The 997,699-nt window shown below is 47.1% G+C and overlaps 1 protein-coding gene, 18 non-coding genes and 1 pseudogene across 21 annotated transcripts; 1 reads left to right on the forward strand and 19 right to left on the reverse strand.

Annotated features, from left to right (window-relative positions):
• Positions 1–2,051: 2,051 nt before the first annotated feature.
• Positions 2,052–2,170, reverse strand: LOC138529099 (5S ribosomal RNA). Its single transcript, XR_011284450.1, has one exon. It is a non-coding gene; the product is annotated as a 5S ribosomal RNA (ribosomal RNA).
• Positions 2,171–4,639: 2,469 nt separating this feature from the next.
• LOC138529079 (5S ribosomal RNA) lies at positions 4,640–4,758 on the reverse strand. The gene has a single exon (XR_011284431.1). It is a non-coding gene; the product is annotated as a 5S ribosomal RNA (ribosomal RNA).
• Positions 4,759–7,227: 2,469 nt separating this feature from the next.
• Positions 7,228–7,346, reverse strand: LOC138529100 (5S ribosomal RNA). The gene has a single exon (XR_011284451.1). It is a non-coding gene; the product is annotated as a 5S ribosomal RNA (ribosomal RNA).
• Positions 7,347–9,815: 2,469 nt separating this feature from the next.
• LOC138529080 (5S ribosomal RNA) lies at positions 9,816–9,934 on the reverse strand. The gene has a single exon (XR_011284432.1). It is a non-coding gene; the product is annotated as a 5S ribosomal RNA (ribosomal RNA).
• A 2,469-nt stretch (positions 9,935–12,403) lies between these two features.
• On the reverse strand, positions 12,404–12,522 carry LOC138529081 (5S ribosomal RNA). Its single transcript, XR_011284433.1, has one exon. It is a non-coding gene; the product is annotated as a 5S ribosomal RNA (ribosomal RNA).
• Positions 12,523–14,991: 2,469 nt separating this feature from the next.
• Positions 14,992–15,110, reverse strand: LOC138529102 (5S ribosomal RNA). The gene has a single exon (XR_011284453.1). It is a non-coding gene; the product is annotated as a 5S ribosomal RNA (ribosomal RNA).
• A 2,469-nt stretch (positions 15,111–17,579) lies between these two features.
• Positions 17,580–17,698, reverse strand: LOC138529082 (5S ribosomal RNA). The gene has a single exon (XR_011284434.1). It is a non-coding gene; the product is annotated as a 5S ribosomal RNA (ribosomal RNA).
• A 2,469-nt stretch (positions 17,699–20,167) lies between these two features.
• Positions 20,168–20,286, reverse strand: LOC138529104 (5S ribosomal RNA). The gene has a single exon (XR_011284455.1). It is a non-coding gene; the product is annotated as a 5S ribosomal RNA (ribosomal RNA).
• A 2,144-nt stretch (positions 20,287–22,430) lies between these two features.
• LOC138529105 (5S ribosomal RNA) lies at positions 22,431–22,549 on the reverse strand. Its single transcript, XR_011284456.1, has one exon. It is a non-coding gene; the product is annotated as a 5S ribosomal RNA (ribosomal RNA).
• A 2,144-nt stretch (positions 22,550–24,693) lies between these two features.
• Positions 24,694–24,812, reverse strand: LOC138529083 (5S ribosomal RNA). Its single transcript, XR_011284435.1, has one exon. It is a non-coding gene; the product is annotated as a 5S ribosomal RNA (ribosomal RNA).
• Positions 24,813–27,281: 2,469 nt separating this feature from the next.
• LOC138529084 (5S ribosomal RNA) lies at positions 27,282–27,400 on the reverse strand. The gene has a single exon (XR_011284436.1). It is a non-coding gene; the product is annotated as a 5S ribosomal RNA (ribosomal RNA).
• A 2,143-nt stretch (positions 27,401–29,543) lies between these two features.
• Positions 29,544–29,662, reverse strand: LOC138529085 (5S ribosomal RNA). Its single transcript, XR_011284437.1, has one exon. It is a non-coding gene; the product is annotated as a 5S ribosomal RNA (ribosomal RNA).
• Positions 29,663–31,805: 2,143 nt separating this feature from the next.
• On the reverse strand, positions 31,806–31,924 carry LOC138529086 (5S ribosomal RNA). Its single transcript, XR_011284438.1, has one exon. It is a non-coding gene; the product is annotated as a 5S ribosomal RNA (ribosomal RNA).
• A 2,143-nt stretch (positions 31,925–34,067) lies between these two features.
• On the reverse strand, positions 34,068–34,186 carry LOC138529087 (5S ribosomal RNA). Its single transcript, XR_011284439.1, has one exon. It is a non-coding gene; the product is annotated as a 5S ribosomal RNA (ribosomal RNA).
• A 2,143-nt stretch (positions 34,187–36,329) lies between these two features.
• LOC138529089 (5S ribosomal RNA) lies at positions 36,330–36,448 on the reverse strand. Its single transcript, XR_011284440.1, has one exon. It is a non-coding gene; the product is annotated as a 5S ribosomal RNA (ribosomal RNA).
• A 2,469-nt stretch (positions 36,449–38,917) lies between these two features.
• Positions 38,918–39,026, reverse strand: LOC138529108 (5S ribosomal RNA; annotated as a pseudogene).
• Positions 39,027–41,495: 2,469 nt separating this feature from the next.
• LOC138529091 (5S ribosomal RNA) lies at positions 41,496–41,614 on the reverse strand. Its single transcript, XR_011284442.1, has one exon. It is a non-coding gene; the product is annotated as a 5S ribosomal RNA (ribosomal RNA).
• A 7,557-nt stretch (positions 41,615–49,171) lies between these two features.
• On the reverse strand, positions 49,172–49,258 carry TRNASTOP-UCA (transfer RNA opal suppressor (anticodon UCA)). The gene has a single exon. It is a non-coding gene; the product is annotated as a tRNA-Sec (tRNA).
• Positions 49,259–133,558: 84,300 nt separating this feature from the next.
• On the reverse strand, positions 133,559–133,645 carry TRNASTOP-UCA (transfer RNA opal suppressor (anticodon UCA)). Its single transcript has one exon. It is a non-coding gene; the product is annotated as a tRNA-Sec (tRNA).
• A 124,367-nt stretch (positions 133,646–258,012) lies between these two features.
• On the forward strand, positions 258,013–871,787 carry LOC138528635 (transient receptor potential cation channel subfamily M member 2-like). Of its 3 annotated transcripts, XM_069640449.1 has the most exons (25): positions 258,014–258,269; positions 330,325–330,453; positions 338,813–338,993; positions 416,096–416,268; positions 446,301–446,481; positions 488,127–488,188; positions 519,989–520,180; positions 575,834–575,936; positions 583,451–583,560; positions 586,403–586,735; positions 628,259–628,372; positions 639,443–639,572; positions 649,716–649,861; positions 684,248–684,360; positions 695,642–695,879; positions 700,041–700,159; positions 716,367–716,499; positions 716,591–716,762; positions 741,801–741,981; positions 789,031–789,212; positions 810,571–810,703; positions 820,730–820,817; positions 821,663–821,750; positions 843,564–843,687; positions 871,386–871,787. In XM_069640449.1, exons 2-24 carry the CDS (start codon positions 330,394–330,396, stop codon positions 843,653–843,655), a joined length of 3,324 nt encoding a protein of 1,107 aa, XP_069496550.1. In that variant the 5' UTR covers positions 258,014–258,269; positions 330,325–330,393; the 3' UTR covers positions 843,656–843,687; positions 871,386–871,787. The 3 variants fall into 3 exon arrangements, 2 of the variants coding, with proteins under 2 accessions (XP_069496550.1, XP_069496552.1); XM_069640451.1 differs by lacking the exons at positions 741,801–741,981; positions 789,031–789,212; XR_011284191.1 differs by lacking the exons at positions 789,031–789,212; positions 821,663–821,750; positions 843,564–843,687; positions 871,386–871,787 and having other exon boundaries at positions 258,013–258,269.
• Positions 871,788–997,699: the final 125,912 nt, after the last annotated feature.

Below are 997,699 nucleotides of genomic sequence, written 5' to 3' on the forward strand. Positions count from 1 at the left end.
GGAAAGAAGCAGGCCCAGTAACAGCAGCTGAGGCCCCCAGCCCAGCCCAGCCCAGGCAGGCATCAGCTTAAGGCTGACTCTCTACCCCACTGCTGCCCCAAATTGGTTTGGCAAAAGTTTGCAAAGAAGATGCCTGTAAATTTAACTCACGCCACACTAGCACTCACCCAGGCGTCGGTTCCTTACAAAAATAGAAAGCACCTCTAAAAAAGAAGAAATAAACACACACACAATTTTCCTGCTGGGGTCTCCTCGACTCTTTGAAAGGCAGAGGGCGATGTTGGTTGAGGCCCTTACCTTCTCCGGCTGGTGGCCTACAAGTCCAGGAAAGAAGCATGCCCAGTAACAGCAGCTGAGGCCCCCAGACCAGCCCAGCCCAGCCCAGGCAGCCATCAGCTGAAGGCTGACTCTCTACCCCAGTGCTGGTCCAAGTTGGTTTGGCAAAATTTTGCAAAGAAGATGCCTGTAAATGTAACTCACGCCACACTAGCACTCACCCAGGCGTCGGTTCCTTACAAAAATAGAAAGCACCTCTAAAAAAAGAAGAAATAAACACACACACAATTTTCCTGCTGCGGTCTCCTCGACTCTTTGGAAGGCAGAGGGCGATGTTGGTTGAAGCCCTTACCTTCTCTGGCTGGCGGCCTACAAGACCAGGAAAGAAGCAGGCCCAGTAACAGCAGCTGAGGCCCCCAGCCCAGCCACGCCTAGGCAGGCATCAGCTTAAGGCTGACTCTCTACCCCACTGCTGCCCCAAATTGGTTTGGCAAAAGTTTGCAAAGAAGATGCCTGTAAATTTAACTCACGCCACACTAGCACTCACCCAGGCGTCGGTTCCTTACAAAAATAGAAAGCACCTCTAAAAAAGAAGAAATAAACACACACACAATTTTCCTGCTGCGGTCTCCTCGACTCTTTGGAAGGCAGAGGGCGATGTTGGTTGAAGCCCTTACCTTCTCTGGCTGGCGGCCTACAAGACCAGGAAAGAAGCAGGCCCAGTAACAGCAGCTGAGGCCCCCAGCCCAGCCACGCCTAGGCAGGCATCAGCGGAAGGCTGACTCTCTACCCCAGTGCTGCTCCAAGTTGGTTTGGCAAAAGTTTGCAAAGAAGCTGCCCGTAAATTCACCTCAAGCCACACTAGCACTCACCCAGGCGTCAGTTCCTTACAAAAATAGAAAGAATCTCTAAAAAAGAAGAAATAAACACACACACAATTTTCCTGCTTCTATCCCCTCGACTCCTTGGAAGGCGGAGGGCAACCTTCGCCGCTGGTGGCCTTCACATGCAGGAAAGAAGCACACCCAGGAACAGCAGCTGAGGCTCCCAGCCCAGGCAGGCTTCAGCTGAAGGCCGACTTGGGAAGCACTGAGGCCAGACCCTGGGCTCCTGGGTCCCTCGGTTGAAGGCTCGAGGCCAGACCCCTTGGCTCCTGTGTCCCTTGGCTGAAGGCTCGACCAGTGCTCGACCAGGCTCGATCAGGCGAGATATTAGGTAGCATGGGGCCCAGCTGGGACTTCTAGGAAGCTTAGGGTGACGGCCGCTTCTGCCCCATCATCCAGAGGCCTGGCTATGGAGAGGCATGATGTGGCCTCCCTCCCTTCCTGCCTCTTGTAGGCACTTCTCCCCCGTGAGCACTTCCCGCTCCAAGTGTCCCCTTGTCTCCCAGGGTGCACTCTTCCTCTAGAGCCCACATATGCAGATGAGGCCCATCCACTTGCCTCCCCTAGCTGTAGGGGGCCTTGCGCGTCCACTGGAGAGAAAACGGGGAGACGCTGGAGGTGCTTTGCCAGGGACACGAGTGGCCCTTTCTGGCTGCATCCACCCACCCGAGGCGGCGAGCTGCTGCCCTGGCTTCAGTCTCCTGCTGCTCCAAGTTAGTTTGGCGACAACGTGTCCGCCTCTGACGGGGCTCTGCATTGGAGCGAGGGCTGCTGTCTGCCCCTGTGCCTTTTTCACGCGCCGTGTTTGTTAAAATTAAAAGCGGAATGGAGGAAAAATGTAGTTCAAGACGGGGAAGACGAACGCCGCCTATCGGGCACAGAGTAGCAAAATGCCTACAGCACCTGGTATTCCGAGGCGGTCTCCCATCCAAGTACTAACCAGGCCCGACCCTGCTTAGCTTCCGAGATCGGACGAGATCGGGCGCATTCAGGGTGGTATGGCCGTAGGCGAAGAGTGCGCCGATTCCGAGCCTCTTGTGCTGTGTCGGCTCCTCCGACGTCCACTGCCCTCTTGCAAGGCTGAACGCTGTCCTCTGCAGTGTGCTTCTGCCCTTCTTTTTGCCTCAAGCTCAGGAGCCACAGCTGCCAGCTTGGAAAAGCAACGAGCGGCTCCATGCACCCACTTTTGAAATACCCACTTGCCTACTCATGTTTGCAAAGAAAGTGTCTGTAAATTCAGGCCAAGCCACACTTGCACTCACTCACCCAAGCATCCGTTCCTTACAAAACTTTAAAAAAAAACTCGGAAAGAAAGATGGAAATAAACACACACACAATTTTCCTGCTGGGGTCTCCTCGACTCTTTGGAAGGCAGAGGGCGATGTTGGTTGAGGCCTTACCTTCTCGGGCTGGCGGCCTACAAGTCCAGGAAAGAAGCAGGCCCAGTAACAGCAGCTGAGGCCCCCAGCCCAGCCCAGCCCAGGCAGGCATCAGCTTAAGGCTGACTCTCTACCCCACTGCTGCCCCAAATTGGTTTGGCAAAAGTTTGCAAAGAAGATGCCTGTAAATTTAACTCACGCCACACTAGCACTCACCCAGGCGTCGGTTCCTTACAAAAATAGAAAGCACCTCTAAAAAAGAAGAAATAAACACACACACAATTTTCCTGCTGGGGTCTCCTCGACTCTTTGAAAGGCAGAGGGCGATGTTGGTTGAGGCCCTTACCTTCTCCGGCTGGTGGCCTACAAGTCCAGGAAAGAAGCATGCCCAGTAACAGCAGCTGAGGCCCCCAGACCAGCCCAGCCCAGCCCAGGCAGCCATCAGCTGAAGGCTGACTCTCTACCCCAGTGCTGGTCCAAGTTGGTTTGGCAAAATTTTGCAAAGAAGATGCCTGTAAATGTAACTCACGCCACACTAGCACTCACCCAGGCGTCGGTTCCTTACAAAAATAGAAAGCACCTCTAAAAAAAGAAGAAATAAACACACACACAATTTTCCTGCTGCGGTCTCCTCGACTCTTTGGAAGGCAGAGGGCGATGTTGGTTGAAGCCCTTACCTTCTCTGGCTGGCGGCCTACAAGACCAGGAAAGAAGCAGGCCCAGTAACAGCAGCTGAGGCCCCCAGCCCAGCCACGCCTAGGCAGGCATCAGCTTAAGGCTGACTCTCTACCCCACTGCTGCCCCAAATTGGTTTGGCAAAAGTTTGCAAAGAAGATGCCTGTAAATTTAACTCACGCCACACTAGCACTCACCCAGGCGTCGGTTCCTTACAAAAATAGAAAGCACCTCTAAAAAAGAAGAAATAAACACACACACAATTTTCCTGCTGCGGTCTCCTCGACTCTTTGGAAGGCAGAGGGCGATGTTGGTTGAAGCCCTTACCTTCTCTGGCTGGCGGCCTACAAGACCAGGAAAGAAGCAGGCCCAGTAACAGCAGCTGAGGCCCCCAGCCCAGCCACGCCTAGGCAGGCATCAGCGGAAGGCTGACTCTCTACCCCAGTGCTGCTCCAAGTTGGTTTGGCAAAAGTTTGCAAAGAAGCTGCCCGTAAATTCACCTCAAGCCACACTAGCACTCACCCAGGCGTCAGTTCCTTACAAAAATAGAAAGAATCTCTAAAAAAGAAGAAATAAACACACACACAATTTTCCTGCTTCTATCCCCTCGACTCCTTGGAAGGCGGAGGGCAACCTTCGCCGCTGGTGGCCTTCACATGCAGGAAAGAAGCACACCCAGGAACAGCAGCTGAGGCTCCCAGCCCAGGCAGGCTTCAGCTGAAGGCCGACTTGGGAAGCACTGAGGCCAGACCCTGGGCTCCTGGGTCCCTCGGTTGAAGGCTCGAGGCCAGACCCCTTGGCTCCTGTGTCCCTTGGCTGAAGGCTCGACCAGTGCTCGACCAGGCTCGACCAGGCGAGATATTAGGTAGCATGGGGCCCAGCTGGGACTTCTAGGAAGCTTAGGGTGACGGCCGCTTCTGCCCCATCATCCAGAGGCCTGGCTATGGAGAGGCATGATGTGGCCTCCCTCCCTTCCTGCCTCTTGTAGGCACTTCTCCCCCGTGAGCACTTCCCGCTCCAAGTGTCCCCTTGTCTCCCAGGGTGCACTCTTCCTCTAGAGCCCACATATGCAGATGAGGCCCATCCACTTGCCTCCCCTAGCTGTAGGGGGCCTTGCGCGTCCACTGGAGAGAAAACGGGGAGACGCTGGAGGTGCTTTGCCAGGGACACGAGTGGCCCTTTCTGGCTGCATCCACCCACCCGAGGCGGCGAGCTGCTGCCCTGGCTTCAGTCTCCTGCTGCTCCAAGTTAGTTTGGCGACAACGTGTCCGCCTCTGACGGGGCTCTGCATTGGAGCGAGGGCTGCTGTCTGCCCCTGTGCCTTTTTCACGCGCCGTGTTTGTTAAAATTAAAAGCGGAATGGAGGAAAAATGTAGTTCAAGACGGGGAAGACGAACGCCGCCTATCGGGCACAGAGTAGCAAAATGCCTACAGCACCTGGTATTCCCAGGCGGTCTCCCATCCAAGTACTAACCAGGCCCGACCCTGCTTAGCTTCCGAGATCGGACGAGATCGGGCGCATTCAGGGTGGTATGGCCGTAGGCGAAGAGTGCGCCGATTCCGAGCCTCTTGTGCTGTGTCGGCTCCTCCGACGTCCACTGCCCTCTTGCAAGGCTGAACGCTGTCCTCTGCAGTGTGCTTCTGCCCTTCTTTTTGCCTCAAGCTCAGGAGCCACAGCTGCCAGCTTGGAAAAGCAACGAGCGGCTCCATGCACCCACTTTTGAAATACCCACTTGCCTACTCATGTTTGCAAAGAAAGTGTCTGTAAATTCAGGCCAAGCCACACTTGCACTCACTCACCCAAGCATCCGTTCCTTACAAAACTTTAAAAAAAAACTCGGAAAGAAAGATGGAAATAAACACACACACAATTTTCCTGCTGGGGTCTCCTCGACTCTTTGGAAGGCAGAGGGCGATGTTGGTTGAGGCCTTACCTTCTCGGGCTGGCGGCCTACAAGTCCAGGAAAGAAGCAGGCCCAGTAACAGCAGCTGAGGCCCCCAGCCCAGCCCAGCCCAGGCAGGCATCAGCTTAAGGCTGACTCTCTACCCCACTGCTGCCCCAAATTGGTTTGGCAAAAGTTTGCAAAGAAGATGCCTGTAAATTTAACTCACGCCACACTAGCACTCACCCAGGCGTCGGTTCCTTACAAAAATAGAAAGCACCTCTAAAAAAGAAGAAATAAACACACACACAATTTTCCTGCTGGGGTCTCCTCGACTCTTTGAAAGGCAGAGGGCGATGTTGGTTGAGGCCCTTACCTTCTCCGGCTGGTGGCCTACAAGTCCAGGAAAGAAGCATGCCCAGTAACAGCAGCTGAGGCCCCCAGACCAGCCCAGCCCAGCCCAGGCAGCCATCAGCTGAAGGCTGACTCTCTACCCCAGTGCTGGTCCAAGTTGGTTTGGCAAAATTTTGCAAAGAAGATGCCTGTAAATGTAACTCACGCCACACTAGCACTCACCCAGGCGTCGGTTCCTTACAAAAATAGAAAGCACCTCTAAAAAAAGAAGAAATAAACACACACACAATTTTCCTGCTGCGGTCTCCTCGACTCTTTGGAAGGCAGAGGGCGATGTTGGTTGAAGCCCTTACCTTCTCTGGCTGGCGGCCTACAAGACCAGGAAAGAAGCAGGCCCAGTAACAGCAGCTGAGGCCCCCAGCCCAGCCACGCCTAGGCAGGCATCAGCTTAAGGCTGACTCTCTACCCCACTGCTGCCCCAAATTGGTTTGGCAAAAGTTTGCAAAGAAGATGCCTGTAAATTTAACTCACGCCACACTAGCACTCACCCAGGCGTCGGTTCCTTACAAAAATAGAAAGCACCTCTAAAAAAGAAGAAATAAACACACACACAATTTTCCTGCTGCGGTCTCCTCGACTCTTTGGAAGGCAGAGGGCGATGTTGGTTGAAGCCCTTACCTTCTCTGGCTGGCGGCCTACAAGACCAGGAAAGAAGCAGGCCCAGTAACAGCAGCTGAGGCCCCCAGCCCAGCCACGCCTAGGCAGGCATCAGCGGAAGGCTGACTCTCTACCCCAGTGCTGCTCCAAGTTGGTTTGGCAAAAGTTTGCAAAGAAGCTGCCCGTAAATTCACCTCAAGCCACACTAGCACTCACCCAGGCGTCAGTTCCTTACAAAAATAGAAAGAATCTCTAAAAAAGAAGAAATAAACACACACACAATTTTCCTGCTTCTATCCCCTCGACTCCTTGGAAGGCGGAGGGCAACCTTCGCCGCTGGTGGCCTTCACATGCAGGAAAGAAGCACACCCAGGAACAGCAGCTGAGGCTCCCAGCCCAGGCAGGCTTCAGCTGAAGGCCGACTTGGGAAGCACTGAGGCCAGACCCTGGGCTCCTGGGTCCCTCGGTTGAAGGCTCGAGGCCAGACCCCTTGGCTCCTGTGTCCCTTGGCTGAAGGCTCGACCAGTGCTCGACCAGGCTCGATCAGGCGAGATATTAGGTAGCATGGGGCCCAGCTGGGACTTCTAGGAAGCTTAGGGTGACGGCCGCTTCTGCCCCATCATCCAGAGGCCTGGCTATGGAGAGGCATGATGTGGCCTCCCTCCCTTCCTGCCTCTTGTAGGCACTTCTCCCCCGTGAGCACTTCCCGCTCCAAGTGTCCCCTTGTCTCCCAGGGTGCACTCTTCCTCTAGAGCCCACATATGCAGATGAGGCCCATCCACTTGCCTCCCCTAGCTGTAGGGGGCCTTGCGCGTCCACTGGAGAGAAAACGGGGAGACGCTGGAGGTGCTTTGCCAGGGACACGAGTGGCCCTTTCTGGCTGCATCCACCCACCCGAGGCGGCGAGCTGCTGCCCTGGCTTCAGTCTCCTGCTGCTCCAAGTTAGTTTGGCGACAACGTGTCCGCCTCTGACGGGGCTCTGCATTGGAGCGAGGGCTGCTGTCTGCCCCTGTGCCTTTTTCACGCGCCGTGTTTGTTAAAATTAAAAGCGGAATGGAGGAAAAATGTAGTTCAAGACGGGGAAGACGAACGCCGCCTATCGGGCACAGAGTAGCAAAATGCCTACAGCACCTGGTATTCCGAGGCGGTCTCCCATCCAAGTACTAACCAGGCCCGACCCTGCTTAGCTTCCGAGATCGGACGAGATCGGGCGCATTCAGGGTGGTATGGCCGTAGGCGAAGAGTGCGCCGATTCCGAGCCTCTTGTGCTGTGTCGGCTCCTCCGACGTCCACTGCCCTCTTGCAAGGCTGAACGCTGTCCTCTGCAGTGTGCTTCTGCCCTTCTTTTTGCCTCAAGCTCAGGAGCCACAGCTGCCAGCTTGGAAAAGCAACGAGCGGCTCCATGCACCCACTTTTGAAATACCCACTTGCCTACTCATGTTTGCAAAGAAAGTGTCTGTAAATTCAGGCCAAGCCACACTTGCACTCACTCACCCAAGCATCCGTTCCTTACAAAACTTTAAAAAAAAACTCGGAAAGAAAGATGGAAATAAACACACACACAATTTTCCTGCTGGGGTCTCCTCGACTCTTTGGAAGGCAGAGGGCGATGTTGGTTGAGGCCTTACCTTCTCGGGCTGGCGGCCTACAAGTCCAGGAAAGAAGCAGGCCCAGTAACAGCAGCTGAGGCCCCCAGCCCAGCCCAGCCCAGGCAGGCATCAGCTTAAGGCTGACTCTCTACCCCACTGCTGCCCCAAATTGGTTTGGCAAAAGTTTGCAAAGAAGATGCCTGTAAATTTAACTCACGCCACACTAGCACTCACCCAGGCGTCGGTTCCTTACAAAAATAGAAAGCACCTCTAAAAAAGAAGAAATAAACACACACACAATTTTCCTGCTGGGGTCTCCTCGACTCTTTGAAAGGCAGAGGGCGATGTTGGTTGAGGCCCTTACCTTCTCCGGCTGGTGGCCTACAAGTCCAGGAAAGAAGCATGCCCAGTAACAGCAGCTGAGGCCCCCAGACCAGCCCAGCCCAGCCCAGGCAGCCATCAGCTGAAGGCTGACTCTCTACCCCAGTGCTGGTCCAAGTTGGTTTGGCAAAATTTTGCAAAGAAGATGCCTGTAAATGTAACTCACGCCACACTAGCACTCACCCAGGCGTCGGTTCCTTACAAAAATAGAAAGCACCTCTAAAAAAAGAAGAAATAAACACACACACAATTTTCCTGCTGCGGTCTCCTCGACTCTTTGGAAGGCAGAGGGCGATGTTGGTTGAAGCCCTTACCTTCTCTGGCTGGCGGCCTACAAGACCAGGAAAGAAGCAGGCCCAGTAACAGCAGCTGAGGCCCCCAGCCCAGCCACGCCTAGGCAGGCATCAGCTTAAGGCTGACTCTCTACCCCACTGCTGCCCCAAATTGGTTTGGCAAAAGTTTGCAAAGAAGATGCCTGTAAATTTAACTCACGCCACACTAGCACTCACCCAGGCGTCGGTTCCTTACAAAAATAGAAAGCACCTCTAAAAAAGAAGAAATAAACACACACACAATTTTCCTGCTGCGGTCTCCTCGACTCTTTGGAAGGCAGAGGGCGATGTTGGTTGAAGCCCTTACCTTCTCTGGCTGGCGGCCTACAAGACCAGGAAAGAAGCAGGCCCAGTAACAGCAGCTGAGGCCCCCAGCCCAGCCACGCCTAGGCAGGCATCAGCGGAAGGCTGACTCTCTACCCCAGTGCTGCTCCAAGTTGGTTTGGCAAAAGTTTGCAAAGAAGCTGCCCGTAAATTCACCTCAAGCCACACTAGCACTCACCCAGGCGTCAGTTCCTTACAAAAATAGAAAGAATCTCTAAAAAAGAAGAAATAAACACACACACAATTTTCCTGCTTCTATCCCCTCGACTCCTTGGAAGGCGGAGGGCAACCTTCGCCGCTGGTGGCCTTCACATGCAGGAAAGAAGCACACCCAGGAACAGCAGCTGAGGCTCCCAGCCCAGGCAGGCTTCAGCTGAAGGCCGACTTGGGAAGCACTGAGGCCAGACCCTGGGCTCCTGGGTCCCTCGGTTGAAGGCTCGAGGCCAGACCCCTTGGCTCCTGTGTCGCTTGGCTGAAGGCTCGACCAGTGCTCGACCAGGCTCGATCAGGCGAGATATTAGGTAGCATGGGGCCCAGCTGGGACTTCTAGGAAGCTTAGGGTGACGGCCGCTTCTGCCCCATCATCCAGAGGCCTGGCTATGGAGAGGCATGATGTGGCCTCCCTCCCTTCCTGCCTCTTGTAGGCACTTCTCCCCCGTGAGCACTTCCCGCTCCAAGTGTCCCCTTGTCTCCCAGGGTGCACTCTTCCTCTAGAGCCCACATATGCAGATGAGGCCCATCCACTTGCCTCCCCTAGCTGTAGGGGGCCTTGCGCGTCCACTGGAGAGAAAACGGGGAGACGCTGGAGGTGCTTTGCCAGGGACACGAGTGGCCCTTTCTGGCTGCATCCACCCACCCGAGGCGGCGAGCTGCTGCCCTGGCTTCAGTCTCCTGCTGCTCCAAGTTAGTTTGGCGACAACGTGTCCGCCTCTGACGGGGCTCTGCATTGGAGCGAGGGCTGCTGTCTGCCCCTGTGCCTTTTTCACGCGCCGTGTTTGTTAAAATTAAAAGCGGAATGGAGGAAAAATGTAGTTCAAGACGGGGAAGACGAACGCCGCCTATCGGGCACAGAGTAGCAAAATGCCTACAGCACCTGGTATTCCCAGGCGGTCTCCCATCCAAGTACTAACCAGGCCCGACCCTGCTTAGCTTCCGAGATCGGACGAGATCGGGCGCATTCAGGGTGGTATGGCCGTAGGCGAAGAGTGCGCCGATTCCGAGCCTCTTGTGCTGTGTCGGCTCCTCCGACGTCCACTGCCCTCTTGCAAGGCTGAACGCTGTCCTCTGCAGTGTGCTTCTGCCCTTCTTTTTGCCTCAAGCTCAGGAGCCACAGCTGCCAGCTTGGAAAAGCAACGAGCGGCTCCATGCACCCACTTTTGAAATACCCACTTGCCTACTCATGTTTGCAAAGAAAGTGTCTGTAAATTCAGGCCAAGCCACACTTGCACTCACTCACCCAAGCATCCGTTCCTTACAAAACTTTAAAAAAAAACTCGGAAAGAAAGATGGAAATAAACACACACACAATTTTCCTGCTGGGGTCTCCTCGACTCTTTGGAAGGCAGAGGGCGATGTTGGTTGAGGCCTTACCTTCTCGGGCTGGCGGCCTACAAGTCCAGGAAAGAAGCAGGCCCAGTAACAGCAGCTGAGGCCCCCAGCCCAGCCCAGCCCAGGCAGGCATCAGCTTAAGGCTGACTCTCTACCCCACTGCTGCCCCAAATTGGTTTGGCAAAAGTTTGCAAAGAAGATGCCTGTAAATTTAACTCACGCCACACTAGCACTCACCCAGGCGTCGGTTCCTTACAAAAATAGAAAGCACCTCTAAAAAAGAAGAAATAAACACACACACAATTTTCCTGCTGGGGTCTCCTCGACTCTTTGAAAGGCAGAGGGCGATGTTGGTTGAGGCCCTTACCTTCTCCGGCTGGTGGCCTACAAGTCCAGGAAAGAAGCATGCCCAGTAACAGCAGCTGAGGCCCCCAGACCAGCCCAGCCCAGCCCAGGCAGCCATCAGCTGAAGGCTGACTCTCTACCCCAGTGCTGGTCCAAGTTGGTTTGGCAAAATTTTGCAAAGAAGATGCCTGTAAATGTAACTCACGCCACACTAGCACTCACCCAGGCGTCGGTTCCTTACAAAAATAGAAAGCACCTCTAAAAAAAGAAGAAATAAACACACACACAATTTTCCTGCTGCGGTCTCCTCGACTCTTTGGAAGGCAGAGGGCGATGTTGGTTGAAGCCCTTACCTTCTCTGGCTGGCGGCCTACAAGACCAGGAAAGAAGCAGGCCCAGTAACAGCAGCTGAGGCCCCCAGCCCAGCCACGCCTAGGCAGGCATCAGCTTAAGGCTGACTCTCTACCCCACTGCTGCCCCAAATTGGTTTGGCAAAAGTTTGCAAAGAAGATGCCTGTAAATTTAACTCACGCCACACTAGCACTCACCCAGGCGTCGGTTCCTTACAAAAATAGAAAGCACCTCTAAAAAAGAAGAAATAAACACACACACAATTTTCCTGCTGCGGTCTCCTCGACTCTTTGGAAGGCAGAGGGCGATGTTGGTTGAAGCCCTTACCTTCTCTGGCTGGCGGCCTACAAGACCAGGAAAGAAGCAGGCCCAGTAACAGCAGCTGAGGCCCCCAGCCCAGCCACGCCTAGGCAGGCATCAGCGGAAGGCTGACTCTCTACCCCAGTGCTGCTCCAAGTTGGTTTGGCAAAAGTTTGCAAAGAAGCTGCCCGTAAATTCACCTCAAGCCACACTAGCACTCACCCAGGCGTCAGTTCCTTACAAAAATAGAAAGAATCTCTAAAAAAGAAGAAATAAACACACACACAATTTTCCTGCTTCTATCCCCTCGACTCCTTGGAAGGCGGAGGGCAACCTTCGCCGCTGGTGGCCTTCACATGCAGGAAAGAAGCACACCCAGGAACAGCAGCTGAGGCTCCCAGCCCAGGCAGGCTTCAGCTGAAGGCCGACTTGGGAAGCACTGAGGCCAGACCCTGGGCTCCTGGGTCCCTCGGTTGAAGGCTCGAGGCCAGACCCCTTGGCTCCTGTGTCCCTTGGCTGAAGGCTCGACCAGTGCTCGACCAGGCTCGATCAGGCGAGATATTAGGTAGCATGGGGCCCAGCTGGGACTTCTAGGAAGCTTAGGGTGACGGCCGCTTCTGCCCCATCATCCAGAGGCCTGGCTATGGAGAGGCATGATGTGGCCTCCCTCCCTTCCTGCCTCTTGTAGGCACTTCTCCCCCGTGAGCACTTCCCGCTCCAAGTGTCCCCTTGTCTCCCAGGGTGCACTCTTCCTCTAGAGCCCACATATGCAGATGAGGCCCATCCACTTGCCTCCCCTAGCTGTAGGGGGCCTTGCGCGTCCACTGGAGAGAAAACGGGGAGACGCTGGAGGTGCTTTGCCAGGGACACGAGTGGCCCTTTCTGGCTGCATCCACCCACCCGAGGCGGCGAGCTGCTGCCCTGGCTTCAGTCTCCTGCTGCTCCAAGTTAGTTTGGCGACAACGTGTCCGCCTCTGACGGGGCTCTGCATTGGAGCGAGGGCTGCTGTCTGCCCCTGTGCCTTTTTCACGCGCCGTGTTTGTTAAAATTAAAAGCGGAATGGAGGAAAAATGTAGTTCAAGACGGGGAAGACGAACGCCGCCTATCGGGCACAGAGTAGCAAAATGCCTACAGCACCTGGTATTCCCAGGCGGTCTCCCATCCAAGTACTAACCAGGCCCGACCCTGCTTAGCTTCCGAGATCGGACGAGATCGGGCGCATTCAGGGTGGTATGGCCGTAGGCGAAGAGTGCGCCGATTCCGAGCCTCTTGTGCTGTGTCGGCTCCTCCGACGTCCACTGCCCTCTTGCAAGGCTGAACGCTGTCCTCTGCAGTGTGCTTCTGCCCTTCTTTTTGCCTCAAGCTCAGGAGCCACAGCTGCCAGCTTGGAAAAGCAACGAGCGGCTCCATGCACCCACTTTTGAAATACCCACTTGCCTACTCATGTTTGCAAAGAAAGTGTCTGTAAATTCAGGCCAAGCCACACTTGCACTCACTCACCCAAGCATCCGTTCCTTACAAAACTTTAAAAAAAAACTCGGAAAGAAAGATGGAAATAAACACACACACAATTTTCCTGCTGGGGTCTCCTCGACTCTTTGGAAGGCAGAGGGCGATGTTGGTTGAGGCCTTACCTTCTCGGGCTGGCGGCCTACAAGTCCAGGAAAGAAGCAGGCCCAGTAACAGCAGCTGAGGCCCCCAGCCCAGCCCAGCCCAGGCAGGCATCAGCTTAAGGCTGACTCTCTACCCCACTGCTGCCCCAAATTGGTTTGGCAAAAGTTTGCAAAGAAGATGCCTGTAAATTTAACTCACGCCACACTAGCACTCACCCAGGCGTCGGTTCCTTACAAAAATAGAAAGCACCTCTAAAAAAGAAGAAATAAACACACACACAATTTTCCTGCTGGGGTCTCCTCGACTCTTTGAAAGGCAGAGGGCGATGTTGGTTGAGGCCCTTACCTTCTCCGGCTGGTGGCCTACAAGTCCAGGAAAGAAGCATGCCCAGTAACAGCAGCTGAGGCCCCCAGACCAGCCCAGCCCAGCCCAGGCAGCCATCAGCTGAAGGCTGACTCTCTACCCCAGTGCTGGTCCAAGTTGGTTTGGCAAAATTTTGCAAAGAAGATGCCTGTAAATGTAACTCACGCCACACTAGCACTCACCCAGGCGTCGGTTCCTTACAAAAATAGAAAGCACCTCTAAAAAAAGAAGAAATAAACACACACACAATTTTCCTGCTGCGGTCTCCTCGACTCTTTGGAAGGCAGAGGGCGATGTTGGTTGAAGCCCTTACCTTCTCTGGCTGGCGGCCTACAAGACCAGGAAAGAAGCAGGCCCAGTAACAGCAGCTGAGGCCCCCAGCCCAGCCACGCCTAGGCAGGCATCAGCTTAAGGCTGACTCTCTACCCCACTGCTGCCCCAAATTGGTTTGGCAAAAGTTTGCAAAGAAGATGCCTGTAAATTTAACTCACGCCACACTAGCACTCACCCAGGCGTCGGTTCCTTACAAAAATAGAAAGCACCTCTAAAAAAGAAGAAATAAACACACACACAATTTTCCTGCTGCGGTCTCCTCGACTCTTTGGAAGGCAGAGGGCGATGTTGGTTGAAGCCCTTACCTTCTCTGGCTGGCGGCCTACAAGACCAGGAAAGAAGCAGGCCCAGTAACAGCAGCTGAGGCCCCCAGCCCAGCCACGCCTAGGCAGGCATCAGCGGAAGGCTGACTCTCTACCCCAGTGCTGCTCCAAGTTGGTTTGGCAAAAGTTTGCAAAGAAGCTGCCCGTAAATTCACCTCAAGCCACACTAGCACTCACCCAGGCGTCAGTTCCTTACAAAAATAGAAAGAATCTCTAAAAAAGAAGAAATAAACACACACACAATTTTCCTGCTTCTATCCCCTCGACTCCTTGGAAGGCGGAGGGCAACCTTCGCCGCTGGTGGCCTTCACATGCAGGAAAGAAGCACACCCAGGAACAGCAGCTGAGGCTCCCAGCCCAGGCAGGCTTCAGCTGAAGGCCGACTTGGGAAGCACTGAGGCCAGACCCTGGGCTCCTGGGTCCCTCGGTTGAAGGCTCGAGGCCAGACCCCTTGGCTCCTGTGTCCCTTGGCTGAAGGCTCGACCAGTGCTCGACCAGGCTCGATCAGGCGAGATATTAGGTAGCATGGGGCCCAGCTGGGACTTCTAGGAAGCTTAGGGTGACGGCCGCTTCTGCCCCATCATCCAGAGGCCTGGCTATGGAGAGGCATGATGTGGCCTCCCTCCCTTCCTGCCTCTTGTAGGCACTTCTCCCCCGTGAGCACTTCCCGCTCCAAGTGTCCCCTTGTCTCCCAGGGTGCACTCTTCCTCTAGAGCCCACATATGCAGATGAGGCCCATCCACTTGCCTCCCCTAGCTGTAGGGGGCCTTGCGCGTCCACTGGAGAGAAAACGGGGAGACGCTGGAGGTGCTTTGCCAGGGACACGAGTGGCCCTTTCTGGCTGCATCCACCCACCCGAGGCGGCGAGCTGCTGCCCTGGCTTCAGTCTCCTGCTGCTCCAAGTTAGTTTGGCGACAACGTGTCCGCCTCTGACGGGGCTCTGCATTGGAGCGAGGGCTGCTGTCTGCCCCTGTGCCTTTTTCACGCGCCGTGTTTGTTAAAATTAAAAGCGGAATGGAGGAAAAATGTAGTTCAAGACGGGGAAGACGAACGCCGCCTATCGGGCACAGAGTAGCAAAATGCCTACAGCACCTGGTATTCCGAGGCGGTCTCCCATCCAAGTACTAACCAGGCCCGACCCTGCTTAGCTTCCGAGATCGGACGAGATCGGGCGCATTCAGGGTGGTATGGCCGTAGGCGAAGAGTGCGCCGATTCCGAGCCTCTTGTGCTGTGTCGGCTCCTCCGACGTCCACTGCCCTCTTGCAAGGCTGAACGCTGTCCTCTGCAGTGTGCTTCTGCCCTTCTTTTTGCCTCAAGCTCAGGAGCCACAGCTGCCAGCTTGGAAAAGCAACGAGCGGCTCCATGCACCCACTTTTGAAATACCCACTTGCCTACTCATGTTTGCAAAGAAAGTGTCTGTAAATTCAGGCCAAGCCACACTTGCACTCACTCACCCAAGCATCCGTTCCTTACAAAACTTTAAAAAAAAACTCGGAAAGAAAGATGGAAATAAACACACACACAATTTTCCTGCTGGGGTCTCCTCGACTCTTTGGAAGGCAGAGGGCGATGTTGGTTGAGGCCTTACCTTCTCGGGCTGGCGGCCTACAAGTCCAGGAAAGAAGCAGGCCCAGTAACAGCAGCTGAGGCCCCCAGCCCAGCCCAGCCCAGGCAGGCATCAGCTTAAGGCTGACTCTCTACCCCACTGCTGCCCCAAATTGGTTTGGCAAAAGTTTGCAAAGAAGATGCCTGTAAATTTAACTCACGCCACACTAGCACTCACCCAGGCGTCGGTTCCTTACAAAAATAGAAAGCACCTCTAAAAAAGAAGAAATAAACACACACACAATTTTCCTGCTGGGGTCTCCTCGACTCTTTGAAAGGCAGAGGGCGATGTTGGTTGAGGCCCTTACCTTCTCCGGCTGGTGGCCTACAAGTCCAGGAAAGAAGCATGCCCAGTAACAGCAGCTGAGGCCCCCAGACCAGCCCAGCCCAGCCCAGGCAGCCATCAGCTGAAGGCTGACTCTCTACCCCAGTGCTGGTCCAAGTTGGTTTGGCAAAATTTTGCAAAGAAGATGCCTGTAAATGTAACTCACGCCACACTAGCACTCACCCAGGCGTCGGTTCCTTACAAAAATAGAAAGCACCTCTAAAAAAAGAAGAAATAAACACACACACAATTTTCCTGCTGCGGTCTCCTCGACTCTTTGGAAGGCAGAGGGCGATGTTGGTTGAAGCCCTTACCTTCTCTGGCTGGCGGCCTACAAGACCAGGAAAGAAGCAGGCCCAGTAACAGCAGCTGAGGCCCCCAGCCCAGCCACGCCTAGGCAGGCATCAGCTTAAGGCTGACTCTCTACCCCACTGCTGCCCCAAATTGGTTTGGCAAAAGTTTGCAAAGAAGATGCCTGTAAATTTAACTCACGCCACACTAGCACTCACCCAGGCGTCGGTTCCTTACAAAAATAGAAAGCACCTCTAAAAAAGAAGAAATAAACACACACACAATTTTCCTGCTGCGGTCTCCTCGACTCTTTGGAAGGCAGAGGGCGATGTTGGTTGAAGCCCTTACCTTCTCTGGCTGGCGGCCTACAAGACCAGGAAAGAAGCAGGCCCAGTAACAGCAGCTGAGGCCCCCAGCCCAGCCACGCCTAGGCAGGCATCAGCGGAAGGCTGACTCTCTACCCCAGTGCTGCTCCAAGTTGGTTTGGCAAAAGTTTGCAAAGAAGCTGCCCGTAAATTCACCTCAAGCCACACTAGCACTCACCCAGGCGTCAGTTCCTTACAAAAATAGAAAGAATCTCTAAAAAAGAAGAAATAAACACACACACAATTTTCCTGCTTCTATCCCCTCGACTCCTTGGAAGGCGGAGGGCAACCTTCGCCGCTGGTGGCCTTCACATGCAGGAAAGAAGCACACCCAGGAACAGCAGCTGAGGCTCCCAGCCCAGGCAGGCTTCAGCTGAAGGCCGACTTGGGAAGCACTGAGGCCAGACCCTGGGCTCCTGGGTCCCTCGGTTGAAGGCTCGAGGCCAGACCCCTTGGCTCCTGTGTCGCTTGGCTGAAGGCTCGACCAGTGCTCGACCAGGCTCGATCAGGCGAGATATTAGGTAGCATGGGGCCCAGCTGGGACTTCTAGGAAGCTTAGGGTGACGGCCGCTTCTGCCCCATCATCCAGAGGCCTGGCTATGGAGAGGCATGATGTGGCCTCCCTCCCTTCCTGCCTCTTGTAGGCACTTCTCCCCCGTGAGCACTTCCCGCTCCAAGTGTCCCCTTGTCTCCCAGGGTGCACTCTTCCTCTAGAGCCCACATATGCAGATGAGGCCCATCCACTTGCCTCCCCTAGCTGTAGGGGGCCTTGCGCGTCCACTGGAGAGAAAACGGGGAGACGCTGGAGGTGCTTTGCCAGGGACACGAGTGGCCCTTTCTGGCTGCATCCACCCACCCGAGGCGGCGAGCTGCTGCCCTGGCTTCAGTCTCCTGCTGCTCCAAGTTAGTTTGGCGACAACGTGTCCGCCTCTGACGGGGCTCTGCATTGGAGCGAGGGCTGCTGTCTGCCCCTGTGCCTTTTTCACGCGCCGTGTTTGTTAAAATTAAAAGCGGAATGGAGGAAAAATGTAGTTCAAGACGGGGAAGACGAACGCCGCCTATCGGGCACAGAGTAGCAAAATGCCTACAGCACCTGGTATTCCCAGGCGGTCTCCCATCCAAGTACTAACCAGGCCCGACCCTGCTTAGCTTCCGAGATCGGACGAGATCGGGCGCATTCAGGGTGGTATGGCCGTAGGCGAAGAGTGCGCCGATTCCGAGCCTCTTGTGCTGTGTCGGCTCCTCCGACGTCCACTGCCCTCTTGCAAGGCTGAACGCTGTCCTCTGCAGTGTGCTTCTGCCCTTCTTTTTGCCTCAAGCTCAGGAGCCACAGCTGCCAGCTTGGAAAAGCAACGAGCGGCTCCATGCACCCACTTTTGAAATACCCACTTGCCTACTCATGTTTGCAAAGAAAGTGTCTGTAAATTCAGGCCAAGCCACACTTGCACTCACTCACCCAAGCATCCGTTCCTTACAAAACTTTAAAAAAAAACTCGGAAAGAAAGATGGAAATAAACACACACACAATTTTCCTGCTGGGGTCTCCTCGACTCTTTGGAAGGCAGAGGGCGATGTTGGTTGAGGCCTTACCTTCTCGGGCTGGCGGCCTACAAGTCCAGGAAAGAAGCAGGCCCAGTAACAGCAGCTGAGGCCCCCAGCCCAGCCCAGCCCAGGCAGGCATCAGCTTAAGGCTGACTCTCTACCCCACTGCTGCCCCAAATTGGTTTGGCAAAAGTTTGCAAAGAAGATGCCTGTAAATTTAACTCACGCCACACTAGCACTCACCCAGGCGTCGGTTCCTTACAAAAATAGAAAGCACCTCTAAAAAAGAAGAAATAAACACACACACAATTTTCCTGCTGGGGTCTCCTCGACTCTTTGAAAGGCAGAGGGCGATGTTGGTTGAGGCCCTTACCTTCTCCGGCTGGTGGCCTACAAGTCCAGGAAAGAAGCATGCCCAGTAACAGCAGCTGAGGCCCCCAGACCAGCCCAGCCCAGCCCAGGCAGCCATCAGCTGAAGGCTGACTCTCTACCCCAGTGCTGGTCCAAGTTGGTTTGGCAAAATTTTGCAAAGAAGATGCCTGTAAATGTAACTCACGCCACACTAGCACTCACCCAGGCGTCGGTTCCTTACAAAAATAGAAAGCACCTCTAAAAAAAGAAGAAATAAACACACACACAATTTTCCTGCTGCGGTCTCCTCGACTCTTTGGAAGGCAGAGGGCGATGTTGGTTGAAGCCCTTACCTTCTCTGGCTGGCGGCCTACAAGACCAGGAAAGAAGCAGGCCCAGTAACAGCAGCTGAGGCCCCCAGCCCAGCCACGCCTAGGCAGGCATCAGCTTAAGGCTGACTCTCTACCCCACTGCTGCCCCAAATTGGTTTGGCAAAAGTTTGCAAAGAAGATGCCTGTAAATTTAACTCACGCCACACTAGCACTCACCCAGGCGTCGGTTCCTTACAAAAATAGAAAGCACCTCTAAAAAAGAAGAAATAAACACACACACAATTTTCCTGCTGCGGTCTCCTCGACTCTTTGGAAGGCAGAGGGCGATGTTGGTTGAAGCCCTTACCTTCTCTGGCTGGCGGCCTACAAGACCAGGAAAGAAGCAGGCCCAGTAACAGCAGCTGAGGCCCCCAGCCCAGCCACGCCTAGGCAGGCATCAGCGGAAGGCTGACTCTCTACCCCAGTGCTGCTCCAAGTTGGTTTGGCAAAAGTTTGCAAAGAAGCTGCCCGTAAATTCACCTCAAGCCACACTAGCACTCACCCAGGCGTCAGTTCCTTACAAAAATAGAAAGAATCTCTAAAAAAGAAGAAATAAACACACACACAATTTTCCTGCTTCTATCCCCTCGACTCCTTGGAAGGCGGAGGGCAACCTTCGCCGCTGGTGGCCTTCACATGCAGGAAAGAAGCACACCCAGGAACAGCAGCTGAGGCTCCCAGCCCAGGCAGGCTTCAGCTGAAGGCCGACTTGGGAAGCACTGAGGCCAGACCCTGGGCTCCTGGGTCCCTCGGTTGAAGGCTCGAGGCCAGACCCCTTGGCTCCTGTGTCCCTTGGCTGAAGGCTCGACCAGTGCTCGACCAGGCTCGATCAGGCGAGATATTAGGTAGCATGGGGCCCAGCTGGGACTTCTAGGAAGCTTAGGGTGACGGCCGCTTCTGCCCCATCATCCAGAGGCCTGGCTATGGAGAGGCATGATGTGGCCTCCCTCCCTTCCTGCCTCTTGTAGGCACTTCTCCCCCGTGAGCACTTCCCGCTCCAAGTGTCCCCTTGTCTCCCAGGGTGCACTCTTCCTCTAGAGCCCACATATGCAGATGAGGCCCATCCACTTGCCTCCCCTAGCTGTAGGGGGCCTTGCGCGTCCACTGGAGAGAAAACGGGGAGACGCTGGAGGTGCTTTGCCAGGGACACGAGTGGCCCTTTCTGGCTGCATCCACCCACCCGAGGCGGCGAGCTGCTGCCCTGGCTTCAGTCTCCTGCTGCTCCAAGTTAGTTTGGCGACAACGTGTCCGCCTCTGACGGGGCTCTGCATTGGAGCGAGGGCTGCTGTCTGCCCCTGTGCCTTTTTCACGCGCCGTGTTTGTTAAAATTAAAAGCGGAATGGAGGAAAAATGTAGTTCAAGACGGGGAAGACGAACGCCGCCTATCGGGCACAGAGTAGCAAAATGCCTACAGCACCTGGTATTCCCAGGCGGTCTCCCATCCAAGTACTAACCAGGCCCGACCCTGCTTAGCTTCCGAGATCGGACGAGATCGGGCGCATTTAGGGTGGTATGGCCGTAGGCGAAGAGTGCGCCGATTCCGAGCCTCTTGTGCTGTGTCGGCTCCTCCGACGTCCACTGCCCTCTTGCAAGGCTGAACGCTGTCCTCTGCAGTGTGCTTCTGCCCTTCTTTTTGCCTCAAGCTCAGGAGCCACAGCTGCCAGCTTGGAAAAGCAACGAGCGGCTCCATGCACCCACTTTTGAAATACCCACTTGCCTACTCATGTTTGCAAAGAAAGTGTCTGTAAATTCAGGCCAAGCCACACTTGCACTCACTCACCCAAGCATCCGTTCCTTACAAAACTTTTAAAAAAAACTCGGAAAGAAAGATGGAAATAAACACACACACAATTTTCCTGCTGGGGTCTCCTCGACTCTTTGGAAGGCAGAGGGCGATGTTGGTTGAGGCCTTACCTTCTCGGGCTGGCGGCCTACAAGTCCAGGAAAGAAGCAGGCCCAGTAACAGCAGCTGAGGCCCCCAGCCCAGCCCAGCCCAGGCAGGCATCAGCTTAAGGCTGACTCTCTACCCCACTGCTGCCCCAAATTGGTTTGGCAAAAGTTTGCAAAGAAGATGCCTGTAAATTTAACTCACGCCACACTAGCACTCACCCAGGCGTCGGTTCCTTACAAAAATAGAAAGCACCTCTAAAAAAGAAGAAATAAACACACACACAATTTTCCTGCTGGGGTCTCCTCGACTCTTTGAAAGGCAGAGGGCGATGTTGGTTGAGGCCCTTACCTTCTCCGGCTGGTGGCCTACAAGTCCAGGAAAGAAGCATGCCCAGTAACAGCAGCTGAGGCCCCCAGACCAGCCCAGCCCAGCCCAGGCAGCCATCAGCTGAAGGCTGACTCTCTACCCCAGTGCTGGTCCAAGTTGGTTTGGCAAAATTTTGCAAAGAAGATGCCTGTAAATGTAACTCATGCCACACTAGCACTCACCCAGGCGTCGGTTCCTTACAAAAATAGAAAGCACCTCTAAAAAAAGAAGAAATAAACACACACACAATTTTCCTGCTGCGGTCTCCTCGACTCTTTGGAAGGCAGAGGGCGATGTTGGTTGAAGCCCTTACCTTCTCTGGCTGGCGGCCTACAAGACCAGGAAAGAAGCAGGCCCAGTAACAGCAGCTGAGGCCCCCAGCCCAGCCACGCCTAGGCAGGCATCAGCGGAAGGCTGACTCTCTACCCCAGTGCTGCTCCAAGTTGGTTTGGCAAAAGTTTGCAAAGAAGCTGCCCGTAAATTCACCTCAAGCCACACTAGCACTCACCCAGGCGTCAGTTCCTTACAAAAATAGAAAGAATCTCTAAAAAAGAAGAAATAAACACACACACAATTTTCCTGCTTCTATCCCCTCGACTCCTTGGAAGGAGGAGGGCAACCTTCGCCGCTGGTGGCCTTCACATGCAGGAAAGAAGCACACCCAGGAACAGCAGCTGAGGCTCCCAGCCCAGGCAGGCTTCAGCTGAAGGCCGACTTGGGAAGCACTGAGGCCAGACCCTGGGCTCCTGGGTCCCTCGGTTGAAGGCTCGAGGCCAGACCCCTTGGCTCCTGTGTCCCTTGGCTGAAGGCTCGACCAGTGCTCGACCAGGCTCGATCAGGCGAGATATTAGGTAGCATGGGGCCCAGCTGGGACTTCTAGGAAGCTTAGGGTGACGGCCGCTTCTGCCCCATCATCCAGAGGCCTGGCTATGGAGAGGCATGATGTGGCCTCCCTCCCTTCCTGCCTCTTGTAGGCACTTCTCCCCCGTGAGCACTTCCCGCTCCAAGTGTCCCCTTGTCTCCCAGGGTGCACTCTTCCTCTAGAGCCCACATATGCAGATGAGGCCCATCCACTTGCCTCCCCTAGCTGTAGGGGGCCTTGCGCGTCCACTGGAGAGAAAACGGGGAGACGCTGGAGGTGCTTTGCCAGGGACACGAGTGGCCCTTTCTGGCTGCATCCACCCACCCGAGGCGGCGAGCTGCTGCCCTGGCTTCAGTCTCCTGCTGCTCCAAGTTAGTTTGGCGACAACGTGTCCGCCTCTGACGGGGCTCTGCATTGGAGCGAGGGCTGCTGTCTGCCCCTGTGCCTTTTTCACGCGCCGTGTTTGTTAAAATTAAAAGCGGAATGGAGGAAAAATGTAGTTCAAGACGGGGAAGACGAACGCCGCCTATCGGGCACAGAGTAGCAAAATGCCTACAGCACCTGGTATTCCCAGGCGGTCTCCCATCCAAGTACTAACCAGGCCCGACCCTGCTTAGCTTCCGAGATCGGACGAGATCGGGCGCATTTAGGGTGGTATGGCCGTAGGCGAAGAGTGCGCCGATTCCGAGCCTCTTGTGCTGTGTCGGCTCCTCCGACGTCCACTGCCCTCTTGCAAGGCTGAACGCTGTCCTCTGCAGTGTGCTTCTGCCCTTCTTTTTGCCTCAAGCTCAGGAGCCACAGCTGCCAGCTTGGAAAAGCAACGAGCGGCTCCATGCACCCACTTTTGAAATACCCACTTGCCTACTCATGTTTGCAAAGAAAGTGTCTGTAAATTCAGGCCAAGCCACACTTGCACTCACTCACCCAAGCATCCGTTCCTTACAAAACTTTTAAAAAAAACTCGGAAAGAAAGATGGAAATAAACACACACACAATTTTCCTGCTGGGGTCTCCTCGACTCTTTGGAAGGCAGAGGGCGATGTTGGTTGAGGCCTTACCTTCTCGGGCTGGCGGCCTACAAGTCCAGGAAAGAAGCAGGCCCAGTAACAGCAGCTGAGGCCCCCAGCCCAGCCCAGCCCAGGCAGGCATCAGCTTAAGGCTGACTCTCTACCCCACTGCTGCCCCAAATTGGTTTGGCAAAAGTTTGCAAAGAAGATGCCTGTAAATTTAACTCACGCCACACTAGCACTCACCCAGGCGTCGGTTCCTTACAAAAATAGAAAGCACCTCTAAAAAAGAAGAAATAAACACACACACAATTTTCCTGCTGGGGTCTCCTCGACTCTTTGAAAGGCAGAGGGCGATGTTGGTTGAGGCCCTTACCTTCTCCGGCTGGTGGCCTACAAGTCCAGGAAAGAAGCATGCCCAGTAACAGCAGCTGAGGCCCCCAGACCAGCCCAGCCCAGCCCAGGCAGCCATCAGCTGAAGGCTGACTCTCTACCCCAGTGCTGGTCCAAGTTGGTTTGGCAAAATTTTGCAAAGAAGATGCCTGTAAATGTAACTCATGCCACACTAGCACTCACCCAGGCGTCGGTTCCTTACAAAAATAGAAAGCACCTCTAAAAAAAGAAGAAATAAACACACACACAATTTTCCTGCTGCGGTCTCCTCGACTCTTTGGAAGGCAGAGGGCGATGTTGGTTGAAGCCCTTACCTTCTCTGGCTGGCGGCCTACAAGACCAGGAAAGAAGCAGGCCCAGTAACAGCAGCTGAGGCCCCCAGCCCAGCCACGCCTAGGCAGGCATCAGCGGAAGGCTGACTCTCTACCCCAGTGCTGCTCCAAGTTGGTTTGGCAAAAGTTTGCAAAGAAGCTGCCCGTAAATTCACCTCAAGCCACACTAGCACTCACCCAGGCGTCAGTTCCTTACAAAAATAGAAAGAATCTCTAAAAAAGAAGAAATAAACACACACACAATTTTCCTGCTTCTATCCCCTCGACTCCTTGGAAGGAGGAGGGCAACCTTCGCCGCTGGTGGCCTTCACATGCAGGAAAGAAGCACACCCAGGAACAGCAGCTGAGGCTCCCAGCCCAGGCAGGCTTCAGCTGAAGGCCGACTTGGGAAGCACTGAGGCCAGACCCTGGGCTCCTGGGTCCCTCGGTTGAAGGCTCGAGGCCAGACCCCTTGGCTCCTGTGTCCCTTGGCTGAAGGCTCGACCAGTGCTCGACCAGGCTCGATCAGGCGAGATATTAGGTAGCATGGGGCCCAGCTGGGACTTCTAGGAAGCTTAGGGTGACGGCCGCTTCTGCCCCATCATCCAGAGGCCTGGCTATGGAGAGGCATGATGTGGCCTCCCTCCCTTCCTGCCTCTTGTAGGCACTTCTCCCCCGTGAGCACTTCCCGCTCCAAGTGTCCCCTTGTCTCCCAGGGTGCACTCTTCCTCTAGAGCCCACATATGCAGATGAGGCCCATCCACTTGCCTCCCCTAGCTGTAGGGGGCCTTGCGCGTCCACTGGAGAGAAAACGGGGAGACGCTGGAGGTGCTTTGCCAGGGACACGAGTGGCCCTTTCTGGCTGCATCCACCCACCCGAGGCGGCGAGCTGCTGCCCTGGCTTCAGTCTCCTGCTGCTCCAAGTTAGTTTGGCGACAACGTGTCCGCCTCTGACGGGGCTCTGCATTGGAGCGAGGGCTGCTGTCTGCCCCTGTGCCTTTTTCACGCGCCGTGTTTGTTAAAATTAAAAGCGGAATGGAGGAAAAATGTAGTTCAAGACGGGGAAGACGAACGCCGCCTATCGGGCACAGAGTAGCAAAATGCCTACAGCACCTGGTATTCCCAGGCGGTCTCCCATCCAAGTACTAACCAGGCCCGACCCTGCTTAGCTTCCGAGATCGGACGAGATCGGGCGCATTCAGGGTGGTATGGCCGTAGGCGAAGAGTGCGCCGATTCCGAGCCTCTTGTGCTGTGTCGGCTCCTCCGACGTCCACTGCCCTCTTGCAAGGCTGAACGCTGTCCTCTGCAGTGTGCTTCTGCCCTTCTTTTTGCCTCAAGCTCAGGAGCCACAGCTGCCAGCTTGGAAAAGCAACGAGCGGCTCCATGCACCCACTTTTGAAATACCCACTTGCCTACTCATGTTTGCAAAGAAAGTGTCTGTAAATTCAGGCCAAGCCACACTTGCACTCACTCACCCAAGCATCCGTTCCTTACAAAACTTTAAAAAAAAACTCGGAAAGAAAGATGGAAATAAACACACACACAATTTTCCTGCTGGGGTCTCCTCGACTCTTTGGAAGGCAGAGGGCGATGTTGGTTGAGGCCTTACCTTCTCGGGCTGGCGGCCTACAAGTCCAGGAAAGAAGCAGGCCCAGTAACAGCAGCTGAGGCCCCCAGCCCAGCCCAGCCCAGGCAGGCATCAGCTTAAGGCTGACTCTCTACCCCACTGCTGCCCCAAATTGGTTTGGCAAAAGTTTGCAAAGAAGATGCCTGTAAATTTAACTCACGCCACACTAGCACTCACCCAGGCGTCGGTTCCTTACAAAAATAGAAAGCACCTCTAAAAAAGAAGAAATAAACACACACACAATTTTCCTGCTGGGGTCTCCTCGACTCTTTGAAAGGCAGAGGGCGATGTTGGTTGAGGCCCTTACCTTCTCCGGCTGGTGGCCTACAAGTCCAGGAAAGAAGCATGCCCAGTAACAGCAGCTGAGGCCCCCAGACCAGCCCAGCCCAGCCCAGGCAGCCATCAGCTGAAGGCTGACTCTCTACCCCAGTGCTGGTCCAAGTTGGTTTGGCAAAATTTTGCAAAGAAGATGCCTGTAAATGTAACTCACGCCACACTAGCACTCACCCAGGCGTCGGTTCCTTACAAAAATAGAAAGCACCTCTAAAAAAAGAAGAAATAAACACACACACAATTTTCCTGCTGCGGTCTCCTCGACTCTTTGGAAGGCAGAGGGCGATGTTGGTTGAAGCCCTTACCTTCTCTGGCTGGCGGCCTACAAGACCAGGAAAGAAGCAGGCCCAGTAACAGCAGCTGAGGCCCCCAGCCCAGCCACGCCTAGGCAGGCATCAGCTTAAGGCTGACTCTCTACCCCACTGCTGCCCCAAATTGGTTTGGCAAAAGTTTGCAAAGAAGATGCCTGTAAATTTAACTCACGCCACACTAGCACTCACCCAGGCGTCGGTTCCTTACAAAAATAGAAAGCACCTCTAAAAAAGAAGAAATAAACACACACACAATTTTCCTGCTGCGGTCTCCTCGACTCTTTGGAAGGCAGAGGGCGATGTTGGTTGAAGCCCTTACCTTCTCTGGCTGGCGGCCTACAAGACCAGGAAAGAAGCAGGCCCAGTAACAGCAGCTGAGGCCCCCAGCCCAGCCACGCCTAGGCAGGCATCAGCGGAAGGCTGACTCTCTACCCCAGTGCTGCTCCAAGTTGGTTTGGCAAAAGTTTGCAAAGAAGCTGCCCGTAAATTCACCTCAAGCCACACTAGCACTCACCCAGGCGTCAGTTCCTTACAAAAATAGAAAGAATCTCTAAAAAAGAAGAAATAAACACACACACAATTTTCCTGCTTCTATCCCCTCGACTCCTTGGAAGGCGGAGGGCAACCTTCGCCGCTGGTGGCCTTCACATGCAGGAAAGAAGCACACCCAGGAACAGCAGCTGAGGCTCCCAGCCCAGGCAGGCTTCAGCTGAAGGCCGACTTGGGAAGCACTGAGGCCAGACCCTGGGCTCCTGGGTCCCTCGGTTGAAGGCTCGAGGCCAGACCCCTTGGCTCCTGTGTCCCTTGGCTGAAGGCTCGACCAGTGCTCGACCAGGCTCGATCAGGCGAGATATTAGGTAGCATGGGGCCCAGCTGGGACTTCTAGGAAGCTTAGGGTGACGGCCGCTTCTGCCCCATCATCCAGAGGCCTGGCTATGGAGAGGCATGATGTGGCCTCCCTCCCTTCCTGCCTCTTGTAGGCACTTCTCCCCCGTGAGCACTTCCCGCTCCAAGTGTCCCCTTGTCTCCCAGGGTGCACTCTTCCTCTAGAGCCCACATATGCAGATGAGGCCCATCCACTTGCCTCCCCTAGCTGTAGGGGGCCTTGCGCGTCCACTGGAGAGAAAACGGGGAGACGCTGGAGGTGCTTTGCCAGGGACACGAGTGGCCCTTTCTGGCTGCATCCACCCACCCGAGGCGGCGAGCTGCTGCCCTGGCTTCAGTCTCCTGCTGCTCCAAGTTAGTTTGGCGACAACGTGTCCGCCTCTGACGGGGCTCTGCATTGGAGCGAGGGCTGCTGTCTGCCCCTGTGCCTTTTTCACGCGCCGTGTTTGTTAAAATTAAAAGCGGAATGGAGGAAAAATGTAGTTCAAGACGGGGAAGACGAACGCCGCCTATCGGGCACAGAGTAGCAAAATGCCTACAGCACCTGGTATTCCCAGGCGGTCTCCCATCCAAGTACTAACCAGGCCCGACCCTGCTTAGCTTCCGAGATCGGACGAGATCGGGCGCATTCAGGGTGGTATGGCCGTAGGCGAAGAGTGCGCCGATTCCGAGCCTCTTGTGCTGTGTCGGCTCCTCCGACGTCCACTGCCCTCTTGCAAGGCTGAACGCTGTCCTCTGCAGTGTGCTTCTGCCCTTCTTTTTGCCTCAAGCTCAGGAGCCACAGCTGCCAGCTTGGAAAAGCAACGAGCGGCTCCATGCACCCACTTTTGAAATACCCACTTGCCTACTCATGTTTGCAAAGAAAGTGTCTGTAAATTCAGGCCAAGCCACACTTGCACTCACTCACCCAAGCATCCGTTCCTTACAAAACTTTAAAAAAAAACTCGGAAAGAAAGATGGAAATAAACACACACACAATTTTCCTGCTGGGGTCTCCTCGACTCTTTGGAAGGCAGAGGGCGATGTTGGTTGAGGCCTTACCTTCTCGGGCTGGCGGCCTACAAGTCCAGGAAAGAAGCAGGCCCAGTAACAGCAGCTGAGGCCCCCAGCCCAGCCCAGCCCAGGCAGGCATCAGCTTAAGGCTGACTCTCTACCCCACTGCTGCCCCAAATTGGTTTGGCAAAAGTTTGCAAAGAAGATGCCTGTAAATTTAACTCACGCCACACTAGCACTCACCCAGGCGTCGGTTCCTTACAAAAATAGAAAGCACCTCTAAAAAAGAAGAAATAAACACACACACAATTTTCCTGCTGGGGTCTCCTCGACTCTTTGAAAGGCAGAGGGCGATGTTGGTTGAGGCCCTTACCTTCTCCGGCTGGTGGCCTACAAGTCCAGGAAAGAAGCATGCCCAGTAACAGCAGCTGAGGCCCCCAGACCAGCCCAGCCCAGCCCAGGCAGCCATCAGCTGAAGGCTGACTCTCTACCCCAGTGCTGGTCCAAGTTGGTTTGGCAAAATTTTGCAAAGAAGATGCCTGTAAATGTAACTCACGCCACACTAGCACTCACCCAGGCGTCGGTTCCTTACAAAAATAGAAAGCACCTCTAAAAAAGAAGAAATAAACACACACACAATTTTCCTGCTGCGGTCTCCTCGACTCTTTGGAAGGCAGAGGGCGATGTTGGTTGAAGCCCTTACCTTCTCTGGCTGGCGGCCTACAAGACCAGGAAAGAAGCAGGCCCAGTAACAGCAGCTGAGGCCCCCAGCCCAGCCACGCCTAGGCAGGCATCAGCGGAAGGCTGACTCTCTACCCCAGTGCTGCTCCAAGTTGGTTTGGCAAAAGTTTGCAAAGAAGCTGCCCGTAAATTCACCTCAAGCCACACTAGCACTCACCCAGGCGTCGGTTCCTTACAAAAATAGAAAGCACCTCTAAAAAAGAAGAAATAAACACACACACAATTTTCCTGCTTCTATCCCCTCGACTCCTTGGAAGGCGGAGGGCAACCTTCGCCGCTGGTGGCCTTCACATGCAGGAAAGAAGCACACCCAGGAACAGCAGCTGAGGCTCCTAGCCCAGGCAGGCTTCAGCTGAAGGCCGACTTGGGAAGCACTGAGGCCAGACCCTGGGCTCCTGGGTCCCTCGGTTGAAGGCTCGAGGCCAGACCCCTTGGCTCCTGTGTCCCTTGGCTGAAGGCTCGACCAGTGCTCGACCAGGCTCGATCAGGCGAGATATTAGGTAGCATGGGGCCCAGCTGGGACTTCTAGGAAGCTTAGGGTGACGGCCGCTTCTGCCCCATCATCCAGAGGCCTGGCTATGGAGAGGCATGATGTGGCCTCCCTCCCTTCCTGCCTCTTGTAGGCACTTCTCCCCCGTGAGCACTTCCCGCTCCAAGTGTCCCCTTGTCTCCCAGGGTGCACTCTTCCTCTAGAGCCCACATATGCAGATGAGGCCCATCCACTTGCCTCCCCTAGCTGTAGGGGGCCTTGCGCGTCCACTGGAGAGAAAACGGGGAGACGCTGGAGGTGCTTTGCCAGGGACACGAGTGGCCCTTTCTGGCTGCATCCACCCACCCGAGGCGGCGAGCTGCTGCCCTGGCTTCAGTCTCCTGCTGCTCCAAGTTAGTTTGGCGACAACGTGTCCGCCTCTGACGGGGCTCTGCATTGGAGCGAGGGCTGCTGTCTGCCCCTGTGCCTTTTTCACGCGCCGTGTTTGTTAAAATTAAAAGCGGAATGGAGGAAAAATGTAGTTCAAGACGGGGAAGACGAACGCCGCCTATCGGGCACAGAGTAGCAAAATGCCTACAGCACCTGGTATTCCCAGGCGGTCTCCCATCCAAGTACTAACCAGGCCCGACCCTGCTTAGCTTCCGAGATCGGACGAGATCGGGCGCATTCAGGGTGGTATGGCCGTAGGCGAAGAGTGCGCCGATTCCGAGCCTCTTGTGCTGTGTCGGCTCCTCCGACGTCCACTGCCCTCTTGCAAGGCTGAACGCTGTCCTCTGCAGTGTGCTTCTGCCCTTCTTTTTGCCTCAAGCTCAGGAGCCACAGCTGCCAGCTTGGAAAAGCAACGAGCGGCTCCATGCACCCACTTTTGAAATACCCACTTGCCTACTCATGTTTGCAAAGAAAGTGTCTGTAAATTCAGGCCAAGCCACACTTGCACTCACTCACCCAAGCATCCGTTCCTTACAAAACTTTTAAAAAAAACTCGGAAAGAAAGATGGAAATAAACACACACACAATTTTCCTGCTGGGGTCTCCTCGACTCTTTGGAAGGCAGAGGGCGATGTTGGTTGAGGCCTTACCTTCTCGGGCTGGCGGCCTACAAGTCCAGGAAAGAAGCAGGCCCAGTAACAGCAGCTGAGGCCCCCAGCCCAGCCCAGCCCAGGCAGGCATCAGCTTAAGGCTGACTCTCTACCCCACTGCTGCCCCAAATTGGTTTGGCAAAAGTTTGCAAAGAAGATGCCTGTAAATTTAACTCACGCCACACTAGCACTCACCCAGGCGTCGGTTCCTTACAAAAATAGAAAGCACCTCTAAAAAAGAAGAAATAAACACACACACAATTTTCCTGCTGGGGTCTCCTCGACTCTTTGAAAGGCAGAGGGCGATGTTGGTTGAGGCCCTTACCTTCTCCGGCTGGTGGCCTACAAGTCCAGGAAAGAAGCATGCCCAGTAACAGCAGCTGAGGCCCCCAGACCAGCCCAGCCCAGCCCAGGCAGCCATCAGCTGAAGGCTGACTCTCTACCCCAGTGCTGGTCCAAGTTGGTTTGGCAAAATTTTGCAAAGAAGATGCCTGTAAATGTAACTCACGCCACACTAGCACTCACCCAGGCGTCGGTTCCTTACAAAAATAGAAAGCACCTCTAAAAAAGAAGAAATAAACACACACACAATTTTCCTGCTGCGGTCTCCTCGACTCTTTGGAAGGCAGAGGGCGATGTTGGTTGAAGCCCTTACCTTCTCTGGCTGGCGGCCTACAAGACCAGGAAAGAAGCAGGCCCAGTAACAGCAGCTGAGGCCCCCAGCCCAGCCACGCCTAGGCAGGCATCAGCGGAAGGCTGACTCTCTACCCCAGTGCTGCTCCAAGTTGGTTTGGCAAAAGTTTGCAAAGAAGCTGCCCGTAAATTCACCTCAAGCCACACTAGCACTCACCCAGGCGTCAGTTCCTTACAAAAATAGAAAGAATCTCTAAAAAAGAAGAAATAAACACACACACAATTTTCCTGCTTCTATCCCCTCGACTCCTTGGAAGGAGGAGGGCAACCTTCGCCGCTGGTGGCCTTCACATGCAGGAAAGAAGCACACCCAGGAACAGCAGCTGAGGCTCCCAGCCCAGGCAGGCTTCAGCTGAAGGCCGACTTGGGAAGCACTGAGGCCAGACCCTGGGCTCCTGGGTCCCTCGGTTGAAGGCTCGAGGCCAGACCCCTTGGCTCCTGTGTCCCTTGGCTGAAGGCTCGACCAGTGCTCGACCAGGCTCGATCAGGCGAGATATTAGGTAGCATGGGGCCCAGCTGGGACTTCTAGGAAGCTTAGGGTGACGGCCGCTTCTGCCCCATCATCCAGAGGCCTGGCTATGGAGAGGCATGATGTGGCCTCCCTCCCTTCCTGCCTCTTGTAGGCACTTCTCCCCCGTGAGCACTTCCCGCTCCAAGTGTCCCCTTGTCTCCCAGGGTGCACTCTTCCTCTAGAGCCCACATATGCAGATGAGGCCCATCCACTTGCCTCCCCTAGCTGTAGGGGGCCTTGCGCGTCCACTGGAGAGAAAACGGGGAGACGCTGGAGGTGCTTTGCCAGGGACACGAGTGGCCCTTTCTGGCTGCATCCACCCACCCGAGGCGGCGAGCTGCTGCCCTGGCTTCAGTCTCCTGCTGCTCCAAGTTAGTTTGGCGACAACGTGTCCGCCTCTGACGGGGCTCTGCATTGGAGCGAGGGCTGCTGTCTGCCCCTGTGCCTTTTTCACGCGCCGTGTTTGTTAAAATTAAAAGCGGAATGGAGGAAAAATGTAGTTCAAGACGGGGAAGACGAACGCCGCCTATCGGGCACAGAGTAGCAAAATGCCTACAGCACCTGGTATTCCCAGGCGGTCTCCCATCCAAGTACTAACCAGGCCCGACCCTGCTTAGCTTCCGAGATCGGACGAGATCGGGCGCATTCAGGGTGGTATGGCCGTAGGCGAAGAGTGCGCCGATTCCGAGCCTCTTGTGCTGTGTCGGCTCCTCCGACGTCCACTGCCCTCTTGCAAGGCTGAACGCTGTCCTCTGCAGTGTGCTTCTGCCCTTCTTTTTGCCTCAAGCTCAGGAGCCACAGCTGCCAGCTTGGAAAAGCAACGAGCGGCTCCATGCACCCACTTTTGAAATACCCACTTGCCTACTCATGTTTGCAAAGAAAGTGTCTGTAAATTCAGGCCAAGCCACACTTGCACTCACTCACCCAAGCATCCGTTCCTTACAAAACTTTAAAAAAAAACTCGGAAAGAAAGATGGAAATAAACACACACACAATTTTCCTGCTGGGGTCTCCTCGACTCTTTGGAAGGCAGAGGGCGATGTTGGTTGAGGCCTTACCTTCTCGGGCTGGCGGCCTACAAGTCCAGGAAAGAAGCAGGCCCAGTAACAGCAGCTGAGGCCCCCAGCCCAGCCCAGCCCAGGCAGGCATCAGCTTAAGGCTGACTCTCTACCCCACTGCTGCCCCAAATTGGTTTGGCAAAAGTTTGCAAAGAAGATGCCTGTAAATTTAACTCACGCCACACTAGCACTCACCCAGGCGTCGGTTCCTTACAAAAATAGAAAGCACCTCTAAAAAAGAAGAAATAAACACACACACAATTTTCCTGCTGGGGTCTCCTCGACTCTTTGAAAGGCAGAGGGCGATGTTGGTTGAGGCCCTTACCTTCTCCGGCTGGTGGCCTACAAGTCCAGGAAAGAAGCATGCCCAGTAACAGCAGCTGAGGCCCCCAGACCAGCCCAGCCCAGCCCAGGCAGCCATCAGCTGAAGGCTGACTCTCTACCCCAGTGCTGGTCCAAGTTGGTTTGGCAAAATTTTGCAAAGAAGATGCCTGTAAATGTAACTCACGCCACACTAGCACTCACCCAGGCGTCGGTTCCTTACAAAAATAGAAAGCACCTCTAAAAAAGAAGAAATAAACACACACACAATTTTCCTGCTGCGGTCTCCTCGACTCTTTGGAAGGCAGAGGGCGATGTTGGTTGAAGCCCTTACCTTCTCTGGCTGGCGGCCTACAAGACCAGGAAAGAAGCAGGCCCAGTAACAGCAGCTGAGGCCCCCAGCCCAGCCACGCCTAGGCAGGCATCAGCGGAAGGCTGACTCTCTACCCCAGTGCTGCTCCAAGTTGGTTTGGCAAAAGTTTGCAAAGAAGCTGCCCGTAAATTCACCTCAAGCCACACTAGCACTCACCCAGGCGTCGGTTCCTTACAAAAATAGAAAGCACCTCTAAAAAAGAAGAAATAAACACACACACAATTTTCCTGCTTCTATCCCCTCGACTCCTTGGAAGGCGGAGGGCAACCTTCGCCGCTGGTGGCCTTCACATGCAGGAAAGAAGCACACCCAGGAACAGCAGCTGAGGCTCCTAGCCCAGGCAGGCTTCAGCTGAAGGCCGACTTGGGAAGCACTGAGGCCAGACCCTGGGCTCCTGGGTCCCTCGGTTGAAGGCTCGAGGCCAGACCCCTTGGCTCCTGTGTCCCTTGGCTGAAGGCTCGACCAGTGCTCGACCAGGCTCGATCAGGCGAGATATTAGGTAGCATGGGGCCCAGCTGGGACTTCTAGGAAGCTTAGGGTGACGGCCGCTTCTGCCCCATCATCCAGAGGCCTGGCTATGGAGAGGCATGATGTGGCCTCCCTCCCTTCCTGCCTCTTGTAGGCACTTCTCCCCCGTGAGCACTTCCCGCTCCAAGTGTCCCCTTGTCTCCCAGGGTGCACTCTTCCTCTAGAGCCCACATATGCAGATGAGGCCCATCCACTTGCCTCCCCTAGCTGTAGGGGGCCTTGCGCGTCCACTGGAGAGAAAACGGGGAGACGCTGGAGGTGCTTTGCCAGGGACACGAGTGGCCCTTTCTGGCTGCATCCACCCACCCGAGGCGGCGAGCTGCTGCCCTGGCTTCAGTCTCCTGCTGCTCCAAGTTAGTTTGGCGACAACGTGTCCGCCTCTGACGGGGCTCTGCATTGGAGCGAGGGCTGCTGTCTGCCCCTGTGCCTTTTTCACGCGCCGTGTTTGTTAAAATTAAAAGCGGAATGGAGGAAAAATGTAGTTCAAGACGGGGAAGACGAACGCCGCCTATCGGGCACAGAGTAGCAAAATGCCTACAGCACCTGGTATTCCCAGGCGGTCTCCCATCCAAGTACTAACCAGGCCCGACCCTGCTTAGCTTCCGAGATCGGACGAGATCGGGCGCATTCAGGGTGGTATGGCCGTAGGCGAAGAGTGCGCCGATTCCGAGCCTCTTGTGCTGTGTCGGCTCCTCCGACGTCCACTGCCCTCTTGCAAGGCTGAACGCTGTCCTCTGCAGTGTGCTTCTGCCCTTCTTTTTGCCTCAAGCTCAGGAGCCACAGCTGCCAGCTTGGAAAAGCAACGAGCGGCTCCATGCACCCACTTTTGAAATACCCACTTGCCTACTCATGTTTGCAAAGAAAGTGTCTGTAAATTCAGGCCAAGCCACACTTGCACTCACTCACCCAAGCATCCGTTCCTTACAAAACTTTTAAAAAAAACTCGGAAAGAAAGATGGAAATAAACACACACACAATTTTCCTGCTGGGGTCTCCTCGACTCTTTGGAAGGCAGAGGGCGATGTTGGTTGAGGCCTTACCTTCTCGGGCTGGCGGCCTACAAGTCCAGGAAAGAAGCAGGCCCAGTAACAGCAGCTGAGGCCCCCAGCCCAGCCCAGCCCAGGCAGGCATCAGCTTAAGGCTGACTCTCTACCCCACTGCTGCCCCAAATTGGTTTGGCAAAAGTTTGCAAAGAAGATGCCTGTAAATTTAACTCACGCCACACTAGCACTCACCCAGGCGTCGGTTCCTTACAAAAATAGAAAGCACCTCTAAAAAAGAAGAAATAAACACACACACAATTTTCCTGCTGGGGTCTCCTCGACTCTTTGAAAGGCAGAGGGCGATGTTGGTTGAGGCCCTTACCTTCTCCGGCTGGTGGCCTACAAGTCCAGGAAAGAAGCATGCCCAGTAACAGCAGCTGAGGCCCCCAGACCAGCCCAGCCCAGCCCAGGCAGCCATCAGCTGAAGGCTGACTCTCTACCCCAGTGCTGGTCCAAGTTGGTTTGGCAAAATTTTGCAAAGAAGATGCCTGTAAATGTAACTCACGCCACACTAGCACTCACCCAGGCGTCGGTTCCTTACAAAAATAGAAAGCACCTCTAAAAAAGAAGAAATAAACACACACACAATTTTCCTGCTGCGGTCTCCTCGACTCTTTGGAAGGCAGAGGGCGATGTTGGTTGAAGCCCTTACCTTCTCTGGCTGGCGGCCTACAAGACCAGGAAAGAAGCAGGCCCAGTAACAGCAGCTGAGGCCCCCAGCCCAGCCACGCCTAGGCAGGCATCAGCGGAAGGCTGACTCTCTACCCCAGTGCTGCTCCAAGTTGGTTTGGCAAAAGTTTGCAAAGAAGCTGCCCGTAAATTCACCTCAAGCCACACTAGCACTCACCCAGGCGTCGGTTCCTTACAAAAATAGAAAGCACCTCTAAAAAAGAAGAAATAAACACACACACAATTTTCCTGCTTCTATCCCCTCGACTCCTTGGAAGGCGGAGGGCAACCTTCGCCGCTGGTGGCCTTCACATGCAGGAAAGAAGCACACCCAGGAACAGCAGCTGAGGCTCCCAGCCCAGGCAGGCTTCAGCTGAAGGCCGACTTGGGAAGCACTGAGGCCAGACCCTGGGCTCCTGGGTCCCTCGGTTGAAGGCTCGAGGCCAGACCCCTTGGCTCCTGTGTCCCTTGGCTGAAGGCTCGACCAGTGCTCGACCAGGCTCGATCAGGCGAGATATTAGGTAGCATGGGGCCCAGCTGGGACTTCTAGGAAGCTTAGGGTGACGGCCGCTTCTGCCCCATCATCCAGAGGCCTGGCTATGGAGAGGCATGATGTGGCCTCCCTCCCTTCCTGCCTCTTGTAGGCACTTCTCCCCCGTGAGCACTTCCCGCTCCAAGTGTCCCCTTGTCTCCCAGGGTGCACTCTTCCTCTAGAGCCCACATATGCAGATGAGGCCCATCCACTTGCCTCCCCTAGCTGTAGGGGGCCTTGCGCGTCCACTGGAGAGAAAACGGGGAGACGCTGGAGGTGCTTTGCCAGGGACACGAGTGGCCCTTTCTGGCTGCATCCACCCACCCGAGGCGGCGAGCTGCTGCCCTGGCTTCAGTCTCCTGCTGCTCCAAGTTAGTTTGGCGACAACGTGTCCGCCTCTGACGGGGCTCTGCATTGGAGCGAGGGCTGCTGTCTGCCCCTGTGCCTTTTTCACGCGCCGTGTTTGTTAAAATTAAAAGCGGAATGGAGGAAAAATGTAGTTCAAGACGGGGAAGACGAACGCCGCCTATCGGGCACAGAGTAGCAAAATGCCTACAGCACCTGGTATTCCCAGGCGGTCTCCCATCCAAGTACTAACCAGGCCCGACCCTGCTTAGCTTCCGAGATCGGACGAGATCGGGCGCATTCAGGGTGGTATGGCCGTAGGCGAAGAGTGCGCCGATTCCGAGCCTCTTGTGCTGTGTCGGCTCCTCCGACGTCCACTGCCCTCTTGCAAGGCTGAACGCTGTCCTCTGCAGTGTGCTTCTGCCCTTCTTTTTGCCTCAAGCTCAGGAGCCACAGCTGCCAGCTTGGAAAAGCAACGAGCGGCTCCATGCACCCACTTTTGAAATACCCACTTGCCTACTCATGTTTGCAAAGAAAGTGTCTGTAAATTCAGGCCAAGCCACACTTGCACTCACTCACCCAAGCATCCGTTCCTTACAAAACTTTAAAAAAAAACTCGGAAAGAAAGATGGAAATAAACACACACACAATTTTCCTGCTGGGGTCTCCTCGACTCTTTGGAAGGCAGAGGGCGATGTTGGTTGAGGCCTTACCTTCTCGGGCTGGCGGCCTACAAGTCCAGGAAAGAAGCAGGCCCAGTAACAGCAGCTGAGGCCCCCAGCCCAGCCCAGCCCAGGCAGGCATCAGCTTAAGGCTGACTCTCTACCCCACTGCTGCCCCAAATTGGTTTGGCAAAAGTTTGCAAAGAAGATGCCTGTAAATTTAACTCACGCCACACTAGCACTCACCCAGGCGTCGGTTCCTTACAAAAATAGAAAGCACCTCTAAAAAAGAAGAAATAAACACACACACAATTTTCCTGCTGGGGTCTCCTCGACTCTTTGAAAGGCAGAGGGCGATGTTGGTTGAGGCCCTTACCTTCTCCGGCTGGTGGCCTACAAGTCCAGGAAAGAAGCATGCCCAGTAACAGCAGCTGAGGCCCCCAGACCAGCCCAGCCCAGCCCAGGCAGCCATCAGCTGAAGGCTGACTCTCTACCCCAGTGCTGGTCCAAGTTGGTTTGGCAAAATTTTGCAAAGAAGATGCCTGTAAATGTAACTCACGCCACACTAGCACTCACCCAGGCGTCGGTTCCTTACAAAAATAGAAAGCACCTCTAAAAAAAGAAGAAATAAACACACACACAATTTTCCTGCTGCGGTCTCCTCGACTCTTTGGAAGGCAGAGGGCGATGTTGGTTGAAGCCCTTACCTTCTCTGGCTGGCGGCCTACAAGACCAGGAAAGAAGCAGGCCCAGTAACAGCAGCTGAGGCCCCCAGCCCAGCCACGCCTAGGCAGGCATCAGCTTAAGGCTGACTCTCTACCCCACTGCTGCCCCAAATTGGTTTGGCAAAAGTTTGCAAAGAAGATGCCTGTAAATTTAACTCACGCCACACTAGCACTCACCCAGGCGTCGGTTCCTTACAAAAATAGAAAGCACCTCTAAAAAAGAAGAAATAAACACACACACAATTTTCCTGCTGCGGTCTCCTCGACTCTTTGGAAGGCAGAGGGCGATGTTGGTTGAAGCCCTTACCTTCTCTGGCTGGCGGCCTACAAGACCAGGAAAGAAGCAGGCCCAGTAACAGCAGCTGAGGCCCCCAGCCCAGCCACGCCTAGGCAGGCATCAGCGGAAGGCTGACTCTCTACCCCAGTGCTGCTCCAAGTTGGTTTGGCAAAAGTTTGCAAAGAAGCTGCCCGTAAATTCACCTCAAGCCACACTAGCACTCACCCAGGCGTCAGTTCCTTACAAAAATAGAAAGAATCTCTAAAAAAGAAGAAATAAACACACACACAATTTTCCTGCTTCTATCCCCTCGACTCCTTGGAAGGCGGAGGGCAACCTTCGCCGCTGGTGGCCTTCACATGCAGGAAAGAAGCACACCCAGGAACAGCAGCTGAGGCTCCCAGCCCAGGCAGGCTTCAGCTGAAGGCCGACTTGGGAAGCACTGAGGCCAGACCCTGGGCTCCTGGGTCCCTCGGTTGAAGGCTCGAGGCCAGACCCCTTGGCTCCTGTGTCCCTTGGCTGAAGGCTCGACCAGTGCTCGACCAGGCTCGATCAGGCGAGATATTAGGTAGCATGGGGCCCAGCTGGGACTTCTAGGAAGCTTAGGGTGACGGCCGCTTCTGCCCCATCATCCAGAGGCCTGGCTATGGAGAGGCATGATGTGGCCTCCCTCCCTTCCTGCCTCTTGTAGGCACTTCTCCCCCGTGAGCACTTCCCGCTCCAAGTGTCCCCTTGTCTCCCAGGGTGCACTCTTCCTCTAGAGCCCACATATGCAGATGAGGCCCATCCACTTGCCTCCCCTAGCTGTAGGGGGCCTTGCGCGTCCACTGGAGAGAAAACGGGGAGACGCTGGAGGTGCTTTGCCAGGGACACGAGTGGCCCTTTCTGGCTGCATCCACCCACCCGAGGCGGCGAGCTGCTGCCCTGGCTTCAGTCTCCTGCTGCTCCAAGTTAGTTTGGCGACAACGTGTCCGCCTCTGACGGGGCTCTGCATTGGAGCGAGGGCTGCTGTCTGCCCCTGTGCCTTTTTCACGCGCCGTGTTTGTTAAAATTAAAAGCGGAATGGAGGAAAAATGTAGTTCAAGACGGGGAAGACGAACGCCGCCTATCGGGCACAGAGTAGCAAAATGCCTACAGCACCTGGTATTCCCAGGCGGTCTCCCATCCAAGTACTAACCAGGCCCGACCCTGCTTAGCTTCCGAGATCGGGCGCATTCAGGGTGGTATGGCCGTAGGCGAAGAGTGCGCCGATTCCGAGACTCTTGTGCTGTGTCGGCTCCTCCGACGTCCACTGCCCTCTTGCAAGGCTGAACGCTGTCCTCTGCAGTGTGCTTCTGCCCTTCTTTTTGCCTCAAGCTCAGGAGCCACAGCTGCCAGCTTGGAAAAGCAACGAGCGGCTCCATGCACCCACTTTTGAAATACCCACTTGCCTACTCATGTTTGCAAAGAAAGTGTCTGTAAATTCAGGCCAAGCCACACTTGCACTCACTCACCCAAGCATCCGTTCCTTACAAAACTTTAAAAAAAAACTCGGAAAGAAAGATGGAAATAAACACACACACAATTTTCCTGCTGGGGTCTCCTCGACTCTTTGGAAGGCAGAGGGCGATGTTGGTTGAGGCCTTACCTTCTCGGGCTGGCGGCCTACAAGTCCAGGAAAGAAGCAGGCCCAGTAACAGCAGCTGAGGCCCCCAGCCCAGCCCAGCCCAGGCAGGCATCAGCTTAAGGCTGACTCTCTACCCCACTGCTGCCCCAAATTGGTTTGGCAAAAGTTTGCAAAGAAGATGCCTGTAAATTTAACTCACGCCACACTAGCACTCACCCAGGCGTCGGTTCCTTACAAAAATAGAAAGCACCTCTAAAAAAGAAGAAATAAACACACACACAATTTTCCTGCTGGGGTCTCCTCGACTCTTTGAAAGGCAGAGGGCGATGTTGGTTGAGGCCCTTACCTTCTCCGGCTGGTGGCCTACAAGTCCAGGAAAGAAGCATGCCCAGTAACAGCAGCTGAGGCCCCCAGACCAGCCCAGCCCAGCCCAGGCAGCCATCAGCTGAAGGCTGACTCTCTACCCCAGTGCTGGTCCAAGTTGGTTTGGCAAAATTTTGCAAAGAAGATGCCTGTAAATGTAACTCACGCCACACTAGCACTCACCCAGGCGTCGGTTCCTTACAAAAATAGAAAGCACCTCTAAAAAAAGAAGAAATAAACACACACACAATTTTCCTGCTGCGGTCTCCTCGACTCTTTGGAAGGCAGAGGGCGATGTTGGTTGAAGCCCTTACCTTCTCTGGCTGGCGGCCTACAAGACCAGGAAAGAAGCAGGCCCAGTAACAGCAGCTGAGGCCCCCAGCCCAGCCACGCCTAGGCAGGCATCAGCTTAAGGCTGACTCTCTACCCCACTGCTGCCCCAAATTGGTTTGGCAAAAGTTTGCAAAGAAGATGCCTGTAAATTTAACTCACGCCACACTAGCACTCACCCAGGCGTCGGTTCCTTACAAAAATAGAAAGCACCTCTAAAAAAGAAGAAATAAACACACACACAATTTTCCTGCTGCGGTCTCCTCGACTCTTTGGAAGGCAGAGGGCGATGTTGGTTGAAGCCCTTACCTTCTCTGGCTGGCGGCCTACAAGACCAGGAAAGAAGCAGGCCCAGTAACAGCAGCTGAGGCCCCCAGCCCAGCCACGCCTAGGCAGGCATCAGCGGAAGGCTGACTCTCTACCCCAGTGCTGCTCCAAGTTGGTTTGGCAAAAGTTTGCAAAGAAGCTGCCCGTAAATTCACCTCAAGCCACACTAGCACTCACCCAGGCGTCGGTTCCTTACAAAAATAGAAAGCACCTCTAAAAAAGAAGAAATAAACACACACACAATTTTCCTGCTTCTATCCCCTCGACTCCTTGGAAGGCGGAGGGCAACCTTCGCCGCTGGTGGCCTTCACATGCAGGAAAGAAGCACACCCAGGAACAGCAGCTGAGGCTCCCAGCCCAGGCAGGCTTCAGCTGAAGGCCGACTTGGGAAGCACTGAGGCCAGACCCTGGGCTCCTGGGTCCCTCGGTTGAAGGCTCGAGGCCAGACCCCTTGGCTCCTGTGTCCCTTGGCTGAAGGCTCGACCAGTGCTCGACCAGGCTCGATCAGGCGAGATATTAGGTAGCATGGGGCCCAGCTGGGACTTCTAGGAAGCTTAGGGTGACGGCCGCTTCTGCCCCATCATCCAGAGGCCTGGCTATGGAGAGGCATGATGTGGCCTCCCTCCCTTCCTGCCTCTTGTAGGCACTTCTCCCCCGTGAGCACTTCCCGCTCCAAGTGTCCCCTTGTCTCCCAGGGTGCACTCTTCCTCTAGAGCCCACATATGCAGATGAGGCCCATCCACTTGCCTCCCCTAGCTGTAGGGGGCCTTGCGCGTCCACTGGAGAGAAAACGGGGAGACGCTGGAGGTGCTTTGCCAGGGACACGAGTGGCCCTTTCTGGCTGCATCCACCCACCCGAGGCGGCGAGCTGCTGCCCTGGCTTCAGTCTCCTGCTGCTCCAAGTTAGTTTGGCGACAACGTGTCCGCCTCTGACGGGGCTCTGCATTGGAGCGAGGGCTGCTGTCTGCCCCTGTGCCTTTTTCACGCGCCGTGTTTGCTAAAATTAAAAGCGGAATGGAGGAAAAATGTAGTTCAAGACGGAGAAGACGAACGCCGCCTATCAGGCACAGAGTAGCAAAATGCCTACAGCACCTGGTATTCCCAGGCGGTCTCCCATCCAAGTACTAACCAGGCCCGACCCTGCTTAGCTTCCGAGATCGGACGAGATCGGGCGCATTCAGGGTGGTATGGCCGTAGACGAAGAGTGCGCCGATTCCGAGCCTCTTGTGCTGTGTCGGCTCCTCCGACGTCCACTGCCCTCTTGCAAGGCTGAACGCTGTCCTCTGCAGTGTGCTTCTGCCCTTCTTTTTGCCTCAAGCTCAGGAGCCACAGCTGCCAGCTTGGAAAAGCAACGAGCAGCTCCATGCACCCACTTTTGAAATACCCACTTGCCTACTCATGTTTGCAAAGAAAGTGTCTGTAAATTCAGGCCAAGCCACACTTGCACTCACTCACCCAAGCATCCGTTCCTTACAAAACTTTAAAAAAAACTCGGAAAGAAAGATGGAAATAAACACACACACAATTTTCCTGCTGGGGTCTCCTCAACTCTTTGGAAGGCAGAGGGCGATGTTGGTTGAGGCCCTTACCTTCTCGGGCTGGTGGCCTACAAGTCCAAGAAAGAAGCAGGCCCAGTAACAGCAGCTGAGGCCCCCAGACCAGCCCAGCCCAACCCAGGCAGGCCTCAGCTGAAGGCTGACTCTCTACCCCACTGCTGCTCCAAGTTGGTTTGGCAAAAGTTTGCAAAGAAGATGCCCGTAAAATTACCTCAAGCCACACTAGCACTCACCCAGGCGTCAGTTCCTTACAAAAATAGAAAGCATCTCTAAAAAGTTCCTCTGCGTACTCGGAACATCTTCCTTGAAAGATTTGCAAACTAAGATACAACAACATCTGGACAAGGGAGCACAGCAAGCATGGACAGCAAGGAGTAGTCAACACACAATCTCCGAGGGCCTCCATACTTCCAGGGACGTCTGTACCTCCCAAGTAAGGAACTACAAGACCAGGTCATCACCAGCTAACACGACTCCCTGGTAGAAGGTCAACCGGGGATTGCTAAAACACTAGCCAACGTCACAAGGAATTACTGGTGGCCAACCTGGTGGAAGGACATGATTCAGTTTGTATCATCATGTGGAATCTGTGCTCAAAACAAATATCTGAAACAAGAACCTGCAGGAATACTGCGCCCCTTGGGAGTGCCTCCCACACACTGGCACATGCTATCGCTTGACTTCATCACAGCCTCCCCCCCCTGCAATGGTTACAACACCATCCTGGTAGTGGTGGACTTGCTTTCGAAAATGGCCCACTTTATCCCACTGAAGGGCCTGCCAACTGCACTCACACTAGCAAAGACCTTTCTGGGACAAATCGAAGATTCCCTTCAACGTTGATCTCAGATCGCGGCAGCCAGTTCATTTCACATTTTTGGAGAAAAAGCTATGAACTCACTCAAATCGGCGTTCGACTGTCCACTAGTCATCATCCTTAGACCGATGGCCAGGCAGAACGAACGACCCAGACACTGGAACAATATCTGAGATGCATGCTACACCAGACGGAGAGCAATTGGAAGGACGTATTATCGATAGCAGAATATGCGTACAACAACTCAATCCATACCAGTACTGGACAGAGTCCATTCTACGTTGTATATGGACGGCATCCACGCGCCTCCACCTTTGATCCACTCGAGGTATTGGAAAAGTTGGCAGTGACAACCTTACACACCACAATCGACCATGTCCTAAGGAAGCAGCTGAACATCTAGCCATGGCTAAGGAGAGGCATAAGAAATGTTCAGACCAGCACTGGAAAACGGCACCTGTGTACCAAGTCGGAGACGCTATATGGTTGGCATACAGGCATATTACTGTGAGAGAACCCCGAACCTTCCACCCCAGATACCTCGGTCCGTACGTCATTGAGGCGGTTATCCATCCTGTTACAATGAAACTGACCTTACCCCCGAAAATGCAAATCCCCCCTGTGTTCCATGTCTCCCTGCTAAGGTCGGTGCAACCCGGGACTCAGATCAAGACACCCCAGCCCCCGTGATTGTCGATGGCGAGCCAGAATTCGAGGTCAAGGACATCCTGGACTCCAAGGTGGTAAAAAACAAGCTATTCTACCTCGTAGACTGGAAAGTAATCATGACAGGACATGGGAACCTAGCGACCACGTTCATGCTCCACGACAAGTCAAACTCTTCCACCGCAGTAACCCAACCAAACCCGGACCGAGGAAGGACCCATCCTTGGCATCACAGTCGGCTGTCCAGGAATATACAGGCATAGTCCCCCCAGTACAGTGGTAGGGGTATTGGCACCATCTCAGAGACATACCAGCACCTGCAAAAGACCAAGAAGAGCCACCTGGGCCTTGTCCTGGCGCATCTGGCACCAGGCTCATAGGGGATGAAGAGCGCAAGGCCATGACTCTGGCAACTTCCTGGTGTCCCAACATGGTGGGTGGTGAGTCAAAACCCCTTTCTGCTGCATGCAGACTAGTGTTTGGGTGTGGCTGGGTTGATTGAGCGTGGCTGGCTATATAAGCCACACCCCATCCTGAGACTGTGCTCTAGGCAGCGTAACGCTCACTGGTGTAGCTCCTGTTAATCTCTACAGACCGGACCCGTGACTTCAGCTATACTTACCTGTGATCCCTCTCTCACGTATACCAGCTCCTGTCAGCTGCCGCAAGGTGGTCCTGTGGCCCCTGTGATACTTACCTGATGATCCTATTTGGCTTCCTGGTCCGGCAGAATCATCCTGCTACGATCCCGCTCAGCTCCTGTCATCGCGGCTCCATCCGATGCCTGTAAAGGAACAAGAACAATAAAGGAAGAACAGAGAAATAAGCTATGCACGCAAGAAAGTGACAGACATGGAACAACGTCACGCATGCAAGAGAAAGGCAGTGCAGCACGAGGAAAGGCAGTAAATCAAGACACAGAGCACGCAAAGGAAAAACCACACATGTAAGAGCAAGGAAAGGAAAAAACAGTGCTTGCAAGGGGAAAGCAGTGCATGCCAGAGAAAAGACAGTAAGTCAAGTATTGAGCAAGGAAAAAGGAAAAACAGTGCATGCAAGAGAAAAGCAGTGCATGCAAGGACTACATAACGCTGTGATTATGTGCTAAGGTGGCAACAACAGCACCATTCTAACCATCCACCAGCACACGTGCTGGGAAGGCACCACATAAAGACACTGAGAGCCGCAGCAGGTCTGGGCTCGGACTACACCGACATACCGGTGAACCAGTGGAGCAACTTGGTTCATTTGCGCCCCTGCTGAAGGAAGCAGGAAGGAGAGTCTGCCTGCAATAAATACAAGGTGAGGAGAGTCCCAAGGTGAAACCTAGGTTTCACGAATCAGGCACTGGGTTGGTGGAGGGCCCAGGGCTAACATATCTCACACTCATCATAGTCCCTCATTATAGGAATCACGCTCTGGAAACGGGCCAGCAACCAGCGCAGCCGACCCAACCATGAGCAAGCCAGCAGACGCCCACACGCCCAACGGGACCGACGTCCCCGTGGAGATAAGGTGAGAGTAACACTAGGCCCCTCTGGCTCAGGACCCACATCTGGGCATACCTGTCCCACTGATGGTGACTTATGCAAAACAAAGGAGGTGATAGCTGGAAGGTTTGGAATTAATCCTAACCTCTGACATTGTTCTGGACAACCCTGCAGACTATCACAGAAGGGGAAAGACCATATGCAAACCAGGCTTGGTCTCAACCCAAAAGGGGCAGTCCAGCCTGAACTGCTAGGTCACATTCCTTCTACAAGAGACCACAAGTATCCCCAGACATGGTTCAGCCTCATTGGGCATCATCAGTGAGGAGTAGTTTGGGTCTCTAGGCCTGCAGGCTCAGGATCCACGTCTGAGTATACCTGTCCCACTCGGGGTGACTACAGCAAACAAAAGAGGTGATGGCTGGAAGGTTTGGAATTAATCCTAATCTCTGGCAGTGGTCTGGGCAACCCTCCAGACCATCGTTCTTCGCCTGCAAAGCCATTACAGAAGAGGAAAGACTATATGCAAATCAGGCTTGGTCCCACACCAAAAGGGGCAGCCTGGCTGAACTGTTTGGTCACATCCCTTCTGCACGAGACCACAAGCATCCCCAGACATGTTCCGGCCCCACTGAGCGTCATCAGTGAGGAGTAGCTTGGGTCTCTAGGCCCAGCAGGCATGGCTCCCATGTCTGGGCATACCTGTCCCACTTGGGGTGACTTATACAAAACAAAAGAGGTGATGGCTGGAAGGTTCAAGGGGACCCTCCACCAGAAACCTGGGCAGAGGCAGTAACCTGGCAGAGTACACATTGCGGCTAATCTTTTGCCTAGTGAGGTCCCTCATCCTTTTGTGCACCACTTCAGCAGTGCGTCACACCACCCCAGAGGAATGTATCGTGTGTGTGGCCTCCTGCCAAAGTTTCCCCTCAGCTGGGTCATGGATGGGGTACTGCCAGCCCAAGGGTACAGATCTCCTTACGCTCCTCTACAAAATCTGTGAAGATATGCAGTTCCTCCTCTGTGAAGCGCTTTTTTCTTGGTGGCACCTTCTCCCTTACCTGTGCCTGTTCCTGGGTATTGGGTGCTTCCTTGGGCTGTCCCCTTTCAGCACTAGTGGGTGCTGGTGCTGCTGGGACCTTTCCCACAGGTGATGGTACTGGGGCCTTGTTGCCACGTGGTGGGACAGGAGCCTTGTTCCCACAATTGGCTGGTAGCCCCTTCTTCCATGGCTCCACCTCTCTGAGATTCTCTCTTACTTATGATGGTTTGTAGAAGAGAAAATGTGCAAAGTACGTGAATCCTGCATTCTTGCGCCCTCCATCAGATACATCAACGCTTTTAAGACAAGTTCACTGGCTTGGATCTACGTGATCCGACCGCGGCTGATTTGCCCGCGGCTGGAAAGTTTGCATGAGAAAGGTGCGAACCACCAAAAGTTTGCACCTTTCTCATGCGAACACACGTACATACCCACACCCCCACCCCCACCCACAACACCCCCCCACCCACATCCTTAACACACCCCCGCCCACACCCCCAACATAAACAAATCCCACTTTTTTCACGCTGAGTCCCTGCAGTGCCTGTTCCCTTTCACTTCTGTGATCGGGCACCGGCACCACAGGGTCATTTTCTTTTTCTTTTACGGGGGCTGCAGGGGTTTCCCCCGCAACACCCTGCTCACTATAGCACACAGTATAGTGAGCGGGGTGTTGCGGTGGACACCCCCGCAGCCCCAGTTTATTATATTTTATTATTATTTTTTTCACGAATGGGCTGTAGGGGTATCCCCTGCAACACCCCGCTCACTATACCACACAGTATAGTGAGCTGGGTGTTGCGGGGGACAACCCTGCAGCCCCCGCAGTCTTTTTTTTTACTTACCTGCAATGCTACCACCAAAGGTTCGATCTTTTGGTGTTCGAACCTTTGGTGGTAGCATTTTTAGACCTTTTTGTACGTGCGACTGTTTAGATACAGTCAAAACATACAATACCCACTGGCTTCCGATAGAGAAGCGGATCTTGTTTAACTCAATGTACATTGTGCATCAGGCCTTTTACGAAACTGGGGGCGGAATATCTACAGGAAAATGTTTCCTATTATGTTCCTGCTCGTCCTCTCCACTCCCAGTTTGCCCTCTTGCTATCTGTTCTCCGGGTCCGACTGTCACGGATTGGTGGCCGCGCCTTTTTCGTGGCAGCTGCAAAGGCTTGGAACGACCTCCCTTGGGCTCTCCGAGCAACTTCTAATCATCTGGCTTTTCATCGATCTCTGAAATCCCTCCTGTTTTAGGAGTTACTCCCGCTTACCTCTACCTCACCTCTGCCGTTTAGCGCCAAGATGCCTTTGGGACTATGTGCGCTGTACAAATATACATAACATAACATGTGCAAGGCTTATCCGTAATCTGCTCTGCAACCATGACTGTGCCTGTGTCCGTTAGGAAAACGCAACGCAAATCAAATCTTCGCAGAGCACCCTCTATTTGTAGCATTCTGCGGTTGCGTTCGTGAATGCGCTGCATGTGCAGCACTCCGCGTGGTGCACTGAACTTACATGCAAAGGGCCATCCCTCTATTTGCCTCACTCTACCACACATGTGCTTTACTTGTCCTCCTGCCTGTTGGTGACTTGGATTTTTGGAAACTGTATTATTGCAACAACTGGCAATGTAGAGGCTCTACTTATCATATAATGACAATACCTGACATGCAGCTATTACTGGCATAATATGGAAGTAACTGGCCATAAAATGCTGAAGTGGCATATCTATGGCAGTGCCTCAGCCTATGTTGATTCTATTGAGTCTAACCCTATCATATCATTTTATTTATTGTGCATTTGTAAGGCGCTTATACATCAAGACATTTTGTTTCAAAGCGTCGAGCGGGCAAACGGGGAGGGAACATGGGAACAAAAGGCTTATAGAATAAAACTGATGAAGAGGCTGTCCTACTAGGCCTTGTGAGCATTGGGAACATGCAAGTGCAAAGAGAGAGAAGGGCCAAGAGAAGGGGGTAAGTGCTAGGAGTTCCACAGAGGGAAGTGCCATGACCCCAGCAGTCTTGTTAAAATGTGGTTGGCATCTAAAATATTCCTGTCAGATTTAGTACCTATTTGTTATTTTAAAAATGGTATGGTTATGTACCTTTTTTACACCCGCAATGTCACCAGGGTTGAAGAGTTATGCAGCCTGATGAAGCAAGCATTACAAAAAGTCACCTGTCACCCCTCTCACACCACACTTTCACTAAAAATCTGGCAGTGTAAGTTACACAAAACAAGAACCACACCCTTGACACGCACTTGGAACACCTTGGAAAAGTCGGAAACCGTTTTGTTGGGCAGTCACTGTTTTATGACTGGAAAGCGGGGGGTGGGGGGGGGCTATAGGGAGTGATGTGTGGTGTGTGTGTGCACATCTTCACTGTTTTTCAATAAAAGTCGCCTTTTCAGCAACTGGAACCCCATTCTATGTGTCATCTGAATGGGTAAGGTGTGCCCATGCAGTTTAGAATAATAAGGGTGCAGCCGAACTGTTTATCACCTGAAAGGGTAAGTCGTCGTGCATACTGCCCGTCACCCGGGGGAGCAAGTGTGCATAGTGTATTTTATTATTTCGAGTATCATGAGAATGTGTAATGCGTGCACCCAGAGGAGGAAGGGACATTCGTGCTGCTTAACATCAAAGAACGAGAAGGAAGAGAGAACTCTGATGGTTTAGCAGAAAGTGCAGTGTTAATATCGCAGTGAAAACAACTGACACATATGGAAAAAGAGCATAAGACCTGTTTGTTAAAACACCAGCTGCTGCGTTGCTGTTTATCACCAGCATGGAAAATTGCGCACCCTTTCTGCTATCCAGGAATATTTTATCTTCAAAGGAGGGAATAGCGGGGCACTGCTATTGGCACTGCTATTGGCAGTGAGGAAAGGGTGCACGCGTGCATGTTATCGGCAGAAATAGTAATGGGGCATGCATACTGTTCACCAGCAGACTTCAGAAGGCGAGTGCCCGCGTGTGCTACTACAACAGAAGATTGCACAGTTAGTGGCTGCCACCTGAAGGGGGCGCTCGTGTGCCAGCAGAACAAGTGAAGTCGCAACCTCGTGGCACACGAGGATTGTTCGATTTTCCGATGTTTTGATATATAAGATCATCTGTATGATACTTTCACTGGGTTATAAACATTCTGGATCAAAACATACTTAGTGACCTTTCGCCCGAAAGGTGGAATTGAACCACTCTGTCGCTAAACAGCTACAGGTTTGAAGCCTGCACCCCAGACCACTGAGGCTCATCCGGGCAATAACAGAAGCAGGACGGAAATCTATATATGACTCTAGAAAACGCTAGCGTTCATTCTTAGGGTGGGATAAAATGTGCCGCGAAATAACCCTGCTTGTGGATTTCCTGTTCTCTGGCATGAGCACCGCCCTACTATTTTATGATCCTTCCTTTTCTGCTCTGGATGAGCAGTTTAGCTCACTCAAAATTATGCAAATCAGTTCCTGGCCTTCTGGGTAAAAGAGAGTTGCTTGTTTGCCTGTTTCCATGGTGACCAAAGTCCAGGATCTAAGCAGCGACAAACGGAATCCGTGACTTCCGGCCAGTGATTACAAATGCCAACGCCTTTTAATGATCATTTGTAGAGCACCAGAATGAGGGGTGGCGTGTGCACCCCCATCCCACCAGACATGCCCTCTTTACATGTCGTCGCCGCCGCGCAAGACTTCTCTTTGCAGCCATGAAGCGCCGTGAGAAGCGCAGCTTGTAAACTCGCTTGCGCCGGAACTCATTGATCTCACGTGACCTTGTGGGGGACTAGCCGCCCGTTAGAAAACTCGTCCGCCATCTTGGATGAGTTCCTCTTCAATCCTGGGTCAGTTTCTATGAGCCAACCTTGGACGCGACCTCTTGATAACATTTCCTATAATGGCTCATGTCCTGCAAGAACAGTGTACCGTGCAAAAAACAGGAACCAACCATATACTTCAAAACATAAAAGAAAGTAAAAATCAATCTCCAAACGATCCCAAACTCATGTGCTCCATTTCTGTATTCTGTGCCGCATTTTTGAACGATTTGAAGTACTGACACAAATAGACTTTGCAAACTAGACCGTATTGCCAGTGAGTGATATGAACCTCTTAGTTCTCATTTTCTGCAGGTTAAACTATTAAAGAAGTAATAATAGATGATAATTCCCCATTAGGCCAATTTACCAGACGACTCTTTAACCAAGCACTAGTGAGTGTTGCGCTGATTACTTACCGGTAATCTTCATTACTCTTAGTCCTACTCTTCCTCCTCACAGTACTTACCTCATGAGGCCCTGCCTCCGACACAGGACCTTCTTTTATTTCTTTTTATCCCTATAACTCCATCCCCAGGACCTTGTCACTCAGTTTCATATTACCAAGCCGTAGCATGGGACCTTCCCCGCAGGGAGGGTGAGAAGGGTTGTCAGTACTGTGAAGAGGAAGAGTAGGACTATGAGTAATGAAGAGCATTACCTCCACGTCTACTCTTCGTCATCCCATTACTTACCCATACATGCCAACCCTCCCGATTTAGGCAGGGGACTCCCAACTTTTTGTGAAAAAATATTGCTATTTTTCACGTTCTCCCGCCTAAAATATTTCTAGCACCAATGTATCCCTAAGGGAAAATGTGCAACTCCAGATTTCTCTGATGAAATCCCCCACCCAGGTGAGTTGGAATGTTGGCATGTCTGCTTACCTCATGAGGTATACCAAAACAGCAAAGGGGAAAATGTCCCAATGAGATATAGAGACAAAAACAGTGTAGAAAAACACACACCTTTAATAACTCCAATTTCACATCCCCACAGACAAAACTCCAACCCCGAAGGAACCAACCCCGAGACATTCAACCTATAGTGGTTGATGAAAGTGTTTTGATCAGCCCAGGTAGCAGCCCTACAAATCTCCTGCATAGAACCCCCCCGTGCATCGTCCCAAGAAGCCGCCAAACCGCTGGTGGACCGCCCCTGAATGTGCGCAGGCACAGGCCGACCAGAAGCCACATAGGCCATGGAGACCGCAGCACGGATCCATCGGCTAATGGACACCACTGATGCCTTACACCCAGCACCAGCCGGGCCAAAAGTAATCAGAAAACTATCAGAGTGGCGGAAAGGGGCAGTCCTAGCCAAATACTCCAACACCGCCCGCATACTTGCCAACATTCTGTGACCAAAAAGATGTAGGATTTTTCAAGTTTCAAAAATAATACTTAGCATAACAATGACATCACAGGAAATTACAAAACATACATTGTTGGCACCACTGGAGCATTCTAAAAGGCACAACCCATCCAGCACAACATGGAAAGATGCTCGAATGTTTAAAATGTATAATTGTGAAAGGTAAGTTAACACCAAATTCAATTACCTAACTTCACAGAAAATAATCACACATGCCAACATTCAGACACACCTGGGAGGGAGATTTTCACGGGGAAATTGGGAGACACACATTTCCCCATAGGAATGCATTGGGGCTACAGTTATTTTAGGTGGGAGACCGTGAAAAATAGCAATATTTCTCACTGAACGATCGGGAGTCTCCTGCCTAAATCGGGAGGGTTGGTATGTATGGGTAGGCAATGTTTGCCACTGCTCTGTAGCAGCAGCCAGGGCAGTACATATCTATTGCTGCAGTGCAGGTTGAACACTGAACAACATGGAGACTGATACCCTCCTCAGTCTGATAGGCAGATGCTGTGTGATGGTGGTACACTCTGCCACTTGCCTTCACTGGTGGTTCACCTAAGGCATAGCTCTCAACTCACACGCTTTTGGCGGGTGTCACCCGCCTTGTAAACAGCTGCCTCACCCGCCAAGCCAATAAAATCGGGTGTTTTCACCCGCCATTGCCACATAAATGGTTGAGAGCTATGCCTAAGGTCTGTCCCAGCAAGAGTGCAGGGCAGAGTCATGTAGCTGTCAGGTCAGTGGATTGATCTGAGCCCATCATTCAAATGTATCACTTACCCACCCACCGCACAGACAGATTAATTACCTTAGAGTCACATAAATTACCTGCCACTGTAAAAAGCAGTAGGGTGTGTCGCTGAAATCTGTATGCGGTAGGACTGCTTAAAAAGCAGTAGCCTTCTGCCTAAATCAGTAGGGTTGGCAAGTATGCCGCCCGCCGAACATCAATGTTATGCCACGCCATCTCGTCTGGCGTTTGCGGATCCTGAAAAAAGGAAGGAAGAACCAGATCATGAGAGGTGTGAAAACGAGAAACAACTTTAGGGCGAAACTTCGGACCACACCTCAGCACCACCGACTCCGGCAGCACCCTCAGGAAAGGGTGGTGACATAACAGAGCCCCAATCTCGACAAGCCTACAGGCAGAAGTGACAGCAATAAGAAAGGCAGTCTTTAACGTCAGATGTTTTATATCAATCTCGGAAATGGGCTCAAAACGAGGCCCTTGAAGGAACCGTAAAACAGGAGAAAGATCCCAAGGGGCAAGCCCTTTATAAGTACAAGGACGGGAAGAAGAAAAACTCCTTAGCAACTTCCCCACCAACACCTCCCCATCCAAGTGACCATCAGGGTCCCCCAACAGGAATTTAATGAAGGCCCACTGAGAGCGAAGCGTGGAAACCGCCAGGCCCTTGTCAAACCCCTCCTGGCGGAATTGAAGGATAGCGGGGAGGCCAGAATGTAGGGGAGGGTTCCCAGACCATCCACACCAGTCCCGGAAATGGCTCCAATGCCTGCCGTACGCCTTCAGAGTGGAGGGTCTAAGAGCATTCATTATGGACTCAAGTACAGGACCAGAGAACCCCTGAGAAATCAGCCTATCCCGTGCAATACCCACACTGCCCATTGCATCCGGCAACCGCATATCCCCTTGAAGTGGACAAGGCCACTTCGGAACCAGCCAAGGCTCCTGATACCGAAGCTCCGACAGAGAGAGGAACCAAATCCGGCGAGCCAGAACAGGGCCAACAACAATACAGTCTCCCTGGACACTCTGATGTGCTGAACCACCCGGGGCAGAACAGGAATAGGTGGAAAAGCATAAAGGAGACCCCGAGGCCACTGCACCAATAGGGCATCCAACCGCCAAACCCAGAGGCCTGAAACCAAGAGCAGAAGAGGGAAACCTTCGCGGAGGCCGGAGATGCAAACATGTCTGGAACAGGGGTCCCAAATCTGACACAGATCTCTGCAAAGACCCGGGCCGACAGGACCAGTTCCACAGAGGAGGGAAACCGGCGGCAGAGAAGATCTGGCTGAACATTGTCCACCCCTGATATGTGAGGCACCAGGAACACCAGATGCGATTTCCCCCAGGTTCCTATCTGAGCTGCCAGGGCATTCAAGGAGCGGCCGGAACCCCCTTGGAGGTTGATATATGCCAAGGCCATCGTATTATCCGCCCGGACCAAAACCGCCCGGCCTACCAGCAACATCTTGAAGTACGCCAGAGCTCAGGTAATGTCACACAACTCTCGCCAAATGGATGATTGCTGGCTCTCCTCCGGATCCCACAAACCTTGAGCAGAGGGGACCCCCAACTTACCCCCCCAACCCTTTCCGCTGGCGTCGGTAGTAAGAGTGGTCACAGGAGGAAGGACCAGGGACACCCCTGCCTGTAGATTAGGAACCCCCAAACATCACAGCAGGGAGACCCGCAGCGCTGGTGACACCAGAATCAAAGCCTCGAAAACTTGAAATGTCGGGAGCCAGTGCACGAGAAGGTAAGACACCAGGGGACGTAAGTGAAGACGGGCCCAGGGAACTAGAAACACCCAAGAAGCCATGTGCCCCTGCAATTTCCGCAACAGGCGAGCTGTGACATACTGCCTCGTGAGAACCCTGCCCAGAACAGCCAGCAAGCGACAGACCCTCTCTAGGGACAGGAACACCCTCCCCATCCAGGTGCAAACCTGTGCCCCAATGAAAACTAGATCCTGAGAAGGCTCCAGTTGAGACTTCTGCCAGTTCACCAGTAAACCCCAATCCTGCAACGCCTGGCAGACCAATCGGAGATGAGTCATGACAGCCTGCCGGCAGGACGCCTTGATCAACCAATCGTCCAGGTAGGGAAAAATCTGAATGCCTTGCAGATTTAAATGTGCCACAAGGGGAGCCACCAGCTTGGTGAACACCCTGGGGGCCGATCGCAGTCCGAACGGGAGCACTCTGAAATGAAAATGTTGGGATCCCACCACAAAGCGGAAGAACTTCATGTGCCAGGGACTGAGAACCACGTAGTAATAAGCATCCTGGAGACCCAGAGACGCCATCCATTCCCCCTTGAACAACATTGGAAGAATGTTCTGTAAAGTTTACATTTTGAAGCGTTCCTTCTGGATGAAGCAGTTCAGGGCTTTGAGGTACAAAATTAGGCGATACTTCCCTGAAGATTTGAGGACCCGTGAGTAGAAACCCCGACCCTGAACAGGGAGAGGAACGGGCATGATGGCCACCTTCAACACCAATTCGGAGAGAGCGGTGTCCATGGCCGACCTCTTGGTCCATGACCTGGGAACCAGAGTCCGAACCATGCAATGCTGGACAGGAGAAGACAGGAAATGCACTAGATAACCCCTCCGCACTGTGTCCAGGAGTCGGAACACCACCTTTCCCATACCGGAAAAAAATGCCGGAGCCGCCCGCCAACCGGCATGTCCACACCATCAGGATTTAGGTGCCGGCCCCGGACGCGAAGAGCGTGAAGAACCCCGACCCCCTTGCTATCCAAAAAGAATGTGATGAGGAGCCAGGGGAAGACCTGCTGGACACTGCACCAGAACCAAAGTAAGACTTCTTGGCCATTGAAGGAGGCTTGCGTCGAAGTTTGTCAGTATGTTTGTCCGCCCTAAAAACTTTGTACACCTTATCCTCAAGGAAATCCCCAAAAAGCCTGGACCCATTGAAAGGAAGTTTCAGGGCAGCCGCCTTCTGAGACCCATCAGTTTTCCAATCCCTTAGGTGCACATGCCTCCGGTCAGACACACCAGCCCCCATGGCCATGGCTGAACCACGTACCCCATCATAATCCAGATCGAACAAAAGTTCAACCTGTCTCTGCATGTCCAATAGCAAAGGGGCACAATCAGAACCTTCATTGACAGCCTTCTTCAACTTTCTGAAACCACTTAGCACCGTTTCAGCCGTGTAGGAACCGTAGAAATTCGCTCTAAGGGCCTGATGCGCCTCTGCATGAACCTCCTTAAGGCTGGAATTAACCCGGCGGTCCACTGGATCCCGGATGGCCGCCTCCTCGGCCGACATAGAGGAGCGACCCACCAAGCTGGCGAGGATATCGTCGACTTCAACAGGATCAGACAGCAAAGTCTCGCCCTTTAATGGGTAAACTTTGGACATGAAGAGGGGCATTACAATTTTCTCCAGGTCACGCCATTCCCGAAGGATTTTATCCCGGACATCAGAAACCAAAGGCAACCCCAACCTAGGGGTATGCCTATACTGGCGAAAAGAAGTGTTGGCCCCCTCCGCCGGTACCAAGGGCTCTGAAAACCTCATGCAATCCCCAACTTGAGGAAGCACCTCCTCCACTCCCTCTCTGTCCAGGTACTTCCCTTCTGCATCAGACGAAGAGGAATAAGAAGAGGAACAAGAAGAGGTCAAACACTCAGTGCCAGAAGATGAAGAGGAAGAGAGGCACCTGCGCTTGTGTCATGTGCATGTGCACGCCTCTTCCTATGATGCTTAAGCAGCCTCTTCAACTCCTGCCTGGTTAGGGAAAAACGCTTAGCCTTCTTCTTTCTCGTTCTGCAGACCACAGGAGAAGAGGAAGATGATGAGGAAGAAGACAGGACCAGATGCCTGCTCTTCGTGGAGTGTTTACACATTGTGTATTACCAGAAACAGATGACCAAAGGATGTCCAGGCCTCTCAATACTGATGCAAGCTAAACGCCAACCAGCCGTTAGAGAAGCCTGCTCCCTAAATAGAGGCCAGCCAACCAATAGGATCACATCACTCCCTATGGCAACCCCACTCATAGCACCAGAGGCGGAGTCCACCCGCCTCCGGAGCAACGCAAAGAGAGAGACCAACACGAGCTGTAAATCCGCTCGTAGCGTTTTAGGAGGAAAACATCACACCCGACAGGGTGAGGAGCTGGCCGATTCCTGCTTCAGCCGTCTCCAGAAACTCTTCTCCAACCTGCCAGAAGCAGGAACATTAAACTGGGTGAAATGGTCATGGGGGAGGAGTTATAGGGATAAAAAGAAGGTCCTGTGTCGGAGGCAGGGGCCTCATGATATGATATGATATGATATGGCATTTGTAACGCGCCTATACACAAGTGTTTCAAGGCGCGACGAGGCAGGGAGGGGGGACAAAGGGAGACAGACAAAGATCCTACTAGGCCAGGTGTCATTCAGATCGCCGAAGTTCAAGGTTAAGGGGGCCGGAAAAGTGCAAGGGGGAAAGGGAGGGGGGGAAAGTGCAGTACACGGTTAGTAACAAACAAGATAAATAATAAGGGCCAGCTGGTGGCAAGTGCAAGATAAGTGCAGACAAGTGCTGGGCAGAGGGGCTGTAGAGATACAGAGACAGACCCGCAGTGCAGGGGTTGATGGGAAGGCAGTGCAGGGGAGAGTGGCTGGGCCAAGGACCGAGATTGGTGAGTGGCCCAGTTGCTGATTTAGTACAATTTAAGTGATTTAGCAGGGGAGAGAGGGAGAGAAAGCAGAAGCAAAGAGGAGGGTTTTGAGGCACTTCCGGAACCGGAGATGGTTCTCCTTAAGTTTTAGGGAGGCAGGAAGGCTGTTCCAGAGGGAGGCCCCTGCAACAGAGAGAGATCTCCCACCAACTTGTTGCTTAGAGAAGCGGCTGACCCTGAGGGAGTTGGAGGCGGATGAGTGAAGTGCACGAGAAGGAAGATATTTAGGAAGGGAGAGCTGAAGGTATTTTGGCCCCAGGCGGCAGAAGGCCTTGTGGACAATGCAGAGGGTTTTGAACTTAATCCTCGCAGCCACAGGGAGCCAGTGTAGCGATTTCAGTCCTGGAGAGATACGGTCCTGGGGCTTGAGGCCAAGGACAAGTCTCGCAGTCCTGTTCTGGATGAGTTGCAGAGGGCGGAGAGTAGAGGCAGGCAGATTTAGGGAGAGGCTGTTACAGTAGTCCAGCTTCGAGAGAACCAGGGCTCTGGAGACAGTGAGCTTCTGGGGGAGGAGAGGAAAGGAAGGATACCTCTGAGGAGGTGCAGCAGGTAGTGTTACTTCTTAGAAACGTCAGAAATGTGAGGAGAGAAGGAGAGAGTGGAGTCGAAGATGACCCCGAGGTTTTTAGCCTTGCAGGTAGGAGCAGGAAGAGGGCCAAGAGAGGCCGGCCAGAGAGCTGCAGGGAAGGAGGGAGTGGGTGTGCCGATGAGTAGAATCTCAGTCTTACTGGCATTAAGGCAGAGGTCGTTGGCGGCACACCATTCCTGGATAGCAGAAAGACAGTCAGAGATGAGGGAAGGAGAAGAGGAGGCCGAGGGTAGCCTGAAAATGAGCTGGGTATCATCAGCATAGCACCGAAAGTAGGGGCAGAGAGCAGCAATGCGGTGGGCAAGAAGTGCCAGGTACTGGTTGAACAGCCAGGGAGAGAGGTTAGAGCCCTGGGGGACACCACAGGTAGAGAAAAAGGTGTCAGACAGGAAAGACCCCAGTTGGACCTGGGAGGGACGATTTGAGAGGAAAGAGGTCAGCCAAGCCAGAGCCTGACCAGTGATACCCAGGTTATCACGGAGACGGTTGAGCAGGATGGTATGGTTGACAGTATCAAAGGCAGAAGAGAGATCAAGCAAGATGAGAACACAGGGAATGTTAGAGTCAAGGTTCGAGAGCAGGTCCTCACGGATGTTCAGGAGAGCAGTTTCCGTGCTTCTGGCAGCTCTGAAGCCAGACTGGTGGTCATGAAGGCTACCAACAGATTCAGCATGGAGATTAAGCTGGGAGATGGCACATTTCTCCAGGAGCTTTCCCAGGAAAGGAGTGATAGAGATAGGGCGATAGTTACCTGGGCAGGACGGGTCGGAGGAGGGTTTCTTAAGAAGGGGGTGCACAAGGGAGTGCTTGAGAGGGGATGGGAAGACTCCAGAGGCGAAGGAGTGTTTGCAGAAGTCAGCAAGGGCAGGAGCCAAGGAGTCAATGTGGTCCTTAATAGTTTTGGAGGAGCAGGGGTGGACCTGTGTTGACGAGACTTTCATAGATCGGACTTGTCTTGAAACCTCATCAACAGAAAAAAGGGGAAAGGCAGAGAAGGAAAGAGGAGGGGTGGTTGCAGAAGGGCCAGAGGACGGGCAGGGAATAGAGGGGGGGAGGTGATGGGAGGAGAGTGAGAACAGGATGTCCTGAGTTTTTTAAATGAAGTGAGAGGCCAGAGCCGTACAGAGGGCCTGCGAGGAGATAGGAGAGGTAGAGACTGCAGCAGGGTTGGCCAGCTCCTTGCAGATTTTAAAGAGTTCAGCCGAATTGTTAGATGCCGCAGTGATGCAGGCTTGGATAAGGGCTCTCTTTTTGGTGAGAACGGAGAGCCGGTAATGAGTTAAGTACTGGGACGATGAAGAGTGGACGTGGAGGTCGTAGCTCCCAGGATGTGTGTAATGGTCACATGGTCGTTACCATATGACCAAGTCAATAAAAGGGAGGAGCCGCTTCCCGCTCGTCAGTAGAGCAAAGAACGGACTCGGGTGTGGTTATTTGGAGCACCATGCTGGTGCTACACCGAATGCAGCAGTCCCAATGGCGGGACCCTGCACATGGACGGTGCACCTGCTGAGCAACACCATCCCACCTGATTGGCTATTGGTGCAACCCCGGCCTGGGTGCCCCCAGAGCCGGGTTTGCTGGGTGCCCCCAGTCCATGTGGAGCACACAGGCTGAGTCCTACGGTATCCCTGCTGTGTGGACGCAGCTCCAAGGTCTATGACGGGTGATCCCGGCATCAGGTGAGGCCCGTTCCGGAGAACCGGTAGCGGGCCACAACAATGGCGGCAAGGGCTGGTCTGGGCCCCGCATGCTGAAGTCTGCGGGCTGCTGGAAGCCTGTGTTTTTAAAATTTGGATGTTGGCGGCATCGGCCGCAAAAGATATGAGGAAGAGCTGTGGGTGGTTCAGGGCCCCGTGCTCTGCTATAGCACAGGCCTCTTGTTGCCCGCAAGGTGGGTGAGAAGGGTCGTTGGTACTGTGACGAGGAAGAGTAGGACTATGAGTAATGAAGATTACTGGCAAGTAATCGGAGCATTGCCTCCACGTCCACTCTCCCTCGTCCCAGTACTTACCTCATGAGGTATACCAAAACGGAGTAGGCGGAGTCAGCCGAGTAGGAGAGGGCCTGCGACAACCGCAAGGAGAAGGAGCACGGAGGAGCAGCGGGTCCTCGCGCACCCCCCCTCTGTGAAGAACAAAGGCCGAATCAGGGAGCGGGAGCGCTGAGGCCAGCTGGTGACTCCCTGCTGTAACCGGGCCGCAGCAGTGGACTACAAAGCTCCAATTCACCCGCAACAAAGGAAGGTGGTTGTGGCCCACGCACACAGTGTGTGATGCTGGAAAGGCATAAGTGGGACAGGGCCTCTGAATCCTTGTCCTTTATTGCTTTTTATCATGTGTTCTGTCTTGTTTTCCACACAGTAGTACATGTGGGACTCCTGGCGGTGCGGCTCATCCTGTATTTGGTTTGGTGAACAGACCCATGGGATACCTTTATGGCACCAATGGGTGGGAGTACGACCCTGTACTCCTAGTGTATGTTTTTGGGCACCTGTGTGTGGCCCACAGAGCAGGGTATGTGCTAGTGGCAGCTATGTGCTGAATTGACAGGTGCCCTGAGCGTCCTCCATTTTGGGATGCCCAGGCCCTGTCATTGGAATCAGAGGATTCCGGTTAGGAAATAAGATGGGCCCTGTGGCCTCTTGCTTTCTATCACCTGTTACCTTACGTTTCCCGTAGTCCCATGAAGCCCTGATTCTGTCCCTTCCCCCTGACTGGCTGTTGGGTGGAAGTTCTATATATGGTGTTTTGGGGAAGTCCGGGCCAGACTGGCTGGAGCCTTCCCAATGACTGTATGTTGTGGGTACGCCCGTGGGGTAGGCCCTGGGTGAATGGAGTGTGTGACGAATATGCATTCCGTGTTATAGTATCTGGTGTTTGACCCAATGATGGAGACAGCCCTCCCCGAAACTAGTATGAATGCACTGTGCGCCTGATTAGCTGCCAGACTGCCTGAATGCCCTTCTGAGTGATTGGTTGCCTGAGTGTGACCCAGCAGAGTGAATGGGAGATCAACAGTATATCTGGGGACCTCTCACTGCTAGAAATTGTTCAGAAGCTTAAGTTGAAACTGATGCTTACCTTTGAAGCCCACTGGAAGACGAAGAACTGCTGCTGCTTTCCTTCGCTAATCTGAAAGCTGCGTGACTGTCAAGGAACTGATCCAAGGGAGGACCTGGCTAAGAGACCTCTTCCCGAGCTATGATGGACCATCGTGCACCAGCTCATCTTTGCCAAAGCTCCCTTGTAGACAGACCTACGAAAGGCTGCCGTCTGGAGAAGGGGACAGCCAAGGAAAATGAAGAGAAGCACCGGACAGCCGTCCACCGTTGCCGACTGCTGTCGCCGACCGGAGCCGCCGTGCTCCCTTTGCCTAAGAACATTTTGATCCAAGGACTCCCTTGTTCATCAGTGTCGACTGCTTTTGTTCTGCAGGAGAAAGTCAAGGCCGTCGAAGACCGAGGAGAAACCGCCGGTACGTTTCCCGCCACCCGAAGACCTCAGAGACGCTGACGAAGCTACTGAAGCCAGCAGTGGGCCCGTCCCATTCGCCGACGACAAACACCTATGACCTAACGCCCTTGCTCAGCCCTTGCTCAGCCAAAGCTCTTCATTTACTCTTTGCGGCAACGGACCCTTGTCGTGCACTCAAGAAGGGCCTGTTGATTCTGTTAGGCAGAATCCTGTGCAGTGCCCTTAGGGACCACTACACACAATTAAGACTACAAGTGGTAATACAAGTTCACCTTTGGTACAAGCCTGTACTACACTGTTAAAGTGGTAGCAGTAGGGGAGCAGCCAGACTTATCTCAAGAGCAAATGAGCAGTTGTAGAGATTACACAAAGGACTACAGTTACTATGGTTCAAGCAAACACTGACTCAAGGGTTTTGGTTAAAAAGTAAAAGTACATTTATTTTCAACCATCTGTTCACAAAACACTTCACTTCTATTAGATTAAAATCACACTTCAAATACACTATATACAACCAATTCTCTTTGTGCAGAACAACTCAAGGTAAGTACCTTAGGATTAGACAGACCGGTGTTATGAAACAAAAGGCGTTACTGGGAATACACATGAGAAAACGTTTTGACAGTAATGACAGTTCGGTCTTACTAAAGATACGCCTGCCCGTGGGAAGAAATATTACCGGAGTTAAAACACACTTAGCACCCGAGTTAACACAAGAGAGTTGGGGGCAAAAATCATAGGCAATACTTTTGTCAAGGCAGACAGAATCAGAGAACACTTGCTGACAAGAGGATAAAAGTCAATAGGCCTGCACCAGTGTCAAGTGGAACCGGGTTCCTGTTGTCGAGGATCACACAGTCAACAGTGCACGATTCAAGGTTGCCAGGAGTACTTGGCTATTGTCAACAGAGGAAGCAAAAGTTATAAGAGGGAAGGAAGACAAGGGCAAGCCTTGGGTGAGGAGAAAAGGGTTCACCCTAGTTCCTCGAAGCTGGACACAGTACCTTATTCTTTGAAGAAGCTGGTGCCATGGCAGTTGTTCCTGGTAGTTTCCTGCAGACTCACGGTTCCTGGAGCTTCAGTCATGGGGACAAGAAGAAGGACGTCTGGAGTGATCTGCACTACCCAGGGATGAGGCCAGCAGCAGCGACGGCGAATAAAAGGTGTGCTCCTTTAAAACAGGAGAGGCTCTTCAGATGGCTATCCGGACCACTACAGCAGGGTGCAATGATTTCGACCAAGAAGGGGATCCACTGGCTGTGGAGGTGATCTGGTTGATCCCACCAGGCTCAAGGGAAGAAGACTCCGGACTGGATCTTCTCTTGTCGTTGATGGGTAGATAGCTCAGGACTGCAGCAGGGCTCCACTGGGACTCGGTAGTTGCAGCAGCCGTCTTCTTCTCCGCTTCTCTTCGTTTCCTTGCAGTTCCAGTGGCGACTGTGACTTCCAGCCCACGCGTCCTGCCTTTTATACAGAAATCCCCCATTCACACAGCCTGGCTGTCAATCACACAGCAGGGGAGTTGTCCGGCCCGGACAACCACCTCAGCCAATCATGACAAAGTGCGACTTGGGTTTCCAAGGATACCCTGTGCAGGGGGTGACTACACCCCTCCCTCACATTCAGCCCACCTAGACACCCAGGTGCCGAGAGGAGGGCTTCTTGGCAGAAGCCCGCCAAAAGACAGTGAACAAAGAAGGCAAACCTGGTTTGCTGCACAAAGTAAAACACAAGAAGGACTTTAACAAAAAGAAATGGTGAACAAACCCGACCGCGGCCAAAAGAAAGAGTATTTGGTCAAGCGGGTTTATGTTTGAGGCTACTATGATAGCCTGGAACAGTACCACGTTTGTATAATATAATCACGGTAGAAAAGTTAGGGTAGATACCACTGCCACCAGCCAAGTCTAAATGTTAAAAGAGCAAAACAAAGTTCAGAGAGGCACAGACAAAAAGGGATAGGAGTTAACCCTTGCCAGTACTCCATGTAAGATGGGGTGTACTGGGTCTGTAGTTTTTAAATGACTATGTAAAGTAAATGGCGACTTTACCTATTTTCTGGGGGACAGTAGTCAGTCCGAGAAAATGGAGTCAGTGGGAAGTCTCAAAGACAACCCTGTGTTACTGCACGGAAGGTGCTGTGTAACACACATAAAAAGTGGGGTTCATGGAGTGATGTCCTCCAGAGCCCACTATCACACAAACAGTAAAGATACACATGGCAAAACATAGGTAAGAGTGGGAAAAAGGCTCACACTCTTACCAAGTGGAAAAAATAAACTCCAGAAATCCAGCAAAGCTGCTGGGGAACTCACTAGGTGAGGGAAATTAGCCATAGAATGAGAATTCTCCCTGACACTCGTTCTCCCCCCCAGACTAAGCGACAGGAGGATTTAATCCACTCCTGCATGGTTCTCATACCTCTAGTCAGTTATAAACATCCTAGCGAGACCATCAGCATTTTGGTGGTGACTTTCTGCTCTGTGCTCAATGGAAAAATCAAACCCTTGCAGGCAGATTGACCATCTGAGTAGTTTGGGGTTTTCCCCTTTCATTTGCATCCGCCATCTCAAGGGTTGGTGGTCAGTCAGAATAATGAAGGTAGAACCATACAAGTATGGCCTAAACCTCTTCTGTGACCACACAGTAGCAAAACATTCACGTTCTATTGTTGCCCACCTTGTTTCAGGATCCTTTAACTTCCTGCTGATGAAACAAATGGGGTGTTCCCGACCTTTCTCGTCCAGTTGACTAAGGACTGCACCTATACCTACATTAGAAGCATCAGTTTGTACAATGAAGGGTTGGTGATGGTCAGGAGCTCTTAGGACTGGTGCTTGACAAAGGGCTTTCTTCAGGCCTTAAAAAGCTTGCTTGCACTCCTCATTCCACCTGACCTTTTTTGGAAATGTGGGAGAGGAGATGACATTCAAAGGAGAAGCTACGGTCCCATAGTTCTCTATGAAGTTCCTGTAATACCCAGTGAGACCTAGGAAGGCTCTCACTTGGGCTTGAGTAGTAGGGGTGGCCCAGTTTTGTACAGCTTGTACTTTGCTAGGCAATGGCCATATTTCACCTCCTCCTACCTCATGTCCAAGGTAGACCACTGTGCTCTGACCAATTTGACATTTACTTGCCTTTATGATCAGATGGGCCTGTTCAAGAGCCTGCAAAACATATCCTAGGTGATCAATATGTTCTTTCCATGTAGGGCTGAACACTGCAATGTCATCCAAGTATGCCATGCAGAAGTCCTCCATCCCATTCAGAACTTGATTGACCATCCTCTGAAATGTAGCAGGTGCATTCTTTAATCAAAAAGGCATTACCTTAAATTGGTAGAGGCCAGCTGGGGTGGGGAATGCCGTTTTCTCCTTGGCACGGTCTGTCAGGGCTATTTGCCAATAGCCTGACGTTAGGTCAAATGTGTTGAGGTACTTGGCTGCACCAAGTTTGTCCACCAGCTCATATGTCCTAGGCAAAGGATGGGCATCAGTCTTGGTGACTGCATTTAGAGCTCTATAGTCCACGCAGAATCTCAACTCCTTGGATCCTGCCTTTGGTACAAGCACAAATGGGCTAGACCATGGATAGTAGAAGGCTCTGTGACCCCGAGATCAAGCATCTTGTTGACGTCATTCCTTATATGGGTTCTTACATTGTCTGACATTCTGTACCCCCTGCTTCTCACAGGCAAACAGTCACCAGTGAGGATATCATGCTGGCCCCAAGTGGTCAAGCCTGGTGAAAGTTAGAACAGGAAGGCAAACTGATTCAACAGTAATTTGCACTCATCCTGCTGGTCAGAGGTTAGACTGGAAGAGAGATTACCTCCTTTCACTTGCTCATCTAAAGGTACGCCTCTGATGAGGTCAGGTAGAGGTTCACTCTCCTCCTCCTGAGCTGAAGCTAGGAGCAGTGCTCACAGGTCAGGTCTAGAGACATATCTATCTATCTATCTATCTATCTATCTATCTATCTATCTATCTATCTATCTATCTATCTATCTAAATTTTTGTATTGCGCCATTAACCCAAAGGCCTCAGGGCACACACAAGAGAAAGAAAAGACAGACCACAGATAACATGGACAGTTGAAGAGAAAGGCAGGGAGAGGAAAAAAGCATAAACACAAAAGAACCATGTACAATTAGTGCTCGCAATATACCGTTGCAAGGGTACATACAGTGAGATACAGAATTCAGAGCACCAGCACCATGAAAGGGGGGTAATTAACCTTAACCCTTGTCAAACAGGGAGGTTTTTAGTTGTTTCTTGAAAACATACAAGGAACCACTGTTAGCAAGGTGTTTAGGCATAGAATTCCATATGGCCGGGGCCCATGAATCGAAGCTTGTTCCTCCAAATCTTTTTAAGATGAACAAGGGTTGAACCAGGATAGTGTCGCTACTTGAGCGCAGAGAGCGACCAACCAATTTCTTTTTTAACCTGGCGGTAAGATATGGTGGAGCTTTACCATACAGGCATTTATACACAATGGTCAAGCCTTTATGTTGTAACCGCTGTTGGACTGGCAACCAATGTAAACTACGCCTGGCATCGGAGACATGCATATTGCGCATGAGTCCCATTACAGCTCGCACTGCACTGTTCTGTATTACCTGCAAAGTCTTGAGATTGGCCTTCGAGGTACTGATCAGAAGACTATTGCAGTAATCCAACTTGCAATTCACAATCACAGCTGCGATCACAGCCAGATTTTCTTTAGACAAATATGGACGTATCTGCCATAAGAGCTGAATATAATGGTGACAGGAGGATTTAAAATAATAAGTCTGTCGAGTAAAAGACAATTGAGGGTCAAAAAAGACCCCTACATTTTTATGGATTTTGATATAGGAATAACATGTTGACCAGTCAAAAAGTTGTCATATTTTGTATCCAGATTCTTTAATCTCTGCTGAGTACCTAGAATCAACAGCTCATTTTTGGAGTTGTTAAGAGCCAGAGAGATTAACGCCATCCATTTCTGAATTTCAGCAAAAATGTAGTTAATGTCCTCCAAATCTTTTAAGTACTCACCAGTGAGTTTAATAACAATCTGCGTATCATCAGCATAATTGGCTAAATAAATTCCCATGGCTGACAGGAGGGCGCAGGGGAAGACGTGAGTAAATATTAAAAAGTAAAGGGCGAAAGACATGAGCCCTGCGGGACACCACATAGTATTAGAGATGCTATAGAGTGAGCATTGTCCTTAGTTACCTTCATATTTCGGGGACCCAAGAATGATTTGAAAAAAGCTGATGCTTTAGACAAGCATTTACCAATTGTAATCAGTCTATCCGCCAGAGGTTGGTGATCGACTAAATCGAACGCGGCGGATAGATCTAACAACAGCAGTAAAGCTGTGTTACCTTCATCAATAAAACCAGCGATGTGAGATTTTAAATCCAACAACACTGTCTCAGTCCCATGGTTTGGTCGAAAACCGGACTGTTGGGTGGCTAATATATCATATTCCTCGACAAAGGTTTGATATTGACAATACGCAATTCTGTCCAAAATGTTCAATATGAAGGGGACATTTGTGATAGGACGTTAGTTCCCTGCCTCAGCAGGATCTACATTTTTCTTCTTGAGCAAGGGTGTACCCAGGCCTCCTTTATTTTCTCAGGAACATATGACTCCTGGAAAGATCGGTTAACAAAGGTAGTAATCCATGTAGCAAGAGTGAGGATATTTTCTTTAAATAGGGTAGCTGGGAAAACATCTCCTTTGCAAGAGGTAGGTTTAAGTTTCGAAACAGTATCAACAACTTCTTCTATGGAGACTGTTTTAAAAGAAAATGCGGGGAAGTCTCCAGCAGCATCCATATTCTTGTGGTAGATGACATATGGCCAGAAATGAGTTTAACCTGAGCACTAATAATATTTTGATGGGTTAAGGTTTTATTGACAAAACTATTATGGATGTTTTGACACCATACACTGTCAACCGGAGGCAACGATGTAGTGGTGCAGCCCTTTAATTCCTGAAGGACGACAAAAAGCTCCTTGGAGCGAGATTTAGCGTTAGAGATCCGAGAATTGAGAAACGATTCTTTGGTAGAAAGAATAAGAGATTTGTAATGTCGGACGGCATGCTTGTATGAGGTGAGGCTGATCTCAGATGGATGTTTATACCATAATCGTTCCAGTTGGCGTTTTTTAGAGCAAGCTTCAGTTATTTCTGCTGAGAACGGAATATAAGATGCATTTTTTCCCTTTTTTGTGGAAGATTTAAGTGGAGAAGTATTTCAAAAGCTTCATCAAGCGCAGATCTTATATTTGCTACAAAGACTTCGAGCGGCATAGACTTCTCCAAAGATGGTAATAATGGTATAACCGTGTCATGGAAAGCATCTTGAGAGATTTTACGTACATTCCTTGACATACCGGATGTAACTAGCTGTTTATCAGCATGAATAATATAATTGTAATCTGTCTGGAAACATACAGAAAAATTATCTGACCAGATACATTGATCTACGTTGATGTTACTAACATGAATGTTTTTTGATATAACCCAATCTAGTGTATTACCACCTATATGAGTAGGGACCTTAACATGCTGGATAAAAGATAATGAGGAAAGAGATTCGGCTAGGGAAATAGATGGTCCATCCGATAGATTATCAGCCCGTAGATTGATATCTCCTAATATAATAGAGGCGGAATGAGGTTTACAAGAGTTACCAATATAGGCCAACATTTGGTCTTCAAAAAGAGGAGTGTGGATAGGAGTTCTATAAAGCACTAGTAGGTTGAGAGGGGATGTTGGGGCAAAACTGAGTTTAAGATAGAGAGCCTCACAATGATCAAAGACTGGTTTTCCTGATTCATGTATTTTAAGAGCAGTTCTATAAATTAAAGCCACATCTCCACCACATTTTTCATAAGCCTTTAAACGGTTGGTGTGAAAGACTCTAGGAGCCTCCTTAGGATTGCCTAAGTCCACCAGATAGTTCAACTCTCTAAGTTTACCCACAACTTTGAAGGCTCCTATCAATTTGTCCTGTAAGGCCCTCTGCCTTGTAGGGACCATAACAAGAACAAGCTGGTCTTGAGTAAACTCAACCATGTTAGCCTTCTGGGCATGCCAATGCTTGACCAGAGCTTGACCAGCTTTCAAGTTATCACTTGCTTCTGCCATCATGTGTGACATTCTCCTCCGGAGACCTATCACATAGTCACTCTGACTGGCTTGGGGGAAGGAGCACTCACCAACCCCTCCTTCATCAGGGCCAATGGACCTCTGACTGGATGGCCATAGAGAATTTCAAAGAGACTGTAACCTACTCCCTCCTCAGGGACTTCGCTATATGCAAAGAGAAGGCATGGCAGTAGAAGGTCTCACTTTCCCTTAAGGGGTTCTTCTAAAACACCTATCAAGCTCTTCATAGTTCTGTTAAACCTCTCTACCAACCATTGGTTTGGGGATGGTAGGCAATAGAGAACGTGTAGGTGACTCCACAGGTTTTCCACATGGCTTGCATGTAATGGGACATAAAATGTGATCCCCTGTCAGATATCACCTCCTTAGGAAAACCTACTCTGGTAAAAATTCCAAGTAGGGCCTTAGCCACAGCCTGAGCCGTAACAGTCCTCATAGGTATTGCTTCAGGATACCTAGTAGCATGGTCTACTACAACCAGGATAAACCTGTTACCTGAAGATGTGGGAGGATCAAGAGGACCAACAATGTCAATCCCGACCCTCTCAAAAGGAACTCCCACTACTGGGAGAGGCACTAGGGGTGCCACATTCTTGGCTCCACTCTTGCTAGAGGTTTGGCAAGTGTGGCAGCTCCTACAGAATGTGTCTACTTCTGAACCCATTTTAGTAGAAGTAGAGAGAGAGCCTTTCCTTGGTCTTCTTAAAACTTAAGTGACCAGCCAAAGGTATCTTGTGCGCTAACTGTAGGAACTGGAGTCGGTTCACTAGAAGTACTACACGTCTTTTGCAGTCTCCAGGGGTTGACTCAGTCGGTTCACTGTAGAAGAAGCCATTTTCCCAGTGCAACCTATACTTTCCAGGCTCTGTCCCATTGAGCTGAGAAGCTGCCTGTAGGCGAAGACCTTCAAGAGTAGGACACTCCCTTTGTCCTCTGCTGAAGTCTGCCCTGTTGGGTCCACCTTCTGCCAGTAAAGACTGCAGCTCAGGATCTTCAACTGGGTCAAGATCTCCAATCAGAGTAAGATCTTCTTCTAGATCTGATTCCTCAGTATCTAGTTGAACCATACAGGGTTGAACCTCACACTCAGCCTCAGCTGGTGGAGGAGTCACAGGTGTGACTTTGGACAGTCTTAGAGATGTCCTTCTGGGCACAGGGGTGCTTGCTGGTTTCGTGCTGGCAGACTTGGGTTTCCCCTTTGTCTCTTTCTGACCTGCAAAAGCAGTAAGTAAGTCCTTTGGACTTGGGGTGATAGTTTCCTCTATCAAGTCCCCAGGAGAGCCTCTCAAGTTTCTCTCCCTAGCAGACCTTGTGAGCTCCTGCTTCCTTTTACTGAGAGGCTTGGGGGTACTAGACACAACTCCACGAGTTTTAAGGTCATTACCCAACAGGACTCTCCCAGGTACATTATTCTGCACACTTACAGGTATTCTGACAGTCATGTCATTGCACTGGATGAGAGCTGGTAACTGGGGAACCATTTGCACGGGCCTCCAGCTAACTTGGTTAGGTGTTTGGGTGCCTTAGCAACATCCTCCACCTTGAGAAAACATTCATCAACCACAGTTATGCTGGCTCCAGTGTCTCTGATGGCAGGGGTTTCCTGACCATCCACAGGAACACTATCTTTATAATACTCTTTAGTATTATCTGGGGTTGAGTTATAGACATCTAAATTCTGTAGTTCCCAAAGACCCAAGGACACTAAAGAAACACTAGCTGAGACTCACATGGGCTCACCAGCTAGTAACTGAACGTTTCCACTGGCTATAGGGACCTCATCCACCTGGGAGAAGGTTAAGGAGACAGTGTGGACCTCTGAAGGCTTACCCTTACATCTGGGATCCCCTTTCACATGGTCAGTTGACCCACAAGCAAAACACTTTCCAAATGCTTTAATGAATGGGGGTTTGTTCTGACCTTCATCTGGTTTGGGACCAGATGGTACATTAACCTGATTCAGTTTCCCTTGTGGCTTACCCTGGTTATGTTTGGGGCCCTCTTTTGGATTGGAATTATTGGAATTCTCTTTGGTGTCTTTCTTTGGCTGCTTTCCCTTATCCTTTTTTCTGCGTTGCCCCAGAATCCTTGTGAGTAGCCCTGCTGGCAACCCACAAGTCAGGAGCCTTAGCTAACTTCTCAGGTTCTATCTCCTTTGAATCAGCCAAGTACTATCTAAGCTCCGGAGAGCAGACATCAAAAATAGACTCCAACATTACAAGATTCCTCAAACCTTCATAAGTGTTCACTTTGTAACCCTTAAGCCAACCATCTAAGTTTTCCAAACATTCACACACCCAGGTAGCCCAAGGGGTACCATCATGCTTTTTGAGGGTCCTAAACCTCGTAAAGTACTGGGAAGGGGTCTTCCCAAATCCAGCTATCAGAGCTAGCTTTACACACTCATAATCCTGATTATCCTCCTCCCCCAACTCCATTACAGCATCACGTGCAACAGGGGGATGCCTAGAGAAAAGCCAAGGAATCAACTGATTCCCTGAGATACCCTGAATCCCATGATTGTACTCAAACATTGCTAACCAATTCAAAACATCAAGTGTAGTCTCACACATACCAATCATTTCCTTTGGCATACGGGGTCTCTTAGGGCTGGAAGACCTAGAAGACTCTGGGAGAGAACCATTTTCCAAAGACAATTTCTTCATTTCTAGAGCATGAGCCATCTCCATTTCTCTGAGCCTTAATTCCGGATGAGTGTAGGACCTGTGGGGGTCCCTGTGGACAGAGGTTGTGCTTTCTGAGCAGGCAAGGGAGTTGTAGGGTTTCCTAACAAGGACTCATCTACTTCTTCTAATCCAACACTCTCAGAATCAGAAACATCAGTATCCACATTTGCTGGAGGGGTAGGACCTTCTGACCCACTCTCCAGACTTCGTTTTCCCAATAGCTTAGCAACCAGTTCAGATTTCTTTCCTTTACCAGAGAGGCTCTTCTCTCTAGACATGGTTCTCAGAACCTCAGCAGTATAGTTTAAGAGACTCTCTTCACTGTAGTTTTCCATATTTGGTGTGATTTTTCAGTTAACAGAATAAGTGGTGTTTACCCTTGCTTGTGGTTAGTTGACCCAAGGTACTAGCAGCACTCTAAGTGTAATCACTATATTTAAAAATCCCACCGCTGCCACCAGTGTTAGGCAGAATCCTTTGCAGTGCCCTTAGGGATCACTACACACAATTAAGAATACAAGTGGTAATACAAGTTCACCTTTGGTACAAGCTTGTACTACACTCTTAAAGTGGTAGCAGTAGCGGAGCAGCCAGACGTATCTCAAGAGCAAATGAGCAGTAGTAGAGATTACACAAAGGACTACAGTTACTGTGGTTCAAGCAAACACTGGCTCAAGGGTTTTGGTTAAAAAGTAAAAGTACATTTATTTTAAACCATCTCTTCACAAACCACTTCACTTCTATTAGATTCAAATCACACTTCAAATACACTACATACAACCAATTCTCTTTTTGCAGAACAACTCAAGGTAAGTACCTTAGGATTTGACAGACCGGTGTTATGAAACAAAAGGCGTTACCGGGAATACATATGCGATCAATTTTTGACAGTAATGACAGTTTGGTTTTACTAAAGATACGCGTACCCGTGGGAAGAAATGTTACCGGAGTTAAAACACACTTAGCACCCGAGTTAACACAAGAGAGTTGGGGGCAAAAATCATCACTTTTGTCAAGGCAGACAGAATAAGAGAACACTTGCTGACAAGAGGATAAAAGTCAACAGGCCTGCGCCAGTGTCAAGTGGGACCGGGTTCCTGTTGTCGAGGATCACACAGTCAGACAGTTCATGATTCAAGGTTGCCAGGAGTACTTGGCTATTGTCAACAGAGGAAGCAAAAGTTATAAGAGGGAAGGAAGACAAGGGCAAGCCTTGGGTGAGGAGAAAAGGGTTCACCCTAGTTGCTCGAAGCTGGACACAGTACCTTATTCTTTGAAGAAGCTGGTGCCATGGCAGTTGTTCCTGGTAGTTTCCTGCAGACTCATGGTTGCTGGAGCTTCATTCATGGGGACAAGAAGAAGGACGTCTGGAGTGATCTGCACTACCCAGGGATGAGGCCAGCAGCAGCGATGGCGAAGAAAAGGTGCGTTCCTTTAAAACAGGAGAGGCTCTTCAGATTGCTATCTGGACCACTACAGCAGGGTGCAGCGATTTGGACCAAGAAGGGGATCTTCTGGTTGTGGAGGTGAGCTGGTTGATCCCACCAGGCTCAAGGGAAAAAGACTCCGGACTGGATCTTCTCTTGTCGTTGAAGGGTAGATAGCTCAGGGCTGCAGCAGGGCTCCACTGGGACTCGGTAGTTGCAGCAGCCGTCTTCTTCTCTGCTTCTCTTCGGTTCCTTGCAGTTCCAGTGGCGACTGTGACTTCCAGCCCAAGCGTCAGGCCTTTTATGCGAAAATCCCCCATTCACACAGCCTGGCTGTCAATCACACAGCAGGGAGGTTGTCCTTCCCGGACAACCACCCCAGCCAATCACGACAAAGTGCGACTTGGGTTTCCAAGGATACCCTGTGCAGGGGGTGACTACACCCCTCCCTCACATTCAGCCCACCTAGACACCCAAGCGCCAAGAGGAGGGCTTCTTGGGAGAAGCCCGCCAAAAGACGGTGAACAAAAAAGGCAAACCTGGGTTGCCGCGCAAAGTAAAACACAAGAAGGATTTTAACAAAAAGAAATGGCGAATAAACCTGACGGGAGCCAAAAGAAAGAGTATTTGGTCAAGTGGGTTTATGTTCGAGGCTACTATGATAGCCTGGAACAGTCCCACGTTTGTATAATATAATCACGGTAGAAAAGTTAGGGTAGATACCACTGCCACCAGCCAAGTCTAAATGTTAAAAGAGCAAAACAAAGCTCAGAGAGGCACAGGCAAAAAGGGATAGGAGTTAACCCTTGCCAGTACTCCAAGTAAGATGGGGTGCACTGGGTCGGTAGTTTTTAAATCACTATGTAAAGTAAATGGCGACTTTACCTGTTTTCTGGGGGACAGTAGTCAGCCCCAGAAAATGGAGTCAGTGGGAAGTCTCAAAGACAACCCTGTGTTACTGCACGGAAGGTGCTGTGTAACACACATCAAAAGTGGGCTTTATGGAGTGATGTCCTCCAGAGCCCACTATCACACAAACAGTAAAGGTACACATGGCAAAACATAGGTAAGAGTGGGAAAAAGGCTCACACTCTTACCAAGTGGAAAAAATAAACTCCAGAACTCCAGCAAAGCTGCTGGGGGACTCACTAGGTGAGGGAAATTAGCCATATAATGAGAATTCTCTTCACCAGATTCCCTGACGCAGAACTCTCCAACACAAGGTACATTTGGGTTGCAGAACGATAGAAGAAGATAAGACTTTAATAGACAACATACGGACTGGGCGTCTAGTGCATCTTCATTTACAGGTTGCCCAGGTGGGGGAATCCTCATACAGAACTGTGTCTTCCTCCTAAGTCTATGGTTGATATCGTTTTGCTGTGTTGATCCGTATGCTATTCGAACTGAGTACAGTTGATGCATTTGAATGGAATCAGAGTAATCGTGGTGCCACCTAGAACTGTATATATTTACCATTTTAGAATTGTCGGAGCACAAAGTGTATTATCATGATAGTGTATATAACATAGAACCTTATTTATATAAAGAGCTGTGTTCTAACTAATACAGTGTGTGGCCATTCCTTTGTGGGTGCTTGGGGACTACACTGTATTTAAGAACCAGCCTGAATCACCTCCTGCAAGCTAGGCCTTGATTGCTGGTCCATTGCTATCAACAATAGAGAATCTTGGCTGGGGTCCACTGTGCCTCTCCTCTGCCACATAGAGAGTAGGAGTACAGATACGCCCCTCCGGTCCTTCACACAGTGCCGCGGCAGTGACTAAAACAAATAAATAAAAAATAACATTGCGGCAGAAACCAAGGAAGGTGGGCATGGCCCACGAACACCGGGCTGCGTCGGTGGTTACAGAGACAGCCCCCTCAAGCATCAACAAAGGAAGGTGGCCGTGGCCCATGACACCCAGGCCTGCTTCGGTGATGGTGCGTTGCGCTGCAGCCCAGCTGGACATGGGCTGCTGGCCATCGCGCACCTGCAGTGGAAAAGGTAAAAATAAAAAAAATAAAGTGCTCCACATCGGGACATACTCGGCCCAGCGATAGATCAAAGGAGCAATGTGGTGCAAGGCACCAAGGAGAAGTGGTGTGCAGACAGGGAGGTGTGCTGTTTTCCCTGCCATGACTGCTGACAGAAAGAGCAAGAAGCAGCGGTAGGTGGGAGAGGTGAGTCCCTGCACCCACCCCCGGAGGCGATACCAGCTAAGCCTGTCAGCTGTGCCGGCAGCTCAACAAGACCCTAGGCTACCGGGCAGTAGAAGACGAAATGGAGCTCCGGTGTCGGAGCAGGCTAAGGGAGAAGTGAATGGGTGGTCCCCGACTGAATATCCCGGGCCTATCGGTGGTAACAACCAAGGGGCTCCAAGTTTGGGAGTCCTCCACCGTCAGGAAAACAACTTTAACACTTTGACATGCCCTTGTTGTGATCCTGGGGCGACGATGTTATTGTGCACGACAAAAAAAGGGGTGTGGCCACCCGCATTCGAGGGCCCACCTGACAATGATAGGGACTGTCAAGGAGAACGGCAAGTGGGGGTTGCAGCTCTGGTGAGTGCTTGTGCGCCCTCTCATGACACAGAGACTCCTGCATGGGGGAGCGGAATGCGTGATGTGGCCCAGACACCCTGTCACCAGTGTCTCCCTGCCAGCAGCCCCTAGGTGGAAAGGGAAGTGAAAAGAGCGGTTTGTTATCATACCGCCAGTACCCTGCACCAGTGAGCATACCCATCTATGAACGAAGCCAGTGTAGCCCCTTTTGCTCCCAGGTGTGTGTAATGGTCACATGGTGATTACCATGTGACCAAGTCAATAAAAGGGAGGAGCCGCTTCCCGCTCGTCACTAGAACAAAGAACTGACTCCAGTGTGGTTATTTGGAGCACCATGCTGGCGCTGCACCAAATGCAGCAGTCCCAGTGGCGGGGCCCTGCACATGGACGGTGCACCTGCTGGGCAACACCGTCCCACCTGATTGTCTAGGCTGTGTGACCATGGCTATTGGTGCAACCCTGGCCTGGGTGCCACCAGTCCATGTGGTCTGCTCCGGTGATCCAGAGCACGCAGGATGAGTCCTGTGGTATCCCTGCTGTGTGGACGCAGCTCCAAGTTTATGTCAGGTGATACCGACATCAGGTGAGGCCCGCTCCGGTGAACCGGGAGTGGACCAAAACAGTGAGCTCTACAAGCTTGGTAATGCAATTCCTCATTTTTGATGTATTACTGACAGGGTCGGACTGGGACAAGAAATAGGCCCGGACACCCAAAATAAAGTGGCCCACCCCTCGTCTCAGAAAAGTGGCCCATCGCTCACCTCAAAAAGTGGCCCACCCCTCACCTCAAAAAAAGTGGCCCTCCGGCCATCATCCGTGAATCGCATCAATTCACGACTTAACAGAAAATCTACTTATGGAGGGTTCATGTGTCTGTTGCATGTTATCTTTTGTGTAAATGCTTGAGAAAGTGATAACATTCCTGTTTGTTCTTTTTAAAAAATAAAACATCATCACATAGTAAAATACATATTTTGCAGAACCAGACTCAAAGCATGTCTACTCGTTGACACCATTAATGAAAATAGATTTGCATTTAATAAGCAGTATAGCCAAATGATGACACAATAACAACACAACTCATAACATAACTTTGCATACAGTTCTGTGACAGCCAGGTCCACAGCTCCTGGAAATCCTGCTTCCAGCTTCATGAAAATCCTCGAAATCACTAAATCAAGAGTTCCTGCAACAATGCACTTTTATGTGCAACCAGGTCGATTATGTCGGGATTTTGCAATTGGACAAGCACATTACGCACCACAGACATGAGCATAAAGGCTTCGAGGTTGTCCTGGCAGCGGTGGTTTCTTAGGCGGGTTTTAATATTCTTCAATTTCGAAAAACTTCTTTCACACGCTACCTGTGTGCAAGATAAGGTCAAGATGAACTTGTATGCCAAATACAATTGCCGGTAAGCACTACTAAAAAGTTCATACCTTTTTAGAATTGCATAGCAACATATTGCACAGTTACGGCATGTATTGTATTTCTGTACTAAAGGTAGCTCTACAAAATCTTGTAGTGCTGGATCTTCACTATGTAGGGCTTCAAAGGCATACTCTTCTGGTAGTGTCCTCCTTAGTTTAGTCCACTTGCTTGCAAAGTCTGAGAGTTCTTCCCTTAACCCCTGTAGCGTTATGGAGTCATCCAGTCTTTCAAGCAAGGAACACATATTTGTAAGAGCATTTGTCGGGTAGACTTTCATTGAAATTTTTGGGATCCAGACATGCTATATCTGCGGCAAGAGATGAGTGGGTTTTAAAACGACTAGTTAGGCTTTGAATAATGGTGTCCATAATGGCATTATGTACAGTAACTCTAAACCAGTCTTTAGCCAAGGTGATTGGCTCATCCCTTGCATTCATTCCAGGCATCCTCTTTTTGTGGGACACCCTCCCCTCTGGAAGTGCAGTTTCCACTCCTTTATCATAGCCTCTCTCTTCCAAGCCCAGATTGTCCCATTCTACAAATTTTTCAGCTGCAGAATACACAGAATCAAAATTTCTTGACTGTGCAGCAAGCGTTTTTGTAGTGTCCGAGACCATTCTTTGTGCCTGTAGGATGTCCATTCCACTTGTCTGGAGGTACTTAGATATTGGGGTTGTCGCATTAAATACTCTGAGATATAACCTGGCTGTGAGCACTGTTTGGAATTTGCACAGAGCCTCAGAAAAGTTTAAAGCTTGGTAACAGACGTTTGCATTAGATTTATCCGTCTTTGAGCCAATATTATTGAGTGCAACAACCACATCAATGAACATTGCTTTGTTTGGGTTATTAAAGGAGCCAAAAACTTTCCGTAGTGCTGCATCCTTTGCCCACCACCTTGTTTCTCCTATTATTTGGATTGTGTGGCCTTCCACAGACAGCTCACGCCACACATCCATCCTTTTGTAGGACTCCCTGAAAAAAACAGCACTTGAGTTTAATAGGCCAAACAAAGACGTGGATTCATTCGATACTTGTGTCCCTTCTACAAGTACAAGATTTAATACATGTTCATAGCACCAGACATGTATTTGACCAGGGGATTCCTTACTGAGCCAGGATGTGAGACCATTGTACTGCCCCTGCATATTGGATGCACCATCGGTTGAATTCCCAATGCACTTGCGTAGGTCCAGACCATTATCTTTAATAACACTCTGCACCAACTCAAACAGCCCCTTTCCAGTAGACAAAGTGCAGTTGGTTACTGCTAGTAGGCGTTCATGTATAGTGTCAGTAACATATCTAATAATTATAGAGCACTGACCAGTAACACTCACATCTTGGGTTGAGTCTATCTGAAAAGAAAATATCCCTGCTTCCTTTAGTTCTTGACAGATTACCATTTTGAGCAGTGTGGAAATGGCTTCAATCACAGACCCAACTGTAGTCTTTGATATGAAGGTCACAGAAGCACCCCGTTTTCTTTTTGGATTTGGTTTGAATGGCCTCAATATCTTCCTTTATAGGTCTGTCATATTTACTTAGGAGCAGAAGGATTTCAAGGAAATTGCCATGATCCAGCTCTTCATTATCCAGCTCGGACATGGACTCTGATTTCCCACGAAAACTGAGCCCCTTTTCCCAGTGACTTTTACAACGTCAATAACGCGCTCCAATATGTCTCTCCTTTTTCTGATTAGCTCACTTTGAGCTAATTTCTGTCGGCGAAAGAGTAAACCGCCTATGTCGACCCCTGAAAAGGTCAACATATATGAATCTGTGCACCTCCGATGACCTTGGCCTGTCTCATGTTCTGTAATGCGCTGGTAAATACGCCTCCAGTTTTTCATCCCGTTGATGAAAAGACCCCTCTCTCCATGTTTAGTAAACGCTAAACAAACTGTGCAAAAAAGGGCCTTTTGTATTTCAGAGTAACTTAACTAATACCGTTTCCCCCATCTTTCCTAAACTTGCTTTAATGCGTCTATGTTTTGGGAGGTTGAATTGGATGGTGCTGAAAGAAATAGGAAAGTTGATCGGGTTTTGGACGTTGAAACAAATAGTCTGCCACCTGTAGATCATCTTTCCGTGCTCTGTGCTTCACATCCCCGTTCCTTGAGTCTTCAATATGTTGTAAAGCAGATGAAGATTCTTCCGAATGACTAGTACCTGCCACTTCCTCTGGGGGGATGATGTTGTCTCCAATTAATTCTGGCACACTTGTGTCTGACACTTCCTCCTTGGGGGAATCTTCAATTGTTTGTGGCAGACTGGTACCACCACCGGCTGCCACTTCCCCCTCGAGGAGGACAGCCTCAATTATGTCTGGCAGACTTGATTCTGATACTTCCTCTCGGGGGGCACCTTCAATGATTGATGACATTGTAGTTGCTGCAGCATCTGCCTCTGTTGAGATGTCTTCAATAGTTGCAGAGACCCTGGCTTCTAGTCTTCTGACATCTGGAGCTCTCGTTGATGGGTCGAGTGAAGAACCAGGTTTAACACTTGTACCTGAAGAAGATGGCTGGTCACCCGAATCCACTTTTCTCCCAGCAATATCACCAAGTGACATTTTGATGGTCTGACCTGTAAACAGATCTTCAATTTTTTTGTTTTGCCGGATTTCCTCTTCAATTCGCTTTTTCTTCTTTTCCCTTAGTTTTTCTGCTCCTCCCTTTCTTTTTTTTGGAATCCATTTCTCTCCTAAAAAATAAAATTAGCTTAATTGTGCATCTGATTCCTAACTTTATCACAGTAGGTCTAAGTAACCTGGCTGCCAGTGCCAACATCCAAAATATCATTTCATTAAGAGGAACCAATTGCTTGTCAGCATTTTCAGATTTGACTGTCCACAGCCTCACCATAACCTCCCTCCCAAAAAAGAGAACAATATCCAGCTGGGTCTATAAAATGCTGAGTCTAACAGTAATCCAGTCCCATGGCATGGTAAATTAACTGGATGCATGCATGTCATTTCTCCAGGCCAGCAGTGGCCTGGATGTTGTATTATGGTATGAATTTAAAAAAAAATAGTAGCCAAAAAGGAAAGCTGCATTGTAATTAACTTATGAAAAGTACCAAGGGTGCATATAGCAAGAGGATTCCTGCTGCATGCACACAAATGCACACGTTTGTGTAATCATCCTACCCTCCACCCCAGTGTTTGAGAGAGGTATAATCCTGGTTTTCCTTTTGCCCTAGCACACATTAGGTCTGGATGTAAATTCACAATAACAAAACGTGGCCAGATTGAAAGAGGAGGAATAGGCTAGGAGTTCTGCCTGGTCACTGTGCTGCTTATAGGCTGGACTGGAGCTTAGGGTGGCTGTGCTTCTGGGGGGAGACAATAGGTGTGCATAATAAATGCTGCCAAAGTGGTTTGAGTTTGCTATACAGGACCACCTTACTATACAGAGCATTAAGGATATAAAGTCACTAGTGGTTACTTACCCACAGGGATGGGCTCGCCTGGCTGGCTGTTGGTAGCTCTGCTAAGTCCTTACTAGAGTGGATACTTGAACAGCGACATGCCTGCAAAAAGAAACAAGGTAAAGATGACAAAAACCCAATAAACACAGTATATATCATATAAATACAGTGCATGGCTTGTAACAAAGATATGATGTGCGCCGAAGAAGCATCCCCCAATAGCTAGGGGCTAAACCATAGATAGTCTGTCACGAGCATCCAGGTCCATAAAAGCTGTATACAAATTGTCAAATTGAGCTAAAAAACAATAGAGGATGGTTTGTGATGTGCTGATGTCTTCCTTGTCTCATTTGGAGGATGCAAATTGCTAAAGAATTTCCAGACTGGTGTTGTCTGTACCGCAATAGAGCTTTTCCACTAAGTTGAAACCCCGCTTTTAACAGTGTGGTTTACTCTATGCAGACATGTCATTTCTAAGCTATTTTCAGTTAAATATTAATGCACCAGTCTTTTCGCGGAATTGTTCCCTCTCTTGCAGAACAGCAGCAGCTTGACCCTCCCAATGTCCTTCTTACACATGAAGTTCATGGCTTTTGGCTGAATTAGGTTACTTCATATACTGTAAAAACTAGAGGTCTCACTAAAGAAGGAAAACAGTAGGTGATGGAGCAATGCTCTGCTGAGTGATGAACTGGGTACTTGCATTTATTCTTGCATTTATGTATTACGATCTGGCATTCCTGCTGATGGTATAGAATTGCCAATGATAAATAAGGGTGATGATGAAACTACCACTGCATAAATCACGGGCTAGCATACACTGCATGGCAGAGGCCTCTAAATCCTGTAGCCGGTGTCTAGGGCATTATTACGGTAAATGATATGATTGGCTATTTATAACACGCTTAATACCCACAGGTTTCTAAGCGCCACGGACCAAACCCATGTGTTGCTAGGTGTCGTCTTGCTTCCAAGGCGAGCACGTTGCAACTTGCCCTGCAATAGGTTTATTACTATAGACCCTTTGATTTTGACAGAGACTCCACCAGGACTGCGTTATTATTATCTGCTGGTCGTAGCTTGCTCCCATCCTTAGATTTAGGGCATTCTGATTGGCTGAGAGAAGGTGTATATAATCTATACAGATACATCTGTCACAGGAGTGTGGGTGCACCTTCTCAGCTGAACGAGAAAGAGTAAGACATAATTGCAGCCTTCGGAAATTGAAAGTGACGAGAGAAGGAAAGGTGGTGAGAGAAAGTGAGAAAGAGAAAGAGAGAGAGAGAGAGAGAGAGAGAGAGAGAGAGAGATAGAGAGGGGCATAATTGCTATTATTCCTGCTCTCAATAGTATTAGGCCTTCTCTGCATGCATCAAACTGTACAAGATTACATCAAAGTGACTGGTTTACTATGCAAACAGACCTTCATAAATGCCTTGTGTGAGGAAACCTATTTACAGGACACAGAGGCGGTGCGCTTTGATTCAGCGCACGCTGGTGCTACACAAGTAACCCGCTCGCTTGGAGCAGTTTCGGGTGTGCACCACTGCTCGGTGAGACATTGGACCCCACAGATGCGGGGACCAAGGTGCAGTGTGAAGCCCATGGCCTGTATTGCTCGGCCCATGAAACTCTTCTAATTGGGCTCAGAACTAGCACATTGCTGCTGGTACCATGTGTGTTTGTTTATTATCACATTGCTTAATGCGTGTGCAATGACGCATCTGCTTAATAAAAAACCTTTTTTTGGACATAAGCTCACAGTTGTGGAACTAATATTTTCCCTGTTGAAGGGCATGGCAATGTGTGAAAAATGTGCTGGCCATGACATTTTATAAGCTTGTGCGTGAAATTTGAAAATGCATAAAAAGCAAAGACAGTCAGCTCTATACCGCGTTACAAGCCTCATTTCGGTCCTAATAGCTGTTGGCAAACACTAGTCTGACTAACATCTACACCTCTGTGGAACCGGGCTGACACTGACAAAGGTAAAATGCAAAAGCAGCATGGACCAGTCTTCGTGTTACAAGAACATGGGGCTGATAAACAGCCTTTTACAATGGCACAATCCAACATGCTTTGTAAACCAGGCCCCGTAAGAATGATTGCACCAGTGCAAGTGAAATAAGAAGTATGGCTAATAAATAAATAAATAAATGGTCAAAATTGCCCCAGTGCAAGAAACATATCCTTCCAATGCATTTCTGCACTAAGGCAATGTTTGCCATAGTCCCAGCACTGGTGCAGAATTTGCCCTGGTGCAAAGATGCATTGAAAGAATATGTCTTTTGCACATGGGTCATTTTTTGTCCAAGTGAAGTGCAAGCGCTATACCGTTGCACGATTCTGTAAAATGGCCCTATACAGAACGGAACTTCGGTGCCCCATTATACCAGCACAAAGAAAAACATCATACCTTGCACAGGCCCAGGCAACATGAATTATTCCACACAAAGACATTTAAAAGAGCAAGTTGTAAAATCAAGTCTGGCCAGAACTTGTTGTGCAAGAAAGTCTGTGGCCTCGTGAAAGAAGGTGAGTGAGGCGTTAACATGCTGCACCCAAGCTCACCCGTTTCAGTGCACACAGTCATTCATGCCCAGATAGGAAACACTTCTAAGATGCGCGTGCGTCACGTGTAGCGTAGTGATCAAGGATGGCTGCCCGGCCCCTCAACAACACAAACAGAACACACTGCTCTCTAAAGCCCCCCTTTGCCCACCAGCAGCCCAACTAACGTTTCTAAAATACCAAATGATTATTTGGGGTCAACTTAAGTAAAGGCGGGCGGGACTAAAATAACATGTGACTACGTGGGGATATGGCAAAAACAAACGCAGAACAAGAAAGACAAATAACAAATTACAAAACTTTTCACCCAAAAATGTAAAGTAGCCAACCATAATAAATAAGTGATCAGGCTGCAATGGATGGAGTCGTAACTTGCTGGGGGAGCCACAGATGCAGTGACACTTGCAACTCAACAAACAGGAACACGTTTGAAGGCAAGACCCGATTTGTCGAGGCTAGCGAGAGTGCATGGCCAAATTATAGAACACACACACGGCTTTTCACAGGCAGTTTAGCAAATCTGTTAAACACCCAGAAAACAAATTCCACGCCGTGTTTGTTTCTTTTCGTACAAATGCTGCACATCAATGGCCTTTAAGAACACCAGGTTAAATTAAATTGCTGCTGTTTGAAAGAGCCAGAGCAGAGTGCCGCCGGTGTGCCCCGTCCATGGAAATCAATGCTTGCGTCAGAGAAAGCAAGTAACAGTTGTGTTTGTGTATTACAGAACGTGGATGTCTGTAACATAACATTAACATATCCAGGCAGTGCTACGTTTACATTAGTTCAGGAAGCATGCACGCCAACATCTGGACCGCAATGAAACCTAAAGTCTCAGTGGCTGTTTAATAAGTGTGCTCATAATGAGACAGAAAGAGCAAAAGAGGGGACTAGTTAGGGGTGATGGGTGAGGCAACTTGGCAATGGAAATGAGAGCGGGTGAATTGTTAAGTTTGAGGGAGTGTCGGGAATAAGAGTTTAGGAAGATGGGGGAGAGCAAGAAGATTGGGCAGTCAGAGTAAGAAAGTGTGTAGGGCTGGGGAGAGGACTGGAAAGGAGGGAGAAGCCGAACTCGACGAGGATGAGGTGGGGAAGGATGTATAGGGAAGGGAATTAAGGCAGACATACAAGTGAAGGAGTAAGGTGTGAAATGAAGGACCACCTTGAAGACGAAATGATGGAGAGTAGAAAAAGAAGGAGGGGCCCAGTGTGGCATGAGGAAGAGGAATAGGCAGGAGAGCAAGTTGGAGGGCAGGAGTCAAGAGAAGGAAATGAGGAAAAAAGGGGCGGAGGCGCATATGAGTGGGGGGGGCGTGGGAAGTGCAGCATGAAAGGAGGGGAAGCTGCATTAATAAATAAAATGGACCACTGTACAGACAGAAATGAACAGAGGCCAGGAAGCATGGCAAGGAATGAGGGGTGTCAGACAGAAACAGGTAGGGATCAGAAACGTGGTGGGGCAGGAGGGGTTAGAAACAGTGGGGAGGGTGGGTTAGAAACATGTATGGATTAGAAACAGGTGGGGTTAGAAAAAGGGTAGGGCTTTAAAAACAAGGTCCGAGGAAGGAGCAGGTGGGGGGGAGAGGATGGTGGGCCGGCAGACAAGAGGGGGCAAACTGTTGGAACTTGGAAGAGAGAGGGAGAAGGAACTAATCAGGGATGTGAAGGACGCAGGGTAATGGGGAAGAGGGCAGGCGCGGATAGAAATGGGCAGATAAGGAACGGAGAGTAACAAGGGTGAGAAGAGGTGGGAGGGGGCAGACAGACATTGTCTGGAGGAGGCAACTCTGGGGAGCAAGGTGTTAGTCGGGCCAAGAGTGGATTGAGATGTGCTGGGGGAGGCGGTGAGAGGGGATGGGATGATGGTAAAGTGTCGAGAGTATGGAGTACTAGCAGGAGGGACTGAGGCAGGAGGGGATGGTATGGCAAATGGGGGATATCGGGTTGTGAGAGAGTCAGAGAGAGTTGGGGCATGGTGTGTGTGGCAGGTGGGGCGGTGTGGTATATTCGAGGAGAGGCACGGGCCGGGGCAGGCAGTGGCACAGATGCTGGTGGGGTGTGTTGGGAACCTAGAGTGGAGCGCAACAGGCAAAACAGAGTGTGGCAGAGTGGGGGGAAGTTAGGAGTAGTCAGAGATGGGATGCAATTGATGTGAGAGAGTAGGGAAGGTGAGGGGTGGGTGTAGGAGAGCGTCAGATCCATGGGAGCCCCGCCAGGGTGGGGGAGTTGGGAGTACAGGGAGGATGTCTCATTGGAGTGAATTGGGAGTTCAGGCTGGGTGGGGTCCTGGACGGTCATGGACATGGTCGGGGAAGTGGAGTAGGCGAGGGTTGGTGTACTATGGGGTGCTGGCGGGGCGGGAAATTGGAAGAGAGGTGACAGTGCACATGGGGTGAAGTGATGGGCGAGTGAGGAGGAGCTCAGGAGTCAAGACCTGCCGAAAGGTGGGTGCTAGGCCTAGTCGTCATTTAGCAGAAAAAGTGCTAAATGTTTGCCTTAAAGCATAGGCCCTGTGTGGATCAATCAATCTTTCTTACCTCACGGACAAGGTCGAGAGAGTAGTGGACTCTTCTGTATTTAAGTGTAGCCGCCCGCAGCACCGGTCATAACTGCTGCCTGCCTGCCAGTTGGTGTTGCTGCTGCTGGGCTCAGGCTTGCACTCACTTCGGTGGACGGTCCCTGTCTTCTCGGGCCGGGAGGCCTGCCTGCTGGGCTGCTGCTGCAGTGCGTGTGTGTCCTCCATCGTCAGTGGGCTCTGCCAGTTCACTGGCTGCCTCGTCGTGGGGTCGGGTGACGGGTGGCCAAAAAATAATGCCCAGGGTGAGGAGGGGAGGCCCACTTTATTCTCAGACTCAGAGAGAGAGAGTCACGTGTCTCTCCACCGACTTAATTGTGGCGACACGGAGTCTGTATCGGCCCCCAGGCACAAGTTGCTTTCAACTTTGCAGGGCAAGTAACACGTGACGTAACGTTGTTGTTAGTTCCTGCAAAGTTGAAAGGAACTTGTTGTGTGAACTTACTTCAGCCCTGCCCTCAGCCCAGCCAGCTCTGCTGCTGCAGAGACAGTAGCACTAGGCCGCCGCCCGGGCCCGATACAATGTTCATATTCGTAAGTGTATTAACACTTGAGTCGACTTGACTAGGACTTCATCAATCATCACAAGAGCACGCACGGCCACCGGGCCACCAACCACCACCTGCTGCGCCGCCGCAGGCCTGGTGGCGGCAGCCGGCCCTGATGCATCATGCATGCATGCAATTTGCAATTGCAAATCATCAAAGCAAGGTAACAATGTGTTGTTACCTTGCTTTGATGAATAATTATGTTTCCAGCAGCGCACCAGGCAGCTCCTCCAGCTTGCTCCAGGCTCCAGCCCCTGGGAACATGGCTGTAATTCCCCCCCACCCCCCAGTCTCAATTTCCTTTCTGACGCTGGCCTGGCCCCGGGCCTCAGGCGAGCTGCTCGGGCCGCGCCCAGGCGGCTCCCCACGGCACACACACTTATCTATCTTCAAAATTGATAGTGAGACTGACATCAACAATTTTACAAAAAAATAATAATGATGGCCCAGCTTAGGCCGCGCCGCGCGCGGCCCGCAGGCCGCAGCAGACACTCTGTGAGTGAGTTGCCGACTCGCGCTGCATATTACTAAACATTTTACCGGCAAAAAAAACGGCCCTGGGGTGGCCTCATGAAAACTGGCCCCCCAGGTCCTCAAAGGTCATCGGCCACTGGCCGATGGGCCGATGCGGCCAGTCCAACCCTGATTACTCAATGTATTCATATCCCTCGCGATTTTAATTATAATAGAGTACCTAGTTTGTCTCTATTTTCTGTCCCTTATAGAATGCGTGCTTTACACAGCACGAAGTTGATTTGCTGTGTTTTTCTCTGGCAATTGAACGAGACTCAGGGGGGTTTGTGTACCTTTGTTGAATCTACCATCCTGATGAAGGTGCATGGTAAAAAATGGTGTTCTCCAGCAAAACCGGTTGACGATACACGGATGTATGAGATAATGCCAGACACCTTTTGGATAAATGTGCTTATATTTGCTTAAAGTGAAGGCTTTTATCACATGTTTTCTCTTGCCCGTTCATTCATTGATAAATGAGAAGAAGCGCGGGGGTATGTAGTTTGTAGACAGCAATATTACCCCCTTTTTTTGAGGAATTGCCCTCCTCCTGTTTTAGGTTTTTGGCCTTTGCACAGTCACTATTAAAGTATTCTTAGACTAGGCTCCAACACCATTTTAAAATAATTTGTGAGTGGTTTGATTTACAAACAAGGTAGATTAGATAGGGATAGTTCCCTTCCTATCCTTTCCCTAGATAGGCGGCCCACCACCGCTCTCTAGGGTTAGTCCACGACTTTGCAAGGGCAATGTAGTACCTTTTAAGGGACATTTACCTCGGGATCCCAAATTCAGAAGTACAGTGGTCTTTTCTCTCTTCACATGAATGTAAATATCACAGACAGCTTAATACTTGAATATGTGCCCTGCACAAATGCCCAGAAAAAATCCCAATCCGCATACACGCATACATGCCAACCCTCCCGATTTAGGCAGGAAACTCCCGATATTTCTACTAAAAAGAATGCAATTTTTGACTGTGCCGCTTGAAATAACTATATCGCCAATGTAATCCTATGGGAAAATTATCTTCTACCGATTTCTGTTGGGAAATCTCCCTATTAGGGCTTAAGAATGTTGGCATGCCTGAACACATCTATAACATACTGACGGTGATTGCCACCCCTAAGCCAAAAAATAATGAGCATTGGCAAAGCCAATAGCTCTGACTTTTCTGTAGGCATAGGAATGTCGTTTTCCAGGCACTGCCATTATGGTGTTTTCTGCCCATAACATGGCAACAGCTGGCAAATGGCGTTAGCACTTTGATAGGCGTGCAGTGCACTCCCAACCCTGTTTCTTTTTTTCGCTTGTATTCATTTATATCTGTTCACATTTCTTGAGAACCTCCATGGCTTGTTTCTGAAATTCCTTCATGTTTTGATGTGACTGGCCCTGTGTCAGGTGTCCTCACTGGCACCAGACCTGCAAATAAGCTGTCCACCAGTCACGTTTCCTCCCTGAAAACAGAGAAATACTCCCAACAACTAAAATATAGGCAACAAAAAAATAGTTTCAATAGAAATAGAAGACTAGGAACATAAAGTATCCTCATCCCACCCAGCTCCACTGTGACTCGCTGAGAAACTCTGCATCTCCGGAGGCCTGTGATCCACCAGAAGTAGGGACATGCGACTGCTTGCACTCCGCCGGTGCAGGAAGGGAAGAGCCAAAAGACATGCCTTCTCTGTCTCCTCCCCATCAACATCTCACTCACCCCCTCACTTCTACAATTCAGGAAGGAGCTCGAGACCTTCTTCTTCAAGGAATGTCTCCTCCCTAACACCTCAGTCCACACACCCTGCACTCCACGCCCTACCTGAGACTCTGTGATCTGCTCCCCACTGTTTCCTCCCCATGTTACTTGTAGGTCCCTTGCTACTGGGTTCTCCCTCCCTACGATTGTAAAGCACTCTGTTGCTTCCCAGAAGCTAGGTCTGCACTCAATAAATACCAGAATAGTACAATAATACGAATAATGCTATTATTGTTATATATAGGGCAATTGTTTTGTTTGTTTGCTTGTTCCTCATACAATTCCACACCGTTCCACCAATCTGCACCAAATGTTGCACAGTTATCTCTTAGGACCCTCTGGATGTCACTGGCTACGTTACATGTGGACACCCCACCCCGTTCACCGGAATACAGCCCCTGCACACATGAGACGGTGGGCTGGAAGCGCCAAAACATCAAGGTGATCGTAGTAGCACCTAACAGAGCTCATTTCAAGCGCCTGGAAGCAAGGAACAGAACTCCCGGAAAGCCACGTTTCAAGGTCCTAGGATGCATGGTTTCCGAGATAATTGCACCGCAATGCACAAAACATCAACGTGATCATAGAAGGAACGGACAAAGCTAATTTAAACCATCTCGACGCCAGGAACAAAACTGGGACCTCAAAAACTTTGTTTCAAAGCCCTTGGACACACCATTTCTGGGATATCTGTACTGCAATCAATGCATAGCAACATACTGCACTCCGCCTGGGTGATGCGACAGGTGGGGAGATCGCACAGAAGGTCCGATTATGCTGCAGTATGCCAATTCTTACCTCCTCTGTGATTGTCAACACTTGATGAGAGTGTTATCATGTCTCTCTTCAGAACCTGTGCAAAGTACGGGCACATTTTGCAAGTTATTAATAATTAAGCTTTAACCAAATTCCAAGGGCTGGAACGGGTGTGTTGTGGCCTTGAAGGACGACAGGACGCTGTAGTGAGTCTACTCTACTTTATTAAATAACAACTGGTGTGGACTGGTATATGTCCAAGTTCTCATCAAGCACGTACTTACAGTTCAGTTAAGTTCAGGACTTCCCGAGTTGGATCACTGAGGGAAATGGGTGCACTAGGATGGCACGCTGTAAGCTTCTAGGGCCCCCGGTAGCCTCCTGTGGCTGTGGTTTTACACCCTAGAAGCTGTGATGTACGGCTGCTGGAAGTTCTCACTTTCTTGGCTCCTCATCAGGAGCAGCGCTGTTGTGCGACCGCTTCATCTGGCGGGCTGCCAGCTCTGAAGCGGGAAACGTTTTCCCGCGGAGCGTGGGCTCGCGAGATCACGTTACGTGCGATCTCGCGAGAACACGCTCCCGCGATCGTGTGATATCCCCACACACCTCCTTTGCTGGGAAAAAGGATGGGTGGTCATTCCATGACGAAGTCTGCAAACTTGCTGGGTTTTCTTCTCTCTCTCTGAGGTCTGCTTAGATCTGTATATGGGGCAGGATTTCTGGAGTACCCTTGAGAAGATGTGGGTGATTCAAGTTCTCCTTCCCTTGCTCTTCGCTGTGACTCCCTGGGTGTAGTTGGAGAGTTGGGGCTTGAGAACTCGTTGCTGTGGTGTGGCTCCAAGACACCTCTTTCTGAGCGGCGAGGGTTTTCGGATGTCCCTTGGCGGTCTTGATCTTCTCCGGTGTCCCAGTGTGGTTGTTCCATGTCTTCCTTCCTGTGGTACATGGCCACTCTCTCCAGATTCCATTTCCTTCCGTCGCTGGTGCAGATGTGGTTTGACCCTCTCTCCATGACTTCTATGGGACTGCTGTACTTGGAGCCGGTCAAATTGTCTTTGTGGGGGAGGCGTATCTTCACCAGGTCACCTCTGTTAACTGCTGTGTGTCGAGCGGCTCGACGCAAGTCCCCTTGGGCCTTCATGGCTTCTTTGTTGCGCCGCATGCGAAACGCTACGTCGTCCATGTTCACGTCTTCGTCGGCTCTCACTTGATGGAGCCAAGGAGGTACCAGTGAGGATGCAGCCCTTCTCCCCCTCAGCAGATGGAATGGGGAGAAGCCAGTGACGGCGTTGGGGGTGAGGCGATGTGCCGCTACTGCTTCCTTGACCGTCTTGTACGGGTCTGAGCCCGAGACATGAGCCAGTTGTAGTGCCCCTTTGATGAAGCGGTTTGCTCGCTCAACCAGGCCATTGGCCTGTGGGTGGTATAGGCTTGCTCTCCGTTGTCAATGTTGTTGAGCTTGAGAAACTTCTCCATTTCTCGGGAGACTAGCTGGACTCCGTTGTCTGTAACAAGTTCTTCTGGTAGACCTTCCCGCTGGAATACGGCGGTGAGTGTTTCAATGATTGTGCTCGTGGTGATGTCTGAAGTGAAGTCAGCTTCCACCCATTTGGAGAAGTAGTCAACCATGACTATCCCATATCTGTGCTCTGAGGGGATGTTGTCCAGGGGCCCAATGAAATCCAAACCTAGCTTTCGCCACACCCCTTTGGGTACTTCGGTGGGCAGCATGGGGGCTTGCCTCACGGTTAGTCGCTTGTCACTGTTGGTGCGCTCGTGGCACCTTTAGACCATTTGTCTTATGTCCTGGTCCATGCCTGGCCACCAGTAGGCGTCGCGTATCCTGCGTCTGGTCATGTTGCATCCCAGGTGGCCCGAGTGTGCCCTGCACAATATCACTTTGCGGATGCCGCTGTGCGGGATGATTTGATCGCCTCTGAAGATGAGACCGTTCGTGGTGGAGATTTCCTCGTTCACTTTCCAGTAGGGACGGAGGCCTTCGGGGATCGCTCTCTCGTTGGGCCATCCTTCGCGAACCCAGGTACTGACGTGCCGTAGGGCCTCGTCCTGTTCGAACTCCTCCTGCCAGTGGCGCTCACTCAGGTCCATGTATTCGCCGTTCCTTAAGTCACTGATGGAGGCTACGACACACTCATCCTCCAAGAATGTGGTATCGGGGGCTCTTTGGCTCAGGAGTCTGGACATGCAGTCCGCTTGTGCGTTTTTCCACCCCGCAATGTGTGCTATTTCGTATGTGTATTCTTGAAGCTTTGTGGCGATCCTGGCCAGCCTCGGGTTGGCCGTCTTGGTGCCGCCCGGGCTCAACATGTGGATGAGGGGTTTGTGGTCGGTGAGCAGCTTGAATCTCGTCCCCCATACGTACGATATGAAGTAGTCGACGGCCCATGCACATGCCAACATTTCCTTCTCGACCGTGGAGTAATTCTTCTCCGACGTGGATAGCGCTTTGGATGCAAACGCCACAATATTCTCAGCGTCTCCCTTCTTCTGGGTCAGGGTGGCCCCCAGGCCATACGCGCTGGCGTCTGTGGTAATGCAGGTGTCCCATTCAGGGTTGTATGGTTTCAGGCACGGCGCGTGTAGGATTCTCTTTTTGATTTCACAGAACGCCTCGTTCTGTTCCGGACCCCACGAGTAGGCTGCCCCCTTCTTCAGAAGCTCCCTCATGGGAGACGTGGTCTCGGAGAATCTGGGGACAAATTTGGCATAGTACTCCGCTAGGCCCAGGAATGAGCGTAGCTCCTCTTTGGACAACGGAGCCGGGGCTTCTGTTATGGCCTGCATGAGGTCCTTCTTGGGACTGACGCCGTCACTTGAGATGCAGTACCCAAGGTATTCTACCTTGTTCACTCCGAAGACGCATTTTTCATGGCGTAGGTCAATGCCCTCCTCTTGAAGCCTGCTCAAAACTGCCCTGAGTGCCTTGTCATGGGTCTCGTTGTCTTTGGCATACCCAAGGATATCATCTTGAAAGAAGAGTTGGGGCTTGAGAACTTTGAGTAAGGAGTTCATCATTCTCTGAAATGCGGATGCCGCCGACGACAACCCGAATGGCATGCGGGTATATTGAAAGGTTCCGAAGGGCGTGATGAACGCTGTAAGGTGGCGAGAGGCTTTGTGCAGGGGAATCTGGTGATAGGCTTCACGCATGTCCAGCTTAGAGAAGATTGCCGCCTCTTTCATCATGAGGACGATTTCATTGATACTGGGGAGTGGGAAGCTATCTGTGATTACCTCTAGATTGAGGCTTCTTAGGTCGATGCAGATCCTAAGGTCGTTGCTGGATTTCTTTTTGATCAAAACTACTGGACTCAACCACTCTGAGGATTCCACGGTCTCGATGGTTCCTTCTTCGACCATCTTCCGAAGGTGGGCATCCAATGCGGGTCTCGCTGTGGCAGGTACTGCCCTGACTTTGTGTTTCACCGGTATGGCGTTGGGTTTCAGGTGAATCTTGTGGACATAGTTTCTCACCTTCCCTGGGTTCTCGGAGAACAGGTCCGGGAACATCTCCTTGAAGTTTAGCGCTGCTCCTGAGGAGACCATGAGGACCTGTTCCGGAGTGCTGGGATCCAGTTTCATGCTGAGTTTGTGTTGATCGTCCCATCCCAGTACAGCTGGGCCTTTGGGTGAGAAATACACTTTGGTGGTGGTGGACCTCCCTTTGAATTCGATCCGGGCTTTGATGTAGCCTAAGAGGTCGACAGTTGCACCAACGAACACCGTCGGCTTTTGCCTGGTCGTTCTGATCTCTACTTGTGCTCATCCCATCATCTCCTTATACGTGTTAATGGGGAGGATTGTGAGGTCGGATCCCGAGTCTGCCATGACGCGTGTTTCCATTCCGTCAACTTTAATGGTGCAGTGGGGCTTTTCCCTCCTGGCCTGGGGGGCGTTGACCATGACAAACATGGGTCTGTCCTGGTGGTCGTCATCATCGCTTGAAGCGCAGTCACCATCGACACGGGAAACCGTCTTCTCCCGCCACGTGCATGCCGGAGCCACGTGGCTGATGCATCCACACTTAGAGCACTCTTTATTCCTGGCGGGGCAGTCGCGATCATTCGCCAAGTGCTTGGTGCTGGCGCATCTATAGCATTTGGGTGCCTCCTTTTGCCTGGGACCTTTGTCTCTGGGGCCGTCGCGGGACTGCTTGTCTCTGCGCCCTCTCCATTGGAGCGCCGCAAGTTTGGGCGCGGACAGGTGACCTCCCGCCTCTTTGCGTCTGCTGGAGGTTTCCTCCTCCGCCCTGGCAATTTGGATGGCCTTGTCAAGGGTGACCTCCTTTTCTTGTATGAGCTTGTCCTGCACTTTCCTAGAGTTGGTGTGAACGACGAGCATGTCGCAGATGACCTGTTCTGCGTTTTCGCCAAAGGCGCAAAGAAAGGCCAGCTCCCTCATCCAGGTGATGTAGTCGTCCACGGGTTCGCTCCCTTCTTGTTTGCGGGTGTAGAACCTGAGCCTGTGCAGTACAACGTTCTCCTTGTTGGTGAGCCTCTTCACAATGCGACGGGTCGCTTCCTTGTAGACGTCGTCGTCGTCGTCATCATCGGCCGCAGGTATCTCCTTCAACCCAGCAAAAATGCGCTGTCCTTCAACCCCCAACGCATTTAACAGCATCGCCTTCTTCCTCACGGGGGCATACCGCGTGCCGCCTATCGCTTCCAGATAGGTGGAGAACAGGTGCTCCCACTGCATCCATGGAATTGCTGGTGTCCCTGGTGACGGGAGAAAGGCAGGGGGCGATGTGGCGCCTTGCATGGTGGGGCCGTGGGGTCTTTAGTATCCTCGTCGCCAATTATGTTGTGGCCTTGAAGGACAACAGGACGCTGTAGTGAGTCTATTCTACTTTATTAAACAACAACTGGTGTGGACTGGTATATGTTCAAGTTCTCATCAAGCACGTACTTACAGTTCAGTTAAGTTCAGGACTTCCCCAGTTGGATCACTGAGGGAAATGGGTGCACTAGGATGGCACACTGTAAGCTTCTAGGGCCCCCAGGTAGCCTCCTGTGGCTGTGGTGTTACACCCTAGAAGCTGTGATGTACGGCTGCTGGAAGTTCTCACTTTCTTCGCTCCTCATCAGGAGCAGCGCTGTGGTGCGACCGCTTCATCTGGCGGGCTGCCAGCTCTGAAGCGGGAAACGTTTTCCCGCGGAGCGTGGGCTCACGAGATCACGTTACGTGCGATCTCGCGAGAACACCCTCCGCGATCGTGTGATATCCCCACAGGGTGGTAACGGCCCAGGACCCAAGGTAAAGTCCCCTGTGTGGAATGGGTGGTTCACGCTATTAGCATCCCGGGTTGCCAATCAGGTAACCCGGGGTGCTAACAAAATTGTATTTTCATTCAACAAACTGGACGCGCACGGCGTCCTGTTCGATGAATTAAAATACAATCTCAAGATTGACTCCATGGATATGAAAGGCAGGGCTCCATACAAAACCCATCTTCCATTTCCATGCTGGCCACGGAGTGGAAGGAGAAGCGCGACAGAGGCGGCAGAGGGGCAACAGCCGCCAAAGAAAAGAAATCTGTGGGGCAGGGGTGGAGGGAATAGAAAAGATAAGGGTACATGGGCTTAAAATGGCACTGTGGGACGTGGGAAGCAGCCTCCAGGTTCCATGTCACGTGGACTGAAATTAGCAGTTTCAGCCTGTGATCCAAAGTACCTGATTGACTGCTCTCCAAAGCCCCCCCCATCTCCCCTGCCTCGGGTGCTAACGATAATTGGGGCCCTGATATTATTACTGCCTGATGAAGCGGGCATTACAAATAGTCATCTGTTTTAGCGTCCCACCTCTCACACCACACTTTCACTAAAAAAATTGTGGTGTAAGTTACACAAAACTGAGACACACACCCTTGACACACCCCTTGAAACACCCATTACAGAGGATTAACTGCCGTCAGTGTGTCACTCATACGTGTGCAGTGTGCGACTACGTAGGGCAGGTGGACACTGTTTTGTGACTGGCACATAAAAGGCACTGCCGCTGGTGCGAGTTGCCACTTTTTCGAGGTGTAAGGCAGACTTTCTCCAAAATCAACCTCTTACAGTTGGTCATCAGAAATATTGTGTGTATGTGTGCACATCTTCACTGTTTTTCATTAAATGTCGCCTTCTCAGCAAATGGAACCCCTTTCGATTTGTCAACTGAATGAGTAAGGTGTGCCTATGCAGTTTACCTTCAGAATAATCAGGGTGCAGCCGAACTGTTTATCAGCTGAACGGGTAAGTAGTTGTAAGGTGGTCCTCCCTGTGCTGTCTGAAAGAAAGGTGAGCAGCAACCTGTAGGAGACCTGAGTATGGGATATTACCACCTTACTGCACACATGTGCAACTGAGAACCCCAAGAGGTGGATTTAGTGCCCCTCCTGCAATGGCCCAATGGCAGGTCAGCCCTGAAGACTGACTGAATACTGGTGCACCAGATTAAATGAACAGACACAGCCTTGCTTCTTATGATAAGCTTGGACAGCTTTTGTTTATATATTTGAATTTGTAAGAACCAGCCCTTTGTGTACACAAATGATAACACACTACTACATGTAACGGACAGACATAAATACTTAAAGGTCCTCCTTCCAGTACATCAGGCATGACCTGATTACACATTTGAGGATAACATAGGTAAGGACTTCAATCGCATCACATGGGAGTATGTGTGTTTACTTTAGCTAAATAGATAAGTAATTGGCTTCAGTGTTGTCACACAGAGCATAATACATTCACCCTTGGTAAATAAATAGGTAATTGACATCATGGTTGCTACACAGGGCTTAAATACATTCATCTTTGGTAAATAAATAAGTAATTGGTGTTAGGCAGAATTATATGCAGTACCCTTTGGGAACACCACACACAATTAAGACTACAAGTGACAGTATAATTTCATCTTTGGTACAAGCCTGTACTACACAGTTAAAGTGGTAGTAGTAGCGGAGCAGCCAGACTTATCTCAAGAGTAAGTGAGCAGTATCAAATAGTTACACAAAGGACAGCAATTACTATGATTCAGGCAAACACTGACTCAAGGTTTTCAAGTAAAAGAATATACATTTATTTCACTCTTCAGTTGTATAACATTACACTATTATAAGCAGTCTAAAAATCACACTCTTAATATACCACACAACTCCCAATAAATTCCAGACAAGTTAAGCTCACAAAATGAAGTGGGAGCAAAATAGCACTCCAGCAATTAAAAAGGGAGGGAAAGACAAAGTTAACTGAAATTGAATCACACCAACAGGTAAGTACTCAGGGCAATCGAATAAGAGAGACTACAATCATAAACTCAGATAGAAAAGGCTTAGGGCCAAAGTCAATAGGTCAAAAGTCTTTTGCTCAAGATAATACAGTTCAGGGTAGTTTGCGGTAAAGTTCGTGGCACGGTTTCCGGGCGAGGTTGGTTGGTAGAAAAGGTAGTTCAAAGAGAAGACAAGGACAAGCCCTCGGATTGGAGAAAGTTTTCAAACACTTTCACCGCGGCTGAACGAAACGAACAACCAGATTTGCACAGTACCTTAAAACGGAGAGGGAGCTGTGGCTGAGGCAGATGTTCCTGGTAGTTCCTGCAGGCTCATGGTTCCTCAAGCGACTGTCGGACTGACAAGAAGTAGGAAGACTGGAGGGTGCTGCACTACCCAAGGAAGAAACCAGCAGCAGAGCAAAGCAACCAATAAAAGGTGCACTCCTTAAAACCCAAGCAGGGTCCGACCTTTCCTGGCTATCTGGTCCTCTGTATCTCTGTACAGCGAATTCGACCAGAGGAGGGGTCCTGGCTTATAGTTTGGGTGAACTGGTTGGTCCCACCAGCTCAAGGGAAGAGATTAACTGGAGGATCTTCTCTGTCGTCGGATTCTGCAGCAGGGCTTCACCGGGCGGTCCATTCGTTGTAGGGGTCCTTTCTGCCAGTTCCTCGTTGGTTCTTTCGTTCCAGTGGCGACTCTGCTCTTCCAGTCCCAGAGACCTGCTTTTCATGCAGTTTTCCCCCATTCATACAGCCTGGCTGTCAATCACACAGGAGGGTGGCTGTGCTGGCAAGGACAGTCTCCCAGCCAATCAAACAGGAGTGCGACTTTGGTTACCAAGGGAACCCATGGCAGGGGTCCTAAAACCCCTCCCTCACATCCTGCCTACCCAGACTCTCAGGCGCCTAAAGGAGGGCTTTTGTGTGGAAGCCTGCTAAAAGGCGATGAAGAAAGGGACCAAACCTGGTTTGGCGCGCAGAGTAAAACACGAGAAAGACATTTACAAAAAGAAATGGCGAATAAACCCAGCCGGAACTGTAATAAAATATATACGGTCAAGCGGTTTACGTTTGAGTCTAATATAATAGCCTAAAACAATACCATGGTTATTTAAGATAACCACAGTATAAAAAATAGGGTAGACACCACTGCCACCAGCCAAGTCTTGATGTAAAGGGAGCGAAACAATGCTCCAAGAGGCACAGACAAAAAGGGATAAGAGTTAACCCTTTCCAATACTCCATGTAAGATGGGGTGTACTGGGTCTGTGGTTTAAAGTGACTAAAGTAAAGTTAATGCCAACTTTACCCTTTTCTGGGGGACAGTAGTCAGCCCCAGAAAATGGAGTCGGCGGGAAGTCTCAAAGACAACCCTGTGTCACTGCACTGAAGGTGCTGTGTAACACACATGAAAATATGGTGCCATGGAGTAGGTGAGGCTCCAGTGCAGAACACACTGCGTGACAACACTTGATGTCAATTACTTATTTATTTACCAAAGGCGAATGCATTTACGTGTCGTGTTGTACACTTGAGGTAAATAACTTATGTATTTACCAAAGGTGAATGTATTTATGTTCCGTGTCACAACACTAATACCACTTACTTATTTATTAACTCAAGGTCAAATGTATTTAATCCCTGTGTGACACATTTGATGCCAATTACTTATTTATTTACCAACAGTGAATGTATTTATGCTCCGTGTGACAACACTGATGCCAATTACCTATTTACTTATTTACTTACAGCTCCGTGTGACAACACTGATGCCAATTACTTATTTACTTACCAAAGGTGAAATGTACGTAAGCCCTGTGTGGTGCACTTGATGCCAAGTGTTAGGGAGAATTCTCCAGAATGGCTAATTTCCCTTACCTACTGAGTTCCTCAGCAGCTTTGCTGCATTTCTAGGATTTATTTTGTTCACCTGGTAAGAGTGTGAGACTTCTTTCCCACTCTTACATGGTTTTGCTATGTGTATTTAACATTTTCTTGTGTTCATAGTCTCTGGAGTCTCACCTACTACATAGGCATCATATTTTTACTGTGTGTTACACAGCAGTGACACAGGGTTGTCTTTTTCAGACTTCCCAACTCCGACTCCATTTTCTGACTACTGTCTCTCAGAAACATGTAAAGTTGCCATTGACTTTATTAGTCTTTTAAAACTCACAGACCCAGTACGAACTATCTTAAATGGAGTTCTCGACAGGGTTAATACTTATCCCGTTTTGTCTGTTTCTCTTTGAGCATTGTTTCGCTCTATTTTCATTAAGACTTGGCTGGTGGCAGTGGTAACTACCGTATTTTTCCTACCGCGGTTATCTTAAATAACCCTGGTATTGTTTTAGTCTATCTTGGTAGCCTCGAACTTAAACCCGCTAGACGATATACATTTTTATACGGTTCCGACTGGGTTTATTTGCCAAACTGCTCGTCAGGTCTCCCTTCTCTGGTCGAATTTGCTGTACAGAGCTACAGTGAACCAGATAGCCAGGAGGAATGGATCCTGCCTGCGTTTTAAGGAGCGCACCTTTTATTCGTTGCTTTGATCTGCTGCTGGTTTCTTCCCTGGGCAGTGCAGGACCCTCCAGTCTTCCTAATTCGTGTCAGTCCGACAGTCGCTTCAGGAACCGTGATCCTGCAGGACCTGCCAGGAACGTCCACCTCAGCTACAGCCTTCTTCTCCATTTAAGGTACTGTTCAAATCAGGTTGTTCGTTTCGTCCATCCTCGGTGATAGTGTGTGAAACCTTTTGCCAATCCTAGGGCTTGTCCTTCTCCATTCTTTAAACTAACCTTTCTGCCGACCAACTTCGTCTTGAACTCTTGGCAAAGACCTAACCGCGAACTACCCTGAACTGTGTGATCTTGAGCAAAGGACTCTGACCGATTGACTTTGGGCCAGGCCCTGTTTGAATCTGATTTCCTCACTGAAGTTCCTTTTTCTAGATTGCCCTGCCTACTTATTTTTTGGTGTTGTTCAATTCTTGCCTAACTTTGTCTTTCCCTCCCTTTTAAATTGCTGGAGTGCCTTTTTGCTCGCACTTCATTTGGGCCTAACTTGTCCAGAATCTATTGGGTGTGGTGTAGTGTATTAAGAGTGTGATTTTTCAACTGCTTTACTTTAGTGAAATGTTTTACAACTGATGTGTAAATAAATGTATATTCTTTTACTCAGAAACCTTGAGTCAGTGTTTGTTTGAATCATAGTAATTGCTGTCCTTTGTGTAGCTATTGATACCGCTCACTTTATTCTTGAGATAAGTCTGGCTGCTCAGCGATCGCTACCACTTTACTGTGTAGTACAGGCTTGTACCAAAGGTGAATTTGTACTGTCACTTGTAGTCTTAATTGTGTGTGGTCTTCCCAAAGGATACTGCATATAGTTCTGCCTAATAACACCATGCCCAGAACTAAATGTCCTGACCTCCAATATATTTTAGCACTGTTCTAATGCTGACAGACCTCTAATGTTTAACGTACAAACCTTGTGTTTACAACACAGGTTCACATAGTCACAAATACTGTTCATCACCCAGGAGAGCAAGGGTACACAGTGTATATTATTATCTCAAGTAGGAAGGATGCACCCGCAGTGTTTATCATGAGAATATTTAATGCTTGCACACAAAAGAGCAAGGGTGCATTTGAGCTGTTTACCCTCAAAGATAAGAGTGAACTCTAATGGTTTAGTAGATTTAATATCGTAGTATAAACAAGTGACACTATAAAATATGGAAAAAGAGAATGTGACCTGTTGAGCCCAATACTGTTCACCATCAGACATCGGAAGGTGAGTGCCCTCGTGCTATTCGCTCACAAGATTGCACAGTTAGTGGCTACCACCAGAAGGGGGCGCTTGTGTGCCAGCAGAACAAGTGAAGTCGCAACCAAGATTAATGGCACAAGTGCATTGTTCTTAAACCCATGCCATGAGACCACATTTTCCCCTTTATATAAGATAATTAAAGCTGTATGTATACTCTCAATAGGTAAAACATTCTAGTAGTTATTGGAATAAAACAAAGTTAATAATTTCAAAATGAAAGCTGCTCTTTCCAGCAGTGAGTGATATGTCTTATCCTTATGGCTTCATATGACCAGAACATATACTAATTTATCGCCCAAAAGGTGGAATTGAACCACTCTGTCGTTTAACAGCTACAGGTTTAAAGCCTGCACCTCTGACCACTGTGACTCAACCGGGTAATAACAGATGGCAAACAGAAAGGAGTCTATGACTGGGGACAATTGTAGCTTTAATTCTTAGGGTGATATTAGATGTTCCCTGAAATTACCCTGATTGTGGATTTGCTGCCCCCTGGAATGATGGCTGCTCTATTCTATAATTATCCTTCCTTTCCTGCTCTGGAGGAGGAGTTCAGCGAATACCTCACCTGAAATTATGCAAATCAGTCCCTGAACTTCTGGGTAAAGGAGAACTGCCTGTTTCACATGGTGTTCAAAGTCCAGGTTCTTAGCAGCGACAAACAGAATCCATGATTTCCGGCCAGTGATAACAAATACCAAAGTCTTTTAATGCCCATTTGTAGAGCACCATTAAGAGGGGTGGTGTCACTGCCGCACAAGCCTTCTCTCTTTACAGCCATGAAACGCTGTGAGAAGCACAGCTTAATGTTCAAATTTGCACACAGCCAGATGTCCCGGTTTTCCCGGGACAGTCCTGGGAAATAACCCTCCGTCCTGGTCTCCCGGAAGTTTTTTAATTTAATAAACCCTGTCCGTGCATTGGATGGGTGGCTACGGTCCCAGTTATTGCCGGGAACCGATTCCGAAATCTCGAAATTGGGCACGGCGCGTGAAGGTGGGTGTGAATGCTTTTCACCCCCCCAACATCCTGCCCCTCCCTGGCCGTTCTCCTCCAATGAGAGGAGTGTGCCTGTGAGTACACCCCCACCAAACAGCAACAGGCCAGCAACATAGAAGTAGGACTACCGTTTCATCTGAGTCCTATTTGTGTTTAATGTAGTCCTACTTCTGTGTCTATGACCTGTCTTTTTTTTAATCTGGTCACCCTAACACCACTGTCAAATATATTGTTAAATATGCTAATTTCGCCTCCTACAGACTGCCCACTGACAGATGGTAAATGAAGGATGCAGCTCAGCTTGCAGCAGCTTCAGTCTGTTTCTACATTTGACTAGAGAACAGCCGAAGACCAGGGGGTAACGTTCCGGTATTGCGGTATGGAATACCATATATTACATAACACCGGAACTCATTGATCTCATGTGAGCTTGTGGGCAGGGAGGGGGACTAGCCACCTGTTAGAAAACTTGTATGCCATCTTGGATGAGTTCCTCTTCAATCCTGGGTCAGTATGTGTGATGCTACCCCTTTAAGGTCTGCACGCACTCGGCAGAGTGACGTTGTACTCCGCCGCGTGCAGTACAAATAAAGGGGGCATTGTCTGGCCGCGCAGAGTGACCGGGGAGCCCGAACTGTGAAGACATGTCCTGGGGCAGTTTGTAGCGGGAGGGGGCTCACGGGCAGCGGTGCACACTCGGAGTGCACCACAACAGTGGTGATGAGGCACGGATGCATCCCGGGCCAGGCGGTGAAAATCAGACAATGATTTTTGTTGTTTTGGAACATTAGCATCGTTCGATCATGCCGCAGGGCAGGAAGCAATCCACATAGTCGGCGGCTGTTAGAGAGAATTCTCATTTATGGCTGATTTCCCTCACCTAGTGAGTCCCCCAGTAGCTTTGCTGGACTTCTGGAGTTTATTTGTTTCCACCTGGTAAGAGTGAGAGCCTTTCCCCCACTCTTACCTGTGTTTTGCTATGTGTTTCCATCTGTTTTTGTGATTGTGGACTCTGAAGTACACCACTTCAGTAGCCCCTTTCTTTGTGTGTGTCAAACAGCACCTTCAGTGCCGTGGCACAGGGTTATCTTTGAGACTTCCCTCGACTCCATTTCTGAGGCGACTACTGTCCCCCAGAAAAGGGTAAAGTTACCATTAACTTTACTTAGTCAATCTACCACAGATCCAGTACACCCCATCTTTCATGGAGTACTGGAAAGGGTTAACTCGTATCCCTTTTTATCTTTTCATCTTAGAGCATTGTTTCGCTCTTTTAACATTTAGACTTGGCTGGTGGGCAGTGGTATCTACCCTAACCTTTGTACCGCGATTATATCAGATAAACGTGGTACTCTTCTTGGCTATTACATTAGCCTCAAACATAAACCCGCTTGACCAAATCGTCTTTCTTTTGGCTCTGGTTGGGTTTATTCGCCATTTCTTTTTGTTAAAGTCCTTCTTGTGTTTTACTTTGCACGGCAAACTAGGTTTGCCTTCTTTGTTCACTGTCTTTTGGCGGGCTTCTGCCCAGAAGCCCTCCTCAAGGCGCCTGGGTGTCTAGGTGGGCTGAATGTGAGGGAGGGGTGTAGTCACCCCCTGCACAGGGTATCCTAGGAAACCCAAGTCGCACTTTGTCATGATTGGCCAGGGTAGTTGTCCGGGCTGGACGACCCCCCTGCTGGGTGATTGACAGCCAGGCTGCGTGAATGGGGTGTTTCGCATAAAAGGCAGGTCTCTTGGGCTGAAAGTCAGAGAGTCGCCACTGGAACTACAAGGAACCGAAGAGAAGCGGATAGAACGTCAGCTGCTGCGACTACCCCGTCCCGGTGAAGCCCTGATGCAGTCCTGAGCTATCTGCCCTTCAACGACTCAGAGAAGATCCAGTCCGGACCTTTCTTCCTTTGAGCTTGGTGGGGATAACCAGCTCATCTTCTTCAGCAAGAGGATCCTCTTCCGTGGTCGGAATCACTGCACACTGCTGTAGTGGTCCAGATAGCCACCTGAAGAGCCTCTCCTATTTTTAAGGAGCGCACCATGTATTCCGTGTCGCTGCTGCCAGCCTCATCCCTGTGTGGTGCAGACCCCCTTCAGACGTCCTCCCTTCTCGACGAAGCTCCAGGAATCGTGGGTCTGCGGGAAACCAACAGGAACAATTGCCAGGGCACCAGTTGCACCATTGGAACAAGGTACTGTGTTCTGTTGAGGAAACTGGGTGAATCCCTTTTTCTTCATTTCCAAGGCTTGACCTTGTCTTCCCTCCTTCTTAGAACTTTTGCTTCCGAACATTGACAATATCGAAGTACTTTTGGCTCCGTTGAATCGTGAACTGTTAGATTGTGTGATCTTCGGCAACTGGCCCCGGTGTCTTTCGACCCTGGCTCCGGCCCTTTGACTTTTGAACTCCTGTCTCTGAGTGTTTCTTGATTCTGCTGCCTAACCAAAATATTGCCTGTGATTTTTGCCTCCAACTCCCCCTGGGTATCTCAGGTGCTAAGTGTGTTTTTGCCCCGGTAGCATTTCTTGTCACGGATATGCGTTTGTTTAGTAGACCGAACTGTCAAAAAGTGATCGCAATCATATCCGCGGTAATAGGTTTTTGTGCCTAACACCGGTTCATTCCAACACAGGGTACTTACCTTGAGACTTACTGTACAAAGTGAATTGGTTAGTTGTAGTATATTTAACGTGTGGTTTTTATTGAAGTTTAATAGAAGTGTTGTGTTTATAACGAATGGTTTAAAAATAAATGTTCTTATATTTTTCTACCTGAAACCTTGAGTCAGGGTTTGCTTGAGTCACAGTAAATGTGGTCCCTTTGTGTAATCTCTGCTACTGCTCATATACTCTTGAGATAAGCCTGGCTGCTCCGCCACTGCTATCACCATGACAAAGTAATACAGGCGTGTACCAAAGGTAAAACTTGTATCACCACCTGTAGTCTTAATTGTGTGTAGTGGTCCCTAAGGGCACTGCACAGGATTCTGCCTAACAGCGGCCATTTTGTGACTGGGCCTAGGAAGACCGCGGCAGTGATTTTCTTCACTTCTGAAGGCCATCCAAAGCCAATTTTTGGATCGCTTGGCAACAGAGAGCTGCCTTGACCACATGCTGTGGTTGTTGGACAGAAATGTTGTAATTTTTGTCTGTTTTTGACCGAGTGAATGATGGTCCCTGGAGAGGCCTGCTAAGCCAGTAGGATATCTCTAGGCCCCACCTGGCTTCATTTTTGGGAATCCTACCCACAAGGTGGGGAAAACATTGGGTAACATCTAACCCTGGCATCATCATAGACACTTCACAAAGCCAAGCTGGTGGACAGATCATTCGCCTGCCTGCAAGGAGAAGGGGCCTGCTGACCTGTACTGTGTCCACTACAAGCAGAGAGAGCCTGAGTTGCGGCCTTTGGTGTCCAACACAGAGGTGCCTGTGCGTCTGGGCAATGGACGGCGGTGGACCTGCAGCACTACCAGATCAAGGTCAGCCTCAACCTCCTGCCCAAACTCAAGTGCAACCTCCTGTGGCAGCTGTCCAACCCCCTGCCCAATCTCAAGTGCAACCTCCTGTGGCAGCTGTCCAACCCCCTGTGCAGCCTCCAGTAGCACCGGTCCAGCCCCCAGCACAGCCCCCTGTAATGGCGGCTCCACAGCTACCAGGTGCAAGACCTCCAGGTGCATTACCACCAATGCCTGAGTTTGATATCTCAGGGGCACCTTCGAGCCTAGGGCCACGCTGGAAGATGTGGATGGACATGCTGGAGATGTACTTCCGTGCCACAATGGAGACTAATGATGACAGCAAGTTAGCCACCTTGCTGTATTGTGCGGGTCCAGCTGTGCATGAAGTGGTCCTGTCGCTTCAGCCACGTGATGCCACCTATACTGCAGCCAAAGACGCTGTCCATGATTATTTCTTACCCCTTGCAAACGCGGTCTATGAAAGATTTCTCATGGGGGCAGCACGCCAGAAGGACGACGAGACACTTGACACGTTCTATGGCAGGCTGGGAAGGCTCGCAGTGCCATGTGCATGGGTGGATCCTGACACAATGATCAGAAATCAGCTGATCCAGGGCTGCACATCTGGCAAACTAAGAAAACCAGTCCTGAGGGAACCTGGCATCACCTTGCCATGCATTTTGGAACTTGGTAGGTGCCAAGAAGTCTCTGATTTGCGTGCATCCCGAATGGAGGCAGGGGTGCACCCCAGCAAGTCTGATGAGATCTGTGCAGTCGGACGTGGCAGAGGAGCCAGATGTGGGGGAGGGACCCAACGAGAGAGAGGGTCGGCCTCCACCAACTCGTGTCTGAAGTGTGGTTATGACATTCCCCATCCAGCAGAATGCCCTGCGATTTGAAAGTCTGTGGCAGGTGTGGTGGACCTGACCACTATGCGCAGATGTGCATGGCCACTGCTCTAGTAGTGGTCTCCAGAGGCCCAGTGCGGGCTGGCTTCTTCCGGCAACAGCGATCCTCAAACGCTGCCCAAATTGATCAGGCGGAGGACAATAGAGCGCTCGATGAGGAAGAGGAGGAGGAAGAAGAAAATGTACTTCGTATCCAGTATTGGCGTATCGAAGGCGAAGACAAGGAGGCAGCCTTTTGGTGATGGTGAATGAGTCATCAGTCCCAGTATTGGTGGATACCGGGGCCTCAGTCAACGTGATGGCTCGCAAACATTATGACGCCATGGCATGCCCGCCCGCCCTAACCAAGCCGAAGGCACGCATCTTTACCTTTGGAGGAGTAGACCCAATACAGCTGGACGGTGCGTTAATTGCCGACGTTGAGCATGGTGGGTCAGCCATAAGGGCCCAATTCTATGTGGCACCAGTCAGCAGCAACGCACTGCTGAGCTGTGCGGTGGCAGAGCCACTGAGAATAGTGACATTTGCATACTCCGTGTACGTGGATGATATCCATACCCTCCTCTTGAAACACACAGCCGTGTTTAAAGGTATCGGTCAAATGGTTGGGGACCCGATCAAACTGCACATAACGACTCGGTGCAGCCCATTGCCTTGAAGCACAGACGGGACCCTTTCCACCTAAGAGATCTGGTGGACAAAGAGCTCGATAATCTAGTCAAGTTGGACATCATAGAAAAGGTTCAAGGCCCTACACTCTGGGTGTCCCCAATTGTTGTGGTTCGAAAACCAAATGTGTATCTGAAAGGCACAGGGAACCCCACTCTCTAGATTAGGGTATTAGCGTAACAATTCATCTCAGAAAGAAAATCCAGAGGATACAATTTGAAAATGCCGTATTAAGGATTTTATTATACCTAATACATTTATTATTGTGTGAATTTAATCACAATTTAATCTGCACTCTGGCAATTATTTATTTAACATAGTAGGAACAAATTTAAAAACATAATTCCATAAAATTCATACTATTAAATGCATTCATCAACATCCGTACAACATACATCAATCCACTCATACAAACCACCAATAGGTACAAGATAAAAACATATAACAAATATAACAGTTCGTCAACAATCCAATTATTGTACAAAAGATTATTTGTGCAAACCAAAGTGCATGGCCACAATAGGTTTTATAGATGGTCAACAAACAATAGGGATAGACCAAAACTAAAAGATCTTCACAAGTGGCCTTATCCTGAATTTCTCTACCGGTTTCGACGTATTAACATTGTTTGAGTTACGTCTTCATCAGGAGATAACAATTGGTTTTCTAAAAACAAAACAAACATGAAACCATGAATTCCCTACATGAATAAAGGGACAATGGAAGAGGAAAGAAAGGGAGAGGGAGTGCGGGTACATTACTTAGCAGTGCTCAAATTTAAAATAGAATAATCTACTATTGCCCTGCTCGTGCCCCCAAATATATATATCTCTGGGGTAGACCATGGGTATCATGCAGGGAGTGCTACCATAAGAAATCAGTGTCCCTGGGCAAGGCGGAAGTGAATCATGGCTGTAAATGAATGAATTGTGAAGGAAGTTGAACACAGGCCATACGTGAAGTGAGAACCCAAATAGTGATGTTTCAACCACTCTTGGAAAACTACAAACTAACCTTAGCACAACACAGCCAGACTCAGTTCGCATCTGCGTGGACTTGCGCCTGCCCAACAAGGTCATTAAGAGGGAGCGACACCTCACCCTTATGATTGATGATATCATCACTGAACTGCAGGGTGCCTGGTTCTTTTCTGCTGGACCTAAGGGCCGGATACCATCAGGTGGTACTACACCCCGAATCAAGGTACATTACATTTACCACGCACAAGGGCCTCTACAGATACAAGAGGCTGAGTTCTGGGGTGTGCTCCGCAGTAGAGGTATTCCAAAACATCCTTTGTGGAGTGCTGGCAGACCTGGAGGGTGTCTTGAATATTAGTGATGACATTTTGGTGTTCGCCAAATCCGAGTCTGACCATCTGCTGAAGCTAGCCAAGACTTTTGAGCGCCTACGATCTCTGGGCCTGACATTACACCGAGAGAACTGTGAATTCCTCTGCACGACCCTCGAATTCTTTGGCTTTATTTTTCGGGCGGGTGGGGTATCGCCCGACCCGCGCAAGGTAAAGGACATTGTGGAGGCCAGGGCCCCTGAAAAGGTCACGGAGGTGAGGAGCTTCCTGGGAATGGTCACGTATTGTGGCCGTTTCATACGCAATCTGGCAGCAAGTTCTGAGCCGCTCAGGGCCCTCACAAAGAAAGACATGGCCTGGCAGTGGGGCCCTCTCGAGCAGGCAGCTTTTGAGGATATCCGTCCCATTGCCTATGCCAGCAAAGCACTCTTGGAGACGGAACAAAGATAATCCTAGATCGAAAATGAGGCCCTTGCCGTCCTGTGGGGTTGCCGCCACTTTTGATTGTACATTCTGGGATGACCAATCACGGACCACAATCCTCTGCTGCCCATCCTGGCGGGGTCGTCGTCGAAGCCACCAGCCAGAATAGAAAGGTGGATGCTAGCCCTGTCAGAGTATGGCGTGTCACTGATCTATCACCCAGGGAGTAACAACGCGGCGGACTATCTATCGCAACACCCACTAGAGGGCACTGGTGGTATTCCTTCCACGTGCGCAGAGGAGGCAGACGAGCACGTACGGCTTGTGCTGGAGGCTGAGACTCCTAACTCGGTGCCCATACAGGTCCTGGAACAAGCTTCGGGCGAGGACAACTGTTTCAGAATACTGAAGTCCGCCATCCAACAGAACTCGTGGCGCTTGGTAATTGACTCGCTTGCAGCCAGGATGCAGGAGGCCAAGTCCACCCTGGAACAGTTGTGGAGAGTCAGAGGGGAGCTGACATTCTCTGATAATGGACTCCTGCTGAGGGGTGACCGCATCATCATTCCTCAGAGTCAGACGCAGCAAATGATAGTGCTGGCACATCAAGGCCATCAAGGTGCGTCCAAAACAAAGGCCCGTCTATGCCAGAAGGTCTGGTTCCCTAACCTGGAAAGAAGGGTGGAGGAATTTGTGGCATCCTGTGTGTGGTGCCAGGCGGCATCCCCTGCCCAGAGAGAGCCAGAGATCGAAACCATGCACAGGGGGACCAAACCATGGGAGGTTGTCCATGCAGACTTTGCCTCCACGTCGAGGGGCACACACTTCTTGGTGGTGGTCGATGAGTGGTCCCGCTACCCAGAGCTGGAGTTTATCGAGTCAGTGGCCTTCGAGAAGGTGGCTGTAGCCATTAAAAAGATCTTTTCCACTCATGGCCTACCCACGGTGCTCTGCTCCGATAATGGACCACCTTTTCAAGGGGACAGCTTTGCAGGCCTAATGGAGGAATACGGTTTACGTCATCACAAGGTAACACCGCTGTGGTCCAGGGCTAATGGGGAGGCCGAAAGAATGATGAGAACGCTCAATAAAGTCCTTCGCATTGCCCAAGGGGAAGGGAAGTGCCTCGAAAGGGCACTTTACAAGTTCCTCAGAGGATATCGCAACACTCCCCACCCATCCACGGGGGTAGACACAGCTGAGGCCATGTTCCAGAGGTGCCCCCGAGACCTACTACCAGAGCTAGGCGAGCGAGAGCCCGTTGTAATCAACAACTAAGAGGTGGAGTGGGTGCGCCATGAACGGACATCAACCGAGAACATTCGGAGAGGACTGAAGCCGCAGAGGCCGGTCCCAGGGGACGAGGTATTGGTACGGAACCGGCACCCCCAAGGAAAACTGTCACTGACTCATGAGCCGGCACTGTTGGACGTGGTGGCGGTAAAGGGGTCGATGGTGACCGCCTCTGAAGGAAGCACCTCAGTGATATGCAATGCAAGCTTCTTTAAGCGCTTGGGAGAGCCAAGGACTGAGGCACAGACTTATCCTGCGCCCAGTGGTCCTGCCATTGAGATTCCTGATGAAGGTGGCGGTTCGCCTGGATTTCCTGGATCACCGGCGCAAGAGCCAGGGGGAGAAGGAACTCCGAGCGGAGACAGTGGCAGGAGGTACCACCAGAGGACTGGGGGAGGGAAACCTGCCCATCTCACTGACTTTGTGTTGGAGTGACATTGTGAGTGGGAGCCCTGAATATTTCCGGGGACCCGGGTGGCTGCTATTAAAGGGGCTCTGGGTTGTTGTGTGCATTGATTGTAGTTATTAGAAGGTTTAAATATCCTCTGTTCATTGTTTGTTTTGATATAAAAAAGGAGGAGTGTGATGCTGCCCCTTTAAGGGCTGCACGCAAGCGGCAGATTGACGTTGCACTACGCCGCGTGCAGTACAAATAAAGGGGGCCCAGCCGCGCAGAGCGACCGGGAAGCCCGAACTGTGAAGACGTGTCCTGTGGCAGTCTGTAGCGGGAGGGGGCTCACGGGCAGCGGTGCACACACTGAGTGCACCACAACAGTATATATCAGCCAACCTTGGACGTGCCCTCTTGATAACATTTCCTATACTGCCTCATGTCCTGCAAGAACAGTGTACCGTGCAAAAAACGGAACCAACCATATAGTTCAAAAATAAAATAAAGTAAGACTCAATGTCCAAACGGTCCCAAACTCATGTGCTCCAATTCTGTATTCTATGCCGCTTTTTTGAACGCATTGACGTGCTGACACAAATTGCAAACTAGACCGTATTGCCAGTGAGTAGTTTGAACCTTTTCGTTCCAATTTTCTGCAGGTTAAACTAAAGAAGAAGGAATATACAGCCACTGACCAATTTACCAGCTGCAGACATGCCAACGTTCTAGAAGAGCCCAACAGAGGGAGATTTCAGCACCGAAATCGGGAGAATCTGTTTTCCCCATAGGATTGCATTGGGGTTGTAGTTACTTTAGGCGAGAGACAGAAGAAAATTGCCTCAATCGGTAGGGCTGGCATGTATGCAGATGACTCTTTAGCCAAGCACTCTAGTGGTGAGCTCGACAAGCTTGGTAATGCAATTTCTCATTTTTGATGAATTACTGATTGTATTCATTTCCCTCACGATTTTAACTATAATAGAGTACCTTGTTTGTCTCTATTTTCTGTCCATTATAAATTGCGTGCTTTACACAGCTCGAAGTTGATTTGCTGTGTTTTGCTTTGGCAATTGAACGAGACACGAGGGGGTTCACATACATGCCAATCCTTCCGATTTAGGCGGGAGTCTCCCGATTTCATGTTCTCCGGACAAAAATAATGATTTTCCCAATGCATTTCTATGGAGAAAAATGGAGTCTCCCGATTTCTCTGACGAAATCTCCCTCCCAGGTGCCTTGGAATGTTGGCATGTATGGGTCCAGGTACCTTTGATGAAACCTACGAGTTGTGGGACAGGCTGTGGGCACACGGCCGGCCTCAGAGGGTTCTGGGGGTGCCAGTACCTTAGTGGGTTTGTCAGGATCACCCGGACTTACTCTGGTTGCAGGGCGGGACCCTGACAGGCCACGCAGGCAGGGCCTGGGTGCCAGGGGCACTATGGATGCCTGGAGCATCGTAGCTGGAGTGTACCTGGGGTGGACCATGATGACACAGTCATAGCTCTCAACCATTTGTCACAATGGCGGGTGAAAACACCCGATTTTATTTTTGGCCGGTGAGAGGCCCATTGAAATGAATGGGCGTGCAGGAGGCTTGGCGGGTGAGTCAGCTGTTTACAAGGCGGGTGACACCCGCCAAAAGCGGGTGAGTTGAGAGCTATGCACAGTGTGGGCCTGTAGGCCAGGGCTGCAGGCCCGTAATGAGAGACGGACACAAGACTTCCATCATTGGGGCCAGCAGTCGTTCAGAGGCATGAGCATGTAGGGGTCCTTTTATAAGGTCGGGCAATGACCCATCTTAAAAGGGCAACACACTTGGGAGGGTCACACATAACACTCCTCCTTTTTCATAACAAACAAAGAGAAATGTTACTGAAACCAGTTACAGAACAACAATAATTATAACACTCAGGAATTGTAGGGTAGACAAATAGTAGGGTAGACCAATGATACACACACAGGAACTCAGGTAGTTGCAAACATATGACACATATCGAACACTCTACACATATTCAGCAAGTGACAGTTGGGGTTGGCGAACTGCTGGAGGTATGTTGTCAGTTCTACTACATTTTACAAGACCTTTATTAACCTGGGGTGTGTGGAATTTCAACCACTGAATGGCACTTTTGCCTGCTACTGGCACTGCCTAGAGCATACCGACAATCTGCAGGGGCACAGTTTCACATAGAGATCCTTACTGAGACCACTTTAAGCAATGGAATAGCATGCAGACACAAAGCATCTAAACACATGTTTACTCAGTCTTCTCCGAGCACTTGCAGGACTGCAGGAGACATGTTCACTTTGCATCAGTGGCAGTTAAGGATAGTCACTCCCACAGGTACAGTTCCGTTGATGGCACAGTTCAAAGGCCAGCAAAGCGCACCTGGGAGTACCAGGGGACACATCGGCTTAGTCCCTTGATGTTGGGGCAGGAGCGAGACGCGGGTAGCAGGGCGTCGAGGCTGCATCAGATTCAGGCTCAGTCCCTTGACGTTGTGGCAGGCAGTGAGACGCTGGTAACAGGGTGTCTAGGCTGGGCCATGTTCAGGCTCAGTCCCATGATGTTAAGGCGGGCAGCGAGACACTTTGGGCAGGACATCTAAGATGCACCTGTTCTGGCTCCCCCAGGAGTTAATGCCTCTGGATGGTGACAGGGCAAGGTCTAGTTCATGGATGGTGGGGCAGGCAGGGCAACACTGCGCTGCAACCCTCTTTCCTTTCTCCTTTCCATTTTTTTCTTTCTTTTCCCTGGACATCACCATCCACCCCCTGGGGTGCTTGGATAGTACCATCATGGTAGGTGCAGGCAGACGTGGTCGCTGGCAGGCAGGAAGCACACCTACTCTGGTAGCAGGGTGTCAGGCCACCTCTTCTTACTCCCCTTCCAGGCATGGGGCTCTTGGCAGTGGTGCGTTGTGCAGCTGTGAGACACTTGGTACTGGGTTGGCCAGGATTACTGGCATGTTGTGCAGCATTTTCCTGGTTTGATACTCCGATGACAGGAGTATTTTTTTATTCAACCGCCGGGATCTGCAGACAGTCATATGCATTTTGCTTGTAGATGCTTCCACATGGATCACTTCACCATTGTCACCAACTGTTGGGCCCGGTAATTTATTGGGGGCACAGTTCAGCTCCGACATTGGAGCATGCAGTCAGCGACCCTCTTTCCACTGTTAAAGCTCTGAAATTCAGCGCTCTTTTCGTTTTCAAGGCCGGGGGCTCGGTTATGCCATAGAAGCATGCACTTCCCTCTAATGTCTGCACCGACAGAGCGCTGCTCAGTTCAACACCGATGGGCCCATGATTTTCCTTTCTCTGCTCCGATGATTGGAGCATGCACATTTTCCCAGGCAGAGGCCTGGGTTCTCACTGGGGTTTGGTGGTATGGCCGTCCTCATACAGACACTGGCCCTCATTCCGAGGTTGGTGACAGTCATGGCGCTATTAGCGCCATGACTAGCACCATTACCGGTACCGTGTCCACCCTCGTTCAATGGGGACTTACCGGTCTAGTCTGACCTTTGCGGGACCGGTAAATCCCCATTGAAAATGTCAATCCCCATTCCCATTGAGCCCACATAGGGCTCAATGGGAATGGGGAGGGTGCTAATACCTGTACCGTAAATTACGGTACCGTTATTAGCTCTGAAGTCCCTTTGCGGATCCCGTCCATAACGCCTGGTAAAAGCAGGCGTTAAGGACCGGGCCACAAAGGGACCTCGTAGTAGGGCACAGCGGCACCGATGTCCTTAACGGTGCCCGGTATCCCTTTGCGCCCTACTCGGAATGACCCCCACTGTCTTTGTTGTGGGGGCTGAGAACTCACCTCCTGCTTTCCTTTAAATTTGAAAATACAGACCTGGAACTTTCTCTTTCACTGCCCTCATTTACCTCTCCAAGTCGGGGCTCACACTTACAGCAATGTGGCGGTGTTCTTTTCATGCCCTGCTGCTTCTTTGCCTTTTCATCCCCAGCTCTGATCAAGGAGCTATGGCGGATGCCGCAAGGGCTGCGGGCAGCGACCTCACCCTGGTCGCACCCTTTTCATATATGGCCGTGGCCAGGGAGGATCATGGTATCCACTCTTCCTTTTTCATGAAGGTGGATGCCGCTTCTGTTAAAATGGATTTCTAAACTCTGACCTGGTGGGCAGAAGTTTAGCAGGCCACCCTAGGGTAGAGGAACAAGGGAACCTTCTGGACAAACCAGACCAATCTACGGTAGCTTGGCAGGCGGTCAAGACGAAGGGGGTCATTACGACCCTGGCCGTAAGGGGTTAACGCTGCCGTAATAGGTTGCAGCGCTGTTAACCCCTTAGCGCTTAATTACTAGGTCGCTTTGCGGGTTTCGACCTTAACGGCTGCTCTGGACCTTGAAGGTAATTTGCGGTACCGTAATTACCGCCTTCCCCATTCCCATTGAGCCCTATGGGGCAAAATGGGAATGGGGAAGGGCCAATGGTGCAATGGGGAATTACCGCCCTGCCAACCTTGGAATGGGGTGGTAATTCCCCATTACACCATGGCGGACTCCAGGGGAGTTGCTAGGTCTGGAAAAGACCCGGGGCTAAGCTGATGTTGGGACTGGGGGCTAGCTAGTCTTTTGGCTGTAGCACCTGAGATTCTATCAGGGGCTACAACCAAAAGATCAGGGGCTATAGCCCCATTAGCCCCCCCTAGCAACGCCACTGGCAGACTCGTTACAATACCAGCAGCAACCGTGGTGCTAATAGCGCCAATGGTTACCGCCGGTGTTGTAATGAGGGCCTAAGTCTCAAGAGGGGTGAGAGTGATCGGAAGCCCACAAGGAGCACACACAGTAAAACCCCACAGATTACTCTTAGACAGATGTATATTAAACAAATTGTTTATTAGAGGCCTTATAACTAAACACGAATAAACCACAGTAATAATAAAACAGTTACCCCACACACTTTTCACTATGTAACATATATACAAAATTCGCTTAGCCAAATGCTGATGAAAGAGGAGAAAATAACCACAACCTGCAACAGAAGGGGTAAATTCAACACAGATTTCGCATTAGGCAGTTCTTGGAAGTCAATCCCTATCTTATGCAGTACAGTTCTAAGAAGTGAGGAGCCCTATGCTCAATATACAGCAGTGTGTTAACAATGTGCGTTCGTTCATAAAGCGAAAAGCGGGTTCTCTTCAATCCCTATCTTATGCAGTAAAACCCTAAGAAGTGAGGAGCCCTATGCTGAAGATACAGCAGTGTGTTAACAACGCGCGTTTGTTCGTAAAGCGAAAAGCGGGTTCTCTTCAGGGAGCTGTAGCTGTTCAGGAAGGGGGTTGAGTGAATGAAGAATAAAGGCCTACTCCTTGAGGAGCTTCTACCCTTGCAGATAGAGCGACTTTCAGAGTTCGGGAGTAGCTGGGGAGCACAAGCTAGCCGAACTACGGTGAGTATCTTTGGAGGGATTCTCATGCGCAAAAACAGATGGATGTGCCAGGGGGCCACCGGTAAGTGATGCAAGTACTCACTGACCCTCGACACACTCCGGACTGATCTTTGCCAGTCTAATCCACTTCGCTAGTAGGTTTCACCCCTGCAGTTACAGGACACCCCAGTTTTCAACAGCTGCGGGACAGGATGATCATCCGTGGTAGGACAGTAGCCTTTGCTCAGCTCTCGAAGAAAGGCAAATGATAGGTCTGTTGCTGAACGTCTCAGGACAGGTGCAGGTCTGCAGGCACTTACAGCGACAGTCACCACAGATGTGTGACACAGGGCCCATAAATGCTTGCGGCGTGGTGCACTCTCATAAATCAATACCCAGAGGAGCTAGGGCAGTGGGTTTTGGTGGGAGAGGGCCCAGGACCACAAGTAGGTGATGCCCAAAGTCTCAAATCTCTACTTGGGATGGCAGCACTCCTGTACGATACCCCGGGTTGGAGCTGGTCATTTCGCTGGATGGCCCAGGAACACATCCTGCAGAGGCTCTTTGTGAGGGTAAGCAGGAGGTGCTGAGAGTAGTTGGTCCCACTATTCCAAAGGGTCGAAGCACCCTTGCAGCCCTTCTTGGTATGATACAAAACCAGGTGTCCGACGGCACAACAGCGGGGTCAGGGTGCCAAAACTTCCAGCACGTCTCTGGTGGTTCCACAGGTCTGCTCTTTCGTTCAGGATACTTGGCTCCTTCTGTAGTTCTGTGTGAACTTCAGGTGATCGACCTGGAATGGATGCAGAGCCCCTTCTCTTATCCAAGATACGTTTCACGCTCAAATCTAAGATAACCAATGGAAGATCTTCTCTCGTGCATGCACGCCCGGCTTGGGCCAATCGTGACCCACGGTGGTTCCAGTGATTCAGGCCTACCAGACATACTAGCACCAGTAGCGTGGATTGGGACTAGACAGTCCCAACCCTCTTCCTGGGCACTAGCACATGTGTAATGCAGGAGCCCACTGAAAGATTCAGTGTTCGCGGGAGGCTGTGTGTCCAAATAAGGAATACCCGGGTCTCTCGACATGGGGGAATACAAAGGGACAAAATGGCTGAAGGACAGAATAAAAGACTTTGTGGCACAGCCATTTTTGGCACTGGCCACAGTCTTGGTCCAAACACGGTAAATGCGGTATGGTCCATAAAAACAAAGTAAAAATACTTAAAAAGTAAACTGCTGCCACCAGTTCATCCTAGGCCCACTTGTACAAACACCAAAAATCCTTAAAGGGTGGCTAGGGCCAAAAACAAAAGGACCCCTATGCGTGGTACTGTAAGGTACTTGGCACATAGATAAAAAGTTACCAAGAGATGGCAACATAGTCGAAGACAAATGAGCGAAAGCCCAGAGCAGTGCGGCTGAAGGCTGTGCTCCACTGGAAAAAGTCAGGTTAGGTAAGCCAAACAAAAGCAAAAAGTTTGGGGGTCCATAAATGGAAGGAAAATTGCACCCATGGGAAATCTTTCTTAAAACTCCCCTCTCCCATACATAAGGACAGGGGGGAATTAATCCACCCCTGGATGAGTCTCATGTTCAGGTCGACAAAACGTTGTGGACAACCCATCAGCATTGCTATGTTGGACACCTGGCCTGTGCTCAATGGTGAAGTCAAACGCTTGCAGGCTTATAGACCACCTGAGCATCTTTGGATTCTCTCCCTTCATGTTCATTAGCCACTTTAAGGGCTTATGATCTGTTTGCACAGAGGTAGGGCCTCAGCTTCCTTAGGGCCCGGACGACAGAGAAACATTCTTTCTCTACAGTGGACCACCTGAGCTCTCTGTGCTTAGCCGGTGACTAATAAACCCAATTGGGTGTTCCTTGTCTTTCACACCTACCTGTGATACTACAGCTCCTATCCCAGTGTCAGAGGCATCAGTCTGCACAATAATAGCACGTTTGTAGTCAGCGGCCCTGAGAAAAGGGGCCTGGCACCGGGAGTCTTTTAAGCCTTTGAAGGTCTTCTCACACTCATCAGACCAAGAGACCTTCTTGGGTTTCTTCAGAGTACTAAGAGCAGTCAGAGTGGCAGCTATGGTAACTTTGTTTGAAATGACGTTTGGTAATACCCAGTGAGACCTAAGAAGGCTCTCACTTGGGTCTGTGTAGTGGGGGTAGGCCAGTCTTGTACTGCTTGTACTTTACTGGGTAGAGGCTGTATCCTCCCTCCACCTACTTCATGTCAAGTAGACCACATATCCCTGTTCAATCTGGCACTTACTTACCTTTATGGTCAAGTGGGCCTTCTGCAGTACTATCCCTAGGTATTTCACATGTTCTTCCCAGGTGGCACCGAAAACTGCTATATCATCCAGATATGCTGAGCAGAATTCAGTCAACCAATTTAGGACATGATTCACAAGCCTTTGAAAAGAAAGTAGCAGGTGCATTCTTCAATCCAAAGGGCATTACCCTGAACTGGTAAAGACCCCCTGGGGTTGAGAAAGCTGTCTTCTCATTGGCATGTTCTGCTGGGGATGTTTTCCAGTATCCACCAGCTCATCAGTTCTAGGCAAGGGGTGAGCATCTGTCCTGGTGACAGCATTCAGAGCCTTGTAGTCCACATAGAACCTTAGTTCAGAGGTACATGCTTTGGTACCAGAATCACAGGACTGGACCATGGACTACTAGAAGGTTCAATTACCCCAAGATGTTAGATCTTGTTGACCTCTGTGTTGATGTAGGATTTCACCTTGTCTGACATCCTGTACCCCTGTTAGGCAGAATCATATGCAGTACCCTTTGGGCACACTACACACAATTAAGACTACAAGCTTAAGTACAATTTCACCTTTGGTACAAGCCTGTACTACACAGTAATGTGGTAGCAGTGGCTGAGCAGCCAGACTTATCTCAAGAGTAAAGTGAGCAGTACAACAGATTACACAAAGGACTAGCAAATACAGTGATTCAAACAAACACTTACTCAAGGTTTCTTGGTAAAAGAATATACATTTATTTACACAGTCATTTGGAAAACATTCCACTAGTAAGAGCAGCTCAATATCACAATCTAATATACTACAATACACAACCAATCTGTTTCTGAAGTGGGAGCAACATGGCTCTTCAGTTACTTTAAAAAGGGCTAAAAAGACAAGGTTATAAGAATCAACAGCATAAATACTTTGATAGGCAGGGCAAAGGGTTTCAGTTCACTAACACCAGCAATTCAATTCAATAGGCCTGGGCCAAAGTCAATGGTTCAGAGTCTTGTATAGGATAGCACAGTTCTGGTAGTAAACGGTTAGGTCTTTGCCACGGATCTTGGAAGAATTTGGTCAGATGAAATGTAAGACTTTGGTTTAGCGAAGGACAAGCCTTCAAAGTCGGGAAAGTTTCACTAACTTTCACCGCGGGTGAACGGAGTTCTGCACCGCACTTGCACAGTACCTTGTAAGTGAAGAAAAGCTGAAGCTGAGGCAGTTGTACCTGGCAGTTCCTGCAGATCTCGCTGTTCCTGAGCTTCAGTCGTGGGGACAAGAAGGAGGACGTTGGCAGGTTCCTGAAATGCCCAGGGAAGAGGCCACAAGCTTGGCAAAACATTGGTTTAAGGTGTGAGTGCCTTAAAGACCACAAACTGTTACGCTTCCCACTGGCTATCTGGTTTTCAACAGCACTCTGGAGAAAATTCGACCAGTGTGGGGACGGTGTCCAGGCGGCTTACGAGTTGGTTATTCCCGCCAAACTCAAGGGAAGAAGTTAACCTTGAAGGGCTTCACTGTCGATGGACTTTCAGGCAATTCGGACCTGCAGCAAGGCTTCACCGTGGACCAGGAATATTGGAAACTCCATATCCAAAGAACACAAAAGTAAAACACATTGAAAATGAATGAAAAGTTCAAAGTCCCAAAATATAGCAAAAGGTTTAGAGGGCTCTAAGGTAGAGGGAATTTATAACTTGGGTGAGAAATCTCCCTAACAACCCCCTACGTTTGGTAGGTACACTGTCCCCTGTGTCAATTACATGTTTTTACCAAGGTGTCGAACAAGGCATCACTGAGAACAAGGTAGAGAACTGACTAAGCAAAGTTTGTACTTCCTCTCGCTGGGTAGGAGTCATATGAGGGGCCACTTTGACACCCTCAATTGAGCCATCTGAAGGGCTACCTTGGAACAATTTCAACCCTAGGGATGAAAGCCTTCAGCTTATTTATGTGGAACACTTTGGGAGCCTGACCTGGCCTCCTAAGGTCCACTAAATAGTTTACTTCACCCAACTGTTCCACAGCTGTGTAAATGCCTGACCACTTATCCTGTAGGGCTCTATGCCTTGTAGGGTTCATAATCAGGACGTCTTGGCCTAGGGTGAAGTGCATAAACGAAGCCTTCTGGTCATACTAATGTTTCACCAGATCCTGACCTGCCTTCAACTTATCACTGGCCTGAGCCATCAGAGGGAACATTCTCTTCCTTAACCCCAGCTCATAGTCTGCTACCTTCACAGTGATGGAAGGAGTAGGGAGCTTCCATTCTTCCTTGACCATGGCCAGTGGTTCCCTAACAGGGTGACCAAAAAGTATCTCAAAGGGGCTGAAACCAACCCCCTCTTGAGGTACCTCTCTCTAGGCAAAGAGCAGGAGATCCCACTTTCTCCTTTGAGGTTCTTCCAGAGCCCCGATCATGCTCTTGTGAGTTCTATTAAACCTCTCAACTAAGCCATTAGTTTGTGGGTGATTAGCCGATGAAAACGTTTAAGTGACCCCACACTCTTTCCACATGGCTTGCATGTACTTAGACACAACGTTGCTGCCTCTGTCTGACACAACTTCTTTAGGGAAGCCAACCCTAGTAAAAATGCCAATTAATGCTTTTGCAACTGACTTGGCAGTCACAGTCTTTAATGGGATGGTTTCAGGATATCTGTTGGCATGGTCAATCAGCACCAAGATAAACCTATTGCCAGATGATGTCTGAGTGTCAAGGGGACCAACGATGCTGATCCCTAACCTTTCAAATGGCACCCCCACCACAGGGAGTGGCACCAATGGAGCCTGGATTGTTGAGACACGCTTACCAGAAATATGACAAGTGGCACAACTCCTACAATGGCCTTCTACCTGGACCCCCATCTTGTGCAAGTAGAAATGCATGGATAGCCTCTGCTTGGTCCTCTTGATCCCAAGGTGACCAGCTAGAGGAACTTCATGCACCAGTTGTAGGAGCAAGGGTCTTACTTGAAGGTGGACCACCAGCCTTCTATCGTTACCTTCAGTAGACTCTGTGGGCGCACTGTACATGAGCCCGCCTTCCCAATACATTGTATGTTTCCCAGGAGGTTCACCCTCAAGCTGGGAACAGGCCTATCTCCTTAGGCCTTCTAAAGATGAGTTCTTACGTTGGCCCATTACTAAACTCTTCTCTATCAGGACCACCTTCAAAGCAATATGCATTGGAGTTCAGGATGGTCATGTTGTTGAGAATTTCAGGCAGCACCTCTTCCTCAGCAGGTTCAGGTGCTTAGCCAACTACCTACACTTCAGTGGCAGGTGAGGTAGGGGGAATATTTTCTTTCCCTCTTCTGTGTATCTTGACTCCCTTAGCCTTGGGTTTCCCCTTTGGCTTTGGGTCAGCCTTGGACTTGGCCAGGCCAACCTTTAATTGTGACCTTGTGCATGGTCTTTCTGCTGAGTCCCCCACAAGACCTAAGTCTCTGAAGTCATTTCCCAGCAGAACCTTTCCAGGGACTTGCCTCTGAACACTGACAGGTATCCTTACTACTGTAACATTAATGGTTAGATTTGTAGGCATTACTGGGAACTTGAGAGGGGGGCCATCAGCTAACTTGGTGGGCATCAAGGGAGCTCTGGCAAGCTCTTCTTGGTTTAGCAAACTGGAATCCACCACCGTTCTGCTGGCCCCACTATCCTAAGGACAAGAGTGTCAACTCAGTTGATAAGTACACTCTCTTTAAAGTAGTGCCTGGTCTTGTCTGGAATACTAGCATAGGCCTCTGAAACTCTAGCCTCCCAGGAACCCAGGGATACTAAGACCACTTCAGACTCTATCCCGTAGAGGAAAGGGGTCTGAAGAGAAAGATGCCCCTGTGACAATGTCTTCCTCATAAGAGGGGAAGGCCAGACTCACAGAGTGGACCACCAAGGTTTTTCCCTTCCATCTGGGGTCCCCCTTCACGTGGTCACTTGCCCCACATGCCACACAAGATCCACTGGGTCTTGGGACATAGGCAGGTTTACTGTAACCAGAGCTATGCCTGGGGAAATGATTCCCACTATTTTGAACATTCTCGTTTTCGACCTACCCATGTTATGCTTTTTGTGGCCCCTTCTGGGAGGAAGTTTTATCAGATCCCCCACCCTCCTTATCTTCATGCTTTTCCCACTCCTCCTGCTTACCAGAAGCAGACTTGTCCTTATGGGACACTCTGTGTGACAACCATAAATCTGCTGCAATGGCCAGCTTCTTTGGATCTATCTCCTTAGAATCAGCCAAGTGCTGTTTAAGCTCAGGGGAACAAGAAGCACAAATGACTAAACAAATCATACCCTCAAATGTGGTGACCTTAAAACCTTACACCCAGCCAGTCAAGTTTTTTCAAGGAATCAGTTACATATGATACCGAAGTATTACATTCTTTCTTTTTGTAACCTCTGAATCGTTTCAAGTATTGGGCGGGAGTCTTCCCAAACTTTAAGACCAGAGTCTTTTCTATCAGCCTTTGACATTTCCAATAATGGCACCGCAGCCAGAATGGGGTAGTCGACTGAGCAATCATGCAATCTTATAAGCATCCACAACGTCTTGCGCTTCACATGCATACTCAAATGCAGTCAAACAATCCATGATGTCATTCTTGTCATCATACATACTAAGCATATCTTTTGAGAACCGTGGATGAGAGGAGGAGCCAGACCCATTACCAGATCCTATAGAGGAGCCATTGGCAGCTTGCAACTTGACAAGCTCCAACTGGTGATCCCGGTCCTTTTGTTTATCTGCTTTATCCAGTTCCAGCTTAGCCGTGTGGAATTATAGCTCCTTCTGCTTAAACAGCGGCTCTTGTCTTTTGAATTGCAGAAGGGCCCCGGCCTCGGAGCCAGCAAAAGAAGGATGAGACTCTATATCATCCCTATCATCATCCATCTCCTCAATGACGGCAGCAACAGCCCTTTCAGCACAGACTCTGGGAGCAGACCCAGCATCTTCTGCACTGTCATATGAGGGACAAGCTGCGATCTGGGTTTCCTGCCATTCCATGATCTTTTGGATCATCTCAGCTTTTGCGCCAGAGGCTGACAAGCCTCTTTCCGCACAGAAACTCCTTAGCGTTTCTGATTTGGAAGCACTCAAAATTATGATAACAACTGCTTCCATGCTATAAGTGAGGCAGGTGGCTTATGGTTACATTCAAAATAGGGTCACTGTGTTTTCCGTTTTCCGTGTAAGCACAACCCAGGTATTTCACCAGTGCGCAACACTGGCTACCTCCAATCTTATCCCACCGCTGTACACCAATTTGTTAAGATGGATTTCTAAACCCTGACCTGGTGGGCAGAAGTTTAGGAGGCCACCCTATTTTAGTGGAACAGGGGAACCTTCTGGACAAGCCAGACCAATCTACGGTCGCTTGGCAGGCGGTCAAGACTAAGTCAACACTAAGGGCCTCATTACGAGTTGGGCGGTGACGCCGGCAGTATTACAGCCGGCGGTATTAGCCCTATCGCCAAACCCCCTAGCGCTATTAGCACCGGATCGGGTTTGGCAGTAACGGAATTCCCCATTCCCCACTGAGCCCATTCGGGAATGCCAGCGGTAATAGCGCGAATTTTTGGCGGATTTGCCCCTAGCTCAGAGCCGGGGAGAAATCCGCCGAAGCCCTGGTTTGGCGGACCCTTAAATCCGGCGGTAATAGCGAGGCCGCCGGATTTAAGGGTTACCGCCAAACTCGTGATGAGGCCCTAAGTCTCAAGAGGGGGGAGAGTGATCGGAAGCCCACAAGGAGCACACACAGTAAAACCCCACAGAGTACTATTAGACAGATGTATATCAAAAAATAAATGTATTATAGGCCTTACAACTAAACACGAATAAACCACACTAATAATAAAACAGTTACCACACACGCTTTTCACTATGTAACATATATATAAAATGCATTTAGCCAAATGCTGAGGAAAGGGTGGAAAATAACCACAACCTGCAACAGAAGGGGTAAGTTCAGCACAGATATCGCATTAGACAGTTCTTCGAAGTCAATCCCTATCTTATGCAGTACAGCCCTAAGAAATGAGGAATCTTATGCTCTAAGTTCAGCAGTGCGTTAACAACGCACGGTTGGGAGTGAAGAGAAAAGCAGGTTCTCTTCAGGGAGCTGTAGCTGTTCAGGAAGGGTGTTGAGGTGATGAAGAATAAAGCCCTATCCTTGAAGAGGGTTTTCCCTTGCAGGTACAGCGATTTTCAGAGTTTGGGAATAGCTGGGGAGCGCAGGCTAGCTCAGCTAATTTGAGTATCTTTTGACGGATTCTCGTGCGTAACAGAAGGGTGTGGCAGGGGTCCACTGGTAAGTGATGCAAGTGCTCACTGACCCTCGACACAATCCGGACCAAACGTTGCCAATCTAGTAGGGTTCACCCCTGCAGTTACAGGATGCCCCGGCTCTCAGCGACTGTGGGATGGCACAATCATTCATCGCGGGACAGTAGCCTTTGATCAGCTCTCGAAGAAAGGAGAAGTATAGTTCCAGTACAGCATGTCTCAGGACAAAGTGGGGCAGGTCTGCAGGCACTTACAGTGACAGTCACCTTGGGGTGACACAAGGACCGCAAATGCATGCAGCATGGCGCACTCTCATAAATTGCGACTCAGAGGAGCTAGGACAACAAATCTTGGCAGGGGAGGTCCCAGGACGACAAGTAAGCGATGCCCAAAGTCTCGAGTCTCAACTCGGTGTAGCGGCACTCCTGTATGATACACTTGGTTCGAGCTGGTCCTTTTGCTGGATGGCCCAGGAACACTTCCAGAGAGGCTCTTTGCGAGGGTAAGCAAGAGGAGCCGTGAATAGTTAATCCCACTACTCCAAAGGGTTGAAGCACCCTTGCAGGCCTTCTTGGTATGATACAAAAGCAAGGGTCCAACGGGAAAACATGGGGGTCAGGTTGACAAACCTTTTAGCACCTCTCTGGCAGTTCCACGGGTCTGCTCTTTTGTTCAGGATATTGGTTCCTTCTGTAGTTCGGTGTGAACCTCAGTAGATCGACTTGGAATGGATGCAGAGCCCATTCTCTTATCCAAAGTTCATTTTGCACTCAAATCTAGGATAACCAATGGAAGATCTCCTCTCGTGCATGCATGCCAGACGCGGGCCAGTCATGGACCATGATGGTTCCAGTCATTCAGGCCTACCAAACATACTGGCACCAGTAGTGTGGATTGGGACAAGACAATCCCAACTCTCTTCCTGGGCACTAGCACACGTGACATGCAGGAGCCAACGAAAAATGTGTTTTTCGTGGGAGGCTGCATGCCCTAATAAGGAATACCCAGGTATCTCGACCTGGAGGAAGGCAAGGGGAAAAAATGGCCAAAGGATAGAACAAAAGACTTTGTGGCACGGCCATTTTCGGCACTGGCCACAGTCTTGGGCCAAACACAATAAATGCAGTATGGTCCATAAAAATGAAGTAAAAATACTTAAAAAGTAAACTGCTGCCACCAGTTCATCCTAGGCACTCTTGTACAAACACCAAAAATCCTTAAAGGGGGGCTAGGGCCATAAAACAAAAGGACCCCTATGCGCAGTAATGTAAAGGTACTTGGCACATAGATAAAAAGTTACCAAGAGATGGCAACATAGTCGAAGACTAAGGGAAACATAGTTTCCCAGTACTGACACCTTGAACGACGTGACATTTTCCTCATAACAAATGAGTGAAAGCCCAGAGCAGTGCAGCTGAAGGTTTATGCTCCACTGGAAAAGGTTAGGTTAGGCAAGCAAAACAAAAGCAAAACCTTTGGGGTCCATAAATGGAGGGAAAATTGCACCTAAGGGAAATCTTTCACAACAGCTTCCTTCTTTTCCATGCAGCGGTGGATGCCTCTTTACCGCGTTCATATGACGGTGGATGCTGCTTACCTCTCTTCCCCGTCGGGCGGGCAACCACACTGCAGGGGTCCTTCTCCTTCGTCGGCAGTATTGTCGGTCCGGCTGTGGGCACATGGCTGGCGTCACAGGTGCTGGGGGTGCCAGTACCTTAGTGGGTTTGCCGGGATCACCCAGACTTACTTTGGTTGAAGGGCGGGACCGTGATAGGTCATGCGGGCATGGCACGGGTGCCAGGGGCACTATGGATGTCTGGAGCATGGAGGGTGCCTAGGGTGGACCAAGGGCACCAGGCTGCTCTGGGGTGCCCAGACCAGCAGGGACCTGCAGGACCGTGATCACACGGTGTGGGCCTGCAGGCCAGGGCTGCGAGATTGACACAGGACTTCCGTTGTTGGGGCCAGCAGCCGTTCTGAGGCATGTGCATGCAGGGCTCCTTTTATAAGGTCAGGCCATGGCCCATCTTAAAAGGGCAATACCCTTGCGAGGGTCACACCATCCTAAAAGGGAAACACACTTGGGACGGTCAAACATAACACTACCATCCTGATGACGGTGGTCAGAAATTGAGTTCTCCCCCAAAACCGCTTGACGATATACACGGACGTATGAGATATTACCAGACACCATTTGGATTAATGTGCTTTATATTTTATGTTATGTTATGTTATTTGGCATTTTTATAGCACCTTATGCATCATTGGTATGATCTCAAAGCGCTGGTATGTTGAACGCCCTCGGGAACCACAGTTCAGTCAGTAGAGAGAGAGAGTGTGGTATGGTGCGTGGGTCCACCGGATATGTGCGCAGCTGGTGTGGTTGTTGCATGATAGCTGCTTCTTAGCGGGAGGTGTGGTGCTGAGGAAATCAGTTGGATGTGTTCAGTCTGGAGGATTGACACCCAGACGGAGTTCTGGCTGTGTTAGGCCTGAGGAGACACCTAAACTATCTGGTATGTGCTCAGCTAGCTGTGTTTTATTAGGATGATGTGGAGTTTGTGGGGTCATGTCATTATGAGAACAGCTAGACTGAATGTGTCATAGTACAGCTGTGTTCTAGTTGAATGATGGTGTATAGGGGAGAGTAAGCATAGTAGTGTGATATGGTGGTTATCAGTAAAGCGCCTGCGACCAAGCACGAGAGCAGGACGGGGGGCGTACATTAGGCACAATTTCTAAGTTCAAGAGTAAGTGTGAGACATGATATCATTCACAAGTATATCTAAGTGCGGGATATGCTATCATTCACAATTCCAACTAAGTGAGGGATATGCTACAATCATAATTCTAGATAATAGATATTTGCTTAAAGCGAAGGCTTTTCTCACTTGTTCACTTGTTCACTTACTGATATATGAGAAGAAGTGTGGGGTATATAATTGGAAGACGCTGTGGATTAGGATCATTCAGCAGTCCTTCCAGTGGCGTTACTAGGGGGGAGCTGAGGGGCTATATGCCCGGGTCTTTTGGTTGTAGCTCTGGGTAGAAGCTCAGGGACTACAACCAAAAGGCTATCTAACCCCGAATCCCGCCAGTCCCGACATTAGCTTAGCCCCTGATCTTTTCCAGAGCTAGAAACACCCCTGAGTCCTACCCCCTTGATTGAAGGAATTGCCCTCCTCCTCTTTTAGGTTTTAGGCCTTTGGACAGTCACCATTGAAGTATTCTGAGACTAGGCTCCAACACCATTTTAAAATGATTTGTGAGTGGGTTGTTTTACAAACAAGGTAGATTAGATAGGGATAGTTCTCCCCTTTCTATCCTTTCCCTCGATGGGCGGGCCCACCACCGCTCTCTAGGGTTAGTCCACGACCTTGTACATTGTACAATGAACCCGGGTTTGGAAGTACATTGGTCTTTTCTCTCTTCCCATAAATGTAAATGACACAGACAGCTTAATACTTGAATATGCGCCCTGCACAAATGCCTGGAAAAAATCCCAATCCGCATACACGTCTATATCATACTCCTGCTGACTTCCACCCCGAAGCCAAAAACTAACAAGCATTGGCAAAGCCAACAGCTTTGGCATTTATGTAGGCATGGGAAAGGTATTTTCCAGGCACTGCCATAATAGTGTTTTGTGGCCATAACATGGCAACAGCTGGCAAATGGCGTTAGCAGTTTGTTAGAAGTGCAGTGCACCTCCCACCCCTGTTTCTTTTTTTCACTTGTATTCATTTATATCTCTTTAAATTTCTTGAGTAACTCCATGGCTTTTTTAGGAAATTCCTTCATGTTGTAATGCGATTGGTCCTGTGTCAGGTGTCTTCACTGGCACCAGACCTGCAAATAAACCACACATCAGTCACGTTTCCTCCCTGACAACAGGGAAATACTCCCATCAACTACAATATAAGCAAGAAAAAATAGTTTAAATAAAAATAGGACACTAGGAACATATAGGATCCCGCCGACTGCTTCATCCCAATCAGCTCCACCATGGCTGGCTGAGAAGCTCTGCATCTCCGGAGGCCTGCGATCCACTCTGTTGCTTCCGGAAGCCTGGTCTGCAACATGCAAATCATCAATGTGGTCATAGACGGAATGGACAGATCTAATTTTAACCGTCTCGATGCCAGGAACACAACTTGAAGATCCCCATGGGACCTCAGCAACTATGTTTCAAGGGCCTCAGATGCTCTGTTTCTACGATATCTGCACCTCAATGCATCACAACAGACTGCAACGCGATGAGACAATAGGTTGGGAGAGCACCATTAGGTCCCATTATGCTGCAGCATGCCAAGCCTCACCTTCCCTCCATGTCCGCTCTGTGATTGTCAACAATTGATGAGAGTGCTATAATGTCTGTCTACCGAACCCGTGTGAATTACAGGGACTTTTTGCTAGTTGTTAATAATTAAGCATTAAACACCCATTGCAAGGGCTAGAATGAGTGGTAACAGCCCAGGGCCGAGCCAAAGGCCCGAGCGTAGCAAGGGCGTTTAATGAGGGACCTGAGACGTTACCACCCGTTCCAGCCCTTGGACAGGGTGGTTAACGCTATTACCACCCAGGGCTGTCAATCGGGTAACCAGGGTGCTAAAAGATTTTTTTTTTCATTCAACGAACGGGACTGTGTGGCTTCCTGTTTGATGCGTGAAAATACAATCTCAGGATGGCTGCCACTGTTGTGACCTGGCCCCCTGCTTCCTCGTGCGCACCTCGCTGCATGGAATACAGAGACGGACACAGAGCTGCTGCAAATAACGTCTTCTTGATTCCTTAAACTTTCTCGAACTAACTAGCCCACCTCCTCTGCGTCACTTCCTGTCCCGCCTTCCGCCTCCCAAGCTCCCGCAACTAGAACGTCAATATGACATCCCCCCCAATTTAAACAGTTACCCAACGTGGGTCAAATGCACAGGAACATTGTCCCTTGAGCATGGGCGTAATTTTAGCGGGGGACAGGGGTGTTTGTCCCCCCCAACTTTCATGGCAGACCATTTTGTCCCCATTCATTTGGCTGGGGCACCTTTTCTTCAGATGTCATGCCCCCCCCAACATTTTCAGCAAAGTTACTCCACTGTCCTTAAGCCATTTCCTCTATGAGGCACGAGGCCTATTTCTGGCTCTCTGAGGCCGACAACTAGAGCGTTCAACAGGACGGCAAGGCCACCACGCACCATCCTCAGCCTCAATAGCAGGAGTGCCACAGCCAAGAGAAGAGCTCACAGCTTGCCAAGCCACAGCCTGGCCCCTACACTTCAACAGAGACACCGCCACGTGCTAGCCCACGCAAGAGACATAGCAACCACTGACCTAAGACCACCAGAACATGATGGATGACATAGCAACCCCGCAAAGGCTACAGGGCCGCAATCCTGACACCAGCATGTGGCTAAACACAACGCAAGGGACGTTCATGCAGTCCTTCCAACCTTTTGGACCACGCACCGGCCTTCGATGGGAGCTGTGGATGCAACTTTTCAAGCTCTGCCTCCTCACACAAAAAATCGACAGTGAAGACATGAAGAGAGGATTCCTCATGCTCAACCTGGACACAATGGCACTCCACATATTCAACGCCCTACCAAACCGGGACACGTCGGATGATTATGAGATAGCGAAAGAAGTACTCACAAAAAAATACAAGCCCAAGGTCCGCGTGGATTTCGAGAGATTCAAGATGAGCCAAGCCAGGCAACGCCGGCAGGAGAGCATAGACGACTTCCACAGCCACCTGAGGGAAATGGTGCTAGCCTGCGACTTCCCACATGAAGAAATCTCAGTGAGACAGCAAGTCATGCACGGGTTGTCGTCTGAAAAACTCAGACGTATCATTCTTGCGGAAACAGACATCCCATTGGACACCATCTTGTCCATGGGGAGACTACAAGAGCAGACGGATGAACACGCAACCGAGATGGAGAAAATCATAAGCCGCCTATCACAGGACACAGAGCTGACAAGGAACGACATTGCGACAATCAATGCACTAAGGCAACAGAGACCCCGATAAAGCCAACCCGCCGCCTGGCCAAAAGACTGCATTTGGTGTGGAGGACAGCACGGCAGGATCAACCCATGCCCAGCATATGCCACCACGTGCCACAATGTAGAAAACGTAACCACTACGCATTGGTGTGCCTGAGCTCCAGACAACCTAAAGACTACCCACCGCAAAGTTCCTCCCCGCACCACAAAGGTGATGCAGGACCCCGCAGGCCGTCAGGCTGCCCTGAGCGACGTGATCGCCAACACAATGAGCTGCCAGGCAGACAGCGCAATGGCAGAAGTGGACTGGCCCGAGACATTGACGGAAACAACACCGACAGTTTCAGCAGCGAAGAGGAGCAGTCCAGCAGGGAACAATCTCCGAGCCACACTGACAAGCACCGCAACCATAGAAGAGAGAAAGTACAGATGATCTCTGCAGTCAAACCCAGACGGGAAAATCAACCAAGCGGGACCCGGTCACGACGACGCTTCATACTAGTAGGGGAAGTCCCTGTAACGATGATGCAACACAGGGGCCACCGTAAATGTCATGCCATCATCCAAATTCAACAACCTTGACCCAAAACCCATTCTTAGCGGGATTCAGTCCTGCTCTACGCCTACCGCTACAAGAAGACCCTCCCCGTGGCGGGCTATTTCAAGACAACCCTCTCCCACTGGGGGATCATGTGCAGAACCCAGATCCATGTATTTGAGGCCGGCATAGAGACACTGCTCAGCTGTGCCACAGCAGAACGCCTGAAGGTCATCCAGTTCAACCTCGCAGTACAATCAAAAGACATTGAACACCTATTGGCAAAGCACAAGAACCTATTCACAGGAATCAGCTGTCTCAAAGGCAGGACAGTAAAGCTTCATATTGACCCCACCATTGAGCCACGGGCAGTGCGCCACAGGAGAGTTCCATTCCACATGAGAGCTGCAGTAGAGGCAGAGCTCAAGAAACTAGAGGATCTGAGAATCATTGAGAAAACCTCAGGGCCCACCCCGTGGGTCTCACCAATGGTGGTCACGGCCAAACCGAAACAACCTAATGCCGTCCGCATATGCATCGACATGCGACTTCCTAACGCTGCAATAGGGCGAGAGAAACACATCATGCCTACTATAGATGAACTGATTGTCGATCTAACGGGGGCAACCATCTTCAGCAAGCTCGACCTCCAATCGGGCTACCACCAGATCCGCCTGGCAAAATACTCACGGCACATTACCACATTTTTCTCACACCTGGGTCTCAGACGCTACCGCCGCCTCAACTTCGGCATCTCATAGGCGGCAGAGGTTTTCCAACATGAGATACGGAAGGTCCTGCAAGACCTACCAGGAGTGATGAACGTCAGCGACAACATCCTAGTCTACGGCACGACTGAAGCTGAACACACCAAATGACTCAACTTCAACGACTGGAGGACTCAGGACTCGCGCTCCACGAGGAGAAGTGTGAATTTGGAAACGATTGCTGAGTTTCTTTGGTTACATTTTCAATGAGCACAGAGTGTCACCGGACCCAAATAAAGTCCGCGACATCAAGAATGCTCAAGCCTCAACCACAGCGATGGAAGTCTGTAGCTTTCTGGGCATGGCCACTTACTGTGGCTGTTTCATTCCAGACCTAGCCACCTCCACCCCCCCTGCGTGTACTTCCGAAAGCCAAGGCCCCATGGGCATGGAGCAGGGAACAAGATCAAGCATTCACAAAGATCAAGGGCTCCCTCTCCGGTGATGCCACCATGGCATTTTTTTACATATCATGCACAACCGAACTACTTGTCGACGGTAGTCCAGTGGGATTAGGAGCAGTGTTAACATAGAAAGACAAAGAGGCAACAGTCTTAACCATTGCATTTGCGAGCAGGGCGCTCACACCAACAGAAAGAAACTACACCCACATTGAAAAAGAGTCGCTGGCAATCATCTGGGGGTGCAAACACTTCCACGTGTACATCCTGGGGCACCCGGTGAAGATGATGACTGACCACAGCCCACTCATCCCTATCTTCGGAGGATCCACACCACACCCCCCTGCCAGGATCAAGCGCTGCCTACTGCAACTACAACAATTTGACCTGCACGTCCAGTACAGTGCAGGTCCTGACAATCCGGCAGACTACCTATCACGACACCCTCGCCCAGCCACCACCTCCCAACATGAAGCCGCAAAAGTGCCAGAAGAACATGTTTGTCAGATCATCGCATGCGCAAAGGCCCAGAACCATGAAAGTCGAAGAAATCCAGGTGGAAACGGACAAGGATCCGTGTCTACAACTTGCGAAGGCAGCGATCATGTCAGGCAAATGGAAAACCTTCCTGACAGTGGTCACATGGAAAACAGCCCTAGCTCAAGAGCTCATACAGGCCCTTTTTGGGATACGCCACAAACTATCCATCTCACTGGATTGCCCAATTCTGACAGGACATCAAATCGTACTGCGCGCCTCCCTCCATGAGAGAGCCCTCAGACTGGTGCATGAAGGGCACTAGGGGATAGTGAAAACGCAAGCATTCCTCAAGTTCCGCGTTTGGCTTCCGCACATGCAACGCAAGTAATAGCACTCATAGAGGCATGCACAGCCTGCTTGTCCACACGCCGACCAAGGCCACCGTAACCCATGGAGTGCCGCCCTGGAGTGACCGCAGGTGGGACGCCATCAGCATCGACTTCTGCACGATTGCAAATGAAATGTACCTACTTGTAGCAATCGACGAACACACCCGGTACCCCGAAGTCGAACCGTTCGCCTCCACAGACGTCACATCCGTGACCACGGGTCTGGAAAAGATGTTTGCGACACATGGCATACCATCATCGATCCAAAGCGACAGTGGGCCGCCTTTCACAAGTAAAGGGTTCAGAACTTTCATAGACAGTCTAGGAATACGCCGTCACCACATCACCCGGTACTGGTCACAAGCCAACAGGGACGCAAAAAGATTCATGGCATCAATCAACAAAACTGTAAGAATTGCCAAAGACAAAAGCCAGCCATGGCTCCCGGAGCTTTACTGATTCCTTCGGGCCTACCAGCTGACCCTTCATTCAACCACCCATGCCAGCCCAGCAGCCATGATGTTTGGAGTACCCATCCAAGGAGGTTTGCCCCAACACCACTCCTAGAAGCCTCCACAGGTAGACCTGGAGGAGATAGAAACCAGAAGACGCAGTCATAACGCCAAAGAAGACGAAGTCAGGAGAGCCGCACCCAGTGAGCTCCAGATAGGAGGCACAGTACTGGTGAAAAACAGGACCCACAAGGGAAAGATGTCCCTACCCTACGAGTCAGCACCGTGGACAATATCACACCGAGAACATGGCCTTGCATCAGCCACCCGAGGACAAGAGACAGTGACCAGAAATGTCTCACACTTCCAAAAAGTCCTGCAGGCTTTGTGGGAAGAAGGGAACGTAGAAGCCAGCCCCACAAGAGCCGAGCCCTCAAAGGAAGACAGCCCCAGCTTAAGGGAAACTCGAGACGGAAGGGTCCAGACCAACAAGAAGAAGAGAGGAACACAGCCACACACCCAACTCCCCACAGAGACCGATGAGAACACTACTCACTCCGGAAGCGACTAGTGCCGTCCACCAGACTGCAAGGATATGTACTGAATGGCATCTACATCCGCAAAGAAGGCTGAACAACGAAAGAAGATCCACTAGACTTTCTGAGACAATGTTGACTTGTGTTAATTGTATGATGATCAAATGTTTGATTTGTTTATCCAAAGTTGAAGAGGGATGTGATGTCCACGTGACAAGGGTCACGTGGATGAGTTAATAAATGGGAGGCGGAGCGCGCCAACAAGGCACTTCCCGCTCCGGACCGTGTGTCCTTTGCCCTGCGCGCAGCGCCCGCTGCCTCCTGTGTGGCCCAGCCCCGCCGAAGCACACCTCACACTCTGCGTCACTTCCTGTCCCGCCTCCCAAGCTTCCGCAACTAGAACGTTCAACATGACAGCCACCACCAAAGAAACGAGGTAAGTGGGGCAGGGGGTGGAGGGAACCAAACAAATTAAAAATAAGGGTGCATGGAGGGAAGATGGTGCAGCATGGCCTGGGAAGCAGCCTCAAGGTTCCATGGAGCGCAGGCTGAGATTACCAGTTTCAGCCCGCGATCCAAGGAACCAGATTGGCTGCTCCCCCCCCCCCACAACCTCCCTCCCTGCTAATAATGATAATGGCACCAGCCGACCAGGCACACAATGGGGCCCTGATATTATTACTGCCTGATGAAGTGGGCATTACAGAAAGTCATCTGTTTTAGCGTCACACCTCTCACACCACCCGCCGTGGTTATCATGCCAATGTGTAATGCGTGCACCCAGAGGAGGAAGGGTGCATTCGTGCTGCTTAACATCAAAGAACGAGAAGGAAGAGAGAACTCTGATGGTTTAGCAGAAAGTGCAGATTTAATATCGCAGTAAAAACAACTGACACAATAACTGCTGCTCCCGCGCTGTTTATCACCAGCATGGAAAATGGTGCATCTTTCCTGCTTATCATTAATAATTTATCATCATAGGGGAAATTAGGTGCCCATACTGCTATCGGCAGTTAGGAAAGGGTGTACACATCAGAAATATTAATGGTGCATGCATACTGTTCATCATCAGAATTCGGAATGCGAGTGCCCTCCGACTATTGGCACATGTAGTGGCTGTCACCTGAAGGGGGCGCTCGTGTGCCAGCAGAACAAGTGGCGGGGCAACCATGATTAACGGCACAAGAGCATTTTTCTCCAACCCCTGGGACCACACTTTCCGATGTTTCCCCTTTTGGTTTTGTACATAAGATCATTACAGCTGTATCGATACTTTCACTGGGTTATAGACATTCTGGAACAAAACATAGTTAATGACCTTTCGCCCGAAAGGTGGAATTGAACCACTCTGTCGCTAAACAGCTACAGGTTTGAAGCCTGCACCCCAGACCACTGAGGCTCATCCGGGCAATAACTGAGGCTGGACGGAACTCTATATATGCCTCTAGAAAATGGTAACGTTTATTCTTAGACTTGGGTTATAAGATGTGCCCTGAAATAACCCTGCTTGTGGATTTGCTGTTCCCTGGCACAAGGGCTGCTCTATTCTATTATTTTCCTTACTTTCCTGCTCTGGATGAGAGGTTCAGCGGATACATGACCCGAAGTTATGCAAATCAGTCCCTGGACTTCTGGGTAAAACAGAACTGCCTGTTTCACATGGTGGGCAAAGTCCAGGTTCTTAGCAGAGACAAACAGAATCCATGACTTCCGGTCAATGATAACAAATACCAAAGCCTTTTAATACTCATGTGTAGAGCACCAGAAAGAGGGGTGGTGTGTGCACCCCATCCCACCAGACATGTAACATATCACTCGGGAGAAACGATAAGTAAAAACAAGCATTGGCAAAGCCAACCGTTTTGGCTTTTGTATAAACATGGAATAGAATTTAGCTCGTCTCTGCCATAATTGTACTACCTGGCCATAAAAAGGCAACAGCTCAAAAATGGTGCGAGTACCTGGGCATATGATGGCAGTGCCTGGCAAATGCCTAATACCTATATAAAACCCAAACTGTTGGCATGGACCGTGATAGTTTTTTAACAGAACTTCAGTGCAAGGGATGGATCTGAGGACACACATATTGCCTATAATATTGCTTACAATACCTAAGCCATTAACGACTGCATTGAAATAACAGTGGCAGGCTCTATAAAGCACCATAATTTATGTTACTGTGTCTGATAGAGTTAGATTATCCCAGGAGGTGTTTTTAGGGCAGAGAGGGGCAGGAAGTGGGTGGGGATGACCAGAGGGAATATTACATGGCCATGGGCGGCCTAAGGGTAGATAAACTACCAAACAATGATCATAAACTGTGTGTCCCTCCTCATATCCCAGCTCCCTATCTGTACTCCAAGGCAATGGGTTTGACTTTCCAGGATAAGACATGTTATCACACCAGAAGCTGCTTCATCTTTGTATTTTGTATTGTGCCTGTGTTTTATGATGCGCAAATTTAGGTCAGGAGCAACAGAGTGTGTCAGGTGCATTTTACAAGAGAATCCCAGGGCAGTGGTAATCTAGGGCCAGTGGATCTCAATTCAGAGCTAGAAGGTCTTCCAAAAGCTGGGGAATGGCTGCAATGAACTAAGTATCTTACAGATATGTTTTTGGAGGAGGAAATAGTTGTTTTGTATCGCTAACATGCAACCTGAATTTAGATAACACAGACAGTTTAATACTTGAATATGCGCCCTGCACAAATGCCTGGCAAAAAATCCCAATCCGCATACACGTCTATATCATACTGATGGTGATTGCCACCCCTAAGCCAAAAACTAACAAGCGTTGGCAAAGCCAATAGCTTTGGCTTTTATGTATGCATAGGAAAGGCATTTTTACATGGCAACAGTAGACAAAGGGTGTCAGCACTTTGGTATATTATGGCAGTGCCTGGCAATGCCTATTCAAGGGCCACAACATTCGGCTTTGTCCATACTTGTTATTAAAAGGAATTCAGTACGAGGACCAGATGCAAGGACACATATATTAATTATGACTGAAGGCACACTTGATTAAGACATTTTATGACACCAGGCACTGGTTTATAGTACCGAATGCACTATTACATTTAAAAAGTTGGCTTGCAAATAACACAGGCTTTCCTTTAAAAGCACAACGCTAGCACAAAGAGATCCTGGGTAAGGGTGTTTTATATGAGCAGGGTAAGGTAGTGGTTGAGAATGTTCATAGGGACTAGCATGACTGTTATAGTCAATACGTGGATTTGAATCCAAACAATACCGACCGCATGTGAGTCCACGCTTCACATCATATCCCTCTCTTACCTTCCCTTCGCTTCCCATCCCGATACTTGCGGGAAAACGTTTGGAGAATCAGACCTGTGTCTCATTATTGTGATAATTTTGAAACATGTAATTCCACAGCTTTTAAGTTTCAAGTGGCCATGCATGAGAAGGCCACACGTCCTGCTTTTTCCCTTTGGATTCTGTGGCTTTTAGTTTTTTCTTTCCAACAAAACCAGCTCTAGCAAACATTGCCACTGAAATGCCAACAAACGAGGAACATTGGCCAAGGATATGAAGCCACCACCCACAAAACCTGTGCAACTGGACAACCCACCAGGAAAGACATGAACAAACTAAATGGAAAACAGACCCAGAATCAAACAAGAAACCTAGCCTCTAACCAGCAAGCCCACATCGCAAATAATCATCATATCAGGAACGACCAAAGCACAAGAAGTAGCCAATCTAGAACACACCTAATGGAAGACGACCACACATCTCAACCACCACATTTGTGAGCCAACCAACATCAATAACATCACATCTAACTGCCCACTGGACCAAAATCCCTCTACTTATCGTGCTAGCTATCAACTTACTGCCCACTCGCAAAACCAACCACTCAGAAACACCCTACACACCTAAGGAGGAATTCCCGACCTGGTTGCAGCACCGAGGGAGTACTTGTCTCAGCAGTTGATGATCTTGCGTGGCTTCAGGACCAGGGCGGCGTGGGAGCTCTCATCTTACTTGATAACTCTGTTACCTTTGATACCATCAATCATTCGGTCCTGCTTGAGCACCTCGCTGGGGCAGGTCTCTCTGGTGCCGTTATACCCTGGTTTGGTTCATTTTTGTCTGGCTGGACTCAGTCACTTTCACTTCTTCCTTTTCGTTCTGCCTTTGCCCACTTGCCTGTGGTGCTCCTCAAGGGTCTGCCATTTCACCTATATCGTTTACTATCTACATTGCGCCTCTGGCCAGGCTCATATCCTCCCACGGCTTCCTGCCACTCCTATTCCGATTGTACCCAAATCATTATGTGTCTGGACCTCTCCTCTGTGGAGACTGCGTCCAGATTTAGGGCGTGCATGGCAGCCATGGGGGAATGGATGAGCGGAATGGTGGCAAGACTAGGTGTTAGTGGTGGCCCCTCCATCTGTGGCTGCCCTTTGACCCCTATGTTTTGGCCTCATACTCTTGGACCTTTGTCCACTCCGGTTTCGGTTGTGATGGATCTAGGAGTCAAAATCTCTGCCACTGTGTAGCTGAAAAGCAGGTCAGCGCTGTGTTCCAGAAAGGCCACTTCCAGCAAAAAAACTTTTATATCTATGCAATTTAGGGTCCCAGTAGTTGCCGCCCTTGTTTTATCTGCTCTGGATTATTGTAATGCTCTGTTCCTGGCGCAGCCCGCCCACCTTATTCATCTGCTTCAGGTTCTGCAGAGGTCTGCAGCTAGGGCGGCCCCATTAGCCCCCTGTTACTCTCATGCTACCCCGACCCTTTGCCGCTTGCACTGGCCAAGCAGATTTCTTTTAAATCCCTCTGCTTGGTCCATTTTGCCTATTATGGGAGGGGCATGGAATATCTACAACAGAAATCTTTTCATTACGTCCCTACCCGGGCCCTGTGCTCAGCTCAATTCTGTTTAGTTGTGATACCCCGCACCAAGTTTGCGCGTATTGGTGGTCGAGACTTTTCTATCGTCACTGCAAAAATTCCTCTGTTGCTTCGCACTGCCAAGGGGCATTTGTCCTTTAGGCTTGTGCTGAAAATGTATCTGTTCTGATTTTGTGCTTTTCTTTGGTAGCTTTCCTCCTAGTGCTGCTCAGCACCAAGATGCCCTTGGGCGAACGTTGCGCTATACAAGTACAACCATGGCAGAGAACATTTGTGACATGCAGAAGTGCTGTCTCAGTAGAGTTTTTACTACGAAAGCCAGATTGAAGTGGATCTCCAAGGCCAGTATCCCCAAGGTACTTAATGGTCCTTTTGAAGACCATCCACTCCAGGACATGGTAAAGGGGGGAACTGGGGGCGTTACTTCACTAGGATTTGGATCAGCAGAAGGTTCCTTCAAAAGTGGTATGAAAGTTACCGATTTGAAGGAGGCAGGAAGGATTCCATTGAGCGGAGAAATGTTTAAGAGCTCTTGAGATTGCCTTTCACCATTGGATATGCAAATGAATCGATAGGAGCACAAGATCGGTTGGTGCTGGAAAGGATGGCTGCTAATTTGGTAGGCGACATACAGGAAAAGTAGTGGAGAGTAGTGGTAGAGGTGGTTGTAAGAAGGAAGACAGAGTTGGGAGAGAGAGGAGGGCTGTGAGAGTGTCACAAATTTTACAAGAAATGTAGTGAGCAAAATCATTAGCAGAAAGGGACTAGGCGATATATATTGTATATTGGCTTGGGTGTTATGAGCAAAGTGTGGAGGGTAGATGAACGTTCACAGCGATGATTGCAAAGGGCGGAGGTTAGGTTTGACAGAGTCTAGTGCAGAGATGAGGGCAGCAAGTGATTGTTTGTACGCTAGGATTAGGGTTGGGGTTCAGTGATTTGCACCAGCGTCATAGGTCACAACACATGTTTATTTTGAGGGTCTGGATCTCAGAGGTGATACAGGGTTTAGGAGAGGAGGTGTAAACGTGTATGCACGATAGTATTAGCTAAAGGGTGTCATAAGTGCATAGTGAAAGCCAGAAAGAGCACGATCAATGGAAAATACATTACTAGAGGATAGAGACAAGAGGGGGGTCCTCACATCATGAAATGGAGGGCCATGAGAGGCCTTCCTGAATTTCCTCTTGGTCATTGAAGCGGAGTGGAGGGTGAAGACATGAAAATGTAAAGTGAACAATGGATGGATCAGACACAGAGGGGTCGATGGAGATGTCAGGGGAGGGCAGGGGAGTAGGGAGGAGAAAGACAAGGCCTAGACATTAGGCAAGCAGGTGATTGAGGGAGTATTGGGGATGGTCAAATAGGATGGCACTAAGTTCATGGCAGGTGGCTCTGGAGGGCCTGGGAAGGGTAAAGCCCACCAGTATGGCAAGTGATTTTAGTAGGAAGTGACTGAAGGAGAAGGTTCAGTTAAGGGAAGGAGTTGAGAAGCCGGGAGATGATAAAGAGCCAGCACAGTAACAGGTCAAACAGGGAGGAGTTGAATAGTGGCATGTTCAAAAGAGGAAGAGGTGATGTCAGAGGAGGAGAAAGAAGGATGTGGTTATGGCCCTATTGATAACTAACCATACTACACCATCCTTCCCAACAGGTCGGGGTGAGAGGGAGAAGGTAGCAGCATGAACATGGTGAGCCGCTGGTGTAGCAGTCATGAGGGGATATCCATGTTTCAGTGATAGCAAGAAGTGAAAGTTGAGCGTGAAAAGAGTCAAAGAGGCCACAGTGTAGGAAGAATTTTGAAAAAGGTTTGTGTATTCCAGAAGCCAAGTGAAAGAGTAATAGGCAGTGGGAAAGAGGAGTAGGTGTTGTACAGTGGTCAAGGGGGACAGATGAGGTTGGAGATCCTAGGTGAACGGGAGCATCGGGTTTGAGAGGTGTACGGGAAGGAAGAAGGGGTGTTGCTAGGTTTGTAAAAGATCTGGGGCTATGCTAATGTCGGGACTCAGGTCTAGCTAGTCTTTTCGTTGTAGCCTTTGAACTTCTATCTGGGGCTACAACCAATCGACCTCAGACTCCCCTAGCAACGCCGCTGGCAGCAAGTAGGAGGGAGATGGGAAGGGGTAGAGTGCGGTAGAAGTTAGACCGAGTTGTGGCTGAAGGCTTTCAGAGAAGCAGAGGAGTAGAGTGAGTACAAGGAGGAATAAAGTGAAGTCAAGGTGCATGATGTAGGGTAGAAGAAATAGGCAAGAGAAGACAGTGAAGGATGGTTGCAACCTAAGAGGGTAGGTGAGTGAGTGGTAGGGAAGTGGAGTAAGGTTGGCGATGAAGGACCAGGTGTAAGTTCTGAGTTAGACTAGAATGGGGCTATAGATAACCAACAGACAGTTAACAGGCCTAACACAGGGATGACGCTTGGTCTTTTGAGGTAACAGCAACTCGGCAGTCAATGGAGAATCATTGGGTCGAAGTATCCCTATCTTTGGAAGCAGGAGTCGGGCGAAGGGAGAACACAGCAAAGTCCTGGCGTGATACGTGGCTGTGGTCCTAGGCCATTTCAGGCCCTTACGGTCCCAAGCAGGGTGATGCTCTTTGCTACATTCACCCCTTAGCTGCAGATGCCCAACAGACACTCAATATGGAGGAAGTGTCGCATGACCCTCTGGGAGCCAATTGGAATGCTCAAGATGGCTTTCAGGCTTCCAATAAGGATGCAGGAGGGTCCTGGGTGTTCTAGGCCCAGAGAGCACAGGGGAACTCTGTGGAGGCTGCATTGATGCGTGTGGAACATGGGGAACACTATGGAGGCTGCAATTAAGTTTATGAGCCACTTGGGAATTCTATCAAGGCTGCTGTTTTTTGTGTTTGGGGCACAGGTGCACACTAAAGAGACTAAGGCTGGGTATGAGAGGAATGGGGAACTCTATGGATGCAGCAATGAGGTGTGTGGATGCAGGATAATTTTATGGAGGAGGCAACGAGGTGAGTGAAGCAAAGAAGAATACTATGGTGTGGCAGCATGGTGTGCGAGGCGCATGGGAACTCTATGGGGCTTCAGTGAGGTGTATGGGGCACAGATGCACTCCGTAAGGGCTGCAGTAGGGTGGCTAGGTGTGTCAGATGTGGGGGACCACTCTGCAGTTTGCAATGAGAGGTGTGGAGCACAGGGGAACTCTACAGAGACTGCAGTGAGGTGTGTAGGTAACAGAACAATGATGGGGAGGCTGCATCGAGGTGTGTGGGGCTCATGGGAACTGTATGGAGGCTGGCATCCGGTGTGTGTGGTACAGGGCACATCCTTGGAGGCTGCAGTGTGGTATGCAAGTCAAAGAAACAATCTATGGGGGCTGTGTTGATATATGCATGAGGCAGTGGAGGCTGCAGTAAGGCATACGACACAATGACAATCCATGGAGGCTGCACTGAAGTGTATGAAAAACAGGGAATATCTATTGAGGCTGAACTGAGCTCTATGAGGCACTTGGAGAAGTGATGTGTGTGAGAGGCAGTCAGTATAGGAACCAGCTCCCCCTGTTTTGGAAGAGGACTCTCAATTGTCATCCCAAAATGTTGAAATGTCACAAACCCTTTTCCCTTTCTCTGACCTAAGTGCAAGTCAATGGGAAAAACAACATCACCTTGGTGCAATATTGCCCTCTTAAAGTTCTCTCTCAAATGTGAGAAGGTTTTGTTATGTCTCTGTGGCATGTGGAACAGAACATGGAGGACCCAGGAGGCAGGCCCTGAGTCTGAATCCAGCTCTGCTTCGCCCTCTTAGAGGGGCGGGCACTGTATTATCTGAGGATGTGGCAACATATGTCACCGCCCATGTATGAGTGCAGGGCTCAAGTTGAGAGTACATGCGGGTGGACAGAGTCCATCCACTTTTTTCAGAGGGTGTACTGAGCCCCCCCCACAGCTAAATGCAAAACATTGAATGTCTTCTTTGAATTTATGAATGAAAGCCGACATCGGGGATCCAACCGCAGTCCTCAGGTTGGACGTTTCACCACTGAACTATATGATCTGATGAAAAATAACAAACAAATAACGTTGAAATGTCCCATTTCAGTACTGCATTTTCCAGGGAAAATATTTGTATTGGTTCTTGGAGTTTAAAACATGCACACCTTTTAACGTGTTCAAAAACACTATTTTTTTAAAAAATTGTATTTAGTTAATTAACTTTTACAATATTTTACTTACACAAGAAATGAAATTTACATAATCATTTTTTCGACATAAGTTGATATGCACATAATAATTTTTCTGACATAAGTTGAAAGTTGAAAACACACTTTGCGGTTTCAAAAATAAGGTATACAATGCAAAATACAAGGTACAAAGATTCAAAAGTACAAAAATACAAAATTTGCAGGGTTAAAAGTTAAAAGTTCAGAAGAATGATTAAAACGCTATTTGACACGCAGTTAATTGTTGGTTCATGTCAATTCATTTCACATCATCTTAGATGTCCACTTGAACTCTCTTACATGAATATTATAGGTTCAGAGCATTCAAAAAATTGGCAGTTGCAATTCTGATTCTCACTAAACGAGCTGAAACGATTATTTTCCAAAGTAGGTCTTGATTTACATCAGTCAAAAAGCCATTTGGATCTGCAAAGTGTGTCATTTTTAGAGAGACCAGCTGAGGGCATTCAATGATGAGATGTTTTAATGTTTCCCCCTCATTAGTCAACTGACAAAATCGAAAAATATTGTGTGACTCTTGAATTATGTCTCTTTCGGCCAAAACTGCCCTCGTAGCCCATAAGTTGAACCTTAGGCACATAATTGCTGATCTCACAGCCACAGAAGGACTTCTTACTAAATAAGGCGACACAGTTCGAAAATGTTTGTCTATCATACAGTCGCCATCAAAATGTTTATAAGTCATGCATCGCTCTCTTGTTTGAATCCAGTCTTTAGTAAAAATCTGCCATTTTACTTTAACCGGGTTCTTAACAAGCAATTCAATTGTGGCATTTGCAGTAGCTAATATATGACATATACTTTGCAACTATTTTTTGGCAAACCCATGTTCAGACTGCAACAAGTAAGATGACAATATTCTCAGGAGAGTTCTAGCATCATTATACAGAAGACATTTTCTGAGTAAAGCGCACATGTGCCAGTGATATTGTGCTACTAAAGAGATTAGGCCCACCTCAGAACAGATCCATACTACTGGGACCGCTTGGGGTAAGTGTAGTATTTGCCTCCAAAATGAGGCTTCTAATTTGTCAAAGAAATGACCCTCAAGTGGTTCCATAGCTTCCATACCATAAAGCAACACAGGGGTGCATTTTTGGGTGTAATATGTCCAGGCCGGCAAGATGGAAGGTTTGCTGTACCTCCTCATTATGATTTTCGTTTGAGATATTGAGGTTTGTAATTTCGGTTGCAATACTTGTAGATGACCCTGATTACGTTGACTCATATCAAGGGTAATGCCCAGATAAACATATTGACTCACAACATTGATTGCAGTGTTCTGTATGGTCCAAACCTTTGTGTTGCGAGCTGTTATTTTCGGGGCGTACATGACAATTTTTGTTTTCTCAAGATTTATACTCAGCAAGTTGTTCTGTATATACTGAGTCAAAAGAGTTAGTAGTGCTTGTAACCCCATCGGACTCTTAGAACAGAGAACTAAATCATCCGCATACAACAATGCAGCTATAGACATACCATTTAATTTTGGGGCGTCTGTCACTTGACCTACAAATACCTCTTGAATGTCATGAATGAAGAAGCTAAATAGCACGGACGCCATTATGCATCCCTGTTTCAGGCCCCTAGCAGTTTCAATTGCTGAGGAAAGGAGCCCTCCTGCATTCAGTCTTATTTGTATAGACGTTTGTGAATGTAGTGCATGAATGATGTCTTTCAGTGTTTCAGGGCAGTTTGCTTTTGATAATTTAGCTATGAGTAACGATCGTGAGACCGAACCAAAGGCCGCATTAAAATCAACAAAGGCCAGATAAATGGGCTGTCTAGTACTTCCTGCTTGATTCTTAATAGCATTTATAAATGTCAGATTTATACTAGTGCCCATACCTGGAACAAAGCCCGTTTGGTTAGGGTTCCATTTTTTCTCAATTTTAGTCCAGGAATTAAATTCTTGGAGCACGATTCTTGCAAAGATCTTGCCCAGTGCGTCGAGCAAGGCAATGGGCCTATAATTAGACGGCTTAGATCTGTCACCCTTCTTAAAGATAGGCACCACAATCGAGGTGCGCCAAAAGTCAGGTAAGCTTTTGGTATGTACGACTGCTCTGAAGATTCTTTCAAGGATGACAGCCCAAGCAGTCGGATTTGCCTTGAACATTGCATTGCTCAGACCATCCGGTCCTGCAGCTCTGGAACTACTTGATCGTACTATCAGTTCTTGTATAGCTGTTATTGAGAACTCTACGTTCCATGTGGTAGCTCTGGGGAATTCATGATTTAAATTCGAGTTGTTAATATCCCTATATAATTCTGAAAAGTGATGTATCCACTAACATTCTAGGACTACATTGATCTGGGCATGATTCTGTTTATCGTATTGTGCGTTATTTAGTAAAGCCCATATTTCAGCAGTGCTTTTATTATTGATACTGCACAACATACATTCACTGTCCACCTGGAACATGAAAGCCGCCCTTACACGAGCCCAATTTCTGAATTTGGTCTTTGCACTTCTAATAGCTTGAGCTGGAAGCTCACGTGGTAATAGTTGCATTGCACGTTTCTCTCTTCTCCAGGCCGCTTTTCGATCTTTTACCTCCTGGTCGAACTGATGTTTGTGATGGAAGGCCTGTTGACCATTTTTGCTAAACACTGTTCTGTATTTGTTCATGGTACCGATGTAAGAGATTTCGTTTTTCCCACACGCATCTAGGTCATTTCCTAGCATGTATAAAGTTTTGTCGGTCCATCTGAATCTGGATTTAGCATTGTTCACCATCAAACACTGTGTCATTCTTCTGTAGGAATTAGAAGCTTGCTGTAAGGGCCATGACCATGTTAATGAGAGCAGATGATGGTCACTATTAGTTTGTTCTACAATTTGGAAGTGGGTGGCTAGACTGAATAGGTTTTCATCTACATAGATGTAGTCAATGATGTTGCTCGATTTGCCACGATGCCAGGTGTTCTTTGCAGGCACATCTCCTGGTAGGGATCCATTGGCCAGTTTCAAATTCCTATCTGTCATAAATCGAATCCACCTTTCAACTTGCACTGGTTTATTTTGTTTTTTGCTAGATATGCAGTTTAAGTTAATATCCCCTAGAACAATAGTGGCCGAGATATCTGAAGTGGCCAGGATTAGGTCTAGAAGTGATGTCAAAGCACAATAGAATGCATCGTCTGTAATGCCCGCCGGATTTCTGTACATATTTATTAGAGCAAAGGACGAATTCTGTAGATTAATCCTTACCAGCTGAAGGAAATCATTAGGAGCAGACCAAGATTTAACAGTTAGGCCACTAGTCAGTTTAACTGCCACTAGCAATCCTGAGGTGGGCCGCCCGTAGATGCCTTAGCTGTTTTTGACAATATGACCTCGTGATTGTTCCAAAGAGGAGTGTTTCTCAGCCATTTTTCTTGTAAGGCTATGATGTCATAATCCTCCAAGCAATTTCCTTTCTCTTGCTGTAGGTGGTTGTGTCCACGTGTGTTCCAGGAGGCGAGGCAGATTTTCTGGACACAAATGGCTGATTGTTATGCTCTCTGGTGCATAGTGGACTCTGATGCAGCTGTTTGATAGATTTGAGGCACATGTTTAGGAGCCAGGACGGATTGTTGATCCACTTGCCCTCTTGCATGCGGATCTTGGGCGATTATGAATCCCAACTGGAATATCTCCATCTTTGCTTTCCACAGGGCTTTCAGCACTACTCTCGATGTTAACCATAATCGTACAATCGAAAGATCCTCATTGTTCAAGAATTCAATCTGGTCGATGTCTGTAGTTGATATATCCCCCAGCTCAGGAATGTCTCCAAATATGTTCAGAACACTCGTTCTGCACAAGTCAAATGTGGAATACGGGGCAGCACGGCATTTCATGATCAATGAATATCTCCTTTCAGTTGTTTTATTTGCTGGTTACTTTTTATTAGCTTTATTTGAGTAGTTTGTGTTCTTATCTCGAGGCTGTTGGCTCTTGATTTCCATGGTGTGTGCATTGCTCTCCTTAGGGCAAAAGGACTGTGGCCATTCTTCAAGACTATGTTGTACTTGTCCTAAAGCACTGGTAGTCAACAGTGTCATTGGTTTGTTCTGATGAAGTCCTTTGAATCCATTGCTGTGTTCCATCTTTCCAAAGTATTCATCTAAGCAAGATTTAATCGACATTTCAATGCGCGTCTGTTCTTGCAGCAAATGTCTTGAGGCTTGTGTTGGACTATTGTAAGTCGTGTCTTTAGTTGGTACGGAAGCAAATCCAACCCTCTTCTCGTGTACTATGAAGCAGTCGGGTTGGGTACTTGTTTTGCGAAGATCGATCTGGTTTCTGAATAATTCTGGGTTTCTCATGTCGAGCGCTGGGAACTGGTTCTCATGATTTTGCGTTATGGATGACATTGCACCTGAGCTGGTCTAATGAGGTTGCTGTATTCTTGAATTTCCACTTCCTTGTTGTACGTTTATGCATGCATCCACAGCTTCCCGATTGGATATTCTTTGGTGATTGGGATGTGCTTCATTGGTCTTAAAAAATGGTTCTCCATACATTGATTTCATTTGGTTCCTTTGATTCATTAACAACAGCTCAGCGCTCGTGTCACTATGACTGAAGTTATTTTCCATATTAGTGTTAACCACTAATAGCTGTTTTTTGCTCACTGGTGCTTCAGCGAAAGTAAAGTTGTGCGACTCTTGTGGTGGCTGATTGCAGACACTGTTTTCTTTGATTTTCAAGGTGTTTAGATATGCTTCAACTTCTTTTCTAATGTCTTGCCTGCGTTGTTCATGATACAAGTCATTTTTTGGATCATTAATTCGTTTTTTCATTGTCAATGGATCTTGCACGTTTTTTTGTTCTTTCAGTGCTTTTGGGCGAACATCTTTAATTACTGTAGTATGGGTCTCATTTTCCAAACTGGCAGATTGCTGGTATTCGTTTAATGCATTAAGCAGGTCATTTAGAGGTGGATGTGTTAATGTGTGATCTCCCAAAGAGGAGGTAGGAGCATTTTCACACACAGTTTCACAGCAATCTTTGTCACCATCCAATTTATTCTCTGTCACTCTGTTTATTTTGTTCTTTCGGGATACTGGCGCTTGTTGTTGTTTCTTTCTCCCTAATCTTGATTTTCGCATGTTTACTGTGAGCTTTTGTTTGGACTGCTGCGCTTTTTTGTTTTTAGCAAAGATTTCAAAATGTCCTTCATCATTCTGTGTTTGATTTAGCTCTGGTATGTTTTCCTGTGAATTTTGTTCTATGCTAATCCAAGAGTTGTTTTTTCTTGACTCAATTTCTACTTGAGGATCTACTTGAGGATCTGGAACCAACTCTGTAGGTAGCACGGGTAATATAATTTTTTCAATGAACGGTACAGCTGTGAGATTCTCATTCCCAGTGCGCGTGCTGACTTCAGTTATTTTTGCAAATTGGATATTATGTCCTCGTTTTTCATTTTCTAGTGCTTGTTTGTTTTTGGATGCTAATTCTTCTGAAATCCATTTCGATATGTCTTGTATCAGCTCCGTTTGCCTTGTCAATTTTGACTCTAACGTTTCAAACAATTTAAAGAGGCTTGCTATGGTCATATTTACTGCTGACAGGGTTATTTCTACCATAGTAGGGAGCACTGGGGACATTGCATGGGGCTCAGAACGAGGGGCTGTACTCCTACGAGGGGTAGGATGCACGAAGGAGACAGCCGGAGACCCTGGAAACACAGAGCCATTTATGCTCGGCGTTGAGGCTGAGCAAGTCTTAGATTCATTTGAGAGATCACAAGCATCAGCATGCAATGAGATATCAGGTATCCGGGCTCTCATCAACAATTCCATGTGTCAGGGTTTCCGCTGGGGGCAAGGGAGGGGGTACCCAAGTGTTTCCCAACAATGTTTCGTCTGAAACTACTGGAACTTTTTCAGTCTCAGTGTCGGCCCAGCCACTCTCCCCTGCACTGCCTCCACGGCAACCCCTGCACTAAGGGACTGTGTCTGTATCCATACAGCCCCCATTCCCAGCACTTGTCTACACTTACCTCGCACTTGCCACCAGCTGGCCCTTGTTATTTATCCTGTATGCTGTATGCTAATAACCCTGTACTGCACTTTCCCCTCTCCCTATCCCCATGCACTTTTCCCTTCCCCTCTACCCTTGCGCCATCTGAATGACACCTGGCCTAGTAAGATGGTTGTCTGTCTCCCCTTGTTCCCCCCCTGCCTCGTCACGCCTTGAAACACTTGTGTATAGGCGCGTTACAAATGCCTTATCATATCATATCAGTCTCAATCTCTTCCTCGGCACTAAGAGCGTCAGAGGTTTGCAACCTTGGTTACACAGAGGTATAATTGTCTGCAAATTGGTGTGACTTGGGAGCACATTTAGAGTTAGGGGAGGTAAAAAGGTGTCAGGGAAAATTTTTCGAATATCGCGTGAGGGATGCGCGATACGCACACGGAGCCGCTTCCCTTTACATTCCCCCCGCCCCCTCCCTTTCTTTGAGGTACAAGTAAGTCCGCAGGCTGTCTGATTTTAGTGAATATAGGTATTGCAACATTAGTATAGTTGCAAATACAAATACTGTTCAACACTGTTCAACACAAAGCAACTCGTACTTGGTAATCTTCAAATAACAAATTCAAACACAAACCTCCACTTATATGAAACTCATCCAGTTACACTGAGCTTTAACTGCTCTGCTTGATAAACATAAAATGTTGTTGTGGTAAGGAACGGGCTGGACACACGAGCACACGACACAGCGGCAAAGTGACAAAGTGGTCCTTTCCAGTCCTTGCCTCGGTGCGCATGCGCTGGTGCGAGCACGTTTCAGATTTATGGCAAACGCCCAAAAAGGGGGCGTGGTCAAAGGTTAAAGCCTAAAACAAGAAAAATATAAGCGATTAGTGTCTCTCCTTAGGCTAGATATATATATATAACAGTGATGTAAGTCCTTAAAAGTCTTTTCACCTCTTGTAAAGCAGCAAAAATCAGAAAAACACTGGGAGGAGCAGGAAAGAGACGTCTGTGACAAAGTGGTCCTTTCCAGTCCTTGCCTCGGTGCGCATGCGCTGGTGCGAGCACGTTTCAGATTTATGGCAAACGTCCAAAAAGGGGGCGTGGTCAAAGGATAAAGCCTCTTGTAAGGCAGCAAAAATCAGCAAATCAGAAAAACGCTGGGAGGAGCAGGAAAGAGACGTCTGTGGCAAAGTGGTCCTTGCCACGGTGCGCGTGAGGCAAACACTATTATAAGAAAATATCCTCTCTTGGTTTTGTATTTGTTGATTTTATGGAAGGCAAATGCCATTCGTCCTGTGCAATTTGGGTGGTCATGCAAAGCCAATTTAATGAAATGTGCATATTTCACCTTGATATTCTAATTTCTAGCGACGCCACATCCCATTGCATTTGTGGATGAGTCCCCCCACTTTTATTTTTAGGACTTGACCCCTGGTGTGCACATGAGGTTCCAAGGATTCGGACTCAAAAGGAACTCAGAAGAAGCATTAAGACAGGCATGACAAGGAGAATCCAAGTTGGCCAGATAGCACAGCGAGGTGAGCGCTCCTTCTGACATCTGTGCTCAGCCTGCTGATGCAGGTTCAAATCCTGGCAGGGGCAACTCCGCCTTTCATCCTTCTGGGGTCGAAATAGCTATGAAAGAGACACCCGTGCATCCAGACTTGTCCATGAACGGGGCTGTAGTATTGCTTAGTGCAGCAGTGCCAGGTGTGACTAAACAATCCCATAGAGAGTACCATCAGAATTCTTGTTCCGTCCCACCCCCAAGACATGTAGGGCTATTATCAAAATTGATTTGGAAGGGGTGGTGGTGTCAAATAAGATCGTGTTGATAAGGAGAGAGGGAGGAGAATGGTGCACTGTCCTTTGTATCGACCCAGCCCAGCCATTGTCTGTCGGTCAGCTGTTTGAGGACATAGACAATTGGCATTATGTGTCCCATGTGAAATAATGCCCTATGATGCTAGCAGGGAGTGCTCCAGCGTTTGCTCAAGATGATTTAGTGATTTAGTGCTGCTGCCCATCAGTGGACAAGCAAAAATCCCCATGACGTAGGACTGTGAAAGAGGGTGTCACCAGTACACATTAACCTCAAACCAGGAGCAGTATTTCCGAGAGTAAGACAGTACCCATTTGTCACATGAAGAGGTATCCGCAACCCCTCTCTAACCACGGAAGAGGAAGGGAGTACGACCCCCCCACCTTGGTTGTGCATGGGTCCCTGATGCGTATAAAGCAGGTCACCACGAGACAGCCAATGGGGGAAGAGGGTTAGGGAGAAGTTTTGGATGGGTAGGAGGAAGATTAGGATCACCGGAAAGAGGGTTAGGAATGCTTGAATGGATAGGTACAGGAATACAGGGAAAAGAACATACAATATATGTGCAAATGCCAAACCGTCTAGAACCTCTCTCGTTTGAGTCAGATGCTTAAAATCTACTGTCTCTCTGCCTCCTAACTTCCCTAAACATGAAAGCACATACAATGGATATGATGTAGCCACATAACACACATGGAGAGCTTGTAGAGGAGGAACCAAGTACCCCCACCTCAACCACGTCGCCTATATAACCTATTGGTTGGGTACCACAGTATGTGACATACACGGAGCAGTTAAAATGACAAAGGTCAGAGTATGAAAACCGTCCAGTACCAGTTGGGATACCAATACCTAAGAGAATCCTAGAAGCAAGATTCCCATTGAGGAAACCATATCTGCATTCAAGGAAGGGTGACCTTCATTTAAATGAGATTCCTGAAGAAGCAGAGCAAATAAACGGCAAAGATGAATGGTGACGTCACACTGAGTCGAGCTGACGTGCATTGAGGATGCAGAGATATAAGAGAATGAAGATATTCTTTAAGGCATCAAGAAAGTATCGCGGATAAGTGACATCTCGGGATCAAGGTGAAGAAATTTATGCCACAAAAACAATGAAGATATCAAGTTATTTTACACGTGTACAGATGCAAGAAACGCAAGCAGACAAAGTAATCTTGAGTCCAGCTTTATAGTGAATAGATTGCGGCAAGCGCCAATATATACATATATGCAAGATGATCAAGTAAAGGATGGATGTTTCCACTACGCATTATAGAAGTGCTGGGCGTTAATAAGAAGGCCTCATTTTCAATGTGTCGCAGTTAAAAAGCAGCTTGAATTACAAAATTAATTTCAGAAAGCAAAATTGGATGAGCTAAAGAAGCCAAGGTCTTATCAAACCAGAGCAAACTGACATTGGATACAAATTGTGTGAAAGAACAGAACTCCTGTTCAGAAGGCATGAACAAAATAACAAAGACGTCAGAGGTCTATTAGAAAATAGTAATTTAAATGCACGAAATGCTCGATTCCATGGTCTCCAGTCACGTGGAAGGATGAAGTTGGACGAACGAGATGGTCACACCTACGCATGAGGGCAGACTGTGCCTTCACTCCCTGAAATACTCAGAACTAAGAACACTCTTGGCCGAGCTTCAAAGCCCTACTTGGCAGTAGACCACTGAGTTGATGATGGATCAGTATGCTAATTGGTGGGAAGCAATGGTTAAGGCGAGCTCACCAGCACCTGGATGGCCAGACTGCATGCTGCTAGACGTAGGTAGAAAAGTACTGACGGAGGTTAGAAGCCAACCAATTGTAGGGGACCGCGATGACGTTAGTAACACGTAGGTTAACTTTATTGATGAAGAACTTTCTGTATCAGAGTTCTGTTTTTTTCTAAATGCTTTGAGTAAGAGGATCGAGCGAGTTCATTGATGTTCGTTGTACTCCCTGTTTTAGACACTTGATAATAAAACAGTTATCCTTTTGCCAAACTACCTCAGTCCTTTCGATTATTGATGTATGATTAAAATCTGCATCCCCATTCATCTCCAGGGTATGGCTACTCGCCTTAAAGGGCTGGGAACATCCAGTTCACATGTTAGCAGAGAGATGATCATTAAAAATCCATCGACATAAGTAAACTTTGAAGTCCCGGAAATATCGCACAACCTTTGCCATTCGGCTGATAGGACATTAAGCTCCCCGTAGATAGTGGTTAGTGTAATTACGAAAACTTGCAAGTTGGGTGTGATGGGTCCCCTGGTTTGCACAAAATCCCCTCCCACATCTACGAGAAGCGGATCGGTCGAAAGTTTGAAGAGGCGGTAAAAGAGGTGTACGATCCCGAGAGTCGGAAGACAAAAATGCGAATGGTGAGAAAAAAATGAGGAGAGTGGCAAAACGATGAATGGGCAGTGAATGAAAAGAAGTGATAAGAGAAAAGAGAGTAACGGAGAGGGAGGCGGGATAAACATAACTTGAGAATACAAGTTTTAAAGAGATATTGACTCGAGCGTGGCCGAGCAATAAGAAGTATCATGAGAGAGGCCACGATAAAGGATACGGCCCGTGCCTGAGTTTTAAAGAACGTTAGAAGAAATCTTAATCTAGAGTCCCATTGCGGATGACGTAGGAGACAGATTTGATTAAAGACGAATCTAAGCAGATTGATTTAAGTTCCCTTTGAAGCATTTTTAGGGGGGTAAGACAGATCCAGAGAAGGACTGTAAAGAAGAATACATGTGATCGGTCGAGTATGTTTGTTTGTTCGTTTTATGTATTCATGTATTGTTGATGATGTTATAATTGAAAAAGATTGGTGACAAATAGAGAAGCGCGAAGTTGAAAAAGAAATTGATTGTTTTAAAATTGAACTTGATGGTTGTTTTTTAGCAAATTAAAGTAAAAACTGTGATCGAAGGGATTGGAGCTGCGACGATTGGTGCACGCTCATATTGTGTTATTTTCTTGAAATGTACTTTTAAATCTGTGAAAAAAGTAAACAAGTGTTAGAAGTCAAAGAGTTACGAGATAAGAATGGAGGAGGTTACTTCACTTATGCATCTCTCCAAGCAGTTGCCGAAACATGCATCTAAGCTCAGACAGTACAGTGCGGAGTGGTTTAAAGGAACCGCAGACAAAATGTTTATGGCGTGGCCACAAGGAGGGTCACTATCGAAGGCAGTCTTGCAGCATATGACGACATATTTGCATGCAACGTATACTGGGAAGAAGCTAGACAAGCGACTTGCGAGCTTAGAGCCCTGGAAGATGTACCAACAGGAGAAAGATGAGCAGCCTCCTTTCGATTGGATACTTAATGTATGCAAAGAGGTGGGTGAAGAGCCCTCTGCTCCACCCGCCCCGGCTGAAATAGAAGGCGAGAATAAGAATGGGTTATACCCATTAAAGGAGTTTAAGGCAGCGGCAGGGTATAGCAACCTGACGTATGAGTAACCTACGCAAAGCAGTGACGAGGGTCCGGTGAAAAATACTGAGAAAGATGTAATCTCTAAGGTCCCATGCGACAAGGAGAGATGCGACAAGGAGAGAAGCAATTGAGCAAGCACATCTCTAGATATAGGAAGAGAAATCAAGAGATGGAAGGAAGAAAGAGATAAAACTGACGAGTTAGCACTTTTACAGAACAAATGTATGGGTGGTCAGATTTGGCTTAAACTCGATGATAAAGGCATCGAGGATTTCAGGCAAAGGGAAGATCGAGATGAGCAAGATAAAAAGGACAAAGAAAGGGAGGAACAATTGAAAGTTAAAGGGGTGAAAAGGAAAGATAGAAAGAGACGGGAGCAATTGCACCAAGACGAGCAATTGAAAAAATAAGAAAGAGAAGAGGAGCAAAGAAAATATAACAAACAGAGAGCGATTGAAGAGCAGGAGAGGCTAGAGAGAAAAAGAATAGAAGTGGAAGAACAAAAGCTAAGAGATAAGAGAATAGAAAGACGAAGAGTTGAGGAGATACGAAGGGCAAATGAGAGAAGGGATACAGAGAAAAAGGAGGAAGACAGGGTGAGAGAGGAAGCAAGAAAAAGAAGAGAATTTGACGATAATATAGAACGCAAATGAAGGCAAAAAGCATGCGATCTTGATCACCTAGAGAAGGAAGTAAGAAATCCCAATCCAGAAGTAGCATGGGAGGACATAGAGGAATTATTTCCAGACTATGTCACTCATTACGAGTTTGGCAGTCATGGCTGCCACCAAACCTGGCTCATTTTCCGGGTTCCTGCAATGACGAATAACCGGGTCATTCCAACATTGGAGGACCCGGTAATTCCTCCTTGCAGGAACCATTCTCCATTCCTATTTGAGCCCCGATAGGGCTCAATGGGAATGAGGATGGAGGTAACAAGGGCCCATTACGAGTGTCCCGTTGTTACCTCCCTCTTCCCCTCGCGGGACCGGGTGTTATGACTTGATGGTCGTGAAGATTATGGGGCCTCTGTGCACACTTTCCGCTCAGAAAGATACAAATAACTTCCTGAGCAATCCTTGAGGCCACAGGTTTTGTGAGTGCCGAAGAACGCCAGGAACCAGGAACACTGGTGACCCCTCGACCGCTGTAAAGCAAGCAATGGGTCAGTACAATGGCAAACAATATTCTGAATAGCGAGGTAACAAATATCAAGGGGCTTACCAAGGGTCTGGGGACAGGAAGAACAAAGATGAAAATGGAGGTGTTCCGTGTGGCTGCAGAGTGTAGCAAGCAGCAGCGGTGAGGCGTAGATTGTTGTAGAAATAGGCACTGCAAAACCTGTATGGAGAGGGTACTCCAAAAGGTAACAGAAGGGGAAAATCTGAAAACAGTCCATTAAGAGTTCCAAGGTCAAAAGCCAGCCAAGTTTGTCGTAACCAGGGGTAATCCAAAAGGAGTCCAATAATACAGTTCAAAGGTCCTGAAACAGCAGAGCAAAATGATATCCAAGGGCTTGACAGAGGAATCCAAGAAGAACAGTCCGTAGTCCAGGTTCAAGATGCGGAGACAGGAAGAAGCTGAACAGTGCCTGATTGGTTCATCTGTGAAGCACTGAATGAGCATAGCGTGTTAAATGCCCTCGTGTGCGCCGCTGCGGTGCTGCTTGAGGGAGTGAGGACATGAGGTCAGAAGAGGAAGGCAGAACAGGACCTGAGATGGAGGGCTTAGTGACTGCACGGGTATTCGTGTGCGTAAGGTGACCAGTGGGTGGTGTAACAGAGCCCCCCCCAAAGGCCCACGACCCGGTGGGCAAGCAGGGAAGTCCCAATGAAACTGGGCCACTAAACGAGGGGCATGCACATCCCGGGCAGGAACCCAAGAGCGCTCCTCAGGACCGTAACCCAACCAATCCACGAGATACTGGAACTGCCCCCTGAAGAGACGAGAGCCCAGAATACCCCCAACCTCCTAAACATCAGGGTCATCCAGTGACACGGGGGCAGGGCGAGAGACCAGGCGCGTAGGGCCAGGGCATGGTTTGAGGAGGGAAGTATGGAAAACTGGATGGACCTTCCAGTTCAAAGGAAGGGATAGGCGATAAGCCACAGGACTCAGGACACCAGACACCCGAAATCATCGGGGATGGGCAATATATGGGGGTGTTGGCCATAAAGGGAGTAGAACGGAGAAAAGCCAGTAGAAGAGTGCAAGGAGTTGTTATGGGCGAATTCAGCGAAATGTAGCAGGTGTACCCATGATTTCTGATGTTGTAGTGTAAGACAGCGTAAATATTGTTCCATGGCCTGGTTTACCCTTTCTGTCTGGTCGTCGGTTTCCGGAAGGTAAGCAGAGGAAAATCGTGCATCAATACCCAATAATTTAGTGAGCGCACGCCAGAAACGGGACGTGAATTATGAACCTCTGTCAGAAACCAAGACTGTAGGGAGCCCAAACAAACAAAAAACGGACTTGAAAAACAGATTTGCCAATGTAGGTGCAGAGGGTATACCAGAACAAGGAATAAAGCGAGCCATCTTTGTGTAGGCGTCTACTACTACCCATACTGTATCATAACCCTGTGAACGAGGGAGATCAGTCACAAAATCCATTGTAAGGGTATGCCAGGGTCTGGGGGTAATCGGCAAGGGCTGTAAAAGACCCAAAGGACGGCCTCTACGGGACTTACACTGGGCACACACTGAGCAGGTGTTGGCATAATTCTCAACGTCACGCCGCATTGAAGGCCACCAGCACCAGCGTTTAAGTAGATCCAGAGTATGCTGTTGTCCTGGGTGGCCATGGATAGCAGCATCATGAGACCAATCCATAGCTAGGTTTCGAGTGTCACTAGAGGGTAGGAACAACTTGTTGTGAACAAAAGGTAGACCATCGTGATAAATGGGATCCCATTCTTCTAATTGGTGTGGATGTTGGGAAACCCATGTGCATATGGCTGACAGCAGAGGAGGCGAAGGAGTGCATAAGCATACTACATGTGTGGTCAACCACCGTTTCTGGGAAGAACGGAAGTGACACCCCTCCAGGGGAGCGGGATAGAGCATCTGCTTTACCATGAGACAGACCAGGACGGTGTTTCACAACAAAGTCATAGCCTGCAAAGAATAAGTGCCAACGCACCTGACGACTGTTGACACACTTGAGAGATGCGAGATCCTGCAAATTCCTATGATCAGTGAAAACTGTGACTTGGTGTTTGGCCCCCATCAAATGGTGTCTCCATACCTGAAATGCGTCTTTAATCACCAGGAGTTCCTTTTCGGTAACTGTATAATGGGACTCAGTAGATGTAAACTTGCATGAATGATAAGCTACAGGGTGTAAATGACCAGAGGTTGGACAAGGTTGTGACAATACCGCTCCCAATGCAAAGGATGATGCGTCTGCCTCGACAACGAATGGCAACTCCGGATCCGGGTGTTGTAGGACCGGGGCTGAGGTAAATGCAGATTTCAAAGACTCGAAAGCGGCTTGATGTTCGGGGGTCCAGATAAATGGGACACGTGGACTGGTCAATTTAGTTAATGGTGCCACTGTAGTAGAAAAACCAGGGGTGAACCGTCTATAAAAATTGGCAAAGCTCAGGAAAGACTGTAAAGACTTCAAGCTTACCGGGACCGGCCATTCCAAAACGGTTCATACTTTAGACTGATTCATAGTCAACCCACCTGGTGAAATATGAAAACCCAGAAATTCTACTTCTTTGGTATGAAACTGGCACTTCTCAGGCTTGGCAAATAGCGCATTCTTGCGCAAACGGGATAGGACTTCTTGAACGTGAAGAATGTGTTTGTCTAAAGAGGAGGAAAAGATCAGAATGTCGTCCAAATAGAGCACCACATAATTGTCCAGAATGTCCCCAAAGACCTCATTCATAAACCGCTGGAAGGTGGCAGGGGCGTTGCACAAACCGAAGGGCATTACTAGGTATTCAAATAAACCCTGTCGAGTGTAAAACGACGTCTTCCACTCATCCCCTTTGCGGACACGTATCAAATTTTATGCTCCCCGAAGATCTAATTTGGTGTAGATGGAGGCGTGTGTTAGTCTATCCAAAAGTGGAGAGATGAGAGGTATGGGGTATCTATCTTTGATAGTGATGGCGTTCAAACGTCTGTAGTCTACACAGGGGCGAAGATCCCCCTCTTTCTTTGGAACGAAGAAGATAGGGCATGCAGCAGGCGAGGAGGAGAGCCGAATGTGGCCTAAACGTAACACCTCCTGCAAGTACTCTTTCAAGGCTTTATCCTCTACTGGTGATAAGGAATAGATTCGGCCCTTGGGGATCTGAGCGTCAGGGACCAGATCTATGGGGCAATCATAGGGTCTGTGTAGAGGTAAACTCTCTGCGGTGCCCTTGTCGAAGACTGACAGAAACTCGTGATAAACTGGAGGTATATTGGAAAAGACAGCACCAACCATATGCAAAGTGGAAGAGTGATGTTCATCAGTCTCGAATAGGATCAGATGTGCTACTGCACCCAACGCTGCAGCAGGTGTATCGATTACCTCCTCTCTCTCGATAAGACAAAAATGTTGACAGATTTCGCATTCAAAACATACCTGGCCAATACCCCAATTGATTAGCGGATTATGTTTTTTTTAACCAAGGGATGCCGAGAATGATACCAAACTGAGGGGTGGTTATGAGGTCAAAGGCAAGTATTTCCCTATGTGTTTCCTGAATGACTACTTCCATTGGAGCAGTCTGTTGTCGAATAGGTCTAGAAGCAAGGGAAGTCCCGTCCACAGCCTGTACAGGCTCAGGAAACTCCTTGGTAACTAGTGGAAGGTTCAAGGCATAAGCCATTTGTATGTCGATAAAGCAGCCAGTGGCCCCGGAATCAATGATAATCTGAACGGGGTGCATTGTGTCAGGAGTCGGCTTTAATATGGCGTGGACTGTGACTGGTCTAATAGGCCCAAACGCCGGAGGAGAAGAAGAGGGGGACTGTGGAGAACTCGTCCTGGCCCCCATATTCAGGAACGAGCAGTCGGAAAACCCTGATTCTTTTGCTTTGGACGGCGTGGACAAGTCTTGACATAATGTCCATTAAGTCCGCAATAAAAGCAAGCATTGTCGGTTCTCCGCCTTTCTCGTTCTGTCATAGTTATAGGGCTACGTATTCCACCCACTTGCATGGGTTCACTGGCTACATCAGGAGAGACCGACAACTGTGTACCTGAGAATCTGACTTCTGCCTTGCGCTCGGTGCGTCGAGCGTCTAACTGGAGTGTTAGATCAACCAGATCAGAGTACTGAGTTGGAAGCGACGGCACCACTGACAAAGCGTCCTTAATGGAGCCACTTAGACCCCTGTAAAACACTACAGCCTTCTTGCTTTCGGGCCAGGATGTTTCTGCTGCTAACTGATTGAACCGTGTTATGTATTCTATGAGGGTGCTTTTTCCCTGAGTGAGGTCTAGTAATTCCAAATCTCTGGATTGAGCTTTGTGTCTAGTGTCAAAAACCATAGAAATTTCAGTCACAAGTAGATCAAAATCATAAAGGGCTGGATGATTGTTTTCAAGTAACGGGTTGGCCCATGTGGCGGCGACGCCAGACAAATAGGACAGCAAAAAAGCAGCCTTGGCAGGTGCATCAGGGAACGCTGAGGGTCTACAAAGGAAATGTAGTTTACATTGATTCAAAAATGTACAGAATTTCCTGGGGTCTCCCTGGAATCTCTCAGGGGGTGCTAAAGGAAAAGGAGTGGGAGCAATTACTGGTGTGATGATGGAAGGGCTGTAAGGAGTGGCAGAAGGACCAGGGGTTGGAGGTGTGGAGTCCCCAAATTCAGAATCAGAAGGTAGGGGGTGTCAAGCACTCTGAAGGGAGTCAAGGCGGTGGTGTAATGCCGTGGTGGCTGCAGCCATGTCGGCTCTCAAGGTAGTAACTGCTTGCAGTAGAGCGGCCACAGGGTCCCCAGCCGATGCCTCCATAATCTGAACGACCTGTCGGCTTCACAGTCTGTTATGACTTGATGGTCGTGAAGATTATGGGGCCTCTGTCCAGAAGTTCCGCTCAGAAAGATACAAATAACTTCTTGAGCAATCCTTGAGGCCACAGGTTTTTTGAGTGCCGAAGAACGCCAGGAACCAGGAACACCGGTGACCCCTCGACCGCTGTAAAGCAAGCAATGGGTCAGTACAATGGTAAACAATATTCTGAATAGCGAGTTAACAAATATCAAGGGGCTTATCAAGGGGCTTACCAAGGGTCTGGGGACAGGAAGAACAAAGATGAAAATGGAGGTGTTCCGTATGGCTGCAGAGTGTAGCAAGCAGCAGCGGTGAGGCGTAGATTGTTGTAGAAATAGGCACTGCAAAACCTGTATGGAGAGGGTACTCCAAAAGGTAACAGAAGGGGAAAATCCGAAAACAGTCCGTTAAGAGTTCCAAGGTCAAAAGCCAGCCAAGTTCGTCGTAACCAGGGGTAATCCAAAAGGAGTCCAATAATACAGTTCAAAGGTCCTGAAACAGCAGAGCAAAACGATATCCAAGGGCTTGACAGAGGAATCCAAGAAGAACAGTCCGTAGTCCAGGTTCAAGATGCGCAGACAGGAAGACGCCGAACAGTGCCTGATTGGTTCAGCTGTGAAGCACTGAATGAGCGTTCCCTCTCCGGTTTTAAAGGGGCATAGGAGTGTCACATGACCCATCACGTGACCGATGATGTAGCACGTTTCTTTGTCACATGACCCAAGTTTCCAAAACACTGCTGCCGGGTCTTCCTGATGGTGTGACGGAGCAAAGGAAAAAGCCGGCATCTCCGTCGACTGTCTCCAAGACGCCAGGGCAGCTGCCAATGTTGCAATGGGTGAATATGACCATAGCGGGTTAAATGCCCTCGTGTGCGCCGCTGCCGTGCTGCTTGAGGGAGTGAGGACATGAGGTCAGAAGAGGAAGGCAGAACAGGACCTGAGATGGAGGGTTTAGTGACTGCACGGGTATTCGTGTGCGTAAGGTGACCAATGGATGGTGTAACACCGGGAAAGGACGCCTGGTTTTACCAGGCGTCCGATCCGGGTCCCGCAATGGGAAGCTCGTAATCGGCCCTGACGGAATGAAGGGGGCCGGTCCCGTACCGGCCCCCTTCATTCCGTCAGCGCCAGCCTCTTAATGAGGCCCAATGAGTCACTACCAGGCCCGTCTAGAGTAAATCTAGAGGATGAGTTTCACTCTAGGAGCATTGGGGAAACGATCAATAAAGTTTATCATGAAATGAGAGCCCAGAAAGAATTGAAGGGGAAGGGAAAAAACAATCGACTCGAAAGTACACAGTTGTACGAAACAGAGGGAACCTCATGCAGCACGAGGCCTAAGGAGCTGTCTTTAGACAGACTGACTCTGAATAGAGATGAAGAGGAGAGAAGTTGCACAAGTTGGGGACAGGAAATGTCAGACGAAGACAGAGATACCTTCCATGGGGAGGAGGGAGGTGACACAGGTGGTCCTGAGGGATGCTTTTCTATGGATAAGGAAGTAAGATGTTCGGGTCTGGACCTACCCATATCTCAGACGTCAAAATCACTGACGCGGACAGATCGACCTAAAGAGCAATTCCATGGTGAGAGGGGGGAATCGCCACCATATGTGAGCAGGTTAAGGTTGCTGCCAGGTAGATGGTGGTGCAAGAATATTGTTCCTGCAATGGATAGAGAAATGAGAGCAGGTTTGGAGCGTCACAGTTTCCCTTGTTAGAGAAAGGGGGAGCCAGACTTCAGTATATACCATATACCATAGCCCCAGATGGAAAAAGATAATCTAAGGTCCTGAGTCTGACTTCCGGTGCGGGAAAATGGATACATTAGTTAGAAAAAATGACGGGAGGATACACATTGGGCCTCATTCCGAGTTAAGGACATTGGTGCCGGTAATCCCTTTGCGCCCTACTACGAGGTCCCTTTGCGGCCCCGTCCTTAATGCCTGATTTTACCAGGCATTATGGACGGGATCCGTAAAGGGACTTCAGAGCTAATAACGGTACCATAATTTATGGTACCGTTATTAGCACCCTCCCCATTCCCATTGAGCCTTATGGGGGCTCAATGGGAATGGGGATTGACATTTTCTTTTTTTTTTTTAAAACTCTTTTTATTGAATTTTATAATATGTCCAACAGGTAACGAAAGAAAACAATCCCTACTGCCCCCCTCTCTACCACAACCCCCTCCCACCCGGCAACAAGCATAAACCTCCCGAATCACCGTCCTACCGGGCAGACACCTCACGCTCATTGTAGGTCCAATAGTCTCAGGTGCTGCGGGCACCACATCACCCTAAATTCATTCTTAAGAAAGTTCATAATCTCTCCCCACTCCGCTGCAAAGCTCTGCACTTTATTGTTCATGGCGTACGTAGCCCATTGCAGAGCCGCTATTTCCCAGATCTTCCGATACCAGTCCTGACACCTAGGCACCTCCGGGCCCCTCCATCTCTGGGCTATTAACAACATAGCCGCCAAGGACAGTATTGTTTTAGCCTTTTCCCTTCCTCTCGGTTCTCCAACCCCCGATGTCTTTCGAATGCATAACAGGATTTGCACTGGCATTCTTTCATCTCCTGCACCAAAGGCCTGCTCCTGCACCTTTCGTATCTCATCCCAGAAAGGTTCAATCATGGGGCATTTCCACCAAATGTGTTCTACTGAACCCGCCATCCCACAACCCCTCCAGCACTTCTCCGATTTTGTCGGCAACATCCTATGAAGTCCGACCGGGGTGTGGTGCCACCCGAGTAGTATCTTATACCAGATTTCCTGTAGTTGTTACACTTTAGCCAGTTCAGGTGTCCTCCTCCATAGCCTCTCCCATTTCGCCCTGGCAATCTCTCGCCCTAAGATTCGTTCCCATTCCCTCATATAAGCCCATTGCGTGCCTGCATTGTTTCTATCTAAGATTTTGTAGATGTTGGATATGAGGCCTTTCGCTCCATCATTAGTGAGTAGAAATCTCTCGAAATGCGTGGGCTCTCGTGTGGCTGCCATTCTGACCCGTGGGTGCAGAAGCCAGTGTCATACCTTTCCCCCTCCTGTATTGCAAATTCCCTCTTGCATTCATAAAAAGACAGCAATTCCCCTCCACGGAACATATCTGCCAGCTTTTTACAGCCCCCTTCCCGCCACTCAACAAATGCTCCCCTCTCTAAACCTGGGGTGAAGTCCCTATTCTCGAAGATGGGCGTGAAGGGGGACGGAAAAGTGGTAATCCCCTCAGTCCCCGTCATCTTATCCCAAATGTCAGCCATAAGTTTGGTAATAGAGCTCTCATACAGATGCCGGGGTCTATGCGATTTAGGGAGCCACAGCACCTCTGCCAGATTAAGGTGCGCCACCGCTCTGTCCATCCTCACCCATAGCTTGTCATGCAATTCTTCCTCTCCCTTCAACCACTCCCTGATTATGCAGAGTTGAGTTGCTTCGTAATAACGTGAAAATTCGGCAAAGCCAATCCTCCTTCTGCCCTGGCCGCCATCAGAAGCCTAATTCCCACCCTAGCTCTTTTCCCCACCCAAATGAAACCCTTAGTCAGCGATTCCAATTCTTTAAAAAAGCTCGCCGGGACCGGCTGCGGGATCGCCTGGAATAAATATAGCAACCTCGGGAGAGTAACCATCTTTACCACGGCTATCCGCCCCAACCATGACACCCTAAGGCCTCGCCACCTTTGGAAATCTTTCTTAATTGCTTTGAGAAGAGGGGGGAAATTACCATATACCAGCCTGGTAGGGACGCCGTGATTTTCACCCGCAAGTAACGAATCCCCCCCGGGCTCCACTGGAAAAGAGTGCTCCCCCTCAACCTATCCCGCTCCGCCGCCCCTAATGTTAAGTTTAACACCTCCGACTTGTTGGCGTTGATCTTTAAGCCTGAGGCTTCACCAAAAGCCTCCAAGAGGGTAATACTAGCCTGAAGTGACTCCCTTGGCGCTGTCAGCATAAGCAGCATATCGTCAGCAAAAGCTGCGACTTTCTGCTGCTCGCCCCCAAAGGGGATGCCCTGGATTTCCACCGCTTCCCTTATTGCTTCTAAAAATGGTTCTAAATAGATAGCGTATAGAATTGGGGAAAGCGGGCAACCTTGTTTAGTTCCCCACTGCAAGTATACCTGTCGCGAGGCTATGCCGTTTACCATTATTCTAATGGATGGAGCCTGATAGTTAGCCCGAACCATCGTCAAGAACTCCTCCCCAAAACCCATCTTTTCCAAAACCCGAAAGAGTAAAGCCCACTCCACGCGATCAAAAGCCTTCTCCGCGTCCAGTGCTACCAAGACCGCGGGAGTGTTTGTCTTCTGCACTTTTTCGACTATATGGGCCACTCTCTTAATATTATCTGCGGTTTGCCTGCCTCTAACTGGTCCGGGTGAATCATGTGCGGGAGGATAGAGTCGAGTCTATACGCCAAGATCTTAGTGTAAATCTTCGCATCAATATTAATCAAGGCTATGGGGCGATACGAAGCTCTCTTTTCTGGGTTTTTATGTGGTTTAAGGAAGAGGGTAACCTTAGCTTCCTCCATGGACGGGGCAATTCGACCAGTCTGCCGAAATGAATTATATAGTGATGTCAAGTGCGGGGCCAGCTGAGAAACAAACAATTTATAAAAAGCGGCGGTGTAGCCATCCGGGCCAGGTGCCTTATCTGCCGGGAGAGCCCTGATAACCCCTCTGACCTCCTCTTCCGAGATTTCTCGGTTGAGGGCTTCCCTCGAATCCCAACTTATTTCCCTCAGCCGTACCTTTTGAAGGAATAGCTCCTGCTTATCAATCCGGGGATGTTGAGAGGCATAAAGAGAGTCATAAAACTGCGCTAGGGCCTCCTGCAGATCTTTTTGCCTAGTGATCCGTTCACCTGAACCTAATTGCAATGCAGAGATAGCGTTTCTTGTCTTTTTGCCCCTTAGGAGGCGTGCCAAAAGGGCATCCGCCTTATTGGCCTTTGCGTAATATTTTTTCCTCACAGCTAGAAGTGCCCCCTCTGCTTTTTTGGTCCGCAATAATTCCAGTTGCCCCACCGCCTTCCTATATTCCCACATCGCTATCCTGGAGGGGGTACCCCCTGCTGCCTGTCTAGCAGCTTCCACCTCAGCCTCTAATTGGCATTCCAATGTTTTCAGTTGCTTCGCTCGGAAGGCAGACAATGCAATTATGTCTCCCCTAAGAGTAGCCTTAAACGCGTCCCATCTTATACCCTCTCCTGTATCCTCTTTACTATTGACGGCGAAGAAGAGCTTGATCTTCTCTTCAATTATTTCTCGAGCATCTGAATCGCTCAGGATGGCCCCCGGAACTTTCCAGCCCCAGACTCCCCTCGCCCTCCGACCCAGGTCCAGCACAGCCGAGACCATTTTGTGGTCCGCTATCCCTATCGGGCCTGTGTGTACTTCCCGTATGCATCCCACCAATCCCGCCGAGACCCATATATAGTCGATTCTGGATTGTGAGCCATGAACCCCTGACAGAAAGGTGTAACCCTCTTCATCTCCCTTTATCTCCCTCCATGCATCATGCAACCACATCTTACCAATCTTGTCTTTCAATTCCGTGGACATTACTGCACCCCGCCCCCGCCTCTCTGATTTGCAGCTCTGTCCCTCTCCCTATCCCAGACTATATTTAGGTCTCCCAATAGAACGATGTGACCCCAAGCTTGCTCTTCCAGTACCTTCAGAACCCGATGCAGGAATTGCTCCTGACCAGAATTGGGTGTGTACACCACCACTAATATGTACGGGGCCTCTTGGTACTTCCCCCTGACCACAATGTACCTCCCTTCTTTGTCCCTGGTAACATCTGAAATTCTAAAATCCACCGTATTTCTAATAGCCAGGGCCACCACCCTTGCCTTAGTTTGCCCCGAGGCGTGGAGGATCCAATCAAAGCCATGCAGTTTCAGTCTGCCCTGATCCTTATATATAAGATGTGTCTCCTGAAGCCCCATTATATCAGGCCCTTCCTTCTGCGTGAAAAGTTCCAGCTTTTTCCTCTTAAGAGGGGTATTCAATCCCCTTACATTATGCGTCAGACACCTAAGAAGATCTTGAACATGGAGAGGTTGCCCCTATGTGGAAGTGCCCATCTGCCCCTCTCTCCTGCCAATTGCCCGTTGCCAGCCCCCTTGTTGTCCCCCCTCCCTCCCTCCCCCCACTGAATGATAACACCTTCCCGCATACTCTCCACTCTTAACTCGGGCATCTTCGCCCTTACCGATTCTAACATGGTTGCTCCACATGGGAACTCCTAGCTTCCATTTTCCCTGTAGAGGCCCACCACCCCTAAGGCTTCCGTTCCAACTCAAGGCCTCGCCGGAGAACCATTCCTTGCCTCCCCCAGTTGTCTTATTTTCTGTGGTTCAGCGTTTCTTGGTCCTCTTCTTCTTTTGTCTCCAACCGTTGACCACTCCCATAGCTTCGGTCTAGGTCGGCCACTTGGGACCCCCGGCCCCGTATTCAAGGGGGTATCCTCCAGTTCTATGCGGAGAAGATCAGCCCCTTCTTGTAGAGAATTGATACGCCTCCGAGAGCCCTCCCACTCAAAGAGTAGCCCGAACGGAAAGGTCCATTTGTACCGTATTGCTTTCTTGTTAAGGGCCTTTAGCAGCGGGCTCATTTGTCTCCTCTTCAAAAGTGTACTACTTGCCAGATCTTGAAATAGAGCAATCTGTTGCCCCTGAAACATGATGGGTTCACGCTGTCTCGTCGCCCTGAGGACCGCCTCTTTCTGGGCGTATCTAGCGAATGCTGCCAAAACATTTTTTGGCCTCGCCGTCCGGCCCTTGGCTATCCACCCGGTTCTATGAACTCGATCAAGCTCTATCGCCTCAGGTCTACTCTCTTCCAGGATGTCAGCGAAGATGCCTTGGAGCGCCGTTTTCAAGTCTTTATCGGGCTCCGACTCCGGGAGCATTTTCACCCTGATATTGGTCCTACGAGATCTATTTTCCAAATCCTCCATCTGGATTTCCAGATTTCTGGTGGCTGCATCCAACCTCTCTATTGCTTCGCTGTTAGCTGTAGTGTCTTTATCTACTTCTTGAAGGCCCTTCTCCAGAGTGTCTGTTCTTTCTCCTAGTTGCTGCATTTCTTGTTCATCTCTCCTATTGCTTCATTAAGGTCAGTCCGCATCAGCTGGAACTGCTCCTGGAATGTCTTTGCCAAATTTGCTTGTAAGGCTTCTAGCTCTCCTAGGAATTCCTGTCGGGGCATTACCGCCATGTCCTCTGCCTCGACTTGGGCGCTTCCTTCTCCCGCCGACCTCCCGGAAGCTCCGGGACCTTCTTTTGGGTTCCACGTCGGCCACATTGCATGGAGGGTGCCCTGAGTGTCCTCTGTAACTTGCAGCGCTTTCCCCCCTTTCCCTTTGAGTTTTGCAGACATGTCACTGGAGCCCCCCTTCCTCGAAGCCGATCTGAACCAACGGTGGCAGGCCTATAAGCTCACTGCGAGCTGCTGCTCCCCTCCTGCGACCGAGCGGCACGGCTGAAACGTAGTGTTGATTCCCCCCTTCCAAGTAGCCAAATTTGCCTTTTGATTTCCACTAGGCTCCTCTAGAATGGAGGAATGTCAGGGTTCCCCCCTTAGCCTGGATGAAGTTGTTGAGGGGATGTTGTTATTCCAACTCTTGCACCTCTCTTCCCAGAGAGAAAACTGTCCTGCTCAGCACCCCTGTCTCTGGCACCAAGCGAATGCGCCTCCCAGCGCTAGTAAAGGCCGGGTAGGGCGCCACTCCGCGGGGGTGTGCAATTCTCGGCCTGTCCGAGGTCCCGCAACAGAGTAGGCCACGCAGATCTGAGGACGTGGGGCCGCTCGCTTCTACGTGCCTTTCCTACCTTCTGTCCCGGCGAGCCTAGAGAGATGCTGTCCGTCTCTCACTCGAGTGTCCTGAGTCTTTCGTCGCGGCCACCTCCCCACTGGCAGCTTCAGCAGAGATTGGGCTTCCCTGCAGTCCGCAGCCTCCTGGCCGCCTCCGTGGGTCCACTCCCAACCCTTGCCCATGTCCAGTCCACCGCAACTGCGAAGACCCGGTTCCGAGCCGAACTGGGTGCCGCAGACTCACAGGAGGGGGCGGGTTGCTCGCCGGGCCGCTCCCGCCCCAATCTCGCTCCTATGCCGGGCTGCCCGCGTTCCTTCGCGGGCACCCTATTACAGTGCGCCGCACGCTGGGCGATTTCCCGGCCGTTCCTCAAGCCTCGGGGCGTCCGCTTCGCTGCGCAGCCCCAAGCCCGATGCACCTCCGGCGGGGGGGCGTCGCTCACAGCACTGTTTTCCACCGGCGCATCCGCTCTACCAGTCGTCGGCGAGCCAGGGGATTTCACCCAGCGGCGCTCCCTGTGACGGCAGCGCGGCAGGCCTCCCACCACCTCTCGGCGGCCACGCCACTCCGGGCCACCTCCAGCGCTGCGGTCCACAAGCTGCCATCAAGGATCCGGGCGGTTCTCCTGGCCTTCCGCCCTTCTCTGCAACACTGCGGGGGTTCCCTCGCCACCCACAGGGGGACCGCTGATGGGGTGGTGGGCACCTTCTTTCAGTCGGGTCCAGGGAGCGCCGTTGGCACGTCTACATTGTGCCGGTGGCCATCTTGGAATCAGGATTGACCTTTTCAATGGGGACTTACCGGTCCCACAAAGGTCGGACTAGACCGGTAAATCCCCATCGAACCAGGGCGGACACGGTACCGGTATTGGTGCTAGTCATGGCGCAAATAGCGCCATGACTACCACCAACCTTGGAATGAGGCCCACTGGCTATAGGGGACTTTAAGGGTCTCCTAATCGCCATACTTGGTGAGAGAGCTGATGACGCTTGGTGGAGGGCAGGATATGCTGGTGTTACTACAGTCAACACTGCTCATGACAGAGCACTGTTCAATAACTGCAGAACGGCAGTATGGAAAGCGCTTAGAGTGCTGTATCCAGACACGTCCGATATGGGAGCTATAATGACGAAAAAGATGCAGGAAGGGGATGATCAGCTTGTTTACATTCAGCATTTTCAGGAGGCTTGGGCAATGGAGACACGCCAAGCTTGGGGAAAATCTATACCGGTATTCTACCATATATCATGTCAAGGGCTGCCAGAACCAGTACATAAGCAGCTCAAGAAGATAGTGGGTATGGAGGCAAAACCGTGGTCGGAAATTCATCTGACCATTGCTCATTATTGCAGACTGCTGCAGGAAAAGGATCGCAAGAAAGACGATGTCAGGAAAGGCGAAGAGGCAAAGCTAGTGCAGAAAAAATGGTCCAAATATACCATTGAAGAGGCAATGCTGACTAGTGTAGATGGATCGAGCTCACAGCAGACAACGAACATGCCGCTGATTAATAATCAAAGGCAGTTTGATCAGGGCACAGTGGATTTACTCCACAGGGACGAGGAGGATTTCGAGGAAGAGGCTGGCAAAATAACCAACGCAATTGGCAGAATAATCTGGGAAGCTTTCAGAATAACCAGGGTGGGTTTCCAAACATGCAGCACGATAATCAAAATATGCAAGATGGGCAGGTTGGGGAGGAATTACCGGTCCCTCCAAACTCGGAATGGCCTGGTAATTCCCCATTCAGGGAACCCGGACCCGCCAAAGCCATAATGAGGCCCTTGATGTGTTAAATACTATCCATGACGCCGAATCCTCATGAGGAACCGAGGGTAGACGTCAGTATAAGAGGCAAATGTTTTTCATTTTTAAGAGACACGGGTGCAACACGCTCGTGTATACGATAGGGGAAGTTTTCAATGTCTGCCAATGCCATGAATTCTCAAGTTTTCACAGGAGGCACAAGCAGAGTTCCTTTTACTGAAGAATTACCAGGCTCTATAGGAGAGTGTGACATGTCGGTGCCATTGCTCTATTCGCGGCAGACACCTGTCAATATATTGGGTTGAGATTTAATGATAAAGTTGAATATGACAATTTCGTTTAGCGATGAAGGCATAGTGTGTTCAACACCAGGAATGCATTATTTAAACGTGAGGGAATTTATTTTGTCGTTTGCAGGACAAATAGCTATGAGAGCAGCACCTTTAGAACCGGAGGTTTTTCATTATGGAGTACGCATCTTGTTGACATGGCTACCAGGCCTAGTAGGCAGAACTATGAGAATACCTGATGAATTTTTATTCAAACCAAGAATACCCATGCTTGAAGAAGAGGGACGAGTCTTTCCCTTAGAGATACAAGCGGCCATAGAGCGAGGAGAAATGGCTTTGCTTGATGGAAATGATGATGAAGGCAGACAATGGTGCGCAGTAATCGCAATCGGGAAGGGTTACAGATTGACTGACAGCACTGATGAAGATCTGTTTGGAGATCATCCATTTGATGATGAAGTAGTATTTGAAATGAGCATTACTTATTGGGTGAGAGCAATAAAACGAGAAGTTCCTCAGAAAATTATGATAGCACAAAAACATCCTAAGTATTTTGACGAGGATATGGCGAAAGCAGCAGTTTCAGTATGGACCACAGGCCCCTATGACGTAGGCCTGCTGAAGGGGGTTGGAGAAGTGAAGATTAAATTGAAACCAGGAGCAATTTTACCTCGAGCACGACAGTATCCCATGTCTCGAGAGGCAGTTGAAGGTATTTTTAAGACGATTTCTGCCATGATTGACCAGGACATTTTAGTGACGTCACCATGCAAAACCACAGTGTACCCTATCAAAAAATCTAAGTGGGGGTTGTGGTGTTTAATTCAAGATTTACACCCGACAAACCAGATTGTAGAGGGAGAGTTCCCTCTAGTTCCTAATCCGGCTACAATCCTATGTAATATTCCTGTTGAGGCACAATATTTCACTGTGATTGAGTTGAAAAATGTGTTTTTCTCAATACCATTGTAAAAAGACTTGTAGGATCTGACGCCACTTACATTCAGAAAAACTCGCCTGAAGAGCACTCGCTTCCCACAAGGGTATTGTGAGTCTCCATCAATTTTCAATAGAGTCCTACAGATGGATTTAAGCAATATTGATTTAAAAAGCGTTATGTTACAATACTTAGATAACATTTTAGTTTGCAGCACTTCAGAGGATGCAATTCTGTTCAGCTGATGATTACACTTGCTGACAATGGATATAAAGTTAACAAAGAGAGGTTTACAATATTGTCAACAGGAAGTGTTGTACATAGGCCAGTTGATTTCACATGAAGGAAAGAAGGTTACTACTGAAAGAGCTGAGGCTATTTTGAAGACAGTAAAGCCACAGACGATAAAACCCATGCAGAGTTTTCTGGAATTATGCAACTACGTCGGGGCATGGGTCTTTGACTATAGCTCATATATAAGGCCTTTATTGCAGGCTTTAAAGAAAGCACAGGCAACTCAAGAAAAAATTGTGTGGACTAAGGAAATGGAAGATGGGTTTGACGAATTGAAAAATGCAATTTGCACAGCTCCAGTTTTCGGGATTTCTAATTATGCTGAGGAATTCTATTTATTTTTGCATACAGATGGCACTGTTATGACAGCAGTCCTCACGCAGAGAACCACACTGGGGTACAAGCCCCTTGCTTATTACAGTGGGATCTTAGACTCAGTAATGAGAGGTCATTTTCTGTGCAAACCATCTTTTGCAGCCATCGCGTTCGCCACAGAGAAAGCTGCAAGCACAGTGATGGGATGTTCCATGATGTTATTTGTTGAGCATGCATTGTTTGCTATTCTAGAGAAACCAAAAGGCACGTTAACATCTCAAAGGGCTTCTGCCTACGAGGTAGTCCTATCGAATCCAGCGATTAAAATAGTCTGATGCAAAAAATTGAATCCTGCCATGTTCGTAGCCGAGCCAATGACAGAAGGAGAACCTGTACATGATTGCGCAAATTATAAAGAGTTCTATGATGAAATCCCTAGGATAAAAGAGAACGCTTTAGTAGGGGGAGAGGGTGGGCAGTCATAATGTCGACAGTAAAAATGTCGACAGTCAAAATTTCGAAAAATAAATGTCGAAAAAAATAATGTCGACAAACAATAATGTCGACATTTTTTCGATATTTTTTCGAAATTTTCTATTTATTGTATAAATAGATAAATAAATAAATATATAACTAAAATGTGTTGAGTATGAGGGGTGAGAGGTTGGTGGGGGGCTTGGGGGGTGGCAGGGGGTATTGGGTGAGGGGGGTTGGGGGGACAACCCCATAGTAAATGATACTCTTTTTATTTATTTAATTATTGAATAAATAAATAAATATATAATTACTATGTGTTGAGAATGAGGGGTGAGAGGGTGGTGGGGGGGTGTGGGGGGGTGGCAGGGGGGTGTTGGGTGAGGGGGGGTTGGGGGGGACCCCCCCATAGTAAATGATACTCTTTTTGTTTATTTATTTATTGAATATATAAATAAATAAATAAATATATAATTACTATGTGTTGAGAATGAGGGGTGAGAGGGTGGTGGGGGGGTGTGGGGGGGTGGCAGGGGGGTGTTGGGTGAGGGGGTTTGGGGGGGACCCCCCCATAGTAAATGATACTCTTTTTTGTTTAATTATGTTTTGAAAAAATAAATAAATAAATAAATATATAATTAGAATGTGTTGAGTATGACGGGTGAGAGGGTGGTGGGGGGTGTGGGGGGGTGGCAGGGGGGTGTTGGGTGAGGTGTTGATAGTTCTAATTGACATTTTTTTGTCGACATTTTTTTTTCTAAAAAATGACTTTACATTATATGTATAGGATGTCGACATTATTGTTTTCGACATTTTTTTTCGACATTTTTGTATGTCGACATTTTTTTTTCGACATTATGACTATAAACCGGGGGAGAGATTGTTTTCATTGACGGTTCTTCAAGGATTGATCAAAATGATGGACAGAGATATACAGGCGCCGCTGTGGTGAAGCACATGGCTGATGGGGAATTTCGGGTACTTATAAGCACATGATTGCCATCTCATTATTCAGCAAAGGCTGCAGAAATATTGCCGTTGATACTCACGCTCGAGAATCACGCAGACCAGGATGTATCAGTGTACAGTGACTCCGCCTATGTGATGTCAACGGTGCACTCAGGATCAGCATGTTGGAAAAGGAGGGGCTACCTCCGAGCAGACAGCATGCCAGTGCAGCACGCTCCCTTATTGGACAGGCTTATTAAGGCACTACAACTCCCAGTGGGCACAGCAGTCGTTAAATGCACAGCTCACACTAAAGGGACAGATTTTATCTCACGTGAAATCAAGCCGCAGACGATGAGACCAAGTACATTGCAGACAAAGTGATGATGAATTTTGAGATGCCAGATGTGAATGAAAGCATGATTGTTATGATGAGTATATCTGAAAGTTATAGTAACCTGTCAAAATACAGCTAGTAGAAGTCCAGGAGGAAGCACCTCAAGATGAAAATAATTTATGGACGCAAAGAGGGTGTTCTTTAAACCCCTCTTAAGCATTGTGGCGACAAAGACTGTACTGGAAAACCGCCGATGCCTGTAGCCTTATTAAGAGTGGCGCTGGAACAGCTACACTACCCCGCACACACAACTAGGGAGAATCTCGCTGCAACTATTGCTGAGGATTGGTTCGTACCAAATCTGTTAGAGCATGTTGCATTCTATGTAGTGAATTGTATAGTGTGTCAAAAATTCATGGCTGGGCATACACTGCACACAGTTAGGAGAGTTATCTCGATACCCAGTGGCCCTTTTCAGCATTTGCATATCGTCTATGTCGACATGTTGCAAGTATGTAATGGATATAGATACATGATTGTAGTAGTTTGTCCCTTTTCAAGATGGATAGAGGCTGGTCTATGTACACACCGAGACTCTACTTGTGCGGCAAAATTCTTAGTACGGGAAGTGTTTCCTGGATGGGGAATATGTGAAGTAATGAGGTCAGACAATGGTCCTCATTTTGTGAATCAGACATTTGAACAGATAAGCTTGTTGCTTGGTATAAAGCACAAGTTTGCTTCGGCTTATCATCCACAAGATAATGGGATCTGTGAACGGCTCAATGGTTTGCTTAAAGAAAGAATAGCCAAATTGAAGCGTGCCTGAAGAAAGGGTAGTTGCATTGCCTACCACTGGCATTATATGCATTAAGGAACCAGCCAGGTTCTGACCACCATTTCACCCCCCATGAAATTGTGACAGCGAGACGAATGAGAACACCCCCCACACCTACAACTAGAGTTAGAAGTGACACTCAGCCAACTGCAGAAGTATTAGGAATGAAGCTACGTGACTATTTGAATTGTATGACTTCAAGTATCTCTGTCATTTCAGGTCAGCTATGTCGAAAAGGGTGTGGGGCAGTGCAGAACACAGAAGGAGATACTTCAACAAACTAATCTAAAGAATTACGCGTTCCCTAACTTTTCCCTGGAGATGCAGTCCTTATCCCCAACCACACAAGAAAGAAGTGGGATGAGCCCCGCTTCAATGGTCCTTTCATTGTGGAAGATGTGACGCCATCCGCTGTCAAAGTGCAGGGCAGGCGTGCTTGGACATTTATAGGTGACGTCAATATCTATGCTGGAGAAACCGCTCTGCCCCCAACCCTACCAGAAGCAAGTACACGCATCGGGGAAGAACCACAGCACATGCAGACTAGATCGATGATTAGGAAGAAGGACGCAGAAGCTGACAAGTGAAAGATAAGGCTTTAATAATTAGGCTCTTTGTCTAGAGGGCTTATCCCATGTGCGATCTTTGACATATGCTTCCTCACGGAATCTGTCACACTATGCAATGTTAAATACTTTTGTCTCTGTAATGTAACCGTCCAAGCAACTGCCTTTAAGTTTTTTCTTGGCCCGCTTATTGTAACCCTCAAGCAAGACTTCTTAAGTATCCTTGATAGCGCCTCGATGCCTATGGGCTGCAGTGCGCTCTACAAATCCAAAAATAATAATAATAAATAAATAATAATAATAATAATGAGTTCATTGGACTGCGGCTTGTTTTGAATACTTTGTGCAGACATTGCAGGGTTAAGGAAAACATCTTTGTTCTTAAGCAATAGGAGCTTGATTAACTTTGGACTGATGCATGCTTAAGCCTTGATAAGAAGAAAAATATGCCAAATCCTGAGTTTATTTTCGATAATTGGAAGAGGATGCAGTACCCTGATTCATTTCACACTGAGTTCCTGTTTGGATTTGCCCACAGTGTTACCCAATGACATTTCAAGGATCATATTTGAAGTTCTTCTCTTTGTTCTGTGCACTTATCCAGCTATCATTGGGAGAACTACGAGTATTTGTATTTTCCTGCAAGTCCTAAAAATGGTCCCATTGTAAGGCGACTACTCACAGCAATTATCGAGCAAGTTTTGCAGTTTCCAGAGTATAGTGGGGACAGCGCAAATGCCCCTATCAGCAGATAATGCACACAGGCTGGTTGGCCTTGTCTTTTACTATTTAATTGAAGAATGCCCACGGCTTGTCAATAGGCACACAGATGTTGGGTCATTTCTAAGGGACCCGAGAAATAATGCAGCATTGAATGAGATCCTGAGGGACATAATCACTCAAGTGAACGCATATTCCGAGCCAACTCTGAGGGACAAATCGAGAGTTGCTGGTAAAGATAGATTTTTGTTTCATGCTGAAAGAAATTCATCATGTCGTCTGGTCTGAAACACATTCAAGGCATAGACTGGGAACTGGTATATCATTGAACTTATCTAGACAGCTGAAGCAGATTAGAACATTCTAAAAATAAACTTTTCTGGAGAAAACGTCTAGAATACATTTGGTGAAATCGTTTTTCTTCATGCTGAGGAGACATTTGCATTTCATCTGATAAAGACTGATACAAGGAGATTGTTGAGAATTTTGTCTTCGATCAGCTAGGACGAGTTGCTGAGTCAAGTCGACAGGTTCCAGAAGCAGTAAATGTTGTTGAAGTATTAAAGTCTGAGTTTTACCTTCCTTTGGCAATAAAGATGGGAATCGTTAGTAGCAACGTCATTATGCCTGACTGAGAAAGACGTCCACGTTGTTCACAAAGTAGATGTTGTAAGATTTCCTACTTATGCATAATCTACTTTCGCATTTTGTTCATAATTGTACTGCTTTCACACACAGTGTGCACGTCGTACTAAATAGACGTACATGGAGCTAAGACTCCTGTGAATCTTCTTGAGCAGAAGGAAGGTACAATCGTGGCAACTACTAGGCAGCCAAGACCCTATGTAGTCTGAGATAAATGTCACTAACAGTCATTCACATGCAAGAAAGGTCGTAAAAATTATATTTGGACATCAGAAACAGGCTTTGCTAGGAAGTGAACCTTCACAGGTAATGCATGCAAACACACCTGGTCCTGTGATAAATGGCCCTAGGTTAGTAATTAAAAGGAAGTCAGACATGGAGATTTTGAGAGACATTTTCATGCCTAAAAGGTATGTTGAGAGAATGAAGCCTCCTGAACTTTCTCCTATACAAGTAGCACATGTGAACCTACCTAGACCACTGATAAATGTTCCTACTATTGATCCAGTTAGGAAGAGTTATGCTGAAGTACTTCATTAAATGATTATAGAAGGTCACAAAATTAGAATGAGACCAAAGAGAAGTACCAAGGAGGATGATTTTGAGCTGAATGATTACCTGGACAGTACAGCACACTTGGGAAACAACATATGGTACCAACATATGAAGGAAGTGGGAAGAAGGACACAAAGGAGGGATGCTTTGTCTGTGCACTCCTGCCTTACAGTATGGGGAAGTCCAAGATTTTCATAGCCATTGAAATTGATGTCCAGGCAGCACATTGCCTGTCGCACGTAGCACTTTGCAGAACAAGAGGCTAGGTCATGGGCCAGGATGCCTATCTCAAATTGGCAACTGAATGGACAGATCCAGATGAAGATGATTATGTGCAAGATACAAAGACGAGAGACAGAGAACACACCAAGAATCATGTGATCAGTTATGAAAAGCCTGGAGAGAAAGGAGTTGGAATCAGATGGGAAGTGAACAAGAAATTAACAGTCTAGGAAAATCTGCAGAAGAAATGAGTAGATGGAAGAACAGAGGTCAAATGCAAATCTGGGGATCAGTGTTATCACCAGACAGATGGGAAGAAGGAGTGGTAATCTGTAGACCCTGGGTGGCTATTGGTTGTTACAAACTTGCCATTGATTTTTTACAGAATGGCTCCAAGCCGTTATGGCCGAGACTTGCCAAGCTACTGACTTGGGTCGAAAATGGAGGAGGATGACGCTTGCAGATTGTCCCGCTGGAGAGTGCGAAATTGTGCTTCAGGAATAACGGCACTAGAAAAATGGGAGAGAATCAGAATTGTGGACGAATCTTTGATGTGCCAGGGATGAAGATTGGGACAGCAGTGATAACGGATCACTACTGGGTCTGAGAATCCAGGGCTTATATAAAGCAGCCAGAGAATCGGGGAGGACTTTGCTCAATAGTGAATGTTCATGTTCCAGATTTTGTGGATTCCAAAAGTGATCTGAATCTTGACAGATTCCCAAAAGCAGATGCTCACCCTAGGAAGAAAAGATCTGTGGAGCTGATGAAAAGAATGAAGAGAGAAAATTATTTTTCAGCAAAGTCAATAGAAGTTTTTGATGCTATTTCATATGAGCACAGACTGTTCAGCCAGACGTCTTCAGTGTTCACGTTGATTTTCATGCCAAGAATCCAGGTTGGAGCAAATACCAAATGGCTGCAGATTACCAGATGGGAATTGCTACAGCCAATCAACATGACTATCAAAGGATTCAATGCAATCAGAGAGGAGATGAGAGCCATAAGACTGATGACTCTCCAGAACAGATATGTCTTGGACATGATCACAGCTATGGATGCATGTGTTTGTGCAAAAATTGGAGACTCATGTTGCACCTTCATACCTTCTCATGATGACAAGAATGGAGCCTTGACAGAGGCCAGAGACATGCTGACGAAGCTACATGGCCAGATGATAGAAGAAGTTGAAGACATTGCTGATGACAGCTGGTTTGGATCACTCTTCTCTTGCATTTCACAATGGATGGCAGACATTTTCAAATTCCTTGGAACCCTGATAGTGATGATATTGCTTGGATTCTGTGTGATCAAGTTGGAACGCCAAAGACTCGACAGATGAAGAAATCAGAGACTTTGTGAAGGCCAGTATCCATGCACCTGAGGAAACAAAGTTCCTGTATCCAAAGAACCATAAGAAATTTGTGGGAAGATTAATCTATTGCAGTCCAAGTGGAGAATTGACAACTCATGGCATGGAATAAAGACGAGCATGTCAAATCAGCAGGTTGCCTGAAGGGAGTCATAAAGATATGGATCCCTAAGAAGTTCTTTTTCAGAAGAGGATGCTTGGATCTGAAGGATGATGAGAAAGTGGTCAATGAATCACCCAGAGGGGGGAGTGTAGATGAGGAGCCAAGTATCCCCACCTCAACCACATCACCCATATTACCTATAGGTTGGGTACCAGAGTATGTGACATACACGGAGCAGTTAAAACGACAAAGGTCAGAGTATGAAAACAGTGCAGTAACAGCGGGGATACCAATACCTAAGAGAATCCTAGTAGCAAGAGTCCCATTGAGGAAACCATATCTGCATTCAAGGAAGTATGACAGTCATCTAAATGAGATTCCTGAAGAAGCAGAGCAAATAAACATACATAGAGGATGCAGAGATATAAGAGAATGAAGATGTTCTATAAGGCATCGTGAAAGTATCGAGGATAAGTGACATCTTGGGATCAAGGTGAAAAAACGTATGCCACAGAAACAATGCGATATCAAGCTATTTTACACGTGTACAGATGCAAGAAATGCAAGCAGATGAAGTAATCTTGAGGCTAGCTTCATAGCGAATAGCTTGCGGCAAGCGCCAATATATACATATATGCAAGATGATCAAGTAAAGGATTGATGTTTCCACTATGCATTATAGCAGTGCTGGACATTAATAAGAAGGCCTCATTTCCAGTGTGTTACAGTTAAAAAGCAGCTTGAATTACAAAATGAATCTCAGAAAGCAAAATTGGATGAGCTAAAGAAGCCAAGGTCTTATCAAACCGGAGCAAACTAACATTGGATACAAAACATGTGAAAGAACAGAACTACTGTTCAGAAGGCATAAACAAAATAACAAAGACGTCAGAGGTCTATTAGAAAATATTATTTTAAATGCACGAAAGGCTTGATTCCATGGTCTCCAGTCACCTGGAAGGATGAAGTTGGACGAACGAGATGGTCACACCTTCGCATGAGGGCAGACCGTGCCTTCACTCCCTGAAATTCTCAGAACTAAGAACGCTCTCAAGGCCGAGCTTCAAAGCCCTACTTGGCAGTAGACCACTGAGGTGATGATGGATCAGTATGCTAATTGGTGAGAAGCAATGGTTAAGGCGAGCTGATCAGCACCTGGACGGCCAGACTGCATGCTGCTAGATGTAGGTGGAAAAGTACTGACAGAGGTTAGAAGCCAACCAATTGTAGGGGACCGTGTGATTAAGGGTCCTATAGTTTGTGTAACCAATGGGACATCGTACATTTAGTGACGTTCATAGTGGTCATTTTTAGGGGAGGGCTTAGTTGCCCACCTGATGTTAAGTAGCCTATCACATTCACTCACTGTCCCATACTAATATAGATCCTAGCACTACTGCCCATACTTTTTTTTAGTTTGCCACGTAGGATGACGTTAGTTTCACGTATGTTAACGTCATTGCATTGATGATAGACTTTCTGTATAAGAGTTCAGTTTTTTTCTAAATGCTTTGAGTAAGAGGATCAAGCAAGTTTGTTGATGTTTGTTGTACTCCCTGTTTTAGACACTTGATAATAAAACAGTTATCCTTTTGCCAAACTTCCTGAGTCGTTTCGATTATTGATGTATGATTAAAATCTGTATCCCCATCCATCTCCAGGGTATTGCTACTCGCCTTAAAGGGATGGGAATATCCAGTTCAAGATGCTTTTCTACCATAAGCCATGCATGATGGCACATAGTTCACATGAGGCAAATAAACATAAATAATACAGCATCAGGATTCTTGACATCTTTCCCCCAACTGGCTTAGAGGATATGAAGAGTTCACACTGAGAGCCACCCAGCTGGGGAATTCCCCAAGGCACTGTCCAGTTATCCTAGGCTTTCCAACCCAGCCCTACTGTTGGTTAACAACCTGTGCCAGATCTTCCTGACACCCAATTCAGCATTGAAAGAAATGTTCAACAAAGAATATTCATATGTTTAACCCTGTTCCCTCACAGGATTGCTTTCTTTGCGTTGTCCACACTTTAAGCAACCATATCCTGTACACACACACTGGATTACCCACTCAGGGAATGTACTTATATTTGGCTCTGAATCTACATGCGGTGACCCCGAGCAAGAAACCGAAGACCATAATATGCGCTCTTGCTGGCAGCACACGGTTCACTGCAGTGGCCCGGGAGCACCAGCCCCTTCAGGGAATCACCATCATGGCCCAGGAGCACCAGACCTCTCCAGCCCAACCTCTCAATCTTGCTTTGTCTGCTCCTGCCACATCACGCCACACCCTGCCCGTGCTCCCGAAGGTCGCAACAATCAGTGCCGGGAACTGGCAGGTGTGGGCCTTTTCAAGCTCGGGTGGCATGTGCTGAATGTGCGTTGCCGCCATGCCTCCTGGGAAATGTAGTTCCCACACTTCCCCACGCTCCACAGCCCACCAATCCTTACAGTACCTCCTCTCCTCGGGCCACCTCAGGTCCTGGTTTCTCTGGATGTCGCTTGTGGAACAACTTAACCAGCCTTGAGGCATGCACCTCATCTGCCGGCTCCCAAGACCAATCCTCAGGACCGAAGCCAACCCAATCCACCAGGAACAACAGGCGTTTATAATGTATCTTGCAATCCATCATTCTTGGTACTTTATATTCTTCCTGCCCATCCTCCAAAATGATAGGTGGTTTCTTGGGCCGTGTACCAGCGGCTGCAGGTTTAAGTAAAGATACATGAAACACAGGATGTATTTTAGTTTTACAGCTGAATAAGACACACTTTTAAGCACCACATATGGTCTGATGAACCGTGGCATACGTTTCCGTGGACCCACCATATGTATGTTCTGAGTGGAGAGCCACACCTTATCCCCTGGCATATACTTTGGGGATTCCTGCCTTTGCTTATCACCATACCCCTTGTATGAATTGTTGGAATGCCTTTTGCCTGATGCTTGAAAGCACCTGGTTGCGCTCTATGACTGCTGGCATGTTCACTGTTCCTGAAGGATGTCCCAGAAGGATATTTTGCTCTTCCCCGCACAAACTCATGTTGGGCAACATTCCCAAGGAGATATGTTCAGAGTTATTGTAGGTACATTCAGCCACCGAAAGGGCGTGTACCCATGAGCTTAGTCTATCAGCTAACAAGCATCTCAAATACTGTTCCATGGTTTGGTTCACCCTTTCTGTTTGTAAATCTGTCTGTGGGTGATAATTTGTGGATAATGCAGAATTGATTTTCCAGCAACCGACAAAATGCTTGCCAAAATTGTGAGATAAATTGCACACCTCAATCAGATACAATTGTGTGAGGTAACCCATTTAGTCATACTATGTTGTGCAAAAATAACTAAATTATTAGCACTTGGAAGTCCAATACAGGGAATAAAATGTGCATGTTTAGAAAAATAGTCAATAACCACCACAATAGTGTCATACTTATTATCCTTAGGTAGTTCTGTCACGAAATCCATAGAAATATGGGACCATGGTTCCTCCGGGTCAGGTAATGATTGAAACAACCTTGGTTTTTTCCCATGATCCACCTTGTTTCTCATACAAAAATCACAATGTTGAATGTAACTATGCACCTGTGTGTTCATACCTGGCCACTAAATGTATTTACTAAACATCTGTCGAGTCTTCCATTCCCCTGCATGCCCTGCTAAAAGAGACTTGTGACACCATAGCAATGCTGTGGCCCTCAGGCTTGCGGTTGGCAGGAACAGTTGCCCCGCATGTTAAGGTAACCAATCCAATATGGACCTGAGAGAATTCTTCCTCAACCACTCCTGCAACTCTTTCTCCCTGAACAGATTCAGTACCTCTTCTTGCAGACCTTGCGTGACTGCTCCTACAATCCTGTCTACCTTTATTATGGGGCGGGAGTCCTGTGCTGTTGTTTCGGGTGCTTGTTGTCTGGTGAGTGCATCTGTCTTCCCATTCTTTGCTCTTGGCCTGTATGTAATAATAAAGTCAAACTCCTCAAAAACCTGAGCCCATCGGACCTGTTCTGCACTCAAAGTCTTGGCGGTCTTTAGATACTGTAAATTCTTGTTATCAGTCAACACTGTTACAGGATGCCGTGCCCCCATGAGATAGTGCCTCCACTCCTGAAGCTGCTCGAATGGCCAACAACTCATTATCTGTGATGGAATAGTTCTGCTCACAGGTAGTCAATTTGCGTGAGAAGAATGTGACTGGGTGCAGGTCCCCCTCCTGATCCTTCTGTGGTAGAACCGCCCCAGCGCCAAGTTTGATGCATCAGTTTCCACCTTGAAGGGCCTCTCTATGTTTGGATACCGTACAAAGGGGACCCTGGTGAACGCCTCCTTGAGCTCCTGAAAGGCTAACTCTGCCTCCCTGTCCCACCTGAATTGGCTGGTATTTCAAAGCAATCAGGTAACAGGTGTGAGGATCTGGGAAAAAAAGGCCAATAAACCTGCGATAGAAATTGGCAAACCCAAAGAACAACTGCACCTTCCTTACACTCTGTGGAGATGGCCACTCAGTAACTGCCTGCACCTTTTTCCTGTCCATCTCAATACCTCAGGGAGTAGGAATGAATCCCAAAAACTCAATCCGTGAGGTATGAAAAACGCCTTTCTCCAACTTGGCATGCAACAAATGTTCTCTCAAGTGTTGTAACACAGCCTGAACGTGCTGAACATGTTGTTCTCTGGTTTCAGAGTAGATCAAAATATTGTCAATATAGATGATCACAAAGATGTCGATATATTCTTTTAATACATCCTGCATGATATGTTGGACTGCTGCTGGGGCTTACATAACTGGAACAGCATCACCGGGCCTTCATATAAACCAAACTTGATCCAGAATGCTGTCTTCCACTCGTGCCCATCCTTCACTCTAATCAGATGGTAAGCTTCCCTAAGATCCAAATTAGTGTAAATAGCCACGGACTTCACCTAATCTAGCAAAACCGAAATCAAAAGCAGAGGGAATCTGTTTTTAATGGTCACTTTCTTCACAGACACCCTGATAAATCCACAAGCTAACATGCCATCTAGATATTTTGGAAGATGTTGGTTTTGTTGCTCCATAAGGGCATAGATCCGACTACATGGTAACTTGGCATTAGCCTCCAGATCGATCACGCAGTCATAGGGTCAAGATTCCTCCTTCCCCTTATCTAAAACTTCTGAAAATTCTGAGTAGATTCCTGGCAATGTGGTTTCCACTGCCACAATACTTCCCTGGCCTCCCTCCTCGTCAGTAACCCCTTCTACCAAAATGTTGCAGGCCTGCTCCTTCACAAACATGCACAATACAACCTGGAGCCTCAAAAGTCACTGTGCGCTCAACCCAATTGATCGTAGGATTATGAGTGACCAACCAGGGCATTCCAAGAATTAGTTCAAAATGTGGCACTGAAATGAAACCAAATGTTATCATTTCCTTATGCCCTGATAAACACTGCATTTGGAGTTGCTGCGTTTGTGTAGTGATGGGCCCGAGATGAGCATGGAACCATCTACAGACCTCATTAGTTCTTTGACCTCCTTACCCTGTGTGGCCAATTTTAATTTCTCCACTAATAACACATCTACAAAGTTCCCTGTTGCCCCTAAGTCAATCATTTCGAACACAGTAACCTTAGTAGTGGAGAACAACAGAGTGACTAAATTTCTTTCTTTCTTTCTTTCTTTCTTTCTTTCTTTCTTTCTTTCTTTCTTTCTTTCTTTCTTTCTTTCTTTCTTTCTTTCTTTCTTTCTTTCTTTCTTTCTTTCTTTCTTCCTTTCTTTCTCCAAGCCCCGAGGCATCTGGGCACTTAACTTATGAAGATGGTTACAGGTTTGTTTGCAGTGGTAGTAGGTTATAGACATACCACAAAGCTTACATCTCAACCTAGCAAAACCTTGTTAATAGCACCCCCACTCCTCACCAGGAACAAACAGAACATCACAGTGGACCCAGCAACCTTAGTGGGCCTGTATAATTCCACCATTCTGCATGCCCTAGATATCATTGACCCGCTCAAATTGCTTAAGTCTAAACCCAGAGCCCATCTGAACTCAAGGTTTACGCCACAACTAAAAGGCCTTAGAGCAGAAAAAAGGAAAATGGAAGTCCAGTGGAAAAACCTCCTAACTAAAGATAACAAATGTACTCTATTGAAAAATGCCCCTAAATACAAAGCCAAAATATTACTCACTAAATGAGAAACTTACAACAACAGGATCAATAAAGCTCGTTCAAGTACTCAGGAACTCTTTACTATACTTAGAGAACTGGAAACACCTATTGCTCCTGTGGACGCATGCATTAAGGATCAAGTATGGTGTACCAACATCCAGAATCCACTCTCCAACAATATCTCCCTCCTCCAAAGACAAATTTCAGAAAAAAACCCTGAACCTGTCTTCAACTAATCCATATCACAAATTCCAAGATCTTACCCTGAAACCCTTCCATGCTTCAAATGTGCACTAGTTACTACCCATGAAGTGGTAAACATCATTGCTTCACTTAAACCTTCAAGGTGTCAGGGCGATACATGCCCAGCCAAGATCATTAAAGAAGCAGCTAGAGAGCTGGCTCTTTTCATTACCAAACTAATTAATGTTTCATTTCTATCCTGTAATGTCCCTACTACTTTGAAGGAAGCATGGGTCATGCCGCTCCTGAAAAAAGAATCCCTGGACCCGTCCATCCCAACAAACTACAGGCCGATAACTACAGTCCCATTTTTACTTAAGATAATAGACAAAGCAGTATACCACCAGATACAAGCTTATCTGGAGGCTAATAACCTTTTAGGGCTTCGCCAATCTGGCTTCATACCAATACATGGCACAGAAACGGTGCTGATAGATTTAAAGACCCAAATTGACCAAATCAAAGATAACAGGAAACTTGCCCTCCTACTTTTACTGAACCTATCTGCCGCCTTCGATTTGGTGGACCACAACATGCTATGCAAACACCTGGCCACAGCAGCCCACCTCTCCCAGGAGGCTACTGCGTGGATCCACTCATTTCTCAAAAACAGATCAATGAGAGTGTTCTCACCCTTAGCTTCAGCAGATACCACTCCCATTACATGCGGTGTACCCCAAGGCTCCTGCGTATCACCCACAAGGTATAATGTCTTCACTAAAGCACTGTTTGATGATCTGGACCATCTAGGTGTCAACTACACTAACTATGCAGATGACACCCAGATCCTGATCCCACTTACTGGAGACTATGATACCGACTTGGCCCTGGTTAACAAAATATACCTAGTCATCCAAGCATGTATGGCCACTCATGGCCTCTGCCTGAATGACGAGAAGACTGAACTTTTAATTTTAGGAACTTCTGCCAATATTAACAAACTTAGTAGTCAATATTCTGCCTTCAACATCGACAGCATATACATTAATGTGGCTAAAGAGGTCAAAACCCTAGGCTTTTACCTAGATTCAACCCTCGGCCTAGGAAAACAAGTCAAGGATACCGCCTCAGCTATAGCCTACACTTGCAAATTGATACAGGCTTGCAAACCCTTCCTTTCCACTGAAAGCTGTATCATGTAGCGAGAGCCTTAATTCTATCCAAAATTGATTATTGCAATGCACTTTATTTAGGGGCAAGAAAGCACATTGTCAATAAACTTGAAATACTCCAAAATAATGCCATCAGAACTGCCCTTAGTATAACGAGGAGACAACATATCTCAGAGACTAGACAGAATATCAAATGGATCTTCATTAATTACAGAATCCAGTTCAAAACTGTCTCACTCACCTTGAAAGGTCTTAATAACTCAGCCCCTCCTTACTTAATAAAAAACTTCAACAACAAAAAACATCCACTCGCCCTATCAGGACAGCTAATTCCTTTTGCCTCACAGTCCTAAGATTTAATCTGAATAAAGCTGGAGGCAGCAGCTTCCCTGTCTTGGCAGCCCAAATGTGGACCTTGCTTCCAATTGCCTTGAGAACTGACCAATCATTCTATAGTTTTAGGAAAAACACTAAAAGTTGGCTCCTCACGAATGACTCATGAACTACTTGTGGCTACCTTAGGTCGCCTATCACACTACAAAGACTAACTCTTGTTATGTAAACTGTTGATGTAAAGCTAACTATGTATATAGTGTTATATTTTCTTTTTACATTGTCTGTAGATATTTTGTATTTAATGTTCACAACTCTCCTTACTGTAAAGTTTATAACTGATCAACTGTATACAATGTCTGTAAACACACTTGCAACTGAAATTAATGAAACTGTATACAATGTCTTTAAACACACTTGCAACTAAAACTATGACACTACATGCAATGCGCCCAGATACCTAAGGGTTTGATGTGCTTTATAAATCAATAAACAAACAAACAAACATATGTGTTAGGTTACATACAGGTTGTCGTGGAACGGATAAATTGTTTACATATACAGTACACCCTAAACAGTTGCATTACTTGCATATAGTGTAGTGTGTACCCTGGTTGCAGTGATAGCAGGATTGATCATAGGCAAGTTGGCGGTGCTTTAGCCGTCTTGGACGAATAGCCAGGTTTTAATACCTTTACGGAACGACCGGAAAGGAACGTCTGCTCTGAGAGCTAACGGTATGGAGTTACACTGTTTGGCTGTGATCACTGGGAAGCTGCAGTCTCCAGCTTTTTGCAATTTGAATCTAGGGCTAGTGAGGAGGTGTGAGAAGGCAGATCGGGTGGGTCTGTTTGTTTGTTTGTTTGTTTGTTTATTTATTTATATAGCGCTCTTGACCCGGGGGTATATATGCGCTTTGAACATCAGGTTACAGGTAAAAGACAATAGTACAGTATTGATAGGGCATAGATAATAGTATTCAAACAATATACATAAAATTGGACAATCGGAGTGCATACATATGTGGTAGGACAGTTATTTGTTGGTTAACCAGGAAATGACCTTAGTTCTGAAGGGTTGGAAAGTAGGTGTAGATTTAATATCCAGTGGGATGGAATTCCAGAGTTGTGATGCCAAAGTTGGGAAGCTGGATCCTCCAGCTCTTTTGAGGGAGTATTTGGGAACTGTTAGTTGTAATGAGTTGGACGATCTGGTGGTTCTAGTGTTCTGTCTTAGTGTAAATTTGTTCGAGAGGTAGGGTGGGGCAAGATGATTGAGGGCTTTGTAAGTAAGGCATAAGGTTTTCAAGTCAATTTTCTGTTGGATGGACAACCATTTGCAGGCAGTTCTGGTGGCGGAGATGTGTTCCCTTCTAGGAATATTGAGGGTGGCACGGAGTGCGTTATTTTGTAAAACTTGCAATTTATTGATTACTGTTTTGTTGGCACCTACATAGAGGCTATTACAGTAATCCAGTTTAGATTGAATGAGTGCTCTGGCTAGGATGAGACAGTTGCTAGGGGAGATCAGTGGTCTGCAGGCCCTGATTAGTTTACCGGTGTAGGCAGTGGCTGAGGAGGTCATGTTGATTTGTTTAGCTAGGTTGATGTTCGTGTCTAGGTAGAAACCGAGGGTTTTTACGCTCTTGGCAGTGGGTATGGTGTTACCGTCAATAGTGAAGCTAGTGTAGCCGGGACAGAGTTTACTGATAGTGTTCGGTGAGCCGACAAGAAGCAATTCAGTCTTGTCATCATTCAGGCATAGGCCATGTGTGGCCATCCATGCCTGAATGATGGAAAAGACTTCATTGATCCATTTGGCGTCCTTGTTGTAGTTGCCTGATAGGGTGAGGAGTATCTGGGTGTCATCTGCGTAGTTAGTATAGGTGACACCCAGATTGTCTAGCTTGTCGAATAAGGGCTTGGTGAAAATATTGTAAAGGGTAGGTGAGACACAGGATCCTTGTGGGACACCGCAGGTGATGGGGATGGGGTCAGCCGCTGCTAGGGGGGAGAAGACCCGCATGGTTCTGTTGTCCAGGAAAGATTGGATCCATGTGACTGCAGAGTGGGAGAAGTGTGCTGCCAGAGACAAATGGTTGCACAGGATTTTATGGTCGACCAGGTCAAAGGCAGCGGAGAGGTCAAGGAGTAGAAGGATGGCAGCCTTGTTTTTGTCTTTGAGTTCGTCTATCTGGCATTTGAGATCAACAAGGGCCGTTTCTGTCCCGTGTTGTGGTCGAAAGCCAGATTGGCGAGTTCCTAGTAGGTGATTGGCCTCAAGGTAGTCCTGGATTTGTAAATAAGCCACTCTATCCAAGATTTTTAGTAGGAATGGGACGGTGGTAATGGGTCTGTAATTCGTGGGGATGTCAGGGTTGAGAGTAGTTTTTTTTAGTAGCGGTAGGACCCAGGACTGTTTCAGATTGCTGGGGACCATGTTGTTGGCGAAGGACAGGTTTATTAATTTGGTGATAAATGGGGAGAGATCCCTAGCTGCATCTTTTATGATCTGTGCAGGGCAGCTGTCCCCCTTGCAATTCGATGGTTTAAGGGATGCTATAATTTTCTGAACCTCCAATATGGATACCTTTTTGAAGGTGAAGCCTGAACTAGTGGCAGTAGGTGGAGGGGGCATGGGGAAGGAGGTGGGATCGAGAGTGAGTTGTTGTCGTTTGTTGTTGATTTTAGTTTGGAGCCCTGAGATTTTGTTAGCTAGGGCATTCTGGATCCCTGTGCACCAGGGTTTATCCTTAGTGCAAGAGTCAGTGGGGGTAATGGGGTTTTCTAATTCCTTTAGTATGTTAAAGAGCTCCTTAGTACTGGAGCTTGCCTGGGAGATCCTAGTGTTGAGAGATTCTTTCTTGGCCCGTATAATCTCATTTTTGTAGAGGGTGGAGATGTTGGTGAGATTGGTTCTGTTATTTATAGAAGGCACTGATTTCCAGAGTGCTTCAAGTTTGTTTTTTTGTTGACGCAGGGTTTTCAGCTCCGGGGTGAACCATGTGTTCAGGTGCGCTTTGGGTATTCCTTTGCGCAGTTTCAGTGGGGCAATGATGTCAATGGCTTTGGCCATGGACTCATTGTAGGCGTTGACCAGTTGGTTCAAGTCCGTTGTGGCGGGTAGTGCGTTTAAAGTAGGGATCACCAGAGGTATTAGGGCTTCCGCTGTGATATTGCTCTTTTTCCTAGTAGGGCAGGCAGGTGCCATGATAGGCCTTTTATGTGCTGAGTTGCTGGTAAGAATGTCAAACGGGAGGAGGTGGTGGTCAGTCCAGATAAGTTGTGTGGGATCTTTCGTAGTAATGTTGCAGTTAAGGGTAGTTATCCAGTCAAGGATTCTGCCTTTCGAGTGGGTGGGTTTGGAGCAAAGTTGTTGGAGGCCGTGCTCCTCTAATGCCATGGCCAGGGCAGTGGCTGGGGTGTCTAGGGGGTCGTTAAACCCAAGGTTAAAGTCTCCGAGTATAATCAATTGTGCTGATGGTTTGGAGCTTTCAGCAACTAGTGAAGTGATGTCTTCCTCAAATGAGCCAGGAGGGCCCAGGGGTCGGTAAATTAAGTGCAGCGTAATAGTACTTTTAGGGGAGGTTTGAAATTTGACTGTAATGTGTTCACAGGATTTGAGTGGGGGAGCAGAGGATAGTCTGATGTCAAGCGTGGACTTAAAGATGAGTCTGGGCTTTAGAGATTTGGTTGGCAAGGTAGGCTGGGGCGCTATTGGACAAGCATTTATGCGTCAGTGAGAGGACTTTGAATTTAATACAATCACATACTCATAGCAAGTGGAGGTTGTGCCTGGCTGAGGAGATACGATCGTTTTTGGGAATGTTGAGGGCAGCTCTGATTGCGTTATTTTGGATTGTTTGCAACTTACTGATGTTTCAGGTGTTTGCGCCTGCAAAGAAGGAGTTGCAGTAGTCAATTCTGGATAGGAAGGGTGCTCTGGCAAGTGTGATGCAGTTGTCTGTTGTTAGGAAGGGTCTGCTAGCTGTAATCAGTTTGGCAGTGTAGGCAGCTGCTGAGGCAATGACATTGACTTGTCTAGTAAGTCACAGTGATGAGTCCAAATAAACTACTAATGTTTTTACCTCCTTAGCCACTGTAATGATGTTACCATCAATATTGAAGGATTTGTAGGATTGCGGTAGTGAGTTTAATCTGGGGGGGTTGCCAATGATGAGTAGTTTTGTTTTTTCATAGTTCAGATAAAGCTCATGTTGTGCCGCCATCCAAGCTTGGATAGTGAGGTAAACATTATTCAGAGGTTTGGTGTCAGTGACGAAGTTTCCTGAGATGCGTAGGAGTATTTGGGTGTTGTCAACATAGTTAGTATATGTGATGCACAGTTTGTCAAGGAGGTCAAAAGAGGCTTGAAGAACACATTGTAAAGAGTGGGGGAGACACACGATCCTTCTGGGACTACGCATGTAACTGGGACAGGTTGTGCTGCTGCAATGGAGGAGAAAACTCTCGTGGTATGGTCTGCCAGGAAGGATTTGATCCATTTTATTGCACTAGTTGAGAAGTGGGCTGCATGTTTCAAGTGTTGGCAAAGCATATTGTGGTTGACTATATTGAATGCAACGGACAGGTCTAGGAGGAGGCAAATTGCCTGGTCGCCTTTATCTTTGATTTGGTCCATTTGGATTTTGAGGTCCAGGAGGGCAGTTTCTGTCCCGTGACCCGGGCGGAAGCCTGATTGGCAGAGGCATAGAAGGTTATGGGTTTCCAAGTATTTTTGAATTTGTAGGTAAGCGACTCTGTCGAGAATGTTCAAGCGAAACGGCACTGTAGTGATTGGTCGGTAATTGGTCGGGATGCTTGAGTCTAGGGTAGTTTTATTTTAGCAGGGGGAGCACCCATGCTTCTTTCAGGTTTTCAGGTACGTTGCTAGAGGTGAAGGAGTAGTTCATCAGGGTTGTGATAAATGGAGCAAGTTTATCAGCAAAATCTTTGATGAGCATTGCTGAGCAAATGTTGCCTTGGCATCTGGATGGTTTTAATCCCTTGATGATTTTTAAAGTTTCAGCAGTGGAGATCGGGGTGAATTCAAATCTAGGGATAGGGTTATTGTGGGAACGGGTCAGGCCAGGTGGCAGGTTGACTGGGGCAAGCCTAGATGATTTGGCTTTGATTTTGTTGTGAAGTATGACTACTTTGTCAGATAAGGCATTTTGGATGTTGGTGCACCGGAGGAGATCCTTGATACAGTGGTCTAGGGTGGGGGCAGGGGATTCGAGCTCTTGTAATATGGTGAAGAGTTCTTTGGTATCTGAGTTGGCATTCTCCATTCTAGTGTTGTAAGTGTTGCCCTTCGAGTGGATGGTGGCTGCCTTGTATTCCATAGCTAAGAAATTGAACAGACATTTGATTTTGTTGGACTTTTTTTTCTCCAGGTGCTCTCTGCTGTTCTTTTGGCAGTTCAAAAGTTCTTTAGGCTGTCCGTAAACCAAGAGTTGGTGTGAACGATGGGTTTTGCTTTGCAAAAGCCTAGGGGGGGCCACTTTGTCGAGGGCCTCTTGTAGGGTTTGGTTATAGAACGTTACCAAGGCGGTAGGGTTAGAGGTAGTGTTTGAGTGGGTAATGACTGGAAGTGGTAAGGGGAGCATGTTGTCAGGGGTGATGTTCTTGTGGTTTCTTGAGTGCGCCGCTGGGGTAAATTGCGGTAAGATGTTAGGCTTAGATGCAAAGCTAATATCGAATTGAATGAAGTGGTCTGACCACGGGCAAGGTGTATTGGCTAGGATGTTGGTAAAACAATTAAGATCAGCTAACCAATCTAGTGTATGTCCTTTGTCATGTGTGGGGCTCGTGATTCTGAAGGTAAAGCCTTGTGCTTTTATGGTATTGGCGATATTGGCCTTGTTTTTGCAATACTGCTTGGGAAGCTCTCGTGCTTATGACTCGTCAATTCACTTCCCTCTATTAACGAGTCTGTTCTTTTCCCACCTCCGATTTCAACCTAGAGCCTCCCCTCTGCTGTTGTGTGTTCGGGCAGTTCCGAATAAAATGTCCCCCTTCCGGCAATGCAAACAAAGGTTTTCTTTCTGCCTCTTCTCTTTCTCCTCCACTGTGAGAGGCCCCCAAATGCTGCCAATCTGCAAGGGCTCCCCTCCCCCACGTTTGACATTAGTTTCCTGACTCCTATCCATCCATACAAATGGAACTTCTGGTCTCCTTTTTTCACCCTTCTGCTCACTTATTCTATGATCCAGCCTTAAAGCTAAATCAATCAGAGCTGTACACATAGAGGGGTGTGGCTCCACCTGGGCTATTGCATCTTTCAACTCCTCCTTCAGACCTTGATAAAATAGCACGGTCTGCTTTGCTTCTGGCCAATTGGTCTCTATGATAAATCCATTATATTGTGTGATGTAAATCACTATGTTCTGCGTTCCCTGCCGTAACACAAGCAACTCCTTATTTTGGGCTAATGAAACATTCTTACGAATGACTCTGCAGAGTCATTATTGACTCTGCAGAGTCACTAATAAGTCACATCTGTACATTCATCACTTTTATAATCACATGTGAAACACAGTCCAAGGAACTGCTATTAGGTACAGACAATGCACTTCCTTCTTTTGCTGTGGTTTTGAGTATTGTTCCGTCAGCCTTGGAAGTGACCACCAGGAGGGTTGCAGAGTTGTGATAAATTATCATTTCTGCAGGTTCTTTGTCCCTTAATAAGACAGTATCCATTGATTCATTTTGTTAAACTAGATACAACCATGGTCTCTAATGGCAGGATTTAAGACACTGGACCTCATTACGGGTCCGGCGGTCACCCTGCATGTGCTGCTGGCGGGTTGCTGCCAGACCCGTAAAAAATTACTGGCGCCTGACTTCCCGGTGCCACCAGGCTATTCCAAGTCTGGTGGCCGGGAAGTCAGGCACCAGTAATTTTGTTAGTCCCCATTGGACTCCATGGTAATGGGGACATGGGAGCACCGGCACCGTTAACAACGGTGCCGGTGCTCCTGTGAAAACTCTGCTGGCGGGTGCCGCCCCACCCGACAGGGCTGACGTTGGCAGGCAGGATGGCATCCGCCCACAGAGTTGTAGTGTGCTGGTCCGGAAACAACGGTGCCGGTAGGCTTACCGGCACCGTTGTTTCTGGACCGGCACTATTGTAATGTGGCCCACTGTCTCTTCAAGTTGTGATGCTATCTGCGGAGGATAACACACATTTTTGTTTTTTGATTAGGTTCACAGTTTTATTAACAATTGGATTTCTTTGTAAATACATGTCAATACTTCTATTTGTCTCTTTTACCACTTGCCCTCTTGCTCATCAGTTTTGCTCTTGCACACAGTTCTAGCACTAGGTCTCTTTTATTAACCACTATCTATCACAACTCTACTTTGCCTTGTTAATGACTATAGTGCGTTCTTACACTATAGCGATATACGTACTATATACAGGAATATATACTGTATTAAGATTCTCATTTTGGTTTATATACGTAAATGTGTATTGAAATGTACTTTCACTCTCTGTTGAAATATTAGTCAAACAAACCTCATGTTTGATGAATATATGTGAGTGGTCTGTTTGGCGTTTCCGGAATGCATTTATTCTGTTTTGATTCAATCATTGTTAAAATGATGTGTTGATACGAATAGGTTTTGAATAATTACCCACTCTGATATTAACCTATGGCAGCAGTCGCTTCTTCTTTGCTTTAAGTATTATTATTGCCCGGGCATTCCAAATTTTGTTTGTTTTGGTTTATAATACTGACAAACCCAGCAAGCAAAGTGGTGAGATGCAGGGCTATAAATACAGCAGAGCTCATTGCAGAACAAAAAGAGGAGGGAGATAACATACATGACTGCACAGTGTGCAACGACAGGAGCAAAGGTAACCCCCTTGTTAAGCAAGCAGTGATTGAAGGGGGGTACATGATTTTCATTGATGGAAGCTGCACTATTGATAAGACCACGGGACAGTGGCAATCAGGTTCTACAGTGGTAGGGCCCAGACATGGAGAACACAAAGGGGAGGAGATGATGGTGTACTCACAGACACGACTATCAGACCACTACTCTGCACAGGCAGCAACAATGGTGGCATTGATTGAGGCAATGAACATGTCAGAGGGCCAGGTAGTGAACATTTTCTCTGATTCGGCCTATGTTACTTCCAGAGTACACTCAGGACTAGCAAGATGGGAAAGGAGAGGGTTTAGACAAAGAGATGGTACACCTGTTCAGCATGCAGGATTACTGAGTAAAGTATTAGACATGTTAACACTCCCAGTAGAACTAGCTTTAAAAATGTGCAAGGCCCACACAGGATGGCAACATGTTATTTCATTAGGAAATGAAAGAGCAGACAGAGCACCAAAAGAAGTAGCCTATCTAGCAGAAGTAACACATGTGCTGTTCCCTCGTGAAAAGGAACAAATACACCTACTAGCAGTTCTAAAAGTGAGCAAAGAAAAAGATGCATTAACAGAAAACTTTAAGGCAGCCCCGATAATGAAGATAATTGAGTTGAAGGGAGAAGCATCAGATGATGAGAAAGAGTTGTGGAAGAGGAAAGGATGTTCTTTATCCCCAACTGATTTGTCCTGGCAGCATGATAGCACAGAAAACGAGGTAATGCCAAAGAAATTGTTGCAGGTGGCATTGGAGCAGCTTCACTACCCTGCCCACGTATCGACAGAGCATGTGGCTGCAAGGATAAGTGAAGACTGGTTCATACCAAATTTGCATGAGAATGTTGTGGAGTTTGTGAACAACTGCATGATATGTAAGTATTTGCCAGGTCACACATTGAGAGTTGTGCAGGGAACATAGCCGTGACCAGAAGGCCCCTAAAAGCACTTGCATATTGACTATGTTGATATGCATGAGAGAGTAGTGTTGTGTCCATTTCCACATTGGCTTGAGGCTGGTCCCTGTGCCCATAATGACTCCTGCTATGCAGCCACATTTCTTGTGAGGGAGGTGTTCCCAAGGTGGGGGAAACCAGATGAAATTTGTTCTGACAATGGTCAGCATTTTGCTAATTACTTAATTAAGGAAGTAACAACACTCCTGGGGATAAAGCATAAATTATGCATGGTTTACCATCCACAAACTATTGGTTTGGTAGAAAAGATGAATGGACTGCTTAAAATGCGGTTGGCAAAGCTTACGCAAACGCTTGGAAAATCCTGGGTGCACTCCTTGCCTCTTGCTTTGTTTGCACTGAGAAATATGCATGGAGGAGATCATCACTTGACAACTGATGAGATTGTTACAGGGCAGAGAATGCATGTGCCTATTCCGCCGTCGCATACAATCTCTGATGCACATTCTTCTTCTTGCATTCTGGGGGAGGAATTAGATATGTATCTCAAAGAATTTACAAAATCCCTTCGATACATATCCTTGCAAAATGAGGCAAAAACTCAAACCGAGCAATCAGGACAATTTCAACAAGCAGCACCTTTATCCAGGAGAGAAGATATTTGTCAAGAATCACACTTACAAATGAAAGGAGGAGCAATTCACCGGCCTACATACTGTGATCTGCTCGACACTGTAAGGGACTTGTGGTGGCAACAGTAAAGACAGACACAAGTGATCACAGTTAAAGGGTGTTTATTGAACAATGATTGCAGGGTGGAAAAACACCTAACCTAAACCTAAATCTAAGATGGGAGCAAGCGTGGACCAGCAAATGAAAAATAAGGCTGTCCTAGTGGCGTTGTGTCAATTAAAAGGGCCTATACTAAGAAAAACCTATTGCCAATATATATCCTGTATCCTTTAAACTCATTATAGAAAGAGTGTGGGATAGGGTTTCAATAAAGAAATGAGTGTTCTCAAATCATAAGTCAGGATGTGGTTTCCAGGGGTCTCCCTTTGTTACGCTCACCTGGTATCCACAGGGACGCCACCCAGCCGAGCTACTCGTTGGTATGCTTCTCAGCTTTGTCCAGATGTGATCTGTCGGGAAGGTTCTGCCTGAAAATACAGGAGGACTGTGTTCAAGGCTGACCGACCGGGGTAGTATCCTCCCTCCACCCCTGTATGATTTCAGCCCCTCTGGGACCCTCTCCTCACCTTGTGGTAGAGTTAGGCGTGCTCTCCGTCCTGCCTTCTTTGCAGGGGCGCGTTGTCTTTCATGGGCGTGTGCGGTCCAGTTACTTCACTGACGCCGGCCCGTTTGATATTGTTCAGGTAGGTCGTATTGCTGTTCTTTAGTTTTGTTGCTATCCTGCATGCCTTTCGTTGTTTAAAAATGTCTCTTTTTTTCTCCCTTAGGTATGCGGAGCTTCAGCGCGGCAAACTGGCTTGGTTGAGCCCCGCTGGTAAATGATGGCGTATTAAGAGCACTATGATGCAGTAAGTAAGCGCTATCCGCAGCGCTGCAAAGTCTTGCCTTTGCTAACCTGTGTTTTCCATCCTTGTAGGTCACGGTGTTCTTCAGCGCAAGTGGAATGTCCGGAGTGGTGCCAGCCGAGAGGCAACCAGCCAGGTAAGACTTTTGAGCAGTTCGTAACTTGCAAATGTCTCTACTGCTTTCTTTAATGTTGCCTCTATCTTCCTCTTTCAGGTCGTTCTGTCCGGGAGGCGTGCAGATTCGAGGAAGCTGTTCTCAGTAGCTGCGAGAGGCTAAAGATGAAGACTGCAGGTAAGATGCTGCTGCTAATGATGTTCCTATTGTCTCCTTGCAGGTTCTGCTTCTCCGAGGTTCGAGGGAATAGCTGGACACGGTGAGCGTCACGTTGCAAGCAGCAAAGTAACGCGAAGCGTGTTGTCTTGCTCGGGTGTGGTTTAAATAGCCCCAACAAAATAGTCCAGGTAAAGTAGTCCCTAGGCTGCAACACCCAAAACACTAGACCGCATAGCTTGGTTCATTGGAACCAAGATATGTGGAAGCCTCCATGTTGGCTGATAACACATTAAGTAGTTCCCAAGGACATGTTTTTCATGGTGTATGACCTGGCGCCATAGGCGCCAGGAGTGGCCCCAAGAGGGTTTTGGAAAAGGATGCCAGGTTCTAGAGGCCCGAGTCCTGACTCCACCTGGCCAATGGGTTTGCCAGAGGGGGTTTTGGGCGAGGGTTGTGACACCCTTGCCCATGTTTTCAGCACGGGACAAGGTGGGACCGAGGAGCACAGCACACGCTTCAGCTTTCTCAGCATGAGCCGACAGTTCAGTTCCAGCTGTCAGGTTCTTCGATGATAAAGTCTCTTTTCATTAAAAAATGTCTCTCGCCATAGAGGCCTGATGCATTCTACAACAAACAAACAAAAAGTTATTTTCCACAGTTCACGTTGGGTGATAGCTTCACCCTTGGGTCCCCCTCTTCCGGCTGCTGACCCTTCACGTATCGTATTCAACTAATCAATTGACCAGTTCCTTTCTCAATGAACTTTGGGTGATAGCTTTTCACCCCGGGATCCACCTCGACCGGGCTCTGACCCACTTGACAAGGGGGACAATTCACTTCCCCTGGTCTTTCAATACCTGTTACATTCACGAGTCTTAATGTCTTTTTAAACAGTACTTCAGGCTTCGTTCCTGATTGTTGGCTTCCCTCTTTCGGGTACACTCTCGCCAACTTTTACAACACACTGTTCATGCACTAATTTCACCAAGCAGGATTCATTTCCCTTTGCTTCTCAACCATCTGCAGGTCAAAGACTTTTGATGGTACAGAGGATTTTACAAGACCCCTGTATGACCACTTTGACCTCTTTCCGCCTCTTCCCAAGGGCTTCTGGTTCTGTTAGTTTCTACTATCGGTTAATCGCCCAGAGTTTCCTGCCCGAGCACCCACGTGGTGCCGGACTTCTCTGTTGCTGGTTTTCCCCCTCTTTCCTCAATCGTATCTTTAAGTGTTTCAAAGTTCAAATTAGCCATGGGCTACTTTCTGTTCAACACAGTTCGGTCTCTTATCGATTCTTCCCTCAACTCACTGGCTGTGATGAACCGCTTGTCTTTCTTTATCCTTGGAGTTAAGGTTGGTAGCACCAAGACAAACGTCCTTCCCTGGCTTGGTTATCAGCAGAGGAGGGTCTCAAGTAGCATTGACATCTGTTGCAACACATGCTGGCCTTTGTTCACGGTCTTATGTTTCCATCTGCAGAGGTTTCACAGGCCTGGGTTGGAAAGGGCAAGGTCACTTCTCTCCTCGTCACCCTCACTGTATTCGCCATTTTTCGCCAACTGTTGAAATGCTGTGTTGATTTCGCTCTCAAGTCGTGCAATCTACCTTGTTCGCCTTGCTCTAGTGCTCCAACTTTTATGCCTGTGGGGAAGGGAAAGTGCAGTCAGGTGTGTGTTATTCTGGGACATGTCAGGTAAATGGCTCTGGTGTAAGTCCATTGTCTTCCGCGTTGTGTGAAAGTGTTTGTGTTGGAAAAGGGGGGGCAGTGTTTTGGAATATCCTATGTGATAGGATGGGGTAAAGGTGTTGAAAGGAGGGGATACCGCATCTCGCCCGTTGGTGGCACACTCGGACTCCCCAAGGACCCCCCATCTAGGTGATCCTACCTCACTGGTCCACCCCCAGGAACTGGATCCAATAGCGATAGCCATGTCCTAGCCACCTGGATGACTGATCCCCCTGGACTAGCTAGGGAGACATCTTCAGGTTTCTCACCACACCTTCAGCGGTGAAGATAGAAGGGCGGCGAGGATGGGTCCACATCACTGACGTGCTCAAAGGCAAGAGATACGCTTCCCCAAGCACAACATAATGGGAAGTATATGGGAGATTTCTTTAAGTTTCTTTTATGCCTTTAGACTAGAAAATTATGAAATGTCTTTAAAGAAAATGTTGAAGAAGAAAAATATGTTTTCAGTGTTTTGGAGTGTGATGATATTAATATGTTTTAGTGTAGGATTAATAATTTTGGTGTATTTGGTTTTAAGAGAAAAAAGTGAACACAATTGAATGAAAATATAAAGAGGGAAAAAAAGAGTTTAATGAATGAGGAAGGTTTTCATCATGACACTGAAGGAGAGCCAGATTCGTCAACTGGAAATGTTTGGCACGACAAGACATTGGGGGTCATTACGACCCTGGCGTTAAGGGTTTAACGGCGCAGTAAAAGGTGTCGGCGCCGTTAAACCCTTAACGCCTGATTACAAGATCCCTTTGCGGGACCCGACCTTAACGGCTGGTTTTACCAGCCGTTAAAGTAGGGTGCCGCAAAGGGACCTCGGTGCTAATTACGGTACCGCAATTTGTGGTACCGTACTTAGCGCCTTCCCCAGTCCCATTGAGCCCTACGGGGCGAAAATGGGAATGGGGAAGGGCCATGGTGAAATGAGGAAATACCGCCCCGCCAACCTTGGAATGGGGCGGTATTTCCCCATTTCACCATGGCGGACTTGTTACAACACCGGCACCAACCATGGTGCTAATAGCGCCATGGTTTAGCGCCGGGGTTGTAATGAGGGCCATTATGTGTGGGGAGAGAAAGGGTGATTGGCACTTGCTACGTCTGTTCTCTCATCCCACATGTGATGGGGACGCCCAAACGTGTTCTACCCCAAGCTGTGTCTTATGAGGAAGCAGGATGCCTGATGCACCTGTCAATCTGCAGAACTAGAAATGTATTCCAGGTAAAAACGGTAACAGTTCAGTGGGCGGATGAAGGTAAAAGGATTATGAAGACAATTTCGTGAAATTAACAAAAATGATTGAAAAAGCATAAGGTATTGGAATATGTGACAGAAGGTCCTAAAAAAGGGGAAATACAAATAAGAGACCACAAGAGATTATGGTGCAGAAATGAGGAAGGGTAGAGCATACCCTGGTGTCATACAAGGCCATTGATGAGGATACAGGGAGCATTGTGTTATGGGGACAAATGGGAGGGGCGAATAATGCATTGTCGTACTGCGGGATTGGTAGGTTTTGAACAAAAAGTGGCTGCCATGCTGAATGATAGCTGCAAGGCAATCTGGGGAAAATATGTACATGCATTAACTTGGTTACATGAAAAGTATCAACCAGTTTACATCAAGAGCTTTACATGATTCCCTTTGTGTTTCAGGTCGAGTGGGTCTATTTACCTGGGCACTAACTCTGGATGCACCAAGGTAATGTGGAGTGCAGTGCTGATGCAGGGGACTGCCATGGTGGACCTGTGGATCGAGGGTTATGCCCAGCTTCCACCTGACTGGAGTGGTGTTTGTGCTCTTGTCACTTTGCACAGTCCTGTACTGGTGGTGCCTCAAAATAGCACTACCATGGAAACTGTGTTGCAGGAACAAATGGCACAGCAAGAGGAGGAAGAAGCGGGCAAATTATTATTTTTCGGAGGAAAGCGCAATCAAATTGGACGCTATTCCCTGATGAATTTCCGTCTATTCTCCGTGGCTGCAATGTTTTTTACCTCACTACTGTTCCCAGGTGTCCAGGCCACCACTAATGCAAAGTGGCTGCAGCTCACTCGATATGAGCTGCTACACTTTGCGAATTAAATAGCAAATGGTTTAAATGCAATAAAGGTGGAGATGGGGGCATTACGCTTGGTGGTCCTCCAGAACAGGTACGTGTTGGTCCTGTTAACGGCTATCGAAGGAGGGGTATGTGCTAAGTTCAGGAGCACCTGTTGCACAATGATGCCCGATGGAGAGGCTTCAAATGGCACACTGAAGGCAGCCATAACAGGCATATGGACATGCCATGAAAAAATGTCCAGCGAAGTTAATGGACTGGAATCAAGTAATTGGTTGGACAGCCTCTTCACATGGGTACCCACCTGGCTTTCCAGTGACTGTCCCCACATTGGTGCTCATTCTCATCACCTTCTGCATCATTAAAAACATTTTTAGATTATATTCTAACAAGAAAACAGGGCAGTTGATGTTACCTTTAAGTGTTGAATAAAATGCCACCGAAAAGAAGGGTGGTCACTAAGTAATTGGGGAAAATGAAAAAGAGGATCCTGATGAGTGGGTCTTTACACAGCCAGCAGATTTAGAAAAGTATCAACAATTTTGGATTTCATGTCTAAAGGATGGAACAGGGTGTATGTGGGTGGGGGAAATGTGGGATGGTTAGGAGGAGACTGGGGAAGACATGACAAGGTTGGAAATAATTTGGATTCACAAAGATATAGTAGCAGAAAGGGAATAGGAGGCACACAAAGAGTTAGTTATTGATAGATCAATAAATGGGGGAATAAAGTAAAACAAATTCACATTTTGCATGGTGTAAAGGTGCGCACTAATAAGTAGCACTGTAAAAGGGGAGGGGACTCCTTTTAATCATTATACAAGTCACTCTCCCAAAATAAAAGTAACTTACATATACAAGAAATGCAGGTGCACAGATAGGTATAACCAAAGTTAGGGGTAGGCTAAAGTAAATAGGCCTTACAAAATGCTTTTGCAGCAACCGTGTTTTAGCTTTTCATTCATCTGTAACGAAGCTGCAGTGGCTGGTAACACATTGCCGGTCCCACAATCCCAGGCTGGTATAGTAATAAGCTAACAATACTTGTTATTTGTCTGAGGTCACAGATTAGAACCCATGGGGCCCGCCGACAGGCAAGGAGAGCATAACCATATAATAATACGAAATGATTTGCAAAACATGATTTTTAGATGGAGTCAAAAGAACCACTGCAGTTTCGAATTGCCCCTTAGTACGTTTCGCCTGGGAAGAAGGTCAAAGAGTTCTTAATATGCGACATTTGTATAGCAGTATGTCCGTGGTTCAAGGCTCTGACAGTGCCATGGTAGAGAGCGCTTCTCACGAGAACGTAGACGAGATGACCGGGACAGATGAATAAAGTTCTGCTGGTCATCTCAAATGATCCAATGAATTGTCATCATAATGTTGGAAGTGCGGCTTCAATTGTGACGTCAAAACATTATAATTGTGGGCAGTGTGGGAAGGTTTGTGGACCCAATTACAGAACATAATGTGTGTTTTTCTATAAGGGTCTGATGTGCGAGCACCAATCAGCTCTGTGTTGGGAGAATTTTCATGTTGCAAAGTTACTAATGGTAATTAGCTTGATTGTTATAAAAGTCTTAGATTTGAGGGCGTCTCCATGACTGCGTCTTTTCACACAGTTCTGTTCTGCGATCTGTTTGAATATAGTTGTCCCAGCAGTGTCTGGGCCCTGAATAAACCTGCGTTATTTCTTGCCTGCGTACAATCCTTTGTTGACTACTTTTGTATATTTTTATTGGCGAGTTCTGAAGCGACCCCCCGACACTGACACTGTGAGATCAATCCTTTGTTGACTACTTTTGTATATTTTTATTGGCGAGTTCTGAAGCGACCCCCCGACACCGACACTGTGAGATCAAGCACACATCGTAATGCATTTAAGAGCCAAACTCAGAAACTGTGACTTTCATCTCTACACCAGTGAAGAGGCAATTAATTCACAAATCTTCACGGGATATGAATCCTTAACGTTCAATAAGAAACTGCTATGGAAGATATACACGCTTGCAGAAATACTGCTTCTGGCTAGTCACTGGAGGGGGGTATCTGTAATTCTGCCCTCTATATGGCAGAGTAGAGGCATGGAGCACCCCGGCCACGGTTCTCTATATGATAGCTATGGGCGAGCAACCAAGGCTTAAGCTCTGAGGAGGTGTTGTGGACTGGATCTTAAGTACAGTGAGTCCCCAAGCCCCCACAAAGGAATGTCCACACACTATGTTATGTGCTAACACAGTTCTTTATATAAAAATAAGGTTCAGAGATATATATCAAATTCAATAACACACTTTGTACTCTGGTAATTCTACAATTAAAAATATACACAATTTCTATATGGTACCAACTTAGGCTTTAGATTCCTTTAGAATGCATCAACTGCTGACAGTTATTAGGTAGCAAACACATCCTGCAGCAAGGTGTATCAACATAGATCATAATGAACTATGACAGGTTATTTTAAACAATGGCAGAATGCCTTTATTTTAGCTATAGAGACACAATTCTGAGTGAGGATCCCCCCACCTGGACAACCTTTAATAAAAGTATTAGAAAGCCCAATCCATACACACTTAATAAATCTTGCTTCCTGGTCAAAAAGTTCAACCACCCCAAAGTACCTGAAGTGCAAGAATTTCTTTGATGGTTTGTCAACGGTATCCCTCGAAGGTGGACTCCCTTTAAAGCAGGAGCCACGGGGCGTTGTGATCCTTGAAGAAAAGTAGAACACTTGTATTTGTATTTGTTTTATTTGTAACGTGCACCGTCCGGCCCGGAGGCATCAGGGCGCAACTTGTACAGGGTTACATAAAGGGACATAGATATATACAAGCTTTGATACAGGACGAGTAAATGTACATAGCATTAGGAGCATACAGCAATATGCATAATTACAGAGTAGAGATTAGAACAGACATTTACTGGGAAAGGGCTCCCAGGTAGATATGAGATCCGAATTTCAGGGCTGATTGAAGAGCCAGGATTTCGTTTTGGACTTGAAGGCACTGAAGCAGTCTTCAGATCTGATGGTGAGGGGGAGGGCATTCCAGAGCTTGGACGCAAGGAGGGGGAAGCTTGAGCCGCCCGCTTTTTGCAGTTTGAACCTAAGGATAGTTAAGCAGTGGGTCTGGGCGGATCTTTGGGGACAGGTGGGTGCGTGGCGAGATATCCGGCTGCAGAGATACAGGGGGGCTTGGTTAGCTAGACATTTGTGTGTAAGGCCTATGGTTTTTAGTGAAGTTCTCTGTTTGACAGGTAGCCAGTGGAGATTAGATCTAGATTCAGAGATGTGGTGGTTGCGCGGGATGTTTAAGGCAGCTCTAATAGCGTTGTTCTGGGAAATTTGTAATTTATTCAGATTCTCTTGGCTGGTTCCTAGGTAGAGGGCGCTGCCATAGTCGATTTTGGACATGATGAGGGTTCTGGCCAGTGTGACCGTGTTTGTGGTGGTCAAGAAAGGCCTGCAGGCTGCAATGAGTTTACAGGTGTATGCTGAGGCAGATCTGACTGCATTTGTTTGTCGAGATAGGGATAGAGTGGTGTCAAGGTAGAAGCCTAAAGTTTTAGTGTCTTTCGAGACTTGGATGGTGTTGCCATCAATGATAAACGACTGGTAGGATGGCTCAAGTTTACTAAGGCGTTGCGAGTGCCCAGGATGAGGAGCTCAGTCTTGTCATCGTTGAGGCATAACTGGTGTTGTGCCATCCAGGCTTGGATGACCAGGTAGATGTCATTCAGGGCCTTGGTGTCAGCCACGTAGTCACCAGTGATGGGAATGAGTATCTGGGTGTCGTCAGCGTAATACGTATAAGAGACACCGAGATAGTCAAGTACATCAAAGAGCGGTTTTGTAAAAACATTATAGAGAGTTGGCGACATGCAAGAACCCTGGGGGACGCCACAGTGAATAGGTGAGGGGTCTGCAGCTGCAGATTGAGAAAAGACCAGCATAGATCTATTACTCAGGAATGATTTGATCCAGGCCGTAGCTGACGGAGAGAAGTGGGCGGCAGAGTGGAGATGCTTGCATGAGATTTGGTTATTGACCAGATCGAATGCCGCAGAGAGATCGAGTAGAAGTAATAAGGCTAGTTTGCCCTTGTCCTTTAAAACTTCAATTTGAGTTTTTAAGTCTAGTAGAGCTGTCTCTGTTCCATGTCTAGGGCGGAAACCAGATTGTCTAAGACCAAGAAGATTATTTGCTTCCAAATACTCTTGGATTTGTAGGTAAGCAGCACGGTCTAGGATTTTCAGCAGGAACTGGACGGTAGTTATGGGTCGGTAGTTGGTGGGTATGCTTGGGTCTAGGGAGGGTTTTTTGAGCAGGGGGATAACCCATGTATCCTTAAGGTTGTCTGGGACAGTTCCTGTTTTAAAGGAGGCATTGATTAAGGAAGTGATAAATGTGGCCAAATTGTAGGCAGATTCCTTAATGATGGGGGCAGGGCAGGGATCGCCCTGGCATTTGGACGGTTTATCATCAAGATAATGCTTTCCACCTCCACAGTAGTGAGCGGTGAGAATGCAAACCGTTTGAGATTAGGCAGGTCAGGGGAGAGGGCCCCAGCCGGGGTAGGAGGACGATTGTCAAGTTTAAGGCTGTCTTGTTTAGTAATGATTTTAGATTGTAGCATAGTGATTTTATTGAGTAACGCTGCCTGAATGTTAGCGCACCATTTACTATCCTTAATGCAGGTGTCAGGGGGGGTAGCTGGAGTTTCGAGTTCTTTTATGATCTTAAAGAGTCCCTTGGAACTGGATTCCGCTTGCAGGAAGCGGTTATTGAGGGACTCTTTTTTCACCTCTGTAATGGCTGCTTTGTAGGTAAGTGATGCCAGGAAGAAGCCATCTTTGTGCGCATCGGAGGGGTGACTTTTCCAATGATTTTCGGTGCACCGTTTGGTTTTACGGAGTACTCTTAACTGTGGAGTGAACCAGGAGTTAAGGTGTGCCCATGATTTAGCTTTCCTCAGCTTGATGGGAGCAATAGAGTCTATAGCTGAGATCATACTACAGTTATAAACGTCAGCTAGGGTAGTGGGGTCATTGTAGGAGTCAGTAGCCATTTTAAGCGAAGGGAGTATCAGAGGGAGAAGGTTCTCCTTGGTTATGTCCTTTTTGTTTCTGGTAGGGAGGGCAGGTGCTATCAGAGTTGGGATATGTGGGGAGGCTTCAATATTGAAGGTGATGATGTGGTGGTCTGACCATAAGCAAGAGGTATTGGCAAGGACCTTAATATTGCAGTTCGAGCTGGTTAGCTAATCAAGGGTCCTGCCTTTAGAATGTGTGGGCTCATGGATGTGCAGGGTGAAGCCAGAGTTGGAGAGGGCATTTTCCAAATCCAGTGCAATAGGATCTTTGGGGTCGCCAAGTCCCAAGTTGAGGTCTCCTAGGATAATAATTTGTGAGTTTGTTTTTGCATTGTCAAGGAGGAGGGTGGAGATTTCGCTGATAAAGGAAGGTGCAGGGCCAGGGGGCCTGTAGATTAGGTGGAGGGTGGCTGTTTGATTGGGAGTTAGTACGAGTTTGACTGATAGTAGTAGTAGTGATTTAGTGTTGGTCAATACTCTTAAATTCAGAGTGGTTTTGTGGATGATGGCCAGGCCACCACCTCTGGTGTGGGGAGCAGAGGTGCGGTCACATCTCATGATACCGAAGCCGGGTGGTAGGGCCAGGGACATGGATGGGCCGGAGGCGGCATGTAGCCAAGTCTCAGCTATGGCAATGAAGTCAAGATCTGAAGATGTTATGAGGTCTGCTATATCTAGTGCGTGCGCTGGGAGGGATCTGGCATTGATAAGAGCGCCCTTGATAACCGGCAATTTCACCTCAGTAGAGGGGGGTTTGCTATTGGTAGGTGTGGTGGGTGAGCCCGGTGGTCCAAGTCGTGATTGCTTAGAGAGGTTATTGCCAGTGGGGCGTATGTGGAATCTAGTGCCTAATCTTATTTTTCTGAGGGATAGAGAGCATGGTTGATTTGGAGTAGGTTTACTTGCGAAGTGTTCCAGCCCAAGGGCTCGGTCGTTGAAGTATGGGTTAGTGTCAGTGTTGAAGTGATGGCGGCCTGTGGTGGGCGTCATAGTGTCCATTGTGGGGGTCATACTGCGCAGAGTCAGGAGGACAGGGCTTGGGAGAATCAGTGTGTCTGATGGCTGATGGTGTGTAGGCCTTTTGAGACGTGTGCGTAGCTGGGGGGTGATTGCTGCTTCAAAAGGCAAAATGTGGAGCAGTATAAGGAGCGCCCTGAGGAGCATGGTGGGGGGCGCCTAGGGGAAGAAGCGTCAAAATGCATCACACCCGGAGGAGGGAGCACACTGACACTTGATCACAGTAAGTATGACCCAATACATAGGCTTAAGAGTGCACTGGAGGCAGATTAGCAGTAGGCAGGTTCCCTATGGCTAGAGGCAGATTAGCCGTAGGCAAGTTCCCTATGGCTAGAGGCAGGTTCTATTTTAGCTAGAGCAGTGCAAAATCAACAGTAGGCAGGTTCGCAGTGCAAAAACAACAGTGGGCAGGTTCAATTTTAGCTAGAGCAGTGCAGAATCAACAGTAGGCAGGTTGCACTGATGTTGCAGCTTTGACCTTTGCACCGCTCTTTGATGATCGATCGTGGACGTCCTGGGAAGATGAGGCGTGCGGTAAACCTCAATGCAAAGAGTTTGGTGCCGCAAATAAGACTCAGTGATGTATGCAGTCCCGGCAGTGGGCATCGGGTGTCGAGAGCTGCTTCAGCGGTCCTCTGGCCTGTTGGTGCTGCAGCCGCAGCATGTACCTTGGGATAGTTTCAGCGATCAGGACTCGACCACAAACTGGACCTCGGATCTTCACTCCGTCTGTGTCCTTGGGACATCTTTGTCGGCTTCAGTGGCGAGAAACCCACCAGCGGACTTTCCTCGGTAGCCGGTGACCTCGACTTTCTCCGGTGGGACAAAGTGGTCGACGGTGATGGCAAGGGAGCCCTCGTTCAAATGTTCTTAGGCACAAGTGCAGCTTTCTCTGCTCTGGGCGTCAAGCAGCACAGCTTCACAGTGTCCCTCTCTTCTGGGCAACACAATACGATGGGCTTCCAGCAGTCACGGAAATCTTCCGAACCCCGGCAGATGTCAATGGACTTCGATGGACTTGATGTCCAGGCGTTTCACTTCAGGATTCTCACCAGACCCCTTCGCTGGACGTCAGACTCACAGAACTGGCTTCCAGGTAGCTTCGATGAAGAATAGTTGTGCACGATGATCCCTCGTAGCTCGGGGAGAGGTCTCCTAGCCAGGTCCTCTCTCGGATCAGTCCTCGACAGACAAAATAGCTTTTAGATTACTTCGAAGGAATACAGCAGCAATCTTCTTATTCCAGCTGGGCTTCAAGGGTGAACTTCAAGTTTCAACTTCAGCTTCTGAAAAAATTGATAAGTGAGAGGTCCCCAGATATACACATCTGTCTCTCATTCACTCTGGCTGAGCCAGGCTCAGTCAGCCAATCACACAGAAGGGCATTCATGCAGGCAGGCAGCCAATCAGGCTCACAGGCATTCAGGCTATTAACTTCCACCCAGACACCTATAACAAGGACTATCATTGGGCCAAGCACCCAGCCTTTCAGCACACTACATTGCATTCATTTCAGTTTCGGGCAGGGCTGATCCATTCATTGTGTCACACACACAGAAACCATAACATAGAATGCATATTGGTCACACACTCCATTCACAAAGGTCCCACCCCAATGGTGAAACCAGAACATACAGTCACTGGAAAGGCTCCAGCAAGTCTGGCCTAGACTTCCTCACAATACCACATATGGTCCTTCCACCCAACAGCCAGTCAGGGGAAGGGACAGAGTCAGGGCTTCCTAGGACTTTGGGAAAACAAGGTACCAGGCAATAGAAGCCAAGAGGCCCAGGGGCCATCCATTGATTCCTGTGGAAGGGCCTGGGTATTACAAAATGGAGGATACTCAGAGCTCCTGCATTTCAGCATGAAGCTGCCACCAGACCATACCCTGCTCTGTGGGTAAACCACAGTTGCCCAAAAACATACACTAGGGGTACAGGGTTGTATCCCCACCCATGGGTGCCATAAGGGTATCCCAAGGGTCTCTGTTCACCACAACCAAAAAGAAGAAGAGCTGCACTGCCAGGAGTCCCACATTGACTCCTGTGCAGAAAATAACACAGAAAACACATGATAAGGGAGTACAGGACAAGGACATGGAGGCCCTGTCCCGCCAATGCATTTCCAGTACCACAGCTAGAACAAACACAGCACTAGAATACTAGGAATCAAGCATGATCAAGATACAAATAACACCCACACCAAAGATAAAAGAAGAAGTGCTACACAAGCTTGTGACACAATCCACCTCATCGAAATAATAAAATAATAAAAAGAATCAATGCGGGGGGGCGTGACTCTGAGCCGCCATGACTAGTACGGCTTCCTAGGAGCTCCTGCAAGGCCCGTTGCGTCGACACAAACTCCGCCGCTGCCAGCCCACGTTATGGAGCACAAATGACAGAGATTGCATATGAACCCTCTCCGTGGCTATCGCTCAAGCAGGTCCTCGCTCCGAGCCCGATTCACCAGGTTTCGGCTCGTTTCTCCTTGCGGGACCCGCTCGGCCCCAAAATGGCACCTACGAGACGAACTATGGAGGCTTCTCCATGAAGGGGAGGGGCAGGCGCGCTAAAGCAACTGAAGCCGGCTTGCACTCCCAGCTCACTTTCCTGCACTGTCGGACCCTATCCTGCACCTCCTTATTGTGGTCGGCACCAACAGCGACTGATCCCCTGGGCAGCATGCCACATAGCAGCTGCAGCGGTACCACCGAGGCGATCCCCGTCACCGGCACACCCACCGCTGCAGAATCGGGAGCAGAGCACCGGTGTCCGCGGACCATCCTCTCCGTCTGAGCCTTCGAGCCCTGCACTCCTCCCATCTCTCTCCCCGCACGAAGAATGGAGCTTTCACTGCTCCCCCGTCCGAAGGCACTGGGCGTGGGGCCGCGCACCCATCAGCAGCCGCGAGCAGAGGGAGAGACGCTCTGCAGGCCCCTTCGTCCCCGCCGGTGACTACAACAAGCTACCAGCCGCCGTGCCATCCCAGCGTTCAGGCAGGCACCGGACAATCACCCTGGTACTCCTATTGACATCATACAGCGAGTCCTCATTTCCTGCATCCGGGGATCTCTAACGAAGCTCATCTACACCTGCGACTCAGCGGGCGGACCAGAGCGTAGGGCTCCCACGTGCCCTCCAGCCCTAGTGTCTCGAACACCCACTGCACAGGATCACTGCATCAACCCCCTCCTGGGGCCCTTGGTGTCTCAACGTCCCACAAAGATCGCATCTAAGCGGGACCTGTGAGGTAAGGAGCGGGGAGGGGCGAGAGGACCTGCCTGAGCCCACCATAACTTATAGCCCAACACTAAGCGGGCTCCATGTCCCTACTCCTACTGGGCACCCCTGGTTCGCTTCAGCCAGTCTCAGGCACACCTATCCTTCCTGCTCGCTGCCTCCCCCCCCCCTCCAACCACCTGGACCCACCAAAACAAACACGGAGACCGCCGGTGCCCAGCTGGGAACAGAAATCGCCCACTCATAATCGCTCCCTCCCCCCCTGCAACCGATCTCCCGAGCTTGAGCCTAGCTGGACAGGAACTCAGGGGGGGCTCTCGAACTCTGCTCCTTCGAAGTGACATCAAAGAACCTGCGCTGATAGTTCGACCACAGACACCCAATCAGCATGTCCAAAAGCAGCAAAGCATCCAAACAATCAGACATTGTCTCCCTAATGGCCAAATCCTGGCCGAAAGACCTAAAAAGGGGGACCCTCCAGAAGACTCCACCAACATCCCCGTCTCTGCGGTGACCACTTCAGCTCAATGTCCCTCCCAAATGGTCACCAAAACCGACCTACAAGATCTCCTATCAGCCCTAACTAAAGAAATACATAAGAGTACACAAGAGGTCACAAAGAAGATCACGGTCTTGGACAAGCGGGTGGGCGAAATGGAACACCGTACGACTGAACTGGAATCTGAGATCTGCGACCAAAGATTTGAGGGAGAACAGGACAGGGACCGGATAACAGCCCTAGAGGCGAGATGCAACCTACTAGAAGCCAAACAGGAGGATGCAGAAAATCGCTCTCTGAGGAACAGCATCCGCCTACGGGGCATCCCAACATCCATCACAGACGCAGAACTGAAACGCTATGGGCCTCATTACGAGTTGCCCGGAAAATCCGGCTCAATGACCGGCATGGCGGGAAGTGCGTGTCCGTGCACTCAAGAACCCGCTAACAGCGGCCGATCACGAGTGCGCGAGCACGCGCGTCCCCCCATGCCGGTAGTGGAAAAACTGCCATCCCGGTAACGGCCCACCAACCCCCCTATACCGGCATTGTGGCTTGCGTCCACTCCGTAACCGCCTTCAATGAACCACTAAAAACCGGCACGGTAACTCCGGCACGGAATCACTGTGTTCGCAAAACCGGACCCGGAAATTATGTCATCGCGCAGGAACAGGAAATGGGCCGGCGGCCATCTTTAAAAGCACAATCCATTGCAATCCTCCACAACCTCCACTCCTTCCGTGTCGTCGTGTGTCAGAATAGCATCATCATGTCCAAGGCCAGCAGGAAATCCACCCAGAGGAAGAGGAAGCAGCGTTTCTCGGACGCAGAGCTCACCATGCTCGCCAACACCCTGGAAGAGCATGCTGACATAATCCGGAGCACAGACCTAAAGCATGCAGCCCAAAGCCGCAAAAAAGAGGTCTGGCTTGAGGTCGCTCAGAGGGTGTCAGCAGTGGGGAGCGCCCCAAGGAGTGTGCGTGACTGCCGGAAGCGCTGGGACGACCTCCGCCTCCGTGTCCGGAGGATCCTGTCAGAGAACCGGAATGCCGCAAAGGCGACAGGCGGTGGCCCACATTCCCCAGTCAAATTGATGCCATGGGAGGAGACGGCAAGTGGATTCATCGACCCTGAATCCATTGAGGGGATCGGAGATCAGGTGGCCGGTGCAGCAATCACCACAGGGGAAGCTGAGTGTACCATCACAACCACGTATTACGACACATGATGTGGCCGAACTGATGGGGAAGTTAGAGTGGGTAAGGTGACACATCAACATATCCATATAATAATCATTGTCACTCCCTGCACCACATGGACGCTGAGTGACGACCCCAATCCCAACAGAGGTGCCACATGACCCAACCATGCCCATGCACCCACCACACTAATGCTACCCCACCAGCCATGCATTGATTCCCCACACACCCCCTCAGTACACCTAAAGCAACAACCCAGAAATGAAATGATGGCTGAATGCATGAACATGTCCCACCGCAATGCATCATAGCTGCCATTTGACAACATCACTGATGACCTGCATCTCTTCAATCCCGCAGGCACCGATGACGAAGGTGGACCACTGGACAGGGTTGCAAGCACATCCAGTGCACGCAAGGGGACCAGGCCCACCGCAACCCACCAGGCCAAGGAAATTACATCTGCCAAAGCCAGTGTGGCACGCAAGGCACCAACCCTGCAGGGGACACCTGCACCCACTGTACAACAACAGAGAACCACAAGAGTGGGAGCCGTGCCGCCAGCCACCAGGGACGTTGTGTCCACAGAGGTGGAAGATGATGCAGATTTGATGTCTGGCACACCCACCACAAGCCACATTGCCAGCCCCCAACCTCTTGCGGAGTCTGAGTGCCTCAATGATCCCTGTCTACATGACTCTGACCTTGGGGAATCAGACTATGCGCTGTTTGAGGACAGTGCCCCGGATGAGGGCTCCGTGCAGGCGCCTTCCACCACCCTGCTAGCCACCACCCTGCCAGCCACCACCCTGCCAGCCACCACCTTGCCAGCCACCACCCTGCCAGCCACCACCTTGCCAGCCACCACCCTGCAAGCCACCACTCTGCATTCCTCCACCCGGCCAGCAACCATCACACCTGCGGACGACACCTCGTTGGAGTCCCGCCTGACAAGGGTAGAGGCCCGGCAGGAGTCCATGCTCCAAATCATGCACCAGCAGGTAGAAGCAGGGAAAGAGGCCATGAGTGCCATTGTAATGGCTATTACAGCCAATACTGCTGCAGTGGAGGCACATACGCGTGCCTTCAGGGAGTGCATGGGGTCACTGACAGAGGCCCTCCTTGCAGGTAACGCTCAGATGCAGCAGCCACACCTTGCCACAGACAGTGGATTGACAATAGATACCTCCGCAACAACTACCCCTACCACCTTGTCGCAATCCAGTCCAGTGCGTCTGATGAGGAGGAGCGCACGACGGTCGGCCATGGCACCCCCCGAACCAAAACTTCCAAAGAAGTGAATGCACAGAGAATGACATTGTGGAGAACCACATTGGGGAAGGGAGCACTGTTCGTTGCACATATGGGGACACTTTGCATCTGTGGGGTGGGAGAGGGAGTTCACAGGGGTGTTTTGAGGGTTTGTGGGGTGGGAGAGGGAGTTCACAGGGGTGTTTTGAAGGTATTATGTCCGCCACATCACGTTTGATTGAAATACACCGTAGTGTGCAAGCATATCATTGTTTGGACTTCATTCTTTTCAGACATGTGCATTCATTTTGTTTGGTGTACAGTGGGCCAATTGGGAACATCAAGGTGTGCATGTCCTGATTCAGTGTGTCGTAGACACATTACTCACATCGTCCATGCGTTTCTATGGATTGTGTATATTTTGCATTGGCGTACAGCATGTGTATCCCGTGCAGGACGTACTGGCAGGGGGACTCCTTCGCCTCTGTCTCCATCCCCTTCATCCTCACCCAGGCCATGCCTGTGAATGTGAGGTGGCAGTGTTACATTCCTTCAGACGCACATGTTGTGCAGCATGACACAGGCCATGGTCATCTGTGCCGACTTCTCCAGCCTACATGGGAGTGCCCCACCAGGCCTGGTTATGCTGCGGAAACGCACCTTCAGCAGGCCAAAGGCCGGCTCAATGTCTACACGGGTACGAGTGTGCACACAACTGTACTCCCCTTCATGGCAGTTCTGCGGGTTACGCACAGGGGTAAGTATCCAAGGCCTCACGGGATGTCCTCCATCACCTGCAGGTGGAGACGAATCGGTATGTGTTGCTCAGAACTACCACCTTCAGGGAGCACAGTCATGTCAGCAGCTACTTGATGTGGGCATGCACATGTCCCAGTACGTGTAGGAAATGGTCACCTAGATGCAATGTATACTGTAATGGGATGTGGTACATTGGATGGGATTGAATGGAAGATACAGGGTCTATTCCTGCATGCTGAGGGTCATGTGCTGCGGTATTGCGACAATGTGTAGTCTGGAGATTCATGAGGGATATTGTTTGCTATGCATGGTCAGACTAGCCGCATTGCCGTAGTTGCCATCCCATTCAGTCATGCATTGCTTGCCAAGACTATGCTGCCCTGGTTGTGCCTCTTACATATTTTCATCCGTATGCATCATTTGGGATGTGTGGCACAGTGATGTGTCCTGTTCCGTTCGGCTGGTTCAGGTGAGGAGTGTTTGCCTCTGCATGCATTCCCAAGTCAGTGGCTATTGACGCACTAGTGTGCTTTCGCACACACACCTTTCCCACCCTGGTGCAGTGGGCCAACCCCCCTACTGCATCCGCACACATCAGTACCCCACAGCATGGCCATGGCCTTGTGGTTCGACTCAGCAAGCTGCCAGGCACGTGGTCCAGCATGATGGTGTAGGGTTGACTTGTGCAGTACCATGGCATCATGTGTGGATCCAGGGATTCGGGGACAGCAATGGGTGATGATCTTGCTTGAGTCACATGCCATTTGCACATTGAGGGAATGGTATTGCTTGCGATTGCAGGACACAGCCTCTATGTTATGGGAATATTACTATTCTACATGGGTGCAGTCGATGGCACCTACGAATTTGGGCATGCATGGCAGTGCATGGAAGCATACTTTGGTTTTGGGTACATCCTGGCCAGTCCGTGATGGGGATTCATGGCTGCCTGTGTGCTTCCTGAGGGCATTGTGCACTTGGTTCAGCATACGTGTAGATGGTGGTTGTGAACTGCCATGCAGCTGGCCCGTAGGTGCCTGCGGACAGGTAGTGTAGCACAGAAAGCACCCTTGGTGGTGGGGGGATGGCAGTGCGTATTTATACGTGGATGAAAATGTATCATGTACACTATGGTGGTGATGGTGTCACAGTCCAACCGGTATAGGGTGTGGATGTGCCAGGGGTTTGGTTGGATGGCTGGGTCTGGTGCGAGGGATTGGTGGCTGCCTACAAGGCACTGGTGTCTGCACTGGTGGTAATTGCTGGCCCTGTTTCACCCTCCTTCTCCTCCTGCGTCTCCTCTGTGCTGCCTATTGTTGCTGCTGTGTCAGTTGTTGCTATAGTTGCTGTTGTTGGAGCAGTATAGGCATGTCCAACAGTGCCATGGTTGCAGCTGATACTTGGGGCATTTTGGTGTGGGAAGGGTTGTTGTGTGTAGGTGTGCTCAGTTTATACTGGCTCAGCCTACATTGACTGATTCTGTGCTCCTGTGGCAGCTGCCTTGTATCCTGATTACTGTTTGCGGGTGGTCTGAGATGCCTGTGTGGCCGGCATCGTGCAGCACGTGATTACCGGGTTCACAATGCCGGTATTTCCATGTATGCGTAGGTTGTGATTCCCCCCTTATACCGGCATGCCGGTATTTACTCAATGGAGGGGCGCGTGTACGCGCCTATGCCGCAGTTAACGGAACTGTGGTTTAGGGTGCCATTCATTCCGGGTTTGGGGGTCGGAATGCAACTGAACGGATGACGATGCCGGTATTAGCATACCGGCATCGTTTTTCACTTACCGGTAAACCTCGTAATGAGGCCCTATGTCTCGGACCTCCTCAGGTTTATAGTTACCCTCCCGGACACCTCACCCCTGGAGCTGGACCGAGTACATAGAACATCCCCGAGAAGGGAGTCCAACTTCCCCCCGGATGTCCTGGTCAGAGTACACTTTTTCCAGCTAAAAGAGGAAATTATACGCGAGGCAAGACAAATGCGACAGATCACTTTCCAGGGAGCCACAATTTCGTTCTATCAGGATTTGGCCACCTCCACTCTACAAAAACGAAAAACTATGTGACCATTAATGGAATGATTACGCGAAAAACAAACCCCATACCAAATGGGACGGTTCTCAGAAGCAAATTAGCTCACCAAAAGAAGCAGCTAAATTCATGGGCCCTGGAGGTTCAGACGGTGAATCGGGCCCTGAGGAATCGAACTGCCCCCAACGGGACAAGCCTTCAGTAGGTGATTGGTCAAAAGCAGGCAGGTGACGCAGACCCTGAGATCCCCCTAAGAAAGACAACATCCCGGGATGACCAACCAACAACAACCTCGGAGGACCCCGGTTTTTAGACCTCTGGCACAAATCCCTTGCCGGCCACCAAGCTCAAAGAAAAGCGCACCACTTAGCCCGCATGGGCCCGAAGCATTATCCTCAGCAGGATGAAGCCCACAACGGATACTACGTGCAAGCACATCGACAGTTCAGGAGCAAAGTTCGAGCTCCAGTGTATTTCGTATCAGCGGCCCAGTTGGCCATTGTTATGCGCTTTGGTGCCACCAGTTCCCCAGTGGAAGTAGGATGACAGTCCTCCTACCAGTTCTTGTTGGGGGGAGTGGGGGTGGAATGGGTTTCAGGGGACCCAGGCCATGGAGGGGAGCTCCTGCTCCACCAGATACCAGCCTTACACTCAAAACAGCAGCACGAAGTTACAACAATGTCTTTACGAGTTCATTGCAGCTATCACTCTGTACCTACAGACTCTCGACCCCGGGGGAGGGGATCATGGACAGAGGCACATCTAGCACAAAAACACAAAGCCAATGTCAGGAGCCAATGAAATAATAATCCTCACTTGGAACGTCCATGGCCTAAACTCGCCACGCAAGCGCAAATCAGTGGAACACAGACTGGGTCAGTTACGGGTGATATCGTACTTCTCCAAGAAACTGACCTGCTGCAAGAAGACGAATGCCGGGTGAGATTCAGCAGGTATAAAAGAAGATACTTCGCCTCCTCCGGACAAAAGAAAAGAGGTGTAGCAATTTTACTTAGCGATAAAATTCCTCTGTCAAAGATCACTATAAGGAGGGACCCAGACGGACGCTTTCTCCTTCTAAAGGGCTTTTTCGAAGAACTCCCGATCACCATTGCCTCTATCTATGGCCCCAACACGTCTCAAGCTAATTTCATAGCAGATCTAACGCCAACCATCATAGCTTTCCACGAAGGCCACCTTATCATGGGCGGGGACTTCAATTGCATGCCGAATCCACAAATGGATAAAACTTTACCCCCCACAAACGCAGACTTTACGCAAGCTCTATCCATTGCCAAACTGCTCAGAGAAACTGAAACCGTTGATGCCTGGAGGTTATTCAATGACACTGTGAAAGACTACACTCACTACTCCTGTGTCCACAAGGGATTCTCAAGAATCGATCTCATACTAATCTCCAGAGTCCTTTTGCCCTGTCTTAACAACGCAGAAATCCACACTTGCATGATATCGAATCATGCCCCAGTTTCAGCTACTCTAGCCATCTAAGGCCAAAAGCACCCTGTTCAAAGACACTGGAAGCTTAATGACGCACTGTTATTAGACATATGCATTAGATCAGAAACTATTTCCAACTATTTCAAGGAAAACACGACGGAGCAATCCCCCATCAACATTATCTGGGATGCCATGAAAGCAGTCGTCAGAGGCACGCTAATCAGCGTTGGAGCAGAACAGAGAAGAGTCTCAAATATCATGTCGGCCAACCTGGAGGAAAAAGTAAAGCAACTAGGGAACGAACTGAAATTACACAGCTCCAGAAAGACAGAAAGAGCCCTGAGGAAAGCAAAAACCACGCTTGAAATGCACTGTGCCGATCGCACGGCCAAATCCCTACCGTTTACAAGACAATTTTATTACAGTAAAGGTAATAAGGCGAACAAAGTGTTAGTGCAAAAACTGAAAAAGATTCGCACCCGGAACAACATTCTCAAACTAAAAGGGGAGGACGGAAATCTGCACTACACCGAGGCAGAGAAAATTTAAGAACTATTGAAACACCACAAATCTATAATGTCAGGGAAACCCATACTAAACAACCTGCCAGACTGCCTGCGCTCCACTCTCTCTAACGACACATCCCAGTTGGAAGCCCTAGAATCCCTCATCACTAGTGAAGAAATCCTGGAAGTCATAAAAACTCTCAAAACCGCCAACCTGGGCCAATACGGCCTGTCCGCAAACTTCTATATAATCCTAGCCCCCCAAATGGCAATCCTATTCAACTCCTTCCTATCCTCTAAGTCAGTCACCGATTCAATGGCAGAATCTTTCACAGTTTTGCTGCTCAAACCCGGGAAAGACCCCGAACTAGTAGCCTCTTACCGCCCAATCTCACTCCTTAACAACAATGGCAAAATCTTTGCCAAAGTTCTGGCCAGTAGGCTAGGCCCGATTCTACCATCCCTGATTGACTGAGATCAAACAGGTTTCATCCCAGGGAGAGCGACCCATGACAACAGCAGGAGAACGATAAATGTCATTGAAAGCGCTCATAGATTAAAGGTGGGAATGGCGGTTATCTCGTTAGACGCACACAAAGCCTTTGACTTGGTCGACTGGGGGTACATCCGGGCAGTCCTCAAACACTTCGGGTTCGGCCCAAACTTTATCACATGGGTAATGGCTAACTACCAATCTCCTACCACGCAGCTGCGAGTCAATGGCACCAGGTCAGGGACAATCCACATATCCAGGGGCACCAGACAAGGCTGCCACTCTCACTGTTAATCTTTGCTCTATCCATGAAGCCCTTCGCAGCAAAAAATCAGACAAAACCCTAGAAATAGTGGGATACCTGTGGGAAACCAAGAATATAAAATAGCACTATATGCGGATGACGTGTTAATAACGGCATCAAGCCTGGCAATGTCCTTTGGCGCCCTGTGGGAGGAGATCACAGAATTCGGGACCATATCAGGGTTCAAGGTGAACCTCAACAAATCTGCTGCGCTCGCAGTCAATCTATCTACACAAGAATAAGCCTCCCTCAGCCCCCTAATGCCAATCCCATGGTCAACGGGCCCAATCGCTTACCTCGAGGTACAGATACCTAATGACCCATTACGCTTGTACTCAAGCAATTTCCTGCATCTGATTAAAGAGCTCCAAGAGGATCTTAAACGATGGAAGCCCCAGGAAATCTCCTGGTTCGGGAGGATTTCCGCCATCAAAATGAACCTTCTCCCTAGATGGCTGTACCACTGCACAGCCTTATCCATCCAGATCCCAGGCCCAGCTCTGGTAGCCCTTCAAAAGAAAATCCAAGAATTGGTATGGAGGGGAAAAATCCTCGCATCGGCAAATGAATATTGATGAGGGGGATAACGCAGGGCGGGATGGGAGTTCCAGATCTGACCAGATACACCTTAGCGGCGCAATTGTCCCCCGCATTCTCATGGGTCCAAGAATCAGACAAACCAAAATGGACACATCTCGAAGAAGCTTGGTGTCCGGTCCCGCCCTCAGCACTCCCACACCTTCCCAACATACAACCCCAAGCAACTACCGCCCCCCTGCTGACAACTAGAACAACAGTCCGATGCTGGAAGGCGCAGTCCGGAAATGGGGCATTCGCGGCTCCCTAGGCCCCCTAACCCCTATCTGGAAAAACCCCAAATTCTCCCCAGGCTTGTCCCCACAGAGCTTACAACCATGGATAGAGGTGGCTTGCAAACAACCAGTGATTCTCTAGAGGCAGGAGCCCCCATTTCATTCGAGAGGTGCAAAGCAAAATTCGGGGTAAATTAACGAGAACGATTCCATTACACACAAATCCGACACTGGCTTTCCCACAGGGCGACAAGAGAGAAATGCTCCAGAGAACTAACTCTGATGGAACTATCCCTCACGTCACCTACTAGCAAAGGCAGAACCTCGACCCTCTACCGACTCCTAGACAGGTCAGACCCATCTAAAAAAGAAAGATATATGCTTGAATGGGAAAAGGACCTGCGCAAGCAAATCGATGTGGAAAACTGGGGGAAAATCTGGACCAGGCTGCATAAAAGCTTGCAATGTATCACGAATAGGGAAGGGGGCTAAAACTCTGTTACAGGCACTATATAACCCCGCACAAATCAACAGGGCCAACCCGAACATTCCCGGATCATGTTGGTGCGGGTGCTCGACACCAGGCTCACTATTCCACATGGTATGGACGTGCCCGAAGGCCGAACTGTACTGGAGAGAGGTAGTTAAACATATTAAGGACATCTCGGGCCTCTCCATCCCCTGGGACCCTGGAATCATCCTACTGGGCGACACAGGTGATGGCGCTTTCCCACTCTCAGGCCAAATCCCCCGGCTATGCACACACCTACTCCTAGCAGCGAAAATCGCAATGGCCCGGGTGTGGAAAGATAAAGAAGGTCCCTCAGTGGCACTTTGGTGGGCTAAATGCTGGGACATAGCGGTCGCCGAAAGAATCATGGCAATTCGATCTGGCTGTCTGAACAGAGCCCTAAACATCTGGGACCCATTCGTGGACTATGCTGCCAAATTCCGGACTCTCACCAGAAGGCCTCCACTAACTAGATGGCTCCAAATCAACCCACTCCACTGATCCTCAGCCTTAAGCCATAACAACCCAACGCGCCAATTGCCCCCTAGCCACCAAGTGCAGATCGGGCCACGGACAGGATCATTCAACCCATCAATATGCCCCCCCTCCGTTTTCACCGAGAGACATTATCACCCTATTATACTTCGTGATTGCTGATCTTCTGTTGTTGTGCTCAATGTAATGCTTATTTGTAAAAACCCAATAAAATGTTGTTATGAAAAAAAAAAAGAATCAATGCTTCCGCTGAGGATTTGACTTCCCACACAAAGTCACGTGCCGGCTGTAGGGCAATAATGCTCAGCGTGTGGGGGCGAAGACCATTTCAGATCCATGTGCTGATCAACTAGGACATCGGGATCACATTACAGGGAACATAGATCAGACAGAAATAAGTCCCCATCCCGATTCTCAAAGGGGGAGAGACATTGGCCCTCAGAAAAGAGATACTATACCTGGGAACAGCGCAGCACCAGGTCAAGACCATCACCATTGCCTGAAGCTTGTCAGAAAGAGAAAAATCACACATCACCCGTGCACAACGATGCCATCAATGAACGAGTCAGAGACTCCCTCGAGCACAGAGAGAGGAAAAGGATATCTGTGCGCTCTAGGAAACCCGACAGCCATGGCACACAACTCGTGATACAAAGGAAAGCACATGACTTCTTGATAGACTCGGGTGCCAGGGTGAACGTGATGCCAGGAAACGAATTTATGAAAAAGAAACAGCCACCACACATAAAGAGAGCCCAAGTAGAATTAAATGCCTACGGTTCAAACCAACCGCTGCCGTGCAAAGAAACATTCGCCACCAACTGTTATTACAAGGATAAAGCAGACCGCTTCACGATCCATGTCATAGATGCTGAAGCAACATGTGGGTGCATGCTGAGCTTTCATTCTGCCATCCAGATGGGATATCCTCTACCGTATGATGGCCAACAAGTATATTATGCCAAAGTGGAAGCAAAGGTCCCTTCTCTATTCAGAGGAATCAGTAAACTCAAAGGGTGCCAAATAAAACTGCACATTGATCCATCTGTCAAACTGGTAGCCCAGCACTACAGGGGCCTAAGCTTCAACATACAACACGAGGTAGAAAAGTAGCTAGAAGCCCTCATCAAATCGGACATGATTTAACCCACTGTCTTGCTCTATTCTAGCCACGTGGGGGAACTTTATACTTACTCCCCTGTTTCTTTGGCAAAAGCAATCATTGGACTCAGGTAGCCAACAAATTACACATAAAACACGATATAATAATAATATAAATGGCTCGTTATAGGCCCTTTATTCATTCATTACATACGCATAATAAAATAAACACATAGTCAGTTATAAAAGAAAAACAAAGAGAAAAGTCATCACCGTTAACATGGTAGCAGAAGACACCTTCATCTCAGCCACCACAACACTGCTTAGTCTGAGAGCAGGTAGGCAAAGAGATCACTCATGCTAACAGGGTCTGGAGCGGAGCGTTGTCCCTCTCAGTGGGACTCCATCACCCGGGGTCCGAGTTGTAACTGAACTGTTCCAGTAAATACCTTCTCTCTTTATGGGGCTACTTTCGATCCCCGCCCCTTATGGGTTACTAGGCTGCTCCCAGCCAAAGAGCAGACAATAAGCATGAGGGGCAAAGAGTGGAATATTCCTTCTCTCCCTGCTTTCGTTCCCAGTGTCCCAATCACTGCACCTGCAGAGTGCTCCGACTCCCTCTCAGTCTTGTCCTTTGCCGGACAATACAACAACTATTCTCCACTGTTACATTAATATGAAACCTTGCCTGCGCTGCAGAAATACATGTTTACTTGCTAAACCCAGCAAAATGTAGGCTTTCATTGCTGTTTCATTGTGGTAAAGGGAAGTGAGTGTCCAAGATGTTTTTTCCGCACACGCACTGCACTCCACCCCTTGGACAATCAATTGCCATAACCCAATGACCGAAAAGGAGGTTCCCAGAATCTGCGAAATAAACGCCATGAATTCGGAATACATGATATAGAACAACAACAAACAAAAACAGCAAAAACACCAATAATCAAAATTAAAGGTGAACTCAACGCCTCGTGAATACAGAAAAACATTTAACCTCACCAGTCCTCGTCCTCCTCTTGTGTCACTCGGGAAACTAGATCTTTCAATTCATTAATATGATCCTCAATTGAACGGGAACGGTCCTTCAAATCTAAACAACACATGCCTTCTACCGTGTTACACCCTAAATTATGCTTCAGACACAGATAATCAATTGCCACCCTATTTTGCAAAATAGCTTTCCTAAAATTCTTATTATCTAGCAATAGCTCAATTAAAGCCTGCCAAGTCTCATTAAGCCCTTTAACTACCAAGCATGCTAATTTAATCATGGTTTTATAGCCCCCAGCTGCCAGACCCAAATTCCTACTAAAGAAATGGCTAATGCTAACACTTCAGCTTCAGATAGCAAATGAACATCAGAATTACCATCTGGTGATAGGGCGGTGTAAGAGGCGGATCGCGTAGACCGCCAAACAGCAGGATGTAATGGGAATATCATTCAACCAAGGCGTGACAGAGTACAAGGACCACCCGATATATTAGTAGGAATATATGAATAGGTTTGGTTCCCACAGGAGAATAACCAACCCGCAGGAAGTTTCACATGGCTTATGTGGCTAGCAGTTAGGATAGTAAAATTACACCACATATTGTTAGAAACATCAACACAAACAGAAGTAGGCCGAGCACACACACGCTGCTCAAAATCTGTTCTTTGCTCAGCCTGATTCAAATTCAGTTTCTGGCTTTTGTCAACAAGATTTGTATAACAAACATCAGAAGGAGCAATATTGTAAGTAATGATGCTAGCCATATTTCTCCATTTTTGATCCGTGTCCACACAAAATGTACAATATTCATACACGGAAAAAGAACTTCGTACATCAGAATTCTCCACCAATGCATCCTTATGCAGGACCCCAAATAAATCACGTAGCACCGGGACAGGTGTTGGTATCGCCACAAGGCAGGTGGAAACCAAAGTTGGGCAATCATGCACATCTGACACATGATAAGATATGGCATTTATAATGCGCCTACACGCAGGTGTTTCAAGGCACGACGAGGCAAGGGATGGGAACAGAGGGAAGACAGAGACAACGATCTTACTAGGCCAGGTGTCATTGAGATCGCGCAAGTGCAGAGGTGGGGAGGGGAAAAGTGCAAGGAGGAAGGGGGAGTGGAAGTGCAATACATAGGGTGACTGTAATAAATAAAACAATAAATAAGAACAATAATAAGAAGTGCAGACCTCAGGTGTCAAGTGCTGGTAGGGGGCTGTAGGGATACAGAAACAGCCCCAAGTGCAAGGGTTGCCAGGGGGCAGTGCAGGTGTGCAACTGGCGGGGAGGGGACCTGGGCCTGATACCAGAGGGTAGCCAGGTGACCAGTGCAGATTCAGCCAGGAGTTCAGCAGGGGAGAGGAGGAGAGAAAGCAGAAGCAAAGAAGAAGGTCTTGAGGTGCTTCAGGAACCGTAGATGATTCTCCTCAATTTCCTGAGAGGGAGGGAGGCTGTTCCAGAGGGAGGCCCCAGCCAAAGAAAAAGATCTACACCAACTCGTTGCTCTGAGAAGCGACTGACCCTGAAGGAGTTGGAGGCGGATGAGCGAACTGTGATGAGAAATGTGAAATATTTAAGAGCTGCCGAGCCAGGTATACCCATATATTTTCAGTCTGCCTTATAATGGCGGGATAGTTATTTTGCCCCGCGGACACGGAGAGAGCAGATATGGATAAAACATTATGCTTTTGTCCTCGTTGTTTCCTCAAAGCACAGCGATATGCAGCAATAGAAGCATCATCAGGCTCAAAAGTGGTAACCGGTGTATCATTCTTGATCCAGATCCCCGACTCCATCGGGAGAATAGAGACACTCGCCACTTTTTCCACCAGCATGTCCCCAGACCCCCCCGAAGACACTCCACTGTGCCTCACAGAATTCAAAAACAAGATATCAGCGGTGTACATTACCTGCGTAAATAACATTTGTCAGCGGGAATATGAGTCCATTTCCTTTTCCCAGGTTACATCACAAGAAGCACCTGAACATCGCCTGCTGCAATTGCATCCGCTGGAACGGGTGGACCATTAGGATTTTCGACCCATACCTTAGCATCCGGAACCATTGTATCGGATGATCCAAAACCTGTCATGATCTCTGCTTCCAAAAGATCAGGACTTGCCCGACTCCCTTGGAAGCAGACCCATAACACCGGTTCCGAGTGCCAGCCAGTCCCAATTGGGACCTTTTGGACCCTGTCCTGGCGCCAGTGGCACCAGGCTCATAAAGATGCCCAGTCCCAGCGCTGGAAGCGCCGGGCTCATAATGCTTGGGTGGAATTACCTGCAGCAGACCATGCTGCTTACTTACCTGCCAGTTGAACCCCTGATCCTCTTCTGTTTGGGACTACTTTTCCTGTTGGGTGGGGCAGGAGCCACTCCCTATGTTCAGAACACTGGAACTCTTCTGGAAAGCAGGAACTCTTTTCTTACCTAGGCGTGGCTGTGGAAGGAGACACCTAAGCACTACAGGAGGCTATTTAAACCACACCCGATGGATGAATCTTGCTTTGCGTTATTCTGCATTCTCTGCAGCAGAACGCTCATCGTGTCTTCTGCTTCTGATCCTGGGCCTAAGGGAACAAAGGCTTACCATCCTGGAATCCAGTCTTCAGCAGCACCTGTAAAGACAAAGAAAGAACAGGTTAGCACTACGGTCTTCATTGGCAGCGCATCTCTTACCTGGTCCATTGGCTGTCACCAACGCCTCGCGCTGCATTCCGGCATCTGAAAGACAAAGGCTTACCTACTCTTCGCATGCACCGGAGGTCTTCGCACTGCATTCCGGCATCTGAAAGACAAAAGCTTACCAGCTCTTCGCACGCTCCGGAGGCCTTCGGCGCTACATCCCGCATCTGAAAGACAAAAGAAGGTGCGTTTAAAGACATTGGGCAACTTTATTACTCACGTGCCATTACTCCTTCCCACGCCGAATCCAGTGGGTATTCCAGCACCCTTCAGCTTCTCTAAAGCTCCGAACTTGTACCTGCAAGATAAAAGGGACAGTTAGTGCGCATCGTGAAGCAGGCTACAAGCGCTTACTTACTTGCTTCCAGGCGCTTCTATTCCTCACGCGGGTTCGATCCTCAACTCTCATCAGCCCGCCATCCGCCATCGCCGGAACCCTGCAAAACAAGAGATATCATTACAAAAGACTTTTAAGACATTTGAAGTGCCCAGAACTTACCGTTCGTGCAGTTAACGACGGACAGCAGTCCTCTGAGGTCAAGAGGCCTGCACCCTTATCCAGTGAAGAAACTGGTTACGGCACCCTGCCCCGAGGCAGATGGAGAGCTCGGCGTTCACTTACCTAAGGTGAGGGCGTTAACCTTTGGGGTTCTACTGGAGAAGAGAAAGGAAAGAGGAGAGAGGCACCCAATAACCCCAGTTCATTAATCCCATATTTTCTATCTGCAGACATCTTACTCTTCGAGTCAGACATACAGTGCACAGAGGTCCAGCCCAAAGAGACAACCGTGTGTTACACATCACCTTTGAAGATACGGCATTCACCCAGTCAAGACCGGCGCCTCTGCGGGAATCAGGTGAGCGTTACAGAACGCAAAACCTACCGCAAAACTCCCACCCAGGCGCTATGGAAACCTCGGATACCGACCAGCTAGCCCAGTTACTTGGGGAACTAAGAGCAGAAGTGCATGCAGCCCGTCAGGAAACAAATGCTCTAAGAAGGGAACTGATTATTTCCAAGGAGCGAACAGACGATCTCGCTAGACAATTGCTACAGTCACAAGCCGGACAAACTCCGTTACCCGCATCAGGGGCAAATCTTCCTTCAACATCCTCTACGAACCCAGTGCAGATCAACCTACCTGGGAATGTACCTCTGGCTCCGCCCGAACGATTTTCTGGTGACCCAAAGAGGTTTGCAGTATTTATTAATCAGTGCCGGTTGCACTTTTTATGTCGGCCAGCAGCCTTTCCAACTGATCAAGCTAAGGTAGCTTTCGTGCTTTCGTACCTTGGTGGCAATGCGGCAGACTGGTCGATCCCTCTAGTTAATCAAGATGATCCGGTTCTCCATGATTTTCAAGCTTTTCAGCTCAGTATGGAAAAACTGTTTGCAAGACATTCACAGGGGCAGGCCTTGGACAATGAGCTCCTTTCATTGCGACAGGGTAATCAAGACCTTTTGGCTTATATTGCGTCTTTCAACAGACTGATAGTGGAAACTCGATGGCCTGAGGACAAAAGGATTACGCTGTTTTATAGAGGTCTACGTGGAGAGCTCAAAGATGCGTTAGCCCAAGTAGTGAATCCCCCGCAAGACTGTTCGGACTATATTGACTTAGTCGTTCAAATTGACCACAGACTGCAGAACAGGAAGGCCGATCGTTCCAAGTTTGATGCTCGAGTATTTTCCAAACCACCAACTCCTACCAAAGGAGTAGACTCCAGGGAACCCATGCAAATAGGGGGCCTGAAAGGACCACTAACACAAAAGGAGCGGGAAAGGAGAAAACGGCTGCAATTATGCCTCTATTGCGGAAACTCGGGGCACTTTCTTCGAGACTGTCCGGTGAAACCAGCCAAGAAGGCAGTAGGAGCTGCAGTTACCAGGGTCACAAACTCTGAGCAGGGAAACGACCTCGCCCGACAAGAATAGAGGTCCTCTTGCCGAGCGTTAAAACCAGTTCCGTGACCTCGCATTTCGTGATACCTATGGTCCTCATTAGCCCTGAACATCCGGATCGATTACATGCGATTGAAGCTTACGTCGACAGCGGTGCCATCGGCAATTATGTGGATCATGAAATGGTTTTGAGGATGAATCTGACTCTTTGTCCAAAGGCTGTAAAGGACGTCATTACTATGGTGGATGGTACGGAGATAGCCTCCGGACCAGTAATGCATACCACCCAAGAAGTGACGCTAGTAAGTCAAGATGGACACCATGAGAAGATCGTGTTCGATGTGATCAAGGCCCCTCAGTTCCAGATTATTCTAGGAATTCCTTGGTTAGAGAAGCACAATCCTCAGATCGATTGGCGAGCAAGAACGGTTCAGTTTCCAGAATGTGTCTCTACTTGTCACCCTCGACCTGGTGTTGCACTGGCAGCAATTTCCTCGGAGGCTCCCCAGTTACCTCCTGAATACCTAGAATTCCAAGATGTTTTCCGGAAGGATCAGGCTAACTCTCTACCTCCTCATAGGTCTTATGACTGCCAGATAGACCTGATACCTGGATCTACTCCACCTTGTAGTAGAATTTATGTCCTCACCGAGCCTGAGAATCTTCACCTCTGACAATACCTGGATCAATACCTAGCGAATGGGTTTATTCGTCCTTCCAAGTCCCCTGCTTCCTCAGCTTTGTTCTTCGTTCCAAAAAAAGAAGGGGACCTTAGAACTTGTATAGATTATCGCGCCCTGAACCAGATCACCGTTAAGAATAGATATCCGTTACCTTTGATCCCTGAACTCCTGGACCAAGTCAGAAAAGCATGCATATATACAAAGCTGGATCTTAGAGGAGCCTACCACTTGGTACGAGTAAAAGAGGGCGATGAATGGAAGACGGCCTTCCGCACCAAGTATGGGCTATTTGAATATCAGGTCATGCCCTTCGGACTTGCAATGCCCCGGCCTCCTTTCAATATTTTATGAACGATGTCCTCAGAGAGCTCATAGATGTGTGTGTTGTTGTTTACATTGACGACATCCTCGTTTATTCTTCATCGGAAACTGAACATCGGAAACACGTGAAAATGGTCCTCGAGAGATTGCGTCAACACAAACTTTTCGCTAATTTGGAAAAATGTGTTTTCAACGTGACTGAAGTTGAATTCTTGGGATTCATATTATCACCTAGCGGAGTGCGTATGGATTCAAAGAAGGTCGATGCAATTCTCAAATGGCCATCGCCATCCTCCGTAAAAGGTGTTCAAAGCATGTTAGGCTTTGCTAACTTTTACCGCAGGTTTATCCCCGAATTCTCTCAAATAGTCCAGCCCATCACCGCCTTGTTAAAGAAAAACAAACGTTTTGAATGGTCTACCGAGGCGGAACAAGCTTTCCAGAATTTGAAGACTAGATTTATCTCTGCACCGATCTTAAAACATCCTCGCCCAGAACTCCCCTACATCGTTGAAACTGATGCTTCGAGCCTTGCCATGGGGGCAGTTCTATCACAAAAGGACCCAGTAACCAATCAGTTGCATCCCGTGGCATTTTGGTCCCGCAAATTCTCGCCTCCTGAAATCAATTACACTATTACTGATAAGGAACTTCTAGCTATCAAGTCCGCCTTTAAGGCTTGGCGGCATTATCTTCTGGGGGCCCGACACACCGTTACTGTGATTACAGATCACCGAAACCTGCAATATTTGAAAACCGCAAAAGCTCAATCCTCTAGGCAACTCCGTTGGGCACTATTCTTTGCCGAGTTTGACTTCATAATTACCTATCGACCTGGTACAAAAAACGGTAAAGCTGATGCCCTTTCTCGGATGGGAGTGGAAGAACATTTGATCAATCCTAAACCTGTACCTATCATTCCCGAACAAAGAATTCTAGGTGTAATCGCCACACAATCCATAGAGGAAGTTAAGGATAAAGCCAGGCTACTGGTAACTCCAGCAGACATACAGAATTGGCATCTGCAGGGAAAAGACTTTACGGTGAAGGACAACCTATTATATTTCCAAGAACGGTTATACCTGCCCAGCACAGATTTACAGAAAAAGGTTATCTCTTGTTATCACGATTCTTTAATGGAAGGACATCCCGGTATGACCAAGACCTCGGAAAAGATCAAGCGCTACTTCTGGTGGCCGTCTTGGAAAAAAGATATCAGAGACTTTATAATGTCCTGTGGAGTATGCGCCCAAAACAAGAGTCAAAAGGAAAAACCAGCCGGCCTCTTACGCCCTATTGACATCCCGCCTCGCCCTTGGCATACGCTTTCTATGGACTTCATCACCGATCTACCTCCATGCTCCCGATACAATACGATCCTAGTAATCGTGGACCTATTCTCCAAGATGGCGCATTTCATTCCACTCAAAGGCTTACCAACAGCAGCAACTCTGGCCCGAGAATTTCTCGAAAACATCGTCCGACTGCACGGTTTTCCTTCAGTTCTAATTTCGGATCGAGGTAGTCAATTTATTTCTCATTTTTGGCGAAGTTGCTGTCGGTCGGCTCAAATTGATGTGAGACTTTCGACCAGCCACCACCCTCAAACCGATGGACAAACCGAGAGGACCAATCAAACTCTGGAACAGTATTTGCGCTGCATGCTACAACAAACTGAAAAAACTTGGAAAGATATCCTTTGGATAGCCGAATATGCCTACAATAACTCTGTCCACTCGGGAACTGGGAAGACCCCGTTTTTTCTTTTATACGGTAGTCACCCTCGAACCTCGGAGTTGGATCCACTCCAAGATCTTGGAACACCAGCAGTAGACCACCTGCATTCTACAATCACCCAAGCCTTTAAGGAAGCCGTTTCTCACCTTCAAAGGGCTAAAGAACAATACAAGAAAGGAGCAGACCAACATCGGAAGGAAGCCCCCCAATATCAAGTAGGAGATCAAGTCTGGTTATCCACCAAATATCTACCTCTAAAAGGACCATGCACATTCAACCCAAGATACCTTGGTCCCTATTCCATCACTACCATAGTAAATCCAGTAGCGGTCAAGTTGGACTTGCCCCCTCACATGAAGATACATCCGGTCTTCCACGTCTCTCTATTAAAACCTGTGCAACCTCAAACCTGACTAACTACATCTCCAAAACCTATTCTAGTTGATGGAGAACTCGAGTTTGAAGTCAAAAGCATCCTGGATTCCAAGATCTCCAAATCTAAACTATTTTACCTGATTGACTGGAAAGGCTACGGTCCCCAAGAAAGATCCTGGCAACCTGCAGAATATGTCCACGCGCCTCGTCTAATCAAAAGATTTCATCGAACATTTCCTAACAAGCCCAAACCCCCGGAGAAACCCGGTTTGGGAGGGGCCTTGAGGGGGGGTGCTGTCATGATCTCTGCTTCCAAAAGATCAGGACTTGCCCGACTCCCTTGGAAGCAGACCCATAACCCCGGTTCCGAGTGCCAGCCAGTCCCAATTGGGACCTTTTGGACCCTGTCCTGGCACCAGTGGCACCAGGCTCATAAAGATGCCCAGTCCCAGCGCTGGAAGCGCCAGGCTCATAATGCTTGGGTGGACTTACCTGCAGCAGACCATGCTGCTTACTTACCTGCCAGTTGAACCCCTGATCCTCTTCTGTTTGGGACTACTTTTCCTGTTGGGTGGGGCAGGAGCCACTCCCTAGGTTCAGAACACTGGAACTCTTCTGGAAAGCAGGAACTCTTTTCTTACCTAGGCGTGGCTGTGGAAGGAGAGACCTAAGCACTACAGGAGGCTATTTAAACCACAGCCGATGGATGAATCTTGCTTTGCGTTATTCTGCATTCTCTGCAGCAGAACGCTCATCGTGTCTTCTGCTTCTGATCCTGGGCCTAAGGGAACAAAGGCTTACCATCCTGGAATCCAGTCTTCAGCAGCACCTGTAAAGACAAAGAAAGAACAGGTTAGCACTACGGTCTTCAGTGGCAGTGCATCTCTTACCTGGTCCATCGGCTGTCACCAACGCCTCGTGCTGCATTCCGGCATCTGAAAGACAAAGGCTTACCTACTCTTCGCATGCTCCGGAGGTCTTCGCACTGCATTCCGGCATCTGAAAGAGAAAAGCTTACCAGCTCTTCGCACGCTCCGGAAGCCTTCGGCGCTACATCCCGCATCTGAAAGACAAAAGAAGGTGCGTTTAAAGACATTGGGCAACTTTATTACTCACGTGCCATTACTCCTTCCCACGCCGAATCCAGTGGGTATTCCAGCACCCTTCAGCTTCTCTAAAGCTCCGAACTTGTACCTGCAAGATAAAAGGGACAGTTAGTGCGCATCGTGAAGCAGGCTATAAGCGCTTACTTACGTGCTTCCAGGCGCTTCTATTCCTCACGCGGGTTCGATCCTCAACTCTCATCAGCCCGCCATCCGCCATCGCCGGAACCCTGCAAAACAAGAGATATCATTACAGAAGACTTTTAAGACATTTCAAGTGCCCAGAATTTACCGTTCGTGCAGTTAACGACGGACAGCAGTCCTCTGAGGTCAAGAGGCCTGCACCCTTATCCAGTGAAGAAACTGGTTACGGCACCCTGCCCCGAGGCAGATGGAGAGCTCGGCGTTCACTTACCTAAGGTGAGGGCGTTAACCTTTGGGGTTCTACAGGAGAAGAGAAAGGGAAGAGGAGAGAGGCACCCAATAACCCCAGTTCATTAATCCCATATTTTCTATCTGCAGACATCTTATTCTTCGAGTCAGACATACAGTGCACAGAGGTCCAGCCCAAAGAGCCAACCGTGTGTTACACATCACCTTTGAAGATACAGCATTCACCCAGTCAAGACCGGCGCCTCTGCGGGAATCAGGTGAGCGTTACAGAACCTTTGTCCCCTGAATAGGTAATACTGGGGGTGGCTCTCCTTTCCTCACAATGGATAATTTTACAGGCACTAATATCAATTGGGCCACTCAATCTCTGTTATGTATAGGAAACATATTTTCTCCACTTTATGAGAATAACCTTGATTTCTCCCTGGTAATCCGCATCCACAATTCCACCCAACACTTGAATGCCTTTCAGGACCAGTCCAGATCTAGGGGAAATTAATTAGTTCTGATGGAATCTGCACCCGTATTCCCGTATCAATTACAACAATGCCTTAGGGTGCCAGTTTTATTTTCTTCCCTTGCATGCAAGTCCACCCCAGCAAATTAAGGAGTGCCACGATAAGGAGCCAGTGTCCAGGAGTAATTTCCCAGTATAACAGAGTTTCCACCGCTTTAATGGGTCTGGATTGCAAGGCTGGAGTTAACATGCGCATCAATGGAGTCTCAACATTCGCTATGAGACCGTTATTGAGAATCTGAACTACATCCAGCAAACGTTCCTGCCATCCTTTCAATGTACCCTCAACAGTTTTGCGCAATTGTGCTTCCAACAATCCATAAATTCTCTCAATTAAACCTGAAGCCTCCGGATGATAGGGGACATGGAAGATCCATTCAATTCCCCTTTCTTGACAATAGTCTGACACCAACCTTCCCTTAAAGTGAGATCCGTTGTCACTGTGAATCTGTAAGGGAATACCATAGTAGACAGCCACTTGATTAAACAATTTACTGGTGTTCAATTGGGTGGCTCTTTTGCACGGCAGCGCCATTAGATAACCGGCGTATGTGTCCACAATGGTGCAAGCATATTGACATCCTTTGCTAATAGGCATGGGACCAATATAATCGATCTGCCAAATCTGTCCAGGTAATATACCCCATTTCAGTGTGCCGTGGATTATATGTGGAATAGGTCTTTGCTTCTGATGTTGACATATGGGACATTGTAGAATTATGGTTTTCACTATCTCTAATGGAATGCTAATTCCCCTGTCTTGTGCCCACCTGATAGTAGCCTTCTCTCTGAGATGTCCAATCTTCTGGTGGGCCCATTTAGCAATTCCCTCCAAATCCTCTTCCTCAGCCCTCGCGTCCATGATTGAATTTTTTGCATATTCGTCTGCAACAGAATTTAACCATTGTTCTAATGAATATGTTGCACAATGTTCATCTACTTGATACACAGTTACTGTAGTATGCATTAGCATCTCAGCAATGTCTTGCCTTAATTCTTTTCCCCATACTTCTTTAGCATGAATTTTCCATCCATTCTTTTGCCAAGTAGGCAGCCATACCACCAACCCATTTGCAACAGGCCATGAGTCTGTATAAATGTAACAACTCCTGGTTGTTTCCTGCTTCAAAGCTTGATATAGAGCATACAATTCTGCAAATTGGCTACTCTTCCCTTTGCCGGAGGTGGTTAACACCTTTTTGGATTTGGGATTATAGACTACAGCTTTCCAGTGCTGCTCTACTCCCACATATTTAGCTGAACGATCAGTAAAGCAGGCATGCTCAATTTGTTCACTTGGTAACTCTCCATATGGGATGCCCCATTTGACTGGAGAGTCAGCAATCATCATCTCTCCTTTGGGTTCTAGGTCTATTAACGAAACCCCCACCACTTGCTCATGAAATTCTGCTACCCACTTTCCTGTTTTAGCATGATCTTGAATGTACCATTTCCATTTTATGATACTAGCCTCTTGTGCATGCCCAATTCTAAACGTTTTGGGGGAGTTTAGTACCCACTGCATGATTGCTATCTCCAGTCGGATTAGGATATCATGACCCATTGGGCCTCATTACAAGGTTGGTGGTCCGGTAGAATCGATGCTGGTACAGGAATACCGGCATCGTTTACCAGACCGGGCCATTACGACCCATGATGCCGGTGTTACCGGCATTGGCAGGGGCCTGCTGTGACCGGGTTCCACCTTGCCGGTATGAGCGCGGACACGCAGCAGCAGTGCCAGTGACACCAGCATTCCGCAAGGAAGAGCACATTGCAGGTGGCACGGACATGCAATTACCGGCATGGAGATGCCGGTAAGACCGGATACCATGGTGCCGTTAACAACGGCATTGTGGGGCAGGCGTTAATAGTAATCTGCTGTGTTGAAACCTGCCACAGGTGCACACAATCAGCACAGGTGGAGGCAATGGAGTCTGGCACAGCACAAAAGGAGCACTCCTACACACCCCACCCAAATCCAAAACACTACTATTAGCCATCCCAATACTGGGGATGCAGGACATGCCTGCACTGCTTCTACTTCAGCAAGCAGTGGACTAGGGAATGCAGCGGAGGCGCAGGAAGAGAAGGAGGGTGAGACTGGGACAGCACATACCAACAGTGCAGGCAGTTGTACCCGGCAGGCAGCCACTAATCCCTCACCTAAGGGCCAGTCCATTTGACCTAACACCTGCACAGATCCACACCCTGTAACGCCTGGACAGGGACACCATATGCACAATAGTGGACCTCATCCATGATGACCTGGTGAGCCTCATTAACATCCGGACAGCCATCCCCCCTTGCTGAAGGTAGTGTCTGTGCTACACTTCCTTGCCACAGGCACTTACCAGCACACAGTGGGGCAGCTGCATGGCACCTCACAACCATGTTTCTCCCGCATGCTCAACCAGGTGCTAGATGGCCTCCTGAAACAAGCAAGCGACCACATACATTTACCATGGACTGCGGAGTAGGTGAATGCTACCAAAATAGCATTCTGTGCACTGGCAGTCATGCCAAAACATAATAGGTGCCCTCGACTGCACCCATGTGGAGCTGGTAGGCCGGCATTCCGTGGAGGTAGTGTACCGCAACAGGAAGCTCTACCATTCCCTGAATGTCAAGATGGTGTGCAATGCAAGCAAAATCATAACGCATTGCTGTGCAAGATTCCCGCGCTCCACACATGATGCCGTGGTGCTGAGCAACTCCACGCTTCCCGCTACATGGCACGACATGCTGCACAATGTACCTGGCTGCTGGGTAAGTCTAACCACACAGCCATGAGGGGTGTTGTTTGCGTGGGGGGGGGACCACAGGCATAGGCAACCTGTCTGCTGGCTGGGACATGAGAGGTGTTGTTTGGGGGGACCACAAGCATAGGCAACCTGTCTGCTGGCTGGGCCATGAGGGGTGTTATTTGGGGGGGGAGGACCACAAGCATAGGCAACCTGTCTGCTGGCTGGGCCATGAGGGGTGTTGTTTGGGGGGGGACCACAGCGTCCTGGGAGCCTAAAACTGTGACCCCAATGAATTCAACCGAATGTGGGACACTGCCAATGGATGCAGATGTGGCATGCCTACACAGCTGTGTGCACATGGAAGCAACATACACAGTGCCCACACCAGCACATGCATCTGGAACATCATCAGACATGAACCACAGGTACCACAATGTACCACCCTGCAGTCACAATGCATGAATACATGAGCGCAGCAAAGTAAATCACGGTAAACAGCCATGCCTGAGATAAATCCAACTGCCACACAGGGGAATCTCTGTCACTGCACCCACCCCACAGGTATACCGCAGACCTGTATACATGTCCAGGCACCTTGAGGGACCATTCAAAATGCAATGGGTCAAGCATGGAAACTATGCAATCATCAATCAGTTACCACCACTAACATATGATCAAGTTGTCCAGGACCCATCCACAGTACCTCAGTTCCACCATGCCAGTACACACCCAGCCTTATCACAGAAACGTTACCCTTCACTGGCAGACCATGCCACCAATGTGATTGTGCCTGGGTCATATGGGGGGAAGGTGTTGATGGCCATGTACATACAGACATCAAGTAGTCGACAGCATGATTAGCAAACCACTGTGTATCATGAAGCACATCAGGCCAATGTGTCCTTATGCACTGTACATGTATTGTACATTTTCATTTGCAACACATCCATCAGATGTGAGTACATCATGGAACTTTTGGCTTCATTTGTGTGAGTGCTGTATCTGATGGAAAGGTCCCTGACACGTGAAGAGCATTAATCTCCCCAACCATGGATCATCCCTAAGTACACCCGGGTCTTTGCATAAGGAACATGTCAAGTGTAGTCATGAATAATCAGTGCCATGCGATCATGAACACTGTACAGGCAGTGCACACAAGGAACGACCAAAATATTTACTAGTACACTTTCTATTGCTCCCATGCAGGTGATTCTGGGCATCCCCTGAAGCCGTGCCTCCTGACCCCCATCAGGCAACCAGTGAACAGGTACCAGGAGGACTACAGCCCTGCACATTCATGCACTCGTGTCACAATTGAACAGACTTTTGGCCTGTTGAAGGCCGGCTTTCGCTGCCTCAGCAGGTCGGATGGGGCACTCATATACAGGCCTGAGAAGGTGGGCAAGATAGTGTTGGTATGTGCCATGCTGCACAACATGTGCATCCGGCGCAACATACCCTTTCCCCCTGACATGGACCAGATGCCACCTGAAGGTGAGGATGAGGACTGGGAAGATGCTGAAAATCTCCATCAGCACGATGTGAAGGACGTGCGGCTCGCCGAGATTTGATTGTACAATACTTTTGACACGGACTGGGAAACTCAAGCCACTGAGAATGGGGAACTCTGGGCACTGGGAATGGTGAACACTGGGCACTGGGCACTGTAAAAAATTAAATTGACACACTCAGGAAGCAATGTCCAGTCAAGTGTTTTTCTTACGCACACCAGCTGTATTGATCAGATGTGAACTATGTACAATTACAATGAATTAACGTGCACCTTTATCCAAAATAAATCAGTCCCACCACCCACACCCCAACACACCCACCCCAACACCCCCCCACCCCAACGCCCCCAGCCCCACCACCCACACCCCTAACACCCTACCCCCAACACCCCCACCACCCCCACCCCAACACCCCGACCTCCGCCACCCACACAACTACACCCTCACCCCCACCACTCACACCCCAAGACCCCCACCCCCACCCCAATTGCCCCCACTGCAACTTCAGTTCAGCTCCCTCCCGAAATGCACACCTGAGTTTGACTACTCATGCCCCCTTTTTGATGGAGGGGGTTGAGGGTCTGTGCGGCGCAAACATCGCAGTGACCGCCGAACCGGGCTTGTTTGGGTGGAACTTGCGGGGGCGTGCCTGATGATGGAGCAGGTTGTGGGTTTGTGTTTGCATTCCTGTGCTCTGCCATCGTGGCCATCAACTGCGTGACGACCTGGGTCATGGCTGCCATCCCTTCCCGCAAGTGCCGGGCCACGCGATACACAGCCCGGCTGACCACCCTAGCATTATACTGCAGGGCCTGCCATGTGGCTTAGCCGTCCGCCCCATACTGCCTGACCATGTCCTGCATGGCCAGCTGGCATTCTTCCATGCGGGTCAGCAGCCACTCCGGATCCCTGATGTTTTTGTGCTACAGGTGGTTGCACGGGAGGTGGGGTGTGTGGGCTTCCGGGGCTGTATACACCTTCTTCCATGTTTCTGTCCTCCACTGAGCTGTGGCCACCTGAGCTATGTTCCGGTGAGTCACGTGGGGTTGCCTGCATGAGTGGTGTACTTTCCTGCTCCTCAGGTGTGCTGTTGCCTGGGGTGCCTGTCAACTCCTCCTCACTGTGTTGGGTCGATTGGGCCGCCTCACCCAGCACACTTATTGCCATTGATTGTGGCTCCTCCATGTCACTGGCCATTGGGGATTGCAGCTCTTCCACCTGAGTTGGTTTCCGTGCCCCAGATGTGGTTTTTTGGCATAGGGGCTTTGTGCCAGGAGTGCTTTTTGGCTGGTGGGCCTTGCTGGCAGCAGTGGGTCTTGCTAGGTGTATATTGTTCCTGCTCTGCCTCCACATGTCTCCCAAGTGTGTGGGGTCCATGACTGCCTGACACAATGGAGCATGACCCTTGCTGTGATGACACGGTCTCTGCTTGCAGGACCTCAACCCTCCCATGGACATCTGGCCCAGGACCAGAAACCAATACATGGGAGCATGGACTTGCATAAGTAACCACCACAGATGGTCCTGACACCACTGACTGGCCTTGTGAAGGCACCTGACCCCCGGCAGACTCACGGACCCAACTGCTCCAACACTTGGTGCACTCAGCTCCACTAGCATCGAGGATTGCACATCCGGTTCAGCACCATAGCTACTGGATTCCCAAGAGTCTGTGTCGAATGCAGAAAGTCCCAGGATGGTCTGAAGCACCACTGGATTCTCTTGGCCTGCAACACCGCATCCGCAACTGGTGCTCTGGACGGGCACAGACTCTTCTTCCTCCTCTTCCTCCTCCTCTGCATCTGGTGGGTCCTCACCTGCACAAGGACATGAAAAGGCATGAGGATTCATGTGAAACGTGTGTACAGTAAACATGTGTATAACATTGCTGTCATGCAACAAAATGCAGGGGATGTCACCATGAGAGAAATAGCATACACACACTATGTACAAGAAGCCCTCCGTTCATGGCATATGCAGACTGGCAACAACGTTCTTTGTTCGGGCCAATGTAGCCAATGGACACATTGCCAACAAACATGGTTCTCAGCAAGTGCATTATGGAACATGGCACAGCAAAGTATTGACAAATCCATGCCAAATCATCCCCCACCAACGCTCAGCAACATGCTATTACATTTCATGTCAACAGGTACACACACACATTCACATCCAAGTATGCATCCATCACATGCCACACCAGTGTTGAACTGGCACAAGGACTGCACACAATTTGGACATGGCTTGAGTGTGGAAAAAAGGAAACAGTCCCAGTTCAAGTATGATTGTAAGGGTAACACCTAGACAAGGTCTGTGATGTGGAGAGAGTAATTACATGCACTTGGAGATAAAAAGAAGGGACAGTGACCCACAAGATAGACAGGAGCATGGACCCATGGAGTGTGTGCTGAGTGTGGGAGGGTAACAGGGATCAGTCCTCACAACAATTTCGCACAGGTGTCAATGCCATAGCTGCAGTGGGGATGTGGTGCACAATCCAATGTCACTCATGACATGCTGTGAGGCATGTTGGTAGTCTTCTTGCAAGTTCTTTGTAGCATGGAACCACCTACGTACATATGTGAATAGAGAATCTACACGTTGCAGTGCATGGAGTGTAACTTGGGCTTCACACACAAGCACATGTCTAGGAGAGCATAGTCACTGACATGACTGATGCAAGTAACTAGATGGCACGTTGTGGTAGCATGTTGCAAGTGTTGGTTTGGTATGCTGGTGGGGGATGACTACTGTCACACAGCCATGTGCAAATAATGTGCTACACATGGGTTGTACCCAGTCTTCAGTACACTGGACTTGAGTCAGTACACCATGACATGGTTCAGCCAGGGCAGTCATCAAAATGCAGGCATGAGCACAACACAATCATACATCTTTGTGTTTGGATTCCCTACACATAGTCAGGATGAACAATCTTGGTCACTCACTGGACGTGCCCTCGTAATCTGGCAGGCCTCCCACGCCTTGCACCTGATCCATATGAATGAGTTGGCTCATAGCCTGTTCATGCGGGGTGAGCTCCTCCTCCTCTGGTGACCCCCCTCCAGTTGCCATAGCAGAGGCGAGGTTGGCACCCATCTTGGACTTGGTATGATGGTTGAGGTCATTCCAGCACTTCATGACCTGAGCAGCAGTGCGCTTCTCATACCCCAAGGCGTTTATCTCATCCGTGACATGCTGCCAATGCACCATACACTGAGGAGGTGTATGTGTGCTCCCTGATTGCAGGCACATGTCATGGTGGTGGTTGGTCACATAGTCCATGACGATCTGGAGTTCTTCATCATTGAAGTTCCTCTTCTGCAACGTACCGGTGTCCTGTGTCGTGCCATGGGGTTGAGCCTGTTCCTGCTGTGCAGGCTTTGCCATCTTGGCACGGAGTGTTGGCCCTGTGTGGCTGGGACCACTTAGGGCCCCAGATGATGGAACACTAGTGGCCTGGGGCATGGCATCACCCACTGGTGCTTGGATAGCAGCTTCCAGTGCAGGTCCCTTATCCTTCAGGGCTGGGAAAGCAGCTTCCACTGCAGGTCCCGGAACCCTTGGGGATGGGGTAGCAGCTTCCACTGCATGTTCCTTACCCTTCAGGGATGGGACAGCAGCTTCCAGCTTTCACTGCAAGTCCTGGTACCCTTGGGGTTGAGACAGCAGCTTCAACTGCACGTCCCTTACCCTTCAGGGCTGGGACAGCAGCTTCCACTGCACATTGCTTGCCCTTCGGGGCTGGGACAGCAGCTTCCACTGCACGTCGCTTGCTCTTTGGGGCTGGTATAGCAGCTTCCACTGCAGGTCCCGGAACCCTTGGGGGTGGGACAGCAGCTTCCACTGCACGACCCATTACCCTTCAGGGCTGGGACAGCAGCTTCCAGCTTCAACTGCAGATCCCGGAACCCTTGGGGTTGGGACAGCAGCTTCCACTGGACGTCCCTTACCCTTCAGCTATGGGACCGCAGCTTCCACTGCACATCGCTTGCCCTTTGGGGCTGGGACAGCAGCTTCCACTGCAGGTGCCGGAACCCTTGGGGGAGGGACAGCAGCTTCCACTGTATGTCCCGGAACCCTTTGGGATGGGACAGCAGCTTCCACTGCACATCCCTGACCCCGACCCAAGCCACCTCTGCCACCTTTCCCTCTTGGGGCCTTTCCACTCATGTAACAGGTGTACTTGAACAATGGAAGGCACACCAAGCAACTGTCCTGGGCAATTTGAGTCAGGGGGCAGTGTACAGGATGGAAAACGTACTTCTGTTGTCCAGCAAGGCTCAAAAGTACCCCAGGTGACAGAAATACGCCAATTATGTAAAAAATGTGTACGTAAGAACTCGATAGCTTCAGTGAAAAGAAAAAGCATTATGCGATACGCTGTGGCACCGAGCAACACAAAAAATGTGTACACCAACCCTAGAAAGTTACTGTAAAGATAAGAATAGAGGTACAAAATGCACAGGGGCACCCAGAGAATGGTAAATGCGTACGCAACTCACTTTTAGCCTCTGGGGAAAAAATAAATTGATGCGTGTATGCGCTCACCAAAATAAGAAGTTTGTGCAGTCACTGAAGTGAATGAATTGCGAGGCACCCCAGAAATCGCAGTATTCCACTCGTCCGTCTACTCCCATTCATATGTACGATCAGAGTTGCTTCTACGCATACTTATGTATCCCCCATTCTGGCATGCTCAACTCCAGATGCAGCGTGTGTCACGTAAGTTACACGCTGAGGTCCTTTCCTCTCATTTCACATGTCTATGCTAATTTCAAACGCGCAAAGTAACCATCACTCTGTTTCCGGCTTCCCTGCATTATACACGGAAGACCTACGCTCCTGCCTCCAAGTCATTTTACCTGCCTCCTACTGCCCTGAGCTGCCTCCTAACGGGCCATTTGCTACTGCATGCACAGTGTGTATGCCTGCTGCCCACTTGCCCACCTGCCCTGCATTTTGAGTGCCTGCTGTCCAGCCATTGTCAGTGCTCCTGTCATTGGCCCTGTGACCACCTCAGCTGATTCACTGGACTCCCACTGTGCCATACCACCACCACCCCTCCACAGCCCATCTCCGGGACCGTCTTGCCCACCTACTTCCTCCGGGGTTGCCATGTCAGCACCACCATCCCCTGGCCAGAGTGGTATCCCCATGACAGCGAGGCAGAGTGCTGTCAACTTCACTGCCAGGGAAGTTTACAACCTGGTGGAGAAGGTCCTGGAGAATTATGATGCCCTCTTCAACCCATCGATGCAAGTCGGCAAGGATGGACGTCAGCGGATCTGGGACAGGATAAGGGATGCCATCAACGCCAAAGGGGTGGCATCCCAGACCATCAAGAACGTGCATAAGCGCTGGGAGGACCTTAAATCCAGGGCCCACAGCAAGGCCATGCACTTCATTGAGGCCGGTGCATTCATGAAGGTGGACCGTGCACACAGGTGCCGGCTGCCGATCACCAACATGCGGGTCCTGGAGAAGTTTTACTCAACGCTGCACACCCAGGTCTGTGAGTTGTGCGAACGTCTGGAGTCGACTCGTGATTAGCCATGTCTTGCAATGCTCTACAGTGCATGTGCATGTTGTCAGTGAGCCCCTTAGGCATGCAGCAAGTATGCCTCTGAGATGGATGTCTTCTTGCATGCCCCAGACATTGCTCTCCATGTGTGCATTGGACCATATGTAATTTGAATGTGATATCAGTTGCATTGTGTGTAGTACTGCTGCCTTTGAGACCGTGCACATGTATTGTTACTTGTGTCTGAGACGTGCCGGTATGACAAGTGTGACGGTTGAGGTAGTGTTGCCTGCGTCATCTGCATGCATGATGTTCATGTGTATGTTGTAAAGATGGGAATGTGTGACTGGGCATCACTTATGGCTGGATGCTGCATGTGCATTTCAATGTCTGACGTAGACATGTTGCGGGATTACAGTCGACAGGACTCTGATGTGATTGCTCATCACACTGCTTGTGGACTCTCTGTTGATGTGTGTGCATGACATGTGTATGTGCAAATGATGCATGTGTGTGTAGCATACGCAATTGATTGCTCATGAGAGTGGCACGTAGCCTGATGTGAATGTCTGGAGTGATGGACACACATGCATGTGCATGGATGTGGTTTGCATGTCCATGTGTGTGGGGTTGGAGGATGATGGCTGTTCACTTGACTAGTCAACTTCATGTGAATGTTTGTATTGCCACACACACATTGGTGCAGTACAATGATGTTTCTGTTCTGTGTCTCCTTTTCCACAGTTGCATCGGATGAAGAGGGTAAAAGCAGTGCTGTGGAGCATGGCAGCAGGGATGCCTCCAACAGGCAGAGGCACAAAGCCCTGCCACTCCACCCATGAGAGCACATCCTTGGGGAGCGAGGTGGCTGGGGCCGTGCCAGTACCAATGGGCAATGCTGCTGGGGGTAAGTCCAAGAGGGTGAAGGTGGGAATGGACTCCTCAGTAGCGGGGGGACAGGTGATGTCACACAGGGGCCATCTATTGCGGAAAATGCCCCGTAGTCATCCAGGTTGGCGGGGAGGTGGAGGAGGTGGCCATTGAAGCACAGCCCATGGCACCGACAGGGTCACCGGCAATGAAGGGACAGCAGGCACCCAGAAGCAGGGTACGGGCCGTACACCCCCGGGTATCGTCATCAGCCCGGAGGGCGTACACACAAAGCAGCCACCAGGCGCTGTGGCAGCAGGCTTTAAGGAGGAGGCTAAATATCTCAGGGCCAACCATCGCAAGGGGGCAGGTGCACGGTGTGAGGCAGAAAGAAAACATGGACCTCAGACAAAGGATGTCTTCCCTGTTCCAGGGCTATGCGTTGCAAATAGGATCAGAGAGGCAGCCGGCTCGGGAGGCAAGGATTTTGATGGCCAGGGCTGAGGTTGCACTGCGTCGGGCAAGGAGGCGGGCTACCATCCTGGAGGCTACTTGCAGGGAAGCATTGGTGATAGAGACACATATGCTGGAGGCCCTGCAAGCCCTCCAGGCAACAACAGAGGCCTGCCTTGGGGATGAGGATGTGGCCCTTGAATCAGCCCTGGTGGAGAAACTGAGCAAGATTGGGGACAAGGAGATGGACTAGCCCGCTGCCTGTGTATATAGTTATTTAGGTGTAGGTTTCTTTTTTATTTTCACCAGACTTTTCGGACATTCCTTCCCCTTTTTTGCTGTATATAGTTATTTGGCATTAAAGATTTTCTTTTTTTCCAAATTTAACATGGACAATGTTATGTTTCATTTGTACATTTCTGCTGTACATATTTATTGAATATTTAACATTGTGTTTGTTAAATTCCACACTTTGTGCAGTTCATTTGTGTGTTTGCCTGGTTGTTAGTTCTATTTTTAGGCAGTGCATCTCTCCATTGGAAGTCATGTGTCTGGTTAGGCGCATGCTTGTGTATTGTTGCTGGAATGGTTGCGGATGGCAGGATGCACTGTGCCTGACATGTGGTGGTATGTCAATCAGGCGAATGGGTGTGCACTGTCTAATTGGATTTCCATTGACCTGTGCTGCATCAACCTGTGTTTGGCATCACTGTGGTTGGGGTGGAGGGAGGTGGGCTCACTGTGGAAGTGTTCCATGGTCACCATCATAGCACATGACTTTGTTATTGCTGTGTAAAACATATGTCATGCATACACCTTCAGCAGCATGTGGTATCACACAATGCCTTCTCTCAGGTGTTGGTCAACCTCTGCCACTGCAATGCAGTAGTGGAGCATTTTTGATATTCCAGAGTGGATGCCCAATTCACCAGTCTCTGTGAGTCATGCTCTCTCTGACTGCCCTACCATCATCCATGCATGGACCAGTCACGTGATAGTTCCCTGACCGTTTTTTTTCCACTCAGCTCACTCATGCTCAGGCTGTGACACGCCTGGCCTTTGTCTGTGGATCTTGCTACAATTTTTGTTATGTTTGCTTCTGTTGTGGTTACATTCTGTCACCGTGCTTTGATGCCATGGCAATGTCATGTTTTTGCAATCATTTGTCACATGTGTATGTTGGGGGATGATTAAGGCCTGGAAGGGTGTGTGAGCAGATGCTCGAGTCCTGGATGGAGCTCCGGAGATTGCAGTTATTTGGATTAGTAGGATGCATGTTCATGTTGCAATTCATGGTGCGGTCACACCACGGACGTTCATGTGAGCAACAGATATTCAATGCAGTGGTGATGTGTCACACTGTCAGGGTACTGCCTGTGGGGGTGTCCTGTCTGGAGGGGGCAGCCTGCGGGGGGTAGTCATAGGTGAGGGGGCCAGTGGGGGGTGTCCTGTCCGGAGAGGGTTGCCTGTGGAGCGTGCCACAGGCGAGATGGGCTGGGGGGTGTCACAGGTGAGGGGGGTTGAGGGGCATCCCGTCTGGAGAGGGCTGCCTGTGGGAGGTGTCCCTTCTGGAGGGGACTGCCTGCGAGGCCTGTCACAGGTGAGGGGGCTGGGGAGTGTTCCGTCTGGAGGGGGCTGCCTGTGAGGGTTTCACAGGTGAGGGGGGCTGGTGGGGTGTCCCGTCTGGAGAGGGCTGCCTGTGGGAGGTGACACTTCTGGAGGGGGCAGCCTGTGGGGGTTGTCACAGGTGGGGGAGCTGGGGGTTGCTGTGTGTACTACAGTGGTTCATGTGCAGTAAGTGGGTATGTGGGCAGGATGGGTGTAGGGGGGAACTCACATTTTTGTAAGGGGTGTAGCCTACACTTACGAGGGGGCGTGCGTTTCACTGTGGTACGGCCTGGATTGCAAGGTTTTGTCACGCGAGTTTGCAGGGGTATGGCCTGGAATTGCGAGGGAGGGCACGTGTTTTCTCTGGGGTGCGGCCTGGGATTGCTAGGTTTTGTCTGCTATTTCGATGGGGTACAGCCTAGGATTGTGAAGGAGAGCACACATTTTCTCTAAGGTGCGGCCTGGGATTGCAAGGTTTTGGCGTGCGATTTCGCTGGGGTACGGCATGGGATTGCGAGGATTTTGTTGCACGATTTCGCAGGGGTACAGACTGGGATTGCGATGTTTTGTCACGTGTTTTCTCTGGGGTGCTGGATACTGGCCCTGGGATGGCGAGGAGGCTTGGGCCGTGTTAGTCCTTTAACTTGCTTTTTGGTGTGCGTAGGGGCATGTTGGGGGTGTTCCTCGGGCAGCTTGTTGTTACTTGTGCAACAGCTAGTAATGTCTCTTGAAATCCATGAATACGCATGCCGCGCAAATATTTCTCTGTGCCACGGCTCGCGCAGGTTCCCTTGCGGCGTGTGCTGACAATTCACTCTGATTCACAAAGGAAGCGAAAGATAAGCCTGTGCTCCTGAGGTTAGCAGCACTGGTTGCTGCTTCTGGCAGATCTCTGCTATGCCTTTCTTGAGGAAAGACAGGTTGGCTGTCAGTTCCTCCAAGACAGGTTGGCTGTCGGTTCCTCCTAGTGCAGCTGCCTCTGCAGCACTGGACGCTGCTGCTGGGAGAGGATGCAGCATGTTTGCTGAGCATGATGTGTGCAGCTGTCTCTGCAGCACTGAATGCTGCTGCTGGGAGAGGACAGAACGTGTGTGCTGGGCAGGCTGAGTGCAGCTGCCTCTGCAGCACTGGACGCTGCTGCTAAGAGAGAGCACAGCGTGTGACCAGGGCAGCTGCAGCAGAGAAGGGTTGGCAGCAGGGAGAGGATGCAGCGTGTGTGTTGGGCAGGCTGAGTGCAGCTGCCTCTGCAGCACTGGACGCTGCTGCTAAGGGAGAGCACAGCGTGTGACCAGGGCAGCTGCAGCAGAGAAGGGTTGGCAGCGGGGAGAGGATGCAGCGTGTGTGTTGGGCAGGCTGAGTGCAGCTGCCTCTGCAGCACTGGATGCTGCTGATGGCAGAGGACACAGCGTGTGTGTTGGGCAGGCTGAGTGCAGCTGCCTCTGCTGCACTGGACGCTGCTGCTAAGAGAGAGCACAGCGTGTGACCAGGGCAGCTGCAGCAGAGAAGGGTTGACAGCAGGGAGAGGACACGGCGTGTGTGCTGGGCAGGCTGAGTGCAGCTGCCTCTGCTGCACTGGACGCTGCTGCTAAGAGAGAGCACAGCGTGTGACCAGGGCAGCTGCAGCAGAGAAGGGTTGGAAGCAGGGAGAGGATGCAGCGTGTGTGCTTGGCAGGCTGAGTGCAGCTGCCGCTGCAGCACTGGACGCTGCTGCTGGGAGAGGACACAGCGTGTGACCAGGGCAGCTGATGGGCGGCAGGTGCCTCTGCAGCAGAGAAGGGTTGGCAGCAGGTAGAGGATGCAGCGTGTGTGTTGGGCAGGCTGAGCACAGCTGCCTCTGCAGCACTGGACGCTGCTGCTGGGAGAGGACATGGTGTGTGTGTTGGGCAGGCTGAGTGCAGCTGCATCTGCAGCACTGGACGCTGCTGCTAAGAGGGAGGGCAGCGTGTGACCAGGGCAGCTGCAGCAGAGAAGGGTTGGCAGCAGGGAGAGGATGCAGTGTGTGTGTTGGGCAGGCTGAGTGCAGCTGCCTCTGCAGCACTGGACGCTGCTGCTAAGAGAGAGCACAGCGTGTGACCAGGGCAGCTGCAGCAGAGAAGGGTTGGTAGCAGGAGAGGATGCAGCGTTTGCACTGGGCAGGCTGAGTGCAGCTGCCGCTGCAGCACTGGACGCTGCTGCTGGGAGAGGACACAGCGTGTGACCAGGGCAGCTGATGGGCGGCAGGTGCCTCTGCAGCAGAAAAGGGTTGGCAGCAGGGAGAGGATGCAGCGTGTGTGTTGGGCAGGCTGAGCGCAGCTGCCTCTGCCGCACTGGATGCTGCTGCTGGGAGAGGACATGGCGTGTGTGTTGGGCAGGCTGAGTGCAGCTGCATCTGCAGCACTGGACGCTGCTGCTAAGAGGGAGCACATCGTGTGACCAGGGCAGCTGCAGCAGAGAAGGGTTGGCAGCAGGGAGAGGATGCAGCATGTGTGTTGGGCAGGCTGAGTGCAGCTGCCACTGCAGCACTGGACGCTGCTGCTGGGAGAGGACACAGCGTGTGACCAGGGCAGCTGATGGGCGGCAGGTGCCTCTGCAGCAGAGAAGGGTTGGCAGCAGGGAGAGGATGCAGCGTGTGTGTTGGGCAGGCTGAGCCCAGCTGCCTCTGCAGCACTGGACGCTGCTGCTGGGAGAGGACATGGCGTGTGTGTTGGGCAGGCTGAGTGCAGCTGCATCTGCAGCACTGGACGCTGCTGCTAAGAGGGAGCGCAGCGTGTGACCAGGGCAGCTGCAGCAGAGAAGGGTTGGCAGCAGGGAGAGGATGCAGTGTGTGTGTTGGGCAGGCTGAGTGCAGCTGCCTCTGCAGCACTGGACGCTGCAGCTAAGGGAGAGCACAGCGTGTGACCAGGGCAGCTGCAGCAGAGAAGGGTTGGCAGCAGGAGAGGATGCAGCGTGTGCACTGGGCAGGCTGAGTGCAGCTGCCGCTGCAGCACTGGACGCTGCTGCTGGGAGAGGACACAGCGTGTGACCAGGGCAGCTGATGGGTGGCAGGTGCCTCTGCAGCAGAGAAGGGTTGGTAGCAGGGAGAGGATGCAGCATGTGTGTTGGGCAGGCTGAGCGCAGCTGCCTCTGCAGCACTGGACGCTGCTGCTGGGATAGGACATGGCGTGTGTGTTGGGCAGGCTGAGTGCAGCTGCATCTGCAGAACTGGACGCTGCTGCTAAGAGAGAGCACAGCGTGTGACCAGGGCAGCTGCAGCAGAGAAGGGTTGGCAGCAGGGAGAGGATGCAGCATGTGTGTTTGGCAGGCTGAGTGCAGCTGCCTCTGCAGCACTGGACGCTGCTGCTAAGGGAGAGCACAGCGTGTGACCAGGGCAGCTGCAGCAGAGAAGGTTTGGCAGCAGGGAGAGGATGCAGCGTGTGTGTTGGGCAGGCTGAGTGCAGCTGCCTCTGCAGCACTGGACGCTGCTGCTAAGGGAGAGCACAGCATGTGACCAGGGCAGCTGCAGCAGAGAAGGGTTGGCAACAGGGAGAGGATGCAGCGTGTGTGTTGGGCAGGCTGAGTGCAGCTGCCTCTGCAGCACTGGACGCTGCTGCTAAGAGAGAGCACAGCGTGTGACCAGGGCAGCTGCAGCACAGAAGGGTTGGCAACAGGGAGAGGATGCAGCGTGTGTGTTGGGCAGGCTGAGTGCAGCTGCCTCTGCAGCACTGGACGCTGCTGCTGGCAGAGGACACGGCGTGTGTGTTGGGCAGGCTGAGTGCAGCTGCCTCTGCTGCATTGGATGCTGCTGCTAAGAGAGTACAGCGTGTGACTAGGGCAGCTGCAGCAGAGAAGGGTTGGCAGCAGGGAGATGATTCAGCGTGTGTGCTGGGCAGGCTGAGTGCAGCTGCCTCTGCAGCACTGGACGCTGCTGCTAAGGGAGAGCACAGCGTGTGACCAGGGCAGCTACAGCAGAGAAGGGTTGGCAGCAGGGAGAGGATGCAGCATGTGTATTGGGCAGGCTGAGCGCAGCTGCCTCTGCAGCACTGGACGCTGCTGCTGGCAGAGGACACAGCGTGTGTGTTGGGCAGGCTGAGTGCAGCTGCCTCTGCTGCACTGGACGCTGCTGCTAAGAGAGAGCACAGCGTGTGACCAGGGCAGCTGCAGCAGAGAAGGGTTGGCAGCAGGGAGAGGATGCAGAGTGTGTGTTTGGCAGGCTGAGCGCAGCTGCCTCTGCAGCACTGGACGCTGCTGCTGGCAGAGGACATGGCATGTGTGTTGGGCAGGCTGAGTGCAGCTGCCTCCGCAGCACTGGACGCTGCTGCTAAGAGAGAGCACAGCGTGTGACCAGGGCAGCTGCAGCAGAGAAGGTTTGGCAGCAGGGAGAGGATGCAGCGTGTGTGTTGGGCAGGCTGAGTGCACTGGACGCTGCTGCTGGGAGAGCACATCGTGTGACCAGGGCAGCTGCAGCAGGGAAGGGTTGGCAGCAGGGAGAGGATGCAGCGTGTGCGCTGGGCAGGCTGAGTGCAGCTGCCTCTCCAGCACTGGACGCTGCTGCTAAGGGAGAGCACAGTGTGTGACCAGGGCAGCTGCAGCAGAGAAGTGTTGGCAGCAGGGAGAGGATGCAGCGTGTGCGCTGGGCAGGCTGAGTGCAGCTGCCGCTGCAGCACTGGACGCTGCTGCTGGGAGAGGACACAGCATGTGACAAGGGCAGCTGATGGGCGGCAGGTGCCTCTGCAGCAGAGAAGGGTTGGCAGCAGGGAGAGGATGCAGCGTGTGTGTTGGGCAGGCTGAGCGCAGCTGCCTCTGCAGCACTGGATGCTGCTGCTGGGAGAGGACATGGCGTGTGTGTTGGGCAGGCTGAGTGCAGTTGCATCTCCAGCACTGGACACAGCTCCTAAGAGGGAGCACAGCGTGTGACCAGGGCAGCTGCAGCAGAGAAGGGTTGGCACGAGGGAGAGGATGCAGCGTGTGTGTTGGGCAGGCTGAGTTCAGCCGCCTCTGCAGCACTGGACGCTGCTGCTAAGGGAGAGCACAGCATGTGACCAGGGCAGCTGCAGCAGAGAAGGGTTGACAGCAGGGAGAGGATGCAGCATGTGTGTTGAGCAGGCTGAGTGCAGCTGCCTCTGCAGCACTGGACGTTGCTGCTAAGGGAGAGCACAGCGTGTGACCAGGGCAGCTGCAGCATAGAAGGGTTGGCAGCAGGGAGAGGATGCAGTGTGTGTGTTGGGCAGGCTGAGTGCAGCTGCCACTGCAGCACTGGACGCTGCTGCTGGGAGAGGACACAGCGTGTGACCAGGGCAGCTGATGGGCGGCAGGTGACTCTGCAGAAGTGGAGGATTGGCTGCTGGGAGAGGATGCAGCGTGTTTGTTAGGCAGGCTGAGTGCAGCTGCCGCTGCAGCACTGGACGCTGCTGCTGGGAGAGGACACAGCGTGTGACCAGGGAAGCTGATGGGCGGCAGGTGACTCTGCAGCAGTGGAGGATTGGCTGCTGGGAGAGGATGCAGTGTGTGTGTTGGGCAGGCTGAGTGCAGCTGCCTCTGCAGCACTGGACGCTGCTGCTAAGGAAGAGCACAGCGTGTGACCAGGGCAGCTGCAGCAGAGAAGGGTTGACAGCAGGGGGAGGATGCAGCAAATGTGTTGGGCAGGCTGAGTGCAGCTGCCTCTGCAGCACTGGATGTTGCTGCTAAGGAAGAGCACAGCGTGTGACCAGGGCAGCTGCAGCAGAGAACGGTTGGCAGCAGGGAGAGGATGCAGCGTGTGTGTTGGGCAGGCTCAGTGCAGCTGCCGCTGCAGCACTGGACGCTGCTGCTGGGAGAGGACACAGCGTGCGACCAGGGCAGCTGAATGGTGGCAGGTGACTCTGCAGCAGTGGAGGATTGGCTGCTGGGAGAGGATGCAGCGTGTTTGCTGGGCTTGCTGAGTGCAGCTGCCGCTGAAGTACTGGATGCTTCTGCTGGGAGAGGACACAGCGTGTGACCAGGGCAGCTGATGGGCGGCAGGTGACTCTGCAGCAGTGGAGGATTGGCTGCTGGGAGAGGATGCAGCGTGTGTGTTGGGCAGGCTGAGTGCAGCTGCAGCATTGGACGCTGCTGCTGGGAGAGGACACAGCGTGTGACCAGGGCAGCTGATGGGCGGCAGGTGACTCTGCAGCAGTGGAGGATTGGCTGCTGGGAGAGGATGCAGCGTGTGTGTTGGGCAGGCTGAGTGCAGCTGCCTCTGCAGCACTGGACGCTGCTGCTAAGGGAGAGCACAGCGTGTGACCAGGGCAGCTGCAGCAGTTAAGGGTTGGCATCAGGGAGAGGATGCAGTGTGTGTGTTGCGCAGGCTGAGTGCAGCTGCCTCTGCAGCACTGGACGCTGCTGCTAAGGGAGAGCACAGCGTGTGACCAGAGCAGCTGCAGCAGAGAAGGGTTGGCAGCAGGGAGAGGATGCAGCGTGTGTGTTGGGCAGGCTGAGTGCAGCTGCCTCTGCAGCACTGGACGTTGCTGCTGGGAGCGGACATGGCGTGTGTGTTGGGCAGGCTGAGTGCAGCTGCCTCTGCTGCACTGGACGCTGCTGCTAACAGAGAGCACAGCGTGTGACCAGGGCAGCTGCAGCAGAGAAGGGTTGGCAGCAGGGAGAGGATGCAGCGTGTGTGTTGGGCAGGCTGAGTGCAGCTGCCTCTGCAGCACTGGACGTTGCTGCTGGGAGCGGACATGGCGTGTGTGTTGGGCAGGCTGAGTGCAGCTGCCTCTGCTGCACTGGACACTGCTGCTAAGAGAGAGCACAGCGTGTGACCAGGGCAGCTGCAGCAGAGAAGGGTTGGCAACAGGGAGAGGATGCAGCGTGTGTGTTGGGGAGGCTGAGTGCAGCTGCTGCTGCAGCACTGGATGCTTCTGCTGGGAGAGGACACAGCGTGTGACCAGGGCAGCTGATGGGCGGCAGGTGACTCTGCAGCAGTGGAGGATTGGCTGCTGGGAGAGGATGCAGCGTGTGTGCTGGGCATGCTGATTGCAGCTGCCGCTGCAGCACTGGACGCTGCTGCTGGGAGAGGACACAGCGTGTGACCAGGGCAGCTGATGGGCGGCAGGTGATTCTGCAGCAGTGGAGGATTGGCTGCTGGGAGAGGATGCAGCGTGTGTGCTGGGCATGCTGAGTGCAGCTGCTGCTGCAGCACTGGATGCTTCTGCTGGGAGAGGACACAGCGTGTGACCAGGGCAGCTGATGGGCGGCAGGTGACTCTGCAGCAGTGGAGGATTGGCTGCTGGGAGAGGATGCAGCGTGTGTGCTGGGCATGCTGATTGCAGCTGCCGCTGCAGCACTGGACGCTGCTGCTGGGAGAGGACACAGCGTGTGACCAGGGCAGCTGATGGGCGGCAGGTGACTCTGCAGCAGTGGAGGATTGGCTGCTGGGAGAGGATGCAGCGTGTGTGCTGGGCATGCTGAGTGCAGCTGCCGCTGCAGCACTGGATGCTTCTGCTGGGAGAGGACACAGCGTGTGACCAGGGCAGCTGATGGGCGGCAGGTGACTCTGCAGCAATGGAGGATTGGCTGCTGGGAGAGGATGCAGCGTGTGTGCTGGGCATGCTGAGTGCAGCTGCCGCTGCAGCACTGGACGCTGCTGCTAAGGGAGAGCACAGCGTGTGACCAGGGCAGCTGCAGCAGAGAAGGGTTGGCAGCAGGGAGAGGATGCAGCGTGTGTCTTGGGCAGGCTCAGTGCAGCTGCCGCTGCAGCACTGGACGCTGCTGCTGGGAGAGGACACAGCGTGCGACCAGGGCAGCTGAATGGCGGCAGGTGACTCTGCAGGAGTGGAGGATTGGCTGCTGGGAGAGGATGCAGCGTGTGTGCTGGGCATGCTGAGTGCAGCTGCCGCTGCAGTACTGGATGCTTCTGCTGGGAGAGGACACAGCGTGTGACCAGGGCAGCTGATGGGCGGCAGGTGTCTCTGCAGCAGTGGAGGATTGGCTGCTGGGAGAGGATGCAGCGTGTGTGTTGGGCAGGCTGAGTGCAGCTGCAGCACTGGACGCTGCTGCTGGGAGAGGACACAGCGTGTGACCAGGGCAGCTGATGGGCGGCAGGTGACTCTGCAACAGTGGAGGATTGGGTGCTGGGAGAGGATGCAGTGTGTGTGTTGGGCAGGCTGAGTGCAGCTGCCTCTGCAGCACTGGACGCTGCTGCTAAGGGAGAGCACAGCGTGTGACCAGGGCAGCTGCAGCAGAGAAGGGTTGGCAGCAGGGAGAGGATGCAGCGTGTGTGTTGGGCAGGCTGAGTGCAGCTGCCTCTGCTGCACTGGACGCTGCTGCTAAGGGAGAGCACAGCATGTGATCAAGGCAGCTGCAGCAGAGAAGGGTTGGCAGCAGGGAGAGGATGCAGCGTGTGTGTTGGGCAGGCTGAGTGCAGCTGCCTCTGCAGCACTGGACGTTGCTGCTGGGAGAGGACATGGCGTCTGTGTTGGGCAAGCTGAGTGCAGCTGCCTCTGCTGCACTGAACGCTGCTGCTAAGAGAGAGCACAGCGTGTGACCAGGGCAGCTGCATCAGAGAAGGGTTGGCAACAAGGAGAGGATGCAGCGTGTGTGTTGGGCAGGCTGAGTGCAGCTGCCGCTGCAGCACTGGACGCTGCTGCTGGGAGAGGACACAGCGTGCGACCAGGGCAGCTGAATGGCGGCAGGTGACTCTGCAGCAGTGGAGGATTGGCTGCTGGGAGAGGATGCAGCGTGTGTGCTGGGCATGCTGAGTGCAGCTGCCACTGCAGCACTGGATGCTTCTGCTGGGAGAGGACACAGCATGTGACCAGGGCAGCTGATGGGTGGCAGGTGACTCTGCAGCAGTGGAGGATTGGCTGCTGGGAGAGGATGCAGCGTGTGTGCTGGGCATGCTGATTGCAGCTGCCGCTGCAGCACTGGACGCTGCTGCTGGGAGAGGACACAGCGTGTGACCAGGGTAGCTGATGGGCGGCAGGTGACTCTGCAGCAGTGGAGGATTGGCTGCTGGGAGAGGATGCAGTGTGTCTGCTGGGCATGCTGAGTGCAGCTGCCGCTGCAGCACTGGATGCTTCTGCTGGGAGAGGACACAGCGTGTGACCAGGGCAGCTGATGGGCGGCAGGTGACTCTGCAGCAGTGGAGGATTGGCTGCTGGGAGAGGATGCAGCGTGTGTGCTGGGCATGCTGAGTGCAGCTGCCGCTGCAGCACTGGACGCTGCTGCTAAGGGAGAGCACAGCGTGTGACCAGGGCAGCTGCAGCAGAGAAGGGTTGACAGCAGGGAGAGGATGCAGCGTGTGTGTTGGGCAGGCTGAGTGCAGCTGCCGCTGCAGCACTGGACGCTGCTGCTAAAGGAGAGCACAGCGTGTGACCAGGGCAGCTGCAGCAGAGAAGGGTTGACAGCAGGGAGAGGATGCAGCATGTGTGTTGGGCAGGCTGAGTGCAGCTGCCCCTGCAGCACTGGACATTGCTGCTAAGGGAGAGCACAGCGTGTGACCAGGGCAGCTGCAGCAGAGAAGGGTTGGCAGCAGGGAGAGGATGCAGCGTGTGTGTTGGGCAGGCTCAGTGCAGCTGCCGCTGCAGCACTGGACGCTGCTGCTGGGAGAGGACACAGCGTGCGACCAGGGCAGCTGAATGGCGGCAGGTGACTCTGCAGCAGTGGAGGATTGGCTGCTGGGAGAGGATGCAGCGTGTGTGCTGGGCATGCTGAGTGCAGCTGCCGCTGCAGTACTGGATGCTTCTGCTGGGAGAGGACACAGCGTGTGACCAGGGCAGCTGATGGGCGGCAGGTGACTCTGCAGCAGTGGAGGATTGGCTGCTGGGAGAGGATGCAGCGTGTGTGTTGGGCAGGCTGAGTGCAGCTGCAGCACTGGACGCTGCTGCTGGGAGAGGACACAGCGTGTGACCAGGGCAGCTGATGGGCGGCAGGTGACTCTGCAGCAGTGGAGGATTGGCTGCTGGGAGAGGATGCAGCGTGTGTGCTGGGCATGCTGAGTGCAGCTGCCGCTGCAGTACTGGATGCTTCTGCTGGGAGAGGACACAGCGTGTGACCAGGGCAGCTGATGGGCGGCAGGTGACTCTGCAGCAGTGGAGGATTGGCTGCAGGGAGAGGATGCAGCTTGTGTGTTGGGCAGGCTGAGTGCAGCTGCCTCTGCAGCACTGGACGCTGCTGCTAAGGGAGAGCACAGCATGTGATCAAGGCAGCTGCAGCAGAGAAGGGTTGGCAGCAGGGAGAGGATGCAGCGTGTGTGTTGGGCAGGCTGAGTGCAGCTGCCTCTGCAGCACTGGACGTTGCTGCTGGGAGAGGACATGGCGTCTGTGTTGGGCAAGCTGAGTGCAGCTGCCTCTGCTGCACTGAACGCTGCTGCTAAGAGAGAGCACAGCGTGTGACCAGGGCAGCTGCATCAGAGAAGGGTTGGCAACAAGGAGAGGATGCAGCGTGTGTGTTGGGCAGGCTGAGTGCAGCTGCCGCTGCAGCACTGGACGCTGCTGCTGGGAGAGGACACAGCGTGCGACCAGGGCAGCTGAATGGCGGCAGGTGACTCTGCAGCAGTGGAGGATTGGCTGCTGGGAGAGGATGCAGCGTGTGTGCTGGGCATGCTGAGTGCAGCTGCCACTGCAGCACTGGATGCTTCTGCTGGGAGAGGACACAGCGTGTGACCAGGGCAGCTGATGGGTGGCAGGTGACTCTGCAGCAGTGGAGGATTGGCTGCTGGGAGAGGATGCAGCGTGTGTGCTGGGCATGCTGATTGCAGCTGCCGCTGCAGCACTGGACGCTGCTGCTGGGAGAGGACACAGCGTGTGACCAGGGTAGCTGATGGGCGGCAGGTGACTCTGCAGCAGTGGAGGATTGGCTGCTGGGAGAGGATGCAGTGTGTCTGCTGGGCATGCTGAGTGCAGCTGCCGCTGCAGCACTGGATGCTTCTGCTGGGAGAGGACACAGCGTGTGACCAGGGCAGCTGATGGGCGGCAGGTGACTCTGCAGCAGTGGAGGATTGGCTGCTGGGAGAGGATGCAGCGTGTGTGCTGGGCATGCTGAGTGCAGCTGCCGCTGCAGCACTGGACGCTGCTGCTAAGGGAGAGCACAGCGTGTGGCCAGGGCAGCTGCAGCAGAGAAGGGTTGACAGCAGGGAGAGGATGCAGCGTGTGTGTTGGGCAGGCTGAGTGCAGCTGCCGCTGCAGCACTGGACGCTGCTGCTGGGAGAGGACACAGCGTGTGACCAGGGCAGCTGATGGGCGGCAGGTGACTCTGCAGCAGTGGAGGATTGGCTGCTGGGAGAGGATGCAGTGTGTGTGTTGGGCAGGCTGAGTGCAGCTGCCTCTGCAGCACTGGACGCTGCTGCTAAAGGAGAGCACAGCGTGTGACCAGGGCAGCTGCAGCAGAGAAGGGTTGACAGCAGGGAGAGGATGCAGCATGTGTGTTGGGCAGGCTGAGTGCAGCTGCCCCTGCAGCACTGGACATTGCTGCTAAGGGAGAGCACAGCGTGTGACCAGGGCAGCTGCAGCAGAGAAGGGTTGGCAGCAGGGAGAGGATGCAGCGTGTGTGTTGGGCAGGCTCAGTGCAGCTGCCGCTGCAGCACTGGACGCTGCTGCTGGGAGAGGACACAGCGTGCGACCAGGGCAGCTGAATGGCGGCAGGTGACTCTGCAGCAGTGGAGGATTGGCTGCTGGGAGAGGATGCAGCGTGTGTGCTGGGCATGCTGAGTGCAGCTGCCGCTGCAGTACTGGATGCTTCTGCTGGGAGAGGACACAGCGTGTGACCAGGGCAGCTGATGGGCGGCAGGTGACTCTGCAGCAGTGGAGGATTGGCTGCTGGGAGAGGATGCAGCGTGTGTGTTGGGCAGGCTGAGTGCAGCTGCAGCACTGGACGCTGCTGCTGGGAGAGGACACAGCGTGTGACCAGGGCAGCTGATGGGCGGCAGGTGACTCTGCAGCAGTGGAGGATTGGCTGCTGGGAGAGGATGCAGCGTATGTGTTGGGCAGGCTGAGTGCAGCTGCCTCTGCAGCACTGGACGCTGCTGCTAAGGGAGAGCACAGCGTGTGACCAGGGCAGCTGCAGCAGAGAAGGGTTGGCAGCAGGGAGAGGATGCAGTGTGTGTGTTGGGCAGGCTGAGTGCAGCTGCCTCTGCAGCACTGGACGCTGCTGCTAAGGGAGAGCACAGCGTGTGACCAGGGCAGCTGCAGCAGAGAAGGGTTGGCAGCAGGGAGAGGATGCAGTGTGTGTGTTGGGCAGGCTGAGTGCAGCTGCCTCTGCAGCACTGGACGCTGCTGCTAAGGGAGAGCACAGCGTGTGACCAGGGCAGCTGCAGCAGAGAAGGGTTGACAGCAGGGAGAGGATGCAGCGTGTGTGTTGGGCAGGCTGAGTGCAGCTGCCGCTGCAGCACTGGACGCTGCTGCTGGGAGAGGACACAGCGTGTGACCAGGGCAGCTGATGGGCGGCAGGTGACTCTGCAGCAGTGGAGGATTGGCTGCTGGGAGAGGATGCAGTGTGTGTGTTGGGCAGGCTGAGTGCAGCTGCCTCTGCAGCACTGGACGCTGCTGCTAAAGGAGAGCACAGCGTGTGACCAGGGCAGCTGCAGCAGAGAAGGGTTGACAGCAGGGAGAGGATGCAGCATGTGTGTTGGGCAGGCTGAGTGCAGCTGCCTCTGCAGCACTGGACGTTGCTGCTAAGGGAGAGCACAGCGTGTGACCAGGGCAGCTGCAGCAGAGAAGGGTTGGCAGCAGGGAGAGGATGCAGCGTGTGTGTTGGGCAGGCTCAGTGCAGCTGCCGCTGCAGCACTGGACGCTGCTGCTGGGAGAGGACACAGCGTGCGACCAGGGCAGCTGAATGGCGGCAGGTGACTCTGCAGCAGTGGAGGATTGGCTGCTGGGAGAGGATGCAGCGTGTGTGCTGGGCATGCTGAGTGCAGCTGCCGCTGCAGTACTGGATGCTTCTGCTGGGAGAGGACACAGCGTGTGACCAGGGCAGCTGATGGGCGGCAGGTGACTCTGCAGCAGTGGAGGATTGGCTGCTGGGAGAGGATGCAGCGTGTGTGTTGGGCAGGCTGAGTGCAGCTGCAGCACTGGACGCTGCTGCTGGGAGAGGACACAGCGTGTGACCAGGGCAGCTGATGGGCGGCAGGTGACTCTGCAGCAGTGGAGGATTGGCTGCTGGGAGAGGATGCAGCGTGTGTGTTGGGCAGGCTGAGTACAGCTGCCTCTGCAGCACTGGACGCTGCTGCTAAGGGAGAGCACAGCGTGTGACCAGGGCAGCTGCAGCAGAGAAGGGTTGGCAGCAGGGAGAGGATGCAGTGTGTGTGTTGGGCAGGCTGAGTGCAGCTGCCTCTGCAGCACTGGACGCTGCTGCTAAGGTAGAGCACAGCGTGTGACCAGGGCAGCTGCAGCAGAGAAGGGTTGGCAGCAGGGAGAGGATGCAGCGTGTGTGTTGGGCAGGCTGAGTGCAGCTGCCTCTGCAGCACTGGACGTTGCTGCTGGGAGAGGACATGGCGTCTGTGTTGGGCAGGCTGAGTGCAGCTGCCTCTGCTGCACTGGACGCTGCTGCTAAGAGAGAGCACAGCGTGTGACCAGGGCAGCTGATGGGCGGCAGGTGACTCTGCAGCAGTGGAGGATTGGCTGCTGGGAGAGGATGCAGCGTATGTGCTGGACATGCTGAGTGCAGCTGCCGCTGCAGCACTGGACTCTGCTGCTAAGGGAGAGCACAGCGTGTGACCAGGGCAGCTGCAGCAGAGAAGGGTTGGCAGCAGGGAGAGGATGCAGCATGTGTGTTGGGCAGGCTGAGCGCAGCTGCCTCTGCAGCACTGGACGCTGCTGCTGGCAGAGGACACGGCGTGTGTGTTTGGCAGGCTGAGTGCAGCTGCCTCTGCAGCACTGGACGCTGCTGCTAAGGGAGAGCACAGCGTGTGACCAGGGCAGCTGCAGCAGAGAAGGGTTGGCAGCAGGGAGAGGATGCAGCGTGTGTGTTGGGCAGGCTGAGCGCAGCTGCCTCTGCAGCACTGGACGCTGCTGCTGGCAGAGGACACGGCGTGTGTGTTGGGCAGGCTGAGTGCAGCTGCCTCTGCTGCATTGGATGCTGCTGCTAAGGGAGAGCACAGCGTGTGACCAGGGCAGCTGCAGCAGAGAAGGGTTGACAGCAGGGAGAGGATGCAGCGTGTGTTGAGCAGGCTGAGTGCAGCTGCCTCTGCAGCACTGGACGCTGCTGCTGGGAGAGGACACAGCGTGTGACCAGGGCAGCTGATGGGCGGCAGGTGACTCTGCAGCAGTGGAGGATTGGCTGCTGGTAGAGGATGCAGCGTGTGTGCTGGGCATGCTGAGTGCAGCTTCCACTGCAGCACTGGACGCTGCTGCTGGGAGAGGACACAGCGTGTGACCAGGGCAGCTGATGGGCGGCAGGTGCCTCTGCAGCAGAGAAGGGTTGGCAGCAGCGAGAGGATGCAGCGTGTGTGTTGGGCAGGCTGAGCCCAGCTGCCTCTGCAGCACTGGACGCTTCTGCTGGGAGAGGACATGGCGTGTGTGTTGGGCAGGCTGAGTGCAGCTGCATCTGCAGCACTGGACGCTGCTGCTAAGAGGGAGCGCAGCGTGTGACCAGGGCAGCTGAATGGCGGCAGGTGACTATGCAGCAGTGGAGGATTGGCTGCTGGGAGAGGATGCAGCGTGTGTGCTGGGCATGCTGAGTGCAGCTGCCGCTGCAGCACTGGACGCTGCTGCTGGGAGAGGACACAGCGTGTGACCAGGGCAGCTGATGGGCGGCAGGTGACTCTGCAGCAGTGGAGGATTGGCTGCTGGGAGAGGATGCAGCGTGTGTGCTGGGCATGCTGAGTGCAGCTGCCGCTGCAGCACTGGACGCTGCTGCTGGGAGAGGACACAGTGTGTGACCAGGGCAGCTGATGGGCGGCAGATGACTCTGCAGCAGTGGAGGATTGGCTGCTGGGAGAGGACGACGCCTATAAGCTGGGGATGGCTCTTATAGAGCAGAAGCTCCTGCCAGCATCATCGTTTTAACATCCTGAGGTCGATGTGTCAATGCATCCGTGAAGTGCTTTCCAGGGCCGGTGGAAGACAATAATGACCTGTACGCTGAGCTGCATCTTTCATTGGCGGGTGAGTCCACTGCACGGAGAGCAGAGCTCGCTTCATTCCTTGATCTCCAGAGGTCCTTGCTTGTGATGGCTGCATTGCTGCATGCGCCGCCTGAATTCACCTGCCTGTGTTTACGCCATGCTGCATTCGCCATGCGTGAAAGGGGGTCTTACTTGCACATTTGTCTGGGTTTATATGCATTGTTTATTTATTTATGTGCTTTGGTTTACAAAACCGTAAACATTTAGTCCAAAATATAATTGAGTACAATTCAAAAACCATTCCTTATGAAACAAAGGGAAAGAAAAGAGGGAGGAAGAAAAATCACCCTAATATAAATTGCATTCCAATTGCGATGCAATCTTGTCAGTTGTCGCGTAGGCGAGATGTCTTCCTTTAATGTGGGTAACTCACTGGTGACCCTTTCTGATGATTCGCCTAACATGCTGTGTGACTCTCCCTCTGTGGTGGCACTAAGTCTAGAGTTGTACCCACGCTAGTCCCCATTTTTTTTAAAACACCCACTTTCCTTGTTTTCAACATTCATTTTAAACACCCCCTGCTCTCGAAATCAAGGCGTCCGCACACAATGACAACACCCCGATGCTTGAATATGTCCGACCTGCACTTGCCGCTTTTTACCTACCTGCAACTGCATGATTTTATGCAGCACCCCATACCAAGAGGCGACGTTCCCCTATGCAAGTGTCCTGTAACCAATGTAAGCGAGCGAATCATGCAATGACTGTACATTTTGACCTCTGTAAGTAACCACTGTAACCAACTTCTTAAGCTAAAGCGCCTAGATACCTCTGGGTTTTGTGCACTATACAAATGACAAAATAAATTAATAAATAAATAAGACAGTCATCGGAGTGCCCTGCCCTACTTGTCTTCACATCACAGAATTCTTTTACACAAGCACCTTCTGAATAGAACGTGCAGGTGTGCATGCATTACACTGTTCCAGGCTCATGCGGTGCACCCACTTACTGTGGAGAATAGGCAGAATGAGGGGCTTTGGAATGCTTATGGCCCCTTCCCAGTGAGCTGGGACTCATCAGGGAAAGCGGCCACTAGCACTCTCCAATTCACAGGTGTCTTCCCCAGGCAAATAACAAATGATATGACATCAAAGAAACAGACTTGGGGAATGACCTGGGGGCCTGTGAAGCCCAGGCATGGCTTTAACCACAGCTTGTCTTCGTTACTTCAACACCCTCATTAGTGCCAACCTGCATTAAGTAAAAAAACAACCCTTTGGTTAGGATTTCGAGGGGGCAGATCTCCATGTTTTACACATCGAAAAAGCACCCCTTTCCTCGTTCTGGGGGATGAGGATGGGTACCAGAAGCAGTTTGAGTGCCACCAGCGGGGAACCTCCTCAGTTAGATGTACAAGAGATATGAGGATAGACTTATGAGTACCGGCTAGGAGGTGGATCCTTAGTAGTTTGTTGTTACTAATAACAACACTAGAAGAATATTTTGTCCAGCCAACAAATTTTAAGGATTGGGCTCTGAACATTTAAGTAAGAGGTGTCTCCAATTTTCCTTTTTATTCTTGCAAAGCTGACAGGTTCTAAGACAGTATGCAATTCCTCTACGGTGGCCCCAGACGTCCAATGTGCACAGAATATTTAAACAAAACCTCAAGAAAGTTGTCTGTATTCTTTGATAAGGAAAGATAGTCAGTGTTTTCTAATCCTCTAATGATGTATTTATAACGATCGTAAACCTTGTACTTCGATAATTGTTCATGTTGGATGGACTAGTCCCACCGGGTAACTTTAGTTTAGTCTGGTTGGGATTGGAACCTATATAATCTAAGGTTGTCAGGCAGTCCATGTGCATTTTAGGTATTAGGGGTGCTATGCCTGCCAGACAGGCACATTTCAAATCTTCATACAGTGCTCTTTTGGGTGGTTCAGGATCACCCCAGGTGTCTTTTTCAATCTCTTTCTCATCTACTTATACCTCCTACCCCTGATAATTCCCTCCATTCTACTCTAACTGCTTCTGATTTTGCAATGTATGTTTCTACTAAAGTTGCTTCTCTTCGTGCTGCTAATATTCTACCATCCTTTTCCTCTGCTTTTTCATCGCCACCTTCTTAATCTCTTCCTTTTCCACCATTACTAACTTGTAGACCTCATCTCTTCTGACTCGCTCCCATCCCACGGGTTCAACTTCTGATCCTATTCCCTCTTCTCTAATACCCAAAGTGTATCCTTCTCTTGTTTTCTAAATTACCACTCTCCTTAATACCTCTTATTTCACATCAATCTTTCCTTCTTGCTATAAGCCTGCTTTTATTCTCCCTATTCCCAAGAACCATCTCTTGACCCCTCTCTTCCTTCCAATTTCCATCCAATTTCTCTTCTTCCCTAATTCTCGAAATTGCTTGAACTATTAATCTATACTCAGGTTTCAACCTTTGTTAATGATAATTGTATCCTTCCTTCTCTCCCGTCTGGCTTCCGTCCCTGTCACTCAACTGAAACTGCTCTTCTCTCTGTTTGCGATTCCTTGCTCTCTGCCCGTTACACCAAGCACTCTTCTCTTCTTATGCTTTTAGACTTGTCCGCTGCATTTGACACTTTTGATCACACTGTGTCCTTGTTTGGTTTCGTCCTTATCTCTGTAACTTACTCTGTTTCCTGGGCTGGTTCCTCCTCTGAAACATTTCTTCTTCTTCGTGGTGTCACCCAAGGCTCTGTTTTGGCCTTTTTCTCTTCTCTCTTTACACTTCTCCTCTTGCTGCAATGATCTCATCATTTGGGATTTGTCACCACTTATACGTCAATGACACACAACCTTTTCTCTCCTACTATTCATTTACTCTGGCTACCCACGAAAGTCCTGGATGTCAGACCACTTCCTTGTCCTGAACTCATTTACAACTGAAGTTGTCGTCTTCCTTGCAGCACTGTTCCCCCTTCCCCTCCCTCCTCTGTGTTTTTCCTTTCTTATTCTTTTTCTCTTTCCAACACTGCTCGTAATCTTGGCCTCTACCTTGACACAGACTTATCCTTTTCCCTTCAAATTTCTAATATTCCCCGTTCTCGTCGCATCCATCTCGTTAATATTTGCAAAGTTTGTTCTTTTCGGACTTTCGGCGCTATCAAACTCCTGATCTCATCTCTTATTTTTCTCACCTTGTTTACTGTACTCCTATTCTTTTCGGTCTTCCTTTTTTTCACTTGCCCCCTGTTAAGTCCATCTTCAATGCTTCTATTCGCCTTCTCTAGCAGCTACCCCACTGTGATTCCATTTCTCAATCTCTGTCTTCGCTTGGCTGGCTTTCTTTCTCCTCTCGGCTCAAATTTAATTTTCTTTGTATTATGTTCAAATCCCTTTATGGTCTTGCTCCCAGTTATTTGTCATTTTTGGTCTACTTCTGTGTCCCCACTCACTCCCTTGCTTTCAATCTCAATTTCTATTATTTGTCCCTCGCCTTCCACATGCCCAATCCTGATTCCGTTCGTTTTCTCTTCTTGCCCCTTACCACCGGAACTCTCTCCCTTTCCCCCACCGTTGTACTACTTCCTACTCTTCCTTCCGTACTTCTCTAAGGAACTATCTTCTCCAGTCTTAATTCTCTGCTTGAAAATGTTTGTAATTGAATCAATCTTCCTTTTGATTGTACTGAAACTCTTGTGTACAGCTATTTGGAGTACAAAAAAAAAAGTGAAATAGCATCGGCCTCTTGTACAGTATGATGGAATCAAGAGATTGGAGGACCAATTCGATTCGTATTAAAGTCATCGGTAGGCAGAGGGGAAGGTATAGAGTTATTTTCCATAAGTAGCCTTCCAATATATCTTGGGAAGACTTCCATGGGATCTTTAGGACCTCAAATCCATACAGCAAAGTTGGAATTATTTTGTCCCTTATAATTGTTTTGTAGCGGTTTAATCGCACAATTATTAATGTAAATTATTCTCATTTGGGCAACTAGGTGAACTAGTTTAGCTTTTAGTCTTGCCAAGATTTGTTTAGGTCTTCTTTCGAAGTACAACAGAAACCCAGAGTAAGCAAATCGATCTGTGGTTTACAAAAGACGTTTGTTTAAGCACTACTTAAACTTGATGGGTTTCTTGTTGTTTCTACAAATCATCACAGACACATGTTCCTGCATTAATATTCAGACTGTTTTCTCTTTTGAACATCTCTAATCTTAATATAGAGCGTTCCAAGCCAATAGGTGTTGAATCAAAAATCATAATGCCATCTGTAAAGATTAGCGTTCTTAAGTGTCCGATTCTTGGGGGAAAGGACCTAGTGGCATCTAAGCAGTTAAATATAAGTAGAAGATGCAGAGCGCCAATACACAGACCTGCCTCAACCCTAATAATGAATATATTTCCTTTGTAAGGTTTCCTGACATGGTTAAGTGCACTTGAACAGAGGTGTGTAATCAAGATATTCAGTAACCCTCCTGGAATGCCCCAATTAAACAATTTGTTCCAAAGGAGGGTCTTGTCAACACAGATGAATGCTGGTTATCTAAGATTATGTTTGAAAAGGTGTCAAATGACCAGACACATGTCTATATTGATCTCTTAAAGTTGTCTTTCAAACGTCCATGCCAAATGTTCTAGGTGTCTCAGTTGTCGTGGGTCATGGATGGGATTCAGGTCAGCACCTTCAGAATGTCTCCTGTTGTTTTGCTGAAAACCAGGTGTGGATCACACTAATGCTCACATCCCTACATTTCCTAGTAAAGACAGGGTGTGGCCTGAGAGGCAATCTCCATCCTCTTTTCCTCAGGGTTAACCTGCTGCTCCAGGCCAGCACACACTGTCTGCTAGTGCCACTGTCACTAATGAAGTGCTGGCACTCTTGTGCAACATAGACATGGTGTGGCCTGAGTGACCAGACCCATCTTCTTTTCCTTGGTGCAAACATGTCGCTCCAGGCCATCACACCCTAGCTGCCAGTGCCGCTGTCACCAAGGGAGTCATGTTACTCTGCCACAGCATACGTAGAGGGTGGCCTGAGGGTGAAGGACCGTTATATGCTCTCTTGATCGAGAGCTGATGTGGTACACCCATCGGAATTGATACACTCAATCAGAGGATGCAGGTATAACTAGTACTTCCGCAGAAGGTAGGTTTTCTTTTATTCTCTCACTGCGTCATGTTCGCGTGTGGCTCGCACGACATGCAGCATTACGTTACAACATCCCTCCGTCACTATAAATGAACAAACATTAACATCTATGGCTATAACTTGTTCCGCTCAGAGTCCTTCCTTAGTCCCTTAATGTAGTTGATCACAGTTTCGCTCTTGGGCATCGTCTCACATCTCTATTATACAGTCTGTAAGTCTGGCAGGCACCTTTCTGCTGTCTCTTCGGGGATATCTGGCCAGAGGGGCTCCCTCATTGTCGTTGAGTTGAGGTAGCATGTCTTTGTCACCTCTCATGATATCTTTGTTCTCTGCACTGTCCCTGGCACCCATTAGATTGCCATGCTATCTATCCCTTTCTGTTTCGTACTCAGTCATTCTCTCGTCTGTGTCTGATGTGCTAATTGTGATGCTGGAAATGCTTTAGGAGGGATAAGGCCTCCTCACCCTTGTCCTGACACTTCTCTGTTGGTATCTTCTCTGCACAGAAGTCCAGTTTGGACCCTTGGCAGTGCAGCTCTTCATCCTTACCTTTTAGTAAACAGTACCCATGGGATACCTTAGGGAACCCATGGGTAGGGGTACACCTTTGTACCCCTGGTGTATGTTTTAGGGCTCATTTGTGTTGCCCACAGAGCAGAGTTTGGGCTGGTGGTAGTTACATACTGGTTTGACAGTGGCCCTCCTTATACCCCATTTTTGGAATACCCATGACCTGCCATAGGAATAAATGGATTCCTACACAAAGGCAAGAAGGCCACTGGTGGCCTCTTGGTTTACTTTGCCTTACCCCCTTGTTTCTCAAAGTCCTGAGCTCTGTTCCCTTCCCCTTAATGGCTTTTAGGTGGAAGGACCATATATGGCCTCGGGGCTGCCTCCTGCCAGAATGGCTGGAGCCTTCCAAGGGACTGTTTGATTTTGATTTGATTTTGATTTTGAGTATTTATATCGCTCTCGTGACGGACTAAACCGTAAAGTGGCGCAGCTGGAAGTTGAAAGAAAGTTGACCAGACAGATTGTAGCCAAACTCTAATTTGAAGCAGAAGTTCTTGTCATAACATGATGATATTCAGTTATCTGAAAAGGAACTTTTTAGAGCCCTATGGAAATTGATAAACAGTGTCCAAAGCCCTGATCTCTCTAGGAATACTATTTCAGAGCTTTGGGCAGGAGACAGCAAATCTTCTATCCCCCCTTGATACAAAGACAAATGAGGGGACACTCAATAGTAATTGGTCTTTTGAATGTAGGCACCGGGAATGCTGGTAGCGGCTAATCTTGTCCCTCAGGTAGCCCAGAGCCGATCCATTTAGGCATTTGAATATAAGACATGCCACTGTAAAGTTGATACGCTCTTCCACTGCCAGCTAATGAAGTGCTCGGCAGTAAGACGATACATGGGCTGATTTACTCAGCCTACAGACCAATCTAACCGCTGCGTCCTGGGCCTTTTGAAGCCTATAAAGTTATTTTGCTGGAATGCCCATCAACAGACTGTTGCAGTAGTCCAGATGCGCATTGGTCAAAGCCCCAACCACTGTTGCATGATCTTCTTCTGGGATGTATGGCAAGACCTGCCGAAGTAGTCTCAGCGAATAGAAAATTGCCTGTACCTTGGCTCCAACTTGGCCTTCACTGCCCAAGTTGTCCTGCCAAATACATCCCAGGTTCTTTACCTTAGAGGCACCGCTTAACTTTACGACCAAGCGGTTGGGCACTGGCTGTTCTTTGAAGGCTGTGAGTAGATGTCTAGGTCCGAACAGGATAAACTCTGTTTTTTCTGGATTTATTCAATTGCAGCTGGCCAGTAGACATCCACTCACTGACTTCTTCCAGGCAGTGCTTAACCCTATTAAAGGTTTCCTCAAAGTTGCCGATTTTGATGAGGATCTGGGTGTCATCAGCATAGGAATGGTAACTCATCCCATGACGCCTCAAGATCCCCATCAACGGTTGAAGGTATAGATTGAAAAGTAGTGGTGACAGAGAGTACCCCTCTGGTACACTACATCCCATGGTAAGGGTGTCCGAGGTGAAACCTCCAAGTTTGTTATTGCCGATTCTCCAGGAATTATTTGAAGCATTTGATGGTATGCTCTGATATTCTGCCAACCGTATTCAGCCGGTCAAGCAAGGTGGTATGATTGACCGTATCGAAGGCGGCGGACAGGTCTAGCATTACCAGAAGTGAGAGCTCACCCTGGTCAGCAACTTCCAGAAGCTCATCCAGAACCGCTAACAAGGCTGTCTCATTGCCGAACTTGGGTCAAAAACCCAATTGAAAGGGGTCAAGAAGTGACCCTTATTCCACAAAAACGTGAAGCTGGTGGGTAACCACTTTCTCCAGGACTTTCCCCGGCCATGGAATCCCTGCAATTGGTCGGTAGTTCTGGAGGACCAAGGGATCCAGATTAGATTTTTTAAATAAAGGTGTTAAAATTGTCCTCTTGTTGTTGGGTACATCCTTGGGCTGGAGCTTGCATGAATGGAGTGAGTAGCCAATATGAATTCTGTGTTGTGGTGTCAGGTTTTGATTGTTTGACACAATGCCTGAGCCCGTCCTGACTGAAACTGGAATGAATGCAGTGTAACGCACTGAAAGGCTGGGAAGTAGCCCCCCAATCCACATCCTGTGTTGTGGGTGTCTGGTTTCTGGTGAATGACTTGAATACCTTTTTGGGTGCTGCCTGCATGAATGTATTTCAGTGGGATTGGCTGGCTGAGCCTTGCTCAGCCTGAGTGAATGGGGAGCATTTTGTATAACGGGGGGCCTCACCCCCACCTCCTTGTCAGAAGCTGAAACAAGAAACCTGAAGCAGAAGCTGAAGTCATCTTAAGCTTGCATCCTGGAGTCCAGCTGGAGGAAGAAGCCTGTGACTGCAAATCTTCAAGCAAACCAAAAGCTGCTCTGCTGACTCAAGGATTGAACCAGAGTGGACCTGGAAATGCGACATCTTCTAATAGCTATGAGATAACATCGGGCAACTGCTGCTCTTCACCCGAAGTGACCTGAACCCAGTCCTGTCTGCCTGCTGTATGGAGAAGGGATCTCCATGGGTCCAGAGGAGGCGTGCCTGGACATTTTGAAGCCCTGGATTCCATCTGTGTCTCCCAGGGTCCGGGAAGCGCATTTGGGACCACTGGAAGCCAAGTTGCTGAGCATTGCCCAGAAGAGGGGGACCCTGGCATAGTGCTGCTTAACACCCAGAGCTGTGAAAGTTCCAAATTAAAGAAGAATCCTTCAAGGGGCATCCCTGCCATGACATCTGCCCACTTTTCCATGCCAGAGAAGGCCCAGGGGCACTGCCTGATGAGGTGTGTCTGGCGTTGGGTTTCCCATCACCAAAATTCAAAGAAGATGTCCCGGCGATCCAGACTTGGTGAGGTTCCGCAGTCCAGTTCAGTGTTCATGTCCAGGTTGCCAGAATCCATCCTGAGGTTTGTGTTGTTCAAGAAGTTCCACAAGTCTTAGAATTACCTTTCGTCCACTCAACATAATACAGTTCCACACAATCCTCAGGCTTCCCTTCCCCAAGTTCCAAGCAATGTAGTTCAAAGGAAAATGGTCTTGAAGCTTTGCCCCAAGACAACAGGTATAATGACCCACATCTCCCAGCTTCCTTCCCCATGACTTCAACTCTACCAGTTATAGTTAATTCAATCTTTCAAACAACAAGGTCAACACAACATAAGGTCAGCTGACCATATTTTTGGATTGAGTCATCCATTCACTGGCAGTGCCCCTTTTTAGTATTGTGCCACAATGTCTTTTGGTTCTCGCAGTTCAGGGCTCACTGGTCTAGGCACAGTTGTCAGACCACATGGTCCACCCACCACAGGTCGCGTAACCAGGATCCTTCTCCTTGTGTCCTCTTGGCTTTGTGTATAATATTCACACTTCTCTGGTATCTCCTTGGCATCCACCTGGCTCTGACAGAGTATTTCACACACCTTTCACCATTCTTTGGCCTTGTCGCACTGCAATTGTTCATGACATTCACTTTGTGGTGGTCTTACTTCTGTGCCTCCTTTTATGGCCCTCTTTCATACTAATGTAGTTTCCTAAATGTTGTTGTTACATAGGCACTTTCCCTTTTGTAGTCTTTTATCATTTGCTTTGCACATAAAGCTTCCTTTAGTTTTATATTCCACAAGCTTAATTGCTCGGTATTTACCAGATATGCAACATGCTCAATGGTTAAGTTTCATTCAGCTCGTTTTGTAATACATGTTCAATATGCTTAATTTCAATTTCCCTTCAGTGTTCCATACGCATCTAGCTGCTTTAATTGTAAGTTTTCCTTCCGTTCGGTAATTTATTGCTGCTTTGCCACCCGCTAGGAATGCTCCCCGGCTGCCGAGTGCCTCCACTGACACTCACGGTCTGCAGCGATGTTCCCCGGCAGCTCACGCTTTCTTTTCAAGCTTTGCTGGTCAGTGGGCACACTGGTACGAGCCCTGCTCTCATTCAGGGACTTGTCTCTGCCCCACTGCCTCAGACTGGATATGGACAGCGTCCCACTCCCTTCAATGCTTCTGCAGCTCTTGCTGCAAGGCTCTTGTCGCAGGGGCTCCTGCTCCTGCACACTGGACTTTGGGCTGTCATGTGGCTGTACCACAGGTCCCACCACCACTTCTTCCTCCAAACACGGGTGTCCTGTTGGTCTCCTTCCCACATATCTCCCTGTCTGTCTATTGCCTGCACATCCTGCCTGATTTTATACACCTGTAACCTTTTAACAGGTTGAAGATGTGTACTTCCAATGGGATTTGCTGACACTGATTAAGAGGACATGTCTGACCTTCGCTACACTTTACAGGCATCTTCATCGTCCCAGTACTAAAGTGCTGAAATGGTCTGGTGTGCATTACTCTGTCTCCTCTTCCTCGTTTCAGTACTGTCAAGTGTCACATGTGGGGAAATGATGGGGTTGGCTTATAATAGCCCATAAAGTTCGGGGGAGGGTTAGGTTGGTTGTCAATGGGAGAAGAGGAATACCATGTCTTGCCCAAGGGCACCCCACTCCCAGTCCTTTTCCTTTTCCTTCTCCTTTTGATACTTCTGGACTGTTGATATCTCCTGTCCTTTTCTTGGACAAGGGGACATGAGGAACAATATCCCATAACTGGCTCTGGGATAGGGGTTTCTTCCTGGAAGGGAAATGTGGAATACCACGTCTCGCCTGAGAGCAACTATTCCCCATCCCCAGGGACCCTCTGCTCAGGTGATCCTCCCTTGCTTCTCAACTCCCAGGGTCGGGTTGCAAAAGTGATGGCCGTTCCCAAGCCACCTGTGCAGAGGATCCCAGGGGAGTAGGAGTGAGAATATCTTCAGGCTTCTCACTATATATATATATATATATATATTAAATTAAAGTTACCTACCTACATTTCTAGTACAAAGGGAGGCGTATTTATTTGTATATATCTACCTGGCGTGTATCCTTTAATAAAAGGACTGTGTTATGAAATATGATCTGGCATTTATAGCACGCCTATACCCAAGTGTTTCAAGGCGCGACGCGGCAAGGGAGGGGAACAGAGGGAGGACAGACAGGCCAGGTGTCATTCAGATCACGCAAGTGCGTGGGAAGGGGGCAGGGAACAGTGCAGTACATGGGAATAGATAAACAGTAAGTAACGGCCAGCATGTGGCAAGTGCAAGAGTAAGTGCAGACATCAGGTGTCAAGGGCTGGTAGGGGGGACGGTAGGGATACAGGAACAGTCCCCAAGTGTGGGGGTTGATGGGAGGGCAGTGCAGGTGTGTGATGCTGGCGGTGGGGGGGGGCCTTGGCCCGAGATCAGAGGGTGTCCAGTGCTGTTCCGGTAACAGCCAGAAAGTCAGCAGAGGAGAGGAGGAGAAAAAGCAGACGCAAAGAGAAAGGCTTTGAGGTGCTTCCGGAACCGGAGATGGTTCTCCTCAAGTTTAAGGGAGGTAGGGAGGCTGTTCCAGAGGGAGGCACCAGCCGAAGAAAGAGATTTACCACCAACTTGCTGCTTGGAGAAGCGACTGACCTTGAGGGAGTTGGAGGCAGATGAGCAGAGAGCTCGAGAAGGAAGATATTTAGGGTGAGAGCGTTGAAGATATTGAGGCCCCAAGTCCCAGAAGGCCTTGTGGACGACATAGAGGGTTTTGAACTTAATCCTCGCAGCCACTGGGAGCCAGTGTAGTGATTTCAGTCCTGGAGAGATACGGTCCCTGGGCTTGAGGCCAAGGACAAGTCTCGCAGTCCTGTTCTGGATGAGTTGCAGAGGGCAGAGAGCAGAAGCAGGCAGATTTAGAAAGAGGCTGTTGCAATAGTCCAGCCTAGAGAGAACCAGAGTATGATAGAGATTCAGAACTCTAGCCACCCATTTCATAGAGATTCACCTACCATAGTGTGTGGACATTCCGTTGTGGGGGCTTGGGCTCACACTGTACCTAAGAACCAGCCTGGATCACCTCCTTTGAGTCTCAGCCTTGGTTGCTCATCCATAGCTACCATTAGAGAGCCTTGGCTGGGGTGCTCTGTGCATCTAACCCAACCATATAGTGGGCGAAGTACAGATACCCCTCCAGTCTTTATAGTAATCGCCGGAATGAGGTGCAGTTTTCTGTAGTAACCGTTACCACCGTTCCTTTGGTTTTGTTTACTGTTCACAGTGTTGATTCATGAGGTAGGCTCATCTTGTGAAGAGGTGTCTTCATTAGAACCTCATCGTCCACCTGAGTACTGCACAGGTGAATCTGTGAGAAGGCCACCCGAGAGGTTGTGTATGGTGTTGTTCTGTATGCCATTAGAAATGTGATTAGTGCAATATCCATGTAATTTCCTTAATCAAGTGCAATGCGGAACACCTTATTAGGGGTACACATGCCGCGTTCTACGTCACCATCATGGGGTGATGCGTTGAGCTCTGACTCATCAAAACCTTTGCTATTAAATCACTGCCCCCCTGTCCGTCTTCAACATCTGTGGTAGGCCGTGCATGGCAACTACTTTTTCAAGTATGTGTTGAACCGTTACCGCAGATGTAGAGGGATGAAACAACAAAGTGCCTTTTGTGTAGTATGGTCCCAAAGTCCATGCTCACTGCTTGCCATGGGGCCATCACCCTGACCGTTGATTCAATGGGTGGTGGGCATAGGTGATTGATTGATTGACTGATTGATTGATTGATTGATTGATGTATTTGTAACATGCAAAACTGAGTGGAATTAACCTAAGCGTAGATGGTTCAAAGAGATAAGCTCCATTATTTCAGACATGAACACAGATTCCAATCACCACCAATCTAACTTAGTTATTGGAAGAGGAATGTTTTCAGTGATTTACAGACTGGACAATTCTTTCCTTCTTTGTGAACTCTGAAGGCCATATGATGCAAACCATCTAGCTCCCTTGGATACACCACGGGTGGGTGGACAAGCAACAGATGTTTATCACAGATTTCAGTGTTCTGGATGGTTGGCATTGCATTAATTTTTCAGCCAGATATAGCACCATTTATCGATCAGGCAGAGGACCTTAACCTCAATTCTATCACCTACCGACAGTCAATTTTGGGGGTGCGGCAAAAGGCAGACATTGGGGATGATTTCAGGACTTTACAGATCAACCTTACTGCTGCATTTTGTGCCTTTTGTAGCCGGTTGGGTTGTTTGCGTGGAATACCAGATAGCAGGCCATTACCATAGTCCAACTGGGAGTTGGCCAGTGCCTGCACAACAGTGGCATGATCTTCAGATGAACATATGGTAGGGCAAGCTGCAGTTGGTGCATGGAGAAGAAAACAAATTGAAATTTGACTCTTACCTGATTTCCGCGTCCTAAATTATCTTGCCAGATGCAGCCTAAATTTTTGATTTTTGGAGCAAAATTCAAGCAAGGGCCTAGATAGCATGGGGTGGGCAGACGCTTCTCATCATCAAGTAGAAGATGTTTCAGCCAAATAGAGCCACCACCGTTTTGCTGGGGTTGAGTAGGAGCCAGTGGAGAGGCATCCTCCAAGCATTGCCCAATTTTAAGTTCCACTGTCAGTTTCGAGTTCTGCTTTTTGGGCTGACCTCCATCCCGAGGGTCTTCACCAAGTTGATGGCATTGGTGGCAGAGAATCCATCTTTCCCTACCTAGAGGTTTTGCTAATCAGAACCCGTTCTCCCGAACAGGCATTGGGACATCTCAACAGCACTTGCCACTCTTCTCACAAACTGGGCTTCTCCCTCAACTTCAAGAAGTCCAAGGAGATACCTTCCCAAAGGCTGCAATTGATTGGAGCAGTTCTGGACTCTTCCTCAGGGAAGGCCTTGCCTCCCGAGATGAGGGCTCATCATTTCTTGTAGATGTTTACGATATTTCGGAACGCCCAACATCTACCAGCATTCGACTTTCTGATGTTGCTGAGCCTCATGGCATCCTGCATTTTCCTGGTGCCAGAATCCTGTCTAAGGATGAGGTCCCTATAGTGGACCTTCAGGTCCCAATGGTAACAATTCTTGGGTAGGATGATGGACCTTCTTCAGGTCCCAGGCATGGTCGCACAGGAATTCCTGTAGTGCACCCGCGGGGTGAATGTGATGATAGTGAACCTTTTTGGCAACCCTGGTCAGAGATAACAGTAGTGACAGATTCTTCCCTCATGGGCCGGGGAGCTCTCATGAGCAATCTTACAATCAGCTGCGTTTGGTCTCCATCAGAATCCAGACTAAACATAAATCTATTAGAGCTGCGGACAATCAGATTGGCGCAAATTCCCTTTTTGGCATTCAAACAGGGGAAGAATATCATGATAATGACGGACACCACAGTGGCCATGCATTACTTCAACAAGACAGAAGGTGTAGGGTCACTACCACTGTGCAGGGAGGCAATGCAGCTCTGGTTTTGGGATCTACAGAACAGGATTTCTCTGTTGGCTGTTCACCTAGCCGGAGAAGAGAATACACTGGTGAATACTCTGAGCAGGAAGAGAACAGTATTCCCCCAATGGGGATTAGTCCAGGAAGTCCTTCTAGAGATCTTCACCCTTTGAGGAACCCCTCAAGTAGAATTGTTCACGTCCAGAATTAACAGGAAATTCGACCTGTTCTGGTCCAGGGAATTAGTCAGGAATGTTCTCAGAGAGGAGCTCTGGGGAACGTGTTCGTAGTGGACTGGGAATTTCCACTCCTGTATACGTTCCTGTCATTCCTCATGTCATCAGGAGGTTGAGGAAGATCGGGAAGTCCATAATCCTAATTTCTCTGGATTGGACCAGGAGGACGATGTACCCGGACCTTCTAGACATGTCAATCTGCCCTCCCTTACATCTTCTCCAGAGAATGGACATACTCTCACAAGAGGGAGGCTGTCTTCTTCACCCAGAAATCAGAACCCTGAACCTTCACATCTGGTTTCTGAGAGGTTAAGATACAAAGATTGGGACCTCCTGAGAGACTGATGGAGGTGTTGCTTTTTGCCAGAAGACCAGGAACAAAAGCACTGTACTGCTGCCATTGGAACAAGTTTTGCAGCAACACACCTGCAGTGATTTCTTTTTTGCTGCACCTTTCCCATCAGTGGCTGTAGGTAGCTATCATCATAGATTACCTAGCAGCATTATCCATTTTTAAATGCATGCAGAGCATTTAAGTTGGAGCCAGTTCAGAGATATCCAGTTTCCAACATTCTACAATCACTGACCACTTTTAAGAAACGGGTCCTTAAAATTACCCAGCTTCACAAAACTCTAGGTATCATCGGCATACAATTAAAGTCTAACCTAAAGATTCTTCAGAATGTCCATTAGAGGTTGCAGATACAAGTTAAACAGCAGAGGGGAAAGTGACAAACCCTGGCATGTTGCTTGACACCATATTCTGCTTGTTAACAGAGATTCAACAACTTTCTACAACTATGCACACCATACTTTCTCCCTCTGTCGGGCCTTCATGGTATTAGCTCTCTGGTGCCCTTTGTGAGAAATGTGCACCAACTTCGTCACTAGGTCTGGTGGAATGACTTTTGGAGTTCCTCCGAGAATGATTGCTTCCAATCCCATCGACACGCCATAGTCGTTGCGTCAACGCTTGTGTGCCTGGTATGTAATGTGCATGATCTGTAAGAAAGGAATGCCATTCTGCACCTCTCAATGGTTCTGCTACATGCTACATGCCAGCGTGATGTGTCAGAGTTTCAGCAATCATTTGACACGAAAGGACCAAAAAGAGGGTCTCATGCCTGAGTGTTCCCTTATATATTCGCACAATAGAGGACTCAGGTTGATCGGTTCTATGGGGGATATTGTAGTCAAATATCTAATTCAGAGTTTGGGTTCGCCCTCTTGTGAGGTACTTGAGATTGCTTTAAAAACTGCGTCATAGATGAAAAAAGAATTTTTATTAGATTTCTCTATCCACAGGGTATAAAAAGAGGATACACATGTATGTATTTCTATTGGATACTTGTATTCATTTTTTAAATTTCCTCAGAATTCAGGTCTCCCTTGTTATTTCTTCTGCTCTTGTCTTTTTCATAATTTTACCAGAGTCTTTTTAGAGATAATGGTGATTCGCATCTTTTTTGAGGGGGTGTGAGAGAATTTGATGAGAAGCCCGACGAGTTTCAGGAAAAAATGTATATCTGCTCGTCTGGGTTTGTTCCTGGAAAGGCGCCACAAAAAGCCTACCGGTTTCAGTGGCACAGGCTAGATAAAGGCCACATTCATCAGGGCTGGGCTGACACTTAAAGGTTGCTGTCTCGACAAATGGGTAAATGGTCGGATAATGCCAGGAGATCCCACCTGCAGATGGAGGGGGAAGAGAGGGACAGAAAAGGCACCATTAATGTTGTTACACAATAGGAAATTGCATGGGTGCTATCATCTAGTAGACTGGGCCTAGGTCTTACCTAGTTACAGGGGTCCCCACGAGTATCTGTGTAGAAGGGAAGATTAGGTAGTGCACTCTCCAATGAGACATGGGACATTTGGCATGCTCAAAGATCTGCAAGAAGAGATGGTGATTTAAGTCTTATGGCTGAAGGAGCGAACAACGTAACATTATTTAAAGCAATCAGTTAAAAATTAGAAAGTGCTAGGTTAACAAAGGTCAAATCACATTGAGATGACCCCCGGCAAAATTTAGTCAAAGGGGTCAGAAAATCTGGACCGCACACAATAAATATTCTAAAGGGCATGCCATGCCTCTCGGTGTTAGGATTTTGCACGCTTCTTAAAGGTGTACTTGTTACCCCAGGGGAAGGGTCCTATTAAGGTCCATAAAGTGGTGTCAATATGCATCCAAGACACAGAGATTGCCCAAGATGTATGAGCAAATACACTTGCGCCCATTATTGTAGTCAGCGACTCCAAGTGAAACTCACCTTATCCGCATAGGTCGAACATTCACTAAGGGCCGGCTCGCAGGAGATGCTGGTCCGTATAGAGTTGCTTGCAGCTCTACGCGAATTGGCATACGGCCGTTTGTTATGATGTGTATTCGGCACATTCTACAATCCGCGCCGAGCGTGGCCAGAAAAAGAAAGAGGACTTGTTCATAGTCCACGCCATCTTACGTGGATACACGTTGATGCTAGGAACAGTACGATTGTTCCACTAGTTAACGCTCGGGGGCCATATTGTATGTGGTTAATAAATGTATCTAAGCATATTACCACAGACAAGGGGATAAATCGAATTAAGTTAGTATAGGGGGAATGAACGTTGTCTAAAACTTGTTCAACAAACATGGGAAGCCAAGCCTAACGTTCAGAAGGTACGGGCAATGTTAGGGGATGCAGACCATACTAACGGGCCACCCTGTGGTTGTGGGTTACGTGATTTAGAAATTACAAAGTGTGATGGGTCATACTGTTAATTATTAAGAGGGCATTAATTAGGACTCAGAGTAGTACCTGAAGGTTCATGCCTCTGGGTTTCCTGGTGGTTGAGGAACATCAGGACTTATATGGTAGCCAGGAGAGCTAGAAAAGTTAATTGTAGGTAGAACATACTGTTAACAGTGGTATGAGAAACACAGCAATCAATCGTACGGAATCATTTGTGGAATATTACACACATTGTAAACCAACATAAATATGAGCATGGTAAACAGGGTTGAGAGACTGAAATCGGCCCTGATGGTTCTTGTCACAAGGTGGCCAGGGTCTGCCAGCTGGTTAGTTCGTTCAGGCCTGTTTTAAAACGGAAAATCCATAATTGTTCTCTATTAAAGAGTAAGTCATGAATGTTTCCCCCCCATTTCGGGACATTGATTTTTTTCAATAATAGTCCATTTAAAGTCCATCGCTTCATGTTCGTATTCTACGAAGTGAGTGACCATGGGGGCAGTCAATTTTTTGGTGCGGATGCATGATCGATGTTCGGCCAATCTGATTTTAATAGACCGAGTAGTCATGCCCACATATCGCTTACCACAGGGGCAGGTGATCAGATATATGACGTTCTTACTGTTACAATTTGTGAAATTTTTCTGAATCCATCGGTAGTGCCAGCCAATGTTAATGGAAGTAGTTCTGGTAGTTCCTGTACAGGCACTGCAGGAACAGCAAAACAAACGATGAGTTTCCCCTACTTCGCTGGCTGAAGGGAAGCAACAAACAATAATACATGGAGGTCAAGCCAACGGAAAGGCAAAGGAGTTCACTCAAAGGACATCATTCAACCATGTAGACAAGGTAAAGACCCCCCTAACTGCCCCACAGATCATCATACATAAAGCAAACAATTGAGTTACAACAATATATTTATATTTATTAGTTGCAAATAAAGTCTTAAAAAAGTATTAAATTTGTCTAAAGCTCTAGTACAATATACAGAAATATATTTAACAATTAGCTAAAAAGGTGCATACTGTTTAAATTGCTAGTATCAAATAATGTCTGCTGTAATAGGTCACCAGCCAATCAATCGCATGACACCTAAGAGTTAATCTGGGCATGCCATGGGTGGAGCCCCAAGTGAGTGAAGGGAATCACTCAAGTGGGGGACCCCCAGTCGCTTTGACCAGACTAAATATATAAACAATGAAATTAATATAAAAAATAAATAAATTAAAAAAAACACAGTCCAAATAATATTAAATCCAGAAAACCGAACAGAGAAAATTTCATTTCAGTAATCAAATCAGGAACACAAAACAAAAACTAGAAAAAGAAATATATCGAATTCCAAAATAAACAGTCAAGCACACACACTAAAATCTAACTATGGGGTGCTGTGCGTCAACTACTAAGGTGTCATGGAAAAAGAAAAAGCAAATAATAAATGTGAATGACATGGCACTGTTATAAAATAGTAGTTTCGATGGAAGTAACACATCTAACAAGACATGCAGGTGATGTCCATCTTCATCAGGACATAGCATTCCCTTGAGTTTCATAGATTCTGGATCGTTCATCTGTGTTTTTCTGAACGTGCCCAGATGTAATTAAAAAACCTTTTTACCTTCTATATGTTTACACATATTTAACAGTAAACAAATTTTTCACCTGAATGTGCCAATGTGTGTCTTCAAAACTTTGGGAACGTAGCGTGGAAAAAGACAGCGCAAATGAGATTCAAATTCCAATATAGTTGTAATCTCAGTAGGAGCAATGAATCCCATGGTCCACAGGGCTTGTTAATTCCCCAGCTGACCAAGAGCCAACCTGTCATTAACACTGCTGCAGACGTAGATTGTGCTCAAACTCTGCCAAAACCGGAAATGCCGGAAATTTGCAACTAATAAATATATTGTTATAAATCAATTGTTTGCTTTATGTATGATGATCTGTGGGGCAGTTAGGGGGGTCTTTACCTTGTCTACATGGTTGAATGATGTCCTTTGAGTGAACTCAGGCACTGCAGGAACCGCATGGCGCATTTGCCGTGGGTTTTGCCTGGTTCCATAAGGTATTTGTGATGGGGTCCCTTGGTTCTGTGTAGGTGTGGATGAGAGAATCTCGAAGATTCTTGCCTCGTTTTATCGCAAATCTTGGTCTCTCTAGATTGGACTCGCCTACATTCAGGAGCGGCCACAGTTTAATCACTTCTTTCTTGATTTTATTAGTTAATGGTGAGAAGCTGAAGATGGCAGTTATTTTCTCCTCTTATTCTTTTTCTCTCAGGTGTTGTTCTAACGTGGTGTCTCGTGGGATATTTTTTGCTCTTTTTCTAGCTCTTTTTATCGTGCACTTCGGATCGCCAAGGTCCTGATGTTTGTAGCACAGTTGGCCTGACTGTTCTTCATAAGCCTGCAGCGTTGAGCAATTCCTCCGGTACCTAAGGAATTGTCCAAAGGGTAAATTGTTTCTCAGGCTGGATGGGTGGTAGCTTGTATATTTCAAAAGAGAGTTTCTGTCTGTGGTTTTGTTATATACCTTGGTGTTTATTTGATTGTTTCTTATCTCCAGATCCAGATCTAAAAAGTGAACAGATGTTTTACTGTGTGTTTCAGAGAAAGTGAGAAAAGGATTCTGTTCATTAAGCCAGGTGAGAAAGATAGTTAGTTCTTGTTCATTGCCTTGGAATATCATCAGGACATCATCGATGTATCTCTTCCACAAATTTATATGTGTTCCCCATGGGTTAGTGGTGGGGTAGATGGTTTTCTCTTCAAAATCCGCCACTAAAGGTTCGCCAGGCTTGGCGCAAAGGTCGCACCCATCGCAGTGCCCGATATTTGTTTGAAGAATTAAGTTTCGTACATGAAATAATTTTTTGTCAAGGCAATCTCAGCAAACCGTGGGGTAACTAGTACACCTTTAAGAAGCATGCAACATCCTTACACCGAGAGGCATGGCATGCCCTTTAGAATATTTATTGTGTGCGGTCCAGATTTTCTGACCCCTTTGACTAAATTTTGCCAGGGGTCATCTCAATGTGATTTGACCTTTGTTAACCTAGCACTTTCTAATTTTTAACTGATTGCTTTAAATAATGTTACGTTGTTCGCCCCTTCTGCCATAAGACTTAAATCACCATCTCTTCTTGCAGATCTTTGAGCATGCCAAATGTCCCATGTCTCATTGGGAAGTGCAATACCTAATCTTCCCTTCTACACAGATACTCGTGGGGACCCCTGTAACTAGATAAGACCTAGGCCCAGTCTTCTAGATGATAGCACCCATGCAATTTCCTATTGTGTAACAACATTAATGGTGCCTTTTCTGTCCCTCTCTTCCCCCTCCATCTGCAGGTGGGATCTCCTGGCATTATCCGACCATTTACCCATTTGTCGACACAGCAACCTTTAAGTGTCAGCCCAGCCCTGATGAATGTGGCCTTTATCTAGCCTGTGCCACTGAAACTGGTAGGCTTTTTGTGGCGCCTTTCCAGGAACAAACCCAGACGAGCAGATATACATTTTTTCCTGAAACTCGTCGGGCTTCCTCATCAAATTCTCTCACTCCCCCTCAAAAAAGATGCGAATCACCATTATCTCTAAAAAGACTCTGGTAAAATTATGAAAAAGATAAGAGCAGAAGAAATAACAAGGGAGACCTGAATTCTGAGGAAATTTTGAAAAATGAATACAAGTATCCAATAGAAATACATATATGTGTATCCTCTTTTTATACCCTGTGGATAGAGAAATCTAATAAAAAATCTTTTTTCATCTATGAAGCAGTTTTTAAAGCAATCTCAAATACCTCACAAGAGGGCGAACCCAAACTCTGAATTAGATATTTGACTACAATATCCCCCATAGAACCGATCAACCGGAGGCCTCTAGAGTTTCAGCAATGTCTGCCAATGATATTGACTTGGGAATTGTCAGCACGGTTATCACGTTCACTTGGGCTTCTGCCTCCCGTTTTATGTCTCCTGGGAGCATTGTTGTAACTTCTGGGGATCTGATTGATTATCCACAGTGTTTCCTGCCCTCACCTAAAACTGTAGGGTAACACCATTGCCCAGCAGTTGTAGCACCCATCACTCCAGTCTCAGTGGTGGCCGCAGAGCTAAGCCTTGTAGAATTGGTATCAACAGCTTATGATCGGCTAGTGCCGTAATGGGATGGCCTTATACATACAGATGGTAACGTCTTCATTCCCACAGCACCGCAAGCATTTTACTACTCACCTCTAAGATCTACAGCGTCCTAACCACCCACTTCATCCTTCCTTCCTTCTCCCTGCTCCGTCTCACTAACCTTGTCCAGAGTTTACTCCTTCTCCCCTCACCATCTGTCAAGTTAGCTCCCATACTTCCGAGACCTAATCCTTTGTGTTCCCTAGTGAACTCTTTTTATCTGCAAACTATCAAGAAACTGGTAATCATTTCCAGTCACACTTTCATTTTTACCCTCTCTCTAGCCATTGGAATATTTTCAGCTTCCTCAATATAACCTTTATCATGCCCATCCTTAAAAAGCCCCCTGCTGACCTAAACTATCAGGCCTTCTCTGCCACTGTGGTAAAATCATGGAGCGTGTGTTTTCAAGAGGATCACTAGTTACCTTGAGACTAACAATCTCTGCAACACTTTTCAATCCCAGTTTTGCATCCGTCACTCCAGTGAAATGGCACTCACCCATATCTCTGACATTCTAACCTCTGCTCACCACTCTAAGCTCTTCCGCATCCCCACCCATCTCGATCTTTCTTCTGCTTTCAACACTGTTGACTACTCTTTCCTCTTACTTGAAAGCCAAAACAATGCCTTTCCCTAAATGGCCTTCTTCCTCGACAGGCATTCCGTCTCCATTTCCGGAATCACTGAAACCTCTAATTCCCCATTGGCTCTCATGACGGGAGACTCAGTACTGGGAACACTACTCCCTCTCTGCCCCTTCTCCATAGAGAAACTCATTTCCTAATTTAGGTTCTCCTATCATCTATCTTTTTAATGATGATACCCACATATCCTTCTCCTTTCCTTCCTGCACACCTGTCTTCTCTACAGGATATCAGCTGCCTCTCATCCCTCGTCATTGGATGGTGTTTCACAGTTTGGCCCAACGCCACTAAAAGCAAATGCATCTTCCTGCCGACACTCACTGGCCCACCTCGCCTCTCTGCCCTAGTTTGTTTTCCCCTGACCTCTTGTCAAATCATTCTCCTTTAAGTCTCCTTTAAGTCTGGCAATTATTATTCCATCCACCCCTAAGAAGTCTATTAATAGGTGGGCTTCGGACATGGTCAAGGTCTTTATATGGGAATTTGCAACATCATATTTTCTCAAGCAGAGGTGATACAAAAAGGGAGTTCAATTAGCTAATTAAGGATAAACTTATCAGAGCTCAAAGGGAGCCTTTTCAGGCCATCATGAATGGGAGTGACTGCGTACTGAGAGGGGAACGTTTCATTGCGATTAAGGTCGAAGTTAGGGCACCTTATCAAGCTGAGATTGAGTGTAAGGCAAAACAACATAGGGATATTATGTGGAGATGACCTCAGCCCACAGGAGTACAAGGATAAGTAGTGGCTCAGTCCTCACACTTCTGCAAATCAACAGTGGACCGAACTATAAAGGTGAAAGAGGCACATCTAAGAGAAACATCTCCTTTGCCTATTGTGGTAACGCGGGCTGAGTAAAGGCTATACTCTCAAGAGGGGTGTAAATGTCAAACAGTAGCAACCCAAACAGTCCAGAATAAAGGAATGTCGAATCAAGGTTCTATGAAAATATATATGCTTTAATTAAACACACCATATAACTAAATACAACAGTACTACACAACTGCCCCCCACCCACGATGGAAAGAACACAAAATATGCAAGGGAAGGAAATATGCACTAATTTTCATGAAGCAGGGGTGAAAGGCAATCAATACCCACAATGTTTATAAAATGATATGTCTTGTGTGAGAAAAAGGGTTTACAGGTGAACTAGCCAGTCTCTATGGCACAAAGTTGGACCAGAGGGCAAGATAGGTGTCAATAATACTGTATCGTAGTTTTTGGTGATTTAACAGCGTTCAAACAGACTTCATGCTGCTGTGCAAGCTGTTTGAGGATTAAGAGAGTGACAAAAGAAGCCATGGTGGGTCCTGGTTGTCCGAATGTGTGCAACACGCTTGAAATGCGTCACAAAGCAGTTTAAAAAACTGGGATCCTGGCTGATCTGGCTCTCAGGTTGCTGTGAGTCCCGATCCAGGGACTCAGGGACAAACAAAGTCCTTGTTCTCATTCTTCCAAACAAAGGAGAGGCTGACAAACACCTGCAGGGATCCTTCAGTGAGGCCATGGGTATCATTGCAGCTGACCTGTTTCTGATCTTTCTCCAGAAACAGGTCACCCCCAATGTGCCCTGGGGATGATTAGGGGAAAGAGCTTGCCTCTGCCTTGGATCACCCACGTTCGCCTCACTGCTATAGAACTAGAGAATTGCTCTCTTAGCAGGATCCAACAAGTTCTTCTTGAAGGATTGAAGTCCAGAGATGAATCCAAAAAGGAGTTGAAGACTCCCTCTTTTAAAGGCAAAAGTCCACATGTGGTTTGACAAAAGCAAGTCTTTAAAGGGATGGTCTAGTAAAAAAATTTTATTTAAAAAATAGATAGGTCACATAAAAAAAAAATATACTAGCATCCTCCGGTTTAAAACTTCCTATGTAAAATTTTGAGCTATTCAAGCTCAAAATTCGAAAAAGCAAGCACAGGGGCGCCGCCATTTTGTGAAATGGAGGCCCTCCTGTGCTGGCTTTTGCTTTTGCGGCACTAATGAAGGAAAAGCCAGCCAGCTGTAGTAAACAAAGTCTACCTCTGGGTGGCTTTCCCTTCATTAGTGCAGGGACTCGGAGGACGCGGACCGGAGACCAGAGTAGAAAGAGTGCAAAGAATGGAGAGCCTTCAGATCTTCAGGAGGCCACATATGTGGGAATTGTATGAACTAAGATGTGGATGCTATCTGCAGAATTCTGAGCGATGTTTTCTATGGAAGACGAGGAATGTGGGAAACATTGAGGTACCTTTCTTTTTAATATAAAGGGCCATCGACATTTGAAGAAAATGACTGCCCTGACAAAACATTTGCATTTGTTTAGGGGTGTTCCCGTTTAACCACATGACAGCTTAAACTATAAAATGCCCTTTGGAGAGGTCTTAAGAAGATGCATTAACAATGAACAAAGGGAAGGCTGCTGCTTCAAACCTCTCTGTTTTTAGTTTTGGCTATTAGGTGGCTCTGAAAGCGCCACCTATAAAGCAGAAACTATTGTCATTATAATAAGAGCTTTAACATGAGAGCTTGAAACAGGGGCTTTGGATGCAGGTTTGTTGTAATGCTTTTCAATGCAGGTTGGCATATAAGGATGGATACATGGTAGTTGGACTATGCGTCCCACCCATTTAACGCCCATTGCTAAGTGAAATGGATGGGATTTCCCACCCCTCCCCACCTATCTCCAACTAGACATGCCTCTTTTTCCACTCTGTGACTGAATTTCTACTGTGTGGTGGATTTGTCAGCCATATTTACATCCAAAATAGCGGCTGCCATGTTTTTATGTTGTAAACAAGTAATTTCACTTGATTGACGGTTTTAAAAATATTTACAGCATCTTTTAAGCTATGTTGCACATTTTGATGCATTTTGTATTTTAAATAAACCAGTTAATATAATATTTTCGTTTTGGTTTAAAATGTCTTCGAAAATGCTCATATAGTGATTTGTGTGGTGTTGGTGCAGTGTTTTTGATGTAAGCAGCACCTGATTGGCTGATTAGTTGGTGATGTCATTAGTATCTGATTGGCTATGCAGTGTGTGTTTGTTTCTTCAAGTAAGCCATTTCGTTGCTCTGTGATTTTCACTTGCCTCCACTGCCCTGTGTTGCCGAGCTCCTTGCTCTGTGCTTTTCCCTTGCCTCCACTGCTTTGCCAGTGATTCTTTATGAGTTCTTGTGCTTCCTTGGCTTGGCTAATGTGTTCCTGGTCTTACGCAGTGCTCCCCTTACCATGTCCACTTACGTCTCCTTGTAGACCTCCTGTGACTGCTAGGAGTCTCTGACGATCATTATTTGTTAATCTTTAGCCCCCGGGACCTTCTCGCACACCATCCCCTGCGGCTCTCGGAAGACTGTGCAACTCCATGACATCGCTGCTGGCAAAAAGGCAGTCTCTGCTCTATTACTTCCTGATCCTGGCAGATCGCGTCTGTGTCATAGCGCAACTCTGTGACGTCAGGCGGTGACACAGGGCACCATGTTTATAGGCGGGACAGGGGGTTTTGTCCCCCCAACTTCTGTGCCATGCCTTTCTGTCCCCCCCAACCTTTGGAGGTTGGGCAGGGGGGCTGCAATCATCAATTATGTAATTGGACAGCGCGAGGATGGCTGAGGTGCCCAGCAAGGCTTGCGCTGTCTCATTACATAATTCAGAGATGCCTGGCAGCCGCGCTGCAAAACATTCAGGGCCAGGATGCCCTGCATGGCTCAGTCCCTCACCCTGGCTGGCCTGACTCAAAGTCAGCAGCCATGGTGCTGAACTGTGTGTTGCAGGACCTTGCGCCTGTGCTGTCATGCTAGCAGCAGCACTTCCAGGGGCTGCAGCGCAGAGAATCGCTTTCCGTCTTTGTATTCGTACGACACACAGACAGGAACTAGGAAGCTCATTCAGCTTGCTGGTTTCTGTCTGGAGGTGCGTGAGTGCGAAGAAGTTAGGTCGGTGTAACAGGAGACGTGGCCCGGGTGAAAAACGGGAAATGCAGTGTGTGGAATTCCACATGGTCTCATTGGCGCCCCCAAACCGCCCACCCCCGCCCCAATCTACTTTTTTGGTAACAAAAGTGGAAGATGGCATTTTAACACACAACAACAAAAGTAAAACCGCAGGATCATTCCAGATGCAGGAAACTCATCTATTAGAACTCTGTCCAAGCCCTCTGAGGCAAAATACATGCAAACTCCTTATTATTATATGGATTACACCAACAGAAGTGACTTCACAGAAAAGGACATTGCAAGGCGCATCATCAGTTCTTGATACTTGGAGGCACCATGGAAGTGACTTTAGAATAAGTGACCATGAATAAGCCAAGTGACAAATAACTTTGTGGTGCAAACTACCTAAATTGCACTTTTGTTATATGTGGAGCAACTCTATAGTCATTAGGCTTTTCCATTATAATACCATGATACATTAACATAAGCTTTGAAGTGATTCAGAGTCACTTTCAGAGCTGCAGATAAGGCACAATGTGATTAAATGATTTGCTCAGGATCACACACTTGGTTAAATGGTGACACTGGGATGTTGACAATTTGAGCGACCGTGCACATCTTTCCAGGTTTAGTTGATATTGATATTTATTAAGGTTTTGCTTTACATTTCATGTGCTTAAATAATTATTTATAGCAATGCCTTGGAAGCAAACCACATTACATAAAAAACTAGCCTTTCATAGTAAACTAACCATACACTATATACATTGTCATAGAAATATGTTGAGCAATGGGAGCATGTCTTTAGTTTGATTCTCCCCATACTGCATGCAAAGTCACAATAGCATCATGTAGATTAATGTGAGCCTAACAAATCCCTCTTGGTTTTAAAGCATGGCCTCATTACGAGGTGGGTGGTAAGGGGTTAAAGGTGCCGGTGCCGTTAACCCCTTACCACCCTATTATGAGGGCCGCTCGCGTGACCCTCTCTGGACGCCTGGTTTTACCAGACATCCTTTGCGGGTCCCGCGAGCGGGCCAGCATGCTAACAATGGGCCCGTCATTAACGGGTCCGTTGTTAGCATGCTCCCCATTCCCATTGAGCCCTAAGGGGGATCAAATGGGAATGGGGATGGTTCGGGTTCCCCTAAATGGGAAAATACCGGGCCCTCCAAGGTCAGAATGGCCCGATATTTCCCCATTCAGGGAGCCCGGACCCGGGTTTGGAGGCAGCCATGCCCTTATGAAGGGCATGGCTGCCTCCAAACTCGTAATGAGGCCCATATCATTATTTCATAAAGCATGCAACATTATGCACCCTTCTCACTTCTGATCACTCCCTCCCATTCACATTTCTAAAGGGACAAAAGTCCCTATAATAGTACCCTCCTCGCTCCCATCAGTGCCTAATCGCTCACATTGTAATGCTCGGTTGATACAGAGCAATGTGAGGATCCTCTGCTGCCCGTAGCTCCTTGGGACATTGTCCTTGCAGCAGGACACCTCTACCATTCCGAATGGGTAAGGTGTCCTGCTGCCAGGACAATGAGCGTGCTGAGCAAGAATTTCTCAGCACACATTGTCCTGCCAGTGACACCTTTGCCGTTGGGCACCCTCTCGGATCTGCCGAACGGGAGAGGCATCCCAATGACAAATGTCCCGGTCTGGCTCTTAAAAGATCCGTGGGGGCAGCTTCCTCCTCCCCCCGCCTCTCCCGCTTGGTACTCCACTGCTTGGAGCCATTTGAACACAGGAAAACATACCTTAATTTGAATCTGTTCGAATCTTGTAGAAAAAATCTATCAGCACATACACATACAATGTGCTGTGCAGAACCCAAGTTTGGAGATATATGGCATTTAAAAATTGATACCAAGTATACTTGGTTGCCCATTGCACTGCATTGACCGATGGCTTCTGCCTTTGAATGAAAGGAAAAATCAAGGGAATTGCTGACATTCTAGTGAATCTGTTCCTTTCGGGTATGGCTTTATAGTTCAGCTAGGACAAGTCAACGTAGCTCTACATTTCAGGGATCAGGGGGTGATAAAGTCGGGTCTGCTCAATGAACGTTGCGCCACTGTTTCCATGTGTTATTGTATATGTACATATAAAGGTTGTGTGCACACAGTGTATTTCAATGGAGGTGCTGGGTGCATTTGTGTGTGAGAGTGTATGCAAGCATACGTGTGTGGACTTTTGTGTCTGAATGAATGATAAATAATGCATTGTTTGTATGTTGTATTGGAATTAAGTTTGTGAACGTTATGTTTTGTCACTGGGTGCAAGGCAGGCCGGCTAGAGAAGTGTGAGGGCTCAATTAATTTTTAAATATAGGCCACCAGTCTTATGAAAGTTATAACAGAGCGTTAGCAATGGACTCTTGTGGTGTAGTAGTCTAGTGTTATCCCTCAGGGATTTAGGTTGTTTGACCGAGGTAGTCATTTTCGCTGCAAAATACGTTTTTACCTCGGTACAAAAAAACAAACCCATGTCCCCCCAAACCGCCAGTACACCCATAAACCCCCCTACTTACCTTTTCTCCATCCGCCGCTCTCCTGTACCCTGAAGCGTCTGATCCATCCCTCTAACGCGGGTCAGTTCTGACGTTGCAGGGTCCCTTTTTCTTCTTATTTTTTGTTGGGTCCCCTACCACCAATGCTGATGAAGCGGGAGACACCCCTGTAACCTCCAAAGACAAAATTACCAAACATGAGGGGCGTGGGACACCCCCGCAACCCCAGCTCGTCATGTTCGGTATCTTCGGCTTCAAACTAATCGTGGTGACCGAATTTAGTCAAATCTATCATTCAACCAGATTTTATGGAACAATTTGGCCAAAACGATCCCTAAGAGTCAGCACTGCCCTCCCTCCACCACACCCATGCTCCCCCCCAACATTTCCAGCAAAGTTACTCCACTGACCCCGTGCATGGTGCTCCTTTGCCATGCAGGTACACAAGGTGATAGCAGTTTGTCAGTTTCCTGTTTGTCAACAATGCAGGGAGGTTTGGGGCATTAGGGACATGGGCACTTAATGTAAAAGCAGTATTAAAGGGGAGCACCAAGAGGATTCGCTGGACATTATCCTTTAACGTTTTCTTTTAAAAACAACAATGCATACCAGGCTCTTCCCTCACTCACTCCCCCAAAGGGGTCGCTTCCACCTTGCGAATGGGATTACTGCTATAAATGCGATTTGTTGCATCCTGCGCCAGCCGGAGCATGAAATGCAGCTCACAAGCACGTCACCTAATTGTTTTTCCAAAGACGCAACCAACTTTGACCCCTTTTCCCTCAGAGCACAATAGGCACATTCTAACTGCCTTGAGAATGATAATATTTGCCGTCCCACTGGGTTCCATTTCTAGTACTTCTGACTGTAACCTAAGAATCCACCCAGACACCATATTCAGTGTCCCTTGGTCCCGATACACAGCAAAGCGGGGATTTAAATGAGTGCAGAGGAAGGGATATCCTTGCATGCCTGATCTTCGGAAATGCCACGTCACCTTATTCACAAAGGTGACCTGTGCATTTCCGGCGTTGTGCACCGGTAAATGATGCGCTGACCTGCTCCCTTGCAGAGTGCTCCTAGCACTAATGTTTGACATGAAAGTGTGCGCTGGGAGCACATTCCTCAGCGGCAAAGCCATGTTTGAGGGATAGAATTGCAAGTGGGAGCGCAGCAGTTCATAGTAGCCATACAGAAATGATCCTCGTGTGCATTGCACACCCCTGTGGGCCTCTTCCAGGCAGGCAAAGGTGAAACTCCCGCTGTCTGCTCATTTAAAAACACATCCCATTTATGAATTTGGGATGAACTTCAAAAATGCATAGAAACACCCCTTGATGTGCACAATGGAAGTGAAACAAGCATTGGCAATACCAACAGTTTGGGCTTTTGTGTAGGCAAAGGAAAGGCACTTGCCAGACGCTGCCATAGTGGTATTAACTGGCCATTAATGGTAGTAGGTGCGAAATGGTGCAAGTACCTGGGAATGTAATAGTTGTGCCTGGCATATACTTAATACTTATACACAAGCCAAAACTGTGGGCTTTGCCAATGCTTGTTTAATGGGCATTCTTGTTGGAAAGACTCCAGGGCAATATTAGAAAGGCAACCTTATTATTCTGCAGTGTAGGACTTGTGCAATGACACCCCCAATATAGGAAGCAAAACTACTTTAGGGAGGTCCATTTAAAGAGTCTTAAAAATGTGGCCCAGATTGGTAAAATCGTCGAAAATCTGTAGTTAAGCTATAAACCCAAACCATAGTTTCATCCGGGACTCTGAAGACATTGCTTCTGCTGTAATGGATGAGTAGTGGTGAAACCGCGTACTCTGCTCCCACATTTCTACAAACCAACAGTAATCCCAAGCATAAAGAGACACAGCCAAAATATATAATTCCCTCGCCTTTTGTGGCAATGTGAAAGAAAACCAAAAGTTGATGGCTAGAAGGTTTAGAACAACAGATTACAATGTGAACATCTCTCGTGGGGACAATAGACACGAAATCTCTACATGAATTGCTTGATTAATCCCCAGGGACTCATTTCTACTATGAATCAGCACTGGGCCTTTATACCAGTTCACAATTGGCGAACGCTGACAGATATATTCTGTTTTAATTATAGACACATTGATTGTGACTGCTGGTTCGCTCGGATTTTGTGAAATCCATGGATGCTGCTCCAGATCAGTATTATGTCCTGAGGAAGGCTGCGCCATATATATTCTGCATGGGAATAAGGACCGTTTGCAGCCGAAACTCAAGCGACTTGAGTCGACATTTTCGTCCTTTTGCCCTGAATGTTTTTTTCATTTATTTTATTTGGCACTAGCAACGATGTGTGCGTTTTGTCATCACCAGTGCATTCCAAGGTTAAGCGTCCCTGTGTTTGTGATACATATGTCTGTTCCGTTGCCTCATTAGGTAGTGCGTTTTGGGAGCCACAGTCAATATAACACTACTCTTTGGTATTCATTTGTGTTGCACTAGGTTGCCACCACTTCCATTGAAGTTCTATAGAGTGTGAGCGTCATGTTGGAGCGGCAGGATAGTTGGGTCAATTTGTTCAGTATTTATTTGATCTCGCATTGTTAGGCAGTCTTATTTTTCTTTTTGAATTGCTCGATTATGTTTTTTTAAACATCGCACTAGATGAATTCATGTTACACCACTTTGCAATACTATGGTAGCTCTTTCTGCTGCATTCTCAGGCTGAGAAACATGTATATAGGTTTATTTGTTTCCATAGTGTACTTTGATATGTCTTTTTGAACACAGTGCTTCTTCGCTTCCTTTCCTAAATCATGACCACGGGCACAGCTCTGGGCAACCCTTCACACCATCTTTTGGGGTGGGACCAAGCCTAATTTGCCTATGGAATGGGTTGGCAGGCGAAGAACGATGTTCTGGAGGGTTGCCCAGAGCAATGCCAGTGATTAAGATTGATTCTAAACCTTGCAGCCATCACCTCTTTTGTTTTGCTCTTGTGGTAACAACTATACTCTCAGAAGGGGTATGAATGTGAGCCAGCAGCAACCCAAACAGCAACGGTACAACAGTTCCAAGATCAAGGTTCTATAAAAATTTACATACTTAAATTAAACAAAACAGTTATACAAGTAACTATCAAAAACCCACCCCTGTAAAAGAAGACAGAAGCTACAGAACAGAAATGTGCAAACACTCTGCAGACTGTCAGGGAGGAAAACAGGCAAGAAATGCAACAATGTGTTCAAAAGGAAATGATTTGCAGAAAAAGGGTGAGAAGCGGACTTAACCAGTCTCTAGGGCCCAAAGGGAGGCCAGCGCATAGGGTCTCTTGTAAGTAACTGATTCATTCCAATTTTAGATGATCCAGTGGTGTCAAACTAGGGCTCTACATGATGTAGATGTGAGTCAAACCAGTTTTGGATGTGGTGAGTCTTACTGGTTCAGGCAGTAATCTGGCATCGATTCGGTTCAAAGTTGGTGCTCAGTGCAGTTCAGATGCGGCTATCACGCGATGCAGTCGGATTGCTCGCCAGGGCATGTCCAAAGGTTGAGTCAACTCGAGATGTTTGGTAGCCACTGCTTCGGGAGGACGAGTGACAGGATGCGCCAGCGGTTCTAGATGAGGTCCACCAGTTCGAAGCTGTGATCCTGATAGCCCGATGCAAGGCTCGAAGAGGCAGTGATTCTAAGTCATCTGCACTGGCAAGCTGGTTATTGAAGCCAAACAGGTGATGTGTTCTACTTGGTGTGATGCTGCGGTGAGCCTGATTGACCGATGCAAAATAGTAGTGGTTCGAAGTTTGTGAGAGTGCCAAAAGCAACACTGGTGACTCCCTTGGGTTCGAGTGATGCCAACGTGGCAGGAATGGGGTTCGATCAGTTTGATCCAATGAAAATAGGGATCCCAGCAGTTCTGAATATCAGGATGATGTGTGGCCCACTGCATGGATCTCTAGCACAAGCTGACTCTTTGCAGTGTCTGTTCTCGCAGCCTAGGGATGCTTGCAAGCAGAGTGGCAGGCTTTGGTCCTCAGCAAGAATGTCATCAATGTGCCCTATGAGTGGGTAGTGGGCAGAGCTTGCGTCTTCCCTGAAGGACTGCTTTTTCATCTCAAAGGCTGAGCACTTCGGGAAAGATCAACCGTCCCAAAAGAGGCTCACATGAATTATTCCTTAAGTCCTGGATGGTCCAAAAGTGAATCAGGCATGGAGCAGACGATCCCCTCTTTTATAGATACAATGCCACAATTTATTGGGGGACAGCAAGCCTGTGTGGTCCAAATCCTGTCCTTGTGCAAAGTGCCCCGTGCCTTCTGAAGTCATACCCAGAGTGCCTTGTTCCGCAGGAAGTGGAGTGTACAGGAAAGACGGAAAAGTAGGATCTAGGAACCCTTCTTCTAACCCACCTGTGCTGCCCAGCTGTCCTATGTATGCCCCTTTGCCAGTGTGAAGTTTAAAGGCTCTCTGGGGTGTAGCCCCCTAGGGTTAAACAGGCCTTTGTTATGGACTTTTCTTGAAGCCAGGCTTATAGGGTGTGTCCATCTCGATGATCCCTGGCCTGGCAAGGAGGCCAGTTCCTTCCCTAGCAGAGAGTGAAAAAGAGGCATGCATCCTGCCTTTTGTCACATTCACTAGAATGCAGATAGGCAGGTGCCTGTAATCCAGATGGCATCCAATAGCAGTCTGAGCTCATAGGGATGACACTGGTATGCTACAAATCAGACGTGCCTTTAATGATTATGAGATCTCCCCACCACCACCCAAAGAGGTATGGCTTATGTGTTCATATTCCCCTGCCACCAAGTGGTTAGTATATCATAATTATATAGAGGTGGAGAGTGACATACATCCGCTTTACTGCAGTGACTTGTTTTTCATCCGCAGCTGTCAAACAGGTCACCTGCGTCCCTTAATCCTGCTCTGTGCCATGGGAGAGCAGGAGCCACAGCTCAGGCTTCTGAGGAAGCAGGGCGTAGGTGCCCACTATGCTTCTGGCACAGTTTATTGAAAGGAGATTCTGGTTAGCAGGCCATCATTTCTGGGATGGATTACACACATCATTGTATTATTAATTAAAATTTAAAAATCTAGGGATGGTACACCCTTGCCAGATGGCAAACCTACACATAGGCTCCTAGGGATTTTTCTCGGATGGGGCAGCCAAGATCTGGGCACAGGTGGGAATTTGGATTTTGGATGTGGGTAATGACAGCATTTCTGCCCTTAATATGGGTTGGTTGGAGCTGATCTTATGCACATGTTATTTTGTGTGTTACACTGCAAGGTTTGTTGAGGAGAATTTGAGGGTAATAGCTGGGGTAGGCTCTACTCTAATGAATGGGTTCCCTCAAGATGAGCCTCAAGGAAGCATCCACTGCACTGGATTTTTATTTAAATCATTTATAAGAGCATGTTTAATTATTGCTGGAGTTGGAAGGGGAGGCGGTATCCAGAACCTTTATAAAATTACCATTTTGAGAAACTTAGTTATATAAATATATGGCAGGTGCCCACATTTTATAGGATATGAGGATAATTTAAAGAATTTGTGGAAGGGGTGGATAGGGTAGTGGGGTTGTTCCACCTGGCCAATAGGTTGACCATTTATGTCTAAACTTTAGTTTTTTGGGTATACATTGCGGAAATTGTATTGGTTTTTGGATGTATATTCTGGAAAATGTGGAAGCGCATGTCATATTAGCTATATTGGACACATGGTATTGGCGGGGCTCACGTCATGCAACGGGTTTGCAAGAAGGCGATGCTTTTTGTATACTTTTCCTTCCATTAAGGAATAAATAATATATGCAGAAGTAATGAGGGCAAAGTAAAGACAGGATGTAAAGCGCCAGCATTTCCTCACCCTCATAGCCACTGATTCCAGGATCCACCTGCTTATCATGATCAGGCCCACACGCACCTCCTCACCTTCTGAATAGCTGCTCTCCACCGTTGACTGCTGCTCAAGCCTCATTCTAGTCCCCCCATTGCTACTTTTGCCCAAAATTCGAAATTTCGTACCTACACTCTTTACAATCTCGCTCGCTCCGCTCACTCTACATGTTTTTAGTAGTCTTTGAATCTATTTGTAGACTCCCCACCCCCACCTAGCTGGCTCTATCTTTCACACTAGCATCGCTCCTCAATCTATCTGCCTCTCAAGCAGCCTGTACAGTGATAGAAGTGTACCAAAGAAATAGTGGAACTGTGACTCCGGCGGGGGACAGAGTAGGAAGGGAGCAACATGCAACGCAGTTTTTCAAGGGTTGCATCTAGGCTGGTTGACAACCAATTGAGTTGAAACAGATTTCAGTTTAGCTGTAACTGATATACGGTGGTGATATGGAGAAATGGGCTTTAACTTCAAAGAACAGTTCCAGAATGGGGAAAATGGTTGCAAAATGTAGTGGAGCTGTTAACAGTAAAAAATGAAAGTAGTGGAACTCTGCTCCCGACTGTTCACACTCACTTCGGCCACTGAGCCTGTGCATCTTCTCCTTCCGACTCGTTCTCTCAGTATTTGTTTTTTCCTGGGCTACCTTTGAGTTGGTGAGCAGGTGCAAGTGGATCTAGGTCACCTGGCCTAAGACCCGCCCACCTGTCAATCACTTTAAACGTGTGGCACCTCCCAGGGCCCGAACATCTGCTCAGACAACAAGCAAGCATGAACTGACATGTGTTCTCTCCCTCCTTCCACACTGGCCATCCCCACCATTACCAGACAACGCCAACAACATTGCCCCTCCTCTAATGCACAGAATCCGCAATGCAGCAACTTTACCAACATCAGCCTCAAGCCCACCATCACCCCCTCACCATCCAAAACATGGAAGTCGATGCTCGCCAGCGTCCGCTCAGCTATCACCCATGCAGAAGACATTGTTGACCTCATCACTACACACGACATTGTCGCCATCTTCATCAACGCAACCTGGCTGACACCCACCTCACCCACATCCTAAATGTCCTTTTCCCCACGATTGCTACAGCATCCAACAAAGAGGCTGGCCGAACAAGACCTTGTGGCCCTGCACCAGACTGGGCATCTACAACATTGGCTCCTTCGAAGCCCTGCTCTCCTCAGCCTTCTGGATACCCTCAGCCTCACACAGCACACGAAAGACCCAACACACAAGAAAGGTAACATCCTCAACCTAATCAACACTGCACTGTCTTCCCTCCTCTACAGCTCTCCTCTCCTGCTTGACTGGTCTGACCACCTAGCCGTGCCTTTCAACATCCTGCACACCACCCCAGTCATGCACTCTCAGTAGAAACCCAGCAGACAAATCTTCAGGTCCTTCAAGAACTTCCCAGTGGAAGCCCTCACAGAAGACATCGCCAACCTACACCTTACATGGACCGAACACCCCTAAATGAACGTCTCTCTACTGGGAGCCCTCAATGCCACCCTCTCAGCCTCCATTAACCAACACACCTCTGAAATAACGCACCTGCTAACCGAAATCGTCAGCACCATGGTACACACAAGAACTCAACCTCAAAAGAGTCATCAGGAAACAAGAGAAAACTTGGCGCCACTCCAGGACTGCATCTGACCTTGCGCTCCTCAAGGAACTCCGAGCAACCCACCGACACCTAATCAACATAGCCAAGGCCTCCTACTATCAGAATACCATTTGGGTTTTTTTGTATTTTTATTTACAGCGCACATAACCCGTAGGTATCTAGGAGCTAGTTTCATTTATGATAAGCTCAGTTTAAAAAAATATATATATTTTATTTTTTTTCCTTTTAAGCATGGTTCCGTGATTTGAACCCTGTGTTTGCTCAGCATTGTCTTGTTTCCAACACCCGCGCGTTGCCACAGAGCTATCCTGTGGCAACGCATAGCCATAGCATAGCCATGGCAGAAGCCGACAACAATAGCAGAACCCTCTTTAAAGCGGTCAAGCACTCCATCGAAGAATCCACTGCCATCATGTCTTCCATCCTCTACAGCTCTCCTCTCCTGCTTGACTGGTCTGACCACCTAGCCGTGCCTTTCAGCATCCTGCACACCACCCCAGTCATGCACTCTCAGCAGAAACTCAGCAGACAAATCTTCAGGTCCTTCAAGAAAGGTCCTCAATGACGAAAAGACGGAGCTCCTCATCTTGGGCTCCGCTCAACGGCTTAATAAACCAGATCATTTGTATCAATATTTCACCATTGATGGTAATGTCATTAAGGTGTCCAAGGATACCAAAACCTTGGGCATCTATCCTGACTCCACCTTATCCCTATCAAGACAAACTAATGCTGTTAGATCAGCGTCTGCATACACCTGCAAACTCACTGCAGCCTGCAGACCTTTCCTGACCACGCCCAACAGCATCATCCTAGCGAGAACGCTTGTCATGTCTAAGATCGAATACTGCAGTGCCCTCTACTTGGGGACCAGCCAGTCCAACCGGAACAAGTTACAAATTACCCAGAATAACGCCATTAGAGCGGCGTTAAATATCCCAAGAAACCAACACATATCTGATACAAGGACTAATCTGCACTGCCTCCCTGTCAAACAAAGAATCGAGCTGAAAACACTTGCCCTCACCCATAAATGTCTGACTAGCAAGGCCCCACCTACCTCTCCAACCACCTTTCTGTGCAGACCTCCTCTCGACAACAAAGAACGGCCCAGCTACACTGCCTATCGGGGCCAAGATTCAAACTCCAAAAAGCTGGAGGCTCTAGCTTCCCTCTACTGACCATGAAGCTGTGGAACTCACTTCCATCTCATATCAGGACCGAGCCTTCTCTCAATTCCTTCAAATCAAAAACCAAACCGTGGCTTTTCACTCATATCGGAGGGAGCCTCCACCTTAGCAATCACCTTTGAACAATCTGCCTTCTGACTATTTTTGCCTAGCCCAATTTTGCTGACTTGATAACCATTTACTGTGACTCTGTACCATTATTGTAAATTCTGTGCTATACTGCTTTTTGCACATGTTGTAGAATAAATGTAAATAGGCTTAACAAGCAATATGTTTATGTTATGTAGCTATGTAATATATGCAATTTTGTTGTACCAAATTTCAGTGCCCGGATGCCCACGGGCCTGGCGCGCGTTACAAATAAATAAAATACAAAAATACAAATCATCACCATTTTCATCGACAAAATCTGCAAGATACACCAGCACATAGAGTCCAGCTCTGCATCCACAGACCCACCTCATGTCCCTCCTCGTGAAATCCCCACACACTGGACAACATTCAAGACACTCTCGACAGAAGACCTGGTAGAAACCCTATCTGCCCTTGAAGCCACATCGTATACAGATGACATCCTCCCAGCATCCATCCTCAAGGCAGAAGCTCTCCTTCCCTACCTGGAGGTCATCAACAGCTCCCTAACTCAATGCACCTTCCAATTGACTCTAAAAGCAGGACAAATCCTCCCTCTACTAAATAAACCCACTTTGGATCCCCTCAACCTGGGTAGCTATCACCCCATCACTCATCTTCCCTTCATAGGTAAGATCATCGAGAAAGCTTTAGCCGCACAACTGCAGAAACAAATCGACACCAACAATCTCTACCAATCCGAATTCAGATCCAGATGCAGCACGGAGACAGAAACCATAAAGGTGGTCAATGACTCCCTCAACATCCTTGACGACAGCCGCCCCTGCCTCCTGGTTCTACTCGACCTCTCAGCCACTTTCGACACAGTAGACACCAGGTACTTACGGACACCTTACATCAGCTCATGGGGATCAGCAACCTTGCCCTACGCTGGTTCAAGTCCTACCTCACCAACTGCAACCAAAAGGGTTCTGATCGACTCCTCTAGATTGCCAATGCTACCCGTCACCTGAGGAGTCCCGCAGGGTTCCATCCTCTGCCCAGTGATCTTCATTCTATACATGGAGCCACCAGGAGCCCTTCTAGCCACACACAACATCCACATCCACCAATACGCTGACGACATACGGCTATACGTCAAGATCGACTCAATCAAGGACACCCATATGCTTAAAGCCTGCCTCTCGCTGATCCAGTCTTGGATGTCCAGTGCATTCTTAAAGCTCAACCCCTCCAGGACCGAATTCCTACTCCTCACCAACAACACTGAACACCCAGACATGCAGAACTGGCTATCACCCACAATCGTTGATGGCTTCACACCTGAGCTCACCTCCTGCACCAAGTCCCTCGGGTTCCACATCGACAAACACCTCTCCTTCAAGACACACATAGCTAAGAAAATGAAGGCAGCTTGGTATGAGCTCTCCCTCCTGCAGAAAGTCAAATTCTTCCTTCCTCCGGACAGCTTTACATCCACTGGTCAAACACTGGTTCTATCCCACCTGGATGGGGCAATGCACTCCTCGAAGACCTCCTGTCATCCTCCCTTGTGCCTCTGAGAAGAGTCTTACATGTAGGCCGCACGTCTCATTATTGGTCTACGAAGATACGACCACATCACCCCAGCCCTCATCGACCTTCACTGGCACCCACTGCATGCACGAATCACCTTCAAGTCTTACTGCATAATCTATAAGGCAGTCACCGGCAAGTCACCCAGCTACCTTGCAGAGAAACTCTGAATCTCCAGCGGACAGCGCACCACCAGAAGCCAGGACAGGTGCAGGCTTCAAATCTGCTGCTGCAAATAGGAAAGCACCAGGAAAGGAGCCTTCTCTGTCTACACCCCAAGACTATGGAACCTCCTCCCATCAGCATCAGACTCGGCCCGCTGTCCTACAATTCGAGGGGGAAGTCAAGACCCACCTCTTCAAGGAGTCTCTCCTCCTCAACACCTTGGCCATCACATTGCCCCTCGTGTCACCTAAGTCTCTAGACATCGCCCACCCCTCTCTTACCCACCAGCTGTACCTCTCCTCTGCCCCTCTCTGTATCCTACCCCCTTCTGCATATCTGTTTGGGTGTTACCTCTGTAAAGTGTTCCGTTATGCATCTGTACTGTTGAATACCTCTATTAAGCGCTCGATTGCTTCTCAAAGCTAGGTTCACGCTCAATAAATACCATAGTAAAAAAAAGTTTCCTGGAAGATGATGTCTAAATGGCTCAGTGCAGGAACAATAAGCGCCAGCTGCTCGGAAGAGGGTAGATGTTGATGTGGCTCATCAGGTATCTGTGTGTGTGGCAGCAAGGCTAGGTCATGGGGGTGAAATCTCCCCAGCACAGGAGCTGGTATGTGTGTGGGGGGGCGGGGATAGGGCATGTTTTCTGCGGGCGGGGGGGGTACCTAGTGGGGGTGGAATGGGGAATGGTTCCAAGTGGAATTTGGGTGCTAACCCCCCAAAGCACTGCGCCTTTAGAGGCAGCTCTGGCACAGCCAATAGTCGATGGTCTTTCGGAGGAACCTCCATTGGACTGCATTAGGACATAGAACCAGGAGGTTTTGTGTTTTTTTCCATACTCTCCCTTCTAGTCTCTCCCATGACGGCTGGCATGACATCGGCTCTATTTCAGTCCCATATAGTATCCTTGGTACTACTTCACCAACATATAATCTGAGCAATGGTTTAATTGAGAACGTGCAATATTTGCGATAGATGTTCTTTATGTGATAGACCAATTGATCTATTTTGTTCTCTAGTCTCTTAACAATGGTTTCCTCCTTTGGTTGCGCTATAATCATGAAGTCCAGATATATAATTTCTCTCACTGAATCAACTTTTAGTGTATTAATCGAACGTTTAAAATGTACACCTTTTTTATAATGTTTAGCGAAATGAATAACGTTAGACTTTTTTTTAATTATAAGATCATTATGACCTGCATATAGTCCCAGGGCTGTACGTTGCCTCTGTGGACCTATGGGAGATACATCTAAGAGGGCAACGTCATCTGCATATGCCATCCAGTTAATTCATTGTCCTCCTATTTTAGGACTAACCCCCACTCCCTTCTCTCTCTGTCTGTCAGCCCAGCACCACCCTGTCCCCGACTACGGCTTCCACCAGCCCCCGTTCCCCTCATGCGGTGCTGCATGGAGTCCAGCCCACCATTTCCATGGTCACCACGTTAGGTGAGGAATAGGATGCCTTTGTGTGGATGAAGGGAATGTCACGACCAGTTGTTTCACACAAATGCATTGGTGTTCACACCCCGGGGGTCATATCACCCTGGGCTGTTACCACCTGGTGAAGCCCCCCAGAACAGTTGCTTATTGCTATAGTATTAACCTACCTGTTGCATATTCCATTGCTCGATCATTTTTCTATAATAAATGGATGAAGTAGAGTTGGAACTACGTGGGGGATTCCAGGAATTCTAGTTCTAGTCATTGGTTGGGATTCAGATGATTTGTGAAATGTTATGAACATTTAAAGTAACATGGTCCGTGTTTTTAGCAGAGGTATTTAATATCAGATTGGTCCTCGATATGGTGTCATCAAAAGGCCTTTTTCCTCTCCTTCATAGTCATTACAAAATGTCTTGGCTCTCTGAACTTATTGGATATGAACTATGTGACCTGTTCAGTTTTGTGAGTTCAGCTTATTTATTACATGTATTGGTTGGTGTGCAGCAGTGTTCAGGAGTTCGAGCTGGACTTAGGGTGGCCAAATGATCTGTTTGCATCTTAACATCATATCCGGCAGCTCCTGGATCCAGCACAGAACTCCGAATAGGCTGGCTGATGTGCTGGGGATCAGTTTCTTTGTAGATCTGCGGCTTTGTATTGTTTTAGCCTTTTTCTGGCTGTTCTTGTTTTTGTTCTGAGGTGCTTCGTTTTTTGTTTTTTTGCTTTACCTGTTGGTGTTCCGCAAGGCTCTGTCTTGGGTCCTCTCCTCTTTACACTCTACAAATCTGCTCTTGAGGCTCTAATCGCCTCCTTTGGGTTCTTGTACCAGATCTTTGTGGATGGCACCCAAATCTTCTTCTCTTTTCCTGAACTCTCCTCTGATCCCTCTATCACATTGATTTGGCAATCTGAATGTCTGTGACAATATGATTGTTATATAATATTTGGAGGGAGCCAGGAGTGCAGGGATCTATTGTGGCCTTGGGTGAGGTCACAGGCTATCATTAGACCCTGTTTGCATCCTCACAATCCTGAAGTGGTGACATACAGATTAGCTTTTTCCCTAGGTTAATACATAGGTAGTCATCTGAACCAGATATTAGCCCCAGCAGTGACTTATTAATTCTATATCAGTGTTGAGCTTTACATTGGTCACCTAACAGGGCAGAATATGTAACACTCAGAGATGAGGATATTAAGGCGCTATTCTCCCCTAGAGGCAGTACATGTAATGCCTTTAGGAATTCAAATAACGCAATAGAAACCTTAAGACAGAAATGTGTTCGATTAGAGAGACTGTCTAAAAAAGAAATCAATAAATGTCTATGAACCAATCATTTGAATAACAAAAACATATGAGTTGATTTGGCAATCTGAATGTCTGTGACAGTTTGATTGTGACATAATATTTTCAGGAAGTCAGGAGGGCAGGAGTCCAAGCTATACAGGGAAATATACTCATTGTGTTGCTTTCAACATGAAAGAAGGATGTTCGCTGCAAGAGCGCCATGCTGGAATGTACATGGTTTTGAAGTTTACTATCGTTCCATGCATTTAAACTATGTGATCTTTGACGCTGATAGGATACACGTGTATAAAGTCACTATATTTGCAAGATTCAAACCATTGGTGAATTTGATTGCTTTGTGGTGTCAGACTGATACATATGGAACTCACATTCTGTGGGAATCCCAATGATAAAGCTGTCAGGCATAGAGGCCATACTCTGTACAAGGTGTTGCAATAATGGCATTTGCCTCCTTAAAGGTAATAATGGTTTATTGAGACTCGAATCTACCTTGTCTGTCCGCTGTCCCTTCCCAACTGATGAGGAACCTGGAGAGAGGAGTCTAACAAGAGAAGATCCTAGAATGCACATGCATCGTAGGGTAGGTGGAAGGGGAAGAGAGGTGGCAGGGCAGGATACACCTTCCTTCTCCAGGAGGGGAAGGGCATCGGGACATGATGATCCATGACCCAGCGAAGTAGGAATATCTACCAAACAACAGGTGAGTGATACGACGGGAGTGGCCAGCCTGGAGATGAACTGGTTTCAAACCTGAAGGAGCTGGCTTCAGTCTTGGTAAGAGGGAACTGAATGGAGACATGCTTCTCTCTCATTGAATTTGAGTCTTGCAGCAATAGAGGCAAGCAACCTTGGAACTTTAGATGAATCAGATTGAAATTGGGAAGACCCAACATGGGTGGAGGCAGATCTGCTGCACGAGGTGTCGAACGGATTGAAACACTGGTTCAAAATTCCTGGCATTGGTAGGAAGTCCAGCAAACTCTGCTGTTCTCTCTGCATTCCACACCCTTCCAACCTCTGTCCTCACTTTTGGTGGTTGTGATTTCTAAGTGACCAGCATGGGCATTGGGTGTGAGTTGTTCCCTGACTCTTCCTGGTTGGGCAATGAGATCCCCTTTAAGCAGATGGGACCCATCCATAGTGAGTTCATGGCAGATGCCACTGAAGGGACAGCAGTCTTGAGGCATGGTCTGGGAAGGGAACCAGTCGTTCTTCACCATGCGCCTGGTTACCTGGAGCAGTCCCTTGGGCCTCCTGCGCTTGCAACCTCCTGTCTTCAAAATGTCCCCACCTAAGTTACAAATCTCGAGGGAAGATAAAATCTCTTCATCCTTGTACAGGCCTTGGCGAGGCCTGGCAAAGAAATCCTGGAGCTTCTTGGGGGAACATTTGATATAAGAAGTGTATTCTTGAAGACATGAGGCTGTGCTGGCAAGTCTTGGTGATTGTATTGTATTGTATTTTGTTTATATGGCGCACCTAGCCCTTAGGCATCTGGGCACATTTCTTATGGTTACATGAGATCATAATTAAATGACTGAACAATTACATTTTCTTAAAGTTACAAGATCACATAGAAGCATGGACATAATTTACTTATTTACAGTTACAAGAGAAAATTTCAATTATAAAGGAAGGTGTTTACATAGCCAGACATATATACAACAAGATATTTAGTAGTAGCAGCAGCAGCAGCGCGGTGGAAAGGTTTCCGGCTTTGATACATATAGCGAGTGGGGAGTTAGGCTTCATAATTGATGAACCAGAGTTTAACATTCTTTCTGAATTTTTGGTAGGAAGGTTCCAATCTAATGCTAGAGGGTAGGGCATTCCAAGTTTTAGCTGCAAGTACCAGGAAGCTTTTGCCTCCTGCTTTTTGGAGCTTGAACCTTGGTACGATGAGGACATTGGATTGGGATGATCTGGTTAGTCTGTCCATCGTGTGGAGTTTAAATGTATCGCACAGGTAGCTGGGTGCTAGATTGTTCAAACATTTGTAGGTAAGTGAGAGGTTAGGTTGGTTGGTACCTAAGTATAGGGCATTACAGTAGTCTAACTTAGTTAGTACTAACACCGTAGCTAAGGTAAGGGACTTGTATGTGGTCAGAAAAGGCCTACAGGCATTGATGAGCTTGCAAGCGTATGCAGTAGTGGAAGCCGCAGCGTTGATTTGTCTGTCTAGTGATAGGGTTGAGTCCAAGTACATGCCTAGTGTTTTGACATCCTTAGATACCTTGATGATGATGCCATCAATATTGAAGGTGATAAACTGGTTGTCGAGTTAATTAAGTCTAGCTTGGGTTCCTACAAGGAGAAATTCTGGCTTGTCATCATTAAGGCAAAGTCTGTGTGTCACCATCCATGCTTGGATTATGAGGTATATGTCATTAAGTCATTTATAGTCTGTTATGTAGTTGCCTTTGATGGGGATAAGAATTTGGGTATCGTCGGCGTACTTCGGATATGAGATACCCATGTCATTCAAGAGCGGCTTTGTAAATATGTTATAAAGCGTCGGGGAGACACAGGAGCCTTGAGGGACCCCGCATGAGACAGCAACTGGTGAGGCAGCTGCTGTCGGGGTGAACACTCTAGTGGTTCTATTGTTGAGGAACAATTGGATCCATGCAGTAGCGTCATTAGAGAAGTGAGATGCAGAGGAGGGATGGCTACAGAGAGTTTTGTGGTCCACAAAGTCGAAAGCAGCCGAAAGGTCTAATAGTAGAAGGAGGGCGAGGTTGCCTTTATCTTTTATTGTTTCCATTTTGGTTACTAGATCTATCAGTGCTGTTTCAGTGCCGTGCCTAGGGTGGAAGCCCGATTGGCGTAGCCCTAGTAAGTTTTTGCTCTCTAAGGGATGCTGGATCTGCAGATAAGCCGCTCTGTCAATAATGTTAAGAGAAAGGCCACTGTATTGATCGGTCTGTAGTTCGTCAGGATATTTGGGTCGAGGGACGGTTTCTTGAGGAGAGCCATGACCCAGGCGTCCTTAAGGTTAGTGGTTACTGTATTAGATGTGAAAGAGGCATTTATCAACGAGGTAATAAAACGTGGAAAACTCCTGTGCTGTTTCTTTAATGATTGAAGACGGGCAGGCATCGCCCATGCATCTGGAAGGTTTTAGGCTTAAGATTATCTCCTCAACTTCCTTGATACTAAGGGAAGAGAATTTTAATAAATTGGAATGATCTGGTAGTGGAGTTTGGATTGTAGGTTGGGGTAGGTTATTGACTAGGCTAGGTTTTTTGTTTCAATTTTCTTTTGGAGGAGCTCAATTGTATCAGATAGAGCTTTTTGAATGTTGTGACACCAAGTGGTGTCTTTGGTGCAAGAGGCAGGAGGGGCTGTGGGAGTTTCAAGCTTTCTGAGTATGTTAAATCAGTCTTTAGTATTAGGTTTGACCTTTTGAATCCGGTCATTGTAGGAGTCGCATTTGGCTAGGAAGATTGCAGTCTTGTAAGTAGAGAAGGCTTTGTGAAGTTTTCTTTGTTGGCTGTTGAGGGGAGGGCTTTCCAGATTCTTTTGGCTGCCCTTTTTTTCTCAAGGTTCTTAGGTGAGGGGTGAACCAGGTGTTCATATGGGTATGAGGTTTGGCTTTGCAATTTTTTTGAGGTGCCATCTTATTGATGGCATCAAGTATAGTTGCATTATAGAGGTCCACGAGGTGAGTAGGGTCATCTAGGGACTCCATGGCAGTGGAGGAGTTTGTGAGAGGTTGAAGAAGTGGGAGTAGCTTGTGAGCTGTTACATTTCGCATGTTTCTGGCTAGTCTAGGCGGTGCTATTTGTTTGTCAGGGTTAAGGTTAATGATCTTTTGTATGGTGAAGAGGATTGCATGGTGATCTGTCCATGCGCACGGCTGGTTCGACAGGATATTAATATTGCAATTAGTGTCTGCAATCCAGTCTAACTGTCTGCCTTTGTTATGGGTCGGTTGTGAGACTCGTTGTGTGAAGCCTAATTCGGCGACACTATTGCTGATGGCTAAGGTTCCATGTGTTAAAATCGTGGCAAAAATGGCCGTTTAGACAAAGAATTGTGGCAAAAAGGCTGTGGTTTTGCCGTCGCAATCCGTGTAAAGTATGCTGGGGACACCCCGGCAACCCCTGCTCCCTTTAAATGGTATAATGGGGTACACCAGGTCAAACCTCAGCATTTTTGCCATGATTTTTTAAACGCGACATCTTTGCAACGCTTTTATTACTGCATACCATGGCTAATGCATTGAGATCTTTAGTGTCATAGAGTTCTAGGTTAAAGTCACCTAGGAGCAGGATTTGTGACCCTGGCTTGGAGTTAGTTGTGAGCAGTAGCGATAAGTGTTCCTCAAAGGAGAATAGAGGACCGGGAGGTCTATAAATCAAATGAGATGTTACAGTCTTTGTTGGAGATAAGGGTAGTTTGATAGAGAGGAGTTCTCCTGAGGAGAAGATTTGGACGGAGACCTGCCTAATGCCTAAGGACTTTTTTGCAATGATGGAAATGCCACCACTCTTTCCTGAGTTTTTATGTTGCCTGATAATAGTGTACTGGTCAGGTATAGGTAGAGAGAGTAGAGGTCCAGATGTAGTTTGGAGCCACGCCTCCGTGATGTCTAGGAGGTTGAGGTAATTGTTTAGTATGAGGTGTAGGGGAGGATTGGTCCAAAAAGACCCCCCTTGCCTACATCCCTTCCCCAGGTGAGGGCCATGGCTCATCGGGTGTACCCTCATTACCACCAGGGCCCAGGTGGTGGCGGGTTAACCTGCTGAAGACATTGCCCAAACGTATTGAATTTAGGTAGGCCTCAGAAACCATTTTGTCTAATAAAGATGGTGTGAGCTCTGCGCACTGTAGCGCGGCCCCCACCTTTGGAGAGTTTCAATTATCCCTGTAGCCACAACTCCCTGGCAGATCCGCTGTGAGCCCGTTCCCACGAGCAAGACGGCCATGAGCTAGTGTAAGATACCAACACTGTAACATTTCACCTTCCGCAGTGTATCACTGCTCCCAGCATGACCTGGCCAGCGAAGCCGGGGTGAAAAAGAGAACTGTAAAATGGCCCGCGAATAAAAGCAAAAGTTCCCAAACACTAATGCCAAAACTACTTGCAATGCGCACATTTTTCTCTACAAAACTTCTCCTATTAAGGAAACCTGTAAAATGTACAAAATATGGTAGAATGCATGTTTACATGACATTAGCAATGAAGCACCCACACCACTGCAGTTGTGTGCAAATAATAAAAAGCGTCCCGGGGGGCTATTCGTTATATGCATCATTGAAAAGCTTACACCCCACGGTCCCGCGCCATAACCAAACTAATGCTGCTAGAGTGCCAGGAAAGACAAATGCAACCATACAGAGGGCTCATGTGAAGGACGTGCGAGAATGCACCCTCCATGTGTGTATGTCTAAGCCCCTTATGTGCCACTACCGTCACATACGGTGGCGAGTCGTTTCCTATGTGCTCCACCAACCTCACTACTACCTCACTTACTGCAAATGTATATGCATAATAACCAAATATTGTAGTTGTTAAAATATAGTGTACAAATAATGTGCTCAGACTGACTATATTTGAGAGACATTTAGCAAAGTTAAAATGTATGTTTTGGAATGATTTGAATGAGTATTGTACAGTATTCAAATGTTATGATGCTTTCACCTAAAACCGGCAACACACGAGGAAGATACCTTTGTGAGTATGTGCAAGGCCATTCCACCTCCCTCCCTGCAAAGACTGCCAAACAAGAGAGCTGAGGCCCGCGCCGCGCTGCTCCACCTCCCCCAACTAGGCTGGAGCCGCTTCAAAGATTTGTAGTCCCCTCTGCAGCTACCAAGGCCATGGCCCGCCACCTGCATTATTTACAGCCCAGCAGTAAACCTCAGCCTGAAAACACAAATCCAAAGGCGCCCTCTCTTAAACCCCACAACCCACCGGATCACCTTAGGCTTATGGCCCCTGTACAATTAGGACACCCAATACTATGGCAACATACAGCAGCACATTCATAATGACTTCTAACAAGACAGAAAGACAAGTACCGCCTGTCCCATGCCCCGAGACCTAGCCCCACGACCTATGGTACCCGGTCAACAGGACACTGGTAACCATGCACTGATGAATCGCCACCAAACCCCTCTCAAGGTGCATTCCTCCTGTGTTGCATTAACCTGTAGAATAACCTATTGAAAGATTTACTAAAGAAGATAATATTGCAATAACCGAATGACTGCGGTATGCATGGCCTAGGACAGATAAGTCAGGAAAAGACATTCATCTCTGACACTGGCCACAATGGCACAACAACACCGTCCGGATGAACCCAGCAGCCCTGCCAGGCCCAGCCCAACCCACGAGGCTGACCAGTGACGTCCTCCAGCCAAGGCCAACCACATCGCAGCAGCACCTATAGCTAGTCGTCGCCACCCAATCCCATTGAACTTGTGCCCCCTATAGTGTGTAGGTTCTGATGACGTTTTTTGTAAATATATACGCCTGTCTTTGCTATTGTCAGACAGAGCGCTCTCGGAGTTTGCAGAGTTCTTTGCATGCCCTATTCTGATTGATAAACTCCCATTTACGCTCACCCGCACTCTGTCTTGGCCTTATTCCCATTTTGGGAGAGTCCTTCATTGTCTCTCATTGCGGGGAGGATCGTGCTGGTTGGGGACGCTTGCCTTCAGAGGTCATTAATGTTGAGCGCATGGGCTGTCAGTGATCTGGCATTAATGAGACATCCTTTGATAGTGGTGGTGATGTTGTCAATGGCCAGTTTGGAAATTTTAAGGTTTAGGTCAGGAGGGCTCATTTTAGAAGCTGACTTATTGGATGTGTTGTCACTATTCTGGGCAGTTGTTGATCGTTTAGTCATGGTGTGATGGGGGTATTACTTGCTAAGTGATATTTTATGTGGAGTCTGTGGGTGAGTCTACGATTCGTGGCTGCAGTTGGGCAAGGAAAATTCAGTGCAGGTTTGCAAGAGTGAGGTTTTGTACATTGGTCAGGCATTTGTAGATGGTTTGTAGTTGGTCTCTGTGTCATTTGTGTCTTATATTTTGTACCATATTGCTCACAGGCAGGTAGGAAGGAGGTGAATTTAATACTGTTTGCACAAGGTAGTAGTGTGGCCATGAATAAGGTCTGCCCCCCTCTTGTTGGTGAGATTTGGGTATGCCATTATGGGATTTTGGCCATAATTGGAGCAGAGGTGCTATGGGCAGGGTCCGTCATGGTGTGCAACGTAAACAGAACCAGGTTCGCATTAGAAGTGCCTCAGAAGTGGCTGTTGGGCTAGAGTGACTGCGCGTTTGCTCCTACTGCGGACCCTCCTCGTGGTCTCTGAATCTTTTGGATCCTTTGGAATATCACCATCCGCAAGCGGAAGCTTGCTTGTTGCCGTAACATGGCACAAATCTGACAAGTAATAACTGTATTTCGCTGGACTTCATATCTTGTTGAACTTGTAACCTTCACCGCTGTGGCTGCGTCGCAGCTTGCAGTGTATTCCTGCCAGTGATTTCCTTCCTTTATTTTTACTCCTGTTTGTTTCTGATTCTCCTACAGCTCTACTTCTCACGTACGCCCCTCTGCCCGCCCCCTTCTCCACGTCATTAACTAGATCAGGGAGGTGCGCGCGTGCATTCGAAGTGCCTCAGAAGTGGCTGTTGGGCTGTTTGACAAGGGGCGAGCGGTGCGGCAACCCCGAATCCCACTCTGTCACACATTCGTTCACCCATGTTATGACTACACGAGTGTGCTATATTAGTATCTCTGTGTTTTGTGTGACTTATATTATATAGGTTTCTAGTGCTGACTTGCTTGAATACAGTTGCATATATCTTGTAGGCACTCTATTTCCTACTGTTTTATTGTAGATTTCACAATGGAAATTACACTGAGGAATGGGAAGCGTTTTCGTGACCCTCCCAAAAAAGCATTTGGTAGTAAACTGCCTGCTCCACATGATAATTCTAAGAATGTACTTCTCAGCGGCAAACAATTGTTACTATCAGTCTCTGTACAGGACGATGGGCCTCATTCCGAGTACGGTGCTAACCAATGGCGCTATTAACGCCTTGGTTGACGCCGTACCCGGACCGGCAGCGCCTTGGTGGATGGCGGAATCACCGCCCCATTCCAAGGTTGGCGGGGCGGTAATTCCCCATTCATCAAGGCTCTTCCCCATTCCGGAATGAGCCCCCATAGGGCTCAATGGGAATGGGGAAGATGCAAATAACGGTGACCGTTCATTACGGTCACCGTTATTGGCTTGGAGGCCCCTTTGCGCCCTCGACTTTAACACCTGCTCAAAGCAGGCGTTAAGGGCGAGGGCGCAAAGGGAACTCGGAGTATGGCGATAAGGGATCACCGCCACCGGTCTCGTTACCGGTGGCCGCTATCCCTTACCGCCATACTCGGAATGAGGCCCGATGTGTCTTAAGCACCCAAAGCCACTTCTCCTCTTACCTCTCCCGCAGATTAAACACAAGTACGTGATGTGCCGATAGTGGCTAAACAAGTACAATTGAACCTACCATTTTCCCTAAAGGCAGCCAATGATTCAGAAATAAAATTTAGAGCGACAGATACTGGTGTATTAAATGATATTCATAACCAGAAAGAAGGAGCAAATGATGTCACATGTGCACCTGTTTCAGACACCTCTATGCTAGCGCCTGGTATAATAGCAGCACTAGAACGACGCATAAGTCTCTCGCTTGGGCCTTCGACTCCAGCTTCGTCCTCAAGTGCGTTTCGTGAACAGGAGCACTTTCATCCTGTATTTCTACCTCCTCCTACCTCCCTAGTTTTACCTGTTAACAGCACTAAAGTTACCTCTTCATTTCGTCCTTCCCGTAGGTCTGTGAGTTCGCCCTCAAGAGAACTCTTTGTCCAACAGGACATACTTTCTCTGGACAACAGTGCTTGAATCCTCTTCTAAACACAATAATTGTGATTCCTTATCTGATCCCAACTCGGACCACTCTCCAGTCTCCTCTGATCCCAACTCGGACCACTCTCCAGTCTCCTCTATTCCTCAAGACGGGGATTCGTCTCAAGCACTGGAACAAGAGCTTCACAATTTTCCGGTGCTTACCAGAATCCTCGACCTTTTGGATAAAGGACATAAATATACACATCACTTGCTTAAAGAATTGAGAGGTATTATTACATTCAGTACAGAAAAGCTCTCCAAATTGGAAGGCTTTATTCTTGCCATAAATGTCATTTAGCATGTCCAGAAAGAGCAGCTGTAAATGTAAGCAAGAATCGCATTCCTATGACTCCCCATGCAGTGTTGTTTACCACAGGCACCCAAACCTGTGACGATCTCTTATTAGCAAATGGTATTCCTACCTCCTTTACCAACATAATATCTCAAAACAATGGTTCAGGTGAAATACTGTCTGCATCACCTTCCATAGATCTTTTAGCAGTTGCAAAACTGCAACATGAGAGACCATTGCAAGTGGAACAAATTTTGTTCAACGCAAAGTTAGTCCTTACAGTTTTTCTTCCAGTTCCTCTGTTGGCTCCTGAAGACGCTCAAGATGTTGAATCGCCAGATAGTCCATCTGCCATCACAGACATCATACATCAAGTGGTTACAGCCCCTGTGACAAATATTGAGCTGACAGGGACTGAACATGCAACATTAAATGCACTTCTCGCAGAACTAAGAAAACTTATCAAAAAGCTTTAAAAAGAGGACACAGAGCGAAAACCAATAACAAAGTGTCTAACAAGGAATCAAATGCTGGTTCCTTTTTCAATCGGTCGGCAAATACACACAATTTGAAAACCTGTCCTGATAAAGTTGGTCTGTTTAAACTGAAGACCACCATTTGAATCTCAGTCAACTTAACAAAGAAAGTAAAAATGCACTACAAATTAAGACGAAGCAAGTGGCCCATTCTTTCACATTCGATAACACATACTGTCGTTATTGAAGTTGAGCCTGAAAATAACTGTGCTCTTCCTGTGATGCCCACAAATCTAGCTCAAGAAGCACCTACTACGTTGGTACCGGCAAACATGAGTACCTACTTTCCCACCATAGAGAACAAAAAAACCTTGCTGCTGACTCACACAATTCCATCTACGGCGACTAATATGGGGTCGGTTCAACCTACCCCTATTCTAGCACAGGCAGTCATTCATGCGCCCCCTTCTTCCACTATTACTGAGCCTGTTGGTCCTCTACCTCCTATTAGTAGCAGCTCTTCCAGTCCAGAATTTCAATGCAACCGGAATCCCAACAACAACATTTCTATACGTGATCCTCCAAGACGTCCTCATGTAATGTCTGCACAAGCCTCTGTTATTGCCAATTTTGAGAATGTTGCCTCTATAACATCACCATCTTTTCCTGTGGTTATACATAACTCTACACTTTTATCTTTTCATGAAATTCCACGTGAAATGCAAACTACCATCAGATGGATTAGCAATTCTCGAATGAATGGTTCGGCACGCATAAACCGTGCATACTTAATGACCTGCCTTTATAAAATTCCATCCTTGCGGAAACTTATTTCTCAAGATGTGGAATGGATCCGGCTTGCTAATACCAATAACAATCGAATGCAATGTAAAGTACAATCATCAATCATAGCAAAACTACTTTGGGAGTTTAAATCTGATTTTGCCTTATTAGGGCTTGAACTTCAGGTTTTTTCTTCTCTTGAAACTGCTTGCTCATTCGTGGAATTCCAACCTCCTATTGTGGTTACTTATCCTATTGAAACGGAATCCTCTTCCTCTAAATTGAATGACAACTCTAAGATTCTTGCCCAATTGGCCTCTCTTACAACAACACTCAATGGTATAATAGGGTTAGCACCCTTTACGAAAACAGTAGCTCCAAATTCACTAGCTACTACTTCTTCATAATCGCATGAATTGTGCATTCAGCCTTGGAACTGTTGCAGGTTTAAAAACCTTAAAATATGTTTTTCTTCTATCGCTGCTCACACAGCTCCTGCGATTCTATTCATCCAGGAAGCCATGAGTATAAATGACATTCAGTTTGATGCCTTCACCTCTTTTCACAAATCAGCTATTCAAAAAAGCATTGGGCGACCATCTGGAGGTCTAGAAATGCTTCTCAATAATAACTTACGTATTACAATAAATCTTATTTCCTGTCTTTCTTGGTTGCTTTTGGATGATCTGAGTCTATTTACTCCTCTTCCTAAAAATCTCATAGTCATTTCCCTTTATTGGAATCCTATAACTCTACCTATTGATTCTGCGATGAATGCACTTAATAACATTTTCCTTGAACTAGTGATAAGTAGTCCTCACGCGGAAATCCTAATAGGAGGTGATTCAATGCCTTTCTTTATTCATTCAACAAAATCAAAGGGGACTACTTATGGGTATCTCAACTGTGTGTTGCCCAAAAACGTTTTCACACTAGGGAGGACACAGTTATGTCGAGTGGGGAGGAGTTTGCCAAAAAGCCAAATTAGCTAATTGCGCTTTCCAAGAAGTCTCATGTGCACATGTGTTGTGCTAAAAAACACATGCTCTACCGCCTTGGTTGTTGCATGTGTTAGCTGTCATCCAAATGAAAAATGAACGTTAATTTTAATAGGTTTTCTCTGGATGGACAGGTGCAGGTTAGAATTGTAAAAAAAAAATGAAGAATTTTGCTTCAGCAATGTTCTCTCTGGAGGTAATTACAGGGAAGACCCCTAAAGACTTGGACAGGGGGTCCTTAATCTGAATCAACAACCAAGGCGGTAGAGCATGTGTTTTTTAGCACAACACATGTGCACATGAGACTTCTTGGAAAGCGCAATTAGCTAATTTGGCTTTTTGGCAAACTCCTCCCCAAATTTCTTTATTCATTCTCACGCTTTGACACTTTACCTCCTGCATCTGCACACAACAAGCGCTCTTTCTCTAATGGCACAATATGGTCCCATTTCTTCAAAGTCTGGGACTTATATCCTATACCTCCTAAATTGTTTATATCATTCCACACATGGCAGAGAGGATCTGCTTTTTCTACGATTGATTTTATAGTGGCCTCAAGAAATTCATCAGGCCTTCTTTCGCCTGTTGCCATTTTTCCCTGCTTGTTCAGTCATTATTTTCCGATAAGAACTGCGATGACGTTAGCTGTTTAGAAATTTTCTTCACCATCTAACCGAGCTTTAGCTCACATTGATCGCGCTGCATTGTGCAGACACTGGAATGCCTCAACATGTAGACGACTAACTTTCCTTGTTAACTGTGATCTTTGGTCTTATTCACACAAGGAAGCCTGTCGGTCTGAAAAACTTCTTACATGGAACCTAAATATGATTCAGACTCATCTTGCTTCTCTAGTCTCACTTCCCAAACCTTGCTCATCAGTGTCTGCTTATTGTGCACTTTTTTCTATTGCTATTGCAAATCTAAAAACGAAAAAGAATCTTGAATTAAGAACATTAAAGAAAGGGATGGCTTTACTTAAACATGAGGCCTATATCGGCACCAAGAAATCTCTCACACAAAAATATAAAACCGAAGCAAAAAGATTATGCTTCTTTGCCTCTCACCATGTCAATCAAAAAAATGGTTCGACATATATGCAACCATAATATCAGAGACATCTGGAGGGTTTCATGTACAACAAGTGGCGTGGAACCTTCCACCTTCAACTCTGCCATTGACGGCACTACTTGGTTCTCTTTCTTTGAGCAGAAATACTCTCTACCCTCTATGTTTCCTTCATTTGAGATCTTTAAGATACTCCATCACATTCCTAATATATGCCCTTGGTCACAGGCTGACAATGTCTTCGCTATCAACAAGCTTAAACCATCAAAATGTGCAGGGCCTGATGGTCTTCCGCCATGTGTGATCAAAGATGATCCTTTATTCTGGGTGAACATTTTTCTAAAACTATATCAATCTATCTTTAAAACCAAATCAATTCCAACATCATGGTTAACAACCATCATTATACCCCTTCACAAAAAAGGTCCACTGAATGACCCTCTTAACTTTCGCCCTATTGCGCTCATTGACGGAGCAGCTAAAGTTTTTGGACTCCTGATCCTTCATGAGGTAGACATTTTCATAGCTAAGTAATCTATACTTAGTAAAGCACAAATAGGTTTTCGCAAATTGATGGGGACTCAATTGAATGCTACAATTTTGACTCATTTGACGGCTTCTTCATGCTCTTCCATTTGTGGTCCTATTATATCGCCCCGTTGGACCTCTCATCCGCTTTTCATAGCGTGACCAGAGGAACACTTTGGCAAAAAATGTTGGACTATACATTTCCTCCGTATTTGGTTGCACTTGTAGCATTATTGCACCACAACACTAACTTCAAAGTGCGGATCTCAAGAGAGGGTCATTTGACTGAAGCCATCCCAACTTCCATCGGTGTCAAACAGGGGTGCAACCTCACTGCGGTACTGTTTAATCTCTACTTAGCAGACATCGATCGAATTTGGGATGTTAACAAGTCGTTTGCTGTCCGAATAGGCAACCTACATTTATCTTGGTTGGCTTATGCCAACGACATTCTTCTTCTGGACTGCACTCATGCAGGTCTTCAAAACAAGCTTGAACGCTTTTTTCGTTAATGCACCGAAAACAACCTTTCTATGAATTCCTTGAAATCTAATATCTTAATTTTATCCTTACGTAAAAAATTGCGTACATTTTGTTGGTCATTTAACTCAAAGGAAATCCATTTGGTCTCACCTCTAGCATATTTGGGGTATAATCTCTCCAATAACACCTCCGCTCTGCACTGGCAGAAACTTCTTGCTGGGAAAGTTGGCCCCCTTATTGGACAAATGAAATTAATCTTTCATAAATATTGTAGATTTTCTCTTGTTTTCCTTACTTGAATTTTATGCCAAGAAAGTGGAAGCTGTTATTCTTTATGGGCTAGATCTTTGCCTCACAGATTTGGACTCGTTTTTGAACAGGCTCCAAGGGAAAATCTGGAAGTCAACCCTTGGTTTGCCAAATTATCTCCCTAATGCATTATTGAGACCTGAACTAGGGCTTAATTCTTTATCATCACGTTTTAATTGAAGAATGCTAAATACATATACGAAAATGCTATCTCCACCTTCGAGTTCCAAGGATTTCTTCATCATGCTAACCAAATCCAAGCCAATCTCAATTGAGCTTTTTCAGAAACGAGTTCATATACTGTTAGGGCAAATTAATATTCTCCCAGAAAAACTGCAATGGAAGATAGATCTTGCAAAAAAAAGATTCTTTTTGAATGATTGGGCTATCACCTCTGCCTTAATTTCGACTTATTCTTCCTTTTCTGAATATTCTAATTTCAGGCATAGTCAATGTCCCTGATTGCCATACTGTAACGCTCACCTGACTCCCACGGAGGCGCTGGACTGGTTGAGCTGCTGTGACCTCTTCTAAGGTGATGCGCAGGGTTCGGAAGACGGACTGGACCGGGCCCCCAAATCTGGCTTGTCTGGCTCGCAGAAGTATCCTTCTGTAGGCGAAAATAGGGGATTAACTGTCTGCGGGGTAATGCAATCATCCCCCCACTTTCCCCTCTCACCCTCCTCGAAACCCTTCTGTGATTCCTCGTAGCGTCTCACCTCAGGGTCTGGAAGGACGAGCTCTCCATCCTGCTTCTGATGCAGGGGCGCGTTGGTATCCAGTTACTTCACTGGATTTTCGGATTGGTGAGAACCAAACTTGCTTGGCTTCCAGGTAAGTTTTTTGATAAGAGGTTCCCCTTGTGTCCATGCATTAATGTACTAATGCTAGTGTCTTTTTCCCCATAGGGGCCGGGGTACGGAATGCCGGGGAACAGGCACCGACCCGAGATGAGAGGTGAAATCCTTGTAGAAATCAGGTAAGTCTTTAAAGAGCGTTTTTTGGTAATGTCTTTTCATTCGCTCATTAACGCTGATGTCTCTTTTTCCCCTTAGGGGCCGGGGTCCGGAAATGCCAGGAAGCGGCGCGGGCCCGAAATGAAGAGGGAATGAATCAACAGGTAAGTCTTAACATGGAGATTTAGCTTTCCTTATTCCCTTCTCTCTCTCACCTTTTGTTCTGGTCTTTTTCTCCCTAGGCGCTGGGGCGTGACTGCGAATCCGGATGATCGCTGCTGAACATGGAGGCGCCCTGTAAAGGTGAGTGGAATGCGGCGCTGCAGCGATCGACGCGATGAGCTTTTAAATAAAAGTCTTCCTTTTCAGGATTGTCGGCGAGATGTCTTCGGGATGCGGATTTAGCAGGTAAGGACTTTTCCTTCTTCTGTTCTCTTCTTCTCTTCCTTTGCAGGTGATCCAGGATGCTGGCAGGCGTGGCAGAAGTCAGGATGCAGGAGCAGACACGGTGAGCGTCCAGCTGCTAGATGCAGAACAACGCAAAGCACGTGTGGCTGTTCGGGTGGGGTTTAAATAGCCTTGGAAGAAGTTCCAGGTATGTATCCTTCCTCCAATCAGGTATGTATCCTTCCCCGACCACGCCCGGATGGTAAATTAGTCCCACAGGTAAAGTAGTTCCTTTCAGGCCTCAAGGAGGCCGTGATCCTGCAGCATGGTCTGCATCAGGTAAGTGCACCCAAGCACTTCCATAATGAGCCTGGCGTCTATGGCGCCAGGACCGATGTCTTTTATGAGCCTGGCGCCATAGGCGCCAGGACACTGTCCAAAGGGCCCCTATATGGGGTTGCTGGGTCCTTCCTTGGGGACTGGATGTCCGCTTTCGGGGACGCAGGGCTTGAACCGGCTCCCCGGGAGCAAGCATCATGACAGCACTCCCCCCCCAAGGCCCCTCCCAAGGTTGTTCCCTCCGGGGGTTTTGGTTTGTCTGGGAAGAGTCGGTGGAATTTCCTGACTAATCGAGGTGCATGCACATGGTCGCTGGGTTTCCACGACCTCTCCTGAGGTCCGTACCCCTTCCAATCAATTAGGTAGAACAGTTTTGACCTAAACATTTTTGAGTCTAAAACGTTCTTCACTTCGAATTCGGGCTCCCCATCTATTAGAATAGGTTCTGGAGGTTTGAGTAGTTGGGTTCCGGGTACCACTGGTTTCAGAAGTGATACATGAAAAACAGGGTGAATTCGCATACTAGCTGGTAAATCAAGTTTAACAGCCACTGGGTTAATTATTGCCGTAATAGAATAAGGTCCCAGATATTTTGGGTTAAAAGTTCAAGGCCCTTTGAGTGGTAAATGTCTGGTAGCTAACCACACTTGATCCCCAATCTGATACGGAGGTGCTTCACTCCGATGTAGATCAGCATTCTCCTTGTATTTTCTCTTGGCTTGTTGTAAATGCGTAGTTGCCTCTTTGAAGGCTTGGGTAATTGTAGAATGCAGATGTTCTACTGCAGGCATTCCGCGGTTCTGAGGTGAGTCAAGGTTTGAGGTTCGAGGGTGATGCCCAAACAAAGTATAAAAAGGACTGTGGCCAGTTCCAGAGTGTACCGAATTATTATATGCGTATTCGGCTATCCAAAGAATGTCTTTCCTGTTGCTTTCAGATTGCTGTAACATACACCGTAAGTATTGCTCAAGGGTCTGATTTGTCCTCTCGGTCTGACCATCGGTCTGAGGGTGGTGACTGGTCGATAATCTTACGTCGATCTGCGCCATTTGACAACATTTGCGCCAGAAGTGGGAAATGAATTGGCTTCCCCGGTCAGAGATTAGTATAGATGGGAATCCATGTAGCCGAACAATATTTTCGAGGAATTCTTTGGCTAGGACAGAAGCTGAAGGTAAACCCTTCAAAGGAATAAAGTGGGCCATTTTGGAAAACAAATCCACAATTACCAGAATAGTATTGTACCCCGAACAAGGAGGCAGGTCCGTAATAAAATCCATTGATAGGGTGTGCCAGGGTGCTGGCGGTATGTCTAGAGGTTGAAGGAGACCGGCTGGTCTTTTCTTTTGACTTTTATTTTGGGCGCAAACACCACAGGACATCACAAAAGATTTAACATCTTTTCGCCAAGAGGGCCACCAAAATTGTCGTTTCACCTTTTCCTCTGTCTTGGCAATACCGGGGTGTCCCTCTATTAATGCATCATGATAACCGGAAATAACTAGTTCGTGTAATTTCTTATGTGGCAGGAATAAGCGTCCTTGGAAATAAGGTGAACCATTATCTATGGTAAAGTCTGATCCCTTTTGTATCCAATCCTGTAAGGTTGTAGGGTCCAGGAGTTGTTTCACTCTGGCTTGAATGTCTTCAAGCGTCTATAACGAAGTCATGCCTAGAATCCTCTGTTCGGGAATTATTGGTACTGGTTCTGAGTTTGTATCAGATTCTCCCATTCCAATTCGGGATAAGGCGTCTGCTTTGCCATTCTTGCAGCCAGGTCGATAGGTAATCACAAAATCAAATTCAGCGAAAAACAAAGCCCATCGGAGCTGCCGTGATGACTGAGTCTTGCCGGTTTTCAAATACTGTAAATTCCGGTGATCAGTGATCACTGTGATGGTATGTCGAGCGCCAAGCAGATAATGCCGCCAGGCTTTAAAAGCGGACTTAATGGCTAACAGTTCTTTGTCCGTGATTGCATAATTAACCTTGGGTGCCGAGAATTTTCTGGATCAAAATGCTACGGGATGCAGTTGATTGGTTTCGGGAACTCTTTGGGACAGGACAGCTCCCATGGCTAGGCTGGATGCATCAGTCTCGACGACATAAGGGAGATCTGGACGCAGGTGCGGAGGTAAACTTAGCTTTTAAATCCTGAAAGGCCTGCTCGGCTTCTTCAGACCATTCAAAACGTTTATTTTTCCTCAAGAGTGCAGTAATGGGTTGTACCACGCGTGAAAATTCCGGGATAAACCTGCGATAGAAATTGGCAAAGCCGAGCATGCTTTGAACCCCTTTTACAGAGCTAGGTGATGGCCATTTGAGGATGGCATCCACTTTTCTTGAGTCCATTCGGACTCCTTTGGGTGCCAGGATGAAACCTAGAAACTCGACTTCTGTGGTATGGAAAACACATTTCGCCAATTTAGCAAATAGTTTGTGTTGGCGCAGTTTTTCAAGTACTGCCCTGATGTGTTTTCTGTGATCAGATTCCGAAGAGGAGTACACCAGAATGTCATCGATATATACGACAACACAAACATCGATGAGTTCCCGAAGGACATCATTCATGAAGTATTGGAAGGCAGCCGGCGCGTTACACAATCCGAAAGGCATCACCTGGTACTCGAATAATCCGTATTTAGTACGGAAGGCAGTTTTCCATTCGTCGCCTTCTTTAACTCGTACCAGATGATAAGCCCCCCGGAGATCTAACTTGGTGTATATGCAAGCGTCCTTCACCTGGTCAAGGAGATCAGGGATCACAGGCAGAGGATAACGGTTTTTAACTGTTATCTGGTTCAATGCGCGGTAATCGATACAAGTTCTAAGGTCGCCTTCTTTTTTGGGCACGAAGAACAAAGCCGAGGATGCCGGGGACTTTGACGGGCGAATAAAACCATTAGCTAGGTATTGATCCAAATATTGTCTCAAATGCAGATTCTCAGGTTCGGTAAGGGCATAAATCCTGCTACAAGGGGGTTGTGCACCGGGCACCAGATCGATTTGGCAATCGTACGATCTGTGAGGAGGTAACGTGTTGGCCTGTTCCTTTTGGAAGACGTCCTGAAAGTCTTGGTATTCCGGAGGTAGTTGCATGGAGGCAGAGGTTACAGATGCTAGATTAATCTTCAGGTTTTCTGGGTAGCAGGTTTGTGTACAATCCGGGAAGGTTATTCTCTTAGCTCACCAATCTATTCGAGGATTATGTGTCTCTAACCAAGGGATTCCAAGAATAACCTGAAACTGTGGAGCCTTGATTACATCAAACACAACACCCTCCTGATGGCCGTCGGGACCAATAAGAGTCACCTCAGTAGTGGAATGTGTTACCGGTCCAGAGGCAATTTCAGTTCCATCGACTGTGGTGATGACATCTTTGCTGGTTTTAGGATGGAGAGGGAGGTTAATCCTAGAGACCAATTCACGATCCACATAGTTTCCAATAGCCCCACTATCGATGTATGCCTTCATTGCATGCAACCGCTTAGGCTGTTCTGGATCTACGAGAACCATTGGCACAATGAAATGCGAGGTCTGAGAGTTCGTTTTCAAGCTCGGCAAGCGGACCCCTACACTTGTCGGGCGGAGTCATTTCCCGAAACAGAATCTTCATGGTTTTTATCAGCGGCTCCTACCGCCTTTCGGGGCGGTTTTGCCAGGCAATCTCGTAGAAAGTGTCCAGAATTCCCACAATAAAGACATACTTTTAACTGCCGCCTCCTTTCACGTTCCTTTTGAGTTAAGGATCCTTTAACCCCTCCAATTTGCATAGGCTCAGAGACATCAACTCCCTTGGGATTAGCATGGGTCTTGACCAACACCCGGGTCTCAAACCTGGACCGATCTGCTTTTCTGTTTTGAAGTCTGTGATCCAATTGGACCACTAAGTCTATGTACTCTGTGCATTCTTGGGGCGGATTTACAACTTGGGCCAAGACATCTTTAAGTTCTCCGCGTAGGCCTCGATAAAACAACGTGACTCTTTTATCCTCTGGCCATCCCGTTTCCACAATTAGTCTATTAAAGGTTGCAATATAGGATAGGAGGTCCTGATTGCCCTGTCGCAGGGATAGAAGTTCATCATCCAGAGCCTGCCCCTGAGAGTGTTGAGCAAATAACCTTTCCATGCTTGCTTGAAACCTTTGAAAATCACAGAGAATCGGGTCATCTTGAGTAACCAGTGGAACTGACCAATCGGCAGCGCAGCCGCTGAGATATGACAATACAAAGGCTACCTTGGTCTGAACATTAGGGAAGGCCCCAGGTCTGCATAGGAAGTGCAAACGACACTGATTCATGAATACGGCGAATCGTTTGGGGTCCCCAGCAAAGCGTTCGGGTGGGGCCAGCGGCATGTTTCCAGGTAGATTAATCTGCACAGGGTTACTGGAAACCACAGGAGCGGGGTTCCCTCCGGAACCGGGTAGAGGAGTTTGCCCAGCTTGACCTTGCAAAAGCTGTCTGGCCAGGTCATCAGTTCTTTCCTTTGATATTATTAATTCCCTCCTGAGGGCATTAGTCTCTTGACGAGCGGCATGTACTTCGGCCCGTAATTCCCCCAGTAATTGGGCCAACTGATCAGTCTCAGAACTTTCCATAGCGCCTGGGTGGGAATTTGTAGGAAGGCTTCGCGTTCTGTAACGCTCACCTGACTCCCACGGAGGCGCTAGACTGGTTCGCGCTGCTGTGACCTCTTCTAAGGTGATGCGCAGGGTTCGGAAGACGGACTGGACCGGGCCCCCAAATCTGGCTTGTCTGGCTCGCAGAAGTATCCTTCTGTAGGCGAAAACAGGGGATTAACTGTCTGCGGGGTAATGCAATCAGCCTCCCACTTTCCCCTCTCACCCTCCTCGAAACCCTTCTGTGATTCCTCGTAGCGTTTCACCTTAGGGTCTGGAAGGACGAGCTCTCCATCCTGCTTCTGATGCAGGGGCACGTTGGTATCCAGTTACTTCACTGGATTTTCTGATTGGTGAGAACCAAACTTGCTTAGCTTCCAGGTAAGTTTTTTGATAAGAGGTTCCCCTTGTGTCCATGCATTAATGTACTAATGCTAGTGTCTTTTTCCCCATAGGGGCCGGGGTACGGAATGCCGGGGAACAGGCACCGACCCGAGATGAGAGGTGAAATCCTTGTAGAAATCAGGTAAGTCTTTAATGACCGTTTTTTGGTAATGTCTTTTCATTCGCTCATTAACGCTGATGTCTCTTTTTCTCCATAGGGGCGGGGTCCGGAAATGCCAGGATGCGGCGCGGCCCCGAAATGAAGAGGGAATGAATCAACAGGTAAGTCTTAACATGGAGATTTAGCTTTCCTTATTCCCTTCTCTCTCTCACCTTTTGTTCTGGTCTTTTTCTCCCTAGGCGCTGGGGCGTGACTGAGAATCCGGATGATCGCTGCTGAACATTGAGGCGCCCTGTAAAGGTGAGTGGAATGCGGCGCTGCAGCGATCGACGCGATGAGCTTTTAAATAAAAGTCTTCCTTTTCAGGATTGTCGGCGAGATGTCTTCGGGATGCGGATTTAGCAGGTAAGGACTTTTCCTTCTTCTGTTCTCTTCTTCTCTTCCTTTGCAGGTGATCCAGGATGCTGGCAGGCGTGGCAGAAGTCAGGATGCAGGAGCAGACACGGTGAGCGTCCAGCTGCTGGATGCAGAACAACGCGAAGCACGTGTGGCTGTTCGGGTGGGGTTTAAATAGCCTTGGAAGACGTTCCAGGTATGTATCCTTCCTCCAATCAGGTATGTATCCTTCCCCGACCACGCCCGGATGGTAAATTAGTCCCACAGGTAAAGTAGTTCCTTTCAGGCCTCAAGGAGGCCGTGATCCTGCAGCATGGTCTGCATCAGGTAAGTGCACCCAAGCACTTCCATAATGAGCCTGGCGCCTATGGCGCCAGGACCGATGTCTTTTATGAGCCTGGCGCCGTAGGCGCCAGGACAGTGTCCAAAGGGCCCCTATATGGTGTTGCTGGGTCCTTCCTTGGGGACTGGATGCCCGCTTTCGGGGACGCAGGGCTTGAACCGGCTCCCCGGGAGCGGGCATCATGACACATACTTAAACCTATGCCCCTGTCCTGAGTCTCGTAAAATATATATGAGATTTAGACTTGAGCTGTTTCATACCAAATCGCGAACAAAGCATTGGTTTTCGAACGCAGCGCTATCTTGTGATCTATCTTGTCGTTTTTGCTGTGAGGCAGAGGAAACGTTAAAACATCTCTTCCTCTTTTGCCCTCATTTTGAACAAAACAGATTACATACACTGAAAGATTTTCAAAATGCACATACAGCATGTGGGGAACTAGCAACGCTATAATATTGGCAACTGTTAAACTCTTACGGATCATCGAAACAGCTCTTTCTGCAAAATAGCAGAATGAAGATGACATAAACAGTCCATGCTGTGAAACCTAAAGGAAACCTTTTTGTTTATTTTTACAGGTTTTAGTAATGTAAAAGCTACATGGCACAGATAAATGAGATTTCATTGAGGTTTCAGGGAAATATGTTTGATAGAGCTGTTACTATTCATGCCTTTTTCCTTCTCCGTTTTTCTAAATTTGTTTTGACTATGATGCTTTGTGAAGATACTATGCTGTGTTACGTTTTAATGATTTGTTACTGTATGCACATTGTTGTATCTTAAATATTTCTTATTGTGGTTGTACAACAAACAAATGTTTTTATTCTGTAAAAAAATAATTTTTTGTTCTTGCGTCCTTTTTTGTAAAGGTGCATAAGTGCCAAAAACAAAAAAAAAAAGAGAAAAAAAAAGAACCAGGTTAAATAATGTAGTAGTAGTTAGCCAGAGTTGGAACATGACTAAGTTCTGAATAACAAGGTCTGTAACAGTACAGGCTGGGTTCTATACTGATAGACTGTGCAGTGGGTATAGTACAAGTTATGCTAGATGGTTAAATGTGAGCAGTGGAAGCCTCATTTAGCAATAAGTAATCAACAGTAAAAGCATAAACAGTAAGGTTGGATGCAGTACAGCCAAGCAGTATTAGTGACACGCGAGGTATCAACAGAGTAACTGTTAAGGGCTGTTGTATTTGCAGAACTACATCAGGTTACTGTTACAATGGGGAAATATGTGACCATCCATTTCACTGTTTCAAGTCGGCGAGGCAGAGACAACCTAAGGCGATAGTCCGGTGGGGCACAGACCATACAGGTGCATTATGCAGGATTGCAAATGGCACGCAGGCCGATCTTTGATATGGCAGCAAGGAGGTGATTACATTGACATGAAATTGGTAGGGGAGTAGGTCAACACTCTCGTGAACACTGGAGAGACGGCCATTTGTGGAGAAGACAGGTGATCTTTATGTTTAGCAACAAACATGCAGCGCGAACAGTGATTAACTGTTAGGGAAATCGGGAGCTAGTGCAAAACAAACACTGAAATGCGTCCGGACGGCAGTGCAAAGTTTACCAATTAGTGACTTGTCGCGGGCGGAACAGTGGCCAGGAAAGAAACCTCTTAAGGATCAAATAGGTGTCATTAGAAATGGACAAAATAAGTAACAACGTATCAGCAAGAGGGAATTAGTAGAGTGAATGGTGAAGCAGTGTACGTTACGTGAATGTCCGTGGTGCTTACAATGCAAGTGGTAGTGCGGATGGCTTCTTCTCTTTGCCTTCTCTTGGGCAAAATCAACTTGCCTTCTCTTGGGCAAAGAGAAGAAGCCTCAAGAAACCTAAGACCAAGACAAAAACCAAACAGATAATCGTTAATAGTTTAAAGAAAAATCTGACAAGCACCAAATTAGACACACTAAATCTTGGTTTATCTTTTGTACCTACTCAAAACTCGAATCTGTTGGAAGAAAAAATTAATTTGCATAGACTTGCACGGAAAATGAGACTTAAGGTGTTTTTCAATACATAGACAGGAATGGAGTATTCACAGGAGGAACATAAATATTTGGAAATCAAACCAAAGAGTTGTTTTGACCCACAAATCAATAACTTGACTATCAAGATATTTGAAGAACAAGTGTTAAAGGATATCAGAAGGGTGAACTTTACAAAATCCAAGTACTACAACATCAGGAGATGCCAAAGTGTAATCATTAAAGCACTAGCAAAATGATCGTAGCCTGACTCTAAATCCTGCTGACAAGGACGGTGCGATAGTCCTTATGGATACCACCTACAACGACACTAAAATTACGAACTATTGCCAGACCAAGACACATACATTAAAATTGACCAGGATCCTATTAAAGACATCACAGAAATGTTGATAACTGTACTGGATCAAGCATTGGAAAATGAATGGATCTCAGAGAAAACCAGAACATTTTTAACTAATGAGCATCCGATTACTCCTGTCTTTTACGGACTCCCCAAAATACATAAGGTATTACAAACTCCACCAATGAGACCCATTGTAGCGGGAACTAATAGCATTTTTAACCCGTTGCAACCTATGTGGACAAAGCCTTGCAACCCATAGTCCAGAGTACTAGTAACTATCTGAAGGACACTACGGATTTTCTTAACCATCTTGCTACACTCACAACCATCAAGGCGGACGACATACTAGTCTCCTTCGATGTACAAAGTCTTTATACATCAATTCCGCATCAGGACGGATTGGAAGCACTAGAGTGGGCATTGCTGAATAATAATTGTGAAGCCAACAAAACTTTCATTCTGGAACTCAGTAAGATTATATTGGTCAATAATTATTTCAGAAACAAATCACAATTTTATCTACAAGCATCAGGCACGTCAATGGGCTCCTCAATGGCCCCGGCGTATGCTAATTTATTCATGTTTCATTTAGAGAGCAAACATATACTCAATGTACATCAATGGCAACAGAATCTAATAACATGGAAACGTTACATAGACAACATTTTTGTCGTCTGGAGAGGATCAAAAGATGATTTACAAGCTTTTTTGGATTTCATTAATCACCTTCACAATCGGATTAAATTTACAATGGAGGTGGGAGAACCCAAACTACACTTTCTAGATGTTGAACTGTGGATTGGACCAGATGGAGGAATAATCACGAATGTTTATCACAAACCGACAGATGTGAACAATTCATTACATTACTTGAGCCATCATCCTGACCACCTAAGGAATAATTTACCTTATAGCCAATTCTTACGGCTTAAAAGAATAACGTCAGACACTACAATACTACAACAAGAAAATCAACTGCTGTCCGAGAAATATAGACAAAGAGGTTACCCTAGCGACATCATCGAAAAGGCTAAAGACAAAGTCGATAGACTTGAAAGAAAGGATCTCCTCATTAATAAGAAGAAATCTAAGGATATTCCATTTCTCCATACTTTGAGATATTCTGCACAAAGTCATCACATTACTAGGATCATCAAGAAAAATTGGAGTATCATCAAAATGGATCCACAACTGGACAGGCTATTCCCAAAACCTCCCCTAATTGCATACAAGAGGGGAAGACATTTTAAAGACCAACTGGTGAAAGCAGAAAAAATCAAACAACAGACTTTGAAGAAGAGGAAGACAGGCACATTCCCGTGCTTAAATTGCGGCAATTGCAACAATGTGATGAAGGGTAGCTATGTGAGGCACCCCAACAGTGGACAAAAAATTTGATTGAATAATTACACCACATGCGACACTAAATCAGTCATCTACGGTCTCAGCTGCCCCTGCGGTATATTTTACGTGGGTCAAACTATCAGGAAAGCTAAAGAAAGATGGAACAAACATAAGAGCAATATCCGTACCAACAGTATCAAATCTCCTGTCGCTAGACACTTTACTCAGAATAAATACACAATAGCCCATCTTAAAGTAATTATTCTTGAGGAAGTGAAAAAATCACCTAGAGGGGGGGACCATGGCAGACGCATGGGTCAGAGAGAATTACACTGGATTGAAAAACTGAACAGTCTTTGCCCCAATGGAATGAACGAAGAATATAATTTGGGTGTTTTCTTATAAGTTTTCTTATAAGCTTACTGTTAGACTCTTGAATTTTTTTGAGATTAAGACATGCACGACTAGCTGTACTAACACACATTTTTAATTTGACGTATAAATATATCTAACAGTGGAATATACATTCACTGTTCCTTTACCATCCAAGCAATAGTCACTGAAGTTGCAAAAACATCAAGGTCATTAGATTGTTTGTGTTCTCAACACTATAAATGCTTGATATATCTTGAGTTTCTATTTTCTACTTGAAACGATGAAATAAACATACACACCCATATAGATGTTGTCCAACTGTAACTAATTGACATAGAGGATGTACATTTATTTTTGACAACAGATAGACTGTGAGCATGCTGGATTTTTCCTCTAATCACGAGACTGTGATAATTTTAAATGTCATGTTTTTTAGATCGATGTAATAGCTTAATGGACCTACATTATCCACCATTAGACACGTTTAAAAATAGAGGTTCCAACAGTCTTTTAGACTCTACCCTGTTTTATAAATACCGCGCATTATATCGCATCAAAAGTAAACATAGTGACGTCATGACGTTGTCACGCATTAACGTCATTACGCAATATAAACATTACGATGGCCATTTTTCTCAGTCGCTGTTCGTACGAGCATCACCACAGGGCACATGCACAAGGGCGTCCCATTTTCAGGTAAGCTTTGTTAGAACCTTACATCCTTTTTCAAATAAAGATTACAAGAGACTAGAGGACACTAGTCACACTGACCTCTTAGCCTATAGGGTTTCAAATAATTATATATCTATGGATCACCGCAGGTATGCCATTAAATAACTGACTGATGCCATACCTTGATACTTTGACACCACAGGAAATTGTCCATGGACAGTGCATGCTTTCTTGAATTTATAGGAGAGTATATATATTTTTTTCACATACACGGGCTAGCTAATATCTCTCCACATATATGCAGAGAACAACGTGACCATAATGACGCTTTCTGATATTCCTAGGAGGTACTATACTGATTGGAACATGGGCTGTTGTGACATTTATACTCACCACATAGAATGATTCTATAGCGTTTTTTCTAACTGGTAAGAATAGCCTCTGAGAAACCTCTTTCCATCTACAGGGCCCCCAATACTTCTGATTGTGCTGTTAAGACCCACTACAGGATTACAGAGCTTAAATAAAGTGGGATATTATCCAAAATCCTGACTACGACCTGCAGATCAGGTAATTACTAACACCCTTTTTCTAATTGACATGTTTGAGAATACAAACGTGGTTGTTTATATCTAATACCCATACTTCTCATTACGGTTGGGACTTATAGCCACTTTTTTAAATCATTTTTTGGGATTGACAAGAACATACTAATCAGGATGGAACTTGAATTTCAAATTGAGAGTACACTGAAACACTAACAGGTGATTATATATAAGGAAATATCCAGTCATGACGGACAGGTATTAACACATCACATATTACTGTGAATGTTGGACTATGAGTTAAAATCAAGAACAAACTGTCTACTATAAGCCACATGAATTGTAAATGGAAGGTTTTGGTTGTCTGGACTATAAAAAGTAGTTACCATTTGTACCATGTGCTGTAAAAAACAGTTTACTTTATGTTATATATGTTGGCTATGAATTGATACAAATTGAATGTTGAATTATTGTTTGTCTAAATTAACCCTAACTGGGGTATAGAACTCGCGGATGACAAGATCATCCCTTTATAAAGTTTTATTTTGAAATTACGCAAGAGAATTTGGTTGTTTTTTCAACTACAGGGTGCGCAAGGGACAGGAGTGTTCCACAAAGGTTGTGGACACCTGCTGTTTTCACATAATTTGTAGCTGGCATGAACAGAAATTATGGTTAGACGGCTGCTGCTCAAATACTGTAAAACTGGAAGGTTGACAGTGCCTTCTTTGGACGGTATCCTTAATGACTTGTTGGTGTTTGTCTGTCCAACTGAACGTCACCTATTACTTGGGGAGTTTCCATAAGCATTTAACCTTCAACCAAACCCTCTGCCAAATTTTGCATAGCACTTGCAGGGTTCAAAGAAGAAACATAGTCCATTCTTACCATGGGCGCAGGAGCTCATGATCGAGTCGTGCCTGGGAAGAACCCCTTTGGTCGATCATGAGTGACCAAGGTACTCAACCTCACATCAGAATATGGTGCACTTGTCTTGTTGGAATGTGAGTCCGCTTCCTGGGAGGTTGCTGAGCGTATGATTTATCTCCAGCTGGTATTGCTCTGCATGGCCTGAGAAGAATTGGATTGCCCTGGAAATACATGACCTTCTTGAGACCTCCGGACACATGATCCCTGGTTTACTGGAGACAGAGGAGGTGGTAGTGAGGCCAAAAGATATCCGGGGGAACTAGTATGCTATTTAGGGTATTTTGAATGCAGTAAGAGCTTTGTAGTCTGTCATTAACTCGATCTGGTGGCATTCAGAGTGGAGATTTAGCTTGGAAAAGAAGGCTTCCCCAGCAACTCAACTGATCATGTCCATATGATTTCAGGAGTGTGAGAGTCCACCAGGATGCCCTGATGAAGGCTGTGAATATCTACACATATTCTGAGGTTGCCTTCAGACTTATTTGAAAGCGCAATTGGAATGAGCCACTCCAAGGATTCTCTGTATACAATGAACTTGTCCTTCTTCATTTGGCCGAGGAGATGCCACAGTTCGTCATGAAGCCTTAGTGGGACTCTGTGTGTAATGTCCTTCACTAAATAGGCTACTTGTTTGAATTTGATTTGGTGTCTAAAGACAGATAGCTTTCTGAGATTCCCATAGAAGGCTCCTTGGAAGGAATGTAGCATCTGAGTGGCCAGGGCTGCCCAGTTGTGGCCCACTGTGAAGACTTTTTAGAAATTCCTAGGGTCTCAATTTATTCCTAACTTGGCTTTATGCGGCCAGCTGACTATTATAATCCTAGTGGAGTCTACTTGTACCTTATCCCACGCTGACTTCAGGTATGTCAGAAAACCATATTACTCTGCCAATGATGTGCCCTGAATAACCTCAGAGGGTGATGTCAGGTGTCTGCAGCACACTCCATTTGCCTCGGAGTGTGGTAGTGTAAGTGTTGATGGATATGACAATGTGGAGGGAACCCATGTTCTTCATCATCATTAGCAGCATGGCTGCAATTCTTATGCAGCATGTTGGCCTCAACATACCTTTATCCTCATCAAGTAAAGAACTGTCCGTCACCATCAGCACTGTGTTCTTCGTAGCTTCCTCCAATTCCATTGGGCCGTTGCCTTCTTGAGCATAATCTGGTGATCAGATGAGCGCTATGTGGGGTTGACAATCCCTGGTCTCCCCTGATGGTGCGGGAGTGCCCCGCAACACACAGCAGCAAAATAGTTTGCATTCCTACACTGGGTGCATAGTTTGACAATGGCAGGGCAGACAAATAGACCTGCCTTATCATTTTAAGCCTTCCTGCCCTGCTAGAACCTGACACACTTCATTGTGCCCTTACAACATCTCACCACCAATCCAACTCCCTGATGTGTAAAAGGCTCAAGCCTGATCAACACCGATGTTCTTGATGCTGTAAGTGGGACAGCTCACCAAGCATGCTTGGGTTTGTTCTGCAGGATGCAAGGAGAAATAAGCATTCATACCAACATGTCCCATTCCATTCAGGAGATGGCAGTCCAGTCCTGGTTTTAACTTTGCAGTCTGGCACTTATGGCATAGAAATCCAGACCTAAAAAGAATGGAAAGTTAAAACCAGGACTGGAATTAGTAGCTCCTGCATGGAATGGGGCAGATTGGCATGTATGCATGGGGCAGCTGGGAAAGCTGGGCAGCACTCCATTCTCTTTCTGGACCAGTCTGCTCATCTACCATGCTAATGTGCTGATACTTCCTGTGATTGCAGCTCGGTGGCACTGCTCCAGCCCATGCAATGGCTTCCGCACTCCAGGAGGGACATACACTTTGGTGACTCCAAGTACTTCCCATTTTTCAGTTTTGTTAATGTGTACTATTTACGCAATCATTTTCTTGAATAATTACTTCTGGATTTGAATTTGGTTTTCATTCATTTTCAATTACAATTTTATTTGTGTTGGGGGTGGCTCTTTGATGTTGTCTTTTTTTGTGATTGACTTTTAGGGAGATCTACAAGATCCCCCCATCTTTTTCTCCATGGACGTTTGATTTAGTGAAGAGAGGGGATTTTCAGGGACACATTTGTAAAAATAAATCTCACAACCAAAATTGTTACTGAATGTCATCATTATAAAGTTATGTCCACATCTTTGGAACCTTGTACTTCTAAAATCAGCCATACCCTTTCCAACTGCCTGGCTTAAACATATTCTCATGGTGGAAACTCACCCTTTCGCTTCATTCTCCTGACTACCCCCATCCTTGTACCATTATCCCAGACAATTGCGTCTCCATGCTCACAGTCTGCATGCCGTGGCACTGGAAGCCTTGGTCACAAAAGGGTGCACACAGAAATGTGCCGTGCTGTGCCCAAGTCTTCTGGCACCACGGCACACAGACTGTGAGCAGGCGAGAGAAGCAGGCAACCGGAGGTCGGAGCCTCATCAGGTACGTGGGGGAGGGAAGAGGGTGCAAGGTGCCGTGTAGCAGCTGGGGGTATGGGAGATCCCCTGACATGGACCTGGGAGAGGATCATTCACAAAAGGTTGCACTTGTGGAATTGCTGCCTTCTGTGCTGGAATCACTGGTGCAACCTTTTGTGCATGACCCAGAGTCAGAGAACCGCGTCTCCCACCCCATCTGCTTACCTACTTCCAACCTTTAACCTCACTCCCTATCTCAAACTCCTTCTATTATTTTCCTTCTCTCATTCTTCAGTGGCCAGCTGGTCTTCCGAACGCTGCTCAGCACGCAGGCCCACCTTGATCCTCACCCTAATTGTAAGCATGTGTTTGAAGACTTTTGTTACTGGTAAAAAATTAGGAAGGTTGGATATTGGCGTGGTCATTCTTGTTCTATCTCATGTTGTGCAGATTCATTTTTGTAGGTTGACATTTGTATAAGATAACATTTAAATCTCATGTCTTTGCTCCTAGGAACAGATACAGAAGTAACCTTTGATATCCCTTACATCGTGAGAAACCAAGAAGAACTTCAGCCTCAAGATGTCCATCTTTGACTCCGGGGAGTTTATCTTCAAAGACATAAGCAGCAAAGTCTTGAAGGTGGGTGACAGAGGACCCAGATGGCATGTCTTACAAAATGGAAAATTGGGAGCAAAATAATGATTTAGACTTCAACTGTAATTGAGATTACAATGGGCCTCATTACGAGTCTGCCGGTCTGGGAACTATGGTACCGGTAAGCTTGCTGGTACTGTAGTTCCCGGACCGGCAGACTACGAGTTGTACTCGCGGGTCATTGTGTGCCCGCCAGGTCTGACCTGGCGGGCACACAGGCACCCGTGAGCACAACACGTCGGATTCACCAGCACCATTCACGGATGGTGCCGGTGCATCAGGCTTCCCCATTCCTATGGGGCTCAATGGGAATGGGGAAGAAATGTTTCCGGCGCTCTGGAATGGGCAATTACCTGGTCCACCTGGGTGGTAATAACTTGGTAATTGCACATTCCAGGGCGCCGGAAAAAAAATGACTCAGACACGGCTGTCCGCCAGGGTCGTAATGAGGCCCAATGTTAATTTATTTAAGAATTCACTTTAATAATCATACAATACAGACAGCGTGGGAATTTGAAGCAATCATGGCCCCTTCCCATTGCTGCTGGAATTGTAGGGAGCCTTCTTAATTAGGAACATTTTTTAGTTCAAGGCACAATGGCTCTGATTTAAAAAATGTGTTGTCCCAAGTGATGAAATATGCTTGCACATGCCAATCACTTACTAAAACAATATTTACGGGCAATTTACAATGTGTATTCAAATATGAGTAGTGGTACAGATCCGGGTGCAGAAAGGGCATTGACACCTATGAATGTCTGTTCAATATCCACAATTTGGATGTGCTTGGCCAATCACTGATTGGCATAAAGCAGTGGTTGGCATGAGGCAGTGGGAACACGATACATTTGATGAATCTGCGCAGGGCTTCAGCTTCACCACAAGCTAGTAGTTGTGCATGTAGTTGTAGAATTGGATTGCATAAGAGTGAGCAGTGCACACCAAATAATCAAAGTTAACATGAGAAAGCTCTGGAAGCCCGGTGTACACCTGAGTAATACTGTACTGGAGATATGAAAGGCGGCAGCGACAATGCATATAGTCTGTATTTTAGAAAAGGTTAAATTAATTGTAGTAACCGATGCCCAGTTCCCAATTACTTCAGTCAAACCAGTAAGCGTCATGAACGATAGTGTCAAATGCTTCTGACAACTGCGTATAGACTAACACACCAATGCTCTGAGAGTCTGTCTCCATCTTGGGTTCTACTAATATCGTCTCTGTACTACCCATCGGCCGAAAACCTGTCTGTTGAGCCTCCTGGAGATTTTCGTATTCCCGAGATTACTGAAGTCATGTTATTACCCGTTCAACTGTTTAACAATAATTGGGTGGTCATTTGCATTCCCTATTGGATCTGCTTGAGATTTTCAGGCAAAGGTTATATAATGCATATTTTACAGGGTGAAGGACGTATCCCCTGAGTAAGGGAGTTATTAATTGAATAACTGGCGATTGTACGTGGTTTGTAAGTGTTGGTGGAAAGTCAGGTATTAAAGACTGTTGTTACACAGCGATCTAACAGCTACCATTGCATCCTTGAACCAGTATATCAAAATGAAACTCTGCAGAGGGTAGAAAAGGAAATGTGACTATTGTCCCAGGGTTTAGGCTCAATCAGCAAAACCTGGTGAGGAAGAAGCAGGAGTCCAAGCTATTTTTCACTAATCCCCTCAGTATCCGAATACATTTGTCCAATTTAACATTTTATTGTATAGGGAAAATGAGCACATGGTTTTTGTTTGATTAAAAGTTGAGCTTCCAAGCTTTTTTAGCATTGAAAGAAATCCTTCTGAGGTGAGATGGCATTGCAAATTCTAGCGATTATGTATTCCTTCTTTCAACTGTAAAGCAGTAGCTTAGTTTGCCTGAGATTTCTTAAGCATTTCTGTTTTGAAAGCGCATTTTATTTTGATCTTAACAATCATTCTAATTTGACCTTTGTAGTTGTGGATAAGGACCATTTGGTAGCTTGTTTCTTATTTGGTGTATTGCAATATTTAGCTGGGACAGAGTGGTCCAAGCAACTGTTGAGCCAGTTTGTGGAATGATTTAAGTTATTGGCGCATTGATACAAAATAAGCAAATAATGTGAGGGCTTCAATAACAGTCAAAGTGATATTGAATAGAGAAAGGAGCACAGCAAACATCATACTGCTAATCCATGAACCTTTATTCAAACCAATCTCAGCAGCTCAATCAGACCCACCATCAAGAACTGTGAGCCCTCAGGAGGTTCAGAGAGTGTGACAGTGACAGGAAGGCTGATGTTTTAGCCAATCATATTTCAGCTTGAACGAAGCCTAGGCATTACCTTTACCCCAGAGAGCAGCAGCACCTAGGGTTATGTCTATTTGCCTGATCCATATAGGAGGAAAAGAGCTTCAGACAGCCAGAAGACTGCCTTTAGATACATTCCCATAATCCTGCTCACATTGAAAGAGTACACAAATGGTTCAAACCCTGGTTCCACAGGGTAAGAGCGGAAGAACGATCTTCTCAGAGCATTTGCTTGAAAGTTATAGAACAGTCTGAGTTCTAATCCCTTATAGAGGGTCCTCAGAAATTGAGACATGTCTCTCTTTACTCCACAAGTCAGAATGGAGTGGGGAGTCTAGCATGCTAAGGTCCCAGCTCTACCTCTAGTACCCAGTCTGTCATCATCTCCTCTTCAAATAGCTCTGCACGACTACTCACAGATCCTCACTGCTTTATATAGCTTCTCTGAGATTTTTTTGCAAAAGCCTGAGTGTTAGTATAAACAAAATCCTCTGGCGCATCTGGCCTTGCCCGGAAGCCACCTCAAATGTAGTTTACTATATTCCATCAGGACATTGCTTATAGTTTGATGGAGCATTGGGTACTATTTACATAAACAAAACTACCACTGGATTGCAGCACAGACTCAGCACAGACTCTTTGTTTACTATATTCTCCCTGTATTTCAAAGTACTTGGCTTGCAGCCTGGACTTCTCACTAGAAAGTAAGGGAATGTGTAATTACTTACTTGTAGAATACAATTTAAATGAAAACCTGTCACATTTTACTAAAATACTTATATACATGCCAATCTATTTAAGTCCCATGTGTGTTGTGACGAATCCCAGAATGTTGTCACTGCTTCCGAAGGGGAAGCCCCTTCCCACATGAGCCAGGTAGGGGAGGCCACTACCCAATAGTCCCCCTTGGGCTGGTACTCATTGGGAGGATCTCATGGGAGAGGAACCCCGATTAGGGCCAGTGATGCCCATATCGGGAAAATACAGTATTTCACCAATGCCATGTCTCTAGACCCCCTTCCCACATTTACCCCACTTTTAAGTCACCTCATTCATCTTCTCTCCTTTTTTCATACCCTATGTACTTTGCAAAACCAGTTCATGTAGAAAGTACTGAGATTAGGGAGTTTAACACTGAGACAAGGAAGATTCCCAATTCCCAATGAGTCTCGACACCCACACTCCTTTAGTACTGAGATGAGCAGGAGAGGCAGAGTAATACTGAGTTACCATTGGAACCACTGTTACCAGTCAAGTGGTTCAAAGACATTGATTGGAAGAAACAGAATAAAAACTAACAAAGGACTTAACATAACGTCAAGCCCTCCCTGGAGGAGCCGCTAAAACCAGGAGGAACCAGACGTCCACAAAGGTATTGACCAGGACACCAAGGAGAAGAAAAGAGAGCCTGAAGGTGGTCCAGGATGCTAGGACCGGACAACCCATGAGCAAACTAGTGTTCTGGGGGCCCCAGAGGCCCAGGAAGCATGGGAGCTGGAAGTCTCACTAACCCAGAATGGAGAAGCATTGTGGAGCTGCCATAGAGCAGGGGAAGCTGCGAGAAGGCAGAGGAGCCCAGCGACCACCACAGAGCCGACAACCACGCAGCCTGCTGAAAGAGGTACGCAAGTAGTCACGAAGATGGTTGCGGCTCAGGCAAGTTGTGGCAACAGGGTATGGGACCCAAATACAAAAAAGGAAGCAAAAATGTACACGCAGCTGTACTACGGCTTAAAAGGCAAGTAAATCAAGCCATAGGAAATACAAACTTAGGCCAGATTTGCAGGTCTGGGGCTTGCACCGAAATAAAGAGAACTGGGACTTGTTGAACAATTTTTACACTGCTTGGCAGGTTAGTGAACCAAGGCTGTATTACCCACCACAGCCTTGGAAGCCTCCAGGACAATCCTCTTTGTCGCAGTACCTGGTGAGAATGAACCAGGTCTGCCCACCAGGTTAAGGACTCACCACAGCCTGGGAAGCATTTAGTCCAATCTTCTTCATCATAGTGCCTGGTGAAAGGGGACCAGGTCTGCTCACCAGGGTCAGAGACCCAGTGCAGCTTGGGAAGCATACACGCTATTCTTCCTCAGAGCAGTACATGGTGAGAAGGAACCAAGGCTGTCAATCAAGGGTCTGGGACCACATGGAACTGTATTACAAGCCTGAGAAGGGCTGGGGAAGGGAGACATTCGTCCTTAACAGCTGAGGAGTAGTTGAGACCACACAGGGAAATCTACAAAGCTATGACTGCCTTTTGTCTAGGGGAAGGGAGTCATCCCTCTGGACCAATAAAACATCACTTCGATTTAGTTAGCTTATTGTGTCAGGGACAGATTTAGGATGTTGTCACTGGACATTGGAACGTTTTACTTTGGACATTCTGACACTAATTATTTAAGTTGAGGCTGTGGGATATATTGACCCACTCAACAGTATTTCACCACATCACCAAGCTGCATTTGCGCAAGAAATAGCAACTTGGCTGCGCTGGCTCCTGTGCGCACCAGGACCTCAAAACTGCGTTTTGGCAGCAACAAAAAGATGGCTGCACCGTCCTGCCAAGCACAATTCAGGCAGTATGGAACAAGGGGACACACTGAAGGAGCGTGCCAGTGTGTTCTGAAACATAAATGGAATGAAGTGAAAAGGCAGCACTGATTTGCTGAAAACCCGAAAATCCCCTTCAAAATTAAACTTTTCACCCTTTAAAAATGCTGCTTTGACGCTAATTCCATCTGCTCATTCTGAAACCATTGTGATTAAAAGGCCCTGTCATGCCCAGGATATTTGCTTCACCAAAACCAGGCATAATTCCTGAGTAACAGGCCCAGTCAAACCAACTCTGAGAGAAATCAATAAGCAACTTCAATTTCACTCGCATGGGAACACACGTTTATTTCTTTGCAAAGTATCCAGGCTCAGCAGTTCAAAGAGGCTTTACCTCTCTGAGCCAGGTCCGTGTCAATGTATCTATGCTTCAGATAAAACTCCTGCATTCAAGGAAATGACTATAGCTGGAAAGACAGTGTGGGAATCTGAGGGAGCTGCCAAACTGAATTTAAAGAAAGAAATCCTAACAGTTTTCAACACGTGGTTTGTTTTAAACGCAAAATAAGAAAATAAAGAGTTTAAACCACGTGGGCTGAATTTGCAAGCTCTCAAAAAACCAGTTATTCCAGTTGTCAGCCCTGAAACTTTCCCCCAAAGGAAGGGAGCCACACAATAAGCTCTCAGCAGAGACTAACAACCCACTGATAATTACAGGGTGGGAAAGAATCTAGTCTACAGGAACCCACTGATAATGGGACTCCCAGGGCAAGGAAGTTGGAAGTGTGAAGGGGCAATAAAACCTCCAATCAAGATGAGAAACCCCCACTTTGCTTTGAAGGAAATGACAGTTTGTTTCAGTTGGAGGAAGGGAAAGAAATGATCTAGTGACAATGGACTGCCTTTTGGTTCCAAAGACTGTTTCATAAATAAACTTTAAAGACTTTTATCTTAACAGCAAGACTTTGTTAAAATGTAGAATTTTCGCAGTGCAAAAGTGAATTTTTGGGCTTTCTTTTAAGACTTGGTAGAATTTACTGACACCTTGGGAACAGAAATGGCAAAATATGTCAGATTCCCCAAAAAGTATCCATGTTGCAAATTTTTGTCCATACATCCTTGATGATCATCCACATCCATGTATAAAGTTATAGAATTTTGTGTAATCTAAATCCCAGTGAAAAGCGGGAAAAACTGGTAGGAGGGTGAAACTGACTGGAGGATTGGACTGCAGTGTGCTGCACAAAATCTGTAACCTGTGTATATAATATGCTAAGAGATTGCAATTGTATAAATGTATGTTTGTGGCAAAATCGGATTTTAGTTAAAGTAACTTTGGGAGGTTTTTGGACATTGTAAAACTCACACTATGAATCTGACATAATTTTTCTGAAATCCAACCAACTGAGAACGAGGCGGAGATTATCACCCTTGTCCAATATTGTTGTTAGAGGCGGGTTTAGTTAAGCCTGCCCCAGTCATATAATGTGATGATGTCATTAGGCATTATATGTAAGACTCTAGACACACACCCACAGACACTCTTCCTGATTCTCCTACGCCGGCGTCCTGTTCCTGTTCCAACCATCCAGAATCCAGATCCCACTACCAGGCCAAAGCATTGCTGACCCTACTCCAGGGCCCACTGCAAAACCCAAGCATTGCTGATCCTGCTCCAGCAAGGCCTACATTATGAAAAACACTAAATCCCCAAATAACCAGAAAGCTGCGGTGTTTTTGGGAAGCATCATGATCCCCCTAACTGCATCCAGAGGTATCTGTGCCATCCAGCTGATCTGTAGTATTCAGTGACCAGAATTGCCAGTCCAGAAGGGCTACCAGGTGACCAGAACTGCCCAGCTGTTTGCCAGGTGTCCTACCGTGTAGTGACCAGAACCGTTGACTGTCCAAAATCCAAAAACTAAAAAGTGGACTGTAAGTATCAATTGGCACCCTATCTAAACCCATAGTCTATCTTGTCTTTGTTCTCATCCCACTCTCTAAGTCATCCTTATCCTGATACCTTGTTCAAACTGTCACAATCATTCTTGAAATCCTGCCCTTGATTTCTAGTGTTAGCACCACATTTCTCTTCATTTCTGTCTAGCATAGATCCTAAACCATTAGCGATATTGTGTTTAAATAAATTAATTTTCCCTTAAGAAAAGGGGAACACTGCGTGAAGGGTTACAACTGCAACATAACTTGTTATATTCACGGGTGCTGTTCCTCTTTTCTTAGCCATTAAATCTAGTTTAAGTGAGATTTGCCTTTCAATTTTAAAGCCGATTCCTCTTTTCACTGCTCTATTTTCCTAAAAATGAACCTCACTCTACCTTCCATATCTCTTTCAATTTATCAGCTAGAGACTTACTTTCACTTCCATAGTGTACCTGTAATCTATCGCTACACCCCAACCAAATAAAACGCACTCCGAACAGTTTGATTAATTTTAAGCGGGAATGGAAAAAATTCAACTTTCACACATGTCATTTTGCTGCAACATGTTTTAAACTTGCCACTCATTTTCGAACTGTATGCTTTTGGTAATCCATTCTTTGTGATTGTTATTGTATTTACATTGTGGCTTTGCGAGGAATTATATTTGCTTCAAGGTTTTTCACACACATTCATTATTTAATTGTCCATTTCCGAGTGTCATTTCATCAACATTGCAAGGGGTTTAAAATCTGTTTTTCTCTCTTATTTGGGGGAGGGAAGGTCAGATTTGAACTCTGATTTCTATTTGTCATTCCTGATTACCTGCTGCTTCTGTTTATCCACTTAGAATTGATTATTTGTGGGTTGATAGAACATTGCAGGGGAAACTTAAGTGCTATCTTACCTAAACCAAAAATGCTCCTACACACACAATCGCCTGATTGAAATCCTTATCAAATTTTGGAAACCCCTCTTAGAGTTAGGGCAAAATAGGCTTTTTTCTTTTCCTTTTTATCTTCTCATAAAAGTGTATAGCCAAAGCTATTACCCTTCAGTGTCAGGGTCTTATTTCTGCATACTCACAGTGTCCTAACAATATTAATATACATAACAGAACTTCACGGATTGTGAATAATGCTGGGTTCTCTTAGCTGTATTGTACCCTGTTCAGCTAGAATATATACCAAGTGGTGACAGGTGTATGCCAGGGGTCTGTTCCATCAGTTCCCCCCTATGGTTCTCACTGTGAACCCTTTAAGGAAGGGTATTTTCTTATTTTGTATTATTATCGAGATGGCATTGCGTTCTTGTATTCTTGTGTGATGAACTTGTTTGCTTTTTTTTGCAATGTTAAATGTCTATTTTATTTGATATCCACTAAAATAGACAATACTAAAAGTGAACAATTGAAATCTAGGGCCCATAAATATCATTGTTTGAAAATCCTGGGCTAGATAAAGGTGTCCCTCCTGGCCTGGAGCAAATTGACATCTAGTGTTATGTAATGAAACCCAAGTAGTTGGTAGCTTGTTCGTTAAGAGTTCATCCTTCTCCGGGGTCTTTTTATACACAGTATGCCCGAGTCTCCCATGACACACCACCTGAGGACCTGTTCAAGATGATGAGAGATGAGTGGGACCTCAGCGTGCCCAACCTGCTGCTGTCGGTGACGGGTGGAGCCAAGGACTTCATCATGAAGCCGAGACTGAAAAATCTCTTCAGCAAAGGCCTGGTCAAAGCCGCTCAGACCACAGGTGAGAAAGCCATGGGCATATATGTTTCTCAAAGGTTTGGTATCCAGGGACGTCAATTGGGGGTGGCCATGGGTAAAAGCTGCTACCCCTGGCTCCCCCTCTGGTACCCCTAGACCTGTCCTTTCTGCCACTGGGCCAATGGACAAAGAGGCAGTCCCAAGAGCAGATATCTGTGTTGCACTTGGAAAAGGCGATTGTAAATGCAGCTACACCTGCCATAGCTTTTGTCACCTGGAATCTAGATCTTGTTAGATGGAGAAATAACAGGGATGCAGGAAAAACCATGAAGCCGCCATCACTAACAGGTTGGCAGTCCATTAGTGAAGAATGCCTGAATGGTGGTATTCAGAGGCAGGACAGTCTGTGCAGCTCATACCCAGTACCGTAGCGACAGGAAGGGTATAGGGTCTAGATCTAGCTAGCTAGGAATGGGTAAATCAGCCTACAGTACTTAGTGACAGCACAGCAGGAACGCAAATCTCAGTTGTCTGCTTTGTACATCCAGTGAGCTACTGGGCCTGTGATGGGAGTGGTGTGCCCCAATGTCTTCTGTCACCAATCCTGACTGGGCACTGTGAGACCTGACCCAGATCTGCCAGACCTGCATCGGGGGCACACTGTAGATAGACGCACGGTGAGATCATTTCCATGCTGTTGCCCTCCGCCTTTGAAGTAAACCATCTATTGCTTCCTCAAGCAAAAAAAAATTATATTTGGAAGGGTAACTAATGGGCAACACACCTGCCTTGGGAGCAAGAGAATGCACTGCAACATGTGTTCAGTTCCTGTTCCAGTGCTTAGAAGCTCGAGGAGGCTGGCACTAAGCAACATATAGAGGACCAAAGAAGATAATCAAATCTGGTATCTCTAGGGGTGTTGTCATGGACCTGCTGCTGCTGTTTACATTTTAACATTTAAAAAAAGCTGTAATTACAATGACCTGTAACACATCCTTCCCCTCTACCTCCCATTTTACCAAACAAGCAAAACAGAAAGGTGGTGTCTGGAAGGTTTCAAAGCATTCGTAACCACTGGAACAGCTCTTGGTTTGAGGTGTGTGCTTGAGGCGCAATGGTATGGACCACGTACAGGAGACTTGACATGTTGTACTAGTGACTTACAGATGTTGAGAGAGAATGTTTGAGATGTAACGTGTTTTAAGAGAGTATAAATGCATTGAATGCAGATATAAGATGTTTAAGGAGGGTAATTGAGACTAACACTGTTGGGGTGTTGACAGAAGTTACTGGAGACTTAAACTGCTAGTTTGCTCGAGGTTGATGGTGTTGGAGAATGCTGGAGACTTAAGTTGCTGGAGGGTGTCACTGTGTAAAGATGAAGGTGTTGGAGCAAGGCATTAGAGGTGGAAGGTATTGGAGGGTGGGAGTGGGTGCCAGACATTTAAAGCTGTAGCGGGAGGGCCCTTAGCGACTTGCAGTGGACGGTGGGGGGCCTGTGGTGAAAATGGTTGGAGGATATTCAGACTGTGGGTGACTGGAGGGAGTGGGTTGCTGCGCTATGTTTCAAAGTGCACTATTGACAAGAACATCCCTGCACGTGTTGTTCAAGTGTAAAAGCATGAAGTGGTACAGCCTCTGATTTTCTACTGGATGGACTTGTGCTGGTCAGTTGCTGTTTCCAGTCTGTGGCCAGACACATGGCAGGCACTGGATATCTGCGCTTTGGGGTTTAGGCCTCTTTGAGATGCTCTGTCTGTTTACAGTTTAGCCCGAGTGATCTACAATAGTCTAGGTTGTTGTGCTGGACGTCTGCTTATGTTCACAGTAATTTGATAATATGGGCCTATACACACTGATATTAACGGTACATATGGTGATCTATTCTTATATGAAATATATATCATATTGCAGTGATATCTTAACCATTACCGTATTTTCTTAGTCATAATGCACTGAGGAACAATGCTATGTGATGCCACTTTTTTGGGTGAAAGGTCATGTGCCATCACTTACCGTGATGTCACTTGGGGGGAGTCAAATGACATCCCTTCCTGTAATGTCATCAGAGGTCAAAGGTCATGCACTGTGACTTCTGCTACCCCTGGCATTTTGGGGAAATGTCGTCCCTGTTGGTATAACCACTTCATGGCCTTGTAGGCAGAAATAAGAAACAAAAACAGCTACCATTTTTTTTCTAAGCGTGTGGAATATACATCTCCCACCTGCCAGTAGCATGATGGGTCCCAAAATGTTAATTGCAGTGTGGTGCCCAGGGGCCAATGTATGATGGTCCTGAAGGTTCAAAGAAAGCCTGCTGCCCACCCATCGATGGGAAGAATGAATGTCCCATGGATGCTGACAGTAGGAGAAGAAAGCAGTGGGCATGGTTTTCTTGCTGAGCACAGAACTCTAGGGGGAAATGTGCTTGCAGCCTCAGTGCGCCGACGATAGTCCTCCCCAGTAGTGTGTGAGCAAAGGGAATAAAATGGCCACACATCCTGTATACTACTTGCATCCTTTGAATGTGTCTCCCCAGGTACACTAGGGCAGGGAGCACACAGATACTTTCTCTAAGGTCACATTCTGGCCATACTGTACATCAACACACGTATAGTATAAACACGATGAACATGTTAAGACCTGCAGCGACTGGTCACCAATAAGTGATCGATAGAAAACATCTGAGCAAAAATGTGATAAATGTAAGGTATCTAGAAATTATCATTTCATGTATTAGTTTTGTCTACCATGTTGCGTTATGTTATGTTACTTGGCATTTATATAGCGCTCTATATATCATTGGTATGACCTCAAAGCGATGGTAGGTTGAACACCCTAGGGAACCGTAGTTCTGGTCAGTAGAGAGAGAGAGATAGTGTCGTAGGGTGCGTGGGTGCACCAGATAAGTGTGCAGCTGGTGAAATTGCGGGGTGGTAGCTGCATCCTAGCGTTTAGGTGTGGTGCTGGAGATGTCAGTTGGATGTGTGCAGTCTGGTCGGTGGACATCCAGACTGGGCTCTGGCTGTGTTAGGTCTGAAGGACACATATGTGAGCAACTATGCCGGAATGTGCTCGGCTAGCTGTGTTTTATTAGGGTGATGAGGTCGTATTCGTATGTGGACTGCTAGGCTGAATTAATCAGGGGTATAGCTGAGTTCTAGTTGAGTGATGGTGTATAGTAGAGAGTAAGAGTAGTGATGTGATGGTTATCTTTAGAGAGCCAGAGACAAGGCACGTGAACAGGATGGTAGGAAACATAGTGACACACAGAGACAGGGGGCGATACGGATATATAGGGGGATACAGATATATAGCATATATAGGGGGGATGCAGATATATAGCAACAGCATGGGGAACAGGGAGGCAGGATGCACAGTGATACACGTGTGGGGCAAATTCCATCAAATTCCGCTCATTCGATCTGCCTCATACATTCCGTCCGCTCCATCCATTCCTTCTACTTCATCCACTCCATTCCAACCACTCTATGCATTCCACCCATTACACCCACTCTATCCATTCCATCTATTCCATCCACTCTATCCATTCCACCTATTCCATCCATTCCATCCAGTCCACCCATTTCACCTATTCCATTTATTCTGTCTATTCCATCCACTCTATCCATTCCATCTATTCCATTCACTCTATCCATTCCACCTATTCCATCCATTCCATCCAGTCCATTCCACCTATTCCGTTTATTCCGTCTATTCCATCCACTCTATCCATTCCATCCGTTGCATCTACTCCTTCGGTTCCATCCACTCTATCCGTTCCATCCTCTCTATCCGTTGCCTCCACTCTATTCATTGTATTCGTTACATCTATTCTATCCATTTAATTCATTCTATCCATTTCATTAATTCCATCGATTCCATGAACTCCATCCGATCCATCCACTCTATCGATTCCATCCGCTCCATCCACTATATTGATTCCATCCACTCCATCCACTCTATGAACTCCATCCACTCTATCCATTCGATCCACTCTATCCATTCCATCCACTCTATCCATTCCATCCACTCCATCCGCTCTATCGATTCCATCCACTCCATCCGCTCTATCGACTCCATCACTCCATCCACTCTATCGGCTCCATCCACTCTATCGATTCTATCCACTCTATTGATTACATCCACTCCATCCATTCCATCCACTCCATCCACTCCATCCACTCCATCCATTCCATCCACTCAATCCATTCCATCTATTCCATCCATTCAATCCACTCAATCCATTCCATCCATTATAGCCACTCTAGCCACTCTATCCAGTCCACCCACTTTATTCACACACCCACTACACCCACTCCACCCCCCACTCCACCCACTCCACCCGCTCCATCCATTTCATCCACTCCAACCGTTCCATCCACGCCATCCAATCCATCCAATTCCGTCCACTCCATTCAATTCTATCCACTCCATCCAATTCCATCCACTCCCTCCAGTTCCATCCACTCTGTCCAGTTCATCCACTCCGTCCAATTCCATCCTCTCCATCCAATTCCATCCACTCCACCCACTCCACCTACTCCGCCCACTCCATCTACTCCACCCACTCCATTCAATCCACCCACTCCATTCACTCCACCAACTCCACCAGCTCCACCCACTCGGTCCATTCCATCCATTCCATCCACTCCATCCACTCCATCCATGCCATCCTATCCTGTGGGTAGGATTGGAGGTCCTTGGACACCAGGTTGAGAGTCTCATGTGTTTCGTCATTGGGTTTTTGTGAGTTCAGACATATCTTTAGGGTGGTCGTTGGTGTTATGGGAAGAGCCATGTTTTTAGTAATTTGCGGAATGACATATAGTCTTGGGTGTGTCGGATGTGAGGTGGAAGCGAGTTCCACAGAGTCAGGGCCAGTGCTGAGAAAGAGGATCCTCCGATCCTGACGGAGTTGGTGGTTGGGATCACTAAAAGGAGGGCGGAGCTTGATCTTAGGGTGCGGGGTGGGAGGGAAGGTTTTAGTTTGTCTTGCAGGTAAGAGGGCCGGTCTTGTGCACTGCACGATGAGTGATGCACAGGGTCTTGAAAATGGCCCTTCGTCCAACTGGGAGCCAGTGGGGGGTTCTGAGAGCTGGAGAGGTGTGGTCTCTTGAACCCAGGGATAGTAGCATTTTGGCAGCAGCATTTTGCGCTCTTTGCAGTTTATTAAGGTGGTATGCTGGGACTCCAAGGTAAAGGGAGTTGGCATAATCCATTCTTGACATTACAATGGGCATAACAGCGGCAAGTCTGTTCGGGAAGGAGAGGTAGGGAAAAATGCGCCTAAGAATTTGGAGATGGTAATGACAAGATTTAGATATGTTGTTGATTTGTCGGGAGAGGGTTAGGTCAGAGTCCATAGTGCATCCAAGGTTTTTTACTGTGGCGGAGGGGGTGGGCGGTTAGCCCATGGATGGGGGCCAAGGCAGTGGATGGGGGAGAAACTCAGTGTTGCTGCACACCATGATTTCGGTTTTTGTGGGGTTTAGGAGGAGGTTGTTTGTAGTCATCCAACGGTCAATATCAAGGAGGCAGGCTGCGAGGTCGGTCTGAGAGTTGGAGTCTGAGTTGAGGAGTCGAAAGATGATTTGTGTATCATCTGCGTATTTGCAGCACAGGATATTGTGCGGGCGGATGATTCCAGGGAGGGTGGACATATGGAGGTTGGATAGGAGGGCTGATAGACATGCGCCTTGCGGTACTCCAGTATTAACTGGGCGAGCACCCGAGGCAAAAGGGGAGAGGAGGGTTATTTGTTTCCTGTTGTTGAGGAAGGAGGTAATCCATTTGAGAGTGGTTCCATAGATTCCTAGAGAGTGGAGGCGGTCAAGAAGGATTGAGTGGTTTATTGTGTCGAAGGCGGCAGACAGGTCTAGGAGAATTAGTGAAATGCCTCCTGCAGAGCTGCAGTGATATTAAGATCGTCCCAGATTGAGGCCTTAGTGGTTTCAGTTCTGTGTCGAAGTCTGAAGCCTGATTAGGCGGGGTCAAGGAGGTTGTTGGATTCGACAAAGGCGTTTAGTTGGGAGTATACCGTTTGGTCGATGAGTTTTACAAGGAATCTGGTGTTCGAGATGGGGCAGTAATTTATGGGGCCAAGGGGGTCGAGGGATGGTTTTTTAAGAAGAGGCCTGACATGTGCAATTTTGAAGGCATCGGCGAAGATTCTAGAGCTGAGGGAGTCATTTAGGATGGTTCTTGCGTACTCTCCTGCGCAGGTGGATGACAATATTGCTTTGAGGACTGAGGCAGGGCAGGGGTCTAGGGGGGAACCAGAGGGTTTGCAAGCAGAAAGAAGGTCGAGAAATTCTTCTCTGGAGATTGGTTTGAAGGAGTCAAAAATGGGTACGGTCGATGTTGTGGCGGCGGGTGTGGGGGGTTGTTAGGGTGGTCGGTTTTTGGGGCGGAGCAGGGGTGTTGCTAGGTGTTACGATCACCAGGTATCCACGGGGACACCACCCAGCCCTGGTTGGATGATTTGCACTCTCGAAACCTCTCCCGGTCCCTTGGTAAGGCCTCTGGTTAAAGATGGGTCTGCAATATAGGAGAGCTGGATTCAGTACCAGATTGTCTTTATGTTTTCCCACCTCCCTTGGCCTCAACTCCTTCCTCCCCCTTGGGCCTGCTCCTCACCTTAACATTGTAAGAGGTGGATTCTCCGTCCTGCTCCTCGTGGCAGGGGTGCCTAGATGTGGGGGGCGAGCAGCGACCAAGTTACTTTACTGGTGCAAGCCCCCATGTGGGAATCCAGGCCTGCTGCGACTCCGTAGGTTTGCTGCTTTACAGTCTTTATTTGCAGTTCTTATGTTCCTCTTAGTTCGAATAATAATGTCTTGCTTCTTTCCTTTTAGGTATGGAAAGGTATTTTGGTGTTGTCATGCAGTTTGAAGATGAGCATGGGCCGGTAGGCGAAAGCGCGGGTTGCGCAATGCTGTCCGGTGAGTAATGCGCGGTGCTGTTTCGCCTTTTATTTTGCTAACCTGTATCTTTTCTCTCCTTGCAGGTTGCAATGTTCCTCGCCGAGTGCCGTAATGTTCCAGCAGTGATACTGACCAGGAGATGACTACCCAGGTAAGAATTGTGTGGGTTTCTTCATTCAGGAGAAAACGTGAGTAAACGCTTACTAATGCTGTCTTTCTTTCTCCTCTTTCCAGGTTATGGTATTCCAGGATGCATGCGGTGCCGGATGATGGAGTTCGTACCTTCAGGTGAGTGGATATGAAGTCAGCGGTGAATTCAAGACAGGATACTGTTCCAGGTAAGTTTCATAGTGTTCTTTCTCTCTCTGCAGGTTCTTGGTTTCAGGTAAAATGGCATCAAAGAACTGGACACAGTGAGTGTTACGCTGCCCAAAGCAGAATAACGCAATGCATGTTCTGCTGTTTGAGTGTGGTTTAAATAGTCTCAGGTAAAGTAGTCCAGGTAAAATAGTCCCAGGCCTGCCACACCCAAAGTAGTCCAGGTAAAATAGTCCCAGGCCTGCCACACCCAAAAGACTAGACCGCATAGCTCAGTTCCTTGTAACTGAGCTATGTGTGTGCCTCGATTTTGGCTGAACCCACCCAAGTTAAATAGTCCCAAGTAAATAGTCCCATTCTAATGTTGGTCTTCATGATGGTTATGAGCCTGGCGCCAAAGGCGCCAGGACTGACTCCGAGAGAGTCTTGGATGAGGTTTTAAGGCCTTTGACCTGGCCCTAACTGGAAGGCTGACTTGCCAGTGAGAGCCAGGGGCAAGGGTCATGACACTAGGTCTGGAAAAGATCCGGGGCTACGCTAATGTTGGGACTGGCGGGACTGGAATTAGCTAGCATTTTGGTTGTAGCACCTGAGCCTCTACCCGGGGCTACAACCAAAAGACCTGGGGCTATAGCCCCCTCAGCCCCCGCCCCCTAGAAACGCCTCTGGGGCAGGGAGAGGAGAGACAGTTTGTTGTTAAGGGAAGTCGTTCTGTCGAGAGCAGTGATGTAGAAGCAGAGTGAGAGAGAGTCGCAGAGCCATTGTGATGGGGTAGATTGGCCAGAGGTACAGGTGGGTTTGATGAATTCAGATATGATTCTGTGGAGTTCCTTGCTGCGGTTTCCATAGTTGAGAATCCGATTGTTGTAGTGGCCTTCTTTGGCTTTTCGGATTTCTGCTTTATAGTTGCGATGGTGCATGGTGAAGGTGGATCTGCTGAGATTGTTTTTTTTCCTCGCCATTTGCGTTCCAAGGATTTACTAAAGCGCCACCTACAAGCCAAACTATTGTATTGGAGTGCAGCTAGGAGAGAGATGACATGTGAGGAAGGTCAAACAGTTTGTAGGTGGTGTATAAATGTGTACCATCTGATCAAATGTTCATGTCCATACTAATCCCTACAGCCATTCCCACCCATCAGCTGCCCCTCCTCACACAAAACCCATCCTCCTGGGACCTCTTTGAGCTAGCTTTATCAAGTACTAACTTCACACTTTCTCAGTTTTGCTTGTAAGCAGTCTTCTGCGAGTTAACAGCTTAATTGCAGCTGTTAATGTACGTCTGATGTAATAAAAATGCCTCCACCAAGTGTCAAATACATAAACAAAGACACCATTTTCCAAATGTTGCTATTTTCTGGCCAGCTACAACCACAATGGCAGTGCTTTGAAAATGCCTATCCCATGCCTACAAAAAAGCCAAACCTGTGGGCTTTGGAAATGCTTGTTTTTTAGGGATCAGCCACCTCTATCAAGATGTGGCACAGATACCTGCAGCATACATGCCAACATTCTGACATGCCTGGGAGGGAGATTTCTACAGAGAAATCAGGAGACAACAATTTCCCCATAGGAATGCATTGGGGAAATAATTATTTTAGGCGGGAGGTGGTGAAAAATAGCAGTATTTTTCACTAAAAAATCGTGAGTCTCCCGCGTAAATCGAGAGGGTTGGCATGTTTGCTGCAGATGCACAGGGTTTCACGCGCCCAATCGCTGTGATCAAAAAAACAAAGCGTCCGCGCTGACCAAGGACCTATCACATTGCACAGAAATCAAATTAAAATTCTGAAAGTGACTGTGAGGATTTCCAAGTGCAGTAATTTCCACTTAGCGAGGCCTGCCCGTCTTTTCCAAGCTCGCCTTGGAAAGCTCACATCCGAACCTTTCCACATAGCATCGTTATTTCCCCATCTCAGATCCCTGGGCACCCCTTAATTGACCAAGCTTATATTTTTTTCCAGTAAGTAACCATCCGTACATAATAAGAAGACATTAACGACGAGCAAACCTCTCCCAAGTGCTGAGGCATTGCTTGAGTGCAGCTGGATCGATCACAACGTCCAGCACTGCAAGATTGCATTATTTCAGCTTTCCTTCCGGGCGCTCAAGATGGCCGACTTGCTGTCCCGCCGCCATTTTCAGGATGCTTTCACATGATTAAAGGCTTCACTTTCTCCTGCGCCTCCACATAACTCCTGCTGTTCTCCCACTGTGCTCAACAATTTTAAACTTCATGGGAAAATACTAAAAACTCTTTTAAAAGTCACATTATGTATAGTGTGATTGGCACCAATAACTAATTGCATCAGTTAAATGTGCACTTTGAACATCATATGTAGGTGTGCATGTTTGCATGCATGGATGAGCGCTCAGCTAGCTAGGAAGAAACACCACGTGCCACAAAGGGAACACTGGTCACAAGACTTTTCTTATCCACTAACATTCAGGTATAGAAGTGCCGACCTGCTCAGCGCCGATAATGAAAAGGGCTGCAGACAACTGCATGCTGAGGAACTGGGAATTAGTGAAGGGGCCTTATTTTCTAGCACTGAGCACTGCAACGTAAATGGCTCCCAGCCGCCACATTTTATTCATTTCTTCATTTCAACGTTGGAATGCAAATATGCAGGGCAAAAGGCGGCGTACCTACACGTTTGCACTCAGCCGTACAAAGCGAGTAAACGCTGCCGACAATTTGACCTGGGAATGCTGCTTGCCATTCACGCATGGCAAGCTGTGTTCACAGTTATAAGTAAAAGCTACCTGACATGCCAGCAAGTGGGCAGCACTTAATTGTAATTATACATGGTGCCTGCCATGCGAACATGGCAGGCAGCACGTGCATAAAGCAGGCAAACTCCATAGGGATCTCCACCATTTGCCACGGCCTGAAAATTCACGCCGGCGGAAAAGCTGGAGCATTTGTATGGTTGAGAGGAAAAGCAAGGCGGCAGAAACGCAAGTTGCGTTACGTGCCTTCTCTCCGCCATACGAATGATTGAAAATGTGGCATGTATGGCGTGAATGAAATGCGCTAAGCTTTTGCGCCTTTCATTCACGGCACGCCACTGAAGATTTGTTTCAATTGCTCCAGCTCGGTTATTTAGATGGCTGCCATCATGAGGGGCATGAAATATCCGCAGATCGAAGCCAGATCAAGGTTCTCCATGTTTCTTAGCAATTTCTCTCACAATTTTGTCTCTCAGAGACTAGCATTTTCAGCGATGGATAAGAGCGACATGTGCAAATTTAGCTCTCAAATACTGTGCCAGGTGAGGCCTGTGGGTTTGGAGTAGTAGGGGAGAATGCTACCTACTATGCTCTGTTGGTCAGGGATAATTTGCAGGCCTGTGTTGTTAATCAAGTCCCTTCTTAGGTCTTCAATAAACACGTTATGGTTCCCTGTGTCAAGTGCAGCCAACATTACACGCAAGATCAGAGAGCATTAGCCCCCAGTGTTAGCTAAACGCAGTCAACATTACAGGCAAGATCAGAGAGCATTAGCCCCCGGTGTTAGCCACATGCATCCAACATTACAAGCAAGATCAGAGGGCATTAGCCCCCGGTGTTAGCTTCATGCAACCAACATTACAGGTAAGATCAGAGAGCATTAGCCCCCGGTGTTAGCCACATGCATTCAACATTACAAGCAAGATCAGAGAGCATTAGCCCCCAGTGTTAGCTTCATGAAACCAACATTACAGGCAAGATCAGAGAGCATTAGCCCCCGGTGTTAGCTAAACGTAGTCAACATTACAGGCAAGATCAGAGAGCATTAGCCCCCAGTGTTAGCTAAACGCAGTCAACATTACAGGCAAGATCAGAGAGCATTAGCCCCCGGTGTTAGCCACATGCATCCAACATTACAAGCAAGATCAGAGAGCATTAGCCCCCAGTGTTAGCTTCATGCAACCAACATTACAAGCAAGATCAGAGAGCATTAGCCCCCAGTGTGAGCTAAAAGCAGTCAACATTACAGGCAAGATCAGAGAGCATTAGCCCCCGGTGTTAGCCACATGCATCCAACATTACAAGCAAGATCAGAGCGCATTAGCCCCCGGTGTTAGCTTCATGCAACCAACATTACAGGTAAGATCAGAGCGCATTAGCCCCCGGTGTTAGCTTCATGCAACCAACATTACAGGTAAGATCAGAGAGCATTAGCCCCCAGTGTTAGCTTCATGCAACCAACATTACAAGCAAGATCACAGAGCATTAGCCCCTGGTGTTAGCTAAATGCAGCCAACATTACAGGCAAGATCAGAGATCATTAGCCCCCGGTGTTAGCTAAATGCAGCCAACATTACAGGCAAGATCAGAGAGCACTAGTCTCCGATGTTACCCACATGCATACAACATTACAAGCAAGATGAGAGCGTTTAAGCCCCCGGTGTTAGCTGCATGCAACCAACATTACAAGCAAGATCAGAGAGCATAGCCCCCAGTGTTAGCTAAACGCAGTCAACATTACAGGCAAGATCAGAGAGCATTAGCCCCCGGTGTTAGCCACATGCATCCAACATTACAAGCAAGATCAGAGCGCATTAGCCCCCGGTGTTAGCTTCATGCAACCAACATTACAGGTAAGATCAGAGAGCATTAGCCCCCCAGTGTTAGCTTCATGCAACCAACATTACAAGCAAGATCAGAGAGCATTAGCCCCTGGTGTTAGCTAAATGCAGCCAACATTACAGGCAAGATCAGAGATCATTAGCCCCTGGTGTTAGCTAAATGCAGCCAACATTACAGGCAAGATCAGAGAGCACTAGTCTCCGATGTTACCCACATGCATACAACATTACAAGAAAGATGAGAGCGCATAAGCCCCCGGTGTTAGCTGCATGCAACCAACATTACAAGCAAGATCAGAGCGCATAAGCCCCCGGTGTTAGCTGCATGCAGCCAACATTACAAGCAAGATCAGAGCGCATTAGCCCCCGGTGTTAGCTAAACGCAGTCAACATTACAGGCAAGATCAGAGAGCATTAGCCCCCGGTGTTAGCCACATGCATCCAACATTACAAGCAAGATAAGAGCGCATTAGCCCCCGGTGTTAGCTTCATGCAACCAACATTACAGGTAAGATCAGAGAACATTAGCCCCCAGTGTTAGCTTCATGCAACCAACATTACAAGCAAGATCAGAGAGCATTAGCCCCTGGTGTTAGCTAAATGCAGCCAACATTACAGGCAAGATCAGAGATCATTAGCCCCTGGTGTTAACTAAATGCAGCCAACATTACAGGCAAGATCAGAGAGCACTAGTCTCCGATGTTACCCACATGCATACAACATTACAAGCAAGATGAGAGCGCATAAGCCCCCGGTGTTAGCTGCATGCAACCAACATTACAAGCAAGATCAGAGCGCATAAGCCCCCGGTGTTAGCTGCATGCAGCCAACATTACAAGCAAGATCAGAGCGCATTAGCCCCCGGTGTTAGCTGCATGCAGCCAACATTACAGGTAAGATCAGAGAGCATTAGCCCCCAATGTTAGCTGCATACAGTCATTATTACAAGCAAGATCAGAGAGTATTAGCCCCCGATGTTAGCAACATGCAGCCAACATTACAGGCAAGATCAGCGAGCATGAGCCCCTACATGCAGCAAACATTACAAGCAAGATCAGAGAGCATTAGCCCCTGGTGTTAGCTACATGCAGCCAACATTACAGGCAAGATCAGAGAGCATTGCCCCCGAAGTTAGCTACATGCAGCCAACATTACAGGCAAGATCAGCGAGAATGAGCCCCTACATGCAGCAAACATTACAAGCAAAATCAGACAGCATTAGCCCCCGTGTTAGCTACATGCAGCCAACATTACAGGCAAGATCAGAGAGCATTAGCCCCTGGTGTTAGCTACATGCAGCCAACATTACAGGCAAGATCAGAGAGCATTGCCACGAAGTTAGCTACATGCAGCCAACATTACATGCAAGATCAGAGAGTATTAGCCCCGGTGTTAGCTAAACACAGCCATCATTACAGGCAAGATCAGAGAGCATTAGCCCACAGTGTTAGTTACATGCAGCCCACATTACAGGCAAGATCAGAGAGCATTAGCCCATGCTGTTAGCTATATGCAGCCAACACTACAAGCAAGATCAGAGAGCATTATCCCCAGTGTTAGCCACATGCAGTCAACATTACAAGCAATATCAGCAGTCAACATTACAAGCAAAATCAGAGAGCATTAGCCCCCGGTGTTAGCTACATGCAGCCAACTTTACAGGCAAGATCAGAGAGCACTGTCCCCCGGTGTTGCCTACATGCAGCCAACATTACAAGCAAGATCAGAGAGCATTAGCCACCAGTGTTAGCTACATGCAGCCAACATTATGAGCAAAATCAGACGGCATTAGCCCCCGGTGTTAGCTACATGCAGCCAACATTACAAGCAAGATTAGAGAGCATTAGCTACCAGTGATAGCTACATGCAGCCCACATTACAGGCAAGATTAGAGAGCATTAGCCCATGGCGTTAGCTAAATGCAGCCAACATTATAAGTAAGATCAGAGAGCATTAGCCCCTGGTGTTAGCTACAGGCAGCCCACATTACAGGCAAGACCAGAGAGCATTAGCCCATGGTGTTAGCTAAATGTAGCCAACACTACAGGCAAGATCAGAGAGCACTAGCCCCCGATGTTAGCCACATGCATCCAACATTACAAGCAAGATCAGAGCGCATTAGCCCCAGGTGTTAGCTTCATGCAAAAAACATTACAGGTAAGATCAGAGAGCACTAGCCCCCAGTGTTAGCCACTGTTAAGTTGTGCGTCCCGAGGACGAGGCGTACCTGTATCTCCAGGAGTCTTGCGTGCCGAGGTAGCCAGGTCGTGGTAGGTGTAGACAAGTAGCTGATGAAGTCTTTCGCTAATGAAGAGAAGTGACGCAAAGAACCGACCCCGGACCCGTCCTGTAATACAGGATTGAACTGGGGCCAGCTCCTGGCGCCACGAATGACACTTCCCAATATTAACGTGGCGCCAGAACAGTGCAAGCACTGATCGGGAAGGTCGTAGATGTTACTGGCAAATACTGGCAAAGGATCCCAAGCAGCTCTCCAGGATGGTGAAGGTTCGAGATAGCCAGTACAGGTAAGCAGAATGTTCAAGGTACCTAAATGCGAGTAGCAGCAAGTCCAAGTTACCAATGCAGGTAAACAGTGAGTCTAAGGTACCGGTGCAGGTAAGCAGAGAGTCCAAGGTACCAATGTAGGATGAAGAACAGGGATCCACAGAAGCCGGAGAAGCGGGCCAGGACCACAGGAACCCCAGCAGGAGGCGGGCAACTCAGGCAATATGAAAAGGAGCAGGAAGGGGAAGAAGGCTGCCTGACTAGAGGAGGAGCAGAAAAGGACCCAGCCCAGGACCAGGATCAGGACCCAAAACCCCAGAACCAGGGAAGCGAAGCGGAAGGGAACCAACCGCGTTGAGACGAGATGAAGAACTAAATCGGATCGCTTAAGTAGCGATCCTGTGTGAAACCGAGGCTTGAACTGCGCTGCAATGCGCATGCGCGAATGGGTGCCGCCGCGCGAACGAGTCTTGGAACGCAAACTCGCTCGAACAGCTACGTGAACGGCACCCGTGCCCTACACGGGTCAGGACAGAGAAACTCCGCCGGGGGAATGTGCCCAGAGCGGTGCGTCGTCTCCACAACCTGAGACGTGGGTACAACTGCCAGGAACCAGCACGCCCCCTAGAGCCCCGTCGCCCCGCACAGGTAGGTGTTCTAACACTATGCTCCCCACCAGAAAGACCCGGAGCACCTGGTTTCCAGGGATTCCTGCGAAAAAATTCCCACAGTAGTCGGGGGGCATGGACGTTCTCACAAGGCTCCCAAGTACGATCACAAGCAGGGTAACCCTTCCAGTCCACCAAAAATTGAAGCCTACCCCGGAAGAAACGGGAGTCACAAATCTCCTGCACCTCAAATTCCTGAGTGCCCCCAACATCTATAGCTGCAGGTCGGGGATGTGAACGACCGTACGGATCAGACCGGAATGGCTTAAAGAGGGACACATGAAAGACGGGGTGAATCCGCCAAGTCTGCGGCAGATCCAATTTGAATGCCACAGAGGAAATTCGTCTGATCACCCGGAAGGGTCCCAGAAAACGGGGTGCTAATTTAGTCGGGAGATTGTGTACTGGTAAATTCTTAGAAGAGAGCCATACCATGTCCCCAACCTGGAATGCTGGCTCACTACTCCTTTTCTTGTCCGCCTGTGCCTTCATACTCTCACATGCCTTAGCGAGGGCTCCCGTGGCCTGGATCTGATTCATCTGAATGTCAGCAACCATCTGATCCGCAGAAGGAACCGTACTGGAAGGAACAGGATGAAATGGAATCAACTTGGGATGAAGACCTGAGGAACAATAAAAAGGACTCATACCAGTGGCAGAGTGTTTAGAGTTGTTATAAGCCACCTCCGCTAGGTCCAGATGTTTTGCTCAGTTGGATTGAGAAGCATTGGAAAAACAGCGTAAGTATTGCTCCAAAGTCTGATTAGTTCGCTCAGTCAGGCCATTGGATTGTGGATGATAACCGGAACTGAGAGCACGCTGGATTCCCAAGTGACGACAAAGTTGCTTCCAAAAGGCAGAAATGAACTGAGATCCGCGATCTGAAATAATCTTCTCAGAAGTCCATGCAAGCGATAAATGGAATGTAAAAAGGCCTGGGCCATACTACCGCCTGAAGGCACCTTCCGGAATGGAATGAAATGGGCTAACTTAGAAAAACAATCGATGACCACCATGATGCAAGTATATTCTTCCGAGGGAGGGAGGTCCACAATAAAATCGGTGGCAATAGTATGCCAAGGATATGGTGCTCTCTCGGTGGGTTGGAGAAGTCCAATAGGTTTCTTTCGTGGAATCTTGACCTGGGCACACACTGGGCAACATTCCACATACTCTCTTGTCTGCCTAGCCCATCCTGGCCACCAAAATTGGCGAGAAATCAGTTCCTGAGTGGATCGAATGCCGCGATGCCCCCCAATCCTAGAATCGTGTAAAGCTTGCAGGACGGCAGTCCGAAGTACCTCAGTGGGAAGATATAACCGATTGTGAAAGAAGAGTAGGCCACCGTTCTCCCTCATTAGAGGGTGTTGTAGAAGTAAGGAATACTTGGGATCCTTTAAAGTGTCCTGTAGGATGGTATCTAAGCATTGAGATGTAACCAACAAGAAGTGTTTAGAAGGAAGTAATTGTTGAGCTCGATGATCCAGTTCAACGTTGTTCTCCAAAGAGCGAGAGAGAGCGTCAGCCTTCAGGTTGCGTGACTGAGGAATGTAAGAAATCGTGAAATCAAATTGGGAAAAGAACAAGGCCCAACGAGCCAAACGAGAAGTATGACACTGTAAGGAGCGTAAATACTGTAGGTTCCGGTGATCAGTGCGTACTTCCACTGAGAATCTTCCCCCCAGAAGATGGTGACGCCATTCCTCAAATGCAACCTTTATGGCCAAAAGCTCCTTTTCAATGATTGCATAATTTTGTTCACTGGATGTTAACTTCCTGGAATAATACGCAACAGGAACCTCCAACCCTGTCTGTGGATCGTCTTGAAGTAGGACAGCCCCAACAGCAAAATCGGAAGCATCTGCCTCCACGATGAATGGCCTGTTCTCATCAGGATGATGTAAAATCGGGGAAGTACTGTATGCCTCCTTAAGTTTCTTGAAAGCATTAGTCGCTACTGAATTCCATATGAACGGAGTCTTATTGCTAGTCAAATCTGACAAAGGAGCGGTTACTTCAGAATAGGCAGGTATGAAGCGCCGGTAGAAGTTGGCGAATCCTAAGAAACGCTGAAGAGATTTCAAATCATAAGGCTGTCTCCATTCCTGAATCGCCCGTACCTTGGCAGGATCCATGTGTATTCCGGATTCACTAATGACATATCCAAGAAATTCGATACTACCCTGATGAAAGTGACATTTCTCGGCTTTGGCATATAAGTGATTCTGATGTAACCGACCAAGAACCTCCTTCACATGACGTAGATGTTCCTCCTTCTCCTTGGAGAATATCAATATATCATCGAGATATATCCATACGGATACTCCAATCAGATCCGAGAAAATGTCATCCATAAGGCGTTGAAAAACGGCCGGAGCGTTGCACAGACCAAACGGCATTACACGATACTCAAAATGCCCTGCTGGGGTCTTAAAGGCCGTTTTCCATTTGTCGCCGGGTTTGATACGTACTAAATGGTATGCCCCTCGGAGATCCAATTTAGAAAATATTCGGGCATTCCGCAAAGATTCCATAATGTTGCGTATCAAAGGCAGCGGATATCGATCCTTTCGTGTGATGTCGTTTTACTGCCTATAATCCACACAAGGCCGTAAAGTGCCCTCCTTCTTTTTCACAAAGAACAAAGGGAATCCCGCAGGTGACTTAGAAGGTGTTATATAACCTTTCTGAAGACAGTCATCCAAGTATTCTTGCAGAACTTCTCTTTCGTGGGGTGATAAGGAATACAATTTGCCATGGGGAATTACTGCATTGGGCAGTAGTTCTATGGCACAATCAAAGACTCTGTGAGGTGGCAAAGGAATGGTACCAGGTTCAGAAAAGACCTCATGGTACTCATTGTAGTCGGAAGGTACCGAAGACAAGGTACACACTCGGAGCGGTCCTGATCCTTCCGTCTGAGTGGCAATGGTGGAAGATCTGGTACTAGGTCCGAAGATACAACACTCACGACCACATCGATTGGAAGCGAAGGTCAAGGTACGGGAAGCCCAATCAATAATGGGGTTATGATGTAATAGCCACGGTAACCTCAGAATTATCGGGTATGAGGGTGACTTAATCACATCAAGAGAAATCAATTCACGGTGTTCAGCAATCTGTAGCTGTAGAATTCCGGTATGTTGGCGAACCGGACCGGAGGCCAAAGGGGTTCCATCAATTACCTCCACCAGAGTAGCACAACCTTTATCAAGCAGAGGTATCCCGTTCTTCTTGGAAAATTCAAAGTCCACATAATTACCTGAGGCTCCACAATCCAGAAGACCCAATACTGTCACTGATTTACTGTGCCAGGTAACCCTGATCTGAAGAGCCATAAGGGCCACCGGAGTCATGGGTGGATGGGTCGTCACAGGAATGGGAAGGACTGAAGAAATCAAAGGGCCTGTCACTGCCTTCCTCCGTCGTGACAGGCCTATTAGTTTTCCAACTTCTTGATTGGTCGCAATGGACAAGTACTGAGAAAATGTCCGGCAGTCCCACAATACAAACAAAGACGGAGATCTCTCCTGCGTTTCTTCTTGGCCTCCGATAATGGTCCTCTTAGTGCCCCTAGCTGCATTGGTTCTAGACCCATCTCCGAACTGGCAGGTACGCCTCCAGCCTGAGGAAGAGGTCTGGGAAGGAACCTCTCTAGCCGACGTCTCTCACCTCTTCGTTCAGCCAGGCGATGGTCAATACGTAGGACCTGCCCCTGGAGTAACTGCAGAGTCTCAGGTTCGGGTATGTGAAGTAACTCGTCTTTATATTCTTCTCTTAGACCACGTCTGAACAGAGTCTTTTGCGTTACTTCGGGCCATTGAGAGTCCGTAGCCAATTGGCGGAACCGGCTTATATAAGTGATAATATCGCTGGATCCCTGTCTTAAATCCATCAACTGATTCTGTGCCGTAGCCGCTAAATTGGGAGACTGAAAAACCTCCAAAAATGCTTTCTCGAATGCCACAAAATCATTAAGAATGGGGCTGTTAGCAGACACCAAGGGAGAAGCCCAAGCCACGGCACTTCCCGTTAGATTTCCCAAGATGTAGCCAATCTTAGCCCTTTCTTGTGTGAAATGTGATGCCCGGAACAAAAAATGTATCCTGCAATGGTTGCAGAATTCTGCCACACGCCTAGGATCACCATCAAACTTCATAGGTGCGGTAGTAGCCATTGGTGTCTCCACTTGTGGATTAGCAGGGGTGCCTTGCATGACCATCTGGCGGAGATTGAGATTCTCCTGACGTAATGCCGCCATTTCAGCTCTTAAGGCTCTGACCTCGTCATGGATATCCTGGGATTCCTCCATCTCAGTCTCAGGACTGGGGGTAAGGCGTCTCAATCTGTTAAGTTGTGCGTCCCGAGGACGAGGCGTACCTGTATCTCCAGGAGTCTTGCGTGCCGAGGTAGCCAGGTCGTGGTAGGTGTAGACAAGTAGCTGATGAAGTCTTTCGCTAATGAAGAGAAGTGACGCAAAGAACCGACCCCGAACCCGTCCTGTAATACAGGATTGAACTGGGGCCAGCTCCTGACGCCACGAATGACACTTCCCAATATTAACGTGGCGCCAGAACAGTGCAAGCACTGATCGGGAAGGTCGTAGATGTTACTGGCAAATACTGGCAAAGGATCCCTAGCAGCTCTTCAGGATGGTGAAGGTTTGAGGTAGCCAGTACAGGTAAGCAGAATGTTCAAGGTACCTAAATGCGAGTAGCAGCAAGTCCAAGTTACCAATGCAGGTAAACAGTGAGTCTAAGGTACTGGTGCAGGTAAGCAGAGAGTCCAAGGTACCAATGTAGGATGAAGAGCAGGGATCCACAGAAGCCGGAGAAGCGGGCCAGGACCACAGGAACCCCAGCAGGAGGCGGGCAACTCAGGCAATACGAAAAGGAGCAGGAAGGGGAAGAAGGCTGCCTGACTAGAGGAGGAGCAGGAAAGGACCCAGCCCAGGACCAGGATCAGGACCCAAAACCCCAGAACCAGGGAAGCGAAGCGGAAGGGAACCAACCGCGTTGAGACGCGATGAAGAACTAAATCGGATCGCTTAAGTAGCGATCCTGTGTGAAACCGAGGCTTGAACCGCGCTGCAATGCGCATGCGCGAATGGGTGCCGCCGCGCGAACGAGTCTTGGAACCCAAACTCGCTCGAACAGCTACGTGAACGGCACCCGTGCCCCACACGGGTCAGGACAGAGAAACTCCGCCGGGGGAATGTGCCCAGAGCGGTGCGTCGTCTCCACAACCTGAGACGTGGGTACAACTGCCAGGAACCAGCACGCCCCCTAGAGCCCCGTCGCCCCGCACAGGTAGGTGTTCTAACAGCCACATGCATCCAACATTACAAGCAAGATCAGAGTGCATTAGCCCCCGGTGTTAACTTCATGCAACCAACATTACAAGCAAGATCAGAGAGCATTAGCCCCCGGTGTTAGCTAAATGCTGCCAACATTACAGGCAGGATCAGAGAGCATTAGCCCCCGAGGTTAGCCACATGCATCCAACATTACAAGCAAGAACAGAGCACATTAGCCCCCGGTGTTAGCTGCATGCAGCCAACATTACAAGTAAGATCACAGAGCATTAGCCCCAGTGTTAGCCACATGCAGTCAACATTACAAGCAAGATCAGCACTCAACATTACAAGCAAAATCAGAGAGCATTAGCCCCCGGTGTTAGCTACATGCAGCCAACTTTACAGGCAAGATCAGAGAGCATTGTCCCCCGGTGTTGCCTACATGCAGCCAACATTACAAGCAAGATCAGAGAGCATTAGACCCTGGTGTTAGCTACATACAGCCAACATTATAAACAAGATTAGAGAGCATTATCCCGGTGTTAGCTACATACAGCCAACATTATAAGCAAAATTAGAGCGCATTAGCCCCCGGTGATAGCTACATGCAGCCAGCATTACAAGCAAGATCAGAAAGCATTAGCCACCAGTGTTAGCTACATGCAGCCCACATTACAGGCAAGATCAGAGAGCATTAGCCCATGGTGTTAGCTAAATGCAGCCAAAGTTACAAGCAAGATCAGAGAGCATTAGCCCCGGTGTTAGCTACATGCAGCCAACACTACAGGCAAGATCAGAGAGCACTAGCCCACGAAGTTAGCCACATGCATCCAACATTACAAGCAAGATCAGAGTGCATTAGCCCCCGGTGTTAGCTTCATGCAACCAACATTACAGATAGGATCAGACAGCATTAGCCCCCAGTGTTAGCTTCATGCAACCAACATTACAAACAAGATCAGAGCGCATAAGCCCCCGTGTTAGCTACATGCAGCCAACAATACAAGCAAGATCAGCCCCAGGTGTTAGCTGCATGCAGCGAACATTACAGGTAAGATCAGAGAGCATTAGCCCCCAGTGTTAGCACCATGCAGTCAACATTACAAGGAAGATCAGCAGTCAACATTACAAGCAAAATCAGAGAGCATTAGCCCCCGGTGTTAGCTACATGCAGCCAACTTTACAGGCAAGATCAGAGAGCATTGTCCCCCGGAGTTAGCTACATGCAGTCCACATTACAAGCAAGATCAGAGAGCATTATCCCCCGATGTTAGCCACATGCATCCAACTTTACAAGCAAGATCAGAGAGCATTAGCCCCCAGTGTTAGATACATGCAGCCCACATTACAAGCAAGATCAGAGAGCATTAGCCCCCAGTGTTAGCTACTTTACAATTCGAAGCAAGGAGGGACTCTTGGGGAGATTTAGTTCCTCTGGGGATGCAAAACCATACCTGCAAAAAGTAAAGGTGATTCGGTTTTCCACAAAATATTTCAATTACGGGGAATTAGTGCGTTACGGCTGGTTGGAGATTGGTCCAAGAATGGTGGACTTTGAGGGAACTGACTGTTTCAGCAGTGGGTAGTGACTTGATATTTGAGGGTTTGTGAGATAATGTCAGATGATACTACAGAGTTGATGCTTACATTACTTAGCATTCATTGCCATAACTCAAAGTCCTACTGTTTCTCTTCCCGGTCCACAGAAAAAGGGTGATCACATCCAAAGAATGGTACTCCGGTGCCTAAAGTGTACTAACATGTTTAGCTCCTCCCCCAGAGTGGAGGTTGTAGAGGGCATCACCTTCAATAGTAACTCCTCTATATGGAGGCATATAGTACCTTGAACATCTTCAATAGCTCTCAGAGAGGGGAGTTAGGGGGCAGGAAAGGGGCAAGAAGAAATAGGGCTTGGAGTAATGAGTACTACTGTTAAGTACTCATAGCATTACCCCTTTGCCCTCCTTTCTCATCTCAAGAATGACCATCTAATGATCATTTCCAAGCATATTGAGAATTCAAGTCACAGCAGGAAGCATGAAATGAGCAGCCATCCCAAAGGTTGCAGAGGCACCAATCAACAACCATTTCTAATGAGATATTAATGTATGTGGTGAGGCCCATGTGACTTTCCAACAAATGCAAGCCTAAGAAGCTCCCCTGGTGTCTGTTCAGGACATGGACATCTCCATAGTTGAGCATTCCTAGTTACCCGAAACAGGAGTGGACGCCTTGCAGCAATGTAAGCTAAGTGCTTTGTCATATGTATCCACCGACTACGGGTAGAGTAGGGGGCTTATGCCCCACATCTCGGGAACCATAAGCATCCAGAAAAGCCTCTTTGGATTGAAGAACATCAGTGCGGTCCAGCCATGTTGGGGCTAGGATCAGATCAAGTATCAAGTATATGGCCCTTGGCTCAGGGATAATGGGAAGGAGTATTCCTTTGATAATGTGGGAGGAAGAAACAACCTTGGCTCTAACGTAGGGGGACAGTCATTTTGCCTAACGTTGAAGCGGACTATTGCAGTCATTTCACTGTTAGAGCGGTTGCTATGCAACGGGCCTGCTGGCCCCTCTCTCTCCCACTAAATAATTGATGGTACTTGACACCTCTGCATGGTCATTATTACCTCCTGCGGTCTCTGACCCTCGTACAAAAAGATGCCCAAAGATGCAAACAAATTCCTCACACCTCACTCCCTCACCTATACCACTCTGCTTACTCTCCTATTCTGACTTTCCATTCCCCCCCCTTACACCTCACCAACTACTCTGCAACTAACACCCTTGAACATCTTTCCGGCTCACCAGCCACCTACTGCCATGCACACCTCAATTTCACCACAAAAACCCTACCACTCTCACACAGCCACATCCTCTCCAGCACCACACCTCAGCACAGCGTGCAGATTTGACAGACTCAGAGCTCGCACTACTAGAATACAGCCTCCACCCCACGGCCTCTAGAAATATCAGACTAGGCTCCTGCTCCATCTACAGGTACAACCCCCACATCGAACAGTACATCACACTCAAACATTCAAACATCAATCACAGCAGGCCCCGCACCTCCACTACACCTGCCACACCAAACACAGCATCCACCCCCACCACCACAAACACCAAAAATATACCCACACCACACATCAAATGTGCCCTCCTCAATGTTCGCCCCCTCCCTCCCGGCTCATGCTTTAGAAATTCACAACCTCATAACCAACAATAACATAGACCTACTGGCCATCACAGAAACCTGGTTACATGAAGCCTGCGGCCCCTCTGTCGCTCTTGCACTCCCATCAGGCTTTACCATCCTCAGACAAGACAGACCAGCCCGCTTGGGAGGCGGAACTCTCATTTTCAAAGAAAGTCTCCCTCTTCGACTCATCAGTCACCCATCGACTAGCAACTCAGACATTCTATCTGCTAAGCTTGCACTGTCCCCTAGCAGCACCATCAGCATTCATGTGCTACACCGCCCCCCAGGTCTCCGATTAGACTTTCAGGGACTCCTTATCCACCTACTCAGCAACAACATCAAAAGCTGCACCAAGACCCTTCTACTTGGAGACCTAAACTTAGGTTTCAATGATCCTAAAGATAAAGCTGCTGATACCCTCACTAAGGAACTTATTGACTTAGGATTCACACAAAAAGTCTTGAATCCCACGCATTCCAAAGGCCGCTCCATAGACTGGGTCGCAGACCATAATTGCCTTACCACTATCACCTCCAATACAGCCATGCCATGGACTGATCACAACTGCATTGAATTCACTCTACCTGCCACCCAAAGCCACACAATTCTCACCCCTGCCTCCGCAGCTCAAGTGAGGAGCTCCACGAAAAAAATTGAGGATAAGCTTCGGCCATACCTTAATATCCCAGAGATAGCCCGCACTTTCTCGAATGACCCGAATACCTTAGCAGAGATTTACAGGGATACCCTCACCAAAGCCATTAATGCAATAGCACCACTTGAATGCAAAAACGAAAAGAAATCATTACATTCCAATTCTTGGTTCACTGAAGAACTACAGTCCCTGCGCTGCTGCAAAAGAGAGGCACAAAAAAACGGGCAAATTAACCCTAATGACAATGCCAAAAACAGCTTCAATGTAATCTCCTGCCAATACAAAGCAGCCATCACCAAAGCCAAAGCCAACGCATTCAATGTACGCATTTCCAATGCCAAATCGCACTCAAAGGAAATCTTCACTATCTTCAATGAGCTCATCTCACCACCCAACACCCCAGATGAAATCGTCAAAAATGAAGCCTGGTGTGCCAGTATTCAATCTGCCATGCTAAATAAAATCGATCTCCTCCAAAAGAAAATCCAGGATCACTGCAAAGCCCTACCTCTGCACCTCGGACCTAAGCAAACCAGTTCAACTCCCGCCGCTCCAACTAACTCCACTAAACCAGTCTTGGTTACATCACTGAGCTAGACGTAATGAACCTCCTCAAAAACATCAAACCCACTATGTGTAAAGGGGACATTTGTCCGCCTAAGCTCATCAAGGATTGCGCAGACCGATTCGCACCACTCCTTACGGCCTTTATTAAGGCCTCCTTCAGAACAGGCATTATCTCTGACAGCCTCAAAGAGCCCTGGGTCCGCCCCCTTTGAAGAAAGCCCACTCTCGACCCTCTACAACTGAATGACTACCGACTCATAACCACCGTGCCCTTGCTCCTTAAGATATTGGACAAAGCCGCCCATAGCCAAATCCAACACTTCCTTGAAACACACTCTATCCTCAGGACAAGGCAATCTGGGTTCCGAAAAGGACACAGCACTGAAACAGCCTTGGTGGACTTAAAAAATCAGATCACCCAAATCATGGACAAAGGCAAGCCAACTCTATTGCTACTCCTAGACCTCTTGGCTGCTTTCGATCTGGTGGACCATAAGACCCTCACATCTCACCTTACACACTCAGCCAACTTCTCTAAAGAAGCAGCTACCTGGGTCACCTCCTTCCTTGAAGCAGAGCAATGAAGGTATTCTCAAACATAGCCAACGCTACCCCCACTACCATTCACTGTGGAGTCCCACAGGGCTCTTGCACAGCACCTACACTGTACTTGTTCACAAAGCCTCTCTTCGACAAGCTCGACTCACTTGGTATCGCGTACACGAATTACGCTGATGATACTCAAGTACTCTTACCCCTCTCGGGCTCATACCACAAAGACGCTGAGGCACTCCACTCAATCTACACCACCATCCAGGCCTGGATAGCGGTCAATGGCCTTTGCCTCAATGGGGATAAGACCAAAATAATTATACTAGGTCAAAACAATACTCTACTCAAACTTGATAAACTATATTCCAACTTTATCGTTAATAATACAATCATCCCCGTCTCTACAACTGTCAAGACACTGGGGGTCTACATAGACTCCACACTTTCCATGACTAGACAGGTCAACGTTATCACATCCTCTATCGCACACACCACCAAGCTCATAAACGCCATAAAACCATACCTATCCAAACCCAATTGTCTATCAATAGCCAGAGCAACTATAGGTGCTAAATTAGACTATTGCAATGCTTTACTAGCAGGTACATCTGAAAAAAACTTAACAGACTACAAGTCACGCAGAACAATGCACTTCGTGCAGCTCTAAGCTTCCCAAAAAGGGAGCATATTTCCCAGGCCAGACAATCAGTTCATTGGCTCCTCGTCAAAGAGCGAATCACCCTCAAAATCCTCACCCTCACACATAAATGCCTCACCTTCTCTGCACCATCATACCTCTCAGATACAATCACCAAATCCTCCTCCACACGACCCATCAGGACACAATACACTAACCAACTTCACATCCCTAGAATAAACAAGGCCAAAGCTGGCAGACTAGGCTTCCCCAACATTGCTCCCAAATCCTGGAACGCACTAACCAAAGATATCAGAGCAGAAAACTCTCTCCTTGCCTTCCGAAGAAAACTCAAAACCTCACTCTCTGTATTGTGAATTGAAACCGTTTGTTATTTAACTATTACTATAAATTGTCTGTAACTAAAGCAACCATACTGTATATTGTAAATGCGTCCTTTATCTGTAACTAAGAATTGTCTGTAACAAGTGCCACGATGCCCCCAGGCTGCTGCAGGCTCTACAAATCTGAATAAAATAAACAAAAAATAAATAAAATAAAGGCTAGAAGCTGTGCAAAGGTCTTGTAAATTATCAAGCTAATTCGGTGTCTTGAATGGCGGGAGAGCCGCTTCTCATTTTTTCACTCTCAGTAACTACTTCCAGACGTGAGAGCTCCCCTACAACACAATTTAAAGCACCAAGTGGCAGGACCCTTCTGCCCGCACATTGGGGAATAGGTTCACACTCGATAAACTCATACAACAGAACAAGCACTTAATAGCCTCAAAAGAGGCGAGCGAGACATTCAAGTAGGGTGTCTCTTGCATCGAGAGAACGAGGAGCCTCGTCTGAATAATGCTAGTCAATCCTCTTGACTCTGGATCAACGCACATTCCACCGTGCATGTTCCCAGGGGTCGTAAGGTAGCAGTGCGCTAGTTAATACCACTAGTTATCGAAAATGTGTGGTTCTGCTGAGTTGGTAGCCTTCCACTGGTGCCCCCTAGATAGCACCAGTGAGAATGAAGGTAAGTCCAATGCGCAGCTCCAAATAGTGTGCTAAGAAGCCCAAGTTGGAGAACAGGTTCATGTGCTTGTGTGCAGGATTTATTGATCATAAACAGCTGACACGTGTTTCGACCAATCCGGTCGTTATCAAGGCTGTACATTCATAAAAAATGAATATCAGCATGGCAATGCATAAAAAGAAAAGGTATATACCAATAATTCAAAAAGAATTGCACACTTACATGTATAACCAAAATAGCATCACATCCAAAGAAAAGGTAAAAAAAGAGAGAAAAAAACAAAATCATACCAATGTGCAGTTGTTGGTTGGTGCAGGTAAGGGAAATAGTACTGGTCCAGGGACAGGAAGAAATACAAAATAATATAAGAGAAGCCCAATTAGTGGAAATTCAATGGCCATAAGAAAATGCCAGAAGAAAAATCATCTTCAAGGTCCACAGAAGTGTATGCAGAATAGTGTGTCGAGCAGGAGCTCCAGGTCATGTCCCTGCAGGAGCAGAGGACCCACGAAGCACACCTGCTGCCCAGCCCTGATGCCCTGAAATTATGGTAAGCGCTGATGTCCTCCGCTCGACCATGCAAAAATTGATATGCTAAGCCCCATCTCTCATCCGATGAGCACACTTTGTTCCTAAACGCTGCAAATCGAAAATAAAAGCGTTTATTTTCCAAAAAGGCTCTTTAAAGCCCATCGCCGCCATCAAGGTACACGAGGTACCCTACTCTCCAAGATGGCTGATCGAAGTTCGGATTCAGCTCCATCCACCTAACCCAGGCCCCTGCTACAAGCTGATTGGCTGCCGGCAGGCAGTGCCGGCCCACTCCCTCCAAGGCCCACGGGAGGCAAGGCCAGCTCCTGTTTTGAGCCTGTTTTGCCGTGGTTGCCGTCTGCCAGCCCCCCTGGCTCCTGCACCCGCCCTTATTAAGTGAAGCTATTCACTCTGCCTTTTGACTGCTTACAAGTCTTCTGCTACTCTTTCACTCCGTGCTCCCGCACTATCCTGCCGGCGCCTGTTTCAAGATCGCTGTGACAACAGCTACAAATACACGGCTTCCAGTCCCACGAACTTGACACCAGCCACAGTATCATGCATGAAGCATATGCTCACTGCACTACGCTGGGTATCTCCATTATTACTTGTGCATAGACTACTTTCCAATTGCCCACAAATAACACTTGCCTATACTGTTCTATACCCTTTATGATCACCAGGCCTTGCTGCACATTCATTGCCTTACGCACGATCTGCTACTTATTATACCTTGTGCAATTGTGTACCGTGTCACTTGGATCACTCAGTAGACACCTTTCATCTGTGTACCTTCCAATTACATCATTTGTGCCTGCACTTTACTCTCCTGAGCATAAACGCACCGCCTGCTAATATAACTATAATCACTGCTGACCAGTGTTAGCCTACATAAGCCTTGCTCTTAACCTGCCCTCTATCAAATTCCACGACTTATTTGACGCTGCCTGCCAGTCTCTGTTGCCACTAATGCATGTCAGTCATTTTGCCCGATGCCCAGGTGCCACTCGCTGCCTCTAGCCACTCTTGCCTCATCTAATTTAGATGCTACCAGTGTATTCTTGTTAGTGCATTTTAGTCACTCTGCCTAATGCTACCAGTGTATTCTTGTTAGTGCATTTTAGTCACTCTGCCTAATGCTACCAGTGTATTCTTGTCAGTGCATTTTAGTCACTCTGCCTAATGCTACCAGTGTATTTCTGTTAGTGCATTTTAGTCACTTTGCCTAATGCTACCAGTGTATTCTTGTTAGTGCATTTTAGTCACTCTGCCTAATGCTACCAGTGTATTTCTGTTAGTGCATTTTAGTCACTTTGCCTAATGCTACCAGTGTATTCTTGTTAGTGCATTTTAGTCACTCTGCCTAATGCTACCAGTGTATTCTTACTAGTGCATTTTAGTCACTCTGCCTAATGCTACCAGTGTATTTCTGTTAGTGCATTTTAGTCACTTTGCCTAATGCTACCAGTGTATTCTTGTTAGTGCATTTTAGTCACTCTGCCTAATGCTACCAGTGTATTCTTACTAGTGCATTTTAGTCACTCTGCCTAATGCTACCAGTGTATTCCTACTAGTGCATTTTAGTCACTCTGCCTATTGTTAAATCTAGGTGTAACTCATTGCCTATAGCCACACTGTTCTATCTAACTTAGGCGTTACCTGTGTACTCTAGTCAGTGCTCTCTAGTCATTCTTTCTAATGTCAAATTTAGGTATCACCTGTTGCCTCCAGCTATTTTTGCTTTATCCAATTTAGATGCTACCAGTGTACTCTTATTAGTGCATTCTAGCTACTTTGCCTAATGTCAAATTTAGCTGTCCCCCACTGCCTGCCTCCAGCCATATTGCTCTACCTAATACAGGTGCTACCAGTGTATTCTAGACACTCTACCTGACACCAAATTGTGCTGTTACTCACGGCCATCAGCCCTATTGTATTATCGCAAATCCAGGTGTCACCAGCGCATCCCAGCCACACTGCCCAATGCTAATCTAGGAGTGACCTACTGCCTCTAGCTATACTGCCTTATCTTAAACAAGGACACTACTAGTGCATCGTAACTACACTTTCCTATCCCAAGCGACGCACCTCATCTCTTCAAGTTAACCTACCCAGTCTTATCCAGGCGTCACCCCATTGAAACTTAGCCTACCCGTGATATCCTAACTAGGCACCACATTAACACTGACCGGCCTAACCGGCGTTAACTTAATCATCGCCTCATCACCAAATACTCTCGCCTTACCACCGAGCATGTGTATATCAACCACCCACTTGCTTGCCTACACTCTGATCCTCATCAATACTGCACTACGGCATAGTATGGCTCCTCTGCCACCTAACGCGCGAGACCCATCCACGTCCAACACCAAGTCCTCATACCTAGATCTAAACTACCCACAACCACTACAACGGGCCAGTCTCCCTCGCTCTACCATCAACAGGAACCTAGGACTTAGAGCCAGACTAGCCAAAATTTATGAGCCCTTAGCCCGCTCACTGCCCTCCGTACAGAATGCCAAAACCTTACCGAGGTCCCCCACTAAAAAATTTAACCCGCCCCATAATTCCAACCTTAAACCCTCACTCAGTTCCCCTACTCAGATTATTCCTGAGTCCACACAAGACAAGTGTCACATTACCTCCACCAAAATCACAACCAGCCCCAAAATAAAGGGAGCCCTGATCAATGCCAGATCGCTAGTAGCTCACGCCACTGAAATTGCCGATCTAATCCTCAATGAAGACCTTGACATCCTTGCCATTACTGAGACCTGGTTGCACCCAGCAGCAGGCCCCATGCTCATGTTGGCAGTCCCAGATAATTATTCCATCCTGAGACAAGATTGTCCTAACTCCAGAGGAGGAGGTGTTGCCATCATCCATAAATGTAGTCTCATCATGAGACTTGCAACACCTACTACCGTCCCATCATGTGAAACACTCTCAGTCAAAATCCCACTGACCAACACCCAAACTCTCAACATCCACCTCATCTACCGCCCGCCAGGCCCCATTGGTACCTTCGATGAAGATATCAGTACCATCCTCTCAACCAACCTTACTAGTTCCACCCAAGTCCTCATCCTGGGTGACTTCAACTTGGGCCACAATGATCCTGAAGACCATTCCGCCAGCACCATAATCAATACTCTTTCGGAACTAGGTTTCACGCAAAGAAGCAAGGCACCTACACATGACAAAGGCAGAACACTCGATTGGGTGGCCGATCACAACTGCCTAGCGAACATTACTAACATATCACCCCTAGCCTGGACTGACCACCACCTGGTCTCATTCCTGCTCTCTACTGACAGACCCCCTCCCCCACCCACTATCAGGGCCCCGCCCACCCTCACAAGAAATAAGAAGAATATGACAGCTGAAAGACTTTTACCGCACTTACTCCCTACCCTCAACTCACTCCCAGACAACCTAAACCTGAGACCTTAGTTGAAGAATATAACAAGACCATGGCCACCTCGTTGGACCTAATTGCCCCCCTCAAACTGAGACCTAGCAAACCAAAGACGCATCTAAACAAATGGTACACCCCATTCCTTAAAAACTTAAGGCAGCAAAAAAGGAATTGTGAGGCCACTTGGAAAAAATCCCCCTCAGATGCGAATAAACTTAAACTCTCCAAACTAGCCACACTCTACAAAAAAGAAATCTACCTGGCTAAACGAACCTCCTTTGACTCTCGCATATCCCAAGCAAAATCAAACATGAAGGAACTCTTCTCCATCCTTAAAGAAGTTGAAACCCCTATAGTACCTCTCGACACTTGCACTAAAGATAAAAACTGGTGCTCTGAAATTCAAAGTGCCCTAGCCAACAAAATTGCGACCCTCCAAAGCAAAATAGCCTGCAAAAAAGTGTCCCTCAACGGCTCTCTTCCCTCCAAAACACCAGACACGCCCACACACACAGATCTCCCTCGCTTTAACTTCTCCAAAGTCACGATTCTCGAAGTAGAAAAAATCATCCTGTCTCTGAAACCGTCCAACTGTCAGGGAGACCCATGCCCAGCACAGCTCATTAAAGATGCTGCCCGTGACCTCTCTCCCTTCATCACAAAACTGATTAATGCCTCCTTCACCTCTGGCTCTATCCCCACTAACCTGAAACAATCCTGGGTACTTCCACTATTAAAAAAACCCACACTCGACCCAGCCACGCCTACAAACTATAGACCCATAACAACTGTTCCCTTCCTACTAAAAATCCTGGACAAGGTTGCTTATGTACAAATTCAGAAGCACTTGGAAGAACACCGTCTACTGGGTTCCAGACAATCAGGGTTCCGCCCTCAACATGGAACTGAAACTGCCCTCATTGACTTGAAGGCTCAGATCGATACGCTCAGAGACAACGGCCAAGCCGCCCTACTTCTCCTCCTCGACCTGTCTGCAGCCTTCGATTTGGTTGATCACTCTGTCCTATGCACACACCTCCACATCTCAGCTCACTTCTCGGCCGAGGCTATCACCTGGATCACCTCTTTTCTTAATGATAGAACCATGAGGGTCTTCTCACCTACAGCGGCGGCAGACCCCATACCCATCACTTGTGGTGTCCCACAAGGTTCCTGTGTCTCCCCCACCTTATACAACATATTTACCAAGCCCCTTTTCGATGATCTGGATCATCTCGGTATCACCTACACTAACTACGCAGATGATACCCAGATCCTCCTTCCGCTTTCTGGAGATTATGGAAAGGATTTGGCCTTGCTAAATAGGGTGTACATCATCATCCAGGCATGGATGGCCCTACATGGACTATGCCTGAATGATGATAAAACTGAACTCATCATTCTAGGCACCACATCCAGTCTAAAGAAACTTGGCCCTACCTATAACTCTTTCATGATCGATGGGAACAACATTAAGGATGGACATGAGGTCAAAACTCTGGGCTTTTACCTGGACTCTAACTTCTCCTTCAGAAGACAGGTGAGCTCCTTGGCCTCTTCCACGGCATATACATGTAAATTAATCCGCACAGCGAAACCATTTCTGTCTGACACTAACTGCCTCACCCTCGCTAGAGCCCTTATTCTATCCCGCCTTGACTATTGCAATGCCCTTTATCTCGGATCATCAAAGGCTACCACTAGCAAACTACAAACTCTCCAAAATAATGCCCTCAGAGCGGCCTTGGGCATCTCCAGAAGAGAGCACATCTCAGGACTCAGCGAACAGAACAACTGGCTATCCATCAACGACAAAATTCTCTTAAAAACTGCATCACTCACCCACAAATCCTTAAATAATGCTGCCCCTACTTACCTTATAAATAGATTCCACAGACAACCCTCCCTGAGACCCACCAGAACTGCCTATAAAGACTGCCTCACAGTCCCCAACTTCAAACGAGCCACCATAGGGGGCAATAGCTTCCCAGTGAAAGCAGCCAAACTGTGGAACTCATTGCCACCAAATCTCAGAGCAGACCTACCCTACCAGAATTTCCGATCTAAGGTAGTTTCTTGGTTGAAAACGTAAGCTGTCTAAGATACTCATGCAACCCGCACAGACTGTAACCACGTGCATACTGGCCTATATGTATATTTCATTTATGTAAATCTTTGTTGACTTGTATTTAACTTTGGTGTGCCTTTCTCTACATTCTATGACTATTGTAACTAAGCTTCGCATATTCCTGAAAATGTTGCGCCCTGATACCCTCGGGTACGTTCGCGCATTACAAATAATAAACAAACAAACAAACAAACAAACATACCAACATACCGTGTATCCAAATGCGCGATGACCAGATTGTCAAAGTGTTAGTAAGTGGTGCTTCAGTAGGATTATATATGATGATATTGACCATAATGTTGTAAAAGGGCCAGCGGCCCCATGTGGATGCCGCACGTTATCAGTGAGTCTGCGCGTGCGGGCCTGTGTGGAGGCACCGAGGTTGCGGGGGGAGTGAGTGTGGGGAAACACTAGCCGGATAGAAGCCTTACGGAAAGCAGGCCCATGCTGTTCACGTGTTTACAGGAATGAAACTTGAGCTACGTGGATGTGTGGCGAGGAGGCACCTGTGGTTCTTTCCTCCAGGGCTGCAGGAACGTGGCAGCCTGGACTTAAGGCTTCTCAAAGAGTCCACGCCCAATAGAACAGAGGCCCCACAAGGAGCAGGCGCTGCAGACACTTGCCAGGGGCTTTGTTAGGGTACACCAGCGCATTGGGGGGAAGTGGAGTGACTCTGTGCGGCCAGACTGTGTGTACCTGGCATTCTGTCGGATGATCTGTGCAGTGCATGTTGACACCCAGATTAACACAACCTCGTGAAATGAGAATTGCCCCCCAAATAGACAGAAATACAGGGGGGATGCATTCATAGACTCGGAGCCACGATTCAGGTTGTGGCTAATGCAAAAACCAGTGAACTCACACGTTGAGTTTTGCACCCAATACATGTTGCCATAGAAAGCGGGGCAGCAGTGTGGAGTGTGCTGTTTTAAGTGTGTAGCTTTGTGTGTGTGCGCTGTTTCTTTTCTCCCCTTAAGGTCACGGCAATCACCACTGTGCTGCATTTTGCACTGCTTTTTTCTCTTTTTTGAGAAACTACATTTTGTGATGGTGTTGTGCATGTGCGGAGACCACTAAAAGTGCCCATTCGTCCCAGAGTAGCGTTTCAAGGAGTTTGAGTTAGTACCACTGACTAATAATTAGAATAAATCATGTACACTGCACTTAATACCAACAAGTGGTTTCTGAGCGCAGGGTCGGGATTCGAACCTGTGCTGTATTGTTTTGTTTCCAAGACAAGCTGTTGCCCCTGAGCTATCCTTCCACCCCTTACGTAAGAACTGCCCCATGTCGTCACTGGCGTGTATCCATCAGTCCATTATGCTCCCTGGCAATCCGGACCCACGGATGCATTGTTAAGTCGGGAGGATAGCTCAGCAGCAACGTGCTCGCCTTGGAAACAATTTAAGAAGGCGCGGAGCAACACAGGTTCGATTCCCGGATCCGCGCTAAGAAACCTCTGGGTATTACGAGCGTTATAAATAACCCATTGCAATTACATTACAATCCTCTCCTCCACGGTTTTAAGCGTAGAAGCACACACGTCATCAGTTTAGTGCTTATTGCTGTATTTCTGGAGGCATCAGTACGGGTTTGTTATCAGTGTTCAAGTTTACCTTTTTGGTAACTTCCCTTGAGTGTCACCTGCTTCCGAGGGTCGTGCCCCCTGAGGAATCTGTCTGCCTTGCGTGGCTCCTCTCCTCCTCCTTCCTTTCCACACTCAGGAGTGGGGCGCTACAAGGGAATGGAGCAATTATGGTTAGGAATACCCCACTCTGACAGTCCAACCCTACTGATGCTCCATAACTTGAACTACAAATCCCGTGATCCTTCTCTGTTGGCTTTGATGTCTGGGGTCCATCTGGGAGCCCTAACCGAGGGGATTCCACTGCCTCAGCCGCTCTAAAGCCCTGCCCCACACTTCCGCTACTCTTTGTTATGTTGAGGGCGGCCACCCGTACCTCGGGTGGCCCACACGCACTCACAGCAGGCATGCACACGCATACATCAACAGAGACACGGGACGCGCCGGTGAAAGTTACGCGTCCGGCGGCAACTGCCGTGGTACGCAGTTTATTTAACCTGCGCATGTGCGGGGCCCGAAACGAGGCTCGCGCATGCGCGCACAAACTAACTGGGACGTCACACTCTTTATACATGTAGGCAGCTGTAGTGTTCAGTGACCTGCTGCTGCTGTACAGAAGCTACTATCTGCAAAGTGCAAAATTATATTTATTCCAAATGTTCCTGTTAAAGTAGTCTCTGCCCCTGCCCTGCAGGAATGCTTGAAGTCTGCAAACATACATATATCAAATTGACAGAGGCATCACACTTTCTGTGCGTTGTTACTCTCTCTCTCTCTGCACTGTCACTCACTCTGTCTATGCTGTCACTCACTCTCTATGCTGTCAATCTCTCTACGCTGTCACTCTCTCTGCAGTCACACTCTTTCTGCGCTGTCACTCTCTTTGTGATGTCACTCTCTACGCTATCACTCTCTGCACTGTCACTGTGCGCTGTCACACTCTGCTCTGTCACTCTCTCTGCAATGTCACTCTCTCGCTCTGTGCTGTCACTCTCTCTACGATGTCAATGTCTTCAATATCACTCTCTTTCTGCGCTGTCAAGCTTTCTCTCTGCGCTGTCACTCTCTTTTCACCTTTCCTCCTTACGCCCTTCCTCTCGCTTTGGCACCCTCAAAGATATTGCCTCTTGCACCCGCATTCTTTCTTCCCCAACTCTTCCCTTTGCTCACACCCTGTCTTTTTCTCTTACACTCCCACCCTCACCCTTTCATGTTTCCCCCTTTTCGTCATTAAGGGCACCGTCTCTCTGCACTATCTCTCTCACTGCTTAATATCCCACTCTGCACCCTCTGAACTGTCTCTCTCGCTGCACTGTCTCTCTCTCTCTCTGCATTGTCACTATCTCTCTGTGCTGTACCTCTCTCTACACTATATCTCTCTGCATTGTCTCTCTCTGCGATTTCTCTCTCTTTGCACTGTCTCTCTCCCTCTCTCTCTCTCTCTCTCGGTCTACGTTGTCACTACCTCTCTGTGCTGTGTTTCTTTCTGCGCTTCCCCTCTCTCTCTCAGCACTGTCTCTCTCTTTGCGATGTCTCTCTCTCTGCACTGTCTCTCTCTCTGTGCGTTGTCACTATCTCTCTGTGCTGTGTTTCTTTCTGCGCTTCCCCTCTCTCTCTCAGCACTGTCTCTCTCTTTGCGATGTCTCTCTCTCTGCACTGTCTCTCTCTCTGTGCGTTGTCACTATCTCTCTGTGCTGTGCCTCTCTCTGCGCTTTCTCTCTCTCTCTCTCTCTGCACCATCTCTCTCTCCCTGCATTGTCACTATCTCTCTGTGCTGTACCTCTCCGTGCGCTTCCACTCTCCCTCTCTCTGCACTGTCTCTCTCTCTGTGCGTTGTCACTATCTCTCTGTGCTGTACCTCTCTCTGCGCTTCCTCTCTCTCTCTCTGCACTGTCTCTCTCTGCACTGTCTGGTTCTGCGTTGTCACTATCTCTCTCTGCTGTGCCTGCCTCGGTGCTTCCCCTCTCTCTCAGCGCTGTATCTCCCTCTCTGTGATCTCTCTCTCTCTGCACTCTCTCTCTTTCTCAGCATTGTCACTATCTCTGTGTGCTGTACCTCTCTCTGCGCTTCCTCTTTCTCTCTGCACTGTCTTTCTCTCTGAGTGTTGTCACTATCTCTCTGTGCTTCCTCTCTCTCTCTCTCTCTCTGCACTGTCTCTCTCTCTGAGTGTTGTCCCTATCTCTCTGTGCCTCTCTCTGTGCTTCCTCTCTCTCTCTCTGCACTGTCTGTCTCTCTCTCTGCACTGTCCCTCCCTCTCTGTGCGTTGTCACTATCCCTCTGTGCTGTACCTCTCTCTGCACTTCTCTCTCTCTCTCTCTCTCTCTCTCTGCGCTGTCTCTCTGTCTGCACTCTCTCTCTTTGCGTTGTCACTATCTCTCGGTGCTGTACCTCTCTCTGTGCTTCCTCTATCTCTCTCTGCACTGTCTCCCTCTCTGCATTGTCACTATCTCTCTGTGCTGTGCCTCTCTCTGTGCTTCCTCTCTCTCTGCACTGTCTCTCTCTGCACGTCTGTCTCTCTGCACTGTCTCTCTCTCTCTGTGCGTTGTCACTATCTCTCGGTGCTGTCTCTCTCCCTTTTCACCTTTCCTCCTTACGCCCTTCCTCTCCTTTTCCCCCTGGCATCCTCAGAGATATCTCCTCTTGTGCCCGCATTCCTTCTTCTCCAGCTCTTACCTTTGGTCACAGCCCTTTTCTCTCATCCTTCCTCTTACATCATCTCTTTTTCTCTTACCCTCTCCCTCTCACCCTTTCTCGTTCATGTTTCCTCCTGCTCATCATGGATGGCGCCCTCTCCGAATGGCTTCCTCCTGTGCCTCATTCCCCTTCTCGTTCTCGTTCTCTTGCACCCCTCAAGTTGATGGCAGTTTGGCCCCTGGCGGACAGCAGTGCGAGCTCCAGAAACCCCGAAACCCCACACACATCTTTGGCATAGATCCGGCCGCATGGGTCACGACTTCAGTAACTGCTGACGATTCAGATGCACTCTCAGTCTCATGGGAACTTTCCTTGTTTGTTAACACACCGTGCGCCTATATTATTTATTTATTCTTGCATTTTTAAAGCGTTCACACTGTCCGCGGGCATCGAGACGCTGTTACAGGAATTGTTTTTTTTAGTTGCGTATTTATATTGCGCTTAAATACCCAGAGGTTTCTAAGTGCGGACCCGGGGACCAAACCAGTGTTGCTCCCTGTCCTCTTGCTTCCAAGGTGAGCACGTTGCAGCTGAGCAATCCTCCCAGGATTCTATGTTGTGTTACGCAGAATTATAGCAACCATTATACCACGCACCGCTACCACCCGAGGGCAGTCTATAATGAATTAACACGTGAAACGCAAAAGTACCCCCGCCCCCCGCCGCCCCATATTCCTCTGGAGTAAGATATCTTGCCTCCTGAAACAGATCAAACAATTTGAGAAACCCCAGCTTTGCCAACTCTCTGCACAGGCCTTCATAGGAGAAGAATCCAAATATTGGCTTTAATATTTATTTTGAACTTCGCAGGAGGCTAGGGGGTGGTGGCGGCTATTTTACAGATTAGAGTATTCCAAGCAGCCCTAGGATGGCCCGCCCTCCTAAATAAGCCCCAGTTGAATGGCCCGCAAGTAGGAGGAAGGGGCCATCATGGCATAGGGCAGTTTGGGATGCACCACCATTTTGATAAGGGATGTTATAGCCATTCTTGACAGCAGCCACCTGACCCACCTCTCTACCATGAATTCCATTGCGCCCCGACTAAACGCACTCCCCCAGCCAAGGAACACCAGCAAGGGCAGGCGGGGCTCAGACAAGAATGGTTGGGAGAGCTTTGGCCCACGGTGGACTTGGTTGGGAAAGGGGGAAGCAAGGTTTAGACACAGAGCAGGTGCCGCACCTTCAGAACTATTTTCACAAAGTTTGTTTGCAGTGTTTTGAGTTTATTATGTTGTGAAAATAAATCTGCGGCCTTTTTATGCCAACAAAGAAAACATGTCTCATTCTGCACCTTTCCTGGTTGGGATATCAAAAGGGGCGAATAGAATGAGCAAATGTGTTGATACAAGGAAGGACAAATGCCCAGGTTATTACTATTTTATAGGTGTCAAACTGAAACAGGCCATGGGCTCCACCGCTAGGGCGCGCAGCAGGGGGATGTGCGCCGCCGTGCCTCGTGCCCAGTTCTAACTTAATTAGAATTAATGTGTAACCACTGACCTGGACTTTGCCATGGGCTGGCCATAGAGAAGCATAGCTAATGACAAGAACACCTCGCTGACTCACATCTTGCGCAGTATTGTAAACCGGAATGGCTATTCCAGCGAGTCAAAGACCTTTTCCAGGTCCAGAAGCATGGTAGTGACCTGAATGTTGGCTGGGATAAATCTCACAAAGGTTAGCTAAAAACACCTTGTGTTGTGCTGAGTGGATCTGCCAGAGAGGAAGCCCGACTGGTCAGCCATCACCAGCGTGTCCATCAAAGGCTCGAATCTCGAGTGTCGCATGTTCTCGAAATTCAACAGGGATGGTGGACACTACGAGGAGCAGCTAGTTATGACCTTGCCAGATTTGGGGAGTACTACTCTGGTCACCTCTGGTCACCTCAGCTAATAATGGCACTTACACATCATGGTACTCCCTGTAGCACTCTGCCCTAAGACCATCTCACTCAGGTTCATTGCCACTTGTCGTATGGTATAGAGCTTTGGAGACCTCAGCCGCCGTTCCCAGGGCATTAAGCAAGTCCTTCTTAGTTGCAAACTGTTAAAAAGCAGGTTCCAAGCTCTTTAAGATTTACTTCATGTAAGTTTATTTCCAGCTTAATAGTTACAGTTCCACATGAAGACATTAAGGACATAAGCAGGGACAAACACTGGCTCCCATCACCCAGGGCCAGCCAGCTGTAACTGCCAGTACACAGAACACTCACCCAGAACATTCCAAAACCCACACATAAACATTCCAATGACATCACAAGCTACCTCACCTCAGACAGGCACAATACAACACACCTCCCTCCTTTACTAATCCATACACACAGAACAAGTCACATACCAGAACAACACAACTACCACCAACCAAGATATACGCTGACATGACACTCAACTAGCAGACGGACACTTCCACGGCCAAACCCAACCATCAAAACATCACATCCTGGCAAACTACCTTCCATGTACCAATTGAAAAAAAAATAATGTCATCCATCTGCCTGTTCCTGCCACAAACAAGCAACCGGGCTCTCACCCTAGGACCTGGCAAACCCTGAGGCTGGGCTACTTCACCTACATTCCTAAACCACCACAAAACTACTTCACCTCCTACCACCTGCCCCTACCTACAACAACATGGGTGTCCAGGCTGCCACCCTGGAACTCCAGCAGGCCTCTAGACTGCCACTCTAGAGAGCTGAGACCTCAACGCCTCCAAAAAAACAACCACAACCTCACTCCAATAGGGATTCACAAGTGGAAACATAAGACATAACTAAGACCACAAACACCTATGGACTCAACATCATACACACCACACCAGACCAGGTTGTACAAACATTCCAAACACACTGGGAGTAGTGGCCACGCACTCCCAATGCCAACATCAATGACTGGTAGAAACTAAACGATCTTATTAGCAGGGATGGCATCCTCACTCAAGTCAAACTGTTGAACCCATAGATAAGACGAAATTAAACAATAATAACCACAAGTAACATAGAAAACAATTTACTCATCATCTCGGGACCTACCACTCTCTATGCCAACGGGTCATTGCCAGGCGTCCCCAGCTACCCCTTTACCACCAGCTACCTACTGTCCAATGTGATGAGAAGGATAGAAACCCTAGAGGAGGTGCTACCTCCCTTACAGAACAACCTCATATCTGTTAAACCTTTACCAGAATCAGGTAACTGCAATAAACCAAACTAACACCCAAAAATGCATTTCGAATGTCCTATTCGAAAAATCCTAACATCCTTTATAAAAGAGCCAAGGCGCTACCTCACTCTAGAACAACCGCATGGAAGTCCAACATTTGCCACATCAGGTAAATGCCTAATCCAAACCAAAACAATGTAGAGAAAATTCTATTCCCCACTGACATTACCCAAACAATCCAAACCATGCAGTTCACATAGCACCACCTCCATGCCAAAAGTGAGTTGCTCCCATTACATAACACTCACTGACACTTTCCAAATTATCTGAGTCAGATTCACAACGAGCATACCAGAACCATAAAATGCTACAAACATATGCTATAAGCGATACATAAACTGCGTTGAAAACAAATGCATTGTAAACACTTGAATAACATAAGCCTGTTGCACATACAATCTATAATCCCCCAAAACCAATACTATTATGAACTTAAACATTCATAGCCATTTTCAGGCTTTAAAGAGAACCTATGAGTCCATAGCCATTGGGCTCTAAAGAAAACCCCCACCAAACCATGTTGCGTAGTGTAACTCTAAAATGTGCAAATCCTAAAAGAAACACGTTAGTTTTCACCATCACATACCAACATGTTAATATGTGCATAAAATCTCACCAACACAGTAAGAAATTATGCAAGTAAACGTCCATGTGTTAGGGTGCTTTGTTAGTCACTTCAATTCAGCACTCCAACTAAGTCAATGCCTAGTCTGGGATGCCCAAGGGAAGCCCTTATTTATATATTTTTATGACAAGTTCATAAATCTGGATAAGTTCATAAATCTGGATGATAAACCCTTATATAATGCCCCTGTATTTGAATACCCCCAACCTCACTGAACCAAGAAGTAGGTTTGTTTTGCAAATTAAAAGGTTTATTGAAAAATTAAACAAGATATCATTGTCCTATCATTGTCCTGGCAGAGAGAATCATTCTCTCTCTGTGCTTCCTGGTTAGTCTTGGAGTACTGGGCCAGTCTTTGCTGCAGGAGGGTTACCTCCTGAGTCCCATCCCTACTGGCCTGCTCCTTTCTTGCCAGAGCATCTTCCACCCTTGGTGTGCTCCAACAAGTTGTGATGCTCTTTTTGGAGGTCACCCAGTCCCTGGAGGGCCAAGTGATTATTCTTCCATTTTTCTTTTAAGGTGGCAGACTTCCTGGCCTAAGGTGTCCCTTTCCTGACTAAGAGCCTGCCTCTGTGCCGCCAGGTCGTCCTTCTGCCTTTGAAGGGCACCAGCTTTCTGGCGCTCTTCCTCAAATTCTGTCTGGGTATCCAGGTCTTTCAGAATCAGTTTGTTGCTCTCTGCCTTATCCCTATCTAGGTGGCTTTGCAGGGTGACTACCTGCTCTGCGCATGCCCTATTGAAGTCCAGTTGTTGCTCCAGCTTTTTCTGGCTCTGCAGGGAGGCCAAACCTTCTTGGTACTCCTTCTGAAAGGTCAGAAATCTGTATCCTGGTCAGACTTTTCCTGTTGCAGGATACCCATATCCTCTTTGATTTTAATGAGATACTGTCTACTCCCATTTTCTGACTCCTGGCTCCTGTGCAGCCTCTGCTCAGAAGAGACCAGGTCAGATTTGGCCTTCTGTAATGCCATCTGTTGCCTATTTGCCAGATCTTAGCCTTCAGCACATTTGTCCTGCATGGTTCCCATATATAAATATAAATATGCCGCTATCCTGACAATCTTGTCATGCTCATTTTGGCTTTAGGGGCCATATATAGTTCACTCAGGGCCACATGTAATGGACCCTGATCTCTTCATATGTTTGACCCTGTTGCAGTGATCTGGGGTGCGATTGCCTGCAACCACATCGTCTGGTCCCGTTCAGCCCATTCGCCTCTCACAAATAGCTTATGTAAGAGGTGCTCTCTGGCTATTTTGATATCTACCAAGGTCATCATTCTGGAAATTGATTTCCTTCCTGACTTACAGAAGTTAGTATTTTATTTTGCAAAACAGACCGTCTACTTAGAGCATCCTTCTTTTGAGGGGCGCTTTTACAGTGTAACACAGCGTGGTGATCCTACAGGATTTAGTCAAGTGGCACAGCGAGTAGAGCGCCCGCTTTGACACCCGTGCAGAGCCTGTTAACGCAGGTTCGAATCCCGGCGGGGCCAAACTCAGCCTTTCATCCTTCCGAGGTCGATAAATGAGCACCACACACCGTGGGTAATAATAAGCAGCGCTCAGATACCTGAGGGTTTGTAGCGCTATATAAAAGCCTAATTATTATTATTATTATTATTATTATGTATCCTGTCAGTTAGCAGACTGTGTTAAGCTGCACAAGTGGTAGTTCTAATCCAGATGTCCCGGCTCGAGCCCCCACTCTGTTAGTGACTTCAATTCAGCACTCCAACTAAGTCAATGCCTAGTCTGGGATGCCCAAGGGAAGCCCATATTTATATATTTTTATGACAAGTTCATAAATCTGGATGATAAACCCTTATATAACGCCCCTCTCTCTGAATCCCCCCGACCTCACTGAGCCAAGAAGTAGGTTTGTTTTGCAAATTAAAAGGTTTATTGAAAAATTAAACAAGATATATATATCACACTTCTATGAATAAATTAATATTTGATAACAAACCTATGAATATGACAGTGATCAACAATGGATAATATTACACTAGCACACTTCTTTAATTACTTAGGAGTTGGTATAGAAAGGATAAGGTAGCTGAGAATACTTTTATGGTTTCACAGAATGCAATGATGGAAAAGAATGCAGCACAGAAATAAACTGATATGGTTTCAACAAGAGATAATATGATCACTTTTTCTTTTGACAATTCACCCCCCCCCCCTATGCAATATAAGGAGATGGAAGGAGAGCACACAGTTTTCAGGAATACAATCAAATGCAATACAAATTCCAGTTCCTCCCTAGCAAGCTTCAGAGCAACCAGTATGCTTTTAAAACAGGCAGAAATACTTTTAAGTGTGATTTGCAATGAAGTGAAAAATATGCTAAAAATGATTTTAATTCCCTATAGGAGATTCAGGGTAGGTGACAGCTACTTTGAATTAGTTCAGGTCAACACTAGCAATTAATCAGGAATGATTATCGGATTGAAAAACGAATTTCATCAGTTGCAAGCAAAAGACAGCTATTATTGACAGGTGGAGAAATTGAGTCAAATTACAATTCGCTGCACTTTTTCCGAGTGCGTCGATCGCGATTACAGAAAACCTATAAACGTCGGTTGGAAAGCAAAAGTTCTTAGCTTTAAAATGAAAGTTAAATCTCGCTTCTAGGACATGCGGTTCAAAAGATACGGACGATTTAGTGGAGGTAGATTCTCAGAAATAAAGTAAGGTTCAAATGACACTTTCACAGGTTTGAAATCACAGAATGGACACACGATTTCTATGATGCAGTTCTAGGTAGGTGGAAATGGTTTGAATTAGGTTATTTTAAACTAAGAGATTGGTTCTGCACAGTTCTGGCTGGATACTCACACTATAAATTTGAAATAGGCCGTCAAGATCTGGTCAACAGGTTTAGACTGGACTTCTCGCGGGTGATTCTGAAGTCACAGCTATCTGGGTCAGCTCTGCTCTGCTGGTCTGGATCTCTGGTTCGGGCAAAAGTTCTTGGCACTGCACAGCGGTCTGGTCTGCAGTTCTGGATAAAGCACTGCTTCAAAGTTCTGGAATCTGGAGTCGTCCGTCAAAGTGCTTGCAAGAAATCAGTTTGAAGTGGGAAGTGAATGTCCCTCGCTGGGTCTCAGTGGCTCTTTTTATGTCTTTTGAAAGTGGGTGGGAAGGCTGACTTTCTATGCCCAAACCACTGAGGATTCTGATAGGTTAGAGGATTCTCTGTCACCTGACTGGAGAACTGAGCTGTGAGTCAGAGTGATGCTACATTTTACAATCTATTGAGGAAAGGCTCCTTTGCTTTTACTTAGAAAATGCATTTTTCATGATCAAATATGTTTCCCAGATACACAAGTGGTTCATAATACATGTACACATCACAGATGAATTGAGACAGGTCTCTGTTCAAGCCCCATGTTCCTGCGAGCTTGGGTTCAGAAACGACAACATTTTGCGCTTTTCGTGGGTTTTGCCATATTGGGTTTTCATCAAATCTTCCCCGGAGGTACACCCCCTCTCTGGGCACATTACAATAAGTTTTCAATTTTCTGAGATCACCACAGTGTCTGTAATATTAATAAATCGCAGGGTTCGGTTTCAGAACATCACACAGAGTTGAGCTTAGTCTCAAATTGTGGGTACATTTTTCATATTAAGAATGTCCAAATCGTACATTTCTGTCAGCTTGATACAATATTTTATAAGCAATTCAATAAAACATATATTTGCTGGGCTCTCTGAATCCACAATGGTTTGTCTTCGCCCCTAGCTGGCTGAGTCAGATGTCACATGGCCTGTCTCTCCCAAAGCAGTTGTTGTTGACAGTTCACACCCAAAATCAGCATACCGCATTCAGCTGAAGGAATCCTTTGTCTGGTTTTTCCTGCTAGCCACTCTCCATTTGATTAACAGAAACTTGTGATTTCCTGCCTTCTGGTGTGGAGTTCTGAGGTGTGACAGCTTCCCATGTACAGAGGCCTCTTGAACTTTTAATTAAATCAGACTGCCTTCTGGTATAGGGCCTGGGAACAGTAGGTGTGAAGAATTCTCATTGACCAGCAAGGCTTTGAAGTCCCAGCTGACTCAGGTTCCTTTTCAGCTCCTGAAATTTAGGTCTCCTGTCAGAGTTTAGATCGCTAGCGCCGGTCAGTGTCAAACACCGGTACTGCACCCATTTTGTGGCAGCTGTCTTGAATTAATGCATTTCAAAAAGGTTATTTTACTTGATGGCATATGATCCTTGCTAACATTGTATTGATGTAGATTCTGCAGTAGAGTACTGTAGAACACCCAACCAGAAGTTGGATTTTTGTTTGGTGGTTTTGTGCCCATGACTTTAGCAATTTTTGACATCAATTAAAACGGATTTTGAACAGCACCATATTCCTTTGCACTGATTTCACTCTGTGTGCAGCCAAAGGATAGGGTCTGGCAATGGTCTCCTGTATTAACTATCTTGCAATGTTTGAAATATGCATTTTAAGCTTGCATTCAGAGAAACAAAGGTGATTTCAAAGGACTTTTTGAGCTACCAGGCACTGCTGTTTTTCCTTTGGCACCACGTTTCACTCATGGCGCTTCTGGCCCATCATGCTCGCACTGGTGGGTGGCAGGTCAGGCGACCATTTTGGTGTGCGCAAAACTGCACGGTTTTCCTGGATTCTGGCGCAAATGTGGTCTTTTTGGCCATCTTGGATTTTCTAAGCCCAGAGCACCAAATGTTGCAGCATAATAACTCGAACATGGGCCAATACACCTGACAAGCCCCCCCGCCCGACTGTGCTTTGATTTCGAGTCAAGGGGGAGTCGGGTACAAAGGATGTTTTGATCCACGCGCTGGGATGTCCGCATCATCTTCTTCCGATTCCGCAAATGGCACAGTTCAGCATCTTTTCCTCCATCAGGGTGGATCGGTCGGTTCTCCTCTCCGGTCCTGATGGGAGTTTGGGGCGGTACCCCGGGCCCCTCTGATCTTGGCTCCCGGTCCCTGGGTCGTCCTTCTTGGGCAGTCTCCATGGTTTATATCTCCTAGGATGACAAAGCAAAGCGGCAGAAACATATTCATAGAAATTTCCCCACCACTATTAATGGTGGGGTAAACATATACATTTAATATATCAGGAGACATTTGCATTCAAGAATCATATCATTTTATAGGCTATATGTGGAATATTTTAGGGTTGGACTTGTATTACTCTGGAGCGGCCCCCTCAGGGATTGCAGAGGACTCCTCCAGTTGCTGCAGAGTGTGCCTGGGATGGCAACACTTTAGCTGATTTATATGGACCCACTTGTCTTCCCCTTCCGCCAAACTGCCTTTGGGGATGCTGATCTTGTAGGCGACTGGTGAGATCTTGTCTACAATTTCAAAAGGTCCCTTCCATGTAGGCAGAAATTTCTGCTGTTTGGCCTGGTTCCTTTGGAAATTGTATAGATAGACCCGGTCTCCCACATTGTATTCTTTCCTAGTAGTCTTCAAATCATAATGAGTCTTCATGCTATCGGCTGATCTTTCTAGGTTTCACTGAGCATAGGCAAACGCATGTTGAAGGTGTTTCCTTAAATTTTCAACATACTCATGAGCTGTGGAGGCATTGATCAATGTTTGCTCTTGGGTCCTGTAAAGCAAATGCTGGGGAAGCACCATCCTGCGTCCAGTCATCAGCTCAAACGGTGACATTTTAGTTGCAGATGAAGGGGTAGATCTGATGGCCATTAGGACCAGAGGTAATCGGATATCCCAACTTGGCCCAGAATCTGCCACAAACTTTTTTAATATGCTCACAATGGTTCGGTTGTAACGTTCCACTGCCCCAGAAGAAGCTGGTCGGTAAGCAATGTGTAGCTTCCTTTTAACCCCCAGTATCTCCCACATCTTTGTCATTACTTCACTAGTGAAATGGCTACCTCTGTCTGACTCCATCCTTTGGGGTAGACCAAAATGGGAATAGATGTGTTTGATCATTAGGGCAGCTGCTGTTTCTGACTTGCAGTTTGGGGCCGGGAGACATTCCACCCATTTGGTAAATAAGCATGTCACAATCAACATGTACTTATTTCCCCTAGAGGAGCGAATCACTGGGCCTATGAAGTTGACTTGCAAATCTGACCATGGCAGGGTCATCCCTCTCTTTTGGAGAGGCGCACAGTGTGTGAGGGATGTTGGCTGAAATTGTGCACACACGAGACACCCCTTCAAGTATTGGTCGAGGTCCTGCCCCATGTGTGGCCAGTATGCAACCTCTATTAAGATCTCAAGTGTTGTATGAAACCCCCTATGACCAGCGGTGGCCGCATCATGGGCATGACTTAACATCAGGCTTCGGAATGAGGTAGGGATCATCCACTGATCATGACCAGCTTGGGAGTTCCTTACCAACAAACCCTCTTGGATTCAGAACATTTTTGGACATTTCATCAACACTCTAAGGCCCTCTTTCCCAATGTAATCGTTATCCGGCAGGGGAAAGTTCTCAGGGTCTCCAATGTGTTGGTAAATCTTACCAATTATTGGATCCCCTTTTTGAGCCGTAATCAAATCAGCATCTGGGGTCTCCTTACTCCATTGTGCAGTTGAAAGATCATTGTGAGCATTTGTCTGGGACCTAGTGATAAGTGACCTGGATTTCCCCCAACAGGGACTCAATCTCTATTAGATTCCCTTGGATGGCCCCGGTTTTGGCTTAGTTGATCAGCTAAGTCATTTCCAGTTTTGTCTGCTCCCTCTACTTTGGAGTGACCCTTGATCTTCTTCCAGTAGATGGTCATCCCATTCACGTTGACCAGATCATCAATGTTTTGAATTAACTTCCCATGTTTCAGGGGTTTGTTATTAGCACATAACATGCCTCTGATTTTCCAATTCACCAGGTGCTCCACGAACCCGTTCCGTACATAAACCGAGTCTGTGATTATGACCAGTTCGCAGAGTTGATGTTGGACAGCAGTGAGGATGGCCTGATGCACAGCCATCAACTCTGCCACCTGACTACTTCGGGGACCAATTTTGTACCCAGCAGAGGGTTCTGGGGACTCCTTCACTAATGCATTCCCTATGCCGGACACAAGTTCTTTTTCCCCGTTGTTGTCAACATGGTAAGAGCATCCACCCACATAGACAGTGGGCATTCCCTCACATTTGTCTTCTTCAAAGACTTTGTGTGGGGAATTAAGGTATGCCTCCATGTTGTCCTTGATTTTTAGACTTTCGTCCTCGAGACAGTTTTCTCTGGCACAATCATGCAAGTCAGCCAGAACTTGCGCGAGGGGACTCTTCTTGTTTTGGCCATATCTGACCTCCACAAGAAAGCCTTGCATTGACAGAATCCAGGAAGTGATTCGGGAATTACTCACATTTCCGGCCCGGATTCTGTCACTTTGGAGATATTGCAGAGGCTGGTGTGGAGTCTCCACTATGATGTGTTCCCCCTGGATAAACGGGCGGTAATTCTTCAATGCCCACACCATGACCAGGAGTGCCTTCTCACAATCGTTGAATTTTTCCTCCACAGAGTATAAAGTTTTGCTTGCATAGGAGATTACTTTATTGACCTTGTCATGCTTTTGATATAATACTGCAGTCAAGCATGTTTTAGAGAACCCTGTCTCAAGAAAAACTCCTTGTTTCTGACAGGGTAAGCTAGGCAAGGCGCTTGTGAGAGGCTTCTTTTGAGCTGTCTTACTGCCTCGGATTGTTATGGACCCCATTCCCTCTTGACCCCCCCCCTTCAAGAGATGAATCAGGGGTCTGGTGATCTCTGCGTAGCCCTCAATGAACTTTCTGCCGTAATTAGTCAGTCCAAGGAGGCTCCTTAGTTCCCGCATAGTTGTGGGGTCTTTTAGTTCTGAAGTGCTTCCACTTTCTTTTCCTGGGGACAGAGACCCTGAGGAATACTCTCATGCCCCAAGAAATGAACACGGGTTCTACACCACTGTGCTTTCTGAAAGGAAAGTTTTGCTCTGGCGGCCCTCAACTGTGTCAGAACATAACGGATCTCCACTATGTGTTCCTCCACAGATGAACTTTTGATGAGGACATCATCTACATAAGCCAGGTTAACCCTTGCACCCAGGTCGGGCATGGCCTTGTGTAGGAAAATGCTGAATTCATTGCCGGAGTTGAGGTATCCAAAGGGAGTCTGGGTCCATGTGTACTGCTGGCCCCCAAAGGTAAAAGCCAGCTTGTATTGGTCCTCCCTATTGACAGGCACAGTCCATATCCATTGGTCAGGTCTATTGCAGTGAATACCTGCGACCCCTGGATCTGGGCCAGCCCTTGGGCAATGTAGGGAAGAGGCCATCAGGAAGTATGGACCCGTTTGTTGAGCTCCTTAAGGTCGGCACAGAGTCTCCACTGGCCGTTTGACTTCAATATTCCCAGCACCGGATTATTGAAGGTGCTGTGGACTGGACGGATTATCCCCCGGGACTCAAGGTTCTTAATTATTTCAGTAAGAGACTCCATTGATGCGAGAGGCAAGCGATATTGCTTCACAAACACTGGAGTCACCCAGGGTCCGTGGGAATTGTTGTTGTGTGGATGTCGGTGCGACCACAGTCATATGAGTCTACTGCAAAGAGATCTTGAAAATCCAAGAAAACTTGTTTCAACGTTTGCTTCTGTTCCAGAGTCACACAGGCATCAGCTAGGTTTACTCTCTCTTCAACCATCTGCCTGAAGCCTGGAAAGACGTCTGGTTTTGCTATCTTAGCGGCCACCTTCAACTGGGCGGAGAAGTCCCTGGTCAGGGTGCTGATTTGGACTGGAGGCTTCAGGTGGGAAAGGCAGCCCTCATGGACCTGGAAAATCACCTTATCCCTTCTGAAGTCACAAGTCACATCTTCCTTACCATAAGGGCAGGAAGTGTACACCAGGAAGTTCCCCCCATGCCGGATAAAGATCCTGTCTGGTGTTGTATTGTCATCACTGTCACTGTCAAAACAGTCCTTGGGATTGGTCCTAACAGTTCAACGTGAATGGAAAAATATCGGTCATCAACTCCCATTCCAATAATGGTGCCTGCGACTAGAGTAATACTCTTTAAGTCGCTGTTATCCACCTCTATTGGAATGGTGTCATGTTCTATGTTGACTAATGGTGTTGGGTTTACCCCCAACCCTTGCTGTTGGAGAGAATCATTTAGATGAATATAAGCATCAGGGTCTTTTGATTTTTGTCCTCTTTTAACTTTCACTTCCAGGGAGAATTGTTGGGTCCTTTCTGGGATGGTGACTTCCTCTTTAATCTGAATTTCAACTGCATATGATAGCAATTGAGCTGACCTAAATGCTTTTTCTGGATCATCAAAGCCCATGGGATTATCGGCTAATCGGGACCAAGCTTTGAAGTTTATTAGGTCCAAACTAATCGCAAAGCGATTGAGAATATCACTGCCTAAGTAACAGGCAGCAGTGACGTCTCGCACGACCCAACAATTATGGACTATGCTCTTGTTGCCAATGGAGAATTTGAGCATACACCTGTTTGGCAGGAGATGTTTGGAATTGGGTGCTTCCAGGTCCATTTCCCATTTGTCTATCAGTTTGAATATGGGAATGGCTGGATCTTTTGGGAGTTGGCGGAACATGGCTTCGCTGATGAAGCTCTTACCGTTGTTCACACACACTCGGGCGAGAACAGAGTCCTTCCCATCATTTAACTGAACAGGGATGAACAACTGCTCTCCAATTTGCTGAATATCAGCCAGGCTCTGAGCTGATTTCACATCTTTCTGGACTATTGGAGTGGGAATGTCTGATTGTGGATTAGTAAAGAATTTCAGAGTGTTTCCTTCCAGTGTGGAATACCACCTTAAACTGGAAGGAAGGTTGATTTTCAGAAATAGAGAGGATCCCCCATCACCAGTCTGTTGTCCTACTGCTATTACTGTCACGTATGTAATTTGATTGTTCTGGGAGTGAAATTCTACTTGGTCAGATTTTTGTTCAACCATGTGGCATGTGCCGTTTAAACTAACATGGTTGACACTCTGTTTTAATTTTATTGGTCGGCTAGTCTGGGTCCAGAGGACCTTGTTTACACAATCTATTAGGGGTGACAACCTTGTCAGGAGGTCATTCCCTAGTAAACAAGGGGTGCCCTCTGGAGTCACTCCTATGACCGGGTGTTTCACCTTGTGTCGCCCAATTTTAATGTCCAAATCTGCAGTCCTCACAATGGGAATTTCCTTCCCGTCAAAGTTCTGAAGTTGTCCGGGAAGAGAGGTGAGAGGAATTCACTAATTCTCCCCCCTTCCTGCATTTAGTTCATCAAAGGCCCTTTTGGACAGAAGAGTAGCTTGGGATCCAGTGTCTACCAGTGTCAAAATTGTGCCCTGCCCCTGCACTTGAACCGGGGCATGGTATCTTCCCTCCTTCTCTTCAAGGGGGCACAGATAATGCACATTTTTGGACAACTGGTGGGCTAATATTTTAGTTTTAGACATTGCGAGAGAAGAGATCTGGGCAGAATTCTGTGGAGAGTCATGGGAATCTGCAAGAAAAAGTTGGCAACTGGAAATCAGAGCCGTTGTGGGTTCCCCTGGTTCCGGTTCTGGGCCGCCCCCCCCCTTTTTGGAGGCAGTCACCAGAATGGGTTTGAACCAGGGGATATTGATGCTGTTGGTTCTGGGATGAGATGATGGGCGGCGCTAGCCCAGTCCCCACATCTACCCAGTCTGGATTTGGATCCCTTGGGACCCATTTTTCTTTGGGAGGTGTTCCCCCATCTCTGAAGGAGAAGATCCTTTTTCCCAGGATCCTCTGAGGATCCCTCTCCCTCAAATTGGAAGATCTGTACCTCCTCCACAAAATGGGTCTGTTTGGGTCCTTTGTTTCGCCTACCTCCTCTCTGCTCCTTGGGTGGCAGACTTTCAGTGGTAGGAGATTTTGTTTCTGGTTCCTGGGTTTCCAGGGGCTGTTTACAAGTGGGGAAGGAAGCTTCCTCCAAGGCTCTACACCCCCGTTCCCCTTGTGCCTCCTCCCTGGGAACCGGTGGGTTATCGGGGTTCTGCCCCCGTCATTGTTCTGGGGCACCAGGCCCAGAGTTTGGGGCATTCTGCACTGGCATGCTCAACTGAGGGTTCTGTTGAGCCCTCAGCATGTGACCCAGATCCCGTGCCATATTTTGGACCTGGCGCTCTAACTGTGAAACCCGCTCAGGCTGATACGGGGTTCAGTTTTCTCCCCTGGGCTGATCCCGGGAAGGGTAGCTATCCCGTCTCTGGTAGTACCCCGGGTTGGGAAGATTTGGGTACCCCCCCACACTTGGCCTCCCCTCTCCCGGATTAAGTGGTCTGGGCTCAGGGAATTGAGGAAAGAAGGATGGATGATTTTGGGGTTGGAAATTGGGTGGATACCTGGGAAAAAAGTTCTGCCCAGTATTTGGGGAATTTCTGCCCTCCTGTGGGAAGTTAGGAGGGGAGTTCCCTGGGTTAGATGCTTGGCTGGATCCCCCTCCTTGGGCTGGAGGAGTCCACACATAACCCAGGATGGGTCGGTTTCCCTTTTAACGGGGACTTACATAATCAGGGGAATGAGGGATCCCATTTGTGGGACTACCTCCTTGACTCCCTGTTTGTGACTGTCCCGAGGGCCTTCTGGGCTTAGAGTTATTCTGCGCAGGCAAGTTTTTAGGCCCCCATCTCCAAATCTAAAATGGGGGCAACCTTTACCTCTGCCACCTTAGCAGCAGGAGGGGTGCTGGTTGATTTGGGGCTTCTCTGGGCGTTATCTTTATTTTCTATGGGCTTCTGCACCTCATAGATCCGGGTAGCCTGTTCAATGACCCAGTCTAGTGACCTTTTCTCGTGAAAATCTCTCACTAGCTGGGTCATTATGTATTTGGGTAAGGCATGGAAAAACGTATTTACAAATTCTTTATGTCCGTGCGCACACTTTTAGTAGTCTACGCAAAGGCATGCTTCAATTCCTGCACAAATTCTGGTGGGGCCTGATCCTCCCCACATTGCAAATTGTAGGCTGCCTTGCGAGTCTCTTGGGGATTTCTGTGCACAGAAAAATGTTTCAAGATGGCTGCCCTACATGTGGACCATCTTGAATGGTTTTGGTCCTCCAGCCCCGCAAAGGAACTGGAGTATTCTGGGAAGAATGTCCATTTTACATACTGAATGCAGCTACTGCTGTCTTTCAAATGGAAAGTCTCCATCATTTGCTCGTAAAGCTCCAAATGTTCCCAAACAGAATACTTGGTGTTCTTGTGATAAGGAGTGATGACACTCCTTATTGCCTTAATCTGTTTTAAGGGGTCCTTAAGCAAGGCCCTTTTTTGCCTTATTGGCCTTTTTGGTTTGGGTAACCCTGGTCCATTCATCCTCTGACTCAGAAGCGCTGCTCGCAGAGGTGCCCGTCTGATCTTCCAGGTTTTCCCAGATTCTGCGGGCCTGGGAATGGCTGGCAGAATGTGGGGACCTGGTCTCCTGTGTCCTGTGACATTCAGAGGAGTCTTCAGATTCCTCATTGCTGCCAGGATTTGATGGGTACCCCCCCACTGACCTAACTGGGCAGAGGTTTTCAGGATGCCCTTGGTGGGCCTACTCTCCTGGGGTTCCCCACTAAATTGCACTGTACTTAGGTGCCCATACCCGGATGCCCGCCCATCCATTCCTGGGTGGTACTGGCCTGTGAGCCCCATACTTTTGGCTGGGTAGTAATCTGCCATCCCTGTGGCCCTGTGCTCATGTGCGCCAGGGGACATGGGGGTGGCAGAGTCCAGGGACTGGGAGGGATGAAGGACTCTGGTACTAGGGCTCCTGAGGTTATGCTCAGGTGTTTCCCTTTCCCAGCGAACCTCATCTCTATCAGCCCCTGATCCCTGTTGCCATGCAAGAGCCTGTGCTTTCAGTTCCTCAATCAAAGCCTTACTAGACTCTATCAGTCTCTCCTGCATGGCTATCTGTTGCTGGAGCCTATCATTGTCCTGGCAGAGAGCATCATTCTCTCTCTGTGCTTCCTGGTTAGTCTTGGAGTACTGGGCCAGTCCTTGCTGCAGGAGGGTTACCTCTTGAGTCCCATCCCTACTGGCCTGCTCCTTTCTTGCCAGAGCATCTTCCACCCTCTTGGTGTGCTCCAACAAGTTGTGATGCTCTTTTTGGAGGTCACCCAGTCCCTGGAGGGCCAAGCGATTATTCTTACATTTTTCCTTTAAGGTGGCAGACTTCCTGGCCTAAGGTGTCCCTTTCCTGACTAAGAGCCTGCCTCTGAGCCGCCAGGTTGTCCCTCTGCCTTTGAAGGGCACCAGCTTTCTGGCGCTCTTCCTCAAATTCTGTCTGGGTATCCAGGTCTTTCAGAATCAGTTTGTTGCTCTCTGCCTTCTCCCTATCTAGGTGGCTTTGCAGGGTGACTACCTGCTCTGCACATGCCCTATTGAAGTCCAGTTGTTGCTCCAGCTTTTTCTGGCTCTGCAGGGAGGCCAAACCTTCTTGGTACTCCTTCTGCAAGGTCAGAAATCTGTATCCTGGTCAGACTTTTCCTGTTGCAGGATACCCATATCCTCTTTGATTTTAATGAGATACTGTCTACTCTCATTTTCTGACTCCTGGCTCCTGTGCAGCCTCTGCTCAGAAGAGACCAGGTCAGATTTGGCCTTCTGTAATGCCATCTGTTGCCTATTTGCCAGATCTTAGCCTTCAGCACATTTGTCCTGCATGGCTCCCATATATAAATATAAATATGCCGCTATCCTGACAATCTTGTCATGCTCATCTTTGGCTTTAGGGGCCATATATAGTTCACTCAGGGCCACATGTAATGGACCCTGATCTCTTCATATGTTTGACCCTGTTGCAGTGATCTGGGGTGCGATTGCCTGCAACCACACCGTCTGGTCCTGTTCAGCCCATTCGCCTCTCACAAATAGCTTATGTAAGAGGTGCTCTCTGGCTATTTTGATATCTACCAAGGCCGTCATTCTGGAAATTGATTTCCTTCCTGACTTACAGAAGTTAGTATTTTATTTTGCAAAACAGACGGTCTCCTTAGAGCGTCCTTCTTTTGAGGGGCGCTTTTACAGTGTAACACAGCGTGGTGATCCTACAGGATTTATGTATCCTGTCAGTTAGCAGACTGTGTTAAGCTGCACAAGTGGTAGTTCTAATCCAGATGTCCCGGCTCGAGCCCCCACTCTGTTAGTGACTTCAATTCAGCACTCCAACTAAGTCAATGCCTAGTCTGGGATGCCCAAGGGAAGCCCATATTTATATAATTTTATGACAAGTTCATAAATCTGGATGATAAACCCTTATATGACGCCCCTCTCTCTGAATCCCCCCGACCTCACTGAGCCAAGAAGTAGGTTTGTTTTGCAAATTAAAAGGTTTATTGAAAAATTAAACAAGGTATATATATATCACACTTCTATGAATAAATTAATATTTGATAGCACACTTATGAATATGACAGTGATCAACAATGGATAATATTACACTAGCACACTTCTTTAATTACTTAGGAGTTGGTATAGAAAGGAAAGGTAGCTGAAAATACTTTTATGGTTTCACGGAATGTAATGATGGAAAAGAATGCAGCACAGAAATAAACTGATATGGTTTCAACAAGAGATAATATGATCACTTTTTCTTTTGACAATTCACCCCCCCCATGCAATATAAGGAGTTGGAAGGAGAGCACACAGTTTGCAGGAATACAATCAAATGCAATACAAATTCCAGTTCCCCCCTAGCAAGCTTAGAGCAACCAGTATGCTTTTAAAACAGGCAGAAATACTTTTAAATGTGATTTGCAATGAAGTGAAAAATATGCTAAAATGATTTTAATTCCCTATAGGAGATTCTGGGTAGGTGACAGCTACTATGAATTAGTTCAGGTCAACACTAGCAATTAACCAGGAATGATTATCGGATTGAAAACGAATTTCAGCAGTTGCAAGCAAAAGACAGCTATTTTTGACAGGTGGAGAAATTGAGTCAAATTACAATTCACAGAACTTTTTCTGAGTGCGTCGATCGTGATTATGGAAAAACTATTTAACTTTAAAATGAAAGTTAAATCTCGCTTCTAGGACATGTGGTTCAAAAGATACGGACGATTTAGTGGAGGTCGATTCTCAGAAATAAAATAAGGTTCAAATGACACTTTCACAGGTTTGAAATCACATAATTGACACACGATTTCTATGATGCAGTTCTAGGTAGGTGGAAATGGTTTGAATTAGGTTATTTTAAACTAAGAGATTGGTTCTGCACAGTTCTGGCTGGATACTCACACTAAAAATTTGAAATAGGCCGTCAAGATCTGGTAAACAGGTTTAGACTGGACTTCTGGCGGGTGGTTCTGAAGTCACAGCTATCTGGGTCAGCTCTGCTCTGGTGGTCTGGATCTCTGGTTCTGGCAAAAGTTCTTGGCACTGCACAGCGGTCTGGTCTGGTCTGGTCTGCGGTTCTGGATACAGCACTGCTTCAAAGTTCTGGAATCTGGAGTCGTCCGTCAAAGTGCTTCGCAAGAAATCAGTTTGAAGTGGGAAGTGAATGTCCCTCGCTGGGTCTCAGTGGCTCTTTTTATGTCTTTTGAAAGTGGGTGGGAAGGCTGACTTTCTATGTCCAACCCATTGAGGATTCTGATAGGTTAGAGGATTCTCTGTCACCTGATTGGAGAACTGAGCTGTGAGTCAGAGTGATGCTACATCTTACAATCTATTGAGGAAAGACTCCTTTGCTTTTACTTAGAAAATGATTTTTTCATAATCAAACATGTTTCCCAGATACACAAGTGGTTCATAATACATGTACAGGTCAAAGATGAATTGAGACAGGTCTCTGTTCAAGCCCCATGTTCCTGCGAGCTTGGGTTCAGAAACGACAACATTTAGCGCTTTTAGTGGGTTTGCCATATTGGTTTTTCATCAAATCCTCCCCGAAGGTACACCCCCTCTCTGGGCACATTACAATAAGTTTTCAATTTTCTGAGATCACCACAGTGTCTGTAATATTAATAAATCGCGGGGTTCGGTCTCAGAACATCACACAGAGTTGAGCTTAGTTTCAAATTGTGGGTAAATTTTTCATATTAAGAATCTCCAAATCGTAAATTTCTGTCAGCTTGATACAATATTTTATAAGCAATTTAATAAAACATATATTTGCTGGGCTCTCTGAATCCACAATGGTTTGTCTCCGCCCCTAGCTGGCTGAGTCAGATGTAAAATGGCCTATCTCTCCCAAAGCAGTTGTTGTTGACAGTTCACACCCAAAATCAGCATACCCCATTCAGCTGAAGGCATCCTTTGTCTGGTTTTTCCTGCTGGCAGGGCTCAGTCCAGGGTGCCATTCTCCATTTGATTAACAGAAACTTGTGATTTCCTGCCTTCTGGTTTGGAGTTCTGAGGTGTGACAGCTTCCCATGGACAGAGGCCTCTTGAACTTTTAATTAAATCAGACTGCCTTCTGGTATAGGTCCTGGGAACAGTAGGTGTGAAGAATTCTCATTGACCAGCAAGGCTTTGAAGTCCTAGCTGACCCAGGTTCCTTTTCAGCTCCTGAAATACAGGTCTCCTGTCAGAATTTAGATCGCTAGCGCCGGTCAGTGTCAAACACCGGTATTACACACATTTTTTGGCAGCTGTCTTGAACTAATGCATTTCAAAAAGGGGATTTTACTTGATGGCATATGATCCTTGCTAACATTGTATTGATGTAGATTCTGCAGTAGAGTACTGTAGAACACCCAACCAGAAGTTGGATTTTTGTTTGGTGGTTTGGTGTGCCCAAAACTGCGCGGTTTTCCTGGATTCTGGCGCAATTGTGGGCTTTTCGTCCATCTTGGATTTTCTAAGCCCACAGCACCAAATGTTGCAGCATAATAACTCGAACATGGGTCAATACACCTGACAGCTTCCAACTCCAAACCTACAATTCCTCAAAAGGGTTATTTCTATCGCAAACACGCACAAATGCATATATGACTAATATCCATCCTGCAATTCCTCAAAAAGTCATCCTGCGAACCACAGTACATGCACTAAATAAAAAAATGTCAAACAGTTAACATAACCATGTTACCCACAAGGTCCATAAAGCACCAGATCCTTCGCCCACTCTAAACAAAACAAAAAATGACATATTTCCAATTCGTATGCACATACACCCTATCAAAGTCACCTCTCATGTTGGCTGCTACCAGACGTCTCACTAGATGAGACGGAGCGGCATGACTTCATCATTCACCATTTAGGTCCTACGAGACCTTATACTCTCAGTGGGCTCGGCTCCTATCATAGGTGAGTCGAGCATTATTCCTGACTTCACAAGTGCGATTCTAACATATACTGGAATACAGTACCCTTGAAAACAAAGCTAATGCCATTTATACAGATAACATTCACATAGTGTGCAACTGATGTGACACCGCTCCCAAAGGCATCACGCTTCCGAAAGTGAAACTACCCAGTTTTTCCAAGACTTCTTGATCATGTGCCATAACGCAGGGTCCATTACTCCAACTGTGGCGCCTCCCATCCAGCTTCATGGCTGTGCAGGGCATCCAGACCTCCATGGAAGAACTCACCACAGGGATCGCTCAATGTAAGTAGAACGTTAATGATTGAGAGTTCCAATCCATCTCTATCTCCCCAGTCTTCAGTGTGACGTAATCAGTCACAAACACGCTGCAGAGCAGTGTATATCCCCTTACTAACCACTGGTCAGTATGCCGGATGCCGATAACAGAGTCATAACGAACAACCACGGGTTGAGTAATTCCCACAATTCAAACCGGGACAATTCACTTGCACCTTAAATGCCTCATTTCGGAGGACCTCCGCCTCCCCAGGCATTCCGCTGCCCCACAAACCGAAATCAATTAATGTTGTTCATAGTGTTTGTCATGCCATGGGCAGCTTCGAATTCTCATTATTCAAACGCAGCACTCCCAACTACTGCAGCTACTGGTCTGAAAACGGGGCTGCCTTACACCTATTGCAGTACAGTGGGGGCCAGTTTCATCATTGCTATTTTGTCCAAACCCACTCTGTCAAGCTCCCCTGTGATTTTGGATAACGGAAAGACATCCAAAGGAAACAGTTCAAAAAATGTGGTATCAAGGATTTTATTAAACCTGATACTAGTTTAATATATCAAACAAATCATGATTAAATCTGCACTTTTGAAAATAATTTACATAGCAGGAAACAACTTTTATTAAAAAGAACACATCTATATAGTAAAAATCATCTTATTCAATCATCCAAGCATACAACCTCATCCATCCATTAGACAAACCACTCATACTAAACACCAATCAATATACAATGTAAAATCTATAAGAAAATTCATCACAGTTGATTCATCTGAAAAATTTGTAGAAAGAATATGAAATCAGTTTGACGGGCCACAACAGGTAACATCAGTGGCATAGGCAATTAAGATGGGTCCCAGAATTTTTTGACCACGACCTCATCTTAATCCAATTAATCCAATTCCGATTAAGATGAGGTCGTGGTCAAAAAATTCAAAGTAATACTCCCATCCAAAGTGTGGGGTCTCCTGTGTCTTTCAGAGAAACACAAGCTCCCCTGTGATGCCATACATATGTAAAAGAATGTGGGCCCCTTTTTCTCCTTCTCTTGCGCCATGGGGAGACATGTCAGGGTTCATCCCTGATGACCCCTTGGGACACAGCATGGCCATAGCTTATGCGAGCTGGTCCCACCGACACTGGGCTTTCTACCTCCGGCATCCTTTGCGCCCTGGCACAGCTTATGAGGGCAGGTACCACCAATGATGGGGCTCTCTAGCATATCACCTCACGCCCTTGGGGGAGGTGTTGTCCTTCTCCAACAGCTTGTCCTTCCTGCACCCCCCGCAGCGGGGTCCTCTGTCCTTCAGGTTGTGGCACGTAGGTTGCCAAAGACCGACTCGTCGGCAATGTTAAAAAGCAGGTTCCAAGCTCTTTAAGATTGACTTCATGTAAGTTTATTTCAAGCTTAATAGTTACAGTTCCACATGAAGACATTAAGGACATAAGCAGGGACAAACACCGGCTACCATCACCCAGGGCCAGCCAGCTGTAACTGCCAGTACACAGAACACTCACCCAGAACATTCCAACATCCACACATAAACATTCCAATGACATCACAAGCTACCTCACCTCAGACAGGCACAATACAACACAAACATTCAGACTAACGCTATCTCAGCAAGGTGCAGCAAGTCGCCTTGGCGGGGTCCTTCTCTGGCTGGCATGAAGGGCATTGTAATAATTCAAGAATGCCTGTGCTATGCCATCTCCAACCTTCACAAAAGCCCCTCCACAAATATTGCGTCTATCCAGCCCTGGCAGGTTTCTTATCCTAACGTTCAGGAAAGTGTTTTACCAAGACAGTCGCCCTCCCCATATGTACGAGTTATTTACAAAATATTTAACATTGTCACAAATACCAAAATATTCACAGTAGAAAATAATGAATACACACTTCATTTCAACATCGAAACTGTCACATCACAAAATTATCAAATTGCCTGGCCTAGCTAGTTGCGTACCTATACTATGAGGACCGAAAAGCCAAATCAGGAAAGTGAAATAAATTCAACAGACAGAGGACCAAAACCATTGGTCTATGCCAGGGGGAGGGGCCCCCTTTCTAGTTGGTGTGGACAGTCCAGCAAGCTCAGGGCTTTGTCCAAAGGCGTTTTGGCTGCTTGTTGGAAAGCCTTCGTCTGGGCCTCTGGATTAGGACTCTCTGGAAGGGTCAGGCAAGGGAAGGAAGGGTGAGACAAAAAGGAGAGAATAAAAGGGAGAATAGGTGAGATCTATAGGAAGTCTCAGAACCCTATTGTTAAAAACCAATACTGTATCTAATAAAACACTGCTGCCTGTCATACAGCCATAGTAAAGGATAGTTGCATCTTAGCAAAAGAACATAATCAGCCGTGGTCTGATGTGTTCATGTGGAACTGAACAAAGGCTAACCTGTGGGGAGGATCCCGCCAGGCATAGCTGGGGTGGGGAAGGTATCCTGGAATCACATTCTTCAGGTCTGTGGGGACAGGAGAATACTGCTTCTGTTTGAAGGTTGCTTCAGCTAGAATCTGTCTAAAAGCTTGAGATGGTGTTCTCAGTTGTGCGGAAAGGAAGAATGGCTTTGAGGAGGTGAGGCTAGAACTGGGCCTTCTTGGCAAGGTCCAAGATGTCAGGCGTGAAAGAGAGAGAGGAATCGAAGATGACTCAGAGATATTTGGCCTCACTGGATGGTGAGAGTAGAGGTCCCAAGGAGGGCGGCCAGAGGGCAGCAGGAAAACAGGGCGCAGGTGTCCCAATAACAAGGAACTCAGTCTTACTGGCATTGAGACAGAGATCATTGGCAGCACGCCATGCCTGGATAGCAGTCATACAATCAGGAATGAGGGAGGTGAACGAGGAGGTAGTAGATGGAAGTTTGAGGGTAAGTTGAGTGTCATCAGCATAGCATTGGAAGTGAGGAGAGAAGGAGGAGATAAGGTGGGCAAGAGGGGCTAGATAGATATTGAAAAGCCAAGGCTGGAGCCCTGGGGGACACCACATGTGGAGGGCAAGGTGGTGGAGGAGAAAGGGCCCAGTCACACATGGAAGGGCCATTAGTTAGGAAGGAGGTCAGCCAGTCCGGTGCCCGGTCCGTGATGCCAAGGGTGTCACAGAGCCTTGCCATGAGGCTCAGGGATTTCAGAGATTAGAAAGTTCTTGCTTCCTCTCTATTAATTCAAGCCTGTCATCTTCTATGTTACGTTAGTTGAAAGAGTGTTTTCAGATTCTGCTGATTTGGAGAAGGCAATTTGTTGTACAGTTGAGTGTTAGAGGTAATTCTTATGGATAATTGTCTACTTTCGGTTAAGTCCGAAAACCATCTTTTAGAGGAAGGGATAAGAACATGAGCTGTCTGCCAACTGCACACAAGTGAGAAAAGGTTCAAATGAGGAATTTTGGATTCAATGCTAATATCTGGTTTCCCTCGCAAATTGCCTGCTGCCACTCTATGAGAAGCACCTAGACTGGTCTGTAATATTAATGCAACATAACCAAATGTCTAAATCCGGTCATGTCAAATGCTAAAGGTTATATCTAAAACATGTACAAGTGGTACAGGCACATCTTATTGACATTTTGAATAAAAAGACCTAACCCCCTTCTCATGGTTACAGCTCTGGTGTTAGCAGGAGGCAAAATGGAAATAAGGCAAGTTACCTGCTACAGCCGATGTACCTCCAATCCCTTGGGCTGCAACGCCATTAAAATATGGCAAAATCACAAGAGAAAATTGTAAACTCTGCCTGGGCATAGACACCTCAGTAGAGTAAAGACAGTTGGAGTGTCCTGATCCATGCCCATGACCCCCTCAGTTATAACAGCCCCCTGGCAGCAGTGGGGCTAAAGCCCTTCACACCGGCCCCAAGGGCCTTAAAACTCCATCAGAAACATACATGGAGTCAGTCCTGGAGCCTTTGGCGCCAGGCTCATTATCAGGAATAAAGCAATACCAGTTTTGGACCTTAATCCAACATGGAGGCCTATTACACAGCTCAGTTCTTTAGAACCAAGCCATGCGGTCTAGTGTTTTGGGTGTGGCTGGGCCCGGAACTACTTGGTCTGGAACTACTTTACCTAGGCTATTTAAACCACACCCAAACAGCAGAAAACGCTTCGTGTTATTCTGCACTCCTGCAGCGTTACGCTCACTGTGTCCAGCTCCTGCTCATCTGCTTCTCTGGCGGCCCTATCCTGAAGCCCTAGATCCGGATTCCTGGAAGAACAAGAACAGCATAGCAAGCAAGAACACTCACCTGTGAAGTAACCGGTCTTGAATCCATCCTGCGCTTCTCTTACCTCACCCATCTCCGGAGTTCACCGCAACCTGCAAAGGTAAAGAAACAAGGACAGCATTAATAACAATTCTTACCTGGACAAGCAGTGAGTCCTGGCAGCACCCTGCACTTCTCTTCCCTCGCCCATCTCCGGATTTCACAGCAACCTGCAAGGGAGAAGGAACAAGGTCAGCATTAACAAAGCACTTACATGGGCAAGCAGCGCTTCGATCGCTCATCACTCCGGAACATCACCGCAACATGTACAAAGAAGAGAAGAGAACACAGGTTAGCAATTAACACCAATAAACAGCGCAGCGCTCCGCGCTTCAATAACTCACTGTGGTCTTCGCCATTGGGGCGGCAACTCCGAGATTGCAACCATCCCTGTGAAAACAAAAAGAGACATTGTTAGGGAACAGCGTAGTGGAGCAAGACGCCAAGAAGACAGAGAAAGTAGAGGGAAAGAAAGAGACAGAATAAAGATGGAAAAGACATTATAACGCACCTGCAAGACAGCAAGCAGAGTCGGAGTCACAGTCGGTCTGGACCGAATAAGGGCACACAGACCAGTGAAGCCACTAGGTCCACGGAACGCCCGCACCAACCACGTGCCCCTGGATGGAGAGTTCAACGCACAAAAACCTAAGGTGAGCAATAACCCCAAGGGAGGGGATTTGGACCAGAGGGAGGTGGGAGTCTGTAATGAGGCAGGTCCACACTTGCTTAGATTGCTTCTTTAAAAGTTTACTTCCAGTTCTTAAGTTACATGTTACAGGACATAAAGACATCAGGTATAGGACAATAAGTCACCGGCACCCATCACCCAGGGAGGGAGGGACCAACTGACCCAATACACAACACTCAACACAGCATTCTCACAATCATACATCAACATTCCATTTGACACTTGTATGACATCACTGAACACATGACCACCTACAGCAGACTCAGACAAGCACATCATAACAGAGTCCACCCATCACAGAAACAGTATCTTAACTCTCCATTCTCCTGTTATAGGCGCTACCCAACGTCTGGCACATAACCAAGCAGAGAGGGCTCCGGGATAGCACTTAGACCTCCATCCAGTATCGTGTGTGAGCGTAACATGGAGAAGGTTCTTGGAATCTTTGGCTGTGCATTCTCATGGTGGAGTAATGGATAAAGGCGACCCTGAACATTCATGTGTGGAAAGCAAAAGCATTCCTCGTAGCCGCACAATGCAGGCACCTTTTATAACAAATGTAGTGGTGCATACTGTTTACATCATTACTGTTTGTGCAATTGTTCAAAATAACCAACACCCCAAGAGTAAAATTGAGGAATGGATTGGGCGTTCCAGCGCAACATTACCTTTGTGGGCGTGGTGTAGGCTATGGGTCTTGCCAGCTTGCGTTTAAGGTAATTTAAAATGTTTGTTAACTCTGTAGAGTTGAATGGACTGTACAATAGATAGGAGCATTTTGAAATGTGTGAGTATATAGATGTCCTGCTGTCATTTGAAGTACAGTAAAAGTCCTACCTTGGATTTAAAATAAAATGATTGTAAAGATCACTTCTAAACATTACAGTTAGGCCTTGTATGACATACTTTGCAGCTGGTTCTCCTGGTAGTACTGAGCGTGCAGCTGAATGTCATCAAAGACACATGATAAACCCAGCAGGGATGCCATTTGCCTCCTTAGCCCTGAGCAGCTTCTGTAAAGATGGCTGAATGGATATCTTTACGGGACACCTTTGCAACTGTGAAACAGTGTGTACCTTTGGCACACACTTATTTTCCTCTCACCCTTCTAAGGCTTTGGGTATCCTTTCACAGGTTTCTTGATGCACTCGCGCATTCAGATTTACTCTTTGCCATTTTAACTTCTCTATGATCTATTTCATGCTTGCACCTTTCGGGTGGCCACAGACCTCTGAAATGTGGTACCCGGGTGGGAAATTAGTGCTTGCTTCTGAACATCATTCAGTTCCGGGAGGATAGCTCAGCGGCAACGTGCTTGCCTTGGAAGCAAGACAACACAAAGCAACACAGGTTCTATCCCTGGGTCCGTGCTTAGAAGTATTTAAGCGTGTTATAAATACACAACTAAGACAAAAAACAATTACACAACTAAAAAACAAACAATTCCCATAACAGCGCTTTGATGGCTGCAGACTGTGTGAGAGCTTTAAAAAAAAATGCAAATCATTTTAGTGCCACCTGTGGGAACGCTGTGTTTGACTTAAGCTTAAGCGTGCGTTTAATATTGTAAAATGATGCATCATTTTTAACCTTTACTTTTCTGAAGGGATTGCCTTCATTTTTGCAACAGTTTAAAAAATGCATGTTGTGTATTTGAATATAAAAGTGATTGCTTAACACAGTGTATGAGTGCATTGATTAGAAATAACTCCAAAGATAATGGGGAGCGGCACCAATAAAACCAAGTTGGTTCTGTCTGTTTTGCATATTACAGAGCATTTTGGAAAGAACTTTATATCTGTCATATATGTCTGTGAAAGATGTATGACGGAATCACCCGATACTTAAAGCACGCTGGGTTTGGTACGCATTTCCTTTTTTTAAAAAAAAAAGGTCACGCAACAAAAAAGGTTTTTTGTAAATATCAAACATATATATAAGTTTGGCCGTCAACAGCTTTAGCTGTCAGAGTGAAATGAATGCTCACAGCTCAAAATTACTAACGCAGTGTAGTGGATCAGCCAGACTCTGAGAAACCGAATTGGCTTTCTATTTATAAAATAACAACTAGTAAATTGAAAATAAACTGCAATAAAATGTTGGTCCTCTGGCAAGCTGCTGCCCTAGGTCTGGGCCTACTCAGTCTTCAGGTAAATACGTCTATGGAACACCTGATTGATTTTTCAATAATATGCACCTGTCATACAGATTACTTATTTTAATATTAAATTCTTCTAGGAATAGACCAATCAGTGGCTAATGCAATGTTGCAGGCTGAGGGTGGTGCTCCAGTCAGACCACTATCCAGCATGATTGCCATCAAAGTACCAAACCCCTGAAAAAGAAAGCACTTTCTAATTTCAGCAACACCTTTGCCACTGCTCCTGAAAAGTGGAAACTGGCTTTTGGGAGATAGGAAAAGCAGGCGTTCCGGCCCAGGCTGATACCCTTCCCTCGAGTGGAAGAGTAAAAGAAAAAAACAATGGCGGCATCGGGGTGCCTGCCTCTGGGAATCTTTTCTGTTTGTCAGCTGCTATTAAGTGCTGTCCAATAGGTGTTATTATTACTAATTTAGCAATACACAATACATCCACCTTGGAAGAATGAAGGACTGAATGACTGCAGCTTGCACACAGATTTTGGAAAGAGCAATTCCCTTTGGTGAACTATCTTGTCTGCTCACCCAGAACACTTTGCAAGACGTGTTTGGGTGTCTGGCTATCCGTTATGTGTATTGGGAGTATTTTGCAGTTCGAATGGGGGCTTGTGTGCTTTTGGAGCTGGCCTTTAGATAAAGTTTTCACAGTGGGTCGTTGACAAAAGTGGACACAACCTAACTGGGTGAATGTACTCTAAAGGGGTTCACTCACTATATTATCCTCAAAATAATAAGTTGAGTTTTATATCATGTTTATGTGCATCCATTGTTATTATAGTTGTAAGAACTAATACATGTTTCGCATTTGTCAACCCTTCATCAAGGCTTCTTTAATTTTGGTCGATATTGTGTCCTTAGATTCTAGTCAGAGTGAACACCAGGCAGTGTGGGTACGCACATTGTTAGGCTGGATGCTGTGAGTGTGTTTCCTTGAGATGTAGCCTCATGATGAGGTCACTGAAGACTTGGTGGAGTGGGCCCTCCAAAGAGAGACAGGCAGCATTGATACTTTCGTGCTTCGTTACAAAGAAGGTTCCAGCGCTCAGACTGTTGCCTCTGGCCTCTTCATGTACCAGATGAATGTTGGCTGCAGTGAGCATTCATCCAATCAGGGTGTGCTGATGTTACCATGTCAGGGCAGGCAAACCCTGATTTAATGACTTTTCAAGGAAACAACAAGCAAAAGTGTGGCAGAGGTCTCCTGCTACAGTACCATTTTGGCCTCCAGCCAACATTTCAATGGCTGTAGTGAGGGATTGTGAATTATCAACACTGGGATAAGTGGACACAAACCCCACAACTACCTCTGCGGTTGCACATCAGATACAACCACTTCTGACCAATTAAACATGTGTATATTAAACAGGGTCAAGCCAGCGGATATGAAACTAAGTTCACTTAGGAAAACATGGTTCCAACAAGAACATGAAGGCAGCAACCCAAATCCAACTCCACTGATCACCCCATACAGACCACAAAAAAACCTATTGTAAAAAGATTAATTCATTTTTATTATTTTAGTCAAATTTCATTTAAAAAGATATTAAATAGTTAGAAATACACACAGGAATAAACATACAAATATATAAAGTGCAAAGCGTGGTAAAAAGTGCTCGCCACAGAGGGAGGCAGCAAACAATTCAATGCCAATTAACTATTCAGGGGAGAAATGACAATAATCCCTCAAATGACTATTCCGTTGCCGAGGCCACCTTCTCCATCGGGGGAAAAAATTATAATCTCTCCGACGAGAGGAGCCAGGTCAAGTGGACACTAATGAATATAACAATTTAATTCATTTAATACATTGATTAGATGATTAAATCAACCTAGCACATAGGCAATTGAAAAAGAGGAACAAAACATTGATCCCAAATAGGGCAGTCCAATGATATATTAGCACTGCAAAGCCTCACAGTTCTAAGGCCATAGACTGAAAAATCTGACATAGGGTGCTATACAATTAAACATGTGCATCATAAACATGGAAAAGTATCAGACCACATTGACCACAATGCCTACATTGAATTCCCCAACTTCACCTCTTCCCATTTCTCTCTAGGTCATTTCTGTGTAGGTCATTTCTGTGTAGGCCTCTCCCCATTTCTCTCTAGGTCATTTCTGTATAGGCCATTTCTGTGTAGGTAATTTCTGTATAGGTCATTTCTGTGTAGGCCATTTCTCTATAGGTCATTTCTGTGTAGGTCATTTCTGTGTAGGCCTCTCCCCATTTCTCTCTAGGTCATTTCTGTATAGGCCATTTCTGTGTAGGTCATTTCTGTGTAGGCCATTTCTCTATAGGCCATTTCTCTATAGGTCATTTCTGTATAGGTAAATTCTCTGTAGGTCATTTCTGTGTAGGCCATTTCTCTATAGGTCATTTCTGTATAGGTCATTTCTGTGTAGGTCATTTCTGTGTAGGTCATTTCTGTGTAGGTCATTTCTCTATAGGTCATTTCTGTGTAGGTCATTTCTTTGTAGGCCATTTCTCTGTAGGTCATTTCTGTATAGGTAATTTCTGTGTAGGTAATTTCTGTGTAGGCCATTTCTCTATAGCTCATTTCTGTACAGGTAATTTCTGTGTAGGTCATTTCTGTGTAGGTCATTTCTGTATAGGTCATTTCTGTGTAGGTAATTTCTGTGTAGGCCATTTCTCTATAGGTCATTTCTGTGTAGGTCATTTCTGTATAGGTCATTTCTGTGTAGGCCGTTTCTCTGTAGGTCATTTCTCTATAGGTAATTTCTGTATAGGTCAGTTCTGTGTAGGCCATTTCTATGTAGGCAATTTCTCTGTAGGTGATTTCTGTGTAGGCCATTTCTGTGTAGGCCATTTCTGTGTAGGCCATTTCTCTATAGGTCATTTCTCTAAAGGTAATTTCTGTGTAGGCCATTTCTCTATAGGTCATTTCTCTATAGGTGTATGCGCGGTCTGTATTAGTAGAGATGATACGTCTTTCTGTTAGTATATGGTGCAGCATAGACTGAGGTCATGTGCACATATTTAAATTGATCATAAAAATTGGTAATTGCATTTAATATTTGCAGCCTGTGGGATGCAATTCTAGGATGTGGGATGCATGATCTAGTGAACCCTTCGACATCTCACTCAACGTGGTGTGAGATGGCATCTAGGTACTAGTTCTGTAGGACATTGTCCATGGATGGGCAATGTTGTGGCATAGTTTTGTGCATCCACAATAACAATTAACAAACCTGCCCAGATCTACAGTGAAACCTATTTTCATGATATCACCAAACATTTCATCCAAATCCAGCGCTGGTTTCTATGCCGGAGTTTCTCCATTGCATTGGAAATTCCCAAATCATCTCTGTTGATGGTGTGCCAACTGTGGAGGTGTTCTGTACATCTCTCAATAGCTCCCATGCTTCAGCTCCTACTGCTCCGCCCATCACCCACTCATTCACTCTTTCACTCACTCCTTCCTTATGCCCTTACTCACGCTCACATTCAGTTACTCATTTCTTATTGAACTCTCTGACTTGCTTGAACACGCACACACACCCATTCTCCCCCACTCAGTCACTCACAGGCCATTCCCGCCCTGCTGATGAACATATCTCATCATATTCAGTTTCAAGATAATTAATTCTGGCAAATATTGGGCTCTGTACCTTATTTACAAGCCCCCCGTGTTGAACTGTTCTGTACGTTGTCCTTATTTAAAAGAGTGCTGCACTTTAGTGACCTTCAGTTATATAGTGCAGTGCAATCAGCACAATGTGATATAAATAGCACCCAGAGGTGCAGTGTGATATGCACTGAGCTTAGCAGGGTGTAAAGTCCATGTGGGGTGCACATAGTGACCATTAGCACAGTGTACTGTACACTGAGCTCAGGAGCTGAGAGTTGTGACCACTCAATCAATCAATCATGTATTTATAGTGCCTGCTGTGACCAAAAGGCATCATGGCGCAATAGGATACCCAAAGAGAGACATCAGTTGCACAAACAAGTGGGATTCAGACTGAGCCCATCAGTGTAGTGTAGAGTACACTCAGATAATCAGCACAGGTTGGTATGCACTGTACCCACCAGTGCAGTGTGGTGTACATTTATCCCATCAGTGCTGTTTGAACTGCACTGTGCCCATCACTGCAGTATGGTGTACACCTAGTCAATCAGCACAATGTGTACACGTTGCCCGCCAGTGCGTTCTCGTACACACAGAGACAATCAGTTCAGTGACCGAGCCCATCAGTGTGATGTACTCCAATACTGTGAGACCAACCTGGTGCACAGTGTCCATCAAAACGATGCGGTGCACACTGTGCACATCAGCACATATTGTTGTACACCGACCCATCAGCATAGTGCTGTGTACTCCAAGCCCATGAGCGGAGTTTAGTGTCTAAGTCTAACTCTCAACCATCTGCATGGTGTGCTGCACACTGTAGCAGTCAGGGATGTGTGCTGCACACTGTAGCAGTCAGGGAGGTGTGCTGCACACTCTAGCAGTCAGGGAGGTGTGGTGCACACTGTAGCAGTCAGGCAGATGTGCTGCACACTGTAGCAGTCAGGGAGGTGTGCTGCACACTCTAGCAGTCAGGGAGGTGTGCTGCACACTGTAGCAGTCAGGCAGGTGTGCTGCACACTGTAGCAGTCAGGGAGGTGTGCTGCACACTCTAGCAGTCAGGGAGGTGTGGTGCACACTGTAGCAGTCAGGGAGGTGTGGTGCACACTGTAGCAGTCAGGGAGGTGCGGTGCACACTGTAGCAGTCAGGGAGGTGCGCTGCACACTGTAGAAGTCAGGGAGGTGTGCTGCACACCGTAGCAGTCAGGGAGGTGCGGTGCACACCGTAGCAGTCAGGGAGGTGTGCTGCACACCGTAGCAGTCAGGGAGGTGCGCTGCACACCGTAGCAGTCATGGAGATGTGCTGCACACTGTAGCAGTCAGGGAGGTGCGCTGCACACTGTAGCAGTCAGGGAGGTGCGCTGCACACTGTAGCAGTCAGGGAGGTGTGCTGCACACCGTAGCAGTCAGGGAGGTGCTGAACACTGTAGCAGTGCACACTGTGCCTATCAGCACTGTGCAGTGTACAGGGAGCCCAGCAGTGCAGCCTGGTGCACCGTGACTCCATCGCTGGGCACAATGGGCGCACTCTGCCCATCATGTCAATCTCTGGGCTCTTCCCTTAGAACAGTGGTATTCAAACTGTGGGTCTCGACCCCCTAGGGGTCCGCGGGTGCATCCCAGGGGGGCCCTGAGAGCTCAGCATGAAAAAAGATTTTTTATTTATTTTTTTTTTTTTTTTTTTTTTTAGATTGGAAGAAATGGGCAGGGGTGGCCCACATGGGCGGGCTGAAGCATGAAACTGTCTCAGGCAACAATGAAAAAGTGGCCCACAGTTGTAAATGGATATTCATTCCTTTAGTCACAGACTGGGCCTCATTACTACTATGGCGGACCAGTAACAACGGTGCTGGTAAGCTACCGGCACCGTTGCTACCGTTCCGCCATAGTAAGAGTTGTGCTCGTGGGTGCTTGACAGCCCCCGCCAGGTCTGACCTCAGCTCGTCGGATGCACCGGCACCGTTATTAACGGTGCCGGTGCATCCGAGCTCCCCATTCCCATTTGAGCCATATGGGGCTCAAATGGGAATGGGGATCTACCGGCACCTTCGAAAGGGCAATTATCATGTCCGCCTAACTCGGCATGACCTAGTAATTGCCCATTCGCGGGTGCCAGACCCGGATGCAAATCCAGTGGCAGCCGTGCCGGTTTTACCGGCACAGCTACCGCCAGAGTAGTTATGAAGCCCACTGTTTCAATAGTACCCAAAGGGGTGCTTTGTGTTAAAATGTAAGTAAATTGTGATATATTCAGCAACAATGGTCAACATTACTAACTGCATAGTTAAGTAACTCATCAAAATGGTCCACATTGGCCAAAATGGTGGCCCATTTTGATTGGCCCAAACTAGCATTTTACATTTTTGGTACAGGCATTGCCCTATAGGCCTGTCCGAGCCTGGCGGCTCATCCATAATGGCAAGAGGCGCCCACCCAGTGGCCCCTCACCCGTTATGGAGGAGCTAAGGAGCCAGCCCAGTGAAACAGTGAGCACTCCCTCAGCTGCTTTATCCAGCTAATGGAGTGCTCCTGGGCTGGCTGAACTGTCAAAGGGAAACACTGTTTCCCTTTGACAGTTCAGTTTAGTTCCCCAGCCGCACATGCTCACTGAGCCATGCAAGTGCTGGGGCGTTTTGCTTCGCCAGCATTGCATAGCTCATTGGAAATGCTGGCTGGGGCACTGCATGTCTGTATGTCCGAGGGGGAGCTCCTGCGCCTCCTCGCACATACGGACAGAGCAGCTGGAGCAGGCCGTTTCAGCACCCAGGACCAGTGGGGCCCAGGGGACAGGGATGGTATCTTTTTACCGGACATCTATCATTCAAAACCCTCTGCCTTGTCCACAAGGCTTTCTGGGGCCTGGGTCCAAAATACCTTCAGCTATTCCTCCGCAAATACCTCCCCTCTCGAGCTCTTCACTCCTCTACCTCCAACTCCCTCAGGGTCAGTCGTTTATCAAAGAAACGAGCTGGGGGTAGATCTCCGTCTTCGGCTGGGGCCTCCCTCTGGAACAGCGCCCTGCCACTCTAAAACTTGAGGAGAACCATCTTTCTTCCTGCATTATCAGACCTACCCTGTCTGCTGCCTTAAACGTAGCACTTGCAAATTGCTGGCTGCACTACCACTGTTTGTTGCCTTTATTATTTATGTATTGTTATTTATCTGTTTCTCCTCTGCTTCGCACTTTCCACTTCTCCCCCCTTCCATGCACTTTTCCCCTCACACTTGCGCGTTCTCAATGTCACTGGGCCTAGTAAGATCGCTGTTTTATTCTCCTCTGTTCCCCTCCCTTGCCTTGTCACGCTCTGAAACACTTGTGTACGAGCGCGATAGAAATAAAATATCAATGCCTGCCCCCTGGACTCCCAGCAACAATTGCAAACTGTTTGGCTATTTACCCATTTTTTGTTAAAAGTATGCTCTACAATGCAACATTTTAACCTATTATTTAAAAAATAATCACAGGGGGAAACCCCCCCGAACCTCCCCTTAATGCCCCTCCACTTAAAAAAGATTCACCAGCCGCCACTGGCCCTCAGACTGTGTTGGGAACGGGATGGGGGAACCGAGGGACTATGGTGGGAGCACAATGGGCGGGAACCATGGGATAGTGATGGGAGCAGAGTGGGGAGAGCCCTGGGTGTGTGATGGGGTGGGGAGAGACCAGCGACTGGGTAGGAGTGGGATGAGGGAGCCCAGCGACTTTGATGGGAGCAGGTGACGGCGCGCAATATATACTGTCCATTTGGCATTTCTGGGGGGTCCCGACCTGCCCAAATTTTGCTCAGGGGGGCCCTGGCCAAAAAAGTTTGAAGACCACTGCCTTAGAACCTACATCAGCACTTTTTCTGTAGTTGCACCTAACACCTTTTCATGGCAGAGATAGCCAATGACGTGCTTCCTTGATGTTGGCACCTAAGATGGACTCCACAGTTTCTTCAGCAGTGAAAAGTAATACGATGGAGCCCTGGACGTTTAGTTCTTCAGACGGAGAAAGAGTTCCCATGGGAGCCCGCCGGGGGGGGGAGGGGGGGCATTCGGTGCACTTACAGCATGCTCGCCTGCAGCCACTCAGGGTCCCGGGGACCCAGGGAAGCCGACCCCCTCCACCATGATACCATGGAAGGCTCTGAATTCTCCTGGAAGCAGGAAGAAAACACAGTGGGTGAAGGGACAAGCAATGAAAACGTTCAGGTAAAAACCTGCGCCCAAAGACAGGAAAAATAGCCAGTAGGTGACGGGAATAAGGAATGAATGCAGTGGGGAGGGAAAGCGCAGAGAGCTTAAGAATGAAGCCATGAACGAGTCTGCATGAGTGTGAATGAATACAGGAACACGTGCACGGATGTCTATCCAGTGAAGGCTCCTGAGGGGGAGGGGAGCTAGAGCAGCAGAGCTTTCCTCCTGTAAATGATACAATGGCTACAATGCTGGAGAAGGGAGAAGGGTGCAGCAGGGGCTGGGGGGGAGGGCGCATGAGGGTGGTGCAATAAAGGGATTGATTCACGGCTCTGACTGTTCTGCTGCTTTTCCCCCAAAGCAGGGACGTCATTTCACCAAAATGGCAGGGATAGCGGAAGTGACATCACACGACCCTTGACCTCTGAGGACATCACCGGGAGTGATGTCATTTGACTCCACCCCAAAGTGACAACACGGAAGCGATAAAACATAACCTTTTACCCCTTGAAAAAACAGGAAGTCGAATCACTTAGCATTCTTCCTAAGCACACTGTGAAAAATATGGTTACATATCACTGTAATGTGATATACATTTCATACAAGAATGGACGACCATATGTATCATTACTACAGTGTGTATAGGCCCATATTACCACATTACTGTGAATGCAAGCAGAAGTCCAAGGCCAAATGGTAATGATGTATTATTATATAGCACTTACTATTAAGCACTTTATATAGATCAAATATGCATACAATATCACCCAATCTGTGTTGGTACTCATTTATCAAGCTCAGAAAGATGAAATGTTGAGTTGACCTTGCTGGGAGCCGAACCTGCAACGGGCAGATCACACTGACATCGCAGCAGTGAGCACTCAACCCACTGAGCTATTTTATCAGCTATAGTGAAAGGAGCAATTACATGTCTGAATGTTCTCAAAGTTAGAAAGTAAATTACACTCTGTAGTGTATACAATTAAACTGATAACAGAATTAACAGCGGGCCAGTTCATCTGCAGGTCTGGTGCAAAGTTGGCCACATGTCAAGCCTGCATGGAACTACTTTTCAGGATTCAGAGCTTGTCAAAATAGGGAGACCAGAACACTCACACGACATCCCATACTCTGGGCACTCCTTACCTCATAAAAGCAAACAAACATCCTGAACAGCATGCCAGGGAGATGGGAAAGATAAACACATTGCAACAAAGCATTAATTGTGGCACAATGAAATCAATGGCCACTTGATGTGCTATGGTCAAATATTTCTACACTGTACACAAGCTTTTAGGCACAAGGATTGTGTCCAGTGCCCGAGGACACTGGGATGGAATGTCTTGTGATGATCGTAACAGAGACAATGGCAGAAAAAAAATTCTATAACTGCAACTTGCAACTTGCGAAAAGCAAAATACATAGTCCGAAATTGATGCTTATTCTACTCTAAATACTTTTTGGAGGATTTTTTCTGCATTGTGAATTTGAGGTGTTTAAGAACAGACTAAATCAGTGGCTCACCCCCTGAAGTGTGCCTGAAATAAACCTTTAATGAGTCTAGCAGTTATTGTATAGAATTCCAGAAAGGCAAATTATTTATTATTCCTATTCTTTCTTATTTAGGGTCACTGCTCAAAGTGTTACACCTGTGGAACCCCCCGTTTTTTTTAAGAGGCCTGAACAAGAAAGCCAGCTACTCCATAAATAAAGAGCCGCATGGCGCTGGCCACAGCCAAGGAGCTTCCATTTAGCAAGGGAGACCACAGGGGTAGCAAGGGAGACATCAGCGGTCGCAGTTGCGACCCCTGGTGACCCCCAAATGATGTCCCTGCCGCAAAGGATAGAGGAGTCAACGAGTTTTTGAGCAAAATATATATCCTCTTTTTTGATAGGGGACTGCTGTGGATGAGGAAATGAGTCTACAGACATAAAGAGGGGTTTCCACAACTAGCTACCCTGCTTCCAAACACACCAGGCGGTAGGTAAATCACAACCCAAATAGCACATAAGGGCTATCGGCAAACATATATATAGCCATTAACCAGGTCTGATAGAAAATCATACTTTAATTAGTATATATATTCACAACCGATTGGAGGAGATGTAATTCCATCGCGTTTTGAAGTAAACACCTCATACACATACAGAGAATTCATTATTAACTATTGCTTCAGTCTTTTGTGAAGTTAGTAACACAAGTGACAACTGAAATTCAATCCATGTGTACATTTTCACGTAGGGCGTTAGCACTAAATTGTGTTTCTGGATGTTAAAGAACACCCGAATAGCATTGGTCTTTTTTACAGTGTGTCTTCAAGACCCGTCTTCAGGGCGCTTTATACAATGGCTATCAAGACAAGTTCATACTCAGCTTCATGCACAAGGCCCTGTGCACCAAACCTAAAACCTACAAATATAATAATGACCAATTAGAAAACCTGGTACAGTGTTTTTTGTGTTTTCAAAAAATGTGCTTGAGGGGGGATTTCACCACTAACCTTATTTTGACTTCACAAAGTGTGTGGAGTGATATTCTTCAATGATTAATTCGGCTCATCAGTTATTTTGTGGCACTTGAATAATTCTGCTACTATAAACAAAGAAAACAGGAATACTACAATGTAGTAAATCATTTGAAAGGGGTGCAGAAGTAAAATTCCTGCCTAAGCAATCTCTCCGGAAGCTTTGCAAACCAGTCCTGGCTAAGCAATCTCTCCGGAAGCTTTGCAAACCAGTCCTGGCTAAGCAATCTCTCCAGAGACTTTGCAAAACAGTCCTGGCTAAGCAATCTTTCCAGAGACTTTGCGAAACATTCCTGCCTAAGCAATCTCTCCGACAGCTTTGCAAAACAGTTCTGGCTAAGCAATCTCTCCGGAAGCTTTGCAAAACAGTCCTGGCTAAGCGATCTCTCCGGAGACTTTGCGAAACAGTCCTCGCTAAGCAATCTCTCCAGCAGCTTTGCAAAACAGTCTTGGCTAAGCAATCTCTCTGGAAGCTTTGCAAAACAGTCCTGGCTAAGCAATCTCTCTAGAGACTTCAATCTCTCCAGAGACTTTGCAAAACAGTCCTGGCTAAGTAATCTCTCCAGAAGTTTTGCAAAGCATTCCATGCTAAGCAATCTCTCTGGAAGCTTTGCAAAACAGTCTTGGCTAAGCAATCTCTCTGGAAGCTTTGCAAAACAGTCCTGGCTAAGCAATCTCTCTAGAGACTTCAATCTCTCCAGAGACTTTGCAAAACAGTCCTGGCTAAGTAATCTCTCCAGAAGCTTTGCAAAGCATTCCATGCTAAGCAATCTCTCCAGAGACTTTGCAAAACAGTCTTGGCTAAGCAATCTCTCTGGAAGCTTTTCAAAACAGTCCTGGCTAAGCAAACTCTCCAGAAGCTTTGCAAAGCATTCCATGCTAAGCAATCTCTCCAGAGACTTTGCAAAACAGTCTTGGCTAAGCAATCTCTCCAGAGACTTTGCACCCTAGCCATTAAGTCAATCCTGAAGCATTATGGGAAACATGAACCAAGCTATCTAGAGCGCTGCAGGGTCCCTACCCTCCTGGTAGCCACTGGTTGCCTTCTGCTGTAAACCAACACATGCGCTCTCCTTTCTTTCCAGGAGCCTGGATCATCACTGGAGGGACGCATGCAGGTGTCATGAAACATGTCGGAGAAGCAGCAAGGGACTTCACACGGACCAGCAGCAGCAGCTACATGCACAGAGAGATTGTGGTCCTCGGCGTCGCCCCCTGGGGCGCTGTGCACAATGCAGACCTTCTGAGCAACAAAGAGGTGCGTATGAGGGGGAAGCCCCAGAAACATGAGCGAGAAAGAAGCACAAGGTGAGATTGGCCTCAAAATGGCAGGTTTGGAAACTTGCCTCTAGGGAGAGGTAGGGCGTGTGATTACATGGAGTGTGGACGATTGCAAGACGCCTTCTTAGTTTGGATTGGAGGAGGATGAAGACAGTGTTTCGAAGGTACAAACTGACAGATTAACACCTTTTTAAAAAGGTGTTTTATTTTGGTCATTTAAGAAGGGGATGGCATTTGCAAATCTGAACGTTGGCAGCTGAAAGGTTTTGAATTATTCAAACATCTCTTCTGCACAAAGACACACAAAAACAGCCTAGTTTCATCCTCATTTTGTGTCATCAGTGTGACATTTGAAAAACTGAAGGTTGGTGTCTAAAAGGTTTCGAGTTAATCATAACCACTGGTGTTGCTCCAGGTAACACTCCATGCCATTGTTTTTTTAGCCTTCCATGTCCTTGCTGAAGGGAAAAGACAATATGCAAATCGGGCTTGACCCCAAACAAAATGTGTCCCTTTTGCTTGAACTTCCGGTTCACATCCCTTCTGCACAAGACCACAAGCAACCGAGGACATGTTTCAGCCTCGTTGGGCCTCCCCAGTGAAGTGTAACTTGGGTCTGTAGGCACAGCAGGCCATGGTCCACGTCTGGACAAACTTACTCCGTTCACAGAGGGCTGTTAGAAAAACCGAAGTTTGATGTCTGGAAGGGTTTGAATTAATCATAAACTCTGGAAAATCTCTGCTCAACATTCGAGATCATTGGTATTCCATTACAGAAGGGGAGAGAGTGCATGAAAAAAAAAATCCAACCCTTCTGCAGATCACATGCAACCCCAGACAGGTTTCAGCCTCACTGGACTTCGTCAGTTAGTTGCAGTTTGAGTCTCTTGGCATAGTTGTTTCGGGACTCACGTCCCGTCCCAATTGGGTGACGTTTGCCAAAGTGAAGGTTGATGCCTGGAAAGTTTTGAATTAATCATAACTATTGTCATTGTTTTTTGTAACCCTCCAGATCTTTGTTTTTGGCTATGCTATTACAAAAGAAATGGGTAAGACTATATGCAAACCAAACGTGGTCCCAGCTAAAATCAGGCCTGCAGCCGGAACCGCTTCATCACACCTCTTCAGCACGGGACCACCCCCAGACATGTTTCAGCCTCACAGGGCATTTTCAGTGAGTTGTAGCTTGGTTCCTGCGGCGCAGCAGGCCAGGTAGCCATGGGATCCATCCCGCTCAGGGTGACATTAGCAACACTGAAGATTGATAGCTGGAAGTTTTTAGATAAATCATAACCACTGGTACTGCTCTTTGCGACCCCACGGACTATCATATTACAGCCCGCTGTGCAATTACAGAAGGCAGAACCCCATATGCACATCAGACGTGGTACCACTGGAAATGGGGAAGACCAGAGTGAACTGCTAGGGCGCATCCCTTCTTCATGAGACCACAAGCATGGCATGTTTGAGCCTCTTTGGTCTTCATGAATGAATACTAATTGTCCTATGTGGAAGGCGTGTGGATTCATGGCGAGTCTCCAGACCATAAGGAACCGGTAGATGGAAGATGCCTCAGCCAATGGGCTGGAGACGCGTGGGTTCTGACATTATGGGGTGGTCTTTTTAAATGGTCTGTTTCGACCACGTGCACAATTCATGAGACATGTGCAACACAAGCCACATCTTCTAGCTCCACAACACAGCAGGTGCGTCTGGGAGCTGCGCTATGGACAGATTAGAGTGCTCTTTGCAGCCTCTAGAAGAGAGTTCTGTGCTCTTGTCCCCCAGCGTGGGGGGGGGGGGGGGTTCTGTGGTCAGTCATTTCATCACACCCTTGGGAGAGCTTCATATGATGAATGTGACGGACATAGTGGGCCCCCGTCTCCACAAACCTGATCCGCGGACCTGCCTAGCCATCCTGGGGTTCTAGTCCGGAGGGGGGAGAGAGGGCAGCATTCTGTCAGATGTCATAGGGACCAGCTGTAGGGCCTTCCCCTCCGCACAGGATCTGATACACACTTGTCAGTCTGACCACCGCTTTTGTTCCTCTGAATCAGTTTGCCTGTTGCCAAATATGTACATGCCTGGCAGTTTGCCCTCATGCTAAGCACACAAGGGAATGGATTCCGTCTTCACCTGGTGCTTGCCATGCCAGCTATCCCTGATCATGGAGATGAGTATTGTTAATCACCAACAATACAGCAGTTCCATGGGACTGATACAAGTTGTGTGATGTTGCACCTTTTTTGGAAACGAATAGGCTTTAGACAAACATACTTCTTCCAGAGGCACTCATGCCCTTGGCATGTGCTTGCGGGTCTTATTGAAACTTTCGCCAGGTCCATTGGTCTGAAGGTGGTAGGGTGTCCTGTCAAAGTTTCGAAAAAATAGTTTTGACAGGTAAAGGTTTCGACAAAAAAGTGCTGAAAACAAGAAAACAAAAGTGTTTTTTTTAATTTTATAAATAGTAAAGGGTTTATTTTAATTTGGTATAGTTAAACAGGTGTTTAAAAAAAGAAACGGGGGAATGGGGAGGACCCCCATAAAAAAATAAAATTGAAAAAATATTCGAAACTTTTTTTTCTACACTTTTGTGTCGGAACTTTCCCCAGTCGAAACTTTGACTGTCGAAACAGTCACTATGAACCGGTGGTAGCTGCCGCAGGGATAACCTTTACCACTGATACGCCACTTGCTGTGCCTGGTACTGAGCAAACAGTGTGCACATCTGCCAGATATGCTCTTCTCAAGTAGGTCTATCCAGGTGAATGCTGCGGGGAGTTTGTGGGTGACCCAGAGTGTGTATCTGAAAGCGCACTACCACCATGGGAAGGGGAACCCGCGCAGTGGTGGGCATCCCTCCAGCTGTCCCTGTGCCCTGGAGCTAATGACAGTGCACGGTAATAGCTGTACCACAAGACACTATGGGGCCGATTCATGAAATTATCTGTGTGGAAAATAGAGTACTTGCACACACAACTGCGTGGAAATCCGCCTTTGTCAATTCATGGAACCGAATGCGCTGTACTTTCCCTGGACTTGCGTGGATTTCGTGCTGGCTCGACACGTCTGTGCAAGCCATCGAGGGCCTTTTGCACGAGACTCCGAGCAGAGTGTGGGCATGGCCTGCACTGAAGGTTGGGAAGGGGGCGGAACACCAAAAATGAGGAAGAAGCTACCATTGGGGAACTAGGAGCTCCAAAAAATCTAACTTCCACATAAGATGCCAACATATCAATGTGTCCATTCTTCTTGACCCCTTATGCCTTCGATGTTGTATAGATTACATGTCCTGATGTTTGTTTATAGATTCAACCAAACGCACAGTTAAATTCACATAGGTGTGTTTGTTCGGCATCAGTTCTTCTGGAGGGCCAAAAGTAGTTCCTGTTAGCGGTTGGTGTCAAGCTAACCAAGGTCCATCCACGTCCCGGAATCCATACCCTCAGTACTGGATGTATGCCCAAAATCGCAAGGGAACTGGTTCGGGGAGCCCAGGTCTTAATGTGAACACCCAGACCAGGATTCCTTGGTCAGAGGCACTCTATAGAGAAACCTTCTTCGAGGCACCATTGCTCTGCATTATGGTGAGAGAATGCGCTTCCAAGCAGTATGTGCCAAGGGGGCATGCCACTCAGCACACCATGTCCTGCAGACCCATGCCCCCGACCACCCTTACTCTGCCAATCAGTTCCTCCCACCTTACTTTCACATGTGCCAAGGATATGCTCTCAGGGCTGCGGCTGGCATAGGTGGCAAACATTGGCTTGCCCAGCATCTGCTCTGGGTGGCCCCCAATGCCATAGGTACGATTCCAGTTGTCTTCTGTTGGGAGCAAGTGGACATAAAGGACTTCAACAGCCATAATGCAGTGTGGGAAATCACATTTTTTCATCAGAAAATGCAGGAGACAGTGCCAATAGTTTAAGTGAGAATCAATGTATACTAACTACCCTGACACACAATTAGTTGCTGAATTGGACTGGCCCATTTGAGGTCGATTTCTGATTGGTTCTTTTTCTGTCGGAATCATAAACATGGCGGCCCTGTGTAAGTGCCTTCTGTGGCGGCAACATATTCAGATCATCGCTGTGTTTCTTTGCATCTCGGCCTAGAACCTTTAAAGAACAGAGAAGCTTTTAGGACAAGATGTGACACAATTACTATTGTTCTGCAGGAGTGCAGGAATGAGTAGTGGATACAACCCCAACTCAGCCCCACAGTACTACTAAATAAGCGATGATACCAATCATAAAGGTGAAACAGGCACAGCCTGAAGGGTATACATCCTTTGCCTCTTAGGGTAGACAGGCTTTACTCTTCCGCAGGGATGTGAGCTGGTACCAAAGCAATCCAAACAACAATAGTAAACAACAGTACTCTGATACCAACACCAAAAAGGTCTAGCCGAAATTCAGCACAAATAGGACATTTGAATGAAACTAGAAAATACACAAAACTAATACAAACACTAATGATTCCCGTCCACCCCCCGCCCACCCTGTAAGGGACAACACAGAGAATACAGACCTTGGACTAAAGGGGCACTCTGGACTTGAAGACAAGGGTGCACAGGCAATAGTTTCAGCAGCAATGTCAAAGACACTTACAATCTCTTTAAAAAAACAGGCAGGGAGTGGAGTTTACTAGTCACGAGGGTCCTATAAAGCAGGTCAAGGGAGACAACCACCATCGGTAACTTTAATCGTGCATTGCAGGTGTTTAGACGCTGAACCAAGGAAGGATTTAGAGACCACTTGCAGGGTAGACACCAGCAAGTCAGACACTGGGTACCAGTGGTCTCATCTGCAATCCAGCAAACAGGTCACCCCATATATTCCCTTGGGAAGGTTAGGGGAAGGAGCTTGCCTCTTCCTTGGCAATCTTGGTCTTGCCTTGGACTTCGGAGCCCATTGAACTCCCCACCAGGTTCAAAATGAATCCATCTTCAAGTGCCCAAAGATGAATCGACTAAAGGAGGGTCTCCCCATTGGCCAAATGCCACAGTGGATGGACTTCTGTAAGGGATCCAATCCTGTTGTTTCAGAATCCTTTTTCCTGGTGATGTCATACCGAGAGTGCTTGGTCTGCAGGAAATGAGGAGGGGGACAGGAAGTTTGCGGGCCCTTGGAAAATCCAAAATGGTGGGACCCTTCTCTACCTGGAAAGTCATCTCCTGAGCTACTCTTCTCCCCTCCTTTCCACTGTCTGACTACGTCAAAGGGTCTCTGTTAATTAACACCCTGGTGCGACTTCCTTCAGCCTGGCAGTGTTCTTTGTGGCACTGGACCACTCCCCGCTCCCAGGGGGGGTGTTCCTGCCTTCCTGGGAGATGACGACCATTTCCCAGGGAAGACAAAGACTTTTGCTGGGGCCAAGCCCAAATGGTCTGTTTTGGGCAAAACTCATTCCCACACAGTGAATGCACAGGAGACCCTTACCAGGAGGGTCACTAGAAACAAAGCGTATAATGAAATGACATCGATAGGTTTTGCCATATAATTGTGGAGTCCCAGAGATCACTATGTCACAACCAGTTATAGCTTTTATTTCAATGTGCCATCTGTCACCAGATCCAGGGGCCTTTAATTAAATTCCTCACAGTTAAAGGCAGATCCTAATTGCTGGACATTTGGCAGGAATGCACTTTTCACTTTGTAACTTCCATGTTGCCAAATCACAAGGTAGCTGCTGAGAGGCGTCAGTAAACAAGCTCAGCAAAGTTAGATGCATACTTTTCTTTTCTAGCATGGATCAGTATGTAAAGGGGGGTCTGATTAGCAGACCTCACTTTTAGTCTCATCGCTCCCTGCATAATTGTATCACATAAAATCACAAACGCTCACGCTATTCTGCCCTCACAGGTGCCATTCTGTCGCACAAGACAGGTTGTAATCTTCACTGGGTCCTCAGGAATAGTTTGCTCCATCTTCCAATGTTTTTGGTCTTTGTGCTGTAAGTCTACGGGTAGTGACGAAAGCAGGCATTTAAGAAGAAGCCCCAGGACATTGTTTGAATACCCAGCAGTCTAGTCTAAAGAGAGAGATGATTCCGACAACCCAGACTGGGGATATGTGCCTGAATGCTGTTCTTGACATGTCAGCCTCAAGTGAAGCTAGAGACAACCACCTAGATTGGACCAATCTTCCTGAGCGCTCGGCGACTCCTGTTCCGATCTTAGTCGTTTCACTGAGTCAATAACCATTGTCACTGATGGCAAAAGGAATGCTACCATTAACACAGTACTGTGATCCTGTCCAAGTGCACTGCAGAGCAGAGTGTGCACATGCTGACACACAAATGCAATGTTTGCTGCCCAATAAAAAGGGGTTTTAGAAGACGTTCTGAGAAGAAAATGTAACCCAGAACCGAGAGTGCTATAGGCAAGGTCACCATGAAGACCAGCAGAGGGCAGGGTGGTTTTTTTGACCTCCACCCCACCCATAGCAGCACCATCCCAGTGCATCTGTCAAGCTGGAATATACTTGTGACAATGTAAGCAAGGTCCTCAGTAATTTTGCTAAAATAGCAGAATGCAAATGTGCAAGTAAATACATCATTAATTGCCAGGTCTTGTTTCTCCATCCTGACTGCAAGCATACAATAAAAAATTGGGTCATTTCCTCAGCTATATTAGGTGAAGGCCCAGCCTTTCTGGGATCAGTGAACTATTTACGTTCTTATTGACATTCACTTGCAGTTTGAGTTCCCATCCACACTTGTGTGTGCGTATTTGCATTTTTCCTCCGCAAAGCTCGACATCTAACTGTAAAATTAGACTTGGGCAGCAGGCCTCAACTCTGTCACGTGCTGCCAAGAGCCCCTCCAGTCCTTGCGGCTGAGCCGTGCCTATGTATACCTTTTCATCTAACATCCTAGACTTTGCTGGACCTCCAAAATAAAGCTATTTTTGGATTCCTATTAGCTTCTAGGTAAGTGAGTCTTCTGCTTGCTTGGACATCACGTTGTCTATCCTTTGACCTGTCTTCGATTTAGCGTGCTCTTGCTTGCATGCCCTCACTCCTCTGCCAAGTATCCGCCTTATGCTCAGTCAAGCTACCAGCAGAGAACCGAACAGCCCTTTGCCTGACCCGGAAGGGAAAAGCTGACCTTTATGTGCTGTGGGAGCATGGCTATTGCTTATTGAGATCATTAAAAGTCTCATTAGTTGAGGTATCTGAACAAGGCATTTCGGTCAAACACTTAAACACAATTTTTATAAGATTGCAGTTCTGGTGTACTTCCAATGATCGCTGCCACCACGCCAGCAAGACTAAGATCCTTCCTATTGGGACTCCTGCTCCTTCTTTCTGTCCCTCACTCTGGCCATCTTCTATGGGCTCTCCCCCCTTCTCCTTCAACTGAAGCCAGAAACCGTGGAGTAATCTGCGACTCCTCTCTTTCCTTCCTCCCTCACATTCAGGACCTTGCCAAGAAGTCCCACTTTCCACTCCACCTCCTCAAAGGAATTCTTCCTTTCCCCCAGAAGCTCAAGGTCTATAGAGCTCTGGTTCTCTCTAGGCTAGACTACTGTAATAGACTTTTCCTTAATCTACCCTTTTCTTTTCTACAACCCTTCCAGCTAATCCAGAATAGGGCTGCAGGATTTATCCTTTGCCTCAAGGCCAGGGACCGCATCTCTCCAGCCCTAAGAACTCTCCACTGGCTCCCGAATGCTGCGAGAATCAAATTCAAATCCCTGTGCATCATCCATAGGGCTGTCTGGGGCCGGGGACTACGCTACCTACAAATTGCTCCCACTAAATACTCTCCCTCCAGATATTTACGTTCCTCCGGCAAAAACTCTCTGGCCCTCATTACGACCCTTGCGGAAATCGAAAAACGATGGCGGAAATGCAATACCGCCATCGAATAGCGCTCGGTGCGACTATGACCCGTCACCGCAAAGTACGAAGCCATTAGCGACACCGTAGTGAACGCCAACGCTAACTGCACCAAGCACGCGCGCGCGCGCCATGCCAAACCGCAAACACCACCATGGTGCAACGGTACGCCAATTCCGACCCTAGCGGACATGTACCTAACGCCATCAGGCATGGCGTAATGTACCATTCCGCCATGGCGAGAAGTACGGCATCGCGAATCAACCGTAAACGGCCCCACTGAGTGCCTGTACACCGCTCCCTGCCCACAAAGTACAACCCCCCGTAGGTGCAATGAAGTCACAATGCAACCATTGAAATGTACAAGTCACCCATGCATGCCAACGAACAAAATAAACACAAGAGGGGCCAATGGGAGCTGCAGGGCACAGATGGCACGAATACAGAAGCAATCCCAATGGACATGACCACAGTCCCCCACCAAGAAACGCACGCAAACACAGGCACCTGTGACCAGCAATATTCCGATAATCACATCATTCCACCAGTCCACCTGGCTGACCGGCATCTGTTACACAAAACCCAATCCCCCGCCCCAGAGCATGACAACATTCAAACTGTCATATAGGCAGCCCCCATCCCTGACCTCACGGGCTTAGTAGGCAAACGCGCCCAGTACAGTACCACGCAACTAAACCCCGAAGCTGGAACCCAATGCAGATCTCCTCACAATACATCGCCCCCCAAATAGGCATATGCCACACCACTTGCAAAGAAAAACGCTACACGGGCCAAATCAGAATAGAAATGTATGCACATCAAAGTCACCAAGCCCATACAGCCATCAGGCCATGAACTCCAAAACACTAATCACCATTGTGGGCTGCATCCGCAAGAAATGACCAGCCACTACTTGTGTGTCGCCCTGTTCCCCCATGGTACACAGAGCCACATTCACGTACGAAAAGGCAACATGGAAGCGCACAGAACCGCAGGGCCGTCCCAATGGGGAGGCACTAGTCCAGCTGAAAGGCCGAAATGTTGCTCCGAGCCACCAGTACTGCGTAAGGGCATGTGGGCCATTGGCGATCGTCCCATAAGATCGTAATGCTGCTCCACTGATTAACACGAAGCAGCAGGTGTCGGGAGTAAAATCCATCTGCAGGAGTGGCATACAGATGGCAGTGGCAAAAGGGGAGGAGATACCTGTCAACCAAAAGAAAAGAAAAAGAACAGAATGGCCATCAGAACTACATTCGAACAACTCACTTCAATGATCACACGAAATCCACAGCCATATGCATGCTAGCCCACTCAAAAGGATCATCACCACCCCAAAACCACTTGCGACTCATAAACATCTATATCGAGGTGGAAACACCATCACAAACGAGTGTACCTGTGCATGCGTCTGTCAAAACAGAATCCATCAGATGGGAATGTTAACGTGCATGGACACAAGTGTCTGAGTGCGCCTCGAGACAGGGAGGGCTCAACAAGGCCAGATAGACGATGGTCCCACTATGGCAGCCCTGCATCACATAGCGTAGGGGAGGCGGATAGATCCCAAGAAGCCCTGTACATGGCAAACTCTGTATCAAATCACCTGCCCATGCATCCATTCATCATTCCCTCATCCCGGGATCAAAACGCCTGAACAATTACTCACATAACATTAGAAACATCCATTGAGTCTGTGCGTTATGCAGCCTGCAAAATCCACAGTGCCCCAGCCCGTAATTCCAGTGTTGTGAAGTAACATGTATTTGGGAACGGCCGGCCTCATCGCCCACGTAGCTATTGCGCATCCCAAACTATTCATATCAATCATTGCTCCCTCGCCATGGGCCCTGTCTCAAGGACATTGAACAATAGAACGTTATATTTGCAGTCAGACCTGTGGGCATCTCCTCGCCGCTAGCTGGAAACCGAAAGCGCCGCCCTTCGAATTCCTCATTTGCAACATCACGTCGGAAAGGCATCTGTGGCCGTTTGAAATCACTAATTATTCCATCGAGTGCGGCTGTGTGTGAAAATGGCAACTGCCTTCACCCACGAATGGGACGCCCCGCCCGTCGTTGCAACTCGGTACAGTGATGCATGAGGGCCCACCGTTACTCGAGTACTACGTTCCACTGACCCTTCACAAGTCTGTTCGCGACTGCACAGATAGTATGGGAAACAATGGGACCACAGCAGAATGAACATATCAATCCAATTTTACACGGCCATCGGGTACAGATACATGATAGCAATAGCAAGATACCATTCCCCGAATTGCAGCGTTGTGCGCGTGACGTGCTCGGCCAAAGGGGAGAGCAGTTTGCACAGGTGGAATGAATCACCACAGGTGGAGGCCATACAGCCTGAAAACACATAAATTGCACAGCCAGTCTCCTCCCACAACCACACCGAAATGCTACCGGCAGGACTCGCGATGTTGGCCCTGGGGGACCTGATAGCACTGCAAGTGCTCCAACTCCAAGAAGAAGACGAACACCAACTACAACCGGCCGCACGGAGGAGACGCAGGAGGAGGAGGAGGCCAAGGCAGGGCCAGCAAGGCCCACCAGCACAGCCACTACCACCACGCAGGCAGCCCGCAATACCACGCCTCCGAGCACATCCGTTCAACCTCACTGATGAGCAGATCCACACCCTCTACCGTCTGGACCGGGACACCATAGCCGCCATTGTGGACATGACACAGGCTGACCTTGTCAGCATGATAGATAGCCCAACCGCCATCCCACCCCTACTGAAGGTGGTGTCTGTACTCCACTTCCTGGCCACAGGCACCTACCAGCACACAGTCGGACAGTTGCATGGCATATCTCAGCCACTGTTCTCACGGACACTATTGCAAGTGCTCGATGCCCTCCTGCAGCACGCAGACGACTACATCTCCCTACCACGCTCGGAGCAGGAAATTACAAACACGAAAGTGGGATTCCATGCACTTGCCGGCATACCGGGTTGCATTGGTGCCATCGACTGCACCCATGTGGAATTGGTCGTCCCACATGCCATGGAGGCCCAGTACCGCAACCGAAAACAATTTCATTCCCTGAATGTACAAATGGTGTGTGACTCCAACAGGATCATTACACATTGTTGTGCCCGATTCCCTGGATCAACCCATGATTCTATGGTCTTGAGGAACTCTACAATACCACGCTACATGGAGCGACACGCAGGGAACAGATCCTGGCTACTCGGTGAGTCTCATTTCATGCATGATGATGTGGGGTATGTGAATTGGCAATGACCTGGCAGGAAGGGGGGGGGGGGGTGTGCGTACGTATCAATGGCATTCCACATCATACGTTTCTCGTCCACATACAGGTGATGCTGGATATCCACTGAAGAGATGGCTCCTCACACCAGTCCGGAACCCACGGGACCAGCATGAGGAGGACTACAACCATGCCCACTCACGTACCCGTGTAGTCATAGAACAGGCATTCGGCCTACTGAAGACTCGTTTCCGCTGCCTCAGCAGGTCTGGCGGGGCACTCCTGTACCGCCATGAGAAGGTTGCAAAGATGGTGATGGCATGTGTCATGCTCCACAACATGTGCGTACGTAGAAATGTGCCCATGCCCCCTGACGCAGAACTGCAAGCACCTGAAGATGGTCATGATGAGGGTGGGGATGTGGCAGCACCTCATGGAGTCTGCGAGGCACCGGAGGCCCGTGACATTCGTCAGCATCTCATTGATGTATGCTTCTAGCACTCACGCCTGGTGGCTGATACATGGACACGGGACTCGTGGCACTGCGTGTGTCTGGGACATGCACAACATGGACTGTACGCCTATGATGGCCTAGTACACAAAGATCAATGTCCACAAATCTCATTGGTTGATCGTGCACTTTTAATGGCATATGTGATGTCATGTTGAACACCCTATCGACCCGCCACCCAAGTGAGCCCAACACACCCCCTCCACCCTCCTACCTCCCCCCCGAACACCAGTGTCCAAAGATGCTCATTGTCAGTGGGCTGTGCTATTGCATGCCCCCTCTGCGGGTATCAGGGGCACCCCTGCCTGTGGAGCGCAGGTTCCTTCCAGATCTACGTTGGGGGCTGCCCTGGACGGAACTTGCAACGGATGATGTGTCTGCCTGCTCACGTCCATGCATGTCCCTAAGGGTTTGCGAGAGCTCAGTGAGCACACGGCGCACTGCGACAAGTTCGGCACATACGTCCTTGGCCGTCGCATGCAGTTCCCCCCTGAGGCTCTCGGTGCTACTCTCCATTTGGACTCTCAGGCTCTCGGTGCTACTCTCCATTTGGACTCTCAGGCTCTCGGTGCTACTCTCGATTTGTGCCCTAAGTGTCTCAGTTGATGTTTCTATGTCTGCCTTAGTGCCCCCACATTCATCAGCATGGTCCTTGAGGAGCGTGGCCAGTTGCTGCTGTTGTTCGATCAACTGGTCGAGGGACTGTTGCCTCTGCTGGGCCATGGCCATTTGCGGGGGTGTCACAGAGGGGCTGTTGTCCTCATGTTGCCTTGCCACAGGGCTTGTGGGGGATGGCCAGTCGTCGTCTTGTGGGTGCCCCTGCGTGGTATCCTCATGTTGTACGGGATGGGACAGACAGGGGGATTGGGACAGGTCATGGATGGATCTGACTTCGGCATCCCCGTTTTCTGTGTCCGAGCATGCTGCCATCAATGGGGTGTCACCTATGGTGCTGCTGCCACCAGAGGCAGTGCCTTCTGTGGCATCCATTGGGGGGACCTGTGGTGGTGGTGTTGTGGGCATGCTGGCTGCTGGGGTGCCTGTTGATGTTCCCTCCTCTGTGCTGCCACCTGATTTGTGCTGCTGCCGTGTCTTGATGCGTGCAGCTGAGGTGGAGGGTCTCTGGCCGTTGGTCTTGGCCCTCTTTGCAGGTGTGCTGGTAGGGGTGTCCTGTAGCTCGTCGTTTGGATCGGACCCTGTGGTGGAGTAAAGGAGGGCGAGGGTTATTGATGGGTCTGTGGGAATTGGAATGGCATTGTATCACATGCATTGGGGTGGTACCTGAGGGTGATTTGGGTCGGGGCCTTGGAGGTGCTTTGATTTGTGTGTGGAGTGAGGGTGCAGTTGTTTGGCAGCCTGCAGTTAGGGTGTGCCTGCTGCACGTGTAGTGCGTGTATTTGGGGTTTTTAATTATTTATGTATTTATTGTGGGTTTTAACGTGCGCTATCAGGCCGATGTGTGTGGGCGTTCTCCTGGACATGTGTTTCTGTTGCACTATGTGGACGCATGGTACTTCACATGGATGGACTGTGTGGATTTGGCATTGTTTTATCTGGCCCACCTACCTGAATCTTCGGATGTCTGCACTCCTTTCTCCATCCCTCCGACTCCCTCTATGCTCTCCATTCCGATGGTGGAGGCACAGATTTCTTCCCAGGGGGTCAACTTGATGGGTGATTCAGGACCTCCCCCGGTGGCTGTGGCAATGTTGCGGTTGGCAGAGAGTATGCTGCGGACGCGTATCCGCAGGTCGTCCCATCGCTTGCGGCATTGCTGTGGGGTGCGGGGTGCGGTCCCCACCGCACTTACCCGCTGTGCCACCAGAGCCCATATGGCCTTCTTGTTTGCAAGTGCCGTCCTGGTCATTTGCGTGCAGAAGACGACGGCAGCATTCTCCTGGAGGGTCTCTGTTAGCACGGTGAGTTCCTCACGGGAGAAGTGGACCTGCCGCTTGCGGTCGCACGCTTTCTTCGCTACTTTTCCCATTTTTCTTGGTTTCGCTAGGGTGGTTGACGGGTTGGGGTGTGTTTCAGGGTAGTGATTTTAGTGGTTGTGTGGTTTTAGTGTATTTATAGGTGTACGCCGGGATGTTTCCCGTTCCGGCCCCATGTTTTGACTTCCGTTTCTGTATATTTCCGGCCACCGTACTTTCCGGTAGGCGCACACTGCGGTGACCGCTAAGTGGGGTGGCGGTATTGCACCTAGGGCGCCGTACGGCGGCGGTGTGGGCCGTTTTGGGGTCATTTCCGCCATCGCGGACTTTGCACTTCCGCCATGCCGTGGTGCTCGTGCCCGATGGGTCGGAATGGCCCGCACTTTGCTCCTTCGTGCAATGGCGGAAACGCTATTTACGCTGTGGCGCTCCGGTCAGTCGCTTTCCGCCAGGGTCGTAATGAGGGCCTCTGTGTTTTAAGCTTCGCTAAATAGCAAACTTGTGGATGATCTCTTTCTTCAGCAGGCTCCGTCCCCTGGAACAGCCTCTGCCTTCCTTTTCGTCTTGAGCCGCATCTCCTCAAATTCCAGAAGCTCCTCAAGACTTTCCTTTTCACCTCCTCTTTCCCTTACTGCCTCCTCCTCTAAATACCACAGTTGTTGAGATTGCCTCGTCGCCAGTTGTTGGCCTCCCCTGTGGGCTTCAACACGCACTCCGAAATGATCACTCAGGATCCGTCCTATAGTTCAACCATCTTTAATGCCCTTCATATAACTAACCCTTTCCTCCCTGTGTCCCTCCCCTTCCTCCCTCCTCTAGCTCCCTCCCACCATTACACGCCCTTTCTTCTTAAAGAAGGCTCCCCCCTATTCACGTGCAACAGTGACCAGGGCCCTTATGTGTCCTCCCGGGTCCTGACCTTCCACACCCAATCGCCTACAGTCTCCACCCCTCCAAGCACTTTGCCTTGGCACCCACTGGCCTATGTCACCACAGGCCTGCACTTATTTATTGGCGGCTGGCCACTCCATCTAGGCACTTACCGGTGCTCACTCGCTAGCACTTCCCTCTTGATACAACCTGCACTTACCGCCCTCCACTCTATCATTCCTCTCTCTCTCTGCACTTGCACGTTCTGAATGCTCACAAGGCATAGTAGTTCCGCCTCTATCTTTCATTGTTCTATTTGTTGTTCATTCCCATGTTCCCTCCCTGTTGCCCTGTGGGTGCTTTGAAACACAATGATGTATAAGCACCTTACAAATGCACTATAAAATAAATTGCACTGGCTGCCTACCACAATCAGTGTAGAACCAACTCTTCACATGACACTCAGCCATTAAGTCTCTCCAACCTTCACCAAGCCTGAGTGTCATGAGGGCGGGGGGCTGGAAGCTATGGTCCCGATGGAAGCACCATTAACTTACACAATACGGCATCTCCTGCGCCGTTCTAGTCGTTACGTTTCTGGAGCATTCATAACGAGGTTAGCCACGCCCCCTCAGTGCGTTGCAACAATCTTCGTTTCCTCGCTCCACTGAAGCCTCGTACTCCAGTCCTCCTAGCGTTTTTCCAGCCTTGGAATCGTCCCCCCCTCCTGTATTTTTTCTTCCTACCTTGTCCTCCTGACTCCAGTTCCTTTCGGTCTTACTATTTCGCTGTGTTATCTTTCGTTTTTATTTCAGACTTGCGTTTGGTCTATCTCTATACTTTCTTTGCTACCGGCAATTCTCTGCCATCTTTATCGCCTTTACCGTCCCCTTTTCTTTTCCCCCTGCTCCTTCTCCTTTGCTTAAGTGTTTCACGATATTCGTTATACACACTTACCTCTAAGGCTCCGGTTTCATAACGGCTCGGTGAGTTTCTTTTTCATTTCATAAGATTGGTAGTATCCTTTCTCTGGGTACGTTTTTCTTCCTTCATTTCTTTCCTCCATCTTTTGTTTACTTGTGTTCCACTTATTCGCCCTCCTGAAGCCCTTCTTCCTTTGGCTTCCTTGTCACTGGCTTGCCTTCCATCTGAATCCCAGGTGGTTTGTGAAATCTTCAGCTCCTGTTTCTACAGACTACATACTTGGAATTCTCCCGCCAGCCTCTACTTCAGAACGTCCACGGAGATCTTCGGCTCTGCCTTTGTTTATGTACTGTTAGCTGGAATCTCAAAACCAAGACTTCAGACACTCCTCCTCCTTCAGTTTCGGAATTGAATACAACCGGGGTTTTTTATGCCACTGGCTTTTTCCCCCATATTGGGCTGTAGAGGGAGGGTGCCATAATTTTTGCAGTCTGTTCTTAAGGCAACCATTGTGGCGCATTCCCGAAACAGACCCTATCTCTTCTCAAAAAAAGGATATTCCGAAGACACAACAGAACTACCCGGATCGGAATTATCCTCCAGTGAATCAGACACCGAGATACAGGTGAGCTCCACTCCTGACAGATTGCAACGCCCAATAATGGCTACGGCAGAACAAGTCCAGGAGCTAATAAACGCTGTTCAGAACTTTTCCCTCGAACTGCAGGGAGTTAAGGCAGAAAACGCTGTTCTCCGTCAAATGGCAGTCGCCAGAGAAGCCCACCAGACGGATTTACCCCCATTGTCTTTGGCAGCAGGAAAGTTTGATGGCTCACCCAAAAAGGTTAAGGAGTTCCTGGATGCGTGCATGATATACTTTACCTTCAGACCTACTACTTATACTCTAGATCGCACTCGTGTAGGATTCCTCATATCCAACATGATCGGTAATGCCCTTGCCTGGGCAACTCCGTTGGTCACATCCAACAATCCCGTTTTACAAAATTATAATGCTTTCACAACCCTGCTACGCCAAACCTTTGAAAGACAAGAGATTGGATTTTCTGCTGGAGAAGCCTTGTTTGATATTAAACAAGGTTCGATGGACCTAATGTCTTATATTTCTACCTTTAAGAAGCTGGCGGCGGAAGTGGGCTGGCCAGACACAGTGCAATACACGGCGTTCAGAAGAGGTCTCCATGACGACCTAAAAGACGAATTGGCCCGAGTTCCTAGACCGGCGACATTAACCGACTTGTACACTTTAGTCCTGCAGATAGATTACCGACTCATGGAAAGACGATCTGAGAAAAGAAAGACCCGAACTCAGACATTTTCGATCCCTGGACCGTCACCTACTTCCACCCAAGGGTCATATCGCTCCAGCGAAGAACCCATGCAGATTGGTACGACCAGGGGTCCTCTTTCAACCACAGAACGAAACCGACGGAAGGAAAAGGGTTTATGTATGTACTGCGCGTCAGATGCACACCTCCTCAGGGATTGCCCGGAGGTTCCCCCGAGACGTCGGGGAAACGACGGACCCCGGTCTTAGAAGGAGCCGCTTACCGGGGTTCAGTGGAAGGCTCACATTGTGCTCAGATGTCAGGAGAAGACGCCCGACTGATGGTCCTTCAAGTGTCACTCCAGTGCAAGAACTGTCCAAAAAAGAATGCATTAGCCCTCATTGACAGTGGGGCGGCTGGTAATTTCTTAGACATCAATTGGGCTAAACAAGAAGGTATTCCTCTGGTAGATAAGACAGAGGAACAGAAGGTGGAAGGGGTGGATGGCCGTCCCTTATGTTCAGGACCTATTGTACAAGCTGCTGTCGACATCAAGATATGCATCTCTCTTCATCAGGAAACCCTCACCTTTGATGTGATAAGAGCAGCACATTTTCCCATAATATTGGGAATCCCTTGGCTTCGTCAACACAATCCTGTTATTAACTGGTCCCTTAACACTATAAAATTCGACTCTGAGTTCTGTTACCAACACTGCTGCTCTTCTAAACAGACGGAAGCAACCGTGATCTCTAGCCCATCCGGAACTTCTGGTTCCCTTCGGGTTCTTAACATTCACCCCATTTTTCATGAGTTTGCTGATGTGTTTGAAGATAGAATACCCAAAGACTTGCCTCCTCATCGGTCCGAAGATTGTGCTATCGATCTCGTTCCAGGTACTACTGTACCCTTTGGACGCATGTTCTCTTTAACCTTACCAGAAAAACAAGCTTTGAGGACATACTTAGATCAAAATCTCCAAAACGGATTGATTCGTCCTTCCAAGTCTCCAGCAGGAGCTTCGTTATTCTTCATAGCCAAGAAAGACACAAGTGAACTACGCCCATGTATAGACTATAGGGGCTTAAACAAGATCACAGTGAGAGATCGTTACCCAATGCCTTTGATAAAAGATATCTTGGAGGCAGTTGAAGGATCATGTATATTCAGCAAGCTAGACCTTAGGGGTGCTTATCATCTCTTAAGGGTCAAGGCGGGGGACGAATGGAAGACGGCGTTTCGTACACCCTTTGGGCTGTATGAATATCGAGTAATGCCATTTGGCTTGGTCAATGCCCCAGCAGCGTTTCAGAGGTTTATGGATCATCTTTTTGCTGATCTCTTATTTGTCTCAGTCATAGTATACCTAGATGACATCTTGGTCTTTTCGAGTAACCCTATTCAACATCAGGGTCATCTCACTGAAGTCATGGGACGTTTGAGACGCCATCAACTCTTGGCTAAACCGGAAAAATGTGTGATTGCAGTACCTTCGGTACCCTATCTAGGTTTTATCCTATCGGAACATGGTATCGAGATGGATCAAAAAAAAGTCTCAGCTATTCTCTCCTGGCCAGCCCCCTCTTCGGTAAGGGAGGTACAGGCCTTTTTGGGTCTTTCAAATTTCTACAGACGATTTATCGTTAACTTTTCTGAGCAAGTTCTTCCAATAACAGCACTTCTCAAAAAAGATATTCCCTTTATTTGGAATCACAAGGCAGAACAAGCGTTCCTAGGATTAAAAAAGGCATTTTGTTCGGCTCCTATTCTCAAACAGCCAGACCAACGAAGGCCCTTTGTGGTTGAAACTGATGCATCTTCAGGGGCAATAGGGGCTGTTCTCAAACAAGAACACGATGGTAAGGAACATCCAATAGCCTACCTTTCTCGCACGCTTACGCCTAGCGAAAACAACTACTCTGTTATAGAGAAGGAGCTACTGGCCATTAAGCAGGCATGTTCAGAATGGAGACATCTCCTCCAAGGGTCAAGACATCCATTTGAGATCCGCACTGATCATAGCAACCTTAAAGTGCTACAACAAATGGAGTGTAAGAATACTCGACAAGCCCGATGGGCTTACTTTTTTGCCCAATATGATTTCTTTATTACATACCTCCCGGGCAGCAAGAATATCCTAGCGGATAGCCTATCTCGTAGCCCTTCCAGTTGGGTCAATCCACCCTTTAAGGGGGAACTTTTGTTACCTGAGGTCCGAATTGTCCATACTATCTCAAGGTTTCTACAGGACGTCAAGGAAGCGACTCCGGTTGCTATACTACCTCTTTCCAAGCCGGTTCAGGAGCAATTAATCAAGAAAGAAGGACTGTGGTTCTACAAAGGAAAGCTTTTCATTCCCAACACCAAGCTACAGTCACGAGTCCTTCATTGGGGTCATGAATCACGGATTGCTGGTCACAAGGGCTTAGCTGCCACTTCCGACCTGGTTAGACGAATGTTCTGGTGGCCTAACATGCTGTCTGACATTAATCTATATGTAGGTTCTTGTCCTATCTGCGCCCGAAGCAAGGGTCTGACTTCAAAACCTGCTGGGTTATTGCACCAACCAAAACTTCCAACAACTCCGTGGGTACATGTCTCTACCGACTTTGTGGTAGATCTCCCTAAGTCTCAAGGATACTCAGCAATCATGGTAACCATAGACAGTTTCAGTAAGATGGGCCATTTCTCACCGCTGAAAGGAGTGCCGTCTGCACCTGAGATGGCGCAGGTATTTCTAAAGGACATCGTCCGACTCCATGGTATCCCAGAAACTATTCTTTCGGACAGAGGTTCTCAGTTCACTTCAACCTTTTGGAAAACCTTATGTGATCTACTGGGAATAGAACGGGCCCTCACTTCAGGATACCATCCTCAGTCTAATGGACAGACGGAACGTCTCAACGCCACTATGGAGCAGTATCTTCGCTGTTTTGTTAACGAACAACAAGATAACTGGGTCTCTCTTCTTCCAATGGCCGAATTTTCTTATAATAATACCCTTCACTCGGCTATTAAAATGACACCTTTTTTTTGTGTGTTTGGTCATCATCCCCGTTCTTTTCCCCTGGGTGATATTCAGGCTTCATGTTTACCCATGATAGACTCTCTCTTGGAAAACATTACCAGAACACAGAAGAACTCCCTTATCAGCCTCCAGGAGAGTAGAGCTCGATATAAACATCAAGCTGATACACATCGGATCCAGAATCCTGATTGGCAAGTTGGTGATAGAGTCTGGCTCTCAACCAGATACTTACCTCGTTGGACACATCCTTCTAAATTCTCTCCCAAATATCTGGGCCCTTATACCATCACTGCTCGCATTAATCCTGTGGCTTTCCGATTGAAACTCTCTTCTCAGCTCAGCAGGATACATCCGGTCTTTCACTCCTCTCTGTTGAAAAAGTTCATCCCAGACCCACACCACAGGAAAAGAAGAACCTTTCACTTAAAAGACACTAATCCCCAGGCAGACGAATATGAAGTGGAGAGGATAATGGATTCAAGATATTACAGAGGTCGACTCCAGTACTTAGTGAGATGGAAAGGTTACTCTCAAGCCGAGGACTCTTGGGAACCTGTGAATAATCTCTCAGCTCCCAGATGTATACGACAGTTTCACACCCTCTATCCGGGTAAGCCTGGGGTCGGTACCCCAAGAAGGAGGCATACTGTCATGAGGGCGGGGGGCTGGAAGCTATGGTCCCGATGGAAGCACCATTAACTTACACAATACGGCATCTCCTGCGCCGTTCTAGTCGTTACGTTTCTGGAGCATTCATAACGAGGTTAGCCACGCCCCCTCAGTGCGTTGCAACAATCTTCGTTTCCTCGCTCCACTGAAGCCTCGTACTCCAGTCCTCCTAGCGTTTTTCCAGCCTTGGAATCGTCCCCCCCTCCTGTATTTTTTCTTCCTACCTTGTCCTCCTGACTCCAGTTCCTTTCGGTCTTACTATTTCGCTGTGTTATCTTTCGTTTTTATTTCAGACTTGCGTTTGGTCTATCTCTATACTTTCTTTGCTACCGGCAATTCTCTGCCATCTTTATCGCCTTTACCGTCCCCTTTTCTTTTCCCCCTGCTCCTTCTCCTTTGCTTAAGTGTTTCACGATATTCGTTATACACACTTACCTCTAAGGCTCCGGTTTCATAACGGCTCGGTGAGTTTCTTTTTCATTTCATAAGATTGGTAGTATCCTTTCTCTGGGTACGTTTTTCTTCCTTCATTTCTTTCCTCCATCTTTTGTTTACTTGTGTTCCACTTATTCGCCCTCCTGAAGCCCTTCTTCCTTTGGCTTCCTTGTCACTGGCTTGCCTTCCATCTGAATCCCAGGTGGTTTGTGAAATCTTCAGCTCCTGTTTCTACAGACTACATACTTGGAATTCTCCCGCCAGCCTCTACTTCAGAACGTCCACGGAGATCTTCGGCTCTGCCTTTGTTTATGTACTGTTAGCTGGAATCTCAAAACCAAGACTTCAGACACTCCTCCTCCTTCAGTTTCGGAATTGAATACAACCGGGGTTTTTTATGCCACTGGCTTTTTCCCCCATATTGGGCTGTAGAGGGAGGGTGCCATAATTTTTGCAGTCTGTTCTTAAGGCAACCATTGTGGCGCATTCCCGAAACAGACCCTATCTCTTCTCAAAAAAAGGATATTCCGAAGACACAACAGAACTACCCGGATCGGAATTATCCTCCAGTGAATCAGACACCGAGATACAGGTGAGCTCCACTCCTGACACTGAGTTCCCCAAGCTCAGCTTCATTAGCGGTATTGGGGGCTGGAGTGAGGGTGGCTGGCGTAGAGTTTAACCACAAATGCACACCAGACCATCTACTTTTTACTTGTTCTATTTATAAAGATTGCATGGATAATGCACGGCTAAACCCCTGCATTCGGCTAGGCTCATCATTTTGGCAGATCCAATTTTTACCCAAGTCACCCAAAATGTAGTTATTTACTGTGAGCTTTGAATAGAGGTGAGCACTGAATCTAGGACACGCAAGAAAAAGAGTTTGGGCCTCATTACGAGTCTGGCGGTATGGGGTTAACAGCGCCGTAAAAGGTGCCGGCGCCGTCAACCCCGTACCGCCTCATTACGAGTTCCCCTTGCGGGACATGGTGAGCACGTATGGGAAAACCAGGCGTGCATACCGGGTCCCGCGAGGGGAAGAGGGAGCAAACAACGGGCCAACTCGTAATGGCCCATTGTTTGCTCCCTCTCCCATTCCCATTCAGCCCTAAAGGGGTTGAAATGGGAATGGGGAAGGACCGTGTCCGGGTCCTTGGAGGGAGGAATTACCGGGCCTTCTGAACTCGGAATGGCCCGGTAATTCCTCATTGCGAGGACCCGGATGAGATTTCGGCAGTAGCCATGCCGCCAATAGTGGCATGGCTACTGCCAAACTCGTAATAAGGCCCTTTGTGTTTGAGCATAACCCGGTCTATACTTGGAGGCCCTCATTTACAGTTACGGTTTTAGCTTTTGTTTCAATCTACTTCATCATTTTGTAATTATTAAACGTAATATTGTTTAATTTTTAAAGGTATTGCGTAGGTTCAATACTGGTTGAAAGCCCCGTCATTCCCAAATTCCCATGAAGGAATGGCCTGTATGAGGAAATAACCAACTGCAATGGTGCCACGCCAAATCACGTCAATCCATTTACCTACCACCAACCTTGTAAACCAGCCCCTGAACCACCAGGCAAACAAACTAAACTTGAGAGCCCTTGATTCCTGGTGAAGACAGACTCCTCCTTGCGCTTCCTCATCATGTACGTATATACTGCCTGACACCAATAATTCTGTGCCTCCTATCATCAGCCAGCCAGAGGTGCACCCCCACTGTAGCATCCCCCAAGAGTCATCCTCTGGATCCACTCTGTAACCAACACCATTCCATTGAGCCCAACAGCAAAACTACACATTTCCTTTGTGTTATGTTGTATTTCATTTTTTTGTTTAGCTCTCACTCCTTTACTGCAAACTGTGGTATGCACCCCAGTGTGTCCAGCATGCCTGACATCTCTGTTCTTATCTAGTAGCACATCCTGTTCTAACCCCTTTTTCTCCCCCCCTCCCAAGTATGCTGCTCTGAGGCCCTCTGAAAATGTTCATACTGAAATAAATATATTACTCATTAACAAAGTAGAAGTACATAATATTGTGCATTTTTGATCACTCTCTTTTTAACATGTTCCATCAATGGGTTTTCCAATTGCCACTTAGGATTTCTGTGCATGATTTATTTTACTGCTTCCTGTGAGGAGTCGGACATATGACACTGACACAGGAAGCATGTTTCTTGCCCAAAATACTTTGATTAAAATAATAAAGGGGTTGGAAAAATGTCGCATTGGCTCTGACACTATGAAGGGTTCCCTACCTCAACAAAACTAACTAATGAAACAGTCTTTTTTCAGGATGTCCAAAATAAAGTTCTCCATCCTGTGTCCAAAACCTAATCTGACCTTCACACTCTGAGTTCTACCCAAAAGGTGTAACAAGGGGAAAATAAAGAGTCTCTCGGCTGCTCTTCTGTAGCCTCGCTTTATCCTTCCAAAAGTAAGTGTTGTGTTCTATATTGAAAGAACCACATAGTAAAAAGGGACAGTTTCTGATCCCTATTGATATCCACTATGTTTCCTATGAATGTTCTTGACCCAGCTTCAGGCCAATTCCAAAACCTATTAATCCCACCAGAATGCTTTGCTTCTCTTTTGTCCTTCGTTGTGGCCGGTACTGTGTATGAATGGGCTCTATTCACCTTAGGCCCGCCACTAAAGAAGCAAGTGCACGTTTGTACATGAAGCAAGTTTATTGTACAATCGTCCAGGAAGCAGAGAGATTACCCTGTCGAGGGAAATTAACCCAAGTCTTGCTGAACCACATAAATTGACACATTATATACATTTTTGCAACAGTTGAAACACTCCAATAAATTTTATTACAATCCACCCCCACATGTGATTGGACAAAAGCTACACTAAGCAATCTCAACTTTCTCCAATTCTCCCATTCTCATTGGCCACTTATAATCTTAACTACCATCTTCAGATTGTATTCATAGCACACCCCTTCTTGGGATTCATCCATGGTAGGTCATGACATCCTCATACAGTTAAACATTTGTGTACAAACATAATTCATTACAAGTAACAACTGGCCTGAAACCTTTAACATTAGTCGTAATCGCACATGGATATTTCAACAACATGAGGAAAGCAGAAAAAAACAAGTTCCCTTTGAACTGGCAATAACTATCTCATCCACCTCAACTTTTACTGGCATCTTGGAACAGTCTAATCTAAATGACTATCATTTCACCATGTACGACACATCTGAGAATATAATTAAAACCCCTGGGTATCAATCCATTTAGCCTAGAGCGTTACTTCACCCCATGTTTATTGCAGGTCAAAACAAATTGCAGATTCCCTCTGCAAAACCTCAATGCACTTAACGAGATTACATCTGCCTCCTCCACAACTACCAAACCATAAACATTGTGTCCTGTTCAATGGCCTGGAGGGTTGCCCAGAGCAATGCCAGTGGTTAAGATTCATTCTAAAACTTCCAGCCATCACCTCTATGTTTTTGCTTTGTCACCCCGAATGGGACAGGTATGCCCAGACGTGGGTCCCGTGCCTGCTGGGCCTAGAGACCCAAGCTACTCCTCACTTATGAGGCCCAACAAGGCCGAAACATGTTTGTTATGTTATGTTATGTTACTTTGCATTTATATAGCGCCTTATGTACCATTGGTCTGAAGGCGCTGGTAGGTTAAACGCCCTCGGGAACCGAAGTTCAAGTCAGTAGAGAGAGTAGAGAGAGTCAAAGGTGCTTGTGAGCACCGGATATGTGTGCAGCTGGTGTGGCATTCGTGTAATAGCTGCTTCATAGTGGTAGGTGTGGTGGTTCAGAGATCAGGGGTATGTGTTCGTTCTGGCAGGTTTTATCCAGACCGGTTCTGGCTGCGTTAGGCTTGAGGAGAACGCCTGGCTGGGGGGTGTGAAACCAGCAGTGATTAGTTAGGGTGATGTGGAGTATGAGGCAGATGTTGGTATGAGAACAGCTATACCGAATGGTGGCATAGTATCTCTGTGTTCTAGTTGAATGGTGGTGTAAGGAGGAGAGTAAGCATGGTGATGTGATAAAATGGTTTACATGCTCTTTCACACGTTGCATGCATTCCAAGCCATTCATGTCTGTCGCGCACTTTTGTGCGCCAAGTCTGCTCTGTGCGCTCCAGTCCTCTCCATGCATTCCAGTCCATTCCTCGCACTCTGAACCATTCTACGCACTCCGAACCATTCCACGCACTCCGAACCATTCCATGCACTCTGAACCATTCTATGCACTCCGAACCATTCCATGCATTCCGAACCATTCCACCCATTTTGAACCATTCTACGCATTCGCTCTACGCACTCATCCGATCTATGCACTCACCCGCTCTTATGCACCTCTCCTCCCTTACGCACTCATTCACTCTTATGCACTCGTCTGCTCTATACATTCCTCCGCTCTACCCACTAGTCTGTTCTATACACTCCTCGGTTCTTACACACTCCTCCGTTCTTACACACTCCTCCGCTCTGCGCTCTCGTCCGTTCTGCGCACTCTTCTGCTCTGCGCACTCTTCCGCTCTTTCCATCCTCTTCTCTTTATTCATTTCACCCGTTTTGATCATTTTGTCCATTGCACTCATTACATCTATTTCATTAATTTAAACTTCATTACTGTTTTTGTACAATTTATTCTTTTGTCCACTTCACTGCCTTGGTCCATCTCACTCGCTCTACTCTGTTTGTCCTTCCAGTTCACACTAGGGATCGCTAGCTGTTGATCTCTCACATGGATCCCGACGTTGTATTGTTATCCGTCTCAAAGCTAGTTAGGGTCTAGTAGTTTGTTGGATTGGTGTCATTGAGCTGCTGTTATTCTGTTTGGTTTAGTTTGCATACGGATTGGTTTTAGGGGAAGAGCCAAGTTTTCAGTAGTTTGCGGAAAGACATTAGATCTTCAGTTAGGCGGTTGTGGGGTGGGAGTGCGTTCCACAGCGTGGGGGCCAAGGCTGAGAATGATGATCCGCCTAACCTGACTGATTTTGTTTTAGGTATGAGTAGGAAGCCGGTGGAGCTTGATCTTAGAGGACTTGGAGGGTGATAGGGTTTTAGTTTGTCTTGAAGATATTGAGGTCCGGTTTTATGCAATGCTCGATGAGAAATGCATAAGGTTTTGAAAGTCACCCTTCTGGCCACTGGAAGCCAGTGCACAGTTTTAAGGGCTGGGGAGATGTGGTCTCTTGGGCCGAGCGCAAGTAGCAGTTTGGCTGCAGCGTTTTGGGCCCTTTGAAGTTTATTCAGTTGGTAAGCGTAGACTCTGAGGTAGAGGGGGTTTGCGTAGTCCAGTCTTGATATAACAATTGATTGGACCGCGGAGAGTCTGTTGGGAAAGGAGAGATATGGAAAGATGCGCCTAAGAGTTTTAAGGTGGTAGTGTCAGGACTTTGAGACGTTGTTGACTTGGCGCGAGAGTGTTATGTCAGAGTCAAGGGTGCATCCAAGGTTTTTTACTGAGTTAGAGGGAGTCGGTGAGTTGCCCATGGCGGATGGCCAGGGTAGTGGGTGTGGAAGAAGTTTGGAGTTGCCACATACCATGATTTCAGTTTTGGGGGGGTTTAACAAGAGGTTGCTTTGGGTCATCCAGAGCTCTATGTCAAGGAGGCAGGAGGCGAGGTCTGGTCGGCAGTTGGGTTTTGAGTTCAGGAGTTTTAGAATTAGTTGAGTGTCATTAGCGTAGGATGTTGTGTGAACAAATTATTGGTGGGAGGGTGGTCAAGTAGAGATTGAACAGGAGGGCAGATAGACATGCTCCTTATGGGACTCACGTGTCGACTCGTCGGGCTTAGGAGGAATAGGTGGAGATTATCGTTATTTGGTACCTGTCTTTGAGGAATGAAGCTATCCATTTGAGAGCGGTTCCACAAAATCCTAGGGATTGGAGGCGGTGAAGGAGGATTGAGTGATTGATTGTGTCAAAGGCGGCGGATAGGTCGAGAAGGATTAATGCGCCGCATCCCGCGGAGTCTGCCGTGATTTTAAGGTCATCCCAGATTGAAGTAAGTGTGGTTTCAGTTCTGTGATGGGCTCTGAAACCTGATTGTGCGGGATCTAGGAGATTGTTGGCTTCAACAAAGGCATTTAGTTGGGAGTAGATGGCTCGGTCAATGAGTTTTGGGGATGCTTGTGGTCTTGTGCAGAAGGGATGTGACCTAGCAGTTTGGGCTGGACTGCCCCTTTTGGGGTGGGACCAAGCCTGATTTGCATATGGTGTTTCCCCTTCTGTAATGGCTTGTCAGGCGAAGAACGATGGTCTGGAGGGTTGCCCAGAGCAATGCCAGTGGTTAAGATTAATTCTAAACCTTCCAGCCATCACCTCTTTGCTTTTGCTTTGTCACCCCGAGTGGGACGGGTATGCCCAGACGTGGTCCCGTGCCTGCTGGGCCGAGACCCAAGATACTCCTCACTGATGAGGCCCAACAAGGCCGAAACATATTTGGGGATGCTTGTGGTCTCGTGCAGAAGGGATGTGACCTAGCAGTTTGGGCTGGACTGCCCCTTTTGGGCTGGGACCAAGCCTGATTTGCATATGGTCTTTTGCCTTCTGTAATGGCTCGGCAGGCGAAGAACGATAGTCTGGAGGGTTGCCCAGAGCAATGCCAGTGGTTAAGATTCATTCAAAACCTTCCAGCCATCACCTCTTTGTTTTTGCTTTGTCACCCCGAGTGGGACGGGTATGCCCAGACGTGGGTCCCGTGCCTGCTGGGCCTAGAGACCCAAGCTACTCCTCCCTGATGAGGCCCAACAAGGCCGAAACATGTTTGGGGATGCTTGTGGTCTCGTGCAGAAGGGATGTGACCTAGCAGTTCAGGCTGGACTGCCCCTTTTGGGGTGGGACCAAGCCTGATTTGCATATGGTCTTTTCCCTTCTGTAATGGCTTGGCAGACGAAGAACGATGGTCTGGAGGGTTGCCCAGAGCAATGCCAGTGGTTAAGAATAATTCTAAACCTTCCAGCCATCACCTCTTTGCTTTTGCTTTGTCACCCCGAGTGGGACGGGTATGCCCAGACGTGGTCCCGTGCCTGCTGGGCCGAGACCCAAGATACTCCTCACTGATGAGGCCCAACAAGGCCGAAACATATTTGGGGATGCTTGTGGTCTCGTGCAGAAGGGATGTGACCTAGCAGTTTGGGCTGGACTGCCCCTTTTGGGCTGGGACCAAGCCTGATTTGCATATGGTCTTTTGCCTTCTGTAATGGCTCGGCAGGCGAAGAACGATAGTCTGGAGGGTTGCCCAGAGCAATGCCAGTGGTTAAGATTCATTCAAAACCTTCCAGCCATCACCTCTTTGTTTTTGCTTTGTCACCCCGAGTGGGACGGGTATGCCCAGACTTGTGTCCTGTGCCTGCTGGTCCTAGAGACCCAAGCTACTCCTCACTGATGAGGCCCAACAAGGCTGAAACATGTTTGGGGATGCTTGTGGTCTCGTGCAGAAGGGATGTGACCTAGCAGTTCGGGCTGGACTGCCCCTTTTGGGGTGGGACCAAGCCTGATTTGCATATGTTCTTTCCCATTCTGTAATGGCTCGGCAGGCGAAGAACGATGGTCTGGAGGGTTGCCCAGAGCAATGCCAGTGGTTAAGATTCATTCTAAACCTTCCAGCCATCACCTCTTTGTTTTTGCTGTTCAATGGCCGACCATCTGTTTAGTTAATCGATGTTTCCCGCATGCGCATTAGGAAACTCCTTGTTGCCTGCTTCTGGGTACTCCGTAGCTTACCATGTTTGAATCGCATTTATATTTCATTTGGTGGGTTTAACATTTTATCTTTCTACGTGCGTTCAAATCTAATATGTATCAATTGAAACAAAAAAGTAACACTAAAGTAGAATATCCTATTCACATTTAACTACACTGGATACATATAAAGGGTTCACTCTCCTGCCCAGCATTAAGCATGTTTTGTTTTATTGGAGACTTCCAGGTGACGTGGGACTTCTCACCCCCTTTGTTCTTGCATTGAGTCCCTTCTCACCCCGGGGTATTGCTCTCCCAAGCCCCCACGGTGCACTCCCTGCCCAGCTTATACCTTGGTATCTGGCTCCACAGCTTTGTCTGTCAAATGGGCTTGGCAGTACTGGATCTGCTCAATACCGCTATGCCTCTTGAAGTTGAACTGGCAAGACTCCCTGGGTTCATCAATGCCTCTACACACCGGCGATGGCACCACTCCAGGAAGCTGACTTCTTCTGGGCTCTTCCCTCCTTCCCCTACTGAAGTCGGGGAATGCAGACCAAATAACTGGTTGTTGGTCTTGAGATCAGCTTCTTTTTCTCCCGGGCTCCGTCGCCCTCCCGTTCTTCTTGGGGAAAGCGGGCTAGTCAGGTGTTCACTGCGCTGGTGATCACAGTCTCTCCTATTCTCTCCCTGTGCTTTGTCATATGGGCTGATGTAATAACCAACAGCAGACTCGAGGCAGAGATCTTTTTTTTCTCTGCCTGTTCTTCTGTTCTTTGCAGCAGTCAGGTAGCTTTTAAATGCTTCCTGACTCCTTCACTTGTAATCCAAGGTGTCTCTACTTACTCTTACATTATTCTGCTTCCACGAGTCTTCCACCTCGAACCACCACCATCACTGCTACTGCTACTGCTTCCACCTCTAATACCACTGGGTGTTTCTTTTTGTCCTTTGTTTCTTTGCATTCCCGAGCTGGTTTCCCTGATGTAAAACAACTAGAACGTTGACAGTTGTTCTGTGCATCCTCCTGGGGCCTCCTCGTCATAGTATTACATATACTTTTGACTGATATCATCTTGCCTAAATATAGTGGCTGATGTGGTATGTGAGTGTGCTTAGTAGGGGAAGTAGAGAAAACCTATTGGTCACGTCAGGTTTTTATTACTCAGACAGTATTTGGGAGTGGGAAAACTGTGACGTTATCCGTGGATTCATCAAATTCCAATCTCGATAGGCTTATATTCATCACAAATCTCAATTTTATGGGTGACGCACAAGCAGCCAGTGGAATTCTAGTGGAAGAAGTTATTTTATTAAAGTTGAAAACATTTTTTTTTTGTGTTTAACCCACACAGCTTGGTGAAAAAAGTTCAGATACAGGTAGAATATTTCCAAACAGGAATACCCGACTGTCCCTCCAGATCACACACGCCCCTAAAGTAACTATATACAGATGCACATATGGTCCAACAGCAATTATTGCCTAGGCATCACACAACTAGACATGAATACAGGAAGAAGTAATTTTTGACTGTAATTGTCATTTGCTGCCAGTAGGGGAAGGACTTTAACACTTTAACCCTTGTCATCTTTCAGGGGGACCGCCCAGCTGAATACATATTGGATGAAAAGAATCAGGGTAGACTGTGCTGCCTGGACACCAACCACACACACTTCATTCTGGTAGATGATGGGAGCCAAGGAAGATACGGTGTGGAGATCCCTCTGCGTACCCGCTTAGAAAAGTTCATCTCCGAGCAAACGGTGACCAAAGGAGGTAAGGAGGCCATTTTAGCAAATTAGAAACTACCAGGCAGCCAGGAGATCAAGCATGACATGGAAGCAGAGATGATGAATCGTGGTGGTATAGGCAAGGATGTTCCGAAGGAATTTTCCTGGGCTCATGATTGTTAAAATGGATTTCTAAACTCCGACCTGGCGGGCAGAGGTTTCGAAGGCCACCCTCAGTTTAGTGCAACAGGGGAACCTTTTGGACAAGCCAGACCAATCTAATCTAGGTAGCTTGGCAGGTGGTCAAGACTGAGGGGGTCATTCTGAGTCCGCCGGTAACCGATCCGGTGCTTCCATGATGGGTCTGCCCACTGTGGCCGCTGTGTCCGGCAGGGTCAGATCGGTCAGGCACAGCGGCTCCGGCAAGCATACTTGTAGTTTGCTGGTTCTGGCAACAACGGTGCCAGTAAGCTTACCAGCACCGTTGTTTCTGGACTTAGAATGAGGCCCAAAGTCTCAGGAGGGGTGAGAGTGATCAGAAGCCCATAATCAGCACACACAGGGCCTCATTACACGGTAGGCGGTGAGCCATGGCGCTATTAGCGCCATGGCTCATGCCGGTAAAATACCGGCACCGCCTTGGTGGAAAGGGGATTTACTGCCCCATTCCAAGGTTGGAGGGGCGGTAAATCCCCCTTCCACCATTGCCCTTCCCCATTCCCATTTCTGCCCCATAGGGCTCTATGGGAATGGGGAAGGCGCTAATTACGGCACCGCAATTTTGCGGTGCCGTAGTTAGCTCCGAGGTCCCTTAGCGGGTTGGATTTTAACGCCTGCAAAAAGCAGGCGTTAAATCCCCCAACCCGCAAAGGGACCTCGTAGTAAGGCGGTAAGGATTTACCGGTACCGGTATTTTACCGGTACCAGTAAATCCTTACCGCCATCCGTGTAATGAGGCCCACAGTAACGGACCACAAATTACTCTTAGACAAGTGTTTATCAAAAATATCTATACATTAATTGTCGGCCAGACCAGTTTACACAAGTAAACATTAGTTATATGAAACAGTTACCACACAATATACTGTACATATAACATATATACACTATGTTTCCTAATGAAACAAATGAGTAAAACACATCCACAACCTGTAAAGAGATGAGAGCGTTAACACACTAGGAGCATTAGACAATTCTTCAGAGTTGTTCCCTAACTTTTGAGTCAGCCCTAAGCAGTGAGGAGCCTTGTGCTCAACAGTACAGTTGGGCATAAAAATGCACAATCGCGCAGTTGGTACAAAAAAGTGGGTCTTGTTGGGAGAGCTGTAGCAAGTCAGGAAGGGGCTTGAGGCGATGAAGAATTAGTTCCCACTATTCGAGTAGGATCTGCCCTTTTAAGCAGAGCAGTTTTCAAAAGGTGAGAATAGCTAGGGAGCGCAGGCTAACCAAGCCAAGATCGAATACATTTTAAGGGATATTTGTGCGTAAAGGAGATCAATTGTGCCAGCGGGCCACTGGTAAGTGATGCAAGTACTCACCAACCCTCAGCACAGTCAGGACCAAACTTTGTCAGTTTAGTCGAGGTCGCTAGTAGGTTCAAGCCCTGCAGTTTTGTGGCACTCTGGCTCTCAACGGCTGTGGGATAGAAGGATCATCCGTGACGGGGCAGTTGCCTTTTCTCAGCTTCCGAAGGAGGTATGAAGAAAAGTCTGATGCAGCAGGCTTCAGGACACAGGAGAGCAGAACAGCAAGGCACCTATAGTGACCGTCAACAACAGGAAGTGACGTGGGAATCACAGGTGTGGGCAGCGCTACGCACTCTTCTAATTCGGGACCTACAGGAGCTAGACCTACACAATTTGGCGGGAGAGGGCATGGGACCACAAGCAAGCGTTGTCCCAAGTCTCAGGTTTCAACTTGAGACAGCAGCGATTCTGCAGGATAACCTGAGGTAGAACTGGACAGTTCGTTGGATGGCCCAGGAACACTTCTGAAGGGGCTTGTTCAGTGGGTAAGCAGGGGGAACCGAGAGTAACTGTTCCCACTACTCCAAAGGGGCAAAGCACCTTGGCAGGCCTTCTTGATCGATGAAGAAAGCAGGGATCGAACAGGACAGCAGAGGGCGAAGGGTGTCAAAACCTTCCAAAGCGTCTCAGGTGTTTCACAATTCCATTTCTTCATGCAGGAGACTTGACTCGTTCTGTAGTTCGGGGAGAACTCAGGTGATCGACCTGGAATGGATGCAGGGCCCCTTCTATCATCCAAAATTAGCTTTGCTCCAAAATTGAGGACTTCCAATCAAAGATCTGCTCTCATGTAGGCACCGGCTCCATAATAACCTGGTTATCACTGATCAGGCCCTGGCCTGGCTGACTTCCTTTCTCTCTACCGACCTTCCCAGATCCAACTCGTGTCCTTCCTCTCCTCAATCTCTCTCTCTACCTGTGGTTTCCCCCAGGGGTCTAACCTTTCTCCCTGGCTGTTCAACCAATACCTGGCACCTCTAGGCCACCGCATAGCTTCTCTCTGCTCCAACTTTCAGTGCTATGTGGATGACACACAGCTTGCTTTTAGTCTACCCTCAGCCGCGTCTTCTCCCTCTCCCATCCTGGATTGTCTGTCTGCAATCCAGGAGTGGTGTGCCGCCAACAATCTCTGCCTTGATGCCAGTAAGACAGAGATCCTCCTTATCGGCACAACAGCACCTTCCTTTCCTGTCACTGTCTGGCCGCCGTCTCTGGGCCCTCTTACTGCTCCCACTTGTGAGGCTAAGAACCTCAGGGACATCTTCGACTCCACACTCTCCTTCTTTCCTCACATATCTGACGTCTCTAAGAAGTCACACTACCAGCTGCACCCCCTCAGAGGTATTCTTCCTTTCCTCACTTTCCCCCAGAAGCTCACTGTCTCCAGACCTCTGGTTCTCTCTAGGCTGGACTACTGCAAAAGCCTCTTTCTAAATCTACCTGCCTCTACTCTCCGTCCACTACAACTCATCCATAACAGGACTGCAGACTTGTCCTTGGCCTCAAGCCCAGGGATCGTATCTCTCCAGCTCTGTAATCCCTCCATTGGCTCCCAGTGGCAGCAAGGATCAAGTTCAAGACATTCTGCATTGCCCACAAGGCTTTCTGGGGCCTGGGACCGCAATACCTCCAAATCTCTCTATGGAAATATCTTCCGACTCAAGCTCTTTGCTCCTCCTCCTCCAACTCCTTGAGAGTCAGTCGCTTCTCCAAGCAATGATTTGGGGGCAGATCTCTTTCTTCTGCTGTTTCCTCCCTCTGGAACAGCCTCCCTGCTTCTCTGAAACTTGAGCAGAACCATCTCCGGTTCTGGAAGTCTCTCAAGACCTTCCTCTTTGTTTCTGCCTTCTCTCTTCCTCTCCCCTGCTGACCTCCTGCCTGATTCATTCACTGGTCACCTCTGAATTCGGGCACAGGTCCCTGCCCATCCAGCTGCATACCTGAACTGCCTCCTGGCACCCCCTGCACTTGTGGTCTGTATCTGTATCCCCACAGTCCCCTTTCCTGCACTTATTAGACACCTGTTGTCTGCAATTCTAACACTCGTACTTGGCTGCACTACTTGTTATGCTGATTCCTTGTCTGGCACATGTAGATCCTCCCACCCCACCTCCCCTGGCACTTCTCCATGACTGAGACAGGGTATTTTTGTAGTGTCTTCCCTCGTCTCTGTGTTGGAACCTCTAGTGAGGGTCTGCATCTGTGGCATGAAATTTGGTGAGGGCTGTGATTCTCTGTTTTCCATGAGTGCACCTAAGCCTTCTTTGGACTCATGAGACTGGACCAAGTCTATAATTGGCTGCTCTGCCATCGTGGCTTCTAATTTATCTGCCCTGTGCTTTGATGAGCTCCTCAATGTCTCCAGCAGATGATTTGGAGGATGGGAAAACCCTCAGTAAGTTTCCAAAACACTTAGGGCCTCATTACGCGGTAGGAGGTAGCCATGGTGCTATCAGCACCATGGCTACCCTGTTACCGCATTCCGGGTCCGGGTTCCCGAAATAGGGACTTACCGGGTCATTCCAACCTTGGAGGATCCGGTAAATCCCCATTCCGGGAACCATTCCCCATTCCCATTCGAGCCACCATAGGGCTCAATGGGAATGGGGATGGAGCTAATAACGGTACCGCAATTTGCGGTACCGTTATTAGCTGTGAAGTCCCTTAACAGTCCTCTGTATATGCTGCAACACACCACTCTGCAGGGGAGCAATATTGAAGTGCTTTTGTAGCTGAAATTAAGGAGCATGAGAAACACTGCCTCCTACCTTAGATGTAACACACACACAACATCTTCCCCTGGCCACCGGCCCCTCCATATTAGTGGCTAGTTCCACTTCTCTCATTTCCCTCCCCACCTTACTTTCTGACCTGTCCTGCAAGGAAACACTTTTCACAGTTGAAAAATAGAACTTAAAAAAGAATCTTATAGACTCCATCTACTTTACATTTCTCAGTAAAGAAGTTAGGCTCAATAAGATTCACCAATATTTCAACTAGCATTTTGTGTTATGCTAATGCAAATAATGTAGCATTTATCCCTGTTTCAGGGGTGGAATGGGGGTTAACGGCCCGGCAGCCCAAAATATCAGCCCAAGCGAAGCGGGGGCAGATCACAAGGGATGCGGGTTGTTATCCCCCTTTCCATCCCCTGCACCGGGGGATGAAGACCATTAGCACCCCGGGTTGCCAAAAGGGTAACCTAGGGTGCAAATAAAAGGATTTTCCTTCCTATAGTGGGACGCGCGCTATAAGAAGGAAAATCCTTTTCCAAGATGGCCACCTTTTATTGGAGTTTTCTTAAAGTCCTACTGGCAGTAAGACTTAAGTAAGCTATCCCAGTGGTTTGTAGATCCCCTAACTCTTAGGGGCCGATTCATAGAACAAACGTGCGCCGAAAATCACAGCGCAAGCTGGCGCAAGGTGGCGCAAGCGTGAGAAAGCAAGCCGACGTGCACGCGTGCGATTCAAGTAAGGGGCTGTGCATGTTTTCCACTGGTAGTGCGCCAAATCCGTGCGTGGCGCACACGGGCGCACACGTCATTGCAACAACCCGAACGCCGTGCGCGACGCTCACAGGGAAAGCACATGACGTCTGCGCACACACCAAAAAGGGGGTGGGACACGGGGCATAACGTGCAGAATGGGGAACAACGTGTGAAAAAGAAGGCGTAACTGGGGAAGTACTGCAGGGAAATACACAGAACACCCACACGCAAGCAAACACCTTGTATTCATGGATTCGAATACGGGAAACAAGCGGACGCTAAAAGACGGGCACAGGCGTCAACACGTCCACCACAGGAAGGCAGGCGTAAGCGTCCCCGCGCACAGTATAAAAGTGCGTGCAAACAACAAACACGTTTATACCGCTACGATGAGTGCCCTATTTGTCGCAGCACTGATCGTGGGACACTGCAGGAGGAGGAGAATAGCCAGGGCCCGCATTTTTTCTGACCTGGACTAGCCTTTTTGGGATGCCTGATGACCAGGTCTACGGCAGGTATAGGTTTCCACCTCGTATGATCCTAGACCTGGTCAGGGAGTGGGAAGATGACCTTACATCCCCCACCCTCTGCTCCCAAGCATTGAGCCCCTTGGAGAAAGTGCTCAATGTCCTGCATTTTGTGGCCACTGGGTCATTTCAGCAGACAACTGCCATAGTGGGGGGGGGGGGGGGTCTCACAGGCCACGCAGTCATGCTGCCTACACCAGGTCATGGCAATCACGACTGCGCGCCCCTCAGTCCGTAGGCACATATACATGACCAGAACACCCGCAGAAAGGCAGGCCATTGTCCAGGACTTTTACAGGGTGGCACACTTCCCCAAAGTGCTCGGTTTCATAGATTGCACCCATGTGGCCCTACATCCACCAAGGGCCACTGAGCACATCTACCGAAACCACAAGCACTGGCATTCCATCAATGTGCAGGTGGTATGCGATGCAAAGGGAATCATCACCTCTGTCTATGCAAACTACCCAGGCTCCACCCATGACAGTTTCATATACAGAATGTCCACCCTGAGCCGGGCCCTGGAAGCAGGGCAGCATGGTGACACATGGCTCCTAGGTGAGTACAAATGCCTGTGCACGTGCATGCATGTCACACACAAATAAATACACAAATCCCAATAATCACAACCATTATCACCTCTCCAGGGGACAGTGCCTACCCTCTGAGCAACCACATGATGATGCCAATCCGGAACCCCACCACGCCACCCCAGGTAAGAAACAACGCTGCCAATTTTGCAACCAGGGGCATAGTGGAGCGCACATTCGGAGTGCTCAAGTCACGCTTCTGCTCCCTTGACTGGTCTGGCGGGCAGCTACTCTATGAACCCCCATTAGTGTGCAGGATCATTGTGGCAGCATGTGTCCTGCACAATGTTGCAACACGGCAGGGCGTACCGGTGGACATGGTGGTGCCCCCACATACCCAAACACAGGCACAGGCGCTGCCCATGGGAGGGGATAGGGCACGTGGCGAGGCATCCCGTACCCAGCTTGTGGCCACATTTTTCACCTAAACTCCCACCCTTGCGGAGTGCACACAGGCTTGGCACATACCAGGTGACAATCGATGATGACAAAGAGACAGTCAACTGTCACAACCTTACCACCCTGAGAATGTTGCCATGGAAGTGCTACGTTGTGTGCATCCCTAGCTGCTCAAACCTAACCAATCCTGTGTGACCAAAAGGAACACATGCAAGGTGTGTATCACACACACCTGCAAAACAGGCCATGACAATCACTGGTATGTCACCCAAACCCTCCAAAACCACATCGCCCTTGCCTGCCACACCATGACATGGCAAGCAATAGCAAAACCCCAACACAGTACCAATAATGAACGAATTGACATGTGAAAAATGGAAAGTGGTGTCAGACAATGAGGCCTGTCATGGAATCAGATGAAATGACTGACCAACAACCTCCCACATAAAACAAGTCATACCCAAATGCATACCAACAGTTGTAGCATGAACATAACAATGAATGCCTGTTTATATGCACATTGGGCACGGCAATATCATCACTGCAGAATCAGTGTGCTGAGTCCATCTCCTGCTACACACTGCTCAGCACACAGCACAGTGACCAGCCATTGTGTGTGACGCACACCCTGAGCATCACATGAAAACGACCAACTAAAATAAAAAACAAATGACACATGTACAGGATCCACACATGTTCATATATCGTGTGCTGCAGGGACACAGTGGGCCCCAGAAGGCAAACTGAGTGCACATGTGGACATGGAAGGGAGGTTGTACATGTTGTGGATCATAGTGCGAGTGCGTGTGTCAGTAGGGACATGCACTGAATACATGCATGTGCAATCAAGTGACCATCAGTGTCCTCTACACATCACATGTGAACATTGCCCATGTATACACCCCAGCATGTCAAACCACACCATTCCCCTCACACCTGAAAGGTAAACACAAGACATGAACAGGCATTGATCAGCAGAATACATAATGTACATAGGACACCACAATTACAATGTCACGGTGTCCATCACACTGCAGGCCAAGCCAACTGTCCAACAACAAAATACCCTCCCCCCCTCACATATCACCATGACCCACTGAACAACTGCGCCTGGGGTATGTAGCCTTCTTCCTTGAAGTCTACATGGCCACAGGATCACCCTTCCCCTTTGTCTCCATCTTCCACCTTGCGTGTAAAAAGTGTCCAGCACCCTCAGAGTCCACCTTGACTGGCAAAAATACCAAATCAAAGAGGACTCAAAGGAGCCAAACACACAAGGCAAGCAAAAAGTCTGCAAGCAGCAAAATACACCAGAAGAGTCTCCAGTAGATGACTTGAAGTAGCAGTAAATCACAAAGCACAAGTGCTAGCACAATGAGGGAACAACCAAGGTAGCACAGTGAAACAATGCCACAACAGGATGTGTACCATGTTTGGTACATAATATACAATGATCACCATGAACTGATGTGTAGTGTCACAGCTCCGGTGTACAGACGGAGGAGTGGCACGAACCAACCACCCCCACCGTGGTCTGGGTGCCTGCAAGGTCAAACTTACACAGGCCTCTGAGACCCCGGTGGGGAAGGAGGGTCAGGGATATGTTGTCGGGACAGGCATTGGTATTCTGGATAACCAGAAAGAGGGGCAGGAGAGGGGAGTAGGATTGTCAAGGGAAAGTAGGGAATGTACAAAAATCTACTATTCACATTAACACATACACAATCAGACAAAACGTGTTCATCATGCACATTGTACCAAATGACTTAAATGGAAGTCAAAGAGAAACCTATCTCTGAGGTGAGTGCTGGCCTCCTGCCTGCACACTCTCAGGTCCGGTAGCAGGAGCAGTTCAATGCTGCAAAGAGAGTCAGAGTTACTAATCTGTGTGTGCCCATAGCACACCACCATACATGCCCCAAAGTAACAAACTCCTCTACAAACAAACAATTTTGTGTGGTGCTTCGTACCCATACATAGGATTCCCCCTGTGATGGTTCATACACAGTAAATGCAATAAGTCCGGCGCACATGGATGCGAGGCAAATGGAAGACCAATGTGTCAAGATTCACACAACATGCAATCTTCTGTGGGTAAGCAGCTAGACACATTTAGCGAGGTACGACTTCAGTACAAGTCGTGTTCTGGCATCCCCCAAATAAAGTAGGTAGTGCATGTGTCAATTTCAACATGCAAATGACATGCACTGCACACGAGTCTGCCCCTCGCTGTGTGTTCCTGTGCGCTGCTACTTTCCCTGGCTCGGAACGCTACAGGGCTAATACATCTACCTCAATGGACCATGGTGGACTGGAGGATATGTGCAACTGCCCCTGCGTGTGCCCCTGACAACTTTGTCATGAACTAGCCATTAGTCCACCAACGCATCTTAGCTGTACTGTGCGCTTCAACACCAATACCTGTCCAAGCTGACCGTCAGTGGCGCTACTTAGCATGCATGTGCAACTGGCCTGGTGTAAGGTTGGCTGCGGTGTGGCCCCCTTGTGCTGCTCACCTTGCCTGGAGTTCCTAGAAATATGTCTGCTTCTATTGGATGTATGAGCGCAATCCCTGTGGCTCCACTTGCACCACCGAACGTGTCCAGCTGCCAGACATCCAATGGCCCATGTCTGCTGTCAAAGGTGGTCTGGAGGCTCATTCCCCTGCAGAAAGGGCACAACACACATGATTAATGCTGGGAATTCCCCTGTGTGTGTCTCTTCAGGCAGGTCATGACTGGACCATGTCAGAGACGTACATCAGAATTCACACCATCAGTGTGACATTGACAGGCAAAGTGTGGTAGCCACTGTCTACAGCATGAATTGCATCAAGCACATGTACAGTAAAGATAAGAAACATACTACACAATGTATAGCAATTAATGTACACATGAATCATGAATCATGAAACCACACATCTCTCAAAAGAATCGATAAGACACCTATAATCCCCACTATGGGTGTTAACACAAGTAGTACAGTAGCAGACACGTCACAGACATGACAGTCCAAAGCCCTTGTGAAATAGGCTGTAACACCGAACCATCCTTGCGAGCTCATGGATAAGGAAAGCAGGAGTGGCTTATGTGAGCCAGGACCCCAAGCTGCAAACACATACACGAGACAAGCTTGAAGGGACAAGCTGGAACAGACAGTGGTTGCTTTCAAAAGCGACAAAGCACAACACCATCACATGAAAGCACAATAGACAAGCAATTTTGAACTATATTAACTAATTACACTAACTATAAAAAAACTATATTACCTGATGAAACTAACTATCAAATCGAAATTTAACTAACTAAACTAAAAAGAAAAATCAAAAATGGCCACATAGGACCCGGGGGGGAGGCACCCAGGAGGGGGAGGTACAGGGTGCAGCTCAACACCCACATGCGATGATGTTGAGGAAAAAAAAAAACCTCCATGGGCTCAACGCCTGCACAGCCCGACCTGTGTGGGAGATACCTCGTCGTCCGAGTCTGGCTCTTCCTGAAAAGGAGGACGTGGCCCAGGAGCCTGGCCATGCCTAGCCGCAGCTTGCCCCTCACCGGCAGCAAGTCTGCCACACAGGTTAGCCTTGGTTCTGTGCGGCGATGACACGTAGGTCTGCATGCAGAACCTCCCATGATACGCGTGCTTCCTTTTGCAAGGTAACACATGTAAAACAAAGTTCTTCCTGCAAGGCCTGGCTGGACAACTGATGCACCTCCCGGGAAGCACGTAGCTCAGCTGAGATGGTACGCTCAAGCTGCTCAAACCTCTCCTCTGACTGCGCCCTCTGGGATATCAAGAGGACACCCAGAGGGGATCTGAGGGACTTATACTCAGCCCTCAGGGTCTCCTGAGGACTGTGCCACCCGCTGCAGGAGAAGCACCTGCCTAGCAGGAGGGAGCACAGATTGGGCCACATGCTCCATGCTCACAGCAATGTTTTCCATTGCTGCCCCCTGGCGTTCTGAATTGGCAGTCATGTCTTGCTCCCACTCAGTTTACCTCGGTGGTGCGCAGCCACCGCGTTGCTGGCTTGACACCTGTGGGACCCAAGGACCGGCCGTCCTCGTTGCGTTGGCACCGCCCGCGGCTGCACGACTACATGCCCCCGTTGACGTGAAGGCCCAGGCTGATCAGCGACTGGTGTGGAGGGTGACCCTGCATCCCGATCCACCACAGACAGAGGTCCCACCACTGTCTGACCCCTCAGTGCAGGTGTTGCGGATAGAGGAGTGTCCACATCAGAATCACTCACCCCTGAAGTATGGACCTGATGCACATCCAACTCGACATGGACGTCAGAGTGGTCATCTAGGCTGGACTCATTGACAGCCAAAGACAAGGTGGTCTGTAGCACATGTGGGTTCTCGTGGCCTACCACCCCACGACCCCCACTTGTGCCGGGTTGCTGTAGTGATAACAACCCTGTGCCTGGCATGACAACACCATCCTCTGGCTCCTGTCCATCATCATCTGAAAATTAGAGAGAAAAACAGATCACTACACATGTTAGAAGACAACACACACACACACACACATGGACATCACACAGACAGCCAACACATGAAGCAAACATGTCACACACAAAAGAGAACCTGCCATGCATGCCGGGTGAACTTGACATTGCTTCTGTGATTAGGCATGTAGAAGGGTGTTAAACTGCTCAGAAGTGGGTCGATGCAGTGCTGTACATTTGTAACTTACTCACTATCTACATGTACAAGTACTTCATGATGTGTATCAGAAAACGTGAAGGCAGTGCAAGGTCAAGTTCAGGCATCACGTGCAATGTGCATGCAATGGGTTGCATGACTACAAGCAAACCACCCCTCACCCGAGGTGGAAATGCAGGGATGCCTTGCATGGTATCAAAAGGATGACCAGAGACCTGTGCATTGGCAGACAGTGTTGACTAGCATCAATTGCATCATCTGAGTCAAGTGACAACACAGCAGATGATGATGGGACAGTAAGCAGGACACATGATGAACCCTCAGGAGTACACCCACGTCTGCAGAAGACACTACACCAGTTGGACAGAGTCAGTGGGCCTGAAATAGGCTGAGGCCTGTGACCCACACAGACTCTCACACCCTAAACATGTGTGGTACGCAGGACTGAGCCACAGTGGCCATGGGAAGGCTGATGAAATTCCATCCAATGTAGGTCACCCTGGACATGTACTACAATGATCATCCAGTCAAGGACACATAGGGACATGCATGGAATGCACATGGAGCATGAATGGGCACTCATGTCCCTGCGGCGCATCTGACATCTGCACAGTCCAAGTGAGCCACCCTGCATCAAGTACAAAGGATGTACCCCACTGCACATGTCTGGCAGGTTGGCTGGTGGAAGTTAGCATGTACATAGGACGCATGAACAGGCCATTGCATTACGGCAAAATGATGCAGACCAGTGCAAAGGTGATATTGGGGTTCAGGGGGGTGGAGGGGCAAGGGAGCATGCCTACGTGGAGTACCCGCATGCAGGCAGAGGACACATGCACGTCAGTCATGCAATGACATAGTCCCAGTGCTGAGAGGAAGGACACCCCAGGCTACATGCAGAAGGGCCAGTGAGCTGGAACATGGACCGGAGGGGCATCCAGGTGACCAGCATGTGAGTAGGCTGCAAGTGTGGTGATGGGGACAGTCCCCGTCTGCTCCACATGTCCACCATCCTGCAGAGCAGCCATGCATCAGTGAAGCATTACATTACTTGCACATCTGAGCCATGTACACATGACATGTAGTGGCAGTCATGCACAACACATCACACAAGTAAAACACACATGGCCTCGACAAACACGCAGCAACATTCACTGGACTGGGCATCAAAGTCTGGCAAATCTCCCACTCCTTCGACCGATTCAGGTGGTATGAACTCCGCAACGAGTGACTCGTGCGGAGTGAGGTCTTCCTCATCAGGTGCCGGCCCACTGCCAGTCACCAGAGTCATGTTGTAATTTGAGGCACGCTTTGCCTTAGCGCTGCGTTTGAGATCATTCCAACGCTTTTTGCGCCGTGCGCACCTCATGGCCGAATGCACTCACATGTTCTGCAACTTGCTTCCAGTGTGTATCATGATGGACAGCCGTAGTTTGACAATTAGGCCCCACTAGCATGTCACGGTTGTGGTCCCGCACGTAGTCCACGAGGAAGTCCAGTTCCTGCACACAGAAAGGCTTCTTCCTCGATGTGCAGGAGGTTGTGGCTGTGTGTGGGGTCCCAGCCTGTCCAAGAGGAGGAAGGTGCAACCTTCCTCCTCTTGGATGTTGGCGCAGACCCTGGCTGGCAAATGCCGCCCTGATCAGTATGGCTAGTGGCCCCGGTGTATTGAGCCAAGGGAGGGGCAGGTGGAAGGACGACCAAAGTCCTAACTTGCGTCAGTGGCAGCTGGATGCCCTCGAATGGACCCTGCGCAGCAACATCCGCTGTGGCAGGGTCATTGACCGCGACTGTCCTGGTTGGTAGACTCACAACCAGGGTGTTGTTGGCTGCATCTGCCCCTGCACTTGACAACAGCCGGATGATCGGGGCAGCAGATGACATTACTGCCCCAGGGACACGTGTCTCGGTCAGGGTAGCCCTGCGTGCACCTACGGTTTTCCTCCTGCCCTGTTGGAAATCTATCATGGACTCTTCAAGTGCCAACGCAGCCTGCTCTGGCAGACCCTGAGCCTGGTTGGTGGTGTCCGCAGCTGCACCTGCGGCTACGACTACCCTTGGGCCTGTGGCAGTCGATGAAATGGACTGCCGGGTCACATGGGCACCTGTGCCAGATGCCGAAGCTGCATCTCCTGGAACCACAGGGGGTGGTGGCATGACTGCACCAACACATGGCACAACATCGTGCCCAAGTGGCGCACCCCTGCCTCTTCCCCCTCTGTGGCCCCTCTGGACACCCAGGAGTCCCCCTACTCCCTGGTCACCCCAGCCACATCCCTGCCAATGCCCGCCACGAGGAGTACGCCCAGCTGAGGCACCCTTCACCTTTGGTGGCCTCCCAACCATAGCACAGATGGAGTAGTGCCGGCACAGATGGAGAAGTGCCAATGGGATGTGTACACAACAATATATGTGACCCCGGTGATGAAGTGACGGGTCACGCAATGCTCAGGCACCCCAAAACTGCAGTAAAACCATGCATGCAATCCCTGCAGCCTACGTGCGTGGAATTAACCTCCCACAGTACGCGGTGGCACCCAGGAACACGAAAAACTATGGGACACGTAGGCTACTATGACCTCAAAAACGGGTACGCAATACACAGTGGAAAAATACAGCAGTGGGAAAAATAGCATGCGCGACTCACTGTCAGACTAGCGTGATGATGAAAAATATGCGTAGCCAATACCCCCGCCAAAAGAAGAGATACGTCCTTGATCCGCTGTGAAGTTGTGATGGCGCGCGAAACAACACGAAGTAGCAACACACACGTCGGTCTCCATGAATGGCACGTACAGCGAACTGCTGGCCCCGCTCACCTTTAACCCGTGCTGAGGGAAACGCCGGCGCGCGTCACGTCACTTATGCGCTTAGGCCCTTTCCTCGAATTACACGCATTCACACACGGACGTGTGGTTTTTTCACGTGATCCAGTATGCACCCATGTTGAGGGAAATGCCTGTGCGTGTTATGTCACAGACGCGCTTACCCGCTATGGGCCTTTCCTCGAATTACACGCTGACGTGCACTTTTTTCACGTGCCAAATCACTATGTATCAAGCTGGCCACGCAACAACACATGGAAGACCACGCTCCTGCCCAAAAGGCCATTTCCCTGCCCCCAAGAGCAGCGAACACGCTCCCACCTGTCATCTGCTGCTGCCTGCCTGCCTGCTGCCCACGTGCCCTGGTATTTGGTGCCTGCACATTAGCCATCTGCAGGGGTCCAGTTGCTTGTCCACCCCTGCTGGAACAGAAGACTCCCGACTGGGATACCATCGCTCCACAGCCCAGCCCCAGGACCCAGTTGCCCACCCACACCTGCCTCAGTGGTCGCCATGTCGGGGCAAACACCATCCGAGACCACTGGCGACCCCCAGCCAGAGAGGCAGAGGGCCACCAGCTTCAGTGAGAAGGAAGTTGGTGTCCTGGTGGAGCAAGTTCTGGCGCATTATGATGCCCTATTCACACCATCGCGCGCCGACAAGGAAGGACGGGAGAGGATCTGGGAGGACATAGTGGTTGCCATCAACGTAGAGGGGGTGGCAACCCGCGACATCAGGCACGTCCGGAAGTGCTGGGAGGACTTCAGGTCCAGGACCCTCAACAAGGCCTGGTGCCTCATGAAGGCAGAGGATGCAGAGGGGTGCCGGGTCAGCCTGACCAACAACCAGATGAGGGTCCTGGAACGCATAAGCCCAGCGCTCCACGCCCAGATCCTTTGGAGGAAGACCTGTCTGGAGTCGAGCGGTAAGTGGCCATGCATTGCTGTGTGAAACAGGGCATGTTGCAGTGTGCTGGTAGTCAGCTACTTGCCTGTATGTGTAACATAGGCCATCATGGTAATGCATGTGGGACCAGTAATGCGTGAACCACATGGATGGTGCATGTGTTCCAGTGCAACATGGGGAGCAGCATGCGAAATGCACACATGAATGCATGCCTGGCTGTCATGGGCGCTACTCCCGAGGGGCCAGGACTGGCCCAGCGCCCTCGGAAGCAGACCCGTCTTCCACTACTCTGGACCCAGCAGACCCCTACAGGGGCCCTTTGGACCGTGTCCTGGCGCTTTTGGCGCCAGGCTCATGAAGGGTTTCAGTCCCGGCGCCATAGGCGCCGGGCTCATATTGATAAACAGTGTAATAATGCTTGGGTGGACTTACCTGAGGCAGACCATGCTGCATATTTACCCAGAACAATCCAGTCTGGTTGAAGTCCCCAGCCATCAGGGCTGGGAGGAACTATTCCCTCCATTCAGGAACTCTTTTCTTACCTGGGTGGAATCGGTGGAAGAACACACACTGGAAGCACTTCTCTGCTATTTAAACCACGCCCGATGGAAAACAAGTGCTTTGCGTTATTCTGCAGCAGCAGCAGGACGCTCACCGAGTCGGCTCCTGCATTCCAGGTCCAGAGTCATCTTCAGCTTCCGCGCAGCAACCTGTGGATGAAGAAAGACACAAAACAATACTTACCAGATCCCGGAATCCAGTCACCGGCAAAACCTGCAAAGAATAAACATAAGGTTAGAAAAGTGCAACTCGCTCGCAGCCACGCCCGCTTACCTGATCCAACCGTGATTGCAACGGAGCTAACCGCGGCCTTCTCTCTCGGCAGCTTCTCTGCACCTGAAAGGCAAAGGACATAATTAAAAAGGGGTTCGGGTGAAGGCAGTCGCATTCATCTTAACTTACCAGTTTTTGCACGCGCAGAAGCGGCCGCATCAACCGCAGCATCCCGGCACCTGAAAACTAGAAAAAGGACATTATTAGAGGTGCCATTAAAAGCGGCCAACGAACATTATACTTACGTGCATCGGCACGTGCAGCTGCAACGGAAAACTACGCCCACAGCATCCCGAGGCCTGAAACAAAGGAAAAGGGACATTATTGAGGTGCCCATCTTTTAAAGCCTAAAGACTACAGTATACTTACAGGCATCCGTTCGTGCAGTAACGGCGGCATCGCTCTTCGGCATCCCAGCACCAGTGCCACAACTAAGGCCGCAAAAGACTTGAGCCTCAACACTGAACTCATCCAGTGACATAACTGGAATCCACGCACCCCTGCACCAAACGCAGGATGGAGAGCTCAGCATTTATACGCCTAAGGTGAGAGCTCGCCGAGACAAGTAGAAAGCTAGGCTGTGGGAGAAACTGGCGATTGGTGGGAGAAGGAATCCCATCAAACGGTGATTAACCCTTTTTCTTCCACCTGCAGAAAACTTACCCTGCAAGTCAGACATTCGATAAGAGGAAGCCCAGTCCTGAGAGTCGTCCGAGCTCTACGCTTCTCAATTGAATAAACGATAGCAGCCCAGCGGGGATCAGCGCCTCCGTGGGAATCAGGTGAGCGTTACACTGTCCCTGTTCTTGGACATGGATGGGGGGTGAGAGATGGGTGCTGCTCTCATGTACATGTATGGTGTACATGTCTGTGTGTCTGAGAAGCGTGTGTGTGACTTTGAAACGCCTTGGATGCATGAAACATGCCCATGACAATGTGTAGAATCACTTATGTCGTCTGGTCACCCTTGTATCCACTGTGTCTGTGGTGTATGAGCCATGATGCATGACCCTCCGTTGATGTATGTGCATGGGATCAGTATGAGCCATGATGCATGTGAGTTTTAAGGCAACATTTATGTCAATAGAGGCCCTTGTACATGGATTCTGATGTTGATTGCATGCGCCGTGCCTGTTTCTGCATGTGTGTTGCCTGCATTGACCCATGTGTTGTGGAGGAACAGGATGGAAGTGACGTTTTACCATGCCACTCATGTGTTATTGCTTCCTGTCTAGGGGACTATTGTACAGTACGCTGATGCTTGTGTTCTATGTCTCCCTCTACGCAGCGTTGAGTGAAGAAGAGGGCGGAGACGGCGCTGTGGAGCTAAGCGGCGGGGTTGCCTCCACCAGTCGGCGACGCAAGGCCCAGCCACCCTTCCAGGTATAGCCATCATCGGTATAGCCATCATCTGGGAGTGAGGGGACTGGTGCCATGTCTGCCACTACGGCTGTAGCGGAAGGGCCGGGTGAGCCCCCACAGGGGCTTACAATGGCGGAAGACGGTGCAGAGACATCCAGGTTGGTGGTCTCCACAGAGGAGGAGGAGCCCGCTACTGAGCCGCACATGGGGCCTGGTGGGGGTAGTACCACTGGTGCAAGTGGTGCAGTCCAGGGCCAGGGTCAGGAGGCAGCACAGGTCACCACGGAAGGCCCTGTGCATGTCGCTGTCCCTGGCCGTGTGACTGCATCACCATGCACCAGCAGGAATGCCCCGTCCCAGGCCTGTCCGCAGGTCGGGTGGAGGCCCACGTCATCTGGCTCTCCACTACCTGCGGACGAGGAGTCCCATGACCGTATGGGCTCCGTCCTGATTGGTGTCGCGCTGCGCACGCGTGTCATTCGTGATGACGTGCGTGCTCCCTGAGGGGACCACGCATGCCATCATGAAGAGCTGCGTGGCAACGTGGCACAGTTGGGAGGGGCCAAGGTCGGTGGGTTCCTACATGTGTAGCGCACTCGGGCGGACCTCTCCTCCTCTGTGGAGACTATGCGCCATTCGTTCTCCCTGCCGTCTTCCGGCCCAGATTCCACCAGGGCCCCCTGTGGACCTGGCCTGACCAGCACAGCCAGCTTGGTGGAGATCCCATCCCTGCCACAGTCGGGAGTCGGCGGTCCAGCAGGGTGGACACCCCAACAACTGGAGACCAGCAGATGGAGGATGTGCAGGCACCATCGGACAGGGCACATGGACAGCAGCAGCAGCAGCAGGCTCTTGGTGGGAGCAATGTTGGCTCGTGGCCATCAACATCAGAGGGGCTGGTATCAGCCAGAGGCCAGGAGGACCCTGGAATGGGGGTGTTTCCGTGTGGCTGCGGTTGGGCCAGCGGATAGATGCGGAGCGGCGACGGGCGGAAGAGGCGTGGCTCACCATGGTCAGGGCGGAGTTCTCCATGCGTCAGGCGTTGAGGCGGGCTGAGTGCCTCAAGGCAACTCACAGGGAGTTGGAACAGGCCATGACTGCGAGACCTCGGGGCCAGGGCAGAGGCCCGCCTCGAGGAGATTGACATGGAGTTCGATGATGCCCTGGCCCACAACATCACAGAGTGAGCCGTAGGACTTGCCCGCCGCCATTGTATATAGTTAGTTAGTGTTAGGTTTCCTTTCTCTTTTTTTTTCTTTTGGGGTGCTTGGACAATGCCACACGTTTCTGTATATAGTTCTTAACTAGGTAGGTTTTTTTTTATAGGTTTTATTTAATTTGTTGGTTTCATGGACCCTGGTTTCAATCTTTGTACATAGTTGGACAGTGGATTTTTTTTCGAACATCATTTACCCTCACCATGGATCAATGGATTTTTTGGATTTTGGTTTCCTTTGGATTTACTTTGGTGCACAAGGATTTTTGCCAAACTTTATTTAGGATTACTTTGGATTGTGACTTCATTATTTTCTTTCTCCTTTTTTGGACATGCATTTTTTTCTTGTTTAAAATTATTTTCATGCATTAATTCCATTTGCTTCATTTTGTGCATAATACATTTTGATTTGTTACCATGTGTGGTATTCACTCATTGGTTTACTGCATGTCACAATGTGGGTTTACACAATCACTGGCACCCAGTGTGTGTGTGTGACAGACAGGTGTTGATGTGCATAGTTGACTTTTGGTTTGTGACAAGACATAGGCCTTTCAGTGTGGGGTGGATGGGAAACTTGATTGTGTCTCAAGAATGGGGTGGCGCGCAGTGGGAATTTGGTGGACATGAGGCCCATGAATGTGCATCTTTATGACATGTTGGGTGGGGACATGAGTCAGGGCCTGCTGGCAGGTGCCCGTCAATGCTGGGTGGGTGGGGGTGCAGGGGGACATGTGTCGGGGCCTGCTGGCAGGTGCCCGTCAATGCTGGGTGGGTGGGGTGCAGGGGGACATGTGTCGGGGCCTGCAGGTGCCCGTGTTACACTCACCTGGTTCCCACGGGGGCGTAGATCGGAACTGGACTTCTACGGTCTCCACCAGCGTTATTCGTAGTGCTGAGAAGGCTGATTGGACCGGCCCTCCTAGCTTCGTTTGCTTGATTCGTAAAAGGAGTTTCCTAATAGCAGGAGAAGGGAATTAGCCACCCAGTGGATGCGAGGAAACACTCGCTTAATTTGTTCCCTCTAAGCACCTATGATATTCCCTTTTGCTCCCTCACCTTATTGTTTGTAATGATGAGCTCTCCATCCTGCACCAAACGCAGGGGCGCGTAGAATTCCAGTTGCTTCACTGGTTTGAAGATCTTGGGTGAGTTCCAGACGTGTTGGACTCCGTGGCAAGTGGCAAGGAGCTGTAAGTATAATATCTATAGAGTTCAATCGTCTGTTATTCACTCGTTTTTCCCCCTTTTGTCTTGCAGCTTGAACCGAGAGGAGTTCACCTGAAGTGCTGCAGGTTGCGCGCAGATAAGAGTCTATATTACCCAGCGCTGTCCGGTAAAAAATAAATAAAATGTCTTTAACAAGTGTCTTTTCCTCGCGCAAGTGCGGCATTAAAGATGTTGCATGCCGATGAAAGATGACTAGGGCGGTAACTCTGGTGAGTATAATATGGTTGTTTTGATTGTCTTTGTTGGCACCCGGCTCACCTTGTTATCCTTTGTCTCTCCCAGGTGCCACGTATGCAGCGACGAAATGATGGCAGCAGCGCTGGACCGTGGAGATGAAGACTGGTAAGTATGGCAGGGCGCTACTGCTTGCGATACGATGCGATGCTTTTATTTCTGAAGTCTTTTTCCCATTTCGGAAGTGCGGCGAGTTCGGGAACAGATGAAGATTAGAAGGTAAGTTCTTGTTCTTATCTTCCTTTCTTCTAGGATGATGTCCAGGTTCGAGGCGGGCATGGCAGAAGAAAGGATGTTGCAGGCACGGTGAGCGTTACGCTGCTGAAATGCAGAATAACGCGAAGCGTGTGTTGCTGGTCGGGCGTGGTTTAAATAGCCTCAAAAAGTAGTCCCAGGTAATAAGTCCCTAGAACCACACCCAAGTAAAAAATAGTCCCTGTAGTAAAATAGTCCCCTCCAGACTTCACGTTGGCCTGGATTCAATTGCAGCATGGTCTGCCTGAGGTAAGTAATGACTATGAGCCTGGCGCCTTAGGCGCCAGGACTGATTTCTATTATGAGCCTGGCGCCTAAGGCGCTAGGATTGAACCCAGATAGCCCCTAGCCGGGGCTGCTGAGGTTTTAATAAACGTATGGATGCCTGCTTCCGGGGCTGATGGGCTAGGTCCAGATGCCCGGTGGTAGGCATCATGACAGCACCCCCCCCCAAGGCCCCTCCTAAGGTTGTTCTTCCCCTGGGCCCTGGTTTGTCTGGGAAATTCCGATGGAATCTCTTCACCAACCCAGGTGCATGAACGTGGTCACTGGGCTCCCATGACCTTTCTTGTGGTCGGTAATCCTTCCAATCGATTAAATAAAAAAGTTTTGATTTAACCATCTTAGAGTCTAGGATATTTCTTACCTCGAATTCAGGTTCTCCTTCTATCAGGATGGGGTCAGGTGGTTTGATTAATCTTGTTCCGAGTTGAACTGGTTTTAGAAGTGAAACATGAAAGACTGGATGGATCCGCATATTAGAGGGTAATTCCAATTTGACGGCCATCGGGTTGATAATGGCTTTAATGGTGTAAGGTCCCAAATATCCAGGATTAAAAGTTCGAGTTCCTTTTAGAGGTATGTGTTTTGTAGCCAACCAAACTTGATCTCCAATCTGGTATTGGGGAGTGTCACTTCTATGTTGATGAGCATTTTTCTTGTATTTCTCTTTTACTTGTTTCAAATGTTCAGTTGCCTCCTTAAAGGCTTGTGTAATAGTAGAGTGCAGATGGGTCACTGCTGGCATTTCTAAGTGCTGGGGCGAATCGAGTTCTGAGGTTGGAGGATGAATGTCTATATATGGTATAAAAGGGGCTTTGTCCGGTTCCTGAATTTACTGAGTTATTGTATGCGTATTCAGCAATCCATAAAATATCCTTCCAATTGCTTTCGGTATGGTGTAGCATGCAACGTAGGTATTGTTCAAGAGTCTGGTTGGTCCTCTCCGTCTGACCATCGGTCTGGGGATGGTGACTGGTAGATAACCTCACGTCGATTTGCGCCAATTGACAACATTTCTTCCAAAATTGCGAGATGAATTGACTACCTCGGTCAGAGACCAATACGGAAGGAAATCCATGTATTCGAACAATGTTTTTGAGAAATTCCTTGGCCAAAATTGAAGCAGAAGGTAATCCCTTTAAAGGAATAAAGTGGAACATCTTGGAAAAAAGATCAACAATAACTAGAATGGTGTTAAACCCATTACACAGAGGTAGATCTGTAATAAAGTCTAAGGACAAAGTGTGCCAGGGTGTGGGTGGAATATCCAAAGGTTGTAAAAGACCGGCTGGTTTTTTCTTCTGACTTTTGTTTTGGGCGCAGATACCACAAGACAGCACAAATTACTTTACGTCTTTTCGCCAGGTTGGCCACCAGAATTGTCTTTTAATTTTAGCTTCAGTCTTTGCAATACCTGGGTGTCCTTCCATCAGAGCATCATGGTAATTGGAGATGACTAGTTCTTGTAGTTCCTTGTGTGGTAGAAATAGACGCCCTTGATAGTAAGGTAAGTCATTGATGACTGAATAATCTTGGCCCTTTTTCACCCAATCCTGCAGGGCTGCTGAATCGAAAAGTTGTTGGATTTTTAAATGAATATCTTCTAAAGTCTGTAGAGTAGTTATGCCAAGGATTCTTTGTTCTGGAATAATAGGCACCAGTTCTGGGTTCGAATATGCTTCTCCCATCCCTATTCGGGATAAGGCATCTGCCTTACCATTCTTGCAACCTGGTCGATAAGCGATCACGAAATCCAATTTGGCGAGGAATAATGCCCATCGAAGTTGACACAATGATTGGGCCTTGGCTGTTTTTAAATACTGCAGGTTCCTGTGATCGGTGATTACAGTAATGGTGTGCCTGGCACCGAGAAGATAATGCCGCCCAGCTTTGTAGGCAGATTTGAAGGCTAACAACTCTTTATCGGTAACCGCATAGTTTAACTCGGGGGCCGAGAACTTTCTGGACCAAAATGCTACTGGATGAAGTTGACCGGTTTCAGGATCCTTCTGGGACAGGACAGCTCCCATGGCTAAACTGGATGCATCGGTTTCGACTACGTATGGGAGTTTGGGGCGTGGATGCTTCAAGACAGGTGCTGACGTGAATTTCCATTTCAGCTCTTGGAAGGCCTTTTCAGCCTCTTCGGTCCACAAGAAGCGTTTGTTTTTTCGTAAAAGTGCTGTGATGGTGTGTACCACATGTGAGAAGTCAGGAATAAATCTTCGGTAGAAATGAGCAAATCCAAGCATGCTTTGTACCCGTTTAACTGAACTGCTTGATGGCCATTTGAGAATTGCATCCACCTTTCGAGAGTCCATTCAGACTCCTTTTGGAGTCAGGATAAATCCAAGGAATTCAACTTCTGTAGCATGAAAAACACATGTTTCCAATTTTGCATATAACTTGTGCTGGCGTAGTTTTTCAAGGACTGCACGAACGTGCTTAACATGGTCTGATTCTGAGGAGGAGTACACTAGAATATCGTCGATGTATACGACAACACAGACGTCAATGAGTTCACGAAGGACATCGTTCATAAAAAACTGGAAGGCTGCTGGTGCATTGCACAACCCAAAGGGCATCACCTGATATTCGAACAATCCGTACTTGGCACGAAAGGCAGTCTTCCATTCGTCGCCTTTCTTTACACGTACCAGATTATATGCCCCTCGGAGATCTAATTTAGTGTAGATGCAAGCGTCCTTTACTTGGTCTAGTAATTCGGGGATCAGAGGCAATGGGTATTGGTTCTTCATCGTAATCTGATTTAATGCGCTGTAGTCTATAAACGTTCTGAGGTCACCTTCCTTTTTAGGTACGAAGAATAAAGCTGAGGATGCAGGGGACTTGGATGGACGAATGACGCCATTAGCAAGGTATTGATCCAAATATTGTCGTAGGTGTAGGTTTTCGGGTTCCGTAAGGGCATAGATCCTGCTGCATGGAGGTTGCGCACCGGGTATGAGGTCGATTTAACAATCGTATGATCTGTGTGGCGGTAAGGTGTTTGCCTGTTCTTTTTGAAAAACGTCCTGGAATTCTTGGTATTCCTGAGGTAACTGCACGACTGAATTAGTGATTGTGGCCAGGCCTTTGTCCAAGGTTTTTTCCGGGTAACAGGTGTGCGCACAATCCGGGAAGGTTATTCTCTTCTCTTGCCAAACAATACAAGGATTATGTGTTTCCAACCAAGGTATCCCCAATATTATTTGGAACTGCGGGCTTTGATTAAATCAAACACAATAGTCTCTCGGAGCCCATCCTGACCCAACAATGTCATCTCTGTAGTGGAATGAGTTACAGGCACAGAGGCAATTTCATTTCCATCGACTGTGGTGATGACATCCGAAGTGGTCTTTTTGCAGAGAGGTAGATTTATCCTAGAAGCCAATTTGTGGTCCATATAGTTTCCTACGGCCCCGCTATCGACGTATGCCCTTACTGCGTGCAAACGTGATGGCTGCCTTGGGTCAATAAGATCCATTGGTATGATTAGGTGCGAGGTCTGAGTGTCCTTCTTAAAGCTCGGCAAGCGGACCTCTACGCTTGTCGGGCATGGTTGCTTCCCGAATCAGGCTCTGTTTGATTTCTAACAGCAACTCCGACTACTTTCTTGGATGGTTTTATAGGGAAATCCCTTAGAAAATGTCCTGAGGCCCCACAGTACAGACATAATTGCATCTGCCATCTCCTTTCTCTTTCCTTTTGAGTTAGGGGTCCCTTAACGCCCCGGATCAGCATAGGTTCTGATGCATCTGTTCCTTTAGGGGTAACATTGGGTTTAACCAATACCCGATTCTCGAATTTAGCTCGATCAGCCTTTCTATTCTGAAGTCGGTGGTCTAACTGCACCACTAAGGCTATATATTCTGCGCAATCCTGGGGTGGGTTCACAACTTGGGCCAAAACATCTTTGAGTTCACCCCGAAGTCCACGATGAAATAATGTAACTCATTTTTCCTCTGGCCATCCGGTTTCCACCACCAACCAATTGAAGGCTGCGATATAGGTTAGCAGATCCTGATTACCTTGTCGTAGGGATAAAAGTTCGTTATCCAGGGCCTGTCCCTGTGAATGTCTGGCGAATAGTTTTTCCATGCTCAATTGAAAACCCTGAAAATCCCGAAGAAGAGGGTCATCCTGGTTGACTAGTGTAATTGACCTGTCCACTGCGCTGCCACTAAGGTATGATAGTACAAAGGCTACTTTGGCTTGGTCGTTTGGGAAAGCTCCAGGTCTGCATAGAAAGTGCAAGCGGCATTGGTTCATGAACACAGCAAACCTTTTCGGGTCCCCAGTAAAACGTTCGGGTTGAGCTAAAGGAATGCTCCCTGGTAGAACCACTTGCACAGGATTGTTCGATGAAACAGGAGTTGGATTCCCCACCGAGTCCAGGTAGTGGGGTTTGCCCAGCTTGGTTTTGCAGCAGTTGTCTAGCAAGATCATCAGTGCGCTCCTTTGACATAATCAGTTCTCTCCTGAGGACATTAGTTTCTTGGCGCGCGGAGTGCACTTCTGCCCTAAATTCCCCTAACAATTGGCCTAGTTGGTCAGTTTCTGAGATTTCCATTACGCCCGGGTGGGGATTTATAGATAGGCTTCATGTTCTGTTACGCTCACCTGGTTCCCACGGGGGCGTCGATCGGAACTGGACTGCTACTGTCTCCACCAGCGTTATTCGTAGTGCTGAGACGGCTGACTGGACCGGCCCTCTTAGCTTCATTTGCTTGATTCGTAAAAGGAGTTTCCTAAGAGCAGGAGAAGGGAATTAGCCACCCAGTGGATGCGAGGAAACACTTGCTTAATTTGTTCCTTCTAAGCACCTCTGATATTCCCTTTTGCTCCCTCACCTTATTGTTTGTAATGATGAGCTCTACATCCTGCACCGAACGCAGGGGCGCATAGAATTCCAGTTGCTTCACTGGTCCGAAGATCTTGGGAGAGTTCCAGACGTGTTGGACTCCATGGCAAGTGGCAAGGAGCCATAAGTATAATGTCTATAGAGTTCAATTGTCTGTTATTCACTCTTTTTTCTCCCTTTTGTCTTGCAGCTTAAACCTAGAGGAGTTCACCTGAAGTGCTGCAGGTTGCGTGCAGGTAAGAGTCTGTATTACCCAGCGCTGTCCGGTAAAAAATAAATAAAATGTCTTTAACAAGTGTCTTTTTCTCGCACAGGTGCGGCGTTAAAGATGTTGCATGCCGATGAAAGATGACTAGGGCGGTAACTCTGGTGAGTATAATATGGTTGTTTTGATTGTCTTTGTTGGCACCCAGCTCACCTTATTATCCATTGTCTCTCCCAGGTGCCACGGATGCAGTGACGAAATGATGGCAGCAGCGCTGGACCGTGGAGATGAAGACTGGTAAGAATGGCGGGGCGCTACTGCTAGCGATGGGATGCTTTTATTTCTGAAGTCTTTTTCCCAGTTCGGAAGTGGGGCGAGTTCGGGAACAGATGAAGATTAGAAGGTAAGTTCTTGTTCTTATCTTCCTTTCTTCTAGGATGATGTCCAGGTTCGAGGCGGGCGTGGCAGAAGACAGGATGCTGCAGGCACCGTGAGCGTTACGCTGCTGAAATGCAGAATAACGCGAAGCGTGTGTTGCTGGTCGGGCGTGGTTTAAATAGCCTCAAAAAGTAGTCCCAGGTAAGAAGTGCCTAGAACCACACCCGAGTAAAAAATAGTCCCTGTAGTAAAATAGTCCTCTCCAGGCCAACGTGAATTCAATTGCAGCATGGTCTGCCTGAGGTAAGTAATGACTATGAGGACTGATTTCTATTATGAGCTTGGCGCCTAAGGCGCCAGGACTGAACCCAGATAGCCCATAGCCGGGGCTGCTGAGGTTTTAATAAACGTCTGGATGCCTGCTTCCGGGGCTGATGGGCTAGGTCCAGATGCCCAGGGGTAGGCATCATGACACGCGTCAATGCTGGGTGGGTGGGAGCGCAGGGGGACATGAGTCGGGGCCTGATGGCAGGGGTCCATCAATGCTGGGGGGGTGGGTGTGCAGGGGGACATGTGTGACGGGGCCTGCTGGCAGGTGCCCGCCAATTCTGGGTGGGTGGGGGTGCAGGGGGACATGTGTCAGGGCCTGCTGGCAGGTGACTGTCAATGCTGGGTGGGTGGAGGTACAGGGGGACATGAGTCGGGGCCTGCTGGCAGGTACCCGTCAATGTTGGGGGGGTGGGGGTGCAGGGGGACATGTGTCGGGGCCTGCTGACAGGTGCCTGTCAATGCTGGGTGGGTGGGGGTGCAGGGGGGCATGTGTCGGGGCCTGCTGGCAGGTGCCCATCAATTCTGGGGGGGTGGGGGTGCAGGGGGACATGAGTCCGGGCCTTCTGGCAGGTGCCCGTCAATGGTGGGTGGGGGTGCAGGGGGACATGTGTCGGGGCCTGCTGGCAGGTGCCAGTCAATGCTGGGGGCGTTGGGGGTGCAAGGGGACATGACTCGGTGCTCACTGGTGCATGGTGACATGTGGGCTGGCTGGGGTGCATGGCCAGGGTGGATGGGCTGCCTACGGGACATGACCAGGGGTGTAGGGTAGTCCCCTGTGGTGTGTGCTGGCTGCAGGGGCTGGGGAGGGGGTACAGGGCACACCTGGGAGGACACACACTCCAAAATCACGTTTGGAACTCCCCGCGCACCCCTCAGAATACACGTACCCCGCTTGCACAGGGCCTATCGCGTATGATTCTCCATGCGCACCTCCAAAATACACGTACCCACTCGCACAGGGCCTATCGCGTGTGATTCTCCACGCGCACCCCCGAAATACATGTACCCTGCTCGCACATGGCCTATCGCATGTGATTCTCCACGCGTACCCCGAAATACACGGACTCTGCTCGCACAAGCACTTTCGTGTGTGAATCTCCCTGCGCACCCCTCAGAATACACGTACCCTGCTCGCACAGCGCCTATCGCGTGTGATTCTCCACGCGCACCCCCGAAATACACATACCCGCTCGCACAGGGCCCATCGCGTGTGTTTCTCCATGCGCTCCCCCGAAATACCCCTCTTACACAAGGACTTTCGCATGTGATTCCCCCACGCACCCCTCAGAATACACGTACCCTGCTTGCACAGGGCCTGTCGTGTGCGATTCTCCATGCGCACCCCCAAAATACACGTACCCGCTCGCACAAAGCCTGTCGCGTGTGATTCACCATGCGCACCCCTGAAATACACGTACCTGCTCGCACAAGGCCTGTCGCGTGTGATTCTCCACACGCACCCCCGAAATACACATACCCCGCTCGCACAAGGCCTGTCGCGTGTGATTTTCCACGCGCACCCCTGAAATACACATACTCCGCCGCACAAGGCCTATCGCGTGTGATTCTCCACACGCACCCCCGAAATACACATACCCCGCTTGCAAAGGGCCTATCACGTGTGATTCTCCACACGCACCCCCGAAATACCCATACCTGCTCGCACAAGGTCTGTCGCGTGTGATCATGCACACCCCCGAAATACACGTACCCCACTCGCACAAGGCCTATCGTGTGTGATTCTCCACATGCACCCCCGAAATACACGTACCCCACTCACACAGGGCCTATCGCGTGTGATTCTCCACGCACACCTCCGAAATACACAGACCCCGCTCGCACAAGCACTTTCGCGTGTGATTCTCCCTGCGCACCCCTCAGAATACACGTACCCTGCTCGCACAGGGCCTATCGCGTGTGAATCTCCACACGCACCGCCGAAATACATGTACCCCGCTCGCACAGGGCCTGTCGCGTGTGATTTTCCACGCGCACCCCTGAAATACACATACTCCGCCGCACAAGGCCTATCGCGTGTGATTCTCCACACGCACCCCCGAAATACACATACCCCGCTTGCAAAGGGCCTATCACGTGTGATTCTCCACATGCACCCCCGAAATACCCATACCTGCTCGCACAAGGTCTGTCGCGTGTGATCATGCACACCCCCGAAATACACGTACCCCACTCGCACAAGGCCTATCGTGTGTGATTCTCCACATGCACCCCCGAAATACACGTACCCCACTCACACAGGGCCTATCGCGTGTGATTCTCCACGCACACCTCCGAAATACACAGACCCCGCTCGCACAAGCACTTTCGCGTGTGATTCTCCCTGCGCACCCCTCAGAATACACGTACCCTGCTCGCACAGGGCCTATCGCGTGTGAATCTCCACACGCACCGCCGAAATACATGTACCCCGCTCGCACAGGGCTTATCTCCAAAGCCTCCTCCCAATACAAGAAATTCTATTAGCCAAACAGGAAACTTATAATGCTAGAATATCTAAATCGAAATCTAGTGTCAGAGAACTGTTCAGCATTCTGAAAGAACTGGAAACTCCCGTTGTACCTCAAGAAAACTGCACCAAGGACAAAAAATGGTGCTCTAGTATACAACTTTCCTTAACAAATAAAGTAGCTAATTTACAAACTAAAATTGCTCTCAGGAAGGCATCCCTAATGCCTCACATCCCTCAGAGCTTAGCGCCACCACCACAGCCTAATCAAGAAGCCCGATTCTGCTTTTGTAAGGTATCGACCATTGAGGTAGAAAAAGTCATTCTGGGACTTAAACCGTCCAACTGCAAAGGCGACCAATGCCCAGCACAATTTATGAAGGATGCTGCGAGAGAACTATCGCCATTTATAACCAAACTTATCAACTCCTCCTTTACCACAGGCACAGTACCGAATAACCTAAAAGAGTCTTGGGTACTGCCACTATTAAAGAAACAAACCCTCGACCCTGCCATTCCTACAAACTTCAGGCCCATCACAACTGTGCCCTTTCTTCTAAAAATTCTAGACAAAGTGGCTTACATTCAAATACAAAAATTCCTAGAATCCAACCACCTACTCGGAACCCGCCAATCAGGATTCTGCCTTCAACATGGGACTGAGACAGCTCTAATAGATCTTAAGGCCCAAATAGACGAATGCAGAGATAATGGCCAAGCAGCCCTTCTCCTCCTTCTGGACCTATCAGCGGCATTCGACTTAGTTGACCACACAGTCCTATGTAGCCACCTTGACTCTGCAGCCCATTTCTCAAAAAAGGCGATAACATGGATCAAGTCATTTCTGAGTAACCGGACCATGAGAGTATTCGCTCCATCAGCCTCAGCAGACCCGATCCCTATAACATGCGGTGTACCACAAGGATCTTGTGTGTCACCCACCCTCTAAAATGTTTTCACAAAGCCCCTCTTTGATGAAATGGATCATCTGGGTATCGCCTACACTAACTACGCAGACGATACCCAGATCCTCCTCCCGCTCTCAGGAGTTTACGCCAAGGATCTGGCCCTAGTGAACAGAATCTATAATATCGTTCAGGCATGGATGGCCACACACGGCCTATGCCTGAACGATGACAAAACCAAGCTTATCATCCTAGACACCCCAACCTATATATCCAAACTCAGCCCTGACTATGCCAACTTCATTATTGATGGGAACAACATAAAAGTAGCTAACAAAGTGAAAACCCTAGGATTCTACCTAGACGCCACCATGAACTTTACCAAACAAGTTAACTCGCTAGCCTCTGCTACAGCATACCCATGCAAACTTATCAGAGCTAGTAAACAATTCCTCTCCACAGACAGCTGCATTACACTTGCCAGAGCCCTTATACTATCCAAATTGGATTATTGTAACAGACTCTACATTGGGGCTAATAAACAGACCATCCACAAAATTCAAGTCCTTCAGAACAATGCCTTGAGAGCAGCCCTCAAGATTAACAGAAATTAGCATATATCCGCTATAAGAAAAGAACACAAATGGCTTTCCACCTCTGATAAAATTTAACTTAAGATCGCCTCCCTCACCCACAAATGCCTCAATAATAAAGCACCACCCTACCTCATGGAGAGGTTATGCAAAAGAACCTCTTCCAGACCAACAAGAACAGCTAACGCAAACTGCCTCCAAGTTCCACGGTTCAAACTCTCCACTATAGGAGGACATAGCTTCCCAGTCAAGGCTGCGCAGCTATGGAACTCCCTCCCCCATGACATCAGAGAACCTCAGCCCTTCGCCAATTTCAAACAGAACCTAACTAGGTGGCTGAGAGCCAATGACATCTAACGACTCTAACCTGCATGACCCTTTAAATGCTCCTCCCTTGACTCCCACTCCCTGCTCCTCGAGACTACTTACCATGCGATTGAAGCTCCGTGCGCAGCACATCATTCTGACATTGGTGACCTGATATGTCACACTGTACATAACTGTATATTACTACCTTATGACTATGCAGAAAACACGTACCGTTACCCTTTGTTCCTTGACCCTGACCTTACCTTGTACATACCTGCCTATATTGTAACATTGTTGATGTCTGTATTTTTTTTCCTACTTTTCATGTACTTGTAACTAAGTTGAGCATATCCTTGTCTGTTTGTGCCCTGATGCCCCAGGGTATGGCGCGCATATAAATAATAAACTAAACTAAACTGAACTAAACTAAACTAAACTATTGCGTGTGATTCTCCATGCACACCCCGCTGCGAGCGGGGTTCGTGTATTCGGAGGGGTGCGCAGGGACTTTTACAGACGTTTTCGTGGTTGGGGGGCTGTATGCTGGTCCACTGGCCTGTGCGCCATGTATGAGATTTGTGTGCTGTTCATGGCGCACGGGGCGGGGTTGGGGGCGTAACTGGCACTGCTGCAGGTTCGCTGCGCCACTCTGCACCACGGCTCATTATGGATGTTAGAATCCATGAATACGCTGTGCGCGGAAATTGATTTTGGTGCACGCGGCTGGTGCAGACTGCCGCACGCGCACACTGTGCGCCAGCCGCTTGCGCCACTTGTGCGCTGATTTCTATGAATTAACCCCTTAGTATCAGTCTGTACTAGCTCAGGACCTTGGTAGTGTGGCAGAGCAGTCAGGCTTATCTTAAGAGGAAGATGTGAGCTGTAGGTAAGTACTCTGAATCTTAGTTAGACAGGCACAACAAAGAAGCACTTAGACATATATTTATATAAAAGATGTATATTTATTATATTTACACCAGAAACATTTTAAATTCTTGAGACGGTAGAACACTTAGGAATACCAGATAATATACTTCAAAGGGCACTTTCACTTTTGTGTTTGTTCACGGTTACATTTGTAGCAAAGTTAGAAAGGGAAAAGACAAGGTTATCGTATTATCGGTAACTGGGAACTGATGTGGTTTTCAACAGGTCACATGGTAATGCATTTACTCGGCAAACACATATAGAAAAGTCACTTAAAGGGTGAAAAATAAGTGGTTAGTGTGACATGAGCTTAGGTCAAGGTTCTAGAGATGGTTTCTTCGCCTGGCAAGTCTTTTAAGGCCAAAAACGCAACCCTAGCTAAAGACAGTTTGGAGAGGGCTTGATGTCTTGACAAACAAAAAATAATGAAGAGTTCCTGCGGATTTCTTCCAATGTCTAAAGCTATTGAAGCAGCAAGTTAGCAACTAACAAAGGAGACCTAAACATGAACTTGAGAAGGGGGCACAAGCAGCAGCTTGGGTCAGACGTAAGAGGGGGTTGCCCTGGACACCTCTATGTGCACTCCAACACTCTGGAGCGACTTCTTGGAATCAGATAAGCAATACCTTTTTCCACACAGTACCTTGAGTTTGAAGAAAGTGTTCATGTTGGCTCCTCTGTGATGTGGCAGCTCTGAACCCAACCTCCGGATTCCTTTGTCTGGTGATAAAAGGCAGGACAATGGATGGTGTCTTTCAGCACAAGTTTCAAGGGGGACCTGTGGCACGACTTTCAGCAACTTCTTGGTTCACTCTGCAGTTTTGGCGCCTTGTCAGCAGCACCAACAAAGGACACCGATCGCCCGGTAAATCTTCTTCGCTTCCTGCAGTCCCAATTACTGGTTAGGGGTTCTGGGCGAGTTGGATCAGATCTCTGGAGTGTCCTTATGGGCTCAGCACAGATTTGGATGGATTTAGCATTTTCCTGACAATGCACTCGAAACGGGCAGCAATTGTCCTTGCTATCGTTACAAAGTTCGTCTTGAGACTGGTTGTTCCCATCAGGAAAGGAGTCATCCTCTTTGGAGCTGTTCGGTTGCATAGAAAACAGGGTCAGGACAGCAGTGGTTGCTTCACGGTCTCGCAAAGGGTCTGCAGGCGTCTCTGGTCTTCTTCTTCTTCGGTTACTTCTGTTTCATGTGGTTGACTTGCTTTACACTCCAGAAACCTCACCTTTTATACAATTCCAGTACACACTACTCTGCATTTTCCCTCAGCATTTTACAGAAGGCAACGTTTGGCTGTCCAATCAGGACAGCCAGACCCCCTGTGGGAGCTGGTCCTATTCAGGCGCTCTGGCAGACAAAGGTCAGGGGGGTGGAAGACTACTCCCCCTCATCTGCCTGCCCAGACACTCTGGAGCCTAGACAAGAATACCTATTGGTTCCCGCCAAAGGCAAAACACACACACAGACCTCCCCCTCCCAGAATGGTAGAAGGAGGGGGCTAACAAATAACAACCATTCTAGTAATGGCGAAAAAAGAAGGGAGACCCAAGTTCGTACTTGGGTGTCCCTATTGAGCACTACTGAGGCTATGGACATAGCCTGCAGTATAATAAATACACACTAGAACACGTCCACTGTCACCAGCCAGAACTAGATGATTGTCTATGTGACTAAAATGTCAGAGGAGGAGCAGAGAGACAGGGGATACTAAGTATCCCGTTGGTACTCCACTGAAGGTGCTGTGTGCCAATCTCTCAGACTATACAGTTTCGGGAGAGATCTATACTTAAGAATTGTAGTTTACTTAAGGATATAGTAACATAATCTTAAAGGAGGACCCAAAGGGTCCCCAGCAACACTGCCCATAAGGAGCTGTGTGCTGCAGTAGTAAAACACAGATGCCTTTAAGAGCTATGGAGCAGACAGAGTCCATAGAACAGGTAAAACAGCTCGACTCATTCAGGATTAAAAGAAAAAGGTCCAGAAGTTCAGAAAAAAACTGATGGGGTCTCACTAGGAAATGGGATGAAGAAAAATGATAAATATATGTATGGAGCCCCTCCTTCCCCTTCCATGGCGGCCTCAGGAGGCAAAGAGAAGGAGCGAATGTGGCAGCGGCACCCGTTGCCGTCGAAATAAGTTAAGTGGGGGGGTGAAAAATAAATGGGACGAAGCAGGGTGGTAGCAGGGTCAGGGGTAGGTGGCGGCGAGGAGAGCCGGCCATCAGGTGGCTTTGAACGCGGAATTGTACCAGCGGTTCAAGCCTGTGTTCCTAGCCACCTCATTGGCTGGCTCCCCCGCCCAGAGTCCTAATGAACAATTGTATTCTAGAGAAAAATATAAAACGACATATAAAACGACAACAGCAATTTTCTGTCCCACATACTTTTCTCTAACGTACAATAAGGACCAAAATCGATGAACCTTTATGACTATCCACGGTCTCCACAAAACTCTTTCCATGCCATGGAACATTAAAAAGACCCAAATGGCACGTGCACACCATTGCACAGGGAAGCCCTTCTACCATTTTTAATTTTTATGTTTGTAACATTCCCTCAATGGCTGCTTTCAAACAGTCACACATCCATCCACCAATCACTTCCAAAAACTGTACATATAACCCTATGACAATCTTTTGCAGCTGCATTTCCCTTGCTTATACAAAATGATTGTAGATAATGCTATTATAAATACACATATGCATTGTGCAGTGAGAGAAGTGCATAAGTAGAAGGGGCAGTACGAATGGGCAGGTGCTCCTGAGAACCCAGGAGGGAAATGCCTAGGTATGCCAAGGTGGGACGCCACTGGCTAACTACTGGAGCAGAGAAGTCCCAAGGGTAGGATGCATCTTAACCGTAACATCCCTTTGACAGTTTTTTCTGTCAATGTAATAGGTGTTTGTAAGTCCAAATGTTTCATGGTGTTACATCCATGTATATAAGTTATTAATAATTCCTCCTTTCATATATAAAAAGAACTATAAAACTCCTTTAAGAAACATATTTTTTGCAACACATACTTATGTCTGTCGTTATCAGCAGCTCATTCTGGGGATGGAAAGCATTGTTCAATTGCCTACGGCATAAGACTCCACCATAACCCCAGGCAAACAAAACCACCCCTATTATTCACTGCGCCTACCCTGCTTCCTAGCTCAGTGTGCACTATACCCTAATAATGTAACCAATGGCCAGTACTCATGGCTTGCAGCCATTGCCAGTCTCCAGATCCTTGGGGCATAGGCTTCGGCTATGCCGCATTCCCCAATAAGCAAATCAGAGTACACATTTGTGTGTTTGGCAAGGGCCAGGCCCACTACCCAAACACCAAATGTATATCACTAGTTTGCCACAGTTGGCACACATCATTTCCAGATGCACCGCCTTGTCTCATTTCACATCTGCCTTTTACATCTACACCTTCCTCGTGTGCTTTGGAGAAATATATGTCTTTGAACCTGTTAGGCACGTTCCGCAGTATGAGAGTTTTAAGGCAAGATTTCTATTCCATTCACCAGAGGGCCTTTCAATTGCCACCCATGAATATCGCACGTGAGGCCTAGCTTGGCCTTTTTGTTCACATCATCTTGGGGCTGAACTTAAACACTGCAATCTCAAGTCGCAGACACAGAAATGGAGGTGCTTCAGATGAAGTTTGAAGACTAGGAGGGCAGCTCGCTTAGGAACAGCACACACATCATAAGCCTGAGAGAAGGATTGGAGACCCGAAACGCAGACCTCTGTTAAATAGAGATGGAAGATAATTGGAATGAAAGTTCTCACTAGCGAACACAGTAAGAACTAAGTATGCAAAGAGGTGTGTGCATTGTTTAAGAACACCATTTACTGGTGGTTTGTTTACTGTCAGATTTATTTTCTGAAGATGGTGTACCTAATTCTGTGGTAGCTTATAATGGTGATAAATAGTGGTATTTACTGTAGCATACCACCTCTTGTGATAATCCACTTCTATAATATTGTCACTTTCCTCATAATATATAACAAATGTCCCCTTTCATCCCGGGTCAACTGTAATATCAGATGCCGGACTTAATACACTTGGCTTGGGAGGTAAATACCATTCAGCAACTTATCTACGATGCGGAAAAATGCCCTGATGGCAGATCTGCACAGCTGTAAGCATTCACAATGAAATACCGCACACTCACTTTCTATCTATAGAGGTCGCATCAAATAATTCCCATGAAAGTATTCACTATCGCGCACTTTTCTGTGTGTGTAGATTAAGTAGAATGACCAAAGGTTACAAAATTCATCAGAACATGACGTAATTGTTATACTGTGTCGTTATCATGACATATAGACTTACCAATTACACATGGTAACAGCATGGCATACATTTGCCAGTGTGAGCATGAAAAAACAATAATTTTAAAAGGCACATCTCAAGAATAGAATGAACTGTAATCAGCCCAGGCAACCTGGGCTTGAGTTAAAGGATTTGGCAGGAGTTAGGCTTTCTGAATATCCAACTATAAAAAAAAGTATACTTTCAGAACTGCATGCACTTTTAACACTGAAATATTACACATGAAATGACCCCCTCCTGACTATCGGATAGGCATCCATCACCGCCGCACTTAGAACCATAATTACCTAGAAATTGATGAGATTCCTTGCACTGCTAACAGTGAATGACCCCTCTCTCTTGGCTCGCCACTGATAAGAAATATCCCGATCCTAGCAGCTACCAGCACTGCCTCAGCCCACCTCCTGGACACGACCTGGATGTGAGAGGATCCCTGCTTCCCAAGTCACTCCTGCACCTCTGCCTGCACTTCTGAACTCACACCCTCTCCCAGCTTCTTTTAAAACTTCCCACTGTCACTCAAAAAGAACTCTTGCCCTTGCTTAGCTCATGTCTCCTCGTCCTTTCAGCCCAGAATTTTTCCCCTCGAAAAGAACAGTTTTGCTAACTACAAATGTTACAACGCTTCCTGCACACACACAATGGTGTTTTTCAAAAGGGTATATTCCATCTTGGCGGCTCATGCCATGCTGCACGAAATTTCGAATGAAACCACACAGCTGATAACTGCCAGTACGTTTAAATCTCCATTGCAGAAGAGCATTTTCCCAAAATCATTTTCAGGTTATTTCATCTGGATCCATTTGCACTAATTTGTTAATGACATGTTAAAGGGATTGTTAGTTCATGTTAATATTTAGATATAATGCAAGCCAGACCAATGAAATGTTACCCGGAACTTTAACATTTTTAAAACATGTGCTCACTGCAAGGATATGTGCATTTCCACTTATAATGCACGCCGGTCATTTATGATGTTTGTATTACTACATGAACCCCCTACCACTACATATGCAAAAACCCCTGTATCTCACAGCACCCTGTTAACCTTACATACCTATCCCTACTTACACTAGGAGAGGCAACTAATATAAGCATATCAAGTGGCAAGTTGAGGCAACTAATTCAAGATGCCCGGAAGGTGAATCATCTGGTGTACCCATGACTATGACCGCTGAAAGTTGGGGATTTTTGGGCATTGCACTATCACTACCCTTTATGCTCCTTTACCCTACCCCTCCCTTGCCCTTAACCATGGACAGCCTTAGTCATCCAACAGCTAAGCATAGACCTCCACCTATGCCAATGTGAAACCATTGACACCCCTAGCCATTCAACAGCTAAGCATACACCTCCACCTATGCCAATGGGAAACCATGGACAGCCCTAGCCATCCCACAGCTAAGCATACACCTCCATATATGCCAATGTGAAACCATGGAGAGCCCTAGCCATCCAACAGCTGAGCATACACCTCCACCTATGCCAATGTGAAACCATGGACAGCCTTAGCCATCCAACAGCCAAGCATACACCTCCACCTATGCCAATGTGAAACCATGGATAGCCCTAGCCATCCAATAGCTGACCATACACCTTCACCTATGCCAATGTGAAACCATGCAAAAACAAAGAGATGATGACTGGAAGGTTTAGAATGAATCTTAACCTCTGGCAATGTTCTGGGCAACCCTCCAGACCATCGTTCTTCACCTGCCAAGCCATTACAGAAGGGGAAAGACCATATGCAAATCAGGCTTGGTCCTACCCCAAAAGGGGCAGGCGAGCCCGAACTGCTAGGTCACATCCCTTCTGCACGAGACCACAAGCATCCCCAAACATGTTTCAGCCTTGTTGGGCATCATCAGTGAGGAGTGGCTTGGGTCTCTAGGCCCAGCAGGCACAGGACCCACGTCTGGGCAGGCACGGGACCCACATCTGGGCATACCCGTCCCACTCGGGTTGATAAAGCAAAAACAAAGAGGTGATGACTGGAAGGTCTAGAATTAATCTTAACCTCTGGCAGTGCTCTGGGCAACCCTCCAGACCATTGTTCTTCGCCTGCCAAGCCATTACAGAAGGGGAAAAACCATATGCAAATCAGACTTGGTCCAACCCCAAAAGGGGCAGTCCAGCCCGAACTGGTAGGTCACATCCCTTCTGCACGAGACCCAAAGCATCCCCAAACATGTTTCCGCCTTGTTGGGCATCATCAGTGAGGAGAAGCTAGGGTCTCTAGGCCCAGCATGCACGGGACCCACGTCTGGGCATACCCGTCCCACTCGGGTGACAAAGCAAAAACAAAGAGGTGATGACTGGAAGGTTTAGAATGAATCTTAACCTCTGGCATTGCTCTGGGCAACCCTCCAGACCATTGTTCTTCGCCTGCCAAGCCATTACTGAAGGGGAAAGACCATATGCAAATCAGGCTTGGTCCTACCCCGGTCTTACCCCAGTGGCAGTACCTGACTGATTTGCATATGGCAGGACCCCTTTTGCAATGGCGCAGACGGGCTAAAAAACGGTGGTGTGGAAGGTTTCTCAGAGCAATGCCAGTGGTTCAGATTAATTCACAACCTTCCACCCATTACTTTTTTGGTTTCAGTTTGTCTCCCTATGTGAGAGAGGGTATGCCCAGACGTGGGTCCCTTGCTCGCTGCGCGATAGGGAACCAAGCTGCACCTCATTGAGGAGGCCCAATAAGGCCGAAAAATGTCTGGGGTTGCTTGTGTTTCCGTGCAGAGGGGACATGGCCTAGCAGATCCTGCAGGGCTGCTCCCATTAGTGGGAGTACCTTACTGATTTGCATATGGCTGGACCCCTTTTGCAATGGCGCTGATGGGTTGAAAAACGGTGGTGCAGAAAGTTGCCCAGAGCAATACCAGTGGTTCAAATTATTTCAAAACCTTCCATCCATCACTTTTTTGGTTTCAATGTGAAACCATGGACAGCTGTAGCCATCCAACAGCTGAGCATACACCTCCACCTATGCCAATGTGAAACCGTGGACAACGCTATCCATCCAACAGCTGAGAATACACCTCCACCTATGCCAATGTGAAACCGTGGACAGCGCTATCCATCCAACAGCTGAGCATACACCTCCACCTATGCCAATGTGAAACCATGGACAGCCCTTGCCATCCAACACCTAAGCATACACCTCCACCTATGTCAATGTGAAACCATGGACAGCCGCCCTAGCCATCCAACAGCCAAGGATACACCTCCACCTATACCAATGTGAAACCGTGGACAGCCCTAGCCATCCAAACACCTAAGCATACACCTCCACCTATGCCAATGTGAAACCATGGACAGCCCTAGCCATCCAACAGCTGAGCATACACCTCCACCTATGCCAATGTGAAACCGTGGACAGCCCTAGCCATCCAACACCTGAGCATACACCTCCACCTATGCCAATGTGAAACCGTGGACAGCCCTAGCCATCCAACAGCTGAGCATACACCTCCACCTATGCCAATGTGAAACCGTGGACAGCCCTAGCCATCCAACAGCTGAGCATACACCTCCACCTATGCCAATGTGAAACCGTGGACAGCGCTATCCATCCAACACCTGAGCATACACCTCCACCTATGCCAATGTGAAACCGTGGACAGCCCTAGCCATCCAACACCTGAGCATACACCTCCACCTATGCCAATGTGAAACCGTGGACAGCCCTAGCCATCCAACAGCTGAGCATACACCTCCACCTATGCCAATGTGAAACCGTGGACAGCGCTATCCATCCAACACCTGAGCATACACCTCCACCTATGCCAATTTGAAAAATAATATTAACCCCACTGCCTTTTTTGCGTACAAAGACTCTCTGCTTCATTTATTACCACCCTTATTCTGTCATATCTACTACACCAATCTAATTTCTTGTCTCCACTATCACCCTCAAAAGCTCTACATGACCCTCCAGGCTAGCACACTCCTCCTAAAAAACCACTACCAATCTACCTCTATCACAGCTGATTACTTTGCCTCCTGCTTCTCACTCAAAATCAAAAATATATGTGATGGCTTAACAACCCTTCTATCTGTCCCTGATCACCCCTCCTTATTTGCACTGCCTTTCTCTTCCTGCTCTTCTCTATCTCACTCCGCCCCTTCTCCCCGTGAACTCCTACCCAACCTCCGATCAGCCAATCCATCATGTGCACTCATTGACCCCTTTGCACCACAAACAATCAATGAACTTGCATCTATCACCTCCTCTCAACCATCCTCACCTTTCAATCTCTCTCCCCCTCTTCTGACATGTTCTCTTCCTACTATATAAACATTGTCTTCCTCATTCTTTAGAATACCAATGCTGAGTCCATCAGCTCCTCTACCTACGGACCTGCCCCTGTTCTGCCCCACCACTTCTAACTCCCAGAGAGAGCTGTCTTTACCTGCATTTTCAGGTACCTTAAGGACCGCTCTTTCTGGGACTCCTTATAATCAGGATTAGAGAGCAAGCACTCCACCGAAATAGCACTTAATCATGTCTCCACTAGTCTAACCGCAGCTCACCCCTACCAACTATCCCTCATTCTAATCCTACTTGATCTCTCTGCAGCCTTTGACAATATTGATCATCTCTTGTTCCTCCAAATATTATTTTCTGTTGGCTTTATTGGCACAATGCTCAGATGAATTTCCACCTACCTTTTTGACTGCCCGTTCTTCATTTCCTGGAATCTAAACACCCTGTCCCTCACTTACCTTCTTGTCAGTTTCCCCCAAAGAGCTGTCCATGCCCTACACTCCTCCCTGGGTAAGCACATCTTGCACTTTAGGTTTTGCAACCATCCCCGGATCATGTTCTTCTTTCCATCCTTGACGCAAGCCATCTCTCAAAACATCACCAGGTGTCTCACTGTCATCGATCACTGGATAGCATTACGCTGCCTGACGATATCCTCAATCCTTCACCCAGTTCTCTCAACCTGGGAGTATTCCCTGACAGCGGCATTAAACTCCAACGGTTCAGCCATCTCTACATATGTCAAAATAAATCCCCTCAATATCAGAAATGTTCCCTCCCACACATCCTCCACCAAAATGGTAATCTCTACTCTTGTGATCAGTAAACTCGATAGCTGCTGAAGCGTTCTCCTTGGTCTCCCCCTCTACTCCTTCTCACCCCTTAACAAAGCCCTGATCTTCCATACTCGTACCCTCTACAACATAAACCATTCCTCCCCCTCTCTTCACACCACCACCATGCCAGCTGGCTTTCAGTGCAAAGTTGCACTCTATTAAAATTCCACCTTCTTGTCTTCAAATCCATCCAGCATCTTGCCACCCCCTGCCTTGCTGACTGTGTCACCCCGTTACCCATGAACCCTGTGTTCCTTCTCTCTCCTTAACCACTCCGGGCCCTGACCCGGCACCTCCTCCTGCTTTCACTCCTTCTCCTTACTTGCCCCCTTCACTGGAATTTACTCCACCCAGATATCCAAATGATCCTACTTCTTGAATGCTTCAAGACCAGACTCAATCTCCTCCTTCTTTTCGGCTGTAAGGGGCTCCCTCAGCTCTCAACAAATGACTCCAGTCTACCCAGGCCACAATACTCCATTACTATGTTGAGCTGTATATCTGTGATATAATGCGATATATCGTGGCAATAGGCCTTTGGTGTGCTATCTTAGTCTGTTACATGTTCCATGTCCCAGCTTTCGATATCCCATGACATATGAAAAATGTAGTCCTTTTGAAATCAGTTCCTTTCTGTGTAATCATTTGCTGTATTTCTTTCTTGCTTGTAATTTCTTATATTTTCTTATTGTTTTTACTTTTACTTCTATTGCTTTTATGATATGATAGGTTTTTTATAATGCGCTTAATACCCAGAGGTTTCTAAGTGCGGACCCGGGGATCGAACCTGTGGTGCTCTGTGTCATTTTGCTACCAAGGCGAGCCCCTGAGCTGTACTCCAGAGACAGTTTTTTTTTTTTGTTCTATCTTTAACTGTTGATTGGTGTGGTTTAATTTTGACTTTGTTCTTTTCTGCTTCAGATGTCCACATCAAGGTCCCTGTTGTGTGTGTGGCGCTGGAAGGAGGAAAAGGCACTTTGGATGTAAGTATTGCAGGGAGTGGATGTGCCACAGACAGAACTTGAAAATGTCTGCAAACCTTGCTGATTAGGAAATACAGCAGGACAAGCAACAAATAAAAGGTGAATGTGGAATGAAACAGAGCACAGGGACATTCAGGTGGCATTAGGAAAGAGGATAAAGAAGACCGCAGACAGTGCTGCAATAGGGCTGACCATGGGCAGGATTGGAGTGGAGATTACATAATGCATATGGCAGGTTGACTGTTGTTAGGTCAGTCAAAAGAGTACAATGTTAGCCCTTGAAGATGTTTGAGTGTGAGTACCCGAAGTGCAACCTTATTCTGGGTAAATTGCAGTGTGTACATGGTACAGAAAGAGGATTAAGTACAGATTGTTGCAGTAATCCAACCTGGACAACACTAATGCTCTAGGAGCTTCCACCTTACGTTGCATACTGAGGATGCAGAGGATGCATTGGAGCATGTGCAGGTGGAAGTAACACAATATGGCTGCCTCTCTGTGGCATGTCTGATGATGAAGGAAAAGCCCAAGTTCTTGCCTTCAATAAAGGGGATACGCTTGGGCCTATGATGGTGGGCTAGTGGACATGGAAGGCTGTAGTGCTGCTAGACCCAATTACGTAAACAATTGCATGATCAAATGAAGAGCATTTTGACATGAGCAGGTTGGGGCTAGAGTGGCAGAGAAGAGTGAAAAGGGGAACATGACTCCTGAGGGTGAGCCAGGCCTGAGACCTAATCCAGGCCCAAAGGTCTATCAACATCCCTGACACGGAGAGAGAGGGAGCCAGATCCCACGGCAGACTGGAGAGGTAAGAGGAGGCACTACTGAGATACAAGAAAAGGGTACTGGAGATTGTACTGGGGACATCCGCATAACCTGAAGACTGATTGGGGCGGCACAGACAGCTTAGCTGCAGCGTTTCTGGGGAGCGAAAGGTTATCAGGCCCAATGACACACGCCATCAAAAGGGCTGGGGCAATCAGCGCAGGGCCCCTATGCCGGCGCAGGAGATCGACACTGATCAGTGGAGCGAGGCGGTTTGTGAACACTCCACCTATGTAAAGAGGTTCTGAGGTTGACGACCCCAGAGACAGTGCTGCCGCTTGATGGATTATGGACCACTAAGCCTTGAACTAGTGGGGTGGCAGGAGGTGCTGGTGCAGCCCGGCTCATGGGGAAGGAGATGGAGAAGACGAAGGGTGCTATGAAAGACATGGGGGCCTCAGTGATCTGCAACAGGATGTCCAGACCATTTTACTGGAGGTAAAAGCATTCACGGCTGAGGTACAGTTGATCACGGGTGCCGTCAACGAACGTATCATGAAGGTGGAAGAGAAGTGCTAGAAAGCAACCAACGCTCACCGGACATCATAGAAGTAGGCATGGATGCGAGAATTAAAGAATTGTTAATCTGGGAAAGGGAAGCCAGAAGCAAACTGGACGATTTTGAGAACAGGGAGAGGAGGAATAATCTGAGAATTTGGAGGCTCACAGGAAAGGACACTGAATCGCCCCAAGAACTGGAACAACATCTGAGACAAATGTCGCAGAAGCTGCTCGACCCCACACACGAAAGAGAAATCCGGTTTGACAGGGTTGACAGAAGAGCAGGATCTGGAGAGGGGGTGTGATCAGTAGTGGTACGTGCCACTACTATAGGGACACATAAGAAATACTGCAGCATCCTGAGAAGTGGGCACAGATGAATATGAAGATTCTTTGATTAAAAACAATTCCAGGATCTCTCCTCTTACTTTGGATCAAAGGCTGAAGTGTAGACCCTTAACAATATGGCTCCAAGAAGAGGGGGGTGAGATATCGATGGAGATTCCCCTTTGCATTATCCTTTGAATATAAAGGTGAACAATATGAGATATAACAGAGGGAGGAGGCTAGCAAGCTCCATCAAGAGCTGCAGAAAGAGGGGTCACCAATAGATCGAGAAAGTCAATGCCAGCTCAGGGAGCAGTTTAAGAGTGCATTCGTACAACCGAAGGGTTGCAGAAGGGATGGCAGTGGATGATGATGATGATAGGTTACTTATAATGCGCTTAATACCCAGAGGTTTCTAAGCCGAGACCGGGGATCGAACCTGTGGTGCTCCATGTTATCTTGCTTCCCATGCGAGCACGTTGCCCCAGACCTATCTTCCCAAGACAAGTTCAACAAGAACTAAAAAGACTTGGGTCCCGCAACCGGCAGACCTGAGATGACGAATGGGCCTGGAGCATGGCAGGTCAACTAAACCTGAAGAACAGGAGGTGATAATGTTTGAAATGTCTTGGATAGAGAGGCTGCTGGCTGGAGGGTGGTTTTCTTGTTAACCTTGTGACCTAAAATGATCTGGGTGTCTCGAATTGGTAGGGTACATTGCTCTGACGGGTTATAGTTTGTTACACGTTTTGATGTTGATAATGAGGGGAAGGGAAGGGTGGGGGGAGTTAGATGGGGACAGGTGAATTTCTCATGCAAAAACGTTCCTTTTGCAAGCATGGTTCAGTATCTCCCCAGGGCATTTATGAAAGAGAGGTTTCTAATACAGGGGCGTGGTTGCGTTAAATGTTGCTACCTTAAATGTTGTGTTGTGGGGCTCACCTCCCCTAACAAGAGGTCATTAATGTATGCTATGTTTTGCAAAGCCAGACTGTTGCTGCTTTTCTTGCAGGAAACCCATTTTAGGCAGGGAGGTGAACGCCCATAGAAAGGGAAGGAAATAGGAGAAATGTATTGGGCCTAGCAAATGGATCATAAAAAAGCAGGAGTGGGGATTGTGCTTGCCAAATCCTTTCTGATGAAAGATATGCAGGTCAGGAGGGACTTTGGGGGGATGTTTCTTGTGCTCAAGGGACGTTTTGAGAGCGCAGTGATTACATTGGCCACGGTATATGCTCCAAATGCGGGCCAGATCCCATTCCTATGGAAAGCTTTCAATGTGCTAGAAGACTGGCCGGAGGGACGCACGCTACTGGGGGGAGACTTCAATATGTTTGCTGACCCCAAGGTAGATTGCTGGACAGCAAGAGGAGACGCGGGGTAGACAATTGAAAAGGGAAACAAGGAATTTGCATGCCTGATCAAGGAACATGATTGGATAGATGTATGGAAACCGAGACAAACACTAGAATAGATCTCCTGATTGTGCCTCAAGAACAGAAGGGGTGCGTTGCTTCACTCAGGGTGGAGACCGTTACGTGGTCTGACCACAAGATGGTCACTGCAATATAGCTGGAAGATAAAGGACGTAGGGGAAACCCGGCGTGGTGTTGCAATGAGGTCCTCCTTAGAGACCCGTTTTGAGGAATTCCAAGTAGAGATGGTCCACAGTTATTTTGAAACCAGTGATACGGGTGAGGTGCACATGAACACTGTGTGGGAGGCAGTGAAGGGCACAGTGAGGGGACTGCTCATTGCAGAGGGTCCCAGGAAAAAAAGGGGATGGGTACTAAATGAGAATCGATTAAGGGGTGAGATAAAGGGAATGAGAAGGTCTGCGACAGAGAGGGCTTGCTAAATGAAATGAGGGAAACGAGAAAGGAACTGCACTCACTCCTGAAGGGGGCATTTCTCTGCATCCTTGCAGTACAGAATGCAAGCGATGACACATGTACGCCAGTGGAAACATTCACCTGCCAGTCAAGCGAGGATGTACCCAGGGGTGGACTCCTGTTGTTGAAATTGTCGACAACCAAAGGGGGACTACTACCACATGTGGAGGGGGTACTCCCATATACAGAGATACTGGGGGGGAGGTACTCTCGTGGATAAAGGAACTGATGGGATCACAAGGAGGCTTTGACCATGGTTACTGCTATTTGGAGGAGGGGTGAGGATGATGAGGGGGGGATGAAATGGGCATATGGTATGCAACCTGTTGGTGGCTACCAGAAGCTGTATTGCTCAGTCCAGGACACGAAATAGTATCCCCAGAGAGAAAGAATGGTTCCAGAAGGTTAGAGCGATATATGATGTGGACTGTTAAACACACCTCCTAGATGCATCGAGGCAAGTATAGAGGGAGCCTGCCTCCCCTTTTTCACCAAATATGAAATGTAACCCGCCAGCGGGCAGAACCAAGCATTGTATCAGAATGTTTCAGGGAGTTGATATATAAGGAGTTACAAGTGAGTTGCACGAAGGATGGGTGGGGGTAAAAGGGGTTTTGATGTTTACAAGTGAAACATGTTGCTGGTTGTAACCTGTTGAAACGTTTGCACCAATATTCAGAAAACGATCATAAAATTTGATTTTGAAAACAAATGATTATAATATAATAGCAGTCACACATACAGGAAAGAGTCGTTTAGCGCAATAGCTGTTGGTGAAATCATTTAGCAGACTGTGCAGCATATTGTTCTAACCGCACACCATACGACAGATATAGAAATGAATGCTTATCCAAGAAACATTTATTTCTGATCCTTAATGTAATGACCCCCACTGCCTTTGGAGGGCACCTCATTGAAAGTATCAGAGGTTTAGAAGCAGTGACAGCACCAGGGGTCACACAGATGCACAATGGGGTTCCAAACACAAACGATTTACCAAAAATACACACATTTGGAAGTACATTAATGAACAATCCACTAAATTCAAGATTTTATTTTTCAAAATGTAAGCAGAACGTATCTGATAAAACCAGCCAAACTCCATTATGCTGGCCGCTCCACTAAATGTGATGAAGGAGTCATGCCTGGGACCAAATCCATAACACAATGCATCAATGTTTTATATGTATTTGCGATGTGCAAAACTATTAAGTGGTTATATGTGTATTAAATAAAATAAATAAATAAATAGCACAAGGTACTCAAAAGATGCCTCAGTTCTCAATGGGCCATATTGCTTCTGAACACATGTTAAGATGTTGGTGCAGAAAAGAAAGGTGCGCTGACGTCTGGGACCATTGACCAGTACCCTCTGTGCTTGCATTTCCTACCCAAGAGTCGAAGCCCTGCTCACTGCACAAGGATAATGCCTGTATAATTAATATAATACATATAAGCCTTATATCAACATCGTCCTTATCATCCATCTAATGTTTGTTCTCAAACATTGGACAAGAGACAAGACTGTCCTCGACCAAAGCAGCAAAGCAGTACCCTCATGCTCATTTCGTTTCTTTGTTCCTTAAAGGTTTTTTTTGAGTGGAATACCCCCAAAAACTTCAAACAAAATGGCGCCTACACATAATAAAATATACAATGACGCAGCACAATCCATATGGACATCTTTAATAAACTACCTATACGCCTTAAAAACGTTGGCTACAAATATTACATTCTTATTGATTTGTAATACAGCACTGGCTGATAAAAAAGAAAATGAGCAAAAAGAAAAAAGAATATACAAATGATTAAACATGCAAGAACATGCAAGTGCCGATTAGGCACTTTGTCAATAAACCCAATGAAATTGATTGGCCAGTGTGTCCCATCTCTGTCCTCTATGACATGTGTTCCCTACATAGCTTGCAGAAACGACACTGCTGTTTGGTGGGTGTGTAGGGCGTCAACGCAGAAGACACAATCCTAATTCCCTCTCTGGGTAATGTGCGTCTGAGACATTGTTACCTTATGCACAGGCACAATGGGCATTGGAACATAAAATGTGCTTCTGGGTCTTCTAGCCACCCCCTCTTCTTCTTCCCCCCTCCCCCTCCCCAGCACTATCTGAAATGTCGTTAGGCCTAGTACGATAGTCGCTTGGTTTGTTCCTCCCCTCCCTTTCTCCCTTGTCCTATCTCCTCCACTCCTCCCCTTACTTTCTTCTATGCACTTACTCTATCAGAATTATCCCTGGACCTAGAATGATAGCAACCTCATCTGTCTCCTCCCCCCTTACCGGTCCCCCCTCCCACCCTTCAGCACTATCTGAAATGTCGTCAGGCCTAGTACGATAGTCGTTTGTATTGTTCCTTCCCTCCCTTTCTGCACCCCTCTCCCTCACCTTTTGTTTTTCTCTGGCTCTACCAGAAATGTCGTCAGGCCTAGTACAGTAGTCGCCTGTCTGTTTCCATTTCCTTCCCACTCTCCCGCTCCCTTCCTTATCTATGCCTTAGCTCTTGCACATCTGAAATGTTGTCAGGCCGAGTACGATAGTTAATTTCCCATGCTTACTGATCATGGCCTGTAAGAATGACATTGTATTTTCCCTTGTTCCCTCCCTTGCCTTGAAGCGCTTTGAAACACATTGTGTACAGGCGCTATATAAATAAACATATCATATCATATCACCCTCCCAACCCAAAACAAAGAGCAATAGGGTTTTCCCGCCCTAGACCACTGCACGCAGTATATGCAGAAAAGCGTCAGATAACCAGACACAACTTCAGGCTCTGAACTGGATCTGAAAGGTCTGATCCAGTTCAAATGCTATTCTGGACAATTGTTAGATTGTATGTCTACAAGTCAGTGTTTGCCTCGGGCCCAATCATGGGATACCAACTCAGACCCAGTTATTATAATTCCCTTTTGCCCATGCAATATCCTGCATACAAATGCAATCATGGGGACGGGTTAAATTAGTACGCCCTGTGCCAGCCAGGGCCACCTTCACATGCACCCACCAAGGCCACTCTGTACTACCAGCTGTAGCAAGCACGACAATCAAAGCCTCTTTATATGGGCAACATTCTGGCATTGTGCATATCAGTATCCGTGGCAGCACAGGCTTGAGACAAAGTCTCTGGGATAATACTCTGGGAGGTTATAACATTAAACAATTAGTTAAAACGTTAATAAAAAAAGGCAGTCGACAATGTATCCAGACCGGATGCCTTCTCGGCTTTCCCTGCTGCTAGAACGAGCACCATTGCTTCCTGAAGCGAGGCCTACACTCAATAAATACCCTAAGAATAATAATAATATTAATGACGGTGCTAGTTACATTCCCCTAAGGGAAAGTGCCAACGGATCCTCTTGGACTATTGGACCAATCACTGCCTCACGGTTAATGGCCACCGGCTCCTCCCTATTACTACTGGCATTGTTTGACCTATGCAGAGCCCAAACATATTACAAGTACTGTTTTGCTGTGACCTGTGTCTCCTTCCTTTCTCAGGCCAGAGCTTCCCAACGTTACTCTTTCCCAGAAACGTATTGGGCCTTACTATTTGCAACGTCCAATTACTATTTTCCGGTTCTTCCTTTTTCCTAACTTTTCAATATTTATATTCAACCCACCAAAGTCTTATTTGCTGCTGATTGTCTAGAGTTCAAAGCTAGCATGAGAACCCCTTTCTTTTTTATTTTTTTTATTTTATTGTGCATTAGTCAATATTTTTTGACTGTTCACACATTGTAAGACAAAAGGCAAAAGAAAAAGAAATCAATTTAAAACAATTTACAACATAAAAAGTAAAGTAGAAAGAAAAGAAATTAAAAAAAGAAAAAGGAGTAAACAGTACAGTTACAACTATTAACAAATCACAATTCTTAATGACCGTCCAAATTCAAATCTCTTAAAATTCTGACCACTTCTGTGGTCAAGAATGTTTCATTGCTAGATGATAATCTGAGCCAAAATTCATCCGTGCCTAACCACCAAACATCATGAACAAATCTTTTAAGTCTAGCGACTCTCACATCCCAGGTGCCTAAACACCTAGATAACAAATGTTTTATCGTTTGGTGTTCTTTGGCCTCACATTTATCAAAACAATCATCAGATAGGACTTTGTCTGGTTTATAGTGATATTTTCGAATGCCATAGTTTCAAAGGGCAAAGTTTCAAATGAAAATGCGTCAAAAAAATGCATTTTTTATTTTTTTTAATGGGGGTTCCCCCCTACTCCCGTTTTTTTACCCCTTAACACCCATTTTAGTAATAAAAAAAACTAAACCTACAAACAAAATGCATTTTTTCGATGCATTTTTTTCGAAACTTTTGTCATTCGAAACTATGTTTTTGAAAAAATGACTGGATACCCTTTGTCTCTAACAGATCGAATTTCTGAAGTCAGGAGTATGTTCAATCTAAATCTTAGAAAGAGATCCCTTGCTCTCCCGTCGTGTCTTATTGAACAAACAGTCCTGTGTATTCTGACTCAAACCTTTTCATGTATAAACACACCATATGTAGGCATACAAAAGAGAACATTATATCACTTAGTTTATTAGCACTCTTGTGCATCTAGTTATAAATCTAAAATTGCGTGTGACGATTGACAGAAAAAGTAGAATGTGCAGATTTTCTAAGGATGTGACATCCATTGAGACGTTGAAGCGTCTTTTGACAATTGGTCCCCAAACGCTCCCATCTCGGTTTAAATAATTGAATATGTTTTTGTGTGACAGAAGGCCCTATAATCCAACTTGCTTTTGCAATGAAATGTTTTGTGGGGAGCAAGTATCATTGATTATTGCTGCAACGAGATGTATTGAAGAAATACTGAATTTGTCTTAGTGTAACAGATTTTATGACACGGAACACTGCAGCCAGGAAATTATTCCACTGACACTGAGGGTGGCGCACAATAAAACAAATGAAGCAGGAGACTAGGGAAAAAACCAAGTCACACAGCTGCTCTCCGTTGCACCCAACTTGGGTTGTGTGATTATAGGGTTCTTCAAAACTATATATGTTCAGTATGTAAATAGGTATTCAAAATTCAATGAGCACATTTTCAAAAGAAATGAGTCTTCGTTGTTTTACAACAATAATTTTTATTGAAAAAAATCTCAAGAAGCATCACTAATAAATTCTTAGTGAGGAAGCGGCTGACACATCTATTGTATACAACAGACTTAACATGCCAATGCATTTCGGAGAATCTTCTCCTTCATCAGGGCTAGTCTATAGTAACGTAAATGAATACATAACATCAATGCATTTTAACACAAATCCACATAATAGGTAAAGCAAATAGAAATGGTAGCACAAATGAAAATGGTAACATACCGTTTGCGGAAGGTTTAAAAAAATGAGTGGTTGGTTGTACAGAAAAAGGAAGAGAAAAGCCAAAGTATGAGGGACAATTTCATACGTAGTGTTAAAATAGGAAGAAAAAAAATTGCATCTATTACCTGTAGAATGTGTACAGCCTTAATCTAAGGCGAAGTAGTGTAGTGTCCGTACAAAAAACAGAGTGTGGTGTTCGAAATGGCCATCCGGTGTCTACAGGGCGGTAGGATCATGCCGCTCTGCGAAACGGATAAGGAATTCAAGATCAGTGGCAAGATTAAGTGGCAGGAGCCAGGTAATGAGAGTAGTGGTGGGAGCGTACCTGGTGATACACGGGTGGTCTGTCTGTCAACTCCTCGGCAGACGTGTGAATGCGGCCAGGGGCTGCTGTGTTTAACCGTTGCTAAGGCAACAATGCTCGTAAATGACACGTGACCGCATCACGTCTATGGAGAGGCGCGATGCGAGGGTTCTGTCAGAACACTGTTAGTGTAATCAGTGGATAGAAATGTACCTCAGCAATCATTAATATTATCAACTGCTGTGATGACAAGAATTGTGGTGGGTCAAAAAAATAAAAAGAAAATCAGGCGTTATCATGGAAATAAAAAGAAATACTCAGCATAAAATGTGCGAGGAAAAAGTACATAGCTTCCTACAAGCTACTAAACAGAAACATGTTAATGTAATGTAAATGTGCACCATGGTCATGGGCGGTGTCACCAACGGGTGGCACCTTGGGTCCCAGACATAAGGTCTGGGATCAGTGACAATGATGCTCAAAATTAGCAAAACCTTCCCTCGAGGGGAGTGAATAAGAATAGAATGATACAAGATGTACTGTACTGACAATATTGGGTGCTAATAATAGAGTCACAGACAGCGGGTCCGCAATCAAAGCGATGATAAGCCGTAGCTTGGCAGAGTTAAATCACGGGGAACATAAGATGTATTGCAAATACCGTACATTAAAGCAATCAACTGAAAAGCATATCAATGTGAATACATAATAGATCAAGATAGTAAGATGTGAATTAGTCCACATGTAATGGGATGCATAATAGATTAAAAAAGTGAATATGACAGGAAACACATCAAATTTCAAATATCACAATGATAGTCGATCTCTTCATTGAGAACATTCGGAGCCAGGCTACTGAGTTTATCGATCCAAAAATGTTCTCTCCTGTTGAGTTGTAAGCTCAAATCTTCATGTGGATTGTTTTTAGATAGAACTTCTACAATCAGAAACCTAATTTGTGTCAAGTTATGGCTCTTTTCAACCTAGTGGCGGGCTACTGCAGAGTTAGGGTTCGCATTATGGATACAGGAGCGATGTTCTTTCCAACGGGTTTTGGCTGTTCTGGTGGATTGGCCCACGTAATATTTCCCACATGGGCATTTGATGCCATATATAATGTTAGTACTGTTGCAAGTGCCAAAAGTTTTCAGGAATATCTTCTGCCTGTACATGGATGGTATATGGTGTTACCTTTGATAACCAAATTGCAGTTAGTGCAGTGAAGACAAGGGAATGTTCCAGTTCGCTGCATGGTTGGTTCTTTTGTTGGTGGTCTTGTGCGCACTAATTCATCCCGTAGGTTCCTACTTCTCTGGTAAGCGAACACCGGTAATTTGTCTAACAGATTCTGTACCCTTACATCATTCTTAAAGATACTCCAATGTTTCTTGATGGTATTTTTAATCTTGTTGCTCTGAATGGAGAATTTGGAAACATATACAGGTGATTTGAGTTCTCTCTTGGTTTTTTTTAGTGTTGGACAGTAGAGTATCCCGGTCGAGAATATTCACTCTTTGGGATGCTGAATCTTATTCTTCTTTCTTGTAGCCGCGTGCTAAGAATGTCTCTTTCATCTCAAATTGTTGTGCCAAACAGTCTTCTGGATCGCTGACAATCTTTTTGGCACATAATAGTTGGCTGTAAAGAAGGTTCTTGAGTAAGCTAGGTTGATGAAAGCTCAAACGGTGTAGTAGATTGTTGCAGTCAGTGTTCTTACAAAAAGGGAGGTACTGTAACTGGTTGGTCTCTTCTCTATTTTGACATCAAGGAAAGTGATCATATTGTGTGATATTTCTCTGGTGAATTGGATACGCCTGTCGATGTTGTTCAGATACTCAGAGAAGACGTTGAAAGATATCTCAGTGTCTGTGCAGATTCCAAAAATGTCGTCAATGTATCGTACCCAGAGGTGGATATTTTTGTTCCATTCCTGTTTGGTAAGTACATAATCAGTCTCAAACTTGTACATAAAGCAGTTCGCATATGTGGGTGCCATAGTGGCACCCATCGATGTTCCTGAAATCTGCAGAAAACACTGGTTGCGATACTGAAAGTAAGAGTTCTCAGCGATAAATTGGAGAAGGGTCAATATGAATTCTTTTTGTGCTTGAACATCGGATATTTGTAGTAGTAACCATTCAACAGATTCAATGCCAAGGTTGTGGGGTATGGATGTGTATAAACTCTTAACATCTATGATAAACATCAAGTGATCTTGTTGAAAAGTTATAGTATTGAGCTTCTGCAAAAAATGAGTGGTATCAGATATAGGTAGGGGTGTTCTGTATCAGCGGTTGCAGGAAGAAGTCGATGTAGACTCCAAGTGGTTGATTGATGCTGTCTATGCCTGCGACTATGAGTCTTCCAGGGGGTTTGCTAAGATCTTTATGAATTTTGGGTAATGTGTAAAAGTTCAGAATTCGGGGATGATTGTTGTTCAAATTTTTTCGAGTGTGTTCGTTGATCCAGTCAAGTTCCATGGCTTTGTCCAAAAGTGTTTCCAAATTCAGTTTGATAGAAATGGTGGGGTCATGATCCAGGGGAGCATATATAGTTCTGTCCTGTAATTGTCTCATGCACTCTTCATCATAATCAACAGTATTCATAATGACCAGAGCGCCTCCTTTGTCGGCTGGGCGGATGGTTATGCTTTTGTCGCTGTAGAGATCTCTAATGAGTTTCATCTCGTGGGGTTTAAGGTTCTTATGCAGCAGGATTTTGTAGCTGATTCGTTCAAGGTCTCTGGTGACAAGTTTCTGAAAGATGTCCATCGATGGTACTGTAATAGGTGGTATAAATCCACTTTGGCCCTGAACTCTTGGAAATCAGGGATGTTTCTAGGATCCTTATGGGTTTCCAATTCTTCGAAAAAGACCTTGAGTTTCTTGACAAACTTGTAAAATTCGATCTTGGAGTCGAATAGTGTCGTACTGTGTGTGGGTACAAAGCTAAGTCCTTTCTGTAATGTGTCTTCTTCTGGTTTGTTCAGTGTTCTATGGGAGATATTAATGACTACAATTTCCTTTGTTGCAATCTCGTTTGTGGTTTGTTTCTTAGATTTCCTCCTCCCCCTGCGGGTTCTTTTGGACGGGTGCCTAAAAAAGTCAAAGTTGAGGGTGTTTGTGCTGGATGACTGGTTGTGTAGTTGGAGTTACCAGTTGTATGTTCTGTTGTTTGTTCTGTGGAAGGCTCAGAATCTCTCTGTGCTTCTGAGTCAGAGCTGGATGTGTTGTCCGATGGATTCTTATAGAGCATTTTGGGTGCTACTGGTGCATATTTATCCATCCAAGTGTTTACTTCTTCATTAATATAATCATAAGTGTCACATTTGAATTTCTTGATTTTTTTTCTGTTGAAACTCAGTCTTGTAATCTTCGAGTTAAGTGTTGCTATCTGCCAAAATGGTATTGTATTCTTCCTTCCCCAGTGAGCCGACTACTTCTTTTTCAATGTCTAGAATTTCAGTGTTAAGGGAAGTCGGATTTTTGGAAAGCTCTTGAATGGTTAATAAAATCAGGTCCAGGGAGCATTTGTTCAAGATAGCCTCCCACTTTCGAACAAACTCTCTGCTCTCCTTGCATAGAGTTGGACGGAGTTGTATGCGTAAGCCTCTGGGGATTCGCTGGTTCTTAAAATAGCGACTCAATGTGATTGCATCCAGTTTCCTGTTGATCTCTTTGCGTATTAAATATTGTAACTGTTTGATCCATTTTGCTGGGTCTTTGGATGTGGTCCCATGTGTGCCAACGGACGTTTCACTAATCAATTCGAGAATTGCAGTCGCCTCCTCGGTTGAAAACCCTAGGGTTTCAGCGCATTTTGATGAAAGTCCTTCAATGTCTTCGAACAACATGTTAGTTCAAAGTAGGTATTGAAGTAAAAAAACTGTGTTCCTCCACTAGTGTGTGTCTCACAAAGGGAGAAAGAAGAAGCAAAAAATGGAGAAAGCGGGCATCACTTCGAAAAATCAGTTTGGATTCAATAATACAAATGTAGAAAAAAATAAAAATGATAACAATCTGACATTTTAAAAAAAATAAGCCTTTTTATTTTTATTTGAACCCTGGGTTCTTTCTTGAGAAGGTACCCAACCCATCTCACACCCACCTTAACAAATACCCTGTGTCGCAATGGACCATGAACCAGGCCGGTGTGTAACAGTGAAATATTTATTTATTTTTAGAATTCAATCAAATCACGGCAAACGAAATTAGGGCAGCAGCCACCGCGGTGTGGCAATACAAATGCAAAATCTTATAGTACAGTTAATTCAACGTTCTAACATCATCTACATAAACCTTTAATAGAAATGAAAACAAAAGCACTTTTTTTTCACAACCACAAATGGCACATAGGTTATGCACTCCCCTTGGAACAATTCCCCCAAACACCTGCTGACTAAATTCTGTGTGGATGGAAAGCAGTGGCGAGGAGTCCAAAAGAAGAGAGAAAAATTGATTTTTATATTCAACCCACCACCCCAGAATGGGAGGCCAAAAACAAAAAATGAAAACCCTCAAAGGAACAAATGGTATACTCAGATTTACTGGTTACTTATAGATCAGTTTACACTGGCGGTAGGTTCGCTAGGACAGAAATTTCTGTGGCCGCACTAAAGAGGCAAGGAAGCTTACAGGCTACTGAGCAGGGTACTAAAGCAACATGAACACAGGTGAGAAAATCAATTTTGGGCAGAGAACACAGCACCTGAAAACACACACGGCAGAATTGCAATTTCTTATTTCACACAGGCTTTAAACTGGCAAACAGCTAAGAAAATGGGATTAGCAGTCAAAATCGGAAATCATTTTTTGGGATGGGCAACAAAGGCACAGAACAGACAGGATACTGAGGGCATGGGATTACCCTTTATAGGATGATAGAATGGGTTTTTCTATAGGAAATGCAAATCGGATTTTAAGAACAGCAAAATACACAGGCCAATTCGGTTTTTGGTTGCAAGATGACTGGTTCTACTGATGCTATATTTTAATGACTATAATTATTTAAAGAAAGGCACTTGACATGAGGTGGTTGAGTTCGAATTGCAACCAGCTCGTCATGAATCTCTTTATAAGGGGATTCGTTAATTTATTTCAAATGATACTAGGGACTTACACAGATAACTGAAAGAATTAGAACAAAAATATGCTAACAGATATGGACTAACATAGATTCTTCTAGGGAAAGGGTAAACAGAGGATACTGACAATTTGGGATGTGACTAGGGATTTTATGGGATTTTAATAGGACTTGAACAGGATGCAAGGTAAAAGAGCGGGATATGCAGTTTTTGGGTACTGGGTGATATAATACGTACAAGGTACACTTGAGTTGGGTAATTTGGACAGCCAGCAAGGTCTCTGGACAGCGGGGCCAAGGATAAGGTCACTGGATTCTCATAAAGTGGATCAGCTGCCTCTCCTCTTTTCTCCCTGGGTTATTGGGTATGCCTGGATCTAGATGGGTGGTTCTGCCTGGATCTGGATGGTCCTGTCTGGATGGGATCAGCGCCTCTGGATCTGGCTTTGGAGTCTCGGAATCTTGAATGTTGAATATTGAATATCCATGTTTCTCCCTGTCTCCCTCTTAAATAGGCACAGTGACATCATAGAATTTACAATCTGGGGGAAGTACTCTGGACTTACCCCTCGAATGGGATAGGCCAGGCTACTTATGTCCCCATCTCCCTCTGGGCTGATTGGTTCAGGGGAAGTGACCTCATTTTATGTGTGTGCATTTTATGACTACCTTTGTCTCACAAGCCTACTTTTTTACAAAATGAGTTATGGAACAATAATCCATATTTACATTAGTCACAATCATAAAAAGCATATAGTCATATCCCATATTTCACAAGGAATTGGCCAGTCTGATCGCCAATTCTGTGGGATGTTGCATCGCCCTTTGGCACAATTTCACCGTTTCCAGGAGAAGCATAACATCTAAAATTCTGCAAATGGCTACATATATGCATACTAGTATTTGGCATATTTTCCCTAAGTTTAATGTCTGTGCCATTTATGCTTCAAACAGAAATGCATTTTTCCTGCCCTTCCAGTTCACCACATGCCAGAACGACACAGATGGTCTCATTGTGCTTGTCCAAAAATCACATAAAATAGTAGCATAATATTGAATTGTTGCTTATTTAGGGTGCTGGGCAAAATGTCTTGATGTACAACAGTTTTTTAAATCAATGGGCCAGATTAGTGCCTTGTGTGGGTGATCCTTCCACTCCCCCAGCCAAACTGTCTTCCTCCTATATCAGCCTGAACAAAGGGTTTTCATGACTCCCCTTTGAAGCCATCCAGTGGGTGCTGGGAGTGATTGTAGAGGAAATCACACCTCTGAGGCAAAACACAGGGCTTCACCCCCTTCCTTTGTCCTTGGGAGCAGTTCTGCCTGGCAGTCTGGGAGAACATGTAATTATCACACACTCAGGCCCATAAGAACAGAGCACATGCCCTTGCAGTATCAGTTCACTGGTAGGTGCAACATTAGCCTTTCTGCCAAGCTGGTTTCACAGAAATTCCTGGGCCTCAGCCAGGCTGATTTGTCTTTTTGGGGGAAAAAGAGCATAATATACACAGTGGTCTTTTGGGGGGAGGAAAGAGCATAATTTACATAGCTTTGCAGCCCCTCTCCCCACATATACACTTGTTTTTCTGTGTGAGCCACAGTATTATTTCACAATTAGTTTTCCAAATGTCATTTTCCTGCATTGCAACAGCATATTTACACATGTTCTTTTTCTCTCATGTAAATTTAACAAAATGTGGTTTCTGCTGCACACAGTTTCCTTTGCATTAACTTTCTGAAAGGCTTTTAAATGTATGGTCAGTTTCTGGACACAGAGATATGCTGAAAATAGTTTCTTGGTAATTGACACAAGGCAAGAGAGAGAGCCACGCTATAGCTTTCCTTGCAAGTAATTTGCGTGTGCTGATTCATTTCAAATGTAACTCCTAGCCGTGCAGAATTCTTTGCTCTTCATGGACTTTATAAAGGAAAACAATGCCGTTCTGGGAGGGATGGCCTTATTTTATGACATTCAAATGAAGTACACAGGCAGGGCTATGATTTAATAGAACAAAACTGTGTGATGTTTAATATGAAAGGAGGCACCAGTGCGATGCCGCCTTGAATGCAGGTCATTTTCTTTTGGTGCAGCCTTGAGTTTTTAAATGACCAAAGGGCAATGCAGAGCCATTCTGAATTTAAGTTATTTACTCTGGATTCATATGAAGGAAAACAAAATGCAGCCATTCTTGGGGTGGCTGTGTTCAAATCTCGCCCCACATGTGCTCAGCAGACAAAAGCACAGCTGTTTTTGGGCATTATTTCCAATGCAATTTTTGTTGTAGGGGGTTCTGCCTTAGACCTTTAATGCACCCCACATTAGTATGTTTTAATGTTTCTTTTTTCATTTTTTTTATTATGTAAAATGTTTGTATGCAACTGTGTAAGGTTTGCTGGAAGCTATGTGCACAAAAATAAAAAATTACCTCTCAGAGGTGGAAAATAAATAAATAAATAGATCTAAAAGAACTTTATAATTCATACAAAGTCAACTGTTTAAATACCAGACACATTCACGGGGAAGGAGAGAATGACATGCACATAAAGGGTAAAGTACTGCGCATACACAAATCCATTCATACAATGCACAGAAAATTACATAACTGTAGAAAAAATGTTTATCGTATAAACCCCTTTCCACTGTTGTATTGAAACCTAATGCTCACCTGTATACGTCAATGTGCATGTTTCAACCCCATTAGAAACAATTGTCAGGGATATTCATCATGGCTCACAATCCCATATGAATGTATGTCACAAAGATTTGTTTAATCCAAGCCATCAATATCATTTACCTGCTAAATATGACTCTATCATTGTTATTGTTATTGTTATTTTGCATTTATATAGCACCTTATATACCATTGGTATGGTCTGAAGGCGCTGGTAGGTTGAACGCCCTTGGGAACCGAGGTTCGGGTCAGTGGAGCGATTCGAGAGAGTCAAAGGTGCGTGTGCGCACCAGGTATGTGTGCAGCTGGTGCGGAATTTCTGTGGTAGCTGCTTCCTAGCGATAGGTGTGGTGGTTGAGGAATCAGGGGTATGTGTTCGGTCTGGCAGGAGTTATCCAGTCCGGGTGAGGCAGCGTTAGGCCTGACGAGAACGCCTGGCTGGGGGTGAGAAACCAGCAATGTTTACTTAGAGTGATGGGGAGTGAGCGGCGGATGTTGATATGAGAACAGTTATACCGAATGGTGTCATAGTATCTCTGTGTTCTACTTGAGTGGTGGTGTAAGGAGAGAGTAAGCGTGGGGTGTGAAGTGAAGTATGCTCTTACCACAGTTCCTTGTGTTCCACATCAAAGTCTGCACATCACGCAACCCATTGGTCCCAGGCATTTAAAAATTTCTGAGTATATAAAATGTAATTGTAATACAAAATGTTTGCATAAGCCCCCATCGTTTACTCCAAACTATCTCATCAGATTTACATCATTATGCAGGTAGATACACTTGAAAGGAACCATCATAATTGACACTCATATAAGAGAAACATCTTAATCATATTGACTTCCATGTTTTCTCAACCAGTCTTAACTGATTGTTCTTTAAAATAAAAAATAAAAAAGTTAATCTCTTCTTATCTTCATAGTCACCTAAAACTAATGAGACCAATGTTCATGTTGCTAAACTCCACTACCATAACGTTATAACCCGTCAATAAAAAAACAGCTTACTTGATCTTATTACGTAGCCGTTCGTCAACTCGAGACAACTTTCTTCTTACTTCTTCTGGTGTTTATCAGTATCATTCGAAAACACTGCAGCACCATTCAAGACTTCTGCATCCTGCACCCGTTGCGAACACGACTTTTCATTCATGTTCTATGTCCCAATGTTAAAGAGAAATTCTCACCATGTCCATGGACGCATCTACAAAAGACTAGACCGACAATGTTCTGCACAGCTAGTATGGTAGCCATAATGGTGGTCTGTGTCTTGTAATAACATATGTACTATGAGTTATATTTCACTACACCCAGGGAAGGGCAATCAACAAATCAGGTGGTGGCAGTGAGAATATACTTCGCACCCCGCTCTATCCAGCCATGCGAGGCCCTTCCCCGGATGCCACCCTCTTGACTGGGGAGGCAACAGGAAGCCTGTTCATGTTGCCTACCCACGTCCCCACCCCTTCTTCCCCCCCAAGAGATGCTGCTACCTTTGCCCTCCCCCTCTCTCCCTCCCCATTTACCTGTTCCAGAGCTTTGTGCTCCGGTCCCAGCACTCGCTGCCATGAAAATGGAAAAGGGACTAAGTCCCTTTTCCTGTGGAGGCAGATATCTGTTTTTTCCGGGAGATCGGGCTTGTGCAATATGCGTAGAGCCCATCACCTGAAAATATAAATTAAACTATTTGTACCCCGGACAAACCCCAGGCTGTGAATAGCTATCACGCACCCAAGTCGAGGGTGCATACATGGACGGTAACAGCCTGCAGCCCTCGCTGAGGCCCTTGCTTAGCTCAGGCCTGCCTAGGCATGGACCGGCGGGTTGTTACTGGCCATGTGCACCCCCTTACTCAGGCATAGTTGCTACATTAATTTATATGGTAAAAACCTCACTTGATTAATACATACTTCCTAATAGTGTATCACAATGACAGAAAAGTATACCAGAAAAGCATGTGTGTCTCTGTTCACAACAGACACTTATTAACTGAACAAGGTCATGCTACTGTGCCACAATTAAGCTTGGATCTATTAGTGCATTCTTCACGTTCAACACTCCCGTTCACAATACTATCTCTAATATTCCAGTACATTTTTCAGTCCATCTCACCTGAGTGTGTTGTCCACCATGCCTATCATTGTTTATGCTGGGGATAGGAAACACAGTCAGTCACATGTTAGACAATGGTATTAATCAGTGAGGCAGTTGGTTACATTTCCAGAATTCCAGACTGAAATAGAGCAAGCCATTTGTCCGGCTGATCCCTTTGTGAGATCGGTGATGGCACAGTAATTTAGGTGCTGGGCTTGAGCCTCCAGAAATCCATTAGGGAGGGGGAACAATCGATCATAATGTTAAGCTTTTGACATATGATTGCTTATGTGAAGAGGCTGAGATCAAATATAATGTGGAGAATGTACTTCTCTACATCCAATAAGGCAAGGGTCTGACATGGAATTGGGCCACTCAAAGGGATCTGACAAGCTTGTGGGGATGGGATTTTAAAGCACTGGTAGGGCTTGAGTTGGAGTGAGTCTAGCACTAGATCACTGCCTAAGAGAGGCTGGTGGGATGCGGACAGTGCCAGCAAGGGACAGTGAAGAGCCTTTGGAAACAGGTACAGAAAGTATCTGGCCAATATGCTGGGAACCCTTATTATCTATCAGTGCAAAGAGTGAGAATTTGGGAATTTTGTAACTGGAATAGTGTCTCCTGAAGTAGTGATGTTTGTTCAAACCATCATCCAGTGTATTGAAAAGCTGCATGCATTTGTATGCATTTTCTTTTGCATTATCTTAACTTTCAGCAGTGTGATTTTAAAGTCATCAAGGGTGTTATTTCCAATGCTTGTAAACATTTCTTTTTATAGGCAATAACTTTGACTTTTTTATATAATAGTCTTTTTCACTGATTTTTATTATTTTTTTAGGTTACAGTGCAGGTTTATGTTAACGTGTTGTGATCTAGGCATTGTGTGGCATACAAAGAGATATGCAAATCTATGACTTTTTCATTGAAAATTATCACAAACACCAAAACAATTGGCTTTACCGATGGTTGTTCATTTGCCCGCTTGCACTTAACAAAATGGCATGTAAAGTTACAACCATTTATTTGTCAATGCAAATCTATTGGCTTGTCAATACCGTTATCACATAATTATTAGGCAGTGATTGGTCTTAGATATTGAAGCTACGACTGTTTGTCAATGAACAACTACAAACACCAAAAACCATTGGGTTTGCCAAAGATAGTTACTTGACATATTTGTATACAACCATACAACCATTTATTTATCAATGAAAAAACGATTGAATTTGACAATGTTTATTTTGTACATTTTTACAGAGTGATTGCTCATAGCAATTGAAGATCTGACCATTTGTATGTCAATGAACCTCTACAAACAGCAAATCTATAGGCTTTTTATTTCGTGCAATTGTACACATTGATTAGTTGTGCTAATTGAGGCTTTGTCAATTTCCAGCAACAAACAGTAAAGTTATTGGCTTCACTAATATTTGCTATTTTGTGCATTGTCACACAAGTTAGTGATTGTAGAAATTGAACTCCAACCATTTGTTTGTCAATGAACAACTACACAAGGCAAAACCTTTGGCCTTGCCAATGTTTGTTATTTTTTACATTTTTACAGAGTGATTGCTCATAGTAATTAAAAATTGAATACGTTATTTTTCAATGAACAGCTTCACTCACCAAAACTATTCCCTTTGCAAATATTTGTTATTTTATACAGTAATTGTATTAATTGAAACCATGACCATTTGTCAATTAACATCTACAAATGGAAAACCTATTGGTTTTGCCAATTCTTGGTATTTTGTACAGTTTTACAGAGTGATTGGTCATAGTAATTGAAGATAGGACCATTTGTTTGTCAATGAACAACTATAAATGTCAAAACTATTGACTTCAACAATACTTATTTTGTACATTTCTATAGAGTGATGGGTCATAATAATTAGAGGTCTGACCATTTGTATGTCAATGATCAACTACAAATGGCAAAACTGTTATCTTTATCTATGTTTTTTATTTCACACATTTGTGCACAATTCTTGGTAATAGTTATTGGAGCCAGGACCATTTGGTTGTCAATGAACAAACGGCATTGGTCATAGTAATTGAAGCTAAAACCACTTGTTTGTCAAGGAAATACTACAAATGGCAGAACATTTGGCTTTACCAATGCTTGCTATTTCACACATATTTACAAAATGTTTGCTCATAGTAAAAAAAAAACCTTATACCATGTGTTTGTCAGTGAACAACTACAAATGCAAACTATTTCCTTTGTGAATGCTTGTTATTTGATACATTTTTACACAATGAATCGTCAAAATAATTGCAACTATGAGCATTTGTTTGTCAATGATCAACTACAAATGACAAAACTATTTACTTTGCCAATGATTATTTCGTACATTTGTACTGAGTGATTGGTTATAGTAACTGAAGGTCTGAGCATTTTGCCAGTAAACACTACACATGGCAAAATGATTGCCTTTATCTTTTTATTATTATAGTGTAATTTATTGAGCGTGGACTTAGCTTCGATAAGCAACTGAGTACTTTATAGAGGTATACAACAATACAGATACAGAACAGAGCACTTTAAGGAGGTATACAACAGTACAGCTGCAACACGTAGTGCTTTTCTGAGGTACCCACAGAACAGATATACTTTCGGGGTAAGATACAGAGGGTAACAGAGTCGGGATACAGCTGTACAGGGTGGTGGGGAGGAGCTGGGCAGTTGCTGTCTAGCAAGTCAGGATGTGTGGGGGCAACGTAATGGCCTAGGTGTTATCTATGCTTTACATATTGATTGGTTGTAGTAACTAAAACTATGACCATTTGTTTGTCAATGAACAATAACAAATAGTAAGGGTATTGGCTTGGCTAATACTTATTAGTTTGTACATTTTCGCAGAAGTGATTGATCATGGTAGGTGAAGCTACTTTTTTGTCAATGAAAACTACAAATGGCACAAGATTTGGCTTTCAAATGCCAATACTATTGGCTTTAGCAATGCTTGTTATTTCATACATTTTGTACACACTGATTGGGCATAGTAATTGAAGATACAACCACTTGCTTGTCAATGATCAACAGCAGTGGAGAGAATTTTGCCAATGATTGTTGTTTTGTACATTCTTGCACACACAATTGTTCTTATTAGCTCAAGTTTTGGCCATTAGTTTGTCAATAAACAACAAACTCCAAAATGATTGGATTTGCCAATGCATGTTGTTTTGTAAATGTTTCAAAGTGATTGATTGTATTAATTGAAGCTACAACAATTTGTCCATAAACTAATGCATTTGAAAAATGCTTGTTGTTTCACACATATTTGAACAATTGATTTCTTGTTATAATTGAAGCTTCAACCATGTGTTTCTCAATGAACAACTTCAAACAGAAAAACTATTGACTTTCCAAATACTTGTTATTTCATATATGTTTCAATGAGTGATTGGGCATAGTCATTTAAGCATCTAACACCCAGACTACTGGCCTTAGTAATGCTTGTTAGATGAGTTTACAGTCACATATATGCTCATATAATCATATTACACGAAGCGAGACATGAAGATGCAACCATTTGGTAAATTAACAACTATGAATGCCAAAACTGTTGACTTTTCCAGTGCTTGTTATTTCATGCATTTTTTTCCAAGGGATTATTGGTGTTGTAATTGAAGCAACAGCCATTTGTCAATGAACTACTACAAATGGCAAAGCTTTTGGCTTTGAAAATGCTTGTTCTTTGGTGTGATTGTTCGTAGAAATTGAAGATGAATAATAATTCTGGTCAAAGTGAAGAAAAATATATTTGTGTGCTTTGGAAATCAAAAATGTAATACTTTGGAAATTCAAATCTGTAAAAATGAAGTTCTATCAACTTTGCAATGTATACCTAAAAGTTATATCTTGCAGCCCACCTAAAACTTACCTGGGAATGGAAAAAAATGAAGAGAAATAGAAAAAATAATGATGTGTGTAAGTACATGACGCACAGGAACCTTTAACATCTTGAATTATTCCTGCTGATCGAGACAAATATTGATCAATATTTTGTTAAATGCACATCCAGAGTTTTTGCAATTAAACAAAATGCATCTCCATAACATGAGTGAAGGTCCCTCCCACCTTTGCAGTCATGGGACTGTTGGAAGCCACACCTCAGTCACAAGATTAATATTTGGAGATGAGCATTGGAGAATAGTTCTGGATACAGCTGGAGATGGGTGTGGAGCTGAAACTATTATCTGGATTACTGACAGGAGACAGAAGTCCTTTCAGAGAGAGGTGATCAGCCCATATTCGAAATTGGGTTCCGGATAGCCAGCAAAGAAGGACTTTGCCAAGACAGTAACTCCAGACTGACTTGGTCCCAGCTGATTCTTTAAAGACGCGAAGTGATATTTAAAATAAAAGTATAGAAACCCCCACTATAAATCCAAATTGCTCATAGTATTATCCATGGTAAAATCCCAGGAATCAAATGAGCTGTGAATCAAAAGGGAGAATGCTAAAGTGACAAGGATACAGGTGCAGTGTTCAATATGGCACCCAAAGTGAGATGCCAATGCCTTAAAACCCAATGCATTTTTGTACTGAGAGGCGCAATTTTGAAGTGACACATTTTGGTGCAACTTAAATGCAGAAGTGTTTTTGTAAAATTAAGCACCATTAAATAGAATTCTTGACTCATGGCAACATAGAATCACACAGCCCATGCCCTTATGAAGTACTGTTGACTAAGGTGAAATCAGGTGTATTTGCGGCCATTATGAGTCTAGTCATAAATGATATGTTGCTCAACAGAAATGAAAACAGAGAATTCATCCTATTCACAGAAAATCATGCACAGTGTTAAACCCCTGAAGTCCCTTATCTTGAAATGCACAAGCAGACCTAGGTGTAATATGAAAGGGTAAGGGTGTTTTAACATGCTATCTGTTTGTGGAGAATATTACATCTCCCGCCCATTAACATTTAGAGGGCAAAAAAATAGTAATACATTGAAAGCTGCAAATACACATATACATTTTAAGCTGTACACACATGTGTAGATTGAAATTTAAACACACATGTTTTGTTTGTTTGTTTCTTTCATTCTTTGTTTGTTTATTTATATTGCGCACCAGACCCAAGGGTATTCGGGCGTGAAGGCAGAAAGAGGGTTGTTCAACTTAGGTTACATGTTACAAATAAACACGGGTACAGCTACGGTTACAATGCTGTAGACATGTAGTGTCAAAAAATCACAGAAGTATGTACAGTGAGTTAACAAGAATGCAGATGTGACAGATAAATAGAGCAGAGCAAATATACAAAATATACATGAGATCCCAAATGACAGTAGGGCGAAGTTAGGCATCATGATCTTTTAGCCATTGGATCAGATTGGATCTGAATTGCTGGTACAGGAGATCTTTCCTTAGAGTAGTTGGAAGGGAGTTCCACAGTTGTGCCGCTTTAACAGCGAAGCTACTCCCGCCAGATTTAGTAAGTTTGAATCTGGGTACTAACAAAAGGTTATAGTTAGCTTTTCGTAAGGGGCGAGAGGCTGTTTGTCTGGTGAATCTGTCTATAAGGTATTGCGGGGCTGCATGGTTGAGGCATTTGTGTGTAAGGGAGGCTGTTTTGAGGAGGAGTTTGTCTTTAGTGGAGAGCCAGTTGGTATATCTCCTGAGGTCTGATATGTGGGCATTTTTAGGGAAGTTTAGGGCGGCTCTCACGGCATTGTTTTGAAGTGTCTGAATTTTGGAGGTGATGTATTTGTTACTGCCTATGTAGAGGGTGTTGCAGTAATCTAGTTTCGACAGGATTAATGCCCTTGCTAGAATGACGCAATTATTAGGTGAGAGGAAGGGCTTGGCTGCTCTAATTAGCTTGCAGGTGTAGGAGGTGGCTGAAGCCATGGAATTCACTTGTTTACCAAAGGTAAGCATGGAGTCTATATAAAAACCGAGGGTTTTAACTACTTTGGCTACAGTAATGATGTTATTGTCAATTATGAAGGAGTCATAGTTGGGGCCCAGTTTTTTGATGTTGGAAGAAGTGCCTAGAATGAGGAGTTCAGTTTTGTCATCATTCAGGCATAGGCCGTGGGCGGCCATCCATGCCTGGATGATGAGGTAGACTCTATTCACAAAGGTCAAATCCTTGTAATAATCTCCCGTCAACGGGATGAGGATCTGTGTATCGTCTGCATAGTTGGTGTAGATGATACCAAGACTGTCTAGATCATCGAAAAGGGGCTTTGTGAAGATATTGTAGAGGGTGGGAGATACGCAGGATCCTTGGTGTACGCCGCAAGTAATGGGTGCAGGGTCAGCAGCTGCTAGAGGAGAGAAGACTCGCATTGTCTTGTTATCTAAGAAAGACTGGATCCATGCGACTGCTTCCTGGGAGAAGCAGGCTGCCATGACCAGATGATTGCATAGTATTGCATGGTCTACCAGATCGAATGCGGCAGAGAGGTCAAGGAGTAGTAAGAGTGAAGTTGTGCCTTTATCTCTTAGGGTGTCTATTTGTGCCTTAATGTCTAGGAGTGCAGTCTCGGTGCCATGCTGTGGTCTGAAGCCGGACTGTCAGACTCCTAGGAGGTGGTTTAGTTCCAGGTGGTGCTGAATTTGTTGGGAAGCTACTTTGTCTAGGATTTTCAGTAGGAACGGCACAGTGGTTATGGGGCGGTAATTGGTTGGGATGGAGGGGTCCAAGGTTTGCTTTTTGTGGAGGGGGAGAACCCAGGAATGTTTCAGGTTGCTGGGTATGGTACCTGATGTGAAAGAGGCATTTATAAGTTTAGTAATGAAGGGTGAGAGTTCACGGACGGCGTCTTTTATGATATGGGCTGAACATGGGTCACCCTGGCAATTAGAGGGTTTGAGGGTGAGGATGGCTTTCTCGACTTCTTTGGTGGAGACTTTGCGAAAGTAGAAGGGGGGGTGTCCAGAGGTTTCAGAGTCAGTGATGGGTTAGTGGTAGCCTTGGAGGGGGGGCCTATGTTAACAGTGTTTGGGGCTGTTATGGATGCTTTTTTGTTGTTGATCTTCGCCTGAAGCATTGTTATTTTGTTGGCAAGGGCATTTTGTATGCCTGTGCACCAGTTCTTGTCCTTGAGGCAGGAGTCGGGCGCTTGGGTGGGGGATTCTACTTCCTTCAGGATGGTGAACAATTCTTTTGTGTTGGATTTGGCTTGAGTGATACGGGTGTTGTAGGAGGTTTGTTTCGCTAAGATGATTTCTTTTTTGTAGAGGTTGGATAATTTCTTCAAGTTGTTTTTGTTGGTGTCTGAGGGGTCTGCTCTCCAGGTTTTTTCACTTAGGCGTTTCTTTTGTCTGATGTCTTTCAGTAAGGGTGTGAACCAGGTATTTAGGAGTTGGCGGGGTTTGCTCTTCCTAATTTTCAGTGGTGCGATAGTGTCCAGAGAGGCGAGCATCACTTCATTGTATTTTTCTACCATGGAGGCTGGGTCAGACTGATCTGAAATGGAATTTAAGGTGGGGACAATGAGGGGGATAAGATTTTCAGGGGTAATATTTTTTTTTTCTAGTAGGTGCAGTGGGGGCTAGGGTACTGTTGTTCATAGGTTTGGTGGCTTCTAAGGTAAAGGATACCATGTAGTGGTCGGACCATAGCTGAGGCATTATAGAGGTGATAGTAGTTGGGCAGTTATGTTCGGCAATCCAGCCGAGGGTCCTTCCTTTGATATGTGTGGGATCTGTGATCTTTCGGGAGAATCCTAGTTCCTCCAGGGTGTTGTTAATTTGTATGGCATTGGGGTCACGTGGGTCATTGAATCCAAGGTTGAAGTCGCCTAGGATGAGACTTTGCGTGGAGTTTTTTAAATTGTCAGATAATAGGTTTGTGAGTTCTTCCTCAAAGGAGCCTATGGGGCATTGTGGTCGATAAATCAGGTGGATAATGATGGTTTGATTGTTGGCAAAAGTGAGTTTAGCTGTGAGGGAATCACAGGAATTGGTTTTATAGGGTGAGGAGAGTCTTAGGGTTAGGTTGTTTTTGACAATTATAGCCAGGCCGCCACCTCTAGACGTGGTGCAATCCATGCATACAAGAGTGTAATTGTCTGGGATAGCTAACATAATGGCTGGTCCTGCTGCGGGATGGAGCCAGGATTCCGTGATGGCCAAGCAATCCTAGTTCTCATTTTGGATTGTGTCCGCTATTTTGGTGGCATGGGCTACCATAGAGCGGGCGTTTAATAAGGTGCCTTTTATTCCAGGTAGGGCGGGTGGGCAGAAGGCGGTTGGGCTTTGTGTTGGCATTTAGGGGAGGAGGAATCTCTAAAGATTTGACTGTTGAGTTGTAGTCAGTGTTGGCCGGTGTTGGTTATATGTAGTGGATTGTTGGTGGTAAGCAGGGTGTGCTTGTTGTGATTAGAGGCGGGTTGGGCATTGGCTAAAGGGTCATAAATTCTTGGGAGTCTGGCGCGGAGTCTAAGGTTACGCTGTTGGAGGCTGCATGGTTTAATGGACATGTTGGTTTGCTCTGGGGTTACATTACCATGATGTAGCTGATTCTGTGGTTGAACTAGGTTCATGTTGTGAAGGGTGATCATCCAATTGTGGCCAATGGTGGTCAAGTGGAGAATGGTTCTGAGTAGAACTGTGTAGAGTAGTGGTAGATACATAATAGTGTGCTAGTGTAGGTCAAGGAACCTAAGCGCACATTACTAAAACAGGCACGCTAGATGCAAGTTTGCAGGGTGCAAGAAGCAGGCAAGAATAGGTGGGCTGGAGGCTAGAGGGCAGATACAGGCTCTTGCAAGCCAGTTACTAAAATAGGCAGGGGTGAGAGTGATAGCAAGTACATATGCGATTGAGCAAAAGGTGTTCGCCTGGATTCAGAGTTTGCGCAATGGTTAGGGATGCATGTGTAAGCAGATATGGTTGAGCAGGGGGGTTCACCTAGATGCAGGATTCAGAATTCACGCTATGGCTAAGAATGCATGTGAAAGCAGATACAGTTGAGCAGGGGGTTCACCTAGGTTTAGAGTTTACGCTAAGCTAGAGGAGGCATATGCAAACAGGGTTCACCTAGATTCAGAATTCAAATTAGGGCAAAAATGCATGTGCAAACAGGGTTCACCTAGATTCAGAATTCAAATTAGGGCGAAAATGCATGTGCAAACAGGGTTCACCTAGATTCAGAATTCAAATTAGGGCAAAAATGCATGTGCAAACAGGGTTCACCTTTTAAACAGTTCCTTGCAGCAATGTGAGTAACAATCTGACAGAATAAACAGCACAACAATGGTTGCAATGAAGGTTTGACCAAAACACTGGTTAGCTGCTTACCCTAATATATGAGTATGCAAGAACAAGATGTTACAAGTGGGTCCCAGGAGGAGCAGGGGCTCTGGCACTCGGCAATTTGCAGCTCCTGACAGGCTCACGACAGGAGGAAGCCTTAGGCAGTGTGCCTTTGGTGGTGGGCCGGCTTAAGGGCCTGCCGGCTTGCTATTGGCCAGGAAATAGGGACTCCAGGCCAATCAGGATGCAGATCTGAGCCTGGTGTTTCCTCTAGTGGAAACTACTGACAAAGGTTGCGGGCGGCCATTTTTAAATGGCTATAGTCCTCGTGGTAGTCAATGGCTGCAATTGCACTCCGGAGTACTGGAGGCAAGCCTGGTGAAAAACGAGTGACATTAAGCACAAATTGTGTGCGTTGGCAAATTATGCAGGGGCTCCAGATATTTAAAATTGATTTTTTCCAAAAGGTGCAGCGGACATCAGGGGGCAGATGGCCTACCTTGAGATGGGGGCAAGCCTCCTGGCTGGGCACTGCTCCTGCAGTGGTGGAAGGGAGCTCCAGCTCCGGCTGGGGTGAGGCAGCAGAAAGCTGCACACACATGTTTTCAGAGGAGAGTGCACAATCCCTGAGAGCATTAATTTCCTAATGCAAACCTGTAGGAGTCAGTTGTAATTTGTTCTTGCCTACATTTAAATGACCTGCACAGATAGCCAATACATTCACAACCCTACAATTATAGAATGGAGCTAAGTAGAAGGAATATAGGTTTACAAATGCCAATGGTTCCAGTAGCTTTTCTCTGATACCATACTTGTCTTGATACTGGAGAAAATCAGCTGTTCCTGAAGAATTTTTAAATAGTTATATTTAAACATGTAAACACACACTAGTCAATACGCGGCAGTGCTGTAATTTAAGTATACTGTGTTGTGTAGATAGAAACAGTCAAAGAAAGAGTGTATTTAAAATGTTTATTATCTTTTAGAGTAAGATATACACCTAGAATTTATTATGGAAATGAATGCTTGTGAGAGTTGAAGTAGCAAGATTCAGATAGGCAGGCACACATTTATTTAGCTGAATATTCCATTGTAGTATTTGCCTTGGTATAAAGCCGGAGACCACTTTTTTTGGAAGTTTACTTACTTATTTAAATACATTTAGAGTTTTGAGAAATCACTGTCTGACTCCTTGTCCAGAATCGCGATGTGGGGCTTTATATCAGGAACATGAAACTAGTTGTGCCACCCTAACAGAACCAATACATACATTCATATATGTTTCTACACAAGTACAAATGTCAAAACTCTTGGCTTTGCAAATGCGTTTTACATTGTACATTATTACACTGATGATTGGTGGTAGTATTTGAAGGTCTGATCATTTGTTTTTCAATTTCCAAATCCAAACACCACAATTGCCTTTGCCAATAATTGTTATTTCGCACATATTTAAATGAGCGATTGGCCACAGTAATCAAATCTACCATTATTTATTTGTCAATTAACAACTACAAACTGCCAACACTATTGGCTGTTCCAATTCTCGTTATTTACCTGCGCGATTGGTCTTCATAGTAATTGTATTTAGAATTGCACTTTATAATAAAGGGTATGTTGTAAAGTGAACATGGCTATCATATAAAGTTGAAGGTGTCTTGTACATTTGTACACATTTTTACGAGTGATTCCTTGTTCAAATTTTATTCGGAATTCTACTTCATAGTAAAGGGGAAATTGTGAAATGAATGCTGCTGTCGTACAATGTGCTTTTCAAAGTGTCTCCAATATATTTTGTACATATGTACACATGTTGATACTAGTGATTCCTTGTAGTAATGATATGATATGATATGATATGATAGTTTATTTATATAGCGCCTATACACAATGTGTTTCAAAGCGCTTCAAGGCAAGGAAGGGAACAAGGGAAAATACAACTACATTTCTACAGGCCGTGAACAGTAAGGATGTGAAATTAACTATCGTACTCGGCCTGACGTCATTTCAGATAGTGCAAGAGAAAACATAGATAAGGAAGGGAGGGGCAGAGTGGGAAGGAAATGGAAACAGACAGGCGACTACCGTACTAGGCCTGACGACGTTTCTGGTAGAGCCAGAGAAAACAAAAGGTGAGGGAGAGGTGTGCAGAAAGGGAGGGGAGGAACAAAACAAGTGACTATCGTACTAGGCCTGACAACGTTTCAGATAGTGCTGGAGGGAGGGGGGCAACAGTAAGGGGGTAGGGGAGCGACAGACGAGGTTGCTATCATAGTAGGTCCAGGGACAATTCTGATAGAGTAAGTGCATAGAAGAAAGTAAGGGGAGGAGGGGAGGAGATGAGAAAAGGGAGAGGGAAGGGAAGGAGAGAACAGAGAGTAAGCCGTCAAAAAGAGTTGAGAAGCAAGAGAGGAGAGCGAATACAATTGCAGAAGTCAGTTGTAACACATAATGTTGCAAGCCTATAATTGCAATTATAGTTCATAGTAAAGGATACATTGAGAGGAGACAGCTACTGTCCTATATATTTGAAGAGATTATGTGTTTTTCAAAATGTTTGCATTAAAATCAAGTGTATAGTAAGCATCAGGTATGTGGCAATAATGAGAAAAATCAAAGCAGACCATTTTGAGAAACTTTTTCTGAAAATCTGTTTTCTCTACAGAGATCCCTATTCAAAGAAAATGTAAGAAATATGCTTTTTTTCAATTTCTCATATATTTTGAACCAGTGCATGGATTGCCTCCATATCTGGCATGCCTAATTGGATGAGGCACGACCAGGTGCTTGCTAAATGTGGTGACAATCCATGTACATGTTCAAACACTGAAGGGAAAAGAACCTTTTAATTTTCCGATGTAACCTTATCTATGGAGCTGTGACCGCCGCGCTATGAAAATATGTTTGTTACTTGTATAGATATATACATTAATTCAGTGAAAAAACTTTAGTTAAGACAGAGTTGCGGTGAAACAGCTCAATACAACATAACCCATAAAAATCAGCGAAAAAACTATAGTTAAAGTGACATTAAGGTGTCAGTTGAACACACCAAAACACCTGAAATTGATTAGTTGTTGAAAGCAACACCACTTTAACTCTGAACCCTGTGTTGCACAGCTTATGAGCACACTGATGGCATCGCAAATGACTTGATGGGTGACATCACATGGGATATCACAGGATAAAGAGAGAAACATTTGGTCTATTCGCTGTAGACGAGGCTTAATGTAAACATAGGTCAAAGGCTGTAGTATTCAATCCACAATCCAATGGAGGTGTATTGCATCTCCATTGGAAATTGTCGGGCACAACACCCCAGCATGGATCCAAGGTAGATGTACTCCTCTCCACACCCTCCAGCAGACAATGTAATGGCACAGTTCGAATTCGAAGGTATTTGGAAATGTGAAAGGAAACTTAATGGTTGGAAGGGATTGAAGGTGGTGATATGATTTCTGAGGAATCCTCTGTGTTTCACTGGAAAGATGGGCTATCGTGGACCAACCATTTCCCTTTCTCTTCATTTCAGACCATTCATCAATCCATGACCAACAACACTCCTTGTGTGATTGTTGAGGGCTCCGGACGGGTTGCCGATGTCATTACGCAGGTGGCCAATCTGAACACCTCAGAAATCACTGTGTCGCTCATCAAAGACAAACTGTGCAATCTATTTGAGGAGAAGTTCGCAGAGGAAGCAGTCACTGAGTGGACCCAGAAGGTGAGGCTCCTGAACCAGAGAGGCCCATGGTGTGCCCCTTTGGGGCCAACATTTCAAGATTTGATATTGAGACCCAAAGTCGAGCCTGGTTCATTTCTTTGACAATTAGACAACCACCTTGTTGGTATCTGTGTACATGCCTTTGGCAGAGGTGTAATGCAACAGGCCCATAGTGACTCTGCAGGTGTGAAACATACCCGTCGCCCCAGCCATTGCGGTTCATAGAATGTGTGCATCTGCACCCCTGCAATGTGATCATATCATTAACATATTAATATCATAGCATTAACATGAAAACCATATGAAACAGTCTGCAAGTAAGTGCAAACAAACTCCAGAACTAAAATATATTGGGATAATTATAATTATTGGGATATGAATTTATATTATTGGTTATAAATCACTTATGACTTGCTTCTTTGTGCCCGATGCCAAAAGGTTTGAGCTTGAGCAATTCAGGGGATGCCGTGAGCGTCTCAGATCATAGCTGACCCAGAAAGCCTATCCTTGGAGCAAATCTGAAGCATTTTTGAGATGCTCGTGTGCATCAGTGATTCACAAAGTGTTGCTCAATGGCATTATAAAGGTCCTCCAGGCGCTAGCTTTGTGGCTTGTGAGTCAGCAGGAGAAAATCTGATATGTTCAGGGAATCTCCCGATTTGCTCCAGTGCAAATATTGTAGAATTGGTCCTTTGAAGTGCGTTATTGTATTGTAACACTAAAAGCTTATTTAAGTAAACTTCATGGAGAAATGTAATCAGGCAAGAGCAAAAATAAAGTGAGTATTGACTAGTGACCTGAAAGGTAACACTCTTGGCGCACCCTGGGGTTAGGGCAGAAGTACAAGTTACTTACCCCTGGTAACGTTCTTTCAACTGGATGTTCCTCCCACATATTCCTCATCTTTGATATCGTATATCAAAGACATATACCTCATCTTTCATATACGATATCCAGCTTCATCTGCTTCCAAAAAGAATTTCGGCAGAGGGTGCTGTGCATCGATGCAGTCGACTCTATATCCCTCGAGGGCCTCCGCCTCGAGGATGATTCCATCGAAGGTATATAGAGCACGCGTTGGCGTCAGTTCTGTTTTCATACAATAGAAACTACCCACATAACCACAGGTTTGAACATACTAACCTTTGAAGGAGCGATAGCTGTAATAGCATGGGAAATTCTACTGGGGGTAGGCTGGGAGGGCGGTGAGGAATACGTGGGAGGAACATCCAGTCGAAAGAACGTTACCAGGGGTAAGTAACTTGTTCTTTGAATGGATTGTGTCCTCCCACGTATTCCTCATCTTTGATAGACTCCCAAAGCAGTGTTTGTTTTGGTGGAGGGAGTAAGAATGTAGCTATGAATGGTTTCCATGAACCGAGTGGAGGACAGCCTTTCCAAAGCTTCCATCCTGACTGTGGGAAGACTCAAGTCAGTAACGCCTCATGAACGTGTGTATAGTAGACCACGTAGCTGCCTCACAAATGTTTTTGATCGGGACACCCCTTTGCAGAGCCGTAGAGGTAGCCTTCTGGAGGATCCTTGTCTGCCATCCTGTAACATTATAAGAGAACCAGAATGATCCATCTGGGTACGGTCTGCTTTGTCACAGCCTGACCCAGTTTGTGACCTGTATAGCCTATAAAAAGCTGATCATATATACGAGGATTGGATAATCTAGAGATGCATAAACTTAAAGCTCTACGTGGATCCACTCTGTAATCTCTCCTCCTCTTTGCCAGGATGAGGTGGAGGATAGAACGAGGGCAATACAATGTTCTGTCCTACATGAAAATCTGAAATGATTTTGGGTAGAAATTAAGGCTTAACCCTGAGAACAACTTTATCCTTATGGAAAATAGTAAAGGGTGGCTTGGATGATAGTGCCTGCAATTCACTCACTCTACGGGCTGAAGTTAATGCTATCAATAGAATGGTTTAAACGTTAGCAACCTTAATGGGCATGAATGTAGAAGTTCAAAAGGTGCACACATAAGACATTTTAATACCAGATTAAGATCCCAAACTGGAATCTGGAAAGGAGATGGAGGGAACACATTGGTGAGCCCTTTAGAAATTGAGTTACCAGTGGGATCTTAAAATAGGAAGATTTCTCTGATGAGCAATTAAAGATGGATTGCACCACCAAATAGCCTTTAATTGTTCCAACCTTGAGCCCCAGATTTGGCTCGGTATAGTAGGAAAGATAACACCTCTGGTGTCTTGCATAGTAAAAGGTCTACATTCTTGTCCTTGCACCAGGTGAAGAATTTGTTCGAACGCTACGGTACAAGGACTTTGTTGCTGGCCTTCTAGCGGAAAGCAAAATCTCCATTACGTCATCCGGGTTAGTCCCAATCCTTCTATCTCAGCCTCTCAGAAACTATGTGTGAAGGCTGAGAGTCTCGACCTCTGGATGGAGAACCCGACCCTCCTCTCACGAGAGAAGGTCCTCTCTTTGTGGAAGACGTATTGGAGGGCAGATGGACATGTCCATATGGTCCGGGTACCACATCCTCGTGGCCTAATCAGGGGCAATTAGGATCCCAAACGATCTCAACCTCCTGATCACGTGAGGAATAACAGGGACTGGAGGAAACGTGTACATGAGTGGAAACTCCCAGTCCACCACAAATGTGTCTCCTAGAGCTCCTCTTGGAGGAAATTCCCTTGAGCAGGACTGTTCGCACTTCCGGTTGACACTGGTCACGAACAGATCCCTTTGAGGCGTTCCCCAAAGGGTGAAGATATCTTTAAGGACTTCCTGAGCTAGTTCCCACTTGTGGGAGATTATGCTCTACCTGCTCAGAGCATGCGCCGCCGTGTTTTCCTCACCGGCTAGGTGAACTGCTGATACAGAGATTCCTTCTTGAATTGCCCAGTACCAGAGCTGCATTGCCTCTCTGCACAGTGGTAGTGACCCTACACCTCCTCTCTTTTGAGGTAGTACATGGCCACTGTGTTTTCCGTCATTATCAGGACATTCTTTCCCCGTACAGAGGGCAGAAAAGCCTTCAGCGCAAGTCTCATTGCCCTCAGCTCTAAAAGATTGATGTGTAGTTTGGGCTCTGATGGAGACCAACGACTGCTGATTGTCAGATCGTTGGCATGGCTTCCCACCCCGTCAGTGAGGCATCCGTCACTACTGTAATCTCTGGCCATAGTTGCCAAAAAGGTTCTCTCTTCAGAATGCTGTCCTCGCAGGCCACCACAGAAGATCCTGTGTGACCCTGATATGAACCTGAAGTAGGTCTGACATGTTTCCTGAAAATTGAGACCATTGTGTCCTGAGAGCCCATTGAAGATATCTCATCTTAAGGTGAGCCTCTGGCACCAGAAAAATGCAGGATGCCATGAGGCTGAGCAACCTCAAAAAGTCAAAGGCGGTAGACTTTGGGCACTTTGAAATTTGGAGACCATCTACAGAATGTCCTGAACCCTCACCTCGGGTGGCAAGCTCTTTCCAAGTTCATATCTAGTACAGCCGGTGTCCAGTCAATTGGTCGACAGCAAACTGGTCGACAGGACATTTGGTCGACACCATTTGGTCGAATGCCAAATGGTCGAATTTTTTTTTTTTTATATATATATGTGTTTTGTGGGTTTTCGTGTGTCGAAAAAAAAAAAATAGAAAAAAAAGGGGGTTGGGGGGGGGACCCCCCCAAAAAAAAAAAAAAAAAAAGTGTAAAAAAAAAAAAAAAAAAATTCGACCATTTGGCATTCGACCAAATGGTGTCGACCAATTGTCCTGTCGACCAAATTTTTTCGACCAATTGACTGGGAACCAGTACAGCCCCGATGAACTGGAGCTTTTGAGAATGGGACTCCTTGTGTAATTGAGGGAGAAGCCCAGTCTGTGAAGAGAGTGGCAGGTGACGTTGAGATGATCCAGGATTTGTTCGGGAGAATGCGTCCTGATCAGCCAATCGTCCAGGTTGGGGTAGACGTGATTCCCCCTCTCCTGAGTCTCGCTGCCACTACCACCATCAGCTTGGTGAAAACCCTTGAGGCGGAGGTCAGCCCGAAAGGTAGAATTTGAAACTGATAATAAGAACCGGCAACAGCGAACCTCAGGTACTTTCTCTGCTTCAGATGTATAGGCACATGAAAGTAAGCATCCTGAAGGTCCAATGACACCATCCAATCCGGGAGTAGGAGGGCCTGAAGGATCTGAGAAAGTGTGACCATCTTGAATTGTCCTTCATGAGGAACTTGTTTAAGAATCTCAAGTCCAAGATGGTCTGAGTCCTCCGTCCTTCTTGGGTATTAGGAAATATGGAGAATACCATCTCTTGTTCCTCTACGCTACAAGCACTTGTTCTATAGTGCCTTTGTCTAGCAGGGTCAACATTTCCTGCACAAGGAGCGGGTCCGGAACTCTCAAAAAGTAGTTCCCCGGTGGATGGTTCTGAGGTCTCTGAATGAAGGCAAGGCAGTAACCTTGGGCTATGGTTTCCAATGCCCAAGCATCCAAAGTAATGTCTTGCCATTCTTTCAGATGCTGAGACAGTCTGCCTCCCACTGGTGTTTCGTGACCCAAGACCTCAGAGAGGTTTTGAGGTGGCTGACGCAGTGACTGTTGGTAAGGAAGCCCCTGCTTGAGCGGGCGTTGCACCTCTTTCTCGTCCATCACGAGGGAATCTTCTTTGGCCTCTTTGACCAGCTATTCCTCTCGCCATTCCAACTGAGGAGTAGTAGCGAAAGGATCTACCCCTCCAAGGCTGAACACTGTAGTGAAAGGGCTGAGGCTGCCTAATAGCGGCACCTAAGGATTTGGCTGCCGCTTCGAGGTCTGCAACTTCTCAAGGCTTCCGTCAGCCTTGTTGCCAAAAAAGTGAGACCCATCAAAAGGCATGTTAAGAAGTCTGGACTGCACATCCGGCACAAATCCCGACTTCCTCAACCACACAAATCTGATGCTGTCAGCAGAATCCAGACCCGATTGAAGAGACTCGCACATGGCTTCTTTGCCTTCTGTAACAATAGCCAAGAATCCATCTCTTTCTTCCCCCTCGGGAATGTGCTCCGCCGTCGTGGAAATACAGTCCCATAGAGTGAATGAGAATTTTGCTAAGGCACATGTGGAGTTGGCTGATTTAAGAGGCATGCTCCCTGCAGAAAATACTTTCCTTGCCCTTGCATCTACTCTTTTGTCATCCCTATCTGGAGGGATGGTAGGATAAGCAATACCATACCATACCATATCAAACCTCTTGCTTTGAGGTTGCCGTAACTGCCTGCACCACCAGACTTTCTGGAGTGGGGTGTTTTTATAGGTAGTTAGGGTCACTACTAGATGGGTGGTATTTTCTAGTCAGGTTTTTGTTTACTTCCGGATTAGACACTGGCGTTTCCCAATTTGATCGATGTGAAATGGTAAAATGGGATCCATTTGCGGGCCCTTATCAAGGATGTCCGTCAGATCATCCTGCTCGAAGGGGAGGGGAGGCCTACACCATCCAAAGTAGTCTACAACTTTAGACATCAATTGTCTATATGATGCATCTTCATGCTCACCAGCGTCAGGTCTACCAATTTATAGCTCTGGTGAAGTGTCTACCCCACTAGTTGTTTGCAAGTTGTCATAAAGATCTTTTAATCTTTATTCTTCCGAAATAAAACTCTCAGGCACGTTTGGTGTACCATATTGAAGCCTAAATGACTCATCGGTATCTGATGGCTAATTTTCCTCTAAATTTGGGTTAGTGACTTGTAGTAATCTTTCCTTGGTAAAAGAATATATGTCTTATCCGGAATGGGCATCGCAGGTTTCAGACTCGATGCTTGAGGAGTTGTTGATATTTTTACTGAAGTCGATTTCGGCTTCAAAGGTTTCAATGGTGTCGAAGGTGCCATAGGTTTCGATGGCCCGACTGGCATCGATTGTGCAGCTGGTGTTGATGGCACAGCTGACGTCGATGGCGCAGCTGGCATCGATGGTGCAGCCGGTGTCGAAGGGTTCAGCTGGCATTGAAGGTGTTGACAACCTCAACTTATGCTTCGACTTCTGGGGTCTCGCGTAGGGGCCTCAATGGCTTTCTATGAGGATCTGGCCTTCGTCCCGGGCTCGAGGGCATGCAGGATTTGGCCTGAGCCTTTTCCTTACCGACTTCTTTGGAATGCACGGTAGGAGCATGGCTAGCTGAGGGTTTTTGCCTGTCAAATATTTTTAGCATTTCTGACTTAAATGCTTCCCATTCGGCTGGAGTGGAGGCCTTTGTGGGAAAAGATATCCTCTCAGGGGAGGTGCCTGATGAAAAAGTCGAAGAAGGCGACCTGTGGTGCCTCTTTTTCAATCTCCTCGATGACGATGAGTGGAGGGAGCCACTCCTCGACTTGTATCTTTTAACCTTCTTCCTTCGAGGAGAGTCGCCTCTCAACTCGTCCGAAGAAGGTTTCTTCAATGAGGTAGCAATGGGGATTTTTTGAGGTTTTTACATACTGCCAATTTTCCCTTTCACTGCTTCAGAGCTTTTCTGGTCACTGACTGCCATTTGGAGCAGTCCGAGGTCTTGTGCTCCACACCGAGACACCACAGACAGATTTGATGTGGGTCGGTTAACAACATCTTGGAGTCGCAGTCCCGACACTTCTTGAACCCGGTCTTCGGGGTATTAGGTTTCGAGGAAGAAGACATTTTCGCAAATAGAACCCAAGAAGCGCACCATAGTTTCTCGAATCGTGAGCTTACACAGAAAAACAGAACTGAAGCCAACAGTCGCTGCACGTGCTATATATACCTTCGATGACATCCCTATCTAGACAAAGGCTCTCGATGGACATCAAGTCGACTGCATCGACGCACAGCGCCCTCGGCCCAACTTTCTTTCTGAAGCAGCTGAAGCTGGATATTGTATATCAAAGATGAGGAATACGTCTTTGATATACGATATCAAAGATGAGGAATACATGGGAGGACACAATCCATTCAAAGAGAGATTCATATGTACGATTCTGGTATGATTCTGACCTTGATTCTGACCTTGCCGTTCTAAAATGCAAGTGTAGGGCGGCGGAGAGGAAGTGGAGGGCATCGGGCGCACCCCCTGACAAACTGACCTGCCGCCTGCTCCAAAGGCAGTCCAGACTCTGTGTCCTCTCTAAGAAGAGAGCCTACATCCAAGCCCGCATCTCTGAGGCATTCAACAATTCGGCCGAACTTTTAAGAATATTCAAGGGCCTGGCCAATCCTGCTTCAGTCTCTACCTCTCCTGCTTCCTCCCAGGCCCTCTGCACAGCCTTGGACTCTCATTTCGTTACTAAAACTCAGGACATCCTGTCCACCCTCTCTTTCTCTACCTCCTCTTCCTCCTCCTCTACCACTCCTGAGCCGTCTGAAGCCGTCTCTCCTCCTCCTTTCTCCTCCTGTCCCCTGTTCACCACTTATGATATTTCTAGACAAGTCCAATCTATAAAAGTCTCATCAAAGCAGGTTCTTCCCTGCTCATCCAGAATCATAAAGGACCACATCGACACCCTTGTTCCAGCCTTGGCCGATTTCTGCAATGACTCCTTTGCCACTGGAACTTTCCCCTCCCCCTTAAGCACTCTCTTGTGCACCCCTTCTAAAGAAGCCCTCGGCCGATCCTTCCTCTCCGGCTAACTATCACCCGATCTCCATCACTCCTTTCCTGGCCAAACTCTTGGAAAAGCTGGCCATCTCCCATCATTAATCTACATACTGAATTTGTTGATTGTCTCCATGACCACCAGTCTGGCTTCAGAGGTGCCAGAAGCAAAAAAACTGCTCTCCTGAACACCCGTGAAGACTTGCTCTCCAATCTTGACTCTAATCTCCCTTCTGTCCTCATTCTCCTCAATCAATCCTCTGCTTTTGACACGGTCAACCATGCCATTCTGCTCAATCGCCTCCGTTGACTACCTTGGTATTACTGATCAGGCCCTGGCCTGGTTGACTTCCTTTCTCACCGACTGACCCTCTCAGGTCCAACTGGGGTCTTTCCTCTCTTCTATCACTCTCTCTACTTATGGTGTATTATTCAATGTTATGCAGATGACACCCAGCTCTCTTTCAGTCTCCCCTCAGCCACCTCTGCTTCTTCTCTCATACCAGACTGTCTGGCCGCAATTCAGGAATGGTGCGCCGTCAAGAATCTCTGCCTTAATGCCAGTAAGACTGAGGTCCTCCTCATTGGACACCTGCTCTCTCCTTTTCTCCCTCTCGCTAGCCGCCCACTCTGGGCCCTCTTTCAGCTCCTTCCTGTGAGGCTGAGAATCTTGGTGTCATCTTTGAATCCACCCTCTCCTTCTCTCCTCACATCTCTGAAGTCTCTAAGAAGTCAAACTATCAGCTGCACCTCCTCAGAGGTATTCTTCCTTTTTTCACTTTCCCCAGAAGCTCAACGTCTCCAGAGCTATGGTTCTCTCTAGTCTGGAATATTGCAACAGCCGCTTTCTAAATCTTCCTGCCTCTACTCTACGACCTTTACAATTTATCCAGAACAGGACTGCAAGACTTGTCCTTGGCCTCAAGGGAAACGTATCAAATTGTCCCCTCGAGTACTGCACCCCCGCAGTTACTGCGACTCTGGGGGCGCACAAAATACTGACTCTTGGGCGCAGTAACAGAAGTCGGGGATTGCAGGGGGTAAGTTATAAAATAAAAAAGAATTTTAAAAAAGGACGCAAGTGAGAGGAACTGATGCAGCAGGGTCGGATGAGAGACAGCGGCACACTTCACTGTGTGCCGCCGAAAATGTAAGTGGATAGGGGGGGAGTTGGGTATGGGGATGCAGGGTACAGTGATCACTGTGCCATGCTATAATGGGAGTCAGCAATTTAATAGTCGACATTATGGGCGGCGCAGTGATCACATAGATTCGGCTCAAGCCCAGGGATCATATTTCTCCAGCTCTGAAATCTCTTCACTGGCTCCCCGTGGCTGCAAGGATCAAGTTCAAGACCCTCTGCATCGTTCACAAGGCTTGCTGGGGCCTGGCACCGCTCTACCTCCAACTTTCTCTTCCAAATCATCTTCCTTCTCGAGCTCTCTGCTCATCCACCTCCAACTCTCTGAGGGTCGGACACTTCTCCAAGCAACGAGTTGGGGGCAGATCTATATCCTCGGCTGGGGCCTCCCTCTGGAACAGACTCCCCTCCTCTCTCAAACTTGAGCACAACCACCTCCTGTACCGAAGCAACTCAAGACCTTCCTTTTCACTTCCACTTTCTCTCATCCTTTCCCCTGCTGATGCACCTGGCTGATCTGTGCACTGGTCACCTGATCACCCTCTGAACTGAGGCCCAGTCTCCTGCATGTCCAATTGCCCTCGCACTGCCTCCCGGCTTCCCAGCACTTAAGGGTCTGTATCTGCAACCCTGCAGTCCCTTCTCTCTGCACTTATGAGCCACCCACTGGCTGCACTTGTGAGATAACTGCACTTTCCCCTTCCCTCTTCCCCGCACTTGCGCGATCGGAATAACACAAGGCCTAGTAAGATTGTTATTTTGTCCTCCCTTTGTTTCCCCCTCCTTGTCTTGTTGCGCTTAGAAACACTGATGTACAGCCATGTTATAAATGCCACATTTTATATCATATCAAATCATATCATGTAAGTAAATATTTGTAAAGGTGTGGAGACTTAGCAGCAAGGTACATAGTAGCTGCGTTCCAGATGTGTCGATAAAACTAAATTCATCATACATTAAAACAGTGACAAAATAGCACATGGGCTGACTTGGTCTGAAACATGCAGGGGGTGAAGAGGGGCCAAGAGGGCAGACATTGTACCTTTTACTAGACATCTCTCATAGATGGGCAGTAAAAAAATAATAACTCTGTCCCCTGGGCTCCACAGCACCTCAGAAGGAGAGCTGATTTTGGTCAGTGGGTAGTTGAGTCGTGCAACAAAGGCATTTTTAAAATTCCTTTGTGGTACAACCAACACCCCCCCTCGCCAAAACCAGCTCCACATAGCAGCACAAACATACAGATACACATTCAAACAACATTCACACAGCAAGCACTTGGCCCCTCAGCGCTTTGCATACACATAATTACTTTGATTGTGTGTATGTATAAGGCGAAGTCATGATGCCTACCCCCGGGCATCCGGATCGAGTCCATCAGCCCCAGGAGCAGGCATCCAGATACTCATTAAAACCCTAACAGCCCCGGCTGGGGGCTGTTTGGATTCAGTCCTGGCGCCTTAGGCGCCAGGCTCATCATAGAAATCAGTCCTGGTGCCATAGGCGCCAGGCTCATAGACTTTACTTACCTTATGCAGACCACGCTGCAAATGAGTCCAAGCCAACGTGAGGCCTGGATGGGACTATTTTAATACAGGGACTATTTTTTACTTGGGTGTGGTTCTGGGGAACTTCTTTCCTGGGACTACTTTGGAGGCTATTTAAACCACGCCCGAACAGCAGCTCATGCTTCGTGTTATTCTGCATCCAGCAGCGTAATGCTCACCGTGTCTGCAAGTCAGCATCCAGTCTTCTGCCACGCCCGCCTCGAATCCGGAGCTCCTAGATAAAAGGAAAAGAAAGGAGAAGAGGTTAGATCACAAACATTATTTGATTCCCTACCTGATTCCGGACCCAGCACATCTCCGAGCCTGGAAAGGACATTTTTTCAGCACATGTCGCTTCGCCAGCAGCAGCGCCGCATTATACTCACCAGTCCACCGCATCTTTCAACTCGGCGCTGCCTCCATCATTTTCTGGGGGGAAAACAAAAGGAATAACAAGGTGAGCCGAGAAAACCGACAAAGACAATCTCTTTGCCACCATAGGCTTACCTGCTTTACCACCGGAGGTATTATCCTTTAATTCGCCGCATCTTTCTATGCCGCACCTATAAAGGGAGAGAAAACAGAAAGTTAAACTCATGCAACTTTTACCGGACAGTGTTTGGTAATACAGACTCTAACCTGAACGCCATCAGCTGCCTCCAGGCAATATTCTTTTGGACCCAGCTGCAACCTAACGAGGGAATGGAACAAGAGTGAACATCGGACATATTGAACTCGTTGAACTTTATAGACACTGGAGTCAATATTCCTCCGGATCTCCTCCAGTACCTTCAAACCAGTGAAGTAACTGGTATCTACGCGCCCCTGCATGCCACGCAGGATGGAGAGCTCATCATTTAAAAACATAAGGAGAATACTTCTACGAGTCCAGCAGACAAGATTAGGCGAGCCAGTCTAGGCTGTCATCTCTTCACTACGCATCACGTTGGTGGAGACCGCAGCTATCTGCGTCCGATCCACGCCCCTGTGGGAACCAGGTGAGCGTAACAGGCGCTGTGGGGCCCAGGGGACAGGGATGGTATTTTTTTACTGGATATCTATGAGGGATGTCTAGTAAAAAGTATCATGCCTGCCCCCGAGCCACCCAGCGTCTGTATACACACATAATCATGTTGTTTGTGTATGTGTGTGTGTGATAGGCGTTGTGGAGCCCAGGGCACAGGCATGATACATCTATGATAGATGTCTTGTAAAAAATACCATGCTTGCATCCTAACCCCCTCAGCGTCTTGTATACACACATAATCACTTTGATTGTGTGCGTGTGTTAGGCGCTGTGCGGCCCAGGGGATAAGGATGGTATTTTTCTACTAGTCATCTATGAGAGATGTCTATTAAAAAAATACCATGCCTGACCCCTGTGCCCCCCAGCGGCTCGCATACACACAATCACATTCATTGTGTGAATGTTTTTTATTGGGAATGCCTAGTAAAGAATGCCAGCCCAGTCTGATTGGATTACTAGCACCTCACATGCAATGGTATGCCTGTCCCCTAAGCCCTCCAGCACCTCGCATGCACACATAATTGATTATCTGTGCATGTGAGGCACTGGAGGGCCCAGGGGGAGGCAATTGATCTGTGATAGACGCTGAGTAAAAAAGGTCATGCCTGGGCCCTCCAGAACCTCGCATGCACACAATTAATTGTGTGCCTGAGAGGCGCTTGGGGCCACAGGGGGCTGGCATGGCAGTTTTTACTGGGCAGTTATGCCTAGTAAAAAAGGCCATGGCTGTACCCTGGAACCCCAGCTCCTGACAAACATCTGCTCCCTGGACCCCTAGCGCCTCACACTCGCATATAATCACATTAATAATTAATGTGATTATGTCTGAGTGTGAGGCGCTGGCGCACCAGGAGGAAGGCATGGCATGCTTTACAGAGCATGGATGAAAAAGCAAGTATGATAAGTGTTATTATGTAGCTAGACTGGCATTTTAATGCAGCCAGTCTAGCCATTTCTTATTGTGGTATGAGATTTTGTATTGGGCATCTTTGATAAAGCAAGTATGATAAGTGTTATTATGGAGCTCGGCTGGAATTTTGGTGCAGCCAATTTGGACATGTTTTCATACTGTGGGACGCATTTCTAATGGAATGGTAAAGCCAGCTGCAGTATGTTCTTATGTGGGGATAGTAAATATATTGGCAGAACAAGCATGGACATGTTTTATTATAGTATCATTACTGACATTATGCAAAAAAGCAAACATGAATATGTTCTTATATGGGAAGAGTAGGGTATAATGGTGCAGTTGACATGGACATGTATGGGCACCGTCAGCATGAAGATGTTATATACTGGCCCATATTTTGGGCAAAGGCATCATGAAAATGTGTTGAACAAATTATCCTGTGCTCTGTTGGTGACTTGCATCTTTTGGATTTTTTCATAAATTACCCTACAAATCCTATTGCAAATTGTTTGGCTTTTTATCCAATTTTTCCAAAAAAAGTGTGTTAAAAATGCACCATTTTAACCCCTTATTTAAACAAATGTCTTGGAGGGGAAAAAACCCCAAACCACCCTTTATTGGTTTGGGCTACTTTGCGACGCTTGGTCGATATGGCATATCTGGGAGAAATATTTACGCCCATCCACTTAAAAAACTCATCAGCTGCCACTGCTGATTCTTCTGTGGCCCTGGAGAACTCTGTCTTTCTCTGTCTTTTTACACTTAATCCCTTTGCTTCACAGCACATGCTGAATGAATTTGCTTCGCACCTATCTCTGGGGCGAGCTGCCTTATCTGCACGTAGCAAAGCACTCTATGTTGGCCTGATTGCTCTTATCTGGTCTGAGTCGCCTGTGTGCTGGAGAGTGCGAGAGAGTGACCCGGTTGCAGTTGGCATCATAGAAATCAACATCAACTGCATAAATAAATGCCCAGGGCATGCATGTTTCAGAGTCAGTGCATTAACTGAATAAGATTGCCACTGCTTTGCTATCACTAAATCTCTATTGTGTTAATGGACATGTGTAAAATCTTTGGGTCAGGACTAATGCATGGCATGGCATTTTGTGAGATCCAGTGGTGCAAATGCTCTAAAATATTTTACAACCATTTCCCTGTATAGTGAGTCAGTCAATAACTTCCATTAATGACTATTTGCACATTATCAGTAACAGGGTGCTAAGCCATTTGGGTAAAAAATAGTGTTTCAATCCAGTGCTGCAAACGTTCCTCCATGTACTTCATTTAGACTGAACTGCCAGCATCTTGGGGGGCCTGGACACAGACACATATGTACTTTAAAGGAAGACACGTAATTCATGTTCTGTGTTGAGGCCTCCACCGATGGCTCTAGGTTTAAAGGTAGATCTGCAAGCAAATATGCCAGAGTGTCAGATGGAGGGTGGCACGGCCAACTGTGTCCAGAGCACGGGCTCTGTGCAGGGTCTGCTGTGGAGTTCAGACTGTGGGGTGTCAGTAGGTCTGTAAGACTCCAGGTAGTTGGCAATTCCATTGCAGACTAAAGATTCTAGAGCTGTGGAATAAAGAGGAAGGGGTAGACAGCTAGATAGATGGCAGGCGTGTTGGTGTCAATACGGCAAAGCCACCTAGAAATATGCTAGGAAAATACCAGAGGGGAGGACGGAGAATGGAGGAAGGAGCAGGTCAGGGGGGCACGTCGTGCAGGGGTTAGGAGGCGCAATTATCTAAATGACCTCTTCGGAGGTAGCCCAAGTTTCTTGTGGATCCGTCTTTGGTTCAGTAAAAGGGCACCTTATGCTAACTACCGTAGTAAGTAAAAGTTCCAGAAAAAGACATTTGTACAGCACCAAAAATGGCCCTGGTTCAGAAGTGCACTGCCACAATAATAATGATGTATTTATATTTTGCGCTTACACCTAAGCACTGTACATAGAACATATTTACATACACAATGAAAGGCAGAGTTGGCCTTACCGGGATTATAACCTGTGACCTGAAGATCACTCATAAATAGCAGCAGTGAGCGCTCAAACCGCTGAGCTATCTTACAGGCAGATTTTCTCTGGGACAATTGCTGTCTCTGTGCAAAATGTAGTCTAATTTGTGACACTGCAAGGCACTTCGGAATTCATTTCGCCTCCTTACAAGTATGCTGGTCCGGAAATAGTGATGCCGGTCGCTTCGTACCGTCACATTTTTCCGGCTACTCTGAGTTGCGATGCCGCTAACACGTCAATGCAAGTGACTTACCCTATCCAGCAACACTGTGACCAGAATCTACGGCAAGAGCGTCGGCTGTGCCTGAGACACTGGCATGGTGTTGGTACATGCACATTCCGAGCAGCACTTACAAGGAAACACCGGCATGGACATGCTGGTAGCACCGTGAATTCCATGCCAGAAACACCAGCATCGCGGACCAGGCGTTAACTAGAGTCAGGTGTACAGTAACAGCCCACAGTTGGCCAAAATCAGCCCAGGTGGCCCCAATGAGCACTGCAAAAGCACAAAAGGACAACTCCCACACCCTTTTCAACACTACCATACTAGCAGTAGCAGTATCAGTACTGGAGCTGGAGGCCCTGCATGCAGGCATACTACTTGAAGAGGCAGGGAGGCAGAAGATGCAGCAGAGGTGCTGGAGGAGAAGCAGGGCCATTGTGGTCCTGCAAAACAACAATGTACAGCAGGTTGCAGCCCGCAGGCAGCCACCGATACCACTCATAATGGCCACACCCTTCAACCTCAGCCAAACCCAGATCCACACCCTGTACCGGCTAGACAGGGACATCATCACATCCATAGTGGACCATGATCCTTGATGACCTGGTCAGACTCATATAGATCCGTACAGCCACCCGCCCAGCCCCCCTTGCTCAAGGAAGTGTCTGTGCTACACTTCCTAGCCACGGACACCTAGCACCACACTGGGTGAACTGTTTCAGGTCATTGATGCACTCCTGCGGCACGTGGCAGATCACATAGGCCTACCCTGAACAGCAGACCAGGTCAATGCCACGAAAATTGCATTCCATGCCCTTGCAGGCATGCCCAATGTGATAGGTGCATTGGACTGCACACATGTGGAGCTGGTGGCCAGGCATGCCGTAGAGGCAGTTTACAGGAACCGAAAACTCTACCGCTCATGCAATGTGCAGATGGTGTGTGATGCCAACCACCTCATCACCCACTGCTGTGCCAGATTCCCTGGTTCAACCCACAACACCATGGTGCTGCGGATATCCACGCTGCAGTGTACATGGCACATCACAAAGGAGAGCATACCTGGCTGTTGGGTGAGTGTGTCTACCAAAGCATGCGCACTGTTGAATGGTGGAATGTACAACACCTATGTGCAGTACATGTGTGAAATACAATGTCCAACACAGAAATATCATGCCTGAGTTCAATTCCTTGACTGGCCTGTATCAATCCTCCAAACAAATCATGCGCATGCATAATAACATCAAATCTGTACTGCAACATCAAAAGCACTACATGTAGCAGAATGCATCACACCAATGTCCCAAAACCCACACCACCTGTTGCACAGAAATTATGCATGTGAACTGAAGTGCAAAAATGTTGCGAGACATATCTATGAATGTGTGATATGCTCATCATAGGACTATAGAATTGGTAAATAATAAGAACACACACCAGTCTCATTTGTGTGTGTTGTAGTGAAAGGTTCAGAGTTCAAGGTGGGTGCGAATGGGCCATGGAAAAGCGACAGCAAACTGCACACCCACCACGCATATTGACAAGGGGTATTGGCAATCATTAGGCTGTCATCACCTTTCCCATCCATACAATTCCCTGTATGGTATCTCTCTGTGAATATAGCCACATCCATCATTTTGCCATAATCTTTGATGCTGTACAACCACTCCCATGCAGAACGAGATGTACATCAGAATGCAAGAACGCCTTCAGGCATGTACTGAATCCCAAAAATATATAACATCTCATTGTAACACAGATTAACATCCTTACCTGTGTTAATCCTGCCTACCAGGTCTGCGGCCCCCAGCAGGGTCTGTCGTATCGGGCACACCGGCTGTGTCAGGCCAAATAGTATTTTGCAGGCCGATAAACATTGCCACCTGGAGATAGCACCGGAACACTTACACCCGGACAAGCCACAATTGCATTTAGAATGTTTCATTACATTGACATTGATGACTGCAGACATATATCCCCAAAAATCACCCTGATCCTGCGCAAAAAATGGTCCATACAATGCATGGACATTCATTCACACTGACAATGCGCATGTTAACATGCCCAAATATAACATATGCTACGTCACCAGCAATTAGCATGTGTAATTTTGCATTGCTTAGGGAACACTATACAGACTGTACCAACATCATACAGGCACAACAATGGCCTTCTAACCTTTCTGTCGCTCCTGTACTTGTTGTAAGATAGAGCAGACATTTGGCCTGTTAAAGGCAAGGTTCCGCTGCCTAAGCAGATCGGGCTGGCACCTATGCTCAGGCCATGTGAAGGTGGGCAAGATAGTCCTGGCCGGTCCCATGTTGCACATGTGTATCAGGGGCAACATCCCACTGCCCCCTGACATGGACATGCAGCCACCAGAGGCGGAGGAGGATGCCATTGATGATGAAGTGCCATTGGCACATCGTAAGGAATCTATGGATGGCCTTGTTGCTCATGATTAATTGATTTAACACTATTTTTGAGCAATTCACACACGCACGTGGCACAGGCCAGCTAGAGCACTGGGCACTGCACAGTAAATAAATCATTCACTTACACTAAAAAGGCAATGTCCAGTCATGATTTCAATGCAACACCAACTGTAATGTGTATAATGAAATGATTGACAAATGTGGAAAAACTCTAACTGCTAAAACTATAGCTCCCCGCCCCCCCTCCCCAACTACCCCTCACCACTCCCCCTCCCCCTCCCCAACTGTCTCTACACAACTCCTGTCATGTTCTGCAAGGAGTACTTGCACAAGTCACAGACAGGGCACATGTGTGCCCTGGGCCATTGTACGTCCCCTATTTGTGTTAGGCGTGCTGCTGTGTGCCGAGCTGGGCAGCCGAACTGAACACTGCCTTGGGCTGCTGGGCACAGAACTAGCAGGTGCTGAACTGGTGGATGATTCATGGGTCAGTTCTGTGGGCCATCTGTCTAGGAAAGCCTGGAGGAACATAGCCATTGTCTCCGCAATTGATGACATCACACTGTTGCCCTCCGGTACCCTCCTGTACTATGGCATTCCCACAACGGTCAAGTGCACAAGCATTCTGACGCCCACTAGCCTGCACACTCTCCGGCATTAACTGTACGTCCTGGAGGTGCTGCTGCACTAGGACAGTCAAGGCATTCTGCCGTTCCTCGATGCACCTGAGTCTGCCATCCATTTCCCTCGTAGTGGGGAAGGGTGGGCATTGTGGGCTCATTGGGGCCATGTGGCTGAATAGCAACGGCACATCGGTGCTGTGGTCGGTGGTCTCCCCTGTGTCCACCCATCCGTTGTCTGCTATGGCCTCTGTACTGGACACATGTGCACGTGCATGTGGCTGTGGTGGGGGTGGTGGTACTGCAGCAGCTGGGGCTGGCCTGAATTGGTGCAGCTGGGGCAACCAGTGCTGCCTGGATGGGTGCAGCTGGGGCAACCGGTGTTGCCTGGATGGGTGCAGCTGGGGCAACCGGTGCTGCCTGGATGGGTGCAGCTGGGGCAACCGGTGCTGCCTGGATGGGTGCAGCTGGGGCAACCAGTGCTGCCTGGATGGGTGCAGCTGGGGCAACCAGTGCTGCCTGGATGGGTGCAGCTGGGGCAACCGGTGCTGCCTGGATGGGTGCAGCTTGGGTGGCATTGGCAGTTGTGCCTGTTGAGGCTGTGGTGTCCTGGGTGGAGGTTTTGGTGCTGGCGGTCCGTTGGGTCCTGCGGCGCTGATGGCTGCTGCCCCTTGAGGTGCTTGGCTCGGCCTCTTCATTGTCAGACGATGTGCCTCAGGGAGTCAGAAAGGCAGGTTGTCAGTGAACAGTGTGGATTGATGAGGCAAAGATACATGCATTATCTTGGTTGTGCATGTGCTGTGTCGGGGACATGGCAGGGTACATGGCATGGTGCACACATGCTTGTGTCATGCGTTCTGTGCGTGTGGATGTGTGATGTTCGTACATGGTAGAGCAGTGTGCCGGAGATACTGACGTGGTTTACTGACAATTGCTGGGTACGGTGTTAGGGGTCTGACCTTCACGCTGTGTGATGTTGGGTTGGGGAGGGGTGTGGTATGGATATGATATGGCATTTATAACGTGCCTATACACAAGTGTATGAAGGCGCGACGAGGCAAGGGAGGGGGGGAAACAGAGGAAAGACAGAGACAATGATCTTACTAGGACAGGTGACATTGAGATCGCGCAAGTGCAGGGGAAGGGGGAAAAGTGCAGGGGGAAGGGACAGTGCGATGCATAGGATAAACAGTAAATAAATAAAGACAATAAATAAAAGGTGCGGTCAGCTGGTGGCAAGTGCAAAGGGATGGGGTCGGCATGTGCCTGCTGCTTGTAGCACTTACAGGGATAGGTGGGCATTTATGCTCATAGGCCGGGCTGGCTGGGACGAGGGAGTCACATGTTGCCTTTGCGTGTGACGCTGGCCATTTGTGGGTGGAGCTGGGTAGCACTGATGTCACTTTGTGCCAGGGGAAGCACAGCGGGCACACATGCATTGAGCTGTGGCAGGGTGATGTTGTCTGTGTGGAAGCAGAAGCATGTTCTGTTGGCAGTACAGGGTGCCTGTTCTGTATTATAGGTGTATTAGTGGTATCTGTCATGTTTTGGGGAACAGGGTGTAAGTCGGTGTATGCATCCAAGTTTCTGGTCTCTTGAGGGGCCTGAAGGTTTCTTTTGGTGTTGTGCATGATGCACTTGACATTCATGTCATATGTTGGTACAGAAGTGGGAGCATGGTTGTCAGGGAGGTTGACATTACATTGAGGTTATGTGTACTCACCAGCCTCTTCATGTGTCCCGTCTCTGGCCTCCGCAGCACCGACCCCTTTGAAGGCCTCGAGGGGCAGCACACTGCTGTACGTCTCCTCCTAGGGCACCAGGCATATTGGGGATGCACTCCTGCCACCTGTAGCCATGCCTTGTCTGCTATGGGCCGAGAGGAGGTTGCGCACCCTCAATCGCAGGTTGTCCCACCTCTTGTAGCAGTCTCGCACTGTGTGGGGGGTTGTGCTAACTGCAGAGACCTTCTGGGCAACCTCCTCCCAGATGCTCTTCTTGCACAGAGGTGCCTGCTCGAGAAGAGCTCTGCAGCATGCTGGACAATGGTATCCGCTAACATATTCAACCCTGCCTCACTGAAGCGTGGCTTGCGCTTTCGGGTCTCACAGACTTTTGATGTCATTGTGAAAGGGTGGTTTCTGTGGTCAGGAAGGGTGGACGTTGCCAGTGCCTTCAGGATTGCAAAGGATTGTGTTTTTTTAATGGCCGCCGGCCAGTTTCCTGTTCCGGCGATCACTTTGTTTCTGGTCACGGTATTTGCGTGACAGCTGTTACCGGTGCCGGTGACTCTGGGAACGTATCGCCGGATTCGGAGTAACCGGCACCGAGGACAATAGTGTTTGCATTTTTGGGGGGTTTTGATGGTGTTTCTGGCATGTCGATACCACAGTTTCAGGCATGCCAGAATGCGCGTGCACGAAAACACGTAATCATCCAGAGATTCCGGCATCACGAGTTGCCGGACACAGAGGCACCGTCATGCCAGAAACTCAGATTTCTTACTAGCATTCTTGTAATGAGGCCCAGTGTCTTATAGAAACTCTTGGTCTGGCCTTGCGCTTCTATAGAGTTTCTGAATTTCTCTGTCATTTACAATATCCTGGTCCCAAATAGTGATCGTCTTTCATTCTATTTCTGGTCGTTAGGCCACACTTTGTTCTATTCATGGGGTAACTGTCCCCCCCCGGGACCCCGCCGCTGTGCAGATGCTCAGTGCGTGGAGATCTGAAATGTACATGCCATGCCCCGATATGACCTGCCAAACCTGAGATTGCTTTAACCTTGATTTACCTGAGCTCCACAGAGGAGAAACAATTGCATTTGGGTTGAAAAATGAATTTGTCATTTGAAGGTATCATTAATAGGTGGGTCCAGAAGTGTTTATTTACGGCACCGTTCATTGGGCTCAAAAGAACTAATTATGAGATGGGATAACCTGAGACAGTTCTGGCACGGGCACGCCACACATCAGTGTAAAATGAGCCTGGCCTCGTCAATGTCCATAGCTTGAGAGGTATCTTTGACCGAATGAATTCCTTTTCATGAAGCCCTCAGTTTTCCGCTCCCTCTATAGCCACTTTAAGCTTCCTCCTGCAGCTGTGCATTCCTCGAGCCTCCCGATTCACTCCAATGGGACCTATCGGCTCTAGGTGTCCAAGTTAATCCCAAAGGTGCCCAGTTCCTGCAGGCAGTCCTCCTGACAGCCAACTGTGCCATTGTTCAACTTGGCAGAAGCTGTGCAGTTCTCATGGTGAAGGTGCCTGGTTTTTACTGAGGAGGCCATGCTCAGCTATTGTCCAGATATTGAGCTGGTGCCTGGGGCATGGTCTTTCATGGGTGAAGCACCCCAGATGTTGTCCGGATATGAAGGATTCTGGTGTTTGGCTTTTGTTGGGAAGTGGGTGCTGAAGTCTTGGCTCCACCTAGAATCCTGATTATACCCCAATCCAGCGTTCAGTTCAATCTAAATGTACGTAAGCATGAAAACTAGCTAGGAAGCAACTGAGGGCCGCACATTGTAAGTATGGAGTTAGTACACGGTATAGTGTAGGCGAAGTGGGCTCCCAGTGCGATGGCAGTAAGTACACTCAGCACTACCCGAGGGGCTGTCTGAACAGTACGGTCTTCAGCTCTGTTGGGGTGCTCTTTCACAGTAACATCCCGTAGAAGTAGAATGATTGTTTCCTGGTCTTTCTTTACATTGTTTTTGGGTTCCAGTCTAGCAATATCCCAGTTTCTGGAAACGCACTGGCCAGCTTAACCGGCTAGCTTTCCAGCCAGTTTAGGTGGCGTTGAAGTTCTTCTCAAGAACAGTAGTTCCGTTTTTGACACATTTGGGAAGCACTGACTGGGCAATGCTGCATGGGCATCCCACAAGCGAGGCAGGGTAACTGCTGTTACCATCGGCAGCTGGGAGAGGGGCAGCCCCAACCCCCCGCGCCTGCTCCTCTCCTTCCCCCCACCTACAGAGACACGCAGTCTCGGCAGCACAAAAGCCACGGAAGGGTAAGGTGCAAACAGTCATCGCACCCTTCATCCAAACACCAAGGTGCTAAGGCGCCACAAGGAAACAACCATCAGGCAGGGCCCAGGTTCAAAGATCTGCCCCCACCAGGGGGTCAGACAGTCGGCTATCCGGCCGGGGGCTGTGACAACAGCGGCCCCCATCACATACACAACAAAGACCCAGGGCCTCCCTGGGTCCTATAAATGAGAGCAGCATGCTCAGAGTAAACACAATCTGTTTGTGGACCCTGAACGGGGACCCAAGCAAACAGGAGACTCACTGTTTACTCAGTGTCTTCCAAATCTTCTTGCTTTTTTAGCAATTCTTGAAGTTCACTGTACATCGCAGTGTCTTTTTCCTTCCTGAACATTGTACTGCTCAAAGCACTAGCAATACAGCTTTAACGAAGGAAGAAGCGGCAACCGAACGGCCAGCGCAGATGCTGTCAACTTCAACAATTTCGGCACAGAACAAAAAGCAAGCGGCGAGCGTGTCCAAAACAAAACAAACAAAAACGTGTGCTGCTGAATCATCCCCAAAAAGCAGTGTGAACGAGGGAGAAGCTGCACACCAACAAGCACGGCACGGACGGCTTCCGATTCAACTCTTTTAAGGTGAGCCACCGCGCTGGGGCTATGAGGGAGGATAAATAGACATTTTAGGTCCTCAGGTTTGATTACAGTGGACCGGAACCCCCGCATTATAAGGCAGACGGGGCAAGATAACACAAGACAGTTTTAAACTCGGGCAGAGTCACAAGCCAGCTTGGGAGCTTGTCTTTGCTTTTACAACCACGTAGAGCTAGCGAACACAGTTCCAAGCACGGCGGGCCCAAAGACTGCAGATTTAAAATAATTTCTGTAATATTGCAGGGCGACCACACAGCAAAACCGATTTAAATCCTGTAAATCAAACCTGGGGGCTGCCCAATTTTCCGGACCCGGGCAAGAAGGAAGCAGTCAACAGTTACCCAGCACGGGCAACAAATAGGACAGGCGCAAAGAACTCGCCGATAACAACGGTTTAACTCCTTGAAAAAACCCCTTTTACTTTTTCCTATAACAGGCATAGAAAAACATGGGGCCCAAACGGAAAACACGGGCACCCCCAACACCGGCGCAGAAGCCCAAATCTCCACAACTGCTAGCAGCCAATGAAGCGGCAGAGCACTACGGTTGGGCATGGGTTAGAGAAAACATGTACGGCCTACCCAGGGAAGGAATTACCAGCCCACCCAGCCAGGAGGATTGTTCTTCACCATTAAAAAGGAGAAAAATATCCAAAGGCGCCAGAAAAGGTACCAAAAAATTGTCAGAACTATGCGAGAATGTAGCGGAATTACAGCATCTAATGGTAGAAATAAGGGGGAAACAGACACCGCCCACAATGGAACCTGGGGCCTCAAACCCCACCATCGCAATAGAACCTACAATAACGGTTGTCAACCCACCCATAACACCACCTATAGCAATCCCGCCACAACAAGTACAGCATTTGCCAATAGCGCCCACAGCTATAAATACAACAGCCTCCACAACTCCAGCAACAGATTCAGCAGGTGCTCTAAAAGCATGGGCAATCCCAGGCACAGACAACACGGGCGCGACAGGGACACCCGGCAGCAATACAACTGACATTGTAACAATTTGTAATGCACAATTAGACCAAAAAATTAAATCCTTCCAAACAGAGATATTAAATAGATACAAAAGATGCCTGGCATGGAGCATTGATACCACAATCAAAGAAGCCATATGGGCCAAAGAATTTATATTTATAGAAATCTTTTCCCTAATAGAAGCCCAGCGCAAAGGGAAAGACGCTTTCAGAGACCCCAAAAAAATAGAAGAAAAAGCTATTGCCAGAAACACCCAGGTCGAACAAAACTGGGACAACTGGTTACAGGCTTTTGCCATCCTAGCAACAATATACAAAGAAAAATTCCCTTTGGACGGCAGGAAGATCTGGGCATACGTTGATAAAATAAGGGACGTAAAAGTAACACAGAGGGGGAAGACATGGCTTGCATACAACATTATATTTAGGAGGAGCATGTCAGAAAGGCCGGCCATTGAGTGGGATGAAGTCCAGAACGATTTATACACCCTCAACGCCGAACCTCCCCAGGAAGAAGATACCATGCATTCTTCTTCCAAAAATAGCAAAAATTCCCAAGTAAGCAAATCACAGGACAATGATAAATCCAAAAACGGGAGCAGCCCTTTCGGAGGAACCAGCCTTGGGCGGCTAAAAATAATGCCCACAGACAGAACAAACAGCAGGCTGTCAAATCCAACATCCCATGCAGAAATTTTGGGAAAAACCAGTGTACATGGGGCAAAGAATGCTGGTACAAACACGCCTGCACAAACTGCAATGGCGACCATGCAGCAAGCAACTGCACTAGACTACCAGCCAAGAAAGAATGATATCCCAGTTTTAGAACCAGGACTAACGCCCATCAACCCGGGCAATTTTAGGGACGCCCTAAACAGCTACCCTGATAAGGAAACCAGCAGGATAATATCGCACGGTTTCACCAAAGGGTTTTTCATCCCATTTAGGGGCACTAGGTCACAACACATCCCGAGGAACCTAAAGTCAGCCAGGGACAACCCCCAGATAGTAGAAACCAAAATCAAGAAAGAACTGCAACTGGGAAGGGTAACAGGTCCCTGGGATTTCATGCCTCTAAAAGACTATTTAATATCTCCACTAGGCCTGGTCCCCAAAAAAGAACCCGGAAAAATGAGACAAATTCATCACCTCTCCTACCCTAAAGGCCAGTCTTTAAACGACGGCATCCCTCACACAGAATCCGCGGTATCTTACACGCATTTTCAAGAGGCGATAAGGCTCGTACAGGAGTGTGGCAGAAACGCTTTGATGGCCAAACTGGACATCGAATCTGCCTTCAGACTCTTGCCAGTCCACCCAGAGTCACAGCAGTGGCTACGTTTGACCTTTAACAACACATTCTACGTAGATAGATGCCTCCCCATGCGGTGCGCAGTATCCAGTGCACTATTTGAACAATTCAGTTCCTTTTTTCAATGGGCTTTCCAAAAACAGGGACCAGGGACAAAAATAGTGCATTACCTAGACGATTTCATAGTCATAGGGCCACCAAACTCCGGGGAATGCGGCCGGGCTTTAGCAAAACTCGAGCACATGGCCGCACAGTGAGGAGTTCCCCTAGCGAAGGGAAAAACCACCAAACCAGACACAAACATAATTTTTCTGGGTATCGAAATAGATTCAGCAAAGGGACTCTGCAGAATCCCCAAAACAAAAATATCAGAACTCCTGGCAAAAATACAAAACCTAATAATGAGAGAAAAGGGCACCGTAAAAGAAATACAATCCTTGGCAGGCAGCCTCAATTTCGCATCCAAAATAATACCTCAAGGAAGGATATTTGCCAGAAGCCTGGAGTTCAAAATCAAATCACTCACCAAACCACACTTGCATATCCGGCTAGGCAGAGAGGTGAAACAAGACCTGGAAACATGGGGAAAATTCCTCAGAGATTTCAACAGGGTTTTGCTTTGGCGAATGCCTTTAAATACTCGATCAAACAGGGTCCTATACACCGACACAGCTGGGAGCAAGGGGTTTGGAGCCATACTAGACTCCGAATGGGTGGCAGGACACTCGCCCAATTCATGGCAAACAGCAGGGTGGACAAGAAACATCACCCTACTAGAAATATTCCCCATCTGGCTAACATTACACATCAGGGGCAGGCAACTAGCGAATACAGAACTTTTGATCTGGTGCGATAACATGGCTGTAGTGGGCTCCATAAACAGAAGGTCTACGAAATGCCCTCTAGTACTAAAAGTATTACGAGCCATTATAACAGTCACACTACAAGTAAACATTGTTCTCAAAGCAAAGCACATTTCAGGGGCAGATAATAACATTGCTGATGCCTTATCTCGTTTCCAGTGGACAAGATTCCGAGAGCTAGCGCCGCACGCCCAAGAACAGATGACGCCAATACCAGCAGAATGCTGGACAATAATGGGAAGACAAGAATAACGGCATCAACGCCAACGCCAGAGAGCATAGGCCGGGATGCCCAATGAAAACCAGGCACCTCTAAAACGAGTGCCAACAACACATTGGCATCAACGCCAGCACCAGAGAGTGCAGGCCGGGATGCCCAATGAAAACCAGGCACCTCTAAAACGAGTGCCAACAACACATTGGCATCAACGCCAGCACCAGAGAGTGCAGGCCGGGATGACCGATACAAAGCAGGCACCTCTAAAACGAGTGTCAACAACACATTGGCATCAACACCAGCACCGGAGAGTGCAGGCCGGGAGGACCAATACAAAGAAGGCACCTCTAAAAGGGGTCCCAGCAACACATTGGCGCTGGCGTTGATGCCAGAGAGCCCAGGCCCGGATGCCCAACAAGAATCAGGCACATCAACAACGGGTGCCAACAACCTCACAGGCTTCCTAACAGAGATGGCAGAGAGGGCGGTGGCAAGCACCACTGCAACGCAGTACAGTAAGTGTTTTCAAACAGTATTTAAGGCCACAGGTGTAAACCATGTAGAATTTATAACGATGAAAGATATAGAAATATTTTGAAAATGGGCCCGGAACAAGGTTTCAAAAGGGATTGGGCAAAAAGACACCTGGTGGCAATTTCATACTTTACAAAAATTCGGGGCGATTCACACCCCACCCAGAACGCCCTCATCTCTTACGCAATGAAGGGATGGGGCAGAATGGAGGGTCCACAAGTGGACACCCGCCGACCCCTTGATTTCAGCAAACTGGTGCAGATAGCAAGCCATTTGGAAGCCATATGCTGGCACCCATACAAGATAACGTTATTTAAAACAGCTTTTTTCCTAGCCTACTTCGGGGCTTTCCGGGTGGGAGAACTCATCGCTCCCAGCACCAAGGCCACAAACGGCCTGGGCGTCATGGAAATCAGGGTGAGGCAAGAGAGTGTTAACATAGAAATGCAACAGTCGAAAACGGGTGCAAAAAGAACCATCACTATTTGTTGCATCGATGAGGCAACAAACGGCCCAGTTTGCATCACCAACCTCTATTACGCGCAACAACCCAAAGTAGGGGGGAGTTTTTTAATCCACAAGGATACATCGGCCCTAAGCCGCTACCAATTTAAAGGAGTGCTGATAAAAGCAATCAGCAGAGCAGGGTGGGATCCCAAACAATTTGGCACTCACTCCTTCAGGATAGGTGCCGCCACCGCAGCATGGCAAGGAGGTTTAGCACCACAACTACTAAAAAACATAGGGGGATGGAAGTCAGAAGATATATCAGACCAAAATTGATGTAGCTTCCCGCCCTAAGATTTTCTTTCTTTTCCCCACCTCCCACCACCACAGAAACAACAGGTGAATCGAGGACCACACTCCGATCAGCATGGATAGTTGGCCACTCATTCGTTTTCAGGACAGGCAGATGGGCAGAAGAGACCAAAGAAGGGCCACCGTTCAGAAACACCAATACTTCATGGTGGGGATGCAGAGGTCTACGCTGGGCTGACATCCACGAAACACTAGCAGAACTGGTGGCATACAGGGACCCCCCTGAATTCCTGATCATCCATCTAGGGGGCAACTATCTATTTAACACAGCTAGACGCACCCTATGCGAAGAAATCTGCTCCTCCCTAGCAGGCATTTCGCACAACTGGAGGGGTACTGAAATATACTTCTCAGCCATCTTACCAAGAAAGAAATGGCTAGGGGCCAACTGCTACAAATCTATAGACATATCTAGAAGAAAACTGAACAGGACGATAGAGAGATTCTGTATGACAAGAGGACTGGGTTTCATTAAACACCCAGCCATTACACTAGGCAACCCAGACCTTTTTCTCCACAATGGCACCCATCTGTCTAGCCAGGGCATGGAGCATTTCTTTCGGGAAATCAATACAACACTTGCTCACAGGGGCTGTCTCTAGGGCATACTCTTGGGGAAACACGGTCAGCCGGGAACCTGCCCGTGTGTGGCGGCACGGGTCCGAGGGGTTAACCTCAGGACCCGGTGCCCAAAAGTATGATACCATCATGATATGTGATATTGTTATTGTCATAACCCATATCTGTACAATAAAATCCTACGGCCTTTTTATTGCCAACACTTGAAACAAGTTGTGAGCCTATCATTATGGGTGAGGGTTCGGCCATTACTAATGCATGCATATCGGTTCAGCAGTTATGGGCAATGCTGCATGGGCATCCCACAAGCGAGGCAGGGTAACTGCTGTTACCATCGGCAGCTGGGAGAGGGGCAGCCCCAACCCCCCGCGCCTGCTCTCTCCTTCCCCCCAGCTACGGAGACACACAGTCTCAGCAGCACAAAAGCCACGGAAGGGTAAGGTGCGAACAGTCATCGCACCCTTCCTCCAAACACCAAGGTGTTAAAGCGCCAGAAGGAAACAAGCATCAGGCAGGGCACAGGTTCAAAGATCTGCCCCCACCAGGGGGTCAGACAGTCGGCTATCCGGCCGGGGGCTGCGACAACAGCGGCCCCCATCACATACACAACAAAGACCCAGGGCCTCCCTGGGTCCTATACATGGGAGCAGCATGCTCAGAGTAAACACAATCTGCTTGTGGACCCTGAACGGGGACCCAAGCAAACAGGAGTTTCACTGTTTACTCAGTGTCTTCCAAATCTTTTTGCTTCTTTACCACAGAACCCACCCACCCTACAAAAGGGAAGAAGAACAAAAAGAAGTACAAGGCACTGTACAGTGCCCACAACAAGTCGTGGGACACAAGAAGGCGGCACGGATCTGAGGGGGTCACCTCAGGACCCAGTGCCCAAAAGTATGATACCATCATGATATGTGATATTGTTATTATCATAACCCATATCTGTACAATACAATCCTACAGCCTTTTTATTGCCAACACTTGAAACAAGTTGTGAGCCTTTCATTATGGGTGAGGGTTCGGGGTTCGGCTATTACTAATGCATGCATATTGGCTCAGCAGTTACACTCATTCAATGGCTGTTGCTCAAATTCCGGCGTTCATTTTCAAGTCTTGCGATTGGTGCTTTCTTCATGTCTATCTTCACATCTTCTTAGAGTTGGGGTTCTATCTTCAAGCAATGCACTGACATGAAAGCATTATTTAGGAATACTGCTCAACGTAATTATGCGTTTCAACAACCACTTACCACAAAAGTCTGCTTGTAAGTAGAGGTGCTACCTGCAACTACAATGGTGGTAAAAGAGCAGGCAGAATTACACATCCTGTGATTAAGCATATCCTCATAATGGTCAATGAGGAAACCTCTAAATGAGACAGTGAATTAAGGTCAACGCACGCAAGAGAAGCAATTCAGTTCGGCAATGGGAGCTTAAGTAATATTGCCAAAACTTTGATGAGTCTCTTGATGTGTGCCAAAATATTGAATATGAATTAAGTGGCAGTATTTTGTACTTGCCACGTATGGGTGTGATCAATTTAACACATTATTTTGTATATAATTTGGCTCAAAAGTAAATGAAATGTGTGAGTCCGTTGATGATTGGGATTTCGTCCACCCTTTGCCTTGGTCTCCCATCTCATCTCTCCAATGCACTCACTTATATTCTGACAGCGTTATCTTCCCTTCATCCCTCGTCTTGCACTTTTTAAAACAGTTCATTCCAATCATTCTGTGGACAACTCTCGAGTCCTTGGTTGAAATCTACAGCATCATACCCCTTCATCCTGCCTTTTCACTTTTCCATCCCTCCGTCTCTCCTCACCAGCACCCACAGAGTCAAGCCTTTGGCCCCCATTAGCAGCACAGCTAATACCGCCAAACTGAATGTCTTATCTGACACGCTGTAATAGTAGATCACAGCACAATATCAGGTTGTTGTTATTCCTCATAGGAGCCCACTGGGGATAGGAGAAATGAGTGAAGGCGGTAATTACCTCCCGTTACCACCATAATACGTGGAGGCGGCAACCCCACCCGACTCATAAGCAGGCTTTTTTTTTAGTTTGGGCTATTATGCATCGCTTGCAACACCTTTAATAGCCAAAACTATTGCATTCAAATACGGATTCTTGTGTACATAGCGATAAGGGATTCTGACAAGGGGCACACGTGAATTACATTTGAGGAGGCATACACAGTGTATAAGGTGTTGTTTGGTTATTGATCCCTCCCATTCCCTGCTCTTAGCCATTCTAATCTGTATGGCTAATTCCCCCATTAGAGCCAATCTCTGGAACTCTTTGAGCTCTGAGCTCTCCCATGGATGCAGCCATCTTGGATGACTGTCTCTAAGGAAGCTCTTTGGAAACAAGCAGAAACTAGCAGCCATCTTTGAATAGGAAAGATACCATGCATCTTCCAAATAAAATGATACATTGAAGCATGTAAGTGTAATCTTTTTTAAAATAGCTAATGTAAATTTATTTTGTTTTTCATGGTTTTGTTATATTTCTGTTTTATTACTGGGTAGGATGCATAAGAGTTACAACATCTACATTTGCATATTGAAATTATTTATATTACATTAGTGACACACTATTTTCAGCTGTCTCTGCACAGGAAAATGAAGTATTTTAAATGTCTTCCATCCAGTGGTAGACTCTTTAAACACAACATTGTGCCAGCTAAATTTGGCAAAGCTGGAAACATCCATAAATAAAGTCCTTCCTTTATTCCATTGACTTCCACGTGTTCAGCATGAAAAGATGAAGATGAGACTACTAGGACTTTAAAATTCTGCCTAGCACCAATGTGCAATCGGGAGCATGCTAGGGAGCCATGTTTGGAGGCAGTATCCCAAAGCCTCCAAAGCCTTGTACAACATTTCTCTCCATGACTACAATGCAATCACCGCCTTTGGGGGAGGGAGGTGGAGTGCAGGTGTTGGCCAAGCCAGGAAGAAGAAATCTCAAGCAGTATTACAGAGGATACGGAAGGTGTGCGCATAGCAGAGTGGAGGAGGGAGAGGCTGGGGCAGATGCAGGCAGAAAGGTGAGCTGTGGAGGCAAGGGGATGGGGATAACTTTGGGGGCTAGCCAAGCTTGGGGAAGACACTTCAGGCCACAATCAGAGATGATTGGCCGGAGTTCAGCCATCCTGATTGACTGGATCACTGCTGTTTCCAAAAAGGTGCTAATAAGCTTCAATTGTGCTTTAAGAGGGACAGACGGCGGGTGAGCAGGAATGGGAGAGTGCCTATACATGCTGTGTGAAACAATAACTCAAGCGCTTGTAATAAAAAAACATTCCCTGGGTCTCTTACAGCGTACATAGTAAATGCAAACCCTGGTTACATTTGTTTAAGCTAAAAGAACTTTGCATGCTGATCATTGCAGTCTTCCTTTCAGGATGTAGAAATGAAAGCTACTAGCATACTCACTTTGCTCAACATGTTACTTTAATGTTTTATATATTGTTAGGATAATTTATTATGGGATCTGTGCATGAAGACAACTCTTAGAAAAGCCAAGAGTTCACCCTTTAGCCCTGCCCCTATCGCCCGACCTGTACCCATAAACTACCGCACCAGGTGCGTCACGGTATTCTTTTTGCCCATTCCCAGAACTATATAGGAGTCGGACGACACCGGTGATATTAGAAAAGGTCAAGCTAGGCAAAGCATCCCAGTGTAATGCCACTCAATAGGATTCTAAAGAACTTAACATGCTAAATAAGCACCTCGTCTCCCTGCACTAGTAAACATTTCGTGGTGAAAGTGTGGTTGTAACGGAAGCCATGAATGGCACCATCGTACATCACTAACTCATTAAGCAAACACTTCAAACAAATAATTGCCTTCTCTGAAGGCAACCGAGGTTAGATATGATATGATATGGCATTTATAACGCACCTATACGCAAGTGTTTCAAGGCGAGACGAGGCAAGGGAGGGGAAACAGAGGGAAGACAGAGACAGCGTTCTTATTTGGCCAAGTGACATTGAGATCGCGCAAGTACAGGGGAGAGGGGAAGGGGAGAAGTGCAGGGGGAAAGGGGAGGGGGCAGTACATAAAAAAACCGTAAAAAATAATAAAGATAAATAAATAAAATAAGGACAATAAATAAGAAGTGCGGCCAGCTGGTGGCAAGTGCCAAGGTAAGGGCAGACATCAGGAGTCAAGTGCTGGTGTAGGGGGCTGTAGGGATACAGAAACAGTCCCCGAGAGCAAGGGTTGCCAGGGAGGCAGTGCAGGTGTGCAGCTGGCGGGGAGGGGACCTGGGCCCACAGAGGGTAGCCAGGTAAACCAGCGCAGTTTCAGTTTCAACAGGAGATCAGCAGGGGAGCAGAGGAGAGAAAGCAAACGCAAAGAGGAAGGTCTTGACAGTTCTCCTCAAATTTCAGAATGGCAGGGAGGATGTTCCAGAGGGAGGCCCCAGCAGAAGAAAGATCTACCACCAACTCGTTGCTTGGAGAAGCGACTAACCCTGAGGGAGTTGGAGGCGGATGGGCAAAGAGCTCGAGAAGGAAGATATTTAGGAAGAGAGAGTTGAAGGTATTGAGGCCCCAGGCCCCAGAAGGCCTAATGGACAATGCACAGGGTTTTGAACTTAATCCTTGCATCCACTGGGAGCCACTCTTAACTCTCGCTCAGCTGTCAAACACTCCTCTGACATCTGCCGTCTCCTGGAGGAGCTTGACCATGATGTCCTCAGTCTCCCTGAGACATTGTTCACGGCCAGCTCTGTCACAAGCTTTGACACTCTCTTCCCTGATGGCTACAAGATCCTCTCTGTACCCAGATCCCACCGTTCCAGAGGGGGTGTAGCCCTCATCGTCCCAGAGTGGATTCCTGCCTCTGTCATTCCTACGCAAGCCTATTCATCTTTCGAATGCCTCATCTGCAGGCTCTCTCTATCTCCTAGTCACTCCCTTACTGTGGCTACCATCTATCGGCCACCTGGTCAGACCTCCCCCTTCCTCTCTGAGTGGGCGGACCTCTCCTCTTCCCTCCTGGCCTCAACCACTCAACGCCTCCTCCTTGGGGACTTAAACTTCCACCTGGATGCTTCCTGTCCTGGCTCTGGACTCTTTCGCGACCTCTGCGATTCTCTCTCTCTCTCTCCTCCCCTCTGCCCTGACTCACTCTGCAGGGCACACCCTGGATGTTCTGATCTCCTCAGACTTTCCCTTTTCGATCCCTCTCACTACTCCTCTCTCCTGGAGTGATCACTTTCTCGTTTCCTCCCACCTCACGCTCTCCACCCCTCAGGCCAAGCCAACTCCAGCACTGCCACCTACCTTCTCGGTTATCCGACCCATGAAGCTTTTGTCAGTTGAGGCTTTCGCCACCACTTTCTCTCCCCCTCCTCCACCCTTGGCTGACTCACACCCTGACACAGCCTTCTCCATGCTCCACTCTGCTATACCTGATACTCTCGATGTTCTTGCCCCTGTCATGAGGATCCGCCTGAAGCCCAAATCCAAGTGCAACTCTTGATTGGTAACAACTCGGCCGAACTCTTAAAAATCTGCAAGGAGCTGGACAATCCTGGTGCAGTATCCACCTCTTTATAACCAAACAAAGGGCAAATTCTACGAAGTTGACAGGGTATTGCACTTAGTAGATAATGTTCACACAAAAGGAGTAGGCAACACACATCTGTGTTATAAGTTATTAGCAGCCGAAAAAGGGACCCAAGAGAGGTCCAGTTGGTAAAACCAAACCCAAGAGTTACTGTGGTATGGACCCTGATTATTATTAGTAGAGTGGGTAACAAGGCTGTGACAGAAGACAGGAGGATAGAGCGAAAAAGAAATGCTATCCCTGCCTACAGTGCACTCTCAACTAGGTTGCGGTGTTACAATGCCTGTCTAATAGTGACAGAATAAGAATGAAATTACCAACTTCAATGATGTGTAATGCATTCAGCCTTGTAAGTCCAATACCACTCTCCTCCAGATTAGTTTAAATCGGAAGAGACTACAAGTAAAAGAAGAAGCACTCCAGGGGGGGTAAAGAGGATAAATTCTTCCTCTTTAGAGACTCGTGTGGCATCTAATGTGATAGACAATTCTTTAATAACCCATTGATTGTCACACTAACCCTGGGTTGCTAGGGTTAAAAATGACGCAAAAAGGAAGAGGATAGATTCCTATTCCGACAACACAAAGACAATACAGTCACCACTTCCCATACAGAACTTATTTTTACTAACGGGAAGTAGGACGAAAACGCTTTGCTCAAGCTACAAAATAGGCAAATTGGTGCCTTCTTAGATGTAACAAACACCGTCGACCGGTTTCAGTAGCCTAACTTTGATAAAGCCACATTCATCAGGACAGTCTAAGCTTCCTCAAACAATGGTTTATTTCGTGACTCGAAAACCAGTTTATGAGAAAATAAAAAACGGTAGATGGAGTAGTACATTACCACCTTGCCGTTGGTGTCATGGGACTGGAACAGTCTGGGAAGGAACCTGTGGGATCAAAACAAAGTAAATCACAGTCACTAGGCGGCTGCTAAATTCCATGTATTGGATTATGGATTGACACTACAGTACGTGTCATCCATGCAAAAACAATCAGACGCTGTCCCAAAACACCACTTCATCTTTCAGTTTTAGTATATAGTTCTCCTCGCCTTGCTGAATAGCATAACACCTGTATCCAATATCTACAGTACTGTATGTTGGAAAGTGAATGTTGATTAAAAATGTTCTTACATCAATACAGGTTACTAATTTGTGGTTATCAGAGAGAACACACTCACCCTAAATGTCCTTCCCTACAGATTTAAAATAGAGTATGCCTCAAATTATGGCATAGCTTGGCTGACCAGTCCACGTGCTGTACATCTGTGAATGAATACAGGGTTATAATCAGATTTGAGGCACTGAGTTCTCTATTGTGCCAGTTTATATAATCCACTGATCTTGGTGCCACCGCCGAGTTAGTGATTCTGTTTGGATTGGGCAGATTTTGGCAAGAAGCAGCGAGATCGGAGACATATCGTGGCAAGTACTCGATTTTGAAAGGGGACACTTACCCGTGTAAACACGGGTAAGGAGATGTTAAATGTTACGTATAACAATGGTTCCCCAGCACTTACTTGTTCGCACCTTCCACGGGCATCTCATGGATTAAAGGAAAAACTCCTGACAGGAGCGCGTCCGCGGCCGTGTAAAGCCCTCCGTGTTATGAAGGAGAGACGGGAAGAAGGGGAGGAGTCGTCTATTATTCCGCATCACGTGACATGGGGAAGCGGGGTGGGGAGCGGGGAACCTGAGTGGCATGCAGCTGAATGTGGGGACTTTGACAAGCACTTTAATGGCAGAGGGTGGGTACTGCTAAATTAGTGCCTGCCTGGGTCTGAACCAGGCGACACCTGGTAAGGTGTTTGAGCTGCCCAGGAGCTGCCCAGGAGTAGAACAGCAGGTCACTTGCAAAGATCATAGGCATTGTGCCAGTACTGGGAATGCTGTGCCTAGGCTAATAGGTGTGCAGCAGTAGCATCGGGTTCCCAGCTGTTGGCGTGTTCACTTCGGTTGTCTTGTCCCCTCACATCCCCTATCTCTCCAAACTCACTGACAGAGGGGAAGGATAAGACACATTATGTTAACAGTTAAGAAGTGTTCTGCCACTAGGTACAACCTCCGCAAGCAAAAGAACATGATTCCTTCAATAGTGAAGAATAAGAATAAGGGCACCAAACTGGTACCATTAGCGCTATTACTGCTTTTTTCCATCCTCCAGGTACCCCTAACCCAATAAGCTCACCACCAACTACGGAGATTGAATCAGTTTGTCATAGTATGATCAACAACTCAGTGGGACTAGGGGAAAGCGAAATTGACAACAATTCACTGCTAGACCTCTGCCTATCGATGCAGAGAGCCATGACCCCACTACCTGGAAGTAATATGGGAAACTTGAGCAACAGCAATCAACTTCAGATGATCGACACACAACGCGATATATTTAACAGATTATCCGTTTCCCCTAATCTGGACGTTCACTCAGATTTACTAGAACCAGAAAATAGCAGTGTTCAAGGAGAATGTTGTACAAGTCTGGGTGATCTGCAAGCCTCTGTTGCGTCTTTACAATTTTCAGTAAATATCCTGCTGAAGATGTGTGGGAAGATACTTGATGTCACCCTTGCACTGTCGACAGGAGACATAGAAAAAGAAAACCAGAAAGAGCCTGAGCTGGAAGAAAGTAATGCTAACATCCCAAAGGACCCTGAACTGGGGGACCAGGACTCAGATGTCATAAATAACTCACAATTTTACTTTTCACGCAAACAGAGACGCTTGACCAAGAGAGCGATTGAAAGGAGTAAGCGACAAATGGTAACAATAGCATTACAGCTCAATCTGTGGAGGAAATCTCTAGACCGACGGAAGGAAGTACGCCCAAAAAGGGGCAGAGAAAAGTGAAACGTAAAGCGGCACGTGCCCGTAAACGCACTACAGGAAAAGAGGGCAAGCTGACCAGCTGGCTCATTACAGATAAGAGCAATACCTCTTATCCAGTAGTGGCGAGGGACCCTGAGCCATCTCTTTGTTCAGATGAGCAGGAAATGAACTCATTTCAAAATAACATAAACAATGCATCGGTTATTTCACTGCTGCTGAATAATGAACCTCCTCCACCTACAATAGAGCCAGCTGAGGATAGGGGTATTAGGACCGTGCCCCAAGGCGGACGAACTTGCCTTATCAAAAATCTATATCAGAGGGCGTGGCCAGCTGGCGATCGATGAAGACGTGAGCCCGTAGAGCTCCCAAAGCCGCCAGCCACATTCTGAAATATCCTGGGAATTTGGACGATTATATCCCTAAAAAGGTTCCTCGAAGGTGGCGGAAACCCAGTAGGAACACCATCTGCAACTGGAGCTGAATCCGAAGCGGCAACCCCAAGATATCTACATCTGGAAAGAGAAGCAGTCGGCGCCAAAACTAAACCAAAATGGCCGACGGCGATACAATCTAGAACTACAGGCGCTGCCTCTCGCGGACGTTGAAGATAATTCGTATAAAACTGGGAGAGACCCAGCCCACAGATCCGACGGAAGCGGTGCCAACCTCCGCCTGGGAAAGTCAGCCGCTCCGACTCTGACACTCGTTGCAGACCGAAAGGAACAAGCACCTCCCTCCCCCCCCCGTGGCCCTCGTTGGGCTAGCCATCCTGCGGGACGACATCCCTGCTCCCCCGAGGCCCACAGCACCAGCGTACCTTAGGAGACTTACCTCCATCCGGCGAGCACGCACGCCTAACACGCGGCAGGCCGATGACCGCGCGCGCGCTCCGGTTCCCCGTAGAGCGCCTGCCGCCAGCAGCAACGACCGCTGCGGTGACGAGGAGAACCTGGAGAGCAGCAAGGAAGAACCGGTAAAGAGAAGGGGGGGAGGGGAACGGCTGTCACAATCTCCTAAACCACCGAGGTACAGCAGACGGCACCCCGGACTGATTGTCTGCCTGCCCGCCTCCGCCCCCCTGACTTCCAAGGCCCGACCTGCTGCCAAGAATATCCGGGGGAAAACCACGCGCTGTGACCCCACGCGTGCCCGGAGCGAACAGGCGAGAACCACCCGGTTCGCCCAATAACCAAGGGGGAGAGGTGCAAGAGCGCAGTGAGCAGACCAATATTCTCCACAATGCAGGCAAGTGCCCAAGACCACAGTCCAGCTTGCAGAGGGCAAGGTAATAGAGGCGAAAAGTGTCCCCTTGCAAGACAACATACTCACTCGTGAACAGAGAGGGCACCCCCCAGAAGGACTGGAATGAAAGGTGGAGGCGCCTAGTATCAGGCCCCACATATAGTGGGTCAACTCAACCATTACATTGCAATCTCTGGGCACCAGGGCACGCAAAGAGACAGGACTCCCCGAGACGAGACCAAGTGGAGAGGGATTGATACAAGGAAATATATCGCACAAACAGCAGTGGCAGTGGGTCATACTGAAAATGTACTAGAACGAGATTGCAACGCTGCGCCACTGAAGCGTGACACATCTGTTTCACTGAGCTGCCCCACCAATATAGCAGGGCAACTAATCTGATAATCCGAGTTGCCTCGTAACAATCTACATACCGGAACCTCACAAGAGCCAAATATATCACGCCAGAAATGGGCAAAGAAAGGATCAAGAAAACTGGCACCCAGAATATAATGGAGCAATACACGACGTCTACCCCGGCACCGCCTACGGACCAGAATAAAACGGATGAATCACCAGAGCCTGGGGACGACATATCCCTTAGAGACGTGATGAACGCCATCTCCAATTCTCGAACCGCCATGGAAGTCAAAATGGACAGCATCTGTACAGAGGTCTCCTTGCTGCGTCATGATCTCCAGAAACTATCGTCTCGAAAAGGGGAGGCAGAAACGCGCATATCAGTGACAGAAGACGAGATAAGAAGCATGGGTCAACAAATGAATACTGCACTAGATCGCATCAAAGCACTGGAGGAGAGGGTGGAAGAAGGAGAAGGCCGATCGAGAAGGAATAATATTCGAATCCTCGGCCTGCCCGAAAAAACAGAGGGACCTAGCATGGAGCTGTTCCTCGAACAATGGCTCGCTGACCTATTCGCTCCCAAATCCCTCTCAAATTTCTTTTCAATTGAGCGGGCGCACCGGATACCAACTGGCAGACAAATCCCCGGAACACCACCACGAACAGTGATAGCCAAGATCCTAAACTACAGGGATCGAGATGCGATACTCCACATGGCAAGGACGAAAGGGACCATGACATACAACGGCTCCAAGATAGCCTTCTTCCCTGACTTTACTAGAGAAGTACAAAGAGCAAGGCAATCCTTTGACCCTCTTAAGAAGCGGCTACAAGGGCTGAATGTGAAATATGGTTTGCTATTTCCGGCACAGATGAAAATATACCATAAGGGTACAACGGTGCACTTCACAGACCCTAAAGAGGCATGGAGCTGGGCGGAACGCAACCTAGAAGGTGACTGGGGCCCATGGAGACGGCAAGAAATCCAGGGAAACAGACCCCGGCCAAACAGACCACCAAATGAGCCGCCACTGCAACAAATGGAAGAAATACCACAGAACGGAGATGATTAAATACAATCAACAGGTATCTGCATAGAAACACATTCCGCAAGTCGATAAACGGAGGCACAAGCTGGAAACAATACCGCACAGAACGGCTGGCGGCTACGATAAGCCACACCACAAACCCCGGCGCCCCCCCCTCGATTGCAAATGGCAAAGAAGATAGCTCGCAATCCCCCACCGTGGCATCTCCAATCCACGGCGACGAAAAGAAAACCCAGAGTCTCCACCGCTGCACCTCCAACGCCACAGTGACAAGAGACACCCCAAGTTCAACAGTTTGATTAAGTTTGGTTGTGTGGGCGACAGATGCTTCAGTTGGGGAAGGAGTATGGGGAGGAGGGAGAGTTGGGACTTGATCACGTTATTTGTTGGCAGCAGGAAAAGCACGGCTTGGACATGCACCTTGAGTTGAAAGGACACCAGGGCAGCCCAAACAGTTACAGCGCAGGACTCCTCTTGTCTAAACTGCAACCACTGACACAGACAATCATACACGACAAGGAATGAGTGTGAATGGACCAAACACCAAAAAGCTTACTCTCATGACATGGAATGTTAATGGCCTGGGAAACAGTATTAAGAGAAGACTGGTAACACAATACCTGAATCGTCATAATCCAGACATAGTACTACTTACCGAGACACACCTGGCTGGCACAAGATGCCAATTTTTCAAGAGAACCAAATACCGTACAGCAATACATGCAGGCTTTTCAATGGGCTCGAGAGGTGTGTTAATACTAATAAATAAGAGAATCCCTATTGAAATATCCAGTATAACCCAGGATACTGGAGGAAGATTTGTCCTCATACAAGGAACACTATGGAACCAAACCATTGCCATACTGGCGGTCTATGCTCCCCCTGCGCTTATAACAACTCTACTCGACGACATCACACCGATCATAGCCAATAATACTGCAGATATACTAGTAATAGGTGGAGATTTCAATGAAGTAATGGATGTCAATAAGGACCGCACACATATAAGGGGGAGAAACCCAGCGATACCAACCAAAATAGCCACCTTCGCAACGGCAATGGGACTGAAGGATGCGTGGAGAGATTTGCACCCGACAGAAAGACAATACTCTTTCCACTCAGGTGCACACGCATCGTTGTCTAGACTGGACTATTTCTTCCTCCCTGGCGAAGACATACACAAGGTAACTGAGGCAACTCTACAGCCCCGAGGGATATCAGACCACTCCCCGTTAATGATCCTACTTGAAACAGAAAGACCCCTGCCCCCACCGACATGGCGACTAAATACATATTATCTAGGATTCCCAGAGCTGGTAGAAAAGATCCAGGAAGCTACCGCTTCATATTTCGACCTAAATCAAGACTCGGTTAACGATGAAAGAACCATATGGGAAGCATATAAGGCAACTCTGAGAGGTGAAATACTGAGTTGGACAGCAGCACACAAAAAAGCATACAGGAAAGAGGTTGAAGACGCTGAAACAGAGGTGAGAAATGCCGAAATGCAATATATAAACACATGTGCATCAGATGACAACAGAACCCTGCAAGTGGCACAAAAGAAACTGCATAACATCACACTCACCTGTGCGAAACAAGCACACAGAGCCATGCCGCTAAACTATATGAGACTGGAGACAAAGCCAGCAAGATGTTGGCGTGGTTGGAGAAGAGAGAGGAGGGGCAATGCCAGATAAGATGCATAACCATCATAAATGCAGAACGGACCTCGACTGATCCAGACATCGCTGAAACCTTCGCAGCGTACTATGAGGCACTATACGCCCCCCCGACGACCCCGATAGACCCCAGCATTCTAGATACACTTACCATTCCACATTTAAACGATACGCAAAGAATGAGTCTAGAAACAGAAATCACTGAAGAAGAACTATCAACCGCCCTATCCCAACTCCAAAATGGGAAAACCCCAGGACCCAACGGCTTCCCAGTAGAGACATGGAAAAAGATCGGCAGTGGACAAATAGTACCACACATGCGTAAAATGTTCCTGTATGCCAAAGGAAGAGGAATCCTGCCCCCGGATTTAAGAAAGGCCACTATAGTTGTGATACACAAGGAAGGAAAACCATCAGACGCATGCAGCTCCTACAGGCCGATTTCACTTATAAACATAGAAACCAAAATACTAGCCAAGGTACTGGCTAACAGGCTCCAGACATTAATAAACACTCTTATCCACCCAGACCAATGTGGCTTCATGCCGCAGAGATCCACACGAATGAACATCCATAGGCTGCACGCCGCTATTGAAAAGACCCCAACACTGCAGGATTCACTAGCACTCCTCACAATTGACTTTGTGAAAGCCTTTGATTCAGTCCACTGGGAGGCCTTGTGGAACATCATGGGTAGAATGGGGCTGGGTGAACAATTCATAGGTTGGGTCAAGCTGCTATACAATGCACCGACAGCTGAGATAAGGGTGAATGGATGGACCTCACGTAGCATTAACTTGGGTAAAGGGACCAGACAGGGCTGCCCCCTCTCTGCGATGCTATTCGCATTGGCAATTGAACCCCTTGCAATAATGCTGAGAGGATCACAGCTGTGGAAAGGGTTCAAATGGGCCCAGGACTGGGAAGATAGAGTCTCCCTCTATGCTGATGATCTACTGATCAACCTGAGTGATCCATCAGTGTCATATCCCATCGTCACCCACATACTAAATAGATATGGAGCATTTAGTGGACTACGGGTAAACTATAGTAAATCCATTCTATTCCCGATTAAAGGAATTGATGCAACAGCTCTAAATAACTGCCCAAACAGAATAGAAACTGGGCAGTTCAAGTATCTTGGAGTACAGGTTATGACGGACCTCACGCAATATGTATCCCAAAACCTACACCCAATTAGAGATAGATTCGCGAACGATGTGAAACACTGGATGACCCTCCCTCTTACCCTATTAGGAAGGGCGGCAATGTTTAAGATGCTGGCTCTACCACGATTTCTATACATCCTCCAGAACGCTCCACTGTATATACCCAAAATAGAATTCCATAAAATAGACGAGATTCTCAGGAAGCTGCTGTGGGGAGGAGGGCACCCCCGAATTGCACTAAAAACCCTACAACGCTCCGTATGGGAAGGAGGTATAGGACTTCCCCACCTGCAAACATACTACTGGGCAGCCCAGATGCCAATAATAAATGACATCCTTCACAACAACCCTGAATTACCACACATTAGAGCGGATAGCCAGATGAGAACAGGGCTCACCCCACTAGAGACCCTCTACCAAAGCAGGACACGCACGATCCCCAACACAACTACAGCACATAGAACGCAAATATGGATAGACGCACACAAGCATCTAGGTTGGGAAGGGAAGATCACACTGGGACAGCCCCTATGGCGGAACAGGCCCCTACCGGAGCTTGGTAAACTTCCGAAATGGGCAACCTGGGAGGTAGCTGGGATAACAAGGCTAGCAGATATAATGCAAGATGGAGTGATAATACCATTCCAGACTCTGAGAGACAAATTCAAGTTATCTTCCACAGAACACTTCCATTACAGACAGATGCGTCATGCACTTACCACATGTGCGATAGACCCACTGAACATTCCAGACTGCACATCAATTGAGAGGAACATTGTGGTAGAGCGTATCGATAGTAAAATAACCTCCATAATGTACAATGCAATAGCCTCTTTCGCTACAACGGAACTTACAGACTTGAAAGCAAAATGGGAAAGAGATGTGGGACCAATACAACCGGAAGAATGGACCAAAGCACTCATGTATCCAAGGAAAGTCGCCATATCGGCTAGAATCAGACTGATTCAACTTAAAATCCTACATAGGGTATACTACCCAAGAGAGGCCTTACATCAGTGGGGCAGAGCAGCGGATCCCAACTGTCTAAGATGCCAACAGGCGAGAGGGACCTTTTTTCACATCTTATGGGAGAGTCCACAAATCCAGATCTTTTGGCAGAAATGTTGTGACAGATTATCATCGGTCCTGAGCCAACGAATACCTATGGACCCCAAACTGCTATTACTCGGGATGGATGAAGACCTAGATATATCCCGATTTGAGAAACTCATGCTGGCAACGACCACAGGGCTCGTAAAGAGGAACCTGGCCCAGCTATGGGGCTCTCCCTCATCCCCACAATATGAACAATGGATAACGGACGTAGATATCTTTGTGCAAATGGAAACAAGAATATACACTACCAGAGGATGCCCAGGGAAAGCACGCAAGATCTGGCAAAAATGGGAGGACACATAAAATGTTGAGAACTCATGAATAGACTCGATAGACGTTTGGAGTCCCTCTGAGACCCACCTGCACTATGTATAAATTGGAAGCACCAAAAACCTATTATATGAAGAACCTTTTGTTATTTGAAATGTGTATGGAGAACCGTGCTTAGAGAATGCTTGTATGTCCGATTGATGTGATCGTATTACTTGTCGTTAATTTGTATGTTTATAAAATCAATAAAACATGTTATCAAAAAAAAAATCTATATCAAACCAGCAAGCATGACTGGATCACCAGATCAGCATTGATGATCAGATTACACTCTATTCCACAGCTGAGAGTCCTACGATCTGAGGATTTTGAATTCATCGAACCACTGAATGTCAAGAACTCTAGTACATCGGCATTACATTGCAAATTCCTAGCTACAGCTGAGCTGCTACTTAACTTCAAAACTAGTCTGAGGGAAGCCGATATGGAAATAGATGCTGACCCTAATAAGATAGACCCGCAATGGCCACCACAGACGCCAAACCCGAAAAGCGAAGATAGTCTTACACCACAGTTACCAAAAGGAGAGTCTGTACAGATGGCCGACGTACAGAAGGTCCTCAATGGCTAGCGAAATCCCTACTGGCATTAACATGAAGACAATGAGATCATACCGTAATAGCATGGAACTGTAGGGGTTTCAGCCATTTGATATCGCCCGATGGCTCCATCCCTTTATTAACTGGTCATACTTGTATTTGCTTCCAGGAGACGTGGCTTACCTCTCAAGTCCTGCTAAATGGGTACACCATACATCAGGAATTGGCAAGAAAGGGGCAGAGGGGAAGACCATATGGAGGTCTACTTATTGGAATTGTAAATCCACTAAGATCCACCCGTATCCACACGAACATGGATGAATATGTGTTAGCGGTGGAAATGGACCTTCCTGGAAAAGAGAAAGTAGAGCAAATACTGCTGGTGAACATTTATAATCCTCCTGAATCTTCTCATAGAGAAGGTATCCAGGAAGCCTGTCACGACCTGATGATTAGCTGGATGACAGATATAAAGAAAAATCGGGTAATATTCGCTGGTGACTTCAATTGCCATCTAATTGGAGAAGCAAGCACAACTAATAATCCCCTGCTGAGGCACATAGGAAAGCTGAGACACGCAGGCACGAACTCTGGGGGATTATTATGGCTCAACTTTTTCAAATCGTGGAATTTAGAAATCTTAAATGGCAGAACTATCAGTGACTACCCTGGACAAGCAACATGGGGAAATACGAAATCCAGAAGTACATTGGATTATATTTTAGTAAGTCCCACTATGGCCACCTGGGTCACTGATATGAAAATTAACGATAATGATTGGAGTGACCACGCTATACTCACACTGACATTCAACTATATGGTACAGCACGTGCAGCACAGATCAGTTGGAGAACTGAAGACGAATCATGCCTCCTCTAACATTCGGTGGTCCGATAAAAACATCAAACGCGCGGCAGAATATACAATCGATAAACCCAATATAGGCCGTGCTGAGCTTTTAGCTATGACTAGTAATGAAATTGAAGAATGGATTACATCATTCTCACACTGCTTCACAATCGTCAATACAAATATGCTAGCGCCTGAAGCTAAGACTAGTAGTACATTCGATATTGAGATCAGAGATGCAAAACGAAGCGCAAGTCACAGCCCTGATGTACCGTTTGTCATCATCTCACTTTGGGTATACCATTTGGGCAGCTCGACAACTTTACCTCCAGGTGCTTGCACCAATGATTACCTACGGCCTTGAGGCACTTCAATTTATAGACATGGACTGGCTACAGATCCTGGAAGGTAAATTCTGGAAAAAAATAGTTGGCCTTCCCAGCTGGATCCCCAAGTCCATTCTTAGACTTGAATTGGGCCTAATTTCCTGGAAATCCCAGGTACTCAGAAAAAGAGCTGAATTATATCTAAAAGCGACACCCCATACAGATAATCTCCTGTTAGCAGCTATCCACTGTGAAATTAAAAAAGACTCTTCATATCTATTCATGAAAAAAAAGATGAATTGTTATTTTGAAATGATTGGCTGGACTCAAAGACAACAAGATGATACAGCCTCTTCTCTTAGAGCACTATAGAAGAAATCAGAATTACATGATTGGATTAACAACTATGTGCATTTGGAAGGCCTAAAGCGCTACAAATTTGTCCAATATATGAACTATACCTTTAAGAAACCATCTACATATCTGGACCTTTGCTCTTCGCCACGCCTGAGACGATTCATCCTCCTGTTAAGGATTGACCAGCTCCCAGCATTGGACATAAACGGAATTAGGAACAACCTTATTCTATCCGAGCGCTTTTGTCGATTGTGCAAAGACAGATTGGAGTCTGAAACTGGTAAACATGTCCTCACCAGGTGCCCGGCTATGATAAAAAAATATATATAACATACTATGCAGACTTTGTCCACAGATTGGAACATGTCAGTAGTAGTGAATTTTGGCTAAGAGCCATTGACGCAAGAGGACTGAAACTCTACATTGCAATGTATAATGTATGGATGATTGTAAAGAAATTATTGGACATAAGCATATAGACAAATTGTAGCCCGTGCATACTAATTCTTTGTCAGAGTTATAGTTATGAATCAACAATAAGTTTTATTAGTAACTACTTTTAGAATTCCTCTTTAGAATATATATGAGATACAAGATAATTAATTTATTCGTTGTTGACTGTAAGATATTAATTATATATTCTTCTGATACTTTTACTCTTTACCTATGGTATGTTGTGTTCATTTAAATTTACTTTGTTTCTTTTCTTTTTCTTTTTCTTTTCTTTTAGCTTTAATTTTCATATTATGTGAAAAGCTTATGTTAAGCTATAACACATTAATAATAAATAAATAAATAAATAAATAAATAAAGTAAACATTTTTGATGACCTTAGAGGAGTGGAAGGAGGCCAGAAGGGCCTCCCACTGGGTGCCACCGTGGGAGAAGAAGAGAAAGGAGAGAGCACAGAGACCATATGTAGCGTCCATAGCTCTGGTGAGGGAACGACAAAGAGGATGTTGGTGAGGGTTTGCCTGGAGGAGGCACTGGTATAGGTATCAGCGATAGGGAGGCCTGGGTTGGAGAACAAGATGTCCTTTCAAACTTCTTCCTACCAGATTTAGGACAGCAGGATAGTCGATAGAGAAGCACTACACGCTGCATTCCTTCAGCGCCTATGCCGTGCCTGCAGCTCTAGGTAGGTGTAACTTCGCCCACACCTAGCCAGGGGAGGGAGACACCCTAGCTGCTTGCAATAGCGGCATAGAGTCCCCCTGGGAAATTCCTTTCTAATACGTGGTTTTGTTACAGGGACCATGGCCCTTTACAGGCTGATTCATTACTGAACACAGCGCGGCGGACCTTCCTGGATTTAAAACCCACCAGCCACACAAGGTAACTCCCATCCTTTACAAGTGATACCCCCTAAAATAAACAGTGGGCAACATTATGCCACTTGGCCTGTCTCTTTGCTGAAAGCCTACATCTCTCCCTTTCCCTTCGTCCACAGGATTCCGCCATGCTTTCACAACTGCCGAGCAAGACAGGCCTTGTTCCTGCACCCATCTAGCAGCACACTACTGTGCCAGCGCAGGTGCCTTCCAGTGATATTTACCTTCACTTAGCTCAGTATCACCTAAGCTGATGGTTTGTATTCCTTTCAGAGTCATTTGACTCCTTTTCGTCTGTGTTTTTTCACCCCTTCCATAGCACCCAGGACAGTAACTCCGGCCCGGTGCACTATACCACACAAGACTCAAGATCCCCTGCTTCCATTTCTCAGGAAGACGTGTCTTATAGTGAAATAGATCAGGTCTGTCTACCGCTGGGTAACCTCTGGTGAATAGGAACCGCCTACTCTCCAGAGTTCGGTTTTTAGACTTGTTTATATTCACGTGTTTTTATGTATAAATTAGTAGGATTTTAGAAGAGCCACACACTAATTTTATCCACCTTGTATGTTCCCTCCTCTGGGGAGACCCGGTCTTGGCCCCAGATGAAGGCTTACAGACCAACGTGCCGAAACGTCACGGGACGGAACACCCTGTGTGTTTGAGCAGAGCAGTCCCCAGTTAGAAAGACCTCTAGTTGATTTACAAGAAGGTGTTGACCGTTGACTAGGTCACCCCTTAGCCTGGCTTCACTGACGATTCAGTGGCATTAAGAAAAAGAGACATATCAATACAAGCCTCCAAAATACTTGCTTGCCATTGTAATAATTCTTGCCACATTGAATATAAGAATGTTTAAGCGACTTTCGGTACAAACATATAATGTGTATTGAAATTGGTTTCACATCCTTAAATGTGTCTATGTCTGTTTTTGTTCTCTCACCAGTTTTTGCACAATGTGTTATGCACTGAAAATGTTTTGTATATATAAAAAAAGATTAGAAGAATACAGTATATATTGAGGAAAAAAAGCCTAAAAAAAATACATATGCTTTGAATGAATATTGCATTGTTTCACAAGCTAAATAATTAAAAGCTATGTGAGTTCAGTCCTGTTGCTCCTCTATTTTACAATGTATGCACAGTTGATACAGAGCAGAGCCTGTAAAAACAATAAAGCGTGACAAAATAAGTACTATTTACAATAAAATGTTTGTAAAACCCTACTATGTGTGGCAGGACGCCACCTCTTGTTTTAAAAGAAAAGATAGGAGAGACAGAGAGCACCATAGAGTAGGTAGGGGGAGAGGAGGAAAGGTGAGAGGGGGCGGGGGTGGGGAGAACACTAGACACAGGACGAGGCGCAAGCAGACGGGACTGAGGGAGAGGAGACAAGTAGACAAATGGACAAGATGACAGAAGCTTAGATAATGGTAGAAACGTTCACTAGATGAAAGCTGGGGACAAAACCACAGAACGGTACAACTTCAAAATGCAATTTTAAATACTATCACAATGCAATCTTTAAACACTGGAGAAACACCAACGTCTGAGAGTCCTGTATAGTGGGGACAAAGGCCTAGGTTTCACAGTGCAATGCAATTTTAAAATACTTTCACAGTGCAGTTTAACATCATAGAAAAATAAAACACACCTAAGCCTGCAAAGCTGCTATGTGCCGGGTTAACAGGGTTGAGTGAGGCTCTATGCCCGACCTGGGCCACTCCTACCTTACTGGTTGACGGCTGGCAGCTGGATTCCCCTGCTGACAGCTGCAGAGAGTAGCTGGAGCCGGCTTCATGGGATCCGCCCTTTGCATGGGGCCCTTAGCCGCAGGGGGCTGCGTGTTGGGGGCGGGTCGGAGCCCCCACGCGGTCCCGTAAGCCCCCACCACATGAAGGAGTCAACACGACACCAGTCCTTCGTGTTCGGGCTTCCCGGTCGCTCTTATGCGGCCGGGAACGCCCCCTTTATTTATATTCAGCGCGGCGGCGTGAGACGTCACGCCGCCGCGTAAGCCCGTCATCGGGCAGCGCCACACTCCTCCTTTTCCGGGAGGAACAAGAACATAGATTAACAGTAACTTTATTAACCAGGTAACCACACATCTATCATAAACACTACTGCACACCCAAAAAAACAAAGAAACCCCTTTAATGTCATCCACCCAGATCTTCTCACCCCAGTTCACTAATCAAACGTCCCACAACATATTCGCTGAGGTAGGCAGGTTTCCCTCGCCCAGTCCTCTGGGGGTACCTCCGGCCTACCTCCGGCACGTGACGTCCTTCCGCCGCGTCTCCCCGGACTGGGGATTCGGGTCCTTCGTCCCAGCGACCTCCGTCAGCAGGCATGTCTGGTGGATCAGGTTCGGGTGGGGTTTCAGTTCGTGGATCACCCAGCTTCTTAAAGAAACTCACGTTTCGGGTGACAGCAGATCGTCCATCCGAGGCCGTCACCATGGATCCTTTCACTGCCACTACATCCAATGGCTCCGGTTCATAGGGGAGCGAGAGCTTCCCGTGGGGGTGTCGATTACGGATAAGGACCTCATCTCCCGGTTCAAGTCTCTGAGGTCGGAGACCCCTGCGCAGGTTTTCTTGTTCCGTTCGGACTCGCCTTTCAGCCTCCACCCGAGGATTATCGATGACCCCTGGCTCTTTCTCCCCAACTTCCGGCAGTAGTCCCCTGGGGCACTTCTTGAATAACGCCTCTGCCGGTGCCACTCCCGTGGCGGCATGTGGGGTGGTGCGGTACACCCGCAGAAACTGATAGAGGGCGCGTTGTAAGGATTGCCCCTGCCCCTGAGCAATTCGGAATGTTTTGTTCAGAGTCCTCATCAGTCTTTCAGCGTCCCCGTTTGCTCGGGGCCACAGGGGGGAGATCTTCCTGTGCTGTATTCCGCAGCTCTCCATCAACTCGGAGAACCGCTCACTTTGGAAGGGCGATCCGTTGTCAGAACATATAGTGTGGGGGAAACCATGGGCCGCAAATATCTTCGCCATGGCCACCACCACATGCTCAAAGGCCACAGACTCGACGAACTCAACCTCCGGGTATCTCGAGTGTTCATCGACTATTACCAGGAAGTGAGTGCCCACTGATGTTGAGCCAAAGTCGGCGTGGACGATCTCCCAGGGCCTCGTGCCACGGGGCATTGCCTCAATTGCAGGTTCTCGTTGCAGCAGAGAGGCCGCCTGACACCACACGCAGGCCGCCACAAAGTCGTCCACCCTTTTCTCCAACTCCGGAAACCAGACTTTCGAGCGGAGCCGCGCCTTGGTCTTGGCGGCGCCCTGATGTCCATGATGGGCGAGACTGATCACATCGCTCACCTTTGACCGCGGAATGACGATCCGGTCACCCCGGAGTAGCAGCCCTGAGTCGGAGAACGACAATTCCTCCTTCACCTTCCACAACTGCTCCAGCGCTGTTTTGGCTTCCGGCGTGCGCCCGGACATGGCTCCGAGGATGGACTTCCAAGACCCGTTCTGCATTGTGTCCTTCAAGATTCGAAAACACTCGTCCTCAGCCGCAGCAGCCTCCAACTCCTCTAGGGACATCGCATTTGGCGTTGCCGCCTCCACCACCATTCGTACATAACTGTCCGCTTCTTCTCCGCAGGTGCCATGTCCATCTCCCCCACCTACTCCCGGATGACGAGACAGGTAGTCCGCGGCATTGTTGGCCCCTGGCCTATATACCAGGGTGACTGAATACTCGAGGAGGGCGAGCATCCACCTCTCAATCCTAGCTGGTGGTTTTGACGATGAGCCCACTAGAATCGGAAGCAGTGGTTTGTGGTCAGTTACCACCGTCACTGGACGTCCCAAGACATAGAGCCGGAAATGTTTGCAGCCCCACAGCACTGCCAGGGCCTCCCGCTCGATCTGGGAGTACCTCTGTTCCGTTTCGGTGAGCGCTTTGCTCGCATATGCCACAGGTCGAACAGTCCCGTTGTGATCCACTTGAGTCAGCACTGCCCCCAACCCGAAAGGACTTGCATCAACCACAATCTCCGATTCCAAGGCGGGGTCGAAAAACGCCATAGTATCTCCCGTTGTGAGGGCACCCTTAATGTCCTCAAAGGCGGCCTGTTCGAGAGGGCCCCAATGCCAAGGTGACTCCTTCTTGGTCAGCGCCCGGAGTGGTTCAGATCTCGAGGCTAAGTTCGGGATGAACCGCCCACAATACGTTACCATCCCCAGGAAGCTCCTCACGTCCGTCACAGACTCGGGGGCCTTCGCCGCTTTGATGTCCTGAACCTTCTTCGGGTCTGGAGACACCCCCCCTCCTTGAATATGAAGCCAAAGAATTCAATAGAGGTGCGCATGAACTCGCACTTCTCCCTGTGCAGGGTGAGGCCCAACGATTGAAGTCGTTTCAGAGTATTATCGAGCCTCTTCATGTGATCCACTTCGGTTTTGGCAAACACCAGAATATCATCGCTGATATTGAGGACGCCCTCCAGATCTGTTAGGGCGCCCCTGATGATGTTTTGGAACACTTCAGCGGCAGACGATACTCCAAAACTTAACCGCTTGTATCGATATAGTCCCCGATGGGTGGTAAAAGTTGTTATGTACCGGGACTCTGGATGAAGGACGACCTGGTGATACCCGGCTCGGAGGTCCAGTTTCGAGAACACTCGAGCCCCTTGAACATCAGCAATGATATCATTGATCGTTGGAGTAAGATGGCGCTCCCTTTTGATTGCCTTGTTGGGGAGCCTCATGTCCACGCAAATGCGTACCGAGTTGGGTTGCTTGGGCTTTCTGGCCACCACGATCGGAGACACCCAGGGGGTTGGGCCCTCAACCTTTTCGATGATATCGAGGCTCACCAAATTGTCGAGCTCCTTATCGACCTGCTCCCTTAAATGGAATGGTACTCGGCGGTGTTTCAATGCGATGGGCTTCACTGACTCATCGATGTGTAATCGAACTGGTTCCCCGTCATCTTTCCGATCCCACTGAAGAGTGCAGCATATTTGTCGAGGAGATCATTAATGTCCTCCAGGTGGACGGAGTATGCAAAGCTGACGATACCTAAGGCCTCCGCAGCTGCGCAACTGAGCAGGGTATTGCTGCTCACCGGGGTCACATAAAATCGAGCCTTGATTTGTGAGCCATCATGTTCCACGTCCGCCACGAAGGCACCGTCGAGCGGTAGCGGTTCCTGACCCCCAAAGGCAAATATGCGGGCCTTCGGTGCGACCAGACCTGGGAGGGGTTTGAGAGAGTCAGAATGCCCTCTGGCCATCACATTGACAGAGGCGCCCGTGTCAACGAGCACTGGGACTGGGGAGTGGTTGATCTCGACCACACATCTCGGCTGTCTCCGGCTTCTTCCTTTGAGTACTCCCACGCTTGAGACGAAAAAGATGTTTTCCTCGTCTTCCTCTTCGGCTCCTTCCGGATGGGACTCAACTTCACCCTGTCCTACCTGGGCAATACTGGGCTGTTGGCTCTGGCGCGGAGTCCATGTCCATGCCTGACCTCTCGGCACCATCACCGGCATGGCTGCACGACATACTCTCGAGAAATGATCGGCCAGTCCACACCTCCCACAGGTTTTTCCAACCGCCGGGCATTCTGCCATGTGAGGGAGGTCGTACCCACACTTCTGGCACGACTCCCCGGCTCTTCCTGCCCTGTCTCGGGATCCTCCACCCGGGCGTCTCACTCCTCGGCTACCCCGCCACACGACACACACCTCCTCCGACCTCACCGACCGAGACCCAGCTTCCATCTTGTTGGCTCGTGCTTCTGCTACCTCGTGGCACCTGCCCAGCTCCAGTATGCGGGGCAGCGTGATGCCCGGCTCTCTCAGGACTTGCCTCCTGAGCTTGCCGGAGGAGCATGCCTGGATTAGCATTGTGCGTATCATGTCGTCTGCATCACCCCATGCACAACCGAGGGAGAGGCGGCGTAGGCGACCATAAAAAGTGTCCAGTGTCTCCTCCTCCTTCTGCTTCGCCGAGAGCATGACAAACCTCTCATATTCCACGTTTGCAAGGGGAAGGAAATGTGCGAGGAGGGCCGCCTTGGCCGCATCATAAGAGTTGTTGATAGGAGTGAGCGATTCAAATATCTCCTGGACTGTCGGCCCTGCCGAGTACAGCATGGTGGCAATTCTGCTGTCATCATCCGTCACCTGAGCAGCCCTGAAATACATGTCGAGGCGACTCACCCATCTTCTCCATCGGGGCCCCATGCTCGAGGGTGGGCCCGACGCGTCGAATTCCGGAATGGGCTGCAAGGCGGCATGGGCCGCGGGTGCTCGTGCTTGAGCCATGATGGGAAACCCCGGTTGTCCAGGTGGCGGTCCTGCAGGGACTTGAATCACCGGAGGTAGGGCGGCCTGTTGTTGAGCCGCTGCCTGGCTACGATCGCGGGGAAGGGACGCTGCTGCACCACCACTGTCCGAATCCTCAGAGTCACCCATGGGCTTGAGCGCACAGGCACCCCCACCTACTGTCCTGAGGGCCGCAACTCAGACACCCACCATCATAGTGCGACTCACCCCTCCTTCCCGGGTACACGAACAGTTCCGACACGGGGAGGCTTCCGGACAAGGCACCAGTGGATGAACAAAAGACTCAGGTACCCAGAGCAGCCAAGCTTGATGATGAAGAAGACAAAGAGAACAAAAAACCCACGGCACTCTGATGATGAAGGGGACAAAGAGAACACCGTGGATCCACCTTGCCGCAATCCAAATGGACTTGGAAGTTCCAAAAATTGAGCCACAGGTGATGGATTGGCCTAGACAGGCCCTGTCATATAAGTCCTCTCCTGGCTTTCACACGACGTAAAAGACCCAAAATCGGGTTAAAACCCACAAATTAGACATGGGCGTGCAGGGTAGACCTCCTGCTATGAATGTGTCCAAAAATTAGGCCCGCGTTGACTTCACGCTCCAAACCGGAGCCTCGTGAAGTTTCACGGCCTCCAAGACAAAATGGCCGCCGGCCGCGTGTGCGTCCCGCGACCCGGCATGAAACGAAACGAAGGTCCGTTCCGCTTCGTTCAAAAAAAATTTAATCTTCCAGATTATACCGCCGGGCCCGGGTCTCCCTCACCACTCGTCGCCACTGTTGGGGGCGGGTCGGAGCCCCCACGCGGTCCCGTAAGCCCCCACCACATGAAGGAGTCAACACGACACCAGTCCTTCGTGTTCGGGCTTCCCGGTCGCTCTGATGCGGCCGGGAACGCCCCCTTTATTTATATTCAGCGCGGCGGCGTGAGACGTCACGCCGCCGCGTAAGCCCGTCATCGGGCAGCGCCACACTGCGGGGCAAGGGGCTGCCCTGAGAGGTCAGTTAAGAGCAGCGATCTAACCAATCACGGAGGAGGGTGGGCTGGGAGGAGGGAGGGAAGGAGGGAGAGAGTATAGAAGGAAACAGAGCAGGGGGGGGCTGGAGGGGGCTCAGAAAGTATTTAGCCACAGTTCTTAAAGGACCACGAGGGTACCAAACAACCACTCATCTGGGCAAAATGTATCCCATCGCCAAAATGGACCCAAAATACCCAATGAAATGTATGTATGATGTGTACAGTTCGAAGAAAAAAAAACAGAGAAACTATGATCTGCAAAGGTTGATGTTTTATATAGAACACGCTAGTTGATAAAACTAAGAAGACAATGCCCACAACCTAGAGCGCGTTCACACGCAACGTCGGGTGACGTAGCAGAGCACCATTGCACTTTGCTTAACACAGCACGTGATCTAGTTCTTTAAACATGCAGTCACACTTCATGCGACTCGGCACCGCACCGCCGTGATGGATTTGAGTCATTGCTTTCGAGGGGCTGAGTTTTCACTTTCTTTCCTGATTATCAGGAATGCTGCTCGCCCAGGAGCTCCATCCACTTCCCACTCAGCAGATCTTTAGTTTCAAGCCCTGCTTCTGTGCATCGCATCCATCCACCTCCACAGACGCTTGTGGGCACCAGTCACCCATTATCCTTGTTTCCAGACGTCTGTATGAATCCAAAATGGGCATCATTATTGACCACGGGGTGGTGGGCAGACATCTTTTGGCCTTCTGATTAATACATTTGAAGCAAGTCTGTGGACACTTGTGCTCGGCTTGCATAACCCCCATGGACCGCATTCACGCACACACGCATACACTAAAAAGCAACGCATTTACAAGTACCCGCAATATATCCCTATGGGTGTGCGCAATCCAAGTGACTGCCACTACTCGACTTCTCGAAAAAAGTATCAGAATAATCTTACAATATTGGAAGAATGTTCATTCCTGGTTAGAAACATTGTCTATTTTTTCCAAATAAGGCATTAGAGTACAAATAGGGAACAATGGCACGTGAGGAGGCACACACAGTTTGTGATTTATTTGCCCACCCATTGACTGTACATGCTAATCCATGGGGCCATTTCCACCCAGTTCCTGCCCCTCCCCACCCAAAAAACCTCCTTGTGGGAAGTTTTCGAGCTCTTTTTAATCCAGCCTTACCAAAGCAGTCATCTGAGAGTTAATGGCTTAATTTACAGTTGTAAACCTGCTGCTGATGTAATAAAAATGTCTTAACCAGGTCTGCTTCAGCCACTGGATTTATGAGCACTCCGAGTGCCCTTCTATGGAATCCTGTCAAAAACAAACATTGCCAAAGCCAATAGTTTTGGATTGTGTATAAGTATTAGGCATTTACCAGGCAGTAAAAACCCAAACGGTTGGCATTGACAATGCTTGTTTCTATGTGGATTGAAATCCATAATTATGAAGAACAGTACAACGTGGAATTCCAAAATTCCATGATCACATTCCTTGGAATGTGCCACGTTGTATTTCAATGTATTTAACAATAGTGGCGTCCTTTCGAAATTAGGAAGCAGCACAGGTGGTGTGGGTTGGCAGCCTTTACAACAGAGAGTGCATTTCTGAATAAGAGTGAACCACTTAGGCTTTACAGATCTTCTTTAGGGTCTTCTACTTTACCATCCTTTGTACCACACCTTCACACTCCAGTTCCTGTGCTCCACCCGGTTTATCGTGCACTAGAATCAGCAGGGGCCTCTTACAGACACTTAGAAAATATGCCACTGATTTTGGAGTTTGTGCGTTTTACAAATGTCCTGATTCACCTTTCTTTGTACACTTACATGGTCACACAATCCCATCTACATATTCACTCACTCTTTCACAGATTCATTTAATCACACACACCCATGCACTCACCCACTTACCACTCACTCACCTTCACTTACACATTTACTTGGCCAGTCTCATTCATCCACAGTACCACTCACTCCTTCACAGTTTCACTCAATCACACAATGTTACACTCACATGCATTCGCTCACCCACTTTCACTTACACACTTAATCACATGCCCACACTAGCTCACCTACAGGCTCGCTCACTCACCCACACATGTACTCACTGTTTTGTTTACCCCCCTAGGTGCAGCATATTGTTGGTATGAGTCAGCTGCTCACCATTTTCACAGCAGATGTCAAAGGCGCTCGCGACATCGATGTGGCTATTCTCCAGGCTCTACTTAAAGGTGAGTAGTGGTCACTTCACACTTCTAGCCACATAGAAAAGTTAACTTACCTGGTATTAGGGACTTCCTTGGAACTTGCGGCACAGACACAAAACAGAACCCATCGTGGTTACCGAGGTGACCCATGCTGTGAAGCCTACTCAATGAACATGTTCTCTTATGGTATGTCATGCTACTTAATGTTTTTATAGCACCTCCTGCCATTGTTATGGCTTCAAAACACGGTGGGGTGAAAGTCCCTTTGGAAGGCCATAGTCTGAACAAACATGAAAATGAAAGAGCATGACACTATATGCGAACAGTGTTTTGAATTCAGGTGACTGTTTAATTACTAAAAGAGATGACTTTGTACCAGCCATGCAATCTTGTGGTCAGGTGCAGAGACATGACTGCAATGTCAGTGACTGTGTGACAGCTGGATCACATTTTTCATGGGAATCAGGACTATTCTCTGGGTCACAGTGCAAAAAGGGCAGCAGGATATTATACAAGAGTCTATCAAACCCAAGGGCAACTGACTACCGTTTAGGGCTCTGCTATGCTGTGCATGCAGAGCACATGCACACTGAATAACATGCCACCACATGCAAATTACATGCACTTTTGTCAGATATGTTAAAGCTTCATTCAGTGCATGTCCACTGATCTGTAACATTGAGTTAATGCAGTAGAAATGTTTTATATTGGATACAAATATAGGGTTGCACTGTTGAACTTAGTGAAGTAAACAAATCTCAAGTTTAAAAAAAACACAACCTCACAGACGATTGCACACCCTGACATATTTTACAACATAAATCGCTCATGACCTCATTTAAAGTGAGCAAACAAGAATGTGTTGACGTCTATCTGGAACAGGGGAAGAATTCCAAAGAAGCAGGCTATAAACTCTGCTTACATGTTTATTTGCCTCTTTGCCTTTGGGAACTCCAGTTTCATGACTCCTGCTTTACATGTGTTGTGTGATTCACTTGATAGCCATAGGTTACTAAGTGGCATAGCCTTATAATACATGGCAGCCTATAATAATACTAGTAAAACAGCCTGGAAATAATGTTCCTATTACAGGCTAATTGTGACATCACAACTGGCCTCCAGTAAGAAAATGACAATTTTCTGTAATCAGTCATTATCCTTCGGGTGTGATGTCACAATGCCTGCTGCCAGACTCAGCTGTCACTGCAACACTTAATTGCAGCCGTGGAAAGCTTTTTAAATTCACTCGTCATTCCCGGCATAACATACGCTGTTCTAGCATATCTTAAAGTTCAATATTTGACGGTAATTCATATGGTCACTTCTGTCCCCCTTCTTAACTGTCGGAATTACCACCGATCGCTTTCAAGAAAGGGGCATAGATCCCTGTGACTTATTAATGGCCATTAAAAAGGCTAAATGTATTGGTAACTGTCTTCTTTTGAATTTGAAAGGCATGTTTGTATCAGATGGAATGAGAGTTATGCACAGTATAAGAACAGTATCTAGTTTCACCAATTACACAGGCCTCTATGATGTGTCTTTGTAGACACGCCATTGTCAACCTTGTTCAACCATGTTCAATTGCAGAGTCCCTGTGATGGCATGAGATTGCCTAGTAGCACAATTACAGAACCTACTTTCCGTTTTAGCTTGTGAGAAGGCAGCATTTCACTCTTTGGAGACTGAAATGTTGAGTCGGTAATTAACTGTTCATTGACACTGGAGCTGCCATGCCCTGTATGAAGAGAGGTAGGGGTGGAAAAAAGTCATTTGAAATTATTCCAAATGTTTGCGAATGTGGCCATGTAGTCCCGTGCTCATTCTGTTTGTTAAAAGGATAGCTGTTGTTGCAGTGGAAGACATAGGTGCACTTTGTGTGAGAAACCTGAAGGTGTCTCACTTACTAGTCCCCGGGGATCTGTCATCCAGGTGGCCAGGACACGGCCATCGCTATTTGATCCAGTTCCTTGGGGTGGACCATTCAGGGAGGATCATCTGGATGAGGGGTTCTCAGGGAGTGGAAGTGGGACACCGAAGGTTGAGACACCATAGCACCTTGCTTATAACACCTTTTCTCCATTATACCCCTCCTTTCTAAACATGAACACTTTCTTACACTGTGAAAGACAACGGACAACACCACTGCCATTTACCTGACATGTCCCAACACAAGGGTCAAGCAGAGTCAGTCAATTGACAATAACTACACACACTTGACATCCCTTTCCCTTCCCCACAGGGATAAAAGGTGGAGCACAAGAGCACACTTGGACCAAGGCAAACCACACGAGGAGACAGCTATTCCAGGATGGCAGTTTAAAAGGAGGAGAATGGTGGCGAGACCTGAAAGGACAACAAGGACAACAAATGTGATCTCACCTGTGCCCACCACCACTGAAACTGCGCCCCCCAGTGCAAAATGTGTGATAAGCAATTCTTCTACCCCCATTGTGAATGCTATTGTGCCAAATGTGATCTCACCTGTGCCCACCACCACTGAAACTGCGCCCCCCAGTGCAAAATGTGTGATATGCAATTCCTCTGCTGCCCCCCACCACAACACCACTGGAGCCCCCAGCCCCACACCGACCATACCCATCACCTCACCCTCTCCTCCCACAGACCCCTCCCTAGTCGTCACAGAACCCCACCTCAAATGTGCCTTGATCAATGCCAGATCCATCAGCGCCCACGCTCTAGACATTCACGACCTCATAACCACCCATGACCTTGACCTGCTCATGATATCTGAAACCTGGCTACACGAGGCCTCTGGCCCTGCGCTCTCCCTGGCACTCCCTTCTGGCTACTCCATCACCAGACAAGATCGCCCCTCTAAAGGTGGAGGTGTCGCAATCATCGCTAAGGACTGCTATAGTATTAGAAAGATAGATAAATCCCTACACAGCAACAACGACTACCTCCAAGTCAAAATTGTCCTCTCCCCCAACTGCACCATTACCGCTCATATTGTCTATCGCCCTCCTGGCCCAATAGAAGACTTCCAAGCCTCCCTCATCCATCTCCTATCTGACAACCTCAAAAAACATTTGAAAGCCATTCTCCTTGGGGACGTCAACCTAGGCCTCCAGGATAAAAAGGACCCAGCAGCCAAATCCTTTGACTCAGCCCTAACAACACTAGGCTATAAGAACACCATCTTTAGCCCAACGCACACTCAGGGCAGAACTCTCGACTGGATTGCTCAGCACAACTGCCCACTCATCATCACTGGAAACACTCCCACCCCATGGTCTGACCACCATATCATCACATTTAGCATCCTCACCACTAGCTCTTCTACCCCGCCACCCCAACCCCTACCATCTTGCCTCACAAGAAGCTCCCGCCAGCTTACTAAGGAAAGACTACTGCCCTTCCTCCAAGGCCCAGCCTTCAGACCACCTTTTTCCACAGACCCAGAAACTCTTGCATCAACCTACGATGCTGCCATTAAAGCAGCTATCAACTCCATTGCCCCACTTAAACTCCGTAAATACAAACCCACCACCCACTCTAACTCTTGGTTCACCCCAGACTTGCTTGCACTCCGAAACAAGAAAAAGGCAGCACTTACTCAGTGGCAAACGTCCCACACTGACAAAGACAAGCTGCTCTTTAAAGCCTGCTCTACGGAGTACAAAAAAGCTATCACCCGGGCAAAATCCAAATCATTTGAATCCAGAATCTCGGAAGCCCAATCCAGCACTAAAGAAATCTTTGCAATATTTAGGGAGCTAGAGACTCCTACTCCCACCCCCCAGAACTTCACCAAAGACAAAGCCTGGTGCGACGAAATTCAAACGGCAATGCTAACTAAACTGAGCCGCCTCCAAAGCAAAATACTAGCTACCAAACAAGCCCTGCCCAATACTCATATCCCTGTCCCACCACCAGCCCAAGACCCTCCCCAACCCTTCTCCTTCAAATCCATACAGGAAAAGGACATCATTAACATAATGAAGAACATCAAAGCATCCAACTGTAAAGGTGATGCCTGCCCAGCCATTCTCATCAAGGACTGCACTGAAGCGCTTGCTCCCTTCCTGAGAGCATTTGTTAATGCCTCCTTCGCAACAGGGAAGGTCCCCACCTCCCTCAAGGAAGCATGGGTCCGCCCCCTCTTAAAAAAACCAACTCTCGATCCCACCTCCCCCAACAACTATAGACCCATAACCACTGTCCCTTTCCTCCTCAAAATACTCGACAAAGCAGCCTATCTGCAGGTTCAGCACTTCATCGAAGAAAACAAACTCCTGGGACTCCGCCAATCTGGCTTCCGCCCTAGACATGGGACTGAAACCGCCTTACTGGACCTGAAAAACCAAATGGACGATGCCAGAGACATGGGCAAACCAGCTCTTCTCCTACTCCTTGTCTTATCTGCAGCGTTCGATCTCGTAGATCATGACGTCCTTTGCCATCATCTCTCCTCCACTGCCAAGTTCTCCCCTGATGCCACAGCATGGATCACATCCTTCCTACAAGACAGAACCATGCAAGTATTCTCCGACCTAGCCTCTGCCTCACCCACTACCATTCTCTTTGGCGTGCCCCAAGGCTCATGCCTCTCCCCCACACTCTACAACATTTTCACACGACCCCTCTTCCTCATCCTCGACGCTATGGGTATATCCTACACTAACTACGCGGACGATACCCAGATCCTCCTTACCCTCACAGGCAGCTACGACACTGACGCCATGACCCTTAACAACCTCTACAACACCATCCAAGCCTGGATGGCAGACAATGGACTATGCCTCAACTCTGACAAGACAGAACTCCTACTGATAGGTTCCCCCGAAACGCTAAAAAAACTTGACTCCCAATTCAGTCACTTCACCATCGACACCATCAAAATACCTGTATCAGACTCAGTCAAAACTCTTGGAGTCTATCTAGACTCTAACCTTTCCATGGACAGACAATTCAACGCCATTGCCTCCTCAGCCGCATATCATGCTAAACTGATCAACGCAGTCAGGCCTTTCCTCTCCAAAGAGAACTGCACAAACATAGCCAGAGCCATCACCGGCTCCAGGCTAGACTACTGTAACATACTCTTCCTAGGAACCTCTAAAAGAAACTTGGAGAGGCTACAAATCATCCAGAATAGTGCTCTCTGAGCAGCCCAAGGTATTGCCAAAAGGGACCACATCTCAGAAGCCAGAAAACTAGCACACTGGCTCCCAATAAAGGAGAGAATAATTTTCAAAACTCTCACACTGACACACAAATGCATCCATCTCACTGCCCCCGACTACCTCTCACAAAGAATCCACCCCGTCGCCTCTACAAGGCCAACAAGATCACCCTACACCAACATGCTCTCTGTGCCACTAGTAAAAAGATCCAGAGCAGGTGGATCCAGCTTCCCCTATCTCGCACCCACTCATTGGAATGCCCTACCTCCCACCATCCGCAGTGAGCCCTCCCTCCTAGCCTTCCGCAAAGCATTGAATTCCACCCTCTTCTCATAAGGTCCCTCGCAGCAGCATGAATACCAACCATAGGACCCTCTGCTTAAGTTGTATTGACCAACCGCATAATCTGCAATGATAACCGTGCTTGTTCCTTTCTGTAATATGCCTCTTGTTGATACCATGCCTGTAACTAAGCTCATGCAAGTAACAGCGCCTCAATGCCCCTGGGCTGCTTGCGCGCTATACAAATTTAAATAAATAAATAAATAAATAAGGAGGGAAGTGCCCTTGCCCTTTTCGACCCCGACCCGCAAAACCTTGTGAAAGGAATTATAAGACTGGGAACTACAGCTAGTGTGTGGTGTAACAGATGTCAACAGTGCACAGGGCCCTCCCACCCTGGTAACCAGGGTGGGGAGAGGCACTTGCAACTGTGGTACCGTCCTTGACTACAGAGACAATTAATGCCAAGAAGTTCAGCACAGCCGGTGAGTCAGAGGGAGAACCAATAGTATACCAAACTGTGTTGAGCGAAGGTTGCAAACGGCAACGTGATATGAATTGAAAGAAGTTATGAACAAAGAACTTGTGTGTTACTGAACTTTTGAAACCCAGAGAAACTCCAGCTGCAGAGTGGTCTGGGGCCACGTGGGCGCACACTCGAAAGAAACCCTTTTTGTTGAAACTACAGTACCAGGAGGCCCTTGGAGAGCCCGATGTAAATAGGTCAAAGAGATCATGCAAGGGTTGAAAAAAAACCCTTGTACAATCGAAAGTCTTTGACCCGTAGCCAAGAGGAAAGCTAAGGGAAGTGAATCCTGCAAATCATAAAGCAAAGTGAACTGTGCACTTGGCAAATGTGAACCCGGCTGAGGGATGCCTGCAAGTTGGGGTGAAGCATAATAACCCTGTGAACATTGTGTTGACAAGCGTGAACCCGGCTGAGGGATGTACATAGTGAAAGATTTATTAAAATGACATTGAGACTAATGAACACTACAGGTGAAAATATATATATATTTATTTAACTTTTTATTTATTATTTAATGCCTCTGGTTACATTTAAAGCCATTTTACACAAAATATTGTGAGTAAAGGGCCATAGTGAACCCGAAGGAAGGAGGCTAACATTCAAGAAGGATCAGAGCCCAGTTGAGGGGGATAATGGGGTGAAGAGGCATCACCCAATGTAAAACATTAAGTATAGGAACTTTTTGTTTTGTTATTGTAAGAAGAATCAGAGCCCAGTTGAGAGGGAACCTGGGGTGAAGAGGCATCCGCCAACGTAAAAGATTACGGACAGGAACATTTGTTTTGTAATTGTTGACACATCAGGCCCTCGGAGGCAAGAGACTTTGTACGAAAGAGACCTGGACACAGAAGGTCCGGATATTGCTAAATAGAACTGTAACCTTGTGCTGGAGAAGCCCAGTTGTGTGTTGTGCTCAGGAGTCCTGCCTTGTCCCATGCTAAAAACCTGGGGAAGGGGCCCCCCAGCTATACCATCTTGACTTATCATTTTGTGAACACTTCTTTCTTTTCTGGTGAACATTATAAAACACTGTTTTGTAATTTAGCAGTAAGGATTGGCAATCTGTTTTTTAGTATAGGCCCTTTTTATTTGACAAGACATCACTAGGAATGCCTTATTATTATTTGATGGTCGTAGTTTGCTCCCATCTTAGATTTAGGGTTATCTTAGGCATTTTTCTCACCCATTTATACAGTTTAATAAACACCCTTGAACTGTGATCACTTGTGTTTGTCTTTAATCTTGCCGCCATGAGTTCCTTACTTTTTCCATTTGGACAGCAGAGGGCAACCTAACACTGATACATTTCATCAGCTGAGTAAAGAAACATACCTAAGCATCTTATACATATAGAGAATAGATTCCTTGAAGAACAGTTTTCTGTGTCAATTTACAGCTATTAATTGCAAATTGCTTTTTTAAATCAAAACAGATTGGATACTGATTACATAGATTGGTAAATTGAACATTTTATAGCTATCTCAATGTAAATGCATATTTGCAACAGATGTGTCGAATACCCAAAGCTCAGATGCCCCTTTCATATACAATATTTGTTCCTTCATATGTGTTTTTAGCATGTCAAAGTCTGGGGAGTGAGAACTGGGACTATCAAATGAAGCTGGCCGTGTCCTGGAACCGGATCCAGGTTGCAAGAAACATCTTTTCCAAAGCCTGGCAGTGGGAGGTGAGAGGTGACATGGGTGTCGTGGAGAGAACCTCTAGATCTATTGCATTTTACAGTTTTGTGCCTCTTACACATGTATCGCTCATTCTGCTCTGTGTCTACATCTATTTCCTCTCTGGCACCTTTTCTGTGATCAAAAGCCTCTACTGCTATTACACATGTTAGTATCAACATTTTTCTTTAGGTCTGGTACAATAGAGTGCAGGGCTCTGGATCTGATCTAATGGAATGGAAATTTACAGGTGGCTTGAGCTCAATAGTCTAAAGTAAATATTTTGTCAAGGGTTCCCTGGGTTTTTGTATTTTTCCTACCTTTTCCAATCTTACACAAGATGAGCCCTCAATAGAAGATTCACCAGGAAAGTGAATTTGCAGTTGAGAGGCCCAGTGCCTCTCAGTGATAGGGTGCCCCAAAGGCCCATATTCCCTGTGTGAGTCTCCTCGCACAGTAGGTTGTTTGGTATCCATTGGTCAGTGGCAGACTATCATGTAGAATTCTAGAGGGATAAAATCTGCATACTCACCCATTTTCCTTAGCAGGGAAGCCTGTGAAAGATCTGGTACAGAGTCAAACATTCTTGCTTTGTGTCCGTGAGAGGACTTGGGACATGGACGTTTTCATATATCAGGGGTTTGCAACCTGCAACTCCCATGATCCCCGGCCATTGACAATTCCAGCTAGGACTGATGGGAGTTGTAGTCCAAAACATCTGAGGAACCATAGGTTGTAGACCCCTCTCTTATATGGTCATGGCTTCTGCCTGCCTGCCAGAGAGGGCTGAAAGGCAAAACCCAGCACCAGATCTGCTTGGATGAATGATGCATGTTGCTACCTGGATTCTACACTTGAGTGAAAGGCTGTAAAGATTCCCAGGAAAGTTTTAATATGGTAGCCCCAGTTTTGGGATGACTGCCAAAAGTTTCAATGGCTACAACCCTGTAATTGGCACTTGAGTCTGCCTCATCCCCAAATATTTCTATTCAATCATCAGAGGGTCTGCACCAACATCTTGTTTAACCCAGTGACTCGTCCTGAAGGCAGGAAAAGAGGCCAAGACAAACATTAAGGGACACCTGCCAGATGTGCACCAGATGTGCACATGTTTCAAGATTCCGTTCTGAGGGGGAATCTCTGACACAGTGTTTGCAGACCAGCCTTATTCAATTATCAGATGAGGACCAGATTGTGACTTCTCCCTTTCACCCAGTGAAACCGGGTGGTCTGTTGGCAAAGTTGCCAGATCCCATTAACATAGCTCTTAGATCAGTGGAATGGATGCAAGACAAACAGAGCAGCAAGATAGTGTGCCCTGTTTCTGAATTTCAAGAATTACATTAAATGTGAATTTCATATTGGAAATCTAGCCCACAACTATGATATTATTTTTTAAGCTAATCTGAAGAAAACCATTAGAGTGATTAATGTGTATCTACCATTAAAAAGAGTTTAAAAGAAGCCCATGGACAGAGGTTCATCAACCCTTCACTTGGGAGAACATTATATTTCACAAAGAATGTGCATCTGTTCCATTAGGTTTTTGTACTGAAGAAAGTTAAATGACTTTTTCAAAAATATATGCCTTCTGGTAATAATGGTCAAGCAAGAAATAAATGCAGCTCAGCTGATGTATAGTAAAATAGACTTTAAAATTGTGCCTTCAGAGTGACAATTACAAATACATTATTAATTATAATTTCTGAACCATTTGTCTCACCAAATCCCAAATACAGATATGGAGTCAGTAGAAACACATACAACATATGTATATAAATATGAAGCATTAAAATGTGTGAAATGTGTGTAATGTACATATTTTAATAACTCCTTCATGCATGAAGTGGCAGAAACATGAATGACATTTCCAGTTAAAGAATATTCAAATGAATCTAAATCTGTCATTTTCACCTATATCATATATGTAGATAATTATTTGAAAAAAGAATGTTCCTGTTCAATATTGGTTTCTCACTCATAAGGGTAGGGCTAGTTCATAGCTGACACATCCCCTTATATGACACATTTCTTTATAATTATGACACAATAGGTCCCATAGGTCAACTGAAGCACGGAGTAGGACTGTGGTGGCAGTGAGAAAGTGAAGGGCACTTTTCACAGGGTCTGCTCATTCCAAAATGCTGTGTGAAACGGTGGTGTGGGAAGAGTTTTCTGGGTATTTAAACTCAAACACATAGTAAGAAGGAAGAGTTGTGGAAAAACTGAGAAGCAAGAAAGCCTGTCCAACAAAAGAGAGGCAGATTTCATGCTAACTGGAAATAGTTGATTGGGCAATCTCTTCAGAAAATGCCCTTTCCATATTGCACTGAATGTAGAGGCCTTTCCCAAAGCAGGACATGATTACCTGATGGATTTTCAGTGCAGGTGTGTAGACTGGTGGGACCCCATTACCTGACAGCGCTACCCAAGGCCTGTCAGTGTTTCTGGCTGTCCTGGGCCTTTGAAAAAGAGAGTCCAGTGGTGTAGATGATGACTGACATGGCATACTCACGATAGCATTGCCACCTCTCAAGCACTTAGTGTACACATTATAACATTTTCTCTATAGGGAACCCTTTGAATACATGTTGATATCTTTGTGATAATTCTCCTTGTTGCTGCTATAGGTCTGGTCTATTTTCGTAATTGATCCACTGATGGCAGCTTTATGTTCTCGAGCTGGTTTGTGATACTCACTTGTCTCCTTCACATTTTATCACTAACTATACTTGTTGCTTTTGTAGGTGTTTTTTCTGAGTTGATCCACTGATGGTGTCTCTGTGTTTTCAAACTGGATTCTTATACTTGCTTTCCTTATTCCCGTTTGGTCACTACTTTTTTCTACAGGCTAAAGATTTGCATCCAGTGATGACTCTTGCTCTGATTGAGAATAAACCCAAGTTTGTGCAATTTTTCCTGGATTGCGGTGTCCTACTGAGGGAGTATGTGACACCAGAGGTTCTGACTGTGCTGTATAACAGTGTCGAAACATCCAGCCTCATCTATAGAAAGCTAAAGAGGTCACTGAAGGAAGAGGAGCTTCCACCCAATTTGAAGGATGCCCCCTTCCATGTAGCACACATTCTGAAAAGGTTGCTGGGCGGTTTCACCAAATCAGGCACTCATCATGGGAGAACATCCTGGACCTGCATTGAGACCAGCGGCAGCGACACGATTAAGGTAGATAATTCCTCCACTGCTCTTTGATCAGTTTATACTAATACTTACATCACAAGCTTGATGAACGCATATGTCTGCTAACACATGTTCTTGAAGATAATATGTATTATTTCCCTTGGAATGTTCATTTGACATTATCATTGAACAGTGTGCAGGCTCTGCCAGTTGGTAAAGCCTACAGAATGCCACATCCCAAGCGAACTGACAGCATGCAGTGCCAATTTCCTACAACTACCCAGGCAGATTTTTGTAATGTCAGGTCCCTGCTTAGTACCTGCAGCCAAGTTCCCACAATAGCCCAGAGCGATTTAAAATGTAACAACAGGTCCTTGACCGCCTATGCTAATGTTAATAGCTAAAGCTGAATAGGCATTATCCCCAGGAAGTAAAGAACACTAATCCATCTGTTAAATAGACCCATAAAGGTATTACTTGCATCCACCCTTTATGCCTTTTTGACTCCTCTTTTTCTTTCACATTAAAGAGTAACATAGGTTACAATAGCTGTAAATATCCCACCCATGGGCTCTGTGTGGTGTAGTAAGTCCATAAACAATGTTAAGTGCCCCTTCTGCGCTCAGTCCTTTAACTTGGTCTTCAGGACACATAACAAGCTTAATAAGCAACCTTGTTTGTGGTTTTACCCAATCCAATTGGATACATTCGGAACTATACCAGCCAATGTAGCCCAGACAATTCCCCAACGTTACTAACCTGTTTACTGCCTATTCCGTTACTGTCACTGTGCAGCTCTGATCCTCATGCAGTGGCCTGCTCTGTACCTCTGCCACCGATGGCCATGCATTCTTTTATTCATGTTTCTTAAATGTAGGCTAGGTAATATAATGAACATTAGTACCCGTCGAGGACGCAATCAGAATGAAAGAGCCATTCTGATTGGCCCTCGCCAAGTCATTACATGGCCGGGAATCCCTCTGTCGGCATTTCACGGCCTTTGTCCCTGGCAGGGGGGGGTGGCAACCCCTCAGCCAATGAGGATGCTCGAAGCGGGGCCATCCCCGCTCCAAGCTTCCCCACGACTGAGAAGCTGCCTTCACCCCCCGCCGGGGACTCAGGTAAGGCTTTGTTTTTCTTTCCTCCCTCCCTTGCTCCCTCCCTCTTTCCACGTCCCTGCCCTTCCTACCCTCCCCACCCCACTTACCTTCTATCCCATGTGGGGAACGATGGCGGCCTCCTGCTGTGTGGAGACTCGGAGCGGGGCCATCCCCTCTCCGAGCCTCCACACGGCTGGAGGCTTCTATCGTCCCCCGCCGGGGACCCAGGTACTTTTTTTTCATTTTTTTCCTCCCCCCCTTCCCCTCCCTTCCACCCTCCCAACCGCACTTACCTTCTTTTTTTTCCGGGAGCGGACACGCTGGAAACACTTCTGTTTCCAGCACGTCCGCTCCCGATGGCCAGCCATGGAAAGGGAAAACGGACTCCGTTTTCCCTTTCCATGGTGGGCATTTTCTTTGTCGTCTTTTTTTTTTCTTTTTTCTCCCGATACGCTGCAGTGTTTTGGGACAGAAAAAAAGCTTTTAGTGCCCCGGTCACGCAGTTTTTGCGGGCAGGGGTACTAATAGCTATATGCCCCTCGCGGCTGCGGCATTACCGACTCTGGTAATTCCCCAGGGACTTCGTTAACTAATGCCCCCGCCGCTCGGGGCATATTGCTTAGTTAAGTATGCACAGCAAAATAACAGGGATTTCTGCTCCCCAAGCGTGCTGTATCAGATAGTACATGGAAATGTTTTTTGTATGACTTTGGTTATTTTTATTTATTTATTTATTGAATATTTGTATGGTGCCTATACAGCAGAACGTGTTTCCAGGTGCTACATGACTAAGGGGGAAGGGAGCAGAGGAGGATAACACAACCACAATACATGGTCCTACTAGGCCATGTGACATTCAGATTGTGCAAGTGCAGCGACAGGAATTGAGGGCTGTGGGGGCAGGAGGGGGCAAGGTAAGGGCAGGAACTGGGGGAAGCAGGAGGGAGGGGGACAGGGGCTGAGTAAGTGCTAGGGGAGGGCTGAGGGGCAAGTACTGGGTGAGGCCTGGATGGCAAGTGCAAGGTGAGGCCTGGACTTCAGACTCAGGAGTTTGAACAGGGTAGACTGGCCAAAGTGAAGTCAGGGTGCTGAGGAAGACTGGTCCAAAGGCAGGCCTGGCCCCTGTGTGAACTCAGCTTATCAGGGGAGGGTCATTAACCGGGAAGGGGAGAGGGAAAGAGTAGGAAAAGAGGAGGAGAAGATCAAGGTCTTGAGAACGTTCCAGAATTTAAGGAGATCCGGCTTAAGTCTGAGGGGGGCAGGGAGGCCATTCCAGAGTGAAGCACCTGCCACAGAAAGAGATCTATCCCCCACTCTCTGCATGGAGAAACATTTGACCTGCAGAGGGTTAGAGCTGGAGGACCGAAAGACTCTAGCAGGGTGGTATTTAGTGAGAGAAAGTTGAATGTAGCATGGTCCCATGCCCCAGAAAGCCTTGTGGGTGATGCAGAGGCTCTTGAATGTGTTCCTTGTATTCACCAGAAGCCAGTATGGTGCTTTTAGGGCTGGATAGATGTGGTCCCTGGGTTTAAGGCCAAGGATAAGTCTTGCAGTCCTATTCTGGATTAGTTGAAGAGGGCGAAAAGAGGAAAGAGATAGATTAAGGAAAAGGCTGTTAAAGTAGTCCAGCATGAAGAGAACCAGAGCTCTAGAAACATTTAGTTTCTGAGGGAAGGCGAGAAAAGGGAGAATGCCTCTAAGAAGGTGAAGCTGAAAGTGACCCTTCTTGGCAAGGTCAGCAATATGAGGTGAGAAAGAGAAAGACTAGTCCCAAATGACCCCTAGGTGTTTTGCCTCACAAGAGGGTGAGGGGAGGGGGGCCCAAAGAGGGAAGCCAGAGAGTAAGGCGGAAGAAAGGGGTGTACCAATAGGAGGACTCTCAGTCTTGCTGGCATTAAGACAGAGATCATTAGCAGCACACAATGCCTGAATAGTCGTCAGGCAGTCAGGAATGAGGGAGGAAGGAGAGGAGGTAGAAGAGGGAAGCTCAAAAGAGAGCTGGGTGTCATCCGCATAGCACTGGAAGTGAGGAGAGAAGGTGGAGATCAGGTGGGCAAGATGAGCAAGCTAAAAGCAGTTTCCGTGCTTCTGGCTGCTATGAAGCCAGACTGGTGTTCGTGAAGGCAGCCAACAGATACAGTGTGATGGATTAGTTGGGAGATGACCAACTTCTCCAAACGTTTGCCCAAGAAGGTGGTAGTGGAGAAAGGGCGGCAGTTTACCAAGCAGGAAGGGTCTGCAGATGGCTTCTTTAGGAGGGAGTGCACAAGGGAGTGCTTAAGAGGTGATGGGAAGGAGCCAGTGGCAAAAGAGTGGTTGCAGAACTCATCCAGAGAGGCCGCGAGGGTGGCTGTCCTTGATAGTTCTGGAGGAGCGGTAGCACATGTTTGGAGGAGACTGTCATAGAGAGAACAGTCTTGGTGACCTCCTCAGATGCTATGGGAGAGAAGGAGGAGAGTAGGAAGGATGGAGAGAGAAGGGGCAAGGGTGGCCTATGTGCAGTTGGAGGAGGTAGGGGGGTAGAGGAGAGTGAGGACAGGATGTCCTCAGGTTTTGTTGAGTGGTGGGAGGCCAAGGCCATGCAGAGGGCCTGGGAAGGAAGAGGAGAAGTGAAGACTGCAGTAGGATTGCCAAGTTCCTTGTTTTTGATGGCCACAGAGATGCAGGCTTCAATATGGGTCCGCTTCTTGGACCGGATGGACAGTCGGTAGTGCCTTTGGAGCATGCGACAGGGCAGTTGGTCAGAGGATGTGCGCAAAGCCAGCCACATCCGTTCCACAACTCTGCACTTGCTTTTCAGCAATTAATCAAATTATGATTAATTGCACTTGAAACAGTTTTATGTGCATGAAAGCTACTAAATAAAGCAGTCATGGCACATTGACTGGCTACCTGGTAGAAATGTGTTCTGGGAGAGAATCAATAGGATGACAAATTTAAGCGTGCTGGCACTGATTGGCACACATATCCTTCAGCCTCTCGCAGCGTGGCTGAGCCGAAACTCTGGTGTCCTTCAGGATGCTGTGTGTAGGCAAGGATATCGTTTTATAAGTGTTCTCAATGTGTGAAACAACAGATCTAAAAGTTTAAAGTGTGCACTGTGGAAATGAATGAAAGACAATGCCCTTGGCAAAGAATGTTGACAATGATGAGGAAATCAGAAATTGTCCAAGCTAGGAAATACAAACGCAAAGAGGAAAAGGACATCAACAATAGGCCTTCTTTTGAACAAGGTTTCTAAAGACCAAGAGCTCTCACACCAGGCACTGGAAAAAGAGCCTTGTGGGTCTTTTTTCTGGTGGGGATACTTCTTGAATGCTATAATTATAATTGAGTTTCTAATCGCAAGAGACCGGCATTCAAACCTGTGTTGCTATGCGTTGTCTTATTTCCAAGACAAATGAGTTGCCCGCGAGCTATCCTCCCGGTCTGTGGTGGGTGGATCAGCACGGGAGAACTTCTGTGGCAATGGGAAGGCTTTTTCTTCCACACGATCCTCTGACCTTGCAGGTTTGTGCACAGAGGCACAGTCTTCGTAAAATAGTCTTTCAGTGATGGATGGAGCCTATCCCATATCCTGAGATGAATGCCCCTTCCTTCTAGAAGCTTCAGGCTGTCCAGCCTCCCTCCCACAGCACTCTGCAGCAGCTTCAATGATACCACACATCAGGATAGTGCATGCCGGCCTTAACAACGTTGAGCTCCCAGATGCCACCTCAGCGGTCTTATCCCTACTTGGATTCCAGACAGTGAGGGGCCAATGTCAGGACATTGATCATTGACCTATGCTTTTACAGTGTAGTTAAAAGTATTAATGTACTTAAAAGTAAAGGTTATACTAATGATATTGCTGAAAACATATTGGGTGGACAATTATGTTCGAGATGTTTGTTGTGCTTTAATTTTGCTCTGATTTCAGACCCTGTCTCCCATCCCAGCCTCTCCTTTTCTTTGGTTCTTCCATACTTGCCAGTGGTACCACAGATCCCCTCTTCCCTGGTCAAGTAAGGAAGAAGGAGGTGCTTGGAACACTCTGATCCTCCACGCACCCAGTGACCATGCCCTTTCTTTTACTCTCAGCATGCAGAGGTCCAGCTAGGAAGGTGGACTTTGGGGGCGAGGGAGGCATAGTATTACTTTTGCCACTCCACGCTATCCTAACTTGCAAGCAGAGCCCCTTTTTACCTTCTTTGAAATAAGGTTCCAGGCCAAAAAAAGAGTAAGCCAGACGAATTCATTATGGTCAGTGAGTTCCAAAATTACTGGATAGTGTTTGGGGAGGGGTAAAGAGGAAATTCTATTTATTTCAAAGCCTTAATTTACATAATAATACAGACTTTAAGGAGCAAAGAAAAGTAAGGATTGTATGTGGGTTATACCATTGTTGTACCATTGTGATACACTGTTTTATTTAAAACTTAAAGTATTTATTTATCTAATATTCTACACTCACTACATATATTCTATGCTGGGGTTACTGTGAGTTATTTATCAAGTCCATCAATATTTACAACTGCATGCACTTGGTATGTATTGATTACTGCTAGTTGAACAATAAACCCCTCTAGGTGGGGCTTTACGGGGCAAGGTACTGGCCAGCCCAGTTATAACTAATATTATACCGGGCATTCCCTGTCCCAGTAAAGCCCCACGCCCAGAGGGGGTTATTGCTAAGAGTATCCCTGCATGTTTTCCGGGATGTTAATAGTTATATACAGTTTCCGTTTCTCAACTTAAAAAAACATATGAGCTAAAATGGCCGCCATGGATTAGGGAGAAGGGAACTACACGTAGTCCATTCTCCCTTTCGTGACAGCAATTGCTGCAACGGAGATGTGCCTAGAACTCTGAGGGTTCCCGACGCTAGAAAGGGACAAGCTAGCACAAGGCAAGTGGGGAGGGGTTAGGGGCGTGTGATGGATGTGGAACTTAGGGTTATGGTTTGGGAGGAAGGAGGGGAAAGGGAGCGTGGGGCCAGGGCCACACTTACCTTCAGTACCGGCAGGGAAGATTCTAGCTTCCCGATTCTGAGGAGGTTCGGAGTGGGGGCTTTACCATGAGGTAAAGCCCATGTTCAAAGCCTCCTGAGTGGCTGGGAGGGTGGTTAAGATCTTTGTGCAAATACCATTGTGCAGTTACCCTGTAGAATTGCGAGAGTGAGCACCTTATGTGTCACCCAGAGTTTAGGAGATTTCTGAAAATACAGCCATAACCTCAAGGAGAGTTTCAAATCTCTACCAGTGGGTTGAATGTTTTTTTTTTTGTTGAAGGCTCTCTATTTATGAATGTATATAATTGCATTGTGCTTAATACCAATTTGTGTTGCAGTAAAAAGGAGGCCTCTGGAGTTCGCTCCTATCATTCACTCTAGGTGGAGGCACTTTACTATACCCTATGCTGGGCTCCTGCCTGCCCCATAGAGGTACACACCCACTTGGCACCCCATAGTGAAAGAACTCATTGAGAAGCAATATGCCCCTCGCGGCGGGGGCATTACCGACTCAGGTAATGCCCCAAGGCCATAGTTATAGGCCCCGAGCGAAGCGAGGGCCTTGACGAAGGCCCCGGGGCATTACCAGAGTCGGTAATGCCCCCGCCACGAGGGGCATATAGCTATTAGTACCCCAGCCCACAAAAACTGCGTGACCGGGGCACTAAAAGCTTTTTTTTGTCCCGAAACGCTGCAGCGTTTTGGGAGAAAAATAAAATGACAAAGAAAATGGCCGCCGCCATTGAAAGGGAAAACGGAGTCTGTTTTCCCTTTCCAAGGCAGCCATCGGGAGCGGACGCGCTGGGAACACATGTACTGTTAATCAGTTATCTCACTTGCCATAGTACCATGTGCGCCCAGCTTTTCCGCTCTGGTTCCGGACACATGTACTTTTTATGATCGCACCAAGGAGCCGCGAATCTTGAATTATCCGACTTGCACAATTCTCACGCTTCTCTCCTCTACACCTCTGGTTCCTTCTCCGTCCATGAGCTGAACCAGAGGTTGACATAAACACCAAAAAGAACTGCGGATCACTTTGTCTTCCGAGGCCACAGGTTGTATCGCCTTGCTCCTGGTATCGTATGATCCGTGAACAGTGCTGGTGCACTTCCAGATTCAGGCTTGAAGTCAGCCTGTAGCGCTACTGCAGGTGCTGGTGAGTGCCGCGCCAATGATGCAGATCCGTTCTTTGGTGTGCTGGCAAGTGCTGGTGGGCGCCAAAGGGGTACACAATTTGGTTTTGCTGGTATTTGCAAGGCAGATTTCACGTCGGTCAGCAGTGATGTCAATTCTGCTGGGCAACGTTGGGGCACTCTTTGCCCTTCCCCCTCTTTGGCAATCTTCTCAGGCTTTGTTTCGAGGTTCACTTCTCGTTTTGGCAGATTAGGTGGCTGCTTACTGGCAACAGTTTCTTTCATTTCTGGGACCGCTGTCTCTTTCCGGTCATCAGTGTCAGGCAAGTCTTTCAGTGCAGTTGGAACCTTCTTGGCATGGGTGGCATGGATCCACGACTTCCTTCCATCCGCCCGTATTGCCGTCTGCGTTGTCAAAAGTACTTGATGGGGCCCGCGCCACCTGGGTCCTAATGATGACTTCCTTTCAAAGTTCTTTAGCAGCACCCAGTCTCCTGGCTCCGCGCGTGCCCCGGACCGGTGTATCTCACTGGTAATGCCTCCTGCACCTGCTGATGAATCAAACGCAATTTCTGCATTAAAAGGCCACAATAAGTACTAAGCACAGGATGTTCTACCTCACTAAGTCGTTTAGGCTGTGGTGCACACCAACCATTTGCCGGCCTCCCCATTACGATCTCGTACGGGGAGAGCCCAGTTTTAGCCTGTACAGACGTACGCATGCATAATAGTGCTATTGGTAATGCATCCACCCAACTCAACTTGCTTCCCGCACAAATCTTGCTAATCTTTGATTTAAGAATCCCGTTGCGCCTCTACACAAGACCGGCAGAACTCGGATGCCTTGAACTTTGGAATCTCTTATCAATCTGGAGACCAGTACATATCTGTAATACCACTGCACCCACAAAATGCGGTCCATTATCAGACCATAGGACTCGGGGCAAGCCAAATCTGGAAAAGTACTCCTTCAACATTACTTTTGCCGTACTCATTGCTGTGCAGTCTTTCAAAGGATATGCCTCCACCCACTTACTGAATGCACAGATCACCACCAAGACGTATTTTAAACTGCCTGTTGGAGTCACCGTTCCCTTCCCTACATTGTGTTGTAAACACGTGATACAGTTCTGCACCAACCTTTCTGCATTCTTTTTTATGTTTACATTCTGCCAAACTGTAGAAAGGTGCTGTATTATTTTCTTTGCTCAGATGTGCGTAGGGCTGTGGGCCATTGTGACCATTGCAGTCACATACGAATTTGGCAACATCCAGTTTCTAGTTCCCTTGTCCACCCAACAACCCTCCAGATCCAATTCAGCAGATACCTCTGCCCATCCCTGTATTTCATTAGCCGTAGCCTCGGCCTGCATTTCTTTGACAGTCGCAACTCTATCTTCTATCATACAGGGTACTTCCTCTCTCTGAACCTTCATCATCTTGGTATTCAAATCAGTGGCAGTTTGTTGCGCAATTCTGTCTGCAAACGCGTTTCCCTCTCCTACTTTGCATGTTATTTTTTATGTGCCTCGCATTTCACTATTGCTAGGCACTTTGGAAACGTGAGTGCAGACAGCAGTCGTACAATCAAAGGCCCATGTTGAATTCTGGCGCCATGTGATGTCAGAAACCCTCTCTCAGCCCAGAGTCGACCAAAATTATGAACCACTCCAAAAGCATACTGACTATCAGTATATATATTCACATTCAAATTTTCAGAAATCTCGCAGGCTCTGGTCAATGCTATTATTTACGCGACTTGTGCTGAATTATAGGGAATTCTTTTACTTTCTACAACACTCTCTAGAGGAGTGATAGCGTATGCGGCAGTTGTCGTGCCATCTGGAAATTTAAAACATGAGCCATCACAAAATAACTCTCCATCCGGCTCTTTCTGTGGAATATCACTTAAATCAACTCTTACCTTGGTTTCTTCCTCAGTGACCATTAAGCAATTGTGGGGGCGTGATTCATTCTCCCCAATTTCTTTTATGGTTAGTGGCATTAATTCTGCAGGATTCAAAGCGCTACACCTCATAATTTGGATATGGGGCGCGAACAAGATAATCTCATATCTTGTCAATCTAGCAGAGGTGAGGTGTTGCGTCTGTGTCCTATTTAATAGAACGTCTATGGCATATGGCACCATCAGAATTAAAGTGTGCCCCAATACCATTCCTTCCGTTTGTTTCACTGACGCAGCAGCCGCCGCGACAGATCGCAAACATCGTGAAAGCGCGCGCCCTACAGGATCCAGCGCAGAAGAAAAATAGCCGCACGGCCTATTTCTTCCACCTTGTTCCTGTGTCAAAACCGCCAATGCACATCCTTCACTTTAACACACAAATAGTCTAAAAATGTTCTCATAGTTCGGCGTACCCAAAACTGGAGCCAAGCATAATGCAGTTTTCAATCCATCAAATGCTTTCTGACATTCCTCATCCCACTGCAAATACATAACCGCATCCTTTCTAGTTAAATTCACTAATGGTTTCACAATTAACGCAAAATTACCAATCCATTGTCGGCAATATGAAGCCATGCCTATTATGGCTCTGACTCCTTTTTGTGTCTTTGGAATAGGCATACAAGAAATAATTTCTATGCGTTCTGGCGTTAGTCTTCTCCCTCCTTTCGAAAGTAGGTAGCCCAAATAGGCCACCTCTTTTCGATTATACTGAAGTTTCTTCAAACTAGCTTTATGGCCATTTGCCGCTAGGTGTGACAGTAGTAATACAGTGCTTTCTTTACAAATCTCCTCTGTGTCTGCAGCTAGCAATAGATCATCTATGTATTGCAAAAGTGCACAACCCACGGGTAATTCCAGCATGTCTAGCTGCTCTTTTAATGCTCTACTGTAATACTTGAACTTTCCGTGTAACCTTGCGGAATCTGCGTAAATGTAAATGATCATCCTCCTAATGTGAACACGAACAAATATCTGCTGTCCTTGTCCCCTGGAATGCTGAAGAATGCGTTTTTCAAATCTACTACACTAAAATATTCTGCTGAAACAGGTATCATTGTCAATATTGTAGTGACGTCTGGTACTAGAGGAAATTGCAGATCTACTACCTTATTCAATGCTCGTAGATCAATTATGAAACGGTATGGTACCTCATTACCTCCTTTTTTATAAACCGGAAGAATCGGGCTGTTGCATGTACTGCCTGTGATTTCCTCGATTACCCCTAATTTCACCAAATCTGTAACAATACTCTTCAATCCTTTCTCAACTTCAACCGAAATTTTGTATTGGGGTATTCGCAGTAGGGTAACAGCTTCTTTCAAAATAATCTTTACTGGCTCAATCTTTAAACATCCTACATCGCTGTCATGCATTGCCCATATACAGGTTGGTACTTTACTTAGTTCCCCTGGTAACGCTTCGGACATGAATTCTGACACAGGGGCATCGTGTGGCCATATCGTTAGAAACACTCCGTCTGCCGTGCAATGTATAACAGAACCTAGTTTTTTCCACAAGTTTAATCCCAACACATTTTCTCCACAATTTTCGGTTAGAAGGAAAGGACAATGTTCAGTAAATGGTGCTATGGTAACTGGGACTGGTTTGGACACTGGGTTTATGACTGGTGCACCTGCGAACCCTACGGAAATATTATTTCGCCCTGACAGTGGTATATCCGGAACCAAGTGATGGTCTATTGAACACTTCTGTGCTCCTGTATCTACAAGAAAGCGGTGCTCCTCATTCCCGACTCTCATTTCTACGTAGGGTCCTCTCTGATTCACGGGAATAGACACTGGTTCCGACCCCTGTCCTGGGCTGTCCTATTGGGGAAATAACACATCGTCCGATGTGTAATCATTACTATTACTGTAATACGTGTTTGGCTGTGTATCGAAAACATTTCCACTCTTCCCTCTATTTCCCCCACTCTGATTTCCATACTGTTGATTTTGCTGTCCCTGACTCTGGTTTGGGGCATTTTGGTTTTTGCCTTGGTTTTGATTACCTCCGTTATTACGATGCTGCTGCATACTATTCCTATTTGGTCCATTTGCTCCTGGGTGTCCTCTATGCTGTCTCCTATGACCAGACGCATTTCTATTCTGTAGATGCGGACATTGCGCTCGCCAATGTCCTTCCTCCTTACAATATGCACACTGATTCGGTCCCACTGTGCCCCCATGCATATTCAAATTACTCCTTCCTTGTGCGTTCCCTCGCCCTCTGTTATGTCCCACTACTTGCTGCATTAGTACTCGTCTCTTTAGATTGACCCTCTCTTCTTTTTCTTTTCCTGCAGTCAATCTGCGCTCATAATATTGGGCTATATGCAGTACTTCGCCCAACGTTTTTGCTTGCCATGCACTCTCTGATGTCATTATTAAATCCTGAATTGGAAGTTTTAACCCCCTCACATATTTGTCAACAAATAACCTATTTCCTGCTTCCGAACCTATATCCTGCCCACTGAAGTCTGTGAATACTTCTTCAAATCTATTAAAATAATCTGTAGCCAACTCATCCTTGCCTTGTACACATGCAGTCAATTTGTCCCATTGAATTCTTTTCTCTGGGACAATTGCTTTTAACTTCTGCACTATACGTGCTGGTAACGCCGCCAGGTTCGCTCCTGGTGTCCCTCCAACCGCTTTATTTCTATCTTCTATTATCAAGTCCGCCCATGTGGCGACAAAGGCTGTTGTGTCATCTACCTTCCTTATTTGTTTCCATATGTCTGCTGGCAGGATCACCGGGAATATTAGGTCTATATCACCCACGGTAAACACGGATGATTGTAGGCAGGACTCTACTTCCTTGTAAAACCCTGAAGGATTCTTTCTTTTATCAGGAATCGTCTGCTTTATGTTGTTCACCTCCTGATTGGAAAAGGGGACATGCACATATTGGGCGGTGTAATGGGCTGGTGTCACCTGCGCCGCTGCACCGCCCACTGCGGGAACCTCCACTTTGGGCACAAAGGTAGGTGGGACCTCTCTCATAGGAAATGCCCCACTTACCGTCCCCCCCCCTTCTCTTAGATGTAACAATATTCCCAGATCCAATGATAGGGCTGTTTCTCCTGTCCCTTGCTCTAGTGCTCTTCTATATACTGCCATTATTTCGGGTGGGCTGGCCTTATCGTTTTTTATATCTTTGTCTAATAAATGTTCAGCCATCGACTGTAGTGCTTTTCTTTTCATGGGGATGGAATATTCATCAAATATCTCGTGTATCTCCATTGTGGGGATACTAGGATCCGACATCCATCTAAACGCTTCTCGTATACATACTTTTATTAACTTATCGCCCCTTTGTACTGACAACATTGAATGTCGTCGTTGCATATATGGCTCTACAATTTCCTTCCTATTTCGCCCGATATCCCTACTCCTGTACCCAGGTGTAGCAAACATTTCAGCATAATCACTATCTAATTCATCTTTAAGCTCAAAAAGTCTATATACATGTTCTCTCACTTCTTCATCCCTCTCCCTACAGCGTGCTAATGCATTCAAATCTAACAATCGCTGCAGTGGTAATTTCCCAATTAGCTGTTTCAATCTCTCCACCAAATATTCACCCATGCATTCCAACACTACCTGTCTTTCGTTGCTTCTACGGAAGTCATATATCGAAGCCAATGTTGTCGTCCCATCATTCCCGTCTATATACATCTCTGCCTGTTGCTGCAATTCCACCTTTCTTTCTTTGCTGATTGCGCTGCGGGTTACCCTCGTGCACCCCCGTTGGTCAGTCCCGCCTCTTGCCCCCGTGGTTTCAACTTCAACCCCGGGAGGAACGGACGGTACCGAGTCTGTGCCTGAGGCGGGAGGTGTGGATGGGACAATGGGAACAGGGAGTGTCTGTTGTGGGCCTGATTGGCTAATAGGAAGTGTTACGCGCACGGTCTGTGGCTGTGGGAGGGCTTGAGCTACCGGAGGGGGAGCTTGAGCTCGGGCGGGGTCTGGGCAATAGCTGCTGACGTGTTTGGTCTTACTTCTGATCTTGGGCCTTGTTTTGTATGGGTCAATATAATTTCTATCAATTCATCTGCTATGTGTAATTCTCATTGTGGGTATATCTTTTCTATATTCAACTGGTCACGCCTACCTGTCCTTCTTAGACTCTCAGTCCACTCCTCCTTTTCTTTTTCTTCCGCTACTTCACCTTTCGATTTATGCCTGTGCGCATGCTTTGCTCTGCTTTTGAATTGGAGCATTGCTTCCTTTCTCCAGTCTTTAATAGTCTCAAATGCTGCAGGACGCGCTTTCTTTCTTATCAACACCCTTTCCAGGTTATCTATCCTCGCTATCTCAAAACTACCATTAATCGGCCACTGATGATCTTGTTGCTTTCTGGTTTGCCTATGACAAGTCTCACAGAATATTATCGCACCCACTCCATACTTCACATACATCTCATACGCCGGCGTTCCCCCAGGTGGTACAATTTGGCCATCTTCCAAAGATTGTCTACCACAGCGGAAAAACCCAGCTAGGGTGGACAATACCCCAGGCATGTTTCAACCTTCCCCCTGGTTAATCAACCTTACCTAGGGAGTTTGATTTTGCAAAGTCAACTCTCAACCAATATCAGGATACTTTGAATAGGGGAATGACTCACCTGATAAATCAAGTTGTCTGTATACTGACGCACCAAAGGACGTTGTGTCTGCGTTTCTTGGCTTCCACCTCGTTTCGGGACCCTCGCCTCCTTGTTCTCTAGCCAGGCACGTCGATCAGGGATCAGATGTGTGCAGATCTGCAAAGGAGTCTCTCATCACTTTTACAGGGCGCCCCGAACACCTCTTGATCCCGGCTCGATCGTCCCGTCCTCGCCGTTCTCTGCCTTACTGAATTACAAAGTTACGCGATGGAACAAGTGGGGGAGGGTCCCTATTTGGGTGCCATCTTGAAAGGGGCCCCTAGGGACCCTGACATCTATGGAAACAAGGCGATTCACCACACACGATAGAGACGCCAGACACAAGGTTGTATTCCCAAAGCGAGGGTTTTATTGCAAAGCAAAAGTCTCAGTTGGCCAACTCGGTCTCACGCCCCGCGACGTGTATCTCTAGACCTCGAGGGACGCAAGAGAGTGAATTACGTACATCAGTTACATATATACAAAATGCATATCAAACAATCAGCTATGACATGTTTAACACCCCCCTTTATTGGGTTTCTTTGAACTTGGTGTGATGATGGACATCTCCCACCACTATGACACCTTCAAACATCTATTCTAGTAACAATTTGTAATTTGTGAGTGCAAAGGCATCTTTTAGTTGTTGAATAGAACACAGCGCTTCTGTTCTTGGAAGCGAACTACATACGGGGGGAGTTGCATTCCAGACCTTGCTATCTATCAGGTGCTATTCGCGTCCTGGGAGCCGACATGCTCGAGCGGGCTCAACAAAGGGGGGCCGTAAGAAAATCATAATTCAAGCCTTCAGCGATATTATTCTAACATATTCTACCATATAACGAGGCTGGCTGGCAGCTGTGAAATGATTAGATGCCCTGCAGCTCTGCTTCAAGGCTTCATTCGGGAGGGAGCTGGGCATTCTTCCTGGCGCTGCCTACGTTTGTGTTTCAGCAAACTCTTGTTATCCTCACGGCCCTGCGGCCTTGTCCTTTTCACATACAGACAACAATGTTTCACAGTCGAGCAGTGTAAGCGGAAAATATACTGCAAAGCAATAGGAACAGAAAGCAATGAGCAATGGTTAGAATACAAAATGGCGATTCTTGTTACATCAAAATGGCCGTTCATTGGCAAACTCGAAAACCTATATTTTGTCATATTGTGCATGAGACGGTTGGCCCACGGCCACCAAAATGCGTTTGCGGTCTCAAAGTAGAGGTATCCGTATTTTTAGACTGACACTCTCCTGAAAAAGGATCAAAAAGAAGGTAAGTGGGGTTGGGAGGGCGATAGTGGGATGGGGGAAGAAAAAAAAAATACCTGTGTCCCCGGCGAGGGAAGCCTCCAGCCGTGTGGAGGCGTGGAGAGAGGATGGCCCCGCTCCGAGTCTCCACAAGGCTGGAGGCTTCCCTCGTCCCCCCCCGGGGACGCAGGAACAATAAGGTAAGTTGGGGGGGGGCGGTGGGAGGGAAGGGAATAAAAAAATATATACTTACCCGAGTCCCCAGCGGGGGGCGAAGGCAGCCTCTCAGCCGCGGGGAGGCTCGGAGCAAGGATGGCCCCGCTTCGAGCCTCCTCATTGGCTGAGGGGCTGCCACGCCCTCCGCCAGGGACAAAGGGCGTGGAATCCCGATGGAGGGATTCCCGGCCTGGTAACAACTCGGCGAGGGCCAATCAGAATGGCTCTTTCATTCTGATTGCGCCCTCGCCGGGTACTAATATCACAATCTCATCATAGAGGTTGCTGCATCACTGTATTTACATTTGATCAAACAAAAGGGCTCCTGGTTGTGCCCCTATTCTAGCACTGTGTAAACATCATAAAGGGCAACTACATTACACATACCCATTCAGGCAAGCATATACAGCTACGTCATTCATGCACCTGTGATGCCCAAAACTTAGTATACGCATTGAAATGCCCATGTGGCCTCTACTATGTAGGGATGACTACCAGAAAAGCCAAAACTAGATGGACTGAGCACAAGTCCAATATTCGTACAAAAAGTTCAAAATCCCCTGTGGCAGTCCATTTTTTAGAGGCACGACATACAGTAGCACAACTACAATGTGTTATCCTTGAACAAGTAACAGCAGACGGGAGAGGGGGCGATATGCAAAGAAAATTAGCACAACGTGAGATACAGTGGATTGAACTTCTGGACTCTCTAAACCCTCGAGGTATGAACTCGGAGTTTGACCTCATGTGTTTTTTGTGAATTCCGCCCACCCTAGCGGGTGATAAATGGCCATATTACATAAATGATGTTCTCTGTCCGATGTTGTATGTTGTCAACTTGCAAGTCCTTCTGTACCTTGTAATGATGAACAATTCTTTTAATGTTGTTGTGATGTATTATACTTGTAGTTCACTAGATGATACTGTTGTTGTTGACTAATCTACACACAAATAACAGGTCCATCATCACTCTGAAGAGCGACAGATTAAGGTTACCCTCACTTAACAACTTATACACAGATGTGAGATGGGGGGCACCCCGCGGTTACAGATTCGTTCCGCAATTGGTGCCCCCACTCACATCCATTACGTCCTAGGTAAACAATCACAATGGCTGTGATTCATGGGAATCGTGTGTTGCCTCCTTATATAGGCACGTTTTAGTATCCTTAGTTACTTACATCTATTGCGGCAGACATAGTTCACTTTGAAACCCTCAGTAAACTCTTACAATGGCCGTGCATGTTGGGAATCGTGTGTTCCCTCTATATATAGGCACTTTTTAGTATCCTTAATTACTTACATCTTCTCTTTTCAACCTTTTGGCATAAACCTGGGTACCCTTGGACCTTTGAATCTTCCAAGTGAGTAAAAGCCTATACATGCACAAAACGAACTGTGCTAGATGAAGAGCGTGGCACGTCGCCATGACTACTCAATGGCGAACCTGTGCCCACCCCAACATGACCGACTCCGAACGGGCCTCACACGCACGCGGGTCGTTGCCAGGACTACAGTGAACGCTACCGGCATTCGGTCAGCGGACACTGCAGCAGCCGGCACGGAGCGAAGAGCTCCTGTAGACTGGTGAGCCTCGGCAAACTTCCGTACAGCTTCCTAGAGCGGTCTTCTCTGAAGTCGCCCTAGGAGTCATGAAACATCAGTGTGCACTATGCGCGCCTTTTGTTTGAATGTTGAATCTGGCCTCAGAGGGCCATTTTGCTTTCCCTTGATCGGCTTCTAGCAAACACACTGTATTACTAGGGTGCATATAAACCCATGAATAATTGACACTAACATTACCTTTAGGGTTTTTCGTGCCGCTATCTGACGCTTTCCAGTCTCCTGAGAGCTACATTCTGAAGACTGGGTGAGTGATTGAAATTAGTTAACTATAGACCCTTCAATCTTGTGAGATTAGCACGTTACAAATGAGACTTTTTGCCTTTAGTTACCGTTGTACTTTCCTTTGAATAGGTTTTGATCCCGAACCACAGCAACCACCCGGGAGAGGTCAGTGACATTTAAACCCCCTATTCTGTTAGTTTAGCTTTGGGAGTTAACCTCTTAATACAAATAGATTAAAATACTTGTTATTCATAAATTCCCCACAGAGGAAGATTTAAAGAAAATACAAACCATTATTTGCCTGTATGGACACAAGAACAGTGAAGCCCCACCCTGAAGATGGATCTGTAGGATCCGAAACACGTTTGTTACTTTAGCAATATCTACAAAAGGGCTTCCCTGGAGGGAGCTGTTAGCTTATAAGAACTCCCACAAACTTTCCCAGATGGGAATCGATGCACACATGAAAAGTTGTTTCTAACCTATGCACTTGATTTTGCTTGTATTGGTCGTTTGATACGACACACAGTAATGATTGCATGACTAGATGAAGGTTCATGTCATGCGGAACAAATGTGTATAACATATTATTTGTCGATATATCCTTGTTTGGAAATTTCTTTTTTGAAAAAAAGGGCGATGGGTTAATTAAAACGAACCTTATCACTGAAGAGTGTTATAAATGCCTTTTTGTTATTTCTGGTCTATTGTATCTAAAGTTTAATTTGAAGTAATTACTATTACATTGACTGAAGAAGTACCATTCAATTGAATGATTTTTATGAAGCCAAATACATCAACATAAGCCTAATGTTACACAGTAAATTGAAATTATTGTTGTGTGAAATGAATCATTGAACTTAGGTTCTCCAAGAGTGCATCTGGGCGTACTGCTTAGCAATATGCAGTTCTGGTTGTGGTCCTATTTTGTGTCCCAAGTGGTCTTGTGACAACAGCCCGCCTGCACCTGAAATAACATTACAATACCCCTACTAAATCCAAATCTGGATTCCCAAAAATGTTTCTTTTTCTTTGAACTTTAAACTACACGGCAGTGCACTCCCGCTCCCATTTTCTGCTTTTGTCTTTTTTCTGGCCACACAAAGGGAGTTGCACGCACCAATTTAATCATTTGAGTTATAATTTACTTAACCTTTTGAGTTACCTTATTTGCCCGATTTAATATGTCCTTTTCCAAAATAGACCAGACCACAAATAACAGAGCTGAAACTCTGGCCTTCAGCAAAGAGGAGGCTACAAGAATACTAGGGCTGATCAAAACAGCCGGCACTGAACTCATATCAACGGATAAACCTGAGGCACTAATTCGACAATTAGAGTGGAAAATCCGTAGAGAGATCAATCTTAAGTTACACGCACCGACGCTGGTACAATACTATACTACAAAAAGGATACCACGAGGATTACGTGTAAACCTGGAACCCACGTTATGTAGAGAAAACCCAGCTTTTGTCAAGCGGTGGCACTTAATTCTTAATAAGTGCTCCCTTGACCTAATAATCTTAACGATTGAAGAATTAGCACGCTCCCTTACAACACTGAACGAGGATATAGAGGGATTAAAAAACAAACTAAGTAAGGCCTATACAGCTGACCAGTTGAAACAAATTCTTGAGGAAACCAACCAGAAACTGGCAAGTTATAAACAAGAACTTGAGGTAAAAAAGATTAGGAAATTCAGACGAGACACACAAGATTACAAACTTGATATAGTTTACAGTTGGCAAGCTTACTACGGTCATTACCCAAAAAAACCTACCCCAAATAATCCACGCAGAACAGGATCACCGTCGACTGGCAACACCTCCTCTGAAGCCTCCAGTACAGAATTAGAAGTCACACCAGACCGAACGGTAGAAGCCACATGAGGGCCCTCAGGCACTCCAGCTAGCGATCAAATAAATAAGGACGCTGCGGCTTTTTTAGAAAAAAAACGTTCAGAAGAGAACAAAAGAAGAAATCCCCAGAGGAAGAAGGGGTCGAAGAAACCCTGATAGTTAATATCTCATCGTACCGCCTTTCAAAGATGGAAATACAAGTTCTTAAGAAGGGCTTGTCCTTTGTTCCAAAGAACAACAGTACCCTCTTACGTGAAAAAATCGATTTCTTCAAACTGATGCGCAAATTGAAGCTTGAAGTTTTCTTCAATTTTTTGGAGGAAGACAGTACAGATAATGAACCACATACATTTCTGGAAGACAGTCCCAAAAGCACCTTCAATCCGCCAATACAAAACCATATCCTGTCAACCTTTGAAAAAACAGTTCTGGATGAGTTTAAGAAGATTCGATTTAAAACCGATGCTCAAGGAAATTTCTCAAAAATAGAGCGCCAGACACTGTGGAACGTCCTAGACAATCAGACCATCATCCTCAAACCAGCAGATAAAGGGGGAGCCCTCGTCTAATGGACAAACAAGACTACCTTGATGAAATTGAATGCCAGTTGAGTGATGAAGACACTTACTTGGAAGTACCTATGAATCCTACAGAAACAGTGCGAGCATTAATCAAAAGAGTGTTAGATTAGGCTGAAGAGAATGATGTCATCTCTGAAAAAACACGACGCTTCCTCGAAAATCAACATCCAATCATGCTGGTGATGTACAATTTACCAAAAATACATAAGAGACTGACAAAACCTCCAGGACGTCCGATCATAGCAGCTACCAACAGTATCCTTGAACCCCTTGCACAATATCTGGACAAAATTCTCCAACCTTTGATTCAAGAAACACCAACATACGTGAAGGACACAATGCACTTTTTGCAACTCTTGAAAAACACACAATTCATTAATGGAAGATACACATTATTCACCATGGACGTCACGTCTCTTTATACCAACATAGCCCACAAAGCCAGATTAGAGGCAATTGAATGGCTCATACTTAAAACCGATAAATGCCAAGGTGATAGACTGTTTGTCCTTACCCTCTTGAAACTGGTTCTAAGTAACAACTTCTTTAAATTTCAAGACAGATATTTCATCCAGACATCGGGCACCAGCATGGGAGCAGCTATGGCACCATGTTACGCAAATGCTTTTATGTACTATTTAGAAAATGAACATGCCCTCACATCACCAAGGTGGATGAGACACCTTTCTCTATATCGGAGGTATATAGATGATATCTTCGGTATCTGCACAGGCCCTCAAGAAGAGTTAGAAGAATACTTTACAATGATGAACGGGATGAATCCACGTATCAAGTTTACAACGGAAACAAGCACGACAACCATCCATTTCCTTGATGTAGAAGTATATGTGTCTGAAGCGAAATTGGAGACTAGGATTTACACCAAACAAACTGATAGGAACAGTTTACTACTCGCTACAAGTTTTCACCCTAAATGGACGATTGACAGCGTACCTTTCAGCCAGTTTTTGCGCTACAGGAGGAACATCTCTGAAAATACGGAATATGTTCGTCAGGCAACTACATTGGAAACTAAATTCACAGCAAGAGGCTACAACCCCACTCTGATTACCGGAGTCGCAGAAAAAGTCAGAAACATCGACCGAGAAACATTACTGGTACCTAAACCTACTAAATCTGGAGAACCACTGGTATATGTCACCACCTACTCGGTTCAGAGCACGAGAATAAAGAGGGTGATCAAGAAGAATTGGCCAATGCTACAACTAGACCCACAGTTGCAACATCTTTTTCCAGACCTACCAACATTTGCATATAGAAATAGTAAATCTCTTCGAAAGAGTCTGGTGAAAGCAGAGATTTCATCTTCCAGTACCTCAACTCAATACAAAGGAAATATTCTGTGCTACAATTGCCAGCACTGTGGCAACATCATAAAGGGCAGCTACATTACACATCCCCATTCAGGCAAGCATATACAGCTACGTCATTCATGCACCTGTGATGCCCAAAACGTAGTATAAGTATTGAAATGCCCATGTGGCCTCTACTATGTAGGGATGACTACCAGAAAAGCCAAAACTAGATGGACTGAGCACAAGTCCAATATTCGCACAAAAAGTTCAAAACCCCCTATGGCAGTCCATTTTTTAGAGGCACAACATACAGTAGCACAACTACAATGTGTAATCCTTGAACAAGTAACAGCAGGCGGGAGAGGGGGCGATATGCAAAGAAAATTAGCACAACGCGAGATACTGTGGATTGAACTTCTGGACTCTCTAAACCCTCGAGGTATGAGCTCAGAGTTTGACCTTATGTGTTTTTTGTGAATTCCGCCCACCCTAGGGGGTGATAAATGGCCATATTACATAAATGATGTTCTCTGTCCGATGTTGTATGTTGTCAACTTGCAAGTCCTTCTGTACTTTGTAATGATGAATAATTCTTTTAATGTTGTTGTGATGTATTATACTTGTAGTTCACTAGATGATACTGTTGTTGTTGACTAATCTACACACAAATAACAGGTCCATCATCACTCTAAAGAGCGACAGATTAAGGTTACCCTCACTTAACGACTTATACACAGATGTGAGATGGGGGCACCCCGCGGTTACAGATTCGTTCCGCGGTGGTGCCCCCACTCACATCCATTACGTCCTAGGTAAACAATCACAATGGCCGTGATTCATGGGCATTGTGTGTTCCCTCCTTATATAGGCACGTTTTAGTATCCTTAGTTACTTACATCTATTGCGGCAGACATAGTTTACTTTGAAACCCTCAGTGAACGACTTATACACAGATGTGAGATGGGGGCACATCACGGTTACAACTTGTGCCGCGGTGGTGCCCCACTCACATCCATTACGTCCTATGTAAACTCTTACAATGGCTGTGTATCTTGGGAATCGTGTGTTCCCTCTACATATAGGCACTTTTTAGTATCCTTAATTACTTACATCTTCTCTTTTCAACCTTTTGGCATAAACCTGGGTACCCTTGGACCTTTGAATCTTCCAAGTGAGTAAGAGCCTATACATGCACTAACGAACTGTGCTCGATGAAGAGCGTGGCGCATCGCCATGACTACTCAATGGCGAACCTGCACCCACACCAACATGGCCGACACCGAACGGGCATCACGCGCATGCGCGGTGTTGCCGTGACTACAGTGAACGCTACCGGCATTCGGTCAGCGGACACTGCAGCAGCCGGCACGGAGCGAAGAGCTCCTGTAAACAGGTGAGCCTCGGCAAACTTCCATACAGCTTCCTAGAGTGGTCTTCCCCTGAAGTCGCCATAGGAGCCATGAAACATCGGTGTGCACTATGCGCGCCTTTTGTTTGAATATTGAATCTGGCCTCAGAGGGCCATTTTGCTTTCCCTTGATCGGCTTCTAGCAAACACACTGTATTACTAGGATGCACATAAACCCATGAATAATTGACACTAACATTACCTTTAGGGTTTTTCGGGCCGCTATCTGCCACTTTCCAGTCTCCTGAGAGCTACATTCTGAAGACTGGGTGAGTGATTGAAATTAGTTAACTATAGACCCTTCAATCTTGTGAGATTAGCACGTTACAAATGAGAGTTTTTGCCTTTAGTTACCGTTGTACTTTCCTTTGAATAGGTTTTGATCCCGAACCACAGCAACCACCCGGGAGAGGTCAGTCACATTTAAATTTAAACCACCTATTCTGTTAGTTTAGCTTTGGGAGTTAACCTCTTAATACAAATAGATTAAAATACTTGTTATTTATAAATTCCCCACAGAGGAACATTTAAAGAAAATACAAACCATTATTTGCCTGTATGAACACAAGAACAGTGAAGCCCCACCCTGAAGATGGATCTGTAGGATCCGAAACACGTTTGTTACTTTAGCAATATCTACAAAAGGACTTCCCTGGAGGGAGCTGTTAGCTTATAAGAACTCCCACAAACTTTCCCAGATGGGAATCGATGCACACATGAAAAGTTGTTTCTAACCTATACACTTGATTTTGCTTGTATTGGTCGTTTGATACGACACACAGTAATGATTGCATGACTAGATGAAGGTTCATGTCATGCGGAACAAATGTGTATAACATATTATTTGTCGATATATCCTTGTTTGGAAATTTCTTTTTTGAAAAAAGGGGTGATGGGTTAATTAAAACAAACCTTATCACTGAAGAGTGTTATAAATGCTTTTTTGTTATTTCTGGTCTATTGTATCTAAAGTTTCATTTGAAGTAATTACTATTACATTGACTGAAGAAGTACCATTCAATTGAATGATTTTTATGAAGCCAAATACATCAACATAAGCCTAATGTTACACAGTAAATTGAAATTATTGTTGTGCGAAATGAATCATTGAGCTTAGGTTCTCCAAGAGTGCATCTGGGGGTACTGCTTAGTAATATGCAGTTCTGGTTTTTGTAACCCTATTCTACCCAGGAGGGCTAAATTGTCATCAAACACAAATGAACGGGTCAGTGAAACAAACCCTTGAACACGTGAGAAAAACAAATCACACAAATCAATTACGATTACACACCTCAGTTGTTTCAAAATGTTTCTATTTTAGTTTGAAACAACCACATATACATGTCTTCTGAGAGACACAACACAGAAACCCATTTGAGGTATTTGTAGAGCACTGTGAATTGTAAAGGATATGCAGTTAAGATGCACTTCTTGGGGTGAAGTACATAAAATCTACACAGTACATATCCTACTGTCAAGGTACAACAAGACAGGGGTCATAACAAATGAACAGGTACAACATCGAGTACAATTTAACACAATCATGAAAAAAAGAGACGGTGAGTGTTTTACAACACTGTGACTAGAAAGTCGAAGTCTACACCAAGGTGTTTTGGCCCTCAGGTGTTAGAGTGTCAGCGTTTCTTATGTGGGCCTTCGTCAGGACAAGGTGACTGAGGCGTCTGGGTGTTCTGTGTGTGCTGTCAAAACAAATGAAGCACAGTGAGGGATTTGTGCTGCAAGGGTCAGTTGCAAAATGTCAATAGTGATTCATAAGGCACAATAAATGGGATAATTGATATAATACCTGTCTTAGTACAACAAGTAGAGCTTACCGTGTCTGCAAAGAGCTGGAGCATGGGAAGAGAAGGGGTGAAGCCCTGAATAAATCGGGTATCACTGTGTGAGCATCACTGGTCAAAAGACACGGGTCCCATCGGCAGAGAAGGACTGTGTGTAAATGCGTGGCCGATAATAAAATGCATGTAACGCACAACCAAATGGGTATATTAGGGACATATATACCATCTGCTGCTTACCTCCGTGGTGGCAGCAAGATGTGTGTCACAATTTGGGCAGGGAAGCTTGTTTTAAAACCTGCAAAAATGGGCAACAGTCAGATCTAGATCCCACCGTAGCCCCCCTTGAGTTGCAGGAGTAATAATCGAGAATAAACATACATCAAAATTAATATAGCGCATAGATACCTGAGCGATTTTTGGTTTGGATGTTTTCAACATAGAGAGGTATCGCCGGCTGCGTGGTGCCGTCAGGATGGAAAGTGCATAAATCACAGTCGTTAGCCGCGCGGTACAATAATTTCTGTTCACTTGGCCCCTAGAGTGGAGAGGTTCGGGGGCATCGTTAGTGCGAGAGCATAGATCAGGGGTGCTGAAATGCTTGTGTGCGTACCAAAGATGCTAAAATTAATGCTGTTGTTACACTTACCTATCCGATGCGGACTGGATCTGTAAGAATGCTGCCGGCATCTCCTAGAGATGAACGCCATTGTCATGGCCACCGCTGTTTAATGGTCTACTTAGTGGGGTATTTGGCTCATCACATTACATTTGAGGCAGACTCCACTTTTATTATTATTATTAATATTATTATTATTATTATTATTATTATTATTATTATGGTATTTATTGAGCGTGGAACAAGAGAAACGGTCCACCACTAATCGGTGGACAAACACAGGGCACACTTATGTCTGACAAACGTCAGTCAATATTAGATTCGTTGTTAAGTAAACATTGTATTTTTTATTTTTAATTATATTTTAGTTGATTTCATTCGAGACAACTATCTCAACTGAATTATACATGTATATCCTACAGAGAGTAACATTTAACGTACACTTTGTGTAAAGTAAATACATTGTACATAAAGAAATTTAACAATTTATAAACATTATGAGCAAACATGAGAATTTATGACATTCACATTATCTCAGTCAAGAACATGAGGTTCATAATCTCACAAAACGTATGTACGACGCGTTTCGGGACTAGCCCTTCTTCAGGTACAATTTTGAAGCTTTACTTTTCTTGTAGTCTAAAATACAAATAAGAAAATATCGGGCTTGTATTCAGTTTTAAAATATATATTGGATTTTAACAATAACCATAGTCGAAAGTCAAAAGGTACATAACTGACCTGTGTTCATAGGGTACCAATGAAAACTGGACCAAATTAGGTGGCATCAGAGAGTTGATAAGGTCTTCTAGATGTTAGTTTATGAATCAGGCTGATACCTAATAGAGAATTACATATTTACAAAAACTCGTCATGAGTCTTATATGTACAAAAAACCGCGAGTGGGACCGAGTCGCTCTGAAGAAGCGCTGGGTCCCACTCCACGGTTATGTCATCTGTTATTTCAAAACCAAAACATTCGTCTCACCGTATTCCTATGTAATATTTGGTTGAGTGCGAAGATTTCAGTGCACAGAACGTCACTTGTAAAGTTCGGCTACATGTCAATACTGGTATTGTTCGTGTTTGCCTTGCGATTCTATCCACAACAATGCTCTCTGAAAGGTGACAATAAATATTGATTACGATAATATCTCAACTACTCTAGGCTTGCATTGCGGCTACTTTGCCGTGTCGTTGCACCCGTTTGATAAACGGTCAACTTACTTGTATTGCTTGATATTCACAGACGGCTGGAAATGGAAGTCGTCTTCATGTCACAAATGCGATAAAGCAGTAGAAGTTCAGCTATCTGCTCAAACCAAGAGGCACCGGGTTTGTTCTTCCTTATTCCTGCACTGCTTCACGTGATCCTTTCCTATCCGGGGGAGACAGGTGGGCGTTCTCGCTTTCGATGTGACGTAATTCGCTGCGCAACCGAGAGGGTTGTTGGGTAATTGAAACCCAACTCCAAACTTTGTCGATGCAGAGCGCCATTTTGGAATGTCCTGCCACATAACGAAACTCAATGAATTGTAGACGTTCAATTGTATAGATGTTGATAAAAAGCGCACTGAATTCGAGATTGTTAGTTGTTGTAACCTAATATTCCCCACTGATATAATTAAGTTCACCGTCGGTGTTCTTCAGTTTCAAATGTATGGAGTTCAATCATTTACAGGTGACAGCTCATGTCCCAATCAACGTTCATTCCTTTTGGGTACATTGATTCTAATTTGTCAATCCAGTATAATTCACTCTGTAACAGAGTTTTAGCCAGATTGCCCCCTCTCCTTGGTAAAATTACCTGCTCCATAATGATGAATTTGATTTGGGCAATAGTGTGAGATTCTTTTAAAAAATGTTGTGCTACTGGTGAGCGTTCGTTTTTGAGTCTAATATTAGACTTGTGTTCAGACCAACAAGTTTTTGCGTTTCTCGTTGTCATCCCTACGTAAAAAATTCCGCAGGGACATTTTATGCCATAAATAATGTTCTTTGAATCACATGTGGTTGTATGACGTAACTGGATCTTGTTTCCCCTATACGGATGATTCAAATATTCACCTTTTATCAGGTTGTTGCAATTATTGCAATTATTGCAGGGCAGGGTCCCCTTGAAGGTTTGCTTAGTTGTTCTTTTAGCAGCAAAATCCGCTTTAGTCAAGTTGTCTTTTATTGACCTACTTTTGCTGTATGCAAACAGAGGCAGAGATGGAAAGAGTTCAGCCAATGTTGGATGCAATGATAAAATTTTCCAATGCTTTTTCACAATATTCTTAATTTTCATTCTTTGTTTCGAGTAAGTGGTCACAAATACTAGACTTTCTGTTTTTTTCTTTTGATGTGATTTAAGAGCTTCCTGTCTTTGGATCTGTGTAGCTTTAATTGCACTTTCATTTACTTTTATCCGATCACATCCTCTCAGTTCAAATTTTTTGGCCAAATCTTGAGACTTGTTCGTATAATCCGTTTCATCTGAGATAATTCTACGATATCTCAGGAATTGGCTCAGCGGAATACTTGAAATTGTGTTCCATGGATGAAAACTTCTTGCGTGTAGCAAACTATTTCTGTCTGTTTCTTTGGTAAAGATCGTTGTACATAAATTCCCATTTTTAATGTAGACTCTCACATCTAGAAAGTCAATCGATGTCTTACTCATTTTTTAGGTGAATTTGATCCTTGGGGCCATTGTGTCCATGAATCCCTAAAAATGTTTTAATTCTTCCATTGAACCTTCCCAGATACCGAAAAGGTCATCAATGTATCTCACAAAAATTTTCAAATGTTGGTTCCATTTGCTGTTATTGATCACATTTATTTCTTCTAAATATGCCATGTATGTATTGGCATAAGTAGGCGCCATCGAGGCCCCCATTGATGTTCTGGAAATCTGGACAAAATACCTTTTCTCAAACATGAAAAAGTTATTATTCAACACGATCTTCAGTAGTTTCAAGACAAAAAGACAATCTGCAGGACATGTTTCTGTCGTATTAAGAAGTAGCCATTCCATAGCTTCAAGTCCTCCATGATGTGTGATATTTGTGTAGAGGCTAGCTACATCCATAGTAAACAGAATATTGGTTGCTTCATTGAATTGAATATTCTGCAAATGTTTTTTAATTATTACAAGATTTAAAAAAATACATGCTGCTTTATTGAAATGCAAACTACTGGTTGGGCCAGAACTTTTAATTGCTTTGATTTGAATGATATACAACAGGACACTCTGAGCAGAGATGAGAGAGGATCGCTCCGGGGCAACGTGCTCCCCTCCGAAGCAAGATGACACGGGGCACCACAGGTTCGATCCCCGGGTCCGCGCTTAGAAACCTCTGGGTATTAAGTGCGTTATAAATAACCTATCATATCATGCATTGTTTTCTGGAATCAATTATCTGCATGGCTTGGGAACAGAGGGGAGCTGAGGGTGTTGCATACTTTACTTAACATATAGAAGTGACTTGCCCCATTCTGTACTCTCACTTACAGCTGTAAAGAAGGCTTGCACTGTCTGCATGTTCATGTCGTATGTTGTGTTGAGGTTTGGATGCTGGACATGGTAAAATGAGCAACACTTGGAACTGAGTGCTTTTTGCTATTGTTGTTTCCCCCTCTTTTTCCTTGCTTTTATAATACTGACTGGGGTGCCCAACTGCTATGAATCATAGGTTAACCCCTCAATGATTGCCCTGTCGGTTACTCCATTTAGTGGACCCTGTTTTGAAGACGACTGTGCAGCATGGGTATCAGGTAATAAAATTGCGGCAAAAATATTGCGGTAAAAAAAAATCGCAGCAAAAATGACGTGGTTCGACCAGGTAAAGGTATGCCTCATTATACCATTTAAGGGGAGCGGGGGATGCGGGGGTGTCCCCTTCTCCCCTTAAATGGTATAATGGGTCCAGGGATTGCGGGGGTGCCCCCCGCATCCTTTACATGGATTGCGGCGCAAAAACCACAGCATTTTTGCCGTGATATTTTGCAATCACAGCAATTTCTGCCGCAATTTTATCACATCGAACCGCAGCATGGCAGCCTATGAACAATTGTAACTCCACTCACACAGTCTGCCATCTACTGCCACATGCAATGGGGATTCCCATCCTCAGAATAAGAGAATTAAGTATCAGGGCCAATACGTGCTATGGGGTTGCATACAGTATACCACAGGAGGTTCGGGTACCACTCCTGTATGTGGAGCCAAATGTCTTGTGTGTGTTTTTGTATAGCTCTGAAAATTACAGTAGCATCCCCTTTCCTTTGCTGTACTTTTATGGAGTTGTGTGAGAAGGATAATGAAATAACTGTGTCCCAGTTCAGTTCTCTGCTGTCTTTTCTTAATTGGATTCAAGTTGCATACCATGTAATCTACCAGGATCAAAGTGATTTGGGTAGGAAATGGAAGCCTGCAATGTTAGTTAGATGTTACAGTGGTTTTGCACCCGGGGTGATGGAGGATCTCTTGTGCTGTGGGTTTGCCAAGTGTTTATCTATAGTAAAGTAAGGGTGTGTTTTGTTGGGACGTCGTAGGGTCCTGGTTCATTCAGGAAGAGTAGGCCTGTATGGTATTGTTGCCTGAAGGGGTTAAAAAGGCAACCTTACTGATTAATGGGGAGCTGGCTGAGCCGGTGAAAATCTCAAGGGGCACAAAGCAAGGATGTCCGCTATCCCCACTTTTATATGCCATCTACCTGGAGCCCATCCTGAGCAGGATTAGGTCTAACCTATAAATTGAAGGAGTCCCATTTGGAGGGAAAGAACATAAGGTCGCTGCGTTCGCAGATGACATGCTGCTAACATTAACCATCACGGGGAATTCGCTGGAGGCGGTGGATAGGGAACTGATTCAGTGTCGTAGCGGGGCTGAAAATAAATAAGAGCAAGTCGGAGGTCCTCGGCTTACAGTTGTCAACGGAGGGGAAGGGGAGGTAAACTCCAGATCACCATATGCATGGGCCAAGAACAAATTGAAATATTTGGGAATATACCTGACTAAAAACATGGATCAACTTTTCAAGGCTAACTATCTCCTTCTCCTGGACTCCATAAAAAAGACGCTCTCTAGGTGGTGCCCACTATCAATATCCTGGCTTGGCAGGATAAATCCCATAAAAATGGCAGTTCAGCCGAAGCTACTATATGCGTTTATGGCTTTACCTATAAGGATATCAAAGTCCTTCTTTAGACCAATACAAAAACATATGCAAGCCTTCATCTGGGATCGTAAGAAACCAAGGATCCCTTACAAACTGATGCTCCTACCCAAGAATTAGGGGGCATGAGAGGTGCAAACCCTATAGCTTTTTAACGAGCATCCGAAATTAGAATGGTCAGGGACTGGTTGAGAGAGGATAGAGAGAAGAGATGGAGGGAAATGGACAAGGCGGTACTGGGCCCCAACATAGAGGTGGTACTATGACTACCCCGGGAGGACACACCACAAAACATGTACTGTAGCTCAATTGAAGCCTTGGTTGGTGATACGTGGGATAAAGTTATAAAACACTCTAAAATAACCAAGTTTCCCTCACCACTCACTCTGATCTTCAGGAACCCACAATTCACACCAGGGCGGGAGGGGAAGGGGTTTGAGAAGTGGCAGGAAGGGGGATGCAATAAGCCATGTGACCTATTTGAAGGGGGAGAGATAAAAACTTTCATTAAATGGAAAAGCGATTTTGGACTGGGGGAAAACGCAAGATTCCAATATGCACAGCTGAGACATTGCACTCTAAATCCACGAAATTTGTGACATCTAGCACGGGGAGCAAGCATTTGGTTGGGGACCTTTATAGGTTGATCAAAGAGGGGGAAGAGGGAGGGGTGAGAAAGTTCATGGGAAAGGCAGGCGGAACATGAGATCGAGCTAGATCAATGGACTTCCTTGTCGAAGAATATCCCCAGGCTGGCCCACTCTTTGCAAATCCAAGAAATATGAATGAAAAAGATGCATCAGTGGCATCTCACCCCCAGCAGACAGACGAAAATGTTCCGGACAGCCTCCGGCCAATGCTGGAGGAGGTGCGGGGCTGAGGGAACCTGGAGTCACATTTGCTGGAGCTGCCGAAGGGTTGGAAAATTCTGGGACATGATCCAGGAAGCAATCACGGGTATATTGGGTGTAGAGAAAAGGCCAAATGTGGGTCTGTTCATACTGGGGTTGGATGGAGAGTTACAAAAACTGGCCACAAAGGCTCAGCGGAAGGTCTATGTCATTCTAGTAATGGAAGGAGCCTTATTAGTCGAACAAAAATGGAAAAGCAAAAGAACCACCAACTGAACATGAATGGGGGGCCAAAATATGGAATTTTGCTACAATGGAGAAAGTAATTTATGAGATCAGGGGAGAACATGCTAAATTTATAGCGGACTGGGATTTGGTTCTGCAATTCCTAATGAAGGACTACACGGGGGCATGGTGCCCAAGGAAGGTGCAGCTCCTGGGCCTGGCATGAGAATCACCCCGAACAGGTGGCGAGGAGAGGCCACGGAGATGAAAATAGGAGTATGAAAGGGGAAGGTGAAAAAGTTGAACACACGCAATATGGTAGAGAGGACTACACCGAGCCTGGGAGGGAGGGGATGTTGGAGGGGGGTTTTGTTTGGGGGGGGGGAGTTTAATGTTGATTGTAACAATGAAAAAATGCCAATAAAAACGTATTGGAAAAAAAAGGCAACCTTATTTCTTGTGTGCATTGTTTGTTTGTCTGTTTATATACTGCACAATAATAGTGTATTATTGCTAGGTTCTAGGCTGTCACTTATGACTCGTGGCATTAATAAGAGGAAATGACTGTTGCAGCGTATTGAGACAGGCGAGGACCTTACAGACATACATTTTAGGGACAAGACATCTATCATTCTAGAACATTTCAGTAGGGTAGTATTTCACATTAGAGGTGTGAGATACCTGAAGGTGTTCCACTGTCTGAACCCTTGGGATCTCTTTCTCAGGTGACCAGAGCATGGCCATCGCCCTTGGATCCAGACCCTGGGGGTGGACAAGTGCGGGAGGATCACCTAGGAGATGGGCCCCCAGGGAATGGGGGTGAGACATCCAATGGCGAGACACAGTATGTCCCCCCTTTTGACACTTCCTCCACCTTTATAGGTTATTCTAAATCCTGTACCGTTACCCCACACCATAATTTCAACAAGTATCAACTCCGAAAGCAGACGTGGGAGAACCAGGAGAAAGAAATTACAATTACCACCTCATTTATTACAACTGCAAGACTATCACCCTGTCTCAGATATGACCCTACCCGACATTTCTTCAGTTGAAATAGAATATTGTCAAACCAGTTCCATTACGTCCCCATACCTTTCTATAAAACCACACCAACACATTTATTTACTGTCAGACGCTCACCCTGTTTATTTTGACAAAACCCTACACAGTTTTTCCCTAATTAATCAGAAAAACCACAACTCCCACAATCCCTCCACACTGGCTTTCTCTACAAACACTGAGATGAGGAAGAGGGGAGCTGACAGAATGAAGATCTCTCACAGTACTGGACTATCCCTCTAATGAGGCCAGGCAAGGTCAGACCTCCTTTTCTAACTACTCACACCTGACTCCACTTGAGACTCCCAGGAAGTATAAAAGGCGGAGCAGGAGAACACACTGGGAGTGAGCTGGAAACGCTGGAAGGCGTCGAGACGGCAGAGGAAGATCAGTTGAGCTGCAGAGACCCTGGGAGACCTGGAGGAGGAGGAGGGAACCACCACACTGGACCTTTGAATGCAGGGGAGGCTGCAGTGAGGGGAGAGACCTGTACCTCCAGGAGGCAAAAACAGGGGCAGCTGGGATCTCCTGACTGTGCCACACCAGTGCTCCTCCCCTCGGCCCAGCAGGTAAGCACGGGTCTCTGAGGGGCAGGTGATGAGTCCCTGACCTCAGGACACCTCCCCTTTGAGACTCTTGGAGCCCCCAAAGACACCAGACTGCCGATTTGGAGAGTTTTGAAGTAGGAGCAAAATACACTGCAATGCATTCTGGGACTGATAGTCCACAACTGTGTTTTTATTTTTAACTGAAGAAGGGTCCGCACCCATCAGAGGGAGACCCTTAAAGCGTTGCAGCCCAGAAGAGGGGGACCTGCAGGTCTGCACCTGGCCGAGGGAGACCCTGAGAGCGAGAAGGTCTGAGCCCGGAAGAGGGGAACCTGAACTTTAAGAAAACCCGGTGATGGACAAACAGTAGAGTGGTCCGGCGCGACATGGGCGCTCATTTGAAGGACTCTGGCTAGTCCCCTTTGTTGAAACTACAGGTCAAAGTGGTCATAGGAGGGTCGAGGAAATCCCCTTGAAAGTCTTTGACACGCCGAGGAAACAAAGTGAATTCTGTTACTGGGGCCAAATGTGAACACGACTGTGGGATGCCTACAAATTATGGTGACCAGTTACAACCCGAGAACATTGTGTTTATAGAACTGCGTGAAGCCTGGCTGGGGGCTTTAAGGAAAGCCTGACTGGGGTCTGAGACCCAGACCTGGGTAAGAAGCAAACCTAGTGGGTCTAGAGGGATTTTCTTATGAACTGTGGCTAGTGTGAACCCGACGGAGGGATGCCGAAAGAAAGCTAGGGACAGGGATCCCCACTTTCTGATGAGATGATTAAATCGCAAACTATTTAGAATGGCTATGTGAAGCCGACGGAGGGATGCCAGGAGTAAGGCTAAGGGAAGTGAGTCCCACATAGTGATAAAGCAAAGTGAACTGTGCATCTGGCCGTAGTGAACCCGACTGAGGGAGACTAATATTAAAAAAGGATCCGAGCCCGGCTGAGGGGGATCCAGGGGTGAAGAGTCATCACCCAACGTAAAAGATTATGGAAAGGAACTTTTGTTCTGTTATTTTGACACATCAGACCCTCTGGGGCAAGAGACTTTTGTATGAAAGAGACTTGGCCAAAGAAGGTCCTGATATCGCTGAAAAGAACTGTAACCTCGTGTTGGAGAAGCCCAGTTGTGTGTGTGTACTCAGGAGTCCCACCTTGTCCCCTTCTGAAAAGGTGGGGAAGGGAGACCCCAGCTATACCATCCTGACTTATCATTCTGTGAACACTTCTGTCTTTTCTGGTGAACATTAGCCACACTATTTTGTAACTTAGCAGTAAGGATTGGCACTAATTTCTTTTTAGTATAGGCCCCTTTTATTTGACAGGACACCACTACAGCGGCCTTATTATTATTCGATGTTCACAGTTTGCTCCCATCTTAGATTTAGGTTTAGATTAGGCGTTTTTCTCACCCATTTATACAGTTTAATAAACACCCTTGAACTGTGATCACTTGTGTCTGTCTTTACTGTTGCCACCGTGAGTTCCTTACAGAGGGCAGCTATCTAGTAAACCACAGCCAAAGCATTTCATGAACATCTGTCTAGTGTTCATTGCCAAAGATGGCCCAGATCAGATGGTCAAATATGGGAAAAGGTGTTTTACCCAAGACGCCAAAATTCAGAAAACATCTGGACAGCAACTAAAACATTCCTCAGCTCCAGGATTAATGTGAGAGCAAGGGCCTTTATGCGTTCAAGACTCCACCTGAATCTCCGGACACAAATACCACTGAAATTGTATGGGATATTTAAGGAGGGCATAAATCCAAGAACAAGTGTGAACTAATCGATGGCATTGCAAAGTTCTAATATGAGACATTTGCTGCATGACAATTGTTCATGTTAAAAAGGTCCTTTAGTGGCCGTTGAAAGAAATGGGGCAGATACAAATAGGTCATCCTGAATCAGAATACTTTTTATGGATTCCTTCCCCTCACAGATCCTCATCAAACACATCCCCACAGATCCTTATCAAAAACATCCCCACAGATCCTCATCAAACACATCCCCACGGATCCTCATCAAACACATCCTCCCAGATCCTCATCAAACACATTCCCACAGGTCCTCATCAAACACATCCTCACAGATCCTCATCAAACACATCCTCACAGGTCCTCATCAAACACATCCTCCCAGATCCGCATCAGACACATCCTCCCTTTTTAGAGGTAAGGTCTCCCTGAGCTCCTCCACCATAGTGTTTCCCACCAAAAGTAATGTTCATGTTCTTAAAAGCACGTAATGTACACTGCTAGCATGGATTCTCCCTCCATGGCTTCTCGCCTCATGGTATCCAGTTCCCCGTCTTCCCAATGTGATTGGCCCATGGAAGCCAGGGCAAACTGAGGCCTAAAGACCTGCTGCTCGTGCCGCACTAACGCCATTTCTGGCAAAACCCTTTTAGAGGTAAGGTCGGCCTGAGCCCCTCCACCATAGTGTGCCCCCAAAAGTATTTTTTGTGTGCTTAAAAGCACGTCATGCGCAATGCTAACACAGATTCTCCCTCCATGGCTTCCCGCTTCATGGTATCCATTTCCCCACCTTCCCGATCTCCCTCCCGACGTGATTGTCCCATTACGCCCTCATAATGGCACTCGCGGGCAGCCCCCTGCCCGGCAGTCCCTTGCCCGGCAGCCCCTTCGGCTAAGGGCCTTGAGACAAAGTGCGGCTCCAACAGAGGCGGCTCCAGAAAGTGTCAGCAGGTGTCTGCTGGGGAAGCCAGTGAAGCCAGCGACCAGCCGTCAACCAGCAGCAACCAAAAAGTAAGTGTGGCATGGGTGGGGAGTAGAGCAATTACTCTACTCCGGAAAACCCTGTCACTCAACATTACCTTACCTCAGAACTGTGAATGTGAGCAATGCCGCACCTATCTATAAGTGTGAACATTAGCCTGCATCACATCTAGATTGGATTGTGAATGTTAGAAAATGCCGCACTTAATTAGAATTTTGAACATTAGCCTGCACCAGACCCAGACAGGATTGTGATTGTTGTGAATGTAAGGAAACTTCTAGCGGTAAGGGTGCTTGTGCACCTATCGAGGTAAATTGGGGCCAAAGTAGTGGCAGGATATGTTGGTTAGATGGCCATTTTAGCCAAAAAAAAGTTATATGGATAAATGTTGCTCTGAAGTGCAGTATTTAACATGTCCTTATGTTTAAAACTGTAATAACTTCAGAGCAAGGGTGCATTTCGACTGTGGTCTCTTTATTTTTAGAGGCTATCCATATGATTGAATCGTTTTTGTATTAGTATACGTTTTCTCATACTTTTTGATTGTTTGAACGGAAACATTCAATTTTGTCATTAAACCACCATATCTAGCCTTCAGAGAGGGATGACCCAGGCTGCTCAGCGAGCCTACCCAGAGGCCTTTGTCCTAAACATAGAACTAACGCCATGCAACATTCTACAGGAATTTGTAGTAGTTATGAATTGTTGATCTATCATTCTATTGCTTCATACATGTGTCTCCCTAAGTGCAAGGAGTCAATTAGTTACTATCAGAGGATTAAGGATCTGCTATAATGTCAGAGACGAGCTAAACATACTAATGAGTAGAACAGGACCCAGAGGAAACAATAGTTGCTGTCAGAGGATTAAGGCTCTGCTGTAATGGCATTGACCAGCTAAGCATACTAATGAATAGAACAGGACCCAGAGGAGTCAATAGTTACTGTTAGAGGATTAAGGCTCTGCTGTATAGGCAGAGACGAGCTAAGCGTACTAATGAATAGAATGGGACCGAGAGGAGTCAATACTTACTGTCAGAGGATTAAGGCTCTGCTGTAATGGCGGAGACGAGCTAAGCATACTAGTGAATAGAACAGGACCCAGAGGCGTCAATAGTTACTGTCAGAGGAATAAGGCACTGCTGTAATGGCAGAGACGAGCTAAGTATAATAATGAATACAATGGGTCCCACAGGAGTCAATACTTACTGTCAGAGGATTACGGCTCTTCTGTAATGGCAGAGATGACCTAAGCATACTAATGAATACAATGGGTCCCACAGGAGTCAATACTTACTGTCAGAGGATTACGGCTCTTCTGTAATGGCAGAGATGACCTAAGCGTACTAATGAATAGAACGGGACCCAGAGGAGTCAATACTCACTGCAAGAGGATTACAGCTCTTCTGTAATGGCAGAAAAAAGCTAAGCGTACTAATGAATAGAATGGGACCCAGAGGAGTCTTGGGTGGATAATATTTAATTTCAAAGTCTGTTTGTTAACAGCAAAAGAGAATTAGAGAAACCAAGAAGAGGCTTAGAAACCTTTGGCAATATTGAACTAAACATTTATCTCTCACAAATTTGCAAAATTGATCCAAACCTGGATATTAAATACACACAGCATAGAACCTTGATAAGAATCTACTAATAAGAAGCTACTGGACACCTGAGAAATATTAAAACTAGAACTTTCCCCAAGAGATAAACATTGGATTGTAAATAACCTAAAGCCAATTCACTACATGCACATGTGGGTGGACTTTAAAATAGTTAGGGGAACAGTGAGTGGAGTTATAGTAATAAAAACAATCTTGCTTCCAACTGGAATTCAAATGGAAATCTCAGACGGAATCCTGGCTGCCGTTAAATGACGATCCTGGTTTCTCTGGAATGATTATATCAGACCTTTGGGTCTAACATGTGTCTTCCTAATGATTTGCAGCCTTTGTGGTGCGGTAGAACTCGCAAAAACATATAGCGTTGCTAATCAAGTGGTATTGCAATGGAGCTGGGATACTGGAAAGGACCTGCCTGTATCATTCTATGCATGTGCTTTCCTCTTGTGTATCCCTAACACTCTAACCCTTGTTTCTCACAAAATGATATTTCATCAGTGATTCAATTATCTTTTTTTTGGGGAGGGCTGCGAAAGTCATAAAATCACTCAGCATTGGGGGACCTTAATCTAGGTCCTCTGGACCCTGATGACACTCTGGCCTTAGCGTTAGAAAATTCCATCTCCCTACTTGGCTTCAAACACAGAGTCAAAGAACCTACTCACATCAAGGGGAGAATCCTGGATTGAGTGTCAGACCTCAATTGTTCCTTAACAATACTTCAGAATGAAGCTGTAGCTTGGTTGGACCACCATTTCAAATTGTTCACTATCCAAGGAACAACACCCCCTAACTCACCTAGGCACCCCCTATCCTTTCCAGAAATTGTCGAAATGTCACAATCTCAAGTCTCTGGCCTCTTATCAACAACATCCTTGACGAGTGCAATTATAAGAACCTAGACTCAAATAAGTTAGTGGATCTATGTAATGACACTCTTGAATCAGCCCTAAACGTCTCTGCACCACTCAAGCTAAAAAAAGCCAAACCAACCACCCAACTCAATAAATGGTACACCCCCGGATTAAAAACCCTAAGGAACACCAAAAGGACGGCTGAATCCACTTGGCGAAACTCACCTACAGCCCATAACAAAGTAGTGTTCGCTACAGCTGCGGCATCCTACAAATCTGCCATCTTATCCACAATAAAAGAAGCCTATAGCACTAGAATCCTTAATGCCAAATCAAGCTCCAAAGAGCTTTTTAGCATCTTAAAGGAACTAGAATCACCAGCACCTCTTACTGAGGATTGCATCAAGGATGCGGCTTGGTGCACTAAAATCCAGCAAGCCCTATCGGACAAAATAGCGCCACTACAAATTAAGATGGAAGCTAAAAAGAACACCCTCCTAATCAACCAGCACGTCGATCAAGCTCATAAGCAGTCTCCCCCTCAATGCCCGTCTTTTGTGTTCTCCCAAGTGTCACCAAAAGAAGTGGAAGACATTATTAAGAACCGGAAACCCTTACGCTGCCAAGGAGATACTTGCCCAGCTTCCATCATTAAGGAAGGAGCCAAAGAACTGTCCCCTTTCATTGCCACATTAATAAATTCCTCATTCAAGACAAGCCAAGTACCTAACAATCTCAAGGAGGCCTGGGTCATGTCCCTACTAAAAAAAAACGAACTTAGACCCAAACATTCCAACTAATTACAGACCAATTACCACTGTCCCCTTCCTCTTAAACATTTTGGATCGAGTTGCATAATTGCAAATCCAGAATCATTTTGAAGCAAAAACCTATTAGGCCTAAGACAATCTGGTTTTAGGCCAAGACATGGAACAGAGACAGCACTCCTGGACTTGAAAATCCAGATGGACGAGTTGAAGGACAAAGGCAAACTAGCGATCCTTCTGCTGCTAGACCTGTCTGCGGCTTTCGACCTAGTCGACCACCAAATCCTCACTGGACATCTCACCTCAGAAGCAGCCTTCTCCAATGCCTCTAACGGGATAAGATCCTTCTTATCCAATCAAACCACCAGAGTCTTCTCACCTACTGCCTCCACCAACCCGATCCCTATTCTCTGTGGAGTCCCCCAAGGCTCCTGCATTTCCCCAACGCTTTACAATATATTCACGAAGCTCCTCTTAGACCGTTTGTATAACATGGGTGTCATCTACACTAACTACCCAGATGACACCCAGGTCCTCATCCCGCTTACTGGCCACTACGATGAGGACTCCAGGTTAATCAATTAAATCTACCTAGAAATCCAATCTTGGATGGCCACTAACAGTCTGTGCCTTAATGACGAAAAGACTGGACTGCTGATTGTCGGCACTCAAGCCTGCTTAAATAAACTCGACCAAAGATACATATCCTTCAACATCGACGAGAACTGGATCAAAGTCGCCAAGGAAATAAAAACCTTGGGTGTCTACTTGGATTCAACTCTGTCCCTAAAGAAACACGTCCGTGCTGTGGCATCCGCTACCGCCTACACAAACACGTTAATCTACAGCTGCAAATCCTACTTGTCCACTAGCAGCTGCATAACACTTGCCAGAGCTCTAGCGCTGTCAAAGATTGACTATTGTAATATGCTCTTCCTAGGATCCTCTGAACAGAATCTAAATAATTCATTTAGAGCAGCACTTAATCTTCCCAGATCCAGCCACATCTAAACTATCAGACGAGAGGCCAACTGGCTTGCTGTTCGCGATAGAATCACTCTCCGCACTCTGGCAATCACTCACAAATGCCTATCAAACTCTGCTCCTAAATATCTGTCCGATAAATTCAGCAAGCACCAACCTTCCCGGCCCACCAGATCTGCCCAATCCAATCGCCTCGCTGTACCAAGGTTCAACTTAAAAACTGCATGTGGCGCTAGCTTCCCTGTCCAAGCAGCCAATTGCTGGAATTCTCTGCCTCTTTCTTACAGACTAGAACCATCCTTCTTGACCTTCAAAACTGGAGTAAAAAGTTGGCTTAGTGACAAGCCTACCCGATGAGGCCCCCAGATTTGTATTCTCCCCTCTTGCTCTCACATGTAAATGACTGGCTTCAGACCTACCTGTAAACACTGGTCTTCCACCCTTGTCAACGCTTTATTTATGCCTGTAATACTCACCTGTAATTCCCTGTACTCAGACCTTTCTGTAACTACCGGTCTTCTTATCTGTTGTCATTGTCTTATTTATGCCTGTAAGACTCAAGTTTTCTAGCGCCCAGTTACCTCAGGGTTCGGTCCGCGATACAAGTAATAAACAAATACAAAAAGACAAATAAAAAGTTTTTCTATTTGTTTTAAAGTCACAATGCTTCCATGCTTATCATTTGGGCAGTGAATTACTTCACTGAACAGCAGAAACTGCAGAAACGGAATGAAAATAGTTAGGTAAGAAGACAAGTAGAATTCCTCTGACTTCTGATGTCCAAATCTAAGAAGAAACGGTGGCCAATAAAGCAGGTGGCTGGTATAAATCCCAATCAGCTACAGAGTTCGGAAGCAGAGAGTCTGGGACAGGGGCAAGGGGAATAAAAGTAGCATCACAGACGGTGGAAGTCTTTGACTTCTTGTCTCGTATTGCATGGGCCCTTTTGGCTTTTCTCTACTTTGAAACATCCAATAGGCTTACCTAAGGCATTGTATTTGTACACATTAATTTATATTTGACACAGTTTTGCCTTTATACATGATTTGCTTGTTTTGTTCTGCCATGTATACAGCATCCATTGACAAGTATGAACAAAGAAATAGAGAAAAGGTCCTTTCCCTTGCAGTGTAACACTCCAGCAAAACACTACCTACATGAGCGTCAGCTGCATATCGCAGAATTGATAGGATTTGTTGAACGGGTGAACTAATTAATAGTGCGTGCATTTAGCAAATCTCTACGGAGTAACTCACCTCCAGGAGCTGGTCACTACTACCCAGGAACTGAAAGGAGTAGAGTTAGTCAGTAGTTGCTCAGGGATAGGTTAAAGAGATTTCACAAATTGATTGAATTTCATTTAATTCCTGATACTAACTGCTAGGAAGTCCAGTTGGTTTGGGGACTGGGGAAGAGAAGGATCCTTCTCCTTTGATGGGTACATGGAATCTTAGGCTGACTGATGGAGTCCCACTGGGGACATGATGGTGGTCCTTAGTAGGGAGACATTCTGGAGTTGAGGCTTTGATAGCCTTACAATTTCACAAATCACACTTATATTGTCTTCTGGTGTTGATTACTCATCAGTCGAGCAGGCAGGCCCATGTGGGATTTGGTTTCCAAACTCTAAATGACTTGGACTCTGATGATTAGTGTTTTTTTGGTTGACTAAGAACCTTTTTCGTGGACAGAGTAAACCTTATTAACCGGATAATGTCGTCCGTTCACGACTGGAAATAAATAACATCTCATTTCTGAGGACTATGTGATTATCTTGTGCATCTCAGAGTCACTAGGGTGGTGTCTAGGTGACTGACCATTGGCGGGCATGGTATTATACAGAATATGTGGGTTTCTTTCCAAAGCAATTGATAGTCGTAGATGAGAGCATGCTTGCATTAGAATGGTTGCGTTTTAGGTGCTGTTCTTCTTCATACATATAACCCTTTGCAGAACTTTGCCTGAACCCGTTCTTGGTTTGTGCTCCTTTAAGTTTTCATATATTTGTCTTCGTAGTGCATCGTCGAGCCCACGAGCATGCCCGAGACCCTGCAGTACCCCATTCGCGATCTTCTCATCTGGGCCGTCCTACAGAACCGTGCGGAGCTGGCGGAAATCTTCTGGTCTCAGGTACACAGTCTGAGCATGGCTCATAGCGAATGATACAGATTAACAGCGAGGCTCATAGCGAATGATACAGATTAACAGTGAGGCTCATAGCGAATGATACAGATTAACAGCGAGGCTCATAGTGAATGATACAGATTAACGGCGAGGCTCATAGCGAATGATACAGATTAACAGCGAGGCTCATAGCGAATGATATAGATTAACAGCAAGGCTAATAGCGAATGATACAGATTAACAGCGAGGCTCATAGCGAATCATACAGATTAAACAGCGAGGCTCATAGCGAATGATACATATTAACAGAGAGGCTCATAGCGAATGATACAGATTAACGCCAAGGCTCATAGCGAATGATACAGATTAACAGCGAGGCTCATAGCGAATCATACAGATTAACAGCGAGGCTCTTAGCGAAAGATACAGATTAACAGCGAGGCTCATAGCAAATGATACAGATTAACAGCGAGGCTCATAGCGAATGATACAGATTACCAGCGAGGCTCACAGCGAATCATACAGATTAACAGCGAGGCTCATAGCGAATCATACAGATTAACAGCGAGGGTCATAGTGAATGGTACAGATTAACAGCGAGGCTCATAGCGAATCATACAGATTAACAGCGAGGCTCATATCGAATCATACAGATTAACAGCGAGGCTCATAGTGAATGATACAGATTAACAGCGAGGTTCATAGCAAATCATACAGATTCATAGCACGGTTCATAGCTAATCATACAGATTCATAGCAGGGTTCATAGCGAATGATAGATTCATGGCGAGGTACATTGTGAATCATACAGAGTCATACCGAGGTTCAGAGCAAATCATACAGATTCATAGCGAGGTTCAGAGCGAATCATACAGAATCATAGCGAAGTTCATAGCGAAGTATACAGATTCATAGCAGGGTCCATAGCGAATGATAGATTGATGGCGATGTTCATTAGGAATAATACAGATTGATAGCGAGGTTGATAGCGAATCATACAGATTCATAGCAGGGTTCATATCGAATCATACAGATTCATAGCAGGGTTCATAGCGAATGATAGATTGATGGCGAGGTACATTGTGAATCATACAGATTCATAGCAAGGTTCTTAGTGAATCATACAGATTCCTAGCAAGAAGTGCTTTCCAGACACAGCGTGGTCACTGAGCATCAACATGCGCCTTCCTTCTTATTATTGGGGTTCCCCAGCAAGAGCTTGGGACCCATTCTTCCATCTCCCTCATTTTGAGAAAGAATAGTAGATGGAGGGTTGGACCATCCTCTTCTAAATATCAGTTGAATTAATTGGCGTGGGGTGGGGGCAGGATTGATAGGCATATGTCTACGAGGGTGGTGGGACGAGATGGCAACCTGAATCTGGCATTGGCCGGGTGAGTTCCTCCTGCTTCAGTGAACTTGCCTAAGGAAAGGCAATGCACAGAATCCAGTCTTGGTTTCTTGCCTTGATGGGGCTGGTATGGCTTCACTGCTGCGGCTGCTCGACACTTCATGATTGCGAGAAAGCTAATGCCCCAGTTTCTGTGAAATGCTGACCAGATGGTGTGCTGGATGGCCACCACAACGTTTGTGATAGCAACTCAGTATTTATGGTTTTGTTGCACTCCCCCTAAGACAAGCACTTTTCCAGGCGCTCTTATACATCCAATCTTTTGTTGGAAAGTTTTCTCGGGTTGCCTCCAGGGGGATGGCGATATAGGGGGGTGCCAATAGCTCCTAGAGTGAATATTCGCTCTCACCTCCAGGGCAAGCCCCAGAACATGGAAGGGATAGGATATTCCTTACAGGGGTGGAATCTGTCTCTTTTTAACAAAAGGCTGCTGCATTTTGTGGGACACTACATTGATTTGGTCAGGGATTATCGGACCACTCAATGAAAAGGCGGGTAAAATGGTGCTAGTGGAACTCTAACATATGCTCTGATGCAAGGGAGGGCATGGAAATCAGTTGGACATGTGGCATATGGTCTGTAATAGGTGATGTGGCGTAGGCAAAGAAAGAGACGCGTGTAGGATCCGTGGATTTGGGAGTCAATTTGCAAATCTGAGTCTGGAGCCACAGATCAGTACTTAGGTTACAGACTTTTTGAGTTTCTATGTAGTGCCCTGGGCATGACCAGACACCACATCCAGGGCATAGTGTCAGCATGGCACGACCAAAGCCCATTGAAAGTCACCACTATTACTATGTGAAGGTCATGCCCAGGGGATAGTCTCCACTGAGCCTATCCCAAGTGCATGGCCTAGGCACGGTGTCTATTGTCCATGGTGGAATGCAATATCCTGTGGGCACTGTGGGCATGTTTGAGGTACTTGGGGGCATAGCTGAAGGCCTTGTCTCTGACACATTAACCATTGCATATGGCCACATGCCAAGTCCAGTGGGAAGACCACACCATCCGTAGCATTATTGATCATTCCCAGAGGGGTATAAAGTGTCCAGGGAATGATCCCGGAACAGTGTCTACTGTCCATGGCCGATGTAGTTGCTGGGGTGTGTTTATGGTTCTGGGGCATGGGCAAAGGTGCTTTGATCCCGGCATTGAATCCATGCAGCTATGCCCTGTGGGTGTGCTTGGGTGTGGTTGCGATTCCCGGGGCATGGCTGTGGCCACAATGTCTAATTGGCATGGTGAGAGGCAGCACAGTCTTTTCTCTTGCCCACTCCTGTGAAGAGGGTTATGTGTCCGAGAGTCATTATAATATAAAATGGTAGCCAAATGAGTTCTGAACTCAACGGATGTCTCTTTCTTTTAAAAAGACTATGGTGCCCGCTCCATCCTGCCCCGGAGCACTAAGGTCAGCAAGGAAGACACAGCCTCCTTAACCCAGGCCTACAATCTTTGGGGCTCCATCACAGGACACATGCAGACATAGGGCCTCATTACACGGTAGGCGGTAACCATGGCGCTATTAGCGCCATGATTGCCGCCGGTATTTTACTGTGTCCGCTTTGGTGTATGGCGGAATTACCGCCCTACTCCAAGGTGAGCGGGGGCGGTAATTCCCCATTCACCAAGGCCCTTCCCCATTCCCATTTTTGTCCCCATAGGGCATAATGGGAATGGGGAAGGTGCTAATTACGGTACTGCAAATTGCGGTACCGTAATTAGCAACGAGGTCCCTATTCAGGACCCTACTTTAAGGGCTGGTAAAACCAGCCGTTAAGGTCGGGTCGCGCAAAGGGAACTCGTAGTAAGGCGGTAAGGGTTTACCGGTACCGGTGCCCTTACCGGTACCGTTAAACCCTTACCGCCTACCGTGTAATGAGGCCCATAGTGTGAGAAACTTGCAGGTGTCTCACTGTCTGAACCCTGGGGATCTCTTTCTCAGGTGGCCAGGGAACGGCCATCGCCCTTGGATCCAGACCCTGGGGGTGGACAAGTGCGGGAGGATCACATGGGAGAGGGGTCCTCAGGGAATGGGGGTGAGCCATCCGATGGTGAGATGCAGTATTTCCCCCCTTTTAACACTTCCTTCACCTTTTTAGGTTATTCTAAATCCTGTCCTGGTTCCCCCCACCCCCTAATTCCAACAAGTACCAACTCCGAAAGCAGGCGTGGGAGAACCAGGAGAAAGAAATTGCAATTACCACCTCGCTTATTACAACTGCAGGACTATCATCCTGTCTCAAATATGCCCCTACCCGACATTCCTTCAGTTGAAATAAAATATTGTCAAACTAGTTCCATTATCCCCTTTCTGTAAAACCACACCAACACATGAATTAACCGTCACACACTCACCTTGATTATTTTGACAAAACCCTACACAGTTTTTCCCTAATTAAAGGAACTTTTGTTTTTGTTGGTTATGGCACATCAGGCCCTCTGAGTCAAGAGACTTAGTATGAAAGAGACTTGGCCACAGAATGCCCAGATATAGAGAAAAGGAACTAAACGCTTGTGCTGGAGAAGCCCAGAGTGTGCTGTGCTTAATTTCCACCTTGTCTCGTGCTAGAAAAAGTGGGGAAGGTAGAACCCAGCTAAATCATCCTGACTTATCATGTCTGAACACTTCTTTCTTTTCTGGTGAACATTATCCCACAATATTTTGTAACTTAGCGGTAAGGATTGGCAATAGTTTCCTTTTAGTATAGGTCTGTTTTGATTTGACAAGACACCACAAGGACTGCCTTATTTTTCATTTGATGGTCGTAGCTTGCTCCCATCTTAGATTTAGGTGTATATTAGGTATTTATCTCACCCACTTTACTGTTTAATAAACACCTTTGAACTGTGATCACTTGTGTCTGTTTTACTGTTGCCACCATGAGTTCCTTACACTAGACAATCACCTACCTTTCGAATAGGCAATAGAAACTTGGCTCTTCCTAACAAATGTCTACATTCTCTGCCCAACTCTGTGTACCTGTGGTCTCATTTCTCTCTCCCGCTCTCCCTTTCTCTCTCTCTCTTTCTCCCTGCCTTTTCTCTGTCTATTGCTCTCTCTCCTTTTCTCACTCTATTTCTCTCTGGCTTGTCTCTCTCTCTCTGTCTCTCTTTCTATCCCTTTCTCGCTCCCTCTCTCTCTCTCTCTCTCCCTTGCTTTGTCTCTCCATCCCCCTCTCTCTTTCTCTCTGGTTTATCTCGCACTCTCTCTCGTTCTATCCCTCTTTGTCTCCCACTCTCCCGATGCCTCTCTCTCTTTCTCATCTCTCCCTCTCACTCCCTCTACCCCATCTCTCTCTACTTCTCTTTGGCTTGTCTCACTTTCTCTCTCTCTCTCTCCCTCTTTTGCCCTCTGTCTCACTCCCCCCCTCTGTGTCTCTCCCTCTCACTCGCTCTCTCTAACTCTCTTGCTCCCTCTCTCCATCTCTCTCTCTCTCTCTCTCTCCCTCGCTCTGTCTCTCCATCCCTCTCTTTCTCTTTCTCTCTGGGGTCTGTCTGTCTGTCTCTCTCTCTCTCTCTCTCAGACCCTCTCTTTCTCTCTTTCTCTCACTCATTTTGTCACTCCATCCCCCATCTCTCTCTCAAGCTCTCTCTCTTGTAGTCCCAAGGTACCCTATGGGGAATGATGTGCATGCAAAACACATATTAAAAAAATAGTACATTTAAGAAATCCTGGAGTCACTAGGCAACCTGACCTTAAACTTGATATCTGTTTGGAGTATCAGACGATTTGAGCAATTTTCTCCAACGGAAACGAGTCACTGAGTCATCTCATCTTAATGTACCTTAAAACTGGAGTTTTTCGTGTGTGCCCATAATGACATCACCTTCAGCCCCACCTGGTTCTAGAGGTGTAATACTGAGAAAGTTCCGTTTGCTGCCAGCACTGGACTTCCAGCTTTATAAAATCAGGATTGACCGACTTCCTTCTATCCCCACATCCTAGGCCCCTGTAAATAATACTTTGGTGCCTTTAATTGTGCTTAGTTGACATGCCAGTAGATCTTCAGCCGCCAGATGATGTTCAATTGCATTGGATATGCATCTGGCATTGATTGCAAGAACCAGGATGTTTATGGAAAAATGCTGCATATAATGTAAGTTCATGCTATTCCATGGCAACATATAACAACATTTTGGCCCTCATTCCGAGGTTGGGGCTAGCCATGGCACTATTAGCGCCATGACTAGCACCAATACCGGTACCGTCACCGACTTGGTGGTATGGGGATTTACCAGTACAGTCCGACCTTGGCGGGACCGGTAAGTCCCCATTTGTAAAGCCATTCCCCATTCCCATTTGAGCCAATAGGAAGGAGGAAGGCGTCAATAATGGTCCCGCAATTTGCAGTACCGTTATTGACCCCAGTATCCCTTTGCGGGTCCCGTCCTTAAAGAGGATGCTTGTATTTGCCCATTTGATCGAAACACCTAACATATGATGTGTGTGGAGTGCATATGATGCCAATCCCTGTTTGCTGTGAGTCTCTGGCAGTATGATGGCAATCCCTGTTTGTTGGGAGTAACTGGCTGTATGATGGCAGACCCTGTTTGTTGTGAGTACCTGGCAGTATGATGGCAATCCCTGTTTGTTGTGAGTACCTGGCAGTATGATGGCAATCCCTGTTTGTTGTGAGCACCTGGCCGTATGATGGCAATCCCTGTTTGTTGTGAGTACCTGGCAGTATGATGGCAATCCCTGTTTGTGTGAGTACCTCGCAGTATGATGGCAATCCCTGTTTGTTGTGAGCACCTGGCTGTATGATGGCAATCCCTGTTTGTTGAGAGTACCTGGCTGTATGATGGTAGTCCCTGTTTGTTGTGAGTACCTGGATGTATGATGGCAATCCCTGTTTGTTGGGAGTAACTGGCTGTATGATGGTGATCCCTGTTTGCTGTGAGTCTCTGGCCGTATGATGAAAATCCTTGTTTGTGTGAGTGAGTACCTGGCAGCATGATGGCAATCCCTGTTTGTGTGAGTACCTGGCAGTATGATGGCAAACCCTGTTTGTTCTGAGTACCTGGCTGAATGATGGCAATCCCTGTTTGTTGTGAGTACCTTGCCATATGATGGCAATCCATGTTTGTTCTGAGTACCTGGATGAATGATGGCAATCCCTGTTTCTTGTGAGTCCCTGGCCGTATGATGGCAATCCCTGTTTGTTGTGAGTGCCTGGCCATATGACGGCAATCCCTGTTTGTTGTGAGTCTCTGGACATATGACGGCAATCCCTGTTTGCTGTGAGTACCTGGCCGTATGACGGCAATCCCTGTTTGTTGTGAGCACCTAGCCATATGATGGGAATACCTGTTTGCTGTGAGCACCTGTCTCTATGATGCCAATCCCTGTTTGTTGTGAGTACATGGCTGTATGAGGGCAGTCCCTGTTTGTTGTGAGTACCTGGCCATATGATGGCAATCTCTCTTTGTTCTGAGTACCTGGCCATATGATGGCAATCCCTGTTTTTGTGAGCACTTGGCCGTATGATGGCAATCCCTGTTTGTTGTGAGTACCTGGCCGTATGATGGCAATCCCTGTTGTTTGTTGTGTGCACCTGGCTGTATGATGGCAATCGTGAGTGCCTGGCCATATGATGGCAATCCCTGTTTGTTGTAAGTACCTGGCTGTATGATGGCAGTCCCTGTTTGTTGTGAGTACCTGGCCATATGATGACAATCCCTGTATGATGGCAATCCCTGTTTCTTGTGAGTACCTGGCTGTATGATGGCAATCCCTGTTTGTTGTGAGCACCTGGCCGTATGATGACAATCCCTTTTTGTTGTGAGTACCTGGCTGTATGATGGCAGTCCCTGTTTGTTGTGAGTACCTGGCTGTATGATGGCAATCCCTGTTTGTTGTGAGTACCTGGCCGTATGATGGCAGTCCCTGTTTGTTGTGAGTACCTGGCGTATGATGGCAATCTCTGTTTGTTCTGAGTACCTTGCCGTATGATGGCAATCCCTGTTTATTGTGAGTACCTGTCCGTATGATGGTAATCCCTGTTTGTTGTGAGTACCTGGCCGTATGATGGAAATCCCTGTTTGTGTGAGTACCTGGCAATATGATGGCAATCCCTGTTTGTTGTGAGTACCTGGCTGTATGATGGCAATCCCTGTTTGTTGTGAGTACCTGGCCGTACGATGGAAATCCCTGTTTGTGTGAGTACCTGGCAATATGATGGCAATCCCTGTTTGTTGTGAGTACCTGGCTGTATGATGACAGTCCCTGTTTGATGTGAGCACCTGGCCTTTTGATGGCAATCCCTGTGTGTTGTGAGTACCTGGCTGTATGATGGCAATCCCTGTTTGTTGTGAGTACCTGGCTGTATGATGACAGTCGCTGTTTGTTGTGAGCACCTGGCTGTGTGATGGCAATGCCGTTTGTTGTGAGTACCTGGCCATATGATGGCAATCCCTGTTTGTTGTGAGTACCTGGCCGTATGTTGGCAGTCCCTGTTTGTTGTGAGCACCTGGCCTAATGATGGCAATCCCTGTTTGTTGTGAGTACCTGGCTGTATGATGGCAATCCCTGTTTGTTGTGAGTACCTGGCTGTATGTTGGCAATCCCTGTTTGTTGTGAGTACCTGGCCGTATGATGGCAGATCCTGTTTGTTGTGAGCACCTGGCCATATGATGGCAATCCCTGTTTGTTGTGAGTACATGGCTGTATGATGGCAATCCCTGTTTGTTGTGAGTACCTGGCCGTATGATGGCAATGCCTGTTTGTTGTGAGTACCTGGCTGTATGATGGCAGTCGCTGTTTGTTGTGAGCACCTGGCTGTGTGATGGCAATGCCTGTTTGTTGTGAGTACCTGGCTGTATGATGGCAGTCGCTGTTTGTTGTGAGCACCTGGCCGTGTGATGGCAATGCCTGTTTGTTGTGAGTACCTGGCCATATGATGGCAATCCCTGTTTGTTGTGATTACCTGGCCGTATGATGGCAGTCTGTGTTTGTTGTGAGCACCTGGCTGTATGATGGCAGTCCATGTTTGTTGTGAGTATCCCGCCATATGATGGCAATCCCTGTTTGTTGTGAGTACCTGGCTGTATGATGCCAGTCCCTGTTTGTTGTGAGTACCTGGCTGTATGATGGCAATTCCTGCTTGTTGTGAGTACCTGGCCGTATGATGGCAGTCCCTGTTTGTTGTGAGCACCTGGCCGTATGATGGCAATCCCTGTTTGTTGTGAGTACCTCGCCGTATGATGGCAGTCCCTGTTTGTTGTGAGCACCTGGCCGTATGATGGCAATCCCTGTTTGTTGTGAGTACCTGGCCGTATGATGGCAGTCCCTGTTTGTTGTGAGCACCTGGCCGTATGATGGCAATCCCTGTTTGTTGTGAGTACCTGGCTGTATGATGGCAATCCCTGTTTGTTTTGAGTACCTGGCCGTATGATGGCAATACCTGTTTGTTGTGAGTACCTCGCCGTATGATGGCAATCCCTGTTTTGTTGTGAGTACCTGGCCGTATGATGGCAATTCCTGTTTGTTGTGAGTACCAGGCCGTATGATGGCAATCCCTGTTTGTTGTGAGTACCTCGCCGTATGATGGCAATCCCTGTTTCTTCACGCAAGAGGCGACGTGCTCCTCTTATAGATCGCAGGGAAAAGAGGTCTCTTCATCTATCATTCCATTGTCAAAACTTTCAACCCCTGATATCATTTAGTTGTTTCTGTAGTTTGCAGTAAACAGGACAAAAATAAGAGTTGCATGAAGACAATCACCAAATATACTGTTCCAGCTTCATGGTGACCATTCATGACAGAAACCACCACAGTGCCTTTGAAATCTGGCATCAGCAGTCAGGAGTTCCGCCCCACCATTCAACCCAAGCAGCAGAATACAGGAAGGAGTAAAGACTGTGATGATATATGAAATACCAACCAAACCCCATTGTCAACCAACGAATCCTGCATGCACTAAATTACAATCAGTGTAAACAACTCTAAAATCTGCATTGCTTCCCCCTCCCATCTTAGCTTTCAATGGCAGGACAGTCAAAAGGAGAGAATGATGTGAGGCAAATGTCTCTTTATCCCACGCCCCCGAACCCCCTGCATGGAGCAAGTCGGGGGCAGCTCCTCTCTTGAAGAGCTCAATGTATCCTGAGCAACATTCACAGGAACCTTCGAAAAAAAGGGAAGCGTTCCTATTCGTTCATATGCTCATGGAATCAGCTCTCAGTCCTTCATGGCACACGAGGAGGGATACAAAGCTAGTGTGGTGTTTTCGGTTATTTGCCCACACATTGACTTCCCATGGCCATTCCCACTCAATTCCTGACCCTCCCACCGAAAACACCTCCTCAGCAGTACTCTTTCAGCTCACTTTACTCAAGCCTTACCATCAAACATTGCACTTGAAGAGCCTGCCTGTGTTTTTTAAAAGCAGTCTTCTGGAAGTTAATGGGCCTCATTCCGAGTACGGCGCTAACCAATGGCGCTATTAACGCCTTGGTTGACGCCGTACCCGGACCGGCAGCGCCTTGGTGGATGGCGGAATTACCGCCCCATTCCAAGGTTGGCGGGGCGGTAATTCCCCATTCACCAAGGCTCTTCCCCATTCCCAAATGAGCTCCCATAGGGCTCAATGGGAATGGGGAAGATGCAAATAACGGTGACCGTTCATTACGGTCACCGTTATTGGCTTGGAGGCCCCTTTGCGCCCTCGACTTTAACACCTGCTCAAAGCAGGCGTTAAGGGCGAGGGCGCAAAGGGAACCTCGGAGTATGGCGGTAAGGGATTACCGCCACCGGTCTCGTTACCGGTGGCCGCTATCCCTTACCGCCATACTCGGAATGAGGCCCAATGACTTCATTGGAGCTGTAAACCCACTACCGGTGTAATAAAAATGTCTTAACCAGGTCTGCCTTCAGCCACGCGATTTATAAGCACTCTGCTGTCCTTCACTGAAGTGCTGTTCAAAGCAAGCATTGGCAAAGCCACCAGTTCTGGCTTGTGTAGAAGTATTAGACATTTGCCAGGCACTGCTATTAGATGCCCAGGTACTCGCACTATTTTGCAGCTGCTACCATTGATGACCAATTATTACCACTACAGCAGTGCCTTGCAAGTGCCCATCCCATGCCTGCACAAAAGCTCAAACTGGTGCATTGCCAATGCTTGTTTCTACTGGTCGTGATGCTGTCAGAAATAGGTGGGGTGAGTTTGACGAACACAGAGCTGACAAATAGGCTCACCTCACGCCCACATCTAAAGACAAATAGTGACAGAGTGACAGACTGAACGCATGTGACAGTGGAGAGAGAGACAGAGAGAGAGAGCGAGAGAGAGAGCGATAGAGAGACCTAGATATGTGCATGATGGGCTCGTTCGATATATTCAAAAGTGAAACAGCTTTTACCTTTTGCAACTTTCAGTGCAAGTTGTTTTTCAACTGTTATGAATCCCCGTTCTTTAAAATACAAAGACTGCCATCTGCTTCAATGAGCATGTAATAAGACTTCGGTATACAGTGTTTATAGCGAATGCTCACATCTCTAGTATTTTATAACGAAAACCTTTATAGCCAACGCATTTTCCTGTGGCGTCAATGTTGGGCAATGGGCGTGTCACGTCAATCCCACCAACACGGGTAGGCAGCAGCAGATGTTGGGAAGCCACCCCCCTTTATAATGTTCTATGCACATGTTCTTTGCATTTCAGAGCCAGGACTGCATTCTGGGCGCGCTGGCGTGCTGCGCCATCCTGAAGAAGATCTCCAAGGAGGTGGAGGACAAGGACACGCTGGATGGAATGCGCGCTCAGGTTGAGCGATACGAGGAGCTAGCAATGGGTCAGTCCCTGGCTCGTTGGGACGCACACCCTCTGGGGCCCCGATACTCATCACGCCTCTTGGCGTGCAGCCCTATAGCTTTAAGATCCGGAATAATTGGGTCTGTGAATAAGACTAGTAGGTTCTTGGGGTATTGTTTTTGTGCGTGACTTGTTTCTTTTTTACTCATTGGGGACTCTTTTCAAGTTTGGCGGTATTCAAGCGGCAAATCGGCTGGAATACTGGCAAATGGAAATACCAATACCCCCACTTGGTCAGACAGTATTATCACTGGAGTTATTACCGCTGGCACTAATACCACCTGATTACAAGTGGCAGTTTGCCGGTGTTAATCCCCATTTAATGGACACCACAGGACTACTTTGGGAATTTTTGCCGCAATACCGGCAAACTTGTAGTTTGGGGGTGCGAGAAAAATGGAGCAAAACGGTATTCCCTCCACTTCTTTGCCAAACTCATAATGAGCCCCATTGTATTTTATTTTTCTTATATGTGTGTATTCCTCGAAGAGTACTGTTCTAACTACAGTATGTGTTAACCATACACACATATCTTGTGTTTTCCCAATATTAGTAAAAATGCTGACGTGCTTAAGCTAACTTGCGCTTCTTCATGGCTGACATATTTGTATGAATCATTCGCCCTGTCACATAACTTTCAAGGATTCTTAGCCATGTTCTATGGCTGAAAGTTAAATGGCTACCCTTAGATTTCTGATCCGCTTCCTGTCCTAGTGGCAGGCATTCAGGACTGCTGTTAGCCTTCAGACCTGCTTCCTGTCCTGATGGCAGGCATTCAGGACTGCTGTTGGCCTTCATTTCTGCTTCCTGTCCTGGTGGCAGGCATTCTGAAGTGCTGTTGGCCTTCAGATCTGCTTCCAGTGCCGGTGGCAGGCATTCTGAAGTGCTGTTGGCCTTAATTTCTGCTTCCTGTCCCGGTGGCAGGCATTCTGACGTGCTGTTGGCCTTCAGGTCTGCTTCCTGTCCCGGTGGCAGGCATTCTGAAGTGCTGTTGGCCTTCAGGTCTGCTTCCTGTGCCGGTGGCAGGCATTCTGAAGTGCTGTTGGCCTTCATATCTGCTTCCAGTGCTGGTGGCAGGCATTCTGAAGTGCTGTTGGCCTTCTTTTCTGCTTCCTGTCCCGGTGGCAGGCATTCTGAAGTGCTGTTGGCCTTCAGATCTGCTTCCAGTGCCGGTGGCAGGCATTCTGAAGTGCTGTTGGCCTTCAGATCTGCTTCCAGTGCCGGTAGCAGGCATTCTGAAGTGCTGTTGGCCTTCATTTCTGCTTCCTGTCCCATTGGCAGGCATTCTGAAGTGCTGTTGGCCTTCAGATCTGCTTCCTGTCCCGGTGGCAGGCATTCTGAAGTGCTGTTGGCCTTCAGGTCTGCTTCCTGTGCTGGTGGCACGCATTCTGAAGTGCTGTTGGCCTTCAGATCTGCTTCCTGTCCCGGTGGCAGGCATTCTGAAGTGCTGTTGGCCTTCAGATCTCTTTCCTGTCTTGGTGGCAGGCATTCTGAAGTGCTGTTGGCCTTCATGTCTGCTTCCTGTCCCGGTGTCAGGCATTCTGAAGTGCTGTTGGCCTTCAGACATTCTGAAGTGCTCTGCTTTCTGTCCCGGTGGCAGGCATCCTTCAGATCTGCTTCCTGTCCTGGTGGCAGGCATTCTGAAGTGCTGTTGGCCTTCAGGTCTGCTTCCTGTGCCGGTGGCAGGCATTCTAAAGTGCTGTTGGCCTTCAGGTCTGCTTCCTGTTCCATGGCAGGCATTCTGAAGTGCTGTTGGCCTTCATTTCTGCTTCCTGTCCCGGTGGCAGGCATTCTGAAGTGCTGTTGGCCTTCATTTCTGCTTCCTGTCCCGGTGGCAGGCATTCTGAAGTGCTGTTGGCCTTCAGGTCTGCTTCCTGTGCCGGTGGCAGGCATTCTGAAGTGCTGTTGGCCTTCAGATCTGCTTCCAGTGCCGGTGGCAGCCATTCTGAAGTGCTGTTGGCCTTCATTTCTGCTTCCTGTCCCGGTGGCAGGCATTCTGACGTGCTGTTGGCCTTCAGGTCTGCTTCCTGTCCCGGTGGCAGGCATTCTGAAGTGCTGTTGGCCTTCAGGTCTGCTTCCTGTGCCGGTGGCAGGCATTCTGAAGTGCTGTTGGCCGTCAGATCTGCTTCCAGTGCCGGTGGCAGGCATTCTGAAGTGCTGTTGGCCTTCAGATCTGCTTCCAGTGCCGGTGGCAGGCATTCTGAAGTGCTGTTGGCCTTCATTTCTGCTTCCTGTCCCATTGGCAGGCATTCTGAGGTGCTGTTGGCCTTCAGATCTGCTTCCTGTCCCAGTGGCAGGCATTCTGAAGTGCTGTTGGCCTTCAGGTCTGCTTCCTGTGCTGGTGGCACGCATTCTGAAGTGCTGTTGGCCTTCAGATCTGCTTCCTGTCCCGGTGGCAGGCATTCTGAAGTGCTGTTGGCCTTCAGATCTGCTTCCTGTCTTGGTGGCAGGCATTCTGAAGTGCTGTTGGCCTTCATTTCTGCTTCCTGTCCCGGTGGCAGGCATTCTGAAGTGCTGTTGGCCTTCAGGTCTGCTTCCTGTGCCGGTGGCAGGCATTCTGAAGTGCTGTTGGCCTTCAGATCTGCTTCCAGTGCCGGTGGCAGGCATTCTGAAGTGCTGTTGGCCTTCATTTCTGCTTCCTGTCCCGGTGGCAGGCATTCTGACGTGCTGTTGGCCTTCAGGTCTGCTTCCTGTCCCGGTGGCAGGCATTCTGAAGTGCTGTTGGCCTTCAGGTCTGCTTCCTGTGCCGGTGGCAGGCATTCTGAAGTGCTGTTGGCCTTCATATCTGCTTCCAGTGCCGGTGGCAGGCATTCTGAAGTGCTGTTGGCCTTCTTTTCTGCTTCCTGTCCCGGTGGCAGGCATTCTGAAGTGCTGTTGGCCTTCAGATCTGCTTCCAGTGCCGGTGGCAGGCATTCTGAAGTGCTGTTGGCCTTCAGATCTGCTTCCAGTGCCGGTGGCAGGCATTCTGAAGTGCTGTTGGCCTTCATTTCTGCTTCCTGTCCCATTGGCAGGCATTCTGAAGTGCTGTTGGCCTTCAGATCTGCTTTCTGTCCCGGTGGCAGGCATTCTGAAGTGCTGTTGGCCTTCAGGTCTGCTTCCTGTGCTGGTGGCACGCATTCTGAAGTGCTGTTGGCCTTCAGATCTGCTTCCTGTCCCGGTGGCAGGCATTCTGAAGTGCTGTTGGCCTTCAGATCTGCTTCCTGTCTTGGTGGCAGGCATTCTGAAGTGCTGTTGGCCTTCATGTCTGCTTCCTGTCCCGGTGTCAGGCATTCTGAAGTGCTGTTGGCCTTCAGACATTCTGAAGTGCTCTGCTTTCTGTCCCGGTGGCAGGCATCCTTCAGATCTGCTTCCTGTCCCTGTGGCAGGCATTCTGAAGTGCTGTTGGCCTTCAGGTCTGCTTCCTGTGCCGGTGGCAGGCATTCTAAAGTGCTGTTGGCCTTCATTTCTGCTTCCTGTCCCGGTGGCAGGCATTCTGAAGTGCTGTTGGCCTTCAGATCTGCTTCCTGTCCCGGTGGCAGGCATTCTGAAGTGCTGTTGGCCTTCAGATCTGCTTCCAGTGCCGGTGGCAGGCATTCTGAAGTGCTGTTGGCTTTCATTTCTGCTTCCTGTCCCGGTGGCAGGCATTCTGAAGTGCTGTTGGCCTTCAGATCTGCTTCCTGTCCCTTTGGCAGGCATTCTGAAGTGCTGTTGGCCTTCAGGTCTGCTTCCTGTGCCGGTGGCACGCATTCTGAAGTGCTGTTGGCCTTCAGGTCTGCTTCCAGTGATGGTGGCAGGCATTCTGAAGTGCTGTTGGCCTTCATCTCTGCTTCCTGTCCCGGTGGCAGGCATTCTGAAGTGCTGTTGGCCTTCAGATCTGCTTCCAGTGCCGGTGGCAGGCATTCTGAAGTGCTGTTGGCCTTCATTTCTGCTTCCTGTCCCGGTGGCAGGCATTCTGACGTGCTGTTGGCCTTCAGATCTGCTTCCTGTGCCGGCGGCAGGCATTCTGAAGTGCTGTTGGCCTTCAGATCTGCTTCCAGTGCCGGTGGCAGGCATTCTGAAGTGCTGTTGGCCTTCATTTCTGCTTCCTGTCCTGGTGGCAGGCATTCTGAAGTGCTCTTGGCCTTCAGATCTGCTTCCAGTGCCGGTGGCAGGCATTCTGAAGTGCTGTTGGCCTTCATGTCTGCTTCCTGTCCCGGTGGCCGGCATTCTGAAGTCCTGTTGGCCTTCAGATCTGCTTCCTGTGCCTCTGCCAGGTATTCTGAAGTGCTGTTGGCGTTCAGATCTGCTTCCTGTGTCGTGCCAGGCATTCTGAAGTGCTGTTGGCCTTCAGATCTGCTTCCTGTGCCGCTGCCAGGCATTGTGAAGTGCTGTTGGCCTTCAGATCTGCTTCCTGTCCCGGTGGCAGGCATTCTGAAGTGCTGTTGGCCTTCAGATCTGCTTCCTGTCCCGGTGGCAGGCATTCGGAAGTGCTGTTGGCCTTCAGATCCGCTTCCTGTGCCAGTGGCAAGCATTCTGAAATGCTGTTGGCCTTCAGATCTGCTTCCTGTCTTGGTGGCAGGCATTCTGAAGTGCTGTTGGCCTTCATGCCTGCTTCCTGTCCCGGTGTCAGGCTTTCTGAAGTGCTGTTGGCCTTCAGACATTCTGAAGTGCTCTGCTTTCTGTCCCGGTGGCAGGCATCCTTCAGATCTGCTTCCTGTCCCGGTGGCAGGCATTCTGAAGTGCTGTTGGCCTTCAGGTCTGCTTCCTGTGCCGGTGGAAGGCATTCTAAAGTGCTGTTGGCCTTCATTTCTGCTTCCTGTCCCGGTGGCAGGCATTCTGAAGTGCTGTTGGCCTTCAGATATGCTTCCTGTCCCAGTGGCAGGCATTCTGAAGTGCTGTTGGCCTTCAGATCTGCTTCCAGTGCCGGTGACAGGCATTCTGAAGTGCTGTTGGCTTTCATTTCTGCTTCCTGTCCCGGTGGCAGGCATTCTGAAGTGCTGTTGGCCTTCAGATCTGCTTCCTGTCCCGGTGGCAGGCATTCTGAAGTGCTGTTGGCCTTCAGGTCTGCTTCCTGTGCCGGTGGCACGCATTCTGAAGTGCTGTTGGCCTTCAGATCTGCTTCCAGTGATGGTGGCAGGCATTCTGAAGTGCTGTTGGCCTTCATCTCTGCTTCCTGTCCCAGTGGCAGGCATTCTGAAGTGCTGTTGGCCTTCAGATCTGCTTCCAGTGCCGGTGGCAGGCATTCTGAAGTGCTGTTGGCCTTCATTTCTGCTTCCTGTCCCGGTGGCAGACATTCTGACGTGCTGTTGGCCTTCAGATCTGCTTCCTGTCTGGGGGCAGGCATTCCTAAGTGCTGTTGGCCTTCAGATCTGCTTCCAGTGCCGGTGGCAGGCATTCTGAAGTGCTGTTGGCCTTCATTCGTGCTTCCTGTCCTGGTGGCAGGCATTCTGAAGTGCTGTTGGCCTTCAGATCTGCCTCCAGTGCCGGTGGCAGGCATTCTGAAGTGCTGTTGGCCTTCATTTCTGCTTCCTGTCCCGGTGGCAGGCATTCTGAAGTGCTGTTGGCCTTCATGTCTGCTTCCTGTCCCGGTGGCAGGCATTCTGAAGTGCTGTTGGCCTTCATGTCTGCTTCCTGTCCCAGTGGCCGGCATTCTGAAGTGCTGTTGGCCTTCAGATCTGCTTCCTGTGCCTCTGCCAGGTATTCTGAAGTGCTGTTGGCGTTCAGATCTGCTTCCTGTGTCGTGCCAGGCATTCTGAAGTGCTGTTGGCCTTCAGATCTGCTTCCTGTGCCGCTGCCAGGCATTGTGAAGTCCTGTTGGCCTTCAGATCTGCTTCCTGTCCCGGTGGCAGGCATTCTGAAGTGCGGTTGGCCTTCAGATCTGCTTCCTGTCCCAGTGGCAGGCATTCTGAAGTGCTGTTGGCCTTCAGATCTGCTTCCTGTGCCGGTGGCAGGCATTCTGAAATGCTGTTCGCCTTCAGATCTGCTTCCTGTGGCGGTGGCAGGCATTCTGAAGTGCTGTTGGCCTTCATTTCTGTTTCCTGTCCAGGTGGCAGGCATTCTGAACTGCTGTTGGCCAGGGACGTCATTTACCCAAAATGCCAGGTAGCGGAAGTGACATCACACGACCCTTGACCTCTGATGACACCACAGGAAGTGATGCCATTACACCCCGCACCAAGTGGCATCACAGGGATTGATGGCATAGATCTTTTCACCCCTTGACAAAACAGGAAGTGGCATCACATAGCAGTGTTCCTCTGTACACTAAGAAAAATAGGGTTCCAATATCACTGTAATGTGATATACATTTCAAACAAGAATGGATCACCTTATGTAGTGTTAATATCAGTGTGCATAGGCCCATATTACCAGACTACTGTGAATGTAAGCATTTGCACTTACCTTGGCTTGCCTGCAGTTACGGTCATCTCGAGGATCCGGATAAGGCAATACAAACCACTCCTGCTTGGTTTCGGTGCGCTCTGGCCGTCCTGCTCTCAGTCCTCTGCCATAGGATGCAGAAACCTGGCATAGAAGAAAATGGCAATGCGTGGTCAGGGTGCACAGTTACACTTAATCGAATGCAATGTGCACCTAACGATAGAAAGAGGCAAAGCAGCATGCAACAGAAGCAACAGGACATCTTGACTGTCTGTAATTGGTAGAGAATTTTTAAAAAACAATGCTGTCAAGAGGATATTAGGGTCAGGTTAGTAGAGGCAATATAATCAATCACATTTTAAATCAAAGGTCGATACACAGACTGAAAGGGAATACATACGTGGGTCACCATCAGGCAGACCAAGAGGCTGACACCACGACATTGCACTCCGATAGGCCGCTGACCTTATATGTTATCAACCATACATCTCTGAGCTTTATGGTCAGTGACATATATGGTTGAGTAAACCTTGCTAGGATTCAAACCTATGATGGGCAGAACACATATAGACCCCAGCAGCAAGCACGTAACCCACTGAGCTGTCTTACAAGCTATTTATCCTTAATTGTGTATACCACAGCATTTGGTAATGTGCTGGCTATGTGGGTTACATTTATTACAGTGCTTAGAAGCAGCAGGGATACGTCCGTGCGCACTAGTAAGCCTGATGATTGTAGTGTAATATAGACGCTAGCGGTTGGTGGGTAGAGATCGTCATAAATGTTTCTTTTTAACTGCACATTGATTCTACAGCATGCTGTGTCACAATTGGATAGTTCAGAGAGTTATTATCATATGGCTTTCTTCTATTCCTGCTGCAAAATGTGCTGCTTAGTGCCTGCCCCTTCGGCACTCGCACTTAGCCTAGTTCCTTGCAGACTCGACTTTCTTGCCCTCGTCCTGTCTTACGTACTTGAATGTAGCATTGTTGTATGTTCTTAACCTACGTTAGAATAAAGGGTAATCCCTATTTTTTGTTGACTGGTGGTCTAATCTGAAGGAAGGGACGATCTGTGAAGGAAAATTATGAAATTCAGATTGACTACCCCTCTCTTTTAGTCTTGTATGGATCAGGATTCAGGGCAACCTGTGTATTTCATCCACTTAGGTAATCGCTTAGTTGAAAGAAATTGCACAATAACTGCAATTTATTACAAAATATCTATCTCTTTAATAGTCATAAAAATATCTTAAAAAACATTTCAGACATGATTATCAATCATACCATTCAGTCATCATTCATATATTCTAACAGGAGAGTTCTAAAACTGAGGAAAAAACTTGTGCATAACAGTTAATCAATGTATGCAATTTAGACATTGGAAAAAGACATTAGATTTTCCTTAGGCAGTCGACATATGTTCTTAACCTATGCAGAATACTGGGCATGTGAACCTGCCATGGCTGTGCTGAGTCCTACCAGGGTGAGGGTGGGAGCACACTGACCTTGCCTGTAACGTTGCAGGATGGGGCTTAGACGCTATTGCGCGCACACCTGCCCACCCACACCCTTGCAGGAGGTATTCCATGTTTTAAAATCCTGCTTGTGTGGTATTACTTTGCTGTGTGCCATGTACTACCTGCCTGCAGCACACGTGCACACACACAGCGCAGAGATTCTGAAACCTTACCCGGGAGTCCCACTGTGAAGGCTACTCCTAATCTAAGTACATTCTCACAAGTCACCCCCTACTGTTTAGGGTTGCCGAGTGTTCGTGCAGGGGGCTAGGGCAGGACGCAGACCAGCATATCGTGTTTTATTATGTGCTCAGAGAGAACTAAACTTGACTCCTGTTTGTTTTGATGATGGCTGCTAGTCGTTCATGGAAATATGGTACTCACGCGCTGTGAGTTATTTTTGTCCGTGGTGTGAGATCTCCACCTCACTAATGAGGCTCGAATAGGATGAAACATGTGTCTGGGGTTGCTGTTGGTACTCTTGTTCAGAGGAGAATTGCCATGGCATTTCGGTGCTTGACTGCCCCTGGGCAGTACAAAGACTGATATGCAGGGATATTTCTACTCTGTGACAGGGACAGTGAGCTAAAGACTTAGCTGAGACTCTCCCGACTGGGCTCTGTTTGTGCGGTAGAGGGACTCCCAGAACCCCCCTTGTTTTGTATATTAAGTAGCTTTGTGTTTCACCCTAAGTTAGCAGGGGAATCCATACGTGGACCCCTTGCTCTCTGTTCTTAAAGAGGCACAGCTCCACCTCACTGATGAGGCGCAACTAGGATGAAACACGTTTATGGGGTTGCTGTTGGTACTCTTACTCAGAGGAGAATTGCCTAGCATTTCAGTGCTGGACTGCCCCAGGGCAGCAAAAAGACTGATATGCAAATGGAAATTTCTCCTCTGTGAAAGGGACAGTGAGCTAAAGACTTGGTTGAGACTCTCCCGGGGCCCATCCACCCAAGATCCACCCAAGAACAGGTCAATGGTCCGTGTTTGTGCCCGTAGAAGGACCCCCATGCCCCCCCTTATCTTGGTGTGAGAGTCTTCTTCCAAGCTCTTAGATCGAAGTCTGAGAGCAGATGAGGTGGATGGACCGATGTGATGCTGTCACCCAATTCTAAACAATCAATACAATACAAAAATAACTAAGCCAATCACGTGAAAAGTACTTTTTGATAACGTCTCTTGGTAAAAATGGGGAAAGTTGGTAGCGTCCTAGAGAAATGGAGAGTTGCAAATGTTCCTCCTCCCATTAACCCGAAATTAAAGGTGGGGGATCAATGAAGTTATGCTGAAAGACGACAGGGGTCTAGTAGGGTAAATGAGTCTGACCAGATAGTTTTGCAATGAGTGCAGTTGATAAGCATGAGGACCTTGCATTTGCCTCTCTTTGATGTGAGTGAGTGCAAGGATATCAGAAGAGGCAGATGGGGCCTCCAAGAGCTGCATTAGTAACCTGGCTGGTGCACACTTTGAGGGTGAATTAATTTGGTTCTTTTAAACAGAATGTTGCATGGATTCAGTTTAGGGGTGGTCGAGCTTGTGAAATGGTTGCAGGTCTGGATGGAGGGCTTTACGTGCCTGAGCAAATTTAAGATGACGTTACCGGATGGCAGGGTGGCGTTAAAATAGCCCTCAGAGGAGAAGGGAGAGTCCAGGATGGCACATAAGCTTTGGTGCCTGTGAAGCTGTTGTGATACAGAAACACATGGTTGGGTCTTCTGAAATTCCTGTTCTTTGGGATCTGAGGGACCAAAACTAAACCTAGTTTATCAAGGGCTCATTATCTTTGATCCAGGACTGGATTTGATTAAGCGTTGAGGAGACGTCGTCTAGATGTTCCTTGGCTTCATGTCTAACGTTGTGTCTGTTTTCGGTAAACGTTGTTGATTGGTGACGCGTTGCTGCATTTGTCACTTGATCTCAGGTCACATGGTCACAGTCCAGCTCTGTTGTACGACTCTACTTTCCGGTATGTAAAATATAGAACCAGAAGTCAGAACTACTGTTCTGCTGTCTTGGGCATTTACATATCTAAGCTCTCACTCAGAAGCAGCAAAGTGCTGCACTTAAGGGGATGTGAGGTACAACCGTAAGGGTATCCAGAGGAGGGAGGGGGAATGGGCCATTCACGTCTATTCCCAAAGTCCAATAAGCCCATTGGTTGTTATAAAAGGGTCAAACCATTGTGATTGGTGGGTTTCTGTTGATTTTAATTGGGTTGTTGATGAACCCCCTAACTTATGAGAATATCTTGTGTCAATTTAGGGGTGCTGTCCGAGTGCTGCAAACAAAATGATGAGCAGGCTGAGAAGCTCCTGACACGCGTGTCCTATCTCTGGGGGAAAACCACCTGCTTGCAGATGGCTCTGAATGCTCACGCCATGAACTTCATGTCTCACGGTGGGGTCCAGGTGAGTTCTCTGCTAGGTTTTCTTGTTCTAAGTATATCTTACTTTTCCCCTCGCTTCATACTCCCACATCCCTTACAAATCATGTGGCCCTTCCGCACAAGTTTCCTCTCGGGAGGATAGCTCTGCGGCAACGTGCTCACCTTGGAAGCAAAACGACACGGAGCACCACGGGTTCGATCCCTGGGTCCGCGCTTAGAAATCTCTGGTTATTAAGCGCGTTATTAATAACCTATTATATCATTGCTTTGAGTTTACCGCACAGGATGTTGGGGTAGGTACACATGGAGAATGGGGGCTTGAAGTCGAAGCCGCACTCAAGCCCTTGAATTTCTCTGTACTATAGTAGAACTCTTCCATGCATTATGGTGTGTCCAACCTTTGTCCAGGTAAGCCTGAGTAGAAAGTCATGTGTCTATCCAGCACGAGCCCAAAGAGTCTGGGACCAGTGAGATAGTTTTGCGCCTCCTTTTCGGTGAACCCTGTATGTTCCATAGGTCTCAGGGCCAAAGTCAGCAAATTCAGCTTCCGTATTTCCTATTCCAAGGTTATATAACCCATATAATAATTAGATGGATAATAATAGCATCTTTTATTCTGATTGCGCAACATAAATTATCAAGGGGCCGCTTGTTGAGAATCTTAGTGAGGATTCTAGAATGGCTGGCAGTGGAGTAGCAGCTTAACTCAACTGCTCTGGACCTCTCCCTGAAGCTATTTATATTGAAATTATAATGAGTTCCAAGAAGAAGATTGTGGAAGCAGAAAACCCAGCCTCAAAGAAATCTAAGCAGGTTCCTGAGATGGAAGAAACCCCTAGCCTTGGAGATGTCTACAAAACCATTCTTCAGGTGGCCCAGGATGTCAGTGATATTAAACTGACAATGGCTGAACTCAATCTGAAGACCGGTCAGCTGGATGGCAGAGTCACAGAACTGGAAAAATCCTCTTCAACTATGAGCTCTGAGATTGCAGGGAGCTTCCAGGCTTATAAGAACCTACAATCTGACTTGAAGACTGAAAGGGAACAACGCTTGGATTTGGAAATGAGAATCAGGGCTAGAAACATCAGGATAGTTGGTGTGGAGGATTCAAATGGAGATGAAGAAGACTTGCCTTCCCTGGTCTTACAAGTTTTTAAAGATAGTTTCCAGTGCTCTTTCATCAGGATTGAGGACATTGATAATATATTCCGGATTGGTAAACATCAAGGGAATCGGGCTCGGCATGTTTTGGTCACCTTTTTACATATAAGATCCAAAGAGCGTGTGATGAGAGCAGCCAGACAGGTTGGGAATGCCCTATTTAAAGGTAGATCTGTCTATATCTACCCTGACTATCCTAAGGAGATCCTGCATAGGAGAAGGTCTTTCCGGAGTGCTAAAGAACTGGCTAGTCAGCTTACTTTAAAAGCCTTTCTTAGCAGGAATAATGTCCTAACTATTGTGTTTCCTGATGGGGACAGAAACACATCTGATCCTGCACTAGCTTTGGACTGGCTAGAAACATACAAAAGGGGCCTGCCAGCACCACCTATGAACAGTGAGTGACATTATTATTAGTCTCCCCCCCCACCACTGTGCCGGTTCTTTTCCAACATTTTTATTTTTATATTTTCGTTTTTTTTCGGTTCTTAAAATGGCGCCGCTGATTTGGCAGTTTGCGTTTTTTGAAAAATTGCATAGAACCCCCCACCGTCATGTTCATCTGATGGAACGGTGTGTTTCTGGATATTCGCCGGTCGAGAATGGCGAGAGAAAGGGACCTTGCAAATTTGACGCACGTGATGTGTGCGTGAATGCGTCATCACGTTCTCGCCGATCACTGACGGGAACCGGACGCTCCATGTAACCCCCCTGTTCTCTTGCTCTCACTCGGCGCAATGTGACCACCTGGCCGGGGGAGAGGCCTGTGAGCTGCTGGTGGGCTACTCTGCCGTGTACAGGATCTGCTTCGGGACGACCTGCTTCTACTACACCCAGGCCCTCTTCCTGCTGAACGTGAGGTCGATCCAGGACCTGCGCGCTGCCGTCCACGACGGGTAAGCCCACCTGGCGCATGCACGCATCCTGCAAGCCTGTGCACACACGAGATGCATGCTGCTGTCGTGTAACTGCGAGTTCGTGTGGAGAAGCTCCGCTTCACGGGACTACAGTTGTTCAATGGCCGGATGAACTTCGGAGGTACGTGTTGCCAGTGCGTGTGTTGCGGAGCCTCAGTGGTAGACAGGGAAATATGCGCTCCCCCCTCCTGCTCTGCTCACCCAGCTTCCTGTTTGGCCGATGGGTTCATGTTCGAATCGACCACTGGGGCATTTCACTCCGGATGACTTTCTTGACCATGGCACCGGTGTCGCACCGGGGAGGAGCTGCCCGAGAGGTGGTTCTTCCCTTTTTGGCTATCACGACTTCACGGCTGGTGCCTTGAATGTGACTCAGGGTGTTGGTTTGGAACAAAAACTTAAACAGATGTGAGATTAACAGTCATTGCTGGACTTGGGTGTGCAATCAGGGCTATGGCTGGGTTGAACTAGCTGAAATGCTACCCTCTTAGTTTTAGATGCACTGGGCGGGTGGTTGGTCATCATTGAATTCCAGTTCTTCATGCGGCTGGAGGGTTTATGAAATTTAAGACTGCTTCATGCACAGACAGCAGCCTGCATAAGAAGTAGTAGGGTATTGTATCGAACTTCTCCCCATGTAAATTTATGTATTACAGATGTGACTATGGTAGCTTCAGTTCACTTCCTTTTTCTCAGCACTTGTTTTCCTGTCTCACTCTATAACTCTTTTCAGTAGATATGTGAGATATGTGAGACATTTGAGTCACACACAGGGTAGGGAACGGATGTGAACTGGGTTATAGGTGGACGTTCAATCTGCCTTGCTGGTTCTCTTCTGTATTATACACCGTTAGTTTATTGAATTCGCTCCATATGGTGGGGTGTCTTGGTGAGCCGTGTTTCCTTGTATTGCCACTGCTAATTGAGGCTTCATGTCATTGTCTGGACAACAGTGAACTCCATGGCTACCGTGCTCTACATAGTATATATAGGCATTTTTAGTAGCCCTCTATGGCCTTCTTATGTTTTTTTTCTCCTGACTTTTCTTGATTTTTCAATGTTGGGGCTGAGTACTGGATTTGATTCCATATCTTTTGTTCTGGAACCGGTTGTTTCCGGAGGTGGGGTTAGAATTTTTTCACAGTGGTGATGTTTTGGGGTACCTATTCTGTGGTTCTGTGATTTGCCTTTCACGATTTCATGTTAGTGGGGTTTTTGAGGATTGACCCGGGATGTTGGGTTTTCTTTTAATTACTAATATTGCTATATTTTCTTGAAACAGTTTTTCTGATGTATATATGGATGGTTTTATTGTATCATTGGGAGGGGTCCTGGGGATGGATCTCAATGTTGTTCAGATTTGCTTTTTGGCTGAATAGACTTCACTGTCTTGTTCGTTCTTTTTATTTTTTACATATTTTCTTTAGTTTTCTTTGTGTTTTTTTCACGTTTGATGTCTTAGATATTCAGAGTGTGATGATGACTTCCCGCTCAGGTGGGACTTCTGATGACTTACGTATTATCTCCTGGAATGTGAATGGGATCAATAACCTGTTCAAGAAAAAGAAGGTATTTCAAATGTTGCAAGACATGCATGCAGACATATGTTTTATACAGGAGACTCACATATTGGAGGATGAAATTTCTAGGCTGGAGAGGGAGTGGGTTGGTGTCGCTGTTGGCTCTTCCTTTTCATCCAGATCGAGGGGGGTGGTCATTTTGTTTAGAAAGAAATTGCCTATGAAAGTTATACGCAAAATTGCAGACAAAGAAGGTCGGATGATTGCGTTATTGATTGAGATTCAGGGGGAATTGTTAACCCTCTGCAATGTGTATGCTCCTACGGTGGATGATGGATCCTTTTTCAGAATGGTGGCACAGACTCTTTTAGAGTTGAATAATTCTAATGTTCTGCTTGGTGGCGATTTTAATACAGTGATTGATCCAAAGATGGATAAGAGTCAGAATAGCCGTGTACTTCGTTGCGATTATCATCACCGGGCACTTAGGTCGCTTTTAGAGGAACATAGTTTGAATGACATATGGCGTCTTGAGCATCCAGATACGAGGCAATACAGTTTTTATTCCAGTGCACATGCAGTGTTTTCTAGACTGGACATGTTTTTCACTGGTGGGACTGTTTCAGACAGTTGGGTTTCTTCCGATATCGGTAATATTGTATTGAGTGACCATGCCCCAGTTGTGTTGCAATTAAGACTTAAATTTCAGATTAAAAGGAGTTTCTCATGGAAAATGAATACCTCTATTCTATTGGATGATGATATTTTGGACCGGATCGTTTCCGAAGCTGATTTCTTTGTAAGGGAGAATCGCTCAGAGGAGATCAGTGTGGCAAATACATGGGAGGCCTTTAAGTGCTGTATGCGAGGTGTGTGTCTGGGACTGTCTAGTGGTAAACGGAAGAGAGAAGAGGGTAAGAGGCGTGGACTTGACATACGTATTAGTGAAATTTCTCGTGATCTGATGCTTGATTCGTCAGATTCAGTGAAACAAGCTGAATTAAAAAAACTCAAAAAAGAAATGGAAGATTTTTTGTCTATGAGGTCCGAACGTAGTTTGTTCTACTCTAGGTGTACATATTTTGAGAAAGGGGAGCGTTGCGACAGATGGCTGGCATACAGGTTGCGAAAAAGGATCTCCGATTCGGCTATAGCTTCTATGTTTGACAAGGAGGGTAGAATCACTTTTGATCCGATTAAAATCAACTCAATATTCCGCGATTTTTATGAGAATCTGTATGGCGATGAGGCTGGTATCACAGGTAGGGGTGAGAGGTTTTTTGGTGATTTGAATTTACCTAAGATCCAGAATGCTGAGCGTGATATTCTAGGTGAAATGATAACAATAGAGGAGATTAAAGGCGCAATATCCGGGCTGAATGTGGGCAAATCTCCGGGACCGGATGGCCTTCCATGTGAATTTTACAGGGTCCTCCCGAACTCGGCCTTGGAACTCCTGAGAGATATGTTTGCGTCAAGCAGAATTGTTGGGTCGTTACCTAAGAGTACTAGCCATGCTTCGATTTCGGTCTTTTTAAAAAAGGATAAGGATTGCAATCAACCAGCTAGTTATCGTCCAATCAGCCTTATCAATACAGATAACAAGATCTTGGCCAAGGTTCTTGCTTTACGCTTAGGTCAGTTCATGCCGGTTTTGGTCGGGGAAGAACAATCTGGTTTCATGAGGGGTCGACGTACGTCCAGTAATATCAGGAAATTATTGGTAACTATGGAATTGGCGGACAGATTGGTCGGTGATGCAGCCATCCTGTCCTTAGGTGCTGAAAAAGCTTTTGACAGAGTTGATTGGAATTATCTATATTCGGTGTTGAGGGTGATGAATCTGGGGGAGGATTTTATTTCCTGGGTAGCTCTTTTATATGCCAGTCCGACGGCTGACGTTAAGACTAATGGAGTGGTGTCTGAACCTTTTCGTTTGAAGCGGGGCACGAGACAGGGTTGTCCTTTTTCTCCTCTGTTATTCATTTTAGCGATTGAACCTCTCGCTACCTGCATAAAGAATGAGCCAAATTTACAGGGCATTGACTGTTGGGGCGTGGTGCAAAAGGCATGGCTTTATGCTGATGACCTCTTATTGGTGTTGCAGAATTTGGATATGTCACTGCCATGCCTGATGAGGATATTGTCGGATTTTCATGATTGTTCGGGATACAAGGTTAACCGCCTGAAGTCAGAAGTGTTGCCTCTGTCCAGCAGATGTGATAAGTCCCTGGTCGAGGGGCTGGGGTTTACTTGGTGTGATGGGCGCTTACGCTACTTAGGGGTATGGTTAACAGTTCCAGTTTCCCGTATGGTTGATGAAAACATGAGTGTGCTGGTACGAGATTGCAGACTGGTTTTGGAAAGGTGGTTTTTACTTAATCTTTCACTGTGGGGTAAAGTCAATGCCCTGAAAATGAATTTGGCTCCCAGGATAAACTTTATAACTAGTATGCTCCCTCTAAGAATAAAGTGTAGTTATTGGAAAGATCTTGACCGCCTTATTCAAGAATTTTTATGGGACAAGAAACCGCCCAGACTTTGTCTATGGAAACTACAGCGTCCGATTTGTTTGGGTGGTCTAGGAGTTCCGAATTTTAAGGCCTACCATTTAGCATTTTCTGCTCATTCTTTTGTTCCGTTTTTGGATGGTAAACTGGACAGTTGGGCGGTGGCGGAGTCGAATGCATATGGGCCACTGGGCCCGGAGGCACTGTTGACCACTAACACAAAGATTCCGGGTGGTAGTTTGTTAACCACGTCCTTTTTGCGCAACTCTTGGATTGAGGTCTTGACATTGTTAGGTAGGGACGCTTTTAAGTATAAGAATGCCTCTATCTGGCTGAATCCTAAGATTAGAGATAACTCCAGGACAATTTTTTGGCCCGAATGGTTCCTAATGAATGTTAAAAAGGTCTCTGACTTGGGCAATGATGTTCGGTGGCTGACTGCTGCTGAACTGAGAGAGAGATGGAGTTTTGAGGATTTGTCAGACTCGGCTTATAGACGACTCAAGAGGTCTGTTGGTGAGGTGGACTGGTCTGACTCCTTTGACATAACTATTTTTCTGACGGATTCTAATGGGCAGGGAGGTGGTTTGGCCAGTAGGTTGTACAAACTTTTTGTGTCCTATTTTCGGAGCAATGACAATTTACGGGAAGTGTGGAGCGAGAGAATCGGGTCTGATATTGATCTTGAGACCTGGCAGAATATATGCGGAAATGTCTCATTATGTTCGCTAAATCTGGGCGAAAGGTCTAGACAAATTAAGATCCTGAATCGTGTGTATTGGTGTCCGGAAACGCTACATAAAAGGGGCATGTCTGACAATGCGGATTGTTGGGGTTGTGCTCAGGAAGTGGGATCATTGGAACACATGCTGTGGGCCTGTGAGAGGGTCAGGGCCTTCTGGATAGACATTTGTGATGTGTGTGTCAGAATTATGGGTGAAGAGTGTGTCCTGGACTTTAAGACAATGATCCTAGGGGAAGATTCTGAGCTGGCCGAAGTCAGCTCTTCCCTCAAGAAATGGCTTTTCATGGCAACCATTGTTGCTAAAAGGTTGATCCTTCGAGGATGGAAGGGTCGGATCCGTCCGTCATTTGAGGAATGGGTTCAAGAAATGCATAGCCTGTCTAGAACAGAAAAAATGATCTACAAATTGAAATGTAAGTTGTCTTCATATGAAAAGGTTTGGAACATGTTCAATGACTTTATGTAATCCGGTTTTTCCATTCCTTGTTGTTGTTCCTCTGTACTATGATGTCGTTTTTGTATATACTTATAAATAAATAAATAAAAAAAAAAAAAAAAAAAAAAAAAAAGAGGCCGACCACTTTCCAGAAACATGCATAGCATTTTAAAGCATTTATAACGTTTTTTTCTCACTTTTTCCATATTCCCTTTTCCTTGGTAACATACATTCTTCAATGTTCTTTTTTTGTAAATATGTTATATTTTTGAGTAAATGTAATATTTGTTATATGGGCTTGGGTATTCTATGACCATTGTTATACATAAGTAGAAATTTTGTGTTTTTGGTATGTGAATGTGTTTTCTAGTGGATTATGATTTAACAGAGCACTGTTATATAGCAATATATAATGTATGTCAATGTTTGTCTTACCCATAATGTATTATTAGTGAATGCCCTCAGGTAGAGTTTAATATGAAGAGAACACATAGATGTATAGTTGTCCACCAATGTAATGACTGTTATTTCCATGTGTGTTGATTGTGGCTGCAAGCCTGCAACTGTTCCAAACTAAAAAGAATCACTCTTGAAAAAAAACAAAAAAAAAAAAAAAAAAGAGAATCTTAGTGAGATTCAGCGGGAGGTCTTTCACGTTGTGTCCCAGGTGCTTGTTTATTATTTATTATTTATTTATACCGCGCCGGTAGCCTGCAGGCATTGCGGCGCCCAATTGCACGCAGGGAACGACCATCAAAGACAGGACACATCTATGATGATCTTAGCTATAACAAGGGTATGGATGGTAGCGGGAGGGAAGCTTAATACCCTCCCGCCAGCACTGCCCCGGCGACCATCCTTTGGGGAGTGAGTAGCAGTAGTGTCTTACTCTGGGTTTAAGTGCGGATAGAATTAAATGTTGGGAATTTGAACGATTGCTGTCCAGTGGTTGTGAACTCATTGGAATCTATCAAAATGGCATTCATGGTTTGCCAAGAATGATGATGATGGATAGTTTAATTGTTGGCACGTGTAGATATAGGAAACGTGCTATATGTGTTTTTAGAAGTTGTTCTTACTGTGTTTATTGCTCATCTTTCTTCTTTATTGATGTTTTATGTAACATGTTTCTGTAATTTTATTTAGGTGTATGTGTGCAAAGCTTTAATAACTATATCACACTAATAAAACTATTTTTTTTCGATATTAACTATACATTTCAATGCAATGTACCCAAAGGAGACGGGGGGTAGGGAAGCACGGGGGCGTCCTCCTCCTTTGCTAGCCTGTATCTTTCCTTATTCCATTTTCTTGCTTTTAAAGTGCAAACCTAGCTCGGGATCCGGGAGCGCCGTCCAGGGTGTGGGTGGCCAGCGTTTGGGCTGGCGTCTTTTAACAGTAGCGCAGTGCTGTGAGTTGCGGTCTGTACATCTCTATAATGTTGGTATGCGCTCATTCACCCCACGCTCCTTGGCTCGCATTTGTGGGTTCTCTTTGACAGAAACTACAGCAGGTATCACGTCCACTTTGATGGCTGCAGGGTTCACCTTTTGCACGTCTATAAAATCGCCCTAATGTCACCTTTCACTCTTCCAAGACCCTCATGTACACTCACCCACAGCAGGTCTGACTGCTGCTGCAGCCTCTTCCTGCGACTGCCCCTCTATCCCTCAATCCCTCTGGAGGATAGCTCCCTTGTCTCGGGAGAATAGCTCTGCGGCAACGTGCTCACCTTGGAAGCAACAATGAAGAAGGTAGTTGTACTTAGTCCTTCATGCGCCAATTTTAGTTAAATGAAAAGAAGAGACTCCACTCAATTGGAATATAGTGATTGTGAATTTGTATTATTTAGAACAAGTGCCCTTTGTGATAACTGTGACACAAAGGGCACTCGTTCTAAATAATACAAATTCACAATCACTATATTCCAATTGAGTGGAGTCTCTTTTTTTCATTTAACTAAAATTGGCGCATGAAGGAATATGTACAACTACCTTCTTCATTTTTAGTTTCTAAAACAGAGGAACCATATTTTTCTCCGTTGTTGCACAATCCATGCGACAATCACTATCTATACGAAGGGCGCTGAGGTCCACTGTTAAGAGTGTCCATTATAAAGGTTCCCCACAGCTTTTCACCTTGGAAGCAAGACGACACGGGGCAACACTGGTCGATCCATGGGTCCACGCTTAGAAACCCCAAGCGTGTTATAAATAACCTATCATACATCCCAATTGAGAAAGTACTTCACTTTGCGAGCCTATGAACGTGGGGTGAATGAGTTGCCATCTAGACTATAGCGATGTGCAGACCGTAACTCACAGCACTGTACTACTGTTAGAAGATGCCAGCCCATACGCCCCAAGTCTATGGAACCTCCTCCCCAGCAGCATCAGGCTCCCCCCACGCTCCTACAATTCAGATAGGAACTCAAGGCCCACCTCTTCAAGGAGCATCCCTTCTCAACTCCTAGGTCATCACGTTGTCCCCTACACCATCTGACTCGCTAGACGCCATCTGCCCCTCTCCTCCCCGCCACCCAGTACAGCTGTACCCCTCCGCTGTGCACCTCTCTATCCTACCCCCCCGCTGTAAATATGTTCTGTTTTTACCCCTATAAAGTGCTGCGTTATGGATCTGTACTGTTGTACACCTCTGTAAAGCACTTTGTTGATTCTGGAAGGTAGGTCTGTGCTCAATAAATATAATAATAATAATGATAATAATTAACTGTGCTACCTGCCCCATCTTCAACCTCCCTCAATCGTCACCCACCCCTCCGCCCCGCCTCCTTGCAATCCCTGCCTCTGGAACGCCCTTCTATTGTCTACAAATCCAGCGATCTGCTAGCCCCTCTGACCCTCCACCTTATTTATTTATTTATTTATTTATTTTACACTGTAAAGCGCACCGAGCCCTGAGGCCTCTGGGCACTGGTTCTTGGCAGTATAGCAAAGTACATATATGCATGGAAATGAACAATACATCATGCATGTTAGGTTACAGAGTCATGCATACAGTTGAAGTTGCTGTGATAGGGAATTACTTTAGCAAATCTTGTGTGAAGAGCCAGGTTTTCAAGCTTTTACGGAATTACCAAAATAAGGATTCCGATCTTAATGATGGTGGCAGAGCGTTCGAGTGTTTGGCAGCTAACACTGGGAAACTCCTGCCCCCCCCCCGCCCCGGTTTCTGTCATTTGAATCTGGGGATAGTGAGTAAGTGGGAGTAGGATGAACGCATGGGTCTGTTAGATTGGTAGAGGGTGAATTTATTGGATAGGTACTTGGGGGCTGAGTTTGACAGCCATGTGAATAGTATTCGCTCTTGGCCTGGTAAGCAGTGTACGTTCTGTCTCAACATTGTGATATTTTCAGGGCTGCTCTTAATGTGTTATTTTGGATCACCTACAATTTTTGTTGATGTTGCGGCTGCCAGTGTAGAGGGCAGTGTAGAGGGCATTGCAGTAGTCTAATCTAGACAGTACAAAGGCTCTGGCCAGCATGACACAGCTGTCGGATGACAGGAAGGGTCTACAGGCATAGATAAGCTCAGAGGTGGACGCTGCTGCAGATGCTGTGGCGTTGACCTGTTTGGTTAAGGTGAGAGTGTGATATTGTCATGTGTAATCACTGTGAGTCTCTGCTGTTCCCTCATGCTGGACCAACATCCCTCTACTCCACCAGGTTAATACATCTCTCTGTGCATCTAATTTACTAATGCATGATACTAGAACCTGCAATTGCTCAGTCAGCCATTCATCCTCATATGCAAAGGGTCCTCTATCGCAATACATATAAATACTAATTGAATAGACAGTGCTGAAATGCCCCATACAGCTCTTGTTCTCATCGTCAAAAGTCTCTCGCACCTTTTAGTGGACCTGACAGCTTTTGACTTAAAGCGCTGGATCTGCCACTGCACTTGCCTTCAAGTCAATATTCCACTGCCCAGTAGTTACTTTTAGTGGACCTGACAGCTTTTGACTTAAAGCGCTGGATCTGCCACTGCACTTGCCTTCAAGTCAATATTCCACTGCCCAGTAATTACTTTTAGTGGACCTGACAGCTTTTGACTTAAAGCGCTGGATCTGCCACTGCACTTGCCTTCAAGTCAATATTCCACTGCCCAGTAATTACTTTTAGTGGACCTGACAGCTTTTGACTTAAAGCGCTGGATCTTCCACTGCACTTGCCTTCAAGTCAATATTCCACTGCCCAGTAAATCATTTTAATGGATATGGCAGATTTAGATTTAAAATGCTAGATATGCCACTGCACTTGCCTTCAAGTCAATATTCCACTGCCCAGTAATTACTTTTAGTGGATCTGGCAGCTTTTGATTGAAAGCGCTGGATCTGCCAACGCACTTGCCTTCAAGTCAATATTCCACTGCCCATTATTGACTTTTTGTGGATCTGGCAGCTTTTGATTTAAAGCACTGGGTCTCCCACTCACTTGCCTTCAAGTCAATATTCCACTGCCCAGTAAATCATTTTAATGGATATGGCAGATTTTGATTTAAAATGCTAGATCTGCCACTGCACTTGCCTTCAAGTCAATATTCCACAACCCAGTATTTACTCTTAGTGGATCTGGCAGCTTTTGATTTAAAGTGCTGGATCTTCCACTGCGCTTACCTTCAAGTCAATATCCCACTGCTCAGTAATTACTTTTAGTGGATCTGGCAGCTTTTGATTTAAAGCGCTGGATCTTCCACTGTGCTTACCTTCAAGTCAATATCCCACTGCTCAGTAATTACTTTTAGTGGATCTGGCAACTTTTGATTTAAAGCCTGGATCTTCCACTGCGCTTACCTTCAAGTCAATATTCCACTGCCCAGTAATTACTTTTAGTGGATCTGGCAGCTTTTGATTGAAAGCACTGGATCTGCCAACGCACTTGCCTTCAAGTCAATATTCCACTGCCCAGTAAATCATTTTAATGGATATGGCAGATTTTGATTTAAAATGCTAGATCTGCCACTGCACTTGCCTTCAAGTCAATATTCCACAACCCAGTATTTACTTTTAGCGAATCTGGAAGCTTTTGATTTAAAGCCGTGAATTGACACTGCACTTGCTTTGAAGTCAAAATTCCACTGCCCAGTATTTACTTTTAGTGGATATGTCAGCTCTTGATTTAAAGCGCTGGATCTGCCACTGCACTTGCCGTCAAGTCAATATTCAATATTCCACATCCCACTATTTACCTTTAGTGGATCTGGCAGCTTTTGATTTAAAGCGCTGGATCTGCCACTGCAGTTGCCTTCAAGTCAATATTCCACTGCCCAGTCATTTACTTTTAGTGGATCTGGCAGCTTTTGTAACCATTGATTTGCCTTGAGGAAAAGTCTTGGATTAGTTGGTCTTCCTGTTTCCTGCAAAAATCCTTTGAAATTGGCATTCGTCCCAAATGAAGCCTCTGTGGTGTGTGTTGGCTTTCATGGACTCCAGCAGGGATGCATTACAGTAGATTTTAATTGTTTGTTGAATGATTTTTCTCTTTGATGTCACTTTCATCCAGAACTTTGTCATATGTTTCTGGGCAGAAGGTTCATCACTCCAGTTCACTACTTCTACCTCCTTTTTTCAGTAGGGATTTCACTAGTGTTTCAATTGTAAGTTTGGAGTTTCACCTCCAGATTGGTACTACTAGTAGGATTGCTTTAAATTCACTCTATTGTATGAGAGTTAGTCCTAGTTTTAAATTGTCTGTCCACATTCCTTTTGTATTTTGTGGGGAGTTTCATACAGCAAGCACAATCACCAAAAAGGCATGTTAGCACTATAACAAAGCGTGCAATGTCAAACAGGCAATAGTCACTTGACATAAGAAGCACATTAAGGATTGGCCCAATAACTGAGTAGCATATTCACAGAAGACTTAAATTACAAATTAGGACCTAAAAAAGAGGGTGTTACATTTTTCGCTGAATGATAAAAAAATTTCATGTCTTCTAAGCACTTGTGGAACTGGGTCCAATTCTTCTAAGCCAGAACAGACCAAGCCCGTCCTCTGAGTTTTATTCTTTTGAAAAGTGGACATGAAAGAGGCATGAGGACTTCTGTTGCCTGACAACGTTACTGAGACCCTTTCTGGCACCAGGACAGAAGTACCTCGTGTTCATCTGGATGGATGAGGGGTGCGGGCTAGACAGGGGACTTCACTTTAAAATGAGTAGCTGGTGCAACTGCACAGAGGAAAGCCTAAGGGACATCCCTTCTGGAATGATGACAGTAAAGATAGGGACCCTCATCCTTCGGCCAAAACAATCCCTAAGGCATCCCCAATAAAGAGAAGAAAGACTTTCTAGGGCATCCCCACTAAAGAGAAGAAATACTTTCCATGAAATCCCCATTAAAGAAAAGAAAGACTTTCCATGCAGCCACTGCAGACCCATCAAACAGTCATCGAAGTTCAAGAAAACAGCAGCACGCCCGCACTCCCCAATCGCTCTATAATGTCCCTCCACCTGACCGCAATCAGTGCCTTCCCATACAAAACTGACTTCCGCAATATTTAAAGCCATCATTACAGTCGGTACAGCACATCAAGCTTAATGTACACTGTGGGACAGATGGTTGCCACCGATCTAACATCACCAGGACACTCGACATGTTACCATCAATCCACAAAAGCAGCACAAATTGGGAAAGTACAATGGGAAAGGTACACATCCCGGAAAGTCCGATCATCCCTTCAATCCTATGAGTTCAACAAAATGAGTACCATTGAGTTGAGTAAGAATTACCATCTGTCATCAGTTCCAGGAAGTCTCTCTGGGGGATAACATGTCTTCTATAAATAGATCTCTTAAAAACTGCACTGATTGACAAAGCAACCAACAAATTGGATTACATTGTCAAGATCTATTGGGAACTTGTACAAGGTCTTCACCTTGTGTTTCAGAGCAACATGACCCCTTAAATCCACAAGAAGGCACAAATATAGTATTGAGCAGCTTTAAACCCCATTTTCTCTGCTATGTGACCCTCACCTCCCACTGTGCACTACTCCCTAATGATCAGGAATGACGTACGGAATGGTGCAAGCAAGACCGAAGCATCTGAGCTGCCGCCATCACCTTTCCTGGCATCCTGCTTCAAGTAAATGTTCCCATCCCTCGCTATAACATTGCCGATATTCAGTGCACATATTTAATCAGGTCTCGGTCTCCAAAAACCATCAAATATCTAGTAATTACAACTACCATTAAAAAACCCAAAGGAGACCCCAAAGACCTGAACACCTTCACCCTTTCAAGATCCTGGAAAGCGAAGTCAGACGCCATCACCAAGAACAGCTTACAGTCCCCCAACACTCGGCTACAAAACCTGAGGACCTGGGACCTAAAAACAAATGGGAATGTCAAGGAATGTTAAGGAACGTTAAGGAATATTAAGGAATGCTGTCCTCGTAATCATTACCAGAGACAGATTTGTGCTTAGGGTCTCCCCCAAGGAGCTGATGACAGCTGGGCTAGGGTTGGGTGGTGGAAGCCACATACAGTTCTTAGGACAAGGAGATTGAATGAGGTTTTGATGATTGAATAATGTACAACTAGGGGTAGACCCAGAATGAATGCAGAGTTGAACGCGCTCATTGCATCAGATGTTATGTTCTGCTATATAACCTTTTAGAGTGTGTCTTAATGTCTCCAAAGGGAAACCTTAGTGCTGAGACATGAATGAAGGAAAGCTTTGAGAGGACAGATATGGATTCCTTATGGTGGTTAAAGGGTCTGCTTTAAAGCTGCATTGAAAGGTGGAGGGTTCATGGTATCTATATGGTCTATGTCCAAATGATCATATTGGGCTGGTTTGGTAAGGAGTGGGGCGACATGTTGATAGATTTGCATGTATATCATCAGCTTACGTCTACAGCGCCTCTGTGTGTTTCATGGACCCTCAGTCTTCACCTGCTCACATAGGCCTCCTGTCTCTTTCCCTTTGGATTTTTAACTTGGCAAGGCTGGGCTGGGCAGAACATCTATCCAATACTGGCATTCTCACAAGTGACCTGGTGGCACAGCTTCGCTCTGTGCCTACAAGGCCGTGTCCAGAGTTTCTTGGAGCTAGCATCCTAGGCCTTTTTAATTAATTAATTGGGGAAACGTCCCTTACCTGTTTGGCGCTGTACGGCGCGGGAGGCAGGGCCATCCTCCCACAGTCCTGACTCACAGACAGTGCTCCTCTGAGTCAGGGATGTCATTTGGTGGTAGCCAGGGGTAGCAATCGCTACCCCTTTATCCCCCTCTGCAACCCCCAGACCTGTCCTTGCAACGCCTGGGTCGCTGGAGAAAGAGCAGATGTCTGTGTTCTGTGTTGCACCTGAAGAAGCTGGTTGTAAATGCAGCTACACCTGCCACAGCTTTTTTCAACTGGAATCTAGATGTTATCTGAAGAAATAACAGGGATGCAAGAAAAACCATGAAGCCATCATTGCTAACAGGTTGGCAGTCCATTAGTGAAGAATGCCTGAATGGTTGGGTTCAGAGGCGGGGCTGTCTGTGCAGCGCATACCTAGTACAGGAAGGGTATGGGGGCTAGGTCTAGCTAGTTGGGAATGGGTAAGTGCAGCCTGCAGTACTTAGTGGCAGCACAGCATGAACGCAAATCTCATCAGTGTTTCTCGTTGTCTGCTTTTCACATCCAATGAGCCACTCAGCGTGTGATGAGAGTGGTGTGCCCCAGTGGCTTCTGCCACCAATCCTGACTGGGTACTGTGTGACCTGCACCCAGATCTGCCAGACCTGCATCACAGGCACACTGTAGATAGACGAATGGTGAGAAGATTAATTTATTTACATGAAGTTGCCCTCCCTCTTTGAAGTAAACCATCTATAACATACTTGCTTTGGGAACAAGAGGCACTGCAACATGGGTTCAGTTCCTGTTCCAGTGCTTAGAAGCTGGAGGATGCTGGCATTAAGCAACATAGAAAGGACCAAAGAAAGTAATTAAATCAGCCTTTTCTAGGGGTGATGTCATGGAGCTGCAGCTGCTGTTTACATTTTGAAATAAAATAAAAACTTCATTTACTGTGACCTGCAACACTTCTGTCCCCTCTATCTCCCATCTAACAAAAAACTGGTGGGTTACTTACCAGCTAAGCACAACTGAAAGGTGATGGCTGGAAGGTTTCAAATGATTCATAACCACTGGCACAGCTCTGGGCAACCCTCCAGACCATCGTTTTTCTGGTTGGACTTGTGTTGGTCAGTTGCTGTTTCCAGTCTGTGACCATACACTTTGCAGGCACGGGATGCCTGTGCTTTGAGGTTTAGATCTCTCTGAGATTCTCTTTCTATTTACCATTTTTACCCGAGTGATGTACAATAGTCCAAGTTATTGTGTTGGACGTCTGCTTACAACAGTCATTTGGTAACGCATACTGATATTAACGCTACATATGGTTATCCATTCTTGTATGAAATGTACATCATATTACAGTGATATTGTAACCATATATTTCTTAGTGTAATGGAGAACAATGTTATGTGATGTCACTTCCTGTTTTGTCAAGGGGTGAAAGGTTGTGTGTCATCAATTCCTGTGATGTCACTTGGGGGTGGAGTCAAATGAAATCACTTCTGATGATGTAATCAGAGGTCAAGGGTCATGTATTTTCACTTCCACTAGCCCTGGTATTTTGGTGAAATGACATCCCTGCTCTGCATTAGGCTCGGGCTGGCCTATGGGGCAATAGGGTAATGCCCGAACCAAAAACACTAAAAGCTGGTGTGGCCCAGTTATTTTGGACAAAGTGGCCCACTTTTTTTGACCAATGTGGGCCAGTGTGATGGGTTAGTTCACTATGCAGCTAATAGCCTTGATCAGTATTACTGAATAAATACATATCTTGGAAAAGCACATTTTTATCAAAAAACATCCCTCTGCGTAATAGTCAGTCTGTCACAAAAGGAATGAATTGCCATTTGCAAATGTGGCCCACTTTTTCATTGGTGTCAGCGACAATGTTATGCCCCAGTCCGACTCTGCTCTGCGTGAGAACATCTGCCACTTAGCGTGGAGAGCCAGACTTCATGGACTGTCGGACTGCTGGAAAAGTAAGGCCTAACTCTCACTTCTTACCCCCATGCCATGCCAGTCCTTTTGAACTGCAATAAATAGCTCAGGCACATTGTTGTGTATCGCCTATTAATTGCCTCACACACAGAAGTGTGCCACTCTCATATACCGTTATACTGCTTACTCCGAGGGAGGGAATCCCTCTGGCAGCCCCGAGTCGTGTGGCCTGCCTCGGCTTATCCCCAGCAAGGGAATCCCTCTGGCAGCCCAGAGCCATGGGGCCTGCCTCTGTTTACTCCCAGGAAGGGAATCCCCCTGGCAGCTCTGAGCCGTGGGGGCTTTCTCAGTTTACTTCCAGGAAGGGAATCCCTCTGGCAGCCCCCAGCTGTGGGGCCTGCCTCGTCTTACTCCCAGGAAGGGAATCCCTCTGGCAGCCCCGAGCCATGTGGCCTGCATCTGCTTACTCCCAGGAAGGGAATCCCTCTGGCAGCCTCTGCTTACTATCAGGAAGGGAATCCCTCTGGCAGCCCCGAACCATGTGGCCTGCCTCTGGGAATCCCTCTGGCAGCCCCGAGCCATGTGGCCTGCCTCTGCTTACTCCCAGGAAGGGAATCCCTCTGGCAGCCCCGAGTCATGTGGCCTGCCTCTGCTTACTCCCAGGAAGGGAATCCCTCTTGCAGCTCGCAGCCCCGAGTCATGTGGCCTGCCTCGGCTTACTCCCAGGAAGGGAATCCCTCTGGCAGCCCTGAGCCATGTGGCCTGCCTCGGCTTACTCCCAGGAAGGGAATCCCTCTGGCAGCCCCGAGCCATGTGGCCTGCCTCTGCTTACTCCAAGGAAGGGAATCCTTCTGGCAGCCCCGAGCCATGTGGCCTGCCTCTGCTTACTCCCAGGAAGGGAATCCCTCTGGCAGCCCCGAGCCATGTGGCCTGCCTCTGCTTACTCCCAGGAAGGGAATCACTCTGGCAGGCCCGAGCCCTGGGACCTGCCTCGGCTTAGTCCCAGGAAGGGAATCCCGCCTGCAGCTCCGAGCCATGGGGGCTTTCTCACTTTACTCCCAGGAAGGGAATCCCTCTGGCAGCCCCGAGCCCTGGGACCTGCCTCGCTTCACATGTGCAGCTCTGCATTAGGCACTCTTCTTATGGGGACAGGGGCCGTTAGATGAAAAACCGGCACCTAGGACTTTAAGCCTTTGATTTGTATTACTGTTGCCGTTTTTTTTTATTTTATGGCCATTTTTAATGTATTCCCAATGCATTAGTACGTTGTTTTGCCCTCATTGTGTTTTAACCAGTTCCAACTTTCAAATCTTGACAAAGGTTAACAAAGGTGCCTTACTCACGCTTGATTCTTGAAAGCGCTTGAAAACGATTTGCACATGTCTAGAATATTGATATGATAAGTCATTTATAACGCGCCTGTAAACTTCTTCTAGGCGCGACAAGACGAGCAAGGGAGGACAGAACAGCGATTTTACTAGGCCTTACGTCATATAGAGGGCGCACGTGCGGGGGGCGGGGAGGGGGGTGAGGCACTGTTTTATGCGCTTTCTCTTTTACACTAATTAATTATATTATTGCATTCATTGCTTGATAAGTATGTTATTGCTGCTCTGTCACTTTTGCTTTTGCCTACTTGGTTGCAAAGGTTGCTATGGTAGAGTTGCATTTTTGCATCCTAGCACTTCAGCACTTTGGCTCTTTAGCACAGTAAACAGTGCTTATGGATAGGTATGTCCCTTCCTGGGAGTAAGCAAAACAGAGGTATGATATGGCATTTGTAACACGCCTATACACAAGTGTTTCAAGTGTTTCAAGGGCGAAGTGTTTCAAGGCCTGGTGGTCGGCACAACCAGCCCCCTCAACTATTGGACACCACTCTCGGCCCGTTTCCATTGCCTTCCCTTACAGTAAGAAATTTGGGGGTTAAGTTCTCATCTTCGATTACGATGACTGAGCAGGTTGGCGCAGTCTGCAAAGCCGGCCACTTTAAACTATGTACGCTGAGGAAGGTTCTCCCCTTCATCCCTGATCATCTCCATGCCCTTGTACTAGGAGCACTGGTTCTTGGTACAGCTGATTATTGTAACTCGCTGTACTACGGCCATACTTGCTAAATCGTATTCAAATACTCCAAAACGCAGCAGTTCAAGCTATACTCCGTCCTCCGGCCCGTACTCATGTGACCCCACTCCTGAAACAACTGCACTGGCTTCCGATTGAACAACGGATCTTGTTTAAATCTATGTGCCTGGTTAACCAAGCCTTCTATAAGGTGGGAGCGCAGTATCTTCAAGAGAAATGTGTTCATTATGTCCCTGCTCGTCCCCTACGCTCACATGCTGCACTACTTCTCTTGGTTCCCCGTGTTCAACGAGTGCAAACCGGTGGGCGTGCCTTTTCTGTGGTAGCCGCTAAAGCCTGGAACCAACTGCCTTGGGCCCTCCAACCATCTAGCCCTCAGGCGTAGACTCTTCTTTTCTAATATGGATTTGCCTCACCTGCTCCTCCTAGTGCCAAGATGCCTCGGGCATATGTTGCGCTTTATATGATCACATACTATAATATCGCTGCTTTTCCCTTTTTGCTATTGACTACTTGGTTGCCATGGTTGCAATGGTAGAGTAGCACTTTTGCATCCTAGTACTTCAGCACTTTGGCTGTTTAGCACAAGTAACAGTGTTAACTTTGGGAAAGTCTCACTGTGAGCAATCTTGCACAGGGAATATTGGCCCGTGGCGGAGCAGGAATTGGCTGCTGTATATTGCATTGTACTGCACTTTAAGTAACTTTATAGTAGCTAATAATTTCCCACTGGGTCCATGTCAAAAAGGAAGGCAGTTGCCCCGTTCTCCCCAGGGACAGGGTCCAAACAAATTATACAAAATGTTTAACCGCATCGATGAGGTAAACGCCTTGATCTCAGAGGTCAGTGATTTACTCCATGATATCGAGGACTGAGGTACAGTGCCACCACCGAGAGTGGCCTCTTCTGACTGTGTCATTCCGGCAGCTGATGAGAATATAATGGGGATAGGAGAGACCCCTCTGAGTGTTGACAACCCCCTGGTGACCAAGGTAGGTAAGGCAAGTGCTCTCCAGAAGGAGTTACTGGTCTCATATGAAACCGGGACAAGAGAGGGCCAGTAAGGGGTCGAAGAACTATCAGCCCCCAGCGGGTAAGGCAAGTATTAACAACCAGCGCTGCCGTGTCGAGCACACATATGAGGGTGACGATAATGACTTGGAAGTTGTGGGCGACATCCTCATTATAGATCAGATAACTCTGATGCCACAGGAACCGGCAGGTAGCACACGGGGCCTCAGTTGCCCCCCCCCCCATAAGTCCAAAGAATAGATTCTCTGCACTCAGAGAAGCTGTCACAAAAGCAGATAAGAAATAATAATTTTGTATTTATATAGCACTACGAACCCTCAGGCATTTGAGTGCTGCTTATTATTACCCACGGTGTGTGGTGCTCACTTATCGATCTCGGAAAGATGAAAGGCTAAGTTTGGCCCTGCCGGGATTCGAACCTGCGTTAGCAGACTCTGCACAGGTGTCAAAGCGAGCGCTCTCGCTGTGCCACTTGACCAGCTAAAAAGGCAGCACTGAAGCAAGTCATGAGAAGTCGGGAAGACTAGAGGCTCTGGGAAGGGCCGAGCCCAGCTAAAACGTGGTTCCAAGCGAAGGAAGGCACCTATGCCACTGAAGCCCGAGAGAAGACGTACTTTGCCTTCAAGGGGGGGCCACTCTGGGTATGGGCCTATCCACGCAACACATAAGTGCAAGTACAAGCACGGGTGGGCCCTTAGGGGACTCGTGTTTAGCAGAGTGGACACAGGAAATAACATCTCTAGAAGATACAGTTCCGAACCTAAAAGTAAAGCTCATGAGGGCAGGGGTAGAGGGACTGGGTGGAATTGTGATGCATTACCCTGGGCACGTGGCCAAACTTAAAAAAACATCTCTTAAGGCTGCTCGCCCGGTGGGTGAGACAATCAAAAGTTCAAATGTTGGCCCATCTGGTAGGTCTCCTGGTACACAGGAGTCTGAGGAGTGGGCGCGCCCAATCACTGATGTCATGAACAAATACGCCAGGAGGAGCGGTGCCGGCAGATGGGTAGGCCCTGAGGAGCAACCTCAATCCCTGGCTGCTCATCGACACCCCAAACCCCTCTATTTACTGCAAAACACTCCATGGGTGCCGAGAGAAAGGGGTGGTGATAGACTATCCCTACTCAGGGGTCCCATGAGGGTCAATAACAAAGACCCCTCTGTAGTTCTGCACAATGTTCCAAAAACTCCAGTAAATACTTACGAAACACAGGATGCCCCTATTAATAAAGTAACTCACTGGTTTCGCCACCAAAAGGGGTTGTCTTGATGTGATTTGTGAGGGCATAACGCACTGCAGACACAACCGAATGCCGGCGGGTCCATATGACTACATTCAGGTGTTCCTTCGAGTTGGGCGATTGGCTCAGGGGCTGTAACTGATCGAGCTCAGAATCTACCGCCCCTCAACTTCTAACATCACAATCAAGCCTAATATTCCTCCCCACAGAGCACACGGTGAGATGGCAAACACTGGTAACCACGGCCCAAGTACAATCATCGTAGGTAACAAAGTGGCTGTGGCAGACTTATAGGCTGTTGACTGAATACGTTCCCACAATAGCCAGTGAAACGTAGATCAGGACCATGCAATACAATTCCTGCACTGGAAAATAGCAGGGCTGAAGAGGCAGTTTATGGGCGGTGAATGGTGTAATTTCATAGAGTCCCATAGTGTTGTGTGCCTTCAGGAAACATAGTCCCCAGAAGAGATTAGGATACAGGGATACCAATCCTTACCCATTTCTGTCCAGCAAGGCATAAGTGGGAGACTGTATGAGGGCCTTCTGGTTTGGGTGGAGACAGATTTGAACTGGGTGATTAAGCAGCTGCATACCGGTTCTCTGGATTTGCAGCAATTAAGCATAACAACTCCTGCTGGGTCGAGAATGTTGCTATTCAACCTTTACTACAGACCCACTTTAGCCAAAGCTTCTGACACTATTATCCTACAGCGGGAGTGTGTGCTCAGCTGGGAGGTTACCAACCAAGGACCATACCAGCTTATTGTTCTGGGGATTTTAACTTAGAGTTGTTGGATGGGCTCTGGTCTGATTAAGATGAAGCATGGGGCCTTCCAAGTCTAGATAGTAGCCCGCTCGCTAGGGCACATCCCTGTGCGGTTGAAACTGCCTGAGTCATTAATAGCCTCGACCTGAGGGCCTGCAATGGCCGTCTTAGAAAGGACCAGTCAGCAAATCACGCATATTATAGCCACAACGGTACGGGTATGTGAATGGACTCGTGCTGAGGAGTTTCATGTCCTTGAAAGACAAGATAGCGACCATTGACCATTCGTACTATCGCTTAAAATGACTTCTGTCCCAAAGGTATCATACTCCACTATGACTAGTGGCCTAATGATCATAGGCCACGCTCACAGGTCAGTAAAATTGAAAACTGTGGAATCGAAAGAATGCATGTCTAGTGTATAGAGAGACTATTATACACATTGAACAACTTGCTACCAATAACTGTGGAGACAAAGAAGTGATTGAGCTTTTTGATAAGCTAATCCAAAGCATCCAGCCGTGGGTGGTCAGCTGTAAACCCATTATCAAGGAGGGCACTCTAAAGCGGGAGAACTGGTTCAACGGTGCGTGTAGTGAAGCCAAAAAATCCCTGAAAACATATATTAAGTTGAACCAGGAGATAGACCAAGTCCACTAGGGAACTAAGAAACAACTACAAAAACATATTGAAGAACAAGAAAAAAGACTTCCTGGCAAACAAATGGGGAGAAATGCTGGATACTATTAAGCAAGGAGAATCTGCAGGCTTTTGGAAAACAATCGCAGATAAAAGTCTAGATGGTGACACCCCCATACACGGTTGCCTAACCCCGGACTCTTGGCAGGGCCATTCTGAGGCAATGTATAAAGAATATGAAGGCAGGTCGACTCACTGCCCAACTGAAGATATGGTTGCCAGGCGCCCGATTCACCATCTTCAGCCCTCTTTAAAGGATGTTGAGGGTGCCATTAGGTCTCAAACAGACGGAAAAGTGGCTGACCAGGATAGAATCCCGGTGGATCTATACAAAGGGGAAGTGAGAGTATGGGGGCCAATTTTATTGAGGGCCTTCAATGCCCTGCTCAAAACAAACAAAATCCCCAGATCGTGGCATATAGCAGAAATAGTGCCTATATACAAAAAGGGGGGGGAGGGACAAGTCTGAAAATGATCGCCGATATCCCTCCTGTTCTGGTAAGATCTATGCAAAGGCACTCTTGTAGAACATACAGGCCTGGGACTACTCTGAGGGCTTACTAAGTCACATGCAGGTGGGTTTCCCATCTGGATTGTGCACACTGGACCAGGGATTAGACCTGCATCTGATTGTACAGAAGTATACTATACTGCTGACGGCAAGACTATGCATAATCTTCATTGACCTAAAGACTACCTTCGACAGTGTCCCCAGGAGGCGGCTGTGGCAGTTGTTGGTGGCAAAATTATCCCTAATAGACTACTGGAACCGCTCCAACGCTTATACAGTAAGAACACATCTCTGGTACGTTGGAATGTAGGAGGTGATGTAACAAATTCATTGAATGTAGCTAGAGGGGTCAGACAGGTGTGTGTTCTGGCCCCTCTACCTTTCTGCAGCTACAACAACTGCATTATAGAGGAACTTGTCGCATCTGCCAGGACACACCTCGCCTCTGGGATGACAGGATTCTAGCGTTGTTTTACGCAGATGACAACGTACTCCTGGCAACAACCCTGGTAGGCTTATGCACATCACTCCAGTGTTTCGGAAATAAATGCGGCGACCTGGGCCTAGAAATCAACATCACCAAAACTTAAGTTATGGTATTCTGCCCGCCACATGGGAAAAAGACAATTCTGCTTGTGAAAGTGAGCGGTGAGAAACTAGAACAGGTTGCCTGGTATAGTTATCTTGCGATCCACTTCTCAGGAAACACTAGCTTGGTATGGTTACCTTGGGATCTGCTTCTCAGGTAACACTAGCTTGGTATAGTTACCTTGGGATACACTTCTAAGGTAACAATAGCTTGGAATGGTTACCTCGGGATATGCTTCTCAGGTAACACTAGCTTGGTATGATTACCTTGGGATCCGCTTCTCAGGTAACACTAGCTTGGTATGGTTACCTTGGGATCCGCTTCTCAGGAAACACTAGCTTGGAATGGTTACCTCAGGATATGCTTCTCAGGTAACACTAGCTTGGTATGATTACCTTGGGATCCACTTCTCAGGTAACACTAGCTTGGTATGGTTACCTTGGGATAGCTTCTCAGGTAACAATAGCTTGGAATGGTTACCTCGGGATACGCTTTTCAGGTAACACTAGCTTGGAATGGTTACTTCGGGATATGCTTCTCAGGTAACACTAGCTTGGTATGATTACCTCGGGATCCGCTTCTCAGGTAACACTAGCTTGTTATGGTTACTGTAGTATTCTAATGATGGCTTTATCTCGTAAAAGCTTGCGGTTTCCAGCCAGTGTGTGTGAGAGAACGCGGAGAGTGGTGACGTGAGCAGGGACGGTTGGAGAAGGGATGTCGAGTGAGGCTGGAGGCTGCTGTGCGGGACGCCGGCTCCATTCATGAAGTTATTGTATGCGAACAATAAAGAACAAATTATAACTTTCGCTGTGTAGTCGCATACATCAAATGGCGACGAGGATGCCGGCGCCTTGAGAACCCACGGGCCGACTTTGGTGAAAGCAGCAACAGCAGCTGATTGTAATTGAGTTGTGACGTTGCCGGCACACTTTGGGAAACAACGGAGAGCGGATGCTCCGAACCGCTGCACCACGCCGTGCAGGCTTGTGCTGTAAAGGAGAGCAGGATCACCTTGGGGAATAATGTAGAGCGTATGCTCCGAGCTGCTGTGCCACACGGTGCAGGCTTGTGCTGTGAAGGAGAGCAGACGCTCCGAACCAACGCGTTGGCAGTGCGTTGGTTTGTGCAGACAGTCGGGTCCTAATTTTGTGAGCTGTGCCCCGCCCCCACGTGACAGGTTGTGTGTCATTACAGAGAGTTTGACACAGTAGAGGAAAGGACCCGTAATAATACAAGTCACATGATCTGCCTGACATCTAGGCAGAATGAGGAGTAGACGGTGATCCACTCCTCCTCCTCACAGTGCTTGGAGGAATATATTGTATACAATTGACAAATAAACCGATTTTAGCAATTCCAAGAGTTACACAAGAAACATTTGCATAACAAGAAGATACAAGAGTTTAATACTTAAGGATGCTGCAAGGCATCAGCATACAACCGCCGGCAAGTTTTCTTCCAACTCCTGGTCAACCAGTGGTCCTGTGGTCAGAATGGAAAGAGTTCTGGTTAAATTATGTTCAAGCTGTAGAACAGGAGGAACTCACATCCCGGAAAAAGAAGTTACTACTGCTACACGCATTGGGGTTGGAAGGACAAAGGAAGTTCAGAGAATTGCCAGAATTAACCGTGGATGAAGCTGGTGACGCGGATGAACATGATAGAGCTATTAGGCAATTGGACAAGTATTATGCTCCAGAAACCAATGTAGCTATAAACAGATACAAGTTCTGTACCAGAGTGCAGAAAGAACATGAGAGCATTGAAGAATATGTCTCTGCATTGAGAGTACTGTCACGGACGTGCCAATTTGGCAATGGCATCACCCTGGATGAGTTGATCAGAGATCAAATTATTATCCACTCGAAAGATAATATTATTCAGGACAGATTATGGATAGTGGGCAACCCATCCCTACCGGAAACCATAGCCATAGCAAAGCAAGTGGAACACACTCAATTGTGTTCGAAGGAGATGAGAAGCAAGAAAGAAGAAGCTGTATAAAGTATGCAAAAACATAGCCAGAGCAGCAAGGAGATGCAAGAGAAGGAAACAGAATAGCAAGCTCAGGTGAATGTAATTCGACCTAAAGACAGAGGTGGGATGAATCTTAAGAACAAAGAGAAAGGTGAAATCAATGCAGGACGAAATAACAGAATTAAGGATTCTGAGCAGAAAGGGAACTCATATAGAGGAAAGAATTGGGTGAAGAATGAACCCAGGGCTCAAAATGATCAAAGGGTTCAGCATAACCAACAGAGGGAAGGAGACAGATGTTATAATTGTGGCAGATCTGGCCATTATGCTTATGCTAGGCAATGTCCTGCATTTGGACAAAAATGTGGAAATTGTGGTATAAGAGGCCATTTCGCTGTTACGTGTAGAAGGAGGAAGAAAGTCTCTGCCATTATGGAAGAAGAAGAGGAATCGGATGAAGAAAGAGTGTTTCTGATACGAGAACCACCGAATGGAGAATTTAAATGCCCGAGTTGTGATGTATTCCTGGACAATTGGAAACTCAAGGTGAAAGTGGATAGTTGTTCGCCATGGACAATTATCACAAAGAAAACATGGAAAAATTTAGCAAAACGTGGCCTCAAAACTAAGATGTAAGTATCAGACATATTAAATCCTGGGGGGTTTGAGGGATGCAAAATCAAGATGATTGGTTGGTTCTCGAGTATTATTCAATTCAAAGACAGACGGTCTCAAGTAAAAGTATACGTAGCTAAAAAAGGAGTAGACGTTTTGGGGTGGAGAGATCAAGCTGGACTGAGAATCAGTTTGGATCCATGTAATGAAGAGCAGGTCTTGGTTGTCAATAAGAGTCAAGCACGGGAAAGTAAGGAAGTTAAGGAAAAAGAGCAAGCTGAAAAGGTGGAGCAGGAATTAATTTTATTAGAAATTGAAGGAGTTATAGAGAAAATTGAGTCATCTGAGTGGGTGAACCCTATTGTAGTTGCATTGAAGAAAAATGGCAAACCTAGGATTTGTGTGGATTTGAGAGACGTCAAAAAGAACATTATAACAGATGTTTTTCCACTTCCCATCATTTCTGATATGTTGAATCGTATTGATAATGCTGATGTATTTTCTACTTTGGTCCTATCGAGCGCATATCATCAGATATCATTAACAGAAGATTGTTGAGACATTACAGCATTTGTTACACCTCATGATGGGTTGTATCAATAAGAACGTATGCCATTTGGACTAGCGTCTGCAGCAGCAGTATTTCAAAGAATTACGACGCGTGTGTTGAAAGGTCTGAGTGGAGTGCTTGTATATCAAGATGATATAATAGTATTTGGCAAGGGATCTGTCGAGCATGATGGGAGATTGAAGGAAGTGTTGAAGTGGTTGGAAGAAGTTGGTTTGAAAATTGAGATTAGCAAATGTAAATATGGAGTAGAGGAGGTAGAATATTTAGGGCATGCAGTGAATGATAAGGGTTATAAACCCAAAAGAGATGCATTAGAAGCTATCAAGGAGTCACCAGAACCTAAAAACAAGGACGAATTAAGGTTGTTTTTGGGGTTGTGTGACTATTACAACAGATTTGTAAATAATTTTGCAAGTACAACGGAACCGTTGAGAAAATTGTTAAAAAAGGATGCAAAGTTTGCTTGGAGTGATGAATGTAGTGAGGCAGTTAGAAGTATAAAAGGAGGAATTTGCAATTCTGTAGAATTGGGAGGATTTGTTTATGGGAGGCTGACCAAGATTACAGTGGATGCTAGTGGGAACGGTTTAAGAGCAGTGTTAACACGGATAGATGAGGATGCCAATGAGAAAACCATCAGTCATGCTTCAAGGGCCATCTCAGAAACAGAAGGCAGATATTCTGTAATCGAAAAGGAATTGTTGGCATGTTCATGGGCAGTGAACTATTTCAGAAAATATTTATGGGGAAACAAATTTATAATTCAAACTGACCATAAACCTTTGATAGAAGTTCTCACCATGAGAGGGATGTGTAAAGCCTCACCGAGATTAGCTAGACTCAGTTTAAAATTACAGGATTACAATGTTTCTGTGAGATATGTGCCGGGGAAGAGGAATATCATTGCCGATTATTTATCTAGATTGCCATTGAAGAGTGATGAAGCAAGTGCAGATCCAGATGAGGAAATAGTAGCAGTTATTTTTGAGGTCACGTCCAAAGAGATGTGGATGGAAGAATTGGCTAAAGATGATGAGTTGCAAGAGATAAGAAGGTACACAGAGTTTGGTTGGCCTGAAAAAAAAGTTATCAGCGAAGGTTGTAGGAGATATTGGGAGATTAAGGATGAATTGTCCATGGAAGATGAATTTTTAGTGAGAGGAGATAAGTTAATTCCTCCACACAAGTTCTGGAATGAGCTTATTGAGAAGGCGCACCAAGGCCATCCTGGCATCACAGGCACTAAGAATAATGTGCGGTTGAAATACTGGTGGCCAGGCATGGATATTATGATTGAGAGGTTTATCAGAAATTGTTGGCCATGTCAGAACAGTGATAAGAGTTGTAGGATTGTCAAGTCCAGACCAATTAACATTGACAAAGGTGATGCACCATGGGAGATGCTTGGAATTGACATCATCGGACCATATTTAAAGTTGTTTGGAGAGAAAAAGTTCCTGATTGTGTTTGTGGATTATTACTCAGGTTGGGTAGAAGTCAAAGCAGTGAAGAAAATTGATACAAATTAGATAATAAAGTTCTTAATGCAGATATGCAGAAGGGAAGGATTTCCTAAAATAATAATAAGTGATAATGGAGTTCAGTTCAGAAGTAGTGAAATGAAAGAATTTGCCAAGAAGACGGGAATTGAATGGAGGTTTTCGTCATTATACCACCCACAAACCAATGGGTTGGTGGAGAGATACAACCGTGTAATTGTAGAAGCAGTGGAATTGGCGTTGAGTAACAATATACCGGTTGATGAGGTTCTTAAGGAGAGGATATGGACTACTAGGATGTCAGTTAAAAGAGGAATGGAGGTTTCACCTTTTGAATTAATGAGGGGGAGAGCTCCCAATACGTTACTTAATCCGGAATGGGTTAATCGGAGAAAGGGTGTGAGTACAGGGTCACAAAGTCATGGCAAACAGCAAGAAACACATAATTTACATAGTGTACCTGTTGAAAAGTTTAAGTTGAGGATACTACCGGGAGACTTTGTACGAATCAAGTTTGGAAGGAATGTTAAGAAGGGAGACTCTAAATACAGCAGGCCTGTGAAGGTGATACAAGTGTTCAGGAGAGCGGTTAGAGTTGCAGGAGGATCTGTATGGAATATGGATAGAGTTAGTAAATGGATGTGGAAAGGTGATAAGAGGGGACACATGCAAGTCAAAGTGGAGAGACGAGGGAGTGATTTATTTGGTGATGAATATATTCTAAATAGAAATGATATTGTGGATGGTGGTTTGGGAAGACATGCTGGTGAAGATGTGGTTCAGCGACAACAAGGGGAGGAGGTGATTGGAAGAAGGAGTGTTCGTAATTCAAGAGAGAGGAGATTGCCGTTTTGGTCTAGGGATTATGACATGTAACATATTCTATAATTGCATTTAGCCATGTCATTCTGTTGGTTCCCATACAGCGTTACAATTACGCATTCATTCATATAGTAATATTATTCATTAGGTTTTCCACATTTGTAGTAACCTTCTAGTTGTTATTTTAGGTTGGGTTTATCGTAAGTTTTTTTATTTCTTTAAAATGTTTAGGGGGGGTGATGTAGTATTCTAATAATGGCTTTATCTCGTAAAAGCTCGCGGCTCCCTTAGCTCGCGGTTTCCAGCCAGTGTGTGTGTCATGATCTCTGCTTCCAAAAGATCAGGACTTGCCCGACTCCCTTGGAAGCAGACCCATAACCCCGGTTCCGAGTGCCAGCCAGTCCCAATTGGGACCTTTTGGACCCTGTCCTGGCGCCAGTGGCACCAGGCTCATAAAGATGGCCAGTCCCAGCGCTGGAAGCGCCGGGCTCATAATGCTTGGGTGGACTTACCTGCAGCAGACCATGCTGCTTACTTACCTGCCAGTTGAACCCCTGATCCTCTTCTGTTTGGGACTACTTTTCCTGTTGGGTGGGGCAGGAGCCACTCCCTAGGTTCAGAACACTGGAACTCTTCTGGAAAGCAGGAACTCTTTTCTTACCTAGGCGTGGCTGTGGAAGGAGACACCTAAGCACTACAGGAGGCTATTTAAACCACACCCGATGGATGAATCTTGCTTTGCGTTATTCTGCATTCTCTGAAGCAGAACGCTCATCGTGTCTTCTGCTTCTGATCCTGGGCCTAAGGGAACAAAGGCTTACCATCCTGGAATCCAGTCTTCAGCAGCACCTGTAAAGACAAAGAAAGAACAGGTTAGCACTACGGTCTTCAGTGGCAGCGCATCTCTTACCTGGTCCATCGGCTGTCACCAACGCCTCGTGCTGCATTCCGGCATCTGAAAGACAAAGGCTTACCTACTCTTCGCATGCTCCGGAGGTCTTCGCACTGCATTCCGGCATCTGAAAGACAAAAGCTTACCAGTTCTTCGCACGCTCCGGAGGCCTTCGGCGCTGCATCCCGCATCTGAAAGACAAAAGAAGGTGCGTTTAAAGACATTGGGCAACTTTATTACTCACGTGCCATTACTCCTTCCCACGCCGAATCCAGTGGGTATTCCAGCACCCTTCAGCTTCTCTAAAGCTCCGAACTTGTACCTGCACGATAAAAGGGACAGTTAGTGCGCATCGTGAAGCAGGCTACAAGCGCTTACTTACGTGCTTCCAGGCGCTTCTATTCCTCACGCGGGTTCGATCCTCAACTCTCATCAGCCCGCCATCCGCCATCGCCAGAACCCTGCAAAACAAGAGATATCATTAGAAAAGACTTTTAAGACATTTGAAGTGCCCAGAACTTAACGTTTGTGCAGTTAACGACGGACAGCAGTCCTCTGAGGTCAAGAGGCCTGCACCCTTATCCAGTGAAGAAACTGGTTACGGCACCCTGCCCCGAGGCAGATGGAGAGCTCGGCGTTCACTTACCTAAGGTGAGGGCGTTAACCTTTGGGGTTCTACAGGAGAAGAGAAAGGGAAGAGGAGAGAGGCACCCAATAACCCCAGTTCATTAATCCCATATTTTCTATCTGCAGACATCTTACTCTTCGAGTCAGACATACAGTGCACAGAGGTCCAGCCCAAAGAGCCAACCGTGTGTTACACATCACCTTTGAAGATACGGCATTCACACAGTCAAGACCGGCGCCTCTGCGGGAATCAGGTGAGCGTTACAGTGTGTGAGAGAATGCGGAGAGTGGTGACGTGAGCAGGGACGGTTGGAGAAGGGATGTCGAGTGAGGCTGGAGGCTACTGTGCGTGGCGCCGGCTACATTCATGAAGTTATTGTATGCGAACAATAAAGAACAAATTATAACTTTCACTGTGTAGTCGCATACATCAGTTACCTCGGGACCTGCTTCTCATGTAACACTAGCTTGGTATGATTACCATAGGATCCACTTCTCAGTTAACACTAGCTTGGTATAGTTACCTTAGGATCCACTTCTCAGGTAACACTAGCTTTGTATGATTACCATAGGATCCACTTCTCAGTTAACACTAGCTTGGTATAGTTACCGCGGGATCTGATTCTCAGGTAACACTTGCTTTTCTCAGGTAACACTAGCTTGGTATGTTTACCTTGGGATCCGCTTCTTAGGTAACACTAGCTTGGTATAATTACCTTAGGATCCACTTCTCAGGTAACACTAGCTTTGTATGATTACCATAGGATCCACTTCTCAGTTAACACTAGCTTGGTATAGTTACCTCGGGACCTGCTTCTCAGGTAACACTAGCTTGGTATAATTACCTTAGGATCCACTTCTCAGGTAACACTAGCTTGGTATAATTACCTTAGGATCCACTTCTCAGGTAACACTAGCTTTGTATGATTACCATAGGATCCACTTCTCAGGTAACACTAGCTTGGTATAGATACCGCGGGATCTGATTCTCAGGTAACACTTGCTTTTCTCAGGTAACACTAGCTTGGTATGTTTACCTTGGGATCCGCTTCTTAGGTAACACTAGTTTGGTATGGTTACCTTTGGGATCCACTTCACAAGCACACTAGTTGGGGTCCACAATTGCTCAGTGTGGTCTCTAGCCTGGAGCAATATCCTGGCTCCATCAAGACGTTTTTTACTCTGCAGGTGGGGGCCCTCCTAGACTAGTATTTGAAGTTTGTACGGCACAGGCTACAGCATTTGCTCTATATGGATTTGAAATCTGGGGAGGCATTAACATGAAACCCCAATGTACTGCTGAAAATAAATTCCCACAAAGTGCCCCAATGCGCTTGAGCGTTCCTAATGCAAAATGTTCCTAATTGATAGAGAGGCAGAGTTTAGACCCGTTTTTTACTAGCTGCGGATTTGGGCTTCCCCACAGCTCACCATGTACCGCAACGCTCTGAGTCATGTAATGACATTAGACAGTGGTCATCGTCGGTGGTCATCGTATCTCATTGCGGACCCATGTTAAAAAGCACTTGATTGCTTTAGGCCTGAAACAATACTGGGACGACCCGCAGGCAATCACAAGGGAGACCAAGACAAGGATACAATTGGCTGTTTACCACTGAAATTGTGGTAATCTACAAAACGTGTGCCAGTTTCTATCTGTGGGCCCTGAATACTTGGCAAACAAGGGTGAACATGGATGCGAGGGTCACCTTGATATCCTAGCTCTCCATAGGTGCGGGCTCTCTTTATAGAGTTCCGTCTGGGCTGCCTGAAAGTCGAGAAATGTACACAGCAATGAGCTGACATGTATGACAGTAAATGTCCTGTTTGCAGGGCTAAGGAAGAATCAGTGACGTGCTTTATGTTCCTATGCGATGGCTTAAAACGTCTGAGGATTATGCCGTTGTTTACTCTGCATGGGATTCGCCCATTCAACGAGGCCATGGCCTTTTGTAAATCAATATGTAATTGGGACTGTTTTTATTTTGTCTCCAAATACATCCATGAGGCCTGGCTAAGGAGGCTTCACCTGGCCAAATCTTAAGTTGTTATCTGATCAAATGCGCAATTTCTGCTGTTCTGACAAGAATATTAATGTGGCACTCTGGAAACTGGCATTTTGTATCTGGCAACATATGATATGAAATGTGGACAATGACTGATTGTGATTAAGTGTTAACCTATGTGCAACTAGGGTGTGTCTTAATCTGTCTTAATGTATAACTAGACATGCCCCAGAAGGTACCCTTGGGCACAGATTCTGTATATTGAATTTTAAGATTTGCTTATTCTATCTGTGCTGGAAATGTTGGAATACGATTTTATATTGTATTGTAATTTGTGTGTATTGTGTTCTACCTAAAGACTCTAAGTCAAGAACAGTCAATTCATACTGTCTGGCCATGCTTAGATTTAAACGAAAAAAAGCAGGAGGAAGCTGCTTCCCTGTTATGACAGCACAACCATGGAAGCCCTACCTCATTCATTGAGAGCCAACCAACCCTTCTTCATGTTCAGGGGTAACACTATAAAATGGCTGGTTACTAATGACTCAACTGGATAGTTCTAACCCGAGACTGATAAGAGGTTCCGTCCCTCAACTCGGCCTAGTAACCCCTCCCTGACCACTGCCTCTTCTCCACGATACCTGTCACTTATGTATATATCTTTGCACCTTTACTTCTTTAATTCACTGTATATCCTGTATTTCCATTGTATATTTTGTATAGTTCACTGTATCTGTTTAATATTTGCATGCACTGTAACCAAGTTGAAAGTATACCTGTAACCTATTTTTGAAATGGCGCCCAGTTGGTATGTCATATAAATAAATAAACAAACAAACAAGTCTAATAAAGGTCTCCAAGTCGAATAAAGGTTTATACTACTACTACTACTATTAATTAATCTTGTATAATGCTCTTAATACCGGAGACCAGTCTCTAAGCATGGAACCAGGATTCAAACCTGTGTTGCTCTGTGTTATCTTGCTTCCATGATAAACAAATTGCCCCAGAGCTATCCTCCCAGCCCCTTATTACCAGGAAATTGGCTGGCAAGTGACTACGAGTTATCATGGAGTAAAAAAACAAACATATGTAATATGTACACTTGTCTCTCTCTACATCTCTGTCTCTCTCTCTCCATGTTCAGATGTTGCTCACCAAGGTCTGGTGGGGTAACCTGGCTGTGGATAATGGCTTGATCCAAGTCCTCCTGTGTATGCTGTTTTTCCCATTGATTTTCACTGGGTTGGTCACCTTCAGGTAAGCCCACAGCTCAGCCGGCTTCTTCCGCAATAGTTTTTTTATTGAATATTTTCCATTTCCATACAAGTGCTCAACTTCCACAGTTTTTCCATGTACATTTCACAACAAATAAAAAACACTCCCCAGCCCCTCACCACCCCAAAGCGTTGGTTATGAACTTTCCTGGTCTATGGCATGACGCTAGCACTTCAGTAGGTGCGCAGTCACCCAGTAAGTATGGAACATGTAGGACATAAAGCTACTTTTTCAAATGTAATCAATTATGACTCTGCACCCCTCCAAACTGGGGGAATCATTACCCTCCCCCAGTCCCACCCTACCCAAACCCGGATCCGTGAGTCGGAATACCCTGGATGGGAGACATCTAGTCCCGGCGCGAGGCATACACCTTAACCTGGCTCGCCCTCTCTGGGTCTAGTAACTCCCCATTTAGTTATGAATGGTCCCCATTCCTCCTGGAACGATCCCATGTGATCATGAACTATGGCTGTTAATTTATCGATCATGATACCCTGAGGTCTTTGGGTTAGTAGTGCAATGCAAGAACCTAGATAGATAGATAGATAGATCGATCCCAATGTGTGTTCAGCCCTTCCGTTTTGTTTGGTAACCTATGATCTTCCAATTCTGTAATACGGTCAGTCTACCAGCACGAAGAATTGCCTTGCACATTCTCAGGAATTGCTACTCCTCTGCCTCTTTTGGGGGGATACCCAGTAGCATTTGTAGGGGACTTAATGTCGGCTGAATTCCTTTAACCTCCTTTATCCAGCTCAACACCTCTGCCCAGTATCTTTGGATTTTGGGGCAGTGCCACTGCATGTAAGAGAGAGTGCCCAGTTGCCCACACGCTCGAGCATTGCCAGCAATTATTAATAAAGCCCAGATATTCTTTAGTGTTAAATCTCCTGAGTGGTTGATCGGTTGCTTTTGTATAGGTTTCAAACCAAGTTTATTAGAGGATGTGCGTAAATGTGTTCAAATCCCGAGTCTGATTCCAAAGTCTTACCTTTTTATTATACATGGTAGCCTACAGTCCCCATATACAAATCTTTACATAGTTTCCTAGTAGAACACCGGGATGGTGTCAGTTCCATTGCAGAAAATGCACTGGCAGAGGGGCACAACATCTGGCGTAAGCCTCTGCCAATAGTTAATTATTTCTCCTTTGTCAGCCTTTGTTTGAAACAGAAAATGTTACCGTCGTTGGGTGAAATGTACTAATAGCATTGTAGCCCTATCGCCTCAGGCTAAACAGGCCCTGAACGCTCTCCCCATCGTCCGCGAGCCTTTCTTACGGCTCGTGCTTAAAACGTATAGGGAGGGCAATAATGGGGCGATATACACCAAGGTAGAGGGCTGACACTGTCGGGGATGACCCACCGCCCAAGTTAAGAGCCTGAGCGCAGCGACAGTCCCTTAACAAGGGCAGCGGTGCCCTTACCGACAGGGTCGGCCCGCGGCCGAGGTGTATGTCACAATTAGCACCCGAGTAGGTCCCCTTGCGGTCGATAAGGGTGTTTTTTTAAAAAAAGAAACCTTACCTTGTGGTGTGGCACAGCGATGCTCCGTAGTTCCTGAGGTCCATTTTCTATGTTGATCCCCGTGACGTCATCAACAAGGAAATTGACTTAGGAGACTACGGTGCTGTGCGGCAATGCAACACAAGGTACGTTTTCTTTTCTTTTTTTTTTTAATAAACACTCTTAGCATTCGTGTAGGGACTACATGGGTGCTAAGAGGTGAGGCTGCAAGGGGAGGGGAAGGAGGAGTGGGGAAGGGATGAGGGTGTTGGCTAGCAGCACCCAGGTTGCTCAGAACGCAGGCTTGTACCTGACAATACAGCCCGCGTTACGAGCATCCTGATTGGCCAGCGCCCCCTTCCAGGGTGCTAATGGCTGGTATAGCCTGAAGTGAAACGGCTATAATCAGGGACGTCATTTCACCAAAATGCCAGGGGTAGTGGAAGTGACATCACACCACCCTAGACCAGTGATGACATCGCAGGAAGTGATGACCCCACCCCCACACGGGAAGCGATGGAACACAACCTTTCAACCCATGACAAAAAAAGAAGTGGCATCACATAGTATTGTTTCTGAGTACACTACGAAAAATATTTTTACAATATCACCGTAAAGTGATATACATTTCATACAAGAATTGATCACCAAATGTATCGTTAGTATGAGTGCGTATAGGCCCATATTACCAAACCACTGTGAATGCAAGCAGACGTCCAAGGCCAAACGATAATGATGTGTTAAGCACTTATGCTTAAGTGCTTCATATGGAACACATACACATACAATATCACCCAACCTGTGTTGGTACTCATTTATCAACCTCAGCCGGATGAAGGTCTGAGTTGACCTTGCTGGAAGTCGAACCTGCAACCTGCAGATCACACACACATTGTAGCTGCGAGCATTCAACCCACTGAGCTATCTTACTGGCTATACCAATCAGAAAACCGGCCACTCTAGAAAGAAAGAGGGACATGCTCCTGGCCACAGTCCATGAGCCTCAATGTAAAAAAAAAAAATAAACTTTTTTTTTTCGTTTTATTTTAGGGGTAGCAAGGGAGGTAGCAAGGACGACCTCGGGGGTCACAGTTGCAACCCCTGGCTACCTGTAAATGATGTCCATGGTTATAATGCTATTAGTACATTTCACCCACTTGGCAGTGGGCTACAATGCTATATTATCATCTTGCAATTACATTGCTACTCACCTTTAATAGGATAAGCTCGATGTGGTATTGAGATGTCACATTGAGCCAGCAGAGAGGGTAACCCGAAAACACTTAATTAAAGGCGTGACTTGCATTTCTGATTCGATTCTTCTCAAATATATTTCTGTGACACTTTCTAACCAATAATTGGTAAGGAATATTTGGTGGTAGTATGTTTTTTGTGCACTGAGGGAGTTTAACACAGAAGAGCAGGAATCCTCCTGTATCACTTATTTCAAACCACAAAATGTACTTTAATTACATTGTTTTAGACTGCTCAAAACCTCCCTCCAAACATTAGAAGATACATATTGGTGTGTTTTTCAGCTAAACAGATTATGTGTCAATTAAATGGAATCAGTCTTGCATTAAAGTAAGCAAGTGCATGGAAGTGCGGGAGAAAAGTGTCAGTAATGCAAATACCACCATGTTAGGGAGATTTGTCATTTTTATGCTTCATCCCGTCTCCTAGTGAGACCCCCAGCAGTGTTTCGTGGACTGCTGGACCTTTTTCGCTTAATCCTGAATGAGTGGAGCCTTTTTGCACTCATTCCTTCTCATGGGCTATGTCTTTTGGAACTCTATTCTTTGTAATCTACCTGTACTATGGAGTCTGTCTGCTCCATAGCTCTTAAAGGCATCTGTGTTTTACTACTACAGCACAAAGCTCCTTATGCGTCCCTTAGGGCCCTTAAGATTCTTTTTCTATATCGTCATGTAACTACAGTTCTTAAGGATATCCTTAGTGTCTCTCCCAAAACTCTATAGTCTGAGAGATTGGCACACATCACCTTCAGTGGAGAGCCAAAGGGATACTTAGTATCCCCTGTCTCTCTGCTCCTGTGACTTTTTAGTCACATAGACAATCACCTAGTTATGGCCGGTGGCAGTGGACATGTTTCACCTACTATTGTGTATTTTTTATACTGCAAGCTATGTCCATAGCCTCAGTAGTGCACATAGGGGCGCCCAAGTTCCAATTCAGTGTCTCCCTTCTTTATTCGCCATTTCTAGTGTGGCTGTTCTTTTTCAGCTCTTCTTCTACTGTCCTCGGAGGGGTAGGCCTGTGTGTGTTTTTCCTTTGGCGGGAACCCTTGGGTGTCCCAGCCTAGGCTCCAGAGTGTCTGGGCAGGCGGGAAGTGGGGTGGAGTCTTCCACCCCCCTGTCCTTTGTCTGCCAGAGTGCCTAAATAGGTCCAGCTCTGACAAGGTGCATGGCTGTCCTGATTGGACAGCCACACTGCCCTTTCTGTAAAATGCTGAGAGAGATTGCAGAGGAGTGTGTGCTGGAACTGTATAAAAGGTGAGGCTTTTGGAGTGTAAAGCAAGTCAACCACAGCAAACATAAGTAACTGAAGAAGAAGAAGACGACCAGAGATGCCTGCAGACCCTTTGCACGACCGTGAAGTGACCACTGCTGTCCTGACCCCATTTTCTATGCAACAGAGGAGCTCCCAAGAGGATGTCTCCTTCCCTTTGGCTGGTGGGAACAACCAGTCCCAAGACAAACTTTGAAACAAGCCATCTTCCGAGGTCCCAGGAGCTTCCACAACTGCAGAACCACAATACCAGAAGACCTACTGCTCATTTTGAGTGCATCAACGTGGAAAAAAACGAATCCCTCTAAATCTTTGCTAAACCTGTAAGGACACTCCAGAGATCCGGTCCATCTCACCTAGACCCCCTCACCAGAGTGTGGGACAGCAGGAAGTAAAGATCGACAGGGGGATCTGTGTCCTTTGTTGGTGCTGCTGAAAAGGCGCCAAAACCGTGAGTGAACCAAGAAGTTGCTGAAAGGCGTGTTACAGGTCCTCCCTCGAGACTGCTGCTGAGAGACACTGTCCATTGTCCTGCCTTTCATCACCAGACCAAGGAATCAGGAGGTCGACCCCAGAACTGCCACATTGCGGAGAAGCCAACATGAATACTTTCTTCAAACCAACCCTACTGTGGGGAAAAAGGTATTGCTTACCTGATTCCAAGAAGTCACTCCAGAGCGTTGGAGTGCACATAGAGTGTCCAGGGCAACCCCCCCTTTCCTCTGACCCAAGCCGCTACTTGTGTCCTCTTCTCAAGTCCGTTTTTAGGTCTCCTCTGTTAGTTGCTAACTTGCTGCTTCAATAACTTTAGACACTGGAAGAAAGCAGCAGGAACTCTTCATAATTTGCTATTTATCAAGACTTTAAACCCTCTCTGAACTGCCTCTAGCTAGGGTTTTGTTTTTGGACTGCAAAAGCCTTGCCAGGCAAAGGAACCGTCTTCAGGACCTTGAACTAAGCTCATGTCACACTAACCACTTATTTTCCTCCCTTTAAGTGACTTTCTATATGTGTTTGCAGAGTAAATGCATTACTGTATAAACCTTTTGAAAACCGCATGAGTGTGCAATAACCGATAATACGATGACATTGGGCCTCATTACACGGTAGGCGGTGAGCCATGGCGCTATTAGCGCCATGGCTCATGCCGGTAAAATACCGGCACCGCCTTGGTGGAAAGGGGATTTACCGCCCCATTCCAAGGTTGGAGGGGCGGTAAATCCCCCTTCCACCATTGCCCTTCCCCATTCCCATTTCTGCCCCATAGGGCTCTATGGGAATGGGGAAGGCGCTAATTACGGCACCGCAATTTTGCGGTGCCGTAATTAGCTCTGAGGTCCCTTTGCGGGTTGGATTTTAACGCCTGCAAAAAGCAGGCGTTAAATCCCCCAACCCGCAAAGGGACCTCGTAGTAAGGCGGTAAGGATTTACCAGTACCGGTAAATCCTTACCGCCATCCGTGTAATGAGGCCCATTGTCTTTTCCCTTTCTAACGTTGCTAGATATGTATAGGCGAACAAACACAAAAGTGAAAGTGTCCTTTGAAGTGTATTATCTAGTATTCCTAAGTGTTCTACTGTTACCGTCTGAAGTATTTAAAGTGATTCTGGTATAAACATAATAAATATATATCTTTTGTACGTGTAAGTGCTTCTTTGCTGTGCCTGCCTAATTAAGATTCAGACTACTTACCTACAGCTCACATCTTCCTCTTAAGATAATCCTGACTGCTCTGCCACACTACCAAGGTCCTGAGCTAGTACAGACTGATCCTAAGAGTTGTGGATCTACAAACCACTGGGATAGCTTACTAAAGTCTTACTGCCAGTAGGACTTTAGGAAAACTCCCCTAACACACCACTTTTACCACACTGCCATATCCCCAGTTTAGAAGCTATGTGGAGGACAAACCTCCAGCACTTGGCTGAAGGTTGCCCTCAACATTACCTCCAATAAACGGAGGAGTTCTCACTGGTGTAACTACCGCCCATGGTAATTCCTCCAAAACTCCTACGAGACTCCATAATCGGAATCATACTGCGGCTCCATTACTCGTAGTATGGCGGCTTACCACCAAAAGGAGTGGTGGGAATTCTATATTGGCAGTATTTCCTGCAGAAAAAACACCAATCTCCTAATGAGACGCCAAGTGTTAAAGAGGATGACAGTGCAACAATGTTTTCTATAGAATAAAATACCCGCTACCATACATAAAAATAATATTGCAAGTCAACTTGGAGTTCTGTGGTCTCATGAAGGAACTCAGCCTTCTGCCTCGTTTCTCTATGCAGTGAGTTGTAATATTCTGTGGAAGGTTCCAGATCAGAGGAAATGCACGTGATGTGGACACACACACACAGTCATATCTTGCAAGGTGTGTGACACAAACATTTTGCAATGCACTTCACACTCTAATCTGTGCACATGACGCCTGCATGCTCCAGTGTGAAGCATGCAGAAAGTGCGTAACGCACCAGAATGCACCATTTGCACATGGCTCATAAGGATGGAAGCCATTCACTGGAATAATATTGCCCTTGCCGAAACTACAGTATTCTAATTCATTAGGCGACTGAGCATGAGAAGCAGGGGTGTGTAACTCCAAAGAGGAATTCAAATTTAGCTTTCTAAATTAGGTCCAGAAAGAGGACATATACCTTATTGCCACAGTTCCTTTTTCAGAGTAAAACCCCTCGTTGAATGATAGCTGTGCTTCCCTCTTTGCAGTGGTGATCAGTGCCAAGAGGTGATTACATTTTGCAGTGTGCGCTTTATATATGATCCCACTAACTCAGTCACTCATTCACAATTGCACAGCTCTTCAGGTGCTAAGATACATAGGACAGTACATGCTTTCCTCCAAAACAGCCCCTCACCAACTACAGTACCGGGCTTGGGCGGGCCTAGATACTACCAGCACAGTCCGCTCAGCTTTAAACCAAGCTACAGATCCCTGGGAGCTGCACACGTGCATGCCCATTATGTGGGAAGTTACTCAAAAGTTCTGATTTTGAAAGTGGGACGGAGGTAGGTTTGGCTGCCCCATTTTGGTTGAATCGACCAAAGAGATATTTATACATAGATAAATCCATTTTAGCCAGAAATAAATCCTCTGCGTTCCCTCCTCCAAATACTATTTTGAGCACTTTCTTTTTTGGTTTCCTTTGAGATTACTGTGGAAATTGCTCGGATCAAGGAAATCAAATGGTAGATTTTCATTTCTGAAAAGTCTCAGCACTGCAATGCACCATTTAAGATATATAACAGTGTTTTGGGCCCTGGGGCACCTCCTTTTGCATCAATTTGTAAAACAACAACCTCATACCAAAGAAAAGCACATCTACAGCACTTAGTCTGCAAGTTGTTTCTTATTTGGTGCAAATCTGTCCAGCATTTCTTGCCCTTGGGTGCTCACAGGAAGCACCTTTTTTCTGTAGGGCGAAGTTAATGTGAGAAGGCCGAAAACATGTGTTTTGTTTTCTTGATAGCTTTTGAACTGTTTAATGAATTTTATCCTTTGGAAAATGTCATACGGGCTGTGTGGGGTCACCTCATAACAGAAAAAAAAGCTAACAATAGGGCGATCAATATTAATCGACCAGACCTGTCAACCGTCAAAATGAATCACGTAGAAACCCGATAGGATTCAGTGGAAACACCGGGCCAGACTAAAAATGCTGACCCTAATGGGAAGGAAGCAAGCCCCCCACCACCAGCTCGGTTTTAGTAAGGGCCAGGCACTCTTTTCTTGGTAGTAAGTGGTCGCTGGATCAAAGCTAAGAAAACGTGTTTCTCGTCCGATTACAACACCATGATGTGCTCTGCTACAAAGGTAGATGCGTGAGTGGCTGTAGTTTTGTTTGTTCACCTCATTGGAACTCAAAGCATGTGATCTCCTCCAACTCTCATGCATAAGCATCGCACATTATTGCACGTGCAATCCTTACACATCATTGAGTAAAGTGTTACTTCATGTACTCACTGTGCTCATGTACTCACTGCACCTGTGCACATTTTAGAAAGGGATAGTGAAGAAAACAGAAGGGCATAGTACTTCAACGTAACATTTACATATTGAATCAAGAAGGACTACTATTGTATAAAAGAATACATTTTATTTTACAAAATATCTCAGTTTGCTCTCTAATAATTCACTAACAAATCAAAGAAAATCTACACAACCTTGTGACAGGTTATACTTCATACTTCTATCCCAAAACATAATTATGAGCAGGGTCTGCAAAAACCATCTTTTCAAAAACCAACCATAAAAACTGCTCAGTTCATTACCACGTGGGGATCTCACAATTATTAAGAAAAGCTAAAAGCTAAAAGAAAAAAGAAAAATCCAAACAAACATGTTCAACTCCACTTCTCAAAATACACGCATGCATCAGGGAGACCACATGTAATTAAATGCGAGAATAAAACCACCTTCTCTAGTGCATTAATTCTCATCTGTACCAGAGAAAGACTGGCAGTTTAGCATCATTGCAAGACAAACCAGCATATTAAACACATAGAAAAAACTAACATTTTAGCAGGTTTGTATGGGGCCTGATGGAAAATCCCAAATACTTATCTTACATGTCACCTGATGGGCCGTACCTGGCATTGAACCTTGCTTCATGTTCTATGATATATGTAGCCCTCTGTAGTATCTGGCTTGTTATTGTGTGCACCCATGCAGGTCACAGAATGTGGTGAGGTAGCCTGGAACCTCCCGGGACATCAAGGTTCCAGGTTTGGCAGCTGGGACTCAGGGTGGGAGATCCGACTAGAGAGGGTGTGTATTACCTAGCTCCTGCCTCCCTTTCCCAACATGCCCTGAAAGGACACTTTCCTTTTATACATACCTGCCTCCAGCGTCATCTCTGCTACGTGTGTGCTGCCTCCAGAACCCCCAATGTTACACACTCCTACAGCAACTACGCCGCCCCCCCCCCCGATCAGCACAACGTTTCAAAAACAATGCTTTAGAGTCGCGTGTCCTATCAGCTGTGCGCCAGCCAGGTGCCCAATTAGTCTGGTCACTTTGTGCAATGTATCAAGGACAAGATGCACTAAATGACATCTTCACTAGATCAGATCAACCTGATGCTTGGCGCTCTGAAGTCTACACTTGCAGCCTAGTCAGGTCATCAAGCTATTACCGCTTGGTATGGACGGCATCGTGCTGTGCCAGGTGAAATGTGAAGGCCTTGCCTTGCCTCGGTCAGACGTTTCTAGGTATGCATGCCTGTATATCTGAATAAGCAATAGCAATCAAACATGTATGTGTAAGTAACTTAAACGCACACACCTCACTAGAGGCTGCTTTGCAAATGTAAGGCAAATACTATAGCACCTTGAGCGCTTCCTGTTTCAAAGCAGTACATTCTACTAACAGACATTGGGCCTCATTCCGAGTCTGGCGGAAAAAATCCAGTGTTATCATGATAGCGGGCCCACCGGTTCCACCAATGCTCTCTGCCGGAAATAAGGTAGTATTATTATGCCTCGTCAGTCACACGCATCCCGTATATGTGGAACCAGTGGCACCGCCATGTCTCTGTGTAGGCGGTACTCTGAATGTGCCTGTACTAACGCTGTGCTGGTAATTCAGGCACGTCCGGCGACTCATTCCGTAGTTTACAGTCACGGTGTTGCCGGTTGCGGTGGCGCTGTGGGTGTCACTTTGCAGTAACGATGTTTCCGCATTAGCAACTCTGAATGTGCAGGTGCGCAAAACAGTGCTGGTACGGTGCTACAGGCACCGCTCTTTCCGGACCGGCATACTTGTAATGAGGCCCAATGTTTTACTTTAGGCTAAATTACTTATATGAGGGGAATTCTAGATGTCATGGTATCTTATATGTAGCTTTTGTACCGCATGGGGGGCAGACTGTGCACATACACATGACACTATCCTCAGTTATGACATGCACATCCCGACTACCACAATCCTAGCCCATCCCCTGCTTTCCATTTGTCTTTCCCCTCCAAACGTGTTCACCTTATTGTATACTCCCAATTTCCTATCACTGTCTCTCCCAACCCTACTCTTTTCTACCACATCCTTCCAAAACCCTACTCTTTCGTATCTACAGAATAAGATCTGGTGACACCCTGGTTGGGTGTCAATGTGCCATTTTTCAGACAAGGCATGGCGATGTAGGACCATCACTTTAGAGACAGCCTCCGTATAAATTGGAGTTCATTGGACTGGGCGGGCATTTTGTTGGATTTCCTCTAGCTGGTAATTAGGAGGCGGCAACTTTGATGATACCGAGAGGTGAAGTGGTGGAGTTTAGTTTAGTTTAGTTTATTATTTGATAATGCGCTCCAAACCCAGGGGTAGCCGGGCACAGCCGTTGCAAGAATACTTAGGCTTAGGTTGCATACATATAGATGATACATACAGAGGATATATTATGTGAGTTATTAAAATATATACAATACAGAAATGCAAATATACATTGGTCTGGTGTCAGAAGAATCACGGTGGTTCTGCGCAATGATAGGACCCGGTTCAGTAGGTTAGTTGTCGTTAATCCAGAGCCAACTTTTCACCTTACATCTGAATCTAGAGTAGGGTAGGTTAGCTCTCAATGTGATTGGGAGTGCATTCCAGGCATAGGCAGCTCTAACAGGGAAGCTTGCTCCACCTGCTTTGGTTAGTCTAAATCTGGGCGTTTCAAGTAGGGAGTTGTTAGAGGCTCTGGTGTGGTGAGTAGAGGATTTTCTGGTCAGTCTAGCCGAAATGTATGGGGGCGCAGTGTTGTTCAATCCTTTATGTGTAAGCGATAGCTACCTCTCGACTTCACCTCCAAAGTTGGAACTTGGTAATACTTCCTTTATCACCCACCCAAAAAAGTGGCAGTAATGGAATTCTCACCACAATGTACAGCACCACCTGACTCATGATGAGGCCAAAGACTTAGCGGTACTGCGCGTCCAGTGGCATCGTCCTGGTGGATGCGTCTTATGTTACTTGGTGCCTTGATCATGGAAGCCCACGCCTCTCCTCCACCGAAGGCATCTGGGTAATCACCCACCCTTTCATCAAGGTCATTTCCCTAAAGCACCCCTTTGCAATAGGTCAGAACTGATATAGTTTTGCCCTAATCTCAGCACCTGCTTCTCACCCAGACACATGTTGCACTTTACACATGAAATGAAGGTAAATGGTGTGGCTTCCCAGAAAGGAGAAATTAAGAATACATTATAATCTCTTCCTGCACTAGGACTGAACCGATTCATGCGCACATGAAGGGGGTCCCTCGGCCCAGGAGCTGCTGCCAGCGCCTGGCGGCTTTCTACGCGGCCCCCGTGGTGGTCTTCTACTGGAACGTCATCGCGTACGTCGGCTTCCTGTGGCTCTTCGCCTACGTGCTGATGATCGACTTCCAGACGGCGCCCTCGTGGCGAGAGTACACGCTCTATGCTTGGACGTTCACCATCTTTTGTGAGGAATTAAGGCAGGTGAGGACGTGCAGAAAGCATGAGGCACCAAACACGCTTAAGCAACCTTTCATATGCATGTGCTGCCACCTGTTAGGAAAGGTTGCCCATGCCTCCTTGCAGGAGATGTTTATATAATAATTTGTTTTTTTAATGTACACCATCTTTCAGGCTCGATGGGGGAGTCCCTCCCCACGCACACACTCTTGTTATATCCTCGTCTTATTTGGTTACCAGAATCCATTTTTGGTTTTTAAGGGAGTTTTGCTTTTCTTTTGGTTTGTCTGTGTGCATTTGTATCCCCACCCCTTTACATTTTTTTTATCATAATGGCGGTATTGGTATTCTAGCATGCTATATTGTGTTATATCATGCGGTATGATGCCCTCTTTTGTTATGTAGTGTTTGCAATGTCATGTCACTTTATAAAAACCTGTCTGGGGCTTTGAAACAGCGGGAAGGTGACATGTAGCACTCCACACCCACCCAAATAACTAAATAATACATGTTAGTAGCACTCAGTTCAAGTAACGGGCCACATTGCCCAGTGCAAGCTGTCTAAGAGGGACCGACCCTCCCACACCATTCCATAAAGCTCCTAGAGGGCCTCAGGCCCTTCCAGGCAGCTCAGTCCAGGGCCTTGCTCCCAGGTGTTCCTCCCAGCTTCCCTGGCTGTCTTTGGCTGGTCATGCCCTAAGGAGTAAGTGGAAGAGTGTGTGTCTTCTGCTCCTTGGGACATTGCACTCCAGGAGAACCTGAATGCCTGTGCTTAAGGTACCTGACAACCTCTGCATACAGCCCGCTCATCGGTCATTTCCCTCATAGAGTGTTGCCCTTATTGTGGGGCTCTCCTTGTATCCATCCATCCCATCATGCATTATTTTACAACCTTACCTCCACTTTCATTTTCTCACGTGGCATTCCAGTGGCTTATTTACCAACTCAGTACCTACAAGAGCGGCATCCACTCTCTCCTCCCAAGGCCATCTGGTATGGTTCCGGTGGCAGAGACCCCCTATTTAAATGTTCCTTGTGTGTCCCCCAGCGTTAGCGGAATCAGCTTCACCAGAACCCCCTCCGAGTCTTAGCCGGATGGAATACAATGCCATTATCTGGTTATTTATTTATTTTTACATTTATACCCTACCCTCACGTTGATGCGTTCCACGTGAGGGTAGGGTATAAGCTAGGTTTTGTTGAAGAGCATGAGCATGGTAGCCCCTACACATCCTAGGGACGTATCACACATCTCAAGGCCTTCACGCATCAACACATGTAAAAAGATGTAAAATAAATAAATAACCAGATAATGGCATTGTATTCCATCCGGCTAAGACTCGGAGGGGGTTCTGGTGAAGCTGATTCCGCTAACTCTGGGGGACACACAAGGAACATTTAAATAGGGGGTCTCTGCCACCGGAACCATACCAGATGGCCTTGGGTGGAGAGAGTGGATGCCGCTCTTGTAGCTACTGCCTTACTCAGTGGATTTACTTAGGACATAGTTTATTCTTTCCTAGCTTTTATAGCACTCACACCGCCAGTTGACTGCTTACAAGCACTATAGAGCACATACAGCCCAAAGGCATCGTGGCACTGTTACATGTGGCAGACTTAGTTACATAAGGTTACATACATGTCATGGAGACAGGTTACAGATAGTCAGATAGAGGGTACATGAACACATTGAGAATTTGTTGCACAGTCATTCAGAAATGAGTTATATTTAGGGCACGTTGATGCGTTCCAAGTGAGGGTAGGGTATAAGATAGGTTTTGTTGAAGAGCATGAGCATGGTAGCCCCTACACATCCTAGGGACGTATCACACATCTCAAGACCTTCACCCATCAACACAATGGCTGACTTAATGTAATGCCACCACCACCAAGAATTGCTCCCATGAAAGTTCTGCCAGCCAATAGGGAAAGCTCTTGTCCCTTCTTTTGATTAAATGCCGTTCTGCTCAAAATACAGAAAACTATACATTCATCCCACCGATCGATGTATCTCACCCATAGGCTTTCATTTCCCTGCATGTTGCGACTTAAGTCTGTATATTTCTGTCCGCCTGACTTTTCCCACTCTTCCCCTTTCCCACTGTCCCCAGCCCCATTGGCTTTTCTGCGCACAGACCATGGTCTGCCTGCCACCGCAGGGGGCGGTCACACGTGCCTCTACACAGACAAGTCCACTAAGACTAATGACAGAACTGTGGGTCTGCCTTACTCAGTGGATTTACTTAGGACATAGTTTATTCTTTCCTAGCTTTTATAGCACTCACACCGCCAGTTGACTGCTTCCAGGCACTAACAGATGGCAGGGTGAGCTGCAGACATAGATTATCATGTAAAACAATAGGCAGAGCAGAAGAGGTCACAGCTCTCCTAATTTCATGATGTTCAGCTCGATCCAGATGGGCTTTGGTGGAGAGATCTAGAACCCTGGTAATAAATGCATTTTTCCCCAAACTCTTGTATCTGTGCCAGCTAGTAGTCCAGAAATAATGGTGCCGGGCGCACCATACCAGTATATCCTTTACGGACCGCCACACGACAACTCTACGGGCGTGGGCCATCGCACCAACAGGTCTGACCTGCCGGGAGTAACGGAACACACCTGCAGACTTTTCAGGGAAGCACCGGCACCGTTAGGAACGGTGCCGGTGCTTCTGTGTCCCCATGGGACTCTGTAGGAATGAGCACTTACACTTTCTGTCGCCTGATATTCACGGCCGCCAGGACTTGTTGGCACCGGAATCTGAGGCGGTGGAAACAGTGTTACGAGTTCGGCAACAACCCACCGATAGCACTGGCAGGTTGCCGCCGGACTTGTAACGTGGCCCATCGTCTACCAGTCTGGTAGATGCAGAGGATGTGTGCCAGCAGTGACTTCCACATGTTGAAGAGTGTTGGTGATAAGGAAGATCATGGAGAAACACATGTGATCTGTTTAGGCTCGGACAGGCAGGCTGTTATTTTTGGCTGGTGAATGTATTCATCTAGGAGGGATGGAAAGCAATTAAGGACGGTCCCTTTAATCATAAGGCACATCCACGGAATATCTGAATGTTCACACAGCTTTGCAGTGTCGAATGCGGGGCAAGGTCAAGCACTGTCAGGCTGCATGTTCGCCCTGAGCCCCGCTCCTCGACGAACACTTCCCTGATATCCATGTGGGTCATTGGTGCTTCCAGACGTTTTATGGCCTTCGAGATAAGACAGCAATTGCAGACCTGCTTGACAAGTATACTCTTCCTCTAGCCAATGAAGTTTTCAATGTTCCTTTTTTTCTTTGTTTTGAGAATGATCTGTGCTGTTGCATTCTTTTACTAATCATTTCACCCTGCAACATCTGATGGAGCGGTCTGTGGGACTTCGAAAGCTAATGCTTTGTTCCACCCATGCCTAGTATTTTCAGTTAGTCCAATATAAGGTATCACACCCTTAATCTTGTTTGGTTTTAAAACTGGACTGGCACAGCACTGCATTTTTCTTTGCAAAGTGAAATGAAAAAAGATAGGGCAAAGTCATTCTTATTTTATTATTCGTTCCCATTTAACGTGTGACCAGCTGCGTCCCAGCTCTTTTACACTTTAGAGATAGGTCAGATGTACTCTATGGAGTATTAATGACTTCAATGATACTCCCTTTATTAAGATGCAAAGGATCCAAAAGAAGACCCACGCGCGCCTGCAATGTGACGGGTTCCGCAGGCGTTCTGTGAAATCTCATAGTTGCCCACTCGGCTGTACATAGTTGATCAACTTCTGAAGGCTGAACGCTAAATGGCGAGATTACTGGGTTGGTTGGATAATATGCACAGTTTCCCATTTCATATCCGTGCTCACCCCAGTCCATTTCTCCCACACTTCTCTCCATTCCTGCAGTCTTCTTAAGTATCAACTCAAGCTGGTCGAAAACTTTTCCGCACTTCCCTGGAGAAGGCTGGCTCTTCCAGGGATTCGGGCAGATACGGCATCTCAAGCTAGCCGAAACCTCTGCCGCACTTCCCTGGAGAAGGCTGGCTCTTACAGGGATTCGGGCAGATACGGGCTATAAGGAATATCTGACGGTGTCCTCTAACCTCTCCGAATCTCACTTGCTGATTCACCGATGTTTGCCCAGGCCTATAGAGCTGTATATTTTGCATCACTGACATAGTTTTGTTTTTGTATTCCTCAGAGCTTTTACGATCCTGAACACATGGGATTTGTGAAGAAGTGCAAATTGTACATCCTGAACTTTTGGAACCAAGTGGACGTGCTGGCTCTGTCTCTCTTTGCAGTGGGAATAGTCTGCAGGTTAGTAGAATACCTGGGAATGTCTACACTTCATATTCCATTGTCAATGCTGCTACACTCTGCATGCTTCTGCGTTGCACAGATGTTTGTGGAACCAGGCCCTCAAGGTCTTCATAGCCCCATCCGCCAGCCTATTTTATATGTGACTTCTTCAGAGAACACTCATGTTTAATTTGTAGCTTCTGCTCTCTGCCACAGTAGTGTGTGAGATGGCCATTGCAATATGGCAGCAGTGGGTCCGGGGTGTGATACCACCTACGCTCACTCAGCCCACCTGAGAGCACTGGAGGCAACCAACACCCAATTTGTGATGGTGCACGCTTGCAGGAGGTATTATGGAAGACATACTAGTGGGCTTCATATGCAGAATCTAGCACTGGATTGTCATGAGTGATCAACCATTGCCATGTGATGCGGTAAGACATGAGCTCAGAAAAGGAGTCTTCTATGAATTGGGTATTTCTGAGGGTACCACTTGCTCCATCAGGTGATAGACCAATCCTGGACAGAATCTTGTAGTCAATAGGCATGATGATGGACCTTATTAAAGCCCAGTTGAATATGGAAAAGAAAGGGAGGATCAGTCTACTGCAAGGGGTGGAAGTTGGGGTCTAACCAATTCCACAAAATTCTGTTCCAACAGGACTTCTGGTCATGCCATATCACGGAATTCTGCTTGACTGCAGGTCCGGTCTTGTGCATTTCAGGATCACCACATGGACACTTAATTGTGTACTTTGGTCCAGCTGTGTCTAAATGTTCTTTTGTCCTTCTAGAGGTATTCCATTTTTAATAATGTCTTCTACCTGCCCATATAGTGTCTTCAGATTACAGTGTCCAAAAAAGCTACAAATCTCCCATTACTTAACTCATTTTTTGCAAACTGCACAGAGGTTGCTTAAATGAAATGGCCCATTAATTTCACATTGATCAGTGACTTCACGGTAACATTCTGTAATAACCTCTATTGTATCACTCGATATGTGTCCGCGTTCACAATGTATCTATGCACCAATAGAGCCCCAGTGCACAAGTACCTCATACTTCCGCAAGTCATCTTCATACTAAGACTTTTTATTTTATTTAATACTTTATTTTTCAATTGTTTTCTTGCTGCTAAGGATTATGTATGTAACAAAGTCAAACAAATTGAATTTTAACCCATCTCTTTAGTTATACTTTTTGGTTACCACTTTATATATCAAACTGTACAGACAAGAACCTCATGTTTCTAACAAATTACTTCATTGATTTTGTTTCGTCCAGTTTTTTAAAAACACATTTTTGCTGTTTATCTGGTTTCTATCCTGATTGAAACCTTGTACTCTCAAGAAGTGTGATTTTGTACACACCTATTTAAAACATCTCATTCTAAACGTATACCAACAAATTCATTATTATTTTTGTGGAACAGTCAATATTTCTGAAATATCACTTAATATAAATTGGTTTAACTTTTAATGGATATTATTCTTTGTTTGGTTGCTTGCCTTGCAATATAAATAAATGGCGTTGTTGATATATGTTCACAAATAGATATTTCACAATACAAATTCATAAAAAGTAAACTGTAGGTTGATTTATACTCAAATGTTCAATGAAATTCCAAAATAATGTTTTATAAATAAATCAATGAAGAGATTTGTAATAATAAGCTGACAGTAAGAGACAGTACAACTGATGTTATTCCTTCCTAAATTAGTGCCCAAACTTCATTTAAAAAAAAGAAATAAAAAGTAACAACAGTATGTAACTGTTACGCTGCGACTCCGCAACTCGACGCTGGCGAACAGACACCCAGCACAATATGGGGGCGCTCGCAGTTCGTGTGGCAGCCATCCCAAAATGACGGGTGTAAAGACTGGAGGGGGGTATTTGTAGTCCTGCTCTCTATATGGCGGAGTAGAAGCACAGAGCACCCCAGCCAAGGTTCTCTATTTAGTAGCTTGGACGAGCAACCAAGGCTTAAGATCTCAGGAGGTGATGTGAGCTGGTTCCTAAGTACAGTGTAGTCCCCAAGCACCCACAAAGGAATGTCCAGACACTATGTTCGTGAAAACACAATTCTTTATATAAATAAGGCTTTGATTATGTACACATACAATAACACACTTTGTACTCAAGCAATTCTAAAAGGATAATTATATACAGTCTCTCTGTGATTCCACAATTACTTCCTTTTTTCCATTAAAATGCATCAACTGTGGAGACCACTAGGGGGCCCGGACGGCGATGGTAGCCTAAACCTCAGCTCCCATCTCAACAGGGACTAAAGAGAAGATAAAGAGCTTATTCCAACTCTCCATTTGAGAAAAAATAAATAAAATTGGAGTGAAGAACAATAGGAGTGCCCAGTGCCACACCGAAAGCCTGGGTAAGGGGAGAATTACCCGAGAACCAGAAGAGAAGGGAGGCACAAGCCCCTCCCCCACAAAGATCCAAACACTGAGGCCCATCGCCAAAACGCTGGCCAAGACGCATAAGGGCTGCGAGCCACCTAGAAGACTTGCTCCGAATGGAAGCAATCCACTCATGAACGGACAGCAGCCTTCTGACCCGAAGCTAAGTCTGAGCCAGATCGCCCGCGGGGAGTGAGGGGAGACGGGGTGGGCCATGTAGCACGGCGGCCGAGGTGGGAGGGGAGTACAGGAGAGATCTCGCTGCGGGGTCACTGCGCCAACCCTGCCGGTCGGAACCTCCCATCTCCTGTGGGAAAACAAACTGCTGCCAGAGGGTGAGGAGAAGACAAGGGGACTCAGCGGAGAGCGTACGACCCCCAAAGGAAATGCCACTGCATTCGCTGGAGAGATGCGTGGAACAGGGGACGTGGATGAGGTGATGCAAGAAACCTAGCAGCACCTCCCGAGACCGCAAGAGATGTGTATTGAACATGGGGCTGAGGGGCCTTGATGCAGCTGAGTTACGCCAGAGGTCCGGAGACGCGTAGACAGCCCCCCCCGAGGCTAAGAGAGTCTGCCGTGAAGAGACCGCTGCAAGAGGAAACCGAGCCACACGGGGGCCACTGGACAACAGGAATTCAGCCCACGAGTGAACAGCCAAAAACCCGCAGAGAGCCAACCTGCACCTGCTGACAGCAGCAGCGCCAGAGGAGCTGCACCCCAGAAGGTAACCGGGAAATCCGTTTTCCGGACGCCTAGAGGGAGCCGGGAGTGGAGGAGCCCCACGGAGACGCAGCAACAGGTGAGGTGAAGGTGAGAACCGTGCATACTCTGAAGGGCTCATGACACGGTCACCAGAGAGGAAAATCAACAGCGCCTGCAAGCCCCCGGGCGTAACACAGCCCCCGAGTTGGGCAGAATAAAGGAGTGAAGCCCACAGTGAGTTATTATTATTATTTTACAGGCGCTGTTACAGGAATCGTTTTTTTGTTGTTTTTTTTTAGTTGCTTAACTGTTTTTTTGTGTGTCTTAGTTGTGTATTTATAACACGCTTAAATACCCAGAGGTTTCTAAGCGCGGTCCTGGGGATCGAACCTGTGTTGCTTCGTGTCGTCTTGCTTCCACGGCGAGCACTTTGCCGCTGAGCTATCCTCCCGGGACAGTGGTGTGCGGGGAGAGGTGGTGGAGGGGCAAGATAATCGCACTATGGAACAGTAGGCAAGCGGGAAGAAGCAGCGAGCGCCCCTACCTAACCCGAGGGGCTGAAAGTGAAAAGAGCGAGGAGCAACCATAAAAGGGAGCAGACCCTCAGAGGAGCCTGCATTAAGAACAATAGCTACAAGATCAGACAAGGGGCCACACAGGGCTCGTACTCCAACGCCGGACACTCAGGGTGCGACACAGAGTGGTCGGGTCCCACGGACCACCCACCAAGAGTGCGCCACAAGAATTCCTCCGGGTGGAGTCCCAACCTGCCAAAACAATACAGGAAGATCGCAGCCCTGGAAAGCAGGACAGAAATATCAGGGGGCCCCCACACAAGAACAGCTCGAGACATTTGAAAGGGGATAAGAAGCAGACCAGTACTATCGGCCGGAGGAAGCCTTGATCTACTGCAAAAGTATAGAAGAGAGGGGACTTCAGAAACAAATTACATCAAAATGAGTAAAGGCACCACGAAAGATGATATTGCAGGGATCATGGCGGAAATTCGTGCTCTAAGATCCAGTATACAAACATCTATGTCGGAAATAAGAGGGAAAGTGGAGCGTATCGAGATCGAGGGGAAAGTGGAGAACCTGGAACATAATCAGATTATCACAGACCTAGTGGAAATGAAGCTAAATGCAAGGATGACAGACATAGAACTGAGAGAGGAGGAGCTTGCACTCAAACTGGATGATTTGGAGAACAGAGAAAAAAGGTCCAACCTACGGATTCTGGGCCTAGAAGAGAAAGAAGGAGAAATATACCAGATATTCATGGCAGAAGGAGGTAGAAAAGTGAGCATTGAGAGGGCACCTAATGGAGGACGAGCATTCAGAGGAGGCCCACGCTCAATAGTAGGTAAATTCCTCAGCTACAGGGAGAAAGCGGAAATCCTCCTCAAAGCCAAGCAGGTGCAAGACCTTCAGTTTCACAGCTCCAAAAGTAAGTTATTTCAGGACCTGTCAAACTTCACGTTGGGAAGAGGGAGAGCATGTACACTACTCAAGGCATGGCTGACAGAGAAAGCCATACGCTACAGGTGGGGGTATCCCTTCGACCTTACCTTTGAGTACAAGGGAGAAGATTGCAGAGTGGTCACACCAGAGGAAGCTAAACAAGGGCTGTGCTGACGGACAGAACAGGACAAAGATAGAACTCCGTCAGGGCCCACAGAGCCTCACACATCAGAGGCTCAGAAGAAAGAGGGGCCTCCCCAATGGCACAAAAAAACCATTGGGGACAGAAAGTATGCCACGCTAAACCTGGAATCCCCTACAAAGCCAACTTGAGAAGTAACCCGATCCCTGGGTAACACTAGTTTCAGCACTGCACACACATTACATGGATCAGGATTAATGAAGGGTGTTCCCCAAGAGGAACAAGTTATAAGCCTAGTGGCCCTCAATGCCAAGAGGGCATCTCAACCCCAAGGACCTAGGACATACATAATGGTTGCGGTTCAGTTTGTGGGTTCAGTTTGGTTCATAGTTCAAACAGGGATGGGGGGCACCTACAGACGGACAGAGGCGCACAAAAGACTCAGGGGACAGGACATCACTCGACACAAAGGGACTCACGGGGAAGGAATATACAGAAAAGGTGGGACCCAACTTAAAGATGGCTACCTTAAATAAAACGGTGGCAGGGAAAGCATACCTGAGGGTGGGCTCGTTCAATGTCAAGGGGCTAAACTCCCCCACCAAAAGATAGCTAGTGGCAAGGGAGTTTGAGAGAGCTGACCTGGACATACTATTTATCCAAGAAACCAGACTCAAAGCGCGGGAAGAGAAGTTGCTGAAGAGAAGAGGAGTGGGTCAGATGTACTGGGCCTCAACAGACAATAAGAGAGGGGAAGTTGGCCTGATACTTCATAAAAGAATCAGACTTGAAAACCCAGTGGTGCAACAGCTAATGGAAGGTAGGCTCCTGGTGGTATGGGGTGAATGGGAAAACACACCTATCACCTTAGCAGGGGTATATACTTCAAACCAAGGGCAAGGGAAATTCAATGAAAAGGCCCTCTCCACGATAATAGAAAATACCAGAGGCCTCCCGGTATTAGGGGGTGGGACTTCAATACATGGGCAGATCCTCAGAGAGACAAGCAAACGAAAAGGGTACTAACCAGAGATCTTCCTAGAGAGGAACATAGTGAATTCCAGAATAATCTTATTGAGATGGACCTGGTGGATGTCTGGAGGGCAGCTAACCCGACCAGAAGGGGATACACGTTTAGATCTGCTGTCCATGAGACATTCACCAGAATTGACTACCTGCTGGTTGATAGAGGAACCGCCCCCGGAATTAGGCACAGTGATATAAGTCCCATTGGCTAGTCGGACCATGACATGGTCACAGCGACGCTGGAGGTGAAAGGTCTAAGTTTCCCGTATCCCAAATGGCGATGCAATTAATTCCTATGGAAGGATAAAGTATACTCCAGAGAACTAGATAAGGCGATACAAGAATACTTCCAGATTAATGACAATGGGGATGTGGGGATCAATACACTATGGGAAGCAGGAAAAGCAGTTTTGAGGGGTCACCTAATGAGTCAAGGAGCCATGTGGAAAAGGGAGAGGAGGTTGCAGGAGGCAAAGTTAGGAAAAGAAATCTCAAAGCTGGAGGAAAAGTTTCACGTCCTAGGCTCATACAGGGGTGAACATCTAGAGACACTCAAACAAAAGAGGGAGGAACTGAAAACTTTGCGAAAGGGGGATGTGTTGAGGAAACTAACCCTGTTAAAGCAGAAATTTTACAAAAAGGGCAACAGGTCCGATAGAATGCTAGCTAATAGACTAAGAGCCCAAAGGGCAGAGAGATGGGTGGGAAGGATTAAAACAGAGGAGGGTGGCTGGACACAATCCCCAAAGGATATAGCTAACCAATTTGCCAAATACTACACAGAGCTATACACGACAGAGGGTGTCAATGCCGAAAGAGAGATGGGTGACTATATTAAGAGGGTGGGGTTAACCCACCTAACCAGTCCAGAGCAATCCTTCCTGGATGCCCTTATAGCCCCTGAGGATGTGAAAGCAGCAATACGACACCTCCCCCAGGGAGGAGCCCTGGGAGAAGATGGGTATACCATGGGCTTTTATAAACACTTTGTCGGGACCTTATCCCCACATCTCGCCAAGCTCTTCAATCACATTTGGGACTCCAGCCAAGCCCTCCCTTCCTTCTCAATGGCACACATAGTGGTAATTCCCAAGGCATAAAAAGATCCCACGTCCTGCAAATCCTACTGTCTGATCTCTCTTTTGAATATGGACGCCAAGATTTATGCGAGAGTCCTAGCCACACGTAAGGAAGACCTAATGCCCTGCCAGATCCATCCGGTTCAGGTGGGCTTTATAAAAGGGAGGCAGGGAGCGGACGCTATGCAAAAAACTCTGGACATCAATGAATACTCCAAAGGAACAGAAGGGGATCATGCGCTTTTCAGTGTGGACTCGGAGAAGGTTTTTGACTGAGTGGAGTGGGGTTTTCTCTGGGCAGTCCTGAGAAAAATGGGCTTCGGAGAGAGGTTTATAAAGGGGATAGAGGCAGTCTACAAGATCCTGAAGGGCAGAGTGGCAGTGAATGGGAGACTCTCCGAAAAATTTGACATGACCAGGGGAACCAGACAAGGGTGTCCCCTGTTGCTAGACCCCAGAATAAAAGGAATAGCGGTTGGTGACAAAGAATACAAACTGGCCATGTTTGCCGATGATATCATGCTCTACCTGACAGACCCCAACATAACCATACCGATAGTGTTACGGAAGGTGAAAGAATATGGCAGGTGGGCAGGACTGAAAGTCAATGCGAAAAAGTCCTCACTCTTCCCATGCAAGGCTACAACTGACCCATGAGGGAGAGACGAGACCACAGGAGGAATACCCACCACACACCGGAACTTAAAGTACTTAGGGATCAGAATCACGAAGAAAGGGAAGACCTCTACGAGGCAAATCTACCTCTGTTACTCCTGGAACTAGAGAAAGACCTGGCAAGATGGGGAAAATTAACTATGTCGTGGCTAGTCTGCCTAAATGCCATAAAGATTTTAGTGTTGCCCAAAATTCTTTATTACTATCAAATGCTCCCAATTGCTATTCCTCAAGCACACTTTGCTGAGCTGAAAGCCATGTTTATGAAATTCCTGTGGCAGGGGATGAGACAACGCATTACCTATGGCACCCTAATTCAACCGAAAGAGGAGGGTGGAACATGCCAGACCCCTACACGTATTACCGGGTGCCTCAATTCCACACCCTGGTGCTGCATCTGAGAGGAGAATCGCAGAAGCAATCGGTGACCATTGAAAACCACTTATTTAGGCCAGTGACGCTAGGAGAGTGGCTGTGGGTGCTGAAAAAATCGTTCCACAACTGTGTCATCAACCACTTCGCACTGGGATCACTCCTGAAACTGTGGTGGAGTAAAAGAGAAATGAAAGACCTCAAAACATGGCCTTCCTTTATGAGTTGTGTCTGGGCTCCTCCCGTCAGAGACGAAATCCAAGAACCCAGTCGTTCTCAACAATGGTACGAGGCGGACCTGGAAAGAGTGGGGCAAATCATAAAGCCTAACGGGTGCATACCGATTCAAGAGTTGGAAGCAGGCTTGCAAATAGGGTCACTGGGGACTTTTATGTTCCCGCAGCTAAAGGGAGTGCTCATGATGCCAAAATGGAAAGGGAAGCTCCAAAAGGACCTTACCTTCTTTGAGAAAATACTAAGCGAGGCCAGCTCAACAAAAGGCCTTACCTCCCAACTATACAAATTCCTGATAGGGAAACTAGGAAACTGACTCGAAAGCCTTAAAAAAAGATGGGAGAAGGACCTAGGCCCTCTGATGTCAGGCCAGCTATGGTCGCAAATGTGCAGGTCGGCACAAAAAACCTCCATATCGGCACAATACAAACTGCATGGAATTAAATTATTACACAGATGGCAGTACAACCCCATAAGGCTCTCCAAAATGTTCAAACAAGCCAGTCCGCAATGCTGGAGAGGATGCAGCGCCCCAGCTAACTACTGGCACATGTGATGGTCATGCCCCAAATCCCAAACATATTGGAAAGAGGTGTTGACTTGGATCAAGAAAATTGAAGGGCTATCTCGGGACAGTGACCCTAGACTAATGCTTTTTGGACTTGAAGAACAAGAAGGCTGTTGGAAAAGAGTCTTACACATGACACACTTTCTTCTACCAGTGGCCAGGGTCTGTATCACCATAAACTGGAAAAACCAGTCCCTCCCAACGATATCAACCTGGGTGCGAAAAGCCAGAGAGCTCTATCAAACGGAAAACATCACAGGTGTCATCCATGACATTTCCCAGAGTAGAGAGATGGAATGGGTGTCCTTTCTTGAGTCCTATAAATGACCTGAAGTGAAGCAAATCGTAGACTGTCCCACATAGTCGAACAAAAATAGCCTGAAGACCTTCTTCCTCGATCCGTCATGTCCCAAGAGGGAGGAGGGTTGGGTTACAGTTTAATTTACAAGTTTACATGTGATAACTCTTTGTAGAAACACTACTGTGAATGTGTTGATGTTGTATTTCGAGTTCACATAACATGAAAACACTTAATAAAAAACATTTGGAAAAGAATGCATCAACTGTAGACAGTTTTAAATGACATACAAATCAATTAATAGTGTGAACCAACAATAGACTTGAGGAGGAAAACAAGTTGGTTAAACAATTGGCAGAAGACTGGTCTCATTACCTAGACACAGTTCTGTGTGAGGATCCCCCACCTGGGAAACCTGTAAATAAAGATATACTGACAACCCCAGTCCATATATTGCTTAGCAGAGTCTTACTTCCTTCTATAAATGTTCTAATACCCCAATGTAGCTGGTTTAGCAGAGTTTGACGTCGGGTCGTCGACGGATCCTTCTTGAGTGAACTCCCTTTAAGGCAGGAGCCACGGATCATCGAGATCCCTTGAAGAAAAGGTGAACGATGGCGTCTAGGCAGCAGCTTCGTTCCTGACGGTGCTCATCAATGATCTGTCGTGTACGTCCTGTGAAGATGAGGGTTGCGGTGCATCTCGACGACAATAGTTTGTTGCCGCAAAGAGTCAATGAAGAACTTTTGCCCAGCAAGGGTGTCGGGTCTTCGTCGTCGTCTGGCGTTGGTGATCAGGACTCGACCACGGCTGGCTTCCGTATCTTCGTCAGTGTCTTTTTTGGAGACTTCAGGTGACGGGAAACCATTGGTTTTGTAGGCTGTTTGTGCATGAGACTGAAGGATGTGCGTTGTCTGTCCTAACACAGGAACAAGGTGGAAGAAATAGGCCGTGCGGTTATTTTTCTTCCGCGCTGGACCCTGTAGCGCGTGCACTACCACGATGTTTGCGAGCTGTTGCAGCGGCTGCTGCGTCAGTGAAACAAACAGAAGGGATGGTATTGGGGCACACTTTAATTCTAATGGTGCCACATGCCATAGATGTTCTACTCAATAGAACGCAGACGCAACATCTCACTTCTACTAGATTGACTAGATATGAAATTGTATTGTTCGCCCACACATCCAAATCATGAGGTGTAGCGCTTTGAATCCAGCAGAATTAATGCCAATGCCCGGGGAAAACATTGATGAGACTGAATCACCTCCCCATGATTGCTTAATGGTTACTGAGGAAGAAACAAAAGGGAGAATTGATCTACACGTTACGCCACTAAAAGAACCAGATGGCGAACTGTTTTGTGATGGTTCTTGCTTTAAATTACCTGACGGCACTTCAACCGCCGCATACGCTATCACCACGTTAAAAAGCATTGTGGAGAGTAAAAGAATCCCATACAACTCTGCCCAAGCAGCAGAGATAGTTGCCTTAACAAGGGCTTGTGAAATTTCAGAGAACTTGAGCATAAATATCTACACTGATAGCCAGTACGCCTTTGGCGTGGTTCATAACTTCGGCCGACTGTGGGCCGAGAGAGGTTTCCTAACATCACATGGGGCTAGAATTCAACATGGCCCTTTGATTGTACGATTACTGTCTGCACTTACGTGTCCAAAGCACCTGGCGATAGAGAAATGCGAGGTGCATAAAAAGGTGACATGCAAAGTGGGAGAAGGAAACGCATTTGCAGACAGAATTGCGAAACAAACTGCCACTGATTTGAATAAAATATGTTAACAGTACAATCGAAGGAAGTACCCTGTATGATAGAAAATGGAATTGTAACTGTTAGAGAGATGCAGGCGGAAGGTACCACCGACGAAATACAGGGATGGGCCAAGGGCTTTGCAGAACTAGACTTGGAGGGTTGTTGGGTGGACAAGAAGAGCAGGAATTGGATGTTGCCGAATGCTTATGTAAATGCGATGGTAACAATGGCTCACAGTCCCACCCACATCTGTGCGAAGAAAATAGTCCAACATTTAGCCACAATCTGGGAAAATCCTCTCATAAAAAAGAATGCCGAAAGGCTAGTACAAAACTGCATAATGTGCCTACAGCACAATGTGGGGAAGGGAACAGTGACTCCAACAGGAAGTTTCAGACCTCCCCCTATGCCAATCGAAGTGATCCACTTTGACCTCATAGAAATGGAGAGATGCCAAAACCTGAAGTATGTTCTGGTGATCATATGTGCATTCAGCAAATGGGTGGAAGCGTATCCATTGAAAGACTGCACAGCCATGGGCACGGCGAAAGTAATGCTAAAAGAGTATTTCTCTCGCTTCGGTCTGCCCCGTGTCATATGGTCGGACAATGGTTCGCATTTTGTAGGTACAGTAATATTGCAGATTTGTGCAGGTCTCCAAATCGATAAGCGATTCCATTGCTCCAGGCATCCCATGAGTGCCGGACTTATTGAACGTCATAACGGCATCCTGAAATCCAAAATAAGTAAGATTTGTGCAGACAGCAAGCTAAGTTGGGTAGATGCATTGCCAATAGCGTTACTGTGTATGCGAACATCAGTGCAAGCCATAACTGGGCTCTCACCATAAGAAATCATAATGGGAAGACCGGCGAATGTGTGGTGTGCACCCCAGCCGAAAAGAATGAGAGAGGTAGAATACCCTGTACTCAGCATTTATTGTAATCTGTTAGTAAAAAAAAAACGCGTTTGATTCATCAGCAGGTGCAGGAGGCATTACCGGTGAGGTACACTGGCCCAGGACATGCATTGGAGCCAGGAACCTGGGTGCTGATTAGAAATTATGAGCGGAAAACATTGCTTGCACCCAGGTGGCATGGGCCCTACCAAATCCTTTTGACCACGCAGACAGCGATACGCGTGGATGGGCGGAAAGCGTGGATCCACGCCACGCACGCCAAGAAAGTCCCGCAGCCATTTGACACTTCGACTGATCGGGACAAAGACCAGAAAGAGACAGCAGCGGCTCCAGAAACGAAGAATGCAATTGCCAGTTCCTTGCCACAAAAACTGCCTGATCCTGAAACAAAGCCTGATGAGATTGCCATAAGAGAGGAAGGGCAAAGGGCGCCCCAACGTTGTCCAGCAGATTCTGCATCACTGCTGGCCGATATCAAGCGTATACCTCTGTGGCGCCCACCATCTTCTGTTGCGCCGCAGCCTGCATCGTCGCCTGGGAACTCATCATCATCTGCCATTGTGCCCCAGGCTGACTCCACGCTTGAGACCGGAAGTGCACCCGCACTATTTGTCGACCACACGATACCGGGAGCAAATCGGTATAACCTGCGGAGCAGAAAAAAGGAGTGATCACATCTTCAGCTTTTTGTGATTTTTATGTTTCCTATTCTCGGAAGAAGTAGGAATCGAAGGCCTAGAGGAGAATGGCGTGAGAGTTGTGCAAGCTAGACAGCTCAACAAACGCAACTCCTCGGTGCTAAATCCATGTGTCCGGAACCCGAGCGAACAAGCGGGGCGCACATGGTACAAAAGCAACTGCTCTGAAACTCTAGAGCAGTGTGCAAATGCACGGGAATCTTACCAAACAGATAAGCAATCCAGGCTGAAACGAGAACTGGCATGGAAGAACTGTAGACATTTATCGAGCTCTTTGACATGCCAACAAGCGCATCGGCAGGAGATATTCACGACGAACACGGCCAGAGCAGAACGACGAGGGAAGATGCCGGTGCCAGCCAACATCTACTTCTGCACCAATGCTGATAGCGAGTTAAATGCAGTAGATAGAAAGGTGAAAAAGGGACATGGTCGAAAGAATTGTATGTTGGGTTTAACGATAATAATGTGTATAATGAGTATATTAGCCCCAATATTGACCATATCAGTATTATGGTACCTAGAAGAAATGCACCCCCTTAAAGTACTGTTGCCTATTGTTAACATTTCCACGACGGAAAGCCCAGTCCATGTGATTTCCTACACCTTGTCCCCAATGGAAGAGAGACATAGGGAAGGATATGGGAATAACACATTACTATTGATAATGACAATGACACACTCAATACTAAGAAAGAACAACTGTTGGGTCTGTGCCCACCTGCCACAGCAAGGTGGTAAGGGAATAGGATGGTATGTACAGCCCCTGTCATTGACTTCTGCATGTTATGCTTCTCTGAGTGCCTTATATTATGGGAAATGGAACGAAAGTGAAACTGGTCAATTAGACAAAACAAACATGAATGAATTCGAGGAAGTGATTATGAAACCGGTGGGTTGCTCCATATTCCATAAAAGACAATTAATTACACCAGCAATAATGCCACAGGATAGATTGTCTGTACCTTATAAATCTTCTGTGATCATGTTCCACATGAACCCAGAAGGGAATAAGGATGCAGAACCCCCTTCATATACAGTGAATTATAACCCTCATTCTGTCCCATTCTGTTTAAAGAAAAAGGGTTCTTTCCGGGTAGGAACATTTACCAGATGCAGGAACATAGCATTCCTTGATAGAGAAGTGGAACCAATATATGTGGGAGATCCTGTGTACTTTATATGTGGAGAAAAAGCATATCCTTGGTTACCTAGGAACTGGGGAGGCACGTGTTATTTAGGCTTTCTGTTTCCTGGGGTGTTTCTTTTAAAAACATCAGACATAACCAAATTGACCAGGTCACGACAACATCGTCGGAATATTGAAGACGGGTTGATTGTAGGGGACATAGCTAAATCATACCATTTTGGGGCAAGGCGATAAACTCCTATAACATAAGACGACTGTCTAGAATATTGGAAGAAACAATAAATGGAACCACCGACATATTATATAATATGACTCTTGAGGAAAAAGGAATTAGATTGATGTCACTGCAAAACAGAATGGCCCTTGATATAATCTTAGTTGATCGCGGCAGTGTTTGCAAAATCGTGGGATCAGTGTGTTGCGTATTTGTAAGTGACTCCTCCCCCACGATTTTCAAAGCGATAAGAAAATTGCATGTATTAAGCTCTGACCTTCACCCTCCTGAGAGTGGTTGGGAGTTAAATATAAGCTCCTGGTTCTGGGAACTGTTACGGTCCTGGGGATGGAAGCTATTTACAATCTTAGTAGCAATTTTAGGAATATTCATGACGTGTTGTTGTTGCATATATTGTCTCCCCATAGTATGCACAGAAATTAGTGAGGAATGTGTTCAAATGGTAGAACGAAAACCCATTACTAGAGGAAATACCCACAATGATAATGAACCCAAAACAATTCAAGAATTCATGGCAATTAATATCGATGATGAAAAAGAGGAATCTGAGAGTGTATATGAGTCAGAGTTCGAATCAGATTCCGAGTCTGATCTAAACACTTAGTCAGAGGAAGATGCAATGTATGGATGAGGCGTTTGGCATATGGCCAAGAGGAGGGTTTGTCAGTCTAGAAAAGTAGACACCCCTCGAACAGAAGGCAATGCAGGATAATTGGTTGGCATAGACCAACCGCCTCATTTAAAGTATAAAGAATATATGCCCATTACTTATTACATAGCTATTAGTTCAACTTGAGTGCAGCCATTTTAAGGTGACCAGAATCGCCATTTTGTTTTCTCTACGTTTCTCTTTAACATCGCCACTTTGCCTCATGTAAAACTGCTTTGTTGTAGATATTATTCTGCTTCAATGGTCCAAGGTTATTAAAGACATGTTGAAACATTGCGCGAGGAGCCAGACAGAAAAGCCCGTTTTCCTCCTTCTCATATCCTTAGAAGCAGGGAGCAAGGTATTCTTATCAGTACACAGATGCCAGTGAGTCTCCTTAAAAGAATACCAATGCACGAAACTAATATTAAAGGGTTTGAATTATGTTCTTTACGGCCCCCCTTCTGAGCGCTATGAGCCCCCGGAGAGCAAGCTGACCTCTAGAGCGTGAATCGAAACCAGGAGATAGTAAGGCCTGGCATGTGCCAGTTCCCCTACGCACAGCTTGTCCATGAAAACAGAAGCGCTGTGTTCTCACAAATAAAGAATAGTGTCTCTAAATTCAAGATTGCAAACTGTTACTAAATATGGTGATCTAAAGTGTCATATTCGTCACCATGGTCAATCATCGCCTCCACTTCAAAGGGAATGAATTAGGGGCGGCATCGAATGTGTCAAATGTGTCATTACTGATTGTAAGATGCTCATTTTTGTATATATGTAACTGATGTACGATTTTCACTCTCTTGCGTCCCCGAAGTCTGTTAGACACACGTCGCGGGGCGTGGGACCATTTGGCCAACTGAGACTATTTGTTTTTGCAATAAAGCCTAGATTTTGGGAATACAACCTTGTGTCTGGCGTATCAGTTAGTGTGTGGTGATTGTGCCTTGTTTCCACATCCGAGGGTCCCTCAGCGGCCCCTTCATCGCTTCTGCTCAAATCCCGTTTTCTCCTGTTGCCTCCTGCTGCCTCCTATTCCTCCTGCTGCCTCCTACGGCCTCCTACTGTGTCCTGCTGCCTCCCACTGAGTGCTGCTGCATCCTACCGCCTCCTGCTGCTCTCTTCTGCACTTTTTCTTGGTCCAGTCTGCTCCTCTCCTTATCTGCCTGGACTCACCCTGATCCATCAGCTCTGCAGACCTACATCGACGGATCCTTCTACCAGTGACACCTCTAACACCAGCAGTGTACAGGGGTTTTGCCATTTGGCTTTCTCCTCAGGGACTCACTGTTCTCCAAGTCACCTCTGTGACTGTTCTAGCAACACTAAGTTGGCTTCTGGCACAGGCGACACTTACCTTTGCAGTAGCACTCTGAAAAAGAAGTTAAGGAACGAATGGCGAGACACCCTTAACAATAACACAAACCCAAGTTAACAACTCTTCCAAAGTATTATGAAAGACCAGCATTGATATAAATCCCATTCTTAATGTACAAATGATTGAACTAGGCTAATGCACAAATAATTGGAGCTTTATATTTGTGTAACAACTAGTGTGTAAATGGTGGTGTGTATTAAAGTTGAAATGCTCTGTATATATATATATATATATATATATATATATATATATATATATATATATATATATATATATATATATATATATATTATTCTTTCATTTACACATCCACACTATGTGTGTTTTGGTGTTCTGTGAAGGAGGACAGGCTTAGCTGATCCACTGAGAACTAAATCTGCAGTGATTGATTGGATGAACCCGAGCATTCTCCCATATACACCACTGTCCTATTATCTATCGCTCCTTAGATTTATACCGCTCACGTTATACGCTGGAAGAATTATCCTATCTCTGGATTTTGCTATATTCTGCTTTCGCCTGATGCACATATTTGCAGTCAGCAAGGTCCTGGGTCCCAAAATCATCATGATGTGGCGTATGGTAAGTCCCAGAGCAGCTCAATACATGTTCCTCGTTTAAAGTGTGATGAGACGACTTACCAGACTATATGTCACTGCTTTGATCTTTCTAGATAAAAGACATCTTCTCCTTCCTCTTCCTCTTGGCTGTTTGGATCGCTTCCTTTGGTGTCTCAAAACAAGCCATCACTGTCCACAACGAAAAGCGTCTAAATTGGATCTTCTGGAACGTGATCTACAAGCCGTACCTCACACTCTTCGGTGAAATCCCATCAGATGTTTATGGTACTGAAGCAAAGACTTCTTTCCTTTAACACCTCTAAAGCTACATCCTTTAAAGCTACATCCTGCACAGTTTGTCCTGTATTACAGCTGTCCTCTATTCCTGCAGCAAAGGCAAAAGTAGTATGCCGAGTGTCTGCTTAGCTCTTATTCATAGGTGAGTCAGCAGCGCAACTGTGAACAGGGTCATCAGACCTGCATGATCGCACACACACCCTTTCCGAATAAGGAGATGTGCATAATAAGACTCAAACACCAGGGACATGTATTTGTATTTGTATTTTTATTGTGCTTTATATAGCACCTTTTTCCAAAGCGCTTTACATAGGAGATCAACAGTACATAAAATCAGCAGTGAAAATCATAGTTCAGCTACAGCCGGTAACAATCAATCAGGGTACAGAAGCAGGTGAATTTTTAAAGAGGAACGGTACAAAGAGTAAGTAATAGAGCGAAGAGACAGAGGGAGAAAGTTCCAGTGAAGAGGGGCGCAGAGCTGAAAAGAACGAAAGCGGGATTGAGCGCGGGGAGGACGGGGAACAGTCAGTCTAAAAAGACCTGAGGAACAGAGAGAACGAGAAGGAGAGTAAAATGAGAGAAGATATGTAAGATAGTCGGGGGCAAATCCATAGAGAGATTTAAAAACTTGGCAAAGAAAATTGTATTTAAGCTGAAAATAGAAAGACAACCAACCAAGTGAGGTAAGAGAAGAAGACAGTGAACGAATGGATGAATGATAGATTGATTTAAGAGGAGCAAGACATGAATGAGGAAATCCAAAGAACGTGACAGAACAGTTGAAAAGTCGAGAAAAGTTTAGCGAGGAGATAAGAAGTTTTGTGGCGTGGAAAGTGAGAGAAGGGCGGACTCTTTGAATATTGTAGAGATGAAATCGACAGGCACAGGATTTAAGAGCGATATGATGAGCAAAGGACAGGTTAGAATCGAAGTAGAGACCAAGATTACGGGCAGTAGAGGAGATGTATAGACTGGATGGAGGAAAAGAAATAGATGGGGGAGGAGACTGTGGTAAGGGAGTATTAGCGGGAAAGAATAAAACTTCAGTCTTTCCGGCGTTCAAAGTGTGAAAATGGGAGATCCTGCAGGGTTTAATAGTAGAAAGACAAGTTGAGAGAGTAGAATGAATGTGTCAGTGACCAGCAGAACTGGGACAGCAGAGATCCAATTCCCAAGTAATAATATCTCTAAACATGAACAGAACTTGAAGCTTTAAGCGAGTGCCAGGGGAAAGAGAAAGCACTGCGTTATGATGCACTGGAGGTGGCAGAATAGTAGTGCACACTCTGGCATGACAACTATTTCTTCTAAATTGTGCATATGTGTAGACATATACAAATATGTACAAGGATTAGCCCTTAAACCAGAATTATTGTGCGTCAGAGCACCAATTCAACATATTGCTCTATTTTCTCACCCGAAACGGCTTATTCATCGACACATGTCACTGCTAGGTTGGCTCCAAGATCTCCTTGTAATGCGGCTGATACATTCTTTCATTTCTCCACTACTCAATCAACCAGTGTCTGTCCTATGCCTGCACATGCATGCCCTCTCTATAACGCACATGGCACACATTTCTAAAACACATAAACATTGATGCTTGCACCATACACACAGCATTTGTGGACAAGAGGATGCAGCCCTTGAAAGAGACCAGCCTTAAGTGCTGGGCTCCCTCCTCATCATTTTTTTGACATTTTATTTCCAGTTTTCCTCTTTAACAAGATTTCAAATAAGGGAAATGTAGATTGCAGTTTTGCCAAGCATACACACTACCACCTTCATTCTCAGGAGCATGTTAAATGGCGGAGAATAGGGGAAACACCAGAGAAACAATCTATAAACAAAATGTGCAATAGCAGCACCATTATGGAAGTGATTAACTAGAAGAGCTGGAACCACAGTGGAAAATCTGCCCATATGCTTCCCAACTAAATACAGAAACTCTGAATCATCCATCACAGCATGCATCTGTTTCCTGATGTGGGCAGGGATGTAGGAATCCAACAGACTCTGCCTGCTTTTAGCACATAGTAAAAGAAGGCAAGGTTTACGGAATACATTATAATGGTGTTGACCATGTGTTTACAAGATAGCTGCTATTACTCAATTCACTGTATGATGCACAGGAGCCTGGGGTATGTCCTTGAGTAAAGCCCACGCCACAGAAGCGGTAGTGGTCGAGGTCTTCCTAAGAGATTCTACGCCGCCATTAAAATTAGGCTGTTGGTATAGAGTAGGTACTTACACCCTTACGGGCATATTCAGACAGGGAATTAATAGCCTTGGGGAACTGGTTGTGGGTGTGATCAATAGCCGAAATTAAAAATAATATGCCCTGTTCAATGCATCCTACATGACTAAAGAACAGGTGGATGTCAAATGAAGCTTCACCACCGTGACTATTCATTTGAAAATCTTCAACTGGCCGTTTAGGAAACCGGTGAGAAGGTGCCTACATTTCAGACCAGAAAAAGAATAAACAACACTACGCCCCCCACTCCACTGTAAAAAGCTTTAACCAGCAAACGTCGGGTCGAAAACAATAAACAGGTAGAGAAAATCAGCAAATACACATGATTTGGATGATGTCAGAGAAGTGTGCAGATCCTCAAAGAAAGTGATCTTTGAGGGAAAAAATATTTTACACAACCAACCAAAGACGTTAGAAAATAAGCCAAAGGAAAAATTCCAACTTATCCAAAGTTTTTATCCCCAGGCTATATTGAAAGAGAGTGAAGACAGAGGTCGAAGTGTGGCCCTCGTGACCCCCACTCGACTTGCAGTACGAAGGCAGAATGTTTTAGAGATGTACATCACTCCTGGTCCCTTCATCACCATTGTCAATGTATCGCAGATGCGAGAAAAGTTACTCACTCAGACAGCCATTCAGAACGTACCCGACTGACAATATGGGGGAGCTAGAGTTGTCATCGATCGAACAAGTTGACTAACTAGAACTTCGAAAGCTGATGACGTCACCATTGAGATCACGGCATAGGTGCATTTAGACATGAAGCATATAGGCATCCATGCACAAAGCTACAGGAACACTTTTAGTTTATTGCAGATAGACACAAAACAAATTCTTATGACTCATAGTAGTTAGAGGACGGATACACTTACACCAGTAAATCTTAAGCTACGCAGAAACAGCGAGATGCCAAGAATACGTACAATCAGCTTGCACATGCTTAACTGCAACTAACATGGACGGCAATAAGAACAAAGAAAAGAACAAAACCATCTCCATTCTGTTGAGTGTATGCAGGCGGGTATGTGGTCGCCCCTCTTGAGAATTGTACGTTCTGCAAGAACCCTTGACTTCTACACATGCGTGCAAGACGCCCTGACATACTACATGTCCAACATACAGGAGGCCTCTTAATCTGCCCGTCCTGCATGCCTTAACTATCATTCTGCGTGTTTAAAAACCCACCTTGGTTATTCTGGAAATTTCCCTGATTATTCTGAAAGCTTCCTTGATTATTCTGGAAGCTTCTGTCATGGTCCATGCCCTCAAGTGTCGGATACAGACCACCCTACCAAGGGCATTGGGTCCCATGGGGGTCTTAAAGGCTCCAAGGAATCTCGCAGGGGCTTCCTAGACTCGGTCCTGGCGCCGCTGGCGCCAGGCTCATACTGCCATCGCCAACATGGCATGTTTCAGGCCCAGTGAGGCACGTGTGAACCAATTTGAGGCAGGCTGAAGGGATTATTTGCAGTGGGACTATTTGCTTGGGTGTGGTTGCTGGAACTACTTTACCTGGGTACTACTTTCAGAAGACTATATAAGACACACCCTTCATACAGAACACGCTTCGCGTTATTCTGCACTCCTGCAGCGTAACGCTCACCGTGTCTGCAGCTCCAGGCCAGCCATCAGCCACGCCCGTCCAGTTGTTTTGAGGTACCTGCAAAAAAGAGTGAGAAAGGAGACCAGAACAAGATATTTACCTGACTCTTCACCACGGCCGCTCTGGAGTCCACGCTTTTTCAGAGCTGAAAAGGAAAGGACACCAGATTAGCTTTGCAGACCACGCGATCTTCATCGCAGATCAGCGCCACGCTAATACTTACCAGCGAACCATCGGAACTTCATCACACGATCACCGCTCCATCTTCCGATCGCCCCATCTGTAAAACACAAAGAAGACATCAGGTTAGCAGTGCAGTGGAGAAGGCCTCATTGAGACTTATAATCCTGCGCAAGGCAGCACTCACCTGAAGGCAGCAATCCTCACGGACTTGCAATTCTTCATCACCCAACCTTGTCCAGGAGATTCTGCCCCTTTCAGAATTTAAAAGCAGCAAGTTGGTTGTGCAGAAAACAATACCGGGTGGAAAGACTTTTGCATAGCACTGGCGCAAATCTTACCTTGGGAAGCCAGCTATCAAGGACCTCGCTCCATCGTAAGCACGAAGAAGAAACCTGTAAAGAAAGGTACAGAGTGAACTTTTACAACTTGAACTCTTTAGCTATCCATATCTCTGGAATAAGACTTACCATTGAGTCACAGGTGTCTGGAACTTAATAGGATCAGTGAAGTAACTAGATCCTTGAACTACTACGCACCCCTGCGAACAGTGGCAGGACGGAGAGCCCGCTATTCATAACTCAAAGGCAAGCCTGCTTTCGTAACGAAGCCAGAGGGGGCACAAGACACCACTCATCACCGGATCGTCCTGCTCCGTTCGGCGCCCCTGTGGAGATCAGGTGAGTGTAACAGCTTCTTCCTCGGAAACCTCCCCTACCCCGTGGTACAAACCCATTATTACCTTGATCATACTACCTTTGGTTATTTACCTGTGTGGCATGCCTGCTGCTTGCTGCAAGCCTGACCCTTCTCTGCTAGTCAACATCGCCCCTTCTATGGCGTATTTTGACAATTCTTTCTGCACTAATTAAGCCTCTTCACCTTTCCTAGTGTCATCTTTCTTTTGATTCTTCTCTTGCAACAGTCTGAAATAATGTGTGATGGTCAGCTGTATTTCTGACCATGGCTTTGCTTCCATGCCTACTAACTTCTTGAGCTGCTTCTGCACTGGTTCTGGTAGCCCTTGGCATAATATATGATAAAATACAGGTATAGATTTTCCCCAAGGCTCGCAAGTCTCCAAGCTCCACTGTTCCTGAAAATTCTGAATGTAAACAAGAGGATCATCCCCTTCCTGCCTCTTTTTTGTCATTACAGCTCCCATATCTGACATGTCCAGATAGAGCACTCTATGCGCTTTCTAGACTGCCGCCCTATAGTTGTTAAATGGTGCTCCATCATGAGCCGTGTTCCCCGCAGCGACACTCGAATACCATACCCTTGACCAAATGCCGTCAGCTCTTTCGCCAAGAATGGCGACTGGAAGACCTTTAATGTCCCCTATAGCTAACATGTTTGCTCCTGTAATTTTTTCTAGCTCATGCATCCATTTCCCAGCGCCAGAAGTTAAATTCGGGAGCTTACACCTTAAATTATCCTTATCCATTTGTATATACTGTGGTCTTGCTCCTCCTTTCTTTAACAAGGGAAACTGCGAAATTCCAAACTCACATTCATCCCCCATCGTCTGTCTGTCCATAGCCCTCTTCTTCCTGGCAGCGACCTTAACCTGCTCACATAAGGTGGCAAGTCCCCCCTCTCACCATGGGATCACCCTCTAGGGGATGCAGAAGTTACTCAAACATCAATAATCGAAACGACTCAGGAAGTTGGCAAAGTTGATTGTTTTAATGTCAATTATCTAAAACAGGGAGTACAACAGACATCAACAGACGTCTCACAACATAGTCTCAATGATCTTCATAAAAGACATCAAAGTAGTAAAAGCTCTTCATTGATGACGTTGACCTATGCATTTACTAACGTCATCCTACGTGGCAAACTAGAAAAACGTATTGAAAAGAGTGATTGGATAAGAGGGAACATCAGTCACGCTCACCTGGTGTCCACGGGGGCGTAGCTCGTAGTCGTATGACCGATATCTGTACTGGTGCAGTTTTGATGGTATGTTGGCGTCCTCTCCCTTTTAACCTCCCCAGGAAGCGTTAGCCTGCAATGGCGAAACAAGATGTTAGCTATGAGTGGGTTGGATTGGTCCCACTACTTGCCACCACCTGATGCCCGACTCCTCTCCTCCTCACCTTTGAGTTTGATGAGGCTGGCTCTCCGTCCTGCTTAACCTTCAGCAGGGGCGTGGTAGGCACAGTCTTTTTCTGGGCGCAGTTACCTCACTGTTCCAGGGTGCTGTTACTGTTCGTTTCGGAATTCTGGATTATCGGGTGAGTATCTACCTCAATAGCAGCTTGGTATAGATGCTCAAAGTCTTATTGTCCAAATGTTTAAACATATTTGTTTTCTCTTGCAGATGCAGTTTTGGTGCAGAAATCAAGTAGAAGATTCGACTCTCCCAGGATGCTAAATAGTTGCCTCCAGGTGAGTATAATGCGGATAAAAGGCGCTGAGTGACTGGAATAAATGTTCGTTCAGTACTGAGCGTGACTAACCTGCTGTTCTTTTCCTGTTCCCTTTTGCAGGCGTGGCTCGGTCCCAAGATGCAGAATGGACTGGTTGCATCCAGGTGAGTATAGCGCTTGATGAAAGGCGCTGAGTGGCTGAATAAATGTTCATTCAGTATTGTGCGCTGCTAACCTTTTTCTGTTCCCATTTGCAGGCGCGGCCCCAAGATGAAGAGTGGAAGAACCACTCCAATGAAACCAGGAGGAACGCGGAATCCCGGGTGAGTATCGGCACCTGCATGGACGTCCTTTCAACAGGGGCGGCGATCAGGAAACCAGCTGGAGATGCGCCCGATAGACCGGATTGCAGGTAAGTGTTTGGTCGCTGAAGTAACACCTGTTCTTCGCTTTTTCTATTTCCAGGCTCCGATGGATAGAAGCACTGACGGGCGTGGCTGTGGAAGCTTGAGGACAGAGCAGACACGGTGAGCGTTACGCTGCAGGAGTGCAGAATAACGCAAAGCGTGTTCTGCATGCAGGGTGTGGCTTATATAGCCTTGTAAGTAGTTCCAGGTAAAGTAGTCCCTTTGCCACACCCTGTCTTCCCAAGAAAAATAGTCCCTCTGCCCCTCCCAGGATTATACCGAGGCCCAGCCTCACTAGGCAGGTTAAATAGTTCCACGAGTTCAGCCCATTTTATGAGCCTGGCGCCAACAGCGCCAGGACTGAGTCCATGAGTCTCTAGGGCGTTTCCTTGGGGCCTGACAAGCTCTTCTGGGTGGTGGGGATTGGGATGGGCCCAACAGCTCAAGGGGTTTCAGAGCTCGCACCATGACAGGACTCCCCCCTAAGGCCCCCCTAAAGGCGGGGTCTTCCCTTGGTCCTGGTTTGTTCGGGTGGCTATGATGGAACCTCTTTAACAATCGTGGTGCATGAATGTGTTCACTAGGTTCCCAAGATCTTTTGTGTGGTCCATATCCTTTCCAGTCTATTAGATAAAATAGTTTTGATTTGACGATTTTCGAGTCCAGGATATCCTTGATCACAAATTCGGGTTCTCCGTCGACCAAGATCAGTTTCGGTGGTTTCAGTATCCGGGTTCCTGGTTGTACTGGTTTCAGAAGTGAGACATGAAACACAGGATGAATTTTCATGTGTGAAGGTAAATCCAACTTTAGGCTACCGGATTGATGATAGCCTTAATGGTGTATGGACCTACGTATCTGGGATTGCAGGTTCGGATTCCTTTCATGTGTATGTCTTTGGATGCCAACCAGACTTCATCTCCAACTTGATACCTTGGAGCTTCACTCCTATGGACGTCTGCTGACTTCTTGTATCTTTCCTTGGCTTGTTTCAGCTGGTCCGTTGCTTGCTTAAAAGCTTGAGTTATGGTAGTGTGCAAGCTTTTCACTTCTGGCATTTCCAAAGCTTGGGGAGAGTCAAGATTAGAGGTTTTTGGATGCAATCCACAAAATGGTGTAGAAGGGAGTCTGTCCGATGCTGGAGTGCAGGGAGTTGTTGTAGGCGTATTCGGTTATCCATAAAATGTCTTTCCAACTGTTTTCTGATTGGTGTAACATACATCTGAGGTATTGTTCAAGAGTCTGGTTGGTCCTCTCGGTCTGACCATCGGTCTGGGGATGGTGGCTAGTAGAGAGTCTTACATCGATTTGCGCTAATTCGCAACACTTTTTCCAAAATCGAGAGATGAATTGGCTACCGCGATCTGAAATTAGGATGGAAGGGAACCCATGTATTCGGACTATCTGTGCTAAAAATTCCTTAGCTAGCTTTGAGGCTGAGGGTAGCCCCTTCAGTGGAATGAAATGAGCCATCTTTGAAAACAAGTCCACCACCACCAGGATTGTGTTGAACCCGTCACAAGGAGGAAGGTCAGTTATGAAATCAAGAGACAATGTATGCCAAGGCGTAGGTGGAATACCCAGTGGTTGCAGTTGACCTGGTGACCTCTTCTTCGAGGCCTTGTTTTGAGCGCAAACTCCACAGGATAACACAAATTGCTTGATGTCTTACGCCAAGTCGGCCACCAATAGTATCGCTTGATCTTGGCTTCGGTCTTAGCAGTCCCAGGATGGCCTTCAACTAGTGATTCGTGGTAAGTCGAGATTACCTTCTCCTGAAGTTCCTTGCTGGGTAGCTAGAGACGTCCTTGAAAATAAGGTAAATGGTTTGAGACCGAATGATGAACACTTTTAGTAGGCCAGTCTTTCAGAGTGTCTGTGTCCATGAGATGTGCGATTTCTTCGTGGATGTCGTCTAAGGTTAGAGACGTTGTCACTCCTAATATCTTTTCTCCGGGAATGATGGACACTGGGTCTAGGTTGGTAGATTCCTCTTCTACCCCAATGCGAGATAGGGCGTCTGGCTTGCCATTTCGACAACCAGGTCGGTAAGTAATTACGAAGTCAAATTCGGCGAAAAATAATGCCCATCGGAGTTGGCGAGATGATTGGGCCTTTGCCACCTTTAAATATTGTAGGTTGAGGTGGTCAGTTATTACAGTTATTGTATGTCTTGCTCCCAGTAGATAATGCCGCCAAGCCTTGAAGGCCGCCTTCATGGCCAGGAGTTCTTTGTCTGTAATGGCATAATTCAATTCTGGCGCTGTGAATTTCCGTGACCAGAAGGCCACTGGATGGAGCTGACCTGTCTCAGGATCTTTTTGCGAGAGGACCGCTCCCATTGCTGAACTGGAAGCGTCGGTTTCGACCACATACGGTAGGTCTGGACGTGGATGTTTCAAGATCGGGGCTGAGATGAATTTTTGTTTTAAGTCTTGAAACGCCTTCTCGGCTTCTTCTGACCATTGGAAACGTTTGTTCTTTCGTAGTAGAGAAGTAATGGGATGAACAAGCTGTGAGAACCCCGGAATGAAGCGGCGATAGAAGTTCGCAAATCCGAGCATGCTCTGAACACCTTTAATCGAGGTTGGAGAAGGCCAGTTGAGAATGGCGTCAACCTTCCGTGAATCCATGCGTACACCATGTGGGGTTAGGACAAACCCAAGGAATTCGACCTCCGTAACATGGAAGAATCATTTTTCCAGTTTTGCGAACAATCTATGTTGACGAAGTTTGTCCAAAACTGCACGGACGTGTTTCACATGTTCCTGTTCCGACGATGAATATACCAAAATGTCATCTATGTATACTACGACAGAGACATCAATCAATTCACGCAGGACGTCATTCATGAAATACTGGAACGCCGCTGGGGCGTTGCAAAGTCCAAAAGGCATCACTTGGTATTCGAATAATCCATATTTGGTGCGGAATGCGGTCTTCCATTCATCCCCTTTTTTTATTCGTACCAGATGATATGCCCCTCTAAGATCTAGCTTGGTATAAATTCGGGCGTCTTTAACTTGATCCAGGAGCTCAGGAATCAGAGGCAAGGGATAACTGTTTTTAACAGTGACTTGGTTTAATCCGCGGTAATCGATGCAAGTCCTAAGGTCTCCTTCCTTTTTTGGCACGAAGAACAAAGGCGAGGCTGCAGGGGACTTGGTCGGGCGGATAAAGCCGTTAGCCAGGTACTGGTCCAAGTATTTTTTCAAATGCAGATTTTCAGGCTCCGTAAGTGCGTAGATTCTGCCACATGGAATCTGAGCGCCAGGTATAAGGTCGATCTGACAATCGTACGATCTATGGGGAGGAAGGGTATTCGCTTGATCCTTCTGAAAAACGTCTTGATAATCTTGGTATTCTGGAGGTAGCGGATTAGGCTGATCCATGATTGTTGCAACTTTTTTAACCAAAGTTTCCTTTGTTCGGTAACAGGTACGAGCACATTCGACTGAGAAGGTCAGCCTCTTAGCACGCCAGTCGATACAAGGATTGTGTGATTCTAACCATGGCATTCCTAGGATTATTTGAAATTGTGGAGCCTTCATTAGGTCGAATACGATGTCTTCCCGATGTCCGTCTTGGCACAAAAGTGTCATTTCAGTTGTCGAGTGCGTTACTGGGCCCGAAGCGATTTCAGTTCCATCGACAGTAGTGACTAAATCTGTAGTTGCCTTTTCACACAGGGGAAGATTCATCCTTGTAGCCAAATCGTGATCCATATAATTTCCAATGGCGCCGCTATTGATATATGCCCTGACTGCATGCATTTGGGAAGGCTGCTGGTGATTTATGAGGATCATTGGCAAGACGAGGTGCGAGGTCTGAGAGTCCTTCTTTTCGCTCGACAAGCGGACCTCTACGCTTGTCGGGCGAGGACGTTTTCTGATTCCGGCTCCGTTTCCACCTTGCCGGCAACTCCAACTGCCTTCTTAGGTAGCTTAACAGGACAGTCTCGAAGGAAGTGACCGGCGGAGCCGCAGTACAAACATAGATGCTGTTGTCTTCTTCTGTCTCTTTCGGCCTTAGTTAATGTCCCTCGCACTCCCCCAATTTGCATGGGTTCGGCCAAGTTGGAAGTCTTGGATGCATTCTCCTTTGGGCGTAAAAACACCCGAGTGTCCATCCTAGCTCGATCCGCCTTACGGTTCTGTAGTCTATGATCAAGCTGAACCACCAGATCAATGTATTCCGCACAATCGCTAGGAGGATTGACCACTTGAACTAAAACGTCTTTCAACTCCCCTCTTAAGCCTCGGTAAAACAGAGTTGTTCTCTTATCGTTGGGCCAATCAGTTTCTACTATCAGCCTATTAAAGGTTGCAATGTACGTGTCACGATCCCTGCCCTAAACCTGGATAGCCAGGCCAGGTGGGCTACTTCTACCCCCATCAGGCCCTCAAGGGCCTTGACATTTGCCCCCAGACTCTCTTGGAGTCAGTCCTGGCGCCTTTGGTGCCAGGCTCATATGCTAGAGCAGTAATCAGGGCCCCTAAAGGCATTGCGCAACAACATGGATGCTTCCACATGGCTCAGTTCCTAAACTGAACCATGCGGTCTAGCATTTTGGGTGTGGCAGGCCCAGTGATACCTGGGATGCCTGCAGGCTATATAAACCACACCCTAACTCCAGTACATGCTTCGCGTTAGTTTGCAACTCTGCAACGTGACGCTCACCGCATTCAGCTTCAGCCACGAACCTCGGAAGAACAGCATCTGCAAAAGAGGAAAATACATAGTTAGAAAAGGCAGCAGCTTACCTGAATTTCATCATTAGCAACCCGCAACTCTTCCGACCATCATTCAGGAACCAGCACTCCTTTGGATCGACTGACCTGAAAAAGGGGAGAGACAAGGCATCAGACATTTGCACAATTAACGAACTGTGCCGAAAGGCTTACCTTGCCAGCCGCTCCTCAGTCAGCATCATTTAGAGAATTTCATCCTCCGGCTGACCTCCGCGACCTGTGAAGAGAAAAGACAACAGGTTAGAAAAGGCAAAGCATTTTAGCGTAGCGCATAGTGCCTACTCACGGCATCAAGGCGCTCTAGAAACGCCCATACTTACCGGCAAACTCCTAAATTCAATCCTTGCCACATATTGGACTTCTGCATACACAGAGAAGAGAGAAGACATTTATTTAACCCAAAAGGCATGCTAAGACAACAAAATACCACAGCAATAAGACCTACCTGAAAAAACTCAAGACGGGCCGGCATCAGTGAAGTAACTCGATCGCCTCTGCCCTCCAAGCACAACGCGCCCCTGCCAGACAGCAGGACGGAGAACCCACCAACATCAAGAACAAAGTGAGGAGAAGTCCAGGAGGGCCGCAGACACACGGGGTGGTGGGAGGCTTGTTACCCCAGTTGTCAGTCCTGAACTTTGGTTACCTGTATTTCAGGCTGGACTCTTCAGCTGGTAACACCAGGGCATCGCGAGGAGAGGTACCTGGACCCCAACTGCTGGGTGGCGCCCCCGTGGAACCAGGTGAGCGTAACAGTACGTTAACAGATCCTGTTTTCCTTGGCGCAGAGATAAGAGTTCATTATCCAATGCCTGACCCTGAGAGTGGCGGGCAAACAACTTTTCCATGTCATTTGAAACCCCTGGAAGTCTCGATAGATGGGATCATCCCGATTGACTAGAGGCACAGACCAATCTGCCACGCTGCCACTGAGGTAAGACAATGCAAAGGCTACCCTTGACTGGTCGTTTAGAAAGGCCCCTGGCCTGCATAGAAAATGAAGTCGGCACTGGTTCATGAAAACCGCATACCTTTTCGGGTCTCCTGCAAAACGTTCTGGAGGTGCCAAAGGTACGGCTCCTGGAAGGACCACTTTAAATGGATTGCTGGGTGCAGGCGGAACCGTTGATCCCAGTCCGGGTAGCGGTGTTTGTCCCACCTGGGATTATAGCAATTGCTTAGCAAGCTCATCGGTATGATCTTTAGCCACAATCAATTCCCTCCTTAAAGCATTAGTCTCATGCCGGGCCGAATGTACCTCGGCCCTGAGTTCCCCCAAAAGCTGGGCCAGTTGGTCAGTCTCTGAAGTCTCCATAATGCCCAGGTAGAGAATTTGTAGAAGGCTTTGTGTTCTGTCACGCTCACCTGGTCTCCACGGGGGCGTAGCTCGTAGTCGTATGACCGATATCTGTACTGGTGCAGTTTTGATGGTATGTTGGCGTCCTCTCCCTTTTAACCTCCCCAGGAAGCGTTAGCCTGCAATGGCGAAACAAGATGTTAGCTATGAATGGGTTGGATTGGTCCCACTACTTGCCACCACCTGATGCCCGACTCCTCTCCTCCTCACCTTTGAGTTTGATGAGGCTGGCTCTCCGTATTTGTTTTCTCTTGCAGATGCAGTTTTGGTGCAGAAATCAAGTAGAAGATTCGACTCTCCCAGGATGCTAAATAGTTGCCTCCAGGTGAGTATAATGCGGATGAAAGGCGCTGAGTGACTGGAATAAATGTTCGTTCAGTACTGAGCGCGACTAACCTGCTGGTCTTTTCCTGTTCCCTTTTGCAGGCGTGGCGCGGTCCCAAGATGCAGAATGGACTGGTTGCATGCAGGTGAGTATAGTGCAGATGAAAGGCGCTGAGTGGCTGAATAAATGTTCATTCAGTATTGTGCGCGGCTAACCTGCTGTTTCTTTTTCTGTTCCCTTTTGCAGGCGCAGCGCGGTCCCAAGATGAAGAATGGAAGAACCGCTCCAATGAAACCAGGAGGAACGCGGAATCCCGGGTGAGTATCGGCACCTACGTGGACGTCCTTTCAACAGGGGCGGGGATCAGGAAACCAGCTGGAGATGCGACCGATGGACCGGATTGCAGGTAAGTTTTTGGTCGCGAAAGTAACACCTGTTCTTCTCTTTTTCTATTTCCAGGCTCCGATGGATGGAAGCACTGACGGGCGTGGCTGTGGAAGCTTGAGGACAGAGCAGACCCGGTGAGCGTTACGCTGCAGGAGTGCAGAATAACGCAACGCGTGTTCTGCATGCAGGGTGTGGCTTATATAGCCTTGTAAGTAGTTCCAGGTAAAGTAGTCCCTTTGCCACACCCGGTCTTCCCAAGAAAAATAGTCCCTCTGCCACTCCAAGGATTATACCAAGGCCCACTAGGCAGGTTAAATAAGTCCATGAGTTCAGCCCATTTCATGAGCCTGGCGCCACTGAGTCCATGAGGCTCTAGGGCGTTTCCTTGGGGCCTGACAAGCTCTTCTGGGTGGTGGGGACTGGGATGGGCCCAACAGCTCCAGGGGTTACGGAGCTCGCATCATGACACATCTAGGTATATGTTCCATACTTTTCTTAAGACAGTGATAGGCTCCTTAAAATCAGGTGGAGCAAGTAAGCACTCCCTTCAAACATATCACTATGAACATCACTAAATGTACAATGTCCCATTGGTTACACAACTGTAGGACCCTTAATTACGCGGCCCCTACAATTGGTTGGCTCTCTTACATCCGTCAGTACTTTTCCACCTATGTTAGCAGCACGCAGACTGGACTTCCAGGTTCTTGGTGAGCTGGTCGTGACCATTGCTCTCACCAATTAGCATATTATCACCTCAGTAGTCTACTGTCAATTAAGGCTTTAAACTCAGCCTTGAAAATGTTCTTTGCTCTGGAGAATCCAGGGGAGTAGAGGCACGCTCTGATTCCCTGCGTAGGTGTGGTTTGTCATGTTTGTCCAACTTCATCCTTCCTCGTGACTGAAGACCACAAATTTGAGCTCTGGTGTATTTAAAATACTATTTTTTAATAAGCCTCTGGCGTCTTCCTTGTTTTCATCCATGTCTTCTGAACAGGAGTTTCATTCTTTCACACGATTGTAACTACTTTCTGCTCATCTATGCTGAATACGATCTTGGCTTCTTGGGGTTGATCCAACCTCACCCTTCAGAGATTCACTTCTGTATTTCGATTGCTTTTTCAACTGCAACACACTGAAAAAAGAAAGGCCTTCTTTCTCTGGTCCAGCACTGCTATAACACATAGTGGAATCATCCACACTTTACTTTCTGCTATATATTTATACGTTGGCGCATGCTGCAATCTATTCACTACATAGCTAGCCTCAAGATTACTTTGTCTGTTTGCGTTACTTTGCATCTGTACACGTGTAAAATGACTTGATCGTCATCGTTTCTGTAGCATAAGCTTCTTCACCTCGAGCCAGAGATGTCACTTATGTTTGATACTTTCTTGATGCCTTTATAGAATATAAACATTCTCTTGTCTCTGCATCTTTTCTATGTACGTCCGTCTTGGTTCGTGTGACGTCACCAATCTGCTCTTTCGTTCATTTGTCCTGTTTCTTCTGGAATTTCATTCAAATGGCCATCGTACTCGTATGCTGATATGGCTTTCTCAATGGGAACCTTGCTTCCAGGACTCTCGTTGGTATCGGTATTCTCACTGGTACTGCACGTGTCTCGCACTCTGTTTCCCAACATATAGGCGAGACGGTTGAGGTGGGGGTACTTAGCTCCTTCACTACAGATGATTATGTATGGTTACCTGTGTACAGGTGTTAGCAGGAGACGCTAGCTTAAATCATGGAAGGTTGTTTCTTAATTTATGTCATTGAGATGCATTCCTAAATGCAGCGTTATAGAAGAAGGACCACATTTTTTGGGATACCCTGTGAGCAGGAAGACAGTGGTATGTTATGTTATATTTGTTATTGTGTTTATATTGTCAAAAGCGGAGACCTATCAGAATATTAGGGTTTTTCCTCTAGACAGTTTCAACGTCACAATACAATGAGGGGCTGCTGGCCACATGTGAGGTTGTTAAGTAGGACTTGAGGTGCTTAGAAGGTGGTGGAATCCATTTTGGTGAACTGTTTTTTGAATTGATGAGAAGTGTTGTGCCATTTGGGTGAAGCTCGAGGAGCACATGAATGAAGTCGAAGTTTGGGTCTTAAGGGCAGAAGATACAGTGTGGGCGGTGCACGGGCCACGCTATTGTTGGAGGTGGCGAGCAAGAGAGGCCCATGGTAAGGTTCTTTGGATTGTTATGATTTTGAGAATTTAATCAAAAAGTGATGTTACTTATGCAAACTCATAATTGACAAAAGGTAAATTCAATTTGTCGAAATCCCGATTTTAAGTCAAGTAAGTATTGATGATTACAAAGTAACATGTCATAATGAGGGGTACACCCCATCAACATTTATGCAAGTCCCTCCTGCGATATCAAGACAAAATACGCAAGTATAGCACGGAATGGACACGCGATAGAGAGGCCAAATTGGCAAAGTCATGACCCAAAGACGGAAGCTTTTCCAACTGTGCAGCAACATGTGACCACATTTTTACATTCAGCTTATAAAGGGAGGGAATTAAGTATATTAGAGCTGTGGAACATGTTTCAGGATAAGGAAGGGGACCCATCCCAAAAGCAATGGATGTTGAGTCAATACAATGTGGGAAGCAAATCTCATTTGGCTCCCTCTCCTCTTCCTCAAACTGCAGACATAGACCCAACAGCAGAAAATCAGGGATTTTACCCCTTAAAGTAATTGAAAGCAGAAGCAGAATACACCAATCCTATTTTTGCACCTGCAGCGTATAGCATCAAGGACACACTTAGCAGCGTGAAGCAGGTGAATAAAAAAGCAGAAGCTATCAATGGTGAACATAAGGAGCGCAGGGAATCGCAAGCAAAACTGAGAAACAACGTTGATTGAAAGACAGGATATAGTGGGACTCATGAAGCGATAGTCCCAATAAAGAATGGGTAGACAGACAGATATTGCTTATGAACTAAGACTTATGGGGGAGGAAGCTCCAAATCATAAAGATGCAGAGGAAGAAGCTGAAGAGGCAGAGATAATAGAGGAAGTACAGAGAAGAGAAAGGGAAGAAACAGGGAAATATGCCAGGGTAAGAAGAGAATAAAAGCGAGCAGAAGAAAGGGAAAGGTAAGAGAGGGAAAAGAAAAGGCAGAGGGAGCTAGAGGAGACAACGATGCGGAAGGCCGAAGAAGAGAAGAAGAGACAGCTGTAGATAAAGGAGGAAAAGAGAAGGCTGGAAGTAGAGCGGCTTGTTAAAGAGCGCTGAAGCAGGGAGGAAGAGGAAGACAGGAGACGTGAGCAGGGAAGAGGACAAAAGCAAAGAGAGACAGTCTAAGAAAATAGCAGTCATTAAAATGGGCTTGACACGTCTAAATGATTATGAGGGAGAGGGGAGACGAAGAAGAATAGGGGAACCCTATAGGAGCAGAAGGGACAGTTTGGTTGCCCCAAAGGCAAGTAAGAGTACGACAGGGTCCTCGTTAAGAGGGGAACGCCATTCTTTAGACAAAATGAAGGGGATATAGTGGGAGAAACTTACGTTAAGGAGACTCAGCTTTGAGGACGAAAGAGAAGGAGACAGTGATGATAGTTTTGGGACCATGGGGTCAGATGAAGATCAACAAGAAAGTGACGATGATGAGAGAGAGACGCCTTACCGCCGCTGCAGGGAAGTAAGCCTGGATAGAGACATATTATGGGTCGAAGGGGAAGACACGGGAAGAAACAAGAGAGAACCCGAGGGATGACTGGGGCGTCCCAGGGACAGGTCACATAGTGCAGACACAATGATGCCATATGCACAGAGGCTCAGAGCCCTGCCAGGATGAAAACGGGCAGAGCTGACAATGGCATTTACAGCCACTAGAAACATGGGGAGACGTAATTAGGGAATAAGGCTGGCACAGTTCCAGTTATTAGAGAAGGGGTTGGATGACTGCAGTATATACCTTGGCCACAGATGGATAAGGACAATCTGAGATCTAAGTTACCCTCATTGACTACAGGGGCTGGGAAATGAATTTACGAGATGGAAAGACTGACATCAGGGATGAACTTGGCAGTTGGTGACATGAAGGGTGACATGAAGAGCCTACTTTCAACCATTCTTGGGAAGGTAGCGGATGACCAATGGAAAAGAGCAGAATATCCCAGAGTGACAGCACAGAACACGGCGCACAATGGCGCACCGTTCAATGACTGGCGAGCAGGCAAGCTCGTATGGCAAGCTCTAAGGGTACAGTACCTGGACATATCTGACATAAGCGTGATTATGGCACGCAAAATGCGTGAGGACGAAGACCCACTCCATTACATTCAGGAGATTCAAGAGCATTGGCGTCTTGAGACAAGGGAGCCATGGGATAAAACAGTGGGTTTGTTTTATCATATACTATGTCGGGGGTTGCCAGAGTAGGTACAGAAGAATCTGAAGAAACTAGTAGGGATGGAGGCCAAGCCATGGTCAGAGATCCAGCTAACTATAGAGTACTATTGCTGGTTAATGCAGGAGAACGCAAGAATTACGCGTGAGGAGAAAAGGCAGGAAGAAGCGAAGTTAGTGCAGAAAAAACTATTGAAGTACACAGTGGAAGGAGCGATTTTGCCGATCGGAGAGGGAGTAGTTACCAAGAATATGCAAAATCGAACACAGGCAGTAGGAAGAGGCTTCGTAGGCAGGGGCGACACAAACCACTGGCCATGGGGACAGGGAGTAGTGTCCTGGGGATGCTGGTTTCAATACCCAATACATTGCTGGCTATTTGTGAAGGATAGGTCACATAGCGTGAATGTGTAGAAGCAGGGGTGGGCTGCAATAGAATGGGGGAAAGGCACACCAGCGGACATACCAGACATAACAGACTGGCTATTATGCCCAAGATCTCATGCATGCACAGACATAGGTGCCACAGCCGGCCTGGACACAGAGCATGCTAATGAAGCCATACTAAACCATGACACATGCACCGCAAGCACAGGAACATACACAGCCACCTCAACCAACACAGCAAGCACTGATGCAACAGAACATTGTAGCGACAACACACACAGTCTCCACGATGTAGACTGGTGATATTCGGCTGTCATGCAATACTTAGAGGGACCTGACTCCCCAGTTTGGATTTGAGCATCTTTCACATTTTGTACCGTTGTTGATTTTCCCATCGTCACCATCATCATTGCAGGACTAGGCATTGATTTTGCACAACATCGAATGCCCACCTGGCACACACAGGAAAATAGCAAAAGAAAAACCATGAGTGGAACAAAAACTTTCATCATCACACTGAACCAGGATGGTATCCAATTGAAGATGTTGTCAAATCAGTTGGTTGGCTCTACTTCTCCCCCCTTCCGCATTCTTTCCCCCAAGCTGTGCACTGCCGAGATGACATGGGAAAGGGTCCCATTGTCCGTGTCTTCAGAAGGTACGCATGTACAGCAGGCACTCACGATTTTTCAGCAAACACTGCCATCCATTGCTGTGAGGAGGTCCAGGACGTACCGGTTCTGCATTGTTATTAACTGCAGGGTGCGGAGCACCACTTTTATCACATTAAATCCTTCTTCAGTATCGTTGGTCAGTTGGATCAGCTCCCAGTGGACGATCTGCAGCCATTTGGTGTTTGTTCGCGCCTGAAGTCCTGGCACCAGGAGGGAAGCAAAGAATGTTTCTGCAGAGTTGAAGAGTCCTCTATGATCCTCCACGCCCCGCTCCTCGCTTTTTTGATTGGGTAAATCACTGTATTACAAGGTGAATTGGATGGCACTTTTATACCTTGTTGTAATAATGCATTTTAGTCTCTTTTATTCCTTCCTCTGCTTCTCTTGATAATGGATACTGCTTTACTCTGGCGGAATTGCACCTGGTTTAAATTTTATTTTTATGGGCGTGACCTCTTGCAAAAATACTACATCGTGTGGGCCTATTGTCCATAATCTTGTAATACCTGTTCCATATCCTCATCAAATATGGTGGGTGGTGCATTAATGCTGGCCATGAGGGGGTTTTGTATTTCTCTATGCTGGATCATTATATCACATGGTACACTTATTTCCATTATAATCTCCCCATCTGTATCATTGTCAGTGAACAATTCTTAATCAGTCAGATCACGCAACGCTATATTTGGGTCTAGATGGTCATATTCAATTTGCTCAGGAGGTCCCTTCCAAGAAAATGTATTGGCGAGTCTTTATGGTACAATAGGGGTGCTCGCACTGTTTTTCCCCCCCACCGTTATGTCTAAATCGTTTGTGTAAGGCACTTTCAAAATAGCCCCAGAGAACTGCAGTGTTTCCAAATTTTTTCCTGAAAGCGGGAACCGCCCTTCCATGAGGCACGATTTTTCAGCTCCCGAATCCACCATAAAGATGAATTGTTTGTTGCCTATCTCCGCCCCCACCAGTGGTTCCTCTTCTGCACATAGGGTAGTTGATAGGACTGGACACGCAAGTGCTTTCTGTGGGCTGCCCTAGTCTGGGTATGTCTCTGTTCCAGGTACTGAGAAGAGATTGTCTCCTATTACTGCTGCGCCGCGGAACGGTGCCGGTGCACCATTGGCAGTCGTTGCAAAAATATTCGCCGGTGCGTTTCCCATCGTGTTCTGGCGTGCTATCTGCTGTTGCATACCTGGCTGCTGAGGTTGCTGTCTTGTTGGCATTTGCTGTGCTCTCTGCGGGTACTCATTATAGCACTGTTCGTGCTGCCCACCCCCGCCCATTGGTTACCCATAGGGACTACCTGGATGTGGGTGGCCAAATTGCTATTCGTTTCCCCCGGGAGGTGGCCCTTGGTAATACCCCGTTGGCCGCATCCTGCATTCTCTAGAAAAATGTCCTCACCTCCCACAATTCCAACACGATCCTTGTGGTCCTCCCCTCATTCCTTGTCCTCCAAATCCTCTACTTCCCATTGCCACAAATCCTCCTCTTTGTCCCTGGCACCCACCTCGTCCTCTTGCGGGTCTTCCCTGCCACTGGGGCCCTTGGTATTGCTCCTCCCGTGCCCATTTCTCCTGTCCGTTTGCAGACCAAGTTGCTTCCATCCTCTCTGGTGTATTTCCTGACCCCACCTCCCCTTTTCCCTGCCTTTCATTGGGTAGGGCTGAGTTGATCACCGCAACCTTCACTAACTTATTCTGAACCAAACTTTGCTTTGTATGCCAACCTTCTCTGTGCTATCTCCCTTTCTCTTTCTTTGATCCTCCTACAATGGTGTACTATTATGCTCTGAATCTCCGGCAAGCCTTTGGCTTCAATCCTAGCATTTTTATCCAAGGCCTTCTGTACCTCCTTGGGGAGCCCTCACTTTATTATAAAATAAAATAGGGTGGTGGATTGGTCCCACGCCGTTCCCGTTTCTGATATCCACATGTTCTGCACCCAAAGGATGAATTGCGTAACCTCTTCCTTCTCTCCCATGGTGCATTGCATCACTAAATGTAAGTCTGGGGTGCCTGGGAAGGTTTTCCGCAATGCATCCCTCACATTAATGAATGATAACCCATCATGGCGGTCACAGTTTATCGTTATTCCCGGAAACCCCGCCCTCACCCACACCCCATCTGCTTGGTCACCGACTGCAGACACCAATAAACTCTTAACATCCCCTACGGCCAAGGCACACTCCCCGAACTACCGATTCAAACTCATAAAATATAACACATCCCAGTAGGGAATGAGACTAAGAGAACAGGTTGCAAGATTAATAAGTCTTTATGTAAAATTGGCATCCAGAGAACTCTGCTGCCTCGAGAGCGCCCTGGCAAAGAATACACGTACATGGAATTATAAAGTAAAACAGCATCATCAGTGACGTCACTAACATAGGGTATTACAACAGTGCAGGATTGGTTGGGGAGTGATGTTGCATACGGTCCTGTAGGCGCTGCTTAGTCCGGATAGGCTGCCCAGTTGGCGGGAGGGTGAGCATCACGAGGTCAGGCTGCCTGTGTCCAGGAGGGGTGAGAGTTAGGTCACGACGAGATAAAGTTGACACTAACTAAGCTGCCATGAGAAACTACCATTAGACATATAATAAATGACAATCCTTAATACACCTTTGAGTAAATCTTTTCAAACCTATAAATTGCATTCATTTGATTACTTCGTCTTTCATTGGGACTTTTATGATATACTGGGCTTAGGGGTCTTGTTCTCTGTGATAACCTGGGGGACTGGGTGGGTCTTAGCACATCAAGGCAGGTGGGGAGTATAATGACATATGTTAGTTTTAGAACACAATATACTGTGACAGAGGTCTAGATTTAGTGGGGGCACTCTAGGGTGGGCTTTCACAGCAGGGTCACACTTCTGGTACATCAAGAGAATACCTTAGGAGGGCACAGGGTTATATTGGCAGTAATTTTCCAACAGCGAGGGTGAGGGGTGCAGGAGCAGGTTTGTGGAGATGGATGAGCTATAAGTCATGGTTCGAGCCGGTTCACACCCAGGACAGTGATCACAGAGGAAGGCTGGGATAATACATTTTACTATTTGTTTCAATTATCCCCTGCACATCCATGAGAAAGGGATTTGTGAAGCTTTCAGACAGTGGAAGAAAAGGTGGGGGCCATGAACGCGCTGAAGCCTTTTCATAGTATCGGAGTGAGGCCTAGTCCAAAGATGGAGTCTAGGGCACACAAAATGGAAGCCAAGTGTATCCCGCAATAGCCCCACCTATGCCGATGTTAGCATAAGGGCAATGGGGGCGGCCCCCGCTAGTGTGTGAGCAAATGGTTTGTTTCATGCAGAATGTACGAGGGGGGCCCAAACGGCCCTTCACTCCCAGACAATCGCCAAGACAATGATTCAACAAAGCCTCTTTTCTTTCAACCACGTAGTTTGTACCATACACTGCTCGAACAAATTTCAGGAAATTTCCTTTCCTCTCTTTCCACTTCACCATCTGCTCCCCAGGTTGGGACAAAAATAGCGCTGGCCCTGAAATGTTAGCCATTGCCCAAAATCTCCCAAAGAAATTACAAAATTGAGCTCTTCAAACCAACTGCAGATGTGGATACTATATTATGAACATAAACCAAAGTATCTGTGAGAGATACCTTGAAGTAATGTCACTTCTATATTCCACAGTAAAATGTACTTATCAATGATCGTATTCAAGTACTGGGACAAGGTGGAGGGGTCCTATGATTCAATCTGCACTACGTACGAGAACGTTAGTCCAGAGAGACAGTGTTGTTGTTGCCTATTGTTGCCAGGCAACTAGAAAAGCCGTCCAAAATGGCTGCACGCGACGCTGAGATGATAACAGAGCCTCTCCTCTAATCCATTTGGACGCGTTGGCCAGAGCAACTATGTCACATCGTAGTATGCACTCGAACGCTCCTTCACGGGCCGCTAACACGCGCCTGCATAGGTCTTCGCCAGCTTGCTGAGTTAAGGCCAAGCGGTGCTCACGAGCGCCACAGGATCCTTGCTGATTTATTATATTAAAGCAAGGTGGAGCTTGCGAGCAGTGCCACGTTTTTTAAACAAGGAAAAGGCAATGATACTATATGGACAGTGAGTAAAATCACAACAGCATGCCTCTAGGCACAATATTGGCATGGTCTCGGAACACCAAAACATACGTGAAATCTGTAACCAGGAAAAGAAGAAAAGGAACAAAGCGTTTGTTAAGAAGAACAGCATAAAAAGCATTGGTCACGCAAAACCAAAAACAAAAGTGTAATGGAGACCCAGAGCTAGGAGAGAAGAGAAAAGAAAAAAAACAGTTGGGGGGGCATGATTAGCAAGTTCACACAAGTCATTATACCAGGCCCATATTGCTACATATTTGTCTTCATTAGGTCTCTCCTCAAACGGCATATCTTCATCCTGGCAGACAACAAAGACATATCAGTAAACCAGTCCTCGAAGGAGGGTCTACTGGGGTATTTCCACATCTGAAGGATTTCCTTTTTGGCTGTAATCAGAGCTCGGTAAGTCCACAACACACCCCTATGAAGGAGGTTTAGGGCACATGGGGCGACCCTTAGCAACATAAGATAAGGATCCTGGGGAATCGCATGACCCACAACCAACTGAATCAAGTTAAGGACATCTCCCCAGAAGTGGATTACTCGCTCACACTCCCAGAACGTATGAATATAGGAGCCAACGCTTCTCCTGCATGCCCAGAAAACAACAGAAGAACCCTGTTTGCTCTGCAACAGTCTAGCAGGGATCCATTATAACGTATAAATAAAAAAAAGGTCGACTTCCATGCGTTCCACATTTGATCATGTGACAGAGAAGGTTGCGTCGTTCTTTGACCTACCAAATTCCCTTTCCCCATCGACACACTGAGTGATAGGGAACAACTCTTTCCTACCCAATATGTAGATGTCATTTTGTTACCTCCTCCTTCAACTTGCAGGGCTGTGAAGACCATGTCAAACACTGCCACCCGCTCACCGGATCTAAACCTTTCACATTTCTTCAGCTTAAAAATATAAAATAGGAAGACAAAGGAAAGCAAGGAGCCAAGCACCCAGACTTGGCTGATCTTAAGGATGTCCGCCATTATCCAGTAATGATAGCGGAAGCATTTCCCCATAGAGAGGCCTCACCATGGAGCAAATAATTATGGCATATGTCCAGCACCATACACACATCATCAATCACGTGTGAGCTACCAGTGATATGTGGGAACTGTTACAATTATGCATGGAAAAAAATGCATTTAATCCAGTTGGTGCAACCAAGCTCCATTCTATGCAGACTCGCCCACAATGTCTATCTCTTGGTTCAGCAAGCCAGTTCCCAAGGCTCCTCCAGGAAAATGCAGTAGGGTAGAGTCTCATGGAGTGGTAGTCGAACCCCTCCTCATGCACGGCCTTCTAGTGAACCCACATTGGTACACCCCTCGTAGTCTGTCACGATACAACCCAATGAATGTCGGACACTGACACCGAACATGATTGCCACCCCTCTGGATTTTCTCACAGAACACCTTGGGATCACATGGTTGACATCTTTTGTTCGGGGTGCAGTCTTTACTGGACCCCAATAAGTGTGTCTCCTGCAGAAACACTACAGATGACCCTAACTTCCTCAAACCTGTCAAGACCAACTTGTGTTTAACCTGGGTGTATCTGTAGACATTTCTCCAGAAAATCCTAGTATGGACAAAAAAAACCAAAGATGCGAGCAGGGCATTAAACTGTAAGAATATTTTCGGATTCATGTTATTTAATTGTGCCAATAGTTGAGCCTATAAGTTATTAGTTGCTACGAGTAGTACAAGCATGTGTATACCATTTGTTTGACCGCCTGCGTGCATTAGTGAGTGTGTGGGTGTGTGAGTGGTTTTGGATGATGCGAGTATAAAGCCATAGCTTTGGGGGAGAGGCATTGTAACTGTTGGGGGTGTTTTATTATTTCAGCTCAAAAACTAAACAGCACTCAATGCTCGCCTTATGGAAGGGACCCTACAAAGTCGAAATGCCCCGATAGCGACGGCTCAGGAAACGCCCTTTTTCCAGAATGGCTGACGATTATTCTGCTCTGTCTCTACCTTCTGTTTGCCAATATTCTGCTGGTGAACCTATTGATTGCCATGTTCAGGTGAGTGTCGATTTCCCACATATCACGGACTTTTCATACATGTCTCCAGCTCTCCACTGATATATGCTTTCGTCCCACCCCCTTCCCTTCCCTGACCCTATCATCATGCTCCTTTATTTTCATGTCATTCAATGATTGTCTTTAATGATACAAAGATACCAACCCCCCCCCCAAACTCCCCCACACACACACCTCCCCTTACTCCCACTTTTTATTGCCATGCCCTCTCAACATTCTTTTATACTTTAGGCCTTTCATGGCATGATGTTAGTGGGTAAAGATGGTTCCACGCGTTTTCACCAGAGGCTGATTCCACGTTTGCCTTTTAAACCAATTTTTCGGTCCCCAATGTAAGCCCCCCACCACCTCACCCTGCCACCGACCACCCCAACCCCTACCCCAAACACACAACCCACACACATATATATATTATATATATATTTTTTTAATCGGCTGTGGCGGAAACACAACGTTTAAAAGGCAAGCGTGGAATAAACCGGCGGTGAAAACACGGCATACAGTAAGAAATATATGGGGTAATTTAATAGTCCACCGTGTCAAAAAAGCAAAGTGTAAAAAGATGGAAGCCATTTACACTTTACTTTTACCATCCACGGTTTTTGCGCTGGTTGAAGGCAGAGTGGGCGACCGAGCAGATTGTGCATTTCGCATCACTCTCCTGCTCCGCCTTCGAATATCACCATGTTTTTCTTCCAGTATGTATTTTAATGGTGGAAGAATCCGCCCCACCTTTCCACCTGGTGAAAGGCAGGCGGATTCCATCTGTACAGGCAGCATTTACACTTGTTCCTGGATGGATTGGAAAAGTGCAATTTCCCCTAAGTTTTACTCTTCACATTTCCATTCTCTTTTGGAAATGACAAACGGACTCCCACGCAATTTAGGAGCTCCTTAAAATGATCCCCAGTTGAAAGATTTTATTATAAAAAGTCCATGTTTTCAGACATTTATGAATGAACTTATTCATACGCTTACTTTCATGTAAAATGTGTACTGGATAACTTTTAAGTAAGTTGCTAAAATAAACATTGCTGGGCCGCATGCACTTGTTGCTCTAATTATTGCATACATTTCCATGCTGTGTAAATAAAGAGAAATACATTGAATTTTCCATCAGACATGTTCAGGGCTTCTTGCACATTAATGGGTGTTGTTGTATTGTAACTGCAAATTGCATACATAGAACCGCCAAAGTTATCACATACGCGCTGTTGCGTCGCAGGTATGCAATTTGCAACATTTGCAAAGCAGAGTGTTATTGTGAAGAGTTAAACAAGGCAAAGTCGCCTTTACTGTCTGTTTTGTGAGAATATAAACAACGCCTACAAATTACGCTTTGAAGGTGGCCTTTCATAATGGAATCTGCCTTTTATTTGGCCGGTGCAAATGCAAGGGGTGTCCAAAGGAATCCATTGGTTTTACGCTTGCATGAAAATCTCATGAAGGCACCAAACCGGGTGCTCCTCCAAGACGGAGGAGGAAAGCAAAACAGATGTGCAAACTCAACCTTGTGCCCACCCCACACCTTGGAAGGGGACAAAAGTAGAGAACAACATTAAATGGAGGCATACAAGCATTAAACCTTTTTTTACGTCGCCATTTAACGCACCGCCCCATAGAAAATGACCCCCAGTGTCTGCACCAACGTTTACCATTTTTTCCCATGTGCCTAGCGGTTGTGTTGATCTCATTTGTATGTGAATGTTATGGTAATTTTGGTGGCCCTCTAGTTATATTGTACTTTTCACAATTGAATTCCCTTTAAACTTTGCAAATGTTAGAGTAAACTTACCAAACCTTAAGATAAGTAGTTGCAATTGGTTATTTATAACGTGCTTAATACCCAGAGGTTTATAATCCCGGACCCGTCGATCAAACCTGTGTCGCTCTGCGTCATCTTGCTTCCAAGGCGAGCGTGTTGCCCCTAAGCTATCCTCCCGGCCTCCCCTAATGGCAAATGTTGTTTGGCATGTGATGAACCCACTATGGGATTCTGCCAGGACAGATTGTCCTGCTATGATTTTAGCAGTGTACATCAGGTGTCACACCTAGATCATAGGTTCCAGCCGGCCCCATGCCATGAAGGGGCCCTTGGTCGGTCTGGTTTCTAGTCAAATCCCCCCCTGAAAAAAGGTGGGAATTCGTGGGATGGCATTTATAATGGTGACAAGTTATCTGCAATTCTCACAGTGGAAAGTGTGATTGGATAAACATGAACACCTAGCAGATGCTGACCGCTTGCCTCGGGACTAGTCTAGTTAGAAAGGGAAAGCGTTCATTGGTGGATACTGAAAGAGAAAATGCTAAAAATCAGTTTGGCGGTTTTCACAAAGAATAAATTATATATAAATTTAACAGTGAAGATTGATGTATATTATTCACATGGGCAATTTGAATGAATCTTGATTACTCAAATGTTAACATAATCTGAACTTGTCTTTTGAAAAATAGAAATGAATACCAAAATTATCGCAACACAATATTTTACACAATATTCTGATACGCTTAATATGATATTATCAAAAAACATTGAAGATAAAAAATATGATTTTGACAGTTCTGTTTTGCAAATGTTGTACCAACAATACTCATATACAAACATTGTTCACTGCTTCATTATACTCATACATCCCGTCCTCTTTCTTCCATCCTGTATGGGTGTCCCTGCACGGGGGCGGGCCTGAACCTTTTGGCAGCCAAAATATTATCTTCCCCTTTAAATTTAGATGTAGTGCATGAGGGTTTGTCTACCTCCACTAGCCTCGCCCTGCCGGTGCCTGACCTCTGTCCTTTATCTGTCCTTTATCCACGTGGAATGGAACAGACCTGGCAGTGATGGCAATTATTTAGCCATGCCACAGCTTCTCCGAGCTTTGGTTTTCAATTTCTTTGTTCATCTTAACCAGCCTCTGGTTCCTCGCCTCCCTGGTGCATGTTGGTCGCTGGATGCTTTACCAGGAGCACCTCATGGGATTGCTCCTTCCCAGCATCAGAATTGCATGCGCTCTGTTTGGAGTGCCTGGGAGTCGATCACCAGTGGGATGCGTGCGCAGATTGAGTTTTCTCACAATGCTGTCTTTAAAGAATGGGTTAGCCCGGTTGAGGAAGATCTTCGCGAGGTCGCCGCCTGACCATATCAAGGTCTTCATCAGTAAATCGTCAAAGTCACAGGAAAAGGTAAGTCCATTATTTTCTCAAGTACCCCAGCAGGGGGACTCCTTTCCAGGGGGTTCCCCAGCTGGGAGGGGTCAGTCAGATCCTTATACCAGTGTCAGACCTGAGCTCCTAGAGCTTCTGGCGTGTGCACAGAGGGACATTGTGGTTCTTCCAAGCCTGGCACTGAGGGGCGTAAATGCTCTACTGCACACGCACGTGTGGGGGGCTTTCAGGCCCTTGACCAGGCAAACGCCGAAGGGGGGGTGCGCCTACACAAGTACCAAGCCAGACTACCAGTAGTTTTCTCAGAGGACATCTCTATTTTAGGTCCACAGACTCTGCTGAGGCAATCTACCAAGGGCACTGTGCCAGACACAAGCTTCCCACACATTCCTTAGGTATCCAGTCATACACACAAAATGGCGGCTACGCACGGAGGTTTGGGAGTAGGTCAGCCTTGTACACCGAGTTCATCATCGTCTCCTTCAGAATGGGCAACAAAAGCGACAAGGGACGCGTCCTCACCTCAATTGTATACTGGTCATCAGGGGTCCAGAGAGGGTTGGTCCTCTCAGGGACAGGAACAACCTTAGGGATATCAGAATCCATCTTCCACGCCTAGGGGAACTGTCCAGAAGTCAGCACAGCAAACCTATTCAGTTTGAGGGGCTTTCTGCTGGAACTACTTCACTGCCTTCTGAGGCAGCCTGCGAGGATACATTTTTTGGGAGTTCCTTAGCCCTTATGAAATCCCAACAAATGTTGGGGCTCTTAAAGGGCCTTAATAAAGAGGTTATTCGTCAAATATTGCCACAACAACCTGGCTGCCTGAGCCTCAGCTGCAACAACCTCTGGTGTTTCCTCAGCCTCAAATGCCACAGCACCCTTCGCTACCTACTCCATGTCAAGGGCCGCAACAGCATGCAGCTCCAGCTGCTATTCAGGCGACTCCAATACACCTTCCGCTGCTTCCACCACCGTCTCCAGCTCCACCTCCTCCTCCCAAACCCTCACAGCTTTTACCGGCGGCAGTATCTGATCCGGTTTCAGATACTGGACATGTGTGGGGCTCACAGAGTGATCAAGATTCAGGACAGGGAGTAACAGATGATGATGCAGATGACGAAGACAAAAACTCGGCTTCAGCCAAGTCATTTCATGATCAGTTAGAGGGCCTAGCACAGTTTTTACAGGTCCCCCAGCCAGACCAGGTACAGCAAGAACCTTGGCGTCCTCTCAGAGATTTTATTTATAAGGACTTCCAACAGATCTGGCATTCCTTTGCAAAAGGATGCCATCGTGTTGGGCAAGAATTGTTGCAGAAATCTCATTCTAAAGCTCTAACCAACAAGAGGCTAGGATCACGTTTTAGACAACTGGACAGTTTGGAAGTGCTGCTGTATAGCCACCCGCTCATCGGTAGTGTCTGCGGCCTCACTATAGTCAAAGCCCTCCAGCTCTTTCTCTGTATCGTTGTCTTTAAATTGTCGATCCAAGGAGGACAGGCTCTTGGAGGCTTTTGGAAGGAAGGTGTACCTCAATTCCAGTCTCCACCTCAGACAATCCAATTCAGATTCCATGTTGGGGGCTGCGAAAATCGAAAAGTGTGGAGAGAGATAGGAGATTTTGTACAAGATTTACCATTAGACAGGCAAGCTTCCTTTACAGCTGGGCTCACAGAGGCAAATATAATTGTGCAAGATCTTCTAGAATCCACAGTATCACACATTGACACGGCCAGTCGAGGGTTGAGTTTGGGTGTAGAGATGCGTAGATCTGCATGGGTGCACGCCACAAGGTTTGCCTCAGATGCACATGAGAGGATAATTGATCTACCATTCGAAGGATATGAGTTATTCCATTCTTCAACAGATAAAGAACTACCCCAAAAAAAGTTGCTCATCATTGTAACAAAGCCAGCGATGAAACCTTACTCACATGATTAAAGCAGGAATGATCAGAAGCACAGATCATTTGGAGGATTTAAGGGGTTTCAAGACTGCAGAGCACAGCAGCCTGACACATCCCCAGGTTTTCAGAGGAGGAAGCAACAGCGTTCTGGTACTAAGGGGTGTTTCCACTCCCCTTCCTCCGCCTCGGACCCCAAAAAACAATGATATTCAGGTCCGGGTCCAAAGTTCTTTAGTCAGGGGCAGATTGACTCTCTTTTTAACAAACTGGCATCAGCACTTCAGGAATCCATAGGTTCTGTCTATAGTTTTGACAGGATTTAGTCTTCCTTTCACCCTTAACCCTGCCCAATCACATCCAGCACTATTTCAAGAGATTTTGCAACTCTATGAGGCTCAGACAGTGAAACCAGTCCCACCTTCAGACAAGGGAAAGGGCTTCTACTCCAGGATATTTGCAATCCCCAAAAAGAATCAGGTAGGCCTGCGAGGAGTGCTGGACCTTTCATTCCTCAACCTATACCTTTCCATGGAGCGATTCAAGATGGTGACTCCATCTCATATTGCAGAGTCTCTCTGTGTGGGAGAATGGATTTTCTCCCTGGATCTAAAGGAAACCTATCTACACGTCCCCATATTTCAACTTCACAGGAAATTGCTTCGGTTTACCATAATGGGGCTGCATTTCTAACACAAGGTTTTTCCATTTAAGCTCAATTCCACCCTTTGTTTCTTTACCAAACTGATGCACACGGTTGGGGGCCTCCTCAGGAATGAGTGACATCACCTGTATCCTTACTTCGATGATTGGCTAGTGAGGGCAAATTTTACACAGGAGGCTCTCCACTTTTGTCAGAGACTAGCTGATGTTCTACAGCAGCTGGGTTTCTCTCTCAGCCTGAAGAAATCTCAGCGCCTCCTTGCACAGAGCATTTTCCTCCTGGGAATTCGGTGGGACATGATATGGGAACTTTTATTCCCTACAGAGGAAAGAGTATCAGGCATTCAGAAAGACGTCCTACATTGATTGAGCAGAAAGGTAATGTCGGCTTGGTGGTTTCAGCACTTACTGTGGCTCATGGCATCATGCATTCTAACAGTACTGCATTCCAGGCTCAAAATGGGGTGCTACTCTAGGCAACAGCTTCATTCACGGGTTATGGTGCAAAGCATACTCGATTCTCCACATACATTTCTCCCCTAATTACATGGCAGAACGGTCCTGGTGAGAACAGATAGCACAAACTTAATGTTTTATATAAATAAGCAGGGAGGTACCATGTCCAGGCTCTTATGCATGATGGTGGTGGCCATCTGGGAGTGGGCACTAGCTCACAGCATCTTGCTCAGAGCAGTACATCTGCGGGGGACAGCAACTCTGAAGTGGACAGATTGAGCAAGTTGGGCACGAATGGGAACTTCGCATGACTTCCCTCAAACCAATTTTTCAGGTAGTCGGGACATCCGCAGGTGGACCTGTTTTTCTCACAGGACAACACCAAATGCCTCCGGTGCAGTTAGCTGCAGAGTCAAGCAGCTGCTGTTGGAGGAGGTTCACTGGTGCTGGTTCTGGTATTGTCTGTGATCACTGTTTTTACTTTGAGGAAGAGCAGGTTCAAATGCCCTTTTACAGCGCGGAGCGCCACAGAGTCAGCTGTAGAGTCAAGCTGCAGTTGTTGGCAGTTTGTGGTGGGAAGTGGTTGAATGGCGAATCTAATAATGCTTAGGCTCCATAAGTCCCGGGCATTAGCAAGACATGGAGCTGCACAAACTTCAAACAGACTTGCACTTCACCCCTACACCCTACTGCAGGGTGTGGTCTGTAATGTGAGATGCCGGCAAGTGGGCCCAGAGTCTTTGTAATTAAATTCAAATAATTACAAACACAGCGTAGAATTTTTTCTAGGATGGAACAAGCAGAGCTGATGGGAGCCCGCACTCGGTGGCACCTGAAATTGCAAGGCACCACATCTATACTGCAGACTTCTGAAGGGGACACTGAGGTGAGACTGTCAACCCTTTACACGCACTTATATGCTAAACGCATAATGTCTGAAAAGTCAAAGCCGGGTCAACTACCTCCCCTTGATGTGACCGATGGAGAAATGCTAGATGTGGGAGAGGTGGCATCCCAGTTGCCCTCTGGGATTCTTGGTCCAGGGGGTACTCTTGGGGGTTTGAATGACTTGAAGAGGGCCAGTCATCAGGATATTCTGGGGACAGTGGGTAAGCGCATTGGTGAAGTGGATCGATATCGTATGGCCTATCCCTTTTTTAGCACTGTTGCCGGGGAGCAAGGGATGGCCGCTACCCCACCGACTACGAGACTGGGAAACGTCCCTGAGTCTGCCTTCTTGGAAAAAGATGGCCCAGCAGGGTGGAGTGGGGGGCACGAATATGCTGTCTGAAAACTCAAACCTGTACAAACTTGATGCTAGCCTGACGTCAATTTCTATGCTAGCGTACAGACTATCGAGTGATATTGCAGTCATCCAAGGTACCCTAGATGAAAAGGCCTTAAGAAAGGGAAATTCTACATGCACCCTGAGCATTATGGAAATGGTTAACTCACCCGCCCCCCCCACAAAGACCATTGGTGCTACTCTATCCAAATCCCCTTAGAGAAGGGGAATTACCTTAGGAGATGCAGGGGGAGCTGGCAATAGTTCCAAACAGACTCCCAATCACGCTATCACTTGAAGATGCTTTGGATGATCTCAAACAGTCTTCTGCTCTCTACTTAACTTCATTCTCAGCGTCAACTGCTTCAAGCTTCTCCAAACCCGTCCCTCTTGGATACCCAGGGTCCAACCACTTCTCCAGCTCAAATTCAAAGCTTGATAATGTCAGCTCTCACTATCTCGCTGGCCCCTTTCATCAAGTTGTATGAATCAATTAATGAGAACTATAAAGACCAAGCCACTCTCTTGGCAATGGTCCATTCTAGGATGACTTACCTGGAGTCATTCACAGTGACAGTTAAGACCAGACTAGATAGGGAAGCTGAGCAATCTAGTCAAGGGCAAAACGATTATGTGACATAGCAAGAGAAGAACTAACTGATAAAAGTGCTATGATGGAGGCTATTCTAGAATCGCAGAAATGGTTGCGAGTTATGTACAACTCGAACAAAGAAGCTATAAAATCCAGCAGTAAGATCTATGCCCTTGCATTGGCAGAACCTGAGACAGTGTCGAAAGATCCTACAGGGATCGCCAATGAGGCAGTTGCTCGACCACAAGGCAAACTGAAAAAGAATGCAGTCCCTGGGAAAACAACTTTAAATAAAACACAAAAGAGGTTGCATTTCTAAAGCTCCCTGAATGGATACTGTGGCAAGGGGAGGCAATTCTACAGAGAACATTGAGGCAAGATATTTAAACCAGTTGGAGACAGAAAATTATCTTGTCTGAGATCCTTCTATGGGTCAAGTCACAACCTGTGATAACAACAGTCCATCCGATCATAAGGGACAGTCAACTTGTAATAAGGAAAGCTTTCCAATTTTTGAGAAAAATGCCATCAAATCGGTGCGTCAAGTGCCTTTGCAACAAAAGAAAAAATCACAAAATACTGTATCGGATGGCCACCAGGGGGCGTGCTGATGGAGGACGCAAGATATAACTCCTCTGTGTTTCTGACCCCCAAATTTAGTAAATGTGCTCCCATTTGCCCCGACAGGCCCAAGATCCTTCAGAAGGCTGAAGCGAAAGGATGAGTAACGATGGACACAGCACGCATCTCCATATTCCAGGATCTGTCCTCCCTCACCCTCGCTAAAAGACGACCGTGCTCTCCTCTGACCAAATTGCTGAGTGAAAAGGGAATACATTACAGATGGGGCTTCCCCTTTTCGATCTCATTCGAACTAGATGGACAGAAACACAAGCTTGAGACAGAATCTGAGATCAACAATATCATACGGGAACTACGTGGAGGTGAAGAATGCATCCCAGGTAATCAGGCGGGAGCCAGGAGTGACACACAATTGCGAGTGAAGGGACCAAAAAGGAGAAGGATTCCTGGCTCGAGAAAATTCATCAAACTCAATGCAACCTCACCTGGCACATCATGAAGACGCAGCGAAATCCAACAACGAATCAGCACAGAGAGTCACCTACGTAGGTGAACCCAGTGCGGAGTCACCAGTGGCGAGTAGAGGAAGGTCCTATACACCATAGAAACATATAGTGTTACATGGCATGGTCTCTTTTAGAGCCTGTCGTTCCATAGGACACCCGATGAAGTTGGAAGTAATCAAAAAACTGTTTGAATTTTTTAATTTAGCATTGAACAAATATCAAGGGACAACGGGGGGGCACCCAACATTGAGGTGCAAAGAGTGGGGGTCAGGATCAAGGACCTCACTGGTGGCTAGGACTCACCTAGTGACAATAACTGGGAGAGGACAGGCGTCCCGGAGAGAGGGAGGGGAAGGGGAAGGAGGGTGGGATGGAGGGAAAGAGGGAGGGGTTCCAGAGAAAACCTCACAAGCAAAATGGCTTGGAAAACAACTTCCATCACATATAAGAATACTAGATTCAGGGTTCCTGTCTGGCACACAGGGGTAGGCGAAGATTACAAACACTACATATGGCGTCAATAAGGGAGGCTCGCAGAGTCCGCAAACTTCGAATATGCACATTGAACGTCAAAGGTCTGAATTCTCTCACAAAAAGATCTCTAGTTGCCAGAGAGTTCAAAAGGTCGGGAATCGACATCCTATTCCTACAGGAAGCCAGATACCAGAGGGGCGATGAGCGTAGGATACCAAGTGGCCTAATAGGCGGTACATATTGGAGCTCTGGAAATAACAAGAAGGCCAGGGTAAGCATTCTGATAAGAAATATGCATGGAAGTCACAAAAACCTGGGTAGACACTGATGGAAGAGCGTTACTGATATCAGGCCGGATCCAAAACACTAAGATCACCTTTGTAACAGTCTACGCGTCCAATCAAGGTCAGAGGAAATTCTTGCAAAGGATCTTTGAGAAGATAATCGGGGAGGCACAGGGATACCATATACTTGGGGGAGACTTTAATGTATGGATGGATGTAACCTTAGACAAACAAGACATAGACTGTGAACCTCAAGGCCAAGGGAAAGCAGAGTTTAACACAGCCATGGAGCCATGTGGTTTAAAATATAGCTGGAGGTATGTCCATCCACAGGAAAGGGGTTTCACTTTCTACTCCACCCCGCATGGTACCTTCTCGAGAATTGATTATCTATACATCTCAACAGAACTGCTAGAGGCGCTGGGGAACTCTGTAATTCATCCAGTTTCGTGGTCAGACCACGATATGGTATGCCCCCGAAATTCAAAATGGCAGTGTAACGATTCCTTATGGAAGGACCCGATTTTCAGGGAAAAAATGGAAAACGAAATTAAGCAATTTTTTTATCACCAATGACACATGGAGGTGAAGAAGGGAGTAGTATGGGACGCAGCCAAGGTCACATGGAGGGGTATTCTCATAAGGGAAGGGTCCCGCGAAAAGAGAAAACATGCACTTATAGAAAAAGGGATAAGAGGTAAAATAGATACAATGGAGAGGCTCGCACAGTCCTCAACCAGGAATAGACAGAAATGTCTCATGGAAGCCAGAAGGCTCAGAGAGGAACTGAAATTACTGGAAGAGGGTAAGATAATCCGCCACTTGCAGTTCCTAAAGCAAAAATTCTATGAAAAAGGAAACAAGGACAACGCCCTTCTCACAGCACGGCTACGTAAACAGCGAGTCGAGAGACGGGTCACTGAAATAGAGCGATGAGATAGCAATAATACGAGCATGGCAGAGGGTGTTCAGGAAGCATTTGCCTCGTTCTACGAAAACCTATACAGCAGTGAAGTGACAGCACCTGCAGGTGCCATTGACAAATACTTACAGAATCTCACCTCCCCTCCCTGTCAAATGCAGAAACCAAAGTCCTCGAGGCCCCAATCACGAGGGAGGAAATACAGGCAGCCATCGGGCACCTTAAACTGGAGAAAGCACCCGGCGAAGATTGTTTTACCCCAGGATTCTTCAAGACATTCTCCTTGACCCTGACCCTCTTCCTCACGGCTCTCTTTAACAACATTATTGAGACAGGAAAGGTGCCTGACTAGTTCACCAAGCCCTCCTCACGGTGATACCCAAAGTGGGCAAGGACCCCAGATGCTGCGGCTCATACCGTCCAATATCACTCCTGAACATTGACGCAAAAATATACGCTAGAGTCATTGCAGCTAGACTAGAAGGCCACCTACAAAAATTGGTACACTCGGACCAGATAGGCTTTGTGGTGGGACGCCAAGGGGCAGACACAATGAGAAAAACACTCCACCTAATACATGAAGCCCAAGGAATGCAAGGGGACCCCACCCTTCTCTCAATAGACACAGAAAAGGCGTTCAACAGGGTGGAATGGGAGTTTTTAGATGGGGTCCTAGCAAAGATAGATGTGGGGCCAAGGCTCCGCTGGGGTATTAAAGCGTTATACTCTTCCCCGAATACTTGTGTAGCAGTCAACGGTGGCTACTCACAACGGTTTAACCTGGAGAGAGGGTCCAGACAGGGGAGCCCACTATCCTCATAACTTTTTTTTTGTTCTCTCGCTAGAACCGCTTGCCCAAAGATTATGACATGATCAGAGAGTGGAGGGAATCGCGGTCGGGGGAATAACATATCAACTGGGGCTTTATGCGGATGAAATGCTGTTGCACGTGACAAACCCGCTAACGTCGATTCCAGCAGCGATCGAAGTAAATGAGGCATATGGTCAACTGGCAGGGCTTAAAATAAACACCGGAAAGTCGGTCCTCTTCCCAATTGCCAAAAGTAGAGATGAAGACGCGAGGCGGTTCACACCTATGGGCATGAAAACTAGTTTGGGAATAATACGATACTTGGGCATCAACGTTACTAGAGAACTTAAAGAACTATACAAAGCAAATCCCCCCCCCCCCCCTGATGACGGTGATAGAAAAAGACCTTGTACGATGAAACCAGATCACGCTCTCCTGGATGGGATGGCTTAACGCCTTTAAAATGGTGATTCTACCAAAGATCTTATACCTATTCCAGATTCTCCCCATACACATACCTGACGACTATTTTGTGAAAATCAACAGCTCCCTATCACGCTTTCTGTGGCAAGGTAAAAAGCCAAGGGCCTCTGGTGCACTATTCCAACACCACAAAGGCAATGGACGGGTGGGGCTCCCTGACATACGTTTGCACTACGCAGCCACCCAATTGAGAATATTAATCCCACACTTTAGACAAAGGAAAGATTTGCAATGGGTAGGTCTTGACAACCACCACTTACGTCCTGCACCGTTAGGCGAAAGGTTATGGGTTCCTAGGCCAAAGTTACTTAGGAGGATACAGGAGCACCCCATTTTGGGTACCCTGTGGAGCATCTGGCAACAGAGGGTGGGGCTGGAGAGAGTCACAACCTGGCCATCCCACCTGGGACACCTGTGGGTGCCAGGAATTAGAGATGATCTTCCAAACCCGGAGAGGTTTCAGGCATGGTTTGAGGCCAGACTCGAAAGAGCAGGACAGCTGTGGAGGGAGGGAACCTTTCTTACGATACGAGAGCTCGAAGAAGCATTGGTGCTAGCACCACTCCCAGTTTTCCTATACTTACAGTTGAAGGGGGTCATGACCAGGGAAATCTGGAAAGACAAACTACAAAGAGAGCTCACTCCCTTTGAGAGGATTCTAGAAACGGGTAAGGGCACCAGTGGTTTAATAGGCGCATTATACAGAGCCCTGGTAGAAACAAAGAAATCCCTGTCCAACAAACTAAGAGAAAAATTGTCGACTTAGGCAGAGAATTGTCTCCACACATTTGGCTTCAGATATGCAGGAGAACCTTGCAAACATCCATTGCTTGCCTATACAATCTCCATGTTATTAAACTCCTCTACAGGTGGCAATATGACCCGGTTAGGCTAGATGTACCAAGGAGCGAGTCCCCTCTGCTGGCATGAATGTGGGATGAAAGCCGACTATTGGCACATGTGGTGGTGCTGCACAGTGGTTCAGGCATATTAGGACGAGGTCCTAAATTGAATCAAAGACCTAGATGCAGTAACAAGGGAGAAAGTACCCATACTGATACTGTTCGGCCCGGAGGAGCAGGACGACAAATTAACAAAAGCACCCAGAATGGTGTATGGTCTCCTCCTGGCTTCCAGGACATGTCTTGCTACATTCTGGAAAAGAGATCTTCTCCCGAGAAAGACTGAATGGATTAATGTGGCACGAAACTTGTATCGAATGGACCGTCTATCCACAGCCATACATGGAGATCAGAGCTCCATTGAACTAGCATGGGTGGACTTCCGTGCAAAATACGACCGCTAAAAGACATGTGCAGACCCGCCCAAAAGAGGTGGATCCCTAGTGAACCTGTAATGAACCTTTGAAACGACGTAAGTGCCGATTGAAACGTGAATATTCAGTGTGCAGCACGGATCCCTATGACGATATCAAATCTAAGTGGAAAACAGCTGAGCCTGTGGTGGAATGGAATAGAACGGGGTGGGGGAGGGACATCGGGACAAATGGAGGAAACATGTAGAAATGCACTTGCATGGTCTGGTTGTTTCATAATGTGCCATGTTTTTTTCTTTTGTTGTTGTTGACCCAAGTGACTGTTCACTTACTGCTTGTGTACGCTGTGATTTCAGAAACTCAATAAAAATAAAATAAAAAATAAAATAAAAAATATGGTATCAGATAGGAGACAAAAATCAAATGCATCTAGATGCTTCTTTCAAAATCTGAAAACACCTTTGAAGACCCCGAGATCTGTTCAGCAAAGATCCAATGGAAAGCGACTAAGGGTACCTAAAACGAAAGTCGCATCTCTAAATCAAAGTGTTGGAAATGAAGTTGAACAAGAGGAGCAACAATCGAACCTCCAAATTGAAGAAAATGTAATTGTATCCCTCTTGGACCTTTCAACTTACTCTATTAAATCCAACAATGAAGCGTTAGAAAGAAATCAGGGAGCGCCAAGTAGGGAATCACAGCTGAGAATAGATCAGACCATGCCCACAACACCGACGAGTAACGACTCCAACTCCTGGAGAGCTTGAGGGTTTTTTTTCCTCAAACCGTGGCCCAAAGAAGAGAGGTGGCAGAAAAAAAATGACAGAGAATTGAGGACTTGGATAAGCATTCACTGGCTATGCAAACATATCCTTGGAAAAATCAGCAAGACAAACGGAAGTCAAATTAAAAAAAAATAATAACATTAACCTTGACACAGCTTTTTCATTCCAATGATGGCCTAATTCTGAATCGTGGGAATGTAATCACTATATTACACCACATTCCTAATCTCACCTAATAAACTCAGATGATATTTTATTGGTCGAGTTTGTGAGGGAATCCAGAATGGAATGGGTGATTCTACATCTGAAACGAACCTGATAAAAAAGACCTTGTTGGAAGCCACCTCATTGTTCTTGCCTTTAGGCTTCAAGCTAAAACAGGAGTTAGGAACTCCAAAATCTCCTTTAGAGAACCATATGAACTTAACCAACATCAAATGTGATCCTTAGAAATTACCAAGGAAACCTCACCAGCAAAGTATATTGTATCCTGGCCCACACACCGTTACACGGTTAAGATCTTCGGAGACAAAGGGTTTTTATCAATCTGCCACCAAAATGCAGACGCTTGAAAGTATCTTTCTCTCGTACAAAAGTGGATTGAAGGAGGGTAGAAGAAATGCATCCCAACACTGATTATGATTTCAAAGTGGAAGAATGGGCATGGCTTACCGAAGGCACTCTTAAACACTCAAGACCGATAGCTTGACATAAAGGACCCCATGGAGACTATGCAAATTGGCTGTTGGAATACAAGACGGTTTCTCCACCTTTTCATTAATGAGGAACAGGACTTGAAATCCTTTGACATTCTATGCTTCCAGGAATCCTGGTTGAGGCAAGTGCCTTGATTCCAGCAAAAAAGGCCTGACTGGTAGACCAAGACCATTCTCTGGTCTCTTAACTTTAATTAAAATGGGGCAAGGAACCACTATGCTAAAACACTATGCTCCCAACCCATGGATCCAAGCGCTTACGCTGGAGATTGGATCAAAGTTAAAAGTTCCTAAACTCATTTTGTATTTTCTGAATTTATATTGGAATTTGGCAAAATTAAAGGAGGAAGAGTTCATAAAGTCTGTGATAGACCTGATTGACCAGGCGCACATAGATTTTGTGAACCCCCATGTCATACTTTGTGAACCCCCATGTCATACTTTGTGGGGATTTGAACGTCAGGTGTTTTGATAATATCAGGTCCCCCATAACAGCTTTTGAAGCTGTATCAGCCTCCTGGAAAGCCAGAACTCAAAGATGGTTGCAAGAGATGGAGGCCAGAGAACTCCAAATGCTTAATGGCCAAATAAGGGGGGATATCCTGGGTCAAACTACCTAGCGGTGTGGCCAACTTAAGATCACATTAGATTACTTCTTCATTTCTAGTAACGTTCCTCGAAGGGGTCACGTCCCTGGAGATACTCCAAAGGGAACATAGTGATCATGCCTTCCTGAAGCTCAGATGGAAAGGAATAACCAGGAAGAAGCCCGAGAAGCCCACATTGACGTCCAAGTCTCCCAAGGCAGAAACAGATTGTGTATGAAACCCCATAACATCTTGAAGGTTATAACGAAATTCAGAGACTGTGTTGATGAGGATAATTCAACCCTGAATTATGTACCCTTATTTTAACTAATCCTGTCTACAGAGAGAACATCTGAGTTTCTTCTGAAACATTGGTAGAGGAGCAGAAGAGATTTAGATCTGAAATGAGGGCGATATATAATACCCCTAGGATCATACAAGCCTTGAATAAGAAAAAGCAAAGGCAACAATATAAAAATGGGCTTTTGTCATTCAAGGCAGAACGATCCCAGTGCGAAGCAAAACACATATTAAAAGTGCTATGCAAAAAGAAAATCCTGTCTACCGTGGAACTGGATAAACAAAGTGGGCACTCCCCAAGAAGCACTACAGATGTCTACAGTTTCGGAACGGTCGGTTGATCAGTTTGGATCCCTCTTTGCCCCCCCTCTCAACTAAGTGGGCCGAACCAGTAGACCATGACTCTACACCGTGGTCATGGCAACTGCACAAAGAGGACATCATGAACTTGATTACGAAATTAAGTACTTCAAGAGCCTCCGGCCCGATGGCCTGACAAACTACATCTTAAAGCATGCTCCTGTTTGGTGGACGGAATTTGTGTTCCTATTATTCCATCGAATAATGATCGAGAAAAGGGTTATACCCATTTTTAAGAAGGGAGACAGATCTAACGCTAAAACCTATCGACCAATTCCTCTGTTGGACATTTTTGGAAAGGTTTTTGCATCCCTTGTATTACAACATCTGATGAAGTGGGCAACTGCATCGGGTCGTCTAGACCCCTGCCAGACAGGGTTTGTTAAGGGGATAGGAACTTCCCTGAACCTCTTTCTGTTAAATCTGCTTAAGCTCCAGGTGACCAGAGAGAAAACAAAACTCTATATTGCATTTGTGGACCTGGAGCAGGCATTTGACAGCATTAACAGGGAAAGGCTCTTGGCCAAACTAAATAACTGAAACTGCTCTCTACATCTGACCGAGGTTATGAGAGAATTGTAGTCAGGAACATCAATGCAGGTCAAAATGAACATGCAGGGCCTGCTATTTAAGAACATTGTGACATATCGGGGATTGAAGCAGGGCTGTGCGTTGGCGCCAGCCCTGTTTAATCTTTATTTACCAGATCTGGCTACAAGCCAAAGCAAAGTCAATGCTTTTCCACCTAAAATCAATGGAACCTTTATACCTTGGATCCTGTACGGGGATGACCTGATTTCATTAGACAAAACCCCCATTGGTCTCCAGCGTAGTTGAAATTCCCTTCAGGAATATATGATTGCTAATGACCTGAGAATTAACATAAAAAAATCACAAATCATGGTATTTGGTGCTAACAAAGGCAGTCGAAAATTTAAATTCAAGTGGTTTGTTGACAATGAGTTCTTTGAGTGCATTCACTCGATTGCATACCTGGGGGTGTGTATTAATCAAAGTCTGGTTGAAACCTCGCGGGCATTAAGACTAAGAGCAAAGGCAAAAAATGTGGCCTTGCAAGGTATGATTATCCATCAGAGGTTTGGCAGGTTTTCACTGATTCCCCTTCTTATCTTCTAAAATCAGAAAGTAAGTGCAATTCTTTTTTATGGTGCAGAAACAGGACTGAACCTCCCTTGGCAAATTTGGGAGATCCTTGAAGAAGGAGTGTTATGGAAGAGAGTTCTTTGGCTCCCGAGAAGCCTACCCATTACCTGCCTCAGATATGAATTGGGACTGTAATCTCTATATTCCATATCTTTATGGAAGTCAATAACCCCGTTCCCAGAAATCTCTTATAGCCCAATCCTCTCCTCCGTTGAATATTCTTAATAAAGAGTTTGATCAAGATGGTGGAATGGCCTTTAGATTGTTGGAAGGTGAAATCCATGGCTTGCTTGTCAGAGCTGAACTCAAACTTCAAGCTCTTAGTTACTAATCCAATGGCGGTTAAAATAAAACTACAACGCCATGACTGGATATTAACTCAAGAGAAAAGAAATCAATACTCTTTGATGAAGGACTATTCGGGGGACTCTAAGGCGTTGAAAGTGATCCCTAAAATACCTGATGAAATTTCCTTGCCCAAAATATAGAGGGCAATTTATGACAATTCGATTCAATCTATACTCAACTAAAGAGCTCCTGGGTGCCTGTAAACAAATTGGAAATCAGACCCTGACCTGTAGGTTCTGCGAACAACGGGGCGTGATTGAAACGTTTAAACATCCAATAGTCTCATGTGTGGGAATAACTGCCATGAGAAACTACTTTTTGGGAGCCTTTATTGACAGCGTCGGCACACTATCTCTGGATGAACGGTGGAAGATGCTTCTATTAGGGGAGAACCCGCCTGTGATTTTTTTCAGTGGTGAAATTCTTAAATGAGCTTTGTAAGGATAATGAGGCCTAGCAGGGGAAAGGTTTGAATATGACAATGTAATTGGGGGGATTTTCTTCTTTTATGGTTTAGAATGTTTAGATCCTTTGGATTGCTTTTTATTTCTTGATATGTCTATTCCTTTTGATTATGAATTAGTGAAGTGATCCACTTATGGAATAGCTTTTTTTTTTAACTAGACAATTTCTCTTTTTCTTCTATGATGAAATGATGTTTAATGAGTTGGGATATGTTAAAGGTTTGAAATAAACCAATAAAACAAAAAACAAAATAACAACAAAAAAAGCCTCCTTTTTTGCATAATGGGAAGGGTAGGGAGCCAATTCCCTGGGAGATGCATTTCAGATCAGCTTGGACAACTTTTACTGCTACGCATTTCCTCCAACTCCCCTGCTGCAGAAATGAATTCGGAAATTCAGGGCATCAGTCGGATGCAAAATGATACTAATAGCTCCCCATTGGCCGACTCGAGCTTGGTTCTCAGACCTGCTACAGCTGGCAAGTCAGGACCCCCGCAAGTTTCCTGTTCACTCCCAATGGTTTCTGTCACAACAGCAGGGGACGGTGCTCCACCCACAGACAGAGGTCTTAGCCCCCAGTATGTGCACATCATACAATCTACTATCACTCGAACACAGTACAAGAGCAAATGGGAAAGGTTCTGTTTGTGGGCCAAGGATAAGGTTATTGACCCACTAACTGCCCCCTTAATGATGTCTTATCATTTTCAGTGCATCTGGTGCAGTCAGGCGTTTAAATAGACACATGTCGCACATATCTAGTGGCTATAGGTGCTTGCAGAAATTCTGGCTATGCCATTTACAGCAGACAATCCAATTGTTAAAAGTCATTTGAAAGGTCTCTCAAGACTATTTCCTCCAGTGCATCGGCTGCATCCAGTCTGGGATCTACATGTTGTCCTAACAGCTTTAGTGCATAAACCCTTTGAGCCCAATTGCTTCTGTGGAATTTAAATGGGTCACCCTAAAGGCAGTCTTGTTTTTAGCATTGACTTCAGCTCGTAGAGTAATTGAGATTCAGGCACTTTCAGCATCAGAGTCGTCAGGACGCATCCTAAGTTTCTACCTAAAATTGTCTCACCTTTTCACATAATTCAAGAGATATGTCTTCCTGTGTTTTTTCCTACCCCACAGTCTGATGCGGAAAAATCGCTACACACTTTAAACCTCCACAGGGTGCTCAAATTCTACCTATCACATACAAGGTCATTCAGAAGGTCAGAGGCGTTGTTCATCACATTTGGTGGTGCCTCTCCAGGATCACAGGCATCCAAGGCATCAATTGCCAGGTGGATGGTAGCAGCCATTGTAGAAATGTATAAAGTGCAAAGGAAGGAATACCCTGAACGGATTCACGTGCACGCTGTGTGGGCAAAGGTTACTGGTGTAGCGTGCTAAGGACACACCCCATGGGATATCATCAGCAAAGCGGCCACATAGGCTACGCCTTCCGCTTTTTGCAAACACTACATATTAGATATAAGCTCCAGACCGGACGCAGCTTTTGGGAAAGCATTTCTAAGGAACTTTTTTCAGCTCATTAGCCACACAGTGCCTCCTTCCAGTCCTTCAGTACGGTGGAATCACCCATGCAGTATGGAGGAAAGGGGACATGACGTATGAGTAATACAAAGTTACTCACCATAGTGACAACAATACTCATAGTCCTAAGTCCCTTTCCTCCATATGACCCACTGTGCATTCCCTTACATCTTTCATGTCTAAAGCCACCTATAATAGTGTCTAGTGTGAAAAAGCAGATTGAGGTGAAACACCAGAGGATGGGGCTAGTGGACGTAGACACGCCTGGTGCAACGCCCCCACGCACTAAATCGAAAGGGAAAGCTCCTAGGTTCTGGTCACGTCCCTGTACGGGGACGCCCATACAGGATGGAGGAAAGGGGACTTAGGACTATGAGAATTATAGTCACTTCGGTGAGTATGCTTTTATTTTTCCAGCAATTTTACAAGACTGCACTACAGAGCATAAAGAATATAAAAGTTGCCAGAAAGACCAGGGCATAATATGTGACACTGAAAGTTAAGCAATATAAACGGCAGCGTCCTTTACTCATGAAACGTACTTCCCTAGTAACCTCTCACACTTAGCCCTAGATCAGCAGGAGCACAGCCAATAATACAGGGAGCAAGCCAGCATTCATGGAGGCGCCGTCCACGGAGAACTTCCACCTCCGTAACATGATGCATTAAAGGAGATGCATGTTATCCTTTAGGATCAGTGAATGGAATTTAAAGAAAAGACATTTATGGTGATACAATAAGAAAAAAGGACTGATTTGAAAAGACTAATAACTAAGGTAGTATTATGATATTATTACACAATTTGGTATAGCATATGGGTCTGTTTGTTCGCATCACTTACAGAACTAATGCCAATAATACCCTGAAAGGAGCAGTTGCCACGCCGTTCTGCAAGTCAGACCAGTCAAGCAGGACGGGTGAATTGCATTACCTCCTTTGGCCTGCTCCAGTCACATCACCCAGGATTCCCAGTATCTCAGTGCGTAAGCGCAAAACTGAATACTGGAAAAAGAAAAGTCCTGAAAAAGAACAAACATCCAAGAAGAGGGGAAACCTAAAGGAATCTTCTTGGAAGGCCACTGATTGGACCTTGTGCCATACTTTATTTACCTTGCAGTAATAATCACCAACTCGCTGTTGTGGAAAGAAAACAGGAACATTGGTCAGAAAAGCTGAGATAGCTTCCGAGTCCAAGGAGGAAAACCCTATCCCAAAATTATACCTACTATGGAGTGAGTTATGCAAGTGACTTACTGGGGCTACAAGCCAAGATGGCCGACCTTTCCAACATTGAACAGGAAACATAAAAAAGATATTAAGAGTTCAAAAATTGTGTCCTATGATGCTCTTGGAAACTGATGTAAGGAACGCTCTGCTACTGTATTCCATCAAATGTGCTGAAAAGGCATCTGTGCCACCCTAAACAAACCTAACTACAGTCATAAACAATGTCTCACCAGAAACACATCTTAACCTGACAATGGCTGGAAAAAAGCTCATCACAAGTCCATAAAAGTCCTTCCAGCAACTCATAAAAATAGGCAAGAAGGTGAAAACAAGTAGGTACATGTATGATAACATCAGGAAACCACAGGGCCGTCAATGCAACCATATATGGTACATTAAGGGCCATAAGAGTGAAGGTTCTTGTTCAAAGCCTGAGCGTAACCCTTCCAAGTAAAACATAGATAGAATCTAATGGGCAACCAATGCTGCGTTGCAAGTAGGGTTGTCATAGAAGACATCCCCCACATGCTCATACACTGCCCACCATACGATATACCAAAACAAAATGTGCATTATTCAGCAATTGAGGCAGACGCATATACATGATTCTGCAGAATCGATTGGGTCCCTTCTTAAAGACCAATGATGGCAGAAAACGAGGACGGTGGCCACATTTCTGCAGATGGCACTAAAAGGAGATGAGAAGACTGAGAAAAACAAACCAAGAGTTCAATTTGCTGAGGTCTAAGGCGATAGAGGATAAGATCGAAGCCACAAGAACAGAACACCTCTAGGCTACAAATACGTATTTCTTTCCTGCTTCATGGGCCTGAAGCCTGCCAATAGACCCTGATGTGAAACAAACAGGGGACAAAGCGTTCCTGTGTACAGAAGGCCCTTGACAAGATAGCAGGAATAGAAGCCAAAGGCTGGCCTGAGATTCAAAGCATCATAGTACATCATTTTCAGAGGAACAAAGAAAGAGAAAAGGAAACTATCCAGAGGAGGTTAGCTGAGGAAGCGAAATTCGTACAGACAAAGATAGTGAAGGTTGCGGCTGTAACAGCAGCGCCGCCCACAGATCTGATGGGAGAAGAGGGAGGTGTCTCTGTAGCCACACAGGCAAGAATGGCAGCGGTGTGGGCAGACAACCGTCAAACAATACATGGGACCCCAGTGGCAAGGAAGACCCGAAAGAGGACGAGGTGGGTCCCAGGGATCGAGGGGAGGAGGATTCAGAGGACAGGGCCCCAGAGGGGGAACCAAGCCAGCCCCCACATGCGATGCAGGCACCCCAAAATTGCCCCAATCAACAAGCAGTGCACAATAATAACCCTTTTTTCACTGCCCCAAATGGCGCGCCTACACCTTATCAGGGAACATGCGTGCTTGGAGAAGACACCTTTTCCTACCCAGCGACAGACACCTATCCCGACTAGGACAGCACACAGAGCGCACTTGCAACAGAACCATCGTCATCCCAGATCTTGAAAAAGGTACTGCAGCACTCGTGGACAATTACTGGGTTTGCAGGCAAAAAGGCGTACTTGCACCTCCCATCGACTTGGAGGGGCTACTGTGCACTTGCAACACTACATTCTGCACTGTTGGTCGTACATGAGGAGCACCTAAAGGGGGGAGCGGTAACTACAGTTGGACAAACTGCACCAAGGCATACAGAAACACCACCCACAACACCACCCCCCATCTTTCGAATACTGTCAGAAGAAGAGCGGCATGATCGCCTGTTCCAGAAGAAACGCTCCTCCAACTACCTATCCCAAGAATCATCTGATTTGCTTGCGCAGATCCCAAATGAATACAAACTTTTGAACTCTGCAGAGACATTTTTCGCTTCCCTTGTGCCCAGCATTCAAACAAGAGCGGATGCCAAATGTCTGCAGATTGTGAGGCGGAAGCTGATCCTGCTGGCGAATGACACGAAAGAAGGGTTCAACGTCATCAAGATGGAACTAAGAGCACTCCGACTGATGATGATGCAGAACCGGGATGTCCTCGACCTCCTCACAGCCATGGAGGGCTGGGATTGCAAAAAGATCGGGAGTTCATGTTGCACATTCGTACCTTCTGTATATGCTGATAATGGGACACTATCACACGTGATAGCAGCACTAGCCGAGCTGGGCGTCAAAATGAAAAAAGTAGGCCAGAGTGCAGGAATATGACTACATAAACATGGCGTTCGGATGGTACCCTCATGGCTGAGGATAACTATGAAGATGCTGTTCCCCATCATCGTGTTCATCTTGCTGATTTTTTGTGTGTGCCAGTTGGGTCTCCGATGCTGCGCAAAAGAGGTACCTAATAGTGCAATGATAATGTTGACTATTGGTAACAGAAATAATAATAAGGTGCCTCACAATACTTAGGAAGCCAAGAACTGGAGGTAAGTCAGGCAGGCCATTAGCAAAAAACAGTCAGTATTACCGGCACCGTTATTACCAATGCCGGCAATACCAGCAATCCCCACATGGAGTTGCGGACTCCATGGAAGGAGGATTTGCTTACCATTACCAGCACCTGTAATATGCTGGTAATTCCGGCTTTTCAGGCTGCAGTAACGGTTATACCGTTTGGTGGTATCCCGCCGGAATTACCAGCGGTATACCACCAAACATATAATGAGGGCCAATGTCTGTAAGCCCTTTCTCTTTATGACTTCCAGTTTTATTCTGCACTGGGAGCCTCCCTGTAGACCCTGATGCACTCAAGCCCAGCCGCAGTATCAGTGTTGACTTGGAAGAGGTGCCAGCCCCATGGATGCAAGCTCTGGGTTATGCTGCTTCATTATAACTCCTCTGTTCTTCAGAACAGCTGATATTGCACTACATGGAGCACAGTGAAGCTCTGCTGACTCAACAGATATCCCCTGTGTCAATTCAGAGGCCAGGCTGCTGGGGGACTCGAAAAGACTAGTTGTGAATGATGGAATCCTGTACAAGGACTCTTAGCGCATCAACACTCATTTGCTTTCACAATTGGTGCTATATACGTAAAGTCCTATATGATCTTCACAATCAAAATGTATATTTGGAGAATTAAAAGATATTAATTTGTAAGAGATTTCAGTGATCTTGCACAAGTAGCTAGGGATCTGAAGGCGTAGCGCACTGTAAGAACAGAGCGTGGTGCACTAGATGGAGGGGGCCAATGCAACAAGCTGCCTACTTGCTGCATCTGGAAAGCACTGGGTCCATTGCATTTATTTTAGTAGCAGTGTATCAACAGTAGAACACGTTCTACAACAATTATTTTAAATATTATAGTATACAGAGTAGTTCAGTCATACGAGGGGTCGCAATTCAAATGGTAGAATATAGAGTGAGTTCATAAATAGAACTCTCAAACTAAAAATGTAAAATCAATTATTACAAAATAATGCAGAACATGGTTTACAGATTTCAAGTAAAAGTGAATTAAACTATTCATATAACAAAAAGAGAATAAAAAAATGCAGTCGCCATTTTATTTTAATAGACATACCATCACATCAGTGATGTAGATCAAAGGATCAGATACGCTCAACTTAAGTTTATGGTGGGATTTAAACAGTGTGTAACAAAATAACAAACAGGGGATGGGATAACGTTTAACTAAAATTGCCCGGATGGCTTCGATAATCAAACTAACTATAATTCCGGGACTGCTTAAATGTTCCAAACAGGAGTTATTCAATTCAGGGTTTCAGCCTTGTTTCCCTTTCCACCAATGGGTTTTGGCCATACTGTCTGGGGTTTCAGAATGTCAGTCCTGGGCTATGTCACCTCATCCTTTACGAGCTGTGCTTTTTGTTTCCCACACTCTGGATCCCGTCTCAATGTTTGGATTTCTCTCTCTCTAAATGCCAGCTTTAGGGTTTTCTGCACCCTTCTTCATATTCTATTGGAACTTGATTTATTTTGAGCCCTGCTTGGGCTTTCCTTTTCCGTGACCACATGGATTGGTTCATGGTCAACGGCAGCTGCTCGTCATGCTTGGGTCGACTAATAAAGGTTATTGGCAGAGGGCTGGCAGCTGAAGAGCCTCAGAGGAAGGCTGGGAGTGGTATGCCATATGTGAGGAGGGGCAACTAGTTTTCTTGTCTACCCTCTAGTCTATCCTCATCCGTCACCTCTGCCTCTCCTGATCACACTTCTGCTCTCCAATCTCCTATCCCTGTTTGGAGTTCCTCATAAACTTCTGATCTCTTGCTACCATCTTCAGTTCATTCCTCGTCACTTCCTATTTTCTTGCCCCTTTCCCTGGGATCTGGCCCATCTTCCTCACCCTCCTGGACACTCCTCATTTTCCAAACTAACTGTTCTGTCCTGCCCTACCTCTTCTGGCCCCATATGAGCACTCTGCTCTTCCTATGCCACCTCTAGCATTGTCCTGTCTCTTCCACCTTCTTCACCTCATTGGACCCCTCTACCATCTTGGAGTCATCTGCTCTTGCCTCCTCCTGGTATTCGTATTTCCTCAACTTGTGATATCTGAAACTCTTCCCCTCCTGATATTCACTTCTCTCTACTCCGGATGTTCACCACTCACCGCCTTCTGGTATTCACTACCTTTGGGCACCACTCCCCCACTCCATGGCTTTTCCTCCTTGTGCATTCTTGCTTCAGCTCTTCTCTTGAGCTATTGAGTTCTGGCTCCATCTCCTCTCTTGACCTCTTGGGCTCCTGCTCCAGAGCGGCTCCCCAGCTTCTGGGCTGTTGCTCCCGCTCCTTTATTGTGCTCTGGGGCTCCTGCTCCAGTGCTGCTCCCCAGCTTCAGGGCTTTTGCTCCCGCTCCTTTATTGTGCTCTGGGGCTCCTGCTCCAATGCCGCACCCCAGCTTCAGGGCTTTTTCTCCCGGTCCTTTATTGTGGTCTGGGCTCCTGCTCCAGTGCTGCTCCCCAGCTTCTGGGCTTTTGCTCCCGCTCCTTTATTGTGCTCTGGGGCTCCTGCTCCAGTGCTGCTCCCCAGCTTCTGGGCTTTTGCTCCTGCTCCTTTATTGTGCTCTGGGGCTCCTGCTCCAATGCCGCACCCCAGCTTCAGGGCTTTTTCTCCCGGTCCTTTATTGTGGTCTGGGGCTCCTGCTCCAGTGTTGCTCCCCAGCTTCTGGGCTTTTGCTCCCGCTCCTTTATTGTGCTCTGGGGCTCCTGCTCCAGTGCTGCTCCCCAGCTTCTGGGCTTTTGCTCCTGCTCCTTTATTGTGCTCTGGGGCTCCTGCTCCAATGCCGCACCCCAGCTTCAGGGCTTTTTCTCCCGGTCCTTTATTGTGGTCTGGGCTCCTGCTCCAGTGCTGCTCCCCAGCTTCTGGGCTTTTGCTCCTGCTCCTTTATTGTGCTCTGGGGCTCCTGCTCTAGTGCTGCTCCCCAGCTTCTGGGCTTTTGCTCCCGCTCCTTTATTGTGCTGTGGGGCTCCTGCTCCAGTGCTGCTCCCCAGCTTCAGGGCTTTTGCTCCCGCTCCTTTATTGTGCTCTGGGGCTCCTGCTCCAGTGCTGCTCCCCAGCTTCTGGGCTTTTGCTCCCGCTCCTTTATTGTGCTCTGGGGCTCCTGCTCTAGTGCTGCTCCCCAGCTTCTGGGCTTTTGCTCCCGCTCCTTTATTGTGCTCTGGGGCTCCTGCTCCAGTGCTGCTCCCCAGCTTCTGGGCTTTTGCTCCTGCTCCTTTATTGTGCTCTGGGGCTCCTGCTCCAATGCCGCACCCCAGCTTCAGGGCTTTTTCTCCCGGTCCTATATTGTGGTCTGGGCTCCTGCTCCAGTGCTGCTCCCCAGCTTCTGGGCTTTTGCTCCCGCTCCTTTATTGTGCTCTGGGGCTCCTGCTCCAATGCCGCACCCCAGCTTCAGGGCTTTTTCTCCCGGTCCTTTATTGTGGTCTGGGCTCCTGCTCCAGTGCTGCTCCCCAGCTTCTGGGCTTTTGCTCCTGCTCCTTTATTGTGCTCTGGGGCTCCTGCTCTAGTGCTGCTCCCCAGCTTCTGGGCTTTTGCTCCCGCTCCTTTATTGTGCTGTGGGGCTCCTGCTCCAGTGCTGCTCCCCAGCTTCAGGGCTTTTGCTCCCGCTCCTTTATTGTGCTCTGGGGCTCCTGCTCCAGTGCTGCTCCCCAGCTTCTGGGCTTTTGCTCCCGCTCCTTTATTGTGCTCTGGGGCTCCTGCTCTAGTGCTGCTCCCCAGCTTCTGGGCTTTTGCTCCCGCTCCTTTATTGTGCTCTGGGGCTCCTGCTCCAGTGCTGCTCCCCAGCTTCTGGGCTTTTGCTCCCGCTCCTTTATTGTACTCTGGGGCTCCTGCTCCAGTGCTGCTCCCCAGCTTCTGGGCTTTTGCTCCCGCTCCTTTATTGTGCTCTGGGGCTCCTGCTCCAGTGCTGCTCCCCAGCTTCTGGGCTTTTGCTCCTGCTCCTTTATTGTGCTCTGGGGCTCCTGCTCCAATGCCGCACCCCAGCTTCAGGGCTTTTTCTCCCGGTCCTTTATTGTGGTCTGGGCTCCTGCTCCAGTGCTGCTCCCCAGCTTCTGGGCTTTTGCTCCTGCTCCTTTATTGTGCTCTGGGGCTCCTGCTCCAATGCCGCACCCCAGCTTCAGGGCTTTTTCTCCCGGTCCTTTATTGTGGTCTGGGCTCCTGCTCCAGTGCTGCTCCCCAGCTTCTGGGCTTTTGCTCCTGCTCCTTTATTGTGCTCTGGGGCTCCTGCTCCAGTGCTGCTCCCCAGCTTCTGGGCTTTTGCTCCTGCTCCTTTATTGTGCTCTGGGGCTCCTGCTCCAATGCCGCACCCCAGCTTCAGGGCTTTTTCTCCCGGTCCTTTATTGTGGTCTGGGCTCCTGCTCCAGTGCTGCTCCCCAGCTTCTGGGCTTTTGCTCCCGCTCCTTTATTGTGCTCTGGGGCTCCTGCTCCAGTGCTGCTCCCCAGCTTCTGGGCTTTTGCTCCCGCTCCTTTATTGTGCTCTGGGGCTCCTGCTCTAGTGCTGCTCCCCAGCTTCTGGGCTTTTGCTCCCGCTCCTTTATTGTGCTCTGGGGCTCCTGCTCCAGTGCTGCTCCCCAGCTTCTGGGCTTTTGCTCCCGCTCCTTTATTGTACTCTGGGGCTCCTGCTCCAGTGCTGCTCCCCAGCTTCTGGGCTTTTGCTCCCGCTCCTTTATTGTGCTCTGGGGCTCCTGCTCCAGTGCTGCTCCCCAGCTTCTGGGCTTTTGCTCCTGCTCCTTTATTGTGCTCTGGGGCTCCTGCTCTAGTGCTGCACCCCAGCTTCAGGGCTTTTTCTCCCGGTCCTTTATTGTGGTCTGGGCTCCTGCTCCAGTGCTGCTCCCCAGCTTCTGGGCTTTTGCTCCTGCTCCTTTATTGTGCTCTGGGGCTCCTGCTCCAATGCCGCACCCCAGCTTCAGGGCTTTTTCTCCCGGTCCTTTATTGTGGTCTGGGCTCCTGCTCCAGTGCTGCTCCCCAGCTTCTGGGCTTTTGCTCCTGGGCCTTTATTGTGCTCTGGGGCTCCTGCTCCAATGCCGCACCCCAGCTTCAGGGCTTTTGCTCCTGGGCCTTTATTGTGCTCTGGGGCTCCTGCTCCAATGCCGCACCCCAGCTTCTGGGCTTTTGCTCCTGGGCCTTTATTGTGCTCTGGGGCTCCTGCTCCAGTGTTGCTCCCCAGCTTCTGGGCTTTTGCTCCCGCTCCTTTATTGTACTCTGGGGCTCCTGCTCCAGTGCTGCTCCCCAGCTTCTGGGCTTTTGCTCCTGGGCCTTTATTGTGCTCTGGGGCTCCTACTACAATCCCTCCCTTGAGCTCTTCAGCTCCTGCTCCAACCCCTTTCTTGAGCTTTTGGGCTCCTGCTCATGTGCCTCTTCCCAGCTCTTGGTGCTGTCTGATGAGCTCTGGGGGCCAGCTCCAGCCCCATATAGGATCTGGCTCAAGCCCCTCTTTTGAGCTCTCAGGCTCCTACTCCGCTCCCTCTCTCCAGCTCTCAGACTCCAGCCTCAGCCTTGTCTTCTTCCACCAGCTCTCTCTAAAGTTGTGTCTTCTCCAAACACCCATACTATCAGACTGAGCCTGCGTTCTTTTACAGGGAAATACCTCAAAAGGCAGCATCCATTTTGTACAAATGGTACAAAAAACTGAAAAAGGCCTGTACCATTCGTCCGCATCCGAAAATGCTGAACATAAGGAGCAGGGGTTGTGGTGGTGTCCCCCGCTCTCCATGTTCGGCATTTCTGGATTCGGGGGTTGAGGGGTTGTCCCCAGGTCCCTCGACATTGGAAGCAGGGAGCTCAAAAGAAAAAAAGAAAAGAAATAGGGACTCTGCAGTGTCCAATCCGACCTGCGTTAGAGGGACAGGACTGACGGGGTACAGGAGGCAGCGGCGGCAAGAAAAAAGTAAGTAGGGTAGATGGAAAGGAGAAGAAAGAGGAATTAGGGTAGTTTAAGTGCTGTTGGGTTGTTTTACCGAACTTGAAATGCAGCAAAATGTACTACGGTCAATCCCGCCACAAACATTTAAACTTCGTAAAAACAACCCAAATCCCTTTTACAGGGGCCAGGCTCCTCCACCGTGGCCTGGGCTTTTTCAGAATATCTTGGGGTCTGAAATTGGTGAGGGGCTGTGATAGACAGCAACTATTTCACTAACATAAAGCCTGACCTAGGTTGTAGTGGCTGGACCAAATCTTTATTTGGCCTGTCTGCCATTTTCAAAATCCCTCACCACCCAGTTAAGCGCAGATCGCTGCCTAAGAAGGGCACAGCCTCTCTGCCTGCTCATTGTGTGAGCTTGGTGCTGGTAAGTCATTTAAAAGTGTGCCTGATTCTTCTGAATGTGAAAGGAATTCTTGCTTCTTATGAAATTGCAGCTTTTTAACTGTTTTTAAACAATGGAATAGTATTAAGGCATCTTGTATAGCATAAACCTAGCTCTGGAGCTACGATGCACTGTACAGATCATAGAGCAAAACATTTATAGTAAGAATTTAAACAGTTATCAAGTAAACATTAGTAATAGTCATCAGAGTGCAAAATGAGGATGGGCGAGGGCACGCAATAGTCGGAATCTAGGTTACATCAAGGTGTTGTTAGAAGAGCCAGGTCTTCAGTTCTTTCCTAAACTGAAGGAAGCTTGGAACTGTCAGGATTGCTACCAGGATGGAGCAGCTGGGAGTCCTGCAAGGAGAGTGTTCCACTCCCACGGTATGTGACATCACTAGGGCCCCACCCCTGCCTGGAAGTCCTGGGGGGATGAATTTGATCTTGCGGTTTGAGGTTTGGTTAGATTGTTTCACTTGTGAGTGGAGATTCTGTAGGGAAAACTGGCAACATTGTATCACTTCCGGGAACACATGTCTCAGGAAAAACTTCTCTGGGACTTTCAAGAAGGGTTTCCTTTACACCAGCGCTCACGGCACCAGCAACAGTGGCTGTTTAGTGGGTATGTGATGGATGGCACTCTATGAATGCCTTTGTTCTAGGGGTGATGGAGTGTGACTGAGGAGAGCCCTAACGGGAAGAGGTTGAACATATCTTTATTGTGTGTCTTTCCCCTGCTCTGTGATGGGGACTAAGTGAGCGTGAGTGGGGGATCTTCGACACGCCATCCCTGGATTCACAGTGCCCTTACTTGGGGAGGTCCCTCCCTAGATGTCCCCAGAGCTAAACAGGGGATTTCTCACAGTACTCACAACACCCCAATAAGTACTCCTAGCCATACACACTTTTCGGAGACAGATACATCGAATATAACTGTCAGCAAACAAGGTCAGTTAAGTGCAAAGAAATGTCCCTTTTTCCTGAAACAAGCAATCTGAAAAAGTAATGGGCCTCTTCCAGCATCGTCTCTAAGTATTGTGTGTAGGAGCAATTGAATCCATCCAACGTGTTTCACCTTTTTCCCAGTCATTAAAATTAAGAATATACGTATACATTTTGGGAGTAAATACAAACTGTGAGTTTTGTGTATATGGGTCAGAAATATTATTCCAATAGTTTTCAAGTTTTTTTATCCCATGTATTGAGCTAAATTGCTCAATACAGCATGCCCATTCTGCATAACTCAGACTGAGAGGGGGGAGTGTATGCCAATGTGGGAGTGTATATCAGACTCAGCGGTGGAGTTCCAAAAGATTGCATGGATGCTGTCTGACCATTTCAATTTCATTGAAATCTTCCAAACGCCAGGCTGTTCAGTCGCAAGATTGATATACTGAAAGTCCTATTTCCCGTTTGGTCTCAAAGAAAATATTTTTGTATAGTCAGTCACATGGTCTAATTCAGAAATATACTGCAAAACCAGTTTCTCAAAGTTCATCCTAAATCGTTTCTTTTAAAACATCTCAAAGTTAAAAGAGTTGAAGGGTGTCTGGAATCTATGTACTTCATGGAATGAAATCTCAACAATATAAATATTAATAGAATGTACAATTTTTACAAGACCTTTTGACTAATTGAGGTTCCATGTTTTCAATATACACAAAGTAAAAGCCAGTACAATTAAATAGTCCCTTTAAGTAGGATCTGAATATTAATCCAGCTGATCCGTAGTAAGGCTTTTTTAGATTATACCTTTGTAAAGAATTGTAACCATGGAAGCCATGATTTGCTGTTAATGCCACTACATCCATGAAGAAGCCACTGGACTGAAGAATGCATTCTTGTAGGGCAACCTGGAAAACAGCCCATTTGATCAATTTGGACCAAGTAAGCGATAACTGTAACTAACATTGAAGCCAAAATGCTGGCAGATATCCCATTATTGCTGTTGCTACCGGGAACAGGTCTATAACTGTTGCGTTCTTTCTTTTCTTTCCTGAATAGAATAGTGCACATCCAATATGTAGAAAATCAGTGTAATCAGACCCCTACTTGCCTTAAAAAAAACGGAACTACAAGTTCTTGGGATTTATTTATTTTTAAAGCACTAATTGCGTGTGAACCCTCCAAAAGAGTAATGTCAGCATGTAGCTCTGCCACTATTTGGCGAGCAAGGATGACATTGGCAAACTCTAGTGTATTTCATAATGTATCTTCCTTTGTGGGTACATCGATTGTTTATGTTAATAGTGATGGCATGCACGAAGATCTAAGTTGCTTCTTTTCTCTTTCATCATATGGACACATCTAAAATCTGGCCTCAGTTCAGCAATATTATCAGCAATGTCAGCAGACAGTTCCTTTCCTAAAGCTTCCAATTCTAACTGACTGAAATGAGGGGGCCAATCTTGCATTCAAGGCATTTATATTTGAACTAAAACGCCATTGTACAGTTTTATATTCTAATTATTTTTCTATGCCAGCATATGCCTTAATGTACTTCCTCCTCATCACCTTAAATACTTCCCATTGAGTAAATGAACTGTTAACACTCAAAACGCCTCAAGACATAGCTAGTTCCCCACACCTTGTCCATTCACAAAATCCCCCCTGCTGTTCTTTCTCTATCCTAATCTGCCTTTTATATCCTGAACATCTTGCAACTTCTTTTTCACCTCCTCACTTCTGATCTTTGGTAGTCCCTCCATAACACGCTGGGTAGGGCCTGCTATGGTCAAAGATTCCCATTAAATAAATAAAATAAAATGTGCTAATGAACATATATTTTTCTATACTTAAAGAGACAATGCCCACTCCCACATAAATGAGCAATACGGGTGGTTGTGAATCTAAAGCAATGTGGTTGAGACATTATTCTCCTACAAGAATTCATAACAATGGGCTAAATGAAATGTGTTCATTTACTGAGTAAGATAGGCAAGTAAGATTGTTGAACTGTGTTACTTCCCACACTGCAGCCAGCATCAATCAAGTGTTTTCAATAGTATAGTTATGGGTCAGAAAAGGATTCAGTCCTTGTAAATTGAATATTAAAATCACCAAGAGCCAAGTAAGAGGGGCAGGTAAACGAGATTGGAGAGAGATGATGATCAAGTTCATCATAAAAGTTGTGTAAGGAGCAGGTGGGCGACAGATAATTGGAATGTGCAAAGCAATAAGAGGAATAAGGAAAGTCAACTGATAGTAAACAGATTGAATAGGAAGACCAGGAACAGAACGCGGTATAACTCAAAATGGATTATACAAAGGCTCACTGCCCACCCTCCATTATGGTAGGTTCTAGGTGCAAGCAAAAAGGAGGAACGGGAAGAAATGCGGGCAGCACAGTAAGCACCCACTAACTCGGTTTCCAAGACTCTTTGAGCATACATGGGCTCTCACATACATTTGGAATAATGACGCCCACCTTTCATTATTCATTTTCTTCATTTCCTAAACCACAAGCATATCCCTGACGAGGACGCGGGAGGGTTTGATGATTAAACACAGACTGTTACCCATGAATATTATAACAGTGGCAATAACTGAACTGTACAATACGTAGGAATAATTCCCCCGACCCAGCACCCCCGTAGCCCCCAAGCGTCGAAACATATGTTCATATGTTTGTGTTAACCAAATCATTTGTTTGGTGTGAATCTATAATTTGTTAAGTAAATCATGTGTGCTTTTGTTTGGTGTGAATCTGGAATGTGTTAAGTAAATCATGTGTGCTTTTTGTTTGGTGTGATTCTAAGGTGTTAAGTAAATCATTTGTGCTTTTGTTTGGTGTAAATATATTGGAGTTAAACAGGTGTTAACTAAATCAGTTCAGCTTTTAATTTGGTGTGAATCTAAAGCATTTGAGTTTTTGTTTAATGTGAATCTAAACAAAGAAAAAGGCAAAACAAGATTTTTTGTGTAAACTAAGTCAGTTTCAGTTCATAGTCGGCTCTACACATTTGTAAATTGTTTCTAGTTCTATGGTCGACTATCATGTATTGTGGTTGATTAGCAAAGACTGATAGCCAAATGAAGTTATGCACTGTACAACACATCGTTTGTCTATTGTTATCTCCTTCTCAGCATTGGCGCGAAAGAGTTAAGCCATTGGTAAATTAACCGTAGCGTAATTGTCACAAACACAGTAGATCGCCCCCTAATTTCTTTGCTCCAGCATAGAAAACAAAGCAGTGTTATATGAGCATACCCATGATTCAGTAAGACAAAGAAAAGTTAATTTCAGATTAAGAAATAAGTCATAGGCAACATCAATCTGTTGACAATATATTTGGGGCTCCAGAGACCCATATTTACACAAAAAGGAAAGGAAGAAGAAATAAAGGATGTTATTAAATTTGAATAAGGAAGCAAGTCCATAAAAAGAAGCATGGACAGGGATGTTTAGAATGACCAAGGATACAGCAGTCACAGGAATAAGCCGCATCATGGGACATAAAGCATGTAGCTGTCCATTTGGGAACACATGGTGCTAAAAGTAATTGCCAATGAAGTGCCGCTGCAAACTGGAGCCAACAGCAATATTTACCAACCCTAAAATTCACTGCTGAACGCTTGCTCTGGGCTAGACACTAGATATACGTACAACAATGCAAGCAGATCATGTGGCCCACGTTGTGGTGGCCAGTGCTGGGAGGCAGGTGGGCAGCCGTTAGGTGGCCGTGGCATGCACGTTGCCCTCGCCGGTCCTACAGTTGTCAGTGCGGAGCAGGCAGCCCAGTACCAGGAATAAAAAGGAGCCCTACATCTAATTTTAAATACTAACACTTACTGTATAAATAACTGCAATATCATCTGTAAACTTGTATGCAGCAAAAAAGTGAGCATCCTCCCACAATTTTCGTGCTAAGTCTAAGGTCCTTTATATTCCCAGACATCAGTCCAGCGAAAGCAAGAGAAACCCAGCTCGCTTCATGCACTTGCTTGTGCGGATAGAAGAAAACATGTATATCTTGCATTCAAGGACCCATCTACATAAAGACAAAAATAATAACTTAAGTGTTCTCAGTATTCACTGAATCAATGTGCTAGATTTTCACAAATATGAATAGGATAGCTCCTTAAACAGTTCTAAGGGCTGTGGTGGTGCTGGGACATGCCGTGCATTTGAAGCAAGGACAGGCGAACGCTCCACTGTGACGGACTTCAGGACGAGGTAGAATCCAGTCGGCCTGATCTCTTCCCACAGATGAAAAACAATACACCCACATTGGAAGGATAGTCATCGAGGTTATTGCTCTGATTACAGCTGAAAATGACAGACACGCTCGATGACAAATATAAGGTCGCTTCATTTCAACTGAAAAGTGACCTTTACGACTGAACTTGAATTGACTGCAAGCCCCTGACGTATGGGACCTACCAGCTTAGACGCCTAATATACACCCCCGCAGAGGGTGACACTTAAGGCCTCATGTTAGGAGTTTGATGTCCTTCCTTTGCTGGAGGAAATTTGAAGCCAACCACAGTAGCAGGAAATAGCTGTTCTTGGTGCTTCGAAGTAGTCCACTGGAGTAAATTGGAAACTCAGCATAGTAGCAGGAATTAGCTGTCTCTGTTGGTGTTCCAAACTAGTCAAACCCCACGCGACATTACGAGTGCGTGGCATGATTGAACACAGTGTGAGAATACTTTATGCTGTGATTGTAACTAATCAGGCCATGTGGCGTAGAGATCAATTTTGCCATTCTTATTGACAACCTTGGCACATATTGTTTTGAAGTGCATGCCCCTGATGAATTTCCCCTGACTGTGTATGTTTGGAATGAGTGAGGAATGAAACATGTTGGGTTGAATGGGAGTGAAGGAGTGTGAGATTTAGTGGTCAATGCAGTTTTGTCATTTTTTAATGTTAGGCAACTTATTTTTAGGTTGGGCTTATAAGGAGACAGTTGACTTCGACTAATATTTTTGCGTTACTGTCTCATCAACTTAATATACTTATATACTTTTTGTATGGTTTATTTACACTCCTGATCCCTGTGTACTTAAGTTGTTATAACTGTGTTTTGGTTTTTTCTTTTTGTGCAATTTCTTATGTACTGTGCCATAGATTTGTATGAATTGAGATGAATTATGCCATCTTGGCATTTTTATTGTGAATTTTATTATTGTTGAATGTCTAAATAAAATTGATATGCAAATAATCTGTTAAATGTGCATCTCTCTGTATCCACTCTCCACTGTGTAGCTCGTGAGGTGGCTACTAATTTTGTAGAGGTTTTGGAAATTGATTCCTCCCTCTCCTCAAGTTTTCCTTAAGTGAGGTTGGACACCACACCCTGTGACGACACACTGTTGACCAATTCTTTAGTCTATGATATTTAGGTGTACCTAAAATTAGGGGGTCAGTTCAGTCAAACAGTTTAATTCCCCCTCCTCTCTTAGGTATTTGAGTGCTGGGACATACAAAGACTTTACATTTCTCATGTCTATTGGAACTTTGAAGGAGTGTTCTGTCTCCCGAACGCTTGCTCCTGTGTGCTTTAATTTGCCTGCAAGCAGCACTGCGAGCGTAGCTCTTTCTGCCAATTCTGCTTCCTGGAGGGGGCGGACCCTATCCTGCACACGTGACGGATCACATGTCACTAATCCGACACAAATTGCCGGCCCAACCGCCCCAGCGGTGTGGTTATTGGAACTTTGAAGGAGTGTTTTGTCTCCCGAACGCTTGCTCTTGTGTGCTTTAATTTGCCTGCAAGCAGCACTGCGAGCATAGCTCTTGCTGCCAATTCTGTTTCCTGGAGGGCGCGGACCCTATCCTGCACACGTGACGGATCACGTGTCACTAATCCGACACATATTGCCGGCCCAACCGCCTTAACGGCGTGTTTATTGGAACTTTGAAGGAGTGTTCTGTCTCCCGAACGCTTGCTCCTGTGTGCTTTAATTTGCCTGCAAGCAGCACTGCGAGCGTAGCTCTTGCTGCCAATTCTGCATCCTGGAGGGGGCAGACCCTATCCTGCACACGTGACGGATCACGTGTCACTAATCCGACACAAATTGCCGGCCCAACCGCCCCAGCGGCGTGTTTATTGGAACTTTGAAGGAGTGTTCTGTCTCCCGAACGCTTGCTCCTGTGTGCTTTAATTTGCCTGCAAGCAGCACTGCAAGTGTAGCTCTTGCTGCCAATTCTGCTTCCTGGAGGGGGCGGACCCTATCCTGCACATGTGACGGATCACGTGTCACTAATCCGACACAAATTGCCGGCCCAACCTCCCTAGCAGCGTGTTTATTGGAACTTTGAAGGAGTGTTCTGTCTCCCGAACGCTTGCTCCTGTGTGCTTTAATTTGCCTGCAGGCAGCACTGCGAGCGTTGCTCTTGCTGCCAATTCTGCTTCCTGGAGGGGGCGGACCCTATCCTGCACACGTGACGGATCATGTGTCACTAATCCGACACAAATTGCGTTAAGCCCTGGAGGCAGTAAGGGCTGGAGCCGCTGTTGTGCTGTTTGGCTGTGACCTGTGAGTAACTTGGTCCAGGGGACCCGAGCTGCAAAATCATTTATATTTTCCTCACCAGTTCTCAGGGTTAGGGGTGGAGAGTCGGACTCTGGCAGCTCCATAAGATGTTGGGCGTTCCCTACCCTGAGACTGAGCGCTTTACTTGGGTCCTTGGATGAATGTAGTTATTTTTAAAAACTCAATTTATTTTATTTTCGTTGTGATAAAGAACATTGTTAACTCTAGCACATAATATATTTGTATCCACCATTTCTTTTAACTCGCATAGATCCATTTTATCTGTATTTTTTTTAAGAGTGCCTTTGGACAAGTTTTATATCTGGTTGAGGTTGCCTCCCGTTTCAAGTGCAATATTTTAGATATCAGTGTCTACAATCCTATTGACTGTTTTGTATGTCATCTTTGTGTATTTCGATGCAAATACTACTTACTGAAACTCAGATTTTTAAGTCTTAACTCCTCACTGTCATTCCTTAAGTTCCCCTATTTCTTTCTGGGATCTGGTTCTGTCTGAATGACACGTAAGGGACTTCGTAGTCAGACAGCTATGGAGGCTTCTCTTGCTGCGACTCCTTCTGCTACTGGTAATCTCCCCTCTGCTTCACTAGTCACCACTGTCTTAGATGAACCCTCCCCTACTGCCCTGGGGAATCTACATCACGTTCCAGCAGATGTTCCCCATAACCCATTTCTCCTTAAAACCCTGGCTCAGGCCCAAATTCATGTTAGCGATAGGTCTGAGGTATTCAATGCTACGGGTATCATTTCACATATCACAGCCTACAATAGTTGTATATTTAATGGGAAACAGGATATCTCAATGGACACACAGGAAGAGCATCTAGCAGCCACTATAGCCTCCAATCCTGAGGAAGGCGTTACTTTATCAAAGGCTAAGGGTTATTTGGATCATTCTAACAACAATTTGGTCAATATTGTGCTTTCAACCCCTGCCCAATCACATCCTAGGACGCCTAAACCATCTGTCATGGCAGATGACTCTGTAGCTAATGCTTCAGAATCATCAACGATGATAAAAGAGGCTGTTGATCGCCTTTCCGCCCCTGTGGTTAATGAGAATGTTGCTACTCCTCCCATTAAATTCTTGCCAGAGGTTAATTCCTCAGCTAGGGGTATAAATCAAACTTCCTCTATCCATGTTAATCTTTCTGCCAATTTGGCTAGAACTCCCCATACTCCCATAGTGAAATCCATTTTGTTCAAAACTCCACTCAATAAATCCCATAATCCCACCCCTAAAATAAAATCCAATCTGGGTATCCAAGGGAAACCGATTCAAGGGAAAAATATCTCACATTTTATTCCGGAAAGAGGACTGCAACTAGCACCCTTGTTAAACCTCTACACTCACTTCCAACAGTGGCCACATTGGATCATACTAATCTAGTTGATGTAGCTAAGAAATTGGAGATTGAAGACCCTCCTGCTCAGGATATTGACGATATTAGCATCATAGAATGTGCAGACAAGGCAATGGTTGACAGCCATCTGGGTCTCAACTCTAATAATGCTAACAATGTCACCCAGCAAATCTCTGATGATTCCTATGTGGGCTCTCCCTCTGATATCATCAACTTTATTGATGAGTATACATAGAAACAAAACTGGCTGAGAGAAAGGGGTTTACTTCCAGACTCAAAAAAGGCTCTGGCCAGCGAGTCCATTTTACATAATACTCTTAAAGAGGCGGATGATAGAATTAAACTCACCCAACCTATTCTCTCGGCTCTGAACATGGTCCTGAGTTCCTTCGTGAGTCTGTATGATAACATATGGTCTGAGGTTAGATCACATTATCTTCTCCTTTCTGAAATCTATTCTAGGTTAGAGGGCCTTGATAGATTCGAAGAGTTAGTTAAAATTATTAAGGAAGAACATCCACTTTTGCCCACACATGGTTCTGATCCAACCTCTTCTAACCAGTTTAAGGCTGAAGCCCAAATGGTACATCAAGGGCTCACTGGGACAACGCCAACTATACAAGGGGCAGTTTTAGATAAGGGTTCGGGTATCACGGTCCCCCAATGCTCGGATCAGGATTTCTGTAATCAGCCTTCTATGATTCCTTCAATTATCGCTGAGGGTGTGCAAGAGGTTATTGGGTCGAAGGTAAAATACCCTACCCCCAAACCAAACTTACTACGGAATTAATGGAGGAGAAAGTCCAAGTAGAGTCGGTAGGCCCTCCTTTCAATCTCACTGTTCCAGCTCTTCCCCCTGTGGGAAGGAATTTGGAACTGGTCGATACACTTAAGGATGTCCACATCGCCTCTTCTGTGGACCTTATATCCATCCCGACTTCAGAGATTCCATCTGATCCTACTGAACCCACTAAAGAAATTATACATCAAAAAGTTCTGCCTTGCATCGGAAGGAAAGGAAAAACTAATCAGCAAATGAAGAAAACTAAAAATCAGAAGAACTTGAAAAATATTAATTCATATACCAACCAATTCTTTAAAAATCTTTTCTTGGCAAATACCTCAGCTTCCTCATCCCCCTCTCCGGTTTACAAGGGGACTGGGAATTCTGCTGAACCAGCGGTTTCTGTGACCTCTATTCCTAATACGGCGGCCAGTCCGGCTACAGCCGACTTACTGCCCATTACAACAGTTCTATCTTGCCTACCGGATGCTTTGGTGGATGGCCCTCCGATCATCAATATTGCCCCCCTAGCAGTGGGGCCTAACACTGAGGGGGTTGTGGACATTGCGGTTTCTAGCTCCTTGACAATAGCTCCAACTTTACTAAAGCCGACTTCCACCAACGCTTCAGTTGAGTTAACCTCCAATACTATTGTCAAGGCGAAGGATTCCTCCTCAGTTGTAGATCTCCTAATTATTCCATCTAACTCCATTTCTGGGAAAGATCCGAGTCATTCAGAGACCACTTTATCATCGATCACAGCAAACCTGGTCAATATTGATATGGTTAAACATCTATTCCAGGCGTTACTGGTTCCTAAACTGCCAGCGGGGCAGAGTCTAAGTCAATTGCTAGCCCGTCTCAGGATGAGGCCACTTTTATTCCTTCTCTATCTCTGGAACCCCCTTTCTCTTCTGTCACTGAGGGACATCCTGCCAACACTGAGCCTATAACGAGGGACTGTGGTATGGGAGCTCAATCAGTGGGGGGTCCTTTTGCTCCTATCTCTCTTGATTCAGCTCATTCAAGTATGCCAAGTATTGGCCCTATTATGGGCCGTGAAGGTGTCCCTTCTGGGCCCGACTTTGTCCATTACAGTAATTCTTTCAAACCATGTGAAAGATTTCCTGTGGGTCCAAATGCAATCCAGAATAGGACTATATTAAGAGGTGCAAGGGGCACTGACTTGGAGGCTGACTCTTTAACTCAGTTCACTAAAAAGATCACTGATTCTCTACCTCATTTATCAGAAGCAAAAGCTCCTCGTGATATTCTACAGCTTACCAGTCTCTGGGGCCAAGACATGCCAACCTGTCTTAATCGTGGTAACATCTTAAAGATCTTTCATCAACTTCCCAAGCTCTCACTCATCTCTAGTTATGACATGGACAGCATTTTATTTCCTATTCAGGGTCGGGTAGATGTGAGTAATATCATTCTTAAATCAAGAGTAATCCTGGAATTGATCATGGGGCATAGGGAAGGGTTAAAGCAACTTGGTTTCGAAGCAAACCTACTAGAATCCACTCAGTTCTCCAGTAATAACGGAGGGGGTGCAGACTATAGGGGCAATCTCACTATGGTATATCATCCGGTAAGAACTCCACAGTCCCAACGGAGGCAATTCACGCCCAGATCAAATGGAAACTTTCGGTCTGTGGAAATGAGTACCTTTTGCCTCATTCGGAACTTTCTCCAAAGGCTCTTCCTGCGAATAGCTTTGTGTTTCTATCTTGGAATTCCAGAGGTAATTCGCATCTCTTCACGAATCCTGATACTGTAACTATGATTAGGGCTTCACACTGTTTTTTCTGCAAGAAACCTGGATGCTCTCAATTCCCGTTCTAGATGGGTTTGATATCTTTTCTCAAAATGCTAAACCCAGTTTGGGAGGGAGGCCCTCTGGGGGTCTTCTTATAGGAATTTAAACCTCTTTTGGTTTTAGGACTAAGGTTCTTTTGAATACGCTTTTTGGCATCTTGGCCCTGGAGGTGTCCTCTCCTGACCTTACGGTCACTCTACTCTTGATTAATGTATATTGGCACAAGGGAATCTCTGCTCTTGAGCCGTTTCTGCAAAAGTTAACGGACATGCTTCTTTCTTGGAGATCGCTGTACTCTAGGGGTGAATTGATTTTGGCAGGTGATCTTAACTCTGATTGCTCTATTTCTTCCGAATCCAAATATGACGACTTGGGACTGGCTATGGAGGATGACTCTCGCCTAGGCCTGAAATACGCATGGGGTCGTCGGTGGAATTCCACCTTGGATTCGGTTGATCTTACTTGTCTTAATGGCTACTATGATGCAATTAACTTACCTTGTCCCACATGGCGCAGATCTTTATCATCATCTACTTTATACTATAGGCCTCATTACGAGTCCGGCGGTAACAAGGCGGTAAAAACGCCTGGTTACCGCCGGACTCGTATTACCATTCCGCCTACGTGATTCCCGGAATTACCGGGGCATTACAACCCCAGTTTTCCGGGAATCACAGAGGCGGAATGGTGTTAATCCCCATTCCCATTGAGTCCTATGGGACTCAATGGGAATGGGGATCGTGGAAACACCGGCAGAATCTCGTAATGCTGCCAGTGTTTCCTCATCCACCTGCAGGCGGGCGGTGTTAAACCCGCCAGGTCAAACCTGGCGGGAACATCACCTCCCGCCTGCAGGAGTCGGGATCAGGCGGTCCGGAAACAATGGTGGCGGTGGGTTTACCGCCACCGTTATTTCCGGACCACCTGATTTGTAATGAGGCCCTATGTCTTTGTAGATCATTCCCTTACTCCGTTTTCGTCCAATGTCGAGGTCTCTTTTAATCCATGGAGTGATCATGGTATCCTCCGGGTTTCATTTATCTGTCCTTTTCCCATTAAGTTTTTGCCCGCGGGGGGTCCTACCCATTTTCAAACTAAGGGACAAGGGACAGGGGTACGTTGGTCACCTCTCAATATCAGTGTACTTAACCGTAAACTGATTTCTTCCTTTAATCATACCTCTTTCTCTTGGAAATTAGCAGTCTTCAATACAGCTCATTTCGATAGTTTTCTTAATGCTCTTCACTGTAGTATTCAAGGTCAGCTCAGGAAGGGTGTTTTCAAAATATCTCACCCTCATAGATTTGATCAAGAATTGGCTAAAGCAAAGGGCCTCACTCGGAAACTTATTAGAGGTGTACAAGCCCTAGATATTGAATGGGTTGATAAAAAAACAAAAATGAAAACTATTCGCCAAAAAATATAAAAATTACTGTAAGTCAAGAAAAGCTACTATGCTACAAAACGACGCGGAGCATATGCTTGCAGTGCTAATAAAACGAGATCTGAGGGCATTCTGGGTTACCTTGTCTAACCTAGACGATATGGCAGAGGCCGACCAGTTGAATGCCATCCCAGAGGTTCAATGGGTAGAGCATTATACCGAATTATTTGATACAGGGGGTGAGGGCTCATATTTTTGTCTTTTCGGGAACAACCTTTCTAAGGACTCTTGGAAGCCTGCAATCGATTCTGAGATAGTACTAGGACTTATCTCTAAAGCCAAGAAATCTAGGGCTCCGGGGCCCAATGGCCTTACTAATAATACATTTAAAGCCGAGCCAGATCTCTGGGCCAACCTCCTCTCCCTGCTTTTTCAAGACGTCGTTAATTCTGGGAAACTACCTACTAGTTGGCAAACCGCTCATATTGTTCCAATTTTTAAAAGAGGTCTGCATACTTTGGTCAAAAATTATAGACCCATTTCACTTATTGATGCGGACTGTAAGCTTTTTGCCTCAATGCTTCTTTTCCACCTTAACGTTTGGATTAAGGAAAATCATATTCTCCCCAAACAACAAACAGGTTTTAGGGCAGGCCACTCAACTAATCTTAATGGTCTTATTATTAGTGCCCTGCAAAGTTCTACCTGGGGTTAATATGATGGTTCCCTCTACGTAGCGTCTATCGACCTGTAAAATGCCTTTGATTTGGTTATCAGGTCAAGACTATGGGAAAAACTAACCAAATGGGGCATTCCGACCGGTCTGTTAACTCTTTTTATGGCTATGTATGAAAACTCGGGGGTCCATATCAGGCTTCATTTGGCAGGAACTCTTTCCAGAAGGATAAGGATCCTTATTGGGGTGAGACAGGGTTGCTCGTTAGCACCCTGTCTTTTTATCCTCTATATGGCTGATGTGGATGATTTCCTGGGAAATACAGGCATGGTGAGTGCTAAACTGGGGGAATTGAGGCTCTCATGGTTGGCCTTTGCTGATGATTTTCTTCTTTTTGATCACACTAAAGTTGGCCTGCAGAGGCTCATTTGCAAATTTGAAGAATATGCCATTCTTAATGGGCTGAAGATTAACCCGAGTAAAAGCCGTACCATGGTCTTCTCAAAGGGGAGAACGGAGAACAACAAAGTATGGAAAATAGGGGGTGAAAACATCATCAGAGCACACAAAATCGTCTATCTCGGTTTTTTGATTCTGGCCCAACCTTCGGCGATTGAGCTTAGAGGATTTCTTACACACAAACTGCTCCCACTCATCTCCCAGTCCATTAGATTAGACAACAAATACTGCATGTTCTCCCTCAAGCCTGTAGTAGACTTTTTTAAGGGTAAGGTTACTCCAAAGCTACTTTATGGCATGGAACTTCACTATTCGGCACTTTTGACTTTTTGGGACTCTCTTGAGGGTATCTATTGGAGGAAAATTCTGAAATTGCCGAATTCTATTCCAATAGTGGCCATTAGGTACGAACTAGGGCTAGTCTCACTACGAGCCAGGATTCTCTGGAGGGTCCTTTCTCTTTTCTCAGCTCTGCTCTCTCCTAAACCTGATACCCTCTATGCTGTTCTGGGTCACACGATTTTTTCTCAGGGACCTCTGGTCCGTAATTTATATCTTAACGCATTCATTGATCTCTGTGATAAGACCCTGTCGGATATCTCCACTGATAGGGTCACTCTACTAACGAATCCCAATAAGGTTAAGGAGTGTCTTTTTAGTCATGATTGGAGTAACACCATTGAATTGCATTCTTATCACTCTCTGAGAGATCTAAAATTCGACCATAAGAAAAGAGGTCTGTTGTCTTTTATTCTGTCTCAATTTCCCAATAGATATTAACGTTCTGTTCTCATTAAACTCAGATGGAATATCCTTCCCACCCGGGAAGTCCTACATAAAAGGAAGGAGTTTTCTGATTTAGACCCTATTTGTCGCTTTTGTAAAACTCCGGGGGTGATTGAAACCTCTCGGCATCTCTTTTTAGATTGTACTGCTCTGACATCTTTAAGGGACAAATATTTAGGTACATTCAGTGTAATGGGTCAAATGGGGGCTGATAATCAGATCTGGTCACAGTGTCTTTACTAATATTAAGGATGGACTTGCTGTGGCAGGTTTTATTAAAGCCCTAGATCTATATGCCCCTCGCCTATGATTATGCTCGACTATATGATATATTAATTCCTAAAGGCTTAATGTCTATTTAAAAAAAAAAAAAAAAAAATTATGTTGGAATTCTATTGTCGAACTGTATTTTGCACTGAATCCTTTAAATTTGTCCCTTAATATTTTGAGATTGGATCTATGTTTCTAATGTTTTTAATGAATGCTTGTATATTTGAAATTTAGATGTAATGAATGTTCTTTTTCTTCTTAATTTTTTGTAAAGGTTTCTTGTAAACCATATACAATAAATAATAAAAAACATTTCTCATTTACATCAGTGTTGGGGGGTAGATTACGCTCGGCAGGATCAGCCAAGTGCTGTTCCACTATGGAACTGGCCAGACTGCCCTTGAGAAAAGAAGTGTTAGGCGCTCCTGCATTTGGATCCCTGTGGGGGAACTATAATGAACAGGCCGGCACCTTAGCATTCAGAGCGGGCTGGCCTTGTGAAATACATAGAAGGGGATTCTTTATGTTAAGTCCCGGTCATCAGTCCAGTCTTTGCTCCATGACTCTTGGATGCCGCAGTCACTCCAGGGGCTATGGCAGACTAACCCTGGACTCTCCATTTTTGGGTGTCTGTCCTGTGAGTCAAGGCCAATACATCAGTTGGTGGTAGGATGAGGAGGGTACTGCTCCCAGAGATTCTACTCCCTAAACTAGCCAGGATGAGGGGCCCCTCTGTTTCAGGACCTGCGTGGGCGTTTACCTTATCTCACATAGGAACAGTTGGGAAACCTCCATTGTTCACTTGCTATAAACCCCACCTTCTCTCTGGGCTGAAGGTCTTACTGCCTCTTTGGAGCAGGTCACTACACAGGGCTGGGTCACTCCACCCCTCTTTCACAAGTGACCGGGGCTGGTGGTGGGCCTGTGATATTCCTGTTGTGATCAGCTGCAGAACTCTTGGGGAACACTGTTGACTTTTACTTACAGGTGCGCCCGTCACCGATTTCTGGAAAAAGTCCCCCAAGTAGTCTGAACGTGTACCAATGGCTTTAAGTTTTCTCTACACTTCTATCTAGTAACTGCAGAAGAGGAGGTATTATCTTTTCTGTAAGCTTCTGTTACTCATAAATGTAAGAGCGAGTGGCCTACAAGCCCAATGTCTACATAGGAGCAGTGGATGGACGTAGTGTCATCATGGCACAACGCATCAATACCTAAAAGAGGGCGCATGGTTCCTTTTCATTTCTTTTACCATGCCTAAAAGTTTGACTGATTGCACCAGTCATGCGGTAGTCAACATTTTTATGGTCTTTGAGTAACCCCACTATTTCGGAATGGGATAGGAGATTATATATACGTTAGCTCTCACTTGCTTTCTGCTTATTTCAGACCTCTGCCTCATCCAGCTCCCTCTTTATCTGTACTATTTCTGCCTGTCTTGTTCACTTGTTTTTTTATTACCTTGGGCTTGTGTTATAATGATGACATTCTCAGGTTTGATACTTCTGCCTTTCCTAGCCACTGTAGTAGCTGCTGCTTTTACTCTCCATTCTAATGTACTCTTACTGCTCACTGCTTTGTTGAGATGTGTGCTGGCTGCTGCTTTTTGCTCCAACACCTTGTTCTCTGAGGGTTTTGTCCACCTCTCTTGGTGTTTTCTGCCTCTCCCAAGTGAATGATCTCTGCTTCCTTTGCATTCCTGCTCTTTGCATCCCTTGGACTGCAGAACGCTACTCCTTCCAAGCCACACTTCTCAGCATCTCATAGATTCCTAGTATCTTTTATTTGGATGCGTTCTCAATGTTGTACAGCACTCCATTGCTTCTGAGCTAAATTTGCACTTTATTAGCAACAAAGATACATGCATGGGTTACAGTTCTGAGTTTCCCTTGGATTTCATGATACTTTTCCTGGAATTCTGCAGTTTGCTGTAGTTCAGGTCTGGCTATTCTGTTTGCAGCCTGCCTCTTTTTTTTTTCTTATGCGTCTGCATCTCTTTGGCTCCTCGTCTTTACCCGCTCTAGGTTCCTCTTGCCTGCCAGCGGAGGTAGGAAAGAAGTAGGAAAGAGGTACAGTGACGCACCCAACGGGCACTGTTTCAGTTCTCGTTTGGTTCCTGATTGCATGTTTCTCTGGTTCCTTTTGCTTTGCCTTTGTTAGGTCCTCACTCTCTTCCTATCCCAAATCCTGCTTTCTAAGTTGCTTCGACTCTTGTGAGTTCATTAGTTTCAGTCTGTTTGCCTCTGGCTTCATTCTTATCCCCTCTCTGACTGCATTGTGTATTCTGACTTCCATGTTGTGTCTCTATCTCACAGGTATTCTGTTTTTTTATTCCTCTAACAGTTATACGTTCTCAGAAGTACAAGGTAACACAGATCAGGTCTGGCGGTTCCAGCGACATAACCTTATCGAAGAGTATTGCAGTCGCCCCCCTGCACCCCCTCCCTTTATTGTCTTCAGTCATCTGTACTTCCTGTTTAAAAATATCATCTTCCGTCCTCCGACCGTAGGCAGGAAGCGCCTCAGTGAGTATCCTGCTCCTCTCTTCTCAATATCACCCTCAACTCAATCTCCATCTTTTCCCATAAATGCAACAAATTAAAAGATGTCACCACCTATTCACATGTGTTCTATAAGGGCTTCCTGCACCTCTAATGATGCAATATTCCTCCATAAACAAGGACTATTAGAATTGTATGTTCTATAAGAGCAATGTTCAACAGGATGGTCCCTAGTGATGGGTCGAATGCCTGCATTATCTCCTCGCCACAGTGATGGGTCGAATGCCTGCTTATCTCCTCGCCACAGTGATGGGTCGAATGCCTGCATTATCTCCTCGCCACAGTGATGGGTCAAATGCCTGCATTATCTCCTCGCCACAGTGATGGGTCGAATGCTTGCATTATCTCGTCGCCACAGTGATGGGTCGAATGCCTGCATTATCTCCTCACCACAGTGATGGGTCGAATGCCTGCATTATCTCCTCGCCACAGTGATGGGTCGAATGCCTGCATTATCTCCTCACCACAGTGATGGGTCGAATTCCTGCATTATCTCCTCGCCACAGTGATGGGTCAAATGCCTGCATTATCTCCTCACCACAGTGATGGGTCGAATGCCTGCATTATCTCCTCGCCACAGTGATGGGTCGAATGCCTGCATTATCTCCTCGCCACAGTGATGGGTCGAATGCCTGCATTATCTCCTCACCACAGTGATGGGTCGAATTCCTGCATTATCTCCTCACCACAGTGATGGGTCGAATGCCTGCATTATCTCCTCACCACAGTGATGGGTCGAATTCCTGCATTATCTCCTCATTGCGTCCATTGCAATCCTTCAACACTCATCTTTGTGTGTATTAATCTCCTTAATCTTGTACATTACTTGTGCTCCCTTCAGAAAATAAAAGATAAATATATCTCTGAAGGCCTGTGGGTGACGTATGAGAACTCTAAGCATGGGTCACTCTCTCAGAGACTTTGGGGCAGTGTGGAGAAGGTGCCAAAGCTATCCTAGTGCTCAGATATCCATTGGATTACTCAAACTCGGAAATATGTCTGGGAGTCGGTGGAATTGTGTATAAAGGAGGTTGTGACATTGTACGTATATGTGTGCTTAGATGAATGACCCTGTGACCTCCTTCTTCCTCTATAGGTTTTCTGAGGGTATATACGTGTAAGGAAGAGCTGAGTCGCCGACAAGGAGCAGAGAGTAAAGCGCACTCAGGGTCATCACTCAGGCAGTTTTACATTTTTGGGACAGTTAATTCCTGACTTAGATGTGTTACTATACGTTTCATTTTTCAGCATTATTTTGGTTAAAATGGGTTAATTTCTCATATTTGTATTTTTGGTGTTTTCATATTTAGTTTTCATGTTTTTAATTGTACATTTTGTCAAATGAGTTGCAGCAGTCATAGGGGTTCTCTAGAGGGATCAGGAATGGGAAGAGGGATGCAAATAGATAGGAGTGAGCAGAGAAAGCAGAGAGGTTGAAAGCAAAAAGAGTGAGGAACTGGAAAATGAGGAATGAGATGGAGGGAGGCCTTTAAAAAGAAGTAGCACGAGGGAGGGCGGAGCATCAAGGAGAGGGCTTGAGGAGAGAGATAGAGGGAAAGGAAGAGACTGATGGACAAAGAAATAGGGGAAGAGTAGAAAGAAAAGACATAAGATGTGAGAGAGGAGGGGGAGGAAATAGCAAGAGAAATAGTTTGAGAAACTATGAGCGATGAAAGCAGCCTAAGAGGCAGGAGCAAACAAGATTTCCAGGTGGGCAAGCTTCCCAGATCACCATTTCTCTTGCCTGGGAGTTCGTTTTGGAGGACATTCACTTTTGTGTCATGCCAGTTTTCTCTACTTTGGCTGGATGGCTGTCTGGTGGGCCCCTCAGTGCTGATCCTAGGGTGAAGTGGTGTTTGCTTTGACCCTGAAAGCTTCCCACCCTTCCCCTCAGTCCCTGGAGGTGCCTTATGTGGCATAATGCACTGCACAGAGTGTGTTATAGATTAATTGTAACAGTCAAACATTATACACCAGAGAAGGGGCCAATCTCTCACTGCTATAATACCTGATGTCTGGCCCCGTCAGGGGTTAAGCTGTACACAGCTCTCACCCCAGGCCAGCGAAAGTCCCATAGAACCAACCACCCCACACCCCTGGCCAGCTGGATAGGGAGCGGCGCTGCACCTGCAAATTAATTTGATGTTAAACAAGAGATGGCCTACACCCTGAGTTCTTACCTTACTCCACTCCAGTGGGACATCGATACCAAGGTGGATTCCTAGGGATCCCAGCGGGGACTCCTTTTTATTATAAACACAATTTCTCAGCAAACATTCCTTGCAATACCCCTATTCTCTGTTCCCCTGGCATGAGTGCTTTCTGTGGGATCTGCAACATCAGCCGATACTCACTAAGAGGGGTCAGAGCAAGACCCTAGGGTGGAACTAATGAACAGAACCCTAACCTCTACCTGGACCCCCTCACTGTATAGGTGAGCCACTAGATGGCCGCATTGGGTTGCTCCACCTACTAGACAGCCTCTGGCAGGTTGCCCCTTCCCTCACCTACCTCGCACCTGGGCACATAACACCCTATATTTCCTATCCCCTGTTCCTTATCTACACAACTACCCAACACTATTTACATCTCCCTACTTAACAATTAACATTCACTATTCTATTAATAACTATAATTATAAAGAACTATAACTATGAACATACACACATATAAATACATATTTAGACATACAACCAACAACAACATATAAGCACAAATGATGTTACATAGGGGTGACTGCTGCAGTCAGCCGCCTTGCTCAGTACCGCTGCATGCTGCCCTTGACTGGCATTGTGAAATCATCCTGTGCAATGCTCTACAGGACTCTACCTTGGTCGCCCTGTTCTTGCTGGATGGGTGTCACATGGTCACCAACCGCACTTGAGGTACACTCCCTGCTATGGTCTCTCGCATTACATGCAACTTTCCCTCCCTAAATACCTCCCGGCCAGAGTCTTTCCTGTCCCCCACTCAACGACCAGATGCATGGGCCTTTCCAGGCACCCACCGCGCTGCAGCACCAAAATGAGGGACATGGACCCATGGAAATATGATCCTTTCTATTTATTGTACTTTTGCTTTCTGCCTAACACGGTACACATCCGCGCGCATGCGTAAACCTCATTTGCTGTATTCAGCGTGACAAGATAGTCTCATCATGCTGGGTTAACCATGTCCGCACGGGCAAATCAAAATCCCATTACTCGCAGTTCACCTCATATTTCCTCGATCAGTCTCAGGGGCTGTGTAATGCATCTCCTCAGTTTCATTGACCTTTCTACAGGCTGCCCATTCTCTGTCACCACCTCCTCGTCATTCTCAGTTTTTTTTCAGTGATCTTCCTCACTCATCTTCTCGTCCTCAACTTCCTTCTCTCCTTCTCGGTAAAGCCTGAACTGTGACACATTTTGTGTGATCACCCTCTTCGGGTATCAGGCTGTTACCATGGGCCCCTTAATCTGTGTGATGACTAGGTGACTGGTTTCATATCTGGACTCTGATTTCCGTTCCTGCTTTCAACACACAAGAAATCTATCCCCAGTTTGCAGCGATGACGACTGCGCCCTACGTTTTTCATCAGCATATCTTTTCATCTTGAGTTTTCTGGCTGCATCCTCAACGTGTAGCGTTGTGAGTTCGGTCTCCCGGGGCTTCTCTCTGTGGGGCAGTCTCGTCTTCACCTCTCGTTGGTACACTAACTCTGAGGGGCATCTTCCTGTCATCCCATGTGGTGAGTTTGTGTAATCTCGGAGCATGCTGCACACTGCCTGGTTTAGTGACATCGGACTCAACACATGTTGTTGCAGTTTTTTCTTCAAACTCCCCATGAATGTCTCGATCATTCTGTTGGCTTGCGGCCACAGCGGTGTGATCTTCTGGTGTTCTATGCCCATGTGGCTCGTGAACCAAGGAAACTCCAGGCTGCTAAATGGTGGACCATTGTCTGACTTCAGCGTATCGGGAATGCCCCACGCAGAGAATATAATGTCCAGTTATGGGATTACAGTGCTGGCTGACGTAGACTAGATCATTTGTACAAGGGGGAACCGGGAGAATTCGTCCATTAGCACCATCCAGTACTTGCCTCCTGCCAAACGGTCCAAAAAAGTTGCCTCCTGCCAAACGGTCCAAAAAAAATCAACCGCCACATGGGTCCATGGAGCATCTGGCAGCTCGGACATTCTGAGTGGTTCTGGATTGCTGGGCTTTGAAGTGCACTGACACAGGTGGCATTTCTATACAGTGCTTTCCACCATTGAGCCGATCCCTGGGAACCACAGGGTGTCTCCTATCTGCTGTTTTGTGGCTACCATTCCACGATGCCCCTCGTGCTCCAAGTCCACTACATGCTGTCACAGGTCCATAGGTATGGTGATCTTCCTCCCGCGCATCAAGAGGCCATCGGCCGTGACTGACAGCTCATCTTTCACTTGTTTGAAATCCTGCATTTGTTGCTTCCATGCATCTTGCTTCCCTTCTCTTCTTCTAATTCACAGTTTCTCCATCTTCATAAAAGACACACTATCTCTTTCTCTACTTGCGGTTGCTGGTGGACGAGTATCCGCCGAGGATGTAGTGCCACTGGAGGTATAGACACGTCAATGTGAAGGGTGACTGGTTCTCCTTTCAGGCACCTTCTCATCACAGGGATTTCGTACTGCATTGTGTACATCACGTCAGTGATCTTCATTTCTTGGGCCCTGGGTCGGCCTAGCGAATTGTGTTCCGGCACTTCTCACTGCAGAACATGCAGCTCTGCCAATGCATGTCTCCCTTTGTAGTTTAGTTGTGGTGAGACCTTCCCATGGTTCTGAACTGGCCCTCAGGCAGCCCACTGAAACACCTTCTGTTCCGACGCTTCCAATTTTGGTGGATGTGCCATCTTGCAAAATTCTGATATGCTAGTGGGCAAGTGCTGGGCTGGCCGAGGCGTGGATGAGTGCGGTGCACAGGGAGGCCACCGCACTTGAATATTCAGTGTGGCTCCAGTGTCAATGAGAAACTTTGCAGGGTGTTGACCCACTTTGATGTCGATATCTCCTTCTGGGGAAGTCACTACGTCAGTCATCCAATATACATACTCATGGTGATTTCTCTCTTGCTCTGGTCGAGGCGATGGTGATCATCCAGTGATTTGCCGAACATGGCTGACCAAGTCTCTTCTTGCATATGTGTCTCTACTGGGTCCTTGTGTGCGTGAGTTGTATTCTGGTCGAGTCCCGCTAGGACGGCCTCCTTGTGTCCGGTTCGGTGGCGCATTGCACACTCTCGCGATGTGATTTTTCCGCCCGCTGTTGGCACACTTCTGTCCAAACGTGGTGCACTGGTTTCCTTTCTCATGGGGAAACGGCAAACCACACCTGTAATACTTCCCGGCAGTACCATATGTTGTCGGCGGGGCCTCTCACTGCTAGAATTTGTTCAGAAGCTGAAGTTGAACAATATGCTTAACTTTGAAGCCCACTGGAAGAAGAGGAACCGCTGCTGCTGTCCTTCGCTAATCTGAAAGCTCCTGTGCCTTCAAGGAACTTATCCAAGAGTGGGCCTGGCTAGGAGATCTCTTCCTGAGCTACGAGGGACCATCGTGCACCAGCTGATCTTTGCCAAAGCTCCCTGGATGTCAGACCCTCGAAAGGCTGCCGGATGGAGACAGGGCCGCCACGGAATCACGAAGAGAAGCACCCGGACATTGAAGTTTATCACCGTCAACGACCGCTGATGCCGACCGGAGCCGCAGTGCTCCTTTGCCTAAGAAAATTGAAACAAGGACTGTTACACTCACATGGCTCCCACAGAGGCGTCAAATATGGACTGGACTGCTGCGGTCTCCACCAATGTGACGCGTAGGGCGGAGATGACGGACTGGACTGGCCCACCTAGCTTCGTTTGCTTGGCCCGTAGGAATATTCTTCTGCAAGTGGAGAAAGGGAATTAACCACCCGTGGAGTTGAGCGTAAATCCCCCCACCCCGCTGTTCTCCCCACTGATCACCTTGGATGTTCCCTCTTATAGTCTCACCTGATGATTTGAAAAGATGAACTTTCCATCGTGCATTGAGCGCAGGGGCGCGTAGATAACCAGTTGCTTCACTGGCTCGAAGGAATTGGTGAGTTCCAGGACAATATTGACTCCGATATTCCCGGCAAGACGCCGTAAGTATGTAGTGCCTGACTTTCACTCTTGTCCGATTCCTTGCAGGTTGCAGCTTGACCCTACTGAAGAGTTCCTCATGGCAGCCGGTAATGTTCTGGTAAGGATTTGTATTATTCAACACAGTTCGATAAAATAATGTCCATATGTAACCTGTTGCTTTCTCCCTTATTCAGGCGCTGAGAGAAAGTATGAAGTCTCGGGGAATAATGCCTCTGGCGGTAAAATCAGGTAAGTCTTTTGTGTTGAGGAGGGTTCCCCTTGTTAGTCCCTTGTTTCACCTTGCTGTCCTTTTGTTTCCCCTTAGGGGCCAGGGTTCGGCTAGGATGCAGTGGAAGCTGCGCCGACCCGTGAAGAAGAATAGTACCCCCGGTGGTAAAATCAGGTAAGTCTATGGGGGGTATTCCTCTGTGTATTCCCTTGGCTCACCTTGCTGTTCTTGTCTTCTCCTTAGGTGCCGGAGTGCGGCAGTAACATGCAGGAGGTTGCAGTGAAATGTGAAGATGCTGCGAAGGCCGGTGAGTTCAGCTCAGCACTGCAGCAGGCGAGGCGACGTGCATAAAATAACTTCCTTCTTCCAGCTCGAAGGCGCGATGGATCGAGAATTCAGGTAAGGATCAAAGGTATTTCTCTTTTTCTAACCTTTTCTCCTTCTTTCTCCCTTTTTCTAGGAGCTCCAAACTCGAGGCAGGCGTGGCAGAAGACTGGATGCAGACTTGCAGGCACGGTGAGCGTTACACTGCTGGATGCAGAATAATGCAAAGCGTGTGCTGATCTTCGGGCGTGGTTTAAATAGCCTCCAAAGTAATCCCAGGTAAGTCTTCCTCCCCAGCCCCACCCGAGTAAAAAAAAATAGTCCCTAGGTAAAATAGTCCCTTCCAAGCCTCCTTTGGCTTGGAGCTCTTGCAGCATGGTCTGCATCAGGTAAGTTTGCAGCATGGTCTGCATCAGGTAAGTTTTAATCTATGAGCCTGGCGCCTATGGTGCCAGGACTGACTCTCCATATGAGCCTGGCGCCATAGGCTCCAGGACTGCACCCAAATAGCCCCTAGCGGGGGTTGTTGGGCTTGCTTGGGGTAACTTGATGCCTGCTTCCGGGGTTGCTGGACTTGGTCTGGGTCCCCGGGGGTAGGCATCATGACACGGACTCCCTTGCTCATCCTTGTCGAACACTTTCGTCCTGCCGGAGAAAGTCAACGCCGCCAACGAACGAGGAGAATCCGCCAGAGGGTTTCCCGCCACCCGAAGACCGCAGAGACGCTGATGACTCAACGCCCATGCTGGGCCAAAGTTCTTCATTGATTCCTTGTGGCAACGAACACTCATCGTTTAGGTGCACCGCACGCCTCAACTTGCAGGACATTTCGACTGATCGTCAACGAGCAACGCACAAACCGAAGCTGCTGCCGCAAAAACACTGTTTACCCTTTTTCCTCGTGGGATCTCGACGATCCATGGCTCCTGTCTTAAAGAGCCGCTCAAGAAGGATCTGTCGACGACCCGACGTCAAACTCTGCTATTCTAGGTACATTGGGGTGGTAGAACTATTTAGGAGTAAATAAGACTCTTGTGAACAATATATGGACTGGACTTGTATGATATATCTTTATTTACAGGTTGCCCAGGTGGGGGGATCATCATAAAGAAATGTGCCTGGTGGTAGGGGCTTCGTATTCTGCCAATTATTCTAACCAGCTGCTTTCCTCCTATGTCTATTGTTGGTTCACTTTATTACTTGACTTGTGTGACATTTAAACTAAGTACAGTTGATGCACTTTAATGAAATCTGATAGTAATTGTGGTACCACGTAGAACTGTGTAAGTATTTGCCATTGTAGATTAACTGAGCACAAAGTGACTTATTGTGATTGTGTATATAACCTTGAACCTTAATTATATAAAGACTGTGTTTTCACTAATACAGTGTGTGGACATTCCTTTGTGGGTTCTTGGGGACTAAACTGTACTTAAGAACCAACCTGCATCACCTCTGCATCACCTCTGGAGAGCTAGGCCTTGATTGCTCGCCCCCACGTTTTACCAAATAGAGAATCTTGGCTGGGGTCCTCTCCTCTGCCATTTAGAAAGCAGGAGTACAGACACCCACCTCCAGTCTTTACACCCCTGAGTATCTTTCACACCCATAATTGTGCAGAAAGCTTGATTTTGTCTCGCCAACTGCCTTGCCAATAACCGGTCCGCTTTTTTTGCTTGCATATAGTATTTCTGTTCAGCATATAAAAGGCCTTTTTCTGCTTTTGATGTTAACATAAGTTGGAGTCTCCCCCTAACATTCCTATATGCCTTTTTTGTTGCCAGCCCCCAACCGTTTAAATTTTTTTCATAATATCATTAAGCTCAGCTTCTAGCTCCAACTCAGTAGCCATTCTTTGTTTATGTCTATGGGCCTCCTCTGAAATAAAAATCCCACGAAATGTAGCCTTGAATGCATCCTATTATATATTAATTTCAATCTCCCCTGAATCGTTTAACTCAAAGAATTCTATGATCTTTCCTTCTAATTTTTCTTTTATTATTGGATCCCGAAAGAGAGTAGATGGACATGTCCAGAACCATAGTCCGGGGGCAGGCCGAGGGTGATAAAACTCAAATTTTAAGGGCGTGTGATCTGACAGCACAATGGGAAGAATTTCTGATTTAGTAACATTGCCCTTCAATGTAGCCGATGCCCAGATGTAGTCAATGCGCGAAAATGATTTGTGGACGTGTGAGTAATGTGTCAATCCTTTATCTGTTCCATGCATTGTAAGCCATACATCCGAGATTGCCAACTGTTCTATCTTACTACGTAGCCCAAGTGAGGGAGGAGGGTGACCATATTTAGTTCTACTACTTCTGTCCATACCTGGATCCCATGCCAAATTAAAATTGCCAAATATCAGCTGTTTCCCATCCATAAAGAGTTTAGTTCTGCCAACGTCTTCATCAAAAACCTATCTTAACCTGTATTTGGGGCATAAATCAATACTAGGGTTAGCATGGTAGGACCAACATCTGCCATGATAAAAAGTTAGCAGCCTTCGCTATGTGCCTTTATTTTACTTATTTTAATTGGTATCCCCTTCCTTATTGCTATTAATACTTTCGCAGTTGTATTCACTGCGTTGGCTTGGATTATTGTTGGACAATGTCGTATATGAAATTTGGCTTTATCCTGCTGTCTAATGAGTTTCCTGCAAAGCTAATATTTCTGGGTGATGTTGTGTTAGAAATCCCTCAAGTTTCTTACGTTTTACTGGGTTATTTAGTCCCTGAATATTAAGAGATATGCACCTAATTGCCATTAGGTCTGTACCTTACATTAAATACTCTGACACGTTTCCTTGAATTCAAAGCATACATTTTGTCTTCAAGCTTTTGCGGTTTGTCCCCCCCTTTACCCCAAAACTTTGAACCCTCCCACCCCTAACTCTAGCATCTACCAACTCTGCCCACCCTGCCTTTTCCCTCCCCCTACCCTGGTGCGACCCAGCGTACCTAGTGTACCTTACACCACTGCATCTCCACCTTGGATTGCCGCTCTTTGCAGGGACCCCCATACGGTATCCTAAAACCCTATTCACCTCCACACCACAGATTCCAAAATGGGGTAACTCATCTCATGTTATATGCTCTTAAAACTTGACACAGAATCCACATATTGCCCATCCATGCGTCGGATTATCAACCTGATGATCTCCTTTTAGATGCAGGTTGCGGACCTCTGAGGCGCGGATCCCATCGATCCCATTTTACGCCCTTTCTGTAAATTTCTCTAATGTCCCGCGCTGACCCTGCTATTGGCTGTGTAGAGGTGTGGCGAGCCATCGCTTCTTCTATTTTTAACAATTCCATTCCTTCTTCTTTAGAGGTTATTCTATGTTGTTTCCCATCAAGAGTAAATGCCACGCCAAACGGAAATGTCCATCTATATCTTATCTTTTTAGCTTGCAGCGTTTTCACAACTGTTTGCATAGCTCTACACTTCTGCAGGGTAAGAGGGGACAGATCTTGAAATAACTGAATGTGTGAGCCATTGTGTGTAATGGGTTCCGCCTGTTTTGCGGCCCTCAGTATTTGTTCCTTTTGCAGGTACTCCCTGCATGCTGCCAACACATCCCTATGGCACGTGCCTGGATCCAATCTCTTCGGACCCACTCTGTGAACTCGGTCCAACTGTATCCTTTCTTCTTCTTCCCCGCCTAGTAGTTCCTTGAAGATTGTTATTATTGCTTCCTTTAATTCCAGATCGCTCACAGATTCCAGGAGATTTCTGACTCAAATATTTGACCTGCCAGATCTATTTTCTAAGTCTTCGCATTGTAGCTCCAAATTACGAGTAGCCCTCGCAAGATGTTCCACCAATTCTTCAGATTGCCTACTGTCCTGACACAGTTCTTGCATAGCACATTCATTTGCATCAGTTGGGTCTACCAGATCTGTCAGAACTTTCCTAAATTCCGTAAGAGCCTGTTTTATCTCTGATGTAAAAGCCGTGAACTGTGTTTGGAATGTCGCCGTAAACGAGGTTTGAAAGTCTTGGAAACTTTTCGTAAAGTCCTCCTTGGCACATGCCATTTCTATTGCTGCGAGCCTTGTCTGGGTAGGATGGCCTGGATTCTGGGTGTTAGAGTTCTGGCCCAGATATTTTGTAGTGGGCTTTCTTTGTTTGCTTGTGACTCTGTTCGGCCTGCCAAAACCACTTTTTTCTTTGCTCACGGCATATGATAGCTCCCTCCAGCAGGCTATGCCTCCAGTGACTTAAATGGCTGAAGATATGGTAATATCTGTGGGTAGCCCCTCCCTTTACCAATGGATATACCAAGCCCTCAGTATAATTGAGTATCATAGACCTTTCACCTCTGCTGATCCTAATCCCAAGAACTGCTGATATTTTGTCCTCCTGGACGGTACTACTAGCAGTTTTAAAGAAAAAGTGAGACCATATAGTGTGTCCGTTGGCGTGTATCTCTCTGTTTATGGCATACCTTGGTCTCACTGTATTATGGATGTATTATGGAATACCTGTATGGCAGGTCTGTGCGTTCCGCCAAGTTCTCTATATGTCTAATAGACTTGGGTAGCAAATTAGGCCTGACAATTGTACACCTTATAGCTGAAATACCCTTTGCACTAGCTCAGATGTTGTTTACAAATGTCTAATGTTCAAAGTAAGGGCACAGCTGCAACAAAGCTCTTCACACCGAGTATATTGGTGATTTAGCTGTTTCTCAATTACCATGGCCCAAATTCTGAGGCAGTTTTTATGGAATGCACCATTGCTGGGTATATTTTAGCCTAACTATGCAATGTCTAGGCGGAATCATTTCCCCTGTGTTCCAATCAGCAGGAATCAGATTAGGCTGAGTAACGTCTCACATCCGTGTCCTCCGGCGCAGTATACCAGTGGGAGCGTATTACTGACCGTGCACAAATGCTTCAGCAGCACACGCTGTAAACTTTGCTTGGCTTGGCTATAGCTTAGTGTCCGTGGCTCCAGGCCAAGGGCTGTGTTATTATATCCCTCCCCACCGAGACATAAAGCAGCACGCTTCCTTACCAGGAGGGTCCTTGTGAGATTGTCTTGATCTGCGCTCCTCTGCTAATGCACAGCGCTTTCTCTGCAGCGTTTGTGTTGATTCAAACGTTGTTTGCCGTAGCGGTCCGCCACCTGTGACGCATAGCCCGTAGGGCTAGATTGATCCTTGCAGTCTCTGCTCTGCTCCTCTGCCGGTCCCGGAGCACTACGTTGGCGATGAATGTTTCACTATGAGCCCAAATATCCAGAGGGGAGGAGGGTAGAGAGATAGCAGATCCGGCCGATATTCTTTATTACACAGCTTTGAGGTCCAATGCTGATCTTTTCCTCCGTGTCTTCCGATGGTGCAATCGGGTACCTCTTCCTGTTGCAGAATGGGCATCACCCGTTTATATTGCACCTACGCTTGTGGCTTTGTCTGAGTCATGGTCCACTTATTTCTTGTCACATTGGACTCCAGATCGTCCGACACTGCATTTGCACACTTAAAAGTTGGGATATATCTGTAAAATAAGCTGCTTGTTGTGCAAGTGATAAATTAAGCCTGACGAGCTTCGCCTGCACGCATCCTCAGTGCTCGGCGGCCATGCTGGAACCCTCTCTCAGGATTATTTTGAGTGTTTTGTTGAATATTCCTACCACTCCGTTTGTTTGAGGATGATAAACTGAAGTACTTAAGGTGTTGATATGGAGCAGCTCCTTGATTTCACCCATAACCTTGCTCATGAAATTGGATCCTTAATCCATCAGGATTTCCGTCAGAAAACCAACTCTGGAGAAATATGGTAATAAGTGTTTTAAAATCTGCTGGACGGTGTTGTTCCACATGGGAAACGCATCGGGGTATCTGGTTGTGTAATCTACAATCACGGGTACATATGTGTTACCCAGTCTAGAGGTTTCCAAAGATCCAATAATATCCATCCCAATCCTTGAGAAAGGAACTTCTATTACTGGTAAAGGTTTCAGAGGGGCAGGTAATGGAATGTGAGTACTGGTTTTCTGACAATTTTCACATGTCTGAATAAAGATTTCTTATAACAGCATGGATACCTGGCCAGTAAAACCTCCTAATGATATGTGTCTGGGGTTTAGATTGTCCTAAGTGTCCCCTTCTCAGATGACATTTCGCAATTTCTAGTATGATCTTCCAGTACGGTTTGGGGATTACTAACTTAGTTTTACTTGGGCCTTGTGTGGATGTTTCCTTTCTACACAGTAATCCCTGTTTCAGGAAGAAAAGAACTTCCCTTTTCTACTCCCTCTCCTTCAGTAATTGTCCCCACGATATACTTCAAATGGAATTTCACAATCGTTCTGTAAGAGTATGTTTGTGTCTCCCCGGAAGTCAGGATCTATGAGGCCTGCCAAAACGTCTAGACCAAACTTCCAGGCCAAACATTGAGGCCAGTCTTATATACCATCCAGGAGGGGGTATCAAAACTAAGTCTGTGGGAATCATTGCTCTTTTCCCGGGAGGGATAGTAGCTTCTCTGCTGCTACAGATATCAAAGCGTATTGATTCCTTTGTGGCAACGGATGGGTCTGAGGCTCTATGATTAAGCTTCTGGAACTTATGGGTTCCACAATTGAGTCACATCCCATTCCTAACACCACATATAAGGAAGGCATGGCATCAAAAGTAAGACAGACACAAGTGATCACATTTCAAGGGTGTATATTGAACTTCACATAAGGGTGTGCTAAACGCCTATCTAATCCTACATCTACAGATGTGAGCAAGCTACGATCATCAAATGATAATAACTCAATCCTAGTCGTGTCTTGTCAAAATAAAAGGGCCTATACTAAAAAAAACTATTGCCAGTCCTTACCTGTGGGAAACAAGGTTATGAAAAAGAAAGAAGTGTTCAAAATGATATGTCAGGATATTCAGGCCGTTGGCCTCCCTTGCCCATGTTTTCAGCACGGGACAAGGTGGTTCACTCGAGTGTAGCACAATCTCTGTCGTATTTAGCATGAGGATACAGTTCAAGCAATAGCATCATAGCCTTCGACGCACAAGTCTTCTTGCTCTCAAAATGTCTTCACCTAGAGGGACTGATGTAACCAAATAAACAACAAGTACCTTTCCTCTTTAGATTCTCACAATTATTCAATTTAGGTGATTCACTGTTCACCCCAGATCCTCCTCAGCCGGATTCAGATCCCTTTAACACAATGTTCATCACTTTGGATCCATCTCATCTGGGCTCAGATCCCTTCTATGCAATGTTCGTAGGATATTGCTTTTTTGGGTGACTCAGGGTTCATCCCGGATCCTGCTCTGGTGGGCTCTGATCCCTTTAACACAATTAGTCTCCCTCAGCCGGGCTTGGACCAATGTATGATGTATTTTTACATCAAGCATCGAAGACTGTTGAATGTGCACAGGTTTTGGCTTGACCCGTAGCAGGACCCCTTGTTTTCACAATTATTTTTCTTTTAACGTTTGTTACCTTTCAATTAGATACCTAACAGAGACTTTCAAATGGGTACCCACGTGATGCCAGACCACTCTCTCTACGGTATTGTATCTTAGCTTCAAAGTTCAGAAAGTTCAGTCACTCATCTGCTGTTTTAATTATATTTGCAATGCTTGCCACAGATGCTTCATTCGCTGTTCACTTCAATTTTCTTTATACAATGTTGCTGCTTGCAACCTTGGTTTCCACACAGACTGGTCTGGTATCAGTCTCCCCAACTCACCGGCTGTGCGGACTTCACTGGTGCTGCTTTGTTATAGGAGCCAAGGGTAGTACCACAGCGGCAAACGCCTCTCCCGCCTTGACTATCGACGCGGTAGAGTCCTGGGTACCTCCGACACACAATGAAGGAATCTTCAGCTTTAATTTCAGGTTTTACGTTTCCTATTCTCTAAGGCTCATGAAAGATAAAGTCTTTCGGTGAAAAGGTCAAGGGCACTTCCCTCCTTGCAATCCTCTTCGGCCTCGCTGTCTTCCGCCTCATGTTAAACTGCCATCTTGGAACTGCTGCTTCCTCGTGTGCTTTGCCTTGCTCAGAGTGTGCTTTCGTTCTCCGCCTTTTATCCGTTTGGGGAAGTGTGATGGAAGTCAGGTATGTGTAATGATCAGTAACTGCCTGACCCTGCCTGACCATTGCAGTGGGACATGACAGGTATACGGCTCGGGTGCGTTTTCCCTCACAGTGTGTTGTCCGTGAAGAAGTGTTTGTGTTGGAAAAGGTGGGGGGAGGTTGAGTCCCTGTGTATCCTACCGGGTAGGATGGGGTAAAGGTGTTAAAGAGAAGGGGATACCGGGTCTCGCCAGCCGGTGTCCCACATCCACTCCCCGAAGACCCCACATCCAGTTGATGCTCCCGCACTGGTCCACCCCCGGAACTGGATCCAAAACCAATGGCCTTGTTCTGGCCACCTGGATGACAGATCCCCGGTGACTAGCGGGTGAGACACCTTCAGGTTTCTCACAGTAATCACTAAGGAACAGGGTCTTAAGCTTCACCCTGAATTCCAAGAGCATAGGGGTCATCTCAATGTCGATAAAGACAGCGTTGCAATAGGATAGACCAAGCAAGAAAAGGCTTGCTACCTGTTTTTAGTTTGGGCTATTTTAGTTGCTGCTTGTGACACCTATAAGCAAAAAATATTGTATTAGAGTACGGATAGTGAGAAATGGCATATGAGAAGGGACACACAGCTTGTAGGTGTTGTCCAGTTATTTGCCCACCCATTGACTGCCCATGGCCATACTAATTCCTATGGCCATTCTCACCCAGTTCCTGCCCCTCACTGCCCAACACACCTCGTCATGGGAACTCTTTGACCTCGCTTTATTTAGGCCTTAACATCAAACTATGCACTTAAAGTGCCTGCTAGTGTTATTTCCAAAACAGTCTTCTGAGAGTTAATGAATTAATTAAAGTTGTAAAACCGCTACTGGTGTAATAAAAATATCTTAACCAGGTCTGCCTTCAACCACTCGATTTATAAGCACTATGCGTGTCCTTCATTGAAGTCCTGTTAAAAACAAGCATTGGTAAAGCCAACAGTTCTGGCTTGTGTATAAGTATTAGGTAGGTGCCAGGCACTGCTATTAGATGCCCAGGTATTCACACAATTTTGACCTGCTACAAGCAATGGCTAGTTAATACCACTGCATGCCTGGAAAGTGCCTTTCCCATGCCTACAAAAAAAGCCCAAACTGTTGGCATTGCCAATGCTTGTTTTCTTTGTGGGCCAGTTTTACCTCGAGCCTTGCCGATGTTCTGACTGCTGTAGGTGTGTGTACTACCTGAGCTGGGGAGTTTTGAGGAAATGAAGACAGGGTGTTCTGATGGTAGTTGCCTTGTATCTGAAGAGTATCCTGCAGGCTAGGAGAGGTAACCAGTGCAGTTCTCATAGGATCGGACGAGATCATTCTGCCTCCAATGGAGGTTTGCTGGATACCTCAACAAACCCACTGAAACTGAAAAGGTATCACAGCTGTGCATAGGTCTAGCACGATAGCAGTACCTATGTTCAAACATGTAATTGCCACAATGAAGAACAATACATCTCTACAAAAAGTATCACACTGAGGGTAATTATCATGAGTGTCCATAAGCATATATTTACCTGAGCAATTGTTAGGCTAGATTGAATGCAGTACCCTTTGGTGCACTACAACAACCCTGACCTCCTGGCAATAGGAACCCAATCTTTGGTATATGTCTGTACTACACAGGTTGGTAGCGTGTTGAGCAGCCAGGCCTATCTCAAGAGGGGTCAATGTGAGCTGTACAGGAGTATTCAAATAAACTCTTACACACAAGGTCCACACTCTTAGTTTTCTAAATCAGTAAATACCCATTTGGTATGACATACAAGCACTACCTACACCGTCATGTGACTTCAATAGCTAGGGTGCTGTTGACATTAATCAATCACTGTTGCATTTAGAATATTCTTGAGAGTAGTGTTAAAGAGAAGAGAGTTCAAAATAAAACAAGTATTCACACAGTTTTTCTTAATCAGGTAAGTACTTTCAAAACACTTTCCTGGCAGGAAGGCAAAACACATAAACAAGAGAGATGAGTCATTCAGGGAGTCAGGCCAGCCAATGTTAAGTTAGCAAAAGTAAAGGTGAACTGAAGCACTTCTTGTAGGTAAGTAGAAAGTCTTTCACAATGTTTAAAAAGTCTTGCTAGAATAGAAGAAATGTAGGGCCATAAGCTGATTAGGCTTGAGAGGTACAGAAGCTACAAGCAACTCTACAAGAAAAACCAAGATAAGTCTCCAATGAGGACAAGCAAGGTGGCAGAACAAGAGGTAAGTTCTCTCAGACTTTACAGTACCTTGAAGAAAAATCCAGCAGATGACTTCAGTTCCTGTGTAGCTCTGCAGATCCTGGTGTTCCTGGGCCTCAGTCGTGGGGACAAGAGGGAGGACTTCTGGAGACTCCTGCACTACAATGTGATGGTCACAGCTCGCAACAGGCAATTTTCAAACAAGTGCCACTTCAGTGTGGTTCAGCTCCTCGCATATACCGCAAATAGCAACAATGCGGTTCCTGCCTGTCGAGATGGGCTTGCCTTGCTCCTGGGTCAGTCGAGCTGAGTTTGAGTCCATCCTGATCTGGAATTAGGTGTTCTCAGCGTAGGAGTTGAAAGAGAGTCACAATTAACAAATCAGATTTGTCTAGGGTTCGCAAAGTAGGCACTGAGACAGAGAATGGGTGGCGGTGAGCCCTGAGCTATCCTACGGACTGCTACCAGTGCATTTCAGATCTCTATGACCTGGAATGATGGTGGGGTTTGGGGACTATGGTTTTAGGGGAACTCAGTGGTGTAGGCTAGCACAAATGAGGTGACCTAGGAAATGACAATGTATCAATCACTGGCAAGAGATGGAGAAGAATGGTGGGAGCAGCAGAGGGGTTCAATGTAGGTCATTCAACCTTGACAGATCTACATTAGAGGTTCAGTTGCTAGGGACCCTTCCACCTCTACAGTACTTGATGGGGTATGCACTCGGTGATGGGAAACCCCGGGAGTCATACAAAATGGATGCAAGCGAAACAGAGACCAAATCATAAGAGCGACCTCTTCAGGTCATCCTATCCAATGACCTCAAAGGCTCCAAAGACAACACACAGGGTATTTTGGAGAAGACACTATTGTGGGGTCTAATGAAAGCAATAACCAACACATAATAGTACATTTGAGTAATGTTTAAATCATTGTTGAAGTGTCACCTGGAATAATGCGTTCATTTCAGGAGTCTGCATCTCCAAATGAAGAAATAGAGATTGGAGACAGTCCAGAGGAGACATTAGTTAATGCAAGGGTAGAATTAAAAACTCTTGAGAAGAGATGAGAGGACTTACTTCTGCATAGCCTGGGGAGATATTCTACAGCACAGCCATTGAAATACCTCAAATGTAAACATTCCAGCTGAGGTTTAGTTCTACAATAAGCTTTCAGGGACTAACAAAAGAGGTGGTTCTGAAAGCCTGTTAAATATGTGGAACCACCAGGAATCAGGAGAGTTAGGACTAAGTGTGTTGATATAATTTTGACATAGCGGAATAATCATATTTAAGTATGAAGATTAACAGGCTCAGTGGGCCATTTCTGGCCCATTCTAGTCTGTCTCCACGCATGGCAGAGGCAGATTGGGGAGTTGTGGCATGCACGTGGGAAGTTAAGCAGCTGTAGGATTGCCACGCAAGCATGTTGTTCTCTCTGCCTGGCACAATGCAAGGAGCTGCCACCTCAAGCCCTTCACAAGGCATTTTGTCGCATTGCACCTGAGAGTTGTTGACACAGACAAGCCAGGCTCAATCCATCACATTGATATTATGATGCAGTGGGTATTGGAATATGCATCCTTCTTTGCGTGGGCTACCACTTCATTTGTCTGGGGTGCCCCTATACATGCAGTGGTCCACAGACTGCAACGTCCCTGTAAATTCTAGGGCAAAGCATACTGCCGGGAAATTTACCAGCTCAGAATGTCAGAGATTCAGAGAGCAGGTACAATAGATTCTATTATTTTTTAAAATCCTTTTAAATTCATTTTTTCCATAAAATAAAACTAAAATAGAACATGCCATATCCAGTCGTATCCATAATTAACATTGACAAGAACAACCCCCAATGAAACCCTGCTCCTCTTCAATGATGCATAAATGTACAACACCCCCTCAGTTACCCCCTCCCTCTCACTTGAACCCCGCCTCATTGTGCCCTCATCGTAGCCAAAGCAGTACCAGTGTTTACATCTCTACCCAATAATTCTGGTGCTGGCCCCCACATTCCTCTTGTCAATACAGTTTCCACACCTGTAGGGTACAACGTCCTTTCATCAACCGTCTTTTTTTTCAATGCTTTTTTTTATGTAAATATTTCTATGAAAAAATGAATCGAATAATATAGGGTGGAGGGGTGGGAAAGTGCCTATAAGGGGTGGCGGGGTTGGGAATAGAGAAAAAACAACACCCATAAATTTGTTTTTTCATTGAAAAATGTTCTTAAAAAACCCATTAGATAAAAGAATGTTGATGAAATGACATAGACCCACCTGTAGGTGGTGTGCCACCTCCCAGTCTGCCAAATCCTTTGCGTTGGAGAAGAAGACAGTTCTTTTAATAATTGACCACAATCCATCTCTGCCCTCTCCTCCTCATCCTCTTGTCTATTTCTCCTCAAATATTCCACTTCTGCCATTCTCCATCGTTGAACATCATGAAGCCACTGCCCCGTTGACGGACCCAAGGCAGTCTTCCAGACATTGCTACTCTATGCTTGGCCAAGACCATCATAAAGCAAGATATCCTGTGCCGAGGTTTGGGGCATTTTTCCCCACTAATCAAACCCAGCAAACAAACTGTTGGGGAACATTCATAAGTACTCTTCAACACGGAGTTCATTCAATCCATCGCACCCCTCCAATTTCTGCTGGTCACCAGGCACTGCCAGATCATATGCCAAAGTCAGCAGATCCCATTTTACACCACATGCATCAAGGGGTTAGTTCTATGCAGTTTGGCTGGGGTCATGTATGCCCTATGTAATTAATTACATTAAATTAATAGAAAACATGCATTACAAGACCTTCACCTGCTCCCATATTTGGGACCAGTCTTTCTCTGTAATAGAATAGCCCATTTCTTGCTCCCATTTACCTTTGACCACGAACTCCTCCGGTGATCGAACCACCTTTAGGGCACTATACAGTCTAGTAATCCTGTGTCTTTCCTCCTCTAATGTTAACAACGTCTGCATCAGCAACTTCATCTCTGGTTCTTCTGGAATACATTCCCATAATTCAGCTAATCTACTGATCATGGTATACATAAGAAAATGACCAGTCAACAAACCAAATTCCGTCTTTAATTGATCAAATGTCATTAGCTGCCCTACTAAGAAAAATCCCCCAGAACCCTCCAATCAAATCCCTCCAATGTTGCCAACCCTATAGATTTCCTGGATAACACCATTGGTGCATCGAATCCTATCGGTAACTCTGTACAATAAAGTCTCATCACCTTTAACATATTCATCAACTTTTTCCATAGCTCCCGTATCACATGAAGACAACAGAAGTGCCCTTAAACCCTATGCTTAAACCCTATGGGATGCCATAGCAGCTCAACTCCCTGCCGGTGAGTCGTTTTACCTCCCAAAAGACCCACGATTTCTCCTTCCGGTGAGGAATCCCATCTGGCTACAGATTGCAATTGCGCCGCTATAAAATACATCTCAAAATCTGAAAAATGTAGCCACCCATCCTCGTATCTACGTCATTATGTCCTCAGAGCTCCCCCACATCTCCCTGTATTTCACAATAACTTAGCTATTTTTTCATCTAACATTTTGAAAAATAAGAAGGTATGACATATTCATTAAAAAATACAATAACCTGGGGATCACCACCATTTTGCAAGGTGGTACCCTTCCCTTCATGGAAATAGGTAACGTCTTCCAAAAATGAATGGCATCTCCTATGCCCGATAATCTCTTGCCCATATTATATAACAAATGTTTCTATCATCTTATGAAATATTGAAACGATTCCAATTCCCATTTTAGACCCCTATCTGGTAGATCGTCCTTCCGTTTGCACATAATCCTGCCAAAGGGAATAACATTGATTTATCCCTATTAATCTGAAAACCCGGCAACTTCCTGAATTTGTCCTGGACCTTCAATACAATTGGGACATTTTCCAGAGGGTTACTTAGATATAATAACATATCATCTACATATAGCGAAATATTATGCAGCTCCCCTGCCCCACCTGTATCCCTAGTCGATTCTATTGAAGCAGGCAGGGGTAATTTGCAGACTAGAGCTGTCAATGGACGATATATTTTTCCAGCATCTTCAAGCTGTGCAGTTTCTTCCATTAAGGTACGTAACATTTTTACATACTGTAAATGATGATTTTTCCATTCCACCATAAGGTGTTCTTAGTTGATCCCTTGGACGTTCGGACTGCCCAGCACCTTATCAGCAAAATACACTTTTTAAAAATAAAGAAAGGAAAAAATGAAGAAATGTGTGTTTTGGGTGAACTGGATGTTTTTCAGATAAGGTTGAAGCTATTTTTGAACCTTTCCATGGAACACACTTGTGGTCTTCATTGTAACTTATTAATGCCTTTTCTTCCAGTGTACCGGTTCGATGAGGACGAGAATCGATCCCTCTTGTCATGGGAGGCTGAGAGCAGGGAAGATTATCTCCTAAATAAGAGGGAAGAGAAGAGACAGAGCACGGAGCAGAAGACCAGGGAGACCTCTGAGAAGTAAGAACGTATGCACCCCACCCACTCACACTGACCTGTGTTGATCATGCCACCAGCATGTCACATCTACCCATCAGCAAAGGGAAGTGCAGGCTCCAATCAATCACTTAACTCTCAGAGAAGGCAATTGCAGGCATGATGAACAATACAACATAACCATGCTCAACTTTCTGACATGACACCTCTGTAGAGGTTCATCTCCCTATGAGTGGTTTTCCCCTTATCCTGCTTACACCTTCCTGAATGCCCTCCTCCCCCAGCCTACACAATCCTCGAGAAGAGTTGATAATCAGTGGTCACAAAGCATCATACAAGATAGATTGATGGGCACCACTGCAATTAGTGTTTAACTAAAGTTGTGGGCACTTAGGAGCCCAATCCATTACAAGGTTTCCATCAAAAGCGAGATTAGAACAAGGTGACATTAATATCGACTAGAGACTGTTTATTGCATTAGTGAGTCGTGGAGGGATTGAGTGTGTATGTGAGTGAGAGCGGCACCTAACCAAAAGATTTGATGGAAAAATGATAAACAAATAGACAAAAACCGTAGCAATTTTAGAAAAGATAATTCTCAAGCACTCCCAACACTTAACGTTTGGTAACAAATCTGAAGATGGCCAACAGGGTTGGAGCTAATGGTACCTGTCTAATTGGCTATATGCAGTATGGCCCAAAATGGCTAATAGAGCAATAAAGTGACAAGCCGTTTTAAAATGTAAAGGTAACTGTTTTAATGTTACTGAGGATTCCCAGCCTGACGATGGAGAATATTTAAGAGCATGTGAATTCATGAAAGATACCAATGCTGGAGAATAGGAGTTACAGGTAAGTAACTTGTTCCTTCTACCTCTTCAAGACTTCTTTCACAAGATGTCTTCACCGCTGCAGAGAATGTCAATACTGGGACTTCCCATGCAACAATACCATGCAGTGTGTTGGACTGTGCCTGTTCTTTCTGATCCAGCAAAACCAGACAATCAGAGAAGTTACCACATGTATGTTGGCTTCCTAAACCGCAAGGATGTCTGCCGGTGTATGAGAGGATTTATAGTGCAAGACATCTATTACAGAACGAAATAGCGCAGAACCATGTGCCACTGATCTTATTGCTATACTATCATCTATGTGCTAAAATATTGTGCAGTCACTGCTCCTTCTACATGTTCATTTGTAGTGCCCTTGCTGACTTTAGCTTAACCTCTCAGAATGTAAGTTAGCATCGCTACTCCCGTAAGTGACCTATGCTCATCTACATTTGCAGTGCCTATATTTTGCAAACCCACTCAGCTCTCCCTGATCGATGGTGCAGCTTCCTACAGATGGTGCAGAGTACCTTGTGAAAACACCACAACAGTGTGCATAGTGGGACTGGAAACAGGTGCTCAGGGGCGGGGGCTAAATATGTTGTAGTGAACACACAGCTGCAAGCCCCATTGGGCCAGTTACTGGTTGTGTCTGCTGATGATGCCGGTAGCCTTGTGAAAGCACATGCACCAGGGATACCAGGGAATTTGTCTAAGGAATTTCCGGCTATCAGGGAAGAGCCAGAGAGATTGACTGAGGAGTTCAAGACACAGAGCCGGTGTTACAACCCCTTCTGGGCTGTTATAAATGAGCATGTGAGGGTGATAATGGTCACAATTAGGCACCAGCATTTGACTCAAGAGAGCGGCTAACCCACTAAACATGTGGGAACATAATAAAAGTGCTACACGCCTAGGATAATTTAATACAGAAAATTCCAATAATATGATGTCAGAGAATGAAAGATTGGGCAAAAATGATTTATTGCAATCAAACGTAAGATGAGTCATCAGCATCTAATCTTAATTGGTTCAAGGTTGTGTTTGCTCAGCATTCTGGTATGAATAAACCTGCATGAGTATTGTTAAAACCTCTCAAATCTATTTTTGTGAGATGGCAAACAAAGCCCCTTGTGGAACTGGTGTCAGTGGTGAATCATTGTATTTCTTGTCAGGAACAGAAGAAAGAGTTGGTGGGAAGCAAACTGATTTCTTTTCACTTGCTGAGTTTACAACAGCAGTAAGAACAGGAGCAGGCAGTGTACCGGAATGTGGAAGGTAGGGGGTAGCAGTTGCAACAGGAACAGGACACCAACGGGAAGAAGTTGCGGTCAGGGAGGTTGTGCCAGACCAAGAGGGTAATCAAAGTACATTTCTGATGAGCAACACTATGTTCCACTATTGTAAGCATGAAAGGCCATTGGATGTTTGAGTGCCCAAAGTGGCCTTTACTCCAAGCTGTAGTAGCATCTACACCCTCAGACCCTCCTTTTTCATACATAAACGTGAAAACGTTTCAAACACAGGTCAAACAAAAACCCACAGGGAAAGTGATGTCACCCTACATACTCTGATACAAGTTGACTAGGAAGGTACATCTATACATTACAAATATGATGGGGAAATTGTGCTGTTTATGGTAGATAGATCGGCACATTTTCCAGCCATTTAATCTGTAGAGTTCCCGAAGGCACCACTCTCATTCAGGTTCTGGGTATTTCTAATAATACTGTGATTCTTTATCGAGCTAAACTTTATCTGTGTCTATCGCCCCAATCTCAAACAAGCATTAATTTCTTCTGAGCATTTTGTCACTGGTAATTCTATTGGGACGAGACTTATGTAAATTGTGATGTACCATTTACCATTCTCCGGTTGAAGTCCTCCTACATATCCCAAATGAACATGACAATGAAGGGATGGTAAGTGCAAGCAGAACCTGTAGGGAAAAAGAATGATGGGGCAATGGAGGCAGATTTAGAAGAGTTGTTGTCAAAGAGTTGTGGTTTCAACATGGGGTTGATACCGAATGCTGACAGTGTACATTCAAATAGATACAACACAACTATTGCCACAAAATCGACAATATCCTTTGAAACCAGCAACAGAGGAGGGTATCTCAATAGCTATCAAATCAAGGCATCATAGGATTATGGTTCCTACCACAAGACTGTGCAATACCCTAATTCTGTCAGTATAATAACCTGGCTGGGATGTGCACAGATTTGCGCAGGATTTGAGGGCAGTAAATGCAGTTTTTCCTACTTTTCCAATAAACCTAAACCTCTACTATATTTCATGTATTCCAACTACAGCTATATGTATTACGGTAGTCAATTTGTGTTCTTCTTTCTCCTCCTTCTCTATTCACCCAGGCATTCTGAGCACCAGACTACATGAACAAAATAAAAGAAATAAAACATTTTTTTTTAAAAATGAACATGCCTCGCGCAAGGGTACAGAGAGACTCCAACCCTTTCCTCACAAATACTGAAAAAGGATGTGGATGAAATCCAATTTCCAGGGGGTTCAGTTTTAGTCCAATAAGTGGAATATGAAGCATTTATGTCAGACATTTTTGGGGCTTCTGATAGCCTTAGCAGAGAAAGGGCATAAACTGACTTTACATAATTACAGCCAGAAGCGATAGTGACAGACCCGTCAGCCAAGCCGCAGCTACTAATGCGGAAGCAAATGGGAGTTTTAAGTTCCTACCCAAATCAGAGGACGATTTATGTAAGGTCCTAGACAAGATGAAACCGACATCGTGTGCAGAGAATACTCTGCCTAGCAACATTATTTTGGAGCACAAAGAACTCTTCCTACCGGTTTTAACGAAGATAGTAAATGTATCTCTCAGTGAAGGGGTGGTGCCTAAGGACATCAAGGAGGTAACTATTACCCCACTAGTTAAAAAAGCAGGATTGGACCCCAAAGATCCTGGGAACCTACGGCCCATCACTAACTCGACCTTTATTTTTAAGGTGCTAGATAAAGTTGCCACAAACCAACTGCAAAAACATGTGGAAGACCGGAAGCTGTTGCACAATCAACAATCAGGTTTTAGGGCCTCCCATAGCACTGAATCTGCTATGCTGGACCTCCAGTCGCATATGTTGGGCCTGAGAGATAAAGGCAAAACAGGGATTCTCATGCTTCTCGATCTAAGCGTGGCCTTTGATTTGGTGGATCACCAGCTCCTTCAGGAGGCACTGGCCAACATTGTTGGTTGTTCCCCTAGAGCTTTGGCTTGGTTATCATCCTTTCTCAAAGATCGGAGTGCTAGAATACATTGAGGTGATAATTTTTCCAAGGCCGCTCCCATCCATTACGGAGTCCCGCAGGGAGCTAGCCTGTCACCTCTCTCGTTTAATCTATATCTGAGAAGCCTCTGCGAACTCTTGGAACACATCAGCGTTTTCTTTACAAATTATGCTGATGATAAGCAGCTCATCTTTGAACTCACTGGTGATTACACCACTGATAGTGCTAAAATCTCAGAGGTTTATAACATCATAGACCACTGGATGCGACATCATTGGATGTGTTTAAATAATACCAAAACAGAGCTGCTGATTTTCGGCACGCGACAGGCCAGATGCAAACTAGGGAATGAATATAAGTCCTTTACCATCAAGGACGCTAACATCCCGGTGTTGCCACATGTTAAAACTCTCCGGATGATGGTAGAGGCCTCAGTGGGCGCAGAGGTACAGGTAAGATACCTGCAGAAAAACAACACCTACTATCTACGACTTATGAGAGCAATAAGACCCTTCATTAATGAAGTCAATGCTGCGACAATCGCTAGGGCCATCATCCTGTCGCGACTTGACTATGGCAACGCTCTCCTGCAAGGAGCCACAAAAAGGGAGATTCAAAAGTGCCAAGTCATACAAAACGACGCAGTTCGCATAGTTAAAAACATAAATAATAGAGAACATGTGTCAACAGGGAGAAGAGCACTACACTGGCTAAGAGTGGAGGAGAGAGTCAGGTTCAAGGCTATGACTATAATTCACAGATGCCTATATGGAGAGGCCCCTAGCTACTTCAAAAAGCATTTCTCTTTCTATGCTCCTGGAAGATGTCTAAGATCAGCCGACAGGGGCACGCTGAACAGACCCGGGACTAAGTCCGTACTTAGGCAAGGCAAATCTTTCCCGGCGAAAGCAGTAGACCTCTGGAACAAGTTGCCGATGGCAATACGGCTTGAAGCTTATTACCAGAGTTTTAGGAAATCGCTAAAAACCTCATTGTTTCAATCAGTATTAGAGCTTCGTTTCCCTAGGTTTTCTACCTGTCTTAATGAGGTGTTTCGTGTTTCTGATCTTCCTGGTTTCCCGCGCCCTGATACCTGCGGGCTACTGGCACGTAATAAGCACGCACATAACATAACATAACATAAAGCCTCCAAGCTGAAATGACAATTGTGTAAACGTCCACTATTTAGGTCACAACATATCAGCAGGAACCAGGAAAAGAACAAATTCCTGTATAGAAACTATTCCAAAATTGTATAAGCAGACAGCAATTAGACAAATAAGGCTCTTTTGGGGGGTCTATAGGACAGTACCAGCAATTGATATTATTTATTTTTATTGGTTTTTTTAACATGCCTAATGCCGTACCTGAGTTCAGTTTCTAAGTGTGGATCTGGGATTCGAACCTCTGTTGCTTTCGCTTCCAAGACCAGCGCGTTCCCCCTGTGCTATCCTCCGTTCACCACATAGGTTACACCAACATGGTGGGTTTATTACAGGAAATGCCTCCTTTACATATGCCCGAGCGGCTATAGTGGTCAGCAGAAGCTGAGAAAGCATTCATGGAAGTGAAGCGAGCCTTGCTAGTGCATCAAGCGAGGGGGGGGCCTGATTATCAAAAACCTTTTATTCTATATTGCCAAGAGATAGAGGGTTATGCACAAGAAGTATTAACACAGAAACATGATAATAAGCTTCATCTGGATGCATATCACGCCCTACGTTAGATACTGTTGCCGCAGGTTTTCCGTCTTCCTTGTAATCTGTAGCCACAGTCGCATTGGCTGTATATGATGTTAAATTCAGCAAACCACAACCATATCTGTATCATGGCTTACGAAGTATAAATCAATCTTGTTAAACCATTATAAAAATTCTGAGTTTTCTGAGCCTGGCGCACACAGTTTTGGGGCATGTTTTCTATGCAAAATTCTCAGCCCATTTCTGCACATCTTGTCAATATCTTTGATGCCCAGGTTGTTTCCCGGATTACTCAGTGGTCGGTTTCTAACCCCAGAATTCTAGTACCTTTGTACTTGGGCAAATGCTCAGTATTTGAATAAATATGTTAACTTAATATTGAAAAGCAGTGTATCCAATAAACTGTATAATTCTGTTGTTAGTTGATCCATTTCCTAGTGATTGTTGGCAAAGGCTTCTAAATCCTGGCCACCATGTGCTTCACAAGTTGTGCTTTTTCAGGGCCATGTGTTGATGTGTCAATATTTAGTGTTTAAATTATCATAAAACGGTCTCTGCTTATGTTTGTTTTTCATACATGCATTTTCAAGTTCATATAACTTGATAAAAGTTCTTCTTTCTTTTTTTAATTGTATTTTATTTGAATTGTTTAGCGCTGGCCCTACCCAGAGGGTCTCACAGCGCCTTAGATGGTTCAAATATTGAAAAGGCGGGAGCTGAAAAAAGAAGTTACAAAATATTTTCAGGAAAGGATATGAAGATTAGGATAGACAACTGATAGTAGTTGAGGAGGGCAGGGTTATGTGTGGGGAAATGGGTACGTTTTGAGACTCTTTCTGAAAGTGGTGATGGAGGATGCAGTGCATATGTGAAGAGGTGGGATGGTCCATGACCTGGGTGCCCAGTGGGTAAATGCTTGTTTTTGTGTGCATGTGAATTTGCAGAGTGGAATGTGTAGAAGGTGTTGGCTGCATTTTCTGGTGTTTGTGTAGGTGATGGGTTTGAGTATGACATGAAGGTAAGATGGAGTCTTGAGGTGGATGACTTTGAATATGATGCAGAGAAGTTTGAAGGCATTTCTCCGAGCTATGGGGAGTCAATGGAGCTGGGCAAGAGTGGAGATGATGTGTAAATGTTTGGGTAGGTGGAGGATGAGTCTGGCTCCTTCGTGTTGTATGTCTTGCAGGGGGGTAAGGATGTTGTTGGGGAGTCCAGTGAGAAGAGCATTTCCATAGTCCAGTTTAGAGAGAACCATATTTGGACTGCAGAAGTCATCAGGAGGAAGGATATGTCTGATTTTACATAGGAGGTTTAGTTGTAGATTGCATGTTTTGGTGACCATGGTTACGTGGCGTGTGAAGGAAAGGTGGAGGTTGATGGTGAAGCCAATGGATTTAACATGTGTGGAGACATATATGTGTGGGTTGTCCATGGCGAGTGCTTTGATTCTGGGGGTGAGGTCAGGTTTGTGCCTTGGGGGGCAGATGAGGAGGTTTTATGTTTTGGAGGGGTTGGGTCTGAGGAAGTGGGTGGCCATCCAGTTGGAGATAGTGGCAAGACAGCATATGAGGGTGTGGAGTTGTGAAGGGGATGACATTTAGAAGTATATGTGTGTGTAATCTGCATATTAGTGGAAATGTATGTTGTGTTGGCTAAGGGTCTCTCCGAGGGATTCAACATATAGGTTGAAGATGAGTAAAGATAGGGCGGAGATTGGCGGGACCTCACACTTGACAGGGGTGGGGTCTGATCGATAAGGGTGCAAAGGAGCATGGAGACAAAGTGTGTCCTGTCATTGAGAAAGGAGGTGAACCAGTCGAGTACAGTGCCAGAGGGATTCATCCTGTGGACGAGGATGTATAGTAGAATGGTGTGGTTGATGGTGTTGAAAGCTGCAGAGAGATTGAGCGTTAAGAGTAGTGCTGTGTGTCCTTTGTCTGTGTCCTTTGTCTGCTCCCACAATACTCACGTGGGGTACTATGGATATTGGTTCCTTCTTAGAGGATAGAATCGGGGTATCTGCAAAACATGTCAGCTCTCTGATTTGCAGCGTCCAGTTTTTACATCAGTACATAATCAAACTTTATGAAGTACAGGGTATTGTTTTGCTTGGATGTATTCAGTTTTCTGGAATAAAAAGCCACAGGGTGAAGAGGATTTGAGATATTTTCCCTTTGCAGCAGTATATGTCCTAAGGCATAACTGGATGTTTCAGTTTCGACCATGGATGTTTGGGATGAATCTGGAGCACTGATGCTTAGAATCCTAGCTCCACTTGTTGATCTCAGAGGAACATCTTTCCATTTTTTAACAACCGTGTTATGGACACTACCAGCCTTACACATGTTTCAATAAAGCAGCGGTAGATGTTTGCGAACCTCATTAAATCTGGTACTTCTTTTCTGTTGAGGAGGTGGGCCAGTATAAGACTGCCTGGATTTTCTTTCTGTTTAAGACGATAGCTCAAAGCAACAACACAAAGCCCAGGACCTTTATTGTAAAACAATGGAACTTCCATTTTTCGTGCTTTGTGCATAGCATGTGTTCCTGTAATCATTGTAGGACTGTCATCAAGTGCAGTTAGTGTGCTTGTTCACTGTTAGACTATTTCAGGATGTTGTTGATATGTGCTATAACAAACACATCTAGGTAGTCCCTCAAAACGTCATCCAGGAAGTGTTAGAACACTGTGGACCTGTTACAGAGTCCAAATGCCATAAACTGTTATTTGCATAATCCAAATCATGTTCTGAAGGCTGTTTTCCTTCCTTCTGCATGGCATACTAGCACAAGGTGATACTTCAACTCAGACCAGGCTTTGTGTAAAGGGAAGAGTCAGGGATTTAGTCCAGTAATACAGATATTAGCCTCAAATGCCAGTTTGTGATGGTTATCCAGTTGATCGCACAGTAGTCAATACAGATACGCAGATCCCCAGTCTTCTTGGGAATGAAGAACAGAAGTGAGGCGAATGGGGAGGTGGAGTGCAGGATGAAGCAGTTGTGAAGATTTTTCTCAAAGTAATACTTCTGATGCTTGTTTTCTACCTTTGTTAATGTGCATATTTAACTACAAGGCTTCTTGCTACTGGTTTCAAGTCTGTGCCACAGTAGCCTTTCTAATGATTCTTTACTGAAGACATCACAATATTGTTCATATTCAGATCGAAATACCACTTCCAGAATTCTTAAGAATGGCAGGGCTAGTAGCGCATGGCCCTTAACTCTGCCTGAAAGTCCTGCAAGGCCTTAAACATGCGTTCTATCCTGCTAGGGTTTGTGCCGTCATGGCACTGCACGTGCGCAGGCTTGCTCCCACACTTAGATTCTTGAGCACAGAGGCAGCACAAACCAACTACCCCCTCAGATATTTTGGCCCCTGGGTAAAAGCCAAGGACATCACAACCCTGATAGGCAAAGTGGGTTGGGGTCAAATTAGATAGGTAGGGGTTTTTCCTAGGGACCCAGATAGAGGGTTAAGAAGAGGTTTAGGATGGGTAGAGTAGGGGAATGCAGGGAAAGGCAATGATCTTTGTCTCTTGGTGAACCCCCGACTACCTCCAGCTCGAAAATGATGCTTAACCTTAAGCCTTACACTCATTACTCTTACTGTCCACATTCACAGTTGCTGTGTTCACACTCACACCTCCCAGCCCTGCATTTTATGCTGCCCTTAAGTATAGCAATATCATGTTAAAGTAGCTATATTCCTTGATTAGCACAGCATGTAACAGTTTTATGTCAGCATCAGTGTTAGTCCAATAACTGTATTTATCTTTAGTTGTCCAAGAATTAGTGCCCTCACTTCTTAAATGGTCCGCATTGATAGTCATGCAAGCGTGAGTATCTGAAAGGAAGTAGACACACACTCCTGAGTTTCACGCTCATTGGAATCACTGGAATCACCCTGTAAAGTTTAGGTCACTTTTATCTTAACATGCAAGTTAGAACTTTGTTTTCTACAAGCGTGACAATAATGTTCTAGACGGCAGTGCCCTGCATGTGGGACCAAGGGTCTATCACTGAATACTTGCAACATCCTCTGCCAAGTCAAGTGTCCATAGATAATGTGTACAGGACAAACTGTTATGTATTAAAGTGGTATATGGAAGGGCAGCCTTTTAGAAATTGACTTTTGCTCTTGTTCAATGTTAGCATTTATATATTGTTGATAGGCTTTCTGACTTGTTCCTTTTAGGGTTAGCATTTGGGTTATCTACCAATAAGAATTCTTTGTCTATTTACCCAACTCCTTAGGGTCGACAAGGTGCTGAACCTGCTTGAGAGCGACCATGCCAAGCCTCCGAGAACAATGGAGCAGCGTCTAGACGTGCTGGAGACCCAGGTGACCCGACTATGCGACATTGACTCTTGTCTGGGTGAATGCTATGCATTAGGAGCCTCCATTCAGAGAACGGCCATCTTGTTTTTTTTTCCACAGGCGATTGGGATCTTTAGCAAAAAAAAAAAACATTTCAACTATTTGCACGTGAGCACTAGTCCGGCACACCCCCTACAGGGGGGAGATAGCTTTATTTTAAAAAAGAAACATACGTTTACAAAGATTATTTACTAGTGCAGAAGGGCTATCCCAGAACAATAGAAATGTGATGGGGGGCTACCAAAGGATGTTGACAAGAGGGCATATCTGATGCCCACTTTCTCCCCGCTTTCCATCGGAATACAGAGAAGAGTACAAAATAACCCTTGTCTGCATTTTATAAAATTGCACTGTAGCAGTACGGTGTAGTCCTGTACAGATTCCAATTTCATCCTGAAAACAAGGGTGCAAATGGATGAAAGAAAAATAAAGAAAATGCATGCTGTATTTCTGGAAATTAGCATCCGCTAATAACAACCCGGCAGATTTGTTGTAATCAGATGGCGGTCCAATATTCCGAATGTGATACGGGTAATTACCATATGCGGTAATGGTTGGTCGAAATCTGGCAAACTTGTACCATTGGCATATCTATTGCTGATTTAAATCACAAAAGGAGTGTTACAGGATGTATATTATTATAACTCGTGCGAAAGTTAAGAAGGGGACTGTTCCTAAAATGACTGATTTAGTAACACGTTCCCAGCCAGCAAAATTACCCCCATTGCACCCGCCATCAGCTCATACACTTATAGCATGTGTGATGTGTGGAGAATGTGGACTCATTCCTTTCTGTCACCCACTCGCAGGTGTCCCAGTGTTCCCAGGGCTTGAACTGGATCATGAAGGCAATGGCAGAGAAGGGCTTTGGAGCCAACGACACGCCTCCCTTTTTGGGTGAGTGATCATGGTGAGGGTGAGGCAATGGCGGGATGATGGTGAGAGTAATTAACTGGTAAAAGAAGGCAGTTGTTTAAGTAAGATATATGTGTCGTCAAGCCAGGATGGGGTGCCTCTAACAGGGCGGTGGGGTAAAGGAAGCAGGGAGATGTAAGCAAGATGTACAGTAAGGAGGTGAGGGTGCCAGGAAACCCAGTGGTGTTCTGCTGTGCTTCAGCAAGTTGGTGTCAGGGGGGTGTGAGGGATTGTGAGGAAGGTGGCTGAGGTCATTGGTAAAGAAGGTGGTTACTTGTTTTGGGAAGATGTTTTCTAAAAGAGCTAGAATGAGCGAGAGCATGGACATAGCTAGCGGTACACAGACACACATGTGCAGCTTTGATCAGGTGACAGAGATAGTGATAATGCCAATAAGAAGAAGAACAATATCAATATTGCACAATTATTGGGAGTAGCGATCATAGCACAGATGATGAGGATAGTAACAATTCTAGTGTTAATAACTATATTCGTATTATATATTTCTTTATTTAATTATTTTAATTTACATTTATAGAAGCGCACAAAGCCCGTAGGCATCTAGGCACTAGTTACAGACAAAGGTGCATTTGTTGGGAGCAGTATTCGTTAGATAAACAGGTAGGTCTTGAGTTTTTTCCTGAACAACGGGTAAGAGAGTTCGGATCGGAGGTAGGGTGGTAGGTTGGTCCAGAGTCTGGCAGCCAACACCGGATTTGTAATGATAACATTAATAATTGTAAAGGTGCTACTGTAGCTAATAACATTACCAATAATACTGACAGTGGGTGGTTTCATATGTGGCGGAGCAGGCATACAGCCGTCTACGGCTTACAATAGCGCCCAGGACCTTTTCCTTGGGTTTTACAGGCAGAGTGGGAGGCGGGAGGGGAAATAGCCTATACGCTTTACGCCAGCATGACATTTCAGGCAGGCATACAACCAATTGATTCCCATGGAATTTCCCTGCAATTTGCACCAGCTAACAGCAGGCAGAATCCATAAGAATCCATTGGCAAATGCTGTCTGCAAAGCTAGTCTATTTTAAACTATTGCAAAGCTATCTATTTTAACAAGATAGGGAATAAAAGTGAATAGCAAAGGCAGTTTTATTCTTGACATTTGTACTCAATCTTGCCAGTGTTAACAAGCATTGGCAAAGCCAACCGTTTGGGCTTTTGTATAAGCATGGGAATGGCACTTGCCAGCCATAGTGATATTAACTGGCTAATAGTGATATTAACTGGCTATCTGAGCATCTAATAGCACTGCTTGGCAAAAGCCTAATACTTTAACACAAACCAAAACTGTCGGCTTTGCCAGTGCTTGTTTTTCACAGGACTTCAGTGAAGGACACACAGAGTGCTTATAAATCGAGTGACTGAAGGCATGCCTGGTAATACTTTTTTTAATAACACCAGTAGCACGTTTAAAGTCCAATTAAATCATTAACTCTCAGTGTTGCAAGTGTACTGTTAGCTGTGGCTGTGTTGGGGAGACTCTCTGCTGCTGGATTCTTTGAGGAGTGCTGCCCGTGGACTAGCAGAGCACCAGTCGGCAAGAAGAAGCACACGCGCTGAAACGCGTGGACTATACCTTTTGAAAAGTAAACATTGTTGCCCAGTGAGGAAAGCATGGCTTGATGTTATTTCTTGATGTTGCGACTGGAGGTTGCGACCGTACGCTTTGTGGTGCTGTCCCCTTAAGGGAATGCATGCGGCGGTGTGACGTTGCACGCCGCCGCATGCACTATTAATAAAGGGGGCGTTCCCGGCCGCGTCATTCGCGACCGGAGAGCCTGAGCAGTGCACCTCGTCTCCGTGTGAGTCTGTGAGATGGATTGGGGCCCGGGGCTCATGGAGCGCCACAGTGGGGGCCAGGGATTCCCCCACTGCTTTGCAGCACGCTTTACCTACTGAGCTCACGCCCCTTTGCCTTTTTTTTTACTTTTCAGCAACATAAAGCACACGTTGAACCTGCCCCCTAATCTGTTTTAGCTGTGGTTAAATACCTGTGCGGCAGCTATTCTATATTGTAGCATAACGTTGACCTTCATATTTTTAATTAAAGTATATTGTGACGATGGAATTGTGCTCAACAAGTGCCTTGCCTCACAATAGTCAGTCTCTCTGAATCAAGAAGTATTAATAGGGAAAAAATTGTGCGCATGTAAACGTAACATAATTAGCCAACCTGGCCTACTTATTGATAATGTGTTAGCTAAAATGACCACGTTCTTTAGTAAAATTGATCATTCCACCACTACAAAACCTACAATGATGACTTCTAAAGAGATATAAACTAGCACTCAAGAAATAATGGATGAATTAAGTGTTGCATTTCGCTGTATTGGCACTAAGCTATTTGAACAAGCTCTATGTAAGCCTCTTATTAATACAGTAGAGGATAACGGAAAACCTGTGACTTGCAACATCTATTGGAAATAACAATAACTGATGGCAAATCATTTTTACCCTCTGCAATATGTACTGAATTGATTGTATTGAATGCCGGTGATGGTGGCCATATAGACATATGTGATCATGGTCTGACGTATTTAGAAATAAATGAAGAATTAATAGTCTCATCAAATAAGGATAAAATACTTTGCGATAGCTGTGCAGTTAAAATTGAAATTGAATTGTCAAATAACGCAACCTATCTGCCATTAAAGCAGGGCGAACGATTCGATATCGATCCTGTAATGGGCAGATTGTTACAGGCCAATTAAGACTTGCTTTGGAAGGTGGTCTGCCGGTATCCGGGGTTGCTGATACTCCAGAAATAAAGTGGGCAATCAGGCACTTTGGAAGCATCTAGTAATGTCAGCTTTGAAACCATGATTACGATGACCTTTTCCAGGCTTTAAAAAATGTACTTCTATCTATTACTGAAAGATGTGAGTCTATTGAAAGTAAATTAGATATTCATTCACTGCTATTGTATGAAATCAGCAGACAAGCTAATATAAGCTACAAACAAAATAGTACTAACACCTCAACTGACAATCAGTGGGATAGTCCACCACTAGCGACAAATCTTAATGACTCTGTAGCTGCATTCGTACCTAATGAAAATAATGATAATTACACCATATCAGAAATACATTCTACTAAGATTCTTGAGCACATACCCAATTCACATGAAACACTTGTGTATAGGCGTGTTTTAAATGCCATATCATATCATATCATTGGGTAAAAAGACAAAAAATAAGAACAATAAAAGAACATCTACAAAGAAAAAATACTATCAAGCGATAATGTATGGAAAAAGGGTTAAATCTGCCACGGTGAATGGCTACATTGTGGACGAAGCTATATCCTCATGCATTACTAATGCAGAATCTTCTTATAAAGTAACTACACGGGCCATAATTAGTAAAGAGAAACCTATTTCGATAGTTAAAGAACCTAATTATGTTGGAGATCATGCTGTAACAATACACGAACAAGTTATTAATGCTAAGATAGCTTCTAAAAACAAAAAGAGAAAAACCACCAAGAACTCTCATATTAGATTGCTCTTAGCAAGTCCTCGGCACAAAAAGTCTGCCGAAACATCTGAGATCTGGCAAACTGTGGGCAAAACTAAAATTAGAAAGAAAAGAAAAGTTAAGAAAGCCACAGGCATTAATGATGCAATTTTAGTGGATATAGCAGCAATATTTGAAAATTCCGATCTATCTGATACGGGGACAGCAAACAATAATTCAATAGGGTATCTTAGAGCTGATAAATCTGAGCTACCCACAAGAAAAAATTTGAGATTTCACAAAAGATGTCAGTAAATCTAGAGCTCAAATCTAACTTGCTAAATAAGGGAACTGCTAATAGTGTTTGCGCTCTGCAAATTGAAGTGTTAGATCTCACTGATACTATGACAATGGTAAATAGACAAAAAAATGTAGAACTGTGTGCTATGATAGTCCCGCTGAGAATGATTACTTCTAAAGATTTGAAAATTGTAGCTCCTGGACCAACAAATCATGGTTTGTCATCTATCAAAGCAACAATGAAACCTTCCATGCTACCTAGTGATAGTAAAAAAGATAACATCTCTGCAGGTTCTAATATGGATGGCTATTGGCAATGGTTGCCGGTAGCCTTTAAGCCACACTTTGGAAAACAATCCTGATGACAGTGATGTGTTACTATCATGGAATACGAGGGGACATGCCCATTACACAAGCGATGATGGGTTGTTAGCGAATATTGATAGATTCCGTATATTAGCATTACAAGAAACCTGGCTTACTACAGCCTGTGATATGGATGGCCGTTGTACCATTCATACTGAGGCTGGTAAAGGACCCAAAGGAAGACCGAAAGGTGGCCTCCTTGTCTCTATTAAACATCCTTGAACAGAAAGTGAGACCCGATGGTCGAACTTGATGGTTCTGGCAACAATCATAGACTGTAATCATCCACAGACATCAAAGCTTATGATTGTAAATATATATAATCCTCCTTATGGTATCTCTAACCAAGCCAATATTGCTGCAGTAGAGAAATTGCTTAAGGAGAACAATCAAAGCTTTCCCATTATGATAGTTGGTGATTTGAATGCGAGTATCATATATTATAATGAACCAATGTCATTAAGCCTGGATTCAGAACCTGTAACAACCGAGTTTTCCAACAAGATTTGAAAATTGTGGGTCAACCTCTTTAATAAATACCACTTAATTGTTCTCACTGGTAAAACTGCTGGTGATTGCAATAGAAGTGCAACGAGAATAAGTGGTGTTAGCATGAGTACACTCGACTATATGATAGTTAACAAGAGCGCATATCCTCTGGTGTGTGATATGGCAGTAGGCAGTCGAGAAGAGAGTGATCATCTTCCTTTGTGTCTCTTGTTGTCTACCAATATAGAGAAAAGTACAAATGCGTACCAAGCGAATGGTAGTATTGGTGTGAACCCTGCAGGCAATCGAATCACTTGGAACCCAACAAATTTAGAAAAAGGGAAGCTCTTAGCCGACTCCGAATTAGCGAAATTCACAGAAAACTTGGAGTTGTGTATGGAAGGTCCGGCTAATATATTATCAAAGTTTGTACATATGGTTGAGACAATCCAATCCGTTACTGTCCATAGACGCAAATATATATCTAATTGTGAAAGATGGAATATGTCTCATGATAAAAAGCATATGCAATCCTCAAGATATAGGACCTGGAGCCTCACGCCACCAGCTACATCTGCACCCATACCTCCAGCACTATGCCAAAGGCCATTAAAAAAGGTGCATCACGCCAGAGGAAGGAGAGATTTTCAGAGGATGAATTAAGCATGCTGGCTGACACACTGGCAGAGAATGCAGACGTGGTCTTTCCCTCAGACCTCAAGAGAGCTGCACAGTTGAAAAAGAAAGAGGTATGGGAGCTAGTGGCCCAGAAGGTCAGTGCGGTTGGCACCACCCCTGCACCGTAAAGGACCATGTGTGCAATATCTTATCAGCTAATCGGAGCTAGGGTCTGGCTACTGGCGGCGGGTCCAACTCACCCATAAAACTCACCCGATGTGAAGAAACCTGTGCCAGCACCATTGGAATGGAGTCCATAGAGGCAGTGGGAGATATGGAACGTGGAGCGCCGTCATCGGCAGTTGGAGGTGAGTGTCCAAACAAACCACTGTAATGCAAAGTATGATGATGGGCCACCAATGTGACTGTGACATGAGCCAATGCATGGGCCATCACACACACGGACACATCCCTGCCTAAATGCTGTCCCCAGCACCGTCACATTCACATGCATGCAGCATGCTAATGCCATACCTGAGACACACCCCACAAACAGGGAAACGGCATGTGTCACACTTCACGCAGTCCACAACACAAAGGCATGCCACACAGCATACACCACCTTACACGTGTGAACCAGAAGTATGCCTGAATAACCCCACTATATAGCAAGCAACCTGCATGCCACAACTGTAAGACAGCAAGTCATCAAATGTGTACAACTGCACTAATACCATTGTATGCATGATGCATGTACAACCATCACTGATGCCGTCCCTCTTTCGGTCCCCCACAGGTTCTGATACCGACAGCGATGCACAGGACTCTGCTGCACAGGCCACCACTCCATCGAAGAGGGCCAGGGAAGACACCATAAGGCCTTCCACATCCAAGGGCACAGGCAAGCCACATCAGCCACGAGGGCAAAGGCAACACAGGATGCCAAGGCACAGGGGCATCAAGGGACAGCGGCTATACCAACAGTGCCGACACCCATGGAATCCACTACAGTTGAGCCAGTGGCAGATGGGACCCTGTCTGCTGCTAACAGCTCGGTAGGTGAGGCAGCTGCCACAGCGCCCCAGAGTGGCGATGAGGAACAATCACAAGGCGAGGTATGTGTCCCTGAGGAGGACAACCGCTCAATGGAAGTTGGAGGCACACCCAGCCACGGCCAAACACCCCAGTACACCCCAATAAGCACACCCAATGGCACCACACACGTCCAGTCTGGAGGAGAGGCAGACCGGAGGCCTGGAGCCCCACAGAGGACCCACCTGAATTGGGTCCCTTGCCAGACGTCCCATCCACCTTCACAGTGGTCCGGGACAGGGAGTTGAGAATGGCACAAATGGAGAGGCGGCAGCAGGAGCTGACTGTGCTTGTAAAACAATACATCTCAGATGGTGACCTGACAAGGAAGAAGGCCCGAGAGAACACTGCGGCCATGAAAGGGACCATTGAGTCTAGCACCTTACGCATCTATGAAGAGCTGTCGGCAGTGAGGGAGGTCCTTGCCAGGATTGCCGGTGCCTTGGAAGCTCAGCGTCCTGCCCCGACATGTGGAACAGAAGTAGCAGGGTCAGCCTGCATGTGCAGACTTATGCAGACTCGTGTAGCATACCATTGCACTTAAATACATCAGAGGTAGTTTGCTTATATCAACAGCTAACTGTAAAACACTCATTATATAAATACTGTGATTTATACATAATCAGTAATTTATTAATAATCTTTTTTTAAGAAAAGTAGCATGCATGCCATTGCACACCATGTGTGGGGGAGTTGTGGGGGGAGGAGGTGTGTGGGGGAGTTGTGGAGGGAGGGGGCAGGGGGTGTGTGGGGGAGTTATTGGAGGAGGGGATGTGTGGGGGATTTGTGGAGAGAGGGGTAAGGGGAGAAGGGGTATGAGATGGAGGGTCAGAGCACTTTTTTCATATTTCCTGTTTAATACACCCGTTGTGTAGCAAAAAATCCAATGACTGGACATTGCTTATTGTGTATGTGTGCTTTATTGGTTTACAGTGCATAGTGTCCATGTACACCCACACCCAGTGCCCTGAGTCCCACATTCATGGCACCCTCTGCATCCATGTGTCTTAGAAATGTTGGCCTATCACAGACTGGAGCACAGCACGTCCTTCCTGTGCATCGCCACCTGGATGATGTGCAACCCCATCTTCTTCATCATCTTCATCCTCACCTGGTGGTTGCTGTTCAATGTCAGGGGGCAGAGGCACCAGCATGGCATATGCCATGATGATCTTGGCCACCTTCTCATGCCCGTACAGGAGTGTCCCACCCGACCTGCTGAGACAGTGAAACCGTGCCTTCAACAGGCCAAAGGTCTGCTCGATCACCACACGGGTACGGGTATGGGCACGATTGTACGCCTCTTCGTGTATGTTCTGCGGGTTCCGGACAGGGGTGGAGGAGCCACGGCTTCAAGGGATAGCCACCATCACCTGCATGGGTGCTAAAAAAGTTATGTGTAAGTCAATTCCTAAAATGACACCTGTACTTATCACTCACATGCCTGCAGATATTCGTTGTTCACATTCACATGTCCCTGGATGTATGCACACATTTTAACTTGCCACAATGTGTGCTGTCACATGGTCTACAGGTGTGGGTTGCGTCGTCCAGATGATGCAGGGTGTCCACTTCCTTGCTGGTGTTCATGCACTGTAGATGCCTACAGCTGTGTTTGGTATCATTAATGTGATGTGTAGTGATTAGTATGATGTTTCTACTAGCAGCGTTGGCACAAGTCTCATCATGATTTCTCATTCAGCACTTATTATTTCCATGGTGACATGCACCGCTACTGTGGTGGTGGCCCAGTGACAAGTAGTGTATTCTCTTGGTGGGATTGATTTGTGCGCACTCATGGAAGCATGTCCTGTGGTGTGTTTTGCTGAGGTCATTTACATTGTGCATACTCAGAGCATGTTGCTGTATTGTGTTACAGAGGGTAAGGTCTGATGATGTGCAGTGGACGTGTTGTGGGTTGTGGGCTGGTTGCAAGTCAGGCATATTGTCATTGGTGTGCAGCTTCCATCATTACTATGGGGTTTGGGTGTCATGTTCAGTTTGGGATGCTTTGGCGCACAGTGTTTTGCAGTATGGACATTGTGCAGTCACCACCCCAATCACACCAGGGTGGTGTGTGCATCTCTCCCCCCATTACACTGCCATGTGCCTATCATGCAACTTACCAAGCAGCCAGGCACATCGTCCTGCATGTCGGTCCATGTAGCGTGGTAGTGTGGAGTTCCCCAGGACCATTAAGTCATGAGTTGATCCAGGATATCAGGCACAACAATGTGTGATAAACTTGCTGGAGTCACGTACCATCTGCACATTGATAGAGTGGTATAGCTTACGATTGCGGTACACAACCTCCATGGCATGCGGGACCACCAATTCCACATGGGTGCAGTCAAGAGCACTGATACAGTTTGGCATGCCTGCCAGTGCATGGGAGCCAACTTTATTATCAAAGATCTCCTCGGCTGTCCGTGGTAGGGATATGTTGTCGCTTGAGTGCTTCAGGAGGGCGTCCAGCACTTGGTTCAGCATGCATGAAAAACAGGTTGTGATATGCCATGCATCTGCCCCACTGTGTGCTGGTAGGTGCCTGTGGTCAGGAAGTGGAGCATAGACACTACCTTCAGAAGAGGGGGGGTGGCGGTGCGTATTTCAATCAGGCTGACAATGTCGTTGTGTATCATGTCCACAATGTTGGTGATGGTGTCCCGGTCCAGGCGGTACAGGGTGTGGATCTGCTCAGGGGTTAGGTTGAATGGACTGGTTCTGATGTGAGGGATTGGAGGCTGCCTGCGTGGTACCACTGGCTGCACTGGTGGGACTTACTGGGCCTGTCTCACCCTCATTCTCCTCCTGTGTCTCCTCTGTGGTGCCTGTTGTTGTTGCTGGTGTAGCAATGTAAGCATGTCCTTCAGCTCCAATATCGCAACTGAAAGTGGGATCATTTTGGTGTGGAAAGGGGTGTGGTGTGTGGGTGCGCTCCTTTTGTGCAGGGCCAGACTCCATTGCTTCCACCTGTGCTGATTATGTGCACCTATGGCAGTTGGGAACATTGCTCATTGCTGTTAACGGGTGATTTGCGATGCCAGTGATGCCCCCATCCCGGTATCCCTATTACCGCCTTTGTGATGCCGGTAATTGCATGTCTGCATGACTTGTGATGTCCTCCAGTTAGCGCCATCCCGGTATTGCTGGCCCGAAGGGCCGCGTGCCTGCGCACATGCCGGTACAGGGGTACACGGTCTCAGCGGTGGCGCTGATACTGGGTTGTCGACTCGTAATAGGCCTGAGTGGTATGCAGTGCCGGTATTCCCTTACCAGCATCGTTTTCCCATTACTGCGAATCTCGTAATGAGGCCCTGTATATTGGCAGCTACCCTCTTCAACCTATACCTTGCCGATTTTATGAGAAACAATATCGACCCTGATATGAATCATATGCTTGCTTGCCTATGAAATTACTTAATCCAATACTGGTAATCATAGGGCCTCATTACGACCCTGGCTGTAGGGAGTTAACAGGGCCGGCAGCTCTACTGGCCCCGTTAACGCCCTACAGCCAGGGTCGTAATGAGGCCCTATGATTACCAGTATTGGATTAAGTAATTTCATTGGCAAGCAAGGTGGCATTTCTGTTGGGACTATACTAACTTTATACTCTGCCAAGATTATGGTGCGGAAATATGGGGCACATTTTACAAAAAAGAATTAGAGATTTTTGAAGCAAAAATATTGCAGATATTATTGAGAATGCCAAAAAGTTTGCCTTGTGAATATATATTACTTGAATGCAATGTGATTACTGTGAGTGATGTACTTGAATTTAAAATGGCATCCCTGTAGGTGAAATTAGCCAATCCGGACAATAATACGTATATTGCTGAATTGATGAAGTATTTCAAGATTTTAAACAATCATAGGGATCTAAAATGATTTGATAGATTGTGTAGCACCTATTATAAATGGGCCAAAGATGATGCAAATAAATGGCTAACATTGTGAAATGTTCAACTTAAATGGCAATTGAAATGTGTAATTTATGATCAAAGTAGAGAACAAACCATGGTCAATTTAGCAACAAAGAGTCACAGTGGAATGTTTTTTGTAGCATGGTCAGCGAAGGTGTGTAAACCTAATTATCAGATGGCCTTTCCTGAGAGCGAAACGGTCAGACGCTATTTATTATTTAAATTTAATAGAAGAGATACCATGGAAATATTAGGTGCAAAATTGGGTTTACCTAAAGGAATTAGATATTGTAGCCTTTGTGGAATCCTAACTATAGAAACAGCTAAACATATTATATGTGAATGTGAAAGTTTACGAGATCTATGCTCTAAGTACCTAGTAGTTTATGATAGTACTGGAAAGGAGAAATACATGAATGATATATGGGAATCTTTGTTGCGTGGGAATGACATAAATTTGATCTTTTAGATGATGACATTTTATGAAATACTTTCACTTATTTTAAAAGATTTATCTAGAGGTATTTTATATTTTTTTAAGTTTTTATAATATCCTTTTATTGATGAATTTCTTGTTTTAGAATATTGTGATTCATTATTCCTTGTTCACATGTATGTATCAAGCTGTTTTTATATGTAAAACCATTATTGGTTATGTGCATATTAATGAATTGAATTGAATTGCAAAAGAATAACACAAAAGGCTCACCTGCTAGGTGGACATGGAAATCTTCTGCTCCACACCTAAGCAAAAAAAAAATAGCAATCAGATAAGAAGGAACAATCTCTCTGGATCACCTCAAGATTAAAATTCTCTGGACCAAATACAATTCTAAAAGAATCGATCGACATGGCCTCATGGAACACCAGGGGCTTTGGCCATTTAATGACCAAAAGTGATGTCAACTTAGGCCGATGGGATATAATCTGCCTTCAGGAGACTTGGCTACTAAAGAAACCCGAGCTGGATGGATATACGACTTTCAGCACCCCGGCAAAAAAAAAAAGACCATCGGCCAGCCTACTAACAGCGATTCGTTATGGTAGCGGCCTGGAGGTGGTGGAACAGCTGCAAACATCACATCTATTCCAAGTTTGTATACTTACTTGGAAGCACACAGAGCCACCGGCTACTGGAGAAATTGAAGAAAAGATCCTTTTGATGAATACCTACTGGAACTCCGAATTCATCACCAACGAGGTCTATCTAGAATCTTTGAACAAGTTCTTAAATGAAGCAAGTATAAGTCACCGGCACAACTATACAATAGTAACAGGTGATTTTAACGCCATCTGCCCGGAGATAGGAAACCAAAGACCACATTTGAACAACTCGGTGCCAATAATGGAGAGAGGAAGGAGCCTGGAAAAACCTTTAGTGGCAAGAGATCTTTACACTGACTTGGAACAAAAGCAAATGTGGATCTACCGACTTGGCAAAGGGGCGATAAAACTGGCACAATTGACCACACGTATGTGTCAAAGGAACTCTTAGGGCTGATGACCAAATTTGTAGTAGAGACAACTCATCATAGTGACCACAACCTACTACACACCTGCTGGATTAACAACCAAAAGCGAATGCATTGTTACCATCATGAACTTGAGGTGAATGTGAGGGGCAATCGCCTCAAGCTTAATGATAATTCAATCCCACAATTGACGAAGAACTACACTGTAATGTGTAATAAAAGAACTAGTGGGGGGGGGGACTGAAAATGACATCTAAACTATCCACCTATCCTGCAGAATTTTACGATAAAGGGAAAGAACAAAACCCATACAACCTGAGCACCAACATGCCTATAATCAGGAAGTAGTTGTAAAACGAAGAATCCTGAGAAAAATAAAAAGGCTGGCAACAGCTTCTGGTACACTAGAGAACAAGAGGAGATGGATCACAGCCCAAAAGGAATACAAAGCCTGTATACGACAAAAAAGAGCCCACCTCTCTCAAATGGAATCTGAAAAAATGTTGAAAATTCTTTGTGGACGAAAATCTAAAGACTTCTGGTCCCTTATAAATAGAGCAAGACCCACAACAAACAACATACTCCATAACAGCGTAAGCAACACTAGGTGGATGTCACACTTCGCAAAATGGTATGGTCCAGTCTACAACGCAAGCTGTGGGAAAACATGTAGAAATGACCAAAAAAGCGAGACGAGCCCCTGATAGTGAAGAAGAGATCCTGTTAAAAATCGAAAAACTAAATAATTCAAGGGCACCGGCCCTAGTGGGATTGCCAACAGTGATCTGAAATCAAATCCGGAATTATGGTCAACATTCATCAGCAAGGTATTCAAGAACTGCAACCAGGAACATAACATCCCAGAATCGTGGCGAATGGCTGTTGTGCTCTCAATTTTTAAGCGAGGGGATAGAGAGGACCCGGCGCACTATCGTCCCATCTCGCTTTTGTTTGTCATTGGGAAAATCTTTGGGAGCTTTGCACTGGATGCCTTCCAAACCTGACTGAAACAGGAAAACAGGATTGTCCCCTTTCAAAGGGGCTTTGTCATGACTGCAGGCACCACCACAAACATACTAACGTTGAGTGTAATAAAAGCAAAGGTCGTACAGTCTGGGCAACCAGTGCACATGGCGTTTATTGACCTGGTCCAGGCTTTTGACCAGTTCAATAGACACTCACTATGGAAAAAGCTCGAACCTATAAGCTGCCCTGTCCTCTAGCTCCTGCACCGTATAATTCATGCATCGCAGACTATTCAGATACAGAGACCATAGTGAGATGTTTCCCACGGAAGATCGGAGGAGAACCGATAGCGCATCTCCTCTACGCGGATGACATTATTTTGCTGGACCTAATGGCTGTCGGACTACAGAGGCAACTGTCAAACTTGCCATGTTATTTGAAGAACAACAACCTTGAAAGGAACATAGCCAAAACAAAGGTGATGACATGGAGAAGCTCTGCAAGAACTAATCAAAAACTGAACTGGTTCGTGGAGGGCCAGAAACTTGAAAAAGTTAATATCTTTAAATATTTGGGAGTCATCCTGAGCAATAAAAGCACTGAAAGACCAATGCAGGACGCACTTTGGATAAAACTTAAAGCTTTAAATATACAAGCGCAAATAATCGATAAAAAGTACGGTACATTCTCGCTCGTGGCAGTAATCACCTTTTATAAATTAAAGGTGGTTCCAGCAATACTGTACGGGACAGAGGCTTTGCTCTTTCTCCTGGATAACCACTGGATTTAAATTGGAGAGGTACTTCTGGAGGCAAGTTCTTGGATTGTGAACGACCACCGCTATGCCAATAATCAGAAGCGAGCTATGCCTTTCCTCACTTAAAGCCATCAAAGAGAGAAATACACTGATGATGTGCCGTAAAACCTTATTAGACATCAAACCAAAAGCTCTGTATTTGATTGGAAAAGAAATGGAGGCTGATAATATTCAAGCACTGACACAATGGAAGAACCAGAACATTATTCTATTAAATGAGATTAAAGCCTTGGTAGAACAGCTGCTAACAAACCCAGACAAGGTGTCCAAAAAACTATTTGAACAGGACTGGATATCCACGGTTGACATTTCCAACAACTACAGCTTGACCAAACAATCCCCAACAACAGCTAAGAAATTAAACGATACCAGAAGCTACCTTGAAAAATTCCCGGACAAAACTCGTAGCAGGTTCTTTTTGAGATTCTGCCTAAATCAACTCAAAACAAATGAAATACTCTTCATAAGAAAAGAATCCTCAACGGACAAGTACAGATTCTGTAATAAGGGAGACCAGGTGGAAACAAGTAGGCACCTACTACTGAGTTGTGAAGTGACCCAGCAAATTAGAACTGTAGTTCTGGGTAAAATAATGTCAGCCTTCACAATATTATCAGAAGATGAATGGTGGAGGGTGGTGTCAAATGGGAACGACACTCGCTGTGTGATTGGGGTGACTTCCTTTTTTAAAAATATTGACTTGGATCAAAACGTGAGATGAATGTTGGAGGGCCGGAGGTACAAGGCCCAATACATCTAGGGAGTTTTGGCTCATAAACCCTCAGGGACTACTTGGCCCCAATGGATGTACCAGCCTCTGAATATTGTATGAACTTATAAACCTTCTTGGCTAGTCAAGGTGCTTCACACAAGGGAACTCTGGGTGGGGTACAGACTTGATTGAGGGACTATTTTGACGGTTTAATTCTTCTACTTTGATGGACTTGAGGGCTTTCTGGATAGATTGATTTTATTAATTCTTTTTTTTGTAAAAATTGTTACATCTATTAAACCAAATAAACACATTTAAAAAAAGAAAAATTAACTCTCAGAAGACTGCTTTGAAAAAACACTGGCAGGCACATTGAGTGCAAAGTTTGATAGTCCGGCTTGATTAAAGCAAGATCAAGAGTTCCCATGAGAAGGTGGTTTTGGGTGAGATGGGACAGGAACTGGGTGGGAATGGCCATGGGTAGTCAATGGGTGGGTGCATACCCAAACAACACCTGCAGACTGTGTGTGCCTCCTCATATGCCATTCCTCCCTAGCAGTACTCCAATGCAATAGCTTCGGTTTATAGGTGTGGCAAGGGACACCCCATAGCCCAAACTAAACATTACATGAAGGGGACCAAACAGCATAGAAGTGGTAATATTGGCGGTCCCCTGTATGCAATATGCTTTTTTATATTAAATGCCCCTGTTGCGGCTGGCTATGTACATAGGCAGCAAAGGTTTTATTTATTTAATTTTATTGGACATTTGTATGGCGCCTATACACAAGTGTGTCCAGGCACCACAAGACAAGAAGGGGCGTAGGAGGAGCATGGGATATCATAAGGAAAACAGCAACAAGAAAAGTGACGGTTATATTGGCCTTGTGACAATCCTACAGTGAAAGTGCTTAAGGAGATAAGTACAAAGGGCAGGGGGAAGAGGGAGAAGTGCAGTAAATGGCGGGAACCCCAGAAGGGGTATGTGCTCTACAGGTCAAGGCGGCAAGTGCCAGGGGTAAGAGGGTAGAGGGGAGACAAAGTGCAGTGGGCAGGCGGACTGGGTAAGGATAGTCCGGGAAAGGGAGCCCAAGGGCAAGTGCTGGCTGGCGGAGGATGCTGGGAGAGACTGGTAAGGGGGTGGTCTGGTCCCTGTAAGTCTCAGAGAAGGGACCAGGCCACAGTCGCAGCGGCAAGTGGAGAGTTTAGCAAGGGAGGGGGAGATGGAAGGCAGAGGAGAAAAAGAAGGCATTGAAAAGTTTCCGGAAGTTAAGGAGATCCGGCTCAGATCTGATGGGGAGAGGGAGGCTGTTCCAAAGGGAGGTGCCAGCCATGGAAAGGGATCTACCTCCTAATCTCTGCTTGGAGAAACATTTGACCTGCAGAGAGTTGAGGACCGAAGGGTTCTGTCTGAGCGGTATTTAGGGATGAAAGCTGGATGTAGAGATGTCCCAGGCTGTAGATAGCCTTGTGAATGATGGTCTTGAATTTGATCCTTGCAGTCACCATCAGCCAGTCGAGAGATTTTAGGGCTGGAGAGATGCAATCCTTGGGCTTGAGGACAAGTACAAGGATAAATCTTGCATCCCTATTCTAGATTAGCTGAAGGGGGCGCAGGAAGGAAAGAGGCTGAGTGAGGAAGAGGCCATTGCAGAAGTCCAGCCAAGAGAGAACCAGGGCTCTGGAGACATTGAGCTTCTGGGGGAAGTTAAGGAAAGGTAAAATGCCCCTGAGGAGATGGAGCTGCCAATTCTTGGCAAGGTCTGTGATGTGTGGAGAGAAAGCGAGAGAGGAGTCAAAGGTGATCCCAAGGTTTTTTGCCTCATAAGTGGGTGAGGGGGATGGGGCCCAAGGAGTGTCGCCAGAGAGTGAGGGGGGAAGCTGGGAGCAGGTGTCACAATGAGAAGGACCTCATTCTTGCTGGCATTAAGGCAGAGGTCATTGGCAGAGCACCGTGCTTGAATAGCAGTCAGGCAGTCAGGTATAAGGCAGGAAGTGGAGTAGGAGGAGGTAGGGGAAGGCAGCCGGAAAGAGAGTTCTGCAGCAATAAGATCCGGCTCAACAAAGAACACAGTCTGGGTGCTGCGAGACCAGATATTCTACTCAGTTCAGTCTTCCTGTATGGTACACACATTTTTCTACTAATGAGTCATAGTGCAAAGACTCATCAAATATGTTCATACTCAATGTGTATCCTAAAACCCCCCAAGTCCCACTATGTATCCTGTATTTTTGAGTTATGTAGTCTGCATTGCTGGCTGTCATTGCTCCCCTGTCTGGTCAGAGTATTTTCCAATTGTAAGTGGGTGACCCAGAAATCAGTCATGAGGAAGCCTTGCTGGAACATGCAACTTTCCAAACCCTGTTTTGTTTTCTTTTTATTTTATATTATTGTTTAAAGCACAGACCTAGCTCAAGAGGGGCGGAGCACTGTACAAGGTTTGGGTAGCCAGCGTTTGGGCTGGCATCTTTTGACAGTAACTCACTACTATGAGTTGCGTTCTGTGCATCCATTGGGATTATTCCTTTGTCAGGTGCTCTTGAAAAAGCCACTTTTTGAGAGATTTGTAGAATTGGAGAATTTTGGGGGTATTCCAATTCGATACTGTAATCGAGTTCCAGAGGGTAAGTGTATGACAAGAAAAATATTGTTTGTAGGTCCTGTCTTTGCAGACTGTGATTCAAGCTGGTTGGTCAATTTGATGAACAAGGAGCGTGTGCCTCCAGATAGTTTAGCCGCCAGGTACAATGGTGTGCTACCTGTGACTGCTTTGTAGAGGATATATGCAGTCTTGCATAGTATCCTTGCCTGGAGAGGAAGCTAATGTAGTTTGTGTAGGACGGGTGTGATTAATTCAAATTTCTGCACACCCGTAATAAGACGTGGTGCACTGCTTTTAGGGGATGTGAGAAACCTGAAGGTGTCTCACCTGCTAGGCCCTAGGGATCTGTCATCCAGGTGGCCAGGACATGGCCATCGCTTTTGGATCCATTCCTGGGGGTGGACCAGTGCGGGAGGATCACCTGGGTGAGGAGTCTTCGGGGAGTGAGAATGGGACACCGGATGGCGAGATGCAGTATCCCCTTCCCTGTAACACCTTTACCCCATCCGACCAGGTAGGATATTTAGAAACTCACCCCCCCCCCCTTCATAACACCAACACTTTCTCACGGACAGCTTGCTATGATAGAAAACAGACTAACACCCAGGCCGTATACCTGAGATGTCCCAATACAATGGTCAGGGAATTACTGACCATTACACACACCTGACTTCGCTACACTTCCCCACACGGATACAAGGCGGAGCATGAGACCACTCTCAGAGCAAGGCTAAGCACATGAGGAAGAAGCAGTTCCAAGATGGCAGTTTAACACGAGGAGAAAGACGGCAAAACAGAAGGGGATCGCAAGGAGGGAAGTGGCCTTGACCTTTTCGACGAGGAATCGTTACTTTCATGAACCATCGAGAATAGAAAGAGTAACACCAGGAAACCAGGCGGAAGAATCCTACATTGTGTGTCGGAGATACCCGTGGTCCTCCCGTGTCGATAATCAAGGCAGGGATAATTGCTTGCTGCCGTGGTAATGTCCTTGGCTCCTACAACAAAGCAGCATCTCTGAAATCAACAGTCGGTGAGTTGGGGAGACTGACACCAGACCAATCTTTATTGAAGCCAAGGATGCAAGCGGCAACATTGTATGGTGAGCGCTGAAGCGAACAGTGTATGAAACGCATGTGATAACCAACGTGAGTAAAAATTGAATCGATGAATGATTGAACTTTGAAAACAAGATACAATACCCTTGACAGAGAGGTCCGTCACTGCATGCCTTCTCATTCAAAAGTCTCTGTAAGGTATCCAACTGAGAGTTGAGAAAGGTGAAAGAGTGTCAAAGAACTGTACATCGAAGTGGTCCTGGGACGGGTCAAGCAAGTTGATGGCAAAATAGAATAAGTTGGTCCGAGCCCGAACTAGGGAGATCCATTGAAAGCTTTTGGGCTAAAACAAGTTTGTGTTAAAGTGAATTAAATTGGCCCGAGCCCAGCGGAGGGTGACTGATTGAACATTGCATTAAAATGGATCTGAGCCCAGCTGAGGGGGATCCGGGGTGAATAATGAATCAACTGTGAAATTAGACCCATGAAAATCCTCCGAGGTTTGTATTAAAGGGGATCTAAAACCAGCTGAGGGGGATCCGAGGTGAATAGTGAGCCACCTGAGAAATTGAGTATGTGTGAAATTCAGAAAGGAAAAGAATTTATTGTTTGTTCTTCACATCAGGCCCTCTGCAAGAAGAGACTTTGGAAAGCAAAGAGACTTGGGCACAAAAGGTCCTGATGCAAATGTTTGAACTGCACCCTCGTGCTAAGAGAAGCCAGAGACTGTAATAAGCTTGAGTGTACCGCCTTGTCCTGTGCTGAAAACGTGGGGAAGGGAAGCCAATGGCCTGAACATCCTGACATATAATTTCATGAACACTTCTTACTTTTACGTAACATTGTTTTCCACACAGAGGTAAGGATTGGCAATAGGTTTATTAGTATAGGCCCTTTTATTTTGACAAGACACCACCAGGACTGCGTTATTATTATTGGATGGTCATAGCTTCCTCCCATCTGTAGTTTTGGATTAGATAGGTGTTTTTCAAACCCCTTTTGAAGTTCAATAAACACCCTTGAACTGTGGTCACTTGTGTCTGTCTTACTGTTGATACCATGCCTTCCTTACAGAGTCGAGAGAGTGGCTGGCAGGAGGGCATTTCCCCAGTGAAGTGCGTGACCACAAGGACCTGCACTGGACGTTAATATATGAGAGTCAAACTAACAATGACGCTCACTTGCCTTGATTTTACAGCACCAGATTTCATACAAGGCTTGAATGCTCTGCCCTGGAAAAACAGTAGTGTGTCTATTGGTCTACCAAATACTGCCAGAATGTATTTTGCCTTGTATTTTTTGCTCACATTTTACCACCAAAATGTAGATGGTGGGATGGGGTCAGGCAATATTAGAGGGGGTTTTGTCGAGGTGGGCAGGGGTAGACATGGTAGAGATGTAGGGGATCTCCCACTCATACTGTGGTAAAGAATTAGAACAAAAAAATAGCAACAAAATTAGAGTTGTTTTTAGCAATAGACATACATCCAAAGGAACGTGCTTGCCTTCTTCCTGCCTGAAACCAATGATGAAAAGAAAAGAGCATCAGACCAGGGGCACACCATCATCCAACAGTCTGAGACTTGCAACTGCCTAAGACTAGAGTCCGAACTCAATCAACTACCCACATCCCTACACTCTGAGGATTTCCCTCATTGTCTCCAGTGAGGTATTTTCCAACCCTTTTCATTTAATAAAAGTCTATAATCACAAATATGACTTCATTGCGTCTGTGTCTCATTCCTGGCTTCTCACAACACCCTAATGGCAACCACCCCTGCAGCCCTAGATGGAACCACCAGTCCCATCAACTGGATGGAGATCATTGTGGTGATTGCAAATGCAATTGCAGAGATGGTCATTCACCCCATGGCCACAGTGATGGCAAGGCTCAAGCCTACTCCAGGGAGCGGAAAACAATCGACATGACAGTATCTAAACACGGTTGCTCAATCGTCATGTGGAATGCGAATGGCATTCAAAAGAAAATGGATGTACTTCTTCACCTCATGGAATCGAGGAACGTGCGAGGAACGTGTGCGTGGCTTTACTATCTGATACCGATCTGCAAGGATGCCACAACTGAATCTGTCAAACCAATAGTCGTCCAGGCGTACCGACTAACAGGAACTGGAGGAGAGATTGCTGTGATAGGGAGCACAAGGATCAACCATCACAAGCTAGTGCAGCCAACCCTCAGGACCTTCAAAGCCATTGGAATGCAGGTCAATACTTCAGTTGTACCACTTTGATTGATTGCAACGTATTGACCTCTTAAAGCAAAGCTACATTTGGGAGACTTAGACACGTTGCTTGACTCAACTGTGCCAGCCATTATTGGGGGGGACCTGAAGGCTAAGCACGTATGCTGGAACTCAAGGAATGTCAACTGGAGGCGACATAGGCTGCTGGAAAACTCCAGGGATAATGACTTTGTGGTAGCAAGTCCTACAGACACTATCCAGCCACAGCCAGCCAGCCACAACCACAATGTTCCCATCATTATTGGTCAAACAAAATCTTTACATGTAATGAAAATAATTCATATGCATTGAATTAGACACAGAGAAAAGGGGTTACAGAAGGCAACAAAATGCATTACAACATGTATAGTAGAACCCAATGGAATCTTCAGTTAAGACTTCTTAAGTATTTCAAATGTGAAACAATTGTTTCCACATTATTAGATGTTCACCCCCAAACTTGATTAACTTGACTGATACTTTTGCGTGTCCTTGCTCAGCCTCATGATCCATACCTGCCTAGTCTCTGGGTTTATCCAGGACAGGACACTCTGGGTTTTTACGCTGTTCTCTGGGTCTCTTCGCGATTTCTGTCATCTGCAGGCAAGATATTTCTAGCCTGAGCTCAGGCTAGGGATGCTCCAAGTGCGCACACGTTTAGGTGTGATGTGTCTGGGAAGCACTGACACGGCTGTCGGCCTGCAGTGGCAGGTGTTGAACATGTCATCTCCTGGAGTTCTGCAAACCACTGGGCTATATTATCTTTTTCTATTGTGTTAGCAGAAGAAATTTTGCTTCCAGGCCCGGCCAAAAATGTGCAGAGGCGCACATTTCAACATGATATGTGTCAGGTTTGGGTTTTTTGTGTGTAAATAATGTGGACGGTGTCTTGCTGAAAAGGGGGCAGGCAGGGGGTCGGTGACGTCATTCCCCAGGTTTCTGGTTTACAAATGTAGGCAGGTAGGTCATGAACGCGGGGGCCGAGGATGGTCTGGAGAGGTGGGGCGAGACAATGGATGTTGCCCGGCAGGAGGACTGATGGCTGGCGTGTGCGTCCTGCACTCTGGTCACTCCGAACCCAGGCTTGGATAGTGTGATTTCTCTCAGGTATGGAGATACCTGATTGGCTGACTCACCCGCCGAAGTGCTAATATATGCTAATATTATGACACTGAAATTAGCTTAATAGTCAGTTGAATTTTAATGAAAAGGAATTGCCTGGCGTCTTTTTACAAGCCCCTATCATTATTATTTTCTGATGAAAAAAGAAGATAAGACATGTTTTTTCTCTACATATCCTCAATTCTCTTGACTTTCATCTCTTGCATGAATCAGGCATCAGTTGCTAGGGCTATTTCTTTTGACTTGCAATCATGTTCAAAGCCGGTAGGCTACCAGTCTTTCCCTCACATGTCCTCCTTCTCTCTAGTGGTCTTCTCTTTTTTAGTACCTGATTCCACACAGCGCTTCCCCAGTGCCCCTCCTCATTCAGGATACTTGAAGAAGTTATTTCTTATGATCGCATTTGCAGAGTGTCTCACTCTCAGCCTATCAACAGTCATCTCTCCAAACTTCCCCACCTTATCCATTGACTTTGCAAATATGACGTTGGACTTTAGAGGATGTGACACTGACAGCTGTTCTCAATCTCTCCCCAGTGCCGATGAAGCCACATGAAGGGGAGAGCCCAGGTGCCCAAAAGGCCGGAAACGCCCACGAGCTTCTGCATCCTGACTCCAAACTGATGTGATATCCTGTGCCCAATGAAATGGTTCTTCTCAGGTAAGGCGGCTTCTATTGCTCTAAAGCAATATCAGGTGACCCTAACTGATGGCTAATAAACACATGGGTGATACATTAAAAGCTTGATAATGGAATAATGCTATCACACCAGCTAAGAAATGGTCACCCCTGTTAGAGTCCTGCAGACAGCCAGATACAAACTCACCCCCAGTCTTACTATCATACTGTAGGGTATGAAGAACATCTGCAGACAGCAGAGCTCTCCTTCTTTCATACGCTGGGATGTGGAGGATATCTGCTGACAGCAGAGTTTGGTCCTTCTTCTTTTCATATGCTGGGGTGTGGAGAATGTCTGCTGACAGCAGAGCTTGGTCCTTCTTCCTTTCATACACTGGGGTGTGGAGAATGTCTGCTGACAGCAGAGCTTGGTCATCCTTCCTTTCATACGCTGGGATGTGGAGAATGTCTGCTGACAGCAGAGCTTGGTCCTTCTTCCTTTAATACGCTGAGGTGTGGAGAATATTTGCTGACAGAAGAGCTATGTCCTTCTTCCTTTCATACACTGGGATGTGGGGAATATCTGCTGACAGCAGAACTTTGTCCTTTTTCCTTTCATACGCTGCGGTGTGGAGAATATCTGCTGACAGCAGAGCTTGGTCATCCTTCCTTTCATACGCTGGGGTGTGGAGAATGTCTGCTGACAGCAGAGCTTGGTCCTTCTTCCTTTCATATGCTGCGCTGTGGGGAACATCTGCTGACGGCAGAGTTCTGTGCTCCTTCATTTCATATGCTGGGGTGTGGAGAACATCTGCTGACAGCAGAACTCGGTCCTTCTTCCTTTCATACGCTGGGGTATGGAGAATATCTGCTGACATTGAGCTCTGTCCTTCCGTTCATAAGCTGGGGTGTGCAGAAAGCCTGCTGACAGCAGTGCTCTGTCCTTCTTCCTTTCATATGCTGGGGTGTGGAGAATATCTGTTGACAGCAGAGCTTTGTGCTTCTTCCTTTCATAGGTTGGGGTGTGGAGAATATCTGCTGACAGCAGAGCTCAGTCCTTCTTCCTTTTATACGCTTGGGTGTGGAGAACATTTGCAGACAGCAGAGCTCTCCTTACTTTCATATGCTGGGGTGTGGAGAATATCTGCTGACAGCAGAGCTCTGTCCTTCCTTTCATACTCAGGGGTGTGGAGAACATCTGCTGACAGCAGAGCTCTGTCCGTTCTTTCATACTTTGGGGAGTGGAGAATGCCTGCTAACAGCAGAGCTCGGTTCTTCTTCCTTTCATATGCTGGGGTATGCAGAACATTTGCTAGCAGTAGAGCTCTGTCCTCCCTGTCATATGCTGGGGTATGGGGAACATCTGCTGACAGCAGAGCTTGTCCTTCCTTTCATACGCTGGGGTGTGGACAATATCTGCTGACAGCAGAGCTCCGCCCTTCTTTCATTCATATGCTGGGGTGCGGAGAATGTCTTTTGACCGCAGAGCTTGATCCTTCTTCCTTTCATACACTGGGGTATGGAGAACATCTGCTGACAGCAGAGCTCTGTCCTTCCTTTCATACAGTGAGTGTGGAGAATATCTGCTGACAACATAGCTCCATCCTTCCTTTCATACACTGGGTTGTGGAAAATATCTGCTGACAGCAGAGGTCGGTCCTTCTTCCTTTCATACGCTGGGGTATGGAGAACATTTGCTGACAGCAGAGCTCTGTCCTTTCTTTCATAAACTCATACACTGAGGTATGGAGAATATCTGCTGACAGCAGAGGTTGGTCCCTCTTCCTTTCACATGCTGGGGTGTGGAGAACATCTGCTGACAGCAGAGCTTGGTCCATCTTCCTTTCATACGCTGTGGTGTGGAGAACATCTACTGAAAGCAGAGCTATGACTTCCTTTCATATGATGGGGTGTGGATAACATCTGCTGACAGCAGAGCTCTGTCCTTCCTATCATACGCTGGGGTGTGGAGAAAAAATGCTGATGAGAGAACATCTTCTGACAGCAGATGTCTTTCCTTTCATATGCTGGGGTGTGAAGAGCATCTTCACTTCTGTCAGCAGAGCTCCGTCCTTCTTCCTTTCATACGCTGGGGTGTGGAGAATATCTGCTGACAGCAGAGCTTGGTCCTTCTTCCTTTCATATGCTGGAGTATGGAGAACCTCTACTGACAGTAGAGCTCGACCCCTCTTCCTCTCATACGTTAGGCTGTGGAGAACATCTGCTGACAGCAGAGCTCTGTCCTTCCTTTCATACACTGGTGTCTGGAGAATATCTGCTGACAGCAGAGCTTGGTCCTTCTTCCTTTCATATGCTGGCGTGTGGAGAACATTGCTGACAGCAGAGCTCGATCCTTGTTCCTTTCATGCACTGGGGTGTGGAGAACATCTGCTGACTGCAGAGCTCTGTCCATTCTTTCATAAACTCATACACTGGGGTGTGGAGAACATCTGCTGACAGCAGAGCTTGGTCCGTCTTCCTTTCATACGCTGTTGTATGGGGAACATCTACTGACAGCAGAGCTCTGTCCTTCCTTTCATACGGTGAGGTGTGGAGAACATCTGCTGACAGTAGAGCTCTGTCCTTCCTATCATACGCTGGGGTGTGTAGAACATCTGCTGATGAGAGAACATCTTCTGACAGCAGATCACTGTCCTTCCTTTCATGCACTGGGGTGTGGAGAGCATCTTCTGTCAGCAGAGCTCCATCCTTCTTCCTTTCATACGCTGGGGTGTGGAGGGCATCTGCTGACAGCATAGCTCGGTCCTTGTTCCTTACATGCACTGGGGTGTGGAGAACATCTGCTGACTGCAGAGTCTGTCCATTCTTTCATAGACTCATACACTGGGGTGTGGAGAACATCTGCTGACAGCAGAGCTTGGTCCGTCTTCCTTTCATACGCTGTTGTATGGGGAACATCTACTGACAGCAGAGCTCTGTCCTTCCTTTCATACGCTGAGGTGTGGAGTACATCTGCTGACAGCAGAGCTCTGTCCTTCCTATCATACACTGGGGTGTGTAGAACATCTGCTGATGAGAGAACATCTTCTGACAGCAGATCACTGTCCTTCCTTTCATGCACTGGGGTGTGGAGAGCATCTTCTGTCAGCAGAGCTCCATCCTTCTTCCTTTCATACGCTGGGGTGTGGAGGGCATCTGCTGACAGCATAACTCGGTCCTTCTTCCTTTTATACTCCTCGTTCCTAAGACCACCACATAAAGGAGAGCTTTGTCTCTCTTCCTATTCCTCTCCTCGGTATGGAGAACAGCTACTGAAACCAGAGCCCTGTCTATGTCCCTTTCATAATCCTGGGTGTTGAGGACGTCTGCTGACAGCAAAACTCTACCTCTCCTATCACAGTCTTGTGTGTTGAGAACATATGCTGAAACCAGTGCTCCATACCTCTTCCAATCAGACTCCTAGGTGTGTGTATTTATGCATGTGTTTATGTATGTGATGGGTTTTTATAGTCTGATCCTCTCTGTGAAGCAACACGATGCATTAATTCAGTACAATAGGATGGAAACAATTAGAGGGATAGACTGTTAAGGGCACATAGAGTGGGTTGTGACGAAGGGTATTCTGCCCTGCAGAAGTACAAGGATGAGTTGTCTAAAATACCCACTCAGCCCTCACACTGCTGCAAACCAAGAGTCAACACAATCATAAAGTCAAAACAGGCACAGTTAAGAGATGTACCTCCTTTGCCTTTGTGGTAACATGGAAGTAAAGCTATACTCTTAAGAAAGATGAGAATGTGACTCAGTAGCAGTCCAAAATAAAGGGAATTACCAATCAAGGTTCTATAAAAAATAGATACACCTTAACAAAACACTGCATCTGTTGAATAACCAAAAACAAAAACAGTACACAAAACCCACCCCTGAACAAATAACAGAGAATAAGCAAAGATAGCACGGTACAGCACCCTCTGGTTTTTACTTTCCTTACACCCCTGATTCATTACTCAATATTTTTTCAAAGGATATTTTTCTTGAAGGCAATTTGGGAATTAGTGACCCAACCAGTCTCTGGGGTACTAAACTGTACCAAAGAGTCAGTAGTACTGTCTTGTGGTTCTTGGTGGTTTGACAGTATCACACAATGCTTTTGGGTGCTGGTCAAGCAGTTTGAATACGGTTAGACTGGGTCAGCAGTGATGTTCCAGATGGGGATCAGGTGTCGAGCCGGGGTCGAGCTGATGTTTGTTGCGGTTTGAAGAAGTGCAGATCATGAGGGCCACCAGCATTGGTTCGATAGTGAAGCGGCTGATGACTAGATACACAGTTCGAGTCGAATGGGTAGAGCGTGGTGTTCAAAGATCGGTGTTTGAAAGTTCCTCCTTCATCTGGCCTGCTGATGAAGATCTGCAGTGTAGATGCTGGTGTTTCGAAGATGCGGTTCAAAGAAGGCGGGTGCAACAATAAGCTTCAGGTTGGAGTCGGGCAATGACACGCTCAGCTGGTGTGGTGCGACAGCAAACTGGTTTGAGTTTCAGTTCAGCGGTTCGGGAGTAGCAGTCACATTGTTCTAGATGGGGAGAGGAGTCAAGCTGGGTTGGAACAGGGGCTTGCTGCTTTTCAAACACGTTGATCGAGAAGAGCGAATCTTAGGGACCGCCAGGGTCAGATCGACAGTTGGTTCAACTGTGAAGATGCTGGAGACTGGACGTGTGGTTCCACTTGAGCAGTTGAATCGAGCGCTTGAGGAGCTGCAGATCCTAATGGCCACCAGGGTCAGTTTGACAGTCGGTTTGTTGGCGAAGATGCTGGAAACTGAATGCAGAGTTTGGTTGGAGCAGCTTGATGGACCATCAGGGTCAGTACGGCTTGCGATGGCAATTGGCAGGGAAGAAGCTTCTGATTCAAGCCATGGTTCGAAGGTTGCAGGTGCAATGGTGAGCGTGTAGTTCCAGCAAAGGCAATGACGTGCTTGGCTAGAGCTGTGCAGTGGCAAACAGGTTCAAACACGTGGAACGGCAGTTCGAGGAGGTAGAGTGCCAACAGCAACTCCGGAGGGTCCTGTAGGTGTGAAGGCATTGAACAGCTTGAATCATGGCTCAAATAGGTTTGACTGTAGGAACCCAGGTTTCTTGGCTGTCTCGGTCCTCTGGTTGCTATGAGTCCCAGTCCAGGGGCTCACTGGGAAGTTTTAGTCCTCGTTTTCATTCTCTAAAGCACCACGAAGCATGGACCACAACTGCAGGTGTCCTACAACGTGGTGAGGTCGTGCGTACCATTATGGCTGGCAGAGAGGCAGGTCTTGTCCCACCTGCAGGTCATCCCCAGTAGTCCCTGGTTAGGGGACAAAGTCCACCTCTGCCTTGGATACTCAGTCCTCCCCTCACTGGCAGAAGACTTTGGAGAGATAAACTGATAAACTCTCCCAACAGAGGCCCAATGAATTCTTCCTCAGGTATATCGTTAAGAGTGAATCAAAGAAATAGTGTGAGACCCCTTCTCTTAAAGGTAACAGTCTACATGTGATTGGACTAAAACTAGCCTGCCTTAGGGGTCCAATCCCTGTTCTTGAAAGAAGTGAACTTTACTCTTCTGACATCACACAGGGTCAGGATGTCAAAGCCGTACTGACCCTGATGGTCCATCAAGCTGCTCCAACCAAACTCTGCATTCAGTTTCCAGCATCTTCGCCAACAAACCGACCGTCAAACTGACCCTGGTGGCCATTAGGATCTGCAGCTCCTCAAGCGCTCGATTCAACTGCTCAAGTGGAACCACACGTCCAGTCTCCAGCATCTTCACAGTTGAACCAACTGTCGATCTGACCCTGGCGGTCCCTAATATTCGCTCTTCTCGATCAACGTGTTTGAAAAGCAGCAAGCCCCTGTTCCAACCAACTTTGACTCCTCTCCCCATCTAGAACAATGTGACTGCTACTCCCGAACCGCTGAACTGAAACTCAAACCAGTTTGCTGTCGCACCACACCAGCTGAGCGTGTCATTGCCCGACTCCAACCTGAAGCTTATTGTTGCACCCGCCTTCTTTGAACCGCATCTTCGAAACACCAGCATCTACACTGCAGATCTTCATCAGCAGGCCAGATGAAGGAGGAACTTTCAGACACCGATCTTTGAACACCACGCTCTACCCATTCGACTCGAACTGTGTATCTAGTCATCAGCCGCTTCACTATCGAACCAATGCTGGTGGCCCTCATGATCTGCACTTCTTCAAACCGCAACAAACATCAGCTCGACCCCGGCTCGACACCTGATCCCCATCTGGAACATCACTGCTGACCCAGTCTAACCGTATTCAAACTGCTTGACCAGCACCCAAAAGCATTGTGTGATACTGTCAAACCACCAAGAACCACAAGACAGTACTACTGACTCTTTGGTACAGTTTAGTACCCCAGAGACTGGTTGGGTCACTAATTCCCAAATTGCCTTCAAGAAAAATATCCTTTGAAAAAATATTGAGTAATGAATCAGGGGTGTAAGGAAAGTAAAAACCAGAGGGTGCTGTACCGTGCTATCTTTGCTTATTCTCTGTTATTTCTTCAGGGGTGGGTTTTGTGTACTGTTTTTGTATTTGGTTATTCAACAGATGCAGTGTTTTGTTAAGGTGTATCTATTTTTTATAGAACCTTGATTGGTAATTCCCTTTATTTTGGACTGCTACTGAGTCACATTCACATTCTAGAGGAAGTGGGGGGGGGTGCAGGAAGGAGAGGCAGAGAGAAACAAGATGGCGGAATCTTCCCCAGCTGTACAGCACTCTCCCGGTCTACACTAACCCAACCCCTTCCCTTCTCAATAGGATCAACGGCGCGCGCTTGTTTGTGAAGCGCTGTTTGGCAAGGGCTGTCTACGGCTGGACTCGCTGAAGGATTGCTGCTAGCTGTGCCTTTCTGCTGCCTCTTTCCCGTGACTTCAAAGGAAAACGAAAACAAAGAAGGGACTTTGTGTTTTTTTTTTCTTCGAGCCCCTCGGCCCCGCCCTCCTTTCCCACAATCCATTTAATTCTGGACACCCGCGCTTTTTGCGCGCGCTTGTTTGTGAAGCGCTGTTTGGCAAGGGCTGTCTACGGCTGGACTCGCTGAAGGATTGCTGCTAGCTGTGCCTTTCTGCTGCCTCTTTCCCGTGACTTCAAAGGGTATGGGACTTTGATGCTGACACGATCCGTGCAAGCCGGAAATAGCCTGATTGACTATTTTTCTGATACTATTTTTCTTTCTCCCTAGAAAACGAAAACAAAGAAGGGACTTTGTGTTTTTTTTTCTTCGAGCCCCTCGGCCCCGCCCTCCTTTCCCACAATCCATTTAATCCTGGACACCCGCGCTTTTTGCGCGCGCGCTTGTTTGTGAAACGCTGTTTGGCAAGGGCTGTCTACGGCTGTCCACGGGTGTTGAGGGCGTTGAGGGTGCTCCATTTTGTTTGCTGTTGTCTTTTATATATATTATTATTATTACTTCTTTTTCTCCTTCTTATTTTTCTTTTTTTCAAATTTTTTTTGCATAATTTGCTATGTTTACCCATCTTCAGTCTCTCAAAGTAGGCATGCCCGATGATTCTGTAATTGCTGCTAATCTGACAAATTCTGTGATGAATAATTTTTGTGCGTTTCGTAGGTTGCCGTCCCTATCAGCTCCTCCATTGCAATCACAACAGAGAATCACAGATAATTTTTCTCTGTCAACCCATGGCTCAATTATCACGGAAAGCAACCACACTCGCACATCTCTTTGTCAACCCATAACTCCAGTGCATGGCACGTTTGACACCTCTCAACATGTGGTGCATGCTCCGTACCGTGCTGCTGGTCCCCGTCAATGGACAGGGTCTCCAATAGCCCCAATGTCACAACTTGTTTCTGATTCAACTTTGATTGCTGCCGATAACCATCATTTTAAAACGCATGTCCTGCCAATAGCTCCTACTTTAGATACTATTCATGAATGTCTTACCCCTGCAAATAAGGAGACCATCTCCTCTTATGATGATTTACCTCACTCCCCTTTCTCTGTGGCTAGTATTCACGATCTAGCCCAGCCACATGAAATCTCATCCATCAGTAATGCTCCAAGTGATGCTTCTCTTTACGCGCATCCGACTCCGCGTGCGCAGCCTCAACCATCTTCACCGGTTTCTGCGTCTATCACCTTACCCTCCATGCTTGAAATCACGCTTGCTGCTTTAAATACCACGGTGTTAAGTCTTTATAAACTGTTTGAACGCCTTGACAACAACATTTCTACTCAATCCTTGCAGATTGACACCATGTATGATTGGATAACCTCCCTAAATCTTGTGCCAACTCAAGTGCCTGTTCATCCAGTCTCTACCCAGTTGGGACCCTTTCCGACTGTTCCCTCATTTGAAGAAATCATTCGCCCCACTGAGGACGATCTCGTTAATGAAGCCATTGTTGTCAATGATTCCTCTTGGGAGAACATCTCCACGACTCAAGGAAATCTACCTAACGAGATTCCTGAGTTGGTGGTTACTGACTCTATTCAACCAACCCCCTCCACTAGCCCCCCTCCTGTTTCTTGTCCTGACATTGCTCGGGAGCCTTTAAAAGGCAATCGTCAAAAGAAAAAGAAATTGCCGCTTAGGCAATCACTTATCAAGAAATCTAAGAACATGATTGCCCCGAAGCTCCCGAAGAATTCCATTGCTTCTTTCTTTAAACCTTCATCTGCATGTGTTCCACAGGCTCCATCTATCAATCAACCCAAGCCTGTGTGTCAAATTGATAAGAGTGGCCCGTGTGGTAGTCTACCTCCTTTCAATAATTCTCATTATTCTCCTCTACATAATTTAATTAATGCTTTGGAAAACTCTGTGCCTCCTGCATGTTCAAAGGCTGCTACTTCTATCACCTCCATTCCAATTTCTGTGCCTGCTTTGATCACTTCCGGCGCCATAATTTGCCCTGATAATTCATCTACTGCAAAAATTGTTCTCATTAAAAATGCCATTGATGAATATCTTTCCCTGAAAAACCAGGCTATTCCTCCCACCTGTGTTCCCACTCAGTCTACTGATGCTGTTCCTCTGATTACAACCAATAATCCTTCAGAATGGCACCTAGAAGTACAATGCCTCCCCCTTTAGTTCCTATGTTACCCCCTACCACAGTCCAAGATCAAGCTCCTAACAACATGCTGTGTGACAACTCTTTACATAATTCTGATTTGATGACCTCTCAGTTTAAATCTTTGATGGACGCTTTTCTTGAAACCCACGGTGTTCCATAAATTGGTTCTTCCAATAATAATGCGCTGGCTATCACTCATGTCCAAAGTGGTCCGCGCCTTGGTTCCTCAATAGCAGTTCCACATCAATCTCAGGACTCATTACGTAGCCTTCCTACTCGCCAGTCCTGGTCTGTCACCACCCCTGCACCGACAAAGTTGAATTACCACCCCCTTCCCCGCCCTGTCACCTTGCAGTCATCTAAAAATATGAACTTTAGTAAAATACCTCCCAAAACTCTATCTCAAGCCTCCAATATTCGTGCACCAAATGGCCACTCATTGATCATGAAATGCTGTGGTGGTTCTCATCCTCTGTACGATCTCAATAGACAGTGTGTATTAAACATCCTGAACGATGTTAACACCTTGGAACATATCTCGTCAACAGACATTGACCTGGTGGAATTCATTGCGAATGCTGACTTCACCATTGTCCGTTTATGGATTCCTTCAGCTACTGTGGCGAAATTGCTTTGGGATGCTAAACTGATATTGTTTGAGATGGGATTTCTTATCTCTTAGGACCCCGATCGATCACAATCTCTGTTCACCTCAACAAATTTAGCGGCTAGTGACTCAGGTAAATCCCTTCAAACCACACGTAATACCAATCTACCAAAAATGGCTGTCCCAATTTATAACCTCAAGATTTTCCGAAATATCGTTCCATTTCATTAGGTTGTTGGAATACCAGAGGCCATGTCCATTTACAACATTCTATTGATGTGTTCACTCACTCTTATGATATACTGGCTTTTCAGGAAACATGGTTTCTAACTCCTCCTGTTTGGGACAATTATGCAATTGCTCTTATTGCGGCTGTAAGAGGTGAGAAAGGTCGTCCAATGTCGGGCCTCTTGGTAGCAGTTAGACAATCTTCTGACCTAGAAATAGTTCCATGGTGCGCCTTCGACCTCTATATACAACTAGTCCGAGTAATTGGTTGCGGAGGCAATATGGCCATTTTCAATATATGCCGGAATCTGGCAAAACTCTCTTTGAATTTATTCCTTAGAGAACTTTCCTATATGTTGGAAATAGTTGCTCAGGCATCTGATGTTACTGCCACTTTTCTTCTTGGCGATCTTAATCTTGATTGTTTTAATCCAACTTCTGAATCTACAGCCCAGGAGGTGCTGACTTGGTCTACCTTTATGTCACACTATAACTTTATGATGATCAACGGGTCTATGCCTGGTGATCTTCCACCCGCAACTACTTGGCGCCGTGATTTAAGCACCAGTACAATTGATTACATATATGCTGATTCAAATTTGTTGGATAATATCACTTCACTAAACATCACTCCTCAGATGTATAGTGAGCACAAGCGTTTGACACTACATTTCCTAAGACCACTGGCGTTAGCGCCTTCTTATACTAAAAGGTCCTCTCAACAACTTGTTATCAATCCCTCTGGTAATCGCCTCTCGGTGTCCTCTAGAATGTTTTGGATGTTAAAACAATCTCTTGCCCCCTCTACGGTGCCCAATTCCAATTCCAAGGTCGAATATACACACCTGTTACAACAATTTCAGAACAACATTCTTATCTCTAAACAGAGGTCGATTACTCACTTACACTCCTTTGATCATGAATTACATCATAGAAGGTCTAGTTATAGGCAAGAACGGAAATTATTGCTCTCCTCGTCACTAAGCTCTCGGTTTGACCATGCAAGGCAGGCAAAAACCCGCTATACCAACTGGGTCCGTGGACATAGAGCCTTGTTATTTCAAAAAGATAGTGAGCTTATGCTTAACATTCTAGCTACAAAAAATTCTGCAAGTGTATGGAAATTACTTAAGCATAAACATTGTAATCATCAACTAGATGCACAAGCCAATGGCGTGCAAGAAGCGCAATGGGTCCAACATTTCTCCGAATTATATTCTGATCCGGAGTTCAGTAATTTTAAATACCAAATGCAGTCCACCACGCAATGGTCCCTGAACTGCGAGATGGAAACCATTATTAATTACATAAAAGTGGCTAAAAATTCAAGAGCTGCAGGACCCGATGGAATCAGCAATCTAATGCTTAAATCCAACATAAACCATTGGGCCCAAATGCTCTTCCTTTTATTTCAAAATATTTTGATCTCTCGAACACTCCCATCTTCATGGCACTTGTCTATTCTCGTGCCCATTTACAAGAAGGGAGATCGCTCGCTCCCTGAGAATTATCGACCCATCGCACTCCTTGACTCGCCGAGCAAGATTTTTGCAAAGTTTTTATTGCTTGAATTTTCTGCATGGACATCAATCCATCTACATCGCAACCCATTCCAAATAGGTTTTGTTGCCAGAATGGGCACAGCAGTTAACTTGTTCCTTCTAAATTCCATTAAATCTTTGTGCCACATTAAAAAACAGCAGATTTACTTTGCTTTTGTGGACCTGCACTCTGCATTTGACTCAATTTCTAGAGTCAAACTTATGTCTAAACTTATTCATGACAAATGTCCCCCCTCCATTACTGATCTTATTTATCACTTTCATTCTACTACCACGGTTCAGGTTAGATTGACATTGAATGGCTTACTTTCCCATCCGATTCCGACTACACGCGGCCTTAAACAAGGCTGTCTGTTAGCGGCAGCCATTTTTAATTATTGTATCCAAGATATCAAATTTTCCTTTGAACCCATCCAATCAGATTCTCCGAAAATGAATGGTGTCTCAATTAAAGCTCTCTTCTATGCCGATGATATCGTTCTCATCTCAAAGACTCCCAATGGTTTACAAAAACTTTTATCAGCCCTAGACCACTATGTCATAGAGAATGATTTAAAAATTAACTCCACAAAGACTCAAGTCTTGATGTACAACCCTCATTCTGGTTTCCATACTCGGAAACATTGGCTGATTGGTAATAATATTTCGTTGTCCATGGTTTCATCATATACCTACTTAGGTATTATTTTTGAAGCCTCTCTCCATCCACTGAAACATATGGCTCAAATCGAAGTTAAACTTCTTACAGCGATTTCACAATCACGTATTCTTCTGGCAAAATTTGGAAAATTTTCCATAATCCCGGCCTTAACATTTTGGCAGATGAAAGTCATTCCCACCGTATTATATGGTTTGGAAACAGGATCCCCCACACCATCTACTACTCTTGATAAATGGGAGGCTAAATTTTGGCGGAATGTGTTGCATCTGCCGCAGTGTATTCCCATCTCATGGTTACGATATGAACTAGGCCTCTCTTCTCTGTCTGCACATCTTAACTGGAAACAATGTTCATTTTTTAGGAAATGTCTAATATCATCTCGGATAGACAACCTACTTAAGGTATTGTCGAACTACATCTTTACGACAGATCACGTTTTTATCCGAAGATGGCTGTCAGTAGTTTACAAGATCTTGGCTGACGCAGATATCTCAATTGAAATTCTTCTGCAAAATCCTGATAAGGCTAAACAAAAAATCCATCAGACCTCCTGGATCATGAATCATCAAAAATGTCTAACTTATAAACATGCTTCGAGCTTTCGTTTTCCACCACATACGAGAGGCACAACACAATCCTATTTATCAAGAGCCCCTTCACCAAAATATAGAAATTTAATTCTCCGTTTCCGGCTACATATATGGGAAACGAGAGATCTGCTCTATACGCGTCACCTAATAGGACCTCTTCAAAACTTCTGTCGGTTTTGTCAAACAACCAAAATCCCAGAAACATTAGCACATTTAATCACTGCATGTCCAATTCTTACCAGTCTGGGGCAATTGCATTTTCATAAATACTGTCCTGGATACGCTATGTATGAACCTGATGATTGTTGGGATCGTATTTTTGGCTCGTCAGATTTGAAAATTCAGATAGCAACGGTCCATTTTCTTCTCTCTTTAAACTTAGATCAAGGAAAAATTGATTATTCTTAGTTGAACCGAGTACGATGAACTTTATGTCACTGTGTCCTCTTTTTGTTTTTTGAAGAAACTCTGATCAAATTGTGAATACCAGATTATTAATATCTATCTTGTATTTACTGTTGTCCACCCTGAATGGTCCTTAGAGAAATGATCTTAAATTGTTTTTAATATTATTTTAATCTACCATGTTCAGACTGTGTTGATGTGTCATGTTTATTGAAAAGTTGTAACATAAAAATAATGCAACTAAATCAATAATAAAAAAATAAAAAAAAAATAGGATCAACGGCTCCTTTGGTATCCAGCACCCTGGCGTGAGGCTTCCCATTTTGAATGGGTGCACTCCTTTGATTCCTGGGCCAAGAGCAGCTTCCTGTTGAGTGCCTATCTCTGGGGGAGGGTGTTACCTACCCTCACAAAGAGATCAAAGAAGAGGCATGGACATTCAAGTTCCTGTCCTGTCACTTGGCAGGACCAACCTGTCTGGCCACAATACACATCACCTTCGACTGCTGAGCTGGCTCTCAGGAGGAGCTAAAACATGTGTGATATTAAATTGGATGCAGCTGCAATGATTATGAGCAGCGCCATGCACTATGCCCCAACTCAGGCATAGCTTACTTTTAGAGTTTACCGTGCCACCACCATGACCAACTTATACATACATAATATTTTGGAACAGGGGTGCATATCTTAAATGCAGCCCCTCTGTTGCTGCAACTTGGCTGTCACTGCAGCTGTCAAGAGGACACTTGTGACCTCTAAACCTGCTCTGTGCCACTGGTAGAGCAGCCACTGGAGATCAGGATACTGATGCAGGACGGCATAGGTACACACTATGCTTTTGGCATGGAGCTTATCAAATAGGAATCAGATAATCAGATTACCCTTTCACAGATGGAATTTCAGGGGGGAAGGAACAGCGAGTTGTGGAGGATTTTCTGGAGAAGGCGAGTCATGTGCTAAGGAGTGGAAGTAGTATTGGAGGGTGAGTGAGCATGCAAGTGTGGCGAGTTTTGGTAGAATACATAGTGTAGGGAGTGATTGTGAAGTGTATGTTTCCTAGTGAAAAGGGGGGTGGTTGTGTGGAAGTAGTAGCGTGGATGAGGGATGATAAGTAGTGTGGATACAGGTGTAGTAGTGTGGAAGAAGAAGTAGGGTGGTGAAGGGAGTAGCGTGGAGGAGGGTGGCATGACATCAAAGGATTAAGGCAGGGTTTCTAAGGGGTGTGTCACAACCCTTGCCCAAAACCCCCTCTGGCAAACCCATTGGCCAGGTGGAGTCAGGACTCGGGCCACTAGAGCCTGGCATCCTCTTCAAAAGCCCTCATGAAACCATGAAAAAACAATGTGCTTGGGAACTACTTTATTGTATTGTCAGCCAACATGGAGGCATCCACATAGCTTGGTTCCTAAGAACCAAGCTATGCGGTCTAGTGTTTTGGGTGTGGTAGCCTAGGGACTACTTTACCTGGACTATTTTGTTGGGGATAGTTAAACCACACCCAAGCAAGACAACACGCTTTGCGTTACTTTGCAGCTTGCAACGTGATGCTCACCGTGTCCAGCTATTCCCTCGAACCTCGGAGAAGCAGAACCTGCAAGGAGACAAAAGGAGCATCATTAGCAGCAGCATCTTACCTGCAGTCTTCATCTTTAAACACTCGCAGCTACTGAGAACAGCTTCCTCGAATCTGCACGCCTCCCGGACAGAACAAACTGAAAGAGGAAGATAGAGGCAACATTAAAGAAAGCAGTAGAGACATTTACAAATTACAAACTGCTCAAAAGGCTTACCTGACTGGTTGCCTCTCGGCTGGCACCACTCCGGACATTCCACTCACGCTGAAGAACACCATGACCTACAAGGAAGGAAAACACAGGTTAGCAAAGGCAAGACTTTGCAGCGCTGCGCATAGCGCTTACTTACCGCATCATAGCGCTCTTAATGCACCGTCATCTACCAGCGGGGCTCAACCAAGCCAGTTCGCCGCGCTTAAGCTCCGCATACCTAAGGGAGAAAAAGAGACATTTTAAACAATGAAAGGCATGCAGGATAGCAACAAAACTAAAGAACAGCAATAAGACCTACCTGAACAATATCAAACGGGCCGGCGTCAGTGAAGTAACTGGACCGCACTCACCCATGAAAGACAACGCGCCCCTGCAAAGAAGGCAGGACGGAGAGCACGCCTAATTCTACCACAAGGTGAGGAGAGGGCGCCAGAGGGACTGAAATCATACGGGGGTGGATGGAGGATACTTACCCCAGTCGGTCAGTCTTGAACACAGTCCTCCTGTAATTTCAGGCAGAACCTTTCCCGCAGACCACATCAGGGCAAAGCTGAGAAGCATACCAGCGAGTAACCCGGCTGGGTGGTGTCCCTGTGGATACCAGGTGAGCGTAACAGGGTGAGAGTCATCTGAGGGATAAGAGAGTAGAGGGAGGAGAAAAGAGAGGAGAAAAGAGAGGTGGGTGGAGTTGGAGCAGGACAGTAGTAAGAGGTATAGGGAGGGGAATGTAGATGAGAGCGTGAGCGTGACAGATTCAATAGTGAATCAATCATGGTATCTGCAAGGCGCACTCGCTATCACTGTAGAACAATAATCTCTGGATAGAGCAGGGACAGTCTTAGGAAGTCCCTGAGGGAGTCTAACGAGTAAAGGCATCTTGCCTTGAGGTCCTCACAACTAGTATAAGGCAGTGATTAGTCAGTAGGGCTTGACATTCGCTGTACACTGACCGGGAGGCCATACACGCCTGGGTTTTGAGTAGGTGCTTCTCAAGACGAGATCTATCCGGTATGAGGGCATCATGAAGCAAGACACAGACAACAGACCTAAAGTTCAAACAAAAGATATGTATTAACTTAAATGTCAGCATGGCAGAAGGCCTAACTTGCCCTGCGCTAAGGTGGGATTGCCCTACCTGAACGAAACTAAGGACAGCTTGAGTCAAAGAGTTCAACTTATAAGTTTGTCTGTGTCCAAAACCTACTCTTGCCCTCCCAACTAAAGCTAACCAATGTGTAGGGATATTATCAACAGAGGAAATAGTGTTTAACTCGAAATTCAGAGCTTCTTGCATCTCCCCTTCCCCAAGTGCAAGAAAGTTCCACAAAAGGCTCAAGATTACCTTTCTCAAGTTCAAGGCAATACAGTCCTAAACATTCCTCAGGATTCCCTGAGGAGGTCTTGAGACTCTGTTCCCAAGATGGTACATGCACTTCTTCAAATCTCAGAGTTCCCTTCCCCAAGACTTTTCTTTTTGCCACGTTTCTTTGTTTTTTCCAAAGTGTAACATCGAGGTCAGCCTGGGCCTCCTTCTGGTTTGCTTCACCAGCTCATCGCGCAACCAGGATCCCTTGGTTCTGCAGCCCACAACGGTTTCACAGCTCCTGCCCCTCTGTGTCAAGTCACTTTCACTTAATTACTCTTAATTACTCTTGGTCAGGCTCTTGGCTTTGTGGGCAATGCTGTGCTTCTCTGGCTTCTCCTTATCAACCTCTTGGGTTCAGCCACCACATGCCACACATCTCCTGCCACTCTTTGGCCTTGCAGAACTGCCTTTATTCATACCAGTTAACTTTATAAGGGTTTTGTTCATACCCCATCTTCCAATGGCACGCTTTCACACTTGTGCCCCTCTTTCAGCAGTTCATTTTCCCATGGACACTGTGGCTGTCCTTCAGTATTCACTTTGTCCATAAAGTTTGATTGCATTCAATATTTAATATGTCTAACTTCAAGGTTTCATTGAGTTCAGGATTCAATATGCATCCATTAGGTTCAATTTCATACTTTTCATCAGTTCAGCATTCAAGTTATTCATGTGTTATGAGTAATTTCACCTTTCTGTTCAATTCAGTGTTTAAGATTCATTAATTAAACTTAATTTTGTAGTTCTATTCAGTTCGGTATTCAACATACATTTGTTGTATTAAGTTTCAAGTTCCCATTTAACTTGGGGTTTAAATTGCATTTGTTATACTTAAGTTCATATTTCTGTTGTATTCCAAATACATTGGTAGCATTAGTTTTCATGCTCTCATTTAACTCTGGGTTTAAATTCCATTTGTTATGCTTACGTTAATATTTCTGTTCAGTTCAGTATTCAATATATATTGGTTGCATTCGTTTTCAAGACTGTTACTTGTTTATGGTCTGTTATGAGTGCCCAAGTGCTTTCTCTAACACTCCCCGGCTCTCTGTGTCTTCCTCCGAAGGCCTCGGTAGCTCTTGGCTTATGAGGCTGGCGGGACATCTGTTGCGAGCCCCGCTCACACGCCAGTCATTTCCTATGCATGCCAGGATTGAAGGAGGTTTCTCTCTGGACGCGGAAAGCATCACTTCTCTCCTTGGTTTTCCCGCAGCTCCTGCTGCTGGCCTTCAATTCGGGAGGCTCCCATGCCTGTGGAAATGATATGGCCCACTTGTGTTGGTCCCCACAAGTTCCCTGGGTGATCTGCCAGTGTCCTGGCTACTGCTCCTATCCCACCATCGCTGCCCCCACACGCAACAGGTCCTCTGCTGGTCTCTCCCACACAGGTCTCCCCATTCGTCCTCAACCTCCTCTGTTCTCTCACCCTCATTTTATATACCTGCAACCACTTAACAGGTTGCAGGTGTGGCTCCTTGCCTGGCTATGATTAAAGAGACATGCCTGACTCACCTTACACTCTGCAGGCATCTTCCTCGTCCCAGTACCAAAGTGGTAACATGGAGGTGTAGTGTTTACTACTCTCATTCTCCTCTTCTTTGTCCCATTACTTTTAAATGATACATGTGGGGAAGTGGGGAAGAGGTCTTGCAATAACCCATAAAGATGGGGCAAGAGATTAATTGGTCATCAGTAGGGAAAGGGGATACCATGTCTTGCCTGTGTGCCCCTTCCTCTTTCTCACTCTCCTTCTGCGTCTTTGAGACTTATCATTCTTCCCGATGCTACTTTGACCAAAGCAAATGGGGCAACAACATCCCACAAAGGCTTCTGGTACTATGGGGTAATTATGGAATGGGAAGGGGAAGTACTATGTCTCCTTCAGGGCCGTCCTATCCCCACTGCCCAAGGATCCTCCACCCAGGTGATCCACCCTCGCTTCTCCACCCCAGGGTGGGACTCCAAAAGTGATGGCCTTTCCCTAGCCATCTGAGAAGGGGATCCAAGGGGAGTAGATATGGGGACGCCCTCAGGTTTCTCACACTGGCCTTTTGAAAAATCAATAAACACAGTTGAACCACCTGGAAGTATTGAAGTGAGTCCTGTACCATCTGGGACAGTAAGCAATTCATCCTGCATTTAGGTGCATATCGCTAATGCAGAATCAGGTATCCCTCGGATCGGGAACATATGTTCTGTTCCTCTCACCAGCCAATAGTTCATGGTGAAGGAATGATTACTTTTTCACAGGGAAACGCCTGATGCATTATGAAAACTGTCATAAGGGTAGAAATAAGTTCTGTTGTGTGTCAGATGATGCACCAGCCGACAATTCAGCTGCTTGCGGGAAGTTTAAGGCCCAAATAGGAGAAACTAAATACTGATCTGCTTAAGGATCAGGGCTTTGTCAGGTCCATTACTGACTGTATGATAGATTTCTTGAGTAGAAATAACACAGATGTCCTTTGATACGCTCTGGTGTAGGATGCTTATAAGCAAAATAAAAGAGGTGATGGCTCGACGGTTTAGTTCAGAATGAATCTTAAACCTTTGGCAATGCTCTGGGCAAACCTTCAGGCCATCGTTCTTCATCTGCCAAGACATTACAGAAAGGGGACAGACCATAGCAAATCCGGCCTGGGCCTACCCCCAAAGGTGCAGTACTGCCCAAACTGCTAGGTCACATCTCTTCTGCATGAAACCACAAGCATCCCCAGACATGTTTCGTCTCATTGGGCCTCATCAGTGAGGCGCAGCTTGGGTCTCTAGGCGCAGCAGGCACGGGACCCACATCCTGCATTTGCCATTGCGCAGAACATTCTTTTTAGAAAGATATTGGTCAGTGACCAGAAAATAACAAATATGCTTGAAACAAGTGAAAACCTAATGAAAAACGAATGTATGCCTATACCCGCCATGTTTACATGAAGCCTGCACGAGTTATAGCCTTTCAAATGATCTTTGGAATAGTTTGTGTTGTCTTGTGAGACAGACGTGTAAGCACTATATTTGTGTATATAATAATAAATATCAGTTCACTTTATTTTTCCTAACATCTTCCCATATCAGTTTTTATTTTTGTATCAAGAGTGCTGTTTTTTCTCCATTTTTATTTAATTTTCGTCTGTTATTTTTATTTGTATTCTGTATTAACAAACAGACACAAGCTTTTATTCCCCCAAGATTAAGTTATCCCGTAGTTCATGTGTCAGAGTCGCTTGAATTTCCCGTGTGAGTGTAGCTTGAATTTCCTGTGTGAGGATTGCTTGAATTTCCTGTGTGAGGGTCGTTTGAATTTCCTGCGTGATAGTCGCTTGAATTAATTTCCTGTGTGAGAGTAGCTTGAATTTCCTGTGTGAGAGTAGCTTTAATTCCCTGTGTGAGAGTCGCTTGAATTTCCTGTGAGGGTCGCTTGAATTTCCTGTGTGAGAGTAGCTTAAATTGCCTTTGTGAGAGTAACTTGAATTTCCTATGTGAGAGTAGCTTGAATTTCCTAGGGTAGCTTGAATTAACTGTGTGAGAGTAGCTTGTCCATTCCTATTTTGTTTCTGTTTCCCACAGCCTGTTTTTTCTTTCTTCTTTGAAAAGGTAGGGGGATTGACAACAGAATTCCAAAAAACATGGATGGGTGCAGAGCATTAGGTGATTTGATGTCAGAAGTGTATTTGCTTCCACATAGTGTTTCCTTTGCCATAACATGGGCCTACGGGTCCCAGAAAGCAAGACTGCCGTTGAATGTTAAAATACAGCTGCCTGCATGCGACTCTGATGAGATGCACCAGTTGGCATCTATGGCGTTCATCATCGGCTATGTAGGGTGCTAACATATTATTCTGTGTTTCCCAGTGTGAAGGTGCTTTTGAATGTCACTGTTGTTTTGGGCTCAGTTGGGACCGGAAGGGCACATCCTCCTTGGAGGAGTACAATACAGTGGCAGGGAAGATGTGCCTGCTCTATATGTAAGCAATGTGTAAGGGTGTCCCGAATTACACTCACAGCAGAATAAATACACCCACCCCTCTACGGAAATAAGGCCAAAAGTCTATCTTGTAAGGATAACAAGTTTAATCTTACAAAAATGAGGATGGTAGCAAAGGATTCTGCTGCCTGAACGGTCTTCTCCTGTCCCTCTCTCTTTCCTTCCCCTGCCAAAGCAGTGTCAGGCAGGAGTTAATATAGGCCTGTCTTGTGTTTCTTCTTTGTCAGCGGTTTTGTCAGAGCGTGCTGTTCTACATTTTGCTAGCTTACGCAAGAATACACTGTAGCTCATGCTTTCCTTCATTTTGCTACTTATTAACATTTTATGTATAAAAACATTTTCCAGTCATTCTCTCCATATTCCACTCATTCTACTAATTTTATCTGGTCATGTAATCTTCTTTACACCTTATGTGTCCCATTTCTGCAGTTCGTCGCACAGAGCATGTAAATCCCATTTTCTGCCTCCATGAACAGTAGCCAGCTGGTGAGTCAGTTTGTATGCTCTGCCAGTTCTAACCTTAGTAGCGAACACCGCAGAAGCGCCTGTAGTCAATTTTTAGCACAAGCCACATTCTTTCTGGGAGGGAGGGGGAGTTTTTGACTCATACCGCACTAAGATTTTACAATGCATAAGATCTGACATTACAAATCTATCCAACTAATAGTGTTTTATATTTAAACAATACCTGCCTTTTTCATTGCCTGCCCATGTCCTTCTTCAGTGCCTGCCCTTGTTTGTGTATGTGTTTATATCTGCATGAGAGAGACTTCCCAGTGCCCCTCCCCCCTAGTCCATTATAGCGCCTAAAAGGGGTCTCACCTAACTCTGAAGTCCTTGGGGGTGCAGGAGGACTCTGGTTTCTTCCCAACATTTGCAAAATCAAAAAAGTAGAACTGGAAAATATGCAGCAGTCGTAGATTTCTGGCATAACACATTTGATAAATTGAGTCCCCTTCCTCTAATCCTGCTTTTTTGATGACAGTGCTTGGCTTGCTGCTACTTGTAGACCCAAATGTAGAAGAGAAACTGCAAGCCCCAGAATGCAAAGGGCCATTGACTTTAAGGTCAGAACTGGACGATGCAGATCATCATGAGGCATTCTCAATGTTATGAGCTCTGGGGAGGCCGGGCCCTACACTAGTGCCTGTACCACACAGGAGTCGGATAGAGGGTAAAGTAACTGGCGAACGGGAAGCCGCTCGCCGTTTTTATTGGGAGCAAACACATGATCACAGCTGCCTCTGTGGGTGACATGTTGTGATCACGCAAACATTAACCTGTGACTGCACACACAATGGTGGTGGCATACCTCAGTCACAACATCCCATGCCATGGGTAAGAACACGAAAACATGAACACAACTTTTCCATGACACAACAAGACAGGCAGAGTTAATTTTCACTGCTAGCCTTGTCTACTCGCATTCTTGCACTGGCGGGCGCAAGCCTTCTTTGCCTTCTTCTTCAGCTTTTTCCTTGCTGCTGCTCCTGCATCGATTGCCAGTGGTCGGTGCACTTGCTCCGTCAGCAAGAATACCTGCTCATCATACTCAACTTGGGCTGCCAGTTCGGCCTCGTTCCGGCGCACCCCTCCTTCGTGCCAGTGAGCATCCTCTGTGATGACTGCCATGTGGGAGCCACCTCCATCTGCCTATTTCTCCATGGCTCAGGTGCAAGGACATCCCGCAGCGGTAGCACTGTCTTTGTAGACGCGGGGTGGACGTCGGGAGAGGTAGTCTGCGGGGTTGAGGTCGCCCCCCGGGCGGTGTACAATGTCATAATCATATTCCTGGAGGCGGATGCCCCACCTCTCAATCCTCGGTGGCATCTTGGTGTGCGGGTTCCCGAACAGTGATAGAAGTGCCTGGTGGTCGGTGATCAGCGTGAACCTTTTGCCGATTATGAAGTTGTGGAAGTGCTCACACGCCCAGACCGCTGCCAAGCTCTCCTTCTCGGCCTGGGAGTAGGCTAGTTCAGGCGTCGACAGCGCTCGGCTCGCGTATGCAACCACGTGTCTGGGGTTAACATCCGCGCCACTGGTTTGGGCCAGGATGGCACCGAGGCCTACAGGGCTGGCATCCACTACCACCTCGGTGTGCCACAGTGGGTTGAAATATGCGAGACGGTGAGCCTCCGCAAGGGCTTGCTTGACAGGCCGGTGTCCATTCGAACGACGACTCCTTCTGCAGCAGTTTCCTCAGCGGGTCTGTGATGGAGGCGTAGTGGGGGATGTACCTCGCACAGCATCCTGCCATGCCGAGGAACGAGCGGACGTCCGCCACCTGCCGGGGCTCGCCGAGGTTGGTGATCGTCTCGACCTTCTCGGGGTCAGGCATCATGCCATCCTTGGAGAAGATGTGTCCAAAGAACTTGAGTTTCGTTTTACTGAACCGGCACTTCAAGATGTTAAGCGTGAGGCCGGCTCTCTGAAGGGCTTCGCAAGTGTCGTGTAGTGCCCTGTCATGGGCTTCCTTGGACGATCCAAAGACGAGAATGTCGTCGCTGTAGTTGAGAGCCCCTTTTATAGGTCGGATGATCTGGCGTATTGCTTCCTGGAAAATCTCAGCGGCCGATGAGATTCCAAAGTTCAGTCTCCAGTATCTGAAGAGCCCATCGTGTGTCGCAAACGTGGTTATGGGGCGGGAATCAGGGTGGAGCTCCAACTGATGGTATCCCTGATTTAGGTGCAGTTTGGAGAACATTTGGGCACTGTTCAGCAACACAATCATATCCTCGATACATGGTCCCGGGTGTCTCTCCCGTTGAATCGCCGTGTTGGCCACCCTCATGTCCACACACAACCGGATCTTTCCCCCTCCCTTGGGTACCACCACAAGGGGGGACACCCACGGCGTCGGCCCCGTCGCCGGTTCGATGATGCCGTCGCGGAGCAGTTGCTGGAGTGCCTCCGAAACTGTCTCCTGAAGATGGAAACCAACCCTTCTGGGATGTTGCGGCACTGGTCGTACGTCGGGGTCGATGTGGAGCCTGATGGGGGGTCCCCGGAGCTTTCCTAGCCCCTCGCATAGCTTGGGGAAGGCACCCACGATGTCTTCTTGTGAGACGAGCGATTGAGTCTGATGAGAAGCTATCGATCCTACAGCGTTCCCCGGGCTGGGGTTGGCCGCTGCGGCGGTGATTACGTCTCCCACATTCACGTGGATCTCGATCAGCCCCAGATGTGACGCCGTGTGGTAGCTGAGGAGGCATCGACTCCTGGCGAGAGACCGTATCACGTGAATGGTCGCATGCACTTTCCGCCCATTCAGGAGAAGGCATTGGGTGAATTGGCCCACCGTCTGTAACGGGGTGGCAGCTCCCCACTGGAAAATTCTGGAACGGGACGGATTAAGCTGTGGTGGGCACGGTATACGGTCATAGTCTTGTTCACCCATGATGTTCACTGTGGCCCCGGAGTCAATCATAAATTGAAATTGGCAGTTCCCCATCTTGAGTGGGATTTGCGGGGCCTCCCTGGCCTCTTTGTTATCGAGTATAAGGTTCACAAACTCGTCGTGGTCGTATTGGTCCTGCGGTGCGTAGTAGGCCATCGCCTGGTCTTCTTGGTAGAGGGTCTCAGGCCTGTAGTCTGCAGGAGGGTTGTCATATTCGTCCGTGAAGTGTCTAGGTTGTTCAGCCTGGTCATACGGTGGGGCATATCCTGCCGCTTGGTATTCATCCATCGCTCGAACGTAGCGCCTCTGCCCGAGGCCCTGTTGGTATGGTCTTGGCTGACTGTACTGCAGGGGCTGCGGCCGGAAGAGCATTCTGGGGGCCGCCTGGGGTCGCATCGGGGAAAAGGTACGCCCTCCCTGCAGACGGAGTGAAAGTGTCCTTCTCTCCCGCAGTTGGTACAGCGCTGGGACAGGGCTGGGCAGGACCCCGAATGGGGGAAGGACATCCCGCAGCGGTAGCACTGTCTTTGTAGACGCGGGGTGGACATCAAAGAGGTTGTCGGCGGTCTGTATGGCTGAGGGCCCCTGTCGCCTTGACGGGGGGGCAGTATGGCGGCTACAAGTTCCCCCGTGTCTGCTTTAGGGTTGTTGGAGTGTTCCATGGCTGAGGCCTGTGCATCCACTCTCTCATGGATGCGGGCAAGTTCGCTGACCTCGGGTATGGTGAACGGTTTTTTGAGTAGCTGTTTCTTGAGTGCGGGGGAGAGGCACCCTTCGATCACCCTCAGCCGAATGGCTTCCTCTAGCGAGAACGCATCAAATTGGCAGTTCGCCCCTTTCACTCGTAGACGTGTGATGAATTCGTCGACAGTCTCTTGTGGGAGTTGGGTGCACTGGTTGAACAAATATCTTTCATAGTCCCGGTTGAACTCGATGATCAGCAGTTTGTCCAAAGCACCAATCAACTTGGGAAACGTATCTTGGTCTGCGGCCGGAATAGCCTTGACAACCGTTTTGATTTCCCCCCCTACCAGGTTGAGGAAGATGTCTCTCATGTTGGGGGAGTCCCCGTCGCCGGATCCTCTCACGAAATGACGAAAATCATCCATCCAGTCGGTCCACCTGGGGCCTTTGGTGGCTTGAGGAGTCATGGTGAACGGCGGGGGCAGACGTAGTTGTATCGACTTCGCCACCCGCGGCAGTTGAGGAGAGCCCTGGTTGGACCCAGGGTTGGATGTGCTCATGGCGCCTGGGAGACGAGGCCCGCATGTGCGTAGGTGACGCGTGGGGCGAGGTAGTCGGGCCTAGGACGAGCCTACGTGCACCCGGCGCCCGGCAAAAGAGGGTCCGCCGCTTTTGCCGATTCAGGCTTCTTCTACGGCCAGGCGTCGACGGGCAGGGTACAGGATGGAGGCGCGGGCGGGATCGCTTCCGCGGAGCTTCGGAGGAGGAGGTCCGGCGAGGCGGATCCGGCGGAGTGCCGTGTTGCGCGGAGGTGGAGCAGGAGGAGGAGGTTCGCTGGGTTGCCCACCACGAGCGGACTGCTACAGGAGGAGGACTCCAGTGTGCGGGAGAAATCCTCGTCGCCAAATGTTGCCTAAGGGCCTAGGCCCAATGAAGGACGCACACACGGAGAGATAGGAGGAACTTCTTTATTCTTTTACAACCAAGCAGGAACTGGCGCTTGCTGCGCACATGCCCCTTAACTCCCTTGCCCAGTCAAAACTCCGCCTTTCCAACGGAGGGGGCTCATGAGCGTTAACCCCTTGAGCCCCGGGTAACAGTGATCGAAGTCCCGGAGACCTTGCAGAAATTGCCATAATGTCCTGCCTTTTGGCACCTACCACATTGCCGTCCTATCGGCAGACAGAGCCCTAGATGCAGTAAGCTGCCTGGAAAAAACTCACAATTTCTCTGGGGTGCCTCCTCCTTGCCCCTCTTTGGCATGGCTCCACTGCCGGCCCCTTTCGCTGGATCAACCTTGCTCTGGGGTCGGGTAGCATGTACCTCCTCCAGTTACATCCCCTTCATGGACACCTCCATTTCTGTCGATCACACCACTGCAATCTCTTGAGCTCTCCCTAGTTCTAGGATCCTCGCAAGGGTAATTCCTGGCTCTTTCAGGATATTGGTGCAGAGCTTGTTGGACCCGCACTTTTGAATTACGTAGCCTCACAACTCCCCCTCTTCATTGATAAATGCGCACGTTGCTGCTAACTGGTGCATCCTGGTATAGAACCTGCCAATTGACTCATCGGCCCCTGAGCGGCCTGCCGGAGAGGAAACTTCGTGATCAATGTTAACAATTGGTGCAAAGTTGTTAGACAGCGCCCCTCCTGCACCCCGATAAGACCCATCACCTGGGGGCAGCACCCTGTACAACCTATGAATCTCGCTCCCAGCATAAAACAGCAGGAGCGTCTTCTTTTCGCATCCTCTGTCACTTCAGCCACTTCAAAATAACATGTCCAGCCTCTGCAGTCAATGTGCCCAACTTGGGCCCAGGGTCGCTGAATTCCATTTCACGTCAAATTCTGGCACTGAGTGGTTATAGAATGACGTGCCCACAGACTGCACTGCACTCCTCGGATTTAGGCTCCTTATCGGAAATTGAGAGACCCTGGGGTCCTGAGGTCCTGAGTATGGCCCCACTGGGATCTGCACCTCTGCCATTGCCATGTGTCTGGAATGATACATGCTCATCATTTTTCAGCCTGACCAGATTAGTACTTTCCTTATCCAGTGCTTCAAACCTCGCCACATAACAGACATGTCAGCAGACCCAATAGTGGCACTTGTCTGACTGCTGCACTTCACTTGAGTGTTTTCCACCTGAGATGGGGAAAATGCACAGAGATCCTTTCTTTGTTTTGCACGTCTGCCAATGGTCCACATTTCATACACCTGTGTATGCTTAGAATGTAAGAGTTACAGGAATTGCATTGCTTTTGCTGTGTGAATTTTGCATCTGATGTTTTCCCGCAGCTTGAACATTATTTTGTGTAGTTTTAATGCAGTTTGGGGGCATAGAGGTAGTGCTAGCCGCCTCTATGAGAAATAAGGATTGGCAGTGAAAGCATATGCGGCTTTGGCACTATTTTCGGCTATTTGTGGAGGAGCACATATTCTATAGTAACACGACTTGTGGGGAAGTCTGTGTAAGCTAATTGTATGCCACATTAAGGTGATTTAAATCCACCATTCATGTCTATAAAACAGATGTGTGATAGATAATGAGTTAACTGCAGCTACTAAGCCGCGCATTATCTAAATTCTTGTCACATTAGTGGTATTCGAAAGAGCCCTTTCTTCTTGGAAAAGCAGCTGTCTCAAAGTTAAAGGGTTCATTGGGGCTATCAAACAGCCCCTGGTTTTGATAAAAAACATCTCAACCAAGTGGGCCCTCAGACACTTAATTGCTAAGCAAAACAGCACACATGTAGAAAGCCGAGAATTCAAATGCTTAACATGTCTCATTTTTTTTATTTTGAATGGAAAAGGTAAAGAAGAGTAGCAATGTGGTTTAATTGTACTGAAGGAGTTGATTGTAATGTTAAAAATATATGAGGATAGGGAAAATAAACAGTTGCTGCTGCCAGTATTGCCCTTCCTTGCATTAGCACAAATGCATTTTAACCCTTACAGTTTGCTGGAGGGCCTTGCCATCACATTCACTGTATTCTTCTGAAGAGTTCAGGGAAAAATGAGGGTCACATAGAGGTTACTTAACATGGCACATATTTTGCACACTCATTCTTGCCAGGAATCTTCCAAGACATGGCTTCCACCTGTGCCATCTGCATTATCGTCATGTGGTCACTGCAAGCACGCAATTAAAAGGACTATTTAGTATGAAAATGGAGGTACGTTAAACAAGAAGATTTACAAAAAATGTGCATTTACTCGACGCTCAAGCTTGACTGTTTTTGCTCTTTGCTACCTGTGTGCAAAGCTATATGTTATGCCACTAAAATACCTGAACATGCCTTTGCCACCATTAAAAAATGATTTGAATTGCTCTGTGAATGTACATTTAATGAGTGTCATGGAGGTGTTCTTGCTGATGTTTGTGTTTGTTTTACTGTTGTTAGGCTCACATCCACAGTGTCAATGAAGAAGTAAAGCTGTGCCAGGCGAAGAATAAAAGGAAGCCGAAAATGCACTCTTTGGCCTCATGGTCTGAATCTAGAGCAAGAACTAACTATACACGCGTGTCCTAATGAGCCATGACCAAAGATTGCTGCTTACGAGTTAAAAAAAATCTAAGATCATAAGATATACTGGTACACACAGCTCTTCAATGTGCTTTTTTATTTATTTCTAGAGCCCTAGCCAGAAAATAACACGGATTGTACCACTAGATGGCACTCAAATACAATGTAAATATTCAAAGCACATTTCTTTTTTATTGGTTAAGAGAGTTTTCAAATGAAATTCCTGTATGCTATTAGTGTGTCTCTCCTGGAATAAAAGAACTATGCACGGCAATGTGAGCTTGTGGTCCTCCTCTCTTTCTTCCTTTGTGTCAGAGGTTGATTGCGTGTTGGCAGCTGGTACTGTAGTGACATTTCCATGCCAGCTCAGGAGACGGAGCATTCACAGGGCTCTCCTGTTTTCGAAGATTGTCACTCTGTTGTGTTCTTTCCCCTTTCAGAGGGAATCACACTTGTGTTGCCTGTCATATTTCATAGGTATTGTCAGGTACACAGTTATAGGAGTTTGTGCTTCGCTGGCCAGCCAGCCTGGATCCCATTTTCAATGGTGCGTAACGTTAATGGAAGGTGTGAAAACCTTGCGTAAGGTGACTTCCGTTAATGTCACGCCCCATTTCCATTCATTGTATAGCAGAGAGAAGGGGGGAACACAACTTTAATATCCACCACCTCCCTTCCTCTCAGACATTCAAACAAATGAAAATGTGGCGTGACAATAATGGAAGTCACCTTACGCAAGGTTTTTACGCCTTCCATTAATATGGTTCAAATGAGTTGGCACACATCCTGGGGATCCCTAGGGAGCCTACCGGCTTTATGCCCCAGAATAAAGCAAGCAGATCCCATAGAGATCCATTGTAAACGCTGCCAACCATATTGTACTAACGCCATCAGAACCACACAAACACTATATTTAGCATTGGCAGAAATATTATTGACATCTTGGCAAGAGTGCCATATATGGCGCTTTTGCCAAGATATCACTTTTTTCAAAACCCTGCCTGGCTTGTCGATTCTTCTTCATAAGTTCCCAAGTGCTACTTATATTGGCTAGTAAGCTCAGTTAAACTGCAAATATGCTAAATTAAGGTGTACTGGTGTCAACAGATGTCATTTTCTGAGTTTTTAAAAGTGAACCAAGCAATAAGGTCTCAGAATGGAATTGTCAAGTTTTGAAGAAAAAAACCGTTTTGTATATATATAGGTTAGATACATATGCGGGGCACTCCATCTACACCAGTGGTGGGTTCTGAGTTGTACTAACGCCGTCAGAAACACAAAAATTATATTTTGCCTTGTTAGGAAGAATTCTCGTAAATGTGCCAATTCCTCTCTACCTTAGAGACCCCCAGCCCTTTTTGCTGGACTTTAGGACTTTTACATTTTTTACCCGTAGAGAGTGAGACCTTTTTAACACTCTCTCATGTATTTAACTGTAATATAAACTATGTGTTTCTTTTAGCCGTGGAGTCTAACAAACTCCATAGGCATCATCTTTACATAGTGTCACACAGCACCTTCAGTGCAGTGGCACAGGGAAGTCTTTCAGATTTCCCAAAGGTGTAAATACCTTCTCTTGGATAAACTACTGTTTCCAGAGCATTGAAGTGAAATTGACTTTACTTACATTTGTAACTTTCTAGACGCAGCACACATTATCTTACAATAGGGTGCTGGATGGGGTTACTTAGTATCCCCTTTGTACAGTTTCTCATGTAACAATTTTATGTTACCCTTTCTACAAATAATAGCTGGTGGCAGTGGTTTACTTTTAACTACAATTGGGAGTTTTTACTGTGGGCAGCGTTCGCTGCTGCAGTAAAGCACCCATGGGTGCCTATTTCGTCAAAATTGCCCCGGTCCTGTTTTTTCACCATTTCTTGTTGGAAAGGTCCTTCTTAAGATTTACTCTGCGTGCCAAACCAGGTTTGGTCCCTTTGTTCGTTTTGTCTTTGGCGGGATTCACGAGTGAAGCCCGCCTCTGGTCCAGTATGTCTGGCAGGGGCATGAAGTGAGGGACGTGCCCAAAACTCCCTGTGCTTAATCCTCCTGGTTACAGCAATGCACCCAAAGGTGATTTGTCGGCTGGCTGTCCGGCAAGGATAGCCACCCGGCTGTGTCATTGACAGCTAGGCTGGAATGAATGGGAGAAACCTGCATAAAAGGCAAGTCTTTTTGGCTTGGAAGGCAGGGTCGACCACTGGACGAAGGAATCCAAAGAAGAACTTGGAAGAGACCCCTGCTACAACTCCTGGACCATTGGTTCGCCCGGTGAATCCCTGCTGCTGTGCTGAAGTTCCGAATTCGCCTCGACTATAGAAGCCCTGCAAGGACGACTTCTCCCCCTGAGTTGGTGGGACCAATCAACTCCAAGGTAAGCCTGTCTGGACATCCTCTCAGAGCTGGCTGAACTTCCACTGCTGCTGCTGGAACCGAAATGCCAGGGAGAGGAACACCAGATTGTGTATGTTGCTTTTATGTCAGACCTGAGCGCCAGGAAGATCCTCCGGACTTCCCTGAAGCAGGACTGACCAAGCCTGAGCCACCTCAACAGAGTGCTGGACCCCAGATGCGAGGAAAGTCCAGAGTAGTATCTAAGAACTGCAGTGTTGCTATTTGCTGTCAGACGCGAGGAGCTGAAACATTGAAGGACCGCTGAATTGAAGTTTGCCCATTGCTGCCGCTGACCTTCCCATTGCAGAGCAAGAGTCACCAGACGTCCTCCCTCTTGTCCCCACGACTGAGGCTCAGGAACAACAGGATTAGCAGAGCTGTACAGGAACAGAAGCCAGCTGGAACCATTTCTTTTAACCTCTTGTTGTATAGCCTTACTTGCTCTCAGTTGAGACCTGCCTTGGTTACCTTGCAGAGTTGCTATAGCTCTGCCCCTCACAAGCCTCCCAGCATGTGGCCCTTCAAGTGTTCTATCCTCTACAAACCTTTCAAAAAAACGTTGTGCAAGACATTTGACCTACCTACAAAGAAGACCTTCAGCTCCCCTAGACATTGTGCAATTCAGATTGGCTGTCCTGGCTCCCTGAGAGACTCTTCTTTACCTCTGTCCTTGTGCTTTGGCCTTTCTCCCAGGAAAGTGTTAATTTACTCTGCATTGGAAGGTTCCAAAAGTACTTACCAGTTTGTGAATTATGTGTTAACCTTTGTTTTATTCCCCTATCTATCTTTTACACCAAACTCAGTATTGATCTAAATTTACCAGTGATAAATCAAAGTCCACAGTGTCCTAGCTATTTAAGTTAAGTCACCTGAGGAAGTGTCTGTGTGCCATCCCCAATGGGTGTCATCTGATTTAGAGAAACAGAGTGTGTTTTGAAGTGTATTGCTCCCTTCTGAAGAAGGCTTATATAACTGACTGTGAAATAAATTAATAATTGTTTTATCAAGAAACCTTGAGTGTAAGAGTTTATTTGAATAACTAATACTGTGAAACTCTGTTACAACATTATTTCTCAAATTGAACCCTCTTGAGATAAGCCTGGCTGCTCAGCCACACTACCAACCTGTGTACTTCAGACCTATACCAAAGGTTGGGTCGCTATTGCCAGGAGGTCAGGGTTATTGTAGTGCACCCAAAGGGTACTGCATACAATCTTGCCTAGCATGCCTTGACATGTAAATGTGTGACATCTTGGCAAATGTGCCATATATGACCCATTTGCCAAAATGTTACTTTTCTTAAACATGATGCTCGACTCTTGGGCAGCAGTATCACATACGATGGTCTCAGAAAACCTGAAAGGCTCCAGCAAATGACACTTTTAACAAAAGTGCTGCAAAGCACACATTTAAAACGAAGAGATGCACCCTTGGGTTAATATCGGCCGATTATCACTAGACGGCCAACCAGCAGGGAGCTGAAACACTAAATGCCCACTGAAAAGCTTGAAATCCTTTGTTGACAGCAAGGAACTGATGTGGAGGAACTGGTGTTAAAAGGAACCAAGGTGATAATCAGTGGGTATTTAGTGTTTCAGCTCCCAGCTGGCTGGTAGTCTAGGTATAACCTGTGACTATTAACTGCTGTGTGTATTTCTGTCTCTGTTATAATGTATGCACCTCTGACTGTTTCCGGCTCCAAAGAAGGGCCCCCAACGATTATGTTGAAATGGGCCCCCACACATCATCAGAAGGGCCTGATCGTATGTGAGACTGCCCATTACGGTAAAAAAGCACAAGAGATGCACAAACAACACTCAGAAACAAAAGGTGACTCCCAGAAATCCTGAACTTCGACTCAAGTCCAGAAAGAAAGTTGTGTTTTGTTTTAGGACACACCCGTTCATTTGAACCTCACTTGATTTAAAAATATTGAGGGGTGGATGTTTTCTGAGCGCATCATTGTTTCTTTGGCCTCAGGTCTGGTGCTTTTAAACAAGACCTTTTTTGTTAAAATCGTCAAATGTATGAATTTACTGCAAACTTTTATTTTCACTGTTAAAAGTGAAAAATAGTGATTTTTTGTGTAAAAAAGTGAGTTTACATGGTTTTTTCACAAGACCTAGTTTTTCTTGTTGCTCAGAATCATGTTAGATTTTGTGCCAGTATGCTTTTATGATTTTCCATTTGTCATCAACAAAATACTTTGGGGGATGCAAGCATCACATATGAAGCACTCTAAAAAATGCACCCTCAATATGTTTTTACAAAGTGGGGTTCAAATAAACGGGGGTGTCCTAAAACATTAAATTACACAACTTATTTTTCTGGACTTGAGTCGAAGGTCAGGCTATTAAGATGACCTTGTGTTCAGGGGTGTAGTTTGGGTTGCACTCGTGACATCTCTGTTACACCTCTGCCGCTTTCTCGAAACTTTTTAATATATACATTTAATGCAGCTTGTTCTGAAGCCACGGTATACATTCTTTATTTTTGCATTTAGTGCATGTTCCCCAAAAAATGTAAACTGTTTCGCACTTTGCATCACTGCTGACAAGAAGAGAAACATTTGTTTTTCTCAGTGAAAGAAACACTTAGAGTGCTGAAAATTAATTTGTGAGCTCACTAGTACCATGCCATTGTAGCCATCTAATTTAAATTCAGGAGACATGTAATACATTTTTGAGGCTCCAAGGGGGACAAACTCAAAATTGTACACGAAGCAGTGTTCCATGACATCGGACCGAAGAAGTCCTTCGACACAATATTTTTATTTTTGGTTCCTGTGCACTTCTTAAGATTTGGAGATATACATCCAATGAAGCTTGTTCTAAAGCCCCTGGGTACAGGCTTTCTTTGCATTTAGTGCATTTCTCAGAACAATGTTGAACATTTTCGAACACGCAGAGAGAAATATGCGTTTTCGCATTGATGGAAGCATTTAGAGCTCTGCAATTTTATTTGTGAGCTCACCAGTGCCATGCCATGTCAGCCATACAATTTAAATTCAGGAAACATGTAATACATTTTTTAGCCTCCTAAGTGGACATACTCAAAATGTACATGGCAAAGACTTTCAGGGCATAGGAGCAAAGAAGCCCTATGACACAAAAAGTGAATAAAATATGACACAGGCTACCCATGTATGTGATACGGACCACCTGTGGGTTAATTGATTTTAAAATGCCTAAGATTCAAGCACTCCAAATCTCCTGGATATGAACATTAGTGATACAATAAGGTCTTACACTGGAATTTACAAGATTTTAAAAACAAAATATTTTATATATAGGTTAGATTCATATGCGGGACACTCCATGTACACCAGTGTTGGGGTTTGAGTTGTACTAACGCCACCAGAAACATAAAAAATATATTTTGCCTTAATAAGAAAATTGACATCTTGGCTAAAGCGCCATATACGGCGAATTTGTCAAGAAATAACCTTTTTCAGAAAGCCACCTTGCTTTTCAAATCTTCTTCATAAAATCCCAAGTGATAAATATATTGGCTAGGATGCTCGGTTAAGCTGCAAATATGCTAAATTCAGGTGTACTCGTGTGTCAACAGATGTCAGTTTTAGAATCAGCCTTCAAAACTGAACCGAGCAATAATGTCTCAGACTGGAATTATCAAGTTTACAATAAATCAAAGAATGTTGTATATATCGCTTAGATAGATATGTGCAATACTCCATCTACACCAGTCGTGGGTTCCGAGTTGGGTTCTGAGTTCCGACTATTAACCGCTGGGTGTATTTTTTTGTCTCTGTTATATTAAATGCACCGCAAGAGCACCTCAGACTGTTTTCGGCTCCAAGGAGGGGCCCCCAACCATTATGTTGAAATGGGCCCCCGAAGAGCATCAGCAGGGCCTGATCGTATGTGGGACTGCCCATTAGGAGAAAGTGGACAAACATCACTCAGAAACAAAAGGTGGCACCCAGAAATCCGGACCTTCGACTTAAGTCCAGAAAGAAAGTTGTGTTTTGTTTTAGGACACCCCTGTTCATTTGAACCTGGTTCTAAAATTATGGAGGGCATCAATGTTTCTCTGGCCTCAGGTCTAGTGCTTTAAACGAGCCTTTTTTGTAAAAATCATCAAATGTATGAATTTACTGCAAACTTTTATTTTCACTGACAAAAAGTGAAAAATAGTGAGTTTTGTGTAAAATAGTGAGTTTTCATGTTTTTCTTTTTAACCAGAACTAGTTTTTTATCTGCCCAGAATCATGTTAGGCTTTGGGCCACTATGTTTTTATAATTTTACATCTATCATCAACAAAATCCTTTGGGGGCGCAGGCCTCACATATGGTGCTCTGTGAAAAAATGCACCCTCAATATTCTTTTACAAACCAAGTAGGGTTCAAATGAACGGGGGTGTCCTAAAACATTAAAAACACACTTATTTTTCTGGCCTTGGTTCGATGGTGAGGCTATTAGGTTGACCTTGTGTTCAGGGGTGTAGTTGGGTTACACTCGTGACATCTCTGTTACACCTCTGCAGCTTACCCGATATTAGCTGATATACACATTAATTAAAAAAAATCTTTTTTTTTCCTGTGCACTTTTTTAACATTTGGAGATATACATTTAATGAAGCTTGTTCTAAAGCTACTCAATACAGTCTTTGTCTTCCAGTTACCGCAACTAAAAATGTTTATGCTACAGTAAGAACGTGTGTAAATAATTGCTGCACCAAATCAGGCAAGTACCCCCAGGTAAGAACGCTCATCGTGTTGGCTTTGCCCATAATGCCATTAAAATTACTGTGCACTATAAATAAATGTACATACTGGCTGCAACAATGTAGGCCAGTATTGTTGCATAGGACTTATTTTGCATCTTTTGTTTTGGTGATTTTTTTCCTCTTTTTTCTACGAACAAGAATAGATAGAATAGAGATGTCAATATGGTTTAATTCCCACCTGCTTTGTCTTCTCTATATCTATCTTTTCCACTGAAACAGCCCTCATCCACGTCTCCAGAATTCTGACCTCTGCACTTCTCAGTAAACTATCATGTATGCTCATCCTCCCGGATGTATCCACTACACAGTGGACCACTCTCTTCTTTGGACTCTTGCCGGCACTGCTCTTGAACGGATTACCTCCTACCTCTATTGGGGACATTTCTACAATTGGTGGAATACAGGAATCCATGAACATTCCACCCTCCCTCTTGGTTTCCCCTAATGCCCCTTCCTTGGTTCTTTGCTCTTCACATTCTAAAACCCCCTCCAAGGGTCAACTGAGCTCCTCCTTTGGATTCTCCTACCACCTTTTCACAGATGACCCTACTTTCACTCCTGATATCTTCATGCCCCTCTGCAATCCATCACCCAGTGGCACTTGGATGTTTGATGCTTAATTCCTCCAAAACTGAAGAGATCTTTCTTCCTGCATCCAATACCTCATCCCACCACCCATCCCTTTTCCAAGTGACCTGATCACTTCCTCCCTGAAGGCATACAATTTATGGACCTTCTTGGACAGTGACTTCAGGCGGTAGGCAGTCCCACTCTGCTATAGAAGACCTTTTGAATGCTCCTGCCACAATCCATTTCCGCTGCAACGTATCTGTAGCTAATAGGCACTTAGGGCACTTCGTCTCCCTAGTATCACCTCCAGTTTCTCCTGCAAACGTTCCACAGGCGATCTCCTCCTCCTCCTCACTTGAGCGGGCCATTTATACCACCCCCTTGGCCTCAGGTGCAGGCAATGTTCCTTTAATGCATAATTTTTATTTTTTATTTATTTTTATTTATTTATTTGTATAGCGCTAAAGCCCGCAGGCATCAGAGCCCTTTTGAAAAGACAGGACAACAGAAAATTAAGACGGGACAAGATATGGAGTGGCCAAAATTACCTCATACTCGGTTTGTTCAACTACCAGGATTCATTTGAAAAGTAATGTTTTCAATTTTTTCCTGAAGAGGATGTAATTGGATTCGAGCTTCAGTGAGATGGGAAGTTCGTTCCATTTTTTGATACTTAAGGTCGGGAAGGCCTTGCCAAGGCCGTGCTTCTTTTTCGTTTTGGTGGTTTGCAATTTACTTGTGTTGGAGGATCTGAGCCGCCTAGGTGGCTCGTACCACTTGAATTGTTTTTTGAGGTAGACCGGGGCTTTGCCATGTAGGCAGCGATGAACCATGGTGAGAGACTTGAAGGAACTTCTCTCTTTCATAGCCAACCAATGGAGAGCCTTCCTTTCTCCAGTTCTCCCCAAGATCTTCCTGTGATCGTTCTGATGGCATTATTTAGGATTATTTGGCATTTTTTCACACATTAGCTCCTAAGAGTAGGGAATTTCCATAATCTAATCTAGATAATATGGTAGCACTAGCAATGATTGTGCTGTTTTTTTGATCTAACAGTAAGTATTTGATGGTACTGGCAGTTTTTCTTTAGGTAGGCTGTGTGTGCTTCAGCGCCTAATGAAGCTTGAAGATACACTCCTAGGGTCTTCACTTTTTCTGATGTTGGAATTTGGGTATCTTTGATAAAGAATGAAGAGTAAGATGGGCTCAATTTCTTTCTGGCCTGTGTGGAGCCGAATATCATAAGCTCGGTCTTGGAGCCATTTAAGCACATCCAGTTTTCTTTCATCCAACACTCTATGGTGTTGTATAGGGATGAGAGTTTGTCACTGTCCATTTTGTAATCCCCACTAAGTTCAAACACTAGTTGGGTATCATCGGCAAAGTTGGTAAAAAATATACCCATCTGGGATAGCATGGTGCAAAGGCAGCGCCTGTAAAGATTGAAAAGCAGAGGAGAAAAACTGGCCCCTTGAGGGACACCGCAATCGACCGGTTTAGTGTTTGATGTTTTGTCTCCCCAGACAATCCTGGATTGCCTGTTTTGTAAGAATGAGGCTATCCATTCAATTGCCCCTGGTGAACAATTGCCTGAATTTTCAAGGGCCTCTCGGAGTTTTGTATGATCTAGCAAATCAAATGCTGCCGAGAGGTTCAATAATATTAACAGGCCTGATTTGCCTATGTCCAAAATGGACAGCATTTTGGTCTGGAGGTCTAACAGCGCGGACTCGGTACTGTGGCTGGATCTGAACCGGGACTGCTGTGGGTGTAATAAGTTGTTTTCATCCACATAGCTTTGGAGTTGTTCATTAGCTATCTTATCCAGAATTTTCAGCAGAAAATTGCAGTTAGTAATAGGTCTGAGATTGGCTGGGTCCTGTTGGTTGAGGTCAGGTTTTTTTGGTAGAGGAGTGACCGTGACCATTTTAATGATATTGGGTACAGATTGGTCCCTAAAAGAAGCGTTTACCATTCTTGTGAAGAAAGGGGCAAAGATATCGGAATTTTCTAGAATGAGTTTTGGTGGTAAAATATTTTCCGAGCATGAGGTGCACCTCATATTGGAGAGTGTTTTCTTCATTTCATCGAGTGTGATGGACCTGCATTGTAATTTTGAGATTTCTATCTCGTTTTTATTTTCTGTGAGGTGGGTTTTAAATGAGGTATTTGTGGTCATGCAGTTAATGATGGTTTCTCTGGCTTTGGCAATTTTATTTTGAAATGCAATTTGGACTTTCTCGCAATCTATTTCAGTGGGTTGGAAGGGTGGGGTGAGTGTTATGGGTTTGTCTATGGATTTGAGGATCTGGAAGAGCTTTCTGGTGGAGTTTGCCGCAGTGCTAATGATGTAATTGTAGTAATTTTTATTCAAATCTATGAGTTTAGATTTGTATATGTGGTCTGCAATGTTCCAATTCGTTTTATTTGTTTCAGTGGGTTCTTTTAGCCATTTCCTCTCAAGGTTCCTTTTGTCCTTCTTAAACTCAGTCGCTTCGGCGGTGAACCATTTTTGGTGATTGGAATTGGGTCTTGGTCTTGGTACTCAGCATCCCTCTTCCTCGTCCCAGTACCAGAGTGGAGACTGTATGTGTGAGTCAATAGAAGGAGGATGCATGCTCTAGGTTTACTCTTCCTCGTCCCAGTACCTGATTGGTGTATACTCAGAGATGGTTTTCTGGAAAAATAGGGAAGGGACTGGTAATACCCTACAAAGGCTTGGGGGATACCCGACTCCTTATAAAGCGGAAATGGGGGATACCGTGTTTCACCCAACGTTGCCTCACCCACACTCCCCAAGTCTCCTCCACCCAGGTGAGCCTCCCTCGCAGATCCACCCCCAGGGTCAGGATCCGAGAGCAATGGCCTTTACCTGGCCACGTAGGAGGAGGATATATTGGGGAAAGAAGTGAGGACGCCCTCAAATGCCTCACATACCCTTCCCCTATGCGGGTTGGATCTGGATGTTTCACAAGGAATTGAGAAAGGAAGGCAACATTTACTTGATCCCAACCCTTCCGGTGTTGCACAGTGAAACAGTATGGTTGACGATCCAAAAACCACTGCATAACTCATGGATTTGACTCCTTCCTTTGGCTAATCCATACCAGAGGTGAATGGTCGGTGACTAATCTAAGCCTCTGCCCCAACAGATACTACATTATGTGGATAATAGCCAATTTGATGGCAAGGACTTCCAGCTCGATTACAGAATAGTTTTTCTCTCCCGGGAATAGCATCCTATGTATGTAGATTATTGTGTGTTCCAGGCCGTCGTCGCATTGGGAAAGGACAGCTCCTAGTCCTGTTAGAGAGGCATCCATCTGAAGGATGAACTCTATTGAGAAAATCATCAACTTTTAGGATGCAGCTCTGACAAAGGGTACTTTTCAAGGTTGTGTAACACTTCTGATCTTCTTCATTCCACCTGATCTTCTTGGGTTCTGCATTTTTCAATTTGTCAGCGCGTCTAACGGTTTTACTCAAAAAGTTGGGGATGAACCTACTGTAACAGCCAAATAGTCCTAATAAAACCCTAAGATCTTTTTTGTTCTGGGTATGGGTGTGTCTAGGACTGCTTTAACCTTCTCTTATGGTGGCTGTACCGTGCCATCCCACACAAAAAAGCCTAAGTACTTAACTGCAGATTGAGACAATTTGCACTTTTTAGGATTAGCTGTTAACCCTGCTGATCCTAAGGCCTTAATGACTGTATAGAGGTGATAGACATGATCTTCTCAGGTCTTACTGTGGATCACAGTGTCGTCTATGCAGGCCCAACAAAGGTCGGAGTAGGGTTGTAAGGTCTTATCCATTTGGCTCCTATTTGATATGATATGATAAGGCATTTATAACGCGCCTGTACACAAGTGTATCAAGGCGCGAGGAGGCAAGGGAGGGGAACAGAGGGAAGACAGAGATAACGATCTTACTAGGCCAGGTGAAATTGAGATCGCGCAAGTGCAGGGGAGGGGGAAGGGGAAAATTGCAAGTGGGGGAAGGGGAGTAGAAGTGCAGTGCATACGATAAACAGTAAATAATAAAAACAATAAATAACAATAAATAAGAAGTGCGGCCAGCTGGTGGCAGGTGCAAGGGTAAGTGCAGACATCAGGTGTCAAGTGCTGGTGGGGAGCTGTAGGGAAACAGAAACAGCCCTAGAGTGCAAGGGTTCCCAGGGGGGCAGTGGAGGTGTGCAACTGGCGGGGTGGGGACCTGGGCCCGAGATCAGAGGGTTGCCAGGCGACCAGATCAGTTTCAGCCAGGTGTTCAGCAGGGGAGAGGAGGAGAGAAAGCAGAAGCAAAGAGGAAGGTCTTGAGGTGCTTCCGGAACTGGAGAGTGTTCTCAATTTTCAGAGAGGCAGGGAGGCTGTTCCAGAGGGAGGCCCCAGCCAAAGAAAGAGATCTACCACCAACTCGTCACTTGGAGAAGCGACTGACCCTGAGGGAGTTGGAGGGGGATGAGCGAAGTGCCCGAGAAGGAAGATATTTAGGAAGAGATATTTGAAGGAATTGAGGCCCCAGGCCCACTAGGCCTTGTGGACAATGTAGAGGGTTTTTAACTTCTTCCTTGAAGCCTCTGGGAGCCAGTGCAGAGATTACAGTCCTGGAGAGATACGATCCCTGGGCTTGAGGCCAAGGACAAGTCTTGCAGTCCTGTTCTGGATGAGTTGCAGAGGGCGGAGAATAGAGGCAGGCAGATTAAGAAAGAGGCTGTTGCAGTAGTCCAGCATAGACAGAACCAGAGCTCTGGAGACAGTGAGCTTTTGGGGGAAGGAGAGGTGGTGTTGGAATCAAGGTTGGAGAGCAGGTCTTCACGGATATTCAGGAGAGCAAATTCCATGCTTCTGGCAGATCTGAAGCCAGACTGATGGTCATGGAGATAACCAACAGATTCAGTGTGAAGATTAATCTGGGAGATGGCCAGCTTTTCCAGGAGTTTGCCCATGAAAGGAGTGATGGAGATTGGGTGGTAGTTAGCCAGGCAGGACGGGTTGGCAAAGGGTTTTTTAAGAAGAGGGTGCACAAGGGTGTGCTTCAGGGGGAAAGCAAATACTCCAGTGGCGAAGGAGTGGTTGCAGAAGTTAGCCAGAGCAGGAGCCAGGGTGTCAATGTGGTCCTTGATGGTTTTGGAGGAACAGGGGTGAACCTGTTTTGACGAGACTTTCATAGATCAGACTTGTCTAGAAACCTCATCTGGGGAGAACAGGGGAAAGGCAGAGAAGGAGGGAGGAGGGGTGGCTGAAGAAGGGAAAGAGGAAGAGTAGGGAGTAGAGGAGGTTCGGGGGAGAGGAAGTTTTAGAGATGAAATGAGAAGCCAGAGCCATGCAGAGGGCCTGGGAGGGGACAGGAGAGGTAGAGACTGCAGTATAATTGGCCAGTTCCTTGCAGATTTTAAAGAGTTTGGCCAAGTTGTTAGATGCCGCAGAGACGCAGGATTGGATGTGAGCTCTCTTCTTGGTGCGGACAGAGAGCCGGTATTGCCTTTGGGGCAAGCGGCAGGCCAGTTTGTCAGAGATGTACCGGAACCACTTGGCTTTGGGCTTCAAGCGGATCCTCATGACAGGGGCAAGAACTTCAAGAGTATCAGATATAGCAGAGTGGAACATGGAAACGGCTGTGTCAGGGTATGAGTCAGCCAAACAGGGAGGGGGCATGAGAAAGTGGCGGCGAAAACCTCAACTGACTCACGCTACATGCATCGGATAACCAAGAAGGTGGGTGGCAGTGCTGGAGTTGGCTTGGCCTGGGGGGTTGAGAGAGTGTGCTGGGCGGAAGGGAGAAAGTGATCACTCCAGGATAGAGGAGTGGTGAGAGGAATAGAAAGGGGAAGGTCTGAGGAGATCAGAACATCCAGAGTGTGCCCAGCAGAGTGAGCCGGGCCAGAGGGGACAATAGAGAGTTAGAGAGAGTCACAGAGGTCGCAAAAGAATCCAGAGAAAGGACAGGAAGCATCCAGGTGGATGTTAAAGTCTCCAATAAGGAGGAGTTGTTGAGTGGTCGATTCCAGGAGGGAAGAGGAGAGATCCGCCCACTCAGAGGAGAAGGAGGAAATCTGACCAGGTGGCCAATAGATGGTAGCCATAGTAAGGGAATGGCCAGGAGAGAGAGAGAGCTTGCAGAGGAGGCATTTGAAAGAGGATTAGGCCTGCATAGGAATGACAGAGGCAGGGATCCACTAGGGAAGATCAGGGCTACAGCTGCACCGGAACGGTTGGATCTGGGTGCGTAGAGGATCTTGTAGCCATCCCAGAGGAGAGTGTCAAAGCTTGTGAAAAAGTTGGCCGTGAACCATGTCTCGGTGAGACCAAGGACATCGAGGTCAAGTTCTTCCAGGAGACGGCCGATGTCATAGGAGTGTTTGACAGCAGAGCGAGAGTTGAGAGTGGCAATATGTCATTAAATGTCCTTGGTCTGTCAAGACATGCTCATATTATTGCGTCCAGGCAGGACTTCCATTGACTGCCAGTGAAGCTCAGAATTATACATAAAACCCTTACCCTGACCCACAAATGTCTCCTCAACCTAGCTCCTAAATATCTGGTGACACGTCTTCAGCCATATGCTCCAGTCCGTGCCCTCGGGTCGCAGAACCTACTTAAACTTGTACAGCCAAGATTCAAATTGGTGAAGGCTGGTGGGCGCAGCTTCAATGTTCAAAGCTCAACTGCTTTGAATCTGCTCCCATTTTGCCTTAGAGCTATTCTGACAATGGTAGAAGTCAAGAAAAAGCTGAACACTTTTCTCTTTATTGCCTGACTAATTGCCTCAGCTCTCTCTCTGCTGTTCCCCCGGCCATCTGATTGATCGTTTTTTTCGTAATGCTCTGTTTATTTGCCTGTTGTATGTGTGCGCCCTGAGGCCCATGGGCATGTGCCGCGGTATACATGAATTTGTAATAAATAAATTCAGTTCAGGAGGCATACGTACCTTTCTATCAGAGTCATCGCGTAATAAACACGACAGAATGGTGGTAGTAGATTCTGTAGGGTTTTCTTTCCACTTTTTTAAAAGGTTGATGTGGTATATCTGTGTTTTTAATCGGCTGTCAGGTTGAGAGATTTTGTAGTTACAGGGTCCTGTCTATTCTCGCACCTCATAAGGCTCATGACATTAAGACATCAGTTTATTCTCAATTGCATGAGGTTTTCTGCTGTTCTTGTGCCTTGGCCATATGGGTTTGGACTAAAGATCTTACCACAGTCATATGTTCTTTAAGATGGTGGAAGGTTTGGTAAATTAGAATCGGGGCTTCCTCTCTTTCCTCCCAGGTCTCTCTCAACATGTCCTGGATATCTTGGGGGTTCCAGTCTGTAAAGAAATTCAAACTGAGAGAATCCTGTAGAAGCCTGGGGGGAGGTATTTCTAACAGAAAATAAAGCCCAAGCTGCATCTGATCCCAATTGCTTCTGTTCTGTTCCACTAGCTTCCGAAATATCTTTTTAAGGCTCTTATTAAACCTTTCCACAAGGCCATCTGTTTATGGATGGTATACTGAATGAAGTTCTGATAATAATAATATTTGTTTCACTTCCCCCATGAGTTTGCTCATGAATGTAGGGCCCTGATCCATTAAGATCTCTTTGGGAAACCCTATTCTAGAAAAGAAGGGGAGTAGTGTAAGGAAGGCATGGTATCAAATGGTAAAACAGACACAAGTGATCACGGTTCAAGGGTGTATATTGAACTTCAATTGGGTTTGAAAAACACCTTTTTAATCCTAAATCTGAAGATGGGAGCAAGCTACGACCATCAAATAATAATAACTCCAAGTGAAGTCTGTCAAAATAAAAGGGCCTATACTAATAAACCTATTGCCAATCCTTACTTCTAAACACAAATAGTGTGGGAAACAATGTTATGCAAAAGAAAAGTGTTCAGAAATGATATGTCAGGATATTCAAGCCGTGGCTTCCCTTCCCCACGTTTTCAGCATGGCACACTTGAGCATAGCCTACTCTTTGGCTACTCTGGCATGAGGATGTATTCCAAAACATCAACATCGGGGCCTTCTGTGCCAAAGTCTCTTTCTCATTCAAAGTCTCTTATTTCACAGGGCCTGATGCAACTCGAAAAACTTTAAAGTTCCTTTCTTCTTAGGATTTCACATATACAACTTCTCAGGTGATTTACTGTTCACCCTGGGTCCCCCTCTGCCAGGCTCGGACCAAATGTATATACTTTTACAAACTTTCTCTACTCAATCGAAGCCTTTTGACTGTGCGCAGGATTTTGCTTGACCCGTGGCAGGACCACTTCGATTCACAATTACTCGATGCCTTCTTTATATATTCTTTTTCTCACTTTCACTTCTGCCACTTCTCAGCTGGACACCTTACAGAGACCTCTGATTGCGCACCCACGCAGTGCCAGACCACTCTGACAAAGGTATTGTATCTTGCTTTTAAAGTTCAGTCACTCATCGGCAGTTCATCTTTACTGGAGTCTCTTATCACACGCGTTTTAACAATGTTCGCTCCGAAGATCTTCAAAAAGGCCAGAAAGAAGTCGAACCGCAAACAGAGCAGCTTGCCAGTCTTCAGGCACCTTCGCAAGTTGGTTCATCAAAAGTAATTGAGTGGATGTAGCGGCCCTGCAGACGAATTCCAACACATCAGAGTAGCAACTATAAATGCTCCTGTCTTCACGACAAAATGGTCGATTCAAAGCAACCCCAAGAAAAGCCCAAATTGGCCTGACCTATTGAAGCTGCTGCGCTAGATCCCACCACTGCGCATCCTTCACACATCTCATGTGGACTTATCATCGGAGTTAGGAATCATCTCACGGTGGTGGGCATTGAAAACGCTGCTTGGACCAACATGTCTTGGCTGTGGTAACTGGATCCCTGGGCAGCAGAACTCAACAATTAATGTATATGGTACCCCGCGTGGCAATTTTAACAAAAATAAGAAAATATTGCTGGCCTGCTCTGTGATGCTAAAATCATGGATCAAAACAATATGATTTCAATTGGAGGGGATCTCAATGCCAGGTGCACATGTCTGAAAGGGTGCGAGGAGAAGGATGGTGTTAGTACAGCAAAGAATGCAATAAAGCAACAAGCTGCCAATAGTCAATGCCGATTCTAGTGTGATTACTTATATGACTGGGGGCTCATTATGATGAATGGTGGTGTGCAGTGAAAAAGTCAAAAACATTAGGTCGAATGCCAAAGATTTTGAAAAAAAAGTCCCACATTTTTTTTCTGAATGTTTTCTTTTTTTATTTTTTGGGTTCTGCAAGTAAAAAAAAGGGGTAAAACAAAACAAAATTACAAAAAAGGGGGTTGGGAGGAACCCCCCCATTTCGAACAAAAAACAAACAAAAATAGACATTCGAAATATTTTTTTTCAACTTTATTTTCGACATTATGACTTTCGACATAATGTAATTTGAAAATATCACTATAAACCATGAATGGTAGAGCCAATGGAGATCGCCTGGGGAAAACACATGGTGCGTTGGTAATACAATTGCAACACTTGGTTACATCTTTATTAGTAGCAACACTTGATGATCACAAAAAATTAGCATAGTGGTCATAGCATACTCAACATTTGTATAGAGGGCTGGGGCGAGATCAGTGCAGATGAGGAAATTGGCGATTTAGAGATAAATCATAATGGAAACAGAATAAGCAGGTCGAACAGAAATTTAGAGAAAGTCCACAATTTGTTATGTATCCTCAGCACTATAGACTTAAATAAACGTATCAGTCTATGTATTTATTTATTAATGTATTGAGCCTTTATAAAACGCCTATACAGCAAATGGTGTTTTAAGGAGCCACAAGAGAAAAGGGGGGGCGGGGCAGGAGAGAAAAAACAACTATAATGATCCTACTAGGCCTTGTGTCATTCGGATCGTGCAAGTGCAGTAACAAGAAGTGCAAAGTGGAGATGAGTGGGGAGGCAGGGATGGCGGGGGGTGCCAGTCATGGCAGAACGGAGAATGCTAGGGTATGAGGAAAGTGTGGGGCAGAGGGTGGGATACAAGTGCAGGGGGAGGGAAAGAAGAGGGCCCCAGGGGCTGGGCAAGTGCTAAGGGGAGGCCAAGTGGCGAGTGCAAGGGGATGCCAGGGGTGCGTACCACATGCTAGGTGCGAGGACCAGACTTGGTAAGGAGGCACACCACGCTAGGCTGGTCAGGGGAAGGGGACCCAGAAGGGCAAGTTCAGGTTAGGGTGGGTGCTGGGTTAGACTGGTCAAGGAGGGAGTGGTGCCCAGTAGGACTCAGTATGAACCAGGCAGCCAGTCGAGGCAGCAGAGGGGGCATTAGCAAGGGAAGAGGAGAGGGAAGGAAGAAGAGAAAAAGAGGGTCTTGAGAAGCTCCGAAAACGTAAGGAGATCCGGCTCAAGACTGAGAGGGGCAGGGAGGCCATTCCAGAGGGAGGATCTTGCCGAAGAGAGAGATCTACCCCCCACTCTCTGCTTGGAAAAGCATCTGATCTGCAGAGAGTTTGAGCTAGCATACCAAAGGACTCTAGCAGGGATGTATTTAGGGAGAGACAGTTGGATTTAGTGGTGTCCCAGACCCCTGAAAGCCTTGTGGATGATGCAGAGGTTCTTGATCTCGGAGAGATTTTAGGGCTGAGAGATGTGGTCCCCGGGCTTGAGGCCAAGGATAAGTCTCGCAGTCCTGTTCTGAATTAGTTGACGGGGGGAAGGGAGGATAAGGAACAAGTTACCTACCTGTAACTGTTGTTCTCCAGCATGGGTCTGGCATGGATTCATATGCTCATGAATATTCCCCGTCGTCAGGTTGGGAATCATCGGTAAAAGAAGAAATCAGTTTCAATTTCATTTCTGAACGGTCTTTCTCCTAACAACCAATCACCGAGCTCTGGGTCATACTGCTCCAGCCAATGACTGCCCTCTCCCTAAGCCCCTCCTCTGGCAGCCATCTTCAGATTTGGTAGCACGTAAAGTGGCAGTAGGACCAAGAGAAGAGCCGCTGAGGGGTAGGCGGGAGGATTCGCATGTGAATCCATGCCAGACCCATGCTGGAGAACAACAGTTACAGGTATGTAACTTGTTCCTTCTTCAGAATGTGGTCTGGCATGAATTCACATTCTCATGAATAAAGAATACATAGCAGTACACACAAGCACAACCACGGGAGGTGGCAAGGCTCAACATAAGCATCTCTTACCTCTTCACTAGGCTCACCTTCATGCAAACAGGTTGTGCAACACTGCTTGGCCGAGTCTGGACTCCTCTCTGGAATACCGGTTGATGCAGTAGAATTTCGTGAAGGTGTGCGTCAACCTCCACGTAGCAGCCCTGCAGATGTCCAGCAGGGGTACACCAGACAGGAACGCTGTTGTAGAAGCGATCACCCTGGTGGAATGGGCACTCAGACAGCCAGGCAGCGGTCGGTTTGCCAACCGGTGACAGTAGGTGATTCAGCCGGAGAGCCATCTGGAAATGGAAGCCTTGGACAGGGCATTCCCATGGTTCACAGGGCCAAAGTTCACAAAGAGCTCAGAAGTCTTCCGGAAACTCTTTGTGCGGGCCACATAAAACGTCAGCGCTCTAGCCACATCCAGCGAGTGCAAAGTCCTTTCAGCCGGTGACAAAGGCATCGGAAAAAAAACACAGGCAACACCAAGGACTCGTTTAGATGAAAGTCCGACGGTACCTAGGGCATGAAGGAGGTGTGCACCACCCTTGTCTCGTGCAAAGTCAGATAGGGTTGTCTACAGGAGAGGGCCTGGATCTCACCCACCCGTCGTGCAGAGGTGATGGCCACGAGAAAATCTGTTTTCCATGACAGAAACTTGAGTGGAATAGAATGCATAGGCTCGCACGGGGGTCCCATGAGCCCAGTAAGTACCACATTGAGCTCCCACGCCAGGACAGGAGCATTCACTGGCGGGAATGAGTGAAATAGTCTCTTGATGAATTCCTTGACCAACTGGTGCGACCACAAGGAGGGTCGTCCTGGGGATCTGGTGTAGCGGGAGATAGCCGGCAGATGAACCTTGATGGAGGCATGAACCAGCCCCGATTTGGCCAACGACAGCAAATACGGAGCAGCTGAGGGGCTTTGACCCTCAGAGGGTCGATCTTCTGAGAACGGCACCAAATAGCGAATCTCTTCCACTTGAGTCAGCATTTCAAAACAGACGATGCCCTAGCCTTGGCGAGAACTTCCTTGCAGTCCGCCTGGAGATTGTAGCCACCAAATTCTATCGCTGTAGGGGCCAAACCTTCAGATTCAGGGACCCTGGATCATGGTGCAGAATGGCGTCTCCTTACCTGGTGAGGAGATCCATGACCATTGGCAACTTGACTGGTGGGGACGCTGACATGCTGAGAAGGTCCGGGTACCAGATCTGTCTCGGCCACGCCGGAGGCGATGAGGATCATCTGGCACCGGTACCATCTAAGTTGACTGATGACTCAAAGTAACAATGTCAACGGAGGGAACGCATACAGAAAGAGACCTTCCCAAGTGAATGAGAATGCATCCCCCATGCTCCCCTGCTGGGGGAACCTGCTGGCAAACCTCTGGCACTTGGTGTTCGTCACCGTCGCAAACATGTCAATCGGGGGTCGCCCGATTTGAGGAACAGGTTCTCCACTAGGTCCTGCCGAAGTTCCCACTTGTGGCAAGAGCAAAGCTCCCTGCTCAGAGAGCCGACAACCATGTTCTTTACGGATCAAACGGAATGAGGAACATCCTCTGGGCGAAAGCGCAGTGCCATAAGTCCTGCGCCTCTTTGGAGAGTGCTGGGGATCTCGTGCCCCCTTTTTTCCTGATGTAAAACATTGTGGTGGTATTGTCTGTGAGATCCACACCACCTTGCCCTTGAGGGACAGCAGGAATGATTTGAGGGCCCAAAACACCGCCCATAGCTCCAGAACATTGATGTGCAACATCTTCTCCTCTAGCTGCCACAGGCCTCTTGCGTGAAGACTTCCGGTGTGGGCTCCCCATCCTTCCAGGGAAGCGTCCATCGTGACTGTCTCCTGTTGTGGTGGGCCCTGGAAATCCGTGCCTCTGGTCGGATGTGAGCGCACGCCCCACCACCTTATCGCCTGACGGGACCCCTCGTTGAGGATGATCTTGTCCTGGAAGCTTCTGGATACCTGAATCCAGCAGGCGTCGAGGAACTCCTGCAGAGGGCGCATCGGTAACCTGCAGAGTCAGATGAGATAAATTCATGACAACATCATGCCGAGCAAAGACTTGATGGCGCTCACTGTGGCGATCTTCAGAGCTAGCAGCTGTTGCATCTTGCCCAGGATGGCTGCTTCTCTCTTCTCCGATGGTGACGCCAGGCATGCCACCGTGTTGAGCCGGGATCCCAGGAACAGCGCCTCCTGTGATGGAATCAAGCAGGACTTTGCATAATTCACTGAGAACCCTTGATCCATCAGTTGGCGGACGGTCCTCGCCGTGTGGTCAACGCAATGTCCCTTGAACTGGCCCAGATGAGCCAGTCATCCAAATATGAGTAGATGTGAATCCCTTGCAGGCATAGATGGGCTGCCACCAGCGCCAGGCCCTTGGTGAAGACTTTGGGTGCCAGCTTCAGGCCTTGAATTGGTAATGCTTTCCCTGAAAGATAAAGTGCAGAAACTTGCGGTGTCCCTTGTGAATGGGGATGTGGAAATACGCATCCTCCAGAACCAAACAACGACAAAAAGTCTCCCTCTTGTAGCTGTCCAAGCACATGTTGAAGAGTGACCATTTGGAACTTCTGGGACTTTATGTATTTGTTTAGTCATTGTGGGTCGAGAACGGGCCTCCAGCCCCCAGTCTTCTTTCGCACGAGGAAGTAGCTTCAATACACTCCATAGCCCCATAGTCGCTTTGGAACTAGCTCTATGGCCCCCCTTCTTTAGCATGGCCCAAACCTCCAGCAGCATCTGAGGGATGTAGTTTTCCTTTTGGGCCACCGGTGGTATTTGGGGACACTTCCGTTGGAACTCTAGAGTGTGTCTGTGGGTGAGAGCGTCCAGCACTCAACGGTCAGTGGGGATGGTCTTCCACACGCTGAAGAAGTTCGGCAGCCGGCCTCCCACTGGGGTGCATGTGTGGGGGCCCGATGTCCCGGCCGGTTCATTCTTGCTTGGAGGTCGACAGGCCGTCTTGGGGTCCCTGGCGACGACAGCATCCTCCACCGAAGGCCTTGGAGCGGCCCCTGTTGGTTTCCTGGGCAGAGGAGTGGGGGGTGCTGGCGGTAAGACGAGGAGCCCCCACCGTAACCCTTTGAAGATCGGGGAGACTTGCCTCCTGAGGACCGAAAGGACGGCAGTCGCTGCTGTAGCATGCCCAGGGCAAGTGCTGTCTCCGTGTCCGCTTTGATGGCTTGTAGAGACTCATCTACAGCCTTCCCGAAAAGATTGTCTCTGTCAAAGGGCATGTCCAAAACCCTTGTCTGGACCTCCTGTCGAAAGTTGGCGGCCTTGAGCCAGTAACAGCAGCGAAGGCAACCGCTGTTGCCCATCTAACGGAAACCCACGTCCGCAATGTCTGTGGCCACCGTGATGGCGTGGTCCGAAGCCACCTCGCCCTCATGAAGAATCTACAACACCTCTGCCCTCTTATCATCAGGGAGGAAGTCCAGCAGAGGTGCGAGCTTGAACCACAGCTCCTGGTTGTAGCGCACTACGATTGCAAGGGCGTAGGCGGCTTTGATGTTAATCACTGCAGAGGAGATAACATGCATCCCCATCGCATCCAATTTCTTCCCCTTGCTGTCCGGAAGGGGTGGATGCTGCAGAAGACGTAAAGCCTGACGACTTCTTCTTGGCCGCTACAGAAATCACAGAATCCAGCGACGGTTGGGCCTGCAAGCACTTAGGGGCGGAGTACGGCACCCTGTACTTCTTCTCTAAGCGGGCCCTCTTTGCCGGGGCCATTGACATGTTCTTCAAAGGTGTCAGTCTTCATTCCAAATGTCATCCAAGAGGGGGACTGAAAGGATGGTCTTCCCTTTCGTCTCGCAGCGCTGGTATAAGAAGCCCTCCTACTTCTTCTCCTCTGGAACAAGTTGGAAGAGCGCTGATGCTCTGGAGATCATTGCATGGAATCAATCTATCTTGTCTGGTGGTGAGAATCTGGGCAGAGGCGACGGGAGGTCCCCCATCCCACTGTCGTCATCGTCCATGCCCATCGTCACTGTGTCTGGCCCTGTCATGAACCATCGGACGTGTCCTTCCTGGACTTCCTGGTCCCTGACCCATAGGGGCTTGCACCCAGCAGTACTCCCAACATGGCCACCAAATGCGGAATACTGTTTACCAGTTTCCGCCCCATACGCATTACGTTCTATAAAGTGGACATGCCCCTGTGACCCTGCGCGTCTCAACGCTACCGCTTGCCGTGGCTAGACCTATGCTGCCGTAGTTCGCTTGTGTTTTTCCTTTGATTCCTGGTTCCCGGTTCCCCTAAATTCCTCCTCCTTCATCCCCCCTCCTTTTTGTCCTCCTTGCATCCCGGATCTCCGTGCACTCGTCTTCCGTGTGCTGTTTCCTGGATTTCCTCGGACTTCCCGGACATTTGAACGTTCCCAGGACGCACGCTGGAACCCGAGGACCTGCACACTGGGTTATACAAGACACAAACTCTACGAAAGAAGACTCCATCAAAGAACTCCAACTCCAACAAACAACAAAGACAGGTGAGAAGGGGGGAAACCTGTAACATACCCCGTCTCACCCGTGGGGGGCAGCAAGTGCCTCTTCCTCTTCTTGGATGGAGGTTCCCCCATCGTCAGCAGAGCCTTCGGCACCGGCATCGCTGGGAGAGTGGGCCGCGGGTCACCGGCATCTTCTTCTGTATCTCAGATACAAGTGTATGAAGGGTAAAGAAGATGTCCATTGAAAGATCTCTAGGTGTCGGCTGTGGTGCAGGGACCGGCAGCTGGGGCGTAGGTGCAGAGCCAAGGCCTTTGTCATCCTGAGGCCCTCCGTCGCCCTCCTCGACGGTATCTCTGTGGTCATCGCCCTCATCGTCACCCTCATCCGCTCCCTCGTGGTAGGGCTCGACTCCGACATTTTGTCATGATCTCTGCTTCCAAAAGGTCAGGGTTTTCCCAACTCCCTTGGAAGCAGATCCATAACCCAGGTTCCGAGTGCCAACCAGTCCAAATTGGGACCTTTTGGACCCAGTCCTGGCGCCAGTGGCACCAGGCTCATAAATATGCCCAGTCCCAGCGCTGGAAGCGCCGGGCTCATAATGCTTGGGTGGACTTACCTGCAGCAGACCATGCTGCTTACTTGCCTGCCAGTTGAGCCTCTGATCCTCTTCTGTTTGGAACTACTTTTCCTGTTGGGTGGGGCTGGAGCCACTCCCTAGATTCAGAACACTGGAACTCTTCTGGAAGGCAGGAACTCTTTTCTTACCAGGAACTCTTTTCTTACTTAGGCGTGGCTGTGGAAGGAGACACCTAAGCACTACAGGAGGCTATTTAAACCACACCCGGTGGATGAATCTTGCTTTGCGTTATTCTGCACCCTCTGCAGCAGAACGCTCATCGTGTCTTCTGCATCCGGTCCTGGGCCTAAGGAAAAAGGCTTACCATCCTGAATCCAGTCTTCAGCAACACCTATAAAGACAAGAAAGAACAGGTTAGCATTCCGGCATCTGAAAGGCAAAGGCTTACCTACTCTTCGTGCGCTCCGGAGGTCTTCACACTGCATTCCGGCATCTGAAAGACAAAAGCTTACCAACTCTTCGCACGCTCCGGAGGCCGTCAGCGCTGCATCCCGCATCTGAAAGACAAAACAAGGTGCGTTTAAAGACATTGGGGAACTTTAATACTCACGTGCCATTACTCCTTTCCACATCTAACCCAGTGGGTATCCCGGCACCCTGCAGCCGCTCCGAACTTGTACCTGCAAAATAAAAAGACAGTTAGAGCGCATCGTGAAGCTGGCAACAAGCGCTTACTTACGTGCTTCCAGGCGCTTCTATTCATCACACGGGCTCCATCTTCAACTCACTTCAGCCCGTCATCCGCCATCGCCGGAACCCTGCAAAACAAGAGACATCATTATTAAAGACTTTAAAGACATTTGAGTTACTCGAAACTTACCGTTCGTGCAGTATACGACGGACAGCAGTCCTCTGGAGTCAAGAGGCCTGCGCTACCTATCCAGTGAAGAAACTGGTTACAGCACCCTGCCCCGAGGCAGATGGAGAGCTCGGCATTCACTTACCTAAGGTGAGAGCGTTAACCTGTGGGGGTCTACAGGAGAGGAGAAGAGGAAAGAGATAGGGACACCCCAATAACCCCAGTTCATTAACCCCGTATTTTCTATCTGCAGACATCTTACTCTGCACGTCAGGCATACAGGGCACAGAGGTCCAGCCCAAAGAGCCAACCGGGTGCTGCACATCACCTTTGAAGATACGGTAGTCGCCCAGTCAAGACCGGCGCCTCTGCGAGAATCAGGTGAGCGTTACAGAACGCAAAGCCTACCGCAAAACTCTCGCCCAGGCGCTATGGAAACCTCGGATACTGACCACCTAGCCCGGTTACTTGGGGAACTAAGGGCAGAAGTGCATGCAGCTCGTCAGGAAACGAACGCTCTAAGAAGGGAACTAATTATTTCCAAGGAGAGAACAGATGATCTTGCTAGACAATTGCTACAGTCACAAGCCGGACAGACCCCGCTACCCGCATCAGGGGCAAATCTTCCTTCAACATCCTCTATGAATCCAGTGCAGATCAACCTACCTGGGAATGTACCTCTGGCTCCGCCCGAACGATTTTCTGGTGACCCAAAGAGGTTTGCGGTATTTATCAATCAGTGCCGGTTGCACTTCTTATGCCGGCCAGCAGCCTTTCCAACTGATCAAGCTAAAGTAGCTTTTGTACTTTCGTACCTTAGTGGCAATGCGGCAGACTGGTCAATCCCTCTAGTTAATCAAGATGATCCGGTTCTCCATGATTTTCAAGCCTTTCAGCTTAGTATGGAAAAACTGTTCGCAAGACATGCACAGGGGCAGGCCTTGGACAATGAGCTTCTTTCGTTGCGACAGGGTAATCAAGACCTTTTGGCTTATATTGCATCTTTCAATAGACTAATAGTGGAAACTCAATGGCCTGAGGACAAAAGGATTACGCTGTTTTATAGAGGTCTACGTGGAGAGCTCAAAGACGTTTTAGCCCAAGTAGTGAATCCCCCACAAGACTGTTCGGATTATATAGACTTGGTCGTTCAAATAGATCACAGACTGCAGAACAGGAAGGCCGATCGTTCCAAGTTTGATGCCCGAGTATTTTCCAAACCGCCAACTCCTTCCAAAGGAGTAGACTCCGGGGAACCCATGCAAATAGGGGGTCTGAAAGGTCCTCTAACACAAAGGGAGCGGGAAAGGAGAAAACAGTTGCAATTATGCCTATATTGCGGAAACTCAGGGCACTTTCTTCGAGACTGCCCGGTGAAACCTGCCAAGAAGGCAGTAGGAGCTGCAGTTACCACAGTTACAAACTCTGAGCAGGGAAACGACCTCGCCCGACAAGAATAGAGGTCCTCTTGCCGAGCGTGAAAACCAGTTCCGTGACCTCGCATTTCGTGATACCTATGGTCCTCATTAGCCCTGATAATCCGGATCGATTACATGCAATTGAAGCTTACGTCGACAGCGGTGCCATCGGCAATTATGTGGATCATGAAATGGTTTTGAGGATGAATCTAACTCTCTGTCCCAAGGCTGTAAAGGACATCATTACTACGGTGGATGGTACGGAGATAGCCTCCGGGCCAGTAACGCATACCACTCAAGAGGTGACGCTAGTAAGTCAAGATGGACACCATGAGAAGATCGTGTTCGATGTGATCAAGGCCCCTCAGTTCCAGATTATTCTAGGAATACCTTGGTTAGAGAAACACAATCCTCTGATCGATTGGCGAGCAAGAACGGTCCAGTTTCCAGAATGTGTCTCTACTTGTCACCCTCCACCTGGTGTTGCACTGGCAGCAATTTCTTCAGAGACTCCCCAGTTACCTCCCGAATACCTAGAATACCAAGATGTTTTCCGGAAGGAGCAGGCTAACTCTCTACCTCCTCATAGGTCTTATGACTGCCAGATAGACCTGATACCTGGATCTACTCCTCCTTGTAGTAGAATTTATGCCCTCACCGAGCCTGAGAACCTTCACCTTCGACAATACCTGGATCAATACCTGGCAAATGGGTTTATTCGTCCTTCCAAGTCCCCTGCCTCTTCAGCTTTGTTCTTCGTTCCAAAAAAGGAAGGAGACCTTAGGACTTGTATCGATTATCGCTCCCTGAACCAGATCACCGTTAAGAATAGATATCCGTTACCTTTGATCCCTGAACTCCTGGACCAAGTCAGAAAAGCATGCATATACACAAAGCTGGATCTTAGAGGAGCTTACCACTTGGTACGAGTAAAAGAGGGCGATGAATGGAAGACGGCCTTCCGCACCAAGTATGGGCTATTTGAATATCAGGTCATGCCCTTCGGACTTTGCAATGCCCCGGCCGCCTTTCAATATTTTATGAACGATGTCCTCAGAGAGCTCATAGATGTGTGTGTTGTTGTTTACATCGACGACATTCTCGTTTATTCTTCATCGGAATCTGAACATCGGAAACATGTGAAAATGGTCCTCGAAAGATTGCGTCAACACAAACTTTTCGCTAAGTTGGAAAAATGTGTTTTCAACGTGACTGAAGTTGAATTCTTGGGATTCATATTATCACCTGGCGGAGTGCGTATGGATTCAAAGAAAGTCGATGCAGTTCTCAAATGGCCATCACCATCCTCCGTAAAAGGTGTGCAAAGCATGTTAGGCTTCGCTAACTTTTACCGCAGGTTTATCCCCGAGTTCTCTCGAATAGTCCAGCCCATCACTGCCTTGTTAAAGAAAAACAAACGTTTTGAATGGTCTACCGAGGCGGAACAAGCTTTCCAGGATTTGAAGACTAAATTTATCTCTGCACCAATCTTAAAACACCCTCGCCCCGAACTCCCCTACATCGTGGAAACTGATGCTTCAAGCCTTGCCATGGGGGCAGTTCTATCACAAAAGGACCCGGTAACCAATCAGTTGCATCCCGTGGCATTTTGGTCCCGCAAATTCTCGCCTCCTGAAGTCAATTACACGATTACTGACAAGGAACTTCTGGCTATCAAGTCTGCCTTTAAGGCTTGGCGGCATTATCTGCTGGGGGCCCGACACACCGTTACTGTGATTACGGATCACCGAAACCTGCAATATTTGAAAACCGCAAAAGCCCAATCCTCTAGACAACTCCGTTGGGCATTATTCTTTGCCGAGTTTGACTTCATAATTACCTATCGACCTGGTACAAAGAACGGTAAAGCCGATGCCCTTTCTCGGATGGGAGTGGAAGAACACTTGATCAACCCTAAACCTGTACCAATCATTCCCGAACAAAGAATTCTGGGTGTAATCGCCACAGAATCCATAGAGGAAGTTAAGGATAAAGCCAGGCAACTTGTAACTCCAGCAGACATACAGAATTGGCATCTGCAGGGAAAGGACTTTGCAGTAAAGGACAACTTATTGTATTTCCAAGAACGATTATACCTACCCAGCACAGATTTACAGAAAAAAGTAATCTCTTGTTATCACGACTCTTTAATGGAAGGTCATCCCGGTATAGCCAAGACGTCAGAAAAGATCAAGCGCTACTTCTGGTGGCCGTCTTGGAAAAAAGATATCAGAGACTTTATAATGTCCTGTGGAGTATGCGCCCAAAACAAGAGTCAAAAGGAAAGACCAGCAGGCCTCTTACGCCCTATTGACATCCCACCTCGCCCTTGGCATACGCTTTCTATGGACTTCATCACCGATCTACCTCCATGCTCCGGATACAATACGATTCTAGTAATCGTGGACTTATTCTCCAAGATGGCGCATTTCATTCCGCTCAAAGGCTTGCCAACAGCAGCAACTCTGGCCCGAGAATTTCTCGAAAACATCGTCCGACTGCACGGTATTCCTTCGGTTCTAATTTCGGATCGAGGTAGTCAATTTATTTCTCATTTTTGGCGAAGTTGCTGTCGGTCGGCTCAAATTGATGTGAGGCTATCGACCAGTCACCACCCTCAGACCGACGGACAAACCGAGAGGACCAATCAAACTCTGGAACAGTATTTACGCTGCATGTTGCAAAAAAACTGAAAAAACTTGGAAAGATATCCTTTGGATAGCCGAGTATGCCTACAATAACTCTGTCCATTCGGGAACTGGGAAAACCCCGTTTTTTCTTTTGTACGGCAGTCACCCTCGAACCTCGGAGTTGGATCCCCTCCAAGATCTTGAAACACCAGCAGTAGACTACCTGCATTCTACAATCACCCAAGCCTTTAAGGAAGCTGTTTCTCACCTTCAAAGGGCTAAAGAACAATACAAGAAAGGAGCAGATCAACATCGGAAGGAAGCCCCTCACTATCAAGTAGGGGATCAAGTCTGGTTATCCACCAAATATCTATCTCTAAAAGGGCCACGCACATTCAACCCAAGATACCTTTGTCCCTATTCCATCACTACCATAGTAAACCCAGTAGCGGTCAAGTTGGACTTGCCCCCGCACATGAAGATACATCCGGTCTTCCACGTCTCTCTATTAAAACCCGTGCAACCTCAAACCCGACTAACCAAATCTCCAAAACCTATCCTAGTTGATGGAGAACTCGAGTTTGAAGTCAAAAGCATTCTGGACTCCAAGATCTCCAAATCTAAACTATTCTACCTAATTGACTGGAAAGGCTACGGCCCCCAAGAGAGATCCTGGGAACCTGCTGAATATGTCCACGCTCCTCGCCTAATCAAAAGATTTCACCGAACATTTCCTGACAAGCCAAAACCCCCGGAGAAGCCCGGTTTGGGAGGGGCCTTGTGGGGGGGTACTGTCATGATCTCTGCTTCCAAAAGGTCAGGGTTTTCCCAACTCCCTTGGAAGCAGATCCATAACCCAGGTTCCGAGTGCCAACCAGTCCCAATTGGGACCTTTTGGACCCAGTCCTGGCGCCAGTGGCACCAGGCTCATAAATATGCCCAGTCCCAGCGCTGGAAGCGCCGGGCTCATAATGCTTGGGTGGACTTACCTGCAGCAGACCATGCTGCTTACTTGCCTGCCAGTTGAGCCTCTGATCCTCTTCTGTTTGGAACTACTTTTCCTGTTGGGTGGGGCTGGAGCCACTCCCTAGATTCAGAACACTGGAACTCTTCTGGAAGGCAGGAACTCTTTTCTTACCAGGAACTCTTTTCTTACTTAGGCGTGGCTGTGGAAGGAGACACCTAAGCACTACAGGAGGCTATTTAAACCACACCCGGTGGATGAATCTTGCTTTGTGTTATTCTGCACCCTCTGCAGCAGAACGCTCATCGTGTCTTCTGCATCCGGTCCTGGGCCTAAGGAAAAAGGCTTACCATCCTGAATCCAGTCTTCAGCAACACCTATAAAGACAAGAAAGAACAGGTTAGCATTCCGGCATCTGAAAGGCAAAGGCTTACCTACTCTTCGTGCGCTCCGGAGGTCTTCACACTGCATTCCGGCATCTGAAAGACAAAAGCTTACCAACTCTTTGCACGCTCCGGAGGCCGTCAGCGCTGCATCCCGCATCTGAAAGACAAAACAAGGGGCGTTTAAAGACATTGGGGAACTTTAATACTCACGTGCCATTACTCCTTTCCACATCTAACCCAGTGGGTATCCCGGCACCCTGCAGCCGCTCCGAACTTGTACCTGCAAAATAAAAAGACAGTTAGAGCGCATCGTGAAGCTGGCAACAAGCGCTTACTTACGTGCTTCCAGGCGCTTCTATTCATCACACGGGCTCCATCTTCAACTCACTTCAGCCCGTCATCCGCCATCGCCGGAACCCTGCAAAACAAGAGACATCATTACTAAAGACTTTAAAGACATTTGAGTTACTCGAAACTTACCGTTCGTGCAGTAAACGACGGACAGCAGTCCTCTGGAGTCAAGAGGCCTGCGCTACCTATCCAGTGAAGAAACTGGTTACAGCACCCTGCCCCGAGGCAGATGGAGAGCTCGGCATTCACTTACCTAAGGTGAGAGCGTTAACCTGTGGGGGTCTACAGGAGAGGAGAAGAGGAAAGAGATAGGGACACCCCAATAACCCCAGTTCATTAACCCCGTATTTTCTATCTGCAGACATCTTACTCTGCACGTCAGGCATACAGGGCACAGAGGTCCAGCCCAAAGAGCCAACCGGGTGCTGCACATCACCTTTGAAGATACGGTAGTCGCCCAGTCAAGACCGGCGCCTCTGCGAGAATCAGGTGAGCGTTACACATTTCTATCGTTGCCACCCTCCTCCTGGATGGTCTGCAGGTAGCCGAGTTCAAATTCCTCAGCCGAGGAGATATTTGTGCCCTGGAGGACTTCAACACCCCCCCCCCTTTCTTCGTGTCCAGAGGGGACGTCTCGGGGAGATGACCGGCATCTTCTTCTCCAGGGTCTTCTCAATGGGCTGGAATGAAGACTTCCTGGCAGGGAGGGACACTCTTGCTCTCGGAGGGGCACCCGCGCCTTCGAAAGTGACGCCACCACCACCACCACCTCAATGGAAGGGGCCGCCTTCGTCTGGTGCACCTGGGCCTTCACGGTCAGGCCAGTCTTGTCCTGCTTGGCCTTCATGGTCCCACCAGACACCTTATCCTGCTTGGCCTTCTCCTTAGGGGCCTGCTCAGAGGCCCTGTCCCCTTTTGCCTTCTCCGTCGAGGGTAGGCTGGACGCCGTACCCTCTTTGGTCTTCTCGTTGGACGCCTCCAGGGCCACTTTCAGCTTGCCCGGGTGATCCGACTTTCTCCTGGATGAAGATCCGGAGCGTTCACTGGAGACCGATGCCGCCAGTGATGTCGAATGTGCCCTGGCCGCCGAGAAGCCCGCTGCAACGGTGCTCCCGATGGTAGTGGACTGGCAGTGTTTGGCCTTTTGTTGGACCCCCGCGGGAGGGGCGCCCTCAAACGCATGCCCCTGGGAACCAGTGCTGAAAAGTCCTTGGCCTGAAGCAACTCTCCCAGCCGCTTACGCCGATCCTTCAACATGCGAGTCGAGAGTTAACGGCAAAACGCACAATCTTCCTCCTTGTGCATCGGGTACAGGCAGTACAGGCACTGGGAATGTTTGTCGTCCATAAAACATTCCACAAACCGCAGTCGGTGCAAAGCTTGAAAAGAGAGAGGGAATCCTTCTCGTCCGACATGATGCACGCAGTGTAGGTCTGAGGAATCTTATGGAAGCCTTCACAAAGAAACTCACCGAAATTCGCCTTTGAGGGTCTAAAGAATCTGAAAATCTGGTCCCTGCTAATCGGTAAAACTCTTCCAAAAAACAAAAATCACAGTAAAAGCTTGAGAGCGAAGTACGATGAGTCCCAACACTTGAAAGTGTGGTAAAAATCTGAAGATGGCTGCCAGAGGAGGGACATAGGGAGATGTCAGTCATTGGCTGGGGGCAGTATGACCCAGAGCTCAGTGATTGGTTGTCAGGAGAAAGGTAGTAGAAATGAAACTGAAACTGATTTTTTCTTTAACGGAGGATTCTCAGCCTGATGACAGGTAATATTCATGAGCATTTCAATCCATGCCAGACCCCATGCTGGAGAAAGGCAGTTTGTGGAAGAAGCTGTCGCAGTAGCCTAGCCTAGAGAGGATGAGAACTCTGGCGACTGAGTTTCTGGGGGAAGGTGAGGAAAGGGAGAATGCCTCTGAGGAGGTGCATCTGAAAGCAGGCCTTCCTGACAAGGTCTGTGATGTGAGGAGAGAAGGAGAGAGAGGTGTCAAAGCTGATGGCCAGGTTTTTAGCCTCACAAGAGGGTCAGGGGAGGGGAACTAAGGAGGGCAGCCAGAGAGAAGGAGGGAAGGAGGGAAGGAGGGAGCAGGGGTCCCGATAAGAAGATAGAGCGTATGGTGCAGAGAGGAAAGGACAGTCAGACAGTCAGGATTGAGAGAGGAAGAAGAGGAGGCAGTGGAGGGAAGCTTGAAGGAGAGCTGCGTGTCGTCTGCATAACACTGGAAGTGAGGAGAGAAGGTGGAGATCAAGTGGGCCAGAGAGGAAAGGTAGATGTTGAAGAGCCACGGTGAGAGGATAGAACCCTGAGGGACACTGCAAGTAGAGCATGAGGATGTGGGGGAGAGAAAAGGACCCAGTTGAACCTGCAAAGTTTGGTCAGATAGGAAAGAGGTCAACCATTCCAGCACCTAGTCTATGATGTCAAGGTTATCACAGAGCCAATTTATAAGGGTAGCATGATTGACAGTATCGAAGACAGAGGAGAGATCAAGAAGGGTGAGAGTGGAAGGAGAGTTGGAATCAAGGTTTTAGTGGAAGTATTCACGGGTGTTCAGGAGATCAGTTTCCGTGCTTCTGGCTGCTCTGAAGCCAGACTGGTGGTCTTGGAGCAGCCAACAGATTCAGTGTGGTGGATCAGTTGGGAGATGACCAACATATCCAGGAGCTTGCCAAGGAAGGGGCTAATGGAGATATGGTGGTAGTTAGCCAGGCAGGAAGGGTCGGCAGGAGGCTTTTTAAGGAGAGGGTGCACAAGGGAGTGCTTGAGGGGTAGTGGGAAGGAGCCAGTTGCAAAGGAGTGATTTCAGAAATCACCCAAGGCTGGAGCAAGGGAGGTAATGTTGTCCTTGATAGTTCTGGAGGAGCAGGGGTGCACCTGTGGAGGAGACTTTCATAGAGAGGACTAGTTTAGAGCCCTCATTCAGTGCTATTGGCGAGAAGGGGGAGAGTGAGAAGGAGGGAAGAAGGGGGCAGAGGGTGGCCTGAGAGCAGGTGAGGGAGGATGGAGGGGATTAGAGGAGAGTGAGGACAGGATGTCCTGAGTTTTGGTTGTTAAATGGGAGGCCTGTACAGTGCAGAGGGCCTGGGATCGAAGAGAAGTGGAGGATTGTATTAGGATTGGCAAGTTCCTTGCAGATTTTAAACACTTCACCCGTGTTGTTAGTGGCCCCAGGGATGTGGGCTTGGCTACAGGCCCTCTTCTTCAAGTGGATGGAAAGTCTTTAATGCCTTTGGAGTAGGCATCCGGAAAGTCAGTCAGTGGATGTGCCTAAAGCCTGCCACTTCCACTCAGTAGCTATGCACTTACATTTCAGAGAGGTTAGGTCAGAGTCATACCAGATGTTGCCCTTGGAGGCAGGCTTCATGCAGATCCTCATGACAGGGGCAAGGATGTCAAGGGTGTTGGAGATGGAGTGGTGAATGTTAGCAAGGGCTGTGTCAGAGTGAGAGTCAGTGGCAGGAGTGTGAGGGGGAATGAATGTGGTGGCAAAAGCAGCAACTGACACTCGCTTCATCGTTCAAATGACGCAGAAGGAGACTGGCAGTGTGGGCAGAGGCTTAGCTGGGGGACCCGAGAGATCCAGGTGAGAGGACAGGAGAGCATGGTCAGACCGGGATAGAGGTATAGTGAGAGGGTTGGAGATGGGGATGTCTGCTGAAATGAGCATATCCAAGGCGTGCCCGGCTGAGTGGGTCGGATCGGAGGGAAAAAATGGTGAGGGAAAGAGAGTCCCAGAGGCTGCGGATTAATCCAGTTGCCACATCAGGAGAGTCCAGGTGAATACTGAAGTCTCCGAGGAGGAGAAGCTTGCAGGTAGAGGACAGGAGAGAAGAGGTGCGGTCGGCCCACTCCAAAATGAAGAGGGAGAATAGACCAGGGGTCCTATAGATGGTGGCGAGGTTAAGCGAGAGGATGGGAGAAACACCAAGCCTTCAGACAAGGCATTCGGAGGAAAAGTAGAAGGATTGAGAGGGTATGATAGCAGCAGGGACCCATTCAGGGAAGATCAGGGCCACTCTGCCTCCAGACCCGTTAGGCCTGGGCTTAGAGAGGATCTTGTAGCCTTCGGGGAAGAGTGTGTCAAAAGCAGTGACAGAGCTGACAGTAAACCACGTCTCAGTGAGAGCGAGGACGTCAAGGTCAAAGTCTTCAAGGAGGTGACAGATGTCAGAGGAGTGTTTAATGGCAAAGCGACAGTTGAGGGTAACTAAGTGAAGCTGGTTGCCACCTTTGAAGGTCTTCCGGAGAGGGGTACAGGGATGAGGTACACCCGGAGTTGACAAAGGGGCCATGGGGTGGCAGAAGGTGGAGTGGCAGGAGAAGGGAGGAAATTGATGAGAGACAGAAGACGCCTATCAAGACGGAGGAGGTTTGGACAGAAAGACCTAAGCCATGAAAGTGCCATTCTGGTAGACATTAATGATGCAGCTAGAGGATGGGAAGTATGCCAAGATTACTTCCCATCTGGTTTCACCGTTAATGGGCAAAGATGAGAAAGGGGAAAGGACTGAGACCATATGGGGAGCCCATAGGTCCAGAGAGGGAGCGACAAAGAGGATGTCTGTGACAGTCTGTCTGGAAGAAGCATTGACGTAGGTGTCAGCAATGGGGAGGCCTGGATTGGAGACTGAGATCTTTCTTGAACTTTTCCCTTCCAGACATCGAAAGAGAGGTAGGATAGGTGATAGAGTATCAGTTCATGGATGGTTCAGTAGATGGAGGCAGAGGGCAGAGAGAAGGAAGGGGGGAGGGAGAGAGAGAGAGAGAGAGACAGAGAAACTGCACAATGCATGATGAACTCACTAGGCAGCCTAGCAGAAAAACAGGCATAGACGAATCGGGTGTACAACGTCACACAGGTCACCGCAACAAGGAGTTGTGTGGCTCCAGCAGCAGAGGGGGAAGGAAGGCAGCTCAGTTGGGATGAACCCTTCTCCTGAAAACTACTTGTGGTTGCATTAATGGCAACTTTAAGCTCAAGGGCTTCTATGGTAGGAACTGAACTGAGCTGCTAAGTGGGCATATATATAGTGCATATGGAGTGTAGTAATCATATGACCAGTCATCAGGTACTTCTTGTGAGTTGCACTGATGGCAACTTTAAGCTCAAGGGCTTCGATATCTCAACTGGGCTGAGCTTCTGAGTGGGCATTTGCAGAATGCATAAGAAATGCAGTATTCTGATGAAGCCTCGAGTGTCCACCACAGGAAGGAAGACCTAATGACCAAGTTCACGGGACAGAGGAAAAACAGCACAGGAACACAGCAGCTCTAGTTGTCTTCAGTGGTCTAACTCCAGACAAGAATGCTACCTTTGAGTTCAAACAAGCAAAGCAGGTGACCTTTCACTGTTAAAGCCTTTCCAGGCTGCAATGAACTTAGGTCAAACCTCCTCCAGGTGGGAATCAGGCAGTCAACTTCGGCGAAGAGGTTCACCGGATGATACAGAAAAACAAGTCCGTTGAAAAACGTGCTTGGGCAGCGCTCGTGCAGCAAAATTCTGGGCTCTCTGCTACACCCACTGTGCTACTGAATCACAGGCACCCGATAGGGGGAGCTTCTCAGCCCTATACATGGTGCCAGTGCTGGTGCCATGCAATCCAGGGCGGGATCTGCACACCACCCTTCTCCTTTGCCTTGTCTCCCTGCTTCAAGTGTCTCTCCACGTGGAGCACATCTCAGGCTCCGAGAGTGCCAGAGGTATTAAATGGCGGACACTATGGAGCACTCCAGATCAATTTGAAGCCGCCAGATTGCCGCCAGCTGACATCTCAGAACCTCACTGTTCGAGGTACCAGTATGCCGATGCAGACCTCGGTCGGCCTGCATGTTAGGAAGAATTCTCATTGTATGGCTAATTTCCCTCACCTAGCGAGACCCTTAGAAGCTTTGCTGGATTGTGCCTCTTTTTCCCACTCTTACCTGTGTTTTGTCATGTGCTTGTTGTGTGATCTTGGGCTCTGGAGCACACCACTCCATGAGCCCAACTTGTGTGTGTTCCACAGCACCTTTCAGTGCAGTAACACAGGGTTGTCTCTAAGACTTCCCAATGACTCCTTTTTCTGGGGCTGACTACTGTCCCCCAGAAACCAGAATCAGGTAAAGTTGCCATTAACTTTACATAGTCAAATAACCACAGATCCAGTACACTCCATCTTACATGGAGTATTTGAAAGGGTTAATCCTTAGCTCTTTTTATCTGTCCCTCCTGGAGCATTGTTTTGCTCTTTTAACATTTAGACTTGGCTGGTGGAAGTGGTATCTACCCTAACTTTTCTACCGCGATTATACTATATAAACGTGGTACTGTTTTAGGCTATTATATTAGCCTCGAACATAAACCTGCTTGACCAAATACTCTTTCTTTTGGCATTTCTTTTTGTTAAAGTCCTTCTTGTGTTTTACTTTGCGCGGGTAACAAGGTTTGGCTTCTTTGTTCACCGTCTTTTGGTGGGCTTCTGCCAAGAAGCCCTCCTTTGGGCGCCTGGATGTCTAGGTGGGTTGAATGTGAGGGAGGGGTGTAGTCACCCCCTGCACAGAGTATCCTAGGAAACCCAAGTCGCACTTTGCCATGATTGGCTGAGGTGGTTGTCTGGGCCGGACAACCCCCCTGCTGCGTGATTGACAGCCAGACTGTGTGAATGGGGTGATTTTCGCATAAAAGGCAGGACTCTTGGGCTGGAAGTCAGAGTCGCCACTGGAACACAAGGAACCTAAGGGAAGCAGAGAAGACGACTGCTGCAACTACCCCATCCCGGTGAAGCCCTGCTGCAGTCCTGATCTATCTACCCTTCAATGACCAGAGAAGATCCAGTCCGGAGTCTTCTTCCCTTGAGCCTGGTAGGGTCAACCAGCTCATCTTCCACAGCCAGAGGATCCTCTTTGTGGTCAAAACCGCTACACACTGCTGTAGTGGTCTGGATAGCCATCTGAAGAGCCTCTCCTGTTTTTAAAGGAGTGCACCTTTTATTCTCCGTCGCTGCTGCTGGCTTCATCCCTGAGTGTGCAGACCCCTCCAGAAGTCCTCCTTCTCGTCTCCACGACAGAAGCACCAGGAAATACGGGTCTGCAGGAAACTACCAGGAACAATTGCCGTGGCACCAGCTTCTTCCTTGAATAAGGTACTGTGTTCTACTTCGAGGAACTAGGGTGAATCACTTTTCTCCTCCTCCAAGGCTTGCCCTTGTCTTCCCTCCTTCTTATAACTTTTGCTTCCGTTTTGACAATATCCAAGTACTCCTGGCAACGTTGAATCTTGAACTGTCTGACTGTGTGATCCTCGACAACAGGAACCCAGTTCCACTTGACGCTGGCTCCGGACTATTGACTTTTGTATTTCTGTCAGCGAGTGCTCTCTGATTCCGTCTGCCTTGACAAAAGTATTGCCTATGATTTTTGCACCCAACTCTCTCTGTTTAGCCCAGGTGCTAAGTGTGTTTTTGCCCCCGTAACATTTCTTAGCACGGATACGCTTTTCTTTAATACGACCGAGCTGTCAAAAAGTGATCGCATATGTATTCCCGGTAACGTCTTTTGGTTCACAACACTGGTCCGCCAAAACATAAGGTACTTACCTTGAGTTATTCTATGCCAAGAGAATTGGTTGTTTTAAGTGTATTTTACGTGTGGTTTTTGAATTTATAGTAATGTTGAATCTTGAACTGTCTGACTGTGTGATCCTCGACAACAGGAACCCGGTTCCACTTGACACTGGCTCCGGACTATTGACTTTTGTATTTCTGTCAGCGAGTGCTCTCTGATTCTGTCTGCCTTGACAAAAGTATTGCCTATGATTTTTGCACCCAACTCTCTCTGTTTAGCCCAGGTGCTAAGTGTGTTTTTGCCCCCGTAACATTTCTTAGCATGGATACGCGTTTCTTTAATACGGCCGAGCTGTCAAAAAGTGATCGCATATGTATTCCCGGTAACGTCTTTTGGTTCACAACACCGATCCGCCAAAACATAAGGTACTTACCTTGAGTTATTCTATGCCAAGAGAATTGGTTGTTTTTAGTGTATTTTACATGTGGTTTTTGAATTTATAGCAGTGTTTTGTTTTAGAGATGGTTTAAAAAAAAATGTACTTATATTTTTTACCTGAAACTTTGAGTCAGTGTTTGCTTGAGTCACAGTAATTGTGGTCCTTTGTGTAATCTCTACTACTACTCATTTGTTCTTGAGATAAGCCTGGCTGCTCCGCTACTGCTACAACTCTGTGTAGTACAGGCTTGTACCAAAGGTGAACTTGTATTACCACTTGTAGTCTTAATTGTGTGTAGCGGTCCCTAAGGGCACTGCACAGGATTCTGCCTACCACTGCGCAAGAGAGGGGTCAGGCCCTGCTCACAGGACTCTGGAGCCGGGTCACCGGCTGGAATCACGATGCCTACCAGCCCTCCTCAGTATCCACATAAGCGCAGCTGCACCTCTCGGCGCCAGCTGCCCTCTATCACTGATTTGAACATGCAGGCCAGATGGTGGCTCCTTGCTTGCACCCCAGTCGCACTTCACAACGGTCCGGCAGGCGGCCTCTCCGTCAGCCCAGGCTCTTGCCACTGCCCAGGCCTCAGCAGCCCACTGCCCTGTCGCCAAAAGGAACTATTGCTGGTAGAGCTATAGAAAAAGGAAACTATATAGTATCATCTAAAGTTGTTCCACAACACCGCTACGTTAAGGAAGTTAGAGATGCAAAGATGCAGATGTGCAAGGAATAATCGAAGCATTAAATCCGACCCTCCCATAACATATACTAAGATTAAAGCCATTAGGCAGACTAAAAACAAATACGGGTGGTGGATTGAATGGTGGTGCTCCTCTCATAGAAACATGTCATGGCAGCACTGGTGAAAACTAGGGATTATAAAAAAAATGGAATCTTTTGAATACAACAAGAACTGGCAAATACAACCTACTGGTCAATCCGATGAACTGCACACAATGGTGTAACTACATAATCCAGAATGTTGTATGTCCATATGCTTATAATGATGTTACCAATCTTATTATTACGGTATTTATTGTTTTCTGGTCCTTTCCTTGTTGCAGCAGTGGATTTCAAGTCTTCACATGTCTTAACTTCTGGCGGTGCACTGTCTGTCAGAGATGCAAAGGTTCTCTGCGAGGTAGCTAGGGGACTTTAGGGCGACTGCCTTATAGATGATGCAGTAAGACCTGAAGGTGATTTGTGCGTGCAGTGGGAGCCAGTGAAGGTTGATGAGGGTCGGAGTGATCTGGTTGTATCTGCGTAGACCATTGATGAGGCATGCGGCCATGTGTAGGACACTTCTCAGGAGACCAAGGGAGGACGACGGGAGGCCTTTGAGGAGTGCATTGCCCCATCCAGGTGGGATAGGACCAGTGCTTGAACGGTGGAACTAAAGCCGCCCTAAGGGAGGAAGGGCTTGACTTCTCGCAGGAGGCAGAGCTGATACCAAACTGCTTGATCCCAACCAACTTAAATATGATACCTGGTGGTATTAATCTCATCATAGATAAAGATGACATTTTGAACAAAATTAATACGATTAAATGCTAGAGAGTCCCAGGTCCTAGTGCCGCTATTCCGGAGATTATGTTTGATATAGTATGCTCTGAGGGTATAATGTCGGTATCTTGGAAAACTGCATTATTAGTCCCGGTTTTCAAAAAAGGTAAGTGCACAGACCCCACAAATTACAGCTTGCTTTCACTACTTGATGACACCAGTAAAATATTGTCATTATTTCTCCTTGGTCAAGAACAAAAATGGTGCAGAGTCAACGCGATTATTAGATACATTCCAAACAGGTTTTAGGCTGGGCTCCAGAGTGGTCCATAACATGAGATTTATGGATAAATTAATATTACGTGCAAAGAAGAAAGAAAGCCTTGGATTATGTGCAGCACTGGTAGACTTCTATGCCGCTTTTGACTCTGTAGATCGTCAGAAATTATGGCACAAAATGGAAGCAGTGGGATGCCCTGGTTTCATTCTAAGTGCTATTAACAACCTGCATACAAATTCCAGTGTCCGGGTCAGGTTGGACAGCAGGGGTGCCATCACGGGACATCTTAATAAGGGGGTTAAAGAGGGCTGCGTGCTGGTGCCCCTGCTGTTCAACATATATTTGTCAGACCTGCCGGCATCCTTAGAAGTATTGATCATTATTCACCCAGACTGGACCAGGTAAAGATCAGTTGCCTCTCGTATGATGACGATCTAGTGATCCAGGATTGTATGCATGCAGGGGCTAAAAGACTATTGGATAGTCTCCATAAATATGCAGACCTAAATAGGTTAATCGTCAACTTTGATAAAACTAAAATGATGTACTTTACCGGCAGGAAAACTGGAAAGCCCAAATGTATTAATCAACACAAATTGTGTCAATGTAACGCTCACCTGATTCCCACGGAGGCGCAGGTCTTGGCAGGAAGGTGTCTGTAACACGAAACGTGATGTGCAGGATTCGGTTGGCTTCTGGGGTCGAACCTCTCCGCACTGTGTGTCGGACTCGAAGGGTGAGGTTTCTGCAGGTGAAATAATATGGGCATTAAAGGTCTGGGCTGTGAATGTCCCCATCTCTCTCCTCTCAGACTGACTGTTGAGCCCCCCTCCCAGGTCAACGTGCTCACCTTAGATAGGTGAATGCTGGGCTCTCCATCTGCGTCTAGTGCAGGGTGCCGTTGCCAGTTCCTTCACTGGTGAAACGTTGGCCTCTTGACTTCAGAGGATGGGTACCGTCATTGTCTGCACGACCGGTAAGTTTCTGGACACCTTTATTCTTTATAGTCTTTTTATGCGTGGCGGAGATACGCCTGGAATTGCATAAGTATGGCAAGCGCTCTTACTGTCTCTTTCTTTGTCTTTGCAGGCGACGATGCAGAATGAAGAAATCCGGAATTCGCCGCGTGCCGGTAAGTGTAACACTGCAGTTTATCTTTGCAGGTGAAGATGCAGCGTGAAGAAGCCGGAATGCACAGCGTGCCGGTAAGTAGAATAATGCTGTTTATCCTTGCAGGTGAAGATGCAGCGTGAAGAAGCCGGAATGCACAGCGTGCCAGTAAATATGATAATGCTGTTTATCTTTGCAGGTGAAGATGCAGCGTGAAGAAGCCGGAATGCACAGCGTGCCAGTAAGTATGATAATGCTGTTTATCTTTGCAGGCGAAGTTGCAGCGTGAGACACGGCCGCTGCCGATGGATCAGGTAAGTAAACACTGCGTGTTAAAGTTCGTTCTTCTAACCTGTTGTTTCTGGTCTTTTGCAGGTGCTGATGTTGATCGGGTACAGGAATGGTAAGTATAATTCTTGCAGGTTCAGGATCCAAAGAAGAAAGGCTGGAACAGACTTGGTGAGCGTTCTGCTGCAGATGCAGAATAACGCGAAGCACATTTCATCAATCCGGTGTGGTTTAAATAGCCTAGGAGTGATGAGGCATCTCCTTCCACGGCCCCGCCTAGGTAAGAAAAGAGTTCTTGCTTCCAGAAGAGTTCCAGTGCTGTATCCAGGGAGTGGAGCTGCCCCACCCAGGTAAGAAAGTAGTCCCAGTTCACCGAGGACTTCTAAGAGTCTGGTAAGTAAGCAGCATGGTCTGCCACAGGTAAGTCCACCCAAGCACCTTCACACCAATGATGAGCCCGGCGCTTCCAGTGCCGCGACCGATGCTTCTGATGAGCCTGGTGCCACCGGCGCCAGGACAAGGTCCAAAAGGTCCCTGTGGGGACCGGCTGGTGCCTAGGATCAGGGTTAGGGGCCTGCTTCCAAGGACGTTGGGCTGGTCCTGACTCCTTGGAAGCAGTGATCATGACAGTATCCCCCCTCAAGGCCCCTCCTAAGTGTGTCTTTCCCGGGGGCTTTGGCTTGTCGGGGTGATTCAGATGGAATCTCTTGACTAGACGAGGTGCGTGGACATGTTCTGAGGGTTCCCAAGACCTTTCCTGGGGACCATATCCTTTCCAATCAACCAGATAGTATAATTTAGACCTGGAAATTTTGGAGTCTAGGATGTTCTTCACTTCGAATTAGAGTTCTCCGTCTACCAAAACGGGTTCTGGGCGTTTAGTCAATCGGGTTTCTGGTTGTACTGGTTTTAATAAGGAGACATGGAATACTGGATGTATTTTCATATGCGTAGGTAATTCCAATTTGGCAGCCACCGGATTAATTATGGCAGATATGAGGTAGGGCCCAAGGTATCTCGGGATGAAAGTGCGGGGTCCTTTTAAAGGCAGGTGCTTAGTGGATAACCAGACTTGATCTCCTACAGCGTAGTGAGGGGCCTGTTTACGGTGCCGATCGGCTGCCTTTTTGAATTGAGCTTTAGCTCTTTGCAGATGGGTAGTGGCTTCCTTAAAGGCACAGGTGATCTCCGAATGCAAGTGATGCACAGCAGGTGCTTCAATTTCTTGGGGAGGATCCAGGTTGGAGGTTCTAGGATGGTGTCCATATAATAGGAAAAAAGGAGTCTTCCCGGTTCCAGAATGAGTTGAATTGTTGTAAGCGTATTCAGCGGTCCAAAGAATGTCCTTCCAGGGTTTTTCTGTTTGTTGGAGCATGCAGCGTAGATATTGTTCTAATGTCTGGTTTGTCCTTTCGGTTTGTCCGTCAGTTTGGGGATGGTGACTGGTCGAAAGTCTTACATCAACTTGGGCTAGACGACAGCAACTGCGCCAGAAGCGGGAGATGAATTGACTTCCCCTATCGGAGACTAAAACCGAAGGAAAACCGTGTAAGCGAACGATGTTTGCCAAGAATTCCCGGGCCAATACTGAGGCTGAAGGCAGACCCTTCAAGGGTATGAAGTGAGCCATTTTCGAGAATAGATCCACGACTACTAAGATGGTAGTATATCCCAAGCATGGAGGTAAGTCCGTGATAAAATCCATGGACAGGGTATGCCATGGACAGGGAGGAATGTCAAGTGGCTGTAATAGGCCGGCTGGTTTTTGCTTTTGACTTTTATTCTGGGCACACACACCGCAGAAGATTACAAAGTCTCTAATATCCCTTTTCCACGATGGCCACCAGAAATGTCTTTTAATCTTTTCCATGGTTTTGGTAATGCCAGGGTGCCCCTCCATTAGAGAATCATGATAACCGGAGATTACTTGTTTTTGTAGTTTCTCACAGGGAAAGTGCAATCGTCCTCGGAAATATGGTAGGTATTGATCTACTGAGAATTCTTTTCCCTTTAATTGCCAGTCCTGCAAATAGGTCGGAGTTAGGAGCGATTTCACCGTGGTCTTGATGTCTTCAAAAGATTGAGTGCTGACCAAACCCAAAACCCTTTGTTCTGGGATTATGGGTATTGGATCTGGATTGATCAAATGTTCATACACTCCCATCCGGGAGAGGGCATCCGCCTTTCCGTTCTTACTACCTGGTTGATAAGTAATTATAAAGTCAAATTCTGCTAGGAACAGAGCCCAGCGAAGCTGTCTGGAAGACTGAGCTTTGGCTGTCTTTAGATATTGTAAATTGCGGTGGTCAGTCATTACGGTGACTGTGTGTCTGGCTCCAAGAAGATAATGCCGCCAGGCTTTAAAGGCCGATCTGATGGCCAAAAGTTCCTTGTCAGTAATTGAATAGTTGATCTCAGGAGGCGAAAACTTGCGGGACCAAAAGGCAACCGGATGTAGTTGGTTGGTGACCGAATCTCTTTGTGATAACACTGCTCCCATCGCAAGACTAGAAGCATCCGTTTCCATGATGTAAGGAAGTTCTGGGCGAGGATGTTTTAAAACAGGTGCAGAAATGAATTTAGCTTTTAAGTCTTGAAAAGCTTGTTCCGCTTCAGAAGACCACTCAAAGCGTTTGTTCTTTTTCAACAGAGCGGTGATGGGCTGGACTATCCGGGAAAATTCAGGAATGAATCTGCGGTAAAAGTTAGCGAATCCTAACATGCTTTGAACTCCTTTTACAGAGGTTGGTGATGGCCACTTGATAATTGCATCAACTTTCTTTGAATCCATATGGACTCCGTTAGGTGACAATATGAATCCCAGGAACTCGACTTCCGTTGCGTTGAAAGCGCATTTCTCAAGCTTAGCAAAAAGACTATGTTGACGCAATCTCTCGAGAACCTTTTTAACGTGTCTCTGATGTTCTTCTTCAGATGATGAATATACGAGGATGTCGTCAATGTAGACAACTACACACACGTCAATGAGCTCTCTAAGGACATCGTTCATAAAATATTGGAAAGCAGCAGGAGCATTACACAGTCCAAAGGGCATCACTTGATATTCGAATAGCCCGTACTTGGTGCGGAAGGCCGTTTTCCATTCATCGCCCTCTTTGATCCGTACCAAGTGGTAGGCTCCTCTGAGATCCAGCTTTGTGTATATACATGCATCTTTGACTTGGTCCAGGAGTTCAGGGATCAAAGGTAATGGGTATCTGTTTTTAACAGTGATCTGATTCAGGGCGCGGTAATCTATGCAAGTCCTAAGGTCTCCTTCCTTTTTCGGAACGAAGAACAAAGCCGATGAAGCTGGAGATTTTGAAGGACGGATAAACCCGTTAGCTAGGTATTGGTCCAGGTACTGTCTGAGGTGAAGGTTCTCTGGCTCGGTGATGGCATAGATCCTGCTGCAAGGAGGAGTTGTTCCAGGTATCAGATCTATTTGACAGTCGTAAGACCTATGAGGAGGTAGAGTGTTAGCTTGATCCTTCTGGAAGACGTCTTGGAACTCCTGGTATTCGGGAGGTAATTTGAGAATTTCCTCAGAAGAGATCGCCGCTAATGAAACATCAGGTCGAGGATAACAAGTGGTAGAACACTCTGGAAACTGAACCGTCTTTGCTCGCCAATCAATCTGAGGATTGTGCTTCTCTAACCAAGGGATTCCCAGAATGATCTGGAACTGAGGGGCCTTGATTACATCGAACACCATTCTCTCCCGGTGTCCATTGTGACTCAACGACGTCACTTCTTGGGTGGCATGCGTTACTGGTCCGGAGGCTATCTCCGTGCCATCTACAGTAGTGATGACGTCTTTTACTGCCTTAGGGACAAGGGGTAGATTCATCCTTGATACCATTTCACGGTCCACATAGTTACCGATTGCTCCGCTGTCAATGTAAGCTTCAATTGCATGCAAACGATCCGGACGTTCAGGACTAATGAGGACCATGGGTATCACGAAATGCGAGGTCACGGGACAGATCTTAACGCTCGGCAAGAGGACCTCTACTCTTGTCGGGCGAGGTCGTTTCCCTGCTCAGAATTTGTGGTACAGGTATCCGCGGCTCCTACAGTCTTCTTAGCTGGTTTCACGGGACAGTCCCGAAGAAAGTGTCCTGAATTACCTCAATAGAGGCATAATTGCAGCTGCCTTCTTCTTTCCCGCTCTTTCTGGGTTAAAGGTCCTCTCATGCCCCCTATTTGCATAGGTTCCACAGTGTCAGCTCCCTTATTCGAGGTCTGTGGTTTAGAAAACACTCGGGTATCAAATCTGGAACGATCTGCCTTCCTGTTCTGTAGTCTATGGTCCAGTTGGACAACTAAGTCAATATAGTCCGAACATTCTTGTGGAGGATTCACAACTTGCGCTAGCACATCCTTGAGCCCTCCACGCAGGCCTCTGTAGAAAAGGGTTATTCTCTTGTCCTCGGGCCATTGTGTTTCCACTATGAGTCTATTGAAAGAGGCTATATAAGTCAAGAGGTCTTAGTTACCCTGTCGTAATGAGAGAAGTTCATTGTCCAAGGCCTGCCCTTGTGCATGTCTTGCGAACAGTTTCTCCATGCTGGACTGGAAGGCTTGAAAATCGTGTAAAACCGGATCATCCTGGGTGACTAAAGGGATCGACCAATCTGCAGCGTTGCCACTGAGATAAGAGAGCACGAAAGCCACCTTGGCCTGGTCTGTTGGGAATGCAGCTGGTCGACATAAGAAGTGCAGGCGGCACTGGTTGATGAACACTGCGAATTTCTTTGGATCACCAGCAAAGCGTTCGGGCGGAGCCAAGGGCACATTACCGGGCAGATTGATTTGCACTGGATTTGAAGCTGATGCAGAAGGATAACTCCCTCCTGGAACGGGCAAAGGTGTCTGTCCTGCCTGCGTTTGTAACAACTGCCTAGCAAGGTCCTCGGTTCGCTCCTTAGAAATTATCAGTTCTCTTCTTAGAGAGCTCGTTTCCTGGCAAGCTGCATGTACTTCTGCTCTTAATTCCCCAAGCAACTGGGCTAGTTGATCAGTATCTGAGGTTTCCATTGCGCCTGGGTAGGAGTTTTGTGGTAGGCTTCGCGTTCTGTAACGCTCACCTGATTCCCACGGAGGCGCAGGTCTTGGCAGGAAGGTGTCTGTAACACGAAACGTGATGTGCAGGATTCGGTTGGCTTCTGGGGTCGAACCTCTCTGCACTATGTGTCGGACTCGAAGGGTGAGGTTTCTGCAGGTGAAATAATATGGGGATTAAAGGTCTGGGTTGTGAATGTCCCTATCTCTCTCCTCTCAGCCTGACTGTTGAGCCCCCCTCCCAGGTCAACGTGCTCACCTTAGATAGGTGAATGCTGGGCTCTCCATCTGCGTCTAGTGCAGGGTGCCGTTGCCAGTTCCTTCACTGGTGAAACGTTGGCCTCTTGACTTCAGAGGATGGGTACCGTCGTTGTCTGCACGACCGGTAAGTTTCTGGACACCTTTATTCTTTATAGTCTTTTTATGCGTGGCGGAGATACGCCTGGAATTGCGTAAGTATGGCAAGCGCTCTTACTGTCTCTTTCTTTGTCTTTGCAGGCGACGATGCAGAATGAAGAAATCCGGAATTCGCCGCGTGCCGGTAAGTGTAACACTGCAGTTTATATTTGCAGGTGAAGATGCAGCGTGAAGAAGCCGGAATGCACAGCGTGGCGGTAAGTAGAATAATGCTGTTTATCCTTGCAGGTGAAGATGCAGCGTGAAGAAGCCGGAATGCACAGCGTGCCAGTAAGTATGATAATGCTGTTTATCTTTGCAGGTGAAGATGCAGCGTGAAGAAGCCGGAATGCACAGCGTGCCAGTAAGTATGATAATGCTGTTTATCTTTGCAGGCGAAGTTGCAGCGTGAGACACGGCCGCTGCCGATGGATCAGGTAAGTAAACACTGCGTGTTAAAGTTCGTTCTGCTAACCTGTTGTTTCTGGTCTTTTGCAGGTGCTGATGTTGATCGGGTACAGGAATGAGAAGTATAATTCTTGCAGGTTCAGGATCCAAAGAAGAAAGGCTGGAACAGACTCGGTGAGCGTTCTGCTGCAGATGCAGAATAACGCGAAGCACATTTCATCAATCGGGTGTGGTTTAAATAGCCTAGGAGTGATGAGGCATCTCCTTCCACGGCCCCGCCTAGGTAAGAAAAGAGTTCCTGCTTCCAGAAGAGTTCCAGTGCTGTATCCAGGGAGTGGAGCTGCCCCACCCAGGTAAGAAAGTAGTCCCAGTTCACCGAGGACTTCTAAGAGTCTGGTAAGTAAGCAGCATGGTCTGCCACAGGTAAGTCCACCCAAGCACCTTCACACCAATGATGAGCCCGGCGCTTCCAGTGCCGGGACCGATGCTTCTGATGAGCCTGGTGCCACCGGCGCCAGGACAAGGTCCAAAAGGTCCCTGTGGGGACCGGCTGGTGCCTAGGATCAGGGTTAGGGGCCTGCTTCCAAGGACGGTGGGCTGGTCCTGACTCCTTGGAAGCAGTGATCATGACAGTCAAGTATGTTAATAACTACAGATACTTGGAATTAGAACTATCAAAGAGTGGCGATTACACTGAGATTATCTCAGAAAAGTGACAAATATCTGTGGTGCTCACATCCCTTATTACCAAATTTGTAACAGAGTCCTCAGGCTTCAGTCTAGTGGGTATTCTGGCATTCTACAAGCAGTACTTTTGTGCAATCATGCTTTACGGCCTTGAAGCACTAACTATGCAGAATCTGGCATGGCTGACAGTAGTAGAGAGCACGTTCTGGAGAAGAATCCTTGGAATTACCACATGTGTACCTACTGAGTTTCTCAGACTGGAACTAGCTCTAATTTCACTTCCAGCTATGGCATTAAAGCGGAGAGGGCTGTTCGGTATAAAATCAAGAACTGAGCCCAAATGCCCTTGATTAGGATTACTGGGGATGGTCTCCGACGCAGAGCACCCAAATGAATGCATAATATTGGCCAGATCCACATTTGAGTTAATTAAGTTAGAGAAGGACTTTACTAACAAATTAGAGGAATGCGATTGGTGCTATAATTATGAACATATTTTTTTTTTATTTTTTTTTATTTGGTTGGCCGAGAATATCAACCTTTCAAATACATTGTCAAATACAATTATTTCATAAAAAATATCAACTTAAAACAATTGAGCTAAAAATAAAATTGTCTCAATTTATGGGACCATGTGCACAATAGCAATGACTTTGCTGCGATATACAACATTTTTAAACTAGTCAATGCAGTTCTTAAGACCTTTATCTCATTGTGACTAGTCCTTTGTGCCGAGTAGCTAGGCTTAAGATCAAATTATGCGTTATCTTGAATCTTAGTGCCTTTACAACCATGAGCACGCTTCAAAAACGAATTGAGGTGGATCATAGAGAACATGCCTTGTGCTTCAGAGCTTAAAATATGATGAGGCCCATGGCTCAGTCATTTCTTTATAGGGTAACATGAACAACAGACAACAAAAGCGATGTAAAATACATAGAATGGTTATGAAGCCTCTAGATCAAGTGGTCTGTAGATCCCGTTAATCTCTGGATGTATGATTAGTACCCAGTTTTGTTTGACCTATGGGGGGGGGGTAAGACTGAGTCCATAAATCATACTAGTGCATTTCTGGTCGCAAGTTTGGTGCTGGTGAATATAATTTGCCAGATCTCATTATAGACCACAGGACCATGTATTTTAAGTAGCTTCTTAAACAACACTTGACGTTTTGTGATTAGGCCAGGGCAATTCACAGTTATATACTGCAAAGTCTCTTTCTGCAGCATATTTACACAGAAGCGACAGAAATGTTGCTTTTTCAAAATGAGACCCCTCCTTGCCATATCATTGGTATGCCACAAGTTCTGCCTAAATCGTAGATATTGACTTCTGGTATGCGGTGAGGGACATCTTACCAGATAATCAGCCATCTTCCGATGTTTCTTAAAACCAAATAGGAGTGCATTAAAGTCTTTGTAATTATTACAGTTTGTTTGGGTAGATATCCAATCAAATTGAAATAGTTTGATCTGGGCTCTCCTTGGATTGTCTAGTAAGAGTTCCAGGGTGATGTTTGCATCAGATAGTGTGTCAGTTATAAAATTACGCCAATTGTGAGGAAAAGAATGTTCCGAGGTTAGTAAGTAGTGAGCTACCACACTCAGAATATTATTTGCATTGGGGCCAAACAAACGTTTTCTTAGCAAACTACACATTTTCCAAAGTACTTGAGTGAACACAGACAAGTATCCCAATTCAGAACGTATGATCGGTAATGGGGTGCATTTTGGGAGTTTCAGAACTTGCTTCCAAAAACGGGCCACCAGACCGTCCCAATAATTTTGGTCTCTGGGTAGCTTTGTTTCTGATCCACATAACAAAATTGGAACCACTTTCTGTTGGTAAAACATCATAATGTGGGTGCCAGAAAATTTACCATATTTATGAACCAGGATTTTGGCTTGGGATATCAGAGTCAATAATTTACAGTCCAAACTGAGGATATAAGAATTATCACTTAACTTGTTGTTGATGAGGACACCCAGATATTTATATTGCGGTACAATCTTCAGTTTGGAGTTTTGTAAAGTCCACGTATATTTAGAAGTTTTATATCTGCCACTTTTGTTACAGACCAAAACATTGTTTTTTTCAGTGTTTATTAGTAGGTTATTTGATTGGGCATATGCATCTAGTTTGTCCAAAAGGTTCTGTAATGTTTTGGGTGTCTTGGACAAAAGGGCGAGATCGTCTGCACATAATAACCACGTGATTTGTTGAGTACCAAGTTTTGGGGCGTCTCCTGTTTCCATGAATGAGGCACCCATGTCCAATATGAATAGATTAAAAAGGATGTAGGCCAGAAGGCATCCCTGTTTTAAGCCACGTTCAGTGGAAAAAATTGCAGATAATAAACCTTCAATTGACAATCTCACTTTCATGGAGGTGTTCGTATGGAGAAGCTTGATCAGGGTAAGCAGCGAGATTGGACATTCATAACGGCTAAGTTTCTTGAACAGTTGTCGATCAATAGAGTCAAAGGCCACCCGGAAATCCACAAAGGCCATGTATAGTGGTAGTTTCCAGGTAGCACAGTGAGATTTGATTATGTTTAGCGAGATGATGTTTAAAGATGTTCCAAGACCAGCTACAAACCCTGATTGGAATGGATCTCCATTATTTGCATACAGGGACCATGCGTTCAGGGCCCTGAGCATAATTCGGGTGAAGATTTTTCCAGGACCATCCAAAAGGGCGATCGGCCTATAGCTAGATGGAATTTGCTGATCACCCTTTTTATAGATGGGCAAAATGATGGAATGTCTCTACGTCAGTGGTAGGGTTTGAGTAGTGTTTATGTGAGTAAATATGTTGAACAGGATCGACACCCAGACTTTGGGGTGTTGTTTCAAAATATTATTTGATACGCTATTAGGGCCCGGGGCTCTAGATTGACTTGCTTTATTTATATAAAGTAAAATATCATCTTTATCAAATTCAAGATAAAAATTTGGTGTGATATCCGATTGAACAGTGCACAGGGAACCCTCAGGAGGTGCATGGAGCTGGGAGAAATTAGTTATCCAGTCACGCTCCGTGACACCGTTAGATTGCATTGCAACTTGTGACCCAGATGTGACTTGGTTTAATGTCGACCATATTTGCTCTGTGTTCTCATTCTGAAATTCACTTAGCATCTTCACCCCATCCATTTGATACATTATAGATTCCCGTCCTCTCAACCAATTTTTATACTTGGTTTTAATTAGAGTTAGGGCGGAACCTCTTACATCAATTCTAACATACATAATTATGAACGTATGGCAAGTCTGAAATCATACGAAGCCATAGCAGAGGTCAGTTACAAATTTAAGAAGTCTCAGAGGTTACTTTTGTTATGCCTGGTACCTGATTTGCGTAGATTTATTTTATTGCTATGTACCGATAGGTTACCAGTGCTCATAGTTACAGAACCAGAAGAAGGTGTCCAGAAATCAAGAAGAATAAACTCTGTAAATTAAGTACAATGGACGAGACTGTCACACACTGAGAATATCAACCTTTTTATTATATTAACAGAGTCTAGGGCTGAAGGGTCATTGTACATGTCTTTGCTGGTTGGATTTGCTAATGATTATGACAGTATAAGGACGATCATTTTTGGCAATACTGTTTAAATTCAGAGAATAAGGCTCTACATATGGAAGCAAATAGAGATCTCGCTGGCGGATCAATCTGAGATGAATATGAACTGATTTATTATACATTTAACATTTTAGGCTGAAATTTAATTAATATGATCTGAAATGAACTAATGGAGTATGTAAAAATCAGTTTGTGATATATTTTAATGAATCAATTAGTTTTATAGATTTTATGTAATCTTGTATACGCTAGTGAATTGTATAATGATGTGTATTTTACATGTGTGAAGTTTATTCTGAGATCACCACATTAATAAATCATTATAATAATATGCCATGCAAGAAACTCGTTCCAGAAAAATTCACGTGGAAAACTTGATTGTGAAACTGATGATTTCTCTGGCTGCCTTTGATAATGGGCAGAACACAGTCATGTAGGGTAGCTCACAAGCCAGGACTTTTTAAATTGCCTCAAATTTAGAGAGAAACTTGGTTCTGTAAGCTCATGTTTTTGTGAAAACTGCATGCAATCGAAAGATGTATAAACGGTTCACTATCACTGCATGTATGTTTGTATTTCCAACTGGATGTTGAAGGCATTCCTGGGTTCCCTAGATTACAAAAATTGGGAGGAAAATTAAGATAGCCCGGGCTACCCAGTTCTATGCCAGCTGCCTACGCCAGCAGCCTATGTATACCCCTGGAGATAGAACAAAATCTTATGAACACTGGGAACCAGGCTTATCAAGTGCATGGTGTAGGACCTGGTACAATCTTAGCAATACCTGGAACCAGGCTTATCAAGTGCATGGTGTAGGCCTGGTACAGTCTTAGCAACACCTGGAACTAGGCTTATCAAGTGCATGGTGTAGGCCTGGTACAGTCTTAGCAACACCTGGAACCAGGCTTATCAAGTGCATTACTTAGGACCCGGTACAGTCTTAGGAGCACCGGAAACCAGGCTTATCAAGTGCATGATGTAGGACCTGGTACAGTCTTAGCAACACCTGGAACCAGGCTTATCAAGTGCATGGTGTAGGACCTGGTACAGTCTTAGCAACACTTTGAACTAGGCTTATCAAGTTCATGGTGTAGGACCTGGTACAGTCTTAGCAACACCTGGAACCAGGCTTGTGAAGTGCACGATGTAGGACCTGGTACAGTCTTAGGAACACCTGGAACCAGGCTTATCAAGTGCTTGATGTAGGACCTGGTAAAGTCTTAGGAACACCTGCCACAAGGCTTATCACGTGGCTGACCTCTTTCCTCTCTGATCTACCCTCCCAGGTTCAGCTTGGGTCCTTCCTTTCCTCTATCTCATTCTCTACCTGTGGTGTTCCCCAGGGGTCTAACCTCTCTCCATGGTTGTTCAACCAATTCCTGGCACCCCTTGCCCACTGCATTGCTGCTCTCTGCTCCAAATTTCAGTGCTATGCAGATGACACTCAGCTCGTATTCAGGCTCTCTTCCGCCACCTCTTCTCCTTCTCTCATCTCTGACTATCTGGCAACTATCCAGGAGTGGTGTGCCACCAATGATCTCTGCCTTAATGTCAGTAAGATGGAGATTCTCCTCATCGGCACACCTGCACCCTCCTTTCCTGTCACTCTCTGGCCTGCCTCCCTTGGCCCTATTCCTGCTCCCACCTGTGAGGCTAAGAACCTCGGGGTCATCTTCAAAGCCACCCTCTCCTTTTCTTCTCACATCTCTGACGTCTCTAAGAAATCAAACTACCAACTGCACCTCCTCAAATGTATTCTTCCTTTCCTCTCCTTCCCCCAGAAGCTTACTGTCTCTAGAGCTCTGGTTCTCTCTAGGCTGGATTAATGCAACAGCCTCTTTCTAAATCTTCCTGCTTCTACTCTCCACCCTCTGCAACTCATCCAGAACAGGACTGCAAGACTTGTCCTTGGCCACAAGCGCTGGGATCGTATCTCTCCAGCCCTGAAATCTCTTCATTGGCTCCCAGTGGCTGCAAGGATTAATTTCAAGACCCTCTGCATTGTCCACAAGGCTTTCTGGGGCCTAAGTCCAAAATACCTTCAACTCTCCCTTTGTAAATACCTTCCCACTCGAGCTCTATGCTCCTCCACCTCCAACTCCCTCAGGGTCAGTCGCTTCTCCAAGCAACGAGTTGGGGGTAGATCTTTTTCCTCGACTGGGCCTCCCTCTGGCATAGCCTACCTGCCACTCTGAAACTTGAGGAGAACTATCTCCGGTTCTGGAAGCACCTCAAGACCTTCCTCTTTGCTTCTGCCTTCACTCTTCCTCTCCCCTGCTGATCTATCTGCTTCAGCACCGTGCACCTGGTTGCCCTCTGATTTCGGGCCCAGATCACTGTCCACCCAGCCACTCACCCACACTGCCTCCTGGCAACACTTGCACTTGGGTCTGTATCTGTAACCCTACAGTCCCCTTACCTGCACTTATCAGACACCCCTTGTCTGCGCTTTAAACCTTGCACTTGCCACCTTGCTGGCTGCATTTCCTTTTGGTGTTGCTTTTATCCCTTGTTGTTGTTTTTTATCCCTTTCTCAGCACTTTTCACTTCTTCCTTGCACTTTCCCACATCCCTCTTCCCTGCACTTGCGCGTTCTCAATGTCACTAGGCCTAGTAAGATCGTTGTTTTGTCCTCCCTTGCTCCCCTCCCTTGCCTCGTCAAGCTCTGAAACACATGTGTATGAGCGTGATACAAATAAAATACCATTTCTTGAATTAGGACCTGGTAAAGTCTTATGAACACCTGGAACCAGGCTTATTAAGTGCATGATGTAGGACCTGGTACAGTCTTATGAACACAGGGAACCAGGCTTATCAAGTGCATGATGTAGGACCTGGTACAGTCTTAGGAGCACCGGAAACCAGGCTTATCAAGTGCTTAGCGTAGGACCTGGTACAGTCTTAGCAACACCTGGAACCAGTCTTATCAAGTGCATGATGTAGGGCCTGGTACAGTCTTATGGACACTGGGAACTAGGCGCATCAAGTGCTTAGCGTAGGACCTGGTACAGTCTTAGCAACACCTGGAACCAGGCTTATCAAGTGCTTGGCGTAGGACCTGGTACAGTCTTAGCAACACCTGGAATCAGGCTTATCAAGTGCTTGGCGTAGGACCTGGTACAGTCCTAGCAACACCCGGAACCAGGCTTATCAAGTGCTTAGCGTAGGACCTGGTACAGTCTTAGCAACACCCGGAACCAGGCTTATCAAGTGCTTAGCATAGGACCTGGTACAGACTTAGCAACACCCGGAACCAGGCTTATCAAGTGCTGGGCGTGGACCTGGTACAGTCTTAGCAACACCTGGAACCAGGCTTATCAAGTGCTTGGCGTAGGACCTGGTACAGTCTTAGCAACACCCGGAACCAGGCTTATCAAGTGCTTAGCGTAGGACCTGGTAGAGTCTTAGCAAAACCCGGAACCAGGCTTTTCAAGTGCTTAGCGTAGGACCTGGTACAGTCTTAGCAACACCTGGAACCAGGCTTATCAGGTGCATGGTGAAGGACCTGGTACAGTCTTAGCAACACCTGGAACCAGGCTTATCAAGTGCATGGTGTGGGACCTGGTACAGTCTTAGCAACACCTGGAACCTGGCTTATCAGGTGCTTAACGTAGGACCTGGTACAGTCTTAGCAACACCCGGAACCAGGCTTATCAAGTGCATGATGTAGGACCTGGTACAGTCTTATGGACACTGGGAACTAGGCGCATCAAGTGCTTAGCGTAGGACCTGGTACAGTCTTAGCAACACCTGGAACCAGGCTTATCAAGTGCTTGGCGTAGGACCTGGTACAGTCCTAGCAACACCCGGAACCAGGCTTATCAAGTGCTTAGCGTAGGACCTGGTACAGTCTTAGCAACACCCGGAACCAGGCTTATCAAGTGCTTAGCGCAGGACCTGGTACAGGCTTAGCAACACCCGGAACCAGGCTTATCAAGTGCTTGGCGTAGGACCTGGTACAGTCTTAGCAACACCTGGAACCAGGCTTATCAAGTGCTTGGCGTAGGACATGGTACAGTCTTAGCAACACCGGAATCAGGCTTATCAAGTGCTTAGTGTAGGACCTGGTAGAGTCTTAGCAACACCTGGAACCAGGCTTTTCAAGTGCTTAGCATATGACCTGGTACAGTCTTAGCAACACCTGGAACCAGGCTTATCAGGTGCATGGTGAAGGACCTGGTACAGTCTTAGCAACACCTGGAACCAGGCTTATCAAGTTCATGGTGTAGGACCTGGTACAGTCTTAGCAACACCTGGAACCTGGCTTATCAGGTGCTTAGCGTAGGACCTGGTACAGTCTTAGCAACACCTGGAACCAGTCTTATCAAGTGCATGATGTAGGGCCTGGTACAGTCTTATGGACACTGGGAACTAGGCGCATCAAGTGCTTAGCGTAGGACCTGGTACAGTCTTAGCAACACCTGGAACCAGGCTTATCAAGTGCTTGGCGTAGGACCTGGTACAGTCTTAGCAACACCTGGAATCAGGCATATCAAGTGCTTGGCGTAGGACCTGGTACAGTCCTAGCAACACCCGGAACCAGGCTTATCAAGTGCTTAGCGTAGGACCTGGTACAGTCTTAGCAACACCCGGAACCAGGCTTATCAAGTGCTTAGCGTAGGACCTGGTACAGACTTAGCAACACCCGGAACCAGGCTTATCAAGTGCTGGGCGTGGACCTGGTACAGTCTTAGCAACACCTGGAACCAGGCTTATCAAGTGCTTGGCGTAGGACCTGGTACAGTCTTAGCAACACCCGGAACCAGGCTTATCAAGTGCTTAGCGTAGGACCTGGTAGAGTCTTAGCAAAACCCGGAACCAGGCTTTTCAAGTGCTTAGCGTAGGACCTGGTACAGTCTTAGCAACACCTGGAACCAGGCTTATCAGGTGCATGGTGAAGGACCTGGTACAGTCTTAGCAACACCTGGAACCAGGCTTATCAAGTGCATGGTGTGGGACCTGGTACAGTCTTAGCAACACCTGGAACCTGGCTTATCAGGTGCTTAACGTAGGACCTGGTACAGTCTTAGCAACACCCGGAACCAGGCTTATCAAGTGCATGATGTAGGACCTGGTACAGTCTTATGGACACTGGGAACTAGGCGCATCAAGTGCTTAGCGTAGGACCTGGTACAGTCTTAGCAACACCTGGAACCAGGCTTATCAAGTGCTTGGCGTAGGACCTGGTACAGTCCTAGCAACACCCGGAACCAGGCTTATCAAGTGCTTAGCGTAGGACCTGGTACAGTCTTAGCAACACCCGGAACCAGGCTTATCAAGTGCTTAGCGCAGGACCTGGTACAGGCTTAGCAACACCCGGAACCAGGCTTATCAAGTGCTTGGCGTAGGACCTGGTACAGTCTTAGCAACACCTGGAACCAGGCTTATCAAGTGCTTGGCGTAGGACATGGTACAGTCTTAGCAACACCGGAATCAGGCTTATCAAGTGCTTAGTGTAGGACCTGGTAGAGTCTTAGCAACACCTGGAACCAGGCTTTTCAAGTGCTTAGCATATGACCTGGTACAGTCTTAGCAACACCTGGAACCAGGCTTATCAGGTGCATGGTGAAGGACCTGGTACAGTCTTAGCAACACCTGGAACCAGGCTTATCAAGTGCATGGTGTAGGACCTGGTACAGTCTTAGCAACACCTGGAACCTGGCTTATCAGGTGCTTAACATAGGACCTGGTACAGTCTTAGCAACACCCGGAACCAGGCTTATCAGGTGCATGGTGTAGGACCTGGTACAGTCTTAGAAACACCTGGAACCAGGCTTATCAGGTGCATGGTGTAGGGCCTGGTACAGTCTTAGAAACACCTGGAACCAAGCTTATCAAGTGCATGGTGTAGGACCTGGTACAGTCTTAGAAACATCTGGAACCAGGCTTATCAAGTGCTTAGCGTAGGACCTGGTACAGTCTTAGCAACACCCGGAACCAGGCTTATCAGGTGCATGGTGTAGGACCTGGTACAGTCTTAGAAACTCCTGGAACCAGGCTTATCAGGTGCATGGTGTAGGACTTGGTACAGTCTTAGAAACACCTGGAACCAAGCTTATCAAGTGCATGGTGTGGGACCTGGTACAGTCTTAGCAACACCTGGGACCAGGCTTATCAAGTGCATGGTGTAGGACCTGGTACAGTCTTAGCAACACCTGGAACCAGGCTTATCAGGTGCATGGTGTAGGGCCTGGTACAGTCTTAGAAACACCTGGAACCAAGCTTATCAAGTGCATGGTGTAGGACCTGGTACAGTCTTAGAAACACCTGGAACCAAGCTTATCTAGTGCATGGTGTAGGACCTGGTAAAGTCTTAGCAACACCTGGAACCAGGCTTATCAGGTGCATGGTGTAGGACCTGGTACAGTCTTAGCAACACCTGGAACCAGGCTTATCAGGTGCCTGGTGTAGGACCTGGTAGAGTCTTAGAAACACCTGGAACCAAGCTTATCAAGTGCATGGTGTGGGACCTGGTACAGTCTTAGCAACACCTGGAACCAGGCTTATCAGATGCATGGTGTTAGACCTGGTAGTCTTAGAAACACCTGGAACCAGGCTTATCAAGTGCATGGTGTAGGACCTGGTACAGTCTTAGCAACACCTGGAACCAGGCTTATCAGGTGCATGGTGTAGGGCCTGGTACAGTCTTAGAAACACCTGGAACCAAGCTTATCAAGTGCATGGTGTAGGACCTGGTACAGTCTTAGCAACACCTGGAACCAGGCTTATCAGGTGCATGGTGTAGGACCTGGTACAGTCTTAGCAACACCTGGAACCAGGCTTATCAGGTGCCTGGTGTAGGACCTGGTAGAGTCTTAGAAACACCTGGAACCAAGCTTATCAGGTGCATGATGTAGGACCTGGTATAGTCTTTCATTCTTAGACTTCCACCTGTGAGGTTATGTGCAAACTCATCAGTACAGCTGTAATGTTGTGTTCCTAAAACCAGTGCGTGTTTAACTCCAGTTTTAAATTAAATGTGGCTAGCTCATTATGAAACTCGTTTTGACACCTACATCTGCCAGAGGAGTGTATATTTATAAAACATTTAAAGCTAAAGGCCAAGTGAAGAAACTATTTAGTCTTTATGAGATTCGATCCAGCTATAGAATAGAACTCCTACCTTTCAGTCTATTGGGGAAAATCTGTTGACTTTGTCAATGCTTGTTTTTAACAGCAGTTCAGTCCAGGAAACATAAATCAAGTGGCTGAATACCTGGTTGTTAAGACATTTGTGTTACCCTAGTAGGGCAGTTACAGAGGCAATTAAGCTATTAACTTAACTGTCAACAGATTGATTAGAAAAAACCCCGCATAGAGCAACGTTTGATGGTACTGCTTGATAGAGGTAGCTCAACGAAATCCCAGTAGGTTGTGTTTTGGGTAGGGTGTGGGTGGGAATGGCCATAGCGATTAGGGCAGGAAATGGGGGGGGGGGATAAATCAACAACCAACACCTACAAGATGCCTACCTCTCCTTACAAGTCATCTCCCTCTTAGCAACACTCCAATTGAATAGTTTCAGCTTATAGGTGGTGCTTAAGCGACACCTAATAGCCACAACTGAAAACAGAACACCCCATATAGTAATGGGAAACCCTTTCCTGCCATAGACAGGCGCACATAGGTATGATAGAGTAAGTGTTGGCTCTAAGGGTTACTATTAATTGAAATTCAGAACTCGATGAAAACATCACACGTTTTTGTAGTCCCCGATTTATTTTCTGAAAATGAAATTCGTCAAGGTGTGATTTCGGTGCACCATAAAAGCCAGGAAAGCGCCCATGCATTTCAGGAAGTTGGCAGAGATCCAAGCGTTGCTGGGTCCATGGGAAACTGGACTCTTTCCTCTCCCTGTATGGTTACAGGAAGTCCTCGCATGCCCCTTCCGTGAAGCAGGTGCGGCAGCAGGACTGGCAGAGTGTGTGCACGCCCACATTCAGGGGCCTGGGCGGGCAGGTCCCTGCCTGCCCCAGAGCCCTGCAGCAGGGCCCGGCTTTCATTGCACAAGCAACCAGAGGGGCACGCCCTCCAGCTGCTTTCATTGCACAAGCAACCAGAGGGGCACGCCCTCCAGCCTGCACCAGGATACTTTCCTGAAAGGATGGCGCCACAATAAATATTAACTAACAAGCTGCCACAGCCTCATGGCAACAAACACTGGCAAAGCCAATCGTGTTGGCATTTGCAACTGATCATTGCATTTTACAAAGCTTTTGGTTTCAATATCAGTATTTATTTCTTACAGAATTGGAATTTATTTGGATCTGAGAGGTTTGGGGTAACCTTATTCATTCAAGAAGGGCTGGGGGAAATACCTGTGCAATGGAGAGTGTGAGCCACTTTTATGCGAATAAGCCTGTTTTTATACAGTGCGTAAAACCACCTTTGTGGTTTCATAGCACTGCAAAAAAACAAAGTCAGGCTCGGACTGGCTTATCGGGCAATAGGCCCATGGTCGACCCAGAAACACAAAATGCTGGTGTGGGCTAGTCTCTTTGGTCAAAGTGGGCCATTTTTTGGGCCAGTTTGATGAGTTAATTCACTCTGCGGCTAGTAGTTTTGACCCATGTTGCTGAATAAATATTCTTTAAAATGCACAATATGCATCACATTTTATCCAAAAACTCCCTCTTGGTTACTATTCAAACAGTGTCATAAAAGGAATTAATTGCCATTTGCATTGGTGGGCCACGTTTTCATTTGTGCCCGAGCCAATTGTATGGCCCAGTCCGACCCTGAACAAAGCGGTATTTCTAACAACGATGTGATGCTGTTTGCCTGGCCCATTAGGACTTTGCTAATATATTCTGTACTGAACGCCTCAGGTCGACCAGTGGCTTCCAGCACGTCGGACACCAGCAGTGGTCAACAGGGCACGCTGTAGGGCACTGCATTTACTCTGGCAGCCAGTAGAGGGCAGTGCCCGCAGCAAGCCTTGAAATCGCACAGCCTCCACCTTGTCCAGTGTATGCAGACAAATCTGTTTTCAATTCCACGCCTTTCCATTAAATTAATTACTGCACGATTCGTTAACTAAAAATGCAAGAGAGTCAAAAATGATAGCTTCTTATAAAGTCCGCCTTTCATGTTGGTAGGAGGCGAAGAACAGAAACCTACATGTAAATGTGACCACGGTATCGAGGGACGATAAACATGGTTTCTGATTAATTCCTTCTTCCCATGCATTCCTCATTTATGGAAATCGTATCCCAGCGCAGCTGTTCTTCTGAAACTTCTCTGCCACCAGGACACACAGCTCAGCTGCACATCGGCTCCGCCCGATACCCCCACAGGCTCCGCACAGGACATGGCGTTGAGGACAGTATATATTGAGGTGCCATGCTCGGTAACCTTACTTCCTTTTCCCACGCACTCTGTTTGCTGTGGGAACACGCTACTTTGTTGAAAAATAATGCCCAACCTCACAAAGATGCTAGGCTTCAAGCCCTGCACGGATTGTGGCCTGCAGATGTCAATGTCCGACCCCCCATAGGATTTGTTTACACTGTCTAGCAGAGACACATGATACCCAGGACTGTGAGTCGTACCAATCCCTGTACCCTAAGAGAAGAAACACTGCAAGAGGTCCCACTCACCCACAGGTACCATTTCTGCGCCAATCCTCCACTCCTAGGAATGAGAAGCCAAGCCTTCAGGTAGAAGACGTTCGACATCTTCTCCAAGGCCCCGGCACCGTGGGCACCACTGGGGCCCACTGTGCTTTTTTCAAGTCCACAGTGTAAGGAAGGCATTGTATCAAACAGTGAAGACAGACACACGTGATCACAGTTCAAGGGTGTTCATTGAACTTCAGTGGGTTTGTTGAACGCCTATCTGAGCCTAAATCTAAGGATGGGAACAAGCTACAACCATCAAATAATAAATAATGCAGACCTACTGGAGTCTCTGTCAAAATAAAAGGGCCTGTTTTAATAAACCTATTGCCAATCCTTACTTCTAAACACAAATGGTGTGGGATAACAATGTATGCAAAAGAAAGAATATGTCAGGATAGTTGAGCAGTTGGCTTCCCTTCCCCGCGTTTTCAGCACGGGACAAGGCAGCACATTCGAGCTTGGCACACACTCTGGCTTCTCTGCCACGAGGACACAGTTCAAAGCATCGGTATTCGGGGCTTCTGTGCCAAAGTCTCTACCATTCACAGCCTCTTTATTGCATATAAACAAGCACTTAAGTTCCTTTCTTCCCAGGTTTTTCACATTCACAAGTTCCCGGGTTCACTATTCACCATGGATCCCTTTCCTTCAGGTTCGAACCCACCTTTAGCACACTATTCACAATTGGTCTCCCTCAATCGGGCCCGGACCACGATCACCCTCAATCGGGCTTGTTAATCTCACTGGTGCTGCTTTAATCTTGGAGCCAAGGAGGGTACCACGGCGGCTGCTGCTCCTCTCTGACGCTCACGCTCTACTCTATACCAACGCACGAGCGCAGCTACTCCCAGATCAATTTCGGCCTAGCTGCTCACATAGGAACATTACTCCATGAACACCCAACATGCTGCTAGAACGGAGCTAGACCCCATGAAAATAATCGGCCTAGCTTCACACATAAGTGTCCTACACAGGCCTAATGCCGCGAGAATGCAGTCTCTGAGACGAACCACCAGATTGCACACATTCAACTGATCTCTCAATACCAACACACCTAAGGTTAGGATGCAGCTACCATCAAGCAATCGCATCAGCTGCTCACATACTGAGTGCACCCAAGCACCCTATAACACTACTCTCCCGACTGACTTGGACTGCGGTCCCCGAGGATGTGCAACCCACAAGTGCTTGGAGGTCATACCAATGATATATAGAGCGCTGTATAAATGCCAAATAACATAACATAATTCGATCAGCCATGTAGGAGGTCCCTGAGTATCTACGACACAAAATGCAGGATTTTTTACTTTTGGGGATTGGAACCCTGTAGTACGCCGGCGCTGGATCAGGTTTTAACCTGTTGTCATATAGAAATACTTTGATTCATTCTTCAATAATATTTGACACCATTTAGGCTTTGAGAAAAGGTTGCTTTTAATGTGCCAGTTGGTCAATTGCACTCTTTAGTCAGCAATAGTTGTCACTTGTGTGACATACATCCCGGTGTGTACATTGTTGAAACTATAGTCATATACTGCATGCTTTAGATCCGTGTGCCAACACGTGTTTCAAACAAAGGTTTTTCTCAAGGCAAGGTTAGGTAATTAGGTATCCCGGATGGGTCTCTGTCTGGGTAGTATCAAAATAGTCGGCTGGGTTGCATCCATGCCCGGTTGGGTTTTTGATGCGCTGGTGGTCTCACAGTGATCTGCAGGATTTTTTTGCCTCGTTTCCTGGCCTTACGCCTTTCAATCCGAGGGACTGGTGAAAGTAACAGGTCAAGGTTAACTCCTGGAAGTAGATCCAAAGGCGATGGCAGTGCCCTGGCCACCTGTGAGAGAGATTCCTGGGGACTAGTGGGTGAGACACCACTAGAAGCACAACCATGCACTTAAGGACTCTGCTCCGGCTCACAGAAGTGAATATCCACTCAGGCACCAACGGCCCGGCACCACCCTTTACTTCGGCATCATCGACACCAGATCACCTCTTGATCATGCCTCACTTCCTATGGGGCCTTTAATGTCAAAGATGGGTCAATTCTTTGACGAGGAAGGGAACCACATTCCCTTTGGAATAGATCCCCTGTGCAATACAGAAGTGGGGGACTTCCCAGAGGAGTTCTATGGTGAGGTAGAAGGTTTATTGGAGCTGGCTTAGAAGCCAGTGTGCTTGATACTTCCCTGGAGCGGGACATGCAGCAAGGCCCCAGGGTTATCAGCTTCATTCAAACCAAACGTTCAATATGAACTTACTGACATCCTGGACGAATGCCTCCTTTACACTGGCCAAATTATCTTTTGGCCTCTGGTTCACAATGAGTGGAGCAGCAAAGCACCTCCCTGAGGGTGAGGTGAGAGTTAGTTTTGAGACCCTGATCCACGCTGACAGAGAGGCTTGTCACCAAATTCTTCAATCCACACTGGATACGGCTAACTGTGTGGGGCGTGTAATGCCTACTGCAAAATGTAGTCAGAAGGCACCTTTGGATGAGAACCGTACGGTTCACACAGGATGTGCAGGTGAAGCTCTTGGATATGGCTTAGACAGCCATAACCTCTTATGATCAAAAGTAATGACTCCTTGCAGATGGTCCAATACTCTAAAGTGACAACTAAGTGTTTGGTCCTGGCTGTTCAACAACCTTCAGTACCAACCAATAGACGTCAAGATTTTCAGCCATCTGTCTCCAATGCCACTTGTGGCTGTCCCAACTGGCAATAAATTCACTGTTTTCCCAAGGGTAGGGGTAGCGGAGCTCAGAGGAATGTAATTTCCACCTCCAGTCCCCTCGACCTCTCTAAGTGCAAAGACACTGTGAGGAGACCTGCTTCCATGAGTCCCCTGTGGGCCGGAGAATTCCCCTGTTCAGTTTAAAATGGTTCTGCATCACACCTGACTTTTGGGCCTAATAGGTCATTCAACAGGGGTACTGTCTAATTTCAATCATCAACACTATACCATCCAACTCCCAACTCCGCTTTGCCTCTGCAGTCCCCCCCCTTTTTTTGGAGAAAGTCTGTCAACTTCTGACAAAGGGTGCAATCGAACACTTGGAGCAGGAAGGGGATAGTACTCCATCTATTTTCTGATTGCGAAGAAGGGTGGGAGTTTACGTTTGATCAGGGATCTGGTCACTCTGTCCCAGTTCCTCCAAACCATTGATCTGCAGGACTGGTTGGTGTCACCATGTGAAAACAAAATCAAAATATCGAGGCTGAGTACCCCAAAAGGAAATACACCGAACACGGGTTACAAAGATCTTTTTTATTTTATACTGAACAGTTACAGAGAAAAAAGGTAACAGATAGCTATCGGCCCTCAGTACAACACAACGAACTCCAGCGTGGTTCAGTGTGCTTAGTGAGAGACGCTGTACATTAGAATTCGCTGCTCTTTTATACCATTTGCGAACATGATGTCCAACCCTACTTCGGGTTAATATTCCTCTAATACATTACTGATCTAGCGTTCATGCCGAGTTCATACCACTATATGGATAGGGATTGCCTTTAATACATTCGCCAACAAGCCTACATGGTAACAGTCTATTTTAGGATTTCTCATGAAGGTCTTCTCAAACATTAATACAATGTAGTTAAACAAGTGTTCTTAGTTCAGTATTTGGATGCATTGTTCTTAACATATGCTCGTGGATTAGTTTCATTGCACGAGTAATCCTTTACACACAGGTCAGCGAAGGACAAGGTCTGAGTTGACGACCCTAACAAGTGGCCTGCAGGCAAGTTACATATTAATTACACACAGAGGTCAAGACTGCCATGTTGTATTTCGGAATGACATTGTCCACCATTTTAACTCTCAGGGTGACTTTACAGAGAGATTACAGATTGACCTAAAATGGCGGTTTACATTGATTCTAAGGTCAGGACCTTGCAACACGGATTTCTTCTCAAGTGGCTTATAAGCAGCTTGGCGTAGGCCAATATACATATATTCGTTGCAATAGGTGGTACAAAATAATTTCCCGTTTGACAAACCCTCCTTTTGGCCTATGCCAAGTGCTAAACTACTTTGGATCTCCTTGCAAATAACTCCATGCATCATCGTCCATGCACCCTGAATCGCTGTCAGAAATATCTATTGCCATCAGATCATTCGCTAAAATTTCCTTTAAAGCGTATTCCTTGGAGGTTTTATCTGGGGCATACACTTTATGTCCTATCGTACCTACCGCTTGTGCGCAACATCCCCCTAGCATCGAACATATACTAGGTAGACACTGGATACAACAACAAAGGAACAACAGAATTCCCAAAATGATCAGTAAGACCGAAAGTACCTTCCAACCCCAAGATCGCAAGAAGTCCCAGAACCAAGCGCTAAGATCCCAGTTTCCCTCGGGAACATGCACTTCTGAACTAAGGACGTGCAGATTCTGTATTGCCTTGAAGATATTTGGGGAGGAATCTGGCGCGAAAACACAGCAAGCGGACCCCACTAATTTACACACTCCACCACGTTCAGCCAGAATGACATCTAACGCCATCCGGTTCTGAAGCGCTACTAGTCTTATCGCTTTCTGTTCTAATGTCATATTATAGAGTATGTCCGTGGTCCGGTTGATGGTTCTCTCCAGTACTCTCGCTAGTCTTCTGATATCTGCGGAATTTGCTATCTGTCCCCAAAACGGCACAAATGATTTTGCTACATTTCCCAAGACCTGTGCTGGAGTGTCACCATTCTCGTCCCGCCGTGGACGAGCCTTTGAAACCTCTACTGTACTAGCTATAAATACCCCAGGTAACAGGATACCTAAATAACAGGTTCCCTGCCAATCCCTGGGCAACCATGGAAATGCTACATTACCGCAAAAAAGTAGACAGGTTCGCCTACATACAAAGGTCTGTCTTCCCCAGTCAAATTTGCAACGTTGGCACAACCTCTAAAATCTCCCATTGACTGAGTACCATTCCTCTGTATGCAGAAAGAAACTGAATCGGGGCTATGGTTAACAGTGTAAGAAGGAGGCACAGCATCCTTATTGCCTATCGGAGCTACCTTGAAGGAAATAAAAGATTGGAAAGGACGAGACAGTCTATTAGAAGGCCTAATAGAAGCAACGTTAAGCTTAATCCTATTTGCAAAAAGCGAGCATCCCAGGGGAGTCAGAACAGTTTCTCAAAGCTATTCAAATGAGTGCCATCAAAGTTCCCCGAGATGCTATCGTTCCAATGGCCAAAGAACAGTACTCTAAGAGAAGCATAACAAGCAGTTGTCAAAGGTAAAGGATGAATATACCAACCTAGCTCCTTATCCCCGTGTTGCAGTAAATGTGAACAGACCCAACAGTTGGACTTATTAAAAATGGCATGCGTGGCATTCATGATAAGTAGCAGAGTATTATTGTGGTACCTTTGTCTATGCTAGGAGTCCCTAGGGGACAGAGTGTGCAAATGTACAAAGGGAGTAGGAACAGTAGGTACATTTTCAGTCGGTAACAAGGACTCTAAAGGATGAGTTTCCTCGAGGTACCATAAGCCTAAGACAGTGACTATTATAAAACCAAATATTATTATAAAAACACAGCAATACATTTTCGGGGCCCAAGTACTTTGTCCATTATCCCAGTTGGTCACACAATCATTTACAAGTCCCATATGAGTGGTAGCGGTGGCAGGCATTGTAGTCTTCAAACGGAAACCCCCAATGTTCGTTGCTGGCGACCTCCTGGCCGCGCGACTTCTTAGTCCTTCCACAACCCTAGCCAACAGAATCCCCTTTCTCAAATTTTGGCAAAAACAAGCCCTCAATGATCCTTTCTTCTCCGAATGCACAGCCGAACTGCGCCGTAAGTCTATCAGATGCACAGCAAAACCGTGCCGTAAGTCTATTTTCTGGGACGCAGATAGTACCTTGCTTTTCCCGGTACTGATTGCTCCGGAAACAATGTGTCGTCACTTCCCGTTGGAAGCAACGTATCAAGACGTATCAAGATCAAGTGAAGATGCCGAATTTGAAACAACAGTTTCCGGAAGCAAATCTTTTGGAGAGTGTGGAGACAAAATGTCAGGTTTCCCAAGCCTCGCGGGCTCAGAAAGATTCTCTGATAAACTCTCAATGCTATCTACTGCTTTGGGATCATTGGTTGCAGCGTTAGCAAAGGGTTCTGTTTCTTCTGTATCGTGTGGCACTGGGTGAGGAAGTTTGACGTGCGATGCATGGATCTAGTTCTTTCTGCCAGTAACCCGCACCGCCGTCTGTGTGACCAACAGGACCTGGAATGGGCCCCGCCAGCAAGGTGCAAGGCAGGAGGAACGCTCAAATGCGTTGATAAGCACCCAGCTCCCAGGCCGTATGCTGTGGCCCGGGCCTTCGTATTGCACAGGTAAAGCCTCTCGCACCTGGTGATAAATCAAATACAGGTTTTTAGTCAACTGGCTGCAATAATCTGAAAGTAATACATTTTCAACATTTCTCAAAGATCTACATTTAGGAAGGTTCCAGATATTTGCGGGTCTCCCCATTACCACCTCAAATGGAGACAGCCCAGTCTTAGTTTGAGGGGTTGTACGCATTGGTTAATAACATGATCGGTAAGGCGTCCGGACATTTTAATTTAGTGCCGGCACACGCCTTAGCGAGCTTGTTCTTGATGATACCATTGTGTCTTTCTACCAGTCCGGCGCTCTGAGCGTGTCTAGCCGAATGGAACAGTTTGTCGATTTGTAATGGCGCACATATCTGCAGAATTACAGCAGCGACAAAATGTGGACCATTGTCCGACCAGATGACTCTTGGTAGCCCGAACCACGGGAAGTATTCTTTAAACATGGTTTTCACAGTAGTCATGGCTGTAGCATCTTTGACAGGGAAAGCCTCAACCCATTTACTAAAAGCACAGATGACCACTAATACATACTTCATATTGTTGCACCGTTCCATTTCAATAAAGTCGAAATGGATGACTTCGAAGGGGACAGAGGGTGGCCCAAAACTTCCCCTTGGAATTGCTGTCCCCTTTCCCACATTATGTTGTAGGCAAATCATGCAGTCCTGAACATAGCGCTGGGCAATTTTCGAAATTTTGTCATTTGCCCAAATTTTCTCTAACATTTTCGTGACTTTCTGGGCACATATATGCGTAGGACCATGGGCCATGATGACCATCATCATTACATAAGCGTCAGGGAGTAGCCATTTCCCCTTCAACTATTTCCACCCAACACCCATCATCATCATCATCGAGTTTCCCCAAGCCTTCAGCCCACCTCTTGGATTCCTCTATTGTGGCATCGGCTTGGATATCCTGTACAGACCCAACAACCTCGTCCATTGCATAGGCATTTATAGTCTACCTTGAAACATACATCTCTGTAAAGAGATCGGTAGCAGTTTGTCTAGCTATCTGATCAGCAAAGCATTCCCTTTTCCTATGTCATCTGTAATCTTTCGATGTGCTGCACATTTTATGACAGCTAACTGAATAGGGAGCGCAAGTGCTGAGAGTAGTTGTACTATTAGGGAGCCATTCTGGATTTTTGTCCCATGTGAAGTTAAGAACCCTCTCTCTGACCAAAGTCTCCCAAAGTTGTGAACCACCCCAAAGGCATACTGACTATCAGTATATGTTTACTGTAAGTCCTTCGGAAAGTTCACAAGCTCGGGTCAATGCTATAATCTCTGCGGCCTGCGCAGAGTTATGCGTGAGTCTCTTGGTTTCCACGACCGTGCTTAATGTGGTGATTGCATATGCAGCTGTGGATGTACCATCCGGAAGTTTGAAGCAGGAGCCATCACAAAACAGCTCTCCTTGCGGATTATTCAAAGGAGTGTCTTTCAAATCAATTCTACCCTTTGTCTCTTGTTCGGTAATATACAGACAGTCATGTGACTCTTCATCGCCGCAAGCAATACCTTGCGGGAAAGGTAGGAGTTCAGCCGGATTAAGAACACAACACCTCTTAATTTGGATGTGAGGATCAAACAAGATCAATTCATATCTCGTCAACCGTGCGGAAGTGAGGTGTTGCGTTTGGGTTCGGTTCAGTAGAACATCTACAGAGTGAGGCACCATCAGGGTTAAATCATGGCCTAGGACCATTCCCTCACTCTGTTTTACAGACGCAGCAGCAGCAGCAGCGACAGCTCACCAACATCTTGGCAAAGTGCATGCTACAGGATCAAGGGCAGAAGAAAAGTCACTGCACGGCCTATTCTTCCCTCCAGGTTCCTGCGTTAATACAGCTAAAGCACATCCATCACATTCATGCACAAACAACACAAAGCCCTTTTCATAGTTTGGTGTGCCCAAAAATGGTGCCGAGCATAATGCAGTCTTGAACAAGTCAAACGATTGCCCTTCTATGTCAAAGCCAACATCGGTTTGATCACTAGTGAGAAATACGGGATTCGCAACCTGCAGTAAGAAGCCATACCTATCAATGCTCTAACTTCCTTCTGTGTATTTGGGACAGACATGCCAGAAATGTGTTTTATTCTTTCAGGTGTCAATCTTCTTCCTTCCTTTGACAAGAGATAGCCTAAATAGACGACCTCTGGCAACAATATTGAAACTTTTTAAGCAAAGCTTTGTGACCATGTTTAGCCAGATGAATAAGCAACAACACAGAGCCCTCCTTGCAGGCACTTTCAGAGTCTGCAGCTAAAAGCAAGTCAACAACATACTGAAGCAATGTACAAGTCGAGGGCAATTCAAGAGTATCAAGCTGTTCTTTCAAAGCCCTAATGTAGATGCTAGGACTCTGTGTAACCTTGCGGTGAATGAGTTAATGTAAACAAGCGTCCCCCTAAGGTGAACAAGTATCTACTATCCTTGTGTATAAGAATACTAAGGAAAGCATTCTTCAGGTCCACAGCACTAAAGTAAGTAGCTGTAGCTGCAATTATGGTCAAGATCGTCGTCAGGTCAAGCACAATTGGAAATTGCGGAGCAACAACTTTATTAATGGCAGCTAGGGCGAATACTGAGGACTGCAAGACAGACTCTAGGGCCTCATTACACGTTGTGCGGTAAAATCCGCAAATTACCGGCATGGCGCCCTTAACGTGTCCGCCCTCGTAGGAGGGTGCTAATAGCATACCATTACGAGTACGCGGACACGAGCTTTGCGCCATGCCGGTAATGCCCCTCCAGCCTTGCCGCTAATCTCCCCCAAAAGTCACTTACCGCCTTCCACGACAGTGCAGATAGCAACTCTGCCTTGACGCATCGTGCAAATAGCGGCCACCGCTAATAGCGGTGACCATTAAATACCAGAACCGGAAAAAGCATCATCACAGAGGAACGGGAAAGAGCACAGCGGCCATCTTCAAAAACACAATCCATTGCCATCCTCTGCCCCCTGGACCTGTTTGTGTTAGCTTGCTGCCTGAGATCCATTGCTACACTGTTACCATGCCCAAGGCACTAAAAAAAACCACAGACCGCCAGCGAAAGGAGACGTTCTCCACTGAGGAGTTAGTGATGCTGACTCAGACCTTAGCGGACAATGCAGAAGTGGTCTTTGCAAATGACATGCGGCGGGAGACCCTCCTAAAGAAGAAAGCAATCTGGGCCGAAGTGGCAACAAAAGTGAGCACTGTAGGCACCAGCACGCGCACTGTACGCGAGTGCAGAAAACAATGGGATGACCTGAGACTCCGGGTCAGGATGATCCTGGCCGAGAACCACAAGACTGCCACCGCTGGAGGATCAGGGTCACCGATCAAGTTGAAGGAGTGGGAGGAGACATGCGCAAACCTCATCGAGGTAGAATGTATTGAGGGAGTTGGGAGGATGGAGCACGGCGTGCCAGACACTTCTGATGGAGGTAAGTGCACTGATGCAAGCATGCAATGTGAATGTACAGGTCCCCACAAATGGCAGCCCTGGATCACTGCATGGATGGCCCGGCATCCACACATGCATCCCACCCTGCGCATGTCAGCGCCAGACCCCAACACACACACATGCATACATCAACAGAGCCAAGTGCCACACACAACACTGAATGGATGAGGCTTTGAAATGACACCTCACCTGCTTCCTCCACAATGAAGTTCAAACGGCCCCAAATGAATTCATGATGTAGCCTGCATTGAGTACATGCAACCATAACCAATGACATCCCCCTTCTTGTCCCCGACAGGGTCGCATACAGACAGCGAGGGAGCATCCCAGGCACCCCCTGTGCAAATGAAGAAAAGGCCACAGCCCAGCGAGGACGCACCAACAACATCAAGGGGAAAAAGGCCAAGGCCCCTATTGCAGCGTCCAAAACAGCTCCTGCGCGCCACTGCCAGTGCCACGCAAAACCCTACTGCCCCGCCTCTGGCGGTCCACTCCCCCCCCCAAATCACCGCCACCGAGGGTCCACCCTCAGCTGCTGCCAGTTCGGCAGGGGAGGCGGCAGCCATTGCCCCATTGTCCGACGTGGATGAGCCCACAGATCTCGATCTGCCTATGCACATCCCAAGCCCTGCTGTAACCCCCGAGCAATCACCCCATCAAACACCTGGCTCGCACTTCACTGTTCACAAGTCCATGGAGGCCTTCAGTAGCCCCCCAGAGGCGGCATCTGCACACCAGCCAGCATCAGGATGCGCAGCAGACACACCACCACAGGACACCACTGCCCTTGACCTGGCCAGCGTCATCCAGCGCCAGCAGGCTCTCACAGACCTCGTAGGTCAACATGTGGAGGAGGTTGCCCGTCTCAGGGCTGACCTCGGGGAGACATCCAGGCACTCCAGGGAGGGAATGGAGTCGTGCACAGACAGGCTGTGTGGGGAGCTGATACGCGTCCGGGAGGTGCTAACACGCATCGCAGATGCAATGGAGCGCCAATTTCCACCAGGACAGTCTACCACCTCTTCGACCACAAGTTTGCGGCAGACAAGGCCCCTCAGACGCTCTTCAAGCACCAACAGGCGCACCACTAGCCAGCCCCCAAATGCTGGCCCTGGCAATGAGCAATAGGGCGTGAATGTCCATGGACCTCTGTGCATGCCTGGACACATACATTGTTGGAGACTCATGAGGGACAGTTGTGGGGGGTGGGGGGGGAAGGGTGTGACGGGACAGTTGTGGGGGGGTGCAGGGGGGGAAGGGTGTGATGGGACAGTTGCGAGGGGTGGGGGGAAGGGTGTGATGGGACAGTTGTGGGGGGTGGGGGGAAGGGTGTGATGAGACAGTTGTGGGGGGAGGGGGGGGGAAGGGTGGCGGGATGGTTGGGGACTTGCACATTTTTCTGTTTCTGTTCATTAATACACTGTTGTTTGAGCAAAACACAGGCCTTGACTCCTTCATTGTGTATGATCAATTTATTGACGCCAAGGTCCATTGTGAGCTAACAAACAGACACCAGTGCCCCACCAGCCATATACAGGTGACAGTATGACTACATGTTACTCAGAATATTTGGTTGATCAAATGCTGTCCCACAGCACGTCCCTCCTGGCCATCCCCTCTTGCATGACCTGCATCCCCTTCACCTCCATCCTCATCCCCGTCATCATCCTCATCAGGTGCCTCCATTTCAACGTCATGGGGCAGTGGCACATTCCGTCTCATACACATATTGTGCAGCATGACACATGCCGTGGTGATCTTTGCCACCTTCTCATGGCCATACAGGAGAGCGCCACCAGACCTGCTAATGCACCTAAACCGTGACTTCAAACGTCCAAAAGTCTGCTCGATGACGAGGCGGGTACGGGTATGTGCACGATTGTATTCTTCTTCGTGCCTGTTCTGTACAGGTGTGAGGAGCCACCTCTTCAGGGGATAGCCGGCATCACCTACATGGGGGGAGGAATGGCTTCCTGTTACTTTTTGACACATGTGTGGCCTGTTCATGTCACATACCTTGGCCTATCATTGTGATTCATGTACACATTCAACTGCATCAATGAATATGGTCTGTGTGACTGCTTTGTGCAAAGGTGAGCGCAAGCATGCAAGTAGACATGCCCCATTGATGCCTCCAACAGTGACTGCCATGTCCTGGGTGAGGCCAGGTCATTGGTGTCCCTGTGGGCAGGCACATTTGGTACCACACTGGTGGTGTACTGTCCTTCCGACATTGCTGTTGCCATGCTGAGAGGCAACACTCCAGTGGTGCCATGGGTTTGTGGTGCATTGCCATAGCTAGGGGGTATCCCTTTGCATGCATCCAGGGGCACAATGCATTGTTGATGTTGTGCTGTAGGAATGCTGCATGACTATGTTGACGGCATGGATGACATTTGTGTATTTCGTGGCGTGGAGTGTCGTGCAATGTGGATGAGGATTGATGTTTGATGTCACTAGATTTGGATTGTCAGCTGTGTCGTGTGGCATATACTTGCATGTCTGTTCATCCCAAGTACGTTGCTGCCCTCACAGATGCCCATTAGCGTACATCTGTATGTGCATTTGGGCGACGGACTACAGGCTACACCCAGTTGGAGTATCCATCTACCCCCCAATGCACACCCAGTTGGAGTATCTATCTATCCCCCCCCCAATCACACTGCCATGTGCTTGGCCTGGAACTCACCAAGTAGCCACGAACGTTGTCCCATTTGTCGCTCCATGTACCAGGGGATAGTTGAGTTCCGCAGGACCATGGAAACATGGGTAGATCCTGGAAATCGGGCACAGCAATGTGTGATTATCTTGTTTCCGTCACATACCATTTGGACATTGATGGAGTGGAATTGCTTCCTGTTTCGGTAGACTACTTCATTGTGATGTGGGACGACCAATTCCCCAGGTGTACAGTCGATGGCCCCAATGCAACTTGGGATGCCTGCCAGTGAATAGAAGCCAACTTTGGTGTTTGCAATCTCCTGGGCAGTCCGTGGCATGGATATGTGTTCGGGTGCATGCTTCAGGAGGGCATCGAGTACCTGGTTCAGTATGCGTGAGAATACTGGTTGGGAGATGCCATGCATCTGCCCCACTGTATGCTGGTAGGTTCCTGTGGCCAGGAAGTGCAGCACTGTCACCACCTTGAGTAGAGGGGGGATGGCAGTTCGGATATCTATGAGGCTCACAATGTCGTTGTGTATCATGTCCACGATGCTGGTGATGGTGTCCCGGTCCAGACGGTACAAGGTGTGTATCTGCTAAGGTCTTAGGTTAAATGGACTGGCTCTGATCCGGGGAATTGGTGGATGCCTCTGTGGTATGATTAGGTGGCGTGGTGGTGCTTGCTGTGCCTGTCTGGCCCTCCTCCTGCCTCTCCTCTGTGCAGCCTGTTGTTGTAGCAGCAGCGCTGCAATCAGGTCCTCCAGGCCATGTAATGCTGCCAGTATTGGAACCATCTTGGTGTGGGAAGGGGTGTGGGAAGGGGTTTGGTGTGCTTCTTTTGAGCAGCCACAGTCTCCATTGCCTCCACCTGTGCTGATTTTGGCCACCTGTGGCAGGTGTTGACACTGCTTAGTTCTTTTAACGTGTGGTTCGCGATGGCGGTATTGCCGCCATGCCGGGAAGGGGTTTTGGGGTATTTACCATGGCGCTATTGCCGTGTGCACTAGCCTTGTGATGGTGTGCTATTAGCGGCATGTCGTTATTTACGGGTTGGCGGGTCACGCGGACTGACCGCTATTAGTGGCACCTTAATTAGCGGTGCCGCTAATGGCGGTGAGCCGGGTTGTAATCCGCATGGGCATTTAACGTTACCGGTATTCCATTACCGGTAACGTTAAATACCTACCGCCATCCGTGTAATGAGGCCCTATTTCTTTATAGAATCCTGTCGGATTTTTCCTAATATCAGGAATAGATTGTCTAATAGTATTCACTTCCTGTCTTGAGAACGGGACATGAACAAACTGCGATACATAATGTGCAGGAATGTCCACAGTGACTATACCTGCCACAGCATCGGCCGCAATCTCAACCTTCGGGACAAATGTCGGAGGAACCTCTCTCATAGGCAACTGAGAAGTAGGCAACTCCGAACGCTTACTAAGCAACAGAGCTAAGTCGAGCGCTAAAGCAGTCGAAGAAGTGTCAAGTGAAAAAGCCTTTCATAAATACTCAATAACTCTGTGGGACAACTAATTTTTCTCTTTACACAATCATCCTGTAGGTACGCTATCATTACCTGTATCACTTTCCTCTGCATTTCTGGCGTATACTGACTGTATGTGTCATATACCTCAACTGGAGTTATCGACATATCTGAAATCCATCTAAGCGCGTCTTTGGTACAAATTCATGCTTCCTCAGATATCGATTTTCGAAAAGGAAGGAACCGTTTCTGTACATACATACTTTCTCCCTCGTCAACCGAATTCTGTAATCTTTCCAACTCCTTTCTATACTCAAATAACCTCTCGACATGCTCATTAATTTTCTCCACAGTGTCTCTTGAAAACGCTAAAATGTTTAGATCCCTTAACGCTTGTGGGAGATCTGTATTATTTAATTTGCCCCACATTACAAATAAATGAATCTCTAAACCTTCAATAAACATATTTTTCTCAGGAAAATTATCCATATTAAAAAGTCGGGCAAAAGCATTAGCTTGATCATCTCTCTCCATACAATGCTTAGCCCATGCAATCAAATCCCGTTTCTTCTCTGGCGGTACAGTATTGAGGGTGACAACCCTTGACCCTGCACCCTGATTGGCTACAAGCGGCACAAGACCACTTGGACGAGGGGGAGCAGGCAAATTCAATGGAGGTGCTGGTACTGGTGCAATAGGAAGGGGTGGAGGAATAGGTCGAGGAACAGTAACTGGAGGAGGAGGAACATTAGGAGGAGCAGGAACATTAGGAGGAGCAGGAACAACAGGGAGAGGCAAAGCAGCAGGAAGAGGGACATACGGGGGTGGCGCAGAGGCACCAGGCCTTCGTTCATTTAGCAATTTGTCTTTGAATTTGTCGAAAACATGAAGGTCTTTAGAAGGATACATTTTCTGAATTCCAAGTGAGAAAGCCCTATCCATATTCCTAGTCGACTCAGAATGTTTATCTTGGTCATACAATAATGCCTTTTCGGCATTCGTTTTATGACGGCGCGCATGTTTTTCTCTACTCTTAAGTTGTTGCAATGCTTCTTTTTTCCAATTCTGCAAAACATCGAATGCTGTAGGTCTAGCGTTTTTCTTTAATAGAATTGACTCTAAATACTCAATACGAGGGATTTCAAAACTACCATTGGTTGGCCACTGAAGTTCGGAGGCATGTCTGGTTTGTCTGTGCCAAATATCATTAAACACTATACTTCCAATGCCATGCTTACAGTACATAGTACACGCCGGCGACCCCTCCTGTGGTGCTGGACGGCTAAATTCCAAAGATTGTCTATCACTGCGGAACAACGCCCTGAAGCAGGTAGACAATTTCCCAGGCATATCAAATTATTGGGGTTACCTGGTCAATAATTGTGTCTGCAGATACAATACGCCAAAATCAAATTATCAGGATATTTAAGAATCGGGTCACGACTCACCTGATCAATCCTAAGGAGGTCCAATCGGATTACAAAGAATCTTACCTAACTAATCTGACCTCGTGTTTGGTGATTTCGGCAAATCTGTCCGCCTCGATAAGTGGACCCTCGTCAAGATGCCGTCTCGGACCACAAGCTAATCGACCAGGGATCGGGTTGTGCAGCGCTGCTGAGGTGTCACGTCTCGTTCAGAAGGGGCCCCTTATTTTGTCACACCGTCCAATCCCGGTCCGATAGCATGTGTCAACCTTCGACAATCCGGCATCAATCTTGAGGGTCCCTATTCGGGCACCAACTGTGAAAACAAAATCAAAATATCGAGGCGGAGTACCCCAAAAGGAAATACACCGAGCACAGGTTACAAAGGAATATACAAAGATCTTTTTATTTTATACTGAACAGTTACAGAGAAAAAAGGTAACAGATAGCTATCGGGCCTCAATACAACACAACAAACTCCAGCGTGATTCAGTGTGCTTAGTGAGAGACGCTGTACATTACAATTTGTTGCTCTTTTATACCATTTGCGAACATGATGTCCAACCCTACTTTGGGTTAATATTCCTCGAATACATTACTGATCTAGGGTTCATGCCGAGTTCATACCACTATATGCATAGGGATTGCCTTTAATACATTCGCCAACAAGCCTACATGGTAACAATGTATTTTAGGATTTCTCATAAAGGTCTTCTCAAACATTAATACAATGTAGTTAAACAAGTGTTCTTAGTTCAGTATTTGGATACATTGTTCTTAACATATGCTCGTGGATTAGTTTCATTGCACGAGTAATCCTTTACACACAGGTCAGCGAAGGACAAGGTCTCAGTTCACGACCCCAACAAGTGGCCTGCAGGCAAGTTACATTTTAATTACACATAGAGGTCAAGACGGCCATGTTGTATTTCGGAATGACATCGTCTACCATTTTAACGCACAGGGTGACTTTACAGAGAGAACCTAAAATGGTGGATTGACCTAAAATGGCGGTTTACATTGATTTTAAGGTCAGGACCGGATTCCTTCTCAAGTGGCTTATAAGCAGCTTGGCGTAGGCCAATATACATATATTTGTTGCAATAGGAGGTACGCTATAATTTCCCGTTTGACAACCCGACCTTCAGGATGCCTGCTTCCAATCATGTGAAGCACAGGAGGAAACCGAGATTAGTTGTGGGCCATAATTACCAATTCAAAGTACTGCCATTCTGTCTTTCTTTGGCATGCAGTTTTCACCAAGCTTCTGGTAGTGATGGCTCGCCTCAGGTGTGAGGGTATTCATGTCTTTTCCTACATGGAGGTCTGGCTCATCTGAGCTTGCTCTCCAAACCAGGCGTCAGAACATTTGTTTCGCTTGTGCAGTCTGTTGCACAGTTTGGGCTTTTCCCTGCTCCTCAAAAAGTCTAAGGCTTTGCTTTTCCAGTCCCTCCGGTTTATCGGGGTGGTCTTGAATGCTCACCTGCACAGATGATTTTTGCCCTAGGACCAAGTGGAGAACATTTCTCTGATGGTACAATTCCTCTAATCCCAGGGACAAGTTTTCACCTCACCCTTATTGTGCTTGCTGGGTCTCATGGCCTCCTGCATTCTGGTGGTTCTGGAAGCCCAACTATACATGAGATTGCTTTGGTGACTCCTGTTGACAGTGGTCTCATTGCAAGGAAACTTTACAGATCTTCTGCAGGTATTGAGTAGAGTTTCTCAAGATCTTGCCTGGTTGTCCCCGTCAGATAAGGTTTGAAAAGGTGCGTTGCTTCGGCATCCCTGGCCTCAAGTAAAGGTAGTCACTGATATATCCTTGAAGGGTAGGGCATTTATCTTTTGGATCTAATGGTGAGCAGGCATGGTCTCCCTCTAAGTCTTGGGAAGACATCAACTTGCTGCACTTGAGTGCAATAAGGCTGAGCCTGGTTTTCTTTCTTCCATATGTAAAAGACCGGTCTATGCTAATCCTGGCAGACGATAAAGGGACTGTGCACTACCTCAACAAGCAGGTTGGTGTGCGATCCTTGACGCTATGCAGAGAAGCAATGTTACTGTGGTTCTGGGCTCTGGAGAATGATGGGTCTCTGAAGGCAGTTCACCTTGCTGGAAAAAAAGAATGTCACGGCAGTTGTCTTGAGTAGGCAGACTTCAGCCTCTATGAGCGGGAGCTCTGCCAGGAAGTCCCGGATGAGATTTCTTCCCATTGAACTACTCCTCAAGTGGACCTCTTAGTTTTCTGTGTGAACAGGAAGTGCGAGTTGTTCTGCTCCAGGGAATTTAATTGGCAGGGAGCTCTGGGGGGACGCTTTGACAGTCAACTGGACATTCAAACTCTACTACACGTTCCCGGTCATCCTGCTGGTTCTCAGGAGATGGCACCTGTTTCGGTCCACAAGGTCTTGATCATCTAGACTGGGCTCAGCGAAAATGGTAACTGGAGTTTCAGGACATGTCCATCTGTCCTCCCTAGTGCCTTCCGATGAACATGGATCAATTCTGCCAGTCGAAGGGGAGGGTCCTCCACCCGAACCTTGGTAGCCTAAAACTTCACACTTGGCTACTGAGATGTAAGGAGTAGGACTTCTAGGGTTGATTTCTTGAATGTGTTCCTCTCAGCTCAGAGGGCTGCCGCAAAGCTTATTTATGCCTGCAGATGGCGTACATTCTCGGATTGATGCCAGGAGATGGATTTGGACCCCTTATCCTGTCCCATTTCTTTCTTTTTTTTGTTGCAGTCTTTGGCCCAGACGGACCTTGAAATCAACACTGTGAAGGGTTACCTGGTCACTATCTCTGCATTTAAAAGGACCCTTGAGCAAGGTTCTTTCTTCACATTCCCACTATTATGCAATCTTTGTGCAATTTACCCCATGCCAGTTTGTGGTTCCAGCATGGGATTTGAATTTAGTGTTGACATTTCTTATGGGCACTCCGTTTGAGCCTCTGCATTCATGTTCTTAGATTGCTCACCCTTAGGATGCATTTCCTGGTTGCCATCACTTCTGCGAAGCGGTGGAGTGAGCTTCAGGCTCTGTCTGTTAAACCTCCTTCATTGGTTTTCACCAAAGAGAAGATAACATTGAGAGTGAGACCCCCTTCCGTCCAAAGGTGGCCTCTGAATGTCTTCTCTCTCACAAGATCCATCTTCCAGGGTTTTTCCTCTGCCCCATCCTTGCAAGGCAGAGGAGAGACACAATTGGCTGGATCTGGTGCAGTCTCTCAGCTACTACTTCTCATGGACAAGGGGCGTCAGGAAACATGACCAGCTTTTTGTGGGTTATGCTGGTACCTGTGCTGACAGAGCTGTGACAAAAAAACAGACCTGATCAAGGCAGATTATTCTCTGCATCTTGGAATGCTAGGATCTGGCTAGGACAGATGTGTCTAAGGGTTTCAGGGCCTATTCCACCAGAGGCCTGGCTACCACCTGTGCTCTACCGATTGGGGTCCCTGTCTTGGATATCTGCCAAGTGGCTACGTTGGCTCCTCAACACACCTTTGTCAAAATTACGGTTTGGATTCCCTTTCAGGGCAGGACGCCCGCTTCGGCACGGTGGTCATCCAGAGGTTTTTGATTAAGATATATTCCTCTTGCTCTCCTTCACACTCCAGATCCACGTACTGCTATCAGTGTCCATCCTAGATGAAGAATCCGTGGGAGGAAGGAATCCATTAGAAAAACAAAGTACTTACCTCTCGGTAATGTTCATATTGATGGCTGTTCTCCCAGGGATTTTTCTTTGCTCTTCCTACCTGCCACGCTTTGCGGATAGCTAGTAGACCATGTCTTTGGTTCCACGATCTTCGGAGTCAGAGTGCAAGTGAAAAAAGGTTAAAACTAAGGTCACAGGGCGCTGTGCCGCAATATGTGCTTGCCCTGATGTCATGTCTGCCATGTAGGGTCATCGGGTAGAGTAGACGTGGAGGCAAGCTGCGCTCCTTGGTGGCACACACGTTTCCAAACAACAGCTGTGCTAGGATACGATTATCATAGATGAGAAATCCGTGGGTTGAATATCCATCTGGAAAAACATTCCTGAGAGGTAAGTAATTTGTTCTACCCTCCCATGGGTACTTCACCTTCCGGGGAACATTTAGAAACAGCTCACTGTTAACTTTCAGGTGTCTCTAGCCACCCTAAGCAACCCTGCTGCAAGTTTCCTCGAGTTTCATTGGAGTACTATGATTGGTGATTGGGTTGTGTGGCTGCAGGATCCCACACTCCCAAGCAGGTCAAGCTCTCCATCCTTGCATACATCCACTCATACAAATACCACCACACATATTCAAATCAAACAACTACTGAAACACAAAACATATCTGAACGCGCACATACATTTACTCCTCACCAAGGCACCCATTTGGACAGGTCGCCTCAGAGCTGCATAGAAAGCTAGGTTTACTGGCTTGCTCTGTGCTTGGCTACAGGTATTGTGACTTGCCATTTAGATAATCCAGGAAGATATATCATTACCTTCTTTATTGGAATTGATGGAGGAAGAAAAGGTACCTGCTAGTAGTCAGTATCACAAGGTACCTACGTCGTATGTCTACTTACATAATAGACTATATAATAGTAACATAAGGACTTAACAGTCCATGCCCAATGCCTGTTTTACCAATGACTTTCTCCAGCTGTCAGCGTTAGCTGCCATATTTGTCTATGAGCCATCAGTGACAGTATCTCCCCGGTGAATACAGTGCACCGTGTCAAAGGTGACATACATTCCATGCCATTAAAGAAAGACAGTGGTAAGGCTCTCTCTCTCAATCTCGCACCCCTGCCCCACTAAACACTGTCACATGTATTCATGAGTTACACACATGTGCAGGCACTCTGACTAAAACATGCACAAACACACTCCAATCAAAGCAAGCATGCACACAAAGGGATGTCGGTCACACATCTCAGCACAGGGGGAGGGGAGCTCGACTAGATGGAGGGGACTTTCAATAGGTCCCCTCGGTATGGGATGACAGGAAAAACAATCTAGGTCGTAATTCAATATCATTTGTTAAGGGTTCATTATCAGTTTCACGCATCTTCGCTGTTTCAATGAAAAACCTTCAATTTCATTTTCAAGCCAAGTTTAAGTTTAATCGATTGTAAAAGGACATTCATAAATAGACAATGAATAAAAACAATAAATGAGAAATCACAGTAAACACCATAACATGCGTTCGCTAAAATCAAAATCTGCAGATAAAACAATTTAACCAAAAACATATTTGCCTCCAATTAAGCAATTTCGCTGAGACACGAATTGAGAGCAAGATTTAAAATTACAGTAAGGCATGAATAGAAAAATCGGTCGCTTATTAAAAGGATTCCATTTTCCCCCAATAGTTTGAAAAAGTCATTCCCACCCCTTTACAAATAATGTACACGAATATTGTGGAACGAAACTTTATAATCTAAAGTATCCCAACGGAATGTCTCATTTTCTTAGTCTCTAATTTTTTCTGATATGCATCTTATATCCTGTTCATTGCCTCTAAAGTTATTGTTAATTGATCTTGCGTCAACAAATTAGATAAACAAATCTTAATAAGTTGCATTACCTCAAGCAATTTGTGTAAAGAGTGTGCTATCTCTGATAGTGCGAGAATAATTAAAATCAAGCCTACATTTTTTGATTTGTCGCCATCTTTTAACAAAAATAGTGCAGCGGAAGGTACCTAGCGGAGCTTTGGAAATCTGAACAGTTCATTTGGTTGATATATGGATCACATTGGGTTGCAAAGTTTGATGCCCATTAGTCTCCCACACTAAATGAAAGATGTGCTGCCATTATATCAGCCATGGGCCGTTGTAAGTATTGTTTTTATTTTTTTTATTGCAATTGGTTTATTTAAACCTTTACAAATATTTGAATTATGCCAAACAAAGTCATTTAAAGGAAAAGAAAAATATAAAGAGCCATGAAAATACTCAATAATTAATTATGCACAGAAATACTGTTAAAAATATAACTGATTGAAACACACATTGAAGAAAAAGAAGAAAAGAAAAAAGAAAAACAACAATTAACAGTTATCAGTAAGATTCTATCCAAGTAGTCAACTTCTAATAGTAATAAAACAATTGGTGCGTTAGAAAACGAGACCTAATGTTAAGCAGAAACCTGTGCAGTTCCCTCTCGGACCACTGCAAAAACTTTAGGCCTACAGGTGTTTGGCAGTAAACCCACTTGGTAGCAGTCTGTACCACACAGATTCACCTGGTAGCTGTGGCTGAGCAGTCAGACTTCCCTCAAGAAGAGTTAGGCAGTATGTGGAGTATACAAGATAGGGCAATTTACACAGTAGAACAAGCAGACACGGAACAGAGCTTAGATGTAAAGATATATAATTATTTATTTTAAGGACACATCTATGAAAACACTCTGGCACTAATACGGCAAACAACTTCAATTACAATCACTATAATTAAATCAATCCACTAACAATATTTCGACAAGTCTAGGTTCAACGGCACCACTTATTTGCAGACAGAGGTGAATGCTTTAACCTAGATGGCACTCTAATATTCGTTAGAACGGGAGAGAAAAGGCAGGGTATGAAGCTAACTCAGTACCAACACTCTTACGAAGCAAATGCAAGGCCCGCAAGGCTGGCTTTACGGTGGATTACAAAGTTCAGAGGCCAGGCCCACTCGGAGAGAGGCAAGGCGATATGTCCCAACAAGAATCACAGTGGAAACGCACTTCGAGTCTTTGTAGCAAATTGTCACAGAAAGGTTGGACCAGTTTAGAACAAAAAGTTAAGAAGGTCTGGAGGCGACCCGATGGAGAGGCAAGGATTAAGACACCTCACGCTAACCGTCACAAGGGAAGCCAGGTGGACACGGTACCTTGTAAGTGCAGAGACAGCTCCGGCGGGGGCAGTTGTTCCTGGTGGTGGATGCAAGTCGGGGCTTTGCCAAGAGATGAGATGATCTCATCGTCGAAGGAAAGTTGAAGATCGTTGCACCACCAGGGAAGAGACCAGCCGCGGAGTGCTCCGTCACAAGGCACCACCTTTTGGTCACGGTATGGGCTAGTGGCTATCCGGTTGCCAGGGTGCTCAGCACGGGCAATTCCACCACTATGCCCTGGAAGCGAAGAAAAAGCAAAGGGACTGGTTGTTCCCACCAGTCAGGGGGAGAAGACTCTCCAGCGGGGAGATCTCCTCTGTCGTTGGGAAGTGGTGAGTCGGTTCAGCAGGGCTCCATCGGAGGTGTCGTCGTTGCAGGTCGGCTCAGCTTTACCCTCGTCGGATTCTTAGATCCTGTGGCGACTTCTGAGGATCCAGTCCCAAAAGCCCTGCTTTTATGCAGAAAACCCCCATTCATGCAGCCTAGCTGTCAATCAAAACACGCTAAGTGGTGAGCGGGGTGGTTCACCACTTGGGCCAATCACACCAGAGTGCGACTTGAGTTGGCAAGGCAACTCAGTCCAGGGTGCCTAAACCCCCTCCCATACCCCCTGTGGTACCCAGGCAGAATGGCTCTACTTTGGAGGGCTTCTGTGTAGAAGCCCGCCAAAAGTGGAACAAAGGGCTCAACCTTTGGTTCGGAGTTACAGAGGTGAACACAGACGCCATTTTAAAAACCGAGTTCTGGCAGAAAATACCGCCCGTTAGATTTAATTAAGACAAATAAACCGGCGGTATGTTAGAGACTAACGGAAAAAAGTATTAGCCTCCAACAATGGGAAGAATCCCATAGAGTTATATTCGGGGTCGAATATAACAAGTAGTTTCCACTGCCACCACCCAAAACTCGACGAGGGGGGACGGGACAGTTCCCCCTCGAATAACAGACCCAGGGGTAATCGAATTACCTCTACTAGTACGTCCACAATAGGATGGTTTGTACTAGTTCCGTTAGTAAATTTAGGTCTAGTAAAGCCAATGGTGACTTTACATGCCCTGGGAGACAGTAGTCAGTCCCAGGGTATGGAGTCTATGGTGGGGGTCCCCTAGGACGCCCCAGTGTTACGGCACGGAGGGTGCGGTGTAACACACATAGTAAAACACATGAGACCCTATGGAGTAAAAGACCCCATAGCCCATAGAACACATTGACATTCACAGGAATCAACCACATTCATGTCCAAGAGTGGGAGGAAAAGAGTCTCACTCTTGGCAGGATGAAAAAAACAAACTCCAGAAATCCAGCAAAGCTGCTGGGGGACTCACTAGGTTAGGAAATTCAGCCTAAACAGAGAATTCTCCCTAACACCTAAAAAGCATTAACATGATATTGAAAACAAGATACATTCACATCAAATAATCCATAGAAAATGAAACAGGGTGTACACAATAACCAGATCATTTTAGTATTTTCCAGATCTGCAAGTTCAGGCTTTTGATAAAGCCTGACAGAGCCAACCCCTCATGTATATTGTGCAATTTAAGGCAACGCTTCCATACCAAGTATACATCAAACGTTATTGAATTTACAGCTAAAAGCGCCAGATACTTAGCTCTTAAACCCTGTAGTGGTACACACTCAAGCACCAAATGCCTTAAGGACTCCAATTTCCCCATACAGAACCTACAGTAGGCTGCGTCCGCCATAATTTGTGACCGCCTTAATTGAATTTCCATGGTCTGTAGCAGATTCCACTGTGCCCCAAGTAGAATACCTCTGTAGAATCAATTTAGAAATTGGAGCATAATCTTGGTTAAAGAGCCTCTACGCCTGTGTCAGATGACTCAGCGAGGAATAGGAATAAAAGGCATCAGTGGTCTGGATCCAGTCGAAATCGAATAGGGATCGTTTAGCCTTCAAGGGATTTGAGATCAGGGTCTCCAGTGTCACTCCAATCTCACTGAGTACATGCTGTGATCTCACTTTAAGGGATATTAATACCCAAGCATGGTCCAGATTTCTTCCCATTAGTTGATACAGGGAATCAGGGATAGGAGCCTTAATTTTCGAATATGGAGACAGGCAGGCCCATTGTACCCACGTCCAAAGGGAGACCATCCCCAATTCAAAACAAATAGCTGGTAATGGTACCGCTTTAGGGACTCCAAGAATTCTCCTCCAGATTCTGCCCTCAATTCTGTTCAGGGTTTTACATACATTAGCAGAATTTAATTCCAAGCCATAAATCAGTTTTGGGACACTTTTACATTCAAAGAACATCGCTGCAGGTTTGAGGGAGAATCTACCAAACCTTCGGTCTATCTTGACAATCTGGGCTTCCAAAAGTTTCACCTTATGCACCAGGGACTCAGTAACTATTTTAGACCCTTTATAGGTGGCATAATTGAAGCCCAGCTACCTAACAGTCTCTGAGAGCTTCAAGGGCATGCCTCTGACAAAGCCAGCAGGCCTGAGAGTCTTTGCCCTCGAACTTCGAAAGGAAAGGATCTTGGTTTTATTAGGATTAATAACCAATCCATTATCTTTGGCACAATTCTCAAAATTATTTAGTAACCTTTGCAGCCTGAACTTGGGAAGGTCAAAGATCAACAGGTCATCTGCATAGGCAAGCCATATAATTTTTTCCTTTCCTACCTTTGGGGCAACTGGCCCTTCTTTGGAAAGCGAGAGCGCAACATCAGACAGATATTGATTAAATAGTGAGGGGGCCAGAACACAACTCTGTCTGACCCCCCCCCCCTATAACAGCGTATTCTCCTCGAGATATCCCCTTTTTGGCTGAGGCAGACCTGTATCCTGCAATTTTCATAGACCCCACTGACGAGTCTCAAGAGCCCATCTGGCATACCCAACTTAGTCAATTTAGCCCATAGTCTGCCCTGGTCAACGCAGTCAAATGCAGCAGTTAGGTCAATCGAAGCCATGTAAGTACAACCCCTAGTTAGCAACCAGGCCTCTTCCTGCACACATTTGGGGACAAGGCTGTTAATGTTGGTAGAACGGCACCTCCTAAAGTCGGTCTGAAATTGGTTCAGCGGATGAGTGGTACTTGCCCATTCTTCAAGGTGTGGGAGCAGGAACGCCGAGAAGATCTTGCAGTCGGCATAAATAAGTGAAATAGGTCGATAATTGTTTGTATCCGTCCTGCCACCACACTTGAAGAACGGGACCACATGGGCTGTATTTCCCTGTGGAGATGATGTCCCTAAATTCCAAATACAGGAGATTCGCCCAAATATTTTGGTCTTCTTTCAAAGTGTTATTTGTAAGGCCATTGGGGCCTGGGGCTCGAGACCTCTTACATTTTGTAATCAGGTGATGGATGGTATTAATGTCCAATTGGGGATCCCAAGTAGCAGTTCCAGACAGATCAGGGGCCATCACAGTAGAAATTCATTTTTATTAATAATGTAATTGGAATGCGCTGAAAACCGCGAACCCAACCCAAGCGCATGAGACAAAAAGCAAGATTGAAAATCAAATGATGACCATAGCAGAGGTCAGAACACGGAAAATACTAACAACAAAAGAGCAGGGTCTGAAGTCTCTACTTAAAGGTTCTCTGTAATAAGTCTTTAAGGCCTAGTCGATTCCATAACTGTGGTGCTGTGATATCAAAATAACGACCTCCACAATACACAGCGCTTTGGTAGAAGGGCGCAATTGCCTGCTAGGTCTGTAGAGGGTAATGCGTTTCTTCTTGGAGCGCTGCCGTGGAGACACTTGTGAATAGTGGTCAACACTATATGTCCAATTTGTGCTGCAACTGGAAGCCAATGCAGTTTTGCTAAGGTGGGCGAAATGTGCTTGTCACAGGGAATGTTAGCAGCCAACCGGGTTGCAGTATTCTGCAGCACATTCAGATGTTTAATGTCTGTCCTTTTGACCCCTGCAAGCAGAGCGCTGACATAGTCAATTTTGAAATTGATGAGTGCCCTTGCATTAGTAGTCCTATGCATGACTGTCTCAAAAGCAAAAGATAATAGCTGCAGGAGCTAATAGTGGCATTAATATATCCAACCATAGACGTAGTTGTATCAAGAGTAACCCCAAGTGATTGAACTTTGCGCATAGTTTTAATAGGACAGTCATAAAAAATGAAAGCATTGTATCAAAACACACATTTTTGTACTTCTGAAAAAAAATAAGAATCAGCGCTGTACAATCAGTTTAATGATTACCTGACAGCTCCATCAGAATCGGTGTGTCATCAAACTCTCAAATGCAAAACCATGTTCAGAAAGAAGATCACGTAGAGGCTTCAGGAAAATATTGAAGAGTAGTGGGGTCATTGTAGAGCCCTGAGGAACACCACAACCAAGTGGAAGATCAGGGGAAGAGAATTGACCCAGCACTACCCTAAACGTTCTTTCCCTTACTAAAGAACATTGCATCAGGACTGAAACTCGCAATCTTGATCAGTCTAGGACTCATCTGAAAGTCCACTAGGTCGAAAGTGGCCAACGGGCCAAGGAATGTAAGAAGGCCAGACTTGCCTTGATCCAGTAACTGAAGTAAAGATGACTGGAGATTAAGCATAGCCATTTTCAGTTCTAGGTGACTTGTGATAGCCAGACTGATGCAACCTCAGAACGCCGTTTGCATCAATATGACCATTAGTAATTGGCCTATTATTAGCGGGATCCATTGTATCTAGAGAAGGCTTTTTCAAAAGTGCAGTGGCACAGGTTTCTTTCAGTGAAATAGGAACAACATGTGTTCAAAATGAAGAATTAACACAAGGCACAAAGTGCCGGTATAAGCAATGCACAACATCCCTTAACCTTGATCGCTGGACAAAGGTCGGCAGAGCAGGTAGTGGACTTCAGAATGTTTAGAGCCCTGCTCACAGACATTTCTGAAGTAGAACAGAGATGATTTGCTGATGTCCACGTTTACATCTCCCATGGGGGCACACAACAATGGCAGCCCACAAGGGGAGGAATCAACACTACATTTATCCCAGAGTGTCTTAATCTTACCATAAAGTTTCTTTTGAATGGAAATACACCACTCAGTACTGGGATCAGGTAAGTTAGTATTGGGAATAGAACTTTCGAGTTCGCGTAACACAGAAAACCATTCGCTGCGACTAGATTTTGCTTGCAGAGTGTGCATATCACAGTAAGATCTTTTGGCATTTCAAATTCCCTTCTTTTAGTTGACTGCTGCCACATTGAGCAAACAATGGTCAGACGTTGCTTTCATTTTGATCCAGTTGTGCTCAGCCTTGTGCTTGATTGTCCTCAAGTCTCTCAGATTTTCAGAGAGTCGCGCTTTATGTTCAATAGTAGTTGCACCTTCCTAACAACCAAAGGTGCAAGAGAGTTGAGTGCGGAGGACACCCACATTTGTATAGAAAATGAGAATGGAATCAGGCTTTGCATCTACGAGAAGTTCAACATTAAAATCTGCAAGAAAAGCAGCCACAGCTGAAGGAGTGATTTTCCTTAAATTTCGACCAAAAGCCATATGTGTCTTAGACGTAACCTTACTCACAGGACCGATGGAGATATCAAAAGTCACCAAAGAGTGATCCGACCAAAAACAGGGAAGAAAATCAACCACAACAGATGAACAGATGTTATTGTTTGTGACTACCCAATCTAAAGACCGACCCTTTATATGCGTCAGACTCATAACAACCCTAATTCTTCCAGGGTTTGAATCCAATGAGTGGATGCCTTGTCCCCCTTGTTCTTAACTCCGTGGTTAAAATCACCATCAATAACACATTTAGAATTAGTAGAACGTACAGAGAGCAAGGTCTCGTGAATTCACAATTAAAATCAGATAGCATGAGATTACCAAAAACGATGAACTGCCGTGCAAGACTACATCTGCCATAATGCAAAGCTCTGCTGCCCTGGAGGGTGAGGCAGTGAACAGCCAAACAAGTGACATCCTTTCAGATCATAACCAAATGCACATATTCCTACATTCAGACAAAATATATTGATATCACCCTTCAACACGTACCCAAAGACCCCGCCCTTTGAGAATTAATATGGTAAAGGGATACTGTGCCGTGGTCGGCTGTTCCATTCTAGAGAAATCTAGGGTGCTCTTGGGCATGCCCAATTTCTTGAACACTGTATTGCACCATATTGCAATGGCATATTCTGTGCATATCTGTTAATAACAATACATGTAATGTTAACTCATGAAGTGCACCCTCAGGTACACTTGTCAGCAGTAGAATCCAGAAGTGTTTTTGGGTTCACAGCCAGGCATTGTGTGTGTATGTATGTGTGGTGCGCCAAGGTGATATATGCCTGGCTTTGGAGTGCCACACTGTGGCCTACTCCCCTCCCTCCCCCAACGTGGGTGTTTGAGAGTGAGCAGGTTCCCTGCAAACCTAATGACTAGCTACCATAATTCCTTACAGCAGAATCAACATTGATTGATTACACCTGCACTGGCTCTTTGCTGCAAGTGAGACTGCCTCCCTGATGACGTGATAAGCACAGAAACCATCAGTAGCTGTGGCGGTGAATTGTGCAGGGAACCAGAGTGTGCCCCTTCCATCCAGTGCTGTGTATATATATATATATATATATATATATATATATATATATATATTCAGGCTCACCACCATCACACCAAGAGATTCCAGATCTGCTGTGCTCGGTTTGCAAAGGAGTGGGCACCTCATGAAGAGTCTGTGGATTTCAGGGTCCAATAGCATTTCATTGTGAAGTCTAAGGCTCTGACTGTGAGATCTCATATCTGCCTTGGGAGATCTCACGTGCTCTTTGGTGGATCTCATGTCCTCTTTGGGAGCACCCACATCATGTATGGGAGTCATCATGGCCCCATTTGGCATCTTAAAAAAAGAAGCCTTCTCGAAATTGGGAACTTGAAAAGGAGGGGTTCAGACTGATCCATTGATGCCCCCCTGGACAGAACATCAGCCTCCCTGCCCCTGCTCCCATGAACAGTATTCCAGATCAAATCCACACTGCAGGGGAGAGGGAGAGGGAGAGAGAGCTAGCTGGCTGTTGGGGAGTTTTACAAAAGTCCACCTGTGGTAGGACTTCAGAAAACTCACTCTTAGGAGTACAGGCCTCCAATCTTTGATTTGGCCTGAACTACCCAAAAGATTTGATAGCTATGGTCGAGCAGCTATGCTCATTCTAAGAGGGAGGAGAGCTGTAGGTACAAAGACCCTAAAGCACACGTATAGTCATGGAAACACACACTGTAGTTTTATACATATATTGTTATTTATTATAAACACTAAGGCAAATCTCAATACAATACTAGGCTTTCAGGTAAATAAACGTATTCACATGTATACAGTAGGATATATGCTGAGCATTACTGAATTCAGTGGTAGACCTTAGATGGAACACAGGTAAGTAGCCAGAGTACCATTCAAGTTAGCAAATCAATTCTGCAACCAACACTCAATATAATGCAACAATAATACTGGTAGGTAACATTTGGGCAGCCTATCCATTAGGACGTCCAACCCTATTTGGGGGTGAGGGTCTCAAAGTCAGATGGGGCACTGGGTGTATAGGGCCCATGGGTGGAAGAAAAAAGGAAGGCCGATGCTGTTAAAGTTGAAAGTTTAGCAGTATTCTTAAACATTGCAGGTTGGTAACATGTTTAGTATAAGAAGGGTTCAGGGAGGTTAGACGCCCTGAAGGATTGTAGCCCAAAGGACCAATGTTCTTAGGCCTGGGTGAATTCTATTGGGTTGTCCACCCCAAAGTGTCTCAGGAAGCTCAGGAGGAGCACAGATCAACACAGCAAGCACCTAGGGAAGTACCGAAGGGAGGGACAGTACCTTTTCTAAAGAAAGAAGACAATGTCACTGGCTGATCCCCAAGGTGAGGCGGCAGAAGTTCTGGTTTGGATTCTTGGCTTGGAGCTTATTTGGATGTGTCGCCCAGCAGACGATCTTCATGATACCAGCTCGTTAAACTCGACACAGGCTTTGGTGCAATGATGGATGTCACACGGCAGACTTCTCTCCTTTTATCGGTCCCCGATTCAGTTGATGGATAAAGCTGCCAAGGATGACCAGAGGCCCCAGCCAAAACTGCACTTCACAAGAAGATGCACAGCAAGATGGCACCAGTCCCAGGGTTTTGGGAGTTTGCAGCCCTGGACAGTCGCAGGTCTTCAAGGGATAACGCAAACTCAAGACTGTTTAGGCCCACTAATTCAAGGGAGAAAGTCGATCGGTCTGGATCTTCCCTGTCGAGCAGAAGTGGAGGTTGGAGCAATAGCGGTTACTCAGCAGGCACTGGTGGTCGCTGGAAGTGGCTGCAGATGTCCTTCGTATTCTTCAAATTCTTATTTCCAGTGGTCGAGTCTGAGTTTCAGCTCCACGACCTTTGCCTTACATGCAAATAAACTGGCTGAGCCCACCAATCACCATTCAAGCCTTCATGCAAATCTGGGGGGTGGCTGTCCAGGGGGGCAGCCAGCCGCCCAGTATGAACTGGTACCAGGTAGGTACACTACAGGACAAAGACCAGGGGACGTTTGGTCCCATCCCCCACTGCCTGTCCTTTCAGTCACTCAGAGAGCCACTCAGATGAACTGGTCACAGTAACTAGAAAGTTACAGGAGAAGTGGGAAAAGGGATATATTGTGTCCCCTCAGCACTCCACATAAAGTGGGGTGTGCTGATCCCAACAAATAAAGCCAGGTAGGATCAAAAGTGTGCCCCTGTCCTTGGTAACATTTGTTATTGCAAGGAAAAGAAAAAGGGAAGCTGAAAGAGCTCCCAGCAACACCGCACAGAATGTCCTGCATGCTGCAATAATCAATTGAAGATGCCTTAAAAGTTGGAGGAAAGCATTACTCCATAAATATATAACCTAAAGGGTTCCCAAACGTAGAGTGAAAGAATGAGTAAGTGTGGACAAAGGTTCCCACTCACTCAGTAGAACTGGTCAAAAATCCAAGAGTCCAGCAGAAAGTGCTGGGGCTACTCACAAGTGGGGAGAATTACGCCCTAAAAATGAAATTGTACCTAACAGGAGCAAGAGAGGAACAGTGGGACATCCACATAGGGAAAGAAAAGAAAGTGAGTAAAGAATTGTGTTGCAACACACTCACATTTACCTGCCTTCATATAGTATTGGTGTCAGTGTAGAGAAACCCCTTGAAGCTTAGACCAGACAAACTACAACCCACTCAGGAAAAAGGCCCAGCACATCTCTTGCAAGGAGAACAAGGTTTATTTCCAGACAAAAATAAGATGCACCAGCAAAGGACTCCGCTGCTTCGAACATTCTGCCAGAGTCAGCATGAGCAACAGCTTAAAAGGACACACAGCATCATCAGTGACGTAAGCTACATAGATTACATTCCGCGGGTGCTGGTTGGTGAGACCCTATAAATAGGCTACCTTCTCCATACGGAATGCCAGGCCATTGGGCCCAGCTGTTCCTGCTCATCTTCTTCCTCTTGGGCTCCTCCTCATGCATCACCGGTCATGGAATGAGGATTAATTGACAATTAGAAATAAAAAAAAAACAATACACTTCATATCTCTACTCTAGTGTACATCTGGCAATGCACACATGGGCTAGGGGGACACATTTGAGGTCACCGCTCGATTCCAGATGCGCCATCGTCCTTCAAACTCTCCCCACCCTTGTTTTGTATATGTTCTTTTGCCCTTTCCTGCACCTGGCAGCACAAATCACATGACCAAAAGGTGGGGGTGGGAGGGTCACCTGTCTCTGCTTTCTGATAAAATTGGGGGTATAGCAGATTTATGGTCGCTGGTCTTGGACTGGCTGGTACCTTGGAATGCTGGGGTCTTGGGACGGGGGCATCTGGGCACTATAACTTAAGGATTGGACTGGGGCAGGTCGGAGGCTTGTGCCCTCCTTCTCGTGGGGTAGCCTGGCGCAGGTGAAGGACCATCCATCAACCACCAATGGGTCCATTAGCCAGGTTTCTTGGAGTAACACCACGTGGAGCCCATCAACCTATTTAAGTAAACCATCATCCTTGAAAAAGTGCTTGTGCCCCATGGTATTCCAACTCGACATTAAATAATTAGACCTGGTGCCCTGGTTAGGAGTGAGGCACCCCCCTCGACTTTTACCAGGGCCTCCAGCCAAGCCCAGTGAGATTTGCTGGCCTCCTTTTCCTGCAGCCCCCCACCCCCCTTCAGTAGATTCCCTTGTTAAATGAGCAAGCCTAACCTGGCTGGATGGCAACCCTCGTGCTTTATCAATTATTCCATGGATTGCACTCCTTGCTGCATTTATTGGATATTCTATCCCCAAAAGGCCCTCAAGACAGATAATGGAACATTCATAGCCCAGTTGTATAAGGTTTGCTGTGAAATTAAAATGTAGGACAAAAAGTTCCCATCAAAGAAATGAATAATCGATGCGTCATAGTTGGATTCTTTGCACGTCTCCAGAATTCTAGAGCAGTTCAAAAACATCCAACTCCCTCCACAAAACAGACTTCTGATCTTCAAGGCTTCCAACGGCAGTCCCTTGTACTGCTGGTGTGTGGTGACGGGAATCGTCAATTCAAGTTGATCTTCCGTTTACATAACAATGGGGTCTTAGATTTGCCTGCCGATGCGTGGTCTGATACATCGTCCCGTACTATACTGGCCTTGACCCCCACTGCCTCCGTTTATTTGCCGTCTATGTTTGGACTAGGTATCTACTTAGGGTGTAGTTTTATATGGAATTCACATAGAAAAAGTGGGGGAATGGATCGTTAATAATGAGGTTCCTTGACACATGCTGGTATTGATGTTACAAATACCCCTGTAGATGTTAAGGTGACTAAATTCAACAAAACTGCGGCCGCGGTCCTTCCATCAAATCCTAATGCAATTGCTAATAGACACCCTCAAGAAAGTTAAATCACTAGGGGAGATTCTGGACCAACACCTCACTATGAAAGCACATGTGGGAAGTGTGGTATCTGGTGCGGCCTATCATCTGAAACTCTTCACACACCTCAGACCTACGATTTCCCGGGCTAATGCAGAAACTCTGGCGAGAGCCATTGTGGGAGCTAAAATGGACTACTGTTGCAGTCTGCTGACCAGTATCAGCAAAACAGAAATAAACAGACTGCAAGTCATTCAAAATGGAGCATTGAGGGTGGTCACATGCCTAACCAGATGGGACCATGTTACACCAGCCAGAAGAGCACTACACTGGCTCCATGTTGAGGCTAGAATCCATTACTGCCTCATCACCTTTAAGAGTCTGCTGGGCATCATGCCCCGCTATCTCAAGGAATTGATAATGCCTAAGAGTACCCCACGGCTCCTCAGGTCACAGGAGACCAAAATGTTAAAAATCCTGAAAATTAAGTCCAGGAAAGCTGAAAAAGGAGCTTTTGCCATAGCAGCCCAGACAGCCTGGAACCACTTACCTTTGGATCTAAGGTTGGAAACTGAACTTGAGGCCTTCAAAAGAAAGCTCAAAACCTGGCCTCTTCGATCGAAGCTCTACACAAGCGTAGCTCCTAGACACCCCCGACTCCTGACTCATCTATGTTTCTTGTTGTATCAGTCTTGTCCACGCCATCATGCCTAAGGTTTCATTGCTGCGCATTACAAATCGACTAAAATAAAGTAAACACTCGAAACATCCTATGGGAACGCTTGCTAAAGTACGTACGCTGTCTTTATTTCCTAATTTTAATGTTTCTGTCAATGATACCCATGGTAATACATCAAAACGCTTTAAAAGACAATTGAAGCGAGCCAAGTATGATGAGTACAGGGAACGCGGCTTGGACATAATAGAATATGTACACCACCCAGAGTTAAGCAATAGTTGGTATGCAGAAATGCGTTCGGTGGGGAAGCGGAGGTCAATGGGAGCTTGATACCACATGCGTTGTGGGCCCCCAAACTGTTAATGCAGCTAGAAATTACGATTTTGGAGGCTCAATACTTAGTCCATCTGACATTGTGGGGTTTGTACCAAACTTTTGACTAAAAAAAAACTTCAACTGGTACTATAACTGCACCTTTGCGCAGTCCCAAAGCTGTGTCTCCCATTACGCTGACTAAGGGGATCGGAGGTTGCAGGGTTGTCCCCGCTCCTCTTAGTTGGTGTATTGGGGTACAGGGGTTGTGGAGGTATCCCCTGCTTCCATCAAATGGAAGCAGTGGACAATAAAGAAAAAAAAGTAAAAGGTTTTTGCAATGCCAGTTCGGACCCACGCTGCAGGGATGGAGAAGAGACGGTGGCACACTCCTGAATGTGCCGCCATCACAGTAAGTGGGTAGGGGGCAGGAGGGTAGGGGGTTGCAGGGCACAGTGATCTATGTGATCAATGTACTACAATCAGAGTTGGATTTTTCAAAGTCGACATTATGGGCGGCGCAGTGATCACATAGCTTCAAATTGTGTAGGTTGCAAAGCACTTTGCAGGCACAAAGTACGAGGCTTAAGGTGAGGGACCTGGATGAACTGCAATGTGCTCTGAACTCCAAGAGCGTGCAGTGTCTGCAAAAGCGCTACCTGAAGCTGGAAGTGGTAAAGTTCGTGGCAAACAGGTGGCAGGAGACTACAATGAGCTGCATGGCAGGAGGACTAGTGGGGTTCGGTGAAGAAGTGATTGCAAGGGTGAATGAGGTGTGCGATCAGTACTGGAATGAGCATGTGACAAAACTTACATGGATTGAAGAAATGGAGTAACCAGTGAAGGTACACAAACAGGAAGAATATGAACTGTGCTTCTACAAAGAAGGGACAGTCTTTGTGAGGGCCAACAGCAAATGCAACAACACATTGTACATCCCAGACCTCAGCAGAAGTAATGGACACTTACTGGGTGTGCGGTCAGCAAGTGTTTCTGCACCTCCCGTCATCATGGAGGGTCACATGCTCCCTCACCACGTTGCACGTTCTAGTGGTCCCTGGAGAACATTTAATAGTGAGACCCAAAGGTGTATTCACCCCCACCGTAGCATCAACAACGGAATGACCCTCAGTTAATATGCTGGCACCCCCCATTTTCCGCATTTTGCATGAAGAGAAAGGAAAGAAATGTTACGCAGAAGGAGAAGGTCCAATTACGTGCCCCAAGGTTCCTCACATTTGCTTACAGAAATACCTGACCAATATAGAGTATATAGCATGGAAGAGGCCTTTTTTGCATCGCTCCCAGTGCCTGGGATGCAAGCTGCTATGAATGCCAAGTGGCTACAGATCGCCCGCTGGGAGGTGATGCAGCTGGCGAACAATACTGAGCAGGGTCTATAAGCCATCAAATCAGAAATGCGGGCCATCAGGTTGATGACACTCCAGAGCCGCTAAGTGCTAGACCTGATCACCACGAAGGAAGAGGACATGTACTGAAGAATTGGTGATTCTTACTGCACATTCAAACCTCCAGGTGACACGGAAAATGGGTCCCTTAGGCATATAATAGGGGCCCTGTACACCCTCGGCACCCACATGCAAACAGAAGCTGGCATCCAGGCGAATGACTGGTTCAACAGCATTTTTGTGTGGGCACCATCGTGGATGGGGCGGTCATGAAGATACTGGTTCCAGGGATTGTGTTCGTGTTGGTGATCTTCTGCACGTGCCAGTTGGGACTCCGATGCTGTACGAAAGCAATGCTTAGTAGTGCAATGATGATGGTTTCGATTGGCGTACAGGGTTCACTTTGTGGTACAAAAGAAAGCCAGGTCCAGACAGAGGACCCAAACAACCCTCATATGGTTTCCGGTAGAGCAACATTTCACCCCCCTGGCAGCACCACAATACCACCACCAGACCCCAAAAACTATAACGAACACTGGGTAGACTTAGCAGGAGATGGGGGGGGGGTGCATTTATGACATGCACACCAGTGCAGTGTGCGCAGACATGGTGAAAGCTTGTTTCTGTATGGGCACCAAAAGAGTGAACACCACTATGTTTGAAGGCTGAAAGAGTAGAAAGGAATAAAATAAGAAACAAAATGAGAGGTACACATTGCAGTTTATTAATGTGTAAGGAAGCAGGGGTGATCATCCCAAGCCCATAAGAGGTTCCCAGTGAGGAAGAGGCCGCGTAGTGTGATGTAGAGGACAGGGGAGGTGGTAGACATCACTAGAAGCTGCGTGAGTTGTACATTAGTGCATGCGTACCTTTGTAGTGTAGTGGGACAGTACGCCATCTTAGAATTAAGCAGCCATATTGAAATCAAGGTCTAGCGCTGCAGCCTTGACAGTAGTCCCAGGCGGTGTTCATGGAAACAGGCTTGCACAGTAGGATAAATTGCAACATTAGCAGCTGTGAGAAAAGCCAGAGTCACAGATTCATAAACCTTCCATTGTTGAGAGAGAGAGAGAGAGAGAGAGAGAGAGAGAGACCGACCCCCGGGGACTAGTGGGTGAGACACCTTCTTGTTTCTCATAGTACTCAGCTACCGCAAGCACAGGGAGATATGCGGCTCGTTTGGCTGCCGCATCCGAGGCGACGTTCCCGAGTGGGACCTCATCTTTGTCATTAGTGTGGGCAGCGCACTTCATCACCGCGGTCATGGTTGGCTGGGAGAGCGCGTCAATCAATTTCTCGAGTAGGGCAGCATGCTGTAGCATGGACCCGTCAGTCCTCCGAAACGCCTTTTACACCGCGCAAGGTCTGAATGTACTTTTGTGGTAACATAGGCCAAATCAGAATAGATTGACTGATTGTTTATTTGTATAGCGCCTATACCCGATGTGTTTCAAAGCGCTTCAATGAGGGAGGGAACATGGGAGAATACAGTTACATTCTTACAGGTCCTTGAAACAAATCAGAATGTGAAAAAGGCTATCATATCATATCAGATAGTACAAGTGCATGGAACAATAAAGGAGAGGAGGGGAAGGAAAAAAGGAGACAAGACTAGCAGTAGCATTACAATGTCTGACGACAATTGTTGCAGTGCATGAATGAGAATAGGAGGGGGTGGACGGGAGGTGAGGGGAGTGGAGAGAAAGGGTAAGGAGAGGAACAGAAAAAGTGACTATCAGTAACGGTCAACGCCTATTGTAGGTAGTGCTGGGGAGGGAAGGAGAGGAGAAGACAAGGAGGGAAGGGGGGAGACAGACAAGCTGTTATCAGAGATCGTGGGACAAATTATAAGAGTAAGTGCTAAGATAAAAAGAAACATGAGGGGGATCCAGGGGAGGACAAGAAAGGTAGCAAAAGGCAGGCAACTACAATTACGATGCTTAACGGCAAGTGAGGTAGTGCCGAACATTACACAGGACGGGCAGGAAAAGGATGGTAACACAACACCCCTGGGATGCCTGCAGCACCTCAATAAGTGCAATGAGTTCTGCTGCTTGGGCAGAGTAATGCATGGGTAAACTTTTTCACACTAGTGTCTCATACACCCCATCTGTCAATTGAACCACTGCAGCCCCAGTATGCCTCAAACCTGTTCCTTGGTCAATAGTTGCTAACCAGTCAATGAAAAGATCCCACCATCTCTTCAAGCGGGCTGTCCCTTGCTTTCAGGATGTCATCTTCTTCCCCCTCAAAGGTCACACACTTATGTCTCGCAAGGTCCTCATCTGTACACGGTTCAGACAGGAATGTCACTGGGTTTATGGTTTTGCATTACCCAATATGAATATTTGGGCTGGACAAAATCTCATAGGCGGATGCTCTCTGCGTCGTTAGTGTGGATTTAGACTGCTCAAGTATGGCAAATACTGCATGCTTCACGTACAATGTTACTGAGCATCCCGTGACAATCATGGAACTTTCCTCAATAGTGAATGCAGCAGCAGTGAGCGCTTGTTCACATGGGAACTGGCCCTGCACTTTTGGGTCCAACCCCCACTGTAATAGGTCAATGGCTTGTAACCCATTGTACTCTTCTGTGTAAGTACAGCAGTCATTATCTGACCATTTGGGAAAACAGGTAGAACTCTTGTGTGTAGTCGAGGGTTGCTAATATCGGGGCCATGCAAATGACTTCCTTGAGTTAATTGAAACTTGTAAGCATGTCCTCTGTCCATATTATTCTATTGTTTGCTTCTCCACTGGCTCCTGGTGACCGCAAGGATAGAATTCATGACCCTTTCCATAATCCACAAGGCTGTCTGGGGCCTGGGACCTCTTTACATCCAGCTCTCCATCCCTAAGTACCTCCCAACCAGAGTCCTTCGGTCCTTTGGCTCCAACCTTCTGCAGGTCAAACGTTTCTCCAAGCAGAGAGTGGGAGGTAGATCCCTTTTCTCGGCTGGCTCCTCCCTCTGGAACAGCCTCTCTCCCCCCTCAGACTTGAGCCGGATCTTCTTCTTAAGTTCTGAGAACTTCTCAAGACTTTCCTTTTCTCCTCTTCCTTCACTCTCCCCCTCCCGTGCTAACTGCCGCTGGGTCCTGCTCCCTACAGAGTCTTACAGGGGCCAGACCACTGCCTACCACTCCCTCTAGCATCCTTGTCAGCACTTGCTCTTTGCCTCCCTTTCCCAGACTAGACCAACTGATCCTTCCTGTCCCCTATACTCATCCTCCCTTCCCCTCCTTTCCCCCTCGCACTTGCCACCTGGCCTGCCAAGCAGTTGCCTGCCCCCCTACCCTGGGGGCACCCCACTGTTGCACTTCTTCCTCCAACCCCCTCCCCCCTTGCACTTACCACCTTTTCAAGCACTTGCACTGTAGGACTGTCACAAGGCCAATATAACATTTTTTTGTTGATATACTTTTGTGATTCCCATGCCCCCAAACCCCATCTTGTCTTGTGGCACATGGAAACACCTGTGTATCGGTGCCATAGAAATGTCCAAGAAATAAATAAAATAAATAATCTTGCGCAATTTCCGCCGAGCAGAAATAGTGTTTCCGCCTGGTCATGCAGCGGTATAAGTGCCGTATTGTAACACTTTCCTTGGGTACCCTGCAAGAGTGCCTGGTCCAGACTGTTCCGAAGCGTGCGTTGCCCCGATTGGATAACTCTATTAGGATGAATATGCCAGCCACTCCTTTCCCCACTGATCCGCTGGATAATCAAACCCCAGAAGACAGTGAGGTTGGAAGGGGCCCGGATGAACTTGGAACCTCTGATAAGTGGCGCCCGGGAGTCTGGATGAAGACCTATGGGTAAGTAAGTATAAATATTCAGTATTTGTTGTGCTTTCCTTCCCACCTCCCTCTAGGTAGGCTGGCTGGCACGCAGATGATGGAGCTCACCGTATAAAATGTCCGGTTGGTTTGTGGTGGATGTTTGATGTGGTGGTTTTTGAGAGCCTGGCCTATGAATCCTGTTGTGTGTTTAGTTTAGTTTATTCATTTATATTGCGCGCCAGACCCGAAGGTATGAGGGCGCAGGAGCAGTAAGGTTATTCTCAGCTTGGTTACAGTGCTAGTAATTTACAGTGTATGCATAGGTTAATACAGTTGCGATGGATACAATGATATACAGTTTACAAATATACATATTTACATAGATGCATAGAATGCAAAGGCAGGTCAGTTATTGGTCGTTATTCTTTAACCACTGAATGTAGTTACGTCTAAAGAGGGGGTAGGTTTGGGGTGTCCTTAGGGCGAGTGTTAGGGAGTTCCAGTGTTGGGCTGCTTTCAACTGGAAGTTGTTACCACCCATTTTGGATCGATTGAACCTGGGAACTGTAAGCAAATTAGCATTGGAGGTTCTGGTGGGCCCGTTAGGGGTGTATCTTTTTATTCTGTCAGCTAAGTAGCGGGGGCTGCATTATTGAGGCATTTGTGTGCTAAGGAGGTTACTTTGAGCCAGATTCTGTCAGTGGTGGTGAGCCAGTTATGAGATCTCCTGATGTTGGAGATGTGTGCTCTCTTGGGGATGCTAAGCGCTGCTCTGAGAGCATTATTTTGCAAGGTCTGGATTTTATTAGTAATCTGTTTGTTGGCCCCAACATAAAGGGCGTTACAATAGTCAAGTTTTGATAAAACAAGAGCTCTGGCTAGGGTGATGCAATTCTGAGTGGATAGGAAAGGTTTGGCTGCACTTCTAAGCTTACATGTGTAGGCTGTGGAAGAGGCCATGGAGCTAACCTGTTTATGGAAGGAAAGTGCGCAGTCTAGGTAGATTCCTAGGGTTTTCACTACTTTTGCTACCTTGATGTGGTTGCCGTCTTTAGTGAAGCTCGAGTAGTTGTGGTCCAGTTTGTTTAGATTTGGGGTGGATCCAAGGATGACGAGTTCAGTCTTGTCATCATTCAGGCATAGACTGTGGGAGGCCATCCATGCCTGGATGATGAGGTACACCCTGTTCACCAAGGCCAAATCCTTGTTGTAATCTCCCGTCAATGGGATGAGGATCTTTGTATCATCAGCGTAATTAGTGGAGGTGATACCCAGACTGTCAAGATCATCAAACAGGGGCTTTGTGAACACGTTGTAAAGTGTAGGAGAGACACATGAACCCTGGGGGACCCCACATGTAATGGGGATGGGGTCGGCGGAGGCTGAAGTGGAAAAGACATGCATAGATCTGTTGCTCAGGAATTACTCAATCCAGCCGATGGCTTCTTGGGAGAAGTGGGTAGCCGAGTCTAGGTGGTTACAAAGAATTTTGTGATCAACTAGATTGAATGCTGCTGAGAGGTCTAGAAGAAGCAATAAAGCCGTTTTCCCATTATCTCTCAGAGTGTCGATTTTGGCTTTAAGGTCAATGAGAGCTGTCTCTGTCCCATGTTGGGGTCTAAAGCCTGATTGCCGGATTCCCAGGATGTGGTTTTTGTATTTGTTGATAGGGTGTCTTATCTAATATTTTGAGCAAGAAGGGGACGGTGGTAATGGGTCTGTAGTTAAAGGGTATCGTCAGGTCTAGGGAGGGTTTTTTTGAGTAGAGGGAGGACCCAAGATTCTTTAAGGTTATTGGGGATGGTACCTGATGAGGAGGCGTTAATAAGTTTGGTGATGAATGGTGAGAGGTCTCTAGCTGCGTCTTTGATGATTTGTGAGGGGCAGGGGTTGCCCTTACAGTTTGATGGTTTAAGGCTGAGGATGATTTTTTCCTCTTCTAACGTAGAGACTTTGGAAAAGCTGAAGCAGGAGAGTGGGTTAGGTATCGGGTTCTGAGGCGTGGGCGAGGTGTTGGCCGCGTGGGAGTGTTAGGGAAGTTGGTAGAGTTAGTTAGGGATTCTTTCTAGTTGGAGATTTTGATTTGAAGGCCTGCTACTTTATTAGACAGGGTATTTTGGACACTGGTGCACCATTGTTTATCTTTCACACATGTGTCTGGGACTAGGAAAGGTGTTTCCAGCTCTTTGATTATAGTAAACAGTTCCTTACTACTGGATTTGGCTTGTGATTTTCTCTGGTTGTACGATTCCTGTTTAGCGGTGATGACTTCCTTTTTGTAAGTAGAGACTATTTTGTTGAGGATCTGCTTGTTGATGTCTGTGGGAGATTGTCTCCAGGCTTGTTCCTTTATGCGCTTCCCTAACCTGAGGGCTTTTAGATGGGTAGAGAACCATGTGTCCAAATGTTTTTTCGGCTTACATTTTCTCAGTTTTAGGGGTGCGATAGAGTCTAAGGCTGAGCGCATGCTATTGTTGTAGCTTTCTATGAGGTAGTGGGGGTTGGAGGTAGCTGAGAGTTGGTTCAAAGTTGGGAGGATAAGGGGGATGAGTGTTTCAGCTGTGATGTTCTTGCTTCTCGTAGGGATAGCTGTGGCTATAAGGTTGTTAGTAATAGGGCTATGTGTGTGTATGTAAGGAGAGAGGATGTGTAGTATCTGGCCTGTGTTATGTGCGCTGATGCAGGTAGTGAATGTGAGGATTTAGCCTGGAACCTTATGGGTCATCAAGGTTCCAGGACTGTCAGCTGGGACTCAGGATGGGAGATCTGAATAGCGAGGATACATACTGATTAGCTCCTACCTCCCTTCACCCAACTAGCCCTGTAACATAATAAAGTAACCTTCCTTTTATAAATATTAGTCTCCTGCATCATCTCGGCGTACCTGATGAACCCAGATACTACAAATGGCAAGTATGAACCCGACTGAGGGATGTCCACAGTGAGTGGTTGGTCTCAGCCCGACGGAGGGAGGCTGATGACTGAGTGAAGCATCGGAGCCCGGCTGAGGTGGATCCAAGGGTGAAGGGTAATCACCTGACGCAAAAGGATAAGGGAAGGAACTTTTGATTTGTTCTTTTGAAGTATCAGACCCTCTGAAGCAAGAGACTTTGCATGAGAAGATACTTGGGCACAGACGGCCCTGATATAGAGACAAGGAACTGTAAGCTTGTGCCGGAGAAGCCCAGGAGTGTGCTGTGCTGGAGTGTCCCGCATTGTCCCATGCTAAAAACGTGGGGCAGGGAGACCACGGCCATAACATCCTGACTTATCATTTTGTGAACACTTATTTCTTTTCTTGTGAACATTATCCCACACTCTTTTGTAGCATAGCGGTAAGGATTGGCAATAGTTTATTTTAGTATAGGCCCTTTTTATTTGTCTAGACTCCATTAGGAGTGTATTATTATTATTTGATGGTCGTAGCTTGCTCCCATCTTAGATCTAGATTAGGTGTTTATCTCACCCACTTTCCAGTTTAATAAACACCCTTGAACTGTGATCACTTGTGTCTGTCTTACTTTGATGCCATGCCTTCCTTACAACAAGGACACATGTCAGCAGACCCCAAAGCTGGGCATGCCAACTGTGTTGAGTGACTGTGTGGCACATCAGGCAACCTCCACAGTAGCCATGGGGCAGGTCGCCAAGGGCAACCATGAGCATCACAGCAGCGGGAAGGGGTGGCAAGTGACCTAACCAAATGCCATGCACACCACACCTTTACTGGCGCACCCTGTGCCAGCGGGATTGAGATGTGTGAGCGACCACAACTGTGCAGCAGTCACACCAGCATGTTGCGTGCCCAGTTGGCCTGCCCCATGTTGCCATGGAAGACAAGCCACAGGGAAGTGCATGTTTCCCACACCAATATGTGCCCAGTCTGCCAATTACTGTGCACAACAGTGCAGTCTTGCTAGCTGCACAGCAGTGCCCCTTTGAGCTGTCACAGTGCCATGACTTTGCCACCAACCCGACCCACCATGTGAGTGCCACCCAGGGAGGGATGTGGGGGCATGAAGGACCACAGGCATGCCAGACGTCAGCTGACCCAGCATGGACACCCTACCCTCCCCACACACAGGCCACAGATCAACTGCCCATATATCACACACTCATCGCCACAAGCAATCCCATGATGCTGTGCCCACATGCAATACCCCCCGACCAACCATGCCCATTTGCCCGTAGCAAATGTGCTTAGCATGCCAACACATGTGTGCGAACCATATCTGACAACATATCCTATGTTCCCTACAGGCACTCATGCATCGCCAGAGGCTTCAAAGGAGGAGGTGTCACGATGCCCGCTCCCGGAGAGCCGGCTCAGGCCCTGCGTCCCCGAAAGCGGACATCAAGTCCCCGGGGAAGGTCCCAGCAACCCCTTATAGGGGCCCTTTGGACAGCGTCCCATGGCGCCAGGCTCATTATGAAAGTGTTTGGGTGCACTTACCTGATGCAGACCATGCTGCAGAACCCCGGCCTCCTTGAGGCCTGAAAGGAACTACTTTACCTGTGGGACTCATTTACCACCCGGGCGTGGTCGGGGAAGGATACATACCTGATTGGAGGAAGGACACATTCTAGGAACTTCTTCCAAGGCTATTTAAACCACACCCGATCAGCCACACGTGCTTTGCGTTGTTCTGCATCTAGCAGCTGGACGCTCACCGTGTCTGCTCCTGCATCTTGACTTCTGCCACACCTGCCAGCATCCTGAATCACCTGCAAAAGAAGGGAACAAGAGAACAGAAGAAGGAAAAGGCCTCACCTGCTAAATCTGCATCACAGAGACATTTCGCCGACAATCCTGAAAAGGAAGACATTTATTTTTAAAAGCACATCGCATCGATCGCTGCAGCGCCGCATTCTACTCACCTTTACAGGGCGCCTCCATGTTCAGCAGCGACCATCCGGATTCGCAGTCGCGCCCCCGCGCCTAGGGAGAAAAAGACAAGAACAAAAGGTGAGAGAAAGAAGGGAAAAGGGAAGCTAAAACTCCATGTCAAGACTTACCTGTTGGGTCATTCCCCTTTTCATTTCGGGTCCGCGCCGCATCCAGGCATTTTCGGACCCCGGCCCCTAAGGGGAAAAAGACAATCAGCGTTAATGAGTGAATGAAAAGACATTACCAAAACACTCATTAAATACTTACCTGATTTCCACAAGGATTTCACCGCTCACCTCGGGTCGGTGCCTGTTGGGTGCCACGGCCCCTATGGGGAAAAAGACACTAGCATTAGAACATTAATGCATGGACACAAGGGGAACCACTTATAGAAAAACTTACCTGGAAGCCAATCAAGTTTGGTTCTCACCCATCCGAAAATCCAGTGACGTAACTGGATACCAACGCGCCCCTGCATCAGAAGCAGGATGGAGAGCTCGTCCTTCCAGACCCTAAGGTGAGATGCTACGGGGAAGCACAGAAGGGTTTTGAGGAGGGTGAGAGGGGTAAGTGGGAGGCCGATTGCATTACCCCGCAGACAGTTAACCCCCTATTCTCACCTACAGAAGGATACTTCCGCGAGTCAGACAAGCCAGATCTGGGGCCCGGACCAGTCCGTCTTCCGAACCCTGCGCATCACCTTAGACGAGGTCACAGCAGCGCGAACCAGGCCAGCGCCCCCGTGGGAGTCAGGTGAGCGTTACAGGAGGCTTTTGCGAGCTCTGCCACCACTACCACCACCACACCGCAGGTGGCCACTCAGGCCACACCAAGGCAGATGCCCTGCTGTGTTACAGTGCAACTGATCATGGACAATCCAACGGCCACACCACAGGCCACCAGGAGCAGTGCAAAGCCCACTGCACCCACACCTGCAGCTAGAGGTACAGACATCGGAGCCGCAGGGCAACTGAGGAGTCTCAGGGGGACACCAGCCCGGTGCCACCACCTGCCGAAGGGCCACACTGCTTAGATAGCCCTCCACGCCAGCAGAAACATCAGTCCCCAGATAGCCCTCCATGCCAGCAGCATCTGCAGGGCCAAGGCAGCCCTTACTGCCGCCGGCTTGCACAGACACTTGAGACATACGTCAACACACCTTAGGACTCCACTGATGTCAGCCCAGGACCAGTGAACAGCCCCTCACCCATATGCCACATACCACTAAGCAGCACTGTGCGGCAGAGGATTGAAGAGAAGGAGCGCAGACTGAGGGTGTTGGAGGAAATAGGGCACACACACTTCGACCACCTGCAGGCAATCCATGAATGCTTACAGGGGGCCACTGCAGGATTGCGTAGCAAATGTTGAGAAACCGGGCAGAGGCAGCTGCCTATACAGCCGCCACGACATTATAGGGGCAGAGGGTCAGCAAGCTGTCCAAAGGTGTCTCGGCAATCCCTAAGGGCATCCACCAGAGCAATGAATGGACACGGCAACAGCTCTGGGGGCCAGGTTCCATCATTTCAAGTTCTACAACTCCCACGGAGCACGCAGAGCAAAGCACACCAATGCGCCGGTCCCAACTCCATTTGCCCACAAGATTACCGGGGGGTTGCCATGGGGGGCAAGAGGCCATGTTCACAAACAACATTTGAACAGTTATTGCCCTGAGTGGCCATGCGGGGGAGTTGGTGGTGGGTGGAGGGAGAGGCGGAGAGTGTGCTGGGGAGTTGGTGGGATAGTGTGCTGGGTAGTTGGTGGTGGGTGGAGCGAGGAGAATAGTTGGCGCACATCATATCATTAAAACTGTTACATTTCATCAAAGCGGGGACATCCCGATTGTGTCATCGTGGAGTTTATTCACAGAAATGGTCAATGAGTGCCTGGCAAGCCAGTCTCTCATTCATCACGAAATCTCTGACGTTGCATGCTGTGGCACCTGCATCAGTCAATGTGTCATCATCATCTAGGGGTGGCATGTACACGTCAGGGGGTAAGGGTACATTCCGCTTTCTACAGATGTTTTGCAGAGGCGTAAACAGGGTAGGGCCTGAGCAGGAAAGGCCCACCCAAAATCTCTAAATGCCCACTCAGTAGCAATGTGTGGGATTTACAGATGTTAATGCCACTGCAGTGGGCCCTACTACATTAGCTTCAGGCCCCACTTGTTAGACAATCCTCCGATGTTGTGTAGCATAGGACACACAAGCACTATCTACCCTACTTTTTCTGGAGCATAAATAAGTGCTGCACCTGTATGATCTAGGTAGCAAAAATGTGCCTTCAGGAGTCCAAAGGTGGGCTCAATGCACACACAGGTCCTGCTGTATGCTATGTTGTGCAGTGTTCGTGGATCACGCACAGGGGTCATCAGCCAGGCCAACTGCGTGTATCCGGAGTCACCTGCATGAGTAGAGGCACAGGCATTAGTCACTGTGAAATGTGTGGGGGTGGACTTACATATTGTATCAGGGCAATGGACATCATGTGCAGGCATATAGAGCTTCATCACATGGCATGTGCCTCTACAATTTTTGTGCATGCTGTGTCACTGGTTTCATACATTAATTTGCCTTCACATGCACCCTGTCATATAGCAGAAGATGTTTGATAAGGTGTCTGTTGGTGACTTGTGTTCCTGTAGATGGTCTTGTGGCTGTGTATTGCTCTCTTGCTTGTGGCATGCTGGGCTTCCCCATCAGTCTTCCCTACTCTTCTGGGGGCAGTGGGGTAGCATTGCAGGGTGGGTGTTCAAGGGTACATGGCTGTGGCACTGGCAGGGCTGCAGTTGTGCAATGCAATGTTGCCATTTGTTTGGTATTGCTTTGGATCATGCATGATGCATTGTGGTACCTGTAGTCATGTGTGTGGTTTGGATTGCTGCTGTATGTGTTTGGTAGCATGTCCATCCAGGTGTGTCAAACAGGTGCATGCTCCCTGGGCTGTACTCTGATGTTGGTGCCGGGGCTAACCCATGTACTACATTTGCATTTACTTGTCACGCCATGCTTTGTGTCAATCATATCTCCCCCCCCAATTTGGTCAGGCGCTTCACAGTACATGGTGCAGGCAGATTTACTCACCCACTATCCACGTCTGTTGTCCTCTGTGCCTCTCCATGTATCCTGGCAGTGTGCTGTTCCGTACGACCATGGAGTCGTGGGTCGAACATGGGTAGCGGGCGCAGCAGTGCGTGATGATGAGGTTGGGGGTCACAGGGAGTGGTAGTGCTTGCGATTTCTGTACACTGCTTCATGTGCCTGGGGGGCCACCAATGCAGTGCGATGTGGCGATGCACATGGATTCCTCCTCCTCCTCCTCCCTAATCCCTCCTCTCTCTTCCCTCCCCCCCCCCCATGTACTTCTAGGCGCAGCATGTCCAGCTCACAATGGCTATTGACAGCATAGTGTTGGCAACAGTGTTTGGGGAAGGGGTGTGCCTTATGTTGCCCTCTTGAGTGGATTGGGATCACCGGTGAAGCCCCAACTCTGACTGTTTAAAGCCCATTGCTGGATTCCCCCCAACTCTTGCATGCAACTCACTTGCGTGCCTCAAGATACCTTCCTCCACCAAAACTTCAGGCTAACTCGACCTTTGCACTCCCACATCTTCAACTAGATCACCTCCTATTCCCTAATAGGTTATGCCTCGTTATCAACCACTATGTGGTCTCTGGCAACTTATACTGTTTTTTCTAGCAGACATCACACCCGTCCTGACCAAGCCATCATTGGACCATTCTGTACTAAACAACTACCATCAAATTTCCAAGATTCCCTTCCCAGCCAAGCACCTTGAAAATACTGTCAACATTACTCTTACCTAAGAGACAGCAGAAAGACTAGCTTCCACCCTACAAAGTAATGAATCCCCTCCATTGTGGATGAACGAACTACTGCTCGGCAGGAGTTCAGAAATTAGTAGTGGCTAAACCGCCCACTCAGTACCACACTACTGCTAAACCAGCAGTGATCCCAATCATAAAGGTGAAACAGGCACAGCCCGAAAGGTATACTGCAGACCAAGTGCAGGCTATGTATTCAGGAGGAGTGTGAGGTGATAGCAGTAGCAACCCAAACAGCATAAGCACAATGGTCCAAATTAAACAAAACTCCAATCAAGGTACTATAAAAATAGACTTAAGCAGAAAAATAAAATGTATAAACAACTTATCAGAAATCACCAAGAAAACCCAGCCCTGTAACAGGCACAGAGAAGGCAGACAGACTTTCATGAAAGGGCACTCTGGGTAGATGGACAGGGGAGTTCAGGCACGGGATTGCCAGAATATCGGTCTTCAAAAGGATATGTTTTTAAGAATAAGGTGGAGAAGAGGGGGGATTAAAAAAGTACTATGGTCCCAAAAGTGGACCATGGGGGCACGGCCTCTTCAAAGTAGTCTTTGGAGCCCGAAAGCATTGAGCCAGGCTTTTCAGCATGTAGCTGGGAGTCTTTGCACTTTCAGTGCTGGGCTGGTGTTAAGTCGAGGAGTGGCGGCACTGGGTCCAATGATGCAGTGCTCTTCAGCAGTGGCAAGCGGCTTGCGGGCCAAAGATGCTGGGGATGACAGGTGATGTTGGGTCAGTGACGCTTGAAGACTGACGCTTGAAGACTTGGCGGTTTCGACTGCAGAGAAGTGGAGTCTGGCCTTTGGCAGCAAGCAGTGCTCAGCTGGATCATGTGAGAAACCCGAGGTGTCTCCCTTACTAGTACCCGGGAATCTGTCATCCGAGTGGCCAGGACACGGCTATCGCTATTGGATACAGTTCCTAGGGGTGGACCAGTGGGGGAGGATGACCTGGGTGAGGGGTCTTCGGGGGGGTGGAAGTGGGACGAGCGTTGAGACACGGTATCCCCTTCCCTATAACACCTTTTCCCCATCGATATTTAGAAGTTCTACCTCCCCTTTTTCACATGAACACTTTCTTACACTAACACCAGAGCCATTTACCTAACTTGTCCCAACACACAGGTCAGGCAGAGTCAGGTAATTGACCATAACCATACACACCTGACGGCCCTTTACCTTCCCCACGTGGTTAAAAGGCATAGCATGAAAGCACATTTCGAGCAAGGGTGAACGCACGAGGAGACAGCTACACCAAACCACGAGTTAAAAAGGAGAAGAAAGGCAGTGAGATCTGGAAGAACGACAAAGGGGGAATTGCCCTTTCTCTTTTCAACTCATTTCCATGAAACCTCTGAAAGAGAAATAATAAAACCGGGAGTTACAGCTGGCGTGCGGAGCAGAAGATGCCAACGATACACGGGGGCCTCGGCATTGATAATGCAGGCAGAGAGGCAAGCTGGCGACCATGGTACTATCCTTGACTCCAGAGATAAAGAAGCCAACGGGTTCAGCACAGCCAGTGAGTCGGAGGAAACCGATAGCTAACAGCACTGCGTTGAGCCCCAGGTTGAAAGTGGCAACATTTATGAACATGAGGCATTCGCAAGACAAAGAACTTTTGTGTATGTTTGAATTTTAAAGAAAGCCCAGTTGAGGTCCAGGTGCAGAAGTGTCCGGCGCCACTTGTGGTCACTCATTTAGCAAGACTCTGAACGGGATTTGTTTTGAAACTACAAGAGGCAGAAGGCCCTAGGAAAGGGTGATGTAAGGTTTTAGAGTGGTCCTACAAGGGTTACAACAAATCCCTAGTACAATCGAAAGTCTCTGACCCGTTGCCAAAGGAAAGCTAGTGGAAGGGAACCCTGCTTTCCAATAAGGTTTTGAACTGTGAATTGTGGCAAGTGTGAACCCAACGGTGGGATGCCGAAGGAAAGCTAGGGGAAGGGATCACGCTTTCCATTAAGATTGTGAACTGTGTTAAAGGAAGGTCATAGTGAACCCGATGGAGACCCGACTTGCAAGGAGGAACCGAGCCCGGCGGAGGGAGATCTCAGAGGCGAAAAGCAACCGCCTTAAGTACAAGGCTACCGAAATAACTTTTTGTTTGTCTGTCAATTTGAGCAATATATGAACTGTTTTAGAGAACACATGAACGGCGTTAAAGAAAAACCATACTAAACCCGACGGAGGGAGGCCCAAACTGCGAGAAGGATTTGAGCCCGATGGAGGGAGATCCTAGGTCGAAGAGCAATATCCCAAGGTGCAAGATCACAGAGAGAACGTTTTGTTCATTTGTTACCGGAGAAACCCCACAGGCCTTCTAAGGCAAGAGACTTTTTCAAGAAGGAGACTTAGCCTCTGAAGGTTTTTGAAATTGTTGAACTGAACTGTGAACCTCGGGCTGACAAGGCCAAGGAGAGTCCCGTCTTGTCCCGTGCTTCAAACGTGGGGAAGGGAAACCCAGCCATACCATCCTGACTTATCATTTGGTGAACACTTCTTTCTTTTCTTTTTTTTTTTAATTTGTTTTTTATTGACAGTATACATACAAGGTAGGGTGCGTCGGCAAACCCTGCCTGCCATATAGCAAACAAACAAAATGTCAACTTTTTTATCTTTTAATCCCATCCCCCCTCCCCCCTCCCTCCCCACCCCTCCAACTTTGCTCCATACCAAGTCTTGAGGTTTTGCAGGTTATAGAAGTTGCCGAGAGCACATTCAAACATCGCTATGTACATTGTTATAAACTTTGACATTGTGGGATCTGCTTGATTCAAGGCAGACTGAGGGCCAAACTCTAACTCTGGGGCTAGTGCTGAGATGGTTACATGAAATACGTAATAAAGCATTTTTGTACAGACGCATCGAAACAGTCATCATGAAGGAGCACTGCAGTCCATTCCTGCGTAAATTCCGATACTGTGTCATTTGTCACTGCTGTAAGCTTTTCATAGGTGAAAATCGACCTTAATTTACAAAGCCATTCCCCCTTGGATGGTGCTAGAGCGCTTTTCCACTTTTGGGCCAGCGCTAACCTCCCCGCCCTCAACATGGCCCCAATGACCCTTGGGAATGCGTTCTGTTCCGTCTCCGGCATGGGGGTACCCAGGAGAATTTCCAGGGGGAGTAGGGATGGGCAGAACCCCTCTATGTCCTTTATCCAGCTGAGCAGTTCCGACCAGTATACCTGAATAACCGGACATCCCCACCACATATGGAACCACGTGCCCCTTTGGAGACATAACCTCGGACAGAAGGGGGATACCTCTACAAACATCCTGGACAGGGTAGCCTGGGGCGATGCCAGGAATGGAGAATCTTGAAGCTGTGCTCCATGGCAGCGGTATACAGAGAACCCCTGAATATAGACTTGAATATTGCCCTCCATGTGTGGTCATCCAACGTCATACCCAGCCTTTCCTCCCAAATTTGTTTGAAGGGTTGTCTGCCCTCCAAGGTAGCCGTTATCAGTGCACTATAAAACTTAGATAGAGAGCCCTTCCGAGAGACACTTTTAGCTATTACATCTTCAAAGGGGGCGAGGGGGCGTTTAAGGTTGTTAGCCCACCGAGGGTGAGTCAGTATTCCCTTTAAGCGTAGACACTCAAAGATCGAGGGTGGTTTGTCGCCCAATGCCTCACACAGTTGGTCATAGTCTATGAAGCCCTCTTCGCGGGATAGTTGGGAAATCCTCTCCAAACCCATGTCTGACCATGCCTGGGTATCTCGGAAGCCTCTGGTGTCTAGATTGACAGGGGGGCCCCACAGTGACGTTAAGGGGGACGGCCAAGATGACAGTACTTTGTTATCTTTATTCGGTTTCCAGGCTGCTCATAGGGCCGCTAATGTAGGGTGTGTTCTGAGGTGGGAGGGGAGGGCTTTAGGGGAGGCCCATAGCAGGTCTCTGACTTTTTTCGGGTGGGTGTGGATATCTTCAATATATGTCCAATATGTCCTCATATCTTCCCACATGTGTTCCATCATCACCCGGAGCTGAGCTGCTTTATAGTATAGCCTAAAGTCAGGGAGGACGAATCCACCATGAGATTTCGGAAGGGTCAAGGTGGAGAACTTGACTCTTGCTCTCCTCCCATCCCATATAAACTGAAGGACTCGGGATTGTAAAACCTCAAAAAAGGCGTCAGGGATCACCACGGGGAGGGCCGCGAAGAGATACAGTAGGCGAGGCAAGACGTTCATTTTAACCGTGACCATACGCCCAAACCAGGAGAGCGTAAGTGGTGCCCATCGTTTGAGATCATTGCTAAACTTGGCCAAAATTTCAGGGAAGTTACGCTGGTATAGTAGTGAAAGGTCCCTAAGAATGCAGGTACCCAGATACCTAGTGGACACTCGTTCTATTCTTACCCCCAATATTTCAGAGCTATTCCCAATATCGTGGTCCACCAGACCCATGGGCATAATGCTAGACTTGGATGCATTTATTTTAAGTCCCGAAAATGCACCATAATAGTTCATAAGCTCGAACAGTCTGGGTAGTGAAACCTGGAAGTTGGTCAGGTAGCCCAAGATATCGTCAGCAAATAGGGAGAGTTTAAAGTCGCAATCCTCACAGCGTATCCCTGAGATTTCCTGGTCCGCTCTAATCGCTAGGGCCAGGGGCTCCATTGCCAGAGCATATAGAAAGGGTGAAAGGGGGCAGCCCTGCCGGGTTCCTCTGGACAATGCCAGGGGTTCCGATGTGCCACCATTGACCAAAACTCTTGCTATAGGGCCATTATATAGTGCTGAGACCCACCCACAAAACTTTTCCCCCAGGCCCATTTTCTGAAGAACTCTACCCATATAAGGCCATTCGACACGGTCGAAGCCATTTTCACAGTCCAATGCCAGCAAGTAGCCCTCCACCCACTGCCTTGAAGCCGCGTGCGTGAGGTCAAGGGTCTTCCGTATATTATCCGAACCCTGGCATCCCGGAATGAAGCCTACCTGATCTCCGTGTATTAAGGAGGGGAGGAGCTTCGCCAATCTGTTCGCCAGAAGTTTAGCCAGGATTTTAACATCCACGTTAAGAAGGGATATAGGTCGATATGATTGACACTGGGAGGGATCCTTCCCTTCTTTGGGGAGCACTACTATCAGTGCAGACATCATCGAGGATGGAAGGCTGCCCCGATCTAGAACCGAATTAAACATCTTAGCCATAAACGGGGCCAATGTTGACCGGTAGGTCTTGTAAAACTTGACTGTGAACCCATCATCCCCTGGGGCTGTACCACTTTTCAAAGAGGATGTGGTGTCTATTATCTCCTCCGAGGTTACGGGGAGTTCTAATTTACTTGCTTTTTCGGGAGAGAGACCGTGAATCGGGAGCGAATACAGGAAGTTGTCAATCTCGGTTCCATCTCCTGCGTACTCCGAGCAGTGCAGGTGCTCATAATACAGCTGAAACTGTTTAGCTATTTTACTATCTCTAACCGTCGATTCCCCTCCCGGAGAGCGGATGGAATTTACCCTTCTACTGTTTCTGAGTTCGCGAAGCCTCCAAGCTAATATCTTATCCGCTTTTTCCCCTTTTTCCATGTACTTCTGTTTCAGAAAGGACAGTTTTCTTTCTGTTTGAGCCACCTGGAGATCTGCCAACTTTGAGCGCAACCTTTGAAGCTCCTCCCACTTTCCGGGGAACATTTGCATTTTTAATTTCCCTCCCAGTCGGATGGCCTCTACCTTTTCCTTCAATAGTTTCTCCTCATGGCCCCTCTCCCTCTCTTTCCTCGAACCTGTTTCAATGAGAATGCCCCTAATGGATGCCTTGAATGCCTCCCAGACTCCCTTGACCCCGACCTCCCCATTATCATTTATAGAGAAGTATTCTGTAATATCTGTTAGGAGGGATTGGCGTACTTCTTTGTCATGCAGTAGGAGATCGTTACACCTCCATAGGAAGCCAGGTGTCTGGGCCGGGGGGATACCCATTTTTATTCTAACCAAGTCATGGTCCGTCCAAGGGACAACCTCCACCCCTGAGTCTGTGACCTCTCCCCGAAGCGTGGAATCCACTAGAATATAATCAATACGGGAAAATGTAGCGTGAGTTTTTGAGAAAAATTTAAAGTCGGGGTCATGGCCTTCCTTACTGTGGTGTGTATCGGTCAAACCCAGCTCTTCGTTAACTGTTTGGGAAGCCTCAGCCATTTTTTTATGGAGTCGCTGAATAGGACACGGGATGGGCAACCTCCTGTCCCGTTCAGGGCTGAGAACCATGTTAAAATCCCCACCAACCAATAAAGTACCCTCAGAAAAAGCTATAATTTTCTCTCTCATCCCCACCCAGAAGCTATCTTGCCCCTCATTTGGAGCATATACACAAACCAAGGTAAACAGCCGACCCCTCACCTCCCCCTTGACCATGATATATCCCCCTTCCGGGTCTGCCCTCTGAGTTTTGAGTACAAAATGGGTCCCAGGAGAGACCAGCAGTGCAACTCCACGTTTCTTAGCCAAAAAGGACGCTGCATACGTCTGTTCAATAGTTTTAGCCCTCAGCTTCGGTTCCTTGCCCCTAACCCAGTGTGTTTCTTGCACAAATAGGAAGTGGAGCCGGAGCCTTGAAAATTCCCTCACCAGCAGCGACCTTTTAGTGGGAGAATTAAGCACCCGTACATTTAACAAGCCCACTGTCAAAAATTGTAATGAGTCACCCATTATAGCAATGGTGAAAGCTCATGTCTCCCTCCACAAAACAACTAATTGCAGTGCTCCCGCAATATTTCCGCCCCCTACTATATTCAAAAGACAGAACTGTAGTTACGTAACAATACAGAAGACTTGGCTTGCCCCAGCTTAAACCCCATTGAACAAACCTCAACCCCCCCTTCCCCCCCTGAACGCCTGGTAAACCAGCGGCTTCATCCTGTTGCTGAGCCAGGCCACCAATGTCTCCCCCCTCCGGGCTCTTGAACTCTTCAAATACCAACAACTTGAGCCCCCCCACCCCCCTCTTGCATTTAGATTGTAAACATTTACAGCGCTCCCCCTTTTAGAATAAAGTACAAACTTGACCATGAAGCGTCCTGTGGTTCCTCAAGTGTCAGGTTGACCAGGGGATGTCGGAGCCACTCTTCTAAACTTCCTGTGGCCTCAGACTTTACGTCTCTCCTGTGGTGCCTTTGTCCCCCCCCCGGGCCAACCGGTTCTCTTACACTCTCTTGCTCTCCGACCTCCGTGTTTGGTTCATCTAGGAGCTCTCCCGACACCCTACGAATATCATCCTCCGTGACCAGGGCATATTTGTATCCCTCCAGTTCGAAAGAAAGTGAAAAAGGGTATCCCCATCTGTATTGAACCCCCTTGGCCTGGAGCATTTTCGTTAGCGGGGAGCACAGTCGACGTCTCGCCAGGGTGAAGGCAGACAAATCCTGATACACAGAAATCCGGGCCCCCTCCCAGTCCACCGGACCCTTCTTACGTGCCAGTTCCAGGATTTTGCTTTTCTCCGTGAAATAATGGAATCGTACGAGAATGGATCTGGGGCCTCTGTTAGCCGCACCCGCTCTGTGGGCTCTATCGATAGTAGGTTCATTCGTATTTGCACCTTCAAAAAGAGTTCCCACCACCACATTTACAGCTTTGATAATGTCCATTTGCGTTTCACCCTCCCGCTCAGGAAAGCCCAAAAAGCGCAGATTACAGCGGCGTTCCCTATTCTCCAAGCCATCAAGCTTTAGGGAGCATTTCTCCTCTCTCCTCTCGAGCTCTGATAAGCGCATGTCAAATTGAGTCTCAAAAATGTCATTCGAGGCTGTGTTGTTTTCGAGCATTTGGACACTGTCATCTATATTGTCCACTTTTTTATCCAGGGTGTCCAGCCGTACTGCTATGTCCGCTCTGAAGCCTCTTAGTTCCTCCAAAAGGGCTGCCATACCTTTAGTGACTGTACTAGTATCAGACAATTCCTGGTGAGTCAGGGCCGCCATCTCAGGGCTGGTTGGCGGGCTTGGGATCCGACGTCGAAATCTCTGCAGGATTCCTTCCAGTTCATAGGCTCACCCCGACCATCTCCACTAGGTCTCCTCCTGAACGTCTCAGACCAAGTGGGCTGCGTCACTGGGCCACCATGCAACTCCAGAGGGGGGGGAAACCAGGGGTCTTCACTGTATAAGGCCTAAACTTTGTGCTTACTGTTGAGGCGGGAGGTTGCTCGAATCAAATCTCCAGGCCACGGCTTGCAAGGGTCTATCGCTCTCTGTCCCCGCTTTCTGTCGCGATACCTCTGCTTGAAATATTCTCCCGAGGGTGGACACTGTAGTGGGGCCAGCAGCAGCTGCGGTAGGTAGCCCCGGGACGATCCCCTCTGCCCTGGATGTTGATGTATGATTTGGGGCACCCTCATACCGTATGGGGTCCCCAGAGTCCGGTTCACCTCTGGAATCAGGGGGAAGCCCGATGGGGAGGGGCCAGAGAGACCGCCGCTGGCCCCCCTTCCAGGGGGGGCGGGCTCCCGTTCTCCCGCTCCGCTCGTGGGGGCCTGTGCTCCCAGGGTCCTCTGATGAAAAATGGCCCTGCAGGCTGAGAGGAGGTCAATAGTTATAATGGCAAAATCCGCGCCCACTGCGTATGCTCTTACGCCAGCTCCCCGGGCCTCCCGTGTTCCGTGGGGAGAGTCCAAGTCGTAGAGCCCAGCTCGCGTCCCCAGGCTACGGTCCCAGAACAGAACAGTCAGCCCAAAAACACTATGTGTCCTCACCCGGGCGTCAATGGACCTGGAAACCCCCCACCGGGTGTGGGGGGGCGCTCCTCCGCGCCGACCGGCACCGACGTGGGCCTCACGCAGGCCACAGCTCCCCTCTGCCTGGTGTGCAGCCGCCGTCAGGGGAGGCCGGGCTTGCTCTCCTTCCCGATGCAGAGCCGCAGACCGCCCGTGGTGTTGAGTGTCCCGGCGTGGATTCCCATAAGCCGCGGTGGTGGCCAATGCGGCGGGATGTCGCTCCCCTGGGCCCCAGCTCAGCCGTGGCTCTGTTACTTCTCGCGGAGCCGCGGTGCGGGAGAAGGCGGGACTCCCTCTCCCTCCACTCTCCAAGTGCCAGAACTCGGCGAAATCTCTGTGTCGGATGACCGGAGTTGGGGCGCTCAGGGGCCCTGAGGTGTCCGCAGGCTGCGGGGGGGGTGGGGTCGGCTCCTCACTCCTGGGAGTCAGGGGGGGGCTCAAGTCTCTCTAACAGCACCCTGTGGAGGAGACCAGTGCAGATGCGTCAGTGCATCTCATCGCCCCCTGGTGGATGGTCCAAGTCTTCTTTCTTTTCTGATGAACATTATCCCACACTCTTTTTGTAATTTAGTGGTAATGATTGGCAGTAGTTTTTTATTTTAGTATAGGCCCTTTTATTTGACAAGACACCACTAGGACTGCCTTATTATTATTTGATATTTGATTCCCATTTTAGAATTAGGTTTGGTTCAGGCGTTTATCTCACCCATTATAAAGTTCAACAAACACCCTTGAACTGTTATCACTTGTGCCTGTCCTTAATGTTGCCACTCTGAGTACCTTACACTCGACACATCGTTGGGGTAATGCAAAGGAATTCAGCTGATGCTCAAATGAGCTGCATACCAGGTGGTGACAAGAGTTGCAGACGCTAAAAGATTTGGTGAGTCTCAGAAGAAGAACACTTTGGCGTTGAGAAAACTTGGGGATGTGGAGGTGATTGAGCATTGAGGTCAAGGATGACTCTGGTGTTTCTCTTGTAGCTGCTGAGACTGTGTCGAAGGTGCCCAAATCAGAATCAAGGCAGTTCAGAGGTTCAGTGAGAACCAGGGGGTCAGTTCCTCTCTCCTGTGGTTGCTGGGAATCCTGATCCAGGGGCTCGGGACAAGGTGATTCCTTCTGTTCTGCACTACCACTCTGGGAGCTTGGCCGGTACCTACAGCAAATCATTCACCTCCAGTGTACATGGTCCTGGTTCCAGTGCAGTCAGCAGTTGACGTTTGGTCCACAGGATTTCACCCAATGTTCCCTGGGGAAGGTTGGGGGACAGAGCTCTCCTCTGCCTTTGTTGCCTTCTGTCTTCACCTCCCCAGAAGAGGAATTTGGTATAGACTGTATCCCCAGCACGGGCCCAGATCAACTTTTCTTGTCCTTGTGGAAGTCCAGAGATGTCAGAGATGAAGCAAAGAATGAGGCGGTGCCCATCTCCCTTTAACGGCAAAATGCCACAGTTTGCTGTAAGGGGTCAAATGCAGGTTGCGTTAACAAGTCCCCTTTGCCTTATGACATCACACCCAGAGTGACCTGCCTGCAGGAAATGGTGAGGACAAGAAAAGGAAAAGAGCCCCAACGGAAACCACAATAGTGGGGCCCTTCTCTTAGCCAACATTAACACACTGGGTACTCTAACTTCTTCATTGAAATGGTCTGCTGGCTTCAAAGGGACTTCAGTGATTTCCACCCTGGTGTAAGAGTGGCTTTGTTAGGTCAGTGCTGGCTCTGAAGCACAGGCTCCCAAGACCCCTCCATCGTGATGTTATATGCCCTGGGGGAAGGTGTTACGCTTTATGCAGAACAGCCACAGAGGCAGTAGCCTGGCTATCGTTCCACGGAGCAGATGAAGATGCAGTCAGTCCACACATCAATGCACATCAGTCCTCATAGCCTACCCATTCTCTTCTCACAGAGCTACCAAATTGCCGTGGCTGTATCATTGCGTGTTCTTAGCAGTCACCATGCCACAACCAGGCATTGCTTATATTTAAATATTGACATGCAACCAGACTGACTAAGGCATACAATAGTTATAATTTAGATCAGAGGTGCAGGAGATTAAGAAGCCTCCTTTGCGTGCAGGGACGTTGTGTCCCAGTAGCCATCAGGGGTGCACCTGCGACCTTTGGAAACTGCAAAGTTCCACTACAGGGATGGGGGCTTAAGGCATCAACATAGTTGACCACGTTCTTATCCTCTCTGTCCACTAATCTGCTAGGGTCCTAGACCCTGCTCTCTTATAGACCACATCCTTACTGTCTACAAGAATCGCAAATCCTAGCCTGCCCCAATTTACTGCCTGAGCCTCAATCCCTCAGCTGTGCCATTCTGGAACACTGGTTCCCTCCTTTCCTTTTCAACACTGCCTACACCCTTTGGCTTCACGCATTTGATCTTTCAGTGTAACCTTAATGTAGTACTATGCGTCGCTACCCAAATCCTGATCAGAATGGACAAAGACCTTGATTTCACCTTCAACAGTTTCCATTCTGCTTGTCTGCCATCCATGATCGGATGTGTGGTGATTGGCTCAAACCAAATAGTGACAAAGCAGAGATCCTGCTCACCAACCAATACTGGCCACGATCGATCTGGCCCCCAGCTCTTGGTCGCATCCCCACACCCTCATCAGCCACAACCCTAGATGTTACCCATGATGCTGGCCTCCCGCTCATGCCCAGATATATGCTGTAATCAACTCTTGCTGTTTTCATACCTGTGCCTGCCAGAAATTCCTCCACTACTCCATATTTTCACACAAAATGACAGTGGTAAATGCCCTCATCTTCCTTATGGTAACAGTGCTTGCATTCCCCTTCCCTCTGTCACCATTCACTGGCTCCAACAAGGCCAGAACTTTGCTTCATGTTTACTTCTTAGTCTCAAGAAATTTCCAGTTGAGAAATGCATCTAATTTAAGTCATTCCACATGATGTGCAAACTTGGGTTTCCTTTCTTCATCTCCAAATTCCAGCAGATTTCCCACTTCCCACAGAAACCATGGTTCTTCATAGGCAATTTTCTCTTTGTTCCTCACTGCAACGAGTCAGGTTCTCGATAGTGTGCTTTCTCAAACATTCTCCACCAGCGATCGAGCCTTAATCCTTCCACATTTTACTCCAGTCCCAATCCCCCTAGTTTACACTCATAAATTTGACTTTACAAAAAGTAACTACCCCACTGACTTGCCCTCCTCATTTTGGTCACAGTGCCAATAAGCCATCTTGGTGTTCAACACAGCCCTCTATGAACCAAGATATTGGGACACTTCTTCCAGCTGTCATCGCCTCTCTGGCTTCTCTAACTCAGTTCCTTTTCCATGCCTGCTGACTTTGAAGGGGCTGCAGTAGTCGGCATCTTGGTGTGAGAGTGGCTTTGTTATGTCAGTGCTGCCTCTGAAGCACCTGTTCCTAGGAACCCTGCTGGAGGATGTTCCTATGCCCTAGGGGAGGGCGTTACCCTTTCTGCAGAAGAATCAAAGAGGCAGCATTTTGGCAATCTTTTGTTGCATCTACTGAACTCTTTAAAGAGGCTCTCTAGTGGAAGGTTAACCAATAGCTCCTTGCCACCCGAGACACCCTATTCCAGTCCTTTACTTTTACCCAAGGCTACATCCCCTAGAGTGCAATTGATTGAAAGACCAGCTCTGGGGGTGGTGTCCCTGGTGACACAGAGTCATCTGGTACACTCTGTGGTGATGATGAAGGATTGCCTTGTCATTTAACACATCCTAAAAGAGGTGAATGACAAGTGTGGGGGCCTGTACTGATGTTATAGCTATTTGCTAACATAGAGTCCAGAGTGCATTCACCCCTAATTATCTGTGTGAGGTACGGTCCTGTACATGCACTCCAAGAAAGCCATTCAGGAAAATTCTTAAAGCTATGCTTTTTATATTATGATTTAGCAATACAGTGACATGCCACGTCATTGAATTCTACAGGTTTTCACAAAGAATAAGCAAATTGGTATCATTTTGGCATGGCACCTTAAGGCCCATTCCTGAATAGGTCAGCCTGTGCCCACCTGCTCTTACAGCCAAACAAAACCCCCAAATTGAAAGGGAAAGTGAGCTGGTGCATTTATAGGACTCCCGAGCCTCCTAGAGCAAACCAAACCTCACCAGGTGATTCAGTGTCTCTGAACGACCCGCCAAACTGAACCCTTCCACTATGCCCCATGTAGGTAAGGGTGCTGTTCTGTGCTTTCAATGAGTCCGGCAAGATCACACAGATCCACCAGAACCTGCCCTCGGGATTTGGTTCGACCCACAGGTAGGGCTGGGTGAAAGTTTGTCGAGATCTACACAGTAGACACACCTTTTGGAATGGCAAAAAGGACATGTTCCCCTGACCCCAGCTTGGCGGGGATAGGGGGCGGGGAGGCACATGGCTACTTGATGCAAAGGAGGCGTTTCACAATTCTTAAAAATCATAAATAACAGCCACCATGATATTTTATTTGGCGTTGTGAGGGTGTAAACATGCCGCCTAGCTGTTGTTGACAAGTGCATTTCATTCTGATCAATCAATCACGTAATGCTTTCTGATCGCAATGTAGTGCAGTTACTAAAGTACACATCCTGTATTAGTTTCACATTTTTGTGGATAATATGCTGATCAGTTGCAAACCCAAAGTTGAAATACATACTGATAGATTTTAAGACCAGTAAGTGTGAGACACCTAAGGGCATCCTCACACCTACTCCCCTTGGATCCTCTTCTTAGGGGCGAGGGAAAGGCTGTCGCTTTTGGATCCTGACCCTGGTGGTGGAGATGCGAGGGAGGATCACCTGGGAGGAGGGTTCTTGGAGATTGGGGAGAAGATGTTCTTGGGTGAGACGCAGTATTCCCCATTTCCATTCCATGATGAACCCTGAGTCCCAGGCGCATTTATGAGATATTGTTAACCTTTTCCCTCTGGCCGGGATAACACTAGAAGACGTCATCAATTTAGGAACACGAGAAAGAGGATGAAGAAGAGGAGATCCGAAGGCGAGACAAGGTATCCCCTCCACCTTCCTGCCAACTATTTCCCCACATGCACAACATTACAGTACTGGGATGAGGAAGAGGCGACTGGGATTAGTGCACACCAACATGTCATTTCACCACTCTAGTAGTGAGAAGAGGAAGAGGCCTGCAGACTTTTGTGAGGGTCAGGCATGTCCAGAGTACACCACTAACTATGGTCAGGCAATTGGTCCCAAGTACTCACACCTGCAACCTGTCAAATGGTTGCAGGTGTATACAAAGTGGAGCCGACAAGGAGAATGGAAAGAACTGCAGGAGAGAAGCCACGCTGAACATCACTGGCCTGAAGGGAGAGAAATCCTGTGGAGGAGGAGGCAACCAAGTAGGGTTGTATCAGGAAACCAGGATGCTGGCAAGTATTCAGAAGGAACTGTGGAGCTGAAGCCCGAGCGGGCTGTGAGAGGGTCACAGTGGTGGAAGACTCATTGGTCTGTGTCCGCAGCCGGAGCTGTGGGGCACAGAAGATATCTGATAGCTACAAGCTACAGGCAGCATCCGTGGGAAGCAAGCGTAGCTGCCGGCTACTCACAAAGAGAGAGAGGAGCGAACAGTGAGTGGGGCTTGAAATTCAACGGAAGCCTGTATGCTGGGCTGAGCAAAAGGAAGCAACCGCCGGGAGGAGACGCCAGGGACCGGTGCATGAACAGAAGGGAACACTCAAACTGGGGCATTCCTCAGGGATCTTGCATGGCAAAAGTGAATGCTGAATGAACCAAAGATGGTGTGTGAGACACTGTGAATCCAAAGTAAATGGCTTTGATGAATAATACGAATAAGATGAGCTATGAGCAAAAGGATAAGAACTATTGAATACCAAACTAAAAGAAAGCCTTTGACAATCGAAATGAAAGCCTTTATAAACCTACAAAGAGAGGACTCATTTGTGTTAATTATATGTACAATATATTGAAAAGAAAGAAGAAATCTCATGAAATGGAGTGAAAAGCAATTATGGAATATCGCTGAAGAGTGTGAAAGCAATGTGATGAAGGAAAGAGAACACACACAGAACTCATGGTGGCAAAGTGGAAAACACGTTGTGGCAAAGTGAGTGTGAACCAGAACACAGATGCAGTTACAAAAAGAACCTGCGTGGGCAAGGAAGCCTAGGGTTACCGGTTGCGTGACCTGTAAGGGGTGGATCGTGTGGTCCGATAACTGCGCCTAGAGCGGGGATACCCTATATGTGATAGACAAGGAAACATACAAAGAGCAAGGACATGTGTATACAAGAGATGATTCAAGTGAAACAGAAGAAGGCAATCTGTATGAACGGTCAAGAAATCAGAAGCAGTGTAAAGTTAACCTGTTACTGGGTTTTGAATATTGAGAGGCTGAAACTAAATACAAGTTGGCGAGCTGAGCAAGCTAATGTCTTGGGGAAGGGAAACCTGAGACCTTATGAACTTTGTTGCTGCCTTGAGGAAGGGAACCTCAAGGCCCCACTTTTGTGGAAGTGTGTTTTCATCTTGGGGAAGGGACCCAGAGACTTTGTGTAACTGTCTTGAACTTGGGGAAGGGGAGCTGGAAAGTAAGACAGGAGCTGGAAGAAGCTCAGAACTTCATTTTGAACATGGTTTCTTTTATTGCTGACATCCCTATACATCGTTTAGCTTTAGTTGTATAGGTTTTAGACACAGGCAGACCTTTAAGTTGAACTCTTTGACTCAGATTTTCGTTAGTTTCGTTCCGGTAGGGAAATCCCACCTTAGCATTGGGCAAGTTGGGCCATCAATCATCCTGACATTTAAGTTAATAAACGACTTTTCTAAGGTACAGTAGATCGCTCAGTCTCTTCAGTACTTCTTACAGAGATCTTTGTTCATTTGCCAAATCATAGTACCAAATTCTGAAGGCCAACTCTGTTACCACGTGATTTGTGCACTTTCCAAATCAGGTCTGCAGACATGTTTACTATTTTAATTCTTGAAGTCAAACAGTCAACCTTGCTGTAACAAAAGAATTGGAAAACAGTTCGGTCAAGTGTAGAATTTGCACACTGGCCTGAATCCCAGTACATTAAAGTATGTGATCCTGGGCAACTCAATTAACCTGTCACATTTGCAAGTTCCTACATATTTCAAAATTGTCAACCACTAAGAGTGATTTAGTTCTTAGAGCACTGTTCAAAAAACCTCCCTCATAGTTTGGCTATAGAGTTGCCTCATACATCAGTGACCATTGATATATCGCACACCACAAAGTAATGTGTTTATTTGCTCACTAGTGGTGATGGCATTTTCCTAATCTCAGTCTAAATGGCTAAATGTGCACCTTCCTGGTAGCTTCTAATCTGTACGTTCTATTGATGTGGCTGTATGTGCATCTTTGTCGTCGTTTCCGATCGGTCTCCTGTATCCTTGCTTGAGCACTCATATATTCTGTGAGGCGCTCATTGAGTCCTCTGTCCATGCCGGGGTATGTATTCCTTTTTCATACATCTACTGAGCTGTATGCTGCATTTATACTATGGCAGGACATCTTCCTCATGACTGCTTTTATTTTTAAAAAAGTGTCCTGTGTCCATGGTACAACAGACGTCCCCGGGTCATGAGGATGACGTGGGACAGGGCCATTTAATGGAGTAACCTTGCTTATTGCGCCACCCAAGATTCTGGATCTCTTACTTTCTCTACTTTGAGGTTGGCTCCCCAAATATGTCTATGCTCCGGGCCCCAAAACTCCTCCAGATAGCCCTGCTACACAGAGGTGCTCCCCTTCCTACTAGACGTTGTCTCCGTTTTATCCTTTGTACCTCTAGCGCTCTGGTGCAGCCAGACGAAGGTCTGAGAACGCTTCATATATGTGTACACAATAAAACAATGGACGTTCCCTCATTCATAAGGAGTCTGCTCCTTCAGAATGAGGGAATCCCCTTTGCCTGTGCCCACATTCCTATTAGGAAAGCATTCCCATGGCCAAACAGGCTGCTTTAATGTGTATTCATTGTCAACCTACCTCGAAATTGGAAGATTTC

This window comes from Ambystoma mexicanum, chromosome 7q (assembly GCF_040938575.1).
Source record: "Ambystoma mexicanum isolate Mex_15411 chromosome 7q, UKY_AmexF1_1, whole genome shotgun sequence".
NCBI classification, from domain to species: domain Eukaryota; kingdom Metazoa; phylum Chordata; class Amphibia; order Caudata; family Ambystomatidae; genus Ambystoma; species Ambystoma mexicanum.

Excerpts from the sequence above, each read along its gene's own strand:
- LOC138528635 (XM_069640449.1), top strand. The coding sequence starts at position 330,394 with ATGTCCATCTTTGACTCCGGGGAGTTTATCTTCAAAGACATAAGCAGC. Across the intron at positions 520,181-575,833 it reads TCACTGAGTGGACCCAGAAG|GTGCAGCATATTGTTGGTAT; the intron begins GTGAGGCTCCTG and ends TTACCCCCCTAG. Across the intron at positions 639,573-649,715 it reads ATACGAGGAGCTAGCAATGG|GGGTGCTGTCCGAGTGCTGC; the intron begins GTCAGTCCCTGG and ends GTGTCAATTTAG.